General features: G+C 36.7%; 2 protein-coding genes and 3 long non-coding RNA genes across 6 annotated transcripts; 1 reads left to right on the forward strand and 4 right to left on the reverse strand.

The window, feature by feature from the left end:
• Positions 1–100,482: 100,482 nt before the first annotated feature.
• On the reverse strand, positions 100,483–816,479 carry pvrl2l (PVR cell adhesion molecule related 2 like). The gene is made up of 7 exons (XM_030147091.1): positions 816,018–816,479; positions 318,619–318,731; positions 303,721–303,964; positions 241,423–241,716; positions 220,303–220,420; positions 216,493–216,641; positions 100,483–102,889 (listed from the first exon to the last, which is right to left on the reverse strand). Exons 1-7 carry the CDS (start codon positions 816,103–816,105, stop codon positions 102,255–102,257), a joined length of 1,641 nt encoding a protein of 546 aa, XP_030002951.1. The 5' UTR covers positions 816,106–816,479; the 3' UTR covers positions 100,483–102,254.
• Positions 129,906–142,854, reverse strand: LOC115428239 (uncharacterized). The gene is made up of 3 exons (XR_003936594.1): positions 142,844–142,854; positions 132,464–132,467; positions 129,906–130,015 (listed from the first exon to the last, which is right to left on the reverse strand). It is a non-coding gene; the product is annotated as an uncharacterized LOC115428239 (long non-coding RNA).
• Positions 149,862–150,353, reverse strand: LOC115428240 (uncharacterized). The gene is made up of 2 exons (XR_003936595.1): positions 150,218–150,353; positions 149,862–149,912 (listed from the first exon to the last, which is right to left on the reverse strand). It is a non-coding gene; the product is annotated as an uncharacterized LOC115428240 (long non-coding RNA).
• A 31,208-nt stretch (positions 816,480–847,687) lies between the features above and the next one.
• On the forward strand, positions 847,688–874,975 carry LOC115428588 (uncharacterized). 2 transcript variants are annotated; one of them, XR_003936654.1, is made up of 4 exons: positions 847,688–847,701; positions 850,523–850,528; positions 868,014–868,117; positions 874,964–874,975. It is a non-coding gene; the product is annotated as an uncharacterized LOC115428588 (long non-coding RNA). The 2 variants fall into 2 exon arrangements; XR_003936653.1 differs by lacking the exon at positions 874,964–874,975 and having other exon boundaries at positions 868,014–868,157.
• Positions 874,976–1,023,210: 148,235 nt separating this feature from the next.
• LOC115428907 (transcription factor 19-like) lies at positions 1,023,211–1,035,665 on the reverse strand. The gene is made up of 5 exons (XM_030148155.1): positions 1,035,368–1,035,665; positions 1,031,151–1,031,320; positions 1,029,053–1,029,446; positions 1,026,805–1,027,306; positions 1,023,211–1,024,618 (listed from the first exon to the last, which is right to left on the reverse strand). Exons 1-5 carry the CDS (start codon positions 1,035,636–1,035,638, stop codon positions 1,024,276–1,024,278), a joined length of 1,680 nt encoding a protein of 559 aa, XP_030004015.1. The 5' UTR covers positions 1,035,639–1,035,665; the 3' UTR covers positions 1,023,211–1,024,275.
• Positions 1,035,666–1,047,069: the final 11,404 nt, after the last annotated feature.

The raw sequence follows: 1,047,069 nt of genomic DNA on the forward strand, positions 1-1,047,069 counted from the left end.
TCCGCACACAATTTTTCCACAATTTTACTCCACAGATGGTGATACACAAACTTTTTAAAGTAGTGCGTACTTTATGAATCTTTACATTTAACTTTCCCCTTAAATCATAGCCTCCCTCTCTTTCACAAAACATTTCTTGAATATTTCCCGGCAGTAAGTTATTCTTTGCTTTATTACATTATTCGAATACTTTTGAATTCTACAAGGTCAATGAGTTTTAAAGTTTTAGATTGTAAAAATAGTAGATTTGTGTGTTCACGAAAACCAACGTTGTGAACGATTCTTATAGCTTTTTTGCTGTAGAAAAAGTCTTTGTAATGAACTTGTATATGTATTTCCCCATATCTCCAAACAGTAACTTAAAGAGGGTAAGATCAATGAATTATACAAAATCTGAAGGGATTTTGATCTAATATCCCCTTTGCTCTGTCCCATTGTTTCACTAAGTAGGAAACATCGTTCCTCTTGAAAACATGTAAAGTAAACTTTCCATTGTTTTTCTCAGTGACACATTAAAGTTATTTTAGTTATTTTTAAAAACCTGGTGTATGTCGTACAGAATCTAAATAATATCTGATATTATACAGGGTGTCCCAAAAAAACTGCATCATTTGAGACATCCATATCAGAGTGACTCCATGCTCAGGAGAAATGATGAAATTGATAGTTTATTTAACTGTTTACATCCCTATTCTTGAACACATTTGTAAAAACTTTGGAAGATTATAAAATGACCATCCCCCAGAATTTTTAGGCCCGATCCCAGACATACATGTCGGCGAGGGCCTATAAATGGTTCCGTTTTTATTATTATTATTTTTACCTTTCGCTGGCTTTGAACGCAAATTTGACCCCCTGAATGTTAACGAAAAGTCAATTTTATTTGACCAAAAATTCAAGCCTGGTGAAAATTATTTTATTGAAGTCGCCAAGAAAAATATCGCAAAATGACTCGGGTAGCGCCCCCTCAAAAAATCAAAATACATTACGCGGATGGGAGCCCTCCCCAAATTTTTTCATCGTACAAACATGAAACTTGGTCCAGACATAGCCCATGGTCTGACAAGTAAAAAATTACATTATGGCCCCGCCCTAAACCCAACAGGAAGGCGGCCATTATTGGATGGAAGTGTGGACCTCTAAAATCCCACCCCTCATACTTTCATCATCTCCTCCCTCGGAATTTACATCCAATTTGGACCAACTGGGTGAAAATCACCTACACACGTGGGATCAAAAGTTACCATTACATTTTTGATCAATGTTGGGCGTGGGCTGTGATGACCTCACAATGAAGCGGCCATTTTTAGAAGTATAAAAGTGCGTATATCTCGCAGAGACAGTGTCAGATTGAGTTGGACCCAATGTAACATTTGTGCGGAATGACAACCTGAACACGGTGATATGGAACTTATATAGTTTGATCATAAAATGGCTCTCTCATGCCCCTACAGTTTTGAATGGGTGAGTGAATTTTTTTTTTTTTGACAGAGGATCAAGAAACTCGGCACACACATCCCTCATTCCAAACTGAACCAAAAAGCCGATGAGGACACACCCCTATTTACAATTGTGTTGCCATGACAACACCAAACTGTGCCATTCAAATGAATGGGGTTTTGGCTGCAAACGATGCTATTGCTGAAAAAACTCTCTGTGTTCCACTAATGGTACACAGACTGAAAATTACACTGTGGAAAAGTAGAATTTTCCAGCAAGAAGAATTTTCAAAATATTGAGAAATGACTTGGCCACGCCCCCTCAAAATATGAAAATACATTACGCGGATGGGAGCCCTCCCCAAATTTTTTTCATTGTACAAACATGAAAGTTGGTCCAGACATAGCCCATGGTAGGACAAGTAAAAAATTACATTATGGCCCCGCCCTAAACCCAACAGGAAGTCAGCCATATTGGCTGGAAGTGTGTACCTCTAAAATCCCACCCCTCATACTTTCATCAATCTCCTCCTCGGAATTTACATCCAATTTGGACCAAACTGGATGAAAATCACCTACACACGTGTGATCAAAAGTTATCACCTACATTTTTGATCAAATGTTGGGCGTGGCTGTGATGAGCTCGTGACTGAGCGGAGGTCGTTTTCAGAAGTGTAAAGCTGTGGTTGTCTTGCAGAATGTTGGATCCAGCCCATGATATGGGTGTCCTCTCACTGTGTGTGTCCTCGGTAGCCACGTGGGGGAGGCGGTCGCGCAGGAGGGCAAGGGCCTTAACACCGCTTGCGGTTTTAATTGGTTTTAAATTTGTAGAATAAAATGTTTTATGGTCCAAAATAATCCTATTAGCATCATTTTCCTGACCATGTAGTCACTTAACATACCACATTTCATTTCCACCACATATCGTCCTGTTCTGTGAATTCTTAAGTCGGACATGTTTTAAATGTGATTCTATCGGACCCACATACCCCTGATCGAACAGAGCATTTAAAGTAGAACCAGGTCTCATACAGATTATATTTATACGCAGCTGAATTGTTACCAGTTTGATCATAAACATAATCCATCTGATGATTTGGTTTCAACGTTGGAACTAAATTCAACTTAATCCAGCGACTAAAAGTATTAACTGATCTAAAATGTTTGATAAGTGTTGATCCACTAATCCTGTCAATACATGAAAATAATTGGTGTAAAATTCATCAGATATGACCCATTTGGTCGTTCGGAGGCTCCGTAGTTACCGTGGAAACAGGGACGGTGCCTGCTGATTAATCAGATTGGTTAAATAAGAAGAAAATTAAAACTAACGAAGACGGAAGGCTGGAACTGTGGTGTTTACCAGGACTAATTATATTATTTTCTGAGATTATGAAGTAAATCAGGTCTGTTCCAAGCCTGTGTTTGCCTGAGGTTATATGAGTCTCTTAAAAACACACTGAGAATTAAATATTTCCCAAATACAAAGACTCTGCTGGAATATTTGTTGGTTGTTCATGCTTTCGTCCTACTTTGTTTGTTTGTTTGTTTTTTTTTAGTTTAACCCTTTCATGCATGAATTATGAGAACCTTAGTCAAGATTTTTAAATTAACCTATTTTTCATGGAGTTCCAAAAATGTCCACTCCTTTGGACACCATGTGTTTAAGTTTTGAAGCAAAGAAACATGTATTTCAAACTCATCATAAGAAAGTGATATACTGTGTAAAAACTATGAAATAAACACATTTTTCTTGCAGCTAATCTGATGTTTTCTCACATTTTTTTCATACTCTGATACTAGTTATTACTCACTTCATGGAGATAATATGCAAATAAATAAATAAATAAATAAAACTTTTTGTATGTTAATTACAGTCTAATAACAATTAGTAATTGATTTACACTAAAACATGTTACTGGGTCAAACGTAGTAATGTCCCCGTCAGAGAGTGAACTTTAACTGATTGCCATTCCAACATTTATTTCAATATAAAGTAGCTGCTTGTTATGGATAATCCCTTATGGTCCAACTAAAGTAAAAATTCATTTAAAAGTAAAAATGTGGATCATTTAGATAAGATAAGATAAGATAAGATAAGATAAGATATTCCCTTACTGATCCCACAATGGGGAAATTCACAGTGTTGTCAGCAGCAAACACACACATAAACATACACATATGTGTAAAACAGTCGTATAAATTTGAATAAAAAAGTGTTTAAAAGGAGAGTGCAAATACGGTTTGATATGAATGTAGTGCAAATGGTTATAAATATATATATATATATATATATATATATATATATATTTTTTTTTTTTTTTTTTTTTTCTTTTTTTTTTTAATTTAAAAATTTAAAAAAAGAGCAACACTAATCTGTCAAATTGTCCCTAAAATGTCCTGTCAGAGAGATTTTGAATACTGTGTTTTGACCTTACTGCAGATCAGGTTTATCAAGAACAGGAAAATGCCCACTGTGTTGGTTGATATGCAAATAAAACAACAAAACCCATGAATTCAGAAGAGAACAGCTGTAGAATAGCTGTCCACTGTAGTCACCAGGATGCACAAAAGGGTTAAATGACTCGTTTAGCTCCAGGTTAATAATATAGACGTACTGAGACTTATCTAGAATCTTAAATAAGAATAAAATCGATACTGATCCTTCCAGGGGGGAAAAAAATTGAGGCATGAAGGATGTGATTGTTAATAAAAGAGACCTATGAAAAGGGATCACTTCAGTTCTTCCATCAATATCTATGGCATTGTACTGACAAAAACAGCTGTAGAAGCCAATAATGTATAACAGCCGATATCGTAATAACGACCGATAACGTAATAATTTTACATTTTTAAAATTTAATAGGCCAGTCACGTAATATCTGGCAAATAATGTAATAAAAGTCCTGAACCGATAATGTAATAACTTTTGGCCAGTAATGTTATAACTCATTGGCTGGTTATTATGTTATTGTCCTGGTAAAAAAATTTCTTTGCAAATGTAATAAGTGAGCCAATAACGTAATAAGTTATAACATTATTGGCCAAAAGGTATTACGTTATCGGTTCAGGACTTTTATTATGTTACTGGCCAGATATTATGTTTTTGGCCTATTACATTTTAAAAATAGCAAATTTATTACGTTATCGGCCATTATTACGTTGTCGGTTGTTATTACATTATTGGCTTCTACAAACAGTGCTTTTAGACATTCCATGTGTTCTTTTCTGTCTGTTTTAGGTCACATGATACACACAGGAGTTAGTACGTGATTGCATACCCATTGTTTTTGAGGACTTTTGATGGTCTAATAATTTTTTTCCGTGACTGTATATCAGGGGTTTTCAAGAAAAAAAACATCACACTGATCATGTAGAGGGCTTCAAAACTCACATATCAAATATACAGAGGTACAGTATTGGTACAGTAGAGGTACAGTATTTAATAATGACAATGAGGCTTGTTTGTTTATGAATGTTGTACTGATAAATCTGCTGTAATCATTAAAGAAAATGTTTGATTTGTTGAGTCTGTTTGTATGACCGTACTGACATGGACATACTGTTGTGGATAATTCAGTTACTGCATTATGGACTGTTGTGGTACGATGCTAAAATTAGGGAAATAGTTTAGGCTGATTGCTGTATAAAGTTAATGATAAAGGGGTAAAAGCACTGAAGGGTAGGATTAAATAAGTTTATACTTCTTCCTACTCCTTTTCAACCATGCAGGATTCAGACTTGTATGTGCATGAGGATAGATTCTGTCCATTTAAATGTTTTGTTTATGTCTTAATTTGCTTTGTTTTGTTTTATTTTCTTTGCATGTTTGAAATAAAATAAAAAAAATAAAAATAAATAAATAAATACATTTGGTGTTATAGGGTTAAAAAAAAAATCAAATTTGTGCTGTTCAAATTGTCTTTAACAGATGGAATACAGGTCAGATATGGGTAAAAAAAAATCAGATTCAGGCCACATTTGCCTGCAGTCTGAACGTAGCCTATGATTCTGTGTATTATTTACAAGTTAAATCTAACGATAAGAGAAGAAAAAGATGAGGTGAAGCAAAGCGGTAACTGCGAGGACGGTTATTAACTGTGAGAAAGACACAAAACAAGACAGGTTTCCAGATAATGGTAGTTTGTTTTTAGCAAAAGCGCTAGGAGTTGTCTATGGGTGTTTACAAAAACTAACAAATGCACAACACAATATGTCAGAAAAACAATAGCGGGATTAAAACTGAAGTGAAGCCACGCTGAAATAATTTTCTAAAACTGCAAACAGCATTGAGGATTTCCATGTACCCTCTGGTGTTTGTCAGTGTGTATACATTTGGGAAAAGACCCACAGCTTTCAGATGTCAAACCCACAGATGCATCAGAATCACAGCAGCAGCAACAACATCAACTAAATTGTTAAAAAGCTGGAGAAGAAAAAAAAAAAAAAAAAAAAAAAAGCCCAAAAATCCCACAGCACTAAAATAAACTGAGAAAGAAGGGTAGATCATAGAGAATATTTGGCTGCTACCAGCGAGGAAAGGGAGAGATTAGAGGATTATACCTTCCTGGATGTTACTGATGGATCAAAGATGTGTATACAGAAAGGTAAGCCCTGGAGAAATGAGCAGCTGATTATTCTTCATTGTTGCATATTTATTCATTTTTATGAGATTTCTTTTTGCAGCCACAGGGTCATAAAACAGACTCGGTAAACTGCACAGACTGTGGAGTATTACAGTTCAGTCAAGTTTAGACTCGCAAACTTTAAACAGACTCTTTTAGAAGGAAAGACACTGGATTAACCCTTGAAGACCCAAATAAAAGCATCTACTGATCTAAAATGATTAATAACTTCTGATCCATTAATTCAGTATTTTTCAACCTGGGGGTCACCTGAAATTTATAGTAATTGATAAAAAAAAAAAATATATATATATATATACTAATGAAAAACATATGGTGAGTTGACAGAGACAATCCCAATCCATAAAAGACAGACTGTGAAGCTGAAACTGAAGCACTGTGGTTCTGTTTATCTGTCAAATGTTCATTGTGGTCAGTTTCAGATGCTGCAGCTCTTTCATGATTCATAGTTTGAGTTCTTGTTTGTTCAGTATTAATTGTCAGCCTTGGAAATCACAGCTGGACTGACTGTACATATCCTGACCAAGGAAAATAACATTCTCACTTTGTGCAGTAATCTACACCTGGCTTTTCTGCCTCCGTCCATAATAATATACATTATATAGACTAAATGTCGTCTAAAATTAATGTTTATTTGCAACATAGTATAGCAAACTATTACATGATCAAAAACAAATTAATTTTAGCAAAAAAAAAAAAAAAAAAAAGTCTCCGTTTTGAATGTCTGGGTTAAAATGGGGTCATGAGTTAAAAAAAAAGGTTGGGAACCACTGCATTAATCCTATCAATACTTCCCTGCATTGAAAAAAAAACAGGTCGCTCAACATCAGTGGGGAATTCAACAGTGATGGCTACTGATAGGAGAATGTGTCGGGGAATGTGCATCGGAAAGCGAACGATAAACAGCTGACCAGAACGACATAGCCATAAAATTAAGTGCATGCTTGTGCAATTTTAATGTAAATGTAATTTGTATCTTTACAGATTAAGCCACTAAAAGTAGATGTCTTTACAATAACAGTATTATTCTGATGTTAATACTTTATTTTTACTTGAGTAAGTGTTCTGAATGCATGACATTTACTTGTGTTTTTGTCCTCTGTTATATCTACTTTAACTCAGGCAAAAGATTTGAGTACAACTGTGGATGGAATTGTGCAAAACAATGCATAAGCCCTGAAGAATATTTCGCCTGAATGTTAATGCGCAGCTTTAAAACCGGGGTATATGTGGGAGATTTCAGAGGAGACACACACATATCAGAAGTTTACCTGAAACTTGCTGATAGTGTGATATCGAAGCTCCACAAAGAGAAGTAAAGGATGAATGTTGAATCCCAGTGTTTAAAGTTCACCCCGGAGGGAGAAAAAAAAAAGTCCAGCAGTAAAAGTGAGGAACTGACAGACTGCTGTTTGTGTCGACTGCCTCCTTTCACATATAAATCTCTGTCATTCTTCCTCTGAATCTACTCCCCGTTTTCACCCACAGATCAAATCCCCTGGTGTTGTATTTTAAAACCCAATTTCCTATTGTTTACCGTCGCATCAGTGCCACTCACACCGTTAAAGTCCATACGATAAACTCAGAACCAATTTCTTTATAAATCCGTCCCACTTTAATATCACCTATATACAAAAATAATGTGACTCGGGCAAAGCGGAAAGATATGAAATGGAAAAAAGGGAAAAGGAAAAACAATGAGATGACACACCTCTGCAGCAAACACGATGACTGATACAGAAAGAAGTGGTTTAGCATCGCAGGTGGTGACGGCCATTATGGAGGTGTTTGAGGTCCGTTGGAATATGATAATATACATTCAACTGTATCCTCAAAGGTTATGTCAAACAAACATTCCCTGAGTAAGCCGTTATTTTATATATATATATATATATATATATATGCCCCAAGTGGAGGAGTTCAAGTATCTCAGGGTCTTGTTCACGAGTGAGGGAAGGATGGAGCGTGAGATTGACAGACGGATCGGTGCAGCGTCTGCAGTGATGCAGTCGCTGTACCGGTCTGTTGTGGTGAAGAAGGAGCTGAGCCAAAAGGCGAGGCTCTCGATTTACCGGTCAATCTACGTTCCTACCCTCACCTATGGTCATGAGCTTTGGGTCATGACCGAAAGGACAAGATCCCGGATACAAGCGGTCGAAATGAGTTTCCTCCGCAGGGTGGCTGGGCGCACCCTTAGGGATAGGGGGAGGAGCTCAGTCACCAGGGAGGAGCTCGGAGTAGAGCCGCTGCTCCTCCACATCCAGAGGGGCCAGCTGAGGTGGCTCGGGCATCTGCTTCAAATGCCTCCTGGACGCCTCCCTGGGGAGGTGTTCTGGGCATGTCCCACTGGGAGGAGACCTCAGGGAAGACCCAGGACACGCTGGAGAGACTATGTCTCTCAGCTTCCCTGGGAATGCCTCGGGGTCCCCCCGGAAGAGCTGGAGGAGGAGTCTGGGGAGAGGGAAGTCTGGGCATCCCTGATTAGACTGTTACCCCCGCGACCCGGTCCTGGATAAGTGGCAGATAATGGATATATATATATATATATATATATATATATATATATATATATATATATATATATAGTTTAGATGCAAGAGTGTTTTCTTCTTGTGTCACCGTCTAAAGGGTTGAAAAGCCATCACAGGCATGCGCTGGTAGAGGAAAATGATTGGATTATTATGTGGATATTTTCCTGTGACACACCTTCATGTTGCCCTCACTGCTCTAATTTCCATCCAAGAGTCCTTTCAGCACTTGTCACAAATCTTTATAGAGAGTAGTGTTCTACCCTAGTGTTGTTTTAATCATAACAATAATGGATTAGATTTCTATAGTGCTTTTCAAGGCCCCCAAAGCGCTTTACATTATTGATTCATTATTCATTCACTCTCACACTCCCCCTCTGGTGGTGGTAAACTACATCTGTATCCACAGCTGCCCTGGGGCAGACTGATGGAAGCGTGGCTGACATTCTGCACCAAGCGGCCCCTCCAACCACCACCAGACATTCACATGCATTCATCCACCAGTGTGAGTGACACTGGGTGAAAAGTCTTGCCCTTCGGTTATTGGATGAGACGCTCTGCCTCCTGAGCCACAGCCGCCTGTGACTGTTTTCCACTGGGAGAGAACAGGAAGAGAAGAAGAAAGTAGTTCAGTTCTATGCAGGCGCTTGGTCTTGGTGATGCCACCTGGTGTTCAAACTATATCGATAAACAGGAAGTTTCACACTTTTGTGTGTCTGCCTGCATGCAGACACCCCCCCCCCCCCCCCCCACACACACACACACACACACGCACACACACACAAAGTGAGAATGCAACACCACTTCTGTGTTTTCAGTTCAGATCATTATGTAACCTGAGACTACATCCAGACGACAATGGTCATGGTATTTTTCTTTTGCAGATTCTAAAAGTTTCTCGTCCATTCACGTATCGTTTCAATAAATATCAGCGTCCAGATGAAAACGGACAAACTGGGTTAAACCGGTGTAATACGTATGCCACACCTATATGTGGCGCTGTACATAAACACACAGAACCGTAGGATACACTAAAATCACAGAAAAATACTGGGTCCAGGTCGTCCTTCTAGCAGGACACCATGGTGGATTGAACCCGGGAAAGCCTGAACCATTAAACCATTGACAGAAAATTCCAGTTCTTTGAAACTGGAGCCTTCATTGGTCCTTCTGAACAACCAAAGAAATGATTTTTTTTCAAATATCAATTTCCATGTATGAGTTTCAATTTTGTATCATATTTGAAACATCAGGTCTCAATGCTCAAATATTATTTTAGAACAGACAAAAACATAATATAATACAAACTTGTCTAACAAATTGGTAATTCCTTTTCTAAATTGTCAAAGTTCTTCTTCCTTCCTCATTAATGACAGTCTTGTAGTGTCACTGGAAAGGCCTCTGGTGATGAATTCCTCCCCACGGTGGATTATCTGTGTATTGCATGTATCCAATTGGATACATCAGGTTTTTCAAGAAAATAAATATCATGTAGAGGGCTTCAAAACTCATGGATCAAATATGATACGTCTGGCGTTGAAAGTAAAAGTTAAAAGTATCTAACACGTGGATCTGTTTATGCGTGAGTTGATACAGCATTACCGGGTTTTGTTGTAATCGTGCTAATAAACTTAGCAGCGCCTGCAGCCCAAACACAACTCTGTAATCTGTAATGTTACATCCGGGGTTTTCGTTACGTCACATGGAATGGCATCATCGTTTCCAAAAAGTGGCCTATCAACACAGCGACACGAGGGTGGTTTTTTGAGATTTTTCCGCTCTGGGACCCGTTCTCCAAAAATATCATTTCAGGGCTACAACGACGCTGGTGTCATGTGGACAAAAGGCTGAAACGATATTAAACTTTTGCGGATTGATGTAATTTCATTGTCATGTGGACAGGCTCTGAGTAGTTCAGAGTGCGATGACAGATTTATGTGCATCATGTCTGATTTTCCAGGTCACGTTCACTCCAGACATTAACGTATATTTATTGAACTGATCAGCTCTAAGTACGACTGATCACAGCTGGTGTTGAAATGTCTCCACATGTGTGATCGGGTGTCACTTCCACACTCTGTCTGCACATAAACAAGCTCAAATCATCTAAAATACAGCTCTTTCATTTCCTCCAGCCGTTCCCGAATGCTGTAAGCGGTCCAAGTTTAACGGGCTGACTCTGTAAATGTTTCTTTGCAAATGCGCCGCAAACTGTGATAACAGCGAGCGGTGAAGAAAGATGTGTTTTTGTGCCTTTTCATCCGTACTCGTTAACATTAGTAAGGTAGAAAAAAACACTTTAATTCACTGCTTCTTTTTGAGACTGATATTTTATCAAGTTTAAGGAGTAAACAAAGAGAATACAAGGAGAAAAACAAAACACAAAGACGTTGCCAAAACAGAATCAGAAATGTAAGGTTTTAACAGGTAATGAAAAGAATGAAAACACATCAAAATAAACAGACAGAAGTGGAAGAATGGCTTTGTTTCATGTGGAATCAACTGGACGAATGTATAAATGGGAGTGATTGAAGGATGGCTCATATCATATTTAACACCACCAGAGATGCACTTTAATATCATTGTAAATTATACAGTGACAATAAAGTTTCTGCATATATTAATGCAATATGACGCTAGCAGTGATAGGACTGTTTTCATGCTCAACTTTGTCAAACATGAGCAATAAGCATTTGATAACACTGGTCAACAACAAATTTATTGTTTAAGTTTTTTGAGCTGATTTAGGATAATTTTGGTGTGCTGAATCCAAAAATCACATTCATTTTGCTCAATCAGGTCAACTTTCTGAACTATGCAACATATTGGCTTTTGAACATTTTTGCTTACATTTATGGGCATTTTCATATCATATGATACAAAATTCTTTCGTATTTCTTGCAATAAACAAGTTCTGAAGATTTTACTTTGCCAATTTATGATTAATGGTTTTTTTAATATTCCAGGTGAATGAAATGGCTTCGACTAGAAGATCTTGCAAAAATAAGCCTGACGTATTCTGCTACATCTGTGGTGAATACACCATTGTACCTAACAGGAATCCTGTTAGAAAATGATTTTTTTTCCTCTTAAAACCTATTTTGGGTGAGAACTATATAAAAAAAAATCAACTGATAAAGTCACAAAAATGTAATCAATTTTGTGAGAAGATCAAATTTTTCAAAATCAAATTAGCAAAAAAAAACCTGACCTGATTGAGAAAAACAGATGTCATTTTTGGATTTAGCGGTGCAAAATGGTCCTAATTCAGTAGAAAAAACCTAGACAACTTGCAAAAAACATTTTTTTATAACCCAGTGTAATAGGTCTGAAATTATCAATAGTACTGCACATTTTAATAAAGATATGACTAATACAACTACAATCTGAAAGATCAGATTTGCTTCAATGTGGAGACACATTAGACCAGTAGTTTCCAACCTTTTTTTGGCTCATGACCCCATTTTAACATCAACAATTTCTGGCGACCCCAGACATTCCGAACGGATTTTTTTTTTTTCTGCTAAAATTAATTCATTTTTGATCATGTAATAGTTTGCTATACTATATTGCAAATAAACATTAATTTTAGACGCCATTTAGTCTATAAAATGTATATTATTGTGGACAGAGGCAGTAAAGCCAGGTGTAGATTACTGCGCAAAGTGAGAATTGGATTTTCCTTGGTCAGGATATGTACAGTCAGTCCAGCTTGGATTTCCAAGGCTGACAATTAATACTGAACAAACAAGAACTCAAACTATGAATTATGAAAGAGCTGCAGCATCTGAGACTGACCACAATGAACATTTGACAGATAAACAGAACCACAGTGCTGCAGTTTCACACTCACAGTTTGTCATGTCTGTTATGGATTGGGATTGTCTCTGTCAACTCACTTTATCAATTACTAGAAATTTCCGGCGACCCCACATGGGGTCCTGACCCCAAGGTTGAAAAACACTGCACTCGACCAAAATAGCAAATGCAGTACAAAAGATGTTTTTGTCTCCAACCTGTAATTGAAAACAATGCAAGTGTGGATCTTTCACAGAAGTTAAAGTCATTTTGTACTATTTGTGTTTCTTTTGTGTCCATGGGGTGACGCTACTGATCATGAAATTTGAATTAATAGAATAGAATAGAATAGAATAGAATAGAAATTTTGCGTTACATTCTGTAAATTGATCAAGTAAAATATATACTTCGATAATAAAACAATCAAGAATAAAAATAGAAATATAAAAACAATCAAGTAAAATACACACACACACACACACACACACACACACAGTAAAACCTTAAAGGTGGAAAAAAGAATAAGCAAAACCTGTCATTAGTCCTTCAGAGTATTACAGTTGTACTAAAACAACAAAAAAACACCAAAATATCTATCAGCATCTGATGAGGAGTTACCCTAGGCCGACATTGCTATAGAGTACAACTCATTAGCCTCGTAGCTTAATTGGCTAACTCATATTTTTGGCCAAATTGTGATATCTTTATAAAATGAAGCAGCAGTACTAGGAGTGTCACCTAAATTTAATGTAGATATCACAATTTGGCCAAAAATATAACTTAGAAAATTGTGCTACGAGGCTAATAAACTGATTTAAAATTTTCAGCTGGTTTTAATTTGGTAAATATACAGCTATGGATCTTCTTTTACGGACGTTAAAGCCGTCATGTACCTTCAGGCAATTCCTGAAAAGTTCATGCTTCGATCATGAATAGTTCAAAACTCATGACTTATTGAACTTTACATTAAAACCAGCCTCACATCCCAGTTTTCAAAGAGCTCATCCCTGGAAAAACTACTGAACGTACGAAAAGAAGTGTGGGCGCTATTTACTTGGACTAAAATACCATGTTTTCTGAAAGTAAAAGGATGATTGAAGCTGGTATTTTTTTTTAGGCGTCAGGTGATTTCACGTGGATTGACCCATGTTAATGTTGTCTGCTACATAAGTCACTTCAAACATGTTCAGAATAAAATATTTACCAAATACAAGAGTCGGTATTGAAGGAGTTTCAGCAGCAGCTCAGTCCTTAAGATCCATTAATGTTGTAAAAAAAAAAAAAATCTCTCCCCATTTCAAATGATGCTCTCCCATCATCCCTTGCAAAGAAAAGGTCACCCATTCAAACGCCGCCACTCTAACAAGCATGTTACGGCGGTCGGTAATAGATGGTACGCCAGTCGACTTCCAGAGCTGTTCGAGTCTGGATGAATAGAGGCGATGAATAAAACCATGAAGCACTTACAAAAGTCTCACACTTGAGGGCTAGCGTTCTCAACTGCTGGGTAATGATCCGAAACTAGGCTGCAGACTTGTTCCAAGTGGGTCACAAATTGTACGGTTTAAAACACAAAAAACCCTCTGAGTCGCTGTCTGTGGCTGTAAATGCAAGCTGATGTCGGTCTTTTATTTTGACCGACGCGCAAAAGTTGCTGCGTCAAGGTCTTGGAGCAGGGATGTCAAAGTCATTTTAGTTCAGGGGCCACATTCAGCTAAATTAGATCTGAAGTGGGCCGGACCAGTCAAATAATAACACAATAATATATTAATAATGTAAATTCCAAACTTTTTTGTGTGTTAACTCAACTGAAACACTTTTTTTTTTTAATGACCAGACATAGTTGTATTTACAAACGGCCAAAATGACAACAACAACAAAAAAGTCCCCCCCCAAAAAAAGAAATACCTTTAACATTTTGTTTGTAATGTATAAATAATGTCAACTCCGAACAACCAAAACCATCTACTGATCTAAACTGTTTAATACGTGTTGATCCACTAATTCTATCAATACATGTAAATAATTGGTGTAAATTACAGTTTGTCATCGTTTCATGGTCACCAGATATGACCCATTTGGACGTTCAGAGGCTCTGTAGTTACCGTGGAAACACTGTCATCTTCTACAACATTGATTCACCAGTAAAACCCATGGAGTTGGATCAATGACAGTGGATGGAGACACTTCGTTTATGTTGAGTTAATGACAGATTTTGTCACATTTTCTTCATTTTTCTCTGCTTCTGATATTATGACCAAGTTAAACTGAGGTTTTATAAACATCTACATCAGGGCTGTCAAACTCATTTTAGTTTGAGCTAAATTTGATCTGAAATGGGTAAGACCAGTAAAATAATAGCATAATATATAAATAATGTCAACTCCAAACTTTTCTCTATGTTTCAGAGCGAAAAAAGTAAATTCACATTATGAACAGGTTTACATCTACAAACTATCCTTTCAAAAGATGTGATTAACATGAACAAACTGAAAAAATAAATGTAATTTTAACAATATTCTGCCTCAGTTTATCATTTACACATGTACATTGGAACGTACAGATCACAGTGGATCTACAAACACACAAAACATTTAATAACAGACAGAATATTGTTAAAATTGTGCTTATTTCACTTTAGAAATTTCAGGTTCTTCACATTTGTTCAGGTCATTCAGATCTTTTTGCAAAATTCTACTTTGTTTTAGTGTAAATACATGAAAATATTTATATTTACAAAGAGAAAAATTTGGAGTTGTCATTATTTCTAGGTTATTATGATGGCATTTTACTGGTCTTGCCCACTGGAGATTGAATTGGTCTGAATGTGGAACCTGAAATAAAAGGATTGTTTATATCTTAGTGTAATTTTTGCATTTCACAAATTCATCCCAAGGGCCGGACTGGACCCTTTGGCGGGCCGGATTTGGCCCTCGGGCCGCATGTTTGACACCTGCGACTTGGAGTAATTGGCAGTTAGAAATATGACATCTGATTGAAATATATTTAGAGACAAGACGCAACGTAAATATGACTCAAAGTGATAAACACAGATTAGTAACCATGGCCAGAGTGGTGGCAAAGTGGTGGAATTCACATCTTCAATCAGGGGTCTCAAACTCACCTCACCTGGGGGCCACTGGAGGTAGAGTCTGGGTCAGGCTGGGCCGCATTAAGTATTCCACAAACAAAGGGTTTCTTTACTTTCCTTGCAGCTAGTAACATGCACTTTTTGATGAACTCGCCTTCTCTGAATGACTTTCCGACCCTAGTAATCATCTCACTCACCACGTAGCTAGCTTCGACCGCTGCTTCATTCTCTTTCGTGCTTTCTTGAATAAATCTTGTTGCCTCAGTAGACATTTTTTCAGATTGGAGACCCGGTTCTTTCTAGTATTTTGTAAACTCCTCAGCATTTCTAGTTGAGTAATGACATCAGACGTTGTATTCCTTTTACATCGCAACTTTCTTTGTGCATATGAGACTCGTAGGGGTGCCTCTGTGCTCCACAAAAAAAATATTTCGTCTCCTAGTTTTCCTGAAATCTCCTGTGCTCGTTGCCAACCTTTCTCTTCATGGCATGTTTTGAGAGAGACATGACTGGACCTGGGTGACAGCAGATATTTTCCATTCAATTGGTGTCACTCCAGAATGTGTTTCAACTAATGTTGAGGGGCGCTGCTACCAATTGTGGGCCCCATGAAAGGTAAACGTTGTGGACCCTTTCATAAAATTCAGTATTTTATCGATCTGTCAGAGTGTGGGGGGGTGTATATCTATGTGGGGGTGTGGTCTATACATAACGTCACTTACGCTAGCATGAAAACAAAACTGAAACTTAACATGCTTTCAATGTCCGACTCCCAAATTCTGTGCCTCGTATACAGTGGATCTTCCACAAAATTTTCACAACTTCTAACCTGGATCCACTGGACCCCCTCCACTGCTCTATGGGCCCCCCACAAATGCTGGGCCCCATGAATTTGTCATGTTTACTCTCCCTTATCGGCGCCCCAGCTAACATTCATGCTTCCCCAGGTACTTTGTGGTTGGCTAGCTTGACAGCTGTTGACAACAAACGCCACTGGAAGTTGTCATGAGACTATCAATGGTAGCCCATAAGTGGAAAAAAATAAAAATAAAGAAAAGAAAAGGCTGTCAAAAAGTCAGCAAAAAGGTGCATTTGAGAACTACGCATGGGCTGCACTAACACTAAACTTTGATGTCAAGTAGGCGGCTACAAAATATCATCCCATGGACCTCAACCGGCCCCTGGGGTGTGAGTTTGAGACCCATTCCGTACACCTACATTGTAACTCAGACCAGGGCTGTTCTGAGGTGAGTTAGTCCAGTCTGGGTTTCCTTCTAATCCTCTGGTTTCCCTTGAAATCAAAACCATGAATACGTGGGTTTATTCTCCAGTCGGTGCCCCTGACCACCGTGTTGACGAAGACCTGGAGTTGGTCCCTGAGAGTCTTTAATGGCAACTTCTATGACTGCTTCTAAAGGTGCTAATGCTAAATGTGCTAATGCTAATGCTAGGTACCGTGTTTGTACTTGGAAGGTAAAATGCAAAGACTACCGTAATTTCCAGTCTATAAGACGCTACTTTTTCCCACACACTGTGAACCCGCGACTCTAAAATGATGTGGCTAATTTATATTTTCTCGGCTAATGATTGATTCAGCTGATGAAGAAGGAAATGGAGCTGCTGGAGGTAAGCTTGGCATCAGAGAAGCGATGGTGAGACGTTGGAGACGGGGTGAGTACAGCTTATAATCCGATGCAGTTTATAGCCCGGAAAGTACGGTAAATTTGCTTACAGGGATAATAAACTGAGTTATCTTTAAAGGGTACCTGTGGTGAAAACAAAATATGTCATGGCCAACACTTGACATGTAAGAACAAAAATATTTAAAAAAATGAAATGTCATTTATTATTTTCTCTGTTATGACATAATGTTTGTGCTCCATACCATGTAAACCACCAAATAAAATGATATACAACAAAAAATAAATAAAGTGAAACTCACCACTTTCATGCAACATTAAAAGAAAGATTTTGCAAGGATTATTTTGTCTGCAAACACAAATGTGCAGTTGAGATGTTTATTCAGTTTATTCTACAGTATGTCATGTGTATATTTCACAAAATAGAAGCTCATATTGACATTAAACGTGTTCCGAAGCCAAACTAGTTGCCAATAGGGAATCGTTACTTCAGACATGAGTTAATACCACTTCTAACACTCTAAACCAGACACAATTTAAGGTGGAAATGCTTCAGATTCAGAATACTTTATTAATCCCAGAGGAAACTGTGTGTACGTGTGTGTTTCTGTCCTATAAGTCCATAAGTTGACGTTGTGAATCAGTCACGACTTTGACCGCTCCACATGTTACGTTGGTTCTCTTGTGTGACATTCGCTTCAGTGATGATTGAATGTTCCAGTGATTAAAACATGTGCATTAATCTTTTATCTTTGCATTAATTTATTCATCTTGATGTCAGGAAAAAACAGTGATGGAGCGTCATTCCAGTGTAATACAGCAGCATTACACTTGAACTTCATTCCTGTGGATAATTTAACCCACCGTCACAGTCGACCAAAACCACCTACTGATATAAACTGTTTAAAACTCATTGATCCATTAATCCTGTTAATCCATGTAAATAATTGGCGTAAAATACAGTTTGTCATCTTTTCATGGTCATCAGATATGACCCATTTACATGTTCAGAGGCTCTGTAGTTACCATGGAAACACCGTCATCTTCTGCAACATCGATTCACCAGTAAAACCCATGGAGTTGGATCAATGACAGTGGATGGACACACTTCGTTTATATTCAGTTAATGACAGATTTTGTCACATTTTCTTCATTTTTCTCTGCTTCTGATATTATGACCAACTTTAAACTGAGGTTTTATAAACATCTACATCAGGGCTGTCAAACTCATTTTAGTTCAGGGGCCAGATTCAGCTAAATTTGATCTGAAATGGGCCGGACCAGTAAAATAATAACATAATAATGTAAAAATAATGTCAACTCCAAACTTTTCTCTATGTTTTAGAGCAAAAAAAAGTTCATTTACATTATGAACAGGTTTACACCTACAAACTATCCTTGCAAAAGATGTGAATAGCATGAACAAACTGAAAAAAATAAGTGTAATTTTAACAATATTCTGCCTCAGTTTATCATTTACACATGTACATTATAACTTACAGGTCACAGTGAATCTACAAATACACAAAACACTGAGTAACAGGCAGAATATTGTTAACATTGTACTTGCTTCTCTTAAGACATTTCAGGTTGTTCGCATTTTTTGCAAGATTATACTTTGTTTTAGTGTAAATACATGAAATATTTACATTTACAAAGAGAAACATTTGGAGTTGACATTATTTTTATGTTATTATGATAGTATTTTACTGGTCTGACCCACTTGAGATTGAATTGGTCTGAATGTGGAACCTGAACTAAAAGGATTGTTAATATCTTAGTGTAATTTTTGCATTTCATCCCTTTGGTGGGCTGGATTTGGCCCCCGGACCACAAGTTTGACACCTGTGATCTACATGATCGATAAATTAAACATAGGAAAATAACTGATTTTTTTTGAGAAAGCACTAAATTCAGTGGATAATATTATAATAATGGTGATAAATCACCAAAGAAAGGTTAAATCGAGAGAACAAAAATCATGTGGGAACTGCCACAAAAGTAGCACTGAGTCTTTAAGGGTAAAGATTCCAAACATCAATAAAACTTAAATGCGATACCACTGATGATCTGACTGTGGGGGTGGTTCTTCATTCTATTCCTTAAAATGTACATTCATGTCTATTATAATGTCATATGGGTGGTCTTCAGTGTGTTAAAGCTGACCTCAGATCATCCAAACCCATTCCTTCCAGGTCAGGTTCAGCTCTACGCTACAACAGGAGCTTATTTTCAGACTTCTACAAATGCGTCTCCTTATAGGTCGCCATTTCCTGTTCTACAGACTTTAAGTCGTACGCTCATAATCTTTCTACACCAACAGCCCGAGAAAACAAATGGCTGATAAAACACTCAGTTAGTTTGATTAGTTGTGAAGCGCGAACCATGTGATGCCTGAAGGCTCGTCTACAAAGGAGGCGATTAAGTCCCATTTTTCAGCCGTCCGTCTGCACAACAGAGGCTTCTATTTTAATCAACATACATTAAGTTTCTACAAAGGCTGAATAATGTCTTAGTTGAGTTCCCAGCATAGAAAGATGTTTTGAGCTGTGAGCGACGTTAAATCAGCAGTGGTCCATCCAGACACACTTTGGAAAAACAGAGCATTAGATTTATTGTAAATATTCCCAGTGGAGGAAAACTTTATCTATACTTAAGTATAATTACAGACCATGTAAAAGTATGTTTATCCATTCAACTTAAATGGGAGGAGGGGTCTTCCTTTTCCACACTGATCTCATGAAATTGTGTTGTATGTCGCGCCAGTTCTTACGGCATTTGGTGTGCTGTACATACAGAGTTTCATCCTTTTGCGTGTTATTCAATGCCAATTGATCATGTGTCAATTTATGCCAAGATTAGATATCGGTAACCGCTAACCCTAACCCTAACCCTAATCCTAATCCTAAACCTAGGTGATTAGTAGTTTTACTGTGGCTGTTTTCAGTTTAAAAACAGAGCTAAGCTAACAGAGCTATTATATAAACTATCAGCTGATGCAACAAATAAAGATTATAAGACAGTGTTATTTTGAGCGACTGTTAAAATAAATGTCTGTGAGGTTTAGTTTGAAGAAGAAAACTTGATAATACTATGATACAGATGTGTGGAAACAATGAGCTATATACTTTATTCAGTGACTGATACAGTCTGTGGATGCATAGAGTTGATCAGTTGGTGGTTGTGGTTCTTAAGTGTGTTCTGGTACATACAGTTTGGAGTATTAACACTACATAGAACACCCTTAAACTTACATTATACTAAACTTTGGTCAATTTTGTGTCTGATTGGATATCATGTGGCCTAGTCTGTTCTAAATAGTTTATCTGCCCAAATGATCCTGTAATGTGAAGGCGTTTACAGACATAATTAGGATTTCTCCAGTGGTCTGAGCTCTGACTGATGCCGATGAACGGAGCACAAAGGTCTGTGCACTCGCTCCGTCTGACACCAACCATTAACTTCATTTCTACCTTCAGCTCCCACTGTGAAACTGTAAAACGAAGACATTCTCTGCTGGTTCACAGGTCGTTCTCAGCTCTGATCTCATCCACAGTTTTCTCATTTGTTAGTTTTGTAGCTAAACATAGCAAACACAAGCAGCTGTTAATGACACTTCACCTCCATGTTTCATGTTCCTGTCGTCAGGGTGCGATTTGTTGGGGGAGTGGGGGGATCACCCCCCCCCCTCTGGTTTTTACATCCCTACTTCTACTCAATGAATTTCATTCTTGGGGGGGGGGGGGGGGGGACCAAGCAATGTAAATAACAGGCAGGCTGTGACAGTTTTCTTTCACCTACAGGGGTTGGACAAAATAATGGAAACACCTTAAAAAATCAACAAAATATAATTTAATATGGTGTAGGTCCGCCTTTTGCGGCAATTACAGCCTCAGTTCTCCGAGGTATTGATTCATACAACTTGTGAATTGTTTCCAAAGGAATTTTAAGCCATTCTTCAGTTAGAATACCCTCCAACTCTTTTAGAGACGATGGCGGTGGAAATCGACGTCTTACTTGAATCTCTAAAACTGACCATAAATGCTCAATAATGTTGAGGTCTGGGGACTGTGCCGGCCATACGAGATGCTCAACTTCATTGAATGTTCCTCATGCCATTCTTTAACAATTCTAGCTGTATGGATTGGGGCATTATCATCTTGAGGTGAAGGTGTTTCCATTATTTTGTCCAACCCCTGTATATCCTACATTACTGGCACTAGCGTTCACCTGAACTGAACTGTCGGCAGTCTCAGAATTCCCAAACATCCCCATGCACTGGGGTGCTGGAAATGGGGGGTAAACAAATTCATGGGGCCCGGCATTTGTGTGTCCAGTGGATACAGGTTAGAAGGTGTGAAAATTTTGTGTAAGATCTGCTGTAAAATAGAGGAGTAGAACCCGGGAGTTGGATGTTGAAAGTATGTAAAGTTTCACTTTCGTTTCACGCCAGCGTTAGTTATGTTAGTTTTGGGCCGCACCCCCATGTATACAACTGAAGTATCTGAAGGAACTGTTGCATCATGCAATCCAATTATTACAATATTTAGAGCATTATATTTATTTATATATATTAGTACTGTCTAACGATTACAATTTTTAATCAGATTAATCACAGAGTAGCTGTGGGTTAATTTTGATTAATCACAATTAAATATCATTCATTTTTAATCTATATTAATCGTGTTTCATTTTGCATGAGCAAACAGACTCAAGAAAGAAGGGAATATATATGCACTTAACAGGTTTATGAAACACCTTCAACGGTTTCAACAAAACTGTAAACAGCTGTTCCGTCTTGGTTTTTTTTTGTCCTCATATTTCCATCCAGAGGACCAACATTCTGTTTAGAGTCTTCCATCTTTATGGGTTGGTTCTGCTGCCTGTCACTACCAGATCAACTGACCATTTGCACATGCCCGATGGTAACTGTACCTGGACAATATTAGAGCTGCAACTGATTAATCAACTCGAAGTGATCCAAAAAAATCATTCAACTACAATTCTCCTGAATCAAAGCTTTGTTTCCTTCATTTCTCTGCTGTTAAACATTGGTTCCACTGTTGTGTTTCACATGGACGCTTATTGTGACTCACAAAGAAGCTTCAATTCAGGAAAACTGCAATAGAATATCTCCCTTCAACCAATTCGAGTTGATTAATTGAATTGTGAATTTTTGCATTGGCTTCAAGCACCTAATCGATTAATCGGTTGCAGCTCTAGACAATATGTATATATATATATATATATATATATATATATACACACACACACACACACTCACACACATTTGCATATATTTCCTTCTATTATTGTTTTATTGATAATTTCTTTCCTCTTATTATTTATTTTACTTCAATGGAGCAAGTGTAACAAATAAAACTTTCTCCCTGGGATTATTAATAATAATAATGATAATAATGATAATAATGATAATAATAATAATAATAATAATAATAATAATAATAATAATAATAATAATAATAATAATAACAACAACTAGAAGCACTCGGAGAGCACAGACCTTCGCCAAGGCCGATCAGTGCCACCCCCCCCCCCCCCATCACCACCAAAATTTAATCATTTGTTCCTGAAATTTTCCTGAAATTTTCTTCCAAATCTGTCCATAACTTCTTGAGTTCTCTTGCACACAGATAGACAGACAGACAGACCAACGCCGGCAAAAACATAACCTCCTAGGTGGAGGAAACAATTATGGATTAGATTTATATAGCGCTTTTCGATGAATGCATACCCAAAGTGTGTAAAGTGGATCCATTATTCATTCACTCACACATTCTCCCTCTGGTGGTGGTAAACTACATCTGTATCCACAGATGCCCTGGGCCAGACTGATGGAAGTGTGGCTGACAATTCGTGCCAACACTTTTATACACCAGTTTGAGTATTTTATATTTATTATTATTTTATAGTCATTATTACTATTATTACTATTTATTACTATTACTATTTATGAGTCCGTATCCTGATAGTACACCTCAGTTTCATTGTACATTCTGTATAATTACAATGAAGTATCTTATCTTATTTGATGGAGGCAAGGAGGGTGAAGTGTCTTGCCCAAGGACACAACAGCACATGACCAGGACAGAGCGGGATTCGAACCGCCAGCCCTTCAGTTATCGAACGACCTGTTCTACCTCCTGAGCCAAGAATAAAGTATTCTGCTTCTGAATCTGAATTCTTTCATGTAAAACAGCCCAAACTTTTACTTTCTTGGGTCTCAGAAGGTCAAAGAAACACTAAGACATAAAAGTACAGAAATCATCCATGACAATCAAAACCCAGCAGAGCAGAAGAAAAGAGGGTGGGCTCTCTCCAACACTAACACCAGGCGGCGAACTAGAAATAAAGGCGACCTGGAGAGACATGTGGTGATTACAGTTATTATCACGTTGAGCAGAAGGCAGAAGTCTGCACTGTCACCAAAAAAAAAAACAAAAAAAACCCAGCAGGTATGTGTGGAGCGGCTCACAGTTAAAAACAGCAGTCATGTTCATTAAGGTGAAAGTAACGTCAATTGAATGTGGGCGGTGGGTTTTTGTGAAATGATTGTCACTATTGAGACCAAACTTGGTCACGTGTCGTCCTTTTACTGCTACTGTATGATGCACGCAGCAGACACGGGCAGTGGGATTTATTTGGACTGTGTTCTGAAGCGCTTCTATTGTTAACAGTGGTTTTGCAGTTGATGCCACTGGTGATGATGGCTATATTCTGCACTCCGTCAGTCAAACATGGAGCGTAACTGACAGGCCCTGCCTCCGCTGACACAAACATCCACTTTCACTTATTTTATTTCAGGTTGACTTCTTATTTTCTGCCGTAGCGTTACACAGATTGAACCCATCTCGACATTTAGCGGCCGATAGCTGCGTACCATTGCTGCAAATATCAGAGAGGATAAGTGGAAAATCAAAGGCAACTGGAAAACTGGATGTAGTGGTAACGGTAATGTGTGTTACAGCTCTGCCTGCACTTGTAGATGTCCACAACAGATAGAAAAACACATGAATAAATGCTTTCCAGGGCTGGTGATGATTACTACTGCAACAGCCACTTCACACACAGAGCCTGGACTCTGACTCAGACCAAAGTCTTATCATTTAATCCTTTTCTTTGAGCCATATTTGAACGTGTTCTATCAACACAAGATGGGATATAGAGTGTTTTCACAGCAGACATTTAACTTTAAGAGCAGGTATGGTTTTCTCTGAGAACTATAACTTTGGTTGTGCACGATTTAGAGCAGTGTTTCTCAATGTCTGGTGAGGCGTTAGGGGGTGTTTTGAATGAGAAAGGAGAGGGGGGCGCTGAGACTGAAATGGGGGGGCGTTTGTCACCCCGCTCCTGTGCAATAAGGTACATTGCAGCACCCTCACCCCTAGGGATGGGAATTGAGAACCGGTTCTTTTTGAGAACTGGATCCCAGTAGCTCCATTCCTTGGAATCGTTTGCCTGCCTGGTTAACGATTCTGCTGATTGATTCCACCTTCGTTGTGCATGCGCGATGATGTCACGCATATGCTGCATTGCTTTGGTCACAACGTAGCCAACATGGCGTTGAGGCAGAAACAGTCTAAAAGACGACACCAGGTCCACTATTTACAGGTCTGTTTCTGCAAAAGGGTGGAATCCCTACATTATGTTCAAACATTTGTCCACAGCATGGGATTTATTTTCAGGAATGTCACATATTTGATACGCTACTTAGCAACACTTGTGAATCTAGCGGCAGAGTGAACGCTGGGCCATCATCCAGGCCCGGTTCCGGTGTGGGCAACAAACATTGTACCCCCTCAAATACAAGTTTCCAAAGGTAGGGAAAAGGAAATGAGGTGTACAACAACGGGAGATGGGAAGAGTCGAACCGATTCCATGTAGTGGAAATGCAGCAATAGAGGAATCCCCCTGCAGTCCAAACATCTCCCATGGCCAGGACAACAGCAGGGCTTGGACTGATAAGAACTGATAAGAACTGAACTTAAAGGACAATATGACCTACTGGAGTCTCTTTATCTTCGCACACACATTCCACAATTATTACACAGTTCAAGCATCTCCCCTTCCCCCATTGTTCCTTTTTCACGTCTGCTGTCTGCCTTAATGTTCACACTGTCCCCCAATTCCCTTCAAATCCATGAAAAAACTCCAGCATGTGTCCACGTGCACTGTGTGAAAACTGTATGATGTCTTATATTTGTGCTTTGCATTATCTTCTGTTCTTCTCTGCAATTTTCCAAGAAAGGGTTTTGTGGTAGCGCTCTAGTTGTACTCTGTACTAGGAGCAGCGGCCCGATGTCCCGAATCATCGAACTCAGTTTCGTTTGATGTACTCTGTACTGTCAAATGACAATAAAGGCAATTCTGATTCTGAATAGTAAAGCATTTCACTTTCACTGTAACCCCCCCCCCCCCCCAAACTGGGCCTGGCATCATCTGTTCTTATTATTTGTACATACTGTATATGTTCTATTTTCTGTGCAGAGATAGAAAAATGAAAGACAGTTAATGCAAACACACCCGTTTTTACTCTTTTATTCCCTCACCCAATGACAATCGATAAGAGAATCAATAAGGAATCGGATCGATAATCAAAATCAATAATGGAATCGGAATCGTTAAATTCTTATCGATTCCCATACCTACTCACCCCCCACCCCACCCCGGTCTTCAGAGGTAATGTCCATCACTACTTATGCAACAAACTGGGGCACCGTAAAGGGGGGGTAAACATGACAAATTCATGGGGCCCAGCATTTCCAGGGGCCCCAGTGGATATAGGTTAGAAGTTGTGAAAATTCTGTGTAAGCTCTGCCGTAAAAGAGAGGCGTAGAAGATGGGAGTCAGACGTTCAAAGTTAAGATTCACTTTCATTTTTATGTCTGTTGCGATTCTAAGTGTACTGATGAAATGCACCCCTATACCTGCAGTTATTACATTATGTTTACACTGGGGCGCTGATAACAGAGGGGGTAAACATGACAAATTCATGGGGCCCATAGAACAGTGGAGGGGGTCTAGTGGATATAGAAGTTGTGAAAATTTCATGTAGAAGTCGGGAGGTGAACGTTGAAAGCATGCTAAGTTTCGTTTTTGTTTTCACAGTATCGTAGATGACATTGTCTATGGACTGCAGCCCCACGTACCCATCCCACAGGGTCCACAACAATTATGCTTTCATGGGGCCCATAATTGGTAGCAGCGCCCCTGCGTCTCCACCCCACCCCACCCCTGTGCATACTGATGACAGATTTACAGAAAATTTCTTTTCTGAAAAGCCCACAACGTGTACCTTCCATGGGGTCCACAATTGGTAGCAGCACCCTAGGGAACATACATAAGCTATATTAGCTCCATCAGATCCACTCTCTCAACCACCCCCCACCCTCACTTGACAAGTTGTTACAGAGCGGTATAACCCATGGTCTTAATTTTTTCCATAAAGACCCAAACATCCACTGACGACCAAAATCATTTAACGATATAAAACTTTAATACCTGTTGATCCATTAATCCTATCAATACATGTAAATAATTGGTGTAAAATACAGTTTGTCGTCTTTTCATGGTCATCAGATATGACCCATTTGGACGTTCAGAGGCTCTGTAGTTACCGTAGAAACACTGTCATCTTCTACAACATTGATTCATGAGTAAAACCCATAGATTTGGATCAATGACAGTGGATGGACACACTGGGTTTATGTTCAGTTATTGATAGATTTTACTGAAAAAAGTCACTTTTTTCTGTTTTACTATAATAATCCTTGAATTAACTCTTATGAATATCTAAATCACATACAGGAAATACATGATGTACAGTGAAAAATCCTAAATATAGATGATAATATTATAATAAATGGTGATAAATCACTAAAGAAACTTTAAATAGAGCGAAAAATTCATCTAAGAACTGCCGCTAAAGTAGCACTGAGTTAAATGAGACAAAAAAAACCCTTCAATATCTACTTTTCATTTTGTAATAATATCCACAGATTTGTCAATTCATTAGCTTTTGTAATAAATTTGTTATTATATAGAGGAGTGTTACTATAGGTGTTATTACTATAGAGAGAAATTTTTAACCGATAAGATAAAAATCTTCTGATCTAAACTGTTTAATACCTGTTGATCCACTAAAATGATTAATACATGTAAATAATTGTTGTAAAATACAGTTTTTCATCTTTTAACGGTCATCAGATATGACCCATTTGGACGTTCAGAGGCTCCGTAGTTACCATGGAAACACCGTCATCTTCTACAACATTGATTCACCAGTAAAACCCATGGATTTGGATCAATGACAGTGGATGGAGACTCTTATTTTAATGTTCAGTTATTGACATATTTGCTTAAGAAGTCACTTTCTTTTCAGTTTTCTTTGTTTTTTAACATAATAACCCTCAACCACCCCTTTTCGGGCATGTAAATGGAATTATTGTGCTTTTCTTCTGACTAAGATTGTTATGATTCTTGATATTTGTATTATTACGTATGTTTAGCAAGTGCATATGTGTTAAATTTCATTGCATGTTCGGAATAAATCACTAAATCACAAACTTTATTCTGAGCTTTAATATTAATTTATATTATTTTTTATTATTGTTTTATTATTTTATATGTTTTATTATTATTTATGTTAATATTTAAGATTAATGAACACTTACATAATTAGTAAATTAAATACAGGAAAATATATGATTTTCTTTGAAAAAAAAGCAAAAGACAGAGGAGAAAATTACAATAAATAGTGATAAATCATGAAAGAAAGTTTAAATCGAGAGAAAAATTCATCTAAGAACTGCCGCTAAAGTAGCACTGGGTTAAATGAGACAAAAAAACTTCAATATCTACTTTACATTTTGTAATAATATCCACAGATTAGTACATTTTAGAGACTTTATGGACAGCCTGTATTACACTGACATCAGACTCGTGTAAGAATCCAGTTGGACACCAATGCAATCTTATTCTGCAGCATAGATAAAAAAAAAAACAAAAAAAAAACAGCTCAAATATGCAGTTCCTGTCTTGGATCAGACTGATACATGCCCAGTAGTCAACACGCACAGTAATTGTCAAACGTGTTTCCCGTTTTATTTTCTTTGCTGATACTATCTAACTATAACAACTACATAAAGTACCAGCTGTCCAACAGCTTTCTCGCAATAATTTCTTCCTTGAACCAAAATCAAAAAGGATGTTTAAACCCCTGCAGACAGAGACCAGAGCCTCTTTCATCTTCAGAACAGATGGAGAGTGAACGAGTGATGAAAACTAAGAGAAGAAGAAAGAGGAAGACAGCTCAGGAATCTTGTTCCTGTTAAAGTCAGCGGCGAAGGTGTGTGTGTGTGTGTGTGTGTGTGTGTGTGTACGGGTGGGATAAAAGATAACGAGTCAGAGTTTGAAGGAAGGAGAGGAGTGTGAAAGGAGGAATAATGAGGAGGGAGACAAAAGAGGTGGCTTGAGAGACAGGCGGATGATAGGGAGGAGAGGCGTCGTTAATGCAGATTGAGATGCCGAGCTGAGCTTTGAGGTGGAACCTGTGATGATAAGGGAAGCGTCTCCCAGCTCAGCCGCCTTTAACCTCAAGTGCCCTCGAATGAGAAGTTTAATGCATCCATAAATAAGACACAGCTAGGTCACAACACGCCTCCAGCATTAGAATTAAAATGAGAAATCTGCCATGTTAACACACTGTTATTTATTGTCAAAGCTGAAGCTGCAGGAGCTGAAATGAGGGAGGAAGAAGAATGTGAAATACACACCATCCTTCTGCAGCAGCTCTCCTCTAAATGTAAACACGCATATATTAACCCCGAAAGACCCAAACATCCACTGAAAACCAAAACTATCTAGTCATGTAAACTGTTTAACACCTGTTGAACCATTAATTCTATCAATACATGGGAATAATTGGTGTAAAATACAGTTGATTCTCTTTTCGTGGGCATTAGCTATGACCCACCACAGCTAGCATCACATTAGCGACATGAAGAAAATAGAACATTCTAGTTAATTAAAATTTTATTTCGCTGGAAGATTATAATTCACAAATGCCTGGTAAAATCTGAAATGAATGTACTCAGAGGCATTCTACATGTATTTGTATCATATAAATAAACTGGGATTTTTTTTTTTACATTAACTCAGGGGTCTCAAACATGCGGCCCCGGGGCCAAATGTGGCCCCCCAAAGGTCCCAGTCCGGCCCGTGGGATGAATTTGCAAAGTGTAAAAATTCCACAGTCAAGGCTGTGGAACTCATTTTAGTTCCGGTTCCACATACAGACCAATATGATCTACAGTCAAATAATAACAACAGAATAACCTACAAAAAAGAATGACTCCATATTTTCTACTTGGTTTGATGTGAAAAAAATAATATTACACTATGCCTATAAATAATGACAACTTCAAATTTTTGTCTTTGTTTTTTTTTTTGCAAAAAATAACATTAAATTATGAAAATAGTTACATTTACAAACTATCCTGTAACAATAAAATGTGAATAACCAGAACAAAAATGAACGACCTGAAATGTCTAAAGAAAATTAAGCACAATTTTGATAATTTTCTGCCTGTTCCTCAGTGTTTAGTGTCTTTGTAAATCCGATCCATAATGCACATGTAGAAACGATAAGGTGTTAAAATTGTACTTATTTTTCTTAAGAAATTTCAGTTTTTTTCAGGTTATTCACATCTTTTTTGTTTGGACAGTTTATGAAAGTAAGTATTTCCATAATTTAATGGGTTTTTTTTTTCACTAACACAAAGAGAAAAATTTGGAGTTGTCATAATTTATAGGTTATTATGCTTTTATTTTACTGGTCCGGCCCACTGGAGATCAAATTGTACTGAATGTGGAACCAGAAAGAAAATGAGTTTGAGAGCCCTGCATTAACTCTAAATGTAAATTTTGTATATTATTGTACATAAGTTTCCTTGTCACTTGGTGTCACTTCAATAAAGGTTATGGAAAATAAAATAAAATAAATAAACTGTGATTTTTTTTTTTTTCTTTTTTTGGGCATTTACCCAGATCTTGACCTTTGACCTGGAGTTCTCTGTATTCACTGTCATCAAGATGTTAAACACACAAGCCAAACAGAAACCTAAAAACAAGCTAATATTGTTCCAAACATAATCTCTGTTTGGATGGAATTAACTCATGGGGGAAAAGTAAAAAAAAAAAAAAAAAGAGAATAATTTAGAGTTGTCAAAATTCCCAGCTTACCCAAACGCAGCAGTCTGATTCCAGCGGCTGCCATTGTGTGTGTTATTTAACGAAAACTAACGAAATGACGAAAACTAGAATTGTAAAAACATTTTTGTTAACTGAAATAAATAAAAACTGTAATTAAAAGGAAAAAAAAAAACATAACTAACTGAAACTGTATTGTGTGTTTACAAAACTAAAACACAGAAAAGTTATGGATAAAATTCCCTTTGTTTTCATCTTTGTCCATAAGTTTCCTTGTCACTTGGTGTCACTTCAATAAAGGTTATGGAAAATAAAATAAAATAAATAAACTGTGATTTTTTTTTTTTTTTTTTTTTTTATTTAATTTTGAGCATTTACCCAGATCTTGACCTTTGACCCGGAGTTCTCTGTATTCACTGTCATCAAGATGTTACACACACAAGCCAAACAGAAACCTAAAAACAAGCTAACATTGTTCCAAACATAATCTCTGTGTTTGGATGGAATTAATTCATGGGGGAAAAGTGAAAAAAAATATGAGAATAATTTAGAGTTGTCAAAATTCCCAGCTGACCCAAACGCAACAGTCTGATTCCAACGGTTGCCATTGTGTGTGTTATTTAACGAAAACTAATGAAATGACGAAAACTACAACTGTTAAAACATTTTCGTTAACTGAAATTAAAAAAAAAAACTATAATTAAAAGAAAAAAAAAAAAACATAACTAACTGAAACTGTATTGTATGTTTACAAAACTAACTAAAACATATAAAAATTATAGATAAAATTCCCTTCGTTTTCGTCTTTGTCCATAAGTTTCCTTGTTACTTATCGCTTCAGTAAAGGTTATGGAAAATAAATAAAATAAATAAACTGAGATTTATTTATTTATTTTTTTTTTATTTTGGGCATTTATCCAGATCTTGACCTTTGACCTGGAGTTCTCTGTATTCACTGTCATCAAGATGTTACACACACAAGCCAAACAGAAACCTAAAAACAAGCTAACATTGTTCCAAACATAATCTCTGTGTTTGGATGGAATTAATTCATGGGGGAAAAGTGAAAAAAATATGAGAATAATTTAGAGTTGTCAAAATTCCCAGCTGACCCAAACGCAGCAGTCTGATTCCAGCAGCTGCCGTTATGGTTTTTTTTTTGATAAATACAGGTTTACGGTTTCACTACAAAGATGGACATGATTTCATTTCCACTTAGAAGTTTTACACAGGTAATATTTAGTGTTTATTTCCATAATCTTCAGCCTTTGTTAGTTTTATCCCATTATCCTCGTGGGTGTTTTCCACTGAATGAGTTCTGCTTCTTGAACCGGTTCCACAGGATTCTTGGAAGCGTTAATCCTCTGGTGACCCGGACCTGGTCTCCACAGGCTTTGGGTGGAACCACTGGAATCAAAGCTGCATCGTTATAACAGAGGACGTTGCACAATAGACCTGATCCAATAACATGTTACCTCATCCAGCTCCACTTTTCAGCCTCCATAAAACCGACACTATTTTTACTTTGTTTACTATCTGTTTCTGAGTTTCAGTGAAACCCCATTATTCACTGCTTCTTCTGTTAATTTGTGGCTTTTCCTGAAACTTAGTAAACTCACTAATTCACCACCAAACACTGGAGTTACCACATATGTTTTTCCTCGTCTGGTTTCCCTACTTCTACATCCTTTATTCTAAGACTCTCACACTGGTTCAGGTCAAAATAAAACCTGCTATTTTTTCCATCCGAGAAGGAAGGTTTCAGGTTCAGTACCAATTTATTTTTGGTGGAAATGCTCCAAATGCTTCAAAATTAGGTTCGTGAACAGTTGGTAGAAAAGGGCTTTCACTGTGGCCTTAACTTTTTCATTCCTTCTCTTTTTTTTTTTTTTTTTTTTTAGATATATACAGGGTGGGGAAGCAAAATTTACAATGAACATTTAGTTGTTTTTTCTCAGCAGGCTCAACGTCAATTGTTTTGAAACCAAACATATATTGATGTCATAATCATACCTAACACTATTATCCATACCTTTTCAGAAACTTTTGCCCATATGAGTAATCAGGAAAGCAAACGTCAGAGAGTGTGTGATTTGCTGAATGCACTCGTCACACCAAAGGAGATTTCAAAATAGTTGGAGTGTCCATTAAGACTGTTTATAATGGAAAGAAGAGAATGACTATGAGCAAAACTATTACCAGAAAGTCTGGAAGTGGAGGAAGCAACAAAAAACGTACCAAAGCTTTTATTAAAGCTCTCAAATCCAAAATCCTAAAGGATCCAACCAAATCCATGAGAAAAATGGCAACTGAACTTGAGGTAGACAACAAGAGCGTTAGAAATGCAGTAAAATATGATTTGAAGTTAAACTCTTACACAAGAACACCAAAACACTTGTTGACAACAGCAACAAATCCAACTTTAGCAATTTTTGGGAATCATGTTTATGTCCGCCTTCTAGCCCAGATCTAAACCCTCTGGATTCTGCTATTTGGGGCATTTTAGAACATGCTACCAATAGAACATCACACAGCAATGTCGACTTTCTTAAAGATACTATTAAAGAAGAATGGGAGAAGTTGTCACTCGAGTATTTGAGGAACACTTGCACAAGTTTCAGGAAGCGTGTGAAGGCAGTTATTGAGAAAGAAGGAGGACACATAGAATAAAAACATTTTCTATTATGGAAATTTTCTTGTGGCAAATAAATTCTCATGACTTTCAATAAACTAATTGGTCATACACTGTCTTTCAATCCCTGCCTCAAAATATTGTACATTTTGCTTCCCCACCCTGTATATTTCCCAGTTTTTGTTCTTTCTTATTCTTGTTCTCTTTGGGGAATAACACACCAACAGACACACCAGACTTTATAAAACCTACTACATATATCAACTGAATGAACATTCATATTTTTCATGTATGTATTTGACAGTTAAATTTGGGCAATTTGTTTCTAGTCTGAATCATTTCAATGTAACACAAACAAATGGATTAGCTGATAACAGAAGTTTCATTATGGAAAACCAAGTTATGATGAGAAAACAGCAAAGGGAACAGAAAGTTCCTAATCATTGCTTCATAATGTGACTTATTTTCGCTCATTCACTGAGTTTTAATAGTAGAGAAATAATACGTGTGCCGTTGGATGTGTTTAGTATTAGCTCAGCGTTAGCTTAGCGCTGCAAAGTTCGTTTCATTGTTCTGTTTTATTAAATGATTCATGTCATTCACTGTTGTCAGTGTTATTTGGATTTTTTTCCCCAATAATTGGTTCTGATTAGTTTTTAGTAAATGAAAATGTGTGTATTTCTGTGTGTAATGTGTGTAAGTTCTGATCAGAAAACGGCAAAGGGAACAGAAAATTCATAATCATTGCTTCACAATATGCAACTTATTTTTGCTCGTTCAGTGAGTTTTAACAGTAGAGAAGTAATACGTTGGATCTGTTTAGTGTTAGCTCAGTGTTAGCTCAGTGTTAGCTTAGCGCTACAAAGTTCATCTCATTGGTCTGTTTTATTAAATTATTCACACTGGTCTCAGACTGTTAGCTTAGTTTAAACATTTAACCATTTAGGTGCCGAAAAATAGAATTTTTTTTTAGCTTTTATCTGACATTCTTCAGGTTATGTAGGCTAGATGTATAGCGTGTGTACATTACTATAAACATTATGTAGCGTTACCATGGCAACACAGATAGAACTGTCACTGCCCCCGTTTCCGGGGGCATCCGGGCTTAAGACACTACTGAAATCCACAGTTTTTCTTCTAAAATAGTGATGTATTTTCTCCATAAACAGGGTTAACACCCACTGTTCAGTGGATTTTTCATTCATGTGTCCTTAGCTTCTAAACTGTGACATCCAACATTTGACTACATTCTTAAAACAATACGGAAAAGATAGAACATATAGTAAAATATAAAAAATTATGATCAGAAAACGGCAAAGGGAAGAGAAAGTTCATAATCATTGCTTCATAATGTGACTTATTTTCACTCATTCACTGAGTTTTAATAGTAGAGAAATAACACGTGTGCCACTGGATGTGTTTAGTATTAGCTCAGCGTTAGCCTAGCGCTGCAAAGTTCGTTTCATTGTTCTGTTTTATTAAATGATTCATGTCATTCACTGTTGTCAGTGTTATTTGGATTTTTTTCCCCAATAATTGGTTCTGATTAGTTTTTAGTAAATGAAAATGTGTGTATTTCTGTAAGCATTGTGTAGTGTTACCATGGCAACACAGATGCAACTGTCGCTGTCCCTGGTTTCAAAGGTAACCGAGCTTAAGACACGACTGAAATCCACAGTTTTTCATCTAAATTAGCGATGTATTTTCTCCATAAACAGGGTTAACATCCATGGTTTAATGGATTTTTCATTCATGTGTCCTTAGCTTCTAAACTGTGACATCCAACATTTGACTACATTCTTAAAATAACACGGAAAAGAAAGAACACATCGTAAAATATAAAAGTCATGATCAGAAAACAGCAAAGGGAACAAAGTTTATAATCATTGCTTCACAATATACAAGTTATTTTTGCTTGTTCAGCGAGTTTTAATAGCAGAGAAATAATATGTTGGATCTGTTTAGTGTTAGCTCAGTGTTAGCTTAGCACTACAAAGTTCATCTCATTGGTCTGTTTTATTAAATTATTCACGCTGGTCTCAGACTGTTAGCTTAATTTAAACATTTAACCATTTAGGTGCCGAAAAATAGATTTTTTTTTTTAGCTTTTATCTGACATTCTTCAGGTTATGTAGGCTAGATGTATGGCGTGTGTACATTACTATAAACATTATGTAGCGTTACCATGGCAACACAGATAGAACTGTCACTGTCCCTGTTTCCGGGGGAAACCGGGCTTAAGACACTACTGAAATCCACAGTTTTTCATCTAAATTAGTGATGTATTTTCTTCACAAACAGGGTTAACACCCACTGTTTAATGGATTTTTCATTTATGTGTCCTTAGCTTCTAAACTGTGACATCCAACATTTGACTACATTCTTAAAATAACACGGAAAAGAAAGAACATATCGTAAAATATAAAAGTTCTGATCAGAAAACAGCAAAGGGAACAGAAAATTCATAATCATTGCTTCATAATGTGGCTTATTTTTGCTTGTTCAGTGAGTTTTAACAGTAGAAAAACAATACGTGTACTGTTGGTTCTGCTAAGTGTTAGCTCAGTGTTAGTTTAGCGCAGCAAACTTCATCTCATTGGTCTGTTTTATTAAATTACATGCTAGTCTCAGACTGTTAGCTTAGTTTAGATATTTGACAATTTAAGTGCTTGTTGGTTGGTTTGTATTCTGTTTTCTGACAATTGGTTTTGATAAGCTTTTACTTGACGAGAACGTGTGTATTGCTATAAGCATTATGTAGCATTACCATGGCAACACAGATGGAACTGTCACTGGTTCAGTTGCTCGTTCAGTGAGTTTTAACAGTAGAGAAATAATACGTGTACTGTTGGATCTACTAAGTGTTAGCTCAGTGTTAGCTTAGCACTGCAAAGTTCATCTCATTGGTCTGTTTTATTAAATTATTCACGCCGGTCTCAGACGGTTAGCTTAGTTTAGACTTTTAACCATTTAGGTGCTTGTGTTTGAGTTGTCTGCTATTTTCTACAAATAGATTTTTCTTTTAGTTTTTATCTGACATTCTTCTGGTTTGTAGATGTAAAGCGTGTGTATATTACTACATGCATTGTATAGCGTTACCATGGCAACACAGATGCAACTGTCGCTGTTCCTGGTTTCAAAGGTAACCAGGCTTAAGACACGACTGAAATCCACAGTTTTTCTTCTGAATTAGCGATGTATTTTCTCCATAAACAGGGTTAACATCCATGGTTTAATGGATTTTTCATTCATGTGTCCTTAGCTTCTAAACTGTGACATCCAACATTTGACTACATTCTTAAAACAACACGGAAAAGACAGAAAAAAATAGTAAATATAAAAGTTCTGATCAGAAAACAGCAAAGGGAACAAAGTTTATAATCATTGCTTCACAATATGCAACTTATTTTTGCTTGTTCAGTGAGTTTTAATAGCAGAGAAATAATATGTTGGATCTGTTTAGTGTTAGCTCAATGTTAGCTTAGCACTACAAAGTTCATCTCATTGGTCTGTTTTATTAAATTATTCACGCTGGTCTCAGACTGTTAGCTTACTTTAAACATTTAACCATTTAGGTGCCTAAAAATAGATTTTTTTTTTTAGCTTTTATCTGACATTCTTCAGGTTATGTAGGCTAGATGTATGGCGTGTGTACATTACTATAAACATTATGTAGCGTTACCATGGCAACACAGAACTGTCACTGTCCCTGTTTCCGGGGGCAACCGGCTTAAGACACGACTGAAATCCACAGTTTTTCTTCTAAATTAGTGATGTATTTTCTCCATAAACAGGGTTAACACCCACCGTTTAATGGATTTTTCATTCATGTGTGTCCTTCGCTTTCAAAAAGAAGGAATATAGATATAGAACATATAGTAAAATATGAAAGATGGATGGAATTTTTTTCTACCAAATTGATTCAGCTTCTGTTTGTTCGACATGAGCGCTTGTACATACTGTGTTTAATTTCTGTTCTATAAACGTACATAGTCTTGATATACATAATCTATGGTGTTTTTATATTGATGTACATATTCTGGAGTGTTTGTATGTGTTATCTAGCCGAGAACTGCCTCTATAAATGTCATAATGTGCACGTAATGCCGATAAACATTCTTGAATCTTGAATGTCTTCAATCCTCCTACATGTACCTCCCTTATACTAGATTATGTTATTTTTTTTCCCCAGGAGACAGAGTATTTTTCTGTCTTTATCTTCAAACGGTGAATTTCACTTGGGAGGCTCAACTCTTATCTCAATAAAAAAAAAAAAAAAGAGCTCAATTTTTTTTTTTTTTTTGGGATAAAAGATTTGTACGCCGCTGATCGTTTCAACTTCCATGGGTGTATTTGGTTTCGCTCACTGAACCGATTCTAAACAGGTGAATATCCAAGGATCCGACAACACTGAGCACCAGCAGAAAAATATGGTCGAAGTGTGGAGGTGTTCAATAATAGAAATACAAACAAAACCAAGCCCACAGGAGAAGATGAACTGGATTTTTTTTTTTTTTTTCCAGTCGATAAAAGAATATGTGAGTGAGCAGGACAGGGGGGGAAGCACAAGGTGTTTTCTGAGATAAGTTTTGAGCCTGATGGGAGTGACTCAGCTTTTCTGTCTAAAGTGGAGAAGTCAGTTTAGAGAAGAGTCGGTCGATTCAACTGACCCACAATAAACTCAGTCATATCAGGTATCAGGGGTGGGGGCTGCCACTTAACCCTTTCATGCATGGTGGTCACTACAGTGGACAACTATTCTATAATGTAATTTAACCTGAACTTCTATAACAGTACCTGCATAATATCTGCATGAGTGAATATAAAGGCTAGGAAATAAAATGTTACTAATATTTAACCCATAAAGACTTCTTCGATGGCAGTTCCCAAATGATTTTTTTCTCTCTATTTAACCTTTCTTAAGTGATTTATCACCATTTATTACACTGGGTTACAAAAAAAAAAGTTTTTTGCAAGTTGTTGAGGTTTTTTCTACTGAATTAGGACCATTTTGCACCGCTAAATCCAAAAATGACATCTGTTTTTCTCAATCAGGTCAGGTTTTTTTTTTTGCTAATTTGATCTTCTCACAAAATATAATAATTAATACTAAAATAAGATTGGTAAGCACACTTTATGAAACTTGTGACTTGATTCCTGTTAGGTACAGGGTGGGGAAGCAAAATTTACAATGAACATTTAGTTGTTTTTTTCTCAGCAGGCACTACGTCAGTTGTTTTGAAACCAAACATATATTGATGTCATAATCATACCTAACACTATTATCCATACCTTTTCAGAAACTTTTGCCCATATGAGTAATCAGGAAAGCAAACGTCAAAGAGTGTGTGATTTGCTGAATGCACTCGTCACACCAAAGGAGATTTCAAAAACAGTTGGAGTGTCCATAAAGACTGTTTATAATGGAAAGAAGAGAATGACTATGAGCAAAACTATTACGACAAAGTCTGGAAGATACTATTAAAGAAGAATGGGAGAAGTTGTCACCCCAATATTTGAGGAACACTTGTGCAAGTTTCAGGAAGCGTGTGAAGGCAGTTATTGAGAAAGAAGGAGGACACATAGAATAAAAACATTTTCTATTATGTACATTTTCTTGTGGCAAATAAATTCTCATGACTTTCAATAAACTAACTGGTCATACACTGTCTTTCAATCCCTGCCTCAAAATATTGTAAATTTTGCTTCCCCACCCTGTATTTAACCTTTCTTAAGTGATTTATCACCATTTATTACACTGGGTTACAAAAAAAAATGTTTTTTTGCAAGTTGTCTAGGTTTTTTCTACTGAATTAGGACCATTTTGCACCGCTAAATCCAAAAATGACATCTGTTTTTCTCAATCAGGTCAGGGTTTTTTTGCTAATTTGATTTTGAAAAATTTGATCTTCTCACCAAATATAATAATTAATACTAAAATAAGATTGGTAAGCACACTTTATGAAACTTGTGACTTGATTCCTGTTAGGTACAATGGTGTATTCACCGCAGATGTAGCAGAATACGTCAGGCTTATTTTTGCAAGATCTTCTAGTCCACAGGTGTCAAACATGTGGCCCGGGGGCCAAATCTGGCCCGCCAAAAGGTCCAGTCCGGCCCCTGGGATGAATTTGTGAAGTGCAAAAAATTACACTGAAGATATTAATCATTTTAGTTCAGGTTCCACATACAGACCAATTTAATCTCCAGTGGGTCAGATCAGTAAAATACTATCATAATAATCTATAAATACTCACAACTCCAAATTTTTCTCTTTGTAAATTTAAAAATTTTCATGTCATTTTACTGTATTTACACTAAAACAAACTAACATTTCACATAAACATGAATAACCTCAACAAATACAAACATTTTGAAATGTCTGAAGTGTAATTTAACAATATTCTGCCTGTTATTAAATATTTTGTGTATTTGTAGATCCACTATGATCTGTAAGTTGTAATTTACACATTTAAATGATAAACTGAGACATAATATTGTTAAAATCACACTTAGTTTTCTTAAGAAATTTCAGTTTGTTCATGTTATTCACGTTGTTTTAAAGGACAGTTGGTAGATGGAAACATTTTCATCACATAATTTAACTTTTTTTGCTCTAAAACATAGAAGAAAGTTTGGAGTTGACATTATTTATATATTATTATGTTATTATTTCACTGGTCCAGCCCACTTCAGATCAAATTTGGCTGAATGTGACCCCTGAAGTCATACGAGTTTGACACCCCTGTTCTAGTCGAAGCCATTTCATTCACCTGTAATATTAAAAAAAAAACATAAGTTGGCAAAAGTAAAATCTTCAGACCTCGTTTATTGCAAGAAATATGAAAGAATTTTGTATCATATGATGTGAAAATGCCCATAAATATAAGCAAAAATGTTAAAAAGCCAATATGTAGCATAGTTCAGAAAGTTGACCTGATTGAGCAAAATGAATGTGATTTTTGGATTCAGCACACCAAAATTATCCTAAATCAGCTCAAAAAACTTAAACACTACATTTGTTGTTGACCAGTGTTATTATATTATCCTCTTTATTTTGCATTTTTTTCAGTGTAAAGTAGGTATTTTATTATATTTAATCTGCTGATCATGTTGCTGTTCATTAAAACTTCGAGTAAATTCAAAGTTTATTAAATCAGAAACAGGGAAAACAGAAAAAAAGTGACATTTTCAGCAAATCTATCATTAATTAAGTATGTCCATCCACTGTCATTGATCCATCTTCACGGGTTTTACTGGTGAATCAATGTTGTAGAAGATGACAGTGTTTCCATGGTGACTACGGAGCCTCTGAACGTCCAAATGGGTCATATCTGATGACCATGAAAAGATGACGAACTGTATTTTACACTAATTATTTACATTTTCATGGAGTTAAAAAATGTCCAGCTGAGTGGACATTTTTTAACTCCACGAAAAATAGATTCATAATATATTTTTTTTTAATTGCATTGTTTTTTTCATGCCTAAAGAGGAATAAAAACACTCCAGAAAAAAATATTGACTAAGGTTTTCATAATTCATGCATGAAAGGGTTAAATCTGCTTTTCTTCACTTTCACAAAATATTTACCAACTGGACATTCATCCATCACTAAAGTCAGAAAAGAAGGTGTTGCATACGGTGGCTGATGAGGTACAAATTGGTACAAATGAACTGAACTTGTCAAAGCACTGATGAATGACAAGAATATTAACTTTAATCATCTGGTATGGAAGCGACCATAATGAATCACTGTTTAATGTTAATCAGGTTTGCAAAATTGACACTAAACGACAGTAAAAAAAAATGATCCTAAATAACAAATAAGGTTAAAACTATCTGATAAATACATGGAAATGTGCTGTAAATGATTAGACTAAATGGCTCATAAAGTCATCATTACAAATTAGAGTATATTGAAAGTGAGCGCTCAGACAAGTATGAAAACATCAAGTTACATTAAACACTTGGCATCTTTTATAATGAAAAACACTAATGATTATGAATAATTTGTTTATTTTTGGTTTATCCTCCTGAGAGCCAGCAATGCCTTTTTGTCCTCTGTAGGGGACGAAAGTGTCACAGTTTTACTTAAAATATGCTGTCTATTGCAAAGTACATTCCATTTAAAAAGAATTAAATAAATACAAATAATTTAAAAAATGTATCTGGAAAAAAAAAACAAAAAAAAACTGTTGCATTATGCAGTTTCCAATCAAGACATTTGTTTAATGTAAAAAAGCTAAAACTTGCACTTTTCTGGGTCTCTGGAGGATATATTGGGTGGTAACATTATCGATGACAGATCCTGACGGTTTCCTGTCATTAGCCACTTTTACACAGAAATCCCCGAAAAAAGGTCAGATAGAGAACCCACCTTTTTGTGAGTAGGTTAACGTTATGAAAGGCTAACATTATGAAGGCTAACGTTATGAAAGGCTAACATTATAAAGGCTAACGTTATGAAAGGCTAACATTATAAAGGCTAAAGTTATGATCACTAATGTTATGAAAGGTTAACGCTATGAAAGGCTAATGTTATGAAGGCTAATGTTATGAAAGGCTAATGTTATGGAGGCTAATGTTATGAAAGGCTAACACTATGGAAGGCTAATGTTATGAAGGCTAATGTTAAGAAAGGCTAATGTTATGGAGGCTATTGTTATGAAAAGCTAATATTATGAAGGCTAATGTTATGAAAGGCTCATATTATGAAAGGCTAATGTTATGGAGGCTATTGTTATGAAAGGCTAATGTTATGAAGGCTAATGTTATGAAAGGCTAATGTTATGGAGGCTAATGTTATGAAAGGTTAATGTTACGGAAGGTTAATGTTACGAAAGGCTAATGTTACGAAAGGCTAATGTTTTGAAGGCTATTGTTATGAAAGGCTAACGTTATGAAAGGCTAACTTTATAAAAGGCTAACATTATGAAAGGCTAATGTTATGATCACTAATGTTATGAAAGGTTAACACTATGAAAGGCTAATGTTATGAAGGCTAATGTTATGAAAGGCTAATGTTATGGAGGCTAATGTTATGAAAGGCTAACAATATGGAAGGCTAATGTTATGAAGGCTAATGTTAAGAAAGGCTAATGTTATGGAGGCTATTGTTATGAAAAGCTAATATTATGAAGGCTAATGTTATGAAAGGCTCATATTATGAAAGGCTAATGTTATGGAGGCTATTGTTATGAAAGGCTAATGTTATGAAGGCTAATGTTATGAAAGGCTAATGTTATGGAGGCTAATGTTATGAAAGGTTAATGTTACGGAAGGTTAATGTTACGAAAGGCTAATGTTACGAAAGGCTAATGTTTTGAAGGCTATTGTTATGAAAGGCTAATGTTATGAAAGGCTAACTTTATAAAAGGCTAACATTATGAAAGGCTAATGTTATGATCACTAATGTTATGAAAGGTTAACACTATGAAAGGCTAATGTTATGAAAGGCTAATGTTATGGAGGCTAATGTTATGAAAGGCTAACAATATGGAAGGCTAATGTTATGAAGGCTAATGTTAAGAAAGGCTAATGTTATGGAGGCTATTGTTATGAAAAGCTAATATTATGAAGGCTAATGTTATGAAAGGCTCATATTATGAAAGGCTAATGTTATGGAGGCTATTGTTATGAAAGGCTAATGTTATGAAGGCTAATGTTATGAAAGGCTAATGTTATGGAGGCTAATGTTATGAAAGGTTAATGTTACGGAAGGTTAATGTTACGAAAGGCTAATGTTACGAAAGGCTAATGTTTTGAAGGCTATTGTTATGAAAGGCTAATGTTATGAAAGGCTAACTTTATAAAAGGCTAACATTATGAAAGGCTAATGTTATGAAAGGCTAACGTTTTGAAGGCTAACGTTATGAAAGGCTAACATTATGAAAAGTTAACATTATGAAAGGCTAACATTATGAAAGGCTAACGTTATCCTATGTTTGCCTCATGTTGAACCCATTTCCATTCATGCAGCTGCTTGTGTGTCCAGTAAAACCGACAAACTGCTCCTGATCAAGTCATGATCATTTTATAATAGTGAGCAAATACTACCTGGGATGGTGTTAAGGGGGGTAAACATGACAAATTCATGGGGCCCAGAATTTGTGGGAGGTCCATAGAGCAGTGGAGGGGGTCCAGTGGATACAGGCTAAAAGCTGGTTCAAATTTCATGTAAGATCTGGTGGATAATAGCAGCATAGAAGTAAGGAGTCGGATGTCGAAAGCATGTTATATTTCAGTTTTGTTTTACGCCGGCGTATTCTACGTTTGTTATGGACCACAGACACACACACACACACACACACACACACACCCTCCCCCTCACTCTGAGAGATCGACAAGCTACTGACTTTTACGAAGGGTCCATAACAGTTACTTTTCATGGGGCCCACAATTGGTAGTGGCGCCCCTGAACACTACTGACACATTTTGGGGTAAACCAAATAGAGTAGTCTTACATGTCACTAGTTGCTTTTTCATCGACCCTCAAATTTTGCAAATATAACTTGCAAATTGTTGAGCCGCATTATGTAAGAAATTCCCATGATGTAATAAAAGTTCAAAATGTAATAAGAACGTCACGTCATCTTGTAATAAAGCCACATTATGTAATAAACAGATGCATTTTGTAATAAACTACCTCAACGCATTATGTAGTCAATTTTTTCGCATTATGTAGTAAGTTATTACAATTTGAGAAGTTTATTACAAAATGCACTTGACACATTTTTATTTTCATCTTTAAACTGTGTGGTTAAAGTTCTGATTCCATTACCTGTAGCTCCTGGGACTAATTTCTTCTAAACTGCTCTAAAATTATATTAATTTGGATTGTTATTACATAATGAACCATGTTATTACATTTTTTTAATAAAAATGTGTCAAGTGCATTTTGTAATCAATTTCTCAAATTGTAATAACTTACTACATAGTGTGAAAAAATTTACTACATAATGTGTTGACGTAGTTTATTACAAATGCGTCAGTTTATTACATAATGCAGCTTTATTACAAGATGACGTGACATTCTTATTGCATTTTGAACTGTTATTACAGAATGGGAATTTATATAATGCGGCTCAACAGGGTCCGAATTTAGTTCATATAAAAAGTTGTGTAATTTTCTTGAAAATCCTTTTTTGGCAAAAATTTTAATGGATTTAAAAACTTAAGATGTTATACTATTGAACTCCAAAAAGTCTGAAATCATTATGTCAATTCTAATTTTTTGATTCAAAGTCAATAGGCCTGTTGAGCCGCATTATGTAATAAATTCCAATTACGTAATAAAAGTTCAAAATGTAATAAGAATGTCACGTCATCTTGTAATAAAGCCGCATTATGTAATAAACTGACGCATTTTGTAATAAACGACCTCAATGCATTATGTAGTAAGTTATTACAATTTGAGAAATTTATTACAAAATGCATTTGACACATTTTTATTTTCATCTTTAAACTGTGTGGTTAAAGTTCTGATTCCATTACCTGTAGCTCCTGTGACTAATTTTTTCTAAATTGCTCTGAAATTATATTAATTTGGATTGTTTTTACATAATGAACCATGTTATTACATTTTTTTAAAAAATAAAAATGTGTCAAGTGCATTTTGTAATACATTTCTCAAATTGTTATATCTTACTACATAATGAGAAAAAATTTACTACATAATGCGCTGACGTAGTTTATTACAAATGCATCAGTTTATTACATAATACGGCTTTATTACAAGATGACGTGACATTCTTATTACATTTTGAACTTTTATTACATAATGGGAATTTATTACATAATGCCGCTCAACACGGCATAAAAATTTACCTAATGGAAAAATGACAATTTCGCCAAAAGTCTCATTTTTCAATTAAAAGTTTTTGCGCTGGTAAGAGGTGGTTTTTTGGGTGTAGCGCAATTGGTATATCACGCAAAACTGCAATGGAAAGACCTTTTTTTGCAACTAGAGTCAGGTGAATTAAAAAAACGGATGTTGACGTACATTACAACAAGCGAAGAAGAAGAAACATGTCGCGGTATGTGCGGACACACCAGGAAACCCGATCATTTTTTAATTTAGTACGAGATAGATGGATAATATATAATAATAATGAATATATCTGTAAATCAACACCATGTTCATGTTTGTCGCCATGTTTATGGAATGACTTCTTGTATCATCTCGTGATAATAAAGAAACAAATCATTGCAACCCACATTACGCACTTCTGTTTTTCGACATTTAGTAAATATCAGTAAAGTTTTGTGCATATGTCCATACGTCGTTCCGGAATAAAGGTGAAATTTTCCTGGAACAGAAGTTGTGTGGAAAAGTCTGTCCATAGTTTTAATGGAGGGGTCGAGTCAGGGAGATCAGCAGCGAACACTCACTAAAAATGAACCGACTCCTGACGTAAACTCACAGCGATCCGCTTCTGAAAAACACTTTATTGTGTCTGTTCTTCTGAGTTTCCTCCATTAAAGACAAAAAAAAAAATCAGAAACCACATCTTCAAGGATAAAGAAGAGAAGGAAAGAAAACAGACAAAAATGTGACTGACAAAATGACTCGAGGGAATTATCGCAAGGAAAGAAGAAGAAAACATTAATTAAAGCTTACCACCAAAGATGCTGCAGAAAAACAACGTAAGTGAATATCTGGAGGTTTTACAGCTTTATAAATCATCTCTTGTCAGTAATTCTGTGATGAGCATCTTCGGATTTGTCTGTGAAGCCTTCGCCAAGAGATCTCCGTCTTCCCGCCTCTGGAGAGACGTGATCATGTTCGCAAATTAAAAGTGTATGAGATGATGACTTACGTAATGAATACAGGGAATAGGTTTTATAGCGGGTATTATTCTTCAGAGAGCCTCCACTAAGACACATTTCTGTACATTTATTGTACTTGGTGAACAAAGTGTCTGTGATTTTGGCTGTAATTACTCAATCAGCGCCGCAAAAGCACCAATTACACCAGGCATTGTGCTGCGTGAACACACAGGGATCTGCAGCTGAATGTGAGCGGTTCCAGCGGTAAAACCATGACTCAAATGTCTGTTTTTGCGACTTCACAACAATAATTCAACGTTATATTAGCTCTCCCAAAACAAATCGTGTCTGCTCTGTTCTGTAAAACCCACGAACAATCCTGTGTAAAAGTCTTAGTGCACCTTTAGCTTTGTTGTTTCTACAGGTTTGGAATTAACAATCATGTTTATTTCTTATAAAGGTTATAATAGTTTTGGATTTTTCATTATACAGGGTGTCCCATAAGTCTCTATACATAGGAGACATAATACATTCCATACATATATGGTTCTAACATGTATTTCTTTATATTCTTCTTTATAGTTCTTCAGCAGTGGAGGACACGCATTGAAATGTGTTCCCGACAAAATGGCAGTCATATAGAGCATATTGTAAAAATAAAAATGGTTTATGTCAAGAAACGTTTATTTTTCCTATGTATGGAGACTTATGGGACACCCTGTAGTTTAGTTTTATTTACTTTTGACTTTTTTTCTCTATTTCAGTTAGTTTTAATTCGTTTTTAGAGCAGGTTTGCGAGTTTTTATTAGTTTTAATTTTTTTCTAAATGCTTAGTTTTAGTTTTTTTTTTACCTCTGCCAAGGAGGTTATGTTTTTGCCAGGGTTTGTTTGTTTGTCTGTCTGTCTGTCCGTTAGTGTGCAACATAACTCAAAAAGTTATGGACAGATTTTGATGAAATTTTCAGGGTTTGTTGGAAATGGGATAAGGAAGAAATGATTAAATTTTGGTGGTGATCGGGGGTGGGGTGGGGGGGCGATTTCCAACAAACCCTGAAAATTTCATCAAAATCTGTCCATAACTTTTTGAGTTATGTTGCACACTAACGGACAGACAAACAGACAGACAGACAGACAAACAAACCCTGGCAAAAACATAACCTCCTTGGCGTGGGGGGGCCCTCGGGGGGGGCCACTAATCAGCCTTGGCGGAGGTCTGCGCTCTCCGAGTGCTTCTAGTTTTTTATATCTTTTCTCTTCTTCGTCTTCGTATTCAAATAAATCCCAGACAGGACTCTGCTGCTTTCTCCCAGTTTTAATCTCCATGTTTCCAGGTAGAGTGGGGACCAGAAGACGACTAATGCCGCGTTTCCACTACATGGAACCAGCTCGACTCGGCTCGGCTCGGCTCGGTATTCCTGGAGAGCGTTTCCATTACAAGATGCTACTGACTTTATAGTACCTGGTCGTCATAGTGATGCAGCGCGTTACTTCCGTGTCGTCTTTTCAGAGACTTGCTGATAAACTCGCTCATTGCGTCTTTTCTCATCTGAATTTTTACGTTGGCCACCTAAGACTGAATCTCCTCGACCAACCATGGTGTAGTTTTGGGCTGTTATCATGTGGATTAATGTACCGCTAGATTTACTGTCCACTTCCGCATCTGTTTTTTGTAAAACGGCGGGTCACAGAGAAAACTGTCTGACCAATCAGTGGTCTACAGTGTTTACACGTCACGTTTTAGTATCTGGTCCCCAGTCCTGGAACCTCGGCGGAGGTGATACCAAAGCAGTAGTACCGGGTACCAGATTCCAGGTCCTTTTTCGTAATGGAAACACAAAAAGGCTGAGCCGAGTCGAGTCGAACCGATACCACGTAGTGGAAATGGAGCATTAATGACAAGTGACGGATCGTGAAGTGCCGTATGGTGCCGCTAGCTAAAATTGCAAGAGCGAAATAAATTGCTTTCGTAGCAATCCAACATTGACAAAAGACGAAAACTAAGGGAATTTTAATTTTTATCAGTTTTAGTTAGTTTTGTAAACACACAATACAGTTTCAGTTAGCTATCTTTTTTTTTTTTTCTTTTAAGTATAGTTTTTATTTCAGTTAACGAAAATGTTTTATCAATTCTAGTTTTCATCATTTCGTTAGTTTTTCATTTTCGTCATCTTTTATTATTATTTGTACATACTGTATATGTTCTAATTTCTTTGCAGATGGAAATATAGATGACAGTTAATGGAAACACACCCATTTGTACTCTTTTATTCCCTTACCCAATTAGAATCGATAAGAGAATCAATAAGGAATCGGATCGATAAGCAACATCGATAATGGAATTGGAATCATTAAATTCTTAACGATTCCTGTTCCTTACTATTCATTCTTACAACAACTTAACATAAAATACTCACAGGCAAACGTTTTTCAGGCCATACAAAGACAGTGAAAGAAACGTGTCTGTTAGTTCCTTCTTATGTCTGAACTGACTATGGTAAAACCGTCAGGACAAACATACATTAGTGCAATTTATTCCAACCACTAGAGGGCCCCGTTTGCTTGCTTTTAACAACTGAACATCACATGTTATTGGGCTTATTAGTATTAGTACTTATTAGTGAGCTTAAGACTCCCAGCAATCACTCACAACTGGAAATAAACTGGTGTGGACATAAACATGGAGAAAAGTACCGGTCTTTTCCGTGGACATTTTCATTTTAAAAGTCTTCAGATGGTGGGGTTGAGAAGGACACAGTTGTCTGTAAGCACTGACATGTGGAATTATTTTTTTATCACTCGAGTACTTCCAGTCTGAAATATCACTTAAAGGCAATACATGCTGTTGATGCCGGCAACCCCCCCCCCCCCCAACTATGCGATTAATCATGATTAATCGCAGAAATCCATGTGATTAATTGCGATTAAAAATTGTAATCGCTGCCCAGCACTAGTAGAAATAGAAAAAAAAGTCATTTGGGAATTGACACCAAAGTACCACTGGGTTAAACTGCAGGTATTAAAGTGTACATGCACTAATATTAGACACAGAAGGATCAACACTGTAAATACTTACACTTTTCCCCTCAGAAAGTAACAGCCAAACACTTGATTTAGATAATTTAGTTAGAGTGTTTAGGAAAATCGAGAGGAAATGAGAAAAAGTAGGACATTTTTCTCTGTTTTGATATAATTACCTCCGCCAGGAGGTACTGTCATCCCTTTGCTTTGTGTGCATGTGTGCGTGTTTTTTTGTTTGTTTGTTAGCAAGATAACTCAAAAAGTTATGGATGGATTTTCATGAAATTTTCAGGAAATGTTGATACTGGCACAAGGAAGAAATGATTAAGTTTTAGTGGTGATTGGGGGGGGGGGGGGGGGGGGGGGGGGTTGGTCCAATCAGAAGGAGGAGTGGACTCACATCATCAGAATGAACACAAATAAAGAAAATAATGAACAAAATGCACAAAAATGACAAAAATACAAAAATTGAACACAAATGAAGACAATAATGAACAAAATGCACAAAAATGAAGAAAATATAAAAATTAAATGAACACAAATGAAGAAAATAATGAACAAAATGCACAAAAATGAAGAAAATATAAAAAAATTAAATGAACACAAATGAAGGACAAAATGAACAAAATGCACAAAAATGCCGAAAATACAAAAAATGAACACAAATGAAGGACAAAATGAACAAAATGCACAAAAATGCAGAAAATATAAAAAATAAATGAATACAAATGAAGAATATAATGAACAAAATGAGGGGGGGGGGGCAGATTTCTCTTGGTGGAGGTCTGCGCTCTCTGAGTACTATTCTTGTTAACTTTGAATTTACTCTGAGATTTCATGAAAATCTATATGATCTGTGAATTAAATATAGGGAAATGCATGATTTACACCTAAAAATGCAAACACAGAGGAAAATGTTATGAAAAGAAATTGGTGATAAATCAGTTACGAAAGGTAGGAATTAAAAAAAATTTAAAAAATCCTTTGGGAATTGACACCAAAGTACCACTGGGTTAAACTGCAGGTATTAAAGTGTGAATGCACTAATATTGGACACAGAAGGATCAACACTATAATACTTGCACTTTTCCCCTCAGAAAGTAACAGCCAAACACTTGATTTAGTTAATTTAGTTAGAGCGTTTAGGAAAATCGAGAGGAAATGAGAAAAAGTAGGACATTCTCACTCAACTCGATGAAATGTAAAATGGTAGCAATTATGTTTAATGTAGATCATCTTTTTCCCTTCATTCCTTCATTTCCCTTTGTTGTTTTTTTTTTCCTCTTTTCTTGACAGAGCGGAGCTGAATACAGGAGGGACCTGCGGAGAATCCAACAGCTGGCGGTGAAATGAAAAAGCCAGATTTGAGCCAATGGATTCTGCAGAGAGGCAGAATGTGGAACCGCGAGAAGGCGACGAGGGGCCGGGGCTGCCGATCGGAGACGCATTTATTAATTGAAAACTTTTTCAATTATATCTCAGCGCTCACTTTAGTCTGGCTGGAGAGAGAGAGAAGGAGATGGCTGAGGGCTGGTTACTTTCACACAGATCCAATTGGCTTCATCAGGCGACGCGTGATGAATCTAAAAGCAGAAATAATTGAATCCGTCTCAAACAGCGAGAGGAACGCCTGTTATTTTTGTCGCCGGAGTTGAATTTAAATGACAAAATGTGAAACGTTTGTGTGTTGGCTCGTATCTTCGCTGCAGTCGTGTCACCGTTCCATGTCCTCTATTTGTAAATTTAATCCCCGTTAATGAAAAAAACACTTCGTCCAAACCTTTCAGTACTGGTTTTTTTTTTGGAGATTCACGTTTTCACTGCGGGAGTTTTTCTATGAGCCGTGAAAATCTGGACCACAACATGTTGTCGATTTGGATCCGACTCAAAGCTGCATGTGTTCAAACACTAAAAGCCTCAGATTTTACACTCAAACTAAACTGAATCCTGTGATGACAAACTTTACTTTGGAGAAGCTCTGAAAAATAATCACCTTCATTCTTTCTGACATTATGACATTAGTTTGGAAGATCCAAGTTGGTATTTTTGTGATTCCAAGACACTATTTAGAGAAAATATTGTATTATTTTGAGATATTATTATAATTATAAGTTAATATTTGTCATATATTTAATTGTTGAGTTTCCCATTATTTTGAGAAAGTATCCTTATTCCTTTAGATAATGTCCCTACTTTGAGTAAATGTATTATTTTCAGAAAATAATTACTTTGAGAAAATAACTTTTTTAAAAATATATTGTGTCATTTAATTTCACAGTCATTAATTTATGAAAGTATCTTAATTCTACTTGATACTGCATTCTTTAGAAAATATTGTGTTATTATGAGATATTAAGTTATGATTTTGAGACAATATTATAATTATTAATGTAAGTTATTATTTTTTTTATATATTCAGTTTTTAGTTTGAGTTTCCCATTATTTATTCCTTTAGATAACATGTCCCTACTTTGAGTAAATATTGTATTATTTTCAGAAAATAAGTAATTTTTTTTTTTTCAACATTCTGTGTTAATATTTTAGAATTTCACAGTCATTAACGTTTGAAAGTATCTTAATTCTTTTTGATACTACATTCTTTAGAGAATATTGTTTTATTTTGTTGATATTAAGTTAGAATTTTGAGACAGTATCTTAATATTTTTAGATAATATGTCAATATATTAAGTTTATTTAAGGAGACAGAGTCATATATGTTTATTGTTATAGATATGGAGTTATTATTATTATTATTATTATTATTATTAGTTTTTTTGGACATTCACGTTTTCACTGCATGAGTTTTTCTATGAGCTGTGAAAATCTGGACCACAACATGTTGTCGATTTGGATCCGACTCAAAGCTGCATGTGTTCAAACACTAAAAGCCTCAGATTTTCCACAAAAACTAAACTGAATCCTGTGATGACAAACTTTACTTTGGAGAAGCTCTGAAAAATAATCACCTTCATTCTTTCTGACAATATGAAATTAGTTTGGAGGATCCAAGTTGGTATTTTTGTGATTCCAAGACACTATTTAGAGAAAATATTGTATTATTTTGAGATATTATTATAATTATAAGTTAATATTTTTCATATATTCAGTTGTTAGTTTGAGTTTCCCATTATTTTGAGAAAGTATCTTAATTCTTCTTGATATTATGTTCTTATCTTTGGAGAATATCGTATTATTATGAGACATTAAGTTATGATTTTGAGACATTCTAATTACTAATATAAGTTATTATTTTTTATATACTCAGTTTTAAGTTTCCCGTTATTTATTCGTTTAGATAATATGTCCCTACTTTCAGTAAATATTGTATTATTTTCAGAAAATAAGTAATTATTTTGAAAAAATATCATATATATATATTCTGTCATTATTTAGAATTTCACAGTCATTAATTTATGAAAGTATCTTAATTCTTTTTGATACTACATTCTTTAGGGAAAATTATATTACTTTGATATATTAATATTAAGTTGTGATTTTGAGAAAGTATCTTAATATTTCCAGATAATATGTCAATGTATTCAGTTTTCTTTAGGAGACACAGTCATATATGAAGTTATTATTATTATTATTATTTTTTGGGACATTCACGTTTTCACTGCATGAGTTTTTCTATGAGCCGTGAAAATCTGGACCACAACATGTTGTCGATTTGGATCCGACTCAAAGCTGCATGTGTTCAAACACTAAAAGCCTCAGATTTTCCACAAAAACTAAACTGAATCCTGTGATGACAAACTTTACTTTGGAGAAGCTCTGAAAAATAATCACCTTCATTCTTTCTGACATTATGACATTAGTTTGGAGGATCCAAGTTGTTGTTTTTGTGATTCCAAGACACTATTCAGAGAAAATATTGTATTATTTTGAGATATAATAATTATAAGTTATTATATTTCATATATTCAGTTGTTAGTTTGAGTTTCCCATTATTTTATTTTTATTCCTTCAGATATGTCCCTACTTTGAGTAAATATTGTATTATTTTCAGAAAATAAGTAATTATGTTGAGAAAATATCTGTTTGTAATATATTCTGTGTCAATAGTTAGTTTCACAGCCATTAATTTATGAAAGTATCTTAATTCTTTTTGATACTATGTTCTTATCTAGAGAGAATATTGTATTATTTTCAGACATTAAGTTATGATTTTGAGACAGTATGTTAATATAAAACACAGACGCTCTGAGCCCTTGCAGTATAATGATATAGATGTTTGTGTGTTTGTGTGTAAAGACAGTAATCCAGGCCATCACAGCTTCAGGTCTGAGTCACACCTGAGAGGACATTACAGCGTCCTCTGAAGACCCCGACTCCATCAGACGTTCTCAGGGGAAACATAAAGCTCCACTTCCTGCTCGTTCAGCCTCCGCCTCTGTGTATGTTTCTGTAAATATTCTTCCTCTGGAGCAGAAAAACAGCCGACAACGGCTCCAGGAAGCCACCTTTTACAGATGCTTTTACCTAAAGAGCTTTATAATGAGCGCTGAAGAGTGTGCAGATGATAGGACGTGTCACAGGGAGAACGCTGTAATGTTTAGAGGACTTTCCAGGCTTCCTGTTTAGCATAAAGGCAGGATGATGGGATAAACGGCTCCGTAAATGTCACCACGAACCGAGTTAAACTCACACGTTTACACACATCCGGGTTTATGGGCGGTTTAGTTTTGTTTTTTCTGGTTCTGGTTCTGTTCCACTGTGGAAGCTGTGGAGCTGTTGGAGGTTTTATCAACCTGGAACCTGAAGAAGCTGCAAACCTGAAACTGAGAGCTTCTATCTTCCAATGAAAATGGAATATTTATTCACACAAATGCACTATTTTTATGGACTTTCTATATATAAAAACATCTTATGTTCATATATGTACATACTGTTAGTACTGTAAGTGTGTCGTTTTATTCTACTTTAGTCCTGTTCTTATTTTACTTTTTTAAACTTTTTTTTTTTTCTTTGGTGGTGATTTTCTGTTTGTTGCTCATTTTTCAGTGTTTCAGTGTTTCCTGTGAAAATGATCAGTTGGGGCCGGATCTATCAAAGATCAGCATGTATTAAGACGTGTGCAAACTCTTTCAACACACAAAGAAATGTCCAAACTGATTTACTAACAGTGCGCACTAAAGGTTGTGTCTTTTAAAGGTGCAAAATAGCCCGTCTGCATCAGTTAGTACACTTGACACAATGAATATGCGATTTGGGGCGTTTACACGCAGTTGTGCGTGTGCTGGGAGGAAAAAATGTAAATATATTAATTTAGCACACGCAAAGTGATTTATCAAATCCAAAAGTAATTTTGCTGATAGAAACTGTGTCTATGTTTAACATGTCTGAAAAGGAGGAGCAAACGGTTTGGATGTGTAATTGTGCACACATGGAAGTGGTTAGGAGACAAAGAAATGATGAAACGAGATGCAGAGAACACATTTTTCACCCATGTGTGAACATTTTTGGAATGATGGAAGAAAACGTAATTGAGACGTATGCCCCCCCCCCCCCCACACACACACACACACACACACACAGTTTACGGGACTCTTTTCCACTCCTGATGATTGTGATTAAAAATACGCACCGACATTAGGCTACCGTGGGACAAAATTATGTGTGCTTGAGAAAGTCATTCAATCCAACTACACCCCCCGTGTGTGCACACACACACACACCCTTTAAAATGAAAAATAAATGAATGAGTGAGTCGTGCCATACCTTCTATGACTAAACTCCTCCAATGTTACATTTCATTCTTGTGGATCATTCAGTCTGTTGTCATTAGTGCTGGTTTATCCCAGAGCAGTTTTTCCACTGTATTGTCTCCAGTAGCTCATGCAAAACCCTCCTTTAAATAGGGCGGTCTCCAAGACTTTGCACCTGTTATAATTTGCACAAGCAATCTGAGTAAATTACCCGTAAACCGTGGTCACACCCCACACACAAAATTCTAGATTGCGTTGCGCAAGGAAATTACTACATGCAAATTGGGATCTTAGTAGACCGGCCCTTGGTGTGGTGGTGTGTAATCCGGGGGGGGGGCATGCGGGCATGTTTTGGTTGGTAGGTCGAGGGGGGGGCTCAACCGGTTTCCGTCCGACTTATAATACTATGGAGGTACGGGGCGGTGTGGATCGTCCCACAGGCAGAAGTGACAGTGAAACTTAAGGCTCATGTATCTTTTCCTTACCGTTTGAGGGGGCAGGATGTGGCGCTGTGCCACGCCAAAACCTTACCAGCTGAAACTCTGCGTTGTTACCAGTGACTCACTCCATGTGCAGGGGCGGGGTCTGCTTCGGCAAAATGACTAAGAATGAATGTGATTGGATCACTGTGCACAGTGTGTGTCAGGTACCCTTGAAATTAGTTGAGTTCATTTGCCTTCTACATCGCAGGACTGTGATGTGACTGTTGCGCACACGTACATTGCGATGACAATCAAACGATACGTCGTGCAGCTCTATTCTGTAGTATTATTGTTTTGATCCTCAGGGCCACCGTAGTAGAATTCCTATTTACTGATACTACATACTGTTACTAGAACAACCATCAATGAAAATGTTTGGGTTTTCTTTAGACCAAATGGGGGTTGAAAAATATCAGTAAAATGTCGCTGATGCATTAAATCATGAACATCTTTTTCTGCTGAGCTTTAAAAAAAAAGGGCGACTTTACAAGACGACATCCAAACATGTCATTTTTTTGGCCGCGGGGAGGAATTGAAATGGAATTCAAAGGCCTTGAAACGATAACAACACTGTTCTGATCGTTAACTGCATCTTGAGGAAATCAACGCTGACAGATAAGAGCCACGTACGACCACGAACGCAGCGAGGAAAGTGTCGACGAGCGCCAATCTGTCTGCTGCAGTGACAGTCATGATTCCACTGGAGTGTGTGGGTCTGTGGGCTCTGCCTGTCTGCTCCTCTGCTTCTAACTCCACTCCTCAAAGATACAAACCGCTAATTTCAACAGCATGAAATTAAGTTAATTACAGCAGCGAAATGTCACCGTGAATGTGAACACGGAGACTCTACGCGTATCTGCAAACACATACAGTGGAAGTCTACCTGCAGATATATATATATACGGTTGTAAACTATAAAATCCACTCGGCTGTCAGGTTTGATCTGTAAAGTAAAGTAGTGTGAAGGTTGGGCCTCTGACACTAAACAAACACACACACTTCCATACGGGCACAGAGTCAGATCTCCTCAGCTGTCAGACTTACACCCTGCAGGAAGGTAATATAGAAGTTTGCATTCACCCACAAACACACACACTGACATCTGGACGTACACACTCATTCACCGAATGCCTAAACACGCTCTAAAAGAACACTTTCTGATCCTGCTGCAGAGGAAAGTGCACCGAGTTCCTCTGAAACTACATCTTTGCAGCATCGAACTTCTATAAGAGTTATTTAACCCAGAAAGAGCCATGGGTAATTTTACAGAAATGAATTTTTCTCCAGATTTCACCTTTTTAAAAGTGATTTATCACCATTTATTATCATATTATCCTTTGTATTTTGTGTTTTCTCGGTGAAAATCATGTATTTTCCTAGATTTAATTCACTGATCATGTAGATGTTCATTAAAGCTAATGACTAAAGTTGAGGATTATTACATCAAAAACAGAGAAAACTGAAGAAAAACAGACTTTTTCAGCAAACATATCAATAACTGACCATAAACCCAGTGTGTCCATCCACTGTCATTGATCCAACTCCATGGGTTTTACTGGTGAATCAATGCTGTAGAAGATGACGGTGTTTCCATGGTAACTACAGAGCCTCTGAACGTTCAAATAGTTATCTGACGACCATAAAAAGATGACAAACTGCATTTTACACCAATTATTTACATGTATTGATAGGATTAATGGATCAACAGGTATTAACAGTTTCTATCAGTAGATGGTTTTGGTCGCTGGTGACCAAAACTATATATTTTTTTTACCTCCGCCAAGTGTAACGGCGGAGGTTATGTTTTCACTGGGGTTTGTTTGTCTGTTTGTCTGTTAGCAACATAACTCAAAAAGAAGTAATGGACGGATTTTCATGAAATTTTCAGGAAATGTTGATACTGGCACAAGAAAGAAATGATAAAATTTTGGTGGTGATCGGGGGGGGGGGGGGGGGGGGGGGGGTGCTGATCTGCCATGGTGGAGGTCTGCGCTCTCTGAGTGCTTTTCTAGTTTGGTCTTTTTCTCTTTTTTCTCTTTTTGTTGCATTGATAATTTCTCTCCTGCTACTATTTTATTATACTTGAATGAAGCAGCTGTTTCACACAGTATTTCCCCCTGGAATTAATAAAGTGTTCTGATTCTGATTTCAGCATTTGCACTTTTTAAGACCACATAGCATGGATAATTTTTAGATTTAGATCCTTTATACGCATGCATCACACACTGAAGTTTAACTTCTGCTTCCCAGGGAGCAAAATGGTGGGGGTTAAGTGCCATGCTCAAGGGCACATCAGCCAACAAATTTTTTCTGCCAGTGCGTGGAATCGAACCAGCTGACTCTCCGGCCCTCTAGGCTACAGCTGCCCCCTGTTGTTTGTTTTTGTACATGTAACTATGCTGTAGCCTTAGATTCAGTCCATATTTCACCGTCGTATCCAAATCCAGTTGTTGCTCCACAGTGAAGTCGTCAATACTTCAATATTCCTCCACACTGACCGCTCACAGGGGGTAGTGTTGAACCCATAACCAACAGCGAAACATTAAAAACACAGTTTAGATTCAGAGTTACAGGTGCAGACCAGGGTTCTAATAGTTTTAGATTTTTCATGATAGTTTAGTTTAGTTTTGACTTTTTTTTTCTCTAATTCAGTCAGTTTTAATTTGTTTTTAGAGCAGGTTTGCTAGTTTTTATTAGTTTTTGTTATTTTCTAAATGCTTAGTTTTAGTTTAGTTTTAGTTTTCTCATATCTTTTCTCTTCTTCACCGTCATATTCACATAAATCCCAGACAGGACTCTGCTGCTTTCTCCCAACTTTAGTCTCCATGTTTCCAGGTAGAGTCAGGACCAGAAGATGACTCTAAACAACAAATGACGAGAAGTGACGGACCGTTAAATATCATACGGTGCCAGCAGCTAAAATTGCTTGAGGGAAATAAATCGATTTCGTATCAATCCGACATTGACAAAGACGAAAACTAAGGGAATTTTTTCTATAATTTTTATAAGTTTTAGTTAGTTTTGTAAGCACACAACACAGTTTCAGTTAGTTATCGTTTTTTTCTTTTAATTATAGTTTTTATTTATTTCAGTCAACAAAATTTTTTTTACAATTCTAGTTTTCGTCATTTCGTTCGTTTTCGTTAACGATAATAACCTTGGTGTGGGCCCTGAACTAAAATGAGTTTGACACCCCTGTTCTAGGCTACAGCTGCCCCCTGTTGTTGTTTGTTTTTGTACATGTAACTATGCTGTAGCCTTAGATTCAGTCCATATTTCACCGTCGTATCCAAATCCAGTTGTTGCTCCACAGTGAAGTCGTCAATACTTCAATATTCCTCCACACTGACCGCTCACAGGGGGTAGTGTTGAACCCATAACCAACAGTGAAACATTAAAAACAGTTTAGATTCAGAGTTACAGGTGCAGTCAGAGAGACGAGGGCTGAGGGTGATCAAAAATACATGAGGATATCAACATGACTTTTATGTCTGTACGTGGAAACTCCAGCGGTGAAGTCGCCGAGTGGGAAAATAGCTCCGCAGGCTGCGTCTGAAGGGAAAACCACATCTGACACCCAGCATCTGTACAGATCACTAATTAATTTGGCATGAACCAGCGAACGGTGCTGAAGCCAACAAAATGTCAAACTGCTTTAACTTTCAAATACCGTTCGCTAATGGAGCCAATCACGCGTCGGCGGTGCATTAACGCTGATGAGGTCGATACCGTCCCGAAGACGCCGCGTGTTGTGTTTCGCATTCAGCCGTGATTAGCTGTAAAACCTCATGAAAAACTCTGAATGCGCCGCGGCTTCTTGTTTATTCTAATGGCAGCCACTTAAAGTGTCATAACACCCCTCTGCCCTCATTTAAAGTGAACCGCTCGCTAAATATTGTTCTGCCCTCCAGCAAACTTTGTAAGTCGACGTTTGCTGTGCAGAGTTCAACTGCCCTGTAAGCCTCTCAGCTTATGGACTTAGGAACTCTGTCACTGCACACACTCAGTCTAAAAAAAAAAAAATAAAAAAATAAATTCACCCTTCGGACAAACAGCGATTCGGTCATTTAACAGTAAACATAACCCCAGTCCATTCCATTTCACCCAAGGAGGAAAAAATAACCACGGAGACCAAATATCTACCGGTCATCAGCGTTGAGCGGACACATGGGAAGAGAGTTTCATATTAGGAAATGTACAGTTCTGATAAGAAATGAACTAAAAAAAAGACTAAATCTGATCCCTGACATGTGGAGTAATGAAAACTGAATGTCAGACTGCACTTCCCAAACCAAGGCTACGCTTACACTGCAGCTAAAAGGAACGTTTTTGCCCAAATGTGATTCATATCTGACTTTTTGGACAGTCTGAACAGCACAGATCAGTCCACTTTCATATGTGGTTCTGAATCAGGTCCATATCTGATCATCTGAAATGTGACTTCAATCTGCATCCCATTTCATCTGACTTTTACATCATTTAACCCATAAATACCCAGATCCCAAATGAATTTTTCTCTAAATGAAACCTTTCTTTATTGATTTATTACCATTTATTACCTCCGCCAAGGAGGTTATGTTTTTGCCAGGGTTTGTTTGTTTGTTTGTCTGTCCGTTAGTGTGCAACATAACTCAAAAAGTTATGGACAGATTTGGATGAAATTTTCAGGGTTTGTTGGAAATGGGATAAGGAAGAAATGATTAAATTTTGGTGGTGATCGGGGGTGGGGGGGCCCACGGGGGGGCCACTGATCAGCCTTGGCGGAGGTCTGCGCTCTCCGAGTGCTTCTAGTTGCAATTTTATCTTCTTTATTTTGCATTTTTTCAGTGAAAATCAGGTGTTTTCCTAAATTTAATTTATTGATCAGGTCAATGTTCATAAAAGCTCAGAGTGAAGTTGAGGGTTATTACATCAAAAACAGAAAAAAACTAAAGAAAAAGGGATTCTTTCTGCTAAATTTGCCATTAAGTAAATATAAAACTTCATGAAAAAAATTGATCAAACTCTATGGGTTTTACTGGCGAGTCAATGTTGAAGAAGATATGGGAAAATACCAGATTTTCACTGGATAATATTATAATACATAGTGATAGGAAAGGTTAAATATAGAGAAAAAACATAGAAATTCAAGTATTTTCCCATATTTAATTTACTGATCATGTAGGTGTTCATTAAAGCCTCAGAGTAAATTCAAAGGTTATTATAACAAAACAGAGAAAAATGACATTTTCAGCAAAATATATTATGAAATGAGTGTAAAAACAAGTGTGTCCATCCACTGTCACTGATCCAACTCCATGGGTTTTACTGGCGAATCAATGTTGTAGAAGATGACGGTGTTTCCATGGTAACTATGGAGTCTCTGAACGTCCAAATGGGTCATATCTGATGACCATGAAAAGATGAATAACTTTATTTTACACCAAAAATTAGTTCTTGGTCTTAAACCCATTAAGACCCAGCACTACTTTTATGGCAGTTCATAATTAAATTTTTCTCTATTTTTAGCCTTTCTTAAGTGGATTATCACCATTTATTGTTATATTAAGCTCTGTATTTTGCATTTTTCGGTGACAATCAGGTATTTTTCTATACTTAATTCACAGATTATGTAAATATTCACAAAAGCTCAAATTAAAGTTGAGTGTCATTATATCAAAAACAGAGAAAACGTAAGAAAAAGTGACTTTTTCAGTCAAATCTTTCATTAATTGAACGTAAATCAAGTGTCTCCATCCACTGTCATTGATCCAACTCCATGGGTTTGACTGGTGAATCAATGTTGTAGAAGATGACAGTGTTTCCATGGTAACTACGGAGCCTCTGAACGTCCAAAATGGGTCATATCTGATGACCACGAAAAGACGACAAACTGTATTTTACACCAATTATTTACATGTATTGATAGGATTAGTGGATCAGCAGGTATTGAACAGTTTCTATCAGTAGATGCTTTTGGTTCGTGGTTCAAAATTATGACTTAGACAATTATGCTATGAAGCTAACGATATTTTCCTCCATAAGATGTCACTTCAGGACCATAGTCTGTTCACACGAGTCTGATGGAAGTCACATTTGAATTATGATGTGAACAACCACAAAAAAAATAAAAAAAAAAATAACTGGGTTTCAACAAAAAAATCTGAATGGAGCTTTTCAGAACTGCAGCGCCTTACGTCCACCCATTGACATGATGTCTAAAGACTTGCAGTTTTGTTCCTTTTTCAGAAAATAGCGGGTAATTTACGTGTCTTCCAGGCAACGCTCCACTACTTTCACAGGTTGGGTTCAGTGTAGCTCACAGGTATTTTTCCACACGAAATAACTTTTAAAATGAGACAGAGGGCAAACAGAAAACTGCTCTGACTCACCACACACTGACGAGATGGTGAAGTTAAGGCCTTGAGCTCCTGCTTGGGTTCTTTTCTGGGCTGATACAGAATTACATGGCATTAGTCCAGGTTTGGAAGTCTGGTCTGGCACAGAAAAACGGCAGGTGAGTGTTGAGGATACGAAAGTGAAACAGCGCATTCAACGTTCAAGTTGATTTTTTGAGACTTTGGAGGTTTAGACCTGGGCTGGGGTCTCCACCGTTTAACTCTGTTTTTCAACAGAGGAGTCAGGAGTTTGGAATGAGAAAGCTGAGTCTCCTGTTTCCCTTTGAAAGATAAAGTGAAAGTAAACCAGCCTATTATATGACGGACCTCAATCTGTGAGCTTTTTTTTTTTTTTTTTTTTTTTTTTTTTTACTTTATTTACATAATGTCGTATACAAATAGAACAACAGAACATGGAGAAAACATAATGCTTGAGGAAAGGCAGGAAGAAATGAAATATAAATACATATCTATCAGAGTGCATCGGACTGGAAAGACTGACTTACATTACCAAAGGAAAACTGGAGGAATTTTTACAATTATAGGAACCTTATATGAACATTATGGTATCTGGAAAATAGGGACATGTCATACAAATTATCATTTTTTAATTTTATTTTAATTTTTTTATTATCGAGACTGCTGTATTTTATATTTTTATCATTATTATTATTATTATTATTATTATTATTATTACGAGCAGCCGCCACTGTTTTAGAGATACCTCTGTCACCGTATTCGAAATGAAAAACTTCCTAGGTAATAACCATACTTTTTCCCAGTCCACATCAAAATATAAATTACTCCAAAAAAAGATAGAAGCTGGCTTACAAATCGTATCCCTTTGAATCATTTCTCTAATAAATTTATTATTAGTTTTTGTTTTCAATCTGTGAGCTGAAGGCTCTGTCTGAGGGGTTGCTGACACACCCTCTCAGTTTTCTTGTTCCAAACGCCCCTTGTCCATGCCCATGTCGGCTGTGCACCCCCGATGTGCCCTCCCCCCAAACAAAGCTGTTTCACTGTTTCCTTTCTTCAACCGATCTATGCGAGGTGGGCTTTTCAGATATGACTGATATAAAGACGAAAAAAGAGACCGACTCAGAGCTGTTGGGGAACATTTGTGTGTGTCTTTCTTCAATTTCTGCAAGAAAATCATCTTTGTGTTCAACTAAACAGGCCCAGGTTTCACACTGAGGAAGTAAACTGAGACTAGATTTACTTTATATTTCAATAAATATACTTTTTGTGACAGTTTTATTTGGTGGTGTGCCTTGTGATTTTTGTAATCGGCTAAAATTTACTTAGGGGGTCAAATGAGTGGCCGTTTTTGTAAAAAAAAAAGTTGTCAGAAATGCATAGAACTGTGTTGAAATAATGCTAATCCATTTGTGCACAGACTACTGATATTATCTGACAGTGGAAGCTCTATTTTCAGAAATATTGGATTTGGAATAGCACGTGTATGTGAAAACTTTTGCTGGTGGACGGACGTGACATTACCCATGATGCTCTGGTCAGTACCAGTACTTTATTAGTAATAAACTTATAGACTTACTATTGCTAATTCTCCTCTTATTCATAAATGTTTGTATTGTGGATCTAAAACAATAACAGCTGACACAAAAACACTAAATGTGTCAGTGGACGGATGTGACATGGTTGTTGTGGATCCCATCATACTGATGCTCGGCAGCCATGTCACCGTTTACACTAATGATCTCTGCGCAAAAACTAGGATCAGAATTATTACCTCCACCAAGGAGGTAATAATTCTGATTATGTTATGTTCTTGCCAGGGTTTGTTTGTTTGTCTGTTTGTCTGTCCGTTAGTGTGCAACATAACTCAAAAAGTTATGGACAGATTTTGATGAAATTTTCAGGGTTTGTCGGAAATGGGATAAGGAAGAAATGATTAACCTCTGGGGGTGATCCGGAAGAAATCCTGGATTCTGGATCACTTTGAAATTTTCGTTAACTTGTGGTAAATGGGGCCAAAATTTTCGTTTCCCAATATCTCGCTTAATTATTGACCAAAACTCATGAAATTTAACTCAGGAATTGACAATGGGGTCCTCTATCACATTTCAAAGGCTGATCCGGATCTGATCCAGATGGCAGACTTTATTTTAAAAAATAAATGTAGGATTTGTATCACCGATTATGTGGGGAATTTTTGCGCTTGGCGGAGGTCTGCGCTCTCCGAGTGCTTTTCTAGTTTATTGTATAGTTTATCATCACACTGAAGAGGAAATAACAATATAGAATTGTTATTTCTTTATAAAAATGCTTATTATTAGAAAACTGTTGATTTAAAAGTGACGTGTGACATTCTTCATGTATGTATTGGTGTAACAGAAGCAGGATGGATCAGCACCATACTCCAGATTGAACCTGTAAAAATAAAACGTGATATGTAGGAGAGAATCTGATAAGGAAAACTGGGGAATCTAAAAGAATAGAATATTTGTTTTTCAGGTAAATTCAGTTCAAATATAACTCGGCCATTTGTGACATGAAAATATAGCATTAATTGTGATGAAATTGGACATTTTTGAGCTGAAAACATAGTTCATATGAGCATCAACATGTTGAACAGAACTGAAATCCTGTACATTTGCAGAACTTGCATTTACCAACACACAGTTCCTTTGGGGATTCACTCAGATTGATTTCTTCTGCACAAAGACAGAAAGAAGACCTCTAAGCACATTTTAGCCATAATGTAAAATATGTGTCAAGACTCAAAAGGGTTGAGAGACACTGATCTAATGTATATAAGCCCCTCCCCCCAACCCTAACCCTAACCCTGGTTTTGATTGACAGTTCGCTCTTCTGCCAAGTTTCTTTTTCTTTACTAAAACACATTCGTCCTGACATACAGCTCCACTCTGGTTACAGTTAAGAAGTTCCATTTCCATAACACATGACTTTACTACGCAAAGGTTGAGGTTTAATATTTTATCGATTCACTTAGCTAACATTAGCATCATCACTCACGACCTTTGAATGTCAGATTTCATTAATTAGATTTATTATCAATTTTAAGGATAATTAAACTTTAATTTAGGATAATCAAATATAAGCCTTTTTAAGGATGAGTGGAAACACTGAAACAAACATTTATGAGTTCAAGTTAAAACTACATCACGAAGCTGATTCTAGTATCATACGCAGAAATGAATAAAATATAATGAGGATGAAAAACAGTCAAATACCAGAGAAATCATTAGCTTCATACATCTCAAAACTCAACTTTTAACAACAGTTGAACTGAAGAGGAGAGTGTTTTTGTGCTGAAATACTGCGTCCAGTGGATTCTTTTCTGCAGCTCGGATTAAATGTGCATTTTATGTGCATGTTTTAGAAGCAGACGAACCCTGATGGGAATGTGGTTTTTCAATGAAATATACATTTTCCTGTTTTATTCTGTCCAAGAGGAATAAAGATGTTTGACTTGATGATGAATCCACGAAGAGGTGAGTTTCCGTTGCATTTCAAGGCAAGATGAGGATGAAAGCTGGGCTGTTTTCCAACGCGGGTAGAGCTTTGACACGAGGAAAACACACTGGTTTGGACTAGAACGCAAAACTCAGCCCACACGGGAGCAGAACCACACGAATTTCACTGTTTTAATTATCTAAAGCACGGGTGTCAAACTCATTTAAGTTCAGGGGCCATATACAGCCTGATATGACATAAAGCAGGCTGGACCAGTGATATAATATAAATAATAGGATAAGAACTTCTGAGTGAAAAAAGTAAATTCTGTAATGAAAATGTTTACATCTACGAATTGTACTACAACGTGACATGAACAAATATGAACAATCTGAAAATTCTTTTGTAAAATAAATGCAATGTTAACAATATTACGCCTTAGTTTGTCATTTACACATGCAAATCACAACTTAGAGATTGCAGTGGATCTACAAATACACAAAACATTAAAGAACAGGGAGAATATTATTAAAATTCCTCGCATTTCTCTTAAGACATTTCAGATATTCACATTGTTTCTTAAAGGCTAGTCTGTAAATGTAAACATTTTTGTGTAATTTTACTTTTTTACACTAAAACAAAGAGACAAATTTACCATTTTCATTATTTACAGGTTATTATGATAGTATTTGACTAGTCTGATCCACTTTAGACTGAAATAACCTAAAATGATTTTAACATCCTTGATTGTTAATATCTTCAGTGTAATTTTTACATTTCACAAATTCATCCCACAGGCCGGATTGAACCCTTTGGTGGGCCGGATTTGGCCCCCGGGCTGCATGTTTGACACCCGTGGTCTAAAGCATGGGTGTCAAACATACGTGGCCCATGGGAGGAATTTGTAAAATGAAAAAATTACACTGAAGATATTTACAATCATTTTAGGTCAGGGGCCACATTAAACACAATTTCATCTCAAGTGGATCAGACCAATAAAATACCATCATAATAAGTAGAAATAATGATGACTCCAAATTCTTCTCTTTGTTTTAGTGTTAAAAAAAAAAAAAAAAAAAGATAAATTACATGAAAATGTTCACATTTGCAAACAATCCTTGAAAATCATTGTGAATAAAATGAAAAAACAACCCAAAAAAAGGAAATTTTTAAAGAAAATAAGTGTAATTTTAACAATATTCTGCCTCGGTTTATCATTACCTCTGCCAAGGAGGTTATGTTTTGTCTGATCGTTTGTTTGTTAGCAAGATCATTCAAACAGTTATGGACGGATTTTGATGAAACTTTCAGGAAATGTTGATACTGGCACAAGGAACAAATGATAATATATTTTGGTAGTGATGGGGGGGGGGGGGGGGTGGCTGATCTGCCTTGGTGGAGGTCTGTGCTCTCCGAGTGCTTGTCTCGTTTATACATATCTTCTTCTTCTATCTTTTCACAAAAAAATGCAAATGACCTGAAATGTAGTAAGACAAGTGCGACTTTAATGTGTTTGTAGATCCACTGTGACCTGTACGTTTTAATGCACATGTGTAAATGATAAACTGAAGGCGAATATTGTTAAATTGCACTGAAAATTTTCCCTTTTTTCATGGTTGTTCACAATTTCTTAAAGGATCATTTGCAGATGTAAATGTTTTCATCATGTACTTTTACTTTTGAAAAGTTTGGAATTGACATTATTTATGTATTATTATTCTGTTATTATTTTACTGGTCCAGGTCACTTCAGATCACACTGGGAGGGTGTGGCCCCTGAACTAAAACAAGTGTGACGTCCCTGCTCTAAAGGAGTCCAAATATCTGAGAAATTAGTCCCAGTTTATGTAAAGTGTGCCTGATACCTGCTGAAGCTCTGTCTACCAACATTAGTACCAAAGGATATGAGGCAACTTGATCAACATATTCATACACATGAAGAATGTGTATGATACCACTGCAGAACTGTTCCCTGAAGACCTCTGGGCCAACACCAGGGACCACGGCAAGAAGATTAAGAAGTCCTATGTAAGAAGTGACCTGCACCACTACGTTCCCACACAGTGCACCGTTGGCTGGTGGAACAATCTCCCAGAGGAAGTTGTTATTGCTCCCTCTGTGAATGCGTTCAAAAATAGAGTTGACAGATATTTGAAGGGCCACCCAGTTGTATATGATTATAGAGGACTGGACAATCCTGTTCCCCACGCATGTCAGCAGTCTAAGTACAGAGGGGCTCATCAAAGGAACCAACGGTCCTATTCCAAGCAGAAGAGGGCGGCCCAATCCCAGTTCACCCCTTCATTCCAAACAGCCCTCCCCCTCCGAACCATCAAAAATCGGGGACACCCATACCCCTTCATATGAATGTGCAAAACGAAGGGGTAGGGGTAAAGGGGAGGGCCAAGGGGTGAACTGCAACTGGACCGATGTATGTGTATATGTATATATGTAAGTAGGTATATATGTATGTAGGCAGGTGTGTATGTATATGTATGTAGGTATGCATGTATATATGTATGTATGTATGAATGTATGTATATATGTATGTGTGTAGATATGTATATATGTATGTATATAAGTAGGTATATATGTATGTAGGCAGGTGTGTATGTATATGTATGTAGGTATGCATGTATATATGTATGTATGTATGTATGTATATATGTATGTATATAAGTAGGTATATATGTATGTAGGTATTTACGGAGGTTTGTATGTATATATGTATATGTATGTATGTATGTATGTACGTATATATATATATATATATATATATATATATATATATATATATATATATGCATGTATGTATGTATACATGTATGTAGGTATGTGTGTATATATGTATGTATGTATGTATGTATGTATGTATATACATTTGTATGTACAGTATATGTGTGTATGTATGTATGTATGTATGTGTGTGTGTGTGTGTGTGTATGTGTATGTATATATGAATGTATGTGTGTATGTATGTGTGTGTGTGTGTGTGTGTGAGTGTGTGTGTGTATGTGTATGTATATATGAATGTATGTGTGTATGTATGTGTGTGTGTGTGTGTGAGTGTGTATGTATGTACATATGTTTGTATGTACAGTATATGTGTGTATGTATGTATGTGTGTATGTATATATGCATGTATGTGTGTATGTATATATGTTTATATATGTATATATGTATGTTACGCTTTGCTCTGCAAAATGAGAGAAAAAATCTGATGCCAGAGGAAAACCCATGATGCACCGTTCACACGTTCCTTCACACTTGGAGGATGTTGTGCATCAAACCAAAAATGAGAAAATGATGAAAATATTGATGCTTGTTTCTACTTGTTGCACGATGCTGCCATTTCTGAGTAAACACGTTAACATTTGCTCACATCAGATTAAGAATCACCTGACCTTTAAGACTTTTTGGATGAAATTCAAGGGCTCAACCATTTCTTATAATATTCTCTAAATTAGTCACCATGTTTGCTCCTATCAAGAAATAAGGTGGAGTTATTTTAAAACTCTGCTGTGTCAAAACAAATCTATAAATCAGAGGGTTGTTCCCTGGTTCGACAGCGTACAGCTTTGGAGCGCTGAAGGTCAGACAACCGATACATCTGGAAGGTCTGAGCTTATTTATTTCTTTAACAAATCAGGTGAAATCAAGGCCATCTATAGAGCTGGAATGTGCTCTGTGCATTCTCCTGCATCCTTCTTTATACTTTCAACTACAACCAGTAATTCCACAAATCAGACTGAAGAATCTGTCTGCAGCTCTTGAACTGTGTCCAGAATAGTCTTGATCCATGTGTGTCTTCAGCATTTTCAGTGATGTCATCTGATAACATAGTAGCTTTAGCTTCCCTGCAGTCTTTGGCTGCAGAAAACTCTCAAATATTCAACTACAGGCTTTTATTGCACGACTTTTACACAGTTTGCCGGTTGCAGATGAAATCAGGATCGTCCAAAAGTTGCAGATTTTTACCAACATAATTTGAGTTTGCAGCCAAAATCTCAGTGTTGCAACAATTAATGGATCCCCCCAACCACCACCTATATAGTACAAAAAAAAAAAAAAACACTGAAAATTTATGACGAATCAAAATGTTTCCACGAGTTTAGCTTTTGTGAGACCCACAGTAGTGACTCTGATGTCTCTGTATGTATGACACTGATCTGTTCACTGTTGTACCTGAAAAAAAATAAAAAAACTAGAAAAATGAATAGAATATAAATAGATTTTCACACATATATGAGGGTAGATATCTATGGGTATATGGGTGCTTCTATGAAACTGGGTTTATTTTAGTATCTGGCACTTTTCCAGCGTTTTAGACCCAATAATAAAAGGTAAATTTAGACATATTTCCCCCCAGGATGGACCTAATGATGACCTCAGATAAATACAAAAACAAAACAAAACAAAAAATTATACTCTTACTCTGAGCCATCCCAAAATTAATGAATTTTAATCAAATATTGGGGCCAAAAATAGGACATAAAAACCTTCCTAAGTGTCAGTGCATTAGATGTGAAAACATGGCTGTAAATGGTCTTATATAGACAATAAATAAACACACTGAGTTAAATTTGATGATCCTAGTGGTTTTTCTAATCCAGACATGTGGGTTTTTCATGAATCTCAGTCTCATTCCAGGTTTCGTGTGTAACCCATCGTGTCCACTGGTGTTACATACAGAACCTGCCCATTTAATCACATATAAATGGCAAATGATTTTCCAACAGCGGTCATTTTTGTGACACACTCTGCCTTGTTTAATTACTGTACTTTCCAGACTATAAACTGGACTCACCCCGTGTCCAACGTCTCACCATCGATTCATTGATGCCAAGCTTATGTGCAGCAGCTCTGTTTCCGTCTTTGTCAGCCGGATCGATCGTTAGCCCAGAAAATATAAATTAGCCGCATCATTTTAGAGCTGAGGGTTCACAGTGTGTGGAAAAAAGTAGTGGCTTATAGACTGGAAAGTACGGTATTTCGATTCCCAAATGTACCTGTGAGAGAATAAAGAGATATTCAAAAATCAAGTAGAGTGTAATTTTCGTGTCCTTTTGACCGTGTTACATGTGGATTTTTGTATTAAATATACTGTAAAATAATATAAAAATGCGTTTTATCTGAAAAATAGTTTCTCTTTTGTTTCAGAAAATATTTATTTGTAAAATAGACCCAAAATGCTTCCAAACTTGCTTCATAACATTCGTCTACATCTGGTCTAAATTTTTTGCCCCATGTCCTGTTTTTAGGACCAGTTTCACACAAGAGCCCATATGTAATTTATATGTGAGTCATTCAATACGATTGTTTTGTTTCTTTTTAATTTCCTGTCTTTTATTTCTGCTTTCACATATTAAAAATAAATGATCAGTCAATCAAATATTTTTATTTGTATTTGGGGGAACTGACGAATATGACTTTAGTTTTAGTATTTGTTTGTGTTCTTCTTGTATTATGAGGGACGCTTCCATGTACAGGTGGAGTAGGATGAAGGAAAAACAACCAGCTATGATTAAAAAAGCAGTATTTATTAAAAAATCTCTTTATTAAAAATCTTGTTTAAAGGCCAATATGTAAAAATAGGGAGTGAATGACTATGAAACTGCAAACAAAGCTGATTTTTCTTGCATTTCTGTGTTGCTTTAACTTGTATTGCTTCATTTTCTGGATTTAGAGAAGTGTCATTTCCATATTCACCTCTGCACACTGTAGTTTTTATTTTTATTGACTATAATAATCCTGTTCCAACCACAAAAAAAAAAAAAAAAAAAAATAATAATAATAATAGAAATCAGAGTACCAGTAGACAACAGAGGAGCTGCAGACAGATCCTAAAAAGTGGCTGCACAACACCAGCTTATCAGCTTAAAACAGAGTGTGGTGCAATAAAAAAAAAAAAAAAAGAAAGAAAACTTGTACAGACTGTAGATTTGTCCTGGCAAAAAAAAAGGACATCTTTATAAGAACTGGTATAAAACCTAAAAGTGAAAAATTTATTCTATGTGAAGCTGCAAATAAATAAATAAATAAATAAATAAATAAAAAGCTGACTTCACTGATTATGTATGTTTTCTCCTGCAGCATCACAGGCCGTCTGAGTTCAAAATATCATGTATAATATCATCCATACCATTCAGTTTGATCACACTGCATCAGAACTGAGTCTGGAGACGGGGTGGAAATAAACTATATATGGACAAAAGTATTGGGACACCTTGAATTCAGGTGTTTCTTTTCTAACAGGGGTCTGGAATACAAAACAATAATGATAAATGTCTGAATATAGTTTTATATTGGGATAAATATCATGGCATTGGTTAGTTTGGTTTGAATTGTTATCTTTGCTTCAAGAACGCCTCAGAGTTGGACTGGGGTGCCTCTACCAGTTTTGGGCCCCCTGAAACAAAATAATGTTGGACCCTTACTACAAGAAAATCACTGGAAACAATCTGTCAGAGCGGGGGGGCATAATTGTCAGAGCAGTGCAAAGTGAAAGTGAAGCTGAAGACACTTTACTATTCCTCTAACTCTCTGGGCCCCCCAGGAAGGCTGGGCCCCATGAATTTGTCATGTTAATAAAATATTGGGGCCAAAAATACAACCCAAATTGGGACATTTAAAGCTACCTAGGTGTCAGTGCATTAGATGTGAAAACATGTCTGTAAATTGTTTTATACAGACTATAAATAAAGGCACTGAGTTGAATTTGATGATCCTAGTGGTTTTTGTAATCCAGACATGTGGGTTTTTCATGAATCTCAGTCTCATTCCAGGTTTTGTGTGTAACCCATCGTGTCCACTTGCGTTACACGCAGAACCTGCCTATTTAAACACATATAAATCATGAGTGATTTTGCAACAGTGGTCATTTTTGTGAAACACTGCCTTGCATATTTACTTCGATTCCCAAAATGTACCTGTGAGAGAATAAAAAGATATTCAAAAAAATAGTAGCATGTAATTTTTGTGTCCTTTTTATAGAGTTACATGCAGATTTTTGTATAAAAAATATAAAAATGTGTTTTATCTGAAAAACAGTTGCTCTTTTATCTCAATAAGTATTTATTTTTAAAATAGACTCAAAGTGCTTCCAAACTTGCTTCATAACATTCGTCTACATCTGGTCTAAATTTTTAGCCCCATGTCCTGTTTTAGGACCAGTTTCATAGAAGAATCCATATTAATAACCAAATGATATTTATCCCAATCGGCTAAAATGTGCTTAGAGGTCTTATTTCTGTCTTTGTGCATAAGAAATCAATAGAAGTGAATCCCCAAAGGAACTGTGTGTTGGTAAATGCAAGTTCTGCAAATGTACAGGATTTCACTTCTGTTGCAACAGGTTGATGCTCATATGAACTATGTTTTCAGCTCAAAAATGTCCAATTTTATCACAATTAATGCTATACTTTCATGTCACAAATGGCCAAGTTCTATTTGAACTGAATTGACCTGAAAAACAAATATTCTATTCTTTTAGATTCCAGAATTTTTCTTACCAGATTCTCTCCTACATATCACATGTTTTATTTTGACAGGTTCAGTCTGGAGTATGGTGCTGATCCATCCTGCTTATGTTACACCAATACATACATGAAGAATGTCACACGTCACTTTTTAAATCAACAGTTTACTAATAATAAGCATTTTTATACAGAAAGAACAATTCTATATTGTTATTTCCTCTTTAGTCTGATGATAAACTATACAATAAATAATTGTGATCCTAGTTTTTGCACAGGGATCATTAGTGTAAACGGTGACATGGCTGCCGAGCATCAGTATGATGGGATCTGTAACAACCATGTCACATCCGTCCACTGACACATTTAGTGTTTTTGTGTCAGCTGTTATTGTTTTAGATCCACAATACTAACATTTATGAATAAGAGGAGAATTAGCAATAGTAAGTCTATAAGTTTATTACTAATAAAGTACTGGTACTGACCAGAGCATCATGGGTAATGTCATATCCGTCCACCAGCAAAAGTTTTCACATACACGTGCTATTCCAAATCCAATATTTCTGAAATAGAGCTTCCACTGTCAGATAATATCAGTAGTCTGTGCACAAATGGATTAGCATTATTTCAACACAGTTCTATGCATTTCTTACAACTTTTTTTGTTTTTGACAAAAATGGCTCATTCATTTGACCCCCGAAGTAAATTTTAGCTGCAATATAAAACCATATTATGACATTTGTCCTTTTTGTTTTGTATCCCAGACCCCTGTTGGAAAAGAAACACCTGAATTCAATGTGTCCACATACTTTTGTCCATTTGTGAACGAGTTAGGTAGTTACGCTACGAGGCTAATGATATGATCAGTACGGAACATTTTCTGAAAATGGATGAATTGAGTTGGATTCACATGTTAAATCAGTGGAACCTTCCTGATAAATCACCCTGAAAACATCCATATAGTTTATCTTCAAAGTATCCTCATTCTTATTACGTGCTGTTGCCTTTGAGCTCAGTTTCAAAAAAAAAAAAAAAAAAAAAAAAAGAAACCTCGACTGGGCCACGATGGGCTCTCTTTTTAAAGTAAAGTTAGTTTTTCCGTTTATTTGGCGATGTCGTATGTTCTTCACAGATGGAAGGAGGTGAGGCGGCAGAGCTGAGCTTCTATCACCACTTAAATGAAGCCAAAATGAGCCGACGCCGTTTCCTCTGCTTTTCTTTTTCTGAACAAGTTGTAACATCAAAGAGAGTTCTGATTCCGACGGAAATAGAAAAAGATGGGGGTCACGCAGACGCAGAGGAAATTAAAGCCGCTATTTCTCTCACCAAAAAGCTCGACAGTGAAAAGGATTCGGCGGGGAAATGAAGAGAATAGGACGACACGGCGGCCTTTGTGCGGAGGTCAGAGAGGATGGTCGGTGTCTCCGTCTAACAGGCTTGTTTCTTCTGATCTACAGCTGCTTTCATTTTTGGATCATTTTCAAGCTCCCATCATCTGAAAGTTTCAGACATTAAGTGTTATCTAAAGTCAGTTCATTAGCCAAATGCTCCGGGATATCTCATATTTTTTTCTTTTAATGAGTTTTTACCACGATGACGAGGAAGGATAAGGAACTGGACCGGAGGTTGAGAGGAGGTGTCGTGGAGGATTTAAAACGCTCTGGACACATATTGGATGAAAACACAGAAATCACTGAACTGACGGTTTAAGCGAGTATATTTTTACATATGCAAAAATAGAAGGAACAGATCGAAGTATTGAAGTGCGATGGATTTTAACTCATAAAAACCCAAACAGCCACCGGCATCCAAACCATCTACTAATCGAAACTGTTTAACACCTGCTGATCCACTAATCCTATCAATACATGGAAATAATTGGTGTAAAATACAGGGTGAGTCAGAAAAAACGCTCTTTCCATTTAAAGAAATTGTACTGCTAAAACGGAAACACTGATTTTTCTTTTGACCATACAGTCATATTGATGTGGTTATTGAGCATGTCTGGTGATGTAGTCATAGATTTATTGCATTGCATAAGAGAGAGAAGGTCCATTGTTTATTGGGCACTGAAATACCTGCCAACACACGTATGCCACAGTGAACAAACTTGAAATTGACAACAATTACAGGAGTCGGGGCTTTGCTTTCACACTCAGGACATAGGCCTACATGACAGTGCCCAGGGAGTTTTCATCATGGCAAGACCACAGTTTACGGATGTGCAGAGAGCTTTCATGGTGACAAAATTCTCCCCGATCCCCGGACTTGACCCCCCATGATTTTTTCTTGTGGGGGTATCTTAAAAACCGTGTGTATCAGACTGTTCCACAAACTCTTCAGGAACTCCGAAATTGCATCACGGCTGAAATCCAAGTCCTACGACGAACACGAATGGCGAGAAGAGCTGTGTTAGAGATGCGACAACGAGCACAGATTTGCATCAATCTGAATGGTAGCCAGGTTGAAGGTCGTGCCGGACGACTTCGTTGAGACAAAACATTTTGATGGCGTGTAAACATGCTGTAATGGTTGACAATTTCAATTTCATTCACGGTGGCATAAACTGTGTTGGCAGATATTTCGGTGCACAATAAACAATGGACATTCCCTCTGTTATGCTATCCCATAAATCAATGATTCAATCGCCAGACATGCTCAATAACCACATCAATATGACTGTATGATCAAAAGAAAAATAAGCATTTCCATTTCAGTGGTACAATTTCTTTAAATGAAAGAGTGTTTTTTCTGACTCACCCTGTACAGTTTTTCATCTTTTCATGGTCATCAGATATGATCCATTTGAACATTCAGAGGCTCCGTAGTTACCGTGGAAACACCGTCATCTTCTACAACACTGATTCGCAAGTTGGATCAACGACCATGGTTTTAGTTCATTTCTGAAAAGTCGATTTTTTTTACAGATATACGTCTCTCCCAAGACAGTGATGCCACAAACATATGATGATCTTACAGAATGCGTTCAATTTCTGTAGATATAACTTCCAACACTGTAAATAAAGTCATCTAAAGGAATTAAATATACTGTAGTTTTACTTTTCATTCTTTACATTTTGCTGATATTCATACTAAAAAACAGAAACGTAAAAACCTCAGAAATACACATTTTGCAAAAGGAACTTGGCCTTTCCATCTCATCAAAAACAGATTCTCAGTGGTTGCAGCTGAAAAAAAACAACAACAAAAAAACACTATAATTAAACCAGATGATCTGTTTTAGGAGGTGGTTTAACCCTTAAAGACCCAAACAGCCACTAATGAGCAAAAGCATCTACTGATCTAAACTGTTTAATGAATTTAGAACCATTAATCCTCTCAATACATGTAAATAATTGGTGTAAAATACAGTTTTTCATCTTTTCATGGTCATCAGATATGACCCATTTGGACATTCAGAGGCTCCGTAGTTACCGTGGAAACACCGTCATCTTCTACAACACTGATTTGCAAGTAAAACCCATGGAGTTGGATCAATGACCATGGTTTTAGTTCATTTCTGAAAAGTTGATTTTTTTTACAGATATACGTCTCTCCCAAGACAGTGATGCCACAAACATATGATCTTACAGAATGCGTTCAATTTCTGAAGATATAACTTCCAACATTGCAAATAAAGTCATCTGAATGAATTAAATATACTGTAGTTTTACTTTTCATTCTTTACATTTTGCTGATATTCATACTAAAAAACAGAAAACATGTACAAATCTCAGAAATACACATTTTGCAAAAGGAACTTGGCCTTTCCATCTCATCAAAAACAGATTCTCAGTGGTTGCAGCTGAAAAAAAAACACTACAATCAAACTGGATGATCTGTTTTAGGAGGTGGTTTAACCCTTAAAGACCCAAACAGCCACTAATGAGCAAAAGCATCTACTGTTGTAAAACATTTAATGGATTTAGAATAATTAACCCTATCATAATATGTAAATAATTGGTGTAAAATACAGTTTTTCATCTTTTCATGGTCATCAGATATAACCCATTTGGACGTTCAGAGGCGCCGTAGTTACCGTGGAAACACCATCATGTTCTACAACACTGATTCACCAGTAAAACCCATGGAGTTGGATCAGTGACAGTGGTTCTAGTTCATTTCTGAGCTCATGAAAAGTGGACTTTTTACAGACATGTGTCTCTACCAACACAGTGATGCCACAAATACATGATTATCTTACAGAATACGCTCAATTTCTGATGCTATCACTTCCAACATTATAAATAACTCATCTAAATGTATTAAAAATACTGTAGTTTTACTTTTCATTCTTTACATTTCGCTTATATTATACTGAAAACATGTAAAAAGGTCAGAAATACACATTTTGCAAAAGGAACTTGGTCTTTCCATTTCATTTAAAACAGATTATAAGTGGTTACAGCTGAAAAAAAACAAAAAAAAAAAACAACTACTATTATTAAACCCGAAGATCCATTTTAAGAGGTGGTTTAACCTTTAAAGACACAAACAGGCACTAATGACCAAAAGCATTTAAATGTTTAATGGATCTAGAACTGTTAATCTGATTGTAATATGTAAATAATTGGTGTAAAATACAGTTATTCATCTTTTCATGGTCATCAGATATGACCTATTTGGACGTTCAGAGGCTCCATAGTTCCCGTGGAAACACTGTCATCTTCTACAACATTGATTCACCGGTAAAACCCATGGAGTTGGATCAATGACAGTGGATGGAGACACTTGTTTTTATGTTCAGTTATATGTTGATATGATATGTTTATTTAAAAAGTCACTTTTTCTTCAGTTTTCTCTGTTTCTGATTCAGCTTTCATCTGAGCTTTTATGAACATCTACATGATCAGTGAATTCAATATAGGAAAATTATGATTTCCACTGAAAAAAAAACAAAACAAAATACAGATGATAATATAAAAAAAAAAAGGAGATAAATCACTTCCGAAAGGTTAAATACAGAGTAAATATCATTTGAGAACTGCCACAAAAGTAGCACTGGGTCTTTATGGGTTAAGCATTTGAGAAAAGTACAAAGCCAATCACATGAAAGGTTAGTTGTTACATAAATGTCCAGTTTTACCTATTTTTACCTTTCACATATGGAGGCTTTTACAGTTAGGGTATAATGATCTCCACAGGTGGTAAAAGGACATCCTTTACTTTTCTGCCATCTCCTTGTCAGAAGGCAAATAAAAACTATTCTCTATCTTTGACTGAACATTATCGTGAAGGTATCGTCAGATTAACCTCTGAAAGAGAACAGACAGGACTCAAACAAGAGATCAGAGGACGTCAGGAAAAACGTCTTCCAGGATGTACTGGAGTTGTCAACATCCTGCTCAGACATGAGGCTCAAGTCCCTGACTTCTATAAACAAGTCTGTCAGCTGTCAGATTCTGCATTAATGGGATAATTATGTCGATGTCAACAGTTTGGATGGAATTTAAATGAAGACCATCAGATAAAAACAGGTTTATCACACTGTCAGACTTCTGTTAGTGTTGGTAAAACAGTCTCACACCCATAGTTTAAAGGGGGAAATACGATGAAGTAGGGCTTTAGTGACTTAAGATTTTTTCAGATCGACTTATTTGTCAATAAAGTCGAAGTTGAGTCGACTTGTCGTATGATGACGTCATCACATTGACAGCGGAGAAACAACACAACATTGTGTCCTTGGGCAAGACACTTCACCCTCCCTGCCTCCAGTGCCACCTACACTGGTGTATGAATGTTCGGTGGTGGTCGGAGGGGCCGTAGGCGTACACTGGCAGCCACGCTTCTGTCAGTCTGCCCCAGGACAGCTGTGGATGCAGATGTAGTTTACCACCACCAGAGGGAGAATGTGAGAGCGAATGGATAATGGATCAATAATGTAAAGCGCTTGGGTGTCTAGAAAAGCGCTATATAAATCCTATCTGTTATTATTATTAAGGAGGTGACTCAAATATCATTTTTCCATCTTCAAAGCATTGCTAAGATCAGGCCAATCCTAAGTGACAAAGATGCTGAAGTCCTCATTCACGCCTTCGTAACATCTCGTTTGGACTACTGTAACGCTCTTCTTTCAGGATTACCTAAAAAAAGTTTCCGAGTCTTGCAGATGGTGCAAAATGCTGCAGCTCGGGTTCTGACTGGAGCTGGGAAATATGATCATATTACCCCAGTGTTGGCCTCTCTTCACTGGCTTCCATGTCAGGTTCGTGCTGATTTTAAGGTGCTTTTATTGACTTAAAACATTTTAAATGGAGCGGCACCTTCTTACTTGACGGAGCTGGTTAGACTGTATGCACCTTCTCGTGCCCTTCGCTCTCAAGGATCTGGCCTCCTGACTGTGCCTAAAGTCAGGAAGAAGACTGTCGGTGAGCCAGCCTTTTCTTTCCGTGCGCCAACACTTTGGAACAGTCTTCCTCTGGGCATAAGGCAGGCATGTTCTGTGGAGGTTTTTAAAGCAAAACTCAAGACCCGCTTGTTTACTCTGTGTTATAAGTCTTGATGTGCTTTTACTGTTAATGTTTTTAGCTTTTATGTTTTATTGTGATTGATTTTATATCTGTACAGCACTTTGATTGAAAGCGCTTTACAAATAAATTATTGTTATTATTATTATTATTATTATTATTATTATTATTATTATTATTATTATAACAGTCGCCTACTGGTGTATGAATGTGTGTGAATGTGAGGCCTTGTAAAGCGCTTTGAACACCATGAAAGTGTATAAAATGCGCTATATACACTACCAGTCAAAAGTTTGGACGCACCTGGTTTTCTTTATTTTCATGACTATTTCCATTGTAGATTCTCACTGAAGGCATCAAAACTATGAATGAACACATGTGGAATTATGGAGTTTAAAAAAGTCTGACGTAACTCAAAACATGCTGAATATTTTAGATGCTTCCAAATAGACACATTTTGCTTTAATTACTGCTTTGCACATTCTTGGCATTCTCTGGATGAGCTTCACGAGGTAGTCACCGGAAATGTTTTCCCAAAGTCTTGAAGGAGTTCCCAGTGATGCTGAGCACTTGTTGGCCATCTGTGGTCCATCTCATGTATTTAAATGAGAAGGTGAGTCCAAACTTTGGACTGGTAGTGTAATATCAGTCCATTTACCATTTATGCCACGTAAAATGGCACTCGATTAGCGGTTAGGGTTTGGGGTTAAGGATAGGGTTAGCAGTTACGGATATGTAAACTAGAGGCATACACTGACACGCGATCAAATGGCTTTGAATAACACACAAAAGGATGAAAAAGCGTACGTATAGCACGCCAAATGCCATAAGAACTGGTGTGACATACAACATGATTTCATGAGATCAGTCTGTTTCCGAAGTGATTTATCACCATTAATTACACTGGGTTACAAAAAAATGTTTTTTGCAAGTTGTCTAGGTTTTTTCAACTGAATTAGGACCATTTTGCACCGCTAAATCCAAAAATAACATCTGTTTTTTTCAATCAGGTCAGGTTTTTTTGCTAATTTGATTTTGAAAAATTTGATCTTCTCACAAAATTAATTACATTTTTGTGACTTTATCAGTTGATTTTTTATATAGTTCTCACCCAAAATAGATTTTAAGAGAAAAAAAATCATTTTCTAACAGGATTCCTGTTAGGTACAATGGTGTATTCACCGCAGATGTAGCAGAATACGTCAGGCTTATTTTTGCAAGATCTTCTAATCGAAGCCATTTCATTCACCTGTAATATTAAAAAAAAACATTAATCATAAATTGGCAAAAGCAAAATCTTCAGAACTCGTTTATTGCAAGAAATATGAAAGAATTTTGTATCATATGATGTGAAAATGCCCATAAATGTAAGCAAAAATGTTCAAAAGCCAATATGTAGCATAGTTCAGAAAGTTGACCTGATTGAGCAAAATGAATGTGATTTTTGGATTCAGCACACCAAAATTATCCTAAATCAGCTCCAAAAACTTAAACAATAAATGTGTTGTTGACCAGTGTTATCTGCATCTGCACCCCCCCCCCCCCATATTTATTTTACTGATCATACAGATGTTTATTCTCTCTGGGTACTCCGACTTCCTCCCACCATCCAAAGACATGCACTGATAGGTTAATAGCTCAACCTAAATAAATTGCCCAGAGGTGTGAATGTGTTTGATTGGTTGTTCATCTCTATGTGTCAGTACTGTGACGAACCGATGAATCGTCCGGGGTGAACCCCGCCTTCACCTATAGGTAGCTGGGATAGGCTACAGCGACCCCCTGACCCTAGTGAGGATAAAGTGGGTTCAGAAGATGAATGAATGAATGGGTAGATGTTCATAAAAGCTCAGAGTAAATTCAAGATACTATATCAAAACAGAGAAAACAACAGAAAAAGGGATTCTTTCTGCCAAATGTATCATTAAGTGAACATAAAAGCAAGAGTCTGCATCCACACTCATTTATCAAACTACATGGGTTTTACTGGTGAATCAATGTTGAAGAAGATCCTATATAAAATATAGGATTTTCACTGGAAAAAATGCAAAATACAAAGGGAAATATAATATAGATAGTGATAGGAAAGGTTGAATATAGAGAAAAAAGTCATTTGGGAACTGACACAAAAGTAGCACTGGGTCTGTATGGGATGAGTGAAAAACTGGTATTTTATTGTGTTTAATTCACTGATCATGAAGATGTTCAGAAAAGCTCAGAGTAAATTCAAAGTTAACTCTGAAATTGACTTTTTCTGGAAAATGTCATAAATCTAACATCAAAACAAGCCTCTACAACCACTGTCATTAGCCAAACAACATAGAAAAGCAGGTATTTTCTGATATTTAATTTACTGTTCATGTAGGTGTTCATTAAAGCCTCAGAGTAAATTCAAAGATTATTATAATAAAACAGAGAAAAGTGACATTTTCAGCAAAAAATATCATGAACTGAAAAAAACATTAATAATTGTCTCTAAGTTTTGGTTTAGTACGAGAATAAAACACTTCTTACCCAATAAAGACCCAGTGCTACTTTTGTGGCAGTTCCCAAATGATATTTACTCTGTATTTAACCTTTCTTAAGTGATTTATCACCATTTATTATAATATTATCATCCGTATTTTGTTTTTTTTTCCCGTGAAAATCTTTTTTTTTTTTAATTCACTGATCATGAAGATGTTCATAAAAGCTCAGAGTAAATTCAAAGGTAGCTCTGAAATGGACTTTTTCTGGAAAATGTCATAAATCTAACATCAAAACAAGCCTCTACAACCACTGTCATTAGCCAAACAACACAGAAAAGCAGGTATTTTCTGATATTTAATTTACTGTTCATGTAGGTGTTCATTAAAGCCTCAGAGTAAATTCAAAGATTATTATAATGAAACAGAGGAAAGTGACATTTTCAGCAAAAAATATCATGAACTGAAAAAAACATTAATAATTGTCTCTAAGTTTTGGTTTAGTACGAGAATAAAACACTTCTTACCCAATAAAGACCCAGTGCTACTTTTGTGGCAGTTCCCAAATGATATTTACTCTGTATTTAACCTTTCTTAAGTGATTTATCACCATTTATTATAATATTATCATCTGTATTTTGTTTTTTTTCCTTGAAAATCCCATTTCTTTTTATTTAATTCACTGATCATGAAGACATTCATAAAAGCTCAGAGTAAATTCAAAGTTAACTCTGATATTTACTTTTTCTGGAAAATATGTCATAAATCTAACATCAAAACAAGCCTCTACAACCACTGTCATTAGCCAAACAACACAGAAAAGCAGGTATTTTCTGATATTTAATTTACTGTTCATGTAGGTGTTCATTAAAGCCTCAGAGTAAATTCAAAGATTATTATAATGAAACAGAGTAAAGTGACATTTTCAGCAAAAATATAAATATCATGAACTGAAAAACATTCATAATAATTGTTTCTAAGTTTTGGTTTAGTACGAGAATAAAACACTTCTTACCCAATAAAGACCCAGTGCTACTTTTGTGGCAGTTCCTAAATGATATTTACTCTGTATTTAACCTTTCTTAAGTGATTTATCACCATTTATTATAATATTATCATCTGTATTTTGTGTTTTTTTTTCCTTGAAAATCCCCATTTCTTTTTATTTAATTCACTGATCATGAAGATATTCATAAAAGCTCAGAGTAAATTCAAAGTTAACTCTGATATTTACTTTTTCTGGAAAATATGTCATAAATCTAACATCAAAACAAGCCTCTACAACCACTGTCATTAGCCAAACAACACAGAAAAGCAGGTATTTTCTGATATTTAATTTACTGTTCATGTAGGTGTTCATTAAAGCCTCAGAGTAAATTCAAAGATTATTATAATGAAACAGAGTAAAGTGACATTTTCAGCAAAAAATATAAAATATCATGAACTGAAAAAACATTCATAATAATTGTTTCTAAGTTTTGGTTTAGTACGAGAATAAAACACTTCTTACCCAATAAAGACCCAGTGCTACTTTTGTGGCAGTTCCTAAATGATATTTACTCTGTATTTAACCTTTCTTAAGTGATTTATCACCATTTATTATAATATTATCATCTGTATTTTGTGTTTTTTTCAGTGAAAATCCTCTTTTCTCTATTTAATTCACTGATCATGTAGATGTTCATGAAAGCTCAGATTAAAGCTGAATCCGAAACAGAGAAAACTGAAGAAAACATATCAATAACGGAACATAAAAACAACTATCTCCATCCACTGTCATTGATCCAACTCCATGGGTTTTACTGGTGAATCAAAGTTGTAGAAGTTGACGGTGTTTCCATGGTAACTATGGAGCCTCTGAACGTCCAAATGGGTCATATCTGATGACCATGAAAAGACGACAAACTGTATTTTACACCAATTATTTACATGTATTGATAGAGTTAGTGGATCAACAGGTATTAAACTGTTTAGATCAGTAGATGGTTTTGGTCTCCACTGGATGTTTGGGTCTTTGATGTGTAACCCATGAAGACCCAGTGTGACTTTTGCGTCAGCTTTTTTCCTTTTTTAAGTGACTTATCAACATTTATTGTAATACTATCCTCTGTATTTTGTGTTTTTTTCAGGGGGGAAATCATGTATTTTTCTATATTTAATTTACTGATCATGAAGATGTTCCAAAAAAGCTCATTCTAAATTCAACAGTTATTTTATCGGAAACAGAAAAGCTGACTTTTTCTGCAAAATCTATCATTAACTGAACATAAACCCAGTGTGTCCATCCACTGTTACTGATCCAACTCCATGGGTTTTACTGGTGAATCAATATTGTAGAAGATGACGGTGTTTCCATGGTAACTACGGAGCCTCTGAACATCCAAATGGGTCCTATCTGATGACCATGAAAAGATAAATAACTGTATTTTACACCAATTATTTACATATTACCATCAGATTAACAGTTGTAGATCCATTAAACATTTAGATGCTTTTGGTCATGAGTGGCTGTTTGGATCTTTAAGGGTTAAACCACCTCCTAAAACAGATCTTCGGGTTTAATAATAGTATATATATATATATATTTTTTTTTTATGCTGCAACCACTGATAATCTATTTTTAATGAGATGGAAAGACCAAGTTCCTTTTGGAAAATGTGTATTTCTGAGCTTTTTACATGTTTTCAGTATAAGTATAAGCAAAACGTAAAGAATGAAAAGTAAAACTACAGTATTTTTAATTCATTTAGATGACTTTATTTATAATGTTGGAAGTTATAGCGACAGAAATTGAGCGTATTCTGTAAGATAATCGTGTAACCACTGTCCATCCACTGCCATTGATCCAACTCCATGGGTTTTACTGGTGAGTCAATGTTGTAGAAGATGACGGTGTTTCCATGGTAACTGAGGAGCCTCTGAATGTCCAAATGGGTCATATCTGATGACCATGAAAAGGTGAATAACAGTATTTTACACCAATTATTTACATGGATTGATTGAATTAGTGGATCAACAGGTATTAAACACTTTAGATCAGTAGATGGTTTTGGTCACCAGCAGATGTTCAGGTCTTTATGGGTTAAACCAAGAATCTGCTGCTAAAAGAAAACATTAAGGCTTAAATTTTACAGATTTGGCCTTTTTTACTTCTTTGTTTTTCACTTTGTTTGGTTTTTAATGGTTGGGTTCAGTTTTTGTTTTGTTTTTTTAGTTAGTTTAAGAAGTTAATAATAGATTTATTTGTATTTCGATTAATTGCCATGTTTCAAATGTGGCAGTTTTTTATATATTCTGAGGAAATCCTTCATGTATAGGAGTTCCAAAGGATTCATAACATCAAATATGATTTACAAAACCCTCAAGGTCCCATTATGCAATGAAACACTAATGTTAATTTTCATCAAATAATTTTGTATCATAATGCAATATCATTTCTATGTTGTGATAGTCTTCCTTTCAGATTAGATCAATCAGTACAATTACAATTTAATTTCATACTGTAATAACTTATATGTATTTTTTTGTCTTTAGGCCAAGGTTATTATCGTTAACGAAAACTAATGAAATGACGAAAAGTAGAATTGAAAAAACATTTTCGTTAACTGAAATAATTAAAAACTATAATAAAAAAAAAAAAAAAAAAAAAGATTACTAACTGAAACTGTATTGTGTTTACAAAACTAACTAAAGTGGATAAAAATGATGGATAAAATTCCTTTCGTTTTCGTCTTTGTCAATGTCGGATTGATACAAAATTGATTTATTTCACTCTAGCAATTTTCTCTCCATCACTATACAATATTTGTCACTTCTCATCACTTGTGGTTTCCAGTTATCTTCTGGTCCCCACTCTACCTGGAAACATGGAGACTAAAGTTGGGAGAAAGCAGCAGAGTCCTGTCTGGGATTTATTTGAATACGACAAAAAAGAAGAGAAAAGATATGAGAAAACTAAAATTAATACTAAAACTAAACTAAAACTAAGCATTTAAAAAAAAAAAAAAACTAATAAAAACCATCAAACCTACTCTAAAAACGAATTAAAACTAACTGAATTAGAGAAAAAAAAAGTCCAAACTAAATAAAACTAAACTGTAATGAAAAATCCAAAACTATTAGAACCTTGCTTTAGGCTTTCTTTCCTTACATCTTACTCATTTATGATGGCTTTTTGGGTTAAACTCTTGTGTTAAAGATCCAGTAAACTAGGCCAACGCTACAGTTTTAGAACATCTTCAGACTTTAAAAGCACTTAAAACTCGTCATGTCTGAGTTCTCGACCCTAAGATGGCAGCAATATGGTAACGTCACCAGAGAGCAGGGTTTCCATCTGGTGTTTCTATATCTGTGGAAGTGCAAAAAAACGATGAAGAAGCAAAGAAACAAGTGACTTTTCAACTGCGTACCCACGTGCCTCCGAACTGTAGAAATAGAAGAGTGTAAAAAAAAAAAAAAAACCAATAAACAACAGGAGACAACAGTTTAAAATGATTGACCGTTCGCATTAGCATGAATACCCAAAACCTGAAATAACATGGACCAAAAGAGAAAAGAAAAAAAGCCATGACGAATTACACCCCTAAGTATAGCATGGAACAGTGCAAGAGCAGCACAGTGGGAGTAGGAGGCATCCTGAGAAGCAGAAAGCAGGACAGCACTGCATTAAGTAAATTGGTTACAGACGACAATGAGGCTTGGAACCAGTGTTGGGAGGAGGAAACTTCATCCACATCTGCTGGAGTCTCAGCTGGCCTGGGCACAGACCGGGCTTTAAATGGATTAACAACAAAAGCCCAGCTCAATAACTAATAGGCCTCTTCTTCCTCCTCTGTGTTCCAGTCCCTTCTCCCACTCTTCCTATCTTACCGTCTTCCACCCCTCAGAATGGAGCGTGGAGATAATGCGGAACACTTTCATGCCTTCTGCTGAATTAAACATGGAGCGAACAGCTTGTTCTGGGGTGCTAAAGCTGAAGCAAAGACACAGAGAATATGAAAAAGGAGGATATATACAATTCCGCCCCTGCACAGAAGGTCCCTAGTGTGCTGCTGAACATTTCTTTACAATTAAAAGATCTGTCGCCGATAGACTGTGCTGAGGGAAGCTAAACAGGACAGGCTTTTTTTCCTCTAATTGGACGGGTTGAAAAGGACTGTCAGTTGTCGTCGGTTGGAAGCGGCCAATCGCCACACAGGAGGGTGGCACGGCGCTCAAAAATACTCCTCTGAGGCTTGATATCCACCTCCAGCTTTCATTGTCGGAGCTGTAAATCCCATCTTGCCAATCTCTCATTCCTTTCACACACACTCTGTCATCTTTACGCTGCAGCCAACCAATTGGGCTCCACAAGTAACAAATCTGCCCATCTCTATAACTCCGGGCCCGATGGTGAATAATTGAAAGTGTTTCAAACGTTCCCGGTCTCAGGTGGTTTTCAGAAAACCCCGGTGATGTCTTCTCATCCTCTCAGTGGGGGGGCTGAGGTTTCAGTTTCTGTGGTGCCTCCGTTTTTTTTTTTTTTTTTTTTAACTGGCGCTTTCTCAGATCTACCAGCAGAGCGTCTCCGTCTCTCTGCGAGCCTGTTTGGCAGTGTTTTTCAACCTTGGGGTCGGGACCCCACATGGGGTCACCTGAAATTTCAAGTAATTGATTAAAAAAAATAAAAAATTACTAATAAAAAAACATATGGTGAGTTGAGAGAGACAATCCCAGTCCATAAAAGACAAACTGTGAGTCTGAAACTGAAGCACTGTGGTTCTGTTTATCTGTCAAATGTTCATTGTGGTCAGTTTCAGATGCTGCAGCTCTTTCATAATTCATAGTTTGAGTTCTTGTTTGTTCAGTATTAATTGTCAGCCTTGTAAATCCAAGCTGGACTGACTGTACATATCCTGACCAAGGAAAATCAAATTCTCCCTTTGTGCAGTAATCTACACCTGGATTTTCTGCCTCCGTCCAGAATAATATACATTATATAGACTAAATGACTATATAGACCAGGGGTCACCAATCCTGGTCCTCGAGGGCTGGTATCCTGCTTGTTTTAGATGTATCCCTCTTCCAACACACCTGATTTAAACCATAAGCCTATCATCAAGCTCTGCAGAAGCCTGATAACGACGGTCAGGTGTGCGGGAAGAGGGAAATATCTAAAACATGCAGGATACCGGCCCTCGAGGACCAGGATTGGTGACCCCTGATATAGACTCTCTTCAGGAGCTTCTTGAAGATAGGCAGGGAAGCCTCTGTTCTCGTAGTGCTCGGTGGAACGTTCTACCGAGCGCTACGAGAACAGAGGCGTCCCTGCCTATCTTCAAGAAGCTCCTGAAGACCCAGCTCTTCCGAGAACACCTCCTGTCCTAGAACTGGCAGATATTCCATTTTAAATATTTTAATAAGGTTTTTCCCAGGATTATCACAGATTTTCCCAGGATCATCTCTGGACCTGCTGCGGTGGTCCTGCCTCTCTCTTGCCTTCATCATCGTCACTCACTTATCCTCAACTGCCTCCATGTGTCTCCCCCTACTCCCCCCGTCTCTATCTCTATCGTTCTCTCTTTTTCTCTTTCTTTACCCTCTCTCTTTAACCCCAACTGGTCCAGGCAGACGTCCATCCTCCAGGAGTCTGGGTCTGCTCCAGGTTTCTGCTGTTAAAGGGAAGTTTTTCCTTCCACTGTCACCAGTCACAAGTGTTTGCTCCTGGAGGATTCTGTTGGGTTTCTGTAAATTGGCTTAGAGTCTGGTTTTGACCAACTCTATATATAAAGTGTCATGAGATAACATTTTGTTGTGATCTGGTGCTATATAAATAAAATTTGATTGACTGAGTGATTTGATTGGTTTTCCCCTGTAAGTCACTTTGGAAAAAAGCGTCTGCCAAATGCTTAAATGTAAATGTCGTCTCAAATTAATGTTTATTTGTAGCATAGTATAGCAAATTATTACATGATGAAAAACAAATTAATTTTATCAAAAAAAAAAAAAAGTCTCAGTTTTGAATATCTAGGGTTGCCAGAAAATTGTGATGTTAAAATGGGGTCACGAGCCAAAAAAGGTTGGGAACCACTGCTGTTTGGTATTCCCAGAGGGAACGCCGAGCCGCCACCCTCATCCTCCAGCCTCCCTTCGCTCTGTTCCGCTGTCAGAGCCAAGTGACCTGTTACGGCGCTTTGTGCTTAGCATGGGCGCAGCATTCACAGCGGCAAGGACAGGACTTCACAGAGGTTGCGTTCAGGACTACAACCTCCCGAAGAACACTCCATGTGAGTCAGAGCGGCGGCTAAAGATCACAGAGGGACGCTTGTAACTGGCCTGACCCTGGTTTTTTTTGGACTAACCAGACAGGCTGGACACCCGGGACAGCCTCCATCCACAGCACTTCATACATGGCAGTCCTACAAAAGCCACAATGTCTCGCTTTGGAACGATTAAATCTTAATCTTTCTTATCGACAATAAATCATCTTGTCAACATGTATTTGAGTCGAGCTGATTAGATTTGTTTCAAGGTTGCATTTTAACCTTTATGTGAAGTTCTTTTTCTCCTTACTCAAAAGTTTTTCTCATCTTCTGTCACAGCTTTTCAGAGACACGAGATAAACGGAAAGATCAAGCAACTTTATCTTAGTATTCAGATTTTTCAAGCCTTTGTGGTTTTAAGGTCAGATAATGTTTCATTTCTGCAGATTTTTGTCTCTTGATTACAGAGGGTTTTTATTTTATTTATTTATTTTTTTATTTGTCTGTCATGGACACAGAGGAAAAGACAAGGATGGAACTGATGGCTTTTTTTGTGTTTCCTTTTCTTAATTAAACCTTGCTTTGTTGTGGAGGAGCTCTTGAGGTAGTGATAGACAACGTTGTGCAAGTTACTTCCAAACTGTAATCCATTACAGATTACTTGTTACTGTTATTTAACCCTTTCATGCACTGTCCACTCCAGTGGACAGTTCTTCTCCAGCTGTTCTCTTGTATATTAATGGCTTTTGTTGTTTTAGTTCCATATCAGCCAACACAGTGGACGCTTATGCACCATCCCATACACTGTAATTCAGATCATTACTGTAACTTTACTGTTCTTGATAAACCTGATCTGCACTAACATGTTTGAGTGTAAATCAGTTATTTGTTAGACAAGAAGGTTTTTTTTTTTGCATATTATCTCTATGAAGTGAGTAATTACTAGCATTAGAATATGTTAAAATGTGAGAAGACATCAGATTAGCAGCATTAAAAATGTTTTTTTTTCATTGTTTTCATATCACTTTCTGATATTGGGTTTTAAACACATGTTTCTTTACTTCAAAAATTAAATGCATGGATATTTTTGTAACTCCATAGAAAAAAAAACCTCGATCACATTGTTTTTTTCATGGCTAAACACTGAAGAAAAAAATCTTGACTAAGGTTCTCATAATTTGTGCATGAAAGGGTTAAAAGTCATTCCTTACCTTATGCCGCGTTTCCACTACATGGAACCAGCTCGACTCGGCTCGGCTTGACTCGGTATTCCTGGAGAGCGTTTCCATTACAAGATACTACCGACTTTACAGTACCTGGTCGTCATAGTGATGCAGCGCGTTACTTCATGTCGTCTGTTCAGAGAGTTGCTGATAAACTCGCTCGTTGCGTGTTGTCTCGTCTGAATTTTTACGTCAGCCACCAAAGACTGAATCTCCTCGACCGATCATGGTGTAGTTTTGGGCTGTTATCATGTGGATTAATGTACCGCTATATTTACTGTCCACTTCCGCATCGGTTTTTTGTAAAACGATGGGTCACAGATAAAACTGTCTGACCAATCAGTGGTCTGCAGTGTGTACACGTCATGTTTTAGTATCTGGTCCCCATGTCCTGGAACATCGGCGGAGGTGATACCAAAAAAGTAGCACCGGGTACCAGATTCCAGGTCCTTTTTTGTAATGGAAACGCAAAAAGGCAGAGTCGAGTCGAGCCGATACCACGTAGTGGAAACGGGGCATTACAATATTACTGTCTCAGAATTGCAATGCCTTACATGACTCTTGTATTACTTTGGAGTTACTGACTCTCATCAAAAGTGGCACATGCACAGTAGAACCTAACCCCTCCCTAAGTCAAATAATAACCCCCCCCACACACACACACACACAATACAAAAGATAGGAGAGCCTTGAGATGCATTCATTTGTGCCCTGAAGTACATGTGGACGGATAGCTCAGTAAGTAACGCTACGGTCTACGATGTTCGAATCCCAGCAGGAACACTCACATTTTTTTCAACATTTTACATGTTCAAACAGTAAGTATTTCTTTTTAAAACAGACCTAAAGTGCTTCCAAACTTGCTTCATAACATTAGTCTACATCTGGTTTGAAGTTTTAGCCCCCATATCCTGTTTTTAGGGACCAGTTTCATCGAAGCACCCATATATAGTCTTTTCTATATACTGGGGTGCCAATAAGGGGGGGTAATCATGACAAATTCATGGGGCCCAGCATTGGCATGTGTGTGTATGGGGGGGCGTATAGAGCAGTGGAGGGGGATTTCGTGAAAATTTCGTGTAAGATTCGCTGTGTAAGAGAGGCACAGAAGTCAGGAATCGAACATTCAAAGCATGTTAAGTTTCAGTTTCATTTCGCGTTAGCAAAAGTGACTGTATGACCGCAGCCCCACCTACATGCCCCTCCCCCCGCTCCGATAGATCGACAACATACTGAAATTTATGTAGGGTCTACAACGTTTACCTTTCATGGGGCCCACAAATGGTAGCGGCGCTGAGGACGCTGGTAGATAAATCTGCAATCGCTAAAAATTCTAACCCAGGGGTGTCAAACTCATTTTAGTTCAGGGGCCACATTCAGCTAAATTTGATCTGCAGTGGGCCGGACCAGTAAAAAAATAACATAATAATATATAAATAATGACAACTTCAAATTGTTGTCTTTCTTTTAGGGTAAAGAAAAAAACCCCATTAAATTACGAAAATACTTACTTTTATAAACTATCCAAACTAAAAAGATGTGAATAACTTGAAAAAACTGAAATTTCTTGAGAAAAATAAGTGCAATTTTAACAATATTCTGCCTCAACTTATCATTTCTACATGTGCATTATGGATCAGATCTACAAAGACACTAAACACTGAGGAACAGGCAGAAAATAGTTAAAATCGTGCTTAATTTTCTTTAGACATTTCAGGTTGTTCATATTTGTTCAGGTTATTCACATTTTATTGTTACAGGATAGTTTGTAAATGTAAATATTTTCGTAATTTAATGTTATTTTTTGCACTGAAACAAAGACAACAATTTGAAGTTGTTAATTCAAGATTTTTTTGCGTAATTCAAGATTTTTTGCTAAATTTAAGATTTTGTTTTTTTTAGTTCACTGAAGATTTTTTTTATTATTTTTTTGCTTAATTCAACATTTTTTCCTTAATTCAAGCTAATTTTTTTGCTTAATTTAATTCAAGACTGTGGAATTTTTGACTTTGCAAAAACATCCCAAGGGCCGGACTGGACCCTTTGGCGGGCCGCATTTGGCCCACGGGCCGCATGTTTGACACCCCTGTTCTAACTAGTCACAGGAACGTTAGCTTACCTTGTCATTGCTGATCATAGAAGTCATGCTAACTAGCTTCTGTAAAGCAGGGTTAGGGTTAGTAATGAGCATACGTCCATGTGGACAATGGACTGTCGTCTGCCGTCTTCACCCATTGGCTGAACACTGACAGGAAATAGAACTTTACAGATGCATTTTTGAGTCCTTAAGGTCTCACGGTCTTGATGTTTTGGGTTTTTTTTTTTTTTCACTTGAGCAATTAAATTATGGGTTAAAAGCACTATTGAACATGTACCAAGAAAATGTTTCTGAAAATTGATTGGTAATACCTTACACTATTGCATTACAGCAAAAAGTAATCTGTAACTGTAATGCATTACTTTTGTACTCCCAACACTGGTGACAGACATGAGTTAAATCCCCTTAAAGTGCGTAGAAATGCTCCTCAGTCCAAGCCAGTGCATTCAGCCTCTGCAGTAAATAACCTTGTCCACAATAGTTGGAATTACTGCTTTAGATTTGTTTGAAGGTTGTGTTTTAACCCTCATGTTTGGTTCTTTCTCATCTTCCTCAAAGGTTTTCACATCTTCTATAACCCCCTTTAAGATAAATAAGAGAAAGATCAAGCAGATTTAACGTACATATTTGAAGTCTAAAGCCCGTACAGTTTTTTATGTCAGATAGTATTTTCAGTTTTGCTTCACAGATTTTTGTCGAAAAGCACATTTCTTTAGATTACATAATATTTTCCTCTGATGTTTTTTTTTTTTTTCTCCGTTGACACAGAAGAAAAGAAAAAGGGAAGGAGCTGACGGTCTTTTTAAGTGAATCTCCCTTAGCTTTGCAGGAGGTATTCATAACTGCAGTTTTTTTTTAGTTTTTATGAAAGACCTGAAGTATCTGAGATCTGTCTGAATTCTCTAAATGCTTCTTTCAGTGTCTCCTTTAACAGACAAAAGAACAGAATGACATCCCACAATTCACTGCAGCTGAAAGATCCGCCAGCCTGATGTCCATGAAAACAAATGATCAACATGACAAACTGGACACACAATGTTATGCTATAATAAAACTGTCTAATATGACGACATGTTCTATACTTTAAACGCTGTAAAATGTTACGTTTGTATTCTGCAAAAAAGGACTTCTGACTTAGATAAACTGTTCTGAATTTGGAACATTTATCTTGGAAGATCCTTTATTAGATTTATTACCTCCACCAGGAGGTATTGTGATCACTTTGCTTTATGTATTTGTTACCTCCGCCAAGGAGGTTATGTTTTTGCCAGGGTTTGTTTGTTTGTTTGTCTGTCTTTGTTTGTTTGTCTGTCCGTTAGTGTGCAACATAACTCAAAAAGTTCTGGACAGATTTTGATGAAATTTTCAGGGTTTGTTGGAAATGGGATAAGGAAGAAATGATTAAACTTTGGTGGTGATCGGGGGTGGGGGGGCCCACGGGGGGGCCCATATCCAACAAACCCTGAAAATTTCATCAAAATCTGTCCATAACTTTTTGAGTTATGTTGCACACTAACGGACAGACAAACAAACAAACCCTGGCAAAAACATAACCTCCTTGGCGTGGGGGGGGGCCCACAGGGGGGGCCACTGATCAGCCTTGGCGGAGGTCTGCGCTCTCCGAGTGCTTCTAGTTTGTTTGTGTGTTTGTTTGTTTGTTAGCCACTTCACGGGAAAACTATTCCAACCATCTTTACCAAATTTCACCACACATAGACCTAGGGCAGGGGTGTCACACTCATTTTAGTTCAGGGGCCACATTCAGGTTAAATTTGATCTGAAGTGAGCCGAACAAGTAAAATAATAACATAATAACATATAACTAAGGTCAGCTCCAAACTTTTCTCTATGTTTTACAGTGAAAAAAGTCAAATTAAACAATGAAAATGTTTACATCTACAAACTGTCCTTTCAAACAATGTGAATAACTTGGACAATCTGAAAGAAAAAGTGTAATTTTAACAGTATCATGCCTCAGTTTATCATTTCCACATGTTCATTATAACGTACAGATCACAGTGGATCTACAAATACGCAAAACATTTCGTATCAGGCAGAATATTGTTAAAATTGCACTAATTTTGCTGAAGACATTTCAGGTTCTTCACATTTGTTCAGATTATTCCAATTTTGTGTGAAATTATACTTTGTTTTAGTGTAAAGTACATGAAAATATTTACATTTACAAAAAGAAAAATTTGGAGTTGGGAGTATTTATAGATTATGATAGTATTTTACTGGTCTGACCCACTGGAGATTGAATTGGTCTGCATGTGGAACCTGAACCAAAATGATTGTTAATTTCTTAATATCTATTTTTGCATTTCACAAATTCATCCCAAGGGCCAGACTGGACCTGTTGGCAGGCTGGATTTGGCCCCCATCCAATAACAAAATAAGCTCCATTGTTGGTGGATGAGTATGACGGACACAGAAACTGTTTGCCCTCAAGAAATTTTTACTTGTTTTAGAGTTTTGCCTGTAAATACATATCTGTTGAGTCATTACATCTTCATAAGACCACATATATACTAGTAGAGTTTGACACCCCTGCCCTTCATTAAACAACACAGTCAGAACCAGTGGAAATACCCAAAATGTGTTTTTTGTCGTCCACCTTCAGAACATTCCATTTTCACCACAGTCGACCCACATAACATCTGTCTGATTGAAGACCAGTTGGGTTCCGTCAACACCGTACTGGCATTTCCCAAGTTTTCTACCAGGGTCAAGGAAAAGTCATCACGAAATTTGAACTTTTTTTTTTACTTTTTGGCTGCAGGACTTCTATTGGTGTCCCTGACCACAGTACTGATGACGATCTGGGTTTGGTCCCTGAACACCTTCAATGGCAGATCACTGCTCCTGATGTGCTACATGCTAATGCTAATGCTAGGTACTGTGTTTATTATGACAGACACTGAATTCCCTTATGTGGATAATAAAGTGAGTTAACCTTTAACCTTTAAATACTACAATCACACAAGTTAGAGCAAAATTATCTGTAAAATACCATAATTACGCTGATAAATGGGCCATTTAACACGTCAGATGAGTCGGAAAGCTTTGACAGAGGTGTTAGCTGGATTCTGTCAGCACCGTACTGGCATTTCCCAAGTTTTCTACCAGGGTCAAGGAAAAGTGTTGAAGAAAAGTAGATATGAAGTCATTGTTTGGCACATAATTCTCACTGTGTTTGTGGTTTGTGGTTGTGATAACAGTGATAACATGCCAAGTCATCTGTTCTATGTTTTTCTTCTTCTTAGTGGCAGGTTTTCTTTAACTCCCTTTGAGATAAATAAGAAAAAAAACAGGTAATTTTAACCCACATATTTGTTTGAAGCCTTTACAGTTTTTCTATCAGATACTGTTTTCAGTTCTGCTTCACAGATTTTTTTTTTTTTTTTTTCCTGAAGGCACATTTCTCTTGATTACATAATATTTTCTGTGATTTTTACAAGGATACAAACAAAGAAAAAGGAAGGAACTGAAAGACCTTAGTTATTTTTTATTTTCTTTTTTTTCCCAATTCTAATACCTACAACTCACAGTTTCAACTGTTTTGATTGATTTTGTTTTAACTGTGTTCTTCTTGTTTTAATTTCTTTCTTTCTTTCTTTTTTTTTTTATCCTTTCTGCACATTCCTTTTGGTTAAGGTTTTTTTTTACCTCCACCAGGAGGTATTGTGATCACTTTGCTTTGTGTGGTTGCGTGTTTGCATGCATGTTTGTTAGCAAGATAACTCAAAAAGTTATGGATGGATTTTCAGGAAATTTTCAGGAAATGTTGATACTGGCACAAGGAAGAAATGATTAAATTTTGGTGGTGATCGGGGGGGGGGGGGGGGGCAGATCTGTCTTGGCGGAGGTCTGCGCTCTCCGAGTGCTTTTCTTGTTTCTTTATGATTTTAATGTAATTTTATGTGTTTCTATGCCTTTGTAAAGCACTTTGAATTGCCCTGTGTATGAATTTGTATTTATTTGAATCTACTTATTTAGCTATAGGACAGTGTGTATTGGCATTAATAGCAAAGAACAAGATGCATGCACCAGATTTAGCAGAGAAGCTAAATTCTGTCCGTTGCCCTGGACAAACGACCAACATAATAAAACATCACATTTTGGTGCAACTGTTGTTTTTCCATTAGGTAAATTTTTATGCACAAGTTATATTTGCGGAATTTGAGGGTTAATGGAAAAGCGACTAGTGTTGTAGAAGATGACTGTTTCCATGGTAACTACAGAGCCTCTGAACGTCCAAATGGGTCATATCGGATGACCATGAAAAGATGACAAACTGTATTTTACACCAATTATTTACATGTATTGATAGGATTAGTGGATCAACAGGTTTAGATCAGTAGATGGTTTTGGTTTAGGGGTTAAATGTGTTGTTTCTCGACATACATTTCTTTGAATGGCAGCATGTTTTTAGTCATTTGTTGTTCTTATTGTCACATCGCTGCAGTGAATTAAAGTCCCATCTCCAGGTGTGTGTAAGTAGAAAAAAGGAGTGTGTTTGTTCCTTGAGTTAGCAAAACTTCAAACATGTCCAGTCGTGTATTTGTTTAGGAGGTTTCTATCCCGGAACAGGTGCAGTATACTGTGTAATGTGCTGAGAAAGGAAAGTCGTATGGGAGTCTGGTATTTATAGAATGATAACACAGACTCGGATTAATTAATTACCAGTTCTTCCAAGGAGCATTGTTTCAGGAAGTTTTTTTTTTTTTTTTATTATTGAAAATGGGTTGTGCAAAAACAAAAGTTATGACTGATGATGAGTTTTCTCACTGAGGGAACATACACGCTACAAGACTCAGGGACTAATTAGGCGCCAAAGTTGAGATCACAGTCGACTCTTTAGAATAACGGCGCTGTGAGAAACCCCTGGAGGTAAGATGTGCTGAGGCATACGACGCCTGAACACAGAGTAAATAGGCTGGAGAAAACGTCAGTGATTTTATTTTAGCTTAAACACTAAATCAAATGAGGACGTTTTCCATCTGGGGTAGGTAAAAGCCAAGTACTGTGAGTCTTAGAAATGGGTTCAGATTAGATTGGATAAACCACCGCTTCAGTCTCATATTCTGTCTTTGAAACCGCCGAACGTGCATGTTCCCATCAGAGGCGAAAACGCACGTCAATACTCGAATCCAAAGTGTTGCGTCGTGAGACAATAAACACGTCCTACTACATGTGACACGTGTGGCGACAGATGTTACACTGTGTGCTGTTTCTCAGCTGATTCGAGAGTAATTGGCAACCTGTCCAAACACTGTGAAATGAAAAGTGGTGAAAAAAAGTCTCCACTGAATTTGTGTCGTAACATAGCAGATATAACTGTCTCATTTACAGAATAACAGACTGCACAGTGGAACGTTCAACAATAATCAACAACAGACCAGCTCGGGGCTCGTGGGGACGTCGAGCTGCAAAACACCAACAGAATCAATCACCTGTCTGAAGGCAAACTCTGAATATCTCGGCTACTATTTAAAGAATAAATGTCTGTATAGATCTAGAACCCACAGATCTGTACTGAGAAGTCATTTGGGCTGTTAACACCTTATGTACACTGCAAAAAAGGGATATCTGACATACATGAACTGATTTGAATTTGGAATGTTTATCATGAAAGACTATTTTTTAACATTTATTTACTTATTGAGGTGTAATCTTGTTAGAATTATTTGAATTGTTCCAGGAATTTTCATCTAGAGCTACCCCACTTAGATATTACGACTAATTTTAAGCAGTTGAACCCAATGAGTTAAACCCAACCTCCTTCAATTTTAATAAAATTTGGTGTGTGGGTAATTCATAGTCTGAAAAGCCAAAATTTCTAATTTGAACTTTATTAGACCAACGGTTTTCAAGATATGGCAATTTCATTGTTTCTCTTTTTTGCGAAAAAGGCCATGGCAGCCGAATTTCAAATTGCTGTAACTTGGCAACCGCTGGTCCGATTTTAAAAACCAAGGTATTTCCGTAAAGGGGGGACCAAAGGAATCTAAATGTAACATTATTTTGTACATTTGGGTACTTTTGAGTTGGATAACCTTTTGATTTATACAGGGTTATTCAAAAAGAATGAACTGATTTCATGACGCATTCCTTCAGTTCTCAAGCATCGTCATGGAATGAGTCAGTGACCATTTGAAAGAGGAGTTTTCTAAGTTTATGTTCCATTGCTACCCACTGACCTCGATGACCTTAAACATCAAAAAACAACAGTGGATCGTGATATGCTGATACGTGTCTGGGAGGAATTCTCTTATCGCACTGATGTTGTCTGTGCTGCAGGTGGTGGACACGTTTAACATTTGTAAGACAGGAAATAAAAGTTGGTTGTGAGTAGAAAACTTGTGACTTGGCTGGAGTTTACTATTGCTTTTCCTTATTAAAATATTGCATTATGAAATCGGTTAATTCTTTTTTGATTAACCCTGTATTTTGACCTTGAAATTGACACTGTAGGACACGCCTGACCTCTTTGACACCATTATGAAAACTGCAGCCCGATGTGTCAACTACAGCATATATATATATATATATATAAAATACCAAATTTCATAAAAATTGGAGGGGGTGAGGTTTAAAAATGTCATTTTGTTGGGTACTTTTGAGCTGGATAACCTTTTGATTTATATTTTGACCTTGAAATTGACACTAGGGGATACGCCCAACCTCTTTGACACCGTAATTAAAAATGTACCCAAATGTGTCAACTACAACATATATATATATAAAAAAAAAAAAAAATCATAAAAATTGGAGGGGGTGAGGTTTAAAAATGCCATTTTATTGGGTGATCCGAAATGGACTGACTCCTATATTTATAACAAAACAAGCTCCATTGTTGGAAGATGAGGACACAGGAACTGTTTACCCTCAAGAAATTTGTACTTGTGTTATGAAGTTTTGCTTATAAATACATATCTATTGAGTCATTACATCTCCATAAGACCATTTATATACATATACAGGGTTCCTACAGGTTTCTGTAAGTTAAATTTAAGACTTTTTAAGACATTTTTAAGACTACTTATGACAGAATTCCCATTTCACAGCCTATTTACGCCAATGCTTTGATTCCCACCGTTTTTAGTCATGTCTCACTGGGGGGCTGCAAAGTAAGCGATAATTGTTACGTAATTTTGTATAAATCGTCAGGTTGGAACGGGTAGAACTGAGTTGACTAACGTTACTTTCTTTGCAGCTTGGATATTTAACAGATGCATTTAAACACAGTACAATCAAAAAGTTTATGGTAACATTACTAAGGCCTTTCATATCAAATTTAATACCTTTCAAAGACTTTTTTTTTTAAGGTATTAAATGCAGATTTGTAAATTCAAGACTTTTAAGACCCTGTACCCAAGAACCCAGTATATGTATATGTAAATATGTCTTACTAAAAAGACTTGAAACAACTATATTCTGCTTAAAAGAAGAATTTTAGCATCTATAATCCTTAGATAATATTTTACAAAAACTTGAGAAGTACAATTTTCTTACTGCACTGGCAGATCATTTTTGTTGAAATAAGACCCCAAAAATGAGTTGAATTTTCTCAGTTTGGTACAGGCCTTTTTTGCAGTGTATTATAACAGTATAGTTTATTCTTACATTGTATTGTAGATGGAATGGGTACAAGACTTGTGTGAGTTTACAATAAAAACCTACTGACTTTTCCAGTGTTAAAGATCATCACATTCCTTAAAGATTCCCTTTTTCAGATCCTTTTTTGTCCCTAAGTATCATCAGTGCAGATGTTTACTAACCCCCCCCCACCCAAACACTCTAAGAATATGCTGTTTTATTGTCGTGTTTACTTAGAGCATCCTCTGCTGAAAAAGGACACCAACCACCAAAGCTGAGCGTATCTACAGTAAATAAACTGTGGTTGAAATGTGATACAATGAGCCTGAAAAGCAGACGACGTGCTCGGTTCAAGCTGCAGAAGCGATGTGGCACCAGTCTAGTCGTTGTCGTTCTTCTGTTTCTTTTCAGCTGTGGCCTTGCAGTTTCACATCTCTGACAAAGTTTGCGGCGCTGATACAATGCTTTAAGTGCTCAACGCCACACAGTATCACCCCTCAACCACTCAGGCGTATAAAAGACATAACACCATTCAACAGTTCGTCAAAAAAGAAATGAAACAGCTCGGAAACTTGTGAATCAATAAGGCAAAAAGTGATCCTGGAATAAAACAATTACATCTTATTTCCTGCCTTGTTATGCATGAGCAGAAAAGTCTTAAAAGTAAGTTATGCCGCGTTTCCACTACGTTGAACCGGCTCAACTCGACTTGGGTACCAGGTCCTATTTCTGGAGACCGTTTCCATTACAGGATACTACCGACTTCGGAGTACCTGGTCGTCATAGCGATGCGGCGTGTTACTTCCATGTCGTCTGCTCAGAGTTGCTTTTAAACTCGCTCGTTGCGTGTTGTCTCGTCAAACTCATGCAGAACTTTTACATCCGAACCTCCTCGACAAACCATGGTGTAGTTTTGCTGGCTGTCAACATGTGGATTAACCTACCGCTATATTTACTCTAAACGTCCGCATCTGTTTTTGTAAAACAGCGGGCCACAGAGACGACTGTGTGACCAGTCAGTGGTCTGCAGTGTTTACACGTCACGTTTTAGTATCTGGTCCTCAGTCCTGGAACCTCGGCGGAGGCGATACCAAAAAACTAGTACCAGGTACCAGATTCCAGAACCTTTTTCGTAATGGAAACGCAAAAAAGGCAGAGTCGAGTCGAGCTGATACCATGTAGCGGAAACGGGGCATTAATGAACCAGTAAATCACCAAATAAATGTCATATTTTTCACTGTGGTATTATATGAACATGGTCTTATTTATTCTGTCACCTGTGGTTTGAATGCAGCGTTTAATAAGACAAACTTTGTGGGTTTGGGATTTCATTTGGACTGTTTTTAAGTCCTCACAGGAACGTTTCTTTCTATCCAATCAGGATCCCAAACATGGACTAATCTGATTCATAGCCTCCAACATTCTGCGGGACATGGAAAATGAATAGATGAAATACAGCAGCCTCCAACAAAGCCGGTGAATATTTTGCCTCGTTGAATGCGACCCAGATAGGAATATAAATACAAGTTATCCCCTGTTTCCTGCACACAATCATTGCGGCAGTCGTCTAAGCCGCCCATTATGTAAATAAAGAAAGAAGAGGATGACGACGAGAAGGAGGGGATGTGTGTGTGGGATAGATGCATATGCTGCAGGATGCACGTGGAACAGAACCAAAAAGAGAAAGAAAACACTCAGAAAGTTAGGAAATAGAGTTAGAAACAAAGAAAAGTACGTCTTTTTTTTTTTTTTTTTTACCCATTATATGACTCATTACCGACCCACTGTGGAACTGTGTGAAACCCCCAAGGCTCCCGGTGCGTCTTTTCTTTAGCAAGATCAACACCATTACACAACAGTAACAACAACAAGAAGAAACAACATCTACAACAACAACAATAACAACAACTGTGCTATAGTGAGACGGCGCCCGATATATAGATGATGCACATCATTAACACCACAGCCAGCCACACATTAGCACACACTGTTAAGTCTGTTATGTTACTCCGTTTAGTGGCCCTCGCTTCAGCTGCACCCATCAGGAAACCAGGTGGTGTCACAGGGTGGGGCTGTAACCCCAACCCCCCCCAACTCCAGTCACTGTTCGCCCGCAAAGTCATCGCCGGGGTGAACAGAAACTCCAATGTTGTTGCCAAGGCGACAAGTTCGACCTTTTTCAAGTTTTATAGCGATATGAGCCCAAGTCCCGTGTGAAGCGTGTCAGGAGAAGACCATCCACAGAAGCCGTCGGACACTTTCGTGGTCAAGTCGTCGATGGCGGTCTTCGTTAACGTTTGTTTGTTTGAGACAGGAAGGCCATTTCTGAACAGCGGTGATTTGGACAATAGTGGTCGCGGCTTTGCAGATTACTGTACGTTTTTGCTCATAAGGTATAAAATACAAACAATGTAGTCACTCGGCACATAATCACACACTTGCAAAGCTGAAGAAACAACAACATACTGTAGCAAGAAGCAGCGTCAGAGTTACTGTTGTTTTTGTTTGCTCTTTGCAGTAAATTTTTTTTTTTTTTTTCTACTTATTTACGTTTGGCTGACACTGAATAGAACCTGTCTCCAGTTAAACACAGTCACATGTTCAGTCACAGAACACACAACGTTCCCGTCGTCAGCGACAACGTGGCCGACGTCGTATTCTTTTTCTTGAAATCCTCTGTTTCGTACAATAATACAGTTCGTGTCAGGCAGAGAGGATGTAGAGTAACTGATGGCGTCTCTTTACTCAGGTTGGTGTTTAAGCAGGAAGGTGTTGAGCTGATGGAGGCGATGTTGACTCGTTTTGGCGGTGAGAGGGTTTGGCGGGGGTCTTCCCTCTTCACCCACCTTTCGCATCTCCTTTCCCTATTTTCCTTTTCCCTCCTTAGACGTAGATGGCAGTCCGGGAAATGACCGAGCCGTCCCTCTGAGACTCCATGTCGTCGTCCAGGTAGACGTCCATTTCTTCCTCGTCGCCGTGGCCCCTGTGGACGCGATACGCTGGGGGGAGCACGTTCCCGCCTCCCCTCATGCCTCCGAACCTGTCGTACCGCTCCTCCTCCTCCTCCATGCTGTCGTCCAGGTCGAACTTCCTCCTCTCGGCTTCTTCCATGTCGCCACTCAAGAGGATGTCGTGAGCGGTGGGGGCGTTGCCGGTGGTGGCGTGGTGAAGGTGGTGATGGTGGTAGTCGTTAGCCTTTTCTGTCAGAGTCCCCGTGGCGTCGCAGCCCTCTCGATACGTATAAATGGGGCCGTTGTTGTTGGCGCCCGTTCCGTTCTTGCTGCTGCCGTTACCGGATCCGCTGAAGAGCAGGCGGGCTTTGTTGCCGTAGTCGCCGCCGTTGCTGCCTCCGCTACCTGTCGCTATGGAGTCGCCGCTGCTGGGGTAACCACGTCTCTGTTGGCGCCGGCCGCGAGTCAGGAGGACGGCAACGAGCGCAACGACCAATAGCAGGGCCAGAAGCGAGCCAATCACTGCTCCTGCCACCACGCCGGCGCTGGACGGATCCTCGAGGGCTTCTGCAGAGGGGGGTGGAGGGGTTGGAAGGAGGGATGGAAAATTGGGTGTAAGAAAAGAAAAAGGGAAGGAATTGGTGGCTTTTTTTTTTTTTTAAGGAAGCCTCGCTCAATTTTTGGAGGAGCTCTTCTTGTATTGTTAGTGTGTGGTAGTGATAGTAGTAGTGTCTTCTTCTACGTGTGTTAAATCCTCTTACAAGTGTGTAGTAATGTTCTTCACAATGTAATCCCCTGGTAAGGGTGCAGTCAGTCTTTGCTGGGATCAGGCTGAATGGGACTCATTCACTTTCTCTTTCGTTGAGCTTCATTTTCCAGACATTTTGCTCTACACACATGTCTGTCCAGCTGCTGGCACTTCAGTTTTTTTTTGTGGCCCCGCCCCCCTTTGCCAGCTGGGGAAAAGACTTTCATTACTGTAACGGTCCCGTGCTCGCTCTATACGTCATGTTGGTGTGAGCCAAGTTTGCCTCTCCACTCTTGTTTCAGTCGAAGATTGAAACAAAAATGAGAGATGTTTTAAACAGCATTAGCAAAAAGCAGTCTGTTTTTGTGCCTGGCGCTGTCTTTGCTATGCTGGCCCAGCACAGACAGACAGACAGACAGACAGACAGAAACACAGACAGACACACAGAACAGAGGCAGAGGGGTTATTGGAAGAGAGTCAGTGAAAACAAGAAAGTACCACAATGTTCGACATCCCTCACATCCCCCCCCCCCTCGCCCGCTTCCTAATTACTCGGTCATTATCCCTTTTCTTCCTCCACATTCTCCCGTCCTCTGTCTCCTCCCCACGCCTCTTATCGGTCAGCTAGTCAAACCACGGGGCAGAGAAATCGCCTGCTGTCAACCCAGGACCGAGTCCAGATTTCACTGATCAGAAGCACACAAAGGTAAAAGGTTCACACTGCGGAGCACGACTCATGCCAGGACATTTTTAAGAGGATTCTCTGCAGGAGTAGAAGACAGAAAAGAGGCCTGGCTCAGACAGCACAGGATTTGTACGAGTGGATTCACGCTGGGTAAAAAAATAAAAGAGGAGAAAAGAAAGTGTCAAAGCAGGCGAGAGGAAGCACAGAGCCTATAGCGCCCAAGTGCACGAGGCCGGCTAATGGATTATTTTTCTGCGAATTGCATGCTGATTTTTCTTTGGGGTACAGCTAGGGCAGCGGAACGCAGAACAGCAGGCAAATCTGAACCCCTTCCTGCTTTATGCAAATAACAGCGAGGTTCTGCCAGCACTTCTGGCAAACACAGCAGTGAATGCCAATCAAACAATCTGAGCTTGGCTGAAATGATGCGGGGTGAGGTGCCAGGGCAACACCAGCGAGCAAACGACTTTTTTTTTTTTTTTTGAATTTATGCCCTTACTGAAACCACACTTTATGTCAAATAATGATGTGCACGGTGCAGGCAGGTACGGGTTATGTCAGTCGTTCCCAACACGGACATTTTTTGGCTCGTGATGACATTTTAACATCACAAATTTCTGGCAACCCCAGATATTCAAAACTGAGACTTTTTTTTTTTTTTTTTTCCTAAAATTAACTTGTTTATGATCATGTAATAGTTTGCTATACTATGTTGCAAAATAAACCACAGGTGTCAAACATCCGGCCCGCCAAAGAGTCCGATCTGTCCCCTGGGATGAATTTGTGAAATGCAAAAATGACACTGAAGATATTAACAATCAAGGCTGTTAGAATCATTTTTGGCCAATTCAATCTCAAGTGGGTCAGAGCAGTAAAATACTACAAAAAACTGTAAATAATGAAAACTGCAAATTTTTCTCTTTGTTGTAATGTAAAAAAAAAAGTAAAATTACACAAAAATGTTTACATCTACAGACTGGCCTTTTACAAAAAATGTGAATAACCTGAAATTTCTGAAGAGAAGTATGTGAAATTTTAACAATATTCTGCCTCTTACAAAATGTTTTGCGTATTTGTAGATCCATTGCTATCTGTAAGTTGTGATGCATATGTATAAATGATAAACTAAGGCATAGTATTGTTAAAATTGCACCTATTTTTCTTAAGAATTTTCAGGTTCATATTTATTCATGTTATGTTCAAGTACAGTTCGTAGATGTAAACATTTTCGTTACGGAATTTGCCTTTTTCCATTAAAAAACAGAGAAAATACTTTGGAGTTGATATTATTTATCAGTTCTTATCCTATTATTTATATTATTTTACTGGTCCGGCCCACTTTACATCATATTAGGCTGAATGAGGCCCCTGAACTAAAATGAGTTTGACACCCCTGAAATAAACGTGAATTTTGGACGACATTTAGTCTATATAATGTATATTATTCTGGACGGAGGCAGTAAATCCAGGTGTAGGATTTGATTTTCCTTGGTCAGGATATGTACAGTCAGTCCAGCTTGGATTTCCAAGGCTGACAATTAATACTGAACAAACAAGAACTCAAACTATGAATTATGAAAGAACTGCAGCATCTGAAACCGACCACAATGAACATTTGACAGATAAACAGAACCACAGTGCTGCAGTTTCAGACTCAGAGTTTGTCATGTCTTTTATGTATTGTGATTGTCTCTGTCAACTCACCAAATATTTTTATTCGTAAGTTGTTGTGTTTTTTTTTTTTTTTGCACAAAGTCTTCTTTATTGGTATTTGTGCAGGGACTCTACAGAATTGTGTTTCAGACATGAATTAATACAAACAAGAACAGTCCCCACCCATGTTCCAACAGAACCCCACCCCTAACAAAAATAAAAATAATAAAAAATTAAAAAAAAAAAAAAAAAAAAGGGGTCACTGTACCATTTAGCAGATTGGCTTTAATTTCTCTATAATAAAGGGTCCGAATTATTAAACATCAGTATGGGTGACATCCAACTTCTCTATGTGCATTAGAAAAGGTTTCCATAGATCATAGAATTTCTGAACACACCCTCTGGTAGAATAGCCGACTTTGTCTAGTGTCAGGTGGTGTAAAAGGTCACTGATCCACATCTTAAAGGTTGGAGGGTATTTCTCCTTCCACCTACGAACTATTAATCGTCTGGCAGTGACAGAGGTAAAGGCTTTCATATTCTTTGCATGCTGGTTGTGATGAATGGTTTGTGAACTTATTCCGAATATCGGCGTAATGGCAGAGGGCTCTATACGTGTCTGTAAAACGTCTGAGAGGGTTTTAAATTAGTATTATTTTGTCTTTTTGTCAACTGTCTTTCTTGTCACCTGCCTAAGGACTACAGATGGAAATTAGCACTGCTGCTACAATCTGGCATATTTACAGCTGCAATTGTTGTAGATGCTCATTAATATGCACTGTCCCTATTAAATTAAATAAATAAATAAATATTGGATGCCAGAAATTATCAAGTTTTGAACAGAACCAGAATGTATAATAATAATAGTAATAATAATAATAATAATAATAATAATAATAATAATAACGGATTGGATTTTATATAGCGCTTTTCTAGACACCCAAAGCGCTTTACATTATTGATCCATTATCCATTCGCTCTCACATTCCCCCTCTGGTGGTGGTAAACTACACCTGTAGCCATAGTTGCCCTGGGGCAGACTGACAGAAGCGTGGCCCTTTTGACCACCACCAAACATTCATACGCATTCATACACCCGTGTGAGTGGCACTGGAGGCAAGGAGGCTTCAGTTATTGGACGACCCGCTCTACCACCTGAGCCACAGCCGCCCATGTATGTGAGAGGGTGGCTGGTGTTCGTTTACATCGATCACAGATGGGATCAAAACTAAGTATAATCCTTGCTAGTCTCATTTTTGACCAGCGGAGGCGACGTACAACCTTAAATTAAATAACTGCACTGTAAGCCCGGATAAGTAGAGTTTACTCAAAAAATTTGAGGCAAGTGATTGCACTTAAATGATTTGAGTAATGATCGACTAATCAGTTGGTTTAAGTAGGTTCAACTTTAATGCTAAAAGTATTGAACTTAAACTATTAAGTAGAAAACACTAAAAGACAAGTTATTGGTACTTTAAATCTGTTGTAAAATCTACCCCACTATCCAACCATTCAACTCAGCATTTTAGGTTACACTGACTAATTTTCTCAATTGCAGCCAGATTAATTTATCATTGATTAAACAACTTTTTTTGAGTTAATTGAACTCAAAATCCTATTCCTGACCAAAATAGTCATAAAATTATTCAACTTAATATATTGTAGCATGAATGAAAGTTAGCTCAATGTCATTTGCCAGTGCAGGAAGTGCTTTAAATTTGACAAGACATTAAGATTTCTATTGTATAATAATAGTCTTAGATCACAGGTGTCAAACATGTGGCCCGTGGGCCAAAACCGGCCCTCCAAAGGTTCCAATCTGGCCCGCGGCATGATTTTATGGAGTGCAAAAATTATACTGAAGATATTAACAATCAGGGGTGTTGAACTGGTTTTAGCCCAATATGATCTAAAGTCAAATAATAGTCTAATAACCCTTACAATAAAATGTGAACAACCTGAAAATTAACAATTTTAATAATATTCTGTCTGTTGACACATAATATTGTAGACATTCTTATTTTAGTTACACATTCCAAATTTCAACAATATTATGTTTGTGTAACACTGTGTGTAATGCACATGTACAAGTGATAAGTTGAGGCATAATATTGTTAAAATTTAGCTTATTTTTCTTAAGAAATTACATTTTTTTTCTGGTTACTTACATCTTTTTGGTGAAAAGATAGTTTGTAAATGTAAATATTTTCATAATTTTATGTTTTTATTGCACTAAAATGAAGAGAAAAACTGGGTGTTGGCATTATTTATAAGTTTTTATGCTATTATTTTAATGCTTTGGCCCGCTTGAGATCGAATTAGGCTGAATGTGGCCCCTGAACTAAAATGAAATTGACACCCCTGTTTTAGATGAACAGTAAAGCCATAGTTCTTCCTCTGGCTCTGACTCATGGTGTAGCTCTACAAAAATACAAAAGCAAACACAAAAAGACCAATAAACACTGCTATACACACATTAAATCCAAATTAACACTAACACCACAACCCCGCTGAACCCCTGCACAGAAAAAGAATACATTTTCAACGACATGCCCAATACCCACAATGCAATGTGAAGATAAAAAGGTGTGGTCATGACTAAAACTTAGTGATTTAATTCCATTCAACTTCAACTTTTTCGTACTTTCAACTATGTCTACAAATTAGTAGAATATACTGAACATTTTATAGTAACATCATAAAACTTAAATCATTTAAGTGCATTGTAATTCAAGCATTTTAGTAAATACAAATTCCGGGCTTACAGTGTGTAAACAGATTGTTGTTTTTCTTTTCAATCACTTAGCTACTAGAAATTTCAGGCGACCCCATTTAAATTCCAGGTGACACTGGGTTATGTGAACATATCCAGTGTGGAGATGTCACTGTGTAGAGCCTGGGATTCATAGAAGACATCGATCATTCTAAAAGTGTAGGAGAGAAAAAAGGAGGGGAGGTATTGAGCCGGAGCAAACTGGAGAGGGCTGATGAGAGGAGAGGTCTCAGCTTGATTTCAAACACTTTTCGCGTTCTCTCACTGGGGGGATGCGAGAGGGTGATGCCAGGGTGAGACAGAAGGGTTGGCGATTGAGGCGGGGCTCCTGGGACAGGATATGATGTCTAAATTAGGGGCCAGTGTCTCATGATATCCCATCGAAGTGACAGAAGGCATTAAGGATGACGACTCCAACTTTCCCTGTCCTAGTTTCATCTCTCTGAAAACTTACAGACTGGCATGGAAACGCGCCGTGTGGGCCAAAATGTTATTTATATTTATCGTGCCACTTATATATAAGGAATTAGTGTCATTTTTCAAAAAGGCCTGAATGAAAGACAGCAGAATAATGGCCTTTTGTGGAAGAGCTTCGGTGGCTGTCGTCCCTCTGATAATCAAGTGCTTAAAAATCTATTATTCTGTAAAAGGCTATAAAGAACAATTCGGTTACAAAGGCCCATTAGTGCTGGCATGTTCATTTTTCAATAAATCTCGAGTCACAAGCACGAGCAGCCTGATTTTCCAGTCATTTTCTCAAACAAATCCGAAGCCAAGAGTTGATTATCGACTTTTTGATCTGAAGTTATTTGTCCCAACTCCAGAGGTTTACAAAATTCCTCTGGCATTTCTGTAAAACGAAGCCTCAGTGAAGTAGAAACACTCACATTAGTTTAGACCCGTTAAACGGTGGCTACTTTAGATTCACATCTCACAGGAATATCACTGACTGTGTTTACATGCACATTAATATTCCAGCACTAGTCTGAATTTAACACAGATCATGTAACAGCATATTTAACACAGATATTCTGAATTAGGATTGATTTTACATGATGTTTTTGTGTGTTTGATGAAATTCTTAATTTTAGATCACACTTCGTGGTGTAAACGAACCAACGAGCTGGAGGTAGAGATGCGGGTACAAAGGAAAAACCCATATTTCTGGTCAGACACAGATGTACGATTAAAAAATTCTGAAATTCTTAAAACAAAACAAAACCAAAAAAGCTACTTTGCCTTGAACAAGACATCAATCTCTGTCAAACAGCCATAACTTTCAACATGTTAATCCTCAGATCCACTATGAGGATATGGTGAATGTAAATACACCAGAATAGGGAATAATAGGTACATTGGACATTTTATCAACAATATTACCAGAATATTCCTTTTTAAATAAGTACAAAAACCAGATGTCTGGTTAATGTTGTCACTCTTGCTCACATGGCAGCAGCTTTAACCTCCTAAGACCCAGCTACGGGTTTTCTGTCCACATTTGTGAAAAAGAAAATGAAAGAAAACTGTCCACCACAAAGGACATTCTTTAAAAATTCTAAAAACTGCATCTGAAAAAATTGTTGCATCATGATGTTTCCAATATAGGCACTTATTTAATAGAAAACAAAAAAAGCCTGTACTTTGCTGACATTTCCTGGGTCTCAGGAGGTTAACCAAATCTTCTCCACATTGCAAACACTACATTCAGACAGCAGGTCTTCATGCACAAATCGGATTTTTTGGTGAAATCTGTTTTTTTTTTTTGTGTATGTACTCATTAATATTACACATTAAATGCAACTTCTGTCACTTTCAAGTCAAATCAAGTGACCCGCATGTGCAAAAGAGGTCCTGATGTAATATGTGACTACACAGGCATGCACTGTACTGAGGGAAGTAAATATATTTTTTCTCCTCCTGAGAATTGTGACGTTTGTCTCATTTCAATGATGTAAAGGTTGGATAAATGTGACCTGGCTAATCACACTGAAGTCACATTGCAAAATATCAGATACGTATCAGATTTAGGACCACATATGAAAGTGGCCTGGGTCAGGTTTGTGCTGTTCAACCCGTCTTTAACAGATCGGATACAGGTCACATATGGGCAAAAAAATCGGATTTGGGCCACATTTGCCTGCAGTCTGAACGTAGCCAAAAATTCTCAATGTGGTTCAGGTCTGGACTCTGTGGTGTCCAATCCATGTATCTAAATGATGTCTCATACTCCTGAACTCTTAATCTGATCCTGATGAATCCTGGTGTTGTCGTCTGTGAATACCTCGTGTCGTCAGCATATAAAGATATTCCCTGGTCATTCAGTTTATTCAGGTTCACCTGACCTCATTTTATGGACATGTAATGTTATGAACCTAAACCTGACCAACTCAGTCAACCCCAGATCATAACACTGCCCCCACAGGCTTGGACTGTAGGCACTAGGCATGATGGGTAATCAGTCTGGACTCATCAGACCACATGACCTTTTTCCATTGAAACACAGTCCTATCTTTATTCTCTCTACAAACTGATGCTTCTTTAAGGGATGAGAAGCTACTCTGTACATTATTTAAAGGGTTAAAGAACTGAAACATATTAATCACTGCAGTAATTATCTGAACTATTAGTCAAATCCAACTGGGACCTAAATACTGACTAATATGGAATCATTATTCAATTTAAAAAAACTAGAGAAGACTTAAAGGAGTGATATTTTGCTTTTTTTAATGGAATTATGTACTTTCAAACATTTCCCTACTCTCCCATACTCTGCTTGGGTCTGAATTCTTCATTAATTCAACTCCACAGGTCCATCTTCAACAATATTTCTGAGTAATGACACCAGAAAGGTGGATTTGGGCGCTGGTCCTTTAAATACAAATGAGCCACTTCAGGCCCCGCCCCCTCCAGGCTGTTGGCTGTGCTGCTCTGTCCCATTCAACCAACAACTGAACATTTTAGGTAATCGACTCAAAGTTTGGACAATTTTAGTATGAACTACAACTGCTGCTGCTGACAAACAATTATGTCGTACTCAGAGAAATGTTCGTCAGAAGTTTTGACCTTATATGTGCCAATGTTGTGGCGTAACTAGTTATAAAACATAATAAATTAAGCAGGAATTAAAACAGATTGTAGAAATCCACTCGATTTTTGCCAAAATGAATATAAAGATAGCTTTGCAGCACCTGTAGGGTTCAAATTCAAACTGTATGAACTATTAGGGTCCAAATACACAAATAAATGAACCAAAGACGAATAAAAGTGGGTTTATCCACTTTGTTACTGTTATACTTTAAGTTGTGATGCTTCTCTGTCTGTGCTTGTTGTTGCTCTTCTTGTGTCTTTGCATTTTTACCACCAAGGAGGTTATGTTTTCATCAGGGTTTGTCTGTTTGTTTGTTTGTTTGTTTGTTAGTAAGATAAGTCAAAACATCATGGACGGATTTTGATGAAATTTTCAGGAAATGTTGATACTGGCACAAGGAACAAATGATTACATTTTGGTGGTGATCGGGGGGGGGCTGATCTGCCTTGGTGGAGGTCTGCTCTCTCTGAGTGCTTTTCTAATTTTATCGTTTGTTGAAAAATGTAAAATCTGTCAAAAATAAATTCATTCATTTTTTGATCCCGCTTTATCCTCACTAGGGTCACGGGGGTCGCTTGGAGCCTATCCCAGCTACATAGGGGCGAAGGCGGGGTACACCCTGGACAAGTTGCCAGTTCATTGCAGGGCTGAACATATAGAGACAAACAATCACTCTCACATTCACACCTATGGACAATTTTAGATTAACCTATCAGTGCATGTCTTTGGATGATGGGAGGAAACCAGAGTACGTGGCGAGAACCCACGCAGACACGGGGAGAACATTCAAACTCCACAAGGAAGGGTCCCACCCCCGGTCGACTGGTGTTGGAATCGAACCCAGGACCTTCTTGCTGTGGGGCAAGAAGGTCTACTGTGTCGCACCACCGTGTCGCCCTCAAAAATAAAGTCTTTAAAAAAAACTAGAAAAGCGCAGACCTCCGCCAAAGCAGATCAGCCCCCTCCCCGATCACCACCAATCATTTGTTCCTTGTGCCAGTATCAACATTTCCTGAAAATTTCATCTAAATCTGTCCATAACTTTTCGAGTTACCTTGCTAACAGTCATACAAACAAACAAACAAACAAACAAATCCTGATGAAAACATAACCTCCTTGGTGGAGGTAATAAACGCTTAGATAATCTGGAAAAAAAAAAAGAAAAAAAAAGGGGTTGTAATTCCAATTGATGTAATACAGGGGTGTCCAAACTTTTTTTAAAGAGGGCCAGATCTGATAATGTGGACATTGCCAGGGGCCAGTGGTCCCTTTGGAAATTTTTTAAACAGTAAAAATTACATATAAATGCGCTGTTCTACAACAATTTTATTTTCATTGTCACAATATCATTTTTTTAAATGGCAATATAACCAAATCTAAGCCACTCAGGTGTGAACAAATTTAAAAAAAATAAAATACATTTCTGCCTTCCTTTCACATCTGGAGTCACATAACATAGAACAAACTGTATGGAGTATCTTAAACATCCAAGCTGATAAAAATCTTAACCCCACATTCATTTTAAACATGACTTATATGAGTAATCATTACTCATATATTACTCAGTAATGCAAAGTCTGTTAACATTTAAGATGAAAACATATGACTCTTACTCTTGTCTTTCACAAAATCATTCAGAAAGTAATATTTTGTGTCACATCTACAAGTACATAACACCAGCAGTTAGAGGCAACTAACCTGGCAACTTGGTAGCCTGCCCTGGTGGTGAATTCACTGAACTCAGAGGTTCAAATCAAGAGTCACTGTTGAGTTTAAAGCAGCTTGAATTTGCTTCATTTTTTCGGAACTCTCACTCCCTGCTAGCTTGTCGTATGCGTTAGCATGTTTTGTCTGCTAGTGTCTCTTTACATTGAATTCCTTAAACAAGGCAACAGTCTGTTGACAAATTAGGCAAACACAATCGCCTTGATTTTCAGTGAAAAAAAATTGTAATTCCCATCTCTCCTGGAAGCAGCGGCCCTCACTGTCAACTTTCGTTTTTTTATTTACAGGCGCCGTGGTTAGAAATTAGCAAAAAGGGTTCACGGCAAAGTCACAGAGCCAGATAGAGTAAGAGTGGTGCTGCCACCATGAGGTGAAAGGAGAAACTGCATTTTGAACCTTTTATGATTCATGTACTCGGTTCAACGGTCCAAGCGGGCCATAAATAATACATTCTAAAACCCAAGCTGTGGGCCGTATAAAATCTGACCGCGGGCCGTGATTGGCCCCCGGGCCGGACTTTGGACATGCCTGATGTAATATATTTTTAAACCCTTTGAATTGAAGCTCAAGGTCCACACTTCAAAAAATTAAAAAAAAAAGGGGGTTTAGCAAAATATGATCCCTTTATGAATAAATCTGAGGGTTGCAAAGATGCTAAATCTAGTAGCATTCATTATCATTCTGATGAACCCACGACAAGAAACAAGGAGATGTTGACTGTCAATCAAATCCTGGTGCATATATTTAGTGTCTGCAGCCTGAGAGAGGAGATATATCATTAAGTGGCTGAAGATCCACACACGATTACATCCACATCACATGTTTCCTCTTTAATAACCAGTTTCTCTCGTCGTATCGTGGTGCATGTATTAGTCACTTGCCGTCGCCTTAGAACTATTGTTAGAATAAGACTGTTGTGGGTAAATATGCTGCCTGTAGATGTTTTAACATCAATTATAATGTGATTTAATACAGTAATGGATGCCACATCAGCTCTGGCACCAATACGAGCAGATATGTGCTTAACATCAGTATCAAATCCACAACCTTCCTAGGAAATGCATTCGTAAACACACTTTTGTCAACATATTTGCCGTCAGAAAAAAAAAAAAAAAAAAAAAAAAAAAAGTGGAGAGGGAAACGGCAAAGAAACTATCGTTAGCAAGAAAATAGGCCATGCTTGTCATCCTTATTTCTCATCAACAGCAGCAGCCTGCCTGCATTAAGAAGCACGATGATAAATGTCATAGAGAGAGGCAGGGGAGCTTATATCAGTCTCTGTATTAGTGTCATGTACATGGAGAAGATTAGGGGGGAGAGGAAGAGCGATGGAGAGGGGAGTAGTAGCAGTGAAGACCCATGAAAACTCTCCATTTCTACTCGGTTACATTCACTGCGGTTGGGGATAATCTAAATGAGAAAATTCGGGATGTGTGAAAGCAAGGTGGGAAAAAAAAAAAAAAAAACGAGTCAGGATGAAGCGAGACAAAGTTCAAAGCACATGAAAATGCTGAAATCTAAATAATCTTTTGTTGATCTCCCCCAACGTTCTCCTTACTCTCTCCTTGCTTCGATTTAAGGAGTCAAATCACGCCTCAAAACACTGGGAGCAGCTGCAAAAAGTCACAAAAAGCTAGTGGCAGTGACTAGAAACACTCCACAGTGGGAATTCTCATTAAAAGCAGCTTATGGTCAAGGACAAGACATAAAAATATACCCGTGAATATACTCCAAAACATCAAAAATACCGTACACTTGAAGATAAAAGCGCCACAAATCTATCATCTATAGAGATAAAGGGCTTATATATCTGTAATAAATACCATTACTTTCATTCTTCTCATATATTTGCCTGAAATCTGAGCCAAGTTACTGAGATAAGGAGGATCTGGGCTGTTCGGAAAGATTTTTGTGTTATTTATTGTTCATCTTCTTCACAACGTGGCTTTTAGAGCAATATTTTTGTAGGAAAATTCATGAAACTTTTACAATAATTTTAATTTTTAATTAGATATATCATTGGTTACACATGAAAATCCACAAAGTGTCTACTCATCTCTAATGTTTAATACCTGTTGATCCATTAATCCGATCAATAGATGTAAATAATTGGTGTAAAATACAGTTTTTCATCTTTTCATGGTCATCAGATATGACCCATTTGGACGTTCAGAGGCTCCGTAGTTACCGTGGAAACACCATCATCTTCTACAACACTGATTCACCAGTAAAACCCATGGAGTCGGATCAGTGACAGTTGTTTTAGTTCATTTCTGAGCTCATGAAAAGTTGACTTTTTACAGACATTTGTCTCTCTCAAAACAGTGATGCCACAAATATATGATCTTATAGAATATGTTCAATTTCTGTAGCTATAACTCCCAACATTATTCATAATCTAATTAATTAAAAATACAGTAGTTTTCCTTTTCATTCTTTACATTTTGCTGATATTTATACTGAAAAAAAAAGTAAAAACCTCAGAAATACACATTTTACAACAGGAACTTGGTCTTTCCATCTCATCAAAAACAGATCGTCAGTGGTTGCAGCTGAAAAAAAAAATACTATTATTAAATCAGAAGAGCTGTTTTAGGAGGTGGTTTAACCTTTAGATACCCAAACAGCCACTAATGACCAAAACCCTCTACTGTTGTAAAACATTTAATGGATTTAGAACCATTACTCCTATCATAATATGCAAATAATTCACCTAAAATACAGTTTGTCATCTTTTCATGGTTCATAAGCTAGTGGCAGTGACTAGAAACGCTGCACAGTGGGAATTCTCATTAAAAGCAGCTTATGGTCAAGGACAAGACATAAAAATATACCCGTGAATATACTCCAAAACATCAAAAATACCGTACACTTGAAGATAAAAGCGCCACAAATCTATCATCTATAGAGATAAAAGGCTTATATATCTGTAATAAATACCATTACTTTCATTCTTCTCATATATTTGCCTGAAATCTGAGCCAAGTTACTGAGATAAGGAGGATCTGGGCTGTTCGGAAAGATTTTTGTGTTATTTATTGTTCATCTTCTTCACAACATGGCTTTTAGAGTAATATTTTTGGAGGAAAATTCTTGAAACTTTTACAATAATATTAATTTTTAATTAGATATATCATTGGTTACACATGAAAATCCACAAAGTATCTACTCATCTCTAATGTTTAATACCTGTTGATCCATTAATCCGATCAATACATGTAAATAATTGGTGTAAAATACAGTTTTTCATCTTTTCATGGTCATCAGATATGACCCATTTGGACGTTCAGAGGCTCCGTCGTTACCGTGGAAACACCGTCATCTTCTACAACACTGATTCACCAGTAAAACCCATGGAGTCGGATCAGTGACAGTTGTTTTAGATCATTTCTGAGCTCATGAAAAGTGGACTTTTTACAGACATATGTCTCTCTCAAAACAGTGATGCCACAAATATATGATCTTATAGAATATGTTCAATTTCTGTAGCTATAACTCCCAACATTATTCATAATCTAATTAATTAAAAATACAGTAGTTTTCCTTTTCATTCTTTACATTTTGCTGATATTTATACTGAAAAAAAAAGTAAAAACCTCAGAAATACACATTTTACAACAGGAACTTGGTCTTTCCATCTCATCAAAAACAGATCGTCAGTGGTTGCAGCTGAAAAAAAACTACTATTATTAAATCAGAAGAGCTGTTTTAGGAGGTGGTTTAACCTTTAAATACCCAAACAGCCACTAATGACCAAAACCCTCTACTGTTGTAAAACATTTAATGGATTTAGAACCATTACTCCTATCATAATATGCAAATAATTCACCTAAAATATAGTTTGTCATCTTTTCATGGTTCATAAGCTAGTGGCAGTGACTAGAAACGCTGCACAGTGGGAATTCTCATTAAAAGCAGCTTATGGTCAAGGACAAGACATATAAATATACCCGTGAATATACTCCAAAACATCAAAAATACCGTACACTTGAAGATAAAAGCGCCACAAATCTATCATCTATAGAGATAAAAGGGCTTATATATCTGTAATAAATACCATTACTTTCATTCTTCTCATATATTTGCCTGAACTCTGAGCCAAGTTACTGAGATAAGGAGGATCTGGGCTGTTCGGAAAGATTTTTGTGTTATTTATTGTTCATCTTCTTCACAACGTGGCTTTTAGAGCAATATTTTTGGAGGAAAATTCATGAAACTTTTACAATAATATTAATTTTTAATTAGATATATCATTGGTTACACATGAAAATCCACAAAATATCTACTCATCTCTAATGTTTAATACCTGTTGATCCATTAATTCTATCAATACATGTAAATAATTGGTGTAAAATAGTTTTTCATCTTTTCATGGTCATCAGATATGACCCATTTGGACGTTCAGAGGCTCCGTAGTTACCGTGGAAACACCGTCATCTTCTACAACACTGATTCACCAGTAAAACCCATGGAGTTGGATCAGTGACAGTTGTTTTAGTTCATTTCTGAGCTCATGAAAAGTGGACTTTTTACAGACATTTGTCTCTCTCAAAACAGTGATGCCACAAATATATGATCTTATAGAATATGTTCAATTTCTGTAGCTATAACTCCCAACATTATTCATAAACTAATCTAAATGAATTAAAAATACAGTAGTTTTTCTTTTCATTCTTTACATTTTGCTGATATTTATACTGAAAAAAATGTAAAAACCTCAGAAATACACAGTTTACAACAGGAACTTGGTCTTTCCATCTCATCAAAAACAGATTGTCAGTGGTTGCAGCTGAAAAAAAAAATACTATTATTAAATCAGAAGAGCTGTTTTAGGAGGTGGTTTAACCTTTAAATACCCAAACAGCCACTAATGACCAAAACCCTCTACTGTTGTAAAACATTTAATGGATTTAGAACCATTACTCCTATCATAATATGCAAATAATTCACCTAAAATACAGTTTGTCATCTTTTCATGGTTCATAAGCTAGTGGCAGTGACTAGAAACGCTGCACAGTGGGAATTCTCATTAAAAGCAGCTTATGGGCAAGGACAAGACATATAAATATACCCGTGAATATACTCCAAAACATCAAAAACACCGTACACTTGAAGATAAAAGCGCCACAAATCTATCATCTATAGAGATAAAGGGCTTATATATGTGTAATAAATACCATTACTTTCATTCTTCTCATATATTTGCCTGAACTCTGAGCCAAGTTACTGAGATAAGGAGGATCTGGGCTGTTCGGAAAGATTTTTGTGTTATTTATTGTTCATCTTCTTCACAACGTGGCTTTTAGAGCAATATTTTTGGAGGAAAATTCATGAAACTTTTACAATAATATTAATTTTTAATTAGATATATCATTGGTTACACAGTCATTAACACATGAAAACCCACAAAGCATCTACTCATCTCTAATGTTTAATACCTGTTGATCCATTAATCCTAGCAATACATGTAAATAATTATTGTAAAATTCAGTTTTTCGTCTTTTCATGGTCATCAGATATGACCCATTTGGCTGTTCAGAGGCTCCGTAGTTACCATGGAAACACCGTCATCTTCTACAACATTGATTCACCAGTAAAACCCATGGAGTTGGATCAATGACAGTGGATGGACACACTGGGTTTATGTTCAGTTAATGACAGATTTCACTGAAAAAGACACTTTTTTTCTCTTTTGCTATAATAACCTTTAAATTAACTTTGAAGAATGTCAAAATCAATTATAGGAAGTACATGATTTACAGTGAAAAATGCTAAATATAGAAGATAATATTATAAGAAATGGTGATAAATCACTAAAGAAACATTAAATGGAGAGAAAAATTCATCAAAGAACTGCCACAAATGTAGCACTGGGTCTTTATGGGTTAAATGAGACAAAAAAAAAAAAAAAAAAATAAAAATCAATATCTACTTTTAATTTAGTAGTAATATCCACAGACACAAAAGTACACTATAAAAAAAAAATCTGTAATTTAACAGAATTTTCACTGTTTATTTTACAGGATTTTACACGTCAAATGTAAAATAACACGAAAAAACTAACTGTGAATAACCAAAAAAATTTCAATGTTTTAAAGAAATTTTTTTCTTTTTTCCACAGAAAAATACAGTTAATACATTTGCAAATGTATCAATTTCACGAATATTTCTTTTCTATTTATGACATTAAACTGTTAATTTAAAATTTAATACTTAAAAAAAAAATTAAAACCAGATAAAATTACTGACAATTAACTGTTAAAGAAGTATTTATTTGTAAGTTTAACAAGACTTGTTTGTTAATTGACAATTATCTTGTGTAATTACAGGAGGTTTCACAACAAAAATGTTGAATAAATGTATTTTTGTGAATGTATAACATGTATAAGCACTGATAAACTGTCCAAATACAGTTTTTATCAGTGGATTGTACAACTGAGTCTCACTGAAAATTATTTATATATATATATATATATATATATATATATACATATATATATATATATATATATATATATATATATATTTATAGATAATTTGATTGTTTTAATACATGTAAATATTCTTTATTTAACATTAAAAAGTCAAAAAAAAAAAAAAAAAAGCAAAATCTCATGTAAAGTTAGAGCAAAAAACTGTATTTTAATTATGGAAAATTACTGTATTTTTATGAGATGGTTATTTTCCGTTATTTTACAGTATTTTTTTGGCACCCCTGCTGCTGGAATATTACAGTTTTTGTTTTACTTTTTTTTTCTTTTTTTTTTCACTGTGTAGCACTGGGTCTTTATGGGTTACACTCCATGGAAAACATGACATACCTGCATAAAGCTGAATCTACATGTTCGACTGTTTGTGTGTATTTGCCATAATCATGTCATGAAATCGCAGTCAAAAGCCTGAATCATGGTATTTTAATATCTATATAAGGCAGTGTGTCTGGGAGGCACAGACTCATAATCAAAGCACAGATAAGTGGAGGTGGAGAGGTGCGGCCGTGGCTAAATGCTAGCGCGGTGGGTTAATAGGATCCACAGGCGACGCAGGCTGAACGTCAGCGCTGGAACGGCGGGAATACGATGTGAGGGTTACCTCCAGTGACACAGCAAACACAAGACTGATATTTTCCTGCTGAGTTTGACAAGGGGCGCCCTGAAAGATTACATCTGGGATTCGATTTGGAGTCCTAAATGTGTGCTTTTTCCTGAGCAGACAGACGGGAACCAAGGGTCAGCGTCACAGAGGAGACAAATCTAAGTCCAACTACAGGATGTGTGTCAATAAGGACCAGGAGATGTTACAATCTTCCACATGATGACAGTCAGTGGCGGCTGGTGAAATGATTTTTTGGTGGGGCATAGTGTCCAAGTCCAACGTGATAACATGGATTACGTACAGATAACACGACACTTTTCATTGGTATTTTATCTGTACGCATTATAAGCTTTCAGCGTGTATATTTACGCCGCGTAAAATAACACACCATTAGTGGTTAGGTTTAGGGTTAGCTAGTCCAGTATGAACCATCAGTCTGGTGTAGGTCTGCTCTGTTTTCCAAAAGTCAGAACTAAACATGCAGAATCAGCGTTCAGTTTCTACGCTCCGTATATCTGGAACAAACTACCAGAAAATCTCAGGTCTGCTGAGAGTCTGAGTTCTTTTAAGTCCAGGTTAAAGACTCACCTGTTCACTGCTGCCTTTGACTAAAAGGCTTTTGACTTTTTTAACTTTATATTCTCTTTCGAAACTCTGCATTGCAATGCTTACTTTAATATTTTTGGGTTTTATGTGTTGTTTTCTTACTTGCTGTTTTTAATCACCTTTTACATGTTTCTTTTAGAATGTTTTAAATGTGTTTCTTTTTCACTTGTCGTTGTATTTCAATGTCCTGTGTGAAGCACTTTGAATTGCCTTGTTGCTGAAATGTGCTATACAAATAAACTTGCCTTCCCTTGCCTTAGCAATTAGTGGCTAGCAGGATTAGTGATTAGTGCGGTTCGCGGCTAGTGCATTGACACACCATTAAATGACATCAAATAACACGCAAAAGGATTAAAATGCGTACATATAGCACGCCAAATGCAATAAATTAGCGTCACATACAACGCAATTTCATGAGATCAGTCTGGTTTTCAGATGTATTATAACCACATATCACCAGTAGGATACACCGAAGCACATGCAACATTCTTTTAAAATATTATGTTAAATTAAAGTAAAAATACACAGTATGTATTTTCACTCATGTATTTTTTATCTGTAAATTTTACCCGTCTATCCTTCAAACATATTTCTTAATTGTCGCTTTTCCATTGGACATCTGCGCAAAACTTTACTGATATTTACTAAATTAAAAAAGAAAAAAAAAACAGAGGTGCATAATGTCGGTTTTTCCATTAAATCATAAATGCGATTATTTCTTTATTATCGCAAGATGACAAGAGAAGTCATTCCATAAACATAGCGATGAACGTAAATATCATGTTGATTTACAGATATATTCATTATTATTATATATTACCCCTCTATCCCGTACGAACTTAAAAAATAATTCGGTTTTCTAGTGCATCCACACATACCGCACCATGTTTCTTTTAAAACTCTTCTTCTTCGCTTGTTCTAACATCCGCCAACATCCTTTTTTTTTTTTATTCACGTGACTCTAGTTGTGGAAAAAGGTCTTTTCATTGCAGTTTTGTGTGATATACCAATTGCACTACACCCAAAAAACCACCTCAAAAAACCCACCTGTCTGGGTGGACCCCCCCCACCCCCACCCTCCTGCACCCTTACAGACTGGACCTACATCATCTACAGCCCATCTGTCCATGGTCGTGGATCTGTCCTTCTCTGTGGTTCCTCTTTTTCCCCAGTGGGTTTTTTGGGGGGGTTTCTTGCTGAGAAGGAGGCTCTAAAGAGGGGGGGGGGGCCTGGGACACTGATCCATTTGCTTCACCGACTGTTTACTAACTGATTATTTAACTGTTTGCTTATTTTCATTGGTTTTTTTTTTTGTTTTTTGTTTTAATAAATTCCACAATTTCTGTAAAGCTCTGGGAGGTGACTTTTTTTTGTGATATTGGGCTCCATAAATAAAACTGAATTGAACTAAACGACTACACCTGAATGCAGATTATACACAGTACTCACCGGCTGTATCATGTATAGCTAATTCAGTGTTTCTCAAACTATGGGGTGGGCCCCCCCGGGGGGGCGCGAAGGCTTTCCGGGGGGGGGCATGGGATCATTCCTAAGTGTTTTGTTTTTTTTCTTCAGGTTCGAACATGTAGCAGGTGGAACTAATGTTTTAGTGTTGGAGCACCCTGGACTCATCTTAGGGACGTACAACAAACAAATCTACTGCCATGGTGATGTGTCACGAGACTAGACCAAGAGTTTAGGTTTGGAGAGTGGACAAGGATTGGACTGGAAAAGAAAAATGTGACATGTTTCTGGTTTTGCACAGTTTGTACAGATTGCACTTTAATGTTCTGAGATGTGCAACGGAAACAGGCTCATTGCAGCCACTGATATTGTTAAAATGTTCATCTTTGTTACCAAAATTTGTTTGTTGTTCTACAAAAATATTTACCTTATTGTCATAGCTGTAAGATAATTACACATTTCCTATTTTTATTTGGAAAAAATAATGTCTTAGGGAGCAGTCTTGTTGAGGTCATTTTTATCGTTCAATCAAAAATCTAAGTTATTTTTAATTTGCACAAACAAATTATTCACGGAAAAGCAAAAAGTATTCTTACGATATTGATGTTTCTTTCAATAAAAGTTACAATTGCACCACAGGTACAATGTTGTTAGGGTTGAGGGGGACTTGGAGATTTTTTGTGCTCCAAAGGGGGGCCCGACAGAAAAAGACTGAGAACCACTGAGCTAATTTATTTCAAGATTATTGTTTCTGCAAAATTATTTTAGGTCATTCCTATCTTCTTCTTCTTCATGTGAAACTTAACGAGACACCACTGATGAAAGTGCACATGGCATTTTTCCAGCTGAGTACCATTTATGGAGCATCGTTTGTTCATGAATAAGCACATCCAAGGCACCTTTTGACAGGAACAAGTAGAGTTTGTCTAAATCTGGTGATGGCAAAGTACATCTAAGCAATTAAATGCATAATAGTGCATGTGCCTCAGTAGGTGCACTCTCAATAACAGCCCTTGAAAATGAAGGAGCAATTATCAAGGTAAACGAGCCTGTCTGATGTGTGTTTACCTGTAGTTTTACAGCAGCCTTCTGAAAAACAGGACGAGGATTTCGCTTTCAGGGGCCAACAGTAAGGGCGTACCCCCGAAATCCAACCAAACCTCTGCTATATATACTGTGGTGGAAAAATTTACTTTTTATATTTTATACTCTATATTTTATACTGTTAGTACATCATCTTTTAATGCTGAGTCATTATTCATTATGTGTGATGTTTACCACTCTGTAACACCCCCGACCCAGGAATGGAGTTCTTTCTTGCCTTGAGTTAAAACCCAAACACCTAAATGTCTGAATGTGTAGACAGAGGATGGTGCCTGCACTCCAGATAGGATCCAAGCAAGGTTAGAGTGAAGAGGTCATCATGACCTCTTCACGGAGCAGAGAAGGAGTAGTATGGGAGTGGTACACTGTACGTACGGAATGACATCATAGTTTGAGGGGGTTGGATTTGGTTCTATATAATCTTTAGTTTTCTCTTGTTTAATCAGACTTCACTTACAGAGTTTCTCTGTGATTGACTTCTCAATAAATGCATTTATTTATTTTAACTCTAACTTTCTCTCCTCCTCTTTGTGTGTGGGTTATCAGTTGAACTTTTCCACAACAATACAAACCATCAGGAAGACGGTATAGAAGCATTAAAGCCAGAACAAACAGACTGAAAAACAGCTTCTACCCGACTGCCGTTAAAGCACTGAATGCTGCTAAAAGATAGTGCAATAGGATGTGACTGTGTCTGTGTGTTTTTATTTTCTTTATTTATTATGCGAATGTGGTTGTGTATGTGTGTGTTTTTATGTTAGGGATTGTACCATTTTAGGATCGCACTTTTAAATTTCGTTGTACAAATGTACAATGACAATAAAGTTTTATTCTATTCTATTCTATTCTATTCTATTCTATTCTATTCTATTCTATTCTATTCTATTCTAAATCTATCCTCTATAATTGTTAGGCAACCAATATGAACTCAATTTCAGCTACATGGACCTGATAGTGCCAGAATAATGGTCACAGAACTTATTTTTCCACCTAGTGAATGAAAATGACACCATGTGAAGTCTGGATGGTAGCAAAAGATGATCAATATGAACCAAATTCGATCTCAATCAGCCTATTATTGCTTATGTCCAAAAAACAGATTTTTCAACTAAAGCGTCCCCATGTGGATGACTCATAATACTGACAGAGGAGCTGAAATCCACAGGGCTCTTCCACTAGGGGTCCACTGTTGTTGCATTTCCACTACGTCAGGGGTGTCAAACTCATTTTTGTTCAGTTCCACATTCAGCTAAATTTGATCTGCAGTGGGCCGGACCAGTAAAATAATAACATAATAATATAAAAATATTGTCAACTCCAAACTTTTCTCTGTGTTTAAGAGCAAAAAAGTAAATTTAGATTATGAGAAGGTTTACTTCCGCAAGCTGTCCTTTCAAACGGTGTGAACAACATGAACAAACTGAAAAAATCAGTGTAATTTTAACAATATTCTGTCTCAGTTTATCATTTCCACATGTACATTAGAACTTACAGATCACAGTGGATCTACAAACACACAAAACATTTAGTAACTGGCAGAATATTGTTAACATTGCACTTCATATTTGTTCAGGCAATTCACATTTTTTGCGAAATTATACTTTGTTTTAGTGGAAATACATGAAAATATTTACATTTACAAAGAGAAACATTTGGAATTGCCGTTATTTCTATGTTATTATGATCGTATCTTACCCATTTGACCCACTTGCGGTTGAATTGGTCTGAATGCGGAACCTGAACTAAAAGGATTGTTCATATTTTAATGTAATTTTTGCATTTCACAAATTCATCCCAAGGGCCGGACTGGACCCTTTGGCGGGCCGAATTTGGCCCCAGGCCACATGTTTGACACCTGTGCACTACATGGTACCAGCTCGACTCGACTCGGCCTTTTTGCGTTCCCATTACGAAAAAGGTCCTGGAATCTGGTACCTGGTACTACTTTTTTGGTATCACCTCCACCGCGGTTCCAAGCGATACTAAACCATGACGCGTTAACACTGCAGACCAGTGATTGGTCAGACAGTTTTCTCTGTAACCTGCCGTTTTACAAAAAACAGATGCGGAAGAGGACAGTAAATCTAGCGGTACATTAATCCACATGATAACAGCCCAAAACTACACCATGGTCGGTCAAGGAGATTCAGTCTTCAGTGGCCGACGTAAAAATGCAGATGAGAAAACACACAACGAGCGAGTTTTCAGCAACTCCCTGAGAGCAGACGACACCTAAATAACGCACTGCATCGCTATGACGTCCAGGTACTGTAAAGTCAGTAGTATCCTTTAATGGAAAACGATCTCCAGGAATACCGAGTCGAGCTGGTTCCACGTCATGGAAACACAGCATGTGTTAGTTATCAAGGGAGAAGAAATCCAACCAGCGGTGGATTCTCAAAATCGAGTTTAGGGGATATAATTATACCCCTGATGAAAATGAAGGAGTAGTTTTCTGGGTAAATGTGATCAACGGATTATGTCCAAAAAACTGATTTTCAACTCAAGGCCCCCATGTGGATGACTGACATAACTCTGATGAAGAAGCTGAAATTCACAGGGTTCTTCCACTAGAGGTCCACTACACTACCAGTCCAAAGTTTGGACTCACCTTCTCATTTAAATACATGAGATGGACCACAGTTGGACAACAAGTGCTCAGCATCACTGGGAACTCCTTCAAGACTTTTGGAAAACATTTCAGGTGACTACCTCACGAAGCTCATCCGGAGAATGCCAAGAATGTGCAAAGCAGTAACAAAAGCAGAAAGTGGCTATTTTGAAGAATCTAAAATATAAAACGTGCTTTGAGTTACGTCACACTTTTTTTAACTACATGATTCCACATGTGTTCATTCATAGTTTTGATGCCTTCAGTGAGAATCTACAGTGCAAATAGTCATGAAAATAAAGAGAAACCAGGTGAGTCCAAACTTTTGACTGGTAGTGTATGTTGTTTATCAAGGGAGAAGAAATCCAACCAAATCTGTCCTAATAATCGCATTCACACCGAGGGTCTGGCAGCGGTGGATCCCTGAAATCGAGTTTTGGGGATATAATATTAACACTGATCAACAACAAATTTATTGTTTAAGTTTTTTGAGCTGATTTAGGATAATTTTGGTGTGCTGAATCCAAAAATCACATTAATTTTGCTCAATCAGGTCAACTTTCTGAACTATGCTACATATTGGCTTTTGAACATTTTTGCTTACATTTATAGGCATTTTCACATCATATGATACAAAATTCTTTCATATTTCTTGCAATAAACGAGTTCTGAAGATTTTACTTTTGCCAATTTATGATTAATGTTTATTTTTAATATTACAGGTGAATGAAATGGCTTCGACTAGAGATCTTGCAAAAATAAGCCTGATGTATTCTGCTACATCTGTGGTGAATACACCATTGTACCTAACAGGAATCAAGTCACAAGTTTCATAAAGTTTCATAAACCTATTTTGGGTGAGAACTATATAAAAAAATCAATTGATAAAGTCACAAAAATGTAATAAATTTTGTGAGAAGATCAAATTTTTCAAAATCAAATTAGCAAAAAAAACTTGATTGAGAAAAACAGATGTCATTTTTGGATTTAGTGGTGCAAAATGGTCCTAATTCAGTTGAAGAAACCTAGACAACTTGCAAAAACATTTTTTTGTAACCCAGTGTAATAATACCCCTGATGAAAATGAGGGAGTAATTTTCTGGGTAAACGGACCTGCCTGGAGTGTATTTACCTGTAGTTTTACAACATCATTATGAGAAACAGATTTATGCGGTTAAATTACTAACCTTTTTGGAGTATTTTTTTAATAATCGCCTAAACAACCTGTCAGTGTTTCCTTGGGATGCTTCCACACCTGCAGCCTTTAGTCTGCTCACATCAGCCCATAGTTCATTTTCCCCTGTGGTGTGGTTTGTTGTGCAGGTGTGAATGCGGTAATTACACTTGGTTGCGGACCAAAACAAGCGCACCTATAGACCCTTTTGGAGGAGGTGGTCTGGGCTGCGGCTCCCTACGGACTTGGAGCACTTCATTTGTGGCGGGGATGTGATCTGACCTCAATCCGACCCGTCTACCAGGTGTACGTCGGCAGTTTGAGCTAAACAGCTTCTGTTGCCAGCTGTGCTTTTTCTACTGCGATAGCGGAGCACGCTGACGCAGCTGCTGCACCAGAGGAGGAACATCTTCCAAATATGCAGCAGTTCACAAGACCAGACTGTGTTTGTGTATTTAAACATGGCCTCAAACATGTCTGACCAATAAGAGGAGGAGACAGTGTCATAGGGTCTGTTTACATTTTAGAGACTGAAACCAAACTGAAGCAAAGAGGAAAGGACCTCAGAACAACACCACTACTACTGAGAGAATAGAATAGAAAAGAAAAGAAAAGAATAGAATAGAACAGTATAGACTAGAAAAGACTAGAATAGAATAGAACAGTATAGAATAGAATAGAGTAGAATAGAATGTAACAGTATAGACTAGACTAGACTAGAATAGAATAGAACAGTATAGAATAGAATAGAATAGAATAGAATAGAATAGAGCATAAAAGAATAGAACAGAATAGAGTAGAATAGAATATAGTAGAACAGAATAGAATAGATCAAAATAGAATAGAACAGAATAGAATACATTAGACTAGACTAGACTAGACTCGAATAGAATAGAATAGAACAGTATAGACCAGAATAGAATAGAATAGAATAGAATAGAATAGAATAGAATAGAATAGAATAGAATAGAGCATAAAAGAATAGAACAGAACAGAGTAGAATAGAATACAGTAGAACAGAATAGATCAAAATAGACTAGAATAGATTGGAATATAGTAGAACAGAATAGAATACATTAGACTAGAATAGAGAAGAATAGAATAGAGAAGAATAGAATAGAAATAGATATATAACAAAAGAGCAGTGCCACAGAAATAAGAATAGAATGAATATGAAATTACTAAAACTAAAATAAGATCAGAAAACAGAATATACATTTTACAATTTCACAAACTCGCACAAGAATAGAGCTAAGTAGAATAAAAAATAAAAATGGACAAAATATGAATAGACGCATGTTTAGAGTATTAACAGTTTTAACAGTATATATTACCCATGAAAACTGTATGTGTTTCTATGTAACAGTATGTGTACCTATGAACCAGGTCTATATGAAAATAGTGCATTTATATTTTGATAAATACTGAATAAATATTGCATTGTTATTACCAGCTGTTTTCCCTTTTTGCTTTGAATCCTTACGCTAAACTAAGCTAAGCTAATCAGGCTCTCCTTCAGCTTTGTTCCTGACTCCAAATGCCTCATTGTCTCTGATAAATGATGGTAGGTCATTACAGCTGGGTCTGTGGTAATGGTCAGCAGAACCAACCAAAGGATGGACTGTGAATGCATCATACTGCATAGGCGTAATGTGCATTCCCACACTTTAATTTAATAAACACAACAATATAATCCTATTATTTTCAACCCTTTGCTTATCTGGATTACTCATTTAATCTTCTGCTGTTTGATTCATTCATACTGATCCACTCCACTTTGACACCCTTTAATCCTGTCCAGCTGCTGTTGCATACGGTTTGTCTGCAAATATTTCACAATAAAAGCCCTGGTAAGAAATGACAGGCTTCACAGAAATGGCATAAGGCTTCTATAAATTCTTCATTTTATATTAATCGTGTCATGCAATGGATAAAGATGAGAATTGGTCCTAAAATATGACCAGTGATATTTCTCTAGCAGAGCGATTTAGGAATAAAAGCCTGGTACCTTCTGCAGCTGCATCAAAAAGAGAATGTGATCGGTATTTGAGGAAAACCAGGTGATGCATTTCAGAAAAGATCAAACGCTCCTTTCAGCTAGAAACCTGTTGCAGAACCGGGCTGATGCTGGAAGGGATTCGGCTTTTATGTCCCGAATACAACAGCTCAAATAGCACATACAATTAGACTTTTGATAGGTTGAATATTTCATAAGTCCCACTGTACTCACAGGAACATCCAGCTGAAAGCACTTAGCCCAGACTGACGATTCATTCACTTTTTTTCCCCCATTTTCTTCAAGTTAACCCAGTTAAACAATGTACAGATAACACAAAACAACTGATTTGCTTTGCTAGCATATCAGTTAACATATCAACAGTTAGTATATTATATGTACCAACACCTTATCAAAACGAAATTATGAAATGGTTAGACACGTTAATGTGCTGACATCACCAGTTGCCACTTTCAACCCAAGCTAAACACCATATACTGCTACTGTCATTTGTATTTTTTCACTGTTTTTTTTTCATTATTCACTATTTTCCTCTTATCTTCTAACTTTTCCTCTAGTTTTAGAGGCTTAGTTTGTGTGTGATACCTTTGTGTTGGTGTTTTCTGACTACAAACTCCACATTTTTGCATCATTTGAGACCGATACAATATTCTGGCAATATCCAGATAAAGTTTTCTATGCATTACAGCAGTGTATTGCAGTGTTTCCATTAATTACTCAGACTGTAACTGAACACTTAAGTGCAGACAGATGCTCAAGTATTCGTTATAAATGGACTGAAATCAAGTCACTACTACTACGACTACTGTTGTAGTACAACAACATGACATGTCATGACAACGTGTCAAGTCCTGGATGTGTTTCATTATCTGCTGAAACATCCCATTTTGACCTCAATGGAACTGAGCATGTGCATAAGGAAGAAGGTGGGTTTGGAGAATAGAACAACACTGGGCAGAGTTCATTGACTAAAGGGTGATTCTTAATTGGCTAAAATTTACTTCAGGGGTCAAATGAGTGGGAATTTTTGTCAAAAAAAAAAAAAAAAAAAAGTTGTCATAAATGCATAGAACTGTGTTGAAATAATGCTAATCCATTTGTGCACAGACTACTGATATTATTTGACAGTGGAAGCTCTATTTTCAGAAATATTGGATTTGGAATAGCACGTGTATGTGAAAACTTTTGCTGGTGGACGGACGTGACATTACCCATGATGCTCTGGTCAGTACCAGTACTTTATTAGGAATAAACTTATACACTTACTATTGCTAATTCTCCTCTTATTCATAAATGTTAGTATTGTGGATCTAAAACAATAACAGCTGACACAAAAACACTAAATGTGTCAGTGGACGGATGTGACATGGTTGTTGTGGATCCCATCATACTGATGCTCTGCAGCCATGTCACCGTTTACACTAATGATCCCTGTGCAAAAACTAGGATCAGAATTATTTATTGTATAGTTTATCATCATACTAAAGAGGAAATAACAATATAGAATTGTTATTTCTTTATAAAAATGCTTATTGTTAGAAAACTGTTGATTTACAAAGTGACGTGTGACATTCTTCATGTATGTATTGGTGTAACATAAGCAGGATGGATCAGCACCATACTCCAGATTGAACCTGTAAAAATAAAACATGTGATATGGAGGAGAGAATCTGGTAAGGAAAACTGGGGAATCTAAAAGAATAGAATATTTGTTTTTCAGGTAAATTCAGTTCAAATATAACTTGGCCATTTGTGACGTGAAAATATAGCATTAATTGTGATGAAATTGGGCATTTTTGAGCTGAAAACATAGTTCATATGAGCATCAACATGTTGAACAAACTGAAATCCTGTAAATGTGCAGAACTTGCATTTACCAACACATATTGATTTCTTATGCACAAAGACAGAAATAAGACCTCTAAGCACATTTTAGCTGTAATGCAAAATACCATAAATGCATGAGATGAACACAAACATTTTTTCCACCACTGAACAGGTTCATTCTCCTGTCGGTGTCCTGGACCTCAGTGCTAATAATGATCTAGATTTGGTCCCTAAACACCTTCAGTAGCAGCTCACTGCTCCTGATGTGCTACATGCTAATGCTAATGCTAGGTACTGTGTTTATTACGGGTAAAATCAGAGACTGAATTCTCTTATGGTGATAATAAAGAGTAAACCTTTAACCTTTAAATTCTACAATCGCACAAGTTAGTGCAAAATTATCTGTAAAACACCATAATTACACAGATAAAAGGACCATTTAACACGTCAGATAAGTAGGAACATTTTGACAGTGGTGTTATTGTCTGTGTGATCCCTTTGACATGTAGATTATCGAACAAATTAAAATTAATCACCGTGTAAGATCGTGACGTCGTCCAACCTACACCTCACAGCCACATGTTTAATTTTCTGTTTGATGGGAAACTTTAGATAATGGAAACTAGGGCTGCAACTAACGCTGATTTTAATAATCGATTAATCCATACATTATTTTAATAACTAACTGATTCATCAGAAAAACACAAAAGAAAAGAAGGGGGGGTGGGAAGTACAAATGTGGGGATGCATTCCATATGAGCTGCATCTACTGTAACTGGCATGAAACCAAAAATTAAACTTTAATTTGAACGTCCAACTTCTGGCTTCTATGTCTCTCTTTTACTCAAGAGCTTACACAAAATGTTCCCAACTTCTAGCCTTTATCTTACATCCATCCAGGTCTCCACTGGGCCCAGGGTGGGCTGATAAACAGAGATGGATGAAAACATTATCATTACAACAATAGTGTCCAACTAGCTAGCAGGCTAAAGTAATCACAACATATAGGCTATCTTAAGCTAGGTTTATATTATGTTCCCAGTGGACACAACAGCCCTATTTGTCCGAAACGTACTGCACTGTAGGATTTTGGTAATTTTTTTCTCCATATTCAAGTTTTGTTACATAAACGGCGCACTACGTTTTGGCTAAATGGGCTGCCCGGCATCCAAAGCCTCAGCCATGCTCTGTGTTTTCCTCTGTTACGTACTCAAGACCCAACGAATCAACTGCTGACTTTGTTGCCAACTCTTTTAAGAATCGATTTGGATCAATTTAATTGATTTGTTGTTGCAGCACTAATGAAAACAACATAAAAGTATTAGGAAGTACATAGAAGATATAGATAGATATATGTACTTAACATGCTTTCAACATCTGACTCCCGGCTTCGATTACTTTATTATACAGCAGACCTTACATGAAATTCTTACAACTTCTAACCTGTATCCACTATGGCTGTAACAGTACAGCTTATCCACAGGTCATTACATATTGTGGTTCTTGAGTTACAGTTCACAGTTCACGGTTCAGATGCAGAGCCCAGCTGGAGCCTGGCTGTACACCAAAACCTAACTCTTTCACGCTTTTGCGTCTTCTCTTAGACTACTGTAACAGCCTGTTTACATGCTAAAACAAGAAGGAGCTGGCCCGTCTACAGTTTGTCCAGAACTCTGCTGCCAGGCTCCTGACCCGCACAAACAGGAGAACCCACATCACTCCCATCCTTAAATCTCTCCACTGGCTCCTGTTCTATATCGTTTTCATTTCAAAATTCTGGTGCTAACTTTCCGGGCTCTACATGGCCAGGCCCCTGCATACATTGCTTCCCTGATCCAGCCCTACAGCTCGACTCATAGCTTGAGGTCTTCAGGACAGTACCTGCTGATGGTTCCACGGACCTGTTTTAGCACACGCGGTGACAGGTCTGTTAAAGCTGTGGCACCACGTCTATGGAATGACCTGCCTCTACACCTACGGTCCATGGACTCTGTAGAGAGCTTTAAGAAACACCTCAAAACCCTCCTGTTCAAAAAGGCTTTTTAGTCTCCCACCTGACCCAGGACCACCACAAACGGATTACACTCTATGTATTCATCATAAAGTACTCCATGTGCCCCCCCCCCCCAAACACACACACACACACACACACTCCCCCAGTCTGTCTCTATCTCTATCGTTCTCCCTTTCCTCCTCCTTTCCTCTCTCTCTTTAACCCCAACTGGTCAAGGCAGACGTCCATCCTTCAGGAGTCTGGGTCTGCTCCAGGTTTCTGCCCGTTAAAGGGAAGTTTTTCCTCGCCACTGTCACCAATCACAAGTGTTTGCTCCTGAAGGATTCTGTTGGGTCTCTGTAAACTTGATTTGATTCTGATTTGAATTGATAAAGCACTTTGTGACTCTGTCTGTGAAAAGTGCTCTATAAATAAAATTTACTTACTTACTTAACTGGGATCTGATGGAGAGCCTTAAGGCTCATTTATGTTCCTTTACGTACGTAAATAGGTTTGTCCGTTTCTAACATTGTCATGTGTCACTGCCTTCATACTGCCATACCTCCTGTACGTTAGAAGAAGCGTTTCTCAATCTCAATCCACCAGGGGGCGTCACTCTTAATTACCATACCGGCTGAATACCATGAAGAAGAGTAAAGTTTTTTGAGAGGAAGAAGAAGAAAGTCAATAATAAACATGGCGACAACAGAGGAGGTTTTACTAATGTGGAAACTCATGTTAATATTGAGAAGGATAGTTGGAAGTAGAAGGGCTGTGCTCTGCATCTGACTTGGGACGGGGTCCACCATCTGACTCGGACCGGGGTCCACCATGCGGCTGGGACCGGGGCTCACTGTGTCCAGCTCCGCACATAATGCTGTAGCTGGGCTCTGCGTCTGGCTCCAGCCAATGACAGTAGAATTCCATAAGTCAGTCATCTTGCAAAGCTTTAACAGAAACACAAGTTGTCTGGAAATGTCACATGGAACAATCTGCCTCTCCATATCAGACAGGCCTCCTCTGTTTTTAAATCCATTCTTCTTTTAAAACCCATCTTTTCTCCTTGGTTTTTGAAACCATGTGAGATGTTTGAAGGTACTATCTTTATTCTGTTGTTTTTATTTGGTAGTGGTTTATTGTTCAGTTTTTATCCATTTTATTTATTTATTTTATTTGTTGTTTTTAATTGTATGTGTAGGGGCCAATAATGTAACAAAAAAGCAATAATGTAATAGCGTCTGACAATGTAATAAATTTTCCATTTTTTAAATGTAATAGGCCAAAAACCTAATATCTGGCCAATAATGTAATAAAAGTCCTGAACCAATAATGTAATAGCTTTGGCCAGTAATGTTATAACTTCTTACGTTATTGGCTCAGTTATTACATTTTCAAAGAATTTTTTTTTTTTTTTTTTTTTTACCAGGCCAATAACGTAACAACCAGCCATTAAGTTATAACATTACTGGCCAAAAGTTATTGTGTTATTGGTTCAGGACTTTTATTACATTGTTGGCCAGATATTACGTTATCGGCTTACTACATTTTAAAATTGGCAAATTTATTATGTTATCGGCCGTTATTATGTTATTGGCTTCTACAGTATGGCTTTTAAATCTATGCTTGTATTTTATTCTTTTATTTGGGTTTTATTTTTTCTTCTGTTCAGCCCTTTTTTTTGTACAGTTTCTATGTCTTTAAATCTCTTCTGTATTTTATTCTTCTATTTTGGTTTTAATTATTCTTCTGTAAAGCACTTTGGTCCACTGTAGTTGTTTGAGAGTGCTTTACAAATAAAGTTGGATTGGATTTGAAGACGACAAATGAGCTGCACTACAGTACATGCTCATACTGAACCGTCGACGTGTACCGTTGCACCCCCCCCCCCCCCAAGAAATGCTGAGCCCCATGAATTTAGCATATTAACCCCCCCCCCTTACTGCACCCCAGTATATAGGAAAGACTATATATACGTTTGCATTGCATTACAAAGGATATTGATGTTTTCGAGTTATATTTGTACACAATCTAATGAAAAAGGATCTTGATTCAGGTTCAGGTTCTTGTCTATACCTTCACACACAAATCCACAGAAATGTAGAAAAAAAAAAAAAAAGAAAACAAAACCCAGCCATGGATCCAAACATCATCAGTCACACTTATATTACACAGACACAGCGAACCAAACACACTCACATCCATACCGTATAAATGATTAATGCTCTTTATCACTTCTCTCCGTTTACTCGCAGACACACACATGCACGTACACACAAATCACACAAGCATCTATTAGACACTAGACACTAAAAGCCTTCAGTGTGTATCTGTGTCACATCTCTAACCCTGTCTGTCACACAAACCCTGCACACACTTTGCTTAATTACCTTTGATGACACAAACATGCACACACACACACACACACACACACACACACACACACACACACACACACACACACACACACACACACACACACACACACACACATACTGCCGATTCAATTACCACTGATTATTCTGATCCCAGCGCACACACTTCATCTGCCCCACAACCAAAATCTGACTCAAACACCCCCCCCCATCCCCACTCCTCCTCTCCCCTTTGCATCCAGCCACCGGTGTTTCCATGACGATTTCAATCATTTCCTTATGAAACCCGATGATGCGGCAGTAAAGGAGGAAATTTCCTGCCTAAATCATCTTCAATTCTGTCTCTTCATCACGGATTCTAGCCGGTGCTTTTCATCTCCGGCTTTTTCGCCTCGCTTTTCATCAGCGAGGAAATAATCAGAGGGTGGTAAAGAGGGGGGAGAAAGAAAGAAAAAAAAAGAGAGAGGAAGAAAGAAAACACTAAATTGTAAATGACACAAAAAGAGACAGGGGAAGAGCGAGACAGACGGGAAAAAAAGTCATTGTGACTTTTTTAAGCGTCTTGTTTTTGGCGTTTCTCGTGGCCCATTGAGCCTCAGTGCGCTCGCTCCTCTGAGACTCTCAGGATTTTAAATGGATGCTTTCTGACACAGAGCGAGCAGATGGGATGGAAACTAAAGAGCACACACAGACGGGAAGGAGACGGAGGGAGAGAAAGGGATGGATGGATGGATGTCTGATCTGTGCTATCAGTTCTTTCATTTCTTCCCTTTGTTTCCACAGTTCATAAGTGGATTTCACACATTTCGACTGCCCTCCCTTTGGAGAAACTAACTCATGACCTTTATCTTTGCACAAACAGTAACAGCGATATGGAACTGTTGATTTATCTGTATATTTGTCAGTTATCTGTTTGAACCACGTATGGGTGTATGTGGAATGTCTTTACTTAGATTGTTGTCAGTTTGTCTTGTTTGTATGAGTGATTTAGTGAAAAAGGCAATGAAAGGACTGATTTGAAATTTATGTTTCCTAGAATATTGAATAAGATGGATGGATGGATGGATGGATGGATGATGAAAGGAAGAAAGGAAGGGAAGAATGGAAGGAAGGAAGGATAGATGAATGAATGAATGAAGGAAGGAAGGGAAGAATGGATGAAAGGAAGGAAGGATGGATGAATGAATGATGGAAGGAAGGAAGGATGGATGATGGATGGATGATGAAGGAAGGATGGATAGATAGATAGAAGGAAGGAGGGAAGAATGAAGGGAAGAATAGATGAAAGGAAGGAAGGATGGATGGATGATGGATGGATGGATGATGGAAGGATGATAGATAGAAGGAAGGAAGGATGAAGGGAAGAATGATGAAAGAAAGGAAGGATGGATGAATGAATGATGGAAGGAAGGATGGATGGATGATGGAAGGAAGGATAGATAGATAGATAGAAGGAAGGAAGGAAGGAAGGAAGAAAGAATGGATGAAAGGAAGGAAGGATGGATGGATGAATGAATGATGGAAAGATGAAAATAAGAATGGATGAAAGGAAGGAAGGATGAATGATGGAAGGAAAGATGACAGAAGGAAGGAAGGATGAAGGGAAGAATGATGAAAGGAAGGAAGGATGGATGAATGAATGATGGAAGGAAGGAAGGATGGATGGATGATGGAAGGAAGTATGGATAGACAGAAGGAAGGAAGAAAGAATGGATGAAAGGAAGAATGGATGAAAGGAAGGATGATAGAAGGAAGGATGAAGGGAAGAATGGATGAAAGGAAGGAAGGATGAATGAATGATGGAAGGATGAAAGGAAGAATGGATGAAAGGCAATAAAAGGATTGATTTGCAATTTATGTTTCCTCGAATAATGAATTGGATGGATGGATGGATGGAAGCGCAGATAAATGAGTGGGTCCATCTGATGTGAGCTCATTCCTCCATTTCACCTTGAAAGCTCATCAGCGTTTCCTTTCTACACTTTTCAGCTCACAAAAGGCACACATGAGAGACGCATCTGCACGCATGAACACACACACACACACACTTAGAAATACACACACACACACACACACACACACACACACAGTGTAATTAAGTTTCTCTCATTTGGTGCCCCCCCGCAAGGGTTATGAACTTCAAGAGTTTTCCCATGTGTCCCCACCTTCCCCTTTAAGCTCTAGTCTCATTTAGCATCCAGCTGCTGCAACCGAACTACACACACACACACACACACACACTCATAATTCCCCAACTCCAGGCTCCACTCACCTTAATAACAACCCTCAACCCTTCTCCCTTTAGTGGGCAAGTGACTATTTTTGGTAATTTCTGCATTCATTACAAGACAGTGGCAGCAGTTCCAAGTGAATCAACAATGTCAGGTCCAATGTGGTCTACAGGGTCTGTAAGGTCCACTGTGGTCTACTGGGTCTGTAAGGTCCACTGTGGTCTACTGGGTCTGTAAGGTCCACTGTGGTCTACTGGGTCTGTAAGGTCCACTGTGGTCTACAGGGTCTCTAAGGTCCAATGTGGTCGACAGGGTCTCTAAGGTCCAATGTGGTCTACAGGGTCTGTAAGGTCCACTGTGGTCTACAGGGTCTGTAAGGTCCACTGTGGTCTACAGGGTCTGTAAGGTCCAATGTGGTCTACAGGGTCTGTAAGGTCCAATGTGGTCGACAGGGTCTGTAAGGTCCAATGTGGTCTACTGGGTCTGTAAGGTCCAATGTGGTCGACAGGGTCTGTAAGGTCCAATGTGGTCTACAGGGTCTGTAAGGTCCACTGTGGTCTACAGGGTCTGTAAGGTCCAATGTGGTCGACAGGGTCTGTAAGGTCCAATGTGGTCTACTGGGTCTGTAAGGTCCAATGTGGTCTACTGGGTCTGTAAGGTCTACTGTGGTCGACAGGGTCTGTAAGGTCCACTGTGGTCTACAGGGTCTCTAAGGTCCAATGTGGTCGACAGGGTCTCTAAGGTCCACTGTGGTCTACAGGGTCTCTAAGGTCCAATGTGGTCGACAGGGTCTCTAAGGTCCAATGTGGTCGACAGGGTCTCTAAGGTCCAATGTGGTCTACAGGGTCTGTAAGGTCCACTGTGGTCTACAGGGTCTGTAAGGTCCACTGTGGTCTACAGGGTCTATAAGGTCCAATGTGGTCTACAGGGTCTGTAAGGTCCAATGTGGTCGACAGGGTCTGTAAGGTCCAATGTGGTCTACTGGGTCTGTAAGGTCCAATGTGGTCGACAGGGTCTGTAAGGTCCAATGTGGTCTACAGGGTCTGTAAGGTCCACTGTGGTCTACAGGGTCTGTAAGGTCCAATGTGGTCGACAGGGTCTGTAAGGTCCAATGTGGTTTACTGGGTCTGTAAGGTCTAATGTGGTCGACAGGGTCTGTAAGGTCCAATGTGGTCTACTGGGTCTGTAAGGTCCAATGTGGTCTACAGGGTCTGTAAGGTCCAATGTGGTCTACAGGGTCTGTAAGGTCCAATGTGGTCTACAGGGTCTGTAAGGTCCAATGTGGTTGACAGGGTCTGTAAGGTCCAATGTGGTCTACTGGGTCTGTAAGGTCCAATGTGGTCTACTGGGTCTGTAAGGTCTACTGTGGTCGACAGGGTCTGTAAGGTCCAATGTGGTCTACTGTGTCTGTAAGGTCCAATGTGGTCTACTGGGTCTGTAAGGTCTAATGTGGTCGACAGGGTCTGTAAGGTCCAATGTGGTCTACAGGGTCTGTAAGGTCCAATGTGGTCTACAGGGTCTGTAAGGTCCAATGTGGTCTACTGGGTCTGTAAGGTCTACTGTGGTCGACAGGGTCTGTAAGGTCCAATGTGGTCTACAGGGTCTGTAAGGTCCAATGTGGTCTACAGGGTCTGTAAGGTCCAATGTGGTTGACAGGGTCTGTAAGGTCCAATGTGGTCTACTGGGTCTGTAAGGTCCAATGTGGTCTACTGGGTCTGTAAGGTCTACTGTGGTCGACAGGGTCTGTAAGGTCCAATGTGGTCTACTGTGTCTGTAAGGTCCAATGTGGTCTACTGGGTCTGTAAGGTCTAATGTGGTCGACAGGGTCTGTAAGGTCCAATGTGGTCTACAGGGTCTGTAAGGTCCAATGTGGTCTACAGGGTCTGTAAGGTCCAATGTGGTCTACAGGGTCTGTAAGGTCCAATGTGGTCTACAGGGTCTGTAAGGTCCAATGTGGTCTACAGGGTCTGTAAGGTCCAATGTGGTCGACAGGGTCTGTAAGGTCCACTGTGGTCTACAGGGTCTGTAAGGTCCAATGTGGTCTACTGGGTCTGTAAGGTCCACCTCTGCATGAACAATTCTGAGATCAATCTCAGAATTCTGACTTTTTTCTCTTAATAATAATAATAATAATAATAATAATAATAATAATAATAATAACAATAATAATTTTAAAAAATATTAAACTTCAATTTTTTTCCCCAGTGGCCTTAATCTTCTTCAGTAAGCCTCAGAGTAAATTCCAAGGTTATTTTCAGTAAAATCTCTCATTAACTGAACATAAAAGTGTCTCCATCCACTGTCGCTGATCCAACTCCGTGGGTTTTACTCAACTTGCAAAAAAGTACAAAGTGAGAAAAAGGTAAACGATACGGGGAGAAATAGTGAATAATGACAAAAAACAGTGAAAAAATACAATTGGCAGAGCAGTATTTAGTGAACCAAAGATGAACAAAAGTGGGTTTAGATAAATATGAACCCTTTAATGGTTAATAACAACCCTCAACTTTAAGTGTAAATGCATGAAAATTACACACTGTCACACACTCGTACATACAAAAGCACCATACATTGTAAAAAAACAAAACAAAAAAAAAAACATTATTCCAGCAGCATGGGTGCTGAAAAAACACTGTAAAATAACAGAAAATAACCATCTCATAAAAATACAGTAATTTTCCATAATTAAAACACGGTTTTTGCCCTAACTTTACATGAGATTTTGCATATTTTTTTGACTTTTTAAAGTTTAATAAAGAATTTTTACATGTATTAAAACAACCAATTTACCTATAAATATATATACAAATAATTTGCAGTGATACTAAGTAGTACAATCCACTGATAAAAACTGTATTTGGACAGTTTATCAGTGCTTATACATGTTACACATTCACAAAAATACATTTATTCAACATTTTTGTTGTGAAACCTCCCATAATTACACAAGATATTTGTCAATTAACAAACAAGTCCTGTTAAACTTACAGAACAAATACTTCTTTTACGGTTAATTGTCAGTAATTTTATCTGGTTTTATTATAATTCTTTTTCCAGTATTAAACTTTAAAGTAACAGTTTAATCTCATGAATAGAAATGAAATATTTGTGAAATTATGATACATTTGCAAATGTATTTTAACTGTATTTTTCTGTGAAAAAAGAAACAATTTCTTTTAACCCTTTTATGCACGAATTAAGAGAACCTTAATCAAGATTTTTTTCCTGAGTGTTTTTATTCTTCTTTAGGCATAGAAAAAAAAACAATGCAATTGAACATTTTCTTATGAAAAATAAATAAATAAATAAACAAAAACTTTATAAAAACAAAAAATAAAGTTAAAAAAAACAACAACATACTACTACTATTAATTGTAATAATACAAATGATCTTATGAACTTATTTTACATGAAGTTGCAAAAATGTCCACTTAGCTGGACACATTGTATGTAATTTTTGAAATGAAGAAACATGTGTTTACAGATAAACTGTGTGAAAACTAGGGGGGGGGGGGGGGGGGGGGGGGGGGCTTGTAGTTCTGGGGGTGACAGTATGCTCAGGGTAGATCTACACAATGTTACCAATTCATGTCAGAAAACACATGTAGTGTCTTATAACTTTAATAAAGATATGTGCAAAAACAAAAAAACAAACAAAAAAATCCATGAACATATAAGAGAACAGCTGTAGAATAGCTGTCCACTGTAGTGACCAGTCTACATGAAAGGGTTAAAAAAACTGAAATTTTTTGGTTATTTACAGTTACAGTTTTTTCGTGTTATTTTACATTTGGCGTGTAAAATCACAGTCTATTTTTGGAATTTCATTATTATTTTCCTGTATCTTACAAATACAGGAAAAAATCTTGTAAAATAAACAGTGAAAATTCTGTTAAATTACAGATTTTCTTTTTTTTTTTACAGTGTACAGAGTGGGGAAGCAAAATTTACAATATTTTGAGGCAGGGATTGAAAGACAGTGTATGACCAATTAGTTTATTGAAAGTCATGAGAATTTATTTGCCACAAGAAAATGTACATAATAGAAAATGTTTTTATTCTATGTGTCCTCCTTCTTTCTCAATAACTGCCTTCACACGCTTCCTGAAACTTGAGCAAGTGTTCCTCAAATATTGGGGTGACAACTTCTCCCATTCTTCTTTAATAGTATCTTCCAGACTTTGTCGTAATAGTTTTGCTCATAGTCATTCTCTTCTTTCCATTATAAACAGTCTTTATGGACACTCCAACTATTTTTGAAATCTCCTTTGGTGTGACGAGTGCATTCGGCAAATCACACACTCTTTGACGTTTGCTTTCCTGATTACTCATATGGGCAAAAGTTTCTGAAAAGGTATGGATAATAGTGTTAGGTATGATTATGACATCAATATATGTTTGGTTTCAAAACAACTGACGTAGTGCCTGCTGAGAAAAAACAACTAAATGTTCATTGTAAATTTTGCTTCCCCACCCTGTATGTGTGTGTATGTGCACGGGGGACAAACACCGCTGAGGGTTCCTGTTAAAAATTGCCCTCTCCACGCAAATGTGAGTCAACACCACAGGAATGTTCGGTCCTCAGAGGGAAGGAACTCGGGCCTGGAGTTTTACTGAGTGCAGATTAACTGTACGGCTGTAAAAACGCAGCCGTAAAAACACACAGCCAGGTAACAAAATGGAAGCAACAAGACCGGGTATCGATTGTGAGTCCGTGTACGTCTTGGAACCCCCTCAGATGAGTTAAAAGCCCCAGTATTAACCCTTTCATGCACAGTGGTCACTCCAGTGGACAGTTCTTCTCCAGCTGTTCTCTTGTATATTCATGGGTTTGGTTGTTTTAGTTCCATATCAGCCAACACAGCGGACACTTATGCATCATCCAAAACACTGCAATTCATACCACTACTGTAACGTTGCTGCTGCTGCTAAATCTGATCTGCAGTTACATGTTTGAGTGTAAATCAGTTGCTAATTGTTATTAGACTGTAATTAACAGCTTTCTGGAACAAAACGTTTTTTTTTTTGTTTTTTTTTTTCATATCCTCCTCAGACCCAGTAATGTATTTTGTCCTCTATAGGGGATAAAAGTTTGACAGTTTTACTTAAAAAATGCTGTGCATTACAAAGGACATTCCATTAAAAAAATCAATCAAATAAAAATAATTTTAAAAATGTATGTGAAAAAACTGTTGCATTATTCAGTTTCCAATCAAGACAATTTTTTAATGTAAAAAAGCTAAAACTGTCAATTTCCTGGGTCCCAGGAGGATATTATCTCCATGAAACTAGAAAAGCACTCTGAGAGCGCAGACCTCCGCCAAGGCAGATCAGTGCCCCCCCCCCGATCACCACCAAAATTTAATCATTTGTTCCTTGTGCCAGTATCAATATTTCCTGAAATTTTCATCCAAATCTGTCCATAACTTTTTGAAAGATCCGGATCAGTCTTTGCCATTTGATAGAACACCCCATTGTAAATCCCTGAGTCAAATTGCATGAGATTTGCACAATTCCCCCATATTGTGATTTCCACCATAAATATTAGTCCCATATTTATTTTACCTAGATTTTAAGATTCCTTGACCATGAAAACATACCATTAGCAACTGGATTCATAATTATATCCTTATTAGTTCAGTAGTTATTCACGAAAATCACATTTCTCGTAATGGCGGTTTTCTTCTGGATCTAGCTCCTTAAGTATTAAAGCTACATGAAATCCGGTGGCATACTCCCGATGCGGAACTGACTGAGCTACACGATGGCGCTTGTCAGAAATTTCTACCTTTAATATTAAAGGCACAGTAGGCCAAAAAGTAAGGGCACCCCCATTTTTTATATAAATTGAGATAAAATCCGCCTTCTGGATCAGATCCGGATCAGCCTTTGAAATGTGACAGAGGACCCCATTGTCAATTCCTGAGTTCAATTTCATGAGTTTTGGTCAATAATTAAGCGAGATATTGAGAAACGAAAATTTTGGCCCCATTTACCACAATGTTAACGAAAATTTCAAAGTGATCCAGAATCCAGGATTTCTTCCGGATCACCCCCAAAAGTTAATCATTTCTTCCTTATCCCATTTCCAACAAACCCTGAAAATTTCATCAAAATCTGTCCATAACTTTTTGAGTTATGTTGCACACTAACGGACAGAAAAACAGACAAACAAACAAACCCTGGCAAAAACATAACCTCCTTGGCGGAGGTAATAATGAGTAATAACTAATATTAGAGTATGATAAAATGTGAGAAAACATGAGCGATTTAGCAATTAGCAACATTAAACATGTTTTTATTTCATAGTTTTCACACAGTATATCACTTTCTGATGATGAGTTTTAAATGCATGTTTCTTTGCTTCAAAAATTAATGTAAAATAAAATGTCCAGCTGAGTGGACATTTTTGTGACTCCACGAAAAATAGGTTCATAAATTTAAAAAAAAAATAATAATTTGCATTGTGTTTTTTCATGCCCAAAGAGGAATAAAAACACTCAACAAAAAACATTGACTAAGGTTCTCATAATTCATGCATGAAAGGGTTAAACGCCTGCGGACAAAGCGGACAAACGCAGCCCATCCACCGCGCAGTCATGGGCTGCACTTAAAAGAACCGACACGCTAGAACCTGGTATTTAAACAGGACCGAGCCCACGCCGAACAAAGCCGAAGATCATCAGCTTAGATTTTTCTTCACAAACGCAGACAAAAATCAAGGTTAAATTAAGGTTTGGGGTGAGTCAGTGCTTCTAACAAGCAGAGGGTGCATTAACGTAAAAGCATCTGATCTTTCACCAGCAGGTTTGTGTCATTTTAGACTGATTTTTTTTTTTTTATCCACCGTCTTGAATTCAACCTCTACACGACTGCTTATGTTGAAAGGATTTTCCACATCTTTGAGTCTTTCAAATCTATTATTAAGGGTTTATCAGGTAATAAAACATATCATTTCTGCCTTTTAACCCTTTAACCCTTCATAGGGCACTGACTGAAATACTGAAGTTCAACATTTCAACCGTAGTGTGTCATCTGAGGACAAAACAAGACTATCATTTTTGTGAAATTTTGCAACTTTTTTTATTGTTATGTAGAAAATTAACATCAATGAAGTTACCATATTTGGTTCCTTACCTGTAAATGGAAAAAAAAAAAAAAAGTTGTTTGTGTGCTTTTCTTTTTCTCATGTGTTTTTTTTTTCCTGTTTGTGTTTTTTTCTTGTTAGTTTTTTTTTCTTGTTTGTTTTTTTCTTGTTTGTGTGCTTTTCTTTTTCTTGTGTGTTTTTTTCTTGTGTTTTTTTCTTGTTTGTGTGCTTTTCTTGTTTGTATACTTTTCTTTTTCTTGTGTTTTTTTGTTGTGTATTTTTTTTTCCTGTTTGTGTTTTTTTTTCTTGTGTTTTTTTCTTGTGTATTTTTTTCCTGTTTGTTTTTTTCTTGTTTGTGTGCTTTTCTTTTTCTTGTGTGTTTTTTTCTTGTGTTTTTTTTTTCCTGTTTGTGTTTTCTTTTTTTCTTTAATGTTTGTGTGCTTTTCTTTTTCTTGTGTGTTTTTTTTCTTGTGTTTTTTTCTTGTTTGTGTGCTTTTCTTGTTTGTATACTTTTCTTTTTCTTGTGTTTTTTTGTTGTGTATTTTTTTTTCCTGTTTGTGTTTTTTTTTTCTTGTGTTTTTTTCTTGTGTATTTTTTTCCTGTTTGTTTTTTTCTTGTTTGTGTGCTTTTCTTTTTCTTGTGTGTTTTTTTCTTGTGTTTTTTTTTTTCCTGTTTGTGTTTTCTTTTTTTCTTTAATGTTTGTGTGCTTTTCTTTTTCTTGTGTGTTTTTTTCTTGTGTTTTTTTTCTTGTTTGTGTGCTTTTCTTGTTTGTATACTTTTCTTTTTCTTGTGTTTTTTTGTTGTGTATTTTTTTTTCCTGTTTGTGTTTTTTTTTCTTGTGTTTTTTTCTTGTGTATTTTTTTCCTGTTTGTTTTTTTCTTGTTTGTGTGCTTTTCTTTTTCTTGTGTGTTTTTTTCTTGTGGTTTTTTTTTTTTTTCCTGTTTGTGTTTTTTTTTTTTTTTTTTTTTTAAATGTTTATATGCTTTTCTTTTTCTTGTGTGCTTTCTTGTGGTTTGCCCTTTAGGGCCACTGTAGTTTTTTTTTTTTTTACTATTTTTAAACCAGAAAATTAGGTTAAAACATTTCTTAAAGTGCTCATTATTTCCTGCAAAACGAGGTGTCACTCATCTTTCTCCCATTCATCGTTGAAGTGAAAGGCCAAACTAAAATGCTAAGGCTGTCCATTGGTTTCTGTTTGGCCAGCCCCTAAAACAGCTTCTTCTCCGTCTTCTCATACAGGAGTGAATGAACTTACTGCAATGACCCACAAAAACCTATAAAAGTACAATCGGTACGGTTACATGATGTTTTTTTTAAATCCAATTTATTTTTCCAGAAGAAATTAATTTGGAACTAAAGTATTTTCTCTTCTGTTTACATGGAAATGTTAAACCTGAATAAAGGTTTACATGAGGTATTAATGAGGCAGATAAGTGAGCAGAAGGGTTTGTGCTGCAGTGCTAACGTTGCCTTGTTCTCGCAGCCCTTCCTTTACCGTTTTAGCTTTGTATTAGTTTTTATGTAAGTCACATCTCCATGATTTAAGCCTCAGTTTGTGATCATATTGACCCTACCGGACTAAAAAAATGATTGGGGAGAATTGAACTTCACAAAATCACTCATAAAATATGACAAATCACCTATAAAAGGCTGGCTACGTCTGACCATAGGAATGAAGCCATTATGCTAAGCTAGGCTAAGCTAAGCTAGCAGAACAAGGCAGTCGGTGCACTGCAGTGCAAACCGATTTGTCCACTTTTTGAACTCATTAGTGCTTGACAAATGAAAGAATAAAAAAACAGGTGGTGAACTGTTCCTCCAGGGTTTTCCAGGCTGGTAGATCCCATCAGAATAGCCCACTGGAACGCTTTGGGAAGACTAGACTGCAGTGCATATTCTTCCGCCAGCGCAGAATGTGTGCGTCATCGCGACAGGACAAGACACTGAGCATGTGCAGAATGGAAGGAATAAAGTCCAAACGGAATAAAGGGTTTGCATGTACGAGGAATAATTTAGATCGGAATTAACAGTGGATTAAACCAGTGACTTTATACTTTATTATTTAAATTTGATCCGAACTATTCTTTTTCAACTGGAATAAGGCGTTTACATGGGCATCTGAAATAGGAGCTAATGTTTATTCAGATTAAACCAGGAATAAAAGTTGTCATGGAAACGCAGGGAATGTGTCAGGTTTCAGAAACTGTTGGAATTTGTTCCGTTGCACAAACAGTGACAGTTCCATCCATCCAAAGTGCACATGCACAGGCTGAGTCAGCGGTGACACGTCAGGCTTTAAAGGGTTAACTCTTTACTTCAGACAATATTAGATTTATCCCGTTCATTTTCCGACCTTTTCCATATTCCGTAAGTATATCTATCCCATCCAGAGCCATTAAACAGTCCTGTGTAAATGCACTCGTCTACAGTGGCTGCACTCGTCTACCTGTGTGTGATTTAAAGGCTAATTGTGGCGCCTTCGCAGACAGTCGTGCATGACAGTGTAACAAGACAGAGGGTGATCCGGGCTCTCGACCCGTTTAAGGTCACGGCTCTCGTCCTACTCCAGACTCATTTTCAGAATGTAGCTAATTATCCAGCGCTTGACGATGTCGCACTGCTCTGTAGAATCATGTCTGGTAGAAAGATTCAGAAGACATTTCCATTTCACCTTGGGATGGGAAGTGTGTGTTCTTGTAACCATAGTGCAGCTGTCACATGAAAGCTATGAATCTGTGCAGGTGCGTTCGTTTTGTCCTTTAAAGACGTGTTCAATATAAAGGGAGGTCACACTAAATATTAACAGTTTGGTTTATAGAAGCTGTTCAACCTGATTTTGTTCATTTCTGTTCAATTTGTTGATTATTTTGTTCGTTTTGTTGATTATTTTGGTCATTTTTACTCATTTTGTTGTTTATTTTATCTATTATGTGAATATTTTTGTTCATTTTGCTCGTGTTTTAGGTTATTTTGTTCGTTTTGTTGATTATTTTGGTCATTTTTACTCATTTTGTTGTTTATTTTATCTATTATGTGAATATTTTTGTTCATTTTGCTCGTGTTTTAGGTTATTTTGTTCGTTTTGTTGATTATTATGGTCATTTTGACTCATTTTGTTGCTTACTTTTTTCATTTTGTTATTACATTTGTATGTATTTGTATGCCTCATACTGATTTTTTTTTTTCCAGTTTGTGGCAAATTTTGCTTTTTTTAAAAAAAATTAGTACTGGTATAAATCAAAGAGTGTGACCTCTGACCCCATGACAAGGGGCAGAACAAACAATTAGAAACATCTGACATGTGCTGAATGAAACCTGGAATAAAGCAGATTTTGTTCAATATATTGATTATTTTGATCATTTTTACTCATTTTGTTGCTTATTTTATCAATCATGTGAACATTTGTGTTCAATTTGCTTGTGTTTTAGGATATTTTGTTGATTGTTTTGTTCATTTTTACTCATTTTGTTGCATATTTTATCTGTTACATGAATGTTTGTGTTTTAGGTTATTTTGTTCTTTTTGTGGATAATTATGGTCATTACTTATTTTGTTGCTCATTTTGTCTGTTTTGTGAACGTTTGTGTTCATTTTGCTTCCATTTTAGGTTATTTTGTTCGTGTTGTTGATTACTTTGGTCATTTTCACTCATTTTGTTGCTTATTTTATCTATTTGTGAAGATTTTTATGCATTTTAATTGTGTTTTAGGATATTTGTTCATTTTGTTGATTATTTTGGTCATTTCCTTTTATTTTGGTCATTTCTTGAATTTCATTTTCTAAGGATAAATAAAGTTGAAGTTGATTTTTACTCATTTTGTTGCTGATTTTATTTATTTTGTGAACGTTTGTCTTCATTTTGCTTGTGTTTTAGGTTATGTTGTTCATTTATTGATTATTTTGTTCATTTTTGTTCAGTTTGGTGATTATTTTATTCTTTTGGGTGATTATTTTGGTCATTTTTACTCATTTTGTTTATTTTGTGAATGTTTTTGTTCATTTTGCTTGTGTTTTAGGTTATTTTGTTCGTTTTGTTGATTATTTTGGTCATTTTTACTCATTTTGTTGCTCATTTTGTCTATTTTGTGAATGTTTGTGTTCATTTTGCTTGTGTTTTAGATTATTTTGTTCATTTTAAAGACCTGTTCCGTACAAAGGGAGGTCACACTAAATAACCCTTTCATTACAGAACCACCAGGGCAGCGTCTGATTAGAGACGAACCCTCACAGATCGCAGGTTCGATTCCAGATCTCTGCCTCAAGATGCAATCACACCTACTGTTTGTTTTTCTCAAATCCAATCCGAGCTGCCCTTTTCTTTTTTTTTCTTTTTTTTTTTTATTGTGTTTATATCGTTCCTTTATTTTCTCAGCGCCGTTACAGCCAAACCACAGCTTGTAAAGTCCAGTCACAACACACACCACTGGCTGGTTTACTGGGCAGTTTCAGGAAACTGTCAAGACTCCAGGTTCCAGTTCCAGTTCCATTCCAGTTTGTGTACCGTTTATGTCGCTGGCCACCGTTTCCGCTGTCTGTAGTTCATATCAGATGAGGACATGTTAGGAAACAGCTGAGTACAAGCCCACGCTGCAATTTCTTATGAGTTGGTTTGTTAATGCTTCATTTTCCAACGATGAAAAATCAGTATCAGGTATCATCGGTTTGTAAATGCACGTAAAAGTTCGGATGGAAAACAGTCTGTTCGCATACGGTCGACACCATGTGACTCTTGGAAGAAGACGAGGGCTTTTATTTTCAGGGTTTTTTTTGGTTTTTAATGGGTTTGTGTTCACATACACAGAAAATGCAAGTCAAGCAATAGTGTAAACCTGCCATGGTTTGACTAAAATGTTCCAAATGCACCTGTATCTGTGTTGTTTTAGCAGGATTGAAATAAGCTACATGTTTATTTATTATTTCCTTTTCTACATTTATTGCAAGAAATTACAGGATATATGTGCACAGCCTTAAAAGACACAAAAAAACTGAACTAAATGGGTTGTAAAGGTTGCAGTCGATATTTAGTGTGACCTTTGACCCCATGACAAACAGCGCAAACAATTAGAAACATCTGACGTGTTGAATGAAACCTGGTATAAAACAGATTTTGTTCATTTTTGTTGATAACTTTAGTCATTTTTACTCATTTTGTTGCTTATTTTTTTCATTTTGTTGTTAATTTGTACATTTTTTGTTCATTTTGCTTGTATTCTTTGTTATTCTGTTCATTATTTTGTTCATTTTTGCTTCATACTGATTTTTTTTTTTTTCCAGTTTGTGCCTCATTTTGCCTTTTTTTTTTTTTTTTATTACTGGTATAAATCTAAAAGTGTGACCTCTGACCCCATGACAAGAAGCAGAACAAACAATTAGAAACATCTGACATGTTGAATGAAACCTGGTATAAAACAGATTTTGTTCATTTTTGTTGATTACTTTGGTCATTTTCACTCATTTTGTTGCTTATTTTATTCATTTTGTTGTTAATTTGTACATTTTTGTTCATTTCGCTTGTATTCTTTGTTATTTTGTTCATTATTTTCTTCATTTTGGCTTCATATTGATTTTTTTTTTTCCAATTTGTGGCTCGTTTTGCTTATTTTTGCTAAATGTATTACTGGTATAAATCCAAAAGTTTGACCTCTGACCCCATGACAAGAAGCAGAACAAACAGAAACATCTGATATGTGTTGAATGAAACCTGGCATAAAACAGATTTTGTTCAATATGTTGATTATTTTGTTCATTTTATTCATAACTTTGGTCATTTTCACTCATTCTGTTGATTATTTTATTCATTTCTTGATTAATTTGTACATTTTTGTTCATTTTGCTTGAATTTTTTGGTTATTTTGTTCATTATTTTTTGCTCTTTTTCTCTTCATTTTGCTCATTAAATTTATTTCTGGTATAAAAAAGTGTGACCTCTGACCCCATGACGAGAAGCAGTGCAAATAATTTGAAACACCTGACGTGTTGGATGAAACCTGGTATAAAAAACATAAAATTTATGCAATAAATCTCATATTGTCTGAACAAAATGGTTAAAGAGATGTTAAACACAAAGGGAAACTAAATACTAACAGTTTGGTTTATAGAAGCTGTTGAAGGAAACCTGATTTTGTTCATTTTTGTTGAATTTGTTGATCATTTTGTTCATTCAGTTGATTATTTTTGTCATTTTTATTCATTTTGTACTTTATTTTATTCATTTTGTAATTAATTTGTTCATTTTTAAATTGTTTTCTCTCTTCATTTTGGCTTCATATTGATTTTTTTTCCAATTTGTGGCTCATTTTGCTTATTTTTGCTAAATTTATTACTGGTATAAATCCAAACATGTGACCTCTGACCCCATGACAAGAAGCAGCACAAACAATTAAAAACATCTGACGTGTGTTGAATAAAACCTGATTTTGTTCCTTTTCGTTCAAGTTGTTGATTATTTTGTTCTTTTAGTTGATTATTTTGGTCGTTTTGTTGATTATTTTTTTCATTTTGTTGATTATTTGGGTCATTTTTAGTCATTTTGTAGCTTATTTTATTCATTTTGTAGTTAATTTGTAATTTTTTTCCTTCATTTTTGCTTCATATTGATATTTTTTTTTCTGATTTGCCATAAATCTCATATTGTCTGAACAAAAGGGTTGAAGACATGTTAAATACACTGGGAGGTCAAACTATGTACTAACACTGGTTTATAGAAGTTGTTGAATGAAAACTGATTTTGTTCATTTTTTGTTCAATTTGTTGATTATTTTGCTCTTTTAGTAGATAATTGTATACACTTTCTTGATTATTTTGTTCATTTTATTCATAACTTTGGTCATTTTCACTCATTTTGTTGATTATTTGATCCATTTCTTGATTAATTTGTACATTTTTGTTCATTTTGCTTGAGTTTTTTGGTTATTTTTTTTATTCATTATTTTTGCTCTTTTTCTCTTCATTTTGCTCATATTTGCTCATTAAATTTATTTCTGTTATAAATTTTAAAAAGTAAATGAAAAGGTGTGACCTCTGACCCCATGACGAGAAGCAGTGCAAATAATTTGAAACACCTGACATGTGTTGGATGAAACCTGATATAAAAAACATAAAATTTATGCAATAAATCTCATATTGTCTGAACAAAAGGGTTACAGACATGTTAAACACAAAGGGAAACTAAATACTAACAGTTTGGTTTATAGAAGCTGTTGAAGGAAACCTGATTTTGTTCATTTTTGTTGAATTTGTTGATCATTTTGTTCTTTCAGTTGATTATTTTTGTCATTTTTATTCATTTTGTAGTTTATTTTGTTCATTTTTAAATTGTTTTCTCTTTTCATTTTGGCTTCATATTGATTTTTTTTTCCAATTTGTGGCTCATTTTGCTTATTTTTGCTAAATTTATTACTGGTATAAATCCAAAAGTTTGACCTCTGACCCCATGACAAGAAGCAGCACAAACAATTAAAAACATCTGACGTGTGTTGAATAAAACCTGATTTTGTTCCTTTTTGTTCAAGTTGTTGATTATTTTGTTCTTTTAGTTGATTATTTTGGTCGTTTTGTTGATTATTTTTTTCATTTTGTTGATTATTTGGGTCATTTTTAGTCATTTTGTAGCTTATTTTATTCATTTTGTAGTTAATTTGTAATTTTTTTCCTTCATTTTTGCTTCATATTGATATTTTTTTTTCTGATTTGCCATAAATCTCATATTGTCTGAACAAAAGGGTTGAAGACATGTTAAATACACTGGGAGGTCAAACTATGTACTAACACTGGTTTATAGAAGTTGTTGAATGAAAACTGATTTTGTTCATTTTTTGTTCAATTTGTTGATTATTTTGCTCTTTTAGTAGATAACTGTATACACTTTCTTGATTATTTTGTTCATTTTATTCATAACTTTGGTCATTTTCACTCATTTTGTTGATTATTTTATCCATTTCTTGATTAATTTGTACATTTTTGTTCATTTTGCTTGAGTTTTTTGGTTATTTTTTTATTCATTATTTTTGCTCTTTTTCTCTTCATTTTGCTCATATTTGCTCATTAAATTTATTTCTGTTATAAATTTTAAAAAGTAAATGAAAAGGTGTGACCTCTGACCCCATGACGAGAAGCAGTGTAACTGCTGTATACACTTTCTTGACTATTTTGGTCATTTTTAGTCATTTTGTAGCTTATATTATTCATTTTGTGGTTAATTTGTACATTTTTTTTCATTTTTTCCCTTGGATCAAATGCGTTTGTGTGGATATTAGAACTTTTATTAAACCAACAAACCTCACGTCGGTCTGTATGTGTGGGGTTTGATGTGAAAATATTGAAATTCGTTTGTGTTGACTGAAATAACCCTGACGCTGTGGTAAAATTACAGATGGAGTTTTCCTGAAAACATGGCCTGTGAATTTTCTGTGTCTCTCAAACATCGACACTTTACTATTTTTGCCGTGCGTATCTATTTTAAAGTATCACCACACGGTCGCTCATGTGTGATTTATGCGTGGATGTTATCTGTGTCATCAACAACACGGGGAGAAACAATATCATTAATGTCACATTCTCACTCCAACACCAGAAAAAAACACTGTGTTAAAAACAAAACAGTAATATGGAACAAAATAGTCGTTCGATTTTCACCTCAGAATCCACAATTCAAAAGGTGTTTTCATTTTCCTGGTCAGAAATAACTCGTATTAAAGGGTTCGATCATCCTTCCCTCGCCTCCGTGGGACAGAAAATCACATCTTTTATTGATCATATTTCCTATCAGCTATAAACTGCTAATATTATTACTGAAATAAACAGTATTTATCGCTCTCTCTACACATTTTCATGGCGTTAAAAGGCAAACAGGAGTCGGCAGCTGCTACTTTCCCCCTGTTTTCTTCAGCCTCAGCAGAAAAACAACAGTCCTGCTGAAAGTCGAGGTTAAAACTCGGAACTTTTATATAATATTAACATCCTGTGGTTGCATGAGCGTTAGAAAAAGGTGTAAAACTGTTTAATGATGTTCAATACAGACAAACCTTAGAAGGAGGTGGTCGATGATGCAGGAGTTTCTGAATGAAAGTTTATTCTGCTGCTTTTGTAATATTTGTTAGGTCTAAAAGGTCCAATGTGGTCTACAGGGTCTGTAAGGTCCAATGTGGTCTACAGGGTCTGTAAGGTCCAATGTGGTCTACAGGGTCCAATGTGGTCTACAGGGTCTGTAAGGTCCAATGTGGTCTACAGGGTCTGTAAGGTCCAATGTGGTCTACAGGGTCTGTAAGGTCCAATGCGGTCCACAGGGTCTACAGGGTCTATAAGGTCCAATGTGGTCTACAGGGTCTGTAAGGTCCAATGTGGTCCACAGGGTCTGTAAGGTCCAATGTGGTCCACAGGGTCTGTAAGGTCCAATGTGGTCTCCAGGGTCTACAGGGTCTATAAGGTCCAATGTGGTCTACAGGGTCTGTAAGGTCCAATGTGGTCTACAGGGTCTGTAAGGTCCAATGTGGTCCACAGGGTCTGTAAGGTCCAATGTGGTCTACAGGGTCTGTAAGGTCCAATGTGGTCTACAGGGTCTGTAAGGTCCAATGTGGTCTCCAGGTCTGTATGGTCCAATGTGGTCTCCAGGGTCTAAAAGGTCCAATGTGGTCCACAGGGTCTGTAAGGTCCAATGTGGTCTACAGGATCTATAAGGTCCAATGTGGTCTACAGGGTCTGTAAGGTCCAATGTGATCTACAGGGTCTATAAGGTCCAATGTGGTCTCCACGTCTGTATGGTCCAATGTGGTCTCCAGGGTCTGTAAGGTCCAATGTGGTGTGCAGGGTCTGTAAGGTCCAAAGTGGTCTACAGGGTCTGGAAGGTCCAATGTGGTCTGCAGGGTCTATAAGGTCCAATGTGGTCTACAGGGTCTGGAAGGTCCAATGTAGTCTCAAGGGTTTGTAAGGTCCAGTGTGGTCTACAGGGTCTGTAAGGTCCAGTGTGGTCTACAGGGTCTGTAAGGTCCAGTGTGGTCTACAGGGTCTGTAAGGTCCAGTGTGGTCTACAGGGTCTGTAAGGTCCAGTGTGGTCTACAGGGTCTGTAAGGTCCAGTGTGGTCTACAGGGTCTGTAAGGTCCAGTGTGGTCTACAGGGTCTGTAAGGTCCAGTGTGGTCTACAGGGTCTATAAGGTCCAATGTGGTCTCCAGGGTCTGTCAGGTCCACCTCTGCATGAACAGTGAGTGGACCTGCTTGGTTCGGTACCATGCAGTAATGGTACTAATGTCAGGAATGATGTTCAAAGGGGTCATGTGGATGTGGACAGGGGTCTGGATCAGCACTGATGTGGGTCTAATGTTCTAAAATACATGCTCTTATCATTTATATATATATACACACACTTCTTGGATTTTATTTTATTTTTTGGCCACTTATGGGTAAGGTACCAAATATGGTAACTTCATTAACCCTCCGGTATCCCGTCCAGCGAGGCCCTCACTAAGCACCAAGTGTGCCTTTTTGGCACACTTGTGGAATAATGTCCAAAAAAATTTTCATACAGTTTATTTTTAATTCTTTTACACTTTTTTCTATTTCATCAACTTGAGCCATAAATAAAAATACCAAATACTCAATAAGTGTCACATTTTTTAACCCTTTAAATGCCGTGCTTGTAATATAAACAAACCATTTTTTTGGATGCAAAAAACACAAAAAAATATTATTTTTCAATATACTACATAAAAAGTGGATCACATATTTTATTTTTTTCATCCTGGCATATGTCAATGATTAACTCCAACATCGGTTAATTTGCATCATTATTTTTAGCGCTAGGTCAAATGTTCAAAAATACTAGCATCTGTTACCAAGCGTGCAAAAAATGCACACCTATAAATCAAACTATTAAATATTATATATTGATTTATTTTTCTGCTATAATTTGATTTTATTTGTGTAAATCCAGGTCAGCCCTATTCATACATATCAAATGGAAGAAATAGTGCGTTTTAGGCACACTTGGCAGACAGATGCTAGTTTTCTTTTGTTTACAATGTGCACATTTTAGTTGGTGGCCAGAATTTTAAAGATCATACAAAAATGAACAACTTCTGAATTCTAACCTTATTTAAATTGTGAAAAATAATATGAAGTTTTTTAACACCAAGTGCAAAGTGTGCCTAAAAGGCGCACCCAGATACCGGAGGGTTAACCCTCCAGTATCCTCTCCAGCAAGGCCCTTACTAAGCACCAAGTGTGCCTTTTTGGCACACTTGTGGAATAATGTCAAAAAATTTTCATACAGTTTGTTTTCAATTCTTATATACTTTTTTCCCATTTCATCAACTTGAGCCGTAAATAAAAATACCAAATACTCAATAACTGTCACATTTTTTAACCTTTTAAATGCCGTGTTTGTAATGTAAACAAACCATTTTTTGGATGCAAAAAAACATATGAAAAATAATATGAAGTTTTTTAACAGGAAGTGCAAAGTGTGCCTAAAAGACGCACCCGGATACCGGAGGGTTAACCTAGATTTTCTACATAATAAAACATTTTGAAAACTTCACAAACGTAATAAAGTGTTGTTGTGTCCTCCAATAACACACTCAGGTTGAAATGTTGAATTTCAGAGTATTTCTACATGAGTGAACTCTAAAGGGTTAAATCCTCTGAACGTCATCGCAGCCTTAAACCAGTCGAACTTTTAGACTTTTTATTCTCAGCACTCGCATGAAACTTTGAACCAGCCGGGATAATAAAAGATAGTCTTTGTCAGCCAGCCGTGTCCACATAAAGAAGCATTTAATGCAAATCTGCGGCGATCCATCATCCGACTGTGGTGCTTATTCACTGCTTGTGTGACCAATTCACTTTCACACCCACTCCCACCACACACACACTTGTCAAGTTGAGTGGGTTCAGTAGTTTAATGAACATTATTGATGGTGAGAGTACACCAACGCTTGTGTAATTAGTGTGATGTCTCACACCTAGATGTCTGCGGCTTCATTAATTCAGTGCACAATCGAGCTAATATGCATGGCCTCATTCACACACACACACACACACACACACACACACGAGCATGTGTCATAATCCAAAACACTGGCTCCTACACACACTGCCTGTTGTATTATCCTCTGAATATGCATCACTACTGCTGCTGCTGCTGCTGCTGCTGCTGCTGCGTTACCGTGTGTGTAACTGCGTGTGTGTGATGTTTGCGTACAGTACGTGTGTGTATGTGCACGCGTGTGGTGCACTGTCAAATATATTTTTAGTCTTATTCTGCTCGGCTGAATGCAGGGAGCTGATTGGATCCAGACCTTGGCTGTTGATACTGATCAACAAAACCAGCTGAGTGAAAAACAGCCATCAGCCTCCCTCTCTCCGTCCCACTCACCCACTCTCACTCACTCACTTACCCCCCCACCCCCCACACCCAACACCACCCCACCCCTCTGCTCTGCTGCCTCCATCCTCGCTCACTCTTAAATGGGGTGGTTTGTGGTTGGGTGACTCATTTCTAAGCAAATCTGGACCATGGAAGAGAGTGAAAGACAAGAGGGGGAGTGAGGGGGAGTGAAGGGTAAAGGGGCCCAAGAGAGTAGGAAAAACAGAGGCAAAGAAAGAGGGAGGGAGAGAGAGAGAGAGAGAGAGAGGGGTTAAAAAAAAGAGGGGGAAAAGAAACTGTGGTTGCGTGCCTTTGCTCATTTCAGATGGATCACTTCCATCCTTTCAAAACAGTAAAAAAGGGGGAGAGAGATGAGGGAGAGGGAGAGGGGGAGGGGGAGGGGGAGGGGGAGGGGGAGGGGGGGTAACGGGAGGAGAAAACAGCCGACCCAGTGTGGACAGGATTAAGGCGGCTCACCCTCTGCTGCTGTCTGCCCATGCTCCGTTCATGAATATAATCAGAGCTGCAAGAATGAAAGGCAAACATCCAGACCCTGGTAACCCCCCCCCCCCCCCCCCCATCCAGCTGTGCTTCATGTCTGTATCATGTATCGACGCGGAAAACATAAGAGTTTCTGCAGAACGACCGACTGTCTCTCAGCTTCCACACCTTCAATACATGTGATTATAATTAGTTCAATGAAGTGCAATTATTGACACGGTCGTCAGTGAGAGTAGATCAAGATTCAAGATTCCTTTTATTGTCGTCGTATACACAGAGCATATATGAGGAAATTCTGATGCACTTGTAAAAACAATACTTCTTGAGCAAAAAAAAAAAAAGGAAATCTATAATATAAAAGGCAAAAAGTCAGGTCACACATTCATCCCCAGTTAAGGTGCAGAGGACAATAGTCGCTTTTCCATTGACCTTCAAATTGCGCATAAAAATTTGGCAATTAGAAAAATGTCAATGTGTTAGAACATGTTCATTTCACAGACGAGTTCGTTCAGAATCAGCTTTATCACAAACCAACAGACTGGATGTTGTTCACTTCTCCTCCATTCCCGTGTCTCTGTTTTCTCCTCCATCTCTGCTCAGTGCATTTGTCCGTAGACGCTCAGCGTCCATGCACTTCAATGGGACTGAGTGGAACTGTTTTTCTCATTGCCTCAAAACTGGACGGTAATTGGATAAATGCCACGATGTTGTCCCGCCCCTGGACGCTCGGCGTCTCTGGGGGTGAATGGAGCTGTGGGCGGAGCTCCGCTGGGCTGGACGCTGGGCTTCCACGTGCTGATTGGAGGATCAGTCGAAAGGCTGAATCCTGTTTGATTGACAGCTGTTTTCAGATCTCCTCCTTCACTGACACAGTTCAGTTTAATACCGTCGCACATTCTGCTGTGAAATCGAGAGAGAAACCACTACGAAATTCCTTGTTCATTTCTTGCATTGTAAATAAAACACACTCATTGTACTTCCTTGTTTCAATTTAACATAATTTCAATGTTTTCTTGTTTACTTGGTACGATAAGGTCACTGACCATTTTCTTAAAAAGGAACGGAGGGACAAATTTATGTTTAAATAACTTAACATTTATTTTGATGTAAGCCGACAATGAGCTTCCCCTGTCTGACAGATGAGCAGCCACCACTGATACTATATATATAACTTGTAAAAGTATAAATTCCTAATACTTTTATATTGGGAATGGACCCCAGGAAGAAAAGGCTCTGCTTTGGTAGAGACTAATGGGGATTCTGAAAGAAAGGAAATTTTTTTTTTAATGCCATATGATCTACCCACACTACCTTCACCCTTGTAGATGAATTGTCCATATGATCAGTGGAAAAGACACTTGTCAGGGACATGTCTGACTTTAACACTAGAGTCATAAGTGGCTTTCCACTGACCCTCAAAGTTTTCGAATAACAGTTTTTGCACTGGTAAGATGCAGGTGTAGCAAAATTGGTATATCGCACAAAACTACAATGGAAAGACCTTTTTCCGCAACTAGTGTCATGTGAATAAAAAAAAAAAAACGAAACAAAAAAACAAATGTTGACAGATGTTACAACAAGTGAAGAAGAGTTTTAAAACAAACATGGTGTGGTATGTGTGGACACACCAGGAAATGTGATCATTTTTTAATTTAGTATGGGATAGAGGAGTAAAATATAATAATAATGAATATATCTGTAAATCAACAGGATATTTATGTTCATCACCATGTTTATGGAATGACTTCTCTTGACATCTCGTGATAATAAATAAACAAATCGTTGCATTTGTGATTTAATGGAAAAACCGACATTACGCACTTCTGTTTTTTCGACATTTAGTAAATATAAGTTTTTTTGCGCATGTCAAACAAAAAGCGACAAGTGAGAGGTGAATACAGCAGTAACTGCACATTTCAGGTTTCCATTATTGCATTGTTGGGTGTTACACATTGCTGACTGTGATATTGATTATGGTTGACTTCCATTATCCAACCATCCAACCCACATGATGTACTGCGATTAAATAACGTCTTGTTTTGATTTAGCAGAAATTGCGATGTGTTCCTCCAAAACACGAGTTACTGCGAGGACCAAAACAGGCAGAGGGTTTTCAAATGCAAATGTGAACAACCACAGTCTGTGGAGCTGATAGAAAATGTTGTAATGGTGAGAGAGACAACAACAACAACCACCCTACACCGTAATTATTCAGTTTTGTGCTTCTTTCCCTTGACATCGCTTATCGTAGGACAGGACACTCAGTGGATTGTCAGGTCGGAATGACTTATAAGATGTTTTGTCTTTGAATCGATTTGCAACCTCTGGTGCAGCTACATCAGTCTTAAACTAATCTGTCACCGTTTTGGCAGCGGTTTTGAGTTTTTGGCTGTTTTCTCCGGTTCTGGCGCAGGTAGATGAACCCCTTCAATTCTGCAAAACTCATCCCAAATGGGGAAAGAGCTGTCAGACAGAACAATACAGGAGCTTTAGACAAATCTGGGGGAAACTATACTGACAGCCTTTCACGGAACTCACCGTTAACAACGATGACGAACACGGACATGATAAACCCTGTTCTGATGGGAAACATATTGTAATGATCCATGAGTTCTACCCACTAACAGCAGCAGAACTCACTCCAATTCCCATCCACTGATCCATTGTGCTACATTTCCTCTTTTTCTTAACAAACAAAATAATTATTCCTGCCAGATAGTGTACGTCAGGGTCGATGTCAAGACTGTAAAATACAAAAACAACTTAAATTTACTGTCACTCAGCAGTAAAAACAAAACCATGTGGCTCCAAACCAAAGAGCACTGACTCAGCTCTTACATCCTGATGCAATTAGAGCCTCAATCAGATAATTACCCAAAGGCCAATGTAGGATAAAAAAAAAGACAAGTCATTAAAACAAAATAAGTCCATTTCCTGTTCCCATGATTTTATTATGTTTATGCAGAATTCAGCAAAATAAAACGGCTAAAATGTTCTTAGAGGTTTTATTTATGTCTTTGTGCATATGAAATCAACATAAGTGAATCCCCAAAGGAACTTTGTGTTGGTAAATGCAAGTTCTGCAAAGTTCTGTTGTAACATGTTGATGCTCATATGAACTGTTTTCAGCTCAAAAATGTCCAATTTCATCACAATTAATGCTATGTTTTCATATCACAAATGGCCAAGTTATATTTGAACTGAATTTACCTGAAAAACAAATATTCTATTCTTTTAGATTCCACAATTTTCCTTACCAGATTCTCTCCTACATATCACATGTTTTATTTTTACAGGTTCAATCTGGACTATGGTGCTGATCCATCCTGCTTATGTTACACCAATACACACAGGGTGGGGAAGCAAAATTTACAATGAACATTTTGTTGTTTTTTCTCAGCAGGCACTACGTCAGTTGTTTTGAAACCAAACATATATTGATGTCATAATCATACCTAACACTATTATCCATACCTTTTCAGAAACTTTTGCCCATATGAGTAATCAGGAAAGCAAACGTCAAAGAGTGTGTGATTTGCTGAATGCACTCGTCACACCAAAGGAGATTTCAAAAATAGCTGGAGTGTCCAGAAAGACTGTTTATAATGGAAAGAAGAGAATGACTATGAGCAAAACTATTACGAGAAAGTCTGGAAGATACTATTAAAGAAGAATGGGAGAAGTTGTCACCCCAATATTTGAGGAACACTTGTGCAAGTTTCAGGAAGCGTGTGAAGGCAGTTATTGAGAAAGAAGGAGGACACGTAGAATAAAAACATTTTCTATTATGTACATTTTTTTGTGGCAAATAAATTCTCATGACTTTCAATAAACTAACTGGTCATACACTGTCTTTCAATCCCTGCCTCAAAATATTGTAAATTTTGCTTCCCCACCCTGTACATGAAGAATGTCACACGTCACTTTTTAAATCAACAGTTTTCTAATAATAAGCATTTTTATAAAGAAATAACAATTCTATATTGTTATTTCCTCCTAAGTATGATGATAAACTATACAATAAATAATTGTGATCCTAGTTTTTGCACAGGGATCATTAGTGTAAACGGTGACATGGCTGCAGAGCATCAGTATGATGGGATCCACAACAACCATGTCACATCCGTCCACTGACACATTTAGTGTTTTTGTGTCAGCTGTTATTGTTTTAGATCCACAGTACTAACATTTATGAATAAGAGGAGAATTAGCAATAGTAAGTCTATAAGTTTATTCCTAATAAAGTACTGGTACTGACCAGAGCATCATGGGTAATGTCACGTCCGTCCACCAGCAAAAGTTTTCACATACACGTGCTATTCCAAATCCAATATTTCTGAAAATAGAGCTTCCACTGTCAAATAATATCAGTAGTCTGTGCACAAATGGATTAGCATTATTTCAACACAGTTCTATGCATTTATGACAATTTTTTTTTTTTTTTTTTGACAAAAATGGCCACTCATTTGACCCCCTAAGTAAATTTTAGCCGAGAAGCAAATGTAGAAGATTGAATTTTAGCCTTTAACCCTTTCATGCATGAATTATGAGAACCTTAGTTGAGGGTTTTTTTTTTTTTTTTTTTTTTGACTTTTTATTCCTCCTTAGACATGAAAAAAACAATGAGATTGAGGTTTTTTTTTTTGTTTGTTTTACATAGATGTACAAAAATGTCCGCTCAGCTACACCATGAATTTTATTCTTGAAGCAAAGAAACATGTATTTAAAACCCAATATGATAAAGTGATATGAAAACAGTGAAATGAAACCATGTTTAATGCAGCTAATCTGATGTTTTCTCACATTTTAATATATTCTAATACCAGTTATTTCTCAGTTCACGGAGATAATATGCAAAAAATAACAATTAACAATTGATTTCCACTCAAGAACCAACCAAGAACAGCAAAGTTACAGTAATGGTATGATTTGCAGTTTATGAGATGATGCATAAGTGTCCACTGTGTTGGCTGATATGGAACTAAAACAACAAAACCCATGAATATAGAAGAGAACAGCTGGAGAAGAACTGTCCACTGGAGTGACCACTATGCATGAAAGGGTTAAACACATGCAACATATACAGGGTGGGGAAGCAAAATTTACATTATTTTGAGGCAGGGATTGAAAGACAGTGTATGACCAATTAGTTTATTGAAAGTCATGAGAATTTATTTGCCACAAGAAAATGTACATAATAGAAAATGTTTTTATTCTACGTGTCCTCCTTCTTTCTCAATAACTGCCTTCACACGCTTCCTGAAACTTGCACAAGTGTTCCTCAAATATTGGGGTGACAACTTCTCCCATTCTTCTTTAATAGTATCTTCCAGACTTTGTCGTAATAGTTTTGCTCATAGTCATTCTCTTCTTTCCATTATAAACAGTCTTTATGGACACTCCAACTATTTTTGAAATCTCCTTTGGTGTGACGAGTGCATTCAGCAAATCACACACTCTTTGACGTTTGCTTTCCTGATTACTCATATGGGCAAAAGTTTCTGAAAAGGTATGGATAATAGTGTTAGGTATGATTATGACATCAGTATATGTTTGGTTTCAAAACAACTGACGTAGTGCCTGCTGAGAAAAAACAACTAAATGTTCATTGTACATTTTGCTTCCCCACCCTGTATAACCAAGTCAAATACATAACTGGTATTTTTAAAAATCACAAACTGTCACATCAATGCCGCTGTTATTACAAAATGGGAATTTATTACATAATGCGGCTCAACAAACCTGCTCTAAAACAAATGAAAACTAACTGAATAAGAGAAAAAAAAGTCAAAACTAAATAAAACTAAACTATATTGAAAAATCCCAAACTATTAGAACCTTGTTACTTAGATAATTGTCCTGAAATGAAGGTAGTAAAAGTCAAACATTAAAGTACAGATCCTCTAGTTGAAGACCACCCCAGTATTTGTGCTTGGGTGTTTGCTCTCTGGCCTCCTCTCCTCATTATCTCTATCTCTTCTGTCGTTCTTTGCATACCAACAGGTCTTTATCTTCAGCATGTTTTCATTCTGTTCCCATCTAACCTCCTGTCTCTCTCTCTCTCTCTCTCTCTCTCTCCCCCAAAAACACGTGACCCGGGCCGCCCATTGATCAGTCCCCGGTGGATTAGCTACAGACGGCGATAGCAGTCTGACCCGGCTGGACCTGAACAAGCCCCGGCGGCTAATTGAAAGACGGTGTGTCGGTCTTCAGGATTAGAGCCTGCTCTGCCTCGCCCATTATCACAAACACACACACACGCAAATAAGCACACACACACAAACGAAGCCTGTTATTGAGGTTTTCGGACATGTCAGGCCAGAAGGGAATAGCTTGCAGTTCCGCTGCTGAGAGAAATGAGAAATGTAACTAAGCCCTCGACACAAATTGGATGTTTTGTGCGAGTTCCAGACTGTTTATGTCTGTGTGCTTGTGTTGCATCTGCTTATGTAAGTACTTCCCAGTGTGTGTGTGTGTGTGTGTGTTTGAGAGTGTGCGACTGTACCTGTATGTAGGAATGAACTGTATTAAAAAAAGAAAAAAGAAATACAAGTGGCTGAGCAGAGGCCCAGGGTCTTTAACATTGAAATGGAAAGCAGTAGCAGAAGCGCAGAGGTAATCATGGAGCGCTCCCTCTCTGAGCTTCAGCTGCAGGTAACGCAACTAACATCTGACCCTGGGAGTCCGACGAAGAACGAGGCCGCAGTGGGGTCCGATGCAGGCGTACGTACGACTGAATAAATCTGTGTGCAGGAGCAAATTTAAAGGAGGACAGTGTGCATGTGAAATTACAGGATGCAGATTTGTGTGTTTGACCACAAAATGGATCTACGGTTGTAAACACAGACGAGTTGGACTGGACGGCGGCTTTACAGAGAGTTTTTTTACCTTAGTGGTGCTCGATGTGTTTCATTTATCCACACATTTCCACACTAAGGGGCCGTTTACACGGCGTAGGATTCAGTCGACTGCAGGAAGATTTCATCGCGGATTAGTCTTCTGTTAACATGGAAACGGTGCCTAGAGTGCTTGAATCCGGAAACTTTTGATACCAGGGTCCAGGGTGGAACGTTATCGATACGCTCCGCATTTCAGCTCCGTGTTAACGTGAATCGGAGCGTTCCGGGGTAAAATATGACGTCACCGCATGCGCGCGCAGCCAAGAACCGCCAGTTAACCCACTCCAGGCCAGTTGGTGGCGGTAATGCGCCTCCAAGCTGGTTTGCCAGCCTCTATGACACAATAAAGCTGCAGAAAAAGAAGGAACAACCACAACAACAATGGCCAGTTTCAGAACAACATACGTGCTGCTAACTGTGCTCAGCTCGTCTGTCCAGACAAAGAAGTCCTGCGTCTTTGTACGACCACTCGCCATTGTTGTTTGTAAATAGTGTTGTCCGCCTCTTCTTCTTCTTCTCCTCATTTAAAGGCTGTCTAAACCGGAAATCGTTTGTGTGCAGGCGCATGTTTTACCGCCACTGTTTCACTACAGCTCTACATCGCCAGCTACTGGTCTGGCATGGCCACTACAGCGTATTCAGCCGTCCTCGCGGACTCATGTTAACGCAGATTGTTATCATAGCGGCTTCGTCTTAACGCGGAATGATTTTATAACGCAAAGGAGAAATCTTTGCAGAGCGTTGCCGTGTAAACGTAATCTAAGACCACACTGACTGATGGGAAGTCATATGGACTTACATTTAGACCCATGACCTTTGACCTCAAATATGACCCTCAAAGTCATTCAAGGTCAAAGGTCATGGGTCTAAATCAATCAAACCAATCAATCACCAATGTCTAGATTTCAACAATCTTCTCCAAAATTACTGATCCAAGTCATTAAAAAAATTATGTAGCTTTCTTGGGACAATGTCCACAAATTTGTTCACAGTTTTGAGAAATTTTGATTTTTGATAATTTTTTTTTTTTTTTTTTTAATATTACACATTTGCCTTTTTTCAGAGTCTGGTTTCAACCGGCTCCATATGTAAAGTGTCATGAGATAACTGTTGTTATGATTTGGTGCTATATAAATAAAATTTGATTTGATTTATAACAGTCCATATTCTGGTGGTTTATAACACGGAAATTGCTAGAAATATAAATATAGTAACTGTTGAGCACTAATAGGAAGTCATATATGGATTTTCATTTGGGTCCACGACCTTTGACCTTAAGTGACCTTGAAGGGTCAAACTCAAGGTCACCAATGTCTAGATTTCAACAATATTCTCCAAACGTTTTATTCCAAGTCATACATTTAGATTTTTGAAGAATTTTTTTACATATTAAAATTAGCCTTTACTTATAATACTGCATATTTTGATGGTTTATAACATGTGAATGGTTACAGATATCAATATAGTTGCTATTGATCACTGATAGAAGTCATATATGGACTGTATTTAATTAGTTGGTTTCTCCTCCAGTGAAAGTCCCGCCCACTTCTATCCGCAGATTGATCTGCATCCAGACCACAGGACTGGAACGTAGAACAGAAACTGACAGCATCACACATTCAACCTGTTATTGATTCTTAATAGAACATGCCGGTGAGATACAGGAACATTGGTCCGATTTTTTTTTTTTTTTCTTTTAGTTTTGTTGACTCTGACGAAGCTCCTAAGCCACGGCCGCCCTAGTTTTTCTTTTTTTGTGCATGAATTTCACAGAAGTGACGCTCGTATGCAACTACACTCCTAATCCAATTACAATTTGCAAAGAAACATGATGTTGCCCGACCTATGTTTTGCTATAAACATAATAAATGACTCGATTTTGTAGCAAGGTTATGTAATTGTGCATTGAAAGATCTATGACTGTTGCCTTTCCTCAGGAGGCGTCGGCATTATTTCAACCGTGAAGCATGAGGGAGAAAACAAGAGAAGAAGGATGAGTGCAAAGGGAGAAAACAACAAAACCAAGTGTGGACGAGGATTAAAGTGGTTTCTTGCATTTCACGAACAGTCAGAAGTGCAAAAAAATGAAAATTAAACATCTACGCAACATAATTCCACTCGCTCTGGATCAATTTCACAACTGTATCGTGTTTTTTTATGGAAACTATCCGTGTTTTCGAGGTGTATGACTCCTGTAGGTGTTTAGTTGAAGTAATAAAAGTGTTTGGGTTAAGGTTAAGATCCTGCTTCAGTTTAAATAGTAACACATGCATTATGAGTCATGCTTTAATCACACATTTGCAGACTTTTTCCAACTCCTGGCATGTTTTTCTAACCCTAACAAAGTGTTGCCAGTCCCTAAACTCGACCACAAAGAGTTTGGTAATGCTCTCTTTAAAAACACTGTTAAATGAGTCAGCGTATGTTTTATAAAAACATGTTTTTTGATTTTTTTTTTTTTTTTTTTTTTATCAATTACTAGAAATTTCAGGCAACCCCATTTGAATTCCAGGTGACCCCACATGGGGTCCCGACCCCAAGGTTGAAAAACACTGCATCAAGACAATGAAGAATGCGAAACAATTCAAAACTTGACATAAAATACAACACGATACTGGACATAATCATTATTTTTGCTCCGATGTGCAAATGACTTGTCAATGTCAACAACAGAAATATTAAAAGAACAGAACTCAAAATATTAAAGGTTAACACACTTTATTATGTCTGTCAGGAAAGTGAGTCTTTGCATTTTAGCCATAATGATTGATTTCTATAGGAAAAGTGTGTGGTGTTTTAATTATAATGAAACATATATTGAATCATTTAAAAGTATATTTTAGTTTTTTTATCCATTACTAGAAATTTCAGGCGACCCCAAGGTTGAAAAACGTTGCCATACACTACAAAATCCAAATCTTACCAAGTGCATTTTTCTCATTTCTAGTCCTAATATCTCATCACACTTAAAATAAGACATAATCACTTAAAGAGGAACTTTTCATTGAGATCAGAACTTATTATAAATAGTAACACATGCATTATGAGTCATGCTTTAATCACACATTTGCAGACTTTTTCCAACTCCTGGCATGTTTTTCTAACCCTAACAAAGTGTTGCCAGTCCCTAAACTTGACCGCAGAGTTTGGTAATGCTCTCTTTAAAAACACTGTTAAGCGAGTCGGCGTATGTTTTATAAAAACACATTTTTTTGACGAGCATTTTGTTGAAAATCTAAAACCTTCAATGCCGACGGGAGCGTATTTATAACATAATCTATTCGTGGTGACTCTGTATTTGCATATGAACACCATTTTACAGGATAGGGTGACTATATTTGACATTATGTGACATATGTGCAGAATACGATGGCTTTTTTATACATGTAGTGAATCATTTGCCTGTAATTCTGCCTGAAAACCACAAACAGAACGAGGCATTGAAGTGGACAGCGGATCCAGCGCAATACATGACGAATCTAAGTGGAAGCGCGTTCATGGGTCACCCACATGCTGCCTGGCTCTGATTGAAACCAGCAGCGCCTCGGTTCTGTTCAGATCCATCTATGAGCTCAGCCCTTCCAACCCGACCCCGAAAAAGGCAAAAAAAAAAAAAGGGAAAGTCAAAAAAAATCTTGACAGCATCAAACCACACGGGCCTCCAAAGTGAAATATTTAGGCAAGAAACATACAGAAATCAGTGCCTTGGCTTCAAATATTTAGACTATATAGTGCACCGAATAACGCTCTACCCACCCGTTCCACCTTTTCTGCTCATATTCAACTCCACCGGCTGCGAATCAATAATGTATCGTGTTTCGACAGGATGGATAAATTTCAAAGCAGACACAGACTTGGCTGCAAGGGAAGGTCAAATATGCAACAGAGCAGGTTTTTGGTTTGGATTCATCATGGGTGAACTTTCAGTGGGTAAATCAGAGCGGCAGCACGGGGACGCAGATGTTTCCAAGCCTGAAAAATCTATAAAAATCAGGGAGTTTTTGTGTTAAAAAAGTTAAAGTAGGAATATTATACAGAGAAAGTACACTTAATACATGTGAAAGTCAAAACGGCACTCAAGTGAATGTTTGTATTATCAGAAAAATGCAGAAAATGTTGACTCACACGCATTTAAAGCTGCGTCATTGGGCAAATATCCCATAATTCCCTTTCAGGATATGGTAATTCAAGTAGACATAAGACTAATGCATATATTCTGGAAAAAGAATCAATATCATGTCAGGAAAGTAAGAGAAATGTTCCTAAACAAACCTTTAAATAAAAAATAAAGGAGATTTTAAAGTTTACGAGGTGCAGTGAATGCATCGTTGTTTGTGACAAACTACCACAGAAATAGTTTCATGAAAAGAAGTAGTGCATCTGGACATGAAACCAAAATATGTATGGCTGCATATACATATATATACAGGGTGGGGAAGCAAAATGTACAATATTTTGAGGCAGGGATTGAAAGACAGTGTATGACCAATTAGTTTATTGAAAGTCATGAGAATTTATTTGCCACAAGAAAATTTCCATAATAGAAAATGTTTTTATTCTATGTGTCCTCCTTCTTTCTCAATATCTGCCTTCACACGCTTCCTGAAACTTGTGCAAGTGTTCCTCAAATATTCAGGTGACAACTTCTCCCATTCTTCTTTAATAGTATCTTTAAGAAAGTCGACATTGCTGTGTGATGTTCTATTGGTAGCATGTTCTAAAACGCCCCAAATAGCAGAATCCAGAGGGTTTAGATCTGGGCTAGAAGGCGGCCATAAACATGATTCCCAAAAATTGCTAAAGTTGGATTTGTTGCTGTTGTCAACAAGTGTTTTTGTGTTCTTGTGTAAGATTTTAACTTCAAATCATATTTTACTGCATTTCTAACGCTCTTGTTGTCTACCTCAAGTTCAGTTGCCATTTTTCTCATGGATTTGGTTGGATCCTTTAGGATTTTGGATTTGAGAGCTTTAATAAAAGCTTTGGTACGTTTTTTGTTGCTTCTTCCACTTCCAGACTTTGTCGTAATAGTTTTGCTCATAGTCATTCTCTTCTTTCCATTATAAACAGTCTTTATGGACACTCCAACTATTTTTGAAATCTCCTTTGGTGTGACGAGTGCATTCAGCAAATCACACACTCTTTGACGTTTGCTTTCCTGATTACTCATATGGGCAAAAGTTTCTGAAAAGGTATGGATAATAGTGTTAGGTATGATTATGACATCAATATATGTTTGGTTTCAAAACAATTGATGTAGTGCCTGCTGAGAAAAAACAACTAAATGTTCATTGTAAATTTTGCTTCCCCACCCTGTATATATCAAGTTATAAAATTTTAAATGGAGCGGCACCTTCTTACTTAACGGAGCTGGTTAGACTGTATGCACCTTCTCGTGCCCTTCGCTCACAAGGATCTGGCCTCCTGACTGTGCCTAAATTCAGGAAAAAGACTGTCGGTGAGCGAGCCTTTTCTTTCCATGCGCCAACACTTTGGAACAGTCTTCCTCTGGACATAAGGCAGACATGCTCTGTGGATGTTTTTAAAGCAAAGCTCAAGACCCGCTTGTTTACTCTGTGTTTTATGTCTTGATTTGTTTTTACTGTTAATGTTTTTAATTTTTATGTTTTATTGTGATTGATTTTATATCTGTACAGCACCTTGACTGAAAGCGCTTTACAAATAAATTATTATTATTATTATTATTATTATCATTATTATTATTATTATCATTATTATTAAGTGAAAATGTCCTAAGTTTACTCAAATTATATTGTTAATTTTGTCCTGTTTTCAGATCTTTTCATCCTTGTGCTTTAAAGTTGCAGTGCTTGATAGTTTTTTAGCATCACTGATATCCCATAATTCCCTTTCAGGATGTTATAATTGAGATGACGTGACATTTATGGATGTAATCTCTGTGTTTTCAGGAACATTCCTCATTGTAAACAACCTTTGTGGTCATCATTTTATCTTTCTGCACTGACGTGGTTTGAAATTCAAAAATATGGAGATTTTCAGAGTTTACAAGGTGCAGTGAATGCACCATTGCCATCTGTGAAACTACAACAGAAATAGTTTCATTTAAAGAAACGGTGCATCTTTAAATGAAACTATGCCTGCATGGCTACGCTGATACAAACATTTAACCATTTCATGCATGAATTATGAGAACCTTAATCAAGATCCCCCCCCCCCCCAAGTGATTTTCATTCCTCTTAGGGCAGGGGTGTCAAACTCATGTTAGTTCAGTTCCACATTCAGCTAAATTTGATCTGAAGTGGGCCGAACCAGTAAAATAATAACATAATAATATAGAAATAATGTCAACTCCAAACCTTTCTCTATGTTTTAGAGCGAAAAAAGTAAATTTACATTATGAAAAGATTTACATCTACAAACTATCCTGTCAAAAGATGTGGATAACATGAACAAACTGAAAAAAATAAGTGCAATTTTAATAATATTATGCCTCAGTTTATCATTTACATGTGTAAATTACAACTTAGAGATCACAGTGGATCTACAAATACACAAAACATTTAGTAACAGGCAGAATCTTGTTAAAATTGTACATATTTCCTTTAAGATATTTCAGGTTGCTCATATTTGTTCAGGTTTTTCATGTTTTTTTTAATGAAATTATACTTTATTTTAGTGTAAATACATGAAAATATTTACATTTACAAAGAGAAAAATTTGGAGTTGTCATTATTTATATGTTATTATGATGGCATTTTACTGGTCCTGCCCACTTTACGTTGAATTGGTCTGAATGTGGAACCTGAACTAAAAGGATTGTTAATATCTTAGTGTAATTTTTGCATTTCACAAATTCATCCCAAGAGCTGGACTGGACCCTTTGGTGGGCCGGATTTGGCCCCCGGGCCGCGTGTTTCACACATGTGTCTTAGAGCATGACCCCCCCCCCCCCCCCCCCCCCAAAAAAAAAAAAAAATGCGATTGAATTTTTTTTATGGACCTATTTTTCATGGAGTTACAAAAGTGTCCATTCACCTGGACACCATGTGTTTAATTTTAGAAACAAAAAAACATGTATTTACTGATATACTGTGTGAAAACTATGAAATAAAAACTGCTGCTAATCTGATGTTTTCTCACATTTTAACGCACTCTAATACTAGTTATTGCTCACTTCATGGAGATAATATGCAAAAATAACAAACAAACAACTTTTTGTTTAAAAAAGCAACTAAAAAAAACCCTGTTAATTACAGTCTAATAACAATTAGCAGTTGTTTTTTTTACACTCAAACATGTTACTGCAGAATAGGTTGATCTAGAACAGCAAATTACAGTAATGGTATGAATGTCAGTATATTATGGGATGCTGCTTAAGTGTCCACTGTGTCGGCTGACACGGAACTAAAACAACAAAACCCATGAATATACAAGAGAACACCTTCGAACAACTGTCCACTGTAGTGACCACTATTCATGAAAGGGTTAACCTCAGGGGATGAAGAATACACCATATCTTATTGTTCCTGTTGTCTGATTGGCTGTTAGATTTAGCCACATTGCATCAAAATGTCCAAAGTTTACCAGCATTACATCATTAACCCTTTCCTGCATGAATTGTGAGAACCTTAGTCAAGATTTTTTTCTTCAGTGTTTTTATTCCTCCTTAGGCATGAAAAAAACAATGCGATCCAGTTTTTTTTTTGCTATGGAGTTAAAAAAAATATCCATGCATTTAATTTTTGAAGTAAAGAAACGTGTTTAAAACCCAATATCAGAAAGTAATATGAAAACAATGAACTAAAAACATTTTTAATGCAGCTAATCTGATGTTTTCACACATTTTAACATATTCTAATGCGAGTAATTACTCACTTCATGGAGATAATATGCAAAAAAAACCTTCTTGTCTAACAAATAAGTGATTTACACTTAAACATGTTAGTGCAGATCAGGTTTATCAAGAACGGCAAAGTTACAGTAATGGTATGAATGTCAGTATATTATGGGATGCTGCTTCAGTGTTCACTGTGTCGGCTGATATGGAACTAAAACAACAAAACCCATGAATATACAAGAGAACAGCTGGAGAAGAACTGTCCACTGGAGTGACCTATGCATGAAAGGGTTAATTGCAACTTGTTTTGAGATCTTTCCATCTTCATAGTTACTGGTAGTTTCTGTTTGATGGTTTTGTAGCATCATTAAGCTAATATCTCATAATTCCTGCTCAGGATGTTGTAATTGAAGGGATCTGAGAGGACACGAGTCTTCTGCATCTGCTCCTTGTGTTCTCAGACTGGAAAAAAAAATCCACCTCATGGCGCAGACTTTGTCCAATCAGAGGCGTTTTCAAGCCAAAGCAGGGGGTTGTATGTGATTGACGGCTGTAATTACCCATCAGTGATCAGACTCAGTCAGACGTGACCTGGACTCCATTCCACTTCTCTACTTCACGTGTCGACACGGAAGCTTTAAAACACGGCTTTACTTTTCCATAAAAGCATGAAACAGCGGCAGGATTTGGACCGAGCTGCGGAAGGACACTGTGGTTTTTTTTTTTTTCTAAATCTGGGATTTTCTTCCCCCTGATTTTGGAAATGACGACCAGAGATAAATGAATGTCTCAGGATGAAATAATAGAATGTAAAGAGTCTGCGCCGTTAAATAGAAACATTTAGAGTGAATGCAGCTCTGGGTCAAAATCACAAAGGAATGCACAAAGTAATAATAATATATGTGCGCAGGATGGAGCTGGAGCAAATGAAACTAAAAAAAAAGACAGGAATCCCAAAAGAGAAAAAGCAGCATGATGATAAATATATGAAATCTTGTTATTTCATGAGTAACATGAGGTAATAAATGACCTTATCCATGAGGTAATAGAACAGATCAGTGTTTTTCTGGGATACCGATCAGTCATCCGGACATTTTTTTTTTTAGTTACATGCACTGTAAAAAAAAATCTGTAATTTAACAGAATTTTCACTGTTTATTTTACAGATTTTTCCTGTATTTTTAAGATACAGGAAAATATCAATGAAATGACAAAAATAGACTGTGATTTTACATGTCAAATGTAAAATAACACAAAAAAAACTAACTGAAAAACCATAAAATTTCCATTTTTTAAAAGAATTTTGCTTTTTTTTTTTTTTTACAAAAATACAGTTAAAATACATTTGCAAATGTATCATAATTTCACAAATATTTATTTTCTATTTATGTGATTAAACTGTTAATTTAAAGTTTAATACTGTAAAAAAAATATTAAAACCAGATAAAATTACTGACAATTAACCGTAAAAGAAGTATTTGTTCTGTAAGTTTAACAAGACTTGTTTGTTAATTGACAAATATCTTGTGTAATTACAGGAGGTTTCACAACAAAAATGTTGAATAAATGTGTTTTTGTGAATGTATAACATGTATAAGCACTGATGAACTGTCCAAATACAGTTTTTATCAGTGGATTGTACAACTGAGTCTCATTGAAAATTATCTATCTATCTTTCTATCTATCTATCTATCTATCTAGATAATTTGTTTGTTTTAATACATGTAAATATTCTTTATTAAACATTAAAAAGTAAAAAAAAAAAAAAAAAAAAAAAAGCAAAATCTCATGTAAAGTTTGGGCAAAAGAACGGTATTGTAATTATGGAAAATTACCGTATTTTTATGCGATGGTTATTTTCCATTATTTAGCAGTATTTTTTCGGCACCCCTGCTGCCGGAACGTTACCCTTTTTTTTAACGAGGGTTTTTTTTTTTTTTTTTTTTTTTTTTTTACAGTGTGAGACAGTACAGTCATTGGCCACTTTATTAGGTACACTTTTCTTGTACAAGGTGTACCTAATAAAGTGGCCAGTAAGAGTGCATGCTGCTGTAGCCCTTCTGCGGTTCTACCCTTGAGGTTTGACATATTGTGTGTTTAGATATGCTCTTGGGTGTATTTTTATTGCACTTGTTGTTTTATTTGACAGGAGCAGTGCTAAAATCAACAGAAACATGAGAAACTGTAGGCTAATTTACATCTGCAGTCTCTGCAGGTGCTAAAAGGCAGCCTAAAAACAGAAACAACCTGGAAAAGAAAAAGAAAATGCCACAAACAATCTAAAACACTACAAAAAACAGTGGCAAAAATGTGATCAAAATGCAACAGGTGCCAATATATAATACATAGTTCAGTAATACAAACTAAAATAACCACTGATTATTTGTTTCTTTTCTATCAGCTCCATTCTGCTCTGATTTCAACAAGGTGTTTTCATCCAAAGAACCGCCGCTCACTGGATATTTTCTCCTTCTCAGATCTTTCTCTGGTTTTATGTGAAAGTCCCAGTAGATAAGCACTTAGGGAAATATTCAAACCAACAACTGCCACATTCAAAGTCCCTTAAATCACCTTTTTTTCATATTCTGATGCTCATTTTTAACTCCAGCAGATCGTCTTATCCATTTCTACATGTCTACATACATTGAGTTGCTGCCATGTGACTGGCCTTGTCGATATTTGTATTAACGTGAGGTGAGATAAGGTAAGATAAGATACACAGTATAGACACACAACAACAATAAATAACAACAACCATACACTGATAGGGCATCCTGAAGCATGGGACAGTACACAGCACCAGTAGATAAGTAAATAAGACTATTGCATAACTCTAAATCCATACCAAGTATTGTAAGAACATCACAACAAATAAGAGCCTTTTTTAGTTTCAGGTGTACCTAATAAACTGGCCACTGAGTTCATCTTGTGACGATGCAGACGTTTCTGCATCTGAAACTGAGACTGTTTACTGCATAGTGTCTAAGAAGGGGAACATATTTCTTTACAGGAGCAGTGATACCTCTGTCTTAGTGTAAAAACAGGACAGAAATCTGCTCCGAGTCCTAAGGATGGACCTTTTTCCAGTGTCTCCTTTATCTGATCTAGACCTTCAGTCGATCTTAGGTTAAATCACCATTTTTTCCAATAGTCTGATGTTCATTTTTAACTCCAGCACATCATCTTATCCATCTCTACATGTCTAAATACACTGAGTTGCTGCCATGTGATTTGCCTTGTAGATATATGCATTAATGTATGGTGAACAGGTGTACCTAATAAACTGGCCACTGAGTGCATCTTGTGACAATGCAGACATTTCTACATCTGAAACCGAGATGATTTAGTGCATAGCGTCTAACAAGGGAAATTTATTTCTTCACAGGAGCAGTGATACCTCTGTCTTAGAGTAAAAAATGGTGAGAAATCTGCTCCGAGTCCCCAAGATGGACATTTTTCCAGTGTCTCCTTTATCTGATCTAGACCTTCAGTTGATCTCAGGTTAAATCATGTTTTTTCGTATTCTGATGCTCATTTTTAATTCCAGCAGATCATCTCATCCATCTATACTTGTCTAAAGAGCTGCTGCCATGTGATTGGCCTTGTAGATATGTGCATTAATGTATGGTGAACAGGTGTACCTAATAAACTGGCCACTGAGTGCATCTAAGTGTATGAACAGGTAAGATAAGAAATACTTTATTGTCCCCAGGCATCCTGAAGCATGAGACAGTACACGGCACAAATAGATAAGTAAATAAGACTATCGCACAACTCTAAATCCATACCAAATATGTAAGAACATCACAAGAATTAAGAGCCTTTTTCAGTTTCAGGTGTACCTAATAAACTGGCCACTGAGTGCATCTTCAGACGATGCAGACGTTTCTACATCTGAAACCTAGATGATTTACTGCATAGTGTCTAACAAGGGAACTATGTTTCTTCACAGGAGCAGTGATACCTCTGTCTTAGAGTAAAAACAGGAGAGAAATCTACTCCGAGTCCTAAGGATGGACATTTTTCCAGCGTCTTTTTCATCTGATCTAGACATTCAGTTGATCTCAGCTGAAATCATGTTTTTTTTTTTTTTTTTGTTTTTTGTTTTATTCAGATGCTCATTTTTAACTCCAACAGATCATCTTATCCATCTCTACATGTCTAAATACATGGAGTTGCTGCCATGTGATTGGCCTTGTAGCTATGTCAATTAATGTATGGTGAACAGGTGTACCTAATAAAAAGGCCACTGAGTGCATCTGAGTGCATGAACAGGCAAGATAAGAAATACTTTATTGTCCCCAAGCATCCTGAAGGATGGGACAGTACACAGCACCAATAGATAAGTAAATAAGACTATCGCACAACTCTAAATCCATACCAAATATGTAAGAACATCACAAGAATTAAGAGCCTTTGTAGTTTCAGGTGTACCTAATAAACTGGCCACTGAGTGCATCTTGTGATGACGCAGACGTTTCTACATTTGAAACTGCGATGGTTTACTGCATAGTGTCTAAGAAGGGGAACATATTTCTTCACAGGAGCAGTAATACCTCTGTCTTAGAGAAAAACAGGAGAGAAATCTACTCCAAGTCCTAAGGATGGACATTTTTCCAGCGTCTTTTTCATCTGATCTAGACATTCAGTTGATCTCAGCTGAAATCATGTTTTTTTTGTTTTTTTTTTTATTCAGATGCTCATTTTTAACTCCAACAGATCATCTTATCCATCTCTACATGTCTAAATACATGGAGTTGCTGCCATGTGATTGGCCTTGTAGATATGTCAATTAATGTATGGTGAACAGGTGTACCTAATAAATAGGCCACTGAGTGCATCTGAGTGCATGAACAGGCAAGATAAGAAATACTTTATTGTTCCCAAGCATCCTGAAGGATGGGACAGTACCCAGCACCAATAGATAAGTAAATAAGACTGTCACGCAACTCTAAATCCATACCAAATATGTAAGAACATCACAAGAATTAAGAGCCTTTTTAGTTTCAGGTGTACCTAATAAACTGGCCACTGAGTGCATCTTGTGATGACGCAGACGTTTCTACATTTGAAACTGCGATGGTTTACTGCATAGTGTCTAAGAAGGGGAACATATTTCTTCACAGGAGCAGTAATACCTCTGTCTTAGAGTAAAAACAGGAGAGAAATCTGCTCCGAGTCCTGAGGATGGACATTTTTCCAGCGTCTTTTTCATCTGATCTAGACCTTCAGTCGATCGCAGGTTTTATTCTGATGTTCATTTTTAACTCCAGCACATCATCTTAATCATCTCTACATGTCTAAATACACTGAGTTGCTGCCATGCAATTGGTCTTGTAGATATATGCATTAATGTGAGGTGAAAAGGCGTACCTAATAAATTGGCCACTGAGTGCATTTTGTGATGTTTCAGACGTTTCTACATTTGAAACTGAGACAATTTACTGCATAGTGTCTAACAGGAGAAATACATCTCTTCACAGGAGCAGTGATACCTGTCTTAGTGTAAAAAGTGGTGAGAAATCTGCTCCCAGTCCCCAGGATGGACATTTTTCCAGCATTTCCTGTATCTGATCTAGACCTTTAGTTGATCTCATCTTAAATCACCATTTTTTTCCCCCAATATTCTGATGTTCATTTTTAACTCCAGCAAATCATCTTAATCATCTCTACATGTCTAAATACACTGACTTGCTGCCATGCGATTGGCCTTGTAGATATATGTATTAATGTGAGGTGAAAAGGCGTACCTAATAAATTGGCCACTGAGTGCATTTTGTGATGTTTCAGACGTTTCTACATTTGAAACTGAGACAATTTACTGCATAGTGTCTAACAGGAGAAATACATCTCTTCACAGGAGCAGTGATACCTGTCTTAGTGTAAAAAGTGGTGAGAAATCTGCTCCCAGTCCCCAGGATGGACATTTTTCCAGCATTTCCTGTATCTGATCTAGACCTTTAGTTGATCTCATCTTAAATCACCATTTTTTTCCCCCAATATTCTGATGTTCATTTTTAACTCCAGCAAATCATCTTAATCATCTCTACATGTCTAAATACACTGACTTGCTGCCATGCGATTGGCCTTGTAGATATATGTATTAATGTGAGGTGAAAAGGCGTACCTAATAAATTGGCCACTGAGTGCATTTTGTGATGTTTCAGACGTTTCTACATCTGAAACTGAGACAATTTACTGCATAGTGTCTAACAAGGGAAATATATCTCTTCACAGGAGCAGTGACACCTTGGCCTTAGAGTAAAAAGAGGTCTTTTTCTGCTCCGAGTCCCCAGGATGGACATTTTTCCAGCGTCTCCTTTATCTGATCTAAACCTTCAGTTGAGCTCAGCTGGGGTTTGTCGGTCTCCTCTTTAAGTGTGAAAAATAGTCCTCGATGAACAAAACGCCACCTGTAAATTCTTCACAAGAGGGAGTCTTGATTCTGCGACTGCTTGTGAAAGATGTCCCCGGTTCTTCGGTTCTCGCCACATTTTCTTTTTAATTCATTGTCTCTGATGCTGCGACTGTCTTGAAGGACAACAAAGGGGCTGCCAGCGGCGAAGAACCCAACACCAACTTCTGGCCCACTTCCCAGAAAATAATCTACCAACAAGACTTGGTAATAATAACTACACTTTCCTCTGTAGAGCCAAATTTCTCCTCTTTCCCTCTGCTTTCACCCCTTGAACCCTATTTTTGTTCATTTTCAGTTCATCAGAAGCCTAATCCCCACTGTTAATTCTGTTCATTTGTTCCTGCACCACACAGCCACTCGCTAAATTTAGAACCGTTATGCTCTTTATCGAAGAATTTTGTATTTTAAGGTAATTATAGGGCTAATCCTAATTAGGTGTCATTTTTGTTCCCACCACACGGGATGGAAATTTCCCCCAAAATATCCACCTACTTCACTGTAATTGAATTAGCCTGCATTTTATTACATACTAACATTTTTGGACTGCACTCAACCTGTGGCTGCACATACACAAGACTACAATTTGGGAAAGGATCAGTGTTTTTGGGACACCGGTCAGTCATCTGGACACTTATTCAATTAATTCTTTAGTTATATGAGACAATACAATCACCGGCCACTATATTAGGTACACTTTGCAAGTACAAGGTGTACCTAATAAAGTGGCCAATTAGAGTACATGCTTTTTGCTGTTTATCAAAGAATTTTTTATTTTAAAGTAATTATTGGGCTAATCCTCATTAGGTATCATTTTTGTTCCCATCATACGGGATGGAAATTTCCCCCAAAATATCCACCTACTTCACTCTAATTGAATTAGCTTTCATTTCATTACATACTAACATTTTTGGACTGCACTCAACCTGTGGCTGCACATACACAAGACTAGAATTTGGGAAAGGATCAGTGTTTTTGGGACACCGGTCAGTCATCTGGACACTTATTCAATTAATTTTTTAGTTATATGAGGCAGTACAATCACTGGCCACTATATTAGGTACACTTTGCAAGTACAAGGTGTACCTAATAAAGTGGCCATTTAGAGTACATGCTGTTTATCGAAGAATTTTGTATTTTAAGGTAATTGTAGGGCTAATCCTAATTAGGTGTCAATTTTGTTTCCGCCATACAGGATGGAAATTTCCCCAAAATATCCATCTACTTCATTCTAACTGAATTAGCTTTCATTTCATTATATATTAAAAAAAACAACAACTTTGGACTGCGCCAACATGTGGCTGCACATACACATTTGACATTTTAGAATTCTGGAAAGGATCAGTGTTTTTGGGATACCGGTCAGTCATCTGGACACTTGTTAAGTTTTTTTTTTTTTTTTTTTTTAGTTACATGAGACATTACAACCACCGGCCACTTTATTAGGTACACTTTGCAAGTACAAGGCATACCTAATAAAGTGGCCAATAAGAGTAGCTGCAGTAGCTAAAGCTCATCTGCTTTGAGGTTTGAGGTATTGTGTGTTCAGACATGTTCTTCTGCAGACCTTGGTTGTACCTGTATTGTACTTATTGTTTTATTTGACAGGAGCAGTGCTAAAATCAATCGAAACATGAGAAACTGTAAACGAGCCAAAGTTAGACTAACATCTGTAGTCCCTGCAGATGGTAAAAGGCAGCCTAAAAACAGAAACAATCTGGAAAAGACAGAAAATGCACCAAACAATACAAAATAATATAAAAACAGTGGCAAAAAAATTAAGTCTTTATTGAAGGAGTTTGTATTTTACGGTAATTATAGGGTAATCCTAATTAGGTGTAATTTTTGTTCTTACCATATGGGATGGAAATTTCCCCAAAATATCCACCTACTTCATTCTAATTGAATTAGCCTTCATTTTATTATATACTCAACCTGTGGCTCAAACCCAACACAGCTCGTTTCCACATCTACTGTACCTCACACACACAAACTCCAAACTCTTATCAATATTTTACAGAACAACTATGAGATTCACATTGGACATTGTAGAATTTTGGAAAGAATCAGTGTTTTGGGGATACCAGTCAGTAATCTGGACATTTATTCCTTTTTTTTTTTTTTTAGTTACATGAAACTGGCCACTTTATTAGGTACACTTTACAAGGTGTACCTATTAAAGTGGCCAGTAAGCGTACATGCTTCTGTAGCTCATCTGCTTCGAGGTCTTGCGTGTTCAGACATGTTCTTCTGCAGACCTCAGTAGTATCTGTACTGTACTTTTTGCTTTATTTGGTAGGAGCCATATTAAAATCGACCGAAACAACAAGCCAAAGCTACATTTATAGCCGTTATCCTCTTTATTAGAATAGCTTTTATTTCATTTTATACTTAACCTGTGGCTCATACACAACCACTCGCAAATACATCTACTGTACCTCACATACACAAAGTCCAAACTCTTATGAATATTTTACAGAACAACTATGAGGCTCACATTTGACATTTTACTGCTTTAGAACCGACTACAGAAATAATTTAGGATTGAGCTGCGGTGTCTTGGAGAGGCCACGCGGCTTCGACTACACTCGCACAGGCTGATGACGGGACTGCATTGTTGACCTTTCAGTAATGAGACCTTCTTCCTCCCCAGCAGGCCACCAAAAAACACATTTAATATATTCAATCCCTGCTGGTGCCTGCCAGTGCATATTGCAAGACAGCATACTTTAATAATGAAGCGCAGACATGTAATGTTTATGAAATGTCAAACACGCTCGCGTACTATGCAACAGGTTTGCTTGTTAAGGTCTGCAACGTGCGTCATGGTTACATTCTTCATATTTAGCGATTATATGGTGAAAACACATGACTGATTGACTCTGGGAAATGCTTTTTTTTTTGAGTGTAGATAATGACACGGCTTTGAAGTGGAGGCCTCGGCGTTATTTAAATTCATAGCTGCGAGGCATCTCCTGCCTGCCGATGCTAGGATGTGTCTTCTCCGACTTGTTAGAGAAGCAAAGAAATGCTGACTCTACTCCTGATTGCAAATATTCAAACGGCTTCGCATCTGACGCCCAAACTGCTTAATTACTCGACACTTGTGGGATCACGCACTTCCTTATAATTTCTTTAAAACTGGTGAGTTCAAGGACTGTGATTGATCAGTTCGGCAGCGTTCTGATGCTGAGGATAACATTAAAGAGCCACCGTAGGCGATTTTTTTTTCCTTCTTTCTCTCCCCTCTCATTCTGCAAATCAACCGGGCCTGAGCAATAACATCAAATATTATCGAAATTACAGGATGGCCGAGTGCAATATCCAAAATCACACCAGCCGTAATTTTTCACCCAAGGTAAAATGTGTAACTGGATGAACCATTGTGGCCGGCTGCAAATTGAATTCACCAGGCATTAAGGATGGTTTGGTTCAGGCCCCTGCAAATATCACCATCACCATCATCATTGTTGTCGTTTATATATTTCTTCCAGCGGAAATGAAACGACCACTCCCACTGAAATTATGACTCATTGCAATCTCATTACAGCCAAAATAATTGTCGCGCTCTAAAACCAGCTGCTCTCAGGGATTTAAAGCTGCAGGGAATGAAACTGGAGGGAAAAACAAACCAGAAATAGAGGATTCACTCCTTTTTTTCCTTCCTTATGCAGCTTTCTCCTCTCAGTCCGATTCAAAAGGCTAAATATTAGCATAAATAACCTGCTGTTGTGCAAATGGAAAACTAGTTTTAGACCACAGGTGTCAAACATGCGGCCCGGGGGCCAAATCTGGCCCGCCAAAGGGTCCAATCTGGCCCGCAGGATGAAATTTGTGAAATGCAAAAATTATTAATTAAACCACAAAATAATAATGTGGAAAAAAATAAGCAAAACATTTACATAAAATAAAGTAAAAGAATAAAATAAACAACAAAATGAGCAAAAACAGCTCAACTAATAAATCACAAAAACAACAAGAATTAACAATAAATCAACATGAACACAATAAGACACAAACTGAACAAAAGTGAAGAAAAACTAATAAGTGGTGTCAAAATCATTTTAATTCAGGTTCCACATACAATCCAATTAGATTTCAAGTGGGTCAGAACCAGTAAAATATTATCATAATAACTATAAATAATGACAACCCTGAATTCTCTTTGTTTTTTTGGTGTAAAAAAGTAAAATTACATGAAAATGTTTACATTACCAAAGTATTTTTTTTTTTTTTTTTTTTTTTACAAAAAATGGGAATAACCTGAACAAATATGAATAAACGGAAATGTGTTAAGAAAAGTAATTGCAATATTATCAGTATTCTGCCTGTTACTAAATGTTTTGTGCAATTGTAATGCACATGTGTAAATGATAAACTGATAAACTGAGACAGAATATTGTTAAAATTGCACTTTTTTTTCTTAAGACAATTCAAGTTGTTTATGTTATTCAGATTTTTGCAGGAACTTTGTTGATATAAACTTGATCATAATATAATTTTACTTTTTTCCCTGTTATTATTTTACTGGTCCGGCCCACTTGAGATCAAATTTGGCTGAAAGTGGAACTGAACTAAAATGAGTTTGACACCCCTGGTTTAGAGTGAATCTGATCAGTCACTGGTAATTAGAGCTGTCAATCACATATTTAACCCCACCTACATGACTGAAAACATCTGGGATTGGATAAAATATGAAAATATAGATTTAGAAATCCCATGTTCTCTTAGACCACCAAATACAATATACTGAGAGGTAATTATTAACGCTTTAAAGCAGATCAATGAAAAAGTCTCTAAACAGGATCAATAAATCATCACCATCATCATCGTTGTTGTCGTTTATATATTTCTTCCAGTGAAAATGAAACGACCACTCCCACTGAAATTATGACTCATTGCAATCTCATTACAGCCAAAATAATCGTCGAGCTCTAAAACCAGCTGCTCTCAGGGATTTAAAGCTGCAGGGAATGAAACTGGAGGGAAAAAACAAACCAGAAATAGACGATTCACTCGTTTTTTCTTTCCTTATGCAGCTTTCGCCTCTCAGTCCGAATCAAAAGGCTAAATATTAGCATAAATAACCTGCTGTTGTGCAAATGTGAAACTACTTTTAGACAGTAGAGAGAATCTGATCAGTGATTGGTAATTACAGCTGTCAATCACATATTTAACCCCGCCTAGTAAGTTAAGGTACGGTAAGGTAAGGTCAGGTGAGGTACGGCATGGTACGATAAGTTAAGGTATGGTATGGTAAAGTAAGGTAAGGTACAGTCCGGTCCGGTAAGGTAAGGTAAGGTTAGTTAAGGTAAGGTAAGGTATGGTATGGTTAGTTAAGGTAAGGTCAGGTGAGGTACAGTACAGTACGATAAGTTAAGGTAAGGTCTGGTATGGTACGGTAAGGTATGGTAAGTTAAGGTAAGGTATGGTATGGTAAGGTAAGGTTTGGTAAGTTAAGATACGGTAAGTTAAGATAAGGTAATGTAAGGTAAGTTAAGTTGAGGTGAGGTATGGTATAGGTCAGTATGGTAAAGTAAGATAAGGTACAGTAAGGTAAGGTAAAATAAGATAAATGACAAAGGAGTGAAAAATTAAATATAACGAGAAAAATAAATGTGGTAGTTATATAAATATTCATATAAATACAGAATTAGAATTCAAATTAAATATTTACATATTTTTAAAGCTATTATATAACTTTAGTTTTTTAAAGACGTTTCCATCTGTCACTGATCCCCTTTAGTTCAAATCCTTGAGTTGAACCCCTGAACCGTCCTCCTCCTCCTTACAGAGATCATCAGCATCATGACACAATGTCCATGAGGAGTTTTGATCATGTTTTTTGGTGTTTCTGTCTAAATCACAGGTGTCAAACATGCGGCCCGGGGGCCAAATCTGGCCCGCCAAAGGGTCCAGTTCGGCCCCTGGGATGAATTTGTGAAATGCAAAAACTACACTGAAGATATTAATCATTTTAGTTCAGGTTCCACATACAGACCAATTTAATCTCAAATGAGTTGGATCAGTAAAATACTATCATAATAACCCATAAATACTCACAATTCCAAATTTTTCTGTTTGTAAATGCAAAAATTTTCATGTCATTTTACTGTATTTACACTAAAACAAACTAACATTTCACAAAAACATGAATAACCTCAACAAATACAAACATTTTGAAATGTCTGAAGTGTAATTTTAACAATATTCTGCCTGTTATTAAATATTTTGTGTATTTGTAGATCCACTCTGATCTGTAAGTTGTAATTTACACTTTTAAATGATAAACTGAGGCAGAATATTGTTAAAATTGCACTTAGTTTTCTTAAGAAATTTCAGTTTGTTCATGTTATTCACATTGTTTTAAAGGACAGTTGGTAGATATAAACATTGCCATGACATGATTTTACTTTTTTTGCTCTAAAACATAGAAGAAAGTTTTGAGTTGACTTTATTTATATATTATTATGTTATTATTTTACTGGTCCGGCCCACTTCAGATCAAATTTGGCTTAATGTGGCCCCTGAATGAAAATGAGTTTGACACCCCTGATGGTAATAACACAGCAGGAAACTTCCTCATTAGTGAAACAAAGTAAAACAGAATAAACCAGGTTGTAAGTCTACGTATGGAACTAATGTACGTCCTACTTCAGCTTCATATCACAGTCAAAGAGCGGATGTAATAACCTGATTTACTGAACTCGACCCACCAAAAGTATCTGTAACTGTTCTCTCATTGACATCAGGCATAAATCCAGCTTAACACCGCCTCCATCCTAAACACCCGCTGCTTTTCACAGGAGGGGATTAGTCTGCGCTTCATGTTGGGTTTGCTTTATCTGGGATATCCACATACAGGAAGTGAACAGAGGAGTGGAACAACCTTGACACTATTTGTAGAAGAAAAATGAGTGGAATCCAGCGGTGGAGGAATATTTAGTCTGACGTCTGCAGTCTGTAGTCGCTTTTCCACTGGACATACACTACAAACAAAAAGGTAAGGATATTTGTTTTTGTTTTGTCATTTTTGCCATTTCTAAAAAAAACTGTCTGGTCATTAAAAAAAAAAAAAAAAAAAAAAAAAGTGTTTCAATTCAGTTCACACACAAAAGAGTAAAAAAAGCGCTGAACAAGACTCCAAACTGAAAAAAATAGCCCCAAAGTTTAAAATATCTTTAACTTTTTCTTTGTAGTGTATGTGCAAAACTTTACCGATATTTACTAAATGTTGAAAAACCTGAAGTGAATAATGTCAGTTTTTAAAAATATTGAAATGAAATCAGGTCAGGAGTGTCAATTTTATTACATGAATGTATTTGTGTTTTCTATTTCAGCATTAATTGTCATTATTTACACTGGGTTACAACAAAAATGTTTTTTGCAAGTTGTCTTGGTTTTTTCAACTGAATTAGGACCATTTTGCACCGCTAAATCCAAAAATGACATCTGTTTTTCTCAATCAGGTCAGGTTTTTTTTGCTAATTTGATTTTGAAAAATTTGATCTTCTCACAATCTGCACCCAAACTTTATCTTGGTCACCAAGTTTAATACCAAAATAAGATTGGTAAGCACACTTTATGAAACTTGTGACTTGATTCCTGTTAGGTACAATGGTGTATTCAGCGCAGATGTAGCAGAATACGTCAGGCTTATTTTTTTACAAGATCTTCTAGTCGAAGCCATTTCATTCACCTGTAATATTAAAAAAAACATTAATCATAAATTGGCAAAAGTAAAATCTTCAGAACTCATTTATTGCAAGAAATATGAAAGAATTTGGTATCATATGATGTGAAAATGCCCATAAATGTAAGCAAAAATGTTCAAAAGCCAATATGTAGCATAGTTCAGAAAGTTGACCTGATTGAGCAAATTAATGTAATTTTTGGATTCAGCACACCAAAATTATCCTAAATCAACTCAAAAAACTTAAACAATAAATTTGTTGTTGACCAGTGTTATTTTTTATTAAGTACATGATGACTAATTTAACCCTTTCGTGCAGTGGTCACTACAGTGGACAGCTATTCTACAGCTGTTCTCTTGTATATTCATGGAGTTTGTTCTTTTCATTGGTTTTTTGTTTTTGTTTTGTCTTTACACATATCTTTATTAAAGTTTTAAGACACTACATATCTTTTCTGACATGAATTGGTAACATTATGTAGATCTCTCTTGAGCATAAACCCCCAGAATCACAAGCCCTCCCCATAGTTTTCACACAATTTATCAGTAAATACATGTTTCTGTGCGTCAAAAATTAAACGTGTGGTGTCCAGCTGAGTGGACATTTTTGCAACTTCATGAAAAATAGATTCCTAAGAATTTTTTGGTCATTATTACTTTTTTAAATGTTTTTTTTTTTTTTATTTTTTTTTTTATTATTTTTATTTTATTTATTTATTTTTCAGAAGAAAATTTTCTATCATGTTTTTTTCATGCCTAAAGAGGAATAAAAACACTCAGGAAAAAATTTTGATGAAGGTTCTCATAATTCGTGCATGAAAGGGTTAATGTATTTTTCCCCCAAAATTTCAAGTACCCCCTGAGCTTCTTCCACGTACCCCTGGGGGTATTTGAGAAAAACTGGGCTAGACAAACAACCTAAAGCACCTCCCATGTCAGCCAATCCTAGTTTCTTCGACTCCAGCAGAAGTGGAAAAAATGACATATATTGTGAGGAGACCTTGAAAAAGTCATCCACGCTTTCTCCTCGTCTTGTCTAGATTATTGCAATTCCCTGAACTGTGGTTCAGACAAAAGGCCATCTCCTGTCTGTGGCTTTGTCCAAACTCAGCCGACAGCTTTTTAACAGACTCTGAGATGAGGCCATGTCGTTCCCATCCCTGTAACCCTGCACCAACTATCAGATGGACCACTGGTTTAACTGGTACGCACTGGTTTAAGGGGTAAAAGTAGAACATTTTACAAAAGCACAATAAGAACAGAGCTAAAAGTGGAATAAAAATGAATAAAATTGACATTAAATATGAACAGACACAATATTTAAAGTGTGCAACAGTATGTATATGAACAATGTTTTCAGTATATATGAACAATGTTAACAACATTCATATCTATGAACAATATTAACAATATTAAGTAGGCCTGTAATGGTACACAAAATTTTCAGTTCGGTACATTTTTGGTTATGAAAGCCACGGTTCGTTTTTTTTTGGTTTGGTACGGGAAGAAAGAAAACCCCTCAAAATGTCTTTAATGCATTTATGAATTTTTGAACATAGTTTCCCAAATTTTTGGAGACAATAGAATATAAAAAACAGGAATAATATAATTCTGCTGCTATAAATCAAATAGAAAATAAAAGAAATATTACTAAATGTATTTTAAACATTAGTATTGCATTTTTCCCTGTTTTGAACAAACAACAAAAATCTAATCACAGTTCTGTCAGTTCACATTCTGCAGAAAAATAAAAAAAATTCCACATGAAGTGCAACATTAACAAGAGGACAAACTCATATTCTCTTTGAACAAACTGAAGAGAAACATTGACAACAAAATCAACCCAATTATTTGTTTTAGGATAGTGAAGGCCACTTTCTGTATTTGTGTGTGTGTGTGTAGGGTGCGAGGGGGGGGTTGTCGGAGCTGAGGGGGCATGCTAGGGGGATAACTAACGCAACTAACGCTGGCGTGAAATGAAAGTGAAACTTTACATACTTTACATGTTACACAGCGTGTGTGTTTAAGAGAGAGACAGACAGACAAACAGAGCTAGTGTGTTTTAGAACTACCATAGTTCCTAGGGGCCAAACAACGTCCGTCTTATTAGCGTCTCTTTCCTTGTTGTTGTCTTTCACCTGAACCTGAACTGATCCAAACTGGACTGGACTGATGGTGGAGGGTCTTCAGTCTCTTCCTTCCAGGTTCACATCATATTTGTTGTTTTTTTAACCTTATATCAGCTGCTATTTCATATTTCAGGTCATTGTGCACTACTTCCATATGTCCGTGTGGAACTTGTGTGGATTTAAAGTTCCGCATCGAACAACGTCTTTCGTTCCTTTTTCTTCTTCTCATCATACTGTGCCGTTTCGGTACAGCTGTGTACTGAACCGAACAGGTATGTACTGAAAGGGTTCGGTTCAGTACGTGTACCGTTACAGGCCTAATATTAACAGTATTTATACTGTGTATGAACAATATTAACATTTACATCTATGAGCAGTATTAACAGTATGTGCATCTATGAAGTCAAGTCTATGTAAAAACAGTGCATTTATATTTGGATATTGAATAAATATTACATTGTTATTGCAAGAATATTACTAGATTATTATTAGAATATAGGAACACTATTATTAGATTATTGTTATTATTATCCCTAATGAGTAATTCAATTTACAGCTAATGAATAAAAAGAAACAGCAAACAAACATGAATGGACAACAAGTACAGACATGTTTCCAGATTAAACATTCATTTCCAAGGCTGATGTTGTATTCTCAAGGTTTCATATATTTTGTGGATTTGTGAACTTCAATTATATGAAATGATTCCAACAATGATCAAATTCTGATAAATGTGTCATTTTACAGATTTACAGCGTAATATATGATAAAACTGTAATAGATTTTGTCATTTCCCACCAGGTAAAATCCCATAATCCCTTGCTACAACCATCAAACTGCGTCTTTTGCGATGGTTTTATTGTCCATTCGAGTCCTCTGAGGCTTTTCTTTCATCACTCCTCTAAACTTACATTTAAACGAAGGCTTTTTGTTGTACTAAATCATCCATCTTCTATCGCTTTATTTTGATCGTTTCATTAGAGCGTTTGATGGTTTTATCCATGTTTTTGTTATTTTTATTGACTGTGTATGTTGTGTATATTGTGTGGGAGAGTGAGTGAATGAATGCCTCATATATAAATGCAACACTGGATTTTTGAACTGTATGGTATGATCGTTTTAAATTATGTATATTTTATATTGTACTGCAATGTTTTGACAGAGCCTAACCGGGGACTGGAGTTGAGCATTAGCACTAACTCTAAACTTTATATGCATCACATCAGCTGCAAACTTAACTACTTACTACTTGTAACTATTGCCGTGTTTCCACTACGTGGAACCGACTCGACTCAGGCAGCAGGTCCTATTCCTGGCAAGGTTCTAATAGTTTTGGATTTATCGTTATAGTTTAGTTGTATTTTGTTTTGACTTTTTTTCCTCTAATTCAGTTAGTTTTAAATAGTTTTTAGAGCAGGTTTGCTAGTTTATATTAGTTTTCATTTTTTTCTAAATTCTTAGATTTAGTTTAGTTTTAGTATTAATTTTAGTTTTGTCGCATCTTTTCTCTTCTTCTCTGTCATATTCAAATAAATCCCAGACAGGACTCTGCTGCTTTCTCCCAACTTTAGTCTCCATGTTTCCAGGTAGAGTGAGGACGAGAAGACGACTCTTAAACGACAAGTTACGAGAAGTGACGGACTGTGAAGTGTCGTATGGTGACGCTAGCTAAAATTGCTAGAGCGAAATAAATCACTTGTGTATCAATCTGACATTGACAAAGATGAAAACGAAGGGAATTTTATCCATAATTTTTATATGTTTTAGTTAGTTTTGGAAGCACACAATACAGTTTCAGTTAGTTATCGTTTTTTTTCTTCTTTTAATTATAGTTTTCATTTATTTCAGTTAGCGAAAATGTTTTTTCAATTCTAGTTTTCGTCATTTCGTTAGTTTTTGTGAACAATAACCACCTTGATTCCTGGAGACCGTTTCCATGACAGGATTCTACCAACTTTAGAGTACCTGGACGTCATAGTGATGCGGCGTGTTCCTTCTGTGTCGTCTGCTCAGAGTTGCAGATAAACTCGCTCGTTGTGTGTTGTCTCGTCAAGCTCATGGTGAATTTTTACATCGGCCACTAAAGACTGAATCTCCTTGACCGACCGTGGTGTAGTTTGCTTTGCGGGCTGTCATCATGTGGATTAACCTACCGCTATATCTACTGTAAACGTCCGCATCTGTTTTTTGTAAAAGGGCGGGTCACAGAGACGACTGTCTGACCAATCAGCGGTCTGCAGTGTTTATACGTCACCTTTTAGTATCTGTTCTCCAGTTGTGGAATCTCGATGGAGGTGATACCAAAAAACTAGTACCAGGTACCAGATTCCAGGTCCTTTTAATAATAATAATAATAATAATAATAATAATAATAGTGGATAAGAGTTATATGGCGCTTTTCTTTGAACACATACTCAGAGTGCGTACAGTGGATCCATTATTCATTCACTCTCACATCCTCCCTCTGGTGGTGCTAAACTACATCTGTATCTACAGCTGCTCTGGGGCAGACTGACGGAAGCGTGGCTGACAATTCACACCTATGGCCCCTCCGACCACCACCACCAAACATTCATACACCAGTGTGAGCAGCAGCACTTGGAGGCAAGGAGGGTGAAGCGTCTTGCCCAAGGACAACAGCACATGACTGGGACAGAGCGGGATTCAAACCGCCAACCCTTCGGTTATTGGACAACCCGCTCTACCATCTGAGCCATGGCCGCCCCCGTTTCATGATGGAAATGCAAAGAGTCGAGTCGAGTCGAGCCGGTACGACGTAGTGAACACGTGGCATATGTTTGACTGCATTGTCCCTGTCAAATAAATAAATCAATAAAAACTGTTCAATCTCATCCTGTAAAACGTATTGTTGTTGTATCCTTGACCTTAAATTAAACCCTATAAAACATCTGGAAAACTACCTAAAACAACAAACTAAACTTTACCCATAATGCACGTGGACAGACAGCTGAAGGTGAGCCCTCCTCTGCAGCGTCTCCCTGGCAGACATCGATCTGGTGCAACCACACGACTGGAGATGGGACGCTGATTATTTTTTCGCGGCCGTTCGATTAATAGGAACGGCACAGCGAGCGCTTCCTCTGATTGCTCTGGGTCGTCGGTTTTCAGACGAGTTCGACTCATAACTTACACACCAGTGGAAAAATGTAACGTTCAAGCTGCTTTCTCTTTTCTGTGTCTCGCACCAGTGGCGCTAATCTGTCGCCCAGAAGGTCATCCCGCTGTGAGTCAGATAGAGAAATAGACTGAAGTTAGTGCTGCCGGGCGCCCGCTGATACTGAGGTGAGATATAAACCCCACCACCACCACCCCCACCCCCCCCCACCTCAAATCTCTCTGGGTGGAAGGCTTCACATCCCCTCTCTCCAGGTGTGTTTGTGTGTTGCTGTGTGCTTGTGTATTCCCTGCAGGTCGGACTGTGTGATAAGCAGTAGCCTGGAGGTTCTCTCTTCAGCTCTTATCTCCCTGACAGACATTACCCCTGTGTGGCCGCTGCCCCACCGGTCACACCGAGGGGGCAACGACCGGGCTGTTCGCCGCTCCGTACAGTTTAGAAAAAACAAAAAAGACCAAAAAAAAAATAAAGCCCATCAGATATCCGCTGCAAACACAAACACAAACCTCTACTTGAACACTTCCCACTCTGTGACCTTCACTGTGGAAATGAAACTCGTGTGGACGGCATCAGATTCACCAGAGATGAGAAAGAACCTGCTTTTAACCAGTGTTGTGCAAATTACTTCCAAACTGTAATCCATTACAGATTACTTGTTACTGTTATTTAACCCTTTCATGCATACTGGTCACTACAGTGGACAGTTCTTCTCCAGCTGTTCTCTTATATATTCATGGGTTTTGTTGTTTTAGTTCCATATCAGCCAACACAGTGGACACTTATGCATATGTAACTTTGCTGTTCTTGATAAACCTGATCTGCAGTAACATGTTTGAGTGTAAATCAATTGTTATTAGACTGTAATTATCATTTTTTCTTTAAAAAAAAATGGGTTTTTTGTATATTATCTCCATGAAGTGAGTAAGAACTAGTATTTGAGTATGTTTAAATATGAGAAAACATCAGATTAGCAGCATTAAAAGTGTTTATATTTCATAGTTTTCACTGTATATCAGTAAATACATGTTTCTTTGCTTCAAAAATTAAATGCATCATATCCATTTGAGTGGACATTTTTGCCGCTCCATGAAAAATAGGGTCATAAAAAGCTGTCAATTGCATTTTTGTTCATGCCTAAAGAGGAATAAAAACAGGGGAGAAAAATCATGATTAATGTTCTCATAATTCATGCATGAAAGGGTTAAAAGTAATTCCTTACTTTACAATATTACTGTCTCAGAACTGTAATGCATTACATGACTCCTGTATTACTTTAGGGTTACATACAGACTCTGGTCCTACATGGTCAGTGTTGGGTAAATTACTTTTAAAATGTATTTAATTATAGTTACTAGTTACTGTCCCAATAAAGTAACTGAATTAGTACTCCTTCATAAATGTAATTAGTTAGCAGGGAAAGTAATTATGTGTTACTTTTTTTGAAAAACCTTTAAGTATGTAAAAGGAAACAGATTTTTGAGTGTGTTTCATGGCCCGTTGTACAGAGTAGAACAGCAGACAGGTACTGCATACAATAACTGTGGTGAGGCTGGGGTCCACCAGGGCCCGGCTGGGGTCTACCAGGGCCTGGCTGGGGTCCACCAGGGCCTGGCTTTTCCACCACATCAGTGCGTATCTGCATTTATAGGAAGAAGATGCTCCTCCAGTTAATCCCACACCTCCACTTTTTTCAGTCGCTCTTCCCCGATACAGCAGTAAATGTCTCCAGTCCAGTCAGTCGGACTCAAGGTTGCTTTATTTGTACCCGTTGGTAGATTTGTTTTGCAGTCTAGGTGATTGCCTTGGCATTACAACAACACATACATTGAACATTCAAGACAGGCACTTGATCACACTTACAGACAGGACAAAAAGTGCTCAGTGTTCCACCATTCATCGGTATAGCAGCATTGATAAGTAAAAGAATAACATAAATAAGATCAAATAAATAAAAACAAGATGCAACAAAACAATAAAAACCAGAAAAGATAAAAACAATCCAGGATAAAAACCAGGATAAGAACATAAAATTCAAAAAAAAAAAAAAATTTAAATTTGAAGTCACAATAATAATAAATAATAATATATAGAGCAAAGAAATGGAATAAATAACTAAATAAGTTAGTAAAGTGCATTTTCACTATTTCTTACTGAGCTCAGTGACAGCGACAGGAACAAAGCTGTTTTTATAAACGCTGTGTCCTACACCTGGGACTAAGAACCTCCGTCCAGAGGAAAGGAGCTGAAATTCACCTTGTAAAGGATGGGAGTCATTGTTAAGGACTGTCACTGTTAACTCCTCCCCTAAATTAGCTGCGCACGTTGCTGCGTTCAAGTGCATGGGGTGTGCTGGGACAACTCAAACTCGGAGATGTCATTAGTGGTTCAGGTGACGGCAGTGTGGACAACTCAGACTCATGGACACACAGGTGAAGCATGAAGGCAGAGTGGGGGATTTGAATAGAAGAACAGCTCATAAACGAATCAGTTCTTGTCGTTCACTGAAAAGAGCCGTTCAAAAGACTCGACTCGTCCGTGAACGTCACATCTCTCATGCCTGGGTGAGCGAGACAGGACAGACAACAGCTGTTAGATATCAGTGCATGGTAACGCATCGCATTTCACTGCCGGTAACAGCGTTGTAACGTTTCAAATAGTATTCATTAGATTACTCGTTACTGGAAAACAATAGCGGCATTATTCCCAACACTGTAAATGGTGCATGTGCAGAAGAACCCCCTCAATACAACAAATAGGAGAGCCTTGGGATGAGGGATGTACGCAACTTCAGTTTCATCATGGACTCCACTCTCTTTCAAAACACACATTACTCACATCATATCATTCTTTTTCCATCTTGGCCCCTCCCTCTCACAATCCACTGTTGAAATCCTCATTCACGCATTCATCACCTCCAGACCAGATTACTGCGACAGCCTCCTGTATGGGCTCCAGAACCAGTTCTAGATTCCCATACTTACAGGGTGGGGAAGAAAAATTTACAATATTTGAGGCAGGGATTGAAAGACAGTGTATGACCAATTAGTTTATTGAAAGTCATGAGAATTTATTTGCCACAAGAAAATTTCCATAATAGAAAATGTTTTTATTCTATGTGTCCTCCTTCTTTCTCAATAACTGCCTTCACACGCTTCCTGAAACTTGCGCAAGTGTTCCTCAAATATTGGGGTGACAACTTCTCCCATTCTTCTTTAATAGTATCTTCCAGACTTTCTCATAATAGTTTTTCTCATAGTCATTCTCTTCTTTCCATTATAAACAGTCTTTATGGACACTCCAACTATTTTTGAAATCTCCTTTGGTGTGACGAGTGCATTCGGCAAATCACACACTCTTTGACGTTTGCTTTCCTGATTACTCATATGGGCAAAAGTTTCTGAAAAGGTATGGATAATAGTGTTAGGTATGATTATGACATCAGTATATGTTTGGTTTCAAAACAACTGACGTAGTGCCTGCTGAGAAAAAACAACTAAATGTTCATTGTAAATTTTGCTTCCCCACCCTGTATAACCAAGTCAAATACATAACTGGTATTTTTAAAAATCACAAACTGTCACATCAATGCCGCTGTTATTACAAAATGGGAATTTATTTCATAATGCGGCTCAACAAACCTGTAAATTGTAAATTTTGCTTCCCCACCCTGCACATGTTTAAGGAATGACTTGTGGTGTCATCTCACGATAATAAATAAACCAATCATCGCATTTATGATTTAATAGAAAAAACGACATTAATTATGCACTTCTGTTTTTTCGACATTTAGTAAATATCGGTAAAGTTTTGCGCAGATGTCCAGTGGAAAAGCGACTACTGAGCTTCATACTTTATTCAGTGACTGATCCAGTCTGTGGATATGTAGTGCTGATTTATTGGTGGTTTTGGTCTTGGGTGAATAAAACATAAAACTCCTTTAAAGTGCTTCATTAAACTGTTGAGTTTGTTGTAATCGAAAAATGCCAAAAGTCAAACCTATTCCATAATCATTCATTTCAGATAGGAGTCTTTGAGTAAATGCGACCATAAAGTTGTATTTATTGTTAAACGTACGACTATTTCAGATGAAAAAGGCCTTAAGTGCTTCCAAAATAACAGACTTTTCTTTTTAATCTCGTTCCCTTCAGGTTTGACACAAAGAGAAAAAGCACAGTGGTTGATTCTTGTCATCTATCAAACAGCGCTGCCTTTATCCCTCGCAGCTCCACTGGATCCTGCTGGATTCATTTACACATTTTCAAGACTTTGTCACAGCTTCAGATTATTCATAAAGCTTTTTTTTTTTGTGTGTGACATTTTTAAGCTGTTACTTTCTCTCTTTGTTTTCCTTCATAATATCCTTTTTCTTTTTGTTTTCCGAGCACAACTGCAGAACTAAGACACGACTGGGATGGCGTTTCCTGGTGTCATGTGATTGGTGCTATCGTTCTGAGGCACATGTCAGAAGAAAACGACACGTCTGATAGAAGCCGCACATGGTCGCACCACGCCGAGAACAGGCGGCGCTGTTTATTTAAGCAGACGTGGAGGAACCGGCCTCAGCTCAGAGCCCAACCGCTTTGACAAATTACAGACTTATGTGAATGAACAGGCCGGACGGTTGAGCAGAGGAAGAAGAGGAGGAAGAAGAGGAGGAGGAAGAGGAAGAAGAGGAAGAAGAAGAAGAAGAAGAAGAAGAAGAAGAAGAAGAAGAGGGGAGGACAAAGCATCAGCAGGACGTCAGGATTAGACTGAACTAGTAGAATAAACACATTTACAACATTAGTGTAAGCTGTTTGGGCATGGGCCTGAATAGAATAGAATAGAATAGAATAGAATAGAATAGAGTACAGTAGGACAGAGTAGAGTAGAACAGAGTAGATTAGAGAAGAGTAGGATAGAATAGAGTAGAAAAGAGTAGAGTAGAATGGAGTAGAGTAGTAGAATAGAGTAGGATAGAATAGATTAGAATAGAGTAGAATAGAGTAGATTAGAGTAGAGTAGGATAGAATAGAGTAGAATAGTGTAGATTAAAGCAGGATAGAATAGAGTAGAATAGAATAGAGTAGATTAGAGTAGAATAGGATAGAATAGAATAGGATAGAATAGAATAGAATAGAATAGAATAGAATAGAATAGAATAGAATAGAATAGAGAAGGACAGAATAGAGTAGAATAGAAAAGAGTAGAGTAGAATCGAGTAGAATAGAATAGAGTAGGATAGAATAGATTAGAATAGAGTAGAATAGAATAGAGTACATTAGAGTAGGATAGAATAGATTAGAGTAGAATAGTGTACATTAGAGAGTAGGATAGGATAGAGTAGAATAGAATAGAGTAGATTAGAGGAGAGTAGGATAGAATAGAGTAGAATAGAGTAAAGGATAGAATAGATTAGAATAGAGTAGAGTAGCACAGAATATAGTAGGATCGAGTAGAGTAGAATAGGATAGAGTAGAGTTGAGTAGGATAGAATAGAGTAGAATAGAATAGAACATAGAGTAGAATAGAACAAAATAGAATAGAATAGAGAATAACAAAATAGAATAGAACAGAATAAAATACAACAGAACAGCATAGAATAGAATAGATTAGAATAGAATACAATAAAATAGAATAGAACAGAACAGAATAGAGTACAATAGAACAAAACAGAATAGAATCAAACAGAACAGAATAGAACAAAATAGAATAGAACAGAATATAACAGAGTACACACAGAAAATTCCAGTTCTTTGAAACTGGAGCCTTTCTTTGTCCTTCTGAACCACCAAAAAAAAAAAAAAAACAATTTTTTCAAATATCAATTTCCATGTATGAGTTTTGGTTTTGTATCATATTTGATACACTGGGTCTCAATGCTCAAATATTATTATTTTTGAACAAACAAAAACATAATATAACACAAACATGTCAAACAAATTGGTTCTTCCTCCTTCCTCATTAATGACGGTCTTGTAGTGTCACTGGAAAGACCTCTGGTGAATGAATTCCTCCCCCTGGTGGATTATCTGTGTATTGCATGTATCTAATTGTACACATCAGGGTTTTAGAGGAAAAAAATATCACACTGATCATGTAGACGGCTTCAAAACTCATGTATGAAATATGATACATTTGGTGTTCTAGGGTTAACAGCTAAAACATGCCACCGTTTGCCATTTGTGCTGGTTCTGTGTTTGTTCAGAGGGTTATTTTGGACATCTGCTGTTGTATTTTTGGCTGCTCTGTGGTATTAATAGCCAGGCAAGTGAAAACCATGTCAAGTGATCCTACAGCGAGTCCAAGAATAAACTAATCTTCACATGCACACCTCCTACATGCAGGCTGTTCAGCAGGAGAGCACGTTGGGCTTTGGTCCTGCGTTTCCCTCAATGCGCCGTTCCAGTTCCGTGGCCTGCAGCCGTGCCCCACGCAGAGGAAACTCAATCAGCTCCATCAGGACGTGAAGATTAGATGGGATCTGACTGCCAGTCTAAACAGGAGGCTATTTCCTGTCTGTAACTGTAGCAACACGACATATAGTACACAGGACCCCCACAGAGCCGGAGCATCGCTGTAGTTATGGAGTCATATCTGCGTGTTTGTGTGAGAGCGATAATGACAGGGAGGGGAAACTTAATATGTGGGACTCACACTATACAGTATGTGCTGCCAGGATCTGTAGGGAACATTTAGCACTGAAGGCAGGAGCTGATGTGTGCTGAAATCATCGTTTGGATTGATGGTTTTTACATCCATGAACACATTTATTAAAAAAAAAAACAAACAGCAAAGACATAAACACGGGAACTAGGGATGGGAATTGATAAGAATTTAACAGTTCCGATTCCATTATTGATTTTGCTTATCGATCCGATTCCTTATCGATTCTCATTGGGTGAGGGAATAAAAGAGTACAAACGGGTGTGTTTGCATTAACTGTCTTTTATATTTCCATCTGCACAGAAAATATAACATACAGTATGTACACATAATAAGAACAGATGGCACCGGGTTGGGGGTAGGGGGTGGGTACAGTGAAAGTAAAACTAAAGATGCTTCTCTATTGCTGCATTTCTACTACATGGAACCAGTTCGACTCGTCTCGTCTCCTGTTGTTGTGCACCTCATTTCCTTTTCCCTACCTTTGGAAACTTGAGTTTGAGGGGGTACGACGTTTGCTGCCCGCACCAGAACCAGAACTGGGCCCCGATGATGTCCTGCTGCTAGATTCACAAGCGCCGCTAAGTAGCGCATGAAATGAATCACATGCTGTGGCCAAATGTGTGAGCAGATTGGAGGGATTCCACCCTTTTGAAGACATGGAAGCTTCGACGGTGTTCCAGTGGACCTGGTGTCGTCTGTTCAGACCGTTTCTGCCTCAACGCCATGTTGGCTACGTCCTGACCAAAACAATGCAGAATACGCGTGACGTCCTCGCGCATGCACAACAAAGGCGGAATCGATGAGCAGAATCGTTAAGCAGGCAGGCAAACGATTCCAAGGAATGGAGTTACTGGGATCCAGTTCTCAAAAAGAACCGGTTCTGGATTCACATCCCTAATGGGGACCTACTCAAGAAGTGAAACTATGAACTGTTGGGGTGTTGTGTCATTTTATCCAAACAAAAATACTATAATTAGACTATTTTTATTGGTTTACTTTGAACTCTTTTCAAAGAGTTTCCTTCAAAGCCAACAACTCTTCTGAGTAATTTCACCTCAAATGACACCAGAGTCATTACTCCCTTCGTTGGTTAGTTTGGTTGGAGCCAACTCCGATAATCTGAGGGAAAATGACTTTTGTCAAAGGAATCTGGTGGTTTGAAGGGTGAGATATAACAGCATCACTTCCAGGTTGGAAAAGGGTTGATACACTACAAAAATCGAAATCAGACCAAGTGTATTTTTCTCATTTCTTGTCAAAATATCTCATCACACTCAAAATAAGACATCATCAACTAAAGAGGAACTTTTCAGTGAGATATAAGAACTTATTTTTAGACAATAGATCTTGAAAATCTTATTTCAAGAAATCTTACCAAGAGAATTTTCGCTTATTCCATAGGCTGATTTTTTGTTTGAATTAAGCAAAAAAATCTTGAATTAATGATATGATTTACTGAAAAACTCGCTTCTGCTTCAGTTTTTTCTGGTTTGGTTTAATAACCTTTGAATTTTTGAGTTTTATGAACACGCACACGGTCAGTGAGTTAAATAAATAAGAGAAAATACATGATTTTCACTGTATAATGAAGTGAGTAAAACAATAAGGTTAGATGTACAGAAAAACAGATTTGGAAGTGGCTACAAAAACAGCTCTAGGCCTTAAAGTGTTAATAGTTCTGCTGTATTCCACTACTGCACATTTATTATTGCATTAGAAAAAGTTTAAGAGTGCATATGAAACCTCTGACATCCACTGATCTAAAACCCTTAATAACTTTAAAGCCACTAACCCTATCAATACATGTAAATAATTGGTGTAGAGTACGGTTTGTCGTGTTTTCATGGTTATCAGATATGACCCATTTGGACTTTTAGAGCCAACACTGATTCACCAGTAAAACCCATGTGGTTTGACAGATGACAGTGGTTTTAGTCGCTTGTTTTTACATCCAATTAATGATATAATTTACTGACAAACTTCAGTTTTTTCTGGTTTGGTTTAATAACCTTTGAATTTGTGACTTTTTATGAACACACACACGGTCAGTGAGTTAAATAAATATGAGAAAATTCCTGATTTTCACTGTATAATGAAGAGGATAAAACAATAAGGTTAGATGTACAGAAAAACAGATTTGGAAGTGGCTACAAAAACAGCTCTAGGCCTTTAAAGTATTAATAGTTCTGCTGTATTCCACTACTGCACATTTATTATTGCATTATAAAAAACTTTAAGAGTGCATGTGACGCCTCTGACACATCTCTTGCGTTCCTTTCTGGCTGTATGCATGTACTGTATGTGTTTAATTAAGCCTGTGCAGAGGTTAGCAGGGCTTTATGTCCAAAACAGTCATTGCCAGAGTTTTCCCCCATGGCTAGCTCATCTGATTATTTTATGCACAGAGATACATGGTCCAATTTGTCTGTGTGTGCATGTGTAAAACACTGTGTGCATATCTGTGTGTCTGTATGCGCGGGGAGGAGGAGGAGTGGGGGTGGGGAGGGGGGGTGTTTGTGGGCCTGTAAAGTGAGTATGTGTCTTTTCAGTGGACAGCTATCTCGTTTGCCGCAGGCGATCCAGGAAATGCTTCTCCACTGGTCCCCTCAGATGTGGATGTGTGTGAGTTTGTGGACGTGTGTTGTGTGTGGTTATGAACAGCAACAGCAACAACAGCCCCCAGCCCGGTGCCAGCTGGACTCTCCATGAAAGGACTGGATGCATGAGGGGGAGGGATGGAGTGATGGGCAGAGGGGTAGAGGACAGAGGGGGTCACAGCTTCCTGCCAGCTCGCTCTTTCAGACTGGACAGGAAGTCATCAGAGTTTTCCTCCTGCTGTTCTCTCCGATTTCCACTCACACTCTTTCCTCTCCTTTACAACTTTCATGTCTTTCAATCTTTCCTTTTTGTGTGTCTGTTACGACTCGAAGGTGAAACATATTTACAAACGACACTGGAGTCAAAGAGTATAATTCAAAAGAACATTTTATTGTATCTGATTTATTTTTTGGGTTCGTTCATCGATTCACTTCTTTTGTTGAAAAACGAGCTGCTTTTAATTGAGCAGAATCCAAACCCCTTTTAAACCCCGTGTCCAAAGGAACAAAAGAAAAGACCAGAGCGGACCGGCAAACTAAACATAAGGACGGTGCGCTGGACAGGCCAACCCTATACAGGGCCGTAGGAGCTGCCAGCGCACCGCTACCCTGTCAAAAAATAGGACCAAGGGCCCTGTAGCTTACTGGCACTTCCTTTCTCTTATAATGGGGACATTTTTCAAAGTCGCACCAAATCCAGAATCAGATCCGGATCCAAATAATTTCACTAACTTTTGTTGACATCATCATAAAGAAGCTGTATACCAAGTTTGAAGTCAATCAGAATTGTAGTTTTGGAGAAGAAGATGATAGAAAGTTTTGTAACGGACGACAGACGATGACAGGTGACACCACTGCCGGAGGCCGCATGACGACAATATCTTACAGCCTGTCGGCCGGTAAGCTAAAGAAACACCACATAAGTCCGAAAGAAAGAAAAGCGAAAACAGGACGTCCGGATCCACCTGGACAAACACTAAAAGGAAAGCTAACAAAAAGCCACGCTGGCATGCAGCAACTTGTGTGGAGTGGATGTGCAACTTGACGTGTGCCCTCTGGACCCTGGCATCACTGGAGGAGGAGGGGAGAGAGAGAGAGAGAGAGAGAGAGAGAGAGAGCCACCCCATGGGTGCTCGACTATACAACGCCACTGGCGCCAACACCAATTAAGTTTAACTCTCCGGTATCCCGTCCAGCAAGGCCCTTACTAAGCACCAAGTGTGCCATTTTGGCACACTTGCGGAATAATGTCAAAAATAGTTTCATACAGTTTGTTTTTAATTCTTTTACCCTTTTTTCTATTTCATCAACTTGAGCCGTAAATAAAAACACAAAATAGTCAATAATTGTCACATTTTTTAACCCTTTAAATGATGTGTTTGTAATGTAAACAAACCATTTTTTTGGATGCAAAAACCACAAAGTTATTTTTTTTTCAATATACTACAAAAATGATCAACTCCAACACTGGTTAATTTGCATTGTGTTTTTTTGGTGCTAGGTCAAATATTAAAAAATACTAGCATCTGTCACCAAGTGTGCCAAAAAGGCACACCTATAAATCAAACTATCAAAAATTATATATTGAGTTATTTTTCTGCTCTAATTTGATTTTATTTTTGTAAATCCAGGTCAGCCCTAATCATACATATCAAATGGAAGAAATAGTGCGTTTTAGGCACACTTGGGAGACAGATGCTAGTCTTGTAATTTTCTTTTGTTTACAGTGTGCACATTTTAGTTGGTGGCCAGAATTTTAAAGATCATGCACAAATGAACAACTTTGGAATTCTAACCTTATTTAAATTGTGAAAAATAATATGAAGTTTTTTAACAAAGTGTAAATTGTGCCTAAAAGGCGCACCTGGATACCGGAGGGTTAAACATAAAAATGAGAGAAATACGACAAAGGACAAAAAAATAGTGAACCTAGAGAAACGAAATCAACTAGGTCAAATCTCTCCAAAGTTATCAATCAAAAATTCACCAAAGTCGAAAGAAGAAAAAGACCGGAAAAAATAGTGCACAGCACCTAACAGTCCCCCCCACCCCCAAACCCCCAAACCCCCTCCCCAACAGGTCTTTCCTGCCAACATCATTTCCCTCCCTCTATGTGCACGGTGCGATGGGCAGATCCAGCTGGCGCCGTGGCAACCAAGCAAGCCATGCATAGCTGGCATCATGAGCATGTTAACGGATGGGGGTTCAGGGCGGGGCTGCTCCATGTGTGCCTGTGTATTTATTACATTATGGGGTGTAAATCTGCTTGTGTAGATGCACACTCCCTTTTGGGAACAAAACTCCACCATGTGAATCATTCCATTTGAGGGGTAAGATTAGGGTCAAGGACAGAACGTTTTGCATTTGTTTGGCGTTTAAAGATGGCACCAGTCGATCTGTGTCTTGGCGATAATTACTGAGGATTTTTTCTCTTGGAAGAAACATTATGAGAAAGCTCAAAAGCAGAAGACAAAGGAAGGGAAATTAAATACATTTATGAGCTAACACTGGAAAAAAGGGAGGGTTAGAGCCTGGATCTGATGAAGTTCATGAACTATGATTATTATTGTTACTTATTAAGAGACAGATATTCGAACTAGAATCAGAACCAGAATCATCTCTGTTCTCCAAATACGTAAACACATACAAGGAATTATGTGCCATTGGATGTTGTCTCTTTAGTAAATTATAAATAAAAGATATTAAAAGCACATATTATTGTGTTTATTACTAATGTTTTGTTACCATGTTATTACTAATCATGGGTTTTAATGCTTTTTAAATTTTTACTGTTCAGGAATGAAATTACTCCCACCCTTGTTAAACTAACTTGTATCACTTATATTAATTCTGTTTATTGGATCTTGGAGGGAACAGTGTCATATATGAACTGGGTGTAATATTTAATTGTGATTATGCCGACTAAGATTTTGTGATTGTGTGTGTCTGAATGTGAATGCAGCAATATGCAGCACTGTTGTCCAAAACAAATTTACCATATGGGACAATGAAGTTTATCCTGATCCTGATATAAAAAAGGAAAATAAGAAAAAAAGAGAAACTCTCTATACATATAAAGTCTCTCCATATAAGGGCACAATATCAACTTCTGTACATTTAACCCTTAAAGACCCAAACATCCACCATCTACTGATCTAAACTGTTGAAAACCTGTTGATCCACTCATTCTATCAATACATGGAAATAATTGGTGTAAAATACAGTCTGTCATCTTTTCATGGTCATCAGATATGACCCATTTGGACGTTCAGAGGCTCTGTAGTTACTGTGGAAACACCGCCATCTTCTACAACATTGATTCACCAGTATGGAGTTGGATCAATGACCGTGGATGGACACATTTCAGTTAATATATTTTGCTGAAATTTTGCAATATGGGTACTGAACACACTGCAATGACAATACCTCAAATAAGGATATATATTTAACATATATCCTTAGTGTCCAGCCAGGGTCAAAGTCCAATATATATTTATCTCTACTGTTTCTTGGTTGGTGATATGCTTGTTTTTATTATATATATATATATATATATATATATATATATATATATATATATTTTACCCTTTTCTTTCTTCTTTTAAACTGTTTTGCGCTACGCACCACTAGAGAGTTGTCTCTTAATTTCGTTGTACATATGTATAATCACAATAAAGGCATTCTATTCTATTCTATGTCTGGTGTCAATTTTTCTAATATTAACACATCGCTTAAAATTGTAAGTGTTATATTTGTTAAATGTTGAAAAGTTCTATTTATGTATAGAAAGAAAGAAAGAAAGAAAGAAAAGTTCTATAAATGTAGAGAGAGAAAGAAAGAAAGAAAAAGAAAATGTTGAAAAGTTCTATAAATGTATAGAAAGAAAGAAAATGTTGAAAAGTTCTATAAATGTATAGAAAGAAAGAAACAAAGAAAGAAAAAGAAAGAAAGAAAGTAAGAGAAAAAAGAAAAAAGAAAATGTTGAAAAGTTCTAAAAATGTAGAGAAAGAAAGAAAGAAAGATTAAATCAAGAGAAAAAAATGATTTGGGAAGTGACACAGAAGTAGCTGAAGTAGCAGTCGTTAAAGTGCAATTTTTTGGTGCATTTGCGATTTCCCAGCATAAATAAAGGGCCTGTGTCTACAGTGACGTTTGGGAAAATCTTATAGGGTCTCGCTGAAGTCAGAACACATGTATGTGATCATTCCCCAAAAAAAAGAGGTTAAGAGTTGGGGACGTATGGAGCTGAGGCAATTTCAAAGAACTGGAATTACAAACAACATGGAAAGATTAACGGAGGCACTAATGCGTTATAGATGGAGTGAGTAATCCAGAATATATTCGGGGTTAAGGTTACGTATACGGCGGATGGTAAAAGAGTCCAGGAAATGAATGCAAGTCAATGCCGTGTCCTCTGAAGTACATGGAAACACAACGGGTGTGTGCAGCGGTTGATGGGGGTGTTGTACGCATTTCACTCTCGTCAGCAAAACACTTAAGGAAAAAAAATAAAAAATCGGTGGCTGTGTTCGCTTTAGTCCTCAGAGATGCCGATACATGAGAGGGGCGGACTGAGCGCGTGCGTGCCTTGGAGTGCTGTCCAAGCTCTTCCTTTAACTCCTCCTCAGCCCTTCCTTTCCCTTTTGTACTCCTCTCCTCTTCGTTTTGCCCTCCGTGTCCTCATTCTCCTTCTCTTGCCTGGTCTTTTTCTCATGCAACCCCACGCCTCCCCCCTTCCCCATTCCCCCCTCCCGCCTCCTCTAAGTCCCGGCCTCGGTGGAGACGGGAGCGTGACACGTGACGGCTGCTTGACGGCAACAGAAAAGCCAGACAGCGGCGAGCTTTCATCTACCATTTAACGGAACAGAGAGAAGCTGTTAACGGTTCTCAGCAGGGAAATTACTGGGGTGTGTTGGACCCATGTACACAAAGTGCCGGGGTATTAAGTATTACATTATTGAGAGCCGGGGCTTGACAGTTTAGATCTCACGCTGAGAGGTTGGAACTGACTTCTATCACTACGGTTAATAGCAAGAGGTTCGCCCATGATGATTCAGTTTTTTTTTTTTTTTTTTTCGAACTCATTCGCAGAACAAAAAGTCACCCAGTTAATGAGGACGTAGTTTGGTCATAGGGTACGGTTACATGATGTTTTTTAAATCCGATTTATTTTTCCAGAAGAAATTAACTCGGAACTAAAGTATTTTCTCTTCTGTTTACATGGAAATATTAAACCCAAATAAAGGTTTACGTGAGGTATTGAGGTACAGGGGTTGGACAAAATAATGGAAACACCTTCACCTCAAGATGATAATGCCCCAATCCATACAGCTAGAATTGTTAAAGAATGGCATGAGGAACATTCTAATGAAGTTGAGCATCTCGTATGGCCGGCACAGTCCCCAGACCTCAACATTATTGAGCATTTATGGTCAGTTTTAGAGATTCAAGTAAGACGTCGATTTCCACCGCCATCGTCTCTAAAAGAGTTGGAGGGTATTCTAACTGAAGAATGGCTTAAAATTCCTTTGGAAACAATTCACAAGTTGTATGAATCAATACGTCGGAGAATTGAGGCTGTAATTGCCACAAAAGGCGGACCTACACCATATTAAATTATATTTTGTTGATTTTTTAAGGTGTTTCCATTATTTTGTCCAACCCCTGTAGATAAGTCAGCAGAAGGGTTTGCGCTGCAGTGCTCACGCTGCCTTGTTCTCACAGCCCTTCTGTTAGCTTAGCTTAGCATAGTCACTGCATTTCCATGGTCACACATAGCCAGTTTTTTAAAGGTAATTTGTTGTCTTTTGTAAGTGATTTTCTGAAATCCAGTTCTCCCTAATTATTTCTTTAGATCTGCGACTTTCTGCACTCATATAATCGTAGGACTGTTGTGTTGACGAAAGTTGGAAAATCGTTTTGTTGGAAGGGATGCATGCGCTAAATTAGCTTTGCTTTACCGTTTTAGCTTTGCATTAGTTTTTATTTCCCCAAGATTTTATTAGTGCAGTAAGTCACATGACCATGATTTGAGCCTCAGTTTGTGATCATATTGACCCCACCGGACTAAAGGAATGATTAGGGAGAACTGAATTTCACAAAATCACTCATAAAATACTACGGAACACCCATAAAAGCCTGGCTACGTCTGACCATAGGAATGAAGACATTATGCTAAACTAGGCTAAGCTAAGCTAACAGAACAAGGCAGTCGGTGCACTGCAGTGCAAACTGATTTGTCCACTTTTCGAACTCATTAGTGCATGACGAATGAATAAAAACAGGTGATGAACTGTTCCTTCAGGGTTTTCCAGGCTGGTAGATCCCATCAGAATAGCCCGCTGGAACGGTTTGGGTTGACTAGACTGCAGTGCATATTCTTCCGCCAGCGTAGAATGCGTGCATCATTGTGACAGGACAAGACAACGAGCATGTGCAGAATGGAAGGAATAAAGTCCAAACGGAATAAAGGGTTTACATGTCCCAGGAAGAATTTAGATCGGAATTAAAAGGGGATTAAACCAGTGACTTTATTCGGATTTAAATTTATTCCGAAGTATTCTTTTTCAACTCGAATAAGGTGTTCACGTGGTTATCTGAAATAGGATCTAACGTTTATTCAGATTAAACCAGGAATAAAAGTTGTCATGTAAATGCACCGATAGTGATGCCAAGTCATAAAAACTGCAAAACAGGATGATTTAATGAAGCTGCGATGCAAAACAAACACACACAAGTACACTGGAAGTTGTTTATTTATGAGGTACGAGTTACATGTACTTCAGTTTCCATTCAAGAGTAAATAAACTCTGTCATGGGGAATTCCTTCACACCTAGCGCTAATCTAATCGGGTATAAATGTAAGAAACATACCGGGACATTTAACATGCATTTTGGTCATGTGACTGTGCTTAAAGGTTCTGAAAAGATGTATATTCTCTGACTAAACGACAAGTGACAAGAAGTGACGGACCGTTAAATATCATATGGTGCCAGCAGCTCAAATTGCTTGAGGGAAATAAATCGATTTCATTTCAATATGAGATTAACAAAGACGAAAACGAAGGGAATTTTATCCATAAATTTTACCTGTTTTAGTTTTGTAAACACACAATACAGTTTCAGTTAGTTATCGTTTTTTTCTTTTTTTTAATAGTTTTTATTCATTTCAGTTAATGAAAATGTTTTTACAATTCTAGTTTTCGTCATTTCGTTAGTTGTCGTTAACGATAACCTTGCTACAAACTAAAATACTGGGCCCATTTTCCACACAATTTCACAACATTCCGACGCTGAAACGACACTTTTCAGACAAACTAGGAGAAAATTATCCTTGTTTTAGGTGCGTCTCCATCTAACACACACTCTGACAAGTTTCGGCGACACAGATATTTCCTCCGGAGATAAACAGGAGCAGAAAAGTTAGATGAAAATGTGAAATTTGTGGTGTGTCTGCTGCTGCGTTCATCTGACAGTGACAAGTAAAAGTCCTTCGATACAGTTAGGTGTAATATAGGAAGAATGTGACTGTAGATGCAGACAGGTTAGGTGTTGATGTTAGCGCTAACGTTAGCAGGTGTTAACAGTCACATTTCAGAAACACAGGTTTGAATGCGCTGTAGCCTCTTCTGTAGTTAGCTAATGCTAGGCTAATGCTAGTTGGTTGTGCAATGCATTATTATCCATTTCCGTTACTTAGGAGCAGTGTTTGAGTTGGGGGGGGGGGGGGTTGAGGGGGGATGCCAACCCCCCCGGAATACAAACGGTCCCCCTTTCCAGCCCTTATGTCATTTTATCATTGAATGTGGTTTTACTGCGATTTCAACATTTAGGGGTTTTTGCGTATATGAAGTAAAACACTGTGGTAAGAGGGCACACACAGGCAATGACACAACATGGTTTCTAGTTTTATTATTATTATTATTATTTGATCAGTAAGCATCATACCAGCGTGCACAGGTGCAGTTTCATGGAGCCAAAACGATGGCTTCAATGTTTGATATTGAAAATAAAATTTCCCATTGAAAACACACCCTGAAACTGAAAAAAAGGAACACTGACATTGAAAAACGTGTATTGTAAAGGCATCAAAACAGGTATTGGCACTGATAACGTTTCACTGAAGTTTAAAACACAGACAACAAATGTTATATCATTTCATTTTTATATTTTTTTTGCATTCTGATGTGTTTTGAATGAAACTCATTTTTATTTGTCACTGTTTAATTACTGACAGTTTATAATTTCAATGACTTTTTTTTTTTAAATCAGTTTTTTTAGGCTTACTGTGGTTTTTCAGTTTCAACTTTGTCCCCTTTTTGCTGTGGAGAGAGGGTTTGAGGGGGAGGGCTAAGAGGGCACAATTTGAATATTATTAGCGTGATGAAAATAATGACACTCTGCTCAGTCGGCTGGACCCCGCCGACTGAGCAAAAATACTATCTTCAATATCAAATGTTACTTTCAATATCAAACATTAAAGTCATGGTTTTGGCTCCATACGTTTCAGCTCCATGGCCGAGAGACCAGGAGGACAAAGCTCTCTGAGGGACTTCTGGTTTGAAAAAAGTCAAAGAATAACGTTCCAGGTGATTCCAGCGTCAGGGAATCTCAGTCATGACTTTTATCAGCCCACGACAATCGCCAAAGGTAGCTAACAGCTAACATTTACATTTAGAGTTCACATTTTCTGTCTTGTTAATTAATGCTAGCTAGCTAACAGCTTCATTAGCATTGACATAACACTAGGTTAGCCTTGACATTTAGGGGCCGTTTACACGTAGTCGGTTATCTGGCAAAAACAGATTTTTCGCTAATGATTCTTCACAGGGTGCACATTTCTCCTCATTTACGCCAAAAATTTAAGCCGGATTCCTCCCCTCTATGCTTGAAGTGTAAAGTTGAGACTGGTACCCTCACACACTGCTTTTGGTCTCTTTTAAAAGTGCAATATTTTTGGCAGATGATTGGTCAGGAAGTGGAAAAATTATTTTAATGCAAAACTAAACTGTAATCCTCTGTTTCTTTTGCTTGGGTTAACTAACCCTGTTTTTGCCGACAACAGCTCTCTGAAGGACTTCTGGTTTGAAAAAAGTCAAAGAATAACGTTCCAGGTGATTCCAGCGTCAGGAATCTCACTCATGACTTTTATCAGCCCACGACAATCGCCAAAGGTAGCTAACAGCTAACGTTTACATTTGGAGTTCACATTTTCTGTCTTGTTAATTAACGCTAGCTAGCTAACAGCTTCATAAGCATTGACATAACACTTGGTTAGCCTTGACATTTAGGGGCCGTTTACATGTAGTCGGTTATCTGGCAAAAACAGATTTTTTGCTAATGATTCCTTACAGGGCGCACATTTCTCCTCAAATTTAAGCTGGATTCCTCCCCTCTATGCTTGAAGTGTCAAGTTGAGACTGGTACCCTCACACACTGCTTTTGGTCTTGTTTAAAAGGGCAATATTTTTGACAGATGATCGGTCAGGAACTGGAAAAAATATTTGATGCGACACTGAACTGTAATCCTCTGTTTCTTTTGCTTGGGTTAACTGATCCTGTTGTTGCTGATAACAAATATCACAAAAAACTATATCGAATGCTTGCTTTTTGTGCCAGAAAATGTTTGCTTGTAAACTGGATCTCAGATCAGATTCCCACCTGGACACAATGGCGTAAGACAGTTTTTAGTTCTGTTTCCCTTGACTATCTCACTTGTCGATTACACCATAAGGATGATGTCTTTCAAAAGACTTGGGAACTTTTTCTTACCTATATAGGAATGGAGGCTTTCACAGTTGTTCAAAGGGCATTTGTATTTTGAAATGGAAACATCATTTTTATGGGCCAATTTTTGTTTTCGTTTGGGTGTTCTGTTGGTATGTTCTTTGTTTTGTTTATTGTCATTCTGTGTGTGTGTATAAAGCCCAAATGACAAATAGAATTTTGAAAAAAAAAAACAACAAAAACAACAGATTTTGTGCTTATCGTTTACACGGCAACAATGGCAGCACCCATCGAAAACTAAGGTTTCTGAAAACTCCGACCAAAGTGGAGATTTCAGTAACCTCTGTTTTCCTGTTTGGGTGTATTCAGGTGAAAACAGACTGACAGGTGGCGCACAGAGTCCCTTCAATAACAGTGTTCTACAACTCAGACTGCACACTACGATAACCAAAGCTCATTGGTCTGTTGTCTCGCATTTTGCATTGTGATTGGCTAACCGGGCCTAAGCGTCTCGTTACCCCGCCTTCTTATATACGGCTGCAGGTAAAAGAAGATTTTTCTCTGAAGTGGGGGGTGTCTAAATATGAGACCGGGCTGCTCAGCAAAGTAGATAACAGTTGAGTCACCCACCCTCTGCACTGTCATCAGCACAAATGGTCTGTCCCCATGTGATCAAATCCACCACCCCCCTTGATTTTTGTTTTGTTTTGTTTTTTACAACTGGAGTCCTGCTTAAGAGATGTGAGGTGTTTCATTCCAAACCTGTTTGCACTAGAAATAAGAAAAGTGAAGTAAACAATCTGAGAATCAATAATCTGACATTGCCGATTGTGTCCAAACGTCAAGGTATTTTTCATTTACTGGCCTCAAAGAATTGAGATGCCTTTTCCGACATAACATTGAATTAGCCTCGACAAATCAATAAAAAAGTATTCACTCCGTTAGTCTGGGTATTACTTAGACTCTGTAGAGGTATTTTAATGACAACGAAAACTACAGTGCCTTTCACGATTCAATGCCGCGCAACAAAACAGGTCAGAGTTTGATTCACACAACGGACACTTTTTGTGTCAGTGTGTCCTTGTGCTCGTCGATCAATAACAACGCCTCCTCTACTCATGGGAAGCCAATTTGGGTTGGAGCGTGTCTGCTGCAACTGCAAACCAAACTACAAAACAAGCTGCCATCTTTGTTCAGTCATCAAAACACAGTCAACCCACAACCTGCCAGCCTCATCCTGGCACTCACCTTCTGCAAGTAAACACAGGAAACACACTTTCAATGACTGCGTTACTTATAAACTGTAGTCCATTACAGATTACATGCTACTGTTATTTAAAAGTAATTCCTTACCTTACAATAGAAGGGTTCCTACAGGTGTCTACAAAGTTATTTTAAGACTTTTTAAGACTACTTAGAACATAATTTAATGCCCATTTAACCCTGTAAAGCTTGAACCATTAAATCATGGACAGAAAACTCCAGTTCTTTGAAACTGGAGCCTTTATTGGTCCTTCTAAACAACCCCAAAAACATTTTTTCAAATATCAACTTCCATGTATGAGTTTCAATTTTGTACCATATTTGATACATCAGGTCTCAATGCTCAAATATCATTATTTTTGAACAAATAAAAACATGATATAACACAAAATTCAAAATTGTCAAAGTTCTTCCTCCTTCCTCATTAATGACAGTCTCGTAGTGTCACTGGAAAGGCCTCTGGTGAATGAATTTCTCCCCCCGGTGGATTATCAGTGTATTGCATGTATCTAATTGTATACATCAGGTTTTTCAAGGAAAAAAACTATCACACTTATCATATAGAGGGCTTCAAAACTCATGAATCAAATATGGTAGATTCGGTGTTATAGGGTTAATGACCATACTGGAAAAATGTATTTATTTACTCCAACCTCTTGATTGTCACTTGATTCCAAGTCATTTCTCATCAAGGCTTCGAAGTTGATGATGATTGGTTAATAATTTTGATATAAATTGTTGGGTTGGAACGAGTGGAAGTGAGTCAACTAACATTACTTTCTTTGCAGTGGAAACAACTGAAGACCTAACATATCATTTAATACCTTTTAAAGACTTTAGGGTAAATTCAAGACTTCAGACTTTTTAAGACCCCACGGGAACCTTGACTATTACTGTTTCAGAGTTGTAATCCATTACATGACTCCTGTACATGACGAGCATGTTTTTTTTCATTTGAGCAATTAAATTATTGGCAAAAAGTTTGTTGTAGTGCTATTGAACGTGTACCAAGTAAAATATTATTGAAAATTGATTAGCAATGCCAGTGGAATACATTACCACTGGGACTTTTTGGGGAGGGGGGGGGGGGGGCGGTTAATCCCCATTTGCGTTTGTTTTTATGCCTCTGTCTGTAATTGTGTGTTTTGTTGTAAAGCACTTTATGAAATCTTTCTGCAAAAAGTGTGATATAAATAAACTTTATTATTCTTATTATTATTATTAGTAGCACTAGTATACTGCGTTACAGCAAAAAGTAATCTGTTACTGTAATCCATTACTTTTGTAACACATCACTGCTTTACACGTTGATTCATTTTTTTCTCTGCAGTCGAACACAACAAAGTAAAACACCAAGAAAGCATTTAAAATAGAGCAGGAACCACAAAAGCCTTCAATGAGCTCCATACGTCCGTGTGTGGACTCCAGGAAGTCGTACATTTGTAGGTAGAGGGTTTAAACGTGCAGCGTATGCGCGTGTGTGTTTGTTCTGAACGGCTACGAGTACCTCCCTGATACTTTGAGTCAGTCACAACGCTACGCTTCCAGCAAGAACAGGAGCAGCTTAGCCACTTCTGAAACTCCCACACATCCCTCCCAACACTCCGCCTGGGTACAAAGCATCTTTGTTCTCAGAGGAGACGACTCAAAATCTCCAGCTCCGATTTCCCACGGATTTTCTAAATGTGGCTTTCTCTGTGTTTTAGCAAAAAAAAAAAAAAAAAAAAAAGGGGAGATGTTTTTTTTTTTGGTGTTTAAGGCTAAACATAATGATTATTTGGGTGAATTCTTCAAAAAAATGAAAAAAGGAGGAAAGCATTTTGACCAGTCAACAGGCTGTACTGCACACACACACACACACACACACACACACACACACACACACACTGATATGGACAATCTGAGCAGGTTCTGGAGGTTTTGCCTGCTGATGTGCAGTGAAGCATGCCAACATGTTCCTGGTTTAGTGTGTGTGTGCGCTTCTGAGTGCACAAGTGTGTGTGTTGGATCGATGAGTGAAAGCATCAGAGGGCAGAAGAAAGAGAAAACCCCCCCACCAACATACACCGAGGCAACAGCAGCCCAACCATCGGACTAGCAAATGTCAAAAGTTAAGACCAGCAGAGAGATCAGGAGTGCATGCAGACAGAACTTTCAGACTCTGACACTGCAGACGAGGAAATTTAAAGGTAGAGGGGAAATAATAAAGGGGAAAAAGAGAGCGCTTATGGTCAGAAGGTGTTAGTTTATGTAAAAGAACAGAGGGTGCAAAGGAAAGAAAAAGGATTAAAATAAACAAGAAAAAAAAAAGTCAAATAAATCTGGACAAACTGGCTCACACCAACTTGAACCCCTAAAGAATTAAGAAACCCTGCAACACTCCCAGCGCCGTGGCGACGTCCACCGCAGGGCCAAAACACGGCGACCAGGGCCGACTCGCTCAGACTCATAAACCGCAGTTCACTTTTAATTTACGTCCAGCAGGGCTTGGCTTTCCCGGTCGCAGCCCGGCTTCTATAGACTTCCATTTTGGAGAAAGTGGTTTTCGATCTGAAGTATAAACATTTCAAGTTGGCCCTTGTCCTGCAATTTGGCCCTGCTGCGGGGAAAGGGTCAATCAAAAAGCCTCTGTCGCGCCTGGCTGAAAGCCTGCCAGCAAGGAGGAAAACATGAAAAAAATCCAATGTGAAGATTAAGAAACACCGGCATCCCTGCAGTCGTAGCTCAGCCCTGATCCCAGCATGTGAGTGTGTGTGAGTGTGTGTGTTGGTGTGTGTGTTTGGGAGGGAGGGTTATGTTTCTGTGCATGCATGTGTGCAAGGAGTGGACTGCATCTGTCCAGGAACACACACCAAACACATGCACCGCTAGCATCGCTAACATATGGGTGTTTATCTGTGTACGGCGCAGGTGGCAAACATACGGCCCGTGGGCCAAAACCGGCCCGCTAAAGGGTCCAGTCCGGCCCCTGGGATGAATATGTGAGATATTAACAATCAAGGATGTCAAAATTATTTTAGTTCAGGTTCTACATACAAATTTATATGATCTACAGGGTGGGGAAGCAAAATTTACAATATTTTGAGGCAGGGATTGAAAGACAGTGTATGACCAATTAGTTTATTGAAAGTCATGAGAATTTATTTGCCACAAGAAAATGTACATAATAGAAAATGTTTTTATTCTATGTGTCCTCCTTCTTTCTCAATAACTGCCTTCACACGCTTCCTGAAACTTGCGCAAGTGTTCCTCAAATATTCGGGGTGACAACTTCTCCCATTCTTCTTTAATAGTATCTTCCAGACTTTCTCGTAATAGTTTTGCTCATAGTCATTCTCTTCTTTCCATTATAAACAGTCTTTATGGACACTCCAACTATTTTTGAAATCTCCTTCGGTGTGACGAGTGCATTCAGCAAATCACACACTCTTTGACGTTTGCTTTCCTGATTACTCATATGGGCAAAAGTTTCTGAAAAGGTATGGATAATAGTGTTAGGTATGATTATGACATCAATATATGTTTGGTTTCAAAACAATTGACGTAGGGCCTGCTGAGAAAAAACAACTAAATGTTCATTGTACATTTTGCTTCCCCACCCTGTATAGTGGATCAGACCAGTAAAATATGATCATATATTTATTTATTTTTTTTATCTAAGCTTTACTTAACCAGAAAAAACGCTCATTGAAATTAAAAATCTATTGTTCAACAGTGTTTTGGCCAAAACAGCAGCAGAAGTGACACAAAATAGAAATCACAGCCATACATCCACCCTAAAAATATACATAAAACACAATAAAAGTCAGTTCTCAAACCATACATAAAACACTAAAATAGGAACATACATGTAAAACACCACCATTATTTTAAAAGCTACTACTAGTATAACAACAATGTTCCTTAAAAGCATCTCAAAGCAGAATCTGATTCAGTTAGGAAAAACATCTACATCACATTTATCCTTTCCCCATTCATTTAGAATGACATTGAACGCATCTTAATATAATAGCATATAAATAATGACAACTACACATTTTTGTCTTTGTTATAGTGGGAAAAAAAGTAAAATTACACGAAATTATTGACATTTACAAACTATCCTTTCACAAACAAATGTGGGATAACAGCATGAAATGTCTTTAAAAAAAACACGTAAGTCGTATTTTATCAATATTCTGCCTGTTATTACATGTTTAGTGTCTTTGTAGATCCACTGTGGTCTGTACGTTATAACAGACATGTGTAAATGATAAACTGAGGCAGAATATTGTTAAAATTGCACTTAATTTTCTTAAGACATTTCAGGTTGCTCATGTTATTCACATTTTTTAAAGAACCTTTGTAGATGTAAACAGTTTCACACTATAATTGTAGTTTTTTCACTGTTATTATTTTACTGGTCCGGCCCAGTTCAGATCATACTGGACTGAATTTGGCCCCTGAACTAAAATGAGTGTGACACCCCTGGCGTACAGTGTGTGTATGTGTTAGCGTATGTGTGTGTGTGTGTGTGTGTGTGTGTGTGCAGGCAGTGATGTCATGCTGTTTGAGTAAATTGTGGTGTTGTGTCTGATGGGATGTCATGGTGTTGTCACGTGTCTGCGTCTGAACATGTTTGCGGGTCACAGACATGTGACGTGTGCACCTGTACACACTCGCAGGCATCTGCAGCCATTGTGTGTGTGTGTGTGTGTGTGTGTGTTTTCGTCGCGGTTCTGTGGACTCACCGATGACGACGGTGGTGATCTGGTGTTTGCTGACCCCGAGCTTGTTCTTGACCTCGCAGACAAAGGTGGTGTTGACTGCTTCGTCCACTTTCCTTACTTTCAGCTTGTTGCCCTCCACCACCACCGTCTCCGGTAAAGGACCGGGCATCCTGCAGAGATTCCACAGAGAGAGGGAGTGAACGAAAGGATATTTGAAAAGTGGATGAAATACCAAAGGTGGCAGGAGATGTTACGTGGAAGAAGTGAAAGTGAGAGCAAGAAATGAAAAGAGGAAGAAGAAGAGGAGATGAAGGAGAAGAGGAGGAAGGAGAAGAAGAAGGTGGAGAGGAAGAAGAGGAAGAAGAAGATGAAGGAGAAGAGGAAGATGAAGAGGAAGATGAAGAAGAAGAGGTAGAAGAAGATGAAGAAGAATAGGAAGATGAAGAGGTAGAAGAAGATGAAGAAGAAGAGGTAAAAGAAGAAGAGGAAGAAGAAGATGAAGACGAAGATGAAGATGAAGAGGAAGAAGAGGAAGAGGTAGAAGAAGATGAAGAATAGGAAGATGAAGAGGTAGAAGAAGATGAAGAAGAAGAGGTAAAAGAAGAAGAGGAAGAAGAAGAGGAAGAGGTAGAAGAAGATGAAGAGGAAGAAGAATTTGAAGAAGAGGTAGAAGAAGATGAAGAGGAAGAAGAAGATGAAGATGAAGAAGAGGCAGAAGATGAAGAGGTAGAAGAAGATGAAGAGGAAGAAGAGGCAGAAGAAGATGAAGAGGAAGAAGAAGATGAAGGAGAAGAGGAAGATGAAGAGGAAGATGAAGAAGAAGAGGTAGAAGAAGATGAAGAATAGGAAGATGAAGAGGTAGAAGAAGATGAAGAAGAAGAGGTAAAAGAAGAAGAGGAAGAAGAAGATGAAGACGAAGATGAAGAGGAAGAGGTAGAAGAAGATGAAGAATAGGAAGATGAAGAGGTAGAAGAAGATGAAGAAGAGGTAAAAGAAGAAGAGGAAGAAGAAGATGAAGAGGAAGAGGTAGAAGAGGAAGATGAAGAAGAAGAGGAAGAAGAGGTAGAAGAAGATGAAGAGGAAGAAGAAGATGAAGAGGAAGAGGAGGAAGAAGATGAAGAAGAGGTAGAAGAGGAAGAGGAAGAAGAAGATGAAGATGAGGAGGAAGAAGAAGAGGAAGAAGAAGATGAAGAGGTAGAAGAAGATGAAGAGGAAGAAAAAGAGGAGGAAGGAGAAGAAGGGGAAGACAAAGACAGAGGAGTGTGAATAATAAGAAGTGGAGCATATGTTTGGAGATAATGGATGAAACAGGACGAGGCAAAAGAAAATCAGCACAGACAAAACAGTGACAGAGGGAGAGAATGGAACGACAGATGAAAGAGAAATGGAGGAAAAAGAGGGAAGAGAGGCAGTTTGTGAGTGTGATAATCAAAGACAGCATTAATGTGAAAAATCACAGACATGTGAACAGCTTTTCAGTCTCGCTGCTCAGTATTCATCAAGAAAAGCACACATGCAACCCAGCACGCCATCTGTCCGTCCGACGCCACGTTCACAGCGTTTGTGTTCGTCAAGAATTAGGAAGAAATGAGCATGAAAAGGACAGAGCGCTGTTCTGGTTCTGTCAGGACTGGAATGGAATTAGACAGCTTCTGTGGTGGAGACACTGGATGTGACGATCAGTGGGTCCTAAAGTCTGGGTCGAGGCCCAAAACGGGTCGGAGAGTGATTTTAATGGTTTCCAGTTGGAAAAGGGAAATACACAGAAGTAGAATGACATGGGAGGACAAACTGAAAGAAAAGACAAGTGTCCTTTAGCCGAGTATGACCTCAACAATGATGATGATGAGGATGGATGGATGATGGAAGATGATGACAGCGACGATAATAATAATAATAATAATAATAATAATCATAATCATAATCATCATCATCATCATCATATCATAATAACATTTCATATAATAATAATAATAATAATAATAATAATAATAATAATAATAATAATCATAATCATAATCATCGTCATCATATCATAATAACATTTCATATAATAATAATAATAATAATAATAATGATAATAATAATAATATCATACTAAGTGGTTCCAGACACAACAAACCCCGCCCCTCACGCATATTGTAGCTTATTTTAGCATCGAGCCAGCTGATGTCATCATATCTATGCATGGGCTGATGTTATATCAGTTGCCTCTATATATGTGCCAAGTTTGAAGAAAATTTAAACAAAATTGATGCTTATACAGATGTGAAATTTTGCCCATTATAAGAAAATGGGAGAAAAAATAGATTTAAAAATGCATAAAAAAATGTGAACTTTAACCTACTGTTCCCAAAATTTAATCATCTATTCTGGGTCACTGGTAATCTATAAATCCAGTTTGGTATGAATTCAACCAATAATTTTGCTGCTAAAGTGTTAACAAACAAACAAACAAACTGAATTTTAAAAAATACCCCTTTTTGGGGAGGCAAGAGGTAATAATAATCACATAATAATAATAATCATATCATTGGAATAACCATATTGTAATAATAATCACATAATAATCGTCATCACCGTCTCATAATATTTCATACAAAATAATAATAATAAAAATAAGAATAAGAATAATAATTCATATAATAATAACAACAAAATTAATAATAATCATTATCATCATCATGTCATCATCATATCATAATAATTTCCTCTGATTTTTCAGGAAAAACAAAAAACGTAACCAGAAGTTGAGTATTTGATAACTAAGAAGTCATTCTCATCAAACATAAGGTCCAAGGGCCAAAACCGGACCACCCAAGGGTCTAAATTGGCCTATGGGATGAATTTGTCAAATGCAAAAATTGCGCTTATTGTAACTAATATTAACAATCATTTCAGTTCAGGGGTCATGTTCAGCCCAATTTGACCTCAAGTGGGTTGGATAAGTAAACTATTATCGTAATAACTTCTAAATAATGATAACTCCAAATGTATCTCTTTGTTTTAATGTAAAAGAAAATGTGAATAACCTGAACAAATATGAATAACCTGAAATGTCTTAAGAAAAGTGTAACTTTATTGTTATTAAATGTTTTGTGTATTTATGATCAGTTGTGATCTGTAAGTTGTAAGTGCATGTGTGTAAATGACAAAAGGAGGCAGAATATGTTTAAAATTGCACTTATTTTCCTCAATAAAGTCCTGGTTGTTGATATTATTCTCATTTATAGTTTGTAGATGTAAACATTTTCATTATGTAACTTCACTTTTTTCACTCTGAAACATAAAGAAAAGCATGAAGTTGACATTATTTCTATATTATTATGTCACTGGTCCTGGTCATATTACATAGTATTACTGGTCATTTTGGGCTGAATGTGGAACCTGAACTAAAATGAATTTGACGCCCATGACTTAGGCAGTAATTTTAGGAATGTGACGATACGAAATGTAATGGAGAGGTTTGAAAAGACGTGATAACACTAAAATAACATAAAAAGATGCAACGAGATAATAATGATGAAACAAGATGGGTGAGATGAAAAAGACGTGAAAAGATTAAAACAACATATTTACATAAAAATGATGCAAAAGGCAAAACAAGCTCAAAAAGATGTAAAAAGAGAAGGAAAATGACAAGATATGACCAAAAAGATGCAAAAAACTAAAATAATTTAACAAGATAAAAACAACGTAAAAGCTGAAAACACTAAAAACTAAAGCCATTACACATCAAATGGACTTTGTAGTAGAGTGTCTGAACAGTGGAGGAGGCAGTAACGTAGATCTGTGGTGTTTTTCTGTGAGTGTCAGTGGGCGGGGCCTTACGCGGTCCAGGTGATGGTGGTGGGCTGGGGGTTGGCGTTGGCCAGACAGAAGAGCACAGCGTCCGATCGACCCATGTACCAGTTATTATCGTAGCCTTCTATGGAAACGGACGGAGGGTCTGCGGGAGAAAAAACACAGAGTTAGGACATGAAACAGGGTCGAAGGCAGGGGGGTCAAACTCATGTTCTTCTGAGGACCACATTCAGCCCAATTTAATCTGAAGTGGGCCGGACCACTACAATAATAGCATGATAGCCAATAAATAATGACAACTCCATATTGTTTTAGTGCTAAAAATGACATTCAATTATGCCAATATTTACATTTACAAACTATCCAAACAAAAAGGATGTGAATAACCTGAAAAAAATGAAATTTTTTATGAAATAAGTAAAATTTTATCAATATTATGCTTCAACTTATCGTTTATACATGTGCATTACAGATCAGATCTACAGACATAAAACATTTAGTAACGGGCAGAATATTGTTAAAATTGAACTTAATTTTCTTTAGACATCTCAGGTTGTTCATATTTGTTCAGGTTATTCACATTTTATTGTTAAAGGATAGTTTGTAAATGTAAATATTTTACAATTGAATGTTTTTTGCGCTAAATCAAAGAGGAAAAAAATGGTCTTGTCATTATTTATAGGTTATTATGATGTTACTTTTGAGTTCGATGCCCTAACTTGCACTTTGTAAATTCATTCCAGGGGCCGGATTGGAACCTTTGGCGTTCCGGTTTTGGCCCCCGGGCCGCATGTTTGACACCTGTGGTCTAAGAGAAGGGGGGAGAGAGAGAGAGAGAGAGAGAGAAAGAGAGAGAGAGATACAGACAGAGAGGAATAGTTTGATAGAGAGAGATAGAGAGATAAACAGAGAGAGATAGATAGATAGATAGATAGATAGATAGATAGATAGATAGATAGATAGATAGATAGATAGATAGATAGATAGATAGATAGATAGATAGATAGATAGATAACCTCAGTCCCTTTCACACCTTTCCGTCTATTTCTTGTAGATTTGTACGAATGCAAATCTTGTCTTTTTTCTGCTTTATTGCTGTTTTATATTATTATACTGTTCATATTATTTATTGCTTTTATCTCTTCACATTTACTTTCTTTTTTTTGCTAGTGTTTCACTGATGATAGCGTAAAAACTAAACTTCACACGCTTTCACCGTTGGCCTCCTGACTTCTACACCTGTTATACAGCGGATCTGACATGAAATGTTCACAACTTCTATATCCCCCCCCCCCCCCCATGCACACAAATACTGGGCCCCATGAATTTGTCATGTTTACCCCCCCCCCCCTCAGGGAAATATTTTCAAATGCATAATTCCATTTGAAAAAAGCTAAACTTCACTGGTTTCATGTCAGTGCATCACATGACCTTGGAGTAAACCTGCAGCAGGTAAACTCTCAGAAACAGCGGACCACCTGATACGCATCCTAAAGAAGACTCAGCGTGTGTCGTGGAAGCAGACGGGGCTTTGTGAGAGTCGCTTTAGAAATTGTTTGAGACGGCATTAGAGGATTGATGGTAAAAGGGCTGACACGGTGCTGTCTGTACAAACTTTAGGCTTGGGCTGATGTTTTATTAATCTCTGTCAGAATGTCACATCCCAGCTTAAGTATAAGTGAAAAACGTGGGAAGGGAAGTCTTACTACTTTAAAGATCCTTTTCCCCCAGAAATCAAGGCAGCGCTGTACCAGGAGGATGAGAATCAGTTAATGTCACTCTGTAAGAGTCTTATGTTAACGTGAAGTCAAACCAAACTGACGTGTGTGGGAAGGTGAACAGGCAGGAGGAAACGCTTAGTGGGGTTTTTTCACTTTCACCTGTTTTCATGTTAAAAGTGAAAACACGGTGAGAGGAGGACGGTGTCATCGCAGCGACTGAGGCTAACGGCAGGACTTTGTGTGTGTGTGTGTGTGTGTGTGTGTGTGTTCTACCCAGGCAGCACTGACCTATAAAAGCTGATCTGAGTTACACAGATGACAAGAGCCCTCACAGCTTCACTAAACAACACATACACAACATGGAGTCACAGTGTGTGTGTGTGTGTGTGTGTGTGTGTGTGTGTGTGTGTGTGTGTGTGTGTGTTCTTCTTCTGTGGTATTTGTAAGAACTCAGTTGAGTGTGGAGATGTTTGAATGTTTGAAGGGTACATGCACAGTGACCTGGTCTATGGGTGAGAGAGCCAGAAAACACACTCCACAAGCAACAAATACAGTAGTGGACAAAAGTTTTTGGACACTAGGATGGGAATCGATAAGAATTTAACGATTCCAATTCCATTATCGATTTTGCTTATCGATCCCATTCCTTACACTGGGTTCCAAAAAAATGTTTTTTGCAAGTTGTCTAGGTTTCTTCAACTGAATTAGGACCATTTTGCACCGCTAAATCCAAAAATGACATCTGTTTTTCTCAATCAGGTCAGGGTTTTTTGCTACAGTCTACTCTCGTTATACCGCCAACTTCCGTTCACGGCCAAATTGGCGGTATAGCGAAAATGGCGTTACAACGGGTTGCGTCCATAATGTGCATGTCTTTACTATATGATGTCTATGCTGCCTCCGTTAACCCGTTTAATTGCGTTTCTAAATAAATCTTGATTCTGTTATGTTGTAAGGGATCATTTAAAGTGGGGAAACATTTTAAGCATTATTATACCGTGTCGGGAAATGACACCCCATCATCTTGAGGCTTTGGCTTAATCCCACGTCCTCTTCCCGACATCCTGACCTACTGAGTGTTCTGCGATAAATGAACGGTGGCCGTTCCGTAGACCTACTCGTAGCTTGTCGCGATCAGCGTCCTGCGCGTTTGTTTCAGTGCATTGTTAAAATTTATGTGTACTCGATGGCAATCACGCTGGCGGTATAACGGTCGGGAAATCAATGGTATAAGTGTTGTTTGTGCATGGAACTGGGCTGGCGGATGGCGATAGGCGGAAATGGCGGTAGCTAATGGAATAATGCATTGGGGATGTTTGTGCAATGGTTTTGGTCGGCGGTGAGCGAAAATGTCGGTATAACGGCGGGCGGTTTAACGAGAGTAGACTGTAATTTGATTTTGAAAAATCTGATCTTCTCACAAAATATAATAATTAATACCAAAATAAAGACTGGTAAGCACACTTTATGAAACTTGTGACTTGATTCCTGTTAGGTACAATGGTGTATTCAGCACAGATGTAGCAGAATACGTCAGGTTTATTTTTGCAAGATCTTCTAGTCGAAGCCATTTCATTCACCTGTAATATTAAAAAAAACATTAAACATAAATTGGCAAAAGTAAAATCTTCAGAACTCGTTTATTGCAAGAAATATGAAAGAATTTGGTATCATATGATGTGAAAATGCCCATAAATGTAAGCAAAAATGTTCAAAAGCCAATATGTAGCATAATTCAGAAAGTTGACGTGATTGAGCAAAATTAATGTGATTTTTGGATTCAGCACACCAAAATTATCCTAAATCAGCTCAAAAAACTTAAACAATAAATTTGTTGTTGAACAGTGTTATCGATTCTCATTGGGTGAGGGCATAAAAGAGTACAAACGGGTGAGTTTGCATTAACTGTCTTTTATATTTCCATCTCTGCACAGAAAATATAACATATACAGTATGTGCAAACAAATAATAAGAACAGATGACGCCTGGCCCGGCTTTTTGGGGGGGGGGGGGGGGGGGGGGGTGCGTACAGTGAAAGTGAAACTAAAGACGCTTTATTAATTCCTCTATTGCTGCATTTCCACTACATGGAACAGTTCGACTCTGCTCGTCTCCCGTTGTTGTGCACCTCATTTCCTTTCCCCTACCTTCGGAAACTTATATTTGAGGGGAGTACGATGTTTGTTGGCCGCACCGGAACCGGGCCCCGATGACGGCCTGGTGTTCACTCTGCCGCTAGATTCAAAAGCGCCACTAAGTAGCAAATCAAATTAATCACATGCTGTGGTCAAATGTTTGAGCAGATTGGAGGGATTCCACCCTTTTGAAGACATGGAAGCATTGACAGTGTTCCAGTGGACCTGGTGTCGTCTGTTTGGACCGTTTCTGCCTCAACGCCATGTTGGCTACGTCCTGACCAAAACAATGCAGCACACGCGTGATGTCATCACACATGCGCAACGAAGGCAGAATCAATAAGCAGAATCGTTAAGCAGGCAGGCAAACGATTCCAAGGAACTGAGCAACTGGGATCCGGTTCTCAAAAAGAGCTGGTTCTCGATTCCCATCCCTACTGGACACCCAGTGCATTTGTAATAGATTACATCAACCCTTCATAGGTTACTCGTACAAATACTCTTAGATTCAAATTTTCAACCTTAGTGTGTGACTGGAGGATACAGGGTTATTCAAACAGAATGAACTGATTTCATTACGCAATATTTTAATAAGGAGAAGAAATACAAAACTCCAGCCAAGTCACAAGTATTTCTACTCACAATAAACTTTTATTTCCTGTCTTACAAGTGTTCAATGTGTCCACCACCTGTTATGACCTTGGGTCATAATTTGCCTATTTTTGTGTATATGTATATATGTTTCTGCTTAGTGTGTGTGATTTCTCCCCTGTCCTGTAGGTGTGCTGTGCCCTTTTGTGTCCGTTTGTGTTGCAGGATGCTGGTTGGTGGAGCATGATTGCCCGGCCCCTTTAAAAATGGCACTGATCTTCCAGTTCGCTCTCTCTCTTTTGCCTCCTGCCAGTTTCCAACCCCGAGTTCCTGCGTGTGTGACTGTCAGTCTTCATGTTTGTGTTACTTCAAGATTGTATATAGCTGTAAATAGTATTTTTGTAAATTTTATCCTTTTTCTGGTAGGGGAGGTCGGCTCTTTTGTTTTTCCCGTTTTCTCCTGTTTTTTTGGTTAGGGAGTTTAGGTAAGTTTTCTGTATTTTTCATCCCTTGAATTTGTTTTGGATTAGGTAATTTAGTTTTGAACTCAGAAGAAGATGTTTTGTTTGTTATTTTAAGCCACAACCCCCCGCCCCCCCGACACCCCCGACACCCCCCCAACCCTCCTTTAGTTGATTAAAATAAATCTTGTGAATTTTAGTTTTTTTTGACTGACGTGTGTGCTTGGGAGCTGGGAGAGGACAAAAGTAGAGCGATACTATGTACGCCCTGGTAAACCCCTAGGCTGGGTGCGTAACACACCTACAGCACAGAAAACATCAATGCGATAAGAGAATTCCTTCCAGACGCGTATCAGCATATCATGATCCACTGCGTTGATTGCTGCTGTTATTCGATGTTTAAGGTCATCGAGGCAGCCATTGAAAACTTAGAAAACTCCTCTTTCAAATGGTCACTGACTCATTCCAGAACTGAAGCAATGCGTCATGAAATCGGTTCATTCTTTTTGAATAACCCTGTATAATAAGACTATTAATTTTGCGAAATTTTTCCAAATTTTTGTATTGTTATGGAGAGAATCAAGGTCAATGTAGTTACCATATTTGGTTCTTTAACCCTATAACGCCAAAAATATCATCTTTAATACATGAGTTTTGAAGCCCTCTATGTGATCAGTGTGATATTTTTTTCTCTAAAAACCTGGTGTATACAATTAGATACATGCAATACACAGATAATCCACCAGGGGGGAGGCCTTTCCAGTGACACTACAACACTGTCATTAATGTGATCAGCACACACAGAAGCGGCTCCATCTTCACAGTAAACCACAGTCGGGTCATGAAGGCTCTGTCAGACACACTGCACCTGTGTAGTATTTTAATTCCATGTAAATTAGAATTAAAATTAAAGGATTAAGATAAAGCCGTGTGTGAGACGACGGTGTGTAAAGTATTGTTCTAATACTGGTGGAGAGGAGATGAAACATCTGTTGATTGAATAAAGACTTAACCCTCCATGACGTAAACATCCACAGGAGACCACAGATCTGTTTAATACCTTTAGAACCACTAATCCTGTCAATACGTCAACAAACTGAGGTACAGTGATGTTCACAGGCTGCGTAGTTACCATGGAAACACTGTCATCTTCTATAACACTGATTCACAAGTAAAACCCATGGACATCTATCCATCTATCTATCCATCCATACATACATCTATCCATCTATCATCCTTCCTTCTTTCCTTTCACCACCCATCCATCCATCCTTCCTTTCACCATCCATCCATCCTTCCTTTCTTTCACCATCTATCCATCCATCCATCATCCTCCCATTTTCCTTTCCACCATCCATCCATCCATCCACCTATCCATCTATCTATCCCCTATCCATCCATCCATCCATCCATCCATCCATCCATCCACATATCCATCCAACTATCCATCTATTTATCCATCTATTTTTACAATAAACAATAATAAATCACTTTGGAAACGTTAAATGTGGAGGAAAATTCCTTTGGAAGTCGCTACAAAAACCATTCCAGATCTGTAAGGGTTAACCCTCAAAGGCCCAGATCACTGTTTCAGACCTCTGCATCTCTTCTTTCTTTATTTGTTTATTTGATGAGAACGGTGCATATTAATGAACACTCAATAAAAAAAAAAAAACATTACTTTGTGTAAATATGCACGATTTAGCTGGAAGCTATTTTCCATCTGTAGTCCTCAACATTTAGAGACAGACTGGTATTTATTCTGTATTTATTCTGTTTTTCCATAATTTTCTATCAGTCTGCATCAAAAGTCTCTGATTTAAAAGAACCACAAGTTTCATCTGGTTCTTTTAAAGTCCAGATTTGACATTTTCTTTGTCTGACAAACTGGGATAATAACTAAAAATGATGAATGATTGAAGAGAGTCACTGTTTTCAGCTTCCAGACGATGTTTCCTCTACATTTAATCTTTACTTAAGCAGTTAATGCCCTTCATTTTAATATTGTTGTGGGTGTTTATTTGTATTTAATTAACTGATCGTGTACACATGTCTGAAAATTATTATATTATCAACTGAACTAATGCAAACAGTCAAACATATCTATAATAACATACATTATGGAGCTTCTGAATGTCCAAAAGACACAAAAAACCGAGAACAGGTGTTTGCACAGGGCTCGAAAGTCTTAAAAACTATGGAATTTTGAGTGAAAGTCTTAATAAAGTATGAAAAAAGTTTTTCTCATAGTTGAATTTTAGCATATGCTCAAAGGCACATAATCTTGTAAGATAAGAAATACATGAGGAAAGTCTATAAAAAAACTGGAACAGATTTCTCTAACCAATTGATGCTGGCATGATTCTGATGAAACTTGTTTGTGTGATATTTATGCACTTTTATGATTTTCATGTTTTGAAAACGTCGCTTCAGTAAAACATAATTTACTGCAAATTATGCTTTCATTCATACATTTATTAAAATGAACTTTTCTACTAAACACATGTAAAATCTCAACCAAAAAAGTAGGAATACAAGTTTAAAAGTACAGAAAGTCAAGGTCTGGGGAAACAGTCTTGAAAAAGTTTGGAATTTTTATTTGGATAAAGAGCAAACACCCTGGAGAAAGTCCACATTGATATGTTCAGTCTTGGCTTTTGAAGGTTAAAACAAACTAGTGCACTGACCCGTGGGGAACCAGGGCTTCTAGATGAGGTAGTTTTTATGTTGGGGAGAGCTGACTTTTGGGAAACGATGTTAGTCTATATTTTATAAGTACTGACAAAATATACGGTGGCCGACAAGGGCCAAACACATTGCAACGGCCCAATGCGTCTCAGTTAGAGAAAACAGCTGCAGGTACAGAAACGATGCAAACTCACAAACTCAAACACAGTCTAAACCAGGTACAAAAAGAGGAACGTGGTGCAAATGAAAAAATGCACCGCAAGACACAAAAGCACATGCATAACCATCAAATGCTGCAAATAAAGAAACGACGCAAACCAAGAAAACATCTGCAAACCAAAAACCGCAGCAGAACCAGTCAGTCCAACAGAAGTGCTCCAAACCTGTAGGGGGCGCTGTCAGCAGAACAACTCAAAGCAGAGACACACAGGATGGAGAGAGAGACGGAGAACAGCTGACTGACAGGGTTTCAAACTACAGAGGGAACACATTGAAGTTCATGTGACTTTTATTTGATTCTATTTGACACTAGTCTGTTGTCTATAAACGCTGCCCCCTACAGGTCCGGAGCACTTCTGTTGGACTGACTGGATATGCAGTATTTTTTGTTTGCAGGCGTTTTCTTGGTTTGCGTCGTTTCTTTATTTGCAGCATTTAATGATCATACATGTGTTTTTGTTTCTTGCAGTGCATTTTTTCATTTGCACCACGTTCCTTTTTTTGTTCCTCGTTTCGACTGTGTTTGAGTTTGTGAATTTACATCGTTTCTGTACCTGCAGCTGTTTTCTCTAAATGACACGTTGCAATGTGTTTGGCCCTTGTCGGCCACCGTATAAATTATTTGGTAAATCATTCTTTAAAATTTAAAGACAATTAATATATTAATACCAATATCTACAGACTAAAGTTAGTAAATGCACTGTAAGCCCGGAATTTGTATTTACTAAAATGCTTGAATTGCAATGCACTTAAATGATTCAAGTTTTAGGATGTTACTATAAAATGTTCAGTATATTCTACTAATTTGCAGACATAGTTGAAAGTACGAAAAAGTTTAAGTTGAATGGAATTAAATCACTAAGTTTTAGTCATGACCACACCTTTTTACCTTCGCATTGTATTGTGGGTATTGGGCATGTTGTTGAAAATGTGTTCTTTTTGTGTGTAGGGGTTCAGCGGGGTTGTGGTGTTAGTGTTAATTTGGATTTAATGTGTGTATGGTAGTGTTTATTGGTCTTTTTGTGTTTGTTTTTGTATTTTTGTAGAGCTGCACCATGAGTCAGAGCCAGAGGAAGAACTATGGATTTACTGTTCATCTAAGACTATTATTGTACAATAGAAATCTTAATATCTTGTCAAATTAAAAGCACTTCCTGTACTGGCAAATGACATTGAGCTAACTTCCATTCATGCCACAATATATTAAGTTGAATAATTTCATAACTATTTTGGTCAGGAATAGGATTTTGAGTTTGATTATCTTAAAAAAAGTTGTTTAATCAATGATAAATTAATCTGGCTGCAATTAAGTAAATTAGTCAGTGTAACCTAAAATGCTGAGTTGAGTGGTTGGATAGTGGGGTTGATTTTACAACAGATTTAAAGTACAAATAACTTGTCTTTTAGTGTTTTCTACTTAATAGTTTAAGTTCAATACTTTTAGCATTAAAGTTGAACCTACTTAAACCAACTGAATAGTCGATCATGACTCAAATCATTGAAGTGCAATCACTTGCCTCAAATTTTTTGAGTAAACTCTACTTATCCGGGCTTACAAGTGTGCAGCGTTCCTGTTTTTAACTGAATTTCTGGTCATGCAGCTTCTCATCAACTGTCATGGGCCTAGTAATGTAATTATAAGGCTATTGTATTCCAAAATTACAAATATCTCCCAAAATATTGGTCCTATCAACTTGCCGTTTTCGCTAGTCTCTTTCTTGACCAAAACTACATAAATATGCCGAAGTGCTCCTGACAGCATTTTACGGATTTTTCGTGATGCCCAACACACACACACAGACAGAGTCCACTTCTCTTTTATAATATAGGTGGTAATTCATTCAGAGGTGGTTTTATAGGGGGTTAAAGCTGTTTTTTTTTTCCCTCAAAAGTACCCCAGAAGGAGATTCCTGCAGCTAAATGCATAATGTGTCCCTATAATTAACAGCACAGTATTTGTTTGTGTTCTACTTTCTAATGATCTCCGTTGTGTTTCCTGCACAGCTGCTGTACAGTTGATTCTTTACATAACCAGAAGAAAATGTAATATTATGCATCAAAATAAGCGTATGTATGTGTACTCCAAGTGTCACATTCACAAGGTTGAACACCTTCAGATGTTAAAGCAAATAAAGCAGATGTTTTTTTTTTTTGTTTTTTTTTTATTGTTTACATCATTAAACAAGCGACTTGGAGAAAAGGTGTCTGGAAACCCGGCGCCGTTTTACTGTTTTGTATTAACTCCTCATCATTGGTTCGACACAGTTTGGCTTTGAATGGTCGATCTGTTTATATGACGCAATCAGTGGGATGTGAACCAATTAGCAATGAGGCGTTGGCAGGTGATCGACTAAAGCCAGGCTGAGAACGGAAGGAGGGGCATTCATGGTCTCATCTGAGGAAGCAGCACTGGGTCTCTATGGGTTCAATAATATTTATTAAGAATAAATCACACTAGTCACTTTTCCATTGGACATCTGTGCAAAACTTTACCGATATTTACTAAATGTCGAAAAAACAGAAGTGCATAATGTTGGTTTTTCCATTAAATCACAAATGCGGTGATTTCTTTATTTATTATCGTGGAATGACACGAGAAGTCATTCCATAAACATGGCGACTAACATAAATATGGTGTTGATTTACAGATATATTCATTATTATTACATATCACCCCTTGACACAAATCCCATTACACACAGCGGACACGAACACCATGATGTCACCACCACCTAGCCGGTTTGGATTACTAAATGCACGTTCCATTGCCAATAAATCCTTCTCCCTAAATGAGCTTTTTACCAACAGGAACTTGGATGCATTATTCCTGACGGAGACGTGGCAAAGGGATGGGGAGTTCATTCATTTAAATGAACTGTGCCCTCCTGGCTGCTCTGCTGTTGGTCAGCCCCGCCCCTGTCGCCGGGGCGGTGGCCTTGCTGTAGTGCACCAAGACAAATACATATGCAGAGGGATGAGCACCGATGACTTTCCCTCATTTGAGTCACAAATGATCAAGATTGGCTCGTCCAGTGTGTTTTACTGTTTCTTAATCTACCGTCCCCCTGGCCCTGCTGGTGCCTTCTTAAGCGATTTCAGTGATTTCCTTACATCAATAATAAAACTGGAGAAGGTTTTAATTCTTGGGGATTTCAATCTGCACATCGATAACAATTCATCCAGCCCAGCAATGGAACTTTTAGCCATGACTGACACTTTTAACCTCAAACAACATGTATCTGGCCCCACCCACAAGAAAGGACATACCCTGGACCTGGTTTTTTCATTGGGCTTACACGTCACAAATGTGTGTGTAGAGGATGTCCACTTGAGTGATCATTGTGTTGTGTTTTTTGACTTATGTGTGCCTCTTGAGCCCAAGCCTGCACCTAGAAGGGCCAAGAGGAGGATCATTACAGAGTCCACAGCCCAGGATTTCCGTGCCCTGTTTAACCCTAGTCTTCTTAATGAGTGTCCCGATGTTGATGAGTTTATCCAGTGCTTTGCCACACACTGCAGCTCTATTCTGGACCAGGTGGCTCCCGTGAAAACTAATGTCACTCGTAAGTGGTCTTGTCCCTGGATAAATGAAAACATCTTAAACCTAAGGAGAACTTGTCGCAAAACTGAGCGTCTTTGGAAATCAACCCAGTTGGAAGTACACAGGTTACATCTTAAAGATCTCATAACCTCATTAAATAAAATGATTAAGGAGGCAAGATCCAGCTACTTCCACAAACTTATAGCCACAAACAAGAAAAACCCCAAAGTAATCTTTGACACAATCCAGTCCATTGTGTCCCCTGCTGTCCCTGCTGCCCCTGTGCTCTGTAAAGCTGACAGCAATGACTTCCTAAACTTCTTCACAGACAAGATCAGGGATATTAAACACAATATCCCACCACCCTCTGGCCGTCTGACCCTATCTGATCCCCCTCTGCAAACCTGGTCCTCTTTCGACCCTGTGACACTGGAGGACATCTCAGCACTTTTATCCAAAACGAAACCCTCCTCCAACTCTGCAGACATCCTCCCCCATAAGCTCCTTGTCGGTGTCTTTGACACTATTGGACCATGGGTCATAAAGTTTTTTAACCTGTCGCTCACAACTGGTTTGTTTCCCAGCTCCTTCAAACAGGCCATCATAGAACCTAAACTAAAGAAAACCACACTGGACCCCACAGACTTCAAAAGCTACAGGCCCATTTCAAAGCTCCCCCTATTGGCCAAAATCCTTGAGAAAGCAGTGTCTAAACAACTTACAGCTTTTCTGGAGACACACCAGATCTATGACACTTTTCAGTCTGGGTTTAGACAACGCCACTCAACAGAAACCGCACTATTAAAAGTGTCTAGTGACATCCTGATGGCGGCTGACTCCGGGAAATCCACGGTCTTGGTCCTGCTAGATCTCTCCTCGGCCTTTGACACAGTGGACCATACCATAATGATTGAGAGACTGAGGGACCTGGTAGGGATGTCAGGTCATGTGCTAGACTGGTTCTCCTCTTACCTGACCGGCAGAAGCTTCACTGTGTCAATAAACAACTTCCAATCTGACTCAGCGGATCTACTGTGTGGTGTGCCCCAAGGCTCTGTCCTGGGACCAGTCCTATTCTTACTCTATGTCCTCCCACTTGGCCACATTATCCGACAGTACAGTGATGTCTCCTATCATCTATTCGCGGATGACATCCAGATATACTGCTCCTTTAACTCCTCTGAGCCCCACAAACTGAGTTCCTTAATCAACTGCTTGTCAGAGCTGAAGCAGTGGCTAAATGAGAACAGCCTCCAGCTGAACTCCAGCAAAACTGAGACCCTCATCATTGCCCCGGATAGTGCAATCCCAGGGATCAAACATCACCTTGGAGACCTGAGTTCCTCGGTAAAGACAAAACTGAGGAATCTGGGTGTCATCTTTGACCAGGACATGTCTTTAGAATTCTACTCCAAACACCTAGTCAAAAACTGTTTCTTCCACCTACGCAACATCTCCAAACTCAGATCTATGGTGTCCACAAATGAGCTCGAGATGATCGTTCACGCTTTCGTATCTTCTCGCTTAGACTACTGCAACAGCCTGTTTACATGCTTAAACAAGAAGGAGCTGGCCCGTCTACAGTTTGTCCAGAACTCTGCTGCCAGGCTCCTGACCCGCACAAACAGGAGAACCCACATCACTCCCATCCTTAAATCTCTCCACTGGCTCCCTGTTCTATATCGTCTTCATTTCAAAATTCTTGTGCTAACTTTCGGGCCCTACATGGCCAGGCCCCTGCATACATTGCTTCCCTGATCCAGCCCTACAGCTCAACTCGTAGCTTGAGGTCTTCAGGACAGCACCTGCTGATGGTTCCACGGACCTGTTTTAGCACACGCGGTGACAGGTCTTTTAAAGCTGTGGCACCACGTCTATGGAATGACCTGCCTCTACACCTACGGTCCATGGACTCTGTAGAGAGCTTTAAGAAACACCTCAAAACCCTCCTGTTCAAAAAGGCTTTTTAGTCTCCCACCTGACCCAGGACCACCACAGACTGATTACACTCTATGTATTCATCATAACGTACTCCATGTGTCATCCCCCCCCCCCAGTCTCTCTATATCTCTATCGCTCTCTCTTTTCTCCTCCTTTACTCTCTCTCTCTCTCTTTAACCCCAACTGGTCAAGGCAGACAGCCATCCTTCAGGAGTCTGGGTCTGCTCGAGGTTTCTGCTGTTAAAGGGAAGTTTTTCCTCACCACTGTCACCAATCACAAGTGTTTGCCCCTGAAGGATTCTGTTGGGTCTCTGTAAACTTAATTTGATTCCGATTTGAATTGATAAAGCACTTTGTGACTCTGTCTGTGAAAAGTGCTCTATAAATAAAATTTACTTTACTTTACTTACTTTACTCTATCTTGTACTAAATTAAAAAAATGATCAGGTTTCCTGGTGTGTCCACACATACAGCGATATGTTTCTTCTTCTTCTTCGCGTTTTGTAATGTACGTCAACATCCATTTTTTTAATTCATCTGACTCTTGTTGCGCAAAAAAAGGTCTTTCCATTGCAGTTTAGTGTGATATACCATTTGTGTTACGCCTGAAAAACCACCTCTTGCCAGCACAAAAACTTTTAATCGAAAAATGAGACTTTTGGAAAACTTGTTGTTCTTCCATTAGGTAAAATTTTATGCGCAAGTTATATTTGCGCAATTTGAGGGTCAATGGAAATGCGACTACTGACTTTGTTACTTTATTACTGACTTTATCTATCCAACACCTCAAGTGCTTTTACACCTTTTTCACTAACTTCATACATTAATCAAACAATATTTTTTTTCCTAATTTAGCATTCAACCCACAACTAATACATAATACAGTAATTGAATTATGATCATGGTAGCACAGTTACTAGTTGCTTTTCCATTGGACATCTGCAAAAAAAAATTGCTGATATTTACTAAATGTCGAAAAAATAGAAGTGCGCAATATTGGTTTTTCCATTAAATCACAAATGCTATGATTTGTTTATTTATTATCGCAGGATGACATGAGAAGTCATTCCATAAACATGGCAACGAATATAAGTATGGTGTTGATTTACAGATATATTCATCATTATTATTATTATTATTATTTATCACCCCTCTATCTTGTACTAAATCAAAAAATGATCAGGTTTCCTGGTGTGTCCGCACATACGTACTGCGACATGTTTCTTCTTCTTCGCTTGTTGTAACGTACGTCAACATCCATTTTTTTAATTCACCCGACTCTAGTTGCAAAAAAAGGTCTTTCCTTTGCGGTTTTGCGTGATATACCAGCTGCACTACACCCGAAAAACCACCTCTTGCCAGCGCAAAAACTTTTAATCAAAAAATGACACTTTTGACAAAATTGTCGTTTTTCCATTAGGTAAATTGTTTATGAGCAAGTTATATTTGCATAATTTGAAGGTCAAAGGAAAAGTGACTACTGTCACGAACATTTCATGAGAAGAGGAAAAAAATACTTTATTCCAACTTTATGGGCAACAATGTGAGTATAGAAAACCCAAAATAAGTGGTTCCCAACCTTTTTTGACCTCATTTTGAAGTCAAATTTCTGGTGACCCCAGACAATTTAAAACAGAGACTTTTTTTTTTTTTTTTTTGCTAAAATTAATTTGTTTTTGATCATGTAATAGTTCGCTATACTATGTTGCAAAAAAAAACAACTTCATTTTAGTTGACATTTAGTCTATATAATGTATATTATTATGGACAGAGGCAGAAAAGCCAGGTGTAGATTACTGCACAAAGTGAGAATTGGATTTTCCTTGGTCAGGATATGTACAGTCAGTCCAGTTTGGATTTACAAGGCTGACAATGAATACTTAACAAACAAGAACTCAAACTATGAATTATGAAAGAGCTGCAGCATCTGAAACTGACCACAACGAACATTTGACAGATAAACAGAACCACAGTGCTGCAGTTTCAGCTTCAGTTTGTCATGTCTGTTATGGGTTGGGATTGTCTCTGTCAACTCACCATATAGGTTTTTTATTAACCCTTTCATGCATGACTTATGAGAACCTTAGGCAAGATTTTTTTTCTTGAGTGTTTTTATTCCCCCTTAGGCATGAAAAAAACAATGTGATTGAAATTTTTTTTTTATGGAGTTACAAAAATGTCTATGCATTTAATTTTTGAAGTGAAGAAACGTGTGTTTAAAACCCAATATCAGAAAGTAAGAGAATTAGGGCCACTGGAAAAAAAATACCATAAACTAAGGTCCAATATGTATTTCTTATTATTATTATGAGAAAAAAAAGTCAGAATTCTGAGAAAAAAAGTTAGAATTCTGAGATTAACGTCAGAAATCTGAGTTTAAAGTCAGAATTCTGAGTTTAAAGTCAGAATTCTGACTTTTTCTCATAATAGTAATAATAATAATAATAATAATAATAATAAAATATTACACCTTTTTTATTTTCCAGTGGTCCTAAACCTCTTCTGTAAGAAAGTTATATGAAAACAATGAAATAAAGACATATTTAATGCTGCTAATCTGATGTTTTCTCACATTTTAACATATTCTTATGCTAGTTATTATTCATTTCATGGAGATAGCATGCAAAAAAACCTTTGTGTCTAACAAAAACAAGTGGTTTACGCTCAAACATGATAGTGCAGATCAGTTTTATCAAGAACAGCAAAGTTCCAGTAATGGTCTGAATGTCAGTGTATGGGATGATGCATAAGTGTCCTCTGTGTTGGCTGATATGGAACTAAAACAACAAAACCCATCAATATATAAGAGAACAGCTGTAGAAGAACTGTCCACTGTAGTGACCACTATGCATGAAAGGTTAATAAGTTTTTTTTTTAAATCAATTACTGGAACTTTCAGGCGACCCCATGTGTTGAAAAACATGATGAAACAATCATTGATATCTATAAATATCAGCTCCTGCCGTCTGTGAAATGACATATTATGATGTTATATGCTGTGGGCTGATATTGATTAGTACTTTGCAAACATATGTGTGCATCTATAGTATGTTTTTATCCGACATTGACAGTTTAAAAGATCTTTCAGTACAGCTCTGTGTCTGTACTGGCAGCAACATTTTTCAGTTTTAGTATAAATCTTTTTTGTTTCCAAATATTGGTTTTTGATCCCCCTGATAAATAAGAAGTGGATGAATCGATCCTTACGTTCTACTGTTCATGTAGTCCAGATCATTACAGGGAAAAGCGACTTGAAGTGCAAAACTCAATTCTGTTTCTCACTTTGTTGGATAATATTTCTATTAAACCCTTTCATGTCCGTCTCTTCCCATGAGTGACTGCGGATCATTTTGACTTCATTTTCTAGTTTTGTTTTGTTTTTTTGTTGTTTTTTCTTTTCTTGTTTTGTTTGTTGGCGATCCGCTCGTTCAATTCTGATGTCATTTCCTGTTTCAGGGTCCATTTCTGTTTATTCCTCTGTATTTTATCTGCTGCAGTTCTGTGTCTGAGTCCAGAAAACACATTCTGTTTTCATTTTACACTTTACATGCACTGTAAGCCCAGACTTTGTTCACTGAACAAAAATATAAACGCACCACTTTTGTTTTTGCTCCCATTTTTCATGAGCTGAACTCAAAGATCTAAAACTTTTTCTGTGCACACAAAAGGCCTATTTCTCTCAAATATTGTTCATAAATTTGTCTAAATCTGTGTTAGTGAGCACTTCTCCTTTGTCCTTTGCTGAGATAATCCATCCACCTCACAGGTGTGGCATATCAAGATGCTGATTAGACAGCAGGATTATTGCACAGGTGTGACTTAGGCTGGCCACAATGAAAGGCCACTCTAAAATGTGCACTTTTACTGTATTGAGTGGTCCAGGGGGGTCAGAAAACCAGTCAGTATTTGGTGTGACCGCCATTTTCCTCGCACAGTCTTCTTCATGAATTCTCTGAAACAGCTTTGGAGATGGCTTATGGTAGAGAAATGAACATTCAATTCACAGGCAAAAGCTCTGCTGGAGATTCCTGAAGTCAGCATGCCAATTGCATATTCCCTCAAAACTTGTGACATCTGTGGTATTGTGCTGTGTGATAAAACTGCACATTTTGGAGTGGCCTTTTATTGTGGCCAGCCTAAGGCACACCTGTGCAAAAATCCTGCTGTCTAATCAGTATCTTGATATGCCACACCTGTGAGGTGGATGGATTATCTCAGCAAAGAAGAAGTGTTCACTAACACACATTTAGACAGATTTGTGAACAATATTTGAGAGAAATAAACCTTGTGTGTACACAGAAAAAGTTTTAGATCTTTGAGTTCAGCTCATGAAAAATGGGAGCAAAAACAAAAGTGGTGCATTTATATTTTTGTTCAGTGTATTTACTAAAATGCTTTAATTACAATGTACTTAATAATAATAATAATAATAATAATAATAATAATAATGGATTTATATAGTGCCTTCCTAGACACCCAAAGCGCTTTACATTATTAACCCATAATTCATTCGCTCTCACATTCACACTCTGGTGGTGGTAAACTACATTTGTAGCCACAGTTACCCTGGGGCAGACTGACAGAAGCGTGGCTGCCATTTTGCGCCTACGGCCCCTCTGACCACCACCAAACATCCATACACCAGTGTGGGTGGCACTGGGGGCAAGGAGGGTGAAGTGTCTTGCCCAATGACACAACGGACTGACTAGGATAGAGCGGGATTCGAACCACCAACCCCTCGGTTATTGGACGACTCGCTCTACCACCTGAGCCACAGCCGCCCCTACTTAAATGATTTAAGTTTTATTCCATTACTAGAAAATGTTCAGTATATTCTATTAATTTGTAGACATCGTCGAATGTACGAAAAAGTTTAAGTTGAATGGATTTAAATCACTAAGTTTTAGTCATGACCACACCTTTTTATCTCCGCATTGCATTGTGGGTATTGGGCATGCTGTTGAAAATGTGTTCTTTTTCTGTGCAGGGGTTCAGCGGGGTTGTGGTGTTAGTGTTAATTTGGATTTAATGTGTGTATGTCAGTGTTTATTGGCCTTTTTCTGTTTGTTTTTGTATTTTTGTAGAGCTGCACCATGAGTCAGAGCCAGAGAAGACATAAACTGGTGTGTATGTAGATGTGTATGTGACTGTATGTGTGTGTATGTAGATGTGTATGTGACTGTATGTGTGTGTATGTAGATGTGTATGTGACTGTATGTGTGTATGTAGATGTGTATGTGACTGTACGTGTGTATGTAGATGTGTATGTGACTGTACGTGTGTATGTAGATGTGTATGTGACTGTATGTGTGTATGTAGATGTGTATGTGACTGTATGTGTGTATGTAGATGTGTATGTGACTGTATGTGTGTGTATGTAGATGTGTATGTGACTGTATGTGTGTGTATGTAGATGTGTATGTGACTGTATGTGTGTGTATGTAGATGTGTATGTGACTGTATGTGTGTGTATGTAGATGTGTATGTGACTGCATGTGTGTATGTAGATGTGTATGTGACTGTATGTGTGTATGTAGATGTGTATGTGACTGTATGTGTGTATGTAGATGTGTATGTGACTGCATGTGTGTATGTAGATGTGTATGTGACTGTATGTGTGTATGTAGATGTGTATGTGACTGCATGTGTGTATGTAGATGTGTATGTGACTGCACGTGTGTATGTAGATGTGTATGTGACTGCACGTGTGTATGTAGATGTGTATGTGACTGCACGTGTGTATGTAGATGTGTATGTGACTGCACGTGTGTATGTAGATGTGTATGTGACTGTATGTGTGTATGTAGATGTGTATGTGACTGCACGTGTGTATGTAGATGTGTATGTGACTGCACGTGTGTATGTAGATGTGTATGTGACTGTATGTGTGTATGTAGATGTGTATGTGACTGCATGTGTGTATGTAGATGTGTATGTGACTGCATGTGTGTATGTAGATGTGTATGTGACTGTATGTGTGTGTATGTAGATGTGTATGTGACTGTGTGTGTATGTAGATGTGTATGTGACTGTATGTGTGTATGTAGATGTGTATGTGACTGTATGTGTGTATGTAGATGTGTATGTGACTGTATGTGTGTATGTAGATGTGTATGTGACTGTATGTGTGTATGTAGATGTGTATGTGACTGTATGTGTGTATGTAGATGTGTATGTGACTGTATGTGTGTATGTAGATGTGTATGTGACTGTATGTGTGTGTATGTAGATGTGTATGTGACTGTATGTGTGTGTATGTAGATGTGTATGTGACTGCATGTGTGTATGTAGATGTGTATGTGACTGCACGTGTGTATGTAGATGTGTATGTGACTGTATGTGTGTATGTAGATGTGTATGTGACTGCATGTGTGTATGTAGATGTGTATGTGACTGTATGTGTGTATGCAGAAGTGTATGTGACTGTATGTGTGTATGTAGATGTGTATGTGACTGTATGTGTGTATGCAGAAGTGTATGTGACTGTATGTGTGTATGCAGAAGTGTATGTGACTGTATGTGTGTATGCAGAAGTGTATGTGACTGTATGTGTGTATGCAGAAGTGTATGTGACTGTATGTGTGTATGCAGAAGTGTATGTGACTGCATGTGTGTATGTAGATGTGTATGTGACTGTATGTGTGTATGTAGATGTGTATGTGACTGTATGTGTGTGTATGTAGATGTGTATGTGACTGTATGTGTGTGTATGTAGATGTGTATGTGACTGTATGTGTGTATGCAGAAGTGTATGTGACTGTATGGGGGTACAGGTTGGTAGGGGTGTGTTTATAGATAATCACAATCTTATGTTGTATATCAAGTGATTCAGCGCTAACAGTCTGAGGACTGGAAGTAGGGGGTAGGACTGGATAAGCAGTGGCTTCTTCCTACTCCCTTTCAGGCACAACAGTTCTTTTTTTTTCTATTATTTAATTTTTTGTGTATTGTTTATCATTACACTGGGTTACAAAAAAATGTTTTTTGCAAGTTGTCTAGGTTTTTTCAACTGAATTAGGACCATTTTGCACCGCTAAATCCAAAAATGACATCTGTTTTTCTCAATCAGGTCAGGTTTTTTTGCTAATTTGATTTTGAAAAATTTGATCTTCTTCCAAAATTGATTACATTTTTGGAAACTTTATCTTGGTCACTAAGTTTAATACCAAAATAAGATTGGTAAGCACACTTTATGAAACTTGTGACTTGATTCCTGTTAGGTACAATGGTGTATTCAGGGCAGATGTAGCAGAATGCGTCAGACTTATTTTTGCAAGATCTTCTAGTCGAAGCCATTTCATTCACCTGTAATATTAAAAAAAACATTAATCATAAATTGGCAAAAGTAAAATCTTCAGAACTCGTTTATTGCAAGAAATATGAAAGAATTTTGTATCATATGATGTGAAAATGCCCATAAATGTAAGCAAAAATGTTCAAAAGCCAATATGTAGCATAGTTCAGAAAGTTGACCTGATTGAGCAAAATTAATGTGATTTTTAGATTCAGCACACCAAAATTATCCTAAATCAGCTCAAAAAACTTAAACAATAAATTTGTTGTTGACCATTGTTATCATTATTTTCTATTATCAGATTTTTTTTTATTTGTGTATTGTTTATCATTAATAATAATAATAATAATAATAATAATAATAATAATAATTATTATTATTATTATTATTTTTGTTCCATATGTTTTGTATTATGTCTGTGTCTGAAATAAACTAACCTAAACCAATTGTATCTAATCTAATCTAACCTAATGTCATCTCATCTAATCTAAATTCGTTCCACTTCCCATCCCTACACAGAGGGAGAACATGTTAACAAAGTGTGTGTTTTCCTTACATTCGACTGAGAGCTTGACAGGGTAGACCCAGGTCTGGTCCTGGGTCCTCTGGTCCACCATGCAGGTGACTTCGCGGCCGTTATCCGCCGGCGTGGGGACGAGTCGGTACTCGCTGCGGACGGTCACCAAACCGTCCTGGCCGTTGGTGGCGGTGGTGGAGTGGTTCCCTCCCACCGACGCCAACCACTTGATGCTGGCAGCCGGTTTCCCGTCCACGGCCTCGCACTGGGCTACCACCACAGACTTGGTGCCAGCCTGGACCGTCAGGACTCTGGCTGAGTTTTTGGGCTTAGCTGCAGAAAGAGAATGAGGGACAACAAAGGGGACGAGGTGGGGGGGGGGGGGGGGGGGGGTAGAGGACAGGAGTGGGAGTGGGAAGAAAGAGAATGGCAGAAGTGTCAGGATGTAAGGGGTGAAGGAGAGTGCAGAGAAGAGAGGAACGAAGGGTGGTGAGAGAGTCAGACATCAAAAGGAGGCAGGAGGGGAGGGGGGAGGGGGAGGGGAAGGGGGGGTAGGTTCAGTCAGTGTGTTGTGCATATACACCGTCATCCCACTGTGACTGTAATGAAAGTCTGAAAGGCGGTGGGCCCTTTGCTGTGACCCCCGTCCACTCCACACCAGACACCAAACACATAAATATCCCAACAGCTGCTTAGAAAGCGACGCATTGTTCCAACGCAGAAGAAAGAAGGAGTTCGCAGTTTTAACTCAGTCACTTTGGGTCATTTCTCAGGCTACGTTTAGACCACAGGTATCAAACATGCGGCCCGGGGGCCAAATCCGGCCCGCCAAAAGGTTCCAGTCTGGCCCGCGGGATGAATTTGCAAAAATTACACTTCAGATATAAACAATCAATGACGTCGAACTCATTTGAGTTCAGGTTCCACATACAGGACAATGTGATCTCAACTAAAATAATAGCATAATAACTTATAAATAATGACTCCGAATTTTCTTAGTTTAATGTGAAAAACATATTACATTACAACTCCAAACTTTTCTCTTTGTTTTAGTCTCAAAACTTACAATTAAATTATGAAAATATTAACATTTACAAACTATCCTTCAACAATAAAATGTGAAAAGCCTGAAATTTTGTAAGTAAAATTTTAACTTTACGCTTCCTGTTATTAAATATTTTGTGCCTTTATAGATCCAATCCATTATATATACGCATGTATAAATAATAAGTTGAGGTGTAATATTGTTAAAATTGCACTTATTTTTCTCAAGAAATCTCAGTTTTTTTCAGGTTATTCACATCATTTTTGTTTGGATAGTTTGTAAATGTACATATTTTCATAATTTAATTTTAATTGCACTAAAACAAAGAGAAAAAATTGGAGTCATCACTATTTACAAATTGTTATTAGAGTCTGGTTTTGACCAACTCTATATATAAAGTGTCATGAGATAACTTTTGTTGTGATCTGGCAGTGTATAAATAAAATCTGATTGAGTGATTTGATTGGTTTTCCCCTCTAAGTTGCTTTGGAAAAAAGTGTCTGCCAAATGCATAAATGTAAATGTATCACGCTATTATTTCACTGGTTTGGCCCACTTGAGATCAATTTGGGCTCAACATGGCCCCTGAACTAAAATGAGTTTGACACCCCTGGTTTAGACGGTACCGATCTGAACCAAAAACACAAATGGAGATCCGTTCTGACTTTTAATTCCACATTCAGACGTGCGTTTTGGGGAGAAAATCTGCAAGTAGATGGACACCCAAAAGTGTGTGAAATGTCCTATTTATGGATGTAGTATTAATGCCAGGTGCATTGTGGGAAGCGGAGGTTTGTGCAGCTGCCTGGCATCAAAATGGCAGATGCGGAAATGGCTGGAGCTCCACTTCCCTCCAGCTGTTTCCGCATCATGTTTTTTGCAGCCATATGATGTCATATGGTTGCACTGGCAGCGGCAGCGCGAACCTCCGCTTCCTACAACGCCCAATGCAACAAATGCCCCCCCCCCAAAAAAAATCCAGGCCTGGATCAGCCCGATCTCATGACTAAATCCGATCTGATCTTCTAAAAAATGCCAGATCGGCGGCCGATATTGATCTTTAGATTGGATCGGGACATCCCTATTAAGGTTATTATTGTTAATGAAAACTAACGAAATGACGAAAACTAGGATTGAAAAACATGTTTGTTCACTGAAATAACTAAAAACTAATTAAAAGAAAAAAACAATAACTGAAACTGTATTGTGTGCTTACAAAACTAACTAAAACATATAGAAATTATGGATAAAATTCCCTTTGTTTTCGTTAATGTCGGACTGATGTGAAATCGATTTATTTCGCTCGAGTAATTTTAGGTAGCGGCACCATACAACACTTGACGGTCCGTCACTTGTGGTTTCCAGTCGTCTTCTGGTCCCCACTCTACCTGGAAACATGGAGACTAAAGTTGGGAGAAAGTAGCAGAGTCCTGTCTGGGATTTATTTGAATACGACGGCGAAGAAGAGTAAAGATATGACAAAACTAAAACTAAACTAAAACTAAGGACTTAGAAAAAAATGAAAACTAATATAAACTAGCAAACCTGCTCTAAAACAAATTAAAACTAACTGAATTAGAGAAAAAAAAAGTCAGAACTAAATAAAACTAAACTATAATGAAAAATCCAAAACTATTATAACCATGATCCCTATAAATACTATAAATAATGGTGATAAATCACTTAAAGGTTAGATATAGAGAACATTTTATTTGGGAACTGACATAAAAGTCATGTTGGGTCTTTATGGATTAACAGTAAATCCCATTTTAACCCTTTCATGCGTGAATTATGAATTATATTACATTTTTATTCCTCTTTATGCAAGAAAAAAACAATGTGATTGAAAAAATTGGAGGTACAAAAATGTCCACTCAGCTCGACATCATGCATTTAAGTTTTAAAGCAAAGAAATGTGTATTTAACAAACCAGTATCAGATAATGATATACTGTGTAATAACTATGAAAAAAAAAAAAAAAAAGTTTACTGCTGCTAATCTGATGTTTTGTCACATTTTAACATGTTCTAATACAATTTGTTACCCACTTTATGGAGATAATATGTGAAATATTAATTTTACTTGATGCTAGCATATTTTTTTCGAAGTTCAGCTGTGTCCTGATATACAAGATATTCATGGGACTTCCTGTTGGCCATCTTGTTTAAAAATAAATTTAAAAAAAGGACTTCCCATAACTGACCAATAGGTGTCAGTGTATGGGATGATGTACAAGCGTCCGCTGTGTTGGCTGATGTGCAACGAAAACAACAAAACCCATGAATATACACTATATTGCCAAAAGTATTGGCTCACCCATCCAAATCATCAGAATCAGGTGTTCCAATCACTTCCATGGCCACAGGTGTATAAAATCCAGCACCTACGCATGCAGACTGCTTTTACAAACATTTGTGACAGAATGGGTCGCTCTCAGGAGCTCAGTGAATTCCAGCGTGGAACTGTGATAGGATGCCACCTGTGCAACTAATCCAGTGGTGAAATTTCCTCGCTCCTAAATATTCCACAGTCAGCTGTCAGCTGGATTATAAGAAAGTGGAAGTGTTTGGGAACAGCAGCAACTCAGCCACGAAGTGGTAGGCCACGTAAACTGACGGAGCGGGGTCAGCGGATGCTGAGGCGCATAGTGCGAAGAGGTCACCAACTTTCTGCAGAGTCGATCACTACAGACCTCCAAACTTCATGTGTCCTTCAGATTAGCTCCAGAACAGTGCGCAGAGAGCTTCATGGAATGGGTTTCCATGACCGAGCAGCTGCATCCAAGCCATACATCACCAAGTGCAATGCAAAGCGCCAGATGCAGTGGTGTAAAGCACGCCGCCACTGGACTGTAGAGCAGTGGAGGCGCCTTCTCTGGAGTGACCAATCGCGCTTCTCCATCTGGCAATCTGATGGACGGGTCTGGGTTTGGCGGTCGCCAGGAGAACGATACTTGTCGGATCGCATTGTGCCAAGAGTAAAGTTTGGTGGAGGGGGGATTATGGTGTGGGGTTGTTTTTCAGGAGCTGGGCTTGGCCCCTTAGTTCCAGTGAAAGGAACTGGGAATGCTTCAGCATACCAAGACATTTTGGACAATTCCACGCTCCCAACTTTGTGGGAACAGTTTGGAGCTGGCCCCTTCCTCTTCCAACATGACTGTGCACCAGTGCACAAAGCAAGGTCCATAAAGACATGGATGACAGAGTCTGGTGTGGATGAACTGGACTGGCCTGCACACAGTCCTGACCTCAACCCCATAGAACACCTTTGGGATGAATTAGAGCGCAGACTGAGAGCCAGGCCTTCTGTCCAACATCAGTGTGTGACCTCACAAATGTGCTTCAGGAAGAATGGTCCAAAATTCCCATGAACACACTCCTAAACCTTGTGGACAGCCTTCCCAGAAGAGTTGAAGCTGTTATAGCTGCAAAGGGTGGACCCACGTCAGAGTGAACCCCATAGACTAGGAATGAGATGGCACTGAAATTCATATGTGAGTCAAGGCAGGTGAGTGAATACTTTTGGCAATATAATGTAGAAGAGAACAGCTTTTGAATAGCTGTCTACTGGAGTGACCACTGTGCATGAAAGGGTTAATGTTATACATGGATATAGTCAGCTCATAACTATTCAGGAAGTAAAGCTAATGATGAACCAGGCCTTTCATAGTCTCTTGTATTGTGTTTTTTTTTTGTCTTATTATGATGAATAATGGCACATTAAGAGATATATTAAGTGCAGCCGTACTAGATTTGACAGCAAAAGATGCATTAAAATATAGACTTTGCTCTCAGTCCTCATGAATTAAATACAAGTAGTCCTTTCTTGCCTCATTTAATGCAAAGAAATTCATTGAACACGGAGACAAACCAATTTCTCTGCTGACGTTACCCTCTATAGACCAGCGAGCAATGCACGGGCACAATATTTGTTTTCAGTAATTGCCTGACTCTCACTTTTCTTGATAAGTAAAATCATTCACTTCCAAAATCTCCATTTCTTCCTCCGTTCTCTCATATTGTATACGGCACAAACCCATGAAACACAAAACAGTAGCTATTTCCCTGGGAGTTGTTGAAAGGCGTTTGAGAAAATTTGTTAAATCACATCCCACAGCGCAAGATGGGACATGTTTAAAAAGAGCGGGCATAACGAAAAAAGTAAATTGCAACACTTGACATCACAAAATAATGGAATTCACTGACATTTACAGATTGATTGATAGTGTGTCTGAGGTTGAATTGTTCCTTTTAAGAAGGGAAGGACGTTTTTCATGGAACAGTGGCGCTTTATAGAATGAGTCCAGTTGGATTTAATAAAGCTGATGTGATGGAAGAGGAGAAAAAACAATGTTTTCATATCACTGTTGTAATGTGAAACTATACTGTGTGTGTGTTTTGCTTCAGTTGAGGGATTAAACTGCAAAAAAAAAAGTGCAGATGGAAACTCCATTGATTAATTTATTTTCACTGAGCTCAAAATAAGACTGTTCTTCTTATTTTTTTTCGCAATGAATTTCATAGTTGATGGAGCAAGATGTAAGGGTTTCCAACTGAAGCACCCAAATGAAATGTTGTCATTGGATTTCTCTGTGAACCACAGATATGGAAGAAAATAACAACAGCATCTGAGCGAAAAGTGTTTCATATCAGTGTTTTGAGATCAGATCAGAACCAAAAACATGCCTCGTATTAATCTTAATATTTCTGGCCGTGATTATTATCGACAGTAATGTGTTTTAATTGGTCTCGACACTTCTGTGATTTAGAGGTTATTTAGAAGGAGACGATAATAACAACTGTTTCTGCAAGAAAACACAGCATTCTTTTATTTGTTTTTTTTTAATTAATAATTTAGGCCACTTGGTTAGAATTTGGGAAAGATAGTAGGGCTTTATTTTGATTTATTTTGGTTTTTTTTTGTAAAACATCCACACAATCTTGAACAGACAAATACAACAACTAAACATACAACATGTGTTGAATTCATGTAGTACATTATAGTGCAGTTTATAGTCTACATTAAACAGTCTCACTGTGACTTAGAGGATTCAGAGTCTATATATATGTGTGTGTGTGTGTGTGTGTGTGTGTGTGGGGGGGGGGGGGGGTATTTTTTTTCTGAGAAAAAAATCAGAATTATGACTTTTTATTTTATTTTTTTATTATTGTTCTGAGATTAAAGTCCGAATTCTGAGTAAAAAAGTCTAAATTCTGACTTTTTTCTCAGAATAATGAAAATATTTATGTTAGACTTTAATTAATTTTTTCCAGTGGCCCTAATCCTCTTCTAATGTTTTTGTAATCATTATTCTGAGATTAAAGTCCGAATTCTGAGGAAAAAAGTCTGAATTCTGAGTTTTTTTCTCAGAATTCTGACCTTTTTTTCTCAGAATAATAAAAACATTTATATTGGACCTTAATTATTGTAATTATTATTCCATTTTTATTATTACATATTATTATTAGAATTATTGTATATTGTAACTATGTGTTGTGTTTCATGCTGTCTCTTGGCCAGGACTCCCTTGGAAAAGATGTTCTTAATCTCAATGGGATCTTTTTCCTGGTTAAACAAAGGTTAAATTAAAAGAAGAAAAAAAAAAAAAAAAAAAAAAAAAAAATATATATATATATATATATATATATATATATATACACATATATATACACACACTTTTGTCCAGTGGCCCTAATCCTCTTCTAATGTTTTTTTAATTATTATTCTGAGATTAAAGTCAGAATTAAAGTCTGAAGAAAACAGTCTGAATTCTGACTTTTTTCGCAGAATAATAAAAACGATATATGTCGGACCTTAATTTTTTTTCCCAGTGGCCCTAATCCTCTTCTGTTTTATTCTTTTTTGTTTTTAAAGGTGTACTCATTGGTTCTCAACATATAAGTCAACTTCTCCACAACAAAAACATCTCCAACACCTTCATCCACTGATGTGGTTTTGGGTGTTCATGTTAAACCATTAAAACCATTAAAAGCTTCTTTCATCACAACACCCACAGTGGAGTGGGAGTGGGGTTTACTGTGGGAACACTAGTGGAGAATTAAAACACTACGTGCTTTCAAATGTACTTTTATGTGTTTGTGCTTTGCACAAACATACATGTGTGTCAGAGGTGCATGAGGATTAATCTGTGTTCTGCTGTTCTGAGTTTTCAGGTTATTACCGTTTTTCTCAGTCACTTTGGTACATTTCTTAAACCATCAAATATGCAGGGATTCATTTAATTTTTAATCACTGAATAAAGTTTGCACAATAGCAAGTGCATTTCTCAAAACAATGTTTGAAAACTGCAAAACAGTAGATTATCTGCAAAAGTTTAATAAATTTAAGTGTGAAAAGTCAATATTTATCCACTGAAACTGTCGGTTCAGACTGAGTGACAGGCCTTTATGATGTTTAAGAACAAAATACACTGTAAAAAATACAGCGTCGATATCTCAGAGTCAAACTATTTTAACCTGGATAGAGTATTTATAGTTCTATGGAGAGTAAACCAGCTCTAACAGTAGAGTTAAAAGTCAGTGTAAAGTTCTGCACAGATGCAGTGTCAAAATCAACTCCACAGAGTGATGTTTAGTACCAGTCTGCCGCATTGCATTGTGGGTGCTGGACATTTTACTCATAGTGTTCTATTTTATGTGCAGGGGTTCGGCGGGTGGGTTGTGTTAATGTTTATTTAGGTTAATGTGTCTGTTTTACAACGTTTATTGACCTTTTTATGTTGTTGTTTTTTTTTTTTTTTTTTTTTATTAATGTGACACCATTAGTTAAACCTTTTTGCAGAACAATGACAAACCTGATTGTCGCTGTAAAGTTTTAACACTAATGTTGACAAGATGACTTCGCTCTTTCAAAACAGAAGTACACTAGGGAAAAAAAAATCTAAATCTTACCAAGATTTTTTTTTACTTAATTCAACCAAATAAAATAAAAAAAAAATAAAAAATAAAAAAAAAAAAAAGTCTGCCAATGGAACAAGTGAAAATTATCTTGGTAAGATTTCTTGAAATAAGATTTTCCAGATCTATTGTCTAAAACTCAGTTCTTATATCTCATTGAAAAGTTCCTCTTTAGGTGATTTTGTCTTATTTTAAGTGTGATGAGATATTTGGACTAAAAATGAGAAAAATACACTTGGTAAGATTTAGATTTTTGCAGTGTAGCACTTTTTTGTGTTTCAGAGCCATTTCCAGACTGTAAAGTTCTGCGGTTTTGTTCGTGGAGAACTGATTAAAAGACACTGGATATGAGTGTGGAGTTCTTTGCTGGACTGTCATATTTGCTCTGTTAGACTTTTAGAACACTGCCCAAAGGTAAAAATTCAATTACAAATTTACAGTAAGAAACATCAGAAACAGATGAAAGTTCCTGTGGGTCAGGACACAGATTTTCACTCATGTCATAGTGGATTTATGTCGAGTGATGCAACATGGGAAATATGGTCCTGCATGTTGAACTCTGCTGTTAGATTCAAGAAGTTAATCAGCCTAAACACAACAAATATATGCCTGAAATAACAACTGAACTAGACTAAATAAAGGAGTAAACTTCACTCTGAGCATAGAAAATAAATAACATAAGGAAGAAATTATTTGTTGGAAAAAAAAAAAAAAAACTAAAATACTGTCTCAGTGGTAAGACATTCAATTATGTGCAAATATTGTTTACAGTGTAAGAAGGTTATGTCTTCACACTCTGGATTCATTTTCATTTCAATTTAGGACATTTACAAAAAAAAGTAATAGAAATGTTTAAAATCTTCTGGACAGATTATGATAAATAGTTCAATCCTTTTGCCTGTAGTGAGTCAAGCAATAACAGAATGTTTATGGGAGAATATACAAAAATCCATTTGGTCTGAAATAACGATGATAATAATAGATAATTAACCCATAAAGGCCCAGTCCTACTTCTGTGACAGTTCTCAAATGACTTTTTCCTTTCTGTTTAACCTTTCTTAAGTGATTTATCACCATTTATTATTATATTATCCTCTGTATTTTGCTTTTTTTTTTTTTTTTTGCTGTAAATCAAATATTCCCTATGTTTAGTTTCTTAGATATAATGTTGATGTTCATGAAAACTCAGAGTAGATTCAAAGGTTATTATATCAAAACAGACAACTCCATGGGTTTTACTGGTGAATCACTGCTGTAGAAGATTGAAAAATAAACAAAATAAGTAACAAAATGAAGAAAAACAGATTAAAAAAGTAAAATGAATAAAAATTGACAAATTGAGGTTGTAGAAGTTTGTTTTTATGTTCAATTACTGATATATTTTGCTCAAAAAGTCACTTTTTCTTCAGTTTAAATTCGAAGGTTAATATAAAAACCGAAAAAAAAAACTGAATGAAAAGTGACTTCAGTAAAATCTATCACTAACTGAACATAAAGATCTATGCATTTCTGAACACATTAACTGTTTCTGGAGTTACTCCCTTGATTTAACCCATAAAGACCCTGTGATACTTTTGTTCCAGTTCCAAAATAGTTTATTTCTCCATATTTAACTTTACTTAAGTGATTGATCACCATCTATTATCATATTATCCTTTGTATTCTGCATGTTTTCTGGGAAAATCAGGTATTTTCCTATATTTAATTCAATGATCATGTAAATGTTCATAAAAACTCAGCTTAAACTTCAGGTTTATTAAATCAGAAACAGAGAAAATGAAAAAAAGTGACTTTTTTTTGTAAAATCTCTCAATAACTGAACATAAACCCAGTGTCCATCCACTGTCATTGATTCAACTCCATGGGTTTTACTGAACTGAACAAAACTGAATAAAAGATGTTGAAAAATAAACTAACAAAATGAAGAAAAACAGATAAAATTTAGAAAAATTAACAAATTAAGGTTGTAGAAGTTTGTTTTTATGTTCAATTAATGATAAATTTTGCTCCAAAAGTCACTTAATTTTGAAGGTTATTACAAAAACAGGGGGAAAAAATGAATGAAAAGTGACTTCTTCAGTAAAATCTCTCATTAACTGAACATAAACCCAGTGTCTCCATCCACTGTCATTGATCCAACTCCATGGGTTTTACTGGTGAATCAATGTTGTAGAAGATGATGGTGTTTCCATGGTTACTATGGAGCCTCTGAACGTCCAAATGGGTCATATCTGATGACCACGAAAGGAGGAAAAACTGTATTTTACACCAATTATTTACATGGATTGATAGGATTAGTGGCTCAACAGTTATTAAACAGTTTCATCAGCAGATGGTTCTGGTTCTAGGTGGATGTTTGGGTCTTTAAGGGTTAATCGTGTCCGGATAAGTCCGAGCTGAGTGTTGTTCAATTGGCTTTGTGCTGTGTGTTGTGTATCACCTTTTTCATAACACGGTGATGTAACGAAGCCGCATGTGGTTGAGCTTTCATTGTGTAGTAGCAGGTTTCTGAGTCCAACAGAATATATTCATGGCAATAAAAGGCGATCTATGAAAGAACACGTGTTGATGGAAGGTGTAATTCACTGTGATGGGAGTTAGATCACATGTGGAGTCACATTTTGGATGGATTTGAGGACGCTGTGAACATGAACCAATGAAAACACTTGGATCTGCCCCATCGTATCGACCTGCTCCTGCGCTCTGCGGTACTACATCATCATTCCCCTCCGACCTCTGACCCGCCTGTACTCCTCAGCACACTCTCCCATCACAGACCAGCCAGTCCATGACAATTAAAAGACAGAAATGGAAGGTTCATGTCCCCAGAGCCAGAAAGAAATGAGATCCTTAACGGCTTTATGTGTTGACAGCAGCATCCAAGCAAAACGGGACGATTCCAACAAAATAAGTGGTTTTACAAAGACATTTCACAGCAAATAGAAGAGGCTAGAGGCAGATCTGGAGCCAGAGGTGGTAGACGGAAAGTAGTTTCCAATAGTTATTTTTTGATTCCAATTACCGTACTTTCTGGACTATAAGCCGCTACTTTTTTCTCACCCTTTGAACCCTGCGGCTTGTCCAACGATGCGGCTCCAGTATAGACTTATACGGGCTAACAGCCTCCAGGGGGCGCTCTAGCAGGAAACGCAAACACAAGACAGACAGGTGGAAGAGATGATGAAGAGGAGGAGTTTAAGTTTAACTTAATCATTTTGTGTGTCATGCACAAACCAGTGGTGATTTCTCACAGACTGCAAGGGAAGCCCGGCTTCCTCTGAAATTACCAAAATTAAATGGTTAAATATGTTCGGTTGTGTCGACATTTTATTGACCACAAATGTGTTAGAACACGTTCATCTCACAGACGAGTTCGTTCAGAATCAGCTTTATCACAAATCAACAGACGCGATGTTGTTCACTTCTCCTCCATTCCCGTGTCTCTGTTTTCTCCTCCATCTCTGCTCAGTGCATTTGTCCGCAGACTGCGGCCGTTTCTGGGCTTCAATGAAACTGAGTAGAACAGGTTTTTTCATTGCCTCAAAACTGGACGGTAACTGGATAAATGCCACAATATTGTCCCGCCCCCAGATGCTGGGAGTCTCTGGGGGTGAATGGAGCTGTGGGCGGAGCTCGGCCGGGCTGGACGCCAGAATCCCACGTGCTGATTGGAGGATCAGTCAAAAGGCTGAATCCCGTTTGATTGACAGCTGTTTTCAGATCTGCTCCTTCACTGACAGTTCAGTTTAATACTGTCACACATTCTGCTGGGAATCAAGAGAGAAACCACTACGAAATGACTCGTTCATTTCTTGCACTGTAAATAAAACACACTCATTGTACTTCCTTGTTTCAATTTAACATAATTTCAGCGTTTTCTTGTTTCAGTTCCATGATTTAATCATTTCTTGTTCAAATTTAATATCGTTTTGTAGATAGTTAAATCAATCAAACTGTCGGCTAGGTCGCAGTGAAAGGAGCATCTCTTGTTTATAAAGGCTGAAGTCTAACACCCACAACACACTGGGCCAAGGCCGTCTGAGCAGCCCAGCTCTGATGGACATTCAGAGGACACTGGTCCAGTCCTGGAAAAGACGCCTACTGGTACGATAAGGTCACTGAGCATTTTCTTTAAAAGGAACGGAGGGCCGAATGTATGTTTGAATAACTTGACAATTTTTTTTTGATGTAAGCTGACAATGAGCTTCCCCTGTCTGAAGGACGAGCAGCCGCCACTGGCACAAACCCTCATCATGGAAAACACACAAAGAAATGCATCTGATGCAGCTTTGAAGTTAAAATAGCTAAAATAGCTATTCCTATAGCTGCCAACACTAAAAGACAAGCCTGTTGTGATGTTTTGATGTTGTGATCAAATGTTGTCGTGATATGTTGTGATGTCTTATTCTCTTTTAATTGTGTAGTAAGTGTTCAAATATGTGTCTTGTATTATATTGTACAGGTGTTGTGTGTTTTGTGCTCCCTTAACAGTCTGTTATGTATATGTTATTTGTTACATTAGTGTCCAATCAAGTGTCTAACCACGTCTTTCTCCTGTAAATGTTTTTTTTTTTACTGCCTTTTTAAAACTTGGCCAGGGGACTACAGATGAAAACTAGCCTTCTGGCTAATTCTGGCTTTTTTTTAACCATGTGTAACCATGTGTTTTGTGAAATTGCATTGTCCCCTTTCAAATAAACTAAACTAAAACCAATCAATGTGTCTGTAAAGAAGGAAACAGAGCTGCAGCACCGAAGTGACAATGAGAACGACAACGAAAGACAAACTGAGAATGTGTGTGACGGAGCCTTTCTGAGGCTGTTCAGCTGACACTGAAGAAGACGACTGCAGTGGTTTCATGAGCAGAAGGAAGATGAAGATACAGATCAGTGACTTTTCTGGGTTTGTGAACCAGTCGTGTTCCTGCCGTTTTACTGCCGTGTTCCAGGCACTGTTTGGAAAAAAGCAGTGAAGGGATGGAAATGAATATTTGAATAATCTGTCTGTTTACCATCTGTCTGTGTAAATATCTCACATGACAACGTGGACACCTGCGGCTTATATTCCGGTGCGCCTTATAGCCTGGAAAGTACGGTAATCATTTTGCGTGTCATGCACAAACCCTCATCATGGAAAACACACAAAGAAATGCATCTGATGCAGCTTTTAAGTTAAAACTGATCGATGTGTCTGTAAAGAAGGAAACAGAGCTGCAGCACGGAAGTGACAATGAGAACGACAACGGAAGACAAACTGAGAATGTGTGTGACGGAGCCTTTCTGAGGCTGTTCAGCTGACACTGAAGAAGACGACTGCAGTGGTTTCATGAGCAGAAGGAAGATGAAGATACAGATCAGTGACTTTTCTGGGTTTTTGAACCAGCCGTGTTCCTGCCGTTTTACTGCCATGTTCCAGGCACTGTTTGGAAAAAAGCAGTTAAGGTACGGAAATGAATATTTGAATAATCTGTCTGTTTACCATCTGTCTGTGTACATATCTGTTATAACTTGGACACCTGCGGCTTACAGTCAGGTGCGGCTTATACATGTACAAATGTTTTTTTCTTTTACAGTTTGGTGGGTGCCACCATCTGCCTGTTAAAGGGAAGTTTGTCCTCACCACTGTCACCCGTCACTAGTGTCTGCTCTGGAGGATTCTGTTGGGTTTCTGTACATTGGCTTAGAGTCTGGTTCTGACCAACTCTCTATGTAAAGTGCCATGAGATAACTTTTGGTGCTGTACAAATAAAATTTGATTTGAAACATTTGGAGTTGACATTTATTTATTATTATGTTATTATTTTACTGGTCCGGCCCACTGTAGATCTAATTTAGCTGAATCTGGCCCCTGAACTAAAATGAGTTTGACACGCCTGGATTAGCGGATCAACAGGGATTAAACAGTTTATATCAGCGGGTGGTTTTGGTGGATGGTGGATGTTTGGGTCTTTACGGGTTAAATAAGGCATGGATCAGGCGTTTATTCAGTAGAATAAGGTGTGCTTGTGTTGGAATTCAACAGACACAGGAATGGAACAGCTGTCATACATGCACACATGCTGATTTCACAGGAAATTGCAGTAGTCTCTTAATTTTTCCCAGAGCTGCATATATATGTATTTTACACCCTGAATGTGACTTAATACAGACTATAAATCGCATATGTGTGATCATTAGAACTTTACTCGGCTAAAATGTGCTTACAGGTCTTATTTCTGTCTTTGTGCAAAAGAAATCAATAGAAATGAATCCCCAAAGGAACTTTGTGTTGGTAAATGCAAGTTCTGCAAATGTACAGGATTTCAGTTCTGTTCAACATGTTGATGCTCATATGAACTATGTTTTCAGCTCAAAAATGTCCAATTTCATCACAATTAATGCTATATTTTCATGTCACAAATGGCCAAGTTATATTTGAACTGAATTTACCTGAAAAACAAATATTCTATTCTTTTAGATTCCCCAATTTTTCCGACAAGATTCTCTCCTACATATCACGTTTTATTTTTACAGGTTCAATCTGGAGTATGGTGCTGATCCATCCTGCTTATGTTACACCAGTGGTTCTTAACCTGGGTTCGGTGAGTCAGTCTCAGGGGTTCGGCGGAGGTCAAGACACACACTCGACTCATTAGTCGGGTGTGTGTGTCGGGCTAGGTCCGTGTATGTAAACAAACGGCTTCGGAGACTCTTTCTCTGATTGACATCCAGTATACGCGGTGTATTGTTGTTGCTTATAGCACTACAACACATCCGGAAGTGTTTAGAATCTCTTCCACTAGTCTGACGATGAATTATTTGAGTATTTTCCACATCATTATGACTTTTGCTACTTCCTGTTAACCACGGAGGCAGCCATGTGTAGCGTTTGTTTACATTTTTCGGTCAGTTACAATCATGTGACGACCGACGCACCGTCGCGGATGGAAAAATTGTATTATCAGTCACACTGATTTGCAGTAAATATTCATTATTATTGTAGCCTGATGGAAATTAGGTGACGGGTGTGTGTTAAAACGTTAAAAATGATAAATAGCATAAATACAATAAGTTCATTATTGGAATACATAAGGTTAAAAATTAAAACCATTTCAGTGTGGTTGTACTAAAAAAGATCATGTCTTTGTATAAAGGTATGTCATTTGTTGTGAGTTCATGCACTGTATTGGTTTTGTTCTTTGAACACAGTGATGTTAATGCACGGTTAATTTTTTGCACCAGTAAAACATATACCTGTGTCTTGAATTTGAAAAAAAACATTTTATTTTTTAATAAAGAAGGGTTCGGTGAATGCGCATATGAAACTGGTGGGGTTCAGTACCGCCAACAAGGTTAAGAACCACTGTGTTACACCAATACATACATGAAGAATGTCACACGTCACTTTGTAAATCAACAGTTTTCTAATAATAAGCATTTTTATAAAGAAATAATTCTATATTGTTATTTCCTCTTTAGTATGATGATAAACTATACAATAAATAATTCTGATCCTAGTTTTTGCACAGGGATCATTAGTGTAAACGGTGACATGGCTGCAGAGCATCAGTATGATGGGATCTGTAACAACCATGTCACATCCGTCCACTGACACATTTAGTGTTTTTGTGTCAGCTGTTATTGTTTTAGATCCACAATACTAACATTTATGAATAAGAGCAGAATTAGCAATAGTAAGTCTATAAGTTTATTCCTAATAAAGTACTGGTACTGACCAGAGCATCATGGGTAATGTCACATCCGTCCACCAGCAGAAGCTTTCACATCCACGTGCTATTCCAAATCCAATATTTCTGAAAATAGAGCTTCCACTGTCAGATAATATCAGTAGTCTGTGCACAAATGGATTAGCATTATTTCAACACAGTTCTATGCATTTATGACAACTTTTTTTTTTATTTTTTGACAAAAATGGCCACTCATTTGACCCCCTAAGTAAATTATAGCTGACATGTATTTTACACCCTGACTGTGACTGTAAATCGCATATGTGTGATTATTTGAACTTTATTAAACCAACAAAGTTAATGGCGGCCTAAAACTTTTGCACAGTACTTTGTTTATTTGTTCATGTTGGTTTTAATTTGATCTTGTAGTATGGTTATTATAACACTGGTCAACAACAAATTTATTGTTTAAGTTTTTTGAGCTGATTTAGGATAATTTTGGTGTGCTGAATCCAAAAATCACATTCATTTTGCTCAGTCAGGTCAGCTTTCTGAACTATGCTACATATTGGCTTTTGAACATTTTTGCTTACATTTATGGGCATTTTCACATCATATGATACAAAATTCTTTCATATTTCTTGCAATAAACGAGTTCTGAAGATTTTACTTTTGCCAATTTATGATTAATGTTTTTTTTTAATATTACAGGTGAATGAAATGGCTTCGACTAGAAGATCTTGCAAAAGTAAGCCTGACGTATTCTGCTACATCTGCGGTGAATACACCATTGTACCTAACAGGAATCAAGTCACAAGTTTCACAAAGTGTGCTTACCAATCTTATTTTGGTATTAATTATTATATTTTGCGAGAAGATCCAATTTTTCAAAATCAAATTAACAAAAAAACCTGACCTGATTGAGAAAAACAGATGTCATTTTTGGATTTAGCGGTGCAAAATGGTCCTAATTCAGTTGAAAAAACCTAGACAACTTGCAAAAAACATTTTTTTGTAACCCAGTGTTGTTTATGTTGTTTTGTTTGACTACTGAGTTTTCTTAAGAAGGAAATATAAGGGTGAATCACATTGTTTTTTATGCTCGGGAATGGATACTGCATGTCTGTTTGGAATGGGAGGACCCCAGGAAGACTAGTTAATGTACTGCATCAGCTAATGGGGATCCTAATAAATAAATAAAAATACTGTAAAAAAAATAAATAAAATAAAATAATAATAAAATAAAATAAATCTGTGTCTAATATCATAAGTCTGTACGCCTCTGCAGCTTCAGCATGACCAGACTGTGCAGATTTTCACCTCTTATTACTTTTTCACCTCCATTTGAACAATGAGGTACAATACGTCAAGGCCAATTTTGTTTTTATGTTGCTGACGTGTATCACATGTAACCAGAGGTGCAGTCCACTCAGCTGTTTTCCACTGGAATAGTTGTTAACATAGTGTTTTTACCACAAACTGTGACTTACATGTCCAGTAAAATGACTGAAAAGACAGCAGAGGGTGAGGACAGCAGCGGGTCACTTCCATTAAAAGCCAAAGACACAGTGGGTGTGGATCAGATCTGAACACCACGCTGACATATTTTGAGCTAAAACTTAAAACACACAGTGAGCCTTACATTAACAGGAACAGAAGGAGTTGGAATATGTCGACATCTAAGTATAGAGGTGAAACATTTGTGCGTCACTCCAGTGTTTTTAGTTATGCATTGGTATATTTTTACATCTCAGGCTCATAAAATATAGCATACGGTCACGGAAAAAAATATTAGACCACCCCTTGTTTTCTTTAATTTCAAGGTTCAATATTTTTTTAATCATTCTGAGAAAAAAGGTCAGAATTCTGAAAAAAAAAAAGTCAGAATTCCGACTTTTTTCCTCAGAATTCTGACTTTAATCTCAGAACAATGCTAATTTAAAAAAATTAAAAACAATTCTGAGGAAAAAAGTCAGAATTGTGACTTTTTTTCATAATAATAATAATAATAATAATAATAATAATAAATATATACAGATATTGACCCTTTTTTCCCCCAGTGGCCCTAATCCTCTTCCATAAGTCACACAGACTGTTTAATTTAGACTATATACTGCATGATAATGTACAACATGAATTCAACGTATGTTGTATGTTTTGTTGTTGTATTTATCTGTTCAAGATTATGTGGAAATTTTACAAAAAAAACCCAAAACAAAACAAAAATAAATAAAAATAAAGAGCTACTATCTTTCCCAAATTCTAACTAAGTGGCCTAAATTATATATGTAAAAAAAAAAATAATTAAAAAAACAACAACAAACAAACAAACAAAAACTTATATGTTGAGAATTAAAGAAAACACTTTAAAAAAATAAAATGGGGAAAAAATTTATATTTGTACAGTCGTGGAAAAAAAGGATTAGACCACCCCTTGTTTTCTTTAATTTCTTGTTCATTTTAATGCCTGGTACAACTAAAGGTACATTTGTTTGGACAAGTATAATGATAACAACAAAAATAGCTCATAGTAGTTTAATTTCAGAGCTGATATCTATCCATTTTCCATGTTTTCTCGATAATAAACAAAATCCCTTCAGTTCTTCCATCAATATCTATGGCATTGTACTGACAAAAACAGTGCTTTTAGGCATTCCATGTTTTCTTTTCTGTCTGTTTTAGTCACATGATACACACAGGAGTTAGGACTGGATTGCAGAACCATTATTTTTGATAACTTTTGATGGTCTAATAATTTTTTCCATAAACCAGAGTCGAGAAAAAACAGATCAGAACAGAGACCAGAAGTTGTGTGAGAAGGTGACCTCCATCATTAACCCTTTCATGCACAGTGGTCACTCCAGTGGACAGTTCTCCAGCTGTTCTCTTGTATATTCATGGGCTTTGTTGTTTTAGTTCCATATCAGCCAACACAGTGGATGCTTATGCACCATCCCATACACTGACATTCATACAATTATTGTAACTTTGCTGTTCTTCATAAACCTGATCTGCAGTAACATGTTTTGGAGTAAATCAATTGCTAATTGTTATTAGACTGTAATTAACAGTTTAATTAAACAAAAAGAATTTTTTGTTCAAATTATCGTCACGAAGTGAGTAATAACTAGTATGAGGGTATGTTAAAATGTGAGAAAACACCAGATTAGCTGCATTAAAAATGTTTTCTTCTCATACAGGGTGGGGAAGCAAAATTTACAATGAACATTTAGTTGTTTTTTCTCAGCAGGCACTACGTCAATTGTTTTGAAACCAAACATATATTGATGTCATAATCATACCTAACACTATTATCCATACCTTTTCAGAAACTTTTGCCCATATGAGTAATCAGGAAAGCAAACGTCAAAGAGTGTGTGATTTGCTGAATGCACTCGTCACACCAAAGGAGATTTCAAAAATAGTTGGAGTGTCCATAAAGACTGTTTATAATGGAAAGAAGAGAATGACTATGAGCAAAACTATTACGAGAAAGTCTGGAAGATACTATTAAAGAAGAATGGGAGAAGTTGTCACCTGAATATTTGAGGAACACTTGCGCAAGTTTCAGGAAGCGTGTGAAGGCAGTTATTGAGAAAGAAGGAGGACACATAGAATAAAAACATTTTCTATTATGTACATTTTCTTGGGGCAAATAAATTCTCATGACTTTCAATAAACTAATTGGTCATACACTGTCTTTCAATCCCTGCCTCAAAATATTGTAAATTTTGCTTCCCCATCCTGTACATTTCACACAGTTGATCACTTTCTGGTGATGGGTTTTAAATATGTGTTTCTTTGTTTCAATAATTAAATGCATGGTTTCCAGCTGAGTGGACATTTTTGTAACACCATAAAAATAGGTTCATAAAAAAATTTCAAGTACATTGTTTTTTTCATGCCTAAACATGAATAAATTCACTCAAGAAAAAAAAAAAAAAATTGACTGAAGTTCTCCTAATTTATGCATGAAAGGGTTAATACAAGATCTGGAAGAAAAATGAATACAACTACGGACAGAAATAACTGTGATAAAAGACGCCACTGTCAATCTGTCCATTCAACAAAGCTTTCCCATTTGGACCCAGTACCAGGACCAGAACCAGAACCAGAACCAGGGGCCAGTGGACCTACATGTTCCTTTTTGAGTGACCTACATTTGGTAAAGTTTCACCACTTTTATCCTGGAGGCAAACTGAATGTAGATCAGTAACAGAGCATACACTATATTTGATATGCTAATCATGAATCCCTTCAAGGCAGTTGTTTAAAAGGCTCTATTTCAGTTTTCATTATTTATCATGACATGAAAAAAAAAAAAGGTTCAGTGTGAATTTAAAGCGTCCGACACAGTGAACGTCTCTGGGTGTATGCACACACTGTATGTGTTTAATTAAGCCTGCACAGAGGCTACAGTCCTCGTCAGAGTTTCCCCCCATGGCTACATCATCTGATTAGTTTAGACGCACAGATACATGGTCCAATTTGTCTGTGTGTGCATGTGTGACATCGTATAAGTTCATCAAAATGATGCCATGTCAACTACGCTAAAGGCAGTACAACGAAATATTAGAGTGGGACTTTTATATTTTTGGTCAAGTTGTGTAGATCAGACAGAAGACCAAGACTAGGCAATACTTTCACTACATTTGACCTCTAATGCCTCCAGACTGTGGCTTAAATGAGACAATAGATACGTTTGGACACTTATTTATGTACATTTCTCTCAGTTATCATATTGATAATATACTGTCTAGTACAGGGGTGTCAAACTCATTTTAGTTCAGGGGCCACATTCAGCTAAATTTGATCTGCAGTGGGCCGGACCAGTAAAAAAAAACAACATAATATATAAATAATGACAACTCCAAATTTTTGTCTTAAAAGTAAAGAAAAAAAAACATCAAATTATGAAAATACTTTTAGAAACTAGAAGCACTCGGAGAGCGCAGACCTCCGCCAAGGCTGATCAGTGCCCCCCCCAAATCCCCACCAAAATTTAATCATTTCTTCCTTATCCCATTTCCAACAAACCCTGAAAGTTTCATCAAAATCTGTCCGTAACTTTTTGAGTTATGTTGCACACTAATGGACAGACAAACAAACAAACAAACAAACAGACAAACAAACAAACAAACAAACAGACAAACAAACAAACAAACCCTGGCAAAAACATAACCTCCTTGGCGGAGGTAACTATCCAAACAAGAAAGATGTGAATAACTTGAAAAAAACTGAAATTTCTTGAGAAAAATAAGTGCAATTTTAACAATATTCTGCCTCAACTTATCATTTCTACATGTGCATTATGGATCGGATCTACGAAGACACTAAACATTTAGTAACAGGCAGAAAATAGTTAAAATTGTGCGTAATTTTCTTAAAACATTTCAGGTTGTTCATATTTGTTCAGGTTATTCACATTTTATTGTTGCAGGATAGATTGTAAATGTAAATATTTTCATAATTTAATGTTATTTTTTGCAGTAAAACAAAGACAAAAATTTGAAGTTATTTCAAGATTTTTTGCTAAATTTAAGATTTTGGTTTTTTTTTTACTTAACTGAAGGTTTTGTTTTTTGTTTTTTTTTTGCTAAATTCAACATTTTTTCCTTAATTCAAGCTTTTTTTTTAATGCTTAATTCAATTCAAGACTGGAATTTTTGACTTTGCAAAACCCTCCCAAGGGCCAGACTGGACCCTCTAGTGGGCCGCATCTGGCCCCCGGGCCGCATGTTAGACAGGGGTGTCTAACATGTCTAGTACATATTGTACCAATTGCTGTTCCAACCGTTTTAATAGTGTGAGGGCCGTCAAAATTAACGTGTTAACATGGATTAATCCATCATCATGATCTGATTAAACAACAATCTGATTAAAAAATTTAATGTGATGAACCATATGCGGCACAGAATGACTCTGAACGTCTCTGCCAATGCCATTTCGGGCAGTTTGTCCAAGTAGAGTTAGTGTTGTGCATGAACAAATGAACAGTTGATCTGGTAGTGACAGGCAGCAGAACCAACCCATGAAGATGGAAGACACAAAACAGCACGATGGTCCTCTGGATGGAAATATGAGTTAAAAAACAAAAAACAAGATGGAACAGTTGACCGACAAACTACACTGGTCAACAAAAAAATTTATTGTTTAAGTTTTTTTGAGCTGATTTAGGATAATTTTGGTGTGCTGAATCCAAAAATCACATTCATTTTGCTCAATCAGGTCAACTTTCTGAACTATGCTACATATTGGCTTTTGAACATTTTTGCTTACATTTATGGGCATTTTCACATCATATGATACAAAATTCTTTCATATTTCTTGCAATAAACGAGTTCTGAAGATTTTACTTTTGCCAATTTATGATTAATGTTTTTTTTAATATTACAGGTGAATGAAATGGCTTCGACTAGAAGATCTTGCAAAAATAAGCCTGAGGTATTCTGCTACATCTGCGGTGAATACACCATTGTACCTAACAGGAATCAAGTCACAAGTTTCATAAAGTGTGCTTACCAATCTTATTTTGGCATTAACTATTATACTTTGTGAGAAGATCAAATTTTTCAAAATCAAATTAACAAAAAAACCTGACCTGATTGAGAAAAACAGATGTCATTTTTGGATTTAGCGGTGCAAAATCGTCCTAATTCAGCTGAAAAAACCTAGACAACTTGCAAAAAACAGTTTTTTGTAACCCAGTGCTATTATCCACACTCTGCAGGAAGGAGTTTTAGTTTTCACCAAAGCACTTCCAGTTTAAAGTACATTAACACGAAGCATACATTAGTCGAGGATTCTACTAGCACTTCAGCTAACACGTCACCCAGCTTGCGACAAACACATATAGTGCATGTATATTCCCTTCTTTCTCGAGTCTGTTTACCCATGCAAAATGAAATGTAAATAGCATAGATTAAAAATGAATGATATTTAACTGTGATTAATCAAAATTAATCCACAGAAACCCTGTGATTAATCTGACTGAAAGTTTTAATCGTTTGACAGCGCATATACCTGATGTGTTTTTAACGTCGAGTATAAATAGGCCTAAACATCAAACGGCTGCATCCATATGTGTATGAACTGAACCGGGTCAATTAAGAAGTATATTTTCAGAGAATTCATTAAATAAATGAAAACAGAAAAATGATTTCCTCTTCCTCAAAACTGACCAGGAAAAAAAGACATTTTTTCTTTGCTTTCATCCTCGCAAACAGCAGATAAAACTAAATTAAATTTAAAAGCTACACAGCAATGAAGCTAAATTAAGAGACATTTATTGACCATTATTGCTGTTGAGAATATAAACGTAAAGGACAAAAATTAGTCACTAGCGGAGGCGTGGGGAGCAGACAGGAAGAGGAGAAAAGAAGATTTCACTTCAAACATTAGTGCATTTTAACAGAATATGCTTATTGAAGGAAACTATTTATGTTTTAATGTCTTCAGACCCACTTTTATTCTCTGGCTTTTAACTCCATGTGAGTTGTGTGATCCTCTCTGTCTTTTATTTATTCATTTTTATTTATTTTATCACTTTTAACTATTTGATTTTATTGTTTTATTTACTGCATTGTTGTAGTTTTATGTACTTATTTTTAGTTTTTAGTGGAGTTCTTTTCATTGTTGTATTGTTTTTATGATGTGCTGCCCACCATCCAAAGACATGCACTGATAGGTTAAACTGGTTCATCTAAATTGCCCATAGGTGTGAATGTGAGGGGGATTGTTTGTCTCTATATGTTCAGCCCTGCGATGAACTGGTGACATGTCCAGGGTGAACTCCACCTTCACCTGTAAGTAGCTGGGATAGGCTCCAAGTGACCCCCTGTGACCCTAGTGAGGATAAAAGCGGGTTCAGAAAATGAATGAATGAATGAATGATGTGCTGCACTTTGGAACTGTTCTTGTTTAAATTTATACGAGGTGCAACAAAAAAGAAACAAGACTGTGACAGCCACACTCATGACTCAACTGCTATCGGCTAACCGCTTATTACCTCTGCCAAGGAGGTTATGCTTTTGCCAGGGTTTGTTTGTTTGTTAGCAAGATAACTCAAAAACTTACTAATGGATTTTCATGAAATTTTCAGGAAATGTTGATACTGGCACAAGGAACAAATGATTCCATTTTGGTAGTGATGGGGGGGGGGGACAGGACCTCCATCTGCCTTGATGGAGGTCTGCGCTCTGAGTGCTTTTCTAGTTTCATTGTTTTGCGCAACTTCTCACCAATAGTCTGCTATAATTATAATTTATATATATACAGGGGTTAGACAAAATAATGGAAACACCTTAAAAAAATCAACAAAATATAATTTAATATGGTGTAGGTCCGCCTTTTGCGGCAATTACAGCCTCAATTCTTCGAGGTATTGATTCATACAACTTGTGAATTGTTTCCAAAGGAATTTTAAGCCATTCTTCAGTTAGAATACCCTCCAACTCTTTTAGAGACGATGGCGGTGGAAATCGACGTCTTACTTGAATCTCTAAAACTGACCATAAATGCTCAATAATGTTGAGGTCTGGGGACTGTGCCGGCCATACGAGATGCTCAACTTCATTAGAATGTTCCTCATGCCATTCTTTAACAATTCTAGCTGTATGGATTGGGGCATTATCATCTTGAGGTGAAGGTGTTTCCATTATTTTGTCCAACCCCTGTATAAATACAGTGGTGGGTAATCCCAGCTCCATAGAGTAAAAGTCCTGCCATGTATTTGTTCCAACCATTCACTGAACCAACCCATTTGGATGAGCACAACTCCTCATCCAGGTAGATGGGATACTGAGTGAAATCACCTGTGTTAAGTGAACAGGTAGAACCAATACATGGCAGGACTTTTACTCTGTGGAGCTGGGATTACCCACCTCTATATATTTATTGATTTATTTCAAATATGGATATGATACAAGCTTTCTGATTTCTACTATTTGACTTCTTTGCACAGCATAATATAGAAATGAAATGAAATGTTATTTGCACTTTGCACTTTTCTATGTTATTTGCACTCTACAGGGTGGGGAAGCAAAATTTACAATGAACATTTAGTTGTTTTTTCTCAGCAGGCACTACGTCAATTGTTTTGAAACCAAACATATATTGATGTCATAATCATACCTAACACTATTATCCATACCTTTTCAGAAACTTTTGCCCATATGAGTAATCAGGAAAGCAAACGTCAAAGAGTGTGTGATTTGCTGAATGCACTCGTCACACCAAAGGAGATTTCAAAAATAGTTGGAGTGTCCATAAAGACTGTTTATAATGGAAAGAAGAGAATGACTATGAGCAAAACTATTACGAGAAAGTCTGGAAGATACTATTAAAGAAGAATGGGAGAAGTTGTCACCCGAATATTTGAGGAGCACTTGCACAAGTTTCAGGAAGCGTGTGAAGGCAGTTATTGAGAAAGAAGGAGGACACATAGAATAAAAACATTTTCTATTATGTCAATTTTCTTGTGGCAAATAAATTCTCATGACTTTAAATAAACTAATTGGTCATACACTGTCTTTCAATCCCTGCCTCAAAATATTGTAAATTTTGCTTCCTCACCCTGTATATTTACTTGCACTGTGGGGCCTTAGAGTCCAGTAATTTCGGCTCTCTCTGTATATAATGTACATGGCAGAACTGACAATAAAGATGACTTTGAAAATTCAAGAAAGCATAAAATAATGATACATGTAAAAGAAAGAAAAAAAAGTCATATTTGAAAAGGAGTGAGAAGAAGCATAGCTTTTTAGCTATTAGCTATATAAAACTATATTCTGACATTTGTCCTTATTGTTTTGTATCCCAGACCCCTGTGAGAAAAGAAACACCTGAATTCAACGTGTCCCATTACTTTTGTCCATGTTGTGTATTTAACCCTTTCATGCACAGTGGTCACTCCAATGGACAGTTCTGTTCTCTTGTATATTCATGGGTTTTGGTTGTTTTAGTTCCATATCAGCCAACACAGTGCACACTAATGCACCATCCCATAATACACTGACATTCAGACCATTACTGTAACTTTGCTGTTCTTGATAAACCTGATCTGCACGAACACGTTTTAGTGTAAATCAATTGCTAATTGTTTTTAGACTGTAATTGACAAGTATTTTTTAAACTTTTTTTTTTTGCATATCATCTCCATGCAGTGAATAATTAGTATTAGAGTATGTTCAAATGTGAGAAAACATCTGATTAGCAGCTTTAAAAATGTTTTTATTGCATAATTTTCCATATCATTTTCTGATATTAGATTTTAAATAGATGTTTCTTTGCTTCAAAAATTAAATACATGGTGTCCAGCTGAGTGGAAATTTTTGTAACTTTTTTTTTTTTTTAATCGATTGCATTGTTTTTTGTTTTTTTTTTATGTCTAAAGAGGAATAAAAACACTGCAGAAAAATATCTTGACTAAATTTCACATAATTAGTGCATGAAAGGGTTAAAGGAGCTCATGTGTTGTTAACAGGGGTCCATCTTCCTGTGACTCTGCTGTAATTCAGATGAGGAGGTCCGTGACTCTGAACCGGGTCAGGTCCAGACTCCAACATCCACCCCAGACTTGTGGAAGGAGCTCGTTCTTCAGGCTTTGGCAGCCGTTCCAGAACACGGCCTGTGACTGGACCAGTGCCAGTCCAAGTCTCAAACTAGTTTCAAATATCTGCCAAGCGTGAAGATTTGTAGCTGAGTGTGAGGCCGGCTGTCGGAGAGTTAAGGTGGCGTTCACACAGGACAGCTGACATCTGTCATCAGAGCGGAGTTTAGACTGAAACCAACAGCGGAACCAGACCACCTTCAGTTCTGACCCGTTTACCACCACAGACACCGAATCACATCCAAACCAGGCTGAACCAGACCACCTCCAGTTCTGACCCGTTTACCAGCACAGACACTGAATCCCATCCAAACCAGGCTGAACCAGACCACCTCCAGTTCTGACCCGTTTACCAGCACAGACACTGAATCACATCCAAACCAGGCTGAACCAGACCACCTCCAGTTCTGACCCGTTTACCACCACAGACACTGAATCACATCCAAACCAGGCTGAACCAGACCACCTCCAGTTCTGACCCATTTACCACCACAGACACCGAATCCCATCCAAACCAGGCTGAACCAGACCACCTCCAGTTCTGACCCGTTTACCACCACAGACACTCAATCACATCCAAACCAGGCTGAACCAGACCACCTCCAGTTCTGACCCGTTTACCAGCACAGACACTGAATCCCATCCAAACCAGGCTGAACCAGACCACCTCCAGTTCTGACCCGTTTACCACCACAGACACTCAATCACATCCAAACCAGGCTGCAGGAGCCACCATTATGAGGACGAACTGGAGTAAAGTGAGACAGACTGATGATCATGAAGACACAGACTGACTTTAGCGGTAATTCCCCAATGACTTTTCTCTATATTCAACTTTTAAGTGATTTATCACCATTTATCATATTATTATCCACTGGATTTTGCACTTTTCAGTAAAAATCAGGTACTTTCCCATACTTAATTTACTGGTCATTTAAATGTTCATAAGAGCTCAAAGAAAAGTTGAGGATGATTAAATCAGAAACAGAGAAAACTGAAGAAAAAGGGACTTTTTCAGTAAAATATAGAAAACTGAAGAGACTTTTTCTTTGATATATCACTATTATTATTATTATTATTATTATTAAATTTGACAAAGTAAGAAAAAAATGCCTTAAGTTTAAAATCATTTACAAATATTGAAATGAGATGGTAGATATGTTTTTGTTTTGTTTTTTTTTAACCTGTGAATGTTCGATGCTGTAAACATTTAATTTAATGTAAGCAGTGAATCAGGTGAAAAGGAGATGCAAAAAAATAAGCTTTTGTTTCTAGCCTATTCCTTTTTTGGTTTTAATGTTTATTATAATGATTGTAAGTAAGTGCAATGATTAGTGTACAAACCAAAAATAAATTCATTCTTCATTCTCTTTTCTGACTCTTCAACCTGAGGAGACTGTTTTGTACTGTTAAAAACTGAAAAATAAAAATTGTTAAAAAAAAAACAACAACAAAAAAAACAGTGGTTTTGCAATCAAGTCCTAACTCCTGTGTGTATCATGTGACTAAAACAGACAGAAAAGAAAACATGGAATGAATAAAAGCACTGTTTTTGTCAGTACAGTGCCATAGATATTGATGGAAGAACTGAAGGGATTTTGGTTTTTAATCAAGAAAACCACGTTAAATGGATAGATATGAGCTCTGAAATTAAACTACTAAGAGCTATTTTTGTTGTTATCATGACATTTATCCAAACAAATGTACCTTTAGTTGTACCAGGCATTAAAATGAACAAGAAATTAAAGAAAACAAGGAGTGGTCTAATAATTTTTTCTGCGACTGTATATTATATACTTCATGTGACCTCATTTATATTTCACACGTGCAGTTTAACACCGAGCTCATCTTCATTCTGGTTTCCTGCCCTGGTGAAGGCTCTTTGAATCTAAATGCGTCGGCCTGTGGCTTATCCGATTAGGATTTAATAAAGGATTTTTAATTATGACAATCACAGAGCCTCAGATTCCTCAGCACTAATAGTGAGTCAGACGTCCATTGTACTCATTCATCTGTACTTTACTGATATTCCTTTTCATCTCAGTTCTCTGGGTCGAGTGATGTTCAGGTAAAGACTCGAGTAAGAAGAGGCACATCGATGCAAAAAATACCATATTACAGAAATAACAAAGCATAAGCCCGAACAGGAGTTTTCTGACAAAAGCACAGTTTGTTCTGACTGCGCTGAGCTCTGCGAGGTCACCGCTACAGTCGTAAAAAGTAGAAATATTAAGCGCCTTTACAACGTTAAGTTAAGACGCTTTGAAAATCCTCAACCAGCAGCAATCGGAGCCAAGGATGGAGAGAAATAAATAACCTAGAGACCTCAGAAATGAAGTGGACGGACGTACAATGAGCGAGACTCCACTACAGGAATAACCTCTTCAACTGTAAATATGTATTGTGTGGAAACCATACAACACAAATGCTCCAGATGAAACGTTCTCTGCTTCCTCCAGTGTTTCCGTCTGACCTCATCTGTCCTCTCACTTCCATCAACAAAGACAGAAAATAAACTCACTATTTGTAATTCAGTTTATAAATGGCTTTCGACCTTTGCCAAAGCGACTTGAAGGACATAAAAGGGATCCGCATCCTGTTAAAGGAGCTATATGTCAAATTTATACTTTATTTTGTATTTATTTATTGGTTTATTTAATATTTATGAATATTGTTGTTTAAAAAATACCCATGTAAATATGCCAGAATTAGTAAAAATAAGTACTTTTCATCTGGCAGGTGATAGAACAAGACAGAAAACAGCCGACATTAATACATCACTTGTTCGTTTTAAAATGTTCAGGATTTAACTAAAATTATAATTAGTAGAATTAGTGTCTAGATCACAGGTGTCAAACTCATTTTCGATCAGGAGCCACATTCAGCCCAATTTGCTCTCAAGCAGGCCAGAAAAGTGAAATAACAACATAATAACCTAAAAATAATGACAACTCCAAATTAAAAAACAAAACAAAACTAGAAGCACTCGGAGAGCGCAGACCTCCGCCAAGGCTGATCAGTGGCCCCCCCCGTGGGCCCCCCCACCCCCGATCACCACCAAAATTTAATCATTTCTTCCTTATCCCATTTCCAACAAACCCTGAAAATTTCATCCAAATCTGTCCATAACTTCTTGAGTTATGTTGCACACTAACGGACAGACAAACAGACAGACAAACAAACAAACAAACAAACCCTGGCAAAAACATAACCTCCTTGGCGGAGGTAACTAGAAAAGCACTTTGAGAGCGCAGAGATACACCAAGGCAGATCTGCCCCCCCCCTCCCCCAATCACCACCAGAATTTAATCATTTGTTCTTTGTGCCAGTATCAACATTTCCTGAAAATTTCATGAAAATCCGTCCATAACTTTTGGCAGACAAATAAACAAACCCTGGCAAAAACATAACCTCTTTGGTGGAGGTAAAAAGCTATGAATAACTGAATAACTTATGAGTTATGAAAATATTTACATATACAATCTATCCTTTCACCAAAAAAAGTTAACATGAAAAACTAGAAAAGCACTTGGAGAGCGCAGACCTCCGCCAAGGCAGATCAGCCCCACCCCCGATCACCATGTTGAGCCGCATTATGTAATAAATTCCCATTATGTAATAAAAGTTCAACATGAAATAAGAATGTCACATCTTCTTGTAATAAAGCCACATTATGTAATAAACTGACGCATTTTGTAATAAACTATGTCAATGCATTATGTAGTAAATTTTTTCGCATTATGTAGTAAGTTATTACAATTTGAGAAATTTATTACAAAATGCACTTGACACATTTTTATTTTCAGGAAAATGTAATGTGCTAAATTACTCTTTAAACTGTGTGGTTAAAGTTCTGATTCCATTACCTGTAGCTCCTGGGACTAATTTCGTCTAAATTGCTCTGAAATTATATTAATTTGGATTGTTATTACATAATGAACCATGTTATTATTATTTTTTTAATAAAAATGTGTCAAGTGCATTTTGTAATAAACTTCTCAAATTGTAATAACTTACTACATAATGCGAAAAAATTTACTACATAATGCGTTGACGTAGTTTATTACAAAATGCGTCAGTTTGTTACATAATGCGGCTTTATGACAAGATGACGTGACATTCTTATTACATTTTGAACTTTTATTACATAATGCAGCTCAACATACCTTGCTAACAGACAGACAGACAAATAAATAAACAAACCCTGGCAAAAACATAACCTCTTTGGTGGAGGTAAAAAGTTACGAATAACTGAATAACTTATGAGTTATGAAAATATTTACTTATACAATCTATCCTTTCACCAAAAAAAGTGAACAACATGAAAAACTAGAAAAGCACTTGGAGAGCGCAGACCTCTGCCAAGGCAGATCAGCCCCCCCGATCACCACCAAAATTTCATCATTTGTTCCTTGTACCAGTATCAACATTTCCTGAAATTTTCATCCAAATCCGTCCATAATTTTTTGAGTTATCTTGCTAACAGACAGACAGACAGACAAACTAATGCCGGCAAAAACATAACGTCCTTGGCGGAGGTAATAAGTGCAATTTTAACAGTATTATGCCTCAATTTTTCATTCATACATATACGAAGGCCAAAAAAAAAAACATTTTTTTAACCCATAGAAACCCAAACAGCCACCGGTGACACAAACCATCTACTGATCTAAACAGTTTAATACCTGTTGATCCACTAATCCCATCAATAAATGTAAGTAATTGGTGTAAAATATAGTTTGTCGTCTTTTCATGGTCATCAGATATGACCCATTTGGATGTTCAGAGGCTCTGTCGTTACCGTGGAAACACTGTCATCTTCTACAGCATTGATTGACCAGTAAAACCCATGGAGTTGAATCAATGACAGTGGATGGAGACACGCATCTTTACATTCATTAGCTATATCTTTGCTGAAAAAGTCACTTTTTTCTTAATGTTTCCCTGTTTTGATATAATTAACTTTGAATTTACTCTGAGTTTTCATGAACATCTACATGATCATGTGATTAAATACAGGAAAATACAAGATTTACACCAAAAAATGCAAAATACAGAGGACAATATTATAAAAAAAAAAGGTAATAAATCAGTTAGAAATGATAGAAATAGAGAAAAATTCATTTGAGAACTGCCACAAAAGTAGCAGTGGGTTGTCAAAGCCTTCGTCTAACATTTCTTTCTCCGGCTCTTCATACGTCATCATTTCTTGGTTGTTTTTATGTATTTATTTATTGATCTTTCTTTATTACGATAAATCAAATGAAAACTTCTTATTTAAATGCCAAAACAATTTTCCTTTCAACAACAGACTTCTGTTTGTCTTGAATTTACCCCATGGGGATGAATGGAGCATCTTCTATTCTATTCTATTCTATTCTATTCTATTCTATTCTATTCTATTCTATTCTTAATGTGATGACCTGGATGAAAGAATATAATACAATATAATAAAGGAAACAGTTTCATACAAAATGTAACAAAAACACTAACAAATACAACATAAACATCACTGAACTCAGTTTTCCACCTAATGTAGAAACAACTTCAATTCATTAATTTAAATGTTCCTATTGTTCCACATACAGACACATAATTATTTACTAAATCAGTTTCCATTACATTCATTTACATTTAACAACGTGCCAACACTTCCTCCTCTTGTTAACAGTGTTTAAAAGGTTTTTCGCAAATTTTCTGCGTTTCCAGTCTGTTCTTTTAATGCAAACGCTGAAAATACAAACAAAAACAGCTTGATAGAAAAACACCTACAGATGTGATTTATTTTGCCAGTGAACGCATGAAATCCTCATTATTGTTCTGCAGCGAACACTGAAAAGACATGGAAGAATAAATCTGAAAACTAGAGCAAATCTTCTAAAAATCTGAATTGGTGTTGGTGCCAAAACGGTTTGGCTTTGATGGTAACGCCATGGGGTCTTTGACCGAAGCTGCAGAAGACGACGAGAAGGGATGAGAACTGGAAGGAACCAACCAGCAGAGAAAAAGGAAGTAACAATGTGATGAAAATAAATAAACGCATTGTCCATGTTTTCACCACTGGAGACGACTTGAAAGTAAAAGAATGAAGTTTGATGCTGAAATTACCATGTTTCTTTTCCACTGGTGAGTCTGAATATGAAGCCGCTGAACTGACACCGACATCATCATCAGTGTCTGACACGACCGTAACGCAGACACACACTGTAAACAATAAGTGTCGGACTGTTTTCAGTGGGTGAAACAGTCTGAGGAGACACGGCGCTAATTTGTTAGTGGTTTTATTCACTGTGGATTAAATTATTAAACCATCAAAAGTCATCAAAAACAATGGTTATGCAATCCAGTCCTAACTCCTGTGTGTATCATGTGACAAAAACAGACAGAAAAGAAAACATGGAATGTCTAAAAGCACTGTTTTTGTCAGTACAATGCCACAGATATTGACGTAAGAACTGAAATGATTTTGGTTATTACCAAGAAAAGATGGAAAATGAATAGATATCAGCTCTGAAATTAAACTACTATGAGCAAGCCCGGATTAACCATACAGGGGTTGGACAAAATAATGGAAACACCTTCACCTCAAGATGATAATGCCCCAATCCATACAGCTAGAATTGTTAAAGAATGGCATGAGGAACATTCTAATGAAGTTGAGCATCTCGTATGGCCGGCACAGTCCCCAGACCTCAACATTATTGAGCATTTATGGTCAGTTTTAGAGATTCAAGTAAGACGTCGATTTCCACCGCCATCGTCTCTAAAAGAGTTGGAGGGTATTCTAACTGAAGAATGGCTTAAAATTCCTTTGGAAACAATTCACAAGTTGTATGAATCAATACCTCGGAGAATTGAGGCTGTAATTGCCACAAAAGGCGGACCTACACCATATTAAATTATATTTTGTTGATTTTTTTAAGGTGTTTCCATTATTTTGTCCAACCCCTGTATGAGCAACTGGGCAATTGCCCAGGGGCCCGCGACCTCTGAAGGGCCCTGGGTAGCTCGGGCAAAACTAAAATATCTGGTTGTCTTTTGCTTATAAATGAAACTGTCCACAAAAAGTGTTCTTAAATAAATACTGGATACTTTGGAAATGGTTTCTTATTTATTTTTTGTGAAAATGGAGGACACTTCCCTCTCTTTCTAATGTAGTGGATCAATTTTAGATTATACTGATGCTAATGTGTTTTGTTTTCATATCATCATATGCAAGTGAGTGGCCTTGACAAGAGGCTATAGTGGTGCACTTGTAGTTCTATGAGCATTTACACATTTGTACATCAAAATGTATTTGATGATAGTTAGATATTGAAGTATGGGGTATATTTACATATATTCCTGGAATTTATTCTGTATTTTGCCAGATTATAGGGATCCTGGGGTTGTGATGATGGGGCCCTTAAATATTGTTGCCCAGGGTACAATGAAGTGTTAATCTGGCCCTGACTATGAGCTATTTTTGTTATTATATTTGTCCAAACACAAACAAATGTACCTTTAGTCATACCAGGCATAAAAATGAACAAAAAATTGAAGAAAACAAGGGGTGGTCTAATCATTTTTTCTGTGACTGGACATTCTGTTTGACAACTCCCCATACTGTTGGCAGATGGATTCATTTTACAGTCGTGGAAAAAAATCATTAGCGTCACAGATGGACAAAAGTAAATGTACTCAGTGCCAACAAAAACGCAATACTTGAATGTGTTTTATTGTTCCTGAGCTGCATCAGTATATTTAAGTTTCACCTGTATAAGATAATCCCAGACAATTTCTTAACAACCTGAGACGGGTTGAGCTATTGTCACGCTTGAATGAACTGGTCTGCATTCATAAGACTTGTTTTTGAACTGCTCAGTTTAAGGAATTGTGGTCAGTTAAGGAGTGCTCATGTTCTGTATATAAAGGCAAGCTGAAAAGCACCAAAATCATTTGCAATAACTCAGCGATGCCCAGACTGACACGTTACCACAGATGCCATGCTATGGGGCTCCTGGAGGCCGGAATCTCTGCTCGGCAGGTGGCGCACCGTTTTGGATGCAATGTGTCCACCATAGTCAGGACGCAACAGAGGCATGAAGAAACTGGCTCAACTGCAGACAGACCTCGAACTGGACGAGCATGTGTGACCACGCCACAGCAGGACCGCTACATTGAGCTGCAGCACCTCCAGGACCGCTTTGTGACTTTTGGTTTTGGGGGTCCTTGAGTTTCTTTCTTTATCCTTATTTTTTGTCAACAAATTTGGATGTGATTCTTTATTTTTACTGTATAGAAATGGCCTATGATTAATTCCAAAGAGCTTATGGAATAAAAGTCCTCATTGATGTAAAAAAAATATAAGAATCTTCAAGTGTTGTGTTTTCATTGGCACTGAGTATATCAAATTACATTTTTTTTAATTTCAATTATCAATATCATATACTTTTTCTTTTTTTTACAATATTTCATTCATTCATTCATTTTCTGAACCCGCTTTATCCTCACTAGGGTCACGGGGGTCACTTGGAGCCTATCCCAGCTACATAGGGGCGAAGGCGAGGTACACCCTGGACAAGTCGCCAGTTCATCGCAGGGCTACAATATTTACAACATACAAATAATATTAACATTACATTCTAAAATATTTTTCATAGGTTTATGCATTTATTCATTTTAAACACTGTGTTTACAGCAGTGTTTTTCAACCTTGGGGTCAGGACCCTATGTGGGGTCACCTGAAATTTCTAGTAACCGATTAAAAAAACAAACAAAGAAACAAAAAAACTTGCAAATAAAAATATATGATGAGTTGACAGAGACAATCCCAATCCATACTAGACATGACAAACTGTGAAGCTGAAAGTGAAGCACTGTGGTTCTGTTTATCTGTCAAATGTTCATTGTGGTCAGTTTCAGATGCTGCAGCTCTTTCATAATTCATAGTTTGAGTTCTTGTTTGTTCAGTATTAATTGTCAACCTTGTAAATCCAAGCTGGACTGACTGTACATATCCTGACCAAGGAAAATCAAATCCTCACTTTGTGCAGTAATCTACACCTGGATTTTCTGCCTCCATCCATAATAATATACATTATATAGACTAAATGTCGTCTAAAATTAATGTCTATTTGCAACATAGTATAGCAAACTATTACATGATCAAAAACAAATTAAGTAAATGTCTCTGTTTTAAATGTCTGCGGTCGCCAGAAATTTGTGATGTTAAAATGGGGTCATGAGCCAAAAAAGTTTGGGAACCACTGGTTTAGAATATGACATAAACAATAGTCAAATATTATTGTATTTGGAATAAGTTTAGTTTATTTATGAGAGTTTATAAAATGAACCCAGAGTGACGGCACAAATTTTTCCAGTCACACTCATAAAACTCCTCAATTTTTATTTTTTTTATTTTTTTCACAAATTTTTTCTCATTTCAAAATACATTTTCCTGAAAATATAAGTAATTACCTACCCAAAAATATGCTTGGTGTAGATTGCAATTTAATTTTTTTTGACCAGATGTTAACCTGCCCTTGACTTCACCCTGTAGCTGAACTAAAGATCTGTTTGAATCCAATAAACAAGGTCAGAACTGTCACAGTTTAGTCTGAACCGTGGATCAACAAACAGCAACTAAGCAAATAAAATAACATCCCATAATAACTTCATACCTTCATAGGCCTCAGAATCAAACTCACCCATGTTGAATAAAAATACTGACATTTCATCATCAAACTCCTTTATTTTCATTTACAGCTGAGCTTCTATTTTTATCACTTCTTTTCTTTGACTCTAAAAGTTGTTTCTTAATGGTTCTCATCCCATCTGGTCACTTTCTGATGCTTTTGTCACAGACCCCGTGGCGTTAGTTTTCGTCACTACGGGAGACCATCAGAGTGACTCACTACTCCCTCTGGTGGTCACATAAATCCATCGCAATATAATACACTGGCATCTTTGACGGAACTTCGCAGCTCTTTATTCTGAACAATAACACAAATTTTAGGTAATTTTTAGTAGAACCCTTTAAGATGTTAAGATTCAATTATTACAAAAACAAATATCAAGGTATGTGATATATATATGTGCAGAGGTGGGTTTTATGTGGGAAAATAGCTACAAAAGTGAGTTTGATTGATCTGTAGTTTTCCAGCAAATATTAAAAAAAAACAGTAAAAACACGGTCGTATTCAGTACAGTAGTAGGATTAAAGATGTGGGCTTTCACTGGAGCTTGGTTCACGCTGAGAAAAAGCACCTAAAATACGAATAAATGAAAGTAAATAAGTGTTTGCGGTGATTAAAGGCACAAAATCGAGACCACTCAAAGCTGCAGGAGGCAGAAATCAGGAGGAAACGTCTTATTTCCTGTCAAACCACTTGAATTATAATATGTTGAAAGGTAATTATGGTTATCATGCTCTGAGGCTTTAACAGCATCCAAGGCCTGATATTTAGCAAATATTAAGGCTTGTTTGGGACCTGGAGACACTGTTTATACTCTGATCATGACAAATATTAACTGAACTGATGCTTGATCCTGGTAAAACCTCTTTGTTTGGTCCTGGACTAGACCCGTGGACTTAGTGGGTTTCTTCTTCCTCATGTAAATGCTACAAGAACCTTACATGTAAGTCTTTAGGCATGACCCATATTTGGCCCTAAACCCTTTGGCGTTACCACAACTGACCCATTTCCTGCCTAAACTTAACCAAATATGACCCAGAATCCTTTGCTATCTGGGTTATATGTCTGCGTGTGGCTCCGGAGAGCTTTTGAAGCGATCTGTACAAATGTGACTCTCAGGAGATCATATTTTGACTTATGATCCAACAAAAAGGAGAAATGGAGCAAAAGGAAAGTCTGTCCACGCCGTTTATCATCACTTTTCTGGTTTGAAGTCGTCCTATAAAGCGTCTCTGGACAAACAGCGTTCACAGAAGAATAAAGTACGCTGGTTTTTTTATTAAAAAAACATCAACCTCTGTCGCTTTCATGAAGTAAAACGCTCCCAAACCACCAGGGAATGGGAGGATATTTTAAAGAAAACCAACCCAGTTCTGTGTACAGGGCATGTAGAGCAGGGGTGTCAAACATACGGCCTGTGGGCCAAAACCAGCCCACCAAAGAGTCCAGTCTGACCTGGGAATATATTTAAGAAGACTTAAAATTAGACTGAAGATACTAAACATCATGGGTGTCAAACTCACTTTAGTTTAGGGGTCACAAACAGACCAATGTGGACTCATAAACTAGAAAAGCACTCGGATACCACAGACCTCTGCCAAGGCAGATCAGCCCCCCCCACCCACCACCACCCCCCACCCCCAACAAAATGTAATCATTTGTTCCTTGTGCCAGTATCAACATTTCCTGAAAATTTCATCCAAATCCTTCCATAATTTTTTGAGTTATCTTGCTAACAGACAAACAAACACACTTCTAGCACTCTTAGCACTTTGAGATTCTGCTGAATGAAAAGCGCTTTATAATGAAATTTATCATTATCATCATTATCATTGTTATCATTGCTATCGTTATTATCATTGTTATCGTTATTATCATTATCATTATTATCGTTATTATCATTATCGTTATTATCATTGTTATCGTTATTATCATTGTTATTGTTATTATCGTTATTATCATTATCGTTATTATCGTCATTACCGTTATCATTATAATTGTTATTATCATTATTGCTATTGTTGTTATTGCTATCGTTGTTGTTATCACTATCATTGTTATCGCTATTCATTGTTGTTATCATTATCGTTGTCTTGTTACTGTTATTATTATTATTATTATTATTATTACAACAACACCCCCCATCACCACCAAAATTTAATCATTTGTTCCTTGTGCCAGTATCAACATTTCCTGAAAATTTCATCCAAATCCTTCCATAATTTTTTGAGTTATCTTGCTAACAGACAAACAAACACACTTCTAGCACTCTTAGCACTTTGAGATTCTGCTGAATGAAAAGCGCTTTATAATGAAATTTATCATTATCATCGTTATCATTGTTATTATCATTGCTATTGTTATTATCAGTTATTGTTATTATCATTGTTATCATTATTATCATTATTATCATTATCGTTATTATCATTGTTATCGTTATTATCATTGTTATTGTTATTATCGTTATTATCATTATCGTTATTATCGTCATTACCGTTATCGTTATTATTATTATCGTTATTGCTATTGTTGTTATTGCTATCGTTGTTGTTATCACTATCATTGTTATCGCTATCATTGTTGTTATCATTATTGCTGTTATCATTATCGTTGTCTTGTTACTGTTATTATTATTATTATTATTAATTATTATTATTATAACAACACCCCCCCCATCACCACCAAAATTTAATCATTTGTTCCTTGTGCCAGTATCAACATTTCCTGAAAATTTCATCCAAATCCTTCCATAACTTTGAGTTATCTTGCTAACAGACAGATGAACAAACACTTTTAGCACTCTTAGCACTTTGAGATTCTGCTGAATAAAAAGTGCTTTATAATGAAATTTATCATCATCATTGTTATCATCGTTATTATCATGATCGTTATCTTGTTGTTATTACTATTATTATTATTATTACTATTATTATTATTATTATTATTATTATTATTATTACAAACAACCCCCCACCCCCCCGATCACCACCAAAATTTTATAATTTGTTCCTTATGCCAGTATCAACATTTCCTGAAAATTTCACCCAAATCCTTCCATAACTTTTTGAGTTATCTTGCTAACAGACAGACAGACAGACCCCAATGAAAACATAACTTCCTTGGTGGAGGCAACTATAAATAATGACAACCCCAAATTTTCTTCTTTGTTTAAACCTTGATCAGGCAAGTGATTATTTTTGGTCATTTCTGCATGTATTACAAGAGGCAGTGAAGCCATTTCCATGTTTGCTGCTGTTGCGGCCACATGCTGCAGTCATAATGTGCATTTTGGCTGCAGTGTCTGAAACGGCTTCATTCCCTCTTGCTACAGCAGCTGCGTGTTGCTCCACTTCTCACAATACAAGTTGCAACAAATTTCCGAAGATGCCCGAGTGATCTACCGGCTCGGTTTGTAAACAAATGGATTGTTTGTGGTGGAGTACACTTCAAAATTTTTCACTGTGAGGGAAGAGATTCATGTGAGTAATCATGGAAAGACTGACGGATTCGTGACACTTAGGCTATGACTCGTGTTTTACAGATTTGATGAAAAATTGGTGACGAAAGCTTTAACTAGAGAGAAAAATGTAATGTAGCACTGGGTCTTTATGGGTTAACAATATTACAATTATGTTTTTTTCAGGTCAATGATAATAACTGTGCGAAACATTCTATCCCACAAATGTGCAAATCTTACATAGTGCACCTTTAATGTAACTGGTAAATGTTACAAATCCCATTTTCAGGTGAGTTGGGGTGTTTGTAAAACACAATAAAAGGTCAAATCTGTGTCTTCATCTGCTTGGAGCTGGGTCTGAAGGACTAAATATGTTCATTGTTTCCTCTGACCAACTTCAAGTCTTGTCAGTGATCAATTATGTTCAAACTGTCATGTCTGAGCTCATGAAACCGCTGACAGTATTATATTAAATTCCTTACATTTACAGTGAAATGATCTGGAGTCTGCGGTGACATTCCTGTGAGAAAATCACCCTCTGCAAACAGTAGTGATGTGTGGCCTTCCTGTCATTAACGGCTGCTAACGTAGAGTAAATTTAGTTCAGAGTCAGTAATTGTACCATTTTATTTCTGCCAAAGAGGATCCACAGTGCAGTCCAGCACAGTCTAATTTAAGCAGACACACATTCAGAAGAAGAAGAAGAAGCCAGAAAGAAGACAGTGGTGAGTAAAGACTGTCCCATAAGAGGATGGATATCTGATACAGGAGGGAGGAAGGAAGGAAGGAAGGATGAAAGGAAGGAAGGATGGAAGGAAGGATGGATGAAAGGAAGGAAGGAAGGAAGGAAGGGAGGATGAGGGAATGAAGGAAGGATGGAGGGAAGAAAGGAAGGATTGAAGGGATGGAGAGAAGGAAGGAAGGAAAGAAGGATGGAAGGAAGGAAAGATGGATGAAAGGAAGGAAGGAAGGATGGAAGGATGGATGAAAGGAAGGAAGGAAGGAAGGAAGGAAGGAAGGAAGGAAGGAAGGAAGGATGGAGGGAAGGATGGAGGGAAGAAAGGAAGGATTGAAGGGATGGAGAGAAGGAAGGAAGGAAAGAAGGATGGAAGGAAGGAAGGATGGATGAAAGGAAGGAAGGAAGGAAGGAAGGATGGATGGATGGAAGGAAGGAAGGATGGATGAAAGGAAGGAAGGAAGGAAGGATGGAGGGAAGAAAGGAAGGATTGAAGGGATGGAGAGAAGGAAGGAAAGAAGGAAGGAAGGAGAGAAGGATGGATGAAAGAAGGAAGGGAGGAAGGAAGAAAGGAAGGAAGGAAGGAAAGAGGGAAGGATGGAGGGAAAGAAGGAATGAGAGAAGGATGGATGAAAGAAGGGAGGAAGGAAGGAAGGATGGATGAAAGGAAGGAAGGAAGGAAGGAAGGGAGGATGAGGGAAGGAAGGAAGGATGGAGGGAAGAAAGGAAGGATTGAAGGGATGGAGAGAAGGAAGGAAGGAAAGAAGGATGGAAGGAAGGAAGGATGGATGAAAGGAAGGAAGGAAGGATGGAAGGAAGGAAGGATGGATGAAAGGAAGGAAGGAAGGAAGGAAGGATGGAGGGAAGGATGGAGGGAAAGAAGGAATGAGAGAAGGATGGATGAAAGAAGGGAGGAAGGAAGGAAGGATGGATGAAAGGAAGGAAGGAAGGAAGGAAGGGAGGATGAGGGAAGGAAGGAAGGATGGAGGGAAGAAAGGAAGGATTGAAGGGATGGAGAGAAGGAAGGAAGGAAAGAAGGATGGAAGGAAGGAAGGATGGATGAAAGGAAGGAAGGAAGGATGGAAGGAAGGAAGGATGGATGAAAGGAAGGAAGGAAGGAAGGAAGGATGGAGGGAAGGATGGAGGGAAGAAAGGAAGGATTGAAGGGATGGAGAGAAGGAAGGAAGGAAGGAAAGAAGGATGGAAGGAAGGAAGGATGGATGAAAGGAAGGAAGGAAGGAAGGATGGAAGGAAGGATGGATGAAAGGAAGGAAGGAAGGAAGGATGGAGGGAAGGATGGAAGGAATAAAGGAAGGATTGAAGGGATGGAGAGAAGGAAGGAAGGAAAGAAGGAAGGAAGGAGAGAAGGATGGATGAAAGAAGGAAGGGAGGAAGGAAGAAAGGATGGATGAAAGGAAGGAAGGAAGGAAAGAGGGAAGGATGGAGGGAAAGAAGGAATGAGAGAAGGATGGATGAAAGAAGGGAGGAAGGAAGGAAGGATGGATGAAAAGAAGGAAGGAGAGAAGGAAAGATGGATGGATGAAAGAAAGGAAAGAAGGAAGGATGGATGGATGGATGGATGGATGAAAGGAAGGAAAGAAGGAAGGAAGGAAGGATGGATGGATGGATGGATGGATGGATGAAAGGAAGGAAAGAAGGAAGGATGGATGGATGGATGGATGGATGAAAGGAAGGAAAGAAGTAAGGAAGGATGGATGAAAAGAAAGAAAGAAAGAAAGAAAGAAAGAAAGAAAGAAAGAAAAAGAAAGAAAGATGGATGGAAAGAAGGATTAAAGGAAGGAAGGAGAGAAGGAAGGATGGATGAAAGGAAAGGAGGAAGAAAGGAAGGAAGGAAGGATGGATGAAGGGAAGGAAAGGAGGAAGAAAGGAAGGAAGGAAAGAAGGAAGGATGATGAAAGGAAAAAAAAAAGGAAGGGAGGATGATGGATGGAAGGAAAGAAAGAAGAAAGGAAGGACAGATGAAAGGAAGGAAGGATGGATGGAAAGAAGGAAGGGAGGAAGGAAGGATGATGAAAGGAAAGGAAGAGGATGAAAGGAAGGAAGGAAGGATGGATGGATGGAAGGAAGAGAGAAAGTCTGGGACTGGGTCTTCATTCTGAGGTTCGTCTTTTCTGAGCTCCATTAAATGCATCTTTCTTCATTTAGAAACAAATCCATCCCATAATTCTGTCCATCTGAACTGGACAGTGTCAGTGACGGTCAGTTGGAACAGACCACAGAGCACACACACACACACACACACACACACACACGGACAGTGGATCTGACCCAGTGGCGGCTGCTCGTCTTTCAGACAGGAAGCTCATTGTCGGCTTACATATAAAAAAAAAAAAAAAAAAAAAAAAAGAATAAAGAAAATGCTTAGTGACCTTATCGTACCAGTAGGCGTCTTTTCCAGGACTGGACCAGTGTCCTCTGAATGTCCAGCAGAGCTGGGCTGCTCAGACGGCCTTGGCCCAGTGTGTTGTGGGTGTTAGACTTCAGCCTTTATAAACTACAGATGCTCCTTTCACTGCGACCTAGCCGACAGTTTGATTGATTTAACTATCTACAAAACGATATTAAACTCGAACAAGAAATGATTAAATTATGGAACTGAAACAAGAAAACGTTGAAATTATGTTAAATTGAAACAAGGAAGTACAATGAGTGGGTTTTATTTACAGTGCAAGAAATGAACGAGTCATTTCGTAGTAGTTTCTCTCTCTCTTTCACAGCAGAATGTGTGACAGTATTAAACTGAACTGTGTCAGTGAAGGAGCAGATCTGAAACTAGCTGTCAATCAAACAGGATTCAGCCTTTCGACCGATCCTCCAATCAGCACGTGGGATTCTGGCGTCCGGCCCGGCCGAGCTCCGCCCACAGCTCCATTCACCCCCAGAGGCGCCGAGCGTCCGGGGGCGGGACAACATCGTGGCATTTATCCAATTAGCGTCCAGTTTTGACGCAATGAAAAAACCTGTTCCACTCAGTTTCATTGAAGCCCAGAAACGGCCGCAGTCTGCGGACAAATGCACTGAGCAGAGATGGAGGAGAAAACAGAGACACGGGAATGGAGGAGAAGTGAACAACATTGCGTCCGTTGATTTGTGATAAAGCTGATTCTGAACGAACTCGTCTGTGAGATGAACGAGTTCTAACACATTTATAGTCAATGAAATGTCAACACAACCGAACAGATTTAACCATTTAATTTTCATAATTTTAGGGGAAGCTGGGCCTCCCTTGCAGTCTGTGAGAAATCACCACTGATCTGACCACACTTCCACACATTTATCTGCTTTACTCTGAATGAACAGGACAGGTTCTCCATTACACAGATTTCATAGTAAACTATATTTTTAAAACAAGACTTGATTGACAGCTGTAATGACCAACCACAGTCCTGAATCAGTCTCAATACCAGCTCTAAATTGTATTAAAGACGGCAGATGGATGGAATCAACATTCAAACATGTATAAAAAAAAAAACAAAAAACATCCAAACATACAGACTCTGGTCAACACACCTTGTATTTTTGCCCGTTCCATAAAGGTTACAGTGAGTTAACATTTTTAGAAAACAGACTTCAGTACGTATCTGGTCATTTCTTCACACCATCTGTTAGAATGGGTCCATTTGTGGAACAGTTTTCCTCAAATGTTTGTAAACTGTGTCCGAGGTCCCACAGAGCAGAGTACTGGGCTTCAGCAGTATTCACTGGTGGTATATACCAGTGTTTCCTGTTCCTCTGCTCCTCTAAACATGGATTTATTCTCTGCTGTACTCTGATGAAGGCAGCAGCCAAGTCATGCATTTTTTTTTTTCTAAATTCTCTACTTGCTGCATACATTAGCCAAAAAATCAATAAAAGCTTCGGGATCTTGTTAAAATTTGGGGGATTCGTGTCTCAGCAGATGCCCAGGTTTGTAAACATCTGAGAGACCGCTGCAGAATATTTCCAGGCATTGTGGGGGAAAAAAAATAAAAAATAACACACACAAAAAAAAAAAAAAACGAGAGCAAACATCTGCTTGGCTCTGTACATCGTCTCAACTGTTAATACATGAATATTCAAAGAACACAGGAATAGTTTATACTGCAATTATTCTGCTGTGTGTTGTTTTGACAACTCATTATTGGCTGCTGGAACTGTTGACAGGATGCATTAATTGAAGCTTGAGACCAATTTAGCAAATTTAAGCTCAAGAGCACCAGATAAAAAACAAAAATGGGGAAAAAAAAAAGAATGAATATTATTTTCCAAAGCAGCAGTTGTCATGCAAAAAAAAAAAAAACGCTGATGAAACTAGCCTGAGGCGTTGCATTTCAGCACCTTTTACCTGAGTCGGCGCTCCAGAAGGCACGTACAAACATTTTATTATTTTTTTATTGAACAATGAACAATTGTACGACGGTGTATTAGGACCACATAAGAAAATAAAAACGCTCATCACTACGAGACTAGTCATTATATTTCAAGAATAAAGTCATAGTTAAAAGAAAAAAAAAAAAACTCATTTAACAAGAATAAAGTCGTTATACAATGAGAATAAAGTCGTAGTTTTAAAAACTCACTATTAAACGAGAATAAAGTCAGTTTTAAAAACTCATTTAACAAGAATAAAGTCATATTTTGAGAAAAAAGTCGTAGTTAAAAAAAAACTCATTTAATGAGAATAAAGTCATAATTTTAAAAACTCATTATTTAACAAGAATAAAGTCATATTTCGAGAAAAGTCGTAGTTTAAAAAAAACTCATTTAATGAGAATAAAGTCGTTATATAATGAGAATAAAGTTGTAATTTTAAAAAACTCATTATTTAATGAGAAAGTCATAGTTTTAAAAACTCATTTAACGAGAATAAAGTCATATTTCGAGAATAAAGTCATAGTTTAAAAAAAAAAATCCTCATTATTTAACAAGAATAAAGTCATTATATAGTGAGAATAAAGTCGTAGTTATAAAAAAACTTATTATTTAATGAGAATAAAGTCATTATATAATGAGAATAAAGTCGTAGTTTTAAAAAACTCATTATTTAATGAGAATAAAGTCATACCCACTCATCTAATAATGTAGAACTTGGAACATTTCATGAAGTTCTACTTTCAATCGTTTACACACAAAGGCCAAATCCTGAGCCTACTAGCCCCATCCACCTTAAACCCATTAGCATTAGCATTAGTCTAAGGACTTTGAAGTGAGTTTGCACACGTTTGGGTTTGTTTCGTTGTAAGAAACGAACTGATTTGGAGGAAACTGCCTCATTTGTGGAGGACAAACTGACGCTATACAGAAGGTTTGTGGTTTCTGAAGAAACTTTGAGGATTCTACTTGGAGTTTTGGAGTCCAACAGAAGTGAAATCTCCGTGTTTCCTGGTAGAGTGAAGATGAACAATTTATTTATTTCAGGACGAATTGATTTCAGTTAACGAAGATGTTTTTGCGATTTTAGTTTTCGTCATTTCGTTACTTTCCGTTAACAATAATAACCTTGGTATTTATTTGATCGATTTGTGAAAGGTCAAATAAAACATGTTGAAAGTTCAATTTACGTAAAGGTCAATTTTGATGTTTATGAATTTATTTAAATAATCTAGGCGGGTAACGACATAAAGGCCTGAGGTGATTTAACAACGACAACATGTGTTATTGCGCTTCTGTCATGTCAGGTGTTCAGCCGATCACATGTTTGTTCATAATCTTCTGCGATCGACCACAGAAATCAATAAATGTGGAGGTCAACGGTGAATATATTCAACAAATAATGATCATGTCGTCTCCGTTCGGTTATGAGGGGAGGATTTGCTTCACACACGCTGTTTCTTCATCCTTTTTTCCGTGTGTTGTTGCAGGATCATTGTCTTTGTGGCAGGTGTTGAAGGAGAAAACTAAATTTAACAATAGCCAGTGGTTCAAGTGTGTAATTAAAAGGACGCCTTCAGATCCTCTGCAAGTGAAGCTGCCACAGACATAACAATAAGTTAATTAGATGTGTTGAACTAAAGGTAGGAAGATAATCTGGTCTTTTTTTTTTCTTTTCATTATTATAAGACATTTACTGCAAGAATATAATTGTCATTTTTGTTAAAGTTTCCAACTAATTTTCTGTTTATCAGCTGAGAATGACTACACACATGTATGAGGCAGCGTCTTTATTGGTCTGAATATTTTATCTAATTCTGTTAAGAAATCAACTGTAGAACAAGTGTCCAAAAATATTCAGATTGTTTAATTAATTTATTTTACAATAATAAATCTGCCAGAATTAGTAAAAATAACTACTTTTCATCTGCAGTCCCTACAACAACATAAAACAGCCAACATTAATACATCATTAAATGCGACTTCTATTAGTTTTGAGTCTGAACTGAGTGCGACCCTGAAGTAACCCACATGCACAAAAGAGGTCCTGACAGAATACGTGACCATGCAGTGATGACAGGGTGGACGTGGTGAGCTTGACCACATCCAAGTGCAAACACGAAAAAATGATGAAAACTGTGAAATGTAGAGGTGGCAGGGGGTGCACTGAGCATGCTCAGATGACTATGGAAAGAACAAGATCTATTCTATCAGCGAGTTCGGAATTTATAGATGGGTGGGTGGATGGATGATTGTTGGGTGGGTGGATGGATAGATGGATGGATGGATGAGTGGGTGGATGGATGGATAATTGTTGAGTGGGTGGGTGGATGGATGATGGTTGGTTGGATGGATGGATGAGTGGGTGGATGGATGGATGGATGGATGGATGGATGGATGGATGGATGGATGGACAGAAGGATGGATGATGATTGTTGGGTGGGTGGATGGATAATTGTTGAGTGGGTGGGTGGATGGATGGATAATTGTTGAGTGGGTGGGTGGATGGATAATTGTTGAGTGGGTGGGTGGATGGATGGATGGATGGATAATTGTTGAGTGGGTGGGTGGGTGGATGGATGGATGGACGGATGGATGATTGTTGGGTGGGTGGATGGATAGATGGATGGATGGATAGGTGGACAGATGGATGATTGTTGGGTGGGTGGGTGGGTGGATGGATGGATGGATGGATGGATGGACAGAAGGATGGATGGATGGATAATTGTTGAGTGGGTGGATGGATGGATGATTGTTGGATGGATGGGTGGATAGATAATTGTTGGGTGGATGGATGGATGGATGGATGGATGGATGGATAATTGTTGGATGGATGGATGGATGGATGATTGTTGGATGGATGGATGGATGGATGACCACAGACACGTCAGGGGTTAAAGGGTTGAAGAACTTGTTGACTTTTTTTATTTTTTTTTTTTATTGCTGCCGTCACTTCACCAGGTTGCCGTTCATTGTAGACTTCATATTTTTAACGTCTCTTGTTTTCACTGCTGTCCTCCTCAGGTCGTGTAGAAGTCTGGGTACACCCCCCGACCCCCCCAGGTCTCCATAAACATTAGTGTAACTACCTTTAGCGTTCATGCTCCGACCCACTGGATCGTACCACCCAATCACGTCGCTCCATCCTCTGTTTTTCCTACTTTACTGTTTAAGGATGAGGCTGGACCATCTTCACTCTCCTCTGTCTGCATCATCATCATCATCCTCCTCCTCCTCGTCGTCGGGCCTCTGCTCTGACTTCATGCCCCCTCTTCATCCCTGTCATGTAATCACTGTGTGCACTCAGACCCTCTCATTCTGAAGTGGACTACCCCCTCCTCCTTGTCCCTCTTCATCATCTCGCCGTTCCCCTCCACCACCCCGGCTCCACCCACCACCAGAGGACTCCAGACTCCACCGCCATCGCTCAGTTGCCTTCCTGCCATGAACTGGACCTCACCCTTTCTTTCTTGTGAATCATTCACAGATAAAACCTAAAAACTTTAATAACCCTTCAGTCTCTTAGAAAATGCCATTATTACAGCGTACACAGTTCTGAGGGGGGTGCACGATTTATCATTAACACTGTTCATACTTTGGTCTTACTTTTTTTTTGCTCTAGCTATTTATTAATACTGAGTTATTGAGTGAAACATCTTTTTCACATTTAGTTTTTAACATTTATTGATCATTTTGTCATCAGAACATAAACAACAATCAGCAACAGATAATAATCACAATCTAATAGTAATGATAATTTAGGTTACAGTCATGAAATAGCAATCAAGTTACCTAATACATTTTTAGAGCAGCCGTGTATATAGCATTTCACAGAACTATGGTCACTTTTCCATTGGACATCTTTGCAAAACTTTACCGATATTTACTAAATGTCGAAAAAACAGAAGTACATAATGTCGGTTTTTCCATTAAATCACAAATGTGATGATTTGTTTATTATCGCAAGATGCTACAAGAAGTCATTCTGTAAACATGGTGATGAACGTAAATATGGTGTTGATTTACAGATATAATCATTATTATTATATATTATCCCTCTATCACGAACTAAATTAAAAAATGATTGGGTTTCCTGGTGTGTCCACACATACTGCGACATGTTTCTTCTTCTTCGCTTGTTGTGATGTCTGTCAACATGTATTTTTTTAAATTTCACCTGACTAACTGCGAAAAAAAGGTCTTTCCATTGCAGTTTTGCATGATACTCCATTTGTGCTATGCCCGAAAAACCACCTTTTGCCAGCGCAAAAAAATGAGACTTTTGGCGAAATTGTTGTTTTTCCATTAGGTAAATTTTTATGCGTAAGTTATATTTGCGCAGTTTGAGGGTCAATGGAAAAGCGACTATTGAGACAAACCACCCATTAATTGTTTTTAAAGAAACTAATCCATTTGCCCTATTTTCACTTCAGTTTGCAGCCTCAGCATATATGATAATCTCTCCATTTTGTGAATTTCATCAACAATTTTCAACCAGTCCTCCAGCACCGGTGGATCAAGTTGAAGCCATTTACGAGTGATTGCTTTTTGGGTTTTTTTTAGTTTTGTTTTTTTTTTTGCTGCAGAACCAAATATTTTTAGAAGGTATTTATCATTTATTGTCAAATCATCAGGAAGCTCTCCTAACAAGAGTGACAAAGTGGGTTGCTGTAATCAGGGTGCAGTTTGTGTGGTTTTTTACGTCTCTACTTCTGCTGCTCAATAAATTTAATCCTTCCAACCAACTGAAATAACAGGCAGGTTTTGACAGTTTTCATACACCTATATCCTACATTAGTGGTGCTAATGTTCACCTGAGCAGAACTGTCGGCAATCTCAGAATTCACAAATGTCCCCATGCAGTAGTAGTAGTAAACGTGACAAATTCATGGGACCCAGCATTTGTGGGGGGCCCATAGAGCAGTGGAGGGGCTCCAGTGGATACAGGTTAGAAGTTGTGAATTTCGTGTAAGGTCAGCGGTATAAGAGAGGACTAGAACCTGGGAGTTGGACGTTGAAAGTATGTAAAGATTCACTTTCGTTTCATGCCAGCGTTTACATTAGTTATGGACTGCACCCTACCCCATGTGCACCCCCCCAACCCCCAACAATGCCCCCCCCCCACACACACACTGTTGTTTTTTGGACAAATTGCACCCTGGTTGTAATTTAAAACCCAAAATCTGTTCTGTTTTTATTCCAACATCTTTCCAAGAAACCATATATTTTTCTATATGTTTTTAGACTTCAACACAGTACTGATCAAGGTTAGAATAGTTTTGGAATTTTCATTATAGTTTAGTTTTGACCTTTTTTTCTCGAATTCAGTTAGTTTTAATTAGTTTTTAGAGCAGGTTTACTAGGTTTATTAGTTTTAATTTTTTTCTAAATGCTTAGTTTTACCTCAGTTTTAGTTTTTTCATATTTATGTTTTTCGGTATCGTATTCAAATAAATCCCAGACAGGACTCTGCTGCTTTCTTCCAACTTGAGTCTCCATGTTTCCAGGTAGAGTGGCGACCAGAAGATGACTAAACAACATTTGACGAGACGTGACGGACCGTGAAGTGTCGTGTGGTGCCGCTAGCTAAATAAATCGATTTCATATCAATGCGACATTGACAAAGACCAAAAGGAAGGGAATTTTATCCATAATCTTTATACGTTTTAGTTATTTTTGTAAGCACACAATACAGTTTCAGTTAGTTATCGTTTTCTTTTGATTATAGTTTTTTTTTATTTCAGTTAACGAAAATGTTTTTAGGATTCTAGTTTTCATCATTCCGTTAGTTTTCGTTAACAATAATAACCTTGGTACTGATGACCAGATCCTGATAACCAGCTAGATGCTAATGCTAATCACTAATGTTAACACTAGGGCCCGTGCTTTCATTAGAGAACCGATGATAAAGCGAGTGAACCTCTAACCTTTAAAAGCTGGAGGTAATGGTTTCTAAACACAGATGCCAAAAGCAGTCAGGAACATTTTAATGCAGCGATTTCACTGTTTGCCCTTTTCGGAGTTCACCGACGTTGCCAGATCTACAAGTACGCATTAAGGTCATGATGAACAGCAGGGATTTATTTTGACAAAGTGAACTGTCTGCAGAAGCCTCACTCCAAACTGCCGCTCGCTGAAGAGGGCGACGATCCATGAACTGCAGCCAGTAACCCTTCAGTCTGCAGCCCACTCCTCCAAACTCTGGATCGCTCTTCAAATTCAAAAACACCGACGCCAACTTTTCACCCTCAGGGCTTCGAAAACACTCGTCACAGCCCTCGGATCTGTCGGTGTTTCTGGCACCTGCGCTTGTATTTGTGTGGTGGAATAAGATGCAGTATAATTGGACTCCATTCATTTTGTTCAGTCCTCATCCAAGACGATATGATATCATTCACTGCCAAGTGAGTGATTCTTTATTCACACCCCAATAAGTGCTAATAAGATTGGCTAGTGTTGCTGCTGTATCCAATAAGTTATAATACAATTGGCTGTCAGTATTATGCATTCATACCTAAATAAGTTGTGATGTGATTTGGGTGCTGCTGGTTCTATATCCAATAAAATGTAATATGATTGGATGCCTGCAGTTGTGGCTTCGATAGGGTCTAATGCGATCAGTTTATATGGATTTTATATTAACCCATAAAGACGCAGAGCTACTTTTGAACAGCTCCCAAATACTTTTTTTTCTGTCTATTTAACCTTTCTTAAGTGATTTATCCCCATTTACTATAATACTATCCTCTGTATTTGTGTTTTTATCAATATAAATCAGGTATATTCCCATATTTCATTGACTGTTCATGTAGATGTTCATAAAAGCTCAGATTAAAGTTGAGGGTTATTATATCAGAAACAGAAAACTGAAGAAAAAGTCAATTTTTCAGTGAAGATATCATTAACTGAACATAAACCCAGTGTGTCCATCCACTGTCACAGATCCAACTCCATGGGTTTTACTGAACTGAACAAAATTGAGTAAAATATGTTGAAAAATAAACAAAATATGTAAGAAAATGAAGAAAAACAGATAAAATATGTACAATAAATAAAAATTAACAAATTAAGGTTGTAGAAGTTTGGTTTTATGTTCAATTAATGATATTTTTTGCTCAAAAAGTCACTTTTTCGTCAGTTTAAACCTCTGAAGGTTATTGTAAAAACAGAAAAAAACTGAATGAAATGTGACTTCAGTAAAATCTATTATTACCTGAACATAAACCCAGTGTGTCCATCCACTGTCACTGATCCAACTCCATAGGTTTTACTGAACTGAACAAAACTGAATAAAAGATGTGGAAAAAAAAAAAAAAAAAAAAAAATGAAGAAAAACAGATACAATGAATAATAATTAACAAATTAAGGTTGTAGAAGTTTGGTTTTATGTTCAATTAATGATATATTTTGCTCAAAATTCACTTTTTCTTCAGTTTAAATTTGAAGGTTATTATAAAAACAAAAAAACAAAAAAAAAGGGAATGAAAAGTGACTTCGGTAAAATCTATCATTAACTGAACATAAATAAGATCTATGCATTTCTGAACACATTAACTATTTCTGGAGTACTTCCCTTGATTTAACTCATAAAGACCAAGTTCTACTTTTGTGCCAGTTCCAAAATAGTTTTTTTCTCCATATTTATGCAATACAGGAGTGAACACTTTTCAGGCTCTTATGAGAAACTTAATGTACAAATTTATCTGTCGACTGAATGATTGTCAGAATTCCATCATTCAGCTTTTGATTAATCCCAGTCATAGTTCGATGCGATACCAGTCATCCCTGTGGCGACACTGGTACAGTTGTCTTTTATAATACCGATGATGTTTTGTTTGTATTTTTAAATGCATTCTGTTTGTTGATTGCTTGTTTGTTTTTAAATGGACGCCCAAGTCTGCAAATAAAGATGATGATGATGATTTAACTTTACTTAACTCTTTCGGTGCCAGACAGTTAAGGGGCTAATAAGCCTTAAAAGTGCCACAGAATTTGGCTGTTTTTCAGTATTTTGCGTCGTTTTTATAATCGAAGTCTGAATCATCATCAGAACTCATTTTCTAGCAGATGGGACTGTTTTGACAGATCGCTGTGTTTACGATATTACTACAAAATGGCCATCTAATTTGCATATGATTTCATTCATAAATTCATTCATAAAATTTCCCAAGCAGAAAACGAAACGTGAGCTCTTCCTTGGTCAAAAACCGCTCGGTAACATCCGACCGATTGCTACTTAGATTCAAAACGCACCGGACGCAGCCGATTCATTATTGATCGTAATTTGCAAGAAGATTTGAAAGAACGTCATCAAAATGTGAGAAAGAAATGGGGGTGGATGGTTTGTTTGTACACAAATATGGCGTGTTCTCCAAAGCCGATCTGATCGGCCCGTGGCACTTTAAAGGTTGTATTCGTAAAGTTGATTTAATCGGCCCATGGCACTGAAAGAGTTAAGTTACTGATCACCATTTATTATCATATTATCCTCTGTATTTTGTATTTTTTTGGGGGGAAAATCAGGTTTTTTCCTATATTTAATTCACTGATCATGTAAATGTTCATAAAAATTCAGATTAAAGCTGAGGTTTATTATATCAGAAACAGACAAAAGTTAAGAAAAAGTGACTTTTTTAGTAAAATCTCTCATTAACTGAACATAAACCCAGTGTGTCCACCGTCATTCATCCAGCTCCATGGGTTTTACTGGTGAATCAATGTTGTAGAACACAGGTGTCAAACATGCGGCCAGGGGGCCAGAACCGGCCCGCCAAAGGTTCCAATCTGGCCCATGGGATGAATTTGCAAAGTGCAGAAGATATTAACAGTCAAGGGCGTCGAAGTCAAAAATAATAGCATAATAACCTTGAAATGCTGACTCCAAATTTTCTTCTTGGTTTAATGTGAAAAAAATAATTTGACATTATGCCTCTAAATAATGGCAACACCAGTTTTTTTCTCATTGATTTATTGCAAAGAACATTAAATTCTGATATCCTTCAAAAATAAAACATTAATAACCTGAACAAATATGAACAACCTTAAATGTCTAAAGAAAAGTAAGTGCAATTTTAACAAAATTCTGCCTGTTTTGTGTCTTGGTAGATCTGATCTGTAATATGTATAAATCATAAGTTGAGAAATAATATTAATCAAATGTTTCTTACTATTTCTTCTTATTTTTCTTCAGAAATTTCATTTTTTTCAGATTATTCACATCCTTTTTGTTTGGATAGTTTGTAAAATGTAAATGTTATTCATAATTTAGTGTTATTTTTTGCATTAAAAAAAAGTTGGAGTTGTCATTATTTATAGGCTACTATGCTGTTATTTTACTGGTCCAGCCCACTGGAGATTAAATTGGGCTGAATGTGGCCCTTGAAAGAAAATGAGTTTGGCACCCCTGTTGTAGAAGATGACGGTGTTTCTATGGTAACTACGGAGCCTCTGAACGTCCAAATGGATCATATCTGATGACCATGAAAAGATGAAAAACTGTATTTTACACTAATTATTTACTTATGTTAATAGGAGTAATTATTATGATTGTGTTGCCCCACTACCACTCCGCTCGTCTGGGGAATGTTGTCTGGTGGTCCCCAGACCTTGTACAAGACAATCCAGGCTCTTTTCATGGGTCGTTCCACGTTGGTGGAACGTTCTACCGAGCGCTACGAGAACAGAGGCGTCCCTGCCTATCTTCAAGAAGCTCCTGAAGACCCGACTCTTCCGAGAGCACCTCCTGTCCTAGCACTGTCAGACATTCCATTTTAAATATTCTAATAAGGTTTTTCCCAGGATTATCACAGATTTTCCCAGGATTATCTCTGGACCTGCTGCGGTGGTCCTGCCTCTCTCCTGCCTTCATCATCATCACTCACTTATCCTCAACTGCATCCATGTGTCTCCCCCTCTCCCCCAGTCTCTATCGCTCTCTCTTTTTCTCCTTCTCTACTCTCTCTCTTTAACCCCAACTGGTCCAGGCAGACGTCCATCCTCTAGGAGTCTGGGTCTGCTCCAGGTTTCTGCTGTTAAAGGGAAGTTTTCCTTCCACTGTCACCAGTCACAAGTGTTTGCTCCTGGAGGATTCTGTTGGGTTTCTGTAAATTGGCTTAGAGTCTGGTTTTGACCAACTCTATATGTAAAGTGTCATGAGATAACTTTTTTGTTGTGATTTGGCGCTATATAAATAAAATTTGACTGATTGAGTGATTTGATTGGTTTTCCCGTGTAAGTCACTTTGGAAAAAAAACGTCTGCTAAATGCATAAACATAAACATAATGGATCAACAGGTATTAAACATTTACAACAGTAGACTGTTGTTGTTTCCAGTTGCTCTTTGGGTCTTTAAGGGTTAAATAAGGTAAAGTATGACAACAAAAACCCCACAGACCTTGATGTGCCCTCCAGAGCCTGGCAGTGTCATAACTCCAGACTAAAACCCAAGTGGCTGTGTTTTCCAGCAGGTATTTCCCAGCCTCCATCTGCTGTGCCAGCGGTGGCAGCAGTTTAGGAGGCTTAGCCCACATCCATCTGCACGCCAGACACAATATCTGCCCATTTTCTCTGCAAGACGGCCAAGTTTTACATCTCCTGCCTGCTCTGTTGTCTGTGAAAGAAGCTTCCAGAGCGGATTTTGTATTGTTTAGTGAAGGTTTACTTAGAAAAACTACAGAGGAAAATATCACTGGCAGCGGGGATACGACATGAAAGGGGATTGTAAAACACAACCGCACTGCCTGGGAAACTAATGAATTTGTTAAATTACTGTTTTTTTTTAATCGCTTATTGTACATTGTCTGCATTGAGAGGATTACTTTTCAGGTACATTTGAACACCTGTTAGCTTCCTTTTCATTCACGTCTTCTTTTTTACTGCACCGGGCCAAAAGTAAATTACATTTGCTGTAATTTCTTCTGCTCATCTTGTTGTAATTGCTCATTAAATTCAGTTCAGTTCAATCTGCGACATTCCTCTAAACGGGTGTAGATGGAGACGGAGAGACTACAGGTTTTCTACCGTAAGTCCTCCTCTGCTCTATAACAATAAAGGGAACTTTTCGGAGTTTGGGTGAAAGACAGCAGACATCTGATTCCTTTGTAAGCTAAGTGCAAACGGGAGGACATGTGGGTGGATGAATAACACCAGCTGTCTCCGACTGCAAACAGGATGCATCCCCTGCCAACGGCGAGGAAACATCCACTCACTTTAAAAAAAAAAAAAAAAAAAAAATGAAGACACAGAGGTAAAACTATTCTCCATATTTTACATTCAGGTCACATGTCTAGTGTTAGCAGGGGTAGAGCCTCTGGAGATACGGCACAGTAAAACTGCTTTTTGTTTTTTTTTTTTTTTGTTTTTTTGGGCTTTAAAGCAACACTATGGAGTTTTTCACCCTTCAAACTATATTTTCAAGGGCATTTTGGTACCAGTACAACCACTTCTGGTTTCAGGTAAAAACCCGTATGAGTTTACCCAATTAACCCTTAGGGGTCTGAGCCCATTTTGGCCGTTTTTGAGTACTTTTGATTGGTCTTGCCTTTATAAACGATATAAAGAAAATGTTTACTATACCCATGTTTGGTGTCTTCTTTTTCAGCACAACTTCATCTATCCCATCTGCCTATTATTTTTTCACTTTAACCTAACATATCAACAAAAAAGGCCAAAAAACACACAAAATATAAAATCCGATTTGAAAAATGTATATAATCTATTACATAAATAACACAAAGATGCTTAACAAACCTTTTCAAAGACTTTAAAAGGGAATTTAAAAAAAAAAATGAAGACAGAGGTAAAACTATAATCCATATTTTACATTCAGGTCACGTGTCTAGTGTTAGCAGGGATAGAGCCTCTGGAGATACGGCACAGTAAAACCACTTTTTGTTTTTTGTTTTTTTTTTCGGCTTTAAAGTGACACTATGGATTTTTTCAACCTTCAAACCGTATTTTCAAGGGCATTTTCGTACCAGGACAACCACTCACAATAGGTTCAATTACACTTAAGTCATGGCTCCAGAGCGTCTGTACTGGTACTATGGAACTTCTGGTTTTGGGTAAAAATCCCTATGAGTGAGCAAATGATTCCAAGGAATTGAGATCGAGATACTGGGATCTGGTTCTTGATTCCCATCCCTAACCCTACCTTTAAGAAAAGTTAATGTGTGGGGTTCCTCAGGGTTCGATTCTTGGGCCTCTCCTTTTTTTGATTTACATCAATGATCTCCCTATGGTATGTAAAAATGTCTTGCCTCTTTTATTTGCTGATGACACATTTGGTCATATCACATGAAAATTCCAATACACTGATTAGAGAAGCAAATGAAGAACTATCGTCTATTTCTAGATGGTTTCAGATGAATAAGCTCTCAATACCCAAAAATCAAATTTAATCATATTTTGCAACAAAAATAAGAAGTATAACAAGGAAAACAACAAAATATTCATAGATAACTTTGAAATAACCCAGGTATCTTACGTAAAATTTTTAGATGTTATTGTAGATGAAAAATTGAATTGGAAATCTCATATTAATCTTCTCTGTGAAAAAATCCTGAAGTCAATTGGCATTTTGAACAGAGTTCGTTCATTGATAAATCATTCTTGTTTCTTGACTTTTTATTATTGCTTAATTTATCCTTACATTATTTATTGCAATACTGTTTGGGCGGCAACCTGTCCCACATATCTCAATAAGATTCTCTTAATTCAAAAGAAATTTTTAAGAATGATCAGTTTTTCTCGGAGACTCGACTCATCTGCTCCTCTTTTCAAAAAAATTCAATCTTCTCTCAGTTGTCGATGTGAACGTTTACCAGACCTGTGCCTTCATGTACAAATATGTTCACTTAACTCACATTCTTCCTAAAGTTTTTCACAATTTCTTCATGTTGTCTTCTGTTATTCACAACTTTCCGACACGATTTTCAAGCAAATTTGATCTTCCGTACTGCCGAACTTCAGTCTGTCAGTATTCTCTGAAATATCTTGGACCAAATCTGTAGAATAATCTAAGACCTGAACTTCAATCAACATCTACTTTATCATTGTTTAAAAAGCATCTGAAAAGGACTTTAATTCATGAAAAAATGTAAGGCTGTGTATCACTTGATTTGTATTTGATGATTTGTAATGTGGATTACATTTTTATTGTTTTTACTTTAGTTTATTTTTTCAGTTATATTGTATTTCTTATTCTTTTTTTTTGTTTGTTTTTGTGTATTGGTCATTTCGGGGGAGGTATTCATATAAGCCTTCTTTTTGGCTTCTAACCTCTCCTGCACAATTTTGTTACTTGTTTGAATGTTTTTTTCTATTGCTGTTTTTATTTTGTGCAAATAAATTAAATTAAATTAAATTAAGTTAAATTAAGTTAAATACAGAAAAAAAATCTCATTTGGGAACTGACACAAAAGTAGCACTGGGTCTTTAAGGGTTAAAATCCTTCCCACTAATGCTGATATGAGTCTGCATTTTCAGTCAACATCCTGGAATGTATATAAAATATTCCATATTAATGTCTTCTATCAGAGGTGTGTGGTCCATGTGCTAAACCTCACTGTGCATTATCCTTCCATTCTGAACCAGTTGTTCATATTTTATTGTCAGGTTGTTTGTCAGTTTCGATCCAAACCCATGGTTGAAACCCCCCAAAGTCCCACAGTCACATGTGGATGATGGAGGAGATGCAGAATTACTGTTATTATCCTGGAGTCCAGACCCACTGCCATCTGAAGAGCACTCCAGGGCTCCAGTTCCAAGTGGGAAAGGATTGTATAACAGCACGGTAAAGTAACAAACATCCTCTAAATATAGCCTGCACTTAAAATAATATTGATTTTTTTTTTTTTTTTCCTCACAAGGTAAAGCAGGACAAAAGCTCCATCTGTCCTCTTCATATAGATCTGAACATGGATCTGAACATTTAATTTCACTGTATTTGATGCAGTTGAAGTTGTTTATGGTTTTAGATTCAGTGAAGTTTCAGTGTTAGTTCTTAATCACTGCCGTAAAAAGCAACAAGTACATGAAGTTATTCCTGTCAGCGGCAACATTTGCACAGACAAGAATACTGTTTATGTGAAGTTATTAATATGAACGAAAAAGTGCAACCATGGAGAGCATGAGGCAAGCCGCTTGTACCCGAGTGTTAAACCAGAAAGAGCTCCAGTATTTCAGATCCAAACTGGTCTGTGATTAAACTGAAACAGGTCATGGAACAGAGTGAAGGAGAAATTTATGAGAAAATAACTGATGGTGTTTAATGAGTATGTTTTTAGTTTAGTGTTTGATGTCTGGCACAGGTGTCAAACATACGGCCCGCAGACCAAAACCAGCCCACCAAAGGCTCTAAACCGGCCCACCAAAGGGTCTAAACCGGCCCACCAAAGGGTCTAAGCCGGCCCACCAAAGGGTCAAAGCCGGCTCACCAAAGGGTCAAAGCCGGCCCACCAAAGGGTCAAAGCTGGCCCACCAAAGGGTCTGAACCGGCCCACCAAAGGGTCTAAGCCGGCCCACCAAAGGGTCAAAGCCGGCCCACCAAACGGTCTGAACCAGCCCACCAAAGGGTCAAAGCCGGCCCACCAAGGGTCTAAACCAGTCCACTAAAGGGTCTAAACCGGCCCACCAAAGGGTCTAAGCCGGCCCACCAAACGGTCTGAACCAGCCCACCAAAGGGTCAAAGCCGGCCCACCAAGGGTCTAAACCAGTCCACTAAAGGGTCTAAACCGGCCCACCAAAGGGTCTAAGCCGGCCCACCAAAGGGTCTAAGCCGGCCCACCAAACGGTCTAAGCCGGCCCACCAAACGGTCTGAACCAGCCCACCAAAGGGTCAAAGCCGGCCCACCAAGGGTCTAAACCAGTCCACTAAAGGGTCTAAACCGGCCCACCAAAGGGTCTAAACCAGTCCACTAAAGGGTCTAAACCAGTCCACTAAAGGGTCTAAACCAGTCCACTAAAGGGTCTAAACCAGTCCACTAAAGGGTCTAAACCGGCCCACCAAAGGGTCTAAACCGGCCCACCAAAGGGTCTAAACCAGTCCACTAAAGGGTCTAAACCGGCCCACCAAAGGGTCTAAACCAGTCCACTAAAGGGTCTAAACCAGTCCACCAAAGGGTCTAAACCGGCCCACCAAAGGGTCTAAACCGGCCCACCAAAGGGTCTAAACCAGTCCACTAAAGGGTCTAAACCGGCCCACCAAAGGGTCTAAATGTATCAGATTGATACAACCTTAGTGGAAACACCGTCACCTTCTACAGCATTGATTCACCAGTAAAACCCATGGAGTTGGATCAGTGACAGCAGATGGAGAGACTTGAATTATGTTCAGGTCATGATAGATTTTACTGAAAATGTCACTTTTTCTTCAGTTTTCTCTGTTTTTGGCAAGATATCTGTCAAATGTAATCTCAGCATGATGATCAAATTACACAATCTGTAAATTGAATATAGGAAAATATCTGATTTTCACTGAAAAACAAGCAAATTAGAGACGATAATGTATGATAAATGGTGATAAATGGTTAAATAGAGAGAAAAATTCATTCAGGAACTAACACAAAAGTAGCACTGGGTCTTCATGGCTTAAATAAAGGGTAATAAATAAATAATAAAAAGAAATGAAAGTGTGATGCAGTTATTGCGACAAAGCTGAACTCTTGTCAGGCTGAACCAGTCACATGATGAAACCACCAGACCTGCAATTTTCCAAACAAATCAACAGGTGCAGCAGAAGAAACAGGCAAAATAACAAAACTGATCCGAGTCATTCCGTAACAACCTAAACCACGTGAACAGAAACAAATATTCACTTCTATGTAAACCCACAGTGTGTGTCTACTCTTAATATATAGTGACCCACTTAAAAAGAAGAATCTTTGTTGCTCATCTTCATCATAGATTTTACTGAAGAAGTCACTTTTTCTTCAGTTTTCTCTGTTTTTGGTAAGATATCCGTCAAATGTAATCTCAGCAAGATGATCAAATTACACAATCTGTAAATTAAATATAGGAAAATATCTGATTTTCACTGAAAAACAAGCAAAATGGAGAGGATAATACTATGATAAATGGTTAAATAGAGAGAAAAATTCATTTAGGAACCAACACAGAAGTAGCACTGGGTCTTTATGGCTTTAAAAAAAAAGGTTAATAAATAAATAATAAAAATAAATTACAGTTATTGCATCAAAGATGAACTCTTGCCCAGCTGAACCAGTCACAGGATAAAACCATCAGATGTGCAATTTTCCAAACTCCTCAACAGGTGCAGCAGAAGAAAAAGGCAAAATAACAAAACTGATCTGAGTCATTCCATTAACAACCTAAACCACATGAACAGAAATAAATATTCACTTCTATGTAAACCCACAGTGTGGGTCTACTCTTAAAATATAGTGACCTATTTAAAAAGAATCTTTGTTGCTCATCTTCTGTTTTCCATTCTGCATCTTATAGAATGACAGTGGATGGACACATTTGAAGTATGTTCAGTTCATGATAGATTTTACTGAAAAAGTAACTTTTTCTTCAGTTTTCTCTGTTTTTGGTAAGATACCGTCAAATGTAATCTCAGCATGATGATTAAATTACATGATCTGTAAATTAAATATAGGAAAATATCTGATTGTCACTGAAAAACAGGCAAAATGGAGGGGATAATATTATGACAAAAGGTGATGCGAGGGCCGTTCAATAAGTTCATGGCCTCACCCAGAACAGAACAACACAGACTGATAATTTATATTTTATTTTTCAACATAATCTCCATTTACACCAATGCACTTGGTCCATCGATGTTCAAGCATCACTATCCCATCACAAAAGAATGTAACATCCTGTATTATAACAACCAGTATTTCTGGGTGAGGCCATGAACTTATTGAACAGCCCTCGTAAGTCTAGAGCTGCAACCGATTAATCGACTCAAAGCGATCGAGAAAAAATCATTTAACCACAATTCTCCTTAATCAAAGCTTTGTTTCCTTCATTTCTCTGCTGTTAAACATTGGTTCTACTTTTGTGTTTCACACGGACGCTTATTGTGACATACAAAGAAGCTTCAAGTAAGGAAAACTGCAATAGAATATTTCCCGCCAATCAATTCGAGTCGATTAATCAAATCAGGAATTTTTGCATTCGCTTCAAGCACCTAACCGATTAATCGGTTGCAGATCTAGATAAATCACTTAAAAAAGGTTAAACACAGAAAAAATAATTTGAGAACGAACACAAAAGTAGCACTGGGTCTTTATGACTTAATTAAAGATGAATAAATTAATAATAAAAAGAAATGCAGTTATTGCGTCAAAGCTGAACTCTTGTCAGGCTGAATCGGTCACAGGATAAAACCATTAGACGTACAATTTTCCAAACAACTCAACAGGTGCAGCAGAAGAAAAAGGCAAAATAATAAAACTGATCCGAGTCATTCCGTTAACAACCTAAACCACATGAACAGAAATAAATATTCACTTCTATGTAAACCCACAGTGTGCGTCTACTCTTAAAATATAGTGACCCATTTAAAAAGAAGAATCTTTGTTGCTCATCTTCTGTTTTCCATTCTGCATCTTCCAGAATATACCCAGAGAATAAGCGTCAAACTGCTTTAAATTGCTTCTTCTAAGGCGGTGGGTCTATTGGGAGCTTCTTTTATAGAAAGCAGTGATAAGCACATGGTCGGGGAGGCACTTGTCAAGGCTGTTGTGGCAGAAAAGCTTTTGAAAGTATTTTAGCCGTGGCTCTCTTTCGCACAGAAGCTGAAAGACTCTTGACCTTTCGGAGCTCTAACCCTCAGCTCTTCCCCGCTTCCAAAGACGGTTCGTAAACGCGACGGCAGCGTCTGTACTCACCCAACATGGTGAGGGTGGTGGTCCCCTGCTCGTTCCCTGAAGGGTAGGTGGCGTACTCGCAGGTGTAGCGGCCGGCGTCGGACATCCTCAGGTTGGATATCCTGATGGACGGGCTCTCCAGAGTGTTCTTCAGGAAAACAACCCGGTCCCTGAAAGCCGGGTTGGGGAAACTCTGACCGTAGATCGGATGGAAAACGGCGATGTTATCCCTCTGTCCGTCGGAGGGCTCCCATATCCAAGACACCTGAGGAAAAGCGTTTAGGAACAGGCTCTATTACAAAAACTATTTATTTCAAATTATTACAAACAGTCAATTCATGACATTTTTATGGTTCAAACACGTTCCATTTTCAAACCACCGAAGATCACTTAAATCACTGCAACACTTTATATCACTAGTCGCTTTTCCAGTGACCCTCAAATTTTGCAAATACAGTCTACTCTCATTATACCGCCAACTTCCGTTCACGGCCAAATTGGCGGTATAGCGAAAATGGCGTTACAACGGGTTGCGTCCATAATGTGCATGTCTTTACTATATGATGTCTATGCTGCCTCCGTTAACCCGTTCTAATTGCGTTTCTAAATAAATCTTGATTCTGTTATGTTGTAAGGGATCATTTAAAGTGGGGAAACATTTTAAGCATTATTATACCGTGTCGGGAAATGACACCCCATCATCTTGAGGCTTTGGCTTAATCCCACGTCCTCTTCCCGACATCCTGACCTACTGAGTGTTCTGCGATAAATGAACGGTGGCCGTTCCGTAGACCTACTCGGAGCTTGTCGCGATCAGCGTCTGGCGCGTTTGTTTCAGTGCATTGTTAAAATTTATGTGTACTTGATGGCAATCACGCTGGCGGTATAACGGTCGGGAAATCAATGGTATAAGTGTTGTTTGTGCATGGAACTGGGCTGGCGGATGGCGATAGGCGGAAATGGCGGTAGCTAATGGAATAATGCATTGGGGATTTTTGTGCAATGGTTTTGATCGGCGGTGAGCGAAAATGGCGGTATAACGGCGGGCGGTTTAACGAGAGTAGACTGTATAACTAGTGCATAAAAATGTACCTAATGGAAAAACAAGAATTTTGCCAAAAGTCTCATTTTTTGATTTAAAGTTTTTGCGCTGGCAAGAGGTGGTTTTTCGGGCATAGCACAAATGGTATATCATGCAAAACTGCAAAGGAAAGACCTTTGTTCGCAACTAGAGTCAGATGAATTAAAAAACATGTCGCGGTCTGTGCGGACACACCAGGAAACCCAATCATTTTTTAATTTAGTACAAGATAGAGGGGTGATATGTAATAATAATGAATATATCTGTAAATCAACACCATATTTGTCGCCATGTTTATGGAATGACTTCCCGTGTCATCTCGCGATAATCAATAAACAAATCATTGCATTGCTAACTCTAGTTGCAAAAAAAGGTCTTTGCATCGCAGTTTTGTGTAATATTCCATTTGCGCTATGCCCAAAAAAACCACCTCTTGCCAGTGCAAAAACATTTAATCGAAAAAAGACTTGGCGAAATTATCATTTTTTCATTCAGTAAATTTTTACGCACAAGTTAGATTTGCGCAATTTGAGAATCAATGGAAAGCAACTAGTGAAAAAAAGTGATATGAAGTGTAGCAGAAGTCGCTTTTCCATTGGGCATCTGCACAAAACTTTACCAATATTTACGAAATGTTGAAAAAACAGAAGTGCGTAACGTCAGTTTTTCCATTAAATCACAAATGCGATGATTTGTTTATTTATTATCACGAGATGACACGAGAAGTCATTCCATAAACATGGCAACGAACATAAATATCGTGTTAATTTACAGATATATTCATTATTATTATGTATTACCCCCCTATTCTTTACTAAATTAAAAAATGCTTCAGTTTCCTGGTGTGTCCACACATACCGTGCCATGTTTGTTTTAAAACTCTGCTTCTTTGCTTGTTGTAATATCCGTCAACATCTGTTTTGTGTAAAATAAGTGTCTATGAGTTTTAGTTCGAAGAAGAACATGATGATGCCATAATACAGATGTGTGTAAATAATGAGTTTTAGACTTTATTCAGTGGCTGATTCAGTCTGTGCATACATAGAGTTGATTCATTGGTGGTTTTGGTTTTAAGTCTGTTCAGCATTGTTTACTTAAATACAGTCTTTGAACTCTACAACATTCCTTTTTAATATAAATAGCCAGTACGCTGATGATGTCCAGTGATTTTGCAGGTAATTTCAGTCCAAATGATTAAAAAAAAAAAAACACCTGAAGGACTTTAGTGTCTCTTCCAAGGACAGCAGTGAAAACAACATTTCCAAAACTGAAGAATAAACCTGATGTTTTCAAAAACAAACACTAAATAAAAGCTGAAGAATGTAAAATGATCTGCAATGAAGCAGAATGGCTGTTTTGTTTTAGCTTTCCCCTCCATTTGGACTGCGGCTGCTGCACCACTTTATCCTCATAAAAAGGCCGTGTGGAATGATACATGGTTTTGTAAATCACACTCGATGTCAGGGCGTCTTTCAACCTGCATTTTTCAATTCCTATAAATCAAGGACTTTCTCATAATACATGAAGAAGTTAAACTAAAGTAACACTAGTCGATTCCTCAAAATGAAAATAAAAAAAGAAACTATTAAGTCATAAAACTAATAACAACTGAACTGAATAAATATAATAAAGACTGTAGCTCACAGGTGTCAAACATATGGTCCACGGGCCAAAACTGGTTCACCAAAGGGTCCAGTCAGGCCCATGGAATGAATTTAAGAAATGCAAAAATGACTGAAGATATTAATCATTTTAGTTCAGCGGCCACATTCACACCAGTATGATCTAGACTGGGTCAGACCAGGAAAATACTATGTTTACATTTATAAAATATCACGCAAAATGTGAACAAATATGAACATGAAGTGCAATTTTGACAATATTCTGCCTGTTACTAAATGTTTTGTGCATTTATAGATTTACTGTGATCTATGAGTTCTAACACACGTGTAAATGATAAACTGAGGCAGAATGTTGTTAAAAATGCTAAAATTTCTTAAAATTTTTATGGTTGTTCCTGTTATTCACTTTAATAAATAAATAAATAAATAAATAAATAAATAAATAAATAAATGACAGGATAGTTTCTAGATGTAAACTTTTTCATGTAATTTAACTTTTTTTTTTTGTCTAAAACAGAAAAAACTTGGGAGTTGACATTATTTATATATTACCCCCCCCCCCCCAATATTTCTTTTACTGTTAATTGTCAGTAATTTTATCTTGTTTTATTATTTTTTTGCAGTATTAAACTTTAAATTAACAGTTTAATCTCACAAAAAGAAAGGAAATATTTGTGAAATTATGATACATTTGCAAATGTATTTTAACTGTATTTTTCTGTGAAAAAAGAAAAAAAATTCTTTTAAAAAATTGAAATTTTATGATTATTCACAGTTACAGTTTTTTCGTGTTATTTTCCATTTGACGTATAATCACAGTCTATTTTTGGAATTTCATTGATATTTTCCTGTATCTTAAAAATACAGGAAAAATCTGTAAAATAAACAGTGAAAATTCTGTTAAATTACAGATTTTTTTTTTTTTTTTACAGTGAAGAGATTTGAAAACAGGCAAGGGAATAATAATGACAAATGATAAAGAAATTGCTTAAAAAAAAAAAAAAAAAAAAAAGCTTGTGTAAATATTAAACATCATGTCTGTAGCTCCATTTGTGCCCCTGGAACGCCTTCTAATCGCAGACAAAGTTTCAATTACAGCGGCAAAATGTCAATTAAAGCTGTCAGAGTAAGGAGTGGAGAATCTATTAGGAGATTAAATTAAAGGTCTCTTAGCCCTGCAAACACTCTGAAGGACCCGCTGCCATTTTAAAGAACATCCTTTGACTGAGTGTTCTCTTATTGGAGGTTTTTCCACTTCAGATGAACAATACTGAAACCTGGCTGTGATTGTACCACAAAGGAGGACGCTGTGATGTTATAACCAATTGATTTTCTTTTCTTTCCCGTTTCCAGAGTAATATGTATAAATAGAACCGGCCGTCTGAACTGAACGGGTGAAGGACTGAAACGTATCAATAATCACTTAGAAACAGGTATATTCTGCAGTTTGTCGTCTGCAGGAAGGCGGAGGATGGAGCGAGAAGACGAACGATAACCCAGATGTCGGCGTACGTTAGTGGATGAGCCTCCCCTGTTACCAGAAGACTGCAGAGAAAATATCACGCAGGGTAATTTAACCCGTCTGCAATTTCAGATTTTGTATGAGAGCAAATTGGCTATTGATTGCATCCACAGCTCAGATCACAGATCACACCGGGATCAAATTGAGCTCGCAAACAGCTCATAGGGTTCGCATTAGCCGAGTTTATGGGGGATGCGCATCCAAACGGGCCCGATAAATCTGGGGTCTGATGAGGTTACTATTTCTGTGTCGTGAATTCGTAACAAAGTTTAACCCATAAAAACCCAAACAGCCACCGATTTAAAAGGTTTAATACCTGCTGATCCATTCATCCTATCAATACATGTGAATAATTGGTGTAAAATACGGTTCGTCATCTTTTCATGGTCATCAGATATGACCCATTTGGACGTTCAGAGGCTCTATAGTTACCATGGAAACACTGTCATCTTCTACAACATTGATTCACCAGTAAAACCCATGGAGTTGGATCAATGACAGTGGATGAAGTTAACTTCTGAGGTCATTAAATTAAATACTTTTTATAGATATATGTCTCTACCAAGACAATGATACCACAAATAGATGATGATGTTATAGAATATGTTCAATTTCTGTAGATTAAAAATCCAACAATATAAATAAAATATAAATGGATTAAAAATATAGTACTTTTACTCTTCATTCTTTACATTTTTGCTGATATTTATACTGAAAAAATGTAAAAACCTCACAAATACACATTTTGCAACAAGAACTTGGTCTTTCCATCTCATCAAAAACAGATTCTCAGTGGTTGCAGCCAAAAAAAAAAAAATACTACCATTAAACCAGAAGAGCTGTTTTAGGAGGTGGTTTAACCCTTAAAGACCCAAACAGCCACTAATGACCAAAAGCATCTACTGATCTAAAACATTTAATGGATTTAGAACCATTAATCCTATCATAATATGTAAATAATTCACCTAAAATACAATTTATCATCTTTTCATGGTCATCAGATATGACCCATTTGGACGTTCAGAGGCTCTATAGTTACCATGGAAACACTGTCATCTTCTACAGCATTGATTCACCAGTAAAACCCATGGAGTTGGATCAATGACAGTGGATGAAGTTAACTTCTGAGGTCATTAAATACTTTTTATAGATGTATGTCTCTACCAAGACAATGATACCACAAATAGATGATGATGTTATAGAATATGCTCAATTTCTGTAGATTAAAAATCCAACAATATAAATAAAATAATATAAATAGATTAAAAATACAGTACTTTTACTCTTCATTCTTTACATTTTGGCTGATATTTATACTGAACAAATGTAAAAACCTCACAAATACACATTTTGCAGCAAGAACTTGGTCTTTCCATCTCATCAAAAACAGATTCTCAGTGGTTGCAGCCAAAAAAAAAAAAATACTACCATTAAACCAGAAGAGCTGTTTTAGGAGGTGGTTTAACCCTTAAAGACCCAAACAGCCACTAATGACCAAAAGCATCTACTGATCTAAAACATTTAATGGATTTAGAACCATTAATCCTATCATAATATGTAAATAATTCACCTAAAATACAATTTATCATCTTTTCATGGTCATCAGATATGACCCATTTGGATGTTCAGAGGCTCTATAGTTACCATGGAAACACTGTCATCTTCTACAACATTGATTCACCAGTAAAACCCATGGAGTTGGATCAGTGACAGTGGATGGACACACATGCTTTTATGTGTTTTATTTACTCTGGTTCAATTCCTGGTCAGAGTAGCATTTCCTTTTTTTTTTTTTTTCTCCAAAAGATTTTCAAGGGGGGGGCGGGATAGCTGGTAAGTAAATCCCACATTGATATAAATCAGCTGCTGGGACAACGTTTACAGTGCAGAATTCCACAGGACCACAGCACTGAACTGACACAGAACTGAGAGGTCACATGGTACGCTACATAACATGTAGCTCCACCCACTTTCTCCAGCCTCCAGAGCAAAGAACACAATGAAACAACATATAGTGTTTAGAACAATAATTCCTATTGTATACTATATACTATCACTAATTTGGCATTTCTTCCATCAGTTGCCACAGTACTGTGGTAGCAAAATGTACAAAAGAACGCACTGAAGTATACTCCATATATGACCACAGTACTGTGGCAACAAGAGGATAGTGAGGTCACAGAACAGTATCCCTGATTGGCTCTACAGAGTGTATCCAAAAAAACTATACATTTTGAAAAATTACCCCCAGTTCCACATTTGATAACAGACTCTATACACAGCCCCACTACTTCCTGAACTTCAGGTGGGTCCTTTATTTCCTGTCTTTCATTATTGGACACACTGATTAATCCAGGTGTGCATAATTAATCAGTAGTCACAACACGAAGTAGCAGACACACCTGGATTAATCAGTGTGTCCAATAATGAAAGACAGGAAACAACCCACCTGAAATGCAGGAAGTAGTGGGGCTGTGCACAGAGCCCATTGGTGGAATTTTCCTTTATGGACAGACCCCTTTCAAAGTTAATTCAACTTGTTTAGGCCTGAAAATGTCACTGAGGACAGGCCAAGTTAGGGTTAGGGTTAGCCTAGCCCCAACCCTAACCCTGTCCTCAGTGACATTTTCAGGCCTAAACAAGTTTAATGAACTATACTTTTTTTTTTCTTTTGTTCAGACAAGGTATAGTTTTTAGATGTTACCTAAAACTTTGAAAGGCAGGAACAGCTGCCATGGGTAAAGAAATGAAATTGAGATGGTGGCCAAAGTTGTTAATGCTGTAACATGGCAATTTTGTGCAAAACAAGATGGATGCCCATTGTCCCCTCCCATGACCTTTGATTGGATTTAAATTCTGCCGCTACTTCGCGCAAACCAGCTTTATCTTGGATTGTGCAATTTGCCCCTGCTAACTCAAGCATGAAAACCTGAGTCTGTAAATTTGGACAAATATCCACCAGTCCTCTACCTATTGATGTCCAGAAAAGAAAATTCCAAAAATTATCAAATGCAGAAGTGGGGGTAAGTTTTCAAAATGTATAGTTTTTTTTTTTTTGTTTTTTTTTATATACACCCTATTGAACAAATGCTAACATTTGATTGGTCTGTGGCAGTAGACAAACCCATATTTGGGGCCACAGTACTGTGGCAGTAGACATTGCCATACTTTAATTTGGAATTTGGGAGAAATGTTGTCGGTGAAACAACAGTGTTCATTGTATTCAAACACATACCTATAAATGGTCAAATCAGAGAAAGTGATCATTTTGCAGTGTCTGTTATTGTTTTTCCAGACCTGTACGTGCTGCAGGACACAGGATGAGTATATACCATCATCATTTAAACGCTTCAGATGCATTTTTGCCTCCGTTTCCCTGTGGATGATCCACCGCTCCACATAAGTCAGGGATGAATATCAGAGAAGAAGCATCACAGCGACCAAAAGGACGTCAGATATCGCCTCTAACACTGATAAATAACGATGTGTAGATAACGACACACCAGCAGCCAAACAACCCATCTGACAAAACACTGTCTGCTGTGTCTGCTCTGTGCACTGATAACACTCCTTTGGCTTTTCCAAAACTAAAAGCACTTCATTTCAGGGATATCTGTCCAAATGTTCACTTCACTATCACCACTGATCTCCTCCTGCTCTATAAACTTACATCTATATCAATATATCTTATTTTATTTTCATTTTGACATCATCATTTTTTAAGTCCAGATTCAACAGAAACTAGTGGATTTTAGATCAAATACATAAAATAATAACCTAGAAATAATGTCAACTCCAGACTTTTCTCTGTGTTTTAAAGTGAAAAAAGCTAAATAACATTAAGGAAAATGTTTATGTCAAACTATCTTTTTAAAATAAACATAAATAACACTGGCAAACGGAAATTAGAAAGTGCAATTTAACAATACAATGTCTCAGTTTATCATTTACACATTTACAGATCACAGTGGATCGACAAATACACCAAACATTAAGTAACAGGTGGAATATTGGTAAAATTGAACAAAGCTGAGAGAAGCTCTGAGACTGTTCCAGTTTTGAGTAACTCAGCTGTGGCTCTATTCAGACCAGCTGACAGACTGCTCAAGCTGAGTCCCATCAATAACCTGTGATAACTGCCCTTTGATCTCAATTAAGAGGAAATATTTTCCAGAGAATGTAATATTCATGTATACCAAATCCATATGAAGACAACAGAATATCATAATTATTGATTTGAAAAGTTAAATCTATCGAAAGTGAAAGAAAAAAATCCTTCACAAGCTAGCTATTTCATGTCGAGGCCTATTTTTGGTTAGGTAGGGAAAAAAAATAATTTTTTTTAGATTAGTGATAAAATAAACTTAAATTCCAATGAAGCCATGCTTAAGCAGAGGGTTAAATGCTTTCTTTCAGAAATTTCCATTGGTTTAGCTCATTTGATTAATGAGTAATTTAAAAAAAAACATGTTTTTTGAGAAAAGTGAAATTCCCTACATAACCAGCACCATCTGATATTAAAATGCTTAAAATAAGCAATTCACACCAATTTTTCAGACAAAATGATTTTTATAATGATAAAAGGGTGTGTAAAAGGTAATAAAACTATACTGAAAACAGAAATATATGATTGAGATTTCAAATTGTAGCAATGATCAGTTATGTTATTATTCATTTGTAGAGAACTTTTCGAGGGACTGAATTTAGTTTGTATAAAAAGTTCCGTAATTTTCTTGAAAATCCTTTTTTTGGCAAAAAATTTTAATGGATTTAGAAACTTACGATGTTATACTATTGAACTACAAAAAGTGTGAAATCATTATCTCAATTCTAATTTTTTGATTCAAAGTCAACAGGCGCGTGACTCGACCCACTTGTTTCTCTTAAGACATTTTAGGTTGATTATATTTGTTCAGGTTATTCACATTTTTTGTCAAAGCACACTTTGTAAATATAAACCTTTTCATATAATTGTACTTTTTTTTTTTTTTTTAAACACTAAAACAAAGAGAAATTTGGAGTTATCATTATTTAAAGGTCATCATGTTATTATTTGACTGGTCTGATCCACACAATTATTCTGTATGTGACCCCTGAACTAAACAGATTTTAACACCATTGACTGTAAAAGGGATCATATTTATCTAAACCCACTTCAAAAATAATTAATACAATAAAATCCACTCTTTATAAACACATTCCAAGGAGAAATAAAACTGTTACTACAACTACCTCCCCCCTTCATTAACCCATACACTGCAAATTATTTGGTTCTTACCAAGATTAAAAAAAAAAAAAAAGTAGATTTAGAAGTATTAGATAATTTATCTTGTTTTAAGCATTAATTTCTTATTTTAACCCTTTCATGCATGAATCATTAGAACCTTAATCAAGATTTTTTTTCCAGAGTGTTTTTATTCCTCTTTAGCATGAAAAAAACCCCAATGCAAATGCGATTGTTTTTTTGTGAACCTTACCCTTATGAACCTGAGTTACAAAACTGTCTATCATGTATTTAATATTAGAGGCAAAGAAATGTATTTACTGATATATTGTGTGAAAACTATGAAATAAAAATATTTTTAATGCTGCTAATTTGATGTTTTCTCACATTTTAACACACTATTATACTAGTTATTACTTCATGGAGATAATATGCAAAAGAAGACAATTTTTTTTGTTTAAAAAAAAAACAAAACAAAAAAAACCCTGTTAATTACAGTCTAATAATTTTTATTTATTTATTTATTTTTTTACAATCAAACATGTTACTGCAGATCAGGTTTATCAAGAACAACAAAATTACAGTAATGATATAAATGTCAGTGTATGGGATGATGCATAAGCACCTACTGTGTTGGCTGATATGGAACTAAAACCACAAAACCCTTGAATATACAAGAGAACAGCTTTAAACAGCTGTCCACTGTAGTGACCACTATGCATGAAAGGGTTAAAGGGCTCATATTTTGCTAAACCCACTTTTATTAGTCTTTGGTTCATTTATTTGTGTATTTGGATCCAAATAGTTCATACAGTTTGAATTTGAACCCTCCAGGTGCTGCAAAACTATCGTTATATTCATTTTGGCAAAAAGAGAATGGATTTCTACAACCTGTTTTAATTCCTGCTTAATTTGTTACGATTTACAACTAGTTATGTCATGACATTTGCACATATAAAGTCAAGACTTCCGACAAACATTTCTCCGAGTACGACATAATTGTTTGCCAGCAGCAGCGGTTGTAGTAAAAACTGAAAATATGTTCAAACTTCGAGCCGATTACCTAAAATGTTCAGTTGTTGGTTGAACAATCAACAGCACAGAGCAGCACAGCCAACAACCTGGAGGGGGCGGGGCCTGAAGTGGCTCATGTGCATTTAAAGGAGTGATATTTTGCTTTTTTATATGGAATTATTCATGTTCAAACATTTCCCTGTGCTCTACATGAACTGTAAATGCTCTGCCTGGGTCTGAATTCTTCATTAGTTCAACTCCACAGGTCCATCTTCAACCCTATTTCTGAGTAATGACACCAGAAAGGTGGTTTGGAGCGCTGGCCCTTTAAATGCACATGAGCCCGCCCCCTCCAGGTTTCTTGACTGTGCTGCTCCAGTTTCAAACCGTCATATCTCCGGTTGTCCCCATTTGTCTATGTGACCGACTTCCAACGCTACAACATGTTGAAAATGTCATGTGATTCAGTCAGGGGGCCGTGACCGTGGACCCCTAAGGGTTAACACCATTTACTGTAAATATGTTAAGTGTCATTTTTGCATTTCCACGGGTCAGACTGAACTTTTTGACCAGCCAGTTTTGGTCAAACGATAACTCAATAAAAACAGCCCCAGATCAAGTTTGGGAAATGCACATATACTGTAAAAAAAAAAAAAAAAAAAAGTAAAAAAAACAGTAATATTCCGACAGCAGGGATGCCGAAAAAATATTGCAAAATAACGGAAAATAGCCATCTCATAAAAATACAGTAGTTTTCCATAATTCAAATACAGTTTTTTGCCCTAACTTTACATGGGATTTTGCTTTTTTTTTTTTTTTTTTTTGACTTTAACGTTTAACCCTTTCATGCACAGTGGTCACTCCAGTGGACAGCTGTTCAGAGGTGTTCTCTTGTATATTCATGGATTTTGTTTTTTTAGTTCCATATCAGCCAACACAGTGGACACTTATGCATCATCCCATACACTGACATTCATACAATTACTGTAACTTTGCTGTTCTAGATAAACCTGATCTGCAGTAACATGTTTGAGGGTAAAAAAAAAAAAGTGAATTGTTAAACTTTTTTTTTTTTTCCATATTACATCGATGCAGGTATGTTAAAATGTGAGAAAACATCAGATTATCAGCATTTATTTCATCGTTTTCTCACAATATATCAGTCCAATCACTATAGTATATCATTCCATGAAAAATAGGATCATAAAAAAATCAACTGCATAGTGTTTTTTGTTTGTTTTGTTTTGTTTTTCCATGCTTAAATGTCTAGAATAAAATCTTGGTTAAGGTTCTCATAATTCATGCATGAAAGGGTTAATAAAGAATATTTTCATGTATTAAAACAATCAAATTACCAGAAATATATATAATTAATTTTCAATGAGACTCAGTTGTACAATCCACTGATAAAAACTGTATTTGGACAGTTTATCAGTGCTTATGCATGTTATACATTCACCAAAACACATTTATTCAACGTTTTTGTTGTGAAACCTGTAATTACACAAGATATTTGTCAATGAACGAACAAGGCTTGTTAAACTGACAGAACAAATACTTCTTTTACGGTTAATTAAGCTGCGTTCAGCTTCTATGCTCCACATGTCTGGAACAAACTCCCAGAAAACCTCAGATCAGCCGAAACACTGAGTTTATTTAAATCCAGGTTAAAGACCCACCTGTTCTCAGCTGCATTTGAATAGAGTTTTTATTCTTTTAAGCTTAAAGCTTTTATCCGTTTTATCTATTTACTTAATTTTGTTTTGATTTGTTTGTTTTTCTCATGCTCGTGTTGATTAACTCCCTGCCCTTTGTACACACCACCCGTCGTTTTATTTTACTTTTTATTGCTTCTGCTGTAATGCTTTTAATGTTTTATGTAAAGCACTTTGAACTGTCTTGTACATGAAATGTGCTATAGAAATAAACCTGCCTTGCCTTAATTGTCGGTAATTTTATCTCGTTTTATTTATTTATTTTTTAAGTATTAAACTTTGAATTAACAGTTTAATCTCATAAATAGAAAAGAAATATTTGTGAAATTATGAAACATTTGCAAATGTACAGGGTGGGGAAGCAAAATTTACAATGAACATTTAGTTGTTTTTTCTCAGCAGGCACTACGTCAGTTGTTTTGAAACCAAACATATATTGATGTCATAATCATACCTAACACTATTATCCATACCTTTTCAGAAACTTTTGCCCATATGAGTAATCAGGAAAGCAAACGTCAAAGAGTGTGTGATTTGCTGAATGCACTCGTCACACCAAAGGAGATTTCAAAAATAGTTGGAGTGTCCATAAAGACTGTTTATAATGGAAAGAAGAGAATGACTATGAGCAAAACTATTATCAGAAAGTCTGGAAGTGGAGGAAGCAACAAAACACGTACCAAAGCTTTTATTAAAGCTCTCAAATCCAAAATCCTAAAGGATCCAACCAAATCCATTCAGATACCAGGTATTGCCATGGCTTAAAGCAAACTACCCAGATGGAAATTACAGGGGTTGGACAAAATAATGGAAACACCTTAAAAAATCAACAAAATATAATTTAATATGGTGTAGGTCCGCCTTTTGCGGCAATTACAGCCTCAATTCTCCGAGGTATTGATTCATACAACTTGTGAATTGTTTCCAAAGGAATTTTAAGCCATTCTTCAGTTAGAATACCCTCCAACTCTTTTAGAGACGATGGCGGTGGAAATCGACGTCTTACTTGAATCTGTAAAACTGACCATAAATGCTCAATAATGTTGAGGTCTGGGGACTGTGCCGGCCATACGAGATGCTCAACTTCATTAGAATGTTCCTCATGCCATTCTTTAACAATTCTAGCTGTATGGATTGGGGCATTATCATCTTGAGGTGAAGGTGTTTCCATTATTTTGTCCAACCCCATTATGTATGGACACAGGATGGTGCTCCAGCCCACACAGCTAGAAAAATACAAGATTTCTGCAAATCCAACTTTAGCAATTTTTGGGAATCATGTTTACGGCCACCTTCTAGCCCAGATCTAAACCCTCTGGATTCTGCTATTTGGGGCGTTTTAGAACATGCTACCAATAGAACATCACACAGCAATGTCGACTTTCTTAAAGATACTATTAAAGAAGAATGGGAGAAGTTGTCACCTGAATATTTGAGGAACACTTGCACAAGTTTCAGGAAGCGTGTGAAGGCAGTTATTGAGAAAGAAGGAGGACACATAGAATAAAAACATTTTCTATTATGTCCATTTTCTTGTGGCAAAGAAATTCTCATGACTTTCAATAAACTACAGTCTACTCTCGTTAAACCGCCCGCCGTTATACCGCCATTTTCGCTCACCGCTGACCAAAACCATTGCACAAAAATCCCCAATACATTATTCCATTAGCTACCGCCATTTCCGCCTATCGCCATCCGCCAGCCCAGTTCCATGCACAAACAACACTTATACCATTGATTTCCCGACCGTTATACCGCCAGCATGATTGCCATCGAGTACACATAAATTTTAACAATGCACTGAAACAAACGCGCCGGACGCTGATCGCGACAAGCTCTGAGTAGGTCTACGGAACGGCCACCGTTCATTTATCGCAGAACACTCAGTAGGTCAGGATGTCGGGAAGAGGACGTGGGATTAAGCCAAAGCCTCAAGATGATGAGGTGTCATTTCCCGACACGGTATAATAATGCTTAAAATGTTTCCCCACTTTAAATGATCCCTTACAACATAACAGAATCAAGATTTATTTAGAAACGCAATTAAACGGGTTAACGGAGGCAGCATAGACATCATATAGTAAAGACATGCACATTATGGACGCAATCCGTTGTAACGCCATTTTCGCTATACCGCCAATTTGGCCGTGAACGGAAGTTGGCGGTATAACGAGAGTAGACTGTAATTGGTCATACACTGTCTTTCAATCCCTGCCTCAAAATATTGTAAATTTTGCTTCCCCACCCTGTATTTTAACTGTATTTTTCTGTGAAAAAAGTAAACAGTTCTTTTAAAAAATTGAAATTTTATGGTTATAATTACAGTTTTTTTTTTTTGTGTTATTTTATATTTGACATGTAAAATCACGGTCTATTTTTGTCATTTCATTGACATTTTCCTGCATCTTAAAAATACAGGAAAAATCTGTAAAACAAACAGTGAAAATTCTGTTAAATTACAGATTTTTTTTTCAGTGTATATGATCAAAATGTAGAGGAAAACACTTGAGGATCGGGCTCAGATGGGGGTGTCAGTGCGTCTTTTCAGAGTCTGGTGCTGACCTACTCCTCTGACAAACCCAAATCAGATAGTGTGTTGGCGTTTTATTTTCCTTTTCCTCCCAGTGGACCCGTCTCCTCACACTCAACTCCCTCCACTGGATAAATCTCCCACATCGATGCTTTTAGACTCCCTCGGAACCGACACAGCTGATAAATAAGGCTGCGTTTCATCTTCCCACCTGTGTGAGCTTGGTTTTGCCTCCTCCGTCGATGAATTGGCAGGTCAGCTCCACCGACTCCGTGGGATACGCCTCCAGCTCCTCCTCCACTCGCACTTTTTGAGCCCCGATACCTGAAAACACAGACAACAAGGGAGATTAAGCCGCTAATACTGTGTGAGCAAACAATGGGTGTTTTGACTGAAATCAAAAGACTGAACCGAGTCGACGGTGGAAACGATGGAGGATTAGAGGTGGTTTTCATTTAACTGGAATTTTCTAAATGAAAGAGCTGTGATTGTTTTTCGCTCCCACTTGTTCTGGTTTTGTCAGAAGGGGGAACTCGACCTCCCTTAATGTGTTGTAGATGATTTAAAACAAAGTTATACACAATCATGATGAAATGAGCGATTACAACGAGGGGGAATTAACCTTCGAAGACCCAAACATCAACTGGAAACAAAAGTTATTAACTGTTGATCCGTTAAACCTATCATTACATGTAAATAATTGGTGTAAAATGCAGTTTGTCGTCTTTTTATGGTCATCAGATATGATCCGTTTGGATGTTCAGAGGCTCCGTAGTGAATGTGGAGTGAACACTGCAAATAAAGTTATCTAAATGAATCAAAAACATTGTACTTTTTACTTTTCATTCTTTACATTTTGCTTATATTTATACTCAAGAAATGCAAAACCCTCAGAAATACACATTTTGCAAAAGGAACTTGGTCTTTCAATCTCATCAAAAACAGATTCTCAGTGGATGCAGATTAAAAAAAAAAAAAAATTAGACCAGAAGAGCGGTTTTAGGAGGTGGTTTAACCCTTTAAGACCCAAACAGCCACTAATGACCAAAAGCATCTACTGTTGTAAAATGTTAAATGGTTTTAGAACCATTAATCCTATTACTATGTAAATAATTGTTATAAAATGCAGGGTGTCATCTGCACATAGAATATGGTCACTTTCTGCAGATCAAAACTCCAAAATTATAAATAAAGTGCTCTAACTGAATCAAAAATACAGCAGTTTTACTCTTCATTCAATACATTTTGCTTATATTTATGCTCAAATAATGTAAAAAAGCTCAAAAATACACATTTTGCATTAGGTCTTTGCTTTTCCATCTCATCAAAACAGATTATCAGTGATTAGAGCTAAAAAATAATTACTATTATTAAACGGAAAGAACCATTTAGCTCCATGTTTTAGAAGGTGGTTTAACCCTTAAAGACCCAAACAGCCACTAATGACTAAAAGCATCTACTGTTGTAAAATGGTTAATGGATTTAGAACCATTAATCGTATCAATACATGTAAATAATTGGTATAAAATATAGTTTGTCATCTTTTCATGGTCATGACATTTTTTGAATATAAATATCAGCAAAATGCAAAGAATTAAAAGTAAAGAGTACTATATTTTTGATTCATTTAGATTACTTCATTAGTGTTCCAGAAGATGACAGTGTTTCCATGGTAACTATGGAGCTTCTGAACATCAAAATGGGTTATATCCGAAACACTCAAATACACATTTTGCAACAGGAACTTGGTCTATCCATCTCATCAAAAACAGATTCTCAGTGGTTGCAGCTAAAAAAAAAAAAAAAAAAAAAAAGAAAGAATATGATCAATTTCTGCAGATCAAAACTCCAAAATTATAAATAAAGTGATCTAACTGAATCAAAAATACAGCAGTTTTACTCTTCATTCAATACATTTTACTTATATTTATGATCAAATAATGTAAAAAGCTCAGAAATGCACATTTTGCATTAGGTCTTTGCTTTTCCATCTCATCAAAAACAGATTATCAGTGATTACAGCGAAAAAATAATTACTATTATTAAACTGAAAGAGCCCTTTAGCTCCATGTTTTAGAAGGTGGTTTAACCCTTAAAGACCCAAACAGCCACTAATGACTAAAAGCATCTACTGTTGTAAAATGGTTAATGGATTTAGAACCATTTATCCTATCAATACATGTAAATAATTGGTGTAAAATGCAGTATGTCATCTGCATATATAATATGCTCAAAATTGTGTAGATGAAAACTCCAAAATTCTAATCCAAATGAATCAAAAATAGAGTAGATTTGCTTTTCATTCTTTACATTTTATTTATATTTATACTCAAAAAATGTAAAAAGATCAGAAATACACATTTTGTATCTGGTATTTGCTTTTACAGCTCAACAAAAACAGATTATCAGTGATTACAACTAAAAAATAATGACTATTATTAAACTGAAAGAGCCCTTTTGCTCCAAGTTTTAGGAGGCAGTTTAACCCTTAAAGACCCAAACAGTCACTAATGAGCAAAAAGATCTATTGTTGTAGAGTGGTTAATGATTTCAGAACCATAAATCTTATTAATACATGTAAATAATTGGCGTAAAATACAGTTTGTCGTCTTTTCGTGGTCATCAGATATGACCCATTTGGATGTTCAGAGGCTTTGTAGTTACCATGGAAACACTCATCTACTACAACACTGATTCACCTGTAAAACCCATAGAGTTGGATCAATGACAGTGGATGGAGACGCTTATTTTATTTTCAGTTAATGGAATATTTTGCTGGGGAAAAAAAAAAAAAAAAAAAAAAAAAAAAATCACTTTTTCTTCAGTTTTGTGTTTTGCTTTAATAACCTTTGAATTTACTCTGAGCTTTTATGAACATCTACATAATTAGTGAATTAAATATAGGAAAATACATGATTTAAAGTGAAAAATGGAAAATGCAGAGAATAACATTATAAAAAATGATAATAAATCACTTCAGGTTCAATAGATGTGAATATGTGACCTGGCCTGGAACTGTAATTACATTTTAGTTGTTTATATTGTTATTGACCTGTTTGTTTATTTGTTTATTTAAGGCTGTATATCATTTAATTTGTATTTCTATTTTTTTTACTTTATTACTTACTTTACGGTTTTTAGATTATTATTTCAGTTATATTATATTTTTAATTCTTTTTTATTTTCCTGTATATTGTTTACCTTTTTCGGCTTCTATCGTCTCCTGCACAATGGTGTTACTTGTATGATTTTTTTTTTTTCTTCTTCTCGCCATCTATGATGTGCAAATAAATTAAAATAAAAATAAAAATTTTCTTTCCCTAAATGTAACAGAATGCACTGTCTTGACTGTCTTGTTATGTGTGTTTTGTTTGCATTTCCTTTTTTTTTCTTTGTGTTCTGTTTGTTCCTATGTCAGTCTTTGTGTAATGAACACACATTATGAAATTATAAATGTTATATTTGTTAAATGGAGAAAAGTTCTGCAAATGTTGAGAAGTTCTATAAATAAAGTAAAAAAAAAAAAAAAAAAAAAGCATAACAGAGAAAACAGATATCTTCATTTAACAGGGAGGAGAAAATCTGAATCATGAGCGTAAAATATGGAGCCTGAGGCAGCGTCTTAGTCAACTTCCTGTGCTGCATCCTCCTCATTTCGGTAAAACTCGCATCGCTAGGGGGCGAGCCTCTAGGAACGCCATGTACAGCCGCTAATCCGATTGAAATTCACAGGAAGACGCTCGCAACAAAACGCGCCGGCGAGCTGAAGCCGAGCGGAGGCGGTCGGCCGGGTCAGCGAAGGTTCACGGAAAGAAGCCAGGAGACGCGCCCTGAACGCCGAAACTTAAACAGGTATGAAAGCAGGACGCCCAGAGCCAAACGGCGCCTCAAGACTCCACGGTACCTGCTGACCGACCGACTGACCGAACGAGCTCCGAACAGCTGCCGGTGTGTGCAACTGTGACTCACATATGGAAAGCAGTCGGTCTCCGAGGCCAAAAACACGCTGCGTTTTAACCTACGCTTTTACTTTTCACCTTCTCGGAATGGAAGCATGAGTGTGCGGAGCTTTGGGCAAAACGGACACAACATTTAACCCACAACTATTCCCCATCCAAACATGACTCATGAAGTGTTTCCTCTATTAAAAAAAACACAGATACTATCACTCTCATTCCGGCTAAAATTTACTTAGGGGGTCAAATGAGTGGCTATTTTTGTCAAAAAAAAAAAGAGCAAGAAATGCATAGAACTGTGTTGAAATAATGCTAATCCATGTGTGCACAGACTACTGATATTATTTGACAGTGGAAGCTCTATTTTCAGAAATATTGGATTTGGAATAGCACGTGTATGTGAAAACTTTTGCTGGTGGACGGACGTGACATTACCCATGATGCTCTGGTCAGTACCAGTACTTTATTAGGAATAAACTTATACACTTACTATTGCTAATTCTGCTCTTATTCATAAATGTTAGTATTGTGGATCTAAAACAATAACAGCTGACACAAAAACACTAAATGTGTCAGTGGACAGATGTGACATGGTTGTTACAGATCCCATCATACTGATGCTCTGCAGCCATGTCACCGTTTACACTAATGATCCCTGTGCAAAAACTAGGATCAGAATTATTTATTGTATAGTTTATCATCAGACTAAAGAGGAAATAACAATATAGAATTGTTATTTCTTTATAAAAATGCCTATTATTAGAAAACTGTTGATTTAAAAAGTGACATGTGACATTCTTCATGTATGTAATGGTGTAACATAAGCAGGATGGATCAGCACCATACTCCAGATTGAACCTGTAAAAAAAAAAAAAAAAAAAAAAAAAAAAAAAAAAAAAAAAAAAAATATATATATATATATATATATATATATATATATATATATATATATATATATATATAATTATTATTATCATTATCATTATTATTAATCATCATTATTATTATCATTATTATTATTAGTAGTAGTAGTAGTAGTAGTAGTAGTATTAACTATTATTTATTTTGTTGTTTATTTTCTTATCAATCGTTTATGTACCAGTACTTATATTTTGTTGATTGAGTTTTGATTTCACCATCTACATGTTCAAAATAAAGATTTAATTCATTCATTCATTCATTCATTAAACATGTGATATGTAGGATAGAATCTTGTCAGAAAAATTGGGGAATCTAAAAGAATAGAATATTCATTTTTCAGGTAAATTCAGTTCAAATAGAACTTGGCCATTTGTGACATGAAAATATAGCATTAATTGTGATGAAATTGGACATTTTTGAGCTGAAAACATCGTTCATATGAGCATCAACATGTTGAACAGAACTGAAATCCTGTAAATTTGCAGAACTTGCATTTACCAACACACAGTTTCTTTGGGGATTCACTTCTATTGATTTCTTATGCACAAAGACAGAAATAAGACCTATATGCAAATTTTAGCAGATTCATACACTTTGGTGCATTTGAGGTTCATTATTTTGTCTTGTCCATCATTATTCACCTTTATAGCGTCAACACAAAGGTCGACATAATGGTACGGTAACATCAGGTGATCCTTTCATTACGATGGCCAAAATACAAAACCTCTTATCTGAAAAAATTAGTTTTTTCAGGAAACAAAACAAACGTGGATCCTGGAGGATTCTGTCGGGTTTCTGTAAACTGGCTTAGAGTCTGGTTTTGATGATTTGGCGCTATATAACTAAAATTTGATTGATTGATTGATTGACGGTTTAGTTTTATTATAGTATGGTCTTTGTTGTTGTTGTCAGGTGACCTTCATGTCATCAGAAAGGGCGGGATTATCTTGCAGATCGACTGAAAATGTGGGGTCATCCTTGTTCTCACCGTTTAATGTGAAAACTCAAAATGTAAAAATTTGCAGACAGGAGGTTTTGTTTCTTGGCCATCGATCACTGGTCAACAACAAATTTATTGTTTACGTTTTTTGAGCTGATTTAGGATAATTTTGGTGTGCTGAATCCAAAAATCACATTCATTTTGCTCAATCAGGTCAACTTTCTGAACTATGCTACGTATTGGCTTTTGAACATTTTTGCTTACATTTATGGGCATTTTCACATCATATGATACAAAATTCTTTCGTATTTCTTGCAATAAACGAGTTCTGAAGATTTTACTTTTGCCAATTTATGATTAATGTTTTTTTTAATATTACAGGTGAATGAAATGGCTTCGACTAGAAGATCTTGCAAAAATAAGCCTGATGTATTCTGCTACATCTGCCCTGAATACACCATTGTACCTAACAGGAATCAAGTCACAAGTTTCATAAAGTGTGCTTACCAATCTTATTTTGGTATTAATTATTATATTTTGTGAGAAGATCAAATTTTTCAAAATCAAATGAGCGAAAAAACCTGTCCTGACTGAGAAAAACAGATGCCATTTTTGGATTTAGCGGTGCAAAATGGTCCTAATTCAGCTGAAAAAACCTAGACAACTTGCAAAAAACATTTTTTTGTAACCCAGTGTAATCAAATGTACTGTTTGTTTAATCTCTTGGCCACCGTTTATAAGCTCTAGATACCTTCTGGGTTTACCCTTTTTACATAATCATGTCTTGCTGTAAATTTTAAATACAAGTTGCATATGTATTTTAAATGATTTGTTAATAAAATGCGAACTGAGCGGAACTTTGCTGCATTCATCACCACATATCACACACAGAAAACTGAATTCTACATAGAAACATATTAAATGTATTTTTGTTTTTTGTATTTACTTATTCTGTCGTAGTATTTTTATGGTGCGGTACATTAGGTCATGTAGGTGAAACATTATACCAAATGCTGGCGTTGTAAACATTATGAAAGTATTCACGTATTCTTCAGCCTGCAAACCTTATGACCTCTAATTTATAAGAACATATTTCATTTTATGTTCGAATGGTAGTTGGACTTTATTAATATTTAGCAAGGTTCAGTTTTCTTCACATAATGTCCTTCAGATGCCTACTTCATGCTTTCATATTTTGCATATTATTTCAGACTCATTTTTTTCCCCACTCGTACTTCAAAGTTGAATCAGAATTAGTTCGATGGATAAATGTACATCCTCTATTATTTACTGTATGCATCATATCTACGAACAAGACACATACAAAAGTGTGAGTGGGCGTTAGAATCTACAAGTTAATAACTGCAGTTGTAAATAAAATAAAGTAAGGCTGCAGCTATCGATTCTTTTTAAAGTCGAGCAGTCCACTAAATATTTCAGGGATTAATCGAGTAATTGGATTTCATCATCGAAGCCGTCATCAAGAATCAGCAATAATATTATTATTATGCTACAAACAAAAAGTTAAGGATATTTTTAATTTTTGGGATGTTTTTTTTCAGTTGGGATTCTTACACAGCGCTGTTTACTGTTTTTGTGTGTGAATTGAAACATTTTTTTTTAAATCATCGGACAGTTTTATTTACAAATGGCAAAAATGACCAAAAAAAATGACAAAAAAAAAAAAGAAATATCCTTAACTTTTTGTTTGCAGTGTATATCCAATCCAATCCACTTTATTTGCATTGCACATTTAAACAACAAGAATGTTTCCGGAGTGCTGCAAACTACACAAACAATAAAACAATTTAAAGCAATACTTAAAACAATAAATAAGCACAAAAACTACAGCAATGCTGTAAAGAAAATAAAATAGTTAAACAGTATATTCCTATTCTACTACTACTACTACTACTACTAATAATAATAACAACAACAACAACACTGGTCAACAACAAATTTATTGTTTAAGTTTTTGGAGCTGATTTAGGATAATTTTGGTGTGCTGAATCCAAAAATCACATTCATTTTGCTCAATCAGGTCAACTTTCTGAACTACGCTACATATTGGCTTTTGAACATTTGTGCTTACATTTATGGGCATTTTCACATCATATGATACCAAATTCTTTCATATTTCTTGCAATAAACAAGTTCTGAAGATTTTACTTTTGCCAATTTATGATTAATGGTTTTTTTTAATATTCCAGGTGAATGAAATGGCTTCGACTAGAAGATCTTGCAAAAATAAGCCTGACGTATTCTGCTACATCTGCGGTGAATACACCATTGTACCTAACAGGAATCAAGTCACAAGTTTCATAAAGTGTGCTTACCAATCTTATTTTGGTATTAATTATTATATTTTGTGAGAAGATCAAATTTTTCAAAATCAAATGAGCGAAAAAACCTGTCCTGACTGAGAAAAACAGATGTCATTTTTGGATTTAGCGGTGCAAAATGGTCCTAATTCAGCTGAAAAAACCTAGACAACTTGCAAAAAACATTTTTTTGTAACCCAGTGTAATCAAATGTACTGTTTGTTTAATCTCTTGGCCACCGTTTATAAGCTCTAGATACCTTCTGGGTTTACCCTTTTTACATAATCATGTCTTGCTGTAAATTTTAAATACAAGTTGCATATGTATTTTTAAATGATTTGTTAATAAAATGCGAACTGAGCGGAACTTTGCTGCATTCATCACCACATATCACACACAGAAAACTGAATTCTACATAGAAACATATTAAATGTATTTTTGTTTTTTGTATTTACTTATTCTGTCGTAGTATTTTTTATGGTGCGGTACATTAGGTCATGTAGGTGAAACATTATACCAAATGCTGGCGTTGTAAACATTATGAAAGTATTCACGTATTCTTCAGCCTGCAAACCTTATGACCTCTAATTTATAAGAACATATTTCATTTTATGTTCGAATGGTAGTTGGACTTTATTAATATTTAGCAAGGTTCAGTTTTCTTCACATAATGTCCTTCAGATGCCTACTTCATGCTTTCATATTTTGCATATTATTTCAGACTCATTTTTTTCCCCACTCGTACTTCAAAGTTGAATCAGAATTAGTTCGATGGATAAATGTACATCCTCTATTATTTACTGTATGCATCATATCTACGAACAAGACACATACAAAAGTGTGAGTGGGCGTTAGAATCTACAAGTTAATAACTGCAGTTGTAAATAAAATAAAGTAAGGCTGCAGCTATCGATTCTTTTTAAAGTCGAGCAGTCCACTAAATATTTCAGGGATTAATCGAGTAATTGGATTTCATCATCGAAGCCGTCATCAAGAATCAGCAATAATATTATTATTATGCTACAAACAAAAAGTTAAGGATATTTTTAATTTTTGGGATGTTTTTTTTCAGTTGGGATTCTTACACAGCGCTGTTTACTGTTTTTGTGTGTGAATTGAAACATTTTTTTTTAAATCATCGGACAGTTTTATTTACAAATGGCAAAAATGACCAAAAAAAATGACAAAAAAAAAAAAAAGAAATATCCTTAACTTTTTGTTTGCAGTGTATATCCAATCCAATCCACTTTATTTGCATTGCACATTTAAACAACAAGAATGTTTCCGGAGTGCTGCAAACTACACAAACAATAAAACAATTTAAAGCAATACTTAAAACAATAAATAAGCACAAAAACTACAGCAATGCTGTAAAGAAAATAAAATAGTTAAACAGTATATTCCTATTCTACTACTACTACTACTACTACTAATAATAATAACAACAACAACAACACTGGTCAACAACAAATTTATTGTTTAAGTTTTTGGAGCTGATTTAGGATAATTTTGGTGTGCTGAATCCAAAAATCACATTCATTTTGCTCAATCAGGTCAACTTTCTGAACTACGCTACATATTGGCTTTTGAACATTTGTGCTTACATTTATGGGCATTTTCACATCATATGATACCAAATTCTTTCATATTTCTTGCAATAAACAAGTTCTGAAGATTTTACTTTTGCCAATTTATGATTAATGGTTTTTTTTAATATTCCAGGTGAATGAAATGGCTTCGACTAGAAGATCTTGCAAAAATAAGCCTGACATATTCTGCTACATCTGCGGTGAATACACCATTGGAACTAACAGGAATCCTGTTAGAAAATGATTTTTTTTCTCTTAAAACCTATTTTGGGTGAGAACTATATAAAAAAATCAGATGATAAAGTCACAAAAATGTAATCAATTTTGTGAGAAGATCAAATTTTTCAAAATCAAATTAGCAAAACAACCTGACCTGATTGAGAAAAACAGATGTCATTTTTGGATTTAGCGGTGCAAAATGGTCCTAATTCAGTTGAAAAAACCTAGACAACTTGCAGAAAACATTTGTTTGTAACCCAGTGTAATAATAAAATCAATATGAGTAAATAAATAAATAAAAGACACAGAGGAGCACACAACTCATGCAGAGTTAAAAGCCAGAGAATAAAAGTGGGTCTTAAAACGAGACTTAAAACATTCCACTGTGGGGGCTGTTGGGACGTGGAGGGGGGGGACGGTATTCCAGAGTGTGGGGCCGACCACAGAGAAAACCCTGTCCCCCCTGGTTTGAAGTCTGGTCTTCGGCACCATGACCTGGAGCTGGTCCTCAGACCTCAGTGCACATGCTGGGGTGTAAATCTGGATGAGGTCTGTGATATATTACAGACCACAACAAACACAAAACCTATGTTCTGCTGGGTTTCTCAGTTAGCAATCATGCTAAATTGGCTAACGTTAGGCTTAGGGATGATGCACTGGTCTGACTTTTTCAGTTTCGATGCTAATACCAGTGCTGGGGTCAGTTGATACCCGATAATGAGCAGATATAATTGTTGATTTAAAAGCTCCAGGCCTTACCTGGTGTGGTGCGGCTGAAAACTTCTGTTCTGACTCATGTGTTCTATGCACAGCTCCACTACTTCAGGTGACTCCTTTAGTTCCTGTCTTTCATTGTTGGACACACTAATTAATCCAGGTGTGAATAATTAACCAGTCACAACAAGAAGCAGCAGACACACCTGGACTAATCAGTGTGTCCAATAATGAAAGACAGGAAAGTAGTTCAGGAAGTAGTGGAGCTGTGCATAGAACATATTTATTTGAGTTTAAAGAGAACCAGGTCATTCATGTTTATATTAAAAAGATGCATTATTTATTTATTTATTTGTTTATTTTCAGATATTTCAGTTGATTGTTAGTAAAAGACAGTCATAACAAAGCTGATGATTATTAAGGTAAAATGCTTTAAGTCATTTCAGGAAGTGCTTTTATTTTGAAGTCTGTCAAAACAGGAAGTAGCTTTAGATTATGTTGAGTTACCTGTCACCTGTTTGTGTTCTGTGGCTGCAGCGTATTTTAGAATAAATGGTCAGTTTGAGGAGAACCCGTCTGGTCATTAAACGGCCAAACTCAACTCCACTCCAGAGCCTTTAGTTCACTGCATGTTCAGTCTGTGTTTACAACGACTCCACTCAACTGGTAGTTGAGAAAAGGACACGATTTACCTGAATTAAATGAAATACGTATTCTCTTCTCAATAAATATGTATTCTCTAAGTTGCACTTCTTCCCACCCCTTTTAAGGCATGTAAATGGAACTGTTGTGCTGCTCTGTGTTAAATTTCACTGCATGTTCAGAAGAAATCACTAAATCTTCTGTTGTATATTTAGCAACGATTACATTGAAACATTTTTTGTTTGTTTGTTTTTCATATGGAAACATTGTGTTAATTGTAAATGGGGTTAGACAAAATAAGTCTGAACTTCAGCCTAAACCCTTTCGGTCGCATTGTATATGGAACAATGGATATGTTGTTTTTGTTTGTTGTTTAAAGTAATTAACGACCGAATAAACAACAACAACTACAACTACTGCCACTACTACTACTAATAGCAGCAGTACTACTACTACTGCTACTACTAGTAGTAGCAGTAGTAGTAGCAGTAGTAGTAGTAGTAGTAGTAGTAGTAGCAGTGATAGTAGCAGTATTAGTAGTAGTAGTAGTAGTAGTAGTAGTTGTAGTAGTAGTAGTAGCAGTGATAGTAGCAGTATTAGTAGTAGTAGTAGTAGTAGTAGTAGTAGTAGTAGTAGTAGCAGTGATAGTAGCAGTAGTAGTAGTAGTAGTAGTAGTAGTAGTAGTAGCAGTGATAGTAGCAGTATTAGTAGTAGTAGTAGTAGTAGTAGTAGTAGTAGTAGTAGTTGTAGTAGTAGTAGTAGCAGTGATAGTAGCAGTATTAGTAGTAGTAGTAGTAGTAGTAGTAGTAGTAGTAGTAGTAGCAGTGATAGTAGCAGTAGTAGTAGTAGTAGTAGTAGTAGTAGTAGTAGCAGTGATAGTAGCAGTATTAGTAGCAGTAGTAGTAGTAGTAGTAGTAGTAGTAGTAGTAGCAGTGATAGTAGCAGTATTAGTAGTAGTAGTAGTAGTAGCAGTAGTAGCAGCAGTAGTGGTAGCAACTACTACTACTACTACTACTACTACTACTACTACTACTGCCACTACTACTACTAATAGCAGCAGTACTACTACTACTGCTACTACTAGTAGTAGCAGTAGTAGTAGCAGTAGTAGTAGTAGTAGTAGTAGTAGTAGCAGTGATAGTAGCAGTAGTAGTAGTAGTAGTAGTAGTAGTAGTAGTAGTAGTAGTAGTAGCAGTGATAGTAGCAGTATTAGTAGTAGTAGCAGTAGTAGCAGCAGTAGTGGTAGCAACTACTACTACTACTACTACTACTACTACTACTACTACTACTACTACTACTAAAACACTCTAAGCCAGCTCTAAAATAAAGCGACTGGAGAAACATATTCACAACAATGTACTAGAGCTAATAAACAGGCCTTTGAAGAGTCTGTTGAGAACCAGAAGTCTCAATAGGAAGCTCTAATCTCAGTTTGGGGATTTAGGTACTTTTCACTTTGGTTAAAGCCCAAAACCTGATTAATCAGTTTTGTTCAGGATATTACCTCATCTCCTGCTGTGTGTGATAGAGACGCACATTTTTCTCACTATTCCAGACAAAAATCAGAGTTGTTTCTTTAGTCGAGCAGGTCTTTGTGTTCTAAAACACTCCACAGGAGAGCCAGACTTCCTCTGAATGTCACACACATTTCCCAAAATAAAACTGATGTAGCAGAAAATGCACTTTCAGCGTACACTCCATCTAGTTTACATGCAAAACCTGCAGGAAAACAGGACAAATCCTGTTAACGCATGGGATTACAAAAGCACTCCAAGACACTATCTGCTTTGAAACTTGCCAAGTGTTGTCTTGTTGTGAACTACCTGTGAATAATGTGTTCATTAAAAGCGCAGTAGCTGACATGACTTGTCCCTTCCACTTAAAAATTACTTTTTTTTTTTTTTTTTATCTGAATTACTCATCAACAAACAGCTTTCATCCACAGAGACAATTAACTGCAGTCGTGCCTTGTTAAAAATCAGGATCAGCTTTATTGGCCAAGTATGTGAACACATACAAGGAATCTGGCCTCAGTTTTTACAATGTTCACGACATACAGTTCTGACATGAACCCAGACAATATGTGGACCGAGACACAATATAGACAAACAGTCCACTAGAGACAGAGACAACAATGGGTGGAGATTTACACTGTGATATGTACAGAGTGCAAAGTGGAGTTTTTATACACTGAGTGGGTGTGTGGGTCCGGTCTTTTAAAAATATATGTATATGTATATATTATTTACAGTGGGACTGAACTGTAAATAACTGAACTGGGATTGCGCAAGTTGAAGTATTTATACAGTGAGTGGATATGTACAGGAATACAGTCAAGAAAACAAGACAAGCACTCGGACAGCGCAGACCTCCGCCAAGGCAGAGCAGTGGGCCCCCGCGCCCCCCCACCCCCACCCCCAATCACCACCAAAATTTAATCATTTCTTCCTTGTGCCAATGTCAACATTTCCTGAAAATTTCATGAAAATCTGTCTGTAACTTTTTGAGTTATCTTGCTAACAAACAAACAAACAAACAAACATGCACGCACACAAAGCAAAGCGATCACAATACCTCCTGGCAGATGTAAAAAGATATGTTTATGTCAGAGGTGATTTCTCACAGACTGCAAGGGAAGCTCTGCTTCCCCTAAAATTACGAAAATTAAATGGTTAAATATGTTCAGTTGTGTTGACATTTCATTGACTCCAAATGTGTTAGAACACGTTCATCTCACAGACGAGTTCGTTCAGAATCAGCTTTATCACAAACCAACAGACTGGATGTTGTTCACTTCTCCTCCATTCCCGTCTCTGTTTTCTCATCCATCTCTGCTCAGTGCATTTGTCCGTACACGCTCAGCGTCCATGCACTTCAATGGGACTGAGTGGAACAGTTCTTTTCATTGCCTCAAAACTGGACGGTAATTGGATAAATGCCACCATGTTGTCCCGCCCCCAGACGCTCAGCGTCTCTGGGGGTGAATGGAGCTGTGGGCGGAGCTCGGCCGGGCTGGACTCCGGGCTTCAAATCGAGAGAGAAACCACTACGAAATTACTTGTTTATTTCTTGCACTGTAAATAAAACCCACTCATTGGACTTCGTTGGTACATACTTGGTACGATAAGGTCGCTGACCATTTTCTTAAAAAGGAATGGAGGGACGAATGTATGTTTAAATAACTTGACAATTTTTTTGATGTAAGCTGACATTGAGCTTCCCCTGTCTGAAAGACGAGCAGCCGCCACTGGTTTATGTATACAGGGTGGGGAAGCAAAATTTACAATGAACATTTAGTTGTTTTTTCTCAGCAGGCACTACGTCAGTTGTTTTGAAACCAAACATATATTGATGTCATAATCATACCTAACACTATTATCCATACCTTTTCAGAAACTTTTGCCCATATGAGTAATCAGGAAAGCAAACGTCAAAGAGTGTGTGATTTGCTGAATGCACTCGTCACACCAAAGGAGATTTCAAAAATAGTTGGAGTGTCCATAAAGACTGTTTATAATGGAAAGAAGAGAATGACTATGAGCAAAACTATTACCAGAAAGTCTGGAAGATACTATTAAAGAAGAATGGGAGAAGTTGTCACCTGAATATTTGACGAACACTTGCGCAAGTTTCAGGAAGCGTGTGAAGGCAGTTATTGAGAAAGAAGGAGGACACATAGAATAAAAACATTTTCTATTATGTACATTTTCTTGTGGCAAATAAATTCTCATGACTTTCAATAAACTAACTGGTCATACACTGTCTTTCAATCCCTGCCTCAAAATATTGTAAATTTTGCTTCCCCACCCTGTAAATATATATAAATTATTGTAGTGCAAATACGGTTTTTTACATCATGCAAATTAGACAATTTTACAAAGAGTGCAAAATATAAGTTTGTGAGTTGGAGTCGGGGGGTACTGACACTGTATGGGTCATGAAGGGTTCATCAGAGTGATGGCCTGGGGGAAAAACTATATAATATATTTTACCCAGTAAATGAAATCTAGGGTATTATATGCTTGGAATTCATGAACTTGTAATCCTGGTAATCATGAGAAACAAAAGGAATTAGAAAGAAAAACAAAAAAAAATGACGGATCAGAGAAAACAGGAAACTTGTAATCCTTTCTAATGCACCAGCCCGGCCCCTCCATGTACAGTCGCATGTGAAAGGACGTTTAAACTCTGATTGTTAACGCGTCGGAGTCGAGTCGGTGCCACAGTGAGCCTCTTTATCAAACCTCTCGATGCTCACTTCAGTAACTCCATCCCATAATGACTCTTTGGTGCGCCGCTCCTTTAACCTGGCGCTTGTGTAACACTGCCGACTCCTGCCACGAACCCCCCGCTGACCCCAGATCGAATCCCACTGGGGTCTTTCCTCCTCCACCTCCCGTTGCCTTCCGCCCCCTCCGCCAGCTTCTGCGCCTGTATAGATAAAATTCTTGCGGGTAGCCGGCCTCTCGCTCTCTCCACAAGAAAAGGGGATAAGCACCGCTAGCTAGCCCCGGGTGGTTGTGGAGAAAAAGCCTCTTAGTGTGTGGGGGATTGATTAGGACAATATGTTACACACTGCAGCGATGGAGGTGAATGGGCTGGCAGGGCTTTAGCCTGCAAATCAGCTGTAAAACACGTTCACTCTAAGGGTGTAAAGTGCGTGCTGGGGCGGCGGTGGTGGTGCAGGAGTGGGGGGGTTGGGTTGTTTGGAAATTCCCGCATGCATCCACGTGTCGGCTCGTGTCTGCAGGAATGAACATCGATATAACTGCATATGCGGTGTAAAGGTGGGTGCATAAATCAGAGCATTCCCATCGTAATATGAGTACGGATGGGAGTTCTGGGATCGATTCTCCTATGGAACAAACTAGTGCAAAAAAAAAAAGCTTTGTTTGCATTAACTGATTAAAGGAGAACTCTGCAGCCTTTTTACCTTAATTAAACAGTTTCAGAGTCATTTTGGTGGTTAAATGGCTTGTTCTGGGGAGAATAAAGCCCTCCCCATTTCCACTAGTGCACTGGTTTCCAACCTTTTTTTGGCTCGTGAGCCCATTTTAACATCACAAACTTCTGGCGACCCCAGACATTCAAAACGGAGACTTTTTTTTGCTAAAATTAATTTGTTTTGGATCATGTAATAGTTTGCTATAATATGTTACAAATAAATGTTAACTTTACACAGCATTTAGCTTATATAATGTAAATTTTTATTAGTAAGTTTTAATTTTCACATTTTTTTTAATCAATTACTAGAAATTTCAGCCAATCCCATTTGAATTCCAGGCGACCCTACATGGAAAACACTGCATTAACTGCTCCCAATCCCCTTTTTAAGTTGTTTGGTACAGTCTGTTCTTTCTCAAACTGATAAAATCTTGCACCACAAACATTTGAAACCAGTGTTCAAGGGGTTAAACTGAAATGAGGAGGAAAGACGGTCTTATTTAGAGGTTCACCTGGGGTCCATATCCACCAGCAGAACCAAAGTTTGCACTGTAATAATGTTGATCCTTTTATAGAAAAAAACTTCAGAAAGTTGTTTTTTTTTTTTTTTTAATCAACTACTAGAAATTTCAAGCAACCCCACTTGAATTTCAGGTGAACCCATGTGGAGTCCCGACCCCAAGGTTGAAAAACACTGCACTAACGGCTCTAGGGCTAAATATGCTACTTGCAACTTCTCTACACCGTCCCTGTGGCCTAGATCTCATCTGGGTGGTCCTAGATCTCATATTGGTGGTCCTAGATCTCATATTGGTGGTCCTAGATCTCGTCTGGGTGGTCCTAGATCTCATATCGGTGGTCCTAGATCTCGTCTGGGTGGTCCTAGATCTCGTCTCGGTGGTCCTAGATCTCGACTTGGTGGTCCTAGATCTCGTCTGGGTGGTCCTAGATCTCATTTGGGTGGTCCTAAATCTCGTCGGTGGTCCTAGATCTCGTCTGGGTGGTCCTAGATCTCATGTCGGTGGTCCTAGATCTCGTCTCGGTGGTCCTAGATCTCGTCTCGGTGGTCCTAGATCTCATGTTGGTGGTCCTAGATCTCGTCTTGGTGGTCCTAGATCTCATGTTGGTGGTCCTAGATCTCGTCTGGGTGGTCCTAGATCTCGTCTCGGTGGTCCTAGATCTCATGTCAGTGGTCCTAGATCTCGTCTCGGTGGTCCTCGATCTCGTCTTGCTGGTCTTAGATCTTGACTTGGTGGTCCGAGATCTCGACTTGGTGGTCCGAGATCTCGTCGGTGGTCCTAGATCTCATCTGGGTGGTCCTCGATCTCGTCTCGCTGGTCTTAGATCTCGACTTGGTGGTCCTAGATCTCGACTTGGTGGTCCTAGATCTCGTCTCAGTGGTCCTAGATCTCGTCTTGGTGGTCCTAGATCTCATCTCGGTGGTCCTAAATCTCATCTGGGTGGTCCTAGATCTCGTCTCGATGGTCCTAGATCTCATGTCGGTGGTTCTAGATCTCGTCTCGGTGGTCCTAGATCTCGTCTCGGTGGGCCTAGATCTCATCTGGGTGGTCCTAGATCTCGTCGGTGGTCCTAGATCTCGTCTGGGTGGTCCTAGATCTCATGTCGGTGGTCCTAGAGCTCGTCTCGGTGGTCCTAGATCTCATGTCGGTAGTCCTAGATCTGGTCTTGGTGGTCCTAAATCTCATCTGGGTGGTCCTAGATCTCGTCTCGGTGGTCCTAGATCTCATGTCGGTGGTTCTAGATCTCGTCTTGGTGGTCCTAGATCTCGTCTCGGTGGGCCTAGATCTCATCTGGGTGGTCCTAGATCTCGTCGGTGGTCCTAGATCTCGTCTGGGTGGTCCTAGATCTCATGTCGGTGGTCCTAGAGCTCGTCTCGGTGGTCCTAGATCTCATGTCGGTAGTCCTAGATCTGGTCTTGGTGGTCCTAGATCTCGACTTGGTGGTCCTAGATCTCATCTCGGTGGTCCTAGATCTCATGTTGGTGGTCCTAGATCTCGTCGGTGGTCCTAGATCTCGTCTCGGTGGTCCTAGATCTCAACTCGGTGGTCCTAGATCTCGTCTGGGTGGTCCTAGATCTCATGTCGGTGGTCCTCGATCTCGTCTTGGTGGTCCTAGACCTCGTCTCGGTGGTCCTAGATCTTGACTCGGTGGTCCTAGATCTCGACTCGGTGGTCCTAGATCTCGTCGGTGGTCCTAGATCTCGTCTGGGTGGTCCTAGAGCTCGTCGGTGGTCCTAGATCTCGTCTCGGTGGTCCTAGATCTCGTCTCGGTGGCCCTAGATCTTGTCGGTGGTCCTAGATCTGGTCTCGGTGGTCCTAGATCTCATGTCGGTAGTCCTAGATCTGGTCTCGGTGGTCCTAGATCTCGACTTGGTGGTCCTAGATCTCGTCTTGGTGGTCCTAGATCTCGTCGGTGGTCCTAGATCTCGTCTGGGTGGTCCTAGATCTCATGTCGGTGGTCCTAGAGCTCGTCTCGGTGGTCCTAGATCTCATGTCGGTAGTCTTAGATCTGGTCTTGGTGGTCCTAGATCTCGACTTGGTGGTCCTAGATCTCATGTTGGTGGTCCTAGATCTCATGTTGGTGGTCCTAGATCTCGTCGGTGGTCCTAGATCTCGTCTCGGTGGTCCTAGATCTCAACTCGGTGGTCCTAGATCTCGTCTGGGTGGTCCTAGATCTCATGTCGGTGGTCCTCGATCTCGTCTTGGTGGTCCTAGACCTCGTCTCGGTGGTCCTAGATCTCGACTCGGTGGTCCTAGATCTCGACTCGGTGGTCCTAGATCTCGTCGGTGGTCCTAGATCTCGTCTGGGTGGTCCTAGATCTCGTCGGTGGTCCTAGATCTCGTCTCGGTGGTCCTAGATCTTGTCTCGGTGGCCCTAGATCTTGTCGGTGGTCCTAGATCTGGTCTCGGTGGTCCTAGATCTCATGTCGGTAGTCCTAGATCTGGTCTCGGTGGTCCTAGATCTCGACTTGGTGGTCCTAGATCTCATGTTGGTGGTCCTAGATCTCGTCGGTGGTCCTAGATCTCGTCTCGGTGGTCCTAGATCTCAACTCGGTGGTCCTAGATCTCGTCTGGGTGGTCCTAGATCTCATGTCGGTGGTCCTAGATCTCATGTCGGTGGTCCTAGATCTCGACTTGGTGGTCCTAGATCTCGTCTCGGTGGTCCTAGATCTCATGTTGGTGGTCCTAGATCTCGTCGGTGGTCCTAGATCTCGTCTCGGTGGTCCTAGATCTCAACTCGGTGGTCCTAGATCTCGTCTGGGTGGTCCTAGATCTCAACTCAGTGGTCCTAGATCTCGTCTGGGTGGTCCTAGATCTCATGTCGGTGGTCCTAGATCTCGTCTCTCACTACGACACAAACACTCCCCAAACTAGGTATGGTTGGCTGGCTGTAAACACAAGCCCCTCATTTCACAGGCGTTTCCCACGGCAGAGCCAGTAGAGGATGGAAGAAGAAGAAAAGAGTGAGTGACCAAACCAGGAACAAGACAACAGTCTGCCTCGGTCCAGCTTTTACAGAATGGAGAGAGATAAAAGAAAAAGAAGCAACGGATGCAAACACCGTACACGCTTTGAGTATGTGTTCACAGAGAAGGGCTATATAAATCGAATCCATTATTATTATTATTATTATTATTATTATTAGATTTGGCGTTGTTGCTGCTGCACTTGTAAGCATCACTGAAATAAATTCTCTATGTATTTCAGTGGATTTGTGCTTTTGATGTTATTGGTCGTAACATTACTCGTTAATGAACTTTTTTTATGAACAATTCCTGGATGCTTGTTGGCTAGCGTAGGTGTTAGCATATTCAGTAGTAATCATGGCTGTTTGTGTCACGTAGCTGTATGTCTATTCAGTTTACCAGATCGCCCTTTGTCTGCCTCAGGAGTGTGTTTTTATTCCTAGCCACAGAATCTAGATGTTTGTTCTTGTTATAAATGTTAGCCCCAGGATGATAGTATGCTAATTGCTAACAGGGCCAGTACACAGTGACAGGTGGAAGCTGCTGATGTTTGTTAGCCTGTTAGCTCTTAAGCTGTGTGGCTAACGTTAGCAGCGCAGGGCTAGCAGCAGCAGACAGAGCCTCAGACCACCGGTCCCTGCACCGACAACTGACGTATAATGTGACCCGTCCACCTGGATGGCAGAGGGTTCCTGTCAGCAATTAACATTATTTACATTATTAGGTTATATTATAACATTATTAGGTTGTATTATAACATCATTAGGCTGTATTATAACATTAATTGGTTATATTATAACATTATTAGGTTGTATTATAAAATGATTAGGTTGTATTATAACAATATTAGGTTGTATTATAACATTATTTGGTTATATTATAACATTATTAGGTTATATTATAACAGTATTAGGTTGTATTATAACATTATTTGGTTATATTATAACATTATTAGGTTGTATTATAACATTATTAGGTTGTATTATAACATTATTTGGTTATATTATAACATTATTAGGTTGTATTATAACATCATTAGGCTGTATTATATCATTATTTGGTTATATTATAACATTATTAGGTTGTATTATAACATTATTAGGTTGTATTATAAAATTATTAGGTTTTATTATAACATTTGGTTATAATACAACATTATTAGGTCGTATTGTAACATTATTAGGTTATTTATTAACATTATTAGGTTATATTATAACATTATTTGGTTATATTATAACATTATTTGGTTATATTATAACATTGGGTTATATTATAACATTATTGGATTATAAAATAACATTATTGGGTTATATAATAACATTATTAGGTTATATTATAACATTATTTGGTTATATTATAACATTATTTGGTTGTATTATGACATTATTAGGTTATATTATAACATTATTTGGTTATATTATAACATTATTAGGTTATATTATAACATTATTTGGTTATATTATAACATTGGGTTATATTATAACATTATTGGATTATAAGATAACATTATTGGGTTATATAATAACATTATTAGGTTGTATTATAAAATTATTAGGTTGTATTATAACATTATTTGGTTATATAATAACAGTATTGGGTTATATTATAACATTATTGGGTTTGCGACCCACTTTTGGGTCACGACCCATGATTTGAGAATCACTGCTTTAGACTGAACTGAACCAAAATATGGAAATGATGTAATGACACATTTGCAGAACTGATAAGTGGAACCGTTAATCAACCAGACCAATAATTCCATGTGACTGAGCTTCTGGGAATCGGTTCTTGTTCTTGACTCCCAAATACACCTAAATATGATTCCGTCATTGAACTGGAGTCTCCGCCCACAGAGACAACGGTCCGTTAAAGCAGTTATTTGTTACCACTGTTAAAACTGACACAGAGAACACACGTCTGCAAACCACCGACGCTCAGACGTGTGGTTTTATGCAGCAAAAATAAACAAGAACAGCAGGAATAAACAGAGCAGCTCATCCCCCGGTTCTCCTCCTATTGACTTCCAATCTTCTCCTTCCTTTCTTCTCGTCTTATGCACAAACACACAGATTAATTACCCCTAATTAATCACAGCAACCCATTAGTCAAAAACATCTCAACTGCAAAAGAACACACAACAGAGCCATGAATCACGTAAATGCGGGTAATTCATAGCGGTCAATTGAATCGTTTTCATGACGCAAGGAGAGTAAAAGAGAAAAGGGGAAGATGAGGAGATAAAAAAAAAAAAAAGGGAGATCGATGTCTGTAAAAGCAGGTTTGAGACAGAAAGAGGAAAAAGCCAGGAAGAGTGAGAAAGGAGTCAAAAAGAAGATGAGGGAGCAGGTGAAAAATGAAGCAGTGGAATGAAAAGACGAGGACGAAGGTGAGAATGAAGGGAATGGACGAGGTGACGAAGAGCAGGAGGGAAAAGGTTGAAGATGGTCGAAGGAAGACGATGAAGAGGGAGAAAGAAAAACACTGGCAGAGTGAGAGGACGGAGCAGAGGTCACGAGTTCACACCAGAGATGATTCATGTCCTCAGAGCTGGAGTCCAAACGGCGGCATAGAGCGAACAGACGAGTATGAGACGAGGATGAGGAGTTCCTGTTCTTCAGCTCTGACCGCTGTGACTGCCGCGCTCGCACAAACGCTCCCACTTTGAGAGTGTTTTCACTGTGAGTTTTTCTGAGGTCCAATGTCACAACTACTACTCATTTATTATAAAACATAAAGAGAAAAACTCTTCCATGTAGTTCATGTAGCTTCATAAAAACCACATAACCCTTTTAAGACTGCCATTTACAAGAGGCCGCTTATGTTGCGCTCTCCGCCCAGATGTTCGAGGGAGATGGCTGCGTTGTATGTGTTATTGAAAAGACCACGAACTCGCTACATGTCCTCACTCGTCCGTGGTTTATTCAACAGCCGCCATTACAACAATCATCTCAAGGACGTACATGCGAACAGCAACTTCCTCCTAGACAGCATCAATCAAGCAGACATGAAACATTGAACAAAACAGGTATCGCTTGTTTAACATAAAACATTTGTAAATGCATTTGATTTTTAAACAAAATATGTAACGATTTTAATAACAACCATTTTAAATGTAATATTAAATTTATATAAACCAGTGGCGGCTGCTCATCTTTCAGAGAGGGGAAGCTCATTGTCGGCTTACATAAAAAAAAAAAAAAGTGAAGTTATTTAAAAATAAATTCGTCCCTCCATTCCTTTTTAAGAAAATGGTCAGTGACCTTCTTGTACCAGCTAAACAGGAAAACACTGAAATTATGTTAAATTGAAACAAGGAAGTACAATGAGTGTGTTTTATTTGCAGTGAAAGAAATGAACAAGGAATTTGGTAGTGGTTTCTCTCTCTCTTTCACAGCAGAATGTGTGACGGTATTAAACTGAACTGTGTCAGTGAAGGAGGAGATCTGAAAACAGCTGTCAATCAAACGGGATTCAGCCTTTCGACCGATCCTCCAATCAGCACATGGAAGCCCGGTGTCCAGCCTGGCCGAGCTCCGCCCACAGCTCCATTCACCCCCAGAGGCGCCGAGTGTCCGGGGGCGGGACAACATCGTGGCATTTATCCAATTACTGTCCAGTTTTGAGGCAATGAGAAAAACTGTTCCACTCAGTCCCATTGAAGTGCATGGACGCTGAGCGTCTACGGATAAATGCACTGAGCAGAGATGGAGGAGAAAACAGAGACGGGAATGGAGGAGAAGTGAACAACATCCAGTCTGTTGATTTGTGATAAAGCTGATTCTGAACGAACTCGTCTGTGAGATGAATGTGTTCTAACACATTTGTAGTCAATGAAATGTCAACACAACCGAACAGATTTAACCATTTAATTGTCGTAATTTTAGGGGAAGCTGAGCTTCCCCTGCAGTCTGTGAGAAATCGCCTCTGGTCGGAAAGCTCAGAATGCTGAAAAGTGCAAAATGCAGCACTGGAGAGACTACCGTTAAAGGGTTAAATATTAGTGTGTGAGTTGATGAAAGCGTAGTCTGTCCAACAGTAGTGCACCTGCGTGGCCCCTCCCAGTCTCCTAGAGCTGTGGCCCTGGTGGCCCCTCCCACTGACAGACCAGGATTTGATCAAATCTGTCAGGGGGGGAGGGGCAAGTTTATGCAAGACTTTGAATAACAAGCATTTTTGAAAGTCACAAAATTATTAGAATTAAGAAATTTATGTTTATCTAAAACAAATCAATGGTGGAAACTAAATGATATGAAGTGTATTCTATTCTATTCTATTCTATCCTATTCTATTCTATTTGTATCTTGTGAGATAATGATGTTTCTGCATGATGCAAAGTTTGTCAGGAAGTTTTTGGAACTCTAGTCAGCTCTAAATTAGCTTCTAAGCGATATGTTCAGTGAGGAAAATCGGATGCTTTGCAAACATAGCTGCTGATTTTACTTTAAATAGTCTGTCAGAATAACTAAAACAACTCCGCACACACAAAATGAGCCCCTAATTGTGACGATTTTTTTTTTTTCCTAAGCCGACAGAGAAAGGCTAACAGTCTGCAGCGTTTCCTCGCAGCTTTTATCTCCACTATATTTAATTGAACTGCGGAGCATGAAACCTTGAATTTCCTTGAGTTTCTTGTCCAGAGCCAAATTCAGTTAGAGAATTTACACTTAAACATTCACGTCTTGCTATGTAATTGTAAAAAAAAAAAAAAGGATAACGGAGGGCGACCTTTTCCTCTATGTGAAATTACCTGTTATTTCTAACTTTTCCTTTTATCGTCTCCTCGAAGCAGATCACGCTCCAGACTGTTCTGCTATCACACCCCCATCCATCCACACCCCTTCCCATTATTTGCTCACGGCCCCAGATGATCCCACAATTTGCAACGTGTTCTACCGTCGCTCTCGTTGGAAGTCGCTGAGGATCGGAGCGTCAACTAAACGTAAATGGAAAGTCAAAGAGGGGAGGCGGTTAAATGAATGGCTACACTCTGCTTCCCTCCCAATGCACCAGAGAGATGAATCACACTTAATTGACATTTAGAGGCTTGTGGCATTTGCCTGTTTATGTGGAGCATCGCCATGTAGACAGGCGTGCAGCGTAAGCGTGAGGAATATGCTGATGGGCTGTACACTCATCCACATTAGCATCCAAATCCCATCCTTACGCAGGCCACTGAACCACATCGGCTTTGATTTGGAGTTTCCTTTTTTTTGGTTTTGTTTTTGTCGGCTTGTCATGATGTCACTTATGTCGGCTTTCATCAAACGATGGCCAACAGCTGTTCGACACTAAACTGCGAAGAATTTAGCACATTTTTATCTGATGCGGGAAGAATTTTCCAAATAAATGATGTAAGATACTAACGAAGACAATCCGCATATCAGTCGTTCTTTAAAAATACAATTGAGAATCCACAGTCGGAAAACGAAAAAAATGACCGGTTATTTCATTATTTGTGTACAAATCAAAAATTTTTTAAAAATGAGTTGTTTTTCATTCTTTCGATTGTTTGCACGAATTGAAAATTGGAAATAAGCAAATGTACCATTCAGTGTATCTTTTGGTAATTGGATTTTCTTTTCGGAAACAAAAGAAAAACGAGTGGTTAATTGATTTTTGTTTTAAAACAGAAGAATTAAAATTGAATTTCAAGGTGTTTTTTTTTTTTTCAGAGTCAAAACAGATAAACCAAATTTAAAAAACGGACTGATTTTCATTTTTTCTTTCTATTAACAAAAAAAAAAGTTACATTATGACAGAAACAGATAAATGGACAAAAAACAACAGTTTTTTTTTTTCATTTTCTGAGACCAAATGTTGTCATTTTCAAAGAAAGAGCGCTAATGCCTAGGTCACAAAGATTCTTACGAATGACGGGTTTGTACGAAATCTGGACATCGCAGACATGCTCCCTCCATGAATGTCTACGAACTCCAGATTTCAAATGAACTGGAAGATTCATTCAAACCCATCGTTTGCACAGAAGGCAGGGTCTTCAATCTGTGTGTCATTTGTTTTTTTCATATTCAATTGAGAATTCACAATTGGAAAATGAAAAAATGACTCGTTATTTCATTATTCATGTACAAATCAAAATTTTTTTAAAAAAAAGTTGTTTTTCATTCTTTCGATTGTATGCACAAATCGAAAATTGGAAATAAGCAAATGGACCAAATGTCGGGTTTCATGTTGACATTTCTGATATCTGACTTGTTCGTGTGTTACATGAAGTGGCTTCTACTTAGATTGGCTACCATGGCGGTCATTGTATCTTTTGGTAATTGGATTTTCTTTTTGGAAACAAAACAAAAACTAGTAGTTAATTGATTTTTGTTTTTCAATATAAGAATTAAAATTGAATTTCAAGGCGTTTTTCTTTTTCAGTGTCAAAACAGATAAACCAAAAAAAAAAAAGATTGATTTTGGTTTTCTCTTTCTAATAATAAAAAAGAAAGTTACTATATGACAGAGACGGAAAAATGGACCAAAAACACCTGTTTTTTTTTTTTTTTCATTTTCTGAGACCAGATGTTGTCATTTTCAAGGAAAGAGCGCTAATGCCATCGAGGTCACAAAGATTCTTACGAACAAAGTCACTAAGTTCCAGGTCATACCAAATCAGACATCAGAAATGTCAACATGAAACCTGACATTTGGTCCATTTGCGTATTTCCAATTTTCAACTTCTGTGTACAATTGAAAGAATGAACAAAAACCCGTTTTTGGATTTTTGATTTGTACATGAATAATGAAATGAGTCATTTTTTTGTTTTCTGATTGTAGATTCTCAATTGAATATGAAAAGAATGAATGATACACAGATTGAAGACCCTGCCCTCTGCATGTATTTTGTATTTTCGTCTTGTTTTGTTGTATTTTTGACGGTTCTGAGCAGTGAGTTTGCATCTTCAGCCACTCGATAACAGTAGAAACAATCGTGAACGCTCCGTCCTGTTTCTGTTCTTCGTACAGTTCTGTCTGAGACACAAAACTCATCAGATCTAACAGACCTGTCAGCGATGATACGCAGCAGAAATGACAACTTTTGCATATATATATATATTTGCTTGAGAACAACTCCACAGAGAGGTGAAGCCCCGCCCCTTCAGGTTCTGTCCCATGGGTCCTTGTTTCAGTAGAATTTGTTTTACAGTCAATGGGAAGAGACAAGTTGGTTTTGGCTTCTGTTTGACTTGCATATCGTTGACACACATGATGTTTTTAATTATCAGACTGTGAAAACATGTAAAAATTATAAACCTGTGATAACATTTAACTGCCTCAAGTCACTGACGACGTCTCATGACCAGACTGTACTGATTTTCACCTCTAATAATAGTTTTTCAAGTAATTAACAGTCGTTTTGGTGTTGATGACATGCATCAGATGAGAACTTGCACTTTTTCCCACCCCTTTTTGGGCATAGAACTTAAACTACTCTGATGTTTTTCTCTTTAAGATTGTCTTGACTGTTGATTTTTGTATTATTATTATTATTACCCCCCCCCCCCCCCAAAAAAAAAAAAAAAAAAAAGGGGAGGCAAAGTATAGTTTTGGTTCAGTTTGTTTCTTTGTTTGATTTTTAACATTCTAGCAGCAAAACAATTGGTTGAATTCATACCAAATTAGGTTTATAGATTGCCAGTGACCCAGAATATATTTCATTACATTTTGGGAAAAATAGGTCAAAGTTAATTTTTTTTTTAGTTTTTTTTTTTTCCCCATTTACTTTCACATGTCAGTAGCAGCAAAACGATTGGTTGAATTCATACCAAATTGGGTTTATAGATTGCCAGTGACCAAGAACAGATGTGATTACATTTTGGGAAAAGTAGGTTCAATTTTTTTATGAATTTTAAAAATATTTTTCTTCTCCCATTTACTTATAATAGGCAGAATTTCACATGTTTATAAAAACTCAAACCTGCGGCCCAGGGGCCAAAGGTTCCAATCCGGCCCCTGGGATGAATTTGCAAAGCGCAAAAATTCCACAGTCAAGGCTGTGGAACTCATTGGTTCCACATACAGACCAATATGATGATGAAGTAAAATAACAGCATAATAACCTACAAAAATGATGACTTCATATTTTCTTCTTGGTTTGATGTGAAAAAAATAATATTACACTATGCCTACAAATAATACAAACTTCAAATTTTTGTCTTTGTTTTAGTGCAAAAAATAACATAAAATTATGGTAATATTTACATTTACAAACTATCCTGTAACAATAAAATGTGAATAACCTGAACAAATATGAACTACCTGAAATGTCTAAAGAAAATTAACCCTTTCATGCACAGTGGTCACTACAGTGGACAGCTATTCTACAGTTTTTCTCTTGTATATTCATGGATTTTGTTCTTTTCATTGTTTTTTTTTTATTTTTTTTTACACATATCTTTATTAAAGTTTTAAGACACTACATGTCTTTTCTGACATGAATTGGTAACATTATGTAGATCTCTCCTGAGGATAAACCCCCAGAATCACAAGCCTTCCCCACAGTTTTCACACAATTTATCAGTAAATACATGTTTCTGTGCGTCAAAAATTAAACATGTGGTGTTCAGCTGAGTGGATATTTTTGCAACTTCATGAAAAATAGGTTCATAAGAATTTTATTGTCATTATTACTTTTTTAAATGTATTTTTTTATTTTTTTTATTTTATTTCTTTAATTTTTGATTTTGTTTTTCAGAAGAAAATTTTCTATCACATTATTTTTTTTCATGCCTAAAGAGGAATAAAAACACTCAGGAAAAAAATTTTTGATTAAGGTTCTCATAATTCATGCATGAAAGGGTTAAGCACAATTTTAACAATTTTCTGCCTGTTACTGAGTGTTTAGTATCTTTGTAGATCCGATCCATAATGCACAAGTATAAATGATAAGTTGAGGCAGAATATTGTTAAAATTGCACTAAATTTTCTTAAGTTTTTTTTTAATTTAAATTTCAGTTTTTTCAGGTTATTTACATTTTTTTGATAGTTTATAAAAGTAAGTATTTTCAGAATTTTTTTTTCACTAAAACAAAGCCAAAAAATTTGGAGTTGTCATCATTTATTGGTTATTATGCTGTTATTTTACTAGTCGGGCCCACTGGAGATTAAATCGAGCTGAATGTGGCCCCTGAAAGGAAATGTGTTTGAGACCCCTGCTGTATCACATCAGTCATTTTCCGAATAATAAAATATCGTTGTGCATATAAACATGACCGCAGCAGGCGACAGTTAGAGGACCTGTTATCCAAACCAATCCCAGAGCATAAAATAAAAAAAACCTCGGTTCTGACGTGCATCGTTCCACCAATTAACAGATACCTGTGGTCCCGAACAGTTGACAGAACGCAGCCACGTTTCCAAAGCGAAGCCTTGAAGTCAGAAACAGCGCTCCCCAATGACTCATTCATTGGGATAAAATTAGACTCTTCTGTGCTTTTATTTCTGTGCTCATCCATGAGTGAAACAACATCTGTCTTGGCAGAACCTGCAGGTACAAGGTCTAAATGTGTGATCACTCCATTTAATCAGTTCTCTGTCCTCCAGCTTTTGTCGCTCAGGTAAAAACCGCGACACGAGGTGCGACATACCGCCTATTGTCGAGAGACAGCTGTCAGGAGCGTTGAGCAATTGAGCATAAATTAAGCTTAAGGCCAATAATATAATAATGTGCGACGCTAACAAGGTAGGGAAGAGGTTGGAGAAAGTCTTGCAGGAAACATTTTAATCACCGTTACTGGGTTCTTGTGTAGCTTGTGGCATTTACTGAGATGTCTGTAGAATTTTAATATGAGGGTGAATACATTTTCACCTGATAAAGCAGAAGATGAGAAGCTAATAATAATAATAATAATAATAATAATAATAATAATAATAATAATAATAATAGCACACAGACAGGTGATGAGGGGTCAGAGAATGATGTGATGAGGATGAAAATGACATGATTCATAAGTTATGACCAGAGAGACGAGATATGGGAGATGTTGGGCTGATGTGTTAGACAGATCTGTCCATCACCGCCACCAGGACAAAAGATGAGGGGGTTTCCATGGGAGAATGTGATGAACTGGATGAATGGATGCAGATCTGGGGCAACATTTTACACTGAAACACCTCAGTAAGACATAAGACATTGGCTTTTCCTTTAATTTGTCAACTGTCTATAGAATAGAGGTTTTAATTATCGTCTTGAGTGTTTAGATTTATTGTTTTAATATTTTAAAGCATGACCATAGAATAGAATAGAATAGAATTATGTGACCTTTATGTCACTGAAATGCGACAAACATCACAATTCTGCGTCCCAGGAGGAGGAGCGGAGGTAAAAACATACTTCCTTCCGTAAACACAGTGGTCACATATACGTCAGGACCTCTGTTGTGCATGTGGGTCACTTCAGGGTCACATTCATTCATTCATTCTTAAGTTATGACCGCAGAGACGGGATTTGGGAGACGTTGGACTGACGTATTAGACAGATCTGTCCATCACTGCCACCTGGACAAAAGATGAGGAGGTTTCCATGGAAGAATGAGCTCAGAGAGGATGGAGGGATGAAGTGGATGAATAAATGCAGATCTGGGGGAATGTTTTACACTGAAACTCCTTAGTAAGACACAGGACGTGGGTTTTTCCTTTAATTTGTCGACTGCCTTCCCATTAGAATAGAATGGAGTAGAGTAGAATAGAGTTTTAATGATTGTCTTTAGTGTTTAGTCTTTAGCGTCCTCTAAATTTCCAAAATATTTTTCATGCTCTGACTGTAAATAATAATTTTCTTCCAACACTAACCATCTACTTTCTACTGGCTCAGTTGGTAGAGCGGGCCGTCCAATGACCGAAGGGTCAGCGGTTCGAATCCTGGCTCCAACCGTCCACATGTTGAAGTGTCCTTGGGCAAGACACTGAACCCTAAATTGCTCCCAGTGGGACCTGGCAGCACCTCGGATGGCAGCAGCCGCCCACTGGTGTGTGAATGTGTGTGTGAATGTGAGGAACTGTAAAGCGGTTTGGGCACCAGTAAGGTGTAGAAAATGCACTATATAAGTTCAGTCCATTTACCATTTTACTTTCTGCACATCTCATTTAGGAAAAAATTTCCATTAAAATTGAAGAAAATATTCATTCATTTATTTTCTGAACCCGTTTTATCCTCACAAGGGTCACGGGTCGCTTGGAGCCTATCCCAGCAACATAGGGGCGAAGGTGGGGTACACCCTGGACAAGTTGTCAGTTCATCGCAGGGCTGAAGAAAATATTGATGTTTAAAAACTATATGGACAAAAGTATTGGGACACATCATGTCTACAGCTGTAAGATGTCCTGTTCATGATGATTGAAGATGAAAACATCAATATTTGTAAAAGTTTAATGAGAAATTTCTTTTCCTAAGTGAGATGTGAAGAAAGTTGATGGTTAGTTGTGTGTTTACTCTCAGTTTTGTTTTTATTTTTAGAAATTTGAGGTACAACATTTAACATAGTCATGGATTTAAAAAAAAATAAAAAATCAATGTTGAGAGAAATTAAATAAAAAACATCTCTGAGGCATTTTGAAAGCAAAGATAAACATTTAAACCAAACTAACCAATGCAATGATATTTATCCCAATATAAAACTATATTATATTTGTCATTATTGTTTTGTATTCCAGACCCCTGTTAAGAAAAAACACCTGAATCCAACGTATCCCAATAATCCATATAGTGTAGCTGAAGGAAAATGAACCAGCGTTGATCTGTGGTCTTTTCTAGTTTGTTACTTCTTACTCATTTCCACTGTCTTCATCTCATAAATTCCATGAAACATATGTGAAACTGAATGAGTCTATTGAGCAAATTATAACAAATTAAAGGAAAAGCTTTGGTAAATGACTATGAAACTGATGCGATCCAACGTGTCCACATACTTTTGTCCATATAGAGCAGGGCTGTCAAACTCATTTTAGTTCAGGGGCCACATTCAACTAAATTTGATCTGCAGTGGGCCAAACCAGTAAAATAATAACATAATAATATATAAATAATGTCAACTCCAAACTTTTCTCTATGTAAAAGTCAATTTAGATTATGAACAGGTTTACATCTACAGACTATCCTTTCAAACAATGTGATTAACATGAACAAACTGAAAAAAATACGTGTAATTTTAACAATATTCAGCCTCAGTTTATCATCTCCACATGTACATTATAATGTACAGATCACAGTGGATCTACAAATACACAAAACACTTACTAACAGGTAGAATCTTGTTAAAATTGTACTTAATTCTCTTAAGACATTTCAGGTTATTTGCATTTTTGTGAAATTGTACTTTGTTTTAGTGTAAATACATGAAAATATTTACATTTACTAAGAGAAACAGTTGGAGTTGTCATTATTTCTATGTTATTATGATAGTATTTTACTGGCCCTGCCCACTGGAGATTGAATTTGTCTGAATGTGGAACCTGAACTAAAAGGATTGTTTGTATTTTAGTGTAATTTTTGCATTTCACAAATTCATCCTGCGGGCCGGACTGGACCCTTTGGAGGGCCGGATTTGGCCCCCGAGCCGCATGTTTAACACCTGTGATATAGAGGATGTTGCTGAGGATATTGAAGTGCATTTGACTTGAAGATCCGTAGAATTTATGTTTCAGGGTTTGATGTATGAACTCTCTACATGCACCACTCTATGAAATAAAAGCTGTTTTGCCATTCATGATTATTATGGTTTATAGGTTGAATGGCAGTGATCAGGCCCGTGGCATGTGTAATCAATCACCACCGACTTTGATATATTTCACACAACATGGTCGTTAAACAGGTCAACACCCATTAAAGTCTGACGGCTCCTGACATTCACACAAGGAAAAAAATTATATCATTCTTCAAATACGGCATAAAAGAGAAAAAAAAAAAAAAAAAAACAGGCAGAGGAGGGCTGGCGTTGAGTGACTGTCTCATCCACCACACACTAGGGAGCTGAATTACCAGTAATTGGCATTTGACAGCTCATAATCATGGCATTTTGCGTTGGCTTTTCAGTAACAGGACACTGATAAACAATGTGGTGCAGGAAAGGGAAAAGGAAAGAGGAGATTAGTTGTCACGAGGACGGCTTTGGTTTCACAAACACAGTTACCGTTGGCTGGCAGGCGGCAGCTCCTGGCATCTGCGTCTCTGACAGAGGATTTTTACCGCAAAGATGCTAATACAGCTGAAATTAATTCCAAAACCAAATCCATTTGAGAAATTCAACCCCAACCATCAGAGTTTGATAAAAAAAAAAAAAAAAAAAAAAAAGCAGAAAATTGCAGATTCATTCAAATCTAATTTTGTACAAGAACGACTGGGTTCAAAACCACCTTTTTTCCCCCAAATTGGATCTCAATTCATCAATTCTGTGTTTTCTGGCACAGACGACCAGTTAATTATGGTGGAAGTCAAAGGATATACAGTCGATGTTCCACAGATGTGATTGTTTGGTTGTGTTAAGACTCATCCACAAGTACATATAGTGTTTTTTTTTTTTTTTTTTTTAATTATTTCAAATTATACATTTACATGAACATGTACTTATACATAAAGAACTGCACAGATACTCTATCTATCTATCTATCTATCTATCTATCTATCTATCTATCTATCTATCTATCTATCTATAATAAACAAATTATACAACAGACCTTTTTTTTTAAGGACGGGGTGTCAGATTGCCTGTCAATTTATTATTATTATTATTATTATTATTATTATTATTATTATTATTATTATTATTATTACTAATAATAATAATAATAATAATAATAATAATAATGGATTATATTTATATAGTGCTTTTCTATGAATGCATACTCAAAGAACACAGTGGATCCATTATTCATTCACTCTCACATTCTCCCTCTGGTGGTGGTAAACTACATCTGTATCCACAGTTGCCCTGGGGCAGACTGTCAGAAGCGTGGCTGACAATCTGCGCCTCCCACCACCACCGACCATTCATACACAGTCATACACCAGTGTGAGTAGCAGCACTGGAGGCAAGGAGGGTGAAGTGTCTTGCCCAAAGACACAACAGCACATGACTAGGACAGAGCAGGATTCAAACCGCCAACCCTTCGGATATTGGACGACCCACTCTACCATCTGAGCCATGGCCAACCCCCAACATACTGTTCTTTTTCTGAGAATTGCACTATAGTTCAGGTATTTAAGTAATTGCAGTGATTAATCACTGTTGTGGGCGACACGGTGGTGCAGTGGTTAGCGCTCGTGCCTCACAGCAAGAAGGTCCTGGGTTCGATTCCAACACCAGTCGACGGGGGGTGGGACCTTTCTGTGTGGAGTTTGCATGTTCTCCCCGTGTCTGCGTGGGTTCTCTCCGGGTACTCCAGCTTCCTCCCACAATCCAAAAACATGCACCAATAGGTTAATTGGTTAATCTAAATTGCCCATAGGTGTGAATGTGAGAGTGATTGTTTGTCTCTATATGTTCAGCCCTGTGATGAACTGGCGACTTGTCCAGGGTGTACCCCGCCTTTGCCCATAAGTAGCTGGGATAGGCTCCAAGCGACCCCCGTGACCCTAGTGAGGATAAAGCGGGTTCAGAAAATGAATGAATGAATAATCACTGTTGTGTTTTCTGCATTTTTTTCCGTATGTTTACACACATTTATTGTTCTTGTTTTGAGAATAAAATGTTATTTCATTAGAAAATGTTTTATTTTCTTCTTCATTTTTAAGCTACAGACTAGTCCACATAATGTACCGTGATGTTTTTGGTCCAATTCCAGCATTTACCTAATGTCACCTCTCACGTCATTTGAACTAACTATTCTTTTTTACGGTAAGATAATATTTACTGCTGCGCCAATTAAACACCTTTAAAATGTAATGTCAATCATCACATGTAGCCTATTTAGCCTATTTATTCAGCCTAAAAGGGCACATGTCACCCCGTTACTTATTGAGTTACTCTGGCTACCCATAGCTGCCCGCATCAAATTCAAATCGTTAATCCTAGCCTACAAAATTCTCAGTGGGTCTGCTCCTACCTACTTAGGTGCACTGATAAAAGCTTATGTTGCCCCGCGACCACTCCACTCGTCTGGGGAACGTTGTCTGGTGGTCCCCAGACCTTGTACAAGACAATCCAGGCTCTTTTCATGGGTCGTTCCAAGTTGGTGGAACGTTCTACTGAGCACTATGAGAACAGAGGCGTTCCTGCCTATCTTCAAGAAGCTCCTGAAGACCCAGCTCTTCCAGGAGCACCTCCTGTCCTAGCACTGGCAGACATTCCATTTTAAATATTTTAATAAGGTTTTTCCCAGGATTATCACAGATTTTCCCAGGATTATCTCTGGACCTGCTGCGGTGGTCCTGCCTCTCTCCTGCCTTCATCATCATCACTCACTTAACCACAACTGCCTCCATGTGTCTCCCCCTACTACTCCCTTCTCCCCCTCTCCCCCAGTCTCTATCACTCTCTCTTGCTCTACTCTCTCTCTTTAACCCCAGCTGGTCCAGGCAGACGTCCATCCTCCAGGAGTCTGGGTCTGCTCCAGGTTTCTGCTGTTAAAGGGAAGTCTTTTCTTCCACTGTCACCAGTCACAAGTGTTTGCTCCTGGAGGATTCTGTTGGGTTTCTGCAAATTGGCTTAGAGTCTGGTTTGGACCAACTCTATATATAAAGTGTCATGAGATAACTTTTTTGTTGTGATCTGGCGCTATACAGGGTGGGGAAGCAAAATTTACAATGAACATTTAGTTGTTTTTTCTCAGCAGGCACTACGTCAATTGTTTTGAAACCAAACATATATTGATGTCATAATCATACCTAACACTATTATCCATACCTTTTCAGAAACTTTTGCCCATATGAGTAATCAGGAAAGCAAACGTCAAAGAGTGTGTGATTTGCTGAATGCACTCGTCACACCAAAGGAGATTTCAAAAATAGTTGGAGTGTCCATAAAGACTGTTTATAATGGAAAGAAGAGAATGACTATGAGCAAAACTATTACGAGAAAGTCTGGAAGATACTATTAAAGAAGAATGGGAGAAGTTGTCACCCGAATATTTGAGGAACACTTGCGCAAGTTTCAGGAAGCGTGTGAAGGCAGTTATTGAGAAAGAAGGAGGACACATAGAATAAAAACATTTTCTATTATGTACATTTTCTTGTGGCAAATAAATTCTCATGACTTTCAATAAACTAATTGCTCATACACTGTCTTTCAATCCCTGCCTCAAAATATTGTACATTTTGCTTCCCCACCCTGTATAAATAAAATTTGATTGATTGAGTGATTTGATTGGTTTTCCCCTGTAAGTCACTTTGGAAAAAAGCATCTGCCAAATGCATAAACATAAACATTTAGTCATTAAAACATTGGTGTTTCAAAATAATGCAAAAAACATAAAAGAGCCAGTCTTCTGAACGGCTCTTTTCAGTGAACGACTCCTGATTGAACGACTCCCTTCAAAGAGCCAAAAGTCCCATCACTACTGTCCGACCATAACCCATTAGTTCGTGTTCATTACTGTTGTGGGTAAATGTAACAGTAGATCAGATTGAGCTGGTGTTCATCCTGGCCTTTGCTTCAGCTTTTCCACCTTCTACTGTTTCAGCCTCTTTCTTTCTCCGTTTCTGTCGACTCCCGCCTCTTATGATATATAATACACATTACAACGGACGTGGAATTGACAAACTGTCAGAGTTTCCATGCAGCTGAACGATTAGCAAAGGCTGATTTACACATGAATGCAAAATCTTTATTACTTTACAGCCACGGTGTGAGCTGGTACAATGGCAGATGATAATTACAACATCACTATTTTAATAGTTGTGACTAATTATCTGCGATTACTGATGAGTGGTTTTCCTTGAAAAGCCCATCCTGAGCTAAAAATGTATATTAGAATGTTTTATTCTGTCCTGTGTAAACCTCCAGATACATTCAATATAGGTGTTTTTGTCATTTTTTTAACCATAAAGACTCAAACAACCACTGACGTCCAAAAGCATCTACTGATCTAAAATATTTAATAACTTCTGATCCATTAATCCTATCAATACATGTAAATAATTGGTGTAAAATACAGTTTGTCGTCTTTTCATGTTCATCAGATATGACCTGTTTGGACGTTCAGAGGCTCCGTAGTTACCTTGGAAACACTGTCCTCTTCTACAACATTGATTCACCAGTAAAACCCATGGAGTTGGGTCAATGACAGTGGATGGACACACTAGGTTTACATTCAGTTATTTATGTCTTCACTGATAAAGTCAGTTTTTTGTGAGTTTTCTCCATTTTTGATATAATAACCTTCAACTTTAATTTGAGTTTTTATGAATCAACACAAGTTTCAGTGAAAAAACAGATCCTGCAAACCAAAGAGACAGTATTTAGTGGGACCTCCCTTTGCATTTAACATGTCTTTAACCCTTTTGTTCAGACAATATGAGATTTATCACCTACTAATACTGTGAAATCATTGTTATTGTAATCACTGGCTTCACTGAAAAAGTCACTTTTTTGTGAGTTTTCTCCATTTTTGTTATAATAACCCTTAACTTTAATCTGAGCTTTTATGAAATCTACATGATCAGTACATTAACCCTTTCATGCATAAGTCACACCAGTAGACAGTTCTTCTCCAGCTGTTCTCTTGTATATTCATGGGTTTAGTTGTTTTAGTTCCATATCAGCCAACACAGTGGACACTTACGCATCATCTCATATCCTGATATTCATACCATTACCGTAACTTTGCTGTTCTTCATAAATCTGATCTGCACTAACATGTTTGAGGGTAAATCAATTGTTATTTGTTAAACGAGGTTTTTTTTTGCACATTATCTCGATGAAGTGAGGAATTAATAGCATTAGAATATGTTAAAATGTGAGAAGACATCAGATTCGCAGCATTAAACATGTTTTTATTTCACTGTTTTCATATCACTCTCTGATATTGGGTTTTAAACACAGGTTTCTTCACTTCAAAAATTATGCATGGATATTTTTGTAACTCCACAGAAAAAAAAATCCTTGATCGCATTGTTTTTTTCATGCCTAAGGAGGAATAAAAGCACTGAAGAAAAAAATCTTGACTAAGATTCTCACAATTAATGCATGAAAGGGTTAAATATAGGAAAATACCTGATTTTCACTGAAAAAATGCAAAATACAGAGGATAATATGATAATAAATGGTGATAAATCATTTAAGTGAAGTTAAATATGGGGAAAAAAATATATATTTTGGGACTGGCACAAAAGTAGCACTGGGTCTTGATGGCTTAAGAAATCAAGAGAATTACTCCAGAAATAGTTAATGTGTTCAGAAATGCAAAAATCTTGTAAATAAAGTGATTTTTTTTGCAGTTGATGTTTAGTGTCTATTATATATAGGGTTGTTCTAGAAGATTCAAATCATAAACATTTCGATTTAGGTGCTTTTCCAAAATTGTATTTATAATTTTGGGAAATTTAGAGCTGAAATCAAGGGTAAAATGCCAAAATGTATTTATTTATTTTTTTTTAAGTTTAATTTATTTCGAATATGCAACAAGACAAAGTGATCTTACTTAGTCCTTAGAAATAAAACAGGTGTAAGAAGTCATGGAAGAAAAACAAACAAACAAACAAAAAACAATATACATATACAGGGTGGGGAAGCAAAATTTACAATGAACATTTACAGGGGTTGGACAAAATAATGGAAACACCTTCACCTCAAGATGATAATGCCCCAATCCATACAGCTAGAATTGTTAAAGAATGGCATGAGGAACATTCTCATGAAGTTGAGCATCTCGTATGGCCGGCACAGTCCCCAGACCTCAACATTATTGAGCATTTATGGTCAGTTTTAGAGATTCAAGTAAGACGTCGATTTCCACCGCCATCGTCTCTAAAAGAGTTGGAGGGTATTCTAACTGAAGAATGGCTTAAAATTCCTTTGGAAACAATTCACAAGTTGTATGAATCAATACCTCGGAGAATTGAGGCTGTAATTGCCGCAAAAGGCGGACCTACACCATATTAAATTATATTTTGTTGATTTTTTAAGGTGTTTCCATTATTTTGTCCAACCCCTGTAGTTGTTTTTTCTCAGCAGGCACTACGTCAATTGTTTTGAAACCAAACATATGTTGATGTCATAATCATACCTAACACTATTATCCATACCTTTTCAGAAACTTTTGCCCATATGAGTAATCAGGAAAGCAAACGTCAAAGAGTGTGTGATTTGCTGAATGCACTCGTCACACCAAAGGAGATTTCAAAAATAGTTGGAGTGTCCATAAAGACTGTTTATAATGGAAAGAAGAGAATGACTATGAGCAAAACTATTACGAGAAAGTCTGGAAGATACTATTAAAGAAGAATGGGAGAAGTTGTCACCCGAATATTTGAGGAACACTTGCACAAGTTTCAGGAAGCGTGTGAAGGCAGTTATTGAGAAAGAAGGAGGACACATAGAATAAAAACATTTTCTATTATGTACATTTTCTTGTGGCAAATAAATTCTCATGACTTTCAATAAACTAACTGGTCATACACTGTCTTTCAATCCCTGCCTCAAAATATTGTAAATTTTGCTTCCCCACCCTGTATATATATGACTTTCTTTTGCACATTTGAAAAGGAGTGGGAGGAAGAGAAACTTATTTAATCCCACCCCTTCTCCACACAACAGTCTATCCTTTAGCTTCCTATCATCATAATATATAAAAAGTCAAATCCCTTGAATCTTTTGTAAGTACTTAACGTCACTTAATCATCCTCTTATACACATACATACACACCCATAGTGACATATTGAATCTGATAAAACATACTCCTGTTCTGCAGCTCTTTCCTCTCAGTCCAAATCAAAGACTAACTGTACAGATAATACTTCTTATACAGGAAATAAAAATTAAGCTGATGAAGTGTAAAGAGAGAAGAGAAAAGACAAAGCATGTCTGTCTGAATCCTATCAATGATCAGTATTTTAAGATATTAATCGTGTATTTAACTCGTCTACGTCCCTTGAAACTTCGGCAATTAGTCACAGGGTAGATTTTCTACAGCCTGAAAACGAGTCAACAGGAGTGGGTAGAATTATTGTTTCCCGTCAGATTACTTTAATTACAAAATGTTGAAAGGTAATTATGGAATATCTGCTAAATAATGGCAAAAAATAAGTTAAAAAAAAAAAAAAAAGTAGTTTCACATGAGAGGAACTGAAGAGAAACCTGAAATAGTTCCTGTTTTAAGCCTTGAAATGAAACTTTAATTAATACTGAAAAATGAAGCCATCAGTATAAGTGATCGTATCTATAATAATTTCTTTTTTTTTTTTCCAGTATAAGTAGGAGTAATAATATTTAAATTATTTTGGCATTAATTGTCAGATACGTGTGTGGTGTGACAGACTGGTCCACAAAAGCAAAAAAAGTTCATTTTAATTTCAGTTGAATGTTAATGGGCAGCTGACAGCTCAGATAATTGGCATGTTTACACTGTGGGTGGTTTTTAGTGTGACCGTGTTGTCAGCTGACAACCCATTAACTCCAGGGATTTCTTGTCTTTTTCAACTGGAACTGAAAGCTGCATAATCCTCTGTGGGCTGAGAAAATGATATGGCCTGTGGGCTTATGAAACCCTTTCAAAAACCCCTCAGCATGTTGATACAAAATGCACGGTGGAATATCGCACAAAAAACTCGGCTGTTATTCTGTTCTGGAAAGTTCCTCTTTTTCAGATGCTGGATTTCTACTCTCACCATGTGATTAGCGCATTAATACAGCTCCACAGTGACCGTGTGTGAAGAGTGTGTGTGATTTATAATGAGCTTGAGAGCTGGTTTGTGAGTAACTGGTATTTGACATTAACTGACTTCCAGGGTGTAGAACCACCTTTAATTAGGTTCCCATTGTCCGTCTGATGCAGAATGCACACAGTTCCTGTTCAGACTGACCACTGGCTCCATGAAGAGGCCGATCCAGTTTGTGATACCCCGCACAGAAGCTGTTGTTAGAATCATAATGAACAGGTGGACATGATGTTTAGCTGTTCTGTCCGTACTGTAGGCCAGCTGATAGCTTCTCCCACCTGTTTGTCCTGTGGTTGTTACCGCTGCCAGGAGGTACTGTGATCACTTTGCTTTGTGTGTTTGTTTGTTTGTTTGTTAGCAACTTTACGGGAAAACTATTCCACCCATCTTTACCAAATCTTCCCCACAGATAGACCTAGGCCCTGGGACCAACCCATTAAATTTTGGGCCAAGTAGGCTAAAGTTCAAGGTCACAGCAAGGTCACAAAATCTACAATTTTCCTATCTCTCATCAATGATCAATTTTTGAAAATTCATAAAAAAATTCAAAACGACTCTGATTAGCCTCCAATTTGACCCACCTGTAGCTTATAACAATATCTTGTATCTGGCACAAAATTGTCCACATCCACTGTGGAATGTGGACTCTGTGGACATTTACATTTAACATTGAAAATCCCATTTCCCACACATTTTTCATTATAACTCAACAAATATTGATTGGAATTTAACCCTTTCATGCATGACTTATGAAAACCTCAATCAAGACTTTTTTCCTGAGTGTTTTTATTCCTCTTTAGGCATGAAAAAAAAAAAAAAAAAACACACAAAAAAAAAAACAATTGAATTTTTTTCTTTTAATGAAAATATTTTTCATGGAATTACAAAAATATCCACTCAGTTGGACATCATGAGTTAAATTTTTGAAGCAAAGAAACATGTATTTACTAATATTCTGTGTGAAAACTATGAAATATTTTTTTTAATGCTGCTAATCTGATGTTTTGTCACATTTTAACATAGTCTAATATTAGTTATTACCCACTTTATGGAGATAATACTTAAAAAAAAAACCCAAAAAAATCTTTTTGTTTAACACTTTCAGTGCCATGGGCCAATTAAATCGGCTTTACGAAAACAACCTGTAAAGTGCCACGGGCCGATCAGATCGGCTTTGGAGAACACGCCATATTTGTGTACAAACAAACCATCCACCCCCATTTCTTTCTCACATTTCGATGACGTTCTTTCTGTGTCCCCCTTTTGAGACCAAGCAGACGGGAATTTGAGGTCACGCGACCGAATAATATTTTTATATCTTTTTAATGTTTCTTATTCTCCGGTGTTTCATCAGAGGGAGCCCTCCATGCCGGGGGGCGGCTGTGGACTCCGGGGGCTGTGGCGCCTTCTCTCACTGGGGTCCGCTCCTTTCTGGTGGGTGGGGGTCCCAGTTGGCCCTCTCCCACTAGTTGGGATGCGGGGCTGTGTTGCTGGTGCCTGGTCGCCGGGGTCGGCGGCTGCCTCCTGGTGCAGATGGCTCCCTGAGACAGCGCCTCCTAAATTGATGTTTTACTTTTACTTGTACATTTTTGTTCTGGTCTACCCGTGCTCAGTCAGTCTTCTTAAGTATGTGTGAGCTTGTGGGTTTGCATGTATATGTGTGTGTGTGTGTGTGTGTGTGTGTGCGGGTGAGTGGGTGGGTGTGGGTGGGGGGCGGTACTGATTTTTAAACTGATATGTAAAGCACTTTGTGCTACAGTTTTTAATGTATGAAAAGTGCTATATAAATAAAAATTATTATTATTATTATTATTATTATTATTATTATTATTATTATTATTATTATTATAAATTATGCAAATTACGATCAATAATGAATCGGCTGCGTCCAGTGCGTTTTGGATCTAATCAGCAATCGGTCGGATGTTACCGAGCGGTTTCCTGCAGGATTCTTCAAATATTATAAAAACGACGCGAAATACTGAAAAACGGCCAAATTCTGTGGCACTTTTAAGGCTTGTTAGGCCCTTAACTATCTGGCACTTAAAGAGTTAAACAAATAAAAAAGTTAATTACAGTCTAATAACAATAACAAGGAACTGATTTACACTCAAACATGTTACTTCAGATCAGGTTTATCAAGAACAGCAAAGTTACACCAATGGTACGTCCGCTTTATTGGCTGATATGGAACTAAAACAATAAAATTCATGAATATATAAGATAACAGCTTTGAATAGCTGTCCACTGTAGTGACCACTATGCATGAAAGGGTTAATATAATTGGACATACACATGACTGGTACCAAGCGTCAACTTTTTCTGCTGTATGGAACAACCTTGAAACTGTTTAATTTAAAAAGAAATAGTTGATCCACACATGCACACCGTTCGGGGTGGTTGGCGGAGGTTTGCGTTCTCTGAACACTTGTTTATGTAATGGAAACACAAGAAGGCTGAGTGGAGTCGAGCTGTTAGCTGTTGGTTACTGCTCCTACATGTGTCAGGCTGTAGCACTCTGCATTTTCACTGTGTTTTCAGTGATCCAAAGAAAACAACAGGGAATTTCAGTGATAACACCATGAAATGACAGGAAAAGTTTCACAGAAAGAACTAGAGGAGCTATCTCCACTGTATAGATAATCTGAGCTAAGATGCTAACTAATGTTAGCTTGTGTAGCATGCAGTTGTTAGCAAAGCAATATAGCTGAGCACTTTTGTGAATGCTAACTTTCATTTAGGTGCTTGTGCAGGATTTTAGGCTGAATAAATACTATAACCACATCAACAGAACAACATTTATGTGGTTTCAGAGACGTTTTTTATTGTTTGTTAAGATAGCTATCGTTAGCTGGTTTCTTACATTAGAGCACAGGTGTCAAACATGCGGCCCGGGGGCCAAAACTGGCCCGTCAAAGATTCCAATCTGGCCCACGGGATGAATTAGCAAAGTGTAAGTTAGGGCATCAAACTCAAAAATAATATCATAATAACCTATAAAAAATGACAACACCAATTTTTTTCTCTATGATTTAGTGCAAATAAAAAAAACAACAACATTAAATTACGAAAATGTTTACATTAACAAACTATCCTTTAACAATAAAATGTGAATAACCTGAACAAATATGAACAACCTGAAATGTCTAAAGAAAATAAAGTGCAATTTTAACAATATTCTGCCTGTTAATAAATATTTAGTGTCTTTGTAGCTCTGATCTGTAATGCATATGTAGAAATGATAGGGCGAGGCATAATATTGATAAATGTGTACTTGTATTTCTTTACAAATTTATTTTTTTCAGGTTATTCACATCCTTTTTGTTTGGATAGTTTGTAAACATGAATAATAGCGTAATTTAATGTCATTTTTTGCACTAAAACAATTTGGAGTCGTCATTATTTACTGGCTATCATGCTATTATTTTACTGATCCAGCCCACTTCAGATTAAATTGGGCTGAATGTGGCCCGGAAAGAAAATGAGTTTGACACCCTTGCATTAGAGCAACCAGGCAATACCAAGTTATTAAAGTACTTTATTACATTTTAACAGGGTAACTAGTAACTATTTTATTTATTTTTTTTATTTTACCTTTATTTAACCAGGAAAACCTCACTGAGATTAAGAATCTCTTTTTCAAGAGTGTCCTGGCCAAGACGGGCAGCAGTACATTAAATAGTTACAGACAGACTTCCATACATAAAACAAATACATAAAAAGCACACAGACAAGTCAAACCTTCCAAAGTCAACTCAAAAAGTGCTCATGAAATGTAGACAAAAGTGCGTCAGGTAAAACATCTGCAGCCAGATGTCTCCCTCTCTAAGTCACACAGCATCCTCTTAAAAGTATCCAACGAAACCAGATCCTTCAGTTTCAGGTCTTTTTGTAGTTCATTCCAGGTGAATGGGGCCACATACCTAAAGGCCTTTTTCCCCTGTTCAGTTCTAACTTTAACTAGTACTATTATTTATCAAAAAATAACCTTCACAATTCTGACTACAGAAATGTAAAGTCAAACATAGACAAATACGTAAACATCAACACGTTCTTCACCTGAAATAAAAGATTGAAAGTTTGTTTGTGAGCTGAAACCTCTGAATTTTCCAAACTATTTCTGCAAACTGTTTTATTTCAAACCAAAAAATAACAAAACAACCTCAAAGGCTTGATCATAAACCAGTGAATCCCAATCACACGCTGCACAGACACATGTTATGATGCAAGAAACACCACAAACTTTTCCAACATGTCCTGATGAAGGGGTTTTGGTGTAAGTCTAAGGGCTGGTCTCACAAAGCAGGATTACAAAGTGATTCTTACACCATATAACACCCAGAACAGCTCTTTTTTTTTTTTTTTTTTCTTTACCTCAGAGCATGTTCCAACTTTGAGAGGGGTTCCGCATTTTACTCATCAAAGTTACCCTGCGAACTCGGTAATCCTGAGACTGTCTGAGGAGAGTGAACAAGAGATAGTCTTTCTCCCCTTCTCAAATACCGTGGAGTTGCCCTGGTGTAAAGTATTCAACCTTCAAAGCTGTTCGCTGGACGAGGTTTAAAACTGGGGCTCCTCATCCTGACTGTGACAGTAGGAGATTGTATAAATATCAAAGCGGGATTGTGCTGGAAAAAGTCAATGAAAGCTTAGCAAACATTCCAAATAAAAGAGAGAAGTTCAGCGTTGGATGTTTGCAGACGGCGTCTCAGGTGTTCCTTCAGCCTAATGCACAGAGAATGTATAATGGACGCTTGAAAGCCTTCCCACTGTGGCCGATGTTTACACATGAAACAACAAGTGCACCAACAGTGTGGGGGTGAAGAATGAGCCGGTTCGGTATCTAATGCCTCCTTTAAAAAGCTCACCTTTGTCTCCGTGGCTCTGAGAAGCTTCTGTAGAACAACCGAACAAAGACACCTATCTGAAAGGTGGTCGGTGACGGGAGGGAAATGTATTCAACAGTAAATAAATAGAGGGTTTTTACAGAAAGTTCACTTAAAGAAGATCAACCGTGCTTCTTTTCAGTGGAGACAAAGGTTGAAGTCGGCAGAGAGCTGAGCGTGACCTTGTCCACGCGCCGCGCTGCATTAAAAGATACATCTCTGTCATATCGTCGCAAAACAAAGGAACCACAGCGATGGTGTCAATGGCTTTTGTTCCACATGCAGGCGTTTCTTTTCAAGCCAGTGCCTTGTAGATCAAGGCTTTCGCTGCTCTCTTCTGAGCTCCACAGAAGAGTTTGCCTCCTCTATCTGATGTGCTTCCACTGCTCAATACGCCGGCATTCTGCAGCACAGATGAAAGGCCGCCGAGAAACTCTTCAAAAGGAATTATTCAGAAAAAAAAAAAAAAAAACAGAAAGACGAGAAGAGGATCAAGATGTAAGAGATGTAGGTCTGAACAAATTAGATCGTTATCCAATATTGGTAGAAAGGACAAGAAGAGGCGAACAGGAGATGGATGTAGAGTGTACAATTAGAATATTCAGACTTTTACAAAAGGACTCATTTTTATTTGTGTGGTTGAGCTTTTTGATTAAAGTTAAAGCAGCGATTGTTATATAAACGGCATTGTACGCTATATTAAGTGCATATTGATCGCAAGTATTCGGTTTTATTTTTATTATTTAATTGTCAGGTTTTGTCTGATTTCAGTTTGAATAGTTTTTCAGACTCAAGTAGTTGTAGTCTGAGGAAAAGCTTTCATTTTTCAACTATTCAACGCTCTGAGCTGTGTTTTATAAAAGCCAAAATAGGGAGGATTAAATGCAAGGAGACATGTTGCCAAGTATAACTGACAAAACTGTGCTTTATTCAAATGTCTCATATTGTGCGAAAACTTCAGATCGATTGAAAACGAAGCTGATTTTACCTTCACTATTTCATTCATGTTGCTGTTCCATGTTCTTGAAAACAGTTAATTTAAGCTGCGTTTCCACTACACTGTAACGGCTCGACTCAATTCAACCTTTTTTTTCATTTTCATTATGTAAAAGTACCTGGAATCTGGTACCTGGTACAATTTTTTTTTAGTATCTGCTCGGCCGAGGTTCCAAAATGGGTGAAGAGATACTAAAATGTGACGTGTAAACACTGCAGACCACTGATTGGTCAGAGAGTTGTCACTGCGTCATCAATGAGCCAATGGGCTTGCCATGTTTAACAAACCGGATTCGGAAGTTAACAGTAAATATACCGCTAGGCTAATCCATGATGACAGCCCGCAAAACGACACTGTGGTCGGTCGAGGAGGTTCAGACATTTCTGTCTTTGGTAGCTGATGAAAAGATTCAGCGTGAGCTTGACGGAACACACAATAAGCAAGTTTATCAGCATACGACGTCATGGAAGTTATATGCGTAGCATCGCTATGACGACCAAGTACTCTACAGTAAGTACTACTCTGTAATGGAAATGGCCTCGAGGAATAGTCTCTGGTACCCGAGTCGAGTTGAGCCGGTACCATGTAGTGGAAATGAAGCTTTATAGATGATGGTTTCCAGAATCAGGATAATGTTCCTTCTTCATGGAATAATTTACAAAAGGACCCCAAACTGTCATTTTGGGATGTTTGAGGTTCTTCATTTGCACTGGAGCTGGTTCTGAACATGTCTTTTATTATCTAGATATTGTATTTATTCATTTGTCGTGTTATTACTCTGATTTTATTGTATGTATTTATTGTTGTATCTATGTCTCTGCTGCTGTCTGGACCACATCTCTTGGAAAAGCGATCCCCATCATGTCAACATTAATACAAATGTTTTTCTAAATGGGCATTTTCCAGCAGCTTTTTTTTTCTAATCTATCTTCATGACCTGTGTTTTATAATATATCTATTAGGCCTGTAACGGTACACGTACCGAACCGAACCATTTCAGTACGCACCTGTTCAGTTCGGTACACAGCTGTACCAAAACGGCACAGTATGATGAGAAAAAGAAAAAAGAAAGAAAGACGTCATTCGATGCGGAACTTTAAATCTGCGCAAGTTTCACACGGACATATTGAAGGACGCACACATTGACCCAAAATATGAAATAGCAGCTGATATAAGGTTAAAAACAAAAACAACAGATATGATGTGAACCTGGAAGGAAGAGACTGAAGACCCTCCACCATCAGTCCAGTCCAGTTTGGATCAGTTCAGGTTCAGGTGAAAGACAACAACGAGGAAAGAGACGTTAATAAGACGGACGTTGTTTGGCCCCTGGGAACTACGGTAGTTCTAAAACACTGACACTAACTCTGTCTGTCTGTCTGTCTGTCACGCACGCTGTATAGTAGAGGAATAAATAGAACATTGAAAGTATGTAAAGTTTCACTTTCATTTCACGACAGCGTTCGTTACATTAGTTATGGACCGTACCCCCAGGTATATAACTGCACACCCCCCCTACCCCCCCGGCTCTGACAAAAAAAAAAAAAAAAAATCCCCTATGCACACAGGCACACACAAATACACACAGTGTCCTAAACAGTTTGTTCTCTGTCCTAAAATAAATAATTTGGTTCATTGTGTTGTCAGTGTTTCTCTTCAGTTTGTTTCAACAGAATACCAGTTTGTCCTCTTGTTAATGTTGCACTTCATGTGGAATTTTTTTGTTATTTTTCTGCAGAATGTGAACTGACAGAACTGTGATTAGATTTTTGTTGTTTGTTCGAAACTACCTTTCAGAGAAAAGTGCAATACTAATGTTTAAATACATTTAGTAATATTAATAATTTATTTTATTTTTTATTTGATTTGTAACAGCAGAATGATATTATTCCTGTTTTTCTATATTCTATTGTCTCCAAAAATTGGGGGAAAAATGTTTTTAAAAATTCATAAATGCATTAATAGACATTTTGAGGAGTTTTCTTTCTTCCCGTACCGAACCGAAAAAAAAAACGAACTGTGGCTTTGAAAACCGAAAACGTACCGAACTGAAAATTTTGTGTACCGTTACAGGCCTAATATCTATATATAGTGTTGGACTTTAAAGTGTGAACACAGACTGGATGCAGTCAAGATGTTGAGCAGCAACAAGTTAAGTTAGAAATGTAACTGTATGAGCACAGGTTATCGCAATGTTTTCTGTATTTTATGTAGATTTTGCCACAATAACAGTACATAGAATAGAATAGAATAGAATAGAATAGAATAGAATAGAATAGAATAGAATGCCTGTATTGGTATTGTCATTATACATATGTACAACAAAATTAAAAGAGAAAACTCTCTAGTGGTGCGTAGTGCAAAACAGTTTAAAAGAAGAGTAAAAGAAAAGTGTAAATATATATACAGAATAAAAACAAGCATGTCTAGTCTGGTCAGTCTTACAAATAACCCAAAATAGACTATAAGATCTCTATAATATCAAAATTTGGTATTTCAAGTGCATACTCATTACACAAAAATGATTCTCTTTGGAAACCAAAGTGAAATTGTGTAGCTGAAAGCCCCAAATGCAGCAAAAAATATCAGTTTTTCAAAATATCCATATTAATGTGAACATGGCATTGAATTCCACCTGATCAAATACACCAGAATATATTTTTTTATTTTACTTCTACTAACATAATTATTTTTTTACTCCTTGTTTTGGTTTCAGAAACATCAAACACCAACTTGCTCTTCAAGTCTCCATAGTCCTCTCTTTTTTTTGTGCGAGTTTTAGAAAATTAAAGAAATTGGCCTGATTTGACTGCAATGAAAACAGAAAATACAAAGAACTGGTTTTCTCATACAGTGGATCACAGTCGGTTTTTCTAACATCCAGGCTCTGTTCTTATGGAATTTACCACCAAAAAAACTCCACAAAACCATGCATCCGCCCGAACAGTGGACTCTCTTAACCTTTTGGTATCATTTATTAATGCTTCTTTTCCACTGGGATCATTTAGACCTCTTAAATCACACTGAGTTGGGTCAGTTCATGAACAGCATGTGTTTGCTCTGCAGTTTCACTGCAGGAGGTCACTACACTGAGCTGCTGTTTGTCTCGCTGTGGCTCCGACGACTGTGTTTGGCTCTTGGATGTACTGTTAACCTCACGCTAAGCAGGTTTATTAGAGCTGTAATGAGTTACTGCTTACGCAAACTAATATTTCCTGTAGTTGCTTTAATGGATTTAAAGGTAAAGTATGTCATGTTTTTTGCGTTACCTTCACCGCAATAAACTGAATGGAAAGCAAGTGCTGATAGCAAGAAAGAAAACCAACATAGTCAACGTCGCCTTCCAAATTTGATACGTCAACCCTGGTTTGACCTCGAAAATGAAGGTCAATGTCAACGCCAAAAAAACTTATTCGAGAGATTCCCCAGGTTGCACCTAAACAACAAACATGGAGGAGATCGGACAATTTGGTGAAAAGTAATTGCGCCGACACAATTGCTAAAGGTCACATTTAACTCGTCAACCCTGATTTGACCTTGAAAATAAAGGTCAAGGAGAATGCTAAAACAACTCGTACAAGAGCTTCCCCAAGTTGCACCTGAATTCTAAACATGACGGAGACCAAGCAATTTAGTGAAATGTAATTGCGTCGACACTGTTGCCAAAGGTCAAATTTGATGCATTGACACAGTTTGACCTTGAAAATGAAGGTCATGGTCAACACCAAAAAAATGTATCCAAGAGGTTCCCCAGGTTGCACCTAAACACCAAACGAGGGAGATTGCGGAATTTGGTTTCAAGTAATTGCGTCGACACTGTTGCCAAAGGTCAAATTTGACACATGGACACAGTTTGACCTTGAAAATGAAGGTCATGGTCAACACCAAAAAAATGTATCCAAGAGGTTCCCCAGGTTGCACCTAAACACCAAACGAGGGAGATTGCGGAATTTGGTTTCAAGTAATTGCGTCGACACTGTTGCCAAAGGTCAAATTTGAGGCATTGACAGAATTTGACCTTGAATGTGAAGGTCAAGGTTAATGCCCCCAAAAAAACATGCGAAAGACATGCCCAAGTTGCACCTGAATACCAAACATGAAAGAGACTGGAGAATTTGGTATAGAGTCATCATGTAGACACTGTTGCCAAAGGCCAAATTTAACTCGTCAACCCCGATTTGACCTTGAAAATGAAGGTCAAGGAGAATGCTAAAAGAAGTCGTACAAGAGCTTACCCAAGTTGCACCTGAATACTAAACATGAAGGAGATTGCACCATTTAGTGAAAAGTAATTGCGTCGACACTGTTGCCAAAGGTCAAATTTGACACATTGACATAATTTAACCTTGAATGTGAAGGTCAAGGTTAACACCCAAAAAACATGGGCAAGACCTTCCCAAGTTGCACCTGAATACCAAACATGAAGAAGATCGGAGAATGTGGTGAAGAGTAATCGTGTTAATACCAAAGACCAAATTTAACTCGTCAACCCTGATTTGACCTTGAAAATGAAGGTCAAGAAGAACAAAAGTTGCACCTGAATGCCAAACATGAAGAAGACTGGAAGGATACAACAGTATTGCAACAGGCTGCGAAAGAAAATAGATGAATATTATTTTCTCATCTACATATTTCACACATGCTTTTCCCTTTGTTCTGACTGTTTCTGTGTGTTTCTTTGCCCAGAGTTTTGTCTCTCAGGCAGAGCTGCACCACACTGAGTAGAGCAGCAAGTGACAAGAGCAGAATGCAGTCAAGTTGCTTCATTTTTACTTTGTTCTGCACACAAAAATGTACAAATGTCTGAAAATGGATACCCACAAATGTCCTGAAGACAACAGAATAAGAGGAAAACAGAAAACCCCGGCTACAGGTAAATACACCTGGGGCGCCGCTAGGAATTGTGGGCCCCATGAAAGCTAGACGATGTGGGCCCTTCATAAAATTCAGTATCTTATCTGTTTGTCAGAGCGGTGGTAGTGGTGGTGGGGGGTATACATGGGGTAGGGGTAGCAGTTATATACGTGGGTAGTCGTCCTTTACTAACATTACTGGCGTGAAGCGACTCCCGAATTCTGTGCCTCTATTATACCGCGAACCTTACACTAAATTTTCACAACTTCTAACCTGTATCCACTGAACCCCCTCCTCTGCTCTATGGGCCCCCTGGAAATGCTGGACCCCATGAATTTGTCATGTTTACCCCCCCTTTATGGCGCCCCAGGAAATACACCACACTGATAAAAGCCATGACTGAGAAGGATTATTGTAGGATGACTTTATATATCGCTTTTAAGAAAAATATTACAGTTTTTTTTCCCCAAGAAGCTACATATTTGATAACATTTGTAGAGCTTTGGTAACTCTGCTGTACTTTGGCGTTCTCTCTTCTCCCATTCCTACAGAGTTTAGAGGTATTTGAAAAAAAAAAAAAAAGACTTTTTAAGACCTTCGCAAAGGCAACTGAACACCTATTTCACCTCAACGCAACTGAACAGCCTTTTATTTTTGAGGGATCTACGGCTGAAAGTGGTGTCCTTTCCAGACTTAAAACAGAAATCAAGAGGAAAAAGAAACACCAGAATTCTGCTGTTCTTTTTTCTCAGTCCATTTTCAGAGACATGGAGATAATCTGATGTCGTTTTAGGCTGTTACGGAAAAGTAAAGCCAGTTTTTTGAGCAGAGCAGTTGAGTCATGTCCAGGTCACATCTGAGGGAATGGGATCAGTGATTGACAGTGACAGCTGTCAATCACATATAACCCTCCTACCTGTGTGCAGCCTTCTACAGCATGGAAACAAGGCAGATGCAGAGTGGATAAAGACCCCTCAGCTCCTTCAGACCCTTGAACTACAACATGAAAGGTAATGATGGAGTTTTTCTATCAAGTGTTTTTGCTTTAAGAGTGTAGTGATTTAAGACTTCATTGCTTTTACATGAATGATGTTTATTTATTGTAGTATTTCTCAATGCGTGTGGTACCGTTAGGTGGTGTTTGGAAGGAGAAACCTGAGAAGGGGGCGCTGAGGCAGAAATGGGGGGCATTAGTTGGTGAAATTACTAAGAAAGTTTGTTGCCAGTGGTGCTTGTACTGCCGGTTTCCAACAACCATCATGGCATGTCATCGGCGAATGTAGATAGATAGATAGATAGATAGATAGATAGATAGATAGATAGATAGATAGATAGATAGATAGATAGATAGATAGATAGATAGATAGATAGATAGATAGATAGATATTTATTTGTCAGGAGGGGGGGCAGTGTTAGGAGGCTCATTAAGATGTAAGACAGTGTTTTTTAACCTTGGGGTCACCTGGAATTTTTATTTTTTTATTTAACCTTTATTTAACCAGGAAAAAGATCCCATTGAGATTAAGAACCTCTTTTTCAAGGGAGTCCTGGCCAAGAGACAGCATGAAAAATTCAAATAGGGTCACCTGAAATTTCTAGTAATTGATAAAAAAAACAAAAAAAACAAAACAGTACTAATTAAACTAGAAAAGCACTTGGAGAGTGCAGACCTCCACCAAGACAGATCAGTGACCCCCCCCCCCCCCCCCCCCCCCCCCCCCCCTTGCCAATCACCACCAAAATGTTATCATTTGTTCTTCGTGCCAATATTAACATTTCCTGAAAATTTCACGAAAATCTGTTCATAACTTTTTGAGTTATCTTGCTAACAGATACAGACAGACAGACAAACCCTGATGAAAATGACAGAGACAATCCCAATCCATCACAGACATGACAAACTGTGAGTCTGAAACTGCAGCACTGTGGTTCTGTTTATCTGTCAAATGTTCACTGTGGTCAGTTTCAGATGCTGCAGCTCTTTCATAATTCATAGTTTGAGTTCTCGTGTGTTCAGTATTAATTGTCAGCCTTGTAAATCACAGCTGGACTGACTGTACATATCCTGACCAAGAAAAATCCAATTCTCACTTTGTGCAGTAATCTACACCTGGCTTTTCTGTCTCCGTCCATAATAATATACATTATATAGACTAAATGTCGTCTAAAATTAATGTTTATTTGCAACATAGTATAGCAAACTATTACAGGATCAAAAACAAATTAACCCTTTCATGCATTAATTATGAGAACCTTAGTTAAGATTTTTTTTCTTGAGTGTTTTTATTCCTCCATAGGCATGAAAAAAACATCAATGTGATCAAGTTTTTTTTTTTTTTTCATGGAGTTACAAAAATGTCCATGCATTTAATTTTCGAAGTAAAGAAACGTGTTTAAAAGTGATATGAAAACAATGAAATAAAATAAAATCTGATGTTTTCTCACATTTTAACATATTCTAATCCTAGTTATTACTCTTTTCATGGAGATAATATGCAAAAAAAAAAACAAACTTTTTTTTTTCTAACAGATAACAATTGATTTCTACTCAAACATGTTAGTGCAGATCAGGTTTATCAAGAACAATACAGTTACAGTAATGGTCTGAATGTCAGTGTATTATTATGGGATGGCGTATAAGTGTCCACTGTGTTGGCTGATATGGATCTAAAACAACAAAACCCATGAATATATAAGAGAACAGCTGGAGAGGAACTGTCCACTGGAGTGACCACTGTGCATGAAAGGGTTAATTTTAGCAAAAAAATGTTTAAATATCTCGGGTCGCCAGGAATGTGTGATGTTAAAATGGGGTCACGAGCCAAAAAACGTTGGGAACCACTGACGTAAGGGGTCGTTTGTTCAAAAAAGGTTGCGAAACATTGATCTGTTATAAAGTCCAGAGCATCTCCGTCGTCAGTGTTGCTGCAGATCCGTTGCTGTCCAGCTGAGATGCGTTTAATGCACCTTTAGGAATGTGCGGTCAACCTCATAGCGATCATAACCAACAATCTGGACTAACATTATTATCATTGACGAAAACTAACAAAATGACGAAAACTAGAATTGAAAAAACATTTTCGTTAACTGAAATAAATAAAAACTATAATTAAAAGAAAAAATGTTAACTAACTGAAACTGTATTGTGTGCTTACAAAACTAACTAAAATGTATAAAAATTATAGATAAAATTCTTTTTGTTTTTGTCTTTGTCAGATTGATATGAAATCAAATAATTTCACTCGTGCAATTTTAGCTGACGCCACTTCATGATCCGTCTCTTCTCGTCACTTGTCATTTACAGTCATCTTCTGGTCCCCACTCTACCTGGAAACATGGAGACTAAATTTGGAAGAAAGCAACATAGTTCAGTCTGGGATTTTTTTCAATACGACGGCGAGGAAGAGAAAAGATATGAAAAAGTGAAACAAAAACTAATAAAAACTAGCAAACCTGCTCTAAAAACTAATTAAAACTAACTGAATTAGAGAAAAAGAAGTCAAAACAAAAATAAAAACGAAACTATGATGAAAAATCCAAACTATTATAACGTTAATCTGGACATCTGCAGCTGGTGTTCGTATGTGACGTCCACTACATATCCAGCTAAATCACGATCGATTCTTAAGACCTGTGTGTCGGATTGTTGGATTTGACTTTGTTTAAGCAAACCCTGTGTCGTCCCCATGCAGACCATCCTTCTCTGTCCACTTTTGGTTGAACTTCAGCCATTCCAAGCGTCTGCTCCTGGCACGTCCTCCTCACATTTATCTACATGACTCACCAGGATCTATTTTTCCCTATTTCTGGTCAGGCCTCTCTTCGGCCTCTTGCCCAGCTCCGGCTGTGAGGACTCTATCCAAGTGGTTTCAGAGCCAGTCTCCATGCGATTACGGCCACCCACACCACAATCAGGTGTGTTTAGCAGCCCCGTTAGAAGCCCATTAGCCATTACTTCCATACAAGTGCCTCCTCTCCTGCTGTATTATCTGCGTTTTAACTCTCGACTGGCACATTAAAAGGGTTTATTACACAAAAGAAATGGACTCACCGGTGTGCGTCTCACCTCATGACATCTGCCACTCTTAAATTCTCGGAGATTATGCTTTAAAAACCTTCATGTCCATGCCAGAACCGGTCTCATTATGTTCTGAGCAGTGTGCATAGTCGAGATAAGCGTGGAAACATTAAATACATTTTCCATATCATAAGGGTCAGCTGTTTAAAGTCAGCTGTGAATAATCTGTGTAATGCTACTTCAGTACAATAGTGAAAATTAGCCGTCTTTTTTAATCTGTTTTTGTTCATTGTATGGGTTTTTTTTGTTTTTTTTCTGTCTATTGTCTTCTAACATATGTGTGTGTATATATATATATATATATACACGTATATATATATATTTTGTCTATTGTCTCTTGTTTTTTCTCTCTCTTGTGGCCAGTGGTGTAGTGGTCTCTGGAGAAGTGGGTATACTAAATTTTTGGGCCTTTTTTTTTTTTTAACAGTTTTTTTAAGTAGTCCAGAAAAACGCCGTTTTAGAAACAGTGACATGTCAGACTACTGTATTTACCCCAAAATCCAACAGTAGTATTTGCTCACTATTATAAAATGATCATGACTTGATCAGGAGCAGTTTGTAGGTTTTGCTGGTCACACAAGCAGCTGCATGAATGGAAATGGATTCAACATGAGGCAAATATAGGTTAGCCTTTCATAACGTTAGCCTATTCGCATAGTTGAACTACTGGTGACAACATCTCTCCTTCTCTAAATGCGCAGTCATATGTCCAGTAGTTTAAAACAGTGACTCATTCTGAAACCACCTTAAAACTGACCTCAGAATTATGTATTCCATCAAAGTGGGATCTCTCGATATGTCAATCAATCAATCAACCTTTATTTATAAAGCGCTTTTCATGCACAGATGCAACACAAAGTGCTTTACAAAATTAAAAACAATTACACAATAAAAACAGAAAAACAATTACAAAGAAAACCCCTCCCTCCCACCCTCCATACTAGACACGCACACACACACACACACACACACACACACACACACACACACACACTTACACACGCACACACACTTACACACGCACACAACAGGGAGACATGGCATGGCACTGTGGATCAAGGAAACGCCACCTTTGGGGCCGTCCACACTGGGAGGAGCCGCAGGCCGTGCCACCGGGGGGACCGGCACCCAGGCCCCCCGACTCCGACAGACAGGTGGACCCCCACATCGAAGGGAGGACCCCCAGCCAGCCGGGCCAAAGGGACCCAAGGACAGTACCCCCACTAGCAGAGCAGACACAGCTCCCAGTGTGGAGGACCCCCCTGAGGAAACACTGGTGTTAAAAGCTAAAGACTAAAAGCATAACATAGGACTAAGAATAAATAAAATAAAATAAAATAAATACAGTACCAAGAGTAAAATACGTAAGATTATAAATAAAATAGAATAGATAAAGTATCAGTGATAAATAAAACAAAATAAGAACAAGAAGAGTTTAAAAAATTAGTTAAAAGCCTGATTAAAAAGGTGTGTCTTTAATCTTCTTTTAAAAATAACAACGGTCTCTGCAGTCCTGAGGCTCTCCGGCAGGCTGTTCCACAGGTGGGGGCCATAGTGGCTAAATGCTGCCTCACCGTGGGTTTTTGTTCTGGGTTTTGGTATGGTTAAAAGGCCAGTGCCGGAGGACCTCAGGGTCCGCGAGGGTTGATATGGTAAAAGCAGATCAGATAAATAGGAGGGCGCAAGGCCGTTAAGACATTTAAAAACCAGCAAGAGAATCTTAAAATCGATCCTGAAGCGTACGGGGAGCCAATGCAGCGACTCTAAAACCGGTGTAATGTGCTCCCGCCCTCTGGTCCTTGTCAGCATGCGTGCGGCTGAGTTTTGTAATAATTGGAGATTTAAAATACTCTTTTTGAGAAGACCAGAGAACAGGGCATTACAGTAATCTAAGCGACAAGAAATAAAAGCATGCATTAGCACCTCTGTACTGGCCTGAGAGAGAAACGGGCGGACTCTGGCTATGTTCTTAAGGTGATAAAAACCTGTTTTTGTTATATTTTTGATATGTGTCACTCATTTGAAAGACGTTTATTCTGCCTTTCTTGTTTGCATTTCCAATAATTGCGCATCTTTCAATGAGATGTGCAGTAACCTGTCAATCAACTGGGGTGACACTGGCACCTGAGGTGTCCAATCAGGTTCCAGAGGTGGCCAATGCTAAGATGAGCCCTAGCTACCTACTCTGCCGCTGACTGGTTCATCAGTCCTCGTGCCTAAATATAAGCCAATTAGAGGCAGAGTAAGGCGGGTCATGGCTTCACCATCCTACGGGAAAACATGGGCAATTTGGCTGCAGATATTACTGAATGGTGCACGTCAGGGGGAATTAGAAGTGGGTACACACAATAATGACTGAAAAATAAGTAGGTATACTGTGTATACTGCCATATACCCTGGACTACACCTCTGCTTGTGGCTATTGTCTTTAGTTTTGTTTGTTTTGGTTTTTGCTTCTTTTTTTATTATTTCTGGTGACTTGTAGTTTCTTATTGTTGTTGTGATTTTGTAAGTTAAAATGAAAATGATGAAAAAAAGAAAATTAGCCCAAAAAGAAAGCATGCAAAATGAAGCCATAACATGCATATCGGCTAAAATTTGCTTAGAGGTCTTATTTGTGTCTTTGTGCAGAAGAAATCAATCGAAGTGAATCCCCAAAGGAACTGTGTGTTGGTAAATGCAAGTTATGCCAATGTACAGGATTTCAGTTCTGTTCAACAGGTTGATGCTCATATGAACTATGTTTTCAGCTCAAAAATGTCCAGTTTCATCACAATTAATGCTATATTTTCATGTCACAAATGGCCAAGTTATATTTGAACTGAATTGACCTGAAAAACAAATATTCTATTCTTTTAGATTCCCCAGTTTCTCTTACCAGATTCTCTCCTACATATCACATGTTTTATTTTTACAGGTTCAGTCTGGAGTATGGTGCTGATCCATCCTGCTTATGTTACACCAATACATACATGAAGAATGTCACACGTCACTTTTTAAATCAACAGTTTTCTAATAATAAGCATTTTTATACAGAAAGAACAATTCTATATTGTTATTTCCTCTTTAGTATGATGATAAACTATACAATAAATAATTCTGATCCTAGTTTTTGCACAGGGATCATTAGTGTAAACGGTGACATGGCTACAGAGCATCAGTATGATGGGATCTGTAACAACCATGTCACATCCGTCCACTGACACATTTAGTGTTTTTGTGTCAGCTGTTATTGTTTTAGATCCACAATACAAACATTTATGAATAAGAGGAGAATTAGCAATAGTAAGTCTATAAGTTTATTCCTAATAAAGTACTGGTACTGACCAGAGCATCATGGGTAATGTCACGTCCGTCCACCAGCAAAAGTTTTCACATACACGTGCTATTCCAAATCCAATATTTCTGAAAATAGAGCTTCCACTGTCAAATAATATCAGTAGTCTGTGCACAAATGGATTAGCATTATTTCAACACAGTTCTATGCATTTCTTACAACTTTTTTGTTTTTTTTTATAAAAATGGCCACTCATTTGACCCCCTAAGTAAATTTTAGCTGACATGCAACATGAGTAATTATCACCAGCAGAGGTAGTTTTAATTATCAGATAGAGATTCACAGGAGCCGTGAAGCTGGAAATATTAAATGTTTTATAAGCAAATAAAATTTATCAGAAAATCCAAGCCATGTTTTATGAGGTTTCATGGATTTTGCTGTTAATCTATTTGTCGCCTAAAATGATCCGATGACTCATCGCTCCTGGGTTGGATGAAACTGAGTCACTGAAACAGACGACTGGAATCCCACAATAGGCCTGGATTTGGCTCATTTCATTCCAAAATGACACGGGTCCATTTTAACAAGCGCTCTTCAGTAAAACACTAAGACGACAGTAATGTGGCCAACCAAGCACTGAGGCCTAATTACTGATATTTTCTGCCAGAAGGAAAAGCAAGTGGCAAATAACCGGATTACAAAGCTGAACGCAAATTAATAAGGTGAGATCAGGAGGCGAACGGCAACATTAACGCTTGGGTTTCTGACGGTGACACAGAATCTGGGAATGGAGGGAGAACGGAAACAAAACCACCAACACATTAATAGATTTGTGCCACTGAAATGGGGTTTAGATCCCTGCGAAGGTTCTTTAACCCTTTATAGGGCACTCAGAAATTTTTATTTTTATTTTATTCAACCTTTATTTAACCAGGAAAACAGATCCCATTGAGATTAAGAACCTCTTTTCCAACGGAGTCCTGGCCACGAGGTAGCAGCAAATACAGGGTGACACAAAAAAATGGGAACTTTTTAACAATCCAATAAAACCAAGAGTGATGGAAGAAAAATATTTTATTCATAGACATCGGGGGGGGGGGGGGGGGGATCTGTTTTTTTAATTCACCTGACTAGTTGCGAAAAAGTTCTTTCCATCGCAGTTTTGCGTGATATACCATTTGTGCTACGCCCAAAAAAACACCTCTTGCCAGCACAAAAACTTTTAATCGAAAAATTAGACTTTTGGCGAAATTGTCGTTTTTCCATTAGGTAAATTTGCACAAGTTATATTTGCGAAATTTGAGGGTCAATGGAAAAGCGACTACTGACTTGCACTTGTTTTTCATAGTTTGACTTCTCCTGTAAATTCTTGTCTGTTGTAACTGTGTGTTGTACAGGGTGACACAAAAAAACGGGAACTTTTAACAATCCAATAAAACCAAGAGTGATGGAAGAAAAATATTTTATTCATAGTGATTGAAACCTTAAAACATGCCATTTAAGAAACAATGATGGAATTTTCATTTTTTTTAAATTACAGGGTGACCCAAAAAAACGGGAATTTTTGAAGTGCGTACTGGCCGACATGAGCAAGCGGCAGCACTGCGAGACAGTGACCTTGAGCAAGTAAACACACCCCCATTTTAGTAACCATTGGCGGCTGTGCGAGAATTGTTCGGTAACCGTGTGATTTCAAGATTCAGTAACGTTCCCTGGCCCCCTAGATCGCCAGATTTGTCCGTTTGTGATTTTTTCGTGTGGGGCTATCTCAAGAGTAAAGTGTACACGACTCGACCAAGAACTCTGGATGAGTTAAAACAGAGAATTCAGGATGAAATTCACAGTATCCCAGCTGAGATGTTGCAGTGGTCAGTGAGGAATCTCAACAGCAGATTTCAAGAATGCATTCGTACAGGAGGACGCCATCTACAGGAAGTCATTTAAAAAAAAAAAAAAAGAAAATTCCATCATTGTTTCTTAAATGGCATGTTTTAAGGTTTCAGTTACTATGAATAAAATATTTTTCTTCCATCACTCTTGGTTTTATTGGATTGTTAAAAAGTTCCCGTTTTTTTGTGTCACCCTGTACAACACACAGTTACAACAGACAAGAATTTACAGGACAAGTCAAACTGAAAAACAAGCGCAAGTCAGTAGTCGCTTTTCCATTGACCCTCAAATTTCGCAAATATAACTTGTGCAAATTTACCTAATGGAAAAACGACAATTTCGCCAAAAGTCTAATTTTTCGATTAAAAGTTTTTGTGCTGGCAAGACGTGGTTTTTTCAGGCGTAGCACAAATGGTATATCACGCAAAACTGTGATGGAAAGACCTTTTTCGCAACTAGAGTCAGGTGAATGAAAAAAAACAGATTACCCCCCCCCCCCCCAATGGCAGGTCCGGCATCGAAATGTAGTTCAACAAAACACATAATAAACACAGTAGAATATCAAAGGGCGCTTCATATACTTTATGAAGTTACCCATGGCAAAGCAAATTTGTTCAGCACCAAAAGGAACCAGACTACCATTCTGCCGTTAGGATGCTGGACAAGACAAGTAGGAAAAAAAAAAAAAAAGTAGTGTGAGATACTCCCTGGTAAAATGTCCAAATAAAAGAGGATACACAAGCAAAGGTGTCAGAAAAATGGGCAATGATGGCTGGGAGTACAGTTGGTGTCAGCTGCTGCCTGATCGGTACAGACAGCTGAGCCCATAAAAGAAAAAAAAAAAAAAAAAAAACAGATGCTGATGGACGTTACAACAAGCGAAGAAGAAGAAGAAACATGTCATGGTATGTTTGGACACACCAGGAAACCCAATTATTTTTTAATTTAGTACGAAATAGAGGGGTAATATATAATAATAATGAATATACAGGGTGGGGAAGCAAAATTTACAATGAACATTTAGTTGTTTTTTCTCAGCAGGCACTACGTCAATTGTTTTGAAACCAAACATATATTGATGTCATAATCATACCTAACACTATTATCCATACCTTTTCAGAAACTTTTGCCCATATGAGTAATCAGGAAAGCAAACGTCAAAGAGTGTGTGATTTGCTGAATGCACTCGTCACACCAAAGGAGATTTCAAAAATAGTTGGAGTGTCCATAAAGACTGTTTATAATGGAAAGAAGAGAATGACTATGAGCAAAACTATTACGACAAAGTCTGGAAGATACTATTAAAGAAGAATGGGAGAAGTTGTCACCCCAATATTTAAGGAACACTTGCGCAAGTTTCAGGAAGCGTGTGAAGGCAGTTATTGAGAAAGAAGGAGGACACATAGAATAAAAACATTTTCTATTATGTCCATTTTCTTGTGGCAAATAAATTCTCATGACTTTCAATAAACTAATTGGTCATACACTGTCTTTCAATCCCTGCCTCAAAATATTGTACATTTTGCTTCCCCACCCTGTATCTGTAAATCAATACCATAGTTACGTTTGTCGCCATGTTTACGGAACGACTTCTCGTGTGATCTCACGATAATAAATGAACAAATCATCGCATTTGTGATTTAATGGAAAAACCGACATTACGCACTTCTGTTTTTTCAACATTTTGTGAATATCGGTAAAGTTTTGCGCAGATGTCCAAAAAACGACTAGTGAGTTAGTCTGCAGCACTTTGAGTTTGGATTTAAAAGCATTCAAGGAGGTCAGTTCAGTCAGTTTCCAGTCTTTTAGAAACATATTCCATGTGTAAGGAGCGGAGTAGACAAACGCCCTTTGACCCAGGTCTGTTCGGGCAAACGGCACAAAAACAAACGAATGTTCATTTGATGGTAGACTATACGAATCAACACTTCTTCTTGTTATTAAACCACAGATATAGGAAGGCAATAGTCCAAGTATGGCCTCATACATAAAGGTGTACCAGTGTCCCAGTCTCCTAGTGGACAGGACAGGCCTACCCACTCTGGAATACAACTCAAAGTGATGTGTGATGGCTTTAGAATTAGTAATAAACCTCAGAGAAGCAATAAACTGTGTCAACCATCTGAAGACATTTGGACGATGCATTCATTTAAAGTACATCTGCATAATTTATACGACTACTACTACGACTACTACTACTACTACTACTACTACTACTACTACTACTATAATACTGTTATTGGAGGACCGACCAAGATTTTATTACTTTTGAGAAATTTTTCTAAATGTTTTATTATTATGTTGAAAATTAAGGCTAATGAAGTTACCATATTTGGTTCCTTACCATAAGTGGCAAAAAAAAATAAAAAATAAAAATCACAAAGTATATATAAAAAATGGAAGAAAAACACATATAAGGTGAAAGAAACATGTATTTTAGAACATTAGTCCAACATCAGCGCTGATCCAGACCCCTGTCCACATCCACATGACCCCTAAGAACATCATTCCTGACATTAGTACCATTACTGCATGGAACCGAACCAAGCAGGTCCACTCACTGTTCATGCAGAGGTGGACCTGACAGACCCTGTAGACCACATTGGGCCTTACAGACCCTGGAGACCACATTGGACATGACAGACCCTGTAGACCACATTGGACCTTACAGACCCTTGAGACCACATTGGACCTCACAGACCCTTGAGACCACATTGGACCTTACAGACCCTGTAGACCACATTGGACCTTACAGACCCTGTAGACCACATTGGACATTACAGACCCTGTAGACCACATTGGACATTACAGACCCTGTAGACCACATTGGACCTTACAGAACCTATAGACCACATTGGACTTTACAGAACCTGTAGACCACATTGGACCTTACAGACCCTGGAGACCACATTGGACCTTACAGAACCTATAGACCACATTGGACCTTACAGACCCTGGAGACCACATTGGACCTTACAGAACCTATAGACCACATTGGACCTTATAGACCCTGTCGACCACATTGGACCTTACAGAACCTATAGACCACATTGGACCTGACAGACCCTGTAGACCACATTGGACCTTACAGACCCTGTAGAAAACACATTGGACCTTACAGACCCTGTAGACCACATTGAACCTTCCAGACCCTGTAGACCACATTGAACCTTACAAACCCTGGACACAACATTGGACCTCACAGACCCGGTAGACCACATTGGACCTCACAGACCCTGTAGACCACATTGGACCTTACAGACCCTGTAGACCACATTGCACCTTACAGACCCTGTAGACCACATTGGACCTTACAGACCCTGCACACAACATTGGACCTTACAGACCCTGTAGACCACATTGGACCTTACAGACCCTGGACACAACATTGCACCTTACAGACCCTGTAGACCACATTGCACCTTACAGACCCTGTAGACCACATTGGACCTTAAAGACCCTTTAGACCACATTGCACCTTACAGACCCTGGAGACCACATTGGACCTTACAGACCCTGGAGACCACATTGGACCTTACAGACCCTGTAGACCACATTGGACCTTACAGACCCTGTAGACCACATTGGACCGTACAGACCCTGTAGACCACATTGGACCTTACAGAACCTATAGACCACATTGCACCTTACAGACCCTGTAGACCACATTGGACCTTAAAGACCCTTTAGACCACATTGCACCTTACAGACCCTGGAGACCACATTGGACCTTACAGACCCTGTAGACCACATTGGACCTTACAGACCCTGTAGACCACATTGGACCTTACAGACCCTGTAGACCACATTGGACCTTACAGAACCTATAGACCACATTGCACCTTACAGACCCTGTAGACCACATTGGACCTTTAAGACCCTTTAGACCACATTGCACCTTACAGACCCTGGAGACCACATTGGACCTTACAGACCCTGTAGACCACATTGGACCTTACAGACCCTGTAGACCACATTGGACCGTACAGACCCTGTAGACCACATTGGACCTTACAGAACCTATAGACCACATTGCACCTTACAGACCCTGTAGACCACATTGGACCTTACAGACCCTGGACACAACATTGGACCTTACAGACCCTGTAGACCACATTGGACCTTACAGACCCTGTAGACCACATTAGACACATTGGATAAAATTATATATTGAAAGTATGTGTAAAATGTCTGTTGCCATTAAGAAATATTATTCACACAAATCGAAAAGACATAAATAAAAGACCTTTCATGGCCAGAGTGTGAGTTTTACTGGTGGCTCAGTTGTAGAAGATGATGGTGTTTCCATGGTAACTACAGAACCTCTGAATGTCCAAACGGGTCATAACTGATGACCATGAAAAGACGAAAAACTGTATTTTACACCAATTATTTACATGTATTGGTAGGATAAATGGTTGTAAAGTCATTAAACCTTTCAGATCAGTAGATGCTTTTGGTCATTAGTGGCTGTTGGGGTCTTTAAAGGTTAAACCACCTCCTAAAAATAATAGTATTTTTTGGCTGCAACCACTGATTATTTGTTTTTAATGAGATGGAAAGACCAAGTTCCATTTTATCAGTATAAATATCAGCAAAATATAAAAAATGAAAAGTAAAACTACCATAGTTTAGATTCATTTAGATTAATTTGTTTATAATGTTGGAGTTTTAATCAACAGAAATTGAGCATATTCTATAAAATCATCATGTATTTGTTGCATCACTGTTTTGAGAGAGACACGTATCTGTAAAAAGTCAACTTCTCATGAGGTCAGAAAGGAAGTCGAACCACCGTCATTGATCCAACTCCATGGGTTTTACTGGTGAGTCCATGTTCAGGAAGATGACAGCGTTCTGGGTTAAATCTAGGTTCGTGTCCTTTTTAACCCTTTGATGCATACTGGTCACTACAGTGGACAATTCTTCTACAGCTGTTCTCTTGTATATTCATAGGTTTTATTGTTTTAGCTTCATATCATCCAACACAGCACCATCCCATACACTGCCATTCAGACCATTACTGTGACTTTGCTGTTCTTGATAAACCTGATCTGCAGGAACATGTTTTATTGTAAACTAGAAGCACTCGGAGAGCGCAGACCTCCGCCAAGGCTGATCAGTGCCCCCCCCCCCCATGGGCCCCCCCACCCCCGATCACCACCAAAATTTAATCATTTCTTCCTTATCCCATTTCCAACAAACCCTGAAAATTTCATCCAAATCTGTCCATAACTTTTTGAGTTATGTTGCACACTAATGGACAGACAAACAAACAAACAAACAAACAAACAAACAGACAGACAGACAGACAGACAGACAGACAGACAAACAAACCCTGGCAAAAACACAACCTCCTTGGCGGAGGTAATAAATTGCTGATTGTTATTAGACTGTAATTTAAAAGTTTTCTTGATTTAAAAAAAAAAAGTTTTTTGCATATTATCTCCATGAAGTGAGTAATAACTAGTATTAGAGTATGTTAAAATGTGAGAAAATATCAGATTAGCTGCATTAAACATGTTTTTATTTGTCCTATGGGTTTTAAATACACGTTTTTGTTTTTTTGTTTTTTTGCTTCAAAAATTAACCCTGTCATGCATGAATTATGAGAACCTAAACCCTTTCATGCATAGTGGTCAGTACAGTAGACTGCTATTCTACATCTGTTCTCTAATATATTCATGGGTTTTGTTGTTTTAGTTCCATATCAGCCGACACAGTGGACACTTATGCATCATCCCATACACTGACATTCAGACCATGACTATAACTTTGCTGTTCTAGATAAACCTGATCTGCACTAACAAGTTTGAATGTAAAAAAATTGCTTATTGTTATTACATTTAATTAACAGTTTGTTTGTTTGTTTTTTGCATATTATCTCCATAATGCATATTATTATCTCCGCTCGTCTGGGGAACGTAGTCTGATGGTCCCCAAACCTTGTACAAGACAATCCAGGCTCTTTTCATGGGTCGTTCCACGTTGGTGGAACGCTCTACCAAGTGCTACAAGAACAGAGTCATCCCTGCCAATCTTCAAGAAGCTCCTGAAGACCCAGCTCTTCCGAGAGCACCTCCTGTCCTAGCACTTTCAAACATTCCATTTTAAATATTCTAATAAGGTTTTTCCCAGGATAACCACAGATTCTTCCAGGATTATCTCTGGACCTGCTGCGGTGGTCCTGCCTCTCTCCTGCCCTCATCATCACCACTCACTTATCCTCAACCGCCTCCATGTGTCTCCCCCTACTCCCCCCTTCTCCCCCAGTCTCTATCTCTATCGCTCTCTCTTTTTCTCCTTCTCTACTCTCTCTCTTTAACCCCAGCTGGTCCAGGCAGACGTCCATCCTCCAGGAGTCTGGGTCTGCTCCAGGTTTCTGCTGTTAAAGGGAAGTTTTTCCTTCCACTGTCACCAGTCACAAGTGTTTGCTCCTGGAGGATTCTGTTGGGTTTCTGTAAATTGGCTTAGAGTCTGGTTTTGACCAACTCTATATATAAAATGTCAAGAGACAACTTTTTTTGTGATCTGGCGCTATATAAATAAAATTTGATTGATTGAGTGATTTAATTGGTTTTCCCCTGTAAGTCGCTTTGGAAAAAAGCGTCTGCCAAATGCGTAAACATAAACATAAAGTGAGTAATAATTAGTAATAGTTCAAGTTCAAGTATTAGTTCATGAGTATGTTCAAATGTGAGAAAACATCAGATTAGCATCATTAAAAATGCTTTTTTTCCCATAGTTTTCACAGTATATCAGTAAATACATGTTTCTTTGCTTTTAAAATTAAACACATGGTGTCCAGCAGAGTGGACATTTTTATAACTCCATGAAAAATAGGTTCATAAAACAATTCAATCATGTTTTTTATGCCTAAAGAGGAATAAAAAAAAACTCTCAGAAAAAAAGGCTTGATTAAGGTTCTCATAATTCATGCATGAAAGGGTTAATCAAGATTTTTTTTTTTTTCCTGAGTGTTTTTATTCCTCTTTAGGCATGAAAAAAAAAACGTTTTGTTTTGTTTGTTTTTTTTTAATCAACCTGTTTTTCATGGAGTTACAAAACTGTCCACTCAGCTACACCATGAATTTTATTCTTGAAGCAAAGAAACATGTATTTAAAACCCAATATCATAAAGTGATATGAAAACAGTGAAATGAAACCATGTTTAATGCAGCTAATCTGATGTTTTCTCACATTTTAACATATTCTAATACTAGTTATTACTCACTTCATGGAGATAATATGCAAAAAATAAATATTAACAATTGATTTTCACTGAAGAACCAACCAAGAACAGCAAAGTTACAGTAATGGTATGAATTGCGGTTTATGAGATGATGCGTAAGTGTCCACTGTGTTGGCTGATATGGAACTAAAACAACAAAACCCATGAATATACAAGAGTAAAGCTGTAGAGTAACTGTCCACTGTAGTGACCACTATACATGAAAGGGTTAAACACATGGTGTCCAGCTGAGTGGACATTTTTGTGCAATTCAGACCATTACTGTAACTTTGCTGTTCTTGATAAACCTGATCTGCAGTAACATGTTTTAGTGTAAATAAATTGCTGATTGTTATTAGACTGTAATTTAAAAGTTTTCTCGATCAAAAAAAAAAAAGTTTTTTGCATATTTTCTCCATGAAGTGAGTAATAACTAGTATTAGAGTATGTTAAAATGTTAGAAAATATCAGATTACCTGCATGAAAAATGTTTTTATTTCATAGTTTTCCACTTTCTGATGATGGGTTTTAAATACATGCTTTTTTTTTTTTTTGCTTCCAAAATTAACCCTTTCATGCATGAATTATGAGAACCTTAATCAAGATTTTTTTTTTCCTGAGTGTTTTTATTCCTCTTTAGGCATGAAAAAAAAAAACGTGATTTTTTTTTTTTTTTTTTTAAATCAACCTGTTTTTCATGGAGTTACAAAAATGTCCACTCAGCTACACCATGAATTTTATTCTTGAAGCAAAGAAACATGTATTTAAAACCCAATATCATAAAGTGATATGAAAACAGTGAAATGAAACCATGTTTAATGCAGCTAATCTGATGTTTTCTCACATTTTAACATATTCTAATACTAGTTATTACTCACTTCATGGAGATAATATGCAAAAAATAAATATTAACAATTGATTTTCACTGAAGAACCAACCAAGAACAGCAAAGTTACAGTAATGGTATGAATTGCGGTTCATGAGATGATGCATAAGTGTCCACTGTGTTGGCTGATATGGAACTAAAACAACAAAACCCATGAATATACAAGAGTAAAGCTGTAGAGCAGGGCTGTCAAACTCAGATCCTCGAGGGTCGGTATCCTGCATGTTTTAGATGTTTCCCTCTTCCTGCACACCTGACGGTCGTTATCAGGCTTCTGCAGAGCTTGATGATAAGCTTATCATTTGAATCAGGTGTGTTTGAAGAGGGATACATCTAAAACAGGGGTGTCAAACTCATTTTGGTTCAGGGGCCATTTTTAGCCCCATTTGATCTCAAGCAGGCCAGACCAGTAAAATAATGACTTAATAACCTATAAATAATGACAAATCCAAGTTTTTCGTTTTGTTTTAGTACAAAAAACCCCAATTAAATTATGAAAATATTTACAGTTCATAGAAAAGATGTGAATAACCTGAAAAAACAGACATTTCAATTGAAAAATTAGTGCAATTTGAACAATATTATGCCTTGACTTATTATTTATACATGTACATTTACACACAGTGTTACATAAACATTTGGTAACAGGCAGAATAGTGTTAAAATTTTGGAGTTTGGAACTAAAATTTGAACAATTTCTACAATATTCCATCTCTTATTATTAACACAACTACAGATCACAGTGGATCCATAAATGCACCAAACATTTAGTAACAGGCAGAATATTAGTAAAATTGCACATTTCAGGTTGTTCTTATTTGTTTTTATTTATATATTTATTTGCATTTTATTGTGAAAGAATAGTTTTGTAAATATAAATATTTTCACAGTGTAATGTTTTTTTGTTTTTTTTTTTTCACTTCAATTTTTGCCACATAATTTTTCACAAAGAAAATTTGTCATTGTCATTATTTATGGGTTATTGTGTTGTTATTTTTACTGTCGATCACATTGGTCTGTATGTGGAACCTGAACCAAAATGATTTTAACAACCTGGACTGTTCAGGTTCATTTTTGCACTTTCATCCTGCAGCGCCGGAATGGAACCTTTGGCGGGCCAGATTTGGCCCCCGGGCCGCATGTTTGACACCTGTGATCTAAAACATGCAGGATACCGGCCCTCGAGGATCTGAGTTTGACACCCCTGCTGTAGAGTAACTGTCCACTGCAGTGACCACTATGCATGAAAGGGTTAAACCAGGGGTGTCCAACTCATTTTTTTTCCTCGGCCACATTCAGCCTAATAAGACATAAAGTGGGCTGGACCATAAAATAATATAAATAATAGGATAAGAACTTTTGAGTGAAAAAGTAAAATTCCGTGATGAAAATGTTTACATCTACAAACTGCACTCAAACATAACATGAACAAATATGAACAACCTAAACATTCTTAAGTAAAATAAATGCAATGTTAACAATATTACGCCTTAGTTTGTCATTTATACATGTGAATCACAACTTAGAGATCACAGTGGATCTACAAGTACTCAAAACATTAAATAACAGGGACATTATTATTAAAATTCCACAAACGTCTCTTAAGAGATGTCAGGTTATTCACTTTAAAAAAAAAAAAAAAGGTTAGTCAGTAAATGTAAACATTTGTGTAATTTTACTTTTTTTTACACTAAAGTAAAGAGAAAAAATTGCAGTTTTCATTATTTATAGGTTATTATGGTAGTATTTTACTGGTCTGATCATTTTTAGATTGAAATAACCTAAAATGCTTTTAACATCCTTGATTGTTACTATCTTCAGTGTGATTTTTCAAATTTCACAAATTCATTCCAGGGGCCGGATTGAAGCCTTTGGCGGGCCGGATTTGGCCCCCAGGCCGCATGTTTGACACCTGTGGGTTAAACACATGGTGTCCAGCTGAGTGGACATTTTTGTAACTCCATGAAAAATAGGTTCATAAATAAAATCCAATCACATTGTTGTTTTTTTTTTTTTTCATGCCTAAAGAGGAATAAAAACACTCCGGAAAAAAAAATCTCAACTAAGGTTCTCATAATTCATGCATGAAAGGGTTAATGAAATGCTAAAAGGTAAAAACACAGGTGTCAAACATGTGGCCCGGGGGCCAAATCTGGCCCGCCAAAGGGTCCAGTCCGGCCCTTGGGATGAATTTGTGAAATGCAAAAATTACTCTAAGATGTTAACAATCCTTTTAGTTCAGGTTCCACATTCAGACCAATTCAATCTCACGTGGGCGGGACTTGTAAAATACTATCAAAATAACATATAAATAATGAGAACTCCAAATTTTTCTCTTTGTAAATGTAAATATTTTCATGTATTTACACTAAAAAAAAAGTATAATTTAAAAAAAAAAGTAAATAACCTGAACAAATATGAACAACCTGAAATGTCTTAGGAGACATAAGTAAAATTTTAATAAGATTCTGCCTGTTATTAAATGTTTGGTGTATTTTTTTTATATTATAATGTAAACGTGTAAATGATAAACTGAGGCTGAATATTGTTAAAATTACTTTTATTTTTTCAGTTTGTTAATGTTATTCATATTGTTTGAAAGGATAGTTTGTAGATGTAAACCTTTTCATAATGTAAATTAACTTTTTTCGCTCTAAAACATAGAGAAAAGTTTGGAGTTGACATTATTTCTATATTAATATGTTATTATTTTACTGGTTCGGCCCACTGCAGATCAAATTTAGCTGAATGTGGAACTGAACTAAAATGAGTTTGACACCCCTGGGTAAAAACATTTGATATTCAGAGAACGCACATTGAAAGATCAGAGCTCGCAGCCGGGAGTCGCGCTGCGTTGGAAGGCGTACTAATCAGTAATAAAGCAGGTGATTGTGGTGGATGCTGCAGATGCACCCCCCACAGGTCCGCCTCCACCCATCCATCCTCATTACGTCCTCAGTCACCTGTCAGAGTTTCAGACGCAAAGTGCTCAATTCAATCACGACGGGGAAGGACCCACCACGAGCCCCGACGCAGAAACAATTAGCCCACAAACGTGACGAACAAACGCATCCATTCTCCTTTTCTACGTCCTCACACACAGGAGTTTAACAAAAGGAAGACGAAACTGTCCGGTCAGGAAACATGACACCACGAACTGTTCAACATGTGAGTTTCATTTAGTGACAGACAGAAGAAGAACGTCTCCTTTTAACTGATTACACTGGGTTACAAGAAAATACTTTTTGCAAGTTGTCTAGGTTTTTTCAACTGAATTAGGACCATTTTGCACCGCTAAATCCAAAAATGACATCTGTTTTTCTCAATCAGGTCAGGTTTTTTTTTTTTTTTTTTTGCTGATTTGATTTTGAAAAATTTGATCTTCTCACTATCTGCGCCCAAACTTTATCTTGGTCACCAAGTTTAAAACCAAAATAAGATTGGTAAGCACACTTTATGAAACTTGTGACTTGATTGAACTCTGTCCAATTCATCACGATACCCATATATAAACAACAAAAATATACTCTATCCATTTCATGACACTAATACCATATATAAAAAATAAAAAGTAAACTCTGTCCATTTCATAGCAATAATACCAATATAAGAAAATAAAAAACAAAAAGTAAACTCTGTCCATTTCATAGCAATAATACCAACATAAGAAAATAAAAAACAAAAAGTAAACTCTGTCCATTTCATGACAATAGTCCACATATCAAAACCAAAAGTAACTATTCATTCCATAATAATAATGCATAAAAATAAACTGTCCATTTCTTAGCAGTAATATACTTATCAAAATAAACTATGTCCAATTCATAACAATACTTATATAAAATATGTATATATATATATATATATATATATATATATACTCTGTCCATTTCATAACACTAATACCCATATTAAAAAAAAAAAAAAAAACACTCTGTCCTTTTCATGACAATAATACACATATCAAAACCAAAAGTAACTATCCGTTCCATAACAATAATGCACAAAAATAAACTGTCCATTCCTTAGCAGTAATATACTTATCAAAATAAACTATGTCCAATTCATAACAACATTCATTAAAAAACAAACAAACTACAATATACTCTGTCCATTTCATGACACTAATACCCAAATAAAAAATAAAAAGTAAACTCTGTCCTTTTCATGAGAATAATACAAATATCAAAACCAAAAGTAACTATCTGTTTCATAACAATAATGCACAAAAATAAACTGTCCATTCCTTAGCAGTAATATACTTATCAAAATAAACTATGTCCATTTCATAACAAATACCCATATAAAAAATAAAAAGTAAACTCTGTCCATTTCATAAAAATAATACCAATATAAGAAATTAAAAATTGAAAAGTAAACTGTCCAGTGCAATAATATCCATATAGAAAAACAAAAATACACTCTGTCCATTTCATCACAATAATACACATATCAAAAACAAAAGGTAAACTATCCATTCCATAACAATAACGCACAAAAATAAATTGTCCATTTCTTAGCATTAATATACTTATCAAAATAAACCATGTCCAGTTCATAACAAATACCCATTAAAAAAAACCCAAAAATGTACTCTGTCCATTTTATGACACAAATACCCATATAAAATAAATAAATAAATAAAACATATACTCTGTCTATTTCATAGCATTAATACCAATATAAGAAAATAAAAAGTATATTCTGTCTATTTCATCACAATAATACCAATATAAGAAAATAAAAAATTAAAAGTATGCTCTGTCTATTTCATAACATCAATACCAATATAAGAAAATAAAAAAAAAAAAGTTTACTCTATTTCATAATAATAATAATACCAATATAAGAAAATAAAAAATAAAAAGTATACTCTATTTCATAATAATAATAATACCAATATAAGAAAATAAAAAATAAAAAGTATACTCTGCCCATTGCAATAATATCCATATAGAAGAACAAAAATAAACTCTTGCCCATTTCATAACAATAATACCCATTTAAAAGAACAAAAAAACTAAAATAAACTTAAGTTGTCCCATAGGTTGATTCCTTTCACAGATACAACCTTCCATCCTCCGCGTCCTGAATCATGGTCTATTGTTGTGATTTAGATGCAGATCAAATCACATTTTATGACCAATTCATACAAAAAAAAACTACATTTCAAAGTGTTTACATACTTATTTCTTGTCAGTATATTTACTAATAAAGAAACCATTTAACACGCTAATGCTTGGTTGTATTTCTTCATCATAATGGAACCCTGGTCCCAGATCTGGTCTCGGTTCTCCTCGTTTCTCTGTCTTTTACGTCATTTTGCGGTCTAGTGTTATTCCAGCCAATCAGAACGCTCATACGTCTCCGTATCCAGGCGTGTGGATCTAATGAACAGGACTGATGTTCCAGTTCAACTCCAGCGTTTCCCTCCAATCCAACCAAAACGCAGCAGATGTGAGCGCGATTATTCAACTTTAGCGTTTTTTAATCTTTTGTTTTTTGCCAGAACTGTCGAGTAAATACTCTGTGTTTGATCAAATCATCTGTGCTTTTTTTTTTACTTGTCGTTTTTAAACACATCGAAAAAACAATCAAGGTCATACCACGAGCGGAGGAATAATCCCACACAGATACCGCTGTCCTCAGATTTAACTCTGGGCTTTGGTTTGGGCTTTTTTCTTTTTTTTTTTTTTTTTTTTTCCCAGTGGCTCAAATGCCAAATGTTCTAGTGGCAAAGTTATTGATTATGTCTCTGTCTTTGTGAAGGAATGCTCCCAGTCGACCACTTGTATCAGACTGGAGTTCCCCTCTGACTGCAGATGTTCTGATTCGTCTGAAAAAAAAAAACATCCATGAATCCAGCATCGCTTCAATTAGAAACAGGGACTCATTCATATAGTTTAAGGAAAACACTCATCTGTATCTGACCATTAATCTGGGGTGTTTTCTAGTTTGTCATCCCATGAATTACATGGAATAAACACTAAATGGACAAAAGTATTGGGACACATTGAATTCAGGTGTTTCCTCTGGGAAACAAAACAATAATAACACTGGGTTACAAAAAAATACTTTTTGCAAGTTGTCTAGGTTTTGTCAACTGAATTAGGACCATTTTGCACCGCTAAATCCAAAAATGACATCTGTTTTTCTCAGTCAGGTCAGGTTTTTTTGCTAATTTGATTTTGAAAAATTGGATCTTCTCACAAAATTGATTCCATTTTTATGACTTTATCAGTTGCTTTTTTTTTTTACCTCCGCCAAGGAGGTAATGTTTTTGCCAGGGTTTGTTTGTTTGTCTGTCCATTAGTGTGCAACATAACTCAAAAAGTTATGGACAGATTTAGATGAAATTTTCAGGGTTTGTTGGAAATGGGATAAGGAAGAAATTACTAAATTTTGGTGGTGATCGGGGGTGGGGGGGCCCACGGGGGGGGCGCAGACCTCCACCAAGGCTGATCAGTGGCCCCCCTGTGGGCCCGATCACCACCAAAATTTAATAATTTCTTCCTTATCCCATTTCCACCAAACCCTGAAAATTTCATCAAAATCTGTCCATAACTTTTTGAGTTATGTTGCACACTATCAGACAGACAAACAGACAAACAAACCCTGGCAAAAACATAACCTCCTTGGCGTGGGGGGGCCCACGGGGGGGGGGCCACTGATCAGCCTTGGCGGAGGTCTGCGCTCTCCGAGTGCTTCTAGTTTATATAGTTCTCACCCAAAATAGGTTTTAAGAGAAAAAAAAAAAATCATTCTCTAACAGGATTCTGTTCGGTACAATGGTGTATTCAGCGCAGATGTAGCAGAATACGTCAGGCTTATTTTTGCAAGATCTTCTAGTCGAAGCCATTTCATTCACCTGTAATATTAAAAAAACATTAATCATAAATTGGCAAAAATAAAATCTTCAGAACTCGTTTATTGCAAGAAATATGAAAGAATTGTGTATCATATGATGTGAAAATGCCCATAAATGTAAGCAAAAATTTTCAAAAGCCAATATGTAGCATAGTTCAGAAAGTTGACCTGATTGAGCAAAATGAATGTGATTTTTGGATTCAGCACACCAAAATTATCCTAAATCAGCTCAAAAAACTTAAACAATAAATTTGTTGTTGACCAGTGTCATAAATGTCAGAATACAGTTTTATTTTATAATAAATTTTGTGTTGCATTGGTTACTTGTGTTTAAGTTGTTTTCTTTGCTTCCAAAATGCCTCAGAGATGGTTTTTAATTAATTTCTCATAACAATGATTTGTTTTTTTTTTTTAATCTATGAATATGATTTTAAATGTTCTGCCTCTAAATTTCTAAAAATATTTTTCATGCTCCGACTGTAAATAATATTTTTCTACCACAACTAACCATCTACTTTCTTCACATCTCATTTAGGAAGAAAAATCTCCTTTTAAACTTTAGGGAAACATTGATGTTTATAAACTATATGGACAAAAGTATTGGGACAGGTTGAATTCAGGTTTTTCTTCTGGGAAACAAAACAATAATAATAAATGTCAGAATATAGTTTTATTTTATGATAAATATTGTGTTGCATTGGTTAGTTTTGTTTAAATTGTTTTCTTTGCTTCCAAAATGCCTCAGAGATGATTTTTAATTAATTTCTCATAACATTGATTTTTTTTTTTATCCATGAGTATGATTTTAAATGGTCTGCCTCTAAATTTCTAAAATATTTTTCATGCTCTGACTGTAAATAATCAACTAACCATCTACTTTCTTCACATCTCATTTAGGAAGAAAAATCTCCGTTTAAACTTTAGGGAAATATTGATGTTTATAAACTGTATGGACAAAAATATTTGGACACATCATGGCTACAGCTGTCATCATATTAATAATCAATATGATATTTATCCCAATATAAAACTATATTCTGACATTTATCATTATTGTTTTGTATCCCAGTCCCCTGTTTGAAAAGAAACACCTGCATTTGACGTGTCCCCATACTTTTGTCCATACACTGCACGAGTAAGGAAATATTGATGTTTGTAAACTATATAGACAAAAGTATTGGGACACATTATAGCTACAGCTGTAAAATGTCCTGCCCATGATGATTTAAGTCACTATTTCCTTCAAGTTTAATGGCAGATTTTTTCTTTCTAAGTGAATAGATGGTTAGTTGGGGTAGGAAATTATTATTTATAGTCAGAGCAGGAAAAATATTTTTGAAATTTAGAGGAAGAATATTTAAAATCATAGTCATGGATGGAAAAAAAGAGAGAAATTCAGTAAAAAAACATCTCTGAGGCATTTTGGATTTAAACCAAACTATACAATGCAATGTAATGATATCTATCCTAATATAAAACTATATTTTGACATTTATCATTATTATTTTGTTTCCCAGACCCCTGTTAGAAAAGAAACACCTGTCCACATACTTTTGTCCACATGAAAACAGTCATTCTTTTTCTATAACCAGTGTCAGTCTGTAGTATTTTCTAGTTTTTTGTTTCTTTTTATTCATTTCCACTGTCTTCATCCTATAAATTACCTGAAACTGAATGAGTCTGTTGAACAAATTGCGCCAAATTAAAGGAAAAGCCTTGGATGATGAGTTTGAAACTGATGTGAATCCCATTAGGGTTGGACCAGTGTGTCAGCATCATCCATTCTACTCCTTCATTCTTTCATTTTCTAATTAATCCTTTTCACAGGAAGCTGAAGTTAATCAGGCGAAGGCAGGATACACCCTGAACAGGATACGAGTTTATCAGTAAAACATCACCGAGGGACAAATATCAGCAATTTAGATGTTTATAATATTAAAATAGACTGGTCTGGAACAAAGGAAAGCACAGCAATAACAGAGAATATTAGAATTACATACTGAATGAGATGATATTTCCATATGTCTAACAGTTCAGGTACATAAGACAGAATAATTAACAGTAATAATTCATATAGTTTCATCCATTTCTGAATAAAATAATAAAACACATGACTCTCTCTGTTCATCTGTTATTGTTGTGTAAAGTGCTGGATGTTGTTGCTGTGCAGTGACAGGGTCAGTGATTTTCTGACTGAACATTCAATATTCAGATCTGTAGGTGAAACCACAGCAAGACCTGTGGGTGTCTGAGGTGAGACCAGGGTCTGATCTGAAGGAGTGGAGTTTGTAAGTGTGTCAGTAAGGTAAAGTAAAGTAAGGTAAGGTAAAGTAAGGTAAGGTAAGGTAAAGTAAGGTAAGGTAAGGAAAGGGAAGGAAAGGAAAGTAAGGTAAGGTGAGGTGAGACCAGGGTCTGATCTGAAGGAGTGGAGTTTGTAAGTGTGTCAGTAAGGTAAAGTAAGGTAAGGTAAAGTAAGGTAAGGTAAGGAAAGGGAAGGAAAGGAAAGTAAGGTAAGGTGAGGTGAGACCAGGGTCTGATCTGAAGGAGTAGAGTTTTTAAGTGTGTCAGTAAGGTAAAGTAAAGTAAGGTAAGGTAAAGTAAGGTAAGGAAAGGGAAGGAAAGGAAAGTAAGGTAAGGTGAGGTGAGACCAGGGTCTGATCTGAATGAGTGGAGTTTTTAAGTGTGTCAGTAAGGTAAAGTAAAGTAAGGTAAGGTAAAGTAAGGTAAGGTAAGGAAAGGAAAGGAAAGGGAAGGAAAGGAAAGTAAGGTAAGGTGAGGTGAGACCAGGGTCTGATCTGAAGGAGTGGAGTTTGTAAGTGTGTCAGTAAGGTAAAGTAAGATAAGGTAAGGAAAGGTAAGGAAAGGAAAGTAAGGTAAGGTGAGGTAAGGTGAGGTGAGACCAGGGTCTGATCTGAAGGAGTGGAGTTTTTAAGTGTGTCAGTAAGGTAAAGTAAAGTAAGGTAAGGTAAAGTAAGGTAAGGTAAGGAAAGGAAAGGGAAGGAAAGGAAAGTAAGGTAAGGTGAGGTGAGACCAGGATCTGATCTGAAGGAGTGGAGTTTGTAAGTGTGTCAGTAAGGTAAAGTAAGATAAGGTAAGGAAAGGTAAGGAAAGGAAAGTAAGGTAAGGTGAGGTAAGGTGAGGTGAGACCAGGGTCTGATCTGAAGGAGTGGAGTTTTTAAGTGTGTCAGTAAGGTAAGGTAAAGTAAGGTAAGGTAAGGAAAGGGAAGGAAAGGAAAGTAAGGTAAGGTGAGGTGAGACCAGGGTCTGATCTGAAGGAGTGGAGTTTTTAAGTGTGTCAGTAAGGTAAAGTAAAGTAAGGTAAGGTAAAGTAAGGTAAGGTAAGGTAAGGAAAGGGAAGGAAAGGAAAGGAAAGTAAGGTAAGGTGAGGTGAGACCAGGGTCTGATCTGAAGGAGTGGAGTTTTTAAGTGTGTCAGTAAGGTAAAGTAAAGTAAAGTAAGATAAGGTAGGGAAAGGAAAGTAAGGTGAGGTGAGGTGAGACCAGGGTCTGATCTGAAGGAGTGGAGTTTTTAAGTGTGTCAGTAAGGTAAAGTAAGATAAGGTAAGGAAAGGTAAGGAAAGGAAAGTAAGGTAAGGTGAGGTAAGGTGAGGTGAGACCAGGGTCTGATCTGAAGGAGTGGAGGTCTAAGTGTGATGGTAAGGTAAGGTAAGGTAAGGTAAAGTAAAGTAAAATAAATTAAGGGAAGGGAAGGGAAAGTAAAGTAAGGTAAGGTAAGGTAAGGTAAGTAAAGTAAAGTAAAGTAAAGTAAAGTAAAGTAAAGTAAAGTAAAGTAAGGTGAGGTGAGACCAGGGTCTGATCTGAATGAGTGGAGTTTTTAAGTGTGTCAGTAAGGTAAAGTAAAGTAAGGTAAGGAAAGGGAAGGTAAGGAAAGGAAAGTAAGGTAAAGTAAGGTAAGGTAAGGAAAGGGAAGGAAAGTAAAGTAAAGTAAGGTAAGGTGAGGTGAGACCAGGGTCTGATCTGAAGGAGTGGAGTTTTTAAGTGTGTCAGTAAGGTAAAGTAAGATAAGGTAAGGAAAGGTAAGGAAAGGAAAGTAAGGTAAGGTGAGGTAAGGTGAGGTGAGACCAGGGTCTGATCTGAATGAGTGGAGTTTTTAAGTGTGTCAGTAAGGTAAAGTAAAGTAAGGTAAGGTAAAGTAAAGTAAGGTAAGGTAAGGTAAAGTAAAGTAATGTAAGGTAAGGTAAGGTAAAGTAAAGTAATGTACGGTAAGGTAAGGTAAGGTAAAGTAAAGTAAAATAAATTAAGGGAAGGGAAGGGAAGTAAAGTAAAGTAAGGTAAGGTGAGGTGAGACCAGGGTCTGATCTGAATGAGTGGAGTTTTTAAGTGTGTCAGTAAGGTAAAGTAAAGTAAGGTAAGGTAAAGTAAAGTAAAGTAAAGTAAGGTAAGGTAAGGTAAGGTAAGGTAAAGTAAAGTAATGTAAGGTAAGGTAAGGTAAAGTAAAGTAATGTACGGTAAGGTAAGGTAAGGTAAAGTAAAGTAAAATAAATTAAGGGAAGGGAAGGGAAAGGAAAGTAAGGTAAGGTAAGGTGAGGTGAGACCAGGGTCTGATCTGAATGAGTGGAGTTTTTAAGTGTGTCAGTAAAGTAAAGTAAAGTAAGGTAAGGTAAGGTAAAATAAAGTAATGTACGGTAAGGTAAGGTAAGGTAAAGTAAAGTAATGTACGGTAAGGTAAGGTAAAGTAAAGTAATGTACGGTAAGGTAAGGTAAGGTAAGGTGAAGTAAAGTAATGTACGGTAAGGTAAGGTGAAGTAAGGTAAGGTAAGGAAAGGAAAAATAAGGAAAGGTTAGGTAAGGAAAGATAAGCTAAAGTAAGGTAAGGTAAAATAAGATAAGACAAGGGAAGGTAAGATAAGGTAAGGGATAGCAAAGTAAGGTAAGGTAAAATAAGATAAAACAAGGTATGGTAAGGTAAGGTAAGATAAGGTAAGGAAAGATAAGGTAAGGTAAAGTAAAGTAAGGTAAGGTAAAATAAGATAAGACAAGGGAAAGTAAGGTAAGGTAAGGGATAGTAAAGTAAAGTAAGATCAGATCAGATCAGATAAGGTCATTTTCATCCATCCTGGTACATTGAACCCTCATACTGTGGACCTTCTCAGTACAGACACTTAAAAACACTTCTGTTCTGGTTTTATTTACACCTTTACTGGATAAATTCCCATTTTCCTTGTTCCACCTTTTATCACCTACCAACACATGTTCCAACTTTCACTTCTCTGGAGGATTTTTACACAACTTGGTAGAACAGCCTTCTCTTATTTAAGTCTCTGGTCTTGGAAAAACCTTCAGAATCTGCTCCAACAGAATGCTGTGGTCTCCTGGGGTTACCATAAAAACCTGGGCTGTTGCTTTTCTTAACATTTTGTCTACCTTTCTTAATATTTCCCATCTTTTTTTTCTGTGTTTTGTTCCATACATCTTTATTATGGTGTACAGAATATAACGCAAGTCTCCTGAGAAAAACAGAGCTTATTGTCATGGTTTACTGGTTAAATAAAGGTTAAATAAATAATAAAAACAGAGTTAAAGTCAAATGCCCTACCACAATGACTCAACAGACTCCCCAGGCAGATGTGGATGAATAATGTGCTGATGCTGCTTTTTAGTGCATTTGCACATCATAGGCAGTTTGTTTACCCGCGTATACACCAATAAAATAAAAACAACACAGATTTACATTAACATTAACATTACATAACATTTGTTTTTGCAGATAAATAAAACAAATGCACAGATTACAGTCGGCTCTACGAATTAAAGTGAATCATACTCACAACTATTTACACATATTAATGGAAGAAAACCGTAAATAAAAGCTTTTAATCAGCTTCTACTGCACAAATCTTAATATTATACACTGTGAAAAAAAACCCTGTGAAAAAAACGGTAATATTCCAACAGCTGGGGTGCCAAAAAAATACTGTTAAATAACAGAAAATAACCATCTCATAAAAATACGGTAATTTTCCATAATTAAAATACAGTTTTTGCCCTAACTTTACATGAGATTTTGTATATTTTTGACTTTTTAATGTTTAATAAAGAATATTTACATGGATTAAAACAATCAAATTACTTATAAATATATATATAAATAATTTTCAATGAGACTCAGTTGTACAATCCACTGATAAAAACTGTACTTGGACAGTTTATCAGTGCTTACACATGTTATACATTCACAAAAATACATTTATTCAACATTTTTGTTGTGAAACCTCCTGTAATTACACAAGATATTTGTCAATTAACAAACAAGTCCTGTTAAACTTACAGAACAAATACTTCTATAACAGTTAATTGTCAGTAATTTTATCTTGTTTTATTTTATTTTTTTAACAGTATTAAACTTAAATTAACAGTTTAATCTCATGAATAGAAAATACATATTTGTGAAATTACGATACATTTGCAAATGTATTTTAACTGTATTTTTCTGTGAAAAAAGAAGAAAATTTCTTTTAAAAAATGGAAATTTTATGGTTATTCACAGTTAAGTTTTTTCCGTGTTTACATTTGACATGTAAAATCAGTCTGTTTTTGTCATTTCATTGATATTTTCCTGTATCTTGAAAATACAGGAAAAATTTGTAAAATAAACAGTGAAAATTCTGTTAAATTACAGATTTTTTTTTTTTTTTTTACAGTGCAGACCATTTGGGAATTGGTGGAGAAAATGTGGGAACGCCCTTGCAAACTGTAATAAAAAAAACAAAACAACAACAAAAAAAAACCAAAACGTAATATTCCGGCAGCCGGGGTGCCAAAAAAATACTTTTAAATAACGGTAAAATAACCATCTCATAAAAATACAGTAATTTTCCATAATTAAAATACAGTTTTTTATCCTAACTTTTCATGAGATTTTGCTTTTTTTTTTTTTTTTTTTACTTTTTAATGTATTATAAAGAATATTTACATGTATTAAAACAATCAAATTACATATATATATATATATATATATATATATATATATACAAATTATTTTCAGTGAGACTAAGTTGTCCAATCCACTGATAAAAACTGTATTTGGACAGTTCATCAGTGCTTATACATGTTATACATTCACAAAAATACATTTATTCAACATTTTTGTTGTGAAACCTCCTGTAATTACACAAGATATTTGTCCATTAACAAACAAGTCCTGTTAAACTTACAGAACAAATACTTCTTTAATGGTTAATTGTCAGTAATTTTATCTCGTTTTATTTTATTTTATTTTTTTACAGTTTAAACTTTAAATTAACAGTTTAATTTCATAAATAGAAAAGAAATATTTGTGAAATTACGATACATTTGCAAATGTATTTTTAAATGTATTGTTAAATTACAGATTTTTTTTTTTTGTTTTTTTTACAGTGTAATGAATAGTACACTTACTAATTTGACTGACTGTGTTTTAGTCTCAGTACTTTGCTTTGTTTTTTGTTTTTTTGGGTTTTTTTTTTCAGGGATTTGTTTTTTTTTCTAATGAAGTAAGTATTTTTTTTTATGACAAAACGTTAATCCCTTAGGCAATTTTTGTCATTTTCCATTTTTGATTTTCTGATCACTGCGTCTGTTACAGCATATGCCATGACTTTCTGCCAGAACGCTTCTTTTTTGACATTTGTTTTAATCTCATGTCAGTTACTCTTCCAGGTCTGTTTTATGCTACAGACACTTTTTAAACCCTCTGGGGAACCTCAGGCCAAAAATGTACACACAAAAACTGCTGCAAAATTACCATATATTAATATTTTCCTGCCTTTTTCTGCATAAATCTCTAAAACCCCTTCAGCTCTGCTCCAAACTACCAAATGTTCAATAATTTCCAGGATTTTAACCCATTAAATTCCAGTTTGGGTATGTGACGCTACTTGTTTTATTTAAAAAAAAAAAAACAAAATATGAGATTTTTTCCATATAATACATAGTGGAGGGATGTGATATTGTTTTATATCAGTCTTGGATAAATCAAAGATAATCAATAACAATGATTTCATAGCATTAGTAGTTAGAAGATCTCATATTATCTGAACAAAAGGGTTAAAGACGTGTTAAATACAAAGGGAGGTCACACTGGTTTGTAGAATCTGTTTTTTCACTGAAACTTTAGTTTATTCGTAAAAACTCAGATTAAAGTGGAGGGTTATTATATCAGAAACAGAGAAAAATGAATAAAAAATTACTTTTAAAATTTATCATTAACTGATCGTAAACCCAGTGTGTCTATCCACTGTCACTGATCCAACTCCATGGGTTTTACTGGTGAATTAATGTTGTAGAAGATGATGGTGTTTCCACGGTGACTACAGAGCCTCTGAAAATGCAGCATATTTTAGAAAGAGAGGCTGAAAACAAGCAAAAACTTCTGCAAATTTCACACAAAAAAACTGAAATGAGCTAAAACTCAAACAGACGAAGCTTAACCCTTTCATGCATGAATTATGAGAACCTTAGTCAATATTTTTTTCCTTGAGTGTTTTTATTCCTCTTTAGGCAAGAAAAAAACTATGCAAATTATTGTTATTATTATTATTATTATTTTTTTTTTATGAACCTATTTTTCATGGAGTCACAAAAATATCCACTGAGCTGGACAGCATGCATTTATTTTTTTGAAGCAAAGAAACATGTATTTAAAACTCATCATCAGAAAGTGATATACCGTGTGAAAACTATGAAATAAAAACATTTTTAATGCCACATAAATGCCAAACAAATTTAATTGCCAAATCGCTAATGTTTTCTCACATTTTATCATACTCTAATATTAGTTATTACTCATTTCATGGAGTTAATATCCTCTGAGACCCAGGAATTTGACAGTTTTAGCTTTTTTACATTAACCCTTTCATGCATGAATTATGAGAACCTGAGTTGAGTTTTTTTCCTGAGTGTTTTTATTCCTCTTTGGGCATGAAAAAAAAAACAATGCGATTGAAATTTTTTTATGAACCTATTTTTCATGGAGACACAAAAATGTCCACTCAGCTGGACATCAATTTCTGAAGCAAAAAAACATGTATCATCAGAAGGTGATAAACTGCGTGAAAACTATGAAATAAAAACATTTCTCATGCAGCTAATCTGACGTCTTCTCACATTTGAACATACTCTAATACTAGTTATTACTAACTTCATGCAGACAATATGCAAAAAAAAAAAAAAAAACTTTTTGATTAAGAAAACTGTTGATTACAGTCTAATAACAATTAGCAATTGATTTAACACATGTTAGTGCAGATCAGGTTTATCAACCTGATCTGCAAAGTTACAGTAATGGTATGAATTATAGTGTATTATGGGATGGTGCATAAGTGTCCACTGTGTCGGCTGATATGGAACTAAAACAACAAAACCCATGAATATACAAGAGAACAGCTGGAGAAGAACTGTCCACTGTAGTGACCACTGTGCATGAAAGGGTTAAAAAATGGTCTTGATTGGAAACTGCATAATGCAACAGTTTTTTCAGATACATTTTTAAAATTATTTTTATTGATTGATTGATTTTTTAATGGAATGTCTTTTGTAATTCACAGCATTTTTTAAGTAAAACTGTCAAACTTTTGTCCCCCACAGAGGACAAAATGCACTGCTGGGTCTCAGGAGGATATGAACCCCCCCGCCAAAAAAAACAAAAAAACTTTTTGTTTCAGAAAACTGTTAATTACAGTCTAATAACAAGTAGCAACTGATTTACGCTAAAACATGTTAGTGCAGATCAGGTTTATCATGAGCAGTGAAGTTACAACAATTGTATGAACTGCAGTGTTTAGGATGGTGCTTAAGCGTCCACTGTGTCGGCTGATATGGAACTAAAACAACAAAACCCATGAATATACAAAAGAACCACTGGAGAAGAACTGTCCACTGTAGTGACCACTGTGCATGAAAGGGTTAATGCCACACAAATGCCAAACAAGTTTAACTGCCAAATCGCTAATGTTTTCTCACATTTTATCAAACTCTAATATTAGTTATTACTCATTCATGGAGATAATATCCTCTGAGACCCAGGAATTTGACAGTTTTAGCTTTTTTACATTAAAAAATTGTGTTGATCGGAAACTGCATAATGCAACAGTTTTTTCAGATACATTTTTAAAATAATTTTTACTTATTGATTGATTTTTTTTAATGGAATGTCTTTTGTAATTCACAGCATTTTTTAAAGTAAAACTGTCAAACGTTTGTCCCCCACAGAGGACAAAATGCACTGCTGGGTCTCAGGAGGATATGACCCCCCCCCCCCCCCCCCCCAAAAAAAAAAAAAATTGTCTCAGAAAAATGTTAATTACGGTCTAATGTCTGAGTCTGATGTTTTCTCACATTCTAACATATTCTAATGCTAGTTATTACTCTTTTCATGGAGATAATATGCAAAAAAAACAAAAAACTTTTTTTTATAACATAACAATTGATTTCCACTCAAATATGTTAGTGCAGATCAGGTTTATCATGAGCAGTGAAGTTACACTAATTGTATGAACTGCAGTGTTTGGGATGGTGCTTAAGCGTCCACTGTGTCGGCTGATATGGAACTAAAACAACAAAACCCATGAATATACAAAAGAACCACTGGAGAAGAACTGTCCACTGTAGTGACCACTGTGCATGAAAGGGTTAAAAAATGGTCTTGATTGGAAACTGCATAATGCAACAGTTTTTTCAGATACATTTTTAAAATTATTTTTATTGATTGATTGATTTTTTAATGGAATGTCTTTTGTAATTCACAGCATTTTTTAAGTAAAACTGTCAAACTTTTGTCCCCCACAGAGGACAAAATGCACTGCTGGGTCTCAGGAGGATATGAACCCCCCCGCCAAAAAAAACAAAAAAACGTTTTGTTTCAGAAAACTGTTAATTACAGTCTAATAACAAGTAGCAACTGATTTACGCTAAAACATGTTAGTGCAGATCAGGTTTATCATGAGCAGTGAAGTTATAATAATTGTATGAACTGCAGTGTTTGGGATGGTGCTTAAGCGTCCACTGTGTTGGCTGATATGGAACTAAAACAACAAAACCCATGAATATACAAAAGAACCACTGGAGAAGAACTGTCCACTGTAGTGACCACTGTGCATGAAAGGGTTAATGCCACACAAATGCCAAACAAGTTTAACTGCCAAATCGCTAATGTTTTCTCACATTTTATCAAACTCTAATATTAGTTATTACTCATTTCATGGAGATAATATCCTCTGAGACCCAGGAATTTGACAGTTTTAGATTTTTTACATTAAAAAATTGTGTTGATCGGAAACTGCATAATGCAACAGTTTTTTCAGATACATTTTTAAAATAATTTTTACTTATTGATTGATTTTTTTTAATGGAATGTCTTTTGTAATTCACAGCATTTTTTTAAGTAAAACTGTCAAACGTTTGTCCCCCACAGAGGACAAAATGCACTGCTGGGTCTCAGGAGGATATGACCCCCCCCCCCCCCCCCCCAAACAAACAAAAAAAAAAATTGTCTCAGAAAAATGTTAATTACAGTCTAATGTCTGAGTCTGATATTTTCTCACATTTTAACATATTCTAATGCTAGTTATTACTCTTTTCATGGAAATAATATGCAAAAAAACCCAACTTTTTTTCTAATATAACAATTGATTTACGCTAAAACATGTTAGTGCAGATCAGGTTTATCATGAGCAGTGAAGTTACAACAATTGTATGAACTGCAGTGTTTAGGATGGTGCTTAAGCGTCCACTGTGTTGGCTGATATGGAACTAAAACAACAAAACCCATGAATATACAAAAGAACCACTGGAGAAGAACTGTCCACTGTAGTGACCACTGTGCATGAAAGGGTTAATGCCACACAAATGCCAAACAAGTTTAACTGCCAAATCGCTAATGTTTTCTCACATTTTATCAAACTCTAATATTAGTTATTACTCATTCATGGAGATAATATCCTCTGAGACCCAGGAATTTGACAGTTTTAGATTTTTTACATTAAAAAATTGTGTTGATCGGAAACTGCATAATGCAACAGTTTTTTCAGATACATTTTTAAAATAATTTTTACTTATTGATTGATTTTTTTTAATGGAATGTCTTTTGTAATTCACAGCATTTTTTTAAGTAAAACTGTCAAACGTTTGTCCCCCACAGAGGACAAAATACACTGCTGGGTCTCAGGAGGATATGACCCCCCCCCCCCCCCCCCCCCGGCTGTGTCGGCTGATATGGAACTAAAACAACAAAACCCATGAATATACAAGAGAACCACTGGAGAAGAACTGTCCACTGTAGTGACCACTGTGCATGAAAGGGTTAAATTTAGCTAAAAAACTAAAAACAAAGTGAAACTCGTCGAATATTTCCGAGACAAAGCTGTTCCCATCATATTATTATTCATTATTCATTGATAGACTGACGTTGGTTTAATCTACTCGACCCTCGTCTACGTCCACATCTCCACTTCCTGTATGTGTCATTTCAAAATAAAAGCATGTGCAGTCTTTTAACGTGACCTAAAGTCCTGAATCTGCAACGTGGACGTAAATGAAACAAATAAATCAGAAAATGAGTGGAGTTCTGTTTGATGGAACGGATATTTAGAACAGAATCTGATCTACGAGAAGCAGAAGGTGAAGACGTTAAACTTACCTGAGAAGAAGAAGAAGAAGAAGAAGAATCGAACGGAGGAGACGCCGAACATGGAAAAAAAAGAAGAGAAACAGACATTAATTTGGATTTCAGCTCCGTCAGTTAAACATTATGATCAGGACTCGTCCAAATGGGTCATATCCAATCACCATGAAAAGATGAGAAACTGTATTTTACATCAATTATTTACATGTACTGATAGGATTAGTGGATCAGCAGGTATTAAACAGTTTAGATCAGTAGATGGTTGTGATCAAAGGTGGATGTTTAGGTCTTTATGGGTTAAACCACCTCCTAAAACATGAAGGTAAAGGGCTCTTCCAGTTCAATAATAGTATTTTTTTTTGTTTTTTTTAGCTGCAACCACTGAGAATCTGTTTTTGATGAGATGGAAAGGCAAAGACCTCATGCAAAATGTGTATTTCTAAGGTTTTTACATGTTTTCAGTGTAAATATCAGCAAAATGTAAAGAATGACAAATAAAACTAATGTACTTCTGAGTCGTTTAGATGACTTTATTTATAATTTTGGATTTTTAATCTACAGAAATTGAACATATTCTATAAGATCATCATATGTTTGTGGCATCGCTGTCTTGGGAGAGACATATATGTTTAAGAAGAACTCAGAAATGAACTAAAACCACTGTCATTGATCCAACTCCATGGGTTTTACTGGTGAATCAATGTTGTAGAAGATGACAGTGTTTCCACGGTAACTACAGAGCCTCTGAACGTCCAAATGGGTCATATCTGATGCCCATGAAAAGACGATAAACTGTATTTTACACCAATTATTTAATGGATCAACAGGTATTCAACAGTTTAGATCAGACAGTGGATGTTTGGGTCTTTAAATTAAAAATTGTATGTTTTATATAATAAAGGAGGGTGGGGTTAATGCTGGCAAAAATAAAGGTTTTATTGCGTTAGTATTTTTTATGTGAGATTAAAAATGTCATTTCAGTGTAAGTCAATGAGACATTTTTGCTGTGAGGGTCCTTCATGAGCAACATGAATTTTCATCCTGAAAACAAATCATGTACAGTTCTGTGCAAAGGTCCGAGGCTATAATTACAGGGTTTCTGCAGATATCAGCAAACACTTGGTAAGATTTAAATTTTTTTCCAGTGCACAGCGTCTCCTTGAAGACATTAAATGAAGAAATATCATTTGGAATGTGGACTAACCCAAGCCAACGTGTGTACACAGTGGAACTACACTTCACTTGAGCCTTATTAAGACTCTGAATGTTGATTATTTTCTTCCATTTATCTGAATTCCTCCTCACGGAGAGACGGCCATGACCGGTCATGACATTCAACCAGGGCAACTAGTCTGAAAATGTAGACGTAAGAGCAGAAAAATCTCCTGCCTGAATGCTCCGAGAACCAAAAAGGAAAAAAAAACAAGATACGCCAGAAAAGAGAAAATCATCCATCACAACACAATGTCATTTCTCATTCGGCGGGATAATGAAGCAGAAGCAGGGCCTCTTAGGACGCATTAAGTGACCTCAAATAAGCAGCAGAAGCATTCCTGCGTTGAACAAAACACAACGCCATTAAGAGGGAGTAAAGTACGGAGAAAAACACCGAGGATGACAAATACTTCCAAACAAGAGTGAGACGACAGAATGGCAATTGAGACGCCAAGAGAGCACAAAGCTTTAGAAGAGTGTGAAAGGAAGGGAGAAACGTCGCAAATGCAAACGACAGGAAGAGAGGGAGGCTGGTAGACAACAAGACGAGGGGGAGTTTGTGCGCTTTTGTGTTCTGAAATGAAGAGAAATGAGAAGAAATGGATGCGTGGCCTGCAGGGAGGGAGGGCAGAACACTGTGTACCAGGACATTAGAGTCTGAAATTACATAGGACACAATCTCTGCTCGCTCCCCGCTACAATTCAATTCATACCCAGGATTCCTGTTTGTCTCCGACTCGCCCCGCTACGACCAAACTCATATCCAAGAACCCATTTCCTCGCTCTTTCTCTCTCTTTCTGTCTCTCTCTCTCTCTCTCTCCTCTGTCTTGGTGCAGTGATGACAGCTCGACCATATTAAGAGTGTGAGAGCCACTGAGACTGGGCATCTGCCATGTGTGTGTGTGTAGGTGTGCGTGTGTGTGTGTGTGGGTGTGTGTGTGTGTGCGTGTGCGTATGACCTCTCTGAATCTATTATCTCTGCAGGTATCCAGATCATATCCAGCTGTCATACAGTCTGACCAATCACTGCCAACTCGGGTTGGATGGTGCATCCTCACAGTGTGTGTGTGCATGTGTGTGTAGGTGTGTGTGTATGTGTATGTGCATGTATATGTGTGTATGTGCGTGTATATGTGTGTATGTGCGTGTATATGTATGTGTGTATGTATGTGTATGTGTGTGTATGTGCATGTGCATATATGTGTATGTGCGTGAATGTGTATATGTGTGTACGTGTATTTCTGTGCATGTGTGTGTTTGTGTGTATGTGCATGTGTGTATATGTATGCATAGGTATGTATATATGTGTGTATGTATGTGAATGTGTATGTGTGTACATATGCGTCTATGTGTGTGAATGTGTATGTGCGTGTAAGTGCATGTGTGTGCATGTGCATAAACTTGTATGTGTGAATGTATGTGTATGTGCATCTGCGTTTATTTGTATGTGTATGTATGTATGTGCCTGTGAGTGTGCATGCATGTGTGTGTATGTGCATGTAAGTGCATGAGTGTATGTGCATCTGCATTTGTATGTGTGTGTATGTATACGTGTATGTGCATGTGAGTTTGTGCATGTATGTGTGTGTGTATGTGCGTGTAAGTGCATGTATGTGCATAAACTTGTATGTGTGAATGTGCGTGCATGTAACTGTATGTGTATGTGTGTATGTATGTGCATTTGAGTTTGTGTGTATGTGCGTGTAAGTGCATGTGTGTATGTGCATTTATTTGTATGTGTGTATGTATATGTGTATGTGCATGTGTGTGTGTGTGTATGTGTGTGTAAGTGCATGTGTGTATGTGCATATGTGTTTATTTATATGTGTGTGTGTTTATATGTGTATGTGTGCATGAATGTGTATGTTTGTGTATATATGTGTATATGTATGTGTGTGTATGTGCAGATGCGTTTATTTATATGTGTGTGTATGTGCATGTGTGTTTGTGCATGTATGTGTGTATGTGCGTGTAAGTGCATGTGTGCATGTGCATACGCGTTTATTTGTATGTGTGCGTGAATGTGCATGTTTGTGTATATATGTGTATGTGTGTGTGTGTGTGTGTGTGTGTGTGTGTGTGATCTCTGGCCGTCCTTGCTGTGCCCCCATCCTTCGCCGTCTCTCTCCGTCGTGTAAACACACACACACATACGTGAACACACACACACACACAGGGCGGCCTGTGTTGGCAGTCTGTGCACACATGGACACACACACAGTGAAAGACACACACCCACACACACACACACACACACACACAGTGCGAGCCCCCAGCTGTTTCCAGTCTCCGTCCTGTCCAACTGACAGACACTAAGCAGACTGATCCCCTCAACTCCAGCCGTCAGCCTCTCCTCGTCGGAGCTGCCCTCCGTCACGCTCTCCTCCGTCGTCCTCTGCTTGTCTGCTTCCCCTCATACGTCACATCACACGCTTCCCACATCTGGATTTATCACCCACACAATACGCTTCACCCACTCCTGTTAATAACGGCTCTAGATGCAGGAGTTGTACTTTAAAATACGAAAAAAAAAAAAAGACCTAAAATGAACACTGTGATTGATGGAGCAGGTATCAGACAAGTCCCGCCCCTTTTTTTACCCAGAGAACAAACTGACAGAAGAATTAGGAGCAGAATTTTAGTGCTAAATCAGCCTTAACTAAGCTGAATAAAGCGGAATGTTTGTTCTTTATCCAAATAAAAAAAATCCAGACTTGTTCAAAACTCTTATTTTTTCCCCACACTTTGACTTTCTGTGCTTTTATACTTGTGTTCCTACTTTTTTGGTTGAGATTGTACCTGTTGTGTTTAGCAGAAAAGTTCATTTATTCATTATTTATTAAATAACTTAGTACTTTACATTAGATCACAGGTCTCAAACTCCTTTTCTTTCAGGGGACACGTTCACCCCAATTTGATCTCAAGTGGGCCGGACCAGTAAAATAAGAGCATGATAACCAATAAATAATAACGACTCCAAATTTTTGTCTTTGTTTTAGTGCAAAAAAACAAAACAAAAAACAAACAAACTTTAAATTATGAAAATACAGGGTGACCCAAAAAAAACGGGAATTTTTGAAGTGCGTATTGGCAGACATGAGCAAGCGGCAGTACTGCGAGACAGTGACCTTGAGCAAGTAAACACACCCCCATTTTAGTAACCATTGGCGGCTGTGCGAGAATTGTTCGGTAACCGTGTGATCTCAAGATTCGGTAACGTTCCCTGGCCCCCTAGATCGCCAGATTTGTCCGTTTGTGATTTTTTCTTGTGGGGCTATCTCAAGAGTAAAGTGTACACGACTCGACCAAGAACTCTGGATGAGTTAAAACAGAGAATTCAGGATGAAATTCCCAGTATCCCAGCTGAGATGTTGCAGCGGTCAATGACGCGGTCTCAACAGCAGATTTTAAGAATGCATTCGTACAGGAGGACGCCATCTACAGGAAGTAATTTTAAAAAAAATGAAAATTCCATCATTGTTTCTTAAATGGCATGTTTTAAGGTTTCAGTTACTATGAATAAAATATTTTTCTTCCATCACTCTTGGTTTTATTGGATTGTTAAAAAGTTCCCGTTTTTTTGTGTCACCCTGTACTTACTTTTATAAACTATCCAAACAAAACAGATGTGAATAACCTGAAACAAACTGAGATTTCTCAAGAAAAATCAATGCAATTTTAACCATATTCTGCCTCAATCTACTGTCTAAAATTAAGTTCTTATATCTCACTGAAAAGTTCCTCTTTAGGTGATTATATCTTATTTTAAGTGTGATGAGATATTTGGACTAGAAATGAGAAAAATACACTTGATAAGATTTTGATTTTTGCAGCGTAACTTCTGATCCATTAATCCTATCAATCCATGTAAATAATTGGTGTAAAATACAGTTTTTCATCTTTTTTATAGTCACCAGATATGACCCATTTGCACGTTCAGAGACTCCGTAGTTGCCATGGAAACACCGTCATCTTCTACAACATTGATTCACCAGTAAAACCCATAGAATTTGAGCAATGACAGTAGAAGAAGACACTTGTTGTATGTTTAATTAACGATATATTTTGATGAAAAAAACACTTTTTCTTCAGTTTTCTCTGTTTCTGACATAATAACCCTCAGCTTTAATCTGAGCTTTTATGAACATCCACATGATCAGTGAATTAAATATAGGAAAATACCTGATTTTCACTGAAAAAAAGCCAAATACGGAGTATATTACTATAATAAATAGATAAATAGAGAGGGAAATTCAATTGGGAACTGCCCAAAAGTAACACTGGGTCTTTAAGGGTTAATACTGCACAGAAGCCCTTGAATCCAAATGGTATCATGGTCAGTGTTGTCCTCTACTGTTGTTGACATTCCAGATCCTGCTGTTTTTTTATTTAAATTTATGGAACTCATCCTTGGCCCATGTTTCATACAAATGTGTGTGGCAGTTTTTTGGATAATCCTGCTCAGGGTCGTTTGCCTTTGTGAAGCTTTTTCATGATGTTACATAATGTTCCTGAAAGTGAACAGAAAGGTGTTTTTAGTCAGGACCCATTGTGTCAGACTTGTGTTCATGTTCTTCATCATCTGGAGTTGCATTCGTTGGAGCCTGGGGGGGGGGGGCATAAAGACGCCCCATGGGAACCAGAACAGAGCAGGCATCAACGCCGGCAAAATGACATCGATAAAGTCAGATAGAGAATGAAAAAGAGCAGCAGCGACGGCTCAACAGTGGAAATACAGCCGTCCAATAAGGAACAGGATCAGCTGATGTGGGTGGAGCTAATGCCTCACTCATGTTTCATTCCACTGGGTTACAAAAAAATGTGCTTGCAAGTTGTCTAGGTTTTTTCAACTGAATTAGGACCATTTTGCACCGCTAAATCCAAAAATGACATCTGTTTTTCTCAATCAGGTCAGGTTTTTTTGCTTATTTGATTTTGAAAAATTTGATCTTGTCATAAAATTGATTCTATTTTTGTGACTTTATCAGTTGATTTTTTTACATACAGGGTGGGGAAGCAAAATGTACAATATTTTGAGGCAGGGATTGAAAGACAGTGTATGACCAATTAGTTTATTGAAAGTCATGAGAATTTATTTGCCACAAGAAAATGGACATAATAGAAAATGTTTTTATTCTATGTGTCCTCCTTCTTTCTCAATAACTGCCTTCACACGCTTCCTGAAACTTGCGCAAGTGTTCCTCAAATATTGGGGTGACAACTTCTCCCATTCTTCTTTAATAGTATCTTCCAGACTTTCTCGTAATAGTTTTGCTCATAGTCATTCTCTTCTTTCCATTATAAACAGTCTTTATGGACACTCCAACTATTTTTGAAATCTCCTTTGGTGTGACGAGTGCATTCAGCAAATCACACACTCTTTGACGTTTGCTTTCCTGATTACTCATATGGGCAAAAGTTTCTGAAAAGGTATGGATAATAGTGTTAGGTATGATTATGACATCAGTATATGTTTGGTTTCAAAACAATTGACGTAGTGTCTGCTGAGAAAAAACAACTAAATGTTCATTGTAAATTTTGCTTCCCCACCCTGTAGTTCTCACCCAAAATAGGTTTTAAGAGAAAAAAAAATCATTTTCTAATAGGATTCCTGTTAGGTACAATGGTGTATTCAGCGCAGATGTAGCAGAATACGTCAGGCTTATTTTTGCAAGATCTTCTAGTCGAAGCCCTTTCATTCACCTGTAATATTAAAAAAAACATTAATCATAAATTGGCAAAAGTAAAATCTTCAGAACTCATTTATTGCAAGAAATATGAAAGAATTCTGTATCATATGATATGAAAATGCCCATAAATGTAAATATGTAGCATAGTTCAGAAAGTTGACCTGATTGAGCAAAATGAATGTGATTTTTGGATTCAGCACACCAACATTATCCTAAATCAGCTCAAAAAACTTCAACAATAAATTTGTTGTTGACCAGTGTTATTAATGTTACAAATAAGAAAAGGAAGAACAGGAAGAGCCACTACAGCACTATACAGTTGTGCTCAGAAGTTTACATACCCTAGCAGAATTTGTGATTCTTTGGCCATTTTTCAGAGAATATGAATGATAATACAAAAACTTGTCTCATTCTTCTTTTCTACCAGTGATAAATTTAATAAAAATAAGCAAAATGAGCCACAAACTGGAAAAAAAACAATAAACATGAAGCAAAAATGAAGAGAAAAAATGACCAAAATGAAAAAAAATCCGGTTTCCTTCAACAGCTTCTATAAACCAAACTGTTAGTATTTAGTTTCCCTTCATAATTAACATGTCTTTAATCCTTTTGTTCAGGCAAAATGAGATTTATGGCATTAATTTTCTGTTGTTTTGTACCAGGTTTCATTCAACACATGTCAGATGTTTGGAACTGTTTGTGCTGCTTCTTGTCATGGGGTCAGAGGTCACACTTTTGGATTTATACCAATAATAAATTTAACAAAAATAAGCAAAATGAGCCACAAACTGGAGAAAACATTAATCGATATGAGGCAAAAATGAACAAAAATGGAGAAATCAATCACAAAATGAATAAAATTAGTGACAAAATGAACAAAATCCGGTTTCCTTCAACAGCTTCTATAAACCAAACTGTTAGTATTTAGTTTCCCTTTGTATTTCACATGTTTTAAATCCTTTTATTCAGACAATATGAGATTTATTGCATTAATTTTCAGTTTTTTATACCGGGTTTCATTTAACACACGTCAGATGTTTCGAACTGTTTGTGCTGCTTCTTGTCATGGGGTCAGAGGTCACACTAAATACCAGTAATAATAATGGATTAGATTTCTTTAGTGCTTTTCAAGGCACTAAAAGCGTTTTACATGCTTGATCCATTATTTATTCACACTCAGACTTTTTCTTACCCTGACATCCTGACTTTTTGTCATTTTGTCCATATGTAGTGCCTCAGAAGTGCAGCTACAGGTTCAGTCTGGTTGCAGTAGCAGTGGGTTTGGACCTTCTGCTCATTATTCTCAGTGCAGTGTCCAGGCGCTGGTCTCTAATGTGTTCCCTCCTCGTCTTTCGTCCCTGCTCTGCCGTCTCGTCTTCCGCTTGCACGACGCATCATGCCTCTTATTATCTGTCTGCTGGCCTCCTGACTCCAACAGTATGTCGCCACATCCTGCTTACAGTTTGACAGTCTTATCAGCCGCAGGCTAGACAAGCTAAACTGATGGAGTGTGCTGAAGCTGCTGCTGAAGCTGCTGCTGAAGCTGCTGCTGAAGCTGCTGCTGAAGCTGCTGCTGAAGCTGCTGCTGCCCTGTTTGTGTTCTGCTCTCCATAATTGGTACTGTATTTATTTTATTTTATTTATTCTTAGTCCTATGTTATGCTTTTAGTCTTTAGCTTTTAACACCAGTGTTTCCTCAGGGGGTCCTCCACACTGGGAGCTGTGTCTGCTCTGCTAGTGGGGGTACTGTCCTTGGGTCCCTTTGGCCCGGCTGGCTGGGGGTCCTCCCTTCGATGTGGGGGTCCACCTGTCTGTCGGAGTCGGGGGGCCTGGGTGCCGGTCCCCCCGATGGCACGGCCTGCGGCTCCTCCCAGTGTGGACGGCCCCAAAGGTGGCGTTTCCTTGATCCACAGTGCCATGCCATGTCTCCCTGTTGTGTGCGTGTGTGTGTAAGTGTGTAAGTGTGTGGGCGTGTGTGTGTGTGTGTGTGTGTGCGTGTCTAGTATGGAGGGTGGGAGGGAGGGGTTTTCTTTGTAATTGTTATTCTGTTTTTATTGTGTAATTGTTTTTAATTCTGTAAAGCACTTTGTGTTGCATCTGTGCATGAAAAGCGCTTTATAAATAAAGGTTGATTGATTGATTGATTGATTGATTGATTGATTGATTGATAAATACCATCCATTTGGATCTGTGAGAGGAAGAGTCCAGGCCTGGGACACATTCACATGCTTTGTCTGTTTGGGAATAAGACTCACATCCCATCTACGTCATTCACACTGATGTGCAAGTTACTTCTAAACTGTAATCCATTACAGATTACTTGTTACTGTTGTTGCTCCACCCCCTGAAGGGAAGGTATTGATTTTGGTTTGGTTTGTTTGTTTGTTTGTTTGTTTGTTAACACTCTAGCAGCAAAACTATTGGTTGAATGCATATGAAATTGGGTTTATAGATTGGCAGTGCCCCAGAATAGATCTGATTATAATTTGGCTACAGTAGGTCAAAGTTCAAATTTTTTATGAATTTTTAAAATCTTCTTTTTTTCCATTTACTTACAATGGCCAAATTTTCAAATGTCTGTGGCAACAAAAATCTTGGTTGAATTCATACCAAATTTGGTTTATAGATTGCCAGTGACCCAGAATAGATTTCATTAAATTTTGGGAAAAGTTGGTCAAAGTTTCAGTTTCTTATGATTTTTTAAAAATCTTTTTTTTTTTCTCCATTTACTTATAATAGCAGAAATTTCAAATTTCTGTGGCAGCAAAACTATCGGTTGAATTCATACCTAATTTGGTTTAGATATTACCAGTGAACCAGATTAGATGTGGTTACATTTTGGGAAAAACAGGTCAAATTTCACATTTTTTAAATGAATTTTAAAAATCTTTTTTTCTCCTATTTACTTAAAATGGGTAAAATTTCAAATGTCTATAAAAAAAAAAGCAATTTTGTTTCAAATTACTTCAAGCTTGACACATATATAGAGACAACTGCACAGACATGATGACTTACCTTACCCTGACCTAATAATATTACTGTCTCAGAATTGTAATGTGTTCCATAACTCCTGTATGACTTTTTGAGTTACATACAGACTATTGTCATAAAAATTTCAACAAAATAATAGATTCACTGTGATCTGTAAGATGGGTTCATAAGAAACTGAGACACACGACTGAAGAAGTTCCACTTGTTTTTTCTTCAGTTGTACATGTTTATTCAGGTTATTCACATTTTTATGATGTAATTTGACTTTTTCACACTAAAACAAAGTAAAAATTGGGATTATTATTTATAAGTTATTATTCCTATTTTTTCCCCAAAATTATTATTATTATTATTATTATTATTATTATTATTATTATTATTATTATTATTATTATTATTATTATTATTTCAAAATTATTATCATTACTATTATTACTACTATTATTATTATTATTATTATTATTATTATTATTATTATTATTATTATTATTATTATGTTTTTTTTTTTCCAAAATTTTTATTATTACTGTTATTATTTTTACTACTACTGCTGCTACTATTACTGCTACTACTACTACATTTTTTTTTCTAAATTATTATTATTACTATTACTACTACTAATACTACTACTACTATTATTTTTTTTTCTAAATTATTATTATCACTATTATTATTACTATTACTACTACATTTTTTTTCCTAAAGTATTATTATTATTACTATTACTACTACTAATACTACTACCACTATTATTTTTTTTTCTAAATTATTATTATCACTATTATTATTACTATTACTACTACTATTTTTTTTTCCTAAATTAATATTATTACTATTACTACTACTAATACTACTATTTTTTTTTCAAAATTATTATTATTACTATTATTATTACTTTTACTACTACTACTATTTTTTTTTCAAAATTATTATTATTATTACTATTATTATTACTACTACTACTTTATTTTTTTTCAAAATTAATATTATTACTACTACTACTACTACTCTTATTATTATTATTATTATTATTATTATTATTATTATTATTATTATTATTATTATTATTATTATTATTATTATTATTATTCCATTTGAGATCACATTGGGCTGAACTAAATGAGTTCGACGCCCCAGAGCTAAACTCTCCACACATCCACGCACCAATAATCGAGTCTCTGCGATCGAATCTACACACATGAGCTTCACGGAAGTTCACTTAATGTGCACAACAATCCACCGCTGTTCGCACACGACGCGCTGACATATGCGTCGCCTTCACCGTGACTGACGAACGCACCAAAAATTCAATTATTGACGCCGACTTACACTGTGAAAGGAACATGACGTCTTTGTGACACTGGCGCCAAGCTGTTAAATGAATCCATGAGTAATTGTTAATGTGCTGAAGCCGCAGCGTTGACATGGCAATAACATGTTGATCAAGTGGGAAACACTGCAGCCGCATCGGATTTGAACAGAAACAGCCTGTTCTGCAACGACGGACGGACACTGGAACCTGTTCACAACACTTCAAATGCATTCCTACAGGCTCGTTTTTAGGTGATTTTACCGTTCTTTTCTTTTATTTACTTATTTATCACACTTATTCTAGTTAATCCTGTTTTATTCTGTGTACTTTCCATTGTCCTCAGTAGTTTTTTTTGTCCCTCCTTCCTTTTATTGCTTCTATCGCTGTAATGTAACAACTTTCACTATTTTTACGATTGACTGAATATTCACTTTTCCATTGACCCTCAAATTGTGTGAATAGAACTTATGCATTAAAATTTCCCTCATGGAAAAACGACAATTTCCCCAAAACTAGTTTTTCTGTGAAAAGTTTTTGCTTTTTGCTCCCTCCATCCTCCCTCCCTTCCTTTCTTTTACGTTCCTTCCTTCCTTCCTTCCTTCCTTCTTTCCATCCTTCCTTTCTTCCATCCTTCTTTTCTTTGATGGTCCTTCCTTCCTTCCTTTCATGTTCCTTCCATCCTTCTTTCCATCCTTCCTTTCTTTTATGTTCCTTCCTTCCTTCTTTCCTTCCTTCCTTCCTTCTTACCCTCCATCCTTCCTTCCATTCTTCCTTTCTTTTATGTTCCATCCTTCCTTCCTTCCTTTCTTTTATGTTCCTTCCTTCTTTCCTTCCTTCCTTCCTTCCTTTCTTCCTTCCTTCTTACCCTCCATCCTTCCTTCCATTCTTCCTTTCTTTTATGTTCCATCCTTTCTTCCTTCCTTTCTTTTATGTTCCTTCCTTCTTTCCTTCCTTCCTTCCTTCCTTCCTTTCTTCCTTCCTTCTTACCCTCCATCCTTCCTTCCATTCTTCCTTTCTTTTATGTTCCATCCTTCCTTCCTTCCTTTCTTTTATGTTCCTTCCTTCCTTCCTTCCTTTCTTCCTTCCTTCTTACCCTCCATCCTTCCTTCCATTCTTCCTTTCTTGTATGTTCCATCCTTCCTTCCTTTCTTTTATATTCCATCCATCCTTCCTTTCTTTTATGTTCCTTTCTTCCATCCATCCATCCTTCCTTCCTTCCTTCCCTTGTTTTCCAAGTGCAACAGTTCTGAGAAATTCACTCGTGTCATTTCAGTTTTTAGTGGTTTTCAGTGTTAGTTTTTTTTTTTCAGACATTATGAGAAATTGGTGGAAACAACAAGAACAAATATAGGCTGAACAAATGCACGTTCAGAAAGACTCTTTATTCTTCAACATAATGAACCGATAACATTTGAAAGGAACAAAAAAGAATCTGATTTTACCTGCTTTTCTATTTTGGTGCAATGTTCATTATACGTTTGATTTGATTTGCCTGTTTTTTTTTTTTAAACTGTGTTTTTTAATTATTATTATTATTATTAACATTATTATTATTTCTGATTAACACCACCTTGTTCATAATACTTTTTGATTTAATTTGCCTGTTTTTGTAACTGTATTTTTATTTTTGTTTGTAGTTAAACCCGCTGCTTTTAGTCTAAATTAAGACTGATTGTAAAAACTATAATGAGGTTTAAGTCCAATGTAAGAACAGATGCAGGAAGGACCAGCCAGATGAAGTAAGTTAGTTATGTACGACAATTGAATATACAATTCCATTTGAAGTGTGGTGTTTTGTGTTTTCCTCCTTCTTCCACCCTTCCCAGCTCCATCTCTGTCTACCTCCATCATTCTCATCCATCATCTCTCAGGCCTTTTTTCACTCTTTCTGTCAGTCTTCCTCACTTATTCACTGCCGTCTCCTCTTCTTCTGCTCTGTCACTCTACGTCCCTGCCAGGTTTTCAACTCTATCTGTCCGTCTATACGTCTCTTTGAAACTTTCCTCTCTATAGCTATCACTCTTTTCCTCTTTTGCAGCTGCTGTGTTCTTTTTTTTTTTTTTTTTCCAGTTTCTCGCCGTCTCACTCGGTTTTATCTCGTCGGCTCCTTTTTATTGTGTCATTCTCTTCTTTTTTTTTTTTCCTTCTCCTCCGTGTCACTCCTTGTTGCTTCCTCTCTGTCTGTCATCCTCCCCCCCCCCCCCCCCCCCCCCCCCATGTTTTATCTCTCCCTTTATGCCACTTCATTCTCATCATTTGTCTCCTTTGAGTTGTGCACTGTCGCTGTGTGTGCATGTATCTGTGCATGCATGTGATTAGTTGTCTGCCTAAGCTATATAAAATCGGCATACTGAGAAAATTAAAAAGAGATTTAACGGTTTTTGTGTGACAGATGGAAAATGGAGTGTATGTTGGTGCGTAAAAAGGAATTCTAAGTATTATGTGTGTGTGTGTGGTGACAGACCAGTATCAAGGTTGAGGGAGCAATGCAGCGTCAACGACAAAGAGAAAATATGATGGGATGTTGAGTTCATACTGTACGCTATTCAACGACCAGCGCACACTGTAAAAAAAAACAACAAAAAAAACAGTAATATTCCGGCAGCTAGGGTGCCAAAAAAATACTGTAAAATAACGGAAAATAACCATCTCATAAAAATACAGTAATTATCCATAATTGCTTAATTTTAAATAGTTTTTTGCCCTAACTTTACATGAGATTTTGCTTCTTTTTTTTTTTTTTTTACTTTTTAATGTTTAACAAAGACTATTTTACATATTTAAACAATCAACTTACTTCTAAATATATATATAAATAATTTTCAATGAGACTAAGTTGTACAATCCACTGATAAAAACTGTATTTGGACAGTTTGTCAGTGCTTATACATGTTATACATTCACAAAAATACATTTATTTAACATTTTTGTTGTGAAACCTCCTGTAATTACACAAGATATTTGTCAATTAACAAACAAGTCTTGTTAAACTTACAGAACAAATACTTTTTTCACGGTTAATTGTCAGTAATTTTATCTCATTTTATTTTTAATTTTTTACAGTATTAAACTTTAAATTAACAGTTTAATCTCATAAATAGAAAATAAATATTTGTGAAATTATGATACATTTGCAAATGTGTTTTAACTGTATTTTTCTGTGAAAAAAAGAAAAAAAATCTTTTAAAAAATTGAATTTTTTTGGTGATTCACAGTTACAGTTTTTTTGTGTTATTGTACATTTGACATGTAAAATCACAGTCTGTTTTTGTCATTTCATTGATATTTTCCTGTACCTTAAAAAGACAGGAAAAATCTTTAAAATAAACAGTGAAAATTCTGTTAAATTACAGATTTTATTTACATTGTACTGTATGCTATTCAATGACCAGTGCACATTGAAAAAAAAAACAAAAAAACAGTAATATTCCAGCAGCAGGGGCACCAAAAAAGTACTGTAAAATAACGGAAAATAACCATCTTATAAAAAATATGACAATTTTCCGTAATTAGTTTTAAATAGTTTTTTGCCCTAACTTTACATGAGATTTTGCATTTTTTTGTTTTACTTTTTAATGTTTAATAAAGAATATTTTCATGTATTTAAACAATCAAATTACCTAGAAATAAATAAATAAATATATATATATATATATATTTATATATATATATATATATATATATATATATATATAAAAAACCTCCCGTAATTACTCAAGATATTTGTCAATTAACAAACAAGTCTTGTTAAACTCACAGAACAAATACTTCTTTTACGTTTAATTGTCAGTAATTTTATCTCTTTTAACATATATTTTTTTACAGTATTAAACTTTATATTAACATTTTAATCTCATAAATACAAAATAGATATTTGTGAAACTGCGATACATTTGCAAATGTACTTTAACTGTATTTTTCTGTGAAAAAAAAAAAAAATCTTTTAAGAAATGGAAATTTTTTTGGTTATTCACAGTTACAGTTTTTTCGTGTTATTTTATATTTGACATGTAAAATCACAGTCTATTTTTGTCATTTCAATGATATTTTCCTGTATCTTAAAAATACAGGAAAAATCTGTAAAATAAACAGTGAAAATTCTGTTAAATTACATGTTTTGTTTGTTTTTTTTTTACAGTGTACTGTACACTATTCAACGACTAGTGCATGCATGTATGCAGGCATGCATGACACACACATGTGGGTTACTGTATAATATACATCTGTGCATCAATGTGTGTGTGTGTGTGTGTGTGTGTGTGGAGGACTGTCACATCACACGGCACTAATGCACAAACACAGACGCGCTCAAAGCTCAAAGCTGAAGAGGTACATTATTCTCTTTACACAGACTACCTCTTTAGCAGATACATTACTTACCACAGCAATGCATTGTGGGAATAACACACAGTGCACATATAAGTGCAGTAATCTGTCTGTGTTTTGGATGTTATGGGCATTTTTACACAACGCTGCAAATACGCTAACAAAAAAAAAGTAGCATCACACAATGATATAGAAGACTGGTCTGTAATAAGAGGAAGGTCAAACATGGAGCTTTTACCACATGGATAATTCACTGGATTTTCATCCCATACTGCAGTTTCCTCTTTGAATGAAGCTGTTATGAGTATTTTAATACTAGACACTGACAGAAAATACACAGCCTCTACCTAGACTCAACCAAGCAAATGGGTACGATATTTCTACTGAATAATGACTGCAGGGATTAATAGGTTTCTGCTGCAACAAGAAACATTTGTTTTTATTATTATTATTTGACCTTTATTTAACCAGGGAAGACTCATTGAGATTAAAAACTCTCTTAGGAGCACAGATAACCAGGATAACCCATAAAGACCCAAACCACCTACTGAACTGTTTAATACCTGTTGATCCATTAATCCTACCAATACATGGAAATAATTGGTGTAAAATACAGTTTGTCATCTTTTCATGGTCATCAGATATGACCTATTTGGACATTCAGAGGCTCCGTAGTTACCATGGAAACACCGTCATCTTCTACAACATTCATTCACCAGTAAAACCCATGGAGTTGGATCAATGACAGCGGATGAAGACACTTCATTTAGGTTCAGTTAATGATAGATTTGCTGAAAAAGTCACATTTTCTTCAGTTTTCTCTATTTTTTATACAATAACCCTCAACTTTACTCTGAGCTTTTACGAACACTGACATAATTAGTAAATTAAATATAGGAAAATACCTCGTTGCCATTGAAAAAAACACAAAATACAGAAAATAATATTACAATAAATAGTGATAAGTCACTTAAGGATGTTCAATTTCTGTAGATTAAACTTCAACATTAGAAATAAACTCATCTAAACTAGAATAGTTTTACTTTTCATTCTTTACATTTTGCTGATATTTATCCTCAACAACTGCAAAAACCTCAAAAACTGCAAAAAACCTCACAAATACCTAGCAATAAATAAATAAATAAATAAATAGAATAAAAAAAATAAATAAAATCTTGAATTAAAAATACTTTTGGTAAGATTTGGATTTTTGCAGTTTAACTTCTGATCCATTAATCCTATCAAACCATGTAAATAATTGGTATAAAATACAATTCTTCATCTTTTCATGGTCATCAGATATGACCCATGTGGACGTTCAGAGGCTCCATAGTTACCATGGAAACACTGTCAACTTCTACAACATTGATTCATGGAGTTGGATCAATGACAGTGGATGAAGACACTGGGTTAAAGTTCAGTTAGTGATATTTTTTAAGAAAAAGTGACTTTTTCAGCTGTTTTAACTGTTTTGATATAAACTTTGAGTTTACTGTGACCTTTCATAAGCATCTAAATTAAGTATAGGACATTAAATACAGGAAAATACATGATTTACAATGAAAAATACAAAATACAGAAGATAATATTAGAATAAATGATGACAAATCACTGAAGTAAAGGTTAAATAGAGAGAAAAATAAATGTGGGAGCTCCCATAAAAGTAGCACTTCATCCTCATGTGTTTAACCACACATACAGAGTACAAAACACATGGGACGTATAGAAGGAAAAATGCAGAAGCATCTTCATTATTAAACATCTACAGTCAGATGATTGGGCCTCAGTGGTATTTGGTGATTCCTTAAGTTTCAGTTGGTTTCGTAGCTGCTTCCAAACAGAGGCAGAAGCTGATGTAAAGGCTGCTTTTTCCACTTCAGTTTGGACCTTTGGGAAACTTATTATCCGTATAGCTGTGATAGTGTTTCTTCTACAGTTCCATGGATGGTAGAGGGTCTGTTATTGGCACTAACAGAAGCTGCAGGAGTATGTCCACTATTAGTACTTCTATTTGGAGTAGTACTATTAACAGTTACAGATGTTTGTACTTATACCAGCAACAGTAGTTCTAGCCTTTAACTGTTATTTTTCAGTTTGCTGTGCATCCACGTGCCTCCCAATAGCCCCTCCCCCCCTTTTTTTATCCAGTGTGTGATGTGCATGTAATTATTTTTTCTTGTAAACACATAACATACACAATACGGACAAAAGTATGTGGACATGTTGAATTCAGGTGTTTCTTTTCTAGTGGGTCAATAATAACAAATGTCATAATATAGTTTCATATTGTAATAAATATCATTATTTTGGTTATTAATAATAATGATAATAATAATGATAATAATAATAATAATAATAATAATAATAATAAACTTTATTTGTATAGCACCTTTCATACAGAAATTGTAGCCCAAAGTGCTTCACATTGATTGAAAAAATACAATATTAAAATACATTAAGATTTGATTATACATCAAGAAATAAAATGAAATTTGAGAGAAATACAATAAAATAAAAATAAATATAAAAACAGCGCACATTAAAATATCTGATTATGCAAAGAATTTTTGAAGTGCAAGAAATAAGATGAAATTTGAAATACAATAAAATAAAAAATAAAAACAGAAATACAATAAAATAAAATAAAATAAAAATGAAAAACCACACATTCCTGGTTCCTGAATTGTGACCCCATTTTTATCTCCTTTCAAAGGCTAATGAGAATAAAATGTTTTTAATTTGGTTTTAAATATATTCAGTGAACTGGCTTCTCTCATGTCTTTTGGAATTGTATTCCATAACTTTGGTGCATAGTTAGTAAAGGCTGCGTCCCCCATTTTCTTTGTAATATTTCTGGGAGTCGCTAGTAACCCTGCGTTTGATGACCTCAGTGTTCTAGTTTGTACATAATCGATCAGTGAGTTTGCAATGTAACTTGGTCCGGTTCCATTTAGAGCTTTATACGTGAGGAGTAGTATCTTAAAATCAATTCTGTAGGTTACCGGTAGCCAGTGCAGGGAAACCAACACTGGAGTAATGTGCTCTCTCTTCTTGGTTTTGGTTAATAACCTAGCTGCAGAGTTCTGAATCAGCTGAAGTCTGTCTGTGGTGGTTTTTGGGAGACCTGTAAGGAGTGCATTACAGTAGTCCAGTCTGCTGGAGATAAAAGCATGGACCAGTTTTTCAGTTTGGTTTAAACCACAGGTGTCAAACATACGACCTGGGGGCCAAATCCGGCCCACCAAAGACTTCAATCAGGCCCGTGGGATGAATTTGTGAAATGCAAAAATCACACTAAAAATATCAATGATGTTTTAGGTCAATTCAATCTGAAGTGGATCAGACCAGTAAAATACTATCATAATAACCTATAAATAATGAAAACTGCTAATTTTTCTCTTTGTTTTACTGTAAAAAAAAAAAAAAAAAAGTTAAATTTCACAAAAATGTTTACTTTTACAGACTATCCTTTTACAAAAAAATGTGAATAACCTGAAATGTCTTAATAGACGTATGTGGAATTTTAAAAATATTCTCCCTGTTATTAAATGTTTTGTGTGTTTGTAGATAAACTGTGATCTGTAAGTTGTGATGCACATGTATAAATGATCAACTGAGGCGTAATATTGTTGACATTGCACTTTGAATTTTCAGGTTGTTCACATTTGTTAATGTTATGTTCAAGTACAGTTTGTAGATGTAAACATTTTTATTACAGAATTTTACTTTTTTCACTCAAAAGTTCTTATCCTATTATTTGTATTATTTTACTGGTTCGGCCCACTTTATATTATTATTAGGGCTGTATGTGGAACTGAACTAAAATGAGTTTGACACCCCTGGTTTAAATCATTAAGTTTGATTCCATAATACCTCAGGGACAGTTTTTACTTAACCCATAAAGACCCAAACATCCACTGATGGAAATGTTTAACACCTGCTGATCCACAAATCCTATCAATCCATATAAATAGTCCGAGGTCACCTAAAGTAAATACAATGACTGATATAACAGCTCCCCAAAACAAGTGTAACCACATAGAAAAACTGCAATAAAATATCATCAAATGTGAAAAATGGATTTAGCTAAATATAAAACTGTCACAATTAACCCATAAAGACCCAAACAGCCACTATCGACCAAAACCATCTACTGATCTAAACTGTTTAATACCTGCTGATCCACTAATCCTATCAATACTGGTGTGAAATACAGTTTGTCGTCTTTTTGTGGTCATCAGATATGACCCATTTAGACGTTCAGAGGCTCTGTCGTTACCGTGTAAACACCGTCAACTTCTACAACACTGATTCACCAGTAAAACCCATGGAGTTGGATCAGTGACAGTGGATGGAGACAGTTCATTTATGTTCAGTTAATGAGAGATTTTGATGAAAAAGTCACTTTTTCTTCATTTTTCTCAGTTTTAATATAATTAACTTTGAATTTACTCTGAGTTTTCATGAACGTCTACATGATCTGTGAATTAAATAATGGAAAATACCTGATTCCAACTGAAAAAATGCAAAATAGAGGATAATATGAGGATAAAATGGTGACAAATCCCTTAAGAAAAGTTAAATAAAGAGAAAACCCATGGAGTTGGATAAATGACAGTGGATGGAGACACTGGGTTTATGTTCAGTTAATGATAGATTTGCTGAAAAAGTCACTTTTTTTTTTTTTTAGTTTTCTCTGTTTTTGATATAATAACCCTCAACTTTACTCTTCTTTCTTCTATATCTTGCAAGGTTATTATCGTTAACAAAAACTAAGGAAATGACGAAAACTAGAATTGTAAAAACATTTTCGTTAACTGAAATAAATAAAAACTGTAATTTAAAGAAAAAAACTAACTGAAACTGTATTGTGTGTGTACAAAACTAACTAAAACGTATAAAAATTATGGATAAAATTCCCTTCGTTTTCGTCTTTGTCAATGTCAGATTGATATGAAATCAATTTATTTCCCTCAAGCAATTTTAGCTGCTGGCACCATATGATATTTAACGGTCCGTCACTTGTCGTTTAGTCGTCTTCTGGTCCCCACTCTACCTGGAAACATGGAGACTAAAGTTGGGAGAAAGCAGCAGAGTCCTGTCTGGGATTTATTTGAATACGACAGAGAAGAAGAGGAAAGATATAAAGAAACTAAACTAAAACTAAGCATTTAGAAAATAACAAAAACTACTAAAAACTAGCAAACCTGCTCTAAAAACTAATTAAAACTAACTGAATTAGAGAAAAAAAAGTCAAAACTAAATAAAACTAAACTAGAATGAAAAATCCGAAACTATTAGAACCTTGATATCTTATTCTTATTCTATGAAATGTTATTGTACTTTTAGAACGTAAGCTCCTTTTTATATATTTGGCTGTAACTGTTCAGCCTGAGTAAACTTTCTTATATCTGTCATGTTTAACAGTTTTCTTCCAGTATGTTAGTACTTCGTAATCTATGTGATGTTTTATTATGTTTGTCTTCTCGGCTAAATCTGGTACATGCATCTTGTTCTTCGCAACTAATGCCAACACACACAGTCCTGTATCTACATAAATAAACACTAAATACTAAATCATCAATACAAAATCTGGGATAAAAATTAATGAAACTATGGAAGGAATTAAGCCTGACATTCACAGTGACCTTACATAAACGCTGCTTGGCATTCCGAATGTGTTTAAATACTTACAGGGTGTTTTTCGAGTTATTTAGGAGCAAAATCAATTTGGAACTGTGACATATTTTCAGAATTACTGCAAATTGTCCATAAATTAATGAGAAAACCGAGCGACCTTAGAGCACGTACCCACTTAACCCTCAACCCAGCAGAGTATTCAACATACAAGGACGCACGAGAACCTTCTGTAAGAAATCACCTTCATACGTAATGGAATAAACGTCTGAAACCAAGTAAATCACAGCTGCAGTTCTTTTTATATTTCACATAAGCAGGGTGTGGTTTGTTCAAAAACCGGAGGGGGCAGAATGTTGGACACTCTGAGTGAAAAAGGACAGACTGCTAACGTATCTGGTATCGTGGTTGGGGTCTCAGTGGCAGTTAGGATGATTCTTAAACACTGGAAAACCCCCTAAAGCCCCAGAGTTTAAAGAATGGGTCAACATGATGATACAGACTGCCTCAAATGAATGTACGTTTAATAAGTTTAACAAGTGTTCAGAGAACGCAAACCTCCCTGATCGACTATTTCTTTTTAAATTCAACAGTTTCCAGGTTGTTCCATACAGCAGAAGAAGTTGCAGCTTGGTACCAGTCATGTGTATGTCAAATTATATTCAATTCCAATCAATATTTGTTGAGTTATAATGAAAAATGTGTTGTAAATGGGATTTTCAGTGTTTAATGTAAATGTCCACAGAGTCCACATTCCACAGTGGATGTGGACAGTTTTGTGCCAGATACAAGATATTGTTCTAAGCTACGGGTGGGTCAAATTTGAGGCTAATCAGAGTCGTTTTGAATTTTTTATGAATTTTCGGAAATTACTCAGTGATGAGAGATAGGAAAATGTGAGATGTTGTGACTAGGGATGGGAATCAAGAACTGGTTCTTTTTGAGAACCAGTTCCCAGTAGCTCGATTCCTTGGAATCGTTTGCCTGCCTGTTTAATGATTCTGCTTATCGATTCCGCCCTCGTTGTGCATGCGCGATGACGTCAGACGTACGCTGCATTGTTTTGGTCAGAACGTAGCCAACATGGCGTTGAGGCAGAAACGGTCTAAAAAGACAACACCAGGTCCACTGGAACACTGTCAAAGCTTCCATGTCTTCAAAAGGTGGAATCCCTCAAATCTGCTCAAACATTTGTCCACAGCATGTGATTCATTTGCAGGAATGTCACGTATTTGATACTCTACTTAGCAGCGTGCTTGTGAATGTAGCGGCAGAGTGAACGCCGGTTCCGGTTCCGGTGTGGGCAACAAACGTTGTAACTCCTCAAATACAAGTTTCCGAAGGTAAGACACAATGGCACAACAATGGGAGCTGAGCCGAGTCGAACCAGTTCCACAAAAGTTCCGAAAGTGAAATTTTACAACGTCCAACTCCCAGGTTCTGTTCCTTTATTAAACAGCCAATCTTACATGAAATTTTCACACCTTCTAACCTGTCTCTACTGGACACACAAATGCTGGACCCCATGAATTTGTCACGTTTACCCCCCTTTACGGCACCCCAGTGCATGGGGGTGTTTGCAAATTCTGAGACTGCAGACAGTTTGGTTCAGGTGAACGTTAGTGCCAGTAATGTAGGATATAGGTGGAAGAAAACTGTCACATCCTGCCTGTTATTTACATTGATTGGTTGTTGCCCCCCCCACCCCCGAGGATGAAATTTAAAAACCGGGGGGGGGGGGGGGTGGTTGTCGATCATCCCCAACAAATCACACCCTGTGTATAAAGAAAAAAAAAATAGCAGCTTGTACACTGTGATGTGAATAAAAAGTCCAGGCAGATTTGGGTGCTTTTGACGGCGCTCCCCCAGGACCTAAGAACATCAGTGTTTCTAAAAACTTCTAATTAAACCAGAAACACAAAGCAACGATAAGAAGACACTGGGAATAAAGCAATTGACAAACTCAAAGTGTGTGAGACATGACAAGAATTACACCTCTGGGGTCTGAGTGGAAAAGGAAAAGAGGATGGAAGTGAATAAGAACAGTCTGGTCTGGAGAAAAGCAGTGTGTGTGTGTGTGTGTGTGTGTGTGTGTGTGTGTGTGTGTTGTCACTACAGCAGGTACACACACTAATCACATGTTTGGAGGTTGGTTAACGTCCACATGACAACTATCCAAACACACTGCTGACTGCATGAAAACCTTCCAGGTTCGAGTCAAACTGTGAAGTGTTTTGTCTACGAAGAGAGAAATACATCGTCTAAGTGTGTGTAAACATGAGCACAAATGACACCTGGGTTCTTCTATGAAACTGGTCCTAAAAACAGGACACGCGGACTCACAATTCAAACCACTAATGTTACGAAGCAAGTTTGGAAGCATTTTGGGTCTAATTTAAACATTTAAACATAAATATTTACTGACATAAAAGAGAAACTATTTTTCAGATAAAGCACATTTTTATATTATCTTTATACAAGAATCCGCATGTAACACAGTAAAAAAAAAAGGACACGAAAATTATGCGCGACTATTGTTTTTTTTTTTTTTTTTATATATGTCGAGGCCCAAAACGGAATCTGGCCCAATTCAGAATCGGGCCGGCCCAGAATGGAATTCTATTCTAGGCCGGCCAAGAATGGAATCCTGCTGCTATAATGTTATTTTTATACCATGTTTAATGCAAATGATCCATAATTCCATAATTTGTCATAATTTTACATTTTCAGTCTTACATACCTTGAGTAACTATTGTCAATTTCAGTCGATTTCACTGTACCATGTATTGGTGGGGAGTACCACTAGGTTCTATTTGTAAATAAAGTGTATTATAGTTTACAATTAAAATGTTGTTTGTTTCATTTTTTTTTCACATATTTGCGAATTCCATGTCTTGATTTTTGTAATAATTTAGATCATTTGCATTAAACATGGTATAAAAATAACATTATAGCAGCAGCATTCCATTCTAGGCCGGCCTAGAATAGAATTCCATTCTGGGCCGGCCCGATTCTGAATCGGGCCAGATTCCGTTTTGGGCCTCGACACACATATATATATATATATACTGAACAAAAATATAAATGCACGACTTTTGTTTTTGCTCCCATTTTTCATGAGCTGAACTGAAAGATCTAAAACTTTTTCTGTGTACACACAAGGTTTATTTCTCTCAAATATTGTTCACAAATCTGTCTAAATTTGTGTTAGTGAACACTTCTTCTTTGCTGAGATAATCCATCCACCTCACAGGTGTGGCATATCACGATGATGATTACACAGCAGGATTTTTGCACAGGTGTGCCTTAGGCTGGCCACAATAAAAAGCCACTCTAAAATGTACAGTTTTATCACACAGCACAATACCACAGATGTCACAAGTTTTGAGGGAATATGCAGTTGGCATGCTGACTTCAGGAATCTCCACCAGAGCTTTTGCCTGTGAATTGAATGTTCATTTCTCTACCATAAACCATCTCCAAAGCTGTTTCAGAGAATTCATGAAGAAGACTGTGAGGAAAATGGTGGTCACACCAAATACTGACTGGTTTTCTGACCCCCCTGGACCACCCAATACAGTAAAACTGCACATTTTAGAGTGGCCTTTTATTGTGGCCAGCCTAAGTCACACCTGTGCAATAATCCTGCTGTCTAATCAGCATCTTGATATGCCACACCTGTGAGGTGGATGGATTATCTCAGCAAAGGACAAAGGAGAAGTGCTCACTAACACAGATTTAGACAAATTTATGAACAATATTTGAGAGAAATAGGCCTTTTGTGTTCGTAGAAAAAGTTTTAGATCTTTGAGTTCAGCTCATGAAAAATGGGAGCACTTCCTGCGCTTCCTGAAACTTGCGCAAGTGTTCCTCAAATATTGGGGTGACAACTTCTCCCATTCTTCTTTAATAGTATCTTTAAGAAAGTTGACATTGCTGTGTGATGTTCTATTGGTAGCATGTTCTAAAACGCCCCAAATAGCAGAATCCAGAGGGTTTAGATCTGGGCTAGAAGGCGGCCATAAAAATGATTCCCAAAAATTGCTAAAGTTGGATTTGTTGCTGTTGTCAACAAGTGTTCTGGTGTTCTTGTGTAAGATTTTAACTTCAAATCATATTTTACTGCATTTCTAACGGTCTTGTTGTCTACCTCAAGTTCAATTGCCATTTTTCTCATGGATTTGGTTGGATCCTTTAGGATTTTGGATTTGAGAGCTTTAATAAAAGCTTTGGTACGTTTTTTGTTGCTTCCTCCACTTCCAGACTTTCTGGTAATAGTTTTGCTCATAGTCATTCTCTTCTTTCCATTCTAAACAGTCTTTATGGACACTCCAACTATTTTTGAAATCTCCTTTGGTGTGACGAGTGCATTCAGCAAATCACACACTCTTTGACGTTTGCTTTCCTGATTACTCATATGGGCAAAAGTTTCTGAAAAGGTATGGATAATAGTGTTAGGTATGATTATGACATCAATATATGTTTGGTTTCAAAACAATTGACGTAGTGCCTGCTGAGAAAAAACAACTAAATGTTCATTGTAAATTTTGCTTCCCCACCCTGTATATATCTTTGTATTCTCTGACAGGTACATTTTGGGAATTGAGGTAAATATCCAAGGCAGAGTGTTTCACAAAAATGACCGCTGTTGCAAAATCACTCACGATTTATTTGTGTTTAACTGGGCAGGTTCTGTATGTAACACCAGTGGACACGATGCACTGCAAAAATCTAAATCTTACCAAGTGTATTTTCCTCATTTCTAGTCCAAATATCTCATCACACTTAAAATAAGACATAATCACCTAAAGAGTAACTTGTCAGTGAGATATAAGAACTTGTTTTTAGACAATAGATCTGGAAAATCTTATTTCAAGAAATCTGACCAAGATAACTGTCACTTGTTTCATTGGCAGATTTTTTGCTTAATTCAAGATTTTTGGTGATTTTTTTTTATTTTTATGATTCTTAGGTAGTTTTGCGTGACTTTTTTGTGGGATTTTTTTGGTGTTTTTTTGGTGATTTTTTATGTATTTTTTGGTGACTTTTTTGAGTATTTCTTAGGTGGTTTTGCGTGATTTTTTTGGTGAAATTTTTTTTGTTCGTTTAAGGAATTTTTAGGTGGTTTTTGGTGAGTTTTAGAGGAAGTTTTGGGTGGTTTTGGAAGATTTTTGGGTGATTTTTTGGAGGAATTTTTCGGTGTTTTTTGAGCTGATTTTAAGGTGTTTTTGGTGATTTTTGAGACAATTTTTGGTGGGTTTTTTTTTTTTTTTGAGTGATTCTTGGGTGGTTTTGCGTGATTTTTTTGGTGGTTTTTGGTGATTTTTGGGCTGATTTTAAGGGGGTTTTTGAGTGATTTTTTTGCATATTTGGTGATGTTTTGAGTAATTCTTAGGTGGTTTTGAGTGATTTTTTTAAGTGAATTTTTTTTGTTTCAGGAATTTTGAGGTTGTTTTTGGTGAGTTTTAGAGGAAGTTTTAGGTGGTTTTGGATGATTTTTGGGTGATTTTCTGAGGCATTTTATTATTATTTTTTGTTTGTTTTTTGTTCGTTTTGTTTTATTTTACCTAGCTTTCTTTTTGTTTTGCTTTGTTAATTAGACCATTGTATCCATTCTGTACTGATTACTTGTCAATATTGGATTTACATTAAGGATCGTCTTCTTTTGGGTACGGTGGGATTGTGGGAGGGATAAAAAGAAAAATGAAAGAATGGAAGTCCTTTTTATCATATTGCAATGTCATGCCTGTTAAATTACTTCCAATAAAGAAAGTTTATAAAATAAAAAAAATAAAAAAAATTGTCATGTTTAACACCCCCCCCTTCCCCCTTATGCATTTTTGGTGACTTTTTTTGAGTATTTCTTAGGTGGTTTTGAGTGATTTTTTTAAGTGAATTTTTTTTGTTTGTTTCAGGAATTATTAGGTGGCTTTTGGTGAGTTTTAGAGGAAGTTTTGGATGATTTTTGGGTGATTTTTTTGAGGAATTTCTAGGTGGTTTTTTTGGGTGATTTTAAGGTGTTTTTGGTGATTTTTAGGTGATTTTTGAGACAATTTTTGGTGGTTTTTTGGTGATTTTTTTTTTTTTTTTTGAGTGATTCTTGGGTGGTTTTGCGTGATTTTTTGGTGGTTTTTGGTCATTTTTAAAGAAATTTCCAATAAAGAAAGTTAATTTAAAAAAAAAAAAAATGTCATGCTTAACACTCCCCCCCCCCCCCCCTTCCCCCTCATCGATGCCCCAGGAAGCACCCATCTAAAAGTGGCAGGTCTAAAAGAATGCAGAGGGTTTAACGTCGTGCACAAATGCAGGTTCCAATCCAAACTGCTACGTCCTTTTCTTGCGGTCGTCTAGTCACGAAGCCAGTTGGGTAAAGGCTGCACCACTTGAGAAAAGCAGCGTAATAATAGCCTCCCATCTTTAAACCTCATCCGCTGATTATCCCCTGAATGTTCAAAGTGCTTAGATAACAGCTCACACATCAAAAGGATGAGGAGCAGGTTGCACACTTTCTGGGTAATTTGTCCACATTTAACAAGACAGGTGAATCACTGTATTCCTTTCATGTTCTCCATAAAATATAGAATTAACATATTTGATACATGTGATAAATGATCTCAGCCGGAACAGCACAGGCCCACCCCCTCCACCCCCTCACCTCCCCCGCTACCCAGATACCTCCATATTCAACGTGTGAAGTCTCCCGGAGCATTCAGAACAGAACGCTAATTAGCTTCGGCGGCAAAGTGCTGAGCTCTGAAAGGTGCGGATCGCAAGCTAGCACTTCTTCTGCATTTCATTCTTAGCCGCACATGATTGACTGTTTGCAGAACTTTCTTTGTTTATTAATTGGAGACTCATTCATCATCAGTGACATTCAAAACCCATCAGCTTAGAGGGGGTAATTACCTGAAATTGCAAGTGTTTACCCCTTAATGTTCAATCAATAAATATAAATTAAGAAAGTTTCCACCGAAGACGCAGCTGAAGCGTTAATACTCCGACGCTGGTTGGAGTTTACCGGCGGTCTGCTGCGTTTCGCCTTCCTTCCTTGCTTCTAAAAAGCTCAACAACTAATAAGCCGTTTTCCCCCCGTCGACTCCAGCGCCGACACTCTGCACCACCTCTGAGATATCCTACAGATGAAGCCAATTAAAATTCACAGCGAGGCGGGGTGTGTGGTCATACAGGACGTGAACGGGGATCTGGACATTTTCCTTTGTTGTGTCTGAGTGAGCTGCTGAGCCATGATGCATAATCAATCAGGGTCTTCCAAAAGAAAAAGACAGAGCTGAAAAAAAGGGTTTGAGCTGCAGCAGAGAGAAGTTACACACCAACAAATCCTTCTGTTACTTGTTTATTTTTTAAGGTTTTGAGCAGAGAACTCAAACCTGGACCACTGCATTAAGACCTGGGGCTATGGCAGCGTTTGTCAACCTTGGGGTCGGGACCCCACGTTGGGTCACCTGGAATTCAAATGGGGTCGCCTGGAATTTTCTACTAATTGGTAAAAAAACTTAAAAAAACAACAACTATCAATTAAAAAATATATGGTGATTTGAGATATCCCAATACATGGATATCGTGGAAAGTTAAAGTGTCTTCTTTCTTCTTCTTTTTACGACTGTGTTCTTACTATTGTGTTTTACTACTGTTGTTTTGAAGTTTGTGGATACTGCTGGAACCTGTAAATTTCCCTATGGGATGAATAACGTATCTATCTATCTATCTATCTATCTATCTATCTATCTATCTATCTATCTATCTATCTATCTATCTATCTATCTATCTATCTATCTATCTATCTATCTATCTATCTATCTACATAAAATACATGACAAACTCTGAAAAGCTGAAACTGCAGCACTGTGGTTCTGTTTATCTGTCAAATGTTTCATTGTGGTCGGTTTCAGATGCTGCAGCTCTTTTATAATTTATAGTTTGAGTTCTTGTTGTTCAGTATTAATTGTCAGCCTTGTAAATCACAGCTGGACTGACTGTACATATCCTGACCAAGGAAAATCAAATTCCCCCTGCCCTTTGTGCAGTAATCTACACCTGGCTTTTCTGCCTCTGTCCATAATAATATACATTATATAGACTAAATGTCGGCTAAAATGAACATTTATTTGCAACATAGTATTGCAATTATGACATGATCAAAAACAAATTAATTTTAGAAAAAAAAAAAAAAAAAATCTCTGTTTTGAATGTCTGGGGTCGCCAGAAATTTGTGATGTTAAAATGGGGTCACGAGCCAAAAAAGGCTGGAACTACTGCAGAAGGGCCAGATCAAGCCAAAGTCAACATCAGTGTCAAAAATGTAAGCTTCACTTATCATTTCTCAAATATTTAGCTCATTTTTTAGCTTAAGAACTCTATTTTATGGAACTGTTCACAAAATTTCAGTATCACTTGTAGAAAAAATAGGACCAAGGGTCCTGTAGTCCAACGACATATTTAAATACATTAATCATGTATGCACATTGTGTAGGAACTGGGGGTATAGGGGTGCGTTTCATAAGTCCCGTAACAACTGCAACGGGTGTGAAACCAAAACTAAACTTAATTTTGGACATCCGACTCCTGGCTTCTATGCCTCTCTCTTACTACAGAGCTTACACAAAATTTTTCGCAACTTCTAACTATATCCACTGGACCCCCTGGAAATGCCAATAATAATAATAATAATAATAATAATAATAATTTTAATAATAATAATATACATTATACAGACTAAATGTCGTCTAAAATTAACGTTTATTTGCAACATAGTATAGCAAAGTATTACATCATCAAAAACTAATTAATTTTAGAAAAAAAAAAAGTCACTGTTTTGAATGTCTGGGGTCACCAGAAATTTGTGATGTTAAAATGGGGTCATGAGCCAAAAAAGGTTGGAACTACTGGGCTATGGGGTCTGTTCTGCACCATGGAGCCCACTGGCCTGTTATTTGATGACAGCGACTTTATTTATTAAAGTTAATTTATAATAATTCTGTGGTAATAATAATGTTTGCTGAGTCACTCTAATCTGCAGGTGTTTGTATAACTTTGTAAACTCCTGATGTTCAGATCATGCAGGTCATGAAAGGGTGTCAGAGATGTCCAGGAATGTGCATGAAGTTAGGGTGTTTCGTGAAGCTGATAGGAAGATTTTGCTACTTTAAATGACTCTGTTTGTTCCTTCATTCAATTTCCGGACCACTTATGCTACGTTCAGACAGCAGGTCTTAACCCTTTCATGCACGAATTATGAGAACCTTAATCAACTTTTTTCCTGAGTGTTTTTACTCCTCTTTAGGCACGAAAAAAAAACAATGCGATTGAAAAATTTCCTCTGAAAAATAAATAAAAAGAATAAATAAAAGAAAATAAAAATAATTTAAAAAAATTCAAAAATACATAAAAAAATAATGAAAAAAAAAAAAAAAATCTTATGAACCTATTTTTCATTAAGTTGCAAAAATGTCCACTCAGCTGGACACCACATGTTTAATTTTTGATGCACAGAAACATGTATTTACTGATAAACTATGTGAAAACTATGGGGAGGGCTTATGATTCTGGGGGTTTATGCTCAGGAGAGATCTACATAATGTTACCAATTCATGTCAGAAAAGATATGTAGTGTCTTAAAACTTTAATAAAGATATGTATATTAAAAAAAACAAAACAAACAAAAAAAAAAAAAACTGAAAAGAACAACAAAATCCATGAATATACAAGAGAACAGCTGTAGAATAGCCGTCCACTGGAGTGACCAGTATGCATGAAAGGGTTAATGTACAATTCGGATTTTTTCTGGTGAAATTGGATTTTTTTGTGTGTGCTTGTCTATATTACACAGACATAGCGCCACCAAGGGGGGGGGGGGGGTGCTATGGACGTTACCACTGAAGAGCGCGGGGTACCCTATTCTTAGGAAACACTGATATAGACTGACCAGATAGAATATACTACAAGGAAAAAGCAGAATTTGTTTGTGTGTGACAGAATTTTACACTTAAACCATGTCCGTGTGATGAAACTAGCCCTTCTGTTCAGAAACGACCATTCTGTGTCCTGCTCGTGTTCGTTTGTGTTCCCTTCATGCTCATTTCCTTCCATCTGTGCATCGTCCGACTGAAAATCGAAGTGAAATAGTGACATTAGTGGCGACAACAACAGAGGTGTTTCTACGCAAACGTAATAATAAAAGACACAAATAAACCGACAGCCTGACGTGGAGAGAGTCTGAGTGGAAGACACAGACTTTAACACCACTTACATTACCGCAACATACAGGAATATGTCAAACCTTTGTTAGAGAAACTATGGGATGGTTGGTGACTTCACCCATGTATTTTGGGATTGTCCAAAGATTTCAGATTTCTGCAAAGGGGTACAGACGGAAGTAAAGAAAACTCTGGGCGTTGAAATCGTCCTTGAACAGACCCTGATCCCAGTAGGAATACGACCTGAGGACCTAACAGACGGAGATAATGGGTGTTTACTACGAGTATCGCTCCTAACAGCTAAGAAAGCGATTACGACACACTGGTTGAAGTCACAGCTCCCCAGTGTGACACAATGGTGGGACATAGTAAAGCGGGTGGGGGAAGGAAAGAGAATCACAGCAAAACTACAACTGAGGCTACACTGTAAAAAATGACTGTAGAATTAACAGCAAAAAGTTGTAAAATTGCAACATAAAAAAAACTGTCAGTGACAATACAGTACAAAGTTGTTTATTTGAAAAGATTTCTGTGTTAACGATTAAATCAAATATAGCTGTAATTCTTACAGGAAGAGTACGTGAACAAAACCAGATTTGTATGTAGAATGATGTATTTCTATTGTTTTTAGAAAATAAAACTGTAAATTGAAAAATAATGTGGTGTCGGACCTGGTGGTTTTGGACACCATGAAGGTGGAAGAAACTGTGCTAAATAAGTGCAGTTCATTTACCATTTAAATCCAATGTTAAATCTACATGTTTAAAACCGTTAAATCTACATGTTTAAACCGTTAAATCTACATGTTTAAACCGTTAAATCAGTGGTTCCCAGCCTTTTTTGGCTCGTGACCCATCACAAATTCTGGCGACCCCAGAAAATTCAAAATGGAGAATTTTTTTTGCTAAAATAATTTGTTTTTGATCATGTAATAGTTTGCTATACTATGTTGCAAATAAACGTTAATTTTAGACGACATTTAGTCTATATAATGTATTATTCTGGACAGAGGCAGAAAATCCAGGTGGTAGATTACTGCACAAAGTGAAAATTTGATTTTCCTTGGTCAGGATATGTACAGTCAGTCCAGCTTGGATTTACAAGGCTGACAATTAATACTGAACAAACAAGAACTCAAACTATGAATTATGAAAGAGCTGCAGCATCTGAAACCGACCACAATGAACATTTGACAGATAAACAGAACCACAGTGCTGCAGTTTCAGACTCACAGTTTGTCATGTGTTTTATGGATTGGGATTGTCTCTGTCAACTCATCATATATTTTTATTAGTAAGTTGTTGTTGTTGTTGTTTTTATCAATTACTAGAAATTTCAGGCGACCCCATTTGAATTCCAGGTGACCCCACATGGAGTCCCGACCCCAAGGTTGAAAAACACTGTGTTAAATCTACATGTTTAAAATGTTACATCTACTTGTTTAAACTGTTAAATCAACATGTTTAAAATGTTAAATGTACATGTTTAAACTGTTAAATCTACATGTTTAAAATGTTAAATGTACATGTTTAAACTGTTAAAATCTACATGTTTAAAATGTTAAATGTACATGTTTAAACTGTTAAATCTACATGTTTAAATGTTAAATGTACATGTTTAAACTGTTAAATCTACATCTTACTCTGTAAATATGTTTACAGTTGGATGTGTTTTTTACAGTATTGTTCTGGAAACCACAGCTGCCAGTTTTTTTTCCGTAAGAACAATGGGATTTTTTTTTACAGTGTACGTCCAGACCACAACACTCATGGTATTTTTCTTTTGTGTCCATGCACATATCATTCAAGAAAATATCTGTATCCAGGTGGAAACAGAAAAACTGGGTTAAAACAGTGTCATACATATGCCACACCTGTATGTGGCGCTGTACACAAACACAGACAGAGCTGCAGTATACATTAAAATCACAGAAGAATGCAGTGAGCATGTGCAGAAGGGGTTTCTTCTTCTGATCATCTGGTACTATGGCGTCATCGTTTCCAAAAAGTGGTGTTTTGCCAATGTATAATATCCATTCAGCAACGCAAGAGCCATGTTGGGAGATTTTTCGCTCTGGGAGCCGTTCTCCAAAAATACAGCTTCAGGGCACAACAACGCTGGTGTCAAAAAATGTAAAAAAAAACAAAAACAAAAAACAAACAACAAAAAAAAAAACATAATTATTACAGCAGCTGGGGCACCCAAAAAATACTGTCAAACAATGGAAAATAACCATCTCATAAAAATACGGTAATTTTCCAGAATTACAATACAGTTTTTTGCCCTAACTTTACATGAGATTTGCTTTTTTTTTTTTTTTTTACTTTTTAATGTTTAATAAAGAACATTTACACGTATTAAAACAATCAAATTACCTATAATTATATATAAATAATTTTCAATGAGACTCAGTTGTACAATCCACTGATAAAAACTGTATTTGGACAGTTTATCAGTGCTTATACATGTTATACATTCACAAAAATACATTTATTCAACATTTTTGTTGTGAACCTCCTGTAATTACACAAGATATTTGTCAATTAACAAACAAGTCTTGTTAAACCTTACAGAACAAATACTTATTTTACGGTTAATTGTCAGTAGTTTTATCTCTTTTAATTATATATTTTTTACAGTATTAAACTTTAAATTAACAGTTTACTCTCATGAATAGAAAATAAATATTTGTGAAATTGCGATACATTTGCAAATGTATTTAAAATGTATTTTTCTGTGAAAAAAGAAAAAAAAAAATTTTAAAAAATGGAAATTTTATGCTTATTCACAGTTACAGTTTTTTCATGTTATTTTCCATTTGACATGTAAAATCACAGTCTATTTTGTCATTTCATTGATATTTTCCTGTATCTTAAAAAAATACAGGAAAATCTGTAAAATAAACGATAAAATTCTGTTAAATTACAGTTGTTTTTTTTTTACAGTGTAATGAATAGTACACTTACTAATTTGCTGATTGTGTTTTAGTCTAAGTATTTGGGGGGTTTTTTATACAGGGATTTGGTTTTTTTTTTTTTTTTTAGTAAAGTCAGAATTTTTTTATGTCAAAACAGTGACAAATTCTGTTAAATTACAGATTTTTTTCAGTGTGAGGACGAAACGCCAAAACAAAATGAAAGTCTTCTCCAGATTGACATGTGTGTGTGTGTGTGTGTACGGGGAGTGAAAGCAGAAGAATTTGAGACAAAATGGAAACTAATAACACAAGCTGATAGCACAGACCACCCCCCCACACACACACACACACACAATTTTTTATTTTTTATGTTTTTATTGCATCTATTATCTTAAATCTTGACTGTTTCTTGTACTTTTACTAACTTAACATGACTCACTCTCTGTATAAGTCCTGGCCACATTTGTACACCTGTAAATGTGCTTTACCTGTACAAATAAATAAAAAGTAAAAAAAATAAACCAGCTGAAGTGTTTCTATGGTCATGTGCTGCAGCATATTCACAGCTCTGCTAATATGGATGGGCACATACAGCGTTGACATGTATAATTAGTGAATGCTTTCACCCACAGCCTACAATTTAATATACATGAATAATAAAGACCTTACATCACTTTTGGTAACCATAAACAACATCCATCTACCCAACCCAGCCCCGTCTCAACCACTCCGGCCTCCTCCAGCTCCCTGAGCACGTTTCTGCTACGTCCGTGATGGATGCTGCACCTTTCATTGAGATGTATGCAGCCGCTGGGCCTTGAGCGCAAAAAAAAAAAACCTCACACACAACTCCCACGCTTTTTCCACAGTAAGCAACGAGACGAGGAAGAAGCCCAGCTGCCTGTTCAACACGTACGGACCGGCATTAATAACCGACGCTGCAGCTTCAGTCTAATAACGGCACATTGACCTCCATGTCTGAGCTGTTAAGGACATGCACATGCATAACTTTGAAACAGTCCTGCTTTAACAAAAAAAACAAAAAAAACATGCAGGATGACAGCGGCGCACACATCTGTACATTCAAGACAGACAAATGAAGACTGCATCTCATTTACTAGGCAGCGCAGACAGGCCCTTATAAAACATGCATGGCGTGTATTCCCCCCGCTATCTACCTCCACATATAAACACGCACAACGCTCCAAACAATCCAAAACACACGCTGCAGAAAAGTACCGATTTGTGCTCGGCTGGCATGTTCCATCATCTTTTGGCAGGCAATTATTTTATCACAGTTCACACACATACAAGTGGCCAAAACATAAGGAGCGGCTAATGTACGGTCACGTGATGCGAGCGGACGTGTGCGCACAAACACATGGAGTCGACGTGGACACGCAGGTTAATAATTCAAAGCCCTGGTTAAGGGGGAGCGCTCCCTCCTTATTAAATTATTGACAAGCAACATCTAGACTCTCTGCTGCTGACCTGAGGGACAGCCAGGGGGAGGGAGGGAGGAGAGGGAGGAGAGGGAGGGAGGGAGGGAGGAGAAAGCATACAGTGTGTGAGGTGTGTGTGGGAGGTGCTATTAACCCATAAAGACCCAAACATCCACTGTCGACCCAAAGCATCTACTGATAAAAACTATTTAATACCTGTTGATACATTAATCCTATCATTTCATTCATTCATTCATTCATTCATTCTATCAATACATGTAAATAATTGGTGTAAAATACAGTTTGTCGTATTTTCCTGGTCATCAGATATGACCTGTTTGGACGTTCAGAGGCTCCATAGTTACCATGGAAACACTGTCATCTTCTACAACATTAATTCACCAGTAAAACCCATGGAGTTGGATCAATGACAGTGGATGGACACACTTGTTTTTATGTTCAGTTAAGGATATCTTTGGTGAAAAAGTCACTTTTTCATCAGTTTCTTCTGATTCCGATATAAAAACCATCAACTTCAATCTGAGTTTTTATGAACATCTACATGATTAGTGAATTAAATATGGAAAAATATGTGATTTTCACTGCAAAAAAACACAAAATTCAGAGGATAATATTACAATAAATGGTGATAAATCACTGACGAAAGGTTAAATATAGAGAAAAATTCACTCGGGAACTGACATAAAAGTCGCACTGGGTCTTTATGGGTTAAACGTCAAAGATCCAGTCCTATCCTATCACTCCATGTAAATAATTGGTGTAAAATACAGTTTGTCGTCTTTTCCTGGTCATCAGATATGACCTGTTTGGACATTCAGAGGCTTTGTAGTTACCATGGAAATGAGGGCTGGGTAAAAAAAATCAATTTGATTGATTTTGGATCGATTTTATTTTAATTTTCCAGAATCGAGTAATAATGGATGAGATTGATTTTTCAGAGGCGGACCGCGAGTACCTGACCTGGGTACTGTAAATGCCGAGGCGCGGCCGGCTTCGTCTTGTGGTAGACGGGTGTCGTGATCTCACTTGCAACAGTTCTGGCGCTGGAGGGACACGGAGGAACAGGGGAGAAAACCCCTCCACAGGAGGTCCTCCCCACCTCAGACTTAAACCCACAGTGTGGAGGAACTGGACGCCCGGACAGTCTGGTTGGAGGAGGCTCTCTGAGGCGTGTTGTGGAAGGCAGTCGTTCTGGGATTACCGTACTTTCTGGGCTATAAGCTGCACCTGACTATAAGCCGCAGGTGTCCATGTTGTGACATGAGATATTTCCACAGAAAGATGGTGAACAGAAAGATTATATAAATATTTATTTCTATACCTTCACTGCTTTTTTCCAAACAGTTCCTGGAACACGGCAGTAAAACGGCAGGAACACGACTGGTTCACAAACCCAGAAAAGTGACTAATGGCTATCTTCATCTTCCTTCTGCTCAGTGAAACCACTGCAGTCTTCTTCAGTCGTCTTCTTCAGTGTCGGAGTTGAACAGCCTCAAAGCCTCCGTCACACTCCTTCTACGTCTCTCCTCCGTTGTTGCTCAATGGCACTTCCGTGCTGCAGCTCTATTTCCTTCTTGGACAGACAGATCAATTGCTTTTAACTTGAAAGCTGCATCATATGCATTTCTTTGTGTGTTTTCCATGATGAGGGTTTGTGCACGACATGCAAAATGATTGTTCAAAGTTAAGATTAAAACTTCTCTTCATCACCTCTTCCACCTGTCTGTCTCACTTTTGCGCTTCCTGCTAGAGCGCCCCCTGGAGGCCGTTAGCCCGTATAAATCTATACTCGAGCTGCATCGCTGTATAAGCCACGGGGTTCAAAATGAGAAAAAAGTAGCAGCTTATAGTCCGGAAAGTACGGTATTAACTTTGATCCACACTCAGCCACAGGTGAGGGTGGAGTTAGAGGAACAGTAAAGGGTCTTCACTTTCACTTTGCACTGTTCAAAAATCATGGACCGCTACCCCCACTCCCCAGCTCCAACAATCACATACCACTACCCCCACTCCCCAGCTCCAACAATCACATACCACTACCCCCACTCCCCAGCTCCAACAATCACTGGCCACTACCCCCCCCCCCCCACACACACACACACCTCACCAGCTCCAACAATCACGTACCACTACCCCCACTCCCCAGCTCCAACAATCATGGACCACTACCCCCACTCCCCAGCTCCAACAATCACAGGCCGCTAACCCCCCTCACCCCCCCCAACCTCCCCAGCTCCAACAGATTGTTTCCAGTGACCTTCTTGTACCAAGGACCCAAATTATTATCTTTCAGGGGGCTACAATTGGCGGCAGCGCCCCAGGGTGATAGTAGTGCACCTTACACTAGAAGCACCAGCCATAAAAAGAATAAGATGACTGACGAGAAGTCCAGTCTGAGCCACTGTAGAAACATGACATGTTTCCTGTCCTGTTCATTGTTTCAGAGCAGATTCATCTGTTCACTGCTGAAATGTCACATTTAGTTCTATTCTAATGTCCAATATTGATACCAGTACTGATGTGTGCATGGCTGCAGTAGTCAAATAATCAGGTTACAGCTCAAAATTGTACTTTGGTATCACTAAATGAATCAATTAATACTGAATAGAATCGATGCAGGATCAAATCAAATCGTGGTCAATCAATTCAGAACCTTATAAATGAAATCAAATCGATTAAAGGAATGGCCATGACACCCAGCCCTAGTGGAAACCACCGTCATCTTCTACAACACAGGTCTCAACATGCGGCCCGGGGGCCAAAACTTGGCCCGCCAAAGGTTCCAATCTGGCCCCACGGATGAATTTACAAAGTGCAAAATGCAATAATTACCTGAATATATTAACACTTAAGGCATCCAACTCAAAAATAACAGCATAAAACCTACAAATAATGGCTCCCAATGTTCTTCTTGGTTTAATGTGAGAAAAATAATATGATATTATGCCTCTACATAATGGCAACATCAATTTTTTCTCTTTGATTTATTGCAAGAATATTAAATTCTGATATGCTTCAACAATAAAATGTCAATAAACTGAACAAATATGAACAACCTGGAATGTCTAAAGAAAAATAAGTGCAATTTTAACAATATTCTGCCTGTTTTGTGCCTTGGTAGATCTATCTGTATGCACATGTATAAATCATAAGTTGAGACATAATTATTGATAAATTGTACTTAATTTTTTTCAGAAATTTCAGTTTTTTTCCAGTTATTCACATCTTTTTTGTTTTGGATAGAAATAGTTTCATCATTTAATGTATTTTTTGAACTAAAAAATTTAAGTCGTCATATTATAGGCTATTATGTTATAATTTACTGGTCTGGTCCGCGGGAGATCAAATTGGGCTGAATATAGCGCCTGAAAGAACATGAGTTTGACACCCCTGCTCTACAACATTAAATTCACCAGTAAAACCCATGGAGTTGGATCAATGACAGTGGACGGACATATTTGTTTTTATGTTCAGTTATTGATATATTTGCTGAAAAAGTCATTTTTTTGTTTCAGTTTTCTCTCGGTTTTTGATACAATAACAATCAACTTTAACCTGGTCTTTTATGAACATCTACACGATCAGTAAATCAAATATAGGAAAATACATGATTATACCCTGAAAACAAACACTAAATATACAGAGTGTAATAGTATAATAAAATGGTAATAAATCACTTCAGACAGGTTAAATATAGAGAAACATTCATTTGTGAACTGCCATAAAAGTAGCTCTGGCTCTGTATGTGTTAAAGGAGGAGGGGAGTGGAAATGAAAGTGGGAGAAACGCTGAATAAAAGAAACAAGGCCTTCATTATACCACAGGTACGAAGTAGAAGCGAACCTTAAACAAACGCCTGGATCTTAATGTTGTAATTTCAGCGGAACGGAGCCAAAGACAGAAGCAGAGCGAGGTAAAAGCTCCTTCTGCACTGCCTTCCTTTTTGTTGCTAGGGGCTGCCCTGCTTCAGCTTCACACACTATTCATTTAAGAGCAAGTTACTGCCTGTTGCTTGGCCCTGTCGCTGCCTCGGTCTGGATGTTCTGGATGGCAGCCTGTCACTTCACGTACATATCTGTCCCATCTGTCACTTCCAGTACATGGATGTGAGAGGAGGACAGGGAGCTTATAAATCACACACATTCTTTATGCGACACATTACGCTGCAGCTATCATGGGATATATATATATATATATTTTTTTTTTTTTTGCATAAAATATTCCAGTTTCTTGCTCTTATTCCAAAAAATACAATATTCCAATGAAGCTGTTTACGTAGCTGCTGAAAATGATATTCCACCAACACTCCTGTTTTACATGCAGCTGTGCATACGGTATAATGAGGTCCTAACATGTCATTTATCATGTTCAAACACACAAACACAGCTTGAGCTGCTTCGCTGCAGTTCCTTAACCCATGCCGAATGATTTTTTTTTTCTCTATTTTTAACTTTTCATAGTGATTTATTGCAATGTATTCTAATGTTATGCTCAGTATTTGGCATTCTTGAGTGAAAATGAGGTATTTTCCTATATTTACTGTACAGATCATGATTGACGTCCATAAAAGCTCGAGTTAAGTTGAACGTTATTATATCAAAAACAGAGGAAAATGGAGGAAAAATTGGCTTTTTGAGTAAAATACGTCACTAACTGAACATAAAAGACATACTTAGAGAACAGGAAGTATGTAACAAAGGCTCAGCCCTTCACTAGAAGTCACACGAGATTACGTGTGTGATCTCACATTGTTTCGTCATTTCCTGTTCCGACTGCTGTGAAGCACATGTTGTATAGTAAAGTATAAGCTCCCTTTCAATGTTCGTCTTCGCCAACATTACAGGTTCCTAGTTAATGAACAAAAAGTAAGTAAATGGTTGTTCTGTGTTCCTTACATACGGTTACGTAGGGAATTTCTCTGCGTATGATTACGTTAGCCACGTTAGCATGTTAGCTTAGGGCCGCGGCCCGGGTCGCGGTCCTTAAGACGCATGGTTTAGAGCTTGTTAGTGAGCGTTTACATATTAGTAAGTTATCTGTGTTGGTGGGGTGTATTATTCATTGTTGTGTCAGTGCGTGGGTTGGATATGGGGTAATGGATCGTGTGTGTATTGTGATCGCCACGTCTGTTTATTGATGGCGCCATTGGGTTATTTATCTAGGTGGGTTATGAATTCAGTTTACTGCTATATGTATGCTGTGAAACACACAGGTTGCTTTATGTATGCGTGTGTTTGTTTATAATGATTGATTACTGTGAAGGGTTGAATTAATGCCTTTATTATTTGTTTTGTTTCAGACTGATGATGATTGTTTAAGTTGCATGTATATGCAGTTTCATCTGTATAAAGGAGAAAAATCAAGTAAAAGCTGCGAGAAGACATATTGGAGTCTGGTTCTCTTCACCTTCACTTGTGTTCTGGCAGACGCACCATCTTGTTTCCAGTTTAGCCTAACCAAACTAGCTCTAATTAGTTCCTCCCCAACAAGTACTTTGTGTCATTAGGTAACTTACTTCTGAGCAGACAAGAATGACATGTGGGGTTCCCCAAGGCTCCATCCTGGGGCCTCTTCTGTTTAACATCTACATGCTCCCACTGGCGCAAGTTATAAAGGACAACAATAATAGCTACCATAGCTATGCAGATGACACACAGATCTATATCACAATGTCACCTGGAGACCAAGGCCCTGTACAGGCTCTGGGTAAATGCATTGAGGAGATGAATGACTGGATGTGCCACAACTTTCTTCAGCTGAACAAAAACAAAACTGAGGTAATTGTCTTTGGAGCCAAAGAGAAACGAGTGTAGGTCACCATAGAGCTTCAGTCTATAGACCTGAAAACCATCAACCAGGCCAGAAATCTGGGTGTAATGATGGACTCAGACCTAAATTTTGAAAAACACATCAAGGCAGTCACAAAATCAGCCCACTATCACCTTAAGAACATCTCAAGGATAAAAGATCTGATGTCTCAGCAGGACCTGGAAAAACTAGTCCATGCATTCATCTTCAGTCGGCTCGATTATTGTAAGTGTCTTTACAGGTCGACCTAAAAAATCCATTAGACAACTGCAGCTCATTTGGAACTCTGCTGCTAGAGTCCCTCACTCAGACCAGAAAGAGGACCATATAGTCCAACTCTGAGGTCCTTCCACTGGCTGCCTGTCCGTCAGAGGACAGGCTTTACAGTTCTGTTGCTGGTCTATAAAGCTCTGCATGGTTTAGGACACAATACATCAGCGACCTCCTGACTCAGTATGAACCCACAGACCCCTCAGATCATCTGGATCTGGTCTATTGTCAGTTCCCAGAGTCAGAACCAGCTGTGTAAAACCTCAGAAAACCTCAGATCAGCTGAAACACTCAGTTTATTTCCATCCAGGTTAAAGACCCACCTGTTCTCAGCTGCATTTGAGTAGAGTTTTTATTCTTTTAAGCTTAAAGTTTTCATCTGTTTTATCTATTTACATACTTTTTATTGCTTCTGCTGTTATGCTTTTAATGTTTTATGTAACGCACTTTGAATTGTCTTGTACATGAAATGCGCTCTAGAAAATAAACCTGCCTTGCTTTGCCTAAAAACAAGTTCTTCTCCGTACATTTGTCAAAGTCCATGGGTTTACTGGTGAATTAATGTTGTAGAAGATGACGCAGTTTCCACGGTAACTACGGAGCCTCTGAATGTCCAAATGGGTCATATCTGATGACCATGAAAAGACCTAAACCACGTCGGTGCAGAACCATAGACCTCATTAGAAAAGTCAACACTGAAAATACTGATATCCAAATGAAATGTGCTAATTTGGAATACTATCCCACTCCTCATATTCCAAACACGGCAATATTACTGCATATAAATGTTGTGATTGTTTAATGCAGAGTATTCCCAGGTGTTTCCGTCAGCAGAGTTTACCCAGACTCATGCACAACTCCACCTCAAACCTGCTGGTGCATGTATTTACTGGTCTGCTCACCTCAGACATTCGCTGTGAAGACATTAATCTGAACTGTGACAATGCCATTCACTACCAGTGGACTATTTGTGCATTTTTCCATTATGTCCTCAAATCCCTTTTCCAGACTGACCACAGTGCTTTGCATCTGCCAGACGCTGCATTTGCATTCTACCACAGACCTTTCACTCACACTCAGATACTGTTTACTTCCAGGTCAGGGAGTATTCTTCAATTAGATTATGTATGGATTGGAAACAACAATACTTATAAGGACTGTACGCAGCGTTTATACTCTTATATATTAACTAGTGCACTGACATTCTAGATCCTCTAATCCAGTTCATCCCTTCCTTTTTTTTTAGTAAATTCCACTGGTATTTTCAGTTGAATAACCTCTCAGCTGGCATGTCTGTGTCTGTACATGAATTTGACACCATGGCAATGTGGCCCTATTGTTTATCTGTTGCTAGGTGACCCCACTTCAATGATGATTCTATGATTCTGGGCATAACAACGTGATTGTATTCCAAAATTACTATATTCTCCCAAAATACTGGTCCGATCAACATGCCGTTTTCGCTAGTTTATTCCTTGACCAAAATACATTTAAGTATGACAAACTGCTGCAGTCAGCTCTGTAAGGATTTTGGGTGATGCCAAGACACACACAGAGTCCACTTCTCTTTTTGGCTAAAATGTGCTTAGAGGTCTTATTTCTGTCTTTGTGCATAAGAAATCAATCTAAGTGAATCCCCAAAGGAACTTTGTGTTGGTAAATGCAAGTTCTGCAAATGTAACAGGATTTTCAGTTCTGTTCAACATGTTGATGCTCATATGAACTATGTTTTCAGCTCAAAAATGTCCAATTTCATCACAATTAATGCTATATTTTCATGTCACAAATGGCCAAGTTATATTTTAACTGAATTGACCTGAAAAACAAATATTCTATTCTTTTAGATCCCCCAGTTTTCTTACCAGATTCTATCCTACATATCACGTTTTATTTTTTACAGGTTCAATCTGGAGTATGGTGCTGATCCATCCTGCTTATGTTACACCAATACATACATGAGAATGTCACACGTCACTTTTTTAACCAACAGTTTTCTAACATAAGCATTTTTATAAAGAAATAAACAATTCTATATTGTTATTTCCTCTTATTATGATGATAAACTATACAATAAATATTGTGATCCTAGTTTTTGCACAGGGATCATAGTGTAAACAGTGATATGGCTGCCGAGCATCAGTATGATGGGATCCACAAGCAACCATGTCACATCCTGTCCGCTGACACATTAGTGTTTTTGTGTCAGCTGTTATTGTTTATCATGGGTAATGTCACGTCCGTCCACCAGCAAAAGTTTTCACATACACGTGCTATTCCAAATTCAATATTTCTGAAAATTGAGCTTCCACTGTCAGATAATATCAGTAGTCTGTGCACAAATGGATTAGCATTATTTCAGCACAGTTCTATGCATTTCTGACAACTTTTTTTTTTTGACAAAAATGGCCACTCATTTGACCCCCTAAGTAAATTTTAGACATTTTATAATATAGATAAATGACCTGAAATGATCATATTGCATTAGAATAAAGAGCTGTGAAGTTCTGCCAAAGATGCCGATGTTTTGGATCGAACAGATATGAACTGAATTTATTTCCAGCCACAGGGAGTAGTGAGTCACTCTGCTGGTCTCCCATGGTGACGAAAACTAACATTAAGGGGCCTTTGACAAAAGCATCAGAAAGTGACCAGATGGGATGAGAACCATTGAGAAACAACTTAAAAGAAGCTGTGCTGGACTCAGCTGTGAATGACAGAATGGGAGTTTGATGCTGAAATATCAGCGTTTCTTCTACACAGAGGAGTTTGATTCTGAGGCTTATGAAAGTATAAAATTATTATGGGATGTTCTTATCTTTGCTAAGTTGCCGTTGTTGATCCACGGTTCAGACTAACTGTGACAGTTCTGACCTTGTTTGTTGGATTCAAACAGATCTTTAGTTCAGCTACTGACGACACAAACCGAACGGGAAAACAGGAGATTAGTGGTTTTACTGTGGCTGTTTTCAGTCTAAAAACAGAGCTAAGCTAACAGAGCTAAGTACAGAGCTATAATGTAAAATATCAGCTGATGCAGCACATGAAGATTATAAGACACAGTGTTATTTTGAGCAACTGTTAAAATAAATGTCTATGAGTTTTAGTTTGAAGAAGAAAACTTGATAATACTAGGGTTTTTTTATTTATTCCTGGTTGATCCAGTCTGTGACGAGGTTCTAATAGTTTTGGATTTTTCATGATAGTTTAGTTTATTTAGTTTTGACTTTTTTTTTCTCTAATTCAGTCAGTTTTAAGTAGTTTTTTAAAGCAGGTTTGCTAGTTTTATTAGTTTTTTGTTATTTTGTAAATGCTTAGTTTTCGTTAGTATCTTTTATCTTCTTTGCCATTGAATTCAAATAAATCCCAGACAGGACTCTGCTGTTTTCCTCCCAACTTAGTCTCCATGTTCCAGGGAGAGTGGGGACCAGAAGACGACTGGAAACCACAAGTGATGAGAAGTGACGGACCGTTTAAATATCATATGGTGCCGCCAGCTAAAATTGCCTGAGGGAAATAAATCGGTTTCATATCAGTCCAACATTGACGAAGACGAAAACGAAGGGAATTTTATCCATAATTTTTACACATTTTAGTTTTGTGAACACACAACACAGTTCCAGTTAGTTATCATTTTTTTCCTTTAATTAAGTTTTTGTTTAGTTCAGTTAACAAAAATGTTTTTACAATTCTAGGTTTCTTCATTTCGTTAGTTTTCGTTAACGATAATTTCCTTGATCTGTGGATACATAGAGTTGATGCTTTTGTGGTTTTAGTTCTTAGTATGTTCTTGTACCAGAGTTTGGAATATTAATACTACTTTTTTTTTTTTTTTTTTTATTCATTGTGTATTGTGTCTTACTGTTTTACGCATATTTATGGTATTTGACCTAAACTGTTTCCATCTTATAATTTAACCCTTCATACATGAATTATGAAAACCTTAATCAATATTTTTTTCCTGAGTGTTTTGTTCCTCTTTAGGCATGAAAAAAAAGCAATATGATTGATTTTTTTCTTTTTATGAACCTATTTTCATGGGGTTACAAAATGTCCAGTCAGCTGGACACCATGCATTTACCTGACATACTGTGTGAAAACTATGAAACACATTTTTTTGTAACGCTGTTAATATGTTCTCACCTTTAACCCTTTCATGCACTGTCCATTCCAGTGGACAGTTCTTCTCCAGCTGTACCTTGTATATTCATGGGTTTTTGTGTTTTAGTTCCATATCAGCCAACACAGTGGACGCTTATGCACCATCCCATACACTGTAATTCCTACCATTACCTGTAACTTTACTGTTCTTGATAAACCTGATCTGCAGCTGACATGTTTGAGTGTAAATCAATTATTATTTGTTAGACAAGAAGGGTGTTTTTTGCATATTATCTCCATGAAGTGAGTAATTACTAGCATTAGAATATGTTAAAATGTGAGAAGACATCAGATTAGCAGCATTAAATGTTTTTTATTCCATTGTTTACATATCACTTTCTGAATATTGGGTTTTTAAACACGTTTCTTACTTCAAAATTAAATGCAGGGAGATTTTTGTAACTCCATAGAAAAAAAAAAAAAAAAAACTCGATCGCATTGTTTTTTGCCATGGCTAAACACTGAAGAAAAAAAATCTTGACGAAGGTTCTCATAATTCGTGCATGAAGGGTTAACATTTTATAACCTCCTGAGACCCTGCAATGCATTTTTGTTCTCTCTAGGGGACAAGAGTTTTATTAACTTTATTTAAAAACATAATAAAAAAATGCTGTCCACTGCAAAGGACATTCCATAATTAGAAAAATATAAAAATCTATCTGAAAAAACTGTTGCATCATGCTGTTTTCCAATCAAGACAATTATTAAATGTAAAAAAGCCCAAAACTTTTCCTTTCCTGGGTCTCTAGTTATTACTCAGATATGCCAAAAAAAAAAATTTGTTGTTTAAAAAACACCCTGTTAATTACAGTCTAATACCATTAGCAATTGATTTACTGCTCAATATATTCACTGCAGATCAGGTTGTTCAAGAACAGTAATGGTATGAACTGCACTGTATGGGATGATGGTATAAGTGTCCACTGTGTTGGTTGATATAGCAAATAAACACCAATCCATGAATATACAAGAGAACAACTGTAGATAGCTGTCCACTGTAGTGACCACTATGCATGAAGGGTTAATCATCCTTTTAAATGTAAGCACTTTGTTCTTCTTCATATTGTTGTAAAATGTGAAATAAATAAACTTTGACTGATTGATTGATTGATTGATTGATTGACACAGAACCACTACAACTCCTTTAAGAACTGCACTGTAAGCCCAGAAGTTGTATTTACTAAAATGCTTTAATTAGTACTTAAATGATTTAAGTTTTATTACATTACTATAAAATGTTCAGTATATTTTACTAATTTGCAGACATAGTTGAAAGTACGAAAAAGTTTAAGTTGAATGGATTTAAATCACTAAGTTTTAGTCATGACCACACCTTTTTATCTCCACATTGCATTGTGGGTATTGGGCATGTTGTTGAAAATGTGTTATTTTTCTGTGCAGGGGTTCAGTGGGGTTGTGGTGTTAGTGTGAATTTAGACTTAATGTGTGTGTGACAATGTTTATTGGCCTTTTTGTGTTTGTTTTTGTATTTTTGTAGAGCTGCACCATGAGTCAGAGCCAGAGGGAAGAACAACAGGTTTCCTGTTCGTCTATGATTGTTTCTGTATATTAGAAAACTTAATGTCTTGTCAATTAAAAGCACTCCCTACACTGGTAAATGATACTGAGCTAACTTCCATCCATGCTATAATATGTGAAGTTTAAATATTGCACAAAGTACTTATATATAGCAAAAGGTTTGAATTTAAATCAACTTGAGATTGAGTACAATGAACTGATGATATTAAGTCTAATGATTATACAAAGCAACTGACACTGCGACAAATGTTTGTTAAATTAACTTGGCATTTAGTGTGTTGTACCTTAAATAACAATTCCATTCAAATCAAGTATTTAAGTTTAATACACTCAAGTTTTCATTATTCACATACTTAAATTTTTTAAGGTAAACCGGTTTATTCAAATTTTTTGGGTAAACTCACTTATCCGGTCTCACAGTGTAAACACATGCTGTTACACACCGTATGTCTGGGCGGTTTAGCTTTTTCCTGGTTGATGTAGAAAAAAAAATGCAGCTAAAATTAGACGTTTTCAGCTGTATTACTATTCAGCTGGAGAGCAATGTTGTCAAATTACCAGGAGTGGAGGAGTCCGCCTCCAATACCACATGCAGAACATCTGTCTGCGTATGTAACGTGTACATAATCTGTGTATACACGGCACACACTGATGGAATCTGAGAGGCTGTTTCTATGCTACTTATCATATGTCTAATAAAGCTGAACAGCACAGCAACAGCTCATGCACTTCCCTTAATTCAACTGGGTTCAGGATGGAGGACTCACGAAAACAGACGCAGAACCAAGAAATTAAGTCATGCCTCATTTGATTTCTCTTACAGCACGTGTCACACAGAAATACTGCACATGTGCTGTTTAGTGACGGGTGCTTCTGCGATATTCTGCTCATCAGAAACTTTGCGCAAATTACGACAGCGTACTAAGGCCACATAAGATATGAAAAAGACTTGTCACGATGAGAATAAAGTCGTAAAATATTGAAATAAAACCTGTAATTTTATGAGAATAAAGTCAATTACAAAAAGAGTCATAATTTTACAAGAATAAAAGTCGTAAAACATTGAGATAAAACTCGTAACTTTCCGAGAATGAAGTTGAATACAAAAAAAGTCATAATTTTACAAGAATCTTAAACTTTGCGCAAAATTACAATGGTGTATTAGGGCCACATAAGAAAATAAAAACACTTGTCACTGCTAGAATAAAGTCGTAAATATCATAAAACTCATAATTTTATGAGAATGACGCTGACTACAAAAAAAGTCATAATTTTACAAGAATCTTAAACTTTGCGCAAAATTACAATGGTGTATTAGGGCCACATAAGAAATAAAAACACTTGTCACTATTAGAATAAAGTCGTAAATATCAAAATAAAACCTGTAATTTTATGAGAATAAAGTCGATTACAAAAGAGTCGTACTTTTACAAGAATAAAGTCGGGAAATATCAAGACAAAACTCGTAATTTTATGAGAGTGAAGTTGAACACAAACAAGTCATAATTTACGAGAATTAAGTTGTATTAATTTAAGAATAATTTCATAGTTAAGAAAAAAACTCATAAATTACCAAAAATAATGTACTTTTACGAGATTAAAGTTGCAATATTTTGAGAATAAAGCCATAATATTATGAGAATAAAATCGTAAAATATCGAGACAAAACTCGTAATTTTATGAGAGTGAAGTTGAATACAAAACAAGTCATAATTTTCAAGAATTAAGTTGTAATAATTTAAGAATAATTTTATAGTTAAAAAAAAAACTCATAATTTACCAAAAATAATGTACTTTTACGAGATTAAAGTTGTAATATTTTGGGAATAAAGCCATAATATTATGAGAATAAAGTCGTAAATATCGAAATAAAACTTGTAATTTTATGAGAATAAAATCGATTACAAAAACAGTCATAATTTTACAAGAATAAAGTCATAAAAAATCAAGATAAAACTCGTAATTTTATGAGTGAAGTTGAATACAAAAAAAGTCATAATTTCCGAGAATTAAGTCGTAATATTTTAAGAATAATTTTGTAGTTTAAAAAAACCCCTCATACTTCAACAAAAATTATGTACTTTTACGAGATTAAAGTTGTAATATTTTGACAATAAAGCCATAATATTATGAGAATAAAGTCGTAGTTTAAAAAAAACAGTCATAATTTAATGAAAATAATGTCATACTTTTATGAGATTAAAGTCGGATTTTTTGAAAATTAATTCGCAATAGTGCAATAAAAAGTCATAATTTTGAAATTGTAAGCTCTAAACCCTATTGATGACAATTTCCAGTTAAAACGAATGTAACAAGTGAAGCAGCAACTTTCACTTCTGTTGGACTGGACGATAAAAGTAAAACCTCACAAAATGTTCCAAGTTCTCCATTATTTGACGTTATTCTCATAATTATGATAATTTTCCTGCCTATTTTTAAATTACAACATTATTCTTGTAATATTATGGCATTAGTCTCAAAATACAACGTCATTATTCTCATAATATTACGACTTAATTTTTGTAAATTTCTGACTCTTTTCAACTTTATTCTCATAAAATTACAGGTTTTACCTTGGTATTTTACAACTTGATTCTCGTAGCGACAAATGTTTTTCTGTTCTTATGTGGCCCTAATATGCCGTCATAAGAAAATAAAATGTACTTTTTGATTAAGACTTTTATTCATGCAAATCTGTTTTTGTTTTTGTGTTTTTTAACTATACATCAGTAGCGATGAAAAATAAGAAACTAGAAATATTCGTAAAACAGGAAGTCATGCTTTTTTCAATATATGAAGTTGTTCAATAACTCACTCCCAGAAATTACAATAAGGTAAAACCACTTTAGGGTAAAACAGACTTCTCAAACACACCTTTCAAGATGTTTTGAGGTTTTTTCTAACAAAGATAGTTTTACACCTCTCTACAAAAAGAATAAAAGAGAATGTGGAGGCATAAAAAAAAACATAGAGAGGGACTGGAATTATGTATCATCATGAGATGTTTGGTGGCATAAAGCACCAAACAGGGTGGGAAGGAAAAGAAAGCAAGATGAAGATGTCACACAGAGAAAAGTAGATTTTTTTTTTTTTTTCCATTTATGCCGGCGCTACCGCTAAAAGCCACAACATCGTAATCACAAATCGACTCTGGAGCAGTTAATACGACACATACAGGACCAACGTCCACTCAAACAATCCAAGCCAATGTCCCCCACATTTCACTGCAACTTTCACACAAATGGAAAAAAACACAAAGGGCCATATTCCAGCCCGAAATTACAGCCTGGCCTCCGACTCCTGGACATTGTATCTGCTATTAACCCTTTCAGCGCCAGAGTTACAAGACTGCGACAAACAACGTAACTGACTGAAACAGACCGTAGTTTCAGATAGAGTTACCAAATCCTGTTCCCACCTCCCACCAATAAATGGTGGACATGTACCCCTTCAATCCTACACTGTAAAAAAAAAACATAAAAAAAAAACAATATTATTCCGGCAGCAGGGTCACCGAAAAAATACTGGGAAAATAATGGAAAATAACCATCTCATAAAAATGTGGTAATTTTCCATAATTAAAATACAGTTTTTTGCCTTAACTTTACATGAGATTTTGCATACTTTTTGATTTTTTAATGTTTAATAAAGAATATTACATGTATTAAAACAATCCAAATTACCTATAAATATATAATATAAATAATTTTCCATTGCGACTCAGTTGTGCAATCCATAGATAAAAACTGTACTTGGACAGTTTATCAGTGCTTATACATGTTATACATTCACAAAAATACATTTGTTCAACATTTTTGTTGTGAAACCTCCCGTAATTACACAAGATATTTGTCAATTAACAAACAAGTCTTATTAAACTTACAGAACAAATACTTCTTTAACAGTTAATTGTCAGTAATTTTATCTCGTTTAAATTTTTTTTTACAGTATTAAACTTTAAATTAATAGTTTTATCTCATAAATAGAAAAGACTTATTTGTGAAACTATGATACATTTGCAAATGTATTTTAACTGTATTTTTCTGTGAAAAAAAAAATAAAATCTTTTAAAAAGTGGAATTTTATGGTTATTCACAGTTACAGTTTTTTCATGTTATTTTACATTTGACATGTAAAATCAGTCTATTTTTGTCATTTCATTGATATTTTCCTGCATCTTAAAAATACAGAAAAAATCTATAAAATAAACAGTGAAAATTCTGTTAAATTACAGATTTTTTTTTACAGTGTAACACCATTTCAGGCCATGTTTCTATTCAAAGTGAAGAAGAAAATCCAGTTTAAAGGCCTGGTGTCGAGCTGGTTAAGTAAATAAGTAAATTGTATTTAGTTTTAGTTTTTTTTCAGATATTTTTTATTGCGTAGCCTTATGATAATACAGACTTGAGATCCCCTGATTAGTACATAAGGCTTCATTTTTGATATCAACATAACAAACGCACAATCAGAAATGAAAAGAAAACAACATTGATAAAATGAGAAAAGAAAAAAAAAGAAGGGGGCAGAAAAACAAAAAACACAATTTGACATCTCACCCACCCCCCCATCCCCAAAACCACTGAGATAAAACAGTTTAGTTTTTGTTTTGATGGGTAAGGACAGATTTAGGTTAGGTCAGGTCAGCTTAGCTTAGTTTAGGTTAGGTTAGGTTAGCTTAGCCTAGCTAAGCTTAGCTTATCTTAGGTTAGGTTAGATTAGTTTATTTCAGACACAGACATAATCCAAAACATATGGAAACAAAAAAAAAAAAAAAAAAATAATAATAATAATAAACAATACACAAATAAAAAATCAAACAATAGAAAAATAATAATAATAATCATAAACAATGCACAAAAAATCAAGTAACAGAAAAAAATTTGGCTTGGATTTTGGATTTGCACAATATAATCTAAAATGGGCCAGACCAGTAAAATAATAGCATGATAACCAATAAATAATGACAAGTACAAATTGTTTTAGTGCAAAAAATAGCGTTCAATTATGCCAATATTTACATTTACAAACTATCCAAACAAAAAAAATGTGAATAACCTGAAAAAAATGGAATTTGTTAAGAAATATAAATACAATTTTATCAATATTATGCCTCGACTTATCGTTTATACATATGCACAAAACATTTAGTAGCAGGCAGAAAATTGTTAAAATTGCATTTCATTTTCTTCATTTCTTCATTTTGTTCAAGTTATTCACATTTTATTGTTAAGGGATAGTTTGTTAATGTCAACATTTTCATGATTTAATGTTTTTTTTTACACTAAATCAAAGAGAAAAAAATTGGTGTTGTCATTATTTATAAGTTATTATGATATTATTTTTGAGTTTGATGCCCTCACTTGCACTTAGCAAATTTATCCCACGGGCCATATTTGAACCTTTGGCGGGCCGGTTTTGGCCCCCGGGCCACATGTTTGACACCTGTGATTTAATTTAATACCTGTTGATCCATTAATCCTATCAATACATGTAGATAATTCATGTAAAATACAGTTTTTCATTTTTTCACGGTCATCAGATATGACCCATTTGAATGTTCAGAGGCTCTGTAGTTACCGTGGAAACATCGTCATCTTCTACAGCATAGATTCACCAGTAAAACCCATGGAGTTGAGTCAGTGACAGTGGATGGACACACTGGTTTTATGTTCAGTTAGTGTTATATTTTACTCAAGAAGCCACTTTTTCATCAGTTTTCTTTGATTTTGATAGAATATCGCTCAAATTTACGCTGAGCTTTTATGAACATCCACATAATCAGTAAATTAAATATAGCAAAGTAGATGATTTACACCAGGGGTGTCCAAACTTTTTTTAAAGTGGGCCAGATCTGATAATGTGGAGATTTCCAGGGGCCAGTGGTCCCTTTGGACATTTTTTAAACAGTAAAAATTACTTATAAATGCGCTGTTCTACAATAATTTTATTTTCATTGTCACAATATCATTTTTTTAAATGGCAGTGTAACCGAATCTAAGCCACTCAGGTGTGAACAAATTAAAACAAAACAAAACAAAAAAAATTTCTGCCTTCCTTTCACATCTGGAGTCAGATAACATAGAACAAACTGTATGGAGTATCTTAAACGTCCAACAAGTTGATAAAAATCTTAACCCCACATTCATTTTAAACATGACTTATATGCGTAATCATTACTCATATATTACTCAGTAATGCAAAGTCTGTTAACGTTTAAGATGAAAACATATGACCCTTACTCTTGTCTTTCACAAAATCATTCAGAAAGTAATATTTGTGTCACATCTACAAGTACAAAACACCAGCAGTTGTAGGCAACTAACCTGGCAACTTGGTAGCCTGCCTTGGTGGTGAATTCACTGAACTCACAGGTTCACATGAACAGTCACTGTTCTGAGTTTAAAGCAGCTTGAATTTGCTTCACTTTTTCGGAGCATTCACTCCCTGCTAGCTTGTCGTATGCGTTAGCATGTTTTGTCTGCTAGTGTCTCTTTACATTGAATTCCTTAAACAAGGCAACAGTCTGTAGACAAATTTGGCAAACACAATCACCTCGATTTTCAGTGAAAACAAATTGTAATTCCCATCTCTCCTGGAAGCGGCGGCCCTCACTGTCAACTTTAGTTTTTTAATTTACAGGCGCCGTGGTTAGAAATGAGCAAAAAGGGTTCACGGCAAAGTCACAGAGCCAGATAGAGTAAGAGTGGTGCTGCCACCATGAGGTGAAAGGAGAAACTGCATTTGGAACCTTTTATGATTCATGTATTCGGTTCAACAGTCCAAGCGGGCCATAAATAATACATTCTACAACCGAAGCTGTGGGCCATATAAAATCTGACCGCGGGCCATGATTGGCCCCCGGGCCGGACTTTGGACATGCCTGATTTACACTGAGAAAAAGCAAAATAAGGAGAATAATATTATCATAAATAATGATAAATCACTTAAGGAAGGTTGAATAGAGAGAAAAATTCATTTGGGAAGTGACACTAAAATAACACTGGGTCTTTATGGGTTAAAATGAGTACATTTACTCCCGTCATAAACATTTTTTGTCACTTACAGTATGACTTTATCTACAAACTACAGCTTTTTGAAATCTTGATATTATGATTCAGTATTTTTTTTTAAAGAAACTCTGGCATGTAAAGGATTCAACAGTTTCTTCTTCAATAAGATGTTTATTCTGTTCATTCTCTGCAGAGGTGAAAAAAAAAAAAAAAAAAAAAAACTGACATTTTTTGAACCTCAAAGACTAAAGGGTCACGTTTACCTGAAGTGCGTCTTTTATTTATTTACTGAAGCAGTTGAAGGTCATGTTTGTGCTGAACGACACAGAAAACACACCATTTTCCAGACTTTTATGATTTCTCCTGATGTTGAACTCAGTCAAGTTCAGACCAAGATAAAGTGGAAGTTAGAGGGGAAAACGGATTAAATCTGAAGTAAATGAATTAAAGTTACAGATTTACAACTTGGAAAGCACTTTACCTTTACTTTACACAATATCTTTACAGAAAAAAACAAAAACAAAAAAAAAAAAAAACCCCACTTAATTTAAAAGTGATCCATGTAGAATTTCATAACCTGCATTTCCATTTTTCATCAGCACAAAGAACCTAATTATCATATCTGTTACTCAGCATTTAGACAGATTCATTATCAGTTATGGTTAATTAGATGATCTTAAATGAAGTTCAATAAAATGTTCTACTGTGGCTTTGTCTGATCAGCAACACCAGGAAAGTAAAACCCTATTAACTGAAATGAGGAAAGGACGTTTATTTCATTATTTATTATTCTTATTATTTATGACCTTTGAGGCTCAGTGTGAAAACTGAAAATACAGTGAAATATTCCTGAAGCGCACTGTCTTTACTCGACCGTTTTAAGACATTTGAAAAGAGTTATTAAACAATTTCACAGATATTTCCAATTTTACTGAACTACACTCACTTTGATCACACTATACTATTCAACATTACTGCAAATGTTAATCGGGCTTTTGCAATTCTGGCCCCAACCCTCTGGAATAGTCTTCCCCATTTCATCAGATCATCAGATTCTATAGACACCTTCAAGCGACTCTTAAAAACTCACTTTTATAAACAAGCATTTCATTAAATCTCTTCTGTTACGCCCCAGTGAATACATGTTACTGACTTGACTTCTTCCCTGGAGTCTTTGTGCTTTATCACCTCAAAGGTTTTCCCTGGATCATCACAAGTTTTCCCAGGATCATCTCTGGACCTGCTGCTGTGGTCCTGCCTCTCTCCACCTTCATCGTCATCACTCACTTATCCATATAGTAACGATAGTGTTTATTATACTGTTCTATACATGTTCTAGTTCAGTTATCTGTGCATGTGTCTCCCCCTACCTCCCCCCTCTCCACCAGTCTCTCTCTATCTCTATCGCTCTCTCTTTTCTCCTCCTTTACTCTCTCACTCTAACCCCAACTGCTCAAGGCAGACGGCTATCCTTCAGGAGTCTGGGTCTGCTTCAGGTTTCTGCTGTTAAAGGGAAGTTTTTCCTCACCACTGTCACCAGTCACAAGTGTTTGCTCCTGGAGGATTCTGTTGGGTTTCTGTAAACTGGCTCAAAATTTGATTTGATTACCTCCGCCAAGGAGGTTATGTTTTTGCCAGGGTTTGTTTGTCTGTCTGTCTGTCTGTCCGTTAGTGTGCAACATAACTCAAAAAGTTATGGACAGATTTTGATGAAATTTTCAGGGTTTGTTGGAAATGGGATAAGGAAGAAATGATTACATTTTGGTGGTGATCGGGGGTGGGGGGGGGGGACTGATCAGCCTTGGCGGAGGTCTGCTCTCTCCGAGTGCTTCTAGTTTGATCTATCTCCCCTTTATGTGAAGCATTTTGTAACATGTTGTTTTAAAAAGTGCTCTATAAATAAAGTTTTACTTACTTACAATGACAATAAAGAGATTCAGATTCTAATTCTGATTTTTTTTTTTTTTTTTTTTTTTTTTAATTTTATTACCTCCGCCAAGGAGGTTATGTTTTTGCCAGGGTTTGTTTGTCTGTCTGTCTGTTTGTTTGTCTGTCTGTTAGTGTGCAACATAACTCAAAAAGTTATGGACAGATTTTGATGAAATTTTCAGGGTTTGTTGGAAATGGGATAAGGAAGAAATGATTAAATTTTGGTGGTGATCGGGGGTGGGGGGGCCCACGGGGGGGGGGTGGGGGGCGCAGACCAGAAAATTTCATCAAAATCTTTCCATAACTTTTTGAGTTATGTTGCACACTAACGGACAGACAAACAAACAAACAAACCCTGGCAAAAAACATAACCTCCTTGGCGTGGGGGGACCCACGGGGGGGGGGGGGGGGGGGGGGCACTGATCAGCCTTGGCGGAGGTCTGCGCTCTCCGAGTGCTTCTAGTTTTTACTGAATCCTTCAAAAGTTTACAAGTCACACACAGTAACACAGAGCCGAACACATTGCATCTTCCACTAAATTGGAAAGAACACACATTAGTCAGATGTCCATGTTGAAGGAACAACCCTTCCTTTTCCTTTTTCTCCCACAATCCCCCCTCTCCCCCAGCCAGCCAGTCATAAAAAAAAAAAAAAAAGGGGTAGGCACATTGGATCTTCCAGCATGACCTGAGTTCAATCAGCATCCCTCAATATGAGCCAGTCTGTGTTAAGAAGGGTTCCCACACACTTCCATCTATATCCATCTGTCCATTTATCTTGTGGATCAGTCTTTCAAATGGGGCGGTCTCTGATAAGGCTGAATACCATTCAGAATAAGTAGGGTTGTTCTGCCCTTCCAGTGCCTAAGTATGACCCTCTTAGCTGTAGTGAGTGCAATTTTAAGCCAATGTGCTCTTTGGACTTCTAATGTAACATCATGTTCCAGGAAATTCAGAAGACACAACGCAGGTGTCAGGAACAAATTCAAATTTAAAGTACTATTTATCTTTCCATGACGCTATGCCAGTAAGAGGTCAGACTCAGGCAGGTGAGAAACTTATGAACCATGTCTGCAGGACTTTGTTGCATCGCCAACAGATATTAGAATTGCATATTCCTGCTCTATACAGGGTGGGGAAGCAAAATTTACAATGAATATTAGTTGTTTTTTCTCAGCAGGCACTACGTCAACTGTTTTGAAACCAAACATATATTGATGTCATAATCATACCTAACACTATTATCCATACCTTTTCAGAAACTTTTGCCCATATGAGTAATCAGGAAAGCAAACGTCAAAGAGTGTGTGATTTGCTGAATGCACTCGTCACACCAAAGGAGATTTCAAAAATAGTTGGAGTGTCCATAAAGACTGTTTATAATGGAAAGAAGAGAATGACTATGAGCAAAACTATTACGAGAAAGTCTGGAAGATACTATTAAAGAAGAATGGGAGAAGTTGTCACCGGAATATTTGAGGAACACTTGCGCAAGTTTCAGGAAGCGTGTGAAGGCAGTTATTGAGAAAGAAGGAGGACACATAGAATAAAAACATTTTCTATTATGTCAGTTTTCTTGTGGCAAATAAATTCTCATGACTTTCAATAAACTAATTGGTCATACACTGTCTTTCAATCCCTGCCTCAAAATATTGTACATTTTGCTTCCCCACCCTGTATAGTTTGACAGGTGTCCAGTATAGTCTATTGAGAATTTTAAATTGAATGAGTTTGGACCGTGCATCTGATTCTGATTTTGATTCTGATCTGGGCAAACACATGTGGGGTCACCATGGAAACTGCAGACAAACCCAAATGGGACCCTTATATACAGCCCAACTGTAACCCTTCTGGGGCCCACATGGACATGCTGGCTGGGTATAGACACTGACAAATGCACACATGTGGTCATTAGTTTACAAACACAAGGCTTTTCTCTGGTATCTCTGTACAGGGTGAGTCAGAAAAAACGCTCTTCTCATTTAAAGAAATTGTACCACTGAAATGGAAATGCTTATTTTTCTTTTGATTATACAGTCATATTGATGTGGTTATTGAGCATGTCTGGTGATTGAATCATTGATTTATGGCATAGCATAACAGAGGGAATGTCCATTGTTTATTGTGCACCGAAATATCTGCCAACACAGTTTATGCCACCGTGAATGAAATTGAAATTGTCAACCATTACAGCATGTTTACTCACCATCAAAATGTTTTGTCTCAACGAAGTCGTCCGGCACGACCTTCAACCTGGCTACCATTCAGATTGATGCAAATCTGTGCTCGTTGTCGCATCTCTAACACAGCTCTTCTCGCCATTCGTGTTCGTCGTAGGGCTTGGATTTCAGCTGTGATGCAATTTCGGAGTTCCTGAAGAGTTTGTGGAACTGTCTGATACACACAGTTTTTAAGATACCCCCACAAGAAAAAATCAAGGGGGGTCAAGTCCGGGGATCTAGGTGGCCACTCTCTCTCCTGACCCAAACAGACAATTCAACGAGGAAATAATACCTGCAATCGCTGTGGTCTTGCCATGATGAAAACTCCCTGGGCACTGTCATGTAGGCCTATGTCCTGAGTGTGAAAGCAAAGCCCCGACTCCTGTAATTGTTGTCAATTTCAAGTTTGTTCACTGTGGCATACATTGTGTTGGCAGGTATTTCAGTGCCCAATAAACAATGGACCTTCTTTCTCTTATGCAATGCAATAAATCTATGACTACATCACCAGACATGCTCAATAACCACATCAATATGACTGTATGGTCAAAAGAAAAATCAGTGCTTCCGTTTAGCAGTACAATTTCTTTAAATGGAAAGAGCGTTTTTTTTTCTGACTCACCCTGTATATTGACAGGGTTTCGTGTTTTACTTGTGCATTGTTTCTTTCCTGGTGTGTGTTCTGTATTTGCCGTATCCATGTGTGTCCAGAACGTTCTCCTCCTGCTCCTCTTGAATCCCATGTCCCACCTCTGCACACCCCCACCCCCTCCACCCCCTCCACCCCCTCGTTGTATTTCTATTAGTCCTGTTTTTGAAGGTTCCTCAGTGTGCTATTACCCACCGCTTTCACAGGTAATACGATTAACCTCCTGATTCAGGAACAGGAAAATAGCCTTTACTAAGACCACATCATTAATCCTCTGCACAAAAGATTTATGCCTCTCACTGGTTTTCCCTCCATCTTTCCTCTCACTGTCTCATCTTTGATTCTCTCTCTCTCTCTCTGTAGTACATGACATGTTGGCATCTTGTACGAGGAAGTCAATAATAAAACAGACACATATGTGCATGCATATCGTCCATACATAATGTACAAACTGCAGATGGGGGGGGGGGGTTACCGACTGTCTCTGACACACATCAAATTTACACCACGCGCTACACAAACAAACCATTCACACAAGTAATGTCCTGCCAGAGGGGACTGTGGGAAAATGAGTTTTTGGATGGATTATTATTGTGTTGTGTTGTGTAGTCTGGCCCCGTGTCCTGGCCTCTGCTCATTGTGTCCTCTGAAGTGGCGTCCTGTCTGCGGTCCACAGTACACACAGCGCGCTCTATAACTCTATAACCCCCCCCCCCCCCCCCGTGGTGGATGTGAAAACATAGGATTAGTGGAAACACGGGCTTTCATGCATATCCCAAATGTTTGGAAATCCGTGCAGGGATTTGGCGATCTGATTTACCGCGGCCATCCTGTAATTACGGGTTGTGTCGTGTGCAGTTCAGTGGGGAACAGTGGGGTTAGTCTTTTTTTTTTTTTTTTTTCATCCTTATTACACTGTGGGTTAAGTCTGAAGACTGACAAATGTTGGAGCTGTTTAGTGTTGATGGGCCAACAATGATGAAAGGTTGATGTCCATGGAAAGAGTCTGTTCATCCCACTTTAAAACAGTCCAGGCTCTGTTCGTGTGGATGCGGTTACAGAGTTTGTGGAATATGGTGTCGTGTGTTATTTTCCGGATGGTTTTTGATCCTGGTGAAAAGGAGCACTGGGTGGTATGAAGGAAGATTTTCAACATTCTGGCGTTTGAACTTTAACCCATAAAAACCCAAACATCCACTGTCAACTAAAAGCAACTATTGATCTAAACTCTTCATCCACTTATCCTATCAATACATGCAAATAATTAGTGTAAAATACAGTTTGTCGTCTTTTCATGGTCATCAGATATGACCCATTTGGACGTTCAGAGGCTCCGTAGTTACCATGGAAACACCATCATCTTCTACAACATTGATTCACCAGTAAAACCCATGGAGTTGGATCAGTGACAGTGGATGGAGACATTGGGTTTATGTTCAGTTATTGATCTATTTTACTGAAGAAGTCACTTTTTCATCAGTTTTCATCAGTGATTTTGATAGAATATCTTGGGGGGGGGGGGGGGGGGGGGGGGGGGGGGGGGGGGGGGGGGGGGGGTTGATGAAATTTTCAGGAAATGTTGATACTGGCACAAGGAAGAAATTATGAAATTTTGGTGGTGATCGGGGGGGGGTGGGGGGATTTTCAAGGAAATTTTCAGAAAATGTTGATATTGGCACAAGGAACAAATGGTTAAATTTTGGCAGTGATCGGGGGGGGTGAGGGGTGGGGGTGGGGGGGTTGATGAAATTTTCAGGAAATGTTGATACTGGCACAAGGAACAAATAAGATTTTGGTGGTGATTGGGGGGGGGGGGGGGGGTTGATGAAATTTTAAGGAAATGTTGATACCGGCAAAAGGAAGAAATGATGAAATTTTGGTGGTGACTGGGGGGGGGGGGTGGGGGGATTTTCAAGGAAATTTTCAGAAAATGTTGATATTGGCACAAGGAAAAAATGGTTGAATTTTGGCGGTGATTGGGGGTGGGGGGGTGGTCACTGATCTGCCTTGGCGGAGGTCTGTGCTTTCCATGTGCTTTTCTAGTTTATTTAATTATTTATACCTGAATGGAACAACGATAACACAACAGTTCCACCCTGAGAATAATAAAGTATGATCAGGACTCAGCCTGTTTAATTCAGTTCTTTGTGCGGCTGTGTACACACTTCCTGTATTTTCCTAGTGTGTGTGTGAAGAAAAGAGAATGAAAAATAAATATGGATGATCATTTCATCCCTGGGAAAACCACAAACCTAAAGGTGGACTATGACATTTCCACCGTACCGTACATGTGTCGTGTATGTTTGTTTCCTGAACTGTGCGGTCACGTTGGAATATGGTTGCCGTTACATCACATAGGCGACACATCCACACATTCAGACCCGTGCAACGTGAGCGTGGCTGTACGATTTAACCACCGCTGGATGCTCACAGTTGACTTCTCAGCCGCTGTTTGGAGTTTTATGTATGAGTTGTTAAATTGGTTAGCCTTTCAACATGCACCCTGTTCATGGATGGAAGGTTTAGGCTCATAACACGAGAACTGTGAGGCTAAAATGCATGTGTTAGACATCATTAAAAAGGGAACATCCTCTAGTTTCAGTGGTTTTTGTGTGTAGTCTACTATGTGGTAGTGTACAGTTCTGGGTGAAGCTGCCACAGGGAGAAATACAGTTCAGAATATTTGACTTTTTGTACTGAATCCAACGGCAGAAAGTGACTCAGCAAGAGTGTGCGGTAAATTTGTCTTTTTTGCACAAAGCAGACGTTGATTATAATAAGTTTTCTTCATCCCACTCCTGTTTGAGCAGTACATATTGAATTTATTTTGTTATTACAGTCTACTCTCGTTAAACCGCCCGCCGTTATACCGCCATTTTCGCTCACCGCCGACCAAAACCATTGCACAAAAATCCCCAATGCATTATTCCATTAGCTAGCGCCATTTCCGCCTATCGCCATCCGCCAGCCCAGTTCCATGCACAAACAACACTTATACCATTGATTTCCCGACCGTTATACCGCCAGCGTGATTGCCATCGAGTACACATAAATTTTAACAATGCACTGAAACAAACGCGCCAGACGCTGATCGCGACAAGCTCCGAGTAGGTCTACGGAACGGCCACCGTTCATTTATCGCAGAACACTCAGTAGGTCAGGATGTCGGGAAGAGGACGTGGGATTAAGCCAAAGCCTCAAGATGATGGGGTGTCATTTCCCGACACGGTATAATAATGCTTAAAATGTTTCCCCACTTTAAATGATCCCTTACAACATAACAGAATCAAGATTTATTTAGAAACACAATTAAACGGGTTAACAGAGGCAGCATAGACATCATATAGTAAAGACATGCACATTATGGACGCAACCCGTTGTAACGCCATTTTCGCTATATCGCCAATTTGGCCGTGAACGGAAGTTGGCGGTATAACGAGAATAGACTGTACTAGTGTACATGGTAAATGCTATTTTGTCTTGATCATCTTTATTTATTAATGCATTTACTCGGATATTAGTTCCTTGTACACAAAAAAAAAAAAGTTTAATGTTTTTGTTCTGCTCGAAACAAATAAATGAATGAACATGAAAAGCATTTGGAGAGCGCACACCTCCACCAAGACAGATCTGCCCCCCCCCCCCCCCCCCCCCCCCCCCCCCCCCCACTGATCACCACCAAAATTTCATCATTTCTTCCTTGTGCCAGTATCAACATTTCCTGAAAATTTCATGAAAATCCGTCCATAACTTTTTGAGTTATCTTGCTAACTAACAAACAAACAAACAACCTCTAATTTGTAAACACGTGTCTCTCATTGGATTATTTTTCTTATAATTCATTCATTTTCATTACTTCTGACAGGAGGTATTGTGATCACTTTGCTTTGTGTGTTTGTGTCCGGGTCAGACAACTTAACTATATTGAAAACAGCAAAATCGGATGAAACGGTCATTATCCATTTTTTCCATTTTTCATTTGAGCACAAAATCGGGAGATGGAAAAACGAACTGTTATCCATTTTTCATTCTGGTTTTGAAAATGAAAAAAAAAGGGTCATTTTTTTATTTTTTGGATTTTGGATTAAAATTGAAAAACGAATAAACAAATGATACACGGATTACAGTGCTTTATACAAATGGAAGAGAGACGGGTTCAAAACACACAATTACAATTCAAACACAATCAATAAAACATAAAGAATAATCCGTGTATCATTCGTTCATTCGTTTTTCAATTTAAAACCAAAAATCACCAAAGATCAAAAAACAAAAACATGACTAATTTTTTTTTTTTTTCATTTTCAAAACCAGAATGAAAAACGGATAACGGTTTGTTTTTCTATTTCCCGATTTTGTGCTCAAATGAAAAATGGAAAAAAAACCGATAACGACCATTTCATCCGATTTTGCTATTTTCAATATAGTTAAGTTGTCTGACCTGGAAGTAGTCGTAACTAGGGAAAAAATAAACGAACGGAATAGTGGCTGGACTGGAGGAATATTTTGCTATAATTAAGCTGCTGTTAATCTCGTTAATTCAGAAAAATAGAGCCAAATTAATTTTTTTGCGTGAATGCAATACGCTTCCATATCAAACAGCAGCTTAATTATAGCAAAATATTCCTCCAGTCCGGCCATGATTCTGTTCGTTTAGTGTTTCCCTTGTTACGATTACTTCCGGGTCGGAAAACTTAACTATATTGAAAATAGCAAAAATGGATTAAACGGTTGTTATGCATTTTTTCCATTTTTTTTATTTGAGCACAAAATTGGGAAATGTAAAAACAAACCGTTATCCATTTTTCATTCTGGTTTTGAAAATGAAAAACAAAAAAATCGAGTTATTTTTTTGTTTTCTGATTTTAAATTGAAAAATGAATGAACGAATAATACACAGATGAATAATAATCAATTAAAATAATCGATTAAAATACACAAACTCACAAAGCAAAGTGATCACAATACCTCCTGTCAGAGGTAATGAAAAGGAATGAATTATAAGAAAAATAATCCAATGAGAGACACGTGTTTACAAGTTAGAGGTTACAATCTCACACATTTTTCATTTAATCCATAAACACCCAGCACTACTTTTGTGGCACTTCCAAAATATGACTTTTCTTAAGTGATTTATCACAGTAAATGGGAAATGGACTGCACTTATACAGCCCATTTCCCATTTTCTACACCTTCATGGTGCCCAAAGTGCTTTACAAAGCCTGACATTCACACACACTCATACACCAGTAGGTGCTGCCAGAACCTACTGAGAGCAATTTTAGGGTTCAGTGTCTTGCCCAGGGACACATCGACATGTGGACAGTCGGAGCCTGGATTCAAACCGCCAACCCTTTGGTCATTGGACGACCCACTCTACCAACTGAGCCACAGCCGTAGTATTATTACACTGGTCAACAACAAATTTATTGTTTAAGTTTTTGGAGCTGATTTAGGATAATTTTGGTGTGCTGAATCCAAAAATCACATTCATTTTGCTCAATCAGGTCAACTTTCTGAACTATGCTACATATTGGCTTTTGAACATTTTTGCTTACATTTATGGGCATTTTCACATCATATGATACCAAATTCTTTCATATTTCTTGTAATAAATGAGTTCTGAAGATTTTTCTTTTGCCAATTTATGTTTAATTTTTTTTTTAATATTACAGTTGAATGAAATGGCTTCGACTAGAAGATCTTGCAAAAATAAGCCTGACGTATTCTGCTACATCTGCGGTGAATACACCATTGTACCTAACAGGAATCAAGTCACAAGTTTCATAAAGTGTGTTTACCAATCTTATTTTGGTATTAATTATTATATTTTTTGAGAAGATCAAATTTTTCAAAATCAAATTAGCAAAAAAAACCCTGACCTGATTGAGAAAAACAGATGTCATTTTTGGATTTAGCGGTGCAAAATGGTCCTAATTCAGCTGAAAAAACCTAGACAACTTGCAAAAAACATTTTTTTGTAACCCAGTGTTATTATTATAATATCATCCACTCTGTTTTGCGTTTTTTTCAGTTTAAATAATGTGTTTTCCTATATTTAATTCAATGATAAAGCAGATGTTCATCAAAGCTCAGGTTAAAGTTGAGGGTTATTCTATCAAAAACAGTAAAAACTGAAGAAAAAGTCACTTTTTCAGTCAAATCTATCATTAACTGAACATAAACTCAGTGTGTCCATCCACTGTCATTGATCCAACTCCATGGGTTTTACTGGTGAATCACTGTTGTAGAAGATGATGGTGTTTCTGTGGTTACTACAGAGCCTCTGAACATCCAAATGGGTCATATCTGATGACCATGATAAGACCCAGCCCTACTGTACTTCCTGCACTTCTGAAATTGTTAATTTATTACAGTATTATTCACTGTGTTTTGTGTTTTTACAGTTTAAATCATATGTTTTCCTATATTTAATTCAATGATGAAGTAGATGTTCATGAAAGCTCAGATTAAAGTTGAGGGTTATTATATCAGAAACAGTGAAAACTGAAGAAAAAGTCACTTTTTCAGTCAAATCTATCATTAACTGAACATAAACTCAGTGTGTCCATCCACTGTCATTGATCCAACTCCATGGGTTTTACTGGTGAATCACTGTTGTAGAAGATGATGGTGTTTCTGTGGTTACTACAGAGCCTCTGAACATCCAAATGGGTCATATCTGATGACCATGATAAGACCCAGCCCTACTGTACTTCCTGCACTTCTGAAATTGTTAATTTATTACAGTATTATTCACTGTGTTTTGTGTTTTTACAGTTTAAATCATATGTTTTCCTATATTTAATTCAATGATGAAGTAGATGTTCATGAAAGCTCAGATTAAAGTTGAGGGTTATTATATCAGAAACAGTGAAAACTGAAGAAAAAGTCACTTTTTCAGTCAAATCTATCATTAACTGAACATAAACCCAGTGTGTCCATCCACTGTCATTGATCCAACTCCATGGGTTTTACTGGTGAATCACTGTTGTAGAAGATGACGGTGTTTCCTCTGAACGTCCTAACAGGTCATATCTGATGACCATGAAAAGATGACAAACTGTATTTTACGCCAATTATTTACATGTATTGATAGAATTAGTGAATCAACAGGGATTAAACAGTTTAATTCAGTGAATGGTTTTGGTCACCGGAGGATGTTTGGGTCTTAATTTTTAAAATTTTTATAATTTTATGAATGCTGGCACTTTAGTTCTTACCCAAGGACAACAGTTGAAAAATAGCTTGTTTGCTAATACTGGCACGTTTACAGAAATGTTCATTAATGTGTACTGTCCCTGCTAAATAAATAAATAAATAAATAGAAACTCAGTTAAAAAAAAAAAAAAAAAAAAAAGGAAAATCATGACAACACTGCAAACAACAGAAGAAGTAAAATGGTGTATAAAAAAAAAAAAAAAAAAAAAAAAAAAAGCCCAAACCATGTATTTTTTATAGCAAGTCCATCTTACTGCTCTGTGTTTTGCCTCCTGTTACCGAGGTAGCGTGGGGTGTACTGAGCATGCTCAAATGTCTATGGAAACAACACAGTCTATTCAAAGTCTTCTCTTTTACTTTATTTTAATCGATTATTATTTATGTTTTATTGATTGTGTTTGAATTGTAATTGTGTGTTTTGAACCTGTCTCTCTTCCATTTCTGTAAAGCACTGTCATGGTTTTAAATTGAAAAACGAATGAACGAATGATACACAGATTCACTGTGGATTGCCGTGTGTTTGAATCGTGCTATACACATATACACACATGAATTTTTACAATAGATCACACATTCTGAATGCTCACCACAGACACGTCAGAGGTTAAAGGGTTAACACGTTAACTTTAACAGCTCTAATTTTCATGCTCATTTTCTTTTGCATGCCGCTTTGTTTTGGTCGTTTTAATTTCTTAGCTAAATTATTCTATTTAAATTCTTCTACTTACACTTTCATACTTATTTTTTAGACTTCTCTACACATCCATGGCCCTCGGCTTCTTTTAATATTTACTTTCCAGATGACTGATTTATTTGAGTGACAGTTTATAAAGCATCTTCTGTATTCCTTTTCCTCTTTTTACTAAAACTGGACCTAATGCTTATTCTGGTGATTTTATCGTCTCTGACACTAACCCTTAAGCCTTCTCACTTGTTTCTGTACAGAAACTACATTTTCTTGCCTCTGCTTTTGTTGACACATGGTCGACGTGTGCGTGTCACGCTTTGATCGCGGTTGTCTTTCCGTGATCAAACATCCATCCGTCCACCTTCAGACGACAGAGGGTCCCTGCGTCCTGCATACATTTCCATACGGACTCCCACTTCTGCACGCTGCCTGATTGTAAACCATCTATCCAGGATGCATGTTAATGGAACACGAAGGGGCGATAACAGACGCCGAGGCTCAAAGACAGCAGAATCGACAGCTAATAAGTGATATAAAGAAGCAGATAGCAAGGAAAGGGGGCCCGTTTAATTTTCTCAAGCACCTCTTTTACCGTTTTTTTTTCCCCAGCAATCTTTACTTTAAACACTGTTTGACAAGGTACGGTGTGCACTGTGTCATTATGAGGATAGCCTGATACTGGTCCCGGGGGATTCGCAGTGTAATTAGCTGCTGTGGCTGCTCAGACACTATCACGGATCCTGATCTGCATTTGAGACACTGCAGGGAGGGTTTAAAGGGCCCGGCTTCCCGCTTTAATTACCTGCTCTGCCACTGCCTGGAATGCAGTCAGCTGAAAGGAATGACATTATCTCTTCCAAAGTAATATTATTCCATGGCGTTTCTTCATGTCAGTGTCATCTTTTATCTGTTTGAGGCCGGCCCTTTCTTTGTAATTATTAGACAGAGGTGAAGGAGTGATGAATGGATGGAGAGATGGATGGATGGATGGAGGGTGGATGAGCAGCAGGAGCTCAGATCAGACGGCACTGGAAATCCAGCAGCGGCTCGGGCGGATGTTTGGGAAGAAGAACCGCACTTTTACTTAAATACTTGTTACGCGAAATTCTCTAGAAATTAGGCACATTTTATTGCTGATGATTTTAATGTCTGTTTTAATTTTAATGTTTTTATATTTTAACTTCTTAACCCTCCGGTATCCCATCCAACAAGGCCCTTACTAAGCACCAAGTGTGTCTTTTTGGCACACTTGTGGAATAATGTCAAAAAAAAATGTTCATACAGTTTGTTTTTAATTCTTTTACACTTTTTTCTATTTCATCAACTTGAGCCGTAAATAAAAATACCAAATACTCAATAACTGTCACATTTTTTAACCCTTTAAATGCCATGTTTGTAATGTAAACAAATCATTTTTTTGGATGCAAAAAACACAAAAAATTATTTTTTTTCAATATACTTCATATAAAATGGATCACATATTATTTGATTTTTGCAGCATAATAAAGATTGAAAAAATTTATTTGCCATTTGTGCATACATATACACAAAGGAACTTTTGTACGGTTGTTCAGGGAGTCAGATAAAGGATACTAGAAAAAAAAAACATAGTTCTGAGAAAAAAAAGTTCCTTTAAATGCCATGTTTGTAATGTAAACAAACCATTTTTTGGATGCAAAAAACATAAAAAATTAATTTTTTTCAATATACTATATAAAAAGTGGATTACATATTATTTGATTTTTGCAGCATAATAAAGATTGAAAAAATTTATTTGCCATTTGTGCATACATATACACAAAGGAACTTTTGTACAGTTGTTCAGGGAGTCAGATAAAGGATACTAGAAACAAAACAACACATAGTTCTGTAAAAAAAAGTCCATGTACATTTATAAATATATGTATAAAAGTGCATAAAAAACAATAATAGTGCATAAGAACCAATAAAAGCGCATAAAAACCAACGTAGGAGCAATAATTTGAAGGTTAATGACGGGTAATGATGTTACCGTATTTGGTTCTTTACCCATAAGTGGCAAAAATAAAATAAAAAAATACAAGAAAAACACATGTAAGGTGAAAAGAACATGTATTTAAGAACATTAGACCAGCATAAGTGCTGATCCAGACAACCTCAGTGTGTTATTGGAGGACCGAACAAGACTTTATTACTTTTGTGAAGCTTTTCAAAAGGTTTTATTATATAGAAAATAAAGACTGAAAAAATGTATTTGCCATTTGTGCATATATAGACACAAAAGAACTTTTGTACGGTCATTCAGGGAGTCAGATAAAGGATACTAGAAAAAAAAACACATAGTTCTGTAAAAAAGTCCATGTACATCTATAAATATATATCTATAAAAGTGCATAAGAACCAACGTAGGAGACAATAATTTGAAGGTTAATGAAGGGTAATGATGTTACCGTATTTGGTTCTTTACCCATAAGTGGCAAAAATAAAATAAAAAATACAAGAAAAACCCATGTAAGGTGAAAAGAACATGTATTTTAGAACACTAGACTAACATAAGTGCTGATCCAGACAACCTCAGAGTGTTATTGGAGGACCGAACAAGACTTTATTACTTTTGTGAAGCCGTCCACCAGCGACCAAAATCATGTATGGATGTGAGATGATTAATACCTGTTGATCCATTAATCCTATCAATCCATGTGAATAATAGGTGTAAAATACAGTTTGTCATCTTTTCATGGTCACCAGATATGACCCATTTGGATGTTCAGAGGCTCCGTAGTTACCATGGAAACACGGTCATCTTCTACAACATTGATTCACCAGTAAAACCCATGGAGTCGGATCAATGACAGTGGATGGAGACAATGGGTTTATGTTCAGTTAATGACAAATTTTGGTTTCATGTGAATTTTTTTAATTAATTTTTCTCTGTTTCTGTTATAATAACCCTCAACTTTAATCAGAGTTTTAATGAACATATACATGATCAATCAGTTAAATATGGGAAAACAGGTGATTTTCACTGAAAAGACACAAAATACAGAGTATAATATTATAATTAATGGTGATAAATCACTTTTAAAAAGGTTAAATCTAGAGAGACCTTTATTTGGGAACTACCACAAAAGTAGCACTAGGTCTTTATGGGTTAAATAAAGATGCTTTCTATACTTACTTTATTACCTAATCAATTATTCATATGCATCCCTAATTTCCATGTGTGATTTTTACAAAGTCTGTTCAATATAAATAAAATGCACAGTTCCCATAATACTATTTCCTTCTACATTAATGACCTTTATATCAAATTTAATATTATTCTGGAAAACATATGGTTTAGACTAATTACACCGGGCAACAACAAATTTATTGTTTAAGTTTTTTGAGCTGATTTAGGATAATTTTGGTGTGCTGAATCCAAAAATCACATTCATTTTGCTCAATCAGGTCAACTTTCTGAACTATGCTACATATTGGCTTTTGAACATTTTTGCTTACATTTATGGGCATTTTCACATCATATGGTACAAAATTCTTTCATATTTCTTGCAATAAATGAGTTCTGAAGATTTTACTTTTGCCAATTTATGATTCATGTTTTTTTTTAATATTACAGGTGAATGAAATGGCTTCGACTAGAAGATCTTACAAAAATAAGCCTGAGGTATTCTGCTACATCTGCGGTGAATACAGGGTGGGGAAGCAAAATTTACAATGAACATTTAGTTGTTTTTTCTCAGCAGGCACAACGTCAATTGTTTTGAAACCAAACATATATTGATGTCATAATCATACCTAACACTATTATCCATACCTTTTCAGAAAATTTTGCCCATATGAGTAATCAGGAAAGCAAACATCAAAGAGTGTGTGATTTGCTGAATGCACTCGTCACACCAAAGGAGATTTCAAAAATAGTTGGAGTGTCCATAAAGACTGTTTATAATGGAAAGAAGAGAATGACTATGAGCAAAACTATTACCAGAAAGTCTGGAAGATACTATTAAAGAAGAATGGGAGAAGTTGTCACCTGAATATTTGAGGAACACTTGCACAAGTTTCAGGAAGCGTGTGAAGGCAGTTATTGAGAAAGAAGGAGGACACATAGAATAAAAACATTTTCTATTAATGTAAATTTTCTTGTGGCAAATAAATTCTCATGACTTTCAAAAAACTAATTGGTCATACACTGTCTTTCAATCCCTGCCTCAAAATATTGTAAGTTTTGCTTCCCCACCCTGTACATAATAAATAATAAATGCATCCTGTTAGAAAATGATTTTTTTTCTCTTAAAACCTATTTTGGGTGAGAACTATATAAAAAATCAACTGATAAAGTCACAAAAATGTAATCAATTTTGTGAGAAGATCAAATTTTTCAAAATCAAATTAGCAAAAAAAACCCTGACCTGATTGAGAAAAACAGATGTCATTTTTGGATTTAGCGGCGCAAAATGGTCCTAATTCAGTTGAAAAAACCTAGACAACTTGCAAAAAAACATTTTTTTGTAACCCAGTGTTATTAGACATAATTTGACATAAGCACAGGTTAGAATATTGTCTGGAAGCTGTTGATGTTTTGATTGACATAAACCTAGCTCCGCCTCTTTCAGTCTGTCATGGCAACAGTGACACAGGGAGTCGGTGATCCTCTGAGCACAGTCTGGTCGAGGACATGAAAACGTCTGAGTCACATGGAGAGGCCTTGACTCTGATGGGCATTGAATGGTGAGTAATAAAGTGCTTTTAGTCCTGAGTGGAACAGGAAGAAAAACATGAGTGGAGCTGACCCTGGTTACGCTCAGGTTGTAGACCGGAGAACCCAGTTCCTCAGTTCATCCAGTTCTGGTTTGGTCTGAGAAAACGTCCAGAATATCCATCGGTGTTTCCCCAGAGACCAAATGTAGTGGGACTAAAGACATTCGGACTGAAGATAAGTTTTACGTTTAAGTTTTTTGATGAAAATGCAATAGTCAAAGAAGTATCGGCCGTGTATGGAAGTCAATCTGTCTCATCAGATATTGAATTAAAAAAAACCTTTGAATTTTTAGCACTGAAATTTTTTTTTGTACTGAAATTATCTGATTTTTTTGTCTCTGAATTCACCTATGTTCATAAATTTAGAATACAAAAAGTTCAGATGCAAAAAGTTCAGATGCAAAATATTCAGAAGCAAAATATTTGGATGCAAAAAATTCCGATCACACATCCGCACTGACCGATTTTGAATTAAAAAACCCTTTGAATATCTAGCACTGAAATGTTCTTGCACTTAAATTAAGTATCTGATTTTTTTTTTTTTTTGTCTCTGAATTCACCTAGGTTCATAAATTTAGAATTAAAAAAAGTTCAGATGCAAAAAGTTCAGATGCAAAAGTTCAGATGCAAAATATTCAGAAGCAAAATATTTGGATGCAAAAAATGCCGATCACACATCCGCACTGACCAATTTTGAATTAAAAAATCCTTTGAATATCTAGCACTGAAATGTTCTTGCTCTTAAATTAAGTATCTGATTTTTTTTTTTTTTTTTTTGTCTCTGAATTCACCTAGGTTCATAAATTTAGAATTAAAAAAAGTTCAGATGCAAAAAATTCAGATGCAAAAAATTCCGATCACACATCCATGCTGACTGATTTTGAATTAAAAAACCCTTTGAATTTCTTGCACTGACATTTTTTTTGCACTGAAATTAAGTGTCTGAATTTTTTGTCTCTGAATTCACCCGTGTTCCTAAATTTAGAATAAAAAATGTTCAGATGCCAAAAATTCAGATGCAAAAAATTCAGAAGCAAAAAATTTAGATGCAAAAAATTCAGATGCGAAACATTCCGATCACACATCCGTACTGACCGAGTTTGAATTAAAAAACCTTTGAATATCTAGCACTGAAATTTTTTTGCACTTAAATTAAGTATCTGATTTTTTTATTGTCTCTGAATTCACCTATGTTCATAAATTTAGAATTAAAAAAAGTTCAGATGCAAAAAGTTCAGATGCAAAAGTTCAGATGCAAAATATTCAGAAGCAAAATATTTGGATGCAAAAAATTCCGATCACACATCCGCACTGACCAATTTTGAATTAAAAAATCCTTTGAATATCTAGCACTGAAATGTTCTTGCTCTTAAATTAAGTATCTGATTTTTTTTTTTTTTTTTTTTGTCTCTGAATTCACCTAGGTTCATAAATTTAGAATTAAAAAAAGTTCAGATGCAAAAAATTCAGATGCAAAAAATTCCGATCACACATCCATGCTGACTGATTTTGAATTAAAAAACCCTTTGAATTTCTTGCACTGAAATTTTTTTTGCACTGAAATTAAGTGTCTGAATTTTTTGTCTCTGAATTCACCTGTGTTCCTAAATTTAGAGTAAAAAATGTTCAGATGCCAAAAATTCAGGTGCAAAAAATTCAGAAGCAAAAAATTTAGATGCAAAAAATTCAGATGCAAAACATTCCGATCACACATCCGTACTGACCGATTTTGAATTAAAAAACCCTTTGAATATCTAGCACTGAAATTTTTTTGCACTTAAATTAAGTATCTGATTTTTTTATTGTCTCTGAATTCACCTATGTTCATAAATTTAGAATTAAAAAAAGTTCAGATGCAGAAGTTCAGATGCAAAATATTCAGAAGCAAAATATTTGGATGCAAAAAATTCCGATCACACATCTGCACTGACCAATTTTGAATTAAAAAATCCTTTGAATTTCTTGCACTGACATTTTTTTTGCACTGAAATTAAGTATCTGAATTTTTTGTCTCTGAATTCACCTGTGTTCCTAAATTTAGAATAAAAAGTATTTAGATGCCAAAAATTCAGACGCAAAAAATTCAGAAGCAAAACATTTAGATGCAAAAAATTCCGATCACACATCCATGCTGACTGATTTTGAATTAAAAAACCCTTTGAATTTCTTGCACTGACATTTTTTTTTGCACTGAAATTAAGTATCTGAATTTTTTTGTCTCTGAATTCACCAATGTTCATAAATTTAGAATAAAAAATGCTGAGATGCCAAAAATTCAGAAGCAAAAAATTCAGATGAAAAACATTCCAATCACACATCCGCACTGACTGTCTTCCTGCATCGGCGTCACATGACCAACCTAACGTAACTCGATTGGCTGTATATTTATTATTATTATTATTATTATTATTATTATTATTATTATTATTATTTTTTTTTTTTTTTTTTTTTTTTTTTTTTAAATTATTATGAGAAAAAAACTGAATTCTGACTTTTTTCTCAAAATAATAAAAAATATATTGGACCTTAATTTTATTATTATTATTATTATTATTATTATTATTATTATTATTATTATTAATATATTGGAAAGAGCTGCAAAAGAAAGGTGCGTATTTACAACATCTACCATTTTCTACCACTCCTGTATCTTATTGTAACTGTCATAATCAATGTCAACTACACCCGATTTAAACCCTGGATCAGAACATTCATCCAACTTGAGAATAATCTGCACTGACACTACTATCTGCTAGTTTTTACCTCATTTGAATGTACAGAAAGACCATAAGTTCCACAGTTTTGTCAGATTCTCTTTCTATTTGATCATTGATAAACATGTCACGCTACACGACAAGTTGCAGCGTTGGAGACGAACGCAGTAGGTTCGACCAAACTGAGCATGTGCGGTTTGTGTCTCCGTCAGTATTGGTTATTGTTCATTTTAATCCTTTTTAGCGTTACCGTGGCAACTCGTCTTTCCTGTCATCCACTGATCAGATCTTTGCCTAAATCCTGTTAATGATCCCGTCGGCGTTTGTCGATACCGTGTGTGCGTTTGCAGGTGACTTTTCTACGGTGCGGTTGTGACTGTTGAACGACGGCGCCTGATTTCACACTGTTATTATTATTATTATTATTATTATTATTATTATTATTATTATTATTATTAATGATAAGTCGTGCTGGGTTTGTTTATGATCGGCTTTCCTGGTTGGATTTTAAGACAATTTACAAGTGGTATTAAGTCCTGTTGAGAAGCTGATTATGAAGGCCACAGACACACCTGTTTGGATTTCATAATTTCCTCTTAAAAGCCTTCGTTCAGTGTTTTCCGACAAACGCTGAAGCCTGACATCATTTTCTTTTGGGGGAGGGGGGTAAAAGGGACTCATCTGTGTTCTGTGGAGTTATTTTGCCTTCCATGACAGTCGGACGCCTCCATTAAAATGTTTCCTGGTGCAGCTTCAAACCCTTCTGAACGTCCACCTGCCAGTTCAGCCACGACGTCAGCGTGTGAACCAGAGAACTCACTGGTAACAACAGGGAAAGTCTGAGCTTTATGGAAATGAGCCCTGTTTGTTTCATCGGCTCCTGATGAAGTTATCAGATGGCACGCTGCATTTGGGTCCGCAGGGTCTTCTTTTAATTAATACGACCTGTACGTGGAAATATGTGGACTGATTTCCTTCTAACAGAACAGACAAAGTGCACTCAACTGCATCTGCCGCTGAATATTAGACCAGTGTTTTTCAACCTTGGGGTCGGGACCCAATGTGGGGTCACCTGGAATTCAAATGCGGTCACCTGAAATTTCTAGTAATTGATAAAAATAAAAACTTACTGATAAAAAATATATGGTGAGTTGACAGAGAAAATCCCAATCCATAAAAGACATGACAAACTGAAGCTGAAACTGAAGCACTGTGGTTCTGTTTATTTGTCAAATGTTCATTGTGGTCAGTTTCAGATGCTGCAGCTCTTTCATAATTCATAGTTTCAGTTCTTGTTTGTTCAGTATTAATTGTCAGTCTTGTAAATCCAAGCTGGACTGACTGTACATATCCTGACCATGGAAAATCAAAGTCTCCCTTTGTGCAGTAATCTACACCTGGATTTTCTGCCTCTGTCTATAATAATATACATTATATAGACTAAATGTCTAAAATTAATGATGATTTGCTACAAAGTATAGCAAACTATCAAAAAACAAATTAATTTTAGCAAAAAAAAAAAAAAAAAAGTCTCCGTTTTGAATGTCTGGGGTTGTCAGAAATTTATGATGTTAAAATGAGGCCAAAAAAGGTTGGGGACCACTGTAGAAGGGCCAAAGTCAACATCAGTGTCAAAAATGTAAGCTTCACTTATCATTTCTCAAATATTCAGCTCATTTTTGAGCTTAAGAACTCTGTTTTATGAACTGTTTACAAAATTTCAGTGTCACTCGTTGAAAAATAGGACCAATGGCCCTGTAGCTTACCCGCCAAATTCAAAGCTTTGGGAAATGTATCCAGATGCCATTTATTCTCACCCAGTTCTGTGTATTTATTCTATGACAGAAATAGCCCATGTTTTGGTCATATTCCAATCAGATCTGTAAAAAAGTCAAATTCCAACTTGATATCATTGATACTGATTTACTGGATCAATCCACTTCCTATCCCTTATAATGAGAACATTTTTCAAAGTCGCACCAAATCCAGAATCAGATCCGGATCCAAATAATTTCACTAACTTTTGTTGGCATCATCATACAGAAGCTGTATACCAAGTTTGAAGTCAATTGGAATTGTAGTTTCGGAGAAGAAGACGATAGAAAATTTTGTAACGGACGACAGATGACGACGACGCTGGACACCGCATGACGACAATAGCTCACAGCCTGTCGGCCGGTAAACTAAAAAATAGGACTAAGGGTCCTGTAGTCCAACGGCATATTTAAATACATTAATTGTGTATGTACGTTGTGTAGGAACTGGAGGTATAGGGGTGTGTTTCATAAGTACTGTAAAAACATGCAAACTCCACACATGTAGCTGGGATAGGCTCCAAGTGACCCCCATGACCCTAGTGAGGATAAAGCAGGTTCAGAAAATGAATGAATGAATGTAACAACTGCAACTGGTGTGAAACCAAAACTAGAACTTCACTGTGGACGTCTGAAACACAGCTTCTACGCCTCTCTTTTACTCCAGAGCTTACACGAAATTTTCACAACTTCTAAACTATATCCACTGGACCCCTGGAAATACTAGACCCCATGAATTTGTCATGTTTACCCCCCTCTTTATGGTGCTCCAGGCTAAAATATTACTATAAAGCAGGGGTGTCAAACTCATGTTAGTTCAGGGGCCATATTCAGCTAAATTTGATCTGAAGTGGGCCGAACCAGAAAAACAATAGCATAATAATAACTTGTAAATAATGATGACTCCAAATTTTTCTCTTTAAGTGCAATCAAAATTAAATTATGAAAATATGCACATTTACAAACTATCCAAACAAAAATGATGTGAATAACTTGAAAAAACTGAGATTTCTTGAGAAAAATAAGTGCAATTTTAACTATATTACACCTCAACTTACCATTTGTACATGCATATTATGGATTGGATCTATAAAGGCACAACATATTTAACCCTTTCATGCACGAATTATGAGAACCTTCATCAAAAATTTTTCCTGAGTGTTTTTATTCCTCTTTAGGCATGAAAAAAACAATGTGATTGAAAATTTCCTTCTGAAAAATAAATTTAAAAAATAAATGATATAAAAAATATTTTAAAAATTTTAAAAATACATAAAAAAAAAAACAATAATGAAAAAAAAAAAAAAAATCTTATGAACCTATTTTTCATGAAGTTGCAAAAATGACCACTCAGCTGGACACCACATGTTTAATTTTTGACGCACAGAAACATGTATTTACTGATAAATTGTGTGAAAACTATGGGGAGGGCTTGTGATTCTGGGGGTTTATGCTCAGGAGAGATCTACATAATGTTACCAATTCATGCCAGAAAAGATATGTAGTGTCTTAAAACTTTAATAAAGATATGTGCAAAAAAAAAACCCAAAAAGAACCACAAAATCCATGAATATACAAGAGAACAGCTGTAGAGTAGCTGTCCACTGTAGTGACCAGTATGCATGAAAGGGTTAATAACAGGAAGTATAATGTTAAAATTTTACGTACAAAATTTCAGGTTTTTCATATTTTATTGTTAAAGGATAGTTTGTAAATGTTAATATTTTCATAATTTAATGTAAGTTTTCACACTAAAACAAAGAGAAAAATATGGAGTTGTCATTATTTATAAGTGTAATATAATATTATGTTTTTTGAATAAACTAAGAAAATTTGGAGTCATTATTTATAGGTTATTATGCTGTTATTTTAGTTGACATCACATTGTCCTGTATGTGGAACCTGAACTAAAACAAGTTCGACATCCTTGATTGAAGTATAATTTTTGCAAATTCATCCCGCGGGCCGGACTGGACCCTTTGGCGGGCCGGTTTTAGCCCCCGGGCTGCATGTTTGACACTCCTGGGTTAAAGGGTTAAAACTATTGCGCCTTAAACTGCTCATGAATAGAAAACAGTACATGAAATCAGGAATCGGTTCATTTTTTAAAAGTTTCTTTTTGCTTCTACTGGATTGTCCACAGCAGAGTCAACAGTGACTCCAGTCCAAAGCCCTGAAGCTGCCCTAATGATTTCCCTCAGTTTGGGATTCTTTTGCTTCAGGACGAAATCTATCAGAGCAAAGGTGGCAGAATGTTTTCAAATGGTGAGACAGGGACTGTACATGGCCGACAGGAAAAGCGGTTTGCTCATCGCTGCACAGCTGTGTCTCTGAGCCCTAGTGGCAGTGAGGGGTCGTGTCACTGTAGCTTCGCCGACAGCCGAGCAGAACAGCGGAGCAGACAGCGGCTCGTGGTGTGTTTTTCCTCCCACTGAAGCTCGTTGCTGTCGGGCTGGTGACTCCGTGTGTTGATTCAGAGGAAACAAGTCGCTGTTCACACCCCCCCCAGGCTAAATGTGGGAGTTTAACTACAATACGAGGGCAGGAAGTTTGAGGGGAAAGACTCAAAATTTCAGAAAGAGAGCAACGTTCAGACAAATGTATTGAAATTATCGACAAGGTTTCAGCTCAGGGTGACGGTAAAAGTAAAACACTAGAGCGATGATACTTTTAACAGGATTATATCGACTAGTAGTCTGTGAGTTCATGAGGAAATCAAACATGCACTGCAAAAAGGACTGTACAAAATAAGAAAATTCATCTTATTATTGGGTTAAAATGTCTTTTAAGTAAAATTATCCACCAGCGCAGTAAGAAAATTGCACTTAGCAAGTTTTCTGAAAATAAGGAAATATTATCTAAGGATTATAGAATGCTAAAATTCTCCTTTTAACCCATAAAAAAACCCAAACATCCACCATCAACTCAAACCATCTACTGATCTAAACTGTTTAACACCTGTTGATCCATTAATCCTATCAATACATGTTAATAACTGGTGTAAAATACAGTTTGTCGTCTTTTCATGGTCATCAGATATGACATATTTGGACGTTCAGAGGCTCCGTAGTTACCATGGAAACACTGTCATCTTCTACAACATTGATTCACCAGTAAAACCCATGGAGTTGGATCAATGACAGTGGATGGAGACACTTGTTTCATGTTCAGTTAATGATAGGTTTGTCTGAAAAAAGTCACTTTTTCTTCAGTTTTCACTGTTTTTGATGTAATAACCCTCAACTCTAATCTGAGTTTTTATAAACAGCTACATGATTAATAAATACAATATAAGAAAACACAAAATTTTTGCAGAAAAAAATGCAAAACACAGACAATAATATTATAATAAATGACAATAAATCACTAAAGAAATGTTAAATAGAGAGGAAAATTAATTTGAGAACTGACACAAAAGTAGCACTGGGCCTTTATGGGTTAAACAGAACATACTTGTTTCAAGTTTTCATTGTAAGATTTTTCATATGGTTTAATGAAAACGTAATGACTCAATAGATATGCATTAATTGGCAAAACTGCATAAAACAAATAGGGATGTCCGATATTGGCTTTTTTGACAAAAACCGATATGTCGATATTGTCCAATGCTTACTTTCCGATTCCGATATCTACCGATACCGCTGCCGATATATGTGGGATATTAAACTAATTTTAGGTGCCATCACATATCTCCTGTCATGGAATTAACACATCATGCCTAATTTTATTGTGATGCCCCATTGGATGCATTCTCAAATGCAACAAGGCTTTCAAAATGTAAACACTGTCTGTGCAAAGAATACATACTTCAACTGAAGTTGTGGAAAAAATGCCATATTTATTTATTTTCTCTCCCTCCCTCCATGAGTCTATTACAGTGTGGCAACTCTACTGTACAATTTTGAAAACTGCACATTTCTTTCAGCTACAAACAATGCTTCATTTACGCGTCGGTAAATGCCGGTGAAATCAAGGCATTATTTTATCGGTTTTAATGATAGGCAAAAAAACCGATAACGATATTCACCGATATTACATTTTTATGCCAATATCGGGCCGATAATATCGGTGGGCCGATAATATCGGTGGGCCGATATTATCGGGCCATCCCTAAAAGCAAATAAAAAATTTCGAGGGTAAACAGTTTCTGTGCCCGTCATACTCATCCACCAACAATGGAACTACTTCTGTTATAACCCAGATAGCAAATATTTTGGCAGTCTTATGGCATACATTTGGCATTTTTGGCTTTCTTTTGGCATTATGAAAACCTTTAGGCCTAACTCTGGTATGATTAACCCTTTCATGCATGAATTATGAGAACCTTAATCAATATTCTTTTCTTCAGTGTTTTTATTCCTCTTTAGGCATGAAAAAAAAAAAAAACGCAATTGAAATTTTTTTAAGAACCTTTTTTTTTACGGAAACACAAATTTATCCACTAAGCTGGACATTAAGCATTTAATTTTTGAAGCAACAAAACATGTATTTAAAACTCAATAACAGAAAGTGATATACTGTGTGAAAACTATGAAATAAAAATATTTTTTAATGCTGCTAATGCTCACATTTCAACATACTCTAATAGTAGTTATTACTCACTTCATGGAGATATGGAAGAAAAAAAACAAAACAAAAAAAAACAACTTGATTTACACTTAAACATGTTAGTGCAGATCAGGTTTATCTAGATCAGCAAATTTACAGTAATGGTCTGAATGTCAGTGTATGAGATGATGCATCAGCGTCCACTGTGTTAACTGATATGGAACTAAAACAACCAAACCCATGAATATACAAGAGAACAGCTTTGAACAGCTGTCCACTGGAGTGACCACTATGCATGAAAGGGTTAAGGTTATCCAGAATAGATCTGGAGGCACCAGCAATATATGGCTGAGTTCTGGCATTTGTGTGGTTAACCAAAAGACTGGACAAAGAGCAGGATCAAGTACAGGGATGGTATGGCATGTTTATGGTAACCCAGAAGACTGACTACAGAGCGGCAACATCTTACTCCATATATGGATGTGTTTTGGTTGTGTTCTGGCATATTTCTGTAAAGCCAAAACACTGCCCAAAGAGCTGGAATTTCTACCCGGAAGAAAACCCCGCTTCATTTTAAAAGCATGATCAACACAAATTTTGGGTGAATTTTGTCCTCCTTAGACTTCAGTCTCCCGTTAACAGTGCTCAGGAACTTTTACACTTGCACCACTAAGAGCATCACCACCTGGATGGGCAGCTGTACAAAGCAGGACTTCTCTGCCCTCAAATGGGTGGTCCGTTCAGCTGGGCGGATCCTCCCCAACCTGCAGGACATTTACGTCCAGAGATGCAGGTCAAGGGCTGAGAAGATTTTGAAGCAGCCTCACCATCCTGGAAACGCTGTTCTCCCTGTTTCTGTCAGGCCGACGCTATCGCTGCATAAAGACTGCAACTGAGAGGATGACAAAGAGTTTCTTCCCTCAGGCCCTCCGTTTAGTCACCTCCGAGCCTTAAACCTTAAACTAGACATTCCACTGTACACACTGGCACCGTTTCACTCATGCACCTTATATAATGTATAACAGTGTTCCTTCTGCTTATTTGATGTATATGTACAAACCACATCTGTTTAGGACCGCTTTCTCTTTGTGAACACAACTGCAGAGTCCAGTTTTTTTAACCTGCCTTTTATTTTTTACTCTGCGTTATTACTTGTTTTATACTCTGCTGTTTTACTGTTTTACTGTACAGTGTCCTTGAGTGCCAAGAAAGGCGCCTATAAATAAAATGTATTATTATTATTATTACATATATTTCAGAACTTTATTTTTCTATTGAACCTTCATTTTTATTTTTTTAATTGAACCTTTATTTTTAATTTTTTCTTGAAACTGGATGCAGGTACAAAACACATTTCACTGCGCATTGTACTGTGTATAATTGTGTATGTGACAAATACAGATTATCTTATCTTATCTTATCTTATCTTCCTTTCAGCCTCTCTTTGGGTCAGTTTTGGCTACTTTTTGGCTGGATTATGGGGATTTGGGGCTTTTCTGGGACAATTATGGCTATATTTTGGAAGTCCACAATTAGTTTTGGGTGAATTTTGGCTTCCTTCTGGTTTGATTTTGGCTTGCCTATTTTGGACCATTTAGGGCCCATACATCCGCCCAGAACTTTGCCAAAACGGCATGCCAGTTTTGGGCCAGATTTAAGCCATAATGATTTTGCTATCTGGGAAATTGTTCTTAAATTTAGTTGTAATATATAAGTGGGGTAGCTCAAGACGAAAATTCTTGGAACAAGTCAAATAATCTTAACAAGATTAAGGTCCAATCCCAATTCACCCCTTAGCCCAGGGGTGTCACACTCATTTTAGTTCAGTTCCACATTCAGCCCAATTTGATCTGCAGTGGGCTGGACCAGTAAAATAATAACGGTGAAAAAAGTAAAATTATATTATGATCAGGTTTACATCTACATAGTTTCCTTAAAAATCTGAATAACATGAACAACTCGAATTGTCTTGAGGAAAAAAAAAGTACAATTTTAACAATATCATGCCATGGTTTATCAGTTTATCATTTACACACATGCATTACAATTGCACAAAACATTTCGTAACAGGCAGAATATTGGTAAAATTGCATTTACTTTTCTTAAGACATTTCTGTTTGTTCATATTTGTTCAGGTTATTCATATTTTTTGTAAAAGCATAGTTTGGTATTGTAAACATTTTCATGTAATTTAACTTTTTTACACCAAAAAACACAAAGAGAGAATTTGGGGTTGTCATTATTTATAGGTTATTACCTCCGCCAAGGAGGTTATGTTTTTGCCAGGGTTTGTTTGTTTGTCTGTTTGTCTGTCCGTTAGTGTGCAACATAACTCAAAAAGTTATGGACAGATTTTGATGAAATTTTCAGGGTTTGTTGGAAATGGGATAAGGAAGAAATGATTAACATTTGGGGGTGATCCGGAAGAAATCCTGGATTCTGGATCACTTTGAAATTTTCGTTAACATTGTGGTAAATGGGGCCAAAATTTTTGTTTCCCAATATCTCGCTTAATTATTGACCAAAACTCATGAAATTTAACTCAGGAATTGACAATGGGGTCCTCTATCACATTTCAAAGGCTGATCCGGATCTGATCCAGAAGGCGGATTTTTTCTCAATTTATATAAAAAATGGGGGTGCCCATACTTTTTGGCCTACTGTGCCTTTAATATTAAAGGTAGAAATTTCTGACAAGCGCCATCGTGTAGCTCAGTCAGTTCCGCATCGGGAGTATGCCACCGGATTTCATGTAGCTTTAATACTTAAGGAGCTAGATCCAGAAGAAAACCGCCATTACGAGAAATGTGATTTTCGTGAATAACTACTGAACTAATAAGGATATAATTATGAATCCAGTTGCTAATGGTATGTTTTCATGGTCAAGGAATCTTAAAATCTAGGTAAAATAAATATGGGACTAATATTTATGGTGGAAATCACAATATGGGGGAATTGTGCAAATCTCATGCAATTTGACTCAGGGATTTACAATGGGGTGTTCTATCAAATGGCAAAGACTGATCCGGATCTTTCAAAAAGTTATGGACAGATTTGGATGAAAATTTCAGGAAATATTGATAGTGGCACAAGAAACAAATGATTAAATTTTGGTGGTGATCGGGGGGGGGGGCACTGATCTGCCTTGGAGGAGGTCTGCGCTCTCAGAGTGCTTTTCTTGTTATGATATGGTTTTACTGGTCTGACCCACTTGAAATCTAATTAGACTGTATGTGTATGTGGAACCTGAATTAAAATGATTTTGACACCATTGAGTGTTAATATCTTCAGTGTCATTTTTGCATTTCACAAATTCATCCCGGGGGCCAGATTGGACCCTTTGGCGGGCTGAATTTGGTCCCTGGGCCACATGTTTGACACCTGCACCTTAGCCCCTTCCCCTTGGTCCTTGCACTTGGCACTACCCCTTGAAATAGAGTTGTAATGGGTAGGGGCTGAAACATTCACGTATGAAACGTTCCAACCCTCCCAGAGCTGTTCCATCATCATCAGTCATCGATGCCACTATAAACAGATGCTACCACTTTGTTTGGGTCTGTAAGGGTTAAGAGCGCTCCTCCTGTCAGTGTCAGACTGTTGTGGCTGATCAGTGTATGCACTATTAGGCTCATCCATGTGTTCAGTGGGAACTTAAATTACCCCAATTACTGCCTGCTTAATCAGCATTTCTCTGTAGGTACATCAGCTTTACTGCACATGTTTTTACGGTGCAGGTGTAAACGAACAAGTTTTCACCAAAGTCTGCTTTGCTTTAAGCGATACTCCAAAAAAACGTATATTTTCAAGGCTCATTATTACAGTTTTGTATTTCTGAGAAATGAAGCACAGTGTTAACAGTGTTACTTATTAATGCTTTCTCATCCCTGGAATGTAAAACATCTTCTCAGGCCTTCTAGGAATTATACAGGGTGGGGAAGGAAAATGTACAATATTTTGAGGCAGGGATTGAAAGACAGTGTATGACCAATTAGTTTATTGAAAGTCATGAGAATTTATTTGCCACAAGAAAATGTACATAATAGAAAATGTTTTTATTCTATGTGTCCTCCTTCTTTCTCAATAACTGCCTTCACACGCTTCCTGAAACTTGCGCAAGTGTTCCTCAAATATTGGGGTGACAACTTCTCCCATTCTTCTTTAATAGTATCTTCCAGACTTTCTCGTAATAGTTTTGCTCATAGTCATTCTCTTCTTTCCATTATAAACAGTCTTTATGGACACTCCAACTATTTTTGAAATCTCCTTTGGTGTGACGAGTGCATTCAGCAAATCACACACTCTTTGACGTTTGCTTTCCTGATTACTCATATGGGCAAAAGTTTCTGAAAAGGTATGGATAATAGTGTTAGGTATGATTATGACATCAATATATGTTTGGTTTCAAAACAACTGACGTAGTGCCTGCTGAGAAAAAACAACTAAATGTTCATTGTAAATTTTGCTTCCCCACCCTGTATATTTAAATAACGACATTCTCTTTACCCGTACTTTACACACACACGTTCATCATATCCTGACAGTCTGAACCTAATTTAACTATGAGAGCGTTTCTGTTCCTCCAAACCTGAAATATTCCAGTCGAAGTGCTGCTTCTGCTTCAAGGTCGGATGCTAGCGGTTAAATGCGAAATAAATAAATAATAATAAGCGAACCTCTTAGCTCTTTCCTGCTCGTGCTTTAGTTGGTGTCATGCAGAAGCAAAGAGCAGTGTGTCCTTGGTCAGATGATGAGTGACGTCACTGATATTGAACGCATCTGGCATATTGATGTGTGTTCTGTATGTGTGTATTCCTATCGCAGGGCCGCAGCGTTGGGCTTTTGTCTGCCTCTAATGCACTTATTTTATGTGTGTGTGTGTGTGTGTGTGTGTGTGTTTGAAGTGTATGCATGTCATAGTTTGCAGCCGAGCACACACTTGGACCTGGGCTATCGCTGACCTTTTTATGGCATTTGAACAAACTCAGGACACACACGGACGCCGACACATGGCTGACCTATAATCTGCATAAAACCTGCACAAACACACTCACACACACACACACACACACACACACACACACACACACTTAGTCATCCATATGCACATCTATTAAGTCCTCTAGAAGACAGACCCCAACAGACGGTTTCCTTTAACGCATGGGTCTCAAACTCATTTTCTTTCGGTGGCCACATTCAGCCCGATTTTATCTCCAGTGGGCCGGACCAGTAAAATAATAGCGTAATAACCTATAAATCACAGGTGTTAAACATGCGGCCCGGGGGCCAAATCCGGCCCGCCAAAGGGTCCAATCTGGCCCATGGGATGAATTTGTGAAATGCAAAAATTACACTCAAGATATGAACAATCAATGGTGTCAAAATCATTTTAATTCAGGTTCCACATACAGACACATACAGACAGGTCAGAACCAGTAAAATATTATCATTATAACTTATAAATCATGACAACCCCAAATTTTCCCTTTGTTTCTTTGGTGTAAAAAAAGTAACATTACATGAAAATGTTTACATTACCAAATTATACTTTGACAAAAATGTGAATAACCTGAACAAATATGAACAAACGGAAATGTGTTAAGAAAAGTAAATGCAATTTTACCAGTATTCTGCCTGTTACTAAATGTTTTGTGTGATTTTAATGCATATGTGTAAATGATAAACTGATAAACCGAGGTGGAATATTGTTAAAATTGCACTTGTTTGAATGAATGAATGAATGTTTTTATTATTGTGTCTTGCATAAAAAACACGCCCACCCCTTACATGGGCTTATAAGACACCAAAAATACAAACCAAAAATCAAACACCAGACAACAGGCACAATAGATATGAACAAAACAAAATACTGACCTATTTAAACAAACACATCTGCCGCTTTTTCCAGGCTTTACAAACAAATAACGCTTGTTTTTTTTAAGACAATTCAAGTTGTTGGTGTTATTCAGATTCTTCAGAAAACTTTGTAGATCTAAATCTGATCATAATATAATTTTACATTTTTCACCGTTATTATTTTACTGGTCTGGCCCACTGGAGATTAAATTGGGGTGAATGTGGAACTGAACTAAAATGAGTTTGACACCCCTGTTATAAATAATGAAAACTCCAAATTTTTGTCTTTGTTTTAGTGCAACACCCCCCCCCCCCTTTAAATTATGAAAATAGTTACTTTTGTAAACTATCCAAACAAAAAAGATGTGAATAACCTGAAAAAAATGAAATTTTAAAAGAAAAATCTGTGCAATTTTAACAATATTCTGCCTCAACTTATCATTTCTACATGTGCATTATGAATCAGATCCACAAAGACACTAAACACTTAGTAACAGGCACAAAATATTTAAGATTGTGCTTAATTTTCTTTAGACATTTCAGGTAGTTCATATTTGTTCAGGTTATTCACATTTTATTGTTACAGGATAGTTTGTAAATGTAAATATTTTCATAATTTAATGTTATTTTTTGCACTAAAACAAAGACCAAAATTTGAAGTTGTCATTATTTATAGGTATAGTGTAATATTATTTTTTTCATGCCAAACCAAGAAGAAAATCTGAAGTCATTATTTTTTGTAGGTTATTCTGCTGTTATTTGACTATAGATCTGTGATTCTATTACCACCTTCAAATCCCAGCTTAAGACTTACTTATTCAGACAGGCCTACTCAATTCCATAATTTCACTTTTATCTACTGCCATTTTATGCACCTATGTGTCTTATATATGTATATGTGTAATTTTAACTGTTTTATTTATTTTATTTACTTTTAACAACTTTGTACGGTGACCTTGAGTGTCCTGAAAGGAGCCTATAAATAAATTGTATTATATTATTATTAGTATTATTATTATTATTATTATTATTATTATTATTATTATTATTATTATTATTATTACTACACTGGTAAACAACAAATTTATTGTTTAAGTTTTTTGAGCTGATTTAGGATAATTTTGGTGTGCTGAATCCAAAAATCACATTCATTTTGCTCAATCAGGTCAACTTTCTGAACTATGCTACATATTGGCTTTTGAACATTTTTGCTTACATTTATGGGCATTTTCACATCATATACAAAATTCTTTCATATTTCTTGCGATAAACGAGTTCTGAAGATTTTACTTTTGCCAATTTATGATTAATGTTTTTTTTAATATTACAGATGAATGAAATGGCTTCGACTAGAAGATCTTGCAAAAATAAGCCTGACGTATTCTGCTACATCTGCGGTGAATACACCATTGTACCTAACAGGAATCCTGTTAGAAAATGATTTTTTTCTCTTAAAACCTATTTTGGGTGAGAACTATATAAAAAATCAACTGATAAAGTCACAAAAATGTAATCAATTTTGTGAGAAAATCAAATTTTTCAAAATCAAATTAGCAAAAAAACCTGACCTGATTGAGAAAAACAGATGTCATTTTTGGATTTAGCGGTGCAAAATGGTCCTAATTCAGTTGAGAAAACCTAGACAACTTGCAAAAAACATTTTTTTGTAACCCAGTGTTATTATTATTATTAGATCATATTGGTCTGTATGTGGAACCTGAACTAAAATGAGTTCCACAGTCTTGATTGTGGAATTTTAACACTTTGCAAATTCATCCCACGGGCCGGACTGGAACCTTCAGAGGGCTGCATTTGGCCCCCAGACTGCATGTTTGACACCCCTGCTTTAACGTGTCCGACCCGTGGGACGCCAGCCCCTTAGCGTCTCCTGTCACATGACGTTCCTCATCACAGTCGACTGGACAGAACAGGCTGAACCTGTGCGCGAGTGCGGTCGCATTTGTGTGTCAGCTGAGGGTTAACTGGACTAAATCGGGTGGAGGGGGTTTGTGCTATCCTCTCTGTAGGCTAGAGTCATGCGTTTGGGTGTTTTTGTGCGAGTGTGTGAGCGTGGAAGTGTGTCCGCCTGAAGTGATTCACCTGCTGTTTGAGTCATCCTCCCACATAGCTGCATACGAGCGCAAACACAACCCAGCACATCACACACAAACAGGTGTACACACACTGCACGCCCCCGCCTACACAACACATACGTACTGTACACAGACTGTTGGCCACCTCGACCCCATGTGTTTTCAGAGGGAGACAGCTGACATTATGTAATGTGCACGGCGCTTGGCTATCGGAGCTGTTTCACTGTGAAAACCAGTGGCGCTGATGGAAACGATCTGCTGCGTTTGAGGTCCACTTTGGGGTCAAGTCCTTTTGAAAGTGCCTTTTCTTATTGTTTTCTTGCCTTTTTGCCCACATGCTGCAGTCTGTTTCTGGGTTTGTCATTTATAAGTGTAATTCATTGTGTTTCAGAGCCAGATTATCAAACCTTCCTATCTATGTCCATTTGATTGTTGCCCCGCCCCCCGAAAGGAAGGCAAGGGATATTGTTTTTGGTTTGGTTTGTTTGTTTGTTTGTTTGTTAACACACTAGCAGCAAAACTATTGGTTGAATTCATACCAGATTGGGTTTATAGATTGCCAGTGACCCAGAATACATGTATTTCATTTTGGGAAAAGTAGGTCAAACTTAACCCTTTCATGCATAGTGGTCACTACAGTGGACAGTTATTTTACAGCTGTTCTCTTGTATATTCATGGGTTTTGTTGGTTTAGTTCCATATGAGCAAACACAGTGGACGCTCATGCATCATCCTATAATAATACACTGACATTCATATCATTACTGTAACTTTGCTGTTCTCGATAAACCTGATCTGCACTCACATGTTTGAGTGTAAATATTTGCTAACTGCTATTAGACTGTAAATAACAGTTTTCTTAATCAAACAGTTATTTTTTTGTGCATATTATCTCCATGAAGTGAGTAAAAACTAGCATTAGAGTATGTTAAAATGTAAGAAAACATCAGATTAGCTGCATTAAAAAGGTTTTTATTTCATAGGTTTTGCACTGTATATCACTTTCTGATGATGGTTTCTTACCTTCAAAAATTAAAGGCGTGGTGTCCAGCTGAGTGGACATTTTTGTTGATTGAAAAACATTTCAATTGCATTGTTTTTTCATGCCTAAAGAGCAATAAAAACACTCAGGAAAAAAATCTCAACTAAGGTTCTTATAATTCATGCATGAAAGGGTTAAAATTTTTTATGAATTTGTAAAATCTTTTCTTTTCCTTATTTACTTCAAATGGTCGAAATTTCAAATGTCTGTAGCAGCAAAATTATTCCTTGAATTCATACCAAATTGACTTTATAGATTGCCAGTGACCCAGAATAGACAGTCCCTCCAGGAATTCACGATGTTGCGATCGGAACTATTAACGCAAATTCAACCAATCACCGCAAATTCTGCGCAGCGCTGCAATTTTGTCCAATCGCCGCAAATTTTCCACAAATTTGACTAATCCCCTTAGCCTCCTTTCGCCCACCCCTGTCTACGTGACATGTACATCATCACATTTACTTCCTTGTTGACAGTTGAGGAGATGAAGACATGTGAGATGCAAAATACTCACATTTACCGACAAATATCACTGCCAAAGTTCGAGCAAGTCAGTTCAGATGTGTTACACAAAAGCAGAAGTATACTGTTCTGCATTGCCTGCAATATTGTGGTGGAACACGAATGAAAGTGGCCGCTCCACAGACATTTTTCAACCGCAAAACATGCAGGAGAACGGCTGAAACTGGAAGAGGAAAGACCAGACAAGTCCCAATGACAGAGGCTGTAGGATCCAGAACAAGAGCAGGAGCTGAAAGGGTCAAGGTTAGCGCAGATCTACTCTGTAAGGCAATAGAAGAGAAGAAGAAAGAACCTGTGGAGGCATGCTTTCCTGTCTGTGTAGTGTGTGTGTGTGTGTGTGTGTGTGTGTGTGTGTGCGTGTGTGTGTGTGTGTGTGTGTGTGCGTGAGGGAGTGTGAGCGCAAGTCTGTGTGTGGAGTTAAAAAACAAGCTCACAAACAAAAATAGTGGTTAAATGGTTAAATGGTTAAGTGGTTAAGTCAGCTTACTATCACCTCAAGAACATTTCTTGGATTAAAGGACTGATGTCGCAGCAAGACCTTGAAAAACTTGTCCATGCCTTCATCTTTAGTCGAGCTGACTACTGTAACAGTATCTTCTCTGGTCTGCCTAAAAAGTCTATTCGACGACTGCAACTGATCCAGAATGCTGCTGCTCGAGTCCTCACTAAGACCAAGAGAGTGGACCACATCAGTCCAGTTCGGAGGTCTCTACACTAGACCACATCAGTCCAGTTCTGAGGTCTCTACACTGGCTCCCTGTCTCTCAGAGAATAGACTTCAAAATTCTCTTACTAGCATATAAAGCACTGAATGGTTTAAGCCCAAAATACATCAGAGACCTTCTAGTCCAGTATGAACCATCCAGACCCCTCAGGTCATCTGGTGCAGGTCTGCTCTGTGTTCCCAAAGTCAGAACTAAACATGGAGAATCAGCGTTCAGTTTCTATGCTCCGTATATCTGGAACAAACTACCAGAAAATCTCAGGTCTGCTGAGAGTCTGCGTTCTTTTAAGTCCAGGTTAAAGACTCACCTGTTCACTGCTGCCTTTGACTAAAAGGCTTTGGACTTTTTACATTTTATATTCTCTTTTGAAACTCTGCACTGCAACTTTTACTTTAATATGTGTGTGTTTTTATTTTTATTTTATTTTATTTTATTTTGATTTTATGTGTTGTTTTCTTACTTGCTGTTTTTAATCACCTTTTATATGTTTCTTTTATAATGTTTTAAATGTGTTTCTTTTTGTTTCTTTTATTTCAATGTCCTGTGTGAAGCACCTTGAATTGCCTTGTTGCTGAAATGTGCTATACAAATAAACTTGCCTTGCCCTGCCTAAACTTGGTGTTAATAATAATGTTTACTTTAATGTGTTAGAAAGCAACCCAAGTTTGGCTGCACTGTGTGTGTGTGTGTGTGTGTGTGTGTGTGTGTGTGTGTGTGTGTGTGTGTGCATGTAACCCATCTAACCCTAACCCTAAATATTCTACTATATCATTAAGGAAGCCAAAGTCATGTGTTGTGTTGTATAAATGTGAGATGGGGGTGGGATTTAATCAGTTTTCTTCTTCCCACTCCTTTTTGAGCAGTACAGATTGAATTTATTGTGTTATTACTAGTGTACACGGCAATCGTTATTTTGTCTTGATCATCTTTATTAATGTATTTGCTCTGATATTAGTTCCTTGTACACAAAAAATGTTAAAAATTTTCTTCTGCTCAAAACAAATAAATGAATGAATGAAAAAAAGCCTGTTTTGTTTAAAATCATGGCTTCCTGGTGCTTTTTAAGGCTAAAAACACACAAAAAAAAGACTGTTCTAGGTAACTTGCAAATGCCCACGTTCCTGTGACTTTAATAAAAGAAGCGTCACTGCATTTTTTTTGGAAAAGCTGCTGCAAAATCAGGCATTTTAGGCCACAACAATAAAAAAAAAAAAATCCCGCAAAATCCTGGAAGGACTGAATAGATGTCACTACATTTTGGGGAAAAAAGGTCAAAGTTTAAATTTTTTTATGATTTTTTTTTCCCCCCATTACTTATAATGGGCAAAATTTCATATGTCTATAGCAGCAAAACTATTGGTTGAATTTATACCAAATTGACTTTCTAGACTGTGAATGACCCAGAATGGATCTCATTGCATTTTGGGAAAATTAGGTCAAAGTTCAAATTTTTTATAAATTTTTAAAATCCTCTCATTTACTTATAATGGGTGAAATATGTGGGAGGGGCGGGGTTTGTTGTGCCTGGCACCACTTGTTTCTTTTATTTATTGAGAGCTGAAGCCCCATCCCTTCAGGTTCTGAACCATGAGGTGTTCTTTCAGGAAAAAAAAAAAAGTTGTTTTCGTGTCAATGGCAAAAAGATGCGTAATATTCCTTGTTGAAATTATGCACCATTTGCACATATCGTTAGCCTCATAGCATAAATGCTTTAATCATAGTTTTGTCTGGTTTGGTCCCATGTGGCATAGCTGAGGTAATGTGTTTTTGTACAGATGGATAGCCATTAGTTCAGTGTTGAACTCATTTTAGTTCAGGGGTCACATTCAGTCCAATATCATCTGAAGTGGGTCGGACCAGTAAAATAATAACAGTGAAAAAAATAACATTATATGATGAAGGTTTTTATACGTGTGTAGTGGAACCTGAACTAAAATAATTTTGACAGCATTGTTTATTAATATTTTAAGTGTAATATTTGCATTTCATAAGTTCATCCCATGGACCAGATTGGACCTTTTAGTTCACAGGTGTCAAACATGTGGCCCGGGGGCCAAATCTGGCCCATCAAAGGTTCCATTCTGGCCCTGCAAGATGAAAGTGCAAAAATGAACCTGAACAGTCCAGGTTGTCCAAATCATTTTGGTTCAAGTTCCACATACAGACCAATGTGATCGACAGTAAAAATAACAACACAATAACCCATAAATAATGACAACTACAAATGCTCTTTGTGAAAAATTATGTGGAAAAAAATTTAAGTGAAAAAAATAACATTCCACTGAGAAAATATTTACCCCCGCCAACGAGGTTATGTTTTTGCCAGGGTTTGTTTGTCTGTCTGTTTGTCTGTCCGTTAGTGTGCAACATAACTCAAAAAGTTATGGACAGATTTGGATGAAATTTTCAGGGTTTGTTGGAAATGGGATAAGGAAGAAATGATTAAATTTTGGTGGTGATCGGGGGTGGGGGGGCCCACGGGGGGGGCCACTGATCAGCCTTGGTGGAGGTCTGCGCTCTCCGAGTGCTTCTAGTTACATTTGCAAAACTATTCTTTCACAATAAAATGCAAATAAATACATAAATAAAAACAAAGATGAACAACCTGAAATGTGCAATTTTAACAATATTCTGCCTGTTCCTAAATGTTTGGTGCATTTATGGATCCACTGTGATCTGGAGTTGTGTAAATAATAAGGGATGGAATATTGTAGAAACTGTTCAAATTTTAGTTCCAAACTCCAAAATTTTAACAATATTCTGCCTTTTACCAAATGCTTATATAACATTGCGTGTAATGTACAGTACACGTATAAATAAGTCGATAGTTAAAATTGCACAAATTTTTCAAATGAAATTTCTGTTTTTTCAGGTTATTCACTTCTTTTTTGTAAAATGTAAATATTTTCATAATTTAACTGGGTTTTTTTTTTGTACTAAAACAAAAAGAAAAAACTTGGATTTGTCATTATTTATATATTATATCAAATTGGGCTAAATATGGCCCCTGAACCAAAATGAGTTTGACACCCCTGCTTTAGCGGTCCGGTTTTGGCCCACGGACCACATGTTTGACACCTGTGCATTAGCTCCAATCACAGCAGCAGTAGTAGATCTCCTATTGTCCCAAACCTCCATGTCTGTTTTTAATTATTGGGGGTTTTGTGTGTTATCATGCGACCCCATCACCACAGTATCTGTTAACCGTCTGAACATCCCAGGGTTTTCTACTTTATTTCTACATTTCTCTGTTAAGCACACCGCTGAATAGACTCATCAGCAGTCACAGAGAAATAAACACCACCTTTTATTAACTCCTAAAGCTGAACTGTTGAGCCTTTCAGAGTCCCTTTCATCTCTCCTGTCAGTTTAACCTGTTTTTTTTTATTATTTCTTGTTGATTGCGTTGTTTGTTTCTGTCTGCTGGTTGTGGTTTGTATCTGTTTCTCGTCCTCGACTCTCTTTTGTTAAATGAGACGACTTGATTAAACAAAGACTAAATGAAATGAAATACACAACAAAAGAATACATATGAACGCTCAATAAAGTAGGCTGTACTTTCAGATGCGTGGTCAGTGGCTGCGTTTGGATGATGCTGTGAAAATCTGAACAATATAAGAAAACACAGATGAATTAAAACCACTTAAATATTTAATGGCGTTACAAGTGAAAGTGTCTTCATCAACAATTAAATCCACCCATATATTTGTAATGATGTTGTCCAAATACTGAAAATAAACTATATGGACAAAAGTATTGGGACACGTTGAATTCAGGTGTTTCTTTTCTAACAGGAACCTAGGATATAAAATAATAATGATAAATGTCATAATATTATGACCCCGCCCCCTGAAGGAGAGACAAGGGATATTGTTTTTGATTGGGTTTGTTTGTTTGTTAACACTAGCAGAAAAACTATTGTTTGAATTCATACCAAATTTGGTTTATATATTGCCAGTGACCCAGAATAGATGTGATTACATTTTGGGGAAAATAGGTCAAAGTTTCAATTTTTTCCCTATTTACTTATAATGGGCGAAATTTCAAATATCTGTAGCAGCAAAACTATTGCTTGAATTCATACCAAATTTGGTTTATAGATTGCCAGTAAAACAGAATAGATCTCAATATATTTTGGGGAAAATAGGCCAAGGTTTAAATTTTTTATGAATTTAAATTTTCTTTTTTTCCCATTTACTTATAATGGGCGAACTTTCACATCTGTAGCAGCAAAACTATTGCTTGAATTCATACCAAATTTGGTTTATATGTTGCCAGCAAAACCGAATAGATCTCATTACATTTTGGGGAAAATAGGTCAAAGTTTCAATTTTTTATGAATTTTTTTATTTTTTTTCCCATTTACTTATAAAGGGCGAAATTTCACATCTGTAGCAGCAAAACTATTGGTTGAATTCATACCAAATTTGGTTTCTAGATTGCCAGTGACCCAGAATAGATGTGATTACATTTTGGGGAAAATAGGTCAAAGTTTCAATTTTTTATGAATTTTTATTTTTATGTTTTCCCTATTTACTTATAATGGGCGAAATTTCAAATGTCTGTAGCAGCAAAACTATTGCTTGAATTCATACCAAATTTGGTTTATATGTTGCCAGTAAAACAGAATAGATCTCATTACATTTTGGGGAAAATAGGTCAAAGTTTAAATTTTTTATGATTTTTTTTTTTTTCCCATTTACTTATAATGGGCAAAATTTCACGTCTGTAGCAGCAAAACTATTGGTTGAATTCATACCAAATTTGGATTCTAGATTGCCAGTGATCCAGAATAGATGTGATTACATTTTGGGAAAAGTAGGTCAAAGTTCAGTTTTTTTTTTTTTTACAAATTTTTAAAATGTTTTTTTTTCTCCATTTACTTATAATGAGCGAAATTTCACATCTGTAGCAGCAAAACTATTGGTTGAATTCATACCAAATTTGGTTTATAGATTGCCAGTGATGCAGAATAGATGTAAATACATTTTAGGAAAAATGGGTCAAACTTAAAATTTTTTCTGAATTTTTTTTTACATCTTTTTTTCCCCCATTTACTTATAATGGGCAAAATTTCTCATGTCTGTAGTAGCAAAATTATTGATTGAATTCATACCAAATTGCATTTATAGATTGCCAGTGACCCAAAATAGATGTGATTACATTTTGGGAAAAATAGGTCAAAGTTCAAATTTTTTAATGAATTTTTAAAAAAAATCTTTTTATCTCCCATTTACTTATAATGGGTGAAATGTCAAATATCTATAAAACCTCAATTTTGTTTCAATTTACTTCAAACTTGGCACATATATAGAGACAATGGATATGCTGACATCAGCACATGCATAGACATGATGACATCAGCTGGATCGATGCCAAAATAAGATACAATACGTGGAGGGGTGGGGTTTGTTGTGCCTGGAACCACTTGTTTTATGTTGTGATAAATATAATTTCATTATGTTGGTTGATGTTTTTATCTCAAATCATGATGAACAGGACATCTTACAGCTGTAGGCATGATATGTCTCAATATTTTTGTCCATACAGTTTATAAACATCAATATTTCCTTAAAGTTTAATTGGGATTTTTTTTCCTAAATGAGATGTGAAGAAAGTAGATGGTTAGTTGTGGTAGAAAATTATTATTTACAGTCAGAGCATGAAAAATATTTTAGAAATTTAGAGGAAGAACATTTGTAATCATAGTCATGGATTAAAAAAAAATCAGTGTTAAGAGAAATGAATTAAAAAACATCTCTGAGGCCATTTGGAAGCAAAGAAAACTATTTAAACCAAACTAACCAATGCAATGATATTTATCCCAATATAAAACTATGTTCTGACGTTGTTGTTGTGAATTCCAGACCCCTGTTTGAAAAGAAACTCCTGAATTCAATGTGTCCACATACTTTTGTCCATAGAGTGTACAACAGGTAACGCTGAACAATCTGAATTGGTCATAATATTTATTTGTTTGTACAGATCCTTTCATTAGAAAAATAAATAACAGTTCTGTCAAAACTTCTACTCATCTACCATTAGCTTTAAATGTCGTGTTTATCTGTGTAATGACAGTATTTTACAGTTAATGGTGAGAGACAAGCCATCATTTACACCTGTGATGATTTACAAGTCTGAAGAAACGCAAGTTCTGGTAAAACGGTGAAATATCAGACTGTGAAGTAGAGAGAGAGAGATAGAACGATAGATAGAACCATAGATAGAGAGAGAGAGAGAGAGAGATAAAGAGAGAGGGAGAGATAGAGCGATAGAACGAAAGAACGATAGATAGAACGATAGAATGATAGAACGATAGATAGATAGAACAATAGATAGAACGATAGATAGAGAGAGAGAGAATGATAGAACGAACGATAGAACAAATGATAGCTAGATAGATAGAGAGAGAGATAGAATGATAGAATGAATGATAGAATGAACGACAGAACGAACGAACAAACGAACGATAGATAGATAGAGCGATAGAGCGATAGAATGAATGATAGAATGAACGAACGATAGATAGATAGAACGATAGAATGATAGAACGATAGATAGAATGATAGATAGAATGATAGATAGATAGAGAGAGAGAGAGAGAACGATATAACGAACGAACGAACGAACGAACGATAGATAGATAGATAGATAGATAGATAGATAGATAGATAGATAGATAGATAGATAGATAGATAGATAGATAGATAGATAGATAGATAGAACGATAGAATGAATGATAGAATGAACGATAGAACGAACGAACGATCGATAGACAGAGAGAGAGAGATAGAACGATAGAATGAACGATAGAATGAACGATAGAACGATAGAAGGATAGATAGAACGATAGATAGAACGATAGAACGATAGAACGACAGATAGAACGATAGACAGACAGACAGACAGATACTCAGTTAAACTAATGGCAGTTCTTTCTTCAGTCTCTGCAGAGCTGCTGTGTCAGCTGCTTTTCCTCTTTTAACAATTTTCCACCTCGCTCTCGAAGCCTGCAGTGACATGTCTGACAGTGACAGCTGTTTGAAGTGACGCTGACGTACTGTACAGCATGTGAGGATACAAAGTGCACACATCTATACCATGCAAAACTACTACAAGTATTAGACCATCCTCAAAAACAGTGGTTCTGCAGTCCAGTCCTACCTCCTGTGTGTATCATGTGACTAAAACAGACAAAAGAAAACATGGAATGTCTAAAACACAGGTGTCAAACATGCGGCCTGGGGGCCAAAACCGGCCCACCAAAGGGTCCAATCCGGCCGGCGGGATGAATTCACAAAGTGCAAGTTAGGGCATCGAACTCCAAAATAATATCCTAATAACCTATAAATAATGCCAACACCATTTTTTTTCTCTTTGATTTAGTGCAAAAAACATTAAATTATGAAAATATTTACTCTCCTTTAACAATAACATGTGAATAACCTGAACAAATACGAACAACCTGAAATGTCCAAAGAAACTTAAGTGCAATTTTAACAAGATTCTGCCTGTTCCTAAATGTTTTGTGCGTTTGTAGATCTGATCTGTAATGAACATGTATATTAATATAAATGATCCGTCGAGGCATAATATTGATAAAACTGTACTTATATTTCTTAACAAATTTCATTTTTTTCAGGTTATTCACATCCTTTTTGTTTGAATAAGTTGTAAATGTAAATATTGGCATAAATGAATGTTATTTTTTGTACTAAAACAATTTGGAGTTGTCATTTTTTATTGGCTATTATGCTATTATTTGACTGGTCCGGCCCACTTCAGATTAAATCGGGCTGAATGTGGCCCCCGGAAGAACATGAGTTTGACCCCCCTGGTCTAAAAGCACTGTTTTTATCAGTACAATGCCATAGATATGGATGGAAGAACTGAAGTGATTTTGGTTATTATCAAGAAAACATGTTGGATAGATATGAGCTCTGAAATTCAACTACTATGAGCTATTTTTGTTGTTCTCATTATATTCGTCCAAACAAATGTACCTTTAGTTGGACCAGGCTTTTTTTTTTTTTTTTTTTTTTTTTTAACCTTTATTTAACCAGGAAGAAAATCCCATTGAGATTAAGAACCTCTTTTCCAAGGGAGTCCTGGCCAAGAGGCAGCGCAACACATAAATAAAAATATAAAAATGAACATAAAAATGAACATAAAATGGCATAAAAATGAACAAGAAATTGAAGAAAACAAGAGGTGGTCTAATAATTTTTTCCATAACTATAAATCCTACTTCGCTATCTTCATCACAAACAGTGACTTTCTTGATTCCTAAAATTGTCAACCCCTGTTCGTATTTTCCCACTGGGTTTTTGCATTAATAATCTGTACCACCACAGATAGGATAGTTTCCTATTTTCAGTCAGATTTCTGTCTTCAATAAAGTCTAAATTGCCAAATGTTGCTGTAATCAGTACTGAATACAGCTTTGAGTTCATTTCCTCACATCAGAATCGTACAATCAAATGAATGCCTCCTCGTGCAAAGTCTTTCCAGTCATGATTTTGGTGATGGTGAACTCGAGTCAAGAGCAGCGCACAAATCAGACATGTCATCCTCAACAGTCATTTACAGACCACTACTCTGTTCACTGCATATTCTTTGACGGTTGTAACTTGTACAACTTTCTTCAAAAAAGTCTCTGATATTTTCGACATTTCCTCTCTGACAATGATGTTATGCATTACTAAAGGGTGGGGAAGCAAAATTTACAATGAACATTTAGTTGTTTTTTCTCAGCAGGCACTACGTCAATTGTTTTGAAACCAAACATATATTGATGTCATAATCATACCTAACACCATTATCCATACCTTTTCAGAAACTTTTGCCCATATGAGTAATCAGGAAAGCAAACGTCAAAGAGTGTGTGATTTGCTGAATGCACTCGTCACACCAAAGGAGATTTCAAAAATAGTTGGAGTGTCCATAAAGACTGTTTATAATGGAAAGAAGAGAATGACTATGAGCAAAACTATTACCAGAAAGTCTGGAAGATACTATTATGATTTTTTTTCTCTTAAAACCTATTTTGGGTGAGAACTATATAAAAAAATCAACTGATAAAGTCACAAAAATGTAATCCATTTTGTGAGAAGTTTTTCAAAATCAAATTAGCAAAAAAACCTGACCTGATTGGGAAAAACAGGTGTCATTTTTGGGTTTAGCGGTGCAAAATGGTCCTAATTCAGTTGAAAAAACCTAGACAACTTGCAAAAAACATTTTTTGTAACCCAGTGTTATTGAATGGTACTGATGAAATGCACAACCATGAAATAAATAAATAAATAATAATAAAATATCATTGCATTGGTTAGTTTTAAATTGTTTTCTTTGCTTCCAAAATGCCTCAGAGATGGTTTTTACTGAATTTCTCTCAACGTTGATTCCCCCCCCCCCCCCCCCTTTTTTATATATATATATATACAGGGTGAGGAAGCAAAATTTACAATGAACATTTAGTTGTTTTTTCTCAGCAGACACTACGTCAATTGTTTTGAAACCAAACATATATTGATGTCATAATCATACCTAACACTATTATCCATACCTTTTCAGAAACTTTTGCCCATATGAGTAATCAGGAAAGCAAACGTCAAAGAGTGTGTGATTTGCTGAATGCACTCGTCACACCAAAGGAGATTTCACAAATAGTTGGAGTGTCCATAAAGACTGTTTATAATGGAAAGAAGAGAATGACTATGAGCAAAACTATTACGACAAAGTCTGGAAGATACTATTAAAGAAGAATGGGAGAAGTTGTCACCCCAATATTTGAGGAACACTTGCGCAAGTTTCAGGAAGCGTGTGAAGGCAGTTATTGAGAAAGAAGGAGGACACATAGAATAAAAACATTTTCTATTATGTCCATTTTCTTGTGGCAAATAAATTCTCATGACTTTCAATAAACTAATTGGTCATACACTGTCTTTCAATCCCTGCCTCAAAATATTGTAAATTTTGCTTCCCCACCCTGTACGCTGTAATAATTGGTATTTACTAAAATGCTTTAATTACAATGCACTTAAATGATTAAAGTTTTATGACGTTACTATAAAATGTTCAGTATATTCTACTAATTTGCAGACATAGTTGAAAGTACGAAAAAGTTGAAGTTGAATGGAATTAAATCACTCAGTTTTAGTCATGACCACACCTTTTTATCTTCGCATTGCATTGTGGATATTGGGCATGTTGTTGAAAATGTGTTCTTTTTCTGTGCAGGGGTTCAGCGGGGTTGTGGTGTTAGTGTGAATTTGGATTTAATGTGTGTATGGCAGTGTTTATTGGTCTTTTTGTGTTTGTTTTTGTATTTTTGTAGAGCTGCACCATGAGTCAGAGCCAGAGGAAGAACTATGGGTTTCCTGTTCATCTAAGACTGTTATTGGACAATGGAAATTTTAGTGTTTAGTCAAATTAGAAGCACTTCCTGTACTGGCAAATGACAATGAGCTAACTTCCATTCATGCTACAATATACAGGGTGACACAAAAAAAACGGGAACTTTTTAACATTCTAATAAAACCAAGAGTGATGGAAGAAAAATATTTTATCCATAGTAATTGAAACCTTAAAACATGCCATTTAAGAAACAATGATGGAATTTTCATTTTTTAAAAATGACTTCCTGTAGATGGCGTCCTCCTGTACGAATGCATTCTTGAAATCTGCTGTTGAGATTCCTCACTGACCACTGCAACATCTCAGCTGGGATACTGTGAATTTCATCCTGAATTCTCTGTTTTAACTCATCCAGAGTTCTTGGTCGAGTCGTGTACACTTTACTCTTGAGATAGCCCCACACGAAAAAAATCACAAAAGGACAAATCTGGCGATCTAGGGGGCCAGGGAACGTTACCGAATCTTGAGATCACACGGTTACCGAACAATTCTCGCACAGCCGCCAATGGTTACTAAAATGGGGGTGTGTTTACTTGCTCAAGGTCACTGTCTCACAGTGCCGCCACTTGCTCATGTCTGCCAATACGCACTTCAAAAATTCCTTTTTTTTTGGGTCACCCTGTATTAAGTTGAAAAATTTCATACCTATCAAGGTCAGGAATAGGATTTTGAGTTTGATTAACTTACAAAAAGTTGTTTAATCAATGATAAATTAATCTGGCTGCAATTGAGTAAATTAGTCAGTGTAACCTAAAATGCTGAGTTGAATGGTTGGATAGTGGGGTTGATTTTACAACAGATTTAAAGTACAAATAACTTGTCTTTTAGTGTTTTCTACTTGATAGTTTAAGTTCAATACTTTTAGCATTAAAGTTGAACCTACTTAAACCAACTGATGAGTCGATCATTACTCAAATCATTTAAGTGCAATCACTTGCCTCAAATTTTTTGAGTAAACTCTACTTATCCGGGCTTACAGTGTACGAGTCTTCTGTATTTCTTCATTTATTTACCGTAGCTGACAGAGGTACCAGGTTTGTTTTTCCTTCATTTCCAGTTTCATGTGTTTAACCCATAAGGACCCAGTGTGACTTTTGGGGCACTTACCAAATGAATTTTTCTCTCTATTTAACCTTTCCTAAGTGATTTATGACCATTTATTATAATATTATCACATGTATTTTGTATTTTTTCAGTGAAAATTTAGTATTTTCCTGTATTGAATTTATTGATCCTGTAGATCACAGGTGTCAAACATGCAGCCCGGGGGCCAAATCCGGCCCACCAAAGGGTCCAATCTGGCCCGTGGGATAAATTTATGAAATGCAAAAATTACACAGAAGAAATTAACAATCAATGGTGTCAAAATCATTTTAATTCAGGTTCCACATACAGATGCATACGGAACAATTAGTTCTCAAGTGGATCTGAGCAGTAAAATATTATCGTAATATCCTATAAATAATGACAACTGCAAATTTTCTTTGTTTTGGTGTAAAAAAGTTAAATTACATGAAAATGTTTACATTAACAAACTATTCATTCATTTTCTGAACCCGCTTTATCCTCACTAGGGTCACGGGGGTCGCTTGGAGCCTATCCCAGCTACATAGGGGCGAAGGCAGGGTACACCCTGGACAAGTCGCCAGTTCATCGCAGGGCTGAACATATAGAGACAAAAAATCACTCTCACTTTCACACCTATGGGCAATTTAAATTAACCAATTAACCTATTAGTGCATGTCTTTGGATGGTGGGAGGAAGCCGGAGTACCCGGAGAGAACCCACGCAGACACTGGGAGAACATGCAAACTCCACACAGAAAGGTCCCACCCCCCGTCGACTGGTGTTGGAATCGAACCCAGGACCTTCTTGCTGTGAGGCACGAGTGCTAACCACTGCACCACCGTGTCGCCCATTAACAAACTATACTTTTGCAAAAAACTTGAATAACCTGAAAAAAAATATATATATGAATTTTTGCAATTTTACCAACATTCTGTTATTAAATGTTATGCGTATTTGTAGATCCACCATGATCTGTAAGTTATCATGAGGCATAATATTTTTAAATTGCACTTACTTTTCTTAAGACATTTCAAGTTGTTCCTATTATTCAGATTTTTAAGGAAACTTTGTAGATGTAAACATTATTATTTAATTTGACTTTTTTCACTGTTATTCTTTTACTGGTCCGGCCCACTTGAGATCATATTGGGCTGAACGCGGCCCCTGAACTAAAATGAGTTTGACATCCCTGATGGGGGTGGTCATAAAAGCTCAGATTAAACTTGAGGGTAATTATATCAGAAACAGAGAAAAAAATGACTTTTTCAACAAATACATCAATAACTGAACGTAAAAACAACTATCTCCATCCACTGTCATTGATCCAACTCCATGGCTTGAACTGGTGAATAAATGTTGTATTTTGTGTATTTTTTGATGTTTATTTGACTGTCATGTAGATGTTCATTGAGCACAGAGTAAAGTTATTAGTTATAACAAAACACAAAAAAACTGAAGAAATAGGGACTTTTTCAGGGAAATCTACCATTAACTGAACATAAACCCAGTGTTTCCATCCACTGTCACTGATCCAACTCTATGGGTTTTACTGGTGAATCAATGTTGTAGAAGATGACGGTGTATATTATTATACTGGGACTAGACCATATGCTTATGTAATAGTTTAAAATATCCACCGATTTAAACTGTTCTATAAACACATGGTCTGGTCCCAGTATAAAGATGGAGGGTCTTAATACTGATGTTCCATAAATATTCTGTCTTATATGTTCATGTGTGTTTGTTGTTCCTCATCTAGTTGGTATGTGCTGCCCTTTACCATTAGTGCTGTTGTAGTTTTTTGGGGTTTTTTTTTCTTTTCTTTTCTTGCAGTTGTTGGTATGTAATTATTGCTGTTCTTTACCACTTGTGGTATTGCAGTTTTTTGTTTTTACCATTGTTGGTATGTAATTATTATCTTGTAAGTTGACGGTTAACTGTTACCTGTGGCAATACCACCAGGAATGTACTTTGTTTCTATTTCTTTACACATATTTTGGTTATGCAATGTAAATACTGTCAAATGAGTTTATTCTAATTTGGTTTAGGCCTATTTTGTTCTATTTTGTCCATTGTTCTGGCTTGAAGTCAAAGGACAGGAGTGAATATTTATAATGTTATTGTGTTCAGTTATTTGATGATGAGAATGAGGGTGGGATTATATAAGGTTTTCTTCTTCCCACTCCTTCCACACATTAATTATTTATTTATTCATTTATTTTTGGAATTGTGAATTTGTTTGTATTCTATAAATGCTCGAAATAAACAAACAAATGAACGAAATGAATGAATCATCTGGATTTGGCATTTTTTTCACAGTAGAATTAGCGTATTTTCCTGTGTTTAATTTACTAATCATGTAGCTGTTCATAAAAGCTCAAATTAAAATTGAGGGTTATTATATCAAAAAAGAAAAAAAAACTGATGAAAAAGTGGCTTTTTCAGTCAAATCTATCATTAACTGAACATAAAACAATCGTCTCCATCCGCCGTTTTATTCTTATCTTTTAGATAGAACCTTTGCGGTCACCATAGGCAACCACACATCTTCCAAAACCCAGATTGCCTGTGGTGTACCGCAGGGTTCAGTTTTAGGTCCGATTTTATTTTCTATTTATATGCTCCCACTTGGTGAGATTTTTAAGCGTCATAACATTTCCTTTCATTGCTACGCGGACGACACACAGATATACCTGCCCCTGAGACCAGATGACCGGAGAAGCCTAGCTGCTGTGTCTGTCTGCCTTAATGATGTAAACCATTGGATGGCCCAGAATTTCCTGCAATTAAACAACTCTAAATCAGAAGTCATATTGTTCGGTCCACCACATTTCACCACTGCCGTAAAAAACTGCCTCGGTCCTCTATCCTCAAATATTACAACAACTGCCAGAAATCTTGGTGTAATATTTGACTCAGACCTCACATTCCAACCTCACATCAATAAAGTTATCCAATCGTGTTTCTTACATCTGCGAACCATTTCAAAAATCAAACCAATAGTCCCTCACTCAGATCTGGAAACAGTTATACATTCATTCATATTCACAAGACTCGATTACGGTAACTCACTTCTGTCCGGCATCAATCAAAAATCACTGTCCCGCCTCCAATTGGTCCAGAACACAGCAGCTAGGCTTCTCACTGGTTTTAACAGACGACATCACATAACCCCTATCCTGGCATCCCTCCATTGGCTCCCTGTGTGTTTTAGAATTGATTTTAAGATTTTACTGATTACTTTTAAAGCCCGAATGGGTCTGGCCCCAAGCTATATAGATGACATGTTAGCTACCTACGAGCCAGCACGTAGCCTTAGATCCTCGGGCAGAGGGCTCCTGGCTGTTCCAAAGTCGAGGCTTAAATCTAAGGGTGACTGGGCCTTTTCCATCAGGGCCCCTCGACTTTGGAACGGCCTGCCCGAGGAAATAAGGCTTGCAGAATCAGTGGCATCTTTTAAGTCACTTCTTAAAACACACTTTTATAGACTTGCTTTTATGTGATGTTTGTCCCTTTTAATTTTTAATTTTTAAATGTTTTAATTTGAATCTTATCCTGTTTGATTGTTGGTTTATATTCTCATACATGATGTTGTTTTATCTCACGCCTCTACTTCTGCACTGATTTAACAGCATCATGTTACATTACCCCTGCACTCCTTATTCCGATTCATTTAATCTATTTGAAGTGTCTTGTTTCTGCATTGTTGTACACATCTCTCCTATTATGTTGCTTCTATTTTAGTGTTTTTAGTGTTTTTATTTACATCTTGTATCCTGCTGTTGTGCCCTTTATTTGTTTGTCAAAGCACTTTGTAAACTTTGTTTTAAAAGGTGTTATATAAATAAAGTTATTATTATTATTATTATTATTATTATTATTATTATTATTATTATTATTATTATTATTATTATTATTATCCACTGTCATTGATCCAACTCCATGGGTTTTACTGGTGAATCAGTGTTGTAGAAGATGACAGTGTTTCCACGGTAACTACGGAGCCTCTGAACGTCCAAATGGGCCAAATCTGATGACCATGAAAAGATGAAGAACTGCATTTTACACCAATTATTTGCATGTATTGATAGGTATTAACTGGTATTAAACAGCCAATGCACAGATCTATTAATGTTCACATCATATTATTATTCATTATTCATCGATAGACTGACGTTGGTTCAATCTACTCGACCCTCGTCTACGTCCACATTTCCACTTCCTGTATGTGTCATTTCAAAATAAAAGCCTGTGCAGTCTTTTAAGGTGACCTAAAGTCCTGAATCTGCAACGTGGACGTAAATGAAATAAATAAATCAGAAAATGAGCGGAATTCTGTTTGATGGAACGGATATTTAGAACAGAATCTGATCGACGAGAAGCAGAAGGTGAAGACGTTAAACTTACCTGAAGAGAAGAAGACAACGAAGAAGAAACGAACAGAGGAGACGCCGAACATGGAAAAAAAAAGAAGAGAAACAGACATTAATTCCGATTTCAGCTCCGTCAGTTAAACATTATGATCAGGACTCGTTCAAATGGGTCATATCCAATGACCATGAAAAGATGAAAAACTGTATTTTATACCAATTATTTACATGTACTGATAGGATTAGTGGATCAGCAATTTAGATCAGGGGTCTGCAACCTTTATTATCAAAAGAGCCATTTTGCCCCCTCTTCCACCAAAAAAAATTGTCTGGAGCTGCAAAAAATGACAGAACTTAAAAACTTTTAAAAGTTTTAATCTTTTTTCACATTTTATCTGTTACAACCTCTGAATACAACAAACAGAAGTGCAGTGTGGAATGGATTCTGAAGTATGATTACTCTAAAAGTAGACAGTAAAAGTATTTCATAGTATTTGTGCTAATAGTATATGAAGTACTAATACCAAAAATGCCAAATTGACAAGGTACTTATTGGAAAAATGTATTTTATTCATCATTGAATTTAGTCTTAAAGCCTATTTCAAATGAAAAAAAAAAAAAACACTTTTGCAGCTTGGAAGGGATTTTTGAGTATGATCACTCCAAAAGTACACAGTAAAAGTAGTTCATAGTGTTTGTGCTAATAGTATATGAAGTACTCATACCAAATATACCAAATCCATGAGGTACTTATTGGAAAAAATAATTTTATTCATCATTGAATTTAGTCTTAAAGCCTATTTCAGATGAAAAAACACACTTTTGTGCCTTGGAAGGGAATCTGTTGAAGGATTACCCCAAAAGTACACAGTACTCATACTCATACAGTGGCTCTATGAAATTTTTAAATTCTATTTATGGAAGTTATTCTCTTCAAAACTCAACACTGCCTCCACAGTTCCCAGTTGTACTGCTCCATATTCTCCCAGAAAATGGACAGAATTACGTGAGTAATACAGTATACAAAGGACGGACAGAACCCTCCGTCTGTCTGTGTCTTTAAACATAGAGCATAAATTAACCCTTACTTTTTTGTCCGGAAGGCACATTTGCTCCATGCAGCTCATCTACCGTAATTGTCGAATGAGTAGCGCACAAGAAAAACGCTAGTGGCTAGCTTGACCATGCAGAGGAGAATCGCGGCTGGCTGGACCGCAGTCAAGAGAGCCACTACAAAGAGGATGAAGAGCTGCATGTGGCTCCGGAGCCACAGGTTGCCGACCTCGGGTTTAGAGCAATACATGCTTTTGGTAAACAGTGGATGTTTGGGTCTTTATGGGTTAATAAGCAGAAATGGTGGCATCAGTTTTTATAAAACCTTGTTTTGATTTTCTCAGATTTGATATTTAAAGTATCGTTAGGTGCTTTCTCTACAAATGCATCACTTCTTTTATAGAATCTAGTCATTGCTCAACAGTGCTTTTATTGTGTAAATGTTGCCTTCCTGTTGTGCACACACACCTGCAGTGACCGAAACTGGACAATAACCCTTCAGATAGGACTGGCTGATAAGACAATAATGACATGTATCGCAAAATAACTTTTCCTCGATAGAAATATGAGACATGCTTGATAAAACTTCATTAGAATTCATTCATCCATGCTTTCCGTACTTGTGTAGGAACCCTGGAAATACACACATTTCTCTTATAGCAGTGTGGTACAGATGGTAAGTTTGGTACAGTCACCAGAAATGTACTTAATGCTAACTATTTATGCTAATTATTTAGTTGATTGACAGTATTAAACTCCAAACGGACTGTGATTTCATCTGGATTTGCCGTCGGTCCAAAAATACAATAAAAAATATGTGTTCCTGTCTATTGTAATAAAAAACAGAGTAAAGTTGTCTTCCATTCATCTCATATAGTCGTCTCTATGGGAACCTGGATGTTTGTCATTGTAGAGCGACTGCAGCGAGTGTTCACGATAACACATACGCAAAAGAGCAGAACTCTATTAACGCTATACACATTTATTTCATCTGCTAGAGAAGCTGGCACAATAAAAAAAAAAAAAAAAGACTCCAGACTTTTCTTGTTTTTTGTCGGTCCGGTTTCAACTTTTTCAGCCCTAACATTTCAAGGTGTAACTGATGTAAACAAAACAGTTACTGACTCATACATTCATGTACACTAAATCTGAAGTTTCACTGTCATAAATATAAATATTTTCACTGATATCAATATAAATATAATACTAAAATACTACTAAATATGTACTTAAATAATGTATCAGTGGTATAATACAAATGTACTCAATGCTAACTCTGATACAGTCAAATAAATAATGTAAAATGATACAAACTCACACATACGCAAACAAGCAAAACTCTATTAATGTACACATTGATTTTATCTGCTAGAGAAGCTGGCACAAAAAAAAAAAAAAAAAAAAAAAGATTTATTTCTATTTTTCTCAGTCTGGTTTCATACGCTAAGAACTTTTTCAGCTCTAATATTTCAAGGTGTAACTGATGTAAACAAAACAGTTACAGACTCATACATTCATGTACACTAAATCTGAAGTTTCACTGTCATAAATATAAATATTTTCAATGATATCAATATAAATATAATACTAAAATACCACTAAATATGTACTTAAATAATGTACCAGTGGTATAATACAAATGTACTCAATGCTAACTCTGATACAGTCAAATAAATAATGTAAAATGATACAAACTCACGCATAAGCAAACAACTAAACCTATATTAACGTTGTACACATTTATTTCAACTGCTAGAGAAGCTGACACAAAAAAAAAAAAAGAAAGACTTATTTCTATTTTTCTCAGTCTGGTTTCATGCGCTAAGAACTTTTTCAGCCTTAATATTTCAAGGTGTAACTGATGTAAACAAAACAATTACAGACTCATATATTCATGTACACTAAATCTGAAGTTTCTCTGTCAGAGACATTCAATCCTATTAGGCCCCAAGGGCTCTTTCAATCATTGTGAGTGTGAATAAAATGTCTTCAACCAAATAAATCAGAGCCCGGCTGCCAGTGGGGCGACAGTGTTTCAGGAGGAAGGTGCCTCGGTGCAATTACAGCGTAGCCCTTAAACTAAAGACCCTGTCTGGAAGAATAATGTAACAGCTCTGAACGACAAAAAGATGAAGAGATGGATACCGCAAGGTGTGGTCACGGCGAAGAAACCGAGGGGTCTGAAGGCGAGGTAATATCGAAATTATGCAGGAGGACGAGAGATTAAAAGGAGTACGGGGCGAGCGCGAGGCTGTTTAGAATATGAAATATTCAACACCGGCCCAAATGATCGAATGACGAGCAGAGAACCTCACGTTACCCCTCATCATCTGCATTCTCCTTCAAAGTCCAAGGATATAACAATGAGAGAGGGATGAGAGCAGGAAGGACAACAGGGTCAGGGTCAGACCTCCAGACCCCCTCATTATGATCTCACTTCATTTTGGAGAGCTCCTCATTTCGACTGATTTCAAAGCAGACGCCAACTCTGACCGTGACTGCGAAACGGAACAAGTCACAAAGTAAAACGCAGAGGCAATGCTAATGCTGCGTTCAAGGCCATTTTTTGAGCCCGTAAGTCACGACTTCAAACCACGACTCATGACTTTATAACGTTCCAGGCAAGTCACGCCAAACTGCCTGAGCGCAAGGCATCGTAGTCGTTAGATGTAAACAAACCAACATGGCGGACCGTTCTTCATGCTCATTTACAATCATTTCTATCGCCAAAGGTGTTTGTTCTTTGCTTATTTTAGGGAAACAGAGGAAAAACGGCGCATAAGGCAAGAGAAGCTGTTCTACCTTTTATGTTATGGTATTTGTATATTTGGATACGTATTTGGTATTAATTTATTATTCCACTCAACGGACTGAAAACTAGCTAACACTAGAACAGCTGCTGATTATACACAACATTTGCAGATAAAGAAAGTTGCAGCAATACCTTGTTTTAATAAACAATTTGCATAAACACCACATCCATGGGAGCCGCCATTGCTGCATGACAGTCAGAGCCAGAGGTTGTGCTAGACATTTTTATAGTCCGTCATTTTGATGGACAGGGTCGTAAAAATTCCGTCACAACATATTATTAGCCGTCATTTCAAATTTTTATTTTTTAATGATAATGAGATATATTTAGTAGTATTTAATGTTCAGAAACATCTCAATGATGCAGCAGCTGTAGTTGCTGCTGGCTGGTAAACCAACATGATATCACAACTCGCATAATTATATACGCCACTTTTAATTGGTGTGCTATCTGTAGACATTATAAACTTTCCTTGTGTTTGTTCACGCAGTGTCAAATCCCATGCACTGAGGGTTAGGGTTGGGGTTATGTGAACCACAGATCTGGGCACAAACTGACATACCATCAAATAACACATGAAAGGTAGAAAATGCGTACATATAACACACCAAATGCCATCAGAACTGGTGTATTCCTTGCTTGTCCGTCATCCTTCACCACATCAGTCCCTCTTTTTTCACCGCGTTTATCAATGCCAGCACATTTACTGGGTTTTAAAATAACTAAGGAGACTCGGCTGTCTGCACATTTTGCACTAGCAAAGTAGCATCTAATTTTGGCTAAAGTCAGCTAAACAACGACACAAGACTGGACACTGACTGATTAATATGCACACTCACCATCAACTGGACAGGGGGTCTACTACAGGTGGACTAACTGGACAGGGGGTCTACTACAGGTGGACTAACTGGACAGAGGGTCTACTGCAGGTGGACTAACTGGACAGGGGGTCTACTGCAGGTGGACTAACTGGACAGGGGGTCTACTGCAGGTGGACTAACTGGACAGGGGGTCTACTACAGGTGGACTAACTGGACAGGGGGTCTACTACAGGTGGACTAACTGGACAGGGGGTCTACTACAGGTGGACTAACTGGACAGAGGGTCTACTGCAGGTGGACTAACTGGACAGGTCTACTACAGGTGGACTAACTGGACAGGGGGTCTACTACAGGTGGACTAACTGGACAGAGGGTCTACAACTAACTGGACAGGGGGTCTACTACAGGTGGACTAACTGGACAGGGGGTCTACTACAGGTGAACTAACTGGACAGGGGGTCGACTATAGGTGGACTAACTGGACAGGGGGTCTACTACAGGTGAACTAACTGGACAGGGGGTCGACTATAGGTGGACTAACTGGACAGGGGGTCTACTACAGGTGAACTAACTGGACAGGGGGTCGACTATAGGTGGACTAACTGGACAGGGGGTCTACTACAGGTGAACTAACTGGACAGGGGGTCGACTATAGGTGGACTAACTGGACAGGGGGTCTACTACAGGTGGACTAACTGGACAGGGGGTCTACTACAGGTGGACTAACTGGACAGGTCTACTACAGGTGGACTAACTGGACAGGTCTACTACAGGTGGACTAACTGGACAGGGGGTCGACTATAGGTGGACTAACTGGACAGGGGGTCTACTACAGGTGGACTAACTGGACAGGGGGTCTACTGCAGGTGGACTAACTGGACAGGTCTACTACAGGTGGACTAACTGGACAGGGGGTCTACTACAGGTGGACTAACTGGACAGGGGGTCTACTACAGGTGAACTAACTGGACAGGGGGTCTACTACAGGTGGACTAACTGGACAGGGGGTCTACTACAGGTGAACTAACTGGACAGGGGCTCGACTATAGGTGGACTAACTGGACAGGGGGTCTACAACTAACTGGACAGGGGGTCTACTACAGGTGAACTAACTGGACAGGGGGTCTACTACAGGTGGACTAACTGGACAGGGGGTCTACTGCAGGTGGACTAACTGGACAGGGGGTCTACTACAGGTGGACTAACTGGACAGGGGGTCTACTACAGGTGGACTAACTGGACAGGGGGTCTACTACAGGTGGACTAACTGGACAGGGGGTCTACTAACTGGACAGGGGGTCTACTGCAGGTGGACTAACTGGACAGGGGGTCTACTACAGGTGGACTAACTGGACAGGGGGTCTACTGCAGGTGGACTAACTGGACAGGGGGTCTACTACAGGTGGACTAACTGGACAGGGGGTCTACTACAGGTGGACTAACTGGACAGAGGGTCTACAACTAACTGGACAGGGGGTCTACTACAGGTGGACTAACTGGACAGAGGGTCTACTACAGGTGAACTAACTGGACAGGGGGTCTACTACAGGTGAACTAACTGGACAGGGGGTCGACTATAGGTGGACTAACTGGACAGGGGGTCGACAACTAACTGGACAGGGGGTCTACTACAGGTGAACTAACTGGACAGGGGGTCTACTACAGGTGGACTAACTGGACAGGGGGTCGATTATAGGTGGACTAACTGGACAGGGGGTCTACTACAGGTGGCCTAACTGGACAGGGGGTCTACTGCAGGTGGACTAACTGGACAGGGGGTCTACTGCAGGTGGACTAACTGGACAGGTCTACTACAGGTGGACTAACTGGACAGGTCTACTACAGGTGGACTAACTGGACAGGTCTACTACAGGTGAACTAACTGGACAGGGGGTCTACTGCAGGTGGACTAACTGGACAGGGGGTCTACTACAGGTGGACTAACTGGACAGGTCTACTACAGGTGGACTAACTGGACAGGTCTACTACAGGTGGACTAACTGGACAGGGGGTCTACTACAGGTGAACTAACTGGACAGGGGGTCGACTATAGGTGGACTAACTGGACAGGGGGTCTACAACTAACTGGACAGGGGGTCTACTACAGGTGAACTAACTGGACAGGGGGTCTACTGCAGGTGGACTAACTGGACAGGGGGTCTACTACAGGTGGACTAACTGGACAGGGGGTCTACTGCAGGTGGACTAACTGGACAGGGGGTCTACTACAGGTGGACTAACTGGACAGGGGGTCTACTACAGGTGGACTAACTGGACAGAGGGTCTACTGCAGGTGGACTAACTGGACAGGTCTACTACAGGTGGACTAACTGGACAGGGGGTCTACTACAGGTGGACTAACTGGACAGAGGGTCTACAACTAACTGGACAGGGGGTCTACTACAGGTGGACTAACTGGACAGAGGGTCTACTACAGGTGAACTAACTGGACAGGGGGTCTACTACAGGTGGACTAACTGGACAGAGGGTCTACTACAGGTGAACTAACTGGACAGGGGGTCTACTACAGGTGGACTAACTGGACAGAGGGTCTACTACAGGTGAACTAACTGGACAGGGGGTCTACTACAGGTGGACTAACTGGACAGGTCTACTACAGGTGAACTAACTGGACAGGGGGTCTACTACAGGTGGACTAACTGGACAGGGGGTCTACTGCAGGTGGACTAACTGGACAGGGGGTCGATTATAGGTGGACTAACTGGACAGGGGGTCTACTACAGGTGGACTAACTGGACAGGGGGTCGATTATAGGTGGACTAACTGGACAGGGGGTCTACTACAGGTGGACTAACTGGACAGGGGGTCTACTGCAGGTGGACTAACTGGACAGGGGGTCTACTGCAGGTGGACTAACTGGACAGGTCTACTACAGGTGGACTAACTGGACAGGTCTACTACAGGTGGACTAACTGGAAAGGGGGTCGACTATAGGTGGACTAACTGGACAGGGGGTCTACTACAGGTGGACTAACTGGACAGGGGGTCTACTGCAGGTGGACTAACTGGACAGGTCTACTACAGGTGAACTAACTGGACAGGGGGTCTACTGCAGGTGGACTAACTGGACAGGGGGTCTACTACAGGTGGACTAACTGGACAGGGGGTCTACTGCAGGTGGACTAACTGGACAGGTCTACTACAGGTGGACTAACTGGACAGGTCTACTACAGGTGGACTAACTGGACAGGGGGTCTACTACAGGTGAACTAACTGGACAGGGGGTCTACTACAGGTGGACTAACTGGACAGGGGGTCTACTACAGGTGAACTAACTGGACAGGGGGTCGACTATAGGTGGACTAACTGGACAGGGGGTCTACTACAGGTGGACTAACTGGACAGGGGGTCTACAACTAACTGGACAGAGGGTCTACTACAGGTGAACTAACTGGACAGGGGGTCTACTACAGGTGGACTAACTGGACAGGGGGTCGATTATAGGTGGACTAACTGGACAGGGGGTCTACTGCAGGTGGACTAACTGGACAGGGGGTCTACTGCAGGTGGATTAACTGGACAGGTCTACTACAGGTGGACTAACTGGACAGGTCTACTACAGGTGGACTAACTGGACAGGGGGTCGACTATAGGTGGACTAACTGGACAGGGGGTCTACTACAGGTGGACTAACTGGACAGGGGGTCTACTGCAGGTGGACTAACTGGACAGGTCTACTACAGGTGAACTAACTGGACAGGGGGTCTACTGCAGGTGGACTAACTGGACAGGGGGTCTACTACAGTTGGACTAACTGGACAGGGGGTCTACTAACTGGACAGGGGGTCTACTGCAGGTGGACTAACTGGACAGGGGGTCTACTGCAGGTGGACTAACTGGACAGGGGGTCTACTACAGGTGGACTAACTGGACAGGGGGTCTACTGCAGGTGGACTAACTGGACAGGGGGTCTACTGCAGGTGGACTAACTGGACAGGGGGTCTACTGCAGGTGGACTAACGGTGAGTCATGTGACTGCAGTACCGCTGTTGTGTTCAGTGTAGTTGTGAACAGTGGTGCTGTTGGTCCTACACAGGTAGGATGCTGTTATGAACTGTTTGATGCCTTGTTCAAAGACAGACAGAGCAGCGATCCTGCGAGCAGGTTCTGTTCACAGTGTTGTGTGAAAACGTTCTTAGGTAGATAACCCTTGGTATTTTAATCTGTCAGAATGACGGATTGCCTTCAGAATTTTCCGTCATTTTAAAAAAAACAATCCATCAATGACGAAATATTTTCGGTAAACTCAACCTCTGGTTAGAACTTGAAACTGGGAGTACATCGATCTAGTACGAGTTCACGGGTGGGAAGTCCTGGCTTTGACTGCCATTCCAGTGCATTTTCACCAGTAGAAGGTTGGAAAAACACGAGTTACGGGTTGCCTGGAACGCAGCATAAGGCTTCACATCTGAACGCCAAAGACGTCCTCCAAAACTGGAACTGAACTCCAGCAGGGACGAAGATCTGTGCAGAAAATCAACCCCGATGACAATCAGCTCACTGGTTTACCAACAAGTGTTCCATTTGACTTTCATTAAGATAATTTCAGCAGTTCTACATCCTCAGATGATTCTTGCTTTTTATCAAACTCCCAGAAATAAATTTTACTTTTAATCTTCCGTATCAGATAATTGCACTGGTGCCATGAATTTATTTAATCTGTTAGCTGTTGCCTCTGAAACGTTGCTTTGAAACCACATTGCAAAAAAAGTAGGTGTGGGCTTATCAAATTCATTGTTTCCATAACAACGCTGATTGAAAAGAATTAAATTTAATGCAATGATTCCCCTTGAGAAATTTGTAGGATACAAACTCTGAATTTTAAGTACAACAAAAGAGACCGGTTGGAGGTGCAGGAGGGTAATTTAGGAAAAAAAACTGCAGAGATGAGGGGGAAGATAGGGGGCGCTTTGTGAATCTAAGGTATTTATACAAGAAAGAAAGACGTTTATCTTCAGAAAGCAGCGGTGGCACGAATACATAATGAGACATGAAACAACAGGGACAAAAAATAATCATCAGAAAAGACAGAGCTGAGAGTGTTGTTGATAAATTACACTTTATCGCTCAGCGTCTCTCAGCCTCTGCAACGTTACAATAAACTGATTTAGACCAAAAAAAAAAAAAGACATGCAAACAAATATCGCACAAAAAACAGGAGTTACAGCTGGGAATCCGAACTGTGTTGTGAATCAGCGATGTGTAATGTGCAACAAACTCCAGGGACGCACACACCCACGCACACACACGCAAAATATGCACGGAGACGAACACGCACATGTGCATAAACACACAGAGGAACGCAGGGAAATCAGAGTGGAATCAGAGCCAACCTGAGCCTACAGGCTTATCTTCACCATGTGTCGGTAAGTCAGACACACACTAACACACACACACACTAACACACACACACACACACACATACACAGATTTGCCGGCTGGTGAAATCAAGCTGGCTTTGTGACTATAAGTCCTGAAAATTAGATAGCTTGCTGCCATCGCGCCCTATTGAGACAATCACACACACAGAGCGCCTCTCCGCATACACACCGATTATAAAGACACCTAAATCTTCTCTTTCTCTTGTCCCTTGCTCACCACACTCCTGGCATGTGCTACTGCAGACTTGATTACATTCATATGGTTCCTTGTGTGTGGTTGTGTGTGTGGTTGTGTGTTGGTGTGTGTGTGGCATGATCCTCCGGATTTCCAGAATCACCGTTGCAATCTGTTGCATGGATGGATGGATGGATGGATGGGAGGAAGAGAGGGAGAGAGAGAGAGAGAGAGGGTGGGGAAAAATACCACAGGAAAAACTAATTACCGAACAGAAGGTCCTTGGGCTAAGACGAACACACACACACACAGACACACACACACACACACACACACTCTGCCTCTTGTCTCAGTTTCTTCCCCTCTCTCAGACACACAATCACCGGTTGTTACACGAACGCAGTGAAGGATGGGTTATCCCTGTCCTCTGCAACCTTTACCTCCATAAAAATAACCACTGCATGATTGGAGAATCATCACAACGCAGTCACCTCTGCTGTCGTAAAAGGTGAAATACAATTGGTCACTTCATAAAAGCCAAGGATTCTCCCTGAAAACCAGACAACAGCGACTGCACACCCAGAAAATACAGCACATCCCAGATAAAAAAAAAACAAAAAACACACACACACATTTTCCTGTGCAGATAGAACTATCCAATAAATCTAATTTGACCTTATCTTTTTACTGCAGGGACGTTTTGTGCCACAAACACTTCCTGGGGGCTTTTTTTTTTTTTTTAACCCCCCCACTGGTGTTTCAAAGAGACTGTAAATAAAAAGTACAATAAATAAGATGGTGAGATATTCCCTTTGAATTTACATGTGGCTTGGAGTCATTACCAGCTGGACATAGTCAGTGTACTCACAGGGCTGGTTCAGGCTGTAAAGCAATATGAAATAATGAGATTACTGCTGCCAGCCTGCTTCAGGGGGATTAAGCATGCGAAATATGTTTGTACACCCACCAATAATAGAAATAATTTGAATAGAGGATAATAAGCAGCTCAGCATCCATTAGGAATAAGTCAAAGATAATAAATCAGACTGTTTTTTGTGTTTTGAGGCAGCAGCTGGAGGTTATTCACTACCATAGATAATAGTTTTCCTTTAGATAAACCAACAGAAATGATCCAATCACAGTACGGAACCGCTATACCGAAACACAGACGTTCATGTCGGAGACGGTTTGGAACAGATGTACTCTACGTTGATCCGAGGCATAAGGTGATAACTCTACTCTATGAAAAAAGACATTGTTGAATGGCGTGTGCAGGTGAAGGCTCTTCATAAATCGAGGCCGATGGTTCATCAATGCAACAGCACGAAGATTCAATCAACAGCCAAGGCCGGTATGTTCTAGTTATCCACAGAAGAAAAAACAAAGCAGAAACATTCCTGACACGAGTTCCCAGAGTCCACGATGGTGCATTCAGGTTGTTTAGTTAGAAGTAGAGCTGTCAGTTCATTACAGTGTTTAATCAGATTAATCACAGGGTTGATGTGGATTCATTTCGATTAATTAATCACAATTAAACATCATTGAGTTTTAATCTATATAAATTGTGTTTCATTTTGAACAAACAGACTCAAGAATGAAGGAAATATATATGCCTGGGGTGCTGATAAGGGAGGGAAACATGACAAATTCATGGGGCCCAGCATTTGTGGGGGGCCCATAGAGCAGTGGAGGGGGTCCAGTGGATAAAGGTTAGAAGTTAAAAAAATTTTGTGGAAGATCCGATGTGTAATAGTGGAATAGAAGTCAGGAGTCAGGCGTAGAAAGCATCTTAAGTTTCCGTTTTGTTTTCACGCTAGCATAAGTGATGTTATGTATGGACCGCACCCCCACATGCATTTATACCACCACCACCCCACCTCCCCCACTTCAACAGACTGATAAGATATTGAATTTTATGAAAGGGTCTACAACGTCTACCTTTCATGGGGCCCACAATTGGTACATATATGCACTTAACGGGTTTGTCGCAAGTTGGTGCTAGCAGAATCTCCGATTAACATATGGTTTCGCATTAACCCAGAAGGACCCAGTGTGACATTTGTGGCAGTTCCAAAATAATTTTTTCTCTATATTTAACCATCCTTAAGTGGTTTATCAGCATTTTTTATTATATTATCTTCTGTATTTTGTGTTTCTTTCAGTGAAAATCAGGTATTTTCCAACATTTGATTTACTGATCATGTAGATGTTCAAAAAAGCTAAGCGTAAAGTTGAGGGTTATTATATCAGTCATGGAGAAAAGTGACAAAAAAATGACTTTTTCGGCAAAATCTCTCATTAACTGAACATAAACCCAGTGTGTCCATCCACTGCCATTGATCCAACTCCATGGGTTTTGCAGGTGAATCAATGTTGTAGAGGATGACTATGTTTCCACGGCAACTACAGAGCCTCTGAACGTCCACACAGGTCCTATTCGATGACCATGAAAAGATGAATAACTGCATTTTACACCAATTATTTACATGTATTGATAGGGTTAGTGGATCAGCAGGTATTAAACAGTTCCATTAGTAGATGATTGGTGGATGTTTGGGTCTTTATGGGTTAATGTGGTATTTTAAACTGGAAGTGCTTCGGTGAAAATGCCTTCCTCCAGAGTGTGGATTAGGGATGCACCGATATCACTTTTTTCCAGACCGAGTACGAGTACTTACATTTGAGTACTTGCTAGCATTTGAGTACTAGATAAACAAAGATTTATGCAACTGTTTATCCACCTGTCCACAATTATCTAATATAAGATTATTATATCCTGTGTAGATCAGCGTTCTTATTTCATATATCGGCCAATATATCGGTTATCGGCCAATATTGGATATCGGCCGATATAATGGATATGGGCTTTTTTTAGCCCCCGATATCGGCATCAGCCCCAAAAATCCCATATTGGTCGGGCTGTAGTTGGAAGGAATTCATAAACGTTGGGACACCTGGAGGAATTGGTAGCACCAACTTTCCAGGCTTGATAACCTCCAGCTGCAGAACTGCTTTCAGTTGTTAACCCATTTCTTGTTCACCTTTTTGTATAATTCTGAAATGTACATTATTTTTCAGTTTTGTTTAACCTTACCTTTTTTTTTTTTTTTTTTTTTCACCTCTGGCAGTTCACCGCTTACCCTTGTACCATTTCAAGCTGTTCATTGGACTGGAACTGTTTGAATTTAAATACACAACTGGAAAAATCGGGGTGTTCTAAAACTTTTGACTGGTAGTGTATGTGAAAATGTCGTGACCTAACTAGTTATAGACGTAACAAACCAAGCAGGAATTAAAACAGGTCATAGAAATCCACTAGATTTTTGCCGGAATGAATATAAAGATAGCTTTGCAGCACCTGGAGGGTTCAGATTCAAACTTTATGAACTATTAGGGTCCAAGTATACAAATAAATGAACCAAAGACTAATAAAAGTGGGTTTAGCTAAATATGAGCCCTTTAAATGCTTTACTCATTAATTTCACTTGAAACTGTAGTTAGTTTTGGAGACCTGTGCTTCAGCTGCATATACTTTGTAAATCAAGTAGTAAAATAAAATAAGGCGGGACCAGAGTGTTTACTGAAGTGAACACCCTTACGTACTTGAGGAGAACCCACGCTGTGTCTAGACTGTGACCTCGGTCCACAGATAACCTATGCAAATAATCCAGAGGAAAGGTGGGGAACGGGTTCCTCGGGGCTGCTTCAGATTCATCTAACTTGCATCTTTTCCTAAGCTCTCAGCTCTGTTTTAACATCCACAGATACAGACAGGAAAGGATTGGAATCCAATTTCACTTAATACTCCACCTTTAGCAGTAGTCATGGGAAATCAGATTTTAATCCCTCCTGCCTGTGCGTTGTAGCTTAGAGCCCACAAAGTCCAGATCTAATCTGTGCTTGTGTGTCTGTTTGCTCTGAAGCTTTCACACCAGGTGGAAGTGGGGCCTTTGGTTCCAAAACTGTCATCCTCTCCCAAATGGGGGTGGGTGGTGGTGGGGTGTTACTGCTGTGTCAGAGGTGGACCACAGGACTTGACATGACAATGTTACATCAGGTGTTGCATGACATTCTGACGTGTTTTTGTACGACTGTGCTTTGGTTTCTACTAGGGATGTCCGATATTGACTTTTTTGACAAAAACCGATATGCCGATATTGTCCAACGCTGAATTTCCGATTCAGATATCTACCGATACCGCTGCCGATATATGTGGGATATTAAACTAATTTTAGGTAACATCACAAATCTCCTGTCATGGAATTAACACATCCTGCCTAATTTTATTGTGATGCCCCATTGGATGCATTTTCAAATGCAACAAGGCTTTCAAAATGTAAACACTGTCTGTGCAAAGAATACATACTTCAACTTAAGTTAAGTAAAAAATGCCATATTTATTTATTTTCTCTCCCTTTTTTTTGTTTTGTTTTTACTGTTGTTTGCAGTGTTGTGATTTTCCTTTATTCTTTTTTTTGTTTGTTTTGTTTTTACTGTTGTTTGCGGTGTTGTGATTTTCCTTTATTCTTTTTTTTGTTTGTTTTGTTTTTACTGTTGTTTGCGGTGTTGTGATTTTCCTTTATTCTTTTTTTTTTTTTTTTTTACTGTTTTTATGGAGTTTTGACCGTGTAACTGTTTTTTGGAGTTCAACCAGGTGACAAAAAGCATCTGGATGGTTTTTTCTTGTTTTGTTTTGTATTTTTTACTTTAGTAAATTTTTTGCATATTTTTTTAATGGGATTTATTATTTTGTAAGTGTTTTCTCTGTTTTTGTACATGTAATTGCTTATTTTGTTTATATTTCTACATTTTGTTTTTATTTTTCATTATTTTTTCCCCAGTTTTGTTCAGTTTGTGGCTCATTTTATTATAATCTTTTGACCATGTAACTGCTTTTTAGAGTACAACCAGGGGTCAAAAAGCATCTGGACTGATTTAGGAAAGAAGAGCCAAAAACAAAAACTACTGGGCTAAAATTCAAGTACTCATTGCTTTTTTTTATTTTTTTACTTAATTTTATTAACTTTTTTGCATATTTTTTCATGTTATTTATTATTTTGTGAGTATTTTCTTTGTTTTTGTTCATGTAGTTGCTTTTTTTGTTTATTTTTCTATATTTTATTTTTTACTTTGTTTTTTTTTTTCTCGATTTTGTTCCGTTTCTGGCTTATTTTGTTCATGTTACTTATCTTTTTGTTGGTTTATTATTCATTCTGGTTCATTTTATTGATCACAATGGCTGTTTTTGTTCATTTTGTTGCTTACTTTATTATTATTTTTGACCATGTAACTGCTTTTTGGAGTTCAGCCGGGTGTCACAAAGCATCTGGACTAATTCAGAAAAAAAACGAGCCAAAAACAAAAACTACTGGGCCCAAATCCAAATACTTGTTGCTTATTTTATTCTTTCTTTTCTTTTTTCTTTTTTTTTTTTTTTTACTTAACTTCAGTAGATTTTTTGCAGATTTTTTTCATGTTATTTATTATTTTCTAAGTATTTTCTTTTTTTTGTACATGTAGTTGCTTATTTTGTTTATTTTTCTACATTTTGTTTTGTATTTTCATATTTTTTCTCCAATTTTGTTCAGTTTGTGGCTTATTTTTTTTTGTTCATGTTACTTATTACTTTGTTGGTTTATTATTCATTTTGGTTCATTTTACTCATCACTTTGGCTGTTTTTGTTCATTTTGTTGCTTATTTTATTATTATTTTTGACCGTGTAACTGCTTTTTGGAGTTCAACCAAGTGTCAAAAAAACAGCTGAACTGATTTAACAGAATTAACCTGTCCAAACTTCAACTCCTCTCTTTGTCTTTTTCTGTTATTTTCACCTCTTTTGACCCTAAAACTCACAGTAAAACAAAACCACTGAAGAAAAGAAACATACAAATAAGTCTGTTTCACTGAAATGTGTCAGAGGTTAAAGGGATAATTAGCTCAATAAAACAAAAATAAAGAAATAATGAATCATTACACTGACCTGTTATAAAAAAAAAAAAAAAAAGGTTGTACTGCAACATCTTTAATGTCCTAATAGGGAGTTTTTGGCTAAATATCCAAAAACTAGTCATTTTTGCATTGTGAAATGACATGTTATTGGCTTTTTTTGGTGCATTTTCTGTCAGTTTCTATTTAATATCTTTGTCTTTTATAACTGAAATCTTTTTTTCTCCATTTTCTGACACTATACAATCATGTCTGCAGTAAATTTGTTCCAGTTCCAACCAATGTATCCCAGAAATTGCATCCATATACAACAAATACAACTACAATTATGTTTTGCTTAACACATAATTCAGTTTATTCAAGCTTTTTTCTTTTTATATAGTAATTTCTCGGCGTAAACCCTGGACATAACTATAAATTGCTCAGAGAAAACCTATATAATTTGTTTTCCAATCACAGAAGCACTTACTGAACAGCAGAACTATTACATCTTTTATGGTTTATTCGCAGTAAGCATTTGGTTCGATTTAAGGAAAGATAGCGGGGGGTGCAAAGATGTGATGAAAAATGACTCACAATGTATTTATTAATATTTAAAGGAACACAGGAGCTTTTCCCAACCCTTACCCAAGTACTTTTATCGCCTACGGCAAAATATCAACGGGAGGCAGGATGTGAACTGTGGACGTTAACAACCCCCCCCCGCCTCCTGGAGAAGAAGTAGCAGATCCTTAAGTGGAAAATTACATTTACGTGGAACAAAAATCAAGGCACTGATTTTATTTATAGAAAAAAAAACATAATTGGATTTGCAATTGAGTTACTCTATATGGACAAAAGTATATGGACGTGTTGAATTCAGGTGTTTCTTTTCTAACAGGGGTCTGGGAGACAAAACAATAATGAAAAATGTCAGAATATACACTGAACAAAAATATAAACGCACCACTTTTGTTTTTGCTCCCATTTTTCATGAGCTGAACTCAAAGATCTAAAACTTTTTCTATGTACACAAAAGGCCTATTTCTCTCAAATATTGTTCATAAATTTGTCTAAATCTGTGTTAGTGAGCACTTCTCCTTTGTCCTTTGCTGAGATAATCCATCCACCTCACAGGTGTGGCAGATCAAGATGCTGATTAGACAGCAGGATTATTGCACAGGTGTGACTTAGGCTGGCCACAATAAAAGGCCACTCTAAAATGTGCACTTTTACTGTATTGGGCGGTCCAGGGGGGTCAGAAAACCAGTCAGTATTTGGTGTGACCACCATTTTCCTCGCACAGTCTTCTTCATGAATTCTCTGAAACAGCTTTGGAGATGGCTTATGGTAGAGAAATGAACATTCAATTCACAGGCAAAAGCTCTGGTGAAGATTCCTGAAGTCAGCATGACCAGTGCATATTCCCTCAAAACTTGTGACATCTGTGGTATTGTGCTGTGTGATAAAACTGCACATTTTAGAGTGGCTTTTTATTGTGGCCAGCCTAAGGCACACCTGTGCAAAAATCATGCTGTCTAATCATCATCTTGATATGCCACACCTGTGAGGTGGATGGATTATTTCAGCAAAGAAGAAGTGTTCACTAACACAAATTTAGACAGATTTGTGAACAATATTTGAGAGAAATAAACCTTGTGTGTACACAGAAAAAGTTTTAGATCTTTCAGTTCAGCTCATGAAAAATGGGAGCAAAAACAAAAGTCGTGCATTTATATTTTTGTTCAGTATAGTTACAGAGAATGAAGAGCATAGAAGGAAAGTAAAAGGAAGCAAAATTTACAATGAACATTTAGTTGTTTTTTCTCAGCAGGCACTACGTCAATTGTTTTGAAACCAAACATATATTGATGTCATAATCATACCTAACACTATTATCCATACCTTTTCAGAAACTTTTGCCCATATGAGTAATCAGGAAAGCAAACGTCAGAGTGTGTGATTTGCTGAATGCACTCGTCACACCAAAGGAGATTTCAAAAATAGTTGGAGTGTCCATAAAGACTGTTTATAATGGAAAGAAGAGAATGACTATGAGCAAAACTATTACGAGAAAGTCTGGAAGATACTATTAAAGAAGAATGGGAGAAGTTGTCACCTGAATATTTGAGGAACACTTGCGCAAGTTTCAGGAAGCGTGTGAAGGCAGTTATTGAGAAAGAAGGAGGACACATAGAATAAAAACATTTTCTATTATGTACATTTTCTTGTGGCAAATAAATTCTCATGACTTTCAATAAACTAATTGGTCATACACTGTCTTTCAATCCCTGCCTCAAAATATTGTAAATTTTGCTTCCCCACCCTGTATATATATTCATTTTCTACCTCTTAATTTCTAAAATATACCATCTACTTTCTTCACATCTCACTAAGGGAGAAAAATCTCCCATTAAACTTTAGGAAATATTGATGTTTTCATCTTAAATCAGCATGAACAGGATATCTGTGATGTGTCGGAATATTTTTGTCCGTAAACATCAATATTTCCTTAAACGTCAATGGGAGATTTTTCTTCCTAAGTGAGATGTGAAGAAAGTAGATGGTTAGTTGTGGAGGAAAAATACCATTTACAGTCAGAGCATGAGAAATATTTTCGATATTTAGAGGTAGAACATTTAAAGTCATAGTCATGGCTGAAAATAAAATAAATAAATAAATAAATGTTGACAGAAATTCAGTGAAAATCATCTCTAAGGCATTTTGGAAGCAAAGATAACAATTTAAACCAAACTTAACAATACAATGTAATGATATTTATCCCAATATAAAACTATATTCTGATTATTATTTTATTCTATTCTCAGACCCCTGTTAGAAAAGAAACACCTGAATTCAATGTGTCCACATACTTTTGTCCACATGAAATCAGTCATCTGTTTCTATAACCAGTGTCAGTCTGTGGTATTTTGTAGTTTTTTGTTTCTTTTTACTCATTTCCACCGTCTTCATCCTATAAATTACCTGAAATATATGTGAAACTGAATGAGTCTGTTGAACAAATTGTGACAAATTAAAGGAAAAGCCTTGGATGATGAGTTTGAAACTGATGTGAATCCCATTAGGGTTGGACCAGTGTGTCAGCATCAGCCATTCTACTCCTTCATTCTTTCATTTTCTAATTAATCCTTTTCAGCGGAGGACGAAGGTGGGATACACCCTGAACAGGATACGAGTTTATCAGTAAAACATCACTGAGGGACAAATATCAGCAATTTAGATGTTTATAATATTAAAATAGACTGGTCTGGAACAAAGGAAAGCACAGCACTAACATAACATTAGAATTAAATACTGAATGAGATGAACAGTTTAGGCTCTGAAGAATGAATAAATGACCCATAAAGACCCAGTGTTACGAAATTTTTCTTTGTATTTAACCTTTCTTTTTTATATATTTATATGTATTATCCTTTGTACTTTGAGTTTTTTCAATAAAAATCAGGTATTTTCTCATTTTTAATTCACTGATCATGTAGATGTTCATAAAAGATCAGATAAAATTTAATTGTCATAATATCGGCAACATGAAAAATGAAGAAAATCCGACTTTTTCAACAAAACTGACCATTAACTGAACATAAACTCAGTGTGTCCATCCACTGTCATTGACCCAATTCCATGGGTTTTACTGGTCAATCAATGTTGCAGAAGATGACAGTGTTTCCACGGTAACTACAGACCCTCTGAACGTCCGAATGGGTCATATCTGATGACCATGAAAAGATGAAAAACTGTATTTTACACCAATTATTTACATGTGGGTCGAGTCACGCGCCTGTTGACTTTGAATCAAAAAATTAGAATTGACATAATGATTTCAAACTTTCTGTAGTTCAATAGTAGAACATCTTAAGTTTCTAAATCCATTAAAATTTTTGCCAAAAAAAGGATTTTCAAGAAAATTATGGAACTTTTTATACAAACTAAATTCAGTCCCTCAGAAAGTTCTCTAAGAATGAATAATAACATAACTTATCACTGCAATAATTTGAAATCTCAATCATATATTTCTGTTTTCAGTATAGTTTTATGACCTTTTACACACCCTTTTATCATTATAAAAATCACTTTGTCTGGAAAAATTGGCGTGAATTGCTTTTTTAAGCATTTTAATATCAGATGGTGCCGGTTATGTAGGGAATTTCACTTTTCTCAAAAAACGTGTTTTTTTTTTTTAAATTACTCATTAATCAAATGAGCTAAACCAATGGAAATTTCTGAAAGAAAGCATTTAACCCTCTGCTTAAGCATGGCTTCATTGGAATTTGAGATTATTTTATCACTAATCTAAAAAAAAGATTTATTTATTTTCCCTACATAGTAGAGAAACCATTAATCCTATCAATACATGTATTGATAGGATTAATGGTTGTAAAGTCATGAAACCTTTTACGACAGTAGATGCTTTTGCTCATTAGTGGCTGTTTGGGTCTTTAAAGGTTAAACCACCTCCTAAAACAGATCTTCTGGTTTAATTATAGTAGTTCTTTTAGCTACAACCACTGATTATCTGTCTTTAATGACATGGAAAGGCCAAGTTCCTGTTGCAAAATGTGTGTTTCTTAGGTTTTTACATTTTTTTTAGTATAAATATCAGCAAAACATAAAATGTAAAAGTACAACTACTGTATTTCTGATTCATTTAGACGACTTTATAAATAAAGTTGGAGTTGAAATTGAACATGTTCTATAAAATCATCATATGTTAGTGGGAGAGGCATACTGTATATCTGTAAAAAGTCGACTTTTCATGAGCTCAGAAATGAACTAAAACCACTATCATATTGGGGGTAGGAGTACATAAGTTTTCTTCCTACTCCTTTTCGAGTATGTATAATTATATTTCATTTGTTTTATTATTATTATTATTATTATTATTATTATTATTATTATTATTATTATTATTATTATTATTATTAATACATATTTATTTTTACTATTATTATTTATTTATTATTTTTGTGGTTTGTTTGCTTATCAATTATTTATGTACCAGTACTTATATTTTGCTGGTTAATTTTTGCTTTTATTTCACTGTTTACATCACAGGTGTCAAACTCATTTTAGTTCAGGGGCCACATACAGACTAATATGTTATAAAGTGGGCCGGACCAGTAAAATAATCACATAATAATATATAAATAATGTCAACTCCAAACTTTTCTCTATTTTTAAGAGCGAAAAAAGTAAATTTACATTATGAAAAAGTTTACATCTACAAACTGTCCTTTCAAAAAATGTGAATAACATGAACAAACTGAAAAAATAAGTGTAATTTTAACAATATTCTGCCTCAGTTTATCATTTACACATGTACATTAGAACTTACAAATACACAAAAACATTTAATAACAGGCAGAATATTGTTAAGATTACACTTGTTTCTCTTAAGAAATTTCAGGTTGTTCATATTTGTTCAGGTTATTCACATTTTTTGTGAAATTATACTTTGTTTTAGTGTAAATATATGAAAATATTTACATTTACAAAGAGAAAAATTTGGAATTGTCATTATTTCTATGTTATTATGATAGGATTTTACTGAATCCTGCCCACTTGAGATTGAATTGGTCTGAATGTGGAACGTGAACTAAAAGGATTGTTAATTTCTTAGTGTAATTTTTACATTTCAAAAATTCCTCCCAAGGGCCGGACTGGACCCTTTGGCGGGCCGGATTTGGCCCCCGGGCCGCGTGTTTGACACCTGTGGTTTACATGTTCGAAATAAAGATTTCCTTCATTCATTGATCCAGCTCCATGGGTTTTACCGATTAAATGAATGTTGTAGAAGATGACAGTGTTTCCATGGTAACTAAAGACCCTCTGAACATCCGAATGGGTCATATCTGATGACCATGAAAAGACGACAAACTGTATTTTACACCAATTATTTACACGTATTCATAGGTTTTTAATGGATCAGAAGTGATTAAACATTGATGATTTTGGTTGTTTGGGTTTTTATGGGTTAACAATAAGTGTCCCAATACTTTTGTCCACATACTGTATGTACGCAGATACAGTTTCTGGGAGACAGGGTTGTGTTTTTTACGTGTCCTGCTGTCTTCAGTGAGAGCTGGATTGTAGGTTTGCAGTTGTGGGTATGTACTGTGCTGTGCAGTGGGTTCCTTTGCCCCCCCCCCATCTCCATCTGCCTAATCCTGTCCTATCACACACACACCTTGTAGAAGAATGTGTTACCATCCGATCACAACAAATATGCACCTGATCTGCACTGTTGTGAGTGTGCACTGGCAGGCCTTCTCCTCCCAGGTGTGTTCGTGTTGCTATTTCCCAGCGTGCATCCCGGCATTGTGCGAACACGTGTCGTGCGCTGGCTCTTTTTCTTTCTCGTATGCGTTAGTTTTTTTTTGTTTTTTTTTGTGATGCACGTGGGGAAGATGGGGGCTCGGTTAAATCACTACATCATTGTGTTGCTCTGGTGGGCAGCGCCACGTCCTTGTGAGGGATTAAAGCGAAGCAGACACAGTTCCGCACACAGTCTAAGTCTGCGTTGTCTTTGTTCTTCCATCGACATTTTTTAGTCCTGCTCTGTCCATCTGAAGCCATTTCTCCGTCTGTATCTTCTTGTCCGTGCCGGTTTAAAAAACTAAAGCATTTAGTTAGAACCATAACTGAAGCAACTAGAACCATAAGTGAAGCAACGAGAGCCATATCTGAAACAACCAGAACTAAAGCAACTAGAACGACAACTGAAGCAACTAGAACCATAACTGAAGCAACGAGAACCATAACTGAAGCAACAAGAGCTGTAACTGAAGCAACTAGAACCATAACTGAAACAATTAGAACCATAACTGAAGCAACTAGAACTAAAGCAACTAGAGCCATAACTGAAGCAACAAGAGCTGTAACTGAAGCAACTAGAACCATAACTGAAACAATTAGAACCATAACTGAAGCAACTAGAACTAAAGCAACTAGAACCATAACTGAAGCAACGAGAACCATAACTGAAGAAACTAGAACCATAACTGACGCAACTAGAGCCATAACTGAAGCAACAAGAGCTGTAACTGAAGCAACTAGAACCATAACTGAAACAATTAGAACCATAACTGAAGCAACTAGAACTAAAGCAACTAGAACCATAACTGAAGCAACGAGAGCCATAACTGAAGCAACGAGAGCCATAACTGAAGCAACTAGAACCATAACTGAAGCAACTAGAGCCATAACTGAAACAACTAGAACTAAAGCAACTAGAACCATAACTGAAGCAACTAGAGCCATAACTTAAGCAACGAGAACCATAAGTGAAGCGATTAGAACCATAACTGAAGCAACAAGAGCCATAACTGAAACATTTAGTCAGAACCATAACTGAAACAACTACAACCATAACTGAAGCAATCAGAACCATAAGCTAAGCAACTACAACCATAACTGAAACAACTATAACCATGACTGAAGCAATTAGAACCATAACTGAAGCAACGAGAGCCATAACTGAAACAACTAGAACCATAACAGAAACAACTAGAGTCATAAATGAAACAACTAGAACCATAAGTGAAGCAACTACAACCATAACAGAAACAACTAGAACTAAAGCAACTAGAACCAGAATTGAAGCAACTAGAACCATAATGGAAACAACTACAACCATAACTGAAGCAACCAGAACCATAACGGAAACAACTAGAGCTAAAGCAACTAGAACCATAACTGAAGCAACTAGAACCATAATGGAAACAACTGGAGCTAAAGCAACTAGAACCATAACTGAAGCAACTAGAACAATAACAGAAACAACTAGAACTAAAGCAACTAGAACCATAACTAAAGCATTTATTTGGAACCATAAGTGAAACACCTAGAACCCTAACTGTTGCTCTGGTGGGCAGTGCCATGTTCTTCTGTGGGATTCAACTGAAGTAGACACAGTTCCACACACAGGCTCTGTCTGCTTTGTCTTTCTTTTTCGTCTGCTTTCTCGTTCTTTTTCGTCTGCTTTCTCGTTCTTTTTCATCTGCTTTCTCGTTCTTTTTGGTCTGCTTTCTCGTTCTTTTTGGTCTGCTTTCTCGTTCTTTTGGGTGTGCTTTCTCTTTCTTTTTCGTCCGCTTTCTCTTTCTTTTTCGTCTGCTTTCTCGTTCTTTTTCGTCTGCTTTCTCTTTCTTTTTCATCTGCTTTCTCTTTCTTTTTCGTCTGCTTTCTCTTTGTTCTTCCATCTACATTTCTTTAGTCGTCCTCTGTCCATTTGAAGCTACTTCTCCGTCTGTATCTTCTTGTCCGTTTATCAGCCAATCAGTCGGCCTGTTAGGAAGTGCGCCTCCTCTGCTGGAATGTCCATTATTTCATGTCTTCCTTCTTCCATTCCATGCTGCTGCCTCTTTCTCTCCGTCTATAATACTCCTAATTTCACACTTTCATTGTCAGAACATGGACTTAATTACATCCAGTGTACACGCTAACACACCACCCGCATTTGCAATTCAAGTGTCTGTCAATCAAACCAAGGGGGGGGGGGGGAACGGGGGGTGGGGGGTTCAGGGGGATTTGAGCCTGAAATCCACGCCGTGGGATTTCCCGAAACGTCCGAACGTACGCGGAATGAAGTTGCGGTCACCAAGGTAGCGGCATGGGTGTCGTGGCAACGAGACAGGCAGCTGTAGAGCCGTGTAACAGCTGTTCATTTGCAGCCACATCTGGCAGCGTTTCATCTCAGGCCTCGCACACACTCACATGAAGCACAGGAAGGGTCTCAGGAGAGAGGGGGGGTGGGGTGGGGGGGTAGTGTGGGTCTGTGTGGGTTTGTGTGGGTCTGTGTGGGTCTGTGTGGGTCTGTGTGGGTTTGTGTGGGTTTGTGTGGCGCTGATCGTGTGGATGTCCCCACGGGTACGACACACTATTTCAGGGTTAGGACGGAAGCATTTAGCTGTGGTTTAGGATCATCTACAGTGGATGTGGAGGACGTTAGCATCACTGAAGCAACTAGAACCAGAACTGAAGCAACTAGAACCATAAGTGAAGCAACTAGAACCATAAATGAAGCAACTAGAACTAAAGCAACTAGAGCCATAACTGAAGTATTTAGCTGTGGTTTAGGATCATCTACAGTGGATGTGGAGGACGTTAGCATAACTGAAGCAACTAGAACCATAACTGAAGCAACTAGAACCATAAGTGAAGCAACTAGAACCATAAATGAAGCAACTAGAACTAAAGCAACTAGAGCCATAACTGAAGTATTTAGCGGTGGTTTAGGATCATCTACAGTGGATGTGGAGGACGTTAGCATCACTGAAGCAACTAGAACCAGAACTGAAGCAACTAGAACCATAAGTGAAGCAACTAGAACCATAAATGAAGCAACTAGAACTAAAGCAACTAGAGCCATAACTGAAGTATTTAGCTGTGGTTTAGGATCATCTACAGTGGATGTGGAGGATGTTAGCATCACTGAAGCAACTAGAACCAGAACTGAAGCAACTAGAACCATAAATGAAGCAACTAGAACAAAAGCAACTAGAGCCATAACTGAAGCAACTACGACCATAATTGAAGTATTTAGCTGTGGTTTAGGATCATCTACAGTGGATGTGGAGGACGTTAGCATCACTGAAGCAACTAGAACCAGAACTGAAGCAACTAGAACCATAAGTGAAGCAACTAGAACCATAAATGAAGCAACTAGAACTAAAGCAACTAGAGCCATAACTGAAGTATTTAGCTGTGGTTTAGGATCATCTACAGTGGATGTGGAGGATGTTAGCATCACTGAAGCAACTAGAACCAGAACTGAAGCAACTAGAACCATAAATGAAGCAACTAGAACTAAAGCAACTAGAGCCATAACTGAAGCAACTACGACCATAATTGAAGTATTTAGCTGTGGTTTAGGATCATCTACAGTGGATGTGGAGGACGTTAGCATAACTGAAGCAACTAGAACCAGAACTGAAGCAACTAGAACCATAAGTGAAGCAACTAGAACCATAAATGAAGCAACTAGAACTAAAGCAACTAGAGCCATAACTGAAGTATTTAGCTGTGGTTTAGGATCATCTACAGTGGATGTGGAGGATGTTAGCATCACTGAAGCAACTAGAACCAGAACTGAAGCAACTAGAACCATAAATGAAGCAACTAGAACTAAAGCAACTAGAGCCATAACTGAAGCAACTATGACCATAATTGAAGTATTTAGCTGTGGTTTAGGATCATCTACAGTGGATGTGGAGGACGTTAGCATCACTGAAGCAACTAGAACCAGAACTGAAGCAACTAGAACCATAAGTGAAGCAACTAGAACCATAAATGAAGCAACTAGAACTAAAGCAACTAGAGCCATAACTGAAGTATTTAGCTGTGGTTTAGGATCATCTACAGTGGATGTGGAGGACGTTAGCATCACTGAAGCAACTAGAACCAGAACTGAAGCAACTAGAACCATAAATGAAGCAACTAGAACTAAAGCAACTAGAGCCATAACTGAAGCAACTATGACCATAATTGAAGTATTTAGCTGTGGTTTAGGATCATCTACAGTGGATGTGGAGGACGTTAGCATCACTGAAGCAACTAGAACCAGAACTGAAGCAACTAGAACCATAAGTGAAGCAACTAGAACCATAAATGAAGCAACTAGAACTAAAGCAACTAGAGCCATAACTGAAGTATTAAGCTGTGGTTTAGGATCATCTACAGTGGATGTGGAGGACGTTAGCATCACTGAAGCAACTAGAACCACAACTGAAGCAACTAGAACCATAAATGAAGCAACTAGAACTAAAGCAACTAGAGCCATAACTGAAGCAACTATGACCATAATTGAAGTATTTAGCTGTGGTTTAGGATCATCTACAGTGGATGTGGAGGACGTTAGCATCACTGAAGCAACTAGAACCAGAACTGAAGCAACTAGAACCATAAGTGAAGCAACTAGAACCATAAATGAAGCAACTAGAACTAAAGCAACTAGAGCCATAACTGAAGTATTTAGCTGTGGTTTAGGATCATCTACAGTGGATGTGGAGGACGTTAGCATAACTGAAGCAACTAGAACCATAACTGAAGCAACTAGAACCATAAGTGAAGCAACTAGAACCATAAATGAAGCAACTAGAACTAAAGCAACTAGAGCCATAACTGAAGTATTTAGCGGTGGTTTAGGATCATCTACAGTGGATGTGGAGGACGTTAGCATCACCGAAGCAACTAGAACCAGAACTGAAGCAACTAGAACCATAAGTGAAGCAACTAGAACCATAAATGAAGCAACTAGAACTAAAGCAACTAGAGCCATAACTGAAGTATTTAGCTGTGGTTTAGGATCATCTACAGTGGATGTGGAGGATGTTAGCATCACTGAAGCAACTAGAACCAGAACTGAAGCAACTAGAACCATAAATGAAGCAACTAGAACAAAAGCAACTAGAGCCATAACTGAAGCAACTACGACCATAATTGAAGTATTTAGCTGTGGTTTAGGATCATCTACAGTGGATGTGGAGGACGTTAGCATCACTGAAGCAACTAGAACCAGAACTGAAGCAACTAGAACCATAAGTGAAGCAACTAGAACCATAAATGAAGCAACTAGAACTAAAGCAACTAGAGCCATAACTGAAGTATTTAGCTGTGGTTTAGGATCATCTACAGTGGATGTGGAGGATGTTAGCATCACTGAAGCAACTAGAACCAGAACTGAAGCAACTAGAACCATAAATGAAGCAACTAGAACTAAAGCAACTAGAGCCATAACTGAAGCAACTACGACCATAATTGAAGTATTTAGCTGTGGTTTAGGATCATCTACAGTGGATGTGGAGGACGTTAGCATAACTGAAGCAACTAGAACCAGAACTGAAGCAACTAGAACCATAAGTGAAGCAACTAGAACCATAAATGAAGCAACTAGAACTAAAGCAACTAGAGCCATAACTGAAGTATTTAGCTGTGGTTTAGGATCATCTACAGTGGATGTGGAGGATGTTAGCATCACTGAAGCAACTAGAACCAGAACTGAAGCAACTAGAACCATAAATAAAGCAACTAGAACTAAAGCAACTAGAGCCATAACTGAAGTATTTAGCTGTGGTTTAGGATCATCTACAGTGGATGTGGAGGACGTTAGCATAACTGAAGCAACTAGAACCATAACTGAAGCAACTAGAACTAAAGCAACTAGAGCCATAACTGAAGCAACTATGACCATAACTGAAGTATTTAGCTGTGGTTTAGGATCATCTACAGTGGATGTGGAGGACGTTAGCATAACTGAAGCAACTGGAACCATAACTGAAGCAACTAGAACCATAAGTGAAGCAACTAGAACCATAAATGAAGCAACTAGAACTAAAGCAACTAGAGCCATAACTGAAGCAACTACGACCATAACTGAAGTATTTAGCTGTGGTGTAGTATCATCTACAGTGGATGTGGAGGACGTTAGCATTACTGAAGCAACTAGAACCAGAACTGAAGCAACTAGAACCATAAGTGAAGCAACTAGAACCATAAATGAAGCAACTAGAACTAAAGCAACTAGAGCCATAACTGAAGCAACTACGACCATAATTGAAGTATTTAGCTGTGGTTTAGGATCATCTATAGTGGATGTGGAGGACGTTAGCATCACTGAAGCAACTAGAACCAGAACTGAAGCAACTAGAACTGTAACTGAAACAAGTACAACCATAACTGAAGCAACTAGAACCAGAACTGAAGCAACTAGAACCATAAATGAAGCAACTAGAACTAAAGCAACTAGAACCATAACTGAAGCAACTGGAACCATAACTGAAGCAACTGGAACCATAACTGAAGCAACTAGAACCATAAATGAAGCAACTAGAACCATAAGTGAAGCAACTAGAACCATAAATGAAGCAACTAGAACTAAAGCAACAAGAACCATAACTGAAGCAAGTACAACCATAACTGAAGCAACTAGAACCAGAACTGAAGCATTTAGCTGTGGTTTAGTATCATCTACAGTGGATGTGGAGGACATTAGCATAACTGAAGCAACTAGAACCATAAATGAAGCAACTACATACATAACTAAAGCAACTAGAACCATAACTGAAACAACTAGAACCATAACTGAAGCAACTAGAACCATAACTGAAGCAACTAGAACCATAACTGAAACAACTAGAACCATAACTGAAGCAACTATAACTAAAGCAACTAGAACCATAACTGAAGCAACTAGAACTAAAGCAACTGGAACCATAAATGAAACAACTAGAACTAAAGCAACTAGAACCATAACTGAAGCAACCAGAACCATAACTGAAGCAGCAAGAACCATAACTGAAGCAACTAGATCTATAACCAAAGCAACTACAACTGTAAGTGAAGCAACTCGAACCATAACTGAAGTAACAAGAACCATAAGTGAATTAAAGGAGTGGTTTTATTCAATTACAGTTCCAGTTAGTATGTAGTGGATGTGTTATACCGATGGAACATGGGATGGAACCACAGATATGAAGAACCACAGATGAGTGGAACTGCAGATATGAAGAACCACAGATATGAAGAACCACAGATGAGTGGAACTGCAGATATGAAGAACCACAGATATGAAGAACCACAGATGAGTGGAACCAGAGATATGAAGAACCATAGATCAGTGGAACCGCAGATATGAAGAACCACAGATGAGTGGAACCACAGATGAGTGGAACCACAGATATGAAGAACCACAGATGAGTGGAACCATAGATATGAAGAACCACAGATGAGTGGAACCACAGATATGAAGAACCATAGATGAGTGGAACCACAGATGAGTGGAACCACAGATATGAAGAACCACAGATGAGTGGAACCACAGATGAGCGGAACCACAGATATGAAGAACCACAGAAAAGTGGAACCACAGATATGAAGAACCACAGATATGAAGAACCACAGATGAGTGGAACCACAGATGAGTGGAACCACAGATATGAAGAACCACAGAAAAGTGGAACCACAGATATGAAGAACCACAGAAAAGTGGAACCACAGATATGAAGAACCACAGAAAAGTGGAACCACAGATATGAAGAACCACAGATGAGTGGAACCACAGATGAGCGGAACCACAGATATGAAGAACCACAGATGAGTGGAACCACAGATGAGTGGAACCACAGATGAGTGGAACCACAGATGAGTGGAACTCCTGCATGAGGATGATTCACATGCCACATATGTGCATTTCAACCCTCAGGCTGAAGTCTGCAGCTGGAACCATAAGTGTAACTGTAACTAAAAGGTTCTGAGTATCCACACTGATGAACGATCCTGTAAACAGTGACGCTGCGCTCTGACTACAAACTCCAGCTGAGTCGAAGCGACACAATGAATACTGATGAGTAAGAATGAATGTACATCGCAAAGAAAAGATACGACCTGACAATCAACCATCTGACTTTTAATCCAGAAGTGTGACTTTTGTTTTATCTTCTGTTTGTGTTTTTTTTTTACTATTTATCCTATTAGAGTATGTTTTATCAGTTTTAGTATATCTTCTATATCTATATGTATTTTATTAGTTTTATTATATCTTTTATTTTTCCTATATCCTCGTGGGTACTTTGCGTTGTTAAAACTTGACCTTGACCAACCAAAGCTGCAGTGACTGGTTTATGACAGACGCTCTTCAGGAAGTGAAAACAGCCAATCAGGTAAAACGATGGACTGTCAGTTTACAGCCACCACCTGCATAAGCTCGGTTTACGCTTTGATAATAAAATAAATGTAATATACTGGATATTTGTTCCATATGAGCACTAGTGGAATGGTGTTTCTTATTACTGTGAATGTCACAGACTTACTATTACTGTAATAATATTCACTGTAGTTGTTACCTCTGCCATTATGTTGGTTTGTCAATCATTCTGGTTCGTTTTATTGATCAGTTTGGCTGATTTTGTTCATTTTGATGATGATAAAATTCTTTATTCAGTCATCACATAATAACCAGTGTCAACAACAGCACTTCAAACCTTACAGACATTACCAACAGGTTAATGACTGAAAAGGCCCAGGCAGAAGCAAAATGCTTCTGTTAATGCCTGTCCTACAGAACAAATTCAACCACCCAGCATCCAATATAGGAAAAAGAAAAAAAAGAAAAAAAACAATGTATCCAAGCAAACAAACAAGCGAAACATAAAAAGATGAAAATAAACCAGAGAAATAGAAAACTTAACCACCAAATGAATGGTAATATAATGTAGACGCAAAAATAAATAACTTAAGAATTACTTGTTAGAGCTTAAAATTTGTATCCTTCAGAAATTGCCTTACGTACCATTTTTTTTAAATATCAAAAATGAGCTACACATTCTTAAATCCATGCTGGCCTCATTCCATAGTTTAACTCCAACAGATATACATCTTCTTTTTGTCTCTTTTTCAGCTTTTTGTACAACAAATTTACAAACATCTCGCAAATCATATTTAGACTCATGTGTTGAGAAGAACCTTTGTACGCACACACAGGGAGTAACTTTAATTTGGCTTTATACATTATTTGCATTATTTTATAGTAAACCAAATCATTAAATTTCATAATATGGGATTTCATAAACAATTCATTAGTATGTTCATAGTAACCGGCCTTATTAATAATACGTACGGCTCGTTTTTGTGGGAGGACTATAGTATTTACAGTTGTTTTATATGTCGAGTTCCACACTCCCCACAACGTTACTCTTTTTTTTTTTTTTACTTCATTTTAGTAAATTTTTGCATATTTATTCATGTTATTTATTATTTTGTAAGTATTTTCTTGGTTTTTGTTCATATACTTGCTGATTTTGTGTATTCTTCTACATTTAGTTTTTTTATTTTATGATTTTTTTCTCCAGTTTTGTTCAGTTTGTGGCTTATTACCTCGACCAAGGAGGGAATGTTTTCATCGGGGTTTGTTAGTTAGTTAGTTTGTTTGTTTATTGGTTAGTTAGCAAGATAACTCAAAAAGTTATGGACGGATTTTGATGAAATTTTCAGGAAATGTTGATACTGGCACAAGGAAGAAATGATTACAGTTTGGTGGTGACTTGGGGGGGGGGTCTGCCTTGGCGGAGGTCTGCGCTCTCCGAGTGCTTGTCTAGTTTCTAGTCATGTAATAATGGGCAAGGACCTCAGCTCCAATGCAAGTATATTCACATTGTAATACCACAAATGGCCACTAGCAGCTTCTCCATTTTTTTCCCACTCTCATCTTATTTAATTGAAACTCTAATTCAATGGTGGTGGTGGGGGGGGGGGGTCAGTTCCTGCAAAGTCTTTTATTCTGATACTGAACAAAATGACAAACTGCTGTCCCCGTGTCACAACATATTTGTGTTCATAAAAATCTGTCGATTAAATATTTTGATCCAATATTGATCATAATTGTCGTGTATCCAGTCCAACTTTATTTATAAAGCGCTTTAAACAACCACAGTGGACTAAAGTGCTGTACAGAAGACTAAAAGCACAAAAAAAAAATAAAAAATTATAAAAGCATTACGAAAGAATAAAATCAAATAAAACAAATTAAAATATGAAAACAGAAAAAAAACATAAAAACATCACAGCTAAAGCCCCCATTTGCATAAAGTGAAAAAACATGATGTTCATTGTGAGTCCCCGTGTCACACAGACGTAATTTAAGTATTTTTATCCCAAAATTTTACTTCTGTAAATTGTAACATGGGTGAAAGTACTGAGACCTATTCATACATGTATTAAACATGGAGATCACTTATTTAGCTTAAATACAGACACTATTGAACAGGAAACGTGTCCCTGTGGCACCACTTATTTAACCTGTTTCACCCTGACCATATTTTCAGGGGAAAAACACTTAAAAAGACAAACCCAGAGTAAATGAAGAATTCCTTCACAATAATAAGGTCCATATGGATTTTCTTGGTGTCTGTGGACATTTACAGACCTCACAGAATCTATTCCCATCGTCTAAAATATTGTATCTATTACTCTGCCTGAGTAAACTGGAACAAACTAAAAGAGAAATTACAATTTTTTTTATCCTCGCCTGTGTTTTTTTTTGGCTGGATTGACGATGATATGCATAAATTAATTGTTCGTGTCGGAGATTTTTAATAGCGTATATTTCACCCCACAAAGATTAAAAATCATGTTTGAACATTAAAGTTTGCACTAAAATACACTTTTGATGCACTTTTATTAACATTAGAGTCTAAACTTTGAGCAAAAGTTGAAAAAAACATCCATTGTCCTGATTTGTTATATTTTTATAGTAGATGAATATTAACCCTTTCATGCATGAATTATGAGAACCTTAATCACGATTTTTTTTCCCTGAGTGTTTTTATCCCTCTTTAGGCATAAAAATAATAATTCTATTGATTTTTGTTTGCCTATTTTTATGGCGTTACAAAAATGTCCACTCAGATGGACACCATGCATTTAGTTTTAGAACCACAGACACATGTACAGGGTGGGGAAGCAAAATTTACAATATTTTGAGGCAGGGATTGAAAGACAGTGTATGACCAATTAGTTTATTGAAAGTCATGAGAATTTATTTGCCACAACAAAACTGACATAATAGAAAATGTTTTTATTCTATGTGTCCTCCTTCTTTCTCAATAACTGCCTTCACACGCTTCCTGAAACTTGTGCAAGTGTTCCTCAAATATTGGGGTGACAACTTCCCCCATTCTTCTTTAATAGTATCTTCCAGACTTTGTCGTAATAGTTTTGCTCATAGTCATTCTCTTCTTTCCATTATAAACAGTCTTTATGGACACTCCAGCTATTTTTGAAATCTCCTTTGGTGTGACGAGTGCATTCAGCAAATCACACACTTTTTGACGTTTGCTTTCCTGATTACTCATATGGGCAAAAGTTTCTGAAAAGGTATGGATAATAGTGTTAGGTATGATTATGACATCAGTATATGTTTGGTTTCAAAACAATTGACGTAGTGTCTGCTGAGAAAAAACAACTAAATGTTCATTGTAAATTTTGCTTCCCCACCCTGTATATACTGATAAACTGTGTGAAAACTATGAAATAAAAACATTTTTAATGCTGCTAATCTGATGTTTTCTTACATTTTAACATACCTGTATGGAGATAATATGCAAAAAAAAAAAAAAACAACAACCTGTTAATTACAGTCTAATAACAATTAACAGTTTTTTTACTCTCAAACATCTTACTGCAGATCAGGTTTATCTAGAACAGCAAAGTTACAGTAACGGTATGAATGTCAGTGTATGGGATGATGCATAAGTGTCCACTGTGTTGGCTCATATGGAACTAAAACAACAAAATCCATGAATATACAAGAGAACACTTTTGAACAGCTGTCCACTGTAGTGACCAGTGTGCATGAAAGGGTTAATATAATTTATTCGGCCCACAGGCGGGCTGATCGGGCTAAAGAGGTTTTTAACCCTTTCATGCATGAATTATGAAAACCTTAGTCAAGATTTTTTTTTTTTTTTTTCTGGAGTGTTTTTATAACTCCTTAGGCATAAAAAAAAATTGCAATGGAGTTTTTTTTTTTTTCATGGAGTTACAAAAATGTCTATGCATTTAATTTTTTAAGTAAAGAAATATGTATTTAAACCCAATATCAGAAAGTAAAATGAAAACAATGAAATAAAAATATTTTTAGGGCTGCTAATTTGATGTTTTCTCACATTTTAACAAACTCTAATCCTAGTTATTACCTCATATAATATGCAAAAAAACAACTCTTTTTGTCTAACAAATAACAACTGATTTACACTTAAAAATGTTACTGCAGATCAGGTTTATCAAGAACAGCAAAGATATAGTAATGGTATGAATTGCAGTGTATTATGGGATGTTGCATAAGTGTCCACTGTGTTGGATCATATGGAACTAAAACAACAAAACCCATGAATATACAAGAGAACACTTTTGAACAGCTGTCCACTGTAGTGACCAGTGTGCATGAAAGGGTTAATATAATTTTTTCGGCCCATAGGCGGGCTGATCGGGCTAAAGAGGTTTTTAACCCTTACATGCATGAATTATGAAAACCTTAGTCAAGATTTTTTTTTTTTTTTTTTCTGGAGTGTTTTTATAACTCCTTAGGCATAAAAAAAAATTGCAATGGAGTTTTTTTTTTTTTCATGGAGTTACAAAAATGTCTATGCATTTAATTTTTTAAGTAAAGAAATATGTATTTAAAACCCAATATCAGAAAGTTAAATGAAAACAATGAAATAAAAACATTTTTAGGGCTGCTAATTTGATGTTTTCTCACATTTTAACAAACTCTAATCCTAGTTATTACCTCATATAATATGCAAAAAACAACTCTTTTAGTCGAACAAATAACAACTGATTTACACTTAAAAATGTTACTGCAGATCAGGTTTATCAAGAACAGCAAAGATATAGTAATGGTATGAATTGCAGTGTATTATGGGATGTTGCATAAGTGTCCACTGTGTTGGATCATATGGAACTAAAACAACAAAACCCATGAATATACAAGAGAACACTTTTGAACAGCTGTCCACTGTAGTGACCAGTGTGCATGAAAGGGTTAATTAATAAATTAAAAACACAACGGCTTCACTATGGTGAATAGGTTTAAGGTTCCCTTTTTTGTCCAAATATGGTCACTTCGGGCTTCAAAAAGCAGCTCCGTGGTGAAATTTGTAAAGTCGTCGCTTCAAAAGAGCAGTTCATAGACCGACCCCAGTTCGTCTGTCCTATAATTAAATCCAGTCGGTTAGGTAGTCATTCATGTGGGCGTAATCAATAATGACAGCAGACAAAGATAAGAAATAAAGCTGTGTTACATTAATTAAATTAGTGCGATAAATCTTGCCAGCTCTGGTTCACAAGTACGGATAAACAATGAAAAGGGTGTAATATACGGTAATGGATGATCACGGTAAATGTACTGTTAACGTGCGTGGAGCGGACGACCACACCTGAACGCACCACGCTGCTTTGTTTTGATTCTCAGAAACACATCCTGTCTTTGTTTTACTCTTCCTCTCACCTAAATGACCGGTACAATTATGTCCGACATCCATTCACCGTCGTGGTCGGGGGTACGGTGGAGAAAACCCGAGAACAATGAAGTGTGTTTTCATCCGGAGAGCGGCAGCTGAGAGATAAGTGTGTGCAAACCAACTCCTGTCAGACACTGTTTACGAGGACCGGCTGCCAGACTTAAGCACTAGAATCAATAGTCCACAGCTGCAAGGTACACTTCAATACAAAACACACTCCAGAAAATCTCAAGGCTCACTCTAACACAGAGCACCTGAACTGGCCTCTTATGCACTCCCTACAGTTTATGTACAGATATCAGAGAAACCAAAGGGGGCAAAGATACGGCCCACGGACCAAAACCGGCCCGCCAAAGGTTCAAATCCGGTCTGCAGGATGGATCTGCAAGAAGATATGAACAGTCAAAGGTGTTAAAAAGGTTTTAGTTCAGGTTCCACATACAGACCGATATGATCTCAAGTAAAACCAGTGGTTCCACACAAGGTTCTAATAGTTTTGGATTTTTCATTATAGTTTAGTTTTGTTTAGTTTTGACTTTTTTTTTGTCTAATTCACTTAGTTTTTAGAGCAGGTTTGCTAGTTTTTATTAGTTTTGGTTATTTTCTAAATGCTTAGTTTTAGTTTAGTTTTAGTTTCTTTAGATTTTTTCTCTTCTTCACCGTCATATTCAAATAAATCCCAGACAGGACTCTGCTGCTTTCTCCCAACTTTAGTTTCCATGTTTCCAGGTAGAGTGGGGACCAGTAGACGACTGGAAACCACAAGTGTCGAGAAGTGACGGACCATTAAATATCATATGGTGCCAGCAGCTAAAATTGCTTTAGGGAAATAAATCGTTTTCATATCAATTCAACATTGACAAAAATGAAAATGAAGGGAATTTTATCCAGAATTTTTATATGTTTTAGTTAGTTTTGTAAACACACAATACAGTTTCAGTTATCTTTTTTTTCTTTTAATTATAGTTTTTATTTATTTCAGTTAACGAAAATGTTTTTACAATTCTAGTTTTTGTCATTTCATTAGTTTTCATTAATGATAATAACCTTCGTTCCAGGCACAACAAACCCCGCCCCTCGCACGTATTGTAGCTCATTTTTGGCATCAATCCAGCTGATGTCATCATGTGTATGCATGTGCTGATGTCAGCATATCAATTGCCTCTATATATGTGCCAAGTTTGAAGTAAAGTGAAACAAAATTTATGTTTTTATAGATGTGGAATTTCACCCATTATTAATAAACTGGAGAAAAAAAAATATGTAAAAAAAAAATCATTAAAAATTTTAACTTTGACCTACTTTTCCCAAAACATACTCACATCTATTCTGGGTCACTGGCAATCTATAAACTAAATTTGATATGAATTCAAACAATAGTTTTGCTGCTGTTGACATTTGAAATTTCATCCAATATGAGTAAAGGGGGGGGGGGGTAAAAATTCATAAAAAATTTTAAACTTTTACCTACGTTTACCAAAATGAAATCACATCTATTCTGGGTCACTAGCAGTGACGTGCAGTCAGAGGAGGCAGGGGAGGCAGAGCCTCTCTTGTCAATCTTGAAAAGAAAAAAAAAACTTGACTATAAAATATAAAATATGTTGATAGTTGTCAGCTGGTATGTCCTATAAACTCATTTTCCATTCGAATCCAATATTGTTATTATTATTATTATTGTTTTTGTCAATTAGAATAGCAGAATTTCCGCAAGCTCCATTCAAATACAGGGAGGAGATGCGCCGTGAGGCAGCGCTGTGCTGTGCCTCCAGGAGAACTGTCTCCTCCCCTCATGAACTCTGCTGGTATCCCATGAAAATATTGTGTCGCTGTCCCTCTGTATATCGCAGTTCAAATGCTTTCAAACACTCTGATTATATGCTCTATCCTTCCATAATCTGCATAACGTATGGAATGTATTTCTGTAATGTGTTTAGGCTCACAGATTAATCATAAAACCGCAGTGAAAAAGTCACTAGGGGAGGCAAACAGTACCCCTGCCTCATGATAGATGGCGCCTGTGAGTCCACAGATTCATGCACTTATAATCTTCTTCGTTCTTTTTTATACATTTTAATTCACCTCATCAAAAATGGAGGATTACATTTCTGAGCTGAGAATGGATGGATTTCATGTACAAATAAAGGTAAGACCATAAACTTTTTTTATTTTTAGTTTGAAATGGCTCTTTTTGAAGGTTTCCTGTTGAGTTCCTGCCAGTCTACCTATGCTAACTTGATGCAGAGCTCATATACCCAGGCTGGTCCTTTTGCTCACTCTCTCTATTCCAGTTTCTCAGGCCACCATGTATTTGTAGATCTGGCTCTGAAAGAGTCAGTGCCTCCCCAGCCATGACCCCCACTGCACGTCACTGGTCACTAGCAATCCATAAACCCAATTTGGTATGAAATGAACCAATAGTTTTGCTGCTACAGACATTTGAAATGTCACTCATTATAAATAAATGGGGAAAAACAAAGATTTTAACAAGTGTTCAGAGAACGCAAACCTCCGCCAAGCACCCTTAACGGTGTGCATGTGAGGATCGACTATTTCTTTTTAAATTAAACAGTTTCCAGGTTGTTCCATACAGCAGAAAAAGTTGAAGCTTGGTACCAGTCATGTGTATGTCAAATTATATTTAATTCCAATCAATATTTGTTGAGTTATAATGAAAAATGTGTGGTAAATGGGATTTTCAGTGTTAAATGTAAATGTCCACAGAGTCCACATTCCAAAGTAGATGTGGACAATTTTGTGCCAGATACAAAATATTGTTCTAAGCTACGGGTGGATCAAATTGGAGGCTAATCGGAGTCGTTTTGAAGTTTTTATGAATTTTCGAAAATTGTTCAATGATGAGAGATAGGAAAATTGTAGATTTTGTGACCTTGCTGTGACCTTGAACTTTGGCCTACTTGGCCCAAAATGTAATGGGTTGGTCCCAGGGCCTAGGCCTATCTGTGGGGAAGATTTGGTAAAGATGGGTGGAATAGTTTTCCCGTAAAGTTGCTAACAAACAAACGAACAAACACGCAAACAAACAAACACACAAAGCAAAGTGATCACAATACCTCTTGGTGGAGATAAAAATTCATAAAATATTGAAACTTTGACCTATTTAAGCCAAAATGTAATAACATTTATTTTGGGTCACTGACAATCTAAACCCAATTTGGTATGAATTTGACCAATAGTTTTGCTGCTAAAGTCTTAACAAACAAATAAAGAAACAAACAAAGAAGCAAACCCAACCAAAAACAAAACCCTTTGCCTCCCCTTTGGGGGCGGGGTAAAAATATCATACGTCAACTTATCATTAATGCATGTACATTACAGATTACATTAGATCTACGAATGCACAAAACTTTTAGGGACAAGACTAAAGAAACAAAATAAATTTTTTGACACACTTTTGACTCTTACCCCACACAGACTCAAACCTGCTGATCTAAACTGTTTAATACCTGTTGATCCATCAATCTGATCAATGCATGTAAATAATTGGTATAACATGCAGTTTTTCATCTTTTCATGGTCATCAAATATGAACCATTTGATCGTTCACAGGCTCCATAGTTACCGTGGAAACACCGTCATTTTATGCAACATCGATTCACCAGTAAAACCTATGGAGTTGGATCAATGACAGTGGATGGACACACTTGTTTAATGTTCAGTTAATGATATATTTTACTACAAAAGTCATGTTTTCTTCAGTTTTCCCTGTTTTTGATGTCATAACCCTCAACTTTAGTCTGGGCGTTCATGAACATCTATGTGATCAGTAAATTAAATATAGGGAAATACTTGATTTATACTTAAAACTGCAAAATACAGAGGATAATATTAGAATAAATGGTGATAAATTAAAAGTTAAAAAGTTAAAAAATAGAGAAAAATTTATTTGGGAACTGCCACAAAAGTAGCACTGGGTCTGTATGAGTTAGTATCTTCAGTGTAATTTTTGCATTTCAAAAATTCGTCCCCATATTTGCTACCCCTGCACTAAAACAAAACAAAACATTTTGGAGTTGTCATTATTTCTAGGCTTTTATGCTTCTGTTTAACTGCTGCGGCCCATTTGAGCTCCAATTGGACTAAAAGTGGAAAGAGACGGAGTTTGACACCTCTGATATAAACCTACTGTCAGTGTGATTTCCCTCTTTCTTTCTTTCGTTTTCAGTTTGTCCACCTTCCTCTCATTGAAGTCTCAACACCCTCTGGTTTTATTTATTTTCCTCATTATTTGCCTTTTCATCCCGTGCTTCACTCGTCTCCCGTCTCACTCTCACTTATTTCTCTTGACAACCGAGTACTCTCCGACATTTCCAAATCCTCGCCGGCGTTTTTATCTGAATGGATTCTTTTCATCTTCTCATTTTTCCTGGGTTTTCTTATTTGTTTTCCCATTTGTTTACGCTCTTCAAACGCCGACGCCTCTTTGATCACTCATTTAATCATCGCCCCTCATCCGTCTCATCGGGCCACGTGTTTTTATGTCATTCCTTCGCTCGTCCTGCCCGCCTTCCACCACGTTCGTCGGCCTCATCGCTCTCTCTTTCCCTCTCTCATCTTTCTGCATCTTTCATCTCCGTTTTTTTCTCCGATATTATGTCACTCCATCTCCTTCTCACAGACGAATGCCAGAGTAGATGATACGAGTGTTGGTGTGTCCATTTCTAAATCACTCGCTGCATTCAAGATTTTACAAAAGAGGTAATTGTGAAGTGATGTTTCCAAAAATGAGATATCCGTCTCTTTAAAATGTCCTGCACTCACAGAGGAAAGAATGAATAGCTCATAAAATAGAAGAAAATAACTGAGTACTGTTGAAATAAAGGTCAAGAATGTACTTGAGATGACCAGATAACGACTGACAGAAGGCGTTTCTCAGTACATGTAATTATCTGTTCTAGTGTCGCGATCATGTGAAACGGCCGAAGTACTGTCCTGTTTAAAAGTTCGCACAAATAAAAGATCAGATGGAATTCCCAGATGTTGTTCTTGTCTGCTAGCTTAAACCAAGAACGCACTGGGTGTTGACTCGTGTAAACTTGGCTGGAAAATATTCCGAGATGTCGTCCTGCAACAACAAATAGATTAAAACAATATGAATCGATTCTTACACTGCAAAAATCTAAATCTTACCGAGTGTATTTTTCCTCATTTTTAGTCAAACTATCTCATCACACTTAAAATAAGACATAATCACCTAAAGAGTCACTTTTCAGGGAGATATAAGAACTTATTTTTAGACAATAGATCTGGAAAATCTTATTTCAAAAATCTTACCAAGATAATTTTCACTTGTTCCATCGGTATTTTTTTTTTTTTGCTTGAATTAAGAAAAAAAAATAAATAAATAAATAAATAAATCAGTATGATATTTATCATAATATAACACTATATTCTGAAATTTATCATTATTGTTTTGTATCCCAGACCCCTGTTAGAAAAGAGACACCTGAATTCAATGTGTCCCAATACTTTTGTCCATATAGCGTACGAGTTAGGTGCTATAATATGGCCAGAAAAAGAAAAAAAAAAGCGAATAAAAGAGACCTGAAATTGAAAAAAAGATGTGAAAGCAGAAAAAAAAAAAAGATCTGAATCTGACAAGGCGAAACATGCAACTGAAAAAAAATAAAATAAAACCTCAAATATAAAAAATATATATGAAAGTGAAAAATAAAAATTAATAATTTATTTAAAAGAATAACCAAAATTTAACCTGAAAAAACTTTTCAAACACTTATTTTTAATTCGAATACATTGTTGTATTTTTCAAAATTCAAGATCAAAACTTAAATTTTAAGTTGTTTTTTTTTTTTTTTTCCCATATACAAAACTTATGGTCTCAGATTGGCTCCATAAAAATCTCCCAATTACACTTTAAGGATACATTGATGTTTTTAAATTACATGGACAAAAATATTGGGACACATCATGTCTACAGCTGTAAGATGATGATGATTTGAGATATAAACGTCAATATTATCATTTATCATTATTGTTTTATATCCCAGACCCCTGTTAGAAAACAAACACCTGAATTCAACGTGTCCCAATACTTTTGTCCATATAGTGTATGAGTTAGGCGCTATAATATGGACAAAAAAAAAAAAAAAGAGAATAAAAGAGATCTGAAACTGAAAAAAAGATTTGAAAGCAAAAAAAAAAAGATCTGAAAGTGAAAAAATAAGATCTGAAACCATAAAAATTAAGATCGGAATCTGAAAAAATAAAACATAAAACAATATAAAAAATATGTATGAAAGTGAAAAATAAATCATTTATTTAAAAGAATTACCAGAATTTAACCTGAAAAAAACTTTTCAAACACTTATTTTTAATTCCAATACATTGTTGTATTTTTTCAAAATTCAAGATCAAAACTTAATTTTTTTTTTTTTTTAATTAATTAATTTTTTTTCCATATACAAAACTTATGGTCTCAGATTGGCTCCATAAAAATCTCCCAATTAAACTTTAAGGATATATTGATGTTTTTAAATTACATGGACAAAAATATTGGGACACATCATGTCTACAGCTGTAAGACGTCCTGTTCATGATGATTTGAGATAAAAACATCAATATTAATAATACATTTATCATTATTGTTTTGTATCCCAGACCCCTGTTACAAAATAAACACCTGAATTCAACATGTCCCAATACTTTTGTCCATATAGTGTATGAGTTAGGCAGTTAATTTCTCCCAACACTGATTTTTTTTTTTTTTCCATCCATGACTATCATTTTACATGTTTGACCTTAAATTTATGAAATATTTTTCATGCTGTGCCTGTAAATAATACTTTTCTACCACAACGAACCATCTACTTTCTTCACATCTCACTGAGGAACCAAAATCTACCATTAAACTTTCAGGAAATATTGATGTTTTTAAACTATATAGACAAAAATACTGGGACACATCATATCTACAGCTGTAAGATCAAGGTTCAAGGTTCACTTTACTGTCATTACATGTAGTGTATACATGAAACGAAATCAGTACTCAGATGTCCTGTTCATGATGATTTGAGATATAAACGTCAATATTAATAATACATTTATCATTATTGTTTTGTATCCCAGACCCCTGTTAGAAAAGACACACCTGAATTCAACGTGTCCTAATACCTTTGTCCATGTAGTGTGTGAGTTAGGCGCTATAATATGGCCAGAAAAAAAAAAAAAAAAAAAAAAGCGAATAAAAGAGATCTGAAACTGAAAAAAAGATGTGAAAGCAAAAAAAAAAAAGATCTGAAAGTGAAAAAATAAGATTTGAAACCATAAAAAATAAGATCAGAATCTGAAAAGATAAAACACGTCACAGAAAAAAATAATACCTCAAATATAAAAATATATATGAAAGTGAAAAATAAATCATTTATTTAAAAGAATTACCAGAATTTAACCTGAAAAAACTTTTCAAACACTTATTTTTAATTCGAATACATTGTTGTATCTTTCAAAATTCAAGATCAAAACTTAAATTTTAAGTTTTTTTTTTTTTTTTTTTTTCCCATATACAAAACTTATGGTCTCAGATTGGCTCCATAAAAATCTCCCAATTAAACTTTAAGGATATATTGATGTTTTTAAATTACATGGACAAAAATATTGGGACACATCATGTCTACAGCTGTAAGATGTCCTGTTCATGATGATTTGAGATATAAACGTCAAAATTAATAATACATTTATCATTATTGTTTTGTATCCCAGACCCCTGTTAGAAAACAAACACCTGAATTCAACGTGTCCCAGTACTTTTGTCCATATAGTGTATGAGTTAGGCGCTATAATACGGACAAAAAAAAAAAAAAAAGAGAATAAAAGAGATCTGAAACTGAAAAAAAGATTTGAAAGCAAAAAAAAAAAAGATCTGAAAGTGAAAAAATAAGATCTGAAACCATAAAAATTAAGATCGGAATCTGAAAAAATAAAACACGCCACAGAAAAAATTAATACCTCAAATATAAAAATATATATGAAAGTGAAAAATAAATCATTTATTTAAAAGAATTACTAGAATTTAACCTGAAAAAACTTTTCAAACACTTATTTTTAATTTGAATACATTGTTGTATTTTTCGAAATTCAAAATCAAAACTTAAATTTTATGTTTTGTTTTGTTTTTTTTTACAAATGCAAAACTTATGGTCTCAGATTGGCTCCATAAAAATCTCCCAATTACACTTTAGGGATATATTGATGTTTTTAAATTACATGGACAAAAATATTGGGACACATCATGTCTACAGCTGTAAGATGTCCTGTTCATGATGATTTGAGTCAATATTAATAATACATTCATCATTATTGTTTTGTATCCCAGACCCCTGTTAGAAAACAAACACCTGAATTCAACGTGTCCCAGTACTTTTGTCCACATAGCATACGAGTTACGCAGTTATACTATGATGCTAACAAAATATATACGGCAAACAGCATAAAGCCTGCGTGGGAGTCGTACTACTGCAGCTCAGGGTTATGTTGCATCCTGTAAAGCACTGAGACAACATATAGTTAGACGTTCGTAATGAGATTTCCGCAGAACGTGATATGGCTTTAGGGCTGGTGCATGACATCTGCTTAAAGTGTCAAACATGATCATCACAGCACATGCTAAGCAGCTGACAAGCGCACGGGCATGCACACACAAAGGGGTCGCGCTAACTGGAGGTCTTCCAAGTGGAACTACAAGGTCGCCGCGCTCCGGAAAAAAACAAATCCAACCAATCCACTCCCCTCGCTCACAATCAACAACTGAGGAGATTTAGAAAGCCTGAGGCGTATTTAGAGGTTTAGCTGAATTAAGCACATACCATATACTCAGCACAACCCGTGACATCTGACCTGTGTGGGTAAAACTTCATAAAATCATATTAAAAAAAAAGATCCATTTACCAGCGCTTGGATGTTATAGAAGGGTGAGACGCTTTTAATGATGTTATAATAGGTTTGGATGAATGGAAACTGGAAAAACTCACAGCAGCTCGAGGTGAAGGACACTGGAAGACCGGATAAATTGAGTTTATTTAAAAAATCTGAGGTATACCATTGCCTTAAAAAAATTTAAGTAATAAGTAATGAAAACTTGAATGTATTAGCCCTTTCATGCATACTGGTTACTACAGTGGACACTTCTTCTTCTTGTATAGTCACAGGTTTTGCTGTTTTAGTTCCATATCAGCCAACACAGCGGACGCTTAGGCACCATCCCATACACCAGTGGTTCTCAATCTTTTTCCGTCGGGTCCCCCTTTGGAGCACGAAAAATCTCCAAGCCCCCCTCCAACCCCAACAACATTGTACCTGCGGTGCAATTATAACTTTTATTGAAAGAAACATCAATATCGTTTAGAATGCTTGTTGCTTTTCCTTGAATAATTTGTTGTGCAAATTAAAAATAACTTTGATTTTTGATTGAACAATACAAATGAACTCAACAAAACTGCTCCCTGAGACATTGTTTTTCCAATTAAAAATAGGAAATGTGTAAATATCTCACAACTATGACAATAAGGTACATTTTTTTGAAGAACAAACACATTTTGGTAACAAAGATGAACATTTTAACAATATCAGTGGCTGCAATGAGCCTGTTTCGGTTGCACATCTCAGAACATTAAAGTGCAAACTGTAGAAAATGTACAAAACCAGAAACATTGCACATTTTTCTTTTCCAGTCCAATCCTTGTCCATTGTCCAAACCTAAACTCTTGGTCTAGTCTAGTGACAGATCACCATGGCAGTAGGTTGGTTCGTTGTACGTCCCTAAAATGAGTCCAGGGTGCTCCAACGCTAAAACATTAGTTCCACCTGATACATGTTCGAACCTGAAGACAAAAAACAAAACACCTAGGAACGGGCCCACCCCACAGTTTGAGACACACTGCCATACACTGACATTCACACCATTACTGCAACTTTCCTGTTCTTGATAAACCTGATCTGCACTATTATATTTGGGTGTAAATCAGTTGCTAATTGTTATTAGACTGTAATTAACCTTTTTTTTTTTTTTTTTTTTTTTTTTTTTTTTAACAAAAGGGTTTCTTTATTTCATATTATTTGAGTGAATAATAACTAGCATAAAATGTGAGAAAACATCAGATCAGCAGCATTAAAAACGTTTTTTATTTCATAGTTTTCACACAGTATATCAGTAAATACATATTTCTTTGCTTCAAAAATTAAAATAACAAAATGGTTTCCAGCTAAGTGGGCATTTTTTTAACTCCATGAAAAATAGGTTCATAAAAAATTTCAATCACATTGTTTTTTTCATGTCTAAAGTTGACTAAAAACACTCAGGGGAAAAAAATCTTGATTAAGGTTCTCATAATTCATACATGAAAGGGTTAAAAACAGCCCAAACTTGTCCTTTTCTGGGTCTGAGGAGGGAAAATATCTTCTAAATAAAACCATATTTTAAAAAAATTAAAAATGCATTTGAACTTTGTCTTTATCTTTAACTTTATCTTTATCAAAATATAGATTTTTGTTTGTTTGTTTGTTTGTTTTAATCATAATTCATGCATGAAAGGGTTAAACTTCAAAGCTTGATTTGAATGGAATTGCTATTTTTAGTACAGTACACTAAATGCAAGGTTAATTTAATTTAAAATTTGTCACAATGTCAGTTGCTTTGTATAATCTTTAGACTTAATAACATCAGTTCATTGGACGCAGTTCCAAGTTGATTTAAATTAAAATCTTTTGCAGTATGAATGGCTTTGTGTAATTATTCAACTTTATTCAGTATATTGTAGCTTGGATGGAAATTAGCTCAATGTAATTTGCCAGCACAGGAAGTGCTTCTATTTGGCAAGGTATATAGATTTATTTTGCTGAAGAACAATATTAGATGAACATAATAATAATAATAATAATAATAATAATAATAATAATAATAATAATAATAATAATAATAATAGCTTTATTTATATAGCACCTTTAAAAACAAAGTTTACAAAGTGCTTTGACAGACAAAGCAGAAGGGCACAACAGCAGGATACAAGACGCAAGTAAGACACTAAAACAAGCAACTCAATAAAAGAGATACGGACAGCTAATGCAAATACATGACACTTTGAATAAATCAAGTGAATCGGAGTAAAGAGGGCAGGGATAACATGATGCTGTCAAATCAACATAAAAATGAAGGCGTGAGATAAAACAACATCATGTATGGGAATATAAATCAAGAACTAAACTGGATAAAATTCTAATTTAAACAATTAAAATTAAAAATTAAAAAGGGACAGACATCACATAAAGGCAAGTCTATAAAAAAGTGATTTAAAAAGATGTTGCTGATTTCACAACAGTAAAGCCATTGTTGGGCCTATGGCTGTGACTAACGGTGCAGCTCTACAAAAATACAAAAACAAACACAAAAAGGCCAATAAACACTGTCATACACACATTAAGTCCAAATTCACACTAACACCACAACCCCGCTGAAGCCCTGCACTGAAAAATAACACATTTTCAACAACATGCCCAATACCCACAATGCAATGTGGTGATAAAAAGGTGTGGTCATGACTATAACTTAGGGATTTAAATCCATTCAACTTAAACTTTTTTGTACTTTCGACTATGTCACAGGTGTCAAACATGCGGCCCGGGGGCCAAATCCGGCCCGCCAAAGGGTCCAGTCCGGCCCTTGGGAGGAATTTGTGAAACGCAAAAATTACACTAAGAAATTAAGAATCCTTTTAGTTCAGGTTCCACATTCAGACCAATTCAATCTCAAGTGGGCAGGATTCAGTCAAATACGATCATAATAGCACATAAATAATGACAATTCCAATTTTTTCTCTTTGTAAATGTAAATATTGTCATGTATTTACACTAAAACAAAGTATACTTCTGCAAAAAGTATGAATAACCTGAATGAATATGGACAACCTGAAATGTCTTAAGAGAAGTAAGTACAAGTTTAACAGTATTCTGCCTGTTATTAAATGTTTTGTGTGTTTGTAGATCCACTGTGATCTGTACGTTCTAATGTACATGTGTAAATGATAAACTGAGGCAGAATACTGTTAAAATTACATTTATTTTTTCAGTTTGTTCATGTTATTTACATGTTTTGAAAGGATAGTTTGTAGATGTAAACCTTTTCATAATGTAAATTTACTTTTTTCACTCTAAAACATAGACAAAAGTTTGGAGTTGACATTATTTATATATTATTATGTTATTATTTTACTGGTTCGGCCCACTGCAGATCAAATTTAGCTGAATGTGGAACTGAACTAACATGAGCTTGACAGCCCTGGACTATGTCTACAAATGAGTAGAATATACTTAACATAGTAATGGAATAAAACTTAAATCATTCAAGTACATTGTAATTAAAGCATTTTAGTAAATACAAAGTCCGGGCTTACAGTGGAGCGATTTGTTTGCTTTGCTACGACATCGGCGGTAAACACCAGGTCCTGACGTCAGCCCTTTGAAAGCACAGAGCAAGAACTGTCTTCTCCAAACAGCAATCAAGAGCCACACAAAGAGCGAAATCAATCACAGAATAAGAAAAGATACCAATTTCTCCTCTGACAGCGGCTTCAATAGACCAGAAGGCGACACATGCATGCAGGCACGAACTGGGGAATGTTTTAAGCGACGGGGAACCATTCTTCTTCTTGGGTTTGACCTCTTTTACCACTTGATTTACTCTTGAAAAGACTCACTCTGGTAATTCTGGGACCCAATTATTAAAATAGATGAAGCACGCTGAAAGAAACAGGGTACAAGTAAATTAATTTATTTGATCATTACAGTTTTATGGACCATTAGAGCATTTCAGGGTTTGAAAAAGCTCGACATAATGATGCAGGCGGTGGCTAGAAATTAGACAACTTCCTGGAACGACACCATATCCTAGTCTTGGCGGGCGCGCAGTGTAAAAGTTGGCAGATATACGCTGGCAGGTTGTGGTTCATGTCAAAGGAAAGCTTGATTAAGATTTTAACAGCTTCCTCCTCCTCTCTATAACTGTCAGAGTCTGTGGTCACGGACGGCAAAGATGAAGAGGATGACGGGGATGATGAAATTCACCATGATGGGATCCGTGTTTGCGGTGCGGAGTGTGGTACTGAGCTGTGGTCTGGAAAGAAAACTGCAGGGTTTTCCTCGTAGGTTATAAAAGGGTCAAATGACCATTACAGTCTCCAAAAGAGCCCTACGTCTGTTCTGTTCAGAGCGGTGGTTTCCAAAATGGAGGTCGGAACCTGCCCGAGGGATCGCCAGAAATTGGAGGATTAGCATTAATATATATATTTATCATCCGACCTATGATTTAGCCTGTGAATGTATTTACCACAAAAACCACAAGTATTATTTAGCACCACTCAACTCCCACTAGCATGGACTTTTATTCTTATTCTCATGGATTCATTATATACAGTATATAGGCTAAAATTTACTTCGTGCACTGGTGTCAAACATGCGGCCCGCGGGCCAAATCTGGTCCGCCAAAGGTTCCATTCCGGCCCTGCAGGATGAAAGTGCAAAAATGAACCTGAACAGTCCAGGTTGTCCAAATCCTTTTGGTTCAGGTTCCACATACTGACCAATGTAATCTACAGTCAAAATAACAACAAAAAACCCCATAAATAATAACAACTACAAATTTACTTTGTGAAAAATTATGTGGCAAAAATTGAAGTGAAAAAAAAATAAAAATTACACTGTGAAAATATTTACATTTACAAAACTATTCTTTCATAATCAAATGCAAATAAATATATAAATACAAACAAATAAGAACAACCCGAAATGTACATTTTTAACAATATTCAGCCTGTTACTAAATGTTTTGTGCATTTATGGATCCACTGTATTGTGTAGTTGTGTTAATAATAAGAGATGGAAGTATTGACTATATTTTTATGCCATGTGCTGTTTTTAGTGACGTGGTTCATTTTCTGTGTATGTTCATTATTGTGGATCATGTGTAAAATTTGGCTCTTACTGAGGTATGAGTCATGTACCAGGGTGATTCATCTGTACTTTAATAAAGACTCTGACATATATGTTATTCTTGTTCTACCATCGAAGTGTGGCAGCACTAGCCTGCATTATTAACACCACTCAAAAGGTCTGGAAAAAGAAAACTTTGATTTTGGTATTCACTCTTTCATGTCTCTTCTTTTTCATTCAACAGATGAAGAGTACAATCAATATCTAAGTATTAGACGTCATTTGAGAGGTGAAATCTTCTAGTTTCTATGTTTAATATGTGATAATACAACCTTACCATGGCTTCTTCTATGAAACTGGTCCTAAAAACAGGACATGGGGCTAAAAATTCAAACCAGACATGGACTAATGTTATGAAGCAAGTTTGGAAGCACTTTGGGTCTATTTTAAATATAAATATTTACATTTTTCTATTACTTTTTAAACAAAAATCTGCATGTAACACAGTCAAAAGGACACGAAAATTACGCGCTACTATTTTTTCAAATATCTCTTAATTCTCTCACAGGTACATTTTGGGAATTGACCTAATTATGCAAGGCAGAGTGTTTCACAAAAATGACTACTGTTGCAAAATGTATATGTGTTTAAATGGGCAGGTTCTGTATGTAACACAAGTGGACACGATGGGTTACACACGAAACCTGGAATGAGACTGAGATTAATGGAAAACCCACGTCTGGATTAGAAAAACCACTAGGATCAACAAATGTAACACAGTGTTTTTATTTATAGTCTATATAAGACCATTTACAGCCATGTTTTCAGATCTAATGCACCAACACCTAGGTAGGTTTTTATGTATCAGTTTTGGTCCTATTTTTGGCCCCAATATTTGATTAAAAATTCATTAATTTTGGGATGGCTCAGAACAAGAGTATAATGTTTTTGCATTTATCTGAGGTCATCATTAGGTACATCCTGGGAGGGAATATGTCTAAATGTCTCTTTTATTATTGGGTCTAAAAAACTGGCAAAGTGCCAGGTACTGAAATAAACCCAGTTTCATAGAAGCACTCAAATAGAAAAAAAAGGGAATAAAATTCTGTTAGCTACCTTGTATACTTACATATTGGGTTGATTATGAGTATGTTACATTTCTTATAAGCCAGTGTTTTTCACTCTTGGGGTCGGGACCCCACATGGGGTCACCTGAAATTTCTAGTAATTGATAAAAAATTAAAATCTACTAATAAAAATGTACATTATAGAGCCTAAATGTTGTCTAAAATAAACGTTTATTTGTAACATGTCATAGCAAACTATTACATGATCAAAAACAAATTCATTTTAGCCAAAAAAAAAAATGTCTCTGTTTTGAATGTCTGGGGTCACCAGAAATTTGTGATGTTAAAATATGGTTGGGAACCACTGGTTTAACCCCTTCATTCAGATGTTTACACTGGTTTAAGATGTTTGTGGCACAAGACTTTATCAGTTTGAGAAAGAACAGACTGTACCAACCAACTGAAAAAGGGGACTGGGAGCAGTTAATGCAGTGTTTTTTTAACCTTAGGGTCGCTTGGAATTCAAATGGGGTTGCCTGAAATTTGTAGTAATTGATAAAAAATTAAAAAAAAAAAAAAAAAAAATAAAACTTACTAATAAAAATGTGCATTATATAGCCCAAATGTCATCTAAAATTAACATTTATTTGCGACATAGTGTAGCAAATCATATCAAAAACAAACTGATTTTAGCAAAAAAAAAAAAAAAAAAAAAGTTGCTGTTTTGAATGTCTGAGGTCGCCAGAAATTTGTGATATTAAAATAGCATCATGAACCAAAAAAGTTTGGAAACCACTGGTATAAGCACTATTTAAATCTAATCCATTATTATTATTATTATTATTATTATTATTATTATTATATTTCCTAATAGTCGCTCTCGTGCAAAATCCTATTTTAAACAAAAAAAATCCCTAAACAGAGACTTGTTGTACTGAAAAATACTTGAATATACAGTACTGTGTAAAAGTCCTATTCCAATATAAGGTTTGTTGGTTTATTTAAGTTCTAATGACGACAAATATGCATTTTTCAGTCTCTGTATTAAGGTCCAATTTGGACAAATGAGAAATATGTACAGCAGTAAAAACAAAAATGTGTTCCTAAATAGAAGATAATAAAAATATAAGGCTATCGTTCTACCTCTGGGTCTGCTGGTGGTTTCTTTCCCAGTGCTGTGTGTAGCCTGAACAACTCCATATCACATACTTAACAGTGTATGGTGTATGTTTTATTTTTGTATTTGTGAATTCATAACACATTTTATATTCATGCACTTTGTCCAAGTGAGTGTCAGTCGATCTACGGGGGCACCTGTCTTTTTATTATTACTCTTATTCATGTCATTTTTCTTTTCTTTTTTTTTTTTTTTTTTACCTTGTTACTGTCTGTTATGTATCTTTACGCTGAGCTCTTGCAACTCCTTTCCAGTGCAGTTTTTTTCTGCAAATGGCAAATAAACTGATTCTGATTCTGAGGTCAGCCATCTTATATGTGCACATACAGAGGTGATTATGATTGTGTTGAGTTTCCTATTTGTTTTATAATTTCCATATATTCAACCTGTAATGAAATAAAGGTCAACAAACATTACTGAAACACTTAAAGACCTAGAACTGTGTTTGCGGTGGCCTCCAAAACTACTACTGTTCTTCATGTTTGACCTTTTCTAAGTAATCGCCATTCATTAGAATACTACCTTGTGCATTCTCAGTGAAAAGCGAGTATTCATCTGTATGTAATTTAATGATCAAATAGATATTCATAAATGCTCAGAGTAAATTCAAAGGTCATCTAAAATCACACTGTGACTTTTTTAAGCAAAATATATCATTAAATGAATGTAAAAAGAAGCGTCTACAACCACTACCAGGGGTTTTTACAGTGAATCGATGTTGATGGCATTTATACGTTGACTACAGAGCCTCTGAGCGTCCAAATGCGTCATATCTGATGCTGCTGAAATGCATTTTACCTGAATTATTTCTCAGTATTGATAGGATTCAGACGTTCTTATACATTTTAGGTCAGTCGATGGGTGGTTGTTTGGTTCTCTGGGGGTTAAATGCAGCGTTCTGTACATGTTGCCTGTTGGGATGGATGTGTTTTGAATGCTGTGTTGGTGTTTTTTTTAAGGGCTATGCGAGGGGTTGGGTGGTTTTATGTTTTAGTGTGAAACCCAATTTAGGGAAAAGAACACGAAGGCGTTAAATAGTTGTAATGGTTGAGGTCAGGGTGAAGAGTTTAGCGACACATTACCACTGGATTCCAGCAGAGATGGTACTTTAGAAAATACATATAATTAGATTCCAACTACGATCACCACCAAAAGTCCCCCCATCACCACCAAAATGTAATCATTTCTTCCTTGTGCCAGTATCAACATTTCCTGAAAACTTCATGAAAATCCATCCATAACTTTTTGAGTGATGTTGCTAACAAACAAACAAACAAACAAACAAACAAACAAACAAACACACAAAGCAAAGTGATCACAGTACCTCCTGGCAGAGGTAACAAGAAACCTTATTTATGTATTTATTTATTTATTTAACTTTATGCTTCTTACCTACTCCACGTTCTACGAATGTGCCAAACTACTGAAGCAAAAGTGAACATCAACATGAAAAAGTCCATTTTTAGCTAAATATCTCTGTTTTATGAACTGTTATTCTTTTTAAAATACCACCATGCCAAATAAGTTTGAACTGATTTTATCAACTGTACTTTTTACATCATAACTCAAATTTGATGCTAAAAATTATTATCTGAAAAATTTAAAAATGTATTCAATCTGTTGATTATATAGATGATTGTTAAGTTTCAAGTACTATTGTCATTATTTTGTGAATATTGTTATTTGGCGTTTAAAAATTTGTGAGTTGCTTGGTAATTTTTCTGGAATTTGGGACTAAAAATATGGGGGCGGGGGGGTTCTGCCTTGGTGGAGGTCTGCGCTCTGAGTGCTTTTCTAGTTATGTGTATTTTTAAATTTTTTAATTTATAGCAAATGAGTGATGTATTACTGTTGGCTGTTTTATGTTTTGTTTCTGTCACCTGCCTAGGGACAACAGATGAAAAGTAGTTTTTTTTTACTAATTCTGGCAACTTTACATGGGTGTATTTTTCATACAGCAATGTTCATGAAGGTGCCTGGTCCCTATTAAATAAACCAACAAAATAAAATAAAATAAAATAAAATAAAATAAAGTAAAATAAAATAAAATAAAATAAAATAAAATAAAATAAAATAAAACAAAATAAAATAAAATAAAATAAAATAAATACAAATTCCTAGTAATGAGAATCCTGTTTACTAACATGACAAGAAACATGATTCTGATTCTATAGGAGGTTTCAGAAACATCCAGAAGCTGCGTTAGGATGGACAGAACAGATGAAGTCAGACAGGAACGACATGGAACATCCGGTTCATTCTCAAAGCACAACTACAACACAGAGAACCCAACACTGAGATGCATCAGAAATGACAGAGTGTATATTTAAAGCTGTCTGTAGGTTTCAGTGCACAACAAACAGACTAAAAATGGACTAAATCTCAAATACATTAGCGTGTTTGCACATGTCCAGCTCCAACACCGTTCTTGTCACTTCTTGTTTTCCATCTCCTCCTATCGCTAAACTCCAGTCCAGCAGCTAAGACGGGTGTTTATTTAATATCCCATTTCACCTCCTGTCCTGTTGAAACAGCCCAGGTCATGCGTCCTGACTACCAGGGGGTTTGTCCGACACGTTCAGCCCAAACGCTGAAGCACAAACAGTGTATGGAAGAAGACGACCGGGAGGTTTTATACACAGAAGGACAAATAATGGAAGCAGGTGCTCTGTAGCAAGGTTAGAATAGATTTGGATTTTTCACTATAGTTTAGTTTTATTTAGATTTGAATTTTCTTTCTCTAATTCAGTTAGTTTTAATTAGTGTTTAGAGCAGGTTTGCTAGTTATTAGTTTTAGTTTTTTTCCTAAATGCTTTGATTTACTTCAGTTTGTTTTTGTTTTTTTTCCACAATATTTTTTATTGGTATTTAAGTTTTACATAACAAACATGAATCAAAACAACATAAACACTCATACACACACCCATTCACACCACGTAGACTTGCACCAAATTATATATATATATATATATATATATATATATATATATATATATATATATATATATATATATATATATATATAATGTACATATATTCTTATGAAACTTTGTACATATATGTAGAATAAATAAATAAATAAGTAAATAAATTAATAATAATAATAATAATAATAATAATAATAATAATAATAATAATAATAATAATAATAAATAAAATACAGCAATCATGATAGTAAAAAAAATAAATAAATAAAATTAAACAATGATAATTTGTATGACCTGTCCCTATTTTCCAGATACCATAATGTTCATATAAGGTTCCCATAATTGTACTATTTAGTTCTATTTTAGTATTAGTTTCAGTTTTTTTTTTATATCTTTTCTCGTCTTCGCCGTCATATTCAAATAAATCCCAGACAAGACTCTGCTGCTTTCTCCCAACTTTAGTCTCCATGTTTCCAGGTAGAGTGGGGACCAGAAGACGACTGGAAACCACAAGTGACGAGAAGTGACGGACCCTGAAGTGTCATATGGTGCCGCTAGCTAAAATTGCTTGAGCAAAATAAATCGATTTCATATCAATCCGAGGTTGACAAAGACGAAAACGAAGGGAATTTTATCCACAATTTTTATATGTTTTAGTTAGTTTTGTAAGCACACAATACAGTTTCAGTTGGTTATTGTTTTTTCTTTTAATTATAGTTTTTATTTTGTTTCAGTTAACAAAAATGTTTTTACAATTCTAGTTTTCGTCATTTCGTTAACGATAATAACCTTGCTCTGTATGCCATCCCATCATCCACTGGAGTCTGTGTAAAGACGCTGAGGAGGCCAGTAGAGTCTCATTTCAGATGAAGTTTGCAAGAGGGAAAAATCTAAGTGGTTGTGAAATATGGCAGGAGCGTCAGTCCCACATATTCAACTGATTTAATAAGAACGACTAAAGACTTTCTGTTTGAACACGTCAGTAGAACTGTTTTAGTCCCAGCATCAACTGATCTAAAACCTGTAATAACTGCTGATCCATTAATTCTATCAATACATGTAAATAATTGGTGTAAAATACAGTTTGTCATCTTTTCATGGTCATCAGATAGGACCCATTTGGACGTTCAGAGGCTCCGTAGTTACCGTGGAAACACCGTCATCTTCTACAACATTGGTTCATCAGTAAAACCCATGGAGTTGGATCAATGACAGTGGATGGACACACTGGGTTCATGTTAGATTTTGCAGGAAAAGTCCCTTTTCTTCAGTTTTCTATGTTTTTGATATAATAATCTTCATCTTTAATCAGAGCTTTTATGAACATCTACATGATCAGTGAATGAAATCTAGGAAAATACATGATTTTCACAGAAAAAAAACACAAAATACAGAGGATAATATTATAATAAATGGTGAAAAATACAGTTTCATGGTCTTTTCATGGTCATCAGCTATGACCCATTTGGATGTTCAGAGGCTCCGTAGTTACCATGGAAACATCGTCATCTTCTACAACATTGATTCACCAGTAAAACCCATGGAGTTGGATCAATGACAGTGGATGGAGACGACTGTTTTATGAACAGTTAATGAAAGATTTTACTGAAAAAGTCACTATTTCATCTTTTTTTTTTTTCTTTTTTTTTTCTTCTGTTTTTGATATAATACCCCTCAACTATAATCTGAGCTTTTATGAACATCTACATGATCAGTAATTTAAACATATGAAAATATGCTAATTCTACTGTGAAAAAATGCTAAATCCAGAGGATAATATAATAATAAATTGGAATTGGAAAGGTTTAATACAGAGAAAAGTTCATTTGGTAACGGCCATAAAAGTCACACTGGGTCCTTATGGGTTAATGTTTGTGAAAATGACCAAAAATAGTCACTTGTCTGATAAAAGATTAAGTCCTTTTCTCCACAAAGGAATGTTTTAAGTCATAAGTTTTGGCTTTGGCTTCATGATTAAAAACATTGCATATATCAGTAAAATATAGATAAATATAAAATACAGTTTGTCGTCTTTTCATGGTCATCAGATATGACCCATTTGGACGTTCAGAGGCTCCGTAGTTACCGTGGAAACACCGTCATCTTCTATAACATTGATTCACCAGTAAAACCCATGGAGTTGGATCAATGACAGTGGATGGATACACTGGTTTTTACGTTCAGTTATTGATATCTTTGCTGAAAAAGTGGCTTTTTCTTCAGTTTTCTCTGTTTCTGATGTAATAACCCCAACTTTAACCTGAGCTTTTATGAACATCTACATGATCAGGAAATTAAATATAGGAAAATCCCCGACTGAAGATACTTGTTTTTATATTTATTTCATGATATATTTTATATATTTTACAGACCATCCTCCAGAGTCTGCTCATTTAAAGGTAGTTTTAAACAATGTAAACAGCCTGTTTACATGCTTAAACAAGAAGGAGCTGGCCCGTCTACAGTTTGTCCAGAACTCTGCTGCCAGGCTCCTGACCCGCACAAACAGGAGAACCCACATCACTCCCATTCTTAAATCTCTCCACTGGCTCCCTGTTCTATATCGTCTTCATTTCAAAATTCTTGTGCTAACTTTCCGGGCCCTACATGGCCAGGCCCCTGCATACATTGCTTCTCTGATCCAGCCCTACAGCTCGACTCGTAGCTTGAGGTCTTCAGGACAGTACCTGCTGATGGTTCCACGGACCTGTTTTAGCACACGCGGTGACAGGTCTGTTAAAGCTGTGGCACCACGTCTATGGAATGACCTGCCTCTACACCTACGGTCCATGGACTCTGTAGAGAGCTTTAAGAAACACCTCAAAACCCTCCTGTTCACAAAGGCTTTTTAGTCTCCCACCTGACCCAGGACCACCACAGACTGATTACACTCTATGTATTCATCATAACGTACTCCATGTGTCACACCCCCCCCCCCCCCCCAGTCTCTCTATATCTCTATCGCTCTCTCTTTTCTCCTCCTTTACTCTCTCTCTCTCTCTTTAACCCCAACTGGTCCAGGCAGACGTCCATCCTTCAGGAGTCTGGGTCTGCTCCAGGTTTCTGCTGTTAAAGGGAAGTTTTTCCTCGCCACTGTCACCAATCACAAGTGTTTGCTCCTGAAGGATTCTGTTGGGTCTCTGTAAACTTAATTTGATTCTGATTTGAATTGATAAAGCACTTTGTGACTCTGTCTGTGAAAAGTGCTCTATAAATAAAATTTACTTTACTTACTTTACTTTTTCCTTCCACTTCTGGAGGATTCTGTTGGGTTTCTGTAAATGACCTTAAGACCTGGTTTAGACCAACTCATATAATTACCTTTGAGTTTTTATGAACATCAATATGATCGGTGAATTAAATATAGAAAAACATCTGATTCACAGTAAAAATGGCAAAATGCAGAATATAATATCATAATAAATGGTGATAAATTACTAATAAAAGGACAGATTAAGAGAAAAAAGTCATTTGGAGGTCGACAAAAAGTACTTCTGGGCTTTTAAGGGTTAATCTATAATATCAGTCACATAAATACTTCATGTTGTATTTGTCGAAATATCCCACTGTTTACGTTCATTCTCCAATTTTGCCAGAATAGAAAAAAAATACCAGGACATGTCAGATGTTTTTAACCCATAAAGACCCGACACTACATTTATGTCAGTTCTCAAATGACATTTTCTTTTTCTATATTTAAACTTGAAGTGATTTATCACCATTTATTTACAGTACTATCCTTTGTATTTTGTATTTTATCAGTATAAATCAGGTATTTTCCTGTATTTAATTTACTAATCATGAAGACATTTATAAAAGTGCAGATTAAAGTTGAGTATTATTATATCAAAAACAGAGAAAACTGCAGAAAAAGTTACTATTTCACGAAAATCTATCATGAACTGAACATAAACCAAGCATTTCCATCCACTGTCATTGATCCAACTTCATGGGTTTTACTGGTGAATCAATGTTGTAGAAGATGTTGTTTCCATGGTAACAGCGGAGCCTCTGAACATCCAAATGGGTCATGTGTGATGACCGTGAAAAGACGACAAACTGTATTTTACACCAATTATTTACATGTATTGATAGGATTAGTGGATCCACAGGTATTTGACAGTTTACATTAGTATATGTTTTCGGTTGATGATGGATGTGTGATGGATTAACATTTACAACATATTTAGTTCAGTTTTTGTTTGTCTTTTAGGGCTATATGCATATTTCTTGTTGTAAATGAAGAAAAGAGAATGAGAAATAAATATGTATGATCATTTCAACCCTGAAAAAACAAAGATAAAGGTGGAATCAGACTTTTTTGGACAGTCATGTCAAAAAGAAGTTGTGATGATTATTTATTGATACATTAACGCAGTGTTTTTCAACCTTGGGGTCACCTGAAATTTCTTCTTATTGATAAAAATAATAATAATAAAAAACTTAGTAATACAAAATATATAGCGAGTTGAGAGACAATCCCAATACATAAAAGACATGACAAACTCTTAGTCTGAAACTGAAGCACTGTGGTTCTGTTTATCTGTCAAATGTTCATTGTGGTCGGTTTCAGATGCTGCAGCTCTTTCATAATTCATAGTTTGAGTTCTTGTTTGTTCAGTATTAATTGTCAGCCTTGTAAATCCAAACTGGACTGACTGTACATATCCTGACCAAGGAAAATCAAATTCTCACTTTGTGCAGTAATCTACACCTGGATTTACTGCCTCTGTCCATAATAATATACATTATATAGACTAAATGTCATCTAAAATGAGCATTTATTTACAACATAGTATAGCAAAGTATTACATGATCAAAAACAAATGAATTTTAGCAAAAAAAATCTCTGTTTTGAATGTCTGGGGTCGCCACAAATTTGTGATGCTAAAATGGGGTCACGAGGCAAAAAAGGTCGGGAACCAGTGCATTAACAGAAGGATCGATGGTTTGATCTGAAAATAACACTGGGTTACAAAAAAATGTTTTTTGCAAGTTGTCTAGGTTTTTTCAACTGAATTAGGACCATTTTGCACCGCTAAACCCAAAAATGACATCTGTTTTTCTCAGTCAGGTCAGGGTTTTTTGCTAATTTGATTTTGAAAAATTTGATCTTCTCACAAAATTGATTCTATTTTTGTGACTTTATCAGTTGATTTTTTATATAGTTCTCACCCAAAATAGGTTTTAAGAGAAAAAAAAATCATTTTCTAACAGGATTCCTGTTAGGTACAATGGTGTATTCACCGCAGATGTAGCAGAATACGTCAGGCTTATTTTTGCAAGATCTTCTAGTCGAAGCCATTTCATTCACCTGTAATATTAAAAAAACATTAATCATAAATTGGCAAAAACAAAATCTTCAGAACTCGTTTATTGCAAGAAATATGAAAGAATTTTGTATCATATGATGTGAAAATGCCCATAAATGTAAGCAAAAATGTTCAAAAGCCAATATGTAGCATAGTTCAGAAAGTTGACCTGATTGAGCAAAATGAATGTGATTTTTGGATTCAGCACACCAAAATGATCCTAAATCAGCTCAAAAAACTTAAACAATAAATTTGTTGTTGACCAGTGTAATTCATAGTCTGAGTTCTTGTTTGTTCAGTATTAATTGTCAGCCTTGTAAATACAAACTGGACTGACTGTACATATCCTGACCAAGGAAAATCCAATTCTCACTTTGTGCAGTAATCTACACCTGGCTTTTCTGCCTCCGTCCATAATAATATACATTATATAGACTAAATGTCCTCTAAAATTAACGTTTATTTACAACATAGTATAGCAAACTATTATATGATCAAAAACAAATGAATTTTAGCACCCAAAAAAAGTCTCTGTTTTGAATGTCTGGGGTCGCCACAAATTTGTGATGTTAAAATGGGGTCACGAGGCAAAAAAGGTCGGGAACCACTGCATTAACAGAAGGATCGATGGTTTGATCTGAAAATAATTGATAGAAAAGTTGAAAAAATGTATTCCGTGGCAGCCCTAGTCGACGGTGCACAACGATGAGCCTGACGGCCACGTATTACAGCCACGCGTAAATAAAACTCCAGCAGAAAGTGTTGAGCAGGTGAGTGTAAATGTCAGAGCAGGACGTGATCCGACTCAGGGACGCCGTAGTGAAGCTGCAGTGCATAAAGCCCTCATTACAAAGACGAATGCACTTTGGAGAGTTCAATGGTGTAGAAACTAACATCACTGGTGTACGGGGATGTGATGGGATCAGATGAGTCATCCTTCAGCGTGTCCTCTGCAAGTGGGTGAACACATCTGTGGAAAGCACCTCGAACACCAGGGTGGTTTCAGACCGGCATTTACGCAGCTCTCACACACACACACACCATCAAAAGCAAATATTTGGATAATATCTGCACCACAGGTATCAAACTTGCAGCCCGCCGAAGGGTCCAATCTGGCCCCTGGGATGAATTTGTGAAATGCAAAAATTAAAGTGAACATATGTAACAGGGTCTATTATTTCACAGCAGTGTGGGTATGTAGATGATATTGTGTATTGTTTGTTATAATTACACAAAATCTGTTCATTTTATTTTCATTTCTTTTGGTTAATACTTGACATTATGGGCCTCTGAGTCACTATGTAGAACTTTTAACCCTTTCATGCATGAATTATGAGAACCTTAATCAAGATTTTTTTCCCCAAGTGATTTTAATTCCTCTTAGGGCATGTTTTCAAAACAAAACAAAACAAAAAATGGTGTCCACTCACCTGGACACCATGTGTTTAATTTTAGAAACAAAAAAAAACATATTTACTGATATACTGTGTGAAAACTATGAAATAAAACATATTTAATGCTGCAAATCTGATGTTTTCTCACATTTCAACACACTCTAACACTAGTTATTACTCACTTCAAGGAGATAATATGCAAAAAAAAACAACAACTTTTTCATTTAAAAAAGCAACAACAACAAAAAACCTGTTAATTACAATCTAATAACAATTAGCAGGGGTTTTTTTACACTCAAATATGTTACTGCAGATCAGGTTTATCTAGAACAGCAAAGTTACAATAATGGCGAATGAATTGCAATGTATGGGATGATGCATAAGTGTCCACTGTGTTGGCTGAAATGGAACTAAAATAACAAAATCCATGAATATACAAGAGAACACCTCTGAACAGCTGTCCGATGTTGTGACCACTATGCATGAAAGGGTTAATTCTTATGTCTTTTCCCAAACGAGTAATTTACAGTTTAACATTGCCCGCTATAACCAGAGTTTTCATGCCTTTACTTCTTCCCTTTTGTTCTGGATCTCAATGGGAGAGGAAAGTAGCCATGCAGTCTGAGAAAATTTTTGTTTTAGCCTCTGCTAATTTAAGTTTTAAATGAACTGGCTGTAGGAGGTGTGCTTATAATGTACTGAAACACATTTCTGTATGATTTGGTTTGTGCAGGGGCATGTTTAACGGGGGTCGCTGACTGGGGGTTTTTGTGTTTTATGCCACTTTTGTCAGGTATGTTGGATTTTGTTTTAATAATTTAATGTATTAGCCCTTTTGCTCCGGATCTCTATGGGAGAGGGGCATGTTTAACGGGGGTTGCTGACAGGGGGTTTTTGTGTTTTATGCCACTTTTGTCAGGAACGAAAGACACAACAAATGGAGACTGCCTCCAAAGTCGTACATGTGGGTCTCATCCTTAAAAAACACAACGCAAAGTCCGACACCACTGGCTACGCACATTAACAATCAAGGATGTTAAAATCATTTTAATTCTGGTTCCACATACAGACACATTCAGTCTCAAGTGGGTCTGACCAGTAAAATACTACACTGTAAAAAAAAAAAAAACAATCCTGTTGTTTTTACGGACAAAAAACTGGCAGCTGTGGATACCAGAACAATACTGTAAAAAATACACTAAACCAGTGGTTCTTAACCTGGGTTCAATCGAACCCTAGGGGTTCGGTGAGTCAGTCTCAGGGGTTCGACGGAGGTCAAGACACACACTCGACTCATTAGTCGGGTGTGTGTGTCGGGCTAGGTCCGTGTATGTAAACAAACGGCTTCGGAGACTCTTTCTCTGATTGACATCCAACATACGCGGTGTATTGTTGTTGCTTATAGCACTACAACACATCCAGAAGTGTTTAGAATCTCTTCCACTCGTCTGACAATGAATTATTTGAGTATTTTCCACATCGTTGTTATGACTTTTGCTACTTCCTGTTAACCACGGAGGCAGCCATGTGTAGCGTTTGTTTAGATTTTTCGGTCACCGCACTGCTCAGTTACAATCATGTGATGACCGACGCACCGTCGCGAATGGAGAAATCGTATTACGCTAAAGCCGTCAGTCACACTGATTTGCAGTAAATATTCATTATTATTGTAGCCTGATGGAAATTAGGTGATGGGTGTGTGTTAAAATGTTAAAAATGATAAATACAAATACATGGAATACATAAGGTTAAAAATTAAAACCATTTCAGTGTGGTTGTATTAAAAAAGGTCATGTCTTTGTGAAAAGGTATGGAATTTGTTGTGGGTTCGTGCACTGTATTGGTTTTGTTCTTTGAACACAGTGATGTTAAAGCACGGTTCATTTTGTGCACCAGTAAAACATATACCTGTGTCTTGAATTTGAAAAAAATCATATTTTAAAGAAGGGTTCGGTGAATGCACATATGAAACTGGTGGGGTTCAGTACCTCCAATAAGGTTAAGAACCACTGCACTAAACTGTAAATGTATTTATGGAGTAACATGTAGATTTAACACTGGATTTCACTATAAAGTAAAATACTATCATAATAACCTATAAAGAACAAAAAACCCAAATTATCTATTTGCTTTAGTGTGCACATATAAGGTCAAGACTTCCGACGAACATTTCTCCGAGTACGACATAATTATTTATCAGCAGCAGCGGTTGTAGTAAAAACTCAAAATATGTCCAAACTTCGAGCTGATTACCTAAAATGTTCAGTTGTTGGTTGAACAGGACAGAATTCCTCAGTTCCACATTCCACAGTTACACAGCACATGCATGCATTTCCTTGCCCCAAACCCCAAATCACGTCTGCTGTCTACCTTTTACCTTTTACCCTGTCCCCCAAATTCCTTTCAAATCCACAAAAAAAAATTCCAGCATGTGTCCACGTGTACTGTGTGAAAACTGATGTCTTATATTTGTGCTTTGCATTATCTTGTTCTTCACTGCAATTTTGAAGAAAAGGGTTCTGTGGTGGCGCACCAGTTAGGAGCAGTGGCCCGATGTCCCTAATCATCGAACTCAATTTCGTTTGATGTACTTTGTACTGTCAAATGACAATAAAGGCAATTCTGATTCTGAGTCTGATTCTGACAGAGCAGCACAGCCAACAACCTGGAGGGGGCGGGGCATGAAGTGGCTCATGTGCATTTAAAGGGCCAGCGCTCAAAACCACCTTTCTGGTGTCATTACAAAGAAATATTGTTGAAGATGGACCTGTGGAGTTGAATTAATGAAGAATTCAGACCCAAGCAGAGCAGTTACAGTTTATGTAGACCACAGGGAAATGTTTGAACATGAATAATCCCATTTTAAACAAGAAAAGCCCTCAGAGAGTGCAGACCTCTGCCAAGACAGATCTGCCACCCCCCCCCACCCCCCCAATCACCACCAAAATTTAATAATTTCTTCCTTGTGCCAGTATCAACATTTCCTGAAAATTTCCTGAAAATCCATCCATAAGTTTTTGAGTTATGTTGCTAACAAACAAACACGCACGCACGCGGAGGTAAAAAGCAAAATATCCCTTCTTTAAGGAACCTTTGTAGATGTAAACATTTTCATTATATAATTTTACTTTTTTCACTATTATTATTTTATAGGTCGGGCCCACTAGACATGTGACCCCTGAACTAAACCACACTGACACCCCTGATCTACACCCACTCACGCTGGTGTCATGTGACTGCACATTACATGGAAGGTCAGGGCGTCGTATCCAGAGCCGACACGCATGTAAATGTTTACGAGTCTTCAATCAACCACCTTTATTGGTCAAAGGTGTTCCCATAAAGCTTTCATGGATCCATTTTATTAGTTGCCATGGTAACCCGTCGGCAGGGAGACAGGTTTGTTTATTCTTCTCTCCCTCCGTGCTGCCGTTTCTCTACACTTTAGCCATGAAATTACTGACTTCTTCCAACCTGCTGTAGAAGTTGTGGCCTGTTTTGCATCAGCTGTTTAGCATCTCCGACATCACCTGCAGTGACTGTGACTGTGACCGCAGCCCGTCCACATCTGAACGGATCCAGTCTGATTCACGTCTAGATGAGGGTTAGAGCCCAGGCGTGTTGTGCTGTGACTGATAAGGAAGCAGGAAAGTTGGGCGATTTGAGTTACATCCCTCTCTTTGTTAGATCAAAGCCGTAAAGCCGCCGGAATACGACTAACATGGAGTCTTTGTAGTTTAACACGAACCATTTTTACAACTTAATTCTTGAAAGAGCTGATCCCGCCTTTACATCTCAATCCCTCTGAAGGAAAAAAACTTACCCACCCCTGCATTTCCATTTCATATTTACATTTTATTATGCTCATACTGCAACACAAACGGCTGCTCTGGATACATTAGGGTTCAAGTTAGTTCATAAGTTTGGCTTTGTATTATTTCATCTCCTCTGTTTATCTCAGTTTTTTTTATTATTTGTGATTCCAGGTGTTTTTGTATGTTTATTCTGTCGGCAAAAATTTACTTAGGGGGTCAAACGAGTGGCCGTTTCTGTAAAAAAAAAAAAAAAAAAAGTTGTCATAAATGCATAGAACTGTGTTGAAATAATGCTAATCCATTTGTGCACAGACTACTGATATTATTTGACAGTGGAAGCTATATTTTCAGAAATATTGGATTAAAATAGCACGTGTATGTGAAAACTTTTGCTGGTGGACGGACGTGACATTACCCATGATGCTCTGGTCAGTACCAGTACTTTATTAGGAATAAACTTATAGACTTACTATTGCTAATTCTCCTCTTATTCATAAATGTTAGTATTGTGGATCTAAAACAATAACAGCTGACACAAAAACACTAAATGTGTCAGTGGACGGATGTGACATGGTTGTTGTGGATCCCATCATACTGATGCTCTGCAGCCATGTCACCGTTTACACTAATGATCCCTGTGCAAAAACTACGATCAGAATTATTTATTGTATAGTTTATCATCAGACTAAAGAGGAAATAACAATATAGAATTGTTATTTCTTTATAAAAATGCTCATTATTAGAAAACTGTTGATTTAAAAAGTGACGTGTGGCATTCTTCATGTATGTATTGGTGTAACATAAGCAGGATGGATCAGCACCATACTCCAGACTGAACCTGTAAAAATAAAAGAGTCTGGTTTTGACCAACTCTATATATAAAGTGTCATGAGATAACTTTTTTGTTGTGATCTGGTGCTATATAAATAAAATTTGACTGATTGAGTGATTTGATTGGTTTTCCCCTGTAAGTCACTTTGGAAAAAAGCGTCTGCCAAATGCATAAACATAAACATAACATAAAACATGTGATATGTAGGATAGAATCTTGTAAGAAAAACTGGGGAATCTCAAAGAATAGAATATTTGTTTTTCAGGTAAATTCAGTTCAAATATAACTTGGCCATTTGTGACATGAAAGTATAGCATTAATTGTGATGAAATTGGACATTTTTGAGCTGAAAACATAGTTCATATGAGCATCAACATGTTGTAACAGAACTGAAATCCTGTACATTTGCAGAACTTGCATTTACCAACACACAGTTCCTTTGTGCATAAGAAATCAATATAAGTGAATCCCCAAAGACATAAATAAGACCACTAAGCAAATTTTAGCTGATATACAGCATTTTTCACACACTTGACACATGACAGTCCCAGCTGATGTTAATCTTTATACATGTTGCTTCATTTTTATGTCTTTCTATGTTATCAAATGGGTGCTTCTATGAAACTGGTCCTAAAAACAGAACATGGGGGATAAAAATTCAAACCAGATGTGGACTAACGTTATGATGTTTCATAAGAAAATGAAAAGTTTTGACTGTATTTCTATGGTATATGCTGTTTTTAGTGATGTGTACATTTGCAAAACTTGCATTTACCAACACACAGTTCCTTTGGGGATTCACTTAGATTGATTTCTTATGCACAAAGACAGAAATAAGACCTCTAAGCACATTTTAACTGCTGTATAATTGGAGTCTCTACACTTTAGCACACAGGTGTCAAACATGCCAAAACCGGGGCCAAAAGCGGCCCAATGAAGGGTCCAGTCTGGCCCATGGGATGAATTTATGAAATGCAAAAATTACACTGAATATATCAACAATCAAGGATGTTAAAATGATTTTAGGTCAATCCAATCTGAAGTGGATCAGACCAGCAAAATATTACCATAATAACCTATAAATAATGAAAACTGCAAATTTTTCTCTTTGTTTTACTGTAAAAAAAAAACCCAACTAAACAGTTAAAATATACAAAAATGTTTACATTTACAGACGAGCCTTTTACAAAAAAGTAAATAACCTGAACTAGAAGCACTTGGAGAGCGCAGACCTCCGCCAAGGCTGATCAGTGGCCCCCCCTGTGGGCCCCCCCCATGCCAAGGAGGTTATGTTTTTGCCAGGGTTTGTTTGTTTGTCTGTCTGTCTGTTTGTCTGTTTGTCTGTCCGTTAGTGTGCAACATAACTCAAAAAGTTATGGACAGATTTTGATGAAATTTTCAGGGTTTGTTGGAAATGGGCCCCCCCCGGGCCCCCCCACCCCCGATCACCACCAAAATTTAATCATTTCTTCCTTATCCCATTTCCAACAAACCCTGAAAATTTCATCCAAATCTGTCCATAACTTTTTGAGTTATGTTGCACACTAACGGACAGACAAACAAACAAACAGACAAACAAACAAACAAACCCTGGCAAAAACATAACCTCCTTGGCGGAGGTAAACATGAACAACCTTAAATGTCTTAACAGAAGTATGTGGAGTTTTAATAATATTCTGGCTGTTATTAAATGTTTTGTGTATTTGTAGATCCACTGTGATCTGTAAGTTGTAATGCACATGTATAAATAATAAACTATGGTGCAATATTGTAAAAAGTGCACTTATTTTTCTTAAGAATATTCCGGGTGTTTATATTTGTTCATGTTATGTTCAAGTACAGCTGTAGATGTAAACACTTTCACTCAAAAACATAGAGAAAACTTTGGAGTCAACATTATTCATAAGTTATTATCCTATTATTTATTTAAATACATTTTTCTTTGCTTCAAAAATTAAATGTATGGTGTCCAGCTGAGCGGACATTTTTGCAGCTCCATAAAAAATAGATTAAATAATTATAATTTAAAGATATTACATTTGGAGGAGAGTGGAAAAAGAAAGAAAAAAAACCCAAAAACAAACAAAAACTCAGCCATTTTGTACCAGCTGTATGTGGAATGTATTTTATAATGTTCAATAAAAAGATAATTATAAAAAAAAAAAAAAAAGTCGACCAAAATCAAAAATCTTTGTTGTAAATTTCGCTACAAAAACTATACTTTTCCCCCCAAAATGACACTGTTTTGGAACAAACAGCTGCTCCCCAGGTTGAAAACGGCTGAAGTTTTGCAGTGCGTTACATCAATACAAAAACAGCTGCAGGCAGAGCTTCCCCAGAGTTCCCTCGGCGTTATCTGATGTAATGCGCCTCGCACCCTTTAAGCTCCTCTCCATGTTACTCACACAGTTTGGCTTTGCGTTTGAGTCGAAGAAAAGCACCCCACCTTTGATCAGAGCCTGTGATGTGTTGGATTCTGCTCTAGATTTGGGTTGGAAAACACATTCTGCACCAACCTGAGCCTGGAACAGCCCCTGGGCCTCATCTGCCCCAAGAACTGATTCTGTTTGGCTGACAAGGTCAAACAAAACTATATTTCAGCACAATTGGCTTCACAAAGACGCTCACCCACTCTAATATAACAGCTGCTGTTGGTATAAATTTGACTTTTACTGAATACTTTCACCCAAAATTTAAACCTTGGTGGAACAAAACTTTATTATTTTTGCGATTTTTTTCAAATTTTTTTAATGTTATGTAGAAAATCAAGGTCAATGAAGTTACCATATTTGGTTCCTTACTCATAAGTAGCAAAAAAAAAACAAAAAACAAACAGTTGATATAAATTTGACTCTTACTGAATACTTTCACCCAAAATGTAAACCTTTATGGAACAAAACTATTATTTTTGTGCATTTTTTCCAAAAATTTTTAATGTTATGTAGAAAAATCAAGGTCAGTGAAGTTACCATATTTGGTTCCTTACTCATAAGTAGCAAAAAAACAAAAACAAAAAAAAAAAAACTGTTGATATAAATTTGACTTTTACTGAATACTTTCACCCAAAATTTAAACCTTGGTGGAAGAAAACTTTATTATTTTTGTGAATTTTTTCACAATTTTTTAATGTTATGTAGAAAATCGAGGTCAATGAAGTTACCATATTTGGTTCCTTACTCATAAGAAGCAAAAAAAAAACCAACAAACAAACAAAAAACTGTTGATATAAATTTGACTTTTACTGAATACTTTCACCCAAAATTGAAACCTTTATGGAACAAAACTTTATTATTTTTGTGAATTTTTTCACAATTTTTTAATGTTATGTAGAAAAATCAAGGTCAGTGAAGTTACCATATTTGGTTCCTTACTCATAAGTAGCAAAAAAAACAAAAACAAAAAACTGTTGATATAAATTTGACTTTTACTGAATACTTGCACTCAAAATTTAAACCTTGGTGGAAGAAAACTTTATTATTTTTGTGAATTTTTTTCCAAATTTTTTGATGTTATGTAGAAAATCGAGGTCAATGAAGTTACCATATTTGGTTCCTTACTCACAAGTAGCAAAAACAAAACAAAAAAAAAACAAAAAACTGTTGATATAAATTTGACTTTTACTGAATACTTTCACCCAAAATTTAAACCTTGGTGGAAGAAAACTTTATTATTTTTGTGAATTTTTTTCACAATTTTTTTAATGTTATGTAGAAAATCGAGGTCAATGAAGTTACCATATTTGGTTCCTTACTCATAAGTAGCAAAAAAACAACAACAAACAAACAAAAAACTGTTGATATAAATTTGACTTTTACTGAGTACTTTAACCCAAAATTGAAACCTTTATGGAACAAAACTTTATTATTTTTGTGAATTTTTTCACAATTTTTTAATGTTATGTAGAAAAATCAAGGTCAGTGAAGTTACCATATTTGGTTCCTTACTCATAAGTAGCAAAAAAAAAACAAAAAAAAAAAACTGTTGATATAAATTTGACTTTTACTGAAAACTTGCACTCAAAATTTAAACCTTGGTGGAAGAACACTTTATTATTTTTGTGATTTTTTTTCCAAATTTTTTGATGTTATGTAGAAAATCGAGGTCAGTGAAGTTACCATATTTGGCTCCTTACTCACAAGTAGCAAAAAAAAAAACAAAAACAAAAAAAAAAAAACTGTTGATATAAATTTGACTTTTACTGAGTACTTTCACCCAAAATTTAAACCTTTATGGAACAAAACTTTATTATTTTTGTGAATTTTTTCACAATTTTTTAATGTTATGTAGAAAAATCGAGGTCAATGAAGTTACCATATTTGGTTCCTTACTCATAAGTAGCAAAAAACAAAACAAAACAAAAAAAAAACTGTTGATATAAATTTGACTTTTACTGAGTACTTTAACCCAAAATTGAAACCTTTATGGAACAAAACTTTATTATTTTTGTGAATTTTTTCCAATTTTTTTAATGTTATGTAGAAAATCGAGGTCAATGAAGTTACCATATTTGGTTCCTTACTCATAAGTAGCAAAAAAACAACAACAAACAAACAAAAAACTGTTGATATAAATTTGACTTTTACTGAGTACTTTAACCCAAAATTGAAACCTTTATGGAACAAAACTTTATTATTTTTGTGAATTTTTTCACAATTTTTTAATGTTATGTAGAAAAATCAAGGTCAGTGAAGTTACCATATTTGGTTCCTTACTCATAAGTAGCAAAAAAAAACAAAAAAAAAAAACTGTTGATATAAATTTGACTTTTACTGAAAACTTGCACTCAAAATTTAAACCTTGGTGGAAGAAAACTTTATTATTTTTGTGATTTTTTTTCCAAATTTTTTGATGTTATGTAGAAAATCGAGGTCAGTGAAGTTACCATATTTGGCTCCTTACTCACAAGTAGCAAAAAAAAAACAAAAACAAAAACAAAAAACTGTTGATATAAATTTGACTTTTACTGAGTACTTTCACCCAAAATTGAAACCTTTATGGAACAAAACTTTATTATTTTTGTGAATTTTTTCACAATTTTTTAATGTTATGTAGAAAAATCGAGGTCAATGAAGTTACCATATTTGGTTCCTTACTCATAAGTAGCAAAAAAACAAACAAACAAAAAAAAAACTGTTGATATAAATTTGACTTTTACTGAGTACTTTAACCCAAAATTGAAACCTTTATGGAACAAAACTTTATTATTTTTGTGAATTTTTTCCAATTTTTTTAATGTTATGTAGAAAATCGAGGTCAGTGAAGTTACCATATTTGGTTCCTTACTCATAAGTAGCAAAACAAAAACAAAAAAAAAAACTGTTGATATAAATTTGACTTTTACTGAAAACTTGCACTCAAAATTTAAACCTTGGTGGAAGAAAACTTTATTATTTTTGTGAATTTTTTTCCAAATTTTTTGATGTTATGTAGAAAATCGAGGTCAGTGAAGTTACCATATTTGGTTCCTTACTCACAAGTAGCAAAAAAAAAAATAAATAAATAAATGTTGATATAAATTTGACTTTTACTGAATAATTTCACTCAAAATTTAAAGCTTGGTGGAAGAAAACTTTATTATTTTTGTGAATTTTTTCCAAATTTTTTTAATGTTATGTAGAAAATCGAGGTCAATGAAGTTACCATATTTGGTTCCTTACTCATAAGTAGCAAAAAAAAAAAAACAAAACAAAAAAAAACTGTTGATATAAATTTGACTTTTACTGAGTACTTTAACCCAAAATTGAAACCTTTATGGAACAAAACTTTATTATTTTTGTGAATTTTTTCCAATTTTTTTAATGTTATGTAGAAAATCGAGGTCAATGAAGTTACCATATTTGGTTCCTTATGCATGAGTAGCAAAAAAAAAAAAAAAAATTAAAAAATACAAGTAACAAGTACAGGCACAACAAGCTCCACCCCTCCACGTATTGTAGCTTATTTTAGCATCGATCCAGCTGATCTCATCATGTTTATGTGTGTGCTTTTATACATGTGGCAGGTTTGTAAATTTAAACAAAATGTATGTTTTTATAGACATTTGAAGTATAGTTATAAGTAAATGAGAGGAAAAAAAAAAAATTTACAACTGTGAACTACAAATGGACGTCCATCAGTCCTGGTGCATCTACAGCCTGTCTGTCCATGGGAGTGGATCTGTCCTTCACTGTGGTTCTCCCAGAGGTTTCTCTTTGTCCCACTGGGGTTTTTTTAGAGTTTTTCAGGACATTAATCCATTCCCTTCTTCTACTATTTATTTGACTGTTGTTTGTTTTCATATCCAACTAATTCTGTAAAGCCCTGTTTTTTGGTTGTTGTTTTTTTGTTTTTTTGTTTTTTTTTTTTACATTTTTATGTTCTATACCTGTTGTGAAGCACACTGAATCTGCCTTGTGCGTGACATGTGCTCTAGAAAATAAAGTTGAATTGAATTAAAAAATTCATTAAAAAAAAAAAAAAAAAAATTGAACTTTGACCTACTTTTACCAAAATGTAATCACAACTATTCTGGGTCACTTCTAATCTATAAACTAGTGATGCGGAGGTCAAGTTTTTTTCAACCATCACATATAAGGTGAAAGGAACATGTACTTTAGAACATTAGTCCAACATCAGCTCTGATCCAGACCCCTGTCCACATCCACATGACCCCTAAGAACATCATTCCTTACATTTGTACCATTACTGAACAAAGCAGGTCCACTCACTGGTCATGCAGAGGTGGACCTTATAGACCCTGGAGACCACATTGGACCTTATAGACCCTGGAGACCACATTGGACCTTACAGACCCTGAAGACCACATTGGACCTTACAGACCCTGTAGACCACATTGGACCTTACAGACCCTGGACACCACATTGAACCTGACAGACCCTGAAGACCACATTGGACCTTACAGACCCTGTAGACCACATTGGACCTTACAGACCCTGAAGACCACATTGGACCTTACAGACCCTGGACACCACATTGAACCTGACAGACCCTGAAGACCACATTGGACCTTACAGACCCTGTAGACCACATTGGACCTTACAGACCCTGTAGACCACATTGGACCTTACAGACCCTGGACACAACATTGGACCTTACAGACCCTGTAGACCACATTGGACCTTACAGACCCTGTAGACCACATTGGACCTTACAGACCCTGTAGACCACATTGGACCTTACAGACCCTGGACACAACATTGGACCTTACAGACCCTGTAGACCACATTGGACCTTACAGACCCTGTAGACCCCATTGGACCTTACAGACCCTGTAGACCCCATTGGACCTTACAGACCCTGTAGACCACATTGGACCTGAGATTGTTGACTCGCTGTAACTGTTGATGTCACTGTCTTGTAATGTATTCAGAAATGACCAAAAATAGTCACTTGCCCAATAAAGGGTTAACAAAACAAAGAAAAGGTTAAAATGATATAATAGTCTGTAAACCCCCCCTCAGTTTATTTACGGTAAATACTATACATTTCCAAAGAAATTGGTTTTCTTTTTATATTTTTCTTACTTGAAGCCATGAGCCAATTTGCACGGAACATTATGTTGTTGATGATGAAAAACGTAGTTCTATTACAGAAAAGACAGATAAAAGTAACTGAAATTAATCCAGAACAGAAACGCTATTGCTTTGTATTATTCATATGAGGTGATTTGTCAGTACTGAAAATTAAATTACCCATGCGGTTGATATTTTTTAGGGGTACATTTCATTAGAGCGCCGTGTTGCATTACTGAGGGACGAGGACGCTGAATATTCAGACCTGGCTTTTTCCTCTCGCTTCAACCGAGAAAGTGAAAAATGAAATTCAAGGGGATAAAAGCAGCGAAACATCCCTGAACGAGACAATAACGACTGTGGCTTTTGTCGGCTGTGTTCATCAATTAAAGGAGCTGCACGTGACAAAAACCCAGCATCTGTTTTTATGTAAAGTCCAGATCACAGGTGTCAAACATGCGGCCCGGGGGACAAAACCGGCCCGACGAAGGGTCCAATCTGGCCCCTGGGATGAATTTGTGAAATGCAAAAATTACACTGAAGATATTAACAATCAAGGATGTTAAAAGGATTTTAGGCCAATTCAATCTAAAGTGGGTCACACCAGTAAAATACTACCATAATAACCTACAAATAATGAAAACTGTAAATTTTTTATCTTTGTTTTACTGTAAAAAAACAAACAAACTGTTAAATTAGACAAAAATGTTCACATTTACAGACTAGCCTTTTACAAAAAAAGTAAATAACCTCAACAAACATGAACAACCTTAAATGTCTTAATAGAAGTATGTGGAGTTTTAATAATATTCTGCCTGTTATTAAATGTTTTGTGTATTTGTAGATCCATTGTGATCTGTAAGTTGTAATGCACATGTATGAATGATAAACTATGGTGCAATATTGTAAAAATTGCACTTATTTTTCTTAAGAATTTTCAGCGTGTTTATATTTGTTCATGTTATGTTCAAGTACAGTTGTAGATGTAAACATTTTCATTACAGAATCTTACTTTGTTCACTCAGAAACATACACTGTAAAATAAATAAATAAATAAATAAATAAATAAATAAATAAATAAATAAATAAATAAATAAATAAAAAAACGGTATTATTCCGGCAGCAGGGATGCTGAAAAAATACTGTTAAATAACGGAAAATAACCATCTCATAAAAATACGGTAGTTTTCCATAATTAAAACACAGTTTTTTGCCCTAACTTTACATGAGATTTTGCCTATTTTTTTTTACTTTTTAATGTTTAATAAAGAATATTTACATGTATTAAAACAATCAAATTACCTATAAATATATATAGAAATAATTTTCAATGAGACTAAGTTGTAAAATCCACTGATAAAAACTGTATTTGGACAGTTTATCAGTGCTTAAAAATACATTTATTCCACCTTTTTGTTGTGAAACCTCCTGTAATTACACAAGATATTTGTCAATTGACAAACAAGTCTGGTTGAACTTACAGAACAAATACTTCTTTTACGGTTAATTTTCAGTATTTTATCTTGTTTTTTTATTTTATTTTTTTTTTTTTTTACAGTATTAAACTTTAAATTAAGTTTAATCTCATAAATAGAAAAGAAATATTTATGAAATTATGATACATTTGCAAATGAATTTTAACTGTATCTGTGAAAACAGAAAAAAAAAATCTTTTAAAAAATTGAAATTTTTTGCTTATTCACAGTTACAGTTTTTTCATGTTATTTTACATTTGACGTGTAAAATCACAGTCTATTTTTGTCATTTCATTGATATTTTCCTGTATCTTAAAAATACAGGAAAAATCTGTAAAATAAACAGTGAAAATTCTGTTAAATTACAGATTTTTTTTTTACAGTGTAGGGAAAATTTTGGAGTGGACATTAGTCATAAATTATTATCCTATTATTATTTATATTATTTGACCGGTCCAGCCCACTTTCGATCATATTAGGCTGAATACGACCCCTGAACTACCATGAGTTTGACACCCCTGGTCCAGATCATCAGATGAGGAAAACACTCCTAACACTGAACGGATAAACATCCTGCAGGCTCCATATGGGGAGTTTTCCGATGATAAATTGTGGATTTGAAAGCATCGGTAAGTACTTTTGGATCTTATTTCCTCTTCCTTGTGATGTAGCAGGGCTCAGAGTGATGTGCAACTTGAACTTATTGATCGTCAATTTGATACACTGCTGGCACAGCGCATTAGATCAGTATCTGGAGCTGAAATTCTATTAATATTCTCAGAGTGTGGAAGTGTCCACGGGTGAACAGACACGCTCAGAGGAAGCCTGACGTCTGTGGATCGACATATATGGACGGACATTCCCAGCACTGAAACCCAAGAAGGTGTTCATCACGTAAACATCTGTCAAAGGTACAAACAGACACAGCAGCAATTCCACCTGACCTGAATGCACCATCAACTGCATTTCTCTAAGTCACAGGTGTCAAACATGTGGCCCGGGGACCAAATCTGGTCCGCCAAAGGGTCCAATCCGGCCCTTGGGATGAACTTGTGAAATTCAAAAATTACACTCAGATATAAATAGGGATGTAACGATTACCGGTATAATGATAAACCACGGTAAAATAGAAGACGGTTAGTATTACCGTTTAAATTCTAATTATCATGATAACCGTGTTCGATTACCGCACTTTTAGGGGAGAAAACCCTTCAAATATTTGAGTATAGTTTTAATTTATTACAATTTTATTTTATATACCACAGGTGTCAAACATACGGCCCAGGGGCCAAAACCAGCCTGCCAAAGGGTCCAGTCTGGCTGTTGAGCCGCATTATATAATAAATTCCCATTATATAATAAAAGTTGAAAATGTAATAAGAATGTCACATCATCTTGTAATAAAGCCGCATTATTTAATAAGCTGACACATTTTGTAATAAACTACGTCAACACATTATGTAGTAATTTTTTTCACATTATGTAGTAAGTTATTACAATTTGAGAAATTTATTACAAAATGCACTTGACACATTTTATTTTTAAAAAATGTAATAACATGGTTCATGATGTAATAACAATCCAAATGAATATAATTTCAGAGCAATTTAGAAGAAATTAGTGACAGGAGCTACAGGTAATGTAATCAGAACTTTAACCACACAGTTTAAAGATTAATTTAGCACATTACATTTTCCTGAAAATAAAAATGTGTCAAGTGCATTTTGGAATAAACTTCTCAAATTGTAATAACTTACTACATAATGCGAAAAAAATGTACTACGTAATGCATTGAGGCAGTTTATTACAAAATGCGTCAGTTTATTACATAATGCGGCTTTATTACAAGATGACGTGACATTCTTATTACATTTTGAACTTTTATTTATATATCTTATTTATATTTTATTTATTTTATTGTTCATATTATTCACATGTTTTGAAAGGATAGTTTGTAGATGTAAACATTTTCATAATGTAAATTTACTTTTTTTGCTCTAAAACATAGAGAAAAGTTTGGAGTTGACATTATTTATTAATTATTATGTTATTATTTTGCTGGTTCGGCCCGCTTCAGATCAAATTTAGCTGAATGTGGAACTGAACTGAAATGAGTTTGACAGCCCTGATATAAATAATGACAACTTCAAATTTTTCTCTTTGTAAATGTAAATATTTTCATGTATTTACACTAAAACAAAGTAGAATTTCACAAAAAAAAATGTGAATAACCTGAACAAATATGAACAACCTGAAATTTCTTAAGAGAAGTACAATTTTAACAATATTCTGTCTGTTATTAAATGTTTTGTGTGTTTGTAGATCCACTGTGATCTGTAAGTTCTAATGCACATGTGTAAATAATAAACTGAGGCAGAATATTGTTAAAATTACACTTATTTTTTCAGTTTGTTCATGTTATTCACATGTTTTGAAAGGATAGTTTGTAGATGTAAACCTTTTCATCATGTAAATTCACTTTTTTTGCTCTAAAACAAAAGAAAAGTTTGGAGTTGAGATTATTTATTTATTATTATGTTATTATTTTACTGGTTCAGCCCGCTTCAGATCAAGTTTAGCTGAATGTGGCCCCTGAACTGAAATGAGTTTGACAGCCCTGCTCTAAGTAAAAAGATCTGCGCCGCTGACAGTTTGCTGTAACGCGGGAAAGTCTTTGTAATTTATGCACTGCGGTTGGAAATGCTGACTTACTATTTCTCGCAATAACTGTAAATGCCTAATTGTTCCCCGAAAGCGTACAGCTGTAATCTATGTCCTCCTATTAAACTGAGTACTTGAGTGATTTTTTTTTTGTACTTTTTCACACATGCATGAATTAACAAACATGAATTTGTCAAACACAAAGTATAATTACACAATATGCGCTTGTCATTCTGCTTTGTGGAGCAATAAACCAAGTAAACACATCTGAACTGACACGTTTAGCAGTGGAAACAAATAAAGCGTACATCAATCACAACGGTTTCTAAAGCGGAATTAGGACGCGGCAGAATTTATGTTCAATGCTCGTCTTTAAAGGAGCAAATTTACACTGAAAATTCATTTATTCATGAAGCCACTTGACTGGGGAGAACATCTTTAGGATCCACGGTGGTGATTTATAAGAGGCAGAGTGAGTCAGCCTTCCACTTCTGCACAACTTTGATATTTATAGTTGGATAAAAAGTCACGTATTTAGGATCTGCTCTATTCAGACCTGTAACAACATCAACAAAAAAGAACTGGAGCCTGGAGTTAATGAGAGAAATACGTGATTCACCCTTTCATGCACGAATTATGAGAACCTTTGTCAAGATTTTTTTCCTGAGTGGTTTTATTCCTCTTAAGGCATGGAAAAACAATGTAATTCATTTTTTTAAATGAACCTATTTTTCATGTAATAAATACATTTTAATGTATTTATTATTATTATTATTATTATTTGTTTTCTTTTCACCTGCTCTTTTCTCTATTGTCTTTTTTTATATATTGTTCTTTTATACTGCACTTATTAATGATGTTTAAACATGGTTGTTAATATTTTTTTTATAATTCTCATTCTGTCTTCTCATAATTTTTTTTTCAGTGGTTGTTTGTATCTGTTCATGTCTGGGTAGGGTTATGTGTTGTGTCATGGGTGGATGTTGTTTAGAAAATCAAAGATCTCCTTCCTGTATAGTGAATGTCTGATTCATGTTCTGTTATCAATAAAAAGACCTTCGAAAGAAAGAAGAACCTATTTTTCATGGAGTTACAAAAATTTCCACTCATCTGGACGCCATGTGTTTAATTTTTGAAGCAAAGGTATATGTATTTAAAACGCAATATCAGAAAGTGATATACTGTGTGAAAACTATGAAATACAAACATTTTTGATGCCGCTAATCTGACGTCTCACATTTTATCATACTCTAATACTAGTTATTACTCATTTCATGACGAAAATATTAAAAAAAAATGTTTTGTTTAGGAGAAGAACAGCAAAGTTACAGCAATGGTTTGAGTGTCAGTGCATTATTATGGGATGGTGCATAAGTGTCCACTGTGTTGGCTGATATGGAACTAAAACAACAAAAGCCATGAATATACAATAGAACAGCAGGAGAAGAACTGTCCACTGTAGTGACCACTGTGCATGAAAGGGTTAAATTAACCCTGTAAAGCCTGAACCATTAAATCATTAACAGAAAATTCCAGTTCGTTGAAACTGGAGCCTTTATTGGTCCTTCTGAACAACACAAATTACTTTTTTCAACCATCAAATCCCATGTACTGTAGTTTCCAGATCATTGGTCACACCTGATCATAAGCCACACCCACTCCAACATCTCACCAAGCTTACATGCAGCGGCTCTATTTCCTTCTTCAACAGCTGGATCGATCATTAGCCCGGAAAACATAAATTAGCCACATTGTTTTTGAGCCGTGGGTTTACAGCGTTTGGAAAAAAGTAGCGGCTTATATACCAGAAATTACAGTATGAGTTTCAATTTTGTATCATATTTGATACATCGGGTCTCAATGCTCAAATATTGTTATTTTTGAACAAACAAAAACATAATATAACACAAACATGTCTAACAAATTGGTAATTCCTTTTCAAAATCGTCAAAGTTCTTCCTCCTTCCTCATTAATGACAGTCTTGTAGTGTCACTGGAAAGGCCTCTGCTGAATGAACTCCTCCCCCTGGTGGATTATCTGTGTATTACATGTATCTAATTGTATACATCAGGTTTTTCAAGAAAAAAAATATCACACTGATCATGTATAGGGCTTCAAAACTCATGTATCAATTTTGATACGTTTGGCACTAAAGAGTTAAAGTTAACCCTTTAAGCACCAAAATACATACAACATAACTGAATAAAACAGACCATAATAACTTTGGATCGGAGTACCAATAGATGGCAGACATATGCCCCTCCAATCCTAAAACCATTTCAGGGTATGTTTCTTTTTCAAAGTGAAGAAGAAAATCCAGTTTAAAGGTGTGGTCCTGAGCTGGTTTAGGAAGTAGGTAAGTGAAGTTTATTTATTTAACTAACATTTCAGCAGCTAAACTGGTTCAATTTATTCTAAATTGGGTTTATAGATGACAGAACAGAGTTAATTACATTTTGGGAAAGTTAAGTCAAATTTCAAATTTGGTATAATTTTTCAAAAATCTTCCCGTTTACTTATATTAGGCGAAATACATGCGAGGGGCGGGGTTTGTTGTGCCTGGCACCACTTGTTTAGTTTTAGTTTGGATAGATAAGGACAGATTTGGCTACTCTGCGACTTTGGCTAAAACACTGCTAAAACTTAATGCATTTTACTTTCTACTAATGTTTAAGTTCATGTATTTAAAGGATAAAATGACAAAAAAAAAACAAAACACACAGAAAACTTCCATGTAAATATGTTCAAAGTTCAATTTTACTAAAAGTTACTCAATCCAATATGGCTGCCGCCACATGACGTCACAATATGCAAATTAGATGAGTACATTTACTCCAATCCAAAACTTTTGGAACATATCCAATATTTTTCTCCTTTACAGTATGACTTTATCTCCAAACACTTCTAAGCTACAGCTTTTTGAAATCTGGATATAAAATTGAATATTTTTGGGGGAAAAAAAACTGTCCTAAAGGGTTAAAAATTAAATACTGATGATTACAAAAGGGTTAAATGAGTCTCGTTTTGGTGTAAAGACTTTGCCTCATGTCTTTTCTCTGTGCACAAATCTTGTCTTTTGGTCGATTTCTAGACAAAGCAGGTCAGAAAAACCATCGGGACAAATCGGAGCGTAAAACGATCAAGGTTAGAAATGTACGCAAGATGTCTTACAAGGCTTAGTCTCCACAGACGCTTCTCAAAGTCAAGGTAGGAGCCTTCAAGGCTTCATTTACATACAGCCAAGTCATCAGATTCAGCAGACCAGAGTCCAGGATCCTACTGAGGACCAGGACTTTCCTTTGGAGGATTTCCAAGGATACTTCTGTGGATCCTCTACGTATCCTATGCACAAGACCTTCACGATAAACAGCCAGTGCAAAATATATGGAAATAGGATATTTTATTAACCCTCAAAGAACCAGTGATAATTTTATGGCAGTTCCAACATATTTTTTTTCTATATTTAACCTCTCTATATCTGTATATATTCAGTATTTATTTATTTATTTATTTACACTTTTTTTCTTTTAAACTGTTCTTACATTATACACCACAAGATAGTTGTCTCTTTTAATTTCATTGTACATACGTATACTGACAATAAAGGCATTCTATTCTATTCTATTCTATTCTATTCTATTCTATTCTATTCTATTCTATTCTATTCTATTCAGTGATTGATCCCCTTTTATTCTAATATTACCCTCTGTATTTTGCATTTTTTTGCAGTTTTATAGTTTGTGGAACACAGTGTCATGTGTTATTTTCCAGACGGTTTTTGATCCTGGTGAAAAGGAGCGCCAGGTGTTGTGAACAAAAATTTTCAAGTTTCTGGTGCTTGAACTTTAACCCATAACGACCAAGTGTGAATTTTGTGTCAAAATTAATTTTTCTCTATATTTAACCATCTTTAAGTGGTTTACCACCATTTATTGTAATATTATCTTCTGTATTTTGTTTTTTTTTTCAGGGAAAATCATGTGTTTTCCTATATTTAATTCACTGATCATGTAGATGATTATAAAAGCTCGGATTAAAGTTGAGGATTATTATATAAAAAACAGAGAAAACAGAAGAAACAGTGACTTTTTCAGCAAAGATATCAATAACTGAATGTAAACCCAGTGTGTCCATCCACTGTCATTTATCAGCGTCCATGGGTTTTACTGGTGAACCAATGTTTTGGAAGATGACGGTGTTTCCACGGTAACTACAGAGCCTCTGCACATCCAAATGGGTCATATGTGATGACCATGAAAAGATGACAAAATGCATTTTACCTGCATTATTTCAACATATTGATCAGATTAGTGGATCAGATGTTATTAATCATTTTAAACCAGTAGATGATTTCAGTTTCCAGTGGCTGTTTAGGTCCTTATGGGTTAAACAAGCCAAGTTTATTAACTGTGTAAGATAAACTGAAATAAATATAAATGAAATGTATAAACAAGCTTAGATGATAAAAGAAATTGAGAGCAAATTAAGTAGAGAGAGCACAGAATTATAAGTAAGGAGGGAAATGTAAATAATTATAAATATGATTAAGAGTCCTTCAAAATTATGTGGCATTAAGTCACACAGTAATTACAGCTCACAGTGTGATTAAAGTACAGTGCAAGTTATAGACGTTAATCACAGGAAGAAAGAAATGCTCTGAAGTGGATTAAAAGTATCTTTATTTGACGTAAAAGTACGTTTTTTTCTCTGTTGCAGAAGCACATGTAAATACTTCACCTCAACTACTGTTATTGGATTGATATTTATTAGTGGAAACACTGTATGACTGAGGGATACATGGACTGAACACATGAATCTGCCTGTTGTTTCCACCTTCATTTGTGTTTTCCTTTCCATCTGTTGCTGAACAGGAGGAGGAGAAGATCTACTCTCACTAGACCGGTCCATTCATGGATGTATTGATCAGCAGAAGGGACTCTATTAAGGCTCCTGAAGGACCTGAATGGAAGGAAACCACTACGTCGTTCCATTCAGTCATAGTAAACACTCCAACCAAACTTTTTTTTTCCTTTTATAGATTTCTACCTGTTCTCATTTCATCTCAACCAATCAAATGTATGTGCATTCTGTGCAGTTTGTCTTCTCTCTAATCCATATATTTAACCCTTTCATGCACAGTGGTCACTCCAGTGGACAGTTCTTCTCCAGCTCTTCTCTTGTATATTTGTGGATTTTGTTGTTCTAGTTCCATATCAGTCAACACAGTGGACGCTTATGCACCATCCCATAATACACTGCAATTCATACCATTACTGTAACTTTGCTGTTCTTGATAAACCTGATCTGCAGTAACATGTTTTAGTGTAAATCAGTTGCTAATTGTTATTAGACTATAATTAACAGTTTTCTTACACATTTTTTTTCTTTTTTGCATATTATCTCCATGAAGTGAGTAATAACTAGTTTTAGAGTATGTTAAAATATGAGAAAACATCAGATTAGCTGCAATAAAAATGTTTTTATTTTATAGTTGTCACACAGTATATCACTTTCTGATATACAGGGTGGGGAAGCAAAATTTACAATGAACATTTAGTTGTTTTTTCTCAGCAGGCACTACGTCAATTGTTTTGAAACCAAACATATATTGATGTCATAATCATACCTAACACTATTATCCATACCTTTTCACAAACTTTTGCCCATATGAGTAATCAGGAAAGCAAACGTCAAAGTGTGTGATTTGCTGAATGCACTCGTCACACCAAAGGAGATTTCAAAAATAGTTGGAGTGTCCATAAAGACTGTTTATAATGGAAAGAAGAGAATGACTATGAGCAAAACTATAACGACAAAGTCTGGAAGTGGAAGAAACAACAAAAAACGTACCAAAGCTTTTATTAAAGCTCTCAAATCCAAAATCCTAAAGGATCCAACCAAATCCATGAGAAAAATGGCAATTGAACTTGAGGTAGACAACAAGAGCGTTAGAAATGCAGTAAAATATGATTTGAAGTTAAAATCGTACACAAGAACACCAAAACACTTGTTGACAACAGCAACAAATCCAACTTTAGCAATTTTTGGGAATCATGTTTATGTCCGCCTTCTAGCCCAGATCTAAACCCTCTGGATTCTGCTATTTGGGGCGTTTTAGAACATGCTACCAATAGAACATCACACAGCAATGTCGACTTTCTTAAAGATACTATTAAAGAAGAATGGGAGAAGTTGTCACCCGAATATTTGAGGAACACTTGCACAAGTTTCAGGAAGCGTGTGAAGGCAGTTATTGAGAAAGAAGGAGGACACATAGAATAAAAACATTTTCTATTATGTACATTTTCTTGTGGCAAATAAATTCTCATGACTTTCAATAAACTAATTGGTCAAACACTGTCTTTCAATCCCTGCCTCAAAATATTGTACATTTTGCTTCCCCACCCTGTACATGTTTCTTTGCTTCATGGTTTTTGTAACTCCATGAAAAAATAAAGGAAGGTCCGCACAACCTGTGAGCTCCCAAACCATTTATTCAGTGACGTTTCGGGCCCTTCATCAGACTGAGGACAGAAACTTATATGCAGCATTGAATCACAACACGTGACCTGCGTTATACGTCATTATGGAATCACAGAAAAAAGTCTATTAAAACTTTTCAAACATATGATCAGTTATAAATGATCAAGAGTCAAACATTCCAAGTATCCACAAATACAAAATACACAGGTGTTTTATGTGCAGTGTCCGACCACAATAGCATGTGACATGCAATATACGTCATCTTAAAAGAGCAGAAAATAACTTATTAAACTTTATCACACGTACAATCAATCATAAATCGTAAAGTGTTTCAAATGTCTACAAATACACAGAATTTTTGGTGATCAAACTGCTTTGCACTCATATTTGTAAACTGATATTAATCAAATTTCTACAGGTCCATGTAGTTATACTGTCCATCTGAATGTGGTGACAAACACCACAGCATGTGTGCACAGTTCTTATTAACAAAAATACAAGAACAGATTTACAAAAGCAAAAACAAAAGAAAAAAATGAAAAAAAAAAATATATTGAGCAACGTTGAGATACATCCAAATAGACATCTAAACTACAGTGTTTAGATGTTAGTTTTGTAACTCCATGAAAAATAGGTTCATTAAAAAAATTTCAATTGTGTTGTTTTTTTTCATGCCTAAGAAGGAATAAAAACACTCAGGAAAAAAATTCTTGATTAAGGCTGTCATAATTTATGCATGAAAGGGTTAAGACTTGTTTTAGTGGTGGTGATTTAACCCATAAAGACCCAAACATCCACCACATATACCAAAATCATCTACTGATCTAAACTGTTTAATACCTGTTGATCCAATAATCCTATCAATACATGTAAATAATTGGTGTAAAATACAGTTTTTCATCTTTTCATGGTCATCAAATATGAACCATTTGATCGTTCACAGGCTCCGTAGTTACCTTGGAAACACCGTCATCTTCTACAACATCGATTCACCAGTAAAACCCATGGAGTTGGATCAATGTCAGTAGATGGACACACTTGTTTTATGTTCAGTTAACGATATATTTTACTGAAAAAGTCATGTTTTCTTCAGTTTTCCTCTGGGCGTTAATGAACATCTATGTGATCAGTAAATTAAATATGGGAAAATACCTTATTCATACTTAAAACTGCAGAATACAGAGGATAATATAGAATAAATGGTGATAAATCAAAAGTTAAAAAATAGAGAAAAATTGATTTGGGAACTGGCACAAAAGCAGCACTGGGTTTTTATGAGTTCATATCTTCAGTGTAATTTTTGTATTTCAAAATTTGCTACCCCTGCACAAAAACAAAAAGAAACATTTTGGAGTTGTCATTATTTCTAGGCTTTTATGTAAAAAAAAAAATCACTTACCTGTTATGTTAGGCCAATCAGTGTTGGGGTTGGAGGTCGAGAGGAAACAGGAAGTGATGCAGGAGGAAACAGGAAGTGATGCGGGAAAGAAACAGGAAGAGAGAGAAGGAGACAAAAGGAGAAGCATGGCTGTTAGCAAACAAATACTGCATCAACAATAACAAAAGAGGCATTCACGGCCAGATTTTGCACGGTATATGAACCACTAATGCATGTCTTTGTAAATATTTAGATGTCGAAAATAAATGTAACTTCTGTAATAATGAGCCTGAAACTTCAATTCATATATTCTATCAATGCAACCACTGTTACCCTCTGGACTAAACTGAAATTGACTCTAAGTCTGTTAGAATAAAAAAAGTAAAACTCATGTGAATATATAAATAAAAAGAACAAAATACTAATGTGGAAAAAAAAAAACCCAAACATGGTTATTGTAAACATTTCTGTACATAGTATATAAAGGCAAAATCAAAAGTACTGAAAAATGGACAAAATAGGCTCAGACCACTAAGGGTTAATACTTGAATATTTCTGCCGAGAAAGTGCATTGTGCCAATTATTTTATTTGTTTTTTTGTTGTTGTTTTTTTTCTTCCAAAATACAACTTGGTTAAATTATTTCAGTGTGTGTATCAGTACTTTTTGAACATTTTGAGCACAATTTCAACAATACAGTGATAATAATGATAACCATGATAATTTTAGTCGCAATAACCGTGATATGAAATTTTCATATCCTTACATCCCTAATCTACATATATATAAAAAAAAAAAAAAGAAAGAAAGAAAATTAAGTGTCTCATATTAATGTTGAAACTCTGTGTTGCTCTGACATTTTTAAGCACAATATTCTTTGTTATGTTGTCACTACTTGCTGTATTGATTCTTCATTTTTTCCCATACTCTGTTGCATAACTTGCTAACTGTGCATTTTTTATCATTTCACTGTATGTAACTTTTAAATAAATAAACTTGACTTTTAGCTGTAAAAACGTGCAATAAACCTGTGGCATGATCAGCATGTGCACAGCTATAAATAATATATGTACAGGGGTTGGACAAAATAATGGAAACACCTTAAAAAATCAACAAAATATAATTTAATATGGTGTAGGTCCGCCTTTTGCGGCAATTACAGCCTCAGTTCTCCAAGGTATTGATTCATACAACTTGTGAATTGTTTCCAAAGGAATTTTAAGCCATTCTTCAGTTAGAATACCCTCCAACTCTTTTAGAGACGATGGCGGTGGAAATCGACGTCTTACTTGAATCTCTAAAACTGACCATAAATGCTCAATAATGTTGAGGTCTGGGGACTGTGCCGGCCATACGAGATGCTCAACTTCATTAGAATGTTCCTCATGCCATTCTTTAACAATTCTAGCTGTATGGATTGGGGCATTATCATCTTGAGGTGAAGGTGTTTCCATTATTTTGTCCAACCCCTGTAGCTTTCTTGATTGTGTATATCACAGGTGTCAAACATGCAGCCAGGGGGCCAAAACCGGTCCGCCAAAGGGTCCAATTTGGCCCCTAGGATGAATTTGTGAAATGCAGAAATTACATTGACGATATTAACAATCAAGGATGTTAGAATCATTTTAGGTCAATTCAATCTCAAGCGGGTCAGCCCGGTAAAATACGATCATAATAACCTATAAATAATGAAAACTACAAATTTTTCTCTTTGTTGTAATGTAAAAAAAAAAAAAAAAGTAAAATTACACAAAAATGTTTACATTAACAGACTAGCCTTTTGCAAAAAAAAAATGTGAATAACCTGAAATTTCTTATGAGAAGTACTGTACTTTCCGGACTGTAAGCCACTACTTTTTTCTCGTTTTGAACCCGCGGCTTTTACAGCGATGCAGCTTGAGTATAGATTTATACAGGCTAACGGCCTCCAGGGGGCGTTCTAGCAGGAAGCACAAAAGTGAGACAGACAGGTGGAAGAGATGATGAAGAGGAGAAGTTTTAATCTTAATTTTTAACAATCATTTTGCGTGTCATGCACAAACCCTCATCTTGGAAAACACACGAAGAAATGCATGTGAAATGCAAGTGACTTTTCTGGGTTTTTTAACCCGCCGTGTTCCTGCCGTTTTACTGCCGTGTTCCAGGCACTGTTTGGAAAAAAGCAGTTAAGGTATGGAAATAAATATTTAAATAATCTTTCTGTTTACCATCTTTCTGTGTAAATATCTCATGTGACAACGTGGACACCTGCGGCTTATAGTCAGGTACGATTTAAAGTCAGCCGCGGCTTATAGTCAGGTGCGGCTTATAGCCCGGAAAGTATGGTATGTGGAATTTTAACAATATTCTGCCTTTTATTAAATGTTTTGTGTGTTTGTAGATCCACTGTGATCTGTAAGTTGTGATGCATATGTATAAATGATAAACTAAGTCGTAATATTGTTAAAATTACACTGATTTTTCTTAAGAATTTTCAGGTTCATATTTGTTCATGTTATGTTCAAGTACGGTTCGTAGATGTAAACATTTTCAATGCAGAATTTAACGTTTTTCACTCAAAAACAGAGAAAAAAACTTTGGAGTTGACCCAGATGGACCAGTGCCAGTGAATTGTTTATGTCTAATCATGTACATTCATTGTGTCCTGTGTCGAGCAATCTAATATTTAAATTTATGTGTTGCCTGAAACACTCAGAAAATATCATAATTTTATTGTTGACAAATCCTTCATATAGTGCTGTAGGTGACACATCTCTGTTCTGGAAACACTGGTATAACTGCCTCTTGAAAGTATAGAGTTTTTTTTTTTTTGCTTTTCAATGTAGACCATGAGTCTGACATAAAGCCTATCTATATATATGTATTATTTAAAAGCTCTTATCCTATTATTTATATTATTTTACTGGTCCGGCCCACTTCAGATCATATTAGACTGAATGTGGCCCCTGAACCAAAATGAGTTTGACACCCCTGCTGTAAATGTTGTTTTTGTACTTCTTTTGCTTTTGTACTTTGCTGCTGTAAACCTGGAATTTCCCCTTGTGGGACTAATAAAGGCATATCCTGTGTATCTTATCTTAAAAGTAACCAAAAGGTAATTAATGCAGTAAGTTAGCTGGGTGAAACACTTCTACAGGGTAAGTCGTAGCTCATCTGTAACCCATTACAGTCCAAACACTAGTTCTAATGTCTTTATTAGAAGAACATGATCCCATAACTCCTAAAATACTGCTCATCTGTGTTGGCTTAACAATCGATTTGGAAAACAGCACAGGGTTGAAAAACAGCACAGAAAATAAATATTTATGGATAATATGAGAATACCGAAGAAAATAGTGAAGGGAGCGAGGAGCCCGGACATAAAACAGGAGCTCAAATTACTACTCAGTACTTAATAATCAAGGCTTTATCCTCTAATGTTCTGCTTTTATTTATATGTTGTTTGGGATTTTATTGAAAACAGACTTATTGAATCATTTGAATTGGGAGAGAAAACAATCCCAGATCTGTGCAGCATACTCTAGCTGACTCCATCAGAGACCTCCCAAAACAATACAATCCCAATATTGTATCACAGTACTTGGGCCGACAAACAATAAAAAGTGCATATTTTCTATTTTCAGCAGGTTTGTGGCTCAATATCACCCACTTTACTCCACATTTCATTCGATTATAAGAAGACGGTAAAGAGCTGAGGCAATATCTCTGCGTGCAGAAATCAATTATGCATGTAAACAAAACAAACTTGTTTTCTGAAGGCGTCACGTGTAAAGTCTCCGATAAGAGATAAAAGTACGTTTAATATCCAAGCATGTTGCATTAATGAACCGAGCCTGTGTATGCGCTTCCGCAAGTTGGATTTTGGAAAGAAGAATCCATTTAACTTGGGAAGATGTGAACAACAGCTGCAGAGATGGGGCGAAAAATGAAAATCAATGTGGAAAAATCAATCCGAATCCAATCCGTGTGCATGTCAAAGCCGTCAATGCGCCTCAGAAAGCTGCATCACCTGCACCGTAGTCAGCCCCGGCTTTATACTTTCTGTTCTTGTGCAGCCTGTGAGTCACCGAGGGCGCTTTTGCAGGGGAAGGTAAAAGCAGCAGCTGACAACATAATGACTACTATCACCAAATGACTGCTGACAAGAAAGTGAAACCTATTATTCTATATTATTGAAATTGAAGCCATTAGCCGTCGTTAGGCTCTTTAGGCTGCAGGAGTCGCCACGTTTTCCAAAGCCATGCATCCACCTGCACTTCAGAAATATTTAGCCATAAATATAAAAAGACCGATTAGAATGTGGAGCAGAGGCGATTTCTGACAGACTGTAAGGGACGCTCAGCTTCCCCTAAAATTATGAAAATTAAACGGTTAAATATGTTCAGTTGTGTTGACATTTCATTGACTCCAAATGTGTTAGAATACGTTCATCTCACAGACGAGTTAGTTCAGAATCAGCTTTATCACAAACCAACAGACTGGATGTTGTTCACTTCTCCTCCATTCCCGTGTCTGTTTTCTCCTCCATCTCTGCTCAGTGCATTTGTCCGTACACGCTCAGCGTCCATGCACTTCAATGGGACTGAGTGGAACTGGTTTTTTCACTGACTCTAAACTGGACAGTAATTGGATAAATGCCACGATGTTGTCCCGCCCCCGGACGCTCGGTGCCTCTGGGGGTGAATGGAGCTGTGGGCGGAGCTCGGCCGGGCTGGACGCTGGGCTTCCATGTGCTGATTGGAGGATCAGCTGAAAGGCTGAATCCTGTTTGATTGACAGCTGTTTTCAGATCTACTCCTTCACTGACACAGTTCAGTTTAATACCGTCGGGCATTCTGCTGCGAAATGGAGAAAGAAACCACTACGAAATGACTTGGTCATTTCTTGCACTGTAAATAAAACACACTCATTGTACTTCCTTGTTTCAATTTAACATAATTTCAACGTTTTCTTGTTTACTTGGTACGATAAGGTCACTGACCATTTTCTTAAAAAGGAACAGAGAGCCGAATTTATGTTTAAATAACTTTACAATTTTTTAATTTTTTTTTCTTTTTTTTTTTTTTATTTTTTTTTTTATGTAAGCCGACAATGAGCTTCCCCTCTCTGAAAGATGAGCAGCCACCACTGGTAGAAGCCAAAAAGTCCAAACAAAATTATCACAGGACGTCTTCTGAGGAACTGGCTGATATGACATCACTGACTTTGAACTGAAATCACTGAAACTGACCCTCATTCAAATAAACATACCATAAACTCCTCTTCTAAGGTTAAAGTAAACAAGTTCAATGAAAATTAGCAAGCAGCAACAGGATTAATATGGGTTTTCAAATTATTTGTCACTGAAAAAGGGTAATTTTTGCCCACTTTTCATCAAATATCATGCAAACAGTCACACAAGGATGAGTGACACATATTTTTTGATGTTACATTCTGAAACTACACAATTTTTCCAATAAATTCAACACAAGACACTGCATTAAAGGTATACATTTAGTCCACAATATTTTTTTCTCAATAATGCAATGGTTCCCAACCTTTTTTGACCCATGACCCCATTTAACATCACAAATTTCTGGCAACCCCAGACATTCAAAACTGAGACTTTTTTTTTTGCTAAAATTCATTTGTTTTTGATCATGTAATAGTTTGCTTTACCATGTTGCAAATAAACGTTAATTTTAGATGACATTTAGTCTATATAATGTATATTATTATGGACGGAGGCAGTAAAGCCAGGTGTAGATTACTGCACAAAGGGAGAATTTGATTTTCCTTGCTCAGGATATGTACAGTCAGTCCAGCTGTGATTTCCAAGGCTGACAATTAATACTGAACAAACAAGAACTTAAACTATGAATTATGAAAGAGCTGCAGCATCTGAAACTGACCACAATGAACATTTGACAGATAAACAGAACCACTGTGTTTCAGTTTCAGCTTCACAGTTTGTCATGTCTTTTATGTATGTGATTGTCAACTCACCATATATTTTTTATTAGTAAGTTTTTATTTCGATCAATTACTAGAAATTCCAGACGACCTCACGTGGGGTCCCGAACCCAAAGTTTGAAAAACACTGCAATAATGTCAGAATAATGATACTCAAAGTTTCCACCTTGTCATAATGTTCCCAGGAGACCTGACACGAAAAGGTTTACCAGTGTTCTTTTGCTAACGCAGGAAAAGCTGCCGACGGAAACTGAAGACTTTATTGTCACGGTTTCCTTCCTTCCTGCCCACAAACGTCAATGCAAACACACAAACACACGCTAAATCTGCCTCAATTGCCTCGAATTTTTCTTATTAACGTTGGCCTTTTTCGCTCTGGCATCCCCCTCAGCCTTCTGTTTGCTAGCTTTTCTGCTACTTGATGCTCATTTTTCCCCCTCCGTTCGTATTCTCTCTCAAACTCTCTCCCCCTCTCTCTCTGTTTCTGTCTGGCTTCGTCTCTCCGCCTCTCACTGGAATTTCATCACTCGGGCTCATTAAGGGAGGCTGTTGACACCTTCCCCATAACTTTCTCAATATCTTCTTCTCTCGTACCACCCCCAGATCTTGCTCCCCTCTCTTATTGCCGCCATTCCCACCTCGACCTCCTTACCCGAGTCCTTCTGTTTATCCGTTCTTTGCCAACTTCACATTCATCCGGTTTGTTTCCATCTGCCTGGCTTTCTATTTTTTATTCTGTCTTCTCTGACTTTCTGCATTCCTGCCTCCTCAGTAACACCTCAGTTCTTTTGAGTTTCTTGAAAATCTTTTATGTCTTGCCTTCTCCTCAAGTGATTTTTTAGAACGCTTGCTTACTCAATTATTGAGATGTTTTAATCAAGATAGTTGACCTCGATGTCTCTATTCAAGGAAAAGAAAGAAGAGAGGCTTAAATGAAGTATAATAGACCTGAAGTTTAACTGGAATCCAAATTAAATATGCTAAAATCTCTTTATTTTGGGATGAAAATAAAGTCCAAAACCTGGGTTTAAAGGGCAACTTAAATAAAAAGTTAATTAAGAAGTATAACTGACAGTAAGAAATAAAAATAAATAGTAAAATAACTGTAACTTGTGCGATTCATCCACAGGTCGTATATTTCAAAGTGTTTTTCTAATACTTTCATGCAGACTGCAGCAAAAATGAAAGGTTTTTTTTTCCACAGTAAGATCAACTTTTGCAAACTTTCGGGGCATAAATAAAAGCATAAGTGACAACAACAATTATGGATATATTAATTTCTACAGTCACAGAAAGAACTAGAAGCACTCAGAGAGCGCAGACCTCCGCCAAGGCAGATCTGTGCCCTGGATTTGGATGAAAATTTCAGGAAATGTTGATACTGGCACGAGGAACAAATGATTACATTTTGGTGGTGATTGGGGAGGGGGGAACTGATCTGCCTTGGCGGAGGTGTGCGCTGTCTTTTCTAGAAAAGCACTCGTAGAGCGCAGACCTCCGCCAAGGCAGATCAGTCCCCCCCCCCCCCCCAACACCACCAAAATGTAATCATTTGTTCCTTGTGCCATATTGATGTGTATGTGTCATATCAGCATAAACAGGACATCTTGCAGCTGTAGACACGACATGTCCCAATATGTTTGTCCAAATAGTTAATAAACATCAATATAAATAAGGATAATCTCTCACATTCAGTTTCTACATTGTTCATATTTGATCAACTCCTCAAACACTTGCTCATTTTTGTCTTACGTACCAGTCTTTGTTTATTAAATGACTGCTCACCATGGTGTTTATGTGCAGAAGGTCATGTCACATCATATCAAGTCATTTGTCCAAACAGTAGAGCTGTAAATGTAAAATGCTCTTTGAATGTATAATGAGAAGTTAGTAGGAGTAGGATGACAGAAAATTACATCATCTCCACAAAATGAGACAGTGTGGAAATATATAAGATGAGAGGACGTCCTTCGAATCATGATTTCAGAAGGACTTTCAGTCTTGTTACACGGTGCCATGTGTACGAGCAGGCGGGAAGTGTATGTGGCACATGTGAAAAAGTGGAGTAGGGTGTGCACAGCGGCATGTAGCAGCAGCTAACAAGGTGAAAAGGACAGTCATTTTTCAGCCAGACTTTCTTCAGTATGTGCTCTGCCTCTGCCTCCTGTCACTTCACGTCTCTCTCATTTCATCTCTGCGGGCGACACAGATCTTCTTGTTCCTCCTCATCCTCACACTGTCCCTGTATACCTCGTCTTCCTCTCTGTCCGTCACGGCGACAGCTCATCTGTGTCATCATCAGTGTTGGGAGGAACGTGTTACAAAAGTAATGCATTACAGTAACAGATTACTTTTTGATGTAACGCAGTAGTGTAAGGCATTACTAATCAATTTTCAGTCATATTTTACTCGGTTAATGTTCAACAGCGCTTGCATTACAACACACTTTTCGCCTCTAATATTTAATTTCCCAGATGAAAAAAAAAACAAAAAAAACAGCAAGACCGTGAGACCTTAAGGCAGTGCTTTTCAACCTTGGGGTCAGGACCTCACGTGGGGTCGCCTGGAATTCAAATGGGGTCGCCTGAAATTTCTAGTAATTAATTGTACAGCTGTTTTTATGTCTTCTTAATCTATTCTTGTATTTTAGTCTATCATCTTGCTTTTTTATTCTTCTGTACGACACTGTTTTAAACTGTACAGCTGCTTTATGTCTTTAATCTATTCTTGTATTTTATTCTTTTATTTTGGTTTTTCATGTATAAGTTGCTTTGGAAAAAAGCATCTGCCAAATCTGTAAATGTAAATAACAGTAACCAGTAATCTGTAATGGATTACAGTTTGGAAGTAACTTGCAAAACACTGTTCATTACCAGTGAAGTCGCCTGAATCTGCTCCAGTCTCTGTAACAGTGTATTAACAGATTGATTTCCCCGCTTCTTGTTGGACTATCGTTCGTTTCGGCTTTCCCACTCGTCCCACCCTGCCCGGTCTTGTTTCTATAACTCTCAATTTCAAGTCACATTTTGAGTTTCAGTTCCAGATCAGTTGCTACTTCGCTGGCGTGACTGAGATACTTGAGACTGACAACTAAAGTGGGAACTGCCACAACAGCTTCATTACAAAAAAAAAAAATCCATTACTTTGCCACTTCCCAGCAGATTTTTAACCCTGGAAGGCATTAAACTGGACACAAACAGATAAGAGCAGATTCTAGTCTTCGACAGTCGGAGAGGAAGACAAACATCTGAGTGAATCCACTACACAACACACTTAATGACTGGTCAGTAACAAGTGGACATTCTGTCAGCACACGACCAAATCACCACAACTCTCTGTCAACTGTCGCCTGTTCTTGTACCAAAACAGACACAAACGTCAGCCTGCAGGTTATTTGCAGTGCAATTTGTGCTGAAAGTACAGGAAAAAGCAGAGTTTGGAAGGAAATGTGTGTTCGACATGAACTGTAAAGTCTGCAGAGGTAACAGGAAGGTGAGGGAACTTTATCAAACGCAATTTCAGGAAGTGATTTCAGGTTTTTTTACTAACACATTAAAAATGACCTAAAATGATCATTAGAGTATTGAAAATACAGAACTCTTACGGTCTGCCAATTAGGGATGATTCCATGATTGATGTTGCTTATCGATCCGATTCCTTATCGATTCTCTTATCGATTCTCATTGGGTGAGGGAATAAAAGAGTACAAACAGGTATGTTTGCATTAACTGTCTTGTATATTTCCATCTCTGCTCAGAAAATATAACATATACAGTATGTACAAATGATAATAACAGATGACGCCGGGCCCGGTTCAGGGGAGGGGGTCGTACAGTGAAAGTGAAACTAAAGACATTTTACTAATTCCTCTATTGTCGCATTTCTACTACGTGGAACCGGTTCGACTCAGCTCGGCTTGTCTCCCGTTGTTGTGCACTTCATTTTCTTTCCCTTCTTACCTTCGGAAACTTGTATTTGAGGAGTTACAACGTTTGTTGCCCACACCAGAACCGGCCTGGCGTTCACTCTGCCGCTACATTCACAAGCACTGCTAAGTAGCGTATCAAATACGTGACATTCCTGTAAATGATTCACATGCTGTGGACAAATGTTTGAGCAGACTGGAGGGATTCCAGCCTTTTGAAGACATGGAAGCTTTGACAGTGTTCCAGTGGACCTGGTGTCATCTTTTTAGACCGTTTCTGCCTCAACACCATGTTGGCTACGTTCTGACCAAAACAATGCAGCGTACGTGTGACGTCATCGTGCATGCACAACGAAGGCGGAATCGATAAGCAGAATCGTTAAGCAGGCAGGCAAACGATTCCAAGGAATCGAGCTACTGGGAACTGGTTCTCAAAAAAGAACCAGTTCTCGATTCCTATTCCTACTGCCAATTAAAATAAAGTATTGGATTATAGATTAGATTAGATTAGATTCAACTTTATTGTCATTACTCAGTATAAATACAGGGTGACGAAATGTAGTTAGCATCCAATCAGAAGTGCAAAATAGCAGAAGTGCAGTATAATACAGTTAAATATCATATGTACTGGTAAGTAATATGTACAGATGAGTGCAGTTATGTACAACTAGTGCAAATAAGGTGGTTAAATTAAATATTGAATGTACAGTTGAATATACAGTTGAATAAATAGGATGTTCATTACAGAATATACACATATACATACATACATATATACACCTATGCATGCACACAAAGCTTAAGTGTGGATAGGGATATGAACTCTAAATATTTCTGTGACCACTAGAGGGAGTAGTGAGCCACTATATCGGTCTCCCATGGTGACGAAAACTAACACCACAGGGCCTTTGACCAAAGCATCAGAAAGTGACCAGATGGGGTGAGAACCATTAAGAAACAGCTTTCAGTGAGTGTGACTCGGAGATAAAAGCTACAATCACTGTTGTTTTGTTGTTTTCTCCACTGGACTCAGCTGTAAATGAAAAGAATGGAGTTTGATGCTGAAATTGCAGCGTTTTTTCTACACGGAAGAGTTTGATCATAAAGTTAAGAAGTTATCGTTGTTACTGGTATGTTCCTGGGGCACCGATAAGGGGAGTAAACATGGCAAATTCATGGAGACCAGCATTTGTGGGAGGCCCATAGAGCAGTAGAGGGGGTCCAGTGGATATAGGCAAGAAGTTGTGAAAATTTTGTTTAAGATCCGCTGTGTAAGAGAGGCATAGAGGTATGGAGTTGGATGTTGAAAGTATGTTAAGTTTCAGTTTCGTTTTCATGCAAACCCCCGACAGATCAACAAAACACTGAATTTTATGAAAAGGTCCACAACGTTTACTTTTCATGGGGCCCGCAATTGGTAGCAGCGCCCCTGGGATGTTATTATCTTTGCTCAGTTGCTGGTTACGGTTCAGACCTTGTTTGTTGGATTCCAAACAGATCTTTAGTTCAGCTACTGACAACACAAACTGAACAGAAAACAGGTGATTTATGGTTTTACTGTGGCTGTTTTCAGTCTAAAATAGAGCTAAGCTAACAGAGCTATAACGTAAACTACCAGCTGATGCAGCACATGAAGTTTATCAGACACAGTGTTATTTAAGTTTTAGTTTGAAGAGAAAAACTTGACAATACCAGAGATAGATGTGTGTAAACAAAGAGATTTACTTTATTCAGTGGCTGATACAGTCTGTGGAAACGTAGGCTGTTTCTCAACACCAAGAACGCAGAGTACAGTTTTGTGAACTCGGCAAGTACAGTCTTGGTAAGAACGGTCTCAGAGAACACACTTCCTAAGAACACAAGTCTGTCTGTAATTGGAACGCCTGCATACTTGTGAATTTTCCTCCCTGTCTCTGCTGTATTTACACCATCTGCTCCCTAATGTATTTCCCTCAAATCAGCACAGTGTCACTCAGTTTGATTTCAATACATTTGTACTAGTATTTACATGTCATTTATACATTTTGTATGTTTTTCAAAACTGTAATACATTTTGTCGGTTCAGTCGGGCACAGCCGACCGGGTCCCGGCCAAGCCAGTGGGCTCATGACCGGGCCGGCACGAACTGCATCTTGGGAATTATTTCCCAGCCAAGTCTACACGAATCACCAACCAGTGCATCCTTGGTTTAAGCTAGCAGACAAGAACAACATCCAGGTATTCCATGCATTCTTGTTTTATGCGAACTAGCAATTGGAACGGTACTTGGGCCGAGACTGATGACGTTTCACGAGAACGGAAGAACAGACAAGAACACGTATTGAGAAACAGCCATAGAGTTGACTTGTTAGCAGTTTTGGTAGAACTAAGTGTGTTTTGATACCAGACTGCCCCCTGCTGGTGACTTTGGAATATTAATACGACATAGAACCACTTCAATGCTACTCATAAACTCCACTGTAAACACTGTTAGTTTCTATGTGTTTTTGGAGACCTGTGCTTCATTTTACCGACAGACATCGTTGCATATCGTTGTGAATTAAGTGGTAGAATAAACTGATGCAGTATGTGGAGATTATACAGAGTGGGGAAGCAAAATGTACAATATTTTGAGGCAGGGATTGAAAGACAGTGTATGACCAATTAGTTTATTGAAAGTCTTGAGAATTTATTTGCCACAAGAAAATGGACATAATAGAAAATGTTTTTATTCTATGTGTCCTCCTTTCTCAATAACTGCCTTCACACGCTTCCTGAAACTTGCGCAAGTGTTCCTCAAATATTGGGGTGACAACTTCTCCCATTCTTCTTTAATAGTATCTTCCAGACTTTCTCATAATAGTTTTGCTCATAGTCATTCTCTTCTTTCCATTATAAACAGTCTTTATGGACACTCCAACTATTTTTGAAATCTCCTTTGGTGTGACGAGTGCATTCAGTAAATCACACACTCTTTGACGTTTGCTTTCCTGATTACTCATATGGGCAAAAGTTTCTGAAAAGGTATGGATAATAGTGTTAGGTATGATTATGACATCAATATATGTTTGGTTTCAAAACAATTGACGTAGTGCCTGCTGAGAAAAAACAACTAAATGTTCATTGTAAATTTTGCTTCCCCACCCTGTAAGACTGTGTTATTTTAAGCAACTATCAAAATAATCATCTAGGAGTTTAATTTTGAGGAGGAAAGACCTTATATAAAAGAGCTATTGTGGTGTGTCTTAGATGTGATGTTATAAAGTTACCCATTTTTCTGCCAGAGTTGAGTCATTTTTACCCATATCACCTCAGACTATAAACCTTGGTGCTCATCTTGGTCTTGTGTTGTTTACCATCTTTCAGGCTGCAGAAGTATTTTCAATCCTTGACATGTTTTTAAAAAAGTATCAGAGGACTGGAAACAACTGCATCTTTTGACACTTCAGGGTTGAATCTGATGCTGACTTAACCTACGACTGTAAACATCAACTGAACCGGACTGGATCCAACTGAGACCATGGTTATCAAGTCCAGATCTCATTGACCGAGGACTATGTTAAATCTGTTACCGAATGCATCCAAGGTAAAAGTAACTTCCAAAGACTCAAATGTATTTATTGCACTTCAGTTTCATATGTCATGTGTATCCTTCCGGCTCGGTGTTATTTTCAGATTGCTGTGTTCTTCTGAAAAACACCAAATCCCTAAATCATTGCCCAAGACATTCTATTTCGATTCTTTTCGCTTCAGCAGTAAACTTTATAAAATCACTACTTGTAAACCCACAAACCACGCTAGATGAAATATTTAATAGTATGCGTCATTCTCTGCCTATAAAACTTGGATATAGGAAACAGTAAATGGGCTGTAACTCAATATGGAATCAAGATTCTCCAGTAAGTGTACAACAACAAACCTGGCGGTGATATCTGAGACAAATCTGTGCTTTGATAATCATGTAAGACAAGTTGTACAGAGGAACCTTCTCTATCCCTGGCTGAACTTGTAAAGGTGATTTATGCCTTTTTATTAGCGCATTCAGTTTGTAAGAGTCTTTACATCTAAGTCATAGTTCTCTCTCTTGTCTTTGGAAACCTCAGACAACCTCGCTGCAGTGAGACTTTTGTAACTAAATGTAAAAGCGTTCATATTGTGCTCATGTTGGCTTCAATGCCATGAATGCTTGTATGTTCAGAAGGTGGACTTTCAAGGAGAAAACAGCACGGTTACTGGTTCAAACACACAGTCTGTACCTTCAGTGGTGGGTTAGAAAGCAGGCATTGGCACTGGCATTTTCAGAAGCGTGGAAACAGATGGACGTGTCCTGTCCCTTGACAACAAACAGACTCACATTACATTGTATTATATTATGTAGGGCATGAGGGCTCTGGGAGATTTTAGACCCACATATGAGATCCACTATTTAAGACAGCCTGGGCCAAAAACAGCACAATGGAAGTGTGACAGGTTAAAATGCCTTATTTTTTTGTAACTTAAAAAGTGCATTATTTCTTTGAAATGCTCTTCATGGGTTATTAAGAAGTCTATTTGTTCTCAGGTATTATTATAGCTTTATATAAATTGGTACTGAAGTACACAGGTACAGTATAATTGCATTTATATTTAATGAATGAGGGAAAATACAGATTTACAGGGTGGGGAAGCAAAATTTACAATATTTTGAGGCAGGGATTGAAAGACAGTGTATGACCAGTTAGTTTATTGAAAGTCATGAGAATTTATTTGCCACAAGAAAATGGACATAACAGAAAATGTTTTTATTCTATGTGTCCTCCTTCTTTCTCAATAACTGCCTTCACACGCTTCCTGAAACTTGCGCAAGTGTTCCTCAAATATTGGGGTGACAACTTCTCCCATTCTTCTTTAATAGTATCTTCCAGACTTTCTCGTAATAGTTTTGCTCATAGTCATTCTCTTCTTTCCATTATAAACAGTCTTTATGGACACTCCAACTATTTTTGAAATCTCCTTTGGTGTGACGAGTGCATTCAGCAAATCACACACTCTTTGAAGTTTGCTTTCCTGATTACTCATATGGGCAAAAGTTTCTGAAAAGGTATGGATAATAGTGTTAGGTATGATTATGACATCAGTATATGTTTGGTTTCAAAACAATTGACGTAGTGCCTGCTGAGAAAAAACAACTAAATGTTCATTGTACATTTGCTTCCCCACCCTGTATATACATTTAATATTACATTTTAAATGGTTGTTCTTAAAATCATTACATATTTTGTTGAAAAAGCGAATGCATTTACAACAGGTTTTATTTAAAACAAGCAATACACTGCGTCATTCGATGTTTCATGTCTGATCGATTGATACCGTCTCAGAGGAAGTTGTTGTCCGCATGTGCGTCGTTGAGATTAGTATTGCGATGGCTGCTAATGAATAAACTATGGACGAGTGAGGACATGTAGCTAGTTCGTGGTCTTTTCAATAACTCACATAACGCAGCCATCTCTCTCGAACGTCCGGGCGGAGAGAGCAACAGAAGCACTGTCGAGTAGAGCCCGACTAATATGGGATTTTTGGAACCGATGCCGATACTGTGGGCCAAAAAAAAGCCAATACCCGATATATTGGCATCGGATCTACAAAGGCAGAAAACATTTAGTAACAGGTGTTATACTGTTAAAATGTAACTTAATTTTCTTTAGATATTTCAGGTTCATATTTGTTCAGGTTGTTCACATTTTATTGTTAAAGGATAGTTTGTTAATGCAAATATATTCCTAATTTTGTTATTTTTTGCACTAAAAAAGAGAAAAATTTGGAGTTGTCATTATTTATAGACTAATATAATATAGTTTTCTTTCACATTAACCCTTTCATGCACGAATTATGAGAACCTTAATCAAGATTTTTTTCCTGAGTGTTTTTATTCTTCTTTAGGCATGAAAAAAACAATGCAATTGAAAATTTTCTTATGAAAAATAAATAAATAAATAAACAAAAACTATGTAAAAAAAAAAATAAATAAAGTTAAAAAAAGACATACTACTACTAATAATAATAATAATGATCTTATGAACCTATTTTACATGAAGTTGCAAAAATGTCTATTCAGCTGGACACCTTGCATTTAATTTTTGAAACAAAGAAACATGTATTTACAGATAAATTGTGTGAAAACTTGTGTGTGTGTGGGGGGGGGGCTTGTAGTTCTGGGGGTGAGAGTATGCTCAGGGGAGATCTACACAATATTACCAATTCATGTCAGAAAAGATGTGTAATGTCTTAAAACTTTAATAAAGATATGTGCAAAAACAAACAAACAAACAAAAAAAAATCCATGAATATATGAGAGAACAGCTGTAGAATAGCTGTCCACTATAGTGACCAGTATGCATGAAAGGGTTAAACCAAGAAGAACATTTTAAGTCATACTTGAGATGACAGTTGGTCTGTAGGTGGAACCTGAATTAAAACAAGTTCGACACCCTTTATTGTTAATATCTTCGGTGTAATTCTTGCACTTTGAAAATTCATCCTGCGGGCCAGATTGGAACATTCGGCAGGCCAGTTTTGGCCTGCGGGCCATATGTTTGACATACCACCTCTTTTTTTTTTTTTTTTTTGAACAAAATTTTATTCATATTTATATTTCAAGCTTTACAATATGTACAATCCTTACATATTGTTAATGTAGAAAGCTACATATCTTTTATAACATAAAAAGAACAAAATAAATGAACAAATAAACATAACTTCTCGGCAAACTGGTACCTCAAATCAGTGTACTGTTACAAGGTCTTATTTGCATACCTAATATATCTGCCTACAATTATTTTAATAATTACATAAAAATACAAATAATATCCCCCCAGCGTCAGATTCTCAAATGCTACAATATCAAATCCAAATGGATTATCAAAGGATTCCACCTCCTCTTGAACAAATCAGTGGTAAGGTTTAGGTTTGCTGTTATTTTTTCCATTGTTTAGACCCTCACAATTCTTTCCTTCCACTGATTTATTGTTGGAGGAAGTGGTTTATACCAGGATACAGTTATCATTTTTTTTGCTACCAAGACAAGAATTTTCAAAAGATATTCTTTATCCTTATTTAAGAAATTAGCAGGGAGCACTCCAAAGATAAAAATCAGTGGGTCAAATTCAATGTAAGTGTGTAGTATTTTAGAAAGTTCCCCCCTAATTCCCTCCCAGAAAGATTTAAGTTTTGGACAATCCCAAAAAATGTGTGTGTGATCTCCAATTTGTCCACAATGTCTCCAGCATAAATTTGTTTTAGTTTTGTCAAACTTAGAAATAAAAAATGGGGTTTTAAAATATCTAATGTTCACTTTCCAAATAAACTCTTTCCATGTTGGGCTGCTTGTCAGTTTGTGTCCATTTTCACACAATTGTTCCCATTCTTGGTCCCCAATCACAACATTCATTTCTGACATACCACCTCTTTTACAAGGGTGACCTGGCCAAGAGGTCAGCAGGACAGACCATACCATCATGAAAAACTGGTTAAAAGATCAGCAGTAACAAATTAAAGAAGTGGTTCCAGGCACAACAAACCCCGCCCCTCACATGTATTGGAGCTTATTGGAGCATCGATCCAGCTCATGTTATCATGTCTACACGTGTGCTGATGTCAGCGTATCAATTGCCTCTATATATGTGACAAGTTTGAAGTAAATTGAAACAAAATGTATGTTTTTATAGACATTTGAAATTTCACCCATTATAAGAAAATGGGAGAAGAAAAATATTTTAAAAATTCATACAAAATCTGAACTTTGACCTACTTTTCCCTAAATGTAATCACATCTATTCTGGGTCACTGGCAATCTTTAAACCCAATTTGGTATGAATTCAACCAATAGTTTTGCTGCTAAAGTGTTAAACAAATAAACAAACTGAGCCAAAAACAATACCCCTTGCCTCTTGTTCAGGGGGCAGGGTAAAAATGTAAAAAAAAAAGAAAAGAAAAAAAAAAGAAAATAGTGGTGCCCATATCCTTAATGAGCACCAGATTCTTTTATATACATTTACAGTTTGTGTTTTTTGACCCACTCAAGCATCTACTACTGATGTTTGTCTTCAAAGAACAAAAAAACCTCAGACAGTGTTTTCCATCATCATCAAAACACCAAATGAAGTCAAATTTCTTATTTTTTGTCTTTATATTTTTATTCTTCACTCGTTTGTTTTTTTTTTTTTCTAATTGTCTTTTTCTCTGCACTTGCTCTGTTGTATGTTCCTGCTGTTAACTGATATTTTCCTCATTGTGGGGTAAATAAAGTCTCATAATATCTTATATCTTTTGAAAGAACGGCGTCCATTCACCTGGTAGTGTTCACATATTTGTAGAATCAATGTCAAGGAGGATTGAAGAGCTGGAACAACATCCCACTCAGACACTTGTTCTTAGTTTTTGTTTTTATTTGCTCTACGAACACTAAGGTCACGGAACCGTTCACAGGTTAAGGACTCACTGGTGGAAGATGTCAACGACTATTCCAGCTCTGAATATCTCATGTATTCTGTCCTCACGGTCGCAGGATGTGAACCATATTTACACTGAGTTTCAACTACAGCGACCGTAATAACAGTTTAGTTTTTTTATGTAATGAGGACATGTTTATTTGCAGGAGTGACTTATGCATCTAACATTTACATTAAAATGATATAAGTGGTGGAATGGGCAGAGCTGTGCAGCGTTGGCAGCGCCTGCAGCCTGCGAGGGTTTTTGAAAAGGGGTTTGTCATAGCATGATAAATAAACTCCTCTATTAATTTTTTTCTTTTTTTTTAATCTCAGTTTATTTTATGTATCTCAGGTACTTATTCCACACAAATAATTGCATTTGAAGGGGCAGAAAAAGGGCACACCGGGTATAAAATTAAACACAGAGAGCAAAAATACAATGCATTGAGTTACGGTAATGAGTAACCCAGTGTTTCTGCTCGTATTAGCGTTTGTTAATTAATGTGGTATTGATTTCTTTGGGGATGCACCGATACCGATACCAGTATTGGGTATTGGGTCCGATACTCAGCGTGTGTACTTGTACTCGTAAAAAGTACTCCAATACAACTGCATCGATACCACTTACGGCCGCATGACATTCACAGTCAGCAGTGTGGAGATTTTTCAAAATAAATGACGGTGACAAAAGTGACGTTAAAGACACAGACGGATACGGACGGAGCGTTCTGTCTGTCCTCTGCGTACATTCCATCTGTGTTCCAGGTGTTCGCGGCAAGGTTATTATCGTTAACGAAAACTAACGAAATGACGAAAACTAGAATTGAAAAAACATTTTCGTTAACTGAAATAAATAAAAGCTATAATTAAAAGAAAAAAACTTAACTAACTGAAACTGTATTGTGTGTTTACAAAACTAACTAAAACGTATAAAAATTATGGATAAAATTCCCTTCGTTTTTGTCTTTGTCAAGGTCAGCTTGATAGGAAATCGATTTATTTCACTTGAGCAATTTTAGCTAGCGGCACCATACGACACTTCACAGTCCGTCACTTCTTGCCACTTGTGGTTTGGAGTCGTCTTCTGGTCCTCACTCTACCTGGAAACATCCAGACTAAAGTTGGTGAAAGCAGCAGAGTCCTGTCTGGGATTTATTTGAATATGACGGAGAAGAAGAGAAAAGATACAACAAAACTAAATTTAATACAAAAACTAAACTAAAACTAAGCATTTAGAAAATAAGGTGTAATGGCAAAATTACTTATATCCATATATGTTCATATATATTTTCATATATTTCATATATCACATAGGCTTCTAACTCTATTTCAGATATATTCATGTCACTGTGTATTCTAGAGCAGTTTTGACCTCTTCTGTGTTGTGTCCAGAGTAGAACGCTTGAACTGACCCTTCTTTATTGAAGACGAATTAGTGGAGTATTATTTTTCCATAACAATTGGTGTCAGAAGTGGGATCGCTGAAGATCCGCCATGTGACACTCGGAGGCGTCGGACAGGTTAGCCACCAAGAATCCACAATCTACGGGTTCTCCTCTACCTCACTGAAAATCTTAAGAGACGAGAAAGTGTGACGCCTGGAGTGAAACTGGTCGACTTCACGTCTGTTCAATGAACTCCATACTCTACTTCCTCGTCTGAAGGGTGAGATATATTTTTACCAATTATTCAACTGAAGTATTTGGTAAACAACTACTAATAATAAAACTAATAAAAACTAACAAACCTGCTCTAAAAACTAATTAAAACTAACTGAATTAGAGAAAAAAAAGTCAAAACTAACTAAAGCTAAAATATAATGAAAAATCCAAAACTATTATGACCTTGGCTCATGGATGCGTACCCAGACAAAGAATACCACTGGGAACTGTGGCGGTGGTAGATCTGTTCAAAGACCGACTGTGTGAGTTAGAGAAAAACTACTGACAGATTTATGACAACTACCCTCATCAGTTTTGTTATTATGCTGCATTTCCACTCTGTGGTACCAGCTTGACTCCACTTGGCCTTTCTGTGTTTCCATTACGAAAAAGGACCTGGAATCTGGTACCCGGTACTAGTTTTTTGGTATCACCTCTGTCAAGCTTCCAAGACTGGGGAACAGATACTAAAAGGTGACGCGTAAACACTGCAGACCACTGATTGGTCAGAGAGTCGTCTCTGTGACCCGCCATTTTCCAGAAAACAGATGCAGAAGTTGACAGTAAATATAGCGGTAGGTTAATCCACATGATGACAGCCCAAAAAACTACACCATGAGAGGAGGAGGTTCAGTCTTTGGTGGCCGATGTAAAAATTCCCCATGAGCTTAATGAGACAATACGCAACGACCAAATTTATCTGCAACTCTCTGAGCAGACGGCACAGAAGTAACGCGCTGTGTCGCTATAACGTCCAGGTATTCTAAAGTGTCTAAAGCGTATACAATAATGGAAACGGTCTCCAGGAATAGTACCTGGTATCCAAATCGAGCCAAGCAGAGTCGAGTCAGTTCCACGTAGTGAAAATGCAGCATTAGTATCCACATTAGTGTTACTTCTGTCGTCTCCTTGTTTATTATTACTCACTTTCTTCTTCTTCTTCTTCTCTTAAAACTTTACTTTTCTTTGTGGTATTTGTCCTGCATGGTTAATTAAGGGCGGTGCCCCCTGGTGGATTGATTGACAAACACTCATTCCAACACATTAAATGTCAGTAGCAGCACTTTGTTCCAGTCAGACTAATGACAACAACAATAAAGCACATTTACAAAAGGAACTAAGAACTGGAATGGGATTATTAAGTACTCATATCGGTACTCGGTATTGCAAGTACTCAAATATAAGTACTTGTACTTGTGCTCGGTCTGGAAAAAAGTGGTATCGGTGTATCCTAGATTTCTTAACGTTAAAATGTCACAAAAAGCAGCTTTAACAAGACAACCCAGCCAACACAACGAATCCACACTGTAAAAAAAATCTGTAATGTAACAGAATTTTCACTGTTTATTTTATAGATTTTTCCTGTATTTTTAAGATACAGGAAAATATCAATGAAATGACAAAAATAGACTGTAGTTTTACACGTCAAATGTGAAACAAAAAAACATGAAAAAAACTGTAACTGTGAATAACCAAAAAATTTCCTCTTTTTTTTTTAAGAATTTTTTTTTCTTTTTTCACAGAAAAATACAGTTAAAATACATTTGCAAATGTATCGTAATTTCACAAATATTTCTTTTCTATTCATGAGATTAAACTGTTAATTTAAAATTTAATACTGTAAAAAAAAAATTATAAAATGAGATAAAATTACTGACAATTAACCATAAAAGAAGTATTTGTTCTGTAAGTTTAACCAGACTTGTTTGTTAATTGACAAATATCTTGTGTAATTACAGGAGGTTTCACAACAAAAACGTTGAATAAATGTATTTTTGTGAATGTATAACATGTATAAGCACTGATAAACTGTGCAAATACAGTTTTTATCAGTGGATTGCACAACTTAGTCTCACTGAAAATTATTTATATATATATATTTATAGGTAATTTGATTGTTTTAATACATGTAAATATTCTTTATTATACATTAAAAAGTTAAAAAAAAAAAAAAAAAAAAAAAAAAAAGCAAAATCCCATGTAAAGTGAGGGCAAAAAACTATATTTTAATCATGGAAAGTTACCATATTTTTATGAGATGGTTATTTTCCATTATTTAAAAGTATTGGCACCCCAGCTGCTGGAATATTATCTTTTTTTTTTTTTTTTTTTACAGTGCAAACAATTAAAAAAAGAGATGATTCCATCTAAGTGTGGTTTTAAATCTTGGTTTTTTGACAGCAGAGGCCAGGGTGTTTAATTTTAGCTCACAAATACCATGCTTACTATCCACCTTTCAAAACAAAACAAAAAAAAACACACACTCGCACCTCATTAGAAATGTGAAGAAGCACCTGGGTGTCATTATCACAGTAAATCCAAATGACAGGCGTCTTTAAACAGCCATGATCACAATCATCATCACCGCCTACAAGAGGCGTGTGTGTGCGTCTGCTAACCTTTCACCACAGCTCCATGTCACACTCCAAATACAGATTCCACATCAGTGACAGCAGGTCCCTAAAGAGCTCAGGAAACACTTTGCAACATGGGAAAAAAAAAAAAAAAATGTTGGTGCAATGAGTGAGTTTGTGTGTGTCACGGTGAAACAAAGATCTCTTTTCCAGCTCGGGCGTCTCGTTCTGATTGCTAATTAGCTCCTTGTCAACAGTCATTCCGGTGTGCTCTGCTGTCACTGCAGTCGCACACAAACGCTGGAGTACGACTGGACATTTAAGACACAAACACACGCTTTCATGCACACGAAAACAAACCACTTGAGCTGCACAGATTACGACCCACGTATTAACTGCAGTGAAACTTCTCTTAACCTGCAATGAGATAAATTAACCCTTTAAAAGAATTCCAAATGTCAACCCCTAAACTGCAAAAATCTGAAACGTACCAAGTGTATTTTTCTCATTTCCAGGGCTGTGCATTGGCAAGAATCTGGTGATACGATACAAATCACAATACTAGGATCACGATACGATATATCACGATATATCATGATACTGTTAAAAAGGCAAGTTTTTGTTTGTTTCTCTTTTTAAATGATTATTTCATTGAAGAATGGAATTATCGTACTTTCCGGACTATATGAGTTTCCATGTTTACTAACAACAGTGATGCGCGCACCTCGGAGGCAAAAACACCAGTACCAGCTACCAGCCGGCTCACATACACCTCCAGGCTCTCCCCTGGAACTCGTGAATGAGCGAATATGTTAGCTCTAAAACTGTCCATTAACTGTTTCTGTCCAAAAGTCCATCCCATCTTCTCTTTCATGGCTGCATAATTTGACTTAACCTCATTGGGAAGGCTGTCCCATAGTAGAAAAGCAGACTGTCACAGACGGGTGGGCAGCAGAGGTTGCACTAGACATTTTTATTGACTGTCATTTTGACGGACAGGGTCGTAAAAATTCCATCATAACATATTATTATCCGTCATTTCACATTTTTATTTTTTAATGATAATGAGATATATTTAGTAGTATTTAGTGTTCAAAAACATCTCAGTGATGCAGCAGCTGTAGTTGCTGCTGGCTGATAAACCAACGCAGTATCACTGCTCGCATAATTATTTACGCCACTTTTAATTGGTGTGTTATCTGTAGACATTCTAAGCTTTCCTTGTGTTTGTTCACACAGTGTCAAATCCCATGCACTGAGGGTTAGGGTTCAGGTTCTGTGAACCACAGATCTGGGCACAAACTGACATGCCATAACACATGAAAGGTAGAAAATGCGTACATATAACACACCAAATGCCATCAGAACTGGCGTATAACTTGCTTGTCCGTCATCCTTCACCACATCAGTCCCTCTTTTTTCACCGTGTTTATCAGTGCCCTCACATTTACTGGGCTTTCAAAGAACTAAGGAGACTGGGCTGTCTGCACAGTTTGCGCTAGCAAAGTAGCATCTAATTTAGGTTAAAGTTAGCTAAACAACAATTATCCTCAGTATTTTAAACTGTCAAAATGAACAGCTTTCAGAATTTTCCGTCATTTAAAAAAAAAAAATCTGTCAATGGCGGAATATTTCCGGTTAACTGGTCCTCTGTCTGGTAGATGTCCAGTACGTACAGATCTGAAGTGTGCACTGCACAGACCTACATTCTGTATTTTCTCCTCAGACCAGTTCTCGCGTCTTAATGCCTGCAACCATAACTTTCACCGATTTTTATGGAAGGGATGTTTGCCAGCAGGAATTCTGTAGAAGTTTAAATCCTTCTGTGTGTTCTTTCTGTTCTGACAACCCACAGCACAGCAAGACGACGGCATTTTTCACACTGGCAGTCAGTGTTTTACTACGAACTCGGCATGCTTTCTGCCTCCGAGGTGCGCACGCAGCATACGTCCTACGTCATCATGAAACTGATCTATAAGCCACTACTTTTTTCTCATTTTGAACCCTGCAGCTTATACAGCGATGCAGGTCGAGTATAGATTTATACGGGCTAACGGCCACCAGGGGGCGCTCTAGCAGGAAGCGCAAAAGTGAGACAGACAGGTGGAAGAGGTGATGAAGAGGAGGAGTTTTAAGCTGAACTTTTAACAATCATTTTGCGTGTCATGCACAAACCTTCATCATGGAAAACACACAAAGAAATGCATATTTTTCAGCTTTTAAGTTAAAAGCAATCGATGCGTCTGTCTAAGAAGGAAATAGAGCTGCAGCACCAAAGTGCCATTGAGCAACAACGGAGGAGAGACTGAGAAGGTGTGTGACGGAGAATTTGAGGCTGTTCAACTCCAACACTGAAGAAGACGACTGCAGTGGTTTCATGAGCAGAAGGAAGATGAAGATACAGATCAGTGACTTTTCTGGGTTTTTGAACCAGCCGTGTTCCTGCCGTTTTACTGCCGTGTTCCAGGAACTGTTTGGAAAAAAGCAGTGAAGGGATGGAAATAAACATTTAAATAATCTTTCTGTTTGCCATCTTTCTGTGTAAATATCTCATGTCACAACGTGGACACCTGCGGCTTATAGTCAGGTGCAGCTTATAGCCTGGAAAGTACGGTACACCAGAAATCTGCACAAATACTAAACACATCTTTATTTGATCACGACAGGATCTAATGTTATATCACAAAACTTTTCTGTGTTCAAACTTAAATTCTGTTTTACGGACATTACAGTTTAAGATCCTGCTCAAATGTTCATATTCTATTAGTTCAGAACTAACATCAGAACATTATTTTTGTACAATCCCAACAAAGGAACTAACATTATTTAATAAAAGAGTGTTAAATAATAATAAATACAATATAAACAAAAAACAAAACACTCAAAAAAAAAAAAAAAAAAAAAAAAACTTCATTAATGTTCTCATAATTCATGCATGAAAGGGTTAAATTGTGAAAAATAATATGAAGTTTTTTTAATACAAAGTGCAAACTGTGCCTAAAAGACGCACCTGGATACCGGAGGGTTAAAGTTCGCTCTCTAACAGGACATTACTGCGTTTTGACCCATGAAGGTTCTCATAATTCATGCATGAAAGGGTTAAGGAATCATGAGTGTATAAAAAAATCCAGAAAGCAGCATGTGCTTTTTCTTATTTTTGAGATTCTCCTTCTCTTTTTTGCACTCACTTCATCTTTCAAACACTCACTCCCACACCGTGCAGCCTCCAGTCGGCACGTACAGTGTGTCTAATGAGGTGCAGTATCGTCACCAGGCCTAATAGAACAGTCACAGTGTGTTATTCCTGCGCCGTCTGAGGTCTGCCGGAGCTTCCTCACTCACTAAACACTCTGCTCTCTGCTGTCGACTGCAGGCTGTCAATTCACCCAGCAGACACCGCACACGTGCTAATGCATTTTCGCTGCAGCTGCTCGTGCTTCGTTGCACTCAAAACAAAGAGATTACCAGCTGCTATGTCAGAATTAGAATGGCGGTCCGTCGCTGTAAAAACTAACACTGAAACACAGGGAAGAAAAAGACGCTCCAGAAACTCAAGTCAAGTCCGGTCCGACTGAAGGTTGATGTTGGGCTACTGTGTTGTATCTGAAAACCGCAGACGTCACCTAAACCGCTGTGTGAGGACACGTTTATGGAGCTGGTTTCATTATGGATGAGGAATGGATTGAGTTGGATCCAACTGTGATCCAATAAACGCTCTTAAACTGAACATTCAACAAGTTCCAAGTCAATTCCACTGAGTAATGTTTGTTTTTCTTCCTGTTGGTAATTTAGTTCTCTCACCTCTGCTTATTAACCCTCCGGTATCTGGGTGTGCCTTTTAGGCACACTTTGCACTTCGTGTTAAAAAACTTCATATTATTTTTCACAATTTAAATAAGGTTAGAATTCAAAAGTTGTTCATTTGTGCATGATCTTTAAAATTCTGGCCACCAACTAAACTTTGCGCATTGTAAACAAAAGAAAAACTAGCACCTGTTTCCCAAGTGTGCCTAAAATGCACTATTTCTTCCATTTGATCTGTATGAATAGGGCTGACCTTGATTTACAAAAATAAAATCAAATTAGAGCAGAATAATCAATATGTATATATAATATCTAATAGTTTGATTTATAGGTGTGCATTTTACGCACACTTGGTGACAGATGCTAGTATTTTTGAACATTTGACCTAGCGCCAAAAATAATAACGCAAATTAACCAGTGTCGGAGTTAATCACTGACATATGTCAGGATGAAAAAATCAAATAATATGTGATCCACTTTTTATGTCGTAAATTGAAAAAAAAAAAAAAAAAATTTGTGTTTTTTGCATCTAAAAAAATGGTTTGTTTACATTACAAACACGGCATTTAAAGGGTTAAAAAATGTGACGTTATTGAGTATTTGGTATTTTTATTTACGGCTCAAGTTGATGAAATAGAAAAAAGTGTAAGAGAATTAAAAACAAACTGTATGATTTTTTTTTTTTTACATTATTCCACAAGTGTGCCAAAAAGGCACACTTGGTGCTTAGAAAGGGCCTTGCTGGATGGGATACCGGAGAGTTATTATTATTATTATTATTATGAACATGCTTATATTACTTGTATATCGTTGTTTTGACTACTATTATCCCTTTATAATAACTTTTATTCTGTGATTATTAAACCATATACATACATATATACATATTGTGCATACTTTAATATTACATATTAAATTATAACATAATAAGGTACTTATTATTATTTATTACTTGTTTACTTTTATTATTATTTACTATTATTATTTGCTACTGCCACTTGTCTCTACTAGTACTTTTATTCTGTGACTATTAAACTATATAAGATGTAATATTGTGACCAAAATTACCACAGTTATCATTATTATCGCAGTATTGTTGCAAAAGTATTGCAGTATTGCAAAAACGTTCAAAAAGTACATGCTAAAATAATTTAACCAAGTTTTATTTTGAATAAAACAAACAAATAAAATAACATGCACAATCCTCCTTCGCAGAGACTTTTTTTCCTGCATTTTCTGCAGACAGCTTGACCATCTTCAGTTAGTTTCCTCTCAGTATCCTTTAAAAATCCCAAATATGTCCAGACTTCCAGCTTTGCCCTTTCAGTGGGGGGAAAACTGTCCGGAGCGCTGTCCGTGTAGGTGCCCTCCGCTATGTTTTCAGAGGCCAAACGTTACAAACTGCGCATGTGCACGTTGAGTGATGCTGCTTCTCCAAGAAATGAGCAGTATCACTGGCAGTTTTTCAAAGTGCGGTAATTAAACCTGGCTTTAATGATAATTAGAATTTGAAACGGTAATACTAACCGTCGGGAATTTTACCGCGGTTTATTGTTACATCCCTATAGTGCATACTTTAATATTACACTGTAACATAAAAAGCCACTTACTATTATTATTACTACTTTGCCACTTGCTTTTTACTAGCACTTTCCAATGTGCAAAATTATGCTTTTTTTCCAACTTTTTTTTTATAGTTATCCTATTGCTTTTTCTGTGGTATTTCTTGTGTGTATATTCGGTGTTTGTGCTACTTTTGGAACCTCCTGAGGGTTCTACCCAAAGGATTAATAAAGTTCTATCTAATCTAATCTAATCTAATCTAATCTAATATAACATAATATAATATAATATAATATAATATAATATAATATAATATAATATAATGTAAACGATGCCATCCACACCTCCTTAATGTAGGGAACACTTACCCTTTGCTCTACCGTCCTATTCTTCACACACTGTCCACCCTCTCAGATCCTCCATCCAGAGGTCACTTTCACCATCATAACAACCAAATGACTTACAGCTCATTAGCCTCCCATATGAATCCCACTCAGCCTTGATATTGTTTTGTTTTCTAAAATGAGCGCAGACCAGACAGGTTGTTGCAGATATGCAGCTTTGTTTGTTTAATAAACAGTTAGTGCATTTAGGAACTGATAAGCACAGCCAAAATACTGATTTTTATGTACCGTATACTTGGCGTCATAAATGTGGTTCTGCAACTGGTACCCACTCCTGAGAGATGTGTGTCGACTTCTTTGCCAATGTACAAATACATGCAAATTAGTCAAATAAATCCCCTATTCAAAGCCTTTACAATAGCATATATACATCAGCAAACCCATAAGACTGTGGAAAACAGAGTGTCTAGACTCAAGATTCAAAGCGTTTTATTGTCTTTTATTGTTTCCCTGTACAATGAAAATCCTACTTTACCATCCACACTGAATGCCAAGGGAATTTAAGACGCATACATATATATATATATATATATATATATATATATATATATATATATATATATATATATATATATATATATATGTATATTAAAAAAAAAGAATAATTTAACTTGGAAATTAAAACAAACAAAACAAAGTGGCGTTTAAAAATGGCATGCAAAAGAGAATGAGCATAAAATATAAACTAAGCAAATATACTGTATATTTACAAAAATATGCATTATATGAGTAATTGTGCAAAACTGTCAGAGATGAACAGTATGATATATGTACAATTATTGAGTATAAGGTGAAGAAACAATATCACAGTTGAAAATGCAGACACTGTAAACAGTCATGGCTGTTGTTGTCGACACCTGTCTGAAGACAGAGTTCCTGTCTAGTCTGTTGCTATGCAGGTTTGGGTGATCTGACCTGAGGATCACATGACAATCCTCAAAATAAAGGTGAGTTCCAACCAAACTGTACATTTCCCTTAGTTTCCTCTGGTTTCTAGAGGCTAAAGCTGCATGTGATGACTTTTCTCATCTTTTATCTGACTGGTATCTTTGTATTTCGGCATCATTTTTGATCATATTATTACAACACTGACAATATGTGACATAAACACCAGTCTTCATGTTTCTCTACAAACATCTGCAGTGTTTCCATTCATCACTGTGACTGTTGAGGTGTAATGTGTCCGTCTGCATCAAAATCAACCTCTCATCAGTGAAACTAAAGCATCTGTGTGAATCAGATTCACTGCACGTCAGAGTTCAGAAGCTGGATCTGCAGTTGACGGACTTACAGTAATTCTTCAGCTGAACACGTGCAGACAAACACTAACGTACCACTCTACACAGACTGAAATAAACTCCTCTGATGTCAGGTACTACGGACATTTATGCTGCGTTCCAGGCAGGTTTTTGAGCCTGTAAGTCACGACTTCAAAGCATGAGTCATGACTTTGTAACATTCCTGGCAAGTCACACCAAACTGCAGCTAGATGTAAACAAACCAGCATGGTGGACCGTACGGAGCTTATGCTCATTTACAGTCACTTCTATCCCAGAGGTGTTTGTTCTTCACTTATTTGAGGGAAACAGAGGAGGAAAAATGGTGCATAAGGCAAGAGAAGCTGTTCTACCTTTTATGTTACGTTAGTTGTATATTTGGAAACGTATTCCACTCAATGGACTAAAAACTAGCTAACACTAGAGTAGGTACTGCTTATGCAGAACATTTGCAGATAAATAACGATGGAGCAATACCTTGATTTAATAAACAATCTGCATAAACACTGCGTCCATTGGGGCCGCCATGGCTGTTTGACGGGCTATGTGACATCAGAACTCGGAAGTGGGACTACATCGATCTAGTACGAGTTCACGGGTGGGAAGTCACAGGTTTGACTGCCATTCCAGTGCATTTTCACCAGTAGAAGGTTGGAAAAACATAAGTTACGGGTGGCCTGGAACGCAACATAACGCTACAAACCCATGTAAATGCAACTCGATCTATAAAATACTGCAACAGCACTGATAAACCGGACATTTAAAATTAACGGTGTCTGTAGTAGAGCTTTTCACAGCGCTGTTGAACTGTGTGATCATTCAAAAAACTCATGTGACAAATTAAGATATTAAAAAAGAGGCTAAAAGTTAATTAACAGTAGGGAAATCAGTATCTGCATTTTACCCAGTCCCTAGCATTAGCATTAGCCTGTTAGGAGCAGTGAGCTGCCATTTATTCATGATCTAATAAAGTGAGATGGACCAAACCTTAGTTAAAGTTTACTTCAGTGATGGTTAAGGAAACTTTCTGGTCATATTTTAAAAAATTTTGCCCACATCGAACAAAAGAAACCAAAACTGGTTCCTCTGAGAAGGGAGGCAAATTGTGTTCTTTACCTGCTTTTAACATCTACCCAACCACCTTATTATTACTACGAGGGAGTGTGGAAATATTAGAAAACAAAGTAGTTACGTTTCGGGCCGAGGCTCTTCATCAGACTAAGGACAGATGGAAATACACTGGTGTGTTATACAGAGGCTAATCACAGTATCATGTGACATGTGAATATACGTCATCTTAGAAAAGTGAAATAAAATTTGAACTTGTCAAACATGCACTCAATCAATCATAAAAAGTCGACAGTCAAATATTCACAAATACAGTCATCCAGCTGCTTATCATACAAATATAAACAGATATTAATCAAGTTTCTTCACATTCATATAAGTCCATGTAACTATACTGTCCATGTGATTGTGGAGATAGAACCACAGTATGTCTGCACTTTTCTTATTTACAAATATACAAAAACAAATTTACAAAAACAGACTTCCAAAAACAGAAACTGTGTTTGAGGCAACACTGAAATACATTCAAATAGATATCTAAACTACAGTGTTGGAGTAAAAATATATATACTCGGCCCGAAACGTCACTAGTTTGTTTAATAAATTCTTTGGGAGCTCACAGGTTGTGCGGACCTTCCTTTATTTTTTCATCAATTCTTTTGGGATCCTGCACACCTCTTATTCTTTGTATGGCCAAGTCGATCACCTCTCTGCACAGTGTGGAAATATTACATTATATTTGTGGCAACCCAGATAGCAAAATCATTATGGCTTAAATCTGGCCCAAAACTGGCATGCCATTTTGGCAAAGTTCTGGGCGGATGTATGGGCCCTAAGTGACCCAAAATAGGCAAGCCAAAATCAAACCAGAAGGAAGCCAAAATTCACCCAAAACTAATTGCGGACTTCAAAAATATAGCCATAATTGTCCCAGAAAAGCCCCAAATCCCCATAATCCAGCCAAAAAGCAGCCAAAACTGACCCAAAGAGAGGCCGAAAGGAGGCCAAAATTCAACCAAAATTTGTGCTGATCATGCTTTTAAAAAGAAGTGGGGTTTTCTTCTGGGTAGAAATTCCTGCTCTTTGCGCAGTGTTTTGGCTTTACAGAAATATGCCAAAACACAACCAAAAAACACATCCATATATGGAGTAATAATAATAATAATAATAAACTTTATTTGTATCGCACCTTTCATACAGAAATTGTAGCCCAAAGTGCTTCACATTGATTGAAAAAATACATTTAGATTTGATTAGAAATACAATAAAATAAAAATAAATATAAAAACAACGCACATTAAAATATTTGATTATGCATAGAATTTTTGAAGTGCAAGAAATAAGATGAAATTTGAAATACAGTAAAATAAAAAAATAAAAACAGAAATACAATAAAATAAAATAAAAATGAAAAACCGCACATTCCTGGTTCCTGAATTGTGACCCCATTTTTATGTCCTTTCAAAGGCTAATGAGAATAAAAATGTTTTTAATTTGGTTTTAAATATATTCAGTGAACTGGCTTCTCTAATGTCTTTTGGAATTGTATTCCATAACTTTGGTGCATAGTTAGTAAAGGCTGCGTCCCCCATTTTCTTTGTAATATTTCTGGGAGTCACTAGTAACCCTGCGTTTGATGACCTCAGTGTTCTAGTTTGTACATAATCGATCAGTGAGTTTGCAATGTAACTTGGTCCGGTTCCATTTAGAGCTTTATACGTGAGGAGTAGTATCTTAAAATCAATTCTGTAGGTTACCGGTAGCCAGTGCAGGGAAACCAACACTGGAGTAATGTGCTCTCTCTTCTTGGTTTTGGTTAATAACCTAGCTGCAGAGTTCTGAATCAGCTGAAGTCTGTCTGTGGTGGTTTTTGGGAGACCTGTAAGGAGTGCATTACAGTAGTCCAGTAAGATGCTGTCGCTCTTTAGTCAGTCTTCTGGGTTGCCATAAACATGCCATACCATCCCTATACTTGATCCCGCTCTTTGCCCAGTCTTTTGGTTAACCACACATATGCCAGAACTCAGCCATATACTGCTGGTGCCTCCATATCCATTACAGATAACCCTCATCATACCACAGTTAAGCCTAAAGGTTTTCATAATGCCAAAAGAAAGCCAAAAATGCCAAATGTATGCCATAATACTGCCAAAATATTTGCTATTTGGATAATTTTTGTAAGATCCCAGCGTCCTGTCATCTGAATCCACTCAGTGTCTTCAACACGCTACGGTACCACACACATTTCATATCGTCACGCTTAGTAGAACATAAAATTCCAGTGGCCAAGAACCCTGACGCGGCTTCAAAACCAGGTGCCGTACATCGTAAAACTCTATTTTGCAGATAATTAAACATCACGTTATTTTAAACCCCGCAACCTTTAGACACAGCACATCTGTGAACGGCGGATAAAGAAAACAAAGTGCACCTGTGGGGCCGCTGCCCCATTTAAATCATGGCCGTGGGGCAGGTTTTCTTGTAACCTCATTTTTATGGCATTCTTGCTTTACTTGATGGTGAACCATAAAGACTTACACTTAAAATGCCACAAGGTTCAGGACTCAATAATATTCACACAATGAGCCTAAAGCGCCTCTGCTGAACAAGTGAAGATGAGCCACCAGCTAAATGTAAATCAATTCCAGTGAAATCCAGCTGCTCAATTATAAGCAGTTAAATGCTTTTTTAATAGCGTCCTCTTCAGTAGACCTGAAAAAATGAAGGGCACACCTGCACAACGAAGCCTTCTGAAAACCACTGAAACAGAATAACGTATTCCAATTGAAATTATATTGCCATTTGTCTAACTTTAATTTAACTGTTGTTGTGTCTCATTATGTGTTTAAAGTAGAGGTGACACAAATGTAAAAGGAGGTTATTTTGTAATGAAACATCCGAGTTCCTAAGACATGATGTATTATAGTCTTAATACTTAAAAGGGGATAACTGTAATAGTCCTACTTGCAAATTAAAAAAAAAAAAAAAAAAAAAAAGAATTAAAAAAACACAAAAACCTAGCTCTGAGTTCTGCTGAAGATGCCAGTATATCGGATTGTACAGATATGAACTGAATTTATTTCCAGCAACGACTGGGGGATTTATGTGACCACTAGAGGGAGTAGTGAGTCACTCTGTCGGTCTAACGCAGTGTTTTTCAACCTTGGGGTAGCGATGGGAATTCCAGCTCTGTTTAGAGAACCGACTCTTTTGGTTCGGCTCACTAAAAAGAGCCGGCTCTTTTGGCTCCAAAGTGGCTCTTAAGATTTTTTGGTGCTTAAATTAATTTATTTCCAACAATAATGTAAAGTTATGTGCAATATGATTTACTAATGTAAAAAAAAAAACATGCACTATATCAAATGTTTATGTAAATGTAAATACACCTTTATTTATACACTCTACAGAGTGATTAAAAATAAATAAATTAGAAAGTACAAAAAGAAATGTTTAACTATTTACAAATGACCTTTACTAACTTTTAACTATTTTAAACTTTTAGCTTTCACAGCAGCAGCTGCAGTAGACTCACTGGCACCTTCATTATTATCACGTTCACGTGCTCGTCTTTTTTCTTTCAATTGCACTGACAGATGAACAGTTGTCATGTGTCTGCAGGTTGTTTGTGGAGCCAGCTCTACATGAGACTTTTGTCTTGCACACTCTACATTCTGCCTTAGTTTGGTCAATGTAATTGAAATGTGTCCAGATTTTGCTGCATTTCCTGTTGTCACTCATTTTCTCAACTTTTTTTTTAACCTTTCCAGTCCGTTTGTGTTGTGGTCCCTTCTCTCTCTCTCTCTCTCTCTCTCTCTCTCTCTCTCTCTCTCTCTCTCTCTCTCTCCTCTCTCTCTCTCTCTCTCTCTCTCTCTCTCTCTCTCTCTCTCTCTCTCTCTCTCTCTCTCTCTCTCTCTCTCTAAAACATCTTTTAGAGTCTGTGAATGTCACTCAGCAATAAAAGCTAAAAGCACTGTTGTTTGATTCTGACACTTATGAAGGTATAAAGTTATTATGGGATGTTCTTATCTTTACTAAGTTGCTGTTTGTTGATCCACGGTTCAGACTAAACTGTGACAGTTCTGACCTTGTTTGTTGGATTCAAACAGATCTTTAGTTCAGCTACTGACGACACAAACCGAACAGAAAACAGAGGAGATGAGTGGTTTTACTGGGGCTGTTTTCAGTCTAAAAAAAGAGCTAAGCCAACAGAGCTATAATGCAAACTATCAGCTGACGTGTGGATTATAAGATAAATATAAGTGTTTATGAGTTTTAGTTTGCATGAGAAAACTTGATGAAACCATAATGCAGATGTTTATAAATAATAAAGTTTTATTTATTCCTCTGTACAGCACTGTTTTTTTGTACAGTTGTTGTATGTCTTTTAATCTATTCTTGTATTTTACTCTTTTATTCTGTTTTTTATTTATTCTTCTGTACAGCCCTTTGGTCCACTGTGGTTATTTTAAAGTGCTTTACAAATAAAGTTGGATTGGATTTATAGTTTATTCAGTGGGTGATACAGTCTGCAGATACACTGGGCTGATTTGCTGGTGGTTTTGGTTCTAAGTGTGTTCTGGTACATGAGAGTTCAGAATATCAATACTACGGTCACAGAAGAAATTATTAGACCATTAAAAGTCATCAAAAACAATGGTTATGCAATCAAGTACTAACTCCTGTGTGTATCATGTGCCTAAAACAGACAGAAAAGAAAACATGGAATGAATAAAAGCACTGTTTTTGTCAGTACAATGCCATAGATATTGATGTAAGAACTGAAGTGATTTTGGTTATTATCAAGAAAACATGGAAAATGGCAAGATATCAGCTGAAATTAAACTACTATGAGCTATTTTTTGTTGTTATCATTATATTTGTCCAAATAAATGTACCTTTAGTTGGACCAGGCATTAAAATGAACAGGAAATTGAAGAAAACAAGGGGTGGTCTATTATTTTTTTCTGCGACTGTATATAGAAGTTTGTGTTTTAGATGAATGTTGCGCAGTAGAAGCACAGTGATTTGTACTCAGTAATAGTCTCAGTATTCTTTAGGTGAAAACAGAGGGTTGAAAGTACCTGAATGGAGCTTAAACCTCTTATAGTGTCTTATATCGTCAGTGGGTGTTGTTTGCTCTGCAGCAGGACTGATCCTCTAACCCTTCAGTCCTCATTCATCCTGTCTTGTCATCTTTTACATCTGGGAGTAATTTCTTCTGTTTCACGGAAATGATAGAATGTCTCTGAACGTGCGTTAGAGATAATGTATAACTGACAAAGTTTATCCAATGAAGACCTGAAGAGTCGTGAAAATGACTTCTTTACGTTCACATTTATTAAAATTATTCAGATTTATTTGCAGCTGCTGTAAAATTTCTAAGTTGTTGCTTCACATAAAGTACTTTTATGGCAGGAATGATGTGACTGAACAAACAATCTTAAAAATGATCTGCGTATTACTCCCCCGCTGATATTCGAATGAAGAGAAAATTAAAGAAAGGAAATGTCAGCCTCTATTCTTGTATGGAGAATAAAATAACCGCAGTAAACAGTGAAAATCAAAGCAGAAAATGCAGGTACTAAAGGCTGAAAATATTCCAGGATTGAACTTTCTTTCCTATAAATCCTGAATAAATCACACACAAAAAACGACCCCGGTGCACTGCAGTGGGTCTGACGGGTCCCGGGGCCAGTGGCGTTAAAAATGTATGCAACCCAGCGCCTTCGCATGGCATATGGTAAAATGAGGGCAGTTTAACATTTAATCATCTGAAAGCCGCCCAAGTTTCCTCTGCTGTCTGTGTTTAACAGAACATGACTTTGGTTGAGTTTGGTTAAAAGTCCCTCAGAACCTAAAAAACATTGGATTTAACTTGACACTTGGCTGAGCGATGCACTTTGCAGAGTGTGTGTGTGAGGGTGGGGGGGTGGAGTGTGGGGGGGGTGTTGGCGTCAATGGCAGCCCGTCACCGGAGCCCTGAGTGTGTTGAGACGACACATTAGCTCATATTTGTTCGCGTCAGTAAACGATTGTGCTGCAGACTACAGTCAGACACTCTAGTTTGTGTCCACAGGGGGCTTCCAGGGGGGAAAGGGGGGGGGGGGGGGGTCACGGTAGGGCAAAAAGAAACACTGAGTCAACACCAGACCAGAGGCATGGCCCACATTACACTGAGCATCCACTACAGCAGGGGTGTCACACATACGGCCCGTCCATTCCAGACCCTGCAAATGCCTGACGTTTAGGTGCAGTTTAACAACGCTGCACACTTCGTACTGACTCCGAGCGTAGGTTTCTGTTGTGATACTGATCCTTTACTACAGTAGTTCCCAACCTTTTTTGACTCGTGACCCCATTTTAACATCACGAATTTCTAGAGACCCCAGACATTCAAAACGGAGGATGCTAAAATTAATTTGTTTTTGATGATGTAATAGTTTGCTATACTATGTTACAAATAAACATTAATTTTAGACGACATTTAGTCTATATAATGTATATTATTATGGACGGAGGCAATAAAGCCAGGTGGAGATTATTGCGCAAAGTGAGAATTTGATTTTCCTTGGTCAGGATATGTACAGTCAGTCCAGCTGTGATTTCCAAGGCTGACAATTCATACTGAACAAACAAGAACTTAAACTATGAATTATGAAAGAGCTGCAGCATCTGAAACTGACCACAATGAACATTTGACAGATAAACAGAACCACAGTGCTTCAGTTTCAGCTTCAGTTTGTCATGGATTTTATAATAGAATAGAATAGAATAGAATAGAATAGAATAGAATAGAATAGAATAGAACAGACTTTATTTGCCATTTGCACAGATACATAGCAATATAGGCGCAATGGAATTCTTGTTTGTTTCCCTGAGTCAGAAAAGGGAGCTTGAGCAAAAAAGTAAAGATGTAACAAAGGAACAGGTAGATATAAAACATAAAACATAGCTAAAACCTACAAGAAAGCAGTTATTGCACTTACGGCTCAGATACACATTTGTAACAGTATAGTATTATATATGAAGGAGGGTAATAGCAGTGATAATAAGTGTCCTAAGAGGTAAACAAGTTATTGTACATTTGAATTAAAGAAAAAAAGTAATGTGACATATTGTCAGGTTATTGCACATTAAATTTAAAGTATTGCACATTCAGTTAGAATACTGCGAGGTAGAGCACGTTATTGCACCTTCAGTTAAAAGCATGGCATTGGTAAGTGTCTGTGTCTGTGCCAGACACATGTATTTGGATTGTCTCTGTCAACTCACCATTTATTTTTTATTAGTAAGTTTGTTTGTTTGTTTTTTATCAATTACTAGAAATAGAACTCTTGTTTTTAAGTTCATTTATTGATCTCTTTGCTGGAAAAGTCACTTTTCTGTTTTTTATGAACATCTACATGATTAGTAAATTCAATTTGGAAAAATACCTGATTTAAAATGATAAAACAAATAATATGGAGGATAATATTATAATAAATGAAGATAAATCACTTGAGGAAGGACAGCATGGAGAAAAATTAATTTGGGAACTGACACAAAAGTAACACTGGGTGTTTATGGGTTAATAAATCTCAGCTTGTTCATGAATTTTCAGGTTATTCACATTTAAGTTTAAGTATACTTTTATAAAGGTAAACATTTTCATACTGTAATTTTACTTTCTGCACTAAAACAGAGAAAAAAAAATTGTAGTTGGCATGATTTATAAGTTATTACGCTATTATTTTACTGGTCCGGCCCCTTTGAGGTCAACCTGGGCTGAACGTGGCCTCTGAACTAAAATGAGTTTGACACCTACAGTATGCTCTACAATATCTCATATGAGCGTCCATGTAGTAGTTTTTATAGAAGAACAAAGAGGAAACCCAGACATAAACATGCTTTACGAACTGGGAAGTCCTAATATCCCACATCTGTACATTATATAAAGTATCTGATCACAGCCGTGGAAAAACCATCAGATATAGATCATGCAGAAAAACTCCATACGGATGCAGACAGCTAGATTAAATAGGCTCTTACAACGAGAATCTGTTTAGACATGAACATTAAAAGTCACTTAATACCCTACTTTAAATGGAGAACTCGATTTTTCTCCTTTCCTGTAATGTTCTCTGGTGGAGTCATCAGGGGAATCTGCCCGACAACATGTTTTCTCTACGGGTCGAGCACTTAGGACGCTTTGAAGTTTTTCTTCTGGAAGTTTGTCGACGGTGACAATGGGTTTCTTTTTGGTTGAATTGTTTCTTTTACTTGATATGTTCTGAAGATGGTTTGTCCTGTGACTTTAACTGGTCCCATACTGCACATAGCTGAGAGTAAAGTCAAAGGTTATTATATCAAAACTGAAAAAAAACGGAAGAAATAGTGACTTTTTCACTAAAATCTATCATAAAACAATCGTCTCCATCCGCTGTCATTGATCCAACTCCATGGGTTTTACTGGTGATTCAATGTTGTAGAGCATGATGGTGTTTCCACGGTAACTACGGAGCCTCTGAACGTCCAAATGGGTCAAATCTGATGACCATGAAAAGATGAAGAACTGCATTTTACACCAATTATTTACATGTATTGATAGGTATTAACTGGTATTAAACAGCTAACGCACAGATCTATTAATGTTCACATCATATTATTATTCATTATTCATCGATAGACTGACGTTGGTTCAATCTACTCGACCCTCGTCTACGTCCACATCTCCACTTCCTGTATGTGTCATTTCAAAATAAAAGCCTGTGCGTTTTTTTAACGTGACCTAAAGTCCTGAATCTGCAACGTGGACGTAAATGAAATAAACAAATCAGAAAATGAGTGGAGTTCTGTTTGATGGAACGGATATTTATAACAGAATCTGATCGACGAGAAGCAGAGGGTGAAGACGTTAAACTTACCTGAGAAGAAGAAGAAGAAGAAGAATCGAATGGAGGAGACACCAAACATGGAAAAAAAAAGAAGAGAAACAGACATTAATTCGGATTTCAGCTCCGTCAGTTAAACATTATGATCAGGACTCGTTCAAATGGGATATATCCAGTGACCATGAAAAGATGAGAAACTGTATTTTGCACCAATTATTGACATGTACTGATAGGATTGGTGGATCGACAGTTTAAATCAGTACATGCTTTTGGTCGACAGTGGATGTTTGGGTCTTTATGGGTAAATAAGCAGAAATGGTGGCATCAGTTTTTATAAAACCTTGTTTTGATTTTCTCAGATTTGATATTTAAAGTATCATCAGGTGCTTTCTCTACAAATGCATCACTTCTTTTATAGAATCTAGTCATCGCTTAACAGTGCTTTTATTGTGTAAATGTTGCCTTCCTGTTGTGCACACACACCTGCAGTGACCGAAACTGGACAGTAACCCCTCAGATAGGGCTGGCTGATAAGACAATAATGATATATATCATGAAATAAACGAAACAAATGGAATCATGGCCGGACAGGAGGAATATTTTGCGATATTTAAGCAGCTGTTTGATACGTACGGAAGCGTATTGCATTCACACAAAAAATTACTTCGGCTCTGTTTTTTTGAATTAATTAATTCAGAAAAACAGAGCCGAATTTAATTTTTTTCAGAAAACAGTATCTCGTTACTTCAGAAAATTCCGTTTGTTCATTTTTTCCCTTGTAACGCCTACTTCCAGGTCAAACAACTTAACTATCTTGAAAATAGCAAAATCGGATGAAATGGTCATTATCCATTTTTTCCATTTTTTATTTGAGCACAAAATGGGGAAATGGAAAAACGAACCGTTATCCGTTTTTCATTGTGGTTTTGAAAATGAAAAACAAAAAAACTAGTGTTTTTTTTTTGGTTTTTATTTTTGGTTTTAAATTGAAAAACAAATGAACGAATGATACACGGATTCAGCTCTAATATATAATGAGGAGATGGAGAAAATGCCAACAACACTAAACATTAAACTTTGTATGTACATAAAAAAACATGAAAATATCCTCAGAGGTCAAAATAAATAAATAAAAAATAGCATCTTCATTCATAAATTATGTCTCTGGCTATCCAACATGAAAGAAAGGTGTCTGGAGTGCATCTTAAATCTGGTTTAACCTAATTTTTACCGCAGAAACAAAATGAAAATGGATGTGTTTCTAAATTTTTAATAAGAAAATATCTGAGAGGAAAACATGAAACAGTCCGAGAACTACGCCTGCAGAGTCCATCATTTGTGATCTGACTTCTGGACCCTGAAGGGAGGGGGAAAAAAAAAAAAAAAAAAAATAGTAGGAGCCACTGGTTTAGTGCAATGTTTGAGCCCTGGAGCCACCTCACAAACAATTTAAACATTTTCAGACAAGCCTTGCATGCAAAACATTTGTAGCTGCGTAGCGTGCTTCAGTGTATGCCCTCGGTTAACGTGAATCAGGAGCAATGGAGATAATCAGACGTCCCTTTTACAAAATGGACACTTTGGAGAGAGGCTTTGAAATATAAATGTGGTGACGAGGCCTCTGGAGGAGACCTTTAATCCATGCCGATGCAAATGGACCCCAAGGTCAGTAACACGACGCTGCAGCGGGCTCTGGCCAGGATAGATTGACGAGGAAAAAGCCGATGAAATGGGGTCTTTCATAGTCTGGTCGAGTCCAGAGCGCACTGTATAATACAATGGCCCGAAGCCCACGACAGGCTCAGGGGGGAATTAGCCGGAGCCCGGGCCACATCAAAGAGCGTGGAGCAGAATGTGTGTTTTTCAAGCGTCACCCCACTGACCTTCCATTTTCAGCGGCAACAGGATTCAGAAAAATAACCACAGGAATGTTGTTACAGAGGACAAGAGCGGTAATGAGAAAGGCCTGTGTGTTTAAGAACGTGTCCCCATAACGCCGCAGTAATTCCCCTCATTATTTCCGATGGACAAGATGAGGACGGCCCCGACGGAAAAAGACATGCTCCAAGCAGACGAAGGTGAAATAAATTGAACTTTAACTTCATAGATCTGTACTTCAAACGAGTTTTTTTGACAGTTGCACGGCAACAGCAGCACCTACGTATGTGTTTCTATTTAGATACTGCCTGGAAAAAAAAAAACAAAAAAAAACACTGGACATGAGAGCTGCTGGTGCCGATAATGAGGAGCAATTTAATATCAGTATCATGGCGGAAACGTTACAATCCTCTAAATTAATCAACTCTTTCACTGATCAAGTAATGAGGCAGCGTCTACCCTGTTGGATTTTCCTCAGCGTTTCTGAAGAACAAAGCACAGAACACACTCAAATAAAACAAAGAAGTGGGATGTTGGCGACGGATAAACTCATACATTCACATTCCTGCACTTGAGTCACTTTAACACCTGTGTATAGTCGTGTTGTAGTCAAGACCCGCTACACTGAGACCCGCTAAACTGAGACGATTTTGGCCATAAATAAAAATCCCAATCTTTTCCTCTAAAAACTCAATTTTTGATTTTGATTTCTGGGTAAAACTACGCAAGACAACAGAAGTCGATATGTCGTTCTTTTTTTTTTTCACCAGTAAAACCCATTGAATTGGATAAAAGACAGTGGATGTACACACTTGTTTTATTCTCAGATATATTTTGCAGAAAAACATACTTTTTCTTCAGTTTTTTCTGTTTTTGATATAATACCCCTCAACTTTAATCTGAACTTTCATGAACATGTACACAATCAGTCAATTAAATACAGGAAAATACCTACTTATATACCTAAAAATAGGACCAATGGCCCTGTGGCTTACCGGCCAAATTAAAAGCTTCAGGAAATGTATCCAAATGCCATTTATTATCACCAAGTTCTGTGTATTTATTCAATTACAGAAATAGCCCATGTTTTGGTCATATTCCAATTAGATGTGTAAGAAATTCAAATTCCAACTTGATGTCATTGATACTGATTTATTGTATTGATCCACTTCCTATCTGTTATAATGAGAAAATTTTTCAAAGTCGCACCAAATCCAGAATCAGATCCGAATCGAAATAATATTCATACCTTGTGTTGACATCATCATACAGAAGCTGTATACCAAGTTTGAAGTCAATCAGAACTGGAGTTTGGGAGAAGACGATGATTGAAATTTTTTCCCCATAAGATCCCATGTTAAATTTTCCGTAAGTTCCCGGATCCAGAAGAAGATCCTGATCAGCATGTGGACATTATGTTTTGGTCATCTCCCCATCAGGACTGGACTGTAGAAATTTACACTGGATATCATTTATATTTACTGAGTTATTGCATCAATCCACTTCCTATCTCTTATAATGGGGAAATTTTTCAAAGTGGCACCAAATCCAGAATCAGATCCGGATCCAAATAATTTCCCTAACTTTTGTTGACATCATCATAAAGAAGCTGTATACCAAGTTTGAAGTCAATTGGAATTGTAGTTTCAGAGTAGAAGATGATTGAAATTTTTGTAATGTACGACAGATGACGCCGACGGACGCCGCATGACGACAATAGCTTATGGCCTGTCGGCTGGTAAGCTAAAAATGCTAAATACAATCCATAATATTGGAATAAATGGTGAAAATCACTTAAAAAATTTTAAAGATATCAGACTGATCTCATGAAATTGCATTGTATGTGACACCACTTTATTTCATTTGGCGTGCTGTACGAACACATTTTCTTTTTTCGCGTGTTATTTAACTAAATTTGATGGCGTGTCAATGCGCTAGCCGCTAATCGTGCTAATTGCTAACCCTAACCGCTAATCGCGCTAGCTGCTAATTGCACTAATGGCGTGCTATTTTATGCGACGTAAATATACATGCTGGAAGCTCATAATGTGTACAGATAACACACTAATTAAAAGTGGTGAGTTATCTGTATGCAATTCATGATGTCACGTTGAAGATATAGAGGAAAAAATTATGTGGGAACTGACACAAAAGTAACACAAAAAAAAAAGAAAAAAAGAGTCTTTCTCTATGTAATATCACCAGTCCAGTTTCAGTCCCTCTTGTCTCTTAACCGTCATCGTATCAGATACAAACGCTGTACAAACACACAGCAGGATGGGACTATGGGTCGTAATGAGTAGGCTGCTCTACAGCAGGAGGACAGGGATGACAGTGAGCGGCCATGAAATGCTTTGGTGCAACTCGGTTTAAGTGCATCCAACAATACAGCGAATAACATACGAATAATTTATATCTACAACAAATCCGTGTGTACGTCGGTGCCCTCCATAGAACTCAGAAATGTACACTTCACACGAACAGTGGAGGGTCTTTCCATTGCGTGTTTTGCAGAATCAAACGCCACAATCACCACTCGGAGCCTGGCTGATATGTCCTGTTCTTGTAGCTCACGCAGACTCAAATCTGCAGAGCCAAGCCTTGTACTTTCACATAAAAAGGATCTTTTGTCAGTTTTTTTTTTCCCCTCTCCATATTTTATTCTATTCTTTTACTCTATCATCTCACCTCTGCAGGAGTATGGTTAGGGTAATTTACCATTTTTGTCCAGGTCTGTTATTGTTTTGCGCCCAGTTAGCAGCAGGTTGTGCATTGATAAAAGCATTAATTGTACACAGTGGACCGCCATTGTTCTCGACAGTTTATGTTTGTGTAAAATCCAAGTGGCTGCTGTTCTCACTCCTTCTTCTCTGTACATTTTCCTGCTGAGGTGGCCTTTACTGCTGAATGAACACAGGCCCCTGTACGCTGCTGTGTGGCTAATACCGACAATAATACCTTCAACTCTTTGCAATGCATGTCCTGCTACGAACATGAATGCTTTGACTGAATCTCTTGAAATCTTTGGCCCCATATCTACTAGGCTTGTAACGGTACACATACACGAACTGAACTGTTTCGGTACACACCTGTTCTGTTCGGTGCGTGGCTGTACCAAAATGGCACAGTATACTGAGAAAAAGAAAAAGGAATGAAAGACGTCGTTCAATGTGGAACTTTAAATCTGCGCAAGTTCCACATGGACATATTGAAGGAGCGCACATTGACACAAAATACAAAATAGCAGCTGATATAAGGTTTTAAAAAACAACAAATATGATGTGAACCTGGAAGGAAGAGACAGAAGACCCTCTGCCATCATTACAGTCCAGTTTAGGATCACTGCAGGTTCAGGTGAAAGAGACGTTGACAAGACGAACGTTATTTGCCGCCTATGAACTACGGTAGTCCTAAAACACTTAAGGCAGCCATACACTGTGCGATTTTAGAGACGATTTCTCACTCGTGCGACTATTTCTGGGATCGGGCCAGATGTGCCTCTAATCGTGTATCATGCTTGGTGCAGTGTACATGGGGTAAGGAGAAGCGATTAACACCTCACGACCACCTCACAACCAGCAATCCTGTTTGAAATCCTGCTCGCTCCTCGTGAGGGTATCGCACTGTCAAAGCAGTGCCACGAGCCCATGGGCCTCAAATTCTCACACTGTGCATACGCAAATACAATGATAGCCAGCTATTGTAAGCTAATTCTAAGCTTACAGTAGCTGGCTATTGTCCTAGTGCAGTTTAGCTTTTGCAGCTTCCCTCTAGTTCCCTTCGCTGTAGGACTGACAGCCCATACTGTCCACGTCTGGACAAACAATTCCTGCACCAAACACGTCGTCGTCTTTTCTTCTTTTTTGATTCCCCGCAGATAATGGCACATATTACCAAAGCAGCTCGTTGGTTTTTGTTTAGCACTACCATTTCGTGACTCATGCCAATACACAATCGTCTATGCACTTCTGGATTTCTTGGTATTTTAACGTTGTATTTCCGGATACAACACTCAAACGTGTGGTGTGTCCTCTGGTGTATGGTCCTACAGTGTGAGCAGTCAGGTCGCATACGAGCATCGGTCCATACAGTGTGAGAACATGACTCATGAGCCTGACTTTACGATTGATTCACACAGTTTGAGATGGAGCTGCGTGCAATGATTGAAATAATCGCAGTGTATGGCCGCCTTTACATGAGCTCTCTGTCTCTCTCTCTCTGTCTGTCTCTCTCTCTCTCTCTGTCGCTCTCTCTCTATATAACAGAGGAATAGAACCCGGGAGTTGGACGTTGAAAGTATGTAAAGTTTCACTTTTGTTTCACGCCAGCATCAGTTACATGAGTTATGGACTGCACCCCCACGTATATAACTGCACCCCCCCCCCTGCGTTTTTGACAAATCGCACCCTGTACACACAGACACAAACACACAAAGTGTCCTAAACAGTTTGTTATCTGTCCCAAAATAAATCATTTGGTTAATTTTTGCTGCGTTTCCACTACGTGGTATCGGCTCGACTCGGCCTTTTTGCGTTTCCATTACGAAAAAGGGCCTGGAATCTAGTACCCGGTACTACTTTTTTTCGTATCACCTCCACTGAGGTTCCAGGACTGGGGACCAGCTACTAAAACGTGGCACGTAAACACTGCAGACCACTGATTGGTCAGAGTTGTCTCTGTGACCCACTGTTTCACAAAAACAGATGCGGAAGTTTACAGTAAATACAGCGGTAGGCTAATACAAATGATGACTGCCTGCAAAACTACTTATGGTTTGTCGAGGAGGTTCAGATGTAAAAATTCAGTATGAGCTTGACGAGATAACACGAAACGAGCGAGTTTATTAGCATCTCTGAGCAGATGACACAGAAGTAACACGCTGCATCGCTATGACGTCCAGATACTGTAAAGTCGGTAGTATCCTGTAATGGAAACGCTCTCCATGAATAGGACCTGGTACCTTAGTCGAGTCGAGCCGAGCTGAGCTGGTTCCATGTAGTGGTAATGCAGCATTTGTTGTCAGTGTTGCTCTTCAGTTTGTTAAAACAGAATACCAGTTTGTCCTCTTCTTAATGTTGCACTTCATTTGGAATTTTTTTGTTATTTTTATGCAGCATATGAACTGACAGAACTGTGATTTGATTTTTTGTTGTTTGTTCAAAACTACCTTTCAGGGAAAAGTGCAATACTAATGTTTCAAATACATTTAGTCATATTTTATTTATTTTATTTTCTATTTAATTTATAGCAGCAGAATTATATTATTCCTGTTTTTCTATATTCTATTTTCTGCAAAAATTGGGGGAAAAATATTCAAAAATGTATAAATGCATTAAAAACACAAGCGGCATTGTACCTGTGGTGCCATTGAACGATAGCACGAGAAGCTACAATCGCCCAGAATACCTCACAACATTTGAATACGGACAAAAAATTGTGCCTAGTAGATAGTCAGGTCATGTTTGTATTCATTTGGTGAGTTTGGCAGCAATCGGGCCTGTGAAGGCTGAGGAAAATCCGTACAATCACCCTCCCGTGCAGCAACATCGATCAAACGAACAACGTGCATTATATAGTAAGATTTTGAGGGGTTTTCTTTCTTCCCGTACCGAATTGGAAAAAAAAACAAAAAACTGAACTGTGGCTTTCAAAACCGAAAACGTACCGAACCGAAAATTTGTGTACCATTACAGGCCTAATATGTACTGAACCTCATGCCAATCTGCAGAACCACGTTCCCCCTCTTCATCCCGTGGACTCCCTTCTACGCTCATTCATTCAAAACCATAAACTGGATCCATTTTCAGCACCATCTCGCCGTCTCTCCTTATGCTTTCACTGTTGGAATCTGAATCTGTGGCGCTCCAATTAGTGCGAATGGGATGTTCCTCTTTGTCACGGCCCCAATTTGGGATTTACACAGATAAGCAGGATGCTTCTTTACATAAAAACCTTGTCTGATGCTGTGTTAATGAATTACCCTCCAACCTCTCATGTCATTAAATACATCCACACAAGGATAATGAATTTTACTCGATACAGTAAATCATCCAAGGTTAAGGTTTTATAACACCTACTAACTAGATACAGCAGTGTGGTTTGAAGACTGTGATCGTGGAAATAGATAAGATTTTGTAGCGTGAATCAATTCCGACTATTTATCCGAGCCGCCGGTGAAAGAGGCCACACTACAAAACCACACAAAAAGAAGAGGAACTTTCGAACACATCAAATTACTGTCAAGTTTGGCTTCAATTTCTTTTATAAAATTGCCAATTTTAGACAAGGCACACAGTAATAAGATCCAGTTATCCTGTTTTTCCTCTCCTAACACCTAAAATCATGACACCCTGTAAGATGATGCTCTCTCCTTTTTTTGGTCTCAGAGTGTGAAACTGAAACTATGACAGATCACTGTGTTTAGAGTAACATTAGAACTATTCAAGGCAATAGGGGTTTAGGTTTATATAATGGTTCTTCTATGTCACTGATACAGGTTTTACTGGCTCATCACATTTACCAGAACAGAATATAATATGTAGTTGTCTGCACTCATTCATGGGATTTTTTATTTTTATTTTTATTGAACAATGAACAATTGAACAGTATATATACCTAATAGTATACATCACAATAGGCTAAAAAAAATACACATTTCACAATATGTTTCACATTTCAAATATTAGGGCTGGGCAAGCTAATGTGTTATTACCGCGTTAACACATTCATTAAATAACTGTGACAATTTTTTTTTATCTCACGTTAATGCCGTTTTATTCTAACTCCTGTTCTTCTGCCTCTGCTTGTGTGCGTGTAGCGATTAGCTCAGCAGATAGTCAACAGGTTTCCCAAGAAAAGCTGGATGCTGAAAACTTCTCTCCAAACCTTTTACTTGAGACTCACTGTAAAACTGCAACATACATACAAAATATGTCTCAGTTCTGTTCATTGCCTTAGTACATTTACATGGCATTATACATTTAAATGAATGGGAAAAAGATCGCTAGCTCGATGCTAACTTGAATGGGAAAATCCATAGACACGCTAACAATTAGCATTTACAGATTAACTTTAGATTTACAACGTCTTTTTATCCAGCAACAAAGGTTCACATCAGAGATATTTGATACTATTCATTCTTACAACAACTGAACATAAAATACTCACAGGCAAACGTTTTTGGGGCCATACAAACAGAGTGAAAGAAATGTGTCTGTTAGTTCATTCTTATGTCCGAACTGACTACGGGAACACCAAAAGTACAAAACATATGTTCGTGCAATTTATTCCGACCACTAGAGGGCCCCCTTTGCTTGCTTTTAACAACTGAACGTCACATATTATTGGGCTTATTAGTATTAGTACTTATTAGCAGGTTTAAGACTCCTGTCAATCACTCACAAGCGGAAATAAACTGGTGTGGACATAAACATGGAGAAAAGTAGCTGTCTTCCGTGGACATTTTCATTTTAAATGTCTTCAGATGGTGGGGTTGAGAAGGACAAAGTTGTTTATAAGCACTGCAATGTGGAATTATTTTTGATCACCAGAGTACTTCCAGTCTGAAATATCACTTACAGGAAATACACGCTGTTGATGTCGGCAACCCCCCCCACACACACACACACACACAATAACTATGCGATTAATCGTGATTAATCACAGAAATCCACGCGATTAAAAAATTTAATCGCTGCCCACCACTATCAAATATATAGAAACAAATGTTAGATTTTTTCCAGTGAAGGTGTTGGCGCCAGATTGGAAAATATGTGTTTCGTACATGTTCATATAACTCCAAATTCAGACTTCAGATTTTCTCCTTCCTGTGGTAAATGAAAAAGAAGCTTGAACAAGATCAGTGATTATCTTATTTCCAAATGGGCTGTCAATCAAAACAGGCCAATAACGTCCCATCCTAATATTCAGGTTATGGATCTGTCTCATCCTATGTTGAAGTCTTAATGGGGTCGGCCCAAAAGTGGTTCAGTAAGGCAGTGAAAGTGAATTTTGGGAAGGATCGGTGAATATTCATGTTTTTTTTTTTCTATCTCACCTACTTTGACGTCTACAGCCGGAGGATGCCATTTCTGATCCCATAAGGTCCGTCCTCTTTTTTTTTTATGCAGGGAAAGACTAAACCGTGAGTGGTCAGGGTTCACTCTACAGATTGGTGTGTAACATCTCTTGGTATTATGACGATCCAAACCTAATCCAAAAGAGTCTAATCCAACCTAGTGGCCATCTCAGAACACATCTGCTGTGTCTTTGATGCTCTTAGTTTCCTCTTATTGGTTTCAAACCTTCTTAGTGAGTCTCATTAACAGCCTGTGTTCATGTTGATATGAACCATTAGTGTTTTTGCTTTAGTGATTAGAACTACAGCAAATTGTTATTCTCATCTGGCTAATCTCTTCATTAGTTTTTGATGATTGGATTATGTATTTAATCTATATTAATTTTGAAAACATTGAAAATGACTTCAGAGCATCTGGAAGTCTGATGTGACTTCTTGAACACTGGAAATTATTTGGTTCTTACCAAGTTAAAAAAAAACAAAAACTTAGATGTAGAAGTGTTAGATAATTTATCTTGTTTTGAGAGTTAATTTCCTATTTTATGTGTTCATACATCTGCTTATTTCCACATTTAATAATCTTAACCCATAAATACCCAAACATCCAAAAAGCATCTACTGATCTAAACTCTTGATCCATTAATCCTATCAATACATGTCAATAATTGGTGTAAAATGCAGTTTGTCATCTTTTCATGGTCATCAGATATGACCTATTTGGACATTCAGAGGCTCCATAGTTACCATGGAAACACTGTCATCTTCTACAACATTGATTCACCAGTAAAACCCATGGAGTTGGATCAATGACACTGGATGGACACACTGGGTTTATGTTCAGTTAATGAGAGATTTTACTGAAAAAGTCACTTTAATTTTTTTTGTTTGTTTGTTTGTTTTGATAAAATAACCTTTGAATTCGCTGTGAGGTTTTATGAACATCTACATTATCAGTCAATTAAACACAGGAAAATGGATGATTTTCACTGGGAAAAAAAGCAAAATTAAGAGGATAGTATTATAATAAATGGTGATAAATCACTTAGGAAAGATTAACCCATAAAGACCCAAACATCCACTGTCGACCAAAAGCATCTACTGATTTAAACTGCTGATCCACTAATCCTATCAATACATGTCAATAATTGGTGTAAAATACAGTTTGTCATCTTTTCATGGTCATCAGATATGACCTATTTGGACGTTCAGAAGCTCCGTAGTTACCGTGGAAACACCGTCATCTTCTACAACATCGATTCACCAGTAAAACCCATGGAGTTGGATCAATGACAGTGGATAGACACACTGGGTTTATGTTCAGTTAATGATAGATTTTGCTTAAAAAGTCACTATTTCTTTTTTTTTTTTTTTTTTCCTGTTTTGATAAAATAACCTTTGAATTTACTCTGAGCTTCTATGAACATCTACGATCTCAGTCAATTAAACATAGGAAAATACATGATTTCCACTGGAAAAAAGAATGAGGCAATTTCATTACGCAATATTTTAGTAAGGAAAAGCAATAGAAAACTCCTGTCAAGTCACAAGTATTCTACTGAAAATCAACTTTTATTTCGTGTCTTGCAAGTGTTCAATGTGTCCACCACCTACAGCATGGACAACATCAGTGCGATAAGAGAATTCTTCCCAGACATGTTTCAGCATGTAATGATCCACTGAGTTGATCGCTGTTGTTATTCGATGTTTAAGGTCATCGAGGCAGCCATTGAAAACTTAGAAAACTCCTCTTTCAAATGGTCACTGACTCATTCCAGAACTGAAGCAATGCGTCATGAAATCGGTTCATTCTTTGTGAATAACCCTGTATAATAAACTGAACTCTTTCATAATGCTTGCACAGTGTATTCTGCGGTTAATATGCTCAACGGCAGACTTTGTGTCCTTATCCCAATTTCTCTTCCTTGACACACCTATCAGACTAGGAAAAAGCATCATATTAAGGCAGTGGTTCTCAATCTTTTTCTGTCGGGGCCCCCCTTTGGAGCACGAAAAATCTCCAAGCCCCCCCCTCAACTCCAACAACATTGTACCTGTGGTCCAGTTATTACTTTTATTGAAAGAAACATCAGTGTCGTAAGAATACTTTTTGCTTTTCCTTGAATAATTTGTTGTGCAAATTAAAAATAACGTAGATGTTTGATTGAACAATACAAATGAACTCAACAAGACTGCTCCCTGAGACATTATTTTTCAAAATAAAAATAGGAAATGTGTAATTATCTTACAACTATGACAATAAGGTACTTTTTTTTTTTTAAGAACAACAAACACATTTTGGTAACAAAGATGAACATTTTAACAATATCAGTGGCTGCAATGAGCCCGTTTCCATTGCACATCTGAGAACATCAAAGCGCAAACTGTACAAACTGTGCAAAAACAGAAACATGTCACATTTTTCTTTTCCAGTCCAGTCCTTGTCCATTGTCCAAACCTAAACTCATTGTCTAGTCTAGTGACAGATCACCATGGCAGGAGATTTGTTTGTTGTACGTCCCTAAAATGAGTCCAGAATGCTCCAGCGCTAAAACATTAGTTCCACCTGATACATGTTCGAACCTGAAGAAAAAATAAACACCTAGGAATGATCCCATGCCCCCCCGGCAAGCCTTTGCGCCCCCCTGGGGGAGCCCACCCCACTTTTTGAGAAACACTATATTAAGGGAACATAACGGCAACTCAAATGTCCTAGTCTCGGTATAGTTTGCAAAGCTCCGCAGATACGGAACAATATGAATAAAGACGTACAAATGTGTCCAACTGTACATGTCTTTAAAAACAGATTTAGGAGGCGACTGCCACTGGAATGTGCTCAAATATGAATTAATGCTGTAATCCTTTTCTTTGCCTATATGTTACTTGTTTTCAGACTGTTGGTGACTAGACCACTTGGACTTTGTTAGGAGTAGGGCTTAGATTAGTTTTAGGTTAGGGGAATTAACATTATTATTAGGGCTGGGCAAGTTAACGCGTTATTACCGCGTTAACGCATTCATTAAATAACGCCGACAATTTTTTAAATCTCCCGTTAATGCCGTTCTTCCTTTCAAGCAAGTCTTAATTCATTTATACATAGAGACTCTTATTTTGACACTCATGCTTTTATTTTGGCGCTCCACACACACTGGAACCAAGCGCCGGTGTCGGTGTAGCTGAGAGGAGAAAAGCTTGCAAACTTTCCGAGAAATGCTGAATCAAACTTTGTGTAACTCCTGCAGTTCAACGCCTGTATGTATCAATCATTCTGTTGTTTGCTAAATAATTTCACATGCAAACGTGCCGTTAGAAACATGTTTATGACGTTATTTTGGATGTGTTTATTACAATGTGTTATTAACATGTTTAAGCTAATTTGTTTATGCTAGCAGTCGCAGATGGGTTGCTAATTCTTTATGCAGGCTCATGTTAAGTTTATGTAAATTCATTGGTTGTGTTTAGGTATAATACGCCAGCCTTTGAACTAACCTTTGTGGATTTACGATGTGATTAGCTCAATGCTAACTTGAATGGGAAAATCCATAGACACGCTAACAATTAGCATCTACAGATTAATTTAAAATTTACAACGTCTTTTTATCCAGCAACAAAGGTTCACATCAGAGATATTTTATACTATTCATTCTGACAACTGAACATAAAATACTCACAGGCAAACGTTTTTGGGGCCATACAGAGTGAAAGAAACGTGTGTTCTTATGTCCGAACTGACTACGGTAACACCGAAAGGACAAAACATTCGTTAGTGACACATATTCTGACCACTAGAGGGCCCCCTTTGCTTGCTTTGAACAACTGAACATCACATATTATTGGGCTTATTAGTATTAGTACTTATTAGTGGGCTTAAGACTCCTGTCAATCACTCACAGCAGAAATAAACTGGTGTGGACATAAACATGGAGAAAAGTACCGGCCTTTTCCGTGGACATTTTCATTTTAAATCTCTTCAGATGGTGGGGTTGAGAAGGACAAAGTTGTTTGTAAGCACTGCAATGTGGAATTATTTTTATCACTGGAGTACTGTGAGTCTGAAATATCACTTAAAGGCAATACACGCTGTTGATACCAGCAACCCCCCCCCCCATATAACTATGTGATTAATCGTGATTAATCGCAGAAATTCACGCGATTAATTGCGATTAAAAATTTTAATCGCTGCCCAGCACTAATTATTATTAATATTAACATTATTTTATTTTGTGTATGTGCTTATCATGTAAACCTGTACTGTGTGAGACTGTGGATGCGTGAAAAGGTGTGTGTGGGGGCGTGTTTTTGGGTTTGTCTTACTGTAAAATGTGTTGCATTATTGTTACAGGTGGTATTTATTCTCTGTGTCTGGGCCCCTCTCAAAAGCTCTTCAGCCTCCCAGGGTACATGTCCCATTCACATGATGTAAATGCAAAATGTAATGATCTTAGACTTGGATCTTTTAATATATATATGTGAATAAAAATGAATGAATAAGTGGTGATAAATCACTTAGGAAAGGTTAAATAGAAAGAAAAATTCATTTGGGAACTGCCACAAAAGTAGCACTGGGTCCTTATGGGTTAATTCAAGAAATCTTGTCAAGTGGAATTTTGGCTTTTTCCTCAGATTTAGTGTTTTATCTCATTTTTAGACACTCCCTTTTGTGCAGTGAAGCCCATCTGTTCAGACCAGCAGTGGAAAACTCAGATGTCCAACGTACAGAAGCTCAGAACAGAGTGATTATGTACCTCGGTTTATCTTTTTCAGGTTCTGTTCTGACAATATTTCAGCATTTCTAAATCTCTCATTGTGTCGATCCTTGCAAACAACCAGAGATGAAGATGCAAAAGTCTGTGAAATGACAAGTGGCTGGGGAGTAAACACTGTAATTGTCTGGTTTTTTGTTGTTTTTTTTTCTGCGACGGTTCCTTCTGTTAAACCATAATTTAGCTTTTCTGTAAAGAGGTAAATGGGTGGTTGTGGTGTCAGTGTCTCGCTCTCTCTCTCGATCGCCCTCCTCCTCTTTCTGATGTTTGCCGGTCTAATTTTCCACCGCTGTCTCTCTCTCTCTCTCTCTTTTTTTTTTTTGGCCGCCATGTCCATTTTGTCATTTTCCCAACACTTTCTCCTTCTCCTCTTCGGTCTCACTCTGTGTTTGGCTCTGAGTGGCTCAGCTTGTCAGTCCATTTTGCTTGTTTTCTCTAAGCCATCCCCTCTTTAGTAGAGATGCTCTTAAGCTCCTTGTTTTCCTCCTCCTCCTCTCTCTCTTGCGCTCCATCTGAGCAAATTGCTTTGGACGATGCATCCAGGTTGGAGTGCCCTACTTTCACTCTCTCTCTCTCTCTCTCTCTCTCTTTTGCCTCGTCCTCTGTTCCTTTGCCCATCTCTGCATTTATTAATTCAGATGGGAAGGCAAGGAATAAGAGCAAATGATAGAAAAAACGAGCAAAGGGTCAGGCAAGAGGAGGAAGAGGTTGAGAGTAAAACAAATAAGAGGATAAGACCAGGGAAAACAGTCTTAAAGGACTAAAAATTGAGTTTCTGTCAATATGGCCGGTCTGCTGCTAAAAGAGGATTGGCAACGGGTTCATCTGTGTATTTAGCAGCGCTCGGCTCCGCAAAGTGGGCCTCGGCTTTATACCCCGGGATCAATAACACCTCACACAAATTAAAAGATTCATTCAAAAAAATAGGTCTTCTCTTACCCCCAAAGTAAAACAAATGCAAAAGGGCCTACTGAGTTATGGGAATTGGTGGAGAAAATGTGGGAACACCCTTGCACACTGTAAAAAAACAAAACAAAACAAAACAGTAAAAAAAAACAGTATTATTCTGGCAGCAGGGGTGCTGAAGAAAATACTGTAAAATAACGGAAAAAAACCATCTCATAAAAATATGGTAATTTTCCATAATTAAAATACAGTTTTTTGCCCTAACTTTTCATGAGATTTTGCTTTTTTTTCTTTTTTACTTTTTAATGTTTAATAAAGAATATTTTCATGTATTAAAACAATCAAATTACCTATAAATATATATATAAATAATTTTCAGTGAGACTAATTTGTACAATCCACTGACAAAACCCATATTTTGACAGTTTATCAGTGCTTATACATGTTATACATTCACAAAAATACATTTATTCAACATTTTTGTTGTGAAAACTTCTGTAATTACAGAAGATATTTGTCAATTAACAAACAAGTCTTGTTAAACTTACAGAACAAATACTTCTTTAACAGTTAATTGTCAGTAATTTTATCTCATTTTATTATTATAAATTTTTTTTTACAGTATTAAACTTTAAATTAACAGTTTAATCTCATAAATAGAAAAGAAATATTTGTGAAATTATGATACATTTGCAAATGTATTTTAACTATTTTTCTGTGTAAAAAGAAAAAAAATTATTTTAAAAATTGAAATTTTATGGTTATTCACAGTTACAGTTTTTTCGTGTTATTTTCCATTTGACGTGTAAAATCACAGTCTATTTATGTAATTTCATTGATATTTTCCTGTATCTTAAAAATACAGGAAAAATCTGTAAAATAAACTGAAAATTCTGTTAAATTACAGATTTTTTTTTTTTTTTTACAGTGCCGACCATTTTCCCATTTTCTGGGATTGTCCAAGAATTAGACCTTACTGGATTGAAACGATGAAAATGATTAACACAATAATGGGGTTTGAGATTAAACATGATTTCTGTACTGTTTATCTTGGAAATCTACCACCCACAGTCAATTCTAGAGACAAATACCTGATTAATATAATGATGGCAGCCTGTAAAGAAGCCATAATGAGAAAATGGCTGAGAGAAGAACCCCAAACAAAGAAGGAATGGATTGGAATTATTAAAGAAATACACAATATGGAAAAACTAACTTTCTGCGTAAACCATAATTTGGACAAATTTACTAATTACTGGCTAAAATGTCCCAGAAGATGTGACGCCCCAGTAGGACAACATCTTGTTTTTCTCATGAGAAATACACATATATCTCAACATCTGTGTGTTTTACTATCAACATGTGTAAATATGCATTCCAAGAAAATGTGCACAAACGTTTATGAAAATAATGGATGTAATTCTGTCAGCAGGTTTACGGGACATGATCGGATGCAACATAAGAATATTTCTGAATGATCTGACATGGACTGAAACAGGACAACACCCAAACTAACTATCATGATGGGATAACATTGGGACTCAATCCGTGCGTTTACATGGCAACTTTTATTCCTGGTTTAATCCGATTAAATGTTAGATCCTATTTCAGATGCCCATGTAAACACCTTATTCCAGTTGAAAAAGAAAAGTTCAGATTAAATTTAAACCCAATTAAAGTCACTGGTTTAATCCACTTTTAATTCCGATCTAAATTCTTCCTGGGACATGTAAACCTTTTATTCCGTTTGGACTTTATTCCTTCCATTCTGCACATGCTCGTTGTCTTGTCCTGTCGTGATGACGCACACATTCTGCACTGGTGGAAGAATATGCACTGCAGTCTAGTCTTCCCAAACCGTTCCAGTGGGCTATTCTGATGGGATCTACCAGCCTGGAAAACCCTGAAGGAACAGTTCATCACCTGTTTTTTATTCATTCATTTGTCATGCACTAATGAGTTCAACAAGTGGGCAAATCAGTTTGCACTGCAGTGCACTGACTTGACTTGTTCTCGCAGCCCTTCTGTTAGCTTAGCTTAGCCTAGCTTAGCATAATGGCTTCATTCCTATGGTCAGATGTAGCCAGGCTTGTATAGGTGATCCGTAGTATTTTATGAGTGATTTTGTGAAATTCAGTTCTCCCTAATCATTCCTTTAGTCCAGTGGGGTCGATATGATCACAAACTGAGGCTCAAATCATGGTCATGTGACTTACTGCAGTAATGAAATCTTGGGGAAATAAAAACTAATGCAAAGCTAAAACGGTAAAGCAAAGCTAGTTTAGCGCATGCATCCCTTCCAACAAAACGATTTTCCAACTTCTGTCAACACAACAGTCACAACACAAAGAAATAATTAGGGAGAACTGGATTTCAGAAAATCACTTAAAAAAGATAACAAATCACCTTTATGTGTGACCATGGAAATGCAGTGACTATGCTAAGCTAAGCTAACAGAAGGGCTGTGAGAACCCTTTAGCTCACTTATCTGCCTCATTAATACCTCATGTAAACCTTTATTCAGGTTTAACATTTCCATGTAAACAGAAGAAAAAAAACTTTAGTTCCGAATCAATTTCTTCTGGAAAAATAAATCGGATTTAAAAAACATCATGTAACCATACCCTATGACCCACTTCTTTATCGTTGTATTTTAAGTTTTTGATACTGCCCTGTCTGCGCTTGTTGACGTCTCTTGTTTCGTATGTCTTTACTTTTTGGTTTTATTGCCTGTTTGTTAAAAAATGTAAAATCTGATAAAAATAAAGTATATATATATATATATATATATATATATATATATATATATATATATATATATATATATATATATACACATATATATGTATATACAGGGTGGGGAAGCAAAATTTACAATATTTTGAGGCAGGGATTGAAAGACAGTGTATGACCAATTAGTTTATTGAAAGTCATGAGAATTTATTTGCCACAAGAAAATGGACATAATAGAAAATGTTTTTATTCTATGTGTCCTCCTTCTTTCTCAATAACTGCCTTCACACGCTTCCTGAAACTCGTGCAAGTGTTCCTCAAATATTGGGGTGACAACTTCTCCCATTCTTCTTTAATAGTATCTTCCAGACTTTCTCGTAATAGTTTTGCTCATAGTCATTCTCTTCTTTCCATTATAAACAGTCTTTATGGACGCTCCAACTATTTTTGAAATCTCCTTTGGTGTGACGAGTGCATTCAGCAAATCACACACTCTTTGACGTTTGCTTTCCTGATTACTCATACCTGATTACCCACCCTGTATATGTATAAAAAATAAGTCTTCTCGGTTCCCTGCAAAAAAATTTTTTTTATGAATATCAATACTAATTGCTACCTGAATAAATATAGCCTCGCTTTGTTTAAAGATCAGAAGCAAAAAGCAAACATCTAATCTAGGCTGTCTTTAACCCTTTCATGCACAGTGGTCACTCCAGTGGACAGTTCTTCTCCAGCTGTTCTCTTGTATATTCATGGGTTTTGTTGTTTTAGTTCCATATCAGCCAACACAGTGGACGACTGTGCACCATCCATTAAACTGACATTCATACCATTACTGTAATTTTCCTGTTCTTAATAAACCTGATCTGCAGTAACATGTTAGAGTGTAAATCAATTGCTAATTCTTATTAGACTGTAATTAATAGTTTTTTTGTTTTTTTTTTTAATTTTATTTAATTTTTTTTTTTTTTTTTACACAAAATGATTTTTTTTGCATATTATCTCCATGAAGTGAGTAACAACTAGTATTAGAGTATGTTAATATGTGAGAAAACATCAGATTAGCTGCATTAAAAATGTTCTTATTCCATAGTTTTCACACTGTTTGTCACTTTTTGATATTGCGTTTTAAACATGTTTCTTTGCTTCAAAAAATTAAACACACGGCATCCAGCTGAGTGGACATTTTGTAACTCCGTGAAAAACAGGTTCATTAAAAATTTTTCCATCACACTTTTTTGGGTTTTTTTTCACGCCTAAAGAGGAATAAAAACACTCAGGAAAAAAATCTTGACAAAGGTTCACATGATTAATGCATGAAAGGGTTAAAAAAATCTGCCAGGCACATAATAACATTTTTACTCTTCATATTCTCACATGAAAATTAAATGTGATGGGATAATTAATATGCTTTAGAAATACAAGTAGTGCTGCTTTGGGTCTTTTGGACAAAACTGGACAATGCAGAGCTGAGCTCCATCAGACTGACACAGAACAGAACAGAAGGGGTCATTACGGCCTAAAAACACGTGCCTTATTTCACTGCGTTGCCTCATGCAGTGATTACTTCAAATTAGAGTGATTGCTTTTTACTTCACACTGGTGTTAATCTACGGAGACACCATAGGCTCAGTTACTGACCTTATTAAAGCTACAATGAGGGGACGCTTCCACATCAAACCCATTAAAAACACTATGTTATCAGCAGTATATGTTTTTTTGACCTTTTGTACTTGCTCAGATTTAGTCGGAATTAGACCGAGAGGAGTAGATTGACGGATTAATGAACCTCAGTTATACTTTAAATCACAGGTGTCAAACATGCGGCCCGGGGGCCAAATCCAGCCCGCCAAAGGGTCCAGTCTGGCCCGTGGGATGAATTAGTGAAATGCAAAAAATTACACTGAAGATATTAACAATCAATGGTGTAAAAATCATTTTAATTCAGGTTCCACATACAGACCAATAAGATCTCAATTGGGTCAGATCACTAAAATAATATCATAATAACTTATAGGGTGGGGAAGCAAAATGTACAATATTTTGAGGCAGGGATTGAAAGACAGTGTATGACCAATTAGTTTATTGAAAGTCATGAGAATTTATTTGCCACAAGAAAATGTACATAATAGAAAATGTTTTTATTCTATGTGTCCTCCTTCTTTCTCAATAACTGCCTTCACACGCTTCCTGAAACTTGTGCAAGTGTTCCTCAAATATTCAGGTGACAACTTCTCCCATTCTTCTTTAATAGTATCTTCCAGACTTTCTCGTAATAGTTTTGCTCATAGTCATTCTCTTCTTTCCATTATAAACAGTCTTTATGGACACTCCAACTATTTTTGAAATCTCCTTTGGTGTGACGAGTGCATTCAGCAAATCACACACTCTTTGACGTTTGCCTTCCTGATTACTCATATGGGCAAAAGTTTCTGAAAAGGTATGGATAATAGTGTTAGGTATGATTATGACATCAGTATATGTTTGGTTTCAAAACAATTGACGTAGTGCCTGCTGAGAAAAAACAACTAAATGTTCATTGTAAATTTTGCTTCCCCACCCTGTATAAATAATGACAACTGCAGATTTTATTTATCTTTGTTTTAGTGAAAAAAAAGTCAAATTACATGAAAATGTTTACATTAACAAATTATCCTTTTGCAAAAAATGTGAATAACCTGAACAAATATGAACAACCTGACATGTCTTAAGAGAAATAAGTACAATTTGAACAATATTCCACCTCTCACTAAATGTTTTGTGTATCTGTAGACCCACTGTGATCTGTACGTTCTAATGTACATGTGTAAATGGTCAACCGAGGCAGAAAGTCGTTAAAATTACACTTATTTTTTCAGTTTGTTCATGTTATTCACATCTTTTGAAAGGATAGTTTATAGATGTTTAACCTTTTCATAATATAAATTAACTTTTTTCGCTCTAAAACATAGAGAAAAGTTTGGAGTTGACATTATTTATATATTATTATGTTATTATTTTACTGGTTCAGCCCACTTCAGATCAAATTTAGCTGAATCTGGCCCCTGAACTAAAATGAGTTTGACAGCCCTGCTTTAAATAGTTTGTTTCTTGTCTGTTTGATACTTTGGTTGTGGTTCATCCACTGATCATCAGGGGAATGTGTGATATTTGGATAGAATTCATAGTAAAATTGTTATTATTCTGATGACAAGTTCAGGTGAAAACATGTAATCTATCCTGGCTAATATCTCAGTATGTGTCAGTGTTTAAATGTCGGTGATTTCTCTTCTTTCAGCCAGACTGTAAATGACTAAGCCCCCATTAAAATAGAATTTCCCCCAGTGCATCTGACTGCACTATGCACCAAAAACTATGCTGAGAATTCTTTTATCTCTCTAAAAGTACTGATGTCTAAATATTGCAAAGATGACTCACAATTCTGATAAAACACTTGGTTTAAGGTTGAAAAACAGCTTCTTTTTTGTTTTATTTTTTGATAACCGGTAACCAGAACTGTACGGTAACCTATGGAAAAATGTAAAATGATCTAAAATGGTAGACTTCTGTTCTGTTTTTGGATGTTCTGATTAGATTAGATAGAACTTTATTGATCCTTCGGGCAAAGCCGTTAGGAAATTGAGGTTCCAAAAGCAGTAGGCCTGTAACAGTACACAAAATTTTCGGTTCAGTACGTTTTCGGTTTTGAAAGCCATGGTTCGTTTTTTTTCGGTTTGGTACAGGAAGAAAGAAAACCCCTCAAAATGTCTTTAATACATTTATGAATTTTTGAAAATTTTTCCCCCAATTTTTGGACACTATAGAATATAGAAAAACAGGAATATAATTCTGCTGCGACAAATCAAATAGAAAATAAAATGAATTATTAATATTACGAAATGTATTTTAAACATTAGTATTGCACTTTTCCCTGAAAAGTAGTTTTGAACAAACAACAAAAATCAAATCACAGTTCTATCAGTTCACATTGTGCATAAAAATACCCAAAAAATTCCACATGAAGTGCAACATTAACAAGAGGACAAACTGGTATTCTGTTTAAACAAACTGAAGAGCAACTTTGATAACAAAAAATTAACCAAATTATTTATTTTAGGACAGAGAACAAACTGTTTAGGACACTGTGTGTACGTGTGCGTGCGTGCAGGGTGCAATTTGTCGGGGGATGTTTTGTTTGTTTGTTTTTTGGTTTTTTTGTTTTTTTTTGGTCGGAGCCAAAAAAAATTAAAATAAATAAATAAATACATACATACAAAAAATAATAATGAAAAAAAAAATTCTTATGAACCTATTTTTCATGAAGTTGCAAAAATGTCCACTCAGCTGGACACCACATGTTTAATTTTTGACGCACAGAAACATGTATTTACTGATAAATTGTGTGAAAATTATAGGGAGGGAATTGTGATTCTGGGGGTTTATGCTCAGGAGAGATCTACATAATGTTACCAATTCATGTCAGAAAAGATATGTTGTGTCTTAAAACTTTAATAAAGATATGTGTAAAAAAAAAAAAAACAAAAAAAAAAAACAATGGAAAGAACAACAAAATCCATGAATATACAAGAGAAAAGCTGTAGAAGAGCTGTCCACTGGAGTGACCACTGTGCATGAAAGGGTTAAAGTTAATGTATATTGTGCATTGTCCCTGTCTAAATAAATAAAGAAAATGAAAAAAAAAAAGAAAATGAAAAATAAATCACTTAAGAAAGGTGAAATGGAGAGGAAAAATTAATATGGGAACTGATAAAAAAGTAACACAAGGTCAAAGTAAAAAACAAAACAAAACAAAACAAACAAACAAAAACAAACAGACATGGAGTATTAGCATCAGTTATTGACTTAATTATTATTTACATCATTGTATGAGGATGTGCTGAATTTGACAATAAGAGAATCTCTATTTCTTTGTGATTTTGAGGAGATTGGTCTGGGTTATTTATAGAAAGGAGTCTCCTCTTACAAAAAGACAGTGCAAATGGAGGGCCAGGGGACGGCAGAAATCAATGAACACGTCACCGCCACCCACAGGTTATGCCATGAGCTGTGAAGGCAGAGGTGCATAAAGAGCGATGGCGGTCCAGACCGTTCCGAGTCCACCCTTTTCAGTGTGGATTTTCACTGCAAACCTCCTGCAACCTCCGGACAAGCGCATCAATTATATAAGGTACTTCATTTAACCTGAGTTTCCCCCAAACCCATTAGGAACGTCAGAGACAATCAGATGCACGAAAGAAGAGTGAAATGTAGTAAAACATGCGGTGAAGGAGGGGAATATAGATGAAGTCAGGTGTTGGCAGGAAGGGGTGGTGGGGGGGGGGGGTACGGAGCTGGACTGGGAGATGCACTGTAAAAAAAATCTGTAATTTAACAGAATTTCCACTGTTTATTTTACAGATTTTTCCTGTATTTTCAAGATACAGGAAAATATCAATGAAATGACAAAAATAGACTGTGATTTTACATGTCAAATGTAAAATAACACGAAAAAACTGTACCTGTGAATAACCAAAAAATTTCGATTTTTTAAGAGTTTTTTTTTCTTTTTCACATAAAAATACAGTTAAAATACATGTGCAAATGTATCATCATTTCACAAATATTTCTTTTCTATTTATGAGATTAAACTGTTAATTTAAAGTTTAATACTGTAAAAAAAAAATTTAAAAAAAATAAAACAAGATAAAATTACTGACAGTTAACCGTAATCATTTTCATCGTTTTAATCCAGTAAGGTCTAATTCTTGGACAATCCCAGAAAATGTGAAGAAGGTCTGCGCTGTAAAAAAAAAAAATCTGTAATGTAACAGAATTTTCACTGTTTATTTTACAGATTTTTCCTGTATTTTTAAGATTCAGGAAAATATCAATGAAATGACAAAAATAGACTGTGATTTTACATGTCAAATGTAAAATAACACAAAAAAACTGTACCTGAATAACCAAAAAAATTTTATTTTTTAAGAGGTTTTTGTCTTTTTTCACATAAAAATACAGTTAAAATACATTTGCAAATGTATCATCATTTCACAAATATTCCTTTTCTATTTATGAGATTAAACTGTTAATTTTAAGTTTAATACTGTAAAAAAAAAAAAATAAAACAAGATAAAATGACTGACAGTTAACCGTAATCATTTTCATCATTTCAATCCAGTAAGGTCTAATTCTTGGACAATCCCAGAAAATGTGAACAAGGTCTGCACTGTAAAAAAAAAAAAAATCCATAATTTAACAGAATTTTCACTGTTTATTTTACAGATTTTTTCTGTATTTTTAAGATACAGGAAAATATCAATGAAATGACAAAAATAGACTGTGATTTTACATGTCAAATGTAAAATAACACCAAAAAACCTATAACTGAATAACCAAAAAATTTCGATTTTTAAAAGAATTTTTTTTTCTTTTTTCCCAGAAAAATACATATTTCTTTTCTATTTATGAGATTAAACTGTTAATTTAAAGTTTAATACTGTAAAAAAAATAATAAATGAGATAAAATTACTGACAATTAACCGTAAAAGAAGTATTTGTGCCGTAAGTTTCACAAGACTTGTTTGTTAATTGGCAAATATCTTTTGTAATTACAGGAGGTTTCACAACAAAAATGTTGAATAAATGTATTTTTGTGAATGTATAACATGTATAAGCACTGATAAACTGTCCAAATACAGTTTTTATCAGTGGATTGTACAACTTAGTCTCACTGGAAATTATTTATATATATATATTTATAGGTAATTTGATTGTTTTAATACATGAAAATATTCTTTATTAAACATTAAGAAGTAAAAAAAAAAAAATGCAAAATTTCATGTAAAGGTAGGGAAAACAACTGTATTTTAATTATGGAAAATTACCATATTTTTATGAGATGGTTATTTTCTGTAATTTAACGGTATTTTTTTTGGCACCCCTGCTGCCAGAATAATACTGTTTTTTTACTGTTTTTTTTTTACAGTGTGAGATGGAGGCAGGTACTGAAAGACGACACGGACAGGAAGATGAGAAGATGAACTGGGGCTGGAGAGAGGGGGATGATGGAGGGGAGATGGAGGAAGAGAATGAAAAGGAGGGACTAAGTGAAAACATGTGAATTCAGAGGGTAGTGGGGGGGGGTCAAAAAAGGGGGGAGAAGTGGGAACAGAGGGGAAAAGGTAAAAATGGGCCTCGGGAAGTGAGATGAGATGGATGAAAACAGAGGGAAAGTAGGAGAGAGGAGGGAGGGGGGAGGAAAAAGAGAGCACAGTGACATGAGGAGGATGGAGGGGTTGGGGAAAGGGGGGGGGGGGGCTCCTCAGAGATAGGCCATTAATAATCCATGGAGCCTTAAGTACTCCTATTGAGGGAGAAAATCGCTCCTGTGAGCCCGCCACCACACTCATCCTCCCCCCTTGCCCTCCTCTGCTTCCCCTCCTTCATTCCCTGCTCTTCTAAATGTGCCGTCTTTCATTTTCTGCGTTTTTTTGTGGCATTTGGAGTTCTTTATTGAGTTGTAGTGTTGCTTGAAATGTGACCCTAAATCTCCCTCTTAAGGCGCCCCCCCCCCCCACACGGTGCGATAACAGCTATCTCGCAGGTTCATTGCGTGTCACACTGAGCGAGATGACTCTAATAAATCGTGTTCATAGTCTGTGACTGACTCTCACACATCAATATTGAAGCATGTCAGATTGTAACCGTCTGGTGAAGCCGAGCGTTGCCATGTACATTTTTAGAATATTCTGTCCATAGAAACGCCCACAGACACATGGAGGCCCCCCCCGACATCCACAGCTTCAGTCTGACAAAAGCCTCTGGATGACGGGCCAGTCACTGTCATTTACAACTTGTTGCTCTTCTGTTCTGTTCTGTTTGGACTGTAGACATCCGTAAATCCACCTCAATTTGCTTCAAACTTTAATAAAATAATGATATTCACTCTTTTGATACAGAAGAGTTCAGAGCATCTGTATTTTACATCCATCTGTAGCAAATAAGGGCATAATCGACACCTTAGTTCACAGGTGTCAAACATGCGGCCCGGGGGCCAAATTCAGCCCGCCAAAGGGTCCAGTCTGACCCGTGGGATGAATTTGTGAAATGCAAAAATTACACAAAAGATATTAATCATTTTAGTTCAGGTTCCACATACAGGGGTTGGACAAAATAATGGAAACACCTTAAAAAATCAACAAAATATAATTTAATATGGTGTAGGTCCGCCTTTTGCAGCAATTACAGCCTCAGTTCTCCGAGGTATTGATTCATACAACTTGTGAATTGTTTCCAAAGGAATTTTAAGCCATTCTTCAGTTAGAATACCCTCCAACTCTTTTAGAGACGATGGCGGTGAAAATCGACGTCTTACTTGAATCTCTAAAACTGACCATAAATGCTCAATAATGTTGAGGTCTGGGGACTGTGCCGGCCATACGAGATGCTCAACTTCATTAGAATGTTCCTCATGCCATTCTTTAACAATTCTAGCTGTATGGATTGGGGCATTATCATCTTGAGGTGAAGGTGTTTCCATTATTTTGTCCAACCCCTGTACAGACCAATTTAATCTCCAGTGGGTCGGATCAGTAAAATACTATCATAATTAGAGCCTGACCGATTAATCAGCCGGCCGATTAATCGGGCCGATTATAGTGTATCACCAGTTAATCAACATTGGCCAATATGTAGCCGATATATTAACTGTTTTTGCTGGAGGATTATAAAAGTGCTGTGCATTGGAATATCTGGATCCATTTCCCTGTTTGGGGTGTGGATCCTCAGCTGGGTTATATTTTGTTTGTGTTCAGATCAAGTCAATAATAAATTTATAAAAATAAGACCGAACGGAATCCAGACTTATTCTTGGAGCTTCCAACAAAAGAACACGTTTACACCTTAATTTACATTACTTGGTTAAAAAAAATAATAATACCAACTCTATATTTTGGGCATACCGTTTGCCTCATACCACAGCTGCTTAAGTCATATTTTTGGCTAAATTGTGATATCTGCAGAACTTTACTCTCCGAACAAATCAATGAATCATTCAAGAAAATAACAAATACAGATTAAAAGAATTACTGAAAGAGTTTTTATTTGCAAAATAATGCTTGGTGTCTGCTAATGTTTACTGGATTGACATTACATTGATATATAACTGTGAAATATATCTGACCCTTTACAAAGTATGTTATTGTTTTGTGTGTGGGTGTTTTTGGTCATTTGTGTTTTGCAGTATAAAGACAGTTGTGATGGGTGGAAGAATAGTGATGGCCTAAGCCAAAGTTAATGGAGATCCAAATAAATGAAATGAAACACTGCTGCTTATGCAGAGATCACAATTTGGCCAAAAATATGACTTAGCTAATTACGCTCTGATGCTAATGATATGTTAGCGCAGACTTTTTAGTGGTAGACCTCATCGCTCATGAGCAATATGTATTTGAAACAAAGGAGGACATTTTTTTGTTTTAATGCCTCATAAATCTGAAAACTTTGTTTTAGAAAAAGAATTAGCATAACTATTAGCATAATAGCGCCACAATATGAGAAATAAATAAATACCAAAACTTTATGTGATGTAGTACGATGTTGTTGTTTTTTTTTGTTTTTATATGTTTTTTTCAGTTTTCAGCAAGCTGTAAGGTGACATGTACACAGCTGTGGATCTGCTTTTACAGAAGTTAAACAAGTCTTGTACGTTAGAAAAACTCCTGAAAATTCCATGCATCTGTCATGAAGGGTTAAAATTTGATGACTTGCTGAATTCAGCATATTTTTCTGTCCTGATGGTTTTCACCACCGTAACCCATTTTCAACGCATTTTCAATGAAGACATAAGGCTACCACTTAGCATAGCGTTACCAAGACGAATAAGATGTAGACCTAAGATTATCTGACTGTATGAAGCAAATCAGAGATGTTCAATCAGGAGTTCTTCAATGGACGGAACCAGGATTTTAGCTCAAATTTCAGAGTCTAAATTGAGAATTAATAAGAGCTGGTATTTTGGAGCGGTCAAGACTGGCCTTTTGGTTGGTCTGCTGGGAAATGTAGACATTTTAGTGCTTTTTATCAAAAACAAAAAGAAAAAAAGTGCAGCAGCATGTGCTTGAGGCTCAGTCCTGACCCGTCAACCATGGCAGAAACACCAACAGGCTGAAGCCACCAATGCACTTTATGTATTTAAGACAAATCCACCTAATACAACAACAGTTATGTTAGTTATGTCGGCTTAACATAGGTGAAAACAATCAATCAATCAAATTTTATTTATATAGCTCCAAATCATAACAATGACACTTTGCATATCGAGTCAGTCGAAACCAGAGTCTCAAGCCAATTTACAGAAACCCAACACAATCCTCCAGGAGCAAACACTTGTAACGGGTCATCATCATATCCCAATCCAAGCAGTTTCTGTATTAATGAATGTGGAAGAACTTGCCTTAGGTTTGGAGAAAACCTCTGATTAAAGTCAAAAGAATCCAATCTGTAGTGAAACTACATCACGACCTATGAAGTAGGGCGGCACGATCTTGGAAAAAACAGATATCGCGATTTTTTTTAACCCTGCGATATATATTGCGATATGAAAAATTACTCAGGAGGATATAAAAGCTGTGTGACGCCGACATAAATAGTCAGACAAATGAGTTGTTTCCTCTCATTGTGTCGACAGGTGTAAGGCATTATCGACACAGAACGTGTTTCAGTGTCATCCTTCTTGTAGCTGAAATAATTCCAAATAACTGATGTTGATTTTCTTTTTGGCTCCAAGTCTTTGTTTTCGGTCATTTTCTTTTGTTCGTTGCTCATTTTTCAATGTTGTTACCAATGACTTACTTCATGTGCAGGGGCGTGGTCTGCTTCGACAAACTGATTAAGAATGATTGGGATTTAAACTCAGAATTCTGAGTTTAATCTCAGAGTTCTGACTTTTCTCAATACTAATTTTAAGAAAATCTTGGACCTTAAAAATAAATAAATAAGTAAATAAATAATTAAGGTCCAGTATATATATTTTATTATTATTATTGTGAGAAAAAAGTCAGAATTCTGAGTTTAAACTCAAAAGTCTGACTTTTTTTCTCATAATAATAATAGTAATAAAAAAAATATTGGATCTTAATTTTTTTATTTTTATTTTTTCCCCAGTGGCCCTAATCCTCTTCCGTAAATGTGTCTTAAAAAAAAAAAAGAGTCAAATATTTTTAATACAAGCATTCATTATACATCACAGTAATAAGCTAACAAATGAGTGCACAGAGAATAGAACAAGAGAAACTGATTTTTCTCATAGATGTGCGTGTTCCCTTGACCTGACCTATATGTTTTTTTTGTTTGTTTTTTTTAAATCTCTTTTCCTCTTTTTACAGTTAAAACCAAACATACTCCATGGAACAATGATGCACTACTGTTGATCATGCTGCTACTGAAAACACTGCTGTTTTTATCCTGTTTTAACATGCTGCTCATTTTTACTCTTGCACTGTAGTATTTATGCATATTTATTCATTATTTATTAGTAGGTTTTACTGTTATTATCAGATTTTATTATTATTTTTAACATAGGATTCATTTTATAGGATTTTACCATGTACATTGCTGATTTCATTTCATGTATATACTACATGTAATGACAATAAAGTGAACCTTGAACATAAAAACCCGTGTCCCCAATCCCAGTCAAGAACAGCCATTGGTTCATCGTGATCCATGTGACCAAAGCTGAGGCTAATTAGCCGCAGGTTAGCGATTACGCTTTCATCAAAGGTGAAACGGCCGACACAGGAGTTTTACATCTATATTCAGAACCGCTTTACACCATATCAGTTCACAGACGTCACTGAACATTCCTCAAATATTAAACATAGTCAGACTTGTGCAGAGAAGTGGTTTATCCTTGAGAACATGGTGTTGGAGATCAGTTATTTCAAACCTTAAGTTCAGTTTTATAAAGAGAAAAAAAAAAGAGACACGAGGATATGTTATTCTCTGCGCATAAAAAGCATGAAAAATAACATTTCATCAAACTACAGACAGGCCGATTAATCAGACTGGACGATGGGACGTTCTCTAACACTGGTAAAATGCAGCTTCACTGGTCCTGAACTGGAAATATTGTCTTTAAGTGGAGAGTAATGAACAGTCACGCTAATCTACATGTTTTATGGCCAGTTTGATCAGTTTAATATTAACTGATTAATGACTTGGAGTGTAATGGTCTGTGATTTTTGCCTTTTGTGTCAGACTTTTTAAATTGTGGGAAGGACGATATGAGCTAATTTAATCCAAACCACAGTTTTTCAGCCTTTAAAACTCACTGTTGGCCGACCTGTTGTAAAACCAATTGTTTTCATGAAATAGGTTCAGGTCACTGAGCTTCTCCTCCCATACCACTCATAAGTCTGTCCTCAAAAGACCCACAGCTGTTTTCACTTTTGAAAAGAACAGAACTGGTTATACCTTAATATTAGTATGTTTAACCCATAAAGACCCTGTGTTCCTTCTAACCCTTTCATGCATAAATAATGAGAAGCTTAATCAAGATTTTTTTTTTTTTTTTTTTTCTGAGTGTTTTTATTCCTCTTTTGGCATGAAAAACAATGTGAATTTTTTTTTTTATGAATCTATTTTTCATGGAGTTACAAAAATATCCACTCAACTGGACACCATGCGTTAAATTTTTGAAGCAAAGAAACATGTATTTACTGACAAACTGTGTGAAAACTATGAAATATAAACATTTTTAATGCTGCGAATCTGATGTTTTCTCACATTTATACTATAATACTACACTGTAAGACCGGATAAGTTGAGTTTACTTAAAAAATTTGAGTAAACCGGTTACCTTAAAAAATTTAAGTAATGAGTAATGAAAACTTGAGTGTATTAAACTTAAATGCTTGATTTGAATGGAATTGCTATTTTAAGTACAACACACTAAATGCCAAATTAATTTAACTCAAAATTTGTTGCAATGTCAATTGCTTCGGATAATCACTAACTTAATATCATCAGTGCATTGGACTCATTCCGAGTTGATTTAAATTAAAATCCTTTGCAGTATAAATCGCTTTATGAAATTATTCATCTTAATATATTGCAGCATGGATGGAAGTTAAGCAGGTAGATAGCTCAGTGTAATTTACCAGTACAGGAAGTGCTTTTATTTTGGCAAGGCATTAAGATTTTTAATACACAACATCTATCCTAGATGAACAGGAAAGCCATTGTTCTTCCTCTGGCTCTGACTCATGGTGTAGCTCTACAAAAATACAAAAACAAACACAAAAAGGCCAATAAACACTGACATACACACATTAAGTCCAAATTCACACTAACACCACAACCCCACTGAACCCCTGCACAGAAAAAGAACACATTTTCAACAACATGCCCAATACCCACAATGCAATGTGGAGATAAAAAGGTGTGGTCATGACTAAAACTGAGTGATTTAATTCCATTCAACTTAAACTTTTTCGTACTTTCAAGTATATCTACAAATTAGTAGAATATACTGAACATTTTATAGTAATGGAATAAAACTTAAATCATTTAAGTGCATTGTAATTAAAGCATTTTAATAAATATAAGGTCCGGGCTTACAGTGTAGTTATTACTCACTCGGATAATATGCAACAACAAAGGTTTTTTTTTTTTTGGCATATTATCTCCATGAAGTGAGTAATAACTCGCATTAGAATATGTTAAAATGTGAGAAGACATCAGATTAGCGGCATTAAAAATGTTTTTATTTCATTGTTTTCATCTCACTTTCTGATATTGGGTTTTAAACACGTTTGTTTACTTCAAAAATTAAATGCATGGATATTTTTGTAACACCATAGAAAAAAAAAAAACTCGATCGCATCGTTTTTTTCACGCATAAGGAGGAATAAAAACACTGAAGAAAAAAATCTTGACTAAGGTTCTCACAATTCATGCATGAAAGGGTTAAACCAAGAGGAACATTTGGAGTCATTATTTTTTGGTTATTATGCTGTTATTTTTGAGTTTGATGCCTTTGACTGTTAATATCTTCTGCACTTTACAAAGTCATCCCACCGGCCGGATTGGAACCTTTGGCGGCCCGGTTTTGGCCCTCGGACCGCATGTTTGACACCAGTGAGATACAGTAAAAAGTTAAAGATCATTAAGTCCCGCCTCTGTTTAAGACCCGCCCCTTACATCTCCCACCTCCCCATCCTCCATCCAATTTCCATTTTCTTGGATCCATCAAGCGCTCTTTTCTTTTCTTTTTTTTTTTTTCCCTCCCTTTGGCTCGTCCCCCCCCCTTCACTTGTTCCTCTCACAATGTGGTCTTTCACTATTGTCTTTGTCTATTAATGCTCATTTTCCTGCCGTTTCATCACAGCCACAGAGACGGAGCCAGAGGGAGAGAAGCGAAGGTAGAGGAAGAACATTGGACACAGGGGAAAAACCAGTGAGGAAACACACAGTGTGAGAGGAAAAAGATATGTGGAAGGAGAACAGATAAATCAAGGTGACAAGTGGAATAGAACACGCCAATTAGGTGCACCACTTCTTGGATGTCAAAACATAAACCGTAGAATTTGGGAGAAGTTGTTACTGTTCTTTTAAAGCCAGATCATTTTAGTCGTATTTCATGTTTTTACCCGAAGACAGAAACAAAAAAAAAAAAAAGTCATTTAGTTTGGCTGTGATCACTAAATAGACGCTCATCTCCAGTGGAAGTGACTGAAAGGTTAAGGCGGAGGATTTGAATGTTTATTTTTCATCCGCTCTGCTATTAAATCCCACCCTGACATTTTCACGTAGAATCAATATTTGTATTTGTCTGCAGTTTTGTTTTTGTTTTTTTGTCAATTATGGTTTAAAATTAAAGAGTTTCCAGTCTCATGATTCATGGCTGAAAAAAGAAACGATCAGAATCTCAACATTCAACAATACAAAACTCGTCCATACTAGAGTCAGTTTTGTTTTACCTTATGGATAATGAGAATAAAGAGTACTTATGTGGATACTAATGCAGGTATCTGACTTTTTTGGACCTCATTCACACATAAACAGTGTTTTAAAGGGGTCATATTTATCTAAAACCACTTTTATTCGTCTTTGGTTCATTTATTTGTGTATTTGGACCCTAATCGTTCATACAGTTTGAATTTGAACCCTCCAGGTGCTGCAAAGCTATCTTTATATTCATTTTAGCAAAAAAAAAAAAAAAAAAAAAAAAAATCGAGTGGATTTCTACAACCCGTTTCAATTCTTGCTAAATTTGTCATCTTTTATAACTAGTTACGTAACAACATTTGCACACATAAGGTCAAGACTTCCGACCAACATTTCTCCGAGTACGACATAATTGTTTGTCAGCAGCAGTAACTTCCACCTGTTTACCTAAAATGTTCAGTTGTTGGTTGTATTAACGAACACAAGTGGCTGAACGGGACAGAAAGCACAGTCAACAACCTGGAAGGGGTGGAGCTATGTGCATTTAAAGGGCCAGCGCTTAAAAAAACCTCTGGTGTCACTGAGAGGTTAGGGGTAGGCGTATAAGAGTTTTTACTTCTTCCTACTCCTTTTCAAGCTTGTTTAATTTTTTTTTTTTTTTCTCTCTTTTGTTTACTTATCAACCATTTATGTATCATTACTGATATTTTGTTGGTTGTTTTGATTTTACTGTCTACATGTTCAAAATGAAGATTTAAAGATATAAATAAATAAATTAGTCAGAAATAGTGTTGAAGATGGACCTGTGGAGTTGAGACCCAGTTTATGTAGACCACAGGGAAATGTTTTAAAATGCATAATTCCATTTAAAAAAGGCAAAATATCACTCCTTTAAGTCGCAAAAAATTTGAATCCTAGAACATTTTCCAAAGAAAAGTTCTTTGTAAACTGTGGTTTGTGTTTAATGCGTGTGTTTGGGAAAAGTGATGGCGTCACAGCCCATTTTTCTCACGTCTATTATTCTTTTGCAGAGGTCGCAGTAAGTCATACATGTCCAAACAACAAGGAAATGTCTAATCTGAACCTTGAACTTTAAAGGAAGTTGCTGTGATGAAAATCACGTAAGACAAGTCCAGTCATTGTTCAGGTCTACATGATGTAAAGAATACACTTCCACAACCAACATTTAAGATAATGCAGGTTTACAACTGAACTACACCATCATGACACATTCAAGCCTCTGCGTCTGCTACGTCCAGTATTATCCACAGTGTCCACAGGGCGGACAACAACAACTATGGTTTGTCTAAATTTTTGAACCAGTTTAGTGTCAGTTTTATGTTGCTGTGTGGAGATATTTTGCAAAATGAAGGTCATGTGGACAGAAAACACACAAAACTGAGTTAGAAAATATCTGTATTAGTGTTAACAGGGCACAAAACATGTCACCAAATCAGTATTTTATTGTGAATTTCTTAAGATTTGACACATTAAAGGAGCAATATTTTGCTTTTTTAAATGGAATTCTTCATTTTCCAACATTTCCCTGTGGTCTACATAAACTGTAAATGCTCTGCTTGGGTCTGAATTCTTCATTCAGTCAACACCACAGGTCCATCTTCAACCCTATTCATGAGGTCATTTTGAGCGCTGGCCCTTTAAATGCACATGCCCCGCCCCCCTCCAGGTTGTTGGCTGTGCTGCTCTGTTCAGTTCAACCAACAACTGAACATTTTAGGTAATCGGGTCAAAGTTTGGACACATTTTCAGTTTTTACTACAACTGCTGCTATTGATAAAAAATTATGTCGTACTCGGAGAAATATTCGTCAGAAGTCTGGACCTTATATGTGCAAATTTTGTGACGTAACTAGTTATGAAACCTAACAAATTAAGAAGGAATTGAAACAGGTTGTAGAAATCCACTTGAATTTTGCCAAAATGAATATAAAGATAGCTTTGCAGCACCTGGAGGGTTCAAATTCAAACTGTATGAACTATTAGGGTCCAAAAACACAAATACATGAGACTAATAAAAGTGGGTTTAGCAAAATATGACCCCTTTAAAGCCACAGAAAAAAAAAAAAAAAACAGGATAGGTGCAAAGATGTATATAAAGTTGTTCCTCTATCAAGTCCTTGAGCCCGTTTACATGAGCATGAAAATCTGATAATTGTAATGATATTGTAATGAAATGTACTGATGTAAAAATCCTGGTTTACACGTTTCAGTCCATTATTGGATTTCTTTCAGAGTATGTGATGGTGGATTCAAACTTCCTGTTATTGTTTTTCCTTCACGTTTGACTGTGTCGCTTCTGTTTTCTACGATTTAATTGTTTTTACAAATGCACCGATGTAGAAGAAGAAAATAAATCAGATTAACCTGTATACATGCAGGAGGACATCAGAGTACTGAGGAGAAATCCAGGTGTGTTAATCTGATTTATCCTAATCAGATTACTGCTGTTATCTGGTAAACCATATCAGATTATGCTGTTTACATGAGTACTTGAATAATCTGAAAACTCCAGAAATCAGATAATGATCCGATATTTAGTGTGCATGTAAACGGGTCCAGTGACAGACGGAGACAGACAGATGAGACGAAGAAAGACGGAGAGAATTAAAGACGAGGAAATTAATGAGTAAGGTGACGGAGGAGGGAGTACAGAGAGACAGGATGAGAATGAAGCACAAAAAGAGGAAGAGGGGAAGGGTGAAAATGAAATAAGTCAGAGAATAAAAGAGGGGAGGGAAGAGCAAGGGCCAGAGAGAAGACAGAGATAAAACACAAGGGATGGAAAAATTAATAGGGACTCAAATGGAGGGAGGAAGGAGAGAGAATGAGAATGAGGTGGAGTGAAGAGGGAAACGAGTCTGTGCTTCAGTGAAACCAAAAACAGAAATTAAGAGCAGTAGGAAGAGCAATTTTTTTTTTTTTTTTTGAGCTTAGTTTTTGTTAGATTTTCTCTTTTTTCAGTACACTACAATGTAAACATTCAAGTACAGTTCAGTTGGTGTCTTTTCCCCCTACACAGCTGCAAATGTATTCTCACAAACCTCCACAAGCAACAGGATGAAAATTAGAGAAAACAGTAACAATTATAGCAAACAAACAATGTTCACGTCCAAAAAAAAAAAAAAAAAAGGCTGTAGATATAAATCTTCGTCAGAGGCAGAATGAAAACACCTTGATAAACACCATGGAATATTGCATCACCAATAAATATTATTGCAGCAGCAAAGGTAAAATAGGTTCCTATCTTTTAGTAAATATGGTTTTCTGAAGCCTGAGCAGGTATGTGATCTGCTCCATCTGGTAAATATCCCAAACTTTTTGAATCCGTGTATTACACTGGTCAACAACAAATTAATTGTTTAAGTATTTTGAGCTGATTCAGGATAATTTTGGTGTGCTGAATCCACATTACTGTTACATGTTGATCAGGATTGGTTGGCCAATTGGCATCATCATGCGTTTCAACCAATGACAGCATTTGGGGTGGGCTTAAGACTCCTGCCAATCACTCACAACCGGAAATAAAGTGGTGGGGACATAAACATGGAAAAAAGTACTGGTCTTTTCCATGGACATTTTCATTTTAAATGTCTTCAGATGGTGGGGTTGAGAAGGACACAGTTGTTTGTAAGCACTGAAATGTGGAATTATTTTTATCACTGGAGTACTTCAAGTCTGAAATATCACTTAAAGGCAATACACGCTGTTGATGCCAGCAACCCCCCCCCCGCTTATAACTATGCAATTAATCGTGATTAATCACAGAAATCCACACGGTTAATCGCGATTAAGAATTTCAATTGTTGCCCAGCGCTAATGATAGATAGATAGATAGATAGATAGATAGATAGATAGATAGATAGATAGATAGATAGATAGATAGATAGATAGATAGATAGATAGATAGATAGATAGATAGATAGATAGATAGATAGATAGATAGATAGATAGATAGATAGATAGATAGATAGATAGATAGAATAGGATAGAGATAGAGATAGCTAGAGAATGAAGCGCAATGAAGAGGAAAACGAGTCTGTGCTTCAGTGAAACCAAAAACAGAAATTAAGAGCAGTAGGAAGAGCAGATTCTTAAGTGTGAGGTTGGTAAACAGGGTCAAATGGCAGAAATAGCCTCAAATAGAGTGAGATAGAGAGGCTGACGGAGGAAAAGAGAAAGCAGATGTGACAGGTGAAAGGAAAACGGGGGAAAAAACCTGAATATGAAATGAGGAAGAACAGAGTCGGGGGCCTCAGCCAGCAAGGCAGTGCCTGAGGCGATGCCATTGTCTGTAAGTGTGTGTGTGTGTGTGGGTGTGTGTGCAGTGTGTTTACACTCCACTGAAGGTATGTGCGATGCCAGAAAACGTAGCTGGTGGACGGATGCCCAGAGTCCCCCCCGCCCCCTTTGGTTTCTTTCCATCCTTCTGTCAGTCCGTCCCCTGATCCCTCGCCTCTCCCTCTGTTATTACATCTACATTTGGACGGCTGTAATCCTGTTTAGGTAAGCTGTCTATAAAGCAAGCTGCAATGGCATCTGAAAAGGAGACGTCTATTTACTGCCGGATCTTTATTCCATACTGCGTTTTAACCAAGTGCAGTCCTCATTAGGGCTGTGTATTGGTAAGAATCAGGCAATACAATACAAATCATAATAGTAGGTTCACAATACGATATATCACAATAGATCATGATACTATTAACAAGGTGATATTTTTTGTTTTGTTTCTTTGTTTAAGATTACTTCCCAGAAAAACCTTTAGTGCAGCATTTGAATAAATAAAGTTTCAACACACGGCTTTACCAGTACAAAAAAAACACACAAATAAATGAATAAATAATGTTTTACAGACATTACAGTTTAAGATCCTGCTTAAATGTTTGTATTCTATTGTGAAAAGAATACATAGTGTTCAGTCTCTGAATCATCCAACATCAGAACATTGTTTTCGTGCATTCCCAATAAAAAAAAAAAACCTAACATCTGCCTCTTTCAGACAGTAAAAAGTGCTTTTAGGATGAACTGAATTATCCATTATTTAACAAAACAGCATTATCAATTTCAAAAAACTACATTTATGACCTACAATATCACAATACTACTTCTGTAGTATACAAACAGAACAAAATACCCATGTGAATATAGAAATAAAAGAGTAAAATACCCATGTGAATATAGAAATAAAAGAGTAAAATACCCACGTGAATATAGAAATTAAAGAGTAAAATACCCATGTGAATATAGAAATAAAAGAGTAAAATACCCAGGTGAATATAGAAATTAAAGAGTAAAATACCCACGTGAATATAGAAATAAAAGAGTAAAATACCCACGTGAATATAGAAATGAAAGAGTAAAATACCCACGTGACTATAGAAATTAAAGAGTAAAATACCCACGTGAATATAGAAATAAAAGAGTAAAATACCCACGTGAATATAGAAATGAAAGAGTAAAATACCCACGTGACTATAGAAATTAAAGAGTAAAATACCCACGTGAATATAGAAATAAAAGAGTAAAATACCCACGTGAATATAGAAATAAAAGAGTAAAATACCCACGTGAATATAGAAATAAAAGAGTAAAATACCCACGTGAATATAGAAATTAAAGAGTAAAATACCCACGTGAATATAGAAATAAAAGAGTAAAATACCCACGTGAATATAGAAATAAAAGAGTAAAATACCCACGTGAATATAGAAATTAAAGAGTAAAATACCCACGTGAATATAGAAATAAAAGAGTAAAATACCCACGTGAATATAGAAATAAAAGAGTAAAATACCCACGTGAATATAGAAATGAAAGAGTAAAATACCCACGTGAATATAGAAATTAAAGAGTAAAATACCCACGTGAATATAGAAATAAAAGAGTAAAATACCCACGTGAATATAGAAATGAAAGAGTAAAATGCCCACGTGAATATAGAAATAAAAGAGTAAAATACCCACGTGAATATAGAAATTAAAGAGTAAAATACCCACGTGAATATAGAAATAAAAGAGTAAAATACCCACGTGAATATAGAAATAAAAGAGTAAAATACCCACGTGAATATAGAAATTAAAGAGTAAAATACCCACGTGAATATAGAAATAAAAGAGCTGGACAAACAAAAATGAAACTCTGCCATATCTGCATTTGAATAAATACCTAAAAATATAAATACAGTACTACTGAATATCGATACAGTATTTTGAAGTGAAATATTGCGATATATTGCGATACCAATATTTTCTTACACCCCTGGTCCTCATATGACCAAAGGACACGCGTACGCTTTGAATGAGGACGTGGAGCGCCTCACCCCTGAACACCACATAATGAAGTGTCCATTAACGGACAAACGTGTCCCATATTCAACATCTCCATTCAGACGGACCTTCTATGTGCGCTGAGGACATAAATTATACAGATCTAGATGGTAGATGTTGCAGGAGCTGCTTAAGACCACTCCATGTCCAGACTGATTAGAAGTTATGACGGTTAAAACTAAAATAAGCAGTAAAAACATATTAAGATAAGTGAAGAAAATGTAAGTGGCACCATTCAAAACCCTGAACGCTAAACGGTGCTTTGTTTAAGCTCAGAGTAATGATCGCAGAACTCTGCTGGGGATCGATCAATGTTAATGGTTTATTTTGTGCAAGAATAAAAGGATTTTGCCTAATATAGAATAATTAATAGATCATTTGTACATCGTATCTTTCAACCTAGAAGTACTTCAGCAATGGAATGAAAAACAGAAACTAAAGAAAACTGATCAATCCAGAAGACATATACGTAGTTTACGGCAGTCAAAGTTTGTCAGATTTGTTAATATGCTACATTTACACACCCCCCCCCCCCCCCCCCCCCCCCCCCCCCCCCCCCCCAACCATACCCTCACCCCACCATTTTGCACGTTCATGTGAAGGGATAGGGGCAGTGTTTTTCAACCTTGGGGTCAGGACCCCACATGGGGTCACCTGGAATTCAAATGGGGGTCGCTTGAAATTTCTAATAATTGATTTAAAAAAATCACTAATAAAAAATATATGGTGAGTTGACAGAGACAATCACAAACATAAAAGACATGACAAACTGAAGCTGAAACTGCAGCACTGTGGTTCTGTTTATCTGTCAAATGTTCATTGTGGTCAGTTTCAGATGCTGCAGCTCTTTCATAATTCATAGTTTGAGTTCTTGTTTGTTCAGTATTAATTGTCAGCCTTGTAAATCCCAGCTGGACTGACTGTACATATCCTGACCAAGGAAAATCAAATTCTCCCTTTGTGCAGTAATCTACACCTGGATTTTCTGCCTCCGTCCATAATAATATACATTATATAGACTAAATGTCGTCTAAAATTAATGTTTATTTGCAACATAATATAGCAAATTATTACATGATCAAAAACAAATTAATTTTAGCGAAAAAAAAAAACAAAAAACGTCTCCGTTTTGAATGTCTGGGGTTGCCAGAAATGTGTGATGTTAAAATGGGGTCACGAGCCAAAAAAGTTTGGGAACCACTGGGTAGGGGTGTCCTGATTCTTGATAAGTTGGAGAGGGGAGGACTGTTCGACCCACAAAACGGAGATTTTTCAGGACCACACTACAAACGCAGGGGTATGAGAAATCTCCCATAATTCTATTCGAATCATCAGCAAGATGGAGGTAAATAGAGCAAAAAAGTGCAGCAGTGTGACGAAAGAAACACACAAATGTACGTATTTTCTTTGTTAACAACTTCATTTGATCGACTGTTTAATGCAATTTCAATGTGTTTTAGATCGCATTTCTGCGGTTTGCGCTGGATAGCCACAAAAAGATGACCAAAACCCAAGGAACGGAGACGGTTACAGCTGCTGACGACATGATGAACACTTTCGGAAACAAAGTTGTCGCGTCTGTTTATAGCGGCATCGATGACTGATGATAACATAACAGGTCTGGAAGGGTTGGACCATGTCATAGGAGAATGTTTTAACTACTACCAGTTACAACTCTGTTTCAAGGGGTAGTGCCAAGTGCAAGAGCCAAGGGGTAGGGGTAAGGGGGAGGGGCTAAGGGGTGAATTGCGATTGGGTCTTAATCTTGTTAAGATTATTTGACTTGTTCGAGGAATTTGTGTCTAGAGCAGGGGTGTCAAACTCATTTTCTTTCGGGGGGCCACATTCAGCCCAATTTAATCTGAAGTGGGCCGGACCAGTCAAATAATAGCATGAAAACCAATAAATAATGACAACTCCAAATTGTTTTAGTGCAAAAAAAATGAAATTCAATGATGCCAATATTTATGCTTACAAACTATCCAAACAAAAAGACTGTGAATAATCTGGAAAAAATGAAATTTGTTAAGAAATATAAGTACAATTTTATCAATATTTTGTCTCGACTTATCATTTCTACAGATGCATTACAGATCAGACCAAGGCACAAAACATTTATTAACAGGCAGAACATTGTTTAAATTGCACTTCATTTTCTTTAGACATTTCAGGTTGTTCATAGTTGTTCAGGTTATTCACATTTTATTGTTAAAGGATAGTTTGTTACTGTAAACATTTTCATAATTTAATGTTTTTTGCACTAAATCAAACAGAAAAAATTGGTGTTGTCATTATTTATGATATTATTTTGGAGTTCGATGCCCTAACTTGCACTTTCCAAATTCATCTCGTGGGCCGGATTGGAACCTTTGGTGGGCTGGTTTTAGCCCCTGGGCCACATGTTTGACACCTGTGGTCTAGAGCTACCCCACTTAGACATTACAACTAATTTTAAGCAATACTTATAACAAAACTAGCTCCATTGTTGGAGGATGACTATGGCGGACACAGTCATCGTTTACCCTCAACATTTTTTACTTGGGCCAAAGTGTAGGGGTAAGGGGAGGGGCCAAGGGGTGAACTGGAATGGGCTTAAATCTTACATTTGAAGATCTAAAGTGACTTTAAAATAAGTGTTTCCGGTCTGTTCCATTCTTGTTTTGTTTTGATTTTCCGTTTCGCAGCTTTTCAGAAGTCATTACCTCAGACTGAATGTCCTCTTTTCTGTTTCTGAAATATTCTAAATCTCACTTCTGCCAAGTCTGTGTTCATGCTAATATATACGACCACAGGTTTGTCACATAATCACTGTCGGTGTTTGCTTCCCACATCCATTCTGATATGGACTGCGCTGCTACACTAGTCAAATGTGCCTTACTTTCACAATTTCCTTAGTTTCAGACCTCCGATGCTGACTTTACATCTCAGAGAAGCATGCACTTAACACATGAATTAAACATTATTGGCTCGCAGCTCCCAGTGGGCAGAGTACATATGTTCCCAAACTGCACAAACGATTGCCAGTGTTGCTAATCCTTCACAAACTGCTCCAACCATTTGCCAATGTTGTGATTCAGCTGCTTTAAGTCAGGAATAAACAGGGTCTTTAACCAACTGTGAAATGACTTATCACCTATTTCACCGGAAACTTCTGCAGAGTATATTTAGCTCTGATTATGGTCTGTTCTTGGCGAGCCCTGATGAGCAGATCTCATTTTGACATGTTTGCTATAATGCTTCACCATCTGACTCATTTCAGACATTTGAATTCCCAAATCTGACATAATTCGACATGATGTCTGCGATGTCATGGCTGGATCAATGTCACACTTGGGTTTTATACCGTACACTGTGCTCCTCGCTGGAGCCAACTCCACTCAATCTGCCGCCATGACAATCCACCAGATGACTGCTTCGATAACATTCTGTTAGATAGGAAGTAACACAGTGTCTTTAAGGGTCGCCATGACGATAACCGTAATGATGTGAGCATCCGCACCGCTAAACCACAGCATTCTGTAAACATTGGTGCCAAGCACAGATGTCGTGAATCCCCTGAATGGATAGTGATGACCTGTTCCACTGCATTTTTTATTATGTTCTATCACCAATAAAGTCTGTCTTCAGCTGTGCAGTGGAGTCCAGTTTTAAAACCAATCATCACATAAGAATGAACTCAATCAAGTGGCACACAGAGGTAATGTCACCTGTACAGGTTTCTACAAGTTTAATTTAAGCAGGGTGCAATTTGTTGGGGGGGGGGGGGGGGGGGTGTCAAGGGGATCAACCCACCCTCTGGTTTTTCCATCCCTACTTCTGCTCAATGAATTTCATCCTCAGCAAGTTTATTATTGTTAACGAAAAATAACGAAATGACAACAAACTAGAATTGAAGAAACATTTTCGTTAACTGAAAAAAATAAAAACTATAATTAAAAAAAAACAAAAACAAAACTATAACTAACTGAAACTGTATTGTGTGCTTACAAAACTAACTAAAACGTAGAAAAATTATGGATAAAGTTCCCTTCGTTTTCATCTCATCGAAATTGATTTATTTTGCTCTAGCAATTTTAGCTAGCGGCACCATACGGTACTTAACGGACCGTCACTTGTGGTTTCCAGTCATCTTCTGGTCCCCACTCTACCTGGAAACATGGAGACTGAAGTTGGGAGAAAGCAGCAGAGTCCTGTCTGGGATTTATTTGAATATGACAGTGAAGAAGAGAAAAGATGTAAAGAAACTAAAACTAAACTAAAACTAAGCATTTAGAAAATAACAAAAACTAATAAAAACTAGCAAACCTGCTCTAAAAAATAATTAAAACTAACTGAATTAGAGAAGAAAAAAGTCAAAACTCAATAAAACGAAACTATAATGAAAAATCCAAAACTATTATAACCTTGATCCTCGGGGGAGGGGGCAACCATCCAATTGAAATAACAGTCAGGTTGTGACAGTTTTCTTACTCTTCTATCCTATATTACTGGCCCTAACATTCACCTGAACTGAACTGTCGGCAGTCTCAGAATTCACGAATGTCCCCATGCACTGGGGTGCTATAAAGGGGGGGTTTGGGTAAATGTGACAAATTCATGGGACCCAGCATTTGTGTGCCATAGATCAGTGGAGGGGGTCCAGTGGATACAAGTGAGAAGCTGTGAAAATTTCATGTAAGAGCCACTGAATAATAGAAGAATAGAACCTGGGAGTTGGATGATGAAAATATGTAAAGTTTTGCTTTTGTTTCACGCCAGCGTTAGCTACGTTAGTTATGGACCACACTCCCCTGCACATGCTCCGACAAAAAAAAAAAAAACACATCCCCCCTCTGTTTTTTTTTTTTTGACAAATCACACCCTGAATTTTAAGTCTTTTGAACATCTTTTGAAGACTACGTAGAACAGAATTCAACGCCCATTTCACAGCCATACCGGCAAACATTTGTGACTCCTAGAATTTAGGAAAACTTATGTCACCCAGATAGAGACTGATCTGTTCTCTGACCAGGCTTCACCACATTTACACTTCCTCATGCTTACTTCTCACTTGCGAGCGATCCCTTAAAGTTCCCAAGGTCAACTTTGTCACGTGGCTAACAGCTGCACGTGTGTTGGGCTGAATGTTCTGTGACTATTTCTGTAAACTTAGTGGTAACTGCTTCCTAATTTCAGTATCAATTGTCGAGTTGGAACATGTGGAACTGAGTAGACTAATGTTGCTTTCTTTGCAGCTTGGACATTTAACAGACACATTTAAAGACAACACCGCCAACACTTTATGGCAACGTACCTTAAGACCTACCATATCAAATGTAATACACTTTAAAGACTTCTTCAATTTACAGATTTGTAAATTTGATGTCACGTAAATGGAGCTTTCAACGGCTCGAGTTAATGGTGCTACTGAAAGCACTCTTAATACCTGGCATAGCACTGCTGGCTCTTTGAAAAACATGCTGTAAGTTAATTATTCCACTGACTCTCTCACCTTAGTGCTGCTAGATGTCAAGTCCCCTCCGTCTTGTCTATATATTCAGATTCAGATTTATTAACTGTCATTCAATAAAAACATCCCAGATGCTGTTACAGAATGAAATAGCAAAATGCACAGCACGAAATAAAAACAGAAAAAATATCCTAAAAACACCAGCTATAAACAACTCATATATATGATAAAATATTAAAAACTGCACTAAAAATAAATAAATAAAGAGTTAGTAAAGATAAAAAAAGAGATATTGCACGATGGAGGGGTCCCTATTGCACCTATTATTGCACATTCTGTTTTTCACTTCACCCCCTCAACTTTATATACATTTGTGTGTGTGTATGTTTTGTGTGTACATGGGTGTATTTTTGTAGATTATGTATGCATTTTTATTTTTTGAGTGTGTAATTAACCTTACTTTTCTTTTCTTTTATCATCATACTATCACTGTGTTCTATGGTATCCCATGACACGTTCTTATGTCTTGGGCCCACTGTTGGTATTCTTGTTCTGAGAACCCATTCCAGTATTATTACATCCCCTGAAATTCCTCTGTTGGACTTTGTTTGTTAAATGATATGAAAATGAAAATAAAAATTTCATTGCAAAAAAAAAATAAAAGACTTGTAAATTCAAGAGTTTTTAAGACCCAGTGGGAACCCTGCCCGGAAATTCTGACATATCGAAATTGACTGTCAGTGTGTGTACTCATCACCAAATTGGTTCATTTTTCTAGTTTTGGTGTCGACTCCAACATCTGTTTGGACCTCTTTTACATCTACAATTACTGGTCTTGGTGTGGAGAGCCTTTTAATATTATAGTAACAGACTGTGAGGTGCAGATGAGAGTGGAGTCAAAGCAGTTCAAGGGTTCAGTTCATGGACTCAACTTGTGGAAATTGTGGAGGTGTCAGAAATGGAATTGATTTTAATCACAAAACTCTGACTGTTTTAAATATGTTTTATTATTGTTCTGAGATGAAAGTCAGAATTCTGAGGGAAAAAAAAGTCTGAATTCTTACTTTTTCTCAGAATTCTGACTTTTTTTTTTCTAGAATTCTGTTTTAAAGGTTTTTTTTTTTTTTTAAATTGTTATTATTGTTCTGAGATTAAAGTCAGAATTGTGAGGAAAAAGTCTGAATTCTGACTTTTTTCTGAGAATTCTGACTTTTTTTCTCAGAAGTCTGCCTGTTTTAAGTTTTTTTATTATTATTATTGTTCTGTGATCAAAGTCAGAATTATGAGGAAAAAGTCTGAATTCTGACTTTTTTCTCAGAATTCTGACTTTTTTGTCAAAATTCTGACTGTTTTAATTTTTTTTATTTATTGTTTTCAGATTAAAGTCAGAATTCTGAGAAAAAATGTCTGAATTCTGACTATTTTTCTCTCAATTGTGACTTTTTTTCTCAGAATTCTTTTTTCTCAAAATTCTTAATGTTTTAAATATTTTTCATTGTTGTTCTGAGATTAAAGTCAGAATTCTGAGGAAAAGAAAGTCTGAATTCTCCCTTTTTTTCACAGAATTCTCACTTTTTTTTTCTCAGAATTCTGACTGTTTTAAAGGTCGTTTTTTTTAAATTATTGTTCTGAGATTAAAGTCAGAATTGTCAGGAAAAAGTCTGAATTCTGACTTTTTTCTCAGAATTTGGACTTTTTTGACAAAATTCTGACTGTTAAATATTTTTTTTATTTATTGTTCTCCGATAATAGTCAGAATTCTGAGAAAAAATGTCCGAATTCTGACTATTTTCTCGAAATTCTGACTTTTTTCTTAGAATTCTGACTTTAATCTCAGAATTCTGACTTTTTTTTCTCAGAATTCTGACTTTTTTTCTCAAAATTCTGAATGTTGAAAGGGTTCAGCCCATGGACTCAACTTGTGCTGAGTCAGTTGCAGCTGCTGCTTTGGTTTGTAGTACACGGAGAGAAGGATGATTTCAATTCTTCATCTCTGGTTTCAATAGTACTGTATACATTATTATCCATCTGAAAGTCGGATCACATGGATCTAATGGAACCTGTCCATCTCCACACCTTAGTATGAGACAGCTCTGAGGTAAAATCAACCTTTAAAAAACAGAAAAATTGTGGAGGTGTCAAAAATGTGATTGATTTGCACCTGGGGGGCTTAAGAGGCCCCACAACAGTCATGCTAGATGGATATTGTTTATAACATAATGAGCAAAAAGAAAGGAGGAAAAAAAAAACAAAAAACACTGAAGTAAATCCTGCAGATTTTCTTCCAGGACGACCACAGATTCTTTCGAAGCCTGCCAATCACAGACCAGATAACACTTATAAACCCCTGCACTTGTCACTCAAATATCGTATGAAAAATGACCTGCAGTAAAATGTGGCACCGCCCGTCCAATTTCACCCCCCGAGGAAACACACGCTACAATAGAAAGATGAATTAGCTCCATGCTGCACTAATTCAGCCATTCAAAGGAAATAAAACTCCAAATCTTGCCAGTGTCCCGCTCCGCCCGTTGAGAATCACTGTTCTGTACACAGTCAGGATTACAATCCCCAAATGATCGTGCAGTTCATGAAATAGTACTAATCTGCTACTGCTATCGCGTTGCCAATACTTGTAATACTATTGTTGCTTGTGGCCTGCATATTGTGGCACAAACTGCAATCCCCAGTCTTTCTTCTCCCCCTCAATCGCTTTCCCCGCTTCCCTTTTCCCCTGCAGCTTAACAAAAAAAGGAAAAAAAAAAAAAAAAAAAAAAAAAAAAAACAACACTGGCACGTGTTGCTGCCAAGCTCACATCCACCCATGACAAACACAGCTCTGCTAAAATGCACAAAAGGCCGTAGAGACAAACCCAAAGAGAAAGAACTACAGAGGGAGGAAAAATGGAGGAGTGGAGCCTGGGGGGGGGGGGGGACTCTGGAGGGGAGGGGTTGTTTGGTAAATGAAGGGGATTGGGATGGGGAAGGGGTCTGTCCGTCCTCTCTCTCTCTCTCTCTCTCTCTCTCTCTCTCTCTCTCTCTCTCTCTCTCTCTCTCTCTCTCTCTCTCTCTCTCTCTCTCTCTCTCTCTCTCTCTCTCTCTCTCTCTCTCTCTCTCTCTCTCTCTCCTCTCTCTCTCTCTCTCTCTCTCTCTCTCTCTCTCTCTCTCTCTCTCTCTCTCTCTCTCTCTCTCTCTCTCTCTCTCTCTCTCTCTCTCTCTCCTCCCCCCATATCACTCCCTTCTGTCGTCTCTAAAACATGCACCAATACTCTCCACGCACAGCGGCAATGTGCAGCCGTACGATAACCGTCCAGGCGGGGATGAACAAGCTGCACACACCAAAAGCAAACGCACTCATTCGCTGATACATATCTGTTTATCTTTACATGCTGTTTTCATTCTGCACGTCACTCCTCTCCCTCCTCTTTCCACCATCTATCCCCCTCTCCCTTCCATCCACTCGTTCCCTTTTCCGAGTTGCTCGTCTGGGCTTTTTACGGGTTCCGGATGCAGAGGGTCTCTAATGCACTTCAAGTTCAAACTCCATTCAGTGCAGAGGCCGGTACAGTGTCGCTGTAGGTTCCAAAGGGGGTCGTGACCTCTGGACTAAGGTGATAATAGTTTTGGATTTTTACCTCCGCTAAGAGGTGATCACTTTGCTTTGTGTGTAGGGATGTAACGATTACACTGGTCTACAATTTTTTTTAGAAATGATTTGCTTCAGAGATTAAATGTGCTAAATGTTACGTATTTTAATAAGGCAAGGCAAGTTTATTTGTATAGCACATTTCACTAAAAGGCAATTCTCAAGGTGCTTCACACAGGACACTGAAATAAAAGAAACAAAAAGAAACACATTAAAAACATTATAAAAGAAACATGTAAAAGGTGATTAAAAACAGCAAGTAAGAAAACAACACATAAAATCAAAAAAATAAATAAATAAATAAATAATAAAAAAAAAAAATAAACACAAACACATTAAAGTAAGAGTTGCAGTGCAGAGTTTCAAAGAGAATATAAAATTTAAAAAGTCAAAGGCAGCAGTGAACAGGTGAGTCTTTAACCTGGACTTAAAAGAACTCAGACTCTCAGCAGACCTGAGATTTTCTGGTAGTTTGTTCCAGATATACGGAGCATAGAAACTGAACGCTGATTCTCCATGTTTAGTTCTGACTTTGGGAACACAGAGCAGACCTGCACCAGATGACCTGAGTGGTCTGGATGGTTCATACTGGACTAGAAGGTCTCTGATGTATTTTGGGCCTAAACTATTCAGTGCTTTATATGCTAGCAAGAGAATTTTAAAGTCTATTCTCTGAGAGACAGGGAGCCAGTGTAGAGGCCTCAGAACTGGACTGATGTGGTCCACTCTCTTGGTCTTAGTGAGGACTCGAGCAGCAGCATTCTGGACTGGAATAAGACTAATTGGAAAATAAATGACAAAAGTGCCGGTTTGCTGATGTTTTTAAGGTATATGATTAAGTGTTATTACACATATATTTTGATTTATGTACATTTATATAATAGTTTTATAAATCTTCCACTAAATAGAACCTGTAAAGTGAATGTATTCTAATGTGCAGACACTGTTTTGAAGTAGATCTTGTAGCTCTGAGACAAATATTCCTTTTGAGTCAAACCCATTCTCTCGTTAATTCTTGAAGTTCACATTTTGACCCAAGGCTGTATCTTGGAAAGTTCAGCCAACCAGCATTTTTGACTTGATTTTTCTTTATCAGTGACTCTCATGTGGTAAAATTTCATTACTTTTATTCTGGAAGCATTTTCCTTGTAGACCAGTGTTACCGGTATAATGATAAACCGTGGTAAAATTGCAGACGGTTAGTATTACCGTTTAAATTGTAATTATCACAATAACTGTGTTTGATTACCGCACTTTTAGAGAAAAAAACCTTATGTAAAGATCTGCTTTTATGCCAAATATTTGAATGTAGTTTTCATTTGTTATGTTAGTTTCAAACTAACTGTGAATAACCATAAAATTTCCATTTTTTATTTATTTTTTTTCCACAGAAAAATACAGTTAAAATACATTTGCAAATGTATCATAATTTCACAAATATTTCTTTTCTATTCATGAGATTAAACTGTCAATTTAAAGTTTAATACTGTAAAAAAAAAAAAAAATAAATAAAACGAGATAAAATTACTGACGGTTAACCGTAAAAGAAGTATTTGTTCTGTAAGTTTAACCAGACTTGTTTGTTAATTGACAAATATCTTGTGTCATTACAGGAGGTTTCACAACAAAAATGTTGAATAAATGTATTTTTGTGAATGTATAACATGTATAAGCACTGATAAACTGTCCAAATACAGTTTTTATCAGTGGATTGTACAACTTAGTCTCATTGAAAATTATTTATACATACATATATATATATATATATATATATATATATATATATACACATACATATATATATATATATATATATATATATATATATATATATATACACATACATATATATATATATATACACATACATATATACATATATATATACACATACATATATACATATATATATATATATATATATATATATATATATAGGGAATTTGATTGTTTTGATATATGTAAATATTCTTTATTAAACATTAAAAAGTAAAAAAAAAAAAAAAAAAGCAAAATCTCATGTCAAGTTAGGGCAAAAAACTGTATTTTAATCATGGAAAATTACCATATTTTTATGAGATGGTTATTTTCCGTTATTTAACAGGTTTTTTTTTTTTTACACCCCCGCTGTCGGAATAATACTGTTTTTTGTTTGTTTGTTTGTTTGTTTTTTTAGTTTTTTTTACAGTGTATAGTTTTTATTTATTTCAGTTAACGAAAATGTTTTTACAATTCTAGTTTTCGTCATTTCGTTAGTTTTCGTTAACGATAATAACTTTGCTCTGGACCCTCTCAATAACCTTTCTGCAGTTTCTTTTTATCAGCTGTGATTGAAAAAAAAACAAAAACATCTTAAGCGAAGTTCAGACTGAAGATTCCAGCTGAAAAGTTGCAGCGTTCACAAAAACCTGCCTATTCACACCGACGCGGCGACACAAGACTCTACTGTGTTGCATCGTTTCCATGGTGATGACTCTCTGCGGTTCTGTTCTGTCGGCTTTTCAGGCTTTTTGAGTAGCTGTATATAATTTTTAGCTTCATAAAATATGAATGAGAGTAGTGATAGTGAGTTACTTAATATAGCAGCACTTCTGGTATTGATGAAAGGGTGAAAATGAGATGGTTGTCTATTCCTGGAATAGTGGAGCTATTTAGAAGAGATGGTATCACCTCTAATAAGGAGAAAAAACACAAACTATCCAGACGAGCTTTTTACCAGAGGAAGACGCTGTATAGCGTCGTTGTAGGTTCCAAAGGGGGTCGTGACCTCCAGACCCTCTTGATAACCTTTCTGTGGTTTCTTTTTATCCACCGTGATTGAAAAAAAAAAAAAAAAAGATCACTTTAAGCCAAGTTCAGACTGAAAACTTGCAGCATTGACAAAAACCTGCCTATTCACACCGACACAGCGACACAAGACTCTACTGTGTTGCATCGTTTCCATGGCGACGACTCTCTGCGCTTCTGTTCCGTCAGCTTTTCAGGCTTTTTGAGTAGCTGTATATAATTTTTTAGCTTATATAAAATATGAATGAGAGTAGTGATAGTGAGTTACTTAACCCTTTCATGTAATTATGAGAACCTTAGTCACAATATTTGTGTGTTTTTATTGCTCTTTAGGCATGAAAAAAAACATGCAATTTAGTTTTGTTTTGTTTTTTTTAAGGAGTTACAAAACTGTCCACTCAGCCGGACCCCATGCATTTAATTTTTCAAGCAAAGAAACAATTGTGAATGAATTTAAAACCTAATGTCAGAAAGTGATATGGAAAAGTATGCAATAAAAACAGATGTTTTCCCACATTTTAACATACTCTAATACTAGTTATTATTCATTTCATGGAGACAATATGCAAAAAAAAACCTGTTTTGTTTGTTGATTTACACTAAAACATGTCACTGCAGATCAGGTTTATCAAGAACAGCATAGTTACAGTAACGGTATGAAATGCACTGTATGGGATGATGCATAAGTGTCCACTGTGTTGGCTGATATGGAACTAAAACAATAAAACCCGTGAATATACAAGAGAACAGCTGGAGAATAGCTGTCCACTGTGGTGACCTCTGTGCATGAAAGGGTTAATATAGCAGCACTTCTGCTATTGATGAAACAGCGAAAATGAGATGGTTGAGGAATTCTTCTGTCTATTCCTGGAGTAGTGCAGCTATTTAGAAGAGATGGTATCACCTCTAATAAGCAGAAAAAACACAAACTATCCAGATGAGCTTTTTACCAGACGAAGACACAGTATAGCGTCGCTGTAGGTTCCAAAGGGGGTCGTGACCTCCGGACCCTCTCGATAACCTTTCTGCAGTTTCTTATTATCCGCCGTGATTGAAAAAAAAAAAAAAAAAAAAAAAAATCACTTTAAGCCAAGTTCAGACTGAAAACTTGCAGCGTTCACAAAAACCTGCCTATTCACACCGACGCGGCGACACAAGCCTCTACTGTGTTGCATCGTTTCCATGGCGACGACTCTGTGCTTCTGTTCCGTCGGCTTTTCAGGCTTTTTGAGTAGCTGTATATAATTTTTTAGCTTTATAAAATATGAATGAGAGTAGTGATAGTGAGTTACTTAATATAGCAGCACTTCTGGTATTGATGAAATGGCAAAAATGAGATGGTTGAGGAATTCTTCTGTCTATTCCTGGAGTAGTGGAGCTATTTCGAAGAGATGGTATCACCTCTAATAAGCAGAAAAAAAAACACAAACAGGCTTTTTACCAGAGGAAGACACGGTAATAACTCAGCATTTGTTGGAGACAGGTGAGCGACAGCCCATAAGTACATGACATACACTATATGGATTTAAAGCCAATCACTGCAGATTTGACAACCGCAGCCACAGGCGACGCCATCAGCCACTTTGAGTCCAGATCAGGAAGACCAGTTCATTCCACGGCAACTTTCCCACGCAATGTCCAGAAACAATTTGGGTCTTGTTACAAATCTTTGGTCTGAGCCGAGCTTTAACCCTTAAGAGTCCACGGTCACTGCCCCCTGACTGAATCACATGACGTTTTTAACACGTCGTAGCGTCAGAAGTCGGTCACGTAGACCATTGGGGACAATTTTGTTTGAAAGTGCAGATTTGAAACATTCTCCCACTGTTTATTAGAAGGTGATAGGGAAAGTACAACCAGAGATATGATGTTTTGAAACCGAAGCAAACAAACGTGAGTAAAAGTATGAAAATGACGCAGGGTGGGCGTTATATTTCTGACCACATCTTCGTCATTTTTTGTCCTTTTTCAAAATAGAGAAAATGGCCAAATCTGCAGCATCTAATCCACAAACTGCATTAGCATTACAGGTAAGGGTGAGGAGGACCTGGGAGTACTGGGGGGTGAGAAAAACTGGAGAAAATGCCTATGTAAAGATCTGCTTGTATGTCAAATATCTGAGTATAGTTTTAATTTAATGCAATTTTGATTTTCTACATCTAATATTTAGAACCAAAATCCACTTTTTTTTGGCTTAGCTCAAGATTTTATTACTTAATTGAAGATTTTGGGGTTTTTTTGGCTTAATTGAAGAATTTTTTTTTTTTGGCTTCATTCAAGATTTTTTACTTAATTGAAGATTTTTTTTTTTTTTACTTAATTCAAGATTTTTTCCTTAATTTAAGCTAATTTTTTTTTTTCCTAATTCAATTCAAGAATGTGGAATTTTTGCACTTGGCAAAAACATCCCAGGGGCCAAACTGGACCCTTTGGCGGGCCACATTTGGCCCCCGGGCCGCATGTTTGACACCCCTGCCTTACAAGATCCTAATCCTTCCACACATGAAGTCACACAAATTTCCATCACCATCCCACCCCCCACCCCCCATGCACCAACTCTAATCCACTTCATGCACACTCATGACCCAGTTGTGACCCGCCCTGACCCCTATTTGTTTTATATGGTCGTCTCCCTGTTTTAAATCTTCCAGATCGACTCCGAACAGCAGACCCCCGCCCATAAATCCACTCTGAAAGGGACCAAATGTCAATGAAGTGCTACTTGAAAGTGTACGCAGGGGGCGACCACACTGAATCCCTCAACTAAATAGCGACAGAGTAACGGAGCTCCATCACGGCCCGACGCGGCCCCCGCTGATGAAGTGCGTGTTACGTCGTACCTGTTCGGCGCCTCAGAGGTGAAGCCCGCAGATAAAGTAGTGGAAAATGGCAGCTCAACGAGGTATGAGGTGTGGAGCGTCAGACGGCATTTTTCACCAAGTGACACATGAAACCTCTCAGCTCAACTCGGGCAGCATAGAAAGTGTAGTTCACCGCCACAGCCCCCCCCCCACCACCACCACCTGAACACACACACTGCTCGGCGGTCGATGGCTTCATCCATCATTCCTTAAAACAGTGAAATAACCATCGTAGAGGAGCCCGAGGTGCCACAGCTCCAGCCAGGTGACATTTTTCAAGTGGCAGTTGGTGGACTTTGGTTACACTTGGCTATTAAAACTGTGCACCGAGTGAATCCCAGCTCTGATTTATTATTAGCTTCACACTGTTTGGATGGAATCAATATATTTGCACCCTTGGTTTACCTTGGAATGCACTCGGCAAGTCAGGGTACGCTGGAAAAAATAATGAAATTCCCTGTAAAAATAATTTCAAAAATAAATAAAGGGGCATTTTTCTCAACATTCTTGTAACAAACTGAAATGCCATCTGCTAGCTCTTGTTGTTTAGCTGCATTCTTCAAAAGCCAATGGGAAGGTCACATGCATGCATAAGGTATGCAGCAGAAGGCCAACAGCACACCTCATTATCCACTGCAGAGGAAGAGCTCAGTATGTATATAACCAAGGGAAAATTATGACCTATATAGATCTGTTCAGCTTTAAACCTCCGATAAACATTGATATTTTTCTAATTAACACCAAACCACAGCAGCCACTATTATACTACAGGCTGCATTTTTGGACAAAAAATCCATTTTTGCAGACTAAAAAACTAAACCCAACACTGGATACCAAAGTGTTTGACATGATTTTTTTTTTTTAACTCTTTTTTTTTTTTTTTTTTTTTTACTTTATTTTATTTTAAATTACACTGGTCAACAACAAATTTATTGTTTAATTTTTTTGAGTTGATTTAGGATAATTTTGGTGTGCTGAATCCAAAAATCACATTCATTTTGCTCAATCAGGTCAACTTTCTGAACTATGCTACATATTGGCTTTTTAAGATTTTTGCTTACATTTATGGGCATTTTCACATCATATGATACAAAATTCTTTCATATTTCTTGCAATAAACGAGTTCTGAAGATTTTACTTTTGCCAATTTATGATTGTTTTTTTTAATATTACAGGTGAATGAAATGGCTTCGACTAGAAGATCTTGCAAAAATAAGCCTGACGTATTCTGCTACATCTGCGCTGAATACACCATTGTACCTAACAGGAATCAAGTCACAAGTTTCATAAAGTGTGCTTACCAATCTTATTTTGGTATTAATTATTATTTTTTGTGAGAAGATCAAATTTTTCAAAATCAAATTAGCAAAAAAACCTGACCTGATTGAGAAAAACAGATGTCATTTTTGGATTTAGCGGTGCAAAATGGTCCTAATTCAGTTGAAAAAACCTAGACAACTTGCAAAAAACATTTTTTTGTAACCCAGTGTTATACATTTACAGGTCATTCCACCTCAGTTCAACAAGTGCCTCCTGCTCGACCGTCTTAGATTTGCTTGAAATTTTTACCATATAAAGTTCAACACTAAAAAACACCTCAGCCAAAATTTCAGATTGATATATCAAATACATTTGAAGAAAAAAATTCATGAACAGGGTACCCCTCTTTCGCGATCGTCTTAAAATGTAGCAAATTTTAGAGTGCAATATCTCAGTAAGTTTTCGAGCTAAATGCATAAATTTTCAGCAAAGAATGACTACCACATACAGATTGCATATGTTTATTATCAATAACATTGTCTTTATTGGAACTGTGGTATGACCTTGTGAAATCTGGAAAATAAACTTGAAACTTTTACGAACCCCTATATTTATTGACCAATTAAACACAAACCAAATATGATATATTGCAAATAATTACACATCCTTTTACATAAGTATATAGAGTAATCAGATCAGCATTTATTAAAGCTATACCTACCGATGTGGCATTTCTCACAGCACTTAGTAAAAGTTTGAACATGAACAACCCGCCTCCCTCCAAAGCCCCGCCCACTTCCCCTTGCCTGACCTCTGAGGCTCGCCTCCTCTCACCTGATGCGCGCGGAGGAAACGGAGGGGCAGGTCCGGTCCACTTCGGTGTGTCCGCAGACCCCTCCCTCAGTAATCAGATGCATCATCCACCTGCCGCGGGCCCTGTTCCATCAGTAGACCCTGTATTTAAGGGTCTGGTCTGTGCAGTACTGGGTCAGTGTCTTCACTGCACCACAGAGATGAGATGCCCAGGCGACGGGCGTGCGCCCTGTGAACGCGTGGCCTCCGCGAATTTTTCCGTGGACATTTGAGGTTTCATAGTCCATACAATTATCATCCTACATAATCCTACACTGTGTGACACCATGTACATGAACCTGTATGAGTCCCACCGTCATAAAAGCTGAGCTTTATGCAGACCTGTTCAGTCCAGTACATCCGACTTCCAGACTTTTATCTCCATCCTTCATTCATCAGACTCCTGTTTGTTCTCCTTAGTTGTTGTTTCTGTTAATAAATCTGTTTATTCCCTTCCACATGTGCATGTCAGTTCTACCCAAACACATCCTAGAAAGACTATGGTCAGTGACAGGAGAAGCAGCGCGACTGATGCGTCAGATTCAGAGGTACCCATATAGGATGTGGAGACAGCGATAATGGATCGGATGCTGGACGGCCGTAATGGATGATTGACAGGAGGCTCAGCCAGGTTCGGCCAATTACTTTATTCGGACCGAATAAAATGATTGGTCAGACTTTTATCAGAAATATACCAGAATTAAACATTTTTGAGTTTCAGTACCTGGTGGATTTCTTTTACATTTTAGTTTAACACACGCTTATTAGGAGCATTTTAAGATGACAAAAGAAAAGTGTAAAAATGCCACATCATACGGTATAGCTTTAATGGGTATGATCCTTTTTTGTTGTTGTTTTTGTCATAATAAAATCGCAAAATAACATTTTTCATTCATTCTCACTTTCAAATACCACAGGTATGACAAGGAGCACCAAACAAAAGAACTTATTTTCTGAAAGACCATCACATATGCTTACAAAATGTAAAATTTCATGATGGTTCTAGGACTCACGAAAAAAAAAAAAAAAATCATGATGGTTCTAGGACTCACAATGGTTCTAGGTTGGATAAAAAAAAAATTCAGTCACACTGTTTTTTTTTCATGCCTAAAGAGGAATAAAAACACTCAGGAAAAAAAAAAATCTTGATTAAGGTTCTCATAATTCATGCATGAAAGGGTTAAGTCAGGCTGTGAAACTCTTGTCCACTACAGAGGACAAACATGCATTGCTGGGTCTCAATAGGATATTAAAAAAAAATCATATACGATATCCAACATATGTGATGTCAGAACAAGAACACTACACCTGCACTCACATGTACACATATACACAAAAAAGAAAAAAACAAAAAAAGGGGGGCGGGGGGTCTGCTTACTTACTACTTACTTAATGTTAAAGTAATCTATAAAGGGCTGCCAGATTGAATATAATAACTTTACATCATGTTTTAGTGAAAATTAGATTTTCTCTAAATGTCAAAGTTGCATAGGATTTTTGTTCTTCCAGTTTATTGTTTTAATATTTTATACATTTCACTTGATTTATTCTTGAAGTAATTTGATCTTTTCTATTGTGTTCCTACTGTGAATAAGCGTTCCTATTTCCGTGACTAAAATAAGGTCATTATTTTATTTGTCTCATTGCGATGACAGACTGAGTCAAAGCAAACAAATGAGTCAAAAATCTACATACAGGGCTAAAAACACCCCTACTAGCTGCCATGAATGCGACCATACCAGCCATTGTTCATATGCCTGGGAGCTCAATTGTTTCCTAGTTAGGATCTTGATGTGTACTGGTTCCTCTACAAAGACTTAGGTTATGACTCATTATCGTGCTCGTTCTTCATTGTGGCACCGGCAGGAAAAAATCCTGTTTACTGCACCAGCACATTCTATTCAGTGTTTACAATACGCTAGCTGGAGGAAAAGGTCAGGAAATCTACAGGCTATTTTAACACAAAATGCAAAGTGAAAGGGGAAAAAAAAAAAAAAAAAGACTACAGTGACAAGAGTCCTCTCTCGTTTATCTGTCGTCAAAATTCTGCACACTGTAAAAAAACAAAAAAAAAACAAAACTGTATTATTCCTGGCAGCAGGAGTACAGAAAAAATACTGTTAAATAATGAAAAATAACCATCTCATAAAAATATGGTAATTTTCCATAATTACAGTTTTTTGCCCTAACTTGACATGAGATTTTGCTCTTTTTTTTTTTTTTTTTTTTTTTTTTTTTTTTTTTTTTTTTTTTTTTTTTACTTTTTAATGTTTAAACAAGAATATTTACATGTATTAAAACAATCAAATTATCTATAAATATATATATATAAATAATTTTCAGTGAGTCTAAGTTGTACAATCCACTGATAAAAACTGTATTTGGACAGTTTATCAGTGCTTATACATGTTACACTTTCACAAAAATACATTTATTCAACATTTTGTTGTGAAACCTCCTGTAATTACACAATTTATTTATCAATTAACAAACAAGTCTTGTTAACCTTACAGAACAAATACTTCTTTTACGGTTAATTGTCAGTAATTTTATCTCTTTTTTTTTTTTTTTTTAACAGTATTAAACTTTAAATCCAGATTGAAGACTCACCTGTTCTCAGCTGCATTTGAATAGTTTTTATTCTTTTTAGTTTAAAGTTTTTATGTTTTTTCTGCTTATCTTTTTTTTTAATCTGTTTACCTGTTTTATCTTTTTACCTAATTTTGTTTCGTTAGTTTGTTTTTCTCATGCCCATACTTTTTATTGCTTCTGCTGTAATACTTTTAATGTTATATGTAAAGCATTTTGAATTGTCTTGTACATGAAATGTGCTATAGAAATAAACCTGCCTTGCCTTGTCTAAATTAACAGTGTAATCTCATAAATAGAAAAGAAATATTTGTGAAATTATGATACATTTGCACACATATTTTAACTGTATTTTTCTGTGTAAAAAGAAAAAAAATATATTTTAACTCTTTCATGCATAAGTCACAACAGTGGACAGTTATTCTACAGATGTTCTCTTGTATATTCATGAGTTTTGTTGTTTTAGTTCCATATCAGCCAACACAGTGGACACTTACACATCATCTCATACCCTGACATTCATACCATTACTGTAACTTTGCTGTTCTTGATAAACCTGATCTGCAGTGACATGTTTTAGTGTAAATCAATTGTTATTTATTAGACAAAAAGGTTTTTTTTTTGCATATTATCTCCATGAAGTGAGTAATTACTAGCATTAGAATATGTTAAAATGTGAGAGAACATCAGATTAGCAGCATTAAAAATGCTTTTATTTCATTGTTTTCATATCACTTTCTGATATTGGGTTTTAAACATATGTTTCTTTACTTCAAAAATTAAATGCATGGATATTTTTGTAACTCTATAGAAAAAAAAAAAAAAAAAACTCGATCACATTGGGGGTTTTTTTATGCCTAAGGAGGAATAAAAACACTCAAGAAAAAAATCTTGACTAAGGTTCTCATAATTCATGCATGAAAGGGTTAAAAAAAATGGAAATTTTATGGTTATTCACAGTTACAGTTTTTTTTTCATGATATTTTACATTTGACATGTAAAATCACAGTCTATTTTTGTAATTTCATTGATATTTTCCTGTATCTTGAAAATACAGGAAAAATCTGTAAAATAAACAGTGAAAATTCTGTTAAATTACACTTTTTTTTTTTTTTTACAGTGCAGAAAGAAGGTGAGAAGAGGAGGAATGTGGCCTCGTGGGAATGTTACCATTTAGCCTTGACTACGCCACCAGCAAAACATCCCCATCACTTATTTTCCTTCATTACCAGGGCGACTTAAATATCTCCCACCTTGCACCTTTCTCCCCATTATCTGCCATGTTGGGTTGCATTCTCTGCTCCCTGGTGATTACACAAACTAGTTCAGCTTCCCGGCCAAAAGGATGAGCCTCACCACGAACTGCTGCAGAGACACAAGTCGTCAGTACATGGAATTATCTGTAGGCGTCTTCGGTTTGGGTCCAGGCCTGTTGTTACTGTAATTAACGGACAAGAAACTCTCTATGAAATGAGCGGAAGCCGGTGTAATGTCAACAGAACACGAGTGGAACCACGTTCTCATTACATGAATAATGCAGCAAGAAGACTACAGTTAATTAATAGCTACTAGCAACTAAGAGACTTCATTATTACTAATAAAGTACAGGAAAAGTCAGTTCGGCTTAATGTGAAGTTGTAAATATTAGTCACTACACTTATTTTATTGTCTTCCAACTGCATGTCATGTGATTATTTTCAGTCACATGACCCCGCCCCTTTAGGTTGAGCCCCCTGAGATGTTTTTTAGGAAAAAAAATAGACCGATATGGGTTTCTTTCTTTCTTTCTTTCTTTCTTTCTTTCTTTCTTTCTTTCTTTCTTTCTTTCTTTCTTTCTTTCTTTCTTTCTTTCTATTTTTTTTTACTTTATTTATAGAGTTTTTCAACATTTAACAAATATAGCACTTATAATTTCAAGTGATGTGTTCATAATATAAAAACTGACACCGGACATGATACACAAACAGAACCCAAAGAGAAAAAAATAAAAAATTAAAGGCAAAGCAGTGCAAGACAGGGCATGCTGGTACATTTAAGGAAATTAAATAAATAAATAAACAAACAAGTCAATTACAGTTAGGGATGTGTATTGGCAAGAATTTGACGATACAATACAAATCACAATACTAGGATCACGATATGATATATCATGATACTTAAAACAGCAATTTTTTGTTTGTTTCTTTTTTAAAAAAATATTATTTCCTGGAAGAATTTAATTACACCAGAAATATGTACAAATACTGAACACATTTTTATTTGATCAGAACAGGATCTAATGTTATATAGTGATGTGACGTTTACAAACGAATCAAATCTTTTGAACGGCTCTTTGAAATGAACGATGGGAACCGAGTCTTTGTAAAGAGCTGTTCTTTTTTTTTTGTTTTTTTTTAAGGAGGGAGTGTCCGAGTGCCTGTCAATTTAGCGTCACTGGGGAGGCATTGGGCAGGAGGAGAACGTTCGAGCAGAAAAAAAAGAGTGCTTGCGCACTGCGCATGTCTGATGGCAAGAAGTTCGCAAAAAAACAACAGTTTGAAGCGTGAGGTGAGCATACTGGAGGAGGCGGAGCTGGAAGACTGGAGGAGGCGGAGCTGGAAGACTGGAGGAGGCGGAGCTGGAAGACTGGTCGAAACCGGAGAAAAGTTTGAGAAAGAGTGAGTGAGTGAGCACCTGTGAGTAAGTATATATATATATATATATATATATATGTATATATATATATATATATATATATATATATATATATATATATATATATATATATATATATATATATATGTACACACACACACACACACACACACACAAGGCTTTTATATGTAACTGTGTCTTTAGGTGAAAACAGGAAACACTCGTCGTCCTCCTCCTCCTTTCCACTGAGTGCATATGTTTAATCTGTGTCTTGGGTTTCACTTTTTCTTTTTTTAACCCTCGTGTCTGTGCACATGGATCGGTGTATAATCAATGTGTGCGAGGGGTTTCTGTTCTCGCCAGTGTCTATCGACCCGTGACCCTCCACTATCTCAACTGGCGCCAATTCAGGATCCGAGCAACAATTAAATCTCCGCACCAGAGGGCAATCATCTGGCAGAAAACAAACACACCTGTGACAGCGGGGGCTCTGTGGGGGAACGACTCTGCGCCCCCCCGTCAGACTAGTCTGGCAGGGTTAGATGGTCTGGGTTACACTGATGCTCCGCCTCTTCACTGAGTCCTCATAAACTCTGGAACAGGGATGGATGGGAAACTGCTTTTGTTTCAGGGACACATTCACATCAGTTACAGTTAGGGACACAGGGACACATATTTGACTGGTCAGACCAGTCAAATAATACCAAAATAACCTGTGATAACTCCAAATGATTAGCTTTGTTTTAGTGCAGAAAAATAACAGTCAATAATGAAAATATAAACATTAACAAACTATCCTTTAACAATAAAATAATAATATTAAATATAATACTCTGCCTGTTACTAAATATGAGCCTTTGTAGATCTGATCCATAATGAACATGTATAAATGATAATATGAGGCATAATATTCTTAAAATTTGACTTATTTTTCATCAGAAATGCCAGTTTTTTCCGGTTATTTGCTTTTTTGTGTGAGAAGTGTGTAAACATAAATATTTTCAGAGGCTGTAAGTAATGATAACTCCAAATTATTCTTTTAGTGCAGAAAAATAACACAAAATTGTGAAAATTATGAATTTATAGGCTATGAAAATATTTTCAAAGGCTGTAAATGATGATAACTCCAAATGATTCTTTGTTTTAGTGCTGAAAAATTACATTAGATCATGAAAATATAGACATTAACAAACTATTCTTTAACATTAAAATAATAATATTAAATATAATATTCTGCTTTTTACTAAATGATATGTGCCTTTGTAGATCTGATCCATAATTGACATGTATAAATGATTATATAAGATATAATGTTGTTAAAATTTGACTTATTTTTCATAGGAAATGCCAGTTTTTTCAGGTTATTTGCTTTTTTGTTTGGATAGTGTGTAAATGTCAATATTTTTACAGCCTATAAATTATGATAACTCCAAATTACATTATTTTAGTGTTGAAAAATAACATTACATTATGAAAATTATGAATTTACAGGTTATGAAAATATTTTCAAAGGCTGTAAATAATGATAATTCCAAATTAATCTTTGTTTTATCCAGAAAAATAACATTAAATGATGAAATTATTATGAAACTATTTACATTTACACAGTACCCCCCCCCCCCCAAAAAAAAGGGGAAAAAAATTGGAAAAAGAAAAAAGAAAAACTTGAAAAAGCTAGAATTTCTTTGGAAAAATTAGTGCAATTTTAACAATATTATGTCTCATATTATCATTTATACATATGCGTTACAAATCGGATCTGCAAAGACACAAAATATTTTGTAATAGGCAGAATATTATCAAAATTGCACTTAATTTTTTTTTAGATATTTCAGCTTGTTCATATTTGTTCAGGTTATTCACATTTTATTGTTAAAGGATAGTGTGTCAGTGTAAATATCTTTATAATTTAATGAGTTTTTTTGTGCTAAAACAAAGACAAAAACTTGGAGTTAACAGTATTTATAGGAACCATGTAATATTATTTTCACATTAAACCAAGACAAAACTTTGGAGTCATTATTTATAGGTTATTATGGAGTTTTACATGTGCTCATATTGGTCTGTACGTGGAACCTGAACTAAAACAACAGTTCAACACCCTTTAATGTTGGTATCTTCAGTATAATTTTCCCACTTGGTGTCCCAGTTTTGGTCCACAGACCTTATGTTTGACACCCCTACTCTACAGAGAAACAATATCAATGTGTTTAATTATTTATCTTTAATTATGTGTGTGTTCTCAGCCCATTAAGGGTGTGCAGTTCATCTTGTGTGTTCTCAGCCAAGCTTTCACACCTGGACGTCTTCCACTGGACCACAGCTCCTGCAGCTGGAAAGGGTTGAGTGCTTTGCTCAAAGGTAATTTGATGGTAATTGTTGAGGGCAAGCTTTTGTCAACCTGCCAGTGGCTTTTAAACATTCAAGTCAATTAGAAGCAGTGGCGGGGTAGATGGAAAGCCTCGGCTTTAGAGAGAGAAGGTGCACAGAGCCTTTTAAAGCTAAGACCAGCACTGTGTTCAACTGTGCCCCGAGCCGTTCAACCTTTCAGACGAACACGGGCTTCTGTCGACTTCTGATGGACGAGGAGCACAGGGAGGACCGGCGCATTTACGAACAAAACCCACAGTGGAAAAAAATGCAATAAAATTAAAAACAGAATGGAAAATTAATAAATACGGCAACGTTTTAAACTAGTGGTTCCCAACCTTTTAGGCTCGTGACCCCATTTTAACATCACAAATTTCTGGCGACCCCAGACACTGAAAACTGAGACTTTTTTTTTTTTGTTGCTAAAATTTATTTGTTTTGGATCATGTAATAATTTGCTATACTATGTTGCAAATAAAGCCAGGTGTAGATTACTGCACAAAGAGAGAATTGGATTTTCCTTGGTCAGGATATGTACAGTCAGTCCAGCTTGGATTTCCAAGGCTGACAATGAATACTGAACAAACAAGAACTCAAACTATGAATTACACTGGGTTACAAAAAAATGTTTTTTGCAAGTTGTCTAGGTTTTTTCAACTGAATTAGGACCATTTTGCACCGCTAAATCCAAAAATGACATCTGTTTTTCTCAATCAGGTCAGGTTTTTTTGCTAATTTGATTTTGAAAAATTTGATCTTCTCACAAAATTGATTACATTTTTGTGACTTTATCAGTTGATTTTTTTATATAGTTCTCACCCAAAATAGGTTTTAAGAGAAAAAAAATCCTTTTCTAACAGGATGTATTTATTAAGTGTTACAAACTTTAATTCCTGTAAATTAAATAATAGATATTGATAAAGGTAAGTACATGTAAATTGAACATTAAATCATCATTGTGCAAAATTCAGGGCATGAACTTTCGTTTCTTCGAACCCCTCGAATGCTCAGCAGCAGGGATCAGCCATCATGACTGCATCCCAGTGTCCCTGATACTTGCATGCCATGTGTGGCGCCCAAACTTTATCTTGGTCACCAAGTTTAATACCAAAATAAGATTGGTAAACACACTTTATGAAACTTGTGACATGATTCCTGTTAGGTACAATGGTGTATTCAGCGCAGATGTAGCAGAATACGTCAGGCTTTTTTTTGCAAGATCTTCTAGTCGAAGCCATTTCATTCACCTGTAATATTAAAAAAAACAATCATAAATTGGCAAAAGTAAAATCTTCAGAACTCGTTTATTGCAAGAAATATGAAAGAATTTTGTATCATATGATGTGAAAATGCCCATAAATGTAAGCAAAAATGTTCAAAAGCCAATATGTAGCATAGTTCAGAAAGTTGACCTGATTGAGCAAAATGAATGTGATTTTTGGATTCAGCACACCAAAATTATCCTAAATCAACTCAAAAAACTTAAACAATAAATTTGTTGTTGACCAGTGTTATATATGGAGTCCAGTTACACTTTATCTGTAGAAGATCTTGCAAAAATAAGCCTGACGTATTCTGCTACATCTGCCCTGAATACACCATTGTACCTAACAGGAATCAAGTCACAAGTTTCATAAAGTGTGCTTACCAATCTTATTTTGGTATTAATTATTATATTTTGTGAGAAGATCAAATTTTTCAAAATCAAATTAGCAAAAAAACCTGACCTGATTGAAAAAAAACAGATGTCATTTTTGGATTTAGCGGTGCAAAATGGTCCTGATTCAGTTGAAAAAACCTAGACAACTTGCAAAAAACATTTTTTTTAACCCAGTGTTATCACTAAACCTGGTCAAAATGGATTAAACAGGAATAAAATAATAATGTGTTTGGTTTCTGTTCTTATCTCCTGTATGTGAAGTGTCTGAGTTCTATGAAAAGCGCTATACAAATAAAATGTATTATTATTATTATTATTATTATTATTATTATTATTATTATTATTATTATTATTATTATTATTATTATGAAAAAACAAATGTGAAAACAAAATGATTCCAACTTTATGGGAAACGGTTCATACGATACTTTAATCCAAACACTAATGATAACTTTAGGCTATTTATGAATATTTCAAAGTAGAAATACTCCTTCAAAGGCTAAATTCACTGGCGTTAATATGAATTAATAACTACAAAGCACAGTGCAGACATAGATGAGGTTACGTTAACATTCACTAAAGGAATCCTGTTTTTAATGTCACTGAAAGATTAAAATGACGATTTCCACACAAACAACCACAAGTCAGTAACAGTTTTTTACTCGGACGGTTCTTTAAACACTCTGACAAGACAGTTCCTTTAGTGGAGTGGAGTTCCAGTGAAAACATTTCCCAAGGAGACGCATGAATTATTCAAGCAAGACAAGACGCTGTTTCAGAAAAGAGATGTAGCTCCTGATTTTTTTTTTTTTTTTTCTCCACTAATTGCTGTAAACAGGCCAGTGGTTAAAGAGACCCTCGTTGAGTCAGTGTTTAAGGCCAGAAGATGATTATTGAGCTGCACCATATCCAAACATATTTACAATGGGTGGTAATCGACACACAAATTGAAGCCAACACTGGTCAACAACAAATTTATTGTTTAAGTTTTTTGAGCTGATTTAGGATAATTTTGGTGTGCTGAATCCAAAAATCACATTCATTTTGCTCAATCAGGTCAACTTTCTGAACTATGCTACATATTGGCTTTTGAACATTTTTGTTTACATTTATGGGCATTTTCACATCATATGATACAAAATTCTTTCATATTTCTTGCAATAAACGAGTTCTGAAGATTTTACTTTTGCCAACTTATGATTAATGTTTTTTTTAAATATTACAGGTGAATGAAATGGCTTCGACTAGAAGATCTTGCAAAAATAAGCCTGACGTATTCTGCTACATCTGCGCTGAATACACCATTGTACCTAACAGGAATCCTGTTAGAAAATGATTTTTTTTTTCTCTTAAAACCTATTTTGGGTGAGAACTATATATAAAAAAATCAACTGATAAAGTCACAAAAATGTAATCAATTTTGTGAGAAGATCAAATTTTTCTAAATCAAATTAGCAAAAAAAAAACTGACCTGATTGAGAAAAACAGATGTCATTTTTGGATTCAGCGGTGCAAAATGGTCCTAATTCAGTTGAAAAAACCTAGACAACTTGCAAAAAATATTTTATAGTAACCCAGTGTAATGCTTTTTTCCCCTTATCAATCAATCAATCAATCAATCAATCAATCAGTCAGGGACGTAACGATATGAAAATTTCATATCACGGTTATTGTGACCAAAATTATCACGGGTAACATTATTATCGCGGTATTGTTGAAATGGTGCTCAAAATGTTCAAAAAGTACTTATACACACACGGAAATAATTTAACCAAGTTGTATTTTGAAAAAAAGACAAAAAAACAAATAAAATAATTGGTACAATGTACTTTCTGTTGCAGAAACATTCAAATATTAACCCTTAGTGGTCTGAGTTTATTTTGTCCGTTTTTCAGTGTTTTTGATTTTGCCTTTATATGCTATATAAACAAATGTTTACTATACCCATGTTTGTTTGGTTTTTTTTTTCAGCATAACTTCATCTATATCATCTACCTATTATTTTTTTCACTTTAACCTACTGTATCAACACAAAACGACAGAAAACACAAAAAAATATAAAATCCGATTTGAAAAATGTATATAATTTATTGCATAAATAACACAAAGATGCTTAACGAACCTTTTCAAAGACTTTAAAAGTGATTATTGGTTCCAAATATATCGAGGTATATAAAATTAAAATTGTAATAAATTAAAACTATACTCAAATATTTGACATAAAAGCAGATCTTTACATAGGTGTTGTTTCCCTACAAGTGTGGTAATCAAACACGGTTATCATGATAATTAGAATTTAAACAGTAATACTAACTGTCTGTAATTTTCCCGCGGTTTATTGTTATACTGGTAATCATTACATCCCTACAATCAATCAATCAATCAATCAATCGACCTGAAAGTTATAAGAACCCTCGTTAACCCATAAAAACCCAGTGCTACATCCAATATGAATGTTTCTCTCTATTTAACCTTTCTTAAGCAATTATTCACTATTTATTACAATATTATACTCTGCATTTTGCATTTTTCACTGTAAATCATGTATTTTCTTCTATTTAATTTCCTATATTTAATGTAGATGTTCATGAAAAGTCAGAGTAAATTCAATGGTTATTATATCAAAACAGAGAAAACTGAAGAAAAAGTGACTTTTTCAGCAAAGATATCAATAACTGAATGTAAAAACAAGTGTGTCCATCCACTGTCATTGATCCAACTCTGTGGGTTTTACTGGTGAATCAATGTTGTAGAAGATGACGGTGTTTCCATGGTAACCATGGAGCCTCTGAACGTCCAAATGGGTCATATCTGATGACCACAACCATTTCATTTATTATATTGTTTGTTTTTGTTAATTTTCTAGCTCATTTTCCCATGTTAAATATTATTTTGTAGACGTGATATATATATATACAGATAATAGCAGAGCGTATTTGACAAATAATGTGATTGTACAGAACCTTTCCATATTCTTGTACTGTTAAATCATTATTTCTGACAGATTCACAGACTCAAAATATCACTGATACAAGCAAGAAAAAATATTATTATTAAAGTAAATAGTGCATTTACATATTTTAGTCCTTTTTAGGTTTTTATATTAATATTTTTATATCTTCTTTTCTACAAGTGATAATGAAATTTTGTAAACAGTTCCATAAAATAGAGTTCTTACGCTAAAAAAAATGAGCCTATTTGAGAATTTATAGGTCAAACTTTAATTTTTGACACTGATATTCACTTTGGTTTGATCTGGCTCAATAATTATAGCAAAGAGTAAAGATAAATAACCTGTATTTTTATCTTAATTTCCTTTTAACCACTTACAATCCCTCAGATTTATTATGTGAACCTCTTGTTTGGACGCCGCTGCTTTTAAGTACAATTATATTATGTATTTTATGTATGAATCTGGATCAGCTTCTGTGTTTTCAGTGGGTTTTTATGTGGTCATGTCCATACTGTAGTTTCACACGCAGACATATTAATAACTATCAGGAGGTGAAATTTTAATTTTTGACACTGATGTTCACTTTAGCTGGATCTGGCCAATAATTATAGCAAAGAGTAAAGATAAATAACTTGTATTTTTATCTTAATTTCCTTTTAACCACCTATAATCCCTCAGATTTATTATGTGAACCTCTTGTTTAGACGCTGCTACTTTAAAGTACAATTATATTATGTATATTATGTATGAATTTCAATCTGCTTTGTGGTTTTATGTGTGTTTCCAGAGGGTTTCTATGTGGTGATGACTATATCGTAGTTTCACATGCAGACATGTTAATGACGGTCAGGAGGTGAAACTTCAATTTTTGACACTGATGTTCACTTTGGCTTGATTTGGCTCAATAATATTAGCAAGGAGTTAAGATAAACAATCTGTATTTTTTATCTTAATCATGTTTTAATCACTTACATTGCCTCAGATTTATCATGTGAACCTTTTGTGTGGACGCCACTGCTTTAATATATTATGTATATTATGTATGAATCTGGATCTACTTCTGTGTTTTCAGTGGGTTTTTATGTGGTCATGTCCATACTGTAGTTTCACACGCAGACATATTAATAACTATCAGGAGGTGAAACTTTCATTTTTGACACTGATGTTCACTTTGGATTGATTTGGTCCAATCATTATAGTAAGGATTATAGATAAAAAAAAAGCTGTATTTTTATTTGAATTACCATTCAATCACTTACTATCCCTCAGATTTATTATGTGAACCTCTTGTTTGGATGCCGCTGCTTTAAAGTACAATTATATTATGTATTTTATGTATGAATCTGGATCAGCTTCTTTGTTTTCAGTGGGTTTTTATGTGGTAATGTCCTTACTGTAGTTTCAAGCGCAGACATGTTAATAACTCTGTCAGGAGGCGTGAATGTGTTAAATGTGTTTCCACTGTTACTGAAATATTGTGCGTGTTCAATCAACCTTTGCTAGATAAATAAAGGTCAAAATGTATTTTATATGATAATTTGCCTGTTAAAAAGCCCCAACACTTAATTACCACAGCACCTTTAGAGCGGCAGCAGTTTGCCCTTTAGGGTGGCAGCTCTTTAAATTTCCTCCTGTTCTTGTATGAACAAACAAGTTTTTGTGTGACATTTCCCAGAAGTCAATAATTAGGTTTATTGTGATATTTGGGCTTGTACGAGCACGCCGCTGCATCCAAAGTAAATGAGAATCTCTGCCTTAACACACAACCTTCGCCACACTTAGTGCTCCGACGTTCCTGTCTCGCCTCTGTGGAAATCAATTGAGCATGGCCTGATACTATTTAGAAAAGCAGATGGCATGTCTAAATGCTAAGCAGGAACTAATTTGTTCATTTCATACCAGCAGTGTCAACAGCACATTACAAATTATATCAGTCATATTCACACAGACACTATATCAGGCTGATAGTGTACATTAGGGTTAGGCCCTAAAGCTACATGCATGATATCTGATATGTTTATGGGGAGAAACACAAGGAGAAATGTTGAAAACAAACTGATTGAGTGGTGCTTTTGTCGTCGGTAGGCCTATTGGTTAGCGGCACGGAGGAACAGAGCAGAGCTGAGGACACGTGTCCAGGTGCAGACCATAATTTCCTTTATTTGTTTTCCATTCATTTTTTTTTTCATTCGTTTTCTGAACCCGCTTTATCCTCACTAGAGAAAAAAAAAATGTCTGCATATATTGTATTGTTCACTTGTACTGCCATATATGTCATACTGTGTGGAAATAAGGGGCAATGTGTATAAAACTAATATAGACACGATAATTAAACTCCAAAAAAAAGCTACCAGAGTCGTAAACAAAGCTGGTTATCTTCAATCAAGTAATCCACTTTTTGAAGAATCTGGTTTACTAAAATTTTTTGATATTATATATTTGAAAACAATGGAATTTATGTTTCGTGCTAAAAGTAAAAATCTTCCTGTTTGTATTCAGAAAATGTTTAAGTTATGAGAAGGAAATTATAATTTAAGAGTGATGTTTGTATTTGAAACATGTAAAGTAAGAACAAACGTTAAATATCACTGTGTTTCTGTTACTGGTGTCAAATTATGGAACAAATTGAAGGATGAAGTGAAATTGTGCAGCTCGCTGTCGAGTTTCAAAAAGGCTTTAATTTGTCAAATTCTCAAGGGCTATGAAAGTAATATGATTTCAAAGTGACTTACGAAACCGAACGTAGAATAATTTGTGTTTAAGTTTAATCTGCTGCAACTTCAGGTGTGGAGTTGGAGTAAGGATGGGAATAGGAGAAGCAGAAATAAGCCTCTGGCTTCAGCTTCTTCCTTTTTCAGTTAACAATTGTGTTAATTTTATGTTTGTTTTTTTAATATGTATGTGTTTTGTACTTAACTGAAATAAAAATATTCATTCATTCACTAGGGTCACGGGGGTCACTTGGAGCCTATCCCAGCTACGTAGGGGTGAAGGCGGGGTTCACCCTGGACATGTCTCCAGTTCATCACAGGGCTGAACATATAGAGACAAACAATCACTCTCACATTCACACCTATGGGCAATTTAGATTAACCAGTTAACCTATCAGTGCATGTGTTTGGATGGTGGGAGGAAGCCGGAGTACCCAGAGAGAACCCACGCAGACACGGGGAGAACATGTAAACTCCACACAGAAAGGTCCCACCCCCCGTCGACTGGTGTTGGAATTGAACCCAGGACCTTCTTGCTGTGAGGCACCACCGTGTCGCCCATCCTTTATTCGTTCTCACCAAAATGCAAGGAAAAATATTTACGAAAAGAGGCAGGTAAGAAGTTAAAATATACTATCTGTGCAAAGCATCATCCGAGTCCAGTACAGGCAGCACGTACCCCACACAATGAAAAAGAGCAGCCTTTTACAGGTTGTCCTATCCCCTAGCCCACAGGTGTCAAATATGCGGCCCGGGGGCCAAATCCAGCCCGCCAAAGGGTCCAGTCCGGCCCCTGGGATGAATTTGTCAAATGCAAAAATTACACTAAAATATTAACAATCCTTTTAGTTCAGGTTCCACATTCAGACCAATTCAATCTCCAGTGGGCAGGATTCAGTAAAATACTATCATAATAACATAGAAATAATGACAACTCCAAATTTTTTCTTTGTAAATGTAAATATTTTCTTGTATTTACACTAAAACAAAGTATAATTTCGCAAAAAATGTGAATAACCTGAAGAAATATGAACAACCTGAAATTTCTTAAGAAGTACAATTTTAACAAGATTCTGTCTGTTACTAAATGTTTTGTGTATTTGTAGATCCACTGTGATCTGTAAGTTCTAATGTACATGTGTAAATGATAAACTGAGGCAGAATATTGTTAAAATTACACTTATTTTTTCAGTTTGTTCATGTTATTCACATCTTTTGAAAGAATAGTTTGTAGATGTCAACATTTTCATAATATAAATTTACTTTTTTCACTCTAAAACAGAGAAAAGTATGGAGTTGACATTATTTATATATTATTATATTATTATTTTACTGGTTCGGCCAACTGCAGATCAAATTTAGCTGAATGTGGCCCCTGAACTAAAATGAGTTTGACAGCCCTGCCCCAGCCTGTCCTATGCTGAATACACAGGTAGGTTTACCATCCCCTCAATTCACTATTTAAAGGTAAAAAATTTCCCAACAGTTCCACTATTTACCCCATTAACCACATATAAAAATATATACTTTATTAAATGAACAGTGAACAATTTAAAATATCCATAAGATAATTTTTATGGGTCATTCAATTAAAACACCCCTGCTAGAGCTGCAACCGATTCATCGATTAGGTGCTTGAAGTCAATGCAAAAAGTCCCGATTCGATTAACTGACTCGAATTGATTGAAGGGAGATATTCTATCGCAGTTTTCCTGAATTGAAGCTTCTTTGTGCGTCGCAATAAGCGTCCGTGTGAAACACAACAGCGGAACCAATGTTTAACAGCAAAGAAATGACGGAAACAAAGCTTTGATTCAGGAGAACTGTGGTTGAATGATTTTTTTTGGATCACTTTGAGTCGATTAATCGGTTGCAGCTCTAACCCCTGCTATTCCTGCCCCAATGGTCCCTCCCGGAACCTTCTTAAAGGTGCTCCGGCTCCACAGGGACACCTGGGACCAGACACAAAGACACAGGCAAGGTAATTTCATGCATTTACTCCATCTATCTTCAGTATTGCCTATTCTTTTTCCTCCATTTTCAGACCTCATCGCCACCGAGTGCAAACCAACGAAAAATAAACACTTTAAAACATAATGTGCGTCTCTTATTCGGTAATGGACACGCTACATTACAGCTATGAAGGATCCTGCAGACAGTGGACTGACCATGGAGGGAAAATAGCTGCTCAGCTGATGCTCTGCTCAGAAAATGAGGCACCAGGATGTCCTTCCACTGTGTTCTCCAGTCTGGGCGCCATCAACGCTTGGTCTGTTTTGGCCGTTTTCCCAGCAGAAGAACCAGTCCACCCTCTGCCCACAGCTTATCTACACTATTTATTTACTGAGCACTTTATAGAGTCTAAAGATGGGAAATGTGTGTGTTCCTACTGAAGGGAGACCGGCCTTTTTGTCTACTTAGAAAAACAGCTTTTCCACCTTCAAGTTACTCACAAATCCAAATGCACCCACTACTTTTTACAATTTCTCTCAATATGTAGAAGGACGGCGGTTACAGAGCATAAAGGCCAGGAGGAGACTGGACTTCACATCCTGACTGTAGGTTTTTTGGGAGATTTGAAGAGAGTTAAGACAAGATGATGCTTTGGTTGGTTTCAATATTATTAAATAAATCTGCAGACTTTTCTGTATTCAAGTCCTTGAATCTTTCCGTAAACCAAACCAAGTGTTTTCAGAGCCTAAAGTGAACAAAAAAAAAACAAAAAAAAACAAAACACTAAATAGTAGGGGTGTGTATTGGCAAGAATCTGGCGATACGATACAAATCACAATACTAGGATCACAATACAATATATCACGATACTGTTAAAAGGGCAATTTTTTGTTTGTTTCTTTTTTTCTGAATGATTATTTCCTTGAAGAATTGAATTACCCCAGAAATATGCACAAATACTAAACACGTTTTTATTTTTTCAGAAGAGGATCTAATGCTATATCACAAAATGTTCCTGTGTTCAAACTGAAATGAGGTTTTACAGACATTAAAGTTTAAGATCCTGTTCAAATGTTCATATTCTATTAGTTCACAACTAACATCAGAACATTATTTTTGTGCGATCCCAACAAAGGAACTAACATAATTTAATAAAAGAGTGTTAACCCTGTCATGCATGAATTATGAGAACCATAATCAGGATTTTTTTCCTGAGGGTTTTTATTCCTCGATTGAAGCGACTATATTTTTTTATGAACTTATTTTTCATGGCGTTCCAAAAATGTCCACTCAGCTGGACATCACACATGGAATTTTAGAAGCAAAGAAGCATGTATTTACTGATATAAAGTGTGAAAAGTATGAAATAAAAATGTTTTTAATGCTGCTAATCTGATGTTGTCTCACATTTTGACATACTCTACTACTAGTTATTATTCACTTCATGGAGATAATATGCAAAAAAAAAAAAAAAAAAAACAAGAAAAAAACAACAACAACCCAAAAAACCAAAACTGTTAATTATAGTCTAATAACAATTAGCCATTTTTTTTTGTTTTTTTTTTTTACACTCAAACATCTTACTGCAGATCAGTTTTATCTAGAGCAGCAAAGTTACAGTAATGGTATGAATGTCAGTGTATGGGATGATGCATTAAATGTCCACTGTGTTGGCTGATATGGAACTAAAACAACAAAACCCATGAATATACAAGACAAAAGCTGTAGGATAGCTGTCCACTGTAGTGACCACTGTGCATGAAAGGGTTAAATAATAACACATAAAATATAAAAAAAAAAAAAAAAAAAAAAAAAAAGAACCAAAATGAACCACCACAATATCTGCATTTGAATAAATACCTAAAAATATCGATACAGTACATTTTAATATCGATACAGTATTGTGAAATAAAATATCAAGATATATTACAGAACTGATATTTTCTTACACCCCTACTAGATAGTTGCATATAGTTTCTGACAGACGTGGTTGAAAAATGATGTATGAAACCTTTTTGGTGGTACATATATGTTGAGTTTTATACAGGGGTTGGATAAAATAATGGAAACACCTTCACCTCAAGATGATAATGCCCCAATCCATACAGCTAGAATTGTTAAAGAATGGCATGAGGAACATTCTAATGAAGTTGAGCATCTCGTATGGCCGGCACAGTCCCCAGACCTCAACATTATTGAGCATTTATGGTCAGTTTTAGAGATTCAAGTAAGACGTCGATTTCCACCGCCATCGTCTCTAAAAGAGTTGGAGGGTATTCTAACTGAAGAATGGCTTAAAATTCCTTTGGAAACAATTCACAAGTTGTATGAATCAATACCTCGGAGAATTGAGGCTGTAATTGCTGCAAAAGGCGGACCTACACCATATTAAATTATATTTTGTTGATTTTTTAAGGTGTTTCCATTATTTTGTCCAACCCCTGTATATTTAGACTTAAATGCAACACGTATATGTGCATCTGAGACCATAAAGACTGTGTCAGGGGATCCATGTATGCACATTTAGTAGATAAATCAGTACATAGATGCTATTGTCACATATTTTTAGACATTTTTATGCAAAGTGAACAAAACTAGTTAAAAATATGCATGGGGAAATATTAATATTTAATGAAGTTGCGTCATGTGTTTGTAAAATGGTTTTGCATGTTCTATTCATATTGCGTATGTGCATGTATGTATTCATGAACAGCCTAGTTACACACAAATTATTTTGCATATTTGTAAATATTTTAGTTGGAGGTCATACAATACACGTGTGATCATTCTTAGATCATTTTCTCTCGTAAGCAGCCAAAGCTACAGGGAGCTCAAATGAATTCTCTACGCCTCTGCTAATTGAGAAAAATGCAGAATTTGGCTTTAATATGACATGTGAATTAATGTTTTTGATTAAAACACCAGACAAGTGATAGCTGGAAGGGTTCCTAAACGTTGACCTCAACAAAGTCATGTGAAATATGGAGGAGTCTCAGTTGTGAAAGATATAACAAGATGAAAACATTAAAGATAAAAACAGCACATCAAACATGTAAGAGGGTTGGAATGATGTAAAAGATGCTAAAGGTCCAAATCATTAAGACAGACCTGAGAGGAACAGGACTGGAGACCAGGGTTATTATAGTTTTGGATTTTCATTATAGTTTAGTTTTATTTAGTTTTGACTTTTTTTTCTCTAATTCAGTTAGTTTTAATTAGTTTTTAGAGCAGGTTTGCTAGTTTTTATTAGTTTTTGTTATTTTCTAAATGTTATTTTCTAAATGCTTCGTTTTAGTTTAATTTAGTATTAATTTTAATTTTTTCATATCTTTTCTCTTCTTCGCCGTGGTATTCACATAAATCCCAGACAGGACTCTGCTGTTTTCTCCCAACTTTAGTCTCCATGTTTCCAGGTAGAGTGGGGACCAGAAGACGACTGGAAACCACAAGTGACGAGAAGTGACGGACCGTTAAATATCATATGGTGCCGCTAGCTAAAATTGCTAGAGCGAAATAAATCGATTTCATATCAATCCAACATTGACAAAGATGAAAACAAAAGGAATTTTATCCATAATTTTTATCAGTTTTAGTTAGTTTTGTAAACACACAATACAGTTTCAGTTAGTTATCGTTTTTTCGTTCACACTTTATTTGAAGGTCTAGTTTATAATGCATTAAGTGCACATTCATAAGACATTATAATGCATTTTAAAGTCATTACAACAGTTTATGATCATGTGCAACAACTTATACCAAGGTTAATAAAGTATTCTAAGTGTAGCATAATGTGTTATAAATTCAGCTTTCATAATGTTTTGTACCTTCACACCAAAGTGTTTGAAGGAAGAATCTCCAGTCCTGGGTTACAGAACACATTATATCCATCAGAACTGTAGCCAGTTATAAAGACACAGAACTGCTGTGACATGTAGTTTCTGAAACTGAATAATGCCTTAGAAACATCAATAATAAGTTACAGGAGGACTTTAAGAACTTTTAGTAAAGTGACTACACTGTCTAAGGTTATTAGCAATTGTATGATATTATAACACAAGTATGATGACGTATGAGCAGTATCTGCTGGCTCTAAGTAAAGTGTCAGTCAAAAATTATACATCACAGTGTTCTTAATTACTCTTTATTTTGCAAAAACAAAACATTAAAAGAACAGACAGGAAATAGAAGTGTTACATGTTGCTTTGTACATAAATAAAAAAAAAATATGTGGCAGCTCTAAATCTTTGTTAAGTCAAACACATACTTTTTTTTTTTTTATTAAATCCCTAAAATAGTTGGGCATAGGGACCAGTGACAAAACCTAATAAAAGTCCCCACCTAAAAAACTAAATTCCTTCACACTGCTTCTGTGCCAGAATCCAAATCGCACAATGTTTATCCAATAAGTTTAAACTTAAAACCAAACATCTGAGGAACTAAACAATGCACTTTCAAGAACAAACCAAAGCTTAATTTACATTTAATGTGCAATGGGCAGTAAAGTACCATTCTCCATTTCACTTATGCACTCTTTAATCTTCGCTCTACACTTATAATACTTTATTAACCTTGGTATAAGTTGTTGTACATGATCATAAACTGTTGTAATGACTTTTATAATGCATTATAAATGCATTATAATGCCTTATGAATGTGTGCTTAATGCATTATAAACTAAACCTTCAAATAAAGTGTTACCATTTTTTCTTTTAATTATAGTTTTTATTTATTTCAGTAAACGAAAATGTTTTTACAATTCTAGTTTTCGTCATTTTGTTAGTTTTCGTTAACGATAACCTTGCTGTAGACCTACATGACCCATCCACATGTACTTCTGTGAGTCTCGGTTCCACATTTCTTCTTCAGGTCTCGAGTTGAAAAAGTTTGGCAGCGACTGCTCTAGGCCTTCAGGTAAAGAAGGTATCTCATAGATGAAAAGTTTTCATTGATGCTGTCAGAGTTTTGTACAACTCTACATTTTTATAGAGTTACACAAAACTCAAATAAGCAGTTAAACCTGGGAAGACAGCTTCTGCAAATCCACCTTCAGCGAGCTGTGAATAACAGAGCCGGCTGCTGCAAAGTCAGTGAAACATTAATGATTTCCTTTCTTCAACAGTCGAGCATTAAGGCAGTGTTTAGTACACTTAACTGCTTGACACATTTGTCATTTTATGTCTTACCTCTCCAGTAAAGGCACGCTTAGAAACACAGCTTGAGTTTCTGAACTGTGTTAATGTGTTGGTTTTCAAACCACTTGGTATGCCTGACATTTGCTCTGGTTGTTTGTCTAATCTGAACAGGTCTGATAATCACAGAGCTTCACATACAGTGAGGCTCAGCTCTAAATGAAAAGCAATCACTCTGGCAAAGAAGAGTGCAGCGTCTGAAAGCTTTTTTTTTTTTTTTTTTTTTTGAACAGCTAGTGGAGCTTAAAACTGCTATTTTGGAGTAAGTCACTTTGACTTCAGCTGCTTCACTGCAGCTACTTAGGGACCTGAAGACTACCAGGTCCTAAAAACACACAAAGAAAGCACATCCACCAACACAGACCCAGTTTGCAGAGTTGACAATAAGAGAGGATATGTACCAAATGACAGATAAATACAGCCGACCGCAGACCAGGGCAATAACCCAGACTTCTTCTTCTCGTAACACAGTATTACTGAGCCACAAACAAACCACAGAGTATGACTTATGGTCCCCTCCTTTGTGTCCGCTGGTGCCTCTGGTTAGAGTTCCCACACATATTCTGGTTAAAGAGATGAAGACGCGTCATGTCTGATCTTAGACCAGACCAAAAGCCTATTTGCAGAATATTTGGTGTCGTGATAATTATAATAACTCTGGGACGATCTTTAAAATCTTCTCCACAGACCAGCAAATCATGAAGCTGCTGCTATGACCGAAAGAAAGCAGATGGATCCTTTAGTGAGAAAAATGACCCCCCATGCATTTTATGTCCGTTTATGTAGATACAATTTTAACAGTTAATCTGTAACACCAGGGCTATTCGGTTGGTTGGTTGTCTGTTTAGTTGTTTGGTTGTTTGTTTAGTTGTTTAGTTGGATGGTTGGTTGTGTAGTTGCGTAGTCAGATGGTCGATTGGTTGGTTGTGTAGTCGGATGGTTGTGTAGTCAGTTGGTTGGTTGCGTAGTCAGTTGGTCGGTTGGTTGGTTATGTAATCAGATGGTCAGTTGGTTGTTTAGTGGCGGAGTCGGATGGCTGATTGGTTGAGTTCTAGGTGGTTTAGTTGTTTGGTTGGATGGTCGGTTGTTTATTTGTTTGGTTGACTGATTAGCTAATTGTTCAGTTGGTTGTTTAGTTTATTGCTCATGTGTTTATATTTTTTGGTTGATTGTTGATTTGCTTGCATAGTTGGTTGTTTAGTAGTTTGGTTAAATGGTTGATTGGTTGATTTGTTGGCTATTTAGTTGTTTGGCTGGTTGTTTGGTTGTTTAGTTGTTTAGTCACACGTTTGATTTGTTGGTTATTTAGTTGCTTAGTTGGATGGTTGTTTGTTTGATTGGCTCGTTCAGTTGGTTGTTTAGTTTATGTTTTTTTGGTTGATTGTTGACTTGTTTGCATAGTTGTTTAGTTCTTTGGTTGTTTATTTGTTTTGTTGATTGGCTAGTTGTTCAGTTGGTTGTTTAATTGTTTAGTTTTTTGTTCGATTGTTGACTTGTTGGCATGGTTGGTTGATTAGTTGTTTGTTTGGTTGATTGGGTAGTTGTTCAGTTGGTTGTTTGGTTGTTTAGTGTGTTTATATTTTTTGGTTGATTGTTGACTTGTTTGCATAGTTGGTTGGTTAGTTGTTTGTTTGGTTGATTGGCTAGTCGTTCAGTTGGTTGTTTGGTTGTTTAGTTTGTTTATATTTTTTGGTTGATCGTTGACTTGTTTGCATAGTTGGTTGCTTAGTTGTTAATGTAGCTGTTATTCTAATTGTGAGTTATCCATTATTAGATAGAGGTTTTCTTTGCCCTTTCGCATTTTTTCTGCTGACAGACACGACAATTAGTCATACCGCCTTAAAGGGTCATAACTACACAAGCCAAAGACGATAGTTCTTTGGTTATTTATTTGTTTTGTTGATTGGCTAGTTGTTCAGTTGATTGTTTGATTGTTTAGTTTTTTGTTCATTTGTTTATGTTTTTTGGTTGATTGTTGACTTGTTTGCATGGTTGGTTGATTAGTTGTTTGTTTGGTTGATTGGCTAGTTGTTCAGTTGGTTGTTTGGTTGTTTAGTTTGTTTATACTTTTTGGTTGATTGTTGACTTGTGTGCATAGTTGGTTGATTAGTTGTTTGGTTGTTAATGTAGCCGTTATCATTCTAATTCTAAGTTATCCGATATTAGATAGAGGTTTTCTTTGCCCTTTTGCGTTTTTTCTGCTGACAGACACGACAATTACTCATACCACCTTAAAGGGTCATAACTACAGGAGCCAAAGACAATAGAAGAGAAACTGAAATGATAGAAACTGAACAGAATCCACCAAGTGTTCAGTGTGTTCAGGCTGATAAACTCAATGATTTACTGTTGCTGCGCCTCACTGACGTTATTGCTGCTTCAGTCCTTCTATTCTGTCTCCGCTGGATTTATGATTAAAGCTTCACAGCAGAACAAACCAAACTTGTCGTTATTTTAGACTCAACCATCGGAACGCTCAACATTTAAATATAGAACAAACAAAAAAGTTATTTGCATTCCAGCTTCACATCCTGACCTGAACTCCTATAGCACTTGAATTATCTCACAAGAGTTGCAGGGAAATTTAATAACTTTGATGCGTTTCAGTAGTGCTGACTACGGACAACGGTGATGAAACGGAATCAGCAACTATCAATGTGTGACGGTGCAGACAGGCTTATTAATGCAGCTCAAAGTGGGCTCCTGTGGCGCTAACGGGGCCGACACTGCGCTGCAGAACGTCGACATAAAACACAAGTAAGCAAAACTTTCCATTTGCTGGAGAAAGTTTTTTGTGTTTGTGATCAGTGAGTCTGTTTCTTCTGCTTTGTTCTTTATAACGAAATGACATCTCAGTAGACATGAACGAGATCAATGAGAGTCTCCGTTGTGTATGGAGACACATGCCAGAGCGGGTTCGATCAAGTGGACAAATTCAACACAAAAAAACAACACTTTACTCTTAACGTCTCACACAGAACAGATCGAATTAGTTGTTGTTTTTTGTTTTGTTTTTTCAACTTTATTGAAAATATAAGTGTATAAAAAATATCTAGAAATTTTGAACAAAAATCAAGATGTGAAAAGGAAAAATCATCCAAACAAATAAAGTAAAATAACGCAAAGGCTTACAGACACAAAGAAGAAAAGACTAATAATAATAATAATAATAATAATAATAATAATAATAATAATAATAATAATAATAATAAAACAAAAGAAGAAGAAGAAGAAGAAAAAGAAGAAATACATAATAAAAATAATAATACATCAGAGAGTAAATTCAGTCAATTTTAACTTAAGAAGAAAAGCATAATAATAATAATAATAATAATAATAATAATAATAATAATAATAATAACAAGAAGAAGAAGAAGACATACATAATAAAAATAATAATTACATCAGAAAGTAAATTCAGTCCATTTTAAGTAATTCTTGTGCTTTTCTTAAAGCTAAATTCCAGTGATTCAATATATTTTTCAAATTTAATCCTAAAGCGTTTAAAAATTTGGGCGTGTTTTGGCATATTTACTTTTGTGTATGTGAAATTTTCCACATAAAATGATCAAATTAACAATAAATTCAAAATTACATATGTCATGTTCAGTACATTTTGAGATGTTCTAGCTCTGTTTTCATTACATTTAAATATGAGATAGTTTTCAGGTTTAGACCAGAAGTCAGAAGAATACACACAACGAAAGAATAAGTGACATAGATTGAATTAGTTGTACACTGAAAAAAAATTAGCAGTGATATTAACTTCGGAAAACTTAGGCAAGTATTTGCACTTAGAATTGTAAGTAAATTCTACATGGGCGATTATCAAGTAAACTTTACTTACGGATATATGTTTATCTTACTTGCAAACCTCAGGTAGTTTACTGATGATTATTAATATGGTCAGTGAATTTTACTTTCTCCTTCTTAGTTTTACTTGAATAATTCCAGTTCTCAAGAGTCGTTTTTCCATTGACCCTCAAATTGCGCAAATATAACTTCCGCATAAAAATTTATCTAATGGAAAAATGACAATTTCGCCAAAAGCCTAATTTTTCAATTAAAAGTTTTTGCGCTGGCAAGAGGTAGTTTTTCGGACGTAGCGTAAATGGTATATCACACAAAACTGCAATGGAAAGACCTTTTTTTCCCAACTAGAGTCAGGTGAATTAAAAAAACGGATATTGAAGAAGAAGAAGAAGAAGAAGAAGAAAAAACATGTCGCGGTATGTGCGGACACACCAGGAACCCCGATCCTTTTTTAATTTAGTACGGGATAGAGGGGTATGTAGAAGCTAATAACGTAATAACGACCCATAACGTAATAAATTTGCCATTTTTAGAATGTAATGGGCCAATAACGTAATAAAAGTCCTGAACCAATAATGTAATAATTTTTGGTTTATTGGTTTAACTTTCAGTGACTACGTTATTGGCCTGGTAAATTTTAAAAATGGCAAATTTATTATGTTATGGGTTGTTATTACGTTATTAGCTTCTACAGGTTAATATATAATAATAATAATAATGAATATATCTGTAAATAAACACCATATTTACATTCGTCGCCATGTTTATTGAACGACTTCTAGTGTCATCTCGCGATAATAAACGAATCATCGCACTTGTGATTTATGGTAAATGGTAAATGGACTGAACTTATATAGTGCATTTTCTACACCTTCATGGTGCCCAAAGTGCTTTACAATTCCTCACATATTTAATTAATGGAAAAACCGATATTGCGCACTTCTGTCTGTTCGACATTTAGTAAATATCGGTAAAGTTTTGCACAGATTTCCAATGGAAAAGCGACTAATGATACGTACAATTAGGAAATAAAAATTGTGACAGTTAACTTAATAAATCTTTTTTTTCAGCGTATAACCGGTCAGCTGCTTTATGTCATCAGTTTACAGATCAGCTTCATATCAATATTCGACTGTAAATCGCTGTACAGAAGCCCAGCAGCTCCTCCTGTATATTCACTGTGATCTCCTCCTCTGATGCTTCGCTGAAAATAGACGCACTAAAACAACGTGTGATCGTTCTTTCCAGTATCTGACACAAAACTGACCTCAACAAATATGCTTTACAGCATTTCAATTTCCTGCTCCTATCGGCTTTATTTGCCGACTTGAGGCAGCGCCGGTGTCGTCTTGTTCTTCACTCGGCGTATATCAAACAGAACTTCTCAGCGCCTCAGCGTGAGCTCACACTAAAACATGTTTTCTGAGCTGTAAACACAATCATGTGACTCAAATGTGACAAAACACATCAGTGCAGGCAGTAACAGAAAAAAAAGGCAAAAATGTTAAAAACTAAATGCATTTTGTAAGTTACAACAGCTCAACTTTTCACTCCTTTGTACTTTTAATATTGTTTTAGTTCATCTTGGGATGGGTTTTGGTTAGATGAAATCAGTACTACTACTTTTATCCATCCTTTTTAATGGTATTCTTATTTATTTAATGAATTCATTTTTATGTTGCTTATTGTATCCTTTTTATGTGATTATATTATGATTTTTATCTGTGAAACACGCTTTATAAATAAACTTTACTTACTTATTGGATACTTTTTTAAGCTGGGTTTACACTTGAAACTGAATTATTTGCTATATTTTTTATTTGTTGTATAGGCCTATATCATTTATAATGATTTGTGATTTGGTGATTTATTCCAAACATGCAATGAAATTTAACTTATATGCACTTGCAAAACATACATAATAATACAAATATCAAGAATCATAACAATCTTAGTCAGAAGAAAAGCACAATAATTCCATTTACATGCCCGAAAAGGGGTGGGAAGAAGTATAACTTAAGTATAACTTCAATGAATAAATACGTAATATTCTTTACAGGGTTTCTGCAGGTATCAGCAAATCTAATTTAATGCTTTTTAATGCCACATTAAACAAATTTAACGTCCATGTCCAACTGCAAATACACTTTTATGTACAGTTTTATGACATTTTCCTGTCGACAGGCTTTAACAACAACAGATGGAAATTAGCTTCTCTGCTAAATCTGGTGCATTCATCTTGCACTTTGTAACCAATGCCAATACACACTGTCCTGTAACTAAATAAATAAATAAAAATACAAAAAACAGGTTCTGAATAGTTCCTCCTCCAATTACGTCTGCTGAAACTTGCATTTTCCCATTTTTCCCACATTTGCTAATATTCCCTCGGCTCTTTCATCACAGCACGTTGCATTCCAAGCATCCATTGTTATGACTTCGTGTATCGGCCATAAACAATAGTCAGTTAAAGGGTTCGACCTGTTGATCATCACATTATACTGCCAGTCAAAATTATTAGATGTTTATATAATCAAAATAAAATTGTGAATAACAATGCTTTTCTCCCCATCAAGTGTATTTAATTTTTTAATGCCTCTGGACATCAAATTTAATGGTTTTTAAAGCCATATAAGGCCTTAATGTTCACAAAATCTATTTAATGACTTAATGCTTTTTAATGACCCACAAAAACCCTGCTTCAGTAGGACAGCGCATTGTTCTGAATAAACCACTACCACAGAATTTTAGGCTACGTCCAAACTGTGGGCAAATGTGGCCCAAATCCGATCTTTTTGCCCATATCTGATCTGCTAAAAAGAGTTTGAACAACACAAATCCACTGGCAGCTGCTCGTGTTCATGAGAATTTTTCTTTTCCACTATTATTATTTATGTATTTTTAATTTTTTTAAAAAATTATTATTGTTATTTTTAAAAATTAATATTATTTATTTTTCCGAAGAAAATTTTTAATCGCATTGTTTTTTTGTTTTTTTTTTCATGCCTAAAGAGGAATAAAAACACTCAGGAAAAAAATTTGATTAAGGCTCTCATACTTCGTGCATGAAAGGGTTAATGTGTAATATGAACGAGCACACACAAAAAAAATACAAATTGTGTATTAAGACCTGCTGTGTGAACGTAGCCTTATTTCATTCAGATACTAGTGTGACGCAGTTTTCGTAAATAATTCACTCATCATTTTTAAGGTTAAACCTGCAGGACTGTCAGGTGGTGGTTTTCCTTTCCTCCAGACCTCCTGATAAGTTTTACTGTCATCATTAGCTTTATCGATACTCCAGCCTTTAATTATTTGGCCCATTTAGCGCCAGGGTTCGTTACCTATTCCTAAGTACACCTCTACATCAGGAAAATTTGTGTTGGAAAATAAAAAAAATAATGAAAAATGGAGTGTTCGGTCCACTTGTCCTTCAGTCAGGTACCGATGAGTTTATGTCGCTCTATTCAGAACCCCAGGACGGTGATTTTACTCTAGTTTTTCCTAAAACCACTGCCTCAATCGAACCATTTGTGCACAATTTTGAGTCTGAAATAATGGATTAAAACACAACAGTGACACAACAACAGCCTGCAGAATGAGTCTATTTGTCTGCCAGCTCTGTTAGCTTCAAGAGCACTTCAGGGCTGCAGTTCTACATGGGAAAAGAGGCTACAACAGTGGGAAAAAGTGCAGAAATAAAACAGAACAACAAATAAAAAATAAAACTCAAAATACTCTGCTACATGTACACAAATTCAGATTTTTAAGTGGGTCTTCTTCAGGGGGTAAAACCAGAACAAAAAGTCAAACAAAACCTTTTAATGACTCATATTCTTGTGATTCTCTGTTTTACGGGTGTCACTGAACTACACCTGTCACACAAACTCTCAGCCATAATGATTGTGTAGTAAGGATGGAACGATTACTGATATAACGATACACGTGGTAAAATTCCCAACGGTTAGTATTACTGTTTATTTATTTATTTTTTTAGAACTTTTTATTTAGATTTTTGCACAAAATAGAACAAAACATCTGGGACAAGACACACATAAAAAAATAAATAAATAAAAATAATAAATAAATAAATTACACCACATAGCATTATTATTGTTGCAGACACTACACGACATCTATAGATACATTGCCAAGTATCGAAACATTCATATATTTGTATACATATGCACACATCTATATAAATACAAAACACCTCATGTCAGGGCTTATAAGAGCAATTCTCGTTAACAACCCAAAAAGTTTAATTACACAAATAGTCTTCAACCATGTGCCATCTCCGCTTAAAAAGATCCATTTTCATTTGTAATGATGCAGTCATTCTTTCCATAGTGTACACTTGTTTCAGTCTTTGTTTCCATTCTATTACCGTTGGTGATTTGACACTCTTCCAATTTACTGTTACTATTTTTTTAGCAATCAATTGTAAAATATGTAAAATATATCTCAGTATTACTGTTTAAATTCTAATGATCACTAAAACCCTGTTTGATTACCTTTGAAAACTCACAGTGACACTGGCTATTTCCTGGAGAAGCAGACCCACTGACCTGTCCAACTACATTTTTCCCGCTCAGGAATCGACAGGAGAATTGATAATGAACTGGATTGGTAAGAAGAATTGACAATGGCATTAATATTGATAAAATCCGATCATTCCCATCCCCAGTGCAGTTATCTCTTATGTCCATAAGGTGCCATTTTTAACACACATTTGTATGTTTGATGTTTACATGTTATTATTTTAATGTTTCTGCCAACAGGAAGTACATTGTGCATTATTTTGTTTGTTTTTTTTCTAAATAAACTTGATTACATTAGTACTTTTGGAACATTTTGAGCGCATTTCAACAATACTTCGATAATAATGATAACTGTGATAATTCTGGTCTTAATAACTGTGATTAAATAAGTGGGTGGGATTAACCCTTTCATGCATAGTGGTCACTCCAGTGGACAGTTACAGTTACAGTACAGCTTTACTCTTGTATATTCATGGGTTTTGTTGTTTTAGTTCCATATCAACCAACACAGTGGACACTTATGCATCATCTCATAAACTGCAATTCATACTATTATTGTAACTTTTCTGTTCTTGATTGGTTCTTGAGTGGAAATCAATTGTTAATATTTATTTTTTGCATATTATCTCCATGAAGTGAGTAATAACTAGTATTAGAATATGTTAAAATGTGAGAAAACATCAGATTAGCTGCATTAAACATGCTTTAATTTCACTGTTTTTATATCACCTTATGATATTGGGTTTTAAATACATGTTTCTTTGCTTCAAGAATAAAATTCATGGTGTAGCTGAGTGGACATTTTTGTAACTCCATGAAAAACAGGTTGATTAAAAAAAAAAAAAAAAAAAAAAAAAAATCAATCACATTGTTTTTTTGTTTTTTGTTTTCATGCCTAAAGAGGAATAAGAACACTCGGGAAAAAAATCTTGATTAAGGTTCTCATAATTCATGTATGAAAGGGTTAAATAAGTTCCACTTCCTCCCACTCCTTTTCAAATGTGTAAATGAAGTCATACATTTTTCATGTATATGTATAAGTTAATAATAAGTTAGTAATATCGTGGACCAAATCTGTGCAATAATCTAAGACCTGAACTTCAATCAACATCTACTTTTGTTTAAAAAGCATCTGAAAAGGACTTTAATTCATGAAAAAATGTAAGGCTGTGTATCACTTAATTTGTATTTGATGATTTGTAATGTGGATTACATTTTTATTATTTTTACTTTAGTTTATTATTTCAGTTATATTGTGTTTTTTAATTCTGTTTTTTGTATATTGTTCATTTCGGGGGAGGTATTCATATAAGCCTTTTTTTTTTTTTTTTTTTTTTTTGGCGTCTAACTTCTCCTGCACAATTTTGTCACTTGTTTGAATATTGTTGTTTTTTCCATTGCTGTTTTTATTTTGTGCAAATAAATAAATAAATAAATAAAGTTTTGTTTTCTTACTGTCTGTTTTATTTCTGAGGACTCAGTAATATTACTTTGTTTTGTTGCAAATGTGAAATAAACTAAACAAAACAAACAAACAAACAAACAAACAAACAAAAAGAAATTTTCATATCATTACATCTCTATTGTGTAGTAGACTTTTTTTTTTAATCGTATAGCAGACTTCGACTTTTTCATTTTCAAGACGAGTTGACCGACAACCAAAAATCCTGCACATTATCGTTCACAGGAGCTTAATTATGATGTTTTTCTCACACTTATTTGTTCAAACTTAATTGCTATTTTCATTTTTTAGTTTACTGAGATCTAAATGTTGGAAAAGCCAAATATTACAACTAACATCTGAGAACTATCAGGTACGCAGAATAATTGTTAAATATTTCACTCTCTTTAATAACCGCGTCACCTCAATCTGATAATTAGACACAACTCAAAAGTAAAACTGAGGAATTAGGAAATAATTGGCCTGAGTGTAATTAACTGTAATAAACTGTCAAACTCCCTCCTAGTTTATTATTTCAGTTATATTGTATTTTTTAAATTCTTTTTTTGTGTCTTGTTCATTTCAGGGGAGGTATTCATATAAGCCCTTTTTTTTTTTTTTGCTTCTAACCTCTCCTGCACAATTTTGTTACTTGTTTGAATGTTGTTTTTTCCATTGCCGTTTTTATTTTGTGCAAATAAATGAATAAATAAGTTTTGTTTTCTTACTGTCTGTTTTATTTCTGAGGACTCAGTAATATTACTTTGTTTTGTTGCATATTTGAAATAAACTAAAGAAAAATAAATGTTCATATCGTTACATCTCTATTGTGTAGTAGACTTTTTTTGGAACCGTATATTGGATTTTGACTTTTTGATTTTCAAGACGAGTTGACCGACAACCAAAAATCCTGCACATTATCGTTCACAGGAGCTTAATCATGATGTTTTTCTTACGCTCATTTGTTCAAACTTAATTGCTGTTTTCATTTTGTAGTTTACTGTGATCTAAATGTTGGAACAGCCAAATATTACAACTAACATCTGAGAACTATCAGGTACGCTGAATAATTGTTATATATTTCACTCTCGTTAATAACCGCGTCACCTCAATCTGATAATGAGACACAACTCAAAAGTAAAACTGAGGAATTAGGAAATAATTGGCCTGAGTGTAATTAACTGTAATAAACTGTCAAACTCCCTCCTTTGACTTCTGCCACTTAATAATAAAAACCGCTCATTATTCACTGAGGCGATGTTCCAAAATGTTCTGTTTTGGCCAAATAAGCTCTTTAAAAAAAAGCGCGGCTGGTGCAATAACTTGTAGGTGTTTTTGCTTGTAATGGCAAATCTAATCAGCAGGATGAAAAACATACACACTTATGCGCACAAATACACGCGGTGTTTGACAGTGTGAGCCGAAGACTGTCAAACGGGCGATAGCAGCAGCAGGGGTTTGTGACTAAGCTGCTGCCGCTTTGTTCATAAATCATCATACAACACTGTAATTAGTACACGCTGCGTTGACCCTGATTGATAGCAGATAGGAAGGCACTCATTCAACTAGAACACACACAAAGCCACGAGATGCACGCCAAGGTACGGCCGCTTTCATTCGCCTTCTTTTACCGCGAAAGGTGATTTTTATCGATAGTTGTTTTATCAAATCGCAGAAGGCCGTGTTTGTGGCGTGTGCACGTCCTCAGCTGTTGTAGGTTTTAATTGAACAAGCGGCTGCTCTAATAGACAGGCTTCTGCAGAATAAACAGGAGGATCTGCTCTCCTGCCAAACATGTTTGTTAGCATGACAACCCGGCGAGCAGACGCACGCAGAGCAGCACGCAACCGAGTTATCGACACACAAACGCACTCCCATACACACACACATACATATACAGCGGGTTATTGATCACAACTGGGCTGAGCTGTACAGAGAGAGGTCAGGAGGGATACATTATCTTAATGTACTCCTATCTCTTAATGGTGTATATGTCACACACACACACACACACACACACACACATTTACAGAACAGACTGCGTGTTAATCTATATCCCATCCTAATAGTATGATTCATGCATGTTGGGCTAATAAGCACTTCCTCCCTTTCCTGCGAGTGTTTTCGGAGCTGACCTTATTCAGTATTAGAGATGTAACAATATAAAAATTTCATATCGCGGTTATTGTGACCAAAATTACCACGGTTATCATTATTATCGCGGTATTGTTGAAATACAGGGTGGGGAAGCAAAATTTACAATATTTTGAGGCAGGGATTGAAAGACAGTGTATGACCAGTTAGTTTATTGAAAGTCATGAGAATTTATTTGCCACAAGAAAACTGACATAATAGAAAATGTTTTTATTCTATGTGTCCTCCTTCTTTCTCAATAACTGCCTTCACACGCTTCCTGAAACTTGCGCAAGTGTTCCTCAAATACTGGGGTGACAACTTCTCCCATTCTTCTTTAATAGTATCTTCCAGACTTTCTCGTAATAGTTTTGCTCATAGTCATTCTCTTCTTTCCATTATAAACAGTCTTTATGGACACTCCAACTATTTTTGAAATCTCCTTTGGTGTGACGAGTGCATTCAGCAAATCACACACTCTTTGATGTTTGCTTTCCTAATTACTCATATGGGCAAAAGTTTCTGAAAAGGTATGGATAATAGTGTTAGGTATGATTATGACATCAATATATGTTTGGTTTCAAAACAACTGACGAATAATAATAGAATAGCTTCCTGAAACTTGCGCAAGTGTTCCTCAAATATTCGGGTGACAACTTCTCCCATTCTTCTTTAATAGTATCTTTAAGAAAGTTGACATTGCTGTGTGATGTTCTATTGGTAGCATGTTCTAAAACGCCCCAAACAGCAGAATCCAGAGGGTTTACATCTGGGCTAGAAGGCGGCCATAAACACGATTCCCAAAAATTGCTAAAGTTGGATTTGTTGCTGTTGTCAACAAGTGTTCTGGTGTTCTTGTGTAAGATTTTAACTTCAAATCATATTTTACTGCATTTCTAACGCTCTTGTTGTCTACCTCAAGTTCAATTGTCATTTTTCTCATGGATTTGGTTGGATCCTTTAGGATTTTGGATTTGAGAGCTTTAATAAAAGCTTTGGTACGTTTTTTGTTGCTTCTTCCACTTCCAGACTTTCTGGTAATAGTTTTGCTCATAGTCATTCTCTTCTTTCCATTATAAACAGTCTTTATGGACACTCCAACTATTTTTGAAATCTCCTTTGGTGTGACGAGTGCATTCAGCAAATCACACTCTTTGACGTTTGCTTTCCTGATTACTCATATGGGCAAAAGTTTCTGAAAAGGTATGGATAATAGTGTTAGGTATGATTATGACATCAATATACAGGGTGGGGAAGGAAAATTTACAATGAACATTTAGTTGTTTTTTTCTCAGCAGGCACTACGTCAATTGTTTTGAAACCAAACATATATTGATGTCATAATCATTGAAACAACCATTTTAGTTCAGGTTCCACATGCAGACCAACTCAATCTCCAGTGGGTCAAACCAGTCAAATACTATCACAATAATCTATAAATACTCTTTGTAAATGTAAATATTTTCATGTATTTACACTAAAACAAAGTATAATTAAAAAAAAAAAAAAAAAAAGTGAATAATCTGAACAAATGTGAAGAACCTTAAATGTCTTTAGAAAAATAAGTGCAATTTTAACAATATTCTGCCTGATACTAAATGTTTTGAGTATTTGTAGATTCACTGTGATCTGTACGTTACAATGAACATGTGGAAATGATAAACTGAGGCAGAATATTGTTAAAATTGCACTTATTCTTTCAGTTTGTTCAAGTTATTCGCATTGTTTGAAAGGACAGTTTGTGGATGTAAACATTTTCATTGTTTAATTTGACTTTTTTCACTGTAAAATATAGAGAAAAGTTTGGAGTTGACATTATTTATATATTATTTATTATTTTACAGGTTCGGCCCACTGCAGATCAAATTAAGCTGAATGTGGCCCCTGAACTAAAATGAGTTTAACACTCCTGATTTAAACGGTAATACTAACCGTTGGCAATTTTACCGCGTCTTATCGTTTTACTGGTAATTATTACATCCCTATTCAGTGTAAACTATCTGATCAGCATCCTCCAAGTGGAGAAAACATGGCTTCATATGCAGGGCCATAAAATACAGCCAGGAAATCAGATTAAATGGATCTACTCCCTGTAACAAGCTGCAAAAAAAAACTCCAAGATGAACGAGCCGTCTTGACATTTTATGCACTATATGAACACAAACAGCATTATTAGGAGATTCCATACACTCTCTCGACCCTCCACTATATTACTCATCTCCATCCCACACACAGTGACAGTGCCATTTTCTGCACAAAAACAAAATCTTAAGTAAAAAAAAATAACTCCGAGAACCAAAATATAGCATCGAGGACATCTGCATGTACACAACGGTAGCTCTGTTTCAACAAATAGCTCAGTGAATGTGAAGCAAATGGGAAGAGTTAAAAAAATTAATATGTACATCATTTGTGCATATACATTTCCAAACAATTATTTGGAGTCAATAATGTAGGTTGTGATGTTTTTTTTCACAGATGGAAGGAAGAATTTGGTCTTCTCGCCGCGACACGTTGTACCAGACATGTTTTCACACTTAATCGGAATATCTGTGAAAACGATGTCGCAAATGACTGATCAGTTATCGGAGTTACAGGTTCAATTTCCATTTCCTGTAGTTATGTGTGTTTAGTGTTTGGCGATAAACAGAAAAAACTACATCAAATAATTGACTGATCAACTTTTTTTTTTTTTTTAAGCAAAACTGAACTTTTTTTTTTGGCCAATTTAAGATTTAATGTCAAGGTTAAGGTTAATTCACTTTATTATTTAATTTATTTTTTGTAGTTTCATTTGACATTTTCCACTGCAAAATGTCAAAATGTGAATTATATACATTCATGGTAATGCATCTGCTGTTGGGACCACTGATATCCAGATGATAATCAGAGGAGTTAGTTTCACTCATTTAAATGCATTTAAAAGAACAGATAAATGTATATCTGCATCATCAGTAAATACAATCACAGGATGGACAAACAATGGGTAATCAACATGTTTAATTGAGTAGTAAATTTACATGATTACTTCCTGTTTTTCAGCCATTTAACGCTGTTTGAAAACAAAGAAGGTAAAAAAAGAATAACTCCTTTTTTGTTTCCATTTTATTGCAAAAGAATCACAGTTGTTGTTATGAGGCAGCAAAAATGCTCCTCAGAAAGTATGTGAGAAGAGAATTATCTACATGAACTTTATAATTAAGTCGTCATTTACTGGAAGATGATGCAGGAAATAAAAGGTCAAAGAAAAATGATGTCTGCATCGATAAACCTTTTGTGATGTTTTTGTGTTTTCATGTCTGTGTTTGTGTTCAGAGCGTCTCCTGGGTTCAGTTTAGGTTCAGCTGTTGTGTGAATGTCATGCTGCTGGATGCAATAATAATTACAGACAACACAAGAGTATCCAAGGTAGAGCTGCAACCGATTCATCGACTCAAAGTGATCCAAAAAAAAAATCATTTAACCACAATTCTCCTGAATCAAAGCTTTGTTTCCTTCATTTCTCTGCTGTTAAACATTGGTTCCACTGTTGTGTTTCACACGGATGCTTATTATGACGCACAAAGAAGCTTCAATTCAGGAAAACTGCAATAGAATATTTCCCTTCAATCAATTCGAGTCGATTAATTGAATCGTGAATTTTTGCATTGGCTTCAAGCACCTAATCGATTAATCGGTTGCCGCTCTAATCCATGGTATTTATAACAAGTTACAAATTACATGTAAAGTTATATATTCTGTAATCTTGAGTGAAATGAAGGTTAAGACCCACACTGACACAACAAGAACAGACACATGTGCACTGAAGTACCACAGCATTGTGTTCTATCAAGAATAACAAGTTGAATTTAAGAGGTTGTCAGGTTCTGCCGCTTTGTCAGAGTCCTGTGATGCAGGAGATCAATCTGCCAATAGAAGTAGGAGGTACTGGCACTGGAGAAGAACTCAGCTAATTAAGTAAAGTCCATATATGACTTCCTATCAGTGATCAATAGTAACTACATTGATATCTGTAACCATTTCCATGATATAAACCATCAAAATATAGACCACTATAAGTAAAGGCACATTTGTAAATTTGTACAAATAAATAAATAAAAATCTAAATTTCTCAAAAATGTGAAAAAATTTTGTAGACATTGTCCCTAGGAAATTTAAAAATGTATGAATTCAGCCAGTAGCTTCAGAGAAGAAGATTGTTGAAATTTAGACATTGGCGACCTTGAGTTTGACCCTTCAAAGTCACTCAAGGTCAAAGGTCATGAACCCAAATGAAAGTCCATATACGACTTCCTATCAGTGATCAACAGGAACTATACTGATATCTTTAACCATTCCCATGTTATAAACCATCAAAATATAGATCATTATAAGTAAAGGCACATTTGTAAATTCGTTAAAAAAGAAATAATAATAATAATAATAATATAATAAAATAAAATAAATAAATAAATAAAAATCTAAATTTCTCAAAAATGTGAAAAAATTTTGTAGACATAGTCCCTAGGAAATTTTTAAACTGTATGAATTCGACCAGTAGCCTCAGAGAAGAAGATTGTTGAAATTTAGACATTGGTGACCTTGAGTTTGACCCTTCAAAGTCACTCAAGGTCAAAGGTCATGAACCCAAATGAAAGTCCATATATGACTTCCTATCAGGGCTCAATAGCAACTATATTGATATCTGCAACCATTTCCATGTTATAAACTATCAAAATATAGACCATTATAAGTAAAGGCAAATTTTTAAATACGTAAAAAAAACAAAAACAAAACAAAAAAAAAAAAAACGTAAAATCTAAATTTCTCAAAAATGTGAAAATATTTTGTAGACATTGTCCCTAGGAAAATATATATTAAAAATGTATGAATTCAACCAGTAGCTTCAGAGAAAGATTGTTGAAATTTAGACATTGGTGACCTTGAGTTTGACCCTTCAAAGTCACTCACGGTTAAAGGTACCACCACCAAAATTTAATCATTTGTTCCTTGTGCCAGTATCAACAATTCCTAAAAATTTCATGAAAATCTGTCCATAACTTTTTGAATTATCTTGCTAACTAACCAACAAACAAACAAACAAACCCTGGCAAAAACATAACCTCCTTGGCGGAAATAACAAACGGATAAAAAACAAAGAAAGGGCTGGAGGATTCACATTCAAACTTTATGAACTGTTAGGGTCCAAATGCACAAATAAATGAACCAAAGACTAATAAAAGTGGCTTTAGATAAATACGACCCCTTTAAAACCCACACTGACACAACTACAACAGACACACATGTCGTTAGCGTCCTACTGTAATTGCCAAAGTCATCATTTTAGCCAAGTTGTGATATCTGCATAAAATGAAGCAGCAGTATTAGGAGAGTAAAATTCTGCTGATTTCACAATTTGGCCAAAAATATGACTTAAACCATTATTCTATGAGGCTAACGACGCGCACACACAAACCATGTAGAGACAAACAGAGACATCACAGACTGAGGGAAGCCCTCATCGGGGGAGCGCAGGAAGGAAACAAAAGTACCAAATTAGAAACGGGGGGAACCCACAGGTACCTTATCTGTCTGCATCCACCTCGCCGGCATCGACGCGAGGAGGAGAGCAAGGAGACGGTGCTGAGAGAGGGAGGGGTACGACTCGTCAGGGTGATAGATTATACGTCGGCCTGTATGACAGATCGGTGAGAGAAACGGCAGCAGGAGATTCGCCAGGGAACGGAATCTCATCTCAGATTCAACAATAATATTTACATAGCCAGCCTGAAATGAGGGCATCAGCGGGCCTGACAGGATGGTAAATCGAACCAAATTGAGTGAGCGAGCAAGAGAAGGAGAGGGAGAGGGAGAAAATGAAGCATAGAAGCAGATTGTCGAGCCATTCCCCCCCGTTTACGTCTATCTATGTTAGAGCTGCAACCGATTAATCGACTCAAAGCGATCCAAAACAAGTGTCCGGAGAACGCAAACCTCCGCCAAGCACCCTGAACGCTGTGCATGTGTGGATCGACTATTTCTTTTTTGAATTCAACAGTTTCCAGGTTGTTCCATACAGCAGAATAAGCAGAATGATAAAAATGTGTCATAAATGGGATTTTCAGTGTTAAATGTAAATGTCCACAGAGTCCACATTCCACAGTGGATGTGGACAATTTTGTGCCAGATACAAGATACTGTTCTAAGCTACGGGTGGGTCAAATTGGAGGCTAATCGGAGTCGTTTTGAATTTTTTATGAATTTTCGAAAATTGCTCAACGATGAGAGATAGGAAAATTGTAGATGTTGTGACCTTGCTGTGACCTTGAACTTTGGCCTACTTGGCCCAAGATTTAATGGGTTGGTCCCAGGGCCTATCTGTGAGTACGATTTGACAAAGATGATTGGAATAGTTTTCCCGTAAAGTTGCTAAAAAAACAAACACACAAAGCAAAGTGATCACAATACCTTCTGGTGAAGGGAAAAATCATTCAACCACAATTCTTCTGAATCAAAGCTTTGTTTCCTTCATTTCTCTGCTGTTAAACATTGGTTCCACTGTTGTGTTTCACACGGACGCTTATTGTGATGCACAAAGAAGCTTCAGTTCAGGAAAACTGCAATAGAATATTTCCCTTCAATCAATTCAAGTCGATTAATCGAACTGTGAATTTTTGCATTCGCTTCAAGCACCTTATTGATTAATCGGTTGCAGCTCTAATCTGTGTGTTAATGTGCGATTATTCCAGTTGGACTTGTGTTGTTGTGTCTGGCAGAAATGTGTCCGGTGTCTGTTTTTCAGTGTTGACTACGCGCTTGTTTCTCTGCATCTCTTTTAACCTTTCGGTAAGTTTATCTGTGTGGGTGTATCTAAAAAAACTGTGTCTGAAGAGAGAGGAAAAAAAGTTGACTGAGTAGCAGACTTATGAAGACGAAGATGGAGGAAGAGGAACAGAGATTAAATCAGAGAAACTTCAGAAGGAAGACAGAGACAGAGAACTTAATAACGCTGACGGAGAGAAAGAAGAAGCACAGGCATTTTAGTCTGAGAGATGGAAAGAGAAACAGATAAATAGAGAACAGAACAGCAGAAAACAGAGTTAGACTGTGTGAGAGGGTGGATTCAGGTTGTGAGGCCGTTTAACGAAAGGCAGCACAAGCTTTTCGCACATAAAAACACGACATAAAGTGACTGGGAGTAATCACCGACAGGACATCTGCATGAAGAGCCAGAAATGTATTATATCTGCAGTGCAGATGAGGAGGTGCTGATACTTCAATACCAACAAAAGTAACTCTTTGCAGCTTTACAGGAGCGTACAAGACCACATTAACATACAACATATGGACAAAAGTGTGTGGACACGATGAATTCTAACAGGGGTCTGGGAAACCAAACAACAATGACAAATGTCAGAATATAGTTTTATATTGGGATAAATATCATTGCATTGGTTAGTTTGGTTTCAACTGATATCTTTGCTTCCAAAATGTCATTTTTTGTTTGTCCGTGACTATGATTTTAAATATTCTACCTCTAAGTTTCTTAGATTTTTTAAGCTCTGACTGTGAATAAGAGTTTTCTACCACAAAATAACCCTGTACTTTCTTTACATCTCACTTAATATTGAATATTTCCTTAAAGTATAATGGGTGATTTTTCTCCCAAAGTGATTGACGTTTAAGTCTTAAGTCATCATGAACAGGACATCTTATAGTTGAAGCCATGATGTGTCCCAATATTTTTGTCCATATAGTTTAAAAACATCAATATTTCCTAAAAGTTTAATGAGAGATTTTTCTTTCTCAGTGAGATGTGAAGAAAGTAGATGGTTAGTTGTGGAAGAAAATTATTATTTACAGTCAGAGCATGAAAAATATTTTAGAAATTTAGAGGAAGAACATTTAAAATCATAATCATGGATTAAAAAAAAGAGCCATTTTAGAAGCAAACCAAACTAAACCAATGCAATGATATCTACCCCAATATAAAACTATATTCTGATGTTATTGTTCTGTATCCCAGACCCCTGTTCGAAAAGAAACACCTGAACTCAACATGTCCACATACTTTTTTCCATATAGTTTATAAACATCAATATTTCCTTGAAATTTAATGGGAGATTTTTCTTCTTTAGTGAGATGTGAAGTAGATGGTTAGTTGTTGTAGAAAATTATTATTTACAGTCAGAGCATGAATAATATTTTAGAAATTTAGAGGAAGAACTTTGAAAATCATAGTCATGGATTTAAAAAAAAAAAAAATCAATGTTGAGAGAAATTAAGCAAAAACCAGCTCTGAGGCATTTTGGAAGCAAAGACAACGATTTAAACCAAACTAACCAATGCAATACAATGATATTTATCCCAATTTAAAACTATATTCTGACCCCTGTTGGAAAAGAAACACCTGAACTCAACATGTCCACATACTTTTGTCCATATGGTTCATAAACATCAATATTTCCTTGAGATTTAATGGGAGATTTTTCTTTGTAAGTGAGATGTGAAGTAGATGGTTAGTTATGGTAGAAAATTATTATTTACAGTCAGAGCACGAAAAATATTTTTGAAATTTAGAGGAAGAACATTTAAAATCAGTCATGGATAAAAAATATATATATATTGGAAATTAAAAAAAAAAAAAAAGAACATCTCTGGGGCATTTTGGATTTATTGGACAACTTAAACCAAACTAACCAATGCAATGCAATATTTATCCCAATATAAAACTATATTCTGACATTTGTCATTATTGTTTTGTATCCCAGACCCCTGTTAGAAAAGAAACACCTGAACTCAACGTGTCCCAATACTTTTGTCCATATAGTTTATAAACATCAATATTTCCTTGAGATTTAATGGGAGATTTTTCTTTGTAAGTGAGATGTGAAGTAGATGGTTAGTTGTGGAAGAAAATTATTATTTACAGTCAGAGCACGAAAAATATTTTCAAAGTTTAGAGGAAGAACATTTAAAAGGAAGGATAAGTTGTAAATGGGTATTATCATATTAGTGTATATAGGAAAAAGGATGTATGATATTGTTATACTACTACTACTACTACTACTACTACTACTACTATTATTATTATTATTATTATTATTATTGTTATTGTTGTTATTATTATTATTATTATTATTATTATTATTATTATATTGATATTCATGCAAAATAATCATCGCCATATAGTGATCATAAGGACTAGTAATTGGGGGTAGGAGTACATCAGTTTTTACTTCTTCCTACTCCTTTTCGAGCATGTGTAATTCCATTTCCTTTGTTTTCTTTATCTTATTATTACTACTACTACTACTACTACTACTACTATTATTATTATTATTATTATTATTATCATTATTATTAATGTATTTATTTTTGTGGTTTGTTTGCTTATCAATCATTGATGTACCAGTACTTATATTTTGCTGGTTGACTTTTGTTTTTATTTCATTGTCTACATGTTTGAAATAAAGCTTTCATTCATTCATTCATTCATTCATTCATAAAATCAGTCATGGATAAAAAAAATATATATTAGAAATTAAAAAAAAAAAAAAAGAACATCTCTGGGGCATTTTGGATTTATTGGACAACTTAAACCAAACTAACCAATGCAATGCAATGATATTTATCTCAATATAAAACTATATTCTGACATTTGTTCTTATTGTTTTGTATTCCAGACCCCTGTTAGAATAAAACACCTGAATTCAACGTGTCCACATACTTTTGTCCACACAGTCTAAGTCCAAATACCAAACTGTCAAACTTGGACCTGTGCACTGCTCACTTAATGACACCTAACATGGACACTAGACAGAACAGAACACTATCTGCCAATGAAGCAGTTTGTCGAGTGCAAAATATCAAACAAATGCCAAACATTTTGTAACCCGACACCGCTGATCCTTAAATTAGAGGATTTGCTTCTTTGTGTTCTATCAGGCATCAATCATCTGACAACGCAGTCTGAACACAGGCTTCACTGGAAGAGTAGAGCTTCCTCAAATTGTTTTTGAAAAGGAAAAGAAAAAAACTCTGTCTCTTCAGGCAACGTCTCACAAAAGACATTGATAATATTTCTTCATGCATTTTTTTTTTTTCTCCAACATTTAGAGGGAAGACTGGATGTAAAATACTGACACACAAGTGGAATGACATCATCAAACGTGGAGATCTGCAGAATTACACCCATTTTTTTTTGTATTATGTCATAGTTGGTAGTTTTATTGCTTCATATGGTTCAGGGTTTTTTTGGGTTTTTTTGGCAAATTTATGCATTGGCAATGAATGCAGGTAAAAGACTCAACAGGATTAAAACTCTGCATTCGAGCCAAAACTAACACTGATCGTTTTTAACTCCGAACCTTTGAATGTGTTCCAATTCTGTTATGTTGATTAGTTGTTGTTGTTGTTTTTTTATTTGCAAAGGGACTAGGGTTGCGAATTAGCATGTTAGCTTCAATCTAGCATTTTTACATCTAATGTTGTTCAATAAAGATGTTCAATGATGTGCGTGGTTGCGGTTGGTTTTATTGTGTTATAATTCTATTGTGTTGGTTTTTTTTTTCCATTATTTGCAAAGGGTGCAACAACAGATGCAAATTAGCATGCTAGCCATAATCCATCATATTTACATCGAATGTTCAATACTGATATTCATTAATATGCATTGTTGTTATTAAATAGGTTAATAAATAACAGAAAAAATAGATCTTGACCTTTTATTGTGTTGTAATTCTATTATGTTAGGTTTTTTGTTATTTGTAAAGGGACTGTGATTGTGAATTAGCATGTTAGCTTTAATCCAGCATATTTACATCTAATGTTCAATACAAATGTTCATTAATGTGCAATGTTGCTATTAAATAACTAATAAATAACATAAAAAGTGTCATTTTGACCTTTTATTGTGTTGTTTTTTCATTATTTGTAAAGGGACAACAGATGCAAATTAGCATGCTAGCCATAATCCAGCATATTTACATCGAATGTTCAATACTGATATTCACTAACATGCATTGTTGGTATTAAATAAATTAATAAATAACAGAGAAAAAATAGATTTTGACCTTTTATTGTGTTGTAATTATATTATGTTGGTTTTTTTGTTATTTGTAAAGGGACTATGATTGTGAATTAGCATGTTAGCTTTAATCCATCATATTTACATCTAATGTTCAATACAAATGTTCATTAATGTGCAATGTTGCTATTAAATAACTAATAAATAACATAAAAAGTGTCATTTTGACCTTTTATTATGTTGTAATTCTATTTTTTTTTTTTTTTTTTTTTTGTTATTTGCCAAGGAACAAGGGATGCACATTAGCATGTTAGCCATAGTCCATCATCCTTACATCTAATGAATTCAATATGGTTCAATAATGTGCATTGTTCCCATTAAATAACTTAATATATAACATTAAAAAATTACAATATGATCAATAGTCAATACTGATATCAATGTTACTCTGTTTCTTTAGTTTCATTACTATGGGAAACAAAGAAAATTGCATTATATATTTAAAAAAAAAAAAAAAAGTATTAATTTACATTATTTTCAGCATTTTATCACATTAACTCTGAACAAATAATGATTCAAACATACAAATCTGTAAATTAAAAAAAAAATAGTCTTATAACACAAAAGATAAACATTTACCTACATCACTGCTGAACAGACATTATATTTGCCAAAACCATTTTTGCACAATATCAGCAAATATGACAAAGCATCCCTAAAACATATTGTTTTAAATATAAAGTGAATATAAAAGGCCAAAATGTAAAGCTGATAAAATACATAAATCTGGCAAAAGTTCTACAGCCTTTATGTTCTTTAAAATATGGATAATAATAATAATAATAATAATAATAATAATAATAATAATAATAATAATAATAAAGCTACTTATTATAACTGACTATGGTGCAAAAATAACTACTTATTTATTTACTTACTTACTTATTTACTTACTTACTTATTTAGTTACTTTTTTTTTTTTTTTTTTTTTTTTAACCTAATCACCCAGTTGGTAGGAGACGCTGTATTTCAGGCTAAAGAGAAAAAAAATGAAGGCTGTGAGACCGAGCACAGACCAAGACCATGAAGCACATCAGAGATAAGGAGTGGCTTAAGAGGAAGGAGGAAGAGGAATGAAGAGAGACAGAGGTGTGAGGTAAGGGGTCAAAGGTCAGCGCTACAGACAAGCGCTGAAATAAACATGACTTAACCGGGCCTGCACTACAGGACTGAGGTCAGACTGATAGAATAAGTTCACAAAGAAGCGCTGAAGGAAAACAGAGGAGAAAGAAAAAAAAAAGAGGGAGATTCATGGCATAGGATTAAACTGTGGTAACACAGAGTATGAGAGAGAAAAGAGCAGGGGAGGGGGAGGAAAAGAAACGAGGAGGTAGAAGAAGAGACGACGACAGCGCAACAAATTAGAGAAACAAAGCCGAATAACACCGACAATAGTTATTTTAACAGGAGCGTGTCTGCAGCGGCGTTATCAGGCAGGTTGGTTAAGCTGTAGGTCAACAGACACACACCTGGACGATACAAAAAAAAACAAAAACAGATAAAATGGAACACAGACAAACCGATTTAATTAAAAAACAACACAACTGTGCATCATAGTCAACATTCAGTCAGGAGTAAATACAGGGTTTCTACAAGTTACATTTAAGACTTTTTAAGGCGACTTAAAACAGAAATACCCATTCCACAGCTGATTTCATGACCATACTGGTGACAATTCATGAGGTCTAGAATTTAGGAAAATTTTTAGGGAAAAATGTGGATTAGGAAATTAAATTAAGGACAACTGGATTTGACATTGTTCCGTCCAAGCTGCGACTGCTTTTGTTAGCCTTTAAAACGAGAGCTCCGACTGCTTTTCAAACCTGTTCGTACAATCGATCGCACAACAGCTCTTCCCCATTTTTATTAACCCTTTCATGCATGAATTATGAGAACCTTAATCATGATTTTTTCCCCCGTTTTAATTCCTGTTTAGGCATTAAAAAACAAAAAAACAAAACAAAAAATGCGACTGACAGCTTTTTATGAACCTATTTTTCATGGAGTTGCAAAAATGTCCATTCAAATGGATATGATGCGTTTAATTTTTGAAGCCAAGAAATGTGTATTTACTGGTATACTGTGAAAACTATGAAATAAAAACACTTTTAATGCTGCTAATCTGATGTTTTCTCATATTTAAACATACTTTAATACTAGTTCTTACTCACTTCATGGGGATAATATGCAAAAATACCCATTTTGTCAAAGAAAAAATGATAATTACAGTCTAATAACAATTGATTTACACTCAAACGTGTTACTGCAGATCAGGTTTATCAAGAACAGCAAAGTTACATGATGCATAAGTGTCCACTGTGTTGGCTGATATGGAACTAAAACAACAAAACCCATAAATATACAAGAGAAGAGCAGGAGAGTAGCTGTCCACTGTAGTGACCAGTACGCATACGGTTCGTAGACGTAAACATTTTAATTACGGATTTTTACTTTTTTCACTCAAAAACACAGAGAAAACTTTGGAGTTGATATTATTATATTAAGTTCTTATCCTGTTAATTACATTATTTTACTGGTCCAGCCCACTTTATTTCATATTAGGCTGAATGTGGCCCCTGAACTAAAGTGAGTTTGACACCCCTGCTTTAAGGTATTAAATGCAGATTAATAAATTCAACACTTTTTAGCCTTTTTTAGATCCCTCAGGAACCCTCTAAACACCACAGATCTGTAAAGTCTCAGCTGATCGTTCAAGTTCCTACTGCAAAAAAATCTGTATCTACACCTGAAACCATGACTAGATGGAGATTACTGGTAACAACATGTTGTGCAGAATAATGATGGAATGACAACACGGTGACACTGAAAAGGAGGAAAATATGAAGAAAAAAATGCAAAAAGCAGGAATTACGTGTTTATGCAGAGCGTTGTGGTGTTAGTTTCATAAAATCTGGCGAGTGACATGTAATGATTTTTTAAAAAATGATACACATACAGTCGCGGAAAAAAATTATTAGACCATCAAAAGTCATCAAAAGCAATGGTTATGCAATCAAGTAACTCCTGTGTGCATCATGTGACAAACAGACAGAAAAGAAAACATGGAATGCCTAAAAGCACTGTTTTTGTAAGTACAATGCCATAGATATTGATGTAAGAACTGAAGTGATTTTGGTTATTATGAAGAAAACATGGAAAATGGAAAGATATGAGCTCTGAAATTAAACTACTATGAGCTATTTTTGTTGTTCTCATTATATTTGTCCAAACAAATGTACCGTTAGTTGTACCAGGCATTAAAATGAACAAGAAATTGAAGAAAACAAAGGTGGTCTAATAATTTTTTCCACGACTGTATTTGAGAAAAATAAAAAAAGTGTATTCATTTGAAGACATAGTGACTCAGTCCCATTTTCAACTTCCACCTCTGTCTGGACGTGCTGTTTTGCTGTATTGCTGTTCTGCTTCATCTCATGGATTTATTACATCCTGTCAATGTTGTGTTTTTGTCTCCACCAAGTTATCACTTCTGAAGATATTTTTCATCCCGTAAGAAAATGGATGTTCGGTGTGAGTTACACAGTTATGGTGAGAATCGGAGTGGAATTAAAGTAAGAACAGACACGTTTCTGTGGCCGGATTAACCCCAGACTCACACTGGTCACATGTTTATGATCACTTATTTAGTGTCAGATTGGTCTGTGGAAATAGCATTAAGCATTATTAATGTTACTGTGTTCGCTGATGATGAGGAGCTGCTGAGCTCACTGTTAAATCAAATGTAAAATAGTTGGATATGAAAATTAGAATAGACAGAAAAGATATTTATTGTCACTGTCACAGGAACAATAAAAATCAGTTTAGCAGCTCTGTTCAATTTAGCAGCAAATCACTTAGTGCAAAAGGGGCTGCATAGGGAAAAAAAAACAAACAAAACAAAATAAAAAATATCGAGAGTATTAAGAAATTATTTCACAAATAAACTACAAACAAGAGTAAAACTGTCACCCCATTACACCGGCTCCCCATAGCTGCCCGCATCAAATTCAAATCGTTAATCCTAGCCTACAAAATTCTCAATGGGTCTGCTCCTACCTATCTAGGTGCACTGATAAAAGCTTATGTTGCCGCACAACCACTCCGCTCGTCTGGGGAATGTAGTCTGGTGGTCCCCAGACCTTGTACAAGACAATCAAGGCTCTTTTCATGGGTCGTTCCACGTTGGTGGAACATTCTACCGAGCACTACGAGAACAGAGGCGTCCCTGCCTATCTTCAAGAAGCTCCTGAAGACCCAGCTCTTCCGAGGGCACCTCCTGTCCTAGCACTGTCAGACATTCCATTTTAAATATTTTAACAAGGTTTTTCCCAGGATTATCACAGATTTTCCCAGGATTATCTCTGGACCTGCTGCGGTGGTCCTGCCTCTCTCCTGCCCTCATCATCACCACTCACTTATCCTCAACTGTCTCCATGTGTCTCCCCCTCTCCCCCAGTCTCTATCACTCTCTCTTGCTCTACCCTCTCTCTTTAACCCCAGCTGGTCCAGGCAGACGTCCATCCTCCAGGAGTCTGGGTCTGCTCCAGGTTTCTGCTGTTAAAGGGAAGTTTTCCTTCCACTGTCACCAGTCACAAGTGTTTGCTCCTGGAGGATTCTGTTGGGTTTCTGTAAATTGGCTTAGAGTCTGGTTTTGACCAACTCTATATATAAAGTGTCATGAGATAACTTTTTTGTTGTGATCTGGAGCTATATAAATAAAATTTGATTGATTGAGTGATTTGATTGGTTTTCCCCTGTAAGTCACTTTGGAAAAAAGCGTTTGCCAAATGCATAAACATAAACATAAACAAAACTGATGTTAACCATTTAAGCACTAAAGTCACAATACTGCTACAAGCAACAAAACTGACTGAAACAGACCATAATAACCCCAGATTAGAGTTCTAAAATCTTATACCACATCCCACCAGTAGATGGCAGACATGTGCCCGTTCAATGCTAACACCATTTCAGGGTATGTTTCTATTCAAAGTGAAGAAGAAAACCCAGTTTGAAGGCCTGGTCCTGAACTGGTTTAGTGAATAAGTAAAGTTTATTTGGACAGATTGGGTTACTCTGTTGTTTGGATAAAAAGTTACTAAAATTTACTGCATTTTTACTTTCTACTTATGTTTAAGTTCATTTATTTTAAGGATAAGAAGAAAAAAAAAACACACAGAGAAAACTTCCATGTAAATAAGTTTTAAGTAAAATTTTACTAAAAGTTACCCAATCCAATATGGCCGCCATTATGTGACGGCCCAATAAGCAAATTAGATGAGTACATTTACTCCCATCATAAACTCTGGGTCAGACCAATATTTTTCTTATTTACAGCTTTTATCTCTAACCACTTCCAAGATACAGCTTTTTTTGAAATCTTGAAATTAAAATTGAATATTTTATTTATTTATTTTATTTATTTATTTGCACATCATAAAACAGCAAGAAAAAAAAAAAACAACAACAACATTCAAACAAGTAACATCATTGTGCAGGAGACGACAGAAGCCAAAAAATTCTTATGTGAATACCTCCCCGGAAATAAATAATACAATATTTTATTTAAAAAAAGCTCTGGCACCTAAAGGGTTAACATTAGGTTCATCTCATTGACTTTTGCTCTGTGCTGTCGAGGTTTCAGAGGTTGCTGGTTCAGGGTCTGGTTCACTTGTGTGTTTTGTGCACAGGCCTGTACACGTGTATATTGTAATATTTCGTTGGTACTGCTAGCTCCATTTTCCATTTATTATGTTACAAATTCCTCCCAAAATGAATTTCCATCCTTTGCAAAATGGACACATGAGACTTTCTTCACCACAGTTCATTATCAGACTGTGGTGAAGCAAAACAGACCACGACAGGCCGCTACAGTCCAGTATGAAACACTGACACATTAATAGTTTTCATGATACTGACCATGATTGAGATTGTTCATTTCTTTCTCTTCTACTTTTCTGTAAATGAGCCTCAAAGTTGACAGTCCAACCATCTGCTGCTGAGATTACTCATTTGTGACAAAAAAAAAAAAAACTCCTAACAACTTAATAACACATTGACAGCCTGGCGAAAAAAAGAAAAGTAAAGGTCCACTTAGGGATGGGCGAAAATAAATCACGATTTTTAAAAATGAAATCACGAGCACAGGACGGAAGGGGGGAAAAAACACAAAAAAAAAAAAAAAAATCACAAAAAGTCACGGACTCACTGGTTATTAGTACAAAGCAGAGTTGGAGGAGTATTAATGTGTGGGTGGATCGTACCAAAGGTCAGCTACTTTAAACAGTCTGTTGAACTGCTCGTTTTCGACTGTTTTGAAGGAATCCTAACTTTTGCCAAGTTAAAAGTCACTGCTTCCGTTACCTTTTCCATCATTAGCGACTCTTCTCATAAGGAGTGCCTTTACTAAATACTTGCGTTAAAGTTGTGTGTTTTGTTTAACTCTACCTGTTGCCTCTGGCTGCAGTGTGGCTGATCTTCTCAGTTTGGTTCTCATACTGTTTAGGATGACGTCTCTTCAGGTGATTGAACAGGTTTGTAGTGTTGCCATCTGACATGTGAACTACTGTATGTCTGTGCAAATTTTGCAAATTATTGTTTATTGCGCTTGGGGAAAAGCCAAACCAATTCCATACGATGGAAGTGGAGTTCTTTTTAGGAAGCAACTCCTCCGTTTTGCTGTCAGCCATAACTCACGCTACACAACGTGAAAACGTAAAAGTAACGAGTAATGTAAAAAGTCACTTTCCAACTTACTGTTTAAAAGTAACTTCCCCAACACTGGCGACAGCATATAACTACACCCAGAGGCGTTGAATAATCTATGGCTCTGATGACATCCTATTATAGACCAGGGCTGTCAAACTCATTTTGGTTCAGGGGCCATATTCAGCCCAATTTGATCTCAAGTGGGCCAGACCAATAAAATAATGACGTAATAACCTATAAATAATGACACATCCAAGTTTTTCATTTTGCTTTAGTACAAAAACCCCCAATTAAATTATGAAAATATTTACATTTTACAAAAAAGATGTGAATAACCTGAAGAAACGGAAATTTCATTTGAAAAACTTGTGCAATTTTAACAACATTATGCCTCAACTTATTATTTATACATGTAGATTACACACAATCTTACATAAACATTTGGTAACAGGCAGAATATTGTTAAAATTTTGGAGTTTGGAACTGAAATTTGAACAATTTCTACAACATTACATCTCTTATTATCAACACAACTACAGATCACAGTGGATCCATAAATGCACCAAACATTTAGTAACAGGCAGAATATGGTTAAAATTGCACATTGTGGGTTGTTCATCTTTGTTTTTATTTATGTATTTATTTGCATTTTATTGTGAAAGAATAGTTTTGTAAATGTTAATATTTTCACAGTGTAATGTTATTTTTTTTCACTTAAATTTTTTCCACATAATTTTTCACAAAGAAAATTTGTCGTCATTATTTATGGTTTATTGTGTTGTTTTTTTTTACTGTAGATCCCATTGGTCTGTATGTGGAACCTGAACCAAAATGATTTGGACAACCTTGATTGTTCAGGTTAATTTTTGCACTTTCATCCTGCAGGGCCGGAATGGAACCTTTGGAGGGCCAGATTTGGCCCCCGGGCCACATGTTTGACACCTGTGTTATAGACGATTTCATGATCTCTGCTTTGTTGGATCATCAATACGTTCTAATGCAGTCATATCGCACACCCCATTTCTCCATTTGCATTTAACTATATAAACAGGTATAAGTCTCCTATTGGATAATTACTGCAGTGATGAATATGTTTCCGTTCTAACCCCTTCTTTGACCCTTTCACTGATGCAGTACTCATAGTATGAGTAGGTTCTCATTTCTTAAACAATCATCAGTTTGTAGAGAGGAAGAAACCTAGACAATACCAGGAGTCTTCAAGTTAAAATTGCTTCAGGGACCATGAGACATCATTTCCATGCATAGATTGGACAGACCCGAAGCCCTTTGAGAACCTTTAGGATGTGATGGAGACGATTTTAAACAGCGGCCCGACGCATCATCAGCAGAAGACATTCAACAAAAATGAATCCAACTATAGACGGAAAGATAACACTTTATAATAAGTCCACACTATGAAGCATTAGTTAAGCATTAACAAATACAGAATTCATCATTTATAAAGCATATTTCTGACATGAATACTCATTAATATATAGTTTATAAGCACAGTTATAAATGTTTTACTCATCATTAATAAGCTCATCTACAATGTGCTTAATGATTGTATTTTCAAACTTTATAAATAATGGATTCAGCGTTTAAAAATTTAGTATTGCATCCCTTACAAACCAACTATGATGTGCGTTTATGCTCGCTCATACACTATTCAGAGATGTACTAATAGTGAATATACAGGGTGGGGAAGCAAAATTTACAATGAACATTTAGTTGTTTTTTCTCAGCAGGCACTACGTCAATTGTTTTGAAACCAAACATATATTGATGTCATAATCATACCTAACACTATTATCCATACCTTTTCAGAAACTTTTGCCCATATGAGTAATCAGGAAAGCAAACGTCAAAGAGTGTGTGATTTGCTGAATGCACTCGTCACACCAAAGGAGATTTCAAAAATAGTTGGAGTGTCCATAAAGACTGTTTATAATATAAAGAAGAGAATGACTATGAGCAAAACTATTACCAGAAAGTCTGGAAGTGGAGGAAGCAACAAAAAACGTACCAAAGCTTTTATTAAAGCTCTCAAATCCAAAATCCTAAAGGATCCAACCAAATCCATGAGAAAAATGGCAATTGAACTTGAGGTAGACAACAAGAGCGTTAGAAATGCAGTAAAATATGATTTGAAGATTTAAATTCTCATGACTTTCAATAAACTAATTGGTCATACACTGTCTTTCAATCCCTGCCTCAAAATATTGTAAATTTTGCTTCCCCACCCTGTAGTAGGTATTTTGTACTAACTCACAAATTTATTTTCTAATAGATGTCCTATAAACAGTTATTAATACAGGAATTCATTATTTCAGGTAGTTATAAAGCACTTAGTACTCATTAATTAAGGATATGGTGTGAGCTCATTTAAAGTGTGCACTATCTGTGCCATATAAAGCATTCACAAATGAGAGTTAAAGGTTGGCAATGCCTAAAGACTCACAAAAGTGTCAGTTATCGTAATAAAGGAAAGACACAGCACATGGGATTATCAAACCAACTGCATGATTGAATGAGGAATGATTATGATTATGAATATGATTAGTAAAACTTTCATAACTGTGCTTATAGACCATATACTAATGAGTATTCATGTCAGAAATATGCTTTATAAATGATGAATTCAGTATGTGTTAATGCTTAACTAATGCTTCCCAGTGTGTACTTATTATAAAGTGTTACCGATGGAACAAATGTTGGTCATTTCTTGTGCAAATGCATAAATTCCTGTAATCAAAGCTAAAGGCGGTCTAATGAAATACTGTGCGTATGCATGATGTGGTTAATTCCAGTGACTATATATTTAGAGGTTGAGGTGAAAGTCTTCAGGCAAAACCACCCATCAGATCATTTTCCAAAAGCTCAGTTTCATCCACCGAACACCATTTAGAATTGGAAAAGATCAGCTTACATGAGGAAAAACCCCAGAATAGAACAGAAAGAGAAACATAAAGAAGAGACAGGAGCTCAAGAAGAGAAGGAAAAGAGGAAAGAGATAAAATGTGATGATCAGGAAAAGGTAGACAGAGGCATGTGAGAGACGGAGAGAGAAGCAGCCAGGAAAAAGACCGGCCTTGGCAAACCCAATCCACGGAAAGACAAGAAAGGGCAGATTGCCAATTTAGCTTTCACCAGTAATCATTCCCACGAAGGCTTTTTTTTTTTTTTTTTTTTTTTACAGCAGAGCAGGAGAAACATTCTTCTTCCATTTATACTGCGCTCATTTTTACTTTTCTTCTTTGGGCCTGGGTCATTCTCACCATGTTTCGCAGCCGCCTTGCCAGCCCCCCCCCCCCCAATCACCACCACCACCCCCTTCCTCCTGCCAATAAGCTACAGCGACTATATCGAAGCTGCCGGCGTGGTGGTGAATATCAACAACACCGCGATCAATGGCAGCTAAAGCCCTGCAGAGTAACAAGTGTGTGTGTGTGTGTGTGTGTGTGTGTGTGTGTGTGTGTGTGTGTGTGTGTGTGTGTGTGTGTGTGTGTGTGTGTGCAGAGGTGGACATTTAATCCATGTTAGCCCTCTGGTAAATTAAAAGCAAAATTATTATTAACAATCTGAGATGTTTGATATGAGGACTGGGATGTATTGGGATTATGTTGCAGGGCGTGCAGACACATTGTCGACGAACAGAAATAACAGTGACCGCTGCAGCGTGGTTTCCTGCCTTCAATAAATGGACACTTTAACTTCCTGACAAAGTGTTGCTTTTTTTAAATATTGAACTATACATCCATCTTTCAGAGTTCTTCAATAATTCAACACTTCTGCTGCTTCCAAAAAGCGAAATGTTTTTTTCATTGTACGCAGTTTAACCCATAAAGACCCAGTGCTGCTTTTGTGGCAATTCCAGAATAGTGTTTTTTCCTCTATGTTTAACTTTTTTTTTTTTTTAATCGATGGCCAAAAGACAAAACTTCCTATCTGAAAAAATCCCTTTTTTCAGGAAACAAAAAAACGTGGATCCTGGAGTAGAGATAAGATCTTAAGCCCAAGCCCGAGTCCGAGCCCGACCCGAATTTCGGGCCGGGTCGGGCCTAAAATGTCAATCATTACGTTCGGGTCGGGTCGGGCCGGGCTTCTCTCTCGCTGACTTTTTTGTCTCTCTGCCTCTCTCTCTCTCTTAAAGTGCCGTGCTAGATTCTTAAGGACGTACTGCTGCTGTGGTTTATGGCCCAATTTTCAACCCGTCAAAATGACGGACGGCCTTAAATTTTTCCCGTCAACTCTTAAAAAAATCTGTCAATGATGGAAAACTGTCGGTTAATGTAACCTCTGCAGACACAGAAATATAAAAGAAGTAAATGTTTATACAGTCTTGTTTAACTTAGATTTCGTTACAAAAGACAGGCTTTAATTTGTTATCATAAATCACGCCTCCTCCTCCCGAGTCCTCACAAATAAAATATGAAATTTCGGGTTTGCTTCGGGCTCGGGCCTGCAAATCAAGTTAATTGGTCGGGCTCGGGCTGGGTCGGGCTTTAATACCCGCGGGCCTGGGTCGGGTCGGGCTGGATTTTTTAGGCCCGATCTTACCTCTATCCTGGAGGACTCTGTTGGGTTTCTGTAAATTGGCTTAGAGTCTGGCTTTGACCAACTCTATATGTAAAGTGTCATGAGATAACTTTCATTATGATTTGGCGCTATATAAATAAAATTTAATTGATTGATTGATGGTTTAGTTTTATTATAGTATGGTCTTTGTTGTTGTTGTCAGGTGACCTTCATGTCATAAGAAAGGGCGGGATTGTCTTGCAGATAGACTGAAAATGTGGAGTCATCCTTGTTCTCACCATTTAATGTGAAAACTCAAAATCTAAAAATTTGCAGATAGGAGATTTGTTTTCTGGCCATCGTTATGTGATTTACCACCATTTACTCTAACATTAAGCGCTATATTTTGCACTTTTAAGTGAACATCAGGAATTTTCCTGTATTTAATTTCCTGATCGTTATGGGGTGTTAGAAAATATCGGTTCTGCAATATATCATGATATTTGATTTCCCAATACTGTATTGATATTAAAAAGTACTGTATCGATATTTATTGGGTATTTATTCAAATGCAGATATGGCGGAGGTTCATTTTTGTTTTTTGGGTTTCTTTATTGTGTATTGCTTATTTATTATTATTAACACTGCTTTATTAAATAATGGTTATTTGAAGCATCCTAAAAGTAGTGTTTACTGTCTGAGAGGCAGATGTTAGTTTCTTTGGAAGCTAGGAGAACTTGACAAAATTGTGATACAGCATTAGATCCTGTTCTGATCAAATAAAAATGTGTTTAGTATTTGCGCATATTTCTGGTGTAAGTCAATTCTTCCAGGAAATAACATTTAAAAAAAAAAAAAGAAACAAACAAACAGTATCGTGATATATCGTATTGTGATCCTAGAATTGTGATTTGTATCGTATCGCCTGATTGTTGCCAATACACACCCCTGCTGATCGTGTAGATGTTCACTGAAGGTCAAATTGAAGTTGAGGGTTATCATATCAAAAACAGAGAAAAGTGAAGAAAATGTGACTTTTTCAGTAAAATCTCTCATTAACTGAACATAAGCTAAGTGTGTCCATCCACTGTCATTGATCCAACTCCATGGGTTTTACTGGTAAATAAATCTTGTGGAAGATGATGATATTTCCATGGTAACTACGGAGCTTCTGAACGTCCAAATGGGTCAAATGTGATGATCATGAAAAGATGATAAACTGTTTTTTACACCAATTATTGACATTTATTGATAGGATTAGTGGATCAACAGGGATTAAACATTTTAGATCAGTAGATGCTTTTGTTCACCGGTGGATGTTTGGGTCTTTATGGGTTAAAGCACAGGTGTCAAACATGCGGCCCGGGGGCCAAATCCGGCCCGCCAAAGGGTCCAATCCGGTCTGTGGGATGAATTTGTGAAATGCAAAAATTACACTTAAGTGTGTCAAAATCATTTTAATTCAGGTTCTACGTACAGACATATACAGTCCAATTAGATTTCTAGTGGGTCAGAACCAGTAAAATATTATCATAATAACCTATAAATAATGACAACGCCAAATTCTCTCTTTGTGTTTTTAGGTGTAAAAAACCACAATTATATGAAAATGTTTACATTACCAAATTGTACTTTTACAAAAAAACACAACAAATATGAACAAACAGAGATGTCTTAAGAAAAGTAAATACAATTTTAACAATATTCTGCCTGTTACTAAATGTTTTGTGTGATTGTAATGCACATGTGTAAATGACAAACGATAAACCGAGGCATAATACTGTTAAAATTGCACCTGTTTTTCTTAAAACAATTCAAGTTGTTCATGTCATTCAGATTTTTAAGGAAACTTTGTAGATGTAAACCTGATCATAACATAATTTTACTTTTTTCACTGTTTTTATTTTACTGCTCCGGTCCACTTGAGATCAAATTGGGCTGAATGTGGCCCCTGAACTAAAATGAGTTTGACACCTCTGGGTTAAAGGACTTCTCAGTGCCATCCCATCATGATGATTTATTTTCACTTCAAGCCGTAAAACAAAAAAAATAGATTAATAATAATAATAATACTTACAAGCCTTGTGTAATTCATCTAAACCAGTGGTTCTTAACCTTGTTGGAGGTACTGAACCCCAGCAGTTTCATATGCGCATTCACCGAACCCTTCTTTATTAAAAAATAAAATGTGATTTTTTTCAAATTCAAGACACAGGTATATGTTTTACTGGTGCACAAAATGAACTGTACATTAACATAACTGTTCAAAGAACAAAACCAATACAGTGCATGAACTCACAACAAATTACATACCTTTTCACAAAGACATGACCTTTTTTAATACTACCAAAAAAGATAATTGCATGTAGTGTATCAAAAAAAAGTTCTCGTTATACTCCTTCAGTATTTTTGTGATCGTTGTTTTATTACGGCACTAGCTCGGCTTTAGCGTAATACGATTTCTCCATCCGCGACGGTGCGTCGGTCATCACATGATTGTAACTGACCAGTGCGGTGACCGAAAAATGTAAACAAACGCTACACATGGCTGCCTCCGTGGTTAACAGGAAGTAGCAAAAGTCATAACAACGATGTGGAAAATACTCAAATAATTCATCGTCTGACGAGTGGAAGAGATTCTAAACACTTCCGGATGTGTTGTAGTGCTATAAGCAACAACAATACACCGCATATATTGGATGTCAATCAGAGAAAGAGTCTCCGAAGCCGTTTGTTTACATACACGGACCTAGCCCGACACACACACCCGACTAATGAGTCGAGAGTGTGTCTTGACCTCCGCCGAACCCGAGACTGACTCACCGAACCCCTAGGGTTCGATCGAACCCAGGTTAAGAACCACTGATCTAAACCAATCTCATACTGGGGTAAAATTAGAAATATTTACCGTATTAACTCAACATCTCTACCTCCAAAATTGAACTGCAATCCATTGAAACCCATTCAATGACTGAATGTGTTCGTTTGTCACAGATACACTGACTCGGCGAGTGGTTTGATGCTGGTTGCCCATGGTAACGTCAGCATCAGCATCAGGGGCTTCTACGTCTGACCTCGTTGCTCTGCACTGAAGTGATATTTTACACGTGGTTACTCCTATGGTACGAAAATTCCACACTGCTGAAACTGCACAGATCAGCGCTCCTGTCAACATTTCCATCTGGTCATTTTTAGATGTGAAATTTTCACTGAATCAAGCGATTTTTTTGTCGTCTTCTTCCATCACGTAAACAAAGCTGAACATGGTTGTTGACTGGAAGGGTAAATGGCATCAGTGTGGATTTATTCTATGTTGAATATATTGTTATATAATATCAATGTTGTTGCAATCTTAATATAATGGTTTAAACCAGGGATGTCAAACTCATTTTGGTTCATGGGACCATATTTAGCCCAATTTGATCTCAAGTGAGCCAGACCAGTAAAATAATGACTTAATAGCCTATAAATAATGACAAATCCAAGTTTTTCCTTTTTATTTTAGTACAAAAAAAACCACCCAATTAAATTATGAAAATATTTACATTTTACAAAAAAATATGTGAATAACCTGAAAAAAAAGAAATTTCATTTGAAAAATTAGTGCAATTTTAACAATATTATGCCTAGACTTATTATTTATACATGTACATTTACACACAATCTTACGTAAACATTTGGTAACAGGCAGAATATCATTAAAATTATGGAGTTTGGAACAAAAATTTGAACAATTTCAACAATATTACATCTCTTATTACACTGGTCTACAAGGAAAATGCTTCAAGAATAAAAGTAATGAAATTTTACCACATGAGAGTCACTGATAAAGAAAAATCAAGTAAAAAAATGTTGGTTGGCTGAACTTTCCAAGATACAGCCTTGGGTCAAAATGTGAAATTTAAGAATTAACGAGAGAATGGGTTTGACTCAAAAGGAATATTTGTCTCAGAGCTACAAGATCTACTTCAAAACACTGTCTGCACATTAGAATACACTCACTTTACAGGTTCTATTTAGTGGAAGATTTATAAAACTATTATATAAATGTACGTAAACCAATATATATGTGTAATAACACTTAATCATATACCTTGAAAACATCAGCAAACCGGCACTTTTGTCATTTATTTTCCAGTTAATCTTATTAAAATACATAACATTTAGCACATTTAATCTCTGAAGCAAATCATTTCTAAAAAATTGTAGACCAGTGTAATTATCAACACAACTACAGATCACAGTGGTTCTATAAATGCACAAAACATTTAGTAACAGTCAGAATATTATTAAAATTGCACATTTCGGTTTGTTCATCTTTGTTTTTATTAATTTATCTATTTGCATTTGATTGTGAAAGAATAGTTTTGTGAATGTAAATATTTTCACCGTGTAATTTTTTTCACTTAAATTTTTTCGACATCATTTTTCACAAAGAAAATTTGTCGTCATTATTTATGGGTTACTGTGTTGTTATTTTTACTGTAGATCACATTGGTCTGCATGTGGAACCTGAACTAAAATCAATCTGTGGAATTTTTGCACTTTGCAAATTCATCCCACTGGCTGGATTGGAACCTTTGGCGGGCCACATTTGGACCCCGGGCCGCATATTTGACACCCCTGTTTTTTTTTTGTTTTTTTTGTTCAACATTTGTCAACTAATATAAAACTCCAGTGAGTTAATTCTGCAAACCTCAGCCCTGTATGAGGAACTGACCCAAAAGGACAAACTATTAATCCAACAGGGAAAGTAAATGTTTACCAACCAAACGCTGGAGAGTTAAAGATTAGCAGAAAAAATGACAAATAGTCTGAACAGGATAACAGATAATGGATAAAACTGGGCTTCCTTTTATCCTAGGATATTGACTTAAGACATTTTAAAAATAACTGCAAAATAGATGTCTTGATTTGTCGAGGGATATTTTTGGAGGAGAGGCGAGAAACTGAAAAGGTTTGGAGGAAGACACAAAAAAAAGGAAAATAAGAATGGAAAATTGAGTGAGAGCGGTGAGGAAAGCTGATATGATGAATTGATTGAGTGGAAGAAAAAGGAAATGGAGTCGGGAAGGGAGGCAATGAGAGGAGAGGAAGGGCACGAACGGCAGTACAAGAAAAGAAATGGAATGACAGGAGGAAGAGAGGGGGATGATTGGCAAACAGAATAGGAGAAGAGCAGAAGGAGGAGAGCAGAGGTGATGGATGGCAAATAAAGGAGAGGAGGGCAATGATGAGGAGAAAAGGTGAGAGGGAGGGAGAGGAATAACAAAGAGAGGGAGAGAGGAGGTGCATGCCAAGTGGAAAGGAAGAAAGGAAAGGAAAAGACAAGGACAGGAAAGACGAGGAGAGGAAAAACAAGGAGAGGAGAGGAAAGGAAGGGAAAGGAAAGGAAAGAAGAGGAAAAAGAAGGAAAGGAAAGGAAAGACAAAGAAAGGAAAGGAAAGAAGAGGAAAAAGAAGGAAAGGAAAGACAAAGAAAGGAATGGAATGGAAAGACAAGAAGAGAAAAAAGAAGGAAAGGAAAGGAAAAAGAAGGAAAGGAAAGACAAAGAAAGGAAAGGAAAGGAAAGACAACAAGAGGAAAAAGAAGGAAAGGAAAGGAAAGGAAAGGAAAGGAAAGGAAAGGAAAGGAAAGGAAAGGAAAGGAAAGGAAAGGAAAGGAAAGGAAAGGAAAGGAAAGGAACTCAAAGACGAGGAAAAAGAAGGAAAGGAAAAGAACGGAGAGGAAAGGAAAGGAAATGACAGGAAATGACAGGAAATTACAGGAAGGAAAGACAAGAAGAGGAAAAAGAAGGAAAGGAAAGGAAAGATGAGGAAAAAGAAGGAAAGGAAAAACAAGGAAAGAAAAGACAAGAAAAGGACAAACAAGGAAAGGAAAGCAAGGAGGAAAAGAAAAAGGAAAGGAAAGCATCCTTGAGAGAAAATAATCAGTGAATAGTGAATGGAGGGTAGGACGCTGGTGATGAGGAGCTTTGGTGATAGCGGTGATAGCGGTGACATGAAGAGGAGGACTGAGATGATAAATGACATCTAAAGGAGAAAAGAAGCAGTCGAGAAGAGACGAGCCAAGGAAATGAAATGGCAAAATGACAGGGAGTCAAAGAAGAGAGGAGGGAAGAGCTGACAAGGAGAGGAAAAGGAGAGGAGAGATTACACCAAACAAGCCCCAGGCCTGACACTCATTTGCCTTGTGCTCCGATGCCCATATACGGTAATGGAATGTGTGAACGCAGCTACTGTGGTAACCTGCATTGATCTGAGATGAGACCACTGCAGTTGGCACACAACAACACACACACACACAAAAAAAAACAACACACACACACAAACACACAAACAGTCCGGGAGCGCGACGCTAGAGACGACAAGGCGAACCTGTGGTCAACTGAAGGACAGACGGACACACTAAAATAAGCCAATGAGCTCACATGATGAAGTCAAGGGCAGAAGGATGAACAAGAACACTCAAAACCCACAAACACATCAGACAGTTATTCAACCGCAAACTGAAGACTTTGAAAACACTAAAGCCTGACGAATTCTCTCAGCGGTCGCTTCCCAAACAAACGTATTCTACATTTTGACCGCATTTTCTGAAAAACTGCAGATGAAAAATGCAAAAACACACATCTGCAAACAATGAGGAGAGCGCCTAAACTCCAGCGGATTACTCATGATGTTATTCCAACACTGGAAATTAGACTGTGACAGTGAAATTGCTTGAAAAGTCGTTTGGTGTAATGCCAGTATTACCTGCAAGGATGATTTTCAATCAAATGGCAGAAGGGAAAGAAACTATTCATACCCACAACAACAGGTCGAAAGAGAACGAGGAATGACAAGACAAAGACGTCTGCCCCTCTGTAGCACTTTGAGATTCTGCTGAATGAAAAGTGCTTTATAAATGCAATTTTTTATTATTATTATCTTCATCATCATCATCATCATCACTACTACTACTACTACTATTATTATTATTATTATTATTATTATTATTATTATTATTATTATTATTATTATTATTAGAGCTGCAACCAATTAATCGATTAGGTGCTTGAAGCAAATGCAAAAATTCACGATTTGATTAACTGACTCGAATTGATTGAAGGGAAATATTCCATCGCAGTTTTCCTGAATTGAAGCTTCTTTGTGCGTCACAATAAGCGTCCATGTGAAACACAACAGTGGAACCAATGTTAAACAGCAGAGAAATGAAGGAAACAAAGCTTTGATTCAGGAGAATTGTAGTTGAATGATTTTTTTTTTTTTTTTAATCACTTTGAGTCGATTAATCGGTTGCAGTTCTAATTATTATTATTATTATTATTATTATTATTATTATTAGGGGGGACTGCGAGGTACAAGCAAAAATATATATATATCCTTGGCACAAAATGCTTTATCATATGAAGTAGGGGTCTCAAACATGTGGCCCGGGGGCCAAATGCAGCCCGCCAAAGGTTCCAATCCGGCCTGTGGGATAAATTTGCAAAGTGCAAAAATTCCACAGTCAAGGCTGTGGAACTCATTTTAGTTCAGGTTCCACTTACAGACCAATGTGATGTAAAGTAAAATAATAGCATCATAACCTACAAAAAATAATGACTCCCTGTTTTCTTCTCGGTTTCATGTAAAAAAATATTATGTCTATAAATAATGACAACTTCAAATTTTTAAAAAATAACATTAAATCATGAGAATATTTACATTTACAAACTATTCTGTAACAATAAAATGTCAATAACCTGAACAAATTACATTCCATTACAAATTGAGTCAGCGAGGGAGCAAGAAGTTGAGTGTTAGAAATATACAGAGAAACCACTTTGGAAACTAAGTCCTAACTATTTCACTGACTGAATGTGAGGGACGTGTTCTTTGACTGACTGACTGACTGACTGACTGACTGACTGACTGACTGGATGACTGGATGGATGGATGGATGGATGGATGGATGGATGGATGGATGGATGGATGGATGGATACTTTATTCATCCTATAGGGAAATTTACAACTAAAGCCACTTTGTAAAAACTCATGATCTTATTTGATAAATAAATAATCAAGCACATTGAATTGCACTGCATATTCTTCTTTTTTTTTTTACTAGATGAATTTGTTGAATCAGAATGTGCTTAATCGCTCTGTATTGCGATTTGGGTGTGAATCATATTGTATCACATTGCGAGGTGCCACACACGTCTTTAATATATCGGATCGGAGACGCTGTATCAAGATGCGTATCGTCTCAGCCTTACACCTAAGATCCCCAACCCTACTAGAAATATTTCCAGCGGATCCCTCCAATCTCCACAGATGATCCACTGTAACACGTTAATAACCACACCTACTGTATGTATAAATGAAAATACTATAGTCTGAGTCTGACCACGTGGTCCATGTGGGCCGCTGTGTTTTCCAGACAGACTTGATTAATCACACTTCTCATTAATCAAAAGCGACTTGACGCTCTGGCTTTAATCTCACGGCCGCTGTGAGCTTTTTAATAACGTACACTCATTTATTGGATTAGTTACCAGCTGCTGTCTGTCCTATTCTTGTTTCATTCTTCCTCTTTGTCCTGCCTCGTTCCAAATATGGCACCAGGCTAATTATCTGTGAATGCAAATGACATTGTGGGTTACCTTTTTATTTCTACGGGGCCGCTGTAGCAGGGCTCGGAGGTAAGTGGACAAACTGCTGCCGCTTCCCGTCTGCGTGTCATGTGAAACAGATGGAGGTTCAAATTATTTTTATAAATCTAATTCTGGGCCGTCGTGTTTGCGGCGGGAATGGCCCAGCAACTCCCATCCTCTGCTGAAGGTCAAATACTTTTGATGCCACAAATGAGAAAACTGACACCATCAATCTCATTTCATTTAATTAGTAATCTATGGCGACGAATATCAGCAGCTATCATTCAGGAGTGTTTGTGTTACGGCCTCGAAAACTGTGTGTGTGTGTGTATATATACTTGTCTGTATTATGCTACTGATAACAGGCTGATTAAATCCTCTAATTTGTCTGTCTGTGGGTTTAGATTGGAAAATGACGTCCTTCTCCAGTGTGTGCATTACAGCAGCATGATACCAGAGAAAGGAGCACTCCATAATAATCCTCCACTCATACCCTGTGCACGGAAACATGGGTATTTTTATACACAGACATCTTCTTTATCTATATTTTTTAATAGCCGTTTCTCAGTACGTGTTCTTCTGTTCTTGCGATCTTGTGAAATGTCAGTCACAGCCCTAGTTTATTAGTTAGTTTGATCCCCATTAGCTGCTGCACACCACAGCAGCTACTCTTCCTGGGGTCATTAACAACATAAAAAAAAAAAAAAAGCACCACAATTTCCCACAACTCACTCAACTAACAGAATGTACATACACTCAACACAACAACACGAAAACCAAAAATCGACAACAGCACACAATACAAAACAATTGCAATAACAATAACACTGGTCTATAATTTTTTAGAAATGATTTGCTTCAGACATTAAATGTGCTGAATGTTATGTATTTTAATAAGATTAATTGGAAAATAAATGATAAAAGTGCCGGTTTGCTCATGTTTTCAAAGTATATGATCAAGTGTTATTACACATACAGGGTGGGGAAGCAAAATTTACAATGAACATTTAGTTGTTTTTTCTCAGCAGGCACTACGTCAATTGTTTTGAAACCAAACATATTGAACAAAAATATAAATGCACGACTTTTGTTTTTGCCTCCGTTTTTCATGAGCTGAACTCAAAGATCTAAAACTTTTTCTATGTACACAAAAGGCCTATTTCTCTCAAATATTGTTCATAAATTTGTCTAAATCTGTGTTAGTGAGCACTTCTCCTTTGTCCTTTGCTGAGATAATCCATCCACCTCACAGGTGTGGCATATCAAGATGCTGATTAGACAGCAGGATTATTGCACAGGTGTGACTTAGGCTGGCCACAATAAAAGGCCACTCTAAAATGTGCACTTTTACTGTATTGAGTGGTCCAGGGGGGTCAGAAAACCAGTCACTATTTGGTGTGACCACCATTTTCCTCGCACAGTCTTCTTCATGAATTCTCTGAAACAGCTTTGGAGATGGTTTATGGCAGAGAAATGAACATTCAATTCACAGGCAAAAGCTCTGGTGGAGATTCCTGAAGTCAGCATGCCAACTGCATATTCCCTCAAAACTTGTGACATCTGTGGTATTGTGCTGTGTGATAAAACTGCACATTTTGGAGTGGCTTTTTATTGTGGCCAGCCTAAGGCACACCTGTGCAAAAATCCTGCTGTCTAATCAGTATCTTGATCTGCCACACCTGTGAGGTGGATGGATTATCTCAGCAAAGAAGAAGTGTTCACTAACACAAATTTAGACAGATTTGTGAACAATATTTGAGAGAAATAAACCTTGTGTGTACACAGAAAAAGTTTTAGATCTTTCAGTTCAGCTCATGAAAAATGGGAGCAAAAACAAAAGTTGTGCATTTATATTTTTGTTCAGTGTATATTGATGTCATAATCATACCTAACACTATTATCCATACCTTTTCAGAAACTTTTGCCCATATGAGTAATCAGGAAAGCAAACGTCAAAGAGTGTGTGATTTGCTGAATGCACTCGTCACACCAAAGGAGATTTCAAAAATAGTTGGAGTGTCCATAAAGACTGTTTATAATGGAAAGAAGAGAATGACTATGAGCAAAACTATTACGAGAAAGTCTGGAAGATACTGTTAAAGAAAAATGGGAGAAGTTGTCACCCGAATATTTGAGGAACACTTGCGCAAGTTTCAGGAAGCGTGTGAAGGCAGTTATTGAGAAAGAAGGAGGACACATAGAATAAAAACATTTTCTATTATGTACATTTTCTTGTGGCAAATAAATTCTCATGACTTTCACTAAACTAATTGGTCATACACTGTCTTTCAATCCCTGCCTCAAAATATTGTAAATTTTGCTTCCCCACCCTGTATATATTGGTTTATGTACATTTATATAATAGTTTTATAAATCTTCCACTAAATAGAACGTGTAAAGTGAGTGTATTCTAATGTGCAGACAGTGTTTTGAAGTAGATCTTGTAGCTCTGAGACAAATATTCCTTTTGAGTCAAACCCATTCTCTCGTTAATTCTTGAGTTTCACATTTTGACCCAAGGCTGTATCTTGGAAAGTTCAACCAACCAGCATTTTTGACTTGATTTTTCTTTATCAGTGACTCTCATGTGGTAAAATTTCATTACTTTTATTCTGGAAGCATTTTCCTTGTAAACCAGTGTAATAATACCAACGACAATAACAGAAAAAAAGAATAAATAAATAAAACCACAAACAGAAACAAAAAACAGCTCCACAACAAACAAAACAAAACAAACAAAAAAAACACAAACCATCTAGATGATGTCACTATAGGATGTGCAACAGCTCAGTTATTCTTGGGTAAATACGAAAATTCTCAACCTTTTAGAAAAACAACCCGCTTGAATTTCTGAAATTAACCCTTTCATGCATGACGTCCACATTTGTGGACACATAGTTTAAGCTCACTTCCCAAAGGGTTATAAAGGCAATATTCTCCAAACCACATGGAGGCAGTTTCTATAGACCCTAAGAAATACAATGAAAAAAAGTATCATGTTAGTTTTAGAATTTGGACTGCTCTGTGATCTCCTCAAGTTAACCTCCTTAGACCCAGCTATGGGTTTTCTGTCCAAGAGTTTCACAGCTTTATTAAAAAATAAAACAAAACAAAAACTGTCCAACGCAAAGAACATTCCATAAAAGTAATTTTAAAAATGCATCTGAAAAAACTGTTGCATCATGATGTTCCTAATGTGGACAATTATTTAAATTTAAAAAAAAAGCCAAAACATGCACTTTCCTGGTTCTCAGGAGCTTAAACATCTTCTTAATACCACCAGACTCCCAAAACAGTTTTTATCCAGAGGCAGTGAGAATGATGAACTCCTGCTGAACTTTGAGCCCAGAATGCACTTTTAAATTGGCACTTTACTGCTGTGCACTTTATAAATAATACTTTCTTTTAGTTATTTATAAGTAATTTTTAGGGGGGGGGGGGGGGTGGTATCGTTATTGTTATTGCTATCTTTTTTATATCAGTATTTTATTATTTTTATTATTTTATCAGTAACTTATACTATCTTTACTAAATGCTGCTGACAGTCGGGGACCTGAGTACAATATTTCATTTCTGTGTATTTTTATATGCTGAAATGACAAATAAACTTGAATCTGAATAAAACCAGATTAAAAAAAAAAAAAAATTAAAAAAAAATTAAAATAAAATGCATTTCAACTTTAGCCTAATTTTGAGTAATAAAAAAATCTAGATAGTTTTTTCATAATTCATGCATGAAAGGGTTAAAAATTTGTTGTAGTGTATTCCATGCCACCTTTGCCCTATATTGCACACTACCCTGTAAGTACTGCTCCATTTAAAAGTTTGCACAAACCAATATCGGATGGAACGCCTGGATGTTGTTCTTGTCTCCTAGCTTAAACCAAGGATGCACTGGTTGGTGACTCATGTAAACTAGGCTGGTAAATGTCCTGAGATGCACATTCTACTCTCAAAGGCGACGGCAGCTTCAGCGACAAGTTAACTCAGAAATGTTTTATTGAGTAGATGATGTGATACAATGTTGGAACACACGCCAGAGGCAGAACAGCGAGAAAATACATCTGTATTATCATGATATGGGATTCAAAGACATTTGTTTATCCAGTTCTGAAGAATATACAAAATTTATAAAAAAAAAAAAAAAAATAGATAAATGACATGTAAATAGTAGTACAAATGTACTCAAGTAAGTAACTGACATATGGTGGTGGATTGTGGAAATACAGCAGAGCGAGGGAGGAACGTTCACAAGTACGATCCTGTTCCAACTCCAGACAGACATGCATTCTTAGAAGTCCATTCTCTGGGACTGATCTGATCAAGACCATACTCGCAAACTTGATATTGAGTCATATAATTTGTCCATATGACCTTCATTTTAGGCTAAAATTACTACAAACCAGTCCAAACACTCTGAAAACCCATAGATATTATCCAATGTGCAGACACCATGGATAATATTGGACGTAGCTGATGCTTTTTTGTCAGTTTTGCCAAATGTACAGCACATACAGAAGACTGAAACCACAAAACTCTAAGGCCCAGGGTGCAACGATGAACATGGTAGAAAAATATAAAGAAAATAGAAAAATAGAATATAACTATAAATACTCAGGGGTGAAGGTGAGGCAGTAGGAACAAGTTAATTTCTAAACTTGTGTTATCATTTCCCAAAGGTATCGGTGCTGACCTCCATCTGCTGCAGGTCATGCACTGACTTCTACACCTGGATCTGATGTTTACGCTGCAGCTGCATTACACCAACACATAATAGATGTGAGCAAAATGCAGTGAGAGGATATGCATATAACAGAGGTGTTTGTCATATACAGTACAGTGTTTCCTGTGGAACTGATGTCTTGGTGTGGCAGTGTGTCACCCTGGGGGGGGTGCGGGTTGGTTGGTTTCTGTTAGTTAATTATTGAGTCATGATACACTCAATCAGGCATGCCTGCAGAGCGAAATGGTGAGGTATGCATGGACCACAAGAAGGGGGGGGGGGGGGGGGGGGGGGGGGGGGTCTCTCTCTCTCTCTCTCTCTCTCTCTCTCAGTTCCCATCATGCATGCACAAATGGGCAGTTGATCCGGTAGCGACAGCAGCAGAAACAACTGATAAAGATGGAAGACGCTATCACTGCAAACACTGTTCCGTGTTGTAAAACCTGAAAATTTTCAGTTGAGCCCTTTCATGCACGAATTATGAGAACCTTAATCAAATTTTTTTTTTTTTCCTGAGTGTTTTTATCCCTCTTTAGGCATGAAAAAAAAATGCGATTGAGAATTTCCTTCTGAAAAATATATTAAAAAATAAAGAAATAAAAAAATAAAAAAACATAAAAAATAATAATGAAAAAAAAAATTCTTATGAGCGTATTTTTCATGAAGTTGCAAAAATGTCCACCCAGCTGGACACCACACGTTTAATTTTTGATGCACAGAAACATGTATTTACCGATAAATTGTGTGAAAACTATGGGGAGGGCTTGTGATTCTGGGGGTTTATGCTCAGGAGAGATCTACATAATGTTACCAATTCATGCCAGAAAAGTTATGTAGTGTCTTAAAACTTTAATAAAGATATGTGTAAAAAAAAATAAAAAAAAACAAACAAAAAAAAAAGAGAAAAGAACAACAAAATCCATGAATATACAAGAGAACAGCTGTAGAAGAGCTGTCCACTGGAGTGACCAGTATGCATGAAAAAGTTAGAATGGGACTGTCACACAGAGTACTGGGGTTCAAGTCCCAGGTGGAGCTGAAGTTTTAAAAAATTAAAACCAATAATGGGGTTTGAGATTCCAACGTGCTGTGATGTTCTGTATTTGTGTAACTTATCTGATTGAAATGTAGAAGGAAATGACATATACTTGGTTAAGATACTTTTAGTGGCTTGCAAAAAAGCTATTACAAGGAACTGGGGACAGACAGAAGCACCAACACAGGACCAGTGGATTGCAATTATTGATAGAATATATACAATGGAAAGGGTGACTCAGACTGCAACCACAGGAAACTCAAATGGACAAAAAGTGGAATAAATGGACTGTTTACAGAGCGAAGAATGATGGAAAGACTGGATTAAAATGTGTTGTGTGTTGTGTTGAAATATGTATAACCCTTTCATGCATTAATTAAGAGAATCTTAATCAAGATATTTTTCCTTTGTTATTTTATTCCTCTTTAGGCATGAAAAAAAAGGAAAATTTTTATGAGCCTATTTTTCATGGAGTTGCAAAAATGTCCACTCAGCTGAAGAAGCAAAGAAACATGTATTTACTGATATACTGCATGAAAACTATGAAATAAAAACCATTTTAATGCTGCTAATCTGATGTTTTTTCCACATTTTAACATACCTGCATGGAGACAATTTGCAAAAAAAAAAAACAACCCTTTTGTTTAACTCTTTCGGTGCCAGACAGTTAAAGCTGCAGTATGTAGGAATTATGTTCTAAGTAACTGTAAAATTGCCTTGACTGTCACCAGACATTAAGGAATCCTGTTCATTTCAAATACTGATCTCACTGACAGTAGTAGTCCAGCCAGAATATGTGCAGTTGAAAAGCTCAGTGTCAGCCCTGAAATGATGTTTATGTTGACATTGTGTGTTTTGGTCTGATGCCCCGCCCATCACCTGTCTGCTAATCACAGAGTCAGAGGCCTTTCAGCATCCAGGTTGCCAGTTCCCAGTGGGCTGCAGCTGGAACATTTCTGATCACAAATGTCTGACGTTATTAAACCTAAAAGGACTCTTATTATTCCCAAATACATCGTGACAAAGTGAGAAATAAAACAAGGAGATGTATAGGAGAAGATTTAGAAACATGGAGACGGCTGAAAGAGGAGAAGGATTTGGAGACCGACGCCGGCCCTGCCTCAGTCTGACCACCGGTAAGAGCCACTCAGAGCCGGGGTCGCGGCCTCTTCACCTGGTCCCTTCTTCCGGGGCCGGGTAGCAGTCTCTTCTCCTGGCCCCGGTGAAGAGACTGCCGGTCCGGGACTGGTGAACAGACCAGGTACCGGTGTAGGACTTGTCTATTGCCATGGTAGCTCCTTGTAGTTCAGTGTTTTCTGTGGAAGTGACCTGTTCATTTAGTGCTGTGAAATCCGAACGGGGGGGGGGGTGTTCGGTCCGTGGTCGGTGTCCGTGGTTCGGTCGGGGGGTTCGGTTGATAGTTTGGCGTCTGTGGTTCGGTGTGTGGGGGGGGGATCAGTAGTCCGGAAAGTGTGTGTGTGGGGGGGGTTCGGTAGTCCGGTGTCCGTGGTTCGGTGGTGGTGGTGGGGGTGTCGGTGGTGGTGGTGGGGGGGTTAGAGCTCCTGAATCTTCGCAAATTTTCATTTGAGTGTGCAGGACGTTTGTTCTGGCCTGTTATATATTAGACTTATGTAGAATAAGTCTGGTGATGATTTTTTTGTATGAAATTTATGGTGTGGTGGCAAGGATTAGAGGAAACGCTAGTAGTGGATGCTCATGCGGGATCTGGCAACCCCTAGCCTGGGGTGAGGAGGAGAGGATACCACGTTGTACAGTATTTTGAATGTAATTGCAGTACCAGTTTTGGCCACAATCCTACATACTGCAGCTTTAAGGGGCTAATAAGCCTTAAAAGTGCCACAGAATTTGGCCGTTTTTCAGTATTTCGCGTCGTTTTTATAATCGAAGTCTGAATCGTCATCAGAACTCATTTTCTAGCAGATGGGACTGTTTTGACAGATCGCTGTGTTTACGATATTACTACAAAATGTCCATCTAATTTACATATGATTTCATTCATAAATTCATTCATAAAATTGCCCAAGCAGAAAACGAAACGTGAGCTCCTCCTTGGTCAAAAGCCGCTCGGTAACATCCGACCGATTGCTACTTAGATTCAAAACGCACCGGACGCAGCCGATTCATTATTGATTGTAATTTGCAAGAAGATTTGAAAGAACGTCATCGAAATTTGAGAAAGAAATGGGGGTGGATGGTTTGTTTGTACACAAATAGGGCGTGTTCTCTAAAGCCGATCTGATCGGCCCGTGGCACTTTAAAGGTTGTATTCGTAAAGCCGATTTAATCGGCCCATGGCACTGAAAGAGTTAAAAAAACAAAATAGTTAATCACAGACTAATAACAATTAGCTTTTTTTTTTTTTTTACACTCAAACATGTTTCTGCAGATCAGGTTTATCTAGATTAGCAAATTTACAGTAATGGTGTGAATTGCAGTGTATGGGATGATGCATAAGCGTATCTACTGTGTTGGCTGATATGGAACTAAAACAACACAATCCATAAATATATAAGAGAACAGCTTTGAACAGCTGTCCATTGTAGTGACCACTATGCATGAAAGGGATAATGTACCCAAGCAATGTTGGTTTGTTCGTTTTTCCTTTTTTGTTGTTTTGTCAATTATGTGTAAAAAATTTCAATAAAAACTTAAGAGACAAAAAAAAAAAAAAAAATCAATTTAAGACTTCAATATGCATAGCTTAATGTGTCGGCCTATTACTGATTTTTTGTATCAAATGTATATTGTGGTGGCAAGGAAGGAAACCTTACCAGCGGAAAACTGTAATAATAAGGAAGAACACACACACACACACCATTAAAACCAGGTAAATGTAGGTTAATTCTCCCATCGGTGTTCCTGACCTGGTACTGATGAAGATCTGGAGTTGGTCCCAGAGAGCCTTCAATGGCCGCTAACTGCCCCTAATGTGTTCGAATGCTAATGCTAATGCTAATGCAGTATGTGCATTAGATTGGGTAAAATGCAGAGAGTGAATTTCCCTGTGGGGACAATAAAGTGAATCAACCTTTAATACAAAAAAAAAACACCCGATTAGAGTCAAAATGAAGATAAACAATGTGAATACATCAGTGCCTGTACATCGTTGAAGAGCACACGCGTAAACATAAGGTTGGCAGTAAAATACAGTCAGACAATCACAGAAGTCATTAGGACGCATCCTCTGGGAACCTTGAACGACTATGAAGTTAAATCAACTTAGTAGCTTTGAGTTATTTCAGTCATGACTAAAGAGACAATACAATATGGTTATCCTTGGAACAACTTCACTGAACGGCTTTAAAAAAAAATTGCCTTTTGGTATTGTATCAAAATGTTATATTGGAACCATTATAGAGCTCTGGGAAAAAAAAAAAAAAAAAATCAGACACCCCTCCAAATTTCCAGACCTGAATCCCACTGAAAACCCCTGGAATTTGATCAAGAGGAAGATGGACAGTCAGGAGCCACCAAGCCAAGCCGAGCTGCCTGGAGCGACATGAAGCACCAAACACAAATGTGAAAGACTGGTGGAGAGAAGGCCATTGAAAGGATGCATGAAAGTGGAGGGAAAATCAGGGTTATTCCACTGAACCACAGGTGTCAAACATGCGGCCCATGGACCAAAACCGGCTCGCCAAAGGGTCCAATCCAGCTTGTGGGATGAATTTGCAAAGTGCAAGTTCGGGCATCAAACTGAAAAATAATATCATAATAACCTATAAATAATGACAACACCATTTTTTTTCTCTTTGATTTAGTGCAAAAAACATTCAATTATGAAAATGTTTACATTAACCCTTTCATGCATTAATTGTAAGAACCTTAGTCAAGATTATTTTCTTCAGTGTTTTTATTCCTCCTTAGGCATGAAAAAAACAATGCAATCAAGTTTTTTTGTTTTTCTGTGGAGTTACAAAAATATCCATGCATTTAATTTTTGAAGTAAAGAAACATGTTTAAAACCCAATATCAGAAAGTGATATGAAAACAATGAAATAAAAACATGTTTAATGCTGCTAATCTGATGTCTTCTCACATTTTAACATATTCTAATGCTATTAATTCGTCACTTCATCGAGATAATGAGCAAAAAAAACCTTCTTGTCTAACAAATAACAATTGATTTACACTCAAACATGTTAGTGCAGATCAGGTTTATCAAAAACAGCAAAGTTACAGTAATGGTCTGAATGTCAGGATATGAGATGATGCGTAAGTGTCCACTGTGTTGGCTGATATGGAACTAAAACAACTAAACCCATGAATATACAAGAGAACATCTGGAGAAGAACTGTCCACTGGAGTGACTTATGCATGAAAGGGTTTACAAACTATCCTTTAAAATCTGAATAACTTGAGCAAATATGAACCTGAAATGTCTGAAGAAAATTCAGTGCAATTTTAACAATATTCTGTCTGTTACTAAATGTTTTGTGCCTTTGTAGATAAATACTATACTACTATAAATAGATACTGATAAAATTGTACTTATATTTATTAACAAATTCCATTTTTTTCAGGTTAGTCACATCCTTTTTGTTTGGATAGTTTTTAAATGTAAATATTGGCATAATTGAATGTTATTTTTTGCAGTAAAACAATTTGGAGTTGTCATTATTTATTGGCTATCACGCTATTATTTCACTGGTCCGGCCCACTTCAGATTAAATTGGGCTGAATGTGGCCCTGTTGAGCCACATTAAGTAATAAATTCCCATTATGTAATAAAAGTTCAAAATCTAATAAGAATGTCACGTCATCTTGTAATAAAGCCGCATTATGTAATAAACTCACGCATTTTGTAATAAACTACGTCAACGCATTTTGACACATTTTTATTTTTTTTAAAAATGTAATAACACGGTTCATTATGTAATAACAATCTAAATTAATATAATTTCAGAGCAATTTAGAAGAAATTAGTGACAGGAGCTACAGGTAATGCAATCAGAACTTTAACCACACAGTTTAAAGATGAAAATAAAAATGTGTCAAGTGCATTTTGTAATAAATTTCTCAAATTGTAATAACTTACTACATAATGCGAAAAAATTTACTACATAATGCATTGAGGTAGTTTATTACAAAATGCGTCAGTTTATTACATAATGTGGCTTTATTACAAGAGGACATGACATTCTTATTACTTTTTGAACGTTTATTACATAATGGGAATTTATTACATAATGTGGCTCAACAGGCCCCCGGAAGAAAAGGAGTTTGAACCCCCTGCACTAAACCCTGATTTATGAACTCCTGCTAAGTACGTAATACTAGCATTGTGTTTAAAAATGAACATGAGCTTGTTGTCTTTGCAAAATTCTAGGTCTGACAACATTCTACCACTTGTCTTTCTGCAAACGAACGCTCGAACTGACAAGTATTTTATGTGGAAAATGTGAAAAATGTTGTTAGTGGCATCTAGAATAAACAAAAATGCTCCCTTTACTCAAATGCAAGCCTCTAAACAGTAAATCCAGTGGTACAATTATTTTCTCAAGTGGTCTCTCGATGTTTTCCAGAGCTGTAAAATCCACAGTGTGAAACCCAACCCTGGTGTATACTCGTGTATTTGTCTGGCCCAGTGTGTTATACCTTCATCTGGCTCCTGCTCACACTGTTAGCAGGAACACAGTCAATGATTTAGTCGGTTGTTGCTACACTTTTCCCCTCTCTGTCTAACTCCATCATCCACATATCAACACAAACATAAAGTGATGATCCCCGGCATGTATGCAAAGTCATAAATAGAGACGCTCACAATGACGCTGAGACACACACATCCCACTAACACCCACACCTCGCTGCCAGCAGAGAGAGAGAGAGAAAAAAAAAGACCAGAGTTGAGAGAGATGACATGGGAAAAGACTTTAGAAAACAGCTTTTATCTGTTTTCTGCAAGAAGAGAGTACGACCGGATAGCTGTCAGGGGGTTGCTGTTGAGTGGTTCCAGCAGACTGAGTGTGACTGTGTGTGTATGTGTGTATCTGTGCGTGGATTGCAATTACTTTTAGTGTGTGCGTCGTGACGGGGCAGCGTGAGGATCAGTCTAGTGTATGAGCATGTGCACGCCAATGTATTCAGGATGTGTGTGTGTGAGGGTAAATCCACATGTATGACCGCTTTCCATCAAATCGCTATAAACGCACTGATGGACACAATCTGGGAATAAAACATGAGAGCAAGAAAAAAAAAAAAAAAAAGTGAAGGGGAGTGAAAACAAAGCGCGGAGGGGGAGGAAGGGTTGGAGTTGGGACCCTGGCACTCGTCTCCTCAACATGTTTGGATCGTGCTGTCCTCATTCCCTTCCTGTCAGCTCTGAAGAAAGGGGCCAGTGCACTGACACTCAGAGAGTGTGAGAGTTGTCACAGCGCACTACCCTCAGCATCCCAGGAAAATAGAAAAGACGACCCAGGAATAGCAGCAACAGGACGGCTAAGCCAGACCTGTCAAGTCAAACACACACTGAACCCGGAGCCGTGACCTGCTTCAGGTTACAGCACGCCGACGGATCTCCCCGTGCGCCGCCCGGCTGCATCCACATCCACTCACAGACTGTGCTAATTGGCATTTAACCCATCATGCCTGTTGTGTATTTAGTTCTAACAAGCAATTACATAAGGCTGACTATCATTGCAAACCAAGTGAGCTGTAATGGACCAATGATAAAGTCAGGGCTGTGATCGCCGTCTGTTCTCTCCCATTTAAGCAGACACAGACGGAAGTGCAAATGTAAACGATACTGTAATTATGATTTCATTTACACCCGTAATATACAGTGGTTCCCAATGTTTTTTAGCTCCTGACCCCATTTTAACATCAATTTCTGGCGCCCCCTGACATTTAAAACAGAGACTTTTATTTATTTATTTTTTTTGCTGAATTGAATTTGTTTTTGATTATGTAATAGTTTGCTTTACAATGTTGCAAATAGGGGCAACACTAGGGGTGGTGCAGTGGTTAGCACTCGTGCCTCACAGCAAGAAGGCCCTGGGTTCGATTCCAACACCAGTTGACGGGGGGGTGGGACCTTTCTGTGTGGAGTTTGCATGTTCTCCCCGTGTCTGCGTGGGTTCTCTCCGGGTACTCCGGCTTCCTCCCACCCTCCAAACACATGCACTAATAGGTTAATTGGTTAATCTAAACTGACCATAGGTGTGAATGTGACAGTGATCGTTTGTGTCTGTATGTTCAGCCCTGCGATGAACTGGCAACTTGTCCAGGGTGTACCCCGCCTTCGCCCCTATGTAGCTGGGATAGGCTCCAAGTGACCCCCGTGACCCTAGTGAGGATAAAGCGGGTTCAGAAAATGAATGAATGAATGAATGTTGCAAATAAATATTAATTTTGGATAACATTTAGTCTTTTAGCTTTTTTTTTTTAGTTAAAAAAAAGCCAAACTTCAATGTAAATATGTTCAAATTTTAACTTTACTAACAGTTACACAATCCAATATGGCCGCCCCTGTGATGTCATAATATGCAAATTAGATGAATAAATTTACTCCCATCATAAACTTTGGTTCATACCTGATATTTTTCTCATTCACAGTATGACTTCATCTCTAATCCAGTATTTCCCAACCTTTTTTGGCTCATGACCCCATTTTAACATCAATTTCTGGCGACCCCAGACATTTAAAACAGAGACTTTTTTTTGCTAAGCTGAATTTGTTTTTGATTTTGTAATAGTTTGCTTTACAATGTTGCAAATAAATATTAATTTTGGATAACATTTAGTCTTTTAGTCTTTTTTTTTTTAGCTAAAAAAAAGACAAACTTCAAAGTAAATATGTTCAAATTTTAACTTTACTAAGTTATGCAATCCAATATGGCCGCCCCTGTGACGTCATAATATGCAAATTAGATGAATAAAGTTACTCCCATCATAAACTTTAGTTCATACCCGATATTTTTCTCCTTCACAGTATGACTTCATCTCTAATTCAGTGGTTCCAACCTTTTTTGGCTCATGACCCCATTTTAACATCACAAATTTCTACCGACCCCAGACATTCAAAACAGATTTTTTTATTTATTTTTTTTTGCTAAACTGAATTTGTTTTTGATTTTGTAATAGTTTGCTATACAATGTTGCAAATAAATATTAATTTTGCACAACATTTAGTCTATATAATGTATATTATTATGGACGGAGGCTGTAAAGCCAGGTGTAGATTACTGCACAAAGGGAGAATTTGATTTTCCTTGGTCAGGATATGTACAGTCAGTCCAGCTTGGATTTATAAGGCTGCCTATGGACTCTATGTACAGCTCCACTACTTCCTGAATTTCAAGTGGGTCCTTTATTTCCTGTCTCTCATTACTGGACACACTGATTAATCCATGTATGTCTGCTACTTCTTGTTGTGACTACTGATTAATTAGACACATCTGGATTAATCAATGTATTCAATAATGAAAAACAGGAAATAAAGGGCCCACCTGAAGTTCAAGAAGAAGGGGAGCTGTGCACAGAGTCCATTAATACTGAACCAACAAGAACTCAAACTATGAATTATAAAAGAGCTGCAGCATCTGAAACTGACCACAATGAACATTTGACAGATAAACAGAACCACAGTGCTTCAGTTTCAGCTTCACAGTTTGTCATGTCTTTTATGGATTGGGATTGTCTCTGTCAACTCACCATTTATTTTTTATTCGTAAGTTGTTTTTGTTGTTGGGTTTTTTTCTGTTTGTGTTAATCAATTACTAGAAATTTCAGTAATTGAAATTTGAAATTTACATATATGTGCAATCACTATGTAACTAGAAAAGCACTTGGAGAGCGCAGACCTCTGCCAAGACAGATCTAACCCCCCCTCCGATCACCACCAAAATTTAATCATTTGTTCCTTGTGCCAGTATCAACATTTCCTGAAAATGTCATGAAAATCCATCCATAACTTTTTGAGTTATCTTGCTAACAAATAAACAAACAAACACATACGCACACAAACACACAAAGCAAAGCGATCACAATACCTCCTGGCAGAGATAACAAACAAACAAACCCTGGCAAAAACATAACCTCCTTGGCGGAGGTAAATATCTAAAAACTTTAAAAACTTTAGACTTACATTTTTATACTTTTAAGAACGTTTAGTTCTACCTGCCTTTTCTTTTGCACTGGTGTGTTGCATATTGCTGCTATATACTGTTAAATTTCCCCATTGTGGGATCGATAAAGTCTTATCTTATCTTTGCGGCAATGTGTTACAGCAACTCGGCCTGTGCTGAGTGCTTTGTTGACTTGCAGATTAAATCATATGTTTCTTTTAATAATCAGTTCAGTCTATGTAACATCCCATTTCATCTGGTTGCTGTCAGTGATGTCACTTACGTTTGACATGTTAGAATCCAGTTAGTATACATAATGATGAAATGTAATGAATTTCCACCATGTTTCCATCACCTAGTGACAGAAATGCTTCAATATACTGTATGTGTAATAACAGTTAGAAGTGACAATCACTGAAATGTGTGATTTCATTCTCTCAGATGTTATGTTTGTAATGTAAAACAGACACTTTAAAATAACTACTTATCCTCCCATCTCGTCTCCATCAACATATAATTTGTGGTGTTTTCATATATGAAGCAAAACTTAAACATACGGTCGTGTCCATCATCCTACATGCACCTGACCTCCTGTAGCGCCTGCATTAAAATGGTAAATTCATTCACAGTCCTATGCAAAAGTAGAGTCACAACCTTCACCTGTCTTGGTGGTATCGTTACCGCCACTGGAGGATCAGAGGAAGATGTAGTGCACAGGTGTCAAACATGCGGCCCGGGGGCCAAATCTGGCTCGCCAAAGGGTCCAGTCCGGCCCTTGGGATGAATTTGTGAAATGCAAAAATTACACTAAGATACTAACAATCCTTTTAGTTCAGGTTCCACATTCAGACCAATTCAATCTCAAGTGGGCAGGATTCAGTAAAATACTTTCATAATAACATAAAAATAATGACAACTCCAAATTTTGCTCTTTGTAAATGTAAATATTTTCATGTATTTACACTAAAACAAAGTGTAATTTCATAAAAAATGTGAATAACCTGAACAAATATGAACAACCTGAAATGTCTAAAGAGAAGTAAGTACAATTTTAACAAGATTCTGCCTGTTATTAAATGAATTTGTAGATCCACTGTGATCTGTAAGTTATAATGTACATGTGTAAATGATAAACTGAGGCTGAATATTGTTAGAATTACACTTATTTTTTCAGTTTGTTCATGTTATTCACATCTTTTGAAAGGATACTTTGTAGATGTAAACCTGTTCATAATGTAAATATACGTTTTTCGCTCTTTAAACATAGAGAAAAGTTTGGAGTTGACATTATTTATATATTATTGTTATTATTTTACTGGTTTGGCCCACTGCAGATCAAATTTAGCTGAATGTGGCCCCTGGACTTAAATGAGTCTGACACCCCTGACGTAGAGGCAAGATGCAGAAAAGGAGTGTGTTTTTTACATGATGAGACCTGTTTGGAGATCAAAGTGCATCAAGGTCAAGGTCAAGGTTACTTTATTTATACCCGTAGGTAGATTTGTTTTGCAGTCTAGGTGATTGCCTTGGCATTACAACAACACATACATTAAACATGCAAGACAGGCACTTGATCACGCCTCCAGACAGGACAAAAAGTGCTCAATGTTCCGCCATTCATCGGTATAGCAGCATGGATAAGTAAATAAAATAGGTAAGATCAAATAAATAAAAACAAGATGCAATAAAACACAATAAAAACCAGAAAGGATAAAAAACAATCCGGGATAAAAACCAGAATAAGAACATACAATTAAAAAATTTGAAGTCACAATAATAATCTCCTTGTGAATGAAGCTGAGAATCTTCAACTCAAATGTGAAATCCCTTCTTCTATACCAGAGGTGTCAAACATGTGACCCCAGGGTCAAATCCGGCCTGTTAAAGGGTCCAGTCTGGCCCGTGGGATGAATTTGTGAAATGCTGCTATGAATGTTTTGCAGTTGTTTGTTTGTCCCTAATTTTCTCTTCTATTTTCGCCCCAGTTACTGACTTGACTTCTTCCCTGGAGTCTCTGTGCTTTATCACCTCACAGGTTTTCCCAGGATCATCACAGGTTTTCCCTGGATCATCTCTGGACCTGCTGCTGTGGTCCTTCTTCCCTCCTCCTTCATCGTCATCACTCACTTATCCTTATAGTTATGATTGTGTTTATTATATAGTTCCATAGATGGTAGAGGTTTCTATTATTTGTACAAACTGTTGTAATAGTAGTATAATTATCCATTGTTAGTACTTGTATTTGTAGTAGTAGTATTAACTGTCATGGATCTTTGTTCTGGTTTGTAGTAATTCTACTAACACCAACTCCAAATTTTTCTCTTTATACATGCAAACATTTTCATGTCATTTTACTGTATTTACACTAAAACAGACTATCACTTCACAAAACTTTGCCCCATTTTTCATGATATTACATTGTTGTAAAGGATAGTTTGTAGATGTAAACATTTTTAATCGCATAATTTTACTTTTTTCCCTCCAAAACATAGAGGAAAGTTTGGAATTGACATTATTTATATATTATGATGTTATTTTTTCACTGGTCCGATCCACTTCAGACCAAATTTGGTTTAATGTGGCCCCTGAACTAACATGAGTTTGACACCCCTGTTCTAAATGGTTCAGAAAAGTGGCAGCTGACCTCAAACATCGTCAAGAAGTTACAGGCGTTTGTCACTTGTAGGTTCCGGAATATTCTAGCCAAATAGAATGACCAGCGGCCAAACTGGCGAACAACATCACACAGCAGTTACTAGAGTGGAGCCCACAAGGGAAAAGGAAGAGAGGGCGATCTAAGAAGTGTTGGAGAGGGACTGTCACGGAGGAACATCAGGAGATAGATATGTCATGGGAACAGCTAAAGCAGGCAGCAGAAAAAAGAGTAAACTGGATAAACCTCATGGGTAGGGCTGTGTATTGGCAAGAATCTGGCAATATGATACAAATCACAATACTAGGATCGCGATATATCATGATACTGTTAACAAGGCGATATTTTCGTTGTTTTTTTTTTTAAAGATTATTTCCTGGAAAAACTTAAAGTGCAGCATTTGGATAAATAAAGTTTTAACAGGGGGGTTTACCAGTACAAAAATCACCCAAATAAATAAACAAACAAACAAATAAATAAATAATGTTTTACAGACATTACAGTTTAAGATCCTGCTTAAATGCTCATATTCTAATAGTTGTGAAAAGAATGCATAGTGTTCAGTCCCTGAATCATCCAACATCAGAACATTATTTTTGTGCATTTCCAATTAAAAAAAAAAAAATACTAACATTCGCCTCTTTCAGACAGTAAAAAGTGCTTTTAGGATGCTTTAAATAACCGTTATCAATTTTTGAAAATACTACATGTATAACCTGCAATATTACAGTACTACTTTCGTAGTAAACAAACACCAGAGTAAAATACTCATATGAATGTAGAAATAAAAGAGCATGATAAACAAAAAAGGAAAAACAGAAACAAAAAAGAATCTCCGCCATGTCTGCATTTGAATAAATACTTAAAAATATCAATACAGTACTTTTTAATATCGATCCAGTATCATGAAGTGAAATATCGCGATATATTGCGGAGCCGATATTTTCTTACACCCCTGCTTGTGGAGGCCCTATGCTCCAGTAGGAGTGAAGAGGATTATGTCAGTAAGTAAGTACTAGGCAGAAGTCCTTGGTGGTTTAGTAAAGTTGTAATAAACCACACATTTGTCAGTCTGGATATATGTGAAGAATGAACAGCAGTAAACACATGTGTTTCAGGGGAAAAAATAGCTTCTATAAACCAAAGTGCTTGTATGTAGTGCGACCTCCCTTTGCATTTAACACATCTTTAACCCTTTTGTTCAGATAATGAAATTTTTATTGCATTAATTTCATGATCTTTTATAGCAGGTTTCATTCAACACATGTTGGATGTTTCTGTTTCTGCAGGGCACACTAGCGACTTTAACCTTTATACTTCAGTTTTTATCATGCATCTTTTAAGTCTAATCATGTATTTTCTTGCATCTGAGGAAAAGAGACTGAGAAATGAATATGTATGCTCATTTCAACCCTGCAAACACAACAAAGCTAAAGGTGGACTACAACGTTTACACAGTGCTGTAGGTATGTCTCAGTATTAGAAAAAGTTATAAAAACAAAATAAATAGCCTCCTCCATCTTTATGAATCTACTCCAAAATTCAGTGGGTTCATACTTGGCAGAAATAAAAACTGCATTATAGTGCCAACAGACAAAACACAGAACAAACTAACAGATGTGGGTGATTGCATCCACTCCTTGACGGAGGTAAAGATGCATTGGAATCATTTGCATACTGCAGTCATTTATCAGTTCCTTTGTTTGCTGATGTTGCTTAATGAAGCACAGGTTGAAGTTTTACCTGTGCAGCTGTCAGTTTTCTCTTCCTTTCTCTTGTTCAGCCCATCCCTTTGGCCGGCGTTTGTATGCTTTGTGATGACTGCGAGGAATTAGTGATTTCCAAACCAGCTCATTAACACGCTCCCCTTCATACCGCCTTTCATACCAAAAAAAAAAAATGCCTGATTCATTTCCAAACCCATTTAACTGTTCGTTTCAGACACGGTCACTTTGTACATTAGCGGTCTGAAATCTAGACGCTTATAGCTTCGACACCCACAGAGTCAAGAGAAGCAGCATGCTGGGAAGAGAAGAGGACACACATGAAAGAACAGCACACATCTCATTAGCACACTTTTTTCTGTGTCCAGCCCACTAACTGGGCAGCCGGTCCGCCACCCGTCACGACGGCCGCGTGGTGCGAAACAAGAACAGTTGAAGCATTTCACTTTCCAACCTCAGATGCCTCCCCGGGGATTAAGAAATCATCCTTACATTCTGAAAAAGTCCAGCGTCTGGAAATAGACTCCGGAATGAGGGGGCGGATAGGTCAGTGGGGCAGGCGCATAAGTCATTTTCTATTTTCCAATCCCAGCTCCATAGTTTTTTGAGGTAAGCACAAACACCAAGACTGGGAGGACGGAGCTGCTGGCTCAGACAAATTCACCTCCTCAGCTATGGGCGAAGGAACCGCCTCAAAATGACACCAGTTAACGACTATATGTGAAGACGATACGGTGAAATAAATCAGAAATCGAACACTAGAGAAGACACGAGATGGACAGAAATGGAATATCCATGTTAATTAAAATTATCATGATCTAACAGGTTTATAGTCATGAATCAGTCATATTAGTAAAGCTAAGGCTGGCACTTCACACTTTAAACTGGATTGAGTCTTTTAAAAAGCGACTGAGGACCTTCTTGTTTAGACAGGCTTTAATGCAGCGTTTCCACTACATGGTATCGGCTCGACTCGATTCGATTCGACTCGACTCGGCCTTTTTGCATTTCCATTCCGAAAAAGGACCTGGAATCTGGTACCCGGTACTAGTTTTTTGGTATCACCTCCGCTGAGGTTCCAGGACTGGGGACCAAATACTAAAACCTGACGTGTAAACACTGCAGGCCACTGATTGGTCAGAGAGTCGTCTCTGAGACCCACCATTTTACAAAAAACAGATGCGGAAGTTTACAGTAAATATACTTGTAGGTTAATCCACATGATGACAGCCCACAAAACTACACTACGGTTTGTGGAGGAGGTTCAGACGTAAAAATTCAGCGTGAGCTTGATGAGACAACATGCAACGAGCGAGTTTATCAGCAACTCTCTGAGCAGATGACACAGAAGTAATGCGCCACATCGCTATGACGACCAGGTACTGTAAAGTCTGTAGTCCTGTAATGGAAACGGTCTACAGGAATAGGACCTGGTACCCAAGTCAAGCCGGTTCCATGTAGTGGAAATGCGGCATTAGTAACTGTGTGTTTTTGTTTCCTATGTGTTTTACTTCTGATTTTATTGTAAAGCACTTTGTGAAATCTTTCTGCAAAAAGTGATATATAAATAATAATAATAAATAACCTTTATTATTATTATTATTATTATTATTATTATTATTATTATATTTGATTACTGTCTTTACATTATGTTAGTCTTCTGGAATCTTTTTGTCATTTTCATGTTGCATCTTATACATTGTTATTTTTATCATTTTTATACAGTTAAAAAGTGCCTTAAGTTTAAAGTTATTTAGGAATATTGAATTGAGATGGTAGACGTGTTTTTGTTACTGATTTTTCTCTGTTTATGGTGTGAATGCTCAATGCTGTGCACATTTAATTTAATATAAGCAGTGTATCAGGTGAAAAGGATAGGCAAAAAAGAAAATAATAATAAGCTTTTGCTTCTAGCCTATTCCTTTTTTGGTTTTTATGTTTATTTATTGTACTAAGTGCAATGATTGATATACAAACCAAACCAAAATTTAAAAATTCCTTCATTCATTCATCTTCCACACATTGGGTAACACCGTGGAGCAGTGGTTAGCACCGTCACCTCATAACAAGAAAGTCCTGGGTTTGATCTCAGCACCGGACAGACTTAAACTATAATAGGTTATAATACTCCCCTGGTACAAACTAATAACATCTTAAAACATAACCTGCAGTTCCTAGAATGACCACTAGAGCCTAGCTCCAAAACGGACTCAAATTCCATTCACCTCCATATGAAAATGTTCTCGACTGTCATGAAAATAAGGTTTATCAACACTATTACCAGGCTGTTATACCACCTTAACTAATGTTATTACAGATAACAGATGCAGTGCTTCATTCCATAATGCCCTTTCAGGCTGTAGAAAACCTCTCATGTGACGCAGACTCTGGCAAATCCCAGGCGTTTTCCAACAGGTAGAGGCTTCAACACATGATTGACAACTGTAATAAATGACCGCTGATCAGGTCCCATCAGACACGACCTGAACACGGTTCAACGCTCTACACGGAAGCTTCGCATTTCCATAACAACGTGAGACAGCATGAGGTCTGTACATTTACATTTTCCATTTAGTTCTTTGATTTGGATGGAGAGGAAACGGCTGCGGAAGGAAAGTGTGTATTTTTAATTCTGCTGTTTGTTTTTACGCTGATTTCAGCTTCTGCAGCTTTAACTCATAATACATTACATGATATGCTCTTTGAGCTAACCCGCTAATTAGGCCAACTAGGGCAAATTAGAGTGTTTATACATCATGAGAAGTTGACAAAAGTGTTACCAAACACAAGTATATGTGCTAACATTTATTGAGGAGTGGAAATTACTTTAACATGTAGTTCACAGACTTGGTTATTTTCCACATTTACGTCCTTTTAGCAAAACGTGGACATATTTGGATCAAAAATGAACAGTCAAATGGGTGACGTCACTGCAGCTACGGTAGATGTATCTCTTATATCTACTGCCTATGATTTAATAAATTATCACCAAAGGGTTTGTATGGTCTCCCAGTGTTGGCGTGGGTTCCCCCAGGTTAGAGTTGGTCAGTCTTTTCTGTAAATTGGCTTAGAGTCTATATAAATAAAATTTGTTTTTTTTTTAATTGTTTGATTTTGTTTATTTATTTGTTTGATTTCTTCACCCTCCTGGCCCCACTGAGACATCTAAGAGAAACTGAGAAGCAGACACCAAAAAAGTGCATTACATACACTAGTGGCATTGTACCCGTGTTGCCACTGTACGATAGCATGATAAGTAGAACTTGTCTGGCACCTCTATCCATTTGTAAACTACCATTTAATCCTGCATTGTGCAGGTAATAATTTGAGCCAACATGTGAGGCATGAAGGGAAGAGCATGTATTTGTTTGGTCTGTCAAGCATGATTAAATTCATACAGCGGTAGTGAACTGCAGCCTTCACATTGTAGCATGGTCTGCTAGCAGTAGAAATTTCATGAACAGCAGCATAACCACTTCCAAAAATGGAGTATAGCGGCAGGGATGAAGAATTCAAAGTAGAGAGAGGCTAAAATCACCCAGCACATCTCACAACATTTGAATACGGACATAAAATTGTGCCTAGTAGATAGTCAGGAAATGTTTCTATTTATTTGGTGAGTTTGGTGGCGATCAGGCCTGTGAAGGTCTGAGGAAAACCCGTACAAACGCCCTCCTGTGCTGCAACATTGATGGGACACAGAACGTGTATTATATAGTAGGATTATATAGCCTAAATGTCATCTAAAATTGACATTTATTTGCAACATAGTCTAGCAAACAATTATGTGATCAAAAACAAATAAATTTTTAAAAAATGTCTCCGTTTTGAATGTCTGGGGTTGCCAGAAATTTGTAGGGATGCACCGATACCACTGTTTTCCAGACCGAGTACGAGTACTTACATTTGAGTACTCTACATTTGAGTACTCTTACACTTGAGTACTCTTCTTCTTCTTCTTTTGAGAAGAAGAAAGTCAGTAATAACATACATGGAGACGACAGAGGCAACACTAATGTGATACTAATATTGTAGTGTTTTCACTGGTAAGGTTTAACAGCTTAGCTTCAGCAGGAAGAGAAAAGACAAATGAGTGATAAGTTTCGTTTTCACTTCCGCTGGCGGCGGTCCGCACCGCTCCGTACTCCCGCTGGTATTCTCTGTCTCCACCAGCACCTGGAAAACGGATGGAATGTACGCAGAGGACGGACAGAACGCAATGTCCGTATCTGTCTGTGTTTTTAACGTTACTTGCAGTCAGCGTTACTTTTATCACCGTCACTTATTTTGAAAAATCTCCACACACATTATTCCACCGCCGCATACCTGCTGCACTGAACTGTGAATGTCACACGGCTGTAAGTGGTATCGGTGCATTTGTATCAGATTACTTTTACGAGTACGAGTACACACACTGAGTATCGGAGCCGATGCCCGACACTGGTATTGGTATTGGAGCATCCCTAGAAATTTGTGACGTTAAAATAGGGTCACGAGCCAAAAAAGGTTGTGAACCACTGCTGTAAGGGGATGTAAAACAAATGCTGTTCGCCTTCATCGTCACCCAATACCTACATGTTTTTAATGATGTATGTGACAAAATCTACCAACCTGTCACATGAACCGCACAGCAGGTTGATAATGACGTTACACCTCAGTTGTTTCATTAAAAATAAGTTTCACATCTGCTCTGAATGTGTGTTAAATGCTTTCCTGATCCTCGGCAGGTAAACCGTAGCGTTATAGCGCTTTGAAATACTGGAGCTTTTTTACTTTGCATTTCATAATCTAATTTTAAACCCCCCTCATAGACTCGGGGAACCCCCTGGGGACCTGTTCAGGATGTACACTGCCTCTCACAAGGTGCATGCTGGGAGATGCTCCAGCCCCCTCAGCACTAAACAGGATAAGCGGTTTAGAAAATGGATGGATGGAGAAATATTCCAATTTAAATGTTGCAAGCAGATTAGCAGATTATTGCCATAATTGCCTCGCTCACATAGGAATTCTCCTTGTTAGCTGGCGACGGTATCCTCTCCACTCCACTCCGACATAATTCAATATTATTTGTCAACCATAGCCGTGGCATTAGAAATTGGACTTCAGCTTAGCACCTATCTTCTTTTGCTTTGATTACAACTGCGAGTACAATCCTTTCAAGTATTTCCTCTCAAGGGTGGAGCAGAAGTTCAGCTGTAGTTCACACATTCAAAGGTACGATGGATGCTGTCGGTAAATGAATTGTGGAGTCCCGTTGAGAGAACTTCATGTCAGTTAACATATCTGTGGTTTTGACATGCGAGCTGTTTATGCCCAGAGAAGAAGAGAAGAGAAGAGAAGAGAAGAGAAGAGAAGAGAAGAGAAGAGAAGAGAAGAGAAGAGAAGAGAAGAGAAGAGAAGCCGTAGATTCAGTCCGTGCGAGAGAAAACGCAGATCGCTTCCGTTTCTGTCGGAGCGATTCCCATCCTCAGCCGTCACACAGTCCACCGCTGCTTTATCATCGCAGCTAACAGAGGGAGCTTGTCACGAGTAAACTCTCATCCTCTTCCCTCCAGTGCTGTGGTTGTGGAACACACATCACTGTTCAGTCCATTTTTTCCAGTAAAATGCCGCATGCTTAAACTGCTATTCTGAAATTAGTCATAATTACACTAATGCGGCTCATCCCAAGAAAACTGAATCACTTTTAACCGCCCGACAAAACGCAATAAATCCATGCCTTTGTTTTGCTAACATTTATGCGCAGACATCTGAACCTCATAATGCAAACAATGACACACTGCAGTTACAGGGATAGCAGATGTTCAGCGTTGGGCTATTTACAAGCTGTAGCTTATAGCACTAATCTGTTTTGCACTTTCATTCAGGCCAATTAAGACAGACTTGCAGTGGATTGCCTCCTACAAAAACATGGCCGTAGATGCTTCTGGCTGGCTGACGAGTGAATGTGTGCATCAAAAGCATTAGGGAAGAGAAATAAGGAAATGAGCAGTGTGAAGAAAGCACACCAGGCGTATTGAGGAGAATCAGGTAATATCTTAAGTCATTTGACAATGATATACTATTAAAGATGAAAATAGAAAATCTTGCCTTTGAAAGTAATTCGAAAATGAAAATGAAAGTGTCCGCCAATGGTTACGCAAAGACCAGAAGTCTGAATATGTCTGGAATACTGAATAGACTCATGTCAAAAGAACATCAACCTTTGGTGTCAAAAAAAAAAAAAAAAAAAAAAAAACTCAATTTCATATTCACAGGAGAAAATCCACTCAATGAAATGCCTGAACGGAGAGGTGACCCTCAGCTTTAGATTAGACACGAGTATGTCAGGAGTTAAGAAAGGGTTTATTTTTTTTAGGAAGGGAGGTGCAGTGAGGTGTCAAGATAGAGACGAAAGGGTGAAAGAGTAGACAAAGCGTGGCGCTGCAGCTGTCACACTGAATCTCTCAATCAAAAGCTGAATTAGCGTTGGATAGGGAAGCAATTAATCAGGTTTTAGCAGCAGCCGCCAGCCAACGGCACCCGGGGGGGTTAAGTTGTGTGTTCGTCTGCAGTGTTTGGCGGTGTGCTGACTTATGGGTGAATCCGTGTAAATTGTTTGGATCTTCCGGAGAGTGTTTCTGTATCAGTCCGCACATTCGCTGACCCCTTCGCTTGAACAAAGAATATTCCTGCCCTTTTGATTGAAGGCCGACAGGAAGCCGTGTCCTGTTGTTTACGTAAAATGTAGACAACGAGACCTCTGGCTGGCCTGTTTCCTGTCAGTCACCTCACAGCCTCAGGAAGACGGGGGAGCCTTTGCCAGGAAATTATCCCTGAAAAACATAAAGCCTGACAAACATAATTATCGCATCTACGTCTTTTATAAGCAGCTGTTTTATTTGTCGGGACAGCCATTCATTTCGAGCCAGGTTTAAAACAACTGCAGAGGATATATATTTAAAAAAACTGACAAGAATTATTACAATTATGACAAGCTTTGTAGATTGATAGGGGGAAACGTGCACTAGACAGAGTCAGCAGTAAATGGGCTGTAACTCTAAATGGCAGCGGTACTGTCTTTAAATGCTTGTGTGACTTGCATAGAAATGTGCTGTGGCGTGAACAGTGGTTGCTTGTGAGCGGGGGTAAGGAGCAGAGACGTTAGCTTGCGTTATGCAAATTAAAAACAACGCTGTCAGGGCGAATGCAGTTGATCAAGACGATCGCCATTGACACGCACGCACGCGCACATGCACGCAGAGGCGATGCAGTCAATTTATGCAATGATTTTTGAAGCAGCCAAGGACGCTAACGGAGGTGAGAGAAGAGCCAGACGGTGAGCCTCACACAAATCCTTGTCTTTAGCCCTGTTGTATTTTAACATTTTATCAATACAGACAGTCTCCCCCTCTCGCTCGCTCTCGGCGCTGGCAGGCGAGCTGCTGACCTCCACAACTTGTTGCTAACAGTCTGCATGCAGCACAGAGAGCATGACGCTTATTTATGGACACCATGCACAGATTAATCAATGCTCTCTCTATTCTTTCCCAATTCCATTTGCATTACCTCAGTGAGGTGTTGAGCTTCCTCATTCACTCCAAAAGAGTCATTAGGAACTTCTATTTGCATTCTCTATTTGAAGCGGAGCAGGGAAATAATTGGTGCACAACTGTTTCTGATGAGGAAAACAGTCAAAACCAATAAAATGATTAATAAGCAAACGCTAAACTACAGGTGTCAAACATGAGGCCTGGGGGCCAAATCCAGCCCGCCAAAGGGTCCAGTCCGGCCCTTGGAATGAATTTGTGAAATGCAAAAATTACACTAAGGGTGTATTCACACCTACCACGTTTGGTCAGTTTAAAACAGACCAGAGTTCATTTCCCCAGAAAGTCTTTTTTTAGGTGTGAATACAAACATGCGAACTCTGATTCAAACCAAACAAGCGCCTAGAAGAGGTGGTCTCGGTCCGCTTCCAAACGGACTCTAGGCCGGTTCACTTCTGGTGTGAATATAACCGACCTCAAACTGAACCAAACCAAGGAATCTTGCGCCTTTTTGTGCTTGATGAGCCACGGTAGCCGTTGGAAGTTGCCGAGGTTTACGGGTGGTCAGAGCTACTAGCGGCAGCTATGAGCTGTGGACAGACGTGGAGAAATAAGGAAACTGAATGTGCCATTGACATTTGGTCAGATGTCCATATCATGAAACTGGCTCCGACTGAACTTTTCTTGAGTGTTAACATTATTTTCGTAAATTGGTGTCTGTAAAAATATAATTTATATTCCGTAAATGATAACTGTACGTAGGAGCACCGCGTCTATTTTCATCAACACTGGCCGTCTCTGGTTCACCCCGCCCCCGACTTTTCTGTCCAATGCCAGCGCAGTTCGTCACATGCGTGCTTGTGTTCACACATTTTGGTCCACTTGCAAAAAGTGCAATGTGAATGCGATCTGACCCAAATGAAAAAAATAAAGTCCACATTTGATCCAAATCAAATAAGCGGACCAAAGGACTTTTCAGGTGTGAATACACCCTAAGACAGGGGTGTCCAACTCATTTCAGTTCAGGGGCCACATTCAGCTAAATTTGATCTGCAGTGGGTCGAACCAGTAAAGTAATCACAGAATAATATATAAATTATGTCAACTCCAAACTTTACTCTATGTTTTAGAGCGAAAAAAGTAAAATTACATCATGAAAAGGTTTACATCTACAAACTATCCTTTCAAAAGATGCGAATAACATGAATAAACTGAAAAAAATGAGTAGAATTTTAACAATATTATGGCTCAGTTTATCATTTACACATGTTCATTGTAACTGACAGATCACAGTGGATCTACAAATACATAAAGTGAGTAACAGGCAGAATATTGTTAAAATTGTACTTACTTCTCTTAACACATTTCAGGTTATTCACATTTTTTGCGAAATTATACTTTGTTTTAGTGTAAATACATGAAAATATTTACATTTACAAAGAGAAACATTTGAAGTTGACATTATTTCTATGTTATTATGATAGTATTTTACTGAATTCTGCCCACTTGAGATTGAATTGGTCTGAATGTGGAACCTGAACTAAAAGGATCGTTAATATGTTAGTGTAATTTTTACATTTCACCAATTCATCCCAGGGGCCGGATTGGACCCTATTGCGGGCCGGATTTGGCCCCCGGGCCGCATATTTGACACCTGTGCACTAAGATATAAACAATCCTTTTAGTTCAGGTTCCACATTCAGACCAATTCAATCTCAAGTGGACAGAATTCAGTAAAATACTATCATAATAACATAGAAATAATGATAACTCCAAATTTTTCTCTTTGTAAATGTAAATAGTTTCATGTATTTACACTAAAACAAAGTATAATTTCGCAAAAAAAATGTGAATAACCTGAACAAATATGAAAAACCTGTAAAGTTTTTATTGAAGTAAGTACAATTTTAACAAGATTCTGTCTGTTACTAAATGTTTTGTGTATTTGTAGATCCATTGTGATCTATAAGTTCTAATGTACATGTGTAAATGATAAACTGAGGCAGAATATTGTTAAAATTACACTTATTTTTTTCAGTTTGTTCATGTTATTCACATTTTTTAAAAAGATAGTTTGCAGACGTAAATCTTTTCATAATGTAAATTTACTTTTTTTGCTCTGAAACATAGAGAAAAGTTTGGAGTTGCCATTATTTATATATTATTATATTATTATTTTACTGGTTTCGGCCCACTTCAGCTCTAATTTAGCTGAATGTGGCCCCTGGAATAAAATGAGTTTGACACCCCTGCACTAAACACTCACTAAACACTCAGCAGCCGTACCCCTGAAAGTCATGCAAGACGAAGCCAAAAGAGGTGAGGGGTAGTATGTTGTGATCAAATACTTCAAAACCTGGTAGTTTTGCTCGTTCAGAAGGTCAACACGATGTCAGGAAGGGAGGTAGGAAAGTTAGACTAAAAATACCAAAGTTTTATAACGAAATAGGATCTACAAATAGAAATACGGGAACATATTGAAGACAAAGGACAATGAATGGCCTTTAAAGAGTTAGCGCTTGAACCAGGACAGGAAATTGACTTTTTAAACTCTTTCTAGCCTTCAGTGACTGGGACGTCGGCAGCAGATGAAAACCTATTCACATCCAAGCAATTTACTCGAAGCAGAAAAGGATATGACTAGTTTTGAGGCTGACAAAAATGATTGAACCGTATCTTGTACCTTTTATCGTATTTTCAAACAAACTAATAGCGTTTAAGGCCAAGAGCTGGAAATTGTAAAGCACAGACTTTCCTGACTCGGACTGAAGTAAAAGTGTTTTCTAACAATGAACTACTGAAGCGCAATTTACTTAAATATGAGCAAAAGCCCGTGGAAACGTGTGAGTGTGTGAGGCCCCGTCTGACTCTTTTCTTCTCCACTACTGTATGTCTTGGGTAACCCAAATTTCCAGCTGAAAAAATAAAATGATTGGGTGTTGATTAAATTTTTTTCTTTATAGGTACTGCAGATAGTTAATTATGGCAAAAAAAACTGCTTGTCTCTTGCAAAAACCATTAAATTTCATTACAGCTGCAAACGATTAATCAACTAGGTCAGGGGTGTCAAACTCATTTTGGGTCAGGGGCCATATTTAGCCCAATTTGATCTCAAGTGGGCCAGACCAGTAAAATATTGACTTAATAACCTATAAATGATGGCAAATCCAAGTTTTTCCTTTATGTTTTAGTCCAAAAAAAACCCAAATTATTAAAATGTTTACATGTTGCAAAAAAGATGTGAATAACCTGAAAAAACAGAAATTTCATTTGAAAAATTAATGCAATTTTAACAATATTATGCCTCGACTTATTATTTATACATGTAGATTACACACAATCTTACATAAACATTTGGTTACAGGAATAAAATTGTTAAAATTTTTCAGTTTGGAACTAAAATTTGAACAATTTCTACAATATTATGTCTCTTATTACCACAACGACAGAACACAGTGGTTCCATAAATGCACAAAACATTTAGTAACAGGCAGAATATTGTTAAAATTGCACATTTTGGGTTGTTCATCTTCGTTTATATTTATGTATTTATTTGTGTTTTATTGTGAAAGAATAGTTTTGTAAATGTTTTTTTTTTTTTTTTTTTTTTTTTGCAGATGCTTTTTTCCAAAGCGACTTACAGGGGAAAACCAATCAAATCAATCAATCAAATTTTATTTATATAGCGCCAGATCACAACAAAAAAGTTATCTTATGACACTTTATGTATAGAGTTGGTCAAAACCAGACTAAGCCAATTTACAGAATCCCAACGGAATCTTGGGATTCTGGGATCAACAGAATCAGAATATTTTCACAGTGTAATGTTATTTTTTTCACTTCAATTTTTTCCACATAATTTTTCACAAAGAAAATTTGTCGTATGGGTTATTGTGTTGTTATTTTTACTGGAGATCACATTGGTCTGTATGTGGAACCTGAACCTAAATGATTTGAACAACCTTGACTGTTCAGGTTAATTTTTGCACTTTCAACCTGCAGGGCCGGAATGGAACCTTTGGTGGGCCAGATTTGGCCCCCGGGCCGCATGTTTGACACCTGTGGACTAGGTGCTTGAAGCCAACGTAAAAACTCCCGATTCGATTAATCGACTCAAATTGATTGAAGGGAGATATTTTATTGCAGTTTTCCTGAATTGAAGCTTCTTTGTGCATCACAATAAACGTCCGTGTGAAACAACAGTGGAACCAATGTTTAACAGCAGAGAAAGGATGGAAACAAAGCTTTGATTCAGGAGAATTGTGGTTGGATGATTTTTTTTTTTTGGATCACTTTGAGTCGATTAATCGGTTGCAGCTCTAAATTTCATCTTGTTAACACCATGGTAATATAAAATATACAAAAAACTGGGATAACAGGACGAGTGCTGCATTAAATCTCACTTCGTCTGTGCTAATTATAGTCTTTTTGGTGGCTGTATGTGGAGGTGTTATCTAATCCTCTGCAGCACAAATATAAAGGTTCCACACATCACAGCTACATGACTATTGTTTTCATAACGGGGGCTGTCCTGGGAAACCTTAGAGCTCATGTTTCATTTGCTCTTGTAGATTAGATCTGCCCCACTTCCAATCAAACAGATCAACAGGTCAATCACAACTGTTCATATGAGACGGGGCAGGTTTGAAACTACCTCTGATAGATCATTTAGACACAAAAATGTCTATTAAAGTATAGTAATGATATTCCAAATCAACACTATGTATCCACAGATTGTATCAGTCACTGCGTAAAGTATAAAGCTCATCGTTTACACACATCTGTATTATGGTATCATCAAGTTTTCTTCTTCAAACTAACTTTGCTTCAAACTAACTAAACTTTGCTTCTTTCTGTCCCTTCTCAAAACTGTGTTTATGAGTTGATTCATATGTACATTTATGTTAAATTTATTGTATTTGGCTACTTTTTCTATGATTAATAACCATTGATGGGTGCATGTGTAATTGAGTTCTTGCTTTAACTGTTTTTTTAGTTTTGTTTTTTGTTTTTTTTACTTCAAAAGTTTGAGACAAATAAATGAAATTAAAAAATGAATAATAAACTAAAATTCGTACCGACTTATTTAACGCCGCGTCTTAAAATCTTCACGTGCTGCATCAGCTGATAGTTTACATTACAGCTCTGTTAGCTTAGCTCTGTTAGCTTAGCCCTGTTAGCTTAGCTCTGTTTATAGATGACAGTAAAACCCCATATCCCCTCTAATCACCAAAAGCAGCGCTAAAGATGTGTTTGGAATCGAACAAACAAGGTCAGAACTGTCACAGTTTAGCCTGAACCACGGATCGACAAACAGCAACTTAGCAAAGGTAATAGCATCCCATAATAATCAATAAATATACCTTTATGAGCCTCACAATCAAACTCACCCATGCAGAGGAAACACTGACATTTCAACATCAAATTCCATTCTTTTCATGTACAGCTGTGTCCAGTGGTTAAAACCACAGAGTTTAGCTTTTCTCACCAGCTCTACAAGTTGTTTCTTCATGGTTCTCATCCCATCTGGTCACTGTCTGGTCACTACTCCCTCTAGTGGTCCCATTGCTGGAAATAAATTCAGTTCATATCTCGACAATCCAATACATGGGCATCTTTGTCAGAACTTCACAGCTCTTTATTCTAAAAACTCTGATAATACTTTTGGAAAGTACAAATACTTCATATAGCTCCTGTAAATGATGTTCGTCTTACACAAACTGGAGCACACAATTTCTCTAAAACACAGGTGTCAAACATGCGGCCCGGGGGCCAAAACCAGCCTGACGAAGGGTCCAATCCGGCCTGTGGGATGAATTTGTGAAATGCAAAATTTACACTGAAGATATTAACAACTAGAAGCACTCAGAGCGCAGACCTCCGCCAAGGCTGATCAGTGGCCCCCCCCTGTGGGCCCCCCCCCACGCCAAGGAGGTTATGTTTTTGCCAGGGTTTGTTTGTCTGTCTGTCTGTCTGTCTGTTTGTCCGTTAGTGTGCAACATAACTCAAAAAGTTATGGAAGGATTTTGATGAAATTTTCAGGGTTTGTTGGAAATGGCCCCCCCCGTGGGCCCCCCCCACCCCCGATCACCACCAAAATTTAATCATTTCTTCCTTATCCCATTTCCAACAAACCCTGAAAATTTCATCAAAATCTGTCCATAACTTTTTGAGTTATGTTGCACACTAACGGACAGACAAACAGACAAACAAACAAACAAACCCTGGCAAAAACATAACCTCCTTGGCGGAGGTAATCAAGGATGTGAAAATGATTTTAGGTCAGTTCAATCTCAAGTGGGTCAGACCAGTAAAATACCACCATAATAACCTACAAATAATGAAAACTGCATTTTTTTCTTTTTTTTACTGTAAAAAAAAAAAAACAAAAAAAGTTAAATTATACAAACATGTTTACATTTACAGACTAGCCTTTTACAAAAAAAAAGTAAATAACCTGAACAAACATGAACAACATTAGATGTCTTAATAGAAGTATGTGGAGTTTTAATAATATTCTGCCTGTTATTAAATGTTTCGTGTATTTGTAGATCCATTGTGATCTGCAAGTTCAAATGCACATGTATAAATGATAAACTATGATGCAATATTGTAAAAATTGCACTTATTTTTCTTAAGAATTTTCAGGGTGTTTATATTCGTTCATGTTACATTCAAGTACAGCTGTAGATGTAAACATTTCCGTAACAGAATCTTACTTTTTTCACTCAAAAACATAGAGAAAACTTTAGAGTCGACATTATTCATAAGTTATTATCCTATTATACAATTACTTTATGCTATTAAGCATAAAGTAAGAACAACAATGAAAAGTACGTGCATAACAAGCTGTGGAGTGACTTTGTGGAACAATCTAGAACAGGAGATAAAGGAAAGTACAAACATAAATGTATTAAAAAGAGGTATAAAGAATTGTTTCTAAATAGGTATAGGGAACATGAAGGATGAAAATAGTATTGTTGCAAAGTTCAGGTGTGGTTTCTTGGAATTAAGAGCGAGTAATTCGAATTTCAGAGATTCTGATATGTGCGAGTGGATTAGAGTGGGGGCAGATGTGACGTCTACATGAATGGGGATTGTGGGTGTGAAATTATGGAATGGACCTCATGGTGCATTTAAGTTATTCACTCCTTTGGGGAAGTTAAAAAAAAAAAAAAAGAAAAGTACTTTAAGTTTAAATTATTCAGAAATATTGAACTGAGATGGTAGATGTGTTTTTGTTGTTGACTTTTATTTTTTTTTTAAATGTTTTTATTTGTTATTATGGTGTAAATGCTCGATGCTGTACACATTTAAGTTGACGTCAGCAGTGTACAGGGTGGGGAAGCAAAATTTACAATATTTTGAGGCAGGGATTGAAAGACAGTGTATGACCAATTAGTTTAGTGAAAGTCATGAGAATTTATTTGCCACAAGAAAATGTACATAATAGAAAATGTTTTTATTCTATGTGTCCTCCTTCTTTCTCAATAACTGCCTTCACACGCTTCCTGAAACTTGCGCAAGTGTTCCTCAAATATTCGGGTGACAACTTCTCCCATTCTTCTTTAATAGTATCTTTAAGAAAGTCGACATTGCTGTGTGATGTTCTATTGGTAGCATGTTCTAAAATGCCCCAAATAGCAGAATCCAGAGGGTTTAGATCTGGGCTAGAAGGTGGCCATAAACATGATTCCCAAAAATTGCTAAAGTTGGATTTGCAGAAATCTTGTATTTTTCTAGCCGTGTGGGCTGGAGCACCATCCTGTGTCCATACATAATTTCCATCTGGGTAGTTTGCTTTAAGCCATGGCAGTACCTGGTATCTGGATGGGTTTGGTTGGATCTTTTAGGATTTTGGATTTGAGAGCTTTAATAAAAGCTTCGGTACGTTTTTTGTTGCTTCCTCCACTTCCAGACTTTCTGGTAATAGTTTTGCTCATAGTCATTCTCTTCTTTCCATTATAAACAGTCTTTATGGACACTCCAACTATTTTTGAAATTTCCTTTGGTGTGACGAGTGCATTCAGCAAATCACACACTCTTTGACGTTTGCTTTCCTGATTACTCATATGGGCAAAAGTTTCTGAAAAGGTATGGATAATAGTGTTAGGTATGATTATGACATCAATATACAGGGTGAGTCAGAAAAAAACGCTCTTTTCATTTAAAGAAATTGTACCACTGAAATGGAAATGCTTATTTTTCTTTTGATTATACAGTCATATTGATGTGGTTATTGAGCATGTCTGGCGATTGAATCATTGATTTATGGCATAGCATAACAGAGGGAATGTCCATTGTTTATTGTGCACCGAAATATCTGCCAACACAGTTTATGCCACCGTGAATGAAATTGAAATTGTCAACCATTACAGCATGTTTACTCACCATCAAAATGTTTTGTCTCAACGAAGTCGTCCGGCACGACCTTCAACCTGGCTACCATTCAGATTGATGCAAATCTGTGCTCGTTGTCGCATCTCTAACACAGCTCTTCTCGCCATTTGTGTCCGTCGTAGGGCTTGGATTTCAGCCGTGATGCGATTTCGGAGTTCCTGAAGAGTTTGTGGAACAGTCTGATACACACGGTTTTTAAGATACCCCCACAAGAAAAAATCAAGGGGGGTCAAGTCCGGGGATCTAGGTGGCCACTCTCTCTCCTGACCCAAACAGACAACTCGATGAGGAAATAATACCTGCAATCGCTGTGGTCTTGCCATGATGAAAACTCCCTGGGCACTGTCATGTAGGCCTATGTCCTGAGTGTGAAAGCAAAGCCCCGACTCCTGTAATTGTTGTCAATTTCAAGTTTGTTCACTGTGGCATACATTGTGTTGGCAGGTATTTCAGTGCCCAATAAACAATGGACCTTCTCTCTCTTATGCAATGCAATAAATCTATGACTACATCACCAGACATGCTCAATAACCACATCAATATGACTGTATGGTCAAAAGAAAAATCAGTGTTTCCGTTTTAGCAGTACAATTTCTTTAAATGGAAAGAGCGTTTTTTTTACTCACCCTGTATGTTTGGTTTCAAAACAATTGATGTAGTGCCTGCTGAGAAAAAAACAACTAAATGTTCATTGTAAATTTTGCTTCCCCACCCTGTATTAGTTGAAAAGGATAGGCAGAAAATAAGCTTTTGCTTCTAGCCTATTCCTTTTTTGGTTTTTATGTTTATTACAATTGATGTACTGAGAACAATGACTGATGTAAAACCAAAAATAAATGTATTCATTCATTCATATTATTTTCTATTATTTGACTGGTCCGGCCCACTTTAGATCATATTAGGCTGAATACGGCCCCTGAATTAACATGAGTTTCACACCCCTGCTCTAAAACAATAACCAAAAAGCATCTACAGCCTCAGATGAGTCTGCTGTACTTCTGACTCTATAAAAGTTTCATTTACCACCTGGTCCAAACCCTCATTTCACCGCTCTTATTGGTCCTAGGTCTATCCAATTGCATCCAGAGGCATTTTGGACTGAACCTGTTGATACATCCACTTGGAAATGGAAAACGAATGGAGAGAAACTGAGAGGTGATGCCAGGGCTACGAGTGCGATATGAGCCCAAATACGAAGCAGCCTTCTTCACCTGTTTATGGTTTCCTCTGGAGACCATTCTGGAATAAACACTGACACAATTATCACGGGGTAGCTGCTGTATTAATGATGCGGTCGAGCGTAGAAAATGCAGCACAGAATTTGAGCGATGCCGTCACTGTCGTCTGTGTCTGCAGGAAAATAACCCTGGCCTGAAGCTCCATGAAGATACACATGGACAAAACAATGTTAGGGCAGAGATTAATTGACCACATGGGTACAAGAGGAAATGTCACAGAATCACGTCGCAGCCTGACCTACTGTTGCACTCCAACACCAACTGTGGAAGTCATTTCCTCTTTTCCAAAAATTCAAACTTCTCTCAGTTTTTGATGTAAACGTTGACCAGACCTGTGTCTTCAAGTACAAATATGGTCACTTTACTCATATTCTTCCCAAAGTTTTTCAGAATTTCTTTATGTTGTCTTCTGTTATTCACAATTATCCAACACGATATTCAAGCAAATTTTTATCCTCCGTACTGCCGAACTTGTGTCAGTCAGTATTCTCTGAAATATCGTGGACCAAATCTGTGGAATAATCTACGACCTGAACTTCAATCAACATCTACTTTATCATCGTTTAAAAAGCATCTGAAAAGGACTTTAATTCATGAAAAAAATGTAAGGCTGTATATCGTTGGATTTCATGATTTGTAATGTGATTTGCATTTTTATTGTTTTTACTTTACTTTATTAATTCAGTTATATTGTACTTTTAATTTTTCTTGCTTTTTTTTTTTCTTTTTTTTCTCTGTGTATTGTTCATTTCCGGGGAGGTATTCACATAAGCCTTTTTTGGCTTCTAACCTCTCCTGCACAATGATGTTACTTGTTTGAATGTTGTTGTTTTTTTTAAATTTTCTCCTACCGTTTTATGATGTGCAAATAAATAAATACATAAATAACGGCAAAAATTTACTTAGGGGGTCAAATGAGTGGCCATTTTTGTCAAAAAAAAAAAAAAGTCGTAAATGCATAGAACTGTGTTGAAATAATGCTAATCCATTTGTGCACAGACTACTGATATTATTTGACAGTGGAAGCTCTATTTTCAGAAATATTGGATTAAAATAGCACGTGTATGTGAAAACTTTTGCTGGTGGACGGACGTGACATTACCCATGATGCTCTGGTCAGTACCAGTACTTCATTAGTAATAAACTTACAGACTTACTGTTGCTAATTCTCCTCTTATTCATAAATGTAAGTATTGTGGATCTAAAACAATAACAGCTGACACAAAAACACTAAATGTGTCAGTGGACGGATGTGACATGGTTGTTACAGATCCCATCATACTGATGTTCGGCAGCCATGTCACCGTTTACACTAATGATCCCTGTGCAAAAACTAGGATCAGAATTATTTATTGTATAGTTTATCATCATACTAAAGAGGAAATAACAATATAGAATTGTTATTTCTCTATAAAAATGCTTATTATTAGAAAACTGTTGATTTAAAAAGTGACGTGTGACATTCTTCATGTATGTATTGGTGTAACATAAGCAGGATGGATCAGCACCATACTCCAGATTAAACCTGTAAAAATAAAACATGTGATATGTAGGAGAGAATCTTTGAAGAAAAACTGGGGAATCTAAAAGAATAGAATATTTGTTTTTCAGGTAAATTCAATTAAAATATAACTTGGCCATTTGTGACATGAAAATATAGCATTAATTGTGATGAAATTGGACATTTTTGAGCTGAAAACATAGTTCATATGAGCATCAACATGTTACAACAGAACTGAAATCCTGTACATTTGCAGAACTTGCATTTACCAACACAAAGTTCCTTCCACTTATATTGATTTCTTATGCACAAAGACAGAAATAAGACCTCTAAGCAAATTTTAGCCGATAAATAATTTCCATGTTGTCACCTGCAGACTATACGTGCAGCGGAAATATTGTCTGAACAGGAGGAGAGGATGAGCGACGGCCGCTGCAGAAGGGGGGGTGAGCTCAGGACAGTCTGGGAGACAGAGCAGGGACGCTTGTCTAAACATTTTCACACTTTTGAATTTCTCTCTCTCTCTCTCTCTCTCTCTCTCTCTCTCTCTCTCTCTCTCTCTCTCTCTCTCTCCTCTCTCTCTCTCTCTCTCTCTCTCTCTCTCTCTCTCTCTCTCTCTCTCTCTCTCTCTCTCTCTCTCTCTCTCTCTCTCTCTCTCTCTCTCTCTCTCTCTCTCTCTCTCTCTCTCTCTCTCTCTCTCTCTCTCTCTCTCTCTCTCTCTCTCTCTCTCTCTCTCTCTCTCTCTCTCTCTCTCTCTCTCCCCCTCCAACTCCATCTCTCTCTAAACAATGAGGCCTAGAAGAACTCAGAGCAATGGAGTGGACGGATAGAGGAAGAAAGGGGAGGAGGGGTGGGAGGGTTGTGCTGGCACCCTTTTTAATTCCACCAAAAGCTCTTCCAACAAAAGGGCCCCCACTCGGGAGCCGCCATGAAGCGGCAGCCAGCCAGGCCGGCTGAAAATAGGGTCGTGAGCAGAAGAATGAGTGCAAAGGGAGGGTGAGAGAATAAGACTGAGGGAGAGCGAAGGACTGGATAAAAGAATGTGAAAATGAAACGCTGAGCTGGATACCAAAGGCTGGCGGGAAGTTTTTCTTTGCTCTGCATGGGGGTAAAAGTCAAACAAAGCAGGGTGGCCACACTGATCATGCGTGTGTGCATTGATGGAAAAGCCTGTGTGCCCGTTTTCTGCCAGTGAAAGTTAACTGAGCGCTGAGAGCAGAATGCAGAAAGCCTTCCTCTGACCATCCCTGGATCACCTCCATTGTGATTCATGGCCCCGTTCCTGTTGCTACACTTTGTAATCCCTCTTCCCACAGACACCTGTTTGCTGAAGACTCACTGAGGAATGCCAAGGTGTTCGCCATGATACCGTCTATTTCTAGGATTGCGACCTGGAATTTGCTTAGTAACCCGTTTCCTCAGAAATGGAATGAAAACAAATAAATAAAAGCGCTGACACAGTGCAGACACATGCTTTCTTGGCAGACAGAGTGATGAATTAAAACCTTCTTCCTGGACTCACAGCAATCTGGACTGATGACACTTCCTCCTGCATCCTCCAGTCCACCCTCTCCCCCTTAATTACAGCCAGACTCACACAGAGATTCCTCACATAGCGGCGCTACAAATGGATGGGAAATTGTTTCATCCACAAACACGTATCCATGACAACCACCTCCAAATCTTTCACACCTACCAACCTGTACCTCTGGCCATGAGTGTTCCAGTGGCAATTATGGAATTACAAGCATTAAAGGTCTCATGTTATTGTAAATAAAACAAAAAAACAAAACAGGAGAACAGCGTTATGCAAAAGCCTGCAACAGAAAGTGAGACATCTGTCATTCTACGGAGCTCCAAAGAGAACTGCAGGAAGCCGTTAACATTTTAATCCTTGATCAATAACAAAACCTTGAGGCAAAAGATTTAGAAGCAGAACATCCTTAACCCTTTCATGCATAGTGGTCACTACAGTAGACTGCTATTCTACATCTGTTCTCTAATATATTCATGGGGTTTGTTGTTTTAGTTCCATATCAGCCAACACAGTGGACACTTATGCACCATCCCATAATACACTGACATTCATACCATTACTGTAACTTTGCTTTACTTGATAAACCTGATCTGCAGTAACATGTTTGAGTGTAAATCAACTGTTAATAAAACTTGGTAATATGATAAAATGTGAGAAATCATCAGATTAGCTGCATTAAAAATGTTTGGATTTTATAGCTTTCACACAGTTTATCACTTTCTGATATTACATTCCTTCCTTCAAAAATTAAACATGGTGTCTAGCGGAGTGGACATTTTTGGAACTCTATAAAAAATTATGAAGGTAGATTTGTTTCTTTATTGCTTTAACCAAAAAAATATTTTTATTAACCCTTTCATGCATGAATTGTAAGAACCTTAGTCAAGATTTTTTTCTTCCGTGTTTTTATTCCTCCTTAGGCATGAAAAAAACAATGCGATCAAGTTTTTTTTTTCTATGGAGTTACAAAAATATCCATGCATTTAATTTTTGAAGTAAAGAAACATATGTTTAAAACCCAATATCAGAAAGTGATATGAAAACAATGAAATAAAAACATTTTTAATGCAGCTAATCTGATGTCTTCTCACATTTCAACATATTCTAACGCTAGTAATTACTCACTTCATGGAGATAATATGCAAAAAAAAAAAAAAAACTTCTTGTCTAACAAATAACAACTGATTTACACTTAAACATGTTAGTGCAGGTCAGGTTTATCAAGAACAGCAAAGTTACAGTAATGGTCTGAATGTCAGTGTATGGGATGGTGCGTAAGCGTTCACTGTGTTGGCTGATATGGAACTAAAACATCAAAACCCATGAATATACAAGAAAACAGCTAGAGAAGAAGTGTCCACTGGAGTGACCTATGCATGAAAGGGTTAAAAAAAATAAAAAAATTCAATAAAAAAAAAAAAATTCACTTCAAAGAAAAAAAGTGTTCAAATGCAATTTTTTGGTTCTTAATTTTTTTTTTCCTTCAAACACTGTTTTTAATTGATTTTTTTTTTTAGTGAAAGCAATAAAGAAACAAATCTACCTTCATAAAAAAAACAGGTTTATTAAAAAAAAAATAAATAAATCAATTGCATTGTTTTTTCATGCCTAAAGAGGAATAAAAACAGGAAAAAAATCTCGACTAAGGTTCTCATAATTCATGCATGAAAGGGTCAAACATTCATGCAAGCAAAGCTGATCGAAGTTCACGCGAACCTGTCACGCACCAAAAAGGATGCAACAGGGAGCAAAGTTTACTTTCCCAGAGCGGCAGAACTTGACATTGTCTTTTGTTTTTTGTTTTTTTTGGCTCAGAACTGCATCCTTGCTGGTCTGAGGAAGTAAACACAATGCCAAACAAATTGGCTCAAACAACAACTAGCAACGCAATGCTGGTGTGAGTCATTAATAAGCTCTCAATAAGTATCAATGGGCTGTTCTCAGGGGGATGATTATCACTGCATGCTTCACTGAGAGGAACCATTGACATTTTAGTCTGGAGCCAATATGCCTTAAAATGCAGGTCAGAACAAAAGCAGGACCCCGCAGGATCACAGCTTGTATTTTTTTAAGTGGCAAACACAGAGCTAAGAGGCTTTATTATCATGTTATTCCTTTTTATTAGGTATATGTGCACGGTTTGTTTAATTAGTGGTGAACAATTAACCAAAATATATTATCAAGCTGCAGTTATTTGATGATGGTTTAACATGTCACAACATAGCATTAGAGTGAAGTAATGTGTTTTACTGAAATAACCATTATTGTCTGATACTAACCCTTGCGGCATCATTATTTTAACCCTTTAAGCGCCAAAGTCATAACATTGCGACAGGTAACAACTGAATGAAACAGACCGTAGCTCCAGATTTAAGCGTCTTTGAGTGTCCAAAAAAGGACTATATAATATTATGAGTATGATATATTATTACACTGGTCAACAACAAGTTTATTGTTTAAGTTTTTGGAGCTGATTTAGGATAATTTTGGTGTGCTGAATCCAAAAATCACATTCATTTTGCTCAATCAGGTCAACTTTCTGAACTATGCTACATATTGGCTTTTGAACATTTTTGCTTACATTTATGGGCATTTTCACATCATATGATACAAAATTCTTTCATATTTCTTGCAATAAATGAGTTCTAAAGATTTTACTTTTGTCAATTTATGATTAATGGTTTTTTTAATATTACAGGTGAATGAAATGGCTTCGACAAGAAGATCTTGCAAAAATAAGCCTGACGTATTCTGCTACATCTGCGGTGAATACACCATTGTACCTAACAGGAATCAAGTCACAAGTTTCATAAAGTGTGCTTACCAATCTTATTTTGGTATTAATTATTATATTTTGTGAGAAGATCAAATTTTTCAAAATCAAATTAGCAAAAAAACCTGACCTGATTGAGAAAAACAGATGTCATTTTTGGATTTAGCGGTGCAAAATGGTCCTAATTCAGTTGAATAAACCTAGACAACTTGCAAAAAAACATTTTTTTGTAACCCAGTGTTGTTGTTGTTATTATTATTATTATTATTATTATTATTATTATTATTATTATTATTATTATCATTATTATAGAGTTGCCAGATCTTGTTACCACCTCCCACCAATAGATGGTGGACATGTGCCCTTTCAATCCTAACACCATTTTGGGACATGTTTCTATTTAACCCTTTCATGCATGAATTATGAGAATGTTAATCAATTTTTTTTTCTTTATTCCTCTTTAGGCATTTAAAAAACAGTGAGATTATTATTATTATTTTTTTTTTATGAAGCTATTTTTCACGAAGTTGCAAAAATGTGCGTTTAATTTTTAACGCAACGAAACGTGTATTTACTGATATGCTGTGTGAAAATTATGAAATAAAAACATTAAATGCTGCTAATTTGATGTTTTCCTCACATTTTAACATACACTGCAAACAAAAAGTGATGGATATTTACAATTTTGGGGGCTATTTTTTTCAGTTGGGATTCTTGCACAATGCTCTTTACTTTTTTTGTGTAAACTGAAACACTTTTTTTTTAATGACCAGACAGTTTTATTTACAAATGGCAAAAATAGCAAAAAAATAAATAAATAAATAATAATAATAATAAAGAAAAAAAAGAAAGAAATATCCTTAACTTTTTGTTTGTAGTGAACTCCAATACTAGTCACTTCATGGAGATAATATGCCAAAAAAAAAAAAAAAACCTTTTGTTGTTAATTACCGTCTAATAACAATAACAATAAATTGATTTACACTCAAACATGTTAGATTTGGTTTACCAACAACAGCAAAGTTACAGCAATGTTATTAATTGCAGTGTATTGTATTGGCTGATATGAAACTAAAATAACAAAATCCATGAATATACAAGAAAAAAGCGGTAGAAAAACTGTTCGCTGTAGTGACCACTATGCATGAAAGGGTTAAAGTGAAGAAGAAAATCCAGTTTGAAGGTCCCAAGCTGGTTTAGTAATTAAGTTTATTCAGTTTTAGTTTTAATAGATAAGGACACATTTGGCTACCCTTCTGCTTGACTAAAAAGCTACTAAAACTTGCATTTTACTTTCTACTAATGTTTAAGTTCATTTATTTAAGGATAAAATGAAAAAACAAACACAAAGAAAACGTCCATGTGCAGTAAATATGTTCAAATTTCAACTTTACTAAAAGTTACACAATCCAATATGGCCGCCCCTGTGACATCATAATTTGCAAATTAGATTAGTAAATTTACTCCCATTATAAACTTTGCTTCATACTTGATATTTTCCTCATTCACAGTATGACTTCATCTCTAATCCAGTGGTTCCCAATCTTTTTTGGCTTGTGACAACATTTTAATTTCACAAATTTCTAGTGAAAATGAATTTGTTTTTGATCATGTAATAGATTGCTATACTACATTGCAAATAAACGTTAATTTTATACAACATTTGGTCTATATAATGTATATTATTCTGGACGGAAGCAGTAAAGCCAGGTGTAGATTACTGCACAAAGAGAGAATTTGATTTTCCTTGGTCAGGATATGTACAGTCAGTCCAGCTGTGATTTACAAGGCTGACAATTAATACTGAACAAACAAGAACTCAAACTATGAATTATGAAAGAGCTGCAGCATCTGAAACCGACCACAATGAACATGTGACAGATAAACAGAACCACAGTGCTGCAGTTTCACACTCACAGTTTGTCATGTCTGTTATGGATTGGGTTTGTCTCTGTCAACTCACCATATATTTTTCATTCGTAAGTTTTTTTGTTTGTTTTTTAATCAATTACTAGAAAATCCAGGCGACTCCACATGTGGTCCCAACCAAGGTCATTATCATTAACGAAAACTAACGAAATTACAAAAACTAGAATTGAAAAAAAAAATGTTGTTAACTGAGATAAACAAAAACTATAATTAAAAGAAAAAACAATAAATAACTGAAACTGTATAGTGTGCTTACAAAACTAACTAGAACTTATAAAAATTACGGATAAAATTCCCTTCGTTTTCGTCTTTGTCACTGTTGGATTGATATGAAAGTGATTTATTTCACTCTAGCAATTTTAGTTAGTGGCACCATACGACACTTCATGGTCTAACACTTGTCGTCACTTGTGGTTTCCAGTTGTCTTCTGGTCCCCACCAAGGTTATTATCGTTAACGAAAACGAACGAAATGACGAAAACTAAAATTGAAAAAACATTTTCGTTAACTGAAATAAATAAAAACTCTAATTAAAAGAAAAAAACGATAACTAACTGAAACTGTATTGTGAGCTTACAAAACTAACTAAAACGTATAAAAATTATGGATACAATTCCCTTCGTTTTCGTCTCTGTCAATGTCAGATTGATATGAAATTAATTCATTTCACTTCAGCAGTTTGAGCTGGTGACACCATACGACACTTCACAGTCTGTCATGTGTGGTCACTGGTGGTTTCCAGTGGTCTTCTGGTCCCCACTCTACCTGGAACATACAGACTAAAGCTGGGACAAAGCAGCACAGTCCTGTCTGGGGTTTACTGTAGTGATACATGGGTCGGGTTTTTTTGGGGGGTTTTTTGGCGTACCGTGTGTGTGCGCGTGAGTGACAGACAGAGCAGAGCTAAAGGACAGTCAGTGTTGAACTAGCATCCAGGTTAAAACTGGAGAGTTTACCACCATGAAAAGACCTTCCAAGCCCTGAACTGCACAGTTTAGAAGAGGAGAGAAGAGGAGGATGAAAACTAATCCAATTACAGAGGTATGGAACCTGTTAGAATGTTAAAAAACGTTTGATGTTACTAGCTACAGCTAGCTGAACTGAACTGAAGCAAAGTTGGCTAATAATGGAACTGGATATGATTAAGAGATGAGATATCTGCTAAGGTGTGGTTTACTGATGAGGAACTGGGTTAGATATGTTTATAAGTGGTTTATATATGTTTCTGTCTGCTTTAACTGCTGGTTAGCTGGTTTATAATAGGTTCCTATCTGGTTTAACTGCTGGTTAGCTGGTTTATATATGTTTCTGTCTGCTTTAACTGCTGGTTAGCTGGTTTATATATGTTTCTATCTGCTTTAACTGCTGGTTAGCTGGTTTATATATGTTTCTATCTGCTTTAACTGCTGGTTAGCTGGTTTATATATGTTCCTATCTGCTTTAACTGCTGGTTAGCTGGTTTATATATGTTTCTATCTGCTTTAACTGCTGGTTAGCTGGTTTATATATGTTTCTATCTGCTTTAACTGCTGGTTAGCTGGTTTATATATGTTTCTATCTGCTTTAACTGCTGGCTGCTTTGTGCATCTCCTCTCATGCTTTGCACATCTTCGCATTGTTTCACGTAAGTGACGTTGTGTATGGATTGCACCCCCCCCAACCTGCTATAGGGAATTTAGACATTGTACGGTACATTGTGTCTCTGCTCAGTCCATGAGCCGCCCTAACCCGACCCCCAAATAAAGTGTCCAGGGTAACACATATCCACGCCTCACTAATTTCTTTGAATAGGATGATGAGGAAGATAAAATATATGAAATAACTAAAACTAATACTAAAACTAAACTAAACTAAACTAAAACTAAGCATTCAAAAAAAAACGATAACTAATAAAAACTAACAAACCTGCTCTAAAAACTAATTAAAACTAACTGAATAAGAGAAAAAAAAAGTCAAAACTAATTAAAACTAAACTATAATTAAAAATCCAAAACTATTATAACCTTGGTCCCCACTCTACCTGGAAACATGGAGACTAAAGTGGAGATGAAGGCAGCAGAGTCCTGTCTGGGATTTATGTGAATACGACAGGAAAGAAGAGAAAAGATACGACAAAACTAAAATGAATACCTAAAACTAATCATTTAGAAAAAAATTTAAAACTAATAAAAACTATCAAACCTGCTCTAAAAATGAATTAAAACTAACTGAATTAGAGAAAAAAAAAAGTCAAAGCTAAATAAAACTAAACTGTAATGAAAAATCCAAAACTATTATAACCTTGGTCCCAACCTCAAGGTCGAACAACACTGCTCTAAACACTTCCAAGCTACAGCTTTTTGAAATCTTGATATCAAAATGTAATTTTTTAAAAATAAATCCAAGCACCTAAAGAGTTACTCCTCTCACTGTTGTGTTGTGGTTTCCATACACTTCTTCTGATAAATGTAATTGTCAGTTTTCTAAATAAGCCGACCACCCAAAAAGACATCATTATATGCTAAAACCTATCATTAGACCTCGACAAGTTGGCATCCAGCCACGTAACACGGCCGTTGACCTTTCAGATTCAGCGATGATACCTATGATCAGCTCTCAAGGCTACAATGACAACCCCTCCTCCCCCTCCTCCCCCTCCACTCACTCCGCACACATACACACACACGCACACACACACACCAGATCACTTCTCCCAAGACACACTCCTTGACATTTAGTCCATCTGCTATCATCCGCGATGGGGCTGGGACCTCTGCACCACAGACTGCTGGCAGAGACTCCCAATCATTTCCCACCCTTGGGTGAAGCCAGTGCGTCGGGTTAAAAAGGGGATTAGCGCAAAGTGAAGCCAAGTCAGTTTAGTTAAACTGAGAAAAATGCAGGGCTTCACTCAAACTGCCCCTCTGCTTTTGAAATAATGGGAATTGTTTAGCCTCTAGCGCTGTTCCAATAATTAATCAACTAAAACATGGTACAAAGAAAAAAATTTAAATGGCTGTCCTCATGCCTAACGGCGAAAAAGCACACATTTGGTTGAAGTGGTCAGCTCAACGGCAAAACGTTGAACTCGATGCTTATTTAAAAGTAGATTATGTATTATAATTACAACAGTATAATTGGATATTTCTGTGGATTTTAATTTAAAACTGCTGCACACATTGTGCCAGTTGAGATTCCATTATACAGGGTTCGTACAGGTTTGTACAAGTTAAATTTAAGACTTTTTAAGACCTTTTCAAGACCATTTAGAGCACAATTGAATGCCTATTTCACGGCTATACTGGCTCCTAGGCTCTGCGAATTTAGGAAAATGTATTTATTTATTCCAACACGTTGAGTCCTACTGTTCCCACTCATTTCTCACCGGAGGCTGCAAAGTTAGCAAGTTCCTAATTTCATTATAAATTGTGGGGTTGGAACAGGTGGAACTGAGTCGACTAATGTAACTTTTTGGACATTTAACAGACACATTTAAACACAGCAGTGAACAAGTTTATGGCAACAGAACTTAAGACCTATCATATCAGATTTAAAGGAGTGATATTGTGCTTTTTTAAATGGAATTATGCATTTTCAAACATTTCCCTGTGGTCTACATAAACTGTAAAGGCTCTGCTTGGGTTTGAATTCTTCATTAATTCAACTCCACAGTAGGGCTGTGCAATTAATCGAAATTCAATTACGATTTCGATTATTACACTCAACGATTACAAAAATTACGTAATCGAGAAAAACAATTATTAATTTGGAGTTGTTTTAATTCATGCGCACGCAAGCTACCATGAGCTGCTCCGCCCCAACCCCCCTCTAAGCTCCAGCTGCCAGCTAGCCGGCAGGTCCACCCCACCAGGACAGTTGTACCTAGCGGTCTGGAAAAATGGCAGGAGAATCACAGCAGAAGCGCTTGGCAAACCAAAAAGGCACGTCAACTTCAATTGTATGGAATCACTTTGGGTTTGATGAAGAAGATGAAGAGCAAAAACACATCATGTGCAAGAAGTGTTTTGTAGTTGTGTCCGCACCGACCGCTAACACAACAAACCTTTTTAACCATCTAAAGTTTAACCACCGCCACCTTTATGATAATCTGATGAAAAACCAAAACACTAAAAACCAACTCTGTCTACAACTTCGTCCGCAATGCAATCTTCAATCTCCGAATCTCTTTACGCTGCAACTCCCTACTCATCAACATCGGAGAGACACCAAAAGAAAACAGAATCCATTGCCCATTACATGGTTAAAGGTATGTGCTCCATGAACACAAGTGACAACTTGGGCTTCAGACAAATGGTGAATCCACTGGACAAATGCTAGGTTTTCCCTTTAAGACATCATTTTACACGAGCTGCTACTACACTGAACATACTTGAATTTATAATTTGCACTTTTTTTTTTTTTTTTTTTTTTAATTGCTCCAGTTCTATGGCAAGTCTATTACAGTTTAATTCCAGTGTGGTATTTGTTAACAAAAGGAAACATACTTTAATTTACAGTATACTTATTTGCATTCAAAGATTTTTTTTTTGTTTTGTACAAAAATGAACATACTTTGTTTCAGTGTTTAAAAGCTTTATTTATGTTTAAAGAGTATATTTTACATTGTTTTGCAAGAAAAAAAAATAAACAACTTTAAGGTTAACAAATAATCATTTTTAATAATCGTGATTTCAATTATTGCTAAAATAATCGGGATTATTGTTTTTTTCTATAATCGAGCAGCCCTACTCCACAGGTCCATCTTCAACAATAATTTTGAGTAATGACATGAGAAAGGTGGTTTGAAGCGCTGGCCCTTTAAATGCAAATGAGCTACTTTAGGCCCCACCCCTTCCAGGTTGTTGGTTGTGCTGCTCTGTCCCGTTCAACCAGTAACTTAACATTTTAAGTAATCGGCTCCAAGTTTGGACATATTTTCAGTATGGACGTACTCTGAGAAATGTTTGTTAGAAGTCTTGACCTTATATGTGCCTATGTCGTGAAATAACTAGTTATAAAATGTAACAAATTAAGCAGGAATTTAAACAAGTTGTAGAAATCCACTTGATTTTTGCCAAATTTAATATAAAGATAGCTTTGCAGCACCTGGGGGGTTCAAATTCAAACTTTATGAACTATTACGATCCAAATACCCAAATAAAAAATGAACCACAGACTAATCAAAGTGGGTTTAGATAAATATGACTCCTTTAAAGACTTTAAGGTTTTCAATGCACATTTGTAAATTCAAGACTTTTCAAGACCCCGCAGGACCCCTGATTATAATATTTGCCTCTTCTGAGTTAAACCGCATTGAAATACTCATTGAATTCTTCCTGGATGAAGTCTATCAGATCATTCCAGTTCCCCAACGCCGACCATCTCGTGGCCTTAATTCCACATGTGAGCGCGGATCCAGACTGCTGCACAAATATCCAAACAACAAACATCATGCCACAAAGCAGAGCAGACGATGAGTCATTAATAAGAGCTCTCGATAATCAGGCCTCACTGCTCTAAGGGCGATAATCATCGGCCGCCTGCTCTCCAAGTGATAAGCTAATCAGCCCTCCGTCTCCACCGAGCCGTCGAGGGGACTCATCATCATTGACATTTCAGAGCAGGATCGAGCCTATAGAGACGAGCGCAGAGAGGAGGGGGGGACACCTGAAGTGACTTAATTATCATTGCTGCGGAATGATATCCTCTCAACTTTTGTTCGCCTGCTTTACTGAAGGTTAACAATGTTCTTTTTAGTTTACGGTTTAAGTTTCACTGCACAATTTGACCCCTATTGTCCAAGCTGTTCATTTATTTTCATCATAAGACTAAAAAAAGGCAGTAAATCCAAACACGCTCAACGCTTCCTTGAACTGTTTCCTTGAGCAGCCACTTAAAGCCGATGGAATCAGGTTTATTCTGCTTTCATAAATGATATTTATTTTTTATTATGATAGTTATAGTAGAGAGAGACAGGGAGGGAAGTGACACGAAGCTGTTATAATGCATATTGAGTGATGACACAAAACATCTATTATCTTATATTACTGTAAGCTGTTTTCCTCGTTTCATTGTGTCACAAATCACACTTTACACTCATATTTTTTGGCATTTCGGAGTGGCTTTACATACTTGTACAATGATGCAGGGAGGTAATTTGCAGGAAGGTAACACAAACAAAGGACACTGAGGCAGACTAACAAGAGTAAATGAAGAGTTCAGACCGAAAAGAGACGATATAAACTGTACTTTAAGAAACACATCCCTGAAAAACAGTCTTTCAATCATATTTATTATGTTTACAACTTGAATGGTGCTTCCTTTGTGCTTGTCTTACACGTTATGCATTGATGTTTTGTAGTTTCTTACATGTTAGATTGAACATTTGCACAAAAGTTTTAAATAAAAGGAGAAAAATCTACGATACATCACATTTATTTATTTATGTGGATGTGAACTTACAAATATGCATGTGTGTACATGTGTACATGTATATGTATATACAGTATGTTTGTGTCTGTACATATATTTGAACTGTGTTTATATGTTTTTGTATGTAAGTATATTATGTCTTGCTATATATAAACTTAAAGTTCCAGCACTTGGGGGGTGGGGGTAGAACAGGAACTTGAGACAACAGTTTCATTTTCAAAGATGTATGTTTCTGGTTATACACTTGAAAATTAAAAAAATATTAAAAAAAAAAAGATATATGCGTCATATTTATTTATATATTTATATATTGTGTATGTGTACTTACAAATATGCATGTGTGCATATCTGTAAATACATATATACAGTATGTATGTGTCTGTATGTATATTTGAAGGGTGTTTATATATTTTTGTATCTAAGTGTATAATGTCTGGCTATATATAAACTTAAAGTTCCAGTACTTGGGGGTGGGGGGAGTACGACACAAACTTGATACAACAGTTTCATGTTCTAGTTTTACGTTTCTGGTTATACATTTGAAAACTGAAAATAAAAAAAACATGTTGATCCAAAAACAGACATATGCATCACATTTATTTATCTGTATCTCAACTTACAAATATGCACACACGTGTGTATATGTGTATGTATATATACACACTGTATGTATGAGTCTGTACATATATTTGAAGGGTGTTTATATATTTTTGTATGCAAGTATAGTATGTCTGGCTGTATATAAACTTAATGGAGGTCCAGTGCTTGGGGGGATGGGGGGTACAGTTGCACAGGAACTTGATACAACAGTGTTATGTATTCATGTTTAAGTTGTATGTTTCTGCTTATACATTTGAACATTTTAAATAAAAAAAGACCTTGATCAAAAAAAAAAAAAAACAGACAGGCATCATATTTATTTATGTGTATGTGAACTTACAAATATACACGTGTGTGTATATGTGTATATATACACAGTAAGTATGTGTCTGTATATTTGAAGGGGGTTTTTTGGCAAGTGTATTATGTCTGCCTGTATATAAACTTAATGAAGGTCCAGTACTTGGGGGGGGGGGGGGGGGGGGGGGGGGGGGGGGGCGGCTGTTGGACACAAACTTGATGCAACAGTTTCATGTTGAACTTGTATGTTTCTGGTTATACATTTGAAAATAAAAAAGACCTTGATCAAAAATAAAAGATACATGCATCATATTTATGTGTATGTGAACTAACAAATATGCACATGTGTGTATATGTGTACATATATACAGTATGTATGTGTCTGTACATATATTTGAACGGTGTTTATATATATTTGTATGTAAATGTATTATGTCTGGCTGTATATAAACTTAAGGTCCAGTACTTGGGGGGGCAGTTGGATAGGAACTTGATACAACAGTTTCATGTTTAAGTTGTATGTTTCTTGTTATACATTTAAAAATTGAAAATAAAAACTCTTGATAAAACGAACAGATATATGCATCACACTTGTTTATATGTATGTGAACTTATAAACATGCATGAGTGTGTATATATGTGTACATATATACAGTATGTATGTGTCTGTACGTACATTTGAAGGGTGTTTAGATATTTGTGTATAGAAGTGTATTATGTCTGGCTGTATATATACACTTAATGGAGGTCCAGTGCTTGGGGGGTGTGGGTGGGGGGCAGTTGGATAGGAACTTGCTCTTGTTCAAGTTGTATGTTTTTGTCATACATTTGGAGATTGAAAACAAAATTAAAACAAAACATATGCACATACGACATAATTGATATTTGGGCTCCACATCCGTACGCTAAACAGACACTATGGAGGTGAGACATGACGGCACCTGGGTTTATTTTTCTTTTCTGTTCAGTGTCAGTAACTCTGTGGCTAAGTAGCTGAAATGTGAGCGCAGAGGTTTTTTTTTTTTTCTTTCCGACAAGAGAGTTGTGTTGCTGTACGTTCAAATTAATTCATAACCTGTGGGGATACTGTCATGACAATCTGACAGCGTTTTAACAATACAGGCCTGATGCAGCAGAGTCTCAGCTGAATATCTGTCACCGTCACACCAACCTGGGTTGCATATCTTAGAGCACCGGGGTCTCTTTGGGTAACACCAAAGTCCTGATTCTGTGGGATTCTCCTGTTCTTCAAGCTTACGTGACTCCAAAAAAAAAAAAAAAAATGCAGCAGGGTCATTACAAAGCACATTTCAATGAAGGTGAAATCTCCCGAATGCTTTGTAAGACTCACGGAAAACCGCAGTTCACATCCTCACCTATTATGCAACAGACACTACAGCAAAAATGCAAAGCAGAGGCTGTGCGGCTCACGGCCTTGAAAAAGGACTCGGCCTCCCATTTGCTTTGATCTCAGAGGCATGTCTCCGAGGCGTGTCAACACACAAGACGACACATCTCCCAGCTCCGTAATGACCCAACTTCTTCTTCCTTAGTGACAATTTGGGGACAGCTCTGACAGATGATACTAGTTACACCCAGGTGAAAACAACAGGCTGACAGATTCATGCTGACAGAGCGGGCCTCGCAAATTTTTATGCCGATCACTGTAGCCTGACTACCTGCTGTTATGAATTTTGTAGCTGGTCCCAGTTGGGAAAAAGAGAAACTGAGGATTGTTTCTGTTGGGATTTGAAGCTTGTCTGCATTGCTCAACGGTGCAATCCTGTGATGTCAGATTGGGATGTTGTTATCTGCAAATATACCGCTCTAATATCCTTATAGGGACATAAAGCCTGCTTCTCCTTCTTGCTTCTATTGCATTTGTGCCTCAGTTTTCCTTTTATACGTCTGTCCCGACCAATAGTGAGCTTGTAGTAACTTCATTTGTCTTCCTTATTGAGTATGAGTGGCACTTAAACTTTTACTGTTTGCGGTGTGGATTGAATTACTGGTTTGTAGTGTTGCAACTGGGGCTTTCATTGTGCACACTGGGCAAAATGCACACTGTAAAAAATAAGAATTGAAGAATCTATACATTTATTGCTGACAAATCTTGCATATAGTGTTGTATGTTACGCATCTCTGTACTGGGAGCACTGGTATGACTGCCTCTTGAAAGTATAGAGTTTTTTGTTGTGTTTGTATTTATCTGTTTGCTTTTTAACCCTTTCATGCAGACTGGTCACTACAGTGGACAGTTATTCTCCAGCTGTTCTCTTGTATATTCATGGATTTTATTGTTTTAGTTCCATATCAGTCAACACAGTGGACACTTATACATCACCCCATACACTGACATTCAGACCATTAGTGTAACTTTGCTGTTCTTGATAAACCTGATGTGAACTAACATGTTTGAGTGTTGAAGGGGTGGGATAAATACATTATACTTCCTCCACTCCTTTTAGAATGTGCAAATGAAGTCATGTATATGTATAAGTTTTGTTTTTTTGTTTTCTTCCATGACCTCTTACTACCTGTTTTTTTTCCTAAGGACTAAGTAAGATTACTTTGTCTTGTTGCATATTCAAAATAAACTAAAAAAAAATAAATAAATTGCTTGTTATTGTTACTAAACTGCAATTAACTGTTTTTTGTTTTTGTTTTTTTGTGTATATTATCTCCATTAAGTGAGTAATGACTAGTATCAGAGTATGTTAAAATGTGAGAAAACAGCAGATTAGCAGCATTAAAAAGGTTTTTATTTCATAGTTTTCACATGATATATCAGTAAATCCATGTTTCTTTGCTTCCAAAATTAAACGCACGGTGTCAAGCTGACATTTTTTAAACTCCATGAAAAATATGTTCATAAGAAAATTTTCTGTCACATTGTTTTTTTCATGCCTAAAGAGGAATAAAAACACTCAGGAAATAAATGCTGATTAAGGTTCTCATAATTCATGCATGAAAGGGTTAATGTGGACCATGAGTCTGTAATAAAGCCCATCTATCTATCTATCTATCTATCTATCTATCTATCTATCTATCTATCTATCTATCTATCTATCTATCTATCATACAGTGATTTGCAGTGATTTTGCATCAGCTGACAGATGATATATCAGCAGACTGATGCTATCAGCCAATAATGGTTTCTTACAGATGGATGTGTGCAAGATCTGGCAGCGACTAGAGGTATTTTCTTTCCTCTATATTACAACATTTCAGCCATTCTGTAGCTTTTTTTTTTTTTTTTTTAATCTGTGATGCATACCAGAGAGAAGGTTTTCATTCATGTTTCTACAGCTTGCACATTTTTTCCATATAATTAATGTAGTATCTATTAAGGGTTCTTGAAAAGCACCTGAAGAGCAGAGGCTAAGTAATACTCATTTTATGCCGAACACTGTGATTTTTCATCAGCACCCTGTTGCTCTGGAGAACGAGGACCAATTTGTGCCATTTACCTCATGGTTAATAAGAATCCCACTATGCGTTGCGATTGCGCTCCATTTACCTCCAACACTTTCCCAACAGGTAAAAAGAGATTACAGGTCAGCCGAATCGGAAGGGTTTGTAAAGGCTCAGGGAGGATTATCTTTTCCCGTGCAGTCACCTGCCGCCTGAAGCCGCGACGAACTGGGACAACAACCACAAAACCAGGAGAGCCACACCTTTGCATATCATGGCGTATAGCGTTAACTCCAAACGCAGATCTGCCACTGGGCTTCGACTGGAAAGTTTTCCAACAGGTCTGACCGTCTGAGAGGTGGCGGACACACAGTGGGGCTGACACTGTGGGACAAACCGCCGCGCTCCCAGGACGCGGACGCAGACGCGGTGCGGTGTGGAGCGGCCGGTGCGGCGAGGACGCACATGACCGCATCCGACAACGCACTGGAGACGGTTTGGAGATGGACAGGAGAGGCTGGGTCTTACCTTGGGCTGTGAGGAGGACCGCTACTGTCACCAGCCAAGTGCTCCTCATCGGAGACACTGGCCAGCGCGCTGCGTAATCTCTCGCCATTCTTGTAAACAGGAGACAAGGTGGACGTAAAATATCCACAAGAGCGCTGCGTGGGGCAACCGGGCTCCAAATTATTCCTTCTCGGATCAGCGAAGAAACTTTGAGCTCAACTGGGTGGAAAACAGACAAGTTTGTCTCAGTCTCTGTGCGTTCGTCCCTCTCTCTCCACAGCCTGGACGCGTTTTAGTTGCTCCTCTCGTCCCGTGGATCTGACACTGACAGGAAGAGTCAAACCCCTCCCCGTGTGGGCTGGCCGCAGTGCGCACAGGTAGACCGAGACTGGTGCGTGTTTTCAGGCGCGTCTTTAGCGGCGGCGAGCGGAGCGGAATGGAAACAAAGTGCGGACGGAGTGAGTGTGTGTGTGTGTGTGTGAGAGAGAGAGAGAGAGAGAGAGAGAGTCTGCGGAGCTCCGTGTGTGTGATGCGGAGAGCTGAGTGGGAATATCACAGTGATGTCAGCAGAGCGTCACCAAGAGGACTTGAGCCGTAATACTGAACCTCCACGGCTCCGGCTTTACTGTCCGACCGGAGCTGCGTTTAAAGGGACAGACGGCGTCGGGCTGTGCGCATACCTGCACACCTGCGCTCCGACGCGCGACCTGAGCACACCTGCACTGCGCGCGTGCGTGCGTGGGGAGCGACCGCACATGCAAACGCACCTGCACATTTACACCTATTAGAAGACTTGACTGCGTGTCGTCGTCGTCGCACCTGATTTGTATCAGTCATTAAAAGGACATTTCAGCTGCTTTGTCCATTGGTCCATAAATCTACCTGTGAATGATCACATATCAATTCAGTCAATTAAAAGCTTCAGTAATGTATTAATACTGCCATCAATAGTCGGTTTTCCATTGGACATATGCGCAAAACTTTACCGATATTTACTAAATGTGGAAAAAAACAGAAGTAATGTTGGTTTTTCCATTAAATCATGAATGCGATGATTTGCTTATTTATTATCGCGAGATGTAGTGAGTCCATAAACATGGCGACGAACATAAATATCTGTTTAATCTAGAATGCTCCTTACCCCTCTATCCCGTACAAAATTTAAAAATGATTCAGTTTCCTCATGTGTACAGCTCCATGTTTGTTTTAAAACTCTTCTTCGCTTGTAATATCCATCAACATCTGTTTTTTTTTTTTTTTTTTTGCTCACATGACTAGTTGCGCAATAAGGTCTTTCCACTGCAGTTTTGGGTAATATACTAATTTCGCTACAGCCAAAAAACCATCACTTGCAAGCACAAAATTTTATATTGTAAAAAAAAGAGTTTTGGGGAAATTTTCAGCAAATGTATATGCGCAAGTTATATTTACGCAATCTGAGGGTCAATAGTTGCTTTTCCATTGGACATCTGTACAAAACTTTACCGATATTTACTAAATGTGGAAAAAACAGAAGTGCATAATGTTGTTTTTCCATTAAATCACAAATACAATGATTTGTTTATTTATTATTGCGAGATGTCACGAGAAGTCATTCTATAAACATGGCGACGACCATTAATATCTGTTGTTTTGAATCTAGAATGCTCCTTACCCCTCTGTCCCATACAAAATCAAAAAAGTGATTCAGTTTCCTCATGTGTCCACACATACCACTCCATGTTTGTTTTAAAATTCCTCTTTGTTACTTGTGACATTCATCGACATCCATTTTTTTTGTTCACGTGACTCTAGTTGTGCAAAACGGTCTCTCCATTGTAGTTTTGCACAATATATCAATCTCGCTACAGCCTCAAAACCATCACTTGCAAGCACAAAAAGTTTTCATTAAAAAAAACAAGTTTTGGTGAAATTTTTGGCAAATTTTTATGCACAAGTTATATTTGCTCAGGTTGAGGTTCAATAGTGGCTTTTCCATTGGACATAAGCGCAAAACTTTACTGATATTTACTAAATGTCGAAAAAACAGAAGTGCGTAATATCAGTTTTTCCATTAAATCACAAATGCGATGATTTGTTTTAATTATTATCGCGAGATGACACCAGAAGTCATTCCATAAACATGGTGACAAACATAAATATGGTGTTGATTTATAAATATATTTACTATTATTATATATTACCCCTCTATCTCGTACTAAATTCAAAAATAATTCAGTTTCCTGGTGTGTCCACACATCCCGCACCATGTTTCTTTTAAAACTCTTCTTCTTCACTTGTTGGAACATCTGTCAACATCTGTTTTTTGTACACATGACTCTAGTCGCACAAAAAAAGTCTTTCCATTGCAGTTTTTCACAAAATACCAATTTCACTACGCCCGAAAAACCACCTCTTGCCAGCACAAAAATTTCTCATCAACAAACAAGAGTTTTGGCGAAATTGTCATTTTTCTATTAGGTACATTTTTATGAGTAAGTTCCATTCAGGCAATTTGAGGGTCAATGGAAAAGCGACTAATAACTATATTTATCACTGCAATAACACACTTTAAAGTTACACACAAATAAAAGTCGAGATACTAAAGAAGTAAAGCCTGTTTTCATCTACTTACATGTTTTTGCATCCGCAGGAATAAATAAACCACATGTTTTTCTCTTTCAAGTGTTTCAAAGCTGAGCAGCATGTCTCCCTTCATTATCCTGCGTAGAGCTCTTTTTCATTTATCTGCCCAGTCCTTGAATCATCAAATTTATTCTGCATAAAAACTGGAAACAAATGCACTCCACTTAAGATTTACAATGCCTCATTATGTTAACAAGGTGTATACGGCGAGGCAAAAGGCCGAGGGCGGATGTCCAAACTCTGCAGTTACCTAAAGAAAAGACATTATTTCACAGCACAGAAGAGGGTAATAACACTTCAGTGGAGCCCATCACATGAGCCTCGATGGAAAAACATAGAAGGGAGAACATCTTCCATTACTATACGGACCATTTTAGCCCATAGCATCTTGTAAAGTTACATAAAAGCTATTGACAACCCGTGGGTGAAATGGACTCTGACGGTGTGGAAGACTATAGCCCAAAAGCCACTGTATTCACTGTGTTGGAGCGGTAAAAAATAAGCCAAGTAAGGTTTAGATTTGCAGCCCATGAAGTTCCACTTGGATTTACAGACTTGTAGTATCAATTAGCCCATTTCCCAAAGCACCCTGAGCTTTCGAAGACAAAGAATAACTCCCTAAAAGACATTTAGCTCATTAAACAAAAAAAAAATACAAGGAACCTTGAGAGAGACAATTCAAAGAGAGTTATCCCTTCTGTGGTTGGATTGTCCTACAAAAACACAGAAATCCATTAAAGTGAGTGGAATTAATGAAAGAAATGCAGCTATGAGATTGTATTAAATCCAATAAGTTGAGTATTATCTGTTAAAACACTTTATTTACTTTCACCTACGCAAAAAGATTTATCAGTGTGATGATTTCTATCTGATGTACTACAACAACAACAACAACAACAAAAACAGCACAACAGACTTGCACACAAGAAATTGCACACATAAATTGAGGTTTGCAGCACACAAGGAAAAGCCTTCAGGGACGGAGAGTGGTGGTGGTAGTAGAGGTGGGGGTGGGGGTAGGGGTGGGTGAGGGGATGGGGGTAGGGGTGGGTGAGGGGATGGGGGTGGGTTAAGGCTCTCTAGAGGGATTCTGTCATTTACTTTGTTGTCCGCTCCACAGAAACAGGGATGCTGAAAGTTTTATTTTTATTTATTTATTTTTTTTTTTAAGACAGTAACATTTCAAACACGGATAAGTTAGAGGGAATAAACAGACCCCCTTTTCCTGAACACACAGAGGACGTTTTCTCGTCTGTTGGCGGCGATAACAGAGCATCTTTGAAGTCGACTGGAGCAGAATTTAAGTTATAAGAAATATGTAAAAGAGGCAATAAACTCATACTTTACTCACGTCAATAACTTAAGTCAACACTCAATCGACTGCATGATTGAGTCGTCACTCCAACACTATAACCATTACAGATGCGTTTCTCTGACTCAGCACTCAAACCGCAGTATTGTGTTAATACACTGTTTTTCAACCTTGGAGTCGGGACCCCATGTGGGGTCACCTGAAATTTCTAGTAATTCATTCATTTTCTGAACCCGCTTTATCCTCACTAGGGTCACGGGGGTCGCTTGGAGCCTATCCCAGCTACATAGGGGCGAAGGCGGGGTACAAGGCTTCCTCCCACCATCCACAGACATGCACTAATAGGTTGGTTGGTTAATCTAGATTGCCCATAGGTGTGAATTTCTAGTAATTGCTAAAAATAAAAACTTACTAATAAAAATATATGGTGAGGTGAGATAGATAATCCCAGTATATAAACTGTGAAGCTGAAACTGCAGCACTGTGGATCTGTTATCTGTCAAATGTTCATTGTGGTCAGTTTCAGATGCTGCAGCTCTTTCATAATTCATAGTTTGAGTTCTTGTTTGTTCAGTATTCATTGTCAGCCTTGGAAATCCAAGCTGGACTGACTGTGCATATCTGGACCAAGGAAAATCAAATTCTCACTTTGTGCAGTAATCTACACCTGGATTTACTGCCTCCGTCCATAATAATATACATTATATAGACTAAATGTCCTCTAAAATTAACATTTTTTTGCAACATAGTATAGCAAACTGTTACAAAATCAAAAACAAATTAATTTTAGCAAAAAAAAAAAAAAAAGTTTCTGTTTTGAATGTCTGGAGTTGCCAGAAATTTATGATGTTAAAATAGGGTCAGGAGGAACCACTGGGTTAATAATTCAGTTTTATTTCGCCTACATTCACACTCAGCCACCGAGCTCAAATCTGCCTTTTTTTGTTAAACTCCTCACTTTATTTTTACCCAGTGTCAGATTCCACTCTCCCTAACTGACCGCCTGCTGAAAAGAATAATAACAACGATATCACAAATAGCATCGTGTGGCACTGAAGTAAACACGGAGGCCACTGGAGTCGGTGTTTACCGTTTGATTTATTCATTTAAGTCTTGTAACTTTGTTCCGACGCTACGCTCACGGTCTTCTGTGGCCGTGTTTGTTCATTTCTCTCAGCGTGCTGTAACACTCAGATGATGCATCCACTCACATTCATTTCTTTTTTTCATTCATTTCTTCCATATTTGCATCTGCAGTGACACCTTGCAGTGAGAATTTGCAATGTAAATATCATACAAATCCTAATAAGGCTTTTCAGACTGAGGTTCCACTGCAAAAAAAAAAAAAAAAAAACACATCTGTATCTGATTTGAGCCTAAATATAGAAGAATTAAAGAGAATTGGTGCCATTTTGATTCAAACTTTAGAAGAGAAACAAGAAAATGTAGATGGAGAAATGAATAAATTAGGCTGCTTGGGGTGATACAAGCATAACAAAACCAGTTATTGTGCTAAAAAAAAAAAAAAAAAAAAAGATCTGAGCCATATACGAGCAAACAAATCTGAATTTGCCTGCAGCCTGAGTGCAGTCTAATATTAATGCATGATAATGTTTCTAATAATTTGGGTGAATTAACCTTTATATATGTATGTATAACATTAAATGATGAAAAAGGGGAAGTCAAAACCCTACATCCTGCCAGCAGCATAAAAACACAGTTACCATTTTGCATCATCAGACCTGTTCGCTGAATGATTCTAACGTGATATGAGACACTGTGTTGGAGCTTCCATTGATTTCAGTGCGATAAAGCTTCCCCTGAGGCCGCGGTAGGACAACAATCCAAAACGAGCAGTCACTATCACAGTCAAAACATTTTCATCTCACATCTCAGAGTCAAAGTAAGCAGGCCTGTTGTTCTGGTGACGCCCACTGTAACACACTCCAACACATGGGGGGGGGGGGGTGGAGAGTGTGCAGGACCAGCGTCAGCAGAGCTCCTGAACTAAAGCGAGGTGTGAGGAAACACACTGTGGAAAAACCTTCCTGCCTCTGAACCCTTCCCGCCATTTCGCTGGGTGGCGGACCCGGCCACCCACCTCTCCATTATCACCTCATTAGCAGGCTGCAAACTGGCCCACCCTCCATTTTAGCTCCAGCCACAATCAGCCCATTAATCACAGAAGAGCAGGGAAACCTTCTGTCCTCTGAAGACTCCCGATGTATTCTGCCGGCCCCTGCTGAGTGTGTGTTCGGGCATGTTGGTGCATACAAATGATCCAGCTACAGCCTGCCATCTGTTGACTGCTGAATGGAACTGCCTGCACACCAACATGTTTATGAGGATGCCTGTCCGTCTGCATCAAAACCACAGCTGGGAAGGAACGAAATAGAAGTACGTCGTTACTGGTATTATTTGGGCGGACGTGGTGTATGATATTCTGTTCGTGTTTTCTTTTCTTATATTCATCATTTAATAGGTCTTATGTATTTTATTTTATTTTTATTGTAGTTTTGTTTGTTTATTTGGTGTGTTTTTTCTCTCTCTCTTCTGCCCGGGTTAATTCAGTTCTGGTTGTAATTATTGTTCCCATTATAATTATCACCATGGTTGTTACTGTTGGTATTCTTGGTACTTTTTTGTGAGGGTCTTCGCCACCTTCTTCTTTCTTCTTCATCGAAATGTGGTTCAACAAAAGTCATAATAAAGAAAGTAGAATATTTCCCTTGGCAAAGCAAATTTGTTCAGACTACCATTCTGCTGTTATGATGCTGGACAAGACAAGTTAAAAAAAAAAAAAAAAGTACATCGTTACTGTACTTAAGTAGAATTTTTAGGTATCTGTACTTTACTTGAGTATTTATTTTTCTGGCAACTTTCCACTTTTACTCCCTACATTTTTGCATTAATATCTGTACTTTACACTCCTTACATTCTCAGAATAGGCTCCTTACTTTTTCAAACTAAACAGATGTGACAGTTTGTATATTTTTTTTACCTATAATAGATTGGATTTGGTGATATTCTAAAAATTTGGTGCTGCTAATCCCATGTTGCGAAGTGAGCATGTCAAATGGCACACAGTTTCCATCCACTATGATATTTTCTAACTGTGTTATTCTTTTTTTTTTCCATTGAGCAAAGTTTATCATTCTTTTATTTTGTAGGATGTCAGGGTTGTTCCAGATGGGTGTCAGCTTACATGAAGTGAGTGAACATTTGTTTATTTTAAGAAATTCCCACCAGGCTGTCAGAGTGGAGCTGATGTTCACACTTTTGTAACATTTATGATGTTTCATAGTTGAACTAATGAATGGGAAGTCACAGACAGCTGGAGCCTCACACAGTGCTCGCTCTATATCTACCCATGGTTCATCCAGATAACAAGGTCTGAGCCATTTGGAGATATGCTGCAGTTTATTGGCTTAGAAATATGGACTAAAGCTGGGAAGGTCTAAACCGGCCCTGTGTTTGGTCTGTTGTAACGTTTTGTGATGTGACAGTTTGGAAGATACGTCACTTTAGAGGAAAAGTCAGTGTAGGAGAGAGAAAGAGCACAGGGTCAGTACCAGGGTCAGTACCAGAGTCCTGTTCGGGGTCAGTACCAGAGTCCTGTACGAGGTTAGCACCAGAGTCCTGCAGTGGGTCAGTACCAGAGATCTGTAGAGGGCCAGTACCAGAGTCCTGCAGTGGGTCAGTACCAGAGTCCTGCAGGGGGTCAGTACCAGAGTCCTTTACGAGGTCAGTACCAGAGTCCTGTAGGGGGTCAGTACCAGAGTCCTGCAGTGGGTCAGTACCAGAGTCCTGCAGGGGGTCAGTACCAGAGTCCTTTACGAGGTCAGTACCAGAGTCCTGTAGGGGGTCAGTACCAGAGTCCTGCAGTGGGTCAGTACCAGAGTCCTGTAGGGGGTCAGTACCAGAGTCCTGCAGTGGGTCAGTACCAGAGTCCTGTAGGGGGTCAGTACCAGAGTCCTTTATGAGGTCAGTACCAGAGTCCTGTAGGGGGTCAGTACCAGAGTCCTGCAGGGGGTCAGTACCAGAGTCCTGCAGTGGGTCAGTACCAGAGTCCTTTACGAGGTCAGTACCAGAGTCCTGTACAGGGTCAGTACCAGAGTCCTGCAGTGGGTCAGTACCAGAGTCCTGCAGGGGGTCAGTACCAGAGTCCTGCAGGGGGTCAGTACCAGAGTCCTTTACGAGGTCAGTACCAGAGTCCTGTACAGGGTCAGTACCAGAGTCCTGCACTGGGTCAGTACCAGAGTCCGTTACAGGGTCAGTACCAGAGTCCTGCAGGTTGTCAGTACCAGAGTCCTGCAGGGGGTCGGTACCAGAGTCCTGCAGGGGGTCGGTACCAGAGTCCTGCAGGGGGTCAGTACCAGAGTCCTGTACGGGGTCAGTACCAGAGTCCGTTACAAGGTTTGTACCAGAGTCCTGCAGGGGGTCGGTACCAGAGTCCTGCAGGGGGTCAGTACCAGAGTCCTGCAGGGGGTCAGTACCAGAGTCCTGCAGGGGGTCGGTACCAGAGTCCTGCATGGGGTCAGTACCAGAGTCCTTTACAGGGTCAGTACCAGAGTCCTGCAGGGGCTCAGTACCAGCATCCAGAACGGGGGTCAGTACCAGAGTCCAGTCCGGGGTCAGTACCAGAGTCCAGTACGGGGTCAGTACCAGAATCATGCACAGGGTCAGTGCCAGAGTCCTTTACGGGGTCAGTACTAGAGTCCTGCAGGGGGTCAGTACCAGAGTCCTGTACGGGGTCAGTACCAGAGTCCTGTACGGGGTCAGTACCAGAGTCCTTTACAGGGTCAGTACCAGAGTCCTGCAGGGGGTCGGTACCAGAGTCCTGCATGGGGTCAGTACCAGAGTCCTTTACAGGGTCAGTACCAGAGTCCTGCAGGGGGTCAGTACCAGCATCCAGAACGGGGTCAGTACCAGAGTCCAGTACGGGGTCAGTACCAGAGTCCTTTACAGGGTCAGTACCAGAGTCCTGCAGGGGGTCAGTACCAGCATCCAGAACGGGGTCAGTACCAGAGTCCTGTACGGGGTCAGTACCAGAGTCCTTTACAGGGTCAGTACCAGAGTCCTGCAGGGGGTCGGTACCAGAGTCCTGCATGGGGTCAGTACCAGAGTCCTTTACAGGGTCAGTACCAGAGTCCTGCAGGGGGTCAGTACCAGAGTCCTGTACGGGGTCAGTACCAGAGTCCTGTATGGGGTCAGTACCAGAGTCCTGTACGGGGTCAGTACCAGAGTCCAGTCCGGGGTCAGTACCAGAATCATGCACAGGGTCAGTGCCAGAGTCCTTTACGGGGTCAGTACTAGAGTCCTGCAGGGGGTCAGTACCAGAGTCCTGTATGGGGTCAGTACCAGAGTCCTGTACGGGGTCAGTACCAGAGTCCTGTATGGGGTCAGTACCAGAGTCCTGCACAGGTCCACGTTTTCCAAACTTTTCCACATGTACCCACAAAGCTGAGTACTGCAACCTGACCCATAATCAAACACATTGATGACACAGTCACTTTAAAAGGCTTTATTTTTGGCTAAAACACATGCCATCAATATTTTTATTCATTTTTAATTTTTTTTTTTTTTTTCAAAATTTATTGAAAATGGATGTGTACACAAAGCATCGACAAATTTTGAACAAACATCAGGATGTCAAAAGGAAAAATCATCCAAACAAATAAATGAACATAATGCGAAGGCTTACAGACACACACCACCAGTAAAACTCTAATATGTGCCGCTCACCGTCTGCGATCAGATGTAAACAGGTGAAACTCACTTCAAATAAAACAAACTGACTGTCCTAAAACTTATTTCCATCCATTAATCTTCTTTTATTTTTTCACTTCCTTGCCCGCTACCCACCCGCATTTCATTTAATTTTACCCGTGCCCATGAAAATTCTTTTTTTTTGTTTTTTTTTTTTTTGTTTGCGTCCCTGCATGTTTTTGTGGGTTACCTGTTGGGTACCAGACCCAGGGCAGGACTCTGGTCAGTACCATTCAATGTGGGATTAAAAAAAATAAACCTTTATGATTTTGCCTGGTTAAATCAGTATTGTTTCATTCATGGCAAAAAATGCAGTTTTATTTTTTACTTTTGTACTTTATTACAGTTTAGAAGTTGTACTTTTTTTACTTTTACGTAAGTAAAGGAGTTGAATCAGTACTTCTACTTTTACAAGAGTATTTTTTCACACAACTAGCTGTACTTGTACTTAACCCATAAAGACCCAAACATCCACTGATGACCATTATCACTTACTGATATAAAAAGTTAAGTACTTGTTGATCCACTAATCCTATGAATATATTTAAATAATTGGTGTAAAATGCAGTTTATCTTTTCATGGTCATCAGATATGACCCATTTGGACGTTCAGGGGCTCCATAGTTACCGTGGAAACACCGTCATCTTCTACAACATCGATTCACCAGTAAAACCCATGGAGTTGGATCAATGATAGTGGATGGAGACACTGGGTTTATGTTCAGTTAATGATATATTTTACTGAAAAAGTCACTTTTTTTCAATTTTCTCTGTTTTTGATATAATAACCCTGGACTTTAACTTGAACTTTTATGAATATCTACATGATCAGCAAATGAAATATTGAAAAATACCTGATTTTCAGTGAAAAAATTCAAAATACAGAGGATAATATTAGAATAAATGGTGAAAAAAATTACTTAGGAAAGGTTAAATAGAGAGAAAAATTTACCTGGGAACTGCCATCAAAGCAGCACTGGGTCTTTATGGGTTTAATACAGAATGTGAGTACTTTTGTCATCTCTGATCAAAACTATGATTACACTGGGTTACAAAAAAATGTTTTTTGCAGGTTCTCTAGGTTTTTTTCAACTGAATTAGGACCATTTTGCACCGCTAAATCCAAAAATGACATCTGTTTTTCTCAATCAGGTCAGGTTTTTCTGCTAATTTGATTGTGAAAAATTTGATCTTCTCACAATCTGCGCCCAAACTTTATCTTGGTCACCAAGTTTAATACCAAAATAAGATTGGTAAACACACTTTATGAAACTTGTGACTTGATTCCTGTTAGGTACAATGGTGTATTCAGCGCAGATGTAGCAGAATACGTCAGGCTTATTTTTGCAAGATCTTCTAGTCGAAGCCATTTCATTCACCTGTAATATTAAAAAAAACATTAATCATAAATTGGCAAAAGTAAAATCTTCAGAACTCAGTTTATTGCAAGAAATATGAAAGAATTTTGTATCATATGATGTGAAAATGCCCATAAATGTAAGCAAAAATGTTAAAAAGCCAATATGTAGCATAGTTCAGAAAGTTGACCTGATTGAGCAAAATGAATGTGATTTTTGGATTCAGCACACCAAAATTATCCTAAATCAGCTCAAAAAACTTCAATAATAAATTTGTTGTTGACCAGTGTAATATAAGACGCAAAGTTTCCCCAGCATTTAAGCAGAAGACATAGAAAAACAGAATATTGTAATAATATACTGTAGATCTAAAGTTAACGCAGATGCTTTGTCAAACCAACATTAAACCATCGGGCACCGCAGCCTTCCGAATCAGGAAAACTCTAAAAACAGGCTGTCAGTGCATAATGGAAAACGACAACAAAGGGTTTTCTCAGCTGACAACGACAGTTAATGTAGCGGTGGCTAATTGTAGAGCGCTAAAGCTGCGATCAGTCTTTTAATCAATACTGTCATTTTTCTGAAAGTGATATTTGTATCGTATCAAACATCACTGCTCATCTGAAAAACACACACATTTTGTTTGACTCTGGATTTTACAGATTACTGTCATTGGTTGGAGTTGTTTTTCATAACACAGACACTAACAGAAGATAAACACTTTATGTCAAAATGTTCTTCTGTCAGTGTTGTTCAGTGTTTTTTATGTTCGACTTTCCCGGCATTATGCCATTTCAACGTATTTGTGCAACTTATTGTGCAAATAATAACAGCAAATAAAAGAAAATCATGGTGTCTGCTGCTTTAACCCTTTCATGCATGAATTATGAGAACCTTAGCCAAGATATTTTTCCTGAGTGTTTTTATTTCTCTTTAGGCTTGAGGTTTTTTTTTTTTGTTTTTTTTTTTTTAAGGAGTGTTTTTTGTCCACTCAGCCAGACACCATGTATTTAATTTTTGAAGCAAAGAAACATGTATTTAAAACCTAATATCAGAAAATAGTCGTTTTTCCATTGACCTTCAAATATGACGTTTTTTGATTAAAAGTTTTTGCGCTGGCAGGAGGTGGTTTTTCGGGCGTAGCGCAAATGATATATCACGCAAAACTGCAACGGAAAGACCTTTTTTCACAACTAGAGTCAGGTCAATTAAAAAAACAGACGTTGACGGATGTTACAACAAGTGAAGAAGAAGAAGAAACATGTCGCGGTATGTGTGGACACACCAGGAAACCAAATCATTTTTTAATTTAGTACAAGATAGAGGGATAATATATAATAATAATGAATATATCTGTAAATCAACACCATATTTACGTTCGTCGCCATGTTTATGGAATGACTTGTCGTGTCATCTCGCAATAATAAATCAACAAATCATCGCATTCGTGATTTAATGGAAAATCCGACATTATGCACTTCTGTTTTTTCGACATTTAGTAAATATCGGTAAAGTTTTGTGCAGATGTCCAATGGGAAAGCAACTAGTGATATGGAAAACTATGCAATAAAAACGTTTTTAATGCTGCTAATCTGATGTTTTCTCACATTTTAACATACTCTAATACAGTGTTTCTCAAACTGTGGGGTGGGCCCCCCTGGGAGGGCGCGAAGGCTTTCCAGGGGGGGCATGGGATCATTCCTAGGTGTTTATTTTTTCTTCAGGTTAGAACATGTATCAGGTGGAACTAATGTTTTAGCGTTGGAGCACCCTGGACTCATTTTAGGGACGTACAACAAACCAATCTACTGCCATGGTGATCTGTCACTAGACTAGACCAAGAATTTAGGTTTGGAGAGTGGACAAGGATTGGACTGGAAAAGAAAAATGTGACATGTTTCTGGTTTTGCACAGTTTGTACAGATTGCACTTTAATGTTCTGAGATGTGCAACGGAAACAGGCTCATTGCAGCCTCTGATATTGTTAAAATGTTCATCTTTGTTGCCAAAATTTGTTTGTTGTTCTACAAAAAAATTTACCTTATTGTCATAGTTGTAAGATAAATACACGTTACTATTACTATTACTTACACATTACTATTACTATTACATACTACAAACTAGAACACTGAGGTCATCAAACGCAGGGTTACTAGTGACTCCCAGAAATATTACAAAGAAAATGGGGGACGCAGCCTTTACTAACTATGCACCAGAGTTATGGAATACAATTCCAAAAGACATTAGAGAAGCCAGTTCACTGAATATATTTGAAACCAAATTAAAAACATTTTTATTCTCATTAGCCTTTGAAAGGAGATAAAAATGGGGTCACAATTCAGGAACCAGGAATGTGCGTTTTTTTTTTTTTTTTTGTTTTGTTTTGTTTTTTTACTTTATTGTATTTCTGTTTTTATTTTTATTTTATTGTATTTCAAATTTCATCTTATTTCTTGCACTTCAAAAATTCTATGCATAATCAAATATTTTAATGTGCGCTGCTTTTATTTTTATTTTATTGTATTTCTCTCAAATTTCATCTTATTTCTTGCACTTCAAAAATTCGATGCATAATCAAATATTTTAATGTGCGCTGTTTTTATATTTATTTTTATTTTATTGTATTTCTAATCAAATCTTAATGTATTTTAATATTGTATTTTTTTCAATCAATGTGAAGCACTTTGGGCTACAATTTCTGTATGAAAGGTGCTATACAAATAAAGTTTATTATTATTATTATTATTATTATTATTATTATTATTATTATTATTATTATTATTATTATTATTATTTTAAATTGGAAATACAATGTCTCAGGGAGCAGTTTTGTTGAGGTCATTTATATTGTTCAATCAAAAATTGAAGTTATTTTTAATTTGCACAACAAATTATTCAAGGAAAAGCAAAAAGTATTCTAACGTCATTGATGTTTCTTTCAATAAAAGTTATAATTGCACCACAGGTACAATGTTGTTGGGGTTGAGGGGGGCTTGGAGATTTTTCGTGCTCCAAAGGGGGGCCCGACAGAAAAAGATTGAGAATCACTGCTCTGATACTAGTTATTATGGACTTCATGGAGATAACATGCAAAAAAAAAACCCCAAAACTGTTAATTACAGTCTAATATCAATTAGCAATTGAATTACACTGAAACATGTTAGTGCAGATCAGGTTTATTAAGAACAGCAAAGTTACAGTAACGGTATGAAATGCACTGTATGGGATGATGCGTCCACTGTGTTGGCTGATATGCAACTAAAACAACAAAACCCATCAACACACAAGAGAACAGCCTTGAATAACTGTCCACTGTAGTGACCAGTATGCATGAAAGGGTTAATGTGATATAAATAATGAGCTTTAGGATAAAATCTTGCCGCTGCCGTCCTGATTTTCAATGTGTAATAGATTTTAAAAATTACAACACAATGTTTATATCTGAGCTTAAATTAATAGTGAATATAAAATAGATATTTTACCAAATTGCCCAGAAGTAGACCCAAGGTTTCTTAGCTTGTGGGACTGTAGAATAATTCAGATATTTTGGAAGACAGCGCATGGAAAGATTAGTAAAGCAATAGATAAGTACTGTGGGTATTAGAAAATCCATTATAATGTTTGTCTAGAAATGTTTCTGACTCTTTGACACAACATGAGAAAGTCACTGAATTGCTTTTAATGTTGGCGATAGAAAGGTGTTCTGGTAAAAAATGGGTTGGAGACGACCTTCCTTTTAGTTCTGAATGGAAATCACTGATTCTGGCGATATCAAATGAGGACTTTTTGTTGAACCCATGGGAGTCGACTGAAATTTGGACTCAAGTTGTGGTTACATGGCTGAACCGGAAAAAAGATCCATGCATCTAACTAAAAACGATCATTTCTTCAGGGTTTTAACGCTTAAAGACCCAAACAGCAACTGATCTAAAATGTTTAACACCTTCTGATCCACTCATCCTGTCAATACATGTAAATAATTGGTGTAAAATACAGTTTTTCATCTTTATATAGTCATCAGATATGACCCATTTGGACGTTCAGAGGCTCTGTGGTTACCGTGGAAACACCGTCATCTTCTACAACATTGATTCCGCAGTAAAACCCATGGAGTTTAATAAATGACAGTGAATGGAGACGCTTGTTTTTACTTGTGTCATAATATATTGCTGAAGGAAGGGTGTGATCGTGCTTGGATTGTCAGGTTGTTATATTTGTTTGTGTGTGTGTAGGTGTGTGTGTATATATATACATGAGTGTGTGGATGTGTGTTGGTGTACAGATGGAGACATAATCTGGTGTGTATGTATACAAGTATGTGGCTGTATGTGTATGGGTGTGCAGGTTTGTAGGTGTGTGTATATATGTTTATGGATAATTATAATCTTATGTTGTACTGTATTATGTGATTAGGCACGGACAGTCTGAGGACCAGAAACAGGGGGTGGGACTGGATAAGCAGTGGCTTCTTCCTGCTCCCTTTCAGGCACAACAGTTAGTCCATTTTCTGTTTGTTTTTGTTTTTTTTGTTTTTTTGGTCTTGTTTTGTTTTTTGTCCTAAGCTTTGTATTATATTTGTGTCTGAACTCAACTCAACTCAACTAAATTAAACTAAACTAAGCTAAATTAAACTAAACTAAAATAAACTAAACAAAGCTAAACTAAACTCAACTCAACTCAACTAAAGTGAACTAAACTAAGCTAAATTAAACTAAACTAAAATAAACTAAACTAAGCTAAGCTAAACTCAACTTAACTCAACTCAACTAAAGTGAACTAAACTAAGCTAAATTAAACTCAACTAAACTAAGCTAAACTAAAATAAAATAAAATAAAATAAATGAAGCTAAACTCAACTCAACTAAAGTAAACTAAACTAAGCTAAATTAAACTCAACTAAACTAAGCTAAACTAAACTAAAATAAACTAAGCTAAACTCAACTCAACTAAAGTGAACTAAACTAAGCTCAATTAAACTAAACAAAGCTAAACTAAACTAAACTAAAATAAACTCAGCTTAACTCAACTAAAGTAAACTAAACTAAGCTAAATTAAACTAAACTAAGCTAAACTAAAATAAAATAAAATAAAGTAAGTTAAACTCAACTCAACTTAACTCAACTCAACTAAAATAAACTAAACTAAGCTAAATTAAACTAAACTAAACTAAGCTAAACTAAAATAAAATAAAATAAGCTAAACTCAACTCAACTAAAGTGAACTAAACTAAGCTAAATCAAACTAAACTAAGCTAAACTAAACTAATATAAAATAAAATAAAATAAAATAAAAAACTCAACTCAACTCAACTAAAGTAAACTAAACTAAGCTAAATTAAACTAAACTAAGCTAAACTAAAATAAAATAAAATAAACTAAGTTAAACTAAACTCAACTTAACTCAACTCAACTAAAGTAAACTAAACTAAGCTAAATTAAACTAAACTAAGATAAAGGAAACTAAAATAAAAAATAAACTAAAATAAACTAAACTAAGCTAAACTAAACTCAACTTAAGTAAACTAAACTAAGCTAAATTAAACTAAACTAAGCTAAAGTAAACTAAAATAAAAATAAACTAAAATAAACTAAACTAAGCTAAACTAAACTCAACTTAAGTAAACTAAACTAAGCTAAATTAAACTAAACTAAACTAAGCTAAACTCAACTCAACATTCAGTTAGTTTTTCTTCAGTTTTCTTTGTTTCTGATATAATAACCCTCAACTTTAATCTGAGCTTTTATGAACATCTACATGATCAGTGAATTAAATACAGGAAAATAAATGATTTTCAGAAAAAAAAAAAAAAAATACAGAGGATAATATCATAATAAAATGCAGTAGCAGATGGTTTAACACGTCCAAAACTGTTTTACACAAGTAACAAGTCACGATAGATCACGTGTCAGCCATTTTTCATTTTGCCACGACAACAAAAGCACTTTAACACAACACTCACAGCACTTGTAATTTCAAATTCACAGGTGGAAAGGATCATCTTTTCAATAGCATGTGAAGGTAGCATCAGTGGTGAGCGAAAACTGGAGGAAACTCGTACACCTTGAAGAGAATAATGTGAGGTAGAACAGGGTTGCTTTGTTGTCATTGTATTCACAGATCACACACAATGAAATTCAGATGCTCTTTATAGAGACGGTGTTTGAGTAAAAAATACACAATATAAAATACAAAATGTTTAAATAGTATTATAAGAGCTAGAGCAGGGGTTCCCAAAGTGGGGTACTTGGAAGAAGTCCAGGGGTGCTTGAAAGTTCTTGGAAAATACATTAAATAAGTCCTCATGTAAAAAATGTGAATTAATGCTGAAATATAAAACACAATAATTACATTCATATAATAGTTTCATTGTCAATCATCTTGTTTAAGCTTTGGTAACATTTTAAGAACATTTCTATTTTGTATTATTCACAATGAGTTCATTTGAGTGGCTAAATAATTATGTTTTGTTGATTAAAGTTCATTTATTAATTAACCCAGAAAGATCCAAACAGCTACTGGTAACCAAAACCATGTACTGATGTAAAATGTTTAATAACTTCAGAACCACTAATCCTATCAATTCATGTTAATAATCAGTGTAAAATGTAGTTTGTCATCTTTATATGGTCATCAGATCCATTTGGGCGTTCAGAGGCTCTGTAGTTACCGTGGAAACACCGTCATCTTCTACAACATCGATTCACCAGTAAAGCCCATGGAGTTGGATCAATGACACTGGTTTTAGATGCTTGTTTTTATATTCAGATGTTGATATCTTTACTGAAAAAGTCACTTTTTCTTCAGTTTTCTCTGTTTCTGATACATTAACCCTTAACTTTAATCTGAGTTTTAATGAACATCCACATTATCAGTAAGTTAAATACAGGAAAATACCTGATTTTCATGGAAATAAAAAACACAAAACACCTCGGATAATATTATAATAAATGCTGATAAATCACTTAAGAAAGGTTAAATAGATACAAAAATTAATTTGGGAAGTGGCTTAAAAGTTGTACTGGGTTTTTACAGGTTAATGACTAATATTTTTATTTTTCTTATTAATGAAAGAGGACACTTTTTAGTTTATATTTTGCACACCAAATTTACTTTGAAAAATGTGTTATTTTTTATACATTACAGTTAAATATAATAATAACAATAATAATAATAATAATAATAATAATAATAATAATAATAATTATTATTATTATTATTATTATTATTATTATTATTATTATTATTATTATAATAATAATAATTATAATAATAATAATTATAATAATAATCTTTATTTATATAGCACTTTTCATACATTAAGACTGTAGCACAAAGTGCTTTACATATCAAGTTTAAAAATCAGTACCACCCCCCACCCACCCGCACACACACACACACACACACACACATATGCAAACTCACAAGCTCACACATACTTAAAAAGACTGACTGAGCACGGGTAGACCAGAACAAAAAAGTGAAAGAGGAGTTGTTTGGAGGAGGATGTTGTTTGTTTACAAAGTTTTGAAAATATAAACAGACACCTTTGGCACAGGAACACGTTTTGCCTTTTTTTTTTTTTTTTCAGTCAGAAATGCTGAAGTGAGAGTGGTGAGTACTTGGCTCAAGAAGTATATTTCAGGGGATACTCCAGTATAAAAAGCCTGAGAACCACTGAGCTAGAGTAAATAGTAAAAACAGTAAAAACACACACACACCCCTCTGCCATTCAATCAAGTCAAATAGGTAGGTGCAGAGAACAGTGAAATACAGCAGTTATTGAACATTAATGATTGAGTAGAAGTGCGAACCACTATGGCCCCGTTCCACCTAATGTATGTAATTTAATATAACTGCTGTCTTGATTCATTATGGACCAGTTTTAATAAAATAATAATTAAACAAATGGTTCCAGGTACAACAAACCCCTCCCCTCACATGTATTGTAGCTTATTTTGGCATCGATCCAGCTGATGTCATCATGTCTATGCGTGTGCTGATGTCAGCAAATATGTGCCAAGTTTGATGTAAAGTGAAACAAAATGGATGTTTTTATAGACATTTGAAATTTCACCCATTATAAGTAAAGTAAATTTTAAAAATTCATAAAAAATTTTAAGTTTTACCTACTTTTCCCAAAATGTAATCATATTTATTTTGGGTCACTGGCAATCTATAAATCCAGTTTGGTATGAATTTAACCAATAGTTTTGTCGCTACAGACATTTGAAATTTTGTCCATTATAAGTAAATGGGGAAAAAAAAAAAGATTTAAAGAATTCATAAAAAATTGCTACTTTGACCTATTGTTCCCAAAATGTAATGACATCTATTCTGGGACACTGGCAGTAAACATAATTTTGGTATGAATTCAACTGATAGTTTTGCTGCTACAGATGTTAGAAATTTTGCCCATTATATGTAAACTGGGAAAAAAAAAAAGAATTTCAAAATTGATTAAAAAATAAATAAATAAATAAATAACTTTGATCTACTGTTCCCAGAATTTAATGAGATCTATTCTGGGTCACTGGCAATCTATAAACCAAATTTTTTATGAATTCAACCAATAGTTTTGTTGCTAGAGTGTTAAAAATAAACAAACAAAGAAACAAACCGAACGGGGGGGGGGGGGGGGGGTAAAATGCTCAAACAAACAGCAGATTGTGCCATTTGTTCTTTGTTTTTAACTTTGCGTACAGTAAACACGTGTTCATGATCCACTTCACATGCTCTTCACTGAGAACGACTTGCTTTGTTATACTCCGCTGTCCACACATGACCAAGTGCCGGTTAGTGGACATCAATATGTGCCTCTTGGATCTATACAACTTTGCATGTAAATGAAATGTGAGGCGGGCTGATATTACGCTCGCCTTTTCCACGCGCTGGTTTCATCACATATTAAAGGAACATCACACACATCTGGAATGCAACGTTCCCCACATCCTGTCATCATTATTAAACATGATACTATAGAGCTCTTTAATAAAACAGGAAAACAGACTTTATTATTTATTTCTAACCATCACACAGCTAGAAGATAATCTCTTTTGGCAACAAATGCAAAAAAAAAAAAAAGCCACATAAATGCAATTTTGGGGGAATTTGTGTGACATAAATAATGAGTAAACACTGGCTCCGGGCCTGTTTGGCCCTGTAGAGGAAACTGAGTAAATTAATTCCTCCTGCTTTAATGATGTTGTAAACAAAATCAGAATCACATCATAACACTTCATATGCCAAGTATTAAACATACAAATGAATGTGATCTGATTTTACTGATGCAGAGATTCATCCTGTGATAGTTACTTAAACACTGGCACCAGAACATGTAGTTACGTCATCACAAAGAAAATGATACGATATGAATGAATATGAATGATGGACGTAGCGCAAGGAAAACTTTGATTATTTTCACTGCAAATTAAAGATTTAAAGTACGACGGATAAACCCTACTAGATCTACTCAAATACTCAGAGGGAAGGCAGGCTGAAGAAAATGTGATTTCATTAACATTTCCTTCAAAACTCAAGTCAGGCTTTGAATAATTCAGCTAATAACTCCTGTTTTACCACTTGGTGCTTTTTCACTCCCAGGGGCCACAGCGGTTCAAAACCCAGGGGTCAGGATGCCCTCGGGGGGCTTCGAGATTTATCTGAGAGGTTACAAAAATGATTAACAGAAGAGGAGACAAGAGAAAAGATTATTTCCGTCACAGTTTTGTGTGTGTGTGTACATTCAGGTGTTGATATCTTTACTGAAAAAGTCACTTTCTCTTCAGTTTTCTCTGTTTCTGATATATTAACCCTAAACCAGGGATGTCAAAGTCATTTTAGTTCAGGGGCCATATTCAGCTAAATTTGATCTGAAGTGGGCTGGACCAGTAAAATAGTAACATAATAACCTATAAATAATGACAGCTCCAAATTTTTGTCTTTGTTTTAGTGTAAAAGAAAAAACAAAAAAAACCCATTAAGTTATGAAAATATTTAATTTTATAAACTATTAAAAAAAAAAAAAAAAAAAAACCCTGAAAAAACTGAAATTTAAATTAACAAACATAAGAAAATTTAGTACAATTTTAATAATATTATTCCTCAACTTATCATTTCTACATGTGCATTATGGATCAGATCTGCAAAGACACTAAACACTTCGTAACAGGTAGAAAAAATGTTAAAATTGTGCTTAATTTTATTCAGACATTCCAGGTTGTTCATATTTGTTCAGGTTATTCACATTTTAGTGTTACAGGATAGTTTGTAAATGTAAATATTTTCATAATTTAATGTTATTTTTTGCACTAAAACAAAGAAAAAAAAGTTGTTAATTCTATATTTTTTTGGCTTAGTTCAAGATTTTTTTTTTACTTAATTGAATTTTTTTTTTTTTTTGCTTAATTCAAAATTTTTTGCTAAATTCGAGATTTTTTTTTTTTTTTTTTTTTTTTGCTTAATTGAAGATTTTTTTTACTTAACTGAAGATTTTTTTTTTTTGGCTTAGTTCAAGATTTTCTCCTTAATTCAAGCCAAATACTTTTTGCTTAATTCAATTCAAGACTGTGGAGTTTTTGCACTTAGCAAGAACATCCCTGGGGCCGAACTGGACCCTTTGGCGGGCCGCATTTGGCCCCCGGGCCGCATGTTTGACACCCCTGCCCTAAACTTTAATCTGAGCTTTTATGAACATCCACATTATCAGCAAATTAAATACAGGAAAATATCTGATTTTCATGGAAAAAACACAAAACACCTCGGATAATATTATAATAAATGCTGATAAGTTACTTAAGAAAGGTTAAATAGAGACAAAAAATTAAATTGGAAAGTGACATAAAAGTAGCACTGGGTTTTTATGGGTTAATGACCAATTTATTTAATTTTCTTATCAATGAAAGAGGACGCTTTCCAGTTTATATTATGCACATGAACTTTACTTTTAAAAATGTGTCATTTTTTATATATTACAGTTAAATATGTCGCTTGTTTACAAAGTTTTGAAAATATAAACTGACACGTTTGGCACAGGAACACATGTTTGTTTTTTTGTCAATAAGAAATGCTGAAGTGAGAGTGGTGAGTACTTGGCTAAAAAAATATATATTTCAGGGGGTACTCCACTGTAAAAAGTTTGAGAACCACTGAGCTAGAGTAAAAAAGTCACACAATCACACATACATACCTGTGATAATTACTTAAACACTGGCACCAGAACATGTAGTTACGTCATCACACAGTAAATGAAACGATATGAATGAATATGAATGACAGACGAAGCACAAGGAAAACTTTGATTATTTTCACTGCAAATTAAAGATTTAAAGTACGACGGATAAACCCTACTAGATCTACTCAAATACTCAGAGGGAAGGCAGGCTGAAGAAAATGTGATTTCATTAACATTTTCCTTCAAAACTCAAGTCAGGCTTTGAATAATTCAGCTAATAACTCCTGTTTTACCACTTGGTGCTTTTTCACTCCCAGGGGCCACAGCGGTTCAAAACCTGGGGGTCAGGATGCCCTCGGGGGGCTTCGAGATTTATCTGAGAGGTTACAAAAATGATTAACAGAAGAGGAGACAAGAGAAAAGATTATTTCCATCACATTTTTTGTGTGTGTGTGTCTTTTCATCTCTCTGTTTTATTTGAATACTCTTTAGATCCCTGAAGAAGTAAAAGATTTCAATCAGTAAAAGGAAACGCAGTCTGTGATTGACCTCCTCCTCGCTCACAAATGAGAGGGTCACAAGTACAGATGTCTTTGCTCACAAGCTAAAATTGCAGGGAATTGCTGGTTTCAACATTTTAAATGTACTTCTGACAGGAAAAGAAGAAAAAAAAAAAAACTGCTTTGAAAGCCTGAGGAGGAAAAGTAAAGAAGTCACAGTGAGTTCTCTCTTAGAATTTACAGTAGATAAGTCCTTGAACATCTCGCTGAGACCCCAGGTCATGCTGTACCGAACCGCTGCAGAACGCTCAGGCTGCAGCTGCAATGCAGGTGTGACTACGTTTAAGTGTTTGCCTTTTAAGAAAGACTTAAAAGCAGGCTCTCTGTCAGCCGTCTGCTCACTGTAGATGTTTACAGAGCTGCTTCCTTCCCGTCACACAAACACAAATCATCTGTTCATCCATCTCTTTATATTCGCGCTTTGCCTTGTATACAGATTGGACTGGGCTGTCCCTCTGGCCTTGGCTCTTCAATCACCCCTCCACCCTGCCTGCCTTCACCTCTCCCCTCCCCACATCCATCTCACCCACCCTTCACATATCCATTCTTTGATCTCTACCTCGATGCCTCTCGCCGCTCCGTCCCTCCCTCTGTCATTCCACACAGTCGTATAAATCACCTGGTGGCTGGGTGACAGCCGGCCTGAACACCTACTGAGTTATTTACTTCAGCACACCTCTGATTCCACCAGTGGATGCAAACCAACCTGCATTAGCGCCAAGGTTATTATCGATAATGAAAACTAACGAAATGACAAAAACTACAATTGTAAAAACGTTTTTGTTGACTGAAATAAATACAAACTATAATTAAAAGAAAAAAAAGATAACTAGCTGAAACTGTATTGTTTGCTTACAAAACTAACTAAAACATATAAAAATTATGGATAAAATTCCCTTCGTTTTCGTCTTTGTCAATGTCGGATTGATATAAAATCGATTTATTTCCCTCAAGCAATTTTAGCTGCTGGCACCATATGATATTTAACGGTCCGTCACTTCTTGTCACTTGTGGTTTAGAGTCGTCTTCTCGTCCCCACTCTACCTAAAAACACAGAGACTAAAGTTGGGAGAAATCAGCAGAGTCCTGTCTGGGATTTATTTGAATACGACGGTGAAGAAGATAAAAGATATAAAGAAACTAAACTAAAACTAAGCATTTAGAAAATAACAAAAACTAATAAAAACTAGCAAACCTGCTCTACAAACTAATTAAAACTAACTGAATTAGAGAAAAAAAGTCCAAACTAAATAAAACTAAACTAGAATGAACTAGAAAAGCACTCAGAGAGCGCAGACCTTCGCCAAGGCAGATCAGTGGGCCCCCCCGTGCACCCCCCACCCCCACCACCAACATTTAATCATTTGTTCCTTGTGCCAGTATTAACATTTCCTGAAATTTTCATCTAAATCTATCCAGAACTTTTTGAGTTATCTTGCACACAGACAGACATTTGTTGCTTTTCCATTGACCCTCAAATTGCAGGAATAGAACTTGAGCATAAAAATTTACCTAATGGAAAAATGACAATTTCTCCAAAACTCTCATTTTCAATTAAAAGTTTTTGGGCTGGCAAGAGGTGGTTTTTCGGACATAGCGCAACTGGTATATCACTCAAAACTGCAATCGAGAGACCTTTTACCACAGCTAGAGTCATGAGAATTTAAAAAATGGATGTTGACAGACATGACAACAAGCAAAGAAGAAGAGTTTTAAAGCAAACATGTGTGTGTGGACACACCAGGAAACTGAATCATTTTTTGGACCACCGACGGATCAGGGAAGCCAGAGAAATCAGAAAACGGGCCCTGAGGACCATGAACAGGGATGAGGGATCCTACACCTGATCCCACACCTGGGATGTGGTCCTCTGTGGGACGTCAGACAGCAGGGGCCAGATTTTTTTTTTTTTTTTTGATTTATTTATTTCAAATATGGATATGATACAAGCTTCCTGATTACTACTGTTTGACTTCTTTGCACAATATAATATAGAAATGAAAATTCAAGGAAGCATAAAATAATGATACACATAAAAGAAAAGAAAGAAAAAAAAGTCATATTCGAAAAGGAGTGAGAAGAAGTATAGCTTATTAGCTCTCACCCCTTTGTCTAAACCAACAATATGTACATATATACATACATACATATACACCCATATACATACACATCTATCCATCTATACACATATACATATATGTATACACATACATATATACACACATACATACACATATACATAATCGTCCCGTTACCTGGACAACCAGAACTAGAGAAGCACTCGGAGAGCGCAGACCTCCGCCAAGGGAGATCAGTGCCCCCCTGCCGATCACCACCAATATTTAATCATTTATTTGTTCCTTGTGCCAGTATCAACATTTCCTGAAATTTTCATCCAAATCCGTCCATAACATTTTGAGTTATCTTGCACATGGGCAGACACACAGACAGACAGACAGACAGACAAACCAACACCAGCAGAAACATAACCTCCTTGGCGGAGGTAAAAACCCAAAACTATTATAACCTTGATTAGCGCTAACGCATTCACCTCTGCTAACCGAACACACTTAACTGCACAAAACACACAACCTATTTAGCTGCATTAGAGCAGCTGTGAGCAGAGCGGTGAGAGCTCCCTCCCTTATTATTTTCACCACAAACAACCTATGAATTTTATATGTGGCACTCTCATTGCTCTCTGATCCTCACCTCATTTTTTTGAGCTATAAGCCACCGTGGACATGCGCGCACACACATACATGGTCCTGAGCCCACACACAGGTCGGTATGATTTAGATTTGTGTGGATATAGATTGGTATGTTTTTATAGTGGTGGGGAGAGGGGCCAGATGGATAAGGGCACGGTCGGCTCAAAGCTGCCGTTCGCAAGATTATCTCTGTGTCTCCAAAACTCAGGGGAGCAGAGGGCGAAAGGGGTCTGTCAATCACTGTAAGAAGCCCCCCGCTCAGGTTAAACCCAGGTTATGGGTTTGGTGAGGGTGGGGGGTTGTTACATGAGCGGGGTCAATGAAGACCGATGCGCTCTCAGAGGAAGATTTAGCTTCTCATCCCCTGCCCCCCCTCAACAAAACCACTTTTGGGGGTGCCTCCATCACAGACATTCTTCAGGGTTTGTTTGGGTTTAGCTTTAACCCATAAAGACCCAGTGCTGCTTTTGGGACTGTTCTCTTTTTCTGAATATGTAACCTTTCTTAAGTGATTTATCATCATTTATTACAGTTATCCTCTGTATTTTGCATTTTGTCAGTGAAAATCATGCATTTTCTGATATTTACAGGGTGGGGAAGCAAAATTTACAATATTTTGAGGCAGGGATTGAAAGACAGTGTATGACCAATTAGTTTATTGAAAGTCATGAGAATTTAAATCTTCAAATCATATTTTACTGCATTTCTAACGTTCTTGTTGTCTACCTCAAGTTCAATTGCCATTTTTCTCATGGATTTGGTTGGATCCTTTAGGATTTTGGATTTGAGAGCTTTAATAAAAGCTTTGGTACGTTTTTTGTTCCTTCCTCCACTTCCAGACTTTCTCGTAATAGTTTTGCTTATAGTCATTCTCTTCTTTCCATTATAAACAGTGTTTATGGACACTCCAACTATTTTTGAAATCTCCTTTGGTGTGACGAGTGCATTCAGCAAATCACACACTCTTTGACGTTTACTTTCCTGATTACTCATATGGGCAAAAGTTTCTGAAAAGGTATGGATAATAGTGTTAGGTATGATTATGACATCAATACATGTTTGGTTTCAAAACAATTGACGTTGTGCCTGCTGAGAAAAAACAACTAAATGTTCATTGTAAATTTTGCTTCCTCACCCTGTAATTTACTGATCATGTAGATGTTCATTAACCCATAAAGACCGTCGACCGAAACCATCTACTGATCTAAACTGTTTAATACCTGTTGACCCATTAATCCTATCAATACATGTAAATAATTGGTGTAAAATATAGATATTCATCTTTTCATGGCCATCAGATATGACCCATTTGGACGTTCATAGGCTTCATAGTTACCGTGGAAACACTGTCATCTTCTACAGCATTGCTTCACCAGTAAAACCAATGGAGTTAAACAAGGTTATTATCGTTAAAGAAAACTAACGAAATGACGAAAACTAGAATTGTAAAAACAATTTTGTTAACTGAAATAAATAAAAACTATAATTAAAAGAAAATAAAAAATAACTAGCTGAAACTGTATTGTGTGTTTACAAAACTAACTAAAACATATAAAAATTATGGATAAAATTCTCTTCGTTTTTGTCTTTGTCAATGTTGAATTGATATGAAAGCGATTTATTTCCCTCAAACAATTTTAGCTGCTGGCACCATATGATATTTAACGGTCCGTCACTTCTCGTTACTTGTGGTTTCCAGTCATCTTCTGGTCCCCACTCTACCTGGAAACATGGAGACTAAAGTTGGGAGAAAGCAGCAGAGTCCTGTCTGGGATTTATTTGAACACAATGGAGAAGAAGAGAAAAGATCTAAAAAAAAAAAAAAACCCTAAAACTAAGCATTTAGAAAATAACAAAAACTAATAAAAACTAGCAAACCTGCTCTAAAAACTAACTAAAACTAACTGAATTAGAGAAAAAAAAGCCAAAACTAAATAAAACTAAACTATAATGAAAAATCCAAAACTATTAGAACCATGAAGTTGAATCAATGACAGTGGATGGAGACACTGGGTTTATGTTCAGTTAATGACAGATTGGACTGAAAAAGACACTTCTTCTGCAGTTTTATCTGTTTTTCATATAATAACCCTCAATTTTAATCTGAGCTTTAATGAACATCTTAATGATCAGTAAATCAAATGCAGGAAAATATTTGATTTATACTGATACAATGGAAAATACAGAGGATAATATTATAATAAATGATGATTCATCACTTAAGAAGGGTTAGATGTACAGAAAATTTCATTAGGGAACTGAAAAAAAAGTAGTGTTGGGTCTTTATGGGTTTAAAACTCAGAGTAAATTCAAAGGTTATTGAATCAGAAACACAGAAAACTGAAGAAAAAGTTACTTTTTCAGCAAAGATATCAATAACTGAACGTAAAAACAAGTGTGTCCATCCACTGTCATTGATCCAACTCCATGGGTTTTACTGGTGAATTTTACGTTGTAGAAGATGATGGTGTTTCCACGGTAACTACAGGGCCTCTGAACGTCCAAATGGGTCATATCTGATGACCATGAAAAGCTGAAAAACTGCATTTTATTTAAATTATTTACATGTATTGATAGGATTAATGGATCAACAGGTATTAAACGGTTTAGATCCATAGATGCTTTTGGTCACCACTGGCTCTTTGGGTCTTTATGGGTTTAATTTCAACACAATGGACATCAAACCCATGTAGTGAAACTAATAAGAACAAATGTCCCATTAGAGCTCAGATATCCCGTAGTGGAAGAAGTTTTCAGACCTTTCCTACATTTAAGTTAATGGTCATGTAGATGCTCATAAAAGCTCAGATAAAAGTTGAAGGTTATTAAATGAGAAGCTGAGAAAACTGAAGAAAAGCTGACTTGTTCGGTAAAGATATCATTTATTAAACATAAAAACAAGTGTCTCCATCCACTGTCATTGATCCAACTCCATGGGTTTTACTGGTGAATTAACGTTGTAGAAGATCATTTGTGTTTCCACGGTAACTACGGGGCCTCTGAACGTCCAAATGGGTCATATCTGATGACCATGAAAAGCTGAAAAACTGCATTTTACTTAAAATTTTTACATGTATTGATAGAATTAGCGGATCAACAGGGATTTAACAGTTTAGATCAGTAGATGCTTTTGGTCACCACTGGCTCTTTGGGTCTTTATGGGTTAAATTTCAACACGATGGACATCAAACCCATGTAGTGAAACTAATAAGAACAAATGTCCCATTAGAGCTCAGATATCCAGTAGTGGAAGAAGTTTTCAGACCTTTCCTACATTTAAGTTAATGGTCATGTAGATGCTCATAAAAGCTCCGATTAAAGTTGAAGGTTATTAAATGAAAAGCTGAGAAAACTGAAGAAAAGCTGACTTGTTCGGTAAAGATATCATTTATTAAACATAAAAACAAGTGTGTCCATCCACTGTCATTGATCTAACTCCATGGGTTTTACTGGTGAATTAATGTTGTAGAAGATGATGGTGTTTCTACATTCACTACGGAGCCTCTGAACGTCCAAATGAGTCATATCTGATGACCATGAAAAGCTGAAAATCTGCATTTTACTTAAATTATTTACATGTATTGATAGAATTAATGGATCAACAGGTATTAAACAGTTTAGATCCATAGATGCTTTTGGTCACCACTGGCTCTTTGGGTCTTTATGGGTTTAATTTCAACACGATGGACATCAAGCTCATGTAGTGAAACTAATAAGAACAAATTTCCCATTAGAGCTCAGATATCCAGTAGTGGGAGAAGTTTTCAGACCTTAAATGTACTCATACCACTCTATGAAAATGCATCCTGATGATACTTGGACACATTAGGACCTCTTATCAGCAAAATGCACTTAAAGTAAAACAGTTAAAGCCATCATTGTGCCGAAACATGGTCCAATCAGTGTTTTATTACTATACACTGCTGCATTCATGTGCGTTTTTCATGTCCCTGCTGTAGATATCTAAGATCAACCTCATTTGAACTACTTTATATAGTGTGTTGCTAGTTAAATCGTAGCATTACATCAGGTCGTATGTTTATAGCATCACTGTCCTATGAGAACCGTGTACCTCGTCTTTTCATGAGCACAGAAAAGCAGGTTTTCAGCTTAGTGACGCTGCATTTTTCATCGGATCAAAGAGGGTTTTTCAAGAGTTTATTTAACCCTCAGAGACTTAACCAGCCACCGGTGACCAAAAACATCAGCTGATCTAAAATAATAATAGCATAATAACTGTAGAACCGCTAATCCTATCAATACACGTAAATAATTGAAGTAAAATGCGGTTTCTCATCTTTTCATGGTCATCAGATATGATCCATTTGGACATTCAGAGGCTCCGTAGTTACCGTGGAAACATCATCATCTTCTATAATATTGATTTACCAGTAAAACTCATGTTGATTGATAATTAACAGTGATTAGATCCTTGTTTTTATGTTCACTTATGGATATATTTTGGTGAAAAAGTGACTTTTTCTTCAGTTTTCAATAACCTTTGAATTTACTCTGAGGTTTATGTACATCTACATAAGCAGTGAATTAACATAATACCAGATTTTCACTGAAAAATGTCAAAAGCAGAGGATAACATTGTAATATAAGGTGATAAATCCCATAGAAAAGGTTAAATATAAAATCCTTTAGAAACCATCACAAATATAGTCTTAAAGGGTTGATCCTTCAGTTGTAGATGTAGTCTGAGATGTAGCTTGAGTTCCTCCTTTTTATTTATTTATTTAATCACTCTATTATCATGGTTTCCAGTTTCACTATGTTCCAGTCTCTATGTCACAGGTGTCAAACATGCGGCCCGGGGGCCAAATCTGGCCCGCCAAAGGTTCCATTCCGGCCCTGCAGGATGAAAGTGCAAAAATGAACCTGAACAGTCCAGGTTGTCCAAATCATTTAGGTTCAGGTTCCACATACAGACCAATGTGATCTCCAGTAAAAATAACAACACAATAAACCCATAAATAATGATGACAAATTTTCTTTGTGAAAAATTATGTGGAAAAAATTTAAGTGAAAAAAAAACAACAACATTACACTGTGAAAATATTTACATTTACAAAACTATTCTTTCACAATAAAATGCAAATAAATACATAAATAAAAACAAAGATGAACAACTGGAAATGTGCAATTTTAACAATATTCTGCCTGTTACTAAATGTTTGGTGCATTTATGGATCCATTGTGATCTGTAGGTGTATTAATAATAAGAAATGTAATATTGCAGAAATTGTTCAAATTTTAGTTCTAAAATCCAAAATTTTAACAATATTCTGCCTGTTACCAAATGTTTATGTAACATTGTGTGTAATGTACATGTATAAATAATAAGTCCAGGCATAATATTGTTAAAATTGCACCAATTTTTCAAATGAAATTTCAGTTTTTTCAGGTTATTCATGTCTTTTTTGTAAAATGTAAATATTTTGTAATTCAACTGGGTTTTTTTTTTTTGTACTAAAACAAAAGAAAAACTTGGATTTGTCATTATTTATAGGTTATTAAGTCATTATTTTACTGGTCTGGCCCACTTGAGATCAAACAGGGCTAAATATGGCCCCTGAACCAAAATGAGTTTGACACCCCTGCTCTTTGTGATATTGCCTCTTTTTTCTGCTTTTTATTCCACCTTATCTTCCTGATTTTTCCTTTCTTTTCTTTTGAATTATTGTCTAAATTAACTATTTCTACTGTAATTTCACAGTTACCTTCATTATTCATCTTCTGATAGTTTTTCCCATTTTTTATTGGCTCATCAGCTGATAGGCCATGAGCTTTTGGGAAGGTGCCATGTCTGGTTTTGTCTTCGATGTCATCATCACCGTCGTCTTCATCTTAGTTTTTGTCATCGTCTTCCTTAGCAATTTCTTCAAACATCTTCTCTGATGACAGCACTGGTTGGATTAATTTCAGATTTTATATGTAGCTTCCTTCAGACAATGTTTACAAAGTTTGTTCAATTTTATTATATTAAATATTAAAAATTTGCCTTTACTCATAATGGGCCATATTTTGATGGTTTATAACATGGAAATGGTTTGAGATATCAGTATAGTTACTGCTTAGCACTGATAGGAAGTCATACAGTTGTGGAAAAAAAATTATTAGACCACCCTTGTTTTCTTCAGTTTTTTGCTCATTTTAATGCCTGCTACAACTAAAGGTACATTTGTACAGTAAAAGTACAAGATGCATTCCACTGAGTCTTTTACCCTGTTCTTCTAAAAGACTGATATAAAACCAGAGTGGAAATTTTGTCTTTGATTTTGCTTGGTTGGTGGATTTTTTTGAGTTTGGACTTTGGAAACTGTGAATTTGTGTGTTTTTGCATTAAGTGTTCAATACATGATTTAGTTTTAGTTGGTTTAAAACCTCTTTAGCCCTATCAGCCTGCCCGCAGGCCGAAAAAATTGTATTAATATTCATCTACTATAAAAATATAATAAATCAGGACAATGGATGTTTTTTTCAACTTTTGCTCAAAGTTTGGACCCTAATGTTAATAAAAGTGCATCAAAAGTGTATTTTAGTGCAAACTTTAATGTTCAAACATGATTTTTAATCTTTGTGGGTGAAATATACGCTATTAAAAATCTCCGACACAAACAATTAATTTATGCATATCATCGTCAATCCAGCCGGAAAAAAAAACAGGTGAGGATAAAAAATTCTAATTTCTCATTTAGTTTGTTACAGTTTACTCAGGCAGAGTAATAGATACAATATTTTAGACAATGGGAATAGATCCTGTGAGGTCTGTAAATGTCCATAGACACCAAGAACATCCATATGAACCTTATTATTGTGGAATAATTCTTCATTTACTTTGGGTATGTCTGTTTAGGTGTTTTTCCCCTGAAAATATGGTCAGGGTTAAACAGGTTAACTGTGTGATTTCTTTTTCTGTCATTTAACCTCTTTCATGCAAGAATTAGGAGAACCTTAGCCAAAAGGTTTTTCCTGACTGTTTTTATCCCTCTTTAGGCATGAAAAACAAACAAAAAAAAAACAATGGGATTTATTTATTTATTTTTTAAATTAACCTGTTCTTCATGGAGTTACAAAAATTTCCACTCATTTGGACTCCTTTGTTTAATTTTTGAAGCAAAGAAACATGCATTTAAAATGCAATATCAGAAAGTGATATAGAGTCAAAACACAGTATCTGAAATTTTTCTGACGGGACATTTTTAGAAACAGTTTGACAGATTAGTGTTGCTAAATGACCCACATTTTTACTTTTAAATTCATTTTTACTTTAGTCAGTTAATAAGGGATTATCCAAAACAAGGAGCTACTTTATATTGAAATAAATGTTGGAATGGCAATCAATTAAAGTTCACTCTCTGACGGGACATTACTGTGTTTAGATCCTATACTGTGTGAAAACTATGAAACAAAAGCATTTTTGATGCAGCTCATCTGATGTTTTCTCACCTTTTATCGTACTCTAATACTAGTTCTTACTCACTTCATGTAGATAATATAATAAAAAAAACTTTTTATTGAAGAAAACTGTTAATTACAGTCTAATAACAATTAATTGATTTACACTCAGTCATGTTACTGCAGATTAGGTTTATCAAGAACACAGAGTTACAGTGATGGTATGAATTGCAGTGTATGGGATGGTGCATATGCAACTAAAACAACAAAAGCCATGAATATACAAGAGAAACGCTGTAGAATAGTTCTCCACTGTAGTGACCAGAATGCATGAAAGGGTTAATGTGCAGGGCAGGGGTGTCACACTCATTTTAGTTCAGGGGCCACATTCACCCCAATATGATCTCAAGTGGGCTGGACCCGTAAAATAACAACAGCGAAAAAAGTACAATTACATTATGATAATGTTTACATCTACAACGTTTCCTTAAAAATCCAAATAGCAAGAATAACTTGAAATGTCTTAAAAAAAACAAGTGCAATTTTAACAATACTCTGCCTCAGTTTATCAATTTATCATTTACCCATGTGCATTACAACTTACATTATAATTACAAATACAAATACACAAAACATTTAGTAACAGGCAGATTATTGGTAAAATTGCTCTTACTTCTCTAAAGACATTTCAGATTGTTCATATTTGTTCAGGTTATTCACATTTTTTGTAAAAGGATAGTTTATTAATGTAAACATTTCACTAAAACAAAGATAAAATCTGCAGTTTTCATTATTTATAGGTTATTCTGATCATATTTTACTGGTCTGACCCTATTGAGATCTAATTGTTCTGTATGTGGAACCTGAAGTAAAAGGATTTTTACACCATTGATAGTTAATATCTTCAGTGTAATTCATCCTACGGGCCGGATTGGACCCTTTGGCGGGCCGGATTTGGCCCCCGGGCTGCATGTTTGACAGGGTGTTTGTTTAATTTAGACTTGCATCCTTTGTGTAGTTTGAGGTATAACAAACAGACAAAAACTAAATAACCAAAAACAACGACTCAAGCAAATAGAAAAGACTGAATTAAAACAACTGTCTTAACATCTTAAACGTCAGGAGACAGACCTGGCTGCCACCCCTTGAAAATCAATATAACAAAATAATATAAAATAAATAAATCAAAGTGTCAAAGTCGAACCGTTACATAAAAAAAGTGGTCGATCATCGAGCTCGAGCTCCAAGTAAAGAAGACAGCTATTTGTGGAAAGAAAACATCCTGGTAGATTGCTCCGAAATATTTGCTAAAGACATGACCTTGGTTTCACAGTGCTACTATACACTGCACATCACCATGGCAACATCTTCATCTAGCACCATTAACTTGGATATGACAGGATTTTTGAGCAGTCTCCAAAAACACACTCGCGTTGGCCCTCTAGTTGCATCTCAGCTGTTTTTCTAAACTATCTGTCTTTATGCAGCACCAAAAAAGGACCACAACACATCCATCACAGCTCTCTAAACAGCTTGCAAACAAGTTCTCAGTGTTTTGTTGCCAAGTTGTAGATACGTAACACACAGACTTTTGACTTCCAGCAAAAACATACAAAGCAAAGAGTGGACATTTCGGATTATGTGAGTGTTGGAACGCAACTCTAGTAGCTTGGCAGCGGGCTAGGATGGAGCTACAGAGGCCAACTGACTCTGTGTTTGGGGATCCTTCAAGCTACACATGTGGGTGGACAACAACTATGTTTTCATTTGGTCTATTCCTGTCAGTTTGAGCACAACAGGACCAGAGGACTGGGGTGAAGATACAGCAAATGCCACATTTCAGATGCACCGCACTGCAGCAAAGGAAATGTGCTGCGCCAGGGTTTTTTTTTTTTTTTTTTGGGGGGGGGGGGGTTAGTTTGTGTAGTATTTTTCTAGAAGGTTGATCTCTTTCATGTTGCCTGGTTTAATGCTGCCTTCAAGTCATCCTGGTAAGCTCCGAGTAGAGACTTCTGAAGTGGTAAATACGACGTGTCACGCATTCAAGTGCATTTAGTTGGAAGGACAGCTTCTTAAGTAATATAAGTAAACACAGGCTAGGTCTCGAATCAGCTCCGAAACTGTGACAAATGAAGAAATTCAGTCTACACTGTAAAAAAAAAATTGTAATTTAACAGAATTTTCACTGTTTATTTTACAGATTTTTCCTGTATTTTTATGATACAGGAAAATATCAATGAAATTACAAAAACAGACTGTATTTTACATGTCAAATGTAAAGTAAAACAAAAAAAACTAACTGTGAATAACCAAAAAATTAAAAATTTTAAAAGCAGTTTTTTTCTTTTTTCACAGAAAAATATAGTTAAAATACATTTGTAAATGTATCATAATTTCACAAATATTTCTTTTCTATTTATGAGATTAAATTGTTAATTTAAAGTTTAATACTGTAAAAAAAAAAAATATTAAAACCAGATAAAATTACTGACAATTAACCGTTAAAGAAGTATTCGTTCTGTAAGTTTCACAAGACTTGTTTGTTAATTGACAAATATTTTGTGTAATTAGGAGGTTTCACAACAAAAATGTGAATAAATGTATTTTTGTGAATGTAGAACATGTATTAACACTGATAAACTGTCCAAATAGTTTTTATTTTTGTGAATGTAGAACATGTATTAACACTGATAAACTGTCCAAATAGTTTTTATCAGTGGATTGTACCACTGAGTCTCACAGAAAATTATATATATATATATATATATATATATATATATATATATATATATATATATATATATACACACACACACACACACACATATATATATATATATATATATATATATATGTAATTTGATTGTTTTAATACATGTAAATATTCTTTATTAAAGATTAAAAAATTAAAGTAAAAAAAAAAAAAGCAAAATCTCATGTAAAGTTAGGGCAAAAAACTGTATTTTAATTATGGAAAATGACCGTATTTTTATGAGATGGTTATTTTCCGTTATTTAACAGTATTTTTTCGGCACCCCTGCTGCCAGAATATTACTGTTTTTTTTTGTTTTTTTACAGTGTATCAATAGGCTGTGTAATGCAGTGTTAAAATGAAAATTAACTTAAAAGAATGACACACATTGTCAAGACACTTCACTAAAGACGTCTATATTCTTGCTTTTGTTGGATCTTATTGTATTTTTTCTACAAGTAACACATAAAGGAGTAAGATCAGTTACAATTCTACATTTAAGGAATGTCGAAACAATAGATAAAGTGAAAAAAAAAAAAAACCACTCAGCATTGCCTTCGATGAAATGAGTGTGTAATGCCTTCAGACTCAAATAGCTATTCTGGTTGGGTTTAATAGCTGACATTTTCCACAAAGCCTCACAGTGTCAAATAGGTTTGTACTTTGGCATCCACAGGACACAGTAATGGACTTTCAAATACCTGCCTACATTCCCATATCCCTCTGTTTCTGCTAATGAATAAATTGACCCATTCACCGTGTTATTCCATAGCGTAAGTGAGGGGATGGGGTTTCATGACTAGAGGAAGAAAGGGTTTTCAGTGGGAAGGAACTGGAGAAATAAGAGGCTGAAGGAGGTGAAAGTGTCGGTCCTCTGAAGGAGAGTTGGCTGCTGATGTCGAGAGCGGAAACATTTTGGAGTTTCATAGGAAATGGGCAAGTCCTTACATTCCCCTGCATGAGTTTTTGTGTTTATTAAAAGCCTTTCCGTCAGCCCCGGTACATCACTATGCAATGAAAGTAGATACCTCAGGCTCCGGAGAGAATATACTGCAGGGAGCTGAAAATAAAACAAACAGCCAGATCTATGCATGAGGCTTCATTACGATCCAGGGTTTCTGCAGGTTTCAGCAACTTAAACGCACCACTCAAATGCAGTAAAAAAAAATGCAGTTTAAGACGTATTTGACATTCAGTGGCAGGCATCGATAAAAACTTTAATTTGCAAGGTTGTCAGGTTGTGTTCTGTGTTAGAGTCCTGTGGTCTGGATGCAGAAGATCAGTCTTCCAATAGGAGTGGGTGTACTTTTACTGGAGGAAAACTCAACTAATTAAATGAAAGTCCATATATGACTTCCTATCAGTGCTCAATAGTAACTATATTCATATCTGGAACCATTTCCATGTTATAAACCAGTGGTCCCCAACACCTGGTCCCCAGACCAGTACCAGTCCGTGGATCATTTTTTAATATTCACCCTTTCATGCACGAATTATGAGAACCTTCATCAAAATTTTTTCCTGAGTGTTTTTATTCCTCTTTAGGCATGAAAAAAACAATGCGATTGAAAATTTTCTTCTGAAAAATAAATAAAAAATAAATAAATAAATAAATAAAAATTATTTTAAAAATTAAACAAAAAAAAAAAAAAACATACAAAAAATAATCATGAAAAAAAAAAATTCTTATGAACCTATTTTTCATGAAGTTGCAAAAATGTCCACTCAGCTGGACACCACACATTTAATTTTTGACGCACAGAAACATGTATTTACTGATAAACTGTGTGAAAACTATGGAGAGGGCTTGTGATTCTGGGGGTTTATGCTCAGGAGAGATCTACATAATGTTACCAATTCATGTCAGAAAAGTTATGTAGGGTCTTAAAACTTTAATAAAGATATGTGGAAAAAAAAAAAAAAACAATGAAAAGAACAACACAACCCATGAATATACAAGAGAACAGCTGTAGAAGAGCTGTCCACTGGAGTGACCACTGTGCACGAAAGAGTTAAAGCAATTTTTTCCATTAGTCCTGTGGAGATTTTGTTTTGAAAAGCAACCGTTTCCGCCCTCGCCTCCACCGCTCTTGAATCAGTTGTAACACAAGCTAAAAAAATGAGCCAAAAATAAAATTCACTGGAGAACTTTTCGGGAAGACACGAGGAAACAATGAGGCTGCAGAAGGGTCACAGACCGCCTGCAAACAGACAGCAGCATTTAGAAGGAAATACCAGGATTCCTGCCGAAGTTCCAGGTTCATCACAACAGGTGACACACAAACACCTCCAAACTGCTCCGACACATCAGTCCATGTTTGAGACAGCTTCAAACTTCTGTGCATTCTGGATTAAAGTCAAAGCAGAATATGCAGATATCGCCACAAAAGCCCTGAAAGTCCTTCTTCCATTTCCGAATCCAGAGTAGACGGAACACACCTGGACTGTGTGTCCCCATCAGCCCCAGATGGGACCGTCTCGTTGCAGGGAAACGAGTCCAGGGTTCCGACTGGTTCTGCATTAGGGTGAGTTGATATTCTTCTGTAGAATCACTGTAATTGCCTCATATACAGTGGAAGTGTTTCAGATCACATGCTCTGAACTGACAAAGGTTTTTGTTATTGGAACCCCCGCAACTCTACCCAGTCAGCGGAAAATTTTCATGCATGAAACCAGTCTGTTGCACAAAAAAGGTTAGGGACCATGGTTATAAACCATCAGAATATGGACCGTTATAAGCAAAGGAAAATTATTAATATGTAAAAAATGTTAAAAATTCAAAAATCTCAAAAAATATCCATATGTAACAGATTCAGAGAAATGCAATATTCTATTTTACAAAATGTCTATATATCTCTATATATGTACAGTAAATATACAGCAGGGGCCTCTCCAAACTGCCCCAAATGTAAAACTGTTTTAGGGACAAGACTTCACTGCCTCTGGGAATGTGAGAAGATTCAACAGTTTTGGCGAACCATATGTGCTGAGGTCAGTGTGGTCATTAAACACCAGGTACTGCCTAATCCATTATTGTGTCTGTTTGGATGTATCCCTGAATCATTGAGAACACAGAAGTATGCTGTTCAGTTTGTGTTCATGTTGGGCCAAAAGGCTGTTCTGACCAAATGGGTTGGAGAAGAACCTCCTTCAGTACATCTGTGGAAGTCTTAGATATCAGACTATATTACTCTTGAAAGACGAAGATTTTATGTTAACGATCAGAAGGATGTCTTTACAGCAAAGTTTGGAAAAGTGTTGGAATATCTGGGAACTCAGACTGCAACTACCTGAAATAGACTTAATAAGAACTTTTGAGATCATCGCTGTGGACATATTTTGGATCTGCCTTATATTTCATACAACCTGTATGTACTGCGCTGGACTGGATGATTCTGAAAATGTTCAATAAAAAGAATGTTAAAAAAAAAAAATTCAAAAATCTAAATTTCTCAGAACTGTGAACAAACTTTGTAGACATTAGTTGCTTTTCCATTGACCCTCAAATTGTGCCAATATAACTTGTGCATAAAAATTTACCTAATGGAAAAACTACAAATAATGAAAATTTAAAATTTTTTGAGCTGGCAAGAGGTGGTTTTTCAGATGTAGCATGATTGGTATATCACACAAAACTGCAACGGAAAGACCTTTCTCCGCAACTAGAGTCATGAGAATTAAAAAAAAAAGGATGTTGACGGACATTACAACAAGCAAAGAAGAAGAGTTCTAAAACAAACATGGCGCGGCATGTGTGGACACACCAGGAAATTGAATTATGTTTTGGACCACCGATGGATCAGGGAGGCCAGGGAAATCAGAAAACGGGTCCTGAGGGCCATGAACAGGGATGAGGGATCCTACACCTGATCCCACACCTGGGATGCTGTCCTCTGTGGGATGCCAGGCAGCAGGGGGCAGAATCATCCCGTTACCTGGACAACCAGAATAAAACAGCTGACAATGACTCGTCACAGTGACATCCAGTGACCCTTCTGTGGAAGACTACAGGTTGTAGCCGAAACATGTCAAGGTAAAAGAATGAACTCTTTTTCATCTGTCTGACTAATAAGAAAAATAAATATTTATAAGCTCTAGTAGACAGTATGAACCTAATTGGACCAAATCATTTTATAATTTAGTACGGGACAGAGGGGTAATATATAATAATAATCAATATATCTGTAAACCAACACCATATTTATGTTCGTCGCCATGTTTATGGAATGACTTCTCGTGTCATGTCGCAATAATAAATAAACAAATCATCGCATTTGTGATTTAACGGAAAACCTGACATTACGCACTTCTGTTTTCGACATTTAGTAAATATCGGTAAAGTTTTGCGCAGATGTCCGATGGAAAAGCCACTAGTGTCAGTACTGAGGGTGGGATGTGAAAAGGGGGAATGTTTTTGAAATCCACATCCAGACCCTGAGGGGCACCATCCTGGTCCCCCCAGGATGGATAGTTGTGTATTCTTGCATGCTATGTCGCATTTGTCCAGCAATCACCACGTGATTCTGGGCATAGCAACGTGACTGCAAGGCTATTATATTACAAAATTACTAATATCTCCCAAAATGTTGGTCCTATCAAGCTGCTGTTTTCGCTAGTCTCTTCCTTGACCAAAAATACATAAGTACGACAAACTGCAGCAGTCAGCTCTGTACGGATTTTGTGTGATGCCTGAGACACACATATACACAAACAGAGTCCACTCCCCTTTTTGGTAATAAATGGATTTTCAGAGAAGTACACTGGTGAATATATAATCGGTAATCATAATCCAGATTATGTCACAAATTTGTTTCACTTGACTGACCTTAATTTTAGCAGCCAATCACAAAGAGAGTAGGTTTTTGTAGAATGTGAATGCTTTTTATATTATTTTCTGTTCTCATTTGTAGTAGTATTTAATGTGTGCTTCTGTAATGTAATTAAATATTTTATTGGACTGGTTTTGGAGATGATAAATGTGGTGAGATGAGTTTCATAGGCTTTTTTTAATTTTTATTCCATGACATGAGTGATGTGAGCGTTGAAATCCTCCTGACAGACCGTTTATTTCTACCTGCCCGACATGATTTGACTCACAGCTAAACTAAGCCTGACAGTTAGCCTGGTTTGGAGCAGATGTGTGCCTTTATTATGTAAAGTTAGCATGGATTCACGTAAGCTCAGAAATTAAATCAAATGGGACAGATTTATCAAAATGAGCCAGACTGGTCTTTGATCCTATTTAATGGAGAAATCCCCCCTGCTCTAGTTTTATTATTATTTTATCATTAGTCGTGTGATCAATACATATTTTCCCCCAAAATACATTTAACTGCCTGTAAAACCTTTAACTTAAATGTTAACTTTGTTACGGCATAACATAAAATATATAATGATTTAAATTAAAAGGTCAAAATCTTATTCAGGACTCTTTAAGGCCTAAAAATCAGATGACAGGATATAAGATTTTAATACTTAAAGACCTTTAACTATTTTTGTGGAAACTTACAAATGCATTTTTATCTATATTCAATCTTTTGGAAGTGACTTACGGACATTTCTTTCTAATATTATTCTCCACATTTTGCATTTTTAAAATCACAGAAATTACTTCTGTAAATCCTCAACTAATTTATTATATAGAAACAGAAAATATGACATTATTCTCCTTTCTTCTTCTTTCCACACATAATGTGATTCTTCTGCTGACACTTAAAAGCTGGTTTTCTTTTTTGGTCTTTTGTTGTCTTGTGAAAAAATACAAATTATTATTTTTCTACTTTTAATTCACTGATCATTTAATGTTCATAGAATCTCAGAGTACATCCAGAGTTTATTATATCAAACCGATTCTAAACTGATTTATCGACCTTTCATATTTTTATTCTTTGCATTTTTCATTGAAAGTCACATATTTTCTCACATTTAATTTACCGATCATGTAGAACCTCAGAGTAAATTCAAAAGTTATTATATCAAAACACAGAAAACTGGAGAAAAAATTACTTTTTCAGCAAAATCTGTCATTAATTGAAGATAAAAACAAGTGTCTCCATCCACTGCCATTAATCTAATTACATCTGTTTTAGTGGTGAATTAATGACAGAGGATGACGGTGTTTCCATGTTCACTACAGAGACTCTGAACGTCCAAATGATTCACATCTGATGACCATGAAAAGATGACAAACTGCATTTTACACCAATTATTTACATGGGTTTTTCTTCCCACAGGCTGTCACTACATTAAACTGCAAAAAGCAATAACTGGTGTTTCCTCCTGTTCAACCACTCCTTAATGTATCCTCAAATCACCTCCTTTAATGTGCAATAATCCTACAAATGTGAAATTATGCGCAATAATCTTCTGTTCTGCAATAACAATGCAATATTTATTCACAATTTATCAAAATATAATTGCACTGTTTTTACATAGACCTGGTTCATAGATATACAGTCGTGGAAAAAAAAATTATTAGACCATCCTTGTTTTCTTCTATTTCTTGTTCATTTTAATGCCTGGTCCAACTAAAGGTACATTTGTTTGAACAAATTTAATGGTAACAACAAAACAGCTCATAGTAGTTTATTTTCAGAGCTGATATCTATCCATTTAACATGTTTTCTTGATAATAAGCAAAATCACTTCAGTTCTTACATCAATATCTATGGCATTGTACTGACAAAAACAGTGCTTTTAGACATTCCATGTTTTCTTTTCTGTCTGTTTTAGTCACATGATACACACAGGACTGAGTGCTTGATTGCAGAACCATTGTTTTTGATGACTTTTAATGGTCTAAGAATTTTTTCCGTGACTGTATATGTATATGTAAACTGTTTTCATAAGTAATATATACTGCTAATATTTGTTGAAATGTTCATAAATATACATACTGTCACACACTGTAAATACTGTGTATTTGCATCTATCGATATTGGCCTTTTTATTTTTATTCTACTTTGCTCTATTCTTATGTTACTTGTAAATGTATATTCTATTTTATTATCATATTTTTACTTTTTGTAATTTTATATTCACTATTCTTATAGCATTGGTGTTTTTGCTAATTTTGTTGCACTGACTGGAGTAGCATAATGACAATAAAGGTGATTCTATTCGATTCGATTCGATTCGATTCGATTTGATTTTGTATTGGTAGGATTAATGGTTCAAACGTTATTAAATGTTTTAGATCAGTGGATGGTTTTGTTCACCAGTGAATGTTTGGGTCTGTGAGGGTTATTAACCTGTACCACCAGAGGACCAGCATCACCAGTGGACCAGTATCACCAGTGGACCAGAATCACCAGTGGATCAGTGTCACCAGTGGACCAGTGTCACCAGTGGACCAGTATCACCTGTGGACCAGTATCACCAGTGGATCAGTGTCACCAGTGGACCAGTGTCACCAGTGGACTAGTATCACCAGTGGACCAGTATCACCAGTGGACCAGTATCACCAGTGGACCAGTGTCACCAATGGACCAGTATCACCTGTGGACCAGTATCACCTGTGGACCAGTATCACCAGTGGATCAGTGTCACCAGTGGATCAGTGTCACCAGTGGATCAGTATCACCAGTGGACCAGTACCACCAGTGGACCAGTATCACCAGTGGACCAGTATCACCTGTGGACCAGTATCATCAGTGGACCAGTATTACCAGTGGATCAGTATCACCAGTGGACCAGTATCACCAGTGGATCAGTGTCACCTGTAGACCAGTATCACCAGTGGACCAGTATCACCTGTAGACCAGTATCACCAGTGGACCAGTATCACCGGTGGACCAGTATCACCAGTGGACCAGTACCACCAGTGGATCAGTGTCACCTGTAGACCAGTATCACCAGTGGACCAGTATCACCTGTAGACCAGTATCACCAGTGGACCAGTATCACCAGTGGACCAGTATCACCAGTGGACCAGTACCACCAGTGGATCAGTGTCACCTGTAGACCAGTATCACCGGTGGACCAGTATCACCTGTAGACCAGTATCACCGGTGGACCAGTATCACCTGTAGACCAGTATCACCTGTAGACCAGTATCACCAGTGGACCAGTATCACCAGAGGACCAGTATCATCTGTAGACCAGTATCACCAGTGGACCAGTATCACCAGTGGACCAGTATCACCTGTGAACCAGTATCACCAGAGGACCAGTATCACCAGAGGACCAGTATCACCTGTGGACCAGTATCATCAGAGGACCAGTATCACCAGTGGACCAGTATCACCAGAGGACCAGTATCACCTGTAGACCAGTATCACCAGTGGACCAGTATCACCAGTGGACCAGTATCACCTGTGAACCAGTATCACCAGAGGACCAGTATCACCTGTGGACCAGTATCACCAGAGGACCAGTATCACCAGTGGACCAGTATCACCTGTGAACCAGTATCACCAGTGGACCAGTATCACCTGTGGACCAGTATCACCAGAGGACCAGTACCACCAGTGGACCAGTATCACCAGAGGACCAGTATCACCAGTGGACCAGTATCACGAGAGGACCAGTACCACCAGAGGACCAGTACCACCAGAGGACCAGTACCACCAGAGGACCAGTATCACCAGTGGACCAGTATCACCAGTGGACCAGTATCACCAGAGGACCAGTATCACCAGTGGACCAGTATCACCAGAGGACCAGTATCACCTGTAGACCAGTATCACCAGTGGACCAGTATCACCAGTGGACCAGTATCACCTGTGAACCAGTATCACCAGAGGACCAGTATCACCTGTGGACCAGTATCACCAGAGGACCAGTATCACCAGTGGACCAGTATCACCTGTGAACCAGTATCACCAGTGGACCAGTATCACCTGTGGACCAGTATCACCAGAGGACCAGTACCACCAGTGGACCAGTATCACCAGAGGACCAGTATCACCAGTGGACCAGTATCACGAGAGGACCAGTACCACCAGAGGACCAGTACCACCAGAGGACCAGTACCACCAGTGGACCAGTATCACCAGTGGACCAGTATCACCAGAGGACCAGTATCACCAGTGGACCAGTATCACCAGAGGACCAGTATCACCTGTAGACCAGTATCACCAGTGGACCAGTATCACCAGTGGACCAGTATCACCTGTGAACCAGTATCACCAGAGGACCAGTATCACCAGTGGACCAGTATCACCAGAGGACCAGTATCACCTGTAGACCAGTATCACCAGTGGACCAGTATCACCAGTGGACCAGTATCACCTGTGAACCAGTATCACCAGAGGACCAGTAACACCAGTGGATCAGTGTCACCAGTGGACCAGTATCACCAGTGGACCAGTACCACCAGTGGACCAGTATCACCTGTGGACCAGTATCATCAGAGGACCAGTATCACCAGTGGACCAGTATCACCAGAGGACCAGTATCACCTGTAGACCAGTATCACCAGTGGACCAGTATCACCAGTGGACCAGTATCACCTGTGAACCAGTATCACCAGTGGACCAGTATCACCAGTGGACCAGTATCACCAGAGGACCAGTATCACCAGTGGACCAGTATCACCAGAGGACCAGTATCACCTGTAGACCAGTATCACCAGTGGAACAGTATCACCAGTGGACCAGTATCACCTGTGAACCAGTATCACCAGAGGACCAGTATCACCAGTGGATCAGTGTCACCAGTGGACCAGTATCACCAGTGGACCAGTACCACCAGTGGACCAGTATCACCTGTGGACCAGTATCACCAGAGGACCAGTATCACCAGTGGACCAGTATCACCTGTGAACTAGTATCACCAGAGGACCAGTATCACCAGAGGACCAGTACCACCAGAGGACCAGTACCACCAGAGGACCAGTACCACCAGAGGACCAGTACCACCAGAGGACCAGTATCACCAGAGGACCAGTATCACCAGTGGACCAGTATCACCAGTGGACCAGTATCACCAGTGGACCCAACACCACTGTCCCCTCCCTGTGTGCAGTGCATTCACTCAGAATGCGACAGTCTGTGTTTTATTCATTTTTTCCTGTATTCCATCCTGGTATGGTGTCAGGGTACACTATTATTATCATCCGCCCTCGCCACTCAACCTAGGAGAGGTGAAATATATCAGATTTTATTAACTACGTACAAGACACTTGATGGGGAAGCCTCAGAATACATTAGAGTTACTACTGGAACTAAACTGTCATGAAGTCCTGGATCCAGCCTGTTCCAGCACCGTACTGAACAACTGAGTCCATTTAGAACAGAGGTCAGTTCAGACTACATATGACCAGTATGTAAACACTGTAAACTAGTATTAATGACTTATCATAATGATGTGGTGGTTGTTTGACTTGTTTGGATGTGATACTTATATGTGGATGATGTAAACCAGAGGGGTCAAACATATGGTCCGCAGGCCAAAACTGACCAGGGTTTAACGTCAGCTGTGAAACACATAAATGACACTGAAAATATTAACAGTCAAGGTGTTCAAATCATTTTAGTTCAGGTTCCACATACAGACCAATATGATCTCAGACCACAAAAATAATAACCTAATAACTTTTAATAATAATCGTTCTCTTTGATTTAGTGTAAAAAAAAATAAATAAATAAATAAATAAAATTATATGAAAATGTTTACATTAACCCTATAATGCCAGACACATCATATTTAATACATGAGTTTTGAAGCCCTCTACATGATCAGTGTGAGATTTTTACCTCCACCAGGTGGTATTGTGATCACTTTGCTTTGTTTGTTTGTTTGTTTGTTTGTTTGTTTGTTTGTTTGATAGCAACTTTACAGGAAAACTATTCCAACCATCTTTACCAAATTTTCCCCACAGACAGGCCTAGGCCCTGGGACCAACCCATTAAATGTTGGGCTAAGTAGGCCAAAGTTCAAGGTCACAGCAAGGTCACAAATCTACAATTTTCGTATCTCTCATCATTGAGTAATTTTCAAAAATTCAGTTGCCTCTAGTGTGATCCACCCGTAGCTTGTAACAATATCTTGTATCTGGCACAAAATTGTCCACATCTACTGTGGAACGTGGACTCTGTGGACATTTCAATTTAACATTGAAAATCCCATTTACCACACATTTTTCATTATAACTCAACAAATATTAATTGGAATTTAATATAATTTGACATACACATGACTGCTACCGAGCTGCAACTTTGTCTGCCGTATGGAAAAACCTGGAAACTGTTTAATTTAAAAAGAAATAGTCGATCCACACATGCACACCGTTCGGGGTGCTTGGCGGAGGTTCGCGTTCTCTGAACACTTGTTTTTCTTGAAAAACCTGATGTATACAATTAGATACATGCAATACACAGATAATCCACCAGGGGGAGGAATTCATTCAGCAGAGGCCTTTCCAGTGACACTACAAGACTGTCATTAATGAGGAAGGAGGAAGAACTTTGACAATTTTGAAAAGGAATTACCAATTTGTTAGACATGTTTGTGTTATATTATGTTTTGTTTGTTCAAAAATAATAATATTTGAGCATTGAGACCCAATGTATCAAATATGGCACAAAACTGAAAATCATACATGGAAATTGATATTTGAAAAAAAAAATTTTTTGTTTATTTAGAAGGACCAACAAAGGCCCCAGTTTCAAAGAACTGGGATTTTCTGTCAATGATTTAATGGTTCAAGCTTAAAGGATTAACAAACTATTCTTGTACAAAAAATATGAATAACCTAAACAAATATAAACAACATGAAATGTCTTAAGAGAAATAAGTCTAATTTTAACAATATTCTGTCTGTTATTAAATGTTTTGTGTATTTGTAGATCCGCTGTAATCTATAAGTTGTAATACATGTGTAAATGATAAACTGAGGCATAATATTGTTAAAATTGTACTTGTGTTTTGTAAGAAATTTCAGGTTGTTGCTGGTTTTTCATGTAATTCACATTATTTAAAAGAGGCTTCCTCAATAATTTTTTTTTTTTTTTAAACACTAGAAGAAAGAGAATAGTTTGCAGTTGACATTATATATCCTCCTGAGACTCAGAAATGGATTTTTGTCCTCTGTAGTGGACAAGGGTTTCACAGCTTTATTTAAAAAAAAAAAAAAAAAAAAGCAAACAAACAAACAAAAGCATTCCACTCCAAATTTCATTAAATAAAAATTTTAAAAATTATCTGAAAAACTGTGGCATCATATGGTTTCCAATCAAGGTAATTCTGTAATGTAAAAAAAAAACAAACTTTTACTTACTGGGACTCAGGAGGTTATAGGTTATTATATTATTATTTTACTGGTCTGATCCATTTCAGATCATATTGGGCTGAACGTGGCCCCTGAACTAAAATGAGTGTGACCCCCCTGATCTAAACAGTCCACTTTTATGTTTGTTTATGTATATTAGCTGTCGTCAGTAGTGAAATGCTTCTTGTTTCATTTGTTTTTGTGATATTAATTCATGTTTTAACTAAATATAGTTCTTATGTTTTTCAGGTATTGTCGTTTCTTGTCGATAAACTCTCTATATCTTGCTTGTTTTCATGTGGATCCCAGGAAGAGGGGTTGTTACTAAGGTGATAACTAATTAAGTAAATAAATACATAAATAATATACTATATAAATAAAAACCTTAAAGCTAAAGAGAAATGTACTCTGTCTGTTCGTTCCTCAAATCTGCCAACTCATGGCCCTTAGAAAACCAGCTTTTGGAATGAGTTTAACATTTTAATACTCGTTCTCAGACCCATTTTCACACACTGTCGTTTTTATGATTCCATTATATTTTAGGTTGGTATTTTATAATGATACGACTATGTTTTATGTATTGCCATTGGATTTTATTCTGCATTTATGTATGTATTGATTGAACTTCTTCTTTCTTGTCTTACAGAATGAAATCCAAGTCTTATTATGGATTTTATGCTGTATTTGTGTTTATGTTGTCAACTGCTTCATATTTTTTTTATGTGGAGAATTGTTATGACTTTACTATAAAAATAAAATGCCACTTAATTTACTTGGACTTACTAGAGAATATTAAGTTTTTATTTTTTTATTTATTTTCTAAATCGCAGCAAATAATTTTTCTAGATTTTGTTCTTTTGATGAATTTGTTCTTGCCCCTTCAGTGAATGGTTCTTTAGCAACATGACACTCCTTCATTTTCACCTTAAAAGGCTTCAGAGTTTTTATCTAAAACTGCTAAACTGATCTCTAATTATTTCATTAACACCTGATAAATAGGTAGAATAAAAAAGACACTGAAAACTTTGCAAATTATGGCGTGATTACACTAATTTTATCACATGGTGATTGTTTGTAATGAAATACAGATGGTAATTTGCAGTGGATCTTTTTATTTAGGATACAAAAATGGTGGATTTGTTTGAGATTAAGATCATAAACAGATGGCACATTTAGTCTGTGTGACTTTTAATGCAAAACCCCTCCTTAAACCAGGGCTGTCAAACTCATTTTAGTTCAGTTATGGGTCATATTCAGCCCAATGTGATCATAAGAGTACAATAATAATGTAATAACCTATAAATAATACAAACTCCAAAGCTTTCTCTATGTTTTAGTGTGAAAAAAGCAAAATTACACCAAACAAAACAACCAAACAACCTCAAATATCTTAAGAGACAAATAAATAAATAAATATATATATATATATATATATATATATATATATATATATATATATATATATATATATATATATATATATGGGTGCTTTTATGAAACTGGTCCCTAAAAACAGGACAGGGGGGCTAAAAATTCTAAATCAGATGTAGGTACACAGGTACACAAATGTTATGAAGCAAGTTTAGAAGCACTGTGGGTCAATTTTAAAAATAGAAAATAAAAGAGAAACTATTTTTCAGATTTTTTTTTTTTTTTTAATTATTTTTTATAATCACGGCAACAATGGATAAATTATTTTCTAGATATAGTTATGATGGAGAGGTCAGTGGCCTGGATGCATGCAGCCAGTCGAAAAACGCTGAGTATGTGGGATGGTGTTTATTTTTTGGTTAAAGAAAGAGTGCAATATAACTGTCTATGACTTTCCTGATCACTATTCTGTTTATGTCTGTAAATTATATTCTCTTTCATCGATATACATGTTACATGTATTTGTCTTTATTTATCTTTATTAGTTGGTTTTTTGTATTCTCAGATCCAGACTGGGTTGGTATGGGGGTCACCACTGGTTCTGTGGGGGGGGGGGGGGGGGGGGGTGTTTTACTTTGTGTGTCACAGAATCTTGTATTATAAAATGTGAATTTCTTTTTCTTTTGTATTGTACTTCTGTGATGCACAATGAAAACAAATAAAAAAATTGATCAAAAAATATATATATATTTTTTATACAAAAATCTGCATGTAACATATTAAAAAAGACATTGAAATTTTCTGCTACTATTTAAAAAAAAAAACAAAAAAAAAAACTTTTAATTCTCCAACGGGTACATTTTGGGAATCAAAGTAATCATGAAAGGCAGAGTGTTTCACAAAAATGATCGTGAGTGTTGCAAAATCACTCACAATTTATATGTGTTTAACTGGGCAGGTTCCACATGTAACAAGAGTGGACACGATGGTTTACACACAAAACCTGGAATGAGACTGAGACTGATGAAAAACCCACGTGTGGATTAGAAAAACCACTAGGATCATCAAATTTAACACATTGTCTTTATTTATAGTCTATACAAGACCATTTACAGCCATGTTTTCAGATCTAATGCACTGACACCTAGGTAGTTTTTATGTCCCAATTTTGGTCCTATTTTTGGCCCCAATATTTGATTAAAAATTAATTAATTATGGGATGGCTCAGAGCAAGAGTATATACTTTTTTGCATTTATCTGAGGTCATCATTAGGTACATCCTGGGGGGAAACATGTCTGAATTGGTCTTTTATTATTGGGTCTAAAAAAGCTGGTAAAGTCCCAGGTACCAAAAGAAATCCAGTTTCATAGAAGCACCCATATACAAATACACAAAACATGTAGTAACAGGCAGAAGGTTGTGAAAATGACACTTACTTCTCTTAAGACATTTCAGGTTGTTCATATTTGTTCAGGTTATTCACAGTTTTTGTGAAAGGATAGTTTGTAAATAAATGAAGACATTTTCATGTAATTCTACTTTTTTTTTTTTTTTTTTTTCTACACTACAAACACTTTATGCTTTGTTTCTATTTTTTACACACATTTTGGTTGCATAATGTTAATACTGTAAAATGAGTTTATTCAAATTTGGTATAGGCCTATTTTGTTCATTGTTCTGGCTTAAAATCTAAGGACAAGATTGAATATTTAAAACAATATTATGTTGAGTTATTTGAGGGTGACGTGTGTGTTGGGTATATTTCCAGACAGATTTTGTGAAAATATGGTCACCTTTAACTGAGTTTCTCAGATGTTATGAGACCAATTAATTTTGACAATAGTGCTAACTTGTGGAGCTGTATGCTTTTTATTTATTTTTATTTTATTTTTATTTATTTAACCCTTTCATGCACAGTGGTCACTACAGTGGACAACTGTTTTACAGCTGTTCTATTCATGGATTTTGTTATTTTTAGTTCCATATCTGCTAACACAGTGGACGCTCATGCATTATCCTCTACATTGCAGTTCATATAATTACTGTAACTTTGCTGTTCTTCATAAATTTGATCTGCACTAACATGTTTGAGTGTAAATCAGTTGCATATTGTTGTTATTAGACTGCAATTAACTTTTTTTTTAAACAAAATAATGACAAAAGTAGCACTGGGTTTTTCTGGGTTAGACAAAAAGCACATTATCTCCATGGAGTGAGTAATGACCAGTTTTGGACTTTGTTAAAATGTGAGAAAACATCAGATTAGCTTCATAGTTTTCATACAGAATATCAATAAATATGTTTCTTCATTTCGAAAATGAAATACATGGTGTCCAGCTGAAAGGACATTTTTGCAACTCCATGAAAAATAGGTTAAAAAAAATGTCAATCGTATTGTTTTTTCAATGCCTAGACGAATAAAAACACTTAGGAAAAAAATAATAATAAGGCTCTCATAATTCATGCATGAAAGGGTTAATTTTTTTTTTTTTTTCCCTATCATTCATTTATTTATTTGGGGGGAATATGTTGCTTATTGTTTACTTTATGTTGAGTATATTGTTAGTTATTGTGTAATATAAAGTTCAATAAAGATATTGTTTGAATATTAAAAAAAAAAAAAAGTTATTTGATGGTGAGAATGGAGGTGGGATTAAATAAATTTTTCTTCTTCCCATTCCTTTTTCGAGTGTAGATGAACGATTTTGGAATTTTGGACTTGCATGTGTTCTGTAAATGCTCAAAATAAACAAACAGAAAATAATAATAAGAGAAAAAAATTGGAGTTGTCATTATTTATTATTTATTATGATAGTATTTTACTGGTCTGGCTCACTTGAGATCGAATCGGTCTGTATGTGACACCTGAACTCAAATGTTCTGACATACCTGATACTTAATATTTTCAGTGTAATTTTTTCATCCCATGGGCCGAGTGTTTGACACCACAGCCTTAAACTCAGGTGTCACTCAGCCCTGGCGTATGGTTTCTCCATATCTCCATCTGCACGGTAAAAGCACCTCAGATTGAACTGAATCAGTCAAACTCAACCGAGGGTGAAGTGGAGGACCAGGTGTACTGCGGGCCGGCGTCTCGCCCGGTGGGATGAGGGTTAAAAGGAAACTCATTCTAAAATGATGTTGTACCTCAGCCTCGGGGTAGGGTCAAGCTGCTTAGATTAGGGTGAGAGTATGCAGCTTGTGTGGCGGCGGCGGCAGTGGCGGCGGTGGTCGAGTGTCAGAAGTGGAGAGGAGGAGGAGAGGTGGAAGCCCAATGAGTAATTCACCAGGAACAAGTCATTACCTTCCTCCAGGCCCAGTGTAAAATGTCATCCCTTGGAGAAACACATCTATGTTGGCTGACCTGTAAACCCTGACATCATGCTGCTCCGGCGGTGGGGTAATGTTTATTTTTTGTTTAATATAAGTGATTTGCTACGCCGTACTCTGTTCCTCTTTGTTCCCTACCCCCACGAAAAACCTCCCGGTGTCCGAACTCGAGGCTTTAAAACATAATAAAAGTAAAAATCCTCCTCGGTCTTTAAACATTTACATGCAGATAATTGCACTATTATTCAACAAAAGCCTTTCCTCTGAATCACTGGTATTGCTTTTCATGATATATTTAACAAAGTGCAAGAGGAAATTTCCATTTTACCGACTTAGATACTTTAAAATGAAACAAATTCATGATCTTTCCTCTGTTTTGTAAGGTCTATGTTTGGGGAAATATATGTCTATCAATAGTGTATCTACCCCTCCTCCATTATTTGAACATGTAAAATATTGAAAGTGTCCCATGCTTTGTCTGACATAAGCCTACAGGGTGGGGAAGCAAAATTTACAATATTTTGAGGCAGGGATTGAAAGACAGTGTATGACCAATTAGTTTATTGAAAGTCATGAGAATTTATTTGCCACAAGAAAATTTACATCATAGAAAATGTTTTTATTCTATGTGTCCTCCTTCTTTCTCAATAACTGCCTTCACACGCTTCCTGAAACTTGTGCAAGTGTTCCTCAAATATTCAGGTGACAACTTCTCCCATTCTTCTTTAATAGTATCTTCCAGACTTTCTGGTAATAGTTTTGCTCATAGTCATTCTCTTCTTTCCATTATAAACAGTCTTTATGGACACTCCAACTATTTTTCAAATCTCCTTTGGTGTGACGAGTGCATTCAGCAAATCACACACTCTTTGACGTTTGCTTTCCTGATTACTCATATGGGCAAAAGTTTCTGAAAAGGTATGGATAATAGTGTTAGGTATGATTATGACATCAATATATGTTTGGTTTCAAAACAAGTGACGAAGTGCCTGCTGAGAAAAAACAACTAAATGTTCATTGTAAATTTTGCTTCCCCACCCTGTATACTTCTACTGCAGTGTTTTTCAACCTTGGGGTCGGGACCCCACGTGAGGTCGCCTGGAATTCAAATGGGGTCGCCTGAAATTTCTAGTAATTGATGAAAATTTTAAAAATAAATTACTAAAAAAATATATGGTGAGTTGATAGAGACGATTCCAATCCATACTAGACATGACAAACTGTGAGTCTGAAACTGCAGCACTGTGGTTCTGTTTATCTGTCACATGTTCACTGTGGTCGGTTTCAGATGCTGCAGCTCTTTCATAATTCATAGTTTGGGTTCTTGTTTGTTCAGTATTAATTGTCAGCCTTGTAAATCCAAGATGGACTGACTGTACATATCCTGACCAAGGAAAATCCAATTCTCACTTTGTGCAGTAATCTACACCTGGATTTACTGCCTCCGTCCAGAATAATATATATATTACACTGGGTTACAAAAAAATGTTTTTTGCAAGTTGTCTAGGTTTTTTCAACTGAATATTTAACTGAACATTTTGCACCACTAAATCCAAAAATGACATCTGTTTTTCTCAATCAGGTCAGGTTTTTCGCTAATTTGATTTTGAAAAATTTGATCTTCTCACAAAATATAATAATTAATACCAAAATAAGATTGGTAAGCACACTTTATGAAGCTTGTGACTTGATTCCTGTTAGGTACAATGGTGTATTCACCGCAGATGTAGCAGAATACGTCAGGCTTATTTTTGCAAGATCTTCTTGTCGAAGCCATTTCATTCACCTGTAATATTAAAAAAAAAAACATTAATCATAAATTGGCAAAAGTAAAATCTTCAGAACTCGTTTATTGCAAGAAATATGAAAGAATTTTGTATCATATGATGTGAAAATGCCCATAAATGTAAGCAAAAATGTTCAAAAGCCAATATGTAGCATAGTTCAGAAAGTTGACCTGATTGAGCAAAATGAATGTGATTTTTGGATTCAGCACACCAAAATTATCCTATACCAGCTCAAAAAACTTCAATAATAAATTTGTTGTTGACCAGTGTTATATAAGACGCAAAGTTTCCCCAGCATCTAAGCAGAAGACATAGAAAAACAGAATATTGTAATAATATACTGTAGATCTAAAGTTAAACGCAGATGCTTTGTCAAACCAACAATAAACCATCGGGCACCGCAGCCTTCCGAATCAGGAAAACTCTAAAAACAGGCTGTCAGTGCATAATGGAAAACGACAACAAAGGGTTTTCTCAGCTGATGACAGTTAATGTAGCGGTGGCTAATTGTAGAGCGCTAAAGCTGCGATCAGTCTTTTAATCAATACTGTCATTTTTCTGAAAGTGATATTTGTATCGTATCAAACATCACTGCTCATCTGAAAAACACACACATTTTGTTTGACTCTGGATTTTACAGATTACTGTCATTGGTTGGAGTTGTTTTTCATAACACAGACACTAACAGAAGATAAACACTTTATGTCAAAATGTTCTTCTGTCAGTGTTGTTCAGTGTTTTTTATGTTCGACTTTCCCGGCATTATGCCATTTCAACGTATTTGTGCAACTTATTGTGCAAATAAAAACAGCAAATAAAAAGAAAATCATGGTGTCTGCTGCTTTAACCCTTTCATGCATGAATTATGAGAACCTTAGCCAAGATATTTTTCCTGAGTGTTTTTATTCCTCTTTAGGCTTGAGGTTTTTTTTTTTGTTTTTTTTTTTAAGGAGTGTTTTTTTGTCCACTCAGCCAGACACCATGTATTTAATTTTTGAAGCAAAGAAACATGTATTTAAAACCTAATATCAGAAAATAGTCGTTTTTCCATTGACCCTCAAATATAACGTTTTTTGATTAAAAGTTTTTGCGCTGGCAGGAGGTGGTTTTTCAGGCGTAGCGCAAATGATATATCACGTAAAACTGCAACGGAAAGAGCTTTTTTCACAACTAGAGTCAGGTCAATTAAAAAAACAGACGTTGACGGATGTTACAACAAGTGAAGAAGAAGAAGAAACATGTCGCGGTAACAATAAATTTGTTGTTGACCAGTGTTATATAGCCTAAATGTCATCTAAAATTAATGTTTATTTGCAAAAACAAATTAATTTTAGCCAAAAAAAAAAAGTCTCTGTTTTGAATGTCTGGGGTCGCCAGAAATTTGTGATGTTAAAATGGGGTCACGAGCCAAAAAAGGTCGGGAACCACTGTTCTACTGTATCCTGTTGTATCTAATTTTAAATAATTTAGAACACAATGAAATTTAATGCCATAACTGAGTCCAACCTTATTAAAGCCAAATATTTGCTTTAGTTCCAAAAGTGGTCACATTAGTGAGATTAAACTGTATTCATTTAATTAGTGTATGATAATGGGGGAAAAAAAAACAGTTTCATGTATAATGTTAATCTTGCTTTACTTCGCCCCCTTGAACCCCCAAATCCCCCCTTGCTGCTTTCTGCTGAGTATAACCTCATACCGTCTAATGAACCAAAACAAAACAAGTATACATAAATAAACAGAGCTACTTCCAAAATATGCCTGACCCTAAACCCCGTATGGCTGACATACAAATCATGTAAACTCTATATTTTTGTTCATAAAGCCCCATGTGTGACTATTAAATTATCTGATAATATTGGAACATGCTGACTACAACAGGATTCAGGAAAAGGAAATGAATCATTATCAGGTGCATAGGCAATCATTCAAAAAAATGTTTGTAGTTATTTAGAACATTTGAATTCATTAAAGACTATAATGCAAACTGTGTCTCTTATATGTTTAAAGGCTCCCATTTATAGCTGAGGACTGCTTCTGGGGTGTCCTTTTACAAAATGTATGTATGTATGAATGTATGAATTGTTGATCTTAACTGTTTGTAATAATTTTGTAATAAACTGATTGACTGATATGTAAAGTCTAACCATTTTCATGTGTCAAATGTTAGGAAAAGAGAGTAAAACTGACATACCAGCACTAAAAATACTGTCCTCAATTACAAATCTGCAGAGCTCTGCATTTGTCAGAGGTGAATGTTGCACGTGTTTTTCACAGCTTTATTTCTTTTACCTTCCCGTTAATTTCTAGATGTGTTAATTTGGTTTGGGAACTTAATTTAGGGGAAGTTTTTTTTTTTTTGTTTTTTTTTTTGTCTTAAGATAAATAAACTGTAAGCCAACTTAGATAAACTGGAAAATGCATCATTACAAGCTGAAATTGTGAATTCATGAAAAGATGGAAGGGCAACAATACAAATATTTGATGATATGGCAGATTTTTATGCATTATTGTAGCTTAAAGGTGGGGTAGGAGATCTTAGAAAAACAGTTCGAGCAAGCTACATTTTGAAAACACACGATTCAAAAGTCCAAACCCCTTTCTTCAGACATCCCTCCAAAGCCACGCCTCCAAAGTACTGGCATGTGGGATGCTCTTTCCTGAGGGTTCATGAGCACTGCACAGCAGCAATTCGCCAGCTGAGGCTCCGGCTCTGGCTCCGACCTGAATTACTCTTCCAGAACAGTCCCAGTTCATACCTATCTGGCTAACATTACATTCTCTAATGATTTATGTTGGTGACAAAAAAGTTTGCCGGTGAACTTTCCATGCTAATATAACTAATATAGCCAAGCTCTGGCGCTGGCTTCGTTTCCTGAACAAGTGCTCCAAACCTCTGAGAATGCACGATTCATGCATGAAGAGGGGTACGCACAGAAGGGGGAGGGACAAATGGCAGTGGAGTTTGATTGACATATCACCATTCAATCATTTCGATGGGCCGGTTAAAATGATTGGATGGTGTTTTTTCAGTCCTGTCCATTCCACAGGTGACTAAAATTTTTATTTTTGTGTTAGAGCATTTAAGTAATTGGTTGTAATCAGGGTGTGAAGGGGATTTTAAGCGATATAGTAAAAACTGCTCCAGGAAAACATCTCCCACCCCACATTTAAATAAACAGCACAAAATAAAGTGGTTCAGATTACTTCAACATTGAACATCTCCTGCAGTAAAATTCATCCAAAAACTTATTTTGTAATGGTGAAACAAAGACAGGGGTTATTTTACTGCACAGCGACTTCATGTAAAACAAGTGTTCAGAGAACGCAAACTTCAGCCAAGCACCCTGAACATGTGTGGATTGACTATTTCTTTTTAAATTAAACAGTTTCCAGGTTGTTCCATACAGCAGGAAAAGTTAAAGCTTGGTACCAGTCATGTGTATGTCAAATTATATTAAATTCCAATCAATATTTGTTGAGTTATAATGAAAAATGTGTGGTAAATGGGATTTTCAATGTTAAATGTAAACGTCCACAGAGTCCACATTCCACAGTGGATGTGGACAATTTTGTGCCAGATACAAGATATTGTTCTAAGCTACAGGTGGATCAAATTGGAGGCTAATCGGAGTCGTTCTGAATTTTTTATGAATTTTCGAAAATTGCTCAATGATGAGAGATAGGAAATTTTGAGATGTTGTGACCTTGCTGTGACTTTGAACTTTGGCCTACTTGGCCCAAAATTTAATGGGTTGGTCCCAGGGTCTAGGCCTATCTGTGGGTACGATTTGATAAAGATGGTTGGAATAGTTTTCCTGTAAAGCTTCGAACAAACAAACAAACAAACAAACAAACACATAAAGCAAAGTGATCACAGTACCTCCTGGCAGAGGTAATAATATTTATTCTGTGGAGAGTTTTCAGGTTAAAGGGTTAACTCACTTTATTATTCCTGTATGGAAATTCAGTCACTGCATTTAACCATCCTAATACACTACAACCCAGGTGTCAAACATGCGGCCCGGGGGCCAAATCTGGCCCACCAAAGGGTCCATTCCAGCCTGCAGGATGAAAGTGCAAAAATGAACCTGAACAGTCCAGGCTGTCAGAATCATTTTGGTTCAGGTTCCACATACAGACCAATGTGATCTACAGTAAAAATAACAACACAATAACCCATAAATAATGACAACTACAAATTGTCTTTGTCAAAAATTAAGAGAAAAAAATAACATTTCACTGTGAAAATATTTACATTTACAAAACTATTCTTTCACAATACACACAAACACAAATAAATACATAAATAAAAACAAAGATGAACAACTTGAAATGTGCATTTTGAACTATATTCTGCCTGTTACTAAATGTTTTGTGTATTTATGGATCCACTGTGATCTGTAGTTGTGTTAATAATAAAAGATGGAATATTGTAGAAATTGTTCAAACTTTAGTTCCAAACTCCAAAATTTTAACAATATTCTGCCTGTTACCAAATGTTTATGTAACATTGTGTGTAAATGTACATGTATAAATAATAAGTTGAGGCATAATAGTGTTCAAATTGCACTAATTTTTCAAATGAAATCTGTGTTTTTTTCAGGTTATTCACATCTTTTTTGTAAAATGTAAATATTTTCATCATTTAATTAGTGTTTTTTTTGTACTAAAACAGAAAGGAAAACTTGGATTTGTCATTATTTATAGGTTATTAAGTCATTATTTTACTGGTCTGGTCTGCTTGAGATCAAATTGGGCTAAATATGGCTCCTGAACCAAAATGAGTTTGACGCCCCTGCACTACGAACAGCACCTTGCATTAGCATTAGCATTAGCATTAGCATATCCATTAGAGTTAGCCATTAGAATGTGAAAGCAGTGAGCTGCCATTGAAAGTGTTCAGCTGAGTGTCATATTAGCGCTTTCATTTATCCAAAGCATCTGAATACTTCTTCCACCACTGCCGGGATGAAGAAAAAATATAAAAAGAAGAGAAAATGTTTGCTTCCTGACCTTTAACCCAGTCTAAATAGCTTATCTAGACCTCCTGATACGAAAATTACATCCCTTGATTATTTCATAATCAAACTGCCGCAATTACAATAATATCTGGCTGTGATTTTCAAGTGGCAAAAATCACTTCGGAACACCATGTCGAGCCAGTCTGAAAAGTACACAACCTTGATTTCCCCACGTAAACAGCTTTGATGGACCGGCTCAAAATGCTCCTTGATTTTGAAAGCCCTTAAGAAGCATCTAATGGTGCTGCCCTCTGTGAGTAATTGGTGATTAAAATGATGTGAACACACAATTACACAGTTAAACCCCGGGGTCGGAGTCATTCTGTGATCTCAACATGCAACAGTCACCTCATGAAAAAGGCAGAAAAACACCCTTTTCACCTCACTTGTAATTCTTTTGGATGCTGTAATCCCTCGCTACTGCCTCCGGGACGTTCCTCTCTTTTCCAGTTTCCTTCCACAACAGTGCGACCATGACGACCGCCTCCCAGGCCCCGCCCACTGCCTTCCACACATATATGACAAGGTTCAAGGTCTGAGTTGCGTTTTATTAAATGGCAAAAATTCAAGTTCTTGGTTATGGACTGAAAATACATCAGTTTAGGCTCAAATTTTCTCAGGAATCTGAAATCATTTATGCAAAATCTTTTGTGGTTTTCAGATCACTGAACCTTTATTGACACAAGGTTGAAACAAAAAAAAGCTTGAAATTTCGCTTATGCTAGGAGTGTCAAACTCATTTTAGTTCAGGGGCCGCATTCAGCTAAATTTGATCTGCGGTGGGCCGAACCAGTAAAATAATAACATAATAATATATAAATAATGTCATCTCCAAACTTTTCTCTATATTTTACAGTGAAAAAAGTCAAATTAAACAATGAAAATGTTTACATCTACAAACTGTCCTTTCAAACAATGTGAATAACATGAACAAACTGAAAGAATAAGTGTAATTTTAACAATATTCTGTCTCAGTATCTGGATTTTTTTTTTTTTTTTTTACACTGAAATTAAGTATCTGAACTTTTTTGCACTGAAATTAACTCTCTGAATTTGTTTTTGCACTGAAATTAAGTATTTGGATTTTTTTTGCTCTGAAATTAAGTATCTGAATTTTTTTGCACTGAAATTAAGTATCTGAACTTTTTTTTTTGCACTGAAATTAAGTATCTGGATTTTTTTTTGCACTGAAATTAAGTATCTGAACTTTTTTTTTTTTTGCACTGAAATTAAGTATCTGGATTTTTTTTTTGCACTGAAATTAAGTATCTGAACTTTTTTTTGCACTGAAATTAACTATCTGAATTTTTTTTTTACTCTGAAATTAAGTATCTGAATTTTTTTTTTTTTTTTTTTTGCACTGAAATTAAGTATCTGGATTTTTTTTTACTCTGAAATTAAGTATCTGAACTTTTTTTCGTACTGAAATTAAGTATCTGAATTATTTGTCTCTGAACTCAACTATGTTCATAAATTTAGAATTAAAAAAATTCAGATGCAATATATTCAGATGCAAACATTAAGGTTGCAAAAATTCCGATGCAAAAAAATTCAGATACTTAATTTCAGTGCAAAAAAAAAATCAGTGCTAGAAATTCAATGGCTTTTATAATTGAAAATCTGATGACACAGATTTACTTCCATACAGACCATAAGCTCTTCTTCTAAGGTTAAAAGTAAGCAAGTTCAATAAAAATGTGCAAGCAGCAACAGGATTAATATGGGTTTTCAAATTATTTGCCACTGAAAAAGGGTAATTTTTGCCCACTTTTCAGTAAACATCATGCAAAAAGTCCCACAAGGACAAGTGATACACCTTTTTTGATGTTTTATTCTGAAACTAGACAATTTTTCCATTAAATTCAACACAAGACACTGCATGAAAGCTAAACCATTTATTCCACAATATTTTTTTCACAACAATGATACTCCAAGTTTCAACCTTGTCATATGAACGCGTGGCCTTTTGACACCGAGCACAAAGAGACTCCCAGCTAAAGCCTGTTCTTTTCTGTCTTTTCTTCAGGCTGCAGCTTCATTCTGTTAAATCTCAGGTGTGTCACGTTGGAGTTAAGGTAGATCTTACCATGAATTTAAACCACCGCCGCCTCCTTTCACTTTTAAGCTGATATGACTCCTCTGCGCTCAAATGGACTCCGCTGTCAAAGCTTTGGGAGAATTGTGTCACCAACCCCACACTAACCCACAGTCCGGCCTTTTTGCACAGAGATCTGCCATCTTCCATTTGAGAATGTGAAGGTTTTATGGCTTAGGCGCGCTACAGGTTTTTTAAAGTGATGTTTTTGCTCTGATGGCAGAGGGCCGGCCTTTTACCAGGTCTGATGTTACGGCTGCTGCATTATTTTCTGTGTAATTTGTGCTATCTAATAGATGACCTGGAACACCTCCAGCAGTTAACAACTGATGACTGTCTGCTGGAAATCCTTTTAAAGCTCCTTTAACACCCACTCGCTCACTTTCTCTTTTACTTCAGCTGTGTTTTTTTTCCTTGAATTTCACTTAAATGATAAAAAAAAAATTGATCTGAATTTGCACGTCACACACAGTTTGTGACTCCAACATGCTCACAAACGTATGTCTCACCAGGAGCACACAGTTTTGATGGCGGACAGATGCAGAAACAACAGCTGTTTAATTAAAACACAGCAATTAAAGCTGGGGAAAAAAATGTGTGAAGTTGCCCTGAGCTGCTACCTTCACTGTTCAATGTAATGAGGAGCTCTCAAAAACTTCCTGACGCTCATTCTATAAGTCTTACAAATTTACTGTGTAATTTAACATCATCGCAGTTAAAGTTCTACACATTATTCTGCTGTTTATGGTGATGTTGTATGTTCTCACTTCTGGTTTCTAAAATAATACAAACAAAATAATCTCAGGAGGATCTCATCCTCTTTGTAGACATGGAAGAAATGATCTGGTGTCTGTAAATGATATATGTGGGAAATATCAAAAGATTGGCTTTTCACTGCAAAACATCCTGGCATAGACATGGCATGTGGACCACCACATTCTTTTAGACAGATTACATAACACAGTTGGTCTCTCTGGGTCTGTTTTTAACTGGTTTGAATCATTTTTAACAAACAGGGATTTTTATGTTAGTATTGGGGAACACTCATCAAAAAGGTGCAAAATGGATTGTGGTGTTCCCCAAGGGTCAATTTTAGGTCCAACCCTTTTTAACCTTTATATGCTGCCTCTAGGACAGGTCATCAGGAGACACGGCATTAACTTTCATAGTTATGCTGATGACACTCAACTTTATGTTGCCGTTTCTCCAGATGACCTCAGCCCCATCGACACCCTTTTTAATTGCATTTTAGATATTAAGTCCTGGATGGCAGCAAACTTCCTCCAGCTCAACCAGGACAAAACTGAGGTTTTAATTGTTGGTCCTGAGGCTCAGAGGGAGAGGCTCAAAGCTAAGCTCCAAACCCATTCACTCGGCTCCTCTGAGAGGGTTAAAAGTCTGGGTGTTTTACTAGATTGTGAGCTTAGCTTTGAGCCACACATCAGGTCTGTCACCAAAACTGGTTTTTATCATTTAAAAAATATTGCCAGAGTACGACCATTTCTCTCTCGAGCCAGTGCAGAGACTTTGATACATGCTTTTGTCTCAAGTCGAATTGATTACTGTAACGCTCTCCTTTCTGGTCTTCCCAAGAAGACCATTGCACCGCTGCAGTTGCTCCAGAACTCTGCAGCCCGACTGCTGACGAGGACCAGAAAGAGAGAGCATATAACACCAGTGCTCAGGTCTCTGCACTGGCTCCCTGTGAGCTTCAGGATCAGTTTTAAAGTGCTTTTATTGGTTTTTAAAACTCTTAATGGTCTTAGCCCTATTTATTTATCTGATTTGCTTTTAACATATGAGCCCTCTCGGACCCTCAGGTCCTCAGGTAGTAATCTCTTAACTGTTCCTAGAGTCCACACTAAGACTCATGGTGAGGTCTCATTCAGCTTTTATGGCCCCAAACTATGGAACAGCCTACCTGAGGACCTGAGGTCCGCTGCGAGTGTTCATATTTTTAAAAGTAAACTTAAAACTTATCTTTTTAGGCTAGCTTTTAATTAAACTCTTACTATAAATTTTACTTTGATTGCTTGTATTTTTATTTGCAACTGCGGGACTGTGGGGGGTTTTGTTGTGAAGCACTTTGTGCTACATGTAACATGTATGAAAAGTGCTATAGAAATAAAGTTTGATTGATTGATTGATTGATAGAAAACAGCAGAAAACAGTCAGAAAGTGTGATTAAAATAGATATGACAGACTTTCATATATCTGTACCCGCCTCAGGTTGTTTTCTGTAGTTACCATTGTGAGCGTATTCTTATCCAATCAGGTTAAAACGTCACAGTATGATGTATTATTAGAATATATTAACCCTGTAAAGCCTGAACCATTAAATCATTGACAGAAAATTCCAGTTCTTTGAAACGGGAGCCTTTGTCTGTCCAGGGCAAGGGGTATTGTCAGAGACACCTCCCACCCTTTCAACAAACTGTTTTCCCTCCTGCCCTCAGGGAAACGTTTCCGGAGCCTGAGGTGTGAAACTGCCAGATTTTTAAATAGTTTTTATCTAGTGGCCATAAGACTGCCCGACAAAAGTTGAGGGGGTGAAGTGCAATAGTGTGCATATGTGCAATAGTGCAATTTTTGTTTTGTTTTTTACCTTTAGTAACTTATTTTTGTATTTATTGAATTATTTTAGTGCAGTTTTTTACTATTTTATCATATACATGGGTTGTCTTCAGTTGGTGTTTTTAAAATCTTTTCTGTGTTTTATTTTGTGCTGTGCATTTTGCTATTTCGTTCTGTAACAGCGTCTGGGATTATTTATTGAATGACAATAAATAAATCTGAATCAGAATTATTGGTCCTTCTGAACACCCCAATTTTTTTTTTTTTTTTTTTCAAATATCAATTTCCATGTATGAGTTTCAATTTTGTATCATATTTGATATACTAGGTCTCAATGCTCAAATATTATTACTTTTGAACAAACAAAAACATAATATAACACAAACATGTGTAACAAATTTGGAATTCCTTTTCAAAATCCCTCCCCCCTGGTGGATTATCTGTGTATTGCATGTATCTAATTGTATACATCAGGTTTTTCAAGACAAAAAGTATCACACTGATCATGTAGAGGGCTTCAAAACTCATGTATTAAATATGATACTGAAAAACATGTAGACTCAAGGATTTCAAAAAACTACAATTATGTTAGTTAAATGGATCGTTCCAAAATTTTCCATTATTGTTCCACCGGAAGAGTAACTTTGCGGATTCCTGGATAACATCTACGTGATGCAAAGTAATAAATCGGTGTCTCTTTATCTACTCAGATGCCCAGTGAAGTTTGAAGGGCTAGGATAAAAACCCAAACTGCCGGGAGATGGGGGTTCACTTATATGGTAAAAGACTTACCACTTGAAGTCGGTGTTGGAGAAACACAACAGGAGAATGAAGAAAAATTCACAAAAAGCAAGGCTGAGATTTAAAAAGTTAAAATAATAGCTTTGTTTATTGCTTCAGGCAAAAGTTTAAAAAAAAAAGAAAAGAATCTAGCATCAAACACACATTTCGTTAAAGAGAGAAAACGCAAAAAAGCCCATCCCAGTAAGAGTCTCCTTTGTTACTTCTTATAGCCTTTAGTGAATCTTAGAGACTCCCATTATTCAATGACATTATTCATCGTAGGCTTATTATTGGTTAATCATAGTTACTGGGTGGAACATGTCAGTCACTCCAGAAGCTAATTCTAAGAATGGCTTAGCACCTGCATTGTTAGGCTAGCAATTTTTGACCACAAAAATCCCCTAGTTTGTATTCTGGTTTTTCTGTTCTATGCTCTCTTTACCACAACTACTTTCTAAAGATGTAAAATTAGATCTTTTAGGTAGAATACAGGATGGGGAAGCAAAATTTACAATATTCTGAGGCAGGGATTGAAAGACAGTGTATGACCAATTAGTTTATTGAAAGTCATGAGAATTTATTTGCCACAAGAAAATGTACATAATAGAAAATGTTTTTATTCTATGTGTCCTCCTCCTTTCTCAATAACTGCCTTCACACGCTTCCTGAAACTTGCGCAAGTGTTCCTCAAATATTCGGGTGACAACTTCTTCCATTCTTCTTTAATAGTATCTTCCAGACTTTCTCGTAATAGTTTTGCTCATAGTCATTCTCTTCTTCCCATTATAAACAGTCTTTATGGACACTCCAACTATTTTTGAAATCTCCTTTGGTGTGACGAGTGCATTCAGCAAATCACACACTCTTTGACGTTTGCTTTCCTGATTACTCATATGGGCAAAAGTTTGTGAAAAGGTATGGATAATAGTGTTAGGTATGATTATGACATCAATATATGTTTGGTTTCAAAACAATTGACGTAGTGCCCGCTGAGAAAAAACGACTAAATGTTCATTGTAAATTTTGCTTCCCCATCCTGTATGACCTTTGCTGTAAGTTCAGCGCAGGCAGGTGTGAGTTCAGTCAAAACCACACACACACGAATCAAACCTGACTGTTCAGTACCTCTTAAAATAAAAATACAGATACAGTTGGAAAATATAACTCAGAATATAACTGAAGACTTGCAAAAAATGAAAAGACTCTTCAAGCAGAACAACTTTATAATGTAAAGATTAAGCAGACAACTAATAACATTACTTTTCCTCTCCTCCATTTTGGTTCATGATGATATTCACCTGACATTGTAAAATTTAAAGTCACATTCAACTCCCATTTAATACAATCCGTATCACAATACGTTTGGCGTTATAGGGTTAACAGGGTTGGATGTATACAGTGGTGAGCAGTAACTAGTTTAAAAAAAAAACACCATTGAATAAATGGCATTATAATCACTTACAGGTACTGAGAAATAATATTAAAAATGATCATGTACAACTCATTTGTGGATCTGAACAAAGGCAGATCCTGCATATTTAACCATTAAAGACCTTGAACTATTTCCAAATAAATTATTCTCTATATTTAACCTTCCCTAAGTGTTATATCACTATATTATGATAGATAGATAGATAGATAGATAGATAGATAGATAGATAGATAGATAGATAGATAGATAGATAGATAGATAGATAGATAGATAGATAGATAGATAGATAGATAGATAGATAGATAGATAGATAGATAGATAGATAGATAGATAGATATGTACTTTATTGATCCCAAAGGAAATTCCTGTGAACTCCATTGCTCACATATGTACATACAAATGACCTGTAAGAGTTAAATATAGAGAATAAGAATAACAATAAATAAATAAAAGTGACATAACCATAATATATGAATAAAATGACAGCCAGAAAAATAAATAGCTAGCCTATACAATAAAAAACACACAATAAAAGCACACAAGGTAGTCAGACCAGAGGCACTAGAGACACTAAGGTGCAGTCATCATCATCATCATCATCATCATCATCATCATCATCATCATCACCTCTCACCTCTCCACCATCCTCACCACTGCCCTCCCTCCCCTCCCAAGTGTTTTGTGATATTATAGCATGATTCGATTAGCTTTTTTTTTTTTTTTTTTTTGCATTTTTCAGCGGAAATCATTTCTTTTTCTACCTTTAATTTACTAATCATATCCTTCTGAGTCCCAGCAATGCTTTCACAGCTTTACTTAACGAGAAAAAAAAACTGCAAAGAACACTCCATAAATAAAATGTTACAAATATATCTGAAAAAATAGTTGCATCATGCTGTTTCCAATCTGGGCAATTATCCAATTAAAAAAAAAAAAAAAACAAAAAAAAAACTTTTACTTTCCTGGATCTCAGGAGGATATAGAAGTTCATTAAAGCTCAGAGTTAAATCAAACGTTATTATATCAAAACAGGTAAAAGTGAAGTAAAAAGTGAGTTTTTCAATAAAATACTGTATATTGTTAACAGAACATATAAATAAGCATCTACAACCACTGTCATTTAGCAAATTACAGGGGTTTTACTGGTGAATTGATGTTGTAGAAGATGACGGTGTTTCCATGGTAACTATGGAGCCTCTGAATGTCTAAATGGGTCATATTTGATGACCATGAAAAGATGACAAACTGCATCTTACACCAATTATTTGCATGTATTGACAGGATAGGATAAATGGATCAGACTTAGGGTTCAGCGAGGTGAAATATATTTATTTCACTAAAATACAGTGATTAAGATAATTTTCCATAGACAATGTTGCTCCTACATTTAGGACACAGACACAATAGAACTATAATGAAATGAAATCACGAAAAGTCTCAGAACACAGCATAAAACCAAACTAACTTTAACCCTTTCATGCACAGTGGTCACTCCAGGGGACAGTTCTTCTCCAGCTGTTCTCTTGTATATTCATGGGTTTTGTTGTTTTAGTTCCATATCAGCCAACATAGTGGACACTTATGCACCATCCCATACACTGTAGTTCATACCATTACTGTAACTTTGCTGTTCATGATAAACCTGATCTGCACTAACATGTTTGAGTGTAAATCAATTGCTAATTGTTATTAGACTGTAATTAACAGTTTTCTGAAACAATTTTTTTTTTTTTGCATATTCTCCTGAGACCCAGTAATGCATTTTGTCCTCTATAGGGGACAAAAGTTTGACAGTTTAACTTAAATGCGGTCCATTGCAAAGGACATTCCATTAAAAAAAAATCTATAAATAAATAAAAATTATTTTTAAAATGTATCTGAAAAAACTTGCATTATCAAGGCAATTTTTAGTGTAAAAAAAAAAAAAAAAAAAGCTAAAATTGTCAAATTCCTGGGTCTCAGGAGGATATTATCTCCATGAAATGAGTAATGACTAGTATTAGAGTATGGAAAAAATGTGAGAAAACATCAGATTAGCAGTATTAAAGATGTTTTTATTTCATAGTTTTCACACAGTATATCACTTTCTGATGATGAGTTTTAAATACATGTTTCTTTGCTTCAAAAATTAAATACATGGTGTCCAGCTGAGTGGACATTTTTGTAACTCCATGAAAAATAGGTTGATAAAAAAAATTCAATTGCATTGTCTTTTTCATGCCTAAAGAGGAATAAAAACACTTAAGAAAAAATATTGACTAAGGTTCTGATAATTCATGCATGAAAGGTTAAATATGACTAAAGCTCCTGGTCAGTTTACAGCTGTGCATCGCTTCAATTTGTGCTCAATGTCTTTGTGCTCAGCTGTGTCTGTCCTCTAAATGCAGCTCTATTGGCATAAATTGTTAATGTATTTACCATTCCCTGAAGTAGACAGCACAGATAAAGGGCTGACAAACAAAACACAAAGCGATAAAATGTTAAACACCTCATAAAAGCCTTTTTCTAATATCAGGGGAATCCACAACGATCCACTTTGGCAGATGCTGTGGTTAGTTTGTTAACACGCTAATAGGAGCTAACGCCAAACTTCTTTTCCTCATCATTCTTTCAAAAATTGAAACTTTACTTATCAACTTCACCTACTGACTCTGATCTTTATCATCACATGTAAAGTGATAGAATGACAACTGGACACAGAATTGAGGAACAGAAGTGGAAACAGGAAATGATGTCACAACTTATGACCACTGACAGACTTTCTTTATGTTTTACATATATGTGTATTTTCAATAAAGTTGAAAAAACAAACAAACCATGTAGCAAACACACAACTAGCCATGAACCATGATACCATTAGCGTTACTTGCTTTAATTGTACTGGTTTTTTACCTCCGCCAAGGAGGTTATGTTTTTGCCGGCATTGGTTTGTTTGTTTGTCTGTCTGTCCGTGTGCAAGATAACTCCGAGACTCAGACTCCCACTTCCTTTATTTTCATTCAATAATGCACCATCAGTACCTTATTAAACGAAATTTCAGGTGCTTAGCTCACTACAGTGTCAGTTATAAATTATAAATAAAAACACACTTCACGAAATATAAAAGTAATCTAAAATACTGTAAACGTGTATATGTATAAAAATTTGGAGTAAAAAAAAATTTAAAGGACTAAAAGACTAAAATCTAAAGTGCATAGTGCAATAAAGTGCTTCAGATTTATTGCACTCACGGGGCAGCAGCAGATTTGGAACAAGTCCTATCAAAAAGTTATGGACGGATTTGGATGAAAATTTCAGGAAATGTCGATTCTGGCACAAGGAAGAAATGATAAAATTTTGGTGGTGATCGGGGGGGGTCTGTCTTGGCGGAGGCCTGTGCTCTCCGAGTGCTTTTCTTGTTTTGTAGTTGTTTTTTTTACATGTATGTAAGTATATGATCAAGGTCTGATCTATATTATTTGTTTAATATGAGAGATATCCCACTACGGGTTAAAACAGGATTAAAACTGTAAACAACATAATCAATTTTATCATAATTAGCAGCAGCCTTCGCCTATATCATTTGCATACAAAGTTTAACTACAAATATTAGCGTATTCAAAGGAAAATCAATAAAAAATGTTGTGGAAATTATTTCCGTTTGTAGAATAAAGCTGTTATTTTCTTTAAAAAAAAAAAAAAAAAAGACCACTGACAGGCGAAGTCGTGTTAATGTTGATTGTGTCATTCCAGAGGGACCTGTCAGTGGGTGGATATTTTAGGCAACAAGTGAACATGTAGACCTAGAAGCTGATGTGTTAGAAACAGCAAAATGGGCAAAAAGAGATGGAATCTTTATTACCTCCGCCACGACTGAGGTTATGTTTTCTGCGGGGTTTGTCTGTTTGTTTGTTTGTTCGTCTGTTAGCAAGATAACTCAAAAAGTTATGGACAGATTTGGATGAAATTTTCAGGAAATGTTGATACTGGCACAAGGAACAAAAAAACTAAATTTTGGTGTTGACTGGGGGGGGGCTGATCTGCCTTGGCGGAGGTCTGCGCTCTCTAAGTGCTTTTCTAGTTCTTTATTAAGTCAGTAGTAGTTTGTCACACATGTAAACATGCACCACACACCGACATTTGTCTTCTGCCTTTAACCCGTCACTAGATCACACACCACACACACCAAGGTTAATATCGTTAATGAAAATTAACGAAATGACGAAAACTAGAATTGAAAAAACATTTTCGTTAACTGAAATAATTAAAAACTAGAATTTAAAAAAAAACGATAACTGACTGAAACTGTATTGTGTGCTCACAAAACTAACTGAAACATGTAAAAATGATGGATAAAATTCCCTTCATTGTCGGATTGATGCGAAAGTGATTTATTTCACTCTAGCAATTTTAGCTAGCGGCACCATACGGAACTTCACGGTCCGTCACTTCTCGTCACTTGTTGTTTCCAGTCGTCTTCTTGTTCCCACTCTACCTGGAAACATAGAGACTAAAGTTGGGAGAAAGCAGCAGAGTCCTGTCTGGGGTTTATTTGAATACAACGGTGAAGAAGAAAAAAGATGCGACAAAACTAAAATTAATACTAAAACGAAACTAAAACTAAGCATTTCGAAAAAAAATGAGAACTAATAAAAATTAGCAAACCTACTCTAAAAACGAATTAAAACTAACTGAATTAAAGAAAAAAAAGGCAAAACTAAATAAAACTAAACTATAATGAAAAATCTAAAACTATTAAAACCTTGACGCACACTGTATGCTAGGAGCAGTGGGGTCACCATGCCAGGCACCTGGGGAGCGAATGGGGGGTTAAGTGCCTTGCTCAAGGGCACATCAGCCAACAACTCTCCGCCAGTTCAGGGAATCAAACCAACGATCCTTCTGTCACAAGCCATCTCTCCAGCCATCTAGGCCACGCTTGCCCCCATCTGAGCAACTTTGACAAGGACGAAAACTGTGACGTCCAAATCACTGGGTCAGAACATCTCCAGATGTTGTCGTTCATTCTTAGTGTAAAGGGGTTCGTACCGACCAAAAGTATCTAAAGAACAAAAACCAGATCTCAACCAATCCAACATCTATAGGAGCAGAATATTATTACCGCCTGTCTAATATTGTGTGTGTTCCCCTTTTTCTGCAAAAACAGCTCTGACCCGAGGCTTAGACTCCATCAGACCACTGCAGGAGTGTGTGGGATCTGGACCAAGATGTTCCTAGTCCTGGAGGTCTAGAGGTGGACCTCCATACACAACAACTGTGTCCACGCCAATCTAGAGATGACTTTATTCTGCAATTTTTGCAATTTATTTTGTTAATTTTGGTCTAAGTTGCTCATTGTTTCTTCATTTTTGTTCATTTTCTTGATTATTGTTGCACATTTTTATTAACTTTTTGGAACTTCTGTCTTCATTCTTACCCTTTGTGTTGAATGTTTAGTTAATTGTAGTGATTATTTAGTTAATTTTCATCCACGTTACTCATCATTTCTTCATTTTTGTTTCTTTTCTTGGTTATTTTCCACATTTTTATTAACTTTTAGATTATTTTTTTCATTCTTGCCCTGTGTATTGAATGTTTAGTTAACTGTATTGATTATATAGTTAATTTTCATCCATGTTATTCATTATTTCTTCATTTTTGTTCATTTTCTTGGTTATTTTGCTAATTTTTGCTTCATTACTGTCTTTATTGTTAGTTCTTCTAAAAAATATATATATTATTTTTATCATTTCTGCTCATTTTTGTCCATTTTGTTGATTGTTTCTTAGTTTTTGTTCTGTTTGTTGATTATTTTGCATAATTTTTTTTTGTTGTTGTTGAGATGTAAATAGTCATCATCACAGTTTTATTGAATGTAAGTTGAGGAGATGATACTGGACAAATCAGAAGAATCTTCAGTAAATGGACTCTTACAATCCTTAAATCATGTTGTAGAGCTTAGAGAGGTGGACTTCCAAGGATCAGATTTATTTGTCCAACACCTCCCACAGATGTTCAACAGTCCAGAGATTGGGACGTCCTTCCTTAGTCCATTTTTGGTCTGTACTAACCACTGCAGTCCAGGAACATCCAACACCTGCAGTTGTGGAGTCCAGTCATCACCGTTACAATATGGACCTGACTCAGTTCCTTACGTTGCTCATTTTGCTGCTTCCAACACAATCAGCTTCAAGGACTAAATGTCACTTCCTGTCTAATACATCCAACCCAGTGAAAGGTACCATTGGAATGAAATAATCAATATTATAGCCATAAAACTAGACTGGTTCTCCTGATCAAACCAAAGCACACCTCTGTCAGCCAAAACAGGTGGCCATGTTGAAGAATAAAATAGTTGGAAGCTCTTCACAGGGTCAGAAAACACAAAATGTGGAATCAGGTGGTCATCAAGGACAGAGGTGGAATGCATGAAAAACCAAAGGGCAAAAAGTACTGCTGCAAAAACATCCCTATAGCTCCCTATAGGTAGTAAAGGACTTTTATTTTTACACCGTAATGCCTCGGACATGTTGTATTTTTGCTCTAGTTACTTTCTGAACATTGACAATTGGTGTTTTGCCACAGTCCTTTATGTCCTTTTGTTTTTCATGCGGCCATTTTCTTTCTGAAATCAGAATTCTCAATGTCAACCCTGAAGTCACATTCACAGAATTATTATTTAATAGTTGGAATATTATAAGTAATTACACAGCAAAAAAAAAACAAAAAAAATGCAGTGTCAATATTTCAGAGTCAAGCTATTTGAACCTAGATAGAGCATTTATAGCTCTATGGAAACTAAACCAGCTCTAACAGTAGAGTGAAAAGTCAGTGTAAAGTTCTGCACAGATGCAGTGTAAAATTCAACTCTACAGAGTGATGGTTAGTGCCAGTCTGCCGCATTGCATTGTGGGTACTGGATATTTTACTCATAGTGTTCTATTTTATGTGCAAGGGTTAAAGGGGGGTTTGTGTTAATGTTTATTCAGGTTAATTTGTCTGTTTTACAATGTTTATCGGCCTTTTAATGTTTATTTTTATTAATGTGACACCTTTAGTCAAACCTGTAGGCACAGCAATCATGAACCTGATCGTTGCTGTAAAACAGTGATTGTATCGTAAGCAAAAAGGTTTTTGCTCATGCAAAGTTAAAGCACTTCTTGTAGTGTTTGAAATACTTGCCTTGTGAATCTAACTTTACTTTGTAACCTTACTACCCAAGGAACTACTTCAAGAAAATTCTCAGTCATCTCGCAATCTCCACCTGGAGAACTTCTGTAATTCTACATTGTTTCAGTATTAATTAATTAATATTGACAACTAAACATGAAGATAAAGGAAAAAAGCTCTATAAAGTGTAAAAATATTACTCTCAGTGTGAAATCACCACAGTGTTAAATATTTTTACACATTTCAATGCTAATTTTGACACTGAATTGTGCAGAATTGACTGAAAATTTGACACTGGCCATAGAGTAAATTTTACTCTAATTTTGAGTGGGACCAAATGTTATCTGAAACAGAGTTAAATTCAACTCTCCAAGAGTTAAATTGGCAGTGTTTTTTACTGTGTAGATGACTAGAATGGGTATAGCTATGGTTAACAGCACATAAACATAGAGTCACTGTAATCCCATCGGTAGGGATGGGAATCGATAAGAATTGAATGATTCTGATTCCATTATCGATTTTGCTTATTGATCCGATTCGTTATAGATTCTCTTATTGTTTCTTATTGGGTGAGGGAATAAAAGAGTAGAAGTGGGTGTGTTTACATTAGCTGTCTTTTATATTTCCATCTTTGCACAGAAAATATAACATATACAGTATGTACAAATAATAATGACAGATGACGCCGGGGGGGGGGGGTATCAAGTATGTGACATACCTGTAAATGAATCCCATGCTGTGGACAAATGTTTGAGCATGTTGGAGGGATTCCACCTTTTTGAAGACATGGAAGCTTTGACAGTGTTCCAGTGGACCTGGTGTCGTCTTTTTGGACCGTTTCTGCCTCAACACCATGTTGGCCACGTTCTGACCAAAACAATGCAGCGTACGCGTGATGTCATCACGCATGCACAACGAAGGCGGAATCGATAAGCAGAATCGTTAAGTGGGCAGGCAAATGATACCAAGGAACTGAGCTACTGGGATCTGGTTCTCAAAAAGAACCGGTTCTCGATTTCCATCCCTACCCATCGGGGGGGTGGGGGCTCTTACTGCACATATTTTATCCACAGCAGCTCATGAAACACTTACACGTTACATGTGGATAGAGTTAATGTCTTGATGTGTGAACGTCATGGTGTCGACTTCATGTAATAGAGTAAATGATTGTTTATAATTCACACACATTACAGCAAATGTGCTCTAATTCATTTTTTATTGAGCTGCGATTACATAAATGTGTTCATATGAGGGGAGCAGACACATCTATTAGTGAATGCAACATGTGAGTAAGGGTTTTGGGTAAACACTACCCTGGCGTCGTCCCCCGTCTCCAGCCCCGCGTCTCAGCCTCGGCTGCCGTTCCTCCGCCATCTGTGTTGCGGGGCCATGTGAGAGCCCGTCCCTGTAGCCAGGGACTGAGGAAGTCAGATTGATTAAACAAGCTGCTGGCATAATGTGATCATGTATCAGTCAGCCCACACGTTTAGCTCTGTAATTCTTTCTCCACGGCAGCCTGTCTCCTCTCCAGCTTTGGCCTTTTGAAGTTGAGATCTCACAAATCCCCCCCTCCACATCCTCCCCTCCCTTCTCACTCCCATCCTCTTCATCTATGCGTCCATTCTTCGCGCTACATCATCCTCCTCCCAAGTGTCCCGCTGTCCATCCCAGCCTCCAGCGCTCTTTCACCCTTAATAACTCCTCTCACCCCGTCCGTCCTGACCTCCGGTGTTCCTTCGCCCTCGATAACTCCCCCCGTCTCCCCGGTCTATCCCTCTCACGCTGCTTCTACCCATCATTAGGCGTTTTTTCTCCACTCCCTTCCCCTCCTCTATGAGCTGGCTGTGTAGCTGAGTGTTGCTTTGCTAATGGCACTCCAAGGGAGCGCGGAGATAATACTGTTGGCTTTAATTAAAGACATTAAAGGGCTGGAAAGACACAGAGCTCCCGGGATGATGTGTTCTCTTCTCACACCTACTGAAATACCTCGCTCTCGTCTCTTCTGCCTTCATCACTTTCACTGCTGCTTTTTTCCCTCCCATCCTACGCCTACTGTAACTCACTTCCTTCCCGTTTCCTCTAATGTACAGATGAATGACAAATTAAAGCAAAGACATGAATAAATAAGAGGGGGAACATAAAAAAAAAATACCTCCACAAACAGCATGGCAAAGGTGGGCGTAGGAATAAAAATGCCGAGCAGGTCCGGTCGATTCTGATTTTGGATCAAGATGACTTTGAGAGAGGGTTCATTGTTGCGACACTGACTGCTCATCAAGCCCAAAGTGCTTTCAATCGAAACAGCGACTAAAGTGCACTTAGATTTATAGCAAAGACATCTGTACAGTCTGAAACGATACGATTTACTCTGAGGCTGTTCAATTTCACCAAAAAGTCAGAATGACAGTCTTTTGAAGCAGAATCACAACGCACGATCTGAATCACAATCCTCTCTTCTCTTATAAAATACAGGCAATTTACAGCCAAAATATATTTTTTCCTCCTGTTTTTCCTTTCTTGTTTCTGGAGGTTTAGTCTGTGTGAGAAGCTTTGATGTTGTAGCTGATGGAAAGCTCTGCACTGTTACATCACATTGGACTGATATTATTATAATATTTTTGACAATATCTGGATGAAGTAAACAAACATCCTCATTTTCCTGTACATACTGCTGCAGTGTTTCTGTTAATTACCTGGGCTGTGGTGGCCTGTTTCGCCCTATCAGAGTTCTATAATGAATCACCGAGGTTTCACAGTGGCAGAACTCTAAAGGATCTGCACATCAGAGTTCAGAAGATGCACTTAACGGTAATTCTTCATCATCATTTTTTCATCTGCGGCAAAACAACATGTTACATAAACTCTGCAAGTTGGTCTGGATTGAACCCAAACACTGTGATGCAAACAGATGCCAAAGAATCACTGGAAACAGACTGAAATAAGGGCACTAGTCTATAGCGATCAGTGCTACTGTCATTAATGCTACAAATCTATACATTAGTACAGTGTTTTTCAACCTTGGGGTCGGGACCCCACATGGGGTCGCCTGGAATTCTAATGGGGTCGCGTGAAATTTCTAGTAATTGATTAAAAAAAAAAAAATTACTAACAAAAATATATGGTGAGTTGATAGAGACAATCACAATCCATAAAAGACATGACAAACTCTGAAGCTGAAACTGAAGCACTGTGGTTCTGTTTATCTGTCAAATGTTCATTGTGGTCAGTTTCAGATGCTGCAGCTCTTTCATAATTCATAGTTTGAGTTCTTGTTTGTTCAGTATTAATTGTCAGCCTTGTAAATCCAAGCTGGACTGACTGTACATATCCTGACCAAGAAAAATAAAATTCTCACTTTGTGCAGTAATCTACACCTGGATTTACAGCCTCCGTCCATAATAATATACATTATATAGACTAAATGTTGTCTAAAATTAACATTTATTTGCAACATAGTCAAGCAAACTGTTACATGATCAAAAACAAAAATTAATTTTAGCAAAAAAAAAATTAAAATAAAATTTTGAAATGTTGAATGTCTGGGGTCGCCAGAAATTTGTGATGTTAAAATGGGGTCACGAGCCAAAATAGGTTGGGAACCACTGCATTAGTACAACATTCATTCATTTATTTACCTGAACCATGTCATCCTTGGGAGGGTCATGGTGATGTTGCCATTTATCTCGGGTAGGTTAAAGCACTTAATGTAAAATACTGTAACTGTGCTAATGTACAGTACGCTTAGAAAAAATGCTAATAGGAAAGTTCTGACAGTGCTGTTATTCTTTTTTTTTAAAAGGGGTCATAAACTCTTTTATTAGTCCTTGGTTCATTTATTTGTGTATTTGGACCCTAATAGTTCAAAAAGTTTGAACAAAGCTATCTTTATATTCAGGTCAAAAAAGCCGGGGGGTGGGTGGGTGGGTTTGTGTGTGTGTGTGTGTGTTTTGGGTGGGGGGGGGGGGTATGGTCCATAACTAACATAACTAATGCTGCCATGAAACGAAAGTGAAACTTAACATACTTTCAATGTTCAACCCCCGAGTTCTATCCCCCTATTATCCAGCGGATCTTACCACAACTTCTAACCTGTATCCACTGGAAACACAAATGCTGGGCCCCATGAATTTGCCTGGTCGTCGTCCCCCCCCCCCACACACACACACACACACACACACAGCACCCAAGTGCATGTGGACATTCGCGAATTCTGAGACTGTCGACAGTTCGGTTCAGGTGAACATTAGTGCCAGTAATGTAGGATATAGGTGTAAGAAAACCGCCACATCCTGCCTGTTATTTCAATTGGTTGGTTGCCCCCCCGAGGATGAAGTTCATTGAGCAGAAATAGGGATGTAAAAACCAGAGGGGGAGTTGACCCCCCCAACAAATCACACCCTGTTTCTATTCATTTTGACACAAATCAAGTGGATTTCTACAACCCCTTTTAATTCCTGCTTAATTTGTAACATTTTACAGTCTACTCTCGTTAAACCGCCCGCCGTTATACCGCCATTTTCGCTCACCGCCGACCAAAACCATTGCACAAAAATCCCCAATGCATTATTCCATTAGCTACCGCCATTTCTGCCTATCGCCATCCGCCAGCCCAGTTCCATGCACAAACAACACTTATACCATTGATTTCCCGACCGTTATACCGCCAGCGTGATTGCCATCGAGTACACATAAATTTTAACAATGCACTGAAACAAACGCGCCAGACGCTGATCGCGACAAGCTACGAGTAGGTCTACGGAACGGCCACCGTTCATTTATCGCAGAACACTCAGTAGGTCAGGATGTCGGGAAGAGGACGTGGGATTAAGCCAAAGCCTCAAGATGATGGGGTGTCATTTCCCGACACGGTATAATAATGCTTAAAATGTTTCCCCACTTTAAATGATCCCTTACAACATAACAGAATCAAGATTTATTTAGAAACGCAATAAGAACGGGTTAACGGAGGCAGCATAGACATCATATAGTAAAGACATGCACATTATGGACGCAACCCGTTGTAACGCCATTTTCGCTATACCGCCAATTTGGCCGTGAACGGAAGTTGGCGGTATAACGAGAGTAGACTGTATAACTAGTTACGTCACAACATTTACACAGATAAGGTCAAGACTTCTGACGAACATTTCTCCGAGTACGACATAATTGTTTGTCAGCAGCAGTGGTTGTGGTAAAAACTGAAAATATGTCCAAACTTCGAGCCGATTACCTAAAATGTTCAGTTGATTGAACAGGACAGAGCAGCACAGCCAACAATCTGGAGGAGGCGGGGCCTGAAGTGGCTCGTGTGTATTTAAAGGGCCAGCGCTCCAAACCATCTTTCTAGTGTCATTACTCAGAAATAGGGTTGAAGATGGACCTGTGGAGTTGAATTAATGAAGAATTCAGACCCAAGCAGAGCATTTACAGTTTATGTAGACCACAGGGAAATGTTTGAAAATTAATAATTCCATTTAAAAAAAGCTAAATATCAATCCTTTAAATTACACAATCTGTACAATCCCTCGGAAAAGCAGATAATATGACAAATTAAGATCTAAGATTATGAGATCTCCCACCCCTACTTTACTGAAAATGCACAGTGCAGTAAAATGGTGCTGTTCAGTGTTTTACTATTGAATGCTAATGAAGGCATTTTAATCCTGCATTTATGTGTATGTCACATTTTACTGCTGTGGATGATGAAGGTTCTCATTTTAACCACTTTATAAACTGTCAGGTAATTTAGTACGTAGCAGTGTATCATTATTCTATCACAGCGTTTCCTTAGCTATTAGAGGGCTTGGTTGATGTGTTAGAGGGTGAAATTACTTGACGTAATATGTTTAACTTTTTGTAGAAACTCAATATGTATAATCAAACGTCTTTATATGACCATTTTTCGTGAATTGTAGGGTATTTAGAGTTTTTCTCTTACAAAAAAATGTGAATTTTGTTTGATTAAAAAATCCATAATTTCATATTATTTTGGACCATTATTATTACTATTACCTCTGTTAAGGAACAGCCGAGGTTATGTTTTCACTGGGGTTTGTCCGTTTGTCTGTCTGTCTGTTTGTCTGTCTGTCTGTTCACAAGATAACTTAAAAAGTTACCAATGGATTTGGATGAAATTTTCAGGAAATGTTGACACTGGCACAACAAACACATGATTAAATTTTAGTGGTGATCAAGGGGACTAATCTGCCTTGGCAGAGGTCTGCACTCTCTGAGTGCTTTTCTAGTTGTTATATCCAACATTATTTTCCAAAAGCTAGAGCAGCTGATGAATAAATACCCAAAAAGCTTACAGACAAAAGCCTCTAAATAAGTCTAGACTGCCATGAGTAAATCTGGGAAAAGTTGTTGACACTGACATTAATTTGGCTTAGGTGATGGACCATATGCTGGTAATAGTAGGAAATTTGTGTATAATTTATATCATAACACTGGAAGGTCTCAGAGCATCTGTGTGTGTGTGTGTGTGTGTGTGTGTGTGTGTGTGTGTGTGTGTGTATCTGTGTATCTGTGTATCTGCACAGTTCTGAGAGATTCAGATGTTTTTACCTTGCCAATTTGGTACCTACAGTTGAGGAATAGTCCCATCTTCACATTAAACATCTCAGTAAGTTGAAAGGACCAATATTTTGGGAGATATTAGTAACTTTGGAATACAATAGCCTTACAATCACATTGTGTTGCCCATAACGGTTGACAGGAAGTGCATGACAGGAAATGAAGTTAAAAACAGGAATGACGCATTTACTGACTTCAGTCCCTCGATATCAGTATTAATATGACTCATGGTTCCCCACAGGTCAACGCGCTAGTATCGCCATAATGTGTTTGTAGTGTCACTGTGTAGTTGATTAAAAAAAAAAAAAAAAAAAAAAAAATCAACACTTCATGAGCTCTGACAACTGTTTTCATCTTCATGACAACATATTTTCAGGCAAATACAACATGGTTTTAAAGACTTAATTTGCAGTAGCTTAAGAATGAAGAACTCAATCCATGAAACGTCATCTTCACTTCATGGCAAACATTCCAAATCAAGTAAAAAGAGTAAAAATAGAGAATAACTAGAAAAGCACTTGGAGAGCGCAGACCTCCGCCAAGGCAGATCACCCCCCCCAAATCACCACCAAAATTTAATCATTTGTTCCTTGTACCAGTATCAACATTTCCTGAAAATTTCATCAAAATGCATCCATAACTTTTTTGAGTTATCTTGCTAACTAACCAACAAACAAGGTAAAAACTGTAACATATACCTCTGAAATAGAAGCACGAAGCTGCATAACATGGAAAAACTATAGCAATGTATAAGTATCTCACATTTCCACTTAAATACAGTACATCTGTAACATACTTTCACATCACCGTAGGATTTTCTAGTGGGACTGAGTGGTTAAACTGTTCATTACAGAGATGAATGCACATTTGAGAGTTCTGTGGTAAAAGCCATCAGGACTGGTCTGCAGAGATGTGGAAACAGTGATATGGTTATCCTTCATGTTCTCCTCAAATGGGCAGGTCTATGTGTGCTTTCTGCCAAGAGCCCCAAACAGGCTTCAATCTGGACCATAAAAGTTCTGCAAATGAATCGTGCTTTATAAGCTGACGACCTTTCGAAGACATTATTAAAAGGCTCAGTTTGGCCATGACAGTAAAGCTGCATGGGTTTGGTTTCTGTGTCTGATCCAAGTGAGTAAGAGCAGTTTAATTGACGCTGCTACAGAAGGATTAAATATCAGGTCTTTAAAGTGGTTCTATGTAGTACTGATAGCCCAAACTGGTCTGGTACCAGAACACACTTAGGACCAAAACCACCAATGAACCAACTCTATGTATCCACAAACTATCAATCACTGAATGAAGAATAGAGCTCATCCTGTACACATCTGTATTATGGTATCATCAAGTTTTCTTCTTCAAACTGAAACTCATAGGGGTCAAAATACAGTTATATCCGTCACAGAGCAAACTTTAATTGACTGCCATTCCAACATTTATTTCAATATAAAGTACTTCCTTGTTTTGGATAATCCCTTATGGTCCAACTAAAGCAAAAATGAATTATATATAATGAATAATAATAATGGATTGGATTTATATTGTGCTTTTCTAGACACCCAAAGCGCTTTACATTACTAACCCATTATTCATTCGCTCTCACATTCACACTCTGGTGGTGGTAAACTACATCTGTAGCCACAGTTGCCCTGGGACAGGCTGACAGAAGCGTGGCTGCCAATTTGCGCCTATGGCCCCTCCGACCACCACCAAACATTCATGCACCAGTGTGGGTGGCACTGGAGGCAAGGAGGGTGAAGTGTCTTGCCCAAGGACACAACGGACTGACTAGGCCAGAGCGGGATTCGAACCGCCAACCCTTCGGTTATTGGACGACCTACCACCTGAAAAAATATGGGTCATTTAGCAACACCGATCTGTCAAATTGTCTCTAAAATGTCCCGTCAGAGAGATTTCGAATATCGTGTTTTGACCCATAGAATAGAATAGAATAGAATAGAATAGAATAGAATAGAATAGAATAGAATAGAATAGAATAGAATAGTCTTTATTGTCATCGTCCAGTACAGACAACAAAATTGAAAGTGCAAACCTTTAAAGTGCATTTAAAAACATAAATAAATAATATAAAAACAACACACACCGACTGAACCAACAAGCATAAGAACATTATAAAAAACTGTCAGATTTAAAATAAGACTAAAATTATTTGTGCACTGAGTTCAGTACACAAATAGCATTAGTATAAAAAAGTTATAGACACATAAAGACGCTTATTTTATGACAGTCGCTCAAAGTAACAGTGTCTTATATCTTCAAATGCTGATTCGGCTGATAGTTTACATTATAGCTCTGTTAGCTTAGCTCTGTTTTTAGACTGAAAACAGCCACAGTAAAACCACTAATCTCCTCCGTTTTCTGTTATGTTTGTGTTGTCAGTAGCTGAACTAAAGATCTGTTAGGAATCCAACAAACAAGGTCAGAACTGCCACAGTTTAATCTGAAACATGGATCAACAAATGGCAACTTCACAAAGATGAGAACATCCCATAATAACTTTATACCTTCATAAACCTCAGAATCAAATTCACCGGTGTAGAAGAAACGCTGACATTTCAGCATCAAACTCCTTTTTTCTTTTGGAGCTGAGTCCAGTTCAGCTTCTATTTTTCGTCACTTCTTTTACTTTGAGTCTAAAAGTTGTTTCTTAATGGTTCTCATCCCATCTGGTAACTTCCTGATGTTTTGGTCAAAGGTCCTGTGGTGTTAGTGTTTGTCACCAACAGAATGACTCACTATTCCTTCTAGTGGTTGCATAAATTCCCCACCCCATGGCTGGAAATAAATTCACTTCATATCTCTACAATCCAATGCATTGACATTTTTATTCTAAACATTACAATAAAAATTATGGGTCATTTGTAAATATTTTAAAGTAGAAATCATTCTTAAAGCATGAAACAGTCATGTATTAGAGTACTGGTCGACAGAAAGTTTCCATGTAGAAGTACATGTTTGGATCTGAAGTCTTGGACCATCTTCGTCCTCCATGCTGATGTTGTCAGTAAACACCTCCTGCATAATTCATTCAGAGACTCTCCTGGGTTTTCAGTCTCCGGCGACTTCTTTAGCACCTGCTCGCAGAAACAGATGCAGCTCAGATGACCAACACAACCATATGCTCTGAATCTGTGGCAGCTTCAGAAAGTGCCAACATTAAGCACCACCATGAATCAAAACAGACAGAAAATTATGTGCAGCTGTTTGAGGTAAGGACAGGCAAAACAGATGACGTCAGAGCCCGGTGTGATCGATCCACAGGAGTCCGCAGGCAGTCCTCCACAGCGCACAACAGATATATATATATGACTGAGGGAGGACACAGTGGGGTTTGGGGGAAGAATAAAAGGACGTTTACTGAAGGAGAGTGTGTCAAAGAGTGCATGTTTGCGGCGGCTGAAACGCTGCTTGGTGGTAAACAAAAACGTGAATCTGGCTGTCAGAGATATTAGCAGTCAGAAGAGTCACTGCAAATCAATACGATTTGTTATGAGAGATCACCTCTATCCTGAAGGGAGCGGTTTGCTTCAGGATGACAATACCTTTTCTCTCTGGTATTAGGGTTCATTGAACAGTTACGTTAGGATGGAAATAATGCGATGTTAAAACACAGTGCATACGAAGTGGCTTCAAAATGTTTGTGGAAAAAGGACAGTTAACAGTTTAAGTTATGATGTTTATTTTTCTTCATATCATTAGCTTCACAGCATAATTGCCTAAGTCATACATTATATGGACAAAAGTATAGGGACACATTGAATTCAGGTGTTTTTTTGTGCCTACGTGCACAGTGCGTCTGACTCTGTGGGAGCTTTAAAGGTGCGGGAGACTTTCATGACCAATTTTTCATCAGATCTGTAAAACCCCAGTCATAGCCTAAGTATCACGAATCTCTGTAATTGTCAGAGTACAGGAACTGAACCCAACTGCAAGACCCAGAGGCAGACGTAAAAGTTCACTGTGTTTATTAAACACAATAATAAATGACAATTCACAGACAATATTAATAAGCAGATCCTTGAAGGCAATGGGTCCCGGACTCTTCACAGGATCCAGAGACAGGACCAGAGATTGGGCTTCACAGCCCGGACCGGTAACACGCGTCGGTAAACTGACTAGGGGAAAGCAGAGAATTGTCAGAGTCCAAACCAGGTCATACACGGGTAAGCAAACGGATAGGCAACAGGACATAAGGAACAGGCAGGCTCACGTACCAGTAAATAAGGCGAAAGGTCAAACACACAAGGAATCAGTTGGAGGCAGAGGCACAGACAAGGGTAGGGCAAAAAGGCGGGAGTCAAAAAGGCAATCCAGATCAAAAAACAGGCAAACAGGATCCAAAAACACTGGTAAGTATCACACAGAGGTAGAATACGAACTGGCACAGGACAGGGAAACACAGGGCTTAAATACACAAGAGGGAGAGGAGAAAACGAGACACAGGTGTAGCAAATCAGGGCGGGGAAAGGTAATCACACAGGTGGGAGTAATGGGGAACAGGAAGCAAAGACACCAGACATGACACACGAGGAGGACTTAACAAAATAAAACAGGAAATGACAGACAAAACAGACAAAACCAGAATAACATCTGGTGGCTGATGTGACAATCTGTAAGTCTTTCTGTCATTACTCACCTGAATCTCATGCATCAGTGTGAACAGTTTCTTAGTGCCATCCACCATAAACAAACCATGTGTTTACTAACAGAGCCAGGAGGTAACTCAGGCATCTTCGGAATTTTGTCGCAATGTGCATTGTGGGAAAGGGAGGTTCGCGTAGCCACCTGACAGCAGCAGCCGCTACAGACATGACGCGGAAACAGTAGGAGCTGCCTTCCCTCTATGCTTTTTCCTCCAGCCGTTTCTGCGTCGTGTTTGTTTCATCCATATAATATAATATGGTGACAGCGGCAGCGCGAACCTCCCTTTCCCACAATGCACGTTGCGACAAAATTCCGAAGATGCCCAAGTTACCTCCCGGCTCTGTTTGTAAACACATGGTTTGTTTATGGTGGATGGCACTAAGAAACAGTTCACCGTAATCCAAGAGATTGAGGTGAGTAATGACAGAGAGACTTACAGATTCATGATACTAAGGATATGACTGGGGTTTTACAGATCTGATGAAAAATTTGTCACGAAAGTCTCCCGCACCTTTAACTTTCACCTGAACCAAACTGTCGGCAGTCTCGGAATTCGCGAACATCCCCATGCCCATAAATACATTGTATACCTTACCTATCTCTCTCTGTGTCTGAAAGTAACTTTTTTTTTTTACCTGCCTTGACCCACAGGTAACCCACTGATCCTGATTGAGTTTCCCATTCACCATTAATCCTCTACTATGTTGGTGTGATCAGCCCTTATCCATGGTCCTGAAACTTAATGAGTCCATCTCCCACATCGCAGGTGTGGCTGTCGCAGAAAATTAAATGTTTCATGTATTTTTAGTTTGTATTAAAGACGAATGTTCAACTGTTGAACATGTAATAGGACCTACTGTTAACTTTAAAAAGACTTAGACCTGTTGATTACTTGTTTTTTCATGATTAAAAACAAAACAAAACAAAACAAAACATCCCCCCTGTGTTTTTTTGACAAATCGCACTGTTTTCAGCCATTACCAAACAACTGGGCACAAGACTCAGAACTCTAATAATCCAAAGAGCTGAAACTGAACATGAAGTGATCACAACATTTTCTGCCAAACTATTTTGGGTTGTTTTGGCAAAGCAGTTAAAGGTGCAATGTATGCCTGAGTGGCCCTTATCCATGGTCCTGAAACTTAATGAGTCCATCTCCCACATCGCAGGTGTGGCTGTCGCAGAAAATTAAATGTTTCATGTATTTTTAGTTTGTATTAAAGACGAATGTTCAACTGTTGGACATGTAATAGGACCTACTGTTAAATTAAAAAACTTAGGTCTGTTGATTGCTTGTTTTTTCATGATTAAAAACAAAACAAAACAAAACAAAACATCCCCCCTGTGTTTTTTTTTGACAAATCACACTGTTTTCAGCCATTACCAAACAACTGGGCACAAGACTCAGAACACTAATAATCCAAAGAGCTGAAACTGAACATGAAGTGATCACAACATTTTCTGCCAAACTATTTTGGGTTGTTTTGGCAAAGCAGTTAAAGGTGCAGTGTACGCCTGAGTGGCCCTTATCCATGGTCCTGAAACTTAATTAGGCCACTCCCACATCGCAGGTGTGGCTGTCGCAGAAAATTAAATGTTTCATTTGTTTTTAGTTTGTATTAAAGACGAATGTTCAACTGTTGGACATGAAATAGGACCTACCGTTAAATTAAAAAACTTAGGTCTGTTGATCGCTTGTTTTTTCATGCTTTAAAAACAAATCAAAAAAATACACCCCCCCCCTCTCTGTTTTTTTGACAAATCGCACTGTTTTCAGCCATTAGCAAACAACTGGGCACAAGACTAAGAATGCTAATAATCCAAAGAGCTGAAACTGAACATGAAGTGATCACAACATTTTCTGCCAAACTATTTTGGGTTATTTTGGTAAAGCAGTTAAAGGTGCAGTGTATGCCTGAGTGGCCCTTATCCATGGTCCTGAAACTTAATTAGGCCACTCCTACAAAGCAGGTGTGGCTGTCGCAGAAAATTAAATGTTTCATTTGTTTTTAGTTTGTATTAAAGACGAATGTTCAACTGTTGGACATGAAATAGGACCTACCGTTAACTTTAAAAAGACTTAGGTCTGTTGATCGCTTGTTTTTTCATGATTCAAAACAAAACAAAACAAAAAAACAAAATATACCCCCGTGTGTTTTTTTTGACAAATCGCACCGTTTTCAGCCATTAGCAAACAACTGGGCACAAGACTCAGAATGCTACTAATCCAAAGAGCTGAAACTGAACATGAAGTGAACACAACATTTTCTGCCAAACTATTTTGGGTTGTTTTGGCAAAGCAGTTAAAAGTGCAATGTACGCCTGAGTGGTACGACCAAACACTGACACAGCTTTAATGTGAATGCCTCAGGGAGAATATGAACCAGTGTGTTAGTCAGTGCTCTCCATCACTGTCCACAAAACACCCAATGAGGACACATGTTATGGAAGAATGATGCTGTTTCCTCCAGTCGAGTTCACGGGTAGAATCAATGCCGAGAAGACTGAAGATGCAGTGATCCAACACTATACTAAGACACTTCACATTGGTTTTTCCTTTATTTGTCGCCGGTCTGTTTATATTTATCTTTGGCTGTATTTATATTTCTCTTCTCTCATGTATTCCTCACTTTGCTTGCATCTTCTTCCCCTCATCTTTTTTCTTCTACTGCCTCGTTCTTGGCAACCGGCAACTTGCGAATGTCTTCAACTTTGTTTACCGTTTAATTAGTGTTTTCCATGTGAGTTTGATTTACATCATAAGACTGTCAACACTTTCATAAGCTCATGTGGGTTTGTGTCGCAGCAGAAGGCAGAAGGCAAGCACTAATAATTTCAGATACTGAGGGTAGGTGCTCCGATGTGCTTGTATGTGCAGATTTCATAGTGGATTCTGCGAGCATATGTGCACTTCTTCTGTCTGCTAATGAATCAGGCTTTAATGCAACCTGCTTATGCAACTTTTCTCTGTGTAAGTGTTTGTTTCATTTTGCCTGTGTATTGTTGCCAGCAGGATACACGACACAAACAGCTTTTCAGGCTCCTTTAAAATGTGTAGCTGCAAAAAAAACAAAAATACAGAACGTGGGATCAGACATGCCTGTACATGCTTCCCTTCATTACATACCTGTTTGTTCTTACCTATGTTTGTGTCTATTATCATCTTTAGGTACCAGGGGGATCAACTGAACCTCAAGATCATTTCCCTAATTGTCATCCTTTTACTAATTACTGTAAATAAAAGCCAATTCCACTCATTTGAGGCTGCGGTCCTTGCTCATGAATTTCTTGAACCCTTAATTTTGTCAATAAATGTAAATAATTGTGGTAAAATGCTTTTCATTTTCATCAGATATGACCCATTTGGACGTTCAGAGACTCCATAGTTACCGTGGAAACAGCATCATCTTCTACAACACTGGCTCACCAGTAAAACCCATGGAGTTTGATAAATGACAGTGGTTGTAGATGCTTGTTTTTACATTCAGATGTTGATCTTTTTGCTGAAAAAGTCACTTTTTCTTCAGTTTTCTCTTTTTCTGATACAGTAATGTTCAACTTTATTCTGAGCTTTTATGAACATCCACATCATCAGCAAATTAAATACAGGAAAATATGTGATTTTCATGGAAAAACGCAAAACACCTAGGATAATATTATAATAAATGGTTATATATCACTTAAGAAAGGTTAAATAGAGACAAAAATTCATTTGGGAAGTGACATAAAAGTAGCACTGGGTTTTTATGGGTTAATGACCAATTTACGTACGGTTCTTATCAATGAAAGAGGACGCTTTTCAGTTTATATTTTGCATACGAACTTTACTTTAAATAATTTGTAATTTTTTATATATTACAGTTAAATATGTTGTTTGTTTACCCCTAATCCTGTCAATAAATGTAAATAATTGCGGTAAAATGCTTTTCATGGCCATCAGATATGAGCCATTTGGACGTTCAGAGGCTCCGTAGTTACCGTGGAAACACCGTCATCTTCTACAATATTGGTTCACCAGTAAAACTCATGGAGTTTGATAAATGACAGTGGTTGTAGATGCTTGTTTTTACATTCAGATGTTGATATCTTCGCTGAAAAAGTCACTTTTTCTTCAGTTTTCTCTGTTTCTGATACAGTAATGCTCACCTTTAATCTGAGCTTTTATGAACATCCACATTATCAGCAAATTAAATACAGGAGAATATCTAATTTCCATGGAAAAAATACAAAACACCTAGTATAATACTACAATAAATGGTGATATATGACTTAAGAAAGGTTAAATTGTGACAAAAATTCATTTGGGAAGTGACATAAAAGTAGCGCTGGGTTTTTATGGGTTAATGACCAATTTACGTACGGTTCTTATCAATGAAAGAGGATGCTTCAGTTTATATTTTGCATACGAACTTTACTTTAAATAATTTGTAATTTTTTATATATTACAGTTAAATATGTTTTTTGTTTACCCCTAATTCTGTCAATAAATGTAAATAATTACAGTAAAATACTTTTCATTTTCATCAGATATGACCCATTTGGACGTTCAGAGGCTCCGTAGTTACCGTGGAAACAGCATCATCTTCTACAATATTGGTTCACCAGTAAAACTCATGGAGTTTGATAAATGACAGTGGTTGTAGATGCTTGTTTTTACATTTAGATGTTGATATTTTTGCTGAAAAAGTCACTTTTTCTTCAGTTCTCTCTGTTTCTGATACAGTAATGCTCACCTTTAATCTGAGCTTTTATGAACATCCACATTATCAGCAAATTAAATACAGGAGAATATCTGATTTCCATGGAAAAAATACACAACACCTATGATAATACTACAATAAATGGTGATATATCACTTAAGAAAGATTAAATAGAGACAAAAATTATTTGGGAAGTGACATGAAAGTGGGTTTTTATGGGTTAATGACCAGTTTATTTATTTTTCTTATCAATGAAAGGGGACACTTTTCAGTTTATATTTTGCGCACAAACTTTACTTGACATTTAAATATGTTGTTTTTTTATCCCTAATCCTGTCAATAAATGTAAATAATTGCAGTAAAATGCTTTTCACGGTCATCAGATGTGACCCATTTGGACGTTCACAAGCTCTGTAGTTACGGTGGAAACACCGTCATCTTCTATAACATTGGTTCATCAGTAAAACCCATGTAGTTGGATCAATGACAGTGGATGGAGACGCTTGCTTTTATCAGCTAATTATATATTTTGCTGAAAATGTCACTTTTTCTTCAGTTTTCTGTTTTGACAAAATAATCTTTGAATTCACTCCGAGCTTCTATGAACATCTACATGATCAGTGAATTAAATGTAGGAAAATAATGGATTTTCACTGAAAAAATGCATAATGAAGGGGATAATATTTGAATAAATGGTTATAAATCACTTTGGAAAGGTTAAATGCAGAAAAAAAAGTTCATTTTTGAAGCTTCCACTTAATAATTCCTCTGTCTTTAAGGGTTCTAGGACTAAACTGGTCCACAGATCATCATGTAACACCTCTGTTTCAGCTCAGTCACAGTTTTACCTGGTGTTACCACATGAGGACTGTGAGCAACAACACAGTAGAGAGGCAGGAAACACCATGGTCAATACTTTTTATTTCTCTAAAAATAGAACCAGTGTTCCGGTATCTCACCAGCATATTCCATCATGAATCAATAACAGGTTGAATTTGTGAAGCTGTCAGGTTCTGCTGCCATGTGAGAGTCCTGTGATGCAGGAGATCAGTCTCCCAACAGAAGTGGGTGGTACTTTCACTGGAGGAGAACTCAAATAATTAAATCAAAGTCCATATATGACTTCCTATCAGTGCTCAACAGGAACCATATTGATTTCTCTAACTATCTGTTATAAGCCATCAGAAATATTGTGAGGCAAATTTTTAATATGCAAAAAAAATTGTTAAAACTTCAAAAATCTAAATTTCACAAAACTGTAAACAAACTCTGTAGATATTGTCCCAACGAAGCTAGATGAAGAATTTGAAATGATCTCAACCAGTAGTTCTGTTAGAGATGTTTGAAGAAATTGCTACTGAAGATGACAAAGATGATGAAGACAATGAAGACAACAGTTGTTGCGCTGAATTCTACTCCCTGCCGAAAACTGCATCCCGCAGCAGCTGCCGAAAACAGCTCCGCCTTCCTAAATCAGCCATGAATAGGACAAAGTGCACCAAATTCACCCTGTCACACCGGAAAAACTCCAAATGTGAGCTGCTAAAGTCATTTCACTCCTGTAGCTTCGCAAGCTTATTGTAATGGGGGATGCAGTTTTTGGTAATATCTGGTGCCGAATTCTGCTCCGTGCCGAAAACTGTATCCCCAACTGCGGGTGATGTAGTTTTCAGCAGTATCTGCTTTTATTGTTATATATTTTGTGTGTTGTGTATCTAAGACTTAACTCTAGAAAGTTTTATATACCTTACAGTTTGCACATTCTTTAATATTAACCCTTTCATGCATGAATTATGAGAACCTTAGTCAATATTTTTTTTTCTGGAGTGTTTTTATACCTCTTTAGGCATAAAAAAAATTGTGATCGAGTTTTTTTTTTTTTTTATGGAGTTACAAAAATGTCCATGCATTTAATTTTTTAAGTAAAGAAATATGTATTTAAAACCCAATATCAGAAAGTAAAATGAAAACAATGAAATAAAAACATTTTTAAGGCTGCTAATTTGATGTTTTCTCACATTTTACCATACTCCAATGCTAGTTATTACCTCATATAATATGCAAAAAACAACTCTTTTTGTCTAACAAATAACAACTGATTTACACTTAAACATGTTAGTGCAGATCAGGTTTATCAAGAACAGCAAAGTTATAGTAATGGTATGAACTGCAGTGTATTATGGGATGTTGCATAAGTGTCCACTGTGTTGGCTCATATGGAACTAAAACAACAAAACCCATGAATATACAAGAGAACAGCTGAAGAAGAACTGTCCACTGGAGTGACCACAGTGCATGACAGGGTTAACCAGATAAAAAAAAAACAACTGCAATATCTTACAATATTATTCATTACTTAATTGCTACACAGCTATGATGGTGTTAAGAGGCTGAATAATTCACCATTAATTTCATACACTACAGTCAGAAAGGAGAAAAAGTTGTGACAGGGTGAATTTGGGGCACATTGTCCTCTCCATGGCTGCTTTAGGAAGGGGGAGCAGTTTTCAGCAGGGAGTAGAATTCAGCACAACAACAGCACCTTCACAACAGCTCATGGTCTATCGGCCGGTGAGCAAAAAAGTAGGATGTAGAACCACAGAACAATTTTTCTTTTAAGTAGTGCTGGGCAGCGATTATTTTTTTTTAATCGCAATTAATCATGTGGATTTCTGCGATTAATCACGATTAATCGCGTCATATTTATATGGGGGGGGGTGCCGCCATCAACAGCGTGTATTGCCTTTAAGTGATATTTCAGACTCAAAGTACTCTGATAATAAAAATAATTCCACATTGCAGTGCTTACAAACAACTGTGTCCTTCTCAACCCCACCATCTGAAGACATTTAAAATGAAAATGTCCACGGAAAAGGCTGCTACTTTTCTCCATGTTTATGTCCACACCAGTTTATTTCCGGTTGTGAGTGACTGACAGGAGTCTTAAGCCCACTAATAAGTACTAATACTAACTAGAAGCACTCGGAGAGCGCAGACCTCCGCCAAGGCTGATCAGTGGCCCCACCCGTGGGCCCCCCCACCTCCGATCACCACCAAAATGTGATCATTTCTTCCTTATCCCATTTCCAACAAACCCTGAAAATTTCATCCAAATCTGTCCATAACTTTTTGAGTTATGTTGCACACTAACCGACAGACAAACAAACAAACAAACAAACAGACAAACAAACAAACAAACAAACCCTGGCAAAAACATAACCTCCTTGGCGGAGGTAATAAGCCCAATAATATGTGATGTTCAGTTGTTCAAAGCAAGCAAAGGGGGCCCTCTAGTGCCGGAATAAGTTGCACTGACATATATTTTGTCCTTTCGGTGTTCCCGCAGCCAGTTCAGACATAAGACGGAACTAACAGACACGTTTCTTTCACTCTGTTTGTATGGCCCCAAAGACATTTGCCTGTGAGTATTTTATGTTCAGTTGTTGTAAGAATGAATATTATAAAATATCTCTGATGTGAACCTTTGTTGCTGGATAAAAAGACATTGTAAATCTTAAATTAATCTGTAAATGCTAATCGTTAGCCTGCCTATGGCTTTTTCCATTCAAGTTAGCATTGAGCTAGCGATCTTTTTCCCATTCATTTAAATGTATGTCATGTAAATGTAGTAAGGCAATGAACAGAACTGAGGCACATTTTGTATATATGTTGCAGTTTTACAGTGACTCTCAAGTAAACGATTTGGAGAGAAGTTTTGGGCGTCCGGCTTTTCTTGGGAAACCTGTTGTCTATCTGCTGAGCTAATCGCTACACGCACACAAACAGAGGCAGAAGAACAGGAGTTAGAATAAAATGGTGTTAACATGAGATAAAAAAAATTGTCGGTGTTATTTAATGAATGCGTTAAGTGGTAATAACATGGTAATAACGTGTTAACTTGCCCGGCCCTACTTTTAAGTTATTGTTGTCTACAACACACACACACACGCACACACACACATATGTTTGTGTGCCTTTCATGTAAATGTACAATGTAATGGTTGTCAAAATGATGAAAAACTTTGCAGGTAAAACTGTGGTTTGTGAAATAATATGAATGATTCAACAGATGAAACAATCTACATTTTCTATCGTCCCTCAACACATTATCTCATGTATTAACTAAATGCATGGTTGTTTGTACATGTCACCTTGGCGACAGGGTGAGCCCCGCCCTCACCCATAGGCAGCCAGCATAGACTCCAGCATCTCCACGACCTTCACAAGGTTAAAAAAATAGATGGATGGATTAACTAATCCATTACCAGGTATGTTGGGCGTCATGCTGGTGTAGGGGTTAGCATTTCTGCCTCACAGCTAGATGCTTCGGGCCTTTCTTTGTCAACTTTGCCTGTTCCTATTAAAAACAGGTACATGCAGGTTAATTCTGCTGTCGGTGCCCCTGACCATGGTGCTGATGAAGATCTGGAGCTGGTCCCTGAGGGCCCTCATTGGCAGCTCCTAATGTGCTACATGCTAATGCTAATGCTAGGTACTGTGTGTAGGAGTCAGCCCTGTGTTCTCCAGTCCAACATACATGTTAGGAATATAGTTCCATATATAGGGACAAAGCCCGACAGCACTGGTTCACCAGTAAAACCCATAGAGTTTGATAAATGACAGCGGTTGTAGATGCTTGTTTTTACATTCAGATATTGATATCTTTGCTGAAAAAGTGATTTTTTTCTTCAGTTTTCTGTTTCTAATACAGTAACGCTCAACTTTAACCTGAGTTTGTAAGAACAGCCATATTATCAGCATATTAAATACAGGAAAATACCAGGTTTTCATGGAAAAAAACACAAAACACCTTGGATGATGTTCTAATAAATGGTGATATATCACTTAAGAATGGTTAAATAGAGACAAAAATTCATTTGGGATGTGACATAAAAGTAGCACTGGGTTTTTATGGGTTATTGACCAATTTATTTATTTTTCTTATCAATGAAAGAGGATACTTTTCAGTTCATATTTTGCACATAGACTTTAAACATTTGTATTTTTTTATGTATTACAGTTAAATATGTTGTTTGTTTACCCCTAATGCTGTCAATAAATGTAAATAATTGCTGTAAAATGCTTTTCACAGTCATCAGATATGACCCATTTGCAGGCAGTGGTGTTTCACTAGTTTCACCAAGGGTACAATAATTGTCTCATTTCCAGAAAAATGTAATATATTTTTGAGGCAGACAAACAAACAGACAAGCAAACACAGGTGAAAACATAAAAATGAATGGACTCCCCAAATAAAAAGCAAACATGATTATGTTTAATTTAAAAAAACACATTCACATAAAAAGTAAGTATTGGTGATAGTCCTGGGGAACACAGATATGCTCCCTGTGTGTATTAGGTAAAATGCAGGGACCAAATTTCCCTATGTGGCTAATAGAAGTGCTTAACCTTGTAACTTTTATCAAATCAATCACATTTTGTTTATATAGTGCCAAACCATAACAAAAGTTATCATGACACTTTACATATAGAGCTGGTCAAATCCAGACTCTTCTGCCTCTTTTATGTGTTATTACCCATACTGCACTGTCCTACAGCAGTGAATGCAACTGCCTCTAAGGCTACAGTCACACAGCAGGTCCAAATGCACAAATCGGATTTTTGGTGAAATCCGTTTTTTGTGTGCTCATTCATATTACACATGAAATATGACTTCTATCAGTTTTGAGTATAAACTGAATGCAACCTTAAAGTGACCCACATGCACAAAAGAGGTCCTGACGCAATACGTGACCATGCAGGCACACACTGTGTTTACAAAAGTAACTGAAATACAGTCACAGAAAAAAAATATATTAGACCATCCCTTGTTTTCTTCAATTTCTTGTTCATTTTAATTCCTGGTACATTTGTTTGGACAAATATAATGATAACAACAAAAATAGCTCATTTAATTTCAGAGTTGATATCTATCCATTTTCCATGTTTTCTTGATAAAAACCAAAATCACTTCAGTTCTTACATCAATATCTATGGCATTGTACTGACAAAAACAGTGCTTTTAGACATTCCATGTTTTCTTTTCTGTCTGTTTTAGTCACATGATGCACACAGGAGTATTAGGACTGGATTGCATAACCATTGTTTTTGAGGATTTTTGAGGGTCTAATAATTTTTCCACAACTGTATATTTTTCCCACCACTCCTCCTCCTGGGACGCGGAATTATGACAATTGTTGCATTTCAGTGACTAGAATGACGTATTGTACATATTGTATATTTTATATATGTTTTATTCTTTTATTCCATTGTTGGTTGTCTGTTGGGATGGGTCAGTGTGTTTTAACTACTGTCATAACCAAATAATTTCCTGCAAAGGATCAATAAAATATCTATCTATCTATCTATCTATCTATCTATCTATCTATCTATCTATCTATCTATCTATCTATCTATCTATCGACACCTCAAATGCAGAATGTTATCAAAATATCATTGCAATAAACATTTTACTTTTACAGTGTATTTACATTGTCATTATACTGTATATGTCATTGTACTCCCCCCCCCGACTAAATAAAATTAAAATGTCAGGTAAAACACTTATACAATACTTCAGAGTTTGTTTGGACTTAACTGACCATACTGCTTTTGTATTCATGATTAATACTTTCATTATTAATAGTTTCAGATGTTCCACTTTTGATTTTTAAAATACTTCACATTCTGACCATAAAACTCTCTCAGGAAGAAAAAAGGACGTTCAACCTTAAACAATGGTTTAAAATTTATTGTGATATTTATTGCTAATGATTGACATGAGTTTTTTTTTTATCAAATACACAGGAATATGGAGTTGTACAAGTTGTCGGTGTGACGTGTACCAATATTTTTATTCATAGATTTAACATCGTGATCCATTCATACTTTGGAAATAAGACAGAATGGATTTTCTTCACATTGCTCCATCAGTGCAGCTCAGTAGGCTAGAATAGAATAGACTAGACTAGACTAGACTAGACTAGAATAGAATAGAATAGAAATACTTTATTGCCATTGTGTGTATAGTCAGTGAAATTAGTACTACTCTATCTACAGGGTGGGGAAGCAAAATGTACAATATTTTGAGGCAGGGATTGAAAGACAGTGTATGACCAATTAGTTTATTGAAAGTCATGAGAATTTATTTGCCACAAGAAAATGTACATAATAGAAAATGTTTTTATTCTCTGTGTCCTCCTTCTTTCTCAATAACTGCCTTCACACGCTTCCTGAAACTTGCGCAAGTGTTCCTCAAATATTCAGGTGACAACTTCTCCCATTCTTCTTTAATAGTATCTTCCAGACTTTCTGGTAATAGTTTTGCTCATAGTCATTCTCTTCTTTCCATTCTAAACAGTCTTTATGGACACTCCAACTATTTTTCAAATCTCCTTTGGTGTGACGAGTGCATTCAGCAAATCACACACTCTTTGACGTTTGCTTTCCTGATTACTCATATGGGCAAAAGATTCTGAAGTGTTAGGTATGATTATGACATCAATATATGTTTGGTTTCAAAACAACTGACGTAGTGTCTGCTGAGAAAAAACAACTAAATGTTCATTGTAAATTTTGCTTCCCCACCCTGTAGCTATAGGTCACATAAACGTGACCTGACCGTTCAGACTGAAGTCGCATTGCAAAATATCAGATACGTATCACCTTTAGGACCAAATATAACAATGGTCTAGGTCAGATTTGAAAAAAATCAGATTTGTGCTGTTCAAACTGTCTTTAACAGATTAGATACTAGTCACATATAAGCAAAAAAATTTGGATTTGGGCCACATTTGCACAAGTGTCTAAGTTCGGACATTTGCATCAGTAGGGTCATATAACAGTTTCATCCCACACACAAACAGGTTCCCAGTGCCCACTCTGGAAACATGTGCAGTTGAAGGTGTTGATTAGTTTGGCTGTTGATGCTTCCCTGTGTCTCATTTTACTCATTATTGAAGGCGCATCTGCTCTCAGTGAGCTGGCGCCTGTTTGTATCCCATCATCCACAACGTCTGCGCACACTCATGTAAACACCCACACACAGGGATGGATGATGCACAAACACCTCACACATCTGAAACCAAACACGTATGCACATCCATACACATGCGAACGCTCCCGGGAGTTAAAACTATGCATGACGACACACACACACACACACATACACACACATACCTCATGGAGAATCACAATGGGAGCAAGGCACTTTCCGATCATCTCACATCAGCTCAACGCCCCTCCATAAATAGAAAAACCGGCTCAGCACCGCAGGGAAGGAAACAACATTTGGAGAACAGATTAAAGTGGGGGGTTTGTGTGGAGGTATATGTACAAGTGTGTGCATGTGTGTGTGTGTGGTATTGTTTCGTACAGCTGTGTTTCGCATCATTTGTAGCTTCGTCATAGAGGTTCAAGTGCCAAAGAGTTCATGTTTCAGTGAGTCAAACGATTTGTTCCCGTGTTTGCGTGGACACATTTTAGATTCGAGTGTCTGTTCGAGGGTTCAGATTTGGTTTTAAGGTTAAGGGTGGACTTGGGTTAACAAGCTGAGGAATGCATTATGTCCTCACAAAGAAGCAGAGACATGACGTTATCCAAGTGTGTGAAGGAATGTAGAAGTCTGAGTCACACTGAGGCACCCTGTTCCCTGTTTAGCCCTGCAGCTGTGACGATGAGTCCTCTCGATTCAATCACACAGACGACATGAAGGGGAAAATAGAAAAAAAAGCAGAAAACAATTAACTCTGACAGCGAACGGAGCGACGGGCAGCGAGGAGGGGGGGCGCAAAAGAGTTTAGGTGGAATTGGAGAGGGGACTGAGGGAGTAAATAAAGACAAAGAGAAAGTGAGAAGATGGGCTGAAGAAGAGACAAAACAAATGCTTTTATTCTTTTATTTAGGAATATCGTGCGACATCTGAATCAAATATTCACTCAGGAGTTCTCATGAGAAGAAGTGAAAATGACAAATACAGCTGTAATTATTGGCAAACGTTTCTCAAAGCTCTGTTTTACAAAGAGCACCTGCAAGCCTTTAAATGGTCTTCAAATGAGGAAGTCCTCTGATTCCTTTTCCATGAACAGGGTGCAGATTTGTGCTTCTTGTTTCTGTATTTATCATAGTTACATTTCAGTGTTGTTATTCTGTGTGTATTATACAGATTATTATGGGGAAGTTCTCAGACAGTTAATAAAACATGGCAATCTCTGTAAAACTGAACATCAGAAACAACTAGAATCATCATCTCAGCTGTAAACCTCCTTATCAGAACACCAGCTGCGTGTCTGTGAAATGTCAAAAATGAAAATGTTCTTCATCTTTATCCTTTTTTTAACTGCACTCTGCACTGTACCATGGCACCTTTTACCAAATTTGCTCTCATTTCTGCACTGGGTGGATAATTAGTTGAATTTGCACTACAATTTAGTTTATATTTAATTTCAGATTTATAAATTACACATATTTTTATCTTTATTCTACTACTATTCTATTGCAATTCTTTGTACACTACCAGTCAAAAGTTTGGACTCACCTTCTCATTTAAATGGCATGAGATGGACCACAGATGGCCAATAAGTGCTCAGCATCACTGCAAACTCCTTCAAGACTTTTGGAAAACATTTCAGGTGACTACTTCATGAAGCTCACCCAGAGAACGCCAAGAATGTGCAAAGCAGTAATAGAAGCAAAATGTGGCTATTTTGAAGAAGCGAAAATAAAAACATGCTTTGAGTTACGTCACACTTTTTTTAAACTCCATAATTCCATATGTGTTCATTCATAGTTTTGATGCCTTCGGTGAGAATCTACAATGTAAATAGTCATGAAAATAAAGAAAAAACAGATGAGTCCAAACTTTTGACTGGTAGTGTATATTCACATTTTATATTTCTGATCTTGACTGGAGTAACTGTTTCAAACCCAGTTTCCCCTGGGATTATTAAAGTAATCTGATTCTGATGTGTTTCCATAAACTGGTTTGGAGTGAGTTATCTAGGCTAGTGTTCTTCAACGGGGGCGGTACAGCCCCTCAGGGGGGCGTTGGGACAACACTGGGGGGCGTTTGGAAGGAGAAAGCTGAGAGGGGGGCGCTGAGGCACAAATGGGGGCGTTAATGTTATTCGTCACAAAGTGTAAGTATCCATATCAGAAGAAGCTTTGTTTCCAGCACTGCTTGAGCTGCTGCTTTCCTACTACCAGCATGTTATCTCAATGGTGAATGTTGAAGTCCAGGCTCTGTTCAACTGTGCATAGAACAACTGAAAGGGTTCTATCTGCACTCTTCTATTTCACTTTATTTTAATTGATTATTATATATGTTTTATTGGTTATGTTTTCATTATAATTGTATGTTTTTAACCTGTCTCTTTTCCATTTTTGTACAGCACTGTGAATTGGCCTGTGTATGAATTGTGCTATACAAATAAATTTGCCTTGCCTGCCTTGCCTATGTCTGCTGCACCCTCCAACCACCCATCCTGGTCTTCTGCACTGAGGTCTGTCTGCTCACCAACTTGTTTCGGAGGGGGGATAGATGTCGGGGTGTGACAAGGAGGATAATGAAGAGGTTGAGGATGGAGTAACCTACGGAGCCCCCCCACTCCGCCGACTCTAGATTTCTTTGTTGCTTTGGTACAAAAGGAGCAATAAATATGAACAAAACCTGAATTCAAATAAATAAATAAATAAATAACAGTGGTATCAGTATCAGCCTTCAGTGAATTTGTCTCTTCAGCGTCTCAGTATTTTACTTTTAATGGCATTAGATACCATGTGCATTTAGGCTGTGGCAAAGGCATGAGACTGATGTTTAGTTTAGTTTAGTTTAAGCCAGCAGTCCAAAGAACTCTATTTTATTCGCTTTGGTGGCCCCTGTTGGTGAAAAGTGGTAACTGCAGGTTTTTATTTCTTTTTTTTTTTTTTTATAACTTCACCTCTTTATTTATTTATTTTATTTTATTTCACTTTATTTATTTGTACATCATAGACAGCAAGAGCAAAAGTTTAAAAAACAATTTTCATGCAAGTAACACCATTGTGCAGGAGAGGATTGAAGGCAAAAAAGGCTTATGTAAATAACTCCCTGGAAGTAAACAATACACAGGAAACAAACATAAACAAACAAGAAAAGCACTCGGAGAGCGCAGACCTTCGCCAACACAGATCACCCCCCGATCACCACCAAAATTTAATAATTTCTTCCTTGTGCCAGTATCAACATTTCCTGAAAATTTCATGAAAATCCGTCCATAATTTTTTGAGTTATCTTGCCAACAAACAAACAAACAAACAAACACGCAAACGCACAAAGCAAAGCTATCACAATACCTCCTGGTGGAGGTAAAACAAAAAAACAAAAACAGGTCATTAACAGCCACCTATGTGATGTTATCCAGCGTCATCATACAGGTGAATGTTCCAACCTGTTTGAGGTGCAGTTCAATGAGTTTGGACCACTCATCTGCATCATCAGTCAGCTGACTGTGGGAGCCTCTGGCCACGCCCACATGGAGATTCCACTCATTCCCATAGAGTTAGTGTTACTGTGTCCCCTCTTTTAACTGTATAGTGCACGGAAAGTCCAGCATTCATGTTTTTTTCATATATGAAGCAGTGTTTCCAACAGAAATATTACAAAGGGGAATGTGTGATGATGGTGTTGGACTTTCATCCTGAGCAGTACCTCAGCTGATCCACCTCTACTATAACCTTATAATCTTAACACAAGGTGGTGTTAATGTCAGATCCAGGTTTAGATTCTGTTGATGGAAATTGCCAGAACATTTTGGAAGTGATAGAATAATATAAGAGCATCTTCTGTTGGTGCAGTTTGATGCAGGTTGTATTAATGTAAAAGCAGAAGTGAACAAAGGAGCAAAAGCTCTGCATGTGTTTTCCTTCCTTTGTGTTTATTGTCTACTAGAGCTGCCATTGACTCATAACTTTGCCAGTTAAATGAGAAGACGCCAGCTAACAGACAACAGAGAAAACATATTTTTGGAGGATTTAAAAATGGATACAGTTGCACATAATGCATGCAGCTCTGTCATGAAAGGCTCAGTTCTCAGGCTGAATCCACAGCCCCGGCCAATTAACGAGCAAGTACTTAAACACTTGGCTGCAGACGCTGTGTTCCTGCGTTAAGACACATATATGAGCGCTTTGACAGGTACCAGCTGAACACCTGACTCGAACTCCTCACCCCATCCTGGACCAGGACTTCACAGGGTTCGGTGAGAGAAAAAAGGTGAGAAAACAACAAAAAGCTGAGTGGAGAAAGATGCAAATTCTGTCACTATTTCCACGGTGTTTTCAGCTTATTATGTGTGTGCAGACGGTGAAATTCGACTACAGCGGGTTGCACAGCATAACCTCCTTGGCAGAGGTAGAGATGTTATTACTTATTTTACCCCCTTAAATACCTTCTCTACATTTTCTGATGAAGTTGAGCTGCAAAACCATTAGAGAAAAGCTTTTTCCAATGTAATAACATAACATGAGGAATGTTGCACTGTAAAGATAGGGCCTTTAACTTCTACTTCTATATGCTCTTGAAATTAAAATGTCAGAAATCGTATAAAACATCAGTGCAAGGCAAGATAATTTCCCTTTGAGCTTTGAGTTCGGGTAAATCTGGTAGACAGAGAAAGCCTCTGATGTCAGTTTCTGAGGTAAAAAAGCTTTGGTAATACTAATGCTGTCCTGAGAGGGATTAAGAGAAGGAACAGGAATGGGGAGACAGGTGAGGGAGGAGGGAGGACAAGCTCCAGGTGCTTAATTTAACATGAGAAGCACCATAAAATATTCATAAGCAATGTGTTTTTCTGAATGTAGCTGCTAGTTTGACAGCAGTTTATCTACACAGCGGAAAAGTTATTCTATTGCAATCTGTTCAGCCGATGCCACCTGTCAGTGTATCCAGTTTTACTAAGGGATTTGGAGCTTTTTATCCACAGCAAATTACCACTCAAGTGTGGCCAAGTCCACTTAAAAAACAACAGCTATATGTAGAAGCACAACACAAGGACCGTTTCAACAACTACAAGACAACTTAATTGTTTCCAATCATCAAAACAAGTTTGTGATGGTGTCAGTTCTGGAGAGGAGGATCCAGAAGTGCATGAATAGGAACCTGTCTGGGCCGCACTGGTGCAGAACCATCATGACAAATGATGCAGTAAAAGAGAAAGATTCAAAAGAAACAGGATCGTACGTACGTAGGAAATATAAAGGTTTTCAACTTTCCACTGAAAACCCAACAAAAGAAGCTCATTGGCAAGAGATAGGGTTCAGTTAAGGTATTCATGGCTTTCTTTGGAAGTTACAACCAACTTATAATACAAAGAGGCTCTTTAGGCGGTGCTTCAGTGGCACCTCAGTTCTTAGTCTTTCATCTCTGCGCTGCCTCTGACACAACCTCAGAGGAAGATATAGTAAAAGCAGAGCGCTGATGGGTTCAGCTGCTGTTTGTTGTCTCATTAAGCTGCGTCTTGTGCTCCTCTGTTTCCAACCAGGCTTTGCTTTGGCACGAACACAGAAACAGACTCCAACCATCACTCCTTATCCACCTCCATCATAATCATCATCATCATCATAGGTGTCACTTAATGATTGAATGTTATCGTCAAAGTCACCATAAGACTATCATCACTGTGGGATGTTGATGGTGGATGTCATTATCAGTGAGTTTATAATTACTTATTTATGATCAGAAATAACAGAGGAGTCGCGGAAAACTGTTTTTGTTAAAAGGTAGAAAAAGACACAGTTGAAGCTTTGTCCACACGGAGACGAAAACAATTTTTTTTTCTTTAAAAAAAAAAGCTTGCCATAAACACGGCACAAAAAAACCCACTGGTAACACTGTAGCATACATGCCAGGCCTGTAAGTGGCGCTGTAATGCAGACGCAGAAATGCAGCAAAAAGAGAAGAAATGCAACATGCGCATAAAATGTGTTGTAAACAAATACATGAAGAAGAAAACGGCGATGAATTTGAATGCACAAGCGAGAAAGGAGACGATAGTGTGGCACATGGAGGTTAAAGGAAAAGTGGGGGCGTAATATGGCGTCATCATTAAAGAAAATATGTGTATGGGTTGTAAACCTGGAAATGCAAGGGTGGAGTTTTGAGACTTGTTCACCATGGGACCTGGTTTCCATAATTTGCATATTGAAGATCCCAAAATGTTGGTTCCATGTGGATAAAATGTCCATGCTATAAAAAAAAAACAAACTCTAATGTTGTCTCTTTATGTACAGCCTATAATAGTCTGACCACAATAATGGAACAATGACATAACAGTTGATACAACACAGTAAGGTCCACCTGTTACTCTGTGCACTGTAAAATAGAATAGTTGTGCTAACATTTTATTCTATGTCAGAATAACAACTGATGATCTGCCTTGTTGCGATAAAAAAAAAAAAATACAAGTTAAAAGTGTCTCAAATCTTAACTTGAAAATCATTGTCTAACTTAATAAATTCTGTCGACTAAACTTCGGTGACAGTTTAGGAGAGTGGGCGGAGTTAAGTCCTGCATCATGAACAACTGGCAGGTGACTTTTCCAGTCGTGAACTTATTGTCGCTCTTTCGTGCCTTGTTTTAAAGCTGGGAATATATTTTATAAGCACATTATACTTTTTTTTGTTTGTTTAAGAAAGTGCCTCAACTGTATGCACTTTTATTGTTTAGGTAAATAGGTGCAATAGGAACCCCTCCATCGTGCCATATCTCTTTTTTATCTTTACTAACTATTTATTCATTTATTTTTAGTGCAGTTTTTTATATTTTATCATATATATGGGTTGATTTTAGTTGGTGTTTTTAGGATCTTTTTTCTATTGTTTTATTTCGTGCTGTGCATTTTGCTATTTTGTTCTGTATCAGCATCTGGGATGTTTTTACTGAATGACAATAAATCTGAATCTGTCTGAAATTATGGAAGCAAGAAAAATTTGGTACTTTGTATTTTTTAACTGAAACTGCTGCAGCTGCTACTGCTACGACTACTACTACCACTACAAATACTACTAACAATTTAAACTGAAACAACACATTAAATTTTACAGTGTGGATTTCTGCAAACTGCACAGACTGGGTTATTACAAACATCTGTGCATGAGTAGAAACCCCTTGAACAAAACAAACCTCTGTATTACAAAGACGTTTTTATGCTCGGCTGAGGCAGGTATAATTGCATGTTGAAAGAGACACGATAAGATAAAGGTTAATGAACACTGAATTTTGTAGTCTGTTTATGTGCTGTGGATGATTATCTTTTTGTAAACATAAAGAATAGAGACAGATGAGGATGTGGGGTAAACATCGCATTCTTCTATATCACCACAGATATAAACTGAGATATTCCACAGCAGATAAAGTCATTAATTAAAAAGAAAAAAACTATGAATAATGTGGGGAAGTGGGGCAGAGATGTGGGAACGTATGAGTCGTGTTCAGTTAATTATTTTGTCTCATCACACTGCATCTCTTGGCAATTAAAATATTTACATAAAGATGGAGGCTTTGCTTTTTATGAAACATGCAGAGTAGATTCAGTGTGTGTAAAATTGTAGATTTCAACCAAATGAATCCCCCTCACCTCATCTTCCCTCAGTGTGAATGCTAAAAATGTCACAGCCAGTTTTTATTACGTCTGTTCGGGGCTCTTTGGTTAAATATGGACCACTCTTAAATATCGCAGGTGGGGGTGATTTCCTTTAAACCTAAACACCTCCTGATATGAAACAGGAAACAGTCAGATTCATCCACTATCTTCACCCTTATATCAGAATTGGTTTATGTACTAATTACAGGTAGTTATGACCTGAAATGTTTTTGCAGCCTCCACCGGATGCCCCCAACACAGTTACCACGGTAACGCTATATGATGCTTGTACCGATATACACATTCTATACATCAGGGGTCTAAAACTTGTGGCCCAGGGGGCATTTTAGTTATTTTATATGAGAGTTGGTTTTGTTTTGTTTTGTTTTTTTAAATGTTAGCAGAACCAATCAGGTCTTTTTGTCTTTTAGTCTGCAATTGGTATTTATTGATTATTTATTGCTGATTATTTAAATGCATTTATTTGTACTTGCTTTCAGTGATCTTGTATTTGTGCACTGATTTATTTATGTTTGTCATATTGCACTTTGGATGTGGGCTGATGTCTGTGGTAAGCTCCTCGCTCCTGCCTGTCTCATCCAGCGGGATGGACCCCCTATGTGTCCACCCTACTGCATCCTTGCAGACGAGAACTACATCTGCAAATGGACGTCCATCAGTCCTGGTGCATCTATAGCCTGTCCGTCCATGGGAGTGGATCTCTCCTTCACTGTGGTTCTCCCCTAGGTTTCTCCCTTTTCCCACTGGGTTTTGAGTTTTTCCTTGCCGAGAAGGAGGGTCTAAGGATGGGGGATGCCCTGCACACTACTCATTTTCTTGCTGTTTATTTGACTGTTGTTTACTCCAACTGACTCTGTAAAGCCCTTTGAGATAACCTTGTTGTGATATTGGGCTATACAAATAAAGTTGAATTGAATTGAATTGAATTAAGCTGCAAATGAATTAACTGTATGGGATAAATAAAGTTTTCTGAATCTGAATTAAAGGCCTGCGGGATGATATTTTGTGGCCCCCTACTTAACATCAAAGTTTAGTGTTAGAGCGGCCCACACGCAGTTCTCAAACGCACCTTTTTGCTGAGTTGTTAAGCTAGCCAACCACAAAGTACCTGGGGAAGGATGAATGTTAGCTGGGGTGCCGATAAAGGGGGGGGGGGGGGGGGGGGCAAGACAAATTCATGGGGCCCAGCATTTGTGGGGGGCCCATAGAGCAGTGGAGGGGGTCCAGTGGATACAGGTTAGAAGTTGTGAAAATTTCGTGTAAGATCTGCTATGTAAGAGAGGTATAGAAGTCAGGAGTTGGACGTTGAAAGCATGTTAAGTTTCAGTATCGTTTTCACGCTAGCGTAAGTGTTGTTATGTATGGACCGCACCCCCACATACATACATATATATATATATATATATATATATATATATATATATATATATATATATATATATATATATATATACACACACACACCGCCACGACAGATCGATAAGGTACTGAATTTTATGAAAGGGTCCACAACGTTTACCTTTCATGGGATCCACAATTGGTAGCGGCGCCCCTGAATGTTGGTCACTTAGTTGAAACATATTCCACAGTGACACCAAGTGGATGGAAAATATGTACCGTCACCCAGTTCCAGTCATGTCTCTCTCAAAACGTGCCGTGAAGAGAAAGGTTGGCAGCGAGCACAGGACATTTCAAGAAAAGTAGAAGACAGAATATTTTTTGTGGAGCACATAGGCACCCCTACATGTCGCATATGCACAAAGAAAGTTTAGTTTAGTTTATTTGAAAGGGGACAATGCAATTTCATAGAACACATGGTTACACATGGTTAAAAAAAGCCAGAATTAGTCAGAAGGCTAATTGGGGTTATAAGGAATACAACGTCTGACGTCATTACTCAACTAGACATGCTGAGGAGTTTACAAAATACCAGAAAGAACTGGGTCTCCAATCTGAAAAAATGTCTACCGAGGCAACAAGATTTATTCAAGAAAGCACGAAAGAGAATGAAACAGCGGTCGAAGCTAGCTACGTGGTGAGTGAGATGATTACTAGGGTCGGGAAGTCATTCAGAGAAGGCGAGTTCATCAAAAAGTGCATGTTACTAGCTGCAAGGAAAGTAAAGAAACCCTTTGTTTGTGGAATACTTAATGCGGCCCAGCCTGACCCAGACTCTACCTCCAGTGGCCCCCAGGTGAGGTGAGTTTGAGACCCATGATTTACACTAAAACAAAGAGGAAAATGTGGAGTTTTCATTATTTACAACACAGGTGTCAAACGTGCGGCCTAGGGGCCAAATCTAGCCCGTCAAAGGGTCCAATCTGGCCCCTGGGATGAATTTGTGAAATGCAAAAATTACACTGAAGATATGAACAATCAAGGATGTTAAAATCATTTTAGGTCAATTCAGTCTAAGGTGGGTCAGACCAGTAAAATACTACCATAATAACCAACAAATAATAATAAAACTATAAATTTGTCTCTTTGTTTTAGTGTAAAAAAAAAAAAAATTTACACAAAAATGTTTACATTTACAGACTGGCCTTTCACAAAAAATGTGAATATCTGAAATGTCTGATGTATGTGGAATTTTAATAATATTCCTTTTATTTAATGTTTTGTGTATTTCTGGATCCACTGTGATCTCTACATTGTGACTCACATGTATAAATGATAAACTAAGGCGTAATATTGTTAACATGGCACTTATTTTATTAAAGAATTTTCAGGTTCATATTTGTTCATGTTATGTTCAAGTACAACTCATAGATGTAAACGTTTTCATTAACCAATTTACTTTTTTCACTCAAAAGTTCTTATCCTATTATTTATATTATTTTACTGGTCCGGCCCATTTTATATCATATTAGGCTGAGTGTGGAACTGAACCAAAATGAGTTTGACACCCCTGATTTACAGGTTATGATGATATTTTTACTGATCACTTGAGATCATATTAGTCTGAATGTGGAACCTGAACTGAAATGATTTTAACATCCTTATTTTTAATAATTTCAGTGTAATTTTTGCATTTTCCAAATTCCTCCCACGGGCCAGAATGGACCTTTTGGTGGGCCAGTTTTGGTCCACGGGCCTTATGTTTGACACTCCTGGAGTAAAGTAAAGAAACCCTTTTTTGTGGAATACTTAATGCAACCCAGCCTGACCCAGACTCTACCTCCAGCGGCCCCCAGGTAAGTTGAGTTTGAGACCTGTGCTATACATTAACGTAATCATGAAAACATCAGCTAAAATCTCAATAAAACCAATTTTAAGGAAACATAACATAATCCAATCAAGAACTTTAATGCAAATATCACTCCTGTATAGTCCAAGACCAGTGTACGTCATGAACAATTTCATAAAACAAAAGTCCAATGCGACAAACTTTGCAACACTAACACTAAGCACATCCAACAGTCCAAGTATTATATCTGTAACACTAAAACTCACTGAACAAGATAAAGTAGAGGAAAAATAAAGGTCACATTATGAAGCGATGATTAAAACTGTGCTTTATCTTTGCTGTTTTCTGATCATAACTTTTATATGAGTGAAGTTTCTGATATCGGCTCATCCATTGTTTTGTTTTGTATTGAAATAATTCTGACTAGAAACAAATGGCCCAGGGTTTAACAAGTTAAGGTCACTACGGCCTTGACATTTTACCACCAACATGGAATAAGTTCATCCTTGAATCAAAGTGGACACTCGTGGCCAATTTTACAACGCTCCCTGAAAGCATTCCTGAGATACTTCGCTCAAAATACGACACATGAGGAAACACTGACCTTGGACTTTTCCCACTGAAATTGCTCCATTTCTAAACTGTATCCAAGTGGATATTTGTGCTTAATTTTGTGACATTCTGTTGACGTGTTTCTGAGATACTGCATTTTAACCCTACAACGCCAAACCTATCATATTTGACACATGAGATTTGAAGCTCTGTTCAGCCGCATTATGTAATAAATTTCCATTATGTAAAAAAAGTTCAAAATGTAATAAGAATGTCACATCATCTTGTAATAAAGCCGCATTATGTAATAAACTGACGCATTTTGTAATAAACTACCTCAATGCATTATGTAGTAAATTTTTTCGCATTATGTAGTAAGTTATTACAATTTGAGAAATTTATTACAAAATGCACTTGACACATTTTTATTTTCATCTTTAAACTGTGTGGTTAAAGTTCTGATTACATTACCTGTAGCTCCTGTGACTAATTTCTTCTAAATTGCTCTGAAATTATATTAATTTGGATTGTTATTACATCATGAACCATGTTATTACATTTTTTTTTTTTTTTATAAAAAGGTGTCAAAATGCGTTGACATAGTTTATTACAAAATGCGGCTTTATTACAAGATGACATGACATTCTTATTACATTTTGAACTTTTATTACATAATGAGAATTTATTACATAATGTGGCTCAACAAGCCCTCTACATGATCAGTGTGATTTTTTTTTTCTTGAAAAACCTGATGTATACAATTAGATACATGCAATACACAAATAATCCACCAGGGGGAGGAATTCATTCACCAGAGGCCTTTCCAGTGACACTACAAGACTGTCCTTAATGAGGAAATAGGTAGAACTTTGACAATTTTGAAATGGAACGACCAATTTGTTAGACATGTTTATTTTATATTAAATTTTTGTTTGTTCAAAAATAATAACATTTGAGCATTGAGACCTGATGGATCAAATATGATACAAAATTGAAACTCATACACGGAAATTGATATTTTTGAAAAACATTTTTTGCTTTGTTCAGAAGGACCAATAAATGCTCCAGTTTCAAAGAACTAGAATTTTCTGTCAGTGATTTAAGGGTTCAGGCTTTACAGGGTTAAACACAATGGGAACCAAGTGACAGATAACTTTTTATAGAGTTAAACTGTGGGTACGTCTATAAAGAGGAAGTCTGGACTACTGTTAGAAATATGATGATACAACATGGCAGACACAGTGGAAGAGGACCTGCTCATTTTGCAGAAATAAATGGCTCATTTGAAGATAACACAAGCAGTATTTCTTAATTTAAGATGAATTTAAATCAATGAAAACATGATTCTAAATGCTTTAATCCAGTGAGGCAATTCAAGTCCCTAATCTGACACCACACTTAAAAAGCACTACACAACAAAGAGTGGATTAACCCATAAAGAGCCAAACAGCCACCAGCGACCAAAAGCGTCTACTGATATTAAATGTTTAATAACTGTTGATCTACTTATCCTTTCAGTACATATGAATAATTGGTGTAAAATGCAGTTTTTCATCTTTTCATGGTCATCAGATATGACCCATTTGGACGTTCAGAAGCTCCGTAGTTACCATGGAAACACATTCATCTTCTACAACATTGATTCACCAGTAAAACCCATACAATTTGATAATTAACAGTGGCTGTAGATGCTTGTTTTTACTTTAAGTTAATGATATATTTTGCTAAAAGTCACTTTTTCTTCAGTTTTGTCTGTTCCGATACAATAACCTTTGAATTTACTCAGAGCTTTTACAAACATCTACATGATCAGTAAATTAAATGTGGGAAAATACATGATTTTTATTGAAAAATGCAAAATGCAGAGGATAGTATTATAATAAATGGTGATAAATGATTCAGGAAATGTTTAATGGAGAGAATGAAGTTGCTACAAAAATAGTTTCAGGTCTGTAAGGGTTTATTGTCTTATATGTCAGTTAATGATAGATTTTACTGTAAAAGTCACATTTTCTTCAGTTTTCTCTGTTTCTCATGTAATAACCCTCTACTTTAACATAAATTTTTAGAAACATCTACATGATCAGTAAATTAAATATGGGAAAACAGTTGATTGTCACTGGAAAAATTCTAAATTCATTCAAATACAGAGAATATTGTAATAAATAGAGGTGTAAGAAAATATCCATTCTGCAATACATCACAATGTTTCATTTCACAACACTGTATCAATATTAAGAAGTACTGTATCAATGTTTTTAGGTAATTATTCAAATGCAGATGTAGTGGAGGTTCATTTTTGTTTTTTGTTTATCTTTTATTTACTATTATTTAATGCTGTTTTATTAAATAATGGTCATTTGGAACATCTAAAAAGCACTTTTTACTGTCTGAGAGAGGCAGATGTTAGTTCCTTTGTTGGGATTGTACAAAAATAATGTTACGATGTTAGTTATGAACGAATAGAATATGAACATTTGAGCAGACTCTTAAACTGTAATGTCTGTAAAACATAATTTAAGATTTAAGTTTCTGCAGAGGAAAATTTTGTGATACGGCATTAGATCCTGTTCTGATCAAATAAAAATGTGTTTAGTATTTGTGCATATTTCTGGTGTAATTCAATTCTTCCTGGATTTTTTTTTTTTTTTTAACAAAAAAAAAAAAAAAAAAAAATCGCCTTGTTAGTAGTATCATGATATATCGTGATATATTGTCTTGTGATCCTAGTATAATGATTTGTATCGTATCACCAGATTTTTGCCAATAGTAATAAATGACAATAAATTATTTAAGAATGGCTAAATGGAGAGAAAAAGTAGCACCAGGTCTTTAAGGGTTAAACCAGTGTTTTTCAACCTTGGGGTCGGGACCCTAAATGGGGTCGCCTGGAATTCAAATGGGGTCGCCTGAAATTTCTAGTAATTCACAAAAAATTTAAAAAGAGACAATTCCAATCCATAAAAGACATGACAAACTGAAGCTGAAAGTGAAGCACTGTGGTTCTGTTTATCTGTCAAATGTTCATTGTGGTCGGACTTGTCTTCTGACGGTATGTTTACAAAGATTGCTGTGAATTCTGGGATGCACTGAGTTCATTCATTTCATGGCACTGTTGCATTGGCATAGATAGATAGATAGATAGATAGATAGATAGATAGATAGATAGATAGATAGATAGATAGATAGATAGATAGATAGATAGATAGATAGATAGATAGATAGATAGATAGATAGATAGATAGATAGATAGATAGATAGATAGATACTTCATTAATCTCGATGGAAATTCAAATATTCAGCAGCTTTGCATACAGCACAGGAAGACAAAAAACAGACAGACCAAAAACAGGTGGGTTAGTAACCAGGTTGACATTAAGGTTAGTATATACTCTAAAAAAAAAATAAAAAAAAAACTTGTTAAAGAACTTACTCTGGATAGCTTCCTCTACAACACTGTAAACAAAGACTTCTAATTTAACAATCTGTAGAAAAACTGAATGGTACGGTATTGGATGGTATAAACCAGTGTTTTTCAACCTTGGGGCCAGGACCCCATGTGGGGTCGCCTGGAATTCAAATGGGGTCACCTGAAATTTCTAGAAAAAAAATAAAAAAATAAAACTTAGTAATAAAAAATATATGGTGAGTTGACAGAGACAATCCCAATCCATGAAAGACATGACAAACTGTGAAGCTGACACTGAAGCACTGCGGTTCTGTTTATCTGTCAAATGTTCATTGTGGTCAGTTTCAGATGCTGCAGCTCTTTCATAATTCCTATTATTTTTATTTTTTAGTGTTTTTTCAGTATTAATTGTCAGCCGTGTAAATCCAAGCTGGACTGACTGTACATATCCTGACCAAGGAAAATCAAATTCTCCCTTTGTGCAGTAATCTACACCTGGCTTTTCTGCCTCTGTCCATAATAATATACATTATATAGACTACATGTCCTCTAAAATTAACATTTATTTGCAACATAGTATAGCAAACTATTACATGATCCAAAACTAATTAATTTTCGTCTGGGGTTGCCAGAAATTTGTGATTTTAAAATGGGGTCACGAGCCAAAAAAGGTTGGAAACCACTGGGTTAATCTCATTATTCTATTTCTATCATTGTGGACTGAATACAAGTGTTTTTAGTAACACAGATGAAGACGGTTGGTCTTTAGATATTCCTGTGCAGCTCTCCTGTGCTATTACCTACTTTTATGACAACCATTGATTATGAGGCATGGTTCTTCCTCTCTGCTTACCGTAACAATTTCACAAAAGGGTTAACGGCTTACAGTCCGTGCACTCCACCAATGCCGCACTCTGCTCCCCATAATTACCAATCTTTCAAGTAAGCAGATCTGCACTGTGCTACATAATCAGTTCTGCGCTGTAAAGATCTGTGATAATATAAACTCGTGGATGGCAGTGCGACGGCAATATTGCACGGGAGCCAGAGTATTGATTTCATTTATCTCCACCGGTGCTGAAACTTGTAAACAGGTGTCTGCTGATTCTGTTGTGGAGTTATTCCACGCTTTGCCGGTAATGCAGAGGAAAAGTAATGCAAGGAGACATATCAAGGTCATCGTCTCCCTGAGAAGCGACTACAGAGGTGCATCTTAAAAGGCCGACCGTCCCGGCAGCCAGCTGTGCAGGCCTGCTTCTTCAGACCAGGTGTGAATAATTGTCCCTATATGAATGTGAAACAGGCCGGGGCTCATAAAGAACATGTGCACCTCGGAAAAAACCTCCTCTGATGAATAAGAAGTTAAAGGTGCATTTTAAACATCAATATATCACTGTCAGTGTAATTATAACCACTTGGTAGAATTACCGTCGGTAAATGAGACCTCAGAGGAGACCACCGGCTGCTAGAACACATTTCTTATTGTGGATATTTGCTTCTTGAGCCAAACGTGTGTGTTTACTGTTAAATATCTCCCACACTAATGTCCATTACAAGTAGCTCTCGCCTGAATAAGCCTGTCACAGTTATTACATAATCGCCTTATTGGAATTATCTGAAAGAAACGCAATTATTTGAGCTAATAAGTGTCTCCATTCAGCTGTATAAAACACTGGCATGACGCTAACATAATCATTATTTCCACATCATTTTTCACTGTTTGGGAATTGACTGGTGCTTTTTTTTTTTTTTTTTTTTTTTTTAATGATGATCATCATCTCGTTACGTCCTCTTCACCTCGAGGCATTTCGCTCCTGTTGTTACCTTTGTGTATTTCAGAAATAGGCTGTGCGTGTTTATTATTTATGTCAAAATCGGTCTTGTGCAATTATTGTTTACAAACCCTCAAAGGAAAAATGGAACGCAATTTTTGGTGTTCCGGTGCTGAGAGCTCTGCCTCTTCATTAGGTTCTCTGTGCGAGTACAACCACCGCTGTCTCCCACAAAGTCGGGGGTGGGGGTGGGGGGCATTTTAATTTAACCCTTTTTTTATTACATTTCAGAGGTAAAATTGAATTATAATGAATTAAAAAGATGAGATTGGATAATAGATCAGTTCATGTATGTTGTAGGTATTCCTGATTTAGCTCTGCCATGAGTGACAGAGCGTTCACGTTGCCATGGTGATTAACCTTCATTTCTGCTCGCTTGCATGATTTTGCTGCTTTTCTTAACTCATGGACGCATTACCGTACCACTGTACAGCACTTTGGAAACCTTTGTGCTTATTTAGATTTGTGCTTCATAATTAAAAGTGGATTGGCTTTATGTTGTGTCAGTGTCATCTTTACGCTTCACGAATTCGTCAGTTCTCAAGTTATTTTCACCTTGTCAGAGAATGACGCTTGGTAGGAGGGTTGGCCAAGTGGATTTACACGTAAAGCAACAAATCAAAAGTAAAAAGTAAAATAGAAGTAGTAAGGTAGAGACAGGCCAGTTTCTGTCTTGTTGAGCTGCATTATGTAATAAATTCCCATTATGTAATAAAAGTTCAAAATGTAATAATAAGAATGTCACGTCATCTTGTAATAAAGCCGCATTATGTAGTACATTTTTTCGCATTATGTAGTAAGTTATTACAATTTGAGAAATTTATTACAAAATGCACTTGACATATTTTTATTATCAGGAAAATGTAATAACATGGTTCATTACGTAATAACGACACTCAAGTAGATTTTTTTTCCCCTCTTTAGTTGAAGTAGCCCTGCAGATTAATAGTTGTAGTAGTGGCAATGATAGCCTACCTATTAGCATTACATTCACAATTAGTACACACACTCCAACATGCACACACAAAGTAGAAAATACTGATGTTGAACAAGAAATGGATTTATTTCTAAACAGAACCTATTTAAGGCAAACTAAAATACTTTGATCAATATAAGGTGTCTATGCCAGTTGAAAAAAAAAAAAAAAAACTCAGGAAAGTGTCTTTAACAATGCAAACCATTTCTGGATATAAAAAAAGAGCTAAACCATCACACACCTTTGGTGGCTAACTTGCAACTAAAATGTATTTTGCTGATAAACACACACTAATCAGTGCCAAATACGTGTCTAAATGACTAAATATGTCAAGTGCATTTTGTAATAAATTTCTCAAATTGTAATAACTTACTACATAATGCGAAAAAATGTACTACATTATGCACTGAGATAGTTTATTACAAAATGCGTCAGTTTATTACATAATGCGGCTTTATTACAAGATGATGTGACATTCTTATTACATTTTGAACTTTTATTACATAATGGGAATTTATTACATAATGTGGCTTAGCATGTCTCTATATTAAACACACAACCTCACACAGAGCTGATTATCTGACATCAGATTAGTCTGTGGAAATCGAGCATTATTAATACTAGCGGCATTGCACCCGTGGTGCCATTGTACGATAGCATGATCAGTAGAACTTGTGTGCCACCACTATCCATTTGTAAACTACCATTTAATCCTGCATTGTGCAGGTAATAATTTGAGCCAACATGTGAGGCATGAAGGGAAGAGCATGTATTTGTTTGGTCTGTCAAGCATGATTAAAATCATACAGCAGTGGTGAACTGCAGCCTTCACACTGTAGCATCGTCTGTTAGCTGTAGAAATTTCATGAATGGCAGCATAACCACTTCTGAAAAAGGAGTATGGTGGCAGGGATGAAGAATTCAAAGTAGAGAGAAGCTAAAATTGCCCAGCATACCTCACAACATTTGAATACAGACATAAAATTGTGCCTAGTAGATAGTCAGGTAATGTTTCTATTCATTTGGCGAGTTTGGTGGTGATCGGACCTGTGAAGGCTGAGGAAAATCCATACAAATGCCCTCCTGTGCTGCAACATCGATTGATCAGACACAGAGCGTGCATTATATAGTAGGATTTGCAAGGTTTTTATTTTTGCTGGCTGCTTTGGAGGAGCAGCTTAACCCACCATAATACCAAATACTGCATATTAACAAATGATAGTTGAGTTGAGTTGTGTTCAGTTTATTTTAAATATGCAACAAAACAAACTAAACAAGTGGTTCCAGGCACAACAAACACGTATTGTTGCTTATTTTGCCTCGATCCAGCTAATGTCATCATGCCTATGCATGTGCTGATGTCAGCATATCAATGTCTCTATGTATGTGGCAAGTTTAAAGTAAATCAAAACAAAATTGATGTTGTTATAGACATTTGAAATTTTGCCTATTGTAAGTAAATGGGGGAAAAAAAACTTTAAAAATTCATTAAAATTTTTAACTTTGACCTACTTCTTCCAAAATTTATTCACATCTATTCTGGGTCACTGCTAATCTATAAACCCAATTTGGTATGAATTCAACTAATAGTTTTGCTGCTAGAGTGTTAACTAACAAAGAAACAAAGACACAAACTGAACCAAAAACAATAGCCCTTGCCTCTCTTTCGGGGGGGTGGGGTAATTCTCCTACCTCTGTGCATAGAATAAAACAGATTTCAAGAATAGATGAAAACATATAACAACATATTTAGCTTGATTTTATGAAGTCATTATCTTAACATGATAGATAACTGTTTGTTATCTAGTTAACAACTAAAAACCTGGAATAACTGCTGGTTCAGGGTCTGGTTCAGTTATGGAGTTTATGTTATTTCACTTTCATCACCGTGTTGTAACATGAGCAACATGATTAAGGAAGACTCTGCTCAACACAATATTTTCAGTTCAATTTAAAACTATGGTGTATCTAAATATAGAACAGCTTACCATTAAAGTCAATGAATTATATATATAGATTTTTTATTTATTTATTTAACCTTTATTTAACCAGGAAAATTGATCCCATTGAGATTAAGAACCTCTTTTTCAAGAGAGTCCTGGCCAAGACAATGGCAATATTCAAATATTTATATCAATAGTCAACTCAACTTTAATTATTCAGATGCTATCTTGATGTTGCTGTAATTATCCCACCAAGAATCTACAACCCAAAGGTCGAAAGTTACTATATCTAACATTAATGCACCAATAAACGCCTCTAATGGGACTTATGTAAAATCAGAAATCAGACAAATCTGCCATTTTGTTTCCCGTCTGTGTTTTTTTATCACTTTAACATTAACGTGGCGTGACTTGCAGCTTTTCCACAACAAACTTTAACACATTACCTCATCTGTAAACACGACGATATCCAGGTTTTCATTTACTATGGTGGAGAAGACAACAACTCCCACAGTTAATCACTATTTTAATATTAAACTATTCATTTTATCATTGTTTTGACTGACAGAGCCGTATCTGTGGATATTACAAACTGGGCCTCAAACAAACGCATAAAAAGACAAATATCATTCCAGTTCATAATGATATCCAATGATGTGGACGATGTAAAACGAAACGCTGCCAGACATTTTCATTTAATCATGTCCAAAAGTTTGATGTACGACTTCAACGTTCCTGCACCTTAATGTTTATTCATTTCATTTACTCATTTGTGTTGTTTGATATTCACTGCAGATTTAAATAGATCCCCTTCCCCTCGTATATTTTTCTATCCCTTTCTTCATGTCTCCTCATATTTATATAAATAAACTCCAGACTCTGCAGATGTAGAGAACAATAGCAACTGCAGGCACTGAACTATGTACAGTAGTATATAAAACCAGTATCTATAATTAATATTCCCTGAAGAAAGCAGTGCAGCAATGCATTTTATAATCTGTCCTACATTGTGAAGTCGAGAGTTAATCAAGACTAGTGGATGGCGCTGCTGCAGAGAAAGTGAGTCACTGATTTCTCTTCATCGCCAGCTGCCATGAGTGGCAAACAGGTGTTTGATAAAAAGTGCTTCTTATTTACTGGGCTCTTCCAGCCTCTGCGTGTGGGTGAGCAGAAATTACACATCAGTATCGTTGAAATTCATCACCATCTGAGTCCGAAACACAATATTATGATATTTGTCAATTTGATTTAACAGGATCAAGAACAAGTCAACTTAAAATAGTTTTTATCATTAGAGCCGAAACATATCTGTGGGAGCGACATTAAAACATCATTAAAGGAGATGAAAGTGCTTTTTTTGTTTTGTTTTTTTAACCAGAGGTGGTGGGACATTCAGTACATCATCTTCAGCTGTGATTTTTTCACACTTATTTATGCATATTTCTTTAATTATCATATGAATAATATATTGTCTAGTACAGGGGTGTCAAACTCATTTTAGTTCAGGGGCCACATACAGCCTAATATGATGTAAAGTGGCCCGTACCAGTAAAATAATACAAGAACTTTAGAGTGAAAAAAGTAAAATTTCGTAATGAAAATGTTTAAATCTACAAAGTGTACTCGAACATAACATGAACAATATTAACAACAAATTCTTAAGTAAAATAAGTGCAATGTTAACAATATTATGCCTTAGTTTATCATTTATACATGCGAATCACAATTTAGAGATTACAGTGGATCTACAAATACACAAAACATTAAATAACAGGCAGAATATTATTAAATTTCCACATACTTCTCTTGAGATGTGCCAGATATTCACATTTTTTGTAAAAGGCTACTCTGTAAATGTAAACATTTTTGTGTAATTTTACTGTTTTTTTACACAAAAACATAGAGGAAAATTTGCAGTTTTCATCATTTATAGGTTATTATGATAGTATTTTACTCACTTTAGACTGAAATGACCTAAAATGATTTCAACACCTTTGATGGTTAATGTCTTCAGTGTAATTTTTGCATTTCACAAATTCATCCCTGGGGCTGGATTGAACCCTTTGGCAGGCCGGATTTGGCCCCCGAGCCACATGTTTGACACCTGTGGTCTAGTACATATTGTACAAATTGTTGTTCTAATTGCATCTTAATAAGAGTGTTTCTATACGTACATTTGATATACAGTATATACATATTCACAGCATTCCTTTTTTGTTGTATTGATCATTTCTTTCCTGCTATTTTTTTATTATACTTGAATGGAGCAACTGTAACACACAATAATTTCCCCCTGGGATTATTAAAGTATTCTGGTTCTGATTCTAAACATCTAAAGTAGGGGGGGTCGAATTCAGTTTAGTTCAGGGGCCACATTCAGCCCAATTTGATCTCCAGTGGGCCGCACCATTAAATTAATAGCAAAATAACCTGTAAATAATGACAACTCCAACTTTTTCTCTTTGTTTTATCACAATAAAAAACATTAAATTGTGAAAATATTTACCTTTCCAAACTATTCAAACAAAAATCGTCAAATTTAACACAGCGTCTTTATTTATAGCTGTATATAAGACCATTTTAAGCCATGTTTTCAGATCAAATGCACTGACACCTGGGTAGTTTTTCCTGTCCCAATTTTGGTCCTATTTTTGGCCCCAATATTTTATTGAAAATGTATTAATTTTGGGACGGCTCATCATCAAGGTCATCACTAAGTACATCCTGGGGGAAAAATGTCAAAATTTCTTTTTACCTCCGCCAGGAGGTATTGTGATCGCTTTGCTTTGTGTGTTTGCGTGTTTGCGTGTTTGTTTGTTTGTTTGTTTGTTTGTTTGTTAGCAAGATAACTCAAAAAGTTATGGACGGATTTGGATAAATTTTCAGGAAATGCTGATATAGGCACAAGGAACAAATGATTACATTTTTTGTGGGGATTGCGGGGGGGGGGGGGGGGGGGGGGTTGATCTGCCTTGGTGGAGGTCTGTGCTCTCCGAGTGCTTTTCTACTTATTAGTGTTATTGGTTATGTATTTTTGTTCAATATGATGTATTATGCTACTATCATCACTAATATCACCACTGTTGTTAATGGCAATGTTTTTTTTTTCTTTTTCTGTTTTTCTCCCTCTGTTTTTATTATCATTTATTGTTGTTACCCACTCCTTTGTCATTTCTTTGGGGATTTTTTGTTTTGTGTTTTTTTTCCTCACACACACACACACACACAAAAACACACACCAATGTATCATGATGAATATGTAATTAGTATCTGTTTTTGTCTTGTCTTACTCGTTGTCATGCTTTGTTATGTACTACTCACTTAATAAAAAAAACCTAAATAAATAAATAGATAAATAAAGCTAGATAGGGAAAAAAAATTCTACCAACCTGCGAACAAGAACAATTAAACAACCTAAAACACACTAAATACTGACTAATTAGCATCTATATTGTTGATCCAGAGTCAGTCTACAGGTAAAATGAACAGCTGTGTGTGGGTTCCTTCTTTTCTTGGTGGGATTCACTGTTAAATTCGTCAACAGAAACTGTAAACAGATTTTCTGTCTGCAGCAGAACTTGATGAAGACATTCTGCATCGGATACAGACCGTGCTGCTGTTCTGTGGTTTGATAATCACCACATTTTCTCGTTGAAAGCTTATACTAAATACATGCAAGATTATGGTCATGGTCGTAGTTAAGGCGTCTCTGGGGAAGCTATGAAATGCAAAACAGCGACCTGAGATAAATGGGAAGGAAACCGTGCTTAACAGGAACAAGGAGCTGACAGTGAGTGTGGGTTGAGGGGCATTTCACAGAATTAAAGAAAACTACTCAGGTATTTCAGTCTTGTCGTTTCAGCGTTCAGGAAGTCTGTGATATTCCATCCATTTCTAGTATCAAACACTCAATTCTTGTCGATTTTAAAGATGGGTTTTAAAATTGCTATGTTGTTCTCGTCACAGGAGGAGGCAGCTCTAGTTCTATTTGTGACTTCCACTGCGTTTTTACCGCGAAATACACTGAACGTCCATTACATGTCCAGGAAAATCTCACTCCCCTGCTCAGAGTAAAGAGTCACTTCTCCGGTATCCACTTAACAAACAATGGCCACGCAAATGACTCCCCTTCAGCTTTCACTCCCATTTGTCTGGAAATCACCAAAAGAGCTCATTCATTTCCTCGCTTTTAGCACATCAGTCAGAAACGCCAGAATCAAAACAGCCGATTGTCCTCAGTGAGAAAAGGAGCACGAAGAGGAGATTTTACTCACAAAAAACACTGAAAATAGGAAACCATCAGATAAGATCTCTTCTAACAAGTGAATGTGAATTATGTGCAATAAGTTGTACTATCATCTCCTGCAGTTGGTGCAAAATTCTCTGTTCTGGTAATAACAATGCAATATTTATTCATATTTATTAAAATAAATGCACTGTTTTTATAGACTCATACATATACATACTGTTAACCTGTTTAACCCTGACCATATTTTCAGGGGAAAAACACCCAAAAAGACATACCCAAAGTAAAGGAAGAATTACTTCACAATAATAAGGTTCATATGGATGTTCTTGGTGTCTATGGACATTTACAGACCTCACAGAATCTATTCCCATCGTCTAAAATATTGTATCTATTACTCTGCCTGAGTAAACTGTAACGAACTAAAAGAGAAATTAGAATTTTTTATCCTCACCTGTTTTTTTTTGGCTGGATTGACGATGATATGCATAAATTAATTGTTCGTGTCGGAGATTTTTAATAGTGTATATTTCACCCCACAAAGATTAAAAATCATGTTTGAACATTAAAGTTTGCACTAAAATACACTTTTGATGTACTTTTATTAACATTAGGGTCTAAAGTTTGAGCAAAAGTTGAAAAAAACATCCATTGTCCTGATTTCTTATATTTTTATAGTAGATGAATATTAATATAATTTTTTCGGCCCGCGGACGGGCTGATAGGGCTAAAGGGGTTTTAATATTGTTTCTATTCAATTTTTTTTTTTTTATTTCTATTTGTATTTCAGTCTACATTGGTTCTATTCTGATTTTACTTTTTGAAAAATATTCAATTTTCTTACTTTCCTTTTTATTTTTTTGTAATTTTATATTTGCTCTATTCTTATTTTCTGACATATAGGTTTTTTATTCATATTATTTGCACTAATTGGAGAAGTACTAATTTTATTGACAACACAACGACAATAAAGGCTATTCTATTCTATTCTATTGAACTGCACTGATGGAGCAATGTGAAGAAATCTGAAAATCCATTCTGTCTTATTTCCAAAGTACAAACAGATCGCAATGAAGTAAATCAATGAATAAAAATATTGGGACATGTCACACCCACAACTTGTACAACTCCATATTCATGTGTATTTGATAAAAAAAAGTTCATGTTAATCATTAGCAATAAATATCACAATAAATGTTAAATCACTGTTTAAGGTTGAATGTCGATGTATCTTCCTTAGAGTTTTACGGTCAGAATGTAAAGTATTTTAGAAATCTAGACGTAGAAGATCTAAAACTATTATAATGAATAAAAAAGCAGAATGATCAATTAAGTCAAAACAAACTCTGAAGTATTTTATAAGTGTTTTACCTGACATTTTAATTTTATTTAATCAGGGGGGGAAATTATTGTACAATGACAATGTAAATACACTGCAAAAGTAAAATGTTTATTGCAATGATATTTTGATAACATCTTGAATTTGAGGTGTCAACAGACAGACAGACAGACAGACAGACAGATAGATAGATAGATAGATAGATAGATAGATAGATAGATAGATAGATAGATAGATAGATAGATAGATAGATAGATAGATAGATAGATAGATAGATAGATAGATAGATAGATAGATAGATAGATAGATAGATAGATAGATAGATAGATAGATAGATAGATAGATAGATAGATAGATAGATAGATAGATAGACATTTCACTTAGATGATCCAAATTATGTGTTTTTTCAAGTGTAGCCTTTTCCATTTCAGACTTGGGGGATAGACTTTTATTTTTCCAGTTTTATGAAGATTCTTTGGACATATGCACCAGCACTTGTAGAAAACTAACCTGACACACAGCCCCCACTGAAGGTCAGAAGTAAAGACAAACCTGATCTCTGTTTGAGCTGGACGCTCCAAAGTAAAGTTCACATTTTTGGGGAACAGGGGAAACAGACCTACAATTAAACCTTATGACAGAGGAGACCAGCAGGTTTTAAATATTAGCAAATATCAAAAAGATGACCTTTCCAAGACGGTGTTTGAAGGAACGAAAGAGAAAGTTAAGATCACAAGTGGGAAACTTTGATAAAACATTATTCTTACAGGTCATACACAGCTGCATGTAAACAGGAATGTTAGACAGGGCTCATACACATTTTTCAAGGTCAAATTCAGGCACTTTTAAAGGTCATTTTCCCATTTTTCCAGTACAGCGTCTTATCACTGAGGTAAAATACATGCCTACAGGAATACATATACTCATGATTTTTTTTTTTCTTACTTTTTATCACAATGGTGTACATTGTATTATGGTATAAACATCTAAAATTATGTTTCTTAATAGCAAAAAGTTTACAAATTAAATAAAATCATATAAGTTTTATCCAAAAAAGGGAAGCCACTCTGCGTTTTTCAGACACACTCACACCGAGACAAAGACTAAGATAAAATTATACCTGGAGTCGACATGAAAACACCTGTTAGTTTTCTTTTTTGACTTAAAGTTTTATTTTTCTAAATTCATCACCTCTCTGTATGTAGCTTTGGCTTGAAATCTAACCTGGCAGAGTTAATATGAAAAATAAATTAATTAATTAATTAATTAATCATATCACAAGTGGCTTTTCCATTGGACATGTGCAAAACTTTACTGATATTTACTAAATGTTGAAAAAACAGAAGTGTGTAATGTCGGTTTTTCCATTAAATCACAAATGCGATGATTTGTTTATTTATTATTGTGAGATGACACAAGAAGTCATTCCATAAACATGGCAACAAACATAAATATCACATTGATTTACAGATATATTCAATATTATTATTATTATTATTATTATTATATATTACCCCTCTATCCTGAACTAAATGAAAAAATGATTTGGTTTCCTGGTGTATCCACACATACCGTGCCATGTTTCTTTTAAAAATCTTCTTCTTCGGTTGTTGTAACGTCCGTCAACATCTGTTTTTTTATTCATGTTACTCTAGTTGCGGAAAAAGGTCTTTCCAATGGAGTTTTTTATGTGATATACCAGTTGCGTTGCGCCTGAAAAACCACCTCTTGCCAATGCAAATCTTTAAATCAAAAAATGACAGTTTTGGCGAAACTGTCGTTTTTCCATTAGGCAAATTTTTATTCATAAGTTATATTCGCGCAATTTGAGGGTCAATGGAAAAGCAACTACAGAGTTATAATTGCAAGCACTTTCAAGACCTTGAAAACACAACACTGAAATTCAAGCATTTTCAAGGATTTCATGCACCTGTATAAACTCTGATTAGAGGAAAATTCATTTTCAGTGTCCTTGCAAATAGCTTATTTAGCATACAGTCTTTTTCTGAACTTATGAAAAACAGCCTATTAGCATGCAAAAGTAATCATTAACCACCTGAATTCAATGTGTCCCAGTACATGTCCATACAAGTGTGTGTTAGACTAATCTCTATGCATAAATATCAGATTTTTGAGTCACATTTTCCTGGAAAATTTCAGCCAAATCTCCTGATTTTTCTTCAGCTACATCAACAGTGTGTAGCACTAGTGATTTATTGTTAGATACTGTGGAAAAACAAATTAATATTGACCTGTAGTGCCCACTGTGACCCCCAGAAACAGGGAAAACCTTAAACAAGAGCTGACTGGGATGTCAGTAATATCAATATGTGTGTCTTAAACCGAACACAGTTTAACAGAGACATGATGCAGATATTTTCTCTCTGTATAACTGGTATGTGTTCACACAGATTCTGCAAAAACTGTCATCACTTTCCCCCAAATCAGCCAGTAAGAGAGAAAATAAAACCAACAGCAGAGATATAATTCCTCAAAGGAGACATGGTGGTTTTGTGGAACTGGTTCATTTACTGAAGGCAGGACTTGATGTTGTGCAAATTAGGCCATGAAAACTCCTCAACCGACAATAGCAACACATCAGCTAATTCATTTCATCATTTCATACATCACCCCGGTGAAGTTTGCCAAGTCAGTGATGCTTCTGATATTCACCTCTGTAGCCCTGTTTATTGTGCTGTGGAAGTATCCAGTGTGTCTGAGCTGTGCGGGATCAGCACAACCGTTTATCTTTATTAAACTCCGACTCTGCAGGACAGTAACAGCAGATCTTTACCTCAGCAGGACGCGTTATTAAGACACTGTCAAACTCATATCAGTCTCACCACATAAGAGAGGTATTCTCAAACAAACCGACATGTACGTGTAATGTATTATGAAAATAATGATATGCTGTAACTGATAATTAAAGGAGTAATTACAGCGCCTGTCAAAAGTTTGAGAACATCCAGTCTTATATCGTCATTAAGAGACACAGAATTTTGTTTATATATTAAAAAAAAAAAAAAAAAAAAAAAAAAAACTTGGTCTTATAACCCTGTAAAGCCTGAACCATTAAATCACTGACAGAAAATTCCAGTTCTTTGAAACTGGAGCCTTTATTGGTCGTTCTGAACAACCAAAAAACACATTTTGTCAAATATCAATTTCCATGTATGAGTTTCAATTTGTATCATATTTGTGCTTTGGGTGCCTTGAAAAGTGCTATAGAGATCTAATACATTATTATTATTATTATTATTATTATTATTATTATTATTATTATTATTATTATTATCATTATTATTATTATTATTACATCAGGTCTCAATGCTCAAATATTATTTTTGAACAAACAAAAACATAATATAACACAAACATGTCTAACAAATTGGTAATTCCTTTTCTAAATTGTCAAAGTTCTTCCTCATTAATGACAGTCTTGTAGTGTCACTGGAAAGGCCTCTGGTGAATGAATTCCTCCCCCTGGTGGATTACTCGTGTATTGCATGTATCTAATTGTATACATCAGGTTTTTCAAGAAAAAAACAAACAAACACACTGATCATGTAGAGGGCTTCAAAATGTATGTATCAAATATGATACGTTTGACGTTATAGGGTTAAGAAACACAGACTTTTGTTAAAATAAAAAAAAAAAGGTCTTTTAAAGGTGTGAAGATTTATTTAAATCAAACAAAAATATACATGTACAGATAATGATACAAAAAAAGATTAGTCTCCCAGTAGAAGTGGGTGGTCCTTTCACTGGAGGAGAACTCAACTAATTAAATCAAAGTCCATATATGACTTCCTATCAGTGCTTAATAGTAACCATATTCATATCTGTAACCATTTCCATGTTATAAGCCATGAAAATATAGACCATTAGAAGTAAAGGCTAATTTTTAATATGTAAAAAATTTGTCAGTAATTGAAAAATCTAAATTTCTCAAAACTGAACAAGCTTTGTAGACATTGTCTCAAGGAAACTACTGTTTTTTTAATGAATCCAACCAGTAGTTTTGGAGAAGAAGATTGTTGAAATCTAGACATTGGAGACCATGAGTTTGAACCTTCAAGGTCACTCAAGGTCAAAGGTCATGGACCCAAATCAAATATGACTTCCTATCAGTGCTCAGTCATGACTATATTCATATCTGTAACCATTTCCATGTTATAAGCCATGAAAATATGAACCATTATAAGTAAAGGCACGTTTTTATTATGTAAAAATTCAAAAATCTAAATGTCTCAAAACTGTAACCAAACTTTGTAGACATTGCTCCAAGGAAACTATATAAAAGTGTGAAATTCAACTAGTAGTTTTGTCAGAAAAGATGTTTGACGAAATAGCTAACAAAGACGAAAATGACGAAGATGGCGACAAAGACGGAAACAGCGCTTTCACAATAGCTCATGGCCAATGAGCCGTTGAGCTAAAAAATACTGAAAAATAAGATGTGTCCAAACATTATGACTGTTTCTCATAAGGATATTGAATTTTGAGCCATATTTCCTTCAACAACACATTTTTGCTGTTTTGTAGAATTTTCTTTTTCTGTCTCAAACAGCAGCAAAAGTTTGATTTCTCACCCACCGGCTGTAACCACAACAGACAAGACGAGTAATTTATGTGATCAAATTTCATTATTGTACAGTAATTTGTTATCAGTCTGGGCACCGATGTGGGAGTTGACCGAAAAGCATATTTGTCTTGTATTGACAATAGGTAAACAGAAACCAGACACATGCACAAAAAGAAAAGATGGTAAAGAGAAGAAGAGAAAGTGAGCTGTTGTACACTTTCATGTATACTTGGAAAAACAACCACATTCTCACCCACACAGTCCCATACAAAACCACTGAGAGGTAAAAATAGCCTTTGCAACAGCATTAGAGCACACAGCCAATTAACTGGTATTGTGTTTAAAGGCTTGCAACACTCCAGAGGCTACACAACCCACTAGTGAGAATACAGAGCCGTTAGCTAAAACAGTCATCAGCTGTTGTTTTAGATGCACAAAGGCGATAAAGGAGAAATCCTCCCTCGGATATACACTAAACTGTTATGTAGAGCATCATCAATCTGGAACATTCACTGCTGTAATTCTTCCTTTTGGTCTATCCACCTGCCACCACCAAACCGTATCTACAGCTGCTTGTACCGACATTTGCCCAAAATGTCATTCAACAACTCCCCCGAGGACAAACATGAACCTTTTCTTTCGGCGGCAGCTTTTTTCTTGTTCATAAAGACAGCAATAAAGGTAGCTTAACAGAAAAAGAGAGGCACTCTAACACTGCGCCGCAAAGTACTTACAATATGTTTCCCATTTTTGAAAACATGTGCATAGGATACAATTTTACCCTCCATTATGCCGCTGCTTCATCTCAGTACAATTATGTAGCATTCAGGCTAAACACTAAAAAAAAAAAAAAAAAAGAAGAAGCAAGAAGGTCCATGGCAGAAAGTGGAAAAAGACAGACGTACAGTCAAATGTGACGGGAAATCACGAGTTTAAAAGCTTGTATGATCCTAAACTAGGGCACAGGTTCATAAAAATATGTGCAGGATTTACTACTGTCTCAAAAGACGATTCATTTTATCTGATAACAACATGCACTTACACATCTGCATCAGTGTTTATACCAGTGGTTCCCAACTTATTTTGTCTCATGACCCCATTTTAACATCACAAATTTCTGGCGACCCCAAACATTCAAAACTGACTTTTTTTCTTTTTTTTTGCTAAAATTAATTTGTTTTTGAAAATGTAATAGTTTGCTGTACTATGTTGCAAATAAATGTTAATTTTAGATGACATTTAGTCTATATAATGTATATTATTATGGACAGAGGCAGAAAAGCCAGGTGTAGATTACTGCACAAAGTGAGAATTTGATTTTCCAGTCAGTCCAGCTTGTATTTATAGGGCTGCAAATTAATACTGAACAAACAAGAACTCAAACTATGAATTATGAAAGAGCTGCAGCATCTGAAACTGACCACAATGAACATTTGACAGATAAACAGAACCGCAGTGCTTCAGTTTCAGCTTCAGTTTGTCATGTCTTTTATGGATTGGGATTGCCTCTCTCAACTCACCATATGTTTTTTATTAGTACGTTGTTTTTTTAAATCAATTACTATAAATTTCAGGTGACCCCATTTGAATTCCAGGCGACCCCACATGGGGTCCCGACCCCAAGGTTGAAAAACACTGGTTTATACCATCCAATACCATACCATACCATTTAGTTTTTCTACAGATGGTTAAATTACAAGTCTTTGTTTATAGTATTGTAGTTGAAACTATCTAGAGTAGGGTCTGTAGCAAGTTTACTTTTTAGAGTATATACTAACCTTAATGTCAGCCTGGTTACGAACCCACCTGTTTTTGGTCTGTCTGTTTTTCGTCTTCCTGTGCTGTATGCAAAACTGCTGAAAAATTAATAAAGTATCTATCTATCTATCTATCTATCTATCTATCAATCAAATTCTGAATGTTATCAAAATATCATTGCAATAACATTTTACTTTTACAGTGTATTTACAGTGTCACTGTACATTAACCCCCCCCCTCCAATTATCTCACTTATCTCAATCCATCTCAAACAGAGATCAGGTTTGTCTTTACTTCTGACCTTAAACGGGGGCCGTGTGTCAGGTTAGTTTTCTAAAAGGGCTGGTGTATATGTCAAAAGAATCTTCATAAAACTGGAAAAATAAAAGTATATCCCACAAGTCTGAAATAGAAAAGGCTACATTTGGAAAAACATAATTTGGATCATCCAAGTGAAATATCTTGAATTTCTCTTGTGATTAATAAAGTATCTATCTATCTATCTATCTATCTATCTATCTATCTATCTATCTATGCCAATGCAACAATGCCATGAAATGAATGAACTCAATGCATCCTAGAATTCACAGCAATCTTTGTAAACATACCGTGAGAAGACAGAAGACAAGTCCATCAGATGAGCAGGTCATCCTCCTCAGCGTTGATTACCCATCCTTTGACAACAGAGCATGTCTATGACGAGATAATGATGTAATTGCAGGTTAAACAGAGTTCTAGTCAAGTCAATTTTATTTATAAAGCACATTTAAAAACAACAGACGTTGACCAAAGTGCTGTACAGAAATTAAAAAACAGATAATAAAACTTGTTCTATGTAGGATTTCTTCTTTAAAACATTCTAAATTATCTAAAAGTGTCTTTAGAATGTTTGTAATAAAGGGTTTTGATGTGGATTGTAGAGATATCAGCTGAATTCATAAGTGTCACTGTTGATTTATGTGACCACTGGAGGGAGTGGTGAGTCACAACAAGGCTGAGTTGAGGATGAGGACCAAAAAAAAAGTGAAAAAAAAAACAAACAAAAAAAAACAAGAAAGGCGTTTGATGATGAAATGGCAATGTTTCCTCTACACAGTTGGGTCTGATTCAGAGGTTTATGAAGATATAAAGTTATTATGGGATGTCTTATGTCGTTTGGATGATTTAAAGTGGATTTTTATTGAACATGGAGGTGATTTGTGGTTTTACGGTGGCTGTTTTCTGCCTAAAACAGAGCTAAGCTAACTGAGCTATTTAGCTGTCAACCATGGTGTTCTCCAGGGCTCTGTCCTTGGTTCTCTGCTGTTCACCATCTACATGCTACCCCGAGGTCATATTATACGCAAACATAGACTCAGCTTCCACTGCTACGCCGATGACACTCAACTTTATATCAGATGGGGCTTTCTCTGTCAATGCTCCCAGACTCTGGAACTGTTTACCACTCCATGTCCAATCTGCCCCATCTCTACCCACAATGAAGCCAAATTTATGACTTTAAGATGTTTTTCAAGCCGTCTTTGGTCAAATCTCAGACCATATGTTCACATAAATAACAGTCCAACAGGCCTCATAGTTACTGTATTGAACCTGTCTTAAACATGTTTCAATCCAGCCAATGTTACATTTGCATTTGTTCACGACTAATGTTTCTGCTACGGACGTTGAAGCTGCAAAAGCTCATACCTGAACCCAAACACCCATGAATGATGGCTGGAGGCTCCACTCATTCCTATCTCCATTAGGATAAAATGATCAACACTAATTACATATTGGACTAAATATTTATTTTAAAAAAATTACCAAGAAAATATAGCAACATCATTTATTGTGTTTTTATGACCTCTGAGTGTCAGCTTTAAGGAATAATTATCAATTTTAAGGATAATTAAGGTTTTAATTATAGATGATCCCATTTGAGACTTTTTAAGGATCCGTGGAGAGACTGAAAGTGCAGATTCTAGTTCCTCCAAGGACTTCCTTTCTCAGAGTTGAAACAACACCATTTGATCACGACATAAATAGCGATATAATAGGAGAAACAAATTACTAATAAAATGAAGAACTGCAAATGGTTAAAGTTAATAGACTTTCAAGTGAAGTGTGAAATGTAATTTGGAAACTGGATGAATAATGCAGCCTGAAAACACAGCTGAGTTTAAACAATATTGTGCATGTTCAATAAAGTCCTACATTCATTAAATTAAAGTATTAAAGTATAGGCCTACCTATGCACCCATGTATTCTATTACAGACTAGTGCAGGACACCTTCATATTATATCTGTGATTATGTTTGCACCATAATTGGGCAACAAATAAGACGATCAGCGGTAATGTTAAACATGACCTGCTGTGGTCACCCATTCACTTTAAGGCCAAATATGAACGTTCAGAGTTATAGAATCTATGAATTTACACCCTTACACAGTCTACTATGCAGGTATAGTGGGTCCCTGTAGTGATTCAGACACACTTGCTCATTTAAATGTTATTGTTTCTCTTCATATGCTTATGAATATATAATGTGCATTATAGTGTAGGTTAGAAAATAGAATTCAGTTTTTTTTAAAGAACAACTCATATACAGGGAAACTGAATTATTTATTTATTACAGAGAAACAAGCAATGAGTCAGCACCTTTTTTAGTGCAGTCCAGTTGCTTTTTCTACTCCTGAGTTACACTAACATGGTTGATTTAATGTCATATTGTCATTTTCGATTCCTTTTTACTGTCAGTATATAAACACTTGCCAAATAACAGAAAAAATCCAAATATAGCAGTAAAAACAAATACAATTCAACATCAGGATTTTTTCTGACGGTGTAAACAAAACAGCCAAATGTTATATTGTAATAACATTACTATTGAATTTTAACATTATATCCTAAAGATTATCTCTGTCCAAGTTTTTACAAGTGTGAAGCAGAAAGAAAGGTACTTTTCTCAAGCACACCTTCAATATAAACACATTAAACATACTGCACATTTCTCTGGGCATTTATTTTCTCCATTATAACAAGGAAAGCAGAGGTATTAAATCAGTAGTTTCGGCACAATTTGCAAAGTGTAATGAGTAAAATGATGTACAAACCTCAAAACCTCTCATCCTTGTGAATAGGTTATCACAAATCTGTGCAAAAAAAAAAGTGAGTATAGCTGCTTGCATTATTAGCAATCGAACAAAAGACATGTTTAATTATTATTACAGTATTATGTATTTATTCTAAGGGCTGCTCAAGTGGTAAATTGCCTGGCAGATTGAACTTCTCCAGTGAATGGGGAGTTTTTGCTTTTTGTATCCATGTGTTGCATGACATTGTGCCGTACTGTATTTACCGCGGTGTGAGACAGTCACTTCATGGAAATAAAAATACAGGAACAATTTCCCTGCAAATGCATTCAGTTTGATACACAATAGTATTCCGCTGGCGAGACAAAGATAACATCCCAGTAATGTGAACATTCGGCATCAGTGAAAAAAAACAGGACAAAACTGAATGTGGGTAACATTTCTCGACTCCACTGACAAAACATGTAAACATTACAACCGCTACTGTTTGTACAAAGCCAAATGAACTTTTCATTTTAAGGGCGCTGACGTTTTATGAGACAATAACTTTGTCTGACAGATTAGTTAAAAGTAGTGTTCTGACCTTTTGCAGGTAAGCTATGGTGTTGTGGTGTAAAATGTTTTGACAAATGCATCTACAGTGATAAAAACTCTGAAGATGAATGGTCAAAAATAAACACTAAGCCATGCTACTGAATTAGTATGCGGGCCATTCCACCGAATGGGTGCCATTTGCTTGTTATAACTCTTCCCAATTAAACTTCATTTTTTATCTTTTTTCAACACTGAATCTAATAACACACATATTTGACTATTCAAAATATGTATTGGTCCATCTCAGGCAATTTTATTTCATTTTTTACAAGGTTTTTAAGTGGAACATGATTGCATTCTCCTCAGTCCTGTTACCAAAACTCATGTGACATTTAAAAAGAACACTTAAAAGGTTGTCAGCTAATTCCTTTGTTTTCCTCTCAACAAAGTGTTTATTTTAAAGAAATTGATGGTTACATGTTAAAATAATGAATATTTTTGGCTTAAAAAGTCACTATATATGCACACAAGTTGTAATTTTCTTAAAACTGCAAAGTCATTTTTTCATTTAAAGGAGACCCAAACCTCAAATTTATCAAAATTTTTATGATGCAATTCATTAAATACTTGGACAAAGAATGGACCACACATAATTGAAAAAATCCGGTGGTTTATCTTTATTTTTTAGAAAAAGTTATTTAGTAACAGGAATGAACATTGGGTAACAGGAATGAGTGTGTGTGTGTGTGTGTGTGTGTGTGCGTGTGCGTGTGCGTGTGTGTGTGTGTGTGTTAGGGTGGTCCAATAAAAAAAATTTTCAGATTCTCTGGATTAGAACACTGCATTTGGTTCCATATCTGGCCAAATTACTTCGGTCCAAATTTTATGCAAATGAATTAATATTTAGAGGTTACACAGACACGTGCAGATTGCTCTATATACTATAACAGAACTAGCCAAATGAATAGAATAATTTCAACTGTAAAACTTTAAAATCAAGTGAATAGTATTATATTGAGTAACATTCACTAATAAATCAATAAACCAGAGGATGCTACTCACTCCTGTTACTGTTACTCAGTCCTGTTACTCTTTATTTGAGTAACAGGACTGAAAGTAACAGGAATGAGTTTTTAGCACAGAATTAGCGAGTTCATGAAATACAGCCACATGGCATTCATGGTAATAGCATAATGACACTGAGCACATTCTTATGATTTGCAAAAAATATGTATTTTTAAGATAAACAAATAACATCTAAGAAATAATTTTGGTAACAGGACTGAGCGTTGAGATTAACCTTCTCAGTCACAGTTACAATATCATCAAATATACAGAAAAAAAATGAAAGAACTTAGTTTTGATCTTCCCATGGCCTTCAGAAAATCCAGCTGATGTAACTTCCTGCTGAACATGGGACTTGTGGAATGTTCCAAATTTTTCAGAGGAGAGAATGTGTTAGGGTTACAGGACTGAGTGAGAACCCAGGGACACAACTAAAATGTATATTTTCACAAAAATATTATGAATTTCTCATGAAAAAAATGTATTTAAAGCATAGATGGAATATGGAGTCACACAACAATGCAAAAAAAAAAAAAACATTTCTGAAGAATTTTAATCATTATATTTCATGTTAAAGTGTAGCATTAGAGAATGGGGACAGGCAACAAATGCTATTTTTCAGTGTTCTAGGTAGTTTTTGTTAATGTTTTCAAATAAATATTTGAAATTTGCAATTAGATCAATGTGCAGGACACTTTGCTTAATAGTAAAATGTATTTTAGAGTTGATTTTCATGCACATTTATACATATAATGTCCTGGGGACGGAAATGGCACCCCTTCGGTGGAATGGCCCATGCACTGGCCTAAAGCTAAAAACCAACTTTACAGATCAACAACAACCTAATTTAACACTCCTGAGCTTCTCCTGCTCTGAATAATCTAATTTAAAACGATGTTTTTTTGAATAAAGATAAAATACAGTTCAGAAGCAAAGTATCCAGCTTTGGTTACACTCCAACCCTACAGAGGACACATACAGGGGTTGGACAAAATAATGGAAACACCTTCACCTCAAGATGATAATGCCCCAATCCATACAGCTAGAATTGTTAAAGAATGGCATGAGGAACATTCTAATGAAGTTGAGCATCTCGTATGGCCGGCACAGTCCCCAGACCTCAACATTATTGAGCATTTATGGTCAGTTTTACAGATTCAAGTAAGACGTCGATTTCCACCGCCATCGTCTCTAAAAGAGTTGGAGGGTATTCTAACTGAAGAATGGCTTAAAATTCCTTTGGAAACAATTCACAAGTTGTATGAATCAATACCTCGGAGAATTGAGGCTGTAATTGCCGCAAAAGGCGGACCTACACCATATTAAATTATATTTTGTTGATTTTTTAAGGTGTTTCCATTATTTTGTCCAACCCCTGTACATATCGTCTTTAATGATTAGCATAGCATGTAGCATGAACACTAAAATTGAAGATATCACATAAGCATAACACGTAAAAAAGTTTCCATACAACACAAAACTGTACAAGAGTCAAATTTAGCATTTATTTATTATTATTATTATTCTGCACACAGTCAGTTTATTTGGTGTAGCAGGTTTACACTAGTAGACTTATCTCAGGCATGCTAGCTAAAAGTTTTAGCCTACAAGTGTTACATCAAACATCATAGAGTATCATTACACATGTATATCTAGTTTATGAAACTGTATGTGGGATTCAATATAACACACAACTGTAGGGGTCAATTTTACATTAATTAGCTGTTATTCTACATAGTTTATTAGGTGTAGCAGGCTAGTTAGTGGAGTCTCAGACCTGCTAGCTAACAGTTTTAGCTAATAGGTGTCAGTGTTTTAGTGCTAATAATTTTAGGAAATACTTTTGGATAATAACGGTTTTGGTGCAGTGGTATTGTGCTGCCCCTGGAGGACACATATAATTCAGTTTGGGTTCAGTTTGTGTTTGTGTTTTATCTGTTCAGAGCTGCTGTAGTTGGTAGACTGCTAGAGAAGTCTTGTCAGTTTGGTTACAGTTAAAGACCAGCTACCTGTTTTTAGTCCTACAAAAACATCTGTCTGTAAGTATTGTTGTATATTAAGATGTTAAAGCTATACCGTATGATGTGGCATTTTTACACTTTTCTTTTGTCATCTTAAAATGCTCCTAATAAGCATGTGTCAAACTAAAATATAAAAGAAATCCACCAGGTTTTGAAACTCAAAAATGTTTAATTCTCATATAGTTCTGCTCAAAGTCTGACCAATCATTTTAGTCGGTCCGAATGAAATAATTGGTCGAACCTGGCTGAGCCTCCTGTCAATCATCCATTATGGCTGTTCAGCATCCGATCCATTATCGCGCTCCGCATCTGATATGCGTACCTCTGAATCTGACGCTTCACTCACGCTGCTCCTCCTGTCACGGACCACAGTCTACTGTCTAGGATGTGTTTGGATAAAACTCAAATGCACATGTGGAAGGTAAAAAAACGGATTTATTAACATCAGCAACAACTAAGGGGAACAAACAGGAGTCTGATGAATGAAGGATGAAGATAAAAGTCCGGAAGTCAGGTGTACTGGACTGAACAGATAGGTCTGCAGGAAGCTCAGCTTTTATGACCGCAGTACTGATTCAGTAAAGTAAAGTAAAGTAAAGTAAATTTTATTTATAGAGCACTTTTCACAGACAGAGTCACAAAGTGCTTTATCAATTCAAATCAGAATCAAATTAAGTTTACAGAGACCCAACAGAATCCTTCAGGGGCAAACACTTGTGATTGGTGACAGTGGCGAGGAAAAACTTCCCTTTAACAGCAGAAACCTGGAGCAGACCCAGACTCCTGAAGGATGGCTGTCTGCCTTGACCAGTTGGGGTTAAAGAGAGAGAGAGAGAGTAAAGGAGGAGAAAAGAGAGAGCGATAGAGATATAGAGAGACTGGGGGGGGGGATGACACATGGAGTACGTTATGATGAATACATAGAGTGTAATCAGTCTGTGGTGGTCCTGGGTCAGGTGGGAGACTAAAAAGCCTTTTTGAACAGGAGGGTTTTGAGGTGTTTCTTAAAGCTCTCTACAGAGTCCATGGACCGTAGGTGTAGAGGCAGGTCATTCCATAGACGTGGTGCCACAGCTTTAAAAGACCTGTCACCGCGTGTGCTAAAACAGGTCCGTGGAACCATCAGCAGGTACTGTCCTGAAGACCTCAAGCTACGAGTCGAGCTGTAGGGCTGGATCAGGGAAGCAATGTATGCAGGGGCCTGGCCATGTAGGGCCCGGAAAGTTAGCACAAGAATTTTGAAATGAAGACGATATAGAACAGGGAGCCAGTGGAGAGATTTAAGGATGGGAGTGATGTGGGTTCTCCTGTTTGTGCGGGTCAGGAGCCTGGCAGCAGAGTTCTGGACAAACTGTAGACGGGCCAGCTCCTTCTTGTTTAAGCATGTAAACAGGCTGTTGCAGTAGTCTAAGCGAGAAGATACGAAAGCGTGAACGATCATCTCGAGCTCATTTGTGGACACCATAGATCTGAGTTTGGAGATGTTGTGTAGGTGGAAGAAACAGTTTTTGACTAGGTGTTTGGAGTAGAATTCTAAAGACATGTCCTGGTCAAAGATGACACCCAGATTCCTCAGTTTGGTCTTTACCGAGGAACTCAGGTCTCCAAGGTGATGTTTGATCCCTGGGATTGCACTATCCGGGGCAATGATGAGGGTCTCAGTTTTGCTGGAGTTCAGCTGGAGGCTGTTATCATTTAGCCACTGCTTCAGCTCTGACAAGCAGTTGATTAAGGAACTCAGTTTGTGGGGCTCAGAGGAGTTAAAGGAGCAGTATATCTGGATGTCATCCGCGAATAGATGATAGGAGACATCACTGTACTGTCGGATAATGTGGCCAAGTGGGAGGACATAGAGTAAGAATAGGACTGGTCCCAGGACAGAGCCTTGGGGCACACCACACAGTAGATCCGCTGAGTCAGATTGGAAGTTGTTTATTGACACAGTGAAGCTTCTGCCGGTCAGGTAAGAGGAGAACCAGTCTAGCACATGACCTGACATCCCTACCAGGTCCCTCAGTCTCTCAATCATTATGGTATGGTCCACTGTGTCAAAGGCCGAGGAGAGATCTAGCAGGACCAAGACCGTGGATTTCCCGGAGTCAGCCGCCATCAGGATGTCACTAGACACTTTTAATAGTGCGGTTTCTGTTGAGTGGCGTTGTCTAAACCCAGACTGAAAAGTGTCATAGATCTGGTGTGTCTCCAGAAAAGCTGTAAGTTGTTTAGACACTGCTTTCTCAAGGATTTTGGCCAATAGGGGGAGCTTTGAAATGGGCCTGTAGCTTTTGAAGTCTGTGGGGTCCAGTGTGGTTTTCTTTAGTTTAGGTTCTATGATGGCCTGTTTGAAGGAGCTGGGAAAAACCAGTTGTGAGCAACAGGTTAAAAAACTTTATGACCCATGGTCCAATAGTGTCAAAGACACCGACAAGGAGCTTATGGGGGAGGATGTCTGCAGAGTTGGAGGAGGGTTTCGTTTTGGATAAAAGTGCTGAGATGTCCTCCAGTGTCACAGGGTCGAAAGAGGACCAGGTTTGCAGAGGGGGATCAGATAGGGTCAGACGGCCAGAGGGTGGTGGGATATTGTGTTTAATATCCCTGATCTTGTCTGTGAAGAAGTTTAGGAAGTCATTGCTGTCAGCTTTACAGAGCACAGGGGCAGCAGGGACAGCAGGGGACACAATGGACTGGATTGTGTCAAAGATTACTTTGGGGTTTTTCTTGTTTGTGGCTATAAGTTTGTGGAAGTAGCTGGATCTTGCCTCCTTAATCATTTTATTTAATGAGGTTATGAGATCTTTAAGATGTAACCTGTGTACTTCCAACTGGGTTGATTTCCAAGGACGCTCAGTTTTGCGACAAGTTCTCCTTAGGTTTAAGATGTTTTCATTTATCCAGGGACAAGACCACTTACGAGTGACATTAGTTTTCACGGGAGCCACCTGGTCAAGAATAGAGCTGCAGTGTGTGGCAAAGCACTGGATAAACTCATCAACATCGGGACACTCATTAAGAAGACTAGGGTTAAACAGGGCACGGAAATCCTGGGCTGTGGACTCTGTAATGATCCTCCTCTTGGCCCTTCTAGGTGCAGGCTTGGGCTCAAGAGGCACACATAAGTCAAAATTTTTCAGGATTCAGGATTTTTCAAGATTCAGGTACATGTACTTGGTGTCACACAGTGTAGGATTATGTAAGATGATAAATGTATGGACTATGAAACCTCAAATGTCCACGGAAAATTCGCGGAGGCCACGCGTTCACAGTGCGCGTGCTGGGCACCTCATCCCCTGAAGACACTGACCCAGCGCTGCACAGACCAGACCCTTAAATTCAGGGTCTACTGATGGAACAGGGGCCGCGGCAGGTGGATGATGGATCTGATTACTGAGGGAGGGGTCCACGGACACGCTGAAGTGGACCGAACCTCCACTTCCACCTCCGCTTTCATCACGCGCATCAGGTAAGAGGAGAGCGTCAGAGCTCAGTGACACTGAGGGATTTACATGCAGTTCTATCAGGCTGCCCTCCGCGTCGAAATCCGACGCAGAAGGGGTACCCCCTGCGTCAAATAGTGCCGAACGGGGCTCTGACCATGCGTCCATTTCTGACGACTTGGGATGAGCGGGCGGGGCTTTGGAGGGAGGCGGGTTGTTCATGTTCAAACTTTTACTAAGTGCTGTGAGAAATGCCACATCGGTAGGTATAGCTTTAAAACACTGTGCTTAGTCAGTTGAGGCTCTTTGTGTTGTTTAATACTTTTATTTTGTACATTAACGGAAGACGCTAATAGCGTTAGCATGCATGTGGGATTTTCCATGTATTTTAGCATCGTGCTAATCGCTATCATTAGCTTCTGTTTTTTTTTGTTTGTTTGTTTGTTTTTGTGTTTTGGAACAGTAGTTCACTTTAAGTGAATGTTGTGTATGAATTACATATATAAAGCACTGACAGATTGTGTTTTAATGTTCTTCATATGTTTTATGCTCATAAAAAAATGAAAGTATACATGATTGTAACATGCATTTTGTTTTTGTATGTACAGTATTACAGTCATCAAGTAAATATCCAGTACAGCAAGAAGCTTCCTGGGTGTTTTTCTTCGAAGAACTGTTAGCTATCAGTACAGCTAGTTCACAAATACTAGTGAAGACAGAACAGGTATTTATACTTTTATGAAGTTGTATGTATGTTTCTTCATGCAATACAAAACAATACAAGAGTAAAATTTAGCATTCAATGTTTATTTAGCATTAGTTGTTATTCAGCACTGTTAAATATTTGGTGTAGCATATTTACACTATTAGAGGTATCTCAAGCATGCTAGCTAACAGTTTTTGCCATCAGGTTTCAGTGTTTTAATGCTAATAATTTCTGAAAATACTTTTGGATAATAAACTTTTGCTACTGTGTAATTTATACTTTTATGAAACTGTACGTCCACACAGTTAAATCTTTGGTGTGGCTGGTTAATAGAATTATAAACCATGCTGGCTAAAGTCATGTAAACACAGTCCATAAAAGGTTTACATACAGCACACAACTGTACAAGAGTCAAATTTGTCAAATTTATTTTACTACACACAGTCAATTTATTTGGTGTAGCATGTTGTCAAGCTGGCCAAGCACCAAAAGTGGAAGAGACTGAATTCAACCAGAGTCAGTTTAAGGTTTTGACCTCTCTGTTTTATTTTTAATAATTTGTCGGCAGAAATTAACAAAATGGCCATTCATCGGCACACTCATAAGTCAAACTACTCCACAGAACAAACCCCAACAACCACCAAAGACAACTGTCAGGCTTTTATATGAACACTCCCTAAAGCTGGAGCACATGTACCAACTAGAACAGGGGGAACTACCTACACACACAAGCTATACAAAACAGTGAATTATACAGTATCAACACCCATATGTATATTATACACCAGTATATATATATATATATATATATATATATATATATATATATATATATATATATATATATACACACCAATATATATATATATATATATATATATATATACACACAACATGACTAAATAACCATATAATCCCATATCCAAATATATACATAAATATTCACATAAAACCAACACGCAACACCCCTGCTCAAACTCACTGGTATGCACCCCACTTGGGCAGAACTATAACTGGCCCATCGAGCCCCCAGGGGCGGGGACTATTTTGCTCGGCATACCATTCCACCAGGAACATGACACCGGTATGTTTGAGTCTACCGTACATTTATAATTTTCATCAAATTTTAAAATAATTTGATAAATAATTTTTTCTCCTAACTAAAAACGTGTGTCTTTACTTCCCCCAAATGTCGACACCAGCTGTCTTCCAACATCCCACATTGTCTCTCAATAAAATATATATAACAATCATTCCAGGTTGACCACGGTAACGGCAGCTCGTTGTTACATGTATTAACACTAGTAGAGTTATCTCAGACATGCTAGCTGACAGTTTTATATGGAAATAAATCTGTCATCAGATTTTGAATTATAAAAGCCATTGAATTTCTAGCACTGATTTTTTTTGCTCTGAAATTAAGTATCTGAATTTTTGCACCTGAATTTTTGCACCTGAATGTTTGCATCTGATTTTTTTAAAATTCTAAATTTATGAACATAGTTGAGTTCAGAGACGAACAATTCAGATATTTAATTTCAGTGGAATCAAAATTCAGATACTTAATTTCAGTGCGAAAAAAAAATCCAATACTTATTTTCTGTGCAAAAAAAAATTCAGTGCTACAAATTCAATGTCTTTTATAATTCAAAATCTGATGACACAGATTCACTTCCATAGTTTTAGCAAACAAGTATAAGTAAATAAGTAAGTACATTTTATTTATAGAGCCCTTTTCACAGATAGGGAGTCACAAAGTGCTTTACAGTGCAAAACAATTTAAAATACCATGTAAAATACAATTAAAATACATTTAAAATGCAATAAATACATTAAGTGCAGTCAGTTTGTAGAGGCCCTGAGTCAGTTGGATTTAAAATGCCTGTCAAACCAAATATCAAAGTATTGTTACACTGGTATTTCTACTTCTATGACGTTGCACATACAGTAGGATATTGCATATTGAGAAGGGTGTTTGCTGTAAATACGTATGTACTTTTACTTAAATAACAGTATTTTTAAAGTAAAAGATGTGAATGCTTGACTGAAAAAGAAGGAAAATGCATGATTTTGCTTGATGTTCTGTTCATCTCAATGGCTAGATATGCTGTTTTGATAAAGCAGATTTTATACTCAGCCTGTTTTTTAGGGTCTTGATCCAAAGAAGATTTCACTTTTGAGTCTTGCGTTGAAAACTTCAGGAACCCCAGCTTTATATAAATCTATTTCCGACTCTGTATTTGACCACATCCACAGTCGGTGTACTCTGGGATGGAGTTTCTCAGAGGAACTTCCACCTCCACACCCAGACTGCAGATGAGACTGACCACTGCTGCTGCCGTTATTATTGAGTTTTCAAGTTGTCACTAAAGGAAAAGTAAAAGCCCTCTTTCTTGCACTATCACAGGAAAGTCAATTGAGCTGCGAGAGGACAGTTTGCTCTGATATCATGGTGGGAAGTGCTGATTGTTTGGTTTACCACCTGTGGTATGAAGCCTGGAGAAGATTGCCAACCCCCCACTGTGGAGGACTGCTGTGTGAGTGATGGCTGCATGGGTTTGTGTAAGTGTATGTGTGTGAGAGGAAGAAACAGTGTGCGAGGAGGTTTTCTGTACGTATGAAGCCCATTTTATGGACTAAATGTGAAGCATCTGCACATCACTCTTAATGCTAAATAGACGCTTAAGGAGCTTGAAGACGAATCAAGAAGTTTTTGTGTGTGTGTCTAGTCTGTGCGAGTGTGTTTTCTGTTGTGTTGTGTCGGTGAGTACAAGATACTTCATCACAGCAAGGTAGAGATATAGAGAGAGACTTCAAATGGGCGACAAAAACAATAACAGCACAATCTTTTGTAGTTTATGAGTCTGAAATTGAATTTGTGCAGCAGGCCCGTTCACCTGCCATGTCACAGTGGGTCACGTCATTTCAGCTCCACCAGTGTTTTAATCTCCGAACCTCCAGCGAACTCCAGCTAACCCGTCTCACCGGCTGACCTCGAAACGGCTGCGACGAAGCCATTAAACTGTCTCGTCCAATTACACAGCCACTTTATCTGACACATGCGCCCATATTCAGCAGCTACCTGCTCTATGACGTCTCTTAATACACTCTGATTCTTCCCCGCCAGCAGCTATCATAAAGCTTTAATGCCCCCAAACCTCGGCTTCAGATTAACCATCATGTAAAGTACGGAGTGACCCAGGGCATCGCTATTAACAGGGTACAACAGGACCGTGGCTGAGTGTGTGTGTGTGTGTGTGTGTGTGTGTGTGTGTGTGTGTGTGTGTGTGTGTGTGAGCCCGTTAAGCCAGTTTTTCCTCATGTATTTCACATTTTCTCGTTCTATTTGTAAGTATTTGTCCCAATTTCTATATAATTTTCCATCATTCTCACTATTTGGTTTCACTTCAGTTTCAGTTCCAGTCAGTTCAGTTTAGTTTTATTACTTTTCATCTGAGTTGAAGCACAACAGAACCTAAAACAGAGCCAGGAAATAGAATCTTTTTCAACTTAAATAAACAGTACTGGGCAAAAGTCTGAGGCCATCTTTGTCTTTGTTGTTTTTGCAGGGTTTAAATCAGTGTTTTTTAACCTCAGGGGTCGGGACTCCACGTGAGGTCACCTGGAATTCAAATGGGGTCACCTGAAATTTGTAGTAATTAAATTACAAAAAACGTACTAATAAAAAATATATGGTGAGTTGACAGAGACAATCCCAACCCCAATTCAACTTTTTGCTGAGTTTGTTATAAACAAGCGACCTATAATACATTGAAATGGTGTTAAACCAGTGTTTTTCAACCTTGGGGTCAGGACCCCACGTGGGGTCACCTGGAAAAGTAATTGATAAAAATAAAAACAAACATTTTACTACTAAAAAATATATGGTGAATTGACAGAGACAATCCCAATCCATAAAAGACATGACAAACTGTGAAGCTAAAACTGCAGCACTGTGGTTCTGTTTATCTGTCAAATGTTCATTGTGGTCGGTTTCAGATGCTGCAGCTCTTTCATAATTCATAGTTGGAGTTGTAGTTTGTTCAGTATTAATTGTCAGCCTTGTAAATCCAAGATGGACTAACTATACATATCCTGACCAAGGAAAATCCAATTCTCACTTTGTGCAGTGCTGGCTTTTCTTCCTCTGTCCATAATAATATACATTATATAAACTAAATGTTGTCTAAAATTACCGTTTATTTGCAACATAGTATAGCAAACTATTACATGATCAAAAACAAATCAATTTTAGCAACAAAAAAAAAAGTCTCTGTTTTAAATGTCTGGGGTCGCCAGAAATTTGTGATGTTAAAATGGGGTCACGAGTAAAAAAAGGTTGGAACTACTGGTTTAAATGATTATACATATTTATTTCATCATTCTCTTTTCTTGAAATACTGCTTTAGTAATCTCACCATGAGGAAGACAGGATCCTGCTGAGATCTGTTATGGGAATTTAATCCATTATATTATTGTTTTCATGCTACATAAAGAAACACATAAAATGATGCTCCAGTGGAGGACATCCTCCTGAACCAAAAATCAAAAACCAGAATTCAGTATTCACAACATGTGGGTCCAGTGATAATTTAGAAATGTTTATCTTCAGTTCTCTAATGTGGGCTTTTCTGTGACAGATGGATGGATGGATGGATGGATGGATGGATGGATGGATGGATGGATGGATGGATGGATGGATGGATGGATGGATGGATGGATGGATGGATGGATGGATGGATGGATGGATGGATGGATGGAAGGAAGGAAGGAAGGAAGGAAGGAAGTTTTTAGATTCATACAGAAGTATTATTGTCAAACGATTATTTTTTTTTTTATCAGATTAATCACAGGGTTGCTATGAATTTATTTCAATTAATCACAATTAAATGTCATTCATTTTTAATCTATATTAATTGTGTTTTATTTTGCATGAGCAAACAGACTCAAGAAAGAAGGGAATATATATACATTTAACATGTTTATCGCAGGCTGGGTGATGCGTTAGCTGAAGTGCTTGCAAAATTAACTACCATATGCTTTGCGTTAATGTGGTATTTTACAATGGAAGCGCTACGGTGAAAAGAAAACTCCTTCCTGCAGAGTGTGGATAATACTTTATGTTGGTCAACTGTTCCGGCTTGTTTTGTTTTGTTTTTTTCTCCTCATATTTCCATCCAGAGGGCCATTGTGCTTTTTAACGTCTTCCATCTTTATGGGTTGGTTCTGCGGCCTGTCTCTACCGGATCAACTGACCATTTGTTCATGCATGACGCTAACTCTACTTGACTAAACTGCCCGAAACATGTTGGCAAAGACGTTCAGAGTCAATCTGCTGCAGATGCATTAATTATATTAAAATTTTTAATCAGATTAATCATGATGGGGGATTAATCTGTGTTAACGCATTACTTTTGACAGCTCTAATCAGAAAAGAAGCTCTGGTGTAACATAACTGAAAGACTGCGTTCAATGTGTACTTTTGCATTAGTTCAAAAACAGTAACATTTCACATTAAGGTAGACGCTGCAAATGCGGATGCAAAAACACCTCAATAATGAACTATTTTGGACCTCTGACAATGATGTACTTTTGCTTTTTAGGACTTTGACATGTACTTTTTGGATTTATTTAAAGCAGATCACATCCACAAATTGCAGCTCTGTTGTGGGTTGGATTCATCGGGGGATTTGAACCCTGATCTTGTGGATTCCTGCAGAAGGTGACTTACATGTTGCACCTCTGGGAAGACACGACTTTCACACACATCCTCTAAAGAAGAGCTAATTGCAATGGTACTGCTTATGCATGGCTGCTGTGACAATAACAAACGGCAAATTACTTTTAAACACATCACAAAGTCTAATACACAAAGTAAGGCATTTTAACAGAAACTATATTTCAGATTCCCTTTTCCCTTTTTTAATAGAGTAGTAGTGACGTGCATTAGTCACTGCAGTTTGTTTAATGTTTTATTGTACATAATTGGATTGTTTGGCTCCAGTAATTAACCCTATTTGACATGCATTATAGAAACACAGATGTTTTTGTCTCTCAAAATGGTGCTAAATGATTTTCCAACCTTGTGCAGACCATGGAAGCTCAGGTTAACGAACAATTGTGGATAAGTGCATAGAAACCTAAAACATGAAAATACATCTGATGAAAAAACACTGTCCTATTGGACTTTCTGCACCTCTCTGTACATATGTGGTGTACATAAAAATAAGAAAGGCCGAATTTAATTATGTGGAACTGAGCAACTCTTCATAATATTACTGTTAACCCATAAAGACCCAAACATCCACCAGTGACCAAAAGCATCTACTGATATAAACTGTTGAATATCTGTTGATCCACTAATCCTATCAATACATGTTCTTCATCTTTTCATGGTCATCAGATATGACCCATTTGGACGTTCAGAGGCTCCGTAGTTACCGTGGAAACGCTTTCATCTTCTACAACACTGATTCACTAGTAAAACCCATCGAGTTGGATCAATAGTGGCTTTTCCATTGGACATCTGCGCAAAACTTTACCGATATTTACTAAATGTCAAAAAAACAGAAGTGCATAATGTCAATTTTTCCATTAAATCACAAATGCGATGATTTGGTTATTACTGCAAGATTACACGAGAAGTCATTCCATAAACATGGCGACAAACGTAAATATGGTCTTGATTTTCAGATATATTCATTATTATTATATATTACCCCTCTATCTCGTACTAAATTTAAAAATTATTCAGTTTCCTGGTGTGTCCACATATACCGCACCACGTTTATTTTAAAACTCTTCTTCTTCACTTGATGTAATGTCCACAAACATCCTTTTTTTTTTTTTTAAATTTTACTCATGCGACTAGTTGCAGAAAAAGGTTTTTCTATTGCAGTTTTGCGTGATATACCAATTGCACTATGCCCAAAAAACCACCTCTGGCCAGCGCAAAAAATTTTAATTGAAAAACAAGAGTTTTGGCAAAATTGTTGTTTTACCATTGGGTACATTTTTATGCTCAAGTTATATTCACGCAATTTGAGGGTCAATGGAAAAGCGACTAATGACAGTGGATGGACACACTAGATTTGACTGAAAAAGTCACTTTTTCATCAGTTTTCTCTGTTTCTGATATAATAACCCTCTATTTTAATCTGAGTTTTAATGAACATCCACGCAATCAGTGAATTAAATATAGGAAAGTACCTGATGTTCACTGAAAAAAAAAGCTAAATACAGAGGATTATATGATAATAAATGGTGATGAATTACTTAAGGAAGGTGAAATATAGAAAAGAATTCATTGGGAACCGTTACCAAAGTAGCACTGAGTCTTTATGGGTTAACATGTTCATTTATTGTCTGTTCACGCTAATTTCTACCAAGTTTGAACAAATGAAGTTGAGACTATGGATGAAAACATTAATGCAACGTTATTTCTAATATTAAAAAACAAAAAACAAGACCGTGCATTTAGAAAATCCCTGTTTTCACAATTCAGTGTGCTGTTCCAAGTACAATCACGCTTTCCAACAAGTGCATTCTCAGTTTATCAGCAGGACACAAACAACCTCCCAACACCTTCCAGATACAACTAAAACAAGACAAACATTTACAAAAACCAAAACAAAACATGAGAAAGTAGAGAAAACTTCACATAAATGACATGACACCGCGGGTAAGTTTTCCTCCCATCCACTCAGAACTGTTTTATCCCTTCAATAACAGCTGTATGGACTGATCACAATCAAGGGTACCAGAAAGGGTGCACATACAGATAAAAAAATAATACTGCTCTATCAAAAAATCAGACAGGCCATTTTATTTGTCTGATATTTCTCTTTTAAAGTCCAAAATATTTTTGTATTATGGTGTCTACTAAAAATTTCACAGGCTTGCCCCTGTCAAATCAGAAATTATTGGGTGTACGGACACTCCAGCCTAATAGCCTCCATATTTAATGCCCACAAAGACATACAAATGTTTCAGCACTCAGAAGAATCGTGCATTGTTAATTGCATAGATGTCGTGTCCAAAGCATGCGTGCTGAAAAATTCCATATATTGACAGAAACAATAAAATTAGACCCACATATTTTGATATGGTGTACAAGATTGGAATGGAAATCTGTCTTACCACATGGTGGCATCTCTGCTAGATCTGTAACTAAGTCTTCTTGGTACAGGAGGAAAGAAACATTTGTGAACAAGTTATAACAATATATAAGGCATATACGCGATATTATTGATGGAAGTATATTGGTGTACGGACACTACATGAATTTTGGTGAACAACGCGCCATTGAAAACATGCGGTTCGACGTAAACATCCGTTTGCCACATTGTTACCAAATTTTCTGCAGCCAGGGAGCATACCAAAATCTGTCTAGTTGTGCATATTTAGTCATAATAATACTTAAATAGCAGGCTCCCATTCTATTATTACAATTAAAGGGCTGTAAAAGAAGGCATTTCAGAACAAAATGGTTGATTGTCTTAATACTGAAAATAAGAATGGATAATCAAACATCTGTTCAATAAAAATGATCAGTAAATGAAAAGCAATGTGATGTGTGTATTTTGTAATAAAAAAGACAGGAGCTGAGTAGTAATTATTTATTGTGTTACAAAACATTATGTACAATAATTTTGCTCTCTTATAACAATAAAATTGTGCACATGTTTTCACGCTCATTGGGTCGCCATTTTATCAGTTTTTATCCGATTTTCTTCACATTTGGAGGATTGCAAGATCTAGTAATAAGATGGCAAAAGAAACATTTTGGGAAGGGTTTTGGGGGGATCTGTTTGCAATACTGATTAATAACTCGTGCAAATATATTTGTACACCTTGACTGTGATCAGGCCGTGTATTTTACACACATACTTCATCTAAGAGATTAAATGATGTTTTTAAACCATGTCTGCATTCACACAAACTACTGCTTTACATTTCTACCTGATTAGATCTGATCACACTCCAGGAATTCACTTTTGCATCGACTTCATTTACTGAGTCATAATCTTTATCGCCTGCTCTTTTAAGAAGTGAAGTACACGTCTGAAAGGTTCTTTTGTGCCTCACACGCATCGTCGTTATTACTTTGGCATTTCACTCTCTGCACATTTTTCTCTCTCATTTCCTTTTCTTTTTTTTCCTTCTTTTTTTTTTTTTTTTAAATCGCAGTCTCCACCGTCTCTTTTTATCACTTTCATTGTCTTTCTTCCTCTCTCACTCATTCCTCTCCTGTGGCGATCTGTCCGCTCAAACTTCCTGCGGGAAAATGAAAATACGAATCCATTCAATTAACCCATCATCGCACTCTCTTGTCTCCCCCTTTCTCTCTTTGTCTTTTTTTTTTTCCTTCTTTCTGCTTGACTTCTTTCCCCCGGAATATCCTTCAGTTATTAGCACATAAAAGCTAGTCCAAGCGTATAATATTATCATAATTGTTATATCAGTCAGACGCTGCCGCTCACCTACCACTGAAGTGATTTTGACAGTAATGGATGCCTTCACCGGCTGCTGCTCAAAGGCACTTAGGGAACAGCACTGCCTTTGTTTGCTGTCTGCAATTGCACCGTTAGGGAGTACCTCTTCTGTACTTAAACTTCCCTCATGAACTGCTGAAAACAGGCTTAATTTGAGGAAAACAACCGTGTATTGTTGAGCGGCCCCCGTTTTCTTGAAGCCTGAGTGCTCTCCAGCTCACTTGTTTGTTCGTCGGCGTCACACTGCGCCGTCGGTGATTTTCTCCTCCATGTTTCTTTGCCATCTTAATGGGACGCTGGAGGATAAAGGACATCAGCCTGAACGTCCACCGACCCCCTCACGCTCCCCCCTGGTTTGTTTATTTGAACACAGCCGCCCTTCCTCCTCCCCGTCCGTTCTTTTCACTTCTATCCACCGTACCTGATCCCTGAAGACACAGGTCCATCATATAAAAAAATAAATCTGACTGACGTTTATTGTCCTGTGAAATAACACAGAACATGAGCCTCATGTCTGCCACATGTATGTTTACATTGTTTACCCTGTTACATTTGCACTGTCTGCACTGTTTACTACACTGCTACATGTATGTTTACACTGCTACATGTATGTTTACACAGTGACATGTATGTTTACACAGTGACATGTATGTTTACATTGTTTACTACACTGTTACATGTATGTTTACACTGCTACATGTATGTTTACACTGTTTACTACACTGCTACATGTATGCTTACACTGTGACATGTATCTTTATATTGTTTACCCTGTTACATTTGCACTGTCTGCACTGTTTACAACACTGCTACATGTATGTTTACACTGTTACATATATGTTTACACTATTTACATTGTTACATGTATGTTTACACTGTCACATGTATGATTACACTGTTTACTACACTATTACATGTATGTTTACACTGTTTACTACACTGCTACATGTATGTTTACGCTTTGAGATGTATGTTTACAATGTTTGCTACACTATTAAATGTATATTTACACTGTTTACTACACTGCTACATGTATGTTTACACTGTTTGCACTGTAACATGTATGTTTACACTGTTTGCACTGTAACATGTATGTTTACACTGTTTACTACACTATTACATGTATGTTTACTCTGTTTACTACACTATTACATGTATGTTTACTCTGTTTACTACACTATTACATGTATGTTTACTCTGTTTACTACACTGCTACATGTATGTTTACGCTTTGAGATGTATGTTTACAATGTTTGCTACACTATTAAATGTATATTTACACTGTTTACTACACTGCTACATGTATGTTTACACTGTTTGCACTGTAACATGTATGTTTACACTGTTTGCACTGTAACATGTATGTTTACACTGTTTACTACACTATTACATGTATGTTTACTCTGTTTACTACACTATTACATGTATGTTTACTCTGTTTACTACACTATTACATGTATGTTTACTCTGTTTACTACACTGCTACATGTATGTTTACACTGTTGCATGTATATTTACACTGTTTACAACACTGTTTCATGTATGTTTACACTGTTACCCGTATGTTTACACCGTTTCATTTGCACATCTCTATGCTACTTTTATATTTTCAAATGTTACCCTGTCAGACAGTAGATCTCTAATTTGTACATATTTTGGTTGCACACTTCCTTATATCTTTATCTTTTTATATATTTTTCTAATATGTGTCTGTATCTTATTGTCTTGTTATTTAGATGTAAGTGCACTGTCTCTGGCAGAGACTACCTGTGGTTTTGTTGTATAACTGGTGTAATGACTATGAAGCCTATTCTATTCTATAACAGATTTTATTTGTCGGATAGCTCGCCAGAAATAATACCATCCCCAGCATCAAGATACCATCGCACAGTTTTATTCCTGAAAGGTGGTGGTCTGTATCATTGGCTGCATCCTTTGTAATTGTCTCAAGTGTCAGAAAAATCTTTAAAATGTTAAGAGGATATTGAGCTTGTATTCGATATAAGCAGACACTCTGTCTTCTTATCTAAACCGATTATCTTCTTTGACAAAAACTTCAAACTTCTGCCTTTTGATGTTGATGCCACTGATGTAAAAGACAGCTGACAATACCTGTAAACTGAAGAGAAACAGAAGAAGCACAAAGGCAGGCTCAGTCTGTCAAAAGCAGGTGGATAATGATGGATGAGAGTAGATTCTGTGCAGAAACTACAAAGCAGACTAGTTCTGTAAGTTTGCAGCAGTCCTCAGGTGGTTGAGACCCAGCAGGATGTTTTTTAAGTCTCCACATAGACAATTACATTATGCAAGTGTGCAAGTGTAATGAGGGGATGCACACTAGACATATATAATTTAAAAAAAAAACAAAAAAAAAAACAGTGAGTCAGTGGCCTAAGTTTCTGAAGTGGAAAACTTTCAGCAGCAGGACTTTCCCTGCAGACAACGGAGAATATGCAGAGAATATTAATCAAACCTACAAAATTAACATGGATGAGTACAGAAGGAAGGCATTTGGTCTGTTTGGAGATGAGTAAATACATGCAGTTACTTAAAATTCGCAACATTCATTCAGACTTTAATCCTCCAAGACCAAAAGCATCTACTGATCTAAAACGTTTAATAGCTTTGGACCCTCTAATCCTATCAATAAAAGTGAGAAAGTTTGTAAAATGTGGTTTCTGAGCTTCTCAATGTCAGATTTGACCCATTTGGATGTTCAGATGCTCTGCAGTAAACGTGGAAATGGTCATCTTCAGCAACATTAATTCACCAGTAGAACCCCAAGTTTAAGAAATGACAGTGTTTTTATATCCTAATTAAATCTAAATTATGCTAATAGTCATTTTTTTCTTTAGTTTTCTCCATTTAGATATAATAATCTTCAAATTTACACTGAGCTGTAATAAACATCTACACTATCAGTTAATTAAATATAGGAAAATATTTGATATTCACTGAGAAATGCAAAATATAGAGGATAATATTGTAATAACAGGTGATAAGTGACATGGGAAAAGTTAAATGTAGAGAAAAATTCATTTTGAAGTCACCACAAAAATACTTCTGGGTCTTTAGGAGTTAATTATCTTATATATAATGTACAAATAAAATCAAATATAAAAAAATAAATAAAATAGATTAGATGTTCCTACTTATATCATTGTTTTTAGAAACACCCCATGTATTCTTGACAAAGTCCTGGTTTAATATTAAACTGTGGCAGAGCTGGAACAGGATCTTTGTGTGATTTATAGATTTAACTCCATCTACTGCTGAAATAAGACAGGGAAGGAAAACGCAGAGGATAATATTATAATAAATGGTGATAAATAATGTGGGAAATGTTAATTGTGAAGAAAAATTCATTTGGAAGCCACCACCAGAGATCTTTAAGTATTAAATAAATATTAAAAAAAAAAAAAAAAAAAAAAAAAAAATCACACAATTTGCTGTAATTAATCACAATCATGCTTTTCCCTCCCTGAGATTCAAATTTATAATGATGGATATTTAAAAGCAAAATTACATAATTGATGCCAAATCAATTGAAAGTATATTTAATTTCAAGTAGTGTTGTTTAGTAATCTTCTTTTCATAATATTCTTTCAAGCATTTTCAGTAAAACTATTAAGGCTATCCACACTGAAATGTCCTGAAGGACATATTTTCTCATATCCTCCTGACACCCAGTAAGTAAACATTTTTGCCATTTTACATTAACCCTTTCATGCATGAATTATGAGAACCTTAATCAAGATTTTTTTCCTGAGTGATTTTATTCCTCTTTAGGCATGAAAAAAACTATGTGATTTTTTTTTTCTTTTTAATGAACCTATTTTTCATAGTTACAAAAATGTCCACTCAGCTGGACACCACGCATTTAATTTCTGAAGCAAAGAAACATGCATTTACTGACATACTGTGTGAAAACTATGAAATAAAAGCATTTTTGACCTCCTGAGACCCAGCAATGCATTTTTGTCCTCTGTAGGGGACAAAAGTTTGACAGTTTTACTTAAAAAAAAAAAAAGGCTGTCCATTGTAAAGGACATTCCATTAAAAAAAATAGATAAATAAAAATAATTTTTTTAAAAAAATGTCTCAGAAAATAAACAAACAAAACAAAACAAAAAAAACTGTTGCATTATGCGGTTTCCAATCAAGACAATTATTTAATGGAAAAAGCTAAAAATTTCACTTTCCTGGGTCTCAGGAGGTTAATGCTGCTAATCTGATGTTTTCTCACATTTGAACATACTATAATACTAGTTATTACTCACTCAGATAATATGCAAAAAAAAAAAAATCTCTGTTAATTACAATCTAATAACAATTAGCAATTGATTTCGGTAAAAGAACAGGACAGTTACAGTAATGGGATGAATGTCAGTGTATGGGATGGTGCATAAGTGTCCACTGTGTTGGCTGATATGGAACTAAAACAACAAAACCCATGAATATACAAGAGAACAGCTGGAGAAGAACTGTCCACTAGTGACCACTATGCATGAAAGGGTTAAATAATTGCCTTAATTGGAAACAGCATGATGCAACAGTTTTTTCAGATACATTTATTATTATTATTATTTTTAATATAATGTCCTTTTCAGTGAACATTACGTAATATTTTTATTTTAAAGTAAAGCTGTGAAACTCTTGTCCACTACAGAGGACAGAAATGAATTGCTGGGTCTCATTAGGATATTCACATTCTGTCACCACTTAATTCTCTGTAAAATAGTGATAAATCCAGCTAAAATGTGGTGAAGGTAGGGTACGACCTGGACATGATCACCGGTTCGTCACAAGGCCGGTACGTAATGATGATCAACCATTCACACTCGCCTATAAAGCAGTTTTGAGGGATTAATTAACCATCCAAGGTGGGTGGAGGTCAGAGTACCCACAGAAAACCCACGTAGACATGAGGAGAATATACAAACCACACACAGAAAACTGACATGTTAGGTTCATTTGGACAAAATTCCAGTGAACACTGATGTAAAGCAGTAAAAAAAAAAAAAAAAAAGACATGTTAAAATCCACTCATACAGCCTACTGTAGTATTTAAAAATAAAAGAAGAAAAGTCACATACACAAATGATCTCAACACTGCCTCCACAGGCTTGAACAGTAGGCACTAGGCATGATGGGTAATCACTTCATTCACCTCTATCAGGGTCTGCTGAGCCGCATTATGTAATAAATTCCCATTATGTAATAAAAGTTCAAAATGTAATAAGAATGTCACGTCCTCTTGTAATAAAGCCGCATTATGTAATAAACTGCCACATTTGTAATCAACTACAGTCTACTCTCGTTAAACCGCCCGCCGTTATACCGCCATTTTCGCTCACCGCCGACCAAAACCATTGCACAAAAATCCCCAATGCATTATTCCATTAGCTAGCGCCATTTCCGCCTATCGCCATCCGCCAGCCCAGTTCCATGCACAAACAACACTTATACCATTGATTTCCCGACCGTTATACCGCCAGCGTGATTGCCATCGAGTACACATAAATTTTAACAATGCACTGAAACAAACGCGCCAGACGCTGATCGCGACAAGCTCCGAGTAGGTCTACGGAACGGCCACCGTTCATTTATCGCAGAACACTCAGTAGGTCAGGATGTCGGGAAGAGGACGTGGGATTAAACCAAAGCCTCAAGATGATGGGGTGTCATTTCCCGACACGGTATAATAATGCTTAAAATGTTTCCCCACTTTAAATGATCCCTTACAACATAACAGAATCAAGATTTATTTAGAAACGCAATTAGAACGGGTTAACGGAGGCAGCATAGACATCATATAGTAAAGACATGCACATTATGGACGCAACCCGTTGTAACGCCATTTTCGCTATATCGCCAATTTGGTCGTGAACGGAAGTTGGCGGTATAACAAGAGTAGACTGTACCTCAGTGCATTATGTAGTAAATTTTTTCGCATTATGTAGTAAGTTATTACAATTTGAGAAGTTTATTACAAAATGCACTTGACACATTTTTATTTTCAGGAAAATGTAATGTGCTAAATTAATCTTTAAACTGTGTGGTTAAAGTTCTGATTCCATTACCTGTAGCTCCTGGGACTAATGTCTTCTAAATTGCTCTGAAATTATATTAATTTGGATTGTTATTACATAATAAACCGTGCTATTTTTTTTTTTTTTTTTAATAAAAATGTGTCAAGTGCATTTTGTAATAAATTTCTCAACTTGTAATAACTTACTACATAATGTGAAAAAATTTACTACATAATGCGCTGACGCAGTTTATTACAAATGCGTCAGTTTATTACATAATGCAGCTTTATTACAAGATGATGTGACATTCTTATTACATTTTGAACTTTTATTACAGAATGGGAATTTATTACATAATGCGGCTCAACAGGGTCACTATGGACTCATTAAACCAGATGAGCTTTTCCCATTAAAACAGTCCAATCTTTATGCTTTCTATCAAACCGAAGCCTTTTTTTCAAATTCTCCACATAGAATAAGTGACTAGACTAAGTTCCGTACCCTGGGTGACAGAGCTTTTGCCATCGCCGCCCCAACCCTCTGGACCCCCTACCCCTTCACATCCGGAACTCCGACACACTCACCTCATTCAAAAGCCAAGTCAAATCCCACCTCTTCAGATCATTATTCATAAACTGACTGCCTGTTCCACCTCATCCACGCTCATCTACCTTCTCTTGTGTGTTTTCTTTTGTCCATATTTGTCTCTGTTTTTGTTCTTTGATTGACATTTAGTGTTAACTCTGTATGTGTTTACCTGTTTGATGTGTGTTTGTCCCTTGGCTGTTTATTGTAAAGCGCCTTTGAGTACTTAGAAAAGTGCTATATTTAACCGATTTATTATTATTATTATTGTTATTATTATTGTTATTATTATTATTATTATTATTATTATTATTATTATTATTATAAGTGGGTTTTTAAGGCTGTTTAGTCCAAATCAATTCAGTTCTATTTACATTGTGTTTGCAGAATTGCTGTTACTTACACTATTAACCCTTTCATGCATAGCGGTCACTGCAGAGGACAGTTATTCTACATCTGTTCTCTTATAAATTCATGATTTTGTTGTTTTAGTTGCATATCAACCAACACAGTGGACGCTTATGCATCATCCCATAAAACACTGCAATTCATACCATTACTATAACTTTGCAGTTCTTGAGAAACTTGATCTGTAGCAACATATTTGAGTGTAAATGAATTGCCAATTGTCATTAGACTGTAATTAACTGTTTTGGGTTTTTTTTTTTTTTTTTTAAAAAGAAGTTGTTGTGTTTTGTTGTTTTTTGCAAATTATTTGAGTGCGTAATAACTACTATTATAGTATGTTAAAATGTGAGAAAACATCAGATTAGTAACATTAAAAAAACATTTATTTCATAGTTTTCACACAGTATGACAGTAAATGCGTGTTTCTTTGCTTCAAAAATTAAATGCATGGTATCCAGCTGAGTGGACATTTTTGTAACTCCATGAAAAATAGGTTCATAAAAAAAAAAAAAATTCAATCACATCGTTTTGTTCATGCCTAAAGAGGAGTAAAAACACTCAGGAAATAAATTTTGATTAAGGTTCTCATAATTCATGCATGAAAGGGTTAAACATAAAAAATTCTTATGTTGCTCATTAATATTGATTTTATATGATTTCACCAAATATTTAACTTCAAGTTTTGTTTTGTTTTTTTGTTTGTTTGTTTTGTTTTGTTTTTGTTTTTTTTACCACATTTGCTTTTCAACGATGTGGGTTCTCCACTGTCCACTTTTAACCCAGTTTTAGTCGTTTCATCATCTCTTTAGTGGTTTTCTTTGCTTGATGGAGGCCAATAATCCGACACATCTCACATCTTTTCCATCTGATATGGTTGTTTAAGACATGATAAGATACTCACTGCATCAGTTAGGGTTAAATAACTTGTTGCAGCAGAAACATATTAAATCACTGCAGTAATTATCCAATGAAAGGGTTTTTTTTCTTATTTGTTTGCTGAGTTAAATCCAGGTGGAGGCTTTTCTTCTTCCTGGGTTCTGGTTTTGTTAACATCTGGTGGAATAAAATAATGCTGCGGTACATTTCTGAAAATCATCAATATGATAATTTCAGTATTTCTTAATTTCAGTGGTTTATTATTACTTATTCTCAACCTATGTATATCAGTGTCGAAGGGTTTTAAGGGATAATAACACTTCTGTTTTGAGGGAACACAATGGGCTTGGGGAAACTAGTGTTTTGTTCAGAAACTGCATGAAACATTTGTCTTGTTTACATTTTTATCTTGTATGTCGGACAGGTTCACACATTCCCGAACACTGTACAATAAACTCACCTCTGTCTGAGGTCTCTGCTCATAAATCCATTTGCACTTAAATGCCTTTTTGCACATGGAATATTTAAACTTGTTTTGCACCTCACAGTTATTTTTCAGCACATTATAGTTATTATCCAGATCCTGACCCTGATCTTTTTATTCTTCTAATTCATAGCGTGCAGTGTATAGTGTTTGCTCTTGTGTTATGTTTCTCTTTACTCATGTTTGCTGTGGTTTTATATTGTTATTGAATGTGTGTCATGCTGCTGCTGCACTGTGATTTCCCAGTTTGGAATAAATAAAGTACATCTTTCTATCTGTCTATCTATCTATTGACAGCACTTTTTGTTGGAAAAAGACCTGCAAAATGACTCATACTGTATTTATTTCTCTAACCCAGAGCACACAACTAAAAACCTATGAGTCACAATGCAAACTCTGCTCTCCGATGACAAATCTCCTATTGAGTAGTAGAGCTTTCAGTAACAAATTACATTGAGATTGTACATATCTGTGGTTTGCAGAAACACAATATTTTGTTACGGCAGTTGGGTTGTTAAAAATATTTTACATCCTTTCTATAGTCTAATACAAACAGCTCATGCAGTTTTTGGAGAAGCAAACCTCCCGCAGGATGTCGTTGATATGCTAATCATTATTTATTATAATTGACTGAAGCTGCTGTCTGTCTGCCCCCGTGCATTACTTAATGGGCAACGCCATAAGCCAGAGCTGTCAGTACGTGGCTGTCAGTGTCGAAACTCAACCACTTTATCTAAATCCTTCTAAAGATGACATTTCAGAGATGCATTGTCCCTGGCATTGTGCATACTAAATGCATCTTGTCCCTCCGAGGTGTTTGCCGCTTCAAAACAGTCTGCTGGTGAAAGTTCTGCAGCAGTTCCAAACTCCGAGCAGCTCATCCTGCAGCAGACTGACAGATAATTGCCACAGAGACTCCGGTGTCCCCACAGCTATCAGGCTGCACCTTAACCGACCTGAAACGCATCCTGCTAACCATCCACAGCAGGACACCACGGACAGACTGGGATTGTTTCATTATGTGCACTGTTCAATCTCTCCATCCATTTGCTCCTTCTCTGTATTTGTCCATTTGTCTCATTAACTCGAAAAATCTATCCATCCATCATATCATGTCCGGTCGATACAGAAAAAGAATAAAATTGATTGAATCCATAAAATTTTACAAAAAATAACTATTATGGATCATGACACAATCTAGGATATTTACACTGCACATGTTTCTTGTCCCTATACATATCCATATATGTGTAGAATTTTTTTTATTGCTATTTCATATATTCCTATTTCATATTTACTACTTTACTGTCACCATGTATTTTAAATGCGACAGAGACTTTCATTTCTCTATAGTGGAGATCTATAAAGAGTAATAAAGTCTTACCTTAGTAGTTGACACAGTAAAATCATTACTACAAACCACAAATATGAATATGAAAATATGAAACCAGGTTCTATGCACATGGGTTTTCTCTGGGTTTAAGCAAAAAAAAAAAAACATATTAACCCTTTCATGTATGAATTATGAGAATCTTAATCAAATTTTTTTTCCTGAGTGTTTTTATTCCTCTTTAGGCATGAAAAAAACAAGGCGATTGAAAATTTTCTTCTGAAAAAAAAAAAAAAAAAAGTAAATAAAATAAAAAATAATTTTAAAAATGTAAAAAATACATTTAAAAAAATAATTAAAAAAAAAAAAAATCTTATGAACCTATTTTTCATGAAGTTGCAAAAATGTCCACTCAGCTGGACACCACATGTTTAATTTTTGACGCACAGAAACATGTATTTACTGATAAATTGTGTGAAAACTATGAGGAGGGCTTGTGATTCTGGGGGTTTATGCTCAGGAGAGATCTACATAATGTTACCAATTCATGTCAGAAAAGGTATGTAGTGTCTTAAAACTTTAATAAAGATATGTGCAAAAAAAAAAAAAAAACAACGAAAAGAACAACAAAACCCATGAATATACAAGAGAACAGCTGTAGAATAGCTGTCCACTGTAGTGACCAGTATACATGAAAGGGTTAAAAAAAAACAACAGATTAGGTTAGTTTTGATTACATACTACTAGTTTAGTAGTACCTAATCAAAACTAAGCTGATTTATCTGAATTTAGTAGTACTAAATATATTGTTGTGTCATTTGTTGTCATCTCTTCTGAGCTCCTTTCTGTATTAAAATAAATCCTGTAGCCAAGTTTTCTGAATCTGAATCAAGAGCCATCAGAGCTTTAACAGGAAAAAAAGAAGTTGAACGATACTTTTTGTACAACCAGCTTTTTTTAGTGCAAAACAAACAAAATATATCATGTATGAATATTTTTCCATTCAGACATCATTTGAACATTTCAGTAATATGGATAATTTTCATTGGGTCCTTCTTTGTTACATAAAAAAATAAATAATTAAAATTTTGATGATACATTAGTGTTTGTAGAGTCATTCTATCACTTCAAAACACAACTAGTGTTTAAGCGCTTCTTTGTCTCATTCAGTGGGTTTTATCAATAGAGAAATATTCCTTGTACTGTTGGATCTGCTTAGCATTAGCTTAGCGCAACAAAGTTTCTCATTGGTCTGTTGTTCTTATTAATTTATTCATGACATATGCTGGTCTCCGGAAGTTAGCTTGTTTTAGATATTTGTGCATTTAAGTGCCTGTTGTTTGTGTTGTGTTCTGGTTTTGTTGAGCTTTTAGCTAACGTTCTTCTTTTAGCTAACATTATGTGGATGTACAGCATTACCATGGCAACACAGAGCAGGGTTTAACAGGTGAGAACACTATGGCACTGATGTAGCGTAGACATGCTGAGATGACATTTAAGTTTTGTTGTTTATGTTGTGTTCCATTTTCCACAAATTGGTTTTGTTGAGCTTTGAGCTAATGTTCTTCTTTCAGCTATTGTTATGTGGATGTATAGTGTTACCATGGCAACACAGACAGAGCAGGGTTGTGTTGTTTTTGATTGACTGAAATCTTTATTTCGAACATGTAGACAGTGAAATCAAAACAAAACCAACCAACAAAATATCAGGAATGATACATAAAAGGTTGATAAGTAAACAAAACAAAATAGATAAAAATAAATGAAATTAAACATGCTCGAAAAGGAGTAGGAAGAAGTAAAAACTTATATACTCCTAGCCCAATCTCTATTCCTTATGATCTCTATATGGCAATTATTATTTTATATGAACATCAATATCCTACTATAATGGACGTTCTGTATCTGGCATGTGTCCCATTGTCTGACGCATGTCCCGATGTTGCAGCACGGGAGGGCGTTTGTACGGGTTTTCCTCAGCCTTCACAGGCCCGATCGCCGCCAAACTCACCAAATGAATAGAAACATTACCTGACTATCTACGAGGCACAATTTTATGTCCATATTCAAATGTTGTGAGGTATGCTGGCTGATTTTAACAGGGTCCCTGCTCACCACAGACCAGGTCCGAGCTCACCACAGACAGGGTCCCAGCTCACCTTGGACCGCGGTCCAGCTCACCGTGGACCAAGTCCGACCTCACCACAGACCTTCACATGCCTGATCCCCACCAAACTCGCCAAATGAATACAAACATCACCTGACTATCTACTAGGCACAATTTCTTGTCCGTATTCAAATGTTGTGACGTATGCTGGGCGCTTTTAGCCTCTCATGCTATCGTACAATGGCACCACGGGTACAATGCCGCTAGTGATAATAATAATAAGTTTAAGTTTAAGAGGTGAGAACACTACAGCACTGATCTAGCCTAGATATGCTGATATGACAAGAAAGTTTTGCTCAGAAATCTTAATTATACACATCAATACCATAGAAACATATCAGTCTGGCAAATTGGTTGTGAATTGTGCACAGATAAAATGACAGATGTTGTAAAAGCAGCCCAGAAATACACAAGGGCAGGAGAGTACAAGGAGAACAACATGTTTTTGTTAAATAACTAGTAATGAGATGAACTGAACAGCATAGATGAATGATAACAGAATAAATCCAACAGAGGATTTGCCCCTTAAATAATTCTAGTCTCTTTAGCATGTTTAGCCTTGGGTTTCTTTGTCTTGTTAATTTGCAGATGTCCCCTTACAGTGAAAAGCCATGTTTCTGCCTCACAGAAAAGTCATTTTTGCGAATCAGAGCCGGTAGTGAAAGACTCGTGGGATGTACCGAGCAGAGCTGCACACTCTCCAGAGAGTCTTCCCCGACTGGCGCTTCCTGTTGGATCAACAGGCCAATTCAAACATCTGTGTGTTTCCATATGTAATGAGGCTCTTCAGGGTTTTACTGTGAAGCATGGATCCAAGGTTATTAAATTTTCATGCCTTTTTTACATTTATTTAAATTGTGGCTGTAGAGAGATGACAGAAAATGAGGGGAGAGACAAGAGGTGACATGCAAAATAAGGCTCAGAAGAATACTAAAAAATAAGTGCCCTGTAGTTCTGAGTGTTTATTTTGTAGAATCTGTAGCTTTAGCTCATATGCAGATTAACATTTCTCACCATAAACATTAGTATTAGTCCAGTTACTGGCCATGCAGCAACCTGCTCTTAAATTTTTTCTTTTTTTTTTTTTTTTTTTGTTGTTGTTAAGAGAAAGATAAAAGGAATCAAATCCTGATGCAACAAACTTTCTTACCATCCACATCTGCTCTTACCCTGGTGCTAAATGTTGAATCTCACTTGATTAGAAATGGAATGGGCGTGGCCAATTAGCATTTGACCACACCCACTAAAAACCATGAAAGGGCAGGTGCTGTGCTATGTGCAAACAGCTAACTTAGTTTTGGTAATTTAAGAGAGGAACCAAAAAAAGTCCAGTAAAAAGAAAGATTTTAACAGCACCTTAATCGAAATACTTTCAAATCAAAGAAAGGAAACGTGATCTTTCAGTGTCAGCACACTGTAAAAAAAAAAATCTGTAATTTAACAGAAATTTCACTGTTTATTTTACAGATTTTTTCTGTATTTTTAAGATACAAGAAAATATCAATGAAATTCCATAAATAGACTATGATTTTACATGTCAAATGTAAAATAACATGAAAAAACTGTAACTGTGAATAACCATAAAAAGTCCCTCCAGGATTTCGCGGGATTTTTTTTTTTTTTATTGTTTCGGCCTAAAATGCCTGATTTTGTGGCAGGTTTTCCAAAAAATTGCAGTGAAAATTGTGATGATTTGAGGCTTCTTTTATTAAAGTCACATGAACATGGGCATTTGCCAATTACCAAGAACATTCTTTTTTGAGTTTTTAGCTTTAAAAAGCACCAGGAAGCCATGATTTTAAACAAAAAAGGCTGTTTTTCACTCATTCATTTATTTGTTTTGGGCAGCCAATGAGAGCATAGCATCACAGAACACAAGCCAATCAGAGCAGAGCATCACAGAACATCAGCCAGTGAGAGCGTAGCATCACAGAACACAAGCCAATCAGAGCAGAGCATCACAGAACATCAGCCAATGAGAGCGCAGCATCACAGAATGTCAGCCAACAAGAGCGCAGCGTCACAGAACGTCAGCCAATGAGAGCGCAGCATCACAGAACGTCAACCAATGAGAGCGCAGCGTCATGGAATGCCAGCCAATAAGAGCATAGTGTCACAGAACGCCAGCCAATCAGAGCAGAGCATCACCGAACGTCAACCAGTGACAGCATAGTGTCACAGAACGCCAGCCAATCAGAGCAGAGCATCACCGAACGTCAGCCAATGAGAGTGCAGCGTTACAGAACACCAGCCAATGAGAGCTTAGCGTCACGGAACTTCAGCCAATGAGAGTGCAGCATCACAGAACGTCAGCCAATGAGAGCACAGCATCATGGAACGTCAGCCAATGAGAGCGCAGCATCATGGAACGTCAGCCAATGAGAGCGCAGCATCACAAAACGCCAGCCAATGAGAGCGCACCGTCACGGAACATCAGCCAATGAGAGCAGTGTCACAGAACGTCAGCCAATGAGAATGCAGCGTCACGGAATGCCAGCTAATAAGACCGTAGCGTCACGGAACGTCAGTTTTGAGCAACATATATTCTCTAAATTGTGGAGAATGTCTGCATCGCTATCCCCTTTTCTGGGCTTTCAAACCTGTGTTTCCAACTATAACCAGGCTCTGACAAGCAGGACAAAGGGACAATGAGACAGTGTTTACATGGAACCTGCAAATCCAACGGCAGATATCCTTTATGTTTAGATGGGTCGTCATGTTTTCCCTTTTCCACAGTCAAATACACAAGAGGAGAGATGTGGGAGATGTATTTAACAGTGTGGAAGACCTCATTCACAGCTAGAAACTCTTACATTTCATCCAAGGTAAGAGGAGTCTGTTACATCTGAATCATAATAATTGATGATATTTTAGTATTTAATTCCTATTTCAACATACCTGCTCCCTGTGTAACAACAGTGTCCACTTGTGTCCATGTCCGGGTGTCGTCATTACCCCATGGTTTAGACCCTGTGTTTGTGTCTTTATTAGAGCCAGTGTATGGATCAAATACACGACAAGGGAGCAATAATACAACACTGTAAACAAACAGAAAAGCAGGATAATAGATAAGATAAGATAAGATAAGATAAGATAAGATAAGATAAGATAAGATAAGATAAGATAAGATAAGATAAGATAAGATAAGATAAGATAAGATAAGATCCTACCATGGGGAAATTTCACAGTTAACAGCAGCAACATTTCAACAAACAAGTGAAGAGAAACAAATAGAAAAAGAAGTGAAAAATAAGAAATTTGGTATTTATTTACATATTTACATTTGTGCTTGCACATGCACATGGTATGTTAGACGAGTGAGAACTAAACATAATCTTAAATAATACACTAGTGGACGTACTTTTTGTCCTTTTAAATATTTTTCCTGCACATGAACTGTTCAGACGTGGGCTCATTTGCTTCAGTTTCATCTTCCTCTTCATTCACAAAACTCCACGAACTAATGATTTTTGGAATGTAATAATAATAATAATAATAATAATAATAATAATAATGGATAGATTTATATAGCGCTTTTCTGTGAATGCATACTCAAAGCGTGTACAGTGGATCCATTACTCATTCACTCTCACATCCTCCCTCTGGTGGTGCTAAACTACATCTGTATCCACAGCTGTCCTGGGGCAGACTGATGGACGCGTGGCTGACAGTTCACGCCTACAGCCCCTCCCACCACCACCGAACATTCACACACATTCATACACCAGTGTGAGTAGCAGCGCTGGAGGCAAGAAGGGTGAAGTGTCTTGCCCAAGGACACAACAGCACATGACTGGGACAGAGCAGGATTCAAACCGCTAACCCTTCAGTTAATGGACGACCCGCTGTACCATCTGAGCCACGGCCGCTCCAGTGTAGCTCTCAAATGCATATTATAGGCATTTCTGTCTACTTTCTGAAACTTCAGAACCATTTTCCCTGAAGTTCCTTTGGAAAATCTTTCAATTATAGTGTTGAAAATGTCAGATTGTCACATGCAGGGCTAAAGCTTTCTAGAGGTAGCAACAGTAACCAAGGGGGGGCGGAGCTTAGAAGGGTCAGTCTGGCTTTCTATAGTCTGCTTCTGTTTATTCCTCTATATTCAATCTGCTGCACTTCTGCGTTTCTGAGCCCATAAAACACATCCAGTTGTTGTTCATGCACTTTACATGTAATGATGAAGAGCAGATGGAGTGGATGAAGGTGATCAGTGAAGTTCTAAGTGTTTATCCAAGTTAAAAAAATAAAGTGTTGACACCAGCGAATGTCAGCATGTTAGTTAGCATTAACGTTATACATGTCAAAGGCTCTTCTGAGTCGTATGTGTCACATCTTCTCACTTTGACTTTGTGTTTCGTTTGTGAACCCTTTCTCTGCTCTGTCCAGTTCAGCTGAAGTCACCTCTATATTCACTCTGTGTCCCTTTTCCCCTCTTCCCTCTGGGGGAGGGGCTACTGTTTCAGATGTACCCACCTGGGGCCCAGTGACGACAGGATCTGAGGTGACTCATCTGTGCCCTGTCCTGACCTGTGACCCTGGACCTCCTCACCCTCATCTGACTAGATGGACCCCCTCATGTGCCCCCGCCCGACTGCATCTTTACAGACTGGAACTACATCTGCAAACAGACGTCCATCAGTCCTGGTGCATCTACAGCAGTGGTTCCCAACCCCATTTTAACATCACACATATCTGGTGACCCCAGACATTTTTTTGTGCAAATATGTTGCATTCATTCATTCATTCATTTTCTGAACCCGCTTTATCCTCACAAGGGTCACGGGGGTCGCTTGGAGCCTATCCCAGCTACATAGAGGCGAAGGCGGGGTACACCCTGGACAAGTCGGCAGTTCATCACAGAAATATGTTGCAAATAAACATTAATTTTAGACGACATTTAGCCTATATAATGTATTTTATTATGGATGGACGCAGTAAATCCAGGTGTAGATTACTGCACAAAGTGAGATTTTTTTTTTCCTTGGTCAGGATATGCACAGTCAGTCCAGCTTGGATTTACAAGGCTGACAATTAATACTGAACAAACAAGAACTCAAACTATGAATTATGAAAGAGCTGCAGCATCTGAAACTGACCACAATGAACATTTGACAGATAAACAGAACCACAGTGCTGCAGTTTCAGCTTCAGTTTGTCATGTCTTATGGATTGAGATTGTCTCTGTCAACTCACCATCTATGTTTTTATTGGTAAGTTTTATTTTCATCAATTACTGGAAATTTCAGGCGACCTCATTTGAATTCCAGGCGGCCCCACTTGGGGTCCCGACCTCAAGGTAGAAAAACACTGATCTACAGCCTGTCCGTCCGAGGGAGTGGATCCTTCCTTCACTGTGGTTCTCCAGGGTTCCTCTGTTCCCACTGGGTTTTTTTTTCTTGCCAAGAAGGAGGGTCTAAGGATGGGGGATGCCTGGGACATTCATCTGTTTCCTTCATCTACTGTTTATTTGACTTGTTTATTTTCATATTCTACTAATTCTATAAAGCCCTGTGAGGCAACCTTGTTGTGATATAGAGCCATACAAATAAATGTCATTGAATTACTGTATCACTACACAACTGAACAGGTGAAGTGATGCACTGGTGTAATTAGATCAGGATTTACAACACAACAGGATTGTAAAACACTTAAAATCATCAATCATTCATAATCTACTGCACTTAAAACACTAAAAAAAAATCAAGTTTATAAATGACTGTAGCCTTTTCTGAAGCCTAATTGTTGCCTCATTTATGAAAAGGTAAAGGTTAACTGTCTATTATCCTCATGGGGAAATGTAGTCTGCCTTTTACAGCACCGTGACGTCAGACTGCAGAATGTACTCATTTGCATAGATGTGTTAATGCATTTGCAAATTGTTATAAAAGATGATAAATCCATTTATGTTGCAAACTGATGTCCGGTAATTTGAAAGTTTGCACAGAAGAATGAACACAGTAAATGACTGTTCATTTTTCATGCATTATTTCTTCTCTCTGTAATGAACTGTGGGTAATCATTGATCTCCAAGCGCTAGTCTTGTGTAAATACTACATTTCTGCGTCGTACCTTCAACAGATAAACATTTTACTTAATTGTTCCAGTGAAGAATAAAGATATTTCAAGGGCTGCTGCACAGCAGGCTGTGCAACTGAGAGCAGCTCATGCTTAAATTAACTGTCTAGTTCAGGCAAGATCAATAAACTGAGAATTAATTGTTTTCATTAACATTAGCCTTGAAATGTCGTATTTCCAGGTTTTGCATTAAGGCTTTGCCTGGAACTGGTCAACTTTTAGTTCTCATTTACTCTTTTTCTATTTGCCTTATGGTGTTTTTATGTTTTTCAGTCTCTGAAGAGGAAATCGTGTATCTCAATGGGAACTTCCTGACTGAATAAAGGATAAAAAACAAACAAACTGTGAACAGTGGTGAACCTGGACAAGCGATATAATCACAGAAAAAGCTCTGACACATGATGGAGCCCTGGTGGATCATGTAATAGAAGAGTTGGGGAGGGAGTTGTTTCTAATATTTATACCATGAACTGTCTTTGTTATTGATCATTTCCTGAAGTTAACTCATTCCAGTGGGATATAATGTACTGATCACTACAAAATACTGTAAAATCAACAAGTATCTTCTGGAAAAGTGGAAACAGGGATAAGGTTTATATCCACTGTAGAGGAACACAGCTGTTCTCTTTTTCTAGTTCTGCTGCTCCTGTTGTTCTCTATTCCCACTGTTTTAGAAAGTGATGTTTGTGCTGTCACTGGTGGAAATTAATTACTTCTTGTGCAATAGAGCATTTTCAGCGTTGTGCCACGTTGTGCACCAGTACCAGAGTGTGTGATGACTCTCACAGGTCTCTGAAGGCGCAGCTAAAGCACAGTTTAGGCTTTATTTTATTGTTTGGAGCCTGAGATTTTACATATGTGCAGTAGGATGAATGATTTAAGATGGGATCAGTGTAAATCCTCCAAATATAAACCACTCACAGTTTTCAATATAAACATGTATTCACTGTAGTTAATGAAATCATGGCTGTTTCGACCAGAGGTGGCAAATTCATTTTCTTTCATGAGCCACATTTAGCCTCATTTGATCTCAAATGGTAAACCAGTAAAATAATAGCATAATAACCTATAAATAATGATAACTCCAGATTTTTGTCTTTGTCTTAGTGCAAAAAAAAACCCATTATGTTATGAAAATACTTGCTTTTATAAACTATCCAAACAAAAGACGTGAAGAACCTGAAAAAAATGAAATTTCTTAAGAAAAATAAGTGCAGTTTTAACAATATTATGCCTCTATATATCATTCATACATGTGCGTTATGGATCAGATCTACAAAGACACTAAACATTTATTAACAGGCAGAAAATAGTTAAAAATGTGCTTAATTTTCTTTAGACATTTCAGGTAGTTCATATTTGTTCAGGTTATTCATATTTGATTGTTACAGGATAGTTTGTAAATGTAAGTATTTTCATAATTTAAATGCTATTTTTTTTGCACTAAAACAAAGATAAAATTTGTAGTTGTTATTTATAGGCATTATGGTTTTTTGTTTTTTTTTTCCACATCAAACCAAGAAGAAAACATGGAGTCATTATTTCTTGTAGGTTATTCTGCTATTATTTTACTGTAGATCATATTGGTCTGTATGTGGAACCTGAACTAAAATTAGTTCGACAGCCTTGACTGGAATTTTTGCACTTTGCAAATTCATCCCAGGGGCCAGATTGGAACCTTTGGCGGGCCGCATTTGGTCCCTGGGCCGCATGTTTGAGACCCCTAGTTTAGACCAAAATCCAGCCTGTAATTCAAGAGAAATTTTTATCTTCTTAAATTAAAAGACTCAAATGACTTTGCATATATTAAAAAGGGATCAAACTGCAGTTCCAAGTGTCTTTCAACTCGATTTACTGTTTTAGGTCACTGTCTCCAGGGTATTTCCAGACACAGCGGGCAGCCGAAAAAATAAATAAAGAAATAAAGAAATAAATCCCACCTTCCCAGCATCAAACAGCATACAGACACAGCTATGTTCACAGTGAATAGTTGGCAAATGTTTAAGTCAAAGAGTCAGGTCTTTTTCCCCAGAGGGTTTTAAGGCTGAAAACAAACCTAAAAGAAGAAGGAAAATCAACATTGGACTTAACATGAATCACATCGACATCAACAGTAACATAAAACAAAACGCATTCCTTCATGTTCAATACGTATTCGACAAAAACAAGAAGTCACACAAAACTGCAAAAACTGGAAAGTGAAATCTTTTACAGACTTTTACATCACGCATCAATGTTTTGGAAATCGTCTTGAAAATGTCAAAATATGAAGAGAAAAAAATATATATATTATTTTTTTAAGACATCAAACATTCAAGTTTTTAAGCATCTGTCAAAAGGAATCAGAGACCGTGACAAAGATCAGACATTTAAAATAGCTGCTAGAGGATGGTCAAGTGTGTGTGTGTGTGTGTGTGTGTGTGTGTGTGTGTGTGTGTGTAACTGTACTCAATAACTTTTCCAGACAATCTGAAGTATGGTTTGTTTTATTGTTGTATTTCGTGGTGTTACACCTGCTCAGGGATGTAGGTACTAAGGCAGGTGCAGAAGAAGAAGAAGAAACAGAAGAGGAAGAAGGAGAAAAACCAGAAGAAGAGATGCTGAAAAAGACAAAAAGAATAGCAAATTAAAAAAGGAAATGAAAGAGAAGAACCTTTCAAGGTAGAACCGTTACTCTTTAGTACAAAAACATTTATTCTGTCCTGAAAACATCGTCTGATTGATTACCGGTATGTGTTGTATATTGATGTTCTATAAGATATTGTATCAGTACTGTATGACTATACACACACACACGCACACACACACACACACACGCACACACACACACACACGTCCAGTTTAACATTAAACTACATTACTGTCCTTCACTGTATTTTATTTTTATTCTTATATTATATTTTTACTGTGTATCATGCTGCTGCTGCTGCTGCTGTTACTCTGTAAATTCCCAGTTTGGGATCAATCAGACTGATCCCATGAAATCGCGCTGTATGCCACGCCAGTTCTTATGGCATTTGGCGTGTTATACATATGCATTTTCATCCTTTCACGTGTTATTCAACGCCATTTGATCACGTGTAAATGCACACCAAGATCTCCGGTTTACATATCCATAACTGATAACCCTAACTGCTAACTGCTAATCACTAGGGGTAAGAAAATATCGGTTCAGCTATATTTCGTGATATATAGCGTACCTTATTAAAAGGTACTTTATCAATATTTTTTGGTATTTATTCAAATGCAGACATGGCAAGAGTTCTGTTTAGTTTTTTGGTTTTCATTTTGTTTATATTTTATTTATTATTCTTTGTTAAATGAGTTATTTCAAGCATCCTATAAACACTTTTTACTGTCTGGAGGAGGCAGATGTTAGTTCCTTTACACAACGAATAGAATATGAACATTTGAGCAGGATCTTAAACTGTAATGTTTGTAAAAACATAATTTAAGTTTCAAGTTTTTACAGAGGAAAGTTTTGTGATGTAGCATTAGATCCTGTTCTGACTAAATAAAAATGTGTTTAGTATTTGTGCATATTTCTGCTGTAATTACATTTTTCTAGTTAATAATCTTAAAAAAAAGAAACAAAACCAACAAAAAATATCACCAGTATTCCAATGTATCATGATATATTTTATCATGACCCTTGCATTGTGATTTGTATGGTATCGCCAAATTCTTGCCAATACACACCCCTACTAATCACGTGGTGTTTTACACAGCGTGAACATACACGTGGAAAGCTTATAATGCGTACAGATAACACACCACTTTTAATTGGTTAATTCATAATATCACGTTGGATCAATAAAGTATATCTATCCATTTACCAAAAACTGTGACTTTATTGGCTCATAAAATTATCTTTAAATCTCACCTCTTCAGATCATCATTCATAAACTGACTGCCTGTTCCACCTCATCCACCGTGTGTTTTCTTTTTCTGTATTTGTTCTTTGCCATTTAGTATTAACTCCATACCTGTTTGATACGTGTTCATCTCTTGGTTGTTTATTGTAAAGCGTCTTTGGGTACTTAGAAAAGCGTTATATAAAGCCAATATATTATTTATTATTATCTTTTAAATCAACAAACATCATTAATGTAAATGGTTCAAACAGGATTTTTTTTTTTTTTAAAAAGTAAAAAGTAATGTCTCTCCTCACTGACGGGTTAAATTCCATGAGGCTGTTGACGACCCTTTTGTCAAAGATGTGCGAGGACTGAAAACTGGAGAAAATGCATCCTGTGACGGGAGGATTTGTCCAGTCATAAGTGTTTTCATCTGGGTAATAAAACTGTGACTGATATCCCCACAGCTCTATTATATGACTCATCAGAACCAACACTGCAGTCCACATAACTGGGATATTTCACTTTTCCAAAGCAGCATGAAAAGACATCCAGCCGTCTATCTTTCTATTCAGTCTTTTGATTGACAGAAAGGAAAGAAATGCCGAAATTCTGATTTAGGCTCCTGCAGTTTTAAGCACATCTTTTGGTGAAATGGAAATTGCCTGAGAATTTCTACATGCTGTTGTCACCACTTTTACAGAACAGCATGTCATTTAATAAAGAAGGAAAAAGCATTTTTGCAGAAGATTATAACGTCAAAGTGTGAAGTGGACTTTTTCATAACTGTCAGGACCAGCTCTGTGTCTTTTTCCTCTTTCTTTGTCGATTATAGGTGTTTTCAGCTAAATAGATGGATTGAATATGTGATTTAGTCGCCTCATTTACTTCTATTTAGTCTTTTGATTCAGGCCGAGAGGAAGGAGCTGCTGATAGTAGTCGCTTTTCCATTAGACATCTGTGCAAAACTTTACAAATATTTACTAAATGTCAAAAAAACAGAAGTGCGAAATGTCAGTTTTTCCATTAAATCACAAATGCGATGATTTGTTTTAGGGATGCACAGATACCACTTTCTTCCAGACTGAGTACAAGTACTTACATTTCAGTACTTTCCGATACAGAGTACTGATACGAGTACTTAATAATCCCATTCCAGTTCTTAGTTCCTTTTGTAAATGTGCTTTATTGTCGTTGTCATTAGTCTGAGTGAGTCAAGGTGGTGCTCCTGACATTTAATGTGTTGGAATGAGCATTTCCTCAATCAGTCCACCAGGGGGCGCCACTCTTAATTGATCAAACTGGACAAATACCACGAAGAACAGGAAAGTTTTTTGAGAAGAAGGAAGTCAGTAATAACAAACATGGAGACGACAGAGGAGGTAACACTACTGTGGATACTAATGTTGTGGTGTTTTCGCTGGTAAGGTTTAAAAGTTTAGCTTCAGCGGGTAGAGAAAAGAGAAATGAGTGATAAGTTTTGTTTTTACTTCCACTGGCGGCGGTCCGCAGCGCTCCGTACTCCCATAATATTATAAGTAGGATGGAAACCGGCCCAGCCCTGGGTAGTTGTCCTAAATTCTGTTGGGTTTCTGTAAATTGGCTTTGAGCGGTTTGACCAACTCTAAATGTAAAGTGTCATGAGATAACTTTTGTTATGATTTGGTGCTATATAAAGAAAATTTGATTGATTGATTGATTTGATTGGTTTTCCCCTGTAAGTCGCTTTGGAAAAAAGCATCTGCCAAATGCATAAATGTAAAATGTACAGGGGTTGGACAAAATAATGGAAACACCTTCACCTCAAGATGATAATGCCCCAATCCATACAGCTAGAATTGTTAAAGAATGGCATGAGGAACATTCTAATGAAGTTGAGCATCTCGTATGGCCGGCACAGTCCCCAGACCTCAACATTATTGAGCATTTATGGTCAGTTTTAGAGATTCAAGTAAGACGTCGATTTCCACCGCCATCGTCTCTAAAAGAGTTGGAGGGTATTCTAACTGAAGAATGGCTTAAAATTCCTTTGGAAACAATTCACAAGTTGTATGAATCAATACCTCGGAGAATTGAGGCTGTAATTGCCGCAAAAGGCGGACCTACACCATATTAAATTATATTTTGTTGATTTTTTTAAGGTGTTTCCATTATTTTGTCCAACCCCTGTACATGTAAATAAATCTGTCAGTAGTTACCTCCGCCAAGGACGTTATGTTTTTGCCAGGGTTTGTTTGTCTGTCTGTTTGTTTGTCTGTCTGTTTGTTTGTCTGTCCGTTAGTGTGCAACATAACTCAAAAAGTTATGGACAGATTTTGATGAAATTTTCAGGGTTTGTTGGAAATGGGATAAGGAAGAAATGATTAACTTTTGGGGGTGATCGGGGGTGGGGGGGCCCACAGGGGGGCCCCACTGATCAGCTTTGGCGGAGGTCTGCACTCTCCGAGTGCTTCTAGTTTTTCTCTAACTCACACAGTGGCTCTTTGAACAGATCCTCTACCTCCATGGTTCTGCTGGTATTCTCCGTCTGGGTACGCATCCGCCAGCACCTGGAAAACAGATGGAACGTATGCAGAGGACGGACAGAACGCTGCGTCCGTATCTGTCTGTGTCTGTAACGTTACTTGCAGTCAGTGTTACTTTTATCACAGTCATTTATTTGGTTAAATCTCCACACTCTTCACACTCCCCACACATTATTCCACCGCTGCGTACCTGCTGCACTTAAATATGAATGTCACACGGCCGTTAGTGGTATCGGTGCAGTGTATCGGATTACTTTTATAAGTATAAGTACACACACTGAGTATTGGAGCCGATGCAGATACTGGTATCAGAATCGGTGCATCCCTAATTTGTTTATTTATTATCGCGAGACAACACGAGAAGTCATTCCATAAACATGGTGACGAACGTAAATATGGTGTTGATTTACAGATATATTCATTATTATCATATATTACCCCTTTATTTCATACTAAATTAGAAAATGATTGGGTTTCCTGGTGTGTCCACACATACCCACGACATGTTTCTTCTTCTTCGCTTGTTGTAATGTCCGTCAACATCCGTTTTTTTAATTCACCTGACTCTAGTTGCAAAAAAAAGGTCTTTCCATCACAGTTTTGCGTGATATACCATTTGCGCTATGTCCGAAAAACCACCTTTTGCCAGCGCAGAAATCTTTTAATCGAAAAATGAGACTCTTAGCGAAATTATCATTTTTCCATTGGGTAAATTTTTATGCGCAAGTTATATTTGCTCAATTTGAGGGCCAATGGAAAAGCGACTATTGTCATTTTTCCCCCTTTCATATCAGCTCCTGCAGATTTAATGATGCAGCTTCTTTTCTGTTTTATTAATTTATACGTGACCTACTTTCCATTTTATAAAACCATCATTTGTCTGCTTTCACTCTACAGCATTAATAATTTTCTAATATCTCCACTTAGTGCTTTTACTGTTTATCTTTGCCTCTCTTCACAGACATACAATATGATTGCGCTTTTCTTAAAATAACCCCCATGTGAAGCTGCATCTGAAAGTCTGGAATGTGTGGCTTCTCAGCAAGTCTCTGGTACAGAAAACCATGTAGCACGAGATGAAAGGCCAATTAATTCAGAGCTTTTGGGGGCCGTGTCGTAGCTGGGGGGCCCTTAAACCGTAACCCACTTTCTGGCCACTTATAGAACCGATGGTGTCAACGCAAAGTTAAAGCGAAATGATTAATGACGTTATTAAACAGTTTAGAGAGGTTGTGTGTTCCTCTGGCTGCAGCCAATTGAGAGTGATTTGTGAAGTGAAACAATGAAGTGGAATGAACCAGGCTGCGTTGGAGTGTGTGTGTGGGCGTCGCTTTGTGTTTTAGGAGAGTGGAGTGTGTGTGTCGGTACGTGTAGTGAAAGATGACGAAGGTGTGTGTGTGTGTGTGTGCGTTCGCGGGTGGGAAGGTGTGCGGGTGAGAGAGACAGAGCAAGACATTCAAAGGTCAAACTGGGGACAGGTGGAAATAAGCCAATAAGCCAGAATCTCATTTCCTGTGAGCTGAAGGGGAGAAAGAGCGAGAGCAGGAGAGAAAAGGGGAGGCAGAGGTGGCGAAAACAACTCCGGAGAGAAGGAAGGGCGCCATTGATCGGGTTCGAGATCGACAAAAACAATAGAACAAGAGACAAGGAAAAGACGCAGAAAAGGACAGCGGTAGAAGGTAAGTACTTTCACATAAGTACAAGTATTCCCCTTCTGCTGCAAGGTTAGAATAGTTTTACATTTTTCATTATAGTTTAGTTTTATTAAGTTTTGACTCTTCTCTAAATCAGTTAGTTTTAATTAGTTTTTAGAGCAGGTTTGCTAGTTTTTATAAATTTTCGGTTTTTTCTAAATGCTGAGTTTTAGTTTAGTTTTTTTTATATCTTTTCTCTTCTTCACCGTCGAATTCAAATAAATCTCAGTCAGGACTCTGCTGTTTTCTCCCAACTTTATTCTCCATGTTTCCAGGTAGAGTGGGGACCAGAAGACGACTGGAAACCACAAGTGACAAGAAGTGACGGACCGTTAACTATCATACGGTGCCAGCAGCTAAAATTGGTTGAGGGAAATTAATCGATTTCATATCAGTTACATGAACGACGAAACGAAGGGACTTTGATCCATAATTTTTATACGTTTTAGTTAGTTTTGTAAACACACAATACAGTTTCAGTTAGTTATTGTTTTTTTCTTTTAATTATAGTTTGGTTGTTTTTTTTTTTTCAGTTAACGAAAAGGTTTTTACAATTCTAGTTTCTGTCATTTCGTTAGTTTTCGTTAACGATAATAACCTTGTTCTGTTGTGTTCATCTACTGAAGCAAATATTGTCTAAAAACCTGAGTTGATTACACTTTTTATCACCTTCAGATGCAGTAAAAACCTCCAAATGTACCGATTTGAGTGTTTGATAAACTGATGCCGAAGTTTTTTTTCGAATGTACAAAAAAATACATCATGAATTGCCAAACAGCTACATTTGGACTGAACGTTCCAACATGAAAAACAAGGTTGAATTTAATACACTTTGCTGGAATATCACAGATAACATTGATAATTCTTTCCAAAACTGACAAGTAATGTTAGCCAAACAGCAACACACCATCGCCAGCTCATGCCAAAGAACACAAACACACACATAATGAATAACTGCTTCTAAAACAGTGTCTGGACGTTTGCCATTTACATGGTTTTTTCAGGTGCTAAACTGAATGAATGATAATAAATGGACCTTGAAATGAACCTTGTTTTTGTGTATTAGGGTCGTTTATGTAGTTTTTGTGTCATTATGTTGCAAATGAAGCCTCTCATGTGCATTTCCCTTGGCTTTGGTGAACTCATTCATTCATTTGTTCATTTCCTGTTGGGTCATGGCGAAGCTGGAGCCCATTCTGCTACTATCACTGAACAAATGTTTGCTAGGTTGATTTATACAGAAACAAGCATTTACATCTACGGGTGATTTAGAGTGACCAGTGAACCTATTAAAGTGCATGTCTTTGGACAGTGGGAAGAAGGTTTATTTCTTTGAGTTCTGGAAAAACATACTCAATCAAACTACTCGATCTACAGCACGTGGTGAGTGCAGGATTCTGAGACACAAAACAGCGTTTGCAAATTCAGCATTCTCATGTGTGGCCATGCCACAGTGGAACACATCACCAACAGAACTACCGTACTTTACGGACTATAAGCCGCTACTTTTTTCTCGTTTTGAACCCTGCGGCTTATACAACGATGCAGCTCGAGTATAGATTTATACGGGCTAACAGCCTCCAGGGGGCGCTCCAGCAGGAAGCACAAAAGTGAGACAGACAGGTGGAAGAGGTGATGAAGAGGAGAAGTTTGAATCTTAACTTTTAACAAACTTTTTTACGGGTCATGCACAAACCCTCATCATGGAAAACACACGAAGAAATGCATCTGATGCAGCTTTGAAGTTAAAAGCAATCGATGTGTCTGTAAAGAAGGAAATAGAGCTGCAGCACGGAAGTGCCATTGAGCAATGACGGAGAAGAGACGTAGAAGGAGTGTGACGAAGGCTTCGAGGCTGTTCAGCTCCAACACTGAAGAAGACGACTGCAGTGGTTTAATGAGTAGAAGGAAGATGAAGATACAGATCAATGACTTTTCTGGGTTTTTGAACCAGTTGTGTTCCTGTCGTTTTACTGCCGTGTTCCAGGCACTGTTTGGAAAAAAGCAGTTAAGGTATGGAAGTAAATATTTAAATAACACTGGTCAACAACAAATTTATTGTTGAAGTTTTTTGAGCTGATTTAGGATAATTTTGGTGTGCTGAATCCAAAAATCACATTCATTTTGCTCAATCAGGTCAACTTTCTGAACTATGCTACATATTGGCTTTTGAACATTTTTGCTTACATTTATGGGCATTTTCACATCATATGATACAAAATTCTTTCATATTTCTTGCAATAAACGAGTTCTGAAGATTTTACTTTTGCCAATTTATGATTAATGTTTTTTTTAATATTACAGGTGAATGAAATGGCTTCGACTAGAAGATCTTGCAAAAATAAGCCTGACGTATTCTGCTACATCTGCGCTGAATACACCATTGTACCTAACAGGAATCCTGTTAGAAAATGATTTTTTTTTTCTCTTAAAACCTATTTTGGGTGAGAACTATATAAAAAAAAATCAACTGATAAAGTCACAAAAATGTAATCAATTTTGTGAGAAGATCAAATTTTTCAAAATCAAATTAGCAAAAAAAACTGACCTGATTGAGAAAAACAGATGTCATTTTTGGATTTAGCGGTGCAAAATGGTCCTAACTCAGGTGAAAAAACCTAGACAACTTGCAAAAAACATTTCTTGTAACCCAGTGTCATCTTTCTGTTTACCATCTGTCTGTGTAAATATCTCATGTCACAACGTGGACACCTGAAGCTTACAGTCAGGTGCAGCTTATATTCCAGTGCGCCTTATAATACATAAAGTACAGCACTAACAATTACAAACTATCACACATTCTCCCACATGGTGAAAAAACAGTTACTGTCAAACCAAACCTGTAGACATAATGTAATGTGATGTAAACATGTTCAGAGTGTGTGTGACAGACTGCAGTGGGACATAAGACTGAATGGTTGGATGTGAATGAATATTTTATATAAATGGAGTTATACATATGAATTTTTTTACTGTTCTTTAATGTTTTAGTTTTTATTAATGTCTGGGTTTTTTTTTAATGATATACAGATGGCGTTATAAATATGCATTTTTTATTTATTTTTTTTTATTTTTTTTACTGTTTTTTAATGTTTTAGTTTAAATTAATGTCTGGTTTTTTGTTGATAACATCAGCCTGCCCAGGGACTACAGGTGGAAATTAGCACTAGTGCTACAACCTCAAACACTACATCTCTCCTTTTTAAGGTTCATGTATATTGTGCATTGTCCCTGTCTAAATAAATAAATAAATAAATAAAATGAAAATGAAAGAAGCTGCAGAACCTGGAGAAATCCCACCAACATGCAAAACACACACACACACACACACATATCTGTAATTTCTCGCTTGTCCAGGTCATTGTTCATCCTTATTTGTTTTCGAGGTTTAACTGGACTAGTTTTGTTCTTGAAGATATTTTGTCCCTTATCCAGGAGATTTCTGAAGCTCACACATCATACCCACTATCGACTCTAAAAGCATGAACAGGACACCTGACAGCTGTAGACATGATGAGTTCCAATATTTTTATCCTTATACTTTATATACATCAACATTTCCTTCAAGTTTTTTGTATTCAGAAAATCTTTAAGTTAAGAGAAGGACATTATAATTTAAGAGGGATGTTTGTGTTTGAAAAGTGTAAAGTAAGAACAAACGTTAAATATCACAGTGTTTCAGTTATTGGTGTCAAGCTATGGAACGAATTGAAGGATGAAGTGAAATTGTGTAGCTCACTGTTGAGTTTCAAAAAGAATTTAATTGGTCAAATTATGAAGGGCTATGAGAGTAATATGTTTACAAAATAACTTATTACACTGAATGTAGTATAATTCAAGTTTAAGTATTTATCTGCTGCAACTTAAGGTGTGGACATGGACTAAGGGTGTAAATAGGAGAAGCAGAAATAAGCCTCCGGCTTCAGCTTCTTCCTTTTTCAGTTACAAAATGTGTTAATTTTATGCTTGTTTGTTTCTTTTTTAATATGTAGGTGTTTTGTTGTCTTTTTTATATGTGTGTGTTTTGTATCTTGTATTTAACTGAAATAAACATTCATTCATTCATTCATTCAAGTTTAATGGCAGATTTTTCTTCCTAAGTGAGATGTGAAGAAAATAGATGGTTTGTCGAATATTTGGTTGAAAATTCTTATTTACAGTCAGAGCATGAAAAATATTTTTGAAATTTACAAGTAGAACATTTAAAATCATAGTCATAGATTTAAAAAAAAATAAAATAAAAATCAATGTTGAGAGAATGAAGTAAAAAACACCTTTGAGGCATTTTGGAAGCAAAGATAAGAATTTAAACCAAACTAACCAGTGCAATGCAATGATATTTATCACAACATAAAACTATATTATGGCATTCGTCATTGTTTTGTATCCCAGAACCATCAGAAAAGATACATCTGAATTCAACGTGTCCACATACTTTTGTCCATACAGTGTATGACTTGGGCAATTATACTATGAGGCTAACAATATGGAATAAACAAACAAAAAAAAAAACTTCACAGACCCCTCCCCCACTAACAAAGAGAACTGATAAAGTCTCTTGGATGAGACTAAATATTTTGCAAGACAAAAATGACTGCGTTTCCCAGTTGAGAATATTACCTTTTTGATACAAACAGAAATCACACAATAAGACCATAACAGATTAATACACTTATGTAAGACCAGTCAGTAATAAGAACGCAACTGGGATTTTTCTGTCAGTTTACAAACTAAACCAGTCTAGTTGAACTTTGAAAACAACTAAGGATGTTCCTCACACATTTGAGCCAATCCTGGGATTGAACCTAGGACCTTCTCACTGTGAAGTTAGTGAAAAGGTCCTGAAACAACACAAAACAACACTCTTATAATTAGGAAAATTTACATAAACTTTTCTATCATTATTTTACCAATATTAGTGACCCAGTAAAAATTTGCTCCATGACAGTTTCTCAAATCGAGGTCTTGTTCCAGAGTCAGAGAAGGACGGAGCAGGAGGTCAGCAGGTGGGTCAGGCCAGTACGGGTCTGTGGTGGTGATAGAGCTGAACCATAAAAGGTAAAGCTCTCAGTACCAGGGTTCTAATAGTTTTGGATTTTTCATTATAGTTTAGTTTTATTTAGTTTTGAGTTTTTTTTCTCTAATTCAGTTACTTTTAATTAGTTTTTAAGAGCAGGTTTGCTAGTTTTTATTAGTTTTCATTTTTTCTAAATGCTTAGTTTTAGTATTCATTTTAGTTTTGTCATATCTTTTCTCTTCTTCTCTGTTGTATTCACATAAATCCCAGACAGGACTCTGCTGCTTTCTCCCAACTTTAGTCTCCATGTTTCCAGGTAGAGTGGGGACCAGAAGACGACTGGAAACCACAAGTGACGGACTGTCAAGTGTTGTATGGTGACAGCAGATAAAATTGCTAGAGCAAAATAAATCGCTTTCATATCAATCCGACATTGACAAAGGCGAAAACGAAGGTAATTTTATCCATAATTTTTATACGTTTTAGTTACTTTTGTAAGCACACAATACAGTTTCAGTTAGTTATCATTTTTTTCTTTTAATTATAGTTTTTATTTATTTCAGTTAACAAAAAGGTTATAGTTTCCATCATTTCGTTAGTTTTCGTTAACGATAATGACCTTGATCATGATACTGTCAAAAAGGCAATTTTTTTGTTTCTTTTTTTTAAATGATTATTAACTTGAAGAATTGAATTAAACCAGAAATCTGCACAAATACTAAACACATTTATATTTGATCCCAACAGGATCTAATGCTATATCACAAAATATTCTGGTGTTCAAACTGAAATGATGTTTTACAGACATTACAGTTTCAGATCCTGTTCAAATGTTCATATTCTATTAGTTCAGAACATTATTTTAGTTCAATCCCAAAGGAACTAACATTATTTAGTAAGAGTGTCAAATAATAATAAATTTAAAAAAAAATAAAAATAAAAATAAAAAAAAAAAGAACCTCCACAATATCTGCATTTGAATAAATACCTTAAACTATCGATACAGTACTTTTTAATATCGATACAGTATTGTGAAATGAATTATCATCATATATTGCAGAACTGATATTTTCTTACACTCCTAGTCTGTGGTGGTGATAGAGCTGAACCATAAAGGTGAAGCTCTCAGAACGTTCCCAGACTCATCTATGGTCATGGGCTGGAGGTTGTGACCGTAAGAACGTATCGCCTCCACCATCAGCAGAAATGGGCTTCCTCCTCAGCACGGCTGGACTCTGGCTTGGAGATAAGGTGAGGAGTTCATCCATCAGAGAGGAGCTCAGAGTGGAGGAGCCAGAGGAGGTGCTTGGTTTCACTGGAAGGTCTTTATCTCTCAGCTGGGAACACCTCAGCGTCCCTCTGGAGGAACCAGAGGTGGTGGGCTTCACCGCTTAAGAGGCTGCCCCCACGACCTATGAAAGCAGAAGATGGATGGATGGACCCTTGTTGTGACCCTGAGGTTGTAGTGTGTATTTGTGTTTTTCCTCCTCTCCACCTGTGGGAGGATCTCCTGAAGTCCATGAAGTGGTAGATGATTGGATGTGGGCTGAGGGCGAATTTCACTTGATGCCCCCTGGGTTTGTTTCTCTGAACAGATCATGTACTTACTGGGATTTCATGTATCATTGGAGTGAGATTCAACCTCAGTCTTTATGTGCAGACTGTAAAAAAAAACGGAAGATTCCTTAGAAATAACCGTTCATTTAGAGCAGGGGTGTCGAACTCATTTTAGTTCAGGAGCCACATTCAGCCTAATATGATCTGAAATGGGCGGGGCAAATAAAATAAAGGAAAAAAAAGTTTAATTACATTATGAAAGTGTTTCCATCTACAGAGTTTCCTTAAAAATGTGAAAAAACGGAAATATAAAGTAAAATCTGTGCAGTTTTTACAATATTATGTCTGAGTTTATCATTAACACATGTGGATTAAAACTTACAGTGGATCTACAAATACACAAAACATTTAGAAACAGGCAGAATATCGGTAAAATTATACTTATTTCTTTTAAGACGTTTGGGGTTGTTCATATCTGTTCAGGTTATTCACATTTTGTGTGAATGGATAGTTTGTAAACATCAGCATTTTTATGCAATTTTACTTTTTACATTAAAACGAGAAAAATTGAGGTGTCGTTATTTATAGGAAATTATAATAGACTTTTACTGGTCTGATTGACTTTAGATCATATTGGTATGAATGTGGAACCTGAACTAAAAAGATTTGAACATCCCTGATTGTTAATATCTTCAGCGTAATTTTTGCATTTCAAAAATTCATCCCACAGCCCACACTGGACCCTTTGGCGTGTCGGTTTTGGTCCACAGGCCTTATGTTTGACACCTGTGATTTAGAGGTTCAGATGGGAGGTTTTTTTTTGTTTTTTTTTAATTCCAGTTTTCTGCTGTTTTTGGAAGAGAAAGATAAGATTACTGTATTTTATTTTGCATTTCTGTTATTATGTATGTAGTTTTTGTTGCAGTGGTTTTGCCCACCTTGAATCTGTACTTCAATTTTGTTCAGAAATGAACCGTTTAGGCGCCGGAGACTTTTTTTTTTTTTCTCCTTTCTTTTTATTATTATTAAATATTTCAAGATTTCAATAATTTACTTACTAAACCAGCTCAGGATCATGCCTTTAAAACTCTATTTTCTTCTTCACTTTGAACAGAAATGTGCCATGGAATGGTGTTAGGACTGAAGGTGCACATGTCTGCCATCTATTGGTGGGAGGTGGTAACAAGATTTGGCAACTACAGTCTACTCTCGTTAAACCGCCCGCCGTTATACCGCCATTTCCGCCTATCGCCATCCGCCAGCCCAGTTCCATGCACAAACAACACTTATACCATTGATTTCCCCACCGTTATACCGCCAGCGTGATTGCCATCGAGTACACATAAATTTTAACAATGCACTGAAACAAACGCGCCAGACGCTGATCGCGACAAGCTACGAGCAGGTCTACGGAACGGCCACCGTTCATTTATCGCAGAACACTCAGTAGGTCAGGATGTCGGGAAGAGGACGTGGGATTAAGCCAAAGCCTCAAGATGATGGGGTGTCATTTCCCGACACGGTATAATAATGCTTAAAATGTTTCCCCACTTTAAATGATCCCTTACAACATAACAGAATCAAGATTTATTTAGAAACGCAATTAGAACGGGTTAACGGAGGCAGCATAGACATCGTATAGTAAAGACATGCACATTATGGACGCAACCCGTTGTAACGCCATTTTCGCTATACCGCCAATTTGGCCGTGAACGGAAGTTGGCGGTATAACGAGAGTAGACTGTATCTGAAACTATGGTCTGTTTTTTTTTTTGTTTTTTTTTGTCTTTATTTATTTTGAACATGCAAAAAAAAAAACCAAAACAAAATAAAACATTCAAATGGACAGAATCTATCTCCAAGCACATACAAGTCTGAATTTTGCATGGTCGAAAAGGAGTAGGAAGAAGTTTATTCTACAAATCAAATACAAATTGAGTGATACACAGCCTTACATTTTTTCATGAGTTAAAGTCCTTTTCAGATGCTTTTTAAACAATGATAAAGTAGATGTTGATTGAAGTTCAGGTCTTAGATTATTCCACAGATTTGGTCCAAGATATTTCAGAGAATACTGACAGACTGAAGTTCGGCAGTACGGAAGAGAAAATTTGCTTAAAAATCGTGTCGGAAAGTTGTGAATAACAGAAGACAACATGAAGAAATTGTGAAAAACTTTCGGAAGAATATGAGTTAAGTGAACATATTTGTACATGAAGACACAGGTCTGGTAAACGTTCACATCAAAAACTGAGAGAAGATTGAATATTTTGAAAAGAGGAGCAGATGAGTCGAGTCTCTTAGAAAAACTGATCATTCTTAAAAATTTCTTTTGAATTAAGAGAACCTTATTGAGATACGTGGGACAGGTTGCCGCCCAAACAGTATTGCAATAAATAATGTAAGGATAAATTAAGCAATAATAAAAAGTCAAGAAACAAGAATGATTTATCAATGAATGAACTCTGTTCAAAATGCCAATTGACTTCATGACTTTTTTTACAGAGAAGATTAATATGAGATTTCCAATTCAATTTTTCATCTACAATAACACCCAAAAATTTTACGTAAGATACCTGGGTTATTTCAAAGTTATCTATGAATATTTTGTTGTTTTCCTTGTTACACTTCTTATTTTTGTTACAAAATATGATAAAATTACATTTTTGGGTATTGAGAGAGAGTTTATTCTTCTGAAACCATCTAGAAATTTTCCTAATTTTAACATCAAACCACAACAAACACATAATACAGTAACTGAATTACACCCAACAATATGATCATGGCAGTCCAGTCATACAAACAGACTCAACAATTCAACGATTATCTTCAATAATTACAGCAGATTTATCAGTACATCATCCAAAAACAAAAAGGCCCCATTGTCATTCTTAAATACTGTACCTCTCAAGAATAATTTTTTTTAATATCTTTTTTTTAGACTGAATTATGTTTGATATTTGTTTTATCTCCTTTTATCTTTAATTCAGTTATGCTGCTTGTCGCAATATTATGACTATGGTGCTAAAAGGGTTCCTCCTCTTCATCCCCTATGGAACAGAAGGCTTCAATGAGCTCTGTCCATCGTGATATAATAATTATCCCCCGCTAAGAAGGTTGATTATCGTTAACTCTTAGGTAATACCAACAGAGCGGAGTTTCTTTTATGTGAGGCTGTTTCCCCGTAGGCTGAATCTAACACCCTAACTTTGGCGAAGGCAGAACTAAAGCATGGACAGTTCCTGTATGGGTCAGTGAAATCTCCTTCTTTCAGAGTTTTTTTCTTTTGGTCATTTTGCCTTCATGGGATAATACAGGGAAGGAGAGTTGAAGAACCCCAGCTGGGAACTGAACCACGGAGCCACTGCTCAGAGCAATTTACCCATGTGGTGAAGGCCCTCCCCAGTCTGCTGCTGGGTCGTCACACTCTCCTTCTGAAGCTCAATAAACTCTTTGAAAACCTCTCTTGGATTCAATGGAATATAATTTTCCACAAAGCTGAACTCATAACGATGTGAGTTTTAGAGACGTCATTCTCACAGGACAAAACTACAAACATGATCAGAAAGAACTTGATGCAAAAGAAGTGGGATAAAATATTAACCCATAAAGACCCAGCGCTACTTTTGTGGCAGTTCCCAAATCCATTTTTCTCTTTTTTTTTTTTAACCTTAATGTGAATGTATAACCTGAAATTTGACAAAAGATGCTTTGAAAAATGTCTTAAAAGTCAAAAATTTGGCTTAAATGAGTGATATTTTGCTTTTTTAAATGGAATTATGCATTTAAAACATTTCCCTGTGGTCTCCATAAACTGTAGATGCTCTGCTTGGGTCTGAATTCTTCATTAATTCAACTCCACAGGTCCATCTTCAACAATATTTATGACTAATGACACCAGAAAGGTGGTTTTGAGCGCTGGCCCTTTAAATGCACATGAGCCACTTCAGGCCCCGCCCCCTCCAGGTTGTTGCTTTCTGTCCCATTCAGCCACTTGTGTTCGTTAATACAACCAACAACTGAACACGTTAGGTAGTCGGCTCGAAGTTTGGACTACAACCGCTGCTGCTGATCAACAAGAATGTCGTACTCGGAGAAATGTTCGTCGGAAGTCTTGACCTTATATGCGCAAACGTCGTAATGTAACAAGTTATAAAACATAACAAATTAAGCAGGAATTGAAACAGGTTGTAGAAATCCACTCGATATATGAATATAAAGATAGCTTTGCAGCACCTGGAGGGTTCAAATTCAATCTGTATGAACTATTAGGGTCCAAATACACAAATAAATGAAGTGAACAGAATTAAGGAAGATTTCGCTCACTCTGGATTTCTCAAAAAGTGGACAAATTATAATAACACTGGGTTACAAAAAAAATGTTTTTTGCAAGTTGTTTAGGTTTTTGCGACTGAATTAGGACCATTTTGCACCGCTAAATCCAAAAATGACATCTGTTTTTCTCAATCAGGTCAGGTTTTTTTGCTAATTTGATTTTGAAAAATTGGATCTTCTCACAAAATATAATAATTAATACCAAAATAAGATTGGTAAGCACACTTTATGAAACTTGTGACTTGATTCCTGTTAGGTACAATGGTGTATTCACCGCAGATGTAGAATACGTCAGGCTTATTTTTGCAAGATCTTCTAGTCGAAGCCATTTCATTCACCTGTAATATTAAAAAAAAACATTAATCATAAATTGGCAAAAGTAAAATCTTCAGAACTCGTTTATTGCAAGAAATATGAAAGAATTTTGTATCATATGATGTGAAAATGCCCATAAATGTAAACAAAAATGTTCAAAAGCAAATATGTAGCATAGTTCAGAAAGTTGAGCTGATTGAGCAAAATGAATGTGATTTTTGGATTCAGCACACCAAAATTATCCTAAATCAGCTCAAAAAACTTAATAAATTTGTTGTTGACCAGTGTAATAGATGTTTTTGTCACTAACTTCTGAATAAAAAGATTGACAACAGAATTATGGAAGATTTCTCATACCCCTCCATTTGTAGAGTGGTCCTAAAAAACCTCCTTTTCAAAGGCCAAACAGCCCTCCCCCTTAGCCTCATATAGAACCAAGACACCCCTACCCCTTCTCATGAACGTGCAAAATGGAGGGTGGGGCTACATGAGCGGGCTAAGGGGTGAACTGGGATGGGCCTGAATGTTCACCTGCTGCCTTTTCTATCCAACCCAGTGAGATGTACCACTGGAATGAGACAAGGTTATAATACTTTTGGATTTTTCATTATAGTTAAGTTTTATTTAGTTTTGACTTTTTTTTGTCTAATTCAGTTAGTTTTAATCTGTTTTTAGAGCAGGTTTGCTAGTTTTTATTAGTTTTAGTTTTTTTTTCTAAATGCTTAGTTTTAGTATTAATTTTAGTTTTGTCGTATCTTTTCTCTTCTTCTCTGTCGTATTCAAATAAATCCCAGACAGGACTCTGCTGCTTTCTCCCAACTTTAGTCTCCATGTTTCAAGGTAGAGTGGGGACGAAAAGACGACTATAAATGACAAGTGACGGACCGTGAAGCGCTGTACGGTGCCGCTAGCTAAAATTGCTAGAGCCAAATAAATCGCTTTCGTATCAATGTGACGTTGACAAAGATGAAAACGAAGGTAATTTTATCCATAATTTTTATATGTTTTAGTTTTGTAAACACACTATACAGTTTCAGTTAGTTATCGTTTTTTTCTTTTAATTATAGTTTTTATTTATTTCAGTTAACGAAAATATTTTTACAATTCTAGTTTCTCATTTGGTTAGTTTTTGTTAACGATAATAACCTTGGAATGAGATCATCAACATTAATATGACTTTACCTGTCAGTGGTCAGAATGTTATGGCTGATAGGTGTACTCATCATGCATACAGTAATAGAAAATATGACCATTTATTTAACCCATTCATGCATAGTGGTCATTACAGTGGACAGCTATTCTCCAGTTGTTCTATTGTTTATTCATGGGTTTTGTTGTTTTAGTTCCATATCAGCCAACACAGTGGACTCTTCTGCATCATCCCAAACACTGACATTCATATAATTACTGTAACTTTGCTGCTCTTGATAAACCTGATCTGCAGTAACATGTTTGAGTGTAAATCAATTGCTAACTGTTATTAGACTGTAACTAACAGTTTTCTGAAACAAAAAGGTTTTTTTTTGCATATCCTCCTGAGACCCAGCAATGCATTTTGTCCTCTATAGGAGACAAAAGTTTGACAGTTTAACTTAAATGCTGTCCATTACAAAGGACATTCCATTTAAAAAAAAAAATAAATAAAAAAATAAAAAAATAAAAAAAAATGATTTTTAGAATGTATCTGAAAAAACTTGCATAATGCAGATTCCAATCAAGACAATTTTTTACTGTAAAAAAACTAAAATTGTCAATTTCCTGGGTCTTACAAGGATATCATCTTCATGAAATGAGTAATAACTAATATTAGAGTATGATAAAAATGTGTGAAAACGTCAGATTAGTGGCATTAAAAATGTTTTTATTTCATATTTTTCTCACAGTATATCACTTTCTGATGAGTTTTAAATTCACGTTTCTTTGCCTCAAAAATTAAACGCATGGTGTCCAGTTGAGTGGACATTTTTGTAACTCCACAAAAAAAAATTTCAATTGCATAGTTTTTTTTCATGCCTAAAGAGGAATATAAACACTTAGAAAAAAATATTGACTAAGGTTCTCATAATTCATACATGAAAGGGTTAAAGTACATTTTGATGATAATACTCGGCTTTACTTGAATAAAGGGAAAGCAAAGGAAAGGAGGAAATTCAATGAAGAATGGAATGGGAGAGCCAAATGGATGAGAATGGAATAAGCCAGTTTAAAGGAGATGAGGAGACATAAGAAGAGCAAAACAAGACGGTGGGATGAGAAGGGGAGAGTGGAAACCGAAAGAGGCGATGAAAAGATAGGAGACTAAAGGATGGGGAAGATGAAAGAGCAAAGTGGGAAAGTGAGAGGCTATTGGGACCAATCGACAGCTGCTCCAGAGACCCTATTAAAGCTGGGCCAATAGAGAGAGGGACTGGAGTGCACATACACACCTACACTGCACATATACACACACACACATCCAGCCAAACAACATGCCTTTTAACTCACATATATGGAACACACGGAGATGGCGATCCAGTCTGCACACATTAGCATTGTAATACCTGGGACTGCATGATCAGAATGAGTCACGGTGCACAATAACAGGATACAAACACATAAGTGAACTGACTAATGTGGCTCTTTGACTGAGAAGACACTGACGGCAAGTGGAGCTCTGTGATGCACTAAAACAAGTCATATAGCACCATCACCCTCCACTCAAAGCCCACAGTGTCCCACCGCCGCCTCTCACTCACAAGCGTCTGAAATAACATTGGATGTGCTCTGAGTGTGGAATAATGAAAACGTATGATTTCCACTCGGGGTGTAATGTGCAGGGAGTGGCTCTACACATTCATTTGGTGGTGTTCATCCTCTGCTGCCTGCCTCCAGTCCCCATCTATGTCCTGGATTGCACCAGGCCTGCACTGCCCCCTGCTGGTTTGTAAAGGAAGAGCAGCCGAAATCTGGGAAAAGTCCAAAGTTTTCCTTTTTTTTTTTTAATACCTTTTTCCCTTTTTATGTGCCTATCCTCTGGTTGTCTGACATCTCCAATCTTCTAAATCCTAACTTACATGATTTTCTTTATGCATTTCTTTTTTTCCCCCCTCAGTAGCTCTTGGAAAAATGTCAGAGACCACTTCAAATTTCCAGGCCTGAATCCCACTGAAAACCTCTGGAATGGAATCAAGAGGAAGATGGATGGTCGCAAACCATCAAACAAAGCCGAGCTGCTTGCTTTTTTGTGCCAGGAGTGAAGAACCAAAAGCAATGTGAAAGACTGGTGGAGAGCATGCCAGGACGCATGAAGGATGAAGAGTGAAAATCAGGGTTATTCCACCAAAATATAGATCCATGAACTCCCCTCAGGTTAAAAAAAACAAAACAAAACGCGTACTGTGTTGTTGAATAAGCATCACAAACTTGTTTTCTTTGCAAATTTGTGCTCTAAATGACAGTATTCAGAAGAACTGTGGTCTGTAGGTTCCACCATAAACCAATGTTCTACTCACATATCTATAAATAGTAAAAGCAGTGGTCTTTTATGTTTTTTTCCAGAGCTGTATATGACTGATGGAGGCTTTGTACATCATGTAAGAACAGAGGAGTGGTTTCACTGAACAGAGAAACACATGGAAATGTTGAAAACGTCCAATAGCCCTGGCCCTGTGGGATTCCATAGACCCCAATTCCATTCCGACCCAGATATTTGTATTAGGAGATGGATCAGTCTTAACAGAAGGAGACAGACACAGTACCAAAAAAAAGTAGGATTCTCCCCAAAGGTTGGAAGATGAGGTTTTTCCTTCAAGAACTGAAAACTAAAGCCATTACAACAGTATTGCACACACGGAGCCACTTTTACACCATTTTGGACTGAAAGTGATTCTCAGAAGGAACCAGTTTGAGCATTTTCCTCTAATCCCTTTGTCTATAGTCTCTGGTTCTGTCAGAGGATTTGCACTGATAAGAAATCAAAGTGAACTGTGTGTATCTGCAAAGCGAGACCTCCACGTATTAGACTGAAAGCAGTCAAATCTTCTGTTAAAAAGGTGTAAACTTTTGTGTAGTCTTTTCTTCCTTTCTTCTCTTATTTCTGTATACTATACTACTTTTTTTTTATGATTTGAGTTTCTTTATCATTATTTATGGTTTCTGTTTTTGATTTTCTTTTATGTTTTTCCTTATTTATTTATTTTTTTTTTTTTGGCCTGTGGGTTGGGTGGGTGGGAAGGGATGGGTGTTGACAATCAGATATGTCATTCTTGATTGCGCATTGACTGTTACGAATTGATATAATGTCTGTTGTGTTAATTGAAAATGTTCAATAAATATAGTTGGGAAAAAAAAAAAAAAAAAAAGGTGTAAACTTTGGTGAAGATTGGACTTATATTTTTATCACCGAGGCATATAGTTAACTTTATGGAGTACTTTTCCATACTCACATTTTTAAAAATCTATTATAAATTTTTCTTTTTGGACGCAAAATATACAGCTTCATCACAATGAACAATTTGTGAGGATGACACCAATGTAAGAGGGCAAAATAGTGAAAAAAAAAACAAACTCTTTGGGCTACATTTTGTGCAGATTTGCAGGTTTTATATATGACCTCTTATTCTACGCTTGGACAAAAATTGGATTTACTGATTGTTAAAACTAGTGGCATTGTACCCGTGGTGCCATTGTACAATAGCATGAGAGGCTAAACTCACCCAGCATACCTCACAACATTTGAATACAGACATAAAATTGTGCCTAGTTGATAGTCAGGTAATGTTTCAATTCATTTGGCGAGTTTGGCGGTGATCGGGCCTGTGAAGGCTGAGGGAAACCCGTACAAACGCCCTCCTGTTCTGCAACATCGATCGGACGGACGTCGGACACAGAACGTGCATTATATCATAGGATTCTGATTCGATACAATGGACTGCAAATAATTAGTGGACAGAAGAACCGTGACATCAGGCATTGGTTTCTGAACTGCTCTTTTGAAGCCTGTAGTATACAGTTGGGCTGCTGCCATGTTGTCTTTTTTGAGCCAAAAGTGACCATATTTGGACAAAAGGGGGTGGAGCTACAGGAGCCCAGCAGGTCAGAGGTCAGCTAAAGCTAAACACTATCTTACTGATTGTAAAATGCAAAAACATCATTACAGTCTAGTTAGTGGAATCTGAAACCACAAAAACAGTCGCTGAGAAAAAAAAGATTTTATTAAACAAACCAAAAGTCGGACAGTCACACACACAGCTGTCATACAGACCTGTCAATCAATGTCAAAGCTTCTGTTTAACCTGAGATCAGATTAACAGGTGAAAAAATAAAAGAGGGAAAAAATTGCCTATTAGATGTTCCAAACAATCCGTAGACTGGAAAGTGTCCTGGAAAAAAAACTACTTACTTCGTACTTTCATAAAGAAGTTAACTGCAAGTCTACAGGAGCCAGGGCTTTAAGGGTCACCCCCAGTGGCCATCAGGGGCATTACAACTTTAAAGGTGCTAAAGCACAGGTGTCAAACTTCAGTCCTCGAGGGCCGGTATCCTGCATGTTTTAGATATTTCCCTCTTCCTTCCGCACCTGGTTCAATTAATGATCAGCTCATCATCATGCTCTGCAGAAGCCTGATAACGATGTAATGGCTTCCAGGTGTGATGGAAGAGGGAAACATCTAAAACATGCAGGATACCGGCCCTCGAGGATCTGAGTTTGACACCCCTGTGCTAAAGCATTAGTTTCTTCATGGAGCTCAGGTTCTAGTTCCTTGGCTGATACAGATACTAACCCATAAAGACCCAGTGCTACTTTTGTGGGAGTTAATTTGAATTTTTCTCTCTATTAATTCTTTTTTTACGTGATTTATCACTATTTATCATAATATTATCCTCTCCATTTTGCATTTGTTTCAGTGAAAATCAGGTATTTTTCTATATTTATTTTACTGATCATGTACTTTAATCATCATTCTGAGATTACAGTTGAGGGTTATCACACCAAAAACAGAGAAAACTTGAGAAAAACTGGCTTTTTCAGTCAAATCTATCATTAACTGAACATAAACCAAGTGTCTCCATCCACTATCATTGATCAACTCAATGGGTTTTACAGGTGAATTGATGTTGTAGAAGATGACTGTGTTTCCACGTTCACTACGAAGCCTCTGAACGTCCACATGGGTCATATCTGATGACCATGAAAAAATGAAAAACTGCATTTTACACCAATTATTTACATGTATTGATAAGATTAGTGGATCAGAAGTTCTTAAACATTTTAGATCAGTAGATGCTTTTGGACACTGGTGTATATTTGGGTCTTTATGGGCTAATGGTCAAACTATGATCTGTGATGACTACGAGGCCATCTGACTTTGTTTATTTTGTTTTTGTCTTTACTTACTGTCACAGCTGAGGAAATGATGATCCTTTATGCAGTTTATTCAGTAAAAACAGACAGTAGTGGATAGTAGGTCAAACAATAGGAGAAGGTGGAAGCAGATGAGCTGAAGACTTACCAGACAGTGGTTGGAAAAGCAGTGGAGGTGCAGGAGGATCTGAGGAGCAGGGTTAAACAGGCTGGAAATTCACCAGGAATAATCAGCAAACACATCCACTAAGACGGACGAGGGACAGATGTAGAAGAACTCCAGCATGGGAGGTTTAGACAACTGTCCAGTGAAGCTGACTGGGAACACTGGGGCTTTGAGCTGTGGCTGATCATGATGGAAAACAGGTGTGTCCATCTCCAACACCTCCATAACACCACACCTTCATGGGAAAAGAGGCTACGTTCAGACAGCAGGTCTTAAAGGAGGGATATTTAGCTTTTTTACCTCCAAGGAGGTTATGTTTTTGCCGGCGTTGGTCTGTCTGTCTGTCTGTCTGTCTGTCTGTCTGTCTGTCTGTCTGTCTGTCTGTCTGTCCATGTGCGAGATAACTCAAAAAGTTATGGACGGATTTGGATGAAAATTTCAGGAAATGTTGATACTGGCACAAGGAACAAATGATTAAATTTTGATGGTGATCGGGGGGGCACTGATCTGCTTTGGTGGAAGTCTGCGCTCTCCGGGTGCTTTTCTAGTTTAAAATGGAATTCTTCATTTTCAAACATTTCCCTGTGGTCTACATGAACTCTAAATGCTCTGCTTGGGTCTAAATTCTTCATTAATTCAACTCCACAGGTCCATCTTCAACCTTATTTCTGACTAATGACATTAGAAGGGTGGTTTTGAGTCCTGGCCCTTTAAATGCACATGAGCCACTTCAGGCCCCGCCCCCTCCAGGTTGTCGGCTGTGCTGCTCTGTCCTGTTCAACCAACAACTGAACATTTTAGGTAATCGATGCAGAGTTTGGACATATTTTCAGTTTTCACTACAACTGCTGCTGCTGACAAACAATTATGTTGTACTCGGAGAAATGTTCCTTTGAAGTCTTGACCTTATATGTGAAAATGTCGAGACATAACTAGTTATAAAACGTAACAAACTGAGCAGGAATTAAAACAGATTGTAGAAATCCACTTGATTTTTGCCAAAATGAAAATAAAGATAGCTTTGTGCAAACTTTATGAACTATTAGGGTCCAAATACATAAATAAATGAACCAAAGACTGATAAAAGTGGGTTTAGATAAATATGACCCCTTTAATGCACAATTCAGATTTTTAGGTGAAATCCAATTTTTATGTGTACTCGTTCATATTACACATTAAATGAGTTTTGAGTATGAACTGAATGCGACCCTGAAGTGACCCGCATGCACAAAAGAGGTCCTGACGTAATACGTGACCACACAGACACACACTGTGTTTACAGAATTAAATCTGCATTTCCTGCCACTTCTCCTCCTGGGAAACAGAATTGTAACGTTTGTCGCATTTCAATGACGTAAAGGTCGGATAAATAAATGTGTCTTGGCCGTTCAGACTGAAGTCGCATTGCAAAATATCAGATACATATTAGATAACAAATAAGACTATTAGTATTATTACAGTATATTGTTGTGTTGTCATTATTATCATTATTATAATAATTATTTGCTCTCTCACTTTTTCTCCCCCCTTCCCTTTCTCACTTTCATTCACCCCCCTTCCCTTTTCCCTATCACCCCTAATCAATCCATATTGTTTACTTGCTCGATTTGCTTTTTATTTATTGTTTTTTTTTGTTTTGTTTTTTTTGTTTTTTTTGACTATTTCTCATTAACTATATCACTAATAAAAAAAAGTTTTATTAAAATTTAAAAAAAAAAAAAAAAAAATTTGCAGCAGATTTGGGACTGAACAGATCGGATACAGGTCACATATGGGCAAAAAAATCAGATTCGGGCCACATTTGTCTGCAGTGTGAACATAGCCAGGGAGAGTAAACACACAGGGGAAAGAAGGGCTGGAAGACAAAAGGGAAAAGACAGAAAAATCGACTAGAAATACAGAACCCTGATAACTTACTCTCCTTTTCCAAAGAAATGAAAAACTCTACATCACTTATTTGAAGCTTTTATTGCATTTGCCGTTAAACGAATACAGAAAAACCTCACAATACGAGCTTTGTTCATTCCACAACAGAGCTCATTTGACAGTTTACTCATTTTACAAATCAATTTTCCATATCGAAATTAATTGAAATATATTATATATATTGCAATGGACAGCCTTTTTTAAGTAAAACTGTCAAACTTTTGTCCCCTGCAGATGACAAAAATACACAGCAGGGTCTCAGGAGGTTAAATTCTCTTATCTTCTCTTCATTTTACATCGTCTTTTTTCAATATTCCTGACTAAAATGATTAAATGTTTTGTTGTGACCTCAAGAAGCTCTTATTTTTATGTCAAAGATGGATGTTCAGCCTGTCAGTGTTTTCATTTTTGCTGTGATTTTGATGTTTGGATTTGTCTGTCATCAAACTATCAAACATGACTGATGTCCAAAGGCAGGTGCAGTGGTATTTTTACTGTGTTTTTGTTGATCTTCTGTCTTTTAGGAGCAGACGCCCGCTTCTCCAGCTTTTACTTGAAGCAGAATCAGAAGTAGTGGATCAGTGCAACAACACCCTGATGACAAAGAGAGGAAAAATGATCCAGCGTATGATTGTGTGTGCGTGTGCATGTGTGTGTGTGTCAGTGACAGGCCAAAGAGCTGATGGATGATGAATATGGTCTTTACAGTTTCAGCCCTCAGCTTTCATCTGGCTGTGACCTCTCCCTTTTCGCCGGCATCAAGATAAGATAGAAACACCCCCACTTTTTGGCGGCTGTGTGTCTTGCATGTGAAACACACCACACAAACACACAAACTCACACTGACACACACCTCCACTGTCTCCACCTTGGCTTCAAATGAACAGAATCAGCTTTTCACCTTCTCTCTGTCTCGGGCCATGCATCATCAGGGGAGAGAAGGTGCCGGCTGTTATTACAGAACGGCTTCTTGCAGAACCCCGGCCCAAAAAAAAAAAAGAGAGAGAGAGAGAAAGGGGAGTGTTGCTATGGAAACAGTTCGGACAAATGTAATTGTCTCCCTCCATCTTTGCAGGTCAAGGCAGCAGGCGTTTCAGCTCCATAATCTCTCCGTCTCCTCTGTATCTACCCACTGGCCTACGAGGGTATAATAGGTTTCCTGGAGCTGCGACTTACAAATACCCTGTATAATATATGGAGTGATTTCATAACCTGTTGGACTGCACTGTGTGTGTTTGAGTGCGTCTCTCTGTGTATATGATCGTATCTTATTTGCTCTGAAATGAGATACTGTATCTTAACAAGTCTGGACTAAGATGACAGCCAGACACTAAACCTCAAGACAAAACACAGAAGTTTCTGGCCTTTTTATGACTTTTCCATTAACCCATAAAGACCCAGTGCTACTTTTATGGCACTTCCCTAATGGATTTTTCTGTCTATTTAACCTTTCTAAAGTAATTTCCCACCGTTTATCATAATATTATCCTCTGTATTTTGCATTTTTCACTGTAAATCATGTAATCATTCATTTAGATCAGGTGTCTCAAACTCATTTTCTTTCAGGGGCATTCATTTGATCTCCAGTGGGCCGGACCAGTAAAATAATAACATAATAAACTATAAATAATGATAACTCCAAATTTTTGTCTTTGTTTTAGTGCAAAAAAAACAACAACAACATTAAATTATGAAAATACTTACTTTTATTAACTATCCAAACAAAAAAATGTGAATAATCTGAAAAAACTGAAATTTCTTAAGAAAAATAAGTGCAATTTTAACAATATTCTGCCTCAACTTATCATTTCTACATGTGCATTATGGATCAGATCTACAAAGACACTATACACTTAGCAAAAGGCAGAAAATAGTGAAAACTGAGCTTAACCCTTTCATGCATGAATTATGAATGAATCTCAGTCAGGGTATTTTTATTCCTCTTTAGACATAAAAACAACAATGCGATTGATTTTTTTTTTTACAAAAAGTTACAAAAATGTCCACTCAGCTGGACACCATGTATTTAATTTTTGAAGCAAAGAAACATGTATTTAAAACCTAATATCAGAAAGTGATATGGAAAACTATGCAATAAAAACATTTTTAATGCAGCTAATCAGATGTTTTCTCACATTTGAACATACTCTAATACTAGTTATTATTCACTTCATGGCGATAACATGCAAAAAAAAAAAAAAAACTTTTCATAAAAATACCTGTTAATTAAAGTCTAATGACAATTAGCTATTGATTTACACTAAAACATGTCACTGCAGATCATGAACAGCAAAGTTACAGTAATGGTATGAATTGCATTGTATGAGATGGTGCCTAAGTGTCCACTGTGTTGGCTGATATGGAAATAAAACAACAAAATCCATGAATATACTAGAGAACAGCTGGAGAATAGCTGTCCACTGGAGTGACCACTATGCATGAAAGGGTTAATTTTCTTTAGACATGTCAGGTTGTTTATATTGTTCAGGTTATTCACATTTTATTGTTTCAGGATAGTTTGTAAATGTAAATATTTTCATAATTTAATGTTATTTTTTGCACTAAAACAAAGACAAATATTTGAAGTTGTCATTATTTATAGGCAAAATCTGGAGTCATTCTTTTTTGTGGGTTCTTCTGCTGTTATTATTTGACTGTAGATCATATTGGTCTGTATGTGGAACCGGAACTAAAATGAGTTCCACAGCTTTGACTGTGGAATTTTTGCACTTTACAAATTCATCCATTGGAACCTTTGACAGGCCACATCTGGCCCCCAGGCCGCATGTTTGAGACCCCTGATTTAGATGCTCATGAAAAGTCAGAGTAAATTCAAAGGTTATTCTATCAAAACAAAGACAACTGAAGAAAAAGTGACTTTTTCAGCAAATATATCAATAACTGAATGTGAAAACAAGTGTGTCCATCCACTGTCATTGATCCAACTCCATGGGTTTTACTGGTGAATCAATGTTGTAGAACATGACGGTGTTTCCATGGTAACTGTGGAACCTCTGAATGTCCAAATGGGTCAAATCTGATGATCACGACCATTTTATTTGTTTTTGTTAATTTTGTGGCTCATTTTCCCATGTTTAATATTATTTTGTCAATTTTTATCATTCATTTTTGTTCATTTTATTGATACCTTTGGCAGTTACTGTTGATGTTGTTGCTTATTTTATTCTTTTTTTTACTTCATTTTAGTGATTTTTTTTTTTTCCACATTATTTTTATCATTTGTAAAACATGTTAGATCTGTAGATGGTTTTGGTTAAGCTAAGTCCATAAAGCTAAAGTTACATTTCATTTTACCTGATACATTAATTTACTTACTTTGAATTAGATAAATAATCATTAACATTTCTCTTAAATTTTCTTAAACTTAAAATCAGCTGCAACACCCTTAATAATGTAGTGGTTCCTATGTGGTTCCATGGATGCATGAGGGCTTATTTGGTGGATTTTTAAAATTAATATCACATTTAATATTGCATTTGTTAGAAATAGTCTTTAGTTTCTACAATTAAGCACTTTCATAATGTAAAATTTGAAGTTGACATGCATGTGCAGCTGTGACATAAAATTAATTTATCATTTCAAGATATTTAATCAACATAGAGACAGACAACCTGTTTGTTCATAAAGTTTGATCACGATTAACTCAATACCTGAAATTTGAAAGGTTCAATATGTAAGACCTTATGTAATGAAGTTTGTGGTGTGTTGGGAGTTGACTGTTTTTTTGTCATTTACCGACTCCATTTCTCTGGTGTTGTACACTTTAACAGCTGCACAGGAGCAGAAAAAAGGGCAAAAAGAAACTTCCCAGTGACTCCAAAGGGTCACTGTGACCATGGATGTAGGCAACGTGGACAGATGTTAGCTTTGAAATAACACCCACAAAAATGTAGCCTCCAGCTTAAAACAAACTCCAGCATACTGTAGATTTAAGTAAACACATAGTGTCACATAGTCATATAAAAACTTCAGAGTATAAAATATAGTTTGGTTTGGCACAAAAATACATTTCACTGTGCATTACACTATGTATGACTATGTGACAAGTAAAACCTAATGCTTGTGTTTGGACTTTATTATGGGTAGTTATCTGTTAAAACCCTTTTTGGACTATTTTTTTAACCATAAAAGGCCTAAAAAAATGTCAGTAACCAAAAGCATCTACTGATCTAAACTGTTTAATACCTGTTGATGCACTAATCCTATCAATACATGTAAATAATTCAGGTCAAATACAGTTTGTCATCTTTTCATGGTCATCAGATATGACCCATTTGGATGTTCAGAGGCTCTGTAGTTGCCATGGAAACACAGTCATCTTCTGCAACATTGATTCACCAGTAAAACCCATGGAGTTGGATCAATGACAGTGGATGGACACACTGGCTTTATGTTCAGTTAATGATAGATTTTGCTGGAAAAGTCACTTTTTCTTCAATTTTTTCGGTTTCTGATAGGATTTACATTTCTGATTGACATGATCTGTAAATTGAATATAGGAATATACATTGTTTTTAGTGAAATAACACAAAATAGGGAGTAGAATATTATAATAAATTGTGATAAATCAAGTAAGAAAGGTTAAATAGAGAGAAAAAAATATTTGGGAAGTGACACAGAAGTAGCCATGGAGTTTGATAATTACAGTGGTTGTAGATGCTTGTTTTTACTTGAAGTTAATGATATATTTTGCTGAAAGTCCCTTTTTCTTCAGTTTTCTCTGTTCTGATACAGTAACCTTTGAATTTACTCAGAGCTTTTACGAACATCTACATGGTTGGTAAATTAAATATAGGAAAATACATGATTTTTACTGAAAAACGCAAAATGCAGAGGAAAATATTACAATAAATGGTGATAAATGATTCAAGAAATATTTAATGACAGAATGAAGTTGCTATGAAAATAGTTTTAGGTCTATGAGGGTAAATTGTCTTATATGTAATGAGCTAATAGGCTAAAATAAAAGCTTAGATGATCCTGTTTAGATCATTATTGTGAGAAACACCTCATTTACTCATGACGAAGGCCTGGTTTGAGAAAGATCCAACTATTGGTGAAATAAGACATGAAAGAATGTAAACTGGAACTGGGAGAAAGGATAAATCTGAAAATAAAGATTTGTGATGATCATACACGAGTTAATTTGCAAATATCTGACGACGAAGGCAGAGAAAATAAAAAAATAAAACACTGAATGAAGTTGTGCATCAGAGGGTTCAGCACCAACAGAACTTGACTGGGTTGAAATCATGTGTTGTGAACTGTACATATGTCGACATCCGGCCGATGAGCGAACTCGGCAGTAATAAATATAAGTTCATGCATGGCAGACCCAGATAAGACAAACCCATTATGAAGTGAATAAATAAATAAATAAATACAGTGCGAGATAACAGCGTTCGATTATGAGGATCCACTCTTTGCTTGTTGACTCGTTCTACTCTGTGATATTACTTCAAAGAACCCAATAATGGAAACCACGGCCAGATTTATCACATCTCTACATGGTATCGCCAACACAAAAGGCCCAAGAAAAACAAAATGTAAATCTGTTATCAATGTTTCATCAGTCACATCTTTGGTGTATGCCCGCGTATGAATGTATGATTATTAATTGAGGCCTTGTGTTTTAGATCACAGCCTGTTGGAGAAGAAAAAAAGTGGAGTTGTGGATATGAAAAACACACAGACGATGCACAGATAAACCTTTGAATATTCTTTATTTGCTCCCTGACACCTTTGATGCAGATGCAGACGGTGTTAATTCTGTACAAAGTCAAACTGTGCTGTACTCCTGCATTTGATTGTGATAATTAAAGTGAAGACAGTGTGAAGCTCAGACCGAGGTGGAGGTGGAGGTGTTGATGATGTTGACGCTCAAAAAGTGATTAAAAAACTTCAGTGTACAAGTCTAAACAATAAACAAAACCATTAAGTCAGGGCGTGAGTGTGAAATCGTCAGTGTGATGTACTGTAGAGTCGTGGGAAAAAATTATAAGACCATCAGAAGTCATCAAAAACAATGGTTATGCAGTCGAGTACTAACACTTGTGTGTATCATGTGATTAAAACAGGCAAAAGAAAACATGGAATGTCTAAAAACACAAGTACAATGACACAGCTACTGATGTAAGAACTGAAGTGATTTTGGTTATTATCAAGAAAACATGGAAAATGGAGAGATATCAGCTCTGAAATTACACTCTTATCAGATATTTTTGTTGTTATTGTAAGTGACATAAGTGTGTATATGAAGGAATAAATCAGTCAGAACAGGTACAGGGTCTTTCTTATAACGTTTAGTGAGCTCCAACACACAGTACAATCCAAATCCACTCTCCGTCTACCTCATTAAAAACTGCACCCCCCGAGGCCAGGGGTGTCAAACTCATTTTAGTTCAGGGGCCACATCCAGCTTAATATGATCTAAAGAGAGCCGGACCAGTAAAATAATATAAATAATAGCATAAGAACTGATAAATAATGTCAACTTCAAAGTTTTTTCTGTTTTTGAGTAAAAAAAAAAACAGAGTCAAATTCTGTCCTGAAAATGTTTACATCTACGAACTGTACTTGAACATAACATGAACAAATATGAGCAACCTGAAAATTCTGAAGAAAAATAACTGCAATTTTAACAATATTATGCCTTAGTTTTATCATTTATACAGGGGTTGGACAAAATAATGGAAACACCTTCACCTCAAGATGATAATGCCCCAATCCATACAGCTAGAATTGTTAAAGAATGGCATGAGGAACATTCTAATGAAGTTGAGCATCTCGTATGGCCGGCACAGTCCCCAGACCTCAACATTATTGAGCATTTATGGTCAGTTTTAGAGATTCAAGTAAGACGTCGATTTCCACCGCCATCGTCTCTAAAAGAGTTGGAGGGTATTCTAACTGAAGAATGGCTTAAAATTCCTTTGGAAACAATTCACAAGTTGTATGAATCAATACCTCGGAGAATTGAGGCTGTAATTGCCACAAAAGGCGGACCTACACCATATTAAATTATATTTTGTTGATTTTTTAAGGTGTTTCCATTATTTTGTCCAACCCCTGTACATGTGCGTCACAACTTACAGATCACAGTGGATCTACAAATACAACATTTAGTAACAGGCAGATAACACTGGTCAACGACAAATTTATTGTTTAAGTTTTTTGAGCTGATTTAGGATAATTTTGGTGTGCTGAATCAAAAAATCACATTCATTTTGCTCAATCAGGTCAACTTTCTGAACTATGCTACATATTGGCTTTTGAACATTTTTCTTACATTTATGGGCATTTTCACATCATATGATACAAAATTCTTTCATATTTCTTGCAATAAACGAGTTCTGAAGATTTTACTTTTGCCAATTTATGATTAATGTTTTTTTTAATATTACAGGTGAATGAAATGGCTTCGACTAGAAGATCTTGCAAAAATAAGCCTGACGTATTCTGCTACATCTGCGCTGAATACACCATTGTACCTAACAGGAATCAAGTGATCAAATGATTTTTTTTCTCTTAACCTATTTTGGGTGAGAACTATATAAAAAAAATCAACTGATAAAGTCACAAAAATGTAATCAATTTTGTGAGAAGATCTAATTTTTCAAAATCAAATTAGCAAAAAAAACTGACCTGATTGAGAAAAACAGATGTCATTTTTGGATTTAGCTGTGCAAAATGGTCCTAATTCAGTTGAAAAAACCTAGACAACTTGCAAAAAACATTTTTTTGTAACCCAGTGTAATTGTTAAAATTCCACATACTTCTATTTAGACATTTCAGGTTGTTCGTATTTGTTCAGGTTTTTCACATTTGATGTAAAAGGCTAGTCTGTCAATGTCAACATTTTTGTGAAATTTAACTTTTCTTTTTTTTTTTTTTTTTTTTTAATATTAAAACCAAGAAAAAAGTTTGTGGTTTTCATTATTTATAGTTTATTCTGATAGTATTTTACTGGTTCTGACCCACTTTAGATTGAATTGACCTAACATGATTTTGACACCATTGACTGTTAATATCTTCAGTGTAATTTTTTGCATTTCACAAATTCATCCCAGGGGCCGGATTGGACCCTTTGGCGGGCCGGTTTTGGCCCCCGGGCCACATGTTTGACACCTGTGGTCTACCTCATTAAAAACTGTGCCCCCCCTAGGTGAATCCCTGATAACAGAATATCAACTTAACATTACCATAAAATTATATATATAAACAATCCTACAGTAATTACATAAGAACATGCTAAAACCATGTCTGTATAACATCGTCATAAACATGTCTTTACTATTACTGTGCTTATGTTTACCCCAGAATATTTGCTTATTATTAGCATTTCCCATTTTCACTCTTACATTATCATTATATTTGTCCAAACAATGCACCTTTAGTTGTACCAGACATTAAAATGAACAAGAAATTGAAGAAAACAAGGAGTGGTCTAATAATTTTTTCCATGACTGTATATTCAGAAGATGGTACAGACTAAATGCTGAAGATAAAGAGGTAAACTGTGATGATCAGAGCATGTTTTTGGTCAAACTTCATCAGTGAAAGTGGTGACAGACAGATGACAGACTTGTCTTTGAGGCAGCGCAAGAAAAAGAATGTAAATGTAGACGTTAGAGCAGAGGGGTCAAACTCATTTCAGTTCAGGAGCCACATCCTCCCAATCTGATCTGAACTGGGGCAGACCAGTAAAATAATAACATAGTAATATATAAATAATGTCAATTCCACACTTTTCTCTTGGTTTTACTGTGAAAAAAGTCAAATTACATGATGAAAACATATCTACAAACAGACCTTTAAAAAATTGTGAATAACATGAACGACTGTAAATGCATTTAAGAAAAATGTGCAATTTTAATAATATTTAGCCTCAGTTTATCATTTACACATGTGCATTACAATGTACAGATCCCAGCAGATCTACAAATGCACATTAAAATTACACTTAATACATTTCAGATTATTCAGTTTTTGTGAAAAGACAGTTTGTAATTGTAAACATTTTCATGTAATTTTGCTTTTTTTTTTTTTTTTTTTTTACACTAAAAGAAATAGAATTTGAAGTTATTATTTATAGTTACTATATTATTTTACTGGTTCCGACCCACTTGAGATTGAATTGTGCTGAATGTGGAACCTGAACTAGAATGATTTAATATCTTCAGTGTAAATTTTGCATTTCACAAATTCATCCCACGGGCCACATCGGACCCTTTGGTGGGCCAGTTATGGCCCATGGGCCGTATGTTTGACACCTGTGCATTAGAGTGTTCCTATAAAAGACAGTCTTATTAAATGTGATGATTTAATGAGGTTTGCTTCTTCATGATCTTTCCACATTTTTCCATTATAGTGAGTTTATGATGAGCTTCAGTCATATTCAGTACGAAACCAAACGTCAGATGAATGCAGTGACACAACTGGACCTGCATTTGTACTTAACTGAAATGTTTAATTACCAAAACAGTTAATTCTATTTTTATTGGACTATTAATCAACTAGTATCAGTTATGTTTTAGCCTTTCAAATGGGATAATCTGACCTCTTGTTTTGTTTGTTTTTTTGTTTTTTTTTTACATCATTTACTTTCATTTAGTGGATGACTTCAACATACAGAACGCCAAAGCCCCGCCCCTTACGCTGTACCTCAAGGGACGCAACTTCAGAAATATATCAATGACAGTCAATGGAGAAACCAATAATACACACATTTACATGTTTGTTAACTTCAAAGATACTTTTACAAGCCAAGAAAGTTGTGGGTTTTGGTAAAGACAGTACAGAATTGTCTAGTTTTGTTAAACAGCTCAATGGACTCTGCCTTTGCAAACATTGCCTGAATCTTTCAGAATAAGGAGAAAAATAAAAAAAAAAAAGGTGAAAATGCATCTAGTCTGGTCATGATGAAGCTGCAGAAACATCAGACTTTAACAGTTACAATGTCACCTCTGCCACCTTCAGTTTTTGTAATTTTTATACAGGGTGTCCCAAAAAATTTGACATCATTTCATCACCTAATAATTTGTTTAAAATTTGTTTGGTAAAAAAAAGTGTCATTATTTTTACTGTTCTGCCTTCAGGAATAGACATGAGGTTTACTCCAACAGAAAAGGCCTTCTGTGTATTGAAGTACGCCCAAACTCAGTCAAATGTGAATGCGCAACGTGAATTTGTTTTAAAATTTCATACAAACCGATTGCACTTAATGTATTTATTGCATTTTAACTGTATTTTAACTGCGTTTTAAATTGCATATTAATTGTTTTGTACTGTAAAGCACTTTGTGACTCCATGTCTGTGAAAAGTGCTCTATAAATAAACTGTACTTACTTATAAATAAGCACCAACAGGAAAGCAGATTTGGACATGGCATAAGAAGTTTAGAGAGGAAGGCTGATTGTATGAGTTTCCAAAATAAATCCTTTTAAGTATCATTTCTGCTGACCGTGTAGTCAATCCGATATGGACATCTAAAATGATGTGAATTTTTTTGGAACACCCTATACATGTATTTATGTGTTTTCAGTCTGATATCTCCACGGTTTTATAACAAACTTCAACTTTCTTGACTTTTAAAGTTATCTTTCAAACTGGCAAAATTAATAAATGATGGCATCCAGAAATGATCTCCCTCTCCACTGACCGTTATTCATATTTTTTCAGGTTTGCCTTTTTGAGTTGCCAACTTATTTTGTTACTTGTTGCACATTTTAATCACACGTATTTAACAGTAAAACTAATACGAATATTAATCCTGATTAAAAATACTCAACCTTCGCTCCGATTAAAAATGTCATCATAAGAAAATTCCCACCTTAAGAAAATGACAAACATGTACATAACATTAAATACAAGCTCCAAATCTGAAAGATGATTTTTGGGACATATTTTTACTGCCTGATGACATTGGACAGAAAAAAAAATAAAAATAAAAAATCACACACAAAAAAAAACACAAAACAAGTGATGAACATTGATGAAGCACTGCTCAACAGAACCAGACAAGTCCTTAAAACCTGTATTTGATATATTACCTCTACATAATTGATAATGTGTTACTGCAGTGTGATGCTGAACCACATCACCGAAAAAAAATTGCATTGGTTGTTTTTATTGTGATATGCTGTCAAATAAAACTGAGCTTTTTTTTTCCAACACAGGGTCGATACACTCAATTTATTCATGAGAAACTACACCGTAAAGACGTTTTATTTGGGATTTCACCATGAGATTGTGGAATCCCATAAATTGAGAATGAGGTGACCCCAAAGCAGCCACTAGATGCTTTTCTTATGTTGTTTAATGAACCGTCCTGCTGAGGAGGCAGTGAAGCAGCAGGAGAGGCTGCATCATTAGTCTGTAAGCCTCAATGAAGCCAGAAAAAAAAAAAAAAAAAAAAAAAACTAACTCCACTGTTTAAGAAGAAGTAATTAGTACGACTCTGCAAAGTTGCAATGCACAATCTGAGAGAAAAAAAAAAAGGGTATTTGTAAAGATTTTTTGGGGAATTTGATTTAATAAATGTGTGTTAATCATCATATTTTCTACATATTCTCATGCTCTCCCTTCACCTAAAGCAGCTGCAGGTCTAGTGGTAGTAGCAGATGCTTGTACACTAAACAGACCATCACTAAATCAATCCAAAGAAACGACATTTTTAACCGCGACCATCATGAGAGCGGCTCAGTCGGAGCTATCGAGGAGACTGTTCCAGCAGCGCAGGCTTTTAACTGCTCATTTGTTTATCTGGTTTCGATCCTGGTGAGCAAATCTAAGTGGAAACTTTATGTTAAATAAAGGAGAAGGTGCTTGAGTCAGGATAAGAATTTGGATTTCTACACCTAGTTTGATTTGATTCCACTTGAAGAACAGAGCCTGAGTAAAGATCATCTGTTCCACCACAAACGTCCACTTTGGCCCGAAACTTCAGTCGTCGGAGGATGAAGGCGGAGAGCGAGCGTCGTCCGGATTCACCCCGTAAGACCATCTCCGAGTCTCTTTATCCCGTCACATCAGTGGGTATTTTCAGTGGTAATGAGTCCTCCAGAACTGCTTCAGCCACACTCGGCCCCTCAGACGTCTTCAAACTGTCCCCCGGTACAACTTTCCCCCCTAAAATCCAGCAGCTGTTGCAGCAGAAGTGCCTTGAAATGTTTGATTAGTGTCCCGAGAGCGCCGCTCATCAGCAGCGGCGATGGAAGCCTGCTGACACGTCTCCTCGCTTTTAATTGTCAAGAAAAACCCAACACGGCCGCTCGCAGACAGCTGCTGCCGTCCCGGAAAGCTGCACCAAAATATTTCATCCATTTCTTGTCGTCGCTCAGGTGGGGATCGACCAACCCGGCGGAGTTTTCGTTTACGGGGTGAGTGGGTTTTTTTTGGCCGCGGTAACAACTTGGACAGAAGACTAAAGGTCCACTGAAGGTTTGAAAAATGGTGAAAGAGGCTGCGCTGAGAAAGACTCCAGACATGGCAGCCTCGTTTTTCTTCCTGACAAGCACAGGCCGGCCACAGACAGGTACAGTTAGAGGTTACTCATCCTTTCCCACCTGTAGGGCTGGGTAATAAACTTAGTACATCTACAGCCCAGACTGACATCCTTATATCATCACAAATTCCAAATTTCAGTGAGTAAATCTCATCCACCCATGAGTTAAAAGCAGAACTGTACAAATATCCATTAATGCTGGTGACTATTTTGCCTGTTACAAACACCAGTCTCATTTGTTCCACCAGAGCTTCACAAAGCACCAAAACTATTTCAATTCATCCTAAGAACATGACAGAACCTTATGTTTTCTGCCACTGCTTCTGCAATTTTATGCTTTTATACATTTTTATTTCTCTCTATTGTGTTCCAAGGTCACGGAAAATAGGTGCGTTTTATGTTGTTGAACTCGTTTTAATGGAAAATCCCACGGTGCAGAAACACACAAATAAAGAAATGAAACATAATTTAAATGCAAGTATTTTTAGTAAATCTGTTCATATTTTTTTACTCTATGAATTTGATTTAAGTGTATAAATGCATAGGAGATGAAAACTAGCACCAAGGGCATGTATTATGTTGTCATTTTCTTTTTGTGCAAAAGGATTTTCAGCGACTACTTTTCAGGAATCAGTGTTTAAACCACAGTTTTTTGGTTGCATGTTTTTGGATATTACCCAGCCCTACTCACACTCCAATAAAACCGGACCTTTTCAGTTCCATTTTATCCAAAGCCTGAGCCATAAAAGACCAGAATGTGATGACAGAGGCAGGCTGGATGTAAAAAAAAGTGTGTGAACTCTTGTTTCAGGGCTGATCGTCGATGCGGTGACCATTAGAACAATCAACCCGACTTGGAGCAAAGAAGAAATAAACGTATCCGAGGATTTGGCTCATTTCGCCGCCCAACGTCAGCGGCAGCCGCAGTGGAAGTCAGCGTTGGGGTCGCGGAGCAGCTTCTTGCGGTCGATGTGCAGACAGTCTATGTGGTACCAGGCGTCGCACACGTCGCACTGGATCCACTGCACCGTGTCCTGCTGGGGCAGCCGACACCGCTGGGCGGCACACGGCTCCACGCCGCCGCCCATCACTTCCTCCTCATCATCGTCATCATCGTCGTCGTCTGAGGAGGAAGAGGAGGAGGAGCCGGAGGAAGACGAGGCTGAGGAGGTGGATGAGGAAGAGGAGGAGGATGGAGAGGGCAACGAGGGGCGGGGAGGGAGGGGGTGTTTTCTGGGCCGCCCCCGACGTTTACTGCAAAAAAATAAAAGAAGAAGAGTTGTAAGATTAAAAGGAAAGACTGAGCAGGACAGTTTAATGGGCTTGTAATTACAAAGGATTACATTCTGCAGTAAATACTGGTTATCTGCACAAGTACAAGAGTAAGGAATTGTAAGACCTTTTTAATGCTCCAAGAAGGGAAAGTATTAGGCCACACTTTAATACAGTGGTTCCCAACGTTTTTTGGCTCATGACCCCATTTTAACATCACAAATTTCTGGTGACCCCAGACATTCAAAACACAGACATTTTTTTTTTGCTAAAATTAACTTGTTTTTGATCATGTAATGGTTTGCTCTACTATGTTGCAAATAAAGGTTAATTTTAGATGACATTTAGTCTATATAATGTATATTATTATGGACGGAGGCAGTAAATCCAGGTGTAGATTACTGCACAAAGTGAGAATTTTATTTTCCTCAGTCAGGACATGTACAGTCAGTCCATCTTGGATTTCCAAAGCTGACAATTAATACTGAACAAACAAGAACTGAGAATATGAATTATGAAAGAGCTGCAGCATCTGAAACTGACCACAATGAACATTTGACAGATAAACAGAACCACAGTGTTTCAGTTTCAGACTCACACTTTGTCATGTCTTTTATGTATTGTGATTGTTCCTCTCAACTTACCATATATTTTTTCTTAGTAATTTTTTAAATTTTTTTATTAATTACTAGAAATTTTAGGCGACCCTATTTGAATTCCAGGCGACCCCCCCCCCCCCCCCAAGGCTGAAAAACACTGCTTTAATACAACTACAGTTTTACTGTTTGTCAGTCAGACACAGACATGAAGAAGCAGAGCGTCTGGAAATGACTCTGGTTTTATTCCATGACTTATTTTGTACAAATATTTACCTTCGAGTGTGATTGACAGACTTGAGATTCTCCCTGCATTTGCCATTTTGCAGCAGTTATACATTATACTTTTTAAAAAATTATCAGTATTTTATACTTCTAATGTCTTTAAGGTTCTACTAATTTTGTTGTATCTGCAAAGTACAATGATAATAAAGACTTTTAGTTCTGTGCGTTTCATATGTGTACAAATAGAAATAGATTTTTGAGGCACTGATGGTAAATATAACCCAAATCAAATACCAGCTGAAAAGTCTCCTGTCCTATACTTTCAGACGTTTCAGATATTATATGTTTGTGTTTCTGTTGTTTCAGTTTGAGGCTGTTTGAAAGACTTTATGTCCAGTTTTAACAAAGGGACACTGGATAAATCACATGATCAATGGGAGAAGAAAGATGAGAAAAAGTTGTCAGACAAGGGATTCATTTTCAGTAAGATACCGGATGATCTGAACATTTATTGAAAAGGAAATAATTTAGAGTAAAAGAAGAAGAGCAGAAACTACTGATCTTATCTCATTAGTGGTATTGAATGTGTAAAATATTCACCTGACAAGGAACTAAATGTGTCATATAAAATCATTTAGTGTAAGGAGTACAATATTTGTCTCTAATCCAATCCAAGTTTATTTTTAAAGCAATTCAAACAACCACAGTGGACCAAAGTGCTGTACAGGAGACTAAAAGCACAATAAAAATTAATAAAAGCATTTAAAAAACCCATTAAAATCAAATAAAAATAGTTAAATAAAACAAGTTAAAATATAAAAACACAAACAAAATACCAACACTGCACGAGTGTTAAAAGGCCAAGGAGAACAGGTGGGTTATAAGAAGAGATTTAAAAACAGGCGAGGAGGAGGCCTGTCTGATGCAGAGGCAGGTCTCTGGAGGTGTAGTGGAACAGAACTATAAAGTATCATAACAAGGAAATAATTAAGTAGAAGTATCTCAAATTTGTACTTAACCCCAGTCAAGTTCAAATTTCAGATACTTGAATTTCCTTATTATGATGCTTGAGTAAAAGATACTCTGTTAATCCATCACTGCAATGTGATTCTACTTTTGACATAGTTTATGTAATTATAGGACACTGGGTTAATGACAGAGTTGGTTAATTACATCTGCATCTATATGTTAAGTCAGAATTTACACATGCTGTTAATTCATAATGGTCTTTATAGTAACAGCAGAGTAGAAAACACTTCTAGAAAATGTCATTAAATGCCACAGTTAGAGTCATGTGCATCTATACGAGGCTTCTCTGATGGAATAGAACCATGTTTGATAGTGTACCTGGTCTGGTGGTGGAACCTGTTGAACTGCACCCTCCCTCTGTCCTCAGTCCGGATCCTCACCGAGGGTGAGGCCAGGCTGTAGTTCTCCCCTCCGACCACCAGGGGGGAGAAGACTGGGGAGCTGTTGGCCCTCCGCCTGCCCCTGGGTGCTGACGGGGAGCTGTGGGCGCTTTTCTGTTGTCTGAAGGCTGTGATGTTCCCGTGCATGACGGTCTGGACCCGGTACGTGGTCTCCACTTCCTGTCTGTGTCCGGCGGGGGCGGCGTGGTTCACGTGCAGCAGGTGGTGGTTCAGTCGGCTGTTGGTCATGGCTCCGTGGAAGCTGCCGATGGTCCTGATGCCCACGGGGAAGGGCTTGACCTCCAGGGGCCGCCTGACTTCACTGTGTTTCTGCAGCGGCAAAGCCTGAGGCGAGTGGAAACCCTCCGACTCCGACTTGTAGAGTCGCCGCCTCTTCTTCCCCCTCGCCCTCTGTCCGTCCTCCACGACTCCTCCCAGAGCTGTTTCAGAAATTAAAGATTGATTTGAACTCGAGTCTTGACACATCAATTTCTGTTTTTGTTTACATTTTCATTAGCTTTTATTTGCTCTAGATTGGGTTTTTGATTCCAGTTTTACAAGTCACTTGAGTTTTCAGAATGGACTAGTTTTAGTCTTTCCATATTTTATGAGGAATGGTTTATAGAAGCAGAAAACAGGGAAGGATGAAAGAACACATGATATAAAATATTCACAAACTACTGATAATCCCATTGTTGTGTACTGAGACCCCAAGTACACAGTTATGCTCCTCCCCTCTGTGTTAATCTCATGTCAGTGTATTCTCTACTGAACTCAAACGGAGATACATGCACATGTGTGACTCTCACTGGTCTCTGTTCCTTCATTAGTTGTAATCACAACGAGTATAGTGAGTATACAACACCCGCTACTCAGCTGCTTTGGCTAAAAAGCTACGAAAACTTAATACATTTTATTTTCTACTAATGTTTAAGTTAATGTACTTTAAAGATGAGATGAAAAAAAACTTTCATGTAAAAACATTCAAAGTTCAATTTTACTAAAAGTTACGCAATCCAATATGGCCGCCACCCTGTTACACCACAATATGCAAATTAGATGAGTAAATTCACTCCCTTTAGATCAGGGGTGTCAAACTCATTTTGGTTCAGGGGCCATATTTAGCCCAATTTGATCTCAAGTGGGCCAGACCAGTAAAATAATGACTTAACTATAAATAATGACAAATCCAAGTTTTTCTTCTTGTTTTAGTTCAAAAAAACCCCTATTACATATGAAAATATTTACATTTTACAAAAAAGATGTGAATAACCTGAAAAAAACAGAAATTTCATTTGAAAAATTAGTGCAATTTTAACAATATTATGCCTGGACTTATTATTTATACATATGCATTACACACAGTGTTACATAAACATTTGGTAACAGGCAGAATATTGTTAAAATTTTGGAGTTTGGAACTAAAATTTGAACAGTTACTACAATATTAGATCTTATTATTAACACAACTACAGAACACAGTGGATCCATAAATGCACAAAACATTTAGTGACAGGCAGAGTATTGTTAAAATTGCACATTTTGGGTTGTTCATCTTTGTTTTTATTTATGCATCTATTTGCATTTTATTGTGAAAGAATCGTTTTATAAATATAAATATTTTCACAGTGTAATGTTATTTTTTCACTTAAATTTTTTCCACATAATTTTTCACAAAGAAAAATTGTAGTTGTCATTATTTATGGGTTATTGTGTTGTTATTTTTACTTGAGATCATGTTGGTCTGTATGTGGAACCTGAACCAAAATGATTTGGACAACCTTGACTGTTCAGGTTAATTTTCGCTCTTTCATCCCATGGGCCGGAATAGAACCTTTGGCGGGCCAGATTTAGCCCCCGGGCCGCATGTTTGACACCGGTGCTTTAGATCATACCCAATATTTTTCTCATTACAGTATGACTTTATCTCCAACCACTTCCAAGATACAGCATTTTGAAATCTTAATATTAAACTGTAATAAAAAACTCTACTGCCTAAAGGGTAAACACTGCTGACAACTCTTAAACACCTTTATAAAACTTGCTTTTACTTTCACACACCTACATTTTTCTAAGTGTATTAAATCCCTTCTTTCCTATAATAAACCACCAGCTTCCATGTGTTTATCTAACCCTCCGTGGGTCATCGTAGTGTCCGTTTCACGGTTCCGCTGATCCTCACTCACCTCCTCGACTCCTGGGCTCGTCTGAACTGTCGTCTTCCAGCAGAACCGTGTGAGCAGACTTCCTCCTGCTCCTGGAGGCAGCGGGGAGGGATTTGTTTGAAGGCACTGACACTGCAGCGGAGAAGGCTGGAGGTGTGGAGGGAGGGAGCAGGGAGGAGAAGCCCACGGCGAGGGGAGGCGAGGACGAGGAGCCGGGGTCGGAGACGGTCCCCTCGTGGCTGTGGCTCCTCTTAAAGGTCCAGGCGCTACCCTTCATCTTGCTCAGGCTGCCGATGGAGTTGAGGATGACCGTGGCCCGGTTGATTGACAGCTTGGACAGGTCCAGGTTAGCCGCGACTTTACGATCCAGGTTGGTTCTGATCCGATCCCGGATGTCAGAGGAGAACGTTCCCGCCTTTAGAGTCAAAGAAACAACGATGAAACGGAGGTACAACTTACACCTGTGACCAAAAAGGACTGTTTGGTGGTGCATGTGTCATTTAATAGTTTGTGAAGAATTACATATAGAATAGAATAGAATAGAATAGAATAGAATAGAATAGAATAGAATAGAATAGAATAGAAATTGTGTGCAGTGACATTAAGAGCGCTACACCAGTCAGTGCAACATTGTTAATAAAAAAAAAACAATACTTCAGAAAATAAGAAATAAAGTGAGTATAAAATTACAAAACCTAAAAAATAAGATAAGAAAGTAGAATATACAATTTAACAAAAGCAAAATAAGAATAAACCTCGAGTAGAAAAAAAGTTAAATACACATAAAATATTAATAGACACAGTATTAACAGTATGTATGGAAACAGTATATTTTGATAAATATTATATTGTTATTGCAGGATTATTGCATGACATATGTGAACTCATGAATGGTTCTATCACAAGAACATATTTGTATTTTTTTTCTAGTTTGATGCATCAATTATAACGTTACGGTAGTGATAGAATTACTGACCTAGTACAGTGTCCGTGAGGCAAGGATGTGTTTTATGTCAGGTTTTACACTGACAGCCTAACACTGTGTGGGAGTGTTTTAGAAATTATTGGACCCACTCTTTCATCTCCTACGCACATATCTCTTTCACGGATATGCAAAGAGTTTTACTGATCTGAGTCTAAACTTTGAAGATGGAAACGGAAAAATTTGACTTTTTCTTTACAATTTGATCTGTGAGTCTGAATGTCCACAAACCCTGGATTAACTACAGAAAATTTACACAAATCTAACATCATTTGATAGGTTAAACGTTACACCATCAACACATTCAGATTGTTTCCTAGTGTAAGTTTCATTTAAATGACAATGAAAGTGAATTTGTCAATAAATAACTTACATAATAAGGACTTATGGACTTTACTGGTGAGTCTATATGTGCAAAGAGAGCAATTTATTTTTCACATTTAGAATTCAAATCTATGTTTTACTGCAACACTCTACATTCAGATTTCAAAATGAGAAATTATAATTCCAAATTATATTTTAATTGTGCATTCATTGTTATTTATTATTGTGGCTCAATTACTTTCACTGTGTTTGAACTGACATGTTTTATTTTTTTTTTATTGATGAATGACTGAGCAGCACATACACCTGAAGTACCATCTCATCTAATCTTATCGTTTTACTGTTCAGTCTCTAGTTTGAAGATGATAATCTTTGTTTCTGATAAGCTAATGTATTTTAGGCCTTTTCGCTCATATTTGCATTGTCTACACTTGACTGAACTGGTTAAATGGTAAAGAAACACATTTCTGTGCTCAACAGGTAAAAAACTGTTTTTATTCCGTTTCCACAGCTGTGAAATTAGAACAAAATGTTACCACTTCAGACAGTCTGATCTGCATTTCTGAATCCCCATATGCCTCCTTAATCGCTCTTAAATACAGTGCATTAAAGCAGAAAATGCACAGATGCACAGTTCCACAGTATTTCTATGAAACAGGAGAGTCCATGATTTATTCAGACACACTGAGCTGAGGGGATGGAGTTCGACTGAAGAAATGACCCAAAAATAGTCTTAAAAACATAACACAAGATGACATTTTATGCAAGTCTGTAACTGTACTCTTCAAACTGCACAGATGGATAAAGTATTACCTTAGGAATTGTGATAGCATCAAAGTCCAGGGGGCGAACTTTGACTTTCTGAAAGAGAAAGTAAAACTCTGGGCTCCCTGGAGCAGACTGTCCGCCAAAGACCAGCGTGTCGCCATCCGAGAGCTCCCATTGGATGCCTGGCTGGAGGCGGACCTCATTGACCCAGGTGCCTAGCAACGAAACAGCTCTGAAGTTAGCTCTGGTTTAACCACGGCCGAATGAAAGTCGTGACAGAACACACTTTTATGATGAGTCCAAACACGTCGCCTACTGCAGAACCAGATCATCAGAGAACTTTTAATGCAACAAACAACCTTTTATTCTAACGTGTTGCAAACAAGGGAGAATAATCAGCAAGCAGATCTGCAAAATACTGACATTTGCCGCCTCTCAGTGTGTTTACAGCTTCCAGAATTGAGGGAAAATGTAAAACAGTCTGTGAAATGGACCTAGAATTGGGGAGCGGGAAGGCTACGAGGCAATCAAACGGCCATGACAGCGCAGCACAAAATGAGAAATGCACTTTGAATACTAAGATGTAATTTTAATGGCAAAAATGAAAAATGTGTGAAACAGACTGTGAAATTACTTGAAAAATTAGGCGGTAAGAGCACAGTTTAGATTTGGAGGCTGTCAGACACAGTCCATCGCCCTTAAGTGAACTTTTTACTCTTAATCTCCACCCTCACCTTATAGCGGCTCCTTTGCTCCGCAGGTTTGGAGTATACTTAGATAAGAAGATATACGACTACCACATACATATTAGGGGTCGACCTACGGTTCTTTGGGGGATGATACAGTACGATTATTCATCAGATGACTCAGATTACACATATTTAGAAATGATGGAGAGTTCCAGTAAAAACCTCTAATATAAAAACTTTTAGAAATGCCTTTAAACTGACCGTCAGGGCAAATGAAGCATAATTTAAGCAGTATTTCAACATTATTTAGGGTCAGATTTCACATTAAACTAGAGGACGAATAGGAAGGTTAATAAATGTTCAGTCATTTTAATGTTTTTATGTTGATAGGCTATTTATCTCAATATTACACACTTTCCCAAACTCTTAATTTCCAAACTCAGATTTTCACATAATATTTGACATTTGGGCAAACCCAGCTTGATTTTTATTATGTAAATTGTGGCTTTTTTGCCAAATAATTTCCCGACTGTGCAGCTCCAAACGCCAAGAGACGCGCTCTGTTTGTCTGATCTCTTTTACAAAGTCACAATTTTACATTTCAGAGAGCATTAATTGTGTGGAACAGAGCTGCAAAGATGAGTTGATTTATTATAATGTATGAACTATTAACATAATCACCAACTATTTTGACAAACAATCATTATTTTAGTAACTATTAATGTATCACCATTTATTATGTTTTATCCAGGTCAAACTCCACTGGTTTTGTCACTAAATCAAATGTTACAGACGATATACTATGGAGCCTCTAAACGTCTATATCTGATGGAGATGAAAAAATGACAAACTACCTTTTACATCAATTATTTACATGTATTAATAGGATTAGTGCTTCAACAGGTTTTAAATATTTATCAGTAGATGTTTTTGGTCGCTAGCGGTTGTTTAGGCTTCAGATAAGAGGTAAGACAAGACTTCATTTATCCCACCATGGGGAAATTTCACAGTTAACAGCAGGCTTGTTTAGACTTATACATATACAGTGCAAAAGTAACTGAACTAAACGTGTTGTTAAGGTTAAAGTCACTATTTAGTGTGACCTCCGACCCCATGAAAAGAAGTAGCACAAACTTTTAGAAATATCTGACGTGTTGAATAAAACATCAGAAAATTAATGCCATAAATCTCATATTGTCTGAACTAAAGGGTTAAAGACATGTTAAGTGCAAAGGGAAGTCGCACTAAATACGATCACTTTGGATTTATAGATGACGATGAATGAAACCCGATTATTTTGTTCATTTTGTTGATCATTTTGTTCACTTTCATTAATTTGTTGATTATTTTGCTCATTTTTGTGTATTTTATTGATTATTTTGTTAACTACTTTTTTATTTTTGTTAAATTTGTTGATTATTTTGCAAATTTTTACTCATTTTGCTCATTATCTCATTCAACTTGTGATTAACTTGTTCATTTTGTTGTTTTTTTGTGTTCATTTTTGCTTCATGTTGATTTTTTTCCCCTCAATTTCTGGCTCATTTTGCTTATTTCCACCAGATTTGTTACTGGTACACAATATATTCATATTGTCTAAACAAAAGGTTTAAAGACACATTAAGTGCAAAGGGAGGTCGCACTAAATATGACCACTTTGCTTTATAGAAGGGGTCTTTTTCCCTGAAACTTTAGTTTTTCCTGCTGTACATACTTCACATATACCCAGGTTGGATCTTAATACAGAGACTGACGAATGCGTATGTGTTTAATGACGATGAAAGTGCATTTTACATGAATTATTTACATGAACTGATAGGATGAGTGGCTGAAAGGTTATTAAATATTTTAGATCAGTAGATGCTTTTCGTCTGCGGTGGCTGTTGAGGTCATGAGTTAAGTATCGTGTAGTCGTCAAGGTTATTATTGTTAACGAAATCTAAGGAAACGACAAAAACTAGAATTGAAAAAACATTTTCATTAAAGGAAATGAATAAAAACTATAATTAAAAGAAAAAACGATAACTGAAATTGTATTGTGTGCTTACAAAACTAACCAAAACGTGTAAAAATTATGGATAAAATTCCCTTCGTTTTTGTCTTTGTTAATGTGGGACTGATATGAAATCGATTTATTTCGCTTGAGCAATTTTAGCTGGCGGCACCATACGACACTTAACGGTCCGTCACTTGTTGTTTAGAGTCTGCTTCTCATCCCCACTCCACCTGGAAACATGGAGACTAAAGCTGGGAGAAAGCAGCAGAGTCCTGTCTGGGATTTATGGGAATACGACAGCGAGGAAGATAAAAAATATGAAAAACTAAACATAATACTGAAACTATTCATTTATTCATTCATTCTCTGAACCTGCTGTATCCTCACTAGGGTCATGGGGGGGTCACTTGGAGCCTATCCCAGCTACTTATGGACGAAGGCGGGGTACACCCTGGACATGTCACCAGTTCATCACAGGGCTGAACATATAGAGACGAACAATCACTGTCACATTTACACCTATGGACAATTTAGATTAACCGGTTAACCCAGGGGTGTCAAACCTATGTTATTTCAGGGGCCACATAAAGCCCAATATGACCTGCAGTGGGCCGGATCATTAAAATAATAACATAATAATACACAAATAATATCAATTCCAAAATTTGTATGTCTAATTTCTTTGTTTTAGAGAGAAAAAAGTAAGATTATACTATCAAAATTTCTACATCTACAAACTATCTTTTTAAAAAAATATGGAAAAACATGAACCATGACCAAAATGAAATTTATTAAGAAAAAAAGTGCAAGTTTTACAATTTATGCCATTATTGGGCCTCAGCTTCTCATTTTTACATGTTCATTACAACGTACAGATCACAGTGGATCTACAAATGCACAAAACATTTAATAACAGACAGAATATTGGTACAATTACTCTCAAATCTCTTAAGACATTTTAGGTTGTTCATATTTGTTCAGGTTTTTCACATTTTTTGTAAAAGGCTAGTCTGTAAATGTTAACATTTTTGTGTAATTTTACTTTTTTTTACACTAAAACAAAGAGAAAAATATGTGGTTTTCGTAATTTATACTTTATTATGATAGTATTTTACTGGTCTGACCCACTTTAGATGGAACTGAACTACATTTATTTTGACATCCTTGATTGTTTATATCTTCAGTGTAATTTTTGTATTTCACTAGTTCATCCTGCGTTTGACCTGCATGTTTAACACCCCTGGGTTAACCTATCAGTGCATGTCTTTGGATGGTGGGAGGAAGCCGGAGTACCCAGAGAGAACATGCAAACTCCACACAGTAAGGTCCCACCCCCATCGACCGGTGTTGGAATTGAACCCAGGACCTTCTTGCTGTGAGGTACGAGTGCTATCCACTGCACCACCGTGTCGCCCAAAAAAACTAAAACTAATAAAAACTAGCAAACCAGCTCTAAAAATGAATTCAAACTAACTGAATTAGAGAAAAAAAAAAACTAAATAAAACTAAACTATGATGAAAAATCCTAAACTATTATAACCTTGGTAGTCGTGTTCATGAATGGCCCCTGTTCTCACCGTGGCTGCTCCGGTCCTTGACGTGGACCCTCCATCCTTCCTCCTGTGACACCACATCATCAGAGTTCCCCTCCCTCTCGGCGTGCAGCTCGGCGTGGATCCTGGACACGGATGCGGAGTCCAGAGTGACGTCGCACAGCTCCGCCGCCCTCCCGAGGCGAAACACCGACTGGCTCAGCGCCGGCCGGAACGTGTACAGATCCCGCGCCGAGTCCCCGCCCGACGACCCGATCCGAAGCAGCTGGAAACACGGCTGCACCTCGGACAACATGACTGAAGGGTCTGATTGTCTGACACCCCCAACCTGTGACGGGCCCCGAATTACAGGAGGCTGTGATCCATTGTGGGATACGATTAAAGCTACTGGTCTGGAGTTGAACTTAATACATTGTGTTTGACCAGTGAGTGTTGAGTGCAAGCATTTAGTTATATGGAGAGATAAAATATTCACAAATGGTCTAAAAGCTCTGAGTGAAGGTTACAGGCAGGTACAAGCAACAGGTATTTGCATTAGTATGGGAAGCTGATGACTTGTGCCCTGCTGTGAATACATGAATAAATAAAGAGGATATGGAGAACTATATAAGCTGGTGAAGTGTGGAAATGAGATTCTGCACTCTGTTACAGACCTAAGCTCAAACAGACTAAATCCCCCTGCGGAGTGGAGGCTTGAAGACGGTGTACACGAGAATAAAAAGCTTTAGTAATGTGGCCAGTCCGTTTGTTACACCGCTGCTAATTCTTCAGGTGCGACAGACACTCAAATCATGAAAAGTAACCCTGACAGCTGCGACTTAAATGACTTCCTGTGTCTAACATGGGTCAGATGAGTCTGCATGGAGGACTGAGTTTAAAATCCCAGGGTATCGTCTCACTGGTGGGAAATCTGACAGGATGTAATGGCTGAGGACTGTCTGATGTCTGATCTGAGAGAAAAACAACAGAAAAATACATTCAGAAAACACGACTTTTGCTGAATTGTGTTTACAAAAGAGTTCGAGGATAACACGACACTCAGATTCGTAGGGGTGTGTATTAGCATGAATCTGGCGATGCGATACAAATCACAATCCTATGATCACGAAACGATATATCCTGATACTGTTAAAAAGGCAATTTTTTGTTTGTTCCTTTTTTTTTTTAAACATTATTTCCTGGAATAATTGAATTACACCAGAAATATGCACAAATACTAAAGACACTTTTATTTGATCAGAACAGGATCTAATGCTATGTCACAAAATTGTTCTAATTCTCCTAGTTTCCAAATAAACTAACATCAGCCACTCTCAGACAGTAAAACGTGCTTTTAGGATGCTTCAAATAACTATTATTTAATAAAACCGTGTTAAATAATAATAAATAAGATATAAATAATAAAGAAAACCAAAAAACAAAAATGAACCTCCACCATATCTGCATTTCACAATACATACAGTATTGTGAAATTAAATATCACGATATATTGCAGAACCAATATTTTCTAACATTTTCTACAAATTAGGCTTAAATCGAACCAAAATGTACTAAAAAAGCAAAAGAAACCAACCACTGACAACATATATTTGTACATGTATTTGAGTTTCATTGAAAAAACTCATTTCTTTTTAAACAAAGGGTTCTATAAGTTTTAAGTTTGTTTTTAGTTCTGACTTTCATCGTGTTTATTTATTTTAGTGTAGCTGTATGGCTGCGATTTCCATTTTGTGTAACTTCTTTAACTCTAACTTTTTTTTCTGGTTAAATAAAGGTTATAATAATAATAATAATAATACTGTTTTTAGTTGAAGCCCACATTGTTAAATTCAGATACAAACACTGAAGGATCTAGTGTCATATTTACGTAAAATGCCACATAGTCACACCTCAATCCCAGACACATGTAAAACTAGACAAAATACACACATAACTAGTTTTTAATACGATGCATTTTGTATTCAACACCCAGGACGCCCATGTACTTTCATTTATCATTCACATTTCGTGCTCCTTCATATATCTCCTCCTGCAGAATTAATCAAATTGCAATTTTAGAATCGTCCTGTGCAATTATGTAATCACAAAAATGGTCCAGATTAGGAGGATTTAGGGTGATATGACTGAAAAAACTAAACACAATCTCTGTGGGATGGTGATTTATTGTATTTACCAAAGAGAGGTAGAAATTATTATTGAGAATTACGTTTTTTTTTAAATGGTAATAGGGGTTTTATGTTTGCCTTGACATTTTCTAAATGATTTAGCCTATCTTCTTTCCTGTATCAGGCACTTAAGGGCGACATTTCAAATAAGAGGCTGATTTTAATATCTTACCTGTTATAATAAAGGTTAAAAATAATAGAACAAGCAATCTCAAGTCAAAAATCACAATATTAGCCTCAATAATCACAATATCTCATCCAGCCCTACACTCTGCAATGTGAGAGCAATGCAAAGTATGTTTGTGCCACTACTTTTGTCTTTTTCTCTTCATGCACTGACTTTAATATTCTCTTCCTTAGCCTAAATAAACTACTTCAGTCATAAACTTCTTAGATTAGCGGACAGCAACACTACAAACATGGTCATTTCATAGAATATAATAATTTGTTATAAAATAATCTACCCAGCAATTTATGTACAGCAGTTAAAAACTTTAACAAGTGCAGCAGGAAAATGAAATAGAACCATTGAATGCAGCAGTAAAATAAATACAAACACTATGAATGACAGGAACACTGTCAATAGGTCATTCCTGGTGCATTATGGGTAATTTATCTGAGAGTTTAAGCAGGTTTTCATGAAGGAAGTGGACTTGTTGTGGATTCTTTTCACAGTATGGTTGTTGTAGGTGAAGTAAATGAGTCTTAAAGTGTGTGTCTGTCATTTTGTCCACATTAGTGTAAACAGTGTGTGAACCGCATGGAGGCTGAATGACACATCATGAGACCCGGACACAAAGCACCGAACCCCGGCTGAGCTCCGAACACATTTACAGCCAAATAAACCCACCATGCGGATAAAGGTGCACATATTTACACCAGCAGGGCAAAAGAAGACGGACAGCAGTGAGTTCAAGTCAGAATTCTGCTTTTAGCCGTTGGCTTTAGCTAGCTGATGTTCCTTCAATGCAGGACGGAATGAAAAGTCACTTACACCAGAAACTGCGCATCAACGACTGCGTCAATCCGCAAAAACTCTGCGCAAAGTCCAACCAGAGGATGCGACTCCTCAGCTTCGGAAAAGTGCACTCTTTCACGGGTTTTTCTCCGCCGTCCTTCTCCGCTTTTTCGGGGATTCTTCTTTCCTCCCAGGAGGAAGTGCTTTGAAATTTGGCGCGCCACTAGCGCCAGTCCCGGGCTTCCTTGCGCTATAACATACGTCACTTCCTGCTCCGCCCTGATTGGCCCGAGGCCAGGGCGCCTTTCTGCGGAGCAGCCCCGAGGGAGGAGGGTGTGGGGCCCGGGGTCGACCCACAGGCCTGGGGCTGGAGTCCACCAAGGAGGGTTATGTACAAGTACATGTATGTATGAGGTACAAATATATGTATATAAGTACAAATGTATGTATATATAAGTACAAATATATGTATATGAGGTACAATATGTATATGAGGTACAGAGTATGTATATAAGTACAAATATATGTATATGAGGTACAAATATATGTATATGAGGTACAAATGCATGTATATAAGCTACAAATATCTGTATATAAGGTACAAGTGTATAAGCTACAAATATCTGTATATAGGTACAAGTGTATAAGGTACAAATACCTGTGTATATATGACAAGTATCTCTATATGGTGCAAATATCTGTGTATTTATGGGCCAAATATCTATATATAAGGTACAAAATATCTATGTATATTAGAAATATCTGTATATAAGGTACAATATCTGTATATATATTACAAATATCTGTATATATGGTGCAAATATCATTGTATATGTGGGCAAAATATCTGTATATATGGCATAAATATGTGTATTTATGACAGAAATATCTGTATAAGATACAAATATCTGCATTTATGGTGTAAATATGTGTATATTTGGTACAAATATGTGTATATATGTGCAGATATCTGCATTTATGGTCCAAATATCTGTACTATGGTACAAATATCTGCATTTATGGTGCAAATGTGTGTATTTATGGCACAAATATCTGTATACATGGTACAAATATTTGTATATAAGGTCCAATATCTGTATTTATTGTACAAATATCTGTATATATGGCACAAATACCTGCATTTATGGTACAAAAATCTTTATATGTGGTGCAAATATATGTACTTATGGCACAAATATCTACATGCATGGTAAAATATTTGTATATATGGTGCAAAAGTATTTATTTGTGGCACAAATAGCTATATTAAAGGTGATAACATCTGTATGGAGCAAATATTTGCATATGTGGTGCAAATAACTATATATAGTGGTGCAATTATGTGTGTGTGTATGGTGCAAATATATGCATTTCTGGTGAAAATATGTATATTAATGGTTAAAATATCTATTTATTTGCCTCTACAGTACTCTACATAACTAATTTATGCTATTTTGTGACCATTTTCGCTATCCGTACTAAATCAGTATCATCTAAAGACATTGGTGATAAATTATGAATATACTGGGCAAAACTAGCACCGTTGCCATGGTGATGCTTGAAATATTTGGGCTTTTTTTTGAAAAATTGTTTCTATTATTCATTGTGAAAACAAATGGTTCTCAGGTACTTCATCCAATCTGCTCCAAATTTTACACACTTCACATCGGTATTGAGGCCGTTGTCATGGCAGCGCAGCGAATTTCAAGCTTTCATAGTGCACACAGGAAGTGGTAATTCAACATTCTTTATGGAGTCTGCTCCAGATTTTCATGCCAGGTTTACAGACAAAGTCTCAACATGTGCAGATGTTAATAATGCACCCGCTGCCATGACAACAATGTGAATATCAAAAATTTTCCATGAAACAGGAAGTCATTATAGCTCCATTGTACTTTATCCAGTTTTTCCCCAATTATCGCTACTATCACAGCATACATTATTACTTTTTACACCCATTGTCATATTATCTGAACCTCAACATACATGAACAAAATAATAATAATGTAAGGCTTTTAGAGGCAGTGCTCACAGATAGGCCATGGATTCAGAATGATATAATGACTGTTTCTTTACTGTTTAATTGTTTTTCAATATTTGCCCCAGGGACAAGTTTCATTCAGTGAAGTGTGAAGAACATCATAGAGTCCACTCATTTAAATTACAAATTTATTCAACTTGTAGCACTGACCTTGTCTTTAAAGAGCTCAGTTTTCAGATCAGGATGTGAACTCTTGAACTGGTTTATCAGGGAAACAATAAAAGACTCTCCCAGATCTACTGACCTACTCCTTTCCTGACATCATCTAAAAATGTCTTGTTAACCTCCACTGAAATTCAGATTAAGCAGGATCAAAACTGAAGCTCTCAATTCATTCTCTGTTGAAAATTCATTTAATTGGAATTATTCATTCATCACAGAAAAAGAGAAGCTTTACAAAAGTGTGCAGAATGACAAAAAATCCTATTATAGAGTATATAAATAATCATCGACATATTCTTTGAGCAAACAAGAGCGTTGTCGCTTGTTCCTGACAGTACAGTGAAGTATTGTAAAAGTCAAAGATGGCATGTTTAAGATGTCAACGTGAGATTTCATTAAAAGTGAAAGAAATAGGTAACAGATAAAAACCGACCAGATTAAAAAAACACAGGTATCTCCTTTTACTTTCACTTCCACATCTAAGTGTGCGTGGTTGTTAAGAATACACACCTCCATTCACTGAACATGTTGATTGATTCATGACAAAGTTCATCTATATTTCAACAAATCAGTCAGAACTTATATGCAGAATTAAACAGCAAACAGGCAAGTTAAGGTTGATGCTGTTCTGAAAACAAAAGATGGAATGTGCATCAGTATGAGGAACTAAACATTAATAGTAATAATCGTGCATACATTCTTTGTCTGTGTCAGTTTTAATCCACTTTTAGAGTTTATACAGGTCTGGAAAAAAGTAAGAGACCACTAGTTTGAAGTAAAATGAACATTTTTGCTTCTATAAAAACCTACTGGAAGCATTTCTCCCAAACTGCATAAACTATAATCATCTATTTGCAGAAAATGAAAACAACGCAGCCTTTCCAGACGTTGTACAATGCCAAGAAAACAAGTTCATACTCATTAAAAAACACACAAAAAGAATGTTGCACAAATTAATTCTCAGTGCAATAACCCTCATTTTCAGTCACAGCTTTCATGTGTCTTGGCAAATTCTGCTCCAGTCTTTCACACTGATTTTTTTCCCTGTTTTTTTCCGCTTCTGGAGCTGAAATACAAGCAGTTTGGCTTTGTTTGATTCCTCGTGCTGATCTTCCAGTGTTTATCAATGAGGTTCAGGTATGGAAATTTGCAGTTGTCTCTTAATTTTTTTTCCAGGAATGTATATTTAACCCATAAAGACCCAGTGTTACTTTTGTGGCTGTTTCAAAATATTTTTTTATTTATATTTAAGTTTTCTTAAGTGATTTATCATAATTTATTATGACATAATCCTCTGTATTTTGTGTTTTTTCAATGAACATCAGGTATTTTCCTATATTTAATTCATTGATCATGTAGATGTTCATTAAAGCTCAGAGCAAAGTTGAGGGTTGTTGTATCAAAACCAGAGAAAACTGAAGAAAAAGTGACTTTTTCCGCAAAATAAATCATTAATTGAGCATAAACCCAGCGTGTCCATCCACTGTCATGGATCCAACTCTGGTGAATCAATGTTGTAGAAGATGATGGTGTTTCCACGGTAACTACAGAGCCTCTGAACGTCCAAATGGGTCATATTGGATGACTATAAAAAGATGAATAACTGCATTTTACAACAACTATTGACATGGATTGATAGAATTAGTGGTTCAGAATAGAGCTGCAACCGATTAATCGACTCAAAGTGATCCAAAAAAATCATTCAACCACAATTCTCCAGAATCAAAGACTTTGTTTCCTTCCTTTCTCTGCTGTTAAACATTGGTTCCACTGTTGTGTTTCACACGGACGCTTATTGTGACGCACAAAGAAGCTTCATTTCAGGAAAACTGCAATAGAATATCTCCCCTCAATCAATTCGAGTCAATTAATCGAATCGGGAATTTTTGCATTGACTTCAAGCACCTAGTCGATTAATCGGTTGCTGCTCTAGTTCAGAAGTTATTAAACATTTCACATCAGTAGATGGTTTTGATCACCAGTGGATGTTTGGGTCTTTAGGGTTAACTCAGGCTTTGTAATTCTAGACAGTACATATTCTATAAAAGAAACAAAATGAGACATCCTGAAGGTATAAGTCTGATCTCATGTTTGTTAAAAAGGCAGATTCTCCTTTATAGTACAAGTCGTCCTAGCACTATAAGGATATACTGAAATATTCTAACCCATGTCATCTCTGTCTGTAGTTAAAACAGAAATATTATTCCATTACAGAAAAAAATCCAGACACAAAACAAATTCAGTGAGAAGCGAAGCAAGCAACTGAATAATAATATTGACAATAACAATACTTCTCTTCACTGAGCCATGGGTTAAAACAAGCATTAGGATCTGCCTCTGGGTTTCCAAAAAATAGTTTTTACATTTAGAGACATTAATATGATGTTAATCAAAGTGAAATAACCACTGTTTCACTCAGTATTTTGGATTAAATCCTTTAAATATCAGCTTCATGTCTGAGAAAGAGGCTCTTTTCTGCATTTTAGAGAGAATGAAAAGAGAAATTAAACAAATACATCAGTTTTATTTAAAGAAAACCGATTAATGCCCTTTAAAGTATCTGTATTTGCATGTTTAGTTTGATTCAAAACGGGAATGGCATGATTATAACACAAGAAAGTCAGTTACTGTAGTTTGTCATTTTCCTCTTTTAATGATTAAAGAGTATTTGAATAACTTTTTTTTTTTTTTTTTATTATTACTTTTCGGACATGTCACATAATAACATTTGTTATATACGCCACTGTGCAAATGCATACATAAAAAATACTAAGAATTTTATTCATATATGCTTAAAATAACAAAAATATACGAGTAAGTTTGTTTTGTTCAGTCCTATGCAAAAGGTTTAATCTACCATGGGTTTGTTGTTTTAACAGAGTTTTAATGACCACAAATATTTAATTCTCAGGATAAATAAAGTTCAGCTCTTTTGTTCAAATATGTGATTCGTTTTTCATTTTCATGTTTTATGCCTGATATCATTCAACATGTCGAACATTTGTTACAGTTTCAGTTACATTTCTGACTTCAGCCTGTACAAACCAGTTAGTTCTGTTTTTCTGTTTGCTTTTAAAACTCTGCACATACTTCCTGTATGTTGTTCTAGTATCAAAAGGGACTGAGAAATAAACATCTGCTCATTTTAACCCTTTAAGACCTGGATCTTTTTGTGGCCACTTTCAGAAGCATTTTAGTGATTTATCACCGTTTATTGTACTATTATCTTCTGAATTATGCATTTTTCAGTGAAACTCTGGTATTTTCTTATATTTAATTCACTGATCAGGCAGATGTTCATAAAAGGTCAGAGTAAATCCAAAGGTTATTTTTTTAGAACACAGAAAAAGTGAGTTTTCAGCAAAATATATCATTACCTGACCATAAAACAAGTGTTTACAACCACTGTCATTGATCAAACTCCATGGGTTTTACTGGTGAATCAATATTGTAGAAAATGACGGTGTTTCAGTGTTCTTAACATCCCAATGGGTCATATCTGATGACCATGAAAAGATGACAAACTACATTTTACATTAACTATTTACTTGTATGTATAGGATTAGTGGATCAGAAGTTTTTAAAGACGTCAGATCAGTGGATGCTTTTGGTTACTGGTGTCTGTTTAGGGCTGTGAGGGTTTAAACCGGCAAAAACAACAAAGTTAAAGGTGGTCAGAGAGTTTTTCACTGTCCTGTAGTTTCCTGTTCATTCTTTCTGTTAATATTATTGAGAGAAGAAACAGACGGTAACGGCTAATTTTGCTGTTTAACCCATAAAGACCCAGTGCTATTTTGTGGCAGCTCCCAAATTAATTTTTCTCTATATTTAACCTTTCTTAACTGATTCATCTCCATTGATTGAAATATTATCTTCCTTGTGTAAATCATGTATGTTCCTGTTGTTTAATTTACAGATCATGTAGATCAGGGGTGTCAGACTCATTTTAGTTCAGGGGCCACATTCAGCCCAATATGATCTGAAGTGGGCCGGACTAATCAAATAATTACAGTGAAAAAAGTAAAATTACACGATGGAGATGTTTACATCTACAGACTATCCTGTAAAATTGTGAAAAACATGAACAAACTGAAATGGCCTAAGAAAAATAAGTGCAATTTTAACAATAATATGCCTGTGTTTATCACTTATACACGTACAGATCACAGTGGATCTACAGATACGCAAAACATTTAGTAATAGGTAGAATATTGGCAAAAAATACACTTATTTTTCAGGTTAGTCACATATTTTGTGAAAGAATAGTTTATAAATGTCAACATCTTCATGTAATTTCCCTTTTTTTTTTTACACTAAAACAAAGAGAAAACTGTAGAGTTGTCATCATTTATAGATAATTATGATAGGATATGACCCACTTTAGATCATATTCATTTGTACGTCTTTTACTTTACAATATCTGCAGTGTCATTTTTGCATTTCACAAATTCATCAGACCCTTTGGAGTGCCAGATTTGGCCCACGGGCTGCATGTTTGACACCTGTGATGTAGATGTTCATTAAAGCTCAGAGTAAAGGTAAGGGTTATTATATCAAAAACAGAGAAAACTGCAGAAAAAGTGACTTTTTCAGCAAATATATCAATAACTGGACATAAAAACAAGCGTCTCCATTCACTGTCATTGATCCAACTCTGGTGAATCAATGTTGTAGAAGATGACAGTGTTTCCATGGTAACTATGGAGCATCTGAACATCCAAATGGGTCATATCTGATGACCATGAAAAGACGACAAACTGCATTTTACACCAATTACTGACATGTATTGATAGGTTTAGTGGATCAGAAGTTATTAAACATTTTAGATCAGTAGATGGTTTTGATCACCGATGGAGGTTTGAGTCTTTATGGGTTAAAAATAGAAATGTGAATGTGTAAAATTGTACTGTTACACTTACAAACACCCAAAGCACATACATAGATATGATGGATGTATAGAATACATACTGCAGTTCTATACATCCTTTGTGCAAATCAGAGGCGTAATAGATGATTGACAGCCAGAAAACACAGGTATTTTCCTTCAACTGTCACTTCAGCTGAACTCCTTTAGTGACAGCTGGACGGTGATGGAAACCCAGAGGCAGACCCCGGCAACAGGTGAAAGACTGATGACATCCGAATGGACCGAGGCCGGCTGTACAGAAAAGTGCAATTTATATTCTTACTATCATTACTACCTACCAGCATCGCTCCTGCTGTCCCACAAGCAATCTACAGGTCAGCATGCTGCACTAACTCTTAGGTATACACTGGGACAGCAGGTATAGGCTATAATATCAGACTAAAGAGGAAATATAAGCTTTTTTTTTTTTTTTAGCGAGACTAAGCCGTTTTGGTGCGAAATGTGGCACAACAAAAACTCCTGTTGATGAAATGTATTCAAGCGTGTTCGTTCTTTAAAAGAAAAGTGTGTGGTTTGTTCAGTCCGGGATGATTTACTGAAGATTGGTCACAAAGTCAACATTATTTTGTGAAAATAATACATAATTTGTACGAACATTTTCTTTTTTTTTTTTCTGTATAAAACATTCTCAGGTGCTGTGAGTATCATGGTGGGAAGACGTGATAAAAATACTTGAAAGCAGATGGAGTATATGTAGTGTAGTTATGAATAATATACACTATGTGGACAAAAGTATGTGGACACGTTGAATTCAGGTGTTTTTTCTAACAGGGGTCTGGGATACAAAACAATAATGACAAACCTTATAATATAGTTTTATATTATGGTAAATATCATTGTATTGCATTGGTTAGTTTTGTTTAAATTATCTTTGCTTCCAAAATGCCTCAAAGATGGTTTTACTTAATTTCTCTAACATCTATTTTTTTTTTTTATCCATGACTGATTTTAAATGTTCTACCTCTAAATTTCTAGAATATTTCATGCTCTGATTGTAAATAATTTTCCACCCCAACTAACCATGTTACTTAAAAAGAGAACTCTCCCATTAAGCTTTAAGGAAATATTAATGTTTATATCTCAAATCAGCATGAACAGGACACCTTACAGCTGTAGCCATGATGTGTCCCAATATTTTTGTCCACATAGTTTATAAACATCAACAAAACAAACCAATGCAATAATGTTTTTCCGAATATAACACTATATTATGACATTTATCATTATTGTTTTGTATCCCAGACCCCTGTTAGAAAAGAAACTCCTGAATTCAACATGTCCAAATACTTTTGTCCACATAGTGTATCTCAGAGTAGGAGTGTTGCTCAGGTGTAACCTCCAAGACAACGTCTGCTGTCATAAAGTGTTTTCACAATAAAATAGAGTTAACCGAGCTTAGGTTCAGGGATCAATGGTTTTCAATTATTATCAGCAATTTTCTGCCTTGAATCAAAAGATAATAAGTACTTGAGC

The sequence above is a fragment of the Sphaeramia orbicularis genome, chromosome 11 (assembly GCF_902148855.1).
Source record: "Sphaeramia orbicularis chromosome 11, fSphaOr1.1, whole genome shotgun sequence".
NCBI classification, from domain to species: domain Eukaryota; kingdom Metazoa; phylum Chordata; class Actinopteri; order Kurtiformes; family Apogonidae; genus Sphaeramia; species Sphaeramia orbicularis.

Bases quoted from the DNA above. Each gene is read 5' to 3' on its own strand.
- LOC115428907 (XM_030148155.1), bottom strand. From the start codon at position 1,035,638: ATGTTGTCCGAGGTGCAGCCGTGTTTCCAGCTGCTTCGGATCGGGTCG. The intron at 1,031,321-1,035,367 runs GTGAGAACAGGG...TTTCGTTGCTAG, and splicing joins CAAGGACCGGAGCAGCCACG to GCACCTGGGTCAATGAGGTC. The intron at 1,029,447-1,031,150 runs GTAATACTTTAT...TTGACTCTAAAG, and splicing joins ATGCTATCACAATTCCTAAG to GCGGGAACGTTCTCCTCTGA.
- pvrl2l (XM_030147091.1), bottom strand. From the start codon at position 816,105: ATGGCGAGAGATTACGCAGCGCGCTGGCCAGTGTCTCCGATGAGGAGC. The intron at 318,732-816,017 runs GTAAGACCCAGC...CTGTGTTTTCAG, and splicing joins GGTCCTCCTCACAGCCCAAG to GTATCGGGGCTCAAAAAGTG. The intron at 216,642-220,302 runs GTAAGGCCCCGC...GAATCTCTGCAG, and splicing joins ACCACCATCACCTGGACCGC to GATGCCCGGTCCTTTACCGG.